The following is a 1,153,433-nucleotide window of genomic DNA, read 5'->3' as shown; positions in this document are numbered from 1 at the left end:
TTTGGAGGGAGACAAAACTCACTGTATATATTTGGAATTTGGGTCAATAATTTTTTGTAGAAATGTCAGTATGTGCAAATGTTCTATTTTATTTAATATGTTTGGTTGCTGTTATGTAAACTGCTGACCTTCACATAGGGTTCTTAGTTATTTCATATGTAAAAGGTGTTGTGGTTCCCCTCAGGAACGGAACTTTGTAGTGCGCGCAAATTGTGGTTGGCATCGATGGACGAGCTACCAAACTGTCAACTGCTCATGTAAAAATTGTCTATTGTGTTGGTGTCGAGAGAGGTTTTTTGTGCCGTTTTCAAATGTGTCAAAGCCTCAGATGGATGCAGTATCTAGCTGGAATTATGTTGGAATTGATAGAAATGACAGAATCCAGCAATTCTACTTGCAAATCCACCTACCAACACGCAATCACTGTAATGGAACAGAAGAACTATAGTAATGTACAGTGAAGGATCAGTTCATAGGATGTTATAGTGTACTCAAATATATGGCAAATTTTAGCTGAATTCTTGTACCTACTGTGATTTATCCTCAGTCATATATCCACTTAGGGTCCCTCCCACGCTAAAGTGTCCTTTATCGAAAGCATATTAAAATTAATATGGCAATAGAGTGTGCTAAAATTAATATCGTTTGTTGAAAGGATCTTACAAATATCTCAATTTTGTGTTTCACTACAGTAAAAGTTCAGAACTGCTGCAACTGTTGAGAGTAATATGTTCATGCTTTGCTAAATGGTTGTTTCACTAATGTAATGAAAGTGCAATTATTTTGGTCTACTACAGTGGTCAAGATTAACCCCCCCCCCCCCCCCATTGAAAGTAGTCCAAATTCTCAAAGTTATTTAATTATAGAAAGTTTCAATTACTATGGCTATACCTGTCAAGTTCTGTACAATATTCGGTTCCTCTTGTATATTAAAAGTGCATATTAATGGTGTAACAGGATCCATAGTTTGTCCATTGTGCTCATGATGGATAACAATTAACAGGAAGACCACTTTCTATGAAAACAGCAATTTCTATTATTCAGAGGAGAGTGAGAAATAGTTTACTAATGAACCTTTTTACATGTCAGCCAGAAAAAGTAATTGGTAAAAGAAAATACTGAACCTATGTCCATTTTATGATTCTGCAATGAATATTGGTAGTAATATTATTAAGACCATTCACTTTGACTAAGCCTTGAAGATAGTACTATGTATCGTTATCTGTTATATTAATGCAAATAGTATGTTCTGCTTTAACTGTCAGTTCTAACCTTAACGTTAACATATTCAGGTGCCAAGTTCATTACACTCTTGTGTGGCAAAGTATAGGTCGTGTTTGTCCGTTAAAGTTAATCATACTTATTTTCTTGAACAAGAATGTTAATCATTTTTATGCCTAATTAAGCTGGCGACCGTTTTCTTTATTCTTTGAACAGTGTGGATAAGTAAAATATTGTTTGTTTCTGTTTAAACATTTACGTAATTTTGACTTTCACTTCCGATAAGCCACCTCCGTTAGGTACATAGCGGTCAACACACCAAAATTCCTTTCAGAGGGTAACACTGCTCTGTTGCTTGATACCATTATTGCTTTAACAAGATAGTTCCACTTTGCGATCTGCCTCCGACTTTAAGGTTATGGTATAGCAGTAGCGGACGTTAGTGCTATACGCCTTAAAGGTGAAAGTTTGTCGACTTTTATAACTGGAAACAAGTTACAGCAACAATCGCAATTTCATTATTTTAAGACCACCACCTGTTTCGGACACCGAGGCTGATTTCACGCGGTTATCTGAGAAAAGATGCTCAACAATTTTTAATAAAGGTATAAATGGAATACGTTACATTAAAAGTGATTGTAACAACAAACAGTTTCAAAACCGCGCAGCATTGTGCAATAAATAATTTTCCATGACAACTCCTCCAAATTTTGAGCTGGTAGCGTAAATAACATGAATTTACGAGCCCGTTGTTGTGCATATACGCCGATGTAGGCCGGTAAGATGCCTCAGTAGTGGAAACTCTAACCTTTTAGAGTAAAATTAATTTTTTACACTTGTGTTCCAGTTTCAATTGAGCCGTCCTGGCTCGTTCGATGATTTTGCATCTTTGGCTACAGGCGCGATCCGCATGTCTAGTACCTGGTTGGCTTTTCGGTCGTGTGTTAGTTTAGTCTTTGGCTGTATTTTCTTGGAGTGGGTTGTTGACTACATGGGCAGACAGTCGCTCGCAGCTATGAAGAGAAAGACAAGAGGCAAACCTGACGTACTGTTATCTTTTCACGGAGCTCACGGGCGAACAATTTTCTAAGCGGTCCGTGGTCGTTAGAGTTGTGTTGGTCGGCAATACTTGTGCCTTATGTCTACGCAGCCCGTTTACCCGGCATTAAGTAGGCATAGTTGCTGATGTGGACGTCGCAGTGTTGTTCATTTTCTGGTGCCGTCTGTTCTGCCCTTTGGGGTAAAGTACTCGGTACTTGATTGACACATCTGCTCCCGGTGTTGAAGTTACTCCCGCTGCGATGGGTTGCCCGTAGTTCTCAGCCACTCTGTCTCAAGAAATAAATTTAACTTTTGGTACTTCTGTTTGGAATTATCTGAATGCCACATTTGATGTGTTTCAAAAATTCTTTTAATTGCAACTTGTTCAGTGTCTGTTTATCTTTTCATCTGATATTAATGGTATCACATGTTCTACGCCACCACGTAAATTAGTGACCACTGAGGTCCAAACTGAGTCGTATTTGCATTGGAAGTTGTTGCTTCCGTGACTGATGTAACGACCATAAAATTACCTATGTCTGTGGTAAACAATCGCTAGCGGCCCACTGTATATTGGCTCATTCGGGTAATTAAGTGCCAAATTCTATTGAGATTTTGCTCCTTTCAAGGAACTGAATAGTTATTGTTTCAAATATAATTGCCGACCATTGTGGCCGTGCGGTTCTAGGCGCTTCAGTCTGGAACCGCGCGACCGCTACTGTCGCAGGTTCGAATCCTGCCTTGGGCATGGATGTGTGTGGTGTCCTTAGTTAGGTCTAACTCGTTCTAAGTTCTAGGTGACTGATGACCTCAGATGTTGTGTCCCATAGTGCTCAGAGCCATTTGAACCATTTGAAACATAATTACTATTGTAGTTTTTTGATTGTTAGCCCTCATGATTTCAAAATGGTTCAAATGGCTCTGAGCACTATGGGACTTAACATCTATGGTCATCAGTCCCCTAGAACTTAGAACTACTTAAACCTAACTAACCTAAGGACATCACACACATCCATGCCCGAGGCAGGATTCGAACCTGCGACCGTAGCAGTCGCGCGGCTCCGGACTGAGCGCCTAGAACCGCTAGACCACCGCGGCCGGTCCTCATGATTTGCTTATCACCTTTTAAGTCAGTTAAGTTAATATTTTTGAGTAAGCTGTGAGTTCTTCGTTATGAAACTAATTTGTTACAGTTTATTGTAAGATTAATCGGTTAATTCTTAGTAATTCTTACCGTAATATCCTTGCTGAAATATGCAAGGTTTGTTTCGGACATGGGGCCACGCTCACGTTGAGTTTCTTGTCGTCGTCTGAGCATTTTCAAATGTTCAAATGTGTGTGAATTCCTAAGGGACCAAACTGCTGAGGTAATCGGTCCCTAGGTTTACACACTTCTTAAACTAATTTACACTAAGGACAACACACACACCAATGCCCCACGGAGTACTCGAACCTCTGGTGGGAGGGACCGCGCGATACGAGACATTGCGCCTTCAACCGCGGGGCCATTCAGCGCGGCGAGTATTTTCATATGATTATTATGGGTGAATTATCTATCTGCTTGTTTTCTCTCGGCTCTCCGAGCCGTTCGTAGCGTTTTCAGGCGCTGTCACGCGGTGTTACCTGCTACCCGCCGTTTCATCTGGCGTAGCCTGTCCCCGTTGCCTGTGTAGGAGCGCGCGTGCGTCGCGTCGCTTCCTGTTTCGTCGTAGCCTCTGAGACGTTGCTGTCTCCTGGCTTACTATGGCATCCCTCATAAGCTCAGTCTCTATCTCGTAGCAACCGGGCGTTAATTTAACCAGAACTCCCGTTATTCTGAACCTTCTTACTCAGACCTGGCGGCCTTACCCGCTCTTCCCTTGTGTTTATGTTTAAAGTTTCTTTTCACAGAATTGTTCTTATATTAGTGTAATTATCAAATTGTTACATGGTAATTTTTTCCACGTCAGTTTCTAGATTATGCCCAAAGGGCTTCTCAGATTGATAAAATATTGGATATCTGTGTTGAAAATTCTTTCTGTGCTCGTTGCATAACATATTAGTATTTAACGGGCCTCAGTTCGTCAAGGCGCAGACTTGCGTAGTTTTATGTTGCTACACTTCTTGTAAGCTATATTCAATAATGTCAAGCACCCCTTCTGCCAACCAAATGTAGGAACCGTAATATGTATCATCATTCCTGTCATTGTTTGCAGAGCGCTAAGGGGGTGTTTGGGTTACATTTGATAGTGCTATTTGCTTGTTAGTCCTTCCTGATTTGGTGCAATTTATTCGTTTAAATTAACTAATTAATCATCATTAGGATTAAATGAAGAGATGTTGAGTGATTGCCTGAATCATTCGTATTTTATTAGTTCGGTTTGGTTGTTTGGGGAGAAGAGACCAAACTGCGAGGTCATAGGTCTCATCGGATTAGGGAAGGACGGGGAAGGAAGTCGGCCGTGCCCTTTCAAAGGAACCATCCCGGCATTCGCCTGGAGCGATTTAGGGAAATCACGGAAAACCTAAAACAGGATGGCCGGACGCGGGATTGAACCGTCGTCCTCCCGAATGCGAGTCCAGTGTGTGTTTTATTAGTGTTTTTGTTATTTGTGCAATAAGAGATTGTCGGACTCTTGTGAAGTAAGAAATGACGTGATAAATGGTATGCGCCTTTCCCATGCTTGTTTAGTTGTTTCCTTATCCGGGGCCGTCCACTGTCATTTCATCAGTTTTCTTACGTAGCTACAAGTCTTTTCCTTGGGTGTCGCTATTACTACTTGTGACAGAGTTGGTGAAATCTATTGCTGCAACCCGAGAAGCAGTTTTTCGTTTAGTTTTTTTCTACGGTGTGACCATATTAACTCCGTAGGTGATGTGACCATTGTAGAGTGTGCCGGTACTCAGTTTTGTCGCCCAGATTTCTGATGTTTATATTTGCAGAGCCGGCACTTTGGTAGCGGAACTTTAGTTTCTCGGTGTCGTTCTTTCAGTCGCTGTGTGGCGGGCAGCAGGTGGAGCTCTCGCGTTGGACAATCGCAAGGCAGATACAGAACCAATCGCAGAGCGCTTTTCTGGATTATTTTCAGCTGTCAGGTGTGGGCGTTGGGGGCATTGCCTGAAGGAGCCGCCGCGTTCTCTAACAGAGGTAGTACGAGGTATTAGTAGATAACAATACCGGTTTGGGTGCGCGGCATAGGCTGTGAACTGAACGTTCAGCATAGTTCCCTGGGTCGCCCAAACTCCATGTCACCTGCTGTTACTGGGCGTTGGCGTCACGTTAGACGTCTGTGCAGCGTGACGCCAAGGGATCGAACATATGACTCCCAGTTTACGGCCTCGACCTGACGGAAGCTAGAAAAAAGGAGTATGGAGGCTAGAAAACCAGCGACGGTAGACAAGGAGTCAACAAATTCATCTCTGTACTCAAACAATGCGTTTTTACTACACGAAAACTGAAGTAGAGAGTGTGGTCTGTTCATAATAACTGAGGCACACGTACTGTGTAAAGGCGCTAGATTCATTACGTTGCAATTTATCGAACGCAGTCTGAAGAACAACCAGAGAAACAATGCTTTTTAAGTTTTCCGTTAATTAATAACTTTATTTTTTTCTATGTATTACCTGATTGTGAATTTCTGTTTCTTCCACGATGTTCATACCGGTTGTCTGTTATATTAAACGCAACGTTCATGAGATTATTTCCAATATCAGCAACACTGAGTCCTTCTGGGATCAGGTAGGAAGCAAAGGCGGATTTACCTTCTGAATTCTTTCTTCTTGTTTCTATGTATTCCTTGTATATGCTTCTGAAGTTGGTGTCTGGTGTTAATTTTAATGTTATACCTACAACAAACTGGCTTTTTACGTTAGGGTTCTTGAATGCAGCACTAACATCAAACGTATTGAATATGCTGTCTTGTTTCGATGATGTTTCTTGTTACTCTTTCCACAGAAGACATTCCATTTGTACATAGTTTTTTAACACAGATATACGTTATTGTTCAGACGACCTACTGAATCTTTTCTTGATGGTTTGAACCGTCCGCGCTGTTAGAAAATAAATTTTGCAACTAGTGCTGAAATAAGGCGACCGCACGCAATAATCGAGAAATCCCGGTCCGGCACAAATTTTCATTGTCTTCTTTCCATTATACAGCTAATGATTGTCCATATTCGCAAATACGAACAGATTTCATGTTATTCTGTAATATGTTTCCAGTTCACTAAAAACATTTAGTTTTGAACTGTCTTGACTGTAATGTCTAATGTTTTATAGCAGCGATTTTATGTTAACTTAACATGCACAATGGAACACAGGCACATCAGAAGCACGCATAAATCTTAAGAGATATAAAAGTAGCCTAAATTTGCAGTCTCCAATTTCAACATATAGCTAATGAAAAAGGTGACCGAGGAGTCCTTACAATTTAAGTGAAGGAGCACATTAATTCAAATGAAATGTTTACAACATGAAAGAATACGAATATTACATAGAAGAAGACACCGTAATAGAATAAAATAGCTGCCGTTTGACATGACTGCCCTCCACACCTAAGCAGAGATGCCACCCCTGCTCGGTGCATCTGAACATGCGCTTCAACATTGCTGGGGTAATTTTACGGAACGCAGCGGAAGTTCATCCACGTAGATGCTGCAGATCCCTAAATTGCGCCTGGCACATCTGGCTCTTGATGTGACTCCAATCAAAGAAGCCCAATGGCGTTGGATCAGGCACGTGCTTCCGCGAACGGAGTGGGAAAGTCTCGTTGAGGTTATCATACAAAAGCTACGCAAAGTGTTGTGCGACGCCGTTCGCCGAATCCAGAACGTTGTCGGATTACAGGAACTACTAAAGAAATGTCCAAGTACGATGGTGACATGATTCTTGCCGCGGCTAAAGAGAATGGATGGAAAACGCGCCAATGGATGAGGCTCAGCCGCTCATTTACCTTTGTAGTATTACGTTCCAATTTCATGGCGATGTGTGGTTGTTCATCAGCCAATATCCTTCTGTTGTAGCGGTAGGTGAAACAACAGATATGAAAGATAGTCTCATCACAGAACAGCCTCATCACTGAACACGCCGAGTATCAACGAATGTCCATTGTTTACTGCCTCAGTTGAATAATCCCACATGGCCACGTGCGTGGCATATTCCGCAGATTCAAGATGGACCACCTGTTTGGGATACGCCTTTTTCTTCAGTATAAAGCACAAGGTTTCCCACACAGTGGACGTCGAGATGCCGTGCTCCACGCTGAGATAATGTGTCGACGCTTTTGGACTGTGCAATTGTATCCACAGTTTCCTGCAACGCCGTCTGCCGTTCACAATATTTCTGGTCACAAATATTCCCAGTACGCTGGAACGTACTGAATAAATCTCTAATGGTTGTCATGTTGGGACTCCTGTACAGTAACGTCGCCAAAATCGTTCTTGAGTCTCAGCAAAGGGCAGTTGACAGAGTGTTCGAACTACGATACTTATTGGTTGTCGTGTTGTCAACCTCATTAAGACTACGTGCAAAAACGAGACAAAAATTAGCATAGTTCCAGAGACAGTTAGGGACTTCTCTAGCACCCTGTAATGTTTAGTTAATCTAGAGGATAGCGCACGAAATGTGTTACCATTTTGTTTTTGAACATAAACTTTATTGTCACTACAATCTGAAAGGAACATATACTACAATGAAGAGCCGTCCATGGAGATTTGTTCTAACTCAGTACATGTTCAATATATCCACCATATCGTTTCCTAACTTCCTTCAAACGAACACTGAAGTTAGTGATTACCCTACGGCACATGTCTTCCGTAATTTCACTGCAAACTTGAAGAATAAGTCTTCTGAGCTCCATTAAATCACGTGGACGTTTCGGGAAAATTTTTTCCTTTAGGTACCCCCAAAGAAAAACCTCACATGGATTGAGGTCTGAACTATTGGGGGGCCAATTTTGTCCGTAATTGAAGCGACCTGGAAACCTGAGTGAAATGATCCGCATGTCGAAATCCTCGTTTAGAAACTCCAACACAGTGTTTGCAGTATGTGGCCTTGCTCCATCTTGCATGAACCACTGCGTGTTGAAGGGCAAGGCAGTAGCAAGAAGCTGTGGAATGAGCTACTGCGAAGCATGCTCAAATAATACTCGCTGTTCACAGTTTCTTCAAAGAAAAAGGGTCCAGTAAGTCCGTGACTGGAAATTGCTGCCCACGCTGTTATCCTCGGAGCATAATGTTGTCGTTCATGAAGCACTTGTGGGTTTTCAGTGGCCCAAAAGCGTACATTTTGTTTGTTAACCACACCGTCAAAATGAAAATGCACCTTGTCTGAAAAGCAAACCTTGTTGAGAGTTTCTTCCCTATCCTCCGCCCATTGAGCAAACAGTAGTCTCTGCTGATTGTGTTCTTCAGTGAGCTTCTGTGCACAGGTCATCTTGTATGGGTACTTATGGAGGTCACTTTTAAGAATGCGTTGAACGGAGCGTCTGGATATTCCCAGTTGCACTGCTGCCTTTCTACACGATTTCCCGGGACTTCTCTGTACAACAACTCGTACCGCTTCAATATTCTCCGGCGAACAAACAGGCCTAGGCCGAGGTCGCTTCGCTTCCAATACTGTTCCTTCCTGTACAAATTTATCGTACACCTGTGGATGGTCTTCTTGCAAGGGACCCATCGTGTGTTAAACTGCTGTCGAAAACGCTTCTGAGTCACAACACGGCTTTTCGTATCATGTAAAAGTAACACAATTGCCGATCGTTGCTGTGTCGTCAGTCTTCCATTGTCAGCCAGTGCTGCTTACTGGTCTCCTAGCGGCAGTATCGTGAATTACACGTCATTTCGTAACTCATTTGTTTTTACAAGCTCTGCTTGTACTGCTGTATAGATCCAAGCGGGATATCTAATGTGCGCCGTAAATTGTGAAAGAAACAATGGGTAACGCATTTCGTACACCACACTGTATATGTGCTGTTATGAAACAATACATACACAAGTATAAATTTAAAACAAATTATTTATAGTTAATAATATAATTCTTATAATAATCACATACTCGTACAGTGCCGAAGATCTCTAAAGCTGTTGTGTGGAACAAGTCTGGTCAACAACAAATATTCACTGACTTGACGAAAGTCATTGGGTAGCGGTATGTACACATTATACCGATGGCGCTAGTATCGGGTTATACAAGGCTAGGGCAGCACTTTTGTGGAGCTGTCATTTGTACTCAGGCCAATCATGTCAAAATGTTTCCAACGTCACAAGCCGAGACGATGGGAATTAATAGAGCCGGCCGCGGTGGTCTAGCGGTTCTAGGCGCGCAGTCCGGAACCGCGCGACTGCTACGCTCGCAGGTTCGAATCCTGCCTCGGGCATGGATGTGTGTGATGTCCTTAGGTTGGTTAGGTTTAAGTAGTTCTAGGTTCTAGGGGACTGATGACCACAATAGTTAAGTCCCATAGTGCTCAGAGCCATTTGAACCATTTTGAATTAATAGACTTTTAATGCGGTATGGTAGTAGGAGCTAGACACATGGGAATATCCATTTCGGAAATCGCTAACGAAACCAATATTCCGAGATCCGCGTTGTCAAGAGTGTGCCGAAAATACCAAATTTCAGGCGTTACTTCTCACCCCGAACAACACAGTGGTCGGTTGGCTTCACTTAAGGACCGAGGGTAGCGGTGTTTGCGTAGAGTTGTCAGTGCTAACCGACAAACAACATTGCTTGAAATATCCGCAGAAATCAATGTGGGACGTATGACGAACGTATCCGACACGACAGTGCGGTGAAATCTGGCGTCAAAGTGTTATGACAGCCGACGACCGACGTGAGTGCCTTTTGTGACAGCACATTGCCAACAGTGCGTCGCATGGGGTCGTGAACGCATCGGTTTGACCCTGGACGGGGAAAGCCGTGGCGCGGTCAGATGAGTCCCCAGTTCAGTTAGTAAGAGCTGACGGTTGCCTTCGAGCTTGGCGCAGACTCCAACAAGCCACGGACCCAAGTGGTTAGCATGGCACTGTGCAAGCTGGTGGCGGCTTATGACGGTGTGGGCTGAGTTTACATCGAATGGACTGGGTCCTCTGGTCAAACTGAACCATCATTAACTGGAAATTTTTATGTTTGGCCATTTGGGTACCATTCAACGTTATTCACGGACTTCGTGTTTCCAGACAACGGTTTGCCAAGTCATCTTGCCTCAATTGTTCTCAATTGGTTTGAAGAACGTTATGCACGATCCGAGGAAAAGATTTGGTCACCGCGGAATGAATTCCATCGATCATTTGTGGGACGTAAGGGAGAGGTCAGATCGTCCACAGAATCCAGCACCGGCAGCACTTTCGCAATTATGGATGGCTACAGAGGCAGCATGGCTCAGTATGTCTGCAAGCGACAGTCAACGACTTTTCGAGTCCACGCCACGTCGAGTTGCGGCACTAGAAAAATGACGGACAAGATCTTAGGACTTCTGCCACCCCACAGTAAATTTCAATAGCAAAATACGGGTAATGTTTATTCTTAATGTAGCATAAACATTCTCTCACTCAGTTAGCAAAATTTTGTATTACTTTATTATTAGAGTCCCGTTGGCACACAAGTTAGCAGTATTGGCGTACACAAGGCTTAAAATGGCAGTACTTTGAAGGAGCTGTCATTTGTACTCAGCCCACTCATGTCAAAACATTTCCAACGTAATTATGGGCGGACGACAGGAATTAATAGCAGAGTATCAGTCCAGTTAAACACTAACGGGTTTGATAATCGACATAAAAGTTTTCTGGGTATGGTACCGCGTCATAATGCACAAAAAAAAAAAAAAAAAACTACTGCTGCTGGAGAAAAAAACCAACGTTTCGGCCACGGTTGCAGCGGCCTTCTTCTGGGCCTAATGGTGCATTCTAGCTACGCAGTGTCTTTTATATTTTGTTGTAACTATTCACTGCGCATGCCATTACGTCAGAATTTTAAAAAGGTAGTTAGTTTCATTGGTCACTTAAGGAAGAAGGAGAGGAAACTGGGGAACTTTATTTTAATAGATTATTGCGGTGGAGGGAGGACGTGACCTCTGTTGTCTGTTGGCTCATGTGTTGTGTACCATGATTGGTGGTCACCGTCGAATGAGAGGTGGCTGCTGTTTACCAACTGCTGGACGTCGGCCGCGCGGCGTCAGTTACTCGCCGGTGGTGCTCGGGCCTCGTGTTGGCAGTGCGGTCTGTTGCGCTCTGATGGCTGGCAGCCAAGATGGCGCAAGCCTGAGTCCATCCTCCCTGTTCACGTTGTTAGGGTATTTAAGTATTTCGATGGCCTCTCTGATTTTGCGTTTCGTCATAATTGGCTGCTTGGCCAACACATGGGCTTCGCTGGATTTTATTTCTTTTCCGCAGTCTTGCTGATGTTCTGCCACTGCGGATTTGTTGTGTTGACCTAGACGAATATAGCGCTCGTGTTCCCGAATGCGCGTTGCTATTGGCCTACCAGTCTCGCCGATGTATGCCTCTCCACATGCGCATTCCACCTTGTAAACGCCTGCACTGTGTAATGCATCCACCTTGTCCTTAGTGGAGCCTAGTACGTCCTGGATCCTACGACCACCATAGAAGACAGTGTAACGCCGGAAATGCATATCCTCCTATTTCCATCTATTGTACTACAATTTGTTTTCCTTATTTTTGTTACCTGAATATATGACATTTCTGTGTCTTTACATATTGTAATTGTTTTACTATTTGTATACGAGGGCGGTTCAGAAAGTAACCTCCGATTGGTCACAGTGCGGGTTGTGGGGGGAGTAGCGACGCCATCTGTGCGTTCACGCACTCAACAGGTCAGTCGGCATCAAGCCGTGGTCGAGTGAACGTCGTACCTGCGCTAGTTTAGTTTTTGTGGCAGTTTGAAATGTGTGCTGCAATAGAAAACCCCGCCAAATGTGAAGTGCGTGCTGTCATAAGGTTTTTTACAGCCCAAGGATATTCTGCAGCAGCTATTCATCGTGAGCTTTGTACCGTGTACGGACCAAGAGTTATAAGTGAAGGAGTTGTCCGTGAATGGGTACGTTTATTTAAAAGTGGACGAGAAAACGTTCATGATGAAGAGAGGAGTGGTAGACCATCATTTGTGACTGACGAACTCGTTCAAACAGTTGATGCAAAAGTTCGTGAAAATCGACGTTTCTCAATGTCGGAGTTGTCTACTGGTTTTCCACAGATTTCTAAGACTCTCTTGTACGAGATAGTGAAAGCAAGATTGGGTTACCGTAAGTTCTGTGCACGATGGGTGCCCAAAATTCTTACCGACCACCACAAAACTCAAAGAATGGCCTCTGCATTAGACTTTCTGTCACGTTATGAGGACGAAGGAGAACCATTGTTAAACAGAATCGTGACCGGTGACGAAACCTGGATTAAGTACGTGAACCCTGAGACAAAAGAACAATCAAAGATGTGGGCACATTCAAATTCGCCTACCAAACCAAGAAAAGCCTCGCAAGATTTTTCTGCCAGAAAACTGATGGCAACGGTGTTTTGGGATGCCAAAGGGGTGTTGTTGGTTGAATTCATGGAACGTGGTACGACCATTAATCAAGACGTGTACTGTGAAACAATAAAAAAGTTACGACGGGCTATACAGAACAAACGCCGTGGTATGCTGACATCCGGTATCGTTTTTTTGCACGATAACGCCCGTCCTCACTCTGCTCGCAGAACAACGGCCCCTATTGAGTCCTTCAAGTGGGACGTTATCAACCATCCACCTTACAGCCCAGACCTGGCGCCAAGTGATTATCACCTCTTCATGCATTTGAAGAAATGGCTCGGGTCACAGCGGCTTGATGACGACGAAGAGCTCAAAGATGCGGTCACAGGCTGGCTCCAGGCACAAGCGGGTGATTTTTATGCAGAAGGAATTTCAAAGCTTGTGAAGAGATACGATAAGTGCCTCAATCGCTATGGAGACTATGTAGAAAAATAGTGCAAAGATGTAGTTGTAAGATGTATATATTAAAATATTTTTATTTAACTTGGTGTATTTTTTTAAATAAACCGGAAGTTACTTTCTGAACGGCCCTCGTATATATATTTATGCATTTATGTCGGTGTATAATTGGTTTGTTTCGTAAATATTATTTGTATTTTTACGCTGGGTCTTGCCTAGGGAAAACTGCTATCGAACGATTACATCGATAGGTCGTGTGAAGACTCAAAATGTGTAGGATCTTTGGTAGTGTTAACTCTGCCGCGTGGAGCGCGGGCAGAGCTGTGGGAGTCTGGCTGGAGTAGCGAGTGGAGCAGGTGTGTTGTGTGACGCTCCCGCGAGATGCCGCGCTTTCGGGGTTTGGCAGCATGTAATTGCGCTCGACTCGCGATGATAGTTTCTGACGTGGTGTCGCGGACGGGAAGCATTAGCTGGCGCACATCAAGAGCCCGTTTCGCCTGGTGACCGTGTCGAGAAGAAGGCGCGCCAACATCCAGATTCTGCAACAGCGACGGCCGACAATGAGTGACTGTCGCCACCTCCTCGATCGACGGCTTCAAACCTTCAATCAACCAACAAGGAAGACTAAAAGCACGTAAAGTTTCAGAACTGTATGGCAGACCTCAGCTTTTCAAATTGTTCCATTTGCCTCGCAAAATTACAGCAACTTAGCATGAACCTTTGTTGCTCATTGTCCCAATTGCATTGCCAAGCAGGGTCCCTTCCTTTCCCGAAATGAACCCGAGTGTCGTTGAAATTCAAACGCCAGCATAATTCCATTTCACTGCTTTAATTTCAAAGTTCAATTTAAGTATTCATAGTTGGCTACAATATTAGATTACACAAGCACAAATTAAGAGTGCGAGTTTTGTTACCGTATTTTAGCTTACCTGTGACTGCAGCTCAGCTTGGTACGTACTAAATTTTACTATTGTTAATTGTTCAGAATCGTTTAATTCAAGTTCAAAGTTAAATCTCTTCATTCTAAATTGCGTAGATTCAAGTAGCTTTAGAAATGATTGTTGAGGTAGTCCAAGACTAACCGTATTTCGATGTGCTTCAGAAAGAAAGCTCACTATTAACTTCAGTCACTAAATTAACTTTCGATTTTCCGGTTTCATTAATTCTTTTGCTAAATTAAGTGTAGCGAAATTTATTACTTCTGACAAACTTTCAGTTTTCACACTACACGTGTCAACCTTCAGTTGCCACGCTTCTAGTGGTAATTATATGTATAATAACCTTTCTTTTTCAGTTATTATAGTAATTGTCCATAGGACTGGCGACCGTAATTTCCCCCAAATCTCAAATATCTAATTACCGCTAGTTGATTGTTAACGTAACGGCCGCACATTTACTTTCTTTATTAACTTTATCCCTATTTCAAAATTAATTTCCACCAGTTTCACTTGCATTTTTTCTTTCATTTAGATGTAACCCTTTCCTCCCTCTTTACCGACAGGTTAACTTCGGTGACGATTGCTTTTCCAAAATTCCCATTAGGTACACGCGGTTTCATTTTTCACTGTCATTAAGGTCGATAAGTGAGGGTGAGGTTACACGTGGCGACCTGGTGACAGGACAATCTTCAAATTTGAGGTTGTTCTGGACACGAATTTTGCATTGTACAAATCTCATAACAAAGTACTGGTTACGAAATGGTCGATACGTCAGTGAGAATATTAGTGTGAGGAATCCTAATTGGATTTGAGATTTGGCATTTATATTGAAAATTATGAAAATGAGTGAAGGCAACAATTACCAAAATTTGGTAGGGTTGGATAAGGAACAATCGGTCGAACAGTGGGGAACGCGCACCGCGGTACCCATTGTTCAGGGACAGGCGGCTAGCATGAAAGACGCGACCGCCGAAACGCAACAAAGAGCAGAAATGGAATTCCACACTTTAGAAAATGTTTCGGAGTCGGAAGTGAAAATCAAATGCGAATCCCTTGATGACGAATACGGGGGGACAATTAAAGAGGAAGCCGCTACGGAAGTAAAACCGGTAGTTTCCGGGAATGTAACTGATTTATTGAATGTTTTGATTAACGAAATCAAGAGTCAATCGGCCAAGCAAGAAGCTCAGTCTGAAAAAATTGAACGAAAGCTAGACAGTCACAACAAAGCTATTAATGTTGTTAACAACAATGTTGGAGTTGTTAACACAGAAGTTGATAAAATCAAAGAAGATATTGTTGTGATTAATAGCGAAATCGGTAATCTTAAACAGGAAATGATAGGCGTTCAGGCGGAAATTGCGAGCATAAATACTCGTTTTAATTCCGAAATTAGCAGAATCGAGAAAAGTGTAGGAGAATCAGTTACTCCGATCATCGAGAATAAGGTGACGGAACAAATTCAATTAGTGAAAAAAGAGGATCAAAAGAAGGTGGAAACTTTAAAGGCTTTAGTATCCGAAGTAGATACCAAAGTGACGAAGCAGGCTAATACCTGCGAAGAGAAAGAAAGGGAAGTAGAAACGCTTGCGACAACCACTTGCCAAGTAATTACGAGAGTGTCGGAATTAGAAAAGAAACTTGACGAAAAACAGAGCTATGTGCCAATCTATGCACACAGTTCGGAATTGTTGACGGAAGGGAGCGGTTCGACCCCTTGAAAAAAGGCGGTGTACACGCGACGGATTTCATTAAGAATTGTGAAAGAGTTTTACCCAGATCATGGACTAATGAGAGAAAAATTAATGGGATTATTGATGTGTTGGCTGGTGACGCCAAGCGTTGGGGCTTAAACCTCAACATTACGGACCTGACTTTTGACGAATTTAAAAATTTGTTTCTGGCTGAATACTGGTCAGAGCAAAAACAGCAAAGTGTCTGGCGCGAATTTGTCGTATCGAGGCCTTTCGATGCGAATTCGCGCGGTTCGATGAAGGAGTTTTGTGAGGGCTGGATCCGCAAGTTGGAATACTTGCGTGATCGCCGCACGGAATCCGAAATATTTATTTATTTATTTATTTATTTATTTAACCTGATCAGATTAGGGCCATCAGGCCCTCTCTTACATCGGACCAGTGTTCCACACATGCAGCATTTCACACATCAGAGTTACATCATGAACATAGTTTAAATGAGAAAATTAGCTTACTCTAGTGACAATATGAATAAAGAGTAGTGACTAAGACCTAATAAAGTAAATGCGGAAGTATTTTTACAACAGTTGCTATACATACAGATTATGATAAAAGCAATAATAATAACAGTAAAACGAAAAATCAAATAATAATGATAAACATGACTAAGACCTAATAAAGTAAATGCTGGCAGTATTTTTACATCAGGTGCTATACATACAGATTATGGTGAAAGCAATAATAATAACAGTAAAAAAAAAATCAAATAATAATGACAAACATGAGAAAGATTGGCAATAGTAATGAAGGTTTGTGCAGATGTACATTAATATTTTGGTGTGTAAAGTAGATGTTTACTAGTATAGCGAGTTTTGGGTAAGGGAGGTTTAAGGAGGGGGAGAGAGGGAAGTAATGAGGTGAAGTGCACTCATGTACAGAGGAAGGCATTACTGTTGCTTAAGTAGATACGACATTAACTGTTTTTTGAAGCCGGTCATGTTTTTAAGTTCTCTAACATAACGAGGGAGGTTATTCCAGAGTCGGGTTCCCGCTACTGTAAAGGACTTGGAGAAGGTGACTGAGCGATGCAGTGGAACGGAGAGGATTTTATTATTATGGGAACGTGTGTTTCTGTTATGTTGTTCCGACATGAGTGTTAGGGACGAGGAGAGATATGAGGGACAGTGTACATTTATAAGGCAGTAGATGAGACAGAGTGTATGGAAATCTCTGCGTTTGTCTGCACGCAGCCAGGACAATTTTGCATATGCTGGTGAAATGTGATCAAAAAGTCGAACGTCACAGTTATATCGGACGCAGGCATTCGTGACCAGTTCTAGACGTCGGGAATTTTCCTGAGAGAGGCCTTGTAGGATAATATCGCTGTAGTCAATGATTGGGAGTATAAGCGTTTGTACTAATTTCTTTTTCAGATCGAAAGGGAAGAGTTTTTTATATTTTTGAAGGACATGAAGGGATGCCGATGCTTTTTTGCACACTGCAGTTACGTGCTCTGTCCAATTTTGATTTTCATCTATTATTACTCCCAAACTCTTTGCTGAGGGCGAGAAGTTAATATTTGTTCCATTTAGGATAAGAGGTGGTACGGATTCCCGATGTTTTGGGCTAATGAGCTTAGAGTGACCAACAAGTACCGCTTGGGTTTTAGATGGGTTTAGTTTTAGACCTATGTCCTGTGCCCATTTTGACAGTGCATCGAGGTCAGTATTGAAATTTTCAATAGCTTTCTTGAGATTGCTTGGTTTCGTACTTAGATACAACTGAAGGTCATCAGCATACATATGGTATTTGCAATAGGTCAGGACCGATGACACATCATTGACATAAAGAGAGAAGAGTATAGGACCTAATACTGAGCCTTGGGGAACGCCTGACACTACCTGCTGCCATTGTGATTTTACATCCCCAGACAGGACGCGTTGCTGACGAGACGTCATGTATGAGCGAAACCATTGCATTGCGCTTGGTGAGAAATTTAGACCGCTAAGTTTGGCTAGTAAGATGTCGAAGTCGACAGTATCAAATGCTTTGCTGAAATCTAAGAAGCAAATGATAGTCGCTTCTTGTCTGTCCATGGCAAGTTTCAGGTCATCTGTCACCTTTATCAGAGCGGATGTTGTGCTTCGATGTTTACGGAAACCTGATTGGTATTCGTCTAGTAGGTTGTTAGTAGGTAGTTGGTGAGCTGGTCATGAACTATATATTCTAAGGCCTTTGATAGTGCAGGAAGAAGGCAGATGGGGCGGTAGTCAGAGGCTGCTGTGGCGATGTCCTTTTTAGGCAGTGGCTTAATTTGTCCCAGTTTCCAGGCCTCAGGGAAAACACTTGTGATTAATGAATCGTTGAAAATGTCTGTTATAGAGGGCAGTAGTTGGTCAATAATAAGTTTTACCATCTGGATAGTGATACCATCATGTCCAGTAGATGCTGATCTAATCCGCATTATGGCTTTCTTGACAGTACTGCAAGTGACGTGCTGTAGATAGAATTTTTCTTTGCTACAGTCGTTCATCCCAATGAAGTAATCAATGATTCTCTGTTCTTTTGCGGATCAATTTTGGTTGCAGGTTATGTGAAGAATCGGTTTAGTTCTTCAGCTGGGACCATGGGATTTTCTGCAACTTTTATTTTGCCTAAACCGAGACTACGGAGATTTTTCCACAGGACAGCTGGTCTACATATATTGTCAGCTAATGTACGGGCATGTCTGACCTTAGCGTTTCTCACCGCTTGACTGACTTTGTTTCGTTTCTGCTTGTATACAGCGTGATTTTCAGGTGTAGGGTGTATCTTGTATGCTCGATGTGCAGCATCTCTGAGATTCATGAGCTGTTTTAGTTCATCAGTCAGCCAAAGTGCAGGTTGCCTTTTTACTTTTCTGGTCTTTATTGGAGCATATTTGTCATATAGTTGAGTAATTTTGTTAGTGAAATCGTGGAGTTTGTCGTTTATGTCCATGAGGGGAGTAGAGGTCATCCCCCAAACTATTTCTTGTGCCTCAGTTTCGAGTTCAGGCAAATTTATGCGTTTGAGGTCTCGGTATGTAGACAGTTTTTGTTTCTTTCTAGGGCATTCTAGTGAATACGTCATGGAAATGATGTCATGGGCAGACATGCCAGGCGCAGATATTTGAGAGGTGCGGATTATTCTGTTCGGAGATTTCGTTGCGAATATATCTATGAAAGTGTGACTGGTAGTCGTGTGATGAGTAGGTGCCAGCTGAAGTAGCGTCATATTTGAGGAAGAAAGCATCCTCTTAAATTTCCCAGTGGAAGGACTATTGCACAGAAAATTAATGCTTGTGTCACCAGCTATAATTACAAGTTCATATGACGATTCGAGACTAGAGAGGGCAGTTTCGAAGCAGGCGAACCCACCTACTTTAGGAGGTTTGTAAAGGACACATATTAAGCACTTTCTGTTAAGTGATTTGATCTCTACGAACATATATTCCACTTGTTTATCTACATTGTTGTCGGATGTATGTAGTACTGTAGGTGACAAATCAGAGCGTATGTATGGCCCTACTCCGCCCCCTCGTCTGTTGCATCTGTCGTGCCTGAGAAAGATATAGCCATCTAGGTTTACGGAAGTTGTAGGAATACTTGGTTTGAGCCAAGTCTCTGACAAAAGTATTACGTGTATATCAGCAGTTTGAAATATATATTTGAACTCGTCGAAGTGAGCTGGCAGAGACTGGACATTTGCATGTGCAATATGCAGCTTGGTGCGTTCGGGTGTTGATTGCCCGAGGAGGCTGCCGACCGATGTTTGCGGGTCGTGGTTGGCGGTGATAAGAGGGTCTGGCATGAGGAATGCGGAAGGCGGGTGAAGGAGTGTCCTCCCAGTTCTGTGCAGTGAAAGCGGCCGGGGGGGGGGGGGGGGGGTAGGTCCCCGGGGAGACAACGGGATCTGCGGCCAAGGTCAGCGAGGTCTGCAACGGTTATGGAAGTAGCCGTGGGCTGGCAGGGGAAGGAATTTCGCTAAATACAACGGGAGTAATCTGCACGTTATGACAGAGTGTGATATTAATTGCACTTATGAGTATAACAACTAAAGTGTGATGGTGGGTTGCTAATTAAGGATGGAAGTGAGACTACCTTATGCAATAATTAACAAAATTACATGAGAAAAACAATTAAAAATGAAAATAGTTATGTGGAGAAACGAAAAGTTGATAATACAAATATTAACAAATATTACACGAGAAAAAATAATTAGAGATAAAAAAAATAGTTATTTAGAGAAACGAACAATTTGACAATACATTAGTTGCGATATGGTTGACAGTGTAAACAATATAAACATACAGGTTAGTGGCAGCAAGATTAGACATGATTTAGCTTCTAAAGCACAGGCTTTCGAGTTCATTAACACTGCAAATTGTTTTCTTTCCGTTTTCGGTCTTAACCATTATCCTGCCGTCATTTGTCCATACGTTATGCAGCCCAGATTTCGAAATCGCGATCTTCAAAATGTTTAGTCTTTCAGAGGTCAGATCCTCGCGTACTGTCAGACCCGACTTCGCGAGATTCTTCTTTGCTCTGAAGATTTCAGATCTCTTCCTATACGACATAAATTTCACTATTATAGGTCTTGGTTTTGTAGGACCTGGCGACCTACGACCCACTCTATGACTTCTGTCAATGTCACTCAGAGTCACCTGCACGCCTAGCTTCTCTTGGACAAGGTTTATCACAAGTTCATCTGTGTTCTCTCTGCTGCTCTCTGGAATGCCGAACAGCCTGAGATTATTGCGTCTCTGATATTGTTCGAGCTCGTCCGTCTTCTCGATCAATTTCTGTTCGAGCAGTCGTGCTTTCTCCTCACTTGCTTTTAACGATGTGTCCGGTGCACGGATCTCGCTCGCACTCGCCTCCAGAGTTTTCTGTATTTTGTCCGTCACTGCTGCAGTGACGGCATCAGTGATGGTTTGAACGAGCCCGAGCGTCTCCTTAGCCTGCAGCGCGGCACTCACCTCACCTCAGCCTTCACGAGTGCGGCGACGTCAGCGATGCCGGGCGGAGCGGCCGCAGCTCCCGGTGTGGACTCCACGCCTGCGCTGTCGCCGGCCTGGCCGTTGGCTGCACTGCGCGTTGTTCGGCGATTTTCCATTTTTAGTGCGATTCCGTGTAATTGGTGCTCAGTATGTGATGTAAAATAGGACACTCGGCAGTGGATATACGGCTTTAGTATATGTAGACTAGCCTAACTGCTTAAAACACCTCCAGATTTCACGCAAACTTGCGAGCCAAGCTAACGCACGTCACTCACTCGCCGCCATATTGTCAAGTCTGGGAACTCTACAAAAAGCTTCCAGATGATACAAAATGCTACGTAGGAAGCAATTACAGAACAATAAATGATTTCCTGGAAAGAGTGGAGGACGAGGACAATTGGCGCAATAATCGCGACAGTGGTAGAGGCCGTGGTAACAACAACGGGTACCACAGCAACCACAACAACGATAACCATGGGAATAATGCATACCGCGACCATGGCAGCAATAACAATAATGGTTCGGATCGTAATAACAATCGGTACAATGCAAATAATAACAGGAATGACGGAAACCAGTATCATACTAACGTGATACGGGCTTCACAGAATAGTATTAACGCCAGAGGGAGTGACCAGCAATATCCGGGGAGCGTATCTGCTGGGACGAGACAGGGAAACCATTAGCCGCGCCGGTGAGGGGCCGACCGGGCGTGGAGAAATTTTGGCGGCCCAATAACAGGAGAAAACCCAGGTGTCGTCGTTATGAAAATTCCGTATGGAATAATCAACGGCGGGAGAGTGTGCCAGTGTTAGGGGAAAGAAGTGCACCCACAAGTAGTAGATCAGCTGTAGACACGGCAGTAGAAAATACATTCACTTTCAGTGAGAACAATTTAAGCAGTGCTCCGGAAATCGATTATAAAGTGGCAGCTGTAACACCCACAGTGGAACTGGAGATTGAGTTTAAGAATGATTCGCAAGTGTTGAAAGAAGATCAGATGTCGGATAAAACGTCCGTCATCGAGCGAGGGGATGCAGAGAGGGATGAGGTCTGGTTAAGGCAGTTCGGTCGCTTATACGACGAACTAAGAGATTATAGGGGCCTGTACAGGAGAAGTGTTTATGGGGAGCGCGGGCAGGATTTGCCGCGTCTCGTCCCGCAGGACGATAGTGATTGTGAAGTGATAGAAAGTTCTGGCCCTAACCGGCAGACTTTACTAGAAATAGTTGATGTTAAGGGAGAGCACGAGCAAGATGCGTCGTGTTTCGTCCCGCAGGAGTTGAATGTTGAAGTAGTAACGGAAAGTTCTGGCCCTAACCGGCAGACCTTACCGAAAGTTTCAGTGGTAGAAGTAGCCGACCCATCCGACGCAAACCACCAGTTTAAACATTGCGAAAGTATTGAGGAGAAAGATTACGAGAATTTTAGTGATAGCCGGACACGATTGGTAGAAAAGCATGTGGATTACAGCGTGTATGAGGTTAGAGGTGACGTTATACGGCCAGACGGTAGCAGTGTGGGTTGCGCAGATCCAGAGGAAGTAATTTCAGATGCTACTGGGCACATTCTTCCAGGTAGATTGGCAGATGAGATCAATCTGACCAAAGTGGAATCAACGAAGGTGACAATTAGTGAATTGATAGCAAAGCAACACTCACTAGTTGACGAGTTACAGGAAAAGGTTTCGGTATTGGAGGCGAAGCTACAGACTAAGCCTCAGGACAAACGTGTTGAAATTAAAACTGTATGTGAACAGAGTCTGAAAAAGCCGCCAGATAAGCCGGATTTAGGCTCAAAGCCAGATGGTTTTTTCTGGAATGACCTGGATATAGACGAGGATTTACTGTGGGAAAATAATGAAACAGTCGAGGACAAGTGTAGACAGATAGTAGTGTCTGTTAATATGCACGAACTACAACTAAACGTGTTGATTGACACCGGTGCAGAATTGAGTGCTGTGTCTGGGAAAATATTTGAGTTACTGAAAGACAGACCTGGCATCGTAGTTATGCCAGTAACAGGAGTGAAAATTATCAGTGCTACTGGGAAGGCCAGTAAACCGGTCACAAAACAGATTTTTGTCAACTTCGAGATATGTGGGGCACGATTTGAACAAGAGTTTGTCGTCGTGCCAGACTTAACTACGGAAGTAATTATCGGGTTAGATTGGCTATTAAATTACCGTGCAGTGATTAACTGCGAAAGCAAAACTTTGACATGTATGTCACTAGATAAAACAATGGTAGTTGGTTTTGACGAGGCAGGAGACGGTGTGCATAGGCAATACCAGCCTATACACCTTGTTAACTGGCCGGATGACATTGACGTAGGAATGAGTTTGAACTGCCGTAACATGAGGAATTTCGGCATTGACAAAAGTGTAGAAAGTGAATTGGAAGAGACAATCAAATTCCCTCCACGGATTAACATTAGTATTGGTGTGAAAAAAGATCGTTTGCGAGAAGTAATGAAGCTTAAAGCCGATGCTCGCATACGTCGTCATGACGCTAAAGCGCGTTTTGCTAAGTTTGCGATCGGAGACTTAGTACTTGTAAAATCTCATGAGAAATCGAGCGAGATAGACAGTGAAATCTCTAAATTTAAGTTTGTTTATAATGGACCGTATAAAGTCATTGGTATACCTCACACAAATGCTTATTGCTTAGAGTATCCAAGCTCTGGAAGACGATTAGGTATACGGAATATAGTAGACTTGAAATTGTACCAACCTAGGATCGATTAATACCACACAATGGGTAATTTGTACAGTATGTAAATATAGAGTGTAAGATTTAAGGTTTGCTAGATTACCATGCTTTTACCTGACCAAGAGGACATTAAAGAAGTTGTAATTAATAAGTAATTAATTTTGACTAAATGATTTAAGAGAGAGTGATTATTTATCAATTGAAAAATCCAAGCTGCTAGTTTAAGTTTTCAGCTGAGTCACAGTAGATTAAGCAATGTAAATATGATTTTGTAACTAGCTGTAAGATTTCATGAATATGTGTTTTACTAGTCATTGCCGATGTACTTAGACGCTGTTTTAAGTTTTAGGCTAGTACATGCGTGTGATGATGGACAGTGTTGAGTTATCCACTGTGATAGTATTAATGGACTCCTTGAGATTACTCGGGAGTGAGTTTTTCCCAAAGAATTCAGTGAAGCGGACGTTCTGGAAATACCGTTAGACAGGCGAGTGAGATCAAGCGTGCCGCACAGGCGGGCGCAAAAATACTGACGAGGCGGAACCGCTGTCGGCTCTTGTGCCGCTGTCGGCTCTTGTGCCGCTGTCGGCATTCTTTGTACTTGCGAGTACGGAAGGCGGAGTTGTTTTTCTTCCCGGACAGCTGATATGAAAGAATTCTGTTGTCGATATTTATGTTTTTGTCGATCTGCTGTATATTATTTTCTTGTTTAGCGTTAAGTGCACACTCATGACGAGAATATTAATTATGAAAAGTTTATATAAAATACGTATTCTATGTAATTAATTATTAATTTGCGTATTTTGATATACCTGTTTTCTATGACCATGTAATCTGACTAATTTTGTAAATAGTATTCCATTTCTTGATACTGCTAGGAATTTAGATTTTTAGAATAGCTAAACCATTTTCTATGTTTTCTATGAATTTTAATATGTTGTCAACCTGTTTTATTTTGATCAAGATGACAGAGTGGAATAAGATTAGGAGTGTCTCCACTCAATTATTATCGTCTAAAAATTGGTTTATGGTTAATTAGGCGAATGCTAAATTTTGTTGATCTTTTGAGCATATGCATTTCCGCTGTTTCTTTTTTTTTTTGGACATTTTCTGAGTCTGTTTACTTTACACGAACATCCTCAGACTATGTGGGGCACGTGTAACGCCGGAAATGCATATCCTCCTATTTCCATCTATTGTACTATAATTTGTTTTCCTTATTTTTGTTACCTGAATATATGACATTTCTGTGTCTTTACATATTGTAATTGTTTTACTATTAGTATATATATATTTATGCATTTATGTCGGTGTATAATTGGTTTGTTTCGTAAATATTATTTGTATTTTTACGCTGGGTCTTGCCTAGGGAAAACTGCTATCGAACGATTACATCGATAGGTCGTGTGAAGAATCAAAGTGTGTAGGATCTTTGGTAGTGTTAACTCTGCCACGTGGAGCGCGGGCAGAGCTGTGGGAGTCTGGCTGGAGTAGCGAGTGGAGCAGGTGTGTTGTGTGACGCTCCCGCGAGTTGCCGCGCTTTCGGGGTTTGGCAGCATGTAATTGCGCTCGACTCGCGATGATAGTTTCTGACATGGTGTCGCGGACGGGAAGCATTAGCTGGCGCACATCAAGAGCCCGTTTCGCATGGTGACCGTGTCGAGAAGAAGGCGCGCCAACATCCAGCTTCTGCAACAGCGACGGCCGACAATGAGTGACTGTCGCCACCTCCTCGATCGACGGCTTCAAACCTTCAATCAACCAACAAGGAAGACTAAAAGCACGTAAAATTTCAGAACTGTATGGCAGACCTCAGCTTTTAAAATTGTTGCATCACAAAATTACAGCATCTTAGCATGAACCTTTGTTGCTCATTGTCCCAATTGCATTGCCAAGCAGGGTCCCTTCCTTTTCCGAAATGAACCCGAGTGTCGTTGAAATTCAAACGCCAGCATAATTCCATTTCACTGCTTTAATTTCAAAGTTCAATTTAAGTATTCATAGTTGGCTACAATATTAGATTACACAAGCACAAATTAAGAGTGCGAGTTTTGTTACCGTATTTTAGCTTACCTGTGACTGCAGCTCAGCTTGGTACGTACTAAATTTTACTATTGTTAATTGTTCAGAATCGTTTAATTCAAGTTCAAAGTTAAATCTCTTCATTCTAAATTGCGTAGATTCAAGTAGCTTTAGAAATGATTGTTGAGGTAGTCCAAGACTAACTGTATTTCGATGTGCTTCAGAAAGAAAGCTCACTGTTAACTTCAGTCACTAAATTAACTTTCGATTTTCCGGTTTCATTAATTCTTTTGCTAAATTAAGTGTAGCGAAATTTATTACTTCTGACAAACTTTTAGTTTTCACACTACACGTGTCAACCTTCAGTTGCCACGCTTCTAGTGCTAATTATATGTATAATAACCTTTCTTTTTCAGTTATTATAGTAACTGTCCATAGGACTGGCGACCGTAATTTCCCCCAAATCTCAAATATCTAATTACCGCTAGTTGATTGTTAACGTAACGGCCGCACATTTACTTTCTTTTTTAACTTTATCTCTATTTCAAAATTAATTTCCACCAGTTTCACTTTCATTTTTCCTTTCATTTAGATGTAACCCTTTCCTCCCTCTTTACCGACAGGTTAACTTCGGTGACGATTGCTTTTCCAAAATTCCCATTAGGTACACGCGGTTTCATTTTTCACTGTCATTAAGGTCGATAAGTGAGGGGGAGGTTACAACAGGCTCCACCCCAACGCGGCGAAGGCGTTTGCCTATTCGGTCAGTAACATTTTTCACGTAAGGTAAGCGCACTGTTGGCTGCAGTTTGTCTATTATCGACTGACTCAGGCCGCGGAAGCCTACGAAATTATATTAGCAACCTGTATGGGTTTGATAATGTCTGCTTGCTCTGACTTAACGTAATATACTAAGATAACTAGATGAGAAAAATCAACCGTGCACGTGTATTTTATTATGAAATTTCAGCGATTTACTGTCCTCTTTTTAAATCATCTTCTGGTTTACAGTCACAGCAAATACTGCTGACTCTTGCGGTAACAAAGTACACACAAGCAATCTTCTCGTTGAATGTTGACAATTTTGCGAGGGACAGCACTCGCACCAATGGTCCTGGGGTTACCAAGTAGTGGCGCTGCCTATTATGAGAACAGCATGATACTTGTACCTTCTGGTGAATATTGAAGTGGTGTTTTGGTACCGACATGCTCTTAGTGTACGGAATAACGTGTAGCTGCCCTGTTGTCGACTCGACGCTTTGTTTAGAGCGGACATCCACCGGCTAGGATCTCTTGGCTTCAGTCCATTTGAAGCTCGTAGCAGGAACTACGCTGTGATTGAAGTCTTTGCGTGTAAACCATGAATCGTGACGCTGCAAGTTGTCACAGTATCTTGCTGGCCTTCGACTTTAGTGAGCCGATTTACGACACCCATAAAGTGTCTACGTCGCGTTGCCAGTAATAGATACTGGGTCAAAAATTGCCCTCATAAAGCAAGCAGGTGACTACATATACAGTGCGATTCACGCCACTTTTGCAACGCGAGTGTTTCGCTAACGGTCCTGGGTACCGAAATGAAATTCCGGGCAAGATGAAAGTTACTTCATTACTTAGTTCATTACTCAGTTGTTTATTTTTCCATAAGTAGTTGACAAACTGACATTGGGCTTATCATCTTAAATGAGACAACATTTTAAAAATCAGCTGATTAATATCTACAGTAATATTATCTCTTTCTGTTTTCAGGCGGCCATTGACAACTTGTATAAGCTTGGAGAAATGTATGACAATGCTATCTTACATAATTATTTATTTACGACCGTTTTCGTTACTGTACAAGCGACAAAACAGAAGAAAATATAATGAACGTGAGAATAGAATACAAATCCAATGAAATCACAGAATAAAACTTGAGAAACTTACGAAATAATTTTACAGTGGTAACATCACGTGACATACTTGTCTTTAAGTATGAAGGATAACATGCTCATAGTCCAAACGTGAAAACATGTAACATAGATAAACCGTGCCAAACCAATGACTCTATCAACAGTAAGCAAAATAGTAGCAGCTAGCATACGGGTACGAGCCAAGACGTCACAAGTCGTTGGATTTTATTGTACAATGTTCAAACTTTGTTTGTACGTCTTACATAATTGTGATCTAATGTTATACGACACCTTGTGCGTCTGTCATACTATATATTATGTTTTAGTTGACAGGGTATTTTGAGCATATTTTCCTATTAATACTTTTGATTGTAGTCTGTACTTTATGTGTACATACACAAGGATCTATTATTACGTTTGTGCTTTTTAACAATCGTTGCCGGTGTACAGTGGTAAGCATCAACACCCTGCACCCTTGTGTTAAGAAGATTAGTAGTATGATTGCTATTTGATTACATTATGAAGATCTTCATCTAATTCTGTTTTTCTGTCTTGCAATTAAATGTGTTCTTACGTAGGATTCGGGATGTATCCTGGTTTAGGAGGATTTACTGCGTGATGAACTCCATATTTTCGCCTGGTTTTCACTTCTTGCACTTTATTGCAAGAACCAATGCTCGCTTATGTATTTAATTTCATTAACTTCATGTAATATTAAGTTATTCTAATGACTTCAAATGGAATTTTCCGAGTAGGTGATGTTGCTAGGTTACTGGCTGCACCTAGTGTTTGATACCTGATGTTTTAGTTTGTGCACAGTTTTTTTTCTATTATGATTTTATAACAAGAAATGTGCTGAATACGGGCACGTTGTAAATATATTTCACTCCGAAAAGCTTGTACCAGATGTTTGGGTTTGTGCACAGCTTTTCTGCTATGTTTATATGCCATATATCCGTAGGTAACTCGTTCGGCTTGTACATACGTTTAAAACACACTGTTTATTTTCATCATAGCCGCTTTTAGTGTTGTACATTGATACTAATTTACGACATAGTATCAGGCAGAAATAGTTCTGTGTTACTATGCACAAGGTTTGCCCTTATCTGTATCATTTCCTCTTAGTTTTGTAACATTTTGGATCGTACTTCTGTACTGGATTGGCAGCATTTTCCTCGTTGTTACTCGAGCAATTGGTTTAGTACAAAAAACTTACGTTGAATGGTTCCACAATTTATGACCACGTTATCCTTAATACGTGAAGACATTTACCCCATGTGATGTTGCCATTGTCAAATTTTTTTCGTGAGTGTCTTAAGTTACTCTGTGTAATGTGATTAGGTCTTGTGTTATGTTTTTGAGTTCGTTAATTCTTCTGTTTTGTTGCATGGTTCCACGAGGATGGTCAGTTGTGGAAACCGGTCGTAAATATATAATTTTATAATACAGTAATGTTTCATGTATCCTTCCCGTTATCATTTACACTATTCTTTTGCGTCACATTACTAGTCACTGCCAATACTACACACTTAACAGTATTCTGCTTACACACACATCACACACACAGTTTTACCTGGCTTCAGAAACTTGACATAACATTGTCCCATCCTACTAAATTCCTCATTTTATCCCCAAGCCACATCTGAAATACCTGAATGAGCACCTCACAACAATGAATGAGAAGTTGAATTCACGAAAAGACGAAATAGAAATATTCATTTCAGAACCTGAACCTAGGATCTTATAGTAAGGATCGCTTAACTATGCAACTTTAAGTAGAATGTTAATTTTTGACTAATGCCAACTCTGTATTATCTCAACCACCCTTCATTTTGTAGTAAGAATTATTTAAGTATTACTCAACAGACTTTCTAAATATTTTGAATTAAATTTTATTCCTTTATCAAAAGTGGTGTTTGGTGCGTTTTGTACACTTACTCTCGGCAAATGTAAGTTTAGTCTGGCTCTCGTCCCGTGAACACAAACGCTGCTCTTTCTGATATTATTGCTATTTTTTTTGATTGGTATATGTACTCACATGGTGCACTTAGATTTCCGTGATATTTCGAAATTTAAAACAATCGTTACAGGGAGCTAGACTACTAATTTTAGTTATTATTCTGACACGCTTTTCCTGTAATATTGAGACGGTGCCAATATGTGTGAGATCCCCCTAAAAGTCATACCACAGCATGTAGGAAAAATATTCCGAAATAAAGCATTGTCTGTTTAACACTCCTGAAAGACCTTGTATTGTAGGAGCTATGAAGCAGTCGTAAGATTCTGGAATAACATACAGACATCCCTTAAAACATATTTATTAACAAACCATTCGAACTCAACAGTTATTAAAAACATATTGTCATATCCCTTACATATGTTCTTCTTTTAAAGGGTAGCAATTACAAGGCTTCCACTAATTGTTAATATTTACACCCACTGAATATCAAGGGTAAAAATACCGGTGATACAGTGGTGTCAAATATGAGTCCACAACAACTATTACTTCAATTAAAAATTCCAACTCAGGATCGATAACTACCTGTGATACAAAATTCACAATCCCCAACGCTATCTTAAAAATTCATGGACTATCCCTTAAACAAATAATAGTAACAAAATGACAGAAAATCAAACCTAAAAACAATGTTCAGATAAATCAAATTTAACAAAAGCACTTGAAATACACAACAACAAATCATAGCGGGACCCCCATATCACAAATTTTGTATACATCACCTTTTCTCGTTCCAAAGATAACATTTTCTCTTTTACGAAACAAATTAGGTGCCAAACTCCTTCAGATTAACATCATATTAACAGACGCGAACTGCTGAATTTGACATCGGTAATTATTTAACTCAAGAACAAATGTGCAGCATTACAATTCACCCGCTGCTATCTCAGTGGATTTACAGAGCCGGAATCTTGCAATGTTATTTTGTTTCGGACTTCAGTCATGGGCAACGTTTCTGGCAATACATTACACGCATTTTTACATTGGCGTGAGAAGACTTCAAATATAAACCAGTTACGACTGGTCCCATTCAAGGGTACAGATTAATGTCTCCCACCAGGAGGAAACTCAATGACAACCTTTTAACATGAAAAAAATGAGCAGTTACTAGATAGTGGCACTAATGGCGCTTCATAAGGGCTGACTCAGTTACAATTTTGCAAGCCCAACAACTAAAACACACAGATGGGCAAGCACTGAATAATAAAGTTACTCAGATTCACGTGGAGATGCCAAGTACTCGTGTGTAAATGCAACTGGCTACAGTATATGACACCTGTACAGACCTCCAGCCGTTGCTTTAACCACCGATCCCCTTCGGGAAACACCAATACTGCGCAACCGAACCGCTCTTGCATGCAAAAAGGGAGCTTCTTTCCAAATTAATCGAAAGAAATAGAGGAGATATTAAAGTTTAGAGAAAAGAAATAAAAACATTTTGGTTCACTGATGTCAGTCCAATTCTGTTAAAGAGAGCAAGGACTTCGAACACCATTTCTGAAGTAGAAAGGACACAGAATGTAGACCAGCAACGGCAAAGAACCTTTTCAGAAGAAGAAAAATTTCTTAACATTTGATATACGCTGAAGAGCCAAAGAAAGTGGTACAGCTGCCTAATATCGTGGTACGTGTAGGGCTCCCCCCCCCCCTCTTGCCCCCCCCCCCCCCCCGAGAGCATGCAGAAGTGCAGCAACACTATTTCGCACGGCCTCTACTATTGTTTGAAGTAATAATGATGGGCATGATGGGAACTGACGCCATGAATCCTGCACGGCTGTCCATAAATCCGTAAGAGTACAACGGGGTGGAGATCTCTTCTGAACACAACGTTACAAAGCAACCCAGATATGCTAGATCATGTCTGGGGAGTTTTGCCATACGACCAATTTACCAGTGTAATGTGAATATATGGTAAAACATCAAATCTCTGACATCGTTGCGGCCGGAAAAAGATCCTGCAAGAACAGGACGAACAACGACTGAAGAGAATTGTTGAACGTGACAGAAGTGCAACCCTTCAGCAAATTGCTGCAGATTTCAATGCTGGGGCATCAACAAGTGTCAGCGAAGCATTCAACGAAACATCACTGATATGGCCAAAGGCCGACTCGTGTACAGTTAATGACTGCACGACACGGAGTTTTATGCGTTATGTAGGCTCGTCAGCACCGACATTGGACTGTTGATGACAAGAAACATGTTGCTTGGTAGGACGAGTCTTATTTCAAATTGTATCGAGCGTATGGACTGTACGGGTATGGAGACAACCTAATGAGTCCGTGGACCCCGCATGTCAGCAGGAGACTGTTCAAGCTGGTGGAGGCTCTGTAATGGTGTGGGGCGTGTGCAGTTGGAGTGATATGGAAACCCTGATACGTCTAGATGCGACTCTGACAGGTGACACGTACGTAAACATCCTGTCTGATCACCTGCATCCATTCATGTCCTTTGCGCATTCTGACAGACTTGGGAAATTCCAGCAAGGCAATGCAATACGCCGTACGTCCAGAATTACTGCAGAGTGGCTCCAGGAACACTCTTCCCAGTTTAAACACTTCGCTGGCCACCAAAATCCCCAGACATGAACAGATGTGGGAAGCTCTGAAATGTGCTGCTCAGAAGAGACCCCCACCCCGTTGTACTCTTACGGATTTATGGACTGTTGTGCAGGATTCATGGTGTCAATTGCTATCATCACTACTTCCGAGTCCGTGCCACGTAGTGTTGCGTCAGTTCCGTGTGCTCTCGTTGGGGGGGGGGGGGGGGGGGGGGCGGCTACACGATATTAGGCATCTGTACCAGTTTCTTTCGCACTTCAGTGTATATCCGATGTTAAGAAATTTTTTTTCTTCTGAAACCGCTTTTTGCCGTTGTTGATCTACATTCTGTATCATTTCCATTTCAGCCGTCATCATATATTTTACTTCCCAAAATGCTCGGATATGCTGTGTCCCATCCCTCGTGGGCCGATTATAAAACCACGTTCCAACTCACTTAAATCTTGATAACCTGCAATTGTAGCAGCAGTAGCCGATGTGCACCAGACACACGTTGTCTTATTCAGGCGTTGCCGAGTGGAGCGCAATATTCTGTCTGTTTATATATCTCTTTATTTGAACACCCATGCCTATATTATTTTCTTTGGCGCTTCAGTGTAGACTTCAGTGTTATCAAGTCCTTCCTTAAGATATGACCTGTATGGAAGTGACAAGTGGATGATAAACAGTGCAGAGAGTAAGAGAACCAAAGCTTTTGAAACGTGACTGCGGAAGAGTGCTGGATGAGTAAATCTTGTCAGTAGTGAGGAGGTACTGAACAAAATTGGGGAGAAAATTAATTTATGACATAACTTGACTAAAAGAAGGGATAGGTTTACAAGAGACTTTCTGAGACAGCAAAGGATCACCAGTTTAGTACTGGAAGAAAGAGGCGCGGCGGGGAGTATGAACTGTAGATGAAGATCAAGAGGTGAAGGAATGTACGTTGCAGTAGCTATACGGAGATGAAGAGGCTTCCACAGTACTGAATGGTATGGAGAGTTATATCACATCAGATTTCAGAGTGAGCACCACAATAACGCCAACAACAACACTCCTGTGTTATAGATGTTTCAGTCCTTCTGAGGAACTTTTGTTGTTGAGTTAAAGTAATTTGGAAACGTTTCTTCTTACATTCCCTTTTTTCTCTTGATGCAGACTTTATGGCCTCCAGTGTAGCTAATTGCCCCTGATCAAATTAATAGCCGGCCGGAGTGGCCGAGCGGTTCTAGGAGCTACAGTTTGGAACCGCGCGACCGCTACGGTCGCAGGTTCGAATCCTGCCTCGGGCTTGGATGTGTGTGATGTCCTTAGGTTAGTTAGGTTTAAGTGGTTCTAAGTTCTAGGGGACTGATGACCTCAGAACTTAAGTCCCATACTGCTCAGAGCCATTTGAACCATTTTGGACCCAGTTTAATACGCCATGTTGCATCTGTTCATTGGTGAAGTTAATTAGACGAAAGGGAAAGAAAGTAGTCTTTGTTCTCGAGAAACATGTACGTTATGCGAAGTCAGCAGACACGTTGTACAAGCACTCGAACGCCGTTAAATGTGGCGCGTGCGTGTGTCTCGGAGGAAGCAGAATTGGCCTCACTCTCAGAATTGCCGTCGTGAATAATGCTCCAGCTGAATCTACGGCCGTGCCTCACGTTTCCAACAGAGGGCGCATGGTGCTACACTTTGCTGCTTGGTCGACATTCGCATGCCCTCTGCTGCGCGCACCCGACGACGGGGGTCGTCGTAAAAACCGGAACGAGCGAGCGCATCTCTTCCAGACATCCGCTCCCCTCGCGCTTTCTCCCCCCCGTTTCCCTACCCTCTGTGCTCTGCTCTCGTCTGCGACGTAAAAGCGAATGAAATTTCAAAAACATCTACATGGCCCCTCGAGGCGTGCCCAGAACCGGACTGCCGACAATCCCACAGGACAAGCTGCGACCGAAATTGTTTGTCCCAGAAACTCCTGCCAGGCGTTCGGCGCAGTCGGGTGGGCAACACGCCAAACGAAGTTTCCAGCCGTAATATTTGCGTGGCAATGGTCGCTGCCGACACAGACGTGGCTAGTCTTATAGTGTCAGCAGGATTATTTCCCATTTGTAAATAAGGCGTTAAGCGATTCTTCTTTTGCGGGGGGAGGGGGGGGGGGGGAAACTAATAAAGCGGTGAACAAAAATTTCTTGTCACCTTATATATTGATTTCTGCGCAATACCTTTTTGAATTACCAAAAGAAAGTAAAAACAAGAGTTCTCCCGTGACTAAGCCCCCATAGAAGCAGTTAATGTTACCCCTTCCAAAGTGAGATATCCAAGATGGAAATCCTGTAATCTGCAAATCTTATCTGAGACCGAAAAAAGAAAAGTTTTCCTAATCTACAAGATATTATTTACGGAGTAAAACAGCATAACTTTTTTTTAAATTTGACAAAACAATAAAATGCCCGACGTCTGAAACAAATACGTAGTTCTGTCGCGTGTTTTTGGTCACGAATTTCGGAATAATTAATGAATAAATAAAATTAAAAATGTGGCCTATTACTCCTTGCGGACAAGCCCGAGGAGTAATTCATCCGGATTCAAGCAAGACATCTTTATTAGTGTTTCCGTAATCCGTTCCCAGCTTGGAATACTCCGTACTGCAGGAACACTGATAGAGATATCTTTCTGAAATTTTGCTGATATACACCATATTTCAAGCTGACTGAATGGACTGTGGACATACTAACGAAGATATCTCCCCGAAACTGGGACGATATACTCCTTGGGCACGTCTGGAAGGAGTGACAGGCAATTTTTATTTTCTAATTTATTCATTCGTTTTTGCAAGGAACGTTACCAAAACACACGACGCGGAGTGGCCGTTCGGTTAGAGGAGTCATGTCACGGTGTGCTCGGGCCCTCCCGCCGGAGTTTCGAGTCCACCCTGAGCCATGGGTGGGAGTGTTGTTCTTAGCATAAGTTAGTTTATGTTAGGGACCGATGACCTCAGTAGTTTCGCCCCTTAGGAATGCACACACATTTGAATATTTTGGACAAAAGTGTATATTTTTTTAAAACGCCTGCTATTTTATTATTTTGTTCTGCTTCAAAATCTGTGCTGTTACTCCGTACACAATATCCTATAGATTAAGAAAACTGTTTCTTTTTGATTTCGAATAATATTTGCTGACTGCTAGAATTTGTCATGGACGCAGCTCAATTTAGACAGAGCAACTTTAATTCCTTGGATATCTGACTTAATAATGACCGAGTTGCTGAACAAATCAGAAAATGTTGTCCAAGAGTCAACAAATAATGTGAAGAACGTTTGAAGTTCATTGATTCATTGGTTTCTCCAGAAAAAGTCATGAAAGCATTTACTTTATAGTCTGAGTGAGGAGAATCTACCGCGACCATTAAGGGGTTTGTTAGGCGATATCAAGTCACAAATCAGTTTCGTTTGTATTAAATTAGTCAGTACGTTCATTTTGTGAAGACAAAATGACGAAAACGTCGTGGTTTTGCTTCTGAAAAATGTAAATATAACAATAACGCTACGCTAATAGTTCTATGGCACGTCTTTAGTGTGATGAAATTCAGTTAACTGCCGTTATTACACCGCTCACAAGTGATTTATGATCTGTAGCTATATTGGTGCCTATTAGATACTATTATGCGCCATGGCGAGATGTCAGAATTATCTAACTGATGCTAGTTGGCCGTATTACATGTCACACATCTTGAGAGTTGATGTTTGTCTGAGGTTCGTGTAACACAGGGTAGCCTATCGGCTGCAGACTAGGAATCCACACTGCAAAATTTGAAGAGTAAAAAATGTCTTCTATGAATCATAAATGAGTAGACTTAACTATTTTTGCTGGTTTATTCTACTGGATTTCTAACTGGATAGCTGATGTGAATTAAGGTAGCACTTATCTCTCGAAACCCGCAATTCCTCACCAGAAATTCCCAGTTCTAATTTAGAGGGTATAACTTTTGCTAAACTGGTTAACTGAATTTCGGCAGTTAGAAGTGAGCTCCATTTCGCGAAAAGCTGATGTCTTCCATACGATATTTCATCTAAACCAGTAACCGTTTTTCTAACAATTTTGTTTTTCATTAGCTTCCAGTTAGTAAACGAGGATTCCTGAAATTTTCAATCTAAGGAAAACCGTTTTCAGATATTCAGTAACGGTATACTACGAGAAACGTGAATGAGGTATTAAGACCAATATCGAGTGACTTACATCTTACTGATTCTTGGCGGCTTAACAAGGTCACATGACTACTGTGAGTACTGTTTTAATCGCAAATGTGAAAGTATAGCAGAATGTTCTTTATTAAATACGAATGTATCCATGTAAAATTATATATTTTTGCCTTACTTCAACAATACAACTACCAGTCGGAAATATCTCCAACAACTGATGATCACTCCTTCGGCAGCACTGTGTGCCCGTCTTAGCACAATAAACAGAACGTCCGTGCAGCTTGTAACTACCGCACTTTGACCATCTCCGTTCTGGATTCCTGATAGATAAAGCCGCCAATACCACTTTTTGTTGAATTTTCACGACTTTTAACTTTGTCTTTGAAACTCAGTTTCACACTACTTTGTTGTAAACAAAAAAAATTACTATAATTTATACAAAAAATTGGCTAACTCCTGCGAATTATCACGATAAATTTGAATGACACAAACAGAATCTTACTTAAAAACATGTTTTCATATAACAAACATGACATGAAACCGTTATTTTACATTATATCATGGTAAGAAGCAAAACGAAGAAAAACTTTCTTTAGGCTACACTTTTTAGAGTTTTCAATAAACAAGAATCACTGATGATGGCACAGAGGTGTTGAAACATGTTTAGGTGAAAAGAAAAACAATGTTTTTGCAAACAGGCAGACCCCATATCCATAATTTAACTGGAAATACGAAAAGAAAGGACAAGAGCCGCGATCCAAAAGATGAATAATAATCGGACAGTATAACTATGCCTACAATAACATTATTTGTGTTAGCTAACTAACAGTACAATACTGACATAACAGAATGCAGAAAAAGAAGCATATACCTTTCAATGAAAAGGTCATTGCTCTTCTACATATAATCTCAAACATTTTGTTAGTTCTCCATTACCATGGATACTATTATCCTATGATCTTCTTTCCTCTTAAGTTTTCTTCTGGGGAAATACGTAAACAGGTAATCTTTTATCTCTCCTTGCATGAAACAGTTTTAATCCCTGGAAACTTTTCCAACATTCCTGTAAACCACACAGACCGATATGTTATTTTGTATCAGGTTAAAGGGACAAAGCACGTTCAATAGTTACGTACTTGCTCTGAGCGCGTTAAGAAGTAGTTGCGACATTCGGAAACTGTTACACTCTTCGCTGCTATTTCCCATGAACCGGATTTACAACTCTCAATTTCTAATGTGCTCCATTTTAAGAACCCCCTCACATCTTTAGATAAAAGTAACTAATTTACAAATTGTGTGTTCTACGAAATGGAACGTTGTTGTTATAGTACGGCCACAGACATAAGATATTCCATAACATACCTGACGGTATCGCTTACGAGAGTAAAAGGTCCAGCTTATCAGCAAACATATTTAGAAATAGGATTCACTGCTGACTATGCAAAGATGAAAATTAGGAATATGTGAAACATTTTATAAACGGTAAAACGATAAATTCACATAGTTTCGGTAAACGCTTAGATTACAGATGCTTGCGAACTATAAGATGAGTCGGGAGACTTTTATTCTTCATATGGCGCTAGGAAACTTTTCGAGCCCATTACTGTTTAGGTAACTATGGAGAGAGATCGGAAGGAGAATAAGTAGGGAGGAAGATGTAGTTATATGTAGGCATCACGAAAAACTTTTTGCCTTAGATGCAGATTTTAATGTTGAAAACTAAATAATGCTACGTTTTTGTAACATGTCTCATAATAGAGTTGCAAATTTAACTGGTAACTGACAAAGGATGAGCAGAATCTTTAAAATATAGGACCGCAGTCAGACTTCAGCCCCATAGTGTACTCGAATGAAACTGAAAGGACTGTCGCAGAAGCGAAAATTGCGTGTGACATGGCAAAAATGAGTTAACACGATTAAGGGGCTCCGGAACGCCCTATACTTGCAATGTTAAAATAACGCTTATAAATTACATCTTTTCTCACAAAGTATTTGAGGTAGGCAGTTGAACTTTTTGCAGATTATTTATTGGAATATGGGCTACAACTTAACACAGGGATTTTACAAAATTTTAGTTCAGTTATTAAAGATGATTTTTTTTTCAGTTGTAATGAAAATTCACAACATTTTTTTGCAATTTGTTATTCATATATTCAAAAATATACAGTTTTTTGGATAAAGGCTGTGTTAAATTATGCAGAAGGTACTGTGTAACATTTACTGAAAGTTTGAAACAAATATGTTTGGAACATCCTTAGAAAACATGTAATTAGTATGAGAAAATAAAAGTTTTGGGAATCGAGCGACAAAGATTGGATTAACTTTTTAGTGCATTATCTTCATCCTCTGCAAACTCCTCCTCCAGCTTCCTCTTGTTCCTCCTCCTGTTTACTCTTGCTTGTATTTCTAGACTCTTTACAGCCCTGTCTGCAGCCCGAAGGCGTTCCTTGTCTAAAGCAAGCATCGCTCGTACCATGTTAGAACCTATCTTCATTCCCATATTTCTAAATACCTTGCACCTTACAATGTTGCCATCATTGAAAGTCGCAACAGCATCATACACACCAAAGTGAAGTGTTTCTATTCCAACAAATACAGTCTTGGAGATTCTCGACCATATAACACTATTTACACTTTCATTGTGGTTTTGAGTTTTTCCGTGAATACACTTTTTCAACAGTTCAGGTGCTGCTAAGTCTCTGAAAATAGGTTTTATCACCTCCATTATTGCATGAGGCAGACTATGCTTATGAGTGTACACTTCACCAGTTAGCAATCCCTTGCTATATTTACACCAACTGTCTTCTTCTTTGGGACACATGCTATGTTGGGGATTTTCATCGGTTGAAGAAGTAAAAAAAAAAACAAAAAGCCCAAACAGCCTTCTTCATTTCGTTGACACTTGTGTATTTTGGCTAATAGCCATTCCATAATAGTTCTGTATTTTGTCAATTACTGTCAGTTAACCTTACCTTCCCATCCAACCCTTTAACATCACTGAGTTTTTGTTTTTTGTACGAAGCTTTCAGTCGCCGAAGTCTTGTTACCATTCGCTTCTGTACGTGTCCAATACACTCAAATTTCTGCACTACAACGTCATCACCATAGGGCTTCAGTCCTTGAACATGTTTGAAACTTTTAGAATCACCGTCACTAAGGTAATTAACATATCGCACTTTATCACACGCCTCAGAACGCTGGAATATACTGGCAACACCAGCCACTTCCATTCCTCCACTACTGCCACTATAGTTAGCTTTGCAATTATTTTCAAGTGTAACTTTATATTTTTGTGGACATCTATAATACTTTGATATTACTGCTACATCTAAAACTTTCCCTGTATACATACTGGTGTCAGATACTACACCATGAAGAGATGTGTGTCCCCGTTTATGCCAGGTACCATCGAACGCTGCAGTCAAATCTCTGATACCATTATTTTCCATTACTGCCTCTTCCACAGCGTTCTTCATAGAATCTATACAGACATCTTCTACTTTAGACCCTATTAATTTATTATAGGTCGTAAACTTGGTTGGGGGATTTGGAAGATTCATGATGCAACAGAAAATTGCACCTGCAGTAGCACCCTTACCAACTGAACGCAAGGAATAAACAAATCTAATGTTGTGTTCGTAGATTTTGCTACCATTTTCTTCAGCTGCAGTTACTGCAACACTGTTCCAAAAGGTGGTCATGTATGAACACTTATCACATTTCAGTTGTATTTCACTAGCAAGTCCTACGTGCTTTATTATGGAGAATTCCAGACCAACTTCACTACAATGAATACATCTTACACAGTTTGAAAAAATTCCTTTGAGAACCGACATATCAAATATTTCATTCACATCCGATTCGCCCATAAAACATTCATAGTTTTCACTCATTGAACCAAGCTTCTTCTGTGAAGTATTTTCTTTCCCACTTTGACTGCTATGGGCAGGTGTACTTGAGAGGTTAGGTTCACTCACTTGGTTATCATCTTTATTGTTTACAGTAATAACACATACCTTTGGCTTTCCAACATTTCTCCTTTTCTTAAAAACCTTCAGAGGATTTCTAATAACTTTACTTTTACTCGTTATTACACTTCAACAAAACAGAGAATCAAGAAACAGAATTAATTACGAATATTTTCGAGATAACGACAAAGTAAATAAACATGAAACAATCGACAATCACACCAGCGATATATATTGAACCATCACAGGTTAGCCACAACACATACTTTATCTCACATCACTAAAATGTACCTGATGAACACGGACGTTAATAATAACACCATTTGTCAGCAGTTTAACAGCGCCACAGTGGGTCACGCCCATGTAGAACACATTTCAAAAAAAATTTAAAAATAGATGTAGTCTTCGGAATTGAATAAATTATATATCTATTAAAAGGTAATAGTCTGCAGATTCAGAAAACGCAAAAAAGTAAAAATTGAACTTTTCATGATTTTGATCCTTTCCGGAGCCCCTTAAACCAATACGGTAATAAATTAAGTGAAGGGAAGTGAATTGTACTCAGCTGCAAAACGGAGAGTACTTGCTGATACTTAATGGTGAAAATAAGAAGGTAGACTCACAGAAGGCTATCGTACTGAAGGCAGATTATAGCGCCACATCGGCCTTAGACAATGTAAGTATAATAGAATTTTTTACCGTGGTTACAACAACAGAGGCCAAGAAAGATACAACCAGGCTGTTTTAGGTAGTCTATGTAAGAACAGTAGATAACTGCATGTTTCTCTTCAAAGAGGAAGAAACGTTTAACCACAAACTAATGATTTGACGAATCCATTCGTGAATTACGCTTCCGAGTAAAGCTTTACAGAAAGGAGAAATCTATATGTTAAATTCTAAGTACCGTCTGTTGCCCAGATTGTAGAATAAAAATGGTTCAAATGGCTCTGAGCACTATGGGACTTAACATCTTAGGTCATCAGTCTCCTAGAACTTAGAACTACTTAAACCAAACTAACCTAACGACATCACACACATCCATGCCCGAGGCAGGATTCGAACCTGCGACCGTAACAGTCCCGCGGTTCCGGACCGCAGCGCCTAGAATCGCACGACCAACGCAGCCGGCGATTGTAGAATAAGTAAGAAATTGAATAATAAAGTGAAGTCATCAAATACTTGTTCCTCAAATTATGAAATAAAACCGTGATTGAATAATAATCTGAACGATGTATGTATATCATCGCTCTTATACTGTTACAAACAGCTATGAATCTGTTGAGGAAAAATTACAGTAAAAGATGAGGCTTTGTCACTAACGTCATTTAACTTACACATTTACGTACAAATTTCCCCTAGACAAAAAAGACAGAAATCAGAACTATCTCGACACAGACATTAAAATAGCAAGAGGAGTAGTTAATGACGTAATGGACATGTTGGAGCTCGCACTGTCTTTCAATTATTTCACAATCAATGGAAAACTTTACTCACAGAAAGGATTGCTAATGGGTAACAGATTAGTTGGAACGTTGGCAGATAGTTTTATAAAAAATGCGAGAAACAAGGTCTTTTACAAAGATTCTGCTATTAAAGAGAAAATCAAATATTGCAGGAGATTGGTAGCTGATTAGATTTCATTATTCACAGGAGAGAAAAACATCACTGAAAAAGTAGCACAAAAATTACTTCTCTGTATGTGTCACCACATCGAAACTGTCTGGCAGTGTGTTCGCGTAACAAGAGATGTAAATGAAAAGAGATTTCCTCAGTTTGAAGGCGGGATAAATATTAAGAGGCCGTCAGCACCTAAGATTAATTTTCACTGCAGCCTCAGTATCTTACTTGTAGGATACTGAGGAAAGGTGTTTGGAATCGCTTCATTAACAAATATAAGGTTAAGAAAATGTAGTTCATGTGCACTGCTTACATACTGATATACACACACACACACATATGTGTTTCTTATTAACTGTCTGACAAGTTATCGATTAGATACTTACTGCTTCGTTAAGAAAAATGATTCATGATTACAAGGCCGAAAACTGAACAGTAAACCCTCACCGAGTCGGACTTCACTAAATTTTAATTCACCACAGTTCAGACTGGCTACTTATTGTGGGGTGAAAAACAACCTAACAGCAGAGCTGACATCGTTAGCGACAAGCCGCTGCATCCACCCAGAGTGTTACGCCAGACTTAGCGTTCTTAGGTCGTTTTTTACGACGTTTCTACTCATCGGGACAAAACGCCGAACGCTGTGCTAAGGCAGGACGTACTATCTGGAAAACGGAAAGGAGGAAACTGACCACCATTCACCATGGCAGAACCTCTTTAACTGCTGTAGGGCATAATGTTGTAAATCCAGATGACAGTAATCAGTAAGCCGTAAAATAAAAAGAGTTACCGTTAATGTAGCATACGACTTTCCAGTGTCATGCAGAGTTCCATTTTTGAATACATGCGTTAGGTAATGCGTGCAGTAGTGCGTGTACGAACCTTGTTTAGTATACCTTTAAAATACATATTGATTGAATTTGATCCTGTTAATCTTTATTGTGATATCGTTGCATTGCTTCGTTTCAAATTAAATTATACTGTATAATATTCCACATAATATTACAGTTCATCAAGGTTTTATTTAGCCGCTACATACGATATGTGTCGTATTCTTAATTAGAAGTACAAACAACTATTTCAGAAAACATTTCTATGGCACGAATAATTCCGACTGTGACTCGCCCAATTCAGTCCGAATTAGTGAGTTGTCACTGTATTTTAAACTGGTTAGTACCGATTGAACGGTGGTCTTGAAACGTACAATAAATAATGAATATGAGACTGAAAATTTCGGTGTGAGTACTATGACACTAATAGTAGGGAAAGGAGAATGAAACCAGTCGTAAAAATTCAAATATTGTGAGGAGGGAGACGTTTCAAGGATGTAATGTACAATCTTCTGCATTTTCCGTTCAAATAGAACGTGTGATAGTTTCTGAAGAACGACTGGACGTGAAATCGTGATCCCGCGAATACGCTACGCCTTGCACGTGGGGGAAATGACACACGTCGCACCGGGAATCGATATTCGGCTCAGAATCGGGTCACGAACAATGGCTCTGTCAAAACAGTAAAGGTCTGACAGGCAGTAAAATTCTTTATCGCCTATTTTTATGCGATACCCGAACGTGCCGCGGGTGATTTAGCCGGGCGAGAAATAGTCAATCCTCCCGTCACGCTGAATTTAAATCTTGTACTCCCTTCCCACGCTGTCTGGCTGCCCGATTACCACGTCGTAGCAATCGTACTGCAGTGTCAGCTGCAGGTGTCTTCTCGCTTAATATTTGAAGATGAAGTTCATCACAAAATAAATAAATAAAAGTAAAAAAAAAACAGCGGTCAAAACTGCTTCCGTCTACGTCTAGATATTCCATAACGAGTAAGTTGAGCCACAAGTTATCGAAATTGAAAAGCTTTTCTGTAATTTTGTATGTTGAAGATATTGTTATTCTCTTTAATACTGCCTTCTACAAAACATTAAATATTTCCTTCATCATTTTTGTTAGACTTATTTCATGGTTAAATGTTTGAACGGAGTGGGAACAGGACTCCCTATATATTACACAACGTGTTTTGGGCCTAAGAAGATGGTAAATGGACCAATTGGATATGAAATCGACCAGTGGGAGATCTAGTTTTGCAAATAAGGGTTTATTTACTTGCAGTTAATCAGGGTAGTTAAGAAACTCTTAGTGATTTAAGGGAAAAATTATAGAAATGTTCATCATCTAATGAAGAGTGAGAAATGGGCAGCTGAGTTAGCAAAATGACCAGTGTGATATCCAGTTTTGTAAAAAAAATTTAATTCCTTGAAATTAATCAGTCACATTAAGAAACAGTAAGTAGCAACTTGAGATAAAATTGCAGGATGGTTTTTAAATTTTAATTTTCATAGAACATCGAAGAGTAGAGAATGAAAATCGGGGTTATCGAACTGACCATCGTGAGACCTAGGTTTAGCTGCTTCAAACTAACCTGAGTAATAATGAGATATCAAGAAAAATTAAAACACCTTGCTAGCAGCCGCTGGAAGCTATGTAAATGAAGTATCAAGATGTTCATTTCTCAAGGGCTAGCTACTTCGCACTTACGAACTACCAACGGTGTGATACTTCTCAAAAAGGCATGTTACTAATTAAGTACTAAATTTAGGACGTATCGAGAAAGTAAGACACTAGGAAGGCAAATAATTTGTTATGAAGCTCATCTTTTCAAAGCCTAAGTATTTCGTGAATCAAAACTTGCATTGTTATGATAGTTAAAAGTCAAAATTACTTCCTTCGAAACAAGGTTATTTCGAGAACAGAAAACGTTATGAAAGCAAATGACGTGTCAATACAGTCATGCTTTCTAATAAAGACGTGCAAATAATGTGAAATAATGATGGTCAAACTGTTTGTAAACGATCTGTCTAAAAGTAAGAAATTAAAGAGAATCGAGAAGCCCTTGAATGATGCTCGAAATCATTTATAGAAAATGACGTGCTACTAAATAAATTATAGTTCAATGTTAAACTGAGAATCTTATAATTTTAAAGAGTACTAGATTAAATTCATCTGGCGGATTATGTAGACCATTGGGTCAGCTGTTGTGCGGTCTTAATACAATTCTGTCAGCTATGGCGGAATGTGTAAAAATCATCGAAAAAATTTTGAGTATAAAGAAATTTTCAGCAGAGAACCCTTCAAATGTCAGGAAAAGGAAAGTGCATTCTAAATCGGCTCCTAATTTGCTATGCATGATTTAGAACGTCATTAAAAGGCGGGTCAAATGTTTCTCTAATCTCTTTCAGACAAATCAATTCAAAAAACGAGTGACAATTTTCTTCAATTTTTTTAGCCGTATTTCATAATTTCTTTAAAATATGGCTCAGGTATGTCTAATTCCTTATGTCTGAGTGTCGGAAACATCTCCCATGCGGTTAATATAATCCATTCCTATGCACACAGCTGAAGCATGGAAATTCATATCAATGGTTGTCAAGAAAGTGATGGTGTTGCATCTTTTCCAAGTGTGTCAGCTGGGGTGTGGTGTCTTTCATTTTCTGGAACTCTCACTTTGTGAGCTCCATGATACCATGACCTGCCCTGAAACTAAGTATTAAGTAATATGATCGGGAAAAGATGTTTGAAATAATGGCTGCATTATACATGTCAGCAGGTTGCATTAACGTTCTATTACTAAAAAGCGGGTTCATTCTCTCAGGCCTGACAGAAGCTATAAAGTATAACAATATCTTAACTAAAATGCCTATGCTGTAATCTCACTGCAGCATTACATATGGTGCTGCAAAGTCCGCCGAATACACAGTTCCTGACTAACACAATATAGCTTCCCGTCTGTCAGCTAATTGCCTCAGACTCTTAAATAACCGAACTGCATTGTACAAAACAACTTCAAATGTGCGATTACTTCAAGTTGAGTTAATATGTTAAAAATATTTTATATGAAGCATGTAATTGTGAAAAAGTTTCAAATTATGTTTAACATTTGTTGTAAGTCATTAAGTGCTGTAATTACCATTGGCTAACTATAATACGGGTAAATTGCTCTCTGTTTAAAGCAAAAGCTTGTTATTCATGCATCTTCATGTTTATGACGTCATATCGTGTTGACAACATGTCTTACAATGATGTCATTTAACAGGTAGATTCAGATGCTGGATCAATAAATTCTGGGTAATTCGCCAGCTGTGAATTTCGCTGCTCCATGACATATAAAGAGTTTCTAACTTTAAACTTGTCTTACTGTGTTAAACTTTAAACGTTCGATTGTGCCTCTTAATGAGTTTATTGTGATATGTTTTAAATTTTTGAGTTCAGTCAATAACTGTATGAAACACGGAAAATCAAATTTTTGTTACTACTGGAAAGTGTTAAATAGGCGGCCTTCAGCTGCGACTGTTATCCATGAACCACAGAGTGGCTTATCCGTTTAGTAATACAGGTAGCCTGTGCCATCCCCTTTTCTCAAATAGCCCATTCTGTCACTAGTAGCCAATTTAAGTGCAAAATTCCCTGGCATGGTGTTGAAGACACCATAGTTGTAACCAATCAATAATCATTCAGTGAACAGCTGTAAAGTACACATGGCCATTATCAATTTATTTATTACACTCGCTCAATTGTATGCAGTTCACTATTGCTCAGAAGTCTGGCTTTGACATACATGTGCATAGTATACCGTGTGGAATTATCTATTGTATCGTCAAAAAGGTACAATGTTCGCCAAAATTTCAAAAGTTCTAGAAACGTTATTTTCGTCAAATCTCAACTGTTTCTGAATGGCTCAGATTTTTCACAATAATCAAATTAAATCATTTTCTCAAAACCACTAGTGCAACGGAGAATGCATTCTCGCAGTAGTAAAGTTAATACTCATTGAGGCTAGCACATGTTAAACTATTCTGCTTCCAGAAGGCACGTTCGTTCTCCTCTCTGTCTGGCTAGCACATAATGCTGGTCAACTTCATAGCTTTTTGTGGACAGGACAGTATAATCCCTCCTTGACGTACCCTCTATCCGAAGTTGCTTTAACCATTGCCAAACCGTATACATTCCAAAAACCATATCAACTCAGAATATCTCCATCTTTACATGTCTTAACGACAGAAGCTAACACTTTTGTTTCTAGACTACTTAAACTGACCATTTTACAATATTCAACTCGACACATTCACTACACTATCACACAATGTTTGTCACACGCTAATTCATAACAAGTTACTAAGAAATTCCAAGATTCATATATAACGTACATGATACATTCACTCTGTCCCCATTGCACCAGTGAACCTAAAAGCATAATAAAAATAATAATCTCAAACAACTGAAAGGTACAGTTACTGCTTGAAGCCAAAAACATAGAGAACGTTTTTATCACAAAATTTCCTACTAGCATAAATAAACAAAAAACTATTACAGAATATGAGCGATCAGAAGAACACAATCAGTTGTTGAAATAAATCAATACAATTTTAACAAGTGAAAATTGCATTAGAGCAGAATGTAGATTCCATGTACAGAGGGACTGGCAATCCTTCAGATATTGTAGCATCACAGGATTGCATAATGCTTTGCCTCCCCAGACTGTATCGATCACATCAAGTAAGACAGATGGTAGGACGAACCCCATCAGAGATCCTCCGTGCCAGTGACCTATTTCTTCGGCTGTGTCTCATACGCAGAACTGAATCGGCACGAGTTCCTTCACACTCCGACTATTTAGGGCAGTGAAAGCTGGAACGTTGTCACTTTGCTCCACCGAAGATTTGGGCTAATTCACGTGCTGACCCTTAGTGACGCATCTGTCAGAGACTGGTCGAAAGCCACCGCAATGGGACCTAGAGTTTTCCAGCGATATCCCAAGACATACCCGTTGACTAACTACGCTGAACGCCCAATCACTGTTGTCAGGGACTTTCAGTGGCATACACTTCTCGTCCCATACGCTTATTCACTGTATGTTCCAGGATTACAGCCAGGGCCGGCGCAAGGCACGTGCGAAACGTGCGGCCGCACGGGGCGGAAAATCTGCCAGCCGCGCCCCCCCCCCCCCCTCATTTTTTTTGTACCAACTCATCATTCATGCCCAAGAGGGTATTAGAAACCAAACGTCGGAGGGAGCGGGTTCGGAAACTGTGGCATGGCGCCTCGACTACCTGTCGGCCGCCCCTGTTGAACAAGGGGAGGGAGGAGGATTAATTTCTTCCTCGCCACTGTGGCAGCACCGTCGTGTTTACGCCGGAGGAACAGAGAGGGGGAAGCAGTCTGGCGTACACGCCAGTATTCTTATGAGTGGAGTGCTGCCAGCCTGTTACGCGCCGTGCGTTTACTCACAACTAATTTTGCAGAAGACGAAATCTAATTTGGAAATTCGAATGCATTGTTCGATACTGCGGTTACATGTTAAGCCTGAAGCAATTTTATCTAAACCCTTCAAAGGCAGTTTCCGATTGTTTTACTCTTCCCACATTATGGAAAAAAATAGATGAACATTACTACATTCAAACATGTCCAACACCTACAATGGCTAGAAATATTCCGAATGGGTAAATACGCTGCGAGTAGTTACAAGGGATAAAGACATTGCTAATAAACCTGGCATAAGTTGGGTTTCGACGTATTTTTGAAAATTTTGCTGTCTGTTTCTGAGTGATAGTCGGACGTTTTGGTTTTTGAGTCATGAAACACCTGTCTCCGTCTGCATGAAAAACAATTAAACTCTGACTAGCACTTTTGTTTGACAACACTACTCGCACACTATCACTTTGCCAACATTTATTTACCGTATAATGCGTGTGAATCCATGTTTCATCTTAGTAAACTACTGGTCGCTATGATTTTGATGAAAACCTGAGAAACTTTGGTCTTGTAGCAACAATGCCCTCTCGTCCGCACAAAATAAAACATTAATTTTGATATCTTCTAAAACGAAAATCCATAGAAATAACATTGCTTCTAAGGGTTTCCTTGCTAGGTTTGAAACTCATTTCTATTTGACAAAAATTGTGCAATTTTCGTAATATTCGTATTTGTTTCTATTGTCCGTAATGCTACGGAAATCGCTGCCTGATAATGCATTTATCCATATCATCGCTCACATAATTATTGTGAGTTTCTTGCTTCTTCTTCTTCTTGGGCGCTAGTTTAACCGTAGCCTCACTGTACCTCGTCAAATGACCTTTTTCTGGCATTGCCGCGTCACCACTTCGCCTTTCCAGGCAATAGGTATTATTGCGTTCTCTACAACGAAAACTACAGAATTCGTTTCGGTAGTTGGCCGAGGGTGTCAAGATTGGTCAGAAGCACTTTCATTGCGTTTCGTAAGAACAGAAGAATTGGTGCGTCCGAATTTCTTGCAACTTGAGATATAATAGGTAAGTGCTTTTCATATAACGCGCATGCACGTTACTTATCAGTTAGAATTTTTCTCCTTCAAGATTGCAGAATAGGAAAATTTATTTTTCTTATGATCTGTTACTTCAAAAATTGGCAAGTCGACAAACAAGCACGCCTCGTCCCAATAACTAGAATGAAAATAAGGCGAAGAAAAGTGAAGTTATACGGCGATGGCTAATTTGTTACCCCTTATTCCATAATCAAACACGAAAGAAGTGACACATGGAAATTACGACAGACGTCGAGTGGCAGTTCTTTGAAATGAAAAACTGCAGGGCAGTGAGTTAATATATTTCGACTAGCATTTGTACCCGTCGAAGCCCAGGTGTGTATTTATTGCATTATTATGTTATTCCATCTCATTATTCCTCTCTCCATTATCTTCCGCCCCACTCTTTGACCGTTTCACCTGCGTCTGTAGTGAAATTCGGCCTGAAATTCAATTTCACGCGGCTCAATTCTTATGACTTGATCTCTTGAACATTGTATCCTACAGTAATATAATTTTCCGTTTACGTGCAGTGGAATATCAGGAAATTGTCAGCGAAGTGTGTTGCAAATAAGGTTAGTACACTGACATCAACATTTAGTTTCAAATAATCGTTCTTTAGAAGCTGGATCGAAAATGTCCAACCGTAGAAAAAGACTGTATGGCAGTGAATAGAGGAAAAGACGGGAGCTGAAGGAAGATGACGAGAAGAAGCAAATGGATGCACTACAAAGATATTTCAAGCCAAAGAGAGAACGACGCAGCAGCGGCGAGTCTGGAAAAATAGACCGTGAAAGTACAGAAACTAGTGGAGCTACTGCAGCTACATCTTTATCTTCAGGACATGGCCAGAAAGTTGACGAACACAGTACTGCGACCACCGCATACAGTAGCAATGCTAGCGGTGGGCCATGTTCAACAGACCTCGTCTGGATTCAACACCTGCTTTATGACGAAAGCTCCGAGACTAAAACATGAGGCAGAACTGAAATTAGGCGACCCGATTCGGAAAATACCGGAGGAACCTCAGCCGAGGTACTTACCACTGGAGAATCAGATCCCGGGAAATGGCCGGAAATTATTACCGACTGTATTCCAACGACTTTGGTCATGCGAATTCCTCCCAAGCGCATTAAGAAAGCTGAAGAATGTCCTAAAAACGTGGACAACCGTCGTTTCAGCCCTCTGCACTACAGCTTTTCTTTGAAGAATTAAGAAGAAGCAGATAGATATTGGTTGGTGTACTCAAAGAGCAAGGATGCTGTGTTCCGCATTTGTTGCAAGCTTTTTTCGTCATCTACAGTAAAAATTTAAAGAACGGTATAAGCGACTGGCGGCACCTTGCTTCGTATCTGAAAAGTCACGAGAAGTCTACCGAGCATTTGAATTCACATAAAAAGTGGATCGTGTTTTCCGAGGGACTGAAAAAGTCACGAACAGTCGACGCCCATCATCAAAGGCTTCTGAATACTGAAAACGAACACTGGAAAATTGTTCTTGAGTGCTTAATAGCAATAATTCATTTCCTGGGTCGGCAATGTCTGCCTTTGAAAGGAAGTACAGATACACTCTTTCAGCCTGACAACGGAAACTTCTTGAAACTCGTTGAATTATTCGGAAAGTTCGACACTGTGATGATGGAGCACCTGCACAGAGCAAAGCAAGGTGAGAACAAGGGTCACCATTATCTTGGAAAAGAAACTCAGAAAGAAATAATTAATCTTATTGGATCATCTATAATCAACAACATTCTATTAATGATGAAATCTGCAAAGTATCCTCGGGCATGGGCGTGTGTGATATCCTTAGGTTAGTTAGGTTTAATTAGTTCTAAGTTCTAGGCGACTGATGACCTCAGAAGTTAAGTCGCATAGTGCTCAGAGCCATTTTTTTGCAAAGTATTACATTATAGTTCTGGACTGCACACCAGATATTTCAAAAGTTGAGCAGATGACAGTTGTGGTACGTTTCATCCAGGAGACAAGACTCGACAGGCTATACGATGTCTGAATTCGGGAGCATTTCCTGGGATTTCTTCCAGTGCCTAATTCTTCAAGCTCCACTTTGACGCAGGTCGTACTCAAGTTCTTAGAAGATTAAAAAAAATCCTATTGTGCAATATGAGAATGCAAGAATACGACAATGGAGCAGACATGAAAGGAAAGAAGTCTGGTCTTCAGAAAAGAATTTCAGATATTAACAAGAGAGCATTTTATATACCACGTAGCAGTCACTCATTGAATCTTGTTGTAAACGATGCCGCTATGTCTTCTAAATATGCTGTTTCCATGTTTTCGACAGTGAAAAGCCAGTATGACTTCTTCTCGTCCTCCGTTCGACGTTGGGATGTCTTGAAGAAGTATCTGTCTAACCTGTCGCTGAAGCCACTGAACGATACTAGGTGGGAAAGTCGCATCGATGCACTTACTGCCCTGAGGTTTTAAATTGGAGGCGTTTATGATGCACTGGTTCAGTTATCAGAAGAATTCGACGGCATGACCGCTCACGAAGCAACGTCACTTGCGAATCAAATAAAAAATTACACCTTTCTCACTTCTCTGGTAATCTGGTACGACGTTCGGGTTCTTCGCATCAGTATAGTCAGTAAGACTCTCGAGACCATTGACATAAATTCTAGAAAAAACGAAAGCATATTTTGGGACCTGCAGAACAGAAGAAAAGTCTGTGTCTTTCTTGACGGATTCCAAAGAATTGGCTACAGAATTAGAGCTAGAAGATCTAACGTTACCACGGATAAGTGTTTCCCGGCGACGAAGTAAGAAGCCAATACACTTTACCTATGAAGGAAGGAATGAGACAATAGATGACACAGCAAAAAGCTACAGGATTGAATTCCACTATTATCTTTTAGATATAGTAACCACATATTTGTGTAAGAGATTCAGTCAACTGAAATCTTATTGCGATTATTTTGATTTTCTCTTCGACATCGGTGAGCTGAAGCATGCACCTCCTGACAACCTCGACACAAAGTGTAGAAAGTTTTCGCAAGATCATGAGTCGAGCGACATTGATGCACTGGAGTTGAGGGTGGAACTACAGGTGCTTTCAACATCGTTGAAACCTGGAATAGGTCCAAAAGGACTCTGAAGTTTATAGGAAGACATAATTTTTGCCCTAATGTTAACATTGCTCTGGTAATTCTCCTAACAATCCCAGTGACAGTGGCGAGTGGAGAGAAGAGTTTCTCAAAACTGGAATCGATAAAGATATACCTCCGATAAACGATGAGCCAAACTCGTTTGAATGATCTTGCAACAATATCGATTGAGCACGAGCTTGCAGAGGACTTAAATTACACAGATCGTGTGAAAGAGTTTGCACAAGCAAAAGCCAGGAAGGTTAGATTTGTCTAGTATTTTTTTAAATTTTTGTATTATGATCAGCGTCTTGGTTATTAACTGTGTTCTTTCTTATTTTGTTCAACATTAAATAGTTATTGTAAATATTATTGTTCAAACCAAATTATCGTTAAATTGTAAGTAGATTTTGTTTCCCGTTGAATACATTATCTGTTCACAACCACAGAAAAATGTTTATTTACGTTAACTGTAAGTTCATGCCGCGCGTGATTAGCCGAGCGGTCTGAGGCGCTGCTGTCATGGACTGTGCGGCGGAGGCGGAGGTTCGAGTCCTCCCTCGGGCATGGGTGTGTGTGTTTGTCCTTATAATAATTTAGGTTACCTAGTGTGTAAGCTTAGGGACTGATGACCTTAGCAGTTAAGTCACATAAGATTTCACACTCATTTGAACATTTTTGTAAACTCACAAGGCTTATTAAAATCAGCTAGACATCTTCAATCACGTTTGACTCCATTTTTGAGCTGGTGCCCAACGACTGTTTTGTACAAATCTCTAGAGAATGTCACCAATCAGTCGCAATTTTTGTTTTTATTTTCCAGATGTACATAGATTTCGGGTACAGTGTGGCTATTCTCAATGCTTTGAGCTATGTTTACATCTATACCGCCAAGCTGAACGTAAATGTCAACATGACGGTTTGAATGTAAGCACATATTAAAAGCTTTGAGACTGGCCACTCAGTGGCCGAAACCTAGGTAGATCTGAAAAGTAAAAACAAAAATTGCGATTGATTGCAGACATTTCTACAGATTTGTTTAAATAAAATTCCACAAGCGTTTTGAAAAAAAAACTACGAGGGAGGGGGGCAATTTAGTAGCTCGTCAGCTCGAAAGGGCATGGGCGGCACTTGGGCTTGCACCGGTCCTGGTTACAGCTGTTATAGTCTGAGAAGTTGTACTATTTTTAACTGAGCAAAGTTTTTCTGTTGTTATTAAATCCCTCTACTGTGGAAGTAATTAATCATTGTTCTTGTTTACCTGTGTCTTAATGCTGATTATTAAACATCTCCCTAAGGGAGATATAGCACTAGACATGAAATATTTCAAAATAAACCCAACACTCACTGCTGAGTGATCGTCTAAAGCCGCCAAAGGATGGAAAAACTAAACTCGCAGTTAATATTTCCGATTTACGATTAAGACACTGCGAAAAGCGTTGGGTTCTGAAATCTGTGGAATCTTAAAAGTGTACACGCACGCACACACACACTCACACACACACACACACACACACACACACACACACACACACACACACACACACACACACACATTAAACAAGTGACGATTGCTATAACGCACCACGTTGAGTACTGAGATATGTGGAGTGTGGTAGACAGCCCAACCTGCTGCATATTACAACATTGTGACAGCTCTACATATGATCTCCATACGAAGTCTCTAAGTCAACCGCTATATTTTACATCCTGAACCAAAGTCTCCTACACTGTGTCCCAAGATGAAGTGTTTTCTCAACAGTCTCAAAAAATTATCCACATGGCATCTACCAATACTATCTTCATTCTCAACTGTGAAAGACCACGTAACCATCGTACACCAATAAAAATGTCTCTATAAATTGCTGGCCACTGTTCTTTTTGGTAGCGAGACGACAATTTTCGCTTATTAAAAATATTTTAGAATATTAACCAATCGTTACACTCATGAGCTTGTAGATCTTAAACTATTCTCAGTTACTCTTCCAATCTTCACACTATTAGATTTTGTAGCCAATGTGACCATCTCCACGTAATCACTTCATGGAATGTGGTGACCCAACTTCCATTACTCTGCTGTTTTTCAGGCAATCCAATCAGTAGCTCTCTTACAACATTTTAAGCCTGTGTTACTAACCTGGTGTGAAGCAGTGACTGCAAATTGCACCACTTTCTTTGTAAAAAGTGTAAAAACAGAAAATAATTAGTGCTTGCAAAGCACATTTCTTCAAGATTAATTTTGGTCAGGTGCCCCTAAGTGCAAAGGCCGATGCTCTCTTGAGTGCAGGTATCGGTCACACCACACTAAATATTTCTGTGGACATGACTCCTACAACACAGAGAGTGCATAGCATTATGTGAAAACTGCAGGAAGGCAATTGATGGGCACCAGCCCTAACAAAAGCTGGGTTGGTGTCCTGTACCTGATTTTAGCAGTGGCCTCACTGTGCGATTGCCTCTGAAAATGCAGGCTGTCTGAAAATAAGATCACTGGTCCGGTCTACTGCATCTGGCTAGGCTCATGTACCAAACTGAAATATGGAGAATACTATATGAGTGGTTGGAAATCCCTCATGCAGCTCCAATTTAGTGCCAGTTGGCAGGCTCCATCTACTTCTACTGTACCCATGATGCCTCAACTTTTGGGACTTCAGTTCAATTTACTAATTACAATTTCATCGAATTACATCTATAAATACATAAATTAAAATGATTAATTTTAAATGAATATAAAACAATTACAAAATCTCACACATAAGAAAGTTATAATTTTTTAAATTTTTAAATTTTTTTCGTCTCTTGATATCTACTAAATTTCATTTGTTTAAAAGTCTAACAAAGCTTTTACTTTTTAAAAATATTTTTAAAAATATTTTTTTATTTTTAAGAATCCAATAGATTTTTCGTTTTTAAAAATCTAATAAGCTTTACCGGTCTTAAAAAGTTCACATTCAATATACTTGTTTTCCATTAAAACATAAATCAATGACACATTCTTTGATTCAAAATCTATATCACCTAACATCGTAATCTTCTTTTAAAAGCATAAGATTAATAAAATTTGGAATTTTTTTATTGTAGTTCTCAGTATGTAATGTGTCTGTGACAAATAAGATTTTAGAAGATTTGTAAAATAACACTTGCGGTATTCCAGTTAAAATTTTCTAAGTCTTAAAAAGCATTAAAAATATCCATCAAAACAGAATTATTATTATTTATTTTTATTGTATTATACAACACATTTTTTTACATTTATATGACTAGCTGTCTTTTGGTATTGGATTTTTAGTAACCCATTTAAGTCTTTAATTTCTTGACAGCTTAGACATTTTTTAATTTCTTGAAAATTTTTTTTGTTTTCATCGTTTTTCAACGACAGTTATATTTTCTCATGTTCAACACTCAGAAATAGTGTTAAATGTTCTTTGTAAAACATATTTTACATGTACTCAAAGAATTTGACTTGTATTCTACGTTTTTTACCAGATTTCTGTAAAGTAAAATTTTCAGTTTATTACTCAATCTTACAATATTTAAAAATGTTAGATTCAAAAACTTCCACTAATTATGGAAAAATTTAACAGTGAAACAAAAAAATAAAAAGTTCTAGTAATTATTAATTTCATATTATGATGTTATTTTGGGTATCCAACTATAATGAGAATTAAGAAAATGAAGTTATTAAACAAAAACTGTATCATCTCTCTTCTTCAACATGATATAGATCTGGATACATAGTATTTTGCAGTTCTTGTTCAGAAAATTTGCCCTTTACTCCTTCTCCATTAAAACCTCTGAATTTATATGTTTGTATTAGACTAAGTAACTTTTTCAATTTCCAAAATACAGTTTAATAAACTTTCGGAAACTTTCGCCCACTGTGTTTTATAGAGCTATTTGTGCGTTTAAGGCATTTATTACATTTAGTATGATAATTTTCAACTGACGTTTCTTGTGGTTTCTAGTGAAATATTCCAATAAAATTGTCGTTCGCTGTGTTAAATCTCGTTCAAAGTTCTAGTGGGTGACTGATTTTTTGGTTTTATATAAGAAATTGTGTGAAGCATTTTTTGGTATCAGTATTAATTGTGATTTGGTAGTTTAAATAAAAGCAGTTACTTTCTTAGATGAGAGTGAAATTCTAGATTAGTATTGTCAGTTCTTTAAACAGTCCTGCTGTAGTAACGTAGATTTCAGTGTTTTACCATGAGTGCGAAGTGTGGGTTTTGTCGTAGGTTTGTGAGCAGTAGATAACGGTGTGAGAGTTGTTCAACGTATTATCGTTTAGGAGAATGTAGTGGGGAAGCCAATGGGCAATATAGCGAGATTGTCTCCTGGAAATGCAGAATTTGTAACATAAAAAAGTTCGTAGAGGAGCAGGAGCGTAAGATCTGAGCCCTTCAGATGCAGTTACAAAACGCGAAGGAGAATTTAAATAGAAGGAGGAAAGCGAAGGGCGCTGGGGAATGTGAATTGGTAGTTCGTAAGAAGGCAGCTAGGAGGAGGAGATTTTCAGACAGTTGTACTTTGCGTACGACCAATAGATTTGGTGCCTCTTGTAGCTGTAGGTGCAGCAGTTCTCTGCAGTTAGGGAGCCTAAGTCATTGCAAGTTCTGACAGAATAAGGTTTTGTTGCTAGATAGCTCGCATGACAGGGGTGTGGGTCAGCAGTTGCATGAAGTGCTGTGGAGTGAATACCAGGTCACCAGCATTGTGAAGCCTAGAGCAGGGTTGTCTCAGGTGGCTGTTAACGTGGGCGAATTATGTAGAATATTTTTGAAAGAGGATCAGATAGTGATTGTGGACGAATCTGGGAATAGTCTTGATAGAGACGGGAAATACGATGTACGTAGTGACCTGAAAAAGATACCAACTCAAACTGGTGGCATTAATGTGCACTTTTTGCAACTGTTTCACTGTCATGGTCGGCCTCATCTTCATGCTGCTCTTAGGCGTGTTAACGTGGGGCTGGAGAAGGCACTGATGACTGAGGCATGCTTCACACTGTAGTAGTGCCAGTTGAGTCTATCAATAGACTGGGTTTCACCAGGCATGGCCAGCATCTCAATAGGTATAGGAAGTGGAGGCTGGCAAAGCGTAAAGACGACAGCGCATTGGGCTGTAGTGGGATCACTCATGGAAATATTCCTGCCGTAGTTGGTGTTAGAGCTGCGACTCTTTTAGATTGAAATCAACTGATAGGGATCCATTCTTAAAGGAAGGCCCTCTAACAAAGTAATCACCTTCAAAGCAAAGGAGGGCAGGCACCAAGAAGTGAAGGAATTAGCATATTTCATTGAAGGTATATTGGAGTATCAATTAAATAATTTGAGACTTCAGAGGCTTCATTTACTAGGGTACAGATTAGCTGGCTGTCTTTCATGAAGAGTGGGGATGTGGGGAAGTGGAGAAGTAGCCATGTACGTAAAAAATAGTATTCGATATGAGTTCTTAGATGTATCACAGCACTGCACCAAACAGGTATTTGATTGCTGTGGAGGATCAGTTGCGTTTAGTGAAACTAAACTTCTACTTCTTGTTATTTGTAGGTCCCCTAACTCTGACTTAAGAGCATTTCTGCTCAAGCTAGAGAGGGTTCTTGGTTCACTTTATGAGAAGTACCAAAATTTAGTTGTATGTGGTGACACCAATACTAATTTTGCATATGACTGTGCAAGAAAAAGGATATTGGAAGATCTCCTAAATTCATACGATCTGAAGCAGGCTGTGTTTTCTCCAGCGAGGGTGCAGGTGAACATTAGCACATCCATAGACAATATTTTTATTCGTTCTACATTACTAGATTGGGATTCTGTTACTAAGAGAGTTAATGGCCTTTCAAACCATGATGCACAAATTTTAATACAAAAAAATTTTGTACTCAAACAAATGTTAAATATAATTACTAACTACGTAGAAAAGCTAATCCAATGGCCGTAGAGAGTTTTTCAAACCTCGTTAAGGAACTAGAATGGCAGGATGTTTATAGTGATGATAACATAGATCACAAATATAATGGTTTTCTTATCACATTTCTCATGCTCTTTGAAAGTTGCTTCCGATTAGAACGATCTAAAGAGGGTCCTAGCTGTAAACGGCAATGTGGGTGGTAAAAGGGTATCATGTAGAACAAAGTAGGTACTCCTTCAGAATGTTAAAAGTGATTACAATCGACCTACAGTAGTCCATCAGAAACAGTATTGTAAGGTGCTCAAAAATGTTATCAGGAAGCACAGAGAATATGGTGCAAATAGAACAGCTAATTCACAGGATAATATTAAAACTGTAAGGTCAATCGTGAGGGGAGTGTCTGGTCAGATGCACAAAGTCGGCGGTATACAGTCAGTTCGCAGTAAAAATGTTTCTGCCAATGATAAGTCTGATATATGCACCGTATTTAACAATCAATTTCTGAGCATTGATGGTGAATTATATAAAAGTTCAGTTTCTACAAGGAATCACGTAACTCTCTCGGAAAATGGCGTTCCGAGACTGACGTCTGAAATATCCCTCTGTGATACTGACAAGGGGGAGATGAATCAATAATTAAATCATTTATTTAATCGTGTGGCTAGGGCCCCCCGTCGGGCAGACTAGCTCGCCGGGTGCCGGTCTTTCAATCTGACGCCACTTCGGCGACCTGCAGTCGATGAGGATGATAGGATGATGATGAGGACAACACACAACACAACACCCAGCCCCTGGGCGGAGAAAGTAGTCCGCCCCAGCCGGGAGTCGAACCCGTGACAATCCGTCATGCTGACCTTTTTTTTTTCTTTTTCATTTTGTTCGTTGTTGATCGTTGTGTTTGGTCCTTGCGGACGTCACAATGACATCCGTTCAAGTTCATTTGTTGATCCTTCCACTCAGTTTTTTATTACAGAGGCCAACCGGCTCTCAGACTGAACACGCTGAGCATCAGTGTTCGCTTAACCAATTGAAAAGGCTGCGTATTTAAGAATAAGAGATCATTTTATTTCACTTTATTTGCTATCAAATGTACAGTTCATATTTTGAAATGGTTTAACAACTGAAAATGTTACATTCTCTTCTCTCTGTGAGGTACTGGACGCGTGAAACAAATGGTTTCGAACGCTAGGCATCTTCTTTGACTGTGTTGATCATAAAATATAGCTCCAGAAGTTGTACCATTATGGAATACAGGGAGTAGTCCACTACTGGTTCACCTTTTACTTTAACAACAGGCTGCAAAAGGCCATTCTCCACAGTGCTTATGATGGCTATGGTGGGGCGTCTGAGTACAGCCCGGTTAATTGGGAGGGGAGGGTGCGGCAAGGATGAGTGGAAAGCCCACGTTCAGAATCTTATTCATAGACTTAATGCAGTCATTTTTACTATTCGAACGGTATTTGAAATAAGCAACAGCTCGAAACGAAAAGTAGTGTACGTTACTTATTTTCATTCCCTTATGACGTATGGTATTGTATTTTGCGGTAACTCTTCCCCTTCTCAAAAGATATTTTTGGCTCAAAAACGATCGGTTCGGGCAATAAGTGGTGTAAGTTCGCGAACCTCTTGTCGGCTCCTGTTCATTACTCTGAGTATTCTGTTATTGCCTTCTAAACAAAAACATTCTTTACCGTCATTTTTTTGTCAACTGTGACGGCGTACTCCGAAGAATTAATAGCTTTCACGCAGTTAATAATAGGCAGAAATCCTGTCTGTATTTGGATCGCACTTCATTGACTCTTGTGCTGAAAGGAGTGCAGTACACTGCAGCGCCCATTCTCAATAAGCTACCACAATAATTCAAAAATTTTAGCGGTATTCCACGCATTTTTAAATCGAAACCGAAGAGTTTTCTCATGGGTCACACCTTCAATTCTGTTGAGGAGTTCCTTGAAAAATTAAGCTGATTCCTGTGTTGTGTTGTTTAATGCGTTTTCATAAACTCATGGCTCGTCTTTTTTTTTGGCATGCCTAAACATTTTATTTTGTCTGTTACTACTTTCATGTAGTAATTTCATGTGCTAACACGTCCCATGACCTTGGAGATTTGCTCCTCAATTTGGTCCTACGAAACTAGACGTGTTAAATAAAAAAGTAGGCAATTGGTCGTAGAGCTTACTTATGCCTCTAATTTTTACTTAACGGTACTGTTTTCCATTGTTTTCGGTGTGTGTGCCAGTGTGGAGGTGAACGTTCTGATACGGAAGCTCCAGTCAATGAGTGTGCCATATCTCATGTACACTCTCTTGTGACAACAGGACAATACATTGGTTGAACACTTCTGGTCTACATAGGACTGCGGCAAAGCTCCATCTCAACTCCTACTATGTATGTGGTGTACTCGTCAGAACTTTCCTTCAGTAAAAATCCTAATTTACGGTAATGATATCTGCATGTACACGTTTCTCTCTCAGCTTGAGGATGACGCTATAACGATAGAGCGGTGGACATATAGAACGAGACATGAGCTGGCAGATAACGTGTCTGTGGCGGTTGTCTTAACGTGACAGAGACGGACGATAACAAGCCCGAGATACGATTAGGGTCGTTCAACATTCAGTCGGGATTTCAGTCAAATTGCTTGGACTGCACAGCGACAACATACTGATGTAAGCACGCCATGTGGAATATTTGAGTTTTAAGATTTCACGATGACTCAATGTCACACTAGCGGTACACCACCTGTGGTGGGGAGCTGATGTTATAGTCCTACTCACTCTTTACGGAGGCATGATTCGTTCTTTGTTGGATTATGGGTACACGTTAGATGAAAATGACTCGACATCTCTAGTAGGTGAGTTACTCTGCAGCATCGATCCAAACGAAACTGTCTTTTTGCAATATATTCTGCAGCTATGAATATGCTTTTGTTGGAGGTAAGGGAGTTGCCCGTTCCGTCAGAGAGGACTTTCCTAGCTGAGAAATTCATACTTATCGGAACAGCTCAAACAGTTCATCCCCTTCGTAATATTAACTGTTTCTTTGAGGTACACAGTTATGTCGATAAGATTCGAAGGAGGAGGGGAACACTACTAAATCAAAGTTTCCGGTCGTAATTGTATGTCATACTCCTCGTCTTAAGAAACTCTCTAGCTACTAGATTTAGCTTAGAATACGAAGTACTTAACTACCAGCCCAAGATCTTCTATCATCCCTGAGAAAATGGGATCCATAATTCACTCTCCTTCTGGCGTCTCCCACCTCATTGCATCAACGTGGCCATCATCGATCGAAATATTCACTGATGGCTCCAAAATAAGATTAAGACGTGGCTCTGATTACTTCTGTGTGGATCCACTGTCTTGAATAATGTGTAACCTTCTCACGGAAGCCAGCACCTTCAGTGCCGAAGTTCTTGCAATCAAGGAGGTCTCCGATATGGGACAAGTCAGTTCGACACATTGTTTAGGATTCGAGGAGTGCACTGGAAAACACAGAAAAGTAGCAGGGGATTTCCAACACTGACAGCCACGTGTTCGATGCATTTAGCGTACCAGTGTGAAAGCCAACAAACGTGTCCCGTTGTTATGGATCAAGGAATACTCTGGTATTTCATAGAACGAGCTGGCGAACCACCTGGCAAAACGAAATGTGATTGCTGACCAGGCTAACTACAATTGCCTCCCACATATAGGTTTTGGTGCTGGCGTATGATTGGTCATAGACGTAGCAGATCTCACAACACTCCACAGGAAGACATTGTATCGCAACACAGTCGAGCATTCCCAAAAAGCCTGGTTCTCCCAAATCAAGCTGTCTCAGCATCATACAACTAATACAATGAAGAGCCAAAAAAACTGATACAAACTGCCTAATATCGTTTAGGGCTCCCGGGAGCACGCGTAAGTGTCGCAAAACGACGTGGCATGGACTGAACTAATGTCCAAAGTAGTGCTGGAGAGACCTGACGATAAAAATCCGGCAAGCCTGTCCGTAAATCCGTAACAGTACGAGGCGATGGAGATCTCTTCTGAACAGCACGTTGCAAGGAATCCCAGGTATGCTCAGCACTGTTCATGTCTGCAGAGTTGGGTGGCTAGTGGAAATGTTTAAAATCAGAAGAGTTTTCCTGGAGCCATTCTGTGGCTATTGTGGACGTGTGGGGTGTCGCATTGTCCTGCTGTAATTTCCCAAGTCCATCGGAATGCACAATGCACATGAATGGACGGAGGTGATAAGACAGGATGGTTACGTACGTGCAACCTTTCAGAGTCGTATCAGTGGTCCCATATCACTCCAACTGTACATACCCCACAGCGTTACAGAGCTTCCACCACGTTGAAAAGTCCCTTGCTGACACGCAAGGTCGTTGGATTCGTGAGGTAGTTTCCACACCCGTACACGTCCATCCTCCCGATACAATTTGAAAAGAGACTCGTCCGACGAGGCAATATGTTTACAGTCATCAACAGTCCAATGTCAGTGCAGACGGGCCCAGCTGAGACGTAAAGCTTTGTGTCGTGCAGTGATCAAGAGTACACGAGAGGGCCATCGGCTCCGAAATCCCATACAGATGATGTTCCGTTGGATGGTTTGCACGCTGTTACTTGTTGATGGCCCAGCATTGAAATCTGCAGCAGTTTGCGGAAGGGTTGCATTTTTGTCACGTTAAACGATTCTCTTCAGTCGTCGATCTTGCCGGATCTTTTTCCGACCACAGCGATGCCGAAAATTTGATGTTTTACCGAATTCCTAATATTCACGGTACAGTCATGAAATGGTCGTACGCGAAAATCACCATTTCATCGGTAACTCGGAGGTGCTTCGTCCCATCGCTGGTGCGCCGTCTATAACACCACATTAAAACTTACTTAAATCTTGACAACCTGTCATTGTAGCAGCAGTAACTCATTCAGCAACTGCACCAGACACTTGTTGTTTTGAAAAGGCGTGGCCGACCGCAGAGCCGTATTCTGCTGTTTACGTATTCTGTGTTTGAATAAGAATGCTACACCAGTTTCTTTAGCGCTTCGGTGTATAACGAGCATCTGGCTGGGTAACAGCTGTTGTCATTCACATCTTTACAGGATGGAAGTGCAGCCGTCTACCCTGTGCAATGCGAAGTCCATCCATCTGATATTTAAGATCTCAACCATTTGACACTAGAGTGTTCGTGTTATGACAGACAATCTTACAAGCTTTTCAGGGCCTTGATCAGAGGAGGAATACCCCAGCTTTCATCTGTGACGGGCTTGTTTCGACGGCTGTTCACAGCGGACAATGTTAATATTGGCCCATTTCTGCTAGAACTCAATACCCAGTTAAAAGTCAGATATGAAGGATCGAGCCTCAAAAGTTGTAACGCAGTCCTAGAGACAGCCTTGAATGTTTGATTGTACAAGGCATACAACGAAATTTAAGTGGTAGTACTGTAATGTCCTATGCATGTGCTGTATATATGATACTGGATAGTACATATGTAAATACTCACTTCTCTTGCTAAGTGGTTAAACTTGAACGTCATGAAATAAGTATATAAAAATAAAGTTAATTATGTTTTTGAGCATTTGTGGTCTACTATGGAGGGAGATGTTGCGGCCCCAGTAGCTCTGGTCACTTTGACCACATGAGGCATGGAGGGTGGTCCAGAGAAAAGCCCAGAGGCATTAGAGAAACAGCGGTATCTATAATAACATTTGTTCACCAGGATAAGTCTATTGCTTAATAAAGATGTAAATGCGGTGTGGCTAGGGCCTCCCGTCGGGTAGACAGTTCGCCAGGAGCAAGTCTTTCGAGTTGACGCCAAATCGACGACTTGCTTGTCGATGGGGATGAAATGACAACACTCATTCCCAGAGTGGAGAAAATCTCCGACCCAGCCGGGAATCGAACCGTGACCGTTGGGTATGACATCCCGTTGCGCTCACCACTCAGCTACCAGGGGCGTACTATTGAGGCCTCAGAGCATCACACAGCACCCAGATTTCACCGCATGCCGCTGAGAAGTAGTGCCACATTTCGTCAGCGAGTTGTAATGAATGAGTCGCAGGTCATTGTGCCAAAGCTGATCAGTAGTTACACTGGTAGCAACAAGGCGATGGACTGGTGTTCCCCATCCGAGAGATTCTGCAATACAGTGAGGCCTAACACCTCAGCACTCTGATAGGCAGGCCATCGTGCGACTGGGTGAGGATAAACAGCTTTGCGGTCCAGGATATACACTACTGGCCACTAAAATTACTACACCAAGAAGAAATACAGATGATAAACGGGTATTCATTGAACAAATATACTATACTAGAACTCACATCTGATTACATTTTCACGCAATTTGGGTGCATAGATCCTGAGAAATCAATACCCAGAACAACCACCTCTGGCCGCAATAACGGCCTTGATACGCCTGGGCATTGAGTCAGAGCTTCGATGACGTGTACAGGTACAGGAGCCATGCAGCTTCAACACGATACCACAGTTCATCAAGACTAGTGACTTGCGTATTTTGACGAGCCAGTTGCTCGGCCACCATTGACCAGACGTTTTCAGTTGGTGAGAGATCTGGAGAGTGTGCTCGCCAGGGCTGAAGTCAAACATTTTCTGTATCCAGGAAGGCCCGTACAGAACCTGCAACATGCGGTCGTGCGTTATCCTGCTGAAATGTAGGGTTTCGCAGGGATCGAATGAAGATTAGAGCCACGGGTTGTGACACATGTGAAATGTAACGTCCACTGTTCAAAGTGCCGTCAATACGAACAAGAGGTGACCGGGACGTGTAACCAATGGCACCCCATACCATCACGCCGGGTAATACGCCAGTATGGCGATGACGAATACACGCTTCCAATGTGCGTTCACCGCGATATCGCCAAACTAGAATGCGACCATCATGATGCTGTAAACAGAACCTGGATTCATCCGAAAAAATGACGTTTTGCCATTCGTGCACCGAGGTTCGTCGTTGAGTACACCATCGCAGGCGCTCCGGTCTGTGATTCACCGTCAAGGGTAACCGCAGCCATGGTCTCCGAGTTGATAGTCCATGCTGCTGGAAATGTCGTTTTTCAGTTCGTGCAGATGGTTGTTGTCTTGCAAACGTCCCCCATCTGTTGACTCAGGGATCGAGACGTGGCTGCCCGATCCGTTACAGCCATGTGGATAACATGCCTGTCATCTCGACTGCTAGTGATGCGAGGCCGTTGGGATCCAGCACGACGCTCCGTATTACCTTTCTGAACCCAGCAATTCCATATTCTGCTAACAGTCATTGGATCTCGACCAACGCGAGCAGCAATGTCGTGATACGATAAACCGTAATCGCGAGAGGCTACAATCTGACCGTTATTAAAGTCGGAAACGTGATGGTTCGCATTTCTCCTCCTTTCACTAGGCATCACAACAACCTTTCTCCAGGCAACGTCGGTCAATTGCTGTTTGTGTATGAGGAGTCAGTTGGAAACTTTCCTCATGTCAGCACGTTGTAAGTGTCGCCACCGGCGCCAACCTTGTGTGAATGCTTTGAAAGGCTAATCATTGGAATATCACAGCAACTTCTTCCTGTCGAATAAATTTCGGGTCTGTAGCACGTCATCTTCGTGGTGTAGCAAGTTTATTGTGCAGTAGTGTATGTCGTCAAGGTTAGGACTCGGTCACCTACCATGGGGCGGCGAAGAACTGCTACAGGTATTCATGAGCCCGGCTGGCTCATAAATACGCTGTGTGAAAGTTCCACGGTTGGACAGTGTGGAGATGCGTGCCTGCAGCTCATCTGCAAATGATTCTCAGTCTGAGGAGGGCTGGCAGCTCACCAGTCTTCCCGTCATCTACGATGTCGCAGTAGGCAGAAAAAGCGGACCACAGCTGTGATTTGTATCACGTTGGCCGCGTCTCCCGTCTTGTCAGCAAGTATACTCTGGCGATACAGACTGAACGTCTGCGTGAATGGATCGCTCTTTCAGCTCCAAAAGCCCCACAGTTTATGGTGCCAAGCCCATGTCTACGACGCGAATTTGCTCTCATTTACTGACCTCGTCAACGCTCCATGCCTTACTGTGGTGGGTCGATAATATCTCTGAGTTTTCGAGCTCTGGTATTTAATGCGACACATGGCTGTTGCACTAAGGGAATAGCAAGGTTGCCCGAGTTATTTACTGACGATCTCTAGCACTGAGGCGTAACATTTGTGCCCGTGTAATTTAAGTATTCCGAGCAAATGGCAGTTTCATTACTGATTTTCATATGATGGAGACTGTTCCCTGAAAATCCGACCTGTAATATAGTACAGGTTAAGTGAGAAGTCACCATAACAATTATGAAAGCTATGAATGTCAGAAATGATGACACTGATGCAATCTTGACCACACAGTTTTTGAACAAAACGACACTCTGTTTCCAACCAATATTTTAATGTTATACGATTCCTCATAAATAAAATTCGCTGTTAATGTTTTGTTGAGTTCCTCATTAATTTTGTATGTAGGACAATCTATATTATTAATTACTGGTTTGATTGATTTCTGTTATTTATGGAGTTTAACTTGTGATCTCAGGAGAGATGTTTGTGCCTTCAAAACCTTTAGGTACCTTTTATCTTTATCTGGAAGCAGAAAATTTAAATTATCTTTGTTCTCATCGGTTTTTAATGGAATGGCTTTGTAGAGTCCTTTTTAACGTCACGTATGTTACTCTTCATACGGAAGTTTCCAGGCTTTTGAATGTAGTCATTGTCATTAATCAGTACGGCTGCATCCCCCTTGGCCGGCTGGTGTGGCCGAGCGGTTCTAGGCGCTACAGTCTGGAACCGCGTGACCGAAACGGTCGCAGGTTCGAATCCTGCCTCGGGCATGGATGTGTGTGATGTTCTTAGGTTAGTTAGGTTTAAGTAGTTCTAAGTTCTAGGGGACTGATGACCTCAGAAAATAAGTCCCATAGTGCTCAGAGCCATTTGAACAATTTTGTATTCCCCTTGTCCACGCCAATAACAACAACTTTTTCACCTTGCAACTTACTACTTAGCTTTTGAATAACGTTAACCTCAGTGACATATTTTTCTGAAATTTTCTTTAGACCTTCTAGGAAGTTTCTGCTTTTCACCACTGTAATGAACTATTCACATCTACACAATTATGCTGCGCTAGTATTAGTCCTAGTCAAAGGAAAGGGAAATTTTGTCAGTATTTTATAAAGGCCTGGTTGGGTGATGAAATCTGGGGCAACTGGTTCAAAAATGGTTGAAATAGCTCGGAGCACTATGGCACTTAACTTCTGTGGTCGTCAGTCCCCTAGAACTACTAAAACCTAACTAACCTAACAACATCACACACATCCATGTCTGAGGCAGGATTCGAACCTGCGACGTAGCGGCCGCGCGGCTCCAGAATGTAGCGCCTAGAACCGCTCGGCCAATGCGGACGGCGCAACTGGCAGAGTATGGTAACAGTCAACAGCCAGCGGCCCAGGCAAGGTAAACATGGCACTTGCGGGCTTGGAGCTGCGAAGGCACTATTGCACGCACAATTTGTTTTCAGTGGAGCAAGAATGAGGCAGGAAACTGTAGTGTTGCTTTAAGTTATTGCGATGTATGAGGTGGAGCACTAGGCCAGAGCCAAGAGTGGCAATTTGTAAGTAGGTGACGTGTGGGAATTTATCCCTGCCATAGTTCCTGTCTCTCTCTGAGGCTACATCAAAATTGAGGGAAAAACTGATATAAATAGACAGACAATTTAAGGTTGGGACGGAGTGTGCCGGGTCAGTCGAGTGTCGGGACGGACCTGTGCTGGTCTTCGTTTGTAGGGGCCAGTATGGCAGCGATGTTATAAGTATTCTGCATAAACTTGTACTTTGTTTCTGTGTACTTGTGCAGGCTAAATTTTGCCTCTGGGGACTCATCACCGGGGCAGGATGGAACGGCAACCTGGAACCTGGAGATCGCATGGTCTGTCTGAAAGAGGGCAGTGACAGCGGTCTGCAGTGGGTGGGGGAGGGGCTCAGTTCCACTCGAGTCTACGGGCCACATTCGCTTCCCACCTGGCGTTACGGGGTCTGGGCGAGGCGTACGCTGTAGGAGGTGCAGCAGCGCTGCAACACTGCCAGAGACGGCTGTGGCTGTTGCCATCTGGCAAGCACACTAGCGGCAAGTTGCAGCACAGCATCCAGGAGGGTGCGGGTTCGAGCCTGGTCCTGTCATGGGAGCAGCGGCCGCCTGAGGGTCACGGGTTACCAGTACACGCACCTTCATCCCATGGTCAGACAGAGCAGGTCAAACGGGGCGGATGGTTGCGAGGACCAGGGACTGTAGCAGTCTCCACAATCGTGGGCAGCATTAGAGTGCAAGTCGCAACGCTTTGGTGTGTGGCGACCAGGAGAGTGCGGCGGACTTCCAGTGGGGCAGCCCTGGTGACTGTAGCAGCGGCGTCAGCACACCAGGAATCTGCTGAGCTGGCTGGACTCGCGGGACAGTGCGAGAGTGCCACGCTGGCACTACACTCCACCCATCGACTACTGTAAATTATCTGAATAGACAAATGTTACCGAATACCGCTGTATAACTCCGCACTTCCCCTTGACACTCTTCAACTTGTTCACCCTCATTACAAAATACGGTGTGGTTGGTCCCAGTTTCAGCTCTGCCATTTGGAGTCTCGGGATCGACACACCGACCCCACAACAATTCTCTTACTTCATCGGCCACACATAGTGACAGTGACTTTCAGCAATTTTGAAAAACACATGACATTGTTTTCCATGTTATTTACTAGTGAGGTAATTTGATTCTTCATTTAAGATGGTCGTATTTACGGATTTCTTACTGCTGGTAGTCAGTCGATTTAGAGTGATTTCTGCTGAGCTGATGGCCGCCACTACCAGACCACACTCCCAGAAACTGCTGGGCTAACCACTGGCAACCACCAGTGTCGTAAGATCCTGGTGCTCTCTCTAGTTGTAATAGAGCAGGGAAGTCCACACTTGTGTGCAGGACTGATGTTAAATTGACATTTGGCAACATTTCAGCATGTTGCATTCATTTCTGTCAAATAACGTCCTACACATCCCGCATCACATTACGAGTTTCCCTGTGCTTTGCCTTTCACAGTCTGACATCCAATGTAGAGTAATACCCAGTCAGTACCTGCACGCCTAATGCACGCCTAACATAACAATTTGCGTCTGGAATGCCGGCCGGGGTGGCCAAGTGGTTCTAGGCGCTACAGTCTGGAACCGCGCGGCCGTTACGGTCGTAGGTTCGAATCCTGATTTGGGCATGGATGTGTGTGATGTCCTTAGGTTAGTTAGGTTTAAGTAGTTCTAAGTTCTAGGGGACTGATGACCTCAGAACTTAAGTCCCATAGTGCTCAGAGCCATTTGAACCATTTGTATCTGGAAAACGGATGAGATTGACAAAACCAGGAGCATTCTTTTCCATGGTCAGTGCCCACTAACAGATGTTTGCCCTGCAGTCAGAGTTGTCCTCTGCCAGATGTTTCAACAACTATAGCCTGTGTTGGTGTCCTATGTTAGTCTGAAGAAATGCGCAAGACACTGCTTTGTCCGATTTTTATTTTTGCAGACACTTGGTATTCCTTTTGCCGGACCCATGGTCATCGCTGTTAGCACCAGAGTTGATGTACCTACGTCTGATGTTGTCTTTGCTCTTGAACGGTAAACGGAACCTATCCTTTTGAACTGATCGATAATTTTTGGCACAGTGTCATGCGTTACCAGAATTGAATGGTTGGTGGTACCACTTTCAGCCAAAGGGACAATGTCAATCCGTTCTTCTTTCCTTGTGGCGCTTACGTCCATTTGGTTCATCTTACTGAAAACGAAAAGGCAACGAGTCGCCATACTCACCACTCACCATGGTGGCTCTGGTGCCTTATATTGATGTGCAGTAATCTTTACCTTCCTCGTGCCACGTTGTCATCTTGATGGCCTCCTAAGCCCTAATTCGCTATCTTCCCCCTAGCATCGCCGGCAGCGACGCCCTCTCTCTTCGCTGGTCTGGACACCCCCCCGCCGTTCCATTGTCGGGGCTGCGCCGGCTCAACGCGGCGCGCACACGTCAGCGCCGAGAAAAACAGTCGCCTGTCGCCGCCCGCCGGATCGGCACCATTTATTACGGCGCAATTGTCAGCGCCCGAAAAGGGGATCTGCATCTATTTACGGCTCTGCCGGCAGAGACCATAAATTAAGCCACGATAGGCGACGGTCAGCCGAGCAGGAGACGTCAGGGGGAATTAGCATTTATTAACAAGACAGGGCACAGCGGTAGCACGCGACCCTTGACGTTACATGCTCGTTAATATTTTCTTTCCACAGGCTTGTCAGTGGGAAGATTTCCACACTGTACCTTAATTTACAGTCAATGCTGCACTACCTAGGGTGCATATTTCTCAGCTTGTATTATTTAGGACCAGGCAGCTTTGCTTTTTATCTTTTATCATTCGTTTATTGCATCAGAGAAATACACATTTTAAGACAAAATTTAACTACATGAAATATTGCTCCCTGTAAAGGATAACATTAGCAGTGACAAAACTTAGTTCTCTTAAGGGTTTCTACTGGCAATAAACTATAAGGAGGCAGTGTAAGGTTTATATCAATTTAGCTCAAACACGTAGCTAGTGATTGAATCACAACACAGACACTTTAACAATTTCGGCAACAAATAAATAGCGTGAATTTATACTCATAGTAACCAACTAATCAACAGCCTTGCCATTGAATAAGTAGTAGGCCATTTGGAACGAATTAGCAACACCCAGCAACTAGGGGGCTTAATACCAACAGTCTTTAAATGTCTTGCTCCCCATTAAATAAGCAAACTTACAGTAATTAAATGAATAACAAATCAACACACTACGCTCCACTCAAACTCTTCAGTGGAAGCCAAGCCAAAATGAAGATTCCATTACCTGACTAGCACTGAAGTCACAATAAAGCTCATCTCTGTGTTCCCAGACACACATGGGGCAAACTTATACAAGATTTTGAAGGGAGCACATCAGTTAAAGCGGTAGTGGAGCTAACTCGTGCCACTGAAAGTTAAAGTACTAGACCGGGGCGCAAGGCGGTATACAATGAGGTTGCCTTAGTGCTATACTGCACTCCAAAATATTGATTAAAATGACCAGTTCGAAAGCAAGTACACATAAACCGGCATTAATTAACGAGGGGTGACACCAGGTCGCGATGACAACACTTAATTGAAAAGACGAATGCCGGAGGCGGCAGTAACATCAAACACCTTCTCTGAGTTTTAACGAGGAGTCACTTCCCGCTATACATGAAAACGTTTAACCAAGCACAAGGAAGGAACCCCAAAGAGAAGATTCAAATAAAACCCCCAAAAGATTGTAAAGGACAGGGAACCCCAACTACTTAAATTTAAAAGAATTAGCTCTCTCCAAAGGCAGTGTAAACGCTAAGGCCACACTTATGGGCCACCAAAATCGGTTACAAAAGTCTTACACATTTGCTCCTTTTCTTTAAAAGAAACGCAAGGCTGCTTAACTTCTGCTGGACGTCCGGTATGGCTCGTGCAGGATTCACCAGGCAGCAACCCAAGCTAGGTGGTCGCAAGGCACGGAGAGCAAAATCGGGAGAGCAGACAGGCAGGCAGCCAATACATATCCTCCATGCTGAACTGGCAGGCCACGTACAACCAACTCCACATATATGTGATTGCTTCGCACCTCGTACCTCGCGGCGTCTCAGCGGGTAGCCCGAGAAAACGTCAACTGCCACTCGCCCCGCGAATGCGGAAAACAACAAGACAAGCAAAGATAAGAAACATCGAAGGATCGATAATGGACATCCAAGAGACTGGCGCGCCAGTAACCCGCGCCACGGCTCACACTGGATGTATTATTCAACAGAAAGAGCTTCACAAACTGAGCAGTTCAACAAAGCGTAGGTCCACCTCTGGCCCTTCTGCAAGGAGTTATTCGATTTTGCGTTGACTGAGAATTGTTGGATATGCTGGTGAGGGGTTTCGTACGGAGTTCTGTCCAATTGGCGTCTTAGATCGTCAAAATCCCGGGCTGTTTGGAGGGACCTGCTACTGATGTTCAAAATGTTCTCAGTTTTAAAGATAATCTGAACCCTTGCTGGCCAGGATAGAGTTTGGTAAGCACAAAGACAAGCCGTTGAAACTCTCGTCGTCTGCGGGCGGGCGTTAGCTTATTGTAATCTTAAGGTACCTTCACGCTGAAAACCAACTCCAACCAAACTTGGATGACAGCTGTTTTAACTCGAAGTTTAAATTAGTTTTCAACTGTTGTCAGCCGTTGTTTGAAGTCGCGAGTCTGAACAACTAGTTGAGAGACGTTTTGTCTCGAGTATGTAGTTTACGGTTAGTGAGCAAAAACACGGTAGAGTTGTGTGACTTGAGCGTGCGCATTTACTGTGTCGCCTGCTGTGTTTCTTCCTTCGTCTGCTGCGTTTCTTTCGGCAATGGCAACTCACGAGACGTCAACAGATCCAACAAAAATGGTTCAAATGGCTCTGGGCACTATGGGACTTAACTTCTGAGGTCATCAGTCCCCTAGAACTACTTAAATCTAACTAACCTAAGGACATCACACGCACCCAAGCATGAGGCAGGATCCGAACCTGCGACCGTAGCGTTCGCGCGGTTCCGGACCTTAGCGCCTAGAACCGCTCGGTCACCCCAGCCGGCAACAGATCCAACAATTCAGCCGTTTGTTAGAAACTGAAATGAGGAAACCTTTGTATGATCCTTCTGATTCTTTATATAAAGATAGATATAAAAGGAATGGTTTGTTGAAAGAAGTTTCGCATAAAATTGGTGTATCGTTTGTAGAGTGTGAATGGAAATGGACAAATACGAAACACATTACAATCTTGAACATTGTAAGACAGTCAAAATTAAATGTGGGTCTGGGACAACTGCGATGTACGTTCCGAAATGAATATTTTACGAGCATATGACGTATTTGGAAGGCGTTAACAAACCAGACAGAAAAAAATCTGTAATCGTAAGTAAAATGTCGTTCACTAGTGTAAATGAAGCTGCTAGAAATTTTGTAATTACAACTGTATTTTCACCTGGCATTTGTTTACTTCTCTTGTCATATCGTTCTGTCAACATCTGATACAAAGTGGTTTGAAATTTAATGACTTACATTGTTAATAACTAAAGCTATAAGGGCTTTGTTCGGAAGTTTCTAATTACATTAGTCTATTCACTCGATATTTATTTATTCGTATTTCTCTTGTCATTTTCGCCGGCCGAAGTGGCCGTGCGGTTAAAGGCGCTGCAGTCTGGAACCGCAAGACCGCTCCGGTCGCAGGTTCGAATCCTGCCTCGGGCATGGATGTTTGTGATGTCCTTAGGTTAGTTAGGTTTAACTAGTTCTAAGTTCTAGGGGACTAATGACCTCAGCAGTTGAGTCCCATAGTGCTCAGAGCCATTTGAACCATTTTGAACCTTGTCATTTCACTTCACCAACATTCGATACAAAGTAGATTCCAAATTCATTCCTTATATTCTTCGTGCGTGGCCTCCCTTTCTCTGAAGACATTTATTATACGGAGACATCCGCCAACTGCCATCAGAAACCCAGCCCGTTTCAGGAGCTTCCAAACCAAAAGTGCCAGGTGGTGAGTAAACCGTGCCACTTTACTTATTGCTTCTAAGGAAACTGTGCTAAGATACAGTTGCAGAAGTATTAATGTTGTTTTTTCAGGTCTTAAGTGCATAGTTGTCCAAAGACACAGAAAAACTGATTACCATGTTCCAAAAAAATCCTCCAGAATTCTTCTAGTGCGAGACATTCGGTAATTAAACATTCTTTCCTGGTTATCTTTCTCTTGACATCCCGCGTATGGTTTCATTATGTACTCTGAAACAGGAAAACATCGTCTCCCACCATAACAAAGGGCGAGTCTTCACAGTCAGAATCGATTTCCATTGCTTTTCTGTAACAAAAAATATAAACGCCGAACGTGTGTGAGCCGTGATTTATTTTCAAAGAATATTCTTAAGTATTTATTTTATTTACTAGCGATTCATCAAGAACAATAATACATTTAATGACACTATGTAAGCATGGAAGTAGTTGCCAGGGAGTAACTGATGAAACCATAACCAAATTCCTTTTAACAAATGGGAATTTTATTCACTTTAATAGTGCCTAAAAGCATTTTTTAAAGGAAACAGATTTAAAATTACAATCAGAAAGCACCCTCTAAATATCAAAGTTACAATTTATTCAGAGGCAGAAAGAAACCGGTTTTGACTGTATGAGCTTTCGGGCAGAGAACTTTGCCGCTCTGTCTTGACACAGCCGTAGTTACGATCGCTCACAACAGCCTCTGAAAGGCTACACTGGTGCAAATCTGTAACACACCAGATAACTTTAATCAAAGAGTTTTAACAATTTACACAAGCACTCAAACTATGCAAACCCCCCCCCCCCGTAGGAGGGATGGAAATGGTACAAAACAAAATATTAACCTTGCCACCGAAGGTGCAACTTGATTTTAACTCTAAGAAAAGTCTTACGGTGAAAGGATGGCAACTTTATACACTAAAATGATAATTTAAATAAAAGCCCATGAAATGCAATCTTATATAAAATTGTACAAGATTGGCCAAACAATAGTTAAGATGCTCTACAGTACACAGATACCGCCTCTCAACCTCATAGGCAATAATATCAAAGTTTCCAAAGATCAAAACATATTTCAGGTACTAGGCCGTTACACTCCAAGCAATAAATTCGTTAACACACCAAATACGACAAACATGACGGAGGCAGATACTAACGTACGGTAAATTGATAGGTAGACTACCGAACAACCCGAACCACAGGTTGCTCTAAACCGCCCCTACTCCAGAAGGGAAAAACGGACGACCCAATTTATAAACAACCACTTTCCCGCGGGTGGGCAAACGGAGAAGAATGGTGGGACGACGCCAAAGCAAAACGGCTGGTGACTTCACCAAGAAAACAAGTAGAATTTGACAAGAGTAAATCAAACAACATATCACCAATCACTTAACTTCTAATAAACTGCGACTTCTCGAGAAGACCTGCACAGCACCCTCAAATCGCTCTCCCGAACCGTCCGCTGCTAGCCACCTCAACTGACGCAGGGAGGCGCGCCGATCTCCCGTCTCAGGGCGTCGCAGCTCGCACCGGCCAGACCGATGTCGTGGGTTGACTGCTGTTGGTCTCGTGTCGACCGCGAAGTCACTACCCCTCGCTATACGCCGCGGCCCACTGGACTCACGTTGCGATCTAACATGTGCCGACGCTCAAGACGGACAAGTCATCTTGTGTCTCGGCGCGCGACCGACCAACCGATCGATCCAACCGCCAATGACCGTTGCCCGAGCAACTCGAGTAGACTGGCGGCCTAACGCGCAGACTCAGACGCAGGAACTAAGCCCCGACCGGGCGACCACTCGCTGAGTACTGTTACTGGCGGAGTGGAAAGACTCTCATTTTGCCGCCTTTAAAGGTTGATCCGAACGACAGACATACTAGCACTCCGAACGACAGACAGACACTTACTGCCTAACAAATGAGGACGAGAGACAGACTATTAAGCTGAGGACGAGAGACTGACCCTGAATGACTGACTGGCGACCTCATAGCGCCCCTTAAATAGACGTGAACAGGCAACCTTTCCCCTTTCCCACCAGAGGGACACAACAACGTTTCGATTGCCACAGCGGCGCCACCGCCAGAAACGGAGGGCGACTGCTTCACACTACGCACTGCAGCGCGCTCTTTAAAACAGAAATTTGTACCACGGCTCAGTGTGTTTACAAGACTTTGGAACTGTTGTCAAAATTTTCAACAGTTGTCAGCAGTTGTAAGTTTGCCAGACTCACAACAGTTGCACATTTGCCAAACTTACAAGAGTTGCGTGTTTTTGTTTGTATGAGTTGGTGTTCGGTGTGAAGATACCTTAATCCGAATATGGGTTACCGTGAAGGACAACGAAACCGAGCGTGGAATTCGCCGACGCACCGCTGTGCTGTAAGGGTCCCTCCAATAACAACAAAAGATATCCTCTTATGAAGAAAAGATCACTGTGCAACACTCCTGGTTGTCGGGGCGTGTGTGGGCGACAATCAGGTTGGTATTCGACCACCGTCTGGGGCTTCTCCTGACTGGAATGCCATTGACTGGATTAGGATTGACTTCAGCGATAAGTTTCGCTTCAGATGGAACCACAATTACCAGTGAAGACGAGTCTAGAAACGTTCCTTTCAGCGTTCGGATACCAACGTGACTTTCTCCCGCCATACGGCCCTGACGGCCACGACTGATGGTCTGGGGTGTCATTTAATTTCATAGCAGAACCCTAATTTTATCTTCCTCATCACAGTTACAGAACAGCAGTATACCAACGATACTCTACACCCCGTTATGTTGCTCTTCATGGCAAGCCATTCCAGGCTTACATTTCGACGAGATAATGCTCGCCCGCACACAGCGAGAATTTCTACTTCTTATCTTCGTGTTTGTTACACTACTGGCCGTTGAAATTGTCACACCAAGAAGAAATGCAGATGATAAACAGGTATTCATTGGACAAATATATTAAACTAGAAATGACATGTGATTACATTTTCACGCAATTTAGGTGCATAGGCACTGCGAAATCAATACCCAGAACAACCACCTCTGGCCGTAATAACGGCCGTCATACGCCTGGGCATTGAGTCAAACAGAGCTTAGAGCTGCCCATGCAGCTTCAACACGATACCATAGTTCATCAAGAGTAGTGACTGGCGTATTGTGACGAGCAAGTTGCTCGGTCACCATTGGCCAGACGTTTTCAATTGGTGAGAAATCAGGAGAATGTGCTGGCCAGGGTAGCAGTCGAACATTTTCTGTATACAGAAAGGCCCGTACAGGACCTGCAGCATGCGGTCGTCCATTATCCTGCTGAAATGTAGGGTTTCGCAGGGATCGAATGAAGGGTAGAGCCACGGGTCGTAACACATCTGAAATGTAACCTCCACTGTTCAAAGTGCCGTCAATGCCAACAAGAGGTGACCGAGACGCGTAACCAATGGCACCCCATACCACCACGCCGGGTGATACGCCGTTATGGCGATGACGAATACACGCTTTCAATGTTCGTGCACCGCGATGTCGCCAAACAGAGATGCGACCATCTTGATGCTGTAAACAGAAGCTGGACTCATCCGAAAAAATTACGTTTTACCGTACGTGCACCCAGATTCGTCGTTGAGTACACCATCGCAGGTGCTCCTGTCGGTGATGCAGCGTCAATGGTAAAGTCCATGCTGCTGGAAACGTCGTCGAACTGTTCGTGCAGATGGTTGTTGTGTTGCATACGTCCCCATCTGTAGACTCAGGGATCGAGACGTGGCTGCACGATACGTTACAGCCATGCGGATAAGATGCCTGTCATCTCGACTGCTGTTGAGACTAGGCCGCTGGGATCCAGCACGGCGTTCAGTATTACCCTCCTGAACCCACCGATTCCAAATTCTGCTAACAGTCATTGGATCTCGACCAACGCGAGCAGCAATGTTGCGATACGACAAACCGCAATCGCGATAGCTACAATCCGACCTTTATCAAAGTCAAAAACGTGATAGTACGCGTTTGTCCTCCTTACACGAGGCATCACAACAACGTTGCACCAGGCAACGCCGGTCAACTGCCGTTTGTGTATGAGAAATCGGTTGGAAACTTTCCTCATGTCAGTACGTTGTAGGTGTCGCCACCGGCGCCAACCTTGTGTGAATTCTCTGAAAGGCTAATCATTTGCATATCACAGCATCTTCTTCCTGTCAGTTAAATTTCGCGACTGTAGCAAGTCATCTTCGTGGTGTAGCAATTTAAACGGCCAGTAGTGTAACACCTACCTTGCCCAGCAAGACCGCCGAAGATCTCCCAGTTGAGACCGTTTGGAACGTAATGTAGGAACAGTACGTATAGGGCTCGCCATTTTGACGACATACCGTGCTAACTGGACAGAAGTTTGCGTGATATACCTAAGGAGGACATTCAGCAACTCTACCAATCAATGGCAAGTCGAATAGCTGCTTGCATAAAAGCGGGAGGTGGACGAGCGTGTTAGTGAGTTGACAATTTTGAATGTAATACCCTCGAATGAGTCACCCAATTTATTGACATCAAAGCACCATTTTCTCTATTAGAAAGAAGCTAGAGAAACATAGCACTTGGCATTCCTAGATGGAGCACTCGTTTCCTTTGGTTTTCAGTCATTCTCCCTTCTACATTTATCGATCGCACTGCAGTATCGCGGACCAAAAGAAGGAGGAGAAAATGCCTGGCTTACTTTATCCCCTTGTTAATACATTCTGTTTTCAAGTAGGCTGAAAGGCATACCAAATTTATTTCGAATTTTCTTATATAATCAAAAAAGAGTTAAACGCAACACTTATTGCAATACTGTTTGCCATAGCAGAACACCATGTACCAACAGAGTTAGCAATACTTGCTACGAAGAGTCGTTAATTAAAATTGATGCATATGACAAGCAAGGACATCTGCTTCATGAACTGTTACGTATATAGCCCCGATGCATTAATTTCTGAATTGTACAGCAACAGCATTAGTCATACCGTTTTAATCACCATATTGACAAAGTACAGTTATTTAATTAATTTGTTGTCTGTTGTGAAATAACGAGGTCCTCGCCTTATCTTTATGCGGACATGCAAAATTTCGCTGTCAGGTACACAGAATTAATAGTAAGGTGACACAGTGCAACCAAGACAGAACCAATTCGCATGTGTTCCAAGTATAACTTGTAAGGAAAGAAGTGAAATACAAACGAGGCCAAAGTTAAACAATAACACGAAATCAGTACCAAGCAAATCATGTTTAACAAAAACGCAATTTTCTTCTGGCGTAACTAGAGGGACGAAATTAGCCATGTACAAGCAAAACACTCAGTAATTATAACATTCTCCATGATGAAAGCTTGTTTGTGCTATGCGTTGAGAACCTATTTTTCGAAACGTTTTGCAGTTTTACTCATCTCACAACGTTCTGAGCTCTTCACAACCAATACATTCTTTTCTATAACACTATTATTTCAGTTTCGGTGAACGATACAGAAATGAGGCTTGAGGTACTGTAATTCGAACATACGAGGACGTGCTGAAAAGTAATAATGTGAAAAGCCTTACAAACTTTTTAAATAAACTAGAGACCAGTTTGCTGATACCGTCACTGTAGAATGTTTTACTTTGTTGCCGAAGACACAATCTCACCTCTGCTGACAACGCTTTGTAACGCTTCCGCCCTACTCGGACGTATGTTAGCTCTATAAAGCCTATACTGCAATAAGTTCACGGGCTTCACCTTATAAACAAGGATTTTAGTACATTAGTTGACCGCGTGTACCTAATAGAAGCAAGATCGGACTTGTACTCAGTCAATAACTACAGTGATGCAGTCAAGCAAATGTAAAGTATAATTACTCTTTCGCATGGACAAGAAGTACACACAGTAGATGCTACCTATAATTAACAATTCGGTCGCCAGCCTACTTAGGCAATGAGTGAGTTTTTCCTTGTACGAGTGGGTGCATGTACAAGCATAGTAACACGTAGTAATGATGCGTTATATGGCAAAGTTTGGAACCAAAAAAAAAATCCACTGAACTAAAGTTTTCACCTTTTGTATTAATTTGGACGAGCTAAAATTACACAACACCACAAAGTAATGATTACTACGAACTGCATTTTGTATATTGATCAGACCGAAATCGGGCATAGATTGCCCTAGCATCGACAATCTTGAAAGTACACACACAATATCACTATTAATGATGGACAAACATTAATACACTTAGGATTAATATAGACTTAGCTTTACTGGTCAAATCTGATCAACACATTTCAAGGTTTGAAAGAATGGACAAGAGAAAGGGGGGGGGGGGGCCCTGAAACTGTTATGGTCGTTATACTGAAACTATTAAGTACTGAAGGCAAATTACACTCAAATTTAGCAATCTATTGATAACTACTCTTTTGTCTTACTTCTGAATAATTTAACTGTCATTATTTCTGTCTCAAATTAATTAAATAACATCGCTAACTCAATTAAAAAAAAACTCTCTTCCAAGTTAGTCATACTTTTGTTCTTTCTCAACATTTGCAATAACACACCGGACTTTAAGCTTCTTTATAGCATATATTAATCTGCTGATAATTTTCATTAACGCTAACATTAAACTTTCAGTTCAGGATACTCGGATTGCACAATACGAGGTAAGGATCCTGTCTAGGTCAGTGATCAGGATCAGTAATGGCTAAGGCAATTCTGGTAAAAGTCACGTTATTATTGAACAGTTAGAAACAGTTTCGACACTGGTCCACACAGATACACTTCTAAAGATGAAATAAATGTTTGACCTGTGCAAGTCGGTGCGGCGGATGGCGGGCAGCGAGATAGCGGGCAGCACGGCACACATACTAGCACGGCTAAGGCTCACACAACATCGGCACTTTCCATCTTCTTAGCGTCGTAATCTTTCCAATTTTGTGCCTCAGAATATAGCCGTGCCAAGTAGTCGTCGGAATCGGTTCATCCGAGGCTCAATGGAATCCACTTTTCCTGGGTAGCCTCCTCGGTACAGTACGTGTACTTCCGACTGTTGCTCGCCTCCGACTGTGTTACTGTGCCCGTTGTGCCGAACCGCGCCAGTGTGCGTTTTCCCGCCTCGCCTGCCTCCACCTTTTCCCGCTCCCCTACAGGTAGGGTATTCACCACAGGTTTTCTACTACACATATCCTAATGCATTACCTACGTATGGACCAAGTGTATAAATTACAATTTTCACATCTTACAATAGTTTTAACATTAAATACACTTTCCTTTGATTACCACATTATTTGAAATCTAACATAAATAATAATATTCATTTCAAAAGTTGCTCACAGTCTCTTTAACATAACGATACGAACCGAAAAAAAGTTCAAAACATTGCTTACATTAATTTATCTAAATTCACAAAGAAAAAAAAATTATATGTACAGTTGTCGTTACAGCTTGATCACTATCGAAGTGAAGTCGTCGAGGGTGTGCTTTAATTTCGTAAACATATGCAAGTCTGTTCGAAACTGTGTGGACGAGAATCGATGACAGTGGACCCAAATCGTTAGTATTGCACACATTGTAGCGCTCGTCTGTGGTCTGGCATGCTTATGCCGAAGGAGGTGCTGCACGTGCGGACGAACTCTCTGAAAGACAAAAGCCACTAACCAGCCCAAATTTTTCCTGCATGACGAGGACACTTTTGAGCCCACATTTGGGTTTTCTGCTATAATTGAATCAACGGCTTGGGTTCTAACCGAGGCCAGCTTGTGGCCTATCCAGCCCGAAGGACCGGAATGTAAAATCGGGCAGCCACACCGGCGCAGGTTCATAGCCGCGCTTGCCAGTTGTAGATCATGTCATAGTACATGGCGTCCTCAAATTAAAGTTTCTAAATCTAATCGTATTTGCTACAAAAAAGAGCCAGTTAACTGATACGCGCTGCACTGGTACACTCGCTGGAGCCATACTAATAATATCGACGAGTGTAGCCGCCCGGTCTGAGGCGCCTTTTCACGGTTCGCGAGGTTCCGCCCGTCAGATGTTCGAGTGCTCGTTCGGTTATGGGTGTGTGTTATCCTTAGCGTAACTTACTTTAGATTAAGTAGTATGTAAGCTTAAGGACCGATGACCTCAGCAGTTTGGTCCCATAGGAACTTACCACCTATACCTATACCTATTCCATACTAATAGCACTTCTTCTTTGGCTGTACAGAGAAAAGATGAAGCCTGCTGTACACACTTGGTTAAAAGTCACAAAAGAGCACAGCAACCCACTGACCTGCCGTGTGGCAGTTTTCGCTCAATTGGTGCTTCAGATGCTAGGATGACAACTGTTTGGCACGATGGGTCTTGGAACTGAACATTTCTTCCCGATTTTCGTACACGATGGGTCTCGGAATGAAATATTTCAACCTGATTTTCGTGCCCACTACTTTCAACACTGACGGTTGACGTAGCATCCATATTCCATACATGCAAACAACTTACAAAAATTAATGGTTTTACTGTCAAGAAATACTCGTTGCACGGGTAACAACAGCCTATCTATCAAAGGAAAGGGGATGGAGCTGAAAAAGCAGTGCAGCCAGCCATGCATTTATAACCATACCTTATTCCACCAGTATCTAAGAATGAGAGCACTTAGTTGCCCAGTAATAACCATCTACCTATCACAGGGTGGGGGTTGAAAAAATAAGCAGCCAGTGATGCATTTATAAGCATACCTAATTCCACCAGTATCTTACTTGTCCAGTAAGAACCTACTGCCAATCAAAGGTGAAGGGGGGGGGGGGAGGGGAGTTTGAGCAAGAGCACTTAGTTGACCACTTACGCATGAAAGGTGGAGGTGGGTTGAGAGCACTTAGTTGCCCAGTAAGGTTCAAATGGCTCTGGGCACTTGGGACTTAACGTCTGAGGTCATCAGTCCCCTAGAACTCAGAACTACTTAAACCTAACTAACCTAAGGACATCATACACATCCATGCCCGAGGCAGGATTCGAACCCGCGACCGTAGCAGTTGCGCGGTTCCGGACTGAAGCGCCTAGAACCGCTCGGCCACCGCGGCCGGCTGCCCAGTAAGGACCACCTACCTATCAAAGGGAGTGGGTGTTGAAAAAGCAGGCAGCCAGTACCACCTACCTATCAAAATGGGGCGGGGGGAGGGGGGGTGGGAGGCTGGATGAAAAAGAAACAGTGCAGCCAGCGATGCACAAACGCATATAACAACACTTTAGGCAACCAGTATTCGAGAATGAGTGCACTTAGCGACTTGGTACAAATTTCACATATAATTACAAAGCTTTACAAAACTTTTTGTCGCTGACAACCCTCACAAAAGTGATGAAGGGAAACAAGTTCTTCGCTTACTTAACTGTCGCTGTTCATGCAGTTAAACTGCCGTATAGAGCATGGCACTTTGATTAACACTTCGTCACTACTAACTGTCTTTTGACGATGCTCACTGGAATACTCTATTTCAAACTCTGAAGGTGGCAGGGGTTAAATACAGGGAGCGAAAGGCTATTTACAATCTGTACAGAAAACAGATGGCTGTTATAAGAGTCGAGGGACATGAAAGAGAAGCAGTGGTTGGGAAGGGAGTGAGACAGGGTTGTAGCCTCTCCCCGATGTTATTCAATCTGTATATTGAACAAGCAGTAAAGAAAACAAAAGAAAAATGCGGAGTAGGTATTAAAATCCATGGAGAAGAAATAAAAACTTTGAGGTTCGCCGATGACATTGTAATTCTGTCAGAGACAGCAAAGGACTTGGAAGAGCAGTTGAACGGAATGGACAGTGTCTTGAAAGGAGGGTATAAGATGAACATGAACAAAAGCAAAACGAGGATAATGGAATGTAGTCGAATTAAGTCGGGTGATGCTGAGGGAATTAGATTATGAAATGAGACAGTGAGTGAAAGAGTTTTGCTATTAGGGGAGCAAAATAACTGATGATGGTCGAAGTAGAGAGGATATAAAATGTAGACTGGCAATGGGAAGGAAAGCGTTTCTGAAGAAGAGAAATTTGTTAACATCGATTATAGATTTAAATGTAAGGATGTCTTTTCTGATAGCGTTTGTATGGAGTGTAGCCATGTATGGGAAGTGAAACATGGACGATAAATAGTTTGGACAAGAAGAGAATACAAGCTTTCGAAATGTGGTGCTACAGAAGAATGCTGAAGATTAGATGGGTAGATCACAGTGTAACCTCCCCCCTCACTTATCGACCTTAATGACAGTGAAAAATTAAACCGCGTGTACCTAATGGAAATTTGGGAAAAGCAATCGTCACCGAAGTTAATCTATCGGTAAAGAGGGAGGAAAGGGTTACATCTAAATGAAAGGAAAAATGCAAATGAAACTGGTGGAAATTAATTTTGAAAAGGGGTAAAGTTAATAAAGAAAGTAAATGTGCGGCCGTTACGTTAACAATTAACTAGCGGTAATTAGATATTTGAGATTTGGGGGAAATCACGGTCGCCAGTCCTAAGGACAATTACTATAGTAACCGAAAAAGAAAGGTTATTACACATATAATTAACACTAGAAGCGTGGCAACTGAAGGTTGACACGTGTAGTGTGAAAACTGAAAGTTTGTCAGAAGTAATAAATTTCGCTACACTCTGACTTAATTTAGCAAAAGAATTAATAAAACCGGAAAATCGAAAGTTAATTTAGTGACTGAAGTTAATAGTGAGCTTTCTTTCTGAAGCACATCGAAATCCAGTAAAATACGGTTAGTCTTGGACTACCTCAACAATCATTTCAAAAGCAACTTGACTCTACGCAATTTAGAAACAAGAGATTTAACTTTGAACTTGAATTAAATGATTCTGAACTATTAACAATAGTAAAATTTAGTACGTACCAAGCTGAGCTGCACTCACAGGTAACTAAAATACGGTAACAAAACTCGCACTCTTAATTTGTGCTCGTGTAACCTAAATATTGTAGCCAGCTACTGAACTTTGAAATTAAAGCAGTGAAATCTAATTATATTATTTTAATGCTGGCGTTTGAATTTCAACGACACTCGGGTTCATTTCGGAAAAGGAAGGGACCCTGCTTGGCAAAGCAATTGGGACAATGAGCAACAAAGGTTCATGCTAAGTTGCTGTAATTTTGCGAGGCAAATGGAACAATTTGAAAAGCTGAGGTCTGCCATACAGTTCTGAAACTTTACGTGCTTTTAGTCTTCCTTGTTGGTTGATTGAAGGTTTGAAGCCGTCGATCGAGGAGGTGGCGACAGTCACTCATTGTCGGCCGTCGCTGTTGCAGAAGCTGGATGTTGGCGCGCCTTCTTCTCGACACGGTCACCAGGCGAAACGGGCACTTGATGTGCGCCGGCTAATGCTTCCCGTCCGCGACACCATGTCAGAAACTATCATCGCGAGTCGAGCGCAATTACATGCTGCCAAACCCCGAAAGCGCGGCAACTCGCGGGAGCGTCACACAACACCTGCTCCACTCGCTACTCCCGCCAGACTCCGACTGCTCTGCCCGCGCTCCACGCGGCAGAGTTAACCCTACCAAAGATCCTACACACTTTGATTCGTCACACGACCTATCGACGTAATCGTTCGATAGCAGTTTTCCCTAGGCAAGACCCAGCGTAAAAATACAAATAATATTTACGAAACAAACCAATTATACATTGACATGAGTGCATAAATATATATATACAAACAGTAAAACAATTACAATATATAAAGAGACAGAAATGTCATATCTTGAGGTAACAAAACAAGGAAAACAAATTATAGTACAATAGAGGGAAATAGGAGGATATGCATTTCCGGCGTTACAACAGAACTAATGAGGAAGCATTGAATAGAATTGGGGAGAAGAAGAGTTTGTGGCACAACTTGGATAGAAGAAGTGATCGGTTGGTAGGACATGCTCTGAAGCATCAAGGGATCACCAATTTAGTATTGGAGGGCAGCGTGGAGGGTAAAAATCGTAGAGGGAGACCAAGAGATAAATGCACTAAGCAGTTTCAGAAGGAAATAGGCTGCAGTAGGTACAGGGAGATGAAGCAGCTTGCACAGGATAGAGTAGCATGGAGAGCTGCATCAAACCAGTCTCAGGACTGAAGACCACAACAACAATTACTGACTGTATTCGCAACACATTTTTGAGGCAGTATTTCCATGTACCTCTTAATCTACTAGCAAATGTCGCCAGAGGTACGGGGGTGCTAGAATATAGACTGGGCAATGGGCACCGGACAGTTCATGGCTGCAGAGAGGCGCTGCGACAATCTGTAAACATTTTATTTTCCTTTGCCTCAGGCGATGCAGGTGTCCGTCGTCCCGCTCACGCCGAATTCTTTCCACTCGGCGTTTTGGTCGCTCTGCTTCGCTGAGGACGCAGCCAGTTGCCCGCGGCCCAGTTGCATCAGCAACGGCGAGACACGCTACCCCAGCAGCAAAGTCTTCGATGACGCCCGCGCTCCGGACTCGAGTGACACTCGCGCCAACGCAGACCAGTTCGCCGAGACAGAGGAAGTGGATGCTAGAGGGTTGATGTCTTCTACAACAGCCGGGATACGACCCCCTCGCCTTCGGGAACGAGTCGATCGTGCTGCTGGCTCTCTCCGACTCCCTTGTGAATTAAGGGGTCGAACCGTGGCCCCGCCACAGACTGGAATGGTTGTCTTCCGTCGGAAGCGTCATGTGAGACGCCCGTGAAGCACAGCACCGTCGTCCAAGAGAGCTGTGACACTAAAGACGCCGGTATTATTAGACTGCTCGCTATTGATACTCGACAGTGCGCATATGTTTCGCGAATGCGCGTCTAAAAGTCACGTACTGACACATATCAGGTTAGTGTCAGTGCGCTGGTTTCGATGGCAGTTTGCGGCAAGAGTTATTCGCAGTCTCGCTCAACACGCCGTTTCGGCAACCAGACATACTTCACTACTTCATATTGTAAAGAGTTATTATCAACAAACCAGTGGTTGATAACGGGCAGAGGTGAAATAAAATGTTGAAAATTCACGCTAAAACTGAAACATCCCCTTAGTAAAATCAGTGAATCACTTTACCGATAAACCCCTTTCGTTATTTGATTTTCAAACAGCTGAGCAAAACTGAACGTACTCAGACATTTCTCTCTTTACTTATTCTGATCATCACTAAACTGACACACAATATTTTTAGCACAACGCAATTTGACTTTCAATAATCCCTACAAAAGAATGGCCCTGACTAACAATAACCTATACCTTTCATGAATCACTTACCTCACAAAAATCTTCATTACTCGAACTATTGCAATACAGCTAGCGCCAATACTGCCAGCTAAATAAAAGGTTCTTAACTTCTGAAGTCACTATCTACTGATAGGCATAGTTAGCAAATGATAGATTTTGATAGAGAACAAACAATGTATTTACCTTAATAATGTTCCAAAGTCATCATATATATATATATATATATATATATATATATATATATATATCAGTTCATGATATTCAGTATTACAAATTTACTCTTTCTGATGGACACACGACCAGATCGTCCGCTCTCAAAATTCTGCCATCTCTCTCTCCCCACATCCACCACTGCTGGCGGCTCATCTCCAACTGCCCAACGGTATGCGCTGTTCGCATCCAGCTGCCCAACACTACAATAGCGAATATTCCAACAGTGCCAACCAGCCACAGACTGCACGAAGCACATCCAGTGATTTTCATACAGAGCGCTACGTGGCGTTACCAGCACAAAAACCTAAACAGCCTACTTACTTAGAAAACTATCCCATTAGGTAACATCGCGACAATATTATTACACGACACATATTTCAGGAGATATGGCGTCGTAAAAACACATTCGTGAAAAGCTGCTGAATCATTCATGACGTTTCAATTTAAAACGTCTTTACTAGTAAATCTATTCGCAGCACATTTCGCAGACAGTACCCACATATGCTGCGTAACGTGCCTAGAAATTGTAATACATGTTAGTTATGATCTGCAAAAAAAAAAAAAAAATACCGTGGGAATAAGAACCACCAGAGTCCTATTCGGACTGGCGTGATAGCGTGGCGAGAAAAGAAGGGGGGAGGAAATAAACAGATAAGACGAAGGTTCAAAAATGGCTCTGAGCACTATGGGATATAACATCTGAGGTCATCAGTCCTCTAGAACTTAGAACTACTTAAACCTAGCTAACCTAAGGACATCACATACATCCATGTCCGAAGCAGGATTCGAACCTCCGACCGTAGCAGTCACGCTGTTCCGGACTGAGGCGCCTAGAACCGCTCGGCCACCGCGGCCGGCTAGATAAGATGAAGGTAGAGATAGAAGCAGATAAAAGGGGAGGAGAGGTGGGAAAGGTGAGGGGGAGGGGCAAATGGACAGACAGTAGAAAGGAGGAGATGGACAAAGAAAGGGGGAGGAAGATAGGGAAAAGGAGCGGGCAGTAGGAGAGGAAGAGAGAGATAGGAAGAGGAGGAAAAGAAAAGAGAAAGGAAAGGAGATGGAGATAGTAGAGGAGGAAGTGGACAGATAGAGAGGGGAGGATGAGATGGGCAGAGAGAGGGGGAAGTAGGTGGTGAAGCAATAGAAGACTTGATTAAATACATAGAAATCCGGACGACGCCGGGCACTCGCCAGTATTAATATAAACGAAAGCCAGCTGTGAATACAATTTCATTTATAGGTACATTATTAATGTCTAATAAAATACTGTATCTCGTGTGTCTATGTCGAAACAATAAATATAACAGTACTAAGAGACAGACCTTCCAGTTCCGTAGTGCACTCGGGAAAAGGTGGCCTTTACGCCTAATAGTGTTCGCACAACAACCCGATTCTTACTAAGCGGACAAAAAAAAAGTAACAAAATTCTTACCGCATACGTCTGCAGTTGCAATAGGTTGGCAGAATACCAGCCTATTCGTAAATCTTCAGACCTACAGATGTAAGACTTTTAGTTGTGATTGTGTTTTATCAAAGTAAAACTGTTTCCAGTCTCCAGATAAATTTCTCAGCCAAAAAAAGCTTAAGTCGTATATCTTTATATTTTCGATTATTATAAATACAGTCGAAGTAGATGTGTTGCAACTGAGCTGCTTCTACCGAAAATTAGCTTTAAGAACAACACAGAACAAAAATATGAAACTTTACAGTCTAACAACCACGGAGATTTCACGTTGCTCAAGGTACATTGCAAAGCGTATACTCTAATATTTATAACATTTAGATGCCATTGTCAATACAATGAAGGAAAGCAACTCCGAATGCACAGTAGGAAGCAGCGCAACTCTTCAAAGCAGCAGTTTTCGTACGTTTCATGCTGGATGTTAGTCTTATTAATTGCGCGTCTTGTTTGCCACGTAATAAAGGAACGAGTGCCGTACTTCTGAAATAAGAGTGGCGAACGTGATTTCATGTTTGGTTTATGATTTCCATACAATAGTATCCACAACTACAAATGTTGACAATCTATCGTGAACCTCCACAGCCGCAACTAATTGATCGAAAAAAAAGCTATTTTATCAGAAATTTTATGGGAATCGTAAGGCAACATATGCAGCCAAATACTAAAACGTACGAGGGTCGCCCAGCGTGTAATGCACCATATTTTTTTCTTCAACAGTTTTTAACTGAACATATTTCTTCTGCAATTTTTCCATGTCCGCTTGTGGACTGGGTGTTGCGTTGTCCGCATCATCATTTCATCTCACCACCGGCGCGCAAGTAGCCCAATGTGGCGTCGACTGAAATAAGACTTGCACATGGCGGCCGAACTTCACCGAATGGGGCCTCGCGGCAAACGATGCCATACTCTCATTTCCATTTTCCTTCCCGTTGTATGCCCTGTCGGTATGACTCCTTGTTCTAACACGAAGCCGTTTCTTCACTGTTCGAGTCAGCTCCTCCTGCATCCTTAACATATCTTCCAAGAACACCATCGTTAAATGGGCCAAAAAAGTGTAATTCTGACGGAGCGACTCCTGTATCTGTTAAACCCTGTAGTGATGTGTTCTGAGGACCTCAAACTTGCGTCAGGCCAAGCGTTATGATGCTGTAACAAACAATCACCTGGGTTGTTACGGTGCCGAACTCGCTTAAAGTGCTTGCGGTATCACGGCATCACAAATGATCACATCCGCAAGTTATGTACATCACGTGAGGTTTGACAGCCGTAGATGGCCTCCCCGATAGCTGCAAATTATGGACCTCAGCCGAACCACCTTCTCTATAATGCCTTACCCTTCAAGCCAAGTGTCTAACAGTATTTCAGTTGCCTGAAGATCCTCCACGACCTGCACACTAACGTTTGTAAATGTTCCCAAAAGTTTCTCTCTCCAGGCAGTAAAAAATTCAATGACGACACGCTGCTTGTACCGTACATCACCTACAGACTTCATTACGAAACACTGCTGCAGCTATGCTGTGTATCACAGGTAAGGAAAGATTAACCTGGGAACTCCGGAAACTTCAAATAACGCGTACCTAAAGTTTTGGATTAGTACCTTTCTCATTGGCTGAGAAACAAATGTGGTGTATTATTTTCTGTGGGACCCTCGTATAATAATTTGAAATAATATTTCAGACCACGAGGTTTCTTAAAAGGTTAAGTTTACTTATTATGTCAGAAGAGCTTACATAACGTTAGTGAGCAAATAGACATATCGGTAGGTCATATTCTCCTATTTTCACGTTTTCTTGCATTTAGCTATACTTCTCGCTATATTCTTGTCGTTGCAAACAAAACGTATATGTAATTTCAGTAACACTGCAGAATGGCATACCTTATAACGAAATTATCATGCTCATTGAAAGTCTTGCTCCGCAACCTTAGCTGGATGGGTAGACAAGAACCATATTAACAGTAAACCAAACGAATTTCTTGGCTCCATCGTTTCAAAAAACATAAGAATTTATTGTTTCTTATTTTTAAATAATAGCATAGATACCAAGTTTAATACGTCAGCAACGTACGGGGCTACCATTCGACATGTCATCTTCTTCCGTCATAGTCAAATCCAAGCTAACCTCACCCCAGACGGTAAGGGCGAGGAGGGACAGGGGAAGATTAATATTAACGTTAACTCCAAAAATCAGTGGAGCTCAGCGCTACTCATTTTGCAGTGACAGAAATGCGGGATGTCTGTCTGTGTCTCTTTCAGGCCGGAACAGAGCACGAAACATTCATCATAGTGCGGTTAGAGCCAATCTGCCATAACACCCAGGATTTGCCAGGGGACGTTTAATGAAATGACGATAAACCTGAAGAGGATGGCCAGCCGGGGACGTTAATCACCGTAATCCAGAACAAAATTCCGTGCTTAAGGATACTGCATGTTAATTTAGTGCAACATATCCAATCGGTACTGGATTATGCATGTTGCGTTTACGTGTACCTCATAAAAAATTAATTAATTGTTTCAGCGGGTATGGGGTTCAACGATAAGCTGAGCATCGTACATCGGTTTTTGGTAATGTTAGAGGTTGTATTATTGATGATGATATGTGCGTCTTTTATGCTCAATGAACGAACCAAAACACATAACACAGTAGGCACTGTACGACAAAGGACAATTACGAGAGAACTTTAAGATGAAAGTAATTTCAATAAAACAAGGTAACCTTAACCAAGCTTGGCTATATCATCACGAAAATTAGTAAGATATTACACAATTTTAACTATGAACAGTCTGTGCCCATGCAGTCCCCTATCATAGAAAAGTGTCATTATAAGAGTGCCACATGGGCAGGAAGTGTGGCAGTAGGAGTAGACGCATAACGAAACCTTATTGAGAAATTATGCTGCCCTTAAATCCAGTAATATAACTGTGAATTCACAAAAAACAATAAATTTTGTCAGAGGAAGAAGGAAAATGGAGGCATTAATATGTGTACAGATTTGAAATATCATAAATTTTTCTGCATATCTACAGGCTACTTTTTCAAGGCTGCGAGCAGACGTTTGATGGAGAAGTTTTCATTAAATTGTCTTACTGATTTTTTATGTGGCAGCTTAAAGCATTTTTTTTAAAAAGAGATTGTAAACGGCCAGGGTCCTGTGAGACTGAGAGCGAATGTTGAGGCTACCTAGACTTTAAAACACGAACAATTTACGACTTATCTACCGAATTACTGCAGCTTACTCTTCCGTTGACACAGCCAAGGATAAGACAAATAATTCACAACGTAAAAAGAAAAATTAGTTATAATTCCTTTGTGGAGTTACCGTGAGACGTATAAACCTACTAACTCGATTTTATGAAATAAAGATATCTATTGAATGTAGCAGGTTAATTGTTAGGCACTCATTGAGTCAACGCACATAGAGTTGCCAAACATATGCAACTTATGTCGCCATGTCTGACACTAGCAGCAAGGGGAACGTGTTCCAGAGTCGAAGTGATTCTTCACGTGGACAACCTGGCGCTTCAAAGACCGACGCAGGCCTCCGAGTGCCGAAATACCAAACGAATAGGCTAACGAGTTTTATTACGATATCTGCAGTTAGTGGTCAGAGCTAAATTATTTACGAATAATATTTTGAGGTGACAGTACGGGCTTTCTGTTTTATGTATTATCTAAAATGCGGCTTCCACCTGTTTATCTTTTTCATAAATGACAGTCTGATACCACACTCCTTACAATTTTTGCTGAGAATGCTGTGGAAACCACTCCCAGACCAACGGTTGACAACTCTACTATCTGATCCGTATAACTGTTTGTATTGCGAGTCTAAATTTCCTAGTTCTTATTTTATTGGGATAGCAGTTTCGGCTATACGTTACTCAATCTCCAAGCCCCCTGACCGACGTGCAGGAAGATTCCCAGTCGACAGCTGTCTCGAGTAGAAACCTACGAATACCAGTCTTTGAATGCAAGCCATTGTTTTCACAAGGGCAAAGGTGGATTCTTCCTACACGTCGATAAGGGGGGCTTGAAGATGGCGTAATACATCGCCGAAACTAGTAGCCCAATAAAAGAAGAGTTTTGAAATTTAGACGGCTGAAAGGTGTTTTATTTGACATTCTGTGCTTAACATCCGAGGTCTCGCAACCATATGTTTCGCATTGTGTTTGATGAAAGAGATCGCCACAGCGACTCATAAAAACTGATTAAACAATAGACGGAGAATTGTTGAAAATCACGCCATTAATATTCAATACAGGGGAATATAAGTATAAAATTTTGTTATTGTGGGCTCATTGGTGTGATCTGTACTTGTACGAACGTAAACTGCATTCAGTTTTTAACATCTATAATGCCAGTAATAGAAGTAAAACTATATTAGTACACGGAGCAAAGCACATGAACACTTTTCAAGAGAGTTACTGGCGCTGATCAGTTGTTGCTTTGTTTCCACAGTTTCATCTAAACTATTTCAAAATCATTGTTGCTACTGTCCGAAGATAACTGTAGTTCCACGACAGTGTAGCTTGTGGCCATTAACTTCGATACGTTCTAGCCCCACTGTTGAGTTGGCCATCGTCTATAACGGCGTGCGCTGGTGTTTCGTACTGTGTGCAAAACACATGCTGCGTAATGAATAACTTTGCAGTTTGAGCTTCACGTCGAATTATTATTTTATTTGGCCCTTGGCGCATCACTACGGTAAATTTAAACATGCAGACCTGGCTTTCCGCTGACTGCATTAATTTATATTTTTCAAAAAGTAATGAATTATTTAAAACACAAATTTCAGTAGGACGTATGATTAGCAATAGCAGTGCCATAATGGCAAATAATGTCTCTGCCTCTTAGGTTGACAAACCAGTTTGTAGCTAAGTATAATGAGACCACCCACCCACCCACTCACCCACACACCCACCCACACACACACACACACACATATATATATATATATATATATATATATATATATATATATATATATATAGGCTGATGGAAATTAATGACAATTTTTGATAGGAACTCCACTATCAATTTACATAAATCTAGTCTCGGTTGAACATTCAGCCGTCTTCAGATCTGAAATGGGAACAGAAAATTGCACTAAAAGGGGAAGAACTATGAAAAGTTAATGAAAGTAACAACAAATATAAACTGGACCCGTTCACACCAATTACCGATTCGAGTACAGTGTCTGTCGTAAGACTAGATAAAGACACGTTGTCGTCATTATAGCAACAGCTGATATATAAGGTTTATCACATTGCGATAGTAGCAAGTACCATTACAATAAAACATTATGTAACGAAAAAATAAAGAAATAAACAGTCAAAGCATCACAAAATGCAACAACGCCAGCGTAAGTACGTGAGGAACAAACTTTTCTTATAAAAACACGTCAATGCTGTTAACACCAGTAACTTGTCAGTAAGATGTACTACGTCGCCAATTCAGAGTTGTAGTAGCAGTAGTAGCTTTATTCATCCGTAGATCTCTATTTTCACGGCTACAGGACATGTCAAAGTATTTACAAGTTAAGAACAAATTTAAAATGAGCTAATTCGTACACATACACATTTACACATTTCTAGTTAGAGACAATCATTATATTTACTCCTGGTTTACAATATTTTTTTTACAAATAACTTACTAATTCATGTAATGTCACACAGTTCACGCATATCTCACTATCAGTCACTGCACACGCTATACTGTTGGATAACATTTCACTCACTACATACACAAACACACACACACACACACACACACACACACACACACACACACACACACACACTCTGGCGATCTCTGGGCCATTGTCTGTACCACAACTTCCCATTTACTATCCTGAGAAACTAAGTCAGCATCGCTCTACAATGAGTGAGATGTTGAGCTTAGAAAGAGGAAGAGATGTTAGTATTCTGCAATGCATAGTTTGGGGGTAAGTTTTTCTAGAAAAGGAAAAAATATAGTGTGGAGGTGTTATGTGGAATGTTGGATGTTTTGTAATCATTATAATTATTTACTCGTATAACATTTTTTACCAAACCCCTGCTCTGTTTTATCTAAGTAATCATTCATGTATAAAGTGTATTGCATGACAGCTACTTTTGAGCTGCCTTTGTAAATAAGTGTACTTTTGAAATTTCTTTTACTTGTTTTGGTAATTTATTGTACAGTTTTATTCCTTGGTAGAAAATGCTGTTTTGAGTTTTATGTTTATTTTTTCTTGGCAAATGTAAGTTGAGTCTAGCTCTTGTTCGATGGTAATGGGCAGAACTTTTTGTGCAGTAATTACCAATGTTATTTTTGATGTGTACAACAGACAAGTAAATGTATTCACACGGAGCAGCTAAAATAGCAGCCAGTGGCAGAATAGGTGATTGGGGAGTACCAGGGAGGTTTCCGGCCAGGACGGTCAATAGTAGATAACATCTTCAGTCTCCGGCAGCTCACTGAGAAACTGGGTGAATATGGTAAAGATTTGCATATTTTATCTGTTGATTTTAAGAAGGCCTATGATTGCATACATCGCAAGAGCCTGCTCAACTGTTTAAGGGAGTTTGGCATAGCAGAGAAACTCATCAATCTGATAAAGATCTGTCTGAACGAAACACATGCAAAGGTGAAGATGGAAAATCGCGTAACTGAGGAATTTGAAATTGTGACAGGACTCAGGCAATGAGATGGGTTGTCCCCTATCCTGTTCAACTTTGCCCTCGAGAAGATCGTAGGCGAGACCTTCCAAGAGAACGAAGGGATTGTAATCGAAGGAAAGAGACTGGCATACTTAGCCTATGCAGACGACATCTGTTTACTCTCTAGGTCGGAAGAGGAGTTGGAGCAAATGACCAAAGCACTAAAGGAGGCTGCCAGTAAATTTGGGCTAAACATTAACGAAGCTAAGACAGAGTACCTCGTTATGACGCGTGGTCATTGTCAGACTGCTGATCATCTACAATCACTGCAGGTTGGGGACCATTCCTACAAGAGAATGCAAGAATTCCAATACCTATGGGCACTTTTCACTGAGAACTCGTCATGTGAAGCAGAGATCAATTCCAGAATACAAGCAGGAAACTGATCTTACCACAGCCTAGCACAACTGCTTCGGTCCAAATCTCTCTCCAGACAGTTTAAGATTCGACTGTACAAAACCCTGATCCAGCCTGTTGTTCTATATGGCTGTGAGACATGGAGTATCCGGAAACAGGACTTCCATAAGCTCCTTGTTTTTGAGAGAAAAGTGCTTCGGAAGATCTTCGGTCCGGTTCTGGATGCAGATACAGGGGAATGGAGGATCAGATACAACCAAGAGCTTGAGGAACTATACCAGCAGCCCAACATAGCAGGAACTGTCAAAGCCAAACGAATGCAGAGGGCCGGCCATGTGTCCCGGATGGAGGATCACAGATGGCCTCCGAAGCTCCTGGATTTCACACAAAGAGACCGCCAGGGGGACCCAAGAAGCGTTGGAGGGATGGACTCCATGAAAATTTAAAACAAATGTCAATAGATGTGGACGAATGGCGGATAGCAGCAATGGACAGAATACAGTGGAGGAGGAAACTTGTAGATGCGTGCGGTCCACTAGGCCTGATCACTTAGTAGTAGTAGTAGTAATTATTTCTTAAAAAGATGATAATTATGTAAAAGAGAGACAATATTTGTCTCACATTCTTCGTTAATCTATGTCATTCTTTTTTTTTGTTTTGTACCCTTTTGTCGTCTTCTTCTGATGTACGTCGCTGATGCAAAACGCGAATCGATTTGAGGTCTGTTGAATGAAATACATTTAATGTAAAATTATTGTACTTTTATGTTCATTTGCTGGTGAAAACAAATAGAGCCAAATACGTTAAAACTATTTATGATTAATTATTGAAAATTCACTTCCTCTTTTTTATTATAAATTTGTAATAATTGTTTTATCATAGCTGTAAGAAGCGCAGCCATTGTTGGTTACGATTATATAGCAACTTCGTCTGTACTTCTAGTTGAAAACAGCATGGGTTTGTGTTAAACTAATTTGGAAAACAATTTAACAATTTTTTTATTGGTGGCATCAATTTAAATGATTAATTGTTTACTGAGCAGAGGAAAATCTTAATTAAAAAAGAAATCCTCTATATTTTGTTGGCCGCCATCTTAACTTTTATCACAGCGGCAAATTTAAATTACTTGAAACTGCAAACAATATTCCGATGTGTAAGAAATAAATGTGCACCCGTGGTACTGAACTCTACTTATAAAAAAAAAAAAAAAATTAATCGATTCAGACTGCATTTTCTAAGAACAGTGCTGATGGTATTTATTGTTGAACAAGATTTCATTGCTGATGTATGAGGCCAAAATTAAACTACGGACGAATCACGGAGAAAAATATTTCTGGTAGCATACGTCTGTGTTGTGTGCGGGTGGTATTCTGTGGTTCCTTTTCATGATCAATTTGCTAAGAATAATTAAATCCATCGACGACAAAAATTATAAAAGCTTTGATGTACGATCTGTAATTTTAGTGATATGAACACAACTTACAGTCAATTTTATTACATTACGTCAGGTGGAATTCTTGTGCAATTCGAACAAAATAATTATACGGGAGAAGTTGTAGTATGAATAATGCATTATACAGGTGTATAATATTGTCATAACATTTACAAAACCAAATCAATGCAAGTGCTCAAAAAACAGAGTGAATTCAAAGCGCAGGATACCATAGAGCATCGTATCATCCATATTCATTGCATTTGCCCATTTTGATGATACACAATAACCGCCACAATTGTTATGGCTCTTTTCTGGAGTTTGAAAATTGTGTTTATATTTTGTGTATTTGTTCCATAAAAAAGAATGCCATAGCTAAGAATTGAGTATACATGAGAATAGTATGCAACTAAAGGACACTGCATGTTACACACTGATGATAGGATTGTAAGGGCATAACATGCTGATGACATTCTGTGTGCAAGTACCTTTGTGTATTCACACCACTTCAGCTGATATCCAATATTCATTCTTAGGCAGATTCATTCCTAAGCAGATTCATTCCTAGGCAGATTAACAGGCAGTTTCTGCTCATGCTAGTAGGAACGTGAAGTCCTGATAGGTAGCACTCAAACAGACATAATTAAAAGAACAAGTAATATAAATAGAGAAATACAGTGAATGAAAAATATGCAAAAGAAGTGATAAAGGAATAAACTTTATATCTTAACAGCGCAAATGATTTGGAAACTACATGCAATTTTGCGGGCAGATGAAATGAGTAGATAATAATGTATATAAATAAAACTAAAAAGAGAGAGGGAGCGGGGGCAATGAGTTATGAAGTAATTATAGAATTCAAAGACAACATATCATTGGAAATTGTGTCATAGCGCAGAGTCCACGGACATCATTGGAAGTAAATCGTAACCTGATTTGTAACCTCGATAGCTAGCCGAGAAATATGAAATTAATACAAAATACTTTTTTTACACACAACAAGGAAAAAAGTATATAATAATTAAATTAAAATAATACAGAGAGAACGTACATAGTGAAATGTGTAAAAAGATTATAATCCAAGGAAAAAGTGTGTTTCATGGCCCAAAGTTATGTAATTCTTTGGAAGTGTATCACAATACACATCAGTTTTCATAGATTAAGTAAGGTTGAATAGATGCGAGTACTTAAGCACCAAATGCGAGGTGCCTTTAATAGGTTCCACAACGAAACATTGTCTCGAAATTTGGTGGAAAATCCGAAGAAATTCTGGTCGTATGTAAAGTAGACAAGCGGCAAGACGCAGTCAATACCTTCGCTGCGCAGTGCCGATGGTACTGTTACTGACGACTGTGCCGCTAAAGCGGAGTTATTGAACGCAGTTTTCCGAAATTCCTTCACCAGGGAAGATGAATGTAATATTCCAGAATTTGAAACACGAACAGCTGCTAGCATGAGTTTCTTAGAAGTAGATATCTTAGGGGTTGCGAAGCAACTCAAATCGCTTGATACGGGCAGGTCTTCAGGTCCAGATTGTACACCAATTAGGTTCCTTTCAGATTACGCTGACACAATAGCTCCCTACTTAGCACTCATATACAAGCGCTCGCTCACCGATAGATCTGTACCTACAGATTGGAAAATTGCGCAGGTCGCACCAGTGTTTAAGAAGGGTAGTAGGAGTAATCCATCTAACTACATACCTATATCATTGACGTCGGTTTGCAGCAGGGTTTTGGAGCATATACTGTATTCAAAGGGAACGATCTATTGATACGTAATCGCATGGTTTCAGAAAACATCGTTCTTGTGCAACGCAGCCAGCTCTTTATTCGCACGAAGTAACTGCAGTTATCGACAGGGGATCTCAAGTTCATTCCGTATTTCTAGATTCCCGGAAAGCTTTTGACACCGTTCCTCACAAGCGACTTCTAATCAAGCTGCGGGCCTATGGGGTATCGTCTCAGTTGTGCGACTGGATTCGTGATTTCCTGTCAGGAAGGTCGCAGTTCGTAGAAACAGACGGTAAATCATCGAGTAAAACTGAAGTGATATCAGGTATTCCCCAGGGAAGCGTCCTGGGACCTCTGCTGTTCCTGATCTATATAAATGACCTGGGTGACAATACAAGCAGTTCTCTTAGGTTGTTCGCAGATGATGCTGTAATTTACCGTCTAGTAAGGTCATCCGAAGAGCAGTATCAGTTGCAAAGCGATTTAGAAAAGATTGCTATATGGTGTGGCAGGTGGCAGTTGACGCTAAATAACGAAAAGTGTGAGGTGATCCACATGAGTTCCAAAAGAAATCCGTTGGAATTCGATTACTCGATAAATAGTACAATTCTCAAGGCTGTCAATTCAACTAAGTACCTGGGTGTTAAAATTACGAACAACTTCAGTTGGAAAGACCACATAGATAATATTGTGGGGAAGGCGAGCCAAAGGTTGCGTTTCATTGGCAGGACACTTAGAAGATGCAACAAGTCCACTAAAGAGACAGCTTACACTACACTCGTTCGTCCTCTGTTAGAATATTGCTGCGCGGTGTGCGATCCTTACCAGGTGGCATTGACGGAGGACATGGAAAGGGTGCAAAAAAGGGCAGCTCGTTTTGTATTATCACGTAATAGGGGAGAGAGTATGGCAGATATGATACGCGATTTGTGATGGAAGTCATTAAAGCAAAGACTTTTTCGTCGTGGCGAGATCTAATTACGAAATTTCAGTCGCCAACTTTCTCTTCCGAATGCGAAAATATTTTGTTGAGCCCAACCTACATAGGTAGGAATGATCATCATAATAAAATAAGAGAAATCAGAGCTCGAACAGAAATGTTTAGGTGTTCGTTTTTCCCGCGCGCTGTTCGGGAGTGGAATGGTAGAGAGATAGTACGATTGTGGTTCGACGAACCCTCTGCCAAGCACTTAAATGTGAATTGCAGAGTAGTCATGTAGATGTAGATGTAGATGAAATCTTGCAAACACGCGTCATCGCCCGACGTCTGTGCCTTCCATAAGTAATGTGGACATGTAATGTGAATTCCGTTACATAAGGAAGCTAGGATCGGTCCTGGAGGTGTGGTAGCACAACCAAAGTTGTCGATACCGCCTATGCTGAGCACGTGACTGGCGTGTGGTGGCAGCGCTCTGCTGTGCTATGGCCAGTGTTTACGCCGACGATCGGTGCTTGCGGAGACGACCAGCATGTGTGGACGAGATTTACGTTCTGAGCTGTAATCAGCAATTAACCGCGCAAACACTATCGATGTGTGTTTGACCGCAATTCTTTACACCCCAAGGCATTCGTAATTCTTCAATGGATATGTGAAGAGTTAAAATTGTTAGATGAGATTGCCGACACTTCTCAGTTAGATCTTGTTCAGTATTCACTGTTTTTGAAACTCACCAACAGAGGCTTGTGTGAAATGATTGAGAAGGAAAATGGCAGTCCGCGAAAGTTTAAACACAGTGATGGAAGTATGAGTCACGTTAAGATTGTGCATTCATGGTACAGTGCTGGGAGTGTTAGGGTGTTTAACGTACCACCAGAATGCCCCAGTGAGCTAACTGCTAGTAGCCTGCCACTAAGAGGGGGTTCTTTTGTCTGTGACCAACGAGAAGTTTTCACATTAATGTAAATGGTTCAAATGGCTCTGAGCACTATGGGACTTAACTTCTGAAGTCATGCCCCCTAGAACTTAGAACCACTTAATACTATGTAAGCGTAGGCTTCCGCGGCCGTTGTCTTCTTCAATAAAATTCTTCAGGGTATCAGACCGCATCGTCATAATTTAAAATGCGCCAACGTTTCAGCCAGCGTTGCAGCTAGCCTTCATCAGGGCCTTACGTTAACTGCTAAATGAACACACTTGATTCCTTAAATAGCTGCACGAGAAAACCGTGTCATTACTTGATTGGCTGTAAAAGGAGGAGGAGGAGGGGTGAAAGGTATGCTTTATTATTGTTTCCTTTATTATCTGTCATTGGCTGAAATAGCTGTTTTCTATTGGTGTTTATATTAATCCACCCCATTGGAGGAGACGGACGAATAGCGAACAGGTGATGGCTGTGACGTCACACTGTTTCCATGCTGTCCAGAAGCCGGCTGCGGCGTGCCATTGCTTTGTGTGCTCGCGACCACTACTGCGGCTCTCCGCGTGTCTGCATGGGCCGCCACGGCTCTGCCGCCGCTCCGTAGCCCTGCTATTGCAGGCAGCCAAGACCTCGGAAGCTTGTACCCGTCCTCTCTATTCATGTTGGCGGGTCTTTTGGCTATTTCTATCGCCTCTCTAATCTTTCTTTTGAAAGTGAGCGGCTGTTTCGCCAGGACGCGGGCTTCTTGAAAAAATATTGGTTTCCCGCACTCGTCTCGGTGTTCCGCCACTGCTGACTTAGTGTGTTGTTTCAGGCGGATATATCTTTCATGTTCAGAGAGCCTTGTGCTAATCGGACGTCCCGTCTCACCTATGTAGACTAATCCACACGCACAACCAATTTCATACACGCCAGATGTGTGTAGTTTGTCAACTGCGTCCTTGGTAGAACCGAGCATGTCTGATATTTTGTTTCTGCTTCGGAAAATTGGTTTGATGTCGGCTTTTCGTAGAATTTTGCCAATACGTTCGGTGACCCCTTGTACATATGGTAACACAGCAATGCTCTGTGCCTCCTTCTCCTCTTCCCTATTAGTCTTCTCCCTTGTCGACATGGTGCTGCCTATCATCTGCTTCCCATAGCCATTAGTTCCGAAGATGGACCTGAGGCGTTCAAGTTCTGTCTTCAGATGTTCTTCGTCGCTTATCCTGTACGCTCTCTTCGTTAGCGTGAGCAGGGCGGACTTCTTCTGCGTGGGGTGATGGTGGGAGGAGGCGTGAAGGTACCTGTCCGTATTGGTTGGATTCCTGTACACTTTGTGGCCAAGTTTACCATCAGGTTTTCGATAAACTTCCACGTCGAGAAAAGGCAGCACCCCATTCTTCTCTGTTTCCATTGCAAACTGAATTTTCCTATGCTGTTGGTTAAGGTGCTTGTGGAAGTTCTGTAACTCCTCTTCTCCGTGGGGCCAGATGACGAAAGTATCATCGACATAGCGAAGCCAACAATTTTGGCGTAATGGTGCGGACTGGAGGGATGTTTCCTCAAATGCCTCCATGAAAATTTCTGCTGCGATAGGCGATAGGGGTGAGCCCATAGCTACACCGTCAGTTTGTTCATAAAATTGACCTCTCCACTTGAAATAGGTGGTCGTCAGACAGTGGCGCACAAGCTCACATATATCAGGAGCCACGCGTTCTTCTAGGATGTTCACAGTATCTGACACTGGGACATTCGTGAATAGGGATTTGGCGTCGAAACTAACCATCAGATCTTGGTCCGTAACACGCATTTCCTTTAGGAGAGACACGAAGTGAGTGGAATCCTTAACGTAGGACTCGGTTTGGTGCACTAGGTGTCGGAGCCTAGGTGCCAGTTCTTTCGCTAGGTAGTAGGTCGGCGAATTTATACTGTTTACTATGGGCCTTAAGGGGAAGTCGGTTTTGTGTACCTTCGGTACACCATATATCCTTGGTGCCTGTGTCACTTGCGGGATGAATCTTCTGGCCTTGTCGAAGTTGATTCTAGAGTGCTTGAGCAGTGCCTGCGTCGTTTTTATTACCTTGGCCGTCGGATCTCCCTGAAGTTTCTTGTAGATAGGTTCTGCGAGAATATCTTCCATTCGTTTGTTGTAATCAGTTGTGTCCAAGACTACAGTGGCGTTGCCCTTATCTGCCTGTACCACTACTAAGTGGGGGTTGTCCCTGAGTTCCTTGATGGCATGGTATTCCTCAGCGTTGATGTTTTGCTTCGGTGGCTTTGCTTTATTCAGAACTCTGACCGTTTCCTGCCGGATCTTCTCCGCCTCGGCCTGTGGCAGATGACGTACCGAAGCCTCTACGGATTCTATGATATCTTCTTTTGGAACTCGCTTAGGTGCGACTGCGAAATTCATCCCCTTGGCCAGAATTGCTGTGGTTGCTTCGCTCAAGGTGTGGCTGGAGAGGTTGACCACTGTCCGTCGCCTGTCCAGCGTCAATGTTTCGTCCGTGACTTTCTGTTGTAGTTTGTCGTACTTCCTCATCTGGCGGTTAGTAATACTATTGCTGGTCCTTGATGCTTGCTGAAAGGTTAACCTGTCGACTTTATCCCAGTCTTCCATCTGAAGTTTTCCGGCCAGAAATAGGTGCAGATCACACAAATTCCTGTTGTGAGCATCGAGACTTATGCGGATGTGGCGGATCCTTTCCCGTAGCAATGCTTTACTGGCTTTAACACAGATATTCCTCGCCTTGTTCGTTTTTATGTGAGACGTCAACAGCAAAGAATACGGCACAACACTCGTGTCTCTGCATCTCTTCAAAAAAGCAAGGTCATTCAGCAATTTACATCTTTTTAAACGCAGTGCTTCTAAATTCTTGATGTTTCCGTGGATTTCCTGCCCATACAGGTTGGTTAAATGTAAGCGTAGGCTTCGGCGGCCGTTGTCTTCTTCAATAAAATTCTTCTGGGTATCAGACCGCATCGTCATAATTTAAAATGCGCCAACGTTTCAGCCAGCGTTGCAGCTAGCCTTCATCAGGGCCTTACGTAAACTGCTGAATGAACACACTTGATTTCTTAAATAGCTGCACGAGAAAACCGTGTCATTACTTGATTGGCTGTAAAGGGAGGAGGAGGAGAGGTGAAAGGTATGCTTTATTGGTGTTTCCTTTATTATCTGTCATTGGCTGAAATAGCTGTTTTCTATTGGTGTTTATATTAATCCACCCCATTGGAGGAGACGGACGAATAGCGAACAGGTGATGGCTGTGACGTCGCACTGTTTCCATGCTGTCCAGAAGCCGGCTGCGGCGTGCCATTGCTTTGTGTGCTCGCGACCACTACTGCGGCTCTCCGCGTGTCTGCACGGGCCGCCACGGCTCTGCCGCCGCTCCGTAGCCCTGCTATTGCAGGCAGCCAAGACCTCGGAAGCTTGTACCCGTCCTCTCTATTCATGTTGGCGGGTCTTTTGGCTATTTCTATCGCCTCTCTAATCTTTCTTTTGAAAGTGAGCGGCTGTTTCGCCAGGACGCGGGCTTCTTGAAAAAATATTGGTTTCCCGCACTCGCCTCGGTGTTCCGCCACTGCTGACTTAGTGTGTTGTTTCAGGCGGATATATCTTTCATGTTCAGAGAGCCTTTTGCTAATCGGACGTCCCGTCTCACCTATGTAGACTAATCCACACGCACAACCAATTTCATGCACGCCAGCTGTGTGTAGTTTGTCAACTGCATCCTTGGTAGAACCGAGCATGTCTGATATTTTGTTTCTGCTTCGGAAAATTGGTTTGATGTCGGCTTTTCGTAGAATTTTGCCAATACGTTCGGTGACCCCTTGTACATATGGTAACACAGCAATGCTCTGAATCAAGTATGTTCATTTAGCAGTTAACGTAAGGCCCTGATGAAGGCTAGCTGCAACGCTGGCTGAAACGTTGGCGCATTTTTAATTATGACGATGCGGTCTGATACCCTGAAGAATTTTATTGGAGTACTTAAAACTAACCAACCTAAGGACATCCCACACATTCTTGACCGAGGCAGGATTCGAACCTGCGACCGTAGCGGTCGCGCGGTTCCAGACAGTAGCACCTAGAACCACTCGGCCACTCCGGCCGACCTCTGATTTAAAGAAAAGTATTCCATCCGAAGTTATCAATGGCGGGTGCCGTGCTCACAGTACTTACATTGGACTACGAGAAACATCTGCCATTTGACACTCCTCCGAACATTTACTGATAACCTGTACCCGTAAACTTTCAAACGAATTTTGGAATTGAACCCTGTCGTTGTATAAGGCATCCCAAGAGATTTCAAGTGGGCACCTGTCAGTTTCCGATGGCTCACCAGAAGATGACTGAAAGGCGCCCAATTGAAATACCGAGGGTTGCATTAAACGACGACCGGCTACGAGATCAAAATACACTACTGGCCATTAAAATTGCTACATCAAGACGAAATGCAGATGATGATCGGGTATTCATTGGACAAATATATTATACTAGAATTGACATGTCATTTTCACGCAATTTGGGTGCATAGATCCTGAGAAATCAGTACCCAGAACAACTACCTCTGGCCGTAATAACGCCCTTGATACGCATGGGCATTGAGTCTAACAGAGCTTGGATGACGTGTACAGGTACAGCTGCCCATGCAGCTTCCACACGATACCATAGTTCATGAAGAGTACTCACTGGCGTATTGTGACGAGCCGGTTGCTCGGTCACCATTGACCAGACGTTTTCAGTTGGTGAGAGATCTGGAAAATGTGCTGGCCAGGGCAGCAGTAGAACATTTTCTGTATCTAGAAAGGCCTGTACAGGACCTGCAACATGCGATCGTGCATTATCCTGCTGAAATGTAGGGTTTCGCAGGGATCGAATGAAGCGTAGAGACAAGGGTCATAACACATCTGAAATGTAACGTCCACTGTTCGAAGTGCCGTCAATGCGAACAGGAGGTGACCGAGACGTGTAACCAATTGCACCCCATACCATCACGCCGGGTGATACGCCAGTATGGCGATGACGAATACACGCTTCTAATGTGCGTTCACAGTGATGACGCCATACACGGATGCGACCATCGTGATGCTGTAAACAGGACCTTGATTCATCCGAAAAAATGACTATTTGCCATTCGTGCACCCAGGTTCGTCGTTGAGTACACTATAGCAGGCGCTCCTGTCTGTGATGCAGAGTCAATGGTAACCGCAGCCACGGTCTCCGAGCTGATAGTCGATGCTGCTGCAAACGTCGTCGAACTGTTCGTGCAGATTGTTAGATGGTTGTTGTCTTGCAAACGTCCTCGTCTGTTGACTCAGGGATCGAGACGTGGCTGCACGATCCGTTACAGTCATACGGATAAGATGCCTGTCATCTCGACTGCTAGTGATACGAGGCTGTTGGGATCCCGCGCGGCGTTTCGTATTACCCTCCTGAACTGACCGATTCCATATTCTGCTAACAGTCATTGGATCTCGACCAACGCGAGCAGCAATGTCGCGATACGATAAACCGGAATAGGCTACAATCCGACCTTTATCAACGTCGGAAACGTGATGGTACGCGTTTCTCCTCCTTACAAGAGGCGTCACAACAACGTTTCACCAGGCAACGCTGGTCAACTGCAGTTGGTGAATGAGAAATCGGTTGGAAACTTTCCTGATGTCAGCACGCTGTAGGTGCCGCCACTGGCACCAACCTTGTGTGAATGCTCTGAAAAGCTAATCATTTGCATATCACAGCATATTCTTCCTGTCGGTTAAATTTCGCGTCTGTAGCACGCCATTTTCGTGGTGTAGCAATTTTAATGGCCAATAGTGTATGTTGGAACATTCAGTTCACCGGGAAAATTTTTAAATTCACTACACACGTAAACGTCCACTGCAACTTCCGCACGAGAGTTCTGTAACCAGCGGCTGGAACTTTGTACGGTTATTGAGCGAAATAGGGGCTGGAAACGTGTCACAACCCCTGATGATGCCTCACGTCTACAATGTGGAATTGCTCGGTTGCATACGAGTGTCAGTGAAGTTCAGGAGCAAAAGGAGGTTTGTTCAACTTCAACACCCCCCACCGGATCACGTAGCTTTAGGAAACAAGGAAGAAAGAGCCCCTCTTAACCTGGTCTAATTGAGATTTCGGGAGAGATGTACGTCACTTTAGCTCCACCACCCCTGCCAGAAAACGTACTGCTGCACAAGATACCGTCAGAAAAGAAGAAAACACGCATACAGAGAAACAAATGTAAAAGTGGAAGGCAAGAGATACCTACTGCTTAGCCTAACACAGTCATTTCGAAAATGGAGGCGAATGTGAAACAAGCGACAAGTTAAAGAATGCAGCCGGCATACGAGAGGATGCAGAACCCCTGAAAACATAACTGCAAACTGCGAAAGAACAGGACGCGTTGGCCGCACAGCGAGAAGTTGCTCCAGCACTCTTGTAGGCACTCGCCGACAGCAGTCCCATCTGACAACTAGGCACACGCAGCCTAGCTCCCTGCCTCAGCAACTGTGGTGGCAGAAGAGCTTGCAGTCACAGCACATTGACAAACAAGGGTCGTGATGGAAACAGGGAGGGAAAGAAATCAGGTAGCTTCCCGGTCGTGGTCTATCACACTCAAATGTATGATATATGACGCTTCAACGAACTTACATCGTAATAACTTTGAGTATTAATCATATCATAACTGTCCTGATGATTCTGGTAATTGCCAAGAATGGTTGCCTATCGAACTCGCGGGGTCCAAACGATACATGTCGGACGCGCGATCGGAAATCGATCATGCGACTCTGGTGGTGGGCGTTGTGAGTATGTTTACGGTTGTCACTGCAGCGACGACGAAAGAAGAGCTTTACAAAAATACTTGTAATTACAAAGGAGACACCTTACTCGTCGTCGGTGCTGTCGTCATGTGAAAGTCCATTACGCTGGTCTTGATGGATAATTTGGAAGAGTCGAACCATGTATTATTCCTGATACTCGTTCGTTTTCCACACTGTCCGCAATGAAACTGTAACAGTATTTCAGCATCGAAACTGTTCCGACGAAGTTGTACACACTTCGTACCACCACAGTCTGCATAGTCCCTCCTTCCCTCGTCTGGTAGTACCCCATATTTGCGACAAAAAGTCGAACAGTTTTCTATGCTGCATAAGCATGGAATTAGATGTTGCCATGTAAGAGAATCCGCCAAAGATACGTCAAGAAAACCAGGCATCAAACTCACTGCCGACATAAATCGTCTGGGTTTCCCTAGGAACTCACAAGTAATTCTCGGAGATGTACGGCAACTAAAGGAACGACGGAAAATAGATAACAATGACGATCACAAATAATTGATCATAACGCTCGCCACCAGAGTCGCATGATCGATTTACGATCGCACGTTCGATGTGTATCGTTTGGACCCCGCGACTTCGATAGGCAATGGTTCTTGAAATTACCATGATTCTTTCCTTAGCTGATACGGTAACCTCTTCGATATCGCTTTACTGTAACAAGTCCTCGCTTATGACCTTTATGTCAATCTCTTCGTTACTCTTCAGATATACTTGCACTAGCACAGGCATTATGCCATTATGCTCCTTAATGGTACACCATTCAGCAATAACCAGAGCACACTTAGTGGGACAGCTATCTCTTGCACAGTTGAGCCGTGTGCTGTATCGATTCCTCGTCGAGTGGGACTGGCCGATTTTATTTATTGGACTGGAAGCGTGATAAGATTTTGGCTGTTGATGTCATTTTCACCACCTTCGCGGACCACCGTGCGATGACTGTCACCTTGAATCAAGTGGTGAAATTGTTTCGATCGCCTTGGATGCTGAATGTGGCACACTTGGAGAACCCCTCACTAGATAAAGTGACCCGGAAAGTGTGGACTGTAGGCACCGTACAACCGCGCGATACGCTTCCATTTCCGTATGGGTGATTCAACTGGCGAAGACGGGCACCGACAATCGTTGATACTGTTCTGTGCTGACAGAGAGGGGAATTTATGAGGTCTCAGGAATCTTACTACATACGTGACCTTCATGACAGCTCTCATTCAGGCATGTAAAGATGTAACTGTTACAGCTGAAGCAGCATCCAATGGACGGGTTAACGATCCTTCGAAGCAAATGAAATAATTTCTTTATATCAACTGATTAGACGTCAGACTCGCCGTAGACGTGCGTGTAGTACGTCTCTCACGGCGGATGACGGAAATGTTGTGACGGCACAGCACATATGGCACGACTACCACCAGTTATACGTCGGGCTATAAGAGGTACCAGTTTCTGCTGACATGTCCGCCAATTCGCTTATTCCGACCCTGGAACGTATACTTATGCGTGCACCTAATATTGCATTCTTAGATGATTTTCAATATGGCGATATTCATGATTTTATTGCCACATCCCCTTCTCGTAAAGCGCAGGGGCAGGAGTGCCTGCCAGAAGAATTTGATGTGTATTTTTTCCCTCTGTTGGGCACCACTTTTACGTTATATACGAACGAAGTGTTCGAAGGGATGTTGGTGCCATATTCTTTTAAGAATGGCAAAATTCCGTTGAGTTCTGAAATTTCTGGTCAGGAAGCAACGTAAATTTCTCTCTATTACCTTATTAAATTCGAATTATGGGACTGTGGAGAGTGCTGTGTGGTCTGTAGCAAGTTTTTGGCGACCATCAAGTTGTATTCGTAGTCCTACTATTCTGATCCTGGTAGTTGCATCTCGTATTGCCGCATCAGCGACCGCTGTTTGGCATTTTTTTGTGCTCCAGCTTTTTCGTATTTTGTCAGGGCGTTTGACAGTGACAGTCATTGCTCCCTGTTGCAGGTACTTTAAGCTTTTTCTCCCACGGAAGGGTCTTCTTTGAATTTTTTCGTGTATTCGACGTTCGGCGGCTGTCAGTGGCAAACTAACACCCCTGATTAACATATCCAAGGGTTTACTTTTCAGTGTCTTTATTTGTTCTACCACTTGATGCCCGCCGTATAAGGATCACGCTCGTTTACAATGATGACAAATCTTGAGTGAGACGATCTCGATGCGTGCATACGCCGAAGGTGTGATGGCGCTACTCGGATCTCCTTCTGGGATTCCGTTGCTGCAAGGTCCTGTGGATGGATTTTGACTTGTATCTGGCGCCCACATCAACCAAGGCATATGTGTGTGGAAGAATCTATGGGGTTTTGAAAATTCTATCACTTCGTGGAAAACGGTTGAGGATCGATATATTTGTTTGGGAGTTATAATTAATCCTCCTGTAATTAAAATGACTACACGTAATTGGAAGTCGGATACGGGGAAGATACAAAGTGCAGTCCTGCAACATCGCGTTCCTTTAACCTGCTTCAGAAAACTGGGATCCTGGATACCTATGTCTTGTGCAAAGCATATTACTTTCCTCGGAGGAGGAACCTGGCACAGTTGTTTACTCCTTTTCTATGGATGAATCAAACTGTTCGAATGCAAGACGAGGTGGCTGCACATGAGCATCCCCTCGCGTGTTTTGGACTTCATAATAGTCACAGAAAAACATCTGTGTTTCTTAATCGGCGAGCTGTGTTGATCATCTCTCACGCAGTCCACACATTCACATCTCGATTGTTTTACTGTATGTAGTGGGTCAGTCTTGATATACCTGTAAATGTCGGTCGATTAAATTTTCAGATAAAACATGTCCGTGAATTTTATATAGCTGTCAATACATTGTGGATGGTTCTCTACAGAGGCCGACACACAGTACTGAATTTTAGTTAATACGCCGGGGAGAGATTGACTGATCTGCACTTTGTTGAACGATCATTGCCACAAACGTCTGGGAAGACGGTATGGTTTCATCTTAGCGTTCTTGTTCTACCAATTGCGATGGCGTCCTCATGGAATGAAGTGGTACACAATCTATACAATGAGGTGAGAAATGTCATCGGATAGCGACGCAAGTGTAGAGGTGACGGTAGTATTTTTGAATGTGGAAAGGTACTTGTAGCTAGACACATGGGATATCCCATTTCGGAAACTGTTAGAGAAGTCAATAATTCGAGACGCACAGCATGGAGAGTGTGCCGAGAATACCAAAATTCATGAATTACCTCGCACCACGGAAAATGCAGTGGTCGACGGCTTTCTCTTAATGACCAGGAGCAGCGGCGTTTGAGTTGCCAGTGCTAACACACTTGCAACACTGTGCGAAATAACCACCGACTCAATATTGGACGTATCCATTATAACAGTGCGGCGAAATTTGGCGTAAATGGGCTATGGCAGCAGAGGACCGACGCGAGAGCCTTTGCTAACTGTACGACATGGCCTGAAGCGCCTTTGCAGGGCTTGTGCGATATTGGTTGGACCGTAGACGTTGTGAGAACTGTGACCTGGTCTCATGAGTCCCGATTTCAATAGGTAAGAGCAGATGATTGAGTGAGGAGCAGACCCCACGAAGTCACGGACCCAAATTGTCTACAAGGCATCGTGCAACCGTGATGTGGCTCTATAATGATGTGGTCTCTGTTTAGATGGAATTGCCTATGTGATCTGGTCTAATTAAAACAGCTGAGACCATTTTCAGCCATTCATGGACTTCTTGGCCGCAAACAACGATTGAATTTTTATGGATGATAACGCGTCGGGCCACATTTTTTCGCGATTTGTTTGAGGGACGTTTTGGACAATTTGAGTGGATGAAGGGCCACATAAACTGTCCAACATGAATCTGGTCGAACATTTATGGGGCATAACCGAAAGGTCAGTTCGTGCACAAAATCCAGCACCGGCAACTAAATAAGCAGCGTGCCTCAAAATTTCTGCAGGGTACTTTCAACGACTTGTTGAGTCTATGCCGCGCCGAGATGCTGCATTATGCTGCACAAAAGGAGATCCGACGTGACATTAGGACTTATCCCACGACTTTGGCCACCTACCCAAGGGATACACTTCGATTCTGATAGGCTTTGAATATGTTGTTGTGTAGAGCAAAATAATAGACACATATTTCCTATACATGCCCATACGACCGTTAAGGGGTGACACAGCCCGTTTAAAGAAAATTACAATGCTTGGCCCTACATTGGGAAAAGTGGCCACAGCTTCTTTGATGTCTTCAACAGTAATGCTTGCTACCAACAAGTGGCCAAAGTAGGTGCAATCGACACCACCAGAGTTGTCAATGACTTTGACAAAGGAAGCTTGCTCCGTTATCATTCTGTGAAAACGTTTAGGTTTTTCAACAGTTTGATGTATGTTAAGTCACACGTATACTTTAATTGCTTCACTTTTATGTGGAACAATAGGTTTCAGCGATATCATGGTTCAAGCAATGCCTTTTGGCTTGCACGTATAAGTCACTGCCTTTTCCTTGTATTGTTTCGAGTGTGAACCAGATACAGACATACCGCCCGATCGGGAAAACTGGTAACGCAACACGTCGGGAAAAGTGGCCAAGATGGCCAAAGTGGACAGTTTTGCAGTCGGATGGCCACTATTCAAGACAGTTCATTTTCAACCTGGTTATCCCAGTGAGATACAGCTAATTCCATATTTTATGCTCAGTATAACAATTGAAACTGAGATATTACAAATCGTTTTATGCTTAAAACTAATATCCGTTATTCTGCTCTTCTGTAAGGGTTTGCAAGTGCTTCAAGATACCAAGAAAACACCCTCAGAAAAAAAGCAACTAAAATGGGATCCTATTGCAATGCAAAAGACAATTGCAGCAGTAAATAATCATAGCATTCTTTTTACAGAAGCAGCTAAACAATTCAATATTCCTCCTAATACGATAAAACGAAGAAAAATAGAGATGCAGTTAGTAGTAAAAAGATTATGAGCAACTTAAGGGCAACGTTCAGTGAATAAGAAGAGGAAAAAAGATCTTTAATTATGGAAAAGCTATGTTATGGAATTTCAGTGAATGACCTGCTGCAATTAGCAATCCAGGTAACGAAATAACACACTGTTTCACCAAAGAAATGGCAGGCAAAGATGGGCTGGCGTGCTTTAGAGAACGGCATCCTAATATTAGTCTTAGGAAGCCATTATCCACCCCCATGGCTAGAGCACAAGCGTTTGACAAGGCGAACATAGACAAGATATATGATATCCTTAAAACATTGCAGGATAAATTATTTCATCCAGGTAATCCTATTTATAATGTAAATGAAATTGGAAATTTGTGGTAAGGACTATGAGACCAAACTGCTGAGCTCATCGGTCCGTAGGCTTGCACACTACTTAATCTAACCTAAGGATGTAGAGGGTTATCTCACTAAGGGTAAGATAGACACTGCCTACAGGAAAATTAGAGAGACCTTTGGAGAACAGAGAACCACTTGTATGAATATTAAGAGCTCAGATGGAAACTCAGTTCTAAGCAAAGAAGGGAAAGCAGAAAGGTGGAGGGAGTATATAGAGGTCCTATACAAGGGGAATGTACTTGAGGACAATATTATGGAAATGGAAGAGGGTGTAGATGAAGATGGAATTGGAGTTACGATACTGCGTGAAGAGTTTGACAGAGCCCAACAAAACTCTACCATCTGGTGAGCAAGATGTATGAGACAGGCGAAATACTCTCAGACTTCAAGAATAATATAATAATTCCGATCCCAAAGAAAGCAGGTGCTGACAGATGTGAAAATAACCGATAAATCAGTTTAATAAGTCACCGCTACAAAATACTAACACGAATTCTTTACAGACGAATGGAAAAACTGGTCGAAGCCGACCTCGGGGAAGATCAGTTTGTATTCCGTAGAAATGTTGGAACACTTGAGGCAATACCGACCCTACGACTTATCTTAGAAGCTAGATTAGGGAAAGGAAAATCTACGTTTGCAGCATTTGTAGACTTAGAGAATGCTTCTGATAATGATGACTGGAATACTCTCTTTCAAATTCTGAAGGTGGCAGGGGTAAAATACAGGGGGCGAAAGGCTATTTACAAATTGTACAGAAACCAGATGGAAGTTATAAGAGTCGATGGAAATGAAAGGGAAGCTGTGGTTGGGAAAGGAGTGAGACAGGGTTGTAGCCTCTCCCCGATGTTATTAAATCTGTATATTGAGCAAGTAGTGAAGGAAACAAAAGAAAAATTCGGAGTAGGTATTAAAATCCATGGAGAAAAGATACAAACTTTAAGGTTTGCCCATGACATTGTAATTCTGTCAGAGACAGCGAAGGACTTGGAAAAGCAGTTGAACGGAATGGACAGTGTCATGAAAGGAGGGTATCAGATGACCTTCAACAAAAGCAAAACGAGAATAATGGAATGTAGTCGAATTAAGTCAGGTGATGCTGAGGGAATTAGATTAGGAAATGAGACACTTAAAGTAGTAAAGGAGGTTTGCTATTTGGGGAGCAAAATAACTGATAGTGGTCGAAGTAGGGAGGATATCAAATGTAGACTGGCAATGGCAAGGAAAGCGTTTCTGAAGAAGAGAAATTTGTTAACATCGAGTATTGATTTAAGTGTCAGGAAGTCGTTTCTGAAATAATTTGTACGGAGCGTAGCCATGTATGGAAGTGAAACATGGACGATAACTAGTTTAGACAAGAAGAGAATAGAAGTTTTAGAAATGTGGTGCTACAGAAGAATGCTGAAGATTAGATGGGTAGATCACATAACTAATGATGAGGTATTGAATAGGATTGGGGAGAAGAGAAGTTTGTGGCACAACATAACTATTAGAAGGGATCGGTTGGTAGGACATGTTCTGAGGCATTAAGGAATCACCAATTTTGTATTGGAGGGCAGTGTGGAGGACAAAAATCGTAGAGGGAGATCAAGAGATGAATACACTAAACAGATTCAGAAGGATGTAGGCTGCAGTAGGTACTGGGAGATGAAGGAGCTTGCACAGAATAGAGTAGCATGGAGAGCTGCATCAAACCAGTCTCAGGACTGAAGACCACAACAACAACAACAATATAACCTAAACTAACTTACGCTTAGGACAACACACTCACCTATGCCCGAGGGAGGACTCGAACCTCCTACGGGGAGAGCCGCGCGAACTCTCACAAGGCGCCTAGACCGCACAGCTACCCCTCGCGGCTAATATAAATGAAACAGGTCTTCTGACAGTTCAGCCCAATAACAGAAAAGTGTTTGTTATTTCAGCTGATAGAGGTTTGCTGTCGACTTTTGTAGTGTGCATATCTGCAGGAAGAAATTTCATTTCCCCTTTTGTAATCTTCCCTGGGCGAAGACTGAAGGCTGACCTAAAAAGTGGGTCTCCGCCAGGAACCGAATTTCCGTGCCACCCTAATGGGTGGATACAGAGTGAAACTTTTTGGATTTGTCTAAACAACTTTTAAAACAAGCAAAAACAGCTGCTCTAGATACAGTTCTACCTATTAATCTTAGATGGTCACTGTACCGATACTAAGAACGTAGGTTTCATTGATAAGGCCAAAGAAAATCATACAGCTGTTTCGTTCTTGTCCTTGCACTGTAGTCACAAACTCCAACCTTTGGATGTGGTATTCATGTCTCCTTTAAAAACCTTCTACGCACAAGCTTGTGGAAGAATTCTTCGTAATAATCCATGAACAATTATTAAAAGTGTCAAATAATTGGGCTCTGGGGTGTAGCGTTTCTTCGCGCATTCGTTCGAATGACAGCAATCAATGGCTTCAGAAAATGTGGAATTTTTCCTCTACATCGTAACATGTTTACCGATGAAAACAACATTACAACTGATGTTACTGATATCCCTTGCTCAAATACTGTTTCCTCTCACTGCAGAACTGCTTAGTCTTCTGCAAGCGCTGGTGCCTCTGGGCGCCAAGCTGCCGTGTTTTCTTCAAATAGTCCTAGTGGTTCATTTTAAGAAACAACTCTGGAGCTGTTTTCAAGTGCAGACTGCCTTCATATGATTGGTGATAAGTCTTCTCGAAGAAAAGACACTCCTCAGCGCCCGACCACGGAAGAATAGCATTAACATTCGAAATCTCTTTACCGATATGATTAAGATTTATTCTGTTTGGATGAATTAATCATACTAATCGTATATTTGAGTAACCAACAGGTAGGTTCCACTTAAGGCTATAAGATGCAAAACCTTTGCCTAGGAACAACGTGCGAATCGAAGAGAAACTCGGAGTAAAAGAGACTGCCGTAATCACTTTAAGCCCTTGCAAGAAGCTGTCGGCTGAAGCTAACCGAAAGAAAAAAGACGAGCTTTTAATGAAAAAAAGGAAGTTGGAAGAAATACAAACAGAAAATATTCTATAGTGTAAAACAACACAAAATAAGGTAAGAAGTGAAAAGTGGGACCAAACGCTAAGAGAGCTTCTGCCAAAACGAAACTTCTTCAAGAATAAATGGGAGGAGGAATTTCCACTGATGGGGACAGTACCACAGACTGCTTTTACTGCAAGGAAGCCTTTTATAGATCTACAGAAAATGAAGTATTGATAAAACCTCTGAGCTGTATAACGCTGTGCTCATGAACTGTGCACTGGATACGATGAGGACGGTGACAACTTCACGTGCAAATTTCGTACGTGTATTAACATTTTTTCTGAGTGGATAAACGGTGAAAAATATTAGACTCAAATAGTAATCCATAGTTAGTCGTTGATTTCCCAATTTGCTTAGTTAGGAATAATTAATACTTCTCCTATGTTGACCTTTTTCTGCCAACAATGCATTGCAAAAGGGTTACTTTCTCCTTTGTGTTATCGTTCTGCTAATTATAGTCAATGGTGAAATAAAATCTATAAGGTTACCCATTTTAAAAAAAAATAATCAGTCTATTTGGGAATGGTGGCAGAGAGCTGGCCTCTATATCCCATTAGGTAGGGAAAAGTGGACGATATGTAAGCATTCAGAAAAACGTTTAAATATCCTATAAAATATACTTTTACCTTAGCTATAAATATTTGGTTGATACCTCACAGTGTGTCGGTGGGTTTGTTTTCAAGATTTTCCTCTCCTTGGGCTGGCTGCTTTCACCACTGCTTAGGAGTCAAGTCTTTATTTTGGAGTTGTGGCATCGCCCAGCCTTTGGTTGTCCTGCAAGACAGCAGGATGCACCGATCCTTTCTTCAGCGTTTTATTCCCCTGTCTTTAGTGTGTGAGTTGAGAACAGAAAAAGAAATACTCCATCGTGCCTCGAAACATAATACCGTAGGGACCGAAGAAACAAGAATTGACCAAGAGAGGCAGAGAGGAAAGGAAACAGAAGGAGTTTGAAACCACTTAGTGGAAGTAATGTCAAACTCATTTCTGAGCTCCACAATCTCTAACCCGTGTACTCTCAAGGCGGAAGCCTCCTAAGAGGATGCAGATGTTGTAAAACATTGTATGTGAAGAAACAATGTTCACGACACGTAAATAAATGTAAACTTCTGAAGATGGAGTGAACATAAAGTGAATGTACTCTCAAACACAAGTGTTTTGAGGCATAATTTGTTGTCATTGCGTGTCGGGAATCGGGTGCCATTCATATCGATGGGTTACCCCATTGCCTTTAACGTCAGAGAAACTATAGTTTTGAATTCATGCGGTAGGAGCGCTGCTATTATGTCACTTGAAGAGGCGGCCCGCGATCTTAACTATGTATGGGAATCAGGCCCGTTTTTCATCAAAGGTTGTCCATGCCTGCTTTAGGGGTTCATCTGAAAAACTATGGAATCCAGTAAATTATCGAACGATATGTTACGCTGTCTTGATGTCCATTTGAAAGGCAGCATTTTGCCCCTCTCTACTTTTCCTCTCAAATCACTCTTTTTCTTTGTTGGCTCACACTTGCTTTTGACTCGGCGGTATTACTTTTGAATATTTTCGTCTAGCTACTTGAACTCCTTCCTGTTCTTTAGCTTGTCCAAGTTGTTGTTTTACCTTTTTCTTCCTTCTATCACATGCTAATTTCAGTTTTTCTGCGTTCCTCTCAATCGTCCAAACATGCGATTATGTTTTAGCTTTGTCACATGAAACGATTGCATATGTTGTCGACATTGCTGCGATTTGACCTTTCTGGTGTTCTCGAGTCAAGAAATGGTCCTGTCCAATATCTGTATCACCATATTCGTGTCTCTCACAAGGATGACTGTCATCGGCTATTTATACAAATGCAATCAATTTCGTTTAGAGCCTTTCCGTTGTGCAAACGTGAGATCTTCTTATGAATTATCTTATCATGAAAGAAACTGATGCCTGTAGGGAGTCAGTGAACACACCGAAAGTTTATCTTGTCATTTGGGTATTCTGTTGTCGTCAAGCCGTTCGTTGTGGCCGCGCGGCTGGAGGCGCCATGTAACGGATTGCGCGGCTCCTCCCGCCGGAGTTTCGAGTCCTCTCTCTGGCATGGGTGATCTCAGTATAAGTTAGTTTATATTGGTTTAACTAGTGTGTAAATCTAGGGACCGATGACGTCAGCAGTTTGCTTCCTTAGGAGTTCACACACATTTGAACATTTGTTGTCTCCAAAGGGCCAACGCCTGACTGAAAGCCACATGAAGTGTGATGCCATGACTGGATATTTCACGAAAACGTCACAATGATGTTCGTAATATAGCCTCATTCTCTTCATCGTTTGAGTATTCCGTTGGTGAACAGACCTGCAAAATAGTGGTTTTGATTTAAATAGAATCTAAATGTTAAGTTACGATTCGATTATTGACTATCTTTCGTCACATCAGAATCTTAGGTGCTTTTTGACTTAGTCGAAAGTCATTCACACGTTGACGATGTCGCCCGGAGTAGAGAACTAATTTACCATCGCTGACTATTTGATTATTGCTCGTCCAATGAACATGTTTCAAATAGCTCTGAGCAATATGGGACTTAACTTCTGAGGTCATCAGTCCCCTACAACTTAGAACTACTTAAACCTAACTAACCTAAGGACATCACACACACCCGTGCCCGAGGCAGGATTCGAACCTGCGACCGTGGCGGTCGCGCGGTTCAAGACTGTAGCGTCTAGAACCGCTCGGCCACCCCGGCTGGCCAATGAACATGACAAAGGCTCAGTGCGTGTAACGTACACAGAGTAATCGCTCAAGCGGAGTAATTGTTCAAGCAGGTCTGTTGGATTTAAGGATAGCACTTCGTAAGCTGCAATCCAGATGATATTTTTTGCAGTAAATGTTGAATTCCGTGTTATAGATTGCTGGATACCAAGTCACGCCATTCTTGCAGTATATTATTCATGTCACTGTTTAGATGCTTGTGAATTCTTATCAACGAATTACGAGAAGGATGGAACAGAGATACTTGAAAAAGGGATTACTAGAAAAATAATTCAGCTTTCGACCGAGCTCTTCTCAGTCATCGTCAAGTGGTAAATGTCCACAGGAGAATGGCTCAGGAGAGCTCGGTCAAAAACTCATAGTATTTTGGGGTACCCATGATGTGTGTGTGTGTGGGGGGGGGGGGGGGGGGGATAGCTGTTAAGATCATACTACAGACGACTAGAAGGTAAGAGGTATTAAGTACATCCACTGTAATATACAGCAAACATCAAAAGTAATTGGAAGGTGAAGGCAAACGCTTTTTGGAGACCTATAGAAAATGAAATTTGCACGGGCTAGCGAAATGAAGTTCCCACATTTCCACGTACAGATATCAACAGTGATACGGACTACATAAAAATAAATTACCTAAAACGAAACAATATCTGTTACTGATAAATAAATGAAACAAACTTCTTATGAAAAAGTACTAAGTGCGAAAGGTTTTTGCGACAAAAAAAATTAAGAAACCTTGAACAGAAAAGAGGGAAGGGCAACATCGTAAGAATACAGAGCTCTGGACATATAGGAAACAGCAAAGAAAGGTTGAGGATTTAAGTTGTCATGTGGCCTCAGTTGACCAATATGAAAAAAAAAAATGGATCAACGTCAGAATGAAGAAACACGTACAAGAATGAGATTAAATCTGCTGCAGGTCCTGGATGTTATTTTTTTGGGAGGGGGGTGGGGGTAGAGACAAAAATTCGTCTTATTACAGGCAAATTTTCAATTGTAAACCCATAATTTTGTTTGTTGCAAAGTGGATTTGATTGTTGTACGGAGTCTGGGTACCGTATGTGAAGCTAGGGTGACGGTCGCGAATAACGTATTGGTGTGGTGTGAATGCCATGCGTGCAGCGATGGAACCACAGTGACGGCTCAACAAACAGAAAGGCCGTCACGGCTACTGGCAAAACAGTTTACATTTTTTTTTTCTTTTTCGTGCTGCATAGGCCCGGACGCCGGAGAGAACCAATTTCGGCGGTGGCGTGCGTGGCGCGGCCGGAGGCCCACGCGAGCCCTGCCGTGCAGCCCGCCGCGGCCGTGATTGATGGCCGCTCATTTCACGCCGCCGCCGCCGCACTGTCCTTGGCGCTAGCCACGCTCTACGCTCTGGTTGGCCCCGCTGCGCCTGCTGCCACCTGACAGCGCTACTCGTTTATTCCGCCGCTCCTGGCGCCTGGGGCCCTGCTAGGCGCCGAACACCCGTGATGGCTCGCGGCGAAACCTTCACGCGATTCCCCGGGTCCTGATACTCGCCGGGGGACACACCACCAGATGCATAATCAACCGAAACTAGCGTTGCCAGGTGACCCGATTTTTGCAGGAAGCTACCATGGTATATTAGATCACTAGATGTCGGTCCTTTTGGTACATATTTTGCATCGACTGTAAACAAGCATGTCTATCAACTACAGACTTAAAATTTTGAATGCAGCTCAGAACTGGATGACAGTGCAATATTAACTCGATGTCTTGTCTTTGTGAAACATAGGCATGGGGGTGGAGGTGAAAAGTATTGGCTGCGCCTGACAGCTGACCTGCAGGATTTTTTTTTTCTTTATTGTGATTTCACTCCCCTGTCCACATATGGGCAGGGGAGGGCTGTCAGCGGCACAATAAAGAGGAACTTAAAACAGAAAATGGGAGAAAATGGAGGTAAAAAATAGACTAACACGGAGACGTTCATGTAGGACAGTTAAAAAAGTCACCAGAAAGTTAAAAAACACACTTGGCGATTCTTCAAAACTCAGAGAAGACGCTGAATGGACATGCACAGGTTAAAAGTCGGCCACAGTAGTAAAAACACTCCGGAACAACACACTTAAAACCCACTTGGAGCACACACGACGAAGACTAAAACTGCCAGGCGGGACTTGCCGAGGGAAAGGACAGAGAAGATGGAAAAGGACGGGAGAGCATGGAGCAGCTGAGGAAGCGGCGGGATGAAGAGAGGAGGGGCATCAGTGGGTACACGAAGAGGCAGGAGACATGTGGGGTGGGAGATGAAGAGGGAAGACAGGGCAGGAGGGAGTGCAGAGACACTGAAAGGAGGCACAAGAGAGGGAGGGGGAGTAGAAGGAGGAGGCCTCTCAGGAGGGGTAGGAGAGGGAGCCCTGAGGAGGAGGCAGGAAGATGGGGCTAGAGTTGGTAGGAAGGGTAGATGTCAGGGTGAAGCTCATCATCCGGGAGGGGTAACGGTGGAAGTTCCATTGGGAAAGGAGATGGAGGTTGTGGAGATGGGGAGAGGGAGGGACTCAACGGTAAAGGCGCGGCAACTGGTTGGGGGTGGAGAGGAAGAGAGACACCAGGGGGTGAGGGGGATCAAGGCGGCGGACACCAGCAGGACCAGTGTGTTGTGTATGAAGTACTGCGATGGAATTCGGAAGATCCAGTATGGAGAAAAGGGGGGGGGGAGGAAGAGACTGTCTACGTGTGTGTGTAAGTGTGTTCGTTGGAATTGAACCGTAGTAAAGTTAGCTTTGAAAAGCTCGCCGGTGCGCGTAGCGTTGTAACATCCCCACAATAAATTATAATAAATAATATAAATAAATACCCTCATTCAGTGTAACCTCCCCACAAAATAATAATAAATAATATGAATATGATTCTAATTTAGTGTAACCTCAAAACAAAATTCTTTCACAGTGTAACCTCCCCACAAAATTCATTTGCATTTAATCTCCCCACAAAATTCGTTCCCATTTAGCGTAAACTCAAAACAGAAAATTCCTAAACCTCTCAACAGTAAAAATTACAATTATGTCATTCACATTCAGTGTAACGTCCCAATAAAAAAAATCAGTAAGCTGGTAATAAAACAATGTAACTAACCTCTCAAATTGTCGCTCACTTATGACTTTTCAATAATTTGTGAATTTAACCTGGTTAATTTTGGACGACAGCAGTGCTGCGTCATAGCCCTGAAAGATCATTCTGAATAAAAAAAGGAAAAATTCTTACCTCAATGACGTCGCCGGATATATCTGCTCTTACAATAAATTTTTCCGGCACAGCTCTGTGCAATGCTGGCCGACCGATCTGTCATTTATCGAAGGAACCAACTGACTTTTCTATTGCAATAATCGCGATGATCATGGATGGGAGAAATTAGTAAATTCTTTTAAATTGAAATGAATGGTTGTTAAAAGTTACTTTTTATGAGGAATATTATTATTAGGAGATTTTTAAAACATTTACATGCGACTTGAGATAACATTACTACATATGCGCTAGGCTGCTTTTTACCTTATACAATAATACTCAGGCTCCGGCATCGCTGCACCGCGACCGTGCCAGCCAACACGATACACCAGACCAGACCAGAGCAGACTCCAGACTAGCAACAACTCACTGCTACAGCTATACAGTTCCTACTGTAGTCAACACTGCTCTCTCGTCAGAGACCTTGCATATCGCAGGCAACGCATGAACAATACATCGAAATTACATCTGCTCGCACCTCTTACAGCGTGTAGCAGTCGCCCTCCGTTTTCTGGCGGTGGCGCCTTTGACGCAATTGAATGCTTCGATTTCTCCCTCTAGCGGGAAAGGGAAAAATTGGGCTGTTCGCATGGGTTAAAGAAGTGGCTGTATGGGTCCTCGTGAGAGTTGCCAGTCGGGACATCAAGAAGCGACTTCCCTGCCGGTGCTAGACGGACATCACGCATACCGCGGCATCAGCGTAAGCGACGCCAGCAGCGGCTCCGTGGTATGGGGCGTTAACTGCTCGTCGCGAAAGGAATCTTCCTGAGCGTGGGTCTGCAAGGGGCCTAATCGGCAGTTCGGCCGTGTGCTGTCGACCGGCGAGGAAGTTCTGAAAATCGGCGCGCCTTCCTGCGTCCGTTGAAACGGCTGGCAGCGGGCGGCTCGGCAGAGCATTTGGATGTGCTGCGTTGTTTCAGTCCTGGGAGTCGTAACGCACCAGAAGTTGCGTATTGATTGTTAACAGATTTTATGAATTTTAACTGAATTCAGTTCACTTATTCTTGTTAATTATACCAGCCGTATTTTTTCTGGGGGTTTCCCGCCGTTCATTCTCGTCTGCCCACCCGCGGGAAGGTGGTGATACTAGAAAGGGCGGTCCGTTTGTCCCCTTTTGAGGAAGAAAGGGGGGGGGGGGGTGAGTCAGAGTAAATCTGTGGTTCGGATTGATTCTTTCCCCACCAAGCTTACCTATGGGTTTATCCGACTATTAGCCTCTGCCATGTCTGTGGAAGTCTAAGGCACCAATGTCTGTACTGTTTAAAATGCAAGGCTCTAAGACCTGATCCATTCTCTCGCCTGCCATAACTAGTATTGCTAGACTCACGTGTAAAAGGTACTCTAAGAAAGAAGAAAAATTCCTTTTGCCTCGTGGTAAAAACTAGTCAATTGCATAACGAATTCCTGCTTATCCGGAAGCTGTAACTTACGTAAATTTGTGTTTATGTATATTTGGCTATAATCAAGCAAGGTTGTTAATGTACACCGTAGTGGATTTTTTTTATATTGTTTCTAGTCAGCAAAAAATGTTATGTGTTTTTCCAATTCAATACCTTAAGGCTTTTACTCAACGTGCTTATGTGTTTTATGCGGGTACTTGGTTATTAGTGTGTTTTCTTGCCATGCAAAAGTTTGCCATTTCATTCGGGTAGAAACTGATGCCTTGAAAGGAGAATGTTGTAAAAGTTCGCAAGTCCTACCTGGCGAGCGTGTGAGTTTGCCGTAAGTTAACTGGCAGAAATTTGTAAAATTTGATTTCTTATATATTTTGGAAATATTAATGTTATTGACTGTGAGTGCCCTCCTGTGTGCATGACTCATGCGTTTCGGTTTTTCTATTTTGGGAACTTTTTTAAACAAGATTGTCTTTATATGTTGCAGACAAGTTAGATTCTGCACCATTTAAGGAATGGAGTTAAATTCACATGTAATTTAGCTGAGCTGGAAATATTATACAGCGTCGCGTTGTATACATTAAATTGCTTGGCTGTGCTTGCCTCTTACTGGCGTGAAATTTTTTTATTATAATTTAATAATTTGAAATTTCTTTCCTATCCTAAATTGTGACCTACTTATTAAATAATTGTTGGTTTTTTTAAAAATATCGTAAAATCTAGCACCAAATTTGAATAAAGAGTGTTACTGAAAATTGTGTGTAATTTCACCAGTTATTCCTTGGCACCTACTTCCCACTTTACATTTTGTGTATTGATTGAGATTAATAACCTTTGGTGAACCAGTAGTAATTTTACAGTTCACGAATGTAGCAATTTATTTCCAAATAAGCACCCAATGAACAAGAGATTTGAATTTTTAAACATATCACAGAACTGATTGTCACAGCAATAATAACTCTCTTTCCTGTCTGTTGTGTGGTGGAGGGTGTTTTATTTACTACTGAGATTTCTCTATGAGCTAGAGACTTGACACTTTCAATATAGCTCATAACTGGTTGGTAACACATTGTTAACTTGCTTCCTTATCAGTTGTACTGCAGACGGTACTTTCTGTGCCACTGTCAGTTGGAAGATTGATTATGGGCAAGCCTGTGTGTGAGATCTAATCTACATTTTACCACCTCAGTCTTTTCGCTAGATATATGTAGAAAGATATATTTGGCGAGTAAAAGATGAAGAACAACAGAATTAAACCTGTATTTATCACATACCTGTAATATAATCTTATTAAAACATTTAAAGTCAAGTGAAAAATTTTCCACGCACGAATAAACACCAGAAATCAATAATTTAATTATTGACGTTTCAAGATGTCTCGTTTTCAAAACAGACTAAAAAGTATAAAATGATATCTCACAGACCCATACACATTTCTAATGAAATAAACATACTCTTGAAAATCTGTGAATGTGAATTTCTTATTGCTATTGTGTTGGTGACTTCTGCCACCCAATGTATCAGGATGAACAAATGTAGTGGGAAGAGGTAGAAGGCATCATATTAAGACTCATCGGAGCTTTCCAAATGATTTATTTGTTTCCACAACAGTGCCCAATTCCCCTCGGTCTGTGTCATAGGGTCCCACAATGCTGAGGCAACCACCCCAGTGACCCAGTGCAACACGCTGCTGTGTGTTGCCCTTGTAGGTCTGCATCTTCAGGGCTGTTCAGGCAGCCAGCTCAGCGGTCTTTTTCCCTGTTGACTCAGTGCTGCTCCGCTGGGAGCTGCCAAGCAGCAGCTGCTTCCTTTCATGCTACCGTAGCTGAGACCGCAGCGACCACAAGTTCCCGCTATCCAACATTCGAATCGGCAGCCCTTGCCTCAGGATGCCTCTGGCGTGTGTTGGAAGCCAGAACGACTGCCGCGGTAGCGGGCAATGGAGTGGCCCACCACTGGTTGGCTGGCTACGGACACTGCGTCAGCTTCAGAGGGTCGAACCAGCAACCCACCGTCGACTGGAACGCTGGTGCCCCATCTACTGCTGTGTGAAGCTGTAGGTGTGACATGCCCCATCGTCCAGGAGAGCTGCCACACTTGAATGACTCTCGTTAGAAAACAGCACCAATTTACACTCGGCTGTGGCCCCCTGTTTTGCCTAGGTTGCGCCAGTGGGCCCCTTCTGCCTGTAACTTGGGCCATGTGAACCACTGCGTTTATGCTTTTCGGAGGTTCGACCAGCCTGTGGCCTCCATTCTACTTTGCAACAGCTGGTTAGCATAACTAACTGTCAACAAGCCTGCACCTGGCTGTAACTTATGTGCTCAGAAATGTTGCACCGAATCTAACTTTCCTACCTTAAACATCGGTGCCACTGCACTATTAAAATAGCTGCAACATCAGAAACGATACATATGGGGTGCACGTATTATAAATTTGAAGCAACAATGGTTCATCTCCTTACTGTTATGCTACATAGTAAATGATGCACAAATAGTTCACTGCCTTGCTGTTTCTCTCATCTACTGCAACTGCCCCACAGTTTTTGTTCAAAATTTTCGCCTCTCTTAATAATTCACAATCAAAAAATTCGATGACTGTATATATGGGATTGGGAGACATTATTTACTCTTAGTCTGTTTTAAAAACCTAATAAATTGAAAAATCATTACTGTTTAAATAATTAATCTTTTCCCCGCAGCATCTCTCATGAATGTATGATGCACATGTATTGGACACAATTCCTGCTGCACGCTTTCAACACTCAATTATTCCTACCCCCATATCTCTGTGGACCTCATCCACCCACCCCTGCATTTCTTACTCACAACTTTGTCTCTCCATCTCCGTGACCATAACCTCCTCTGCCTGTCTTTGTCCAACACCTCCACCCTCTCCACCTCTCGCCACACTCCTTATCCCCCATCTGTTCACATCCTTATCGCCCTCTATATGTCCATCTTCTCTACCCACTCTTCTTTTACCACTTTTGCACTGTTCTTCAATGCCTTTCACCTGCTGACAATCTCTTCCAACCCCCTCCCTCTTCACAGCTCCTTCTCTCCCTTTGTGTGTCCACCCCCTCCTTGCCCCTCTTTCTTTAATCTTCCCTCCCCTTCCTCTCTCTCTGCCCGTATCCTCCCCATCCATGTGTCACCTTCTTGCTCCTCACTCTGTCCATCGTGCAATCTCTCTGTTGAACTCATACTCACCACTGTCTCCTCCCAGCTCTCCCTCTCTGCTCAGCTATCTCTACCAACATTGTGGAGCCTATGCAGGGCCTGCTGGTACCTCACTCACAACACACCTCCTCTCTCTGACCATCTCCGCCTCCCTTCTCACTCTGCACATTTCCTTGTCTCACTTTCTCCCATTGCTTTCTCACTAAACCCTCGGTCCATCTCATCCTCCCCACTCTCTCTGTCTACCTTACCCTTCTCCACTCCTTCACATTCTCTCTGTCAGTCTCCTCCTTCCCTCTTTCTGTCTATACTAAACAGAAAAATCTTCCTACCTTTTTTAATATTTCTATATACGGCTGAAATCACCGATGCAGTAACCGCTTTATGATCGCTGATTCCCTGTTCTGCGTTAACTGTTTCAAATAGTTCAGGTCTGTTTGTCACCAGAAGGTCTAATATGTTATCGCCACCAGTGGGTTCTCTGTTTAACTGCTCAAGGTAGTTTTCAGACAAAGCACTTAAAAAAATTTCACTGGTTTCTTTGCCCCTGCCACCCGTTGTGAACGTTGGAGTCTCCCAGTCTACATCCAGCAAATTAAAATCTCCACCCAGCACTATACCATGGTGGGGAAATCTACTCGAAATATTTTCCAAATCATCCTTCAGGTGCTCAGCCACAACAGCTGCTGAGGCCGGGGGCCTATAGAGACATCCAATTACCATGTCTGAGCCTGCTTTAACCGTGACATTCACCCAAATTGTTTCACATTTCGGGTCTCCGTCAATTTCCTTCGATACTATTGCACTTCTTATCGCTATAAAGACGCCTCCCCTTTCACTGTCTAGCCTGTCTCTGCGGTATACATTCCAATGTGAGTTTAGAATTTCATTACTGTTTACATCTAGTTTCAGCCAACTTTCTGTCCCTAGTTCTATGTGGGCATTGTGACCGTTTATTAATGAGAGCAGTTGTGGGACCTTTCTATAGACGCTCCGGCAGTTTACTATTAGCACATTAATGTTGTTATTCCCTGTTGCATTTTGCCTACTCCCACTTTGCCGCGTCTCAGGAGGCGTCTTGTCGGGCCTAGGGAAGGAATTCTCTAACCTAAAAAACCCACATGGGCACTCCACAAGTACTCCGCTACTCTTGTAGCCGCTTCCTGTGTGTAGTGCACGCCTGACCTATTCAGGGGGACTCTAAATTTCTCCACCCGACAGCGGAGGTCGAGAAATTTGCACCCCAGATCTCCGCAGAATCGTCTGAACCTCTGGTTTAAGCACACTACTCGTATCCAAACCAGACGATCGCGATTCTGGAAACGATACTACAAATAGTTAGCTCCTATTCCACCCGGCGAGCGAGGCTTTCCGCCTTCACCAACTCTGCCAACCGCCTGTACGAACTGAGGATGACCTCTGAACCCAGACGGCAGGAGTCATTGGTGCCGACATGAGCAACAATTTGCAGTCAGGTGCCCCCCAGTCCTCTCTATCGCCGTCAGCAGGACCTCCTCCACATCTCGGATGAGACCCCCCCCCCCCCCCCTGGCAAGCAGACAGAGTGAACACTGGCCTTCTTCCCCATCCTTTCCACTATTTCCCTAAGGGGCTCCATCACCCGCCTAACGTTGGAGCTCCCAATAACTAATAAACCCCTCCCCCAGTGTGCCTGCCCCGACCTTGCTGAAGGAGCGGCCACATGTCCACTCACAGGCAGAGCGGGCGATGCCACATGGCCAGCCTCCACATTGACCTTCCGTCTCGTGCGCAGCGAACGCCGCTGTACCCGCCACTCCCCTAGGGGAGAGGGTGGCCCAACCGCGCCCAGTGCCCGCGAAGATGTCTCGACAGCAGGGACAGTAGGTGAAGCATGTAACATCTAGAGTGTACCATGTGACGCACCAGACTCCCCACTGCCTCTACACTCCGAGGCAGCAAGCTGAAGACGGCTGACCGCGGCCTTCAACACGTTCAGCTGATCGCGAACAGTGGCCAGCTCCTCCTGAGTCCGTACACAGCAGTCACACATCCTATCCATCCTAAGAAATCAATTCACTGTAGAGAGTCAATCAACTTTTAACGAGACTGCTAATTCACTAAAGGCGGCTGATAGTTAAGTAAACACGGAAAACAGCACTACCTGTCTCCGGAGTGTATTCAAAACAAACACTAGCACTACTGGCACTATGGCTGACTAAAGGAACTCTCTCTGACTGTATTCAAACACAGCGGTGTACCATAGGTCTCAAGAAGAGCGTAGCGTTCCAAAGGATTGGAAAAGGGCACAGGTCATCCCAGTTTTCAAGAAGGGACGTCGAACAGATGTGCAGAACTAAAGACCTATATCTCCAATGTCGATCAGTTGTAGAATTTTGGACCACGTATTATGTTCGAGTATAATGACTTTCCTGGAAACTAGAAATCTACTCTGTAGGAATCAGCACGGGTTTCAAAAAGACGATCGTGTGAAACCCAACTCGAGCTATGCGTCCACGAGATTCAGACGGCCATAGACACGGGTTCCCAGGTAGATGCCGTGTTTCTTGACTTCCGCAAGGCGTTCGATACAGGTCCCCACAGTCGTTTAATGAACAAAGTAAGAGCATATGGACTATCAGACCAATTGTGTGATTGGATTGAAGAGTTCCTAGATAACAGAACGCAGCATGTCATTCTCAATGGAGAGAAGTCTTCCGAGGTAAGAGTCATTTCAGGTGTGCCGCAGGGGAGTGTTGTAGGATCGTTGCTATTCACAATATACATAAATGACCTTGTGGATGATATCGGAAGTTCACTGAGGCTTTTTACGGATGATGCTGTGGTATATCGAGAGGGTTTAACAATGGAAAATTGTACTGAAATGCAGGAGGATCTGCAGCGAATCGAGGCATGGTGCAGGGAATGGCAATTGAATTTCAATGTAGACAAGTGTAATGTGCTGCGAATTCGTAGAAAGAAAGATCCCATATCATTTAGCTACAATGTAGCAAGTCAGCAACTGGAAGTAGTTAATTCTATAAATTATCTGGGAGTACGCGTTAGGAGTGATTTAAAATGGAATGATCAGATAAAGTTGATCATCGGTAAAGCAGATGCCAGACTGAGATTCATTGGAAGAATCCTAAGGAAATGCAATCCGAAAATAAAGGAAGTAGGTTACAGTACGCTTGTTCGCCCACTGCTTGACTACTGCTCACCAGTGTGGGATCCGTACCAGATAGGGTTGATAGAAGAGATAGAGAAGATCCAATGGACAGCAGCGCGCTTCGTTACAGGATCATTTAGTAATCGCGAAAGCGTTATGGAGATGATAGATAAACCCCAGTGGAAGACTCTGCGGGAGAGACGCTCAGTAGCTCGGTACGGGCTTTTGTTGAAGTTTCGAGAACATACCTTCACTGAGGAGTCAAGCAATATATTGCTCCCTCCTAGGTGTATCTCGCGAAGAGACCAGGAGGATAAAATCAGCGAGATTAGAGCCCACACAGAGGCATACCGACAATCTTTCTTTCCACAAACAATACGAGATTGGAAGAGAAGGGAGAACTGAAAGAGGTACTCAAGGTACCCTCCGCCACATACCGTCAGGTGGCTTGCGGAGTATGGATGTAGATGTAGATGTAGATATATCCACTTTTTCTGTTTCTCAGTACACATCCTCCTCCCCTCCCCCCCCCTCCCACTAATCAATATTCTGATACCTTTCTCCCATGTCCATCCACATGTGAAGCCCATGCAAAACCGATTGGTAAAGCCTGCTGATACTTCTTCTATGACAAACCTTTTGTGAAGGACAACCTACAGATCGATGGCTTGAATATCATTTTTTGACCTTGGAGCACTGGCTGCCCTAAAAATCGAGTCTATAAGTTGAGCTGAGACATCTTTGACCCAAGTGTCGCACAGGCAACCTACACTTTGCAGGTAGGAAAACAATTTGTTCCAAGTGACATGGAGGATATTGTGCAGAGTTTGTCGATTAAGAAGGCCAGTACTACCTCTACATAACATGCCTGTCATGCGGGGCAACCTACATGGCAGGGGTTGAAAACAAATATGTCTCCATTCATATGGGATCCAAGAGATTCAAGCCCACATCGTGACAACTCTCATGAAGTGTGCTGTTTGTGTGCTAAATTTGGTGGTAATCAACGGATTGGTTCTTGAGGAGATACTAAATGTATGTATAAACTTGCTGCTATACTTATACACTAACCTTACACCCAACTACGGTGTGTGACACATATACTGCACACATCTCCTCCTAACACCTCCTACATCAACCTCTTCCACCACTTGCCTCTCTCTTCTCATCATCCTCCTATCTCTATCCATCTATTTGTTCCTCCTCACTATCACTGTCTCTCCACCTTCTCCTCCACTTGTCTTTCTTCATTCTTCTATCCTCTCTCTCTGACAATGTCTTGATCATGCTCCCTCTGTTGATTTCCTCTTACCCTTTCGTCAGTCTCTTTCTCCACATCTAACCACCTACTATTCCCACACTTGATCTCTTGCTCCCCTCCCCCTGTCTCAGTCTCTCATCCCTCTATGCCCATCATCCCAAGCCATTCTCTGTCAAGTTCATCCTCCCCCATCTCTCACTATCCATCGCCTGCCCCACTCCTGCTTAGCTGAGCCATCCATATATGTAGGCCTTGTAAAGCATTATGATACTACATGCACAACACACCTACTTCCCTCTCTCTACATAATCTCTTCCCACTTACTCTGCTCATCTCATTCTCACCCTCCACCTCATACTCCTACCTCCAGTTGTCCATCTCCTTCTTCCCACTCTCTGTCTCTTCCAGTTCTCGTCAACTCTATCTCATCATTTCATCCAACCCCTCTCCCTGCCAATCTCCTCCTCAGTCCCTTTCTGCCCATGACCTCTACCCTTCCTTCCTGGCCTTTTCCTTCTCTCCTTATCTCTGCCCATCTCCACTTCCTCTCCTCTCCTTTTCCCATCTCCTCTTACTCTCCCTCTTTCTTTCTATCTCCTCCTCCCTGTCTATGCCCATCTTCTCCTCCCCTCTCACTGTGTCCATCTCATCCACCTTCTCCTCCCCTGGGAAAATGATTGGGTACTATGTTCTTAAATGGTTTTCCGTCAAGTTCATGGTGGTAACCAAGAAAGTTACAACAAAGTTCGCCAGCAGGTTGCATTCAGCCAGAGGCATACATGGGTGTCTCAGTGCAGGTCACACCTACACGTTTAGAAAACTTCACACATGCTTGGCTTCCATTGTTGTGTTATTATCATTATGTGGGAGAATTCTTAACTCCTCTTCCATTGCCCACCATATGCACACAAACACACACACCTGTTGCGCATTAGCTGGTTGTAACTTCTCTTGGTGCACCAGTTAGCCCTTTATTTATATTCCAAGCTGATGGACGCTCCTTGGACACAAATTTCATCTGTGCTCCCACATGTAGGTTTTGTGCTTACATGTATAGTGTGGAAGGTAACACACAACAGTTTTCGATGTGTGGTTTTAACCCACGAAAATGTTCTGAACCCATTCTGTCGGTTGATATGCGTCTGATAAGTAATTTATAGAATGCAAATAAGTTTTCAAACACATTAAATAGCACAAATATGAAGGAACCTATACGCTAGTTAGGTATAGGTACAAAGTAATTATGCTAAAAAACTTCAAAGTTTTCAAATTTTTTAGTATTTTCAAGAAATGTGAAATGCACAGTTCTTTATTGTGGATGTTAACCGTTTGTTGTCCAGTTTTTGTACTGTGATTCTTTTTCATGTCCCAATTTTTAGGTCTTGTCCCACCGATTACTTAAATCACCAGTACCTAAGCCACAATTATATGTAAGTTAGATTTGGATAATAATAGAAACTCATATAATCAGCAATTAGTTTTTTTTATTATTAGCCTTCGGTTAATTTATACATAGAGGAAGTTCCCATTTATCGAGGTTAGTGTGGATCTGAAGATGCATAACGTAGAGAAAAATATGGGTGAACCAGTTTGATAGTTTGATACTGACTCCAATCTGATGGATCAGTAGTCGCCAGTTCTGCGCATTATCATCAGACAACATCTGTTGAAGTGCCTACTGAGGTGGCGTGGATTTGGTGCTATGATGTTATGATTCGGTATTATTTGTGGCCTCAGAGACTCTTAGAGTCTCGGGTAACATGGAGCTATTAATTGTGAATTTTCACAAACTATAAATTCAAATAAAGGTTTGTCAAGTTGTTTTTAACTGGAATCGAATATTTACCGTATTTACAAAACATGCTGCAACATATAAGCCGTACTCGCTGGAATCTATGGAGCGAAATAGGGGATTGGTTAGCACACTGGAGTCTTATTCGGGAGGATAATATTTTGTATCAAGCCATCCAGATTTATGATTTCCATGATTTACCTGAATTGCTCCAGGCAACTGCCAGGATGCCTCCTTTGAAAGATCGAGGCCGATATCCTTCCCAAACGTAGAAACTGTTGTACCAGACGAAAATTACTCGTGAGTACATTGATGGGTTATTTACTCTGGGAAGAGGTTGAGTGTTTTCTAAAACTCATAAAATATTAGTTGACTTCATTAAAACACAGACCATATGAAGGACTTAACTTTGGCATATCCATTTCCTCAGGAATGGCATGGGTATTTATAACTGTCCCTCTATATTAATATAGCACTTGCTATTGGCAATATACCGCTCTCTTCACTCGAAGTTTAACTGAAAATAACTGTGGTGTCACCGCCAGACACCACACTTGCTAGGTGGTAGCCTTTAAATCGGCCGCGGTCCGCTAGTATACGTCGGACCCGCGTTTCGCTTCTATCAGTGATTGCAGACCGAGCGCCGCCACACGACAGGTCTAGTCTAGAGAGACTCGCTAGCACTCGCCCGAGTTGTATAGCCGACTTTGCTAGCTATTGTTCACTGACTATAGACGCTCTCATTTGCAGAGACGACAGTTTAGCATAGCCTTCAGTTACGTCATATGCTGCGACCTAGCAAGGCGCCATATTCAGTTACTATTGATATAGATATTGTGACTCATGTACCGTCAAGAGCGACGTTCATCATTAATGGATTAAAGTTAAGTATCAAACGAATTCCATCCGCTTTCTTAATTCTAATTCCCTGTCATGTTCCAGACCTCACGTCAGTATAGTCCTTCCTTCCTCACGCCAGCCTGCGTGAGCTAGAACGCGTGCATTTCGGCCTCCTTTCGTAACACGGTGTTGGCTCTTCTGCCAACACTACAATAACTTTCATGTAGGGTACTGAAGAATTCAATACTTGCACTGCTGGCCTAGACGATGCTGTCGTCTTTATTCATGATCACAGACTGGGATTGTAATCATGTAAATCATGGAGAGAAGTCCGTCTGTAAAAACCCTCATATTGGGAATAGATAAGCTAGATTTGAGACTCGAACTGAAAGTCTCTTTGTGGCAGGACAGTCAGTGGCTAGCAAGCAAAATGTTTGCATCTTACGTGCTGAACGAGGCAACAAGAGCTGCTACATTAATCAATATAGCCTCTGATGTGGAATAAATTTGGTTAATTATTAACAGCATGTATTTTTTATGTGTGTACAACGAAAATCATACTCTAAGAAGAGAATTTTCAAGGATCGTCATACAGGAAGAGCAATGGATGCTTTTTTGAGTTGCCACAAGAAATCGCTACGACCAACATCTTTGTCTCAAATAATTATCTGAGTACTCTGTAGTTGCATGACTAGTCATTTGGTTTCATATCCCAATAATAATGACACTTTGTTTAATCTTTCTATCGGAGACTTATATTTAATCCCAAGTTATTTAGGTAGCATGATCTTTTGCCAAGTGCTTCAGTGTTTCAGGGTATTCCATTGTATTCTACTGAACGGTAGTTGGTTCCCTTAACAACATTTAATAAACTTGATGAAGTTGTAAATTTGATCATGATTGAGTTAGCCTCGTTTCTGAAGTACTGTATGTAGTTTTCGTAAAAGGATAGCTTAAGTTTCACAAAAGTACAGTTGCAAGGAAATAATGTAAACTGTTTTGGTTAAATGTCACTCTTATTATAATGTCAATACGACGTTGAAATTGTTAGCATAAAACGGGGGTCATTCAGAAATGTTTGTACGGGCATGTAAACTGGAAGGGCTAACTGAAGGAATAGTTTCTGTAAATTATTTTACAATAGTACTTACATTTCATATTGTTGTTAACAGTGACTTATCATTGTGTCTTAGCAGACCTGGTCAACTTTGATCTGAATCTAGGGACAGATTACTTTTTCGGCCCCCTTGCTAGTTGCTGAAGCAGTTTTGTACTCTAATCTGTAATAAGAGTAAATTATCATTTCATAACATTTTTTTGCTACAATATCTAACTAGTTCCAACTATATAGACCCCGGCACACAGTTTTAATCTGCCAGGAAGTTTTATATAGACATGCTAGATATAGGGACCATTTGCTTCATTTGTTCTCCATCCCGTATAAATTAGTGAATGGCACTTCAGAAAACCAATAGTAATTGGAATAGAGAACATTATTATCAGAAAACCATTTCCGTGACAGAATCTCTCTAATAATTGAGCTGATAATTAAACGTCATATCCAAGTTAATAATGTTCCACCACTTATAAAAGTGTACCTGGAATGACCATTGGCTTTCTGCTTTAATATGCACATAGTAAGTGTTACTGAGAGCCAGTTGTTATCAAAATGTTATAATACTTTTGTGTAGGTCATGTCCACTGCTACGTAGGTTGGTCTGTCATGTCCTACAAGCAAAAATAGAATTTCTGTATCGAGTAAACGAAATACCAATAGTAGCTTTCTTTATCACTGATAGAACCTTGGTTCGGATTCTTTTTGTTATGCTATGGCTTCCTTTCAATAGAAATCTTTCGAGAAACGGAAACAGTCCGATATCTTTCCATGATGCACGATCGCGGTGAAATTAAAATTCTTTCACGGGGATAACATTATCGGTGAAATGGTAATTTAGTGGTATCCAGCAGTGTTCTACTGTCACTCCTCCTCCCAAAACCTCTGCACCGCTGTCGTCTAGGGTGGTGGTGGTGGCATGTGAAGATGGCAGGAGAAGGGCTGAATGCGGAAGCATACCAGGAGATAGGCAATACAGCGGCAGCTGAAGCGATCCCCTCGCCCGCACACCGGTATCCACGTTGCAAGTGAGCGGGAAAATCGGCCGAAAAATCGATCACATTGTACACGCCAGCGTCCATAGACCCAAAGCTGTGGTCAGGCGAACAGCAAAGGGATATTCTGATGCGGCGTGAGGGCCATTCTGGGGGAGCCTATCCACGGTTATTGGTTGAGGCTGCCAGGGGTGGGAGCCGGCATCGGGGACATCAGCAAAGCTTGTGGGTCGGGGTGTCGATCTCCGTGGGTACCACTCTGGACGCTTCCAGCCGTGACTGGCGGAGGGGTAGAGGTGACTACTGGTGTGAACCCCAGCGGCATGCTGGAACTGTGGGCAATTATTCCGCAGCAGAAACACTGACATACTCGGAAGCGTGCTGCAGCTGGCTGTGATGGTGCCAGTGCAGTCCAGTGGAAACTAGCACGAAGTAAGATGGACGTCTCGTGGCTTTTGTTACGACACAATGCTCCCAACGCTGTTTGTTGCCAAAAACTTTACAAAAGACTTCACTCAACAGCTGAACTTTTGCCTGAGCTGGCGGAACGAATTGTTTCCTTAGTGGCCGCCGAAGATGTAAAGGGGTATGGTGATGACGCCATTATGATAAATTTACCGGTGACTTTCCATCACGTGTGAAGGTACGGTAAAAGCAAAGAAAGATCTTTAACGTTTTCTCCCATGTGTGGGAGTTTCTGTGTGTCACTTTTAACATTCCAATGAAAAGCTGAGCTTTGCCGTTAAACTGAGGGTGAAAATGTGAAGTAGTCACTCGATAGATGCTGTTGGAAAATAAAACTATTGAAAATCAGCTGACGTGAATTGTGGCCCATTTTCCAGAACAATTACTTCAGGAAGTCCTTCAAGACAAGAAAAAAGATGAAGCTTCTACCGTAATTTGAGTAGTGGGGGATATTACGGGGACAACAAAGGAAGAATTTACTGTGGAAACGGAGTATTCTTTTATTTCGACCTCCTCAGTTTCATTAATATAAAATTCAGCTGTAGTGGTTACCGGTTCAGGGCTGACACAACAATTGTCAAACCTCACACCTTGCTATTAACCGTAAGTATTCGCAAAAAGCACACCAAAGTACTTTGGAATCACGTTGTACACCGAACATTTACGGTTGGAAACAATTTTAGTTTTAACTTTTACTAGGCAGAGTCTCCTCTTTCAGTAGCTGTCTGTTACTTTTGCTGCTTCACGAGGAACAAACTTGTTGATGCGAGGCTTGTTAATACTGGATGTTACGTCCACTCATGCAATAAATCCTGATAGTCCAATTGATAATATGGTGTAAATTATACCTTATGTTCCCAATGATTCGATTTTCCCTCTTTCTTGACATACTGAGAAAAATGGATAATTTATTGCTATAAATTATCCAGTTTCCGCAGTACTGAATAGCTGCGGAACTACTGTCTCACGGCAGCATGCCTCCAGTATGCAAGAAAATTTGCTGTATGTGTCTACCACCAACAACCATTACATGTCTTAGAATGGACCTGCAAATCATTATGGATGCATTGCCAAAATCTGGGTTGACGTGGCCACCCAAAATAGCGTTGCAGGGGAGCTGCTTACTGTTACACACAAATATTGCAGTGAAGTCTTTTCCTCAATCTGGTCGTGTGTGCCCTATGCTCTACCAAGTACAATGATATCGCGCACGTTGTTTTGTTTGAAGTGTTCCTCAATGACTTTGCTGCAATAAAAACAAGCCCCCCCCCCCGGCAGCAATACACCTTACCACGCTGATATCGCGCGACGATGCGGAAAACAATGATGCACCACTCGGTGGGAGATAACCGATCACTCATGGCGCACACGCAGACATTGCACTTCAACCTGAATAGCTGAGCCGCTGCAGCGGCACGCCGGGAATGTAGAGGAAAATTTCGAGAACTTTCCAAATCTCTCTTATCGAATTGATGATTCTTCAGATTAATCAAACGGCTGTGGCATTATCGACTGGTAACCGAGTGAACATGTCAGCATTTGAATTTTGGGCAGCGGGCATGTACAACAACTCATACTGATAATTAGACAATATCAGAGCCCAACATTGTGCAATTCTCGCGCTCTCCGTGGGGGGACAGGCTTCGATGGATTGGGCAAAGCCATTAAAGGACGATGACCTGTAATTAAACAGGTCATCGGACATTAGAAGTGTTGATGGAATTCGATAACATCACAGATGGTGACAAGTGCCTCTTTTTTAAGCAGACTGTACCATACTGTGCTTATTAATAGTGTTCAAGGCAAAAGCAATAGCCCTATCAGAAGAGTCAATTGTCTGGAGGAGCACAGCTCCAATGCTGTAAGAAGATGCATCCACAGCAAACACCATAGGTTTACCTGGAGCAAAGTGAATCTAACAATGGTGAATTAATAATGCGTACTTTATTAGCTGAAATGCGTCCTGACATTTTCGGGATTACACAAAAGGAAAATTTTTGTAGCACAGCCGGGTCAGCGGAGAGGTAATTTACACACCATTTGTGATGAATTTAATGTAATAGCTAAGTTTCCCTGTGACACCTTGGAGCTCCTTAATGGTATGTGACGCCAGTACATCTCTAATAGCACACAAGTGCAAAGTATCAGGGTGAATATCCAGCCCATTTATGATATGTCAGAAGAAGTCAAGTTCTTCTTCGAAGAAGGGGCACTTTTCCTTGTTGCACTTTGAGCGAACTACAGAAAGAACCTGAAACAAACAATCCAAATTTGCCCAGTTTTCAGCATGCATACGACCTGTGATTAGAATGTTGTCCAAATAGTTTGTATAAGAAGGGATTATTGAAGTCAAATGCTGCAGGAGCCTTTGAGAACTAGTAGGAGCAGAGTCAGTTCCCAACCGTAGTTTTGTAAACTGGAACTAAACAAAATATCGCTTGGATTGCTCGTCGAGCTGTAACTATAAGTATGACTCACGTAACTCAACCTAAGAAAATTATTTGTCGTAGTCTGTCCAGTAATTATTCTAGTCATGATAGGGGAAATTAGTGAGAATTTATGGACTTACTGTTGCTTTAAAGTTAGCATAGAGACGTAAGCTTGCTGAGGGCTTTTTGAGAATAACTGGGAGTGATGCCTATTGACTTGCAGAATCAGGTTGGGTAACACTACTCTTTTTCTATCTTTGCAGCCCCTGATCAACGTGCTCACAAATAGCTTGTCGGCCTGGTCTTGCACGAAAGACTCTTGATTGTGCATTATTTTCAGCAGTAATATGCGCCTCAATATCTTCAGTCCCTTCTAAACCTAGTTTAGGCAGTTCCTTGTACTTCTTACACAAGTAAGAAAGTGAGGCACTGACACACTGATTTCTAACATAATCTTGCATGCACATGTGGAACAAATTTGAAAAGTCTAAACCATAAATGGTCGCTGTGTTTGTAGAACTGAGTAGATGAAACAATACGCATTTCATAACTAAACAAAAAAGTTGCTGGCAAAATGCACACAGCAAGTACTGGAATTTCGTGACCGTCGTAAGCAGGTAAAGTCGAAGTAGGCCGCTGTAACTATGGGCTGACGATCCTTTCATGTGTGTCTTTATTAACAAGGAAAACAAATGCACCAGTGCACAGCTGCAGTTTAATACCTCATTTGAGCCACTTGTAAGTGGACAAGAAGTTTGTTCACAAGTCTGCGTACAGCAGCAAAAGTTTTCCACAATTTGGAAGTGCAAGCCGTTGCTTGCTTCGACTGTAATGGTCTTGCCGTGAAAGCTTTAAGGTACGCCTTTTTGTCCGTGAGCCTTTCCGACGTCGGTCGTTGAATGAGCCTGGGCCACCTTGTAAACAAACTATCTGAATATGACCCAGCTATCCACACCGGAAACACTTTGTGTCAGAACAAGAACAACTTTTCCGGCAGTTATGGTAAAGAACTGAGGACTGGAAGTTTATACCTCTAGGTTTACTGTCTACCTGAGCCCTGTTCTTAATCACTTTAACAGTATCATGGATTTTAGACTCAATGCCTTGTGCACTGTTAACAACATAAATACACGGAGATCAAAATCACCTTCAGCTGTGTTCACAGTAGTTTCAAACTGCACAGTAGACGCAACTGTTTTAAGATTGGGATCTGGCAATTCTAGAGAAGTAGCGCAAGTGGATGTATCTCACAGACGGTGCTTGGTTGCATCACGTCACTTGACTGCTATAACTGAGTTCACAACACTTGAAACGACAGTTTATCGTTAGTCCTCTTACTACAACAATTCTCTGTTTCTTAATCTGTGCTGAGTATTGCTTGAGTGGAAAAAATTTAAACATAGCTGCCGTGGCATGAACCCGACGGTCGTAATGTGTGTTAAGCAGCCGAACCAGTTGACCGTAGCTAAGCGTTTTGGGATACAGTTGTTGCGTACATTTAAACATAGTACACGTCGGCTTCAATCGTGGACGGAAAAAATGTTTTGTCCCCATGCCTGTAACTTTGTATGCCGTGAAGTGGGTATCAAACTGGGTCCGATATTATGACCATTTCTGTTCTGTGGTACCTAAGAGGCGAAACTTGTGTACACCAGCTGGTTGTATAGCCGTTTGCTGTGATACTAATGTTCTCATGAGATTAACACTGAGCAGTCGATCAAATACTTGCGCGTCAAACTGAGGAATTCCGTTTAGAGACATTTCCTGTTGCGAGTTAACGAACATCTCGCTCTCATTTAAGTATATAGTCTAAAGAGTCAACCTTCAGGAATTGTGATACGAACCCAGTCGTCCAGATGGGGAAATTTACAGGCGTCTATTTAGCTGTACTGTGTGACTAAGACAGACGAGAACCTACATCGCAGGGAATCTCCGTAGAAAACGTTTGTGGCCAGAGAGACGTAGCAGTGTTAAATATGGCGGACCTAAGATCGGCCATAAAGGGAAACATTTATTAAAACTATTCAATTCTGTAGTAATGCGGGGAACGAAGCCACAGTAATTATAGTCTATCATCCTTCATAAAATTTCACGATGAGCCCAATAAAATCTGAGTGGTGGTCATATCTATAATTGTTTAGGATTTACTGCCAAAGTGAAATTAACAAGTTTTGTAACAAAGACCTGAATGCTAAAATCTGAACGCTTAGGTCGATCTTAACGATCGACATTTCATATAGAAGAGCATTCTTAAAACGCCAAACGTTGTAAATATCAACTCTGTAACTTTATTTGTTTGAAAGATATAGTAAATTTAAATTATCAGTATTTACAGTTAAGCATCAGATCGTGATTTCCTCCACACGAAACAGATTGAACGATGACCGCATGACACCTAATTAAATCATCAGGTAATAGAATATTTGTTGTGAAGTTTAGTGCATAATAGTTACTTTGTTCTTTTTTTATTTATCAGACAGGACATTGGTGCAAGGCTAATGGCCGTCGCATTCAAAGTTAAGAAGGAAATTGTATTGGTCTTTTGTAAAGGAATTTAACGTTCGTTATGTAATGGATATTATTGTTACTTTATTTAGAACATGGAAGTGGTCAAGCTTTGATTATTTAAATATGTTACAATGAAAAATAATGTAGAATAAACTGTAGACAATCAGATAGGTGACTTCAGGGAAGGGAACTGCCTAATCAGTTGAGCGAGGATATTCGGCGCGCGGGAAACGCTGCCGGGGAAGAGGGACGTGCTGGTGCAGACGCGAAAGCGGACAGTTTGGCTGGAGACACCAAAGGGTACAGTTCTGGTCTAGACATCAAAGGGTGCAGTTGCGACTGAGACGCGAAAGCAGACAATCGGTCTTTAGGAGCTAGGAAGTGAGGCGACTTAGAAAATTTCGCGTTGTGTGGTATCGTGGGACTTAAGGCCTGGCCAGACAGAATCCGGCCTGCCGCTGCGACGGACGGCGCAGCGGTGGGCCGGACCCACCAGCGGCCAGGGACGCCACACAGGCAACGGCCGGCCGGCCGGACGCAGCGACTCTTGATGTGTCAGCTGTGTTACACTGTGGAAGGGGCCGAAACCCCATTATTAAGCTTGCATACTAAATGCTATTTCAATATTTGATGTATAATGTATAGCTAAAAATAGTCCAGTTACGATTTGAAATACCAAGCATAACCGCGTAGCGCGATTGTCTTGGCGTTAAACGATTTGGAATCCTCACACGGGACGCGTTATCTTTGTGCGAGTTTATTATTATTATTTTTTTTATTGCAGAAATGAGTAGCTCGCACTAGCGACACGAAATGGCACCAAGAAGAGGAGATGTTGGGTGCATGACATTAATAGCAAGAGAGAAAGCTTAGGAGAATATCATCGTCTGTGTATTGATCTAAGAGTCTGACGAAGATAGGTTCTTCAAATATTTTCGTGTGTCGCGAGAATTTTTCGAGGAAATGCATCGCCTGATAAAAAGGTAGCACCGAGAAGTGCACAACGAACTGGAGAAAGCCAAATGATACAAGGCACAGGCTAACCATTTGTCTGCGGTAAGTTTTACCGTTTGTGGACTCTTTGTGCTTCAAACAGAAGTCATATAAATTATTCCATTTCAGTTTTGCTATATCATATGAAAGGTTCGACGGAAGAAAGTGCTATCCCACAACGTAGTTACGAGTGGAGTGATAAATTTATTTGCAGTGTTTACGAATACAGCAAACGATAGTAACATCTAGTTCCGTATGTCCCGCTAGAGAGAACTTTCTACTTAATAGATTGTTTTCTTTCATTGTATTCATACCACTGTCATTGAATTTAAACATATCTTTGGTCGTTAACTTATCCATTCGTTCTACCGGCATAACAGATTTTAATCTTTTCCAGATACTTGACTACAGGCGACAGTCACCAGACCAAAGCTTTTTCTTTTCGGTTAGGACGTTCAACAGTCTCCGCTATTGTGAAATAAGTGTGCCAGGCAATATGGACTGTTCTACAGCCCAAGTATTTACACACTCCTACAACAGAGATGTGGAAGAAATCTGAAGAAGGATTTCTAGAACTTTGGGGGTTTCCGAACTGCCTTGGAAGCATAGACGGAAAGCCTATCAGGTTAAAATGCCCGAAGGATAGTAGATCCCAGTTCTTCTGTTACGAACAGTTCTTTTAGCTAGTTCTCCTGGCGATCGTTGATCCATGCTACGGAGTTTACAGCAGTTGATATTGGAAGTTATGGACGTCACAGTGACAACACTATTTCTGAGAATTCAGCTTTCTATCAAGAGTATATCGAGGGTAAAAGCATTCTACCTCCAAATCGCGTGTATCAGACAAAACATTGTATTCTCTCACCTCCTCTGTAAGTCCTTCTGTGTCCATGATGCATGCACTACGAGCTGCGAGACGAAAACCGCCTCACGCCGCTGCTTCCAGTGTGACAGCAGAGCGGTTGAGTGCTCCAGCAGAGCCAAACAGCCGCTCCGGCTTGCGGCGAATCTGTAATCTGTGACAACCTGGCGGCGGCCGGTGCGTCAGAGCCGCTCTCTGTGTGACCGCCGCCATACAGTAACGAGCGATTCAACAGTGCGGCCTGCCGGCTGCGGCTCAAGGCCACAGGCCCGACGGCCTGGCCGCATTTTGTCTGGCCAGGCCTTTAGTCTCTGAGCGGTGAGCAGCCGCGCACCTGGTGTGAACTCTAACTTTTCGTATAAATATCGAGGTGGAGTGTTGGACTTGTGTTTCGCGATGAGATTATGAATGATCGAACTGTGTCAAATGGATATGCGCTCGAATGTAATAGTAATTCTATTTAGACCACTTGCGCTATTAGTTTTCTTTCTCAATAACCATATTCTAACCAAATCCCAATTGCGTGGCCTACATCATTTATGAGTCGTTAATTTAGTTCCCGGTATTATTATTACTGTTAGTATATGATACATTAGCCTTGCTTCATACAATTTTGTAAACTTGCCATCAGCCAGACAAGTTAACCAAAGGGTCACAAGCGTCTAATTAAGGGCGTGTAATGCGACACGTGCGGTTCAAACCCTAGACGAAGAGGAATCGCATGTGAGCCCGAGCATCTTACGGATGTTAGCTCAAACTGTGGAGCCAAAAAATGGTTAAACAATTGGTATGCTACATACAATGAATTAAAGACACAAGGTATAATGCAAACCCTGGTGTTAATCGCTTGAGAGCCACGTGCACACAGCAACACTTTGCGAGCACGCAAAAATATTTTATAGAAACGGTACGTCTCGGCACCATTTTTTGTGACGGATGAAAACACTCTCGTCGGTACAGTGGCGGGTCCTATTCGTCCACTCCTTGAGGAAATGTATCGGATACTATAACCTATAAGATATTAGTTCACATCATTATAACACAGATAAGATGAATTGCCTAAGTATGGTGTAACCTATTTGCATAGGAATGTCACGAGTGTTTATAACTATCACTGAACGTTAACATATAACTTGATACTGACAAGATACTAGATTCTTCATCTGTAGTGTAACTGACAGTACCTTGTATGTAGAGTTCTGAGTGATCCAGTGTTCGCTGAGCAGTATCGTTTCTGTCGATGACTGTGTACTGCGCTGACAGTGAGCGGTGCTGTGCTCGGCCGTTAAGTGAGAGAGCAGAAACGGCAGGGTAACGAAACTCTTCTGGGCGTTTCTGGGCCGGCCTCGCTCATTCGTATTGCGGTTAGCAATGACTATGTTCACTTGTCATTGCGATGCGAGATACCAACATTGTTTTCTCACTTAGCTCTTTGCACGACACCACAGGAACAATCCGAGCTTCTGCTCCGTCGCTACTGACGTCGTAGTTATCGAGACGTTAAATTTTAATTTTTATTACTTCCTGGAAACTAGCCATTTATTCAGGAAATTGATCTTCAAATTCACTGTATATACCATTACTTGCTTTCATTTCACTTTCGGGAAATAATCGTCCCAAGGTTTTTCTAATTTTATTCACTTTTTTTTCCCTGACGATGGTTCGCATTTCCTGGTGAGTCTAAAACACTGTTAAAGTCAAATGAATTCCGTCTGGCATAATCTTATAACTGATCAATAAATTTAGTGACTTCATGCGCGTGGAAAAGGGTTTCTCTATCGCCTCCTATTCGTTCTCTTTCTCCACCAAACACGCTATATATGGGGCACTTACATCCTCTAATCACAGTTCATAATCACTATTCAAGTAGTCTTAGATATATTTGTCACTTACGTCTTCAGTACCAGCTATTTCTGCTCTATTCGAAAGTAATCGCTCTTATTATAACAGAACAATTAATGCTTCGTTTTGGAGCTTTTAAAAAATCGACAAACTTCGCACAGATAATACCCACCCAGGTAATCGTAAGCTCTGTGTATTGACAACAGTCAGTATTTCAATGTTACCTACACTAATGTCAACATTAATGCTATTACAGAGGTGAAAATTAACTTGTTTCGAAAATAAATCGTGCAAATACGAAAATCTGTAGTAAAGTTTGTTGTATGTATGGATTGCGGTGTATTTGTCCATTTCGCTGTCCGTAATTTCGGTCTTCCTTCTTTTCAGTTACTCTCCATCCTGGCGCTGAAAACCTGTAAGCGGGGTGAAGAAGAAATGGACAGAAGAGAAGAGACGAGGTGAGGAAAATGGTAGAGAGAGGAGTTGAGGAAGGAAGATAGAAGAACGATTGGGGTTTCATGTCTTGTCCCAGTGTTTTCCTGGGTTGATTTAGGGAAATAACAGTCAACCTAAATCTGGACAGCCAGACGTGGCTTTGAACTGTCGTCATCCAGAATGTGTGTCCAGTGTGCTCACCACTGCGCCACTTCACTCAGTGAGACAGAGGGGTGAGGAAGAGGAGGACAGAGGATAGAGAGATGGGGATGGAAGAGAAGTACAGAGAGAGTGGAGAGCAGGAAGCGTACCTCCGCTCTTCTTCGGCTCATTCCTGAACCTATATGGCACTCTAGTGACGCCTGTAACAGGAATGATATTTTGACTTAGATTTTCCAGATCCTGATAAAATGGTCACTCATTAACTCGTTGATAAGTTTCACATCATCTGCCAAACAACAACAATAGTTTCAACCAAAATTGAAACACGTAACACTTATTGTCTGGAAAGAAATCGTGTGGGGAAGAAACCATCTGGCTACTACTGGAACTGGAGTCACATAGGAGATGGAAAGAAAGAGGGAGAGGACGGGGTAGACAGAGAGTGGGAGGAAGTAACGGACTGAGAGTGGGAAGAGGAGTAGGTGGCGAGAAGGGGTTAGAAAATGAACAAATAGCGGGGTGAAGAAGAAATGGACAGAAGAGAAGAGACGAGGTGAGGAAAATGGTAGAGAGAGGAGTTGAGGAAGGAAGATAGAAGAACGATTGGGGTTTCATGTCTTGTCCCAGTGTTTTCCTGGGTTGATTTAGGGAAATAACAGTCAACCTAAATCTGGACAGCCAGACGTGGCTTTGAACTGTCGTCATCCAGAATGTGTGTCCAGTGTGCTCACCACTGCGCCACTTCACTCAGTGAGACAGAGGGGTGAGGAAGAGGAGGATAGAGGATAGAGAGATGGGGATGGAAGAGAAGTACAGAGAGAGTGGAGAGCAGGAAGCGTACAGAAAGGGGATGAGGAGGGGATAAAGATGGGGGGAAGAGATGGAAGACAGAGGGAGAAGATCGAGGAGGTGGACAAGCAGTGTGGGGGTGGGGGGGGGGGGGGAAAGAGATCGTTGCAGAGGGGAGAAGGAGAGAGACAGGTAGTAGTGAGAGGGATATGTGGACAGAGGGAGGCAAAGGACGACCAACCTTCCAGCACCTGACTGAACGTATGACTGCGAGAGTGTAAGCTGTCATCAAGGCTAAGGGTGGGCCAACACCGTACTGAATTCCAGCATTACCGACGCAGAGTGCCACGAACTGGTAAGTAATTTTCAGCCAGGTGTTCGGTTACTTTTGATCACATAGTGTACATAACGTATAGCTGGGACTATCTCTTAGCAAATACCCCAAAAGATCTTGACCGACTTACTTCAAATTTCTGCACAGCACTCTAATAAATATTCATATCTATATAGGTCATATATATCTTTAAATTACAAGCCAACAGTGAGCAAGATAGTGCTGTGCTCTGCTGTGTTGTGAAATTCGGCGTTTTAACTACGACAGCAATGCATTTAAACCATTGGACAAATTTTTTCGCCTATACATAATCGTTTTCATTACGTATAATTTTCAAAAGAAGTTGTATAAGCAACTAAGTGCGGTTTCTAGAGAAATGATTAAAATACTGTTACAGAATCAGAATCGCCCAAAACTTCGTAATCATACAAATTTTCAGATTAAAACAACACGAATTACGGTCATTGTATGTGGTATCTGCACAGATCCAACAGCATCAATGTATACCAATGACTGCAACCGATTTACCCATTCATCTTAAGCAACTTCAGTTACCAATCAAGATTTCATTGGCAATAGCAATATACAAGACTCAAGATCAGAGAGAAGGAGCCAACAGGAGGTGGAGAGATGCGGGGAGAAAAGGAAATGGGCATGTAGAGAGGGGAGGAAGAGATGGTCAGAGTGTGGGGGTAGGATGAGGTAGAAGACATAGGGAGGAAGAGTAGATGGAAAGAAGGAGGGGCAAGGAGCTGATGGAGAAAGAGAGGAAGAGAAGCAGAAGACAAAGAAAGAGTGGAGTAGGAAGAGATGGAGAAAGACATAGAGGAGAAAGAGATAAACAATGTCAAGGGGGAGAAGGAGATTAGAACATATAGCTAACTTACATACATATATATCAATTGCGAGGCACTGTCAGGTTCGCTAGGTAATAATACCACTGAACTTAATCTCCCATTTATTTATAGTTAATGAAGGCAGTGCTTGAATAATAGGGTAACAGCACAGTATTCTTGCATCAAAATGTAACGAAATTTAGATTAAACTTCACTGGAGTAAAGTAAATTTTGCTAACACCAGCTGTTCTACATCTACATACAAACTCCACAAGTGACCGTATGGGGCATGGAGAAAAGTACCCTCTACCACTGCTGTTCATTTTCACTTCTGATCCATTCGCAAATAGAGCGAACCAGAAAATCGATTGTCTACATGTCTTCATACAAACCCAATTTATCTTGTCTTCACTTTGTGGTTCTTAGACGACATGCATATTGGTGACAATAGAAACGTTCAGCATTTAGCTTCTAATTCTGGTTCTCTGAAGTTTGTCACATTCGCTCCAGGGATTCCCATCTGAGTTCCCCAAGCATCTCCATAATATTTGCATGTTGTTTGAACCCACTGGTAGCAAATCTGGGACTCTGCTTCTGAACTTCGTCGATGTCCTCCTTTAATCCAACCTTTTGTGGGTCCTAAACAATTGAGCAGTACTCAAGAACGTGTTGTACTAGTGTCCTATATGCAGTCTCCCAATAAACCAAAGCCAACCATCTGCCTTGCCTACTACAATCCTTACATTGTCACAACTAATGGCCCTTGGTCTATGAAGCTGTCCAAAAGCACAACTTACTGAGTGCTCCAAGTTCTACTTAGGACAGTAACCCACCTCCTACAAAACATCATAAGAAAGAAGGGTCTACATGCAATCATCAGAAGAAGCAAAAGTTCAGAAGACATCTCATGGACTCACTAAATCTCGATCTACGAGGTCTCCCAACACCAGTTACCCACTAAAGCAACGCTGCTATCAGCCCACTACGACACTGCCCAGGCAATTTTCAGAGTTAACATATTCTGTACAACGGCACTTAAAAATCAATAAATCTCACAGCTTGATAATAACAAAATAAATTTCTGTATGGTACACACAAAGTAAATAATTTTCACAGAATAATAATAAAAAAATTACTTTCTGTGTGGCACATACAAGATAAATCATGCTAACAGCTTGACGTTAATGGGACGAATATTAACTAATTAATTCCAGAAACAGGCACCTAGGCTATGGCTAAGCTATGTTTGCACTCCGTCCTTTCTATCGGAAGTGCTAGTCCCACGTGGTACGCAGGAAAAATTGTGCGACTTTTGGAACGTAGGAGGTGAGACACTATCCAAAGTAGACTTGTGGGGACACTTAATAAGTTGTGCTCAGGAAGCTCGGTCCACAGACCACTTTCCAACAAAAGGCAAAGTTCCAGGTTCCAGTCCCAGCCTGTCACAGAGCTTGTCCATAACATTATCTCAACATGTCACACTGTACACACAGACCATCTAAGTGGAATTTTACTTATGAATCATCACACTGCATGCAAGGCCTGCACTGTTCACTGTACACTATGTTGCATCGTTAAACCAAACAAAAGCACTGTCGATCACTCTTGCACCTTTCTAGGGCACCTCTTTAAATATGAAACCAGCTGTTTGTGTCTCTTATGGAATCGCCATCCTTTCACCTAAGAGAAGTCACCAATTGTCCCAGCGGGTTGCTTGTGCTCAAACAGCGGCCACAGCCGATCTGACCATCAGTCAGTTATCAAACTTGGCTTCTGGGCCTCCTAGATTTGGACAAGGCTTTACTGTGCTGGCAGCCCACAGACTGAGTTACTTTCTTTATGACCACACAGCTGCCACTGCGCCCGCAGTGACATCCTTGGTCTGCTACACTGACTGAAAGAATGGCCAAAGTCTCAACACTGATCTGGTGCCTTGCCATGGGTCATCAAGGCTGGTACAATGGCTATCAGCAGAGGCTCTCTTTATTGTCATGGCATCATCCTGCGTCACTGTCCGCCCCTCCAAGCGTAGGACATTTCCGCGGCCACCCACAGTTTGGTCACATCCAGCGCTGAACACCCGCGACACTGCCGACTTATTAACTGCTCCCCGTTCATGGCACTCACGTCCGTGAAGTGCGTCCACACTGATGTCTGACCTCCTCCAGTGTAGCGCTGCTGCAGGTCAGCTCAGAGCAGTACTCGCTGTCGCACCATCCCCAGTGCCCTCGCCATACAGTCATGCAGGTATGTGAGAGCAGTGGCGTGATGGCTGGTTTGTTGAGACTGGAAGAAAGATGTGCTGTGCATTAGAAAGTCATAGTACAAACTTCAGCGACATATCAGCCCATTTCTATAATGCCTGAAGCATTTCCACCAAAACTGGCACATGTACCACTTGCAAGAAGGAGAAAAATAACTGTTGCAGTAAGACTCCCATAGCAGCCCTAAGGCTGAACAAGGGGGAAAAAGAGTGACACTGAAGCATAGCTCAGGAATGGCTGGAGGTCTTTCGGCAAAATTTGTTTCATACCTGATTCATTTCTTCTGTAAAAGAAGTCCTGGAGTAAGATATCGCTATTAAGTCTAGGAATGGCTATGGGGATAAGAAGGGGCTACATTAAAAAATGATTTAAAACAATACGTTGGCGTTATGCTCTTGTCTTCAGCTGGATTGAAATAATTTAAAATTACAGAAGGCAGTTTGGGTCTTAGTAGTGCCACTCAGTATTTCAAGCAGTTTGTGAGAACGAGCAGTGTAGTGAGCCAGTATATCAGATCATACCTCACAGCTAATACCAAAGATACAGGGTGTTACAAAAAGGTACGGCCAAACTTTCAGGAAACATTCCTCACACACAAAGAAAGAAATTATGCTATGTGGACATGTGTCCGGAAACGCTTACTTTCCATGTCGGAGCTCATTTTATTACTTCTCTTCAAATCACATTAATCATGGAATGGAAACACACAGCAACAGAACGTACCAGCGTGACTTCAAACACTTTGTTACAGGAAATGTTCAAAATGTCCTCCGTTAGCGAGGATACATGCATCCACCCTCTGTCGCATGGAATCCATGATGTGCTGATGCAGCCCTGGAGAACGGCGTATTGTATCACAGGCGTCCACAATACGAGCACGAAGAGTCTCTACATTTGGTACCGCGGTTGCGTAGACAAGAGCTTTCAAACGCCCCCATAAATGAAAGTCAAGAGGGTTGAGGTCAGGAGAGCGTGGAGGCCATGGAATTGGTCCGCCTCTACCAATCCATCGGTCACCGAATCTGTTGTTGAGAAACGTACGAACACTTCGACTGAAATGTGCAGGAGCTCCATCGTGCATGAACCACATGTTGTGTCGTACTTGTAAAGGCACATGTTCTAGCAGCACAGGTAGCGTATCCCGTATGAAATCATGATAACGTGCTCCATTGAGCGTAGGTGGGAGAAACTAAAATGAGCTCTAACATGGAAACTAAGCGTTTCCGGACACATGTCCACATAATATTTTTTCTCTATTTGGGTGTGAGGAATGTTTCCCGAAAGTATGACCGTACCTTTTTGTGACACCCTGTATATTTATGTCGTCTCTGCAGTCATATGGTGTCACACAGCAGAGAAGCACATACACACACATCAAAGAAAGTCTTGTATCACCTTGATTTCCAGAACTCCTGAAGACAACCTAACCTAACCTAATTGAACCTAACCTGTTGAATGCGGGTACCGTATCACAGACACAGCCCCTTTGACAGTTGAGAGAGGTCACTAAACCCGCCCAAAATGAAGACAACCATGCATGAGCAGTGCCTAATTAGACGGAGGGGGTCCGACGGCCGGTAGGTTCCAGTCATTCCACCGGGAACGTGGTACATGACTTGTGTTGTCTGTAGTTCAACCATGCGTAGATGGTCAATACCGCGGTTCCATCGTCTTTGCAATGTTGCTTTCTGCCAGGAAAGGCTCTCAACAAGTGAAGTGTCCAGGCGTCTCGGAGTGAACCAAAGCGATGTTGTTCGGACATGGAAGAGATACAGAGAGACAGGAACTGTCGATGACATGCCTCGCTCAGGCCGCCCGAGGGCTACTACTGCAGTGGATGACCGCTACCTACGGATTATGGCTCGCAGGAACCCTGACAGCGACACCACCATGTTGAATAATGCTTTTCGTGCAGCCACAGGACGTCGTGTTCGACTCAAACAGTGTGCAATAGGCTGCACGATGCGCAACTTCACTACCAACGTCCATGGCGAGGTCCATCTCTGCAAAACACGACACAATGCAGTCTTGTACAGATGGGTCCAAAAACATGCCGAATTGACCGCTCAGGACTGGCATCATGTTCCCTTCACCGATGAGTGCCGAATATGCCATCAATCAGACAGTCTTTGGAAACGTGTTTGGAGGCAACCCGGTCGGGCTGAACGCCTTACACACACTGTCCGTCGAGTGCAGCAAGGTGGAGGTTCCATGATGTTTTGGGTTGGCATTATGTGGGGCCGACGTACGCCGCTAGTGGTCGTGGAAGGCGCCGTAACGACTGTACGATACATGAATGCCGTCCTCCGACCGATAGTGCAACCATATCGGTAGCATTGACGACAATTCGCGCCCTCATCGTGCACATCTTGTGAATGACTTCCTTCAGGATAACGACATCCCTCGATTAAGGTGGCTAGCATGTTCTTCAGACAGGAATCCTAACAAACGTGCCTAGGGTAGATTGAAAAGGGCTGTTTATGAACGATTTGACCCACTAATCACTCTGAGGGATCTGCGCCGAATCGTCTTTCAGGACTGGACAATCTGGACCAACAGTGCCTTGATGAACTTGAGGTTAGCATGCCACGACGAATACAGGCATGCATCAATGCAAGAGGACGTGCTATTGGGTATTAGAGGTAGCGGTGTGTACAGCAATCTGGACCTTCCACCTCTGAAGGTCTGGCTGTATGGTGGTACAACATGCAATGTGTGGTTTTCATGAGCAACGGGTGGAAATGATGTTTATGTTTCTCTCTATTCCAGTTTTCTGTACAGGTTCCGAAACTCTCGGAACCTAGGTAGAACAAAACTTTCTTTGATGTTTGTATACATCTATATATGAAATATGTCGGACGATACAGGTAAAGAGCTGCGATATATATACAGGGAGGTCAGGAACAGTTTGAAAGGCGTTTGTAAGTGTGTTGCAGGGGAATTTGTGCTGAGGAATAATGGCTAAGAAAAATGTTTATACATTACGCTGTTTCCGAGTTCGTTAGCATTGAAGTTAGTCAATCAGGCTGACGCGCACACAAATTGAAGTGACCTGAAACAGATGGTGTTTCTTTCCATAAAACCGAAAAAGAGAGTGATAGAAAAAATTGGACATCGTGGGGGAGGGGGCGTTCTTTCGTAAAAGTCGATAAGCGCATTTTCTCTCGTGTTAAGCTATATATCTGCAATTTCGTGTCTGCAACATGTAGCTGCAAACAGCACGAACAAAAGCTGCTCAAGACGTCTTTCACGAAATCCCAGTTCCGATGGAAAGCAACGTTTTGTTTCCAATTACAAGCAAAATGATTTTTGTAGTGGAATTTTGCGTGCCCATTCGACAAAGCGTTCCCAAACAATTCTAATGCAGTATTCGTTTTATTGACAGGTGTTAATAGGGGCAGTAGAACACGAAGAATGACCAGTACTCTAGCGGGGACTAGGAAGTGCTGTTTATGGCAGTAGCATTCAGCCTAGGCAGTGCTATCACTGCTTAAATACTGGTTCTTATTCGTATTTTATCGCCCCGGTTAATACATATCGATAAAACGAATATCGCAATAGACTAATTTGGAATCACTTTATCGAAGTGGCACGTAACATTCCACATTATAAATCTTTTTGTCTTTAACGTATAAGAAAACGGCACTTTCCATCCACACTCGACGTCGAATAAATGGCTTGCTTTGTGATGTTCGTTTGGGCTTACTCCGCATGGACTGGTCACTGCAAAAACGAAACTGCAAAATATCTGCCATAATGCTAGAAAAAATGCGGCCGGTTACTCAAGCAGGGAGGCCCCGTACATTACAGTTCATTCAAACTAACTCGCAGCAGTATGTTCATAAGTGTAGCTAAAGCAAGGCCCAGGCACTTTGTAGTTACGCATGCTACATAGAGGGCGACAGTTACCGAACTGTTGTTATTGTTGTTGTTGTGGTCTTCAGTCCAGAGACTGGTTTGATGCAGCTCTCCATGCTACTCTATCCTGTGCAAGCTTCGTCATCTCCCAGTACCTACAGCAACCTACATCGTTCTCAATCTGCTTAGTGTATTCATCTCTTGGTCTCCCTCTACGTCTTTTACCCTCCACGCTGCCCTCCAGTACTAAATTGGTGATCCCTTGATGCCTCAGAACATGCCCTACCAACCGATCCCTTCTTCTAGTCAGGTTGTGCCACAAACTCCTCTTCTCCCCAATTCTGTTCAATGCCTCCTCATTAGTTATGTGATCTACCCATCTAATCTTCAGCATTCTTGTGTAGCACCACATTTCGAAAGCTTCTATTATCTCCTTGTCCAAACTATTTATCGTCTACGTTTCACTTCCATAAATGGCCACACTCCATACAAATACTTTCAGAAACGACTTCCTGACACTTAAATAACACACGGTTTGCTTTAGGACGGTAAAACTGTATGGTTCGCCACAGGGCATGCCATTGGGAGTTAGTATTCACCGTGTTGGTTTGGTTTAGCGACTAGGCGCACTTTCATTTGGATGGGTTCGTCAATAAGCAAAATTGGGCCATTTGGTGATACGAGAATCCGCATTTCGCGATCTAAACGTCTTTTCACCCACAACAGGTGACTATGTGATGAGCAATATCCAGTCACGGGATAATCGTTGCGATATTCCTTGATGGCACGGTGTCTACCGAAACGTAGGTGAAGATTTTTGAAGATGATTTCATCCCCATTATCGAAAGTGATCCTGATTTCGACAAGATGTGGTTCATGCAAGACGGGGCTCGACCCCATCGAAGCAGGAGAGTGTTTCAAGTCCCGAGGGAGCTCTTTGGTGACCGCTTTCTGGCTCCGGGGTACCCAGAGGACACTGGCTTGGGCCTCTATTGGCCGCCGTATTCTCGGGATCTGGACACATGAGACTTCTTTTTGTGGGAATGTATTAAAGTCAAGGCTTACAGTAATAACAACAAAACCATTGCTGAGCTGAAAATAGCCATTCAAGACGACATCGACAGTATCGATCTTCCAACAGTTCAGCGGGTCATGCAGAATTTCGCTATTCGTCTGTGCCACACCATCGTCAATTGTGGCGGGCTTATCGAACATATCAGAATCTAAATTCGAATGTCTGTAGTGACGTTTACATACTGAATAAAGAGTGTGCATGGCGTGGTTTGCCACTAATTTTAGTTTTTTCCATGTAAAAACTGTCACTCCGTGTTAGGGTTGCCGTTATTTTTCCAATTTCTGAAAGTTAAAAAACTTCAATTCACGTATATCGTTCTAATAGTCTATTTGAATAGTGGTAAGTATTACAGAAACAAATGATTAGAGCTGCAGACAAGTAAACAGTAGAAAGAGGCGGATACTGTGCAAATGGTGTCGGCAAGAGTGGTCTCAGACAAAGTTCAGCATTAATCGTCACTCACGGACGCTTAAGAAATTGATCGACCTACGATAACAGTAAAGTATCTACGAAAGGAGTAATTTCGGGAAGTCCTTCAAACATCAGCATCTTTGGAAGAAGAATAGGCCATGGATGTTTACCAAACATTGGGCGCGTGGTATATAACCAAAAACCATGTTGGAACTGTGTTTTGACACTACTACAGTGAATGCACGTCTACTAAATGATGCCCTTACAAATCTAAAAAAATATTTATTCGTGCAATGTTATACTTTTGTTACAATCATCTCATTTTTGAACTAGTTTTTGGAATTGTTTCAACTCAGTGATAGTGAAACCACTGGTCCAGACGTGCTGCTCTTCGGAAAGTTTAGAGAAAAATGGATGAAACTCGATACGAAAATGTATGTGACTGGTACCAACGACGTGGCCGATGAAGTCCATCCTGTTACTGAAAATCTTGAATCATATCTTTTCACTCAGAAACAACAGTTAGATAATGACTTTGAACATTTGGGGCCAACTGGTGACCTACCGAAAACACATAATTATTTCATATGCCACGAGCCTTAAGCAAACCTTGGTGCTTGATAGTTATCCGTATTCCAATTCCAAATACACTGAAACGTCCCCTTTGGAAAATTATGAATTATTGTGCTTCTACACTTCTACGTTATTTGATACAGAGACAGCTGAGTAAAACTGAACGTACTCAGACATTCCTTTCTTTACTTATTCTGATCATCAATAAACTGAAACACAATATTTTTAGCGCAACGCAATCTGACTTTCAAAAACCCCTACAAAAGATTGGCCCTGACTAAAACAACCTATACCTTTCGTGAATCACTTACCTCACAAGCATCTTCGTTACTCGAACTACTGCAATACAGCGAGCGCCAATACTGCCAGCTAAACAAAAGATTCTAACTACGGAAGGTACTAACTACTGATAGGCATAGTTAGCAAATGAAAGATATTGATAGAGAACAAACAATGTATTTGCCTTAATAATGTTCAAAACTCATCATATATATATATATATATATATATATATATATATATATATATATCAGTTCATGATATCCAGTCTTACAAATATCCTCTTTCTGACGGACACACGTCCATATCGTCCTGTCTCAAAACCACATCCACCACTGCGGGCAGCTCACCTCCAAATGCAAAACGCTATGCGCTGTTCACATCCGACTGCCCAACACGGCAATAGCGAATATTCCAACAATGCCAACCAGCCACAGACTGCACACAGCACAGTTAATGATTTTCATGCAGAGCGCTACGTGGCGTTACCAACATAAAAACCTAAACAGCCTACTTACAATACCTCTTTCTAATCAGCTTTAGTTACTTTATTGGGAGATAAATTCCCCATAGTGAATATGTATTCCTCTGACTTGAATCTACTGTATGCACGTACCTGGCTTCTGAAGAACCGTTCAATCATTTCGTACTATTAAATAAACTGACAAATTATCAGAATACTCATCTAGAAGTCATTACAAATGCTGCGAAAAGTCTTCCAAGGGTACAGCTTTTAGAAAGGAATACTAGTGCTCTGTCCCTATTTGATGTTGAAGCCCCAACAGCCTTCTGAGGATAATATAGCACAGTTTTCGCTTCAGTCTGCGAAGATGAAGGAGAAGTAATACACACCGAAATACACTCCTGGAAATGGAAAAAAGAACACATTGACACCGGTGTGTCAGACCCACCATACTTGCTCCGGACACTGCGAGAGGGCTGTACAAGCAATGATCACACGCACGGCACAGCGGACACACCAGGAACCGCGGTGTTGGCCGTCGAATGGCGCTAGCTGCGCAGCATTTGTGCACCTCCGCCGTCAGTGTCAGCCAGTTTGCCGTGGCATACGGAGATCCATCGCAGTCTTTAACACTGGTAGCATGCCGCGACAGCGTGGACGTGAACCGTATGTGCAGTTGACGGACTTTGAGCGAGGGCGTATAGTGGGCATGCGGGAGGCCGGGTGGACGTACCGCCGAATTGCTCAACACGTGGGGCGTGAGGTCTCCACAGTACATCGATGTTGTCGCTAGTGGTCGGCGGAAGGTGCACGTGCCCGTCGACCTGGGACCGGACCGCAGCGACGCACGGATGCACGCCAAGACCGTAGGATCCTACGCAGTGCCGTAGGGGACCGCACCGCCACTTCCCAGCAAATTAGGGACACTGTTGCTCCTGCGGTATCGGCGAGGACCATTCGCAACCGTCTCGATGAAGCTGGGCTACGGTCCCGCACACCGTTAGGCCGTCTTCCGCTCACGCCCCAACATCGTGCAGCCCGCCTCCAGTGGTGTCGCGACAGGCGTGAATGGAGGGACGAATGGAGACGTGTCGTCTTCAGCGATGAGAGTCGCTTCTGCCTTGGTGCCAATGATGGTCGTGTGCGTGTTTGGCGCCGTGCAGGTGAGCGCCACAATCAGGACTGCATACGACCGAGGCACACAGGGCCAACACCCGGCATCATGGTGTGGGGAGCGATCTCCTACACTGGCCGTACACCACTGGTGATCGTCAAGGGGACACTGAATAGTGCACGGTACATCCAAACCGTCATCGAACCCCTTCGTTCTACCATTCCTAGACCGGCAAGGGAACTTGCTGTTCCAACAGGACAATGCACGTCCGCATGTATCCCGTGCCACCCAACGTGCTCTAGAAGGTGTAAGTCATCTACCCTGGCCAGCAAGATCTCCGGATCTGTCCCCCATTGAGCCTGTTTGGGACTGGATGAAGCGTCGTCTCACGCGGCCTGCACGTCCAGCACGAACGCTGGTCCAACTGAGGCGCCAGGTGGAAATGGCATGGCAAGCCGTTCCACAGGACTACATCCAGCATCTCTACGATCGTCTCCATTGGAGAATAGCAGCCTGCATTGCTGCGAAAGGTGGATATACACTGTACTAGTGCCGACATTGTGCATGCTCTGTTGCCTGTGTCTATGTGCCTGTGGTTCTGTCAGTGTGATCATGTGATGTATCTGACCCCAGGAATGTGTCAATAAAGTTTCCCCTTCCTGGGACAATGAATTCACGGTGTTCTTATTTCAATTTCCAGGAGTGTATAAAACCTTCATTTAGAAATATGTAATTCTCGTCCTTTGTCGCTACTGCTACAAACAGTTTTCTTCAGGATATTTTCCATCAGCGTCGACTTCCTTGACGGAGATCTGTTAACACGAAAGGATGATATTCGCTATAGAATTTAGATTCGAGAACTTTAGAAGACAGTACGCGTACGATGAAAAATCTATCGAACTCATTGAAGATTACAAGAACATCAGCACAAAATATGGAACAGTGAAATAAATAGCATTCCAAATTATTACTGGAGATAAAAATACTCAACTGGTACCAAAGTCTTTCTAATGAAAATTTAATTCCGTTGTCTGCTCACCCACGTGTTATTTGTTAGGGATATTTGGCAAAATATGTTTTGTAAAAAATACTTCGGCGGCTTTGATGCATTCTCATACATTTATTTCAGAATAAACAAATATTGGCGAAGGGCTGGAGTGCACCAATTCTGAAAGGAATTAGTTGACATAAATACTGTTCGAATTCAGGATTTTCGGTGTCGCTTAGCATTTTCCAGAGTGAGCAGATATGTCATGTGGTTTTTTCTTCTTTTCTATTGGAACGGGACTGCGAGGTAGGAGCAGCAAAATTTTATCTTCGGAGAATTTACGTACAGTCTTGGGTCACGCTGTCGTACAACTCCGGCTGGTAGTCCACCATACACACTTACACCCTTCAACATGTACTTAAACACACAGTAGGCCTTAAAAATCATCCGCCAAATATTGTCCCAGATGTAAACTAACAATGGCACCAATTTTCTGTTTATGAAAAAGGGTTTGGCGAGGTACCCATTGAATGTCAGACAAATGACGGAACGGGAAATCTCCTCCAGGTTATTCCCGTTTACCATTTCACCTAGCATGTGGCTGAAAAGAACTAGGCTCTACGACATTTCGGATCTAAGTCAGCCTGCTTTGCACTTTGGGATAGGAAGTGAATTTTGTGTGTGAAAAACAAAATAAGGATAAAGTACAGAAAGAAGAATAGAAAGTCTCAAACACACTTTCAGAATGTGACGTGGATCGGTCAGTGTGGTTTGTAGAATGATGACAATACGGAAATGGCATTTAGTATATAATATAGCATTACAGTTTGGCATTAAAAACAAGGTGTGTTTAAATGAGGGACTTGTTATGTGGTAACGTACTACGTGATTTGATTAGCGTTTGGCAAGAAGTTGGTCTTACTTTTGATTTCTATCGAATGTAAGAAAAATTAGAACAGAACTGCCTTCTCTTATGGTGAAACGTGTGTACGTTAGAACATATGATGTTTGGAATTTACACACTCTTACCTACGAGCAGTTTACACGCGGAAAACTTATTTGGTTCTTTTATGTATAGAGGTGTAAAGGTTCACTGGTTTATGTCTCTCATATTCGCAATTTTTATAAGGTCGTTGCTTTGCTACGGATCTTTCAGTCCTGATATAGTTTCGTATTTGCGTGCTACCCGGTAATGCCCTCATCAGGCTTGAAGACCACCTCTATGGTATCTCACGATACTGTATTGAAGTCTTACATTTCCATTACGTGCAGAGCCATTTCCATTATTACTACTTTGATTCCGGTATAGCTTTTAGCTTTGTAGGCTATTTCTATCCATTTTTATGTTCAGATCGTTTTCTCCGTCAAATAATGAATGCCTCCATATCGTATTATCGGTACTTTTGTCAAAGCATCTGCAAATATTAAGCTTCGTAGAAACTACAATGCGCTATTATGCGAAAGGGCTGCTGCACAAATAGTTTACGGTATGCTGTATAAGTAATTAGCGGGTCTGTAATACTATTTGTTTCCTTTCATGTCTTTCATTGGCATGAAACGACGTATGGGATATTCTGAATAATCTTCAGTCAATGGTTGAACTACACCTGTCCTCTGCTACGCTGCAGAATTTCTCACAGAAGCACTACAAAAAAAAGTCTCTAACTACAATTTTTGTGCAGATGCTAATTCCACATTCTCAGTAATGGATCCCTAGTTACCAATGTAGCGCATCTTTGCACTCGGTCTCCGTGAAGGTGCTCTGCGGAAAGCCAGAAAGCCAGTATTCATGAAATATACCGTTCCTATTATAGACATCCGTTACGTAGGTATCCATTCATGAGAGGGTGTTCCACGTCAGTCGCAAGCTTCAACTGCTTCTACTTTTACTCTGACACTTTAATTGAATACTTATATTTTGGATATCACGAGAACAATAAAATTTATTGTACCCAAAGAGTGGATTTATCCTTCACTCCTTTATTTAGCCTTGATTTCAGTCTGACCTTATTTGCCTGGTTACAAATATTTGTATCTACTTCAGTATAAACCCTCTTCAAACTATAAGGGGCGACCAAAATGTTTCAGTTAAAAGACTGACACCATGCCTACATGTTGGTGCTTATATACTCGCATCAGAGATGTGCTGGGTTGTGTATGGGCAACGCCCTTAAACGGTAACAGTTTTATCACCTCTTGTACTTTAAAGTGAGTGAATAAGGAAGTATTGCCCTCTTATTCCTCTCCTAGAGTATCAGTGCGTACGAATTGTAGCAAAAAACCGTAATATTCCGATTGATGTTGAAACACTGAAACATTTAAGTTCTTCTCTGGAAATGCCGGGAACAGAGCGGGATGGCTGACCGGCGAGCAGAAAGCCAGCGGGAGACAAATGCTGACCGAATGGCAGTAAAAGCGGACGATATTGCCATACCCTGTGTGGGCTCATCATTCAGAGAAGCAATGTAACAACATGACAGCATAGCGACTGTGCATACGGTTACAAGAAAGCTCAGATCTAACTCGATATTAACTACTGGCTTACTGAGCTAGCAGAAAACAGCGCCTGAAAGCTGAAGTTGTGACATCCTGAAGTGACCAAGACCTCTGGCGAGCTCATAAAACTTGTAACACCATAGCTTAGACATTACATACCTTTTGTTTATTCATTTAACTTTCTCTTTTGTTCAAAATCCTTCGTTGAACTTCTGTAATTAGTGTATGGTTAATTCGATACTGTAATGAAGTGTAATCTCTGTAATATGCACAATATGAGCATATGATATGTTTTGTCTTTCTCACATAATCTCCTTGGTTGTCATTAAAATTGAATAATTTTGTTTAAATATTTTTTTTGTAGAAATGTCAATATGTGCAAAGGATCTGTTTTATTCAATATGTTTGGTTGCTGTTATGTAAACTGCTGACCTTCACTTAGGGTTCTTAGTTATTTTGTATGTAAAAGGTGTTGTGGTTCCCCTCGGTAACGGAACTTTGTTGCCCGCGCAAAATGTGGTTGGCATGGATAAAAAGGCGGAACCAAGAGTCAGTCGGGGATGAGCTACTGAACCACCAACAGCTCAAGAAAAGGTTGTGAAGTGTGCTGGTGGCGAGATGGGCCTTTTGCACCGTTTTCCATTGTGCCAAAGCCTCAAATGGATGCAGAAACTAGCTGGAATTATGTTGGAATTGATATCTATCATCGTCACCAAGAAATGTCAGAGTCCAGCAATTCTACTTGAAAATCCACCTACCAACATGCACTCACCATCACATTGCGCAATCACTGTAAATGAACAGAAGAACTATGGTAATGTACAGTGAAGGATCCGCTAATTGGATGTTATAGTGTACTCAAATACACTCCTGGAAATGGAAAAAAGAACACATTGACACCGGTGTGTCAGACCCACCATACTTGTTCCGGACACTGCGAGAGGGCTGTACAAGCAATGATCACACGCACGGCACAGCGGACACACCAGGAACCGCGGTGTTGGCCGTCGAATGGCGCTAGCTGCGCAGCATTTGTGCACCGCCGCCGTCAGTGTCACCCAGTTTGCCGTGGCATACGGAGCTCCATCGCAGTCTTTAACACTGGTAGCATGCCGCGACAGCGTGGACGTGAACCGTATGTGCAGTTGACGGACTTTGAGCGAGGGCGTATAGTGGGCATGCGGGAGGCCGGGTGGACGTACCGCCGAATTGCTCAACACGTGGGGCGTGAGGTCTCCACAGTACATCGATGTTGTCGCCAGTGGTCGGCGGAAGGTGCACGTGCCCGTCGACCTGGGACTGGACCGCAGCGACGCACGGATGCACGCCAAGACCGTAGGATCCTACGCAGTGCCGTAGGGGACCGCACCGCCACTTCCCAGCAAATTAGGGACACTGTTGCTCCTGGGGTATCGGCGAGGACCATTCGCAACCGTCTCCATGAAGCTGGGCTACGGTCCCGCACACCGTTAGACCGTCTTCCGCTCACGCCCCAACATCGTGCAGCCCGCCTCCAGTGGTGTCGCGACAGGCGTGAATGGAGGGACGAATGGAGACGTGTCGTCTTCAGCGATGAGAGTCGCTTCTGCCTTGGTGCCAATGATGGTCGTATGCGTGTTTGGCGCCGTGCAGGTGAGCGCCACAATCAGGACTGCATACGACCGAGGCACACAGGGCCAACACCCGGCATCATGGTGTGGGGAGCGATCTCCTACACTGGCCGTACACCACTGGTGATCGTCGAGGGGACACTGAATAGTGCACGGTACATCCAAACCGTCATCGAACCCATCGTTCTACCATTCCTAGACCGGCAAGGGAACTTGCTGTTCCAACAGGACAATGCACGTCCGCATGTATCCCGTGCCACGCAACGTGCTCTAGAAGGTGTAAGTCAACTACCCTGGCCAGCAAGATCTCCGGATCTGTCCCCCATTGAGCATGTTTGGGACTGGATGAAGCGTCGTCTCACGCGGTCTGCACGTCCAGCACGAACGCCGGTCCAACTGAGGCGCCAGGTGGAAATGGCATGGCAAGCCGTTCCACAGGACTACATCCAGCATCTCTACGATCGTCTCCATGGGAGAATAGCAGCCTGCATTGCTGCGAAAGGTGGATATACACTGTACTAGTACCGACATTGTGCATGCTCTGTTGCCTGCGTCTATGTGCCTGTGGTTCTGTCAGTGTGATCATGTGATGTATCTGACCCCAGGAATGTGCCAATAAAGTTTCCCCTTCCTGGGACAATGAATTCACGGTGTTCTTATTTCAATTTCCAGGAGTGTATAAGGTAACTTATACTCGAAGTCTTATACCTACGTTGACTTTTTATCCCATCACACAACCACTTAGGGTCCTTCCCATGTCATACATGCTTACCGAGTGTCCTTTATTGAAAGCATATCAAAATTAATATGGCAAGAGAGTGTGCTAAAATTAATTTTTTTTTTTTTGGAAGGATCTTACAAATATCTCACATTTGTGTTTCACTGCAGTAAAAGTTCAGAACTACAACTGTTGACAGTTATATGTTCATGGTTGTTAAGAGCCTGTTTCACTAATGTAATGAAAGTGCGTTTATTTTGCTTTACTACAGTGGTCAAGATTAACCACCCTCCCCCCCCCCCCCTTCCATTGAAAGTAGTCCAAATGCTCAAAGTTATTTAATTGTAGAAAGTTTCAATTACTCTTGCTATTCCTATCAAGTTCTGTACAATATTGGATTCCTCTTGTGTATTAAAAGTACATATTAATGATGTAACAGGATCCATAGTTGTCTATTGTGCTCATGTTAGATAACGATTAATAGAAAGACCACTATCTACGAAAATAGCAACTTCTTTATTCAAAAGACAGTGAGATGTAGTTGGTCAGTGAACTCCATTTAATTCTCATTCTAAGTAGAAAGGTGTTTAGTAGTGAAAGACGTAATCTGTGCACAACAACTTATTTTGCTGTGAACTATATCCATATTTCATGTCAGATAGGAACATGTTTTAAAAGTAATATTGAACTTATGTCCAATTTGTAATGACCTCAGAAGTTGAGTCCCATAGTGGTCAGAGCCATTGGAACCATTTATGTCCAATTTAAGATTCTAGAGTGAACATTAATAGTAACGTTATTGAGACCATTCAGTTTGACTATGTCCTCAAGGTAATAGTGTGTTTCGTTATCTGTTATATTTATATAAATAGTTTGTTCTGGTCAAACTGTCAGCTCCAACCTTAACGTTAACATATGCAGGCGCCAGACTTCATTGCACTCCGTGTGTCAAAGTTTAGGTTGTTTTTGTCCCTTAAAGTTACTCATACCAATTTTCTTGAACAAGAATGTCAATCATTCTCTTGCCTAATTAGGCTGGCGACCGTTTTATTTATCCTTTGATCAGTGTGGATAGGTAAAATATTGTTTGCTACTGTTTAAATATTTACGTAATTCTGACTTTCACTTCCGATAAGCCACCTCCGTTAGGTACATCGCGATCAACACAACAAAATTCCTTTCGGAGGGTAACACTGCTCTGTTGCTTTATACCATAATAGCTTTAACAAGATAGTTCCATTTTACGATCTGCCTCCAACTTCAAGGTTACGGTAAAGAAGTAGCGGACGGTAGTGTTATAAACTGTGGCTCATTTGGTCTTCCTTGCAGAACGATAAAGTCGACGGCATAGCCCGAGAAATACATGTACCTTAGCTTTCGGGGCATAGTTCTCAGCTGTAGTTCAGTGTTGCAGCTAACTAGTACCGAGGTGGAACCTACGACACACATATGTGACCTATTTGGATGACTGCGACCTACAGTGCCTCTGCCAGCTAGATCCCGAAGCCGAAAGCTGCTGCGTATCCTTCGTCACCTTCGCTGGTGGGAATACTTTGGCGACATTCAACATTAGTGCTCTAGAGGCCAAAGATGTGGTCACAATTGTCCTACGAGGAGTGCAGTAATCGTTGCGCCACGACTAGCAACAATGGCCAGACTGCTGTGTCGCGGGTCGATCTCTGGCAGAGAAGACGTGAAATAATCTCAGCGGCTACCGCCACCACATCCAGAGCTGTAGGCTACCTTGCGCAATCTATAGTATCAAACATACGGCACCGGTAACCTGGTAGCAATGTCACTGATAGCCCTGGAAGCAACGTTAGTAGAATGAGATTTTCACTCTGCAGTGGAGTGTGCGCTGATATGAAACTTCCTGGCAGATTAAAACTGAGTGCCGGACCGAGACTCGGACTCGGGACCTTTGCCTTTCCCGGGCAAGTTCTCTACCAACTGAGCTACCCAAGCACGACTCATGACCCGTCCTCACAGCTTTACTTCCACCAGTACCTCGTCTCCTACTTTTCAAACTTCATAGAAGCTCTCCTGTGAACCTTGCAGAACTAGCACTCCTGCAAGAAAGGATATTGCGGCGACATGGCTTCTCCAGAGCCTGGTGATGTTTCCAGAATGAGATTTTCACTCTGCAGCGCAGTGTGCGCTGATATGAAACTTCCTGGCAGATTAAAACTGCGCACGTGTCTGACTCACCACAACAGCTGCGACTACTGTCAACGTATACTGACCTCTGTTTAATAAATGTCCCATTAGTACTTTTGGGTGTTCGGCAGATCCTCACCACCGTCTTCTGCACGAAGCTCTATTGACAACTGTAGAGTCCATGGTGCCAGCTCCCCATATTTGGTGTCAGCAAGTGGTCGCCAGTGGGAGACACGTCTACAGCGGGTGCCACCGCTGCACGTCTACAACACTAGCAGCCAACATTGTCTAACGAGCTCCACTTTGAGCTCGTCTGCTACAGTTTGTAATTTGCGACTGTGCAGTGCAGTGAGTGACTGCTTTTGTTGACCTCCATTTCTATTCATTTATTTGTGGACATGTCGAGTAGTAGGGACATTCATAGCACTTTTAGAGTGTCATGTGTTAAGCTGTAGCAGCGTGTGGGCCTGTCAAAGTTCGATGGAAACCTTAGGGAACTTAACTAGCAGCCAGTGAGGTGCTCATAAGTAGTAAGGCTACATGGGTGTCAGTGCATTTTGTTAGTGCCGGTTACATATATTCAGGGGCCAACTTGATTCGTTTATGACCACCTCCCCTCCCATCCATCTTCATCTACATCTACGTTATTACTCTGCTATTCACAATAACGTGTGTGGCAGAGGGTTCAATGAACTACCTTCGAGCTGTCTCTCTACCGTTCAACTCTTGAACTCGGGAAAACCGGGCACCTTAATTTTTCTGAGCGAGCCCTGATTTTGTCGTGATGATCGTTTCTCCTTATGTATGTGGGTGCCAACAGAATGTTGTCGCAATCGGAGTAGAAAACTGGTGATTTGAATTTCATGAGAAGATCCCATTGCAATTAAAAACGCCTTTGTATTGATGATTGGCACTCTAATTCGTGTATCATGTCTGTGGCACTATCTCCCCTACTTCAAAATAATATGAAACGAGCTCTCCTTCTTTGTACTTTTTCGATGTCATCCGTCAGTCCCACCTGACGCGGATCCCACACCACACAGCAATACTCCAGAATAGGGCTGACAAACATGGTGTTAGCAGTCTCTTTAGTATACCAGTTGCACCTTCTAAGTGTTCTGCCAATGAATCGCAGTCTTTGGTTTGCTCTACCCACAACATTATCTATGTGATCGTTCCAATTTAGGTTATTTGTAATTGTAATCCCTAAGTAATTATTGCATTTAGAGCCTTGCGTGACTTATTGCGCAATGGAAATTTAACGGATTTCTTTTACTTCTCATTTGAATAAATTTACACTTTTCTTTATTCACCTATTGTTCTGGTAATTGATTTAAGACATCTTGGGGGTTGATTTATGACCCACGGGGTTAATCAGTCCTCCTTTCACACCCCTATGGTAATCCCCTCGCCAATGGTTTAAAAATGGCTCTGAGCACTATGGGACTTAACTTCTGAGGTCATCAGTCCCATAGAACCTAGAACTAATTAAACCTAACTGACCTAAGGAGATCACACACATCCATGCCCGAGGCAGGATTCGAACCTGCTACCGTAGCAGTCGCGCGGTTCCAGACTGTGGCGCCTAGAACCGCCCGGCTACACCGGCCGGCCCCTCGCCAATACAAGCACACATTTGATACCTAATTTAATGAGTAACAAATTAAAGCGATAAAATTAACTAACCCCTCCTCATCTGGTAAATACCACAGCCCCCCTCCCATCACCACTCCCTCATCCCCATCTCAAAATTGGCAGGAGAAGGACTCAACCTATCGTGGAGAGGAACGACCTCATGACAGTAATTTCAAATCAAAGGCAATTACATAGGCAAATGGTGTACTGTTTTTTTATAAAATTCCATTATCCGGGGTTCGACCACTCTCTTATATGCTGGGAGAAGCTCGCCATTCTCTGCTGTTTCGTAAGTTGCCGGTCTTGTAAAATTCAGCGAAAAGAAATAATTAAATAAGTCACTTTCACTTATACTTGCGCAGCTAATACCGTCACTAAATCAACGTCAGCATAACTCCTGTACGTAATTACACTGTTAAAAATCATTGGACTTCGAACTGACTATAGGGCAGACATGGCACGAGCCGTGCTTGCTGAGACACTGTGCATTCACGCTGCAGCTCCATTGCGTATTACAACACATACAGTTCCGTCTCATGTGATAAAGCGTCAGCTGGTGGCAACTCTTTGACAATTCCTGTCGAAACACATGAACCCTCTCTCCCCCTCCCTCACCCCTGAGCTCTCTCTCAAGTGGCCACTGGCTATCGCGTGCCACTGCTGGGCCTGTAAACTCCGTTGATCGCAGCTGGACCGAACTGCAAAGCAGCATTTACCTGTGAAACACCCAAGCCTTCTCCTGTGGGATACCGGCACATTTGAGAATTCCTTTCAAGGCAAATGCCTGAGTGGTAATCATTCCATAAATACACTGAAGCCAATAAACTGATTGACTATTTCATTTCTGGTCACGTGATCGGAATAAGGGGCATAAGGTGGATGTGGTAGCTCACCGGCCTCAGTCACAATCAGCCTCTGGAAGAAGACGAACCATAGAGTGTCAACAGCATCCAAGATCCTCATGTACCTCTCTATTGCAGAAGAAGATTCCTCCCAGTGCTCTACTGCTTTTTACTTCAACTTACACTGAAGAGACAAACAAACTGCTACACCTCCTTGATATCGTGTAGAGCCCCGGCAAGCATGCATAAGTGCCGCAACATGATGTGGCATGGACTCGAGTAATGTCTGAAGCAGTGCTGATGAGAATTTATACCATGAATCCCGCAGGGCTGTCCATAAATACGTAAGAGTACGAGAGGGTGGAGATCTCTTCTGACAGCACGTTGCGTGGCATCCGAGATGTACTCAATAATGTTCATGTTCGGGGAGTTTGGTGGCCAGTGGTAGTGTTTAAAGTCAGAATAGTGTTCCTGGAGCCACTCCATAGCCATTCTGGACGTGTGGGGTGTCGCTTTGTCTTGCTGGAATTGCTCAAGTCCATCGGAATGCACCACGGACATGAATGGATCCAAGTGATCAGACAGGATGCTTACATACGTGTCAGCGGACAGAGTCGTATCTAGACGTATCAGGGGCCCCATATCACTGCAACTGCACACGCCCCACACTCTTACAGAACGTCCACCGGCTCGAACAGTCCTTTGCTGACATGCAGGGTCCATGGATTCATGAGATTGTTTCCATACCCGTGCTTGTCCATCTACTTGATACTATTTGAAAGGAGATTCGTGACATCAGGCAACATGTTTCCAGTCAACAACAGTCCAATGTCGGTGTCGATGGGCCCAGGCGAGGTGTAAAGCTATCTATCGTGCAGTCATCCAGGGTACACGAATTGACCTTCTGCTCCAAAAACCCATAACAATGATGTTTCGTTGAATGGTTCGCAAGCTTACACTTGTTGATGACCAAGCACTGAAATCTGCAGCAATTTCTGGAGATGTTGCTCTTCTGTCACGTTGAACGATTCTCTCTTTTCCTCATTGGTCTCACTCTTGCAGCATCTTTTTCCAGCCACAGCGGTGTTGGAGGTTTGATGTTTTACAGGATTCCAGATATTCACGGTACACTTGTGAGATGGTCGTGGAGGAAAATCTCCACTTCATCGCTACCTTGGAGATGCTGTATCCCATCGTTCGTGCGCCAACTATAACACCACGTTCAAACTCACTTAAATCACTTAAATCTTGATAACCTGCCATTGTAGCAGCGGTAACCGATATATCAACAGAGCAGTACACTTGTTTTCTGAAGAACGTAGGCTTACGAGGCCGGTGTCATAGTGATTAAAATTCTTCTGCGTATTATGCCGCGTCATTGCTAAAGACTAACAACAATAATAAACTAAAACCGACGTTTTGGCCGAATTGCAACGACCTTCCTCAGGCCAACATCACTTTATCTACTATAATGAGTTGTGTGCTGCGGATCTTTTGTGTAATTTCTTTCAAAATTGTTTAAATGACTCTGAGCACTGTGCGACTTAACTTCTGAGGTCATCAGTCGCCTAGAACTTAGAACTAATTAAACCTAACTAACCTAAGGACATCACACACATCCATGCCCGAGGCAGCATTCGAACCTGCGACCGTAGCGGTCGATCGGTTCCAGACTGTAGTGCCTAGAACCGCACGGCCACTCCGGCCGGCTGTTATTTCTTTCACAAGCCAGGATTAACCATTTCGATTTTAGCATTAAGGAATACCCTATTATCGGCTTGATCTTTAGCTAGTTCTATGTAGCTCGACCCTCCATTTACTGGATCATAGACGTGTGTATGGATGTCCAGGTGTAGTAATCGGACTGCTTTTAATGGCAGATCATTAACAACTTTAACGACCTCTGTTTCCACGACAGGAAGACATGCTCTTAGGAACCTAACAGGGTCATGGTATCCTCCTGTGGAATTTCGATTCTAGTGAACGAGATTCGCCCCTCAAAGGCTTCTGGAATCACCGAGAATTCTAACTGTGGTATGGTGTCACTGACATGATGTCCGTCACTAAAAGAATGGGAGAGGGAACTGCTGCTAGCCATGGTATCGTCGCTATTACTAATGCTACTGCAGTTAGATGACGAAGCCACTTGTGATAAAGTATTGAGAGGCATGTTTTTTTTTTATTTATTTATTAACAAATTATAGACCTGTATCTTAGTGTTTAAAACAAGTCGTACATCTTACAATTTTCGTTTTTCATCTTTTTACAGTTTTCTTTTCTCTTGTTTTATCTACAACATTTACAAAGAATGATACTTTTCAAAATAACAATAATTTAAGGTTGAAATATAAATAAAATTTTGTGGTTTTTTAAGAAGAATATAAAAAGAAGATAGGATAGAGGAGAGATTTGTTAGTACCCTCACCGAATGTGGCTGACGGTGAATACCTTTGAATGGCTTCTTCGAGCCGTTGACCGCCAGTTACACACACACACACACACACACACACACACACACACACACACACACACAAATTATTAGTAGAGAAATAATGTTGCTTTTCCTGTTTATTACTAATCCTATGTATAAACTACTTTAGGTGCCCATCCATGTACAGCATTTGGTGTTTTCTTGGCTAGATCGCCAGCACTTTAGCTTATTTATTGTCACATCTCAGCTTCCTCCTCCTGTTCCTCCTCATTGTCACTATTTTCGCTGTCACTGTGGGTATCGCTGTCCACCCTTAGGAGATTGTTGTTACGCTGCACATAGGCATGTCTGTAATGTCGTGTCCGCATGTACTCTTCATGTGTTGTTTTTGAAATACTGTTTATCAATGCATTTATTTGTGCCCATTGTTCTTCGTCTCTTATTGCTATGTATATATCTATGTCTTTATCTGTGTAGGCTGAGTGTAGTGTATGTCTATTGTTCACGTATTGCCCGCAGAAAAAGACAGTGTGTTCTGGGGAACCTTTTTCCCGGCATGTACATGTTGGTGTCTGCCTCAGACTCACGCGGTTTAAGTGCATGGGATAAGGTCCGCGACCGGTTGAGAAATGTACCATATCGCGGCTGGGATCAATATGTCTCATTCTCAACCGCTCCCTTATGTCAGGGAGGAAGTTGTGCAGTCTACGTCCCTTATCACTTACATCCCACTCACCTTGCCCATGTATCCAAACGCCAACTTTTAAGGTGACGTATCGTCATTATCGGCACACCGGTTATTGTGTGTACTTTATCTAGTCTCCCCACCTCACCAGTACCTTGCAGCTCTGTATTTGAACGTGATATCTTTGGGGCATATTCCGAGCAGCACACACAGTGCATCCGCCAAGATGGTACCGAAGGCTCCAGATAGCCTAAGTAGGACACTTCTCTGCCCTCGTCTGACAGATGCTTGGTGGTGACCACGTTCACTCTATGTGCCCACGTGCTAGTTACGAAGCTGAGTGCTGATTCGAAGAGTGCACAGTAGAATGTACGTATGACTGGTAGAGGTAGTATGTATTGCTTTCAATTTACCCTCACCAGTTTGTGCAGTATTTTTTCTGATTTGTCTGTTGTTCGCATTATGCGTTCGTGGAAATTCAATTTTTCATCTGTGTGTATCCCAAGATAGCTCGTAATGTGTGCTCGTTTGATGTTTGGGTCCCCAATTTTAACCGAAGGATTCCTTTGGAGTGATCCTTCCAGTAACGTGTATGTTGTCTTGTTTTCAGCTATCTTGAGATTGTTGTTGTGACACCACTGAGTAATTGTTTGTAGTATTCCACTGGCTTTCATTTATAACTGGGCTCTATTGTTTGCAGTGACTACAACTAATAGGTCATCTGCGTGGGCGACAATTCCGTCTGACCTATCATCCCCATCCAGAAGTTGTGGGAGGGGTTCGATTGTTATGTCCCAGAAGATGGGGCCGCAGATCGACCCTTGAGGACAGCCTTTGGTAATTCTTTTAGTTACTTACCGGCTGTCCATCTGCGATTCGACTACTCGGTCTTTACAGTAGTCTAGAACACTGTTGTACAGTGACTGCGGTACCTCCAGATACCTTAGCCTCTGAAACAGTGCGGGCCACCAGAGATTATCAAATGCTCTGGCAATGTCAATCATTCTTGCCATGGCGTAAATCTGTTTTGTGGTGGTAACTATGTGCAGAGCCTCGTTGATGGCATCATCTATTGATCTGCCAGTTCTAAAGCCGAACTGGTGTTGGCTCATACCCCTGGGATCTCCGTGTGTTTGCAGGCGCTTACACAGTAGCTTCTCCTGAATCTTTGCTAGGGTGTTTATGAGACATATTGGCCTGAACATCTTTGGATCTGAAGGATCCCTATCCGCTGATTTCTTAATAATGACTGCTTTGGAGGTTTTCCATACTGTAGGTACCCTGCCCAGCCGCAAGGCATAGTTCAGTAACGTTGTTAGGAACGGGGTGATCTGTGGTGCTAGTTTTTTCAGTGTTACCGAGTGGATACCATCTGGTCCATGTGCTTTCTTGTTTTTGAGCTCTGAGATTGCTAGCGGAACCTCCTCTTGCGCAAAAGCACAGGTGACAGTTGCAGTGGTGTATGTTGTGTGTTGGTTTTCTCTTAGTGTTGCTTGATGTTAGGTGTCTGTATCGATAACGTCGTCAGGGAGCAGTTTATACAGCAGAAACTCCGCTGTACTCCTCCATCCCCTCGTCATGTGCCATACCTTGCAAGATCGGCGAGGACGAGTCGGCACTGCATGCAGGCCTCTCTCCCTACCTGTGCATGCGGGAACACAAATGGGCTGGCACGTCTGCCTAGCATTGCGTGCGAAGACGCGATTGAAAGATTTTTTAACAGAGTAATTATCTGCAGTGTGCTATTTGACATAGATTTCTTGACAGTATTACTTGCGTGATCCCAATAAACGACCTATTTAATTACTTCAGTCGATGTATTCTACAATACCTGCATCTTCCAAACAGCAGAGAATGATGAACTTTTCCCACCTTATAATAGACGGATTCATCCCTTGCGAACTGAAGTTCATAAATAAACATTATAGCCTTTGCTATTATTGGCCACTGATCTGAATTTCCAGTCATGAGTAGTTCCTCCCCAGCACACACTGAGTACTTTTCCTGCCAATTTTCAGATTGGGGGTGTGGGGAAAGGGAGTGTGGGGTTTGGGTGAGGACTGGGGTTTTACCAGAGGGAGAGGTGATAAATAATTTAATAATTCAATTATTTACTTAATTAATTTGATATCAATGGTTTATCAGTGAGCGTATTTCCCAGCAGTGTTGGGGAGGAGGAGGGAAAGGGAGAGAGGTGGGTGGTTCCAGAAGGATAGATTATCGCCAGGGCGTCATAAATCAACCCTGATGGTGTTATAAATCAATTAAAAGAACAATAGGTCACAGAAGGGGAAGGTGTTCATAAATCAATGAAGTCTGCCCCTGAATATATGCAGCCCACACAAGCAAAATGCACTGACTCTTCTGTTGCCCTGCTACTCCCAACATAATTTGTCTGGTCATGAGTTGCTGTGTATTCAGGCCGATTTGGCTGTGTCTATTACGTGTGTAAATTTTGTCCACAGGAAACAGCAATGTGGAGATCCCTGTTGGGCCATGCTACAACGCAAGGTTTAGTGTAGGATGGGTTTTGTTTGTGCATTGAGGGTACAATTTGCATATTATTTCTTATATAGCGGCAGTTGGAGGTCATACAATTGCCATTACCAAGTACAGCAACGTTGCACGTTATGACTGAAGCCTTGAAACAGCAGGTAGTCACGTTGTTGAGAATTACAGCCGAACAGAAAAGCTGAATAATGAATTACTATCGAAAGTAGCAACTTATGAAGGCATTAGTGGGCAACCACAATCTGATTCGTGAGAGAATAAATCCCTGTTAAATAAACCTGTTCGTTCCACTCATCCTGTTGCAGATAATTGATAGCTCTTCTTTTCCTTGGGAAAATGGCCAGGATGCGTTTGTTTTTATTAGTGATGTGAAAACTCGCGGAAACTGAGAAAGTGGTCTGATAATACTTCCTTAAACGAGGCAAGTTTACTAGCAGTCGGTGAGAAAAGGTTGTGCATTTTGTACAATGAGAACCTGAGCAAGGAGCAAACTGGTTGGTTAACGGACTTGTCCAGTGCTATCGTAAATAAAACAGTGACTGGTTTTTTAGGGAGAAACTCAGTGGTTTGTTTGAAAAACACTGCGAAAACTTGAAGCCATTCTGGAAGAGGATTAGGAGGATTAAATTACAAAGGGATGTAGAAATCAGAGACTGAATGACTCATCCTGCTTTAGATACATTTGTCAGGTGCAATTTTGCTGGAATATTAAGAAGACTGTGGATGGAGAACCCAAATGATTTGCCTGCGGCCATTAGAATTGCGAGGCTGGGAAATGTTGACATTGCTAGTCAGAGGTAGGGTGGCTGGTGTTTTCTCTTCCGAGGTAAAGGGTTGTAGATATGAGCATATGGTCCACACAACAAAACAAGCCGCAATGGTATAAGTAAGGATGTTTACGACATGGACGTGTGATTTCGAAGCCAAAATCGGGGTATACAGCATCCATGAAAGTGTTATTTATATGGAATTGCGGGTGCCTTACTAATTGAACGGCATTCCAAGTAGAAGAAACGATAGAAAAATGTATGTAGAGACCGCATGCTGCTTACTGGACGCGATAACAGGAGGAAAGATAAATATTTGGTGGAGACTGGTGTTCATGTATTGGTCGTCAGTATGGACCTCTTGGACAGAAAGGGACTGAGGAGTATCCAAACCAGGTTATGTGGGGTGGATAACAATGAAAAGATGTCATTGGGGACAAAACTGATCAGTTTTAGCGCTGAGCCTAAGAGTTTTCATGACCAAATATAAGTGTCCCGCATGTTGGTAAGGGTTCTGTACGCTCATAGGACTTCACTTTATTGATAAACGTCGTGCAAACACCGACTTTCTGCAATTCGCAAGTGAGCTAGGTGGGACTTTGTTTCCACTAAGGGCTACAGCTGCAAGTGTTAAAATGTAAGATTCACCGATTTCGATGTAGGCACCGAATAACTGAGGGTGCTTCACATGACAGCAAACCGCAAGCTACAATGAAATGGGCCTGTGATAGTGTAGATATGGACATACCGAGGGAAGCGTTGTTGGGCGAAGGAGAATGCAATGGGCCGGCCGCGGTGGTCTAGCGGTTATAGGCGCTCAGTCCGGAACCGCGCGACTGCTACGGTCACAGGTTCGAATCCTGCCTCGGGCATGGATGTGTGTGGTGTCCTTAGGTTAGTTAGGTTTAAGTAGTTCTAAGTTCTAGGGGACTGATGACCACAGCTGTTGAGTCCCATAGTGCTCAGAGCCATTTGAACCATTTTTGAGAATGCAATGAAGAATTGGATAAGTCACATTGCTTCGTACCCAGAAGCGTAGGATGTTTCAGTGAAACGAACAGAGATTTTATGGTTCCACTTAGTCCTGATAGTCTTCGTATGGATCAGATAAGCGTATCAAAGAGTTTATTGGGTTAACGTCCTAGGTGATGACGATACTATTCATAGGTCAAGTAAGAACCTTTGCTGCAAGCTAATATTTGATGCATGTGCATTACGTGAAATGGTACACACTTACAAGGAATCAAGAAGGCTGTCAAAGCCCTGTTACTAGAGTTTACTTATTTATTTAATCCACGTAGTGCATTCCCAGCAACGCCAGTCACGCAGCACAAAATACCGAAAGGTACCAGTTGTCCATCATACAGGCTGTTCCATTTATCTTGCTCACCTAAAAGAACTTTTTTTCTGATGCATTAAATGAAAAACTGTTTAGCCAATGGTTATTTTTCACAACGTTGGATAATGCTTCCCGAGGGTATATGTTTTATCTAAGCCCCACAGACGTTGGTGATGCAGTTAGAGGTTAATTTTTTTAAACGGAACGATGTACATTTTACTCGAGAATTCACTCACCCTCTCTAAGAGTTATTCAAAAATATGTCACAGTGTACCATTTTATTTACGAAACTAGTAGCTATGGAAATAAGAAACAATACATAGCTTCTCGAATTCCTCGCTTCAATGCATTTCATTAACTAAATCATTTAACATCTTCGAGGCACGTTTCAACATTTTACATATTAACAATAAACACTGAATACAGAAATACAGCATTGTAATTTGATCTTGTTATTGTACAATACCGTACTACAGTACTTATGACAATGCCGAAGAGACGTGGCCCTTCGTAGCAACTTTTACTGTGATACTACCACAACGTGAAAAACAGAGCGTTCAACTTATATGACCAAAATTGTGACCACTGGCAAACATACATTGCGTCACTCTGTGAATGAAGGATGCCCCACGTTGTGCTACTACTTCCTTTGTGATTGCTGTTGCTGCATGTCCTCTGGTGTTATTGGAACATTTCTGGTTGACAGCATCTCTGACTGCTCCCCACAGAAAGAAATCCATCGGTGTAAGGTCCGGAGATGGGCCAGGCCAACTAACTGGCCCACCACGTCCAATCCACCTACCAGGATATGTACGGTCCTGAATTAGTCGTGCTCGTAACGCATTATGTGCAGGATGTCCATCATGCTGATACAAACAGAGTATCCTCTGATTCAGAAGTTCGGCATCAAAGAGAACAGGAACAGTGTGTCTTAAAAATCGGGCATATTATCTGCGATTTTGGTTGCCATTTACAAAGGAAGGCCCGGTAACGGTATCGCCAATAATTGCGCACCAAACGTTAATGTTACATGGACGTTGATGCTATTGACTATACCTTTGTTGGACAATAACACCTCGTCGGTAGAAAGAATATCTGTGAAGAAATTGGGATTAGTCAGAAGTAGTTGCTGAACCCACTGACAAAATTGAACCCTATTGTTGAACTCATTTTCGTGAGGTTCTCGGTGTAAATAAACACTGTGAAGATAAATTTGTGACGTTGCAGAATACGATGTGCGCTTGTTTTTGAGACATCAACTTCATACTAAATTCATCGTGTGCTGACCTGACGATTCACGACTAAGACAGCGAGCACAGCCACCTCAGCAGTTTCGTCTATTCGTGTTCTACAACGATTTCTATGTCTTGCATTTAAACTGCTCGTTTCACATAGACGAGAAACTAGACGACCAAACATCCAGCGAGAAGGCGATAGCTTGTCAGAGAATCGTTTGCTGTGCAGTAGTTGCGCCTGAACAGAATTTCGCCCACCTATAGAAAATTACAGTGCAGGTAGGCACAGTATAGAACAAGATTGACATCATAACATAATCATATTGTTCTCTAACAGTACTGAACACAAAAATGCAAATTACTAATTTGTTTTCTGTTAACGTTCTTTCTCCGTATATCCTGCTCAGCTGAGTGGTAAAATGTTTGCCTCTCATGCAGCGGGCCTGGGTTCCATTGCCGGCCGGGTTGGAGATTTTCTCGGCTCGTGGACGGGGTGTTGTGTTGTCGTCATCACTGGCACGCAAGTCGCCCAATGTGGCGTCGACGGAAGTAAGACTGGCACTCGGCGCTTGAACTTCCCCTGATGGGGCGACCCGACAAACAATACCATACGCTCATTTCACTTCGTTTCCGTAGATAAGCAGCATTTCTATTTTATCAACATGCGCGTGCATCATACACCACTACACAACAAAAATTGTATTCACGATTTGGACTACCCCTACGCAGTTGCTAAGTTACTCTGATGCACAACTACATTGGTATGAAACGTACTGTAACTGTAAGCTAAAGCAACAACAAATGAGGTGCGCAGGAAGGAGGGGGCGGGGGAAAAAAGAGGAGTACCTGTGTTTACATGAGTCGGAAATCATAAACAAAACCCACACTTTCACTACAGCACTACACTGGATATGTAATATGTAGAATCAAGACAGTAAACAGCTCGGTTTCTTCACAACCTGTGTACTCTTTATCGCTTGCACACCTACATTTTATTTACAAAAATGGTATAGTGTGATACATTTTTGAATAGCTCTTGGCGAGCGTAAGTGTAATCTCACAGAAAATGTACGTGGTTATATTTAAAAAATTTAACATCTTCGCCGCGTCTCCTACATCTGTGGGGGTACATAAGACTTGGACCCTCAACAAGAACACCACAATGATGTTAAAAAACATTAGTTGAAACACTTTTTCCATTAACACATCAGAGAACATTTATTTTATGTGAGCGAACTAAATTGGACACCCGTTACAGGAGACCATACAGGGTTCCAAGATGTATGCAACAAGTGAGTGAAAAATTTATTGACCACCAAGCGGCTGATGGGGCTATTGCACTTAGTGACAGGCTATATCATGCACCCATTGTCCGATTAAATAGCACTCATGACAATGCGTCTCCCTGATTTATTCCAGTTCTTATCGGCCAAGGTTCGTGAGTAGCGTGCTCCAATGCTTACTATCGCTCTTCTTACTGACATGTATTAATCATTTCAGTGAGAGTTATTGGATTCGGAACTCCTTCAAGGTGTTGAAGGGGCTATATGGATGAATACTGAAAAATCTATGAACAGTAACACGTATTTTCTATTTCTTACCCAATATTCTTCTAGATTAACAGTTACAAACTCAAACAGGAATGCTCACATAGTCTATGTTGTGGAGAAGGCGGAACGGAAATTCAGTTTTATTGGCAGCATAATCCGTCGATGCACTAAATAGATCATGTACATTACGCTTCTCCGTCCTCTGGTAAAACAGTATTAAGCGTTATGGAGTCCCTACCAGATAATATTGACGGATGACATTAAAAAATCGAAAGAAAGGCAGTCCGGTTTGCATTATCATGAGACAAGGGAGAGATTTCACGGGGGATGATACGAGCTTTGGGGTGGCCAACCTACATATGGAGAAATGATCACCATAATAAAATAAGGGAAATCAGAGTTCGCTACGATTAAATAGCACTCATGACAATGCGTCTTCCTGATATATTTCAGTTGTTATGGGCCAAAGTTCGTGAGTAGCGTGCTCCAATCCTTACTATCGCTCTTCTTTCAGACATGTATTATTCATTTCAGTGAGATTTATTGGATTCGGAACTCCTTCAAGGTGTTGAAGGGGCTATATGGATGAATACTGAAAAATCTATGAACAGTATCAGGTATTTTCTATTTCTTACCCAATATTCTTCTAGATTAACAGTTACAAACTCAAACAGGAATGCTCACATAGACTATGTTGTGGAGAAGGCGCAACGGAAATTCAGTTTTATTGGCAGCATAATCCGACGATGCACTAAATAGAATATGTACATTACGCTTCTCCGTCCTCTGGTAAAATAGTACTAAGCGTTATGGAGTCCCTACCAGATAGTATTGACGGATGACATTAAAAAATCGAAAGAAAGACAATCCGGTTTGCATTATCATGAAACAAGGGAGAGATTTCACGGGGGATGATACGAGCTTTGGGGTGGCCAACCTACATATGGAGAAATGATCACCGTAATAAAATAAGGGAAATCACAGTTCGCTACGATGAAATAGCACTCATGACAATGCGTCTCCCTGATTTATTCCAGTTCTTATCGGCCAAAGTTCGTGAGTAGCGTGCTCCAATCCTTACTATCACTTTTCTTTCAGACATGTATTAATCATTTCAGTGAGATTTATTGGATTCGGAACACCTCCAAGGTGTTGAAGGGGCAATATGGATGAATACTGAAAAATCTATGAACAGTAACAGGTATTTTCTATTTCTTACGCAATATTCTTCTAGATTAACAGTTACAAACTCAAACAGGAATGCTCACATAGAGTATGTTGTGGAGAAGGCGCAACGAAAATTCAGTTTTATTGGCAGCATAATCTGACGATGCACTAAATAGCTCATGTACATTACGTTTCTCCGTCCTCTGGTAAAATAGTACTGAGCGTTAAGGAGTCCCTACCAGATAGTATTGACGGATGACATTAAAAAAGTCGAAAGGAAGGCAGTTCGGTTTGCATTATCATGAAACAAGGGAGAGATTTCACGGGGGATGATACGAGCGTAGGGGTGGCCAACCTACATATGGAGAAATGAGCACCGTAATAAAATAAGGGAAATCAGAGTTCGCTACGATTAAATAGCACTCATGACAATGCGTCTCCCTGATTTATTCCACTTCTTATCGGCCAAAGTTCGTGAGTAACGTGCTCCAATCCTTACTATCGCTCTTCTTTCAGACATGTATTAATCATTTCAGTGAAATTTATTGGATTCGGAACTCATTCAAGGTGTTGAAGGGGCTATATGGATGAATACTGAAAAATCTATGAACAGCAACAGGTATTTTCTATTTCTTACCCAATATTCTTCTAGATTAACAGTTACAAACTGAAACAGGAATGCTCACATAGAGTATGTTGTGGAGAAGGCGCAACGGAAATTCAGTTTTATTGGCAGCATAATCCGACGATGCACTAAATAGATCATGTACATTACGCTTCTCCGTCCTCTGGTAAAATAGTACTGAGCGTTATGGAGTCCCTACCAGATAGTATTGACGGATGACATTAAAAAAGTCGAAAGGAAGGCAGTTCGGTTTGCATGATCATGAAAGAAGGGAGAGATTTCACGGGGGATGATATGAGCGTTGGGGTGGCCAACCTACATATGGAGAAATGATCACCGTAATAAAATAAGGGCAATCAGAGTTCGGGTAGAAATATTTAAATGCTCTTTTCTCCTGAGAACTGTTCGAATGTGTAACAGTGGAGAAATAGTGTGAAAGTGGTTTGATGAACCCTCCGTCAAGTACAGCGGAGTTGTCGTGTAGATGCAGCAAATTTTAATTTCACAGTTGCACAAAGAGTTGAAATTTCTAAGAGATTAACATTAGTTTGGTTGCTGCTTTGGTTTTACGGAAAGGAAACTATCGTTGCATCAGTTGCTAACTACAAACTGTACCTACAGACAGTCAACAGCTGCATGAAGAATATTGCAGAAGCCATTAAGTCTGAAGTATGCAGTGGATTTATAACAGGCCGTTCATTAACAGACAATACGTTTGTAAGTCAAAACATTATATAAAAACGAAGAGGATTTTATATAGGATGCCATATGGCCTTTATCAACTTTGAGAAGGCTTTTGATTGTGTAAGCCATGATTTTCTTTGAAAGATTATGTCCGATAATGTTGATATCCTTATCATCTAACAGACGTACTAAGAAGACTTTAGAAGAATCTGCGCACTCTAATAAACAAAGGTAGGAGTCGTTTAAAAGATAATTATTAACCAAGATGTAAGAAAAAGGCGTGAAATATCGCCATCCTTTCTAAAATTTATATTGACTTCTTTCTTCGTAAATGGAAATGTAAAGTATACAAAGAACTTACGACAGCTAAAGAAGGATACTTTACCGTGCTACTGCTTGCAGACGATGTCGTTATTATTCAAAAGACTGGAGATGACCTCCAAAGTTCAGTACACCAGCTGAGCGAAATATGCAATAAACACAGGTATCAGATTTCTAATAACAGAACGAAAATAATGGCATTTCGAGGAAAATATCTAGTCAGATCAAAAACTCTTTTGTATAATTCACTTTCAGAAGATGTCTCTGAAATCTCTTGTTTTGACTGTGCTACATGATTTGATTTTGACTCTGATAGTGAAAATAAAACACACAAATTCGACACTGTCTATGGTACCATTAGCACACCGTTGGGCTATAAAGTACAAAATGAAACTATCACGAAATTCTACAAAGTGATGGCGGTTCCTGTGTTATACTGTGGGAACCAAAGCTGAAATACCACGAAAGAAGAATAAAAAGTTCAAACAACAGAGATAAGTTTCCTAAGGGAGGCATATAGAAGAAGAAACAAGATTACATATCAAGAAATTAGAAGAGAATTAAATATATGGAAAATGAATGAATCATTTTTAAAAAATCGTGAAGCCTGGAGACAATGCCTTATGAAAATGCCACGTCACACAATTCCACAATAGATCCTGAACTGAAGGGAAATTAGATACTGGAAGATGTTGAAAAAGGCACAAAAGATTGTGTTTGTGAGTTTGGAATAGGCAACAGCTTAATCTTTGAAAGGAAGATGACACGTTGTTCTTGTAACAAAGTGCACTTATCTTTGCACACTGAAGGAAAAACTCTACACCAAAAAAGTAATTAATGTAGGCTAATGATGTTTCAGGAATAGGGTTGCCTAAATAATGTATTTAAGTGATCGACATTGCACCTATATTTCAGGTTCAGCTCTAAAATATCTAATGTTATCTTAAATTGCAGCGCAGTGTAATTCGAGTGTGAAGTTCAGAATATATTTCGGTAGTTGCTTTGTCACTACTTTGTGAGTAAAGTGGAACCACGTGTTGATCAGTAACTCTAACTAAGATCATCAATCTTAAAGGCGAATGTGCGTGAGATTATGACGTCTGGTCATGACAATATTTTTCGATATAGCAACTTTTCTTTATGTTCAACCCACGTGGGGTGTACTTTGTGAGACCAGTACCACGTGCTTATACGATAGTTTGACCCATCAGGTTAATATTAAGACGATAGTAAGCAGTTCGAGGTTTCTCTTTTGTAAATTGCGTTTCGATGTAATTTATTTTAATTATCAAAATTATTGTGGAGTAACACTCTTTGTGTAAACCAAGTTGTCCACGTGAAGCATGTGGTGACAGCATCAAAGTATCCCTCAGCTATTCTTTTCGGGAACATTTCACAGAGAGTTAGTATGCATTTAGTATACCAGCGTGTGGTAATATCATGACGGACAGGATTGCGCTACGAACGTAACTTCTTTGGGCGAAAATTGAATCGGTTGGTTGTGGTTAATTTCCTCTTGCATATGTTTCAACGTTCTTCGTGTGCTATTTTATGAATGCAGTGTTGTATGTAGTCTCCCAATCTTGGCTCCCTATTTGATCTGTTCCATAAGATTACAAACTCACATCTACAGAATCATAAATAAGGCACCCGTTTAGTTATGAATCAAGTTTAATATGCTGAAATTTCAATGGTCAATGTTAAAATAAATGTCTAAATATAAACTGATTTATTTCTTTTTTTTTAAATTGTCCTTTATATATATATATATATATATATATATATATATATATATATATATATATATATATATATATCACTGGTTATCGTAAGATGAGTACTAAAAGATCATAATTAATGTTAGTTTGGTTGGGAATTTGGTAAGCTAGACTGGATACCTGGTGAAACAGTTGCATAGTAATGCAAGGTTAACTTCCTCAGATAGCTCACAGCTTTTAACCCACTTTTATGGTCTTGAATAGCAGCACTGCTTGCAGAAGAAATTAAAGCAACAACGTTACACATGGCGACCCTGTTCTGTGATTCCGCTAGACTCTGGAATCTCTGAAATGGTCGACTGCAAGCGTTGTATAATCTTAATTTTTTTCCCTGCAGCGCTCAAACAACTTCTGCGTTGTTTCTGAGCAGACTTTCAAAAGATTCATGGTGTTGTTGAGTGGTGTTGTGTTGTTTGTCTTGTTTTGTTTTCTATATTTGTGTGCTTTATATGTATGTGTTTTTTTTGCTCGCTTGTAAATTGCACTGTCCTCGATTAAAGATATAAATTTGCTTTGCGTGTGATAAAGTGCGTACTCGGTTGGGTACCTTTCATGTGGCTGTCGTAATTTTTGGGGGATACATTTATTCTGATTAGTGTGTTGCGTACCGGGTATAAATTGAACTAATGCAGACACCTAACCAAGCTAAAAGTAGGCAGTCCAACGACTTAAGCAACGTGGACCAAGGGGAGAATTTGATTTCGAATATTAACACATCAGACGGTTCCAAAAATGCAATGGGAAATACTTCAGAGGAAATGCAAAACAGGACGAACGGGCTCACAGCAGAGGCAGAAATTAATTTGCCTCCAACTAACCAAATTGATTTGGCAGAACTCATAAAAGCCTTATTGCATAAAAATAAACAAAACGCAGAGAAATCAGAAAATTCGTTTCGAGAACAAAAAGAATTATACGAAAAATCGATCCGAGAGCTAGGTGAACAAATGACACAGAAATCTAAAAAATCGATCCGAGAGCTAGGTCAACAAATGACGCGGAAATCTGAGAAATCGATCCGCGAGATAGGCGAACAAACGACGCAGAAATCTGAAAAATCGATCCGTGAGGTAGGCGAACAAATAGACGAGAAACTAATCCAGCAGACAAATAAATTCGACAAGTCGATGCAGAGAGTGTCCAATGATATCTCACAAAGAATAAACAATCTGGCAAGTGAAATAAAAAGTGATATAATGAAAGAACTAGGCCATACATTTGAACAAATCGATGATCGTCAGCAAGCCTTAGAACAGGGCAAGAGGAGTCGCTATGCTGAATCGAAAGAGAGCGAAGAACAGCTACTTAGGAATTTCCAAGCGCTGAGAGAAGATTCCCAAAGAGAACACCAGCAGGTACTTTCCAAGGTCGAGGAGGCGGAAACGCATTGTCCCACGTCCATTAGCAACACAGTAGCGGACAACAGTCAAGCGATTCACGCACTAGAACAGCAAGTAGAACAATTGAAGCAGACTGGGGCGGAGGACAACAGACAAATACATGATAAGATTGCGGCATTAGCGGACCTCGTAGGCACGATGAAGGTGACAGAGAGCGATAACAATACTACACCGGTAGCGGTTGTAGAGACCGAAGAAATGCATTCGCTTCCTAGATTTCAGAAGGGACAGTTCGAAGTGAACACGTTGCACAAAGCTGTAACAGGCGAATTACAAGAACACGTGGTGCATCTGGAAAACCACATGGCGTGTGGTTCCGAACTCGCCAATAGCACTAAAAATAGCTGTACGAACAGTACAGAGAGGGACTCCGGCCACGAGGGAGATTTAGACGACAGAGAAGACTGTATTTTGAGGGGTAGACATGAGAAAAATCGAAACATTCAAGGGCCTCACCGGGAGGAAATGCGGGGATTTGATTTCAAACATTTCCTTACGGTGAGAAAGTTTGAGATATTTCGAAATTCGCAAAAAGGAATAGATCCACGAGCATGGCTCGAGCAATTTGAGTTTTGTCTTCCCCCCGACTGAGCAAGTTCACATAAGATAGAATATATGTGTGGCTATTTGGAAGGCGAACCGGCGATTCGCATGAGGTCGGCAGCGCGTCACTGCAACTCCACTCGGGAGTTTCGACAAGCCTTTCTGTCCGCCTATTGGTCGGAAGCGGCACAAGATAGGGTCAAGCATGGCATAATTAAGCTGCCAAATTTGAACCAGTCTGGTTTCGGCAGCCCAGCACGCCTATTCGACCACATGCTGCAGGCAAATCTATTTTTATTCGCCCCATACGGGCCTGCGGAACTAATTAGGATATGCATCACCAAATTGCCGATGCACTTGCGCCACCTCATTCTTGCGGGACGATGCAAAGAGGACGTGGAAACGTTTAAAACACTGTTCCAAGAGTTGGAATATAATACAGCAGAAAGCCCGCCTAATCAGGCACAAAGTTATTACGGGGCACAGCAGCGCGATCGCAGTCGTGGCCGTAGTACTAATCAACGGCGTGACTGGTCGTCGCGACGCGAACAGAACAATAATCGGGACCGGACGTATAGAAACTGGGGTAACAGTCGCGAACACAGGTGGAACAACGGAAATGATCGAGAACGTGGACGGGATCGTGAACGCAACAGTTACGGCAACCAGAATCGATACTACGGTGAACACGGTGGGAATAGGACTGTAGGCGGAGCACCTCATGATGTTGACATTCGGCCGGCTAACCCTAGACATAATCCAGCAAATGGAAATGAACAAAACCGGCAATGACAAACGATCAGCGGAGAAGGCGCCCAATCGTAACAAATGAACGACATGGCAAAGCAGTGCATACGGTATATAGAGAGGGAAGATATTAGAGAGGATTTGTTGCAAGAAACTACGAGTGCTAAAATTTTGGGAATAAATCCAGTCGTGACAGTCGCAGTAAACGAAATATGTTTTAAGTGTGTCATTGACACTGGAAGCCCTTTCTCGATAGTGAGCGAGGCAGCATTTAAAAAATGCCAAGGGACTGGTACTTGGCCTGTTTTCCAAGTGCGAGGAATAAAGGTGAAGGGCGCAATCTACGGTAAGAGCGTAGAAATCCGAAGGCAGACTCGGCTTAATTTTACCTGCCAGGGAAGAGACTTTGAGTACAACTTCTTTGTGCTCCCAATGCTGAATGTGGCAATGATTTTAGGAAATGACTTCATGAATGCCCACCATGCAGTAATTTACATGGGTGGAGGAGTAATGACAGTTCAAGTTGGGGATCAGCCAATTAATTTAGTATTTGATGAATGCATATTACGTGCCGAGTCAGAAATTAGTTGCCTGAAATTTCAAGCTCAAACCGAGTCGCAACCGAGACTGGAGCTACTCGTGAACTATGTAAGTGAGTCGTGCTCTACGTCTGGTGAGCAGGGGAAAGATGTTGCTTTTGCTGATGCACTGAGAAAGAGCATCGCGGGTGTCAGAACCACGGACAGGAAAAGGAGAAATTGTATTGCCTACTTAGGAATCATGAACGGGTATTTTCTGAGACTCCGGGGGCAATTAAGGGTTTTACTTACCAATTCAGAGTACGGGACCATCAGAAGTTTTTAGACCATGCCCTATTCCCGTGGCGTATAAAGCCCAGGTGGAGAAGGAAATAAACAAGATGTTAGAACAAGGAATAATTGAGCGGGCAGTAAGCTCGTACAACTCACCCTTGCTTGTCGTACCAAAACGCGACAACTCAGTTCGTTTGGTGCTAGACTCGAGACATAAACACAATTATTATGTCGGAAACGGACAGGCTCGAGAGCCTTGAGGAACTCTTACAACGTTTCCACGGGGTAAAGGTACTATCATCTGTCGACCTCCGTTCGAGTTTTTGGCAAATCGTGCTACAACCATCTTGCAGATTATATACAGCGTTCCTGTGTTACGGAAATTGTTTCCAATTCCGGCGTCTCCCGTTCGGACTAAACGTCTCATCAGCTGCTTTTATAAGGGGATTAAATAGCATTTTACCTGATGATTTGAAACAGCGAGTGACAATTTACGTGGATGACATATTAATTGCGGAAAAGTCGTGGGAGGACCACAATGAGGTTCTGAACAGACTACTGGATGTTTTTGAGAAGGCAGGTGTAACAGTCAACTTAGATAAGTCACAGTTCGGACGAGAGAACATAAAATTCTTAGGCCATATTGTCTCAGCAAATGGAATACAACCTGACCCGGAGAAAATTGCGGCGATAGCGGAGTGTGCAATGCCGACAAATAAAAAACAGTTGCGAGCATTCTTAGGCCTGTGTAATTTTTATAAGCGATTTATAAATTTTAGTGTACTTGGTACACCCCGTCTATGTGGACTAACAGGGAAGAACGCTTTGTGGGTCTGGAACCAAGAGGCACAGGGTGAATTTTATAAATTGAAAAAGGCATTGGTAGAGGCTCCCATCCTCGTGCATCCCGACCCGACACAAGAATTCTGTTTAATGACGGACAGTTCCTTGTCAGGATTAGGTGCGGTACTGTTTCAAACGGAAAGAAATGATGATATTACAACTTGAAAAACAATCTCGTTTGGGAGCAGGGTGCTCTCTCGATGTGAAAAAAATTATTCCGTGACGGAACTCGAAGCACTCGCGATAGTTTGGGCATTCTCAAAATTTAGATATTTCTTATTTGGGAGAACCACCAGGGTGTACACTGACCATCGTGCACTCCAATTTCTTATGAGCACAAAAATCACGCATGGGAGACTAGGACGCTGGGCTCTGTACCTACAGGAATATAATTTCACTGTAGAATACATTCCTGGACAAAAAAATGTAATTGCTGACGCTTTATCGCGCATTCCTATAGGTTTGGTTCACACAGAAGAAGGGGAACTCTGTGAAAATAATTTTAGCATCCTATACTTACAGAATGTAGTGTTCGAGAATTTTGTTACCACCTCTTTAGGGAATATAGCGGACGAACAGGATAAGGACGCAGTATTGAAAGATATAAAGAAGAAGTGGGAGGACAAGGAGAACGTAGGAATACGCCAGTACTACCTAGTGCGCAATAGAATACTATTAAAGAAACGAGCCCCGGACGACTCCAGATGGTTGTTGGTGATTCCGGAGGAACTCGTAAACAAAATTATATGGTACATACATTTGAGTTATGGTCACTTCGGAGCACAGAAATGTTGTGAAAAACTGAAAGAGACATGCTATTTCAATAAGATGCTACGGCGTATTCGTGGTGTACTTAGAGTGTGCGGACCTTGTCAGCGAGCAAAGGCGGCCACAGTGACTTATGCTGCATCATTGCACCCGATAATACCAAGCAAACGTTGTGACCTCGCGGCCGTGGATCTATTTGGGCCACTAATACGATCTAAAGCAGGTTTTGCATATGTTTTCGTAGCGGTGGAGCTAATCTCCAAGTTTGTGTGTCTGACTCCGTTGAAGCGAGCCACAGGAAGGGCAGTGGCAACCGCATTTGCAAAGCAGTTTCTGCATGATGTTGGGAGCGTGAAAAGGGTTATCTCGGATAATGGACCACAATTTAGATCGCAATACTGGCAGCGGATGCTTCGAAGGAGAAGAATTAAACCTATATATATATCTCTATTTCACCCCAGCTCGAACCCCAGTGAGCGTATTATGCGTGAATTAGGAAAATTATGTACGTTATACTGCAGTCGTGATCACCGATCGTGGGACATACACCTAAAAGGATTTCAGAACATAATTAATGAGTTGCCTAATACGTCAACAAAGCTTCCGCCAATCACTGTGCTAAAAAACAAGGAGCCCCCGAGCAAAATCAAAGAGGTGGTGCCTTGGCCACTAGAGGCGAGACTACGCCGGAACGCAATTGTTGACTTAGCTTTACGCAACATCAAGCGTGCAGCAGAAGCCAGAGTCAAGGCGTATAAGAAACACGTGAGAAGACAGTGTTTCATGTAGGACAAAAAGTTCTTATCAGATCACACAAGCTGTCTAAGAAACGGTCAGGTGTCTTCAAGAAATTTTTTAATCTCTTTAGCGGCCCGTATTGGATAAGGAATATTCCCCATGAGAACGCCATAGAAGTGGAAACTCTTCGATCGAAGAAATCAAAAGGGCTACACCATATGTCAAACGTAAAACCATACATTGAGCAGAAAGGACAGTGAGGAGTAGAGAGGACGGTGAAGAGAAACAATTGATTAGTTTACATTTGTGATAAATGCATTTTGAATAATATGTTAGTAAAAATAGTGATAAAGATGTTTCTATGTGATTGATTGAAGTGATGTTTGTAGTTTTTTTTCTTTCCTTGTGCAATTAGGATTTAGGTTGGTTCAAATGTGAAGACAAACGTTTATTTGTGAACGAGTGAAATGCTGTTTATGTTTTTTTTTTTGTGTAAATTGAAACGAGTCGCTCCTGAGGGAAGCAAGATCTGTGTTGAATTAATGCAAAACTCAGGGAAATATCCGATCTGTGGGTATTATGGGTCTGGCAAACCCAGGTCCCCAGCTGTTAGTAGCCTTGTTTCCGATTTTCTGCTTTCAGTGCTACTATCTATCTATTACTATTCTATATCTGTCAGTATAAATGAGGATCTCTTACTATAGTATGCGTGCTGTATCAATATTTTAAGATAGGAGAACTCTGAGAAAGGAATGAGTAAGATTAGAATCTTGAAAACAGGATGCAATAATACGATTGTTTAACCAATGGCTTCCCAATATACGCTAATATGTTAAAATGATGATATATGTCTTTTTTGTTCTTTATAGCTTAGTACGTAAAGTGCTGTCTGTGGATTTCGTAAGTAGATTGACTCCCTTCAAGGTCAAAGAAGAGTTGTGGTTTGTGTAATTTACGTGGCCCTGAAACATTATTATTGTAGTCAAATGACGAGCAGTTTGCCAGCAAATGGAGAATGGAACAGAAATATGGATCCTTTTTGTAGTCTTAATTGATGTTGAACCAGAGCCTGAAAAATTATTCTGCATTAATACTTGTCCTAGAAAAGTGACGTTTATGTGCTTTGCTGATGCTGTGAGCATAACAGCTTACTGTTTTCGCTGGTGCGGGATGCACTGCAGCCTATATCATTTGTACTGAGGAAATTTCTCTCTTGAATGTAGAGGAAGATTAAATAATTTTGATTATGGGACCGAAGGAAAGCTTGGTTTAAGGTAATAAGGATGAAGCAAAACATTTGTCATTTAAACTACAGGAGGATTCGGATCTTTTGTGTCTGTTGTAAATTGTAAGTGTTAAGATGAAACTGTTTTACAGAATAGAGGAGACCACAATTTTGCCATTCATGAGAAATGAATCCAGAATAACCACCACAGGCGAAATAACTGATTTCGAAGCGAAAGGTAACTTAAAGAAGGAACGAAATGGGTAAGAAAATGTAGTATAACCTGTACAAGGAAAATATTTTTACCCTGCTCAGAGTCATCTATGTGATTAATTCTTGTGATAACGTAATTTTAGATGAAATTTTCTTACTGTTTTATGTGTGAATATATGAGTATGATAAATGTATAACTGCGAGTCTCTTATCAAGTGTGTCAACTGGTATAAATGTTTTGGCGTGTAAATAACCATTGTTCTTTTTACTGTGTATGTTTAAGGAAAGTTCTCCATATTTATCATGTGACAAGACATATGCGGCGAGCGTCAGGAAGAGGACGAATTAGAACAATGTTGTAGTGGTGTAAACACTGTTGAGGTAGCATTGCAGTAGCTTGTTGGATTAACTAGTAGTGGACAGAAGTAGAATTTTGAGTAATAGATGTTTATGGGTAGTTAGTTTGTAGTATAGACAACAGGTGTGCATCTGTGTGTGTGTGTGTGTGTGTGTGTGTGTGTGTAAATAACATGTGAACCCTATGCTGCCCTGACCTATACTTGCACAAGGCATAATCCTATTCATTCTAGTGAATTAATAAGTAGCATTTGATTTGTTAAAACGGAAGTGAACCACATTAGTGATGTAGATTTAGATATTATATTGTCAGTTCATTTAATTTTTATTTTTATACTGTCAAGTCATTTCACTTTTATTTTTTATATTGTCAAGTCATTTAACTTTTATTTTTATATTGTCGATTCATCTAACTTTTTTTGTTTAAAAAAAATTAAGTCTCACTTTTGTTGTTAAAAATTGTGAAACACAATACTAAGTGGTATTATGTATGACATTTTGTAATCACATAACTATGATGAACAATTTCTGTGAATGCAGTTGAGAACGTGTAAGTGAACTGGCTAAACTCTTCCGTGACAGCGGGAGCAGCGAGGAGGACGGCTAGTTGTAAACTGGTGGGTTTCCCAGCAGGACACACTGTCAACCGGGCCACTTTGGGAGCGCGGTCACAACAAAAGAAGGGTACGGGACAAACACTTTCCCTTGTACCCAGAGCTAATGGCCGGGCTCACCAGTGTGACCTTTCGTGGAGGCGATGACCTGAGATGGCCGAGCGGTCCACCGTGCGGAAATCCACCTGCTGACAACGCACTACACGCACGCGACCGTGACGAGACGGCCGCGGTGAAACGACAGAAGACAGGGGATAAAGGGGTGTGGAGCCTTTTGACACGTACTGTCCAGAGAAATTGGCAGACTTCAACTACGCCTATCAACGTTTCCTGACCGATGCCCACTGTCAAGCGACAGTAAATCATGGTTCGATGTTCTCTGGTCGCTAAGGGTGGCACAAAGAAGAGCCATTAAGTGTCATCCTTGCCCAGGAATATCAACCTGGTGTGTCAAACCGCACAAATTTGACAACACAAACATGGAACCAAATCGAGATGTATGTGACACGGGCCACCAAGAGAAACTTCATGAGAGGGCAGAGACGGCGGGATTGCACGCAACAGATGGACAAAAAAACCCTACTGACAGCTGCGGCGACGAACCCCCCCCCCCCCCCCTCCCCTTATATTGCGCCTCGGGACAGTGGAACTACTGAGTGTGTCAGTGAACAGTGATTATACGGTTCTTAGTTCAATGCATATACGTGTGTTTCTGTCAGGGAAACTTTGACTCGTGTGTTTTGCAGGGGTTCGATTTATTGGTGATTATTAGACTGACTCTTGTATTTTGCTCGTGTTCTATTTATTGCTTTTTTTTAGACTTTGACTCTTGTATTTTGCAGGTGTTTTATTTATTGGTGTTTTTTTTTTTTTAGACGTTGACTATTGTACTTTCAGAGCTGTTTTACTGATCAATGTTTGTTCTTGTGTGATGTATTAGATTTGCGATATTTCGTTTCGTAAATTGATTCCTGTGGCATTGCTTCATTTATCAGTCAGATAGCTATTCATTCTCATTGGACTGTGATCGATTAGCCTTTGCATGGGGCATATTTATAGTGAGGAACCCCATAAGGGTAACAATCACATAATTAATTGTATTTTCAGTATAATGACACAGTGCTCATTGTTTGCTAACTAACTGAAATATAGTAGAGTGATTAAATTAGTGCCACAAAGTTATTTTAATTCTACAAATTATTAGTTTTATAAAATATAGAATTTTTTTGCGATAACCACTATGTAAAACATGTTTTTTCTCTTATCTTTTTTTTTTGCCTTTGCGGATTGTGCATTCCAATGTTCTGCTTTATTATACTGATATTATTGTTTTTTTAATTGCTGTGGAACCTTTGCTATTTTCATAAATTTTACTTGTCAATAAACAGTCATAAACTTTCCTGTGAGCAGTTGGCTCTTGCAATGAGTAAATACTGGTGAACTCCATAAGGGTAACAACCAGAAATTGTATTCATATTAATGACACAGAAACCATTGTTTTTACTTGCTGACTGAATTAGGTCTACACTATCTTTTAAATAGGTGTCATAGATTGTTATTTTCTCTTAGAAATTGGTAGATTCTATAGATGTGTTGAAATTATTTTGTTTTAGTAAGTAGCTGGTGACCTTTGGCCTTTTCTTTACATTTTTGGTTTAAGTTGGGTGTGAGAAGCCTGCTTGGGAATGTCCTAACATGGCCAGAAAATTTCCCACATCGTCTTTTCCCGGAGCTTTGGGGTTATGAAACGTCTCTGTTGGATTCCTTTCATGTTAATTTCTTAAATCTGTTGTCATTTATGGCATAAATTCCTCTTCTAAATTTACTGTGGCGTTTCTGACTATCTGGGAGGAGACTGAGTAGTGGAACGTGTTACTTTTACACATGAACAAAAACGATCTGTCACACTACTACACTATAAAACACAGTTTATATGTAATTCATGTCACACAGTCTCATACGGAACCTACATCCGCTTTCTTTTGTATGCTGTATATGATAAGATACTGTCATCCCCCTCCCCTTCTGTGTGAGAGGATGGATGAGCAAATGTATTTCTAGTTGCATGCTCGATGGTAGCAGACAAGCCTGACTGCTAGAGAACAGTAGGACCAACGTCGGAACAGGTAGCTACGCTTTCTAAAAGCAAAGAGGTTTCTATCCTTAGTACGGTCCTGTCCGTCCCTTGTCATGTTGGTATAGGAAGCTGCCTCTCTGGCCACTTCCGTTTGTACTTGTGAGCCACCCTCAGGAAGGGACCACGTCAGTCTGTCCGCGGCGAGCGTCTGAAGTGGTAAGATCTCCGGCTAAGCGCGTGTCTGCTAAGTCCGTAGGACTATGGATTTCTTAAGTTCAGCCTAACTGAAAATTTAATCACCTTTATTTCAGGTTTAGCTCTAAAATATCTAATGTTATCTTAAATTGCAGAGCAGTGTAATTCGAGTGTGAAGTTCAGAATATATTCTGGTAGTTGCTTTGTCACTACTTTGACAGTAATGTGGAACCACGTGTTTATCAGTATATTAAGACGATAGTAAGCAGTTCGAGGTTTCTCTTTTGTAAATTGCGTTTCGACGTAATTTATTTTAATTATCAAAATTATTGTGGAGTTACACTCTTTGTGTAAACCAAGTTGTCAACGTGAAGCATGTGGTGACAGCATCAAAGTATCCCTCAGCGATTCTTTTCGGGAACATTTCACAGAGAGTTAGCATGCATTTAGTATACCAGTGTGTGGTAATTTCATGACGGACAGGATTGCGCTACGAACGTAACTTCTCTGGGTGAAAATTGAATCGGTTGGTTGTGGTTAATTTCCTCTTGCATATGTTTCAACGTTCTTCGCGTGCTATTTTATGAATGCGGTGTTGTATGTAGTCTCTCAATCATGGCTCCCTGTTTGATCTGTTCCGTAAGATTACAAACTCACATTTACAGAATCCTCAATAAGGCACCAGTTTAGTTTCGAATATGCTGAAATTTCAATGATCAATGCTAAAATAAATGTCCAAATATAAACTGATTTATTTCTTTTTATTTAAATTGTCCTTTTATATATATATAAATCACTGGTTACCGTAAGATGAGTACTAAAAAATCATAATTAATGTTAGTTTGGTTGGGAATTTGGTAAGCTAGACTGGATACCTGGTGAAACAGTTGCGTAGTAATGCAAAGTTAACTTCCTCAGATAGCTCACAGCTTTTAACCCACTTTTGTGGTCATGAATAGCAGCACCGCTTGCAGAACAAATTAAAGCAACAACGTTACAATGTCGTCGTCCGTTGTTGTGCCATATGTGCTCCACGGGAGACAGCTCTAGTGATCGTGTAGGATGAGGTAACATGTCAACAATATGTAGAGCATGTTGAGTTGCAAAAGCGGTACGTGGGCAAGCGTTATCTTGGTAGAATACCCCACCCCGCCATATCGATTCATGAATGGCAGCACATTAGGTCGAACACCCAGATTTACGAACACTTCTGCAGTCAGGGTGGGTGGATAATCCCGAGACTGCTCCTGCTACCGTACGGAATCGCACTTCAGACCGTAACTCCAACCGTGGCTCCAGTGTGTCTAACACGCAGACAAGTAGGTTGCAGGCTCTCAACTGGCTTCCTTCTAATAAAATATGGTCATCACTGGCTCAGAGGCGGAACCAGTTACCATCAGAGAACACAACAGGCCTCCATCCTGCCTTCCAATGACATCTCACTTGACGCCATTGAAGACGCAAACGGCGGTGGTTAGGGGTCAGCGGGATGCACGCTGCAGGGTGTCTGACTCGGAGATTTCCTTGAAGTAAACGATTGGTTACAGTTCGCTCTGTCACTGTAGTGCCAATTGCAACTCAACTCGCTGCTGCAGATGCAGTACAAAGCACCAGAACCATACGTCAAATACTGTGGTCTTCTCTCTCGGTAATGCCGTGCACGTTCGGAGTCTGGTGTCCTTGCGACTGTACATTCCTGTGGCTATCGCCTCCGGCAACATTCCTGCCAAGTCTTTTTGCAACATCGCAGAAGGAACTTCCAGTTGTTTGTAGACCTATTACACGGCCTCGTTCGAACTCAGTCTGGTGTTGAAAATGGCTCTTTCCTCGCCTTAGAGCTACTCTTGATTAACATCAACTGACTACATCAATCTCAATGGTGACTAACGCTCACGACCATTACAGAGCGCATCTCTTATGCGACTGGTGCTAAATCTGAATAGATATCATCTTTCAGGTGTAGAAACACGCCCGTCAAATTTCGTTTATGTCGCACACTCGCTTCTTGCTATTTTTTCCGCCAGTGTATAATACAGTGCAGTTACCCTTTTTACACTACTGGCCATTAAAATTGCTACACCAAGAAGAAACGCAGATGATAAACGGGTATTCATTGGACAAATATATTATACTAGAACTGACATGTGATTACATTTTCACGCAATTTTGGTGCATAGATCTTGAGAAATCAGTACCCAGAACAACCACCTCTGGCCGTAATAACGGCCTTGTTACGCCTGGGCATTGAGTCAAACAGAGCTTGGATGGCGTGTACAGGTACAGCTGCCCATGCAGCTTCAACACAATACCGCAGTTCATCAAGAGTGGTGACTGACGTATTGTGACGAGCCAGTTGCTCGGCCACCACTGACCAGACGTTTACAGTTGGTGAGAGATCTGGAGAATGTGCTGGCCAGGGCAGCAGTCGAACATTTTCTGTATCCAGAAAGGACCGTTCAGGTCCTGCAACATGGGGTCGTGGATTATCCTGCTGTAATGTAGGGTTTCGCAGGGGCCGAATGAAGGGTAGAGCCACAGATCGTAACACATCTGAAATGTAACTTCCACTGTTCAAAGTGCCGTCAATGAGAAGAAGAGGTGACCGAGACGTGTAACCAATGGCACCCAATACCATCACGCCGAGTGATACGCCAGTATGGCGATGACGAATACAAGCTTCCAAAGCGCGTTCACCGCGATGTCGCCAAACACGGATGCGACCATCATGATGCTGTAAACAGAACCTGGATTCATACGAAGAAATGACGTTTTGCCATTCGTGCACCGAGGTTCGCCATCTCGACTGCTAGTGACACGAGGCCGTTGGGATCCAGCACGGCGTTCCGTATTACCCTCCTGAACCCACCGATTCCATATTCTGCTAACAGTCATTGGATCTCGACCAACGCGAGCAGCAATTTCGCGATACGATAAAGTGCAGTCTCGATAGGCTACAATCCGACCGTTATCAATGTAGGAAACGTGATGGCACGCATTTCTCCTCCTTACACGAGGCATCACAACAACGTTTCAGCAGACAACGCCGGTCAACTGCTGTTTGCGCATGACAAATCGGTTGAAAACTTTCCTCATGTCAGCACGTTTCAGGTGTCGCCACCTGCGCCAGCCTTGTGTGAATGCTCTGAAAAGCTACTCATTTGCATATCACAGCATTTGCTTCCTGTCGGTTAAATTTCGCGTCTGTAGCACGTCATCTTCGTGGTGTAGCAATTTTAATGGCCAGTAGTGTAATTTTATAAGATTCACTGTTTAATTCCATAGTTATCTCTAATCTATTCCCACACATTTTCCCGGTAGACAGGTGGTAAAAATGTTCTTTAGTGTGCAAATGCGTGTCGCTAGTTTCATTCTTCGAGGGACGCAGGACATATCTCCTCAAAACAGATGTTTTTATGTCTTTTTTTTCCAAGAATCCAGTACACTACACAAATTACCACTCTTTTGGATACAAAATCCTATTCTGCAACATAACCTCCACTCTTTGAGACGGCCTTACGGCACCTTACTGGTTCGGCCTGTATACCCACACGGTCGGCGTCGGAGCCAAGGAATCGCCGCATCTGTAACCTTACTGCTTCCCGTGGAGTACTTCCTCCATTGTACCAAACAGATGGAAGTCGAAAAGTGTGAGCGAGGATGAAGAACAACAGTCCTTTGAAGGCTTGGGATCTCCCCTCGGGTCGAGCAGGTATTCTTGTTTGGATGATGACAAACACCCTGTCATTTGTTCACTGTCAGGATTCCGTAGATAGTAAGAGCATATGAACTATCAGACCAATTGTGTGATTGGATTGAAGAGTTCGTAGATAAGAGAACGCAGCATGTCATTCTCAATGGAGAGAACTCTTCCGAAGTAAGAGTGATTTCAGGTGTGCCGCAGGGGAGTGTCGTAGGACCGGTGCTATTCACAATATATATAAAGGACCTTGTGGACAACGTCGGAAGCTTATTGACTCTTCTCGCGGATGATGCTGTAGTATATCGAGAAGTTGTAACAATGGAAAATTGTACTGAAATGCAGGAGGATCTGCAACGAATTGACACATGGTGCAGGGAATAGCAATTGAATCTCGATTTAGACAAGTGTAATGTGCTGCGAATGCATAGGAAGAAAGATCCTTTATCATTTAGCTACAATATAGCGGGTGAGCAACTGGAAGCAGTTAATTCCATACATTATCTGGGAGTAGGCGTTAGGAGTGATTTAAAATGGAATGAGCATATAAAGTTGATCCTCAGTAAAGCAGGTGCCAGACTGAGATTCATTGGAAGAATCCTAAGGCAATGCAATCCGAAAACAAAGGAAGTAGGTTACAGTACACTTGCTCGGCCACTGCTTGAATAGTGCTCACCACTGTGGGATCCGTACCAGACAGGGTTGATAGAAGAGAGAGAGAAGATCCAAGGGAGAGCAGCGCGCTTCGTTAGAGGATCATTTAGTAATCGCGAAAGTGTTACAGAGATGACAGATAAACTCCAGTGGAAGACTTAGCAAGAGAGACGCTCTGTAGCTCGGTACGGGTTTGGTTGATGTTTCGAGAACATACCTTCACCGAGGAGTCATGCAGTATATTGCTCCCTCCTACGTATATCTCGCGAAGAGACCATGAGGATAAAATCAGAGAGATTAGAGCCCACACAGAGGCATACCGACGACCTTTCTTTCCACGAACAATGCGAGACTGGAATAGAAGGGAGAACCGATAGAGGAACTCAAGGTACCCTCCGCCACATACCGTCAGGTGGCTTGCGGAGTATGGGTGTAGATGTAGATGTAGATGTCAGAAAGGACCCTACAAAGCCATTGCATAAAGAACCGATCAGAACGAAGAAAATTTGAATTTTCTGCTTGCAGATAAAGATAAAAGGTACATAAATGTTTTTAATGCACGAACATCTGTCCTGAGACCACAAATTAAAGTTCATAGATAACAGATATCAATCCTGCCAGTAATTAATAATATAGATTGTCCTACATACAAAATTAATGAAGAATTCAACAAACCATTAACAGCGAATTTTATTTATGAGGAATCGTATAACATAAAAACATTGGTTGGTAACAGTGTCATTTTGCCTAAAAACTGTGTGTTGAATATTGCATCAGTGTCATCATTTCTGACATTCACAGCTTTCATGATTTTTATGGTGACTTATCACTTAACCTGTACTATATTACAGGTCGGATTTTCAGGAAACAGTCTCCGTGATATGAAAATCAGTAATGAAACTCCCATTTGCTCGAAATACTTAATTTACATGGGCACAAATGTTACGCCTCAGTGCTAGAGATCGTCAGTAAATAACTCGGGCAGCCTTGCTATTCCCCTAGTGCAACAGCCCTGTGTCGCATTAAATACCAGAGCTTGAAAACCCAAAGATGTTATCGACCCGGCACAGTAAGGCAAGGAGCGTTGACGAGACCAGTAAATGGGAGCAAATTCGGCCATGCGCCCAGAGCCATCGCTTCGTAGACATGGGCTTGACACCATAAACAGTGGGGCTTTCGGAGCTGGAAGACAGAGGAAGTCCTAGGAATGATCTACTTTTCGGCAAAAAGAAATTCAGTAAATGATTTCTGCTTGGAAAGCACCTCCGTTACAGTTTTGTTTGATACTTATCGGAACTTCATGAAACTGAAGAGGCTGAAGCGGGTATATTTCACGATGTTCCACAAGAAATCCACCATTTTTCCACCAGAAATTGGTCTAGAAAAAGAATGTGTGGCATTATTGAATGAACGTCACTCGTATTACGCCGACACACCCATCTGCCTACACGGTTGAGCTACTGTAGAACAGTGGATCATACCTCTGCCGAGTTCATGTTAGCAACTCTGTATACAGCGAAAGATACGCAAGCACGGAAGGCGGAGATCTGGCCGCTGCGAGTGGTGCAGCAAATTCGAGGCACCCGTCGATCACGCGGCCACACGGCGCCAACCTGCTCCTCTTGCTGACGTCTGGCCCGCTATCTGCTACAGCGCCGCAGTGTCGCATAACAATTACACTGTAGCGGGTGGGTAGGGGGGGGGGGCGGGCGGCCAGGGCAGGTGCGGCAGATTTACGGGGCAGATAGCGGCGACCGCGCGACAGCGCCGCGGCCGGCTCCGCTCGTAGCTCTCTCTCACCTGCCCTCTGCGGTTGACCCACTTCTCGCTGCCGGCGGTGCGACCTCGCCGCTGGCGGAGGGGTCGAGCACTACACTCCGCTCAAAATTACTTTGCGGTTGTCAACTAGGAAGCAAGTAGCGGGGAGACACCGAGAGCCGAAGTAAGCGTCCTTGGTTGCCCAACGTACAACCCGTCACATCAACACAAGGCCCTTGGTCTATGCTGCAGGCTGGTTGTTACCCCTCTTTAATCGGCCATTACGTGATAAAATTTTGCTTGATTGCGCTTAAACGAATGCAGGGTCTACACTTTATCTGTTACTGCTGTTCAACAGACGTTGGGTAGATGTATGTGACGCGAGAAATGCATGCTTGAACATAAATGCAGATGCCAGTGAAGATTGCAGTTCACAGTGTTGTAAAAAAAATGGAAATGGCGAGGCAGGATTTGAACCGTTCAGCGGATTTGTTCCCGGGACGCTCGGCAGTTAACTTGATCGGCTGTAGATGCAAGACCACAGTTGGTCTGGTAGCTTGTGCCGTAGAGGAGGTTAAAGTCTATTTTTCCCACCCTTCGCCTTTAGAATTCTCTCCTGATACGATTTTTTTTTGTGATTAGCTTTTCGAAAGGAAGTGATGGTGCAAATTATAAACGAGGTTCCCATTCTGAAAACCATGTGGCTTTCAGATTGATGATTGGTTAAACTTTCCGCAATTTAAACTCGTAATTAATGCCAGGAATTGTAAAGTCACTGCTTGCACACAGGTCTGCAGATCTTAAAAGGACGAACGTATCTTCCGCATAATGTGCCACTACCGAGTAACATACAGTAGCTAGATGAACGAAAGAACGCCTACAGAAATCTACAGAAGGTAACTGAAGGAAATATGCAATGAGACGAACACAAACGACACTTTTATTTAAAGGTAATGATTATACTGAAGTCATTTGCGATTCGTGATGCTCCCCTGGGCATTACAAATGCCGGAAAATGGTTCTTAATAGGGCGTGTAATCACCACAGACAGAAATACGTGCTCTACAGCACTTCTTCTCGGCAATCCTGTTCATCAATCAACCAAAAAGGTATCCCTTTTGAAGTATTTTGAATATCTCTATGCTTTACTTCTGCATTTAACTAGCAAAGAGTTGACCTGAAACTGACTTAATTTTGGGGCACTGGCGCGTGTTACTAGAGGACAGCACTAACGTGTTCAATCCATGTCCCAGTATAAACACGTATGTGCGTCAATACCCTTTCCTTCAACTACCGTTCGCTGACAAGAGTGTTACAGTTACAATTATTGCAGTGAGTCTAGTAAATACGGAAAACTGAATTAGGTGCGAAAGGCGTTTGACTAGTATAGTTTCGTTACCGTGTAACGCCGGAAATGCATATCTTCCTATTTCCATCTACTGCACTATAAATTTTTTTCCTTATTTTGTTACCTGAAGATATGACATTTCTGTGTTTTTATATATTGTAATTGTTTTAATATATATATATATATATATATATATATATATATATATATATATATGCATTTATGTCGATGTATAATTGGTTTGTTTTGTAAATATTATTTGTATTTTACGCTTAGTCTGGCCTAGGGAAAACTATGCTATCGAACAATTACATCGAAAGGTCGTGTGGAGAACCAAAGTGTTTAGAATCATTGGGAGTGTTAACTCTACCGCGTGGAGCGCGGGCAGAGCAGAGTCTGGCTGGAGCAGTGCGGTTGAGCAGGTGTGTTGTGTGACGCTCCCGCGAGTTGCCGCGCTTTCGGAGTTCGGCAGCATGTAATTGCGCTGGACTTGCTATGATAGTTTCTGACACGGTGTCGCGGACGGGAAGCATTAGCTAATGCACATCAAGAGGCCATTTCTCCTGGTGACAGTGTCGAGGAGAAGTCGCGCCAACATACAGCTTCTGCAACAGCGACGGCCTACAATGAGTGACTGTCGCCACCTCCTCGACCGACGACTTCAAACCTTCAAGCAACCAGCAAGGAAGACTGGAAGCACGTAAAGTTTTAGAACTGTATGGCAGACCTCAGCTTTTAAAATTGTTGCATCACAAAATTACAGCATCTTAGCATGAACCTTTGTTGCTCATTGTCCCAATTGCATTACTAAGCAGGGTCCTTTCCTTTTCCAAAAGGAACCCGAGTGTCGTTGAAATTCAGACGCCAGCATTAAAGAAATATCATTCCATTTCACTGCTTTAATTTCAATTTTCAGTTAAGGTATTCATAGCTGGCTACAATATTTAGATTACACAAGCACAAATTAAGAGTGCGAGTTTTGTTAGCATATTTTAGCTTACCTGTGACTGCAGCTCAGCTTGGTACGTACTAAATGTTACTATTGTTAATTGTCCAGAATCATTTAATTCAAGTTCAAAGTTAAATCTCTTATTTCTAAATTGCGTAGATTCAAGTAGCTTTTGAAATGATTGTTGAGGTAGCCCTAGACTAACCTTATTTTACTGAATTTCGTAGTGCTTCAGAAACAAATCTCACTATTAATTTCAGTCACTAAATTAACTTTCAATTTTCCGGTTTTATTAATTCTTTTGCTAAATTAAGTCAGAGTGTAGTGAAATTTATTACCTCTGACAAACTTTCAGTTTTCACACCACACGTGTCAGCCTTCAGTTGCCACGATTTTAGTGCTAATTATATGTGCAATAACCTTTCTTTTTCAGTTATTATAGTAGCTGTCCATAGGACTGGCGGCCGTAATTTTCCCCAAATCTCAAATATCTAATTAACGCCAATTAATTGTTAACGTGACGACCGCACATTTACTTTCATTTAGATGCAACCCTTTCCTCCCTCTTTACCGACAGATGAACTTCGGTGACGATTGCTTTTCCCAAATTTCCATTAGGTACACACGGTTTAATTTTTAACTGTCATTAAGGTCGATAAGTGAGGCGGAGGTTACAACCGTTGTGCCTTCGTTCATGTAAAAATTATCATTGAATTTTATAGGACTCAGTAATTCGTTCATGCTTCTATGAAGGAGGAGTTTTTCATTCATACAAGATTACATATTGTCAGATTCGTTATCCGCTAACCTCTGTTCTTTTGTGTATCTGAGGCAGCAGTACCATTAATTTCCTTTGGGCTTACAAACTTTACCACAATGGTTCTTGAAGTTGAGCGGGTTTGTGACAAGTTGCACCTTAATAGTCAAGTATCTGATATTCAGTTGCGTAAAGTAATTCGGTGGAGAAAAGTGTAACTTTATTTCAGTTTCAAGTGTAGGCTAAATAACGACTACACAAGCAGCCAAATCGCAAAGCTAATTTCCAGCACACTATGTGATCAAAAGTATCTGGACACCACCAAAAACATACGATTTTCATATTAGGTGCATTCTGCTACCACCTTCTGCTAGGTACTCCAGATCAGCGACATCAGTAGTCATTAGACATATGAGAGAGCATAATACGGCGCTGCACTTAACTCACAGACTTCGAACGTGCTCAGGTAATCGGGTGTCACTTGTGTCATACGTCTGTACGCTAGTGATGAGATTTTGCTTCTTTCCTCTTAAACGAATGTAGGTTCTACACTTTATCTGTTGCTGCTGTTCAACAGGCGTTGGGTAGATAAACGGGACGCGAGAAATGCATGCTTGAACATAAATGCAGGTGCCAGTGAAGACTGCAGTTCACACTGTTGTAAAAGAAATGGAAATGAGAGTATGGCATCGTTGGGCGGGATGCCCTATTTGGCGACGTTCGGCCGCCAACTGCCAGTCTTATTTCATTCGACGCCACACTCGGCGACTTGTGCGCCGGTGATGAGGATGAAACGATGATGAAGACAAAACAACACCCAATCCCCGAGCGGAGAAAATCTCCAAGCCGGCCGGGAATCGAACCTGGGCTCGCTTGCATGGGAGGCGAGTACGCTACCACCCAGCTAAGCAGGCGGACTACACTGTTGTATTTGATCACGAATTGTACATGGGTAATGTCTTCAACATGTTGTATGTGTTGTATTGTATTGTATCTTAACTGGGGACCTAGAAATGACGCAGAGGCTCCGTCCCTGCCGCAGCCGCAGTGGTCCACAACCCCACGACGACTACCGCAGTCCACTTCACCCCTCCGCCGCCCCACACGGAACCCAGGGTTATTGTGGGGTTCGGCCTCCCCCCCTCCCCCCCTCCCCCCCTCCCCCCCCCCAGGGAACGTCTCACACCAGACGAGTGTAACCCCTATGTTTGCGTGGTAGAGTAATGGAGTAATGGTGGTGTACGCGTACGTGGAGAACTTTTTTGCGCAGCAATCGCCGACATAGCGTAACTGTGCCGGAATATGGGGAACCAGCCCGCATTCGCCGAGGCAGATGGAAAACCGCCTAAAAACCATCCACAGACTGGCCGGTTCACCGGACCTAGTCACAAATCCGCCGGGCGGATTCGTGCCGGGGACCAGGCGCTCCTTCCCGCCCGGAAAGCCGTGTGTTAGTCATCATCAGAACAGTGTTGTGTCGGAGCTCAGTGAATTCGAAAGTCGTCAGTTTGTCGGAAATCGTGAGGGAGGTGCTCCTGTAATCAAGGTAGCAGAATCGTTTCGTGTTTCAAGAGGCGGGATTCGGTGATGTGCGCATGGACACTCTGGAAGGTCGAATTACTGCCAAAGATTTTGTCGCATATTTCGTATGCTGTTAGTACCCCAACGGCTTGAATATTCAACTGCAAATAGGAGAGAGGTTCTATTACTGATTACCAAATAGAAAGGAGGACCCATTATTAAATACGTCAGTCTACGAGCAAAGATGTATGCTACTCAAACTAAATCAGGATGCCTAATGTGCAAAACAAAGCGTGTAAAACAGTCTTCCGTTAATGGGTTAACGATGGATGATTAAAGGCAAAGCAAATGCAGGCCGGTAATTCGAGCAGTTGTGCAGTATGTAATTCAGTTAAAGGGCCATGTAGTTACTGTTAATGACACAGGCTATATTTATCAGCACAGAATGATGAACATTTCCTACTTACAGATAAGGTGAAAGATTTGTACATCGCCTTGGGATCACTACCGCCTGTATGACGACTGAACATCATTTCATTATGAATAACGTACGAGTGAGTTCTTAAAGAATGGAAAAAAGTGTACATGTGAAAAAATGTTCAAATGTGTGTGAATTCCTAAGGGACCAAACTGCTGAGGTCATCAGTCCCTAGACTTACACACTACTTAAATCAACTTAAACTAACTTATGTGAAGGACAATACACACCCCTGCGCGAGGAAGGACCCGAACCTCCGGTGAGACGGGTGTACATGTGAAACAGTTTAATATGTTATGTCAAAATTGTAAACCGTAACTATTAAATTGTTATGTAATAGATTTTTTATGTATGTGTGAATAAACGTAAAACATTAAATGTGATTTAATTGCACATGTGTATGTGTGTGTGTGAGAAATATACAAAATGTAAAAAAAAAAACATGGTTGTAAAAGTTTTACAAATGTAACACGAGTGATTTACTGAATAAAAGTTTTTAAAAAATATAATAAATGTTATAAACTTGCTAAGTGCCTATTTTTCCTTTTGTATTAATTACAATCTTCTGTTATTTTAATTCTTCCACCCTCCCCCTCTCTGTCCATCTCTTCCTGTGCTTCTCTCTGTCTCTCTCCTCCTACCCTTCTCTCTTACCAACTGCTCCTCCCTCATCACTGTCCATATACTCTTCCACCTCCTTGCATCTGCTCCTTCCCTCCCTATGCATCTTCTTCTCCCACCACTAACTACATCTCGACCTGCCCCTCTATCTATCTCACCTCCTCCATCTATTCACCGTTTATATGCCCCCCCCACAAGTCCATCTCCTCCCCCCCCCCCCTACACCAAGTCCATCTTTTACTCTTCCTTCTCTCTACCCATCTCCTCCTCTCACGTCTCTCTTTTCATCTCCTATTCTTAACTTTACCTGTCTATTTCCTCACTCACTCTCTGTTACTCTGCCCTGCTGCTCCTGTTTCTGCCTGTCTCTCCACCCTTGACTCTATCTCCTCCTCTTTACTTTCCCTGTACATTATCTAGTTTCCCCTCTATAGTTCATTTCCCCTTCCCCTCTCTCCGTTAATCTTCGTCTCCTCGCTATCTGTGGCCATCTCCTTCTTCTCTCTCTCTATGTGCCCAATTCCTTCTCTCCCCCTCTGTCTCTATGTTATCATCATGAAGCCAATAGGAGGCTGATGCATCTTACCCTACCGCATTCTCTTCCAGTTCGTCACTAATATGTGTACCAAATTTTATTGAAATCATTCTAAGGGATTACAATGAGCTCCTTTCAAATGTGTGTGTCACATGTAAAATATATTTCGTATACATTTTACGTATTACATACGTATAGAGAGTTTCGCCCTGCAGTTTCATTTTCATGCCGCTCAAAGTTTATCACATCGTATCTCGTGATATAATTTCGCAGTTACATCCAGTATTACACGAGGGTTGTCCAGAAAGTAAGCTCCTATCGGTCGCGAAATGGAAACCACTGGGAAAATCCGGTAAAACTTTGCACAGACATGTTGGGCAATGTCTCTAGTACGCCCGTCGATCGTATCACGTCACTCTTTTCAGTTTTCAGTGAAAAGTGAGCACGTAAAAATGCGTGGGGAATAGTGTCTCCCGCCAAGTATGAAAGGCTGGTTAGAGATTTCGCCTATGTCATGCAGCCCGCATAACACAACTTTCGAGCAGTTCCTTCTTCATGTTAATTCTCGTCCGCAAACTCTGCAGGGGCAATGAAGACGCTCTTGCAGCGGTTCCGATGAGAAGTGTATGATCACCCACAATACAGTCCGTAACTGGATCCCCCTGAGCCTCATCTCTGCTCACAAGAACTACTGGCTATGAAGACAAAATTTTCCCACAGACAACGAGCTGGAGAGCAGTGTAGATAACTGGCTGAAAGCACAGGCGGCTGGTTTCTATGACGAGGATATTGGAAAGTTGATACAACACTACGACAAAACTCGAAGTTGGAGCGGCGACTATGTAGAGAAGTAGGTGGAAGGTGTACCTAACTGTTGCAAATAAAACGTTACTGGTTTTCACTGTGGATTTCATTTCACTACCGATGGGAACTTACTTTCCGGACAACCCTCGTATGTGGCTGCTATCTGTGAAATTAATTGTGAATAGAGTTAGAAGTAAAGAAATAACAAATTAAAACGCTATGCCTTATGCAGCAGTTTTGCTGGAAAAAAAGCGAAAATGTAGAAAGTAATGAACATTTTTCCTTTCACCAATTTGTGGGTGAGAGTAACAGAAAGTGTGAAATTACGTGTAAAGTTTGTTGCCAGCTTTCGTTTTCAAACATTGCATGAGTAAAGAAAGGGTTATCGCACGTTGTGAACTACAGTGCTTTTTCACCCCCGCTGTTACCCATTTTATAGGTAGGTGGTTCTTACCTGCGCAGTCATTCTTTCCAGACAGTAGGCGACATGTGTACCAAATATGGTTCAAGTCAGGCCAATGGTTTAGGAGGAGATGTGGAACATTCACATATATTTACGATCATTTTTATAATATGTATGGTTTACGGATACCGATTATGTCCATTTTACAGATCATCGTTAGGTTATCAATAAGCACAAAAGGTGGGTTTCCTGATTCGCGATCATTAAATGTCTTCCTTCCTAAGGATGTTAATCTGAAGGTCGTAAACGAAAAAGAAACCACTGTGAATTTGCCAGGAACAATATTCGCCTTGCACACCAGAGGGAGGCTGCCCTTTGTAACATTCCGTATTACCACGTGGAACTTGGGTGACGTGGTTCTCTTAATCTTCTAGATAGCGCGCCTATTTTCATAGCACACTCAGGCCTTTTTACTAAGATATACATGTATCAGCAAAATCGCTGTTAAATCTTAGTTGAACTAAACAGTGACAAAATAAACTTACATTTTAGAAGCCAAATCGCTGTTTAACTAAACAACAATAAAATAGACTTTCATTGTTTCAATTCGTTGCCGCGTACAGGTATTACCCCACAGTAACGAACCTCTCGGTGCATTAAACAGCGCAGCAGCATCAGATCCGAGACAAATCTTTATATCATTGCTGTTTATGTCGTAGACAACTGCCTCATTGTGGGATTGTGCTGCTAACTTGGAATCTGGGACATTTTCTTGAACGGAACGTAAATTTTTTTCTCACCTAACTCGCTGTTTATTTTATATTGTTGCTGCCCTTGTGAACCTATGAGAACACAACTTATCACTGTGTTAGCTGAAGCAATAATGAAGGAATTGGTAGGGGCTTGCAGTTGTGAAGCAACAAAGGAAAGGAGCGAGACAATGTTACTTGTGGTTGGTGCACTTTATATATAGGTGCAAATGCTCGAGGGTTAAACGACTTTTGGGTGCAGAGTAACGCTACTGCTAAGGCGCTCCCTTGTTTGTGAGGCCGTACAACGGCGTCACAGTGATCTTTCCACGGAGCCATCAAATTGCAGCTCACGGCGCATTTATGTGAGCTCAGTGTTGACTCGAGTGGTCGGGATTCTTTCCTTAACAAGGGGAGAACTGCTTCGTGCGTGCGGTTATATCTGCCACAGCTTAGCTCGGTTCCCTTGGCTCTCAGTCTCCAGTCTCCAGTGGTGTTGACTTGGCGGTTCGGCAAGCGCTCATAGCTGACAGATGTTCTTCTGGGGTTTGACTGATTTCTTGGAGCCTCGTGTGTAATGGTCGATGTTTACATCACAGGCCCTGCCTTCCCCTGTTGGGTACTTGCAACGTGTCCTGCCTGTGCGTTGACGTGTCATATTCGGGAGATGGACTTCGGGCGTGTTCCTGCTGCTTTTGCTCGTGGACATGGCCACATAAGCCGACCACGATTCGCTTTGGTCTGATAAAGAAAGATCTCTAAGAACTCTGAGCAAAATTTTTTTTGGCCGTTACTTTTCATGATTTTCAAGACAACAGCCCCCCCCCCCCCCTCTGTGCAGCTAATTCTGAGTATCTTTTAGCAGCAAAATAACTCAGGTCGCTCTACTAACCGTTTATGGCCACTGTCTAAATCAAGGAATTATTTAACTGTATCAGTTTCAGGAGGTGTGTGTGCTTTTTAAATTAAACTTTCCATTTTTGCCACTTCCGGAATTTAAGTACCTTTTGTGTATTACATTTTCTAACATTCGTACTGGAGGCCAAATTGACTCAGTTGTATATCCTTATGGTTCTCTCGTGTTTGCGGATCCACGTACAACTTCCCAATCACTTACGGTGTAAATTTAATTTGCACTCCCTGTGAATATTTTAGAATTTGCCGTATTGTCTGGAAGGTTGGTAGAAATTGAGCCTTGATTCTAATTGCCCAATTCATGAGCTATAGGCTCTCCGACTACCTGGGATTTTGTTGCTCATAAAAGTGTTTTGTAACGCCTTCAAATTGCTCCACCGACGTAAACACTGTTTTAAATTTTCGTTTTTTCTGAGATAACGCACAGCAGTGTAATAGTAATTCCATTTGGTCTCTTCACAGTCTTGCACGTAAATTTAATAATTCTGCTCTAATTTTTCGTCTATGTGATTGATATAGTTGGTGCAAAGCCTGATTCACAGGTGCGCCTCTTTTTAATTTTCTGTTTTCTATAACGGCACTTATTAGTGAAATAAAAGCTCCTTTGGGGTACTTCACAGGATTGAGTGTAAAATTAATAATATATACACTAATTTTTCATCTATGTGATTGATATTTTTAATGCAAAAGTCTTCTTCACAGACATGTAGTATTTTAAGATTTCCTGTTTCTTATTACTATTCATGTATGTGAATTAGTATTTCCATTAGGCTCCTTCATATCGATTTATGTAAAATTAACTTTTTCACTAATATTTCACCTTCGTTTCTGTGTAACACATCTGTACATCATATACTGGAAACTTGATTAACATATATCCGTAATGGACAAATATAAGAAGGGTTTTTGCACTATTCAGAATATCCACAATAGCTGCAATGGGTGTGTCAAAGACAACATTAAGCCTGTTCATTGCAGTGTAATATAAATGTTCGTTAAAATCCGTAGCCGCTGCATATTTACCTTTCCAGCATGTTGACAGTGCCTGCCGAAGTGGCCGTGTGGTTCTAGGCGCTGCAGTCTGGAACCGCGAGGCCGCTACGGCCGCAGGTTCGAATCCTGCCTCGGGCATGGATGTGTGTGATGTCCTTAGGTTTGTTAGGTTTAAGTAGTTCTAAGTTCTAGGGGACTGATGACCACAGATATTAAGTCCCATAGTGCTCAGAGCCATGTTGACAGTGTTACGTCTTGCTTCTTTCGCACGTTTTGCATGGGTAACCCAAACACTTTACTTTTTATCAGGTTTCTTTCCCTTGTGCTGGGATCATAGTCACGTAAATCTTTTTATTATATTCGAAATTGAATGTACAGGCTTCTTATTTTTATTATAACAATATCCATCATAAAGCCATTATCAGGGGACATACTGCGAAAGGCAAAAAATAAAGAACAAGGTGTATATACAGAATGAACTAATATACCATATGCATGTTAGTATACTGCACACGTGCTAGAAATAATAACACATCACTTATCGTGTGCTTGTTAAAGCCTGACTTGTACTGAAGCACACTGTAAGTCTGTAACGTTCTACCGTAATGCGCTTTTTATTATTCAGCATGTTCTGTAGCACACGACAAAGTTGCTATAGTGAAAATAAATAATTTATACAGTCTATGACGAATATGATGCCTTTTAAAGAATACTATTTATTAGTTTGAAGACACTTTTCACCTAATAATTTGTTGCAAACATATGTTATTGAACATTAATTTGAAAGTATGGTTTCTCCAACGAGCTTGCCTAAATGATAAAATAATGTGATTTCTGTTTAACCCGAATTTATGTAGTGAACACTGTTCAAGACTTCTGAATATAACATCGAAAAGAAATGCTTTGGTTTATTACATTCAGATGGTGGTAACTTTTTTCTAACCAACGGAAAATGTACATTAAAGTCATATATACTCTTGGGATATTAGTGATCCACTAATGGGATGTAAACTACGTCAGAATGCTTTGCCACGTTTTCTACTTTCTGGAGAAACTTGTACAAAATTGGACACCAGGTGACCTTGTCAGATAGCCCAGCTGTAAAAACTATTCCCGTGAATACGTATAATATAATGTTCGCCAATTTTGTCGTCATAAGTGGGTTCAAATCTGCTATTGGCAACAGCATGACTGTGTGAACAACGGGTGAACAACAAGAAATGCTTCTTTCAGTAATCTGGAGTTATTCCGTATCGGTAATTAGCTGAAGTTCAGCGCTAGTAATTTTCAGAAGAATGTGAAATGCAAAACTAGGTAAAGTTACATAATAAGCAAGATCCAGTTCATTAGTCTTAATGCGTAGACCACTATAGTCTTCGAACACGGCAGGAAGGAAGAGCATGCAAATTTTCAATTAAAAATCGGAATAGTCTCCAAGTGTTTTGCACATGAATGTATTCTACACACTGAACACTCTTTCGTACTCGTCTTCTGATATCATTTCACCTGTTAACGAATTTTTAAACTTTGGGGTAAACAATCTTAGTTCAAAAACGATTCATTGCTTACATGCTCATGCAGATAAGCTACGTTCTGATTAACTAAATGAAACAAGTGATTAACGGGAAGATATTTCTTCGTTATCTTGAGTTCCTCTGATTTCAGTTCTGATGCATATTGTTCGAAGGAGCGCAGCAAGAAAAATAGCAAATCGACGAAGCGGAAATTTATATTTCAGTGCTCTCTTCTCAGTGCATTACTTCAGCACTGTACATAAATGATTTACCCATATTAGACGCCAACAGAGAAACGTAGCGTGGATTTTGTCTCTAACTTTTTTGCCATCATATGTTAACGTTTGCTCAGATATGTTTGAGATAATGAAATGGCCGTCGCAGTTGATCAGATTGTCGAATGTGCTGGGGACTGTACAGTGAGGTACGGGTTTCACATAGCAGCTGACATGCACAACACCTCAGTAAGCACAGGCGAAACGAAAGTGTCCTGTGTGCTTAACATCTCCTAGATTACACAGTTCCTAGAAAATATGGCAGATCTCTGCCAAGTAAAAGAACAAATATTTTGCGATACTTATTTTCATTCTTTTACGTTCTGCTAATGCCTTGGACAGCCTTTATTTTCTTTCACCGCAGATTAACTATTTCTTTCGGTGACCAAATGGCGTTCTACGTGTTTCCTTAAGAGTTTATCAGTGACATTCGTAGAGAATAAATTATCCCTAATTTCGGATGGCAACCCTAGTAGTTATCCCATCTGTACATATTCGGCTTCTAAAAGATGACTCAGTAGAAACCCTTCCAAGATCACTGACTGTATCTAATTTAACAATATAAGTGCCGGTTCAGCCATTATTACAAACTTGATGCAAAGAAAATGTTATTACTACGTTAGTGTCAAAGTTAATGACAATGTCAACAATGTTCAGTCTACTGACAGACTCATCTGTCGATGGTCTACGTTGGTCTCCAGTTTGGTACTAATGGCACCCACTGCAATTCTTTGACTGCAGCTCCGAGTGGGTACTAGACAGCAACTGCTAGCCGATTCTGCAACGAAGCATGGCTGAGTTTCAACGAGTAGGTGAATTTCGGAAAGTGAATGTAGTAGTATTCATAGAGAGGGCAAGGTCTCAGGCGAATGGAAACTTATAAATGGAATGAGACTTGAAATTAGAAAGAAGTATAACAAACACTGAGGAATAGACTGCGAATGACATGCATAAGCACAAACACTTTGGGTGGGAAGAAGAAGAAGAATCAGCTGATGAAAGATGTAAGATATATATACAGGGTGGTCCATTGATAGTGACCGGGCCAAATGTCTCACGAAATAAACATCAATCGAAAAAACTACAAAGAACGAAACTCGTCCAGCTTGAAGGGGGAAACCAGATGGCGTTATGGTTTGCCCGCAAGACAGCGCTGCCATAGGACAAACGGATATCAACTGCTTTTTTTAAAAATAGGAACCCCCATCTTTATTACATATTCCTGTATAAGCTAAAGATATATGAATGTTTTACTTGGACCACTTTTTTTGCTTTGTCATAGATGGCGTTGTAATAATCACAAACGTATAAATACGTGGTATCACGTAACATTCCGCCAGTGCGGACGGTATTTGCTTCGTGATACATTACCCGTGTTAAAATGGAACGTTTACCAATTGCGGAAAACGCCGATATCGTGTTGATGTATGGTTGTTGTGATCAAAATGCCCAACGGGCGTGTGCTATGTATGCTGCTCGGAATCCTGGATGACATCATCCAAGAGTCCGGATCGTTCGCCGGATAGTTATGTTATTGAAGGAAACAGGAAGTGTTCAGCCACATGTGAAACGTCAACCACGACCTGCAACAAATGATGGTGCCCAAGTAGGTGTTTTAGCTGCTGGCGCGGCTGATCCGCACATCAGTAGCAGACAAATTGCGCGAGAATCGGGAATCGGGAATCTCATAAACATCGATTGCACCCGTACCATGTTTCTATGCACCAGGAATTGCATAGCGATGACTCTGAACGTCGTGTACAGTTCTGCCACTGGCCTTAAGAGAAATTACGGGACGATGACAGATTTTTTGCGCGTGCTCTATTTAACGACGAAGCGTCATTCACCAACAGCGGTAACGTAAACCGGCATAATATGCGCTACTGGGCAACGGAAAATCCACGATGGCTGCGACAAGTGGAACATCAGCGCTCTTGGCGGGTTAATGTATGGTGCGGCATTGTGGGGGGAGGATAATTGGCCCCCATTTTATCGATGGCAATCTAAATGGTGCAATGTATGCTGATTTCCTACGTAATTTTCAACCGATGTTACTACAAGATGTTTCACTGCATGACAGAATGGCGATGTACTTCCAGCATAATGGATTTCCGACACATAGCTCGTGTGCGGTTGAAGCGGTATTGAATAGCATATTTCATGACAGGTGGATTGGTCGTCGAAGCACCAGTTCTGACGTCCCCGGAGTTCTGTCTGTGGGGAACGTTGAAGGATATTTGCTATCGTGATCCACCGACAACGCCTGACAACATGCGTCAGCGCATTGTCAATGCATGTGCGAACATTACGGAAGGCGAACTACTCGCTGTTGAGAGGAATGTCGTTACACGTATTGCCAAATGCATTGAATCATCTTGAGAATTTACTGCATTAATGTGGTATTTACAGGTAATCACGCTGTAACAGCATGCGCTCTCAGAAATGATAAGCTCACAAAGGTACATATATCACATTGGAACAACGGGAATAAAATGTTCAAACGTACCTACTTTCTGCTTTTTATTTTAAAAAACCTACCTGTGACCAACTGTTTGTCTAACATGTAATACACAAAAGGTACTAAAATTCCCCATCATATTTCGTTTTCACATTTTAGTGAACCTAGTAATGTGCCCTCAAGGACGTGCACAGTCAAGAACATTATAATTCAATCTCAATGCTGTCATCATAATTCACTTCTCCGCGTTTTAAGCAGTAGGAGCTCTCTTGCCGGTGTTACCTCTCTGCATTTCATCACCAGTGTCCTGCATGGGTACGTTGGTTGGTTTCTTGGCATTAATTGCATTATTGTAGTGGAATTAACTCCCAATGTCTAACTATCTCGACCGTGCAGTGTTTAGCAAGACTTGCAACGGGACTTTGTAGCTCGCCGCGTTGCTTAACAAGGAGCAGAAACCCGCCATGGCCTATCAGTCGTCTACAACTGTCTCTGCAAAGCTAGACGTCAAAGAATGTATGCTGCCGTATTCATGATATTTAAAGCTTATGCGTGGAGTAGTGTATACCTTTGTAATGTCGATATTTTGCAAAAAAAAAAAAAAATAAAAATAAAAATAAAAAAATAAAAAAATAAAAAAAAATAAAAATAAAAATAAAAAATTGAAATCTGATCGTCAGGAGTGGGCTTGCATAAATTTTGAAATATCTGCTGCTACATTCTGTTTCGCTATTTTTACTAGTCTGTGTTAGTGAAATTCCGATCCATCCAGCTTTTCTTTCATTATCAGCGTGAATAAAATTCCCATTTTCCTCGCTTTTTAAATTTTGTGAAAATAAGGTATCATTCCATTTTTAAATAGTCGGTATCGACGAAATTTTAACCCGTTCCAGGCTATAAAAGGTTTGTATGAAGCAAATTCCGATCCTTTCTTTTTTCAATGTTCTGTGCAAGTAAGATTCCTATCCGTCTGTTTTTTTAAACGGACTGTGTGAAAGAAGTTTTGAACTGGTCTTCTACGAGTATTATGTTAAGGTCAATAATTATACTCATTTTTGATGTGATCCGCAGTATATGGGCAGTAGTTCATTGTGGTATAAATTGAGCCGTTCACTGATAATCAGTTTCGATAGCAATTGAATTTGTAGCTGTCAGCATGCCTCTCAGTTCCTATGGACGAATGAAATCAGATGTTTTAATCGCATCAACGTATCCACATAAATCGTCGTTACTGTAAAAAGGCAATCTGAAGTTGAGGCTGTACTGAAGAGCACATTAAGACATCTTTCTCAAACGCTACACTGGTTTCTACTATGTCTCGACTCAACCTTTGTATCCCCGTTGTTAGCTGTCCAACTGCATTCAGACTGCTGATGTTACGTGCTTCGGCTCGTAGAATGTTACTCTTTCTGCTGAAGACATGAATGAGCCGTCTAATCCGAATTATTTTGCCAATGGGGAGATTTTTTCAGTTAGAGACCGAATATCCTGTGGACGCACATTACGCGGTGCAGTGGTTTATGTTGCATTCTATATCCTAATGTCACTGGTCGTTGTTGATTCTTCCGCCTGTTAGAGATAATTTTCCACCCAAGGGCAAGAGGTTGCCCTCATGATCTGCCCGGTTCTTTACCCTCTTTGACAAAGTAGTTTGCATAACAAGAGTGACTTCTTACACTGGAAGTCTTCACCATTACGTAATAAATATGACAGTGTGACTGTAAGGATCAGTGATTTGTGATGAGAACGAATGTAAAGTAAAGTTTTTCCATTTTGTTTAGCTGAATGTTTGGTATATGCACCCTAAACACCTGTTCAGGAGAATTATATTTCTGTATGTCTTAGCTGTTAATTTGAAAGCTGTTACCAATGAAATCCATCTCAGGGACACAGTCTTCATTACACAAAATAATTTTATCTTTGTATCTCCAGTTTTGTAGATAATTATTGAAAACCTGAGACAGTGTATCTTGAATTTCTAAGAATTATATCCTGGATTCCAATAATGTAAATATATTCTCTTCGATTAATAGCATTTTGTTTGTTCAAAATAAGAAGCTGGTTTGATCAGAAAACGTGGTTACAGGTTAACAATACACGTAGCGATCTTTCTCTCCTAATGAAACCAAACCGGCGACCGTTCAGCTACTTCCACACAAGCGAAGCTTTATGAATCACTTTTGAGTTGAGTTATCTGATGTTAGAGATTGGCAGAGTTCTGGTTGGAGCGCAAGAAAATATGATACATTGTTATGATTTACTTATGAATGCACCTAAATTCGTTAACAAGTAAGATCCCTCATACTGAAATTTCGGTAACGTCATCAGGTACTGAATTGTGTTACGTATTGCGTATACTAACTTAAAATTTATTTGCTGTAAGTAAAACTAAAGCATGGCACAGCTTTGCTACAAAACACAGGTGCTTGTTAGATCTCTGTGGATTGAATAGCTTGCGAATTTGAGAGAAAAGAATAGAATGTAAAATTACACGTGTGCTCCTCTAACCGAAGTCTTAAACTTAAAATAACTTTTAACACGGTACGTTGTTAGTTTTTACAGTATCGAGTTTAGTCTAGAGGCAAGAGCAACCCAGCTGTGCTTGCTTAGCCATAGGTGAACCTGTCCCTACCGTACTGGGATACGCACTTCATGATGATAGTTGAGAGACATCAGCTTCAAGTTATTTGTGCTTAGGTTTTGTTGCTTACTGACTGGAAATTTGCCTTCTTCAATGTAGTTGCTCCACACACAAGCGAGACAGAGCATGCAGACCAGATAACGTGTGCGTTGTTGTAAAGTGCCAAGGAAGGGTGTCACACTGTTTGGTGCCACGATTGGGATGAAAGGAAGTTGGTTAACCAGATCGTCAGACTGTTTCGTTACCGAAGCTGAGATTCCTTAGCAACGCAACCGGATTCGCGTCAGACTCGATCTTTAGTACCCCACCTTAGGTTTCCACATACTAGGTGAAACGGGACATACTCCAATACAACGTCGAACTTGCTTCTGGAATCTCGAGACTAATGAAGCTAGTGCGAAAATCCGAAGATTACGCTAGCCCCCAAGTTTATCTAAACTCACTCAAAAACTGTCATCGTACTTGCCGTGACCACATACTTTAATAATGAAAATTTCTTTCTTTCGGCTTCGCAATCTTCTTTCAGTTGACTCGATCTGTTTATCACAACTGATTGTCGTGTAACATTATGACTATATCTTTGTAATATTAGGTGGAGGGTAGTAAAAATGAGCAAATTAGTAACTGTGAGTTACAGATGGGTTTTGGGAGAACAAGTGCAGAATGAAATACGAGGGCTATCCACAAAGTACATTACGTTTTGGAATTAAAAATAAATAAAGTATTGGAAATTTTTATTATTATATACAGATGAAAGCCACACTTAAATACTACTTTTCTACACAGTTGTCATTTAAATTAAGACACTTATCATAGCGATGGACGAGCCTGGAAATTCCTTCGTCGTAAAATTCACCCGCCTGCGCCTTCAACCACGTGGTTACCTCTTCTTGAAGCTGTGCGTCGTCATCAAAACGCTGCATAGCCAACCACTTCTTCATTGCTGGGAATAAGTGGAAGTCGCTCGGTGACAGGTTGGGACTGTACGGCGGATGAGGAAACAACTCCCACTTAAAAGATTCGAGAACTTCACGAGTGGCATTTGCCGTGTGGGTCCGGGCGTTGTCGTGAATCAGCAAGATCTTTGAGCCCAACTTTCCTCTGCGCTTGTTTTGTATTGCTCTTCTGAGGTTTTGCAGAGATTGGCAATACCTTTGGGAGTTTATTGTAGTGCCTCTTTCCAGGAAATCCACAAAAATCACACCTTTTCTGTCCCAGAAGAAGAGGTAACCACGTGGTTGAAGGCGCAGGCGGCCGAATTTTACGACGAAGGAATTTGCAAGCTCGTACATCGCTACGATAAGTGCCTTAATTTAAATGGCAACTATGTAGAAAAGTAGTATTTAAGTGTGGCTTTCATCTGTATATAATAAAAAAAATTACAGTACTTTATTTATTTTTAATTCCAAAACGTAATGTACTTTGTGGATAGCCCTCGTACATTGCCAGATTGGTCATCAGGCAGGCACCTGAGGTCTGGACTAAGGTTGTGATCGAGTGATGTGACGCAATGGTGATATAAATGTACACTGCTTTGCGAAAGCTTGCAGTTCAGTTGCGATCGAATCGGATTAACTGCTGTCCACTTGGTGCGCACGTCGTACAACGCAGCCTCTTCTTAAGAAAGGTGTCTGCAATGACTCAGATAAGTAAGAACTCTCTTTGTATATAGTATATCTGTATTATTTTATTAACGTGTCAATCGAACTGTGAAATGTTGACGAGAGTCATCTAGTACCGCACACCGACCTGTACTCGACAGAATAATAAGGTACAAGAACGATAAAATTCAATTCCAAAACAACTTCTCCAGTGAATTTTGAAGACTAAAGCGGAGTAAAGAATTGATGACAATGAAAAGTTCCAAATACACATGAATTCAGTACTTTCGTATCAGTAACAAGACAACGTCGAAGCAGAAAATTAAAAAAATACGAACTGAACAACAACATTAATAGAACACTGGGCCTTTAATTACTATGTTCAGACACAAATATATAAAATTACGGTACAAATAATTATCGCAGTAGTTTTCTTCGTATTAATATTTTCCTTTTTTTTTCGGAAGATGTCGGTGAGGATTCCGCAACAATGACAACTGTATCGAAAATGAACACTGTCAACATCTGTTGCACATCTCTTTTTATTTTAAACCACGACCTGCTGCTGCCCTCAAGACCCTTAACTACTAGTTGCTAAAAGTGCTTTACAACAGAATTAAACAAGTGATGAAGAATGTAACAATAAGCATCATCAAAACATTTGGTCTACACACTTCCCACATGTAATAATATAAAGAAAAGTACTGTGAACTCATCTACTATTGAAATGGATATATGTTAGTTAACTAAATAAAGTAGAAAAACAGCTTCTGTATGAACATAATAAAAACACGTTAATAGCATAGATATGGTATGAAGTCGGTTACAGTCTAGGAAACTGACACATGTCTCCTGAACTTACATGTCAGACGCCCTGAGAGTACACGGGATGACTGCTCGTATCTACCACTGTTGTGACTTAAAACTAATTTTCCAACGCGAGACTCTGAAGATTTAAATTTCTCATTTACACAATTCAGGTGGTACATTTGAACTAAGGCAGAATAAATACTGGAACACTTCTCTATAATCTTAAATGAAAGAATATTTGTAAGGAATAAACTTCAATTTACCACCTCAGTACAGTTATTGGCGAAACAGCGTACATCTCCAGGAGTTAAAAGCGGTTGTGACCTCTTTCTCTGTTCCAGCTCACGCCTCACGATAGTATAGTTCCCAGTTCTCCTCCAGTTCCAGTGAAATTCATTGCAGACACCTTTTAGTATCAACATTTCTACAGCGTGGATTATCACAAGTTTATACCTGCCGGGGTATTGCTTCAAAATCGATGTCTGCTACTCCAAATCAGCGACTAAAGCGGCTTATCGATGCCCTTCAAGCGACTTCAAATGTTAACTTTGACTAACTTCAAATGCACTGAAATTCATAATAACCTCCTCTCAGTATCACCATTTCAGCAACGTGGATTACCCGAAGTCCTGGTAGTGGTTTCCTTCTAAATCGACAGCTGCTACTCGACTCCAAATATGCGACTGAGAACCCTTATCGCTGTCCTACAAGGTTCATGCAAATTACTTGAGTTTACATTCAGCGAGCTCTTCAGTTCATACGAATTGTATTACACCCACATTTTGTGGCGGTTATTGGATAGAAACAAGATATGATTCATAGAAGTATTTCTTGTACCGTTGCAGCTCCAATTTTGGAGTCTGTACAGTTAACAGCACTCGCTGGACTATTCATGTAGAGCTATAAAGCGGCTAAGGATGGAACTACTATGAGTAATATATTGTTAATAACATAATAGTGTACGAGTAATACAGTATCTATTAGCACAAAATGGAAACATTATACTTGAAGTAACACACTAGATTCAAGTTCTGGAGGACAGCTATTAAAACCCATCCGGCAATAGAGCTTTAACTTTCTCCGCCCTTTTCTTAAATCCAATAAGGCGAAAATCGAGATGGTTCGTATGTGATAGAAAGGAACGAAATAATTCCCCATCCGTCCAAAATCGAAACATATATTGCATGTTTAAGATTCCCTGATTTCACAAAGTCCAAATGTTATACTGTTTGACATTAATCTTGTTAAGCACGTGAAGTGAGCCAATATTGGTTTAATATGAAATATTGATTACTCTAACAGGAATTTACATAATAGGATTGGTGGTAGTAGTGTTCAGAGACGGAAGGGCGTCTCAGATTTTTCTAATGAAATACGGTCCGGTAAGTATGATGTTACACCCTGTGATTCCATATCACTGTGGAATTGGATGCCGGATATGTAGACGGGACAGCATAAGACAGTAGAAGAACATCATGGGAGTCGCATTCACTGTGCTCAAACTATAATGTTATGGTGATAACCCCCCCCCCCCCCCCCCCCGCAAAAAAAGACGATCTGAGAAGTGCTGCAGTAGGATCTAAACAACAGCCAGCGAAAGTGGCGCTGCCGTTAAGTGGAAACAACACTGTTGACACGCTGATCTGATGTTAATGATGAAGCATTAAGTCTTACGTCAAGGGAGGCATTCAGAGGCTTGGAAGCGTGGTTCATGACACACAACGAATTATGCATTGTTTTAAAGCAATATTTATAATCGGTCTCTCAAGAAGAAAAAAGACTAATCCACTTTTTATTGCAAATTCTTACATTTACAGAATGCATTAGACACCGTTCTTCTCAAGCTACATTCAATCAAATTTCGTGCTATGAGGCAACGTCGCAATTGAGAAATTGGATTAGTCGTTTCCTGTCAGTTACGTCACAGTTCGTGGTATTTGACAGGTTGAAACGTCCCTTTAGAAAAATTATTGAATTACTGTGCTGATAAACCTCATACATTATTTTATTTTGAAACAGCTGAACAGAACTGAACGTACTCAGACATTTTGCTCTTTACCTATTCTGATCAACACTAAACTGACACACAATATTTTTAGTGCAATGCAATCTGACTTTCAATAATCCCTACAATTAATGGCCCTGACTAACAATAACCTATACCTTTCATGAATCACTTACCTCACAAAAATCTTCGTTACTCAAATTACTGCAATACAGCGAGCGCCAATACTGCCAGCTAAATAAAATATTCTAATTACTGGTCACTAACTACTGATAGGCGTAGTTAGCAAATGAAAGATTTTGATAGAGAACAAACAATGTATTTACCTTAATAGTGTTCAAAAGTCATTATATACATACACACACACACACACACATATATATATATATATATATATATATATATATATATATCAGTTCATGACATCCAGTCTTACAGATTTACTCTGATGGACACACGTCCAGATCATCCGCTCTCAAAATTCCGCCATCTCTTTCCCCACATCCACCACTGCTGGCGGCACACCTCCAACTACGCAACGCTACGCGCTGTTAACAGCCAACTGCCCAACACTACAATAGCCAACAACAATGCAAACCAGCCACAGACTGCACACAGCACAGCCAGTGATTTTCATACAGAGCGCTACGTGGCGTTACCAATATAAAAACCTAAACAGCCTACTTACGAGGTTCGTCTAGTAAAAGCCAAGTTATATCTAGGGTTTCCCAAGAAATTGTTAAAGGCTTTCTGCTCTTCTTAACCTATATGAATGATGTAGAAGATAATCTGAAGAGACCTATGTAGGCGTATGATGCTGGCTTTGGACGTCTGGCAAAGTCATATAAGAACAAAAGGAACTGGAAGAACATTTAGACGAGATATCTGCTAGGAGCGAAAAATGGGAATTGACAATAAACAATAATCCAAATTAGTACTGAAATAATTCTGCTAAATTTCTTTGACATAATAAATACCTCGAATTTAAAGCCTAATCATTTAAGCAGCAACAACTCAAACTGGTACCAATCACATGAAAAATAGTATGGAGAAGGCGAACAAAGGACTTTATTTTATTGTCCGAACGCTTAAAGGATGCTACAAATCTATTGTCTATAATACGCCTAACCATTCTCTTCTAGAGTATTACTGCGCGATATGTGACTGTTTTAATGGAAGACATAGAAATAGTTCAAAGAAGGGCAGCCATTTTTGTATTGTTGCGAAGTAAGTGTGTGGGTGCCACACGTATGATAAGCAAGTTTGTATGGCGTTTATTAAAATTGGAGAGATTTTCATTGTGGCGAGATGAATTCCAAAAGTTTCAATCAGTAACATTCTCATCTCAATGTCAAAAGATTTTTATGGCCACACCGCCTACGCAGGGAGAAATGACCATCGTTAAAGAATACGAGTGATCAGAGCTTGCACTGAAAGTTAAGGTATTCACTTTTTCCACTTGATGTTCGAGAATGGAACGCTCGAGAAGCGTTTGAAATGGGTTCAGTGAACCCTGTGCCAAACACTTAATTGTAAGTAGCAGAGTAGTGTTATACACGTAGATATGGATGTTCATTAAGCGTGTGATTAATGATTGACGTAGAAGAGTGTCCCAGGTCGTAAGGAAATTCTTCTAAGCTTATCAACCTAACGCCAGTGGACAAACATATTATAATTGATATGCACTACATCTAGAATAGGGATCAGCTTTATGCTCTTCTTCAGTTTTTTATCGTTTGAGTGGTTATTGCCTTCCATGTTCAGCAGATGAATTAATTCAGTGAGGGGCTATTTACCTTTTGATTGTGTTTTTTCGCTATGTAAATTACCCTACATTCCTCCTAGTCGTTCCATCTTTAGCCGCTTTATAGCAGTAGATGACTCGTTCAGCAAGTGCTGATACCTGTAGAGGATGTTTTTAGGAACTGTACAGCTTTTCTATCCAATAACAGTCACACTTTGTGGCTGTAATCCTGTTTGTAAGAACTGAAGAGATCTCCATGTTTTAACTGTTGAAATTTCCAGCATTATGTAGAGGTGCAGTAGAACCAATGTCATCAACAAATTTTCCGTTCCCACTTAAGCAAGCTTCTATAAAGACAATCAGAAGTTCCTCCATATTTTATCTCATAAGACATTTCAGTAACGTAAAAAATATCATACTTACAAGAAATTTCCGTATCTTCTCCACAATTTTTTGCTGATATTGGCGCCCCTCGTTGAGATATGGGATCGCTGTAATGTATAATAAAGTGACTTTCATGGAATGGTGTTTATAAATCCTGAAAGCTGAAGGAGAAATCTCGGATCGCACGCATACAAAGTTTGACGAACGTTTTTATGAAACGACAGAGTTAGCAGACGGATTTGTCACTGTACGAAAGCTGCAGGGTGAATGTCGATAGCTTGTCAAATGTGGGAAGTAAAGCCCGCAGCTCCAGTGCCGGAAGCAAACATCAAACGCGCCAGTGACATGATTTGTACAGACTGTGACGTGACATCTGACGAAATGTGTGCAAAAGTTCTAAGCCTTTGAACTGTATGATTATTTTTATTACAGTAACGGTACTGAGGGTCCTATATGCTGCATATTGCGAATTCTGACTGGCAAATATAAAGAAGAAGTGAATAAAGGCTATGAAGTTTGCTGATGGCATTTTAATTCTGTCAGAGACAGCAAGTGACGTACTAGAACCATTCGGCGGTATGGCTGGTGCTCTGAAAGGAGTGTATGAGATGATGATAGCAAAGGTAAAAAAAGGGCAATGAAAAGTGAACTAATTCAGACTGGCGATCATGAGGCAATTACATTATGAAATGAGACACTAAATGTATTAGGTTGAGTTGTACTGTTGGGGCAACAAAATAACAGATGGCGGCCGAAGTACAGTGGACATGAAGTGTAAACTGGCAATATCAGGGCAGGAAATCGTCAGAAACAGAAATTTGTGAACTCCGAATAGCAGTTTTAAGTCGGAATCCAAGTTATTATGAAAACATCCCCCAGCCTGTGACTAAGTCATGTCCCCGCTATATCGTTTCATCCAGGAGTCAAGTCCCGAAAATTTCGCAGGAGAACTTCAATTAAGTATGGAAGGTAGAAAAAGAAGTACTGGTGAAGGTAAAGCTTTGAGGACAGGTCAAGTCGTACTTGTGTTGCTCAGTAGGTGGTCCACTTGCCCGCGAAAGGTAAACAGTTCGATTCTCGATCCGGCACACAGATTTAATCTGCCAGGAATTTTCAAACATTTTAATGTTGGGAAGTAATTTTTAAGGTTTTTGTAGCTAGTATCGCCCTGTATGGACGATAAACAGATCACGACAGAAAAGATCATAAGCTTTTGAAATGTAGTGCTACAGAAGAATGCCGTAGGATTGGATGAGTAGATCGAGCAGCCAGTGAGCATGTAATGAACTGAATTGATGAGAAAAATATGTATGCTTAAACTTGATTAAGAGAACAGTTCGGTTAATAGAACGCATTCTGCAAACGGAGGTAAGTGTGGAGGAGAAAAGCTTGTGGAGGGAGACCAAGGCTTGAACAGAGCAAGCAGATTCATGTGGGTGTACAAGGGTGCGCTGAAAGGTGATGCCTCAAAATTTTTATGTGCAAACTCTTAAAAGCTTTTAAATAAAATAAACGCTGTTAACTTGTACCCCTTCATTGCTCGTGTCTACATATTTACTTCTCAACGTGATTACCTTGGTGACGAACACTTTTCTCCTCAAAACCGTTTCTTGATGCCGTCACTGTACATTCACATCTACATGATTACTCTGCAATTCACATTTAAGTGCTTGGCAGATGGGTTCATCAAACCGCAATCATACTATCTCTCTACCATTCCACTCCCGAACAGCACGCGGGAAAAACGAACACCTAAACCTTTCCGTTCGAGCTCTGATTTCCCTTATTTTATTTTGATGTTCATTCCTACCTATGTAGGTTGGGCTCAACAAAATATTTTCGCATTCTGAAGAGAAAGTTGGTGACTGAAATTTCGTAAATAGATCTCGTCGCGACGAAAAACGCCTTTGCTTTAATGACTTCCATCCCAACTCGCGTATCATATCTGCCACACTCTCTCCCCTATTTCGTGATAATACAAAACGAGCTGCCCTTATTTGCACCCTTTCGATGTCCTCCGTCAATCCCACCTGGTAAGGATCCCACACCACGCAGCAGTATTGTAACAGAGGACGAACGAGTATAATGTAAGCTGTCTCTTTAGTGGACATGTTGCATCTTCTAAGTGTCCTGCCAATTAAACGCAACCTTCGGCTCGCCTTCCCCACGATATTATCCATGTGGTCTTTCCAACTGAAGTTGTTCGTAATTTTAACACCCAGGTACTTAGTTGAATTGACAGCCTTGAGAATTGTACTATATATCGAGTAATCGAATTCCAACGGATTTCTTTTGGAACTCATGTGGATCACCTCACACTTTTCGTTATTTAGCGTCAACTGCCACCTGCCACACCATACAGCAATCTTTTCTAAATCGCTTTGCAACTGATACTGGTCTTCGGATGACCTTACTAGACGGTAAATTACAGCATCATCCGCGATCAAGCTAAGAGAACTGCCCTGGTTGTCAGCCGGGTCAATTATATAGATCAGGAACAGCAGAGGTCCCACGACGCTTCCCTGGGGAACACCTCATATCACTTCAGTTTTACTCGATGATTTGACGTCTATTACTACGAACTGCGACCTTCCTGATAGGAAATCACGAATCCAGTCGCACAACTGAGATGATACCCCATAGGCTCGCAGCTTGATTAGAAGTCGCTTGTGAGGAACGGTGTCAAAAGCTTTCCGGAAATCTAGAAATACGGAATCAACTTGAGATCCCCTGTCGATAGCGGCCATTACTTCGTGCGAATAAAGAGCTAGCTGCGTTGCACAAGAACGATGTTTTCTGAAACCATGCTGATTACGTGTCAATAGATCGTTCCCTTCGAGGTGCATCATAATGTTTGAATACAGTATATGCTCCAAAACCCTACTGCAAACCGACGTCAATGATATAGGTCTGTAGTTCGATGGATTACTCCTACTACCCTTCTTAAACACTGGTGCGACCTGCGCAATTTTCCAATCTGTAGGTACAGATCTATCGGTGAGCGAGCGGTTGTATACGATTGCTGAGTTGGGAGCTATTGTATCAGCGTAATCTGAAAGGAACCTAATCGGTATAGAATCTGGACCTGAAGACGTGCCCATATCAAGCGTTTTGAGTTGCTTCGCAACCCCTAAGGTATCTACTTCTAAGAAAATGATGGTAGCAGCTGTTCGTGTTTCAATTTCTGGAATAATAAATTCTGTAGAATAATTGACTTCCCTGACGGAGCAACACCATCACCTCAGCTAGCACTGCTTCATCACTATCAATGTTTAGCCCTCGGAGGTGATTTTTAAGTTTTGTAAACAGATGGATACCTGATGGGGAGAAGTCGGGACTCAATGGAGGACGATCAGTGATAGTCAATACAAGGTGTCAGATTGTTGCAGATTTCGCGGAGCCGGTGATTGGTCTGGCGTTGTCATGCTGTAGGATAGATCGCTCCGTATGTGGACGAACTCGTCGAATTCTAAACTCGATTAGGGCACGCTGCTTCTTACGCACCGACGTAGTCACGTTACACACGGCGATGTTATACTCTATAATTCGAAGCCCTCTAGTGGCAAACGGCTAGAAACATATAGACGTGAAGAATAAAACCGCAAATTGTCGATAACGTTTGCTTCTTTCCAAAGCTATTGTAGGCAGCAGTTTCCTCAACGTTTTATTATGATTGGATATCTTTTCCCTCACCAGCGGATTCGCATTACCACATTTCCATGGAATTTTTCTTATGGAGTCACTCCAAGTCACAGGTGTATGAAACCACAATATATAGTAAGGAGCATGTTCTTGGTACGGACGTATCTGACTCGCTGCTCAAAAGACAGGAAGAATGAACAGAGTAAGAGCATATGGACTATCAGACCAATTGTGTGTTTGGTTTGAAGAGTTCCTAGATAACAGAACGCAGCATGTCATTCTCAATGGAGAGAAGTCTTCCGAAGTAAGAGTGATTTCAGGTGTGCAGCAGGGCAGTGTCGTAGGACTGTTGCTATTCACAGTATATATAAATGACCTTGTGGATAACATCGGAAGTTCACTGAGGCTTTTTGCAGATGATGCTGTGGTATACCGAGAGGTTGTAACAATGGAAAATTGTCCTGAAATGCAGGAGGATCTGCAACGAATTGACGCACCTCGCATGGAAAAGCAATTTATTCTCAACGTAGACAAGTGTAATGTGCTGCGAATACAGAGAAAGAAAGATCCTTTATCATTTAGCTACAATATAGCAGGTCAGCAACTGGAAGCAGTTAATTCCATAAATTATCTGGGAGTACGCATTAGGAGTGATTTAAAATGGAATGATCATATAAAGTTGATCGTCGGTAAATCAGATGCCAAACTGAGATTCATTGGAAGAATCCTAAGAAAATGCAATCCGAAAACAAAGGAAGTAGATTACAGGACACTTGTTCGCCTACTGCTTGAAAATTGCTCCCCAGTGTGGGATCCATACCAGATAGGACTGATAGAAGAGATAGAGAAGATCAACGGAGAGCAGCGCGCTTCGTTACGGGATCATTTAGTAACTGCGAAAGCGTTACGCAGATGATACATAAACACCAGTGGAAGACTCTGCAGGAGAGACGCTCAGTAGCTCGGTACGGGCTTTTGTTGATGTTTCGAGAACATACCTTCACCGAGGAGTCAAGCAGTATCTTGCTCCCTCCTACGTATATCTCTCGAAGAGACTATGAGGATAAAATGAGAGAGATTAGAGCCCACACTGCATACCGACAATCTCTCTTTTCACGAACAATACGAGACTGGAATGGAAGGGAGAACCGATAGTGGTACTCAAAGTACCCACCGCCACGCACCGTCAGATGGCTTGCGCAGTGTGGATGTAGATGTGGAATATCTGAGGGTTGCAAAACTTCTTGCGCCGATATTAAGCATGATTTGAGACTGCTGTTCGCCGTAATAGACAAGGGTAAAACACTAAAAATTCTGTCTTACCGCTGTTTCATATTCATACATTAAGTCTTCATGTAGCAACAACATCAGAGAATAACATCCCGTGGACGACAAAATCATTACAGATGCAATACAAACTCAGGAAAAACAACTATGGAGAATGATATTGACATGTGTCTGCATATATTTAATACGTATGGCGCTCTCGTATGACGAAATAAGTTTACGTACGAGAACTGAAATTGCAGCTGAGAATTCTGTAGTAACAAACGACACAAGCTGATTATAATCTTGTTTTTCTTATTCTGCAAATAGTCTCAACGTTGAGGCCATTATCAGCCACAAGGCACAAAATTCCACTCGTGCTCTCGAATTGTAGTCAATTGTAGTTAATTGCATCGATAGGTGGCTAAATTTCAGCAGTAGACACACTCGGTGTTGCTCACAGGGAAACCTCCCCAGCAGCAAACCAACGAAACGGACCACGACAACCTGAATGGACGTGGCTTGGGTAGTTGAAACCACTACTCAACTTTGACGTCCTGGATCGGTGAACCACGAAGCTCGAAGTGATCGAACAGCTCCACACACGCTCCGATACTGCGCAGGGACCACGAGTGGACCCAGCCGACTGCACCGCTCGGAGATAACTTTCCTCGTCCGCAACAACCGACCGACTCCTTCATATAGTCGTGAGTAGAAATAAGGCCTACTACACACACAACCTGACAAACACCTGCACGAAGACCTGAACGATACCCAACAGTAACTGAGCACACATGAAGACAAATCTGGAGTCGACACACACACACAGAGCTGACTCATGAACGATCGGCGAGCCAAAACGCTTCATCCGGTTGGACGACCGACCGACGATCCACCAAAACGTTGGCCCAGCTCAGGTGATGCGTGGCGGCAATGGTCGGGCGAGCCATGTCGACGCACGCCTCACTACTCCAACCCGACTGCACTAGTGCCGCATTACAACTCCCCGACTGGCAGGTCCGGACTGCGCTACAGACGCGTTCCAACAGACTGGCAACCGAACTCGAGACCCGATCTCCCGACACAAACTGCTTTACGACAGACAACGACCGGGAAGTAATAAGAGGTCAGCAAAGATACTACGAGAGGGGATATATAGATACGCGCTGCTAATGCCACTCACGGTTATGCAAAACAGCAACTCAGTGTCAGTAATAATTTAAACTAACGCAGTGAGGTGGAAATACGTTAAAAACAGAATGTAAAGTACATGATGGCGGGAACACGAGCCACGCACGGCTCACTAACCTCTGCTCACATAAGGAAGAAAACATTTTGGCGCAGACACCGAGCTACAGACGAGCGTAGAGAATTGGTAGAGAGCAGAGGTGGCAGCGTCCTATGATGAGGGTATAGGAAACTTGTACAACGCTACGAAAAATGCACAAGTCGGAGCGGCGACTATGTAGAGAAGTAGCTGGAAGGTGTAGCTAACTGTTGTAAATGAAACATTTTTGATTTCCACTGCGGTTTGCATTTCGTGCCCAATCGGACCTTACTTTCGGAATAGCCCTCATATAATTACGTTCACTATATGTATATCAATGAGAAAAAAATTAACAGTATTAGCTGTAATGTGTTTGTAAACGTAGATTATTTCTTCTATTTATTGTCGTATACATTTAAATTTCTAAACTGTGTTCTGCTAAAACATGTTTGTATGTCATTGATAAACACAACGCATACAATTAGTCATGGCATAAATAATTCTCAACAACAAATTAATTCGCTGCCACATACCACCCACATTTTTTACAAATACATTAGCTGCGATTGATAGATGAGATAACAAACTTTAGATTGGAAGTCTTTTGCCATTTACCAAATAGCTCCGGTGCAGCATCACACAATCCGTTCGTTCTACTAAAATGAGGTGAGGTGAAATGCTGCGAATGAGTTGGTTTCCTTTGTGTGTAAATTCATTGCCATCTGCAACGGCAAATTAAACCCACAGCGAAAGACGAAAACTATTTTTAATACTGTATACTTTACCATGAAGGCAGTGGTTATTTGCAGCGTATGATATACTCCGTCTTCTTGTGGCACAAAAAAAAAAAAATATTTTGAAGGCATTACACTCCGTTGGACGTTAGGAGGCGTAATGTATGAAAAGATGATTTAACATGAGGTGCCTCTAGTAACGGCGAACATATTACAGGGCATAGTAATGGCATTCGTCGACCTATCGAATAAAGACAGACAGAGTATCTCCCATGCATCGAAATCTGTTCACCAGTTTTGGCTCTATGATAAAATGATCGTAAAGTTCCATAACAACTTTTATCATAGGCAGTAACTCATCAGCAATCTAGGGAAATGTTACCGCAGTTATGGTATTTGTCTGCATATTTCTTCTCCTCGGAATTGCTACAACCCGTTTGAGAAATTCGTTGAAATTATGTAAAAGGTCTTGATTTACTGGAAAACGGAGCACCGCATCGACGTTACAAGTACTCCACTGAGTGCTGAGTGATCTTCGTGTGCCCCCTAAAGACTTCCGAATCTAGATCGACAAAGGGAACGAACGTGGTAACAGGCGATAATGCAGTCTCTTCGCTGATTTCCTGACGTGTAATATGAGAAACTTAACACTGATATTGGCCGCTTCTAAATAGTTTCAGAAACTAGCATGTCTTCCGCCGTTTATGCGACAAGCATTAGTCATCATTCCGTAGCATCGTGGCACAACCCAGCCGGTTGAGTGGCCGAGCGGTTCTAGCCGCTACAGTCTGGAACCGCGTGACCGCTACGATGGCAGGTTCGAATCCTGCCTTGGACATGGATGTGTGTGATGTCCTTAGGTTACTTAGGTCTAAGTAGTTCTAAGTTCTAGGGGACTGATGACCTCAGAAGTTAAGTCCCATAGTGCTGAGAGCCATTTGGCACAACCCAAAACCCGGAAAGTACGGACCGCTGCACTTCCGCAAACTGATTGTAACAGTAGAACATGAAACCACTTTTAGTGGCGTGCTCCTAGTAAAAGAAGTATTTTTCCGCTTCAAACTGCTGCGAACGCAGTTCCCCTCCATTAGTATTTGTAACGACTGCTTTGCTGACTGCGAGACAGGTATCCACATAGTCTCTGTTGGTGCCTCAATTTTCTTGTTTTTAATTCCAATTTCTTATGAATCGTCCCCTTAGGAAAATTAATGAATTACTGTGCCGATAAACCTCTTACATTATATGATTTTCAGACAGAGAGCAGAACTGAACGTACTCAGACATTTCGCTCTTTACCTGTTCTGATCAACACTAAACTGACACACAATATTTTTAGCGCAACGCAATCTGACTTTCAGTAATCCCTACAAAAGAATGGCCCTGACTAAAAATAACCTATGCCTTTCATGAATCACTTACCTCACAAGAATCTTCGTTACTCGAACTACTGCAGTACAGCGAGAGCTAATACTGCCAGCTAAATAAAAGATTCTAACTACTGTAGGCACCATCTACTGATAGGCTTAGTTCGCAAATGAAAGATTTTGATAGAGAACAAACAATGTATTTACCTTAATAGTGTTCAAAAGTCATAATACATATATATATCAGATCATGACATCCAGTCTTACAAATTTACTGTCTCTGTCCAGATCATCCGCTCACAAAACTCCGCCATCTCACTCCCCACATCCACCAGTGCTGGCGGCTCACCTCCAACTGAGCAACGCTACTCGCTGTTAACAGCCAACTGCCCAACACTACAATAGCAAATTACAACAATGCCACCCAGCCACAGACTGCACACAGCACAGCCAGTGATTTTCACACAGAGTGCTACGTGGCGGTGGCGTTACCAATATAAGTACCTGAACAGCTCACTTACACTTGTTGACTGTGCTGATTTCGATGTGAAGCTTGTTACGGTGTAAAAAAATTGCTCTGAGCACTATGGGACTTAAATTCTAAGGTCATCAGTCCCCTAGAACTTAGAACTACTTAAACCTAAAGGACAGCACACACATCCATGCCCGAGGCAGGATTCGAACCTGCGACCGTAGCAGTCGCGCGGTTCCAGACTGTAGCGCCTTTAACCGCTTGGCCACTCCGGCCGGCGTTACGGTGTAAATTCCTGATATAAAATTACTGTATAAAAAATTCGAAAGTAGCGAATGATAGGGGAAGCAAACTCATCGTACGTGTCGCAGCGTGTCATATTTTCAGAATAAACGGTGCCGCTCCTTCACGAAAGTACTCTGACGTAAGCGCCTTCCGCGGACTTATCGTGCACTTCATAGTAACTGGTAGGTACCGTCTAGAGGTTACGACGAAATCTGTGGTCTCACAAGAACCGCGTTAAGACGCATCAGTGTAGTGCGCAGTAAAGCTCTTCAAGGAAGAGCCTGCCTAAGTGGTGCAAATGGTAGAACTAGTAACGACGGCCAGAAACATTCATTTAGCAGACGTCACTCTCCCGTTATCTCAGCCCTGTCCAGACTGATCTCGAGAGGTGACAACGTCAGATGTCCACCGTCTGCTCTTAGTCATATCAGATCAACATCGAGTGTGCTTCGCTACACCTACGTCTGGCTTCACTGTAAGCCACCGACCACCTGTAGCAAAATAGTATCCTATCATTCCATCACGCACGCGAAGCTACCTTTCATTACCGTCTAACTTCCACCTGTGTAAGACATTCCGCATTCAAAGGCATGATGACTTTGTAATGCTACAAAACCGATCTTTAGTTACAGGCACAATGTTTTCAAATACCTGCCGCACTTTATACGCTGTCAGCAATTAAGGAATACCACTACTAAACACAAATTTACACTCTTCTGTAGGTTGAGTCTGATACCTATCTGTATCATATATTTCACGAATAATATGAAGGCTTAATCAAAGGCCACATTTTCCAACGCATCCAGGACTACAATACAACAGGAGTCTTCTGCTTCGAGTCTTAATCGGAGTTCAGATAACTGAATGGCTAAATAGAGAAGGCTCCTTTTATATCCGCCTAGTAGTTCTTTCCTCCGCTCATCAAGCAGGTCGTGCAGGCATCATCCCCTCCAGGAGAACATGGGTGAACGCCTTTCATAAAACAGAGATACAACACAACCACGATGTTATTGTACTTGGCCTCCTCTGCTCTCTAATCTCCGATGTATTATTTTGTAAATAATGGACGGGGACCTGGCTGCATATTTATTTGTTGTAAAGAAGTAGTTAAGCCAATACTAATTCTGTGTATAGAGTTTAGCATTGACATGCGAGGACAACATGTTTTTGCACAATAGTGTTCTATATTTAAATATTTGTATTAGTAAGCAAAAGAAATAACCTACGTTTATAACATTATTAAATATCTTGGGGTGGTCCATTGATCGTGACCAGGCCAAATATCTCACGAAATAAGCGTCAAACGGAAAAACTACAAAAAACTAAAGTTGTCTAACTTGAAGGGGGAAACCAGATGGCGCTATGGTGGCACGCTAGATGGCGCTGCCATAGGTCAAACGGATATCAACTGCGTTTTCTTAAATAGGAACACCCGTTTTTATTACATATTCGTGTAGTACGTAAAGAAATATGAATGTTTTCGTTAGACCACTTTTTTCGTTTTCTGATAGGTGGCGCTGTAATAGTCACAAACATATGGCTCACAATTTTAGACGACCAGTTGGTAACAGGTAGGTTTTTTAAATTAAAATACAGAACGTAAGTATGTTTGAACATTTTATTTCGGTTGTTCAAATGTTGTACATGTACCTTTGTGAACTTAACATTTCTTAGAACGCATGCTGTTACAGCGTGATTACCTATAAATACCACATTAATACAATAAATGCTCAAAATGACATCCGTCAACCTCAATGCATTTGGCAATACGTGTAACGACATTCCACTCAACAGCGAGTAGTTCGCCTTCCATAATGTTCGCACATGCATTGACAATGCGCTGACGCATGTTGTCAGGCGTTGTCGGTGGACCACGATAGCAAAATATCCATCAACTTTCCCCACAGAAAGAAATCCGGGGACCTCAGATCCGGTGAACGTACTTCGGCGACCAATCCACCTATCATAAAATATGCTATTCGATACAGCTTCAACTGCAATAGAGCTATGTGCCGGACTTCCATCACGTTGGAAGTACATCGCCATTCTATCATGCAGTGAAACAACTTGTAATAACATCGGTAGAACATTACGTAGGAAATAAGCATACATTGCACCATTTAGATTGCCATCGATAAAATGGCTGCCAAATATCCTTTTTCCCATATTGCCACACCATAAATTAACCCGCCAAGGTCGCTGATGTGCCACTTGTCCCAGCCGTCGTGGATTTTCCTTTGCCCAATAGTGCATATTATGCCGGTTTACGTTACCACTGTTGGTGAATGCCGCTTCGTCGCTAAACAGAACGCCTGCAAAAAAATGTCATCCTCTTGTAATTTCTCTTGTGCCCAGTGAGGGAACCGTACACGACGTTCAAAGTCGTGGCCATGCAATTCCTGGTGCATAGAAATATGGTCGCGTGCAATCGATGTTGATGTAGCATTCTCAACACCGACGTTTCTGAGATTCCCCGTTGTCGCACGATTTGTCTGCTACTGATGCGCGAATTAGCCGCGAAAGCAGCTAAAACACCTACTTGCGCATCATCATTTGTTGCAGGTCGTGGTTGACGTTTCAGATGTGGCTGAACACTTCCAGTTTCCTTAAATAACGTAACTATCCAGCGAACCGTCCGGACTCTAGGATGATGTCGTCCAAGATACCGAGCAGCATATGTAACACACGTCCGTTGGGCATTTTGATCACAATAGCCCTATATCAACACGATATCGACCTTTTCCGCTATTGGTGAGCGGTCCATTTTAACACGTGTAATGTATCACGAAGCAAATACCTTCCGCACTGGCGGAATTTTACGTGATACCACGTACTTATACGTTTGTGACTATTACAGCGCCATCTATTAGAAAGCGAAAAAAGTGGTCCAACTAAAACTTTCGTATTTCTTTACGTACTACACGAATATGTAATAAAAATGGGGGTTCCTATTTAAAAAAACGCAGTTGATTTCCGTTTGACCTATGGCAGCGCAATCTAGTGGTTCAAGCACAGCGCCATCTGGTTTCCCCCTTCAAGCTAGACGAGTTTCGTTCTTTGTACTTTTTTTCGTTTAATGCTTATTTCGTGAGATATTTGGCCCGGTCACTATCAATTGACCACCCTGGTGCTTCTCGAAAATATGTACGAATGTTAATATGTTATTCTACAAGTGAAACTAAAGGAAGAAGTTTACATAAACATAGGTCCGCAATTGATTTGTTACAGAGTTATGGCTGACAAAAGATTTTGCCTGAAATTTAGCAACTTCGCAAAACTGTACGAGATTAAGGTAAAGCATGATTTCCATTTATTTTGTTGCTACTGGTGTGGTGAATCTAACATGTCCCAGACGTGTATCTGCAGTAGTTTATCAGAATGTCCAGAGAAACAAAGAAGTAATTTCGTAAAAATTTTAATTTATTAACTACATGACCCAATTTGCTTTTTAAATTGCAGACAATTGCACAAAATTTTTCAACAGAAGTTATAGAGAATTTAATTTTGGAAAAATCATGGTAATAACGTTAACTGAAACTGTATGAATATTTCAGATAATTCCCTTTTATTAACACCATAGGAAAGTGAATTCATGTTAAACAGGAGAAAACGATACTCAGTTTTAATGGATTTGTACAATGTACATCCAATTTCACAATACATTCACAATAAATGTTCAAAAAAATCTCCACGGAGTTCAATGAATTTAGCTGCACGTTTATGAACAGATTTTGTAGCTCGTTTCCGTATGACAGGCTTGCTCTTAATTTCGTCTATTGAATTCATAATACGAGCAAGTAATGCTTCACATGTATTGACTTGGTCCTCATACAGTATGTCTTTCATCCATCCCTATACGCTAAAATCAATTGATGATAAATCGGGCGATCTGGGTGGCCACAGACGTGTAACACCAAGACTAATCCATTTCTGGGGGAAATGTTCATTTGAATGTGTATTAACGGCGTCGGTGAAATGTGGAGGGGCGCAATCATGTTGAAAATACATTTGCAATCGTGTAGCCAGTGGAACAGCTTCGGGCAAGCGGGAGATTTCTTCTGGAAGGAATTGTAAGTACTTTTCGCCAGTTGGATGTCCTGGGAAAATGAATGGTCCAATAAAGTGTGTGTTGATTATACCACACCACACACTTACGCTAAATTGCTGCTGGATATAGCTTCGCACTGTTGCATGTGGGTTTGATTCACATCATACACAGCATGTTGTTCTCAATGGAGAGACGTCTACAGACGTTAAAGTAACCTCTGACGTACCACATGGGAGTGTTGTGGGACCATTGCTTTTCACAATATATATAAATGACCTAGTAGATAGTGTCGGAAGTTCCATGCGGCATTTCGCGGATGATGCTGTAGTATGCAGAGAAGTTGCAGCATTAGAAAATCGCAGCGAAATGCAGGAAGATCTGCAGCGGATAGGCACTTGGTGCAGGGAGTGGCAACTGACCCTTAACATAGACAAATGCAATGTTTTGCGAATACATAGAAAGAAGGGTCCATTATTGTATGATTATATGATAGCGGAACAAACACTGATAGCAGTTACTTCTGTAAAATATCTGGGAGTATGCGTACGCAGCGATTTGAAGTGGAATGATCACACAAAATTAATTGATGGTATGGCGGGTGCCAGGTTCAGATTCATTGGGAGAGTCCTTAGAAAATGCTTACAAAACACTCATTCGGCCTATACTTGAGTATTGCTCATCAGTGTGGGATCCGTACCAGGTCGGGTTGACAGAGGAGATAGAGAAGATCCAAAGAAGAGCTGCGCGTTTCGTCACAGTGTCATTTGGTAAGGGTGATAGCGTTACGGAGATGTTTAGCAAATTCAAGTAGCAGATTCTGCAAGAGAGGCGCTCTGCATCGCGGTTTAGCTTGCTGTCCAGGTTTCGAGAGGGTGCGTTTCTGGATGAGGTACCGAATATATTGCTTCCCCCTACTTATACCTGCCGAGGAGATCACGAATGTAAAATTAGAGAAATTCGAGCGCGCACGGAGGCTTCCCGGCAGTCGTTCTTCCCGTGAACCATACGCGAGTGGAACAGGAAAGGGAGGTAATGAAGTGGCACGTAAAGTGCCCCCCACCACATACCGTTGGGTGGCTTGCGGAGTATAAATGTAGATGTAGATTTAGGTGCTATGTTAATTGTTATTAGCATCAGTTGTAAACTGTACCTCATCAGTGAATAAAATGTATTTGTGTAACTGCCGATTAGAGTTTAACCTGCTGCACAACTCCAAGCGAAGGGTAGGATCTCTAGGATAAATCACGAACTTTTTGTTTGTGGTAATCATAGAGATTATTGTACTTCAGGTTACGCCATACCTTAGAATGTGAAATCCCTAATCGTTGAGAGATAACGTCATGTACTGACACCAGGGCTACGTTGAACAGCATCCACAATATCTTCATCATCGTCTTCATCATCGTCTTCACGTATCGAGCGCTCGTACTGATTATGAAAGCTAGATAGAGAACCTGTCTCCCGTAACATTCGAAATACTTCACTAATGGTTTGTGCATTTGCATAAGATACGCGATACTCGTTAACTACAGCCGTAGCATTACCATAACATTTGCCATAAATGAACACCGTATCGGCGTATTCCTCTGTCGTATGTATGAAAGGCATCCCTATTTCATAAATCTACAAACTACAACAATCACTAAGCGGTTTCTTTTAAATACACTATTGCTATTATGTTCTTTCACTGAACAATATAGAAAACCAACTCGTTTCAAGGTTAGGAAACGACGGTAACAACTCACTAACAGTTGCCAACAATTACATAAACTTTTCTGCATTCTTAATGGAAAGTAAACAAATTTACTTGTATAACAATATTTGCTTCTCTGGATGTTCTGGAAAACTACTGCAGATACACGTCTGGGAGATGTTTCATTAGATTCACCAGACCAATAACAGCCACATGAATAGAAATCATGCTTTAGTTTAACCCCGTACAGTTTTGCGAAGGCTTCATATTAGCGAAGTGGCTAAATTTCAGGCAAAACTGTAATTAGCCGTATCTACGTAAGTAAACATTTGCAGACGTATGTATATGTGAACTTTTTCCCTTAGTTTTAGGGAAACTCGGGGCAGAAAGGGGTAGCGGGGCACAATGGGAAATTGCTCTTTTCTAGACTGGACAGTGTTGCAACCTGTTGTATGGGCATGTAACTATTTCTTTGAATGGAAGTGAGGGCAGCCATTCTGGCTTAGTTTGAAGTGCGAGATCTAAGTGAACTGCTGTCCGTCACGTTACCACTTGCGTTGTTCTAACGTTTGGTGAATTTCAACGCCAGGTAAGCTGTTAATTGTTAATTGTATACCTTACAATGACACATTTCCTTAAAGTTCATGGCATTTGCTAAACTTTAGTTATTTAATGCGTTTAAATACGTCAGTTATTACACTCCATAAAAGTTGTTACCCTCAAAAGTGATCTTGGGGCGGAACGTGACGGGATAGAATGGAATAGTGTCCCGTTCCGCCCCGTCACATTTTCATGCAAATAGAAAGCAAACCCAGCCTGGATGTTCATGGATGCCAGACTCTCCCAACCAGCTGTGTTCGCCGAACAACTCAGCTTTCCAGATATCGCCCGAGGCTGTCATTCCAATTCCACTAATCTTTCAAAATACTCGGCGGACTACAAGACGAAAAGGAAAAACCGTCGTATTAACAGATTCTCCTTGTAAGAAGGAACTGCAGAATGCTTTCGCACGTTAAGCAGGCCTACAGAAATGAGGATGGCGCGCAAATATGAACAATGTCAGGACAGAGAGGTCAGGTGCAATGCAACTTTAGGCAAAAATATCAAACTGTAAACCCAAAAAAACCAAAACAGAGGAAATCAAAGACCTTAAGAAAAATAAAAGGAAGAAGATGATGGAGAAGAGAGAATCAGAGAGAGAGGATGCTGAGTGTCTCTGCTGTGGGGACCTCTACTCCGTTTCTATTGAGGGCTGGGTCGCATGCAAGAGTGGTCACACAATTCATGTGCTGGCATAGTCAGTGAAGATGAAGAGGAAATACTGATTTGTGACTTTTGTCGAAAGGGCTACAAGTTAGTGGTTTGGTGGTACTTAAGCATTGTACATTTTTCAGAATAACATTAAAATATTCTCTTATTTTGAAGAATGACTTTTTAATTGTTTAAATTACACATTCCTTAGTCTGAATTGCCTGTTATATAACATTTTGTCATAGTTTAATACGAATTCATAATTCAAATTCAATGTTTGTGCAATGATTTAACAAAAAATACCCTTATCCCATTCTGCCCCGTGGGTGGGGCGGAACGGGAAATATGCAAGACTTCCTTTGAAAAATTGTAAAAAAATGCAAAATGTATTGTTTTAAGTGATTTTAAAATAAGGTACATTAGGATACACTACAAGGTGTTTTTGTATCACTTTAAGAGGTGTTTCCTTGTGTTCCCTTATTTTATAGAAATTGTTAAAGTATCCCGTTCGGCCCCGAGTTCCCCTACTTGTAGAATAACATATTAAAATATTTGCATATCTTCTTGAATTAAGGAAAACTCGCCACACAGTGAATGCTTTCGGAACAACTCTGCATATACTGTCAGTGGTCGAGCGCGTCATCTTTAGAAAGCACGATAAAAATTCACTAGAAGTCCACAGATCCGCTCTCACTCCCAAGTGGAATAATTCTGTAGTCGACTAAAATTTCCCTTGTGTATCCTGGGCGGTACACCACGGAGTTACACGTCGCCTCCACAGAGTCTGGCGACGCCGACCTCGCCGAAGTCAACTTGCCTGTAGCGGCAGAGAGCGTTGTCGGCAGGGCACTGTCTTGCTACGCCAGATCGCGAACCCCTGCATCGCCTCGCTAATATTGATCCATTCTTCACTGTTTAGGCCACCACTGGAATCAGCGAAGTCAGTTATGCCCTAAGTCTCAAGTCGGCGGTAGCGTCAGTTCCGTCCGGCCGTGTGAGCGGTTCAGTCTCGTTGTTGTTGTGGTCTTCAGTCCTGAGACTGGTTTGATGCAGCTCTCCATGCTACTCTATCCTGCGCAAGCTCCTTCATCTCCCAGTACCTACTGCAGCCTACATCCTTCTGAATCTGCTTAGTATATTCATCTCTTAGTCTCTCTCTACGATTTTTACCCTCCACGCTGCCCTCCAATGCTGAATTGGTGATCCCTTGAAGCCTCAGAACACGTCCTACCAACCGATCCCTTCTTCTAGTCAAGTTGTGCCACAAACTTCTCTTCTCCCCAATCCTATTCAATACCTCCTCATTAGTTACGCGATCTACCCACCAAATCTTCAACATTCTTCTGTAGCACCACATTTCAAAAGCTTCTATTCTCTTCTTGTCCAAACTATTTATCGTCCATGTTTCACTTCCATACGTGGCTACACTCCATACAAATACTTTCAGAAACAACTTCCTGACACTTAAATCTATACTCGATGTTAACAAATTTCTCTTCTTCAGAAACGATTTCGTTGCCATTGCCAGTCTACATTTTATATCCTCTCTACTTCGACCATCATCAGTTATTTTGCTACCCAAATAGCAAAACTCCTTTACTGCTTTAAGTGTCTCATTTCCTAATCTAATTCCCTCAGCGTCACTCGACTTAATTCGACTACATTCCATTATCCTCGTTTCGCTTTTGTTGATGTTCATCTTATACCCTCCTTTCAAGACACTGTCCATTCCGTTCAACTGCTCTTCCAAGTCCTTTGCCGTCTCTGACAGAATTACAATGTCATCGGCGAACCTCAAAGTTTTTATTTCTTCTCCCTGGATTTTAATACCTACTCCAAATTTTTCTTTTGTTTCCTTTGCTGCTTGCTCAATATACAGATTGAATAACATCGGGGAGAGGCTACAACCCTGTCTCACTCCCTTCCCAACCACTGCTTCCCTTTCATGCACCTTGACTCTTATAACTGGTTTCTGTAAAAATTGTAAATAGCCTTTCGCTCCCTGTATTTTTCCCCTGCCACCTTTAAAATTTGAAAGAGAGTATTCCAGTCAACATTGTCAAAAGCTGTCTCTAAGTCTACAAATGCTAGAAACGTAGGTTTGCCTTTCCTCAATCTTTCTTCTAAGATAAGTCGTAGGGTCAGTATTGCCTCACGTGTTCCAGTATTTCTTCGGAATCCAAACTGATCTTCTCCAAGGTCGGCTTCTACAAGTTTTTCCATTCGTCTGTAAAGAATTCGCGTTAGTATTTTGCAGCTGTGACTTATTAAACTGATAGTTCTGTAATTTTCACATCTGTCTACACCTGATTTCTTTGGGATTGGAATTATTATATTCATCTTGAAGTTTGAGGGAATTTCGCCTGTCTCATACATCTTGCTCACCAGATGGTAGAGTTTTGTCAGGAGTGGCTCTCCCAAGGCTGTCAGTAGTTCTAATGGAATGTTGTCAACTCCGGGGGCCTTGTTTCGACTCAGGTCTTTCAGTGCTCTGTCAAACTCTCCACGCAGTATCATATCTACCATTTCATCTTCATCTACATCCTCTTCCATTTCAATAACACTGCCCTCAAGTACATCGCCCTTGTATAAACCCTCTATATACTCCTTCCACCTTTCTTCTTTCCCTTCTTTGCTTAGAACTGGGTTTCCATCAAATTCATGCAAGTGGTTGTCCTTTCTCCAGATGTCTCTTTAATGTTCCTGTAGGCAGTATCTATCTTACCCCTAGGGAGATAAGCGTCTGCATCCTTACATTTGTCCTCTAGCCATCCCTGCTTAGCCATTTTGCACTTCCTGTCAATATCATTTTTGAGACGTTTGTATTCCTTTTTGCCTCCTTCATTTACTGCATTTTTATATTTTCTCCTTTCGTCAATTAAATTCAATATTTCTTCTGTTACCCAAGGTTTTATACTAGCCTTCGTCTTTTTACCTACCTGTTCCTCTGCTGCCTTCACTACTTCATCCCTCAGAGCTACCCATTCTTCTTCTACTGTATTTCTTTCCCCATTCCTGTCAATTGTTCCCTTATGCTCTCCCTGAAACTCTGTCTAACCTCTGGTTTAGTCAGTTGATCCAGGTCCCATCTCCTTAAATTCCCACCTTTTTGCAGTTTCTTCAGTTTTAATGTACAGTTCATAACCAATAGATTGTGGTCAGAGTCCACATCTGCCCCTGGAAATGGCTTACAATTTAAAACCTGGTTCCTAAACCTCTGTCTTATCAATATAATCTATCTGATACCTTTTAGTATCTCCAGGATTCTTCCATGTATACAACCTTCTTTTATGATTCTTGAACCAAGTGTAAGCTATGATTAAGTTATGCTCTGTGCAAAATTCCACCAGAGGGCTTCCTCTTTCATTTCTTATCCCCAATCCATATTCACCTACTATGTTTCCTTCTCTCCCTTTTCCTACGCTCGAATTCCAGTCACCCATGACTATTAAATTTTCGACTCCCTTCACTACCTGAAAAATTTCTTTTATCTCATCATACATTTCTTCAAATTCTTCGTCATCTGCAGAGCTAGTTGGCATATAAACTTGTACTACTGTAGTAGGCATGGGCTTCGTGTCTATCTTGGCCGCAATAATACGTTCACTATGCTGTTTGTAGTAGCTTACCCGCAATCCTATTTTTTTATTCATTGTTAAAACAACTCCTGCATTACCCCTATTTGATTTTGTATTTGTAACCCTGTATTCACCTGACCAAAAGTCTTGCTCCTCCTGCCACTGAACGTCACTAACTCCCACTATATCTAACTTTAACCTATCCATTTCCCTTTTTAAATTTTCCAACCTACCTGCCCGATCAAGGGATCTGACATTCCACGCTCCGATCCGTAGAACGCCAGTTTTATTTCTCCTGATAACAGATAGAACTATCAGTCTCAGCCCTACCAATTAGCGGTACCAGCAGAGTCGACTCAGCGCGCCACGCCAGCAGCCATGACCCTCTCCATCGTTGTCTGCACCACTAGCAGCATTTCAGCCATTACATACCGACAGCACCGGTGCACTAGCAGCCCAGGTCTTAACGCTGCCAGCTCTGGGGTTCGTCATGTAGGCACATGACCGACATCGTCACAGGAGAGATATTTCTGCTGCATGTAGTTGTGCGTTTGGCGTAGCGCCGTATAACGATCCTGCCTTGGAGGCGGTTAAGTGGGAGATGTGTCTCAGAGCTGGATAGTGACAGATGGTGACGCGAGACTGGACGCTCACGTAGTTTATGTATCAGCCGATAGAGGACAATATCGGATAGGGGGACTGTGATTTTAGTTTCGATTGTTACCACTAGAGTGCACTAAAGTAATAGAATGTTTTTCATAAACTATTCTAGTATTTTCATAAGTGTTTTTATGTCTTATTGTGTATGTAAAATTTTATAAATTTGTTTTAACAATATGAATGATGCCGTGAGTGTGGTTTAAGATTAATATGAAGGTAATTGTTTAACGAGTATGTAGTAAGATTTAGTGTGGGAACATTTCGAAGAAGCATGGATATGAACAAATTGGATTTTTGTAGAATAGATTTGTAAAGTAAGTTTATGGTAAAGGGAAAGTTAATTCAGGTGTAAATAACAACAGTAAATAACTTTATGCGTAAGCAAAACTTCAGCATATTAGATTATTACGTCGGTAAAAAGTGCAGTCGTTAGGTTCACTATTTTGCGATTGGTTATTGATGAAAATCGCGGACTGACGCGGGAGAATGTTGTTTTGCTATTGGCTGTTGAGTAAACTGACCAATGGTAAAGCAATATTCTTCGCGCGCCTTTCTCTGCTGGTAGAGAGGACTTAGAGTATTCTAGAGAAGTGTCGGAGCCGAGCCGTGAAACAGTTCTGACGTGTGTAGTAGTAGTTCCGATGGAAATGATAAGTAGCCGGATCTAGCAGTGTTTCATACACCAAAAGTGTGGTAAAGTGACGCCATAATTACTCCGATGGGCGTGTAGAAATTTCGGAATTTTTAAGCGAATTTTGTGACGAGAAAAGACATATATTCCACGTGGCATATTGAGCAGTTCGGTGGCTAGAAACTGTGACTGCATTTGGTACCGACAGACCTAATATTTGGCGAGCATTATCAATCAAAAACAATCTGTATTTTTTTTGTAGCAATTACGTTTTCGGGAAATACAACACCATAAACTTGCTAACGTGAGTGAAAGGAATTGTGAGTGACCGTGTTAAGACTAGCACGGGCTTGGCAATGATACTTGTTCACTTAAGTTTCGGAATGTATTAATTGAGGACAAAATTTCCAACCTTTCATTTGTGTGAAAACTTTCTCCCGCAAGTGATTTAAATCGCAGCCTCGTTCACGTCGAAGTACAGTAGGTTTCACTCGGCTTTCCTACTGATGATCTGCTGAGACAATTTTCACAGGTAGGTGCAGGTTCGTCGTAAAGGGACGGAATGAACCACGCCGCCGCATGCGGATGTTCGTCAAATAACTTTACAGTTGGGTTTCATTTTGCAAACAAAGTTATGCTTTTAAAGTGTCTTCGATCACTCCTCAGAAAGAGGATACTTGAGCATCCATCCATGTTTAGCCTCTCAATACGACCGTCGTCTGTCAATATTTAACTCGTAATTAGACTTTAGTTAAAGGAGACAGCGTGATTACGACCTGATTCGTTTTCACCTTGGGCACTGCGAGCATCTAATACATATTGCGACCACCATCTGATCGTTATATTTAGCAGTTCTCTCCTTGCGGTAACTGGAACGTACAAAGTTTTATATTACGGATAGTTCTCTTTCTGTCAGCAGGTCATAGTCGTGAGGTTAGTTTGTGACTATCTATGGTATCAGTTCTCACAAAGCTCGGGGCTCGAATCGCGACCGGAACGGATATTTTATCCGCTATGAACTGGGCATGGATATTGTCCTCATCATCATTTCATGAACATCGACGCGCAAGTCACCGAGGTGGCGTCAGCTAAAGCTCCGTAGAAGGGGACTCACGGCCAAAAATACCATATACTGAGTTCATTTCGTTTCTCTTCCAACTGAACAATATGAAGACACTTTACAGACATCTGAACTTTCCACTTACGCCGAAAAGGAAGAATTGCATCTCTCCCTTGAGCAATTACTTACCAATCCGGGTACCCACATGAACGAAGGAGAACAAGTAGAATGTGAAGCCGTTGGATGGAAGGGCCACCTGTTTGTTAACTGTGTGACCAGAAGCAAAAATCTGGACGGCCATTACTTGTGCCTAAACATGGTGACTTCGTGACGAATTTACAGACCGTCAGGGATGATGCAGAATAGCATACGCATCAGGTTGAGCTAAGGCACCCTGGTCAGGAAAAAACCAAATGGAAAGTAATAAAAGAAAAGCGTTCTGATATCTCTTACAGTGGAATTCTTCAGCTGGATGCTCTTTGGTTTCCGTATTTTGGGTGTAGGTAGTATGGGCCAAAACAAAAACAAATTCTCTAGTAAACATGGGGCCTAAAAGGCGAACGTTAAGAACTATTAGCACTTTTTCGGTAGAATGATGTGTTTCAGAATAGGAAAGATCAACACGTGCTCATAGGTCTTTACAGTATGCACTGTAATGTTCATATTAACTGAACAGTTTTTTCTTATTTTGATCCATACTGCCTCTTCCTAAAACATCGAAAGCATAGAGCTTGCAGTAGAACAGGTTCCCTGCCAAAGGCATCAGAAAGATTTTCGCTTATAATTTTCGACTACATCGTTTCCGGATTAGAGTCTCTTACCTCGAACTATTACGTTTACCTTTCTCTATCATCCCCGAGATCTGCAGCATAATCATGGAATAACCTTGTGTGACGCGTGACGGTAAGGTCAATACTATAAGACCGCCTACAATTCCAAGAAAATAGTGAGTAAACTGAACATTATTTTCCCTCGTAGACCTCTTGTTCCTCGATGATCGTCGGACCAGTACAGCAGTTGATAAACTTACCTATGTTCTCAGAGAAGGTCTTACATTGGTCACGTATTTGTTTATGCAATACTTCTCGTGTTTCAAAATCTACAGAATATCCACGAGCACGTAATGCGTCAAAAAATTTTCTTCAGTAAAGCCCAGTTTTAGGCTATAATACAACATACCATACTATAACTGGATGACAGTTTTCATGATTTGTCTACTGTGTGTGGATGTGCACTGCTATGTGTGAACAATAGGCTTTGGATATGTAGTATTATTTGGCTATGTAGTCTTATTCTTTTCTTCTTTCTCTTTTCCACTTATCTCGTTTCTTCACGGGTTCGGCATCATTATGAATCGGATTAAGATATGTTAATATTAGAGAGTGCCCGGATACCCTTTCCATCACCAACTTCTTACACTTTCGGACGAAAGTCGTGTCTGCAACAGTCTGCATCTCTTCCATCTGAAAATTTGTGACTGTGCGAACTGTGTAACTGATGCACATCTTGAGTACCAGCCCCGTATTCACTTACTGGGATACGGAAAACCGCCTAAAAAGCACATCGAGGCTGACCAGCACACTCGTCCTCATCGCTAATCCTCCATGTGCATTCGATCCGGGCCCGGCTCACTTGTTGGAGTCCCAGAAGCCGAGTGCTAACACACGTGGCTATATGGACGCATAATTTGTGGATTCTGACTGTCCTCCAATACATAATTTTATGCTGCACTTCTGCTTGTGGCCTCTTACAGTATACCATATCAAAAGATGAATAGCGTCATGCAATCAAGTGACAAAAGTCATGGAAAACGTTTCAGTATCGTGTCGGATCTCCGCTTTCCCGGCGTAATGCAACAACTGAAAGGGGCATGGATTAGACAAGTCATTGGACGTCTCCTGCAGGGATGTTGAGCGTTGTTGCCTCTATAGCCGTCCGCAACTGCGAAAGTGTTGCTGATGCTCGAAATAATCTCTCGATTCTGACCCATAAATTTCCGATGAGACTCACATCGAGCGATCTGGGTGGAAAAATTATTCGCTCAAATTGTCCTGAATATTCTTTAAAACAATGGCTAACAATTGTGGCACAGTGACATTCCGCATTGTCATCCATAAAATTTCCATCGCTGTTTGGTGCAAACAGTCTCCTAGTAGCCAGACATAATCGTTTGCAGTCAGTGGTTGATTCAGTTGGGCAAGAGGACCCAGCTCATTCCATGTAAACACAGCGTACACCATTACGGAGCCACAACCCGTGACTTTTGTTACATCAGTGTATTACCAGCAGAAATCTGATACTTGAATTTTGATGCAGGTGATATTATTTTATTACTATTCACGTATGGGCCCAGTAGGACCAAGCGAGGTACAATCTATTAATGTCACGTTTGATTATGGCCTTTCTTTGTGCCCAAATTTGTTTCATCCTTTCAGAATGAAGTTTCTTTCTTTCATCGGACCACGGAGTTCCAGTGCGTTTTCTAATTTCCCACTGGCCAACTTTCCAATCAAATTTCTTTTGTCTGAATGTTTTCCTATCTGTAAGGTCTGCCTGAGTTATACCGGCTGCTTTAAGATCCTCCTTAATCAGAGCAATCCATTTCATTGGCTCAGTTTTGGCCTTACTTCTGTTTTCGTAGAATTCTACTATTTGTTTGGTCAACCTAGTGGGCGACATTCTTTTAATGTGCCCATAAAATTTAAATCTTCGTTTCCTCATGTCACCATGTATGTCTGTGTATTCTTCTCTTTCCTTATTACTTCTCAGCTTATAAGTTTCTCCATCAGTAATTCTGGGGCCTGATATTTTCCTAATAATCTTTCTTTCTTTCTTTCTTTTGTATTTATTGAAGATCCTTCTTCCTATTTAAAAATAAAATTTCTGCTCCATAAAGACATACAGGTTTGATTACTGTGCTGTAATGTGTAAGTTTAATGAATTTAGATAATTAGTTTTTATCATAAATATATTGCGTTAACCTGAATGAAGTTGTCATTTTTTGACTGCGAACTTTATTTGCAACATTTTCCAGACCGTTTTCTTGTACGGTTTCCCCCAAGTATTTAAACTAAGATACCGTTTTTATTTTTCCATATTTCGTGTTCAAAGATTTTAGTGCTTGTTTTTTGCATGTCATGTACTCCGTTTTTCGAGTGCTATTTGTAGTCTTACCTTTTCTGAGACTTCCTTATCAATTTCGTTTTTGACCTCTGGTAACATCTCTAGGTAAAATTGCCACGTCATCTGTAAAGGCGAGGCAATCTACTCTAATAGCACTTCTACGTAACTTGATTACGTAGTCTATATTTTTTATCGACTTTTCCTCTCGCCATTCTGGAATTGAATTTCCCAAAACACAGTTAAACAGTGATGGAGAGAGTGCATCTCCCTGTCTAACACCAGTCTTTATTTCAAATGGTTCAGAAATCTCTCCCATGAATTTAACTTTAGATTTAGTATCGGTTAACGTCTCCTTAATCAGTGTAAAGAGTTTTATTATCTAGCCCTTTTTCCTTTAAAATTTGGAAAAAGAGATTCACGATCAACTGAGTTGTAAGCCCTTTTAAAATCAACAAATGTACATACAATATTGTTATTAGAAACCCTTCTGTCTCTGAGGATTAGTTTTAAAAAAAGAATTTGTTCCGGACGGGATTTATTTGGTCTAAAGCCTGCTTGGTATTCAACAATTTTAGGTTCTAGCTGTTCTCGGGCTCGATGAGGTAAACACTGCGAGAGAATTTTCTATGTGACTGGGAGGAGAGAGATTACTCGGTAATTACTGGCATCGGTCCTATCCCCTGTTTCATGCAATGGCTGAATTAGGGCAGTTTTCCAGTCCTCAGGTATTTTCTCAGTTTACCAGATATTTCCTATTCGTTGAGTGCTCTTTTGTAGTGTTAGGGCCAGCTGATTTTAGTATTTCTGTGATTATACTATCTTCTCCGGATCCTTTATTGCCTTTAAGACTCTTAATTTGTTTAGTTATTTCGATTTCGTCAGGTGCTTTAGGGTTATGGTTGGTGTTATTAATCTGCTGTGGTGATATTAATATTCTGTGAGCACTACTGATTCCTTGACTTATGGTTGCCATTCTGCAACCATATTATGTTTTATATCTGTTGTTCTTTAGTGTTCATGTAAACAGAACCGGATTGGATTCTATTCTTAATGTTTAATCAGTGTCTGTGTTGTGATGCCAACCTGAACAACACAAGTCGTGTGATTACGTAAAGGTTATCTGATGAAAGAGTCACCAAATCAATCTGAAACAGTATAACTCTACCGAAACTGAAAACGTAAGACTGTATACTAGATAAATATCCTGCGAAACTCTGAACTACACAGTGAACAGTGCTACAATGCGTAACGATACAGTATGTGAGTTGTAGTTCCAACTTACAGAAATGATAGAGTAAAACTTCTACAAAAAATTACAAAACGTATTTTGAAAGAATAGCTCGCCAAACTGCTTTTATCAAAATTCTCTGGGAAATTACGTATGCCAACAAGCTAAACAGAATTCCAAACATTACGTGATGCATACGTGAACTTAACATTACGCTGTAGGAATAAAGATGCTTGCATAATAAATCTGAATTGCAACGCCTGACTGTGAATGATTTTATTGTTTCCTGGTCCTAATAAATTGTCATGACTTACCTCGTGGCAACGGAAACACAGTACTGTTCCAAATTGGTGAAAATAAAAATACAGTACAGCAAGAAACCAGCTAAAGGAAAGGAAATCTTGCGCAAGTGCAATGCAACGACGAAGAGCTGCGTTAAGCAGATTGTACTTCATGTAGAATGACGGCGACACGGAAAGCAATACAGTCTTTGTCGTAATGCGGAACGGAGTGATTTATCGAACGTCCAGACCAATTTGATCATGGGTTTTAGGGCCAATCATGTAAGCATTTCAGAAACGGCTCAGTCTGCAAAACTGTTCTCAGGCCGAAGTGGTCGAAGTATACCGTGCTTAGCAACGTGGTGTAAGTAGCGTGAGTGAAAGGCTGTTACGTGTAAGAACCGTGAAGCGCACTTTGAATGTGTCCTGATGGCTAAAAGAGCCACGCGCACTTTGAATAAGAAAGTGCCATCTGACATTGGAATCGACGTAAAAGACTGGGTAGCCAACAACTATAACCACTCGACAAACAAGAGTTTGCGCTGAGTCGGAAAATTAATTAATTTATTCATAAGAAAAATTCACAAAGGAACATTAATTTTAAACTAACTGATAAAGAATTGGATGTAATTATTAATATGATACAGGCAATTTCACGTGAATCACATACTGAATAAAGTAAAGAGTGCGTGAACACTGTGCATAAGTGCAGCTTGCAGCAAAATTCCTGAAATCAAGATGTATTCCAAAGCATTTGTTTAAAAAGAAAGGGACACTGATTATTGGACCTGTGCGCAAGGAAACGCTATGGATGGTCTAATAAGGAAAGCTACAAGGTAAATGGCGTAGGTAAGGGAGACGTGACATTGGTGCGCTGGATAAAATTGGATGAAAAATTATTCATTCCTTAAAACATTGATGTAATGCATCTATAGAACTGCTGTTGCCCGGTAACTAAGTACAATTGCTTGTGAAACGCTATGCATTTCGCAACAGACTCGTGTGCCCACGTGGTTAGCGGAGACACAGTTTCTACGTACCGTGGCCAAATTTTACTAAAATCAAACAACGCAGTCACGAACAATTAACATTTTACGGAGGAGGGATTTGAATAGACAAATGATAATGGCAGAGGGCCAAAAATTCTAATATTAACTCATGTGGATGGTTCCCAACGGACATAAAGAAATGAGACAAAGAAAATTCACAGAGAAGTCAAGTCTGCATTAGGAATCAAATCGAAGGTCTGCAAAAGCCTTGCAGTTTTTGCTGCAACCCATCAAATCAATCTTTCTCAATCTTTATAAGATGAAACGCGAGACCAAAAGCTAAAACCTCCCTTCTTGCTATGAGACAACGCGCCACTCGATTAAGTCAACTCACCCTTCTTCGAAGCGACCTCGGCTGCAGACCCTCGGCGAGCTGGAAGCAGACTGCCCGTCTCACACACTACAACGTCTCCCACGCGACCCCGTGGCAGGACAACCCAGAGATGAGGCTTCCACCACCAACGTAACACCGGAAACTTTCACATAAGAGGGGCACACCTCTTTGCTTACCTGTAAACTACAAGGGTTGTCCATTCTGTACAACTACCGCTGATTCTCTGCAGTAGACTAAACCACCGTACAGCAACATGAAACACACCCACATTCATCCACTCACACATGCCAGAGAACTCTGTATCATTGGAAAGTAAATAAAATGATAATGAAAGGGGACTACAAGACCCTTTCAATGGCGCTAGAGAAAACCGGTGTCAAGTCAAAAGTAGTGCGCCACGGGCCTTAGACAACATTGGTGAAAGATGGCTGCGGAGATGTGTATCGACGGCCAGACTAGCAACTGTTGAGCTGTTGACCGCTCAGATGAACCAAGGGGCTACCGATCGTTCAGTTAACGACCGTCCAGCTAACGATGATGCGTATGCAGCTCCGCAGCAGGCGATTTGCACATGCATCCATTCTGAGTGCTGTTCGTCGGTGATGAAGGCTGGAACCAGCACGCCAGCAACTCAGCTGGACGTTCACTGAATGGCGACAGGTGGGTTTTGCAGATGAATTACGTTTTACGTTCCGTCGACGTGAAATGTCTGAAAGGAAACACTCTGCAAGAATCCTCAAAAGGGTGGAGGCCAAGGAGGTAGTGTTTTCGTACCATTCGATGCAGTTTGTATTTTTGTCGGCGGGATAATATCTACCAGCAGGACAGTGCAACGTGTTGCACAGATCAGACTTTACGGGCGTGATTCGAAGAGCAGCAGAATGAGTTCGCCCCACTTCCCTGGCTACCAGATATCCCGGATTTAAACACAATCTGGGGCTGTACGCCCCATTGATCTCCAACCGAGAAACCTAGCGCAGTCTTGCCTCGACACTAGGAGTTGGCATGGCTCCGTGTTCCTGTTGGTACCTTCCAGAACCACTCAGACTCTCTTCCTGCACGTGTAATAGCGGTCCACGCAGCAAAAATTTATGGTTCAGGTTTTGACACGTGTCACATTAATGTGGCAGGAAAGTGTAATAAAAACACAGCGTACGCCCTACAGAAGCGAATTAGCCATTATAGAATGTGTTCCAAACCTTGTTTACTACAGATTATCGTACTGAGGAGAAATATTTTTACTGTAAAAGTGTAGGATTGGAGTAACAGTAAATATTGTATCTGTCACGTGGCATCACTTCGCCAAAAAAAAAGGAGTTTCAAGCAGATTATCATTTGACCAATATTCAGCAAATTTATGTGGGTTAGTTCTTACCGTGAGAAGAGTTACTAGCGGAAACATATTTCAGTTGTACCTGTATCACTGTACTGCTTCTAACTGGCCGCTTACGGTCTCACGCGCCTTGCCACGTTTCGCGCGGCTCCCTCCGTCGGGGATTCTTCGAGTCCTCCCTCGGGCATGGGTGTGTGTGTCGTCCATAGCGTAGGTTAGTTTAAATTTGCTTAAGTAGTGTGTAAGCCTAGGAACCGATGACCTCAGCAGTTCGGCCCCATAGGAACTTACCATCAAGAGTGCTTCTAACACATTTTCTCGTGAAAAGTTGTAATCTGAACAGACTAGTATCTATTAATCGTATCTCAATTATCGAGGCTGATTCTATCCGTGAACAGTGCCTGGAAAACTTATAGGTTCTCATGTTAAGAGTCGCACCTGATAGTGCTGCATCAAGATTCTAAACCCTTAGATTCAAATCCTTCCTGTACCTCTGAAAATGACCTTTAATTTGCCATACTTGGTCTTTGCGGCGCCACGGTTCTTTCCGTCCCTTTACGACGTACCTGCACCTACCCGCGAACATTGTCTCAGCAGATCATCAGTAGGAAAGCCGAGTGAAACCTACTGTACTTTGACGTGAACCAGGCTGCAATTTAAGTCAGTAATCTACGTTTCGGGAGAAAGTTTTCACGCAAATGAAATTTTGGAAATTTTGTCCTCGGTTAATATATTCCGAAACTTAGGTGAACAGGTATCACTGCCAAGCCCGTGCTTGTCTTAACGCAATCACTCATAATACCTTTCACTCACGTTAGTAAGTTTATGCTGTTGCATTTCCAGAAAACGTAGTAACTACAAAAATACAGATTGTTTTTGATTGATAATGCTCGCCAAATATTAAGTCTGTCAGTACGAAATGCAGTCACAGTTTTTAGCCACCGACCTGCTCAATACGCCACGTGGAATCTATGTCTTTTCTCGTCACAAAATTCGCTTAAAAATTCCGAAATTTCTACACGCCCATTGGAGTAATAATGGCGTCACTTTACCACACTTTAGATGTATGAAACACTACTAGATCCGGTAACTTATCATTTCCATCGCAACTACTGCTACAGACGTCCGAACTCTTTCATGGCTAAGCTCCGACTCCTCTCTATAATACTCAAAGTCTTCTCTATCAGCAGAGAAAGGCGCGCGAAGAATATTGCTTTACCATTGGTCAGTTTACTCAGCAGCTAATAGCAAAACAACATTCTCCCGCCTCAATCCGCGCTTTTCATCAATAACCAATCGCAAAATAATAAACCTAACAACTGCGCTTTTTACCGACGTAATTTTCTAATATGCTGAAGTTTTACTTATGCATTAAGTTATTTACTATTGTTATTTGTACCTGAATTAACTTTCCTTTTAGCATAAACTTACTTTACAAATCTGTTCTACAAAATGCCCTTTGTCCATATCCATACTTCTTCGAAATGTTCCCACACTAAATCCCACTACATAACTCGTTGAACAATTATCTTCATATAAACCTTAAAACTCACTCACGCATCATTCATACTACTAAAAAACATTTATAACCTTTTACATACACAAAAAGACATAATAACACTTTATGAAAATACTAGAACAGTTTATGAAAAACATTCTATTACTTTAGTGCACTCTAGTGGGCACAATCGAAACTAAAATCACATTCCCGCAATCCAATATTGTCCTCTATCGGCTGATACATAAACTACGTGCGCGTCCAGTTTCGCGTCACCATCTGTCACTCTCCAGCTCTGAGACACATCTCCCACTAAACCGCCTCCAAGGTAGGATCGTTATACGGCGCTACGCCTCGGTCTTCATTATCGCTATCAGTCATACTTACGGAAGGCAAAATTTGACTAGTAGGGAAACGGCTTTTCGGCAACTGAGATGCCGAGTGACGAGCTTCAATATACACAGTGACCTCAGTTTCAAACGAAGAAACAGAAAACTCTCTCTCACTGACACTTTCCACGACCGTATAATCCATTTTCACCTCAGCCAACACACGATTACACAATTTCAAACACAATGAAACAATATAGGGCAAGCTACGAGGCCGAGAAACTGCCGCTTCTGCCGTCTGAGTCACATCGAGGGACCGCTGGCATCCCTACGAACCATATGGATGCTACAAGAGTCATCGTGTTACCACGTCGTTACTATTTGCTAAGGAAAGATGCAAACAGATATGTACGGCTTTAGCACTCCTGGCACGCTCAGCTCCAGTCGCATGTATACACCTGAGGTGACAAGAACCGTTGGATAGCGATATGTACACATACAGATGGCGGTAAACGGCGTATGCAACGCATAAAAGGCCAGTGCTGTCGGAGCTGTTATCTGTACTTATGTGATTCATGTGAAAAGATTGCCGACGCGTTTATGGGCGCACGGTGGAATTTTACACACTCTAAATGAAGAATGGTAGTGAGAGCTAAACGATAGGACGTTCCATTACGGAAAACGTTATTGTTGTTGTGGTCTTCAGTCCTGAGACTGGTTTGATGCAGCTCTCCACGCTACTCTAACATGTGCAAGCTTCTTCATCTCCCAGTACCTACTGCAACCTACATCCTTCTGAATCTGCTTAGTGTATTCATCTCTTGGTCTCCCTCTACGAGTTTTACCCTCCACGCTGCCCTCCAATGCTAAATTTGTGATCCCTTGATGCCTCAAAACATGTCCTACCAACCGATCCCTTCTTCTAGTCAAGTTGTGCCTCAAACTTCTCTTCTCCCCAATCCTATTCAGTACCTCCTCATTAGTTACGCGATCTACCCACCTTATCTTCAGGATTCATCTGTAGCACCACATTTCGAAAGCTTCTATTCTCTTCTTGTCCAAACCATTTATCGTCCATGTTTCACTTCCATACATGGCAACACTCCATACAAATACTTTCAGAAACGACTTCCTGACACTTAAATCTATACTCGATGTTAACAAATTTCTCTTCTTCAGAAACGATTTCCTTGCCATTGCGAGTCTACGTTTTATATCCTATCTACTTCGATCATCATCAGTTATTTTACTCCCTAAATAGCAAAACTGCTTTACTACTTTGTCTCATTTCCTAATCTAATTCCCTCAGCATCACCTGATTTAATTTGACTACATTCCATCATCCTCGTTTTGCTTTTGTTGATGTTCATCTTATATCCTCCTTTCAAGACACTGACCATTCCGTTCAACTGCTCTTCCAAGTCCTTTGCTGTCTCTGATAGGATTACAATGTCATCGGCAAACCTGAAAGTTTTTACTTCTTCTCCATGAATTTTAATACCTACTCGGAATTTTTCTTTTGTTTCCTTTACTGCTTGCTCAATATACAGATTGAATAACATCGGGGAGAGGCTACAACCCTGTCTCACTCCTTTCCCAACCACTGCTTCCCCTTCATGCCCCTCGACTCTTATAACTGCCATCTGGTTTCTGTACAAATTGCAAATAGCCTTCCGCTCCCTGTATTTTACCCCTGCCACCTTCGGAATTTGAAAGAGAGTATTCCAGTTAACATTGTCAAAAGCTTTCTCTAAGTCTACAAATGCTAGAAACGTAGGTTAGCCTTTTCTTAATCTTTCTTCTAAGATAAGTCGTAGGGTCAGTATTGCCTCACGTGTCCCAACATTTCTACGGAATCCAAACTGATCTTCCCCGAGGTCCGCTTCTACCAGTTTTTCCATTCGTCTGTAAAGAATTCGCGTTAGTATTTTGCAACTGTGACTTATTAAACTGGTAGTTCGAAAACGTTAGGGAATTCAATTTTCTGAGATCCGCTGTGTCAAGAGCGTGTCGAGAATACCACATTTCAGGCAGTACCTTTCACCGCGAACAACGCAGTGGGTGACGGCCTTCACTTAACCACATAGAGGAGCGGTGTTTGTGAGAGCTGTCAGTGCCAGCAGACAAGCAACACTGCTTGAAATAACCGCAGAAATCAATGTGAGACGTACGACGAACGTATCCGTTGGTACAGCGCGGCGAAATCTGGAGTTAATGGGCTGTAGCAGCAGCGACCGACGCGAGTCCCTTTGCTGACAGCACGACATCGTCTGCAGCGCCTCTCCTGGGTTCGTCACCATATCGGTTGGACCCTTGACGACTGGAAAACCGTGGCCTGGCCAGATGAGGCCCGGTTTCAGTTACTAACAAGGGAACCTCCCCATCGCACCCCCCCCCCCCCCCCCCTCAGATTTTGTTATAAGTTGCCACAGTGGATAGGCCTTGAAGAACTGAACACAGATCAACCGTGAAAAACATAAGCAAATTATACAAACTGAGAGGTCCATGGCAAGATAGGCAACATCAAATTGAAACTCCGGCATAGAATATGTAATAGTAGGAATAAATTTCAGGATTCAGGTGTATATAAAATCAAATGTAATGACTGCTGTAAACAATATATAGGGCAGACTGGTAGGAACTTTGAAACCAGATTCAGGGAGCACACCTACTCTCAAAACAAAACAGCTTTTGGGGCGCATATGGCTGCGACAAAGCACTCAGTCACGAATATTGAAAACAACCTAGACATCCTGCGTAGAGCTCACAAGGGACGGTTTCTTAACATTTTGGAAGAGATCGAAATATACACCCACAAAAATAAAGATCCGGATTTAATCCTCAACGAACAAAGCGAATTCAATCATAACGCCTATTTTAGCATTTATGACGACCTACTAAGATGACAACTGTTGCGTATGGAGATCCAGGCCGAGGGATGAGAGATGGTGCGCGGTGGAGAAGCCGGAAGACGCGTGCAACGCCTGGCGTCGTTGACGGGGCCCTCCTATGCGGCCCTCTTGCCCGCGGCGATGGACAGCAGACGACTGAGCGGACCGCGGCACAACACCAAAGTGGCGGTAACCACGGAAGCAGACCGTAGAAGAAAACAAGTTCACACCAGCACCATAGATATATAAATCGCCCTATGCCTTTTAGATCGTATAAAAATGATAATTTTACTGTTTTTTTATCCTGACAAGTACAGATTTTAGCTTTGACATCTACATATTTTAATTAAATATTTTTAATATAAAAAGATCTACTGAATACAGTATGTGCAAATGGAATGTAACAAATGTACCAGACGCCACCTGTCGGTAATAGTGTTGTAATTAATATAAATGACGTGCACTCTGCCAACCAATTTTATGTGACGTAGCATGTGAAAGTTGCTGAATTGGACGGGTTACTCCTGTAACTTAAATATCAGGTACGTTCTGGTACATTTGATGTTGATTAGATAGGATGAAAAAGATTTGCTTTCGTGAAATAGTAAATTAGTATAATTATTTTTACAGATCTGAAGATGGTTCTGAATGAACCGAAACCGGTCATATGAATAATAAAAAAAATTTGCAATCAAGACGGATTTAAAGTAACATTATAAAATCACTGATTGCTGTTATCCCATAAGACATTATGTCTGTTTTTGCAAACATCAAGGAGATTCTGAGCTCAGTAGCACGATGGTCCCGTGGTTAGCGTGAGCAGCTGTGGAACGAGAGGTCCTTGGTTCAAGTCTTCCCTCGAGTGAAAACTCTTATGGTTTCATCAGTTTTTTGGGAGTGATTATCACATCCACAAGAAAACCTAAATCGGGCAAGGTAGAAGAATCTTTTTACCCATTCGCCAAGTTTACAAGTTAGGTGGGTCGACAACATATTCCTGTCATACGACGCACATGCCATCACCAGTGTCGCATAAAATATATCAGACGTGTTTACCTGTGGAGGAATCGGTTGCCCTATGACCTTACGATCAAATGTTTTCGGTTCCCATTGGAGAGGCACGTCCTTTCGTCTACTATTCGCACGGTTTTGCCGTGCGGTCGCAAAACACAGACACTAAATTTATTACAGTGAACAGAGACGTTAATGAACGAACGGACAGATCATAACTCTGCGAAAATAAAAAAAGTAAACTTTTCACTCGAGGGAAGACTTGTACCAAGGTCCTCTCGCTACACAGCTGCTCACGCTAACCACGGGACCACGGCGCTCCTAAGTTCAGACGATCCTTGATGTTGCCTATCTTGCCCATGGGCTACTCAGTTTGTGTATTTTGCTTATTTTCTTCATAGTTCCACACAACTTCTTCCTGTTTTCCCGATTGATCTGAGTTCAGTTTTTCAAGGCCTATCCACTGTGCCAACTTATAACTAAATCTGAGGGGTGTGCGATGGGGAGGTTCCCTTGTAAGAGCTGATGGTAGGGTTTGAGTATGGTACTGACTCCACTATGGATCCAAGTTGTGAATAACGGACTGCGTAAGCTGCTGGTGGCTCCATAATGGTGTGGGATGTGCTTACATTCCATGGAATAGGTTCTGTGGTCCAATTGAGCCGATCATTGGTTGGAAATTGTTACGTTTGGCTACCTGGAAACTATTGTCAACTGCTCCAGGACTTCATGTTATGAAACAATGATGAACTTCTTTTGGATCGCAATGAGACATGTCACTGGTGTACTATTATTCGCGACTGCTTTGAAGAACTTTCTGGACAATTGGTGCTTATGATTTATCCACCCAGATCGCCCGACATGAATCCTGACAGTATAGAGACATAATGGAGAGCTCATTTGTGCACAATATGCTTCATCAACAACACTTTCGCAGCTGTGGACGGCTATACAGGCAGCATGGCTCAATATTTCAACTACTTGTTGAGTCCATGCCACGTCGATTTCCTGCACTACGTGGGGCAAAATGAGGCCAGACACGATATTAGAAGGTATACCATGACTTTTGTCATCTTTTTGTACGACGTTAGCACTGGAGACACGATGATTGTGCACGGATATTTACGTCGCTAGCAGTTAAACGAGTGATTACTTAATATCGTGTCGATTTCAAGACATGCGCGGAAAACGGGTTGACCCTCAAGTGTAAAAGCTAATAGATAAGTGTTGCCGTCTGTTGCTGGGTGCGGTAAATATCGAAATTGACATTTGTATCACCCCTGAATATCACTTAAGGGTTAGACCAACGTTAATTTTGATTGTTTCCGTGCCCAGCAACAGATGCCAACACTTACCTCTAAGCTTTTGCGTTTTAGGGTTATCACGTTTTTCCATTATTGAAGGTCGTTTTAAATTTTTCCCAATCTGATGTCGAATATATCCACACAAATAGCACTCTGCACTTGGGAGACAAAACGAAGAGTAGTTTTGATACTAACCTCAGAGCTCACAGTATGTTATGGCTCAAATGATTCAAATGGCTCTGAGCACTATGCGACTTAACTTCTGAGGTCATCAGTCGCCTAGAACTTAGAACTAATTAAACCTAACTAACCTAAGGACATCACACACATCCATGCTCGAGGCAGGATTCGAACTTGCGACCGTAGCGGTACGCGGTTCCAGACTGAAGCGCCTCTAACCGCACGGCCACACCGGCCGGCACAGTATGTTATGATCTCTACATTTATAGTTCCGGTAAAAAGAGCATTAATGTTAGCAGATTTACACAGAGTTTTATTCGTACATGTGAATGAAAATGAGCTTCAGAGGAAGTTGAAGTCAGTTACTGTAATCTGCAAATTCAGATATGTACTCCGTGGTATACGTTTCCCTTGTTCAGAATTGCCTGGTAGGCTCTCGCATACTGGTCAACAAAGCTTCTGTGCCTTAGGCGTAGATCTAGACGCCTCCACGACGAGAATTCGCGAAGCGCGAAACAAATGCGCGAGGCGTTGCCCCATACACTTCCTCCGAAACACAATATGCGGACACTGATTAATTCACAGCACTCTTACCCACACAGGATCAGTCTAAATAAGGGTCGGCAGGCTCACTGTATCCGGCGAGACAGGGTTGAAATTGTCACTCGATACGACTATACGAGTATGCAGCCCAGCAGCAGTACAGTGGTTTCAAAAGTGTCTCAGATCAGACCGCTGAAAACGAACACTGCAAAGATTCACTACGTCGTCACCAATCAGTGTCTACCATCTTCTTGATAGAAAAACCGCAGAATCACACTACAAAGCAAATCTTCTGGTGAGTGATGGAATAAGGGCTGTAAGTGACAGAAAATCCGGTTATTAATTGTTTTGGAAAATATGTTACATGTTGAACAGCGAGCCACCACCCAAAAGCAGGCACCAGGAGCTGGAAGGAGCAAGCATGGGCGGTGAACGTGAGAAATCAGTGAGCCGGACAGCGCTGAGCCTGCAGATACTGTTGCTGTGCCAGATGGAGGCCTGTTTCACGCATGTACGAAGCGAGCTTTTGTCGCTCATTCATTCTTGGCTGACGTAAATATTTTATTTCACGAGGCGGAGCCTAACGATATAATTAATGGAGAGCAATGAAAATTAGGTGAATACGCTTGTCTACGTAACATATTTAAGTGGTAAGCATTGCAAGATCACAGGTTAATTTAAGCACGAGATAAGCCATTGCAAATGTGAAATGCTGGTACATTAGTATCCGGTATCACTGCCAGAATGTTGAATCCAAGAATTCAAACGTGCATGCGTTACATTACACTGATCCGGGATGTCAGTTTGTGGGACTAAGTTGCACCCCTGCTGCATTTGGTCCCCCAATAAAGCACAACAGAACTCCCCCCTGGCCTCCAGTGAGCTCTCGCTTGACATCATTACAGTCACAAATGGTGGTGGTTTGGAGTCAGTGGAATGCCCGGTACAGGGCGCCTGGATTCGAGCTGTCCTTGACGTAACCGACTTGTAAGAGTTTTTTGTGTCTCTGTCGTGCCAATTGTTGCTCATATTGCTGACAGGTACCAGAATTATCGAACAATCAGCTTAACAGCTCATGTATCCAAGATGCTGATAAGAATAATACGTATACACAGAAGAATGGAAAATAAAATTGAGGATATTTTAGATGACGGCGGTCAGTTTGGCCTTACGAAAGGAAAAGGCACCAGAGAGGTAATTCTGACGTTCCGGTTTATAATGGAAGCAAGACTAAAGAAAAATCAGAACACGTTCATAGGATTTCTCTACCTGGAAAAAGCGTTCGACAATGTCAATGGTGCTAGATGTTCGCATTCTGAGAAAAATATGGGTAAGCTATAGGGATAGACGATTAATATACTGGGTGTTTCAAAAAGAATAAATGCGTTTCGAATGCATACGTTTACTAAACTGAGACATACGAGTATGAAGCTTTATAGACTATTAAACTTTGAGACATACGAACTGAAGCTTTACACACGTATTTGCGAACCTCTGACGTTCAGATTACAGATGTTCTATATGTCCTCCATCAGCGACACGAACAATATCACATCGATACTCAAATTACTCCCATACTCGGGAAATCATGTCCTTGGTCACTGATGTTATGGCAGTACGGATCCGGTTTTTCAAGTTTTCCAGGTTCTGTGTAAGTGCTGGTACATAAACGTTGTCTTTAACGAAACCCCACAGGAAGAAGTCAGAGAGTGTCAAATCAGGTGACCGCGGAGCCGAGCTGAGACATGCTAAGTCTCCAGCTCCTTGACGACGAATCCAACGTTTCGGTAGAGTTTCATTCAGACATTCACGCACTTGGCTGGGGTGCCCCGTCTTGTTGAACATTGAAGTTGTCCACGTGCAGCCTCGGAAACAACCAGTTTTGTAACATAGCGAGATACTGCTGACCGTTAACCGTGTTTCCATCAAATAAGAATGGGCCGCAAACAGATGATCGGGACACCGCAAGAAACACATTGACTTTGGGCGAATCTCGTACATGTTCAATGGCCGCAGGTGGGCTCTGTAGGCCCCAAATTCGAACTTTGTGTTGTTTACCTGACCTCTAACATCGAAAGTCGCTTCATCACTGAACACGATGTGTTGTGCGAAAGTGTTAGCATTGTCAATAGCATCAAGAATCTCGTTACGAAATGCCACACGTTTGCGTTTGTAATCAGGACGCACAGCTCGTAACAGCAGTAACTTGTACGGCTTCATAACCAACCGACGTTTCAACACATGGTAAATTGTTATTGTAGGCAGTAGTAACTAGCGACTGCCACGACGACTTGAGCTTGAAAGACTATATTCGAAAGCAGCTTGAATTCGTATAACATTTTCTTCAGGAGCACGTGGGCAGCCAGGTCTCTTTCCTTTACATACATCCTGTATCTAGAAACTGTCGGTGCCATCTGCGAATTTTCCCCCCGTCAGAGGATCAATTTTTGATCAATTTGGTACCTCAACCCGAAACGTCTTTGCACTGTAATCACCGAATTGCACTATGCAAACTCTACAACACAAAATGATTCCTGCTGCGGAGTACCCATTTTAAACATATGACGGTTACCAAGCAAAACGGAAGACGACTGACAAGGAATTCGTTAGTGATCACATCAAACCAATCAGAGGACTGATGACTCCAAAAAAAGAAAAGAAAATAAATTGCTACTGCAGATGCAGTGCGATGCGTCAGAGCCACAGGCCGAACACGATGGTCCTCCCCGGCTGTAGTGCCATGTGGCCATCTGGAGCCCGGTCTTCCTGTGACCGTGTATCCGCCTGACCACCCCTTGCGTCAGGTATGTACACTCGCTACATTCTAGCTACGTCTTTCTACAATACTGTAGAAGGAACATCCATCTTCAAGTAGCCCTATTAAACGACCTTGTTCAAACTCAGTGACGTGTTGACAATGAGGTCTTTGTCGCCTTGAAGGCATTCTTGTCTAGCTTCAACTCAACGCGTCTAGTCTCAAAGGTATCTAACGCTGACGTCTATTTGAAGCAAACTTGATTAGTATTCTCTTAGTATCGCTACTAGCGCCACTCATGTGACTGGCTCGAAATCCGAGTAGACATCATCTTTCAAATGCATGCTTATCGTCTTTCGTTTATGTCGCATAACTCCTTCTTGGTGCTCCGACTTTTTACCGTTAGAGTATTTGAAATTAAGATTGATAGTGAGTGAATTTGTTTAAGGGATAGATAGTACGACCCGCATGTGCCATGCGGCGGGTGTATCGGTCATTTATTCGCCTGCATCAATATAACTGAAGTAGCAAGTGTCTCTTCCATCGAGCTGACCGCTGAATGTCGGTCCGGTGGTGAAGACGATGGTTGTATCGGCCTGCGGAGCAGCTTGGAGAAACGGTGTTTACGGGTTGGTTCGAGGAGTGGGCTGGGTGTGTGCCGAGCAGTGGTCTCTATACTACCTGGATGTTGAACTTCAGCTGTCTGATCGTGCCAGTCACAGATGCTCCGACTTCGTTTCTTGGCAAATTACAACATGGCTGCTGGGATATGTCACGAGAACACGAAAAGAAAGTACTTCTCGATTCCGCTCCCACATCAGCCCATTACATCACATATCGACATAAAGTTCATAAGAATAAGTCAGTCTGCAATTCTTTGTCACGTACAGACTGATGGAAATTAGTTTGCCAAACTACAACATGGCGGACGATGCAAAGCACGCGTGTCTGCAGACACGCTCCAGTCCTATACTCAGATACCAGACTTCTACATCCAGGATGTATAGAGATCACTGGTGCCGAGCAGCTGTGCTGGGTTGTTGTAGTGAACTTGGCTTATGAATGCTGGCAGCGGCAAGTGTTGTTTGTACGGCACAATGCCGAGGTACTTCTGTGTGGTTCTGATAGTATTCGCAGGACATGTCGACGTCTGGCTACATACTGACGCAATTGTGCAACTGCAGCGCTCACGAAAAGCTCGCATTTGGAAATGCGGAGTTATCAAGCCCTAGGGATTCGCTCGCCCTACTATTCACTACCAGTGAGGCAGTAATGAAGACTGCTTAATGTAAGTGAGTGTGCCATTGTAGAGAGAGAAGGTGGAGGAGGAAATTTAGGAGGAGACTAGTGGTTAACGTCCCGTCGACAACGAGGTCACTAGAGAAGGATTACAAGCTCCGGATGTAGAAGGAAAGCGGTTATGCCCTTGGGAATTAACCATCCAGACCATTGTAGCAGTTATTGCGCCTTAATTATTTGCGTGTGCACGTTTTGTCAGATATTCTTAGACACCCGATTTATGTGCTCATTAAACTAGATGAATCAAATCTTACTTCTGTTGCAGCTCGTGTGTGAGTTTGATTTTAGCCTTGGCGACGTTTTTTGATTATCATTGTTTAGTGTTAAGATATTTTGTAACCGACCCCCAAAACTATCCTTTAAGTTTCTAGCGACGTTTACTTAACTTTGTCTGAAAGAGCAAGAGTCACTGATCGGTAAAAAATTTATGTACCTGTCAAAAATGGTTCAAATGGCTCTAAGCACGGTGGGACTTAACATCTGAGGTCATCAGTCCCCTAGTCTTAGAGCTACTTAAACCCAACTAACCTAAGTACATCGCGCACATCCATGCCCGAGGCATGATTCGAACCTGCAACCGTAGCAGCAGTGCGGTTCTGGACTGAAGCGCCTAGAACTGCTCGGTCACAGCGGCCGGCTTATGTACCTGTCGTTTTCACGATGTTTGTTAATGTCTAGACGTTATTGCAGTAATTGTAAATTCGGGCAGGGCTGTGTCTACTGATTTCAATACTTGGTTGCCTAGGTGACTGAATTCTGTTCTTTGAATTTTACTTAAATACTGCTATTTACCGTGTACTCCTGATTACGTGCATAGACACACTTGTATCTTAATGGGAGTCAGTTGACACCGGGTGACGGTTGGTCGTGTGGTCGAGCTCATTTTAAATCTGTGCCATGCTGCCCTCTGTAGAGACGTGTTGTCGCCGGTAAAGATAACTATAACTAAAGTGCTTGTGTATGGGCTTTTCGACTGTCGGATTAGTTGTTCTGGTGACTCATTTAGTTTCTTTGAATGGTATTTTCTTGAAGTTTTAATACATTCTTTTCAGGCTAACTAATATTACCTCAGCAATGGACGTTGTTACGGTCCCAGTTTTAAACTTAGGCGTTAATGAAAGTCGGTTACCTGTTATTTGATTGCACCACTGAACTAACTGAAATTAAGGTAAGGCTTCAGTGTCGAGAGGTGGTTATTGTATACAATGACCAGCCAGAACATTATCTCCACCTGCCCGCATCTCGTGGTCGTGCGGTAGCGTTCTCGCTTCCCACGCCCGGGTTCCCGGGTTCGATTCCCGGCGGGGTCAGGGATTTTCTCTGCCTCGTGATGGCTGGGTGTTGTGTGCTGTCCTTAGGTTAGTTAGGTTTAAGTAGTTCTAAGTCCTAGGGGACTGATGACCATAGATGTTAAGTCCCATAGTGCTCAGAGCCATTTGAGCCATTATCTCCACCGACCTACTGTCGACATAAACCTGTCCAGGTGGAAGCAGCAATAACTGACGAGGAATGACTGCTCGTCACGCATACGCACCACGCATACAGTACCAGTGAGCGTGCTGTTGATATGTAGAATGGGAAAGGCGGACGATCTGTTTGACAGAGGGCAGATTGCGATGGCCTGGAGGCCACGCACAGGCACTTAGAAAACTCCACGACTTGTCGGGTGTTGGAGGACGCTGTAGTGTCTTTAGCACGTGGCGAAACCAAGGTGAAACCACGTCCAGATGTCGTGGGGATGTGCGTCCATACATCATTACAGATGTCGGACGTCGTTGGGTAGGTAGACTGGTAAACCAGGACAGGCGGCGAACTGTGGCGGAGCTAACATCAGGCTTTAATGCTGGACAGAGTACAAGTGTGTCCGAAGACGCTGTGCACCGAACACTCCTAACGACGGGCCTGCGCAGCCGACGACCCATCCATGTGCGAATGTTAACACCACGACATCGGCAACTGCGCCCGATATGGGCACGTGTACATCAACACATCTGATGAACTCTCGTCCCCTCTTCATCTTGGCGATGTGAGGGCACGAATCCGTCGTCTTCCAGAGGAGCAGCTCCTTGACACCCGTACTGCAGGACGGAGACATGCTGGATGCAGTGCCATTATTGTCTTGGGAACATTCACGTGGACAACGGTTGTTTTAGTAGATCTGTGGATCTCAGGCAAGACAACATGACAGGCAAGGAGTATCTTACACTGCTTGCGGACGAGGTACACCTCTTCATGACGATCATGTTTCCCGTCGGTAATGGCATTTTTCAACTAGATAATGCGCCATGTCAGAAGGACAAGAGAGTGATGAAATGGTTCGAGGAACACAGTGGCGATTTCCAGTTGATGTGCTAACCGACCCCCCCCCCCCCACTCCCCCCCCCCTCCCCCCCCCCCCCAACTCACCAGTTCTGAACCCGATCGAACACACCTGGAATGAGATTGAATTTACGGGAATTAGGTGACTTGTGTGTGCAGACGTAATGTCAACTCCATCTAGCGACTTATCAAGGCATCATTGTTTCCAACCATGACGCGTCGCCCCTGTTATCCGTGGCAAAGTTGGTGTGGGTCATCGGTGTAATTCTGATAGACTCGTTTTATGTTTGCCTTGTACTGTACGGTTATTGTTGGCGGGTTTTCGGGTCACGTATATCATATCTAGCCTTGGCTGTCAAAAATTTCTTATGTCATCCTATTGAGGACCAGTCAGTGTTACATGATTTTCCTCACCGGTCATGGTTCCAAAATGCTTTCTTTCTTTAAGTTTCCCGCACTTGACGTCAAGCTACTCTACAATTTCGGTTTGTTTTAATTATAGGTGTTGTGTTTTCGAAATCCCGCAGTAACATACGTCGCGTCTAACCTGTATTACATTTCTGGATTGTGTTAAGTAAATTTCTGTTTTCTTAAAAGTGATATACCTACGTCTCAGTTATATTATATCTTTTGATAGTGTTTAGGTTTATTCCTGTTATCTTAAATGTTACATACTTCAAGTCTGAACTGTATTATCTCTAGGAATTCTGTTTAAGTAAATTTCTGTTTCCTTAAAGCTCATATACAGCAAGTCACGTTTTGCTGTATTATATCTTTTGGTTCTGTTCAAATAAATTCCTATTTTCTTAAAGATAGTGTAGGTCACTTTAACTTGTGATATACCTTTGATACACTCTAAGCTACGTATTGCCTTTGTAGAAAATGACATACGTCACGTTTTGTTCAATTGTACTCTTTGACATTGTTGCAATGAATAACGGTTTTATTTCAGGTGCTAAACGTCACGTCTGAGCTTTAAAATTATCATGTATGCTAGTTTCAGACGGAGTTGAAGGTCAATGGTTTGGGCCTACTGTAATTTAATACTGCTTCCGCTGATTGGTGTCATTAATGTCTTGATAAAATAATTTTTTTATTGTTTTGTGAAGACTGTTCACAGTACGTTGTTGCTATTTATGAGCCAGTAACTTATCACTTCCCTTACCCGCCATATCAATGTACATAATACATTTTGTTCGGGAAGGATACCGATGGCTATTTTTGTGTCCAGGTTTTCACCGATTTTCTTTGAGGTGATGAGGGGATTTGAGTGACAGAGTGATTACTTATTTTCACTTAATTTCACCGCAGTGCAGCGTTCCTACTTTTTTAATGAATGTTTGGGTACTGAGCAGGGATATTTTTTCCTTTATTGTGACATTACTTTTTGGAACTGAAGGCAATAATGCAATATCCACGTAATTCACGTTCACATAATTTAGAGTAAAACACAGGAAACTGTACACAAAGTGGAGGAAAATTGTAGTCGTTTTTGTCTCTTCCTAACCTTTATCTGTGCCACCAGAACGCCGTAAAATCTTATTACATAACCAAACGAATATTTACAAAGAACTGAACTCGTCTCTCTTTCGCAACCAAAAACCCTTTTTTTTAATATAATTTCAAATAATTAAAGAAGCAACTGTTGGCACTTGGATGGTGAATATTATGTGAATTACAACAAATTAACGATACTTGTATAAAAGTCATTGTTGTGGATAATTTATTATCATTCACGCTTCGCCTTCTGATATACTGGAAGCAGCATCCATCCGTAACAGTTCTGCCGCAGACCAACTTCAATGTCTGAAAATGGCAAGCTACTCGGATATAACTGGTAGAAGCGCTGTATTAAGTTTTTTGTCAGGCTTTCTGAATGACAAAATCGCGATAGACACTTTCGCAAATATTTTCGGGTACCATTTGCCATTCTCAGCACTTTCTCGAACAATTGGATGAATGATACCGTCAGAGGGCACGTCGCACTGTAGAACCGGAGTTGTGTGGAGAGGTTGGGGGGGGGGGGTGTGCAGGGGTCAGCACATCTACTGAAACTCGGCACTATGGTCTTTGAACCATTCCATTACACCCTTGCCCTTCTGACATGGCGCATTATCTTGTTGAAAAATATCGACGGAAACATGATCGTCTTAAAGGGGTGTACGTGGTCTGCAACCAGTGTAACCACTTGGGTTGTCACCACAGTGACAAAATCTCGATTACCGAACAGGGATTTGAAGGTAGGTGCTCCATAAGCAGTTAGCCGTCTTCCTCTGTCTACGACCTACAAGATGTCTTGCATTTTGCTCTAGCAGATCCCTGCGTGCCCATTTGTAGCTCTCTTTTGACTACGGGGTACGTCTCTAACCTGGTGGGCGTGGCAAAAACGGTAGCCGTCGAGGGATTGACGAATGTATCTGTCGCACGCTGCCTCATCTCTGAGTTTTACGTATACGACACTGGCCACTATGGATAGGTAGATCCATATCAGCTCCCAGGAATCTAGTTTCACCGCTTCGAGCATGAAACGTTCGATTTCGTGTGCTCTAAAAGAGCCATCTTCCTCTGTGGTAATCAATGCGCCGCTATGCGAAGCGAAGCTCGCGCTGATGGAGCGCGGCCTGTACGCTATGCACATCCGAGCCCCTACAACGCCGAAGGCGGACTGTGACTACACGAGGCTTTGTTAATTATATTACCATTAAATGCAATTTAAATTAAAGAATTAGACGTGATGAAAGAAATATAGATTACAGATTAAGTATGAGTGGGATTGAACCGGGCCGGCCGGAATGGCCGAGCGGTTCTAGGTGCTACAGTCTGGAACCGCGCTACCGCTACAGTCGCACGTTCTAATCCTGCCTCGGACATGGATGTGTGTGATGTCCTTAGGTTAGCTAGGTTTAAGTAGTTCTAAGTTCTAGGGGCCTGATGACCTCAGCAGTTAATTCCCATAGTACTCAGAGACTTTTTTTATTGAACTGGCGCCTCATCGGTCGTGGACGTTCCAGGACACCCTTTCAACTGCAGCGGTGATCCGTTCACTCAGTTCTTTTTATTACGGAGGACAGCTCACACTTTGATTGAACACGCTGATCTACCGTGCCGGCTGATCACTTGATCACCATGAACTCTATCATCTGGAATCTACGGCCCATTACATCAGTTAGGTAGCAGACACGTAAAACTTGTCTTACGATTTCCTCGGGATTTCCCGAGTAGTACACCTTACTACTAGCACGTAACGTTGTTTTAAAGGCCTACTAAAGGTGTACAAAGTTAGAAGTAAATCTGTCATCCCAAAGATGTGGCCTTGCGTTGTCAGTATGTAATAGTGAATACTCTCCACAGGACTGCACAAGATGACAAAACAAGTTTCTCAAACAATGAAATACGACAAACAGACAGTGTTAAGTTTTTAGTAATATACATAGATCACAATCAAAACTGGAAAACCAACTGCCCAGATTTACTGAAGCGCCGGCCGGAGTGGCTGAGTGGTTCTAGGCGCCACAGTCTGGAACCGCGCGACCGCTACGGTCGCAGGTTCGAATCCTGGTGCGGGCTTGGATGATTGTGATGTCCTTAGGTTAGTTAGGTTTAAGAAGTTCTAAGATTTAGGGGACTGATGACCTCAGAAGTTAAGTCCCATAGTGCTCAGAGCCATTCGAACCATTTTTACTGAAGCGCCTTGGTCTGGCTCTGAGCACTATGGGACTTAACATCTACGGTCATCAGTTCCCTAGAACTTAGAACTACTTAAACCTAACTAACCTAAGGACAATACACAACACCCAGTCATCACGAGGCAGAGAAAATCCCTGACCCCACCGGTAATCGAACCTGGGAACCCGGGCGTGGGAAGCGAGAATGCTACCGCACGACCACGAGATGCGGACGAAGCGTCTTGGTTCACCTATGTTTGAGCACGCATGATAACTGCGATAGGTGATTTAAAATCGAATAAAATAGCTAATTATGAATATTTACCTGCAGTTACTATTTATATTATCATTTTCAGGGAAAACTTGAGAGGTGGCAGAAGCCCCTTCTCATATTTCTATCTTACTCTGAGTAATTCGATTTTCCTCTCTAATTGCAAGCGGTGAAAGGTTGCTACTCCTTCACACACGGACATCCCACGCAGCGTCTCTCGTCACCCGGGTGGTCCTGTGACAGGTGGTAACTGCTGATCTCGAAAGGGTTAAGCCGACGGGTGTGAGGGAGTCGAGTGAATGCTTTCCAGACGCCGACATTGTCATAATAGCGGTGGAGACACGCCCGCAGGGGCCTGAAGGAACGGCTGAGCCAGAGATTCCGTTACTTCACAGAAACTTTGCGAAAACACTTTTTGGCGGGCTACCAGCGAGACGTGGGAATCACTTGTGTTCACAGGCAGCCTTGGCGGGCAAATTCCCGCGTTTTCTGGAAAATCGTAACTGTGATTGGCTTGCTCAAGCCATACCTCCGCGACGTAGCAAAATCGGCGCAGAAATTGGCGCCAAGAATTTCCATTGGTGGAATGGTAGTGCTTCGGCAATAGAGTGGGATTTTCCGCCGGTTTTCGAGTTGCTGATTGGGACGTATAACCACTGCCACTGTCGTGGGGGCGGGTATGTTCTGTGTTCGGTTTGAACGGGTGCTCTTTTGGTAGTCGGTTCTCGCCTTTCTGTCGGTGTAGGTTACAAGACTGAGCTCTCGCTGCTTTGGACAGCCTGCCTTCTGTTGGCTGTCTAATATAATTTTATTTGATTGTAACTATTTAACGAAGTTGCTGAAGTTTCGACTTCAATGTAACTTTCCGAGTACAGTTGGCAATTGAGCGTTCTGCGTACAAGGTGGCTATGTTGTCTGTCTTGGGCAGTTTTGGCTAAAGTGATTGTATCAGAGTTACTGTGTGACTTCGCTTGTTAAAATCAGTCACTGTACCGTCAGTGACTGTGTGGCGAGCCTCCTTTGTCTCCGTCAGAGGCGCATTTGTATTGATAGGAAGACTTCAGTCTGGAACAACCAGACCAGGACAATTGGTTTCGGGGTATACTCGCGACATTATCATCACCACGACGGGGCGTCGAAGCAGCCAGCCATCACTTCCGTTACGCCAGATCATGTCCTTGCAGTTAAGAAGACAGCTTGGTAATGTATGTCCGCAGCACCAACAGACTAGGGAATTTGCACTGTGATAATCAGAGCTCAGCAGAGCGCACCTGTTCGTCTTTTCTAACTTTGTTCTACCTTGGTGTTCATTGTCTGAGTTACCACTACCATAGCAGCAATTAATGTTAAGTTGGCTGGGTGTCTCTCTTAAGATTTGAATTGCAAGGAATTGGCTCCTCATACCACTTGGTCATAAATGTCACAATCTAGTTTATGGACAACTTCACCATGACAGCATTTATTTGAGCATCCAATTTGAGGTATTGTAAATGTTTCATGTGTTTTGTTTATGATTTTGAGTTTAGTCATAATAAATCAAATTGTTATTTTGGACAGTACATTCATTGTGTTAATACATATAGCAATCCTTTCATTTCTTACTGTGTTACTGAAACTCTCCTTTATTTAATTAATGTCTATCAAATTAAATTATTGCATGTGCCAAACTCTTTTCTACTCCACTTGCTGGGTCGATTACAGTCAGTTCGCGTTTCTTCTTAATCCATGTGCAACCGCAAAAGTAGGAGTTAGAAAAGGGGGGGCTTAGAACATCACTTCCATATGAAGATTCGAGAAGAATTTAGTGTTAAATACACTGCTAGCCCCGGCACCTCGCGTAAAATGGCGACCCTTAGCCTCGGATCTTTCCTGTGAATCGCTGATAAGCAAATAGTATTCTTAGTAGGAACATTCAAATGTTTTGTCTCTACTTTTTTTTTAATGATTAATACCCACGTTATTTTTCTTGTAGTTCCGTGATTAGTTTTAAGTAGCGGCGCATGATTACTGTTTTTGTTTTCAGCGTATATATTTGTTTGTTTGTTCATTGTTTTATGTGTTTCTTTGATATGGGTTCCACACCACATCACATTTGTCGGGTTTGTGTGCAGTTTCTGTACCACAACAAATCGTGCATGTAATTACAGCGTTGGAACGGCGTTGTTGGAATTTTATGTCTATGTGGAAAAATATATGGAGTAGATTACATTTATTGTGCATTGTAGATAAAATTAGTTTTTCATGAATGATCACGAGAAGTAAGGCACGACTATTATCCAGCGAAGCTAAAACAAAAGAGGATAGCATAATGGATAAGGGGCAATTTACTGACGGGGATAGGTTCTGAGATGAGATGGGTACATTTTTAGCAGGACAGGACGACAGGGTCATTGATGAGGAAGGTGATTTGTACGCGATCTTAGAGCAACGTTGCGGCCACGATTATGATAGTGAGGTAGAGGATGAAACAGAGACAGGCACACAGGTCGAGACGGCAGCAGAAGTTAATAATTAAACGAACGAGAGCAGACAGGGGCCAGCTCGGTCACGTCAGAGCTCTAGCGCCCAGGTGTCCAGAGTTACATCGCCCATTTTTGAGGAGGATCAAAAAGATGACATAAACCCAATACTGAGCTTCCTATGATGAATGAAAGAAGGAGCTGACGAACAGCGCAAGAAGGAGAAGGAAGAAGCTGAGAAACAGCGTAAGAAGGAGAAGGAAGAAGATGATGAAAACGAAAGAAGGAGAAGGAAGAAGCTGACGAACAGCGTAAGAAGGGGAAGGAAGAACCTGACGAACAGCGTAAGAAGGAGAAGGAAGAAGATGACGAACAGCGTAAGAAGGACACTCAGGCAATAATTTCGGATATAGGAGAAATTCGAGCGGAATTACTAACAATAAAGAAAGAATGTGGAGAAGTAAAACAAATGTCAATGGCTGCACAAAAAGTAGCAGGCCTAGCCAAAACGGCTGCAATAGGGGCAATGAAAGTCGCGGAAGCAACTTCTAAACTCGCAGGGCGCTTGCGACGTACAACACAATCCCACTCAAAATCCCTAGCGTTCTTAAAAACTCAGAGTAATATCGCGGTTGCGAACACCACGAAACGAATGGAAGAAGTAGAGAGTCGGATAGCAAAACTAGAGCAAAACGGGCACACGAGCGCTGCGGGTTAGGATGCCAATGATGGAGTACACAGAATTGTGTCTCCGAGGAAAAGCCCGCCGTGCTCTAGTCCAATGACCGAGTGCGGAACTAACAATGCAGATGCAGATACAGCGAGTAATAGCTCCAATAATTGTAGCCCACTTAGGAGAGTGAATTCTGAGTGCCACTTCCACTGTGATACAGAGGTAGCACATCACAGTTATCAGCAAGATAGAACAGGACACTCAGCAGACGTGCAAGTATCGGAAACGTGTGACAACACCAGTGCGAGGATCAGACAGGATTTTGATCAGAATCACTTCCTGTCGATACTAAATTTCCAGAAGTTCAAAGAAAATGGAGGGTCGATGCATCCGAAGAGCTGGGTGATGCAGTTTACAAATTCATTACCGGCATCATGGCCAACCCAGGCAAAATTAGAATTCGTGTGTGGACACATCGAAGGCCAAGCCGCGGAAAAGATACGGGGTGTGGCAGCGACGTGTCGGACCTATTAGGAATTTGTTGGTGCATTCCTGCGGACCTACTGGTCAAAGGAAACGCGAGACAGGATTAAAGAGGAAATAATATTTTGTCCTGAACTGGAAGTGTCCGGGCATAGGAGCGCAACCTAATTTCTTGATGATTTACTCAAGAAGAATCAATTTTTAGACAGTCCATATAGCAACGGAGAAATCATTAAATTTTGCTTTTCCAAATTGCCAGTTAGATACCAACAGACACTTGTCGGGAAGTGTGGATCTGACATAGAAGCATTCAAGAGTCTATTGCGCGAACTCGTAGTAGTCTTTGATAAACAAGACGCAAAGGACAGGAAGAAGGGGCAATGTAACAAATACCACGGGCCAGGTAGGGAAGACGACAACAGATCGCATAATCACACTAGTCAGTTAGGAAACCAGGGTTACGGAAGTCAAGGTTACGCTGTTCAAGGTTATGGAAACCAAAGACACGGAAACCAGAACGTCAGGGAACAGTGTCAATCTAGACAAGGAATCTGGGATAGGAGGAATAACGAAGGCAAAGCTACCGTAATTGGAGAGAGCGAAACCAACGACAACAGTGGAGCCAGGAGATTGAAACTAGACCCGCAAATCCTAATGCACGTCAGAGGAGGGGGAGCTTAACAAGGAATTGACGCCAGAATAGTGCGAACTCAGGCCCCCGGAATTTCGCACGTAATCTCGGACCTGGCCTACTACGGATGATAAACTACGAAGATTTATCAGAAATCCTGCTCGAAGAACATAAAACAACTCCTCGACAGGATCGCGCAGCCTCTTATCACAGTAGCAATAGCTGAAAAGAGTATGAATGCGATAATAGATAGTGGAAGCTATATAACAGCAATATCTGAGGCAGCATACAAGAGGTGCTCTCAGGAGGTGGACTGGCCTGTCCTATCGGTTAAGAAAACACAAATAAAAGGGTCATTAGCGGGTAAATGTACGGAGGTCACCCAACAAACAAGACTGGAATTCTCCTGCCAACGACACAAAATAGAGTCTAACTTCTGGGTCGTGCCAAATCTGGCGATCGACATGATAATAGGAACGGACTTCCTAAATGAACATGAAGCGATAGTTGATCTAGAACGAGGTGAAGTGGTTTTGAGGAAAGGGAATCCCGTCCACATTAAGTTCGACGACCAGCCGATCCCAGCTCTACTACCGTCTAACTGTGTACGGATAAACTATGCCTGTCTGAAAGACAGAAAGGAAGAACAGGTCGACGTTGCGGGTAGGGGAGAGAACACGGATGAGAATGAAGTCGGAATAATGAGAGAAATAAAGGAGAAAATAGGAGAAAAAGTGGAAGCAATAAAGAATATAAGGTGCGACCACCGCAAAGAACTTCATAAATTACTAGTAGAACATGCGGAGTTTCTCATTCCCAAGACAGGATCAATAAAGAACTTTCAATATGAATTCCGTGTACGTCCGCACAACCAGTTTCGTGTGCCACCCTACCCAATCCCCTTGGCATATCGACAGTAAGTAGCAGCTGAAATTACGCGAATGCTGAGTGAAGGAATAATAGAACCTACGGCTTCAGCCGATAATAACCCGTTGAGAGTAGTCGAGAAGGCAGATGGTAGTATTCGTTTAGTCTTGGACTCGCGACAAATTAATACCATAATAGAACCCGAAACAGACAGACCGGAACGATTAGAGGAACTCTTACAAAACTTCCATGGAATACCAATCTTCTCATCAGTTGATCTAAAATCGAGTTTCTGGCAGATCGAGCTCCACCCAAATTGCAGACGGTACACAGCCTTTTTAGCATTTGGAAGATGTTACCGGTTTCGCCGTCTACCATTTGGTTTGAACATTTCGTCTGCCGCATTCACTCGGGGGCTGGGCGGCATACTAAACGATAATTTGAAACGTCATGTTAGCAGCTATGTGGACGATTAGCTGATCGCGGAGAAATCTTGGGGAGAGCACAATGCGGTCCTCGATGAACTCCTTGCGACATTCACGGAATACGGAGTGACTATCAGTATCGAAAAATCGAATTTTGGGACGTCCTCTTTCAAATTTATAGGACATATCATCACGGAAGAGGGCATTGCGCCAAATCCCGAAAAGATCGAAGCGATTGAAAAGTTTCCCATTCCTACGACAAAGAAGCAGTTAAGGGGGGTTCTTAGGGATCATAAGTTTTTACAACCGCTTTATACATGTCAAAACTCAGAGCAGTCCTAGGTTGCATCAACTTACAGGAAAGAAGATTCCTTGGGAATGGGATGAGGCGGCCGAATCCGAATGGAAAGAATTAAAATTCGCATTATTTCAAGCACCCATCCTCTCACACCCTAATTTAGCAGAAGAGCTTTGCATAGTAACGGACAGTTCATACTCAGGTCTGGGTGTCATGGTGTTCCAAGACTATGTACATGAAGGAAACAGGGTGTGGAAGACAATTGTGTTTGGTAACAGAGTACTAGCCAAGAGTGAGGGGAATTACTCAGTAACCGAGTTAGAGGCACTGGCTATTGTATGGGCGTTTGAAAAATTCACATACTTTCTGTTAGGTCGCAAGACGAGGGTCTACACAGACCACAAAGCACTCGAGTTCCTGATGACAGCAAAGCTTAATCACAGGCGGCTCATTAGGTGGGCATCATATCTGCAGCAGTACAATTTTTCGATAGAATATATCCCCGGCAGTCTGAACATTATTGCAGACGCCTTATCACCGTCACCGATCGGATTTGAGCACAACATGGAAGAAGATCTGGAAGAAAATCACTACTGCCTTTTCTATATGCAGAAAGTAGCCTTTGAAAATTTTATTACCTGTAGTATGCAGGACATCAAGAAGGAGCAAGACAAGGACCCTGTCCTAGTGTTATTGAAACAGAAATGCATAGACAGAAGACACGCCACCGTCAGGCAGTTCTACCTCTTGCGGAAAGGCATAATCTTCCACCGAAATTATGCCAATGACACTGAATGGGGGTATGCATCCATGAACACCTAATAAACAGTGTTATATGGCATACTCACATCAGCTATGGACACTTCGTACCACGCAAGTGCAATCTCAAGCTAAGGACCATGTGTTACTTTAGAAACATGGAGCGTCGAATTCGGAGGGTACTGTCTATGTGTAAAGACTGCCAAAAGGCTAAGAACACCACTGTGAGCATGTAGGCATCATTATACCCAATCGTACCGACCAAATTAGGACAATTAGCGGCAACAGATTTGATGGGACCTTTGCCAAGAACAAGAAGAGGATATACCTACGTATTAGTGTTTGTTGAACTAACGTCCAAATACGTTACCTTTACCGCACTGAAGAGGGCAACAGAACGAACGATATCACGAGCCCTAATCCGGGATTTCCTACCACAGGTTGGTCATGTGAGTAGAATTATTTCTGATAACGGGCCACAGTTTAAGTCAAAAACCTGGAAAGAGACGTTGCGTCGATGTAAAATTGATCCCATTTTTATATCTTCACACCATCCGAGCTCGAATGCTTCAGACCTGGTTATTATGGAACTCGGAAACTTGTGCCGGTTGTACTGTAACAAACAGCACACGACATGGGACGTTTTCCTTAAAGACTTCTAGGAGGTGATCAATGAGGCACCCCATGGGATAACAAAATTGGCACCCATTACAGTACTGAAAAACCGGATTCCTAGGGACTTGATAACCGAGGTCGTAAACTTCCCACCAAGGGCGCGAACGCAGCACCGAGCCATAGTGGATTTGGCTCTCAAGAGGATACGGGCTGCAGCAGAGGTCAGGAAGAGACGTGCCGACAGGGGAGCTCGTCTACGACACTTCCAAATTGGACAAAGGGTGCTCGTGAAGTCATTCCGACTCTCTAACAAACAAAAACTGAAATGCTAAAAATTTTATTCTGTTTACAACGGCCTGTACCGTATAAGGATAGCAGCTCACTACAATGCTTATGAACTGGAGACGCTGAAAGGAAAGAAGTCCATAGGACTCCACCACATCTCTCACATAAAGGAGTTCGTGGAATAGTAGTAGTGTAAGTGGTGTACATAGTAGAATAGGCAAATATATGAACCTTTCTTCGGGGAACAATAATCGTTGCATTAATAGATTAAGATTGCTAAAGTATTAACACTCTGCGTTGTCTCGCATAAGAATTTACTGCTGCTATCCTTTTTTGTTTATGTTCGCGACTTCCAATGTCGATGGAGTAGGAGACACTACCTTTCCATGAGAAATGTTTTTGTCCTTTCCTGTCTGGTGTCCATGTTGAGGGATAATGATGAGTGAGGAGATGTCGCACAAACGGGCGCATACAATAACGTGCTCTTAGAAGCGTTCTGAGAAGTCGTGATACGCTCCATAGCGGCCACGACCAGATTGTGAGACGTTCTTACCAATGCTCGCAGGCACGCGTCAGTGCACTGCAATATTGTGGTATATTGCGTGATTTAGAGGATGAATATGGACAGTATAGTTTTTACAGTGATGCGCCAGCATCGTTGTCTTGCAAGTCGGTGTGAACCTGTGAGCGTTTGACTCCGATGGTGCCCTAGACGGTAGAAATGTGGGCATAAAGCCTACCATGCCAATGTCCTGGTTGGGGATTTAGCGTACTGCTTGTGACTGTCACAGATGAATAACCAAGGAATTATACTTGGAGATTCGTGACATGCTGTGTAGCTGGTGTGTGGTAGGCGACGGAATCATCAACAGGAACCAGTCCTGGCTTGGTCATATTACATTGCCTCTGGAAAGGTGTGCTTTGATCGCGAAACCCGCATCACATAGAAAAAGAAGTTGCAACTATAAATTTATTGTCTTGTATAGCCATGGCTAACCCAGTCTCTGGAGTTTCAGTGAGGCGTAGTGAGAACTCGGAGGCCATGTCGTACAGCGCGCACATCACTGTCGTCAATAGTGGCGAGCAGTGAGACATCTCAGCGTAAGAGTGTTGTATAAGGTAAAAAAGAGAGAGAGAGAGAGAGAGTACCATATAATAGGATAAGTTAAACGTCAGGATTTAACAATAACTAGATCCTTAATATTGTGTGGGTTTTCTACCAAAAGTGTTTGGCGCGCGCCTGTTGGGATGCTATTTTTCAGGTCACCAAACCACAGACCCGAGATGGAGGGACGACGGGCGAGCGAAAGTAGAATAGTTGCATGTTCTTTATAGCACAGTAAAACTTCGACCTGCATAATAACATAATTTATTCAAAAGACATAGGATGTAGATCGTTGGCAAATGGTAGTTAATCCTTGAGCATGTCTACTGTCGATCTATATAATTAATAGTAATATTATTGCGGGCCCGCACATTTGGTTGTTCATCCAATATAGCACCACACAGTTGTGAGATCGTTCTCTACACAAATATCAAGATAGATTATTTCCATGTCTAGATTAGATAAACCAAGATTTTGTTATAATGATGGCCATAGATTGATAACTATAAAATTAAAGTAAGAGTGTCTGAAATGACAGACCATCAATGTATCGTTATGTAAATTTATTATAACATAGAACGTCATGGGGAAAAGTTAGGCACAAGATTTTTGTCATAACTGTGCAGATGACGGGAATCGTGGCAATGCAGAGGCCGGCCAGAGCAAAAAACAAGAGGTCATCGGCCATCTGCAAGAAGGGGAGCGTCAGCGCGCCACCTGACGAGAAGGGTGCGGCAGCGTCTGGTCCTACAAGCTGACAGTCACCGGGCCGTATACCTGAGGGATTAGGCGGCAGACAGCCCTCGGTGGGCCCCAAGCGAAAGTGTTGCTGGCCGTTGACACTGACACGCGGCAGCCATTTGGAGGGATTCCCTGCGGCAGTTGTTGTGAGTACACGAAGATCACGTAAGGTGCCAGAACCTGCGCCTCATGTGTCTCAGGACAGAAAGGGACACTATATAATCACCTATCTGAGTTTTTACAACTCACTAGCATTGGCAGATCTGCACACACAAAGCAGTCTCGTGCCACAAACTCTAACAAATGAGTTGTCTCATTTCTAACTTCTCCTCTCACTTAGAGAGCAGTTGTAGCAATCGTCGCTCCTAGTTCGATCCTGTCTGGATGACCTCACACACTTGTGGAGTCACTCAACGTGCCATCATCCCTCGTCGAACTGCAATATTGGGAAACGTAAAGTACTGTCCAGGGAGAGAAGAGACCTGGACTAGTGATGCATCCCAACTAGTAGACCTCAGAGACAATTAATCGACGTGAGAAGAGCCTATCACTATGTCTTCCTACCGTAATGCCGTGATCATATGGGTGGGTCTTGCTGCAGTCTCAACAGAGTACTGCAGATGCTCCAGCACAACCTGTTGCTGTTGCAACAACATAGCAACAACACCCGACGTTTAGCACTATGTGATGTCAGTACTGTGTCCCATCCCAAAAGCCCCCCTTCGATGCTCAAGACACGGAACCACGTGCATCGATGCATATGACTCAACATACCAACCCCATAAGAGAAACTAACGAATTTGTAAAGTGCTTCGAATATTTCTAAGAATGTGATTTAGTGCCTCATTCTCAGCACAGTCGTGAACATTGTGCAATATACAAGCACAACTTGACACCCCAGGAACCTTGCTTTTTCTTAAATTTCTTTCTCTAGTGTTGTTTCTGCAATGTATGTTATACCTTGTATGTGTTTGTGAATTGCACTGTAATTCTTATGTAAGTGATAGAGTAGGGCGCACAAATTACAAATTTCTGTATTGTTCTCTACACCATGTTTTTTTGTATTCTGTGTTTTTTGTTGTGTGTATGCAAACAATGTGCCTGAAGTCCCCATAAACTGAAGCAGATACCACCACTGTCATTGTGAATGGACCATCAGTTCAGGGAACATTTTGTAAAGGTTATTCTTGCTGCAGGGAGACAGAATGAATTGGAGGTTGTAATTAGATTCTGAAAGCTCACAAAGAGATTGCTAACTTAAATATTATCACGTGTGATTGAGTTCAGGTTAGTTTAATGATGGAACTTGTTGTAACATCTTGGGCATTTAATTGCGGAGCACTCCAACTCTGATTGTAAAGAATAAACTGCTCCATATTTGGCTCACATGCCCGGGCCATATTTAGAGCCTGAATGTCTGTGTGAATCGGTGTTTGGAAGGGGCTCCCTGGGTATGGATGTGTGATGTGAGTGTTTGAGTTCCATATTAAGAAGGAGAAGTTGGCTACATCATAAATAATCCTCTCTCTGTGAGCTCCATTTTTCAGTTCCAGTTATTTTTTTATAGATTGTGGCATGTGGAGTCAGTTTGCAACATTGTTCTTGGGCGATTGACTCACTACCTTGCTCCTAAGTGAGCCAACCACTCACCAATTACAATCTAAAATGGCGTAGGGGCTATGAGAGGTGGCAGAAGTTCCCTCTCATATTTCTACCTTACTCTGAGTAATTCGATTTTCCTCTCTAATTGCATGCGGTGAAAAGTTCCTATTCCTTCACATGCGGACTTCCCGCGCAGCGTCTCTCGTCACCCGGGTGGTCCTGTGACAGGCGGGCACTGCTGATCTTGAAAAGATGAAGCTGACGGGTGTGAGGGAGTCGAGTGAATGCTTTCCAGACGCCGACATTGTCATAATAGCGGCAGAGACACGCCTGCAGGTGCCTGAAGGAGCGGCTGGGCTTGAGGTTCCATTACTTCGCAGAAACTTAACGAAAACACTTTTTGGCGGGCTACCAGCGAGACGTGGGAATCACTTGTGTTCACAGGCAGTCTTGGCGGGCAAATTCCCGCGTTTTCTGGAAAATCGTAACTGTGATTGGCTTGCTCAGGCCATACCTCCGCGACGTAGCAAAATCGGCGCAGAAACTGGTGCCAAGTATCTCTATTGGTGGAATGGTAGTGCTTCGGCAATAGAGTGGAATTTTCCGCCGGTTTTCGAGTTGCTGATTGGAACGTTTAACCACGGCCACTGTTGTGGGGGCGAGAATATTCTGTGTTCGGTTTGTACGGGTGCTCTTGTGGTAGTCGGTTCTCGCCTTTTGGTTGGTGTAGGTTACAAGACATAGCTCTCGCTGCTCGGGACAGCCTGCTTTCCATTGGCTGTCTAATATACTTTTATTTGATTGTAACTGTTTAATGAAGTTGCTGAAGTTTCGACTTCAACGTAACTTTCCGAGTACAGTTGGCAATTGAGCGTTCTGCGTACAAGCCTGCTATGTTGTCTGTCTTGGGCAGTTTTGGCTAAAGTTGACTGTATCGGAGTTACTGTGTGACTTCGCTTGTTAAAATCAACCACTGTACCGTCAGTGATTGTGTGGCGAGCCTACTTCGTCTCCCTCAGAGGCGCATTTGTATTGATAGGAAATCTTTAGTCTGGAACAACCAGACCAGGACAATTGGTTTCGGGGTATACTCGCGACATTATCATCACCACGACGGGACGTCGAAGCAGCCAGCCATCACTTCCGTTACGCCAGATCATGTCCTTGCAGTTAAGAAGACAGCTTGGTAATGTATGTCCGCACCACCGGCAGACTAGGGAATTTGCACTGTGATAATCAGAGCTCAGCAGAACGCACCTGTTCGTCTTTTCTAACTTTGTTCTGTCTTGGATGTTCATTGTCTGAGCTATCACTACTGTAGCAGCAATTAATGTTGAGTCGGCTGGGTGTCTCTCTTAAGATTTGAGTTGCAAGGAATTGGCTCCACATACCACTTTGTCGTAAATGTCACAATCTAGTTTATGGACAACTTTACCATGACAGCATTTATTTGAGCATCCAATTTGAGGTATTGTAAATGTTTCATGTGTTTTGTTTATGATTTTGAGTTTAGTCATAATAAATCAAATTGTTATTTTGGACAGAAGTTTCATTCTGTTAATACGTAGAGCAACCCTTTCATTTCTCACTATGTTACTGAAACTTTCCTTTATTTAATTAATATCTATCAAATTAAATTATTACAGGTGCCAAACTCTTTTCTACTCCACTTGCAGAGTCGATTACAGTCAGTTCGCGTTTCTTCTTAATCCATGTGCAACAGCAAAAGTAGGAGTTAGGAAAGGGGGGGGGGGCTAAGAGCATCACTTCCATATGAAGATTCGAAAAGAATTTAGTGTTAAATACACTGCTATCCCCGGCACCTCGCAAACTTAAGTTACATGTCAAGTATTTTCGGAGTACAGAAGTGTATTATAAGAGCTTTATCCTATGTTAATTCGAGAACATTCTGCAGGAACGTCTTCAGAATACACACACACAAATATATATATCGGGAAAGACTCAAGTATATAGAAGGTTACATATTTCCACCTGTATTCAACAACAGATCCATCGAGCCACCTGCCAGAGTACATTATGGCACGCACATAAAGGAGTAGAGTCCAAAAATGCATAAATTCACTAAGGGACTTTCTGTTGGACAATTCTTCTATGCCAGTGCGAGGTCACTTGCACAGACACTTTTAAATTTAGTGTTTCAGGTTAACGTGTAACCGAATTAGCACTGTTATACAGTAATGCCATTTCACTTACATGATATTAAATGTACACCCTTGACATCTTTCTACATCCAGGCGACCAGTCTCTGGGGGATCTTTGGAGTGCGATTAGTGCAATGTGACTGTCATCTAAAAATAAAAGGATATTTAAAATAACATCATTCCTAGCAAAATTAACCATATATACAGGGTGTTACAAAAAGGTACGTCCAAACTTTCAGGAAACATTCCTCATACACAAAGAAAGAAAATATGTTATGTGGACATGTGTCCATAAACGCTTACTTTCAATGTTAGAGCATATTTTATTACTTCCTTCAAATCACATTAACCATGGAATGGAAACAAACAGCAACAGAACGTACCAGCGTGGCTTCAAACACTTTGTTACAGGAAATGTTCAAAATGTCCTTCGTTAGCGAAGATACATGCATCCACCCTCCGTTGCATGGAATCCCTGACGCGCTGATGCAGCCCTGGAGAATGGCGTATTGTATCACAGCCGTCCAAAATACGAGCACGAAGAGTCTCTACATTTGGTACCGGGGTTGCTTAGACAAGAGCTTTCAAATGCCCCCATAAATGGAAGTCAGGAGGGTTGAGGTCAGGAGAGCGTGGAGGCCGTGGAATTGGTCCGCCTCTACCAATCCATCGGTCACCGAATCTGTTGTTGAGAAGCGTACGAACACTTCGACTGAAATGTGCAGGAGCTCCATAGTGCATGAACCACATGTAGTGTCGTACTTGTAAAGGCACATGTTCTAGCAGCACAGGTAGAGTATCCCGTATGAAATCATGATAACGTGCTCGATTCAGCGTAGGTGGAAGAACATGGGGCCCAGTCAAGACATCACCAACAATGCCCGCCCAAACGTTCACAGAAAATCTGTGTTGATGACGTGATTGCACAATTGCGTGCGGATTCTTGTCAGCTTACACATGCTGATTGTGAAAATTTACAATTTGAATCGAGAAAGTACAGTACATACTGACGAAACTAAAATGAGCTCTAACGTGGAAATTAAGCGTTTGCGGACACGTGTCCACATAACATCTTTTCTTTCGTTGTGTGTGAGGAATGATTCCTGAAAGTTTGGCGGTACCTTTTTGTAACACCCTGTATATACTGTTGAGTGATGATAGCTATATACCAAATAACAGTAATACTCTCCCGTTTGTCTGTTTGCTTGAACACTCAAATCTCCGAAATTACTAGATAATGTTCAAGGAGTGTTCACAGATAACTTGAGCGTACCTTGGGGCAAGGTACAGGCTTCACTTCGTGAAGACAGAATGAAGGAAAAGAAGGTTATCGTAGTTTAAACTTCTGTTTAAAATCGTCTTCTTGGGTGGTTAATCATCATGATGTAGTACACCAGAGAACGAACAGATGGCGCCGTTTGTTTCATAGTACAGCAAAAACCAATAGATGGCTTTGTTAGTTTTTTAACTCTCTGACAGAAGTATTTCCGGAAGTTTGTGTCAGTGACAGAACTAAGCGAAGCAAATGTATCTTTAGGAACCCAAACTAACGTAGAATTCATTTGGCTACGATATAGGGATTCACTGTTTCACTTAGTGTATCAAGACCGTAGTGACATTAATTTGTTTCTTTCAATAAGCATTATTAATGTTCTTTGCTAGGAAAAAGATTCAAAGTTTGCATTGTGATTTGGGGTCAGTTTATTAAATATTGATCTAGTTTTGTTTATAAATAAAAACCCCCGTAAAAAGGTTGAGCTTTTCTCAATACACAGGACCGTCTAACAGACAGAGTATCTTGCTGCCTAAAGAATCAAATGAAGGTCATGAGGCGGGACCTGCTGCGGCTTGAGAACATTAGGCTTCAACTGTATCTTTGGAGACTCTTTCCACAACCGAGGTGTAACGTAACTCTGATCGAGAACGTCATGGATTATCTCGTTCCTCAAAACCCTTCACTCAGAGAGCGTTATAGTTACGTCCCTCCTTTACTTCCTTCCAACACAGCACCATAGAAGCGGATATTTTGACGGGAAATGGCATGAGGGAGCGGGTTTTTAAAGCCCGACTCTCGTTTATTCGTAACAGTTTACCACTTCACTCTAACATGTAAAGTACCAGGTGAGATTAGTTATGCTATGTACATAACCAAAGCACAAAATCAGGCGCTGCATGTTGCAGGCGTGTAATTGAGTGTCAGTTGCTTTTCGCAAGGCCAGTTCTCCTGTGTTAGCGAAGTAAACAAGCTCTCCATTTACGCCCACAGTCACACTACTTCAAACACTGTGCACAGAGAAGCTTTATAAGTCAAAAATAAATTCCACGTGTATGAAGTGTGCGGCGCACTGATAGATAAATGTCAGTGTATATATACACTGAAACGCCTAAGAAACTGGCAAATGCATACCTATTCAAATACAGAGACATGTAAGCAGGAAGAATACAGTCCTGCGGTCGGAAACACCTATATAGGACAACATGTGTCTGGCGCAGTTGTTAGATCGGTTACTGCTGCTACAAAGGCGTGTTATCAAGATTTTAATGAGTTAGAACGTACTGTTATAGTCGCCGCACGAGCGATGGGACACAGTATCTCCGAGGTAGCGATGATGTGGGGATTTTTCCGTACGACCATTTCGCGAGTGCACCGTGAATATCAGGAATCCGGTAAAACATCAAATCTCCGACATCGATGCGGCCGGAAAAAAAGATCTTGCAAGAACGTGCCAACGGCGATTCAACGTGACGGAAGTGCAACCCTTCCACATATTGCTGCAGATTTTGATGCTGGGCCATCAACAAGTGTCAGCGTGCGAACTATTCGACGTAACATCATCGATATGGTCTTTCGGAGCCGAAGGCCCACCCGTCTACCCTTGATGACTGCACGATACACACCTTTTCCAGTCAGTTGGACCAGTCAAAACCGACATTGAACTGTTGATGACTGGAAACATGTCGTCTGGTCGGACTTGTCTCGTTTCAAATTGTATCGAGGAGATGGATGTGTGAGAGTATGGAGACAGCATCATGAATCCATGGACTCTACATGTCAACAGGGGACTGTTGAAGCTGCTGGAGGCTCTGTAATGGTGTTGGTCGTGTGCAGCTGGAGTGATATGGGTTCCCTGAGACGTCTGGATAAGACTCCAACAGGTGAGACGCACGTAAGCATCATGTCTGTTCAGCTGCATCCATTCGTATCCATTGTGATTCCTACGGACTTGGGCAATTCTATCAGGGCAACGCGACACACCACACGTCCAGAATTGCTATAGAGTGGCTCAAGGAACACTCTTCCGAGTTTTTAACACTTCCACTGGCCACTAAACTCCCTCGACATGAGCATTACTGAGCAATTGTGGGAAGCCCTGGAACGTGCTGTGCTCCAACCCCTAGTACTTCTAGGGATTATGGTCAGCGCTGCAGGATTCATGGTGTCAGTTCCCTCCAACACCACCTCAGACTTTAGTCGAGTCAATGACACGTAGTGTTGCGGCACTTGTGCGTTCTAGCGGCGCCCCTACACGATCTTACGCTGATGTACCAGTTTCTTTGGCTCTTTAGTGTATGTAATGAAGGCCCTACTAAAAGTTGTGAGCAACCCACTGTTAAAATTTGAACACTGTGTACTGGCTCATTGTGATGTCAGTAGCGTGTATCAGGTGACCACAAGCAGTACTTCGAAAAAGACCGACATCAGTACACCGTTTCGACATTATTCTGTCATTGAATTTCTTTTGAAAGTAGTAAAATGTGCAGTTATAATTCACCTCAGACTTTGACGTGGCTACGGAACTGTGTGAATAGGTGCCAGCACTGCTAGGAGATGCATCAAATATTTAAAAATTGAAAACTTGAGTATCCAAGATGATTCTTTTAGCAGTCGTCCTCGAACTACCTCTACGATAAATGATAAAGAAAGTGCCGGCAAGTTCATTAGGTTAGACAGGCGTGACGCAGTGAATGAAATCGCTGCAGAACTTGCAGTAGGACACAGTGCGTTGCGAGAACTGAGTCTAAGTTTACGTTATCGAAAAGATCCTGCCACTTGCATCCCATTTTCATTAACCGAATAGCAAAACCATCAGAGAAAAACCTTTTTCAAAGATTTAAAAGAGCGGTGCTGATTTATTGATGACAGGCAGTAGAAACTGATTCCACCATTTTGAGCCTGAAAACAAACGTCTGCTATGGAACGGCACCACTTGGATATGTCATCGAAGAAGGGAACGAAGAGAACGGCATCTGCTGGGGAAATTATGGGCAGTGTGTTCTAGGATGCGTAGGACCGCGTTCCGATAGACTTTTTTTGATTCTGTACAAACCGTAAATTAAGCTCATTAACTACAGACGCTATTGAAGGGACTCATGGCACTGCACGGTAAATGCCGCGGAAGACCATCCTACAACAGGGTAATGGGCGTGCTCACAATTTTCAGTAGTTGCGGAGAAGATCGCGGCATTTGGGTGGGGAGCTCTTCCTCATCCCTCCCATAGTCACCACTCGGCACCATCCGGTATCCATATTTTCGGTTCAAATGGTTCAAATGGCTCTGAGCACTATGCGACTTAACTTCTGAGGTCATCAGTCGCCTAGTACTTAGAACTAATTAAACCTAACTAACCTAAGGACACCACACACATCCATGCCCGAGGCAGGATTCGAACCTGCGACCGTAGCGGTCACTCGGCTCCACACTGCAGCGCCTAGAATCGCACGGCCACTCCGGCCGGCTTTTCGGTTCAGTTAAGGAGAAGATGTGAGACCAAAGCTAAGAGATCATGGCGAATGTCTGGCAAATAATGCGTCAGTGTCCTCTAAAAGATGGAATGAAGTTCTACGGTACGGGTGTTTTCAAACTTGCAGAATGATGGGAAAATTTTTTGCCAGAAAGCGGAAACTACGTACAAATGGGACAGTCTGCAACTCGAAATTGTACAGGGTGATTCAAAACGAATACCACAACTTTAAAAATTTGTATTTAATGAAAGAAACATAATATAACCTTCTGTTATACATCATTACAAAGAGTATTTAAAAAGGTTTTTTTTTCACTCAAAAACAAGTTCAGAGATGTTCAATGACCCCCTCCAGACACACTAGCAATATCAACCCGATACTCCAACTCGTTCCACACTCTCTGTGGCATATCAGGCGCAACATTTTGGATAGCTGCTGTTATTTCTCGTTTCAAATCATCAATGGTGGCTGGGAGAGGTGGCCGAAACCCCATATCCTTAACATACCCCCATAAGAAAAAATCGCAGGGGATAAGATCAGGGCTTCTTGGAGGCCAGTGATGACGTGCTCTGTCACGGGCTGCCTGGCGGCCGATCCATTGCCTCGGGTAGTTGACGTTCAGGTAGTTACGGACAGATAAGTGCCAATGTGGTGGCGCTCCATCCTGCTGAAATATGAATTGTTGTGCTTCTTGTTCGAGCTGAGGGAACAGCCAATTCTCTAACATCTCCAGATACTGTAGTCCAGTTACAGTAGCACCTTCGAAGAAAAAGGGACCAAATCTTTATTGGCTGAAATGGCGAACAGATGTTCAACTAAATGAAACTTTATAGCTCCCTTAATTCGCCGACAGATAGTGCTTAGCTCTGTCTTTTGTCGTTGCAGAGTTTTAAATTCCTAAAGTTGTGGTATTCTTTTGGAATCACCCTGTATATTTTCGCGTACGAACTGCATCACAAAATATATAGTAACTAAGAAAAGCCAAGTACATAATTTAAAATGCAGGCTGGGTTCGAGTCAGTTATAGAAATATACAATCAAAACGCAAGATGTGTCATATATCTCTTATCCAGAATTCGGTGTGCGCTGCCGCTGTCTCGGTATAGTGCAGAAGGTCATCTTGAGTGCGCTCTCTGGGCTGTTCAGCCTCGCATTCTTATAAGGTGTTTAGATAGCGCTGTGTCCGTACAAATTCGGTTCATCGTTTTACAGAGCCACCAGTCTAGGTGGGAGCCGTGAGTAGAGCTCCCTCTGGGATAAGAGCTTCTGGTTATTCTTCTTGCCATAAGGATTTTATGGAAGTTTCGGTTGTTTGTACTTAGTATATGAAACTGCATCTAGATTTAAGTCTTTTGGCCATTAGCTGATGTTTGTGTACCTGTTGACACTCGACATTCGTCTGTTTCACCTTTTTTTTCAAGCTCGGGAATGATCTTCTGACATTTGGTGGGGCAGTACCCGATAATGAATATAAATGGTAGACTCTAGGAGCCACCAGGTGGCCAGCTGTCTTCCTGCATATCGTTTAGGACCGCTTCTATTTTTCTAGTGTGGCGAGATCTTTCCCGAGCTGTGCATCTGTAACCAGCAACCGAAGAGCAGATGGTGAGTGCTGTTGAATTGAATACGTTCACGTTTTCGCCCCACTTCGCAGATGTCGAATTATTCAGTATGCCATTATGTGTTTGTATTTTAGCTTTTCTTTCCTCGATACGCTCCTGAAATGTTGTGTATCTGTCGAAAGTGATGCCCAGACAGGATGGATGGAACAATTGTTTAACAGCGTACCATTCCACATGATATTTAGCTCCTTTCCTGCCTCCCGGTTGTTAAGCTCAAAAAGACGCACTTGACTTTTACTGAGGTTCAGTTTTAGGTGATTATGCCCGTAACAAACTTCCTGGCAGATTGAAACTGTGTGCCAGACCGAGACTTGAACTCGGTGCCTTTGCCTTTCGCGGGCAAGTGCTCTACCATCTGAGCTACCCAAGCACGAGTCACGCCCCGTCCTCACAGTTTCTCTTCTGCCAGTACCTCGTCTCCTACCTTCCAAACCTTACAGAAGGTCTCCTGTGAACCTTGCAGAAATTGAACTCCTGAAAGAAAGGATATTGCGGAGACATGTCTTAGGCACAGCCTGGGGGATGTTTCCAGGATGAGATTTTCACCCTGCAGTGGAGTGTGCGCTGATATGAAACTTCCTGGCAGATTAAAACTTTATGCCGGATCGAGACTCGAACTCGGGATCTTTGCCTTTCGCGGGCAAGTGCTCTACCATCTGAGCTACCCAAGCACGAGTCACGCCCCGTCCTCACAGTTTTACTTCTGCCAGTATCTCGTCTCCTACCTTCCAAACCTTGCAGGAGCTCTCCTGCCAACATTGCAGAACTAACACTCCTGAAAAAAAGGATATTGCGGAGACATGGATTAGCCACAGCCTGGCGGATGTTTGCAGAATGAGGTTTTCACTTTGCAGTGGAGTGTGCGATGATATGAAACTTCCCGGCAGATTAAAACTGTGTGCCAGACCGAGACTCTAACGCGGGATCTTTGTCTTTCGCGGGAAAGTGCGCTACCATCTGAGCTACCCAAGCGCGACTCACGCCCCGTCCTCACAGCTTTACTTCTGCCAGGTCCGGAGTTCGAGTATCGGTCCAGCACACAGTTTTAAACTGCCATGAAGTTTCATATCAGCGCACAGTCCACTGCAGAGTGAAAATCTCATTATGTGCGTAAGTTTGTGAGCGTTGTGAAGTCTTCGCTCAGGCCCTTTTCAATTTCATTAAGAGGTTTTTCATGGTACGTGACTTACCTATCATGTGCGTAAACAAAATATTTGGTCTTTTCACCGATTGGTTGCTCATTAGCACATATGTTGAACAGCAGTGACGACAGCACAATGTAGCAACCTATCCTTCTGATTTTTCCATCTCATTTTCTTTTGTCGCTATTCGAAGAAGACTCTTGTATTTAACAACAGTGCCCTAAGAACCCCTCCCAGTTTGTTACTGTTTGTCACCGGACGTAAAGTAGAGATGAGAGTTCGCAGATTAACAGTGGGAGTCATACCAGAAGTGCAGAAGCGTGTCCGAACGCCACTCCGGTCGAGTCTGATACCAATCTGGTATCATTCCATGAACTCTGCTACCGAACGAGTTAGATCGGATAAATATGCAAACTTAGAATGATATACTTGGTTTTTCTACAAAATAAAGGTAAACAGTGTAACCTCCCAACAGTTAAAATATGTATATTGCATTCACATTTAATGTAACCTCGCAACACATAAATTCGGTAACCTACCAATAATAAAATGACTAACCTCTCAATAAAACTGTGGCTCACTTATAACCATTCAATAATTGACTGACTGTGACTCTAAACTCGTAAATTAGGACGTCAGCAGTGCTGCGTCGTGGCCCTGAAAGATCATTCTGTATAAATTGAAAATTCTTACCTCAATCAGGTCGCCGGATAACGCATATATTTCTGCTCATATAATAAATTTTTCTGGCACAGCCGAGTGCAATGCTGACCGATAGATTTGTCATGTATAAAAAGAAACAACTGATTTTTCTTTGCAATAATCGGGATGACCATGGATTGGAGAAATTAGTAAATTCTTTGAATTGAGATGAATGACTGTCAACAGCTAATTTTTTTAAGAAATATTATTACTAAGATATTTCTTTTTAAAAACTGTTACATGGGACTTGATATAACAGTACTACATACGCGCGAGGCTGCTTTTACCTTATACTACAACGCTCAGGCACCCCCATCGCTCCCCACGACTGGCCCAGCCAACTCGATACACCAAACCGCTAGCTACTACTTACTGCTACTGCCACACAGTTCCTACTGCAGCCAACACTGCTCTCTGGTCTGAGATTCTCTTATTGCTTACATATCGCAGGAAGCGCGTGAGCAATCCATCGAAATTACATCTGATCGAGTGCGCTAGCAAAAAAATTCCCTGATCATGGACCTCTTACAGACCGCTAGCTACTACTTATTCCTATTGCCACACAGTTCCTACTGCAGCCAACACTGCTCTCTGGTCTGAGATTCTCTTATTGCTTACATATCGCAGCAAGCGCGTGAGCAATCCATCGAAATTACATCTGCTCGAGTGCGCTAGCAACAAATTCCTTGATCATGGACCTCTTACAACAGTATTCAGAACTGTTGTTCACTTTTTTCAGTAACGGCCTATTGTATATACAAGGTCTAGTTTTGGAAAGTAAGGAACGATAGGTCGCGAAATGGAAACCACAGTGAAAATCGAAACTGTTTTATATGCAATGGTTAGCTACAACTTCCAACTACTTAGCTCCATAGAGACAATTACGAGCTGTATTGTGGGTAATCGACATTTCCAATTGAAAACGATGCAGGAGCATCTACACTGCCCCTGCAGAATGCGGCTGAGAATTGTCTTGGAGACGAAACCGCTCGACAGTTATGTAATGTTGGTTGCGTGGTTTCAGACGTAATTTCTCACCAGGCCCTCGTACTTGGCAGGACACACTATTGTTCTAAGTATCTTTATGTGCTGCCTGTGTTCTCGACACCAAAAAGATCGACGTAACGTGATCGACGGGCATACTAGAGACACTGCCCAACACATGTGGAAAACTTCATCGGATTTTCACTGTGGTTTCCATTTCACGACCGATCATTCCTTATTTTCCGAATAACCCTCGTATATTCCTATTAGTATAGTATAGTGAAATCGTCGATGGTGTTTACATGTCAATGGCACGTTAAATGGGTACGCCGTATTCGGTGAATATTTACTATTTGCGCGATATACGAGAGAGAATTGTCAGAGCTTGTGCTTTTATAAGTGCCGAAGTGATATGGAATACCACTCAATCCATCATAATATTTCAGCACTGCATTGATACCAATGGTCATCACTTCCGAACAACTTCTGTAAATGGGCGTTGATGCCACCCTTTTGACCTTCGTTGACCTTCAAAGACCTTACTCTTACACATGATTGGATTCGTCTCGATAGCCACAACCAGAAAATAGTTACCAAACCATAGCATCCCATTTAAGAAAAAACAAAACAATGTTGATCTCTGACGCTATCCCTCCGTTGTCCCATGCAACATCTGTCCCACAAACTTTTCAGCTCCTATCATACTTTCGGGGTAATTCTAGGTGTCAATAGTTAGTGACTCGCCCTGCATTATATGTTACCGTTCATGTGTAGCGGGGGACAACTTTGAAATCGTCAATGGGAACCCATGTTTTTCATTCCAGATTACGATTCTATATCAGAATCTTCATACGCTGTGTTTGAACCATTTCTTCGCTTCGTTTTGTAATCGGCTGAATAGAATTGGGTATACAATCATAATTTACGACACTCTACTCAATGGCCCTTGAATATCCAATGCCACCTGAGACCGTATCTCCTCGCTGCGAGGATAGGGCAGGACAGTATTTCATAATTTATAATGAAAATCCCACTCACAACGTTGTACTTCTCCGACATATCGAAGAGTGGACTAATCCGGCGACATCAAATCCGGCGGCCTATCGGGCCTATTAACAGCACCACCCCTGCCGAAACCACTGGCCAGTGTAAAAACTGTCTGATACCTCCGTGATTCGGTTCCATAATGCGGTAGCCAACTGCCCTGCTGAAACCACACGCGTTGTCGAACTTCCAGCGGTAGAACCGGTAGTTTCTGTTCCCAAAAAATTCGATATTTGCGTCCATTCGACGTGCCATTTATAAAATACCGACCAATGAATTTGTACACCGTGGTGCTCGACGATACTCTAACCGACCAAAGAAGTTGATGGTCTACTTACCATGTCCAGTTGGGTTTGTCTACACTTCAGTTAAGCACGTTGCGCCGATTAATTCTCCCATTGTTTTTGAATGTGGACCCATCCGAAAATAGTACCTCGGGAAAGAACGTCAGGGTCGTTTGCATTTTTAAAAGTATGCAGTCACAAAACACTACCGGTCATGGAAATCGGCGCTATGAAGTTCTTGATGCAGTGACACTTGGTACGGATGGTAGTTATGATGATGCAGTAATGTGACAATACTATCTACGAATATACCGGAATATCAGTGTAAATGGCAGGCTCGTTTTCGTGAGTGTAGTGCACAGCCGCTAGTACAGCTATTTTATTAGCTTCTCCGGTATCAAGTCTGCTTTATTTCGTTTTTCCGGTCTGTACGCTGCCATTAGGCAAAAAGGCGTTCACAACTTTGTAAAAGAAGGAACGAGAGCGAGGTTTCTCTGCGAAACCCTCGGAACAGCAGCCTCAACATTTCTCCTGCATTTTCCGTGAATCGTGATCATTTGATGTTTTTCGTTCTGTAGTTGCAACATTCATCGTCCACTTGCACGTCTGTTCTCCAAATGATAGGTAGGTTTGCAGGTAATAAACAGTGCTCAAGTATTGTAAAGTTTACGGCTGCTATCTGTTCTACCCCTGCACGATATGTGAGTTCCGTTCGCAGCGAACTGCCTACTACGATAAGTCGTAGTTCGCTACACGGCCACGGGGCGTTTCTAGTAGTTCCCGGTTCGATACGTCGAAGGAATACAACGCCGGCGATGGGGTTTCGAATTAGAAGTCATGAAATACTCGCCTGTCCAACTCCCGCAGCGTGGAGCTGCAGTCCCACGTGCCACTGGATATTCAAGGGCCACTAAGTAGCAAGTCGTTCATTTCGAACGTGTGCCAATTTCTGTTCCTCCGATTACAGTGCCCTCTGCAGCGAGCTTCAGACAAATAGTATGTAGATTTTGCCGTAGAATCGTAATCTGCAATAAACATTATGGGTTCCCATTGAAAATTTCAAAGGTGGCCCCCGCCACCCACGTACGGGTTGAAATGGCTGGTCGATTGTGGTATCTTTGGATAATAAATAGTATCAGAATAAGCGTTGAATGTTAAATAAGGTTCTGTTTGAAACTGCTTTATTTCACAGTTATGCAGTACAGTAGTGACCACAAGTGCAACAAAACAACACAAAATTCATCCTTCTTCGAAAACAGGGACACAAAGGGACCCGAAATTCAACATAGTTTAGTGTTTTACATTCACCGCAGAACATGTTGAAAATAATGTCCAAGTACACGAAGATAGTGACATGCTCAACGTCTTTCGTATCTCGGAATGCTGCAGGCTCCGTTCAGCTCGTTCTGCAGAGTTGCACAGTAATTTCCAATTCGCTGCCGTAGTGGTGCTAAATTCTCGATTCTAACACAATATCCGAGAGCCCTGAGACGGCCGCGAAGATAGAAAGAAGTCCAGTGGGTTAGGATCCGGAGGATAGGCGGGCCAAGCAAGATTCTTGCCTCCTGACTAAAATCTGCAGAGCCAGTGTCGTGCATGTAAGTTGTTTCGTGTAGCGATTGTGACATCATGAAGCACATCACGCAGTCTATGCTACAAAAACTGTCTATGCATTCGGCCATTGGCGCGCTGTGGAATAACATGTTGCCCGAGCAATTGAGTGTACACTATGCCACACTAAATGGTCACTACGAAACGTTGATTATATTCTCGTACTGCATTACGCGAGGGTTCTCATACACACCGACGCGACGCACAGCGCCACACAGTGCAACGAACCACATCGAACTAAAGTAAACAAATGGTTCAAATGGCTCTAACCACTATGGGACTTAACTTCTGAGGCCACCAGTACCCTAGAACTTGGAACTACTTAAACCTAACTAACCTAAGGACATCACACACATCCATGCCCGAGGCAGGATTCGGACCTGCGACCGTAGCGGTCAGGCGGTTCCAGACTGTAACGCCAAGAACCGCTCGGGTGGTCCATTGATAGTGACCGGGCCAAATATCTCATGAATATCAAACGAAAAAACTACAAAGAAAGTAACTTGTCTAGCTTGAAGGGGGAAACCAGATGAGGCTATGGTTGGCCCGCTACATGGCGTTGCCATGGGTCAAACGGATGTCTACTGTGTTTTCTTCAATATGAACCCCCATTTTTTGTTACATATTCGTGCAGTACGTAAAGATATATGAATGTTTTAGTTGGACAACTTCTTTCGCTTTGTTATAGATGGCGCTGTAATAGTCACAAACGTATAAGTACGTGGTATCACGTAACATTCCGCCAGTGCGGACGGCATTTGCTTCGTGATACATAACCCTTGTTAAACTGGACCGTCTACCAATTGCGGAAGAGATCGATATCGTGTTGATGTATGGCTATTGTGATCAAAATGCCCAACGGGCGTGAGCTATGTATGCTGCTCGGTATCCCGGACGACATCATCCGAGTGTCCGGACCGTTCGCCGGATAGTTCCGTCATTTAAGGAAACAGGAAGTGTTCAGCCACATGTGAAACGTCAGCCATGACCTGCAATAAATGATGATGACCAAGTAGGTGTTTTAGCTGCTGTCGTGGCTAATCCGCGCATCAGTAGCTGACAAATTGCGCGAGAATCGGGAATCTCAAAAACATTGCGGTTGAGAATGCTACATCAACATTGATTGCACCCGTACCATATTTCTATGCACCAGGAATTACATGGCGACGACTTTGAACGGCGTCTACAGTTCTGCCACCGGGCACAAGAGAAATTACGGGACGACGACATATTTTGCACGCGTTCTGTTTAGCGACGAAGCGTAATTCACCAACAGCGGTAAAGTAAACCGGTGTAATATGCACTATTCGGCAACGGAAAATCTACGATGGCTGCGACAAGTGGAACATCGGTGACCTTGGCGGGTTATCTATGGTGCGGTATTATGGGTGGAAAGATAATTGACCCACATTTTATCGAAAGCAATGTAAATGGTGCAATGTATGCTGATTTCCTTTCTACCGATGTTACTACGAGTTGTTTCACTGCATGACAGAATGGCGTTGTACTTCCAACGTGATGGATGTCCGGCACATAGCTCGGTTGCGGTTGAAGCTGTATTGAATAGTATATTTCATGATAGGTGGATTGGTCGTCGAAGTACGTTCACCAGATCTGACGTCCCCGGATTTCTTTCTGTGGGGAAAGTTGAAGGATATTTTGCTATCGTGGTCCACCGACAACGCTTGACAACATGCGTCAGCGCATTGTCAATGCATGTGCGAAAATTACGGAAGGCGAACCATTAGCTGGTGAGAGGAATGTCCTTACATTTATTGCCAAATGCATTGAGGTTGACGGATATCATTTTGAGCATTTATTGTATTAATGTGGCATTTATAGGTAATCATGCTGTAACAGCATGGGTTCTAAGAAATGATAAGTTCACAAAGGTACATGTATAACATTCGAACAACCGAAATAAAATGTTCAAACATACTTACGTTCTGTATTTTAATTTAAGAAACCTACCTGTTACCAAACGGTTGTTTAAAATTGTGAGCCATATGTTTGTGACTATTACAGCGCCACCTATCAAAAAGCGAAGAAAGTGGTCCAACGAAAACATTCATATTTCTTTACGTACCACACGAATATGTAATAAAAATGGGGGTTCCTATTTCAAAAAACGCAGTTGATATCCGTTTGACCTATGGCAGCGCCATCTAGCGGGCCAACCATAGCGCCATCTGGTTTCCCCCTTCAAGCTAGAAAGTTTCGTTGTTTGTAGTTTTTTCGTTTGACGCTTATTTCGTGAGATATTTGGCCCTGTCACAACGAATGGATCACCCCATATGCGTATGTGGATGTGTTTGTTTGTTTGTTTTGTAGAAGAAATGAAGTTTCTGTGTGGTTCCGATTCCAAACGAAAGTAATAGCCCCCTTTTACTCTTTTCTGTTGGGCGTTTGTGGTGATCGTAATTTTCTGGGTAAAACAATCCATCACCCACAGAACTATGTGAGCTCCACGTTTTAGTATTCAAACTATCTTTCAGATTTTTTACGACCATGTATTTTGTAGCTTAAGACTAAATCACCGCTTAGCACTGTCCATTTGGACAGAATCCACGTTTCAGATCGCGCGACTGAAATAACCAGTGTAATTTGATTCGCCTGCTAGCGTTTCTAGACTCCAGCTTAGAGCGTCCCCCATAAGCACCAGCGTACAGGTAGATGTAAATCTGCGGTATTCCGCCTCGTCCATTTCTTGCAGTGTAGAACCGGGCGCTGTGGGCTCGGAGATTCGCCGGCCACAAAACGTTACTGCACGGCGCGACTTTCCCGGTGGGGAGTACGCTGGGCTTATCTAACCCCCAGGGGATGCCGGGGCGAGACGGTATCGCGCCTTGGCCGGTGCAAGAGCGCTGCCGTAACGCCGGCTTCCAGATAAACGTTTTCATATCGCAGCCGCCGCCACCGCGTAATTGCGCCGGGCGCTCGCGAAAATAGCTCCCAAACACAGAGACTCCTGCCAGAAGATGGGCAAGGCGCTGAATGTGCGGAAACACCGTCCTTCTACGTTAGCGCCCGGTGGCTCTAGCAGACTGTTGCAGGAGAAAAAAACGCAAGAGTCCTTCGTGCTCATGAGCAGTGGGATTATCCCGCTCTATACATTCCATCGGGTCATACATAAAGGACTTCAATTACTATATTGGATAATAAGTTTGCTTTAATTTACGTCTATGGTCATAAACATTTTCTTAACAGATTACCGGTTTCGGTCGTTAATGACCATCATCAGATCTGCAGCAGAAATTGGAAAGAACATAAATACACTCGCAAACTGTATAGATCTCAAGAAAAATACATAGACCATAATGGAAAGTAGTACTGACAAAATTTACATTTGTGCGCTTTAAATATGAAGAGGCAGTCATGTTTCATAAAAGCAAAGTCCTAATGTATTGCAGTCATAGTGGCATCGTCAGATGTTAAATGGAGAGTTGCACCAGCATCGTCAAATACATATAAATAACATCACATGTACGAGTCATGTTGTCAGTAGTATTACTGTTTAAAACAAGCTGTCGTACAGTACCCACCAGATGTCGCTAATGTTGGCATACACTAGTTTTCAACAATTAATTGAAACAGCGGAAACAAAGGGGGATACAATAGTTGATGTCTGTAATAAGCTTATAACGTATAAAAGGCATTAAAGTAATTTTTTTTTCTTTTTCTTTTTTTATTGTTATTTTAACACCGGAACAATCAGGTAGGCTGGCAGCGGCTTGCTACGCCGCTCTTCAGCCATAGTGTTGACAATAACAGTACAATAATGGAGAATTAGAAGTAACATAGTGACGGGCAAAAAATAGTGGTCACACATACACAAAAAACACGGAGCCGTTCACACTCGACGATAACGACACTGAAAACACGGTGACACGGCGCACATAACACTGATGAACCCGACGGCACAAGTGAACGTAGAAGCGTGACGGCGGACACTAAAAACACAAAACGACGTCACACACACGAGACACTGATGGCGATGATCTCCGGCGCGCGAAATTCCACGTGGCGTGTGCGAGGCCGGGGACCTGCCAAAATGGGAAGAAGGGCGAGAGGGGGGAGGGGGCTGGAGAGGGGGAGAGGGGAGAACAAAGATGCCAATGGCTGAGGAGATGGGAGGAGGAGTAGAGGGACAAGGGAGGGGAGGCCCGGGCGAGGAGTGGTTACAGTAATAAAAATCAATAAAAAGAAGAACACGACAAGAGTAATATTGTTAAAGAGAGGAAGAGTTAAAAAAACGGTGGTTGACATGTGCTCTAATGCCAGTATTCTAGATAAAGACATCAATATTAAACACCGTTGATAGTGTACCGGGTAATATTAAACAACCATAAAACAAACCGCTAAAAGAGCCACAAATGAAAGGAAACATAGTGCTGCACATAATCAGCGCCCTCTGTTGGCGCTGACGCCAGAATTCCGCACAGGCGGGAAGTGGTTGGAGGAACGTGACCGGCAGAGGGCCCCTAGTACCCTGCGGTACTCCGTTGCAAGAAAAGAATGATAAAATTCCGTAACAGTGAATGATCTACATTATCTGATAAATGTAGTCTACAAAATGAATGGAGAAGGAACAAGAACATACTAGAGTCATGCGTCCAATGTATAAAAACGAAGTAAATATGTGATGCACTCAATACTAGGTGAACTTATCAACACACTATACATAACAGAGGCGTGCAGTGATTAGAGTTACCACCTATGCCACATACTCCCACAACCAGGCCCACTTCACCTTCACCCCCCTCACCACCCTTGTCTAACTCTCCACTCCCATGGCACAACAACCGTACCGTATCCTGTACCACAACATTCGCTCCCTGCCCACCCACAAACTCCTCTTCCTCCACACCCTACGTCAGCACCGCGTGGATGCCTTCGTCCTAAATGAAACCTTCCTTCAACCCCGTCTCTCCGTCTCCACGGCTTCTTACACTCTACACCGCACCGATAACCCGTACCCTCTCGCGCGTGGCGGAGTTGCTATAGGCCACCTCAAGCACCTACCTGTCCGGCCCCAACCTCTCCTTAACAATCCTGCCGAGCATCTCACCCTCAGCCTCTTCTTCCCCACCCTTACCATCACCTGTGCCACCATTTATGTCCGCCCTCGCACCCCCATCCCGTACGATTTCCTGGCCCACATTGACCGCACCTTCTCCACCTATGTGATTCCCGCTGACCTCAATATCCACAGCCGTGATCCTGCCGACCTCCGGCGGTGGCATCAGTTTCTCACCACTCTCCAGGGAGACCTGGTTCCCCTGCCTCAGCACACCCGGCCCGAATCCAACACCACTCCTGATGTGGTCCTTGCCTCTCCAAACCTCCTTGGGCACACCACCGCAGATGTCCTTGACCTCATTGGCAGTGACCATGCTCCTGTCCTCCTCACTATCTCTAACGGTCGCCATCCCCGCCACGCTCCTCGCCCTGACGTCCCTCCTAAACTTGTCCATGATTACTCCCGTGCCAACTGGGATGCCTACCGGGATTCCATTCACACCCAGGTTGACGGCCACGACCTTACCCTCCAGTCTCCTGATGACATCGCTCGCGCTGCTGCCTTCCTGCACCAGACATTGTCTGACGCCGTCGCCACCCATATTCCCACCAAAGCCATCCACCCTCACCGCCCCGCCCTGCCTCCACAGGCCATCCTTCTCCTTCGAGAGTCCCGCCGCCTCTACCGCTCTTTTCTCCACACTCGTGACCGGGATACACTTACCCGCCACCGGCAATTACAGCGACACATCCGCAACCTGCTTGTTGCGAAGAAACGCCGAGCCTGGCGCCAGACATGTACACGACTCAACACCACGCTCCCCATCAACTCTTCCAAGTATTGGTCTGCCTTCCACCGCCTTACTGGGAACCGCCCCACCCCCAGTACCCTCTCCTTCTTAATGACCGTCCCTTTCCTGACAACCTCAGTAAGGCCAACCACTTTGCCTCCCACCTCTCTGATGTTTTTTCCATCCCAGATGATCCCCACTTTGATTAGTCCCTCTTCCCTGATGTCATGGACCGTACGAATACCTCTGTTCCTCCCCTTGCTCCTAGCTTCCAGTACTTGGGCCACACCCCACCTTCTGCACTTAACACTCCCATCACTACACAGGACATCAGCCTCACACTCCGCACTAAACGCAACACTGCTCCCGGCCACGACTGCGTTACCTACCGCCACCTCAAACACTGCCCTCCCTCCTTCCTTTCCCTCCTTGCCACCCTCTACAATGTCATCCTTGCCACTGGCTTCTATCCCGACCTGTGGAAAACCTCCCGTATCCTGATGTTCTCCAAACCCAATAAGCCTCCATCTGATGCCTCTTCCTATCGTCCTATCTGTCTCACATCGGTGTTCAGCAAGCTCTTGGAATCCATCCTTTCCCGGCGCATCCATCTCCACCTCCACCAAAACCACCTCCTCCCAAACACCCAATGTGGATTTCGACCCTCCTTCTCTGCTGATGACCAACTCCTCCACCTCACTCATCTCCTCTCCCTCCAGCTTAACTCCCGTCGATCCGCCATTTTTGTCTCACTTGACCTCGAAAAGGCCTACGACCGTGTCTGGCATCCCGGTCTCCTGTTTAAACTCCAAACCTACGCCCTACCTGTCAACTACATCCGTCTGGTGGCCTCCTTCTTCTCCCACCGCCCCTCCTATGTTACCGTCCATCATGCCAATTCCCACACCTTCTACCCCTCTGCCGGTGTGCCCCAGAGCTCTGTCCTCTCCCCTCTCCTCTACCTCCTGTACACGGCAGATATGCCCCAACCCCCCCCTCCAGTACACCTCTTGCAATATGCTGATGACACCGCATTCCTCGCCCTCGCTCCTACCCTCCAACGGTCCCAACGCCTTCTCCAGAATCACCTTGACCTTTTTGCTGCATGGTGTAACCAATGGCTCCTGAAACTCACTCCTTCCAAGACCCAGGCAATCATCGTAGGTCGTACCACTCGCTCCTTCCGACTCCTGGATTTCTCACTTACTGTCTGCACACGTCCTGTTTGCCTCACCCCCACCCTCACCTACCTTGGCCTCACCATTGACCGTCACCTCACCTGGATACCTCATCTCCGCTCCATCCAATCCAAAGCCCACAACCGCCTCCGACTCCTCAAACTCCTCTCTGGCCGGACATGGGGGTTGCACCCCTCTACCATCCTCCACACCTACAAATCCTTCATCCGTCCCATCCTCTGTTATGCCAGTCCTGCCTGGATATCTGCCCCCCCCAAATTCTATCAGTCCCTCCAGATCCTTGAGCGTCATGCACTCCGCCTCGCCTTCCGTATCCGCCTCCCGTCCCCCATGCGGATCCTCTATGATCTCATTCCTTTCCCCCATCTGCTCCTATTCCTCGAACATATCCGCATCCTCTACACCTCCCGCCGTCTTGAACCCCCTCACCCCCTGGTTGCTCCTCTCCTCTCCCGTCCCCGCCCCCTGCCACGTCTTCACCGTTGTGTCCCCCCTACCCTCCATCTCTACACCCTCCATCTCCTTTCCCAAGGTGGCTTCCGTCACCTCCCCCTCCCGGATGATGCCCTCTCTCCCTCCATTTATCCTTCCTATCAACTCTGATCCTCAATCCCCCTCCTTTCCTCTGTCCTTTCCCTGGGCTCCCTCTCCCCCCCCCCTTCTGTCCTGTTTTTCTCCCCACTAAACCTCTCCCTACCTCCCATCTCCCCCCCAGTCCTTTTGTATTCCCCTCCTCTGCCTACCCCACTCCGTGTCGCATCTGCCCCCCACCCCTCTTATGGGTCCTCATCCTCCTTCAGCCCCTTTCCCGGCTCCCCCCTTCGCTTTTACTCTCCTTTCCCCCCCTTTTTTGTTTTCCCATCTTCTGTCCAGTTTCCCCCCCACCTGCTCTCGACTGTGGTGTCACATTTGCCAACTTTTTAGTGCAGTGTTCCAGTGACTATTCAGTGTTGTTTGTCTTTCTCGTGTTGCGAACAGAAACCATGCTGTCGCTCGGTGTGAATTTTATTTCCTTTGCGAACAGAATCCAGACTGTCGCCGTGTTTTTTTAATTGTCTATTGTTTTCCCTGTCTACTTCGTATGTATTTTTATTAGCGTCATCATCCCTGTGTTGTTGTTTTAAGTTCCACGATTTCTTTTCGCCTTGTTACTCTCTAAGTCTCCGATTTTATCGCCTGTTTTTTTATTTGTTCTCTTGATCTTTGTCACAAAATCTGTCGGCTGAAGAGCGGCGTACTAAGCTGCTGCCAGCCCGCCCCCTTCGGGGGGAATTGAAATTCAATAAATGAAAAAAAAAAAAAAAAAAAAAGTGATTAGAGGCCCCCACCTGCCCGCATTGTAGGCAAGTGCACTTCCTCCGGCAGTGCCCTAACCTTCAATCCCCTCCCTCCTGCAATACCTGCAATCTCCCCCATCCCACCTACTCCCAAACGTGTAAAGCTCGACCCCCTCCGACCACTCCTGAACTCACCGTCCCTGTCCGTCCTCTGGACGCCCCCACCCCTCCTGGCAATTCCCTTCGTCCCCCTCCCACCACTGAGGACATCATCAGGTTTCTCACCATCGTCCTTCAAAAAGTTCATCCCTTTCAGCGCCCTCACACCCTCCAACAGATCTCCCTCGCTGCCCATTCCATATTCCACCTCAAGATGTACGCCACCTACTCCAACAACCAGGCCCATTTCACCTTCTCCCGTCTTGACACCCTCGTCTAAATCCCTGTCATGACGCGACAGCAAAGTATCCTTTTCAACAATATCCGCTCCCTTCCCGCCAACAAGAACCTTTTCCTGCACACCCTTGCCACCCACCGCGTGGATGCCTTCCTCCTCAATGAAACCTTCCTCCAACCTCACCACTCCATCCACACCTCACCCTATCTCCTCCACCGCTCCGATAATCCCCTCCCAATTGCGCGTGGCGGAGTTGCCATTGGTCACCACCGCCAGATCCCCGTTTGGCTCCAACCTCTCCTTCCTGACCCCACCGAACACCTGATCCTTAGTCTCTTCTTCCCTGGCCTTACCGTTACCTGCGCCACCATCTATGTCCGCCCTAACGCCCCTATTCCCTTCGACTTCCTCTCCCACATCGACCGTACCTTCTCCTCCTACCTGATCGCCACCGACCTCAACATCCATAGTCGTTCCGCCGCCCAGTTACGGCGGTGGCATCAGTTCCTCTCCTCCCTTCAAGGCGACCTCATCCCCATCCCCCAGCACACCCGTCCCGAATCCAACTCCACTCCTGATGTTATCCTCTCCTCCCCTAACCTCCTTGGCCGCATAACGGTGGATGTCCTGGAGCCTATTGGTAGCGACCATCTCCCTGTCCTCCTCACCATTTCAGACGGTCGTCGCCCCCGCCCCGACCCTCGTAATGACCCTCCCCCTAAGTACGTCCATGACTATTCTCATGCCGACTGGAGTGCCTACCGGGCTACCCTTTCCACCCTGGTCGATAGCCACCCCTTCACCTACCACCACCCTGTTGATGTCACCCATGCCGCCTCCTTTCTCCAGCACACCTTGTCTGAGGCCGTGGAGGCCCACGTTCCTACTGTCGCCGTCCACCCCCACCATCCTACCTTACCCCCACAGGCCCTCCTCCTCCTCCATGAATCCCGTCGTCTGTACCGTGCCTTCCTCCGCACGTGTGACCCGGACACACTGCGACGCTACCGGCAACTCCAGCGACACATTCGTAATTTGCTCGCGGCTAAGAAACGCCGGGACTGGCGACAGACATGCACCCGTTTCAATGCTACCCTACCCATCAACTCGTCCAAGTTCTGGTCAGCCTACCGTCGCCTTACCGGAACTAAACCCTTCCCCTACTATCCTCTTCTCCATGATGATCACCCTTTCCCTGACACCCTTAGTAAGGCCAGTCACTTTGCCTCCTATCTCTCCGATGTATTTTCCATCCCCGATGATCCCCAGTTCGATTATTCCCTCTTCCCGGATATCCGCGATCGGACTGACACCTATGTCCCTCCCCTCGCTCCTGGTTTTCAGTACTTGGACAACATTGCACACACAGAAGTCAATGCCCCTATCACTACACAGGTTCTCATTGCTACACTCCGCAAAAAACGCAACACCGCTCCTGGTCACGATCGTGTCACCTACCGTCACCTTCGTGAAGCTCCTATCTCTTTCCTCTCCACCCTGGCCAGGCTCTACAATGTAGTCCTGTCCACCGGTTACTACCCCGACCTGTGGAAAACCTCCCGTATCCTCATGTTCCATAAGCCTGGCAAACCACCGTCCACCGTCTCCTCCTACCGTCCCATCAGCCTTACCTCGGTCTTCAGCAAGGTCCTGGAATCTATCCTCACCCGACGCATCCACCAGCATCTCCGCCAGCACCGCCTCCTTCCTGTTACCCAGTGTGGCTTTCGGCCGTCCTTCTCTTCCGACGACCTTCTCCTTTACCTCACTCATCTCCTTTCCGAACAGCTTAATTCCCGTCGCTCCGCGATCTTCCTCTCCCTGGTTCTCGAACGTGCTTATGACCGCATATGGCATTCTGGTCTCCCCTTCAAGCTCCAAACCTCCGCCCTTCCCATTAACTACGTCCATTTGATCGGCTCCTTTCTCTCCCGCCGTCCTTCCTCTGTCACCATCCATCACACAGATTCCTACACCTTTTTCCCCTCTGCCGGTGTGCCCCAAGGCTCCGTCCTCTCCCTCCTTCTGTACCTTTTGTACACGGCGGACATGCCGCCGCCGTCAGCCCCCGTCCACCTTCTCCAGTTTTCCGATGACGCCGCCTTCCTTACCCTGGCCCCCACCCTACAGCGCTCCCAACACCTTCTCCAATCCCATCTTGACCGGTTCACTGCTTGGTGCAACCAGTGGTTGCTCAAGGTCAATCCCTCCAAAACCCAGGCGATCATTGTAGGCAAAACCACCCCTTCATTCCGACTCCTTGATTTCTATCTCACCATCTATGGCCGTCCTATCACCCTCACTCCCACCCTTAAGTACCTTGGCGTCACCCTCGACCGTCGCCTCTCCTGGACTCCCCCCCTCCGGACAATCCAAGGCAAGGCACGCTCCCCACTCAGTCTCCTCAAGCTCCTCTCCGGCCGTAGGTGGCGTCTGGACCCCTCCACCATCCTCCACACCTATAAATCCCTCATCCGCCCTATCCTTTGTTATGCCCATGTGGCTTGGATCTCTGCCCCCCACCTTTTACAAATCCCTCCAAATCCTTGAACGCCATGCTCTCTGCCTCGCCTATCGCATCCGTCTCCCCTCCCCTACGCAGATCCTGTACGATCGCATCCCCTTCCCCCACCTCCTCCTTTTCCTTGAAAGGATATGGATCCTGTACATCTCCCGTAAACTCGACCCTCCTCACCTGCTCATCTCCCCAATCCTCTCTCACCCCCGCACGCTGCCGCGTGTGTATTCCCACGTCCCACCTGGTCTCCATCTCTCCACCCTCCTTACCCTCTCCCAAGGTGGCTTCCACCAGCTCCCCCTCCCTGATGATGTCCTCCTCCCCTCCATCTACCCCTCCTATCAACTTTGACCCTGCCCCACCCCCCACTTCCGGTGTCCTTTCCTTTAGGCACCCTCCCTCCCTTCTCTTCCCTTCCCTTCTCTTTCCTTTTCCCCCATCCCCTCCCTCCACCCCTCTTCCCCCGGGCTTCCCCTCCCCCTTCCTCCCTCCCCCCCCTATCTCCCTTGCCCGTGGGATCTCCGCTCTCGCCTCTCGCTCTCCCACTCCCCTTCCTCCTCCTCCTCTCTTGGCAGGTCCCCGGACTCGCACACGCATAGTGAACATTCGCGCGCTGGAGGTCATCGCCATTAGTGTCTCGTGTGTGTGCCTTCGTTTGTGTTTAGTGTTTGTTCGCCGAAACGCCGCCACTGTTCACGTGTTCCATCGCCATCATCCCTGTTTTGTGCGCCGTGTCGACTAGTGTCAGTGTTGTTTTCTCGTCAGGTGTGAACGGCTCCGTGTGTTTTGGTTTTTGGTGTCCACATTGTTTTGCCCGCCATTTTTGATTGTATTCTCTGTGTCCCCTCTATTTATTACTTATTGTAAATCTCAAGGCTGAAGAGCGGCGTACTCAGCTGCTGACAGCCCGCCTTGTGTAAGGTGATAAAAATTACAATTAAAAAAAAGTGATTAGAGACAGATAGAATCAGCAATCCGGAATTGAAACATTTACCGAGAAAGTCTGTTGTGTTTCTCACCCGGATGGTGAACAGCTGCCTCAGGACTGGATACTTCCCAGAGGCATGGAAGATTGCCAGAATAATGCCAATACCAAAACCGGGCAAGGATCTCTCACACCCTGACAGCTACAGACCCATAACTTTGCTGCCGACGCTGGGAAAGGTGCTGCAACGTGTCCTACTGAAACGCATGCTGGATATCTTTGGGGCACACAACATCATCCGACCGGAGCAGTTTGGCTTCCAGGCGAAGCTATCGGCTGAGTTACAACTACTGTGCATCACGGAATCTGTCCAAGACAATTTCAGCAAGAAACGACATACCACTGGAGTCTTTCTCGATATAGAGAAGGCTTACGATAAAGTATGGCGACGCAACTTGATCTTCAAGCTCCGACGTACCACGCCCCTACCAGACTGATATTTAAAACTTCTCGACAATTTTCTTCAGGATCGCAGATTATATGTTCGCATTGATGACAAGAATTCAACAACACGGCCTGTCCTTGAAGGACTTCCACAAAGATCGGTCATATCTCCACTGATGTTTAATTTATACATTAACGACCTCCCGACGGTGCCACACGCTACTGCCAGTTTCTATGTCGACGACACAGCGCTCCTGACTGCAGGCACCAGAATGGACCACCTCGTCACACGGATGCAGCGCCAACTAGATTTAGTGGACCACTGGACCCACAGGAACAAAATAACGGTCAATGCAGAGAAAACCAAAGTTATTGTCTTCACACGTTGGACACCCATCGTCAATGGACGCCTACGGATATCAGACCAGCCACTCCCCTGGGCAACAACTGTAAAATACCTGGGAGTGCATCTGGACGCCAAACTGCTGTATAGTCATCACATTATGGAGGAGAAGACGTCTGGCCTCAAAATGCTGGGAGCTCTCCTCCCATTTCTGAAGAGCTCATACCTCAGCCAACGCACGAAACTCCAGTTGTACCATGCCAAAGTCGAACCATCTATTTTGTATGGATCGACCTCTTGGGGTACTACGTGTGCCACTAACTACAAGAAGTTACAGGTTGTGCAAAGCAGATGCCTACGATGGATCACTGGAGCCCAATGGTGGATCCGGAATCATGACATTCATCGAGCCTTTAGCGAATCTTACCTCTCAGACAAGGTCAAGGAGAAGGCACGAACCTTATTTCGGAAGTTGGACATGATATGTGACAGTACACCACAACTCACCACAGAAGGTACGGTAGAACCCTTACGCAACCACAAATATAAAATACCGAAGTCGATAGTATTTGAGCCTCCGTAATTGATATCCCTACGTAATTCTCCATAATTTAAGGACATATAGTCCTTTAGCACTTCTACACACATGTTTTCAAACACACACCAAAAGCAGCGAGTTAAAGGACCCTTCCGTGTGCCCAAACTAAAGCTGAAAGAAGAATAAATAAATAAAGAGAAAATTTTTACCCTTTCCATTCCCTACAGAAGTAAAAATCAACGAAATTGATCAGACTTCAGCACCACCACAAAAAAAAGTGATTGGAGTAAAACATTATCAAAAAAAGCGTAGTGGGCATTGGGCAGAAAGTCATTTTTCCAGTTAAGCAGTTTAGTTGGTTCTCCATTTTTTTTGCTCTATAAATTTCAAGCTCCTCTAACAGTTTAAGAGCATAATCTTTTTGCACTCTATCAAGAATACGCATTCAATTCTCAATGCTCCCTATGGCTTGACCAGTTTCAGGTAAGTGCTGTCCTAAAGCCGTTTTGTTTCGTGGCTGTGAGTGTCCTTTAAACCTTAAGTTAAAAGAGCGGCCTGTTTGACCGATATAATATTTGTCGCAATTACTGCAGTCAATCCTGTAAACTCCAAAGCCATCTAATTTATCATAGTTCCCTTTCAGTTTATGTTTTATTCGTAGTTTAAGGGTGTCATTAAGCTGAAAGCCACATCTGACGTCAGAATTTTAAAAACATTTTTCTATTTGCAGGGACGTTGGATAAAATGAGATATTGACAGAATAATTTTCTTTGGGATTATCCTAACGTTCTATAACGAAACCACCTCAGTACCATGCCCGTAAAGGGGTGGCAACGATGCACGCAGTGGTGTCACGAAATTGGTGGTGACAACTGCCGACTTGTAACCGCCGACCCAAAAAACATTCAAGACGTTTTACAAATTCTTTTGTACGGTAAAATATGTGTTTGGTGCGTGACTACAAAAATTGTACTTTTTTTGTTTTCATCTAACGGGTTTACACGGGGAAAATGTGTGACAACTTTGAAGACCGGCCGCGCTGTCGAATGTCTGGTCACAAGACGTAACGCGCCGAAGGCCATCGTTCTTCAGAGCAACGATCACATATTGTCGTTTTTTCCTTTGTGGGACATTTATCGTAACATTTGATAGAACAGTATTTAGCTTAGGGCAGTTTTTGTCAGACTGCCTTGTTTATTCAGATGTAGGAAGCTTACACAATGAAATAAACGTTTTTGAAACTGGAAGCTAATGCTGGATATGCATAAAGGTGGCAACTGATTTATCTGAAAAACGTATTATAATTTTTTATTATACGCTGGAACCAGGAGTGGTGTTTCTGAGTCGTACTACGTAATTTTAGTATATTACGAGGCGTGATTTTTAAGTAACTACCGTTTCCAAATTTAAAAAAAGACGTGCTAAGATATCTCAGTAATTTTATTTTTACATGAAAGCCTGTACCTTAATCTACGGACTGACGCCATTACAGTCTGATTATTCCTCGTTGTGTACTGAGTGTTTAGGATGCCTCTTATAATCGTGAGTCCTGCCGACTGTGAAGTACGGGCTGTTATAAGATTTCTTAGTGCTAAAGGCCTAAAAGCGATCGATATTCATCGTGAGATCTGTGCGGTTTACGAAGAAAACATTATGAGTGATGGAATGGTAAGAAAGTGGGCAAGAGCACTTAAAGATGGCCGCACAAATGTGCATGACGAACAACGGAGTGGGCGTCCTTGGGTCGTTAATGAAAGTTTGGTGCAGGAAATCGACAATAATGTGAGAGAATACAGACGCATTACGATTTCCTCCTTGCGGGATGACTTTCCTAATGTTTCTCGTAGTATTTTGTATGACATTGTCACCGAGTACTTGAATTAACGAGGATCGTGCGCACTTTGGGTACCGAAAATGTTGACGGATATGCACAAAACTAAACGTTTACACAGTGCATTGACTTTCCTTGAGCGGTACCACAACGACTGTGATGATTTCTCAAGCCAAATTGTTACGGACGATGAAACATGGGTGCCCTACGTCACACCAGAATCAAAGCAACAGTCCATGGAAGTTGAGCAAGGGCATCGTTTTGCGGCAAGACAATGCCGTCCACATGTGGCGAATCACACCAAAGATCTGATCACATCTTTTAGATGGGAAACTGTAGATCATCCTCCGTACAGCCCCGATCTTGCGTTGAACCGAGCGAGGTGGCGCAGTGGTTAGACGCTGGACTCGCACTCGGAAGGACGACGGTTCAATCCCGCGTCCGGCCATCCTGATTTAGGTTTTCCGTGATTTCCCTAAATCGCTCCAGGCAAATGCCGGGATGGTTCCTTTCAAAGGGCACGTCCGACTTCCTTCCCCGTCCTTTCCGTAATCCGATGAGACCGATGACATCGCTGTCTGGTCTCCTTCCCCAAAACAACCAACCAACCAACCATCTTGCGCCCAGTGACTACCATCTGTTCCTGCACTTGAAGAAACACCGGGGCGGTCAGCGTCTTCAAGACGATGACGAAGTCAAAACCGTGGTGATGCAGTGGTTAACAAGTCAGGCGGCAGACTTCTATGAGGACGGTATTCAAAAACTGGTACAACGTTATGACAAGTGCCTCGATATTGACGGAATTTATGCAGAAAAGTAGATTAAGATACAGGCTTTCATGTAAAAATAAAATTATTGAGATATCTTAGCTTTTTGTTTTAAAGTTCAAAACGGTACTTACTTAAGAACGCGCCTCGTACTTGGACATTCCAAAGAACTTTAAGACGGCATGTCACGGAATTGGAAATTTGTGGTAAGGACTATGGGACCAAACAGCTGAGGCCATTGGTCCCTATGCTTACTCATTACTTAATCTAACTTAAATTAACTTACGCTAAGAACAACACACACATGCCCGAGGCAGGACTCGAACCTCCGAGGGGGAAGCCGCGCGAAACCTGACAAGGCACCTCAGACCGCACGGCTACCCCGCGCGGCCCATAATTCGGTTTATTATTAATAAACTCTGCACAGAAGTTCTGTGACCCTCACTGGTGCTTTAGTGATGCCTGTAGACAACAGACAGACTTCAAGTTTATTATAGTCGTCATCAGTGGCCGAGCGCTTCTAGGCGCTTCAGTCTGGAACCGCGTGACCACTACGGTCGCAGGTTCGAATCCAGCCTCGGGCATGGCTGTGTGTGATGTCCTTAGGTTAGTTAGGTTTAAGTAGTTCTACGTTCTAGGGGACTGATGACCTGAGCTGAAGTCCCATAGTGCTCAGAAGCATTTGAACCATTTGAACAGTCGCCGCGCGGGATTAGCCGAGCGGTCTCAGGCGCTGCAGTCATGGACTGTGCGGCTGATCCCGGCGGAGGTTCGAGTCCTCCCTCGGGCATGGTTGTGTGTGTTTGTCCTTAGGATAACGTAGGTTAAGTAGTGTGTAAGCTTAGGGACTGATGACCTTAGGAGTTAAGTCCCATATGGTTTCACACACATTTAAACAGTCGTCATCCCTGTTTACGTATGTTTTTGTCTCTACCTTCTTACGCCATGGAAAACCAAACCTGCAAATCCAAAAGTTGAAATTATCGTTTTGTGACAATGAAATATTTCCGCGCACGCTAGAGAACACAGAATTGGATGAAGATTCTTCGGTGCCTAAACTGTTATGTGGTTTTCGACGAACTTGGAGGAGATAAAATAGTAAAAACAACGACTACGGCTACAATACCACATAACGTATTTCGTAACTTCAAGGAGAAAATATGAAAATGCAGTAAATGAAGCAGGCAAAACGGAATACAAACGTCTCGGAAATGAGATCGACAGGAAGTGAAAAATGGCTAAGCAGGGACGGCTAGAGGACAAATGTAAGGATGTAGAGGCTTATCTCACTGGGGTAAGATAGATACAGCCTGCAGGAAAATTAAAGAGACCATTGGAGAAAAGAGAATCACTTGTATGAATATCAAGAACTCAGATGGAAACCCAGTTCTAAGCAAAGAAGGGAAAGCAGAAAGGTGGAAGGAGTATATAGAGGGTCTATACAAGGGCAGTGTGCTTGAAGGCAATATTATGGAAATGGAAAAGGATGTAGATTAGATGAAGATGAAATGGGAGATATGATACTGCGTGAAAAGTTTGACAGAGCACTGAAAGACCTAAGTCGAAACTAGGCCACGTGAGTAGACTACATTCCATTAGAACTACTGACAGGGTTGGGAAAGCACGTCCTGACAAATCTCTACCATCTGGTGAGCAAGATGTATGAAACAGGCGAAATACCCTCAGACTTCAAGAAGATTATAATAATTCCAATCCCAAAGAAAGCAGGTGTTGACAGATGTGAAAATAACCGAACTATCAGTTTAATAAGCCACAGGAATACTTTACACACGAATGGAAAAACTGGTCGAAGCCGATCTCAGGGAAGATCAGTTTCGATTCCGTAGAAATGTTGGAACACGTGAGGCAATACTGATCCTACGACTTATTTTAGGAAATAGATTAAGGAGAGACAAACCTACGTTTCTAGAATTTGTAGACTTAGAGAAAGCTTTTGACAATGTTGACTGGAATACTCTCTTTCAAATCCTAAAGGGGGCAGGGGTAAAATACAGGGAGCGAAAGGCTATTTACAATTTGTACAGAAACCAGATGGCAGTTATAAGAGTCGAGGGACATGAAAGGGAAGAAGTGGTTGGGAAAGGAGTGAGACAGGGTTGTAGCCCCTCCCCGATGTTATTCAATCTGTATATTGAGCAAGCAGTAAAGGAAACAAAAGAAAAATTAGGAGTAGGAATTAAAATCCACGGAGAAGAAATAAAAACTTTGAGGATCGCAGACGACATTGTACTCGTAATTCTGTCAGGGACAGCAAAGGACTTGGAAGAGCCACTGAACGGAATGGACAGTGTCTTGAAAGGAGGATATAATATGAACATCAACAAAAGCAAAACGAGAATTTTGGAATTTCGTAGAATTAAATCGGGTGATGCTGGAGTAATTAGATTAGGAAATGGGACGCTTAAAGTAGTAAATGAGTTTTGCTATTTGGGGAGCAAAATAATTGATGATGGTCGAAGTAGAGATGATATAAAATATAGACTGGCAATGGCAAGGAAAGCGTTTCTGAAGAAGAGAAATTAGTTAACATCGAGTATAGATTTAAGCGTCAGGAAGTCGTTTCTGAAAGTATTTGTACGGAGTGTAGCCATGTATGGAAATGAAACGTGGACGATAAATAGTTTAAACAAGAAGAGAATAGAAGCTTTCGAAATGTGGTGCTACAGAAGAATGCTGAAGATGGGTAGAGCACATAACTAATGAGGAGGTATTGAATAGAAATGGGGAGAAGAAGAGTTTGTGGCACAACTTGACTAGAAGAAGGGATCAGTTGGTAGGACATGTTCCGAGGTATCAAGGGATCACAAGTTTAGTATTGGTGGCCAGCGTGTAGGGTAAAACTCGTAGAGGAAGACCAAGAGATGAATACACTAAACAGATTCGGAAGGATGTAGGTAGCAGTAGGTACTGGGAGATGAAGAACCTTACACAGGTTAGAGTAGCAGGGAGAGCTGCATCAAACCAGTCTCTGGACTGAAGACTACAACAACAACAACATGGAGAAAGTAACTCAACGGGTGGTTGATGACATTTTTGTCTACCCTCAAGGCAAGGAAGTAGCCTCAATTACTTACTTTACCATTCATGTGTGTTTCTTGTCTCCAGGCAACACGTCAGTGGATTGCTCTTGTCTGTTGTCGAAGTCAATCAGATTTTGGTTTAGAAATGGAATAAAGTAAGTTGATTTGAAGCCAATTTGACTATTTTTCGACTTTGACTGTCTCAATAAGTATTTCAAGGTTTTTTTAAATTACCGCTACCAGTCACATACTTTGTTAACTATTGTATTACTTATTTATTTAGCGACATGTTTCGGGGGAATACCTCATCTTCAAGCTAAATGGCATTACAAAAACCATTTTACAATAAGGTCATACTGATGTTACATAGTCTTTTCAAAAATGCCAGAAGAACTCTAGAAGAACAAAGATAACCACAGAATTTATGGAAAGACTATGTAACATCAGTATGACCTTATCGTAAAATTGTTTTTGTAATGCCATTTAGCCTGAAGCCGAGGTATTTCCTCGAAACATGTCGCTAAATGAATAAATAATACAATAGTTAACAAAGTTTTAGCGGTAATTTAAAAAAGTTTTACACAAGTAGGTTAATATTAAAAAAATACATTCGAGTGATCGAATCAGGAATATTTGCGTCCGCTCTCCCTACCAACCTACCATACGCCACGGGATGTGTCATAATAAAATCAGGCCACTGGCACGGGCCTCGATTGGCCGCCGTATTCTCCGGATAAGAACACATGCCACTCCTTTTTTTGGGCTGCAGCTTCGATATTCCGATAGTTCAGCGGGTCATGCAGAACTTCGGTACTCGTCTGCACATCATCACCAATGATGGCAGGCATATCGAAAATGTCATAACCTAAATCCGAATATCTGTAGTGACGTTTACATATTGAATAAAGTGTGTGCACGCCGTAGCTTGTAACTAATTTACATTTTTCTTCATATCTTTCAATAAACGTCACCCTGAACGGTCTTGGGCAAATGGTCAAAGATTGTTGTTGCTGCGTACTGAATTCCTTTCTTAACCACGGGTACCTTTAATAATCGATAATAAAGGTCGTTTCCTCCTCTGGTGTTGTCGGTATGGTCATTACTGTTCCTCTTAAATTATGATGGGTTATTTATGACCTATTTCATTAGGGAACACGTTTAGTGTGATAGTACAATTAAAATGCCCAACTTCACGTAGAGGTACCTAGAAGACGACGGCGAAATTACAGCTCGTTTTTTGCAATCAATACTTCCTTTCTAAGTAATGAGTTACCACGGAAAATTACTCTATATGGTATTACTGAGTGGAAACACGCAACATATGTAAGGGATCTGATTCGTTTATTTCTAAGACAAGTAAAGATACGAAGATGCCTGCGACGACCCCTAATTTTTCTTATCCTCTTTTCTCGGTCTCGTTTTGACGTCAGCTGCGTGCACCTGGTTTCCAAACTACCTCTTTGTCACAGGCATTTCAGTCTGCCTTCACGAATCGTTTCCATAGTACTTGCGTTTTGATCTTATCTACGTGTAACAAGGAAAGTGGTTGTGTCGTGCCACTTTCACGCTCGTATCCGAGTAGCAAGTGAGTGAGTGACAATTTGCTCACCATTCCGACCCCTTCCCCCCCCCCCCCCCAATTAAATTACCCACGCTGGCTATCGTTCGCCACGCCTGTTCGTCTATTCTTCGCCTGTATTGTTTATTGTAGTCTGTAATCGTGCAGTGGAGTGCTTCTTGTCAAAACTTTTATACGTTTTATTGTGTCACGCAGCCGCCAAAATTTATAACTTAATTACAGTTTGTTAAAGTAAATGACACCACGACAGAGTGCAAACAATATTTTAAAGATGTGAGTTTTTTTTTTGCTATTCATGTGATTTACTTAAACACGCCGGTTCTCACGAAACTGTTGTAGAAGGAAAACAACATATTATCTGCAGGTCCTCCGTGCAGCTATAATAATACCTACGTGAGTGCCTCTGAGCAGGTAACGCCCATCTCACAAGACTTTCTGCAAACGTGATGTCAGGTTGACGTCACACGCAATATTGAACACCGCCCGAGTTTCTAACGACTCTGAGACACAGAAGAACGTGAATGTTAATTGTTCCTCGTTTCATCAGCAGCAATTTAGGCCGTCCTCTTCGGCTGCCTAACAATACACTCGGAAATCGCCTAGTATTCATTTCAATCTTCGTCCTCTAATGACTCGGAAATGTAAATAACATCGAATATTGCAGAACATATTTTGGTTATATTCATAAGAAAGTGCCAGATTGTGTTAAAAACGCGATGATGGAAAAAGAAGTACGAGGGCAGCTCAATAAGTAATGCAACACATTTTTTTTCTCGGCCAATTTTGGTTGAAAAAACCGTAAATTTCTTGTGGAATATTTTCAAACATTCCCGCTTCGTCTCGTATAGTTTCATTGACTTCCGACAGGTGGCAGCGCTGTACAGAGCTGTTAAAATGGCGTCTGTAACGGATGTGCGTTGCAAACAACGGGCAGTGATCGAGTTTCTTTTGGCGGAAAACCAGGGCATCTCAGATATTCATAGGCGCTTGCAGAATGTCTACGGTGATCTGGTAGTGGACAAAAGCACGGTGAGTCGTTGGGCAAAGCGTGTGTCATCATCGCCGCAAGGTCAAGCAAGACTGTCTGATCTCCCGCGTGCGGGCCGGCCGTGCACAGCTGTGACTTCTGCAATGGCGGAGCGTGCGAACACACTCGTTCGAGATGATCGACGGATCACCATCAAACAACTCAGTGCTCAACTTGACATCTCTGTTGGTAGTACTGTCACAATTGTTCACCAGTTGGGATATCCAAAGGTTTGTACCCGCTGGGTCCCTCGTTGTCTAACCGAACACCATAAAGAACAAAGGAGAACCATCTGTGCGGAATTGCTTGCTCGTCATGTGGCTGAGGGTGAAAATTTCTTGTCAAAGATTGTTACAGGCGATGAAACATGGGTTCATCACTTCGAACCTGAAACAAAACGGCAATCAATGGAGTGGCGCCACACCCACTCCCCTACCAAGAAAAAGTTTAAAGCCATACCCTCAGCTGGTAAAGTCATGGTTACAGTCTTCTGGGACGCTGAAGGGGTTATTCTGTTCGATGTCCTTCCTCATGGTCAAACGATCAACTCTGAAGTGTATTGTGCTACTCTCCAGAAATTGAAGAAACGACTTCAGCGTGTTCGTAGGCACAAAAATCTGAACGAACTTCTCCTTCTTCATGACAACGCAAGACCTCACACAAGTCTTCGCACCCGAGAGGAGCTCACAAAACTTCAGTGGACTGTTCTTCCTCATGCACCCTACAGCCCCGATCTCGCACCGTCGGATTTCCATATGTTTGGCCCAATGAAGGACGCAATCCGTGGGAGGCACTACGCGGATGATGAAGAAGTTATTGATGCAGTACGACGTTGGCTCCGACATTGACCAGTGGAATGGTACCGTGCAGGCATACAGGCCCTCATTTCAAGGTGGCGTAAGGCCGTAGCATTGAATGGAGATTACGTTAAAAAATAGTGTTGTGTAGCTAAAAGATTGGGGAATAACCTGGTGTATTTCAATGCTGAATAAAACAACCCCTGTTTCAGAAAAAAAATGTGTTGCATTACTTATTGAACTGCCCTCGTATTAACAGGTAACGAACTACGAGACTACATTCAACTCCGTACACTAGGGCTTGGTTATCTAAAATCAAGTGGTTTCACCTTAGCAGTGTGTGTGTGTGTGTGTGTGTGTGTGTGTGTGTGTGTGTGTGTGTGTGCGCGCGTGTGCGTGTGTGTGTGTGTGCGTGTGCGTGTGTGTGTGTGTGTGTGTGTGTGTGTGTGTGTGTGTGTGTCTGTGTACTAGGAAGATATGTATTTTAGAATTCGTTTGCCATGTATAAGGCGAGGCAATGTAATGTAAGTATTCTATAACATATCGATGTTTTCGTTTCGTAAGCATTTAATTACGTAACTAAATACCTTTTACTTGTCAGTACCACGACGTTGGCACCCACTTAGATTCGTCCAATATACAATGGCCTGGAACAGCTCTATCTGAAGATGTAGCTGCAATGGATCGTATGGTAGTTAATGGTGTGGTAAATACTTTTCGCATTGGAAAAGCTGTTGATTGCATATTATAGCTATACAGTCTCCTATCTTACTTTAGCTGCTATGTGGTTGAGAGGAAAAGGTTGACAAGAACTTCCTTGTAGACTCAGGTGCTGATGGTGGAGGCAGATTCCACATTCCTTAATTTCCCGAAAGCATTCAACGCACTGCCCCACCGCAGAATCTCAATGAAGGACCAAGCATATCGAATAGTTTCCGAGATAAGTGAGTGTCTCGAAGACTTCTTAAGTAAAAGAACCCAGAGCGTTGTCCTGGAGACCGAGTGTTCATCATAGCATCGTTTACCGTCTGGAGTGCCTCAGGCAAATGTGATAGGACCGCTTTTTCCAGTATACACACAAATGATCTGACCGACAAGATGAATAGCTGCATGCTATTGTTTGGTGACGATGTGGTGGTTTAAGGGAAATTATCGTCGCCGAATAACTTTTGTAGGTTGCAGGATGACTTATACAGAATTTCTGTTTGGTGTGATGAATGACAGCTTTGCCCTAGATGTGGGAAAACGTGGGTTAAAGCAGATGAGTAGCAAAAACAGCCGTGCAGTGTTCAAATACTGTGTTAGTGGGTGCCGAGGCACATCGACGTCGATTGAATATCTAGACGTACGGTTGCAAAAGTGACGCCTGTGGGCTGAGGATGACACGGCGGCCGGTCGGTTCCGTTGGGCCTTCATGGCCTATTCCGGCGGAGTTTAGTTTTCTGCGGTTGCAAAGCGATGTGAAATGGAACGACCGCGTAAAGTGTTAGGGCGAATGGTTGACTGAAGTTTACTGGGAGAATTCTAGAAAAGTGTAGTTGTTCTCTGAAGGAGACCTTGTACAGAATGCTACATTCGGACGGTTCAAGAACATCACTGACATCTAGGAAGACTTGCTGGCTTTCAGCTGTGAAATAAATTTGACTGTAGGTGAAAACAATAACCATATATAGACCTGCGACAACACTGAGGCGTTACCATAGAGATGTATAAAAAATGATGTTACGTGACTGGTTGAGGCAGGCGCGTGGAAATGTCTGCTGAGCCCTCAACAACACTCAGGGATATTCGCACGCCATTTCGACTATAGTGCTAATCATTTATGTTCCAGTGTTAGGAATCCGCACGACGTCGTATTAAAGGCAGACATACAAGCACTTCAAAGATGAGTCGCAAGACTCGTTACCGGTAGGTTCGATCAACACAAGAGCATTGCGGAGATGTTTCGTGAAGTCAAATGAGATTCTCTCGAGGGAAGGCGACGTTCATTTTACGAAACTCCATTGAGAATCCTAATTTTATTTATTTATTCGTCTGTGTTACGACTTCTGCACCACTTGTTAGCAGCAGACACAGTGACTGCTCCAAAGACTGAGGCAGCGTGGAGTTTTATCATTATTTATTGAACTTGCTTTACAATTTCACCCTCGTCGTCGCTGTCCAGCCCTGCGGATCCCTCCGCCTGGCTGCTGCTGTGTTGATTCTCCGACAATGCTGATCGCACTCGGAGCCTCAGGCCACCAGTGCTCCGCTGAAGCCAGGATGCCCTGTGGTCGAGATGAACTCGGCGCCCCAGTACGGGCACGATCACGGAGCCGCGTCGCCGTGAGGTCAGCTGCCGACGCCTGCTGCACTGGCGGCTGGGAAGCCGTCAGTCGTGATGTTCGTGAGGTCCCATTATGGACAGACCACGCGCCGTGGGACCGCGTTGCTGTGAAGTCCGGGCGTCAGTCCCCGGCGGCGCCTGTGACCGAGACCGCGCTGCGACCGGTCCTGCTGGAGGTTCTCGCTGTAGTTAGTCAGCCACGGTGCCGACCGAACTTGGGCCGATCTCCACAGCTGAAGTTGACATCTGGTGGCGAACAGATGACTCCTGCGAACTGGAACAAACTTCCGGAATCGTCACCTACGACGATTGAACATTCGGACACGGACCACGTCCGTCCTCAGATCCGAACTGCTTCCTAATGGTTTCTGTCTGTTGCTGCCTGCGCTCCACTATTTATATCCGGGAGGAGGACGTTTTTTACCCTCATTGGTAGCTTTTTGTTATTACTCCCGCTGTGTATTGCAGCATAGATTAGCGTGCTGGCCTCACTTCTCCTTACTCAGTACTTTCCAGGTTTCGCTCGGCGCTCGGTCTGTGTGCATCCTTGCGTCAGCCGATTGGTAGACTGCTGCTGTTAGCAAGGCTATCTCTGCGTGCTTACTTCGCAACGCCTCTATTGGCGGCGTGCCTCTGTTTTGCCATTCTCCACTGCGTGAAGCAACGCTTACTACATGTGGGCGGAACATATGGCTCACATGCAATGTAAAAATACAGGTGTGTAAAATTAGTATACGTACATGACAAGAACACACAAAGGCAGGACTAAATACAAAAGTAACTACATGTCAATACCTAAATTCCTGATACATCGTCAGCTTTCATGAGGTCACTCCAACTCTCCTGATAGGAGTGCAAGGGACATACATCTCCAATGTGCACGATTGGTTTGGAGTCCCACAGTCACAAACCGGAGACTTTGTAGTTTCCCGTTTGTAAAGTGACTCTGTGCATCGACCATATCCAGTGCTAAGTGTGTTCAATTTGGCCCACAGTTTCCCAGTGTGACAGCCGTTTAGCCACACTGGGGCACAGTACTCGGCTGCTGAGAAGACCAGCGCAATGGACGATGTCCACAAGGTATCTCCTGAGTTTCCCATGCCATTCCACACAATATTTGAATAATATTGTTACGAGTTTTTATTCTTGGCAGTGCTATTTTGAACATGTTTGTACATGAAAGCTTGCGATCAAGGGTGACACCAAAGTACTTACGTTACTTGTAATGGCAAAGAGTCTTTCCGTTGAGTTTCAATCTGAGCACCATATTAGCTTGCTTGTTGTTCATGCGGAATGTACATACTTCCGCTTTAGTTGTACTGGGTTTAAGTCGTCACTTTCTAAAATACGTTCTCATAACTGCTAGATCTTCTGTGAGAACTGTCTTCCCTTGTCAGAGACCTTTGGTTCTACAAGCAAGAGCGATATCGTCCTAGTAGCAGAATTTTGTTGACCTGGTATTGGGGTGACAGGTGATATATATAGGTTCAATATTAGGGGGCCTAAAACGGAGCCGTGAAATAGACCATTAATTAATTTCCTCTCCTTGCTCCCATTTTCTCCCAACTAAATGCGTAAATACGCATTGTTTATCACGGTGTTGATGAGAGCTACAGTTTTTCGGCATCGGATTGTTCTAGTAATTTGTATATGATCCCTTCTCTTCAGACTGTGTCGTACTCCTAGGTTACGTCTATCAACGCGACAGATATCTTCACGTTTCCTTGGAAGCCACGCTCTATGGAAGCTGTTAGGGCCAGCAACTGGTCATAGAAACATCAGTGGGGCCTGAAACCTGCTTTATCAGCTGGATCATGTTCCAGAACAAAGTCGCTAATTCTATTATAAATGATCCTCTCCTAGAGTTCGTAAGTACAGCTCAAAAAGCAAATTGTCCTTAAACGTTTAGGGTAGTCAGCAGGTTTACCTTGTTTCAAAATTGCCACTATTTCTTTTCTCTTTAGCTCATTGGGCAGTGATGCATTATCTGTGATGTTGGAGAAGAAGCGGACAAGCCATTTTTTTTCACCATAACCAATGCTTACCAGAAACTCCGTGTGTATATTATCTAGATCATTGGCCTTATCACATTAAGCTTGTTTCAAGGCCTCATCCAATTCACGTAGTGTAAACAGTGAAGAGGAATCGGATTTGTTTGGGCACTGAGCTTTGGAGAGAGGTGAGTTCTCGTTTTATTTTGGAAGTATGTTGTTTGTCACGCGCTGATCTAGGTGTACCAACTATATGGTTAGCGATTTTGTTTCCTGAAATACCAGGTTCTTACTGGGTTTATTGGAGGCCCCGCCAAACTTACGCTGAAGACTCTATGCCTTTCTACCTGAATGTTTTGAAGTTTACATTTTCTACCTTCTCGCACCATCGTACCCTTCTAGCAGTGTCAAGACTTTGGACGAGGTCATCTGCAATGACGCTGTCTCCGGTTTCGCTATACTGTTCGTAAAATTGTTCGCAATGTTTATTTCACCCTGATACATCCACAAGGGATAAACATCTCAGCAGCATTAAGAACAGCCCCGAAATATCGAGGGTAGTCTTTGGTTCCTTTGGAATAAAACTGATAGTATTTAATTAGGTGGTCGGCAAAACTCCGCCAGCCAGCCCTGCATAGATGCCATCTCGGTCGCGGTACAGATATCGCTATTGGAAAAGAGAGTCACATATCGAGGATTATTGTCCTGTGCTGGCTGCGTAAGAATGCTTAGAATCTGGTGTCTCCCGCAGGCTGCAAATCGAGCCTGCTGCCACGAGCCGGCCGCGGTGGTCTAGCGGTTCTAGGCGCGCAGTCCGGAACCGCGCGACTGCTACGGTCGCAGGTTCGAATCCTGCCTCGGGCATGGATGTGTGTGATGTCATTAGGTTAGTTAGGTTTAAGTAGTTCTAAGTTCTAGGGGACTGATGACCACAGATGTTAAGTCCCATAGTGCTCAGAGCCATTTGAACCATTTATTTTTGCTGCCACGAAAGTAGATCTCACGTATGGACATTAAGACAATAGAAGAGGTATTAGGGCTCATACGGAGGCGAACGTACTGCCGTTTTACCCTTGCTCCTTTTGTGAGCGGAACCGGAAAGATAATAGCGAGTAGTGGTAGAAGTTACTCTCCACCGTGCTCTGTATGTAGGCTTGTAGAAGATGAACGTAGATACATAAGCAGCTTGTTACGGCTGTGGTTACTGAGCACATGCAAGCACGAACGAAATATCAGACGACAGTAAAATCTGTGGGAGCAAACGAAATTATCGGCCGAAACGGCATCACATACAGTTTTGTATGATGGACCATGCATTTGTTCGTGTTAGTCCTCCATTTGAATCACTTTTGGTGGAAACAATGTAAGATAGGAATTTGTCAAGTTATTTTTCAACTCTGGAAGACATGAAATCTAACTTATTATTTGTATAATACAGTCAACCGACTGCAACAACCTTAAACTGGCTTCAACATCGGCTATGAGTGTCTTCACGAAAAATCCGGACAATTACCTTAATCGAATACAAAACATTAACATAGAGAAAATCTAAGATATATCACATGAATCGGATTTGTGAGGAAACTGTTCTCACATTTAGTAAGAGTTGAACAGATTTAAGAGCAAAATTATGTCAACGTGATCGATTGCCGAAATATTGTGTCCTATGCACACTCATACCAGGCTGTTCACCCGAGATTTATTTCGTCAAGCCGGCCTGGGTGGCCGAGCGCTTCTAGGCGCTTCAGTCTGGAACCGCGCGACAGCTACGGTCGCAGGTTCGAATCCTGCCTCGGGCATGGGTGTGTGTGATGTCCTTAGGTTAGTTAGGTTTAAGTAGTTCTAAGTTGTAGGGGACTGATGACCTGTGCTCAGAGCCATTTGAACCATTAAAATGCATGCATCTGGGAACCTCCGATGACGAAAGAGCTAATATGTCTCACTATCACATTTTGATCACAGAATGCTTTTAGTGGATTAGTAAGATGATAATTTTTTGATATTGTGTAGAAACATTCATAGTCCTGAGCATCTTTGTCGTGTAGTTTCCTTGAAATAAGTGCATTTGAACTTGACACATTCTCTGGTTTCTGTCACAGTAAAAAAAATATCTCTGAACTGAGGATTCAGATGGGCGGAATGGTTATTGTGTTAAAATATATTACCACCGTGTTCACGTGATCTGGGGGTGCCGTACGTTTTCCGTAATGCGTCCTGAAAGTTTTGAATGTCATTCATTATATAGCTAATACTGACAGATTCCATTCGTAGGTGTTGTGAATTTGGTATAGGCGTTTTGTAGACTCCATAATAATTCGATTTGATTACTGGAATGAAGAGAAAAATTAACGCGTATCAATATATTGTTTATTCCTTGCTACTGTAGCGTTATCTTGAAGCTGCGAGAAAGGAGGACAGGCGCTCCAAGGCGTGGAAGCAGAGACGATGCTGAGGGCAGACGAAACTGGGAGAAATATTGTTACATGAAGTAAACCGTAAGAGGAGAGCCTTGAAAAAATGCAGACGCCCCCAGACTCGGTCCCAGGGCGCTAGTTATTCTTCATGGAATTAACATATAACTTGATAAGTCGTCTAGACGCTGTGGTACGTTGCACCGTAGAACTTTGTATCCAACAGGTACGTATTAGCGTATAAAGCCAGCTTGATACGAGCCCTGAGAACAGCAACGTCAGTAGGATCACAAGGGTTAGAAAGAGAGCGAAAACGCCAAAAAAAAAACTGTTTATCTAGCAGTCCCTACTCCTGGGAGCCCGAGGGGCGGGGCTAAATTGCGTATACCAAGAATGTTGCAAGCCTTATTTGGCACAGCTTTCAGCTGAACAATGTTCATACCAAATACGGACTTAATTAGTGCTACTGCATTAACATCCCCGCCCTAGGAGCAATAGAGTGGACCTAACTAAACCGTGATTGGCTGGCGCGTGCAAGAGACCTGCGGGTTTGGCTGGGTGGCTTTAAAAGTGGGAAAAACAGTGCACCCACGCCACTCTTTAAAACGCCTAGATTCTGCATTTTGGCAGAGTTCTCAGTTAGACGATCTGGGGGCCGAATCCGCTTCCGTAGACTCCAGCCTCGGTCCAGCTTCGCGTAAGTCTGCTCTCTCACTTGGAGTGCCTCAGTGAACAGTGTCACATTCAGTATGTTTTGTTTTGCAACTAAGTTGTTGCCTTAATATGCTGCTGGTGTTTGCTACTGTGGTAAGCATCCACTCCTGGGACTTCTGCACTGGCTTCTGTTGTAACAGTGCTATTCATGCTTTTTCTAACCCTAGAACTAGCCTCCAGTCTATTAGTTAGTCCTGTCTGGAATAAACAACTCTTTCAAAACCCTGTTTGTCCAAGAGTCTCCACAACGAGTTCCCTGCCAAGTCTCACAACCTGCATTTCTAGTAAATGCCTGTACCAGTGTTCGCTCAGATAGAAGAAAACAATGAATTGCCTTCACTGCGAATTGTCCTTCTGCCTTCTGCTCTGTACCGCTCGCGAGCGCAGACTGACCAGTGACCCCTTTTCTCCCTCTCCCACCTATGACAGCACACGACAGCTGCACCCTCACTTCAATGTGTGTGGTGTGTACCCTCACTTCCCGTCACGTCACGTCTCGTCAATTCACTTATCCCAGAACCGAACGCCGGAAGTGAGATTATAGGTCATCATTCATGAGACAAAATGTGAGAGCATAGTGTCGGAATTGAGGAACTAGCAGCGAAAAAGTTTATTAATGATCAAAGCAAATTTAATAATGTATGTTCTTGATCAACTTTGTTTGGTAAAGTGCTGAGAAATGAAACAAAATTTCAAAATATCGACTTTTATTTGCTAGGGAAAATACGTACATACGAACATATCAAACACTAGTTACAAAGGAATAAATGGAGCCTGTTTACCTTATGCGTTATGTTATTTTTTCCCTTTCGTGACTAATAACGTCACAGACATTTTTCTGCTTCGTTCAAGCTGACCTTCTTAATTAAAATGTTACATAATGGAAATTGCTTCGGCTGCTTATGTTCCTATTTATATACACTGTGGGCATCAGCTCTGTTCTGTTAGTGTAAAACCTACGTAGTTTATCACTTTCAGATACCTGATTCTACTTTTGTAAGAACATTCAATAAAAAAAGATCCAGATCATCTAGGAACATTTGCAGTTTGCCGCGAAAGAGAAGGGCAGTAATAAAATAAAGATTATGAAGACACAAAATCACGGCAAAAACAGGTAAACTTACGATGTCAGCACACGACGATACCGTCACAAGTTGCTTTCAGAGAAACCACGGCGACCCGCGACCTGACGTCAGGTGACCTGACCCGGCGTGACGAGTCGTCGACGACGTATATGAATGCCTCCATTGGGAATGCTTTGTAGAATGTTTTGACGCGACGTCACTTGACGTGATGGCCGACGTGAACTGGTCTTAAACAAAGAGCATCATCCCTAGATCACGTGACAATTCCACCTTAATGTTGACCATATGCACAGAACGCAATGCTCACCCCAGAGATTTTTGTGCTGTATGGTTTTTAACAGAAATGTGTAAGTAGGCTGTTTAGGTTTTTATATAGGTAACGCCACGTAGCGCTCTGTATGTAAATCACTGGCTGTGCTGTGTGCAGTCTGTGGCTAATTTGCATTGTTGTCCGCAATTGTAGTGTTGGGCAGCTGGATGTGAACAGCGCGTAGCGTTGCGCAGTCGGAGGTGAGCCGCCAGCAGCGGTGGATGTGGGGAGAGAAATGGCGGAGTTTTGAAATTTGTGAGACTGGATGTCATGAACTGCTATGTATATTATGATTTTTCAACACTATTAAGGTAAATACATTGTTTGTTCTCTATTAAAATCTTTCATTTGCTAACTGTGCCTATCAGTAGTTAGTGCCTTCCGTAGTTTGAATCTTTTATTTAGTTGGCAGTAGTGGCGCTCGCTGTATTGCAGTAGTTCGAGTAACGAAGATTTTTGGTGAGGTAAGTGATTTGTGAAAGGTATAGGTTAATGTTAGTCAGGGCCATTCTTTTGTAGGGATTTTTGAAAGTCAGATTGCGTTGCGCTAAAAATATGGTGTGTCAGCATAAGCACAGTCATGTATAATTTTTCTAAGGGGACGTTTCAAATGTTATAATTACTTAACGCGCCCCAACCCTTTTGTGATGTTCAAAGGTCATTATCAAGCTACACTTCAGTTGACTTTTTTAACTAATTTTATAGAATCTGTAGTGTTGCATTCCCGCCGCTAAGTTGTAGCGTTATGTAGGTGAGAGTAGGAGTGGATGCGAATCATCATCGTGTGTTTAGTACGTTTGTTCGGAGTGGTCAGTATTAAGAGATATTTTTTCCATAATGTTTCTTCAGAGCTATATATGTGTCATATATCTTCAACCACTATCCTTAGATGTCGGAGAATGGAGCTAAACTTGCTGAAGATTCTCTTTTCGTCGTATTGACATATAAGCAATAGAAACGTACATCAGTTCATTTATTTATTTACTTATTTTAGGGTGCTGCTCTGCTCTGGGGGTCACATATTGCAGTAAACGTGTTATTACTGAATTTTGGGTCATACACGTACCGTTACTCAAACTAAACTTTGTATTCTCGTAGAAATAAACAGGCAAGGGTTGTTGAGTTGTACTCTTCACTTTGTACATTTGGTTAAAATTCTTTAATCATAGCAAAATTGTTTCGCTGATCATGTAAGTTTACGTAAAACAAATTCTCTGGAGAAGTTCATTAATAGTCTTCCAACTTTTAATACCTTAACTGTCTTTAATTTTCCAAAACATCTTTCAGACATCGTGTACAGAAAAAATGTTGTGAGTCAGCTTTATTATATAATCCCCTGCCATATCCGAGTGTTATATTTTAAGAACTGTAAATAGTTTGGAAGATTAAACAGTGTGGCAGAAAAACACACAGTAATCAATTCGGCTCTTACAACATTTCATCCACTTAAAACAACAAAATTTCTTTACTTTTTTTTAAAAAATAAATTACAGTAACTAAACGTGAGTAACGCTAACGATCCCAGTTGCAATTATTCTGAATTCAGGCCAACGGCTGGAAGGTTTTCAGCGAACGGTGCTCACCAAACCCGTCACAACAGGAAGAATATGACAGTGGTCTCCTGTGCTCTTCCTCGGTGGCATTTCACCAGAAAAAATAAATACAGTTCTGTACTTTCATTCGCTCCTTCGACATTAACATACAAAAAGTGTCACTTATAAAGTAACACAAACTCACAGACGTCACTCATTTCTCCCGGGAGTGCGCTGAGAACTGTGGCACAATTCAGATATATGTGTACCTACAGAAGCTGACAATTTTTAACGTGTCTTGTGTGGATTTCAAACATAGAATGAATAAGGTTCAATGTCTGTGCTCTCGAGGAAAGTACCTTTGATGCCCAGGTCTGCATTCCAAAATGTTTCTTCCTAATAATTCACCAAAAACATTCTGCATTCGAAATAAGCAACTTACAAATATTCTACCTATCGAATTTCGATTTAGATAAAAGAAATCGGATACTCAATTCTGTGTGCTATACGATGCAAAAATAGTTTCGAAAGCCTGCTGCGTAATAGGGCGCAGCAGCTATTTAACCGTGAGATGTGTCGCCTTTCTCCTGTTTTGTCTACAGCTGGGATGAGTTCCGCCTGCAGCACAGAGAGACAGCCGACGGAACGAGAGGAGATAAACACCCGCTGCCAAGTTCTCCCGTGGGAATTAGCTTATGAAAGCGCGCAGACCGAGTCGGCTCGCCAGTACCGTTCTGCGTGAAAGCCCGAAACATCCACGCAAACTGCCGGGGATCGTGCGGAATGAAAGATTTATTACTCTGCGTCTCATCAAAGCTTCAGTGGCGCCAGCCTCGTCCAAGACCGGCGAAATTCACATGGAGCAAGAGGCTCCAAAACGCCGTGACAAGCGAGCGGTGATGCAGCCCATGCCGATAAGCAGAGCTAAATTATTCACCGAGACAGCAATCGGTGTAGTCGTCGACACGGTGCCTATGTTGGAAAAGACTCAACAGCAACGGCAAGCTGCAGTGTGGCTAAAGAGTAGCGAAAGTTTGTGTGAAAGTGAAAGATTTGTGCCACTAAAATGATTAAATACGACACTATAAGTCTTCAACCACATGTCACAGCGTATGTTGATAACAACAGCGACAAGTCACTAAATTTATTTTTGTACGTTACAGTAATAACGTGAGAGTTTGATAACAGCATTGTTAAGTTATCTGCACAAGAAAATCTTTTGTTGAAATAAATCGGGAGACTTAAGTGGCAGCATCGGATTTGTGTGTACACACAGTGTTTACAATGAAACTTCCGCCACTTGAGTAAGTGAAGACGTAAATTTATTTACTGTATGAGTGACGATGATGATGAAGTTCCATGCTCCGTGACAGAGCGTAGGGGACGATGCGGGAGACCCGCACCGCCTTCTAGGCAAGGTCCTAGTGGAGGTGGTTTGACATCGCCTACCTTCGACCGCAATGGGGATGAATGATGATGATAAAGACGACACAGTAACACCCAGTCATCTCGAGGCAGGGAAAATCCTTGACTCCGCCGAGAATCGAACCCGGGACCTGGTACGCGGGAAACGAAAACACTACCTCAGGACCACTAGCTGCGGACACTGTATGGGTACCCAAATTCATAGGAATGATTTTCAGACTTTTCACTGCAACATTTACGTTGTTAGTGTCATGAGTTACCGCTAGGCACCAGTACAGGCACGGTGATGCAAGGTTGCTTCAGTGTGCATAACAGTTGAGGGCAGTCACCATGGATCTGGACAAGGTGAGCAGGGCTTTACTTGTAAAGCTGCTTCATCAGAGGAACAGCAATAGGACTGTTGCTCTTCGCGAGTATCGAGGATTAAAGGAATACGAAGAGATCCTCTTTCCTGGTAGAGAAATCACGACGCAATGTGCGACCTGCTAACGGTGCGCGAGCTGTGAACTGTGCCATGACAGCTGGACATTCCGTGGTCCACCGTTCGAAAAGAGCTGCTAAGGATTGTTCAAATTGTTCAAATGGCTCTGAGCACTGCGGGACGTAACATCTGAGGTCATCAGTCCCCTAGAACTTACAAGGGAACCTCCCCATCGCACCCCCCTCAGATTTAGTTATAAGTTGGCACAGTGGATAGGCCTTGAAAAACTGAACACAGATCAATCGAGAAAACAGGAAGAAGTTGTGTGGAACCATGAAAAAAAATAGTAAAATATACAAATTCAGTAGTCCATGCGCAAGATATGCAACATCAAGAAACATGTAGGCTCGGAAGTGCCGTGGTCCCGTGGTTAGCGTGAGTAGCTGCGGAACGAGAAGTCGTTGGTTCTAGTCTTCCCTCGACTGAAAATTTTACTTTCTTTATTTTCGCAAAGTTATGATCTGTCCCTTCGTTCATTGACGTCTCTGTTCACTGCAACAAGTTTAGTGTCTGTGTTTTGCGACCGCACCGCAAAACCGTGCGATTAGTAGACGAAAGGACGTGCCTCTCCAATGGGAACCGAAAACATTTGATCGCAATGTCTTAGGTCAAGCGATTCCTCCACGGGAAAACACGTCTGATATATTCTATACGTCTGATATATTCTATACGTCACATGAAAGGAATATGTTGTCGACCCACCTAACTTGTACACTTAGCGTATGGGTAAAAAGATTATTCTACTTTGCCCGATTTAGGTTTTCTTGTGGATGTGATAATCACTCCCAAAAAAGTGATGAAAACATAAGTGTTTGTCACATAAACTAAAAATAAAAAATTAAACTTTTCACTCGAGGGAAGACTTCGACCTAGGACCTCTCGTTCCGTAGCTGCTCACGCTAACCACGGGACCACGGCGCTCCTTGACTTCCGGTGTCCTTGATGTTACCTATCTTCGCATGGACTACTCAGTTTGTATATTTTGCTTATTTTTTTCATAGTTCCACACAACTTCTTCCTATTTTCTCGATTGATCTGTGTTCAATTTTTCAAGGCCTATCCACTGTGCCAACTTATAACTAAGTCTGAGGGGGGTGGGATGGGGAGGTTCCCTTGTTAGAACTACTTAAACCTAACTAACCTAAGGACATAACACACATCCATGCCCGAGGCAGGATTCGAACCTGCAACCATAGAGGTCGCGCGGTTCCAGACTGAAGCGCCTAGAGCCGCTCGGCCACAACGGCCGGCGCTAACAATTGCGAAATTGTATGTCTAGTGCTGTTTCAGTGACATGGATGAAAATGGTTGTCAAACTGAACAACGTTTGTAAACTGGAATGTAAACACGATTCGCAATTAACAAATGTTATACCGCGTTGCGGAAATTAAAATTTGTCTCTGTCAATGGTTCATTCGTTAATTTCCTTCCCTGTTTCCTTAAAAATGTTTCCAGAACGTTTCTTCGTCCTACGATCTCCCGTTTTTCATTGAGGCACTGTCAATGTCCGGAAGTTTGGTCCACCCTGCATATACTACGCAAGCCACCATACGAAGCGTGGTAGAGTGTAGCTTCAACCAATTTTATTCATTCCCTGTCCGCCCCAGTAGCTGAGTGGTCAGCGTGACGGATTGCCGTCCTCTGGGCCCGGGTTCGATTCCCGGCTGGGTCGGAGATTTTCTCCGCTCAGGGACTGGGTGTTGTGTTGTGTTCATCATCATTTCATCCCCATCCGGCGTGCAGGTCGCCCAATGTGGCGCCGAATGTAATAAGACCTGCGATATGGCGGCCGGACCTGCCCCGCGAGGGGCCTCCCGGCCAATGACGCCAATCGCTCATTTCCATTCATTCCCTTTCCTGTTACTCTCGCGAATGTAACGAGCGATAAGACCCTGTTTATGTGCTTCAGTACGAGCCCTGACTTCCCTTGTCTTCGTGGGCCTGAAGCGAATTGTATCCTGGTGACATTAGGATCGTTATTCAATCTGTCGCTAAAGTCTGTTCTCTAAAAAATTTTCAAAATTATCGCAAAGAACTTCTCTTTCGTCCAGGGATTCCCATTTGAGTTAACGGAGTATTTCCGTTAATGTATCCTTTTACTGAGGAGTAATCGAAGAGACTTTAAAAGAATAACTTTAGTATCAAAATGAAACTCCATTATAATGTCCTCGGATGAATATCAACACAACTACGAGGAATGGAACTCTAATAGTGGCAATTATTTACTTATAGCTCATACAGAATAGATACGTGTTTCAAAGGTTTTCAAAATTTACTGACCTTCAAAGTAGTCAAAAGCAATGTGTATAACCCATTGGTAACGATATGGTAGTCGTAGGATACTCTTAGCAGTGACAATTGTGTTGACAGTTGGAGCGACGCGGTCTGTTGCCCGACGAATTTGTAGCAGTTCTGAAGCGAATGCTGTGAGGTGTTTCCTTCAACTCAGAAATCGAGTTGAACTCACGAGGGCTGAAGTCAGGGGAGTGCAGTAGGTTGTATAGCACTTAGCAGCCCCATCAGTCAAACAAATCAGTAACAGCTTGCACTGTACGTGCTTGAGCATTGCCCTGCAAAATGATGCTCAGGTCCTACAGAAAGTGTCATCGCCTCTGTCTGTAAGACGGTCGTAGGTTGTGTTCCAAAAATGAACAGCATAGAGACCGAAGTGATGACACTTTCTGCAGGATCTGACCATCATTATGCAGGAGAATGCTCAAGCACGTACAGTGCAAGCTGTTACTGATTTGTTTGACTGATGGGGCCGCTAAGTGCTACACCACCTACTGCACTCCCCTGACATAAGCTCTCACAAGTTCAACTCCATTTCTAAACCGAAGGAAACACTTCACGGCACTCGCTTCAGAACTGCAAAAAATTTTTTGGGCAACAGACCGCCCCACTATAGCCGTGAACACAACTAGCACTGCCAAGAGTATCCTACGACTTCCACATCGCTGACAACAGGTTATATACAATGCTGGTGACTCCTTTGAAGGTCAGTAAAACTTTGAAACACCCATCTATTTTGTACGAGATGTAAATAAATAGTTGCCACTATTAATGTTCCAACCCTCGTATGTTGTTGTTGTTGTGGTCTTCAGTCCTGAGACTGGTTTGATGCAGCTCTCCATGCTACTCTATCCTGTGCAAGCTTTTTCATCTCCCAGTAGCTACTGCAACCTACATCCTTCTGACTCTGCTTAGTTATTCATCTCTTGGTCTCCCTCTACGATTTTTACCCTCCACGCTGCCCTCCAGTACTAAATTGGTGATCCCTTGATGCCTCAGAACATGTCCTACCAACCGATCCCTTCTTCTGGTCAAGTTGTGCCACAAACTTCTCTTCTCCCCAATCCTATTCAATACTTCCTCATTAGTTATGTGATCTACCCATCTAATCTTCAGCATTCTTCTGTAGCACCACATTTCGAAAGCTTCTATTCTCTTCTCGTCCAAACTATTTATCGTCCATGTTTCACTTCCATACATGGCTACACTCCATGCGAATACTTTCAGAAATGACTTCCTGACATTTAAATCAATACTGCATGTTAACAAATTTCTCTTCTTCAAAAACGCTTTCCTTGCCATTGCCAGCTTACATTTTATATCCTCTCTACTTCGACCATCATCAGTTATTTTGCTCCCAAAATAGCAAAACTCCTTTACTACATTAAGTGCCTCATTTCCTAATCTAATTGCCTCAGCATCACCCGACTTAATTCAGTACATTCCATTATCCTTGTTTTGCTTTTGTTGATGTTCATCTTATATCCTCCTTTCAAGACACTGTCCATTCCATTCAACTGCTCTTCCAAGTCCTTTGCTCTCTCTGACAGAATTACAATGTCATCGGCGAACCTCAAAGTTTTTATTTCTTCTCCATGTATTTTAATACCTACTCCGAATTTTTCTTTTGTTTCCTTTACTGCTTGCTCAATATACAGATTGAACAACATCAGGGAGAGGCTACAACCCTGTCTTACTCCCTTCCCAACCACTGCTTCCCTTTCATGTCCCTCGACTCTTATAACTGCCATCTGGTTTCTGTACAAATTGTACCCTCGTATATGCAACAGAAAGGCGTGTGATGGGTGGTATAGAACAGGACGAACTGGACGGGACTTGCCGTAGTGGACAGCTATGACGGAGCTGTTGGTACATATACCTAGAGGTGTTGGGCATTACTGACTTCGGACGATTCGGCGTTGGCCAGGCTATACAAGGAAAATATCTCGGCGTTTATGAGAGCCGTTTGTGTACGTCCTCTCGCTGGGGCTGCTGCCCGCGCCGCCTGCATGGTGTGCAGTAGAATCGACTACCAGGCATATACAGCATCTATAATATCATTTGTTCATCATACATACCGGTAGAAAAGCTAGCAACACGCCTCTGAAGTACGTTGTATTCCATTAATTCAACCTCGAGGGATCCCAAACATTCGAGCAGTACGCCACACAAGAACGTGTCACACTGGTGTTATATACATGGCCTCTTTTATAGAAGCATTACACTTTCGTAGCATTATTCTAAACCTGAATCCCCCATTTACCTTCCCTAGACCCAACCTGATGTGCTCCTACCACTTCATATCGCTTTGCAACGTTACTCCTAGATATTTAACCTATGTATCTGCGCCAGAGAATGGTTCAAATGGATCTAACCACTATGGGACTTAACATCTGAGGCCATCAGTCCCCTGGACGTAGAACTACTTTAACCTAACTAACCTAAGGACAACACACATATCCATGCCCGAGGCAGGATTCGAAATTGCGACCTTAGCAGCATCGCGGTTCCAGACTGAAGCGCCTAGAACCCCTCGGCCGGCCGGCGCCAAGCAGCACGCCACTACTACAGTATCCAAACAACGCTGCATTGTTTCTCATACTGGCATTCATTAACATATTCTTCTCATATTAGTGTCTATTCGCACCATGTAATGAGTGCTTTCGACAGTGGATCTCAAATGATTCTAGATTTCCAGAAGGTTTTTGACCCCATCCCTCACAAGAGATTTCTAATCAAATCGCGTGCTACGGAGTATCGCTTCAGTTTTGCGAATGGAGTCACGATTACCTGTCAGATGGGTGACAGTCTGTACTAGTAGACGGAAAACTACCGAGTAAAACAGAAGTGATATCCGGCGTTCCTCTAGGAAGTGTTACACGCCCTCTGCTGTACCTCATCTGTGCAAATGTTGTAGGATACATGACCAACCCTATTCCATTGCTTGCAGATGATGCTGTCATTTACCGTACAGTAAAATCGTTAGAAGATCAAAAACAATTGGAAAATGATACGGACAAAATATCTGTATGTTGTGAAAGTGGCAGTTGTCTCTGAATAAGGAAAAGTGTGCGATCATCCACACAAATACGAAAAGAAATCCATTGAATGCCCCGCCCGGTTGGCTGTGCGGTCTAAGGCACTGCTTTCTAGGAGGGAAGGAGCGCCTGGCCCCGGCACGAATCCGCCCGGCGGATTTGTGTCGAGGTCCGGTGAGCTGGCCAGTCTGTGGATGGTTTTTAGGTGGTTTTCCATCTGCCTCGGCGAATGCGGACTGGTTCCCCTTATTCCGCCTCAGTTACACTATGTCGGCGATTGCTGCGCAAAAAAGTTCTCCACGTACGCGCACACCTCCATTACTCTACCACGCAAATGTAGGGGTTACACTCGCGTGGTGCGAGACGTTCCCTGGGGGGTCCACCGGGGGCCGAACCGCACAATAACCCTGGGGTCGGTGTGGGGGGGGGGGGGGGCGGAGGGGTGAAGTGGACTGCGGTAGTCGTCGTGGGGCTGTGGACCACTGCGGCTGCGGCGGGCACGGAGCCTTTCCGTCGTTTCTAGGTCCCCGGTTAAAATACAATACAATACAATACAATCCATTAAACTCAGATTACACAATGAAATACATAAATTTAAAGTCTATCCATTCAATTAAGTTTCTCGGGAATACAACTATGAACAAATACAATTCGAACAATCACATAGACAACGTCCCGAGGATAGCAAACCAATGACTGCGTTTTATTGGACGCTCATTATTATTGGCAGAGCTTTTAGAAGATGCTACAGGTCTCCTAAAGAGACCGCCTACAATATGCTCGTTTGGCCTTTGCTAGAGTAATGCTGTGCTGTATAGGATCCTTACCAGACAATATTGACGGAGGAGATCGAAAAAGTTCAAAGGATGCTTCAAATGGCTCTGAGCATTATGGGACTTAAAGTCAGTGGTCATCAGTCCCCTAGAACTTAGAACTACTTAAACCTAACTAACCTAAGGCCGTCACACAACACCCAGTCATCACGACGCAGAGAAAATCCCTGACCCCGCCGGGAATCGAACCCGGGAATCCGGGCGTGGGAAGCGAGAACGCTACCGCACGACCACGAGCTGCGGACCAACATGCAAAGAATGGCAGCGTGTTTTGTATTATCGCGAAATAGGGGAGAAAGTGTCACGAATATGATCAGCGTGTTGATGTGACATTGTTGCCAACATACATAGGGAGAAATGATCTTAACAATAAAATAAGAGCTGTCAGAGCCCAAGCGCTGTTAAAGAGTCTAAAGGTAGAGAAGGTGGGAAGGTGGTTCGATGTACCCTCTGTCAGGCACGTAAGTGTGCATCGCAGGATAATCACGTAGGTGTAGGGGTAGTGTTAGTTGGCGTTCATCACACCAAATAGAAATTCTAATAAAAGCCACTCTGTACCTCCTAAAATAATGACTCGCTCCCGTACACTACAGCGTTACCAGCAAATAATCGCACACTGCTTGTCATCCATGCGTCGTATGGATAGAGGGATCAAGATCGGTCTTTACACACTTCCTTGGAGTAATCCTCAGGCTACCATCGTCTGTGTTTCGAGACCATTTATCCCTGGAAACACTGATCCAAGAGAGTCACGGGTTGTTGTCAGAACGAGCCATAACATCATCCACCTGAAAAAACGAGTGCATTACCTGGTTTACGGTAAAAGCTTTTACAAATTGTTGCACCATCTGCCATGTAGCGTTCACAGTAAATATAGCTACGAAACAGTGTGGTGAAGATTCTCACACTGCACACCTTCTTATCTGTGCTACAGAACTTCTGAAGCAGATGTATACTGGCGTAGTCACCAAGGTAGAAATAATTTTGAATCAAGTAAACCAACGTCCAAAAAATGGCTCAGAGCACTATGGGACTTAACTTCTGAGGTCATCAGTCCCCTAGAACTTAGAACTACTTTAACCGAACTAAACTAAGGACATCACACAGATCCATGCCCAAGGCAGGATTCGAACCCGCGACCGCAGTAGTCACTCTGGTCCAGACTGTAGCGCCTAGAGCCGCTCGGCCACTCCGGCCGGCAAACAAACGACATTCTGCCCATGAAGAAGACTGGTAGAAGTATTGTGAACTTACTTTGCCGGCCGGAGTGGCCGTGCGGTTCTAGGCGCTACAGTTTGCAACCGCGAGACCGCTAAGGTCGCAGGTTCGAATTCTGCCTCGGGCATGGATGTGTGTGATGTCCTTAGGCTAGTTAGGTTTAAGTAGTTCTAAGTTCTAGGGGACTAATGACCTCAGAGGGTGAGTCCCATAGTGCTCAGAGCCATTTGAACCATTCTTTGAACTTACTTTTTTAGATAAATTCACAGAATAGTCATACAAACATATCCTCTTTCGACCATATTGGCTATCTAGAGATACTACACTCCTGAAAATGGAAAAAGAACACATTGACACCGGTGTGTCAGACCCACCATACTTGCTCCGGACACTGCGAGAGGGCTGTACAAGCAATGATCACACGCACGGCACAGCGGACACACCAGGAACCGCGGTGTTGGCCGTCGAATGGCGCTAGCTGCGCAGCATTTGTGCACCGCCGCCGTCAGTGTCAGCCAGTTTGCCGTGGCATACGGAGCTCCATCGCAGTCTTTAACACTGGTAGCATGCCGCGACAGCGTGGACGTGAACCGTATGTGCAGTTGACGGACTTTGAGCGAGGGCATATAGTGAGCATGCGGGAGGCCGGGTGGACGTACCGCCGAATTGCTCAACACGTGGGGCGTGAGGTCTCCACAGTACATCGATGTTGTCGCCAGTGGTCGGCGGAAGGTGCACGTGCCCGTCGACCTGGGACCGGACCGCAGCGACGCACGGATGCACGCCAAGACCGTAGGATCCTACGCAGTGCCGTAGGGGACCGCACCGCCACTTCCCAGCAAATTAGGGACACTGTTGCTCCTGAGGTATCGGCGAGGACCATTCGCAACCGTCTCCATGAAGCTGGGCTACGGTCTCGCACACCGTTAGGCCGTCTTCCGCTCACGCCCCAACATCGTGCAGCCCGCCTCCATTGGTGTCGCGACAGGCGTGAATGGAGGGACGAATGGAGACGTGTCGTCTTCAGCGATGAGAGTCGCTTTTGCCTTGGTGCCAATGATGGTCGTATGCGTGTTTGGCCCCGTGCAGGTGAGCGCCACAATCAGGACTGCATACGACCGAGGCACACAGAGCCAACACCCGGCATTATGGTGTGGGGAGCGATCTCCTACACTGGCCGTACACCACTGGTGATCGTCGAGGGGACACTGAATAGTGCACGGTACATCCAAACCGTCATCGAACCCATCGTTCTACCATTCCTAGACCGGCAAGGGAACTTGCTGTTCCAACAGGACAATGCACGTCCGCATGTATCCCGTGCCACCCAACGTGCTCTAGAAGGTGTAAGTCAACTACCCTGGCCAGCAAGATCTCCGGATCTGTCCCCCATTGAGCATGTTTGGGACTGGATGAAGCGTCGTCTCACGCGGTCTGCACGTCCAGCACGAACGCTGGTCCAACTGAGGCGCCAGGTGGAAATGGCATGGCAAGCCGTTCCACAGGACTACATCCAGCATCTCTACGATCGTCTCCATGGGAGAATAGCAGCCTGCATTTCTGCGAAAGGTGGATATACACTGTACTAGTGCCGACATTGTGCATGCTCTGTTGCCTGTGTCTATGTGCCTGTGGTTCTGTCAGTGTGATCATGTGATGTATCTGACCCCAGGAATGTGTCAATAAAGTTTCCCCTTCCTGGGACAATGAATTCACGGTGTTCTTATTTCAATTTCCAGGAGTGTATATTCCATAAGTGGCAATTGGGTGACAGAGCATTCATGACGTCCGTTGTTTTTGTTCTCAGATTTAGTGACATCGTTTGACATGAACACTTTTTTCGCGTATTGACACCTGTGACTTGAAGTGTTTGAAAGTCATTCCATCTCCGAAATGGCTACTGTTGGTTTCGTAGTTTTACGATAGTGTCCATATAATAAATAATAGTGTGCGATGTAAATATACCTCGTCAGATTACAAACCAATCGTCGAGACAAAGACCTGCAGGTTTCCACTGTGTGAAGGTAACACCTGCGAACTTTACTAATTCTATAGGGATGGACCTACACTCACGCAATACCGTGTCAACACTACCAACGGAGAAGCCAGACTGACTTCACAGATGTCGCATAGAGTCTGCAACGCTAACAGAATTTGGATCTGGCACCTCGGTAAGTTACTACCACATTTCCTTTCTTCGGTAAGTGGTCGTACAGGCGATTAATTTTTAACTTGTGGAGTTCACTCTGGCTATGTGAAGGCACACTCCTTTTGTTCTCCAACGGCAACTCAATATTCAGATCTTCAACAGTGGAGACACTTGGCGTGGTGACATGGACGTCCAGCGGCCTCCGAACGTAAGTTATCAGTGACAGCTGGCCTTATTATGTTTGACTTCCGTGGGTGGTTGCGTCAATAGTGTTCTTTACTGCAGCTGGGGACACGCATTATGCCATTCCTAGATGGCGTGGGACATTATACCTTAAATACAACTGTGGATGTAACTGCGTAGCGCTAAACCGATTGAACGAGTCTCTGAGCGATTGCAGTAAAGCAGCTATACCAGCAAAATGGGCTTTCAAGGTGTTTCGCAAGCTTTTCAACTCCTCGATATATTTTAATTTGCTTGAGTGTTCCTTTCAGTATACATAATTATTTTAGCTGTGGATGCCTTAGCCGGCCGGAGTGGCCGTGCGGTTCTAGGCGCTACAGTCTGCAGCCGAGCGACCGCAACGGTAGTATGTTCGAATCCTGCCTCGGGCATGGATGTGTGTGATGTCCTTAGGTTAGTTAGGTTTAAGTAGTTCTAAGCTCTAGGCGACTGATGACCTCAGAATTTAAGTCGCATAGTGCTCAGAGCCATTTTTTTACTTATAAGATTGTTTACTACTGAGCTATGACTTTTACGAAACGGGGCGCTAAGTTGCAAAAGGCGACTTTCCCTAGATTTATGTAATTCGATAACAACTTTTTATACGCGTGTGATAATTCTTATACAACGTATTAAGGCAATAACATGAAACCTTGATCCTCATTTTTATCAAACGGAATTCACTTTTTCTCAAAACGTTGAAATGCAGCATCTAATCGGAAGATACCTTTTGTTTCGTCCAGGCAGCGTCCTTTCGGAAATAGCTCAGACAAGACATAAAGAGTTGTTTCGTGCAAGTAAAGCCTCTATAATCTTACCATGGCGTTATATGTGTCAGTCATCCATACTCCCACACGGAATTATATCCGAAGCTATTAATGATTATTGGTGTCTTTCTGATGGTGTTCAACATTTTTTGTGATGTCCTGGGTTAATAGGAGCACACAGCCATTGGGCTTTAACCTTTTCCTTCCGTGTATTCACACATTCGCACTTCAGAGGAATTTCCGCTCTCATTTTCTCATTTGTTATTTCATTAACTCTCCTATCTATATTTCCTATGCATGGATTGGTCATCTCACTCTTCACGTTAAAAAAAAAAAAGGGCACTCCGTCTTCAGGCCACGAGTGGCCTACCGGGACCATCCGACCGCCGTGTCATCCTCAGTGGAGGAAGCGGATAGGAGGGGCGTGGGGTCAGCACACCGCTCTCCCAGTCGTTACGATGGTATTCTTGACCGAAGCGGCTACTATTCGGTCGAGTAGCTCCTCAATTGGCATCACGAGGCTGAGTGCACCTCGAAAAATGGCAACAGCGCATGACGGCCTGGATGGTCATCCATCCAAACGCCGACCACGCCCGACAGCGCTTAACTTCGGTGATCTCACGGGAACCGGTGCATCCACTGCGACACGGCCGTTGCCTTGTGTGCCAGACCGAGACTCGAGCTCGCGACCTTTGCCTTACGCGGGCAAGAACTGTACCGTCTGAGCTAACCAAGCCACTCTTCACTTTAGTAAATTTAATTACAATACATTCGCAGCGTTAATTACAACATTTCTAAATATCTTCCTCAACTAAATTTAATTACAGAACAGTCGATAAAGCGCACTAACGTGTAAAATGAGTTTGTAAAACCAATTGGTAGTGTTCTGCGATGATTAGGAAGTAATGAAGTTGCTCAGTCACAATGTGAAGGGCGGTGTCAGAAGGGGAAGGAGACAGCAACAAAGGGAAAGAGACTGAGAGGCGAGCAAGCAGCAGAGACGTTATTCAACCCAAAGACTGTGCGCGCGGAATTCCAAGGCGGCACTTGACGCGCCGCAGGTGCAACTGCTCGTTCCCTGAGAGCGGCGACAGACGTGATTACAGCTGCCTTTGTCTGCAGCGCTGTCTGCTCCCTCCCTCGGGCCGAAGACTAGATTTATGTTCTCTCTTTCAACTCCAACCCTCTACATCGTCCAATTTCATTTAACGTTGTGACTTTGAACAGAAGCTAACCGGAATGTGAGCACTGTAAAGTAACGTCATCATTACCATCTCCCGATAAGAGAATAGGCCGGCCTGCTTGATCCGACGTCAGATTTGTGGGTTCGTCGTCGTCGGTCATATAACATGGCTAGAATTTCGTAGTTACAGTCTTGATTATTACTACACTACTGGCCATTAAAATTGCTACACTAAGACGAAATGCATATAATAAACGGGTATTCATTGAACAAATATATTATACTAGAACTGACATGTGATTACTTTCTCACGTGATTTGGGTGCATAGATCCTAAGAAATCAGTACCCAGAACAGCCACCTCTGGCCGTAATAACAGCCTTGATACGCCAGGGCATTGAGTCAAACAGAGCTTGGATGGCATGTACAGGCAGCTGCCCATGCAGCTTCAACACGATACCACAGTTCGTCAACAGTAGTGACTGGCGTATTGTGACGAGACAGTTGCTCGGCCACCATTGACCAGATGTTTTCAATTGGTGAGAGATCTGTAGAATGTGATGGCCAGGACAGCAGTATCTAGAAAGGCCCGTAGAGGGCCTGCAACATGAGGTCGTGCATTATCCTGCTGAAATGTAACGTTTCGCTGGGATCGAATGAGGGTTAGAGTCACGGCTCGTAATACATCTGAAATGTAACGACCACTGTTAAAAGTGCCGTCAATGCGAACAAGAGGTGACCGAGACGTGTAACCAATGGCACCCCATACCATCACGCCAGGTGATACGCCACTATGGTGATGACGAATACACGCTTAGAAAGTGTGTTCACCGCGATGTCGTCAAACACGGATTCGATCGTCATGATGCTGTAAACAGAACCTGGATTCATCCGAAAAAATGACGTTTTGCCATTCGTGCACAGGTTCATCATTCAGTACACCTTCGCAGACCCTCCTGTCTGTGATGCAGCGCCAAGAGTAACCGCAGCCATGGTCTCCGAGGTGATAGTCCATGCTGCTGTAAACGTCATCGTACTCTACGTGCAGATGGTTGTTGTCTTGTAAACGTCCCCATGTGTTGACTCAGAGACCGAGACGTGGCTGCACGAACCGTTACAGCCATGCGGATAAGATGCCCGTCATTGATTTTCCTACTCGGGTGGTAAAGGATAGCAGCTCACTGATAGATAACTTCTTTATAGACCAAGATAAGTTTAACCAGATAAATGCTCAGCCTGTTGAGAATGGTCTTTCTGATCATGGTGCACAGCTAGTTACAATATATGATGTAGCCCCATTCAGCAATACTAAACAGTCCTCCAAAGTAGTACGTTCAGTCAACGATTTAACAATTGCAAATTTCAGGGAAAGCCTACAGCAGTTAGACTGGGATGAGGTGTACCGTGAACCTGATGCCAATTTAAAATATAATTTATTTCATGACATTTTTGTAAATGCATTTGAAAACAGCTTCCCCAAGAAAATAGTTAAATATACTCGTAAGAAACCTTGTTACAAACCATGGCTTACTAAGGGTATAAAAATATCTTGTAACCGGAAAAGGGAAATGTATCTGATGGCAAGAAAGAGTAGTGACCCAGAAACTATCAAAAATTATAAAAACTACTGTGTTATACTAAGAAAAGTTATTAAAAAATCCAGAAGTATGTGTATCATGTCTGAAATCAGCAACTCTGATAATAAAATTAAAACAATTTGGAATATTATTAAAAGAGAAACAGGTCAACCAAGAGCAGAGGAAGACAGTATTACCATCAAATTGAATGAAAACTTTACGAACAAAAAGTCAGAAGTTGAAAATATTTTTAATAATCATTTTCTAAATGTTGTGGATATAGTAGGATCCAGATGTTCATTAGAAGATGCTAGGCTGTTAATGGAAGAGGCCATACCTATGCAATTTGATACAATTGAAATCTCACCCACTTCTCCCTCTGAAATTAGGAAAATAATAAACTTACTTAAAAGCAAAAACTCACATGGAATTGATGGCATTTCCAGCAAAATACTAAAAGCTTGTTCTCAACAGATAAGTATGATTCTCAGCCACCTGTGTAATAGCTCTCTGGAACAGGGCATGTTCCCTGATAGACTGAAACATGCTATTGTTATACCTTTGCATAAAAAGGGGGATAGATCTGATGTCAACAATTACCGTCCAATCTCCCTTCTAACAGCTTTATCCAAAATTTTTGAGAAAGTAATGTATTCAAGAGTAGCTTCACATATCTGTAAAAATGAAGTACTAACAAAATGTCAGTTTGGTTTCCAGAAAGGTTTTTCAACAGAAAATGCCATATATCAAGATTTTAAACATGGCTGCAGCAGCAACTGTTAAAATTCTTCACAATAATTAAGAATTTTAATAAAAAAATTCTATCCTGCAACTGTTTTTGGCTGCCATCCTTTATTGTGAAAAAAAAAATGCCATATATGCTTTCACCAGTCAAATTTTGAATGATCTGAATAACCGAACACCACCCATTGGGATTTTTTGTGATCTCTCAAAGGCTTTTGATTGTGTAAATCATGAAATTCTGCTAGGCAAGCTCAAGTATTGTGGCATGAGTGGGACAGTGCACAAATGGTTTAATTCGTACCTAACTGGAAGAGTGCAGAAAGTTGAAATAAGTAGTTCTCGTAACACGCAAAGATCAGCACATTCCTCAAACTGGGGAACTATCAAGAATGGGGTTCCACAAGGGTCAGTCTTGGGTCCTTTGTTGTTCTTATTATATATTAATGACTTGCTATTCTATATTCATGAAGAGGCAAAGTTAGTTCTCTTTGCTGATGATACAAGTATAGTAATCACACCTGAGAAACAAGAATTAACTGATGAAATTGTCAATACTGTCTTTCAGAAAATTACTAAGTGGTTCCTTGTAAACGGACTCTCACTGAATTTTGATAAGACACAGTACATACAGTTCCGTACAGTGAATGGTATGACGCCATTAATAAATATAGACCTTAATCAGAAGCATATAGCTAAGGTAGAATATTCCAAATTTTTAGGTATGTCCATTGATGAGAGTTTAAATTGGAAGAAACACATTGATGATCTGCTGAAACGTTTGAGTTCAGCTACTTATGCCATAAGGGTCATTGCAAATTTTGGTGATAAACATCTTAGTAAATTAGCTTACTACGCCTATTTTCACTCATTGCTTTCATATGGCATCATATTTTGGGGTAATTCATCACTGAGGAATAAAGTATTTATTGCACAAAAGCGTGTAATCAGAATAATAGCTGGAGTCCACCCAAGATCATCCTGCAGACATTTATTTAAGGATCTAGGGATATTCACAGTAGCTTCTCAGTATATATACTGTCTTATGAAATTTGTTACTAACAACCAAACCCAATTCAAAAGTAATAGCAGTGTGCATAACTACAATACCAGGAGAAAGGACGATCTTCACTATTCAAGATTAAATCTAACTTTGGCACAGAAAGGGGTGAATTATACTGGCACTAAAGTCTTTGGTCACTTACCAAATAGTATCAAAAGTCTGACAGATAAACAACAAGTATTTAAGAAGAAATTAAAAGAATTTCTGAATGACAACTCCTTCTACTCCATAGAGGAATTTTTAGATATAAATTAAGAAAAAAATAATATTAAAAAAAATAAAAAATAAAATAAAAATAAAAAATAAAAAAACAAAAAACCACAAAAAATAAAGTTCTTATATTAACTTAAGTATGTTGTTAAATTAACCTAATTATGTCATGTATTCGAAAATTCGACTCGTTCCACATCATTACGAAATATCGTATTCATGATCCATGGAACTAGTATTAATCTAATCTAATCTAATCTAGGCCGTTCTGATCCAGCATAGCGTTCCGTATAACCCTCCTGAACCCACCGATTCCATATTCTGCTAACAGTCATTGGATCTCGACTAACGCGAGCCATGTGCAGTCCTTATTTGATTCCAAGTATTTCATTCGAGGTACATGTTTTTATTTTGTTAAGATCATCCAGGCTTCTCATAAGCAAGCCTGGTACTGAACTGTCTTTTTTTAATACGACTAAACGATAGTTCGTTTGGCCGGCCACGATGGTCTAGTGGTTCTAGGCGCGCAGTCCGGAACCGCGGGACTGCTATGGTCGCAGGTTCGAATCCTGCCTCGGGCATGGATGTGTGTGATGTCTTTAGATTAGTTAGGTTTAAGTAGTTCTAAGTTCTAGGGGACTGATGACCACAGAAGTTAAGTCCCATAGTGCTCAGAGCCATTTGAACCATTTGAACAGTTCGTTTCGTGTTTTGTATCCCAATTTATACCTTACTAGCTGAGTACCCAGCAATGCCCATGTATGTATTTATTACATCTTCTATTACTCCAACTCTTTATTCCTCCTCACTCTGTTCATCTCATATTTCACCCCATCTCTGTCCATTTCCTCCTACTCTTTCTCCCTATTCTTCTCGTCCTCTTTTATTTCTCTGTCTATTTCTTCTCTTCCTCTCACTTTCTTCCCCTAAATTATATCTTTCCATACTGTAACTCACATGTGTACTACATTTGGTTCCAGTCATACCAGAGGTTTCTATCCACGGCTTTGCCCACATAAACTCATATTTTCTGACATATTTCACACGTATTAGTACACATATTTCAACTGTATCTCTAGCGAATTTCGTTCTGCAGTTTCATTTTCACACAAATTTCTGTTAATGACGTTTTCTCTCCTGCACTATATGAAGTACAGTGATACAGTTTTGCAAGTGCCTCCTATTGTATACATGACTACTGTCTGCAATATGTGTTGGGAACATAGTAATAAAGAAATGATAAATAAAAACGTCATGCATGATGCAGCAGTTTTTTAGGCATCTTAGGGTCTATGATATCGTATCATCTAAACTATGTGTCGTACAGTGCTATTTTTTTCTCAGTAACATCAGCGGCATACGTTGATATCGTCTGCGGAAAGTATTGTGAATAGAGTTCCAACATCGAAATAATAATTTTAAACGGCTTGCATAAAGTGGAAGATCTTCACGCATCTTAGTGTTTGTGATATCATATCCCCGGAACTATGTGTTGTACAATGATGTAATTTTGCTGGCACATCAAATCAAACTTGTGAATACTATCTCCAAAATGTGTTCTTAGTAAAGAAGGTATACAGTAAATCGTGATACATGGCGTAACAGTCTTTAATGCATATCTATTTGAACTTTGGTTTTCATTCGACTACACATTATTCCTTCCTTCTGTTAATACCTACTGTAACTAAATAAATTTCTACAAATAATTTCTAGGAAAATAAAATTTGATATGAACATCATAAAAATATATTCATGACCAGTTCAGAAAATACCGAAAAAATCTTTTTTCAAGAACTTTTGTTTTACACAGAAACACCGGCGTATATAAATTGTCACTTGTAGTTAAGATGCAGATACGCATTTTACAAATAGGTAGAAATATGTCAACGAGGCACTGCGCTCCATAAATATCTCAGGTCGGTATTTTATTTATCTGTTGCACTAGGCAATTTCCAAGGTCGGAAGTTATTGTACCAGTGAAGATATACAGTTCAGACTTTACGTTAGTTCCTTCTGGACGTTTTCTATAACATTTCACACTCTTATAGCGACAGTTCTCATGAAAAATAGCGCACTCACTAAGAATTATATGGCACAATTCGGGTCACAAGAGACAGGTACACATGCTGCGCCCAGCAAGAATTTCCAAAGACGCTAAGGAACAATACAGATGCATAAAAATACAAACAAATATATAAAAAATCGTGCCGTTAGTGTATCGCGATCCAAACTACTGAATGGTCAACGTTTACCGCCCATCATAACTCAAGTGAGAAAAAAAGTAATTATTATCTAATGACAGCAAGCTCTCCATTTCAGTAGAAACAGAAAGAAGCAGCCAATGATATCTGCCAAAAAAAAAGCATGGCTGCGACGCCATATAAAAAAAATACTCTTACTGTTATTACTGATAATGTACTCACAGTCGGTATCACTCTTCAACTAGACCGCGAAATTACGAAGGTATCTGACGTCAGTAATTGATAATTTTTCTGTTTACCACGTATACTAATGTCAATAAATTTGTGAAAAATCTAGGAGGCAGGAATAACCTTTGAAAACGTAAATCTGTCGACGTGAAGTTTGAGTTCCTTGTCATCTTGACAGGGCTACACAAATCTAGCATGTGCATCAATTTTCTTTGCTGCTTGAAGGGGTCATCTGTATCCGAAAGTGCTCTGCATGTTCGAAAGATGGACTGCAGGTTGCGGTTGGCAGTGACAAGAGAGAGCCAGGGAAGTGCGTTCCGTAGAGTGTGTAAGTAGCCTGTTTATATGTTTGTATGTTGGCAGCGCTATAGACTGCATTAATATCACTGACAGCGCTCGGCTTCCTCGCCCAGAGACTCTGTGGCTGGTCGGACTCGCACTTGGAAGTTAACAGTTACCAGTGATGGAGGTTTCCAGTGTTAGCGCGAGTGGACGGTTTGGACTTGAGTCCTTCATGAAGATTTAGTATTGGTTTGAAATGGATAGTAAACTCATGACTGATGTATCTGCTAATGTATGGGGAATGGAATTATTGATGATTATAAAATTTTGGAACTGGATGTCACATGGTTATGGTAAAATCTGCTAAATACATTGTTTGCTCTGCCACAAAATCTTTACTTTGCAAACCATATCCCTCCTTGTAGTCAGAGCCAACAGTAGTTAGAATCTTCTACTTAGCTGGCTGTAGTTGCTACTTGCTGTATTTGCTGTAGTTCGTGTTACGAAGATTTTCTGTGAGGTGCGTTACGAAAAAATGGGTGGGCTTTTGTTAGGGTTTCTTCCAGCTGAGGGTCATTCTTTCGTGTTAATTATGTGCAGTTAGATTGCGTTTGTATATTGCGGGTCATAAAGGAATAGGAGAAGTCTGAGTTGTAAATGTCAGGGACAGTTCTGTAGGTCAGTGTTAAAATGATAAAAATAATTAACGGGACATTACGTTCAGTTGCACTCAGTTTCACTCAGCAGTCTAAGAAGATTCAGTTGCATTCAGCAGATTCAGATATAAACGTAGAAGTTTCACCTCACATCCTTAGCCGAGGATACTTCGCTGGAATCTTCTGATTTTCTTGTAGTTTGATTAGTTAGTGCATGATTAGAAATTAGTTACTGTTTACTGCTAGCGCGTAATTGTATATGGAATTTCCTTTGTTGTTGTATTTTCTTATTGTTGGACTGTGTTATAATGAGGAAAGCAATTGTGGCATGCATGCGGATTTGCACTAAATATCTCGCAGTTGCTTTTGCAACTAATCAGATATTGATTATTTTGACTGCTATTTTAGTGTTTCTTCTTATTTTTGCTTCTCAGATTGTGTTTTTTTGTGTTATTGTGTGAAATAGTGTGACAATCATGACGTGTGGAAAGTGCAATACTAGGCTGCAAAGCAGATTGATAAATGACAGCGACGACGAGCATAGCTTGTTAGTACAACCTTGTAACGAATAGACAACTGTCCAAGATCATAATTTGATAATAGTGCATAGGGAAATGGATCAGGCAGTAAATAACGGTGTGGACATTGCAACAATCAGTGAACAGGGAAGTATTGTCGATCGATCAGTCGTAACTGTTCGCCTCAGGAATGCTAAATAATATAACCAAATCTTGCAAATACCTTAGATTCAGATTTCACGTCATTACACTTTTTTCTGTTAAGTCAAGACTCATTTTCTGCTTTTAAAGTATAAATGTTGCCGGTGCAAACCCAATGACGAAAGACACTGTGGAACATGTTTCAGTCACTACTGTATTAATATTGCAAATAATTCAAACAAAGGAACAAAATCAGAAACATATATACCAAAAGCTTCAAAAGTTAGACACAGCGGTACAAATTCAGAAACGAATACTGAAGCAACTCCAAAAATAAGACACAATTGAAGAAACACTTGAACAAACAAAGATTTAACCTGAGACACTCGAAATTGAATCGAAATATCTAACAGTTGCTGAAGATGTAAGAACACAAATTTGTGTGCTTTTTCAGCCTATTTTTTCATGGTAGGAAGACACATTACAGAATCATTAAGCAGTCACAAAAGAAGTGCAGATCATTGTGCACGAAAATCACGACACCTTGCAGGTTAAAATTAACTCTGTTGCAGCTACCAATACTGTCAGCAACTTGTAAAAAATCAGGAAAACGTTAAGGCAACAGAAGATACGATTATGACACAAAACTAGCATGGCAGTAATACATGATATTTCGGATATCTTGAAAGGAGGCAGGAGGGTGCACCAAATTTTGAGATGGATCCGCCGACACGATGTAAGAATGACCGATTTCCGACTTGGCGTCATGATGACTTTGACTATGAGCTCTTTATCACAACGTGTAAATTTAAAACATTCAATAATTCTAGTAATAACATATCTCCACAGGCTTGGCTGCATCAGTTTTCTTATTGCTTTCCTCCTAATTGGCCATTAGAGTACAGAAATAAATTACAAAAGTTTATACCACATTTCTCATGTAAAACCATTTATTGAGAAATAATTTGCTCTCTGACTTAGTCTCTTCCATTACATTTTTCACTTCAAGTTACTATTACGCTTTGTCTCATGTCGCATACAACGATGTTTTGAAGTCAACTATCTAATCAAAAACCTATCGAACATATTAAGACTAAATCAAGGAACATTTACAATAAACCGACCCGGACTATTTTTCGGCCAATGTTCAGAAATTTGTGGAGCAAACCACAGATTTATACCAATTGTAATTGAAAGAACTTTTATAGGGAACAGACGACACGATTTTATCTTGTGTACATTTTTGCTTGTTAGGTGCACGATTATGTAACGACTATATGGTTAACTTTCTTGGAACATCTACTGCTAATGAGATTTTACTGTTACCGTTTGGTTTACTTGGAAAAATACTTTTATCTAAAATACTTTCTTGGGATCACAGATGAGGCAGTATTTGGTTCGTTTGACGATTAAGGATTATAGTTCAACACTACTAATGTGGCCGGCCGAAGTGGCCGTGCGGTTAAAGGCGCTGCAGTCTGGAACCGCAAGACCGCTACGGTCGCAGGTTCGAATACTGCCTCGGGCATGGATGTTTGTGATGTCCTTAGGTTAGTTAGGTTTAACTAGTTCTCAGTTCTAGGGGACTAATGACCTCAGAAGTTGAGTCCCATAGTGCTCAGAGCCATTTTTTGAACTACTAATGTGTGACAAAATTTTCATTATTGCTTTCCTGCTGCACCTGTTTTATGTTGGCAAAGTTTTCTTTGGTCTTCTGGAAAGCAAAACATGTTTCGGTGATGACTTTTGTGGCATAGCTACAATGAGACAGGTATTTTCGTAACACAACAATACCTTACAGTATAATACTTTCAAGGTCACAACAATGAAAGTAATAACTACGACATTTATATGCACAGGTCTTTACTTTTGTATATGACAAGGTAAGTTCACTGATTTTTGGACAGTTTTGCTTATGAACGACGAAAACTACGACACTTGGCTCATTTTTACCGTTAGGCAATGACAGAAATTTTCTTACAACAAGAAGCATAGTTTAGCGCTACATGGCAGGCATTTGAGTGATTACTTTTTGTACTTGGAACATTTTTAGAAACATTTTGAACTACAATGATACAGAGAAGGTTTACGGTGATACATTTCATTCTGCAGTTTTAATCTGTAGCATGTGAGGTATAATTACGTTATCCACCATGGGGGTACGCCAACTTTGTGTACCGTGCATGTGGCAAGCGCAAGAAGCCCTAGCTAATAAATTATTTGCTTATACTGTTTTACACATCAGTACCATATTTCCATAACACAGAATTACATATACACAGTTGGAATACATTGCATTTAGGAAATTGTACTTTTTCTGCATTTTGTGGACTGTTCACATATATTTTCAGAAACATTGTGATGCTGCGACAACTTTGGGTGAAGTATTTTGTATGTGATCATTAGTTCTGAAGTACATTTGAGGTAGGTGACACTACTGAAACGAGCAGAGAGCACTTTTTTTTTTTTGGTGATTTTGAGACTATTGAAGGACGCTACGACCATTTTCAGCTTTGATTCATGTGTTATGATATTATTACGATGGCAGTGTGTATTATGATGTTGAGATATGTTTATAATCAATAAGGATAAGCTATGTGAAGAATATGATTATGCTACATGTTTATTATGATGAAGTATTGAAGAAATATCGACGAATATATATGCATGTAATAAGGTGATGAATAATGAGTAGTGGTTAGGGACACTGGTTTGTGGAAAAGAATGTTGGAAACCAAGAATTGTACTTTAAGAGTTATGAAAAGTGAGTATACATGTGAATGTGAGTACCAGAATGAGGACAGAATTTTAGAACACTGTTATTGGTGAGATTTCGTATCTACACACTTCTACTGTAATTTTTCAACTTGTGAAGTTTTTTATTTGTATCAGACTGCTATTGTTGTAAATATTTGGGTAATGAGTTTATGTGACCTTGACATAATGCTCTGCTGCGACTGGTTGTGCGCTAGCCATCTGGGAAAACACACTGTTGTGCTGCCTGTCAGCTTTAATGGTGTCGCTTCAGCCACTTTTAAGCTCACCACACTCCCGCAAGCGTCTGCACAGCTGTAGAAAAGAGAGACCATTGACCTCACTATTGATATTTCATTGTAGAACACACCACAAACGCGGCACACTATCACTTGGAAACATATGATTATACTTTGTAGTTAGTACTTTGTGCTACTTACTAAAATGCTTGTGCATTGACGAGAAGTAATCTTACGTTTACACACCTGATTATGATAAGTGTCTACGAAAGTTGAAGGAATTTTTACTGACTAATGAAGTGCCACATGGCTGCTGAATGATGATTTTATGTTTTGCTTTCTACATATATGCTTATTTTATTTGATATTGTTTCTAGATGCGCAGCAGCATTGGTTTTATAAAATAATATTTAATACATATGCTAATGTTAACACTTTCTGTCAACAGATGCATTAAATAACAATTTTACTATCCCCATTCTTAAAAAAGAGCTCTTGGAAAGGAAAGAATATTAAGAAGGAGAAGGGACTAGTACCAGGTACCTGGAACTGTATACATAGTTTTCGTTTCAAGGACTTGGTAATTTTTTGGTAGAATACATTGTTGTGGTGCACCACTTTAGTGTTACGATGTGACATAGAGACTAAGATGTGAAGAGACATCTCCCTTATCTGCATTGCTGTCCTTACTTTAATATTTTTTGCTTGTGCTTTGTCATGTTTAGGTATAAGTTATTGAATTTGCTGCTGCTATTTGTCAGGCAATGTCCTACTGAATTTTACTTTGTATTACTGTGATAAACCAGTTTTATCACTGATTTATTTTTCTTTTTTGCTGCATATTGTCTTATGTTCGTTGTAATGTGGCATTTTCTTTGCTAATTTAGATATGCTTCTGCTCGATTTGCCAATTTGCACTTTTGTCATCGCTGTTTGTGTTAATTGTTTTGTGCTGCTGCATTGCTTCATTGCCAGCTGGGGTGGACGAGCGGTTCTAGGCGCTACAGTCTGGAACTGCGCTACCACTATGGTCGCAGGTTCGAATCCTGCCTTGGGCATGGATGTGTGTGATGTCCTTAGGTTAGTTAGGTTTAAGCAGTTCTAAGTTCTAGGGGACTGATGACCTCAGAAGTTAAGTCCCATAGTGCTCAGAGCCATTGGAACCATTTTTTGCATTGATTCATTTTCAAGTTAAGGTATCTGAGCTCAGTAGATTGAAGTTAGCTTAAGAGGGGGTATGCTATATAAAGAAATGAGTTATGATGAGTTTGGAAGAAATGCATTGAGATTTTATAAGGAACAGTTTTGGCCAAAGAGTTTTGTATAATGAGGAACAACTATTTTGAAAGAGGAAATGAACAGATTTAAGTGGTGTATAGTGACAACAGTTCAACGTAGAGTTTTCTTGGAGATGAATTATGAGGCATGGAAAATATAGTAGTATAAGCACTGGTTGAAAATATAAATACAGATAGTGTGCTTAGATAGGATTTCTTTTGTGGAAACAAATGTTGAAGTAAGAGAGGTATATTAAGTTTTGGTTGGAAATGAAATTGTTTTCGTAATAACTTAAGAAGGTATGATCATGAAGAGTATTACTGAAAGGAGAATAATGAAACAGAGGTATAAAATGGTCACCACAAGTACTGCAGTACCAAATGTTACACTGAAAACAGACCCTGTCCTTTCTTTTATGTTATTCTGCTGTGTTTATGTGTACTCTAGTGTCTCTGTGTTCTTCCTGTCTCTGTGTGTTTACCAGATAAGACAAGTTTGGTTGATTTTTTCTTCTAATATTAAGCTGCATTCACTATAATGAGGAATAGTGTTATCATCAAATCTAATTTGTTTTTGTACAACATTCTTTACTTTAGGAAGATGTTCAGACAATATTTATTCTGATATGTTTCCTTTTAATGCTCATGTGGCTAATTAATGTTAATAAGGATATTCTTATTTTTCTTTTAATTACTTATGTCGCAATTCCTGTAATGCTCAGATATATTCCAATTTCTATTCTTTTTGTAAAGCATGTATAACTACAAATGTTATTTGTATTATCATGTTCTTTATTATAATGATGTTTTCTTTATATTTGTAATTGAATTGGTATACTGTTAAATCATAATTGTATTGACACAAGTTCTTCAAGTTAGGTACATAGTAGGGATTCATTTTCATACACACATTTGTCTGTTGTTCATATTATATGTATCAAACCTCTGGGATTATATGACTAAGGATATTCTTATTTTTCATTTATTTACTTATGTCACAATTCCTCTAATACTCCTATATATACTGATTTCTATTCTTTTTGTATAGCATGTATAACTACAAATGTTATTTGTATTATCATGTTCTTTATTATAATGATGTTTTCCTTACATTTGTAATTGAATTTGTATACTGTTAAATTGTAATTGTATAGACACTAGTTCTTCAAGTTAGTTACATAAGAGAGATTCATTTTACTGCACACATTTGTCTGTTGTTCATACTATATGTATCAAATCTCAGAGATTATAAGACTTTGTTTGTGCTTGCATGTGTGTTGATAATTCAGCAAGGGGTTGGTTAACAGCATTGCTAGTTCTAAGGATATTGCAAAAAAAATTGTGAGTGCAAAAGTGGTGGTTCATGGTCTTGTTAGACTATCCTCAAGACTCTTGAGTTGTGATTGTCCACACACACAGTCACGATGGATGGCTACAGGCCACTTCTATAATGAGTACAGTGGCTCTGCACCTTTAGTGGCCCATTACTACCAGAACCTCTACAAGGAATACTGTGGGTCTGCTCTGTGGTGACCAACCAATCCTACAAATATTCTTCAAGATTTCTACTGTTTCTGCTGTAGATCTGCTCTGTTTTGACCCATTGCCAATTTTCTCAACTGTAATCTTCATGACAAGTGTCCACACTGTGTTTCCATGTGGAGGTCAACACTACGTCTTCAAGACTACATGGTGGTCCGCTACTTACATGTGCATTTTCCTTTATTGATCAGACTTTGTGCATAAAACTGACATAGACTTCTCTCCCAGTGAATGATTAGGACTGTCCTTAGGGACTGTGAGGAGAATTTTTGCCTTGTTGACCGACAGTACAGTACTAATTGAGTGAATCTGATCTGTTTGATTGTTAATATACAAAAATTTTTGCAAGTTAGAATTGGCCACTGCCCAAAATACCTTGTAAATTTTTTTGAGTGGAGCACGAGGCCTATGGAAGTAGCCTGTTTATATGTTTGTATGTTGGCAATGCTATAGACTGTATTAATATCAGTGACAGCGCTTGGCGCCCTCGCTAAGAGACTCTGTGACTGGTCAGACTTGCACTTGGAAGTTAATAGTTAGCAGCGATGGAGGTGAGAAGTGTTAGCGGGAGAGGACGGATTGGACGTGAGTCCTTCATGTAGATTTTGTATTTTCTGTGGGGTGAGTTAGGAAGAAATGTGTCGATTACTTTTAGGATTTCTTCCGAAACAGGGTCATTCTTCTGTGTTAAATATTTGTTTTTATATTGTGGGTCATAAATGAATAGGAGAGGTTTGAGTCGTAATTGTCAGGGCAAATTCTGTAGGTAAGTGTTGAAATGATAAAAACAAATAAAGCATTCACCAGTTTAAACAGGTCAGTTGCATTCAGAATTTTAAGTAACAATGCAGAAGTTTCAAGTGGCATAGAGGAACTGCGATGGTGGAATGTAAGCAATCAGACATCAAGTAAAACGTGGACTTGAGCGATCAGCGTGAAATGTTTTCTATTTCAGCTCATATACTGTAAACGAATAAAAGTCACACAAGTAACTGATCGTACGTCACAGATGCGTATAATTGCACTGTAAAGACATTAAAATGTTAAATTCAATCTAAGATGATTACTTCGTTGAAGAAGATCTCTAGACAGTTGCCTTCTCGGTCGCTATAGGTTTGGTTGATATACTGTTTATAAAGACTCTAAACCATTCGCCACTGGTTTTGCTGTCCTAAAGCGTTTCTGAGATTCACACTGAAACGTTTCACGAGCGGGTGTGAAACTGAAACGAATACGAAAGTTGAAAGACTCACGAATTCCTTAATTAAACATACTATATTACATTTGTCAATAATGGATCGAGAAGCTCTACCAAACTGTGCATTAATATTTGTCTAAGGACAATGTAATTGTGCAGTTCTTCACCTTAAATATCATACTATCATATAATACATCTTCATGCTATTTGATACCACCTCCTGAGAACACATCTACATCTAAATTGCAGCATTCCCACTTATTAAAGAAAGATTAATTTTCCGTATATATCCTTGATAATGACGGTTAAACCGTTATTTTCCCTTTGTTAAATTCACATTGCTGTAAGTTCTGTGGTAGGCTTTCGGATTTACGTCCTTAGCACCGATTTTTCAAATGACGGGCCTCCAGTGGTTGTACGATCTTTCATTAAGAACTCAATGTGAAGGAATATTATACAAAAGAAGCAGAGTACCTTTAATTCACTTGGGGGGAGGGGTGGGGGGGGTAGTAGGAAAGCACCAGTATTCTGACTGGTTTAATGCAGCCCGCCACGAATTCCTCTCCTTTGCCAACCTCGTCATCTTAGAGTAGCACCTGCAATCTGCGTCCGCAATTATTTGCTGGCTTTATTCCAATCTCTATCTTCTTCTACATTTTTTACTTTCTACAGCTTCCCCTAATACCATAGAAGTTATCCCATGATGTCTTATCAGATGTTCTAGAATCTTGTTCCTTCTTCCTGCCAGTGTTTTCCATGTATTCCTTTCCTCGACGACTCTGCGGAGAACCTCCTTATTCCTTACCCCATCATTCCAACTATTCTTCAACATTCTTCTGTAGCATTCATCTCAAATGATTCGAATCCCTTCTGGTTCAGTTTTCTCACAGTCCATGTTTCATTGCCATACAATACAGTTCTCCAAAGGTACATTCTCACAAATTTCATCCTCAAATGACTAGTAGTTTCTCTTTACGAGGACTGCTCTTTTTGCCTGTGCTAGCATAATTTTGACGCCCTCCTTTCCTCATACGTCATGGGGTATTTTGCTGCGTAAGTATCAGAATTCCATAACACCAATCCTGATAAGTTTCTTACTGTTCCCGTATCTGCTACATCTCATTACTTTCGTCCTTCTTCGATTTATTCTCAGTTCATATTCTGTTCTCATTACGTTCACTCAGGATAGCAATATTGTCACCGAATTTTATCATCGATATGCTTTCTCTTTTCATTTTATTTCCACTCTTAAACATGTCCTTCATTTCTGTCACTGCTTCCTGCATATACAGATCGATTAGTAGGGGCGAAAGATATCATTTCTGTCTTACACGCTCTGTAATCGTTTAATACTGTTGAAAACCCTTTACAGGCCGAGAAAGCCTATCAACTTGTCTTGATTTTTCCTTACTCTTGCTTCCATTACCAAGCATAACGTCAGAATTCCCTCTCTAGTCCAACTAATCGTCATCTATAAATTTTATTTCCATTCTTCTGAAAATTATTTTTGTCAGCAAGTTGGCTGCATCAGCCTTCGAGTTGATTGTGAGATAATTCCAACACTTGTCAGCTCTTACAATCTTTGGAACTCTGTGGATGATATATTTAAGAAATTTAGATGGTATAACGTAAGAATCTTATATTCCCTGCACCAACGTGAATCGTCGTTTTGTTGACATACTCTCCAATGATTTTAGAAATTCTCATGGAATGTCATCTATTCATTCTGCCTTATTAGCTCTTACGTCTTCCAAAGCTCTTTTTAAATTGTGACTATTATACTGAATCCCCTGTCTCTTCTATGTCGACTCCTATTACTTCTGTTATGTCCCATAGCGCTTAGAGTCATTTGAACCTGTTTATTCTTCTATCACAAAATCGGACAGGTCTGCTCCTTGATAGAGGCCATTGACGTACTCTTTCCATCTATCATCTCTCTCTTTTATGCTATTGACAATGGAATTTGAAAGCTTATTTAAGTTGTGTTGTAACAAAAGTAATCATTCTTTAACATTAATTAATGGTTGAGAAGTATTTTGATCCATTAAATTTCAGGCATGCAGCCGCGCCAATACAATTTCTGCCGCTGGTATTTCGACCTCGTATCATCCAACCATACTTAGAGTGAATAATTCCCTTTGCAATCTTAATGTTACCACCCTCGCTTTGTATTTGACCGGATGTTGCTTTCACTTTTCTACATGCTGAGTCAGTCTTTCTAAGAATCGTTTCTTTTCCGACTTCTTATTACTTCTCATGCAGACATTTCGTCTTAGATTCCTTCCACTTAACATTGACTTCATTCCCCACTCACTTATATTAGCGTAATGGTTCAAATGATCCTGAGCACTATGGGACTTAACAGCTGAGGTCATCAGTCCCCTAGAACTTAGAACTACTTAAACCTAACTAACCTAAGGACATCACACACATCCATGCCCAAGGCAGGATTCGAACCTGCGACTGTAGCGGTCGCGCGGTTCCAAACTATAGCGCCTAGAACCGCTCGGCCACTCCGGCCGGCGTATTAGCGTTATCCTGAATATCCTTGCCAGGTTTGTACGTCCGTCTTTCATCGATCGACTTAAGTATTTCTTCTATAATCCATGGTCTCTTTGTAATTATCTTCTTTGTACCAATGTTCTTTTTTTCCAATTTCCGTGACTGCCGTTTTTATACGTGTCTGTTCCTCTTCAACTGAACTGCCTACTGAATTATTCCGTCCTCAAGCGTATCTCTTCATTCCTTAGTGCTAGCGTTCCCACTGCTTTGCACGTTCATTCTTCGTGACCAGTTTCTTGAATTTCAGCCTGTTCTTCATCACCGCTAAATTGTGTTCTGGGTGTGTATCTTCTCCTCGGTGCGCCTTACAATCCTACATCTGATTTCGGAATCTCTGTCTGACCATGATGCAACCTAACAGAAATCTTTAGGTATCTGTCAACTTTTTCCAAACATATCTTCTTCTCTTGTGATTCTTGAACAGAGTATTCGCTTTTTATACATATAGATCGAAACAGCAAGTGGACATCTGTACCAAAACCATGCTTCTGTAAACACGATGGGGAAATTAAAAGTAGCCTGGACCAGTGGATACGATTGTACTTGAATTTGTGGCAGCATTATATTCTAGCAGCATAGAGCAACTGCTCATACAGCCGGCCAAATCTTGGAGCACATTTACACACTCTTCACGCCTGACGGTGATGTTAGCAGAGGTCAGTCAGGTCGCGAAACTAGCTAGTCACACACGACACCTGATGTGTCAGTGTGAGACTACTTTATGTAGAGAGCCCTCGGGTCTGAGGAGTATCGCAAAACCCTCATAGTCTTCACGAACTTCAGCAGAACATTTCGGCTGAAACTGCAGCTATTCCATGAGTCCAGTTGGTATCCACCTTCATGAACTTACCAACCAGGGTCCTAAAATGCCAAGAGATGAATGGTCTTTACGTTCAACATCTGCTAAAGTCAGTTTACTAATGTGTTCCTTTTATTTATTACTATATCTTCCTGCTCTAGTCCCGAAAATACTTTTTCTACGAATCTCATAGATGTGTACCACTAAAGTTACCTTCTTGGCTACATTTTTTGTACTGTATAAATACTGTATAATATCCTCTGCTTTACATAATGACAATTTCTGTATACCAACAAACAGTTCTGTATTATTCATTTGCTTGAGTTTTTCTGTTTTCAAAAATACCTTAAGCTTTTGGTTTTATTATTAACTGTTGTTTAATTCAATTTATTCTGTTATAATGTCTCAAACTGGCATATTCCTCCCATAAATCTAGGACCTTGCCGTTGGTGGGAAGGCTTTTGGGCCTCAGCGATAGAGAGGTATCTGTTGAGAGGCCAGACAAACGTATGGTTCCTGAAAAGGGGCAGCAGCCTTTTCACAAGTGGCAGGGGCAACAGCCTGGAAGATTGGCTGGTATGGCCATGCAACATTAATCAAAACGGCCTTGTTGTGCTGGTACTGCGAACGGTTGAAAGCAAGGTGAAACTACAGCTATAATTTCTCCCGAGGGCATTTAGCTTTACTCTATGGTTAAATGATGATGGCGTCCTCTTGGGTAAAATATTCCAGAGATAAAACAGTCTCCCATTCGGGTCTTAGGGTGGGAACTACTCAGTAGGACGTCGTTATCAGCAGAAAGAAAACTGGCGTTCTACGGATCGGGGCTTGGAACGTCAGATCCCTCAACCAGGTGGGTAGGTTAGAAAATTTAAAAAGGAAAATGTACAGGTTAAAGTTAGATATAATGGGTATCAGTGAAGTTCGGTGGCAGGAGGAACAAGACTTCTGGTCAGTTGAACACAAGGTTATAAATATAGAATCAAAATGGAGTATTGCAGGAGTGGGTTTAATAATTAATAAAAAACTAGGAGCGCGTGTAAGCTACTACGAACGGCATACTGAACACATTATTGTGTCAAAGATAGACATGAAGCCCGCGCCTACCACAGTAGTACAGGTTTACATGCCAAATAGCTCCACAGATATCGAAGAGATTGAAGAAATGTATTATGAGAAAAAAGAAATTATTCAGATAGTGAAGAGAGACGAAGATTTAATAGTCATGGGGGACAGGAATTAGATAGTAGGAGAGGGAATAGATGAAAGAGTAGTAGATGAATATGAAATGGGGGTGAGCAACCAAACAGTAAGCCGCCTGGTGGAATTTGGACAGAGCACAACTTAATCAAAGCTAACAATTCGTTTAAGTAACGTGAAAGTAGCTTGACTACGTAGAAAAGGCCTGGAGACACTGGGAGGTTTCAGATAGATTATGTAATGGTAAGACAGAGATTTTGGAACCAGGTTTTAAATTGTAAGACATTTCCAGGGGCAAATGAGGACTCTGACCACAGTTTGTTGGTTATGAATTGTAGATTAAAATGGAAGAAACAGCAAAAAAGGTGTGAATTGAAGGAGGTTGGACCTGGATAAACTGAAAGAATCAGAGGTTGTAGAGAGTTTCACAGAGAGCATTAGGGAAAGATTGGCTAGAACAGGGGAAAGATATACAGTAGAAGAAAGATGGGCAGTTTTGAGGGACGAAACACTAAAGGCAGCAGGGAATCAAGTAGGTAGAATGACGAGGGCTAGTAGAAGTGCTTGGGTAACGGAAGAGAAGCGAATTTAATTTATGAGAGGAGAAAATATAAAAATGCATTAAATGAAGTAGGCAAAAAGGAATACAACCGTCTCAAAAATGAGATCGACAGGAAGTGCAAAATGGCTAAGCAAGCATGGCTACACGACAAATGTAAGGCTGTAGAGGCTTATATCACTAGCGGTGAGATAGAGACTGCTTACAGGAAAATTAAAGAGACCTTTGGAAAGAAGAGAACCATTTGTATCAATATCAAGAGCTCAGATGGAAAACCAGTTGTAAGCAAAGAATGGAAGGCAAAGGTGGAAGGAGTATATAGAGGGTCTATACAAGGGCGATGTACTTGAGAGCAGTAATTAGGAAATGGAAGAGGACGTAGTTGAAAATGAAATGGGAGATATGATACTGCGTGAAGAGTTTGACAGAGCACTGAAAGGCCTAAGTCTGAACAAGGCTCCAGGAGTGGACAACATTCCATTAGAACTAATGACAGCGTCGGGAAATGGTTCAAATGGCTCTGAGCACTATGGGACTTACCTTGACAGCCTTGGAAGAGTCAGCCGTCATAAAACGAAATTCCCTCAGACTTCAAGAAGAACTTAAAGAAAACAAGTACTGACAGGTATGAAAATTACCGAACTATCAATTTATTAAGTCATGGCTGCAAAATAGTAACACTAATTCGTTACTGACGAATGGAGAAACTGGTAGAAGCCGACATCAGGGAAAATGAGTTTGGATTCCGTAGAAATGTTGGAAAGCGTGGGGCAATACTAACCCTACGAGCCGCGCGGGATATCCCGAGCGGTCTACTGCGCTGCAGTCATGGGCTGTGCGGCTGGTCCCGGTGGAGGTTCGAGTCCTCCCTCGGGCTTTGGTGTGTGTGTTTGTTCTTAGGATAATTTAGGTTAAGTAGTGTGTAAGCTTAGGGACTGATGGGCTTAGCACTTAAGTCCCATAAGGTTTCACACACATTTGAACATTTTGACCCTACGACTTACCTTAGAAGGTAGATTAAAGAAGGGCATATGTACGTTTCCGGCATTTGTAGACTTAGAGAAAGCTTTTGACAATGTTGACTGGAACAGCCTGTTTCAAATTCTGTAGGTGGCAGAGGTCAAATACAGGGAGCGAAAGGTTACTTAGAATTTATACGGGAACCAGCTGGCAGTTACAAGAGTCGAGGGGTACGAAAGGGAAGCAGTGGTTGGGAAGGGAGTGAGACAGTGTTGTTCGATCTGTATATTAAGCAAGCAGTAAAGGAAACAAAAAAACAAAAAAAAACAAAAATGGAGTAGAATTTAAATTCCATGAAGATGAATTAAAATGGTTCAAATGGCTCTGAGCACTATACGAGTTAACTTCTGAGGTCATCAGTCGCCTAGAATTTAGAAATAATTGAATCTAACTAACCTAAGGACATCACACTCATCCACGCCCGAAGCAGGATTCGAACCTGCGACCGTAGCGGTCGCTCGGCTCCAGACTGTAGCGCCTAGAACCGCACGGCCACTTCGGCTGGCAAGAATTAAAAACTTTGAGGTTTGCCGACGACATTGTAATTCTGTGACAGGTTGTAAAGGATCTGGAAAAGCAGCTGAACGGAATGGACAGTGTCTTGAAAGAAGGATATAAGATGAACATCAACAAAATCCAAACGAAGATAATGGAACGTTGCAGAAATATATCAGGTGATACTATGGGAAATGGATTAGAAAATGAGTCACTTAAATTAGTGGATGAGTTTTCCTATTTGGGGAGCAAAATAACTGATGATGGTCGAAGTAGAGAGGACATAAAATGTAGACTGGCAATGGCAAGGAAAGCATTTCTGAAGAAGAGAAATGTGTTAACATATAGATTTGTCAGAAAATCATTTCAGAAAGTATCTGTATGGAGTGTAGCCATGTATGGAAGTGAAACATGGACAATTAACATTTTAGACAAAAAGAGAATAGAAGCTTTTGAAATGTGGTGCTACAGAAGAACTATCGTTGTCGGTGTTGGTTTTCCGTCGATTCTGATGAGAATAGCCCTACCACTGAACTGTTCACAGTAAATCTCTCGCTACGCTATTTTCCTATTCATAACGAATCCTACTCCCGTTGTACCATTTTCTGCTGCTAGTGATATTACCCTGTACTCAGATGACGAGAAATCCTTGTCTTCGTTCCATTTCACTTCACTGACGACCACGACATGCAGATTCACAAATTGCATTTCCCTTTTCAGATTTTCTAGCATCCCTACAACGTTCAGACGTCTGACATTCTACGCCTCTAGTCGCATAACAATACCGTTTCGATGGTTACGCAATGTTTTTCCCAAGATCAGTTCTCTTTGGCAGTCCGTTCCAAGAGATCCGAATGGGGGGCTGATCAGCAACCATTTGACAATGGCGAGATCATAATGAGACTGTTCCAAATACCGATTATATGTCCTGTGGATACGTATTATGTATCTGTAACGTTGTGGTTTGCATTGTCTTCTGCATTCCCACGCTGTTGATCATTATGATTTATCTGCGTTTTCGGTTTAGTCTCCCATCCCGAGGGCAAGAGAATACCCTGAAGCGTCGTCCACTCTGTAGATATTTAGTCGGTGTTTCTTCAACGCTGCTTTTCATCTGCTCAGTAACCACCTACCAACGCAGCGTGAAGGGGTCAGACATCAAGAAGCTTACAGGGATAGCTGGCCTCAATGTTAGTGATGAAAAGTTATAAGCCGCCCCACAGCAATCTCGGTGGTCTTCGGTGGATCCAGGCAGGTAGCTTTAAATACTGATGCTAAATGTTTGCTCAGAATTTCACTAATTCACTAACTGCAATCCAGGACACAGGGAACTGTTGTTTCGGAATACCACCGAGGTACTCACTTTCCTTTCTCCATTAGTCCAAAATTTCTCTCAATTTCCTTTCCATTGGGGCGGTAGCATGAGATTTGTTGAATTTTGTGTGAATCGGAAGATATGAATTTTACTACGTCTGCAATCCTCAGTCCCTCATAGGAGAAAAGCGACTAGCAAGATTGACTCCTAATAACTCCATTGCTTCTTCAGGAGCACGAACGGCCTCAGTTTATGACAACAAAATTTTAAATAATCACGCTTCGAAAAGGCTCATCTCAAACAAACTGCTTGGACTGCTGGCATATTCTGTACCACCTAGTCTGCCTTCAGTCCAGTTGTAGTACAGATTTTGTGGTACACAACCATAGGAGGAAGAAGCTCCATCTGCGTTCCCGTTTACGATTAGACTGATTGAAGCTCGAAAGTGATTTTATACCCCTTTCGTATTTCTGGACCCAGAATCAAAAATGGCTCGGAGCACTATGGGAGTTAACTTCTGAGGTCATCAGTCCCTAGAACTTAGAACTACTTAAACCTGACTAACCTAACGACGTCATACACATCCACGCCAGAGGCAGGATTCGAACCTGCGACCGTAGCGATAGCGCAGTTCCAGACTGTAGCGCCTAGAACCGCTCGGCCACCCCGGCCGGCGGACCCAGGATCATCTGTAATGTGTAACTGTAGAAATTTGTGCTTTAGAGACCTGAAGACAAAGTTCAACATTACTGAAGAAGTTAAAAATGTCAATACGGTTGACTTTTAGTATGGACCGCTTTATATTGGACACAGTTCTGTTGGCGCGGTTGTTTCGACCTACGAACGAGTGAAGGAAATCGGAATCGAGGGTATTCTCTTTGAAGACGTCCGCAGCTCGTGGTCTAGTGTCTAGCGTTGCTGCCTCTGGATCACGGGGTCCCGGATTCGATTCTGGGCCGGGTTGAGGATTTTCTCTGCCCGGGAAATGGGTGTTTGTGTTGCCCTCATCGTTGCATCATCATCATCATTTGTGACAATGGCTAGATTTGGACCGTGAAAAAAGTTGGACTGTGTAACAATTGGGACTTGGTACGGGCGCTGATGACCATGTAGTTTAGCGCCCCAAAAAACCAAAAATCACCATCATCATCTTTGAAGACAGGTAGTACTTTTATTTGTTTTTTGAGGTATTTTTTGACAAAACCCTTAACGTTCATCGTTGTCACCGGAAATCCCTATTGCCACCGTTCGATGAGATTCAGCAATGATGGCTTCTTCAGTTAGGCTCAAAACAGTCGGATGACCAACGGTGCCGATATTCTTTCTAAGTAGCATTGCTACAAGCGTTGGCAAATGTTGTTGCTGCCGCCCTCTTTGACGTTCCCTCTTAACCGACACTTATGACCTTTTCCATATCCTTCTTTTTAAAGTTGGCATGTGATCTTGACTCAGACGTTTTATCGTATCTTCTTACCGTTTATGATAGTTGATTACCTGCAGCAATGGAAACGATACTTTGCTTGGACAAAAATCTTTATTGGAGGCAAAATAAATGAAATTACTCTAGTGTAGCTTGTCCAGGTAGCCGCATGGTGTTCAAGTAGCCCCGTTTTACGGTACTTACAAACAGAAAAAAAAGAATCTCGATACTTTAGAGATGATAATTCATACCCCATGAATATTACTCCTACACATCAACTTAAACTGTAATAAATGTATCATTAAAGAGCTCAGTGCTTCAGAAACTTTTACTTTCCGCCTAATTAATAATATGTGGAAAACCGAAATCAGTATTATATATTTATGTTTTATGTTTCCATTCATTAAATTCTTATTATGTAATTTTCTGGGTTTTCGTTCCTCTGGTAAAGTATTTAAGCACAAAAGCGAGCAATAACATAAATAAGCTGTGATTACCCACAGATTTCCTTCACAGGCCGCTCTTAGTAGCTATATAGTTTAACCACACGTTCACTGTATACATGCGTTTTATTGTGTTACAATACTAAAAGAAAATATGGTTTTCGTTACGCATTACAAAAACTGTTAACAGTTCACAAAGGAGGTCAGTAAGAAACCACAGAAATATATCATCATTTTTCCAATAAATTTCAAAGCCTGTTAGAATCAACAGCATACACGAATTTTCAGCGAAAACGTGATTGCATTTAGAGTTAAAATAATACATTTGAATGAGTCACTAGTTAAATTAGTAGCGTTAAAAGCTTTTATCTTCCTTCCTATTAATGTAACTGAGTGTTATATTTTATAACTTTAAGTATCTAGCATGAAGCGATACTCACAAACAAATCACGCATATACAGCCTTTAAATTGACTTGGTCTTTATCATTTACATAAAAATTGTGTAAATTATATGTAGAATAAGTAACTAAACAACAAGCAAACCCGGCGGTTACTCGAATTTAGCCACTGCGTAAATGATGTACGATAACTATCAAACGGCCACTGTGCGAATCTACGGTGACAGTGCCGAGGCCTACAAAAAAAAATTAAAAAAAATAAATAAAAAACAGATACTTAAAGAGTACACCAGAATCTACTTGATGCAGTCAGTAGTCGTACGTTGATAGTCTATGAACAGCAAAACTGCATATGCCTAACAAAGGGGAGAGCCACGTGTAATAAAATTCGAGCTGGTACTGCGTTCATAACATATTTTCTTTGAATCGAATCCTGTGGGACGGAATATTTGTTTCGGATTCCTGATCCTTTTGTCGCAACATGTCCTGAGCTACACTCTGCGTCACGCATTCACGGCCCACTGCGCCATTTTGATCACATTTACTGACGCAATCACAACATGTCAGACAAATGTTCAGCGATCAAACCCGAGGAATTTCATTCTAGCATCATTTTAAAATGTTTGCTATGAGTCGGGTGGAATTCATTCTATGTGCGCTGAACTAGAGATTTAATTTGTCTCACAAACAGACGTTTTTGGACATTAATTATTGGCTACGGGTTGTCGCTTTCGCTGAGAGGTCTGCTCATCTGAAATGGATAGAGTGACACGAAGTGCAAACTGTGTTATATAAGCAGTCTTATAAAGTATTACCCTGTCTGAACAGTACGAATAACTGTGGCAGCCACTTACTTCCTTTTGAAATTATTATCTTCGAAAACGTTTCGTTCCTCCCGTCACATTTTGCCCCCCATGTGCTAAAAATACAGCGTACGGTTGGCCACTGCAGCGGCCATGGTTACAACTGTTTTGCTACTTCACATGTAGTAGTACACTGTACAGTTATACGTGATAACCGAGAAAGTTTCAAATGAAACTGGTGGAAAATGTGAAATGTCCTCCTATTCCTCACCGAACTTTAAAATTCCAACCCCGCCAACAAGATTTACACTTACGGTGACTAAACCAAATCTCTTTAAGCGAATTCTGGGACGGTCCGTTTTAAAAGGACGCGACCAGTCCATGGTGATAGTCCATCTCTAACAACTTACTGTCGACCGATTGCTAAAACACAAGTCTTTCGGTCCTTGCTTCTTACAGGGATGGTTCTAAGCTGTGGCTGAACTGTGGTATCTACGGCGACCGATCACTGATAAAACTACGTCGACCGTAATACATTTGTTGTTCGAGTTCTTCGTCTGGCTGCCTATCTGTACGGACAAATAACATCACACACTGTTCAGTCTGATCGAGAATAGTTTTAGTTTCTGATGTAATCCTTTTCTTTTAACAAGGCCAGATCCACTTCGATCTTGCTTTGAAACACTACTGCCTTCCGAGATCTGATACCATAATGACTGCTTTGGAGTGAGGAACGCATTTATTCCTTTAATTAGTCTTGTGCCAGCTCTCATGAGACCAGCCACAACAATTTTTTCTTTCATCAATCTCGGAATATCGCTAGCACCTAGCTTTTTTGTTGGGTATGTTCCAAACTCCCCGGTAGTTTTTAAATTCTTCAGGTGCCTCGCATACGATGGAAGGTGTTCCTTGATGTCTTAACGTCCTATTATCCTGGCCGTTCTTGTGAATGTTTCCCACATGATCCTACACTCGACACTTCTGTCTACATTACCATTGCAGCAATGCTTATCGTCTTTCTGTTGGATTGCATGTAAAACACAATCATACGTTTCTTTTCCAGTGTTCCGGCAGTTTATGGTTCATATCACACAGTGCGGTGCTCGAAACGTACATTCTCAGTAATTTCTTCCTCAAATTAATGTCGAAGTTTGATACTAGGAGACTTGTTTTGGCAATGAATGCCCTTCTCGCAAGAGAAACCTTTCTTTTTGTACTCTACTTGCTTGTCCGTCGTGTTTTCCTTGTTTGTAAGATAATTCACTTCACTAATTCAGCCGGCCGTGGTAGCCTAGCGGTTCTGGACGCTTCAGTCTGGAACCGCGCGACTGCTACGGTCGCAGGTTCGAATCCTGCCTCGGGCATGGATGTGTGTGATGTCCTTAGGTTAGTTAGGTTTAAGTAGTTCTAAGTTCTAGGGGACTGATGACCTCAGAAGTTAAGTCCCATAGTACTCAGAGCCATTTGAACCATTTCACTAATTCGTGGTCGTCAGTTTTCATGTTATGTTCATCGCTAATCTCATTTTTGCTGCTCCCAATTTATAGTCGTTCTTCGGTTTACTCTCCATTCATAGTGTCTTCTCGTTGGAATGTTCATTCCACACATCAACTCCTGCAAAGCTTCCTGACTTCCAATGAGAACGGCAATGACGTAAGCGATTCAGATCATCAGTATCCGTCATCCTGAATCTATTCCCAGGCTTAAACATTTTTCTTCTACTTCTGTCTCAGCTTGTTCCATGTAGTCATTGAAAAGTACAGATGAATCACTACATCTCTCTCTCTTATACTGTTTCTAATCCGAGCACTTTGTCCTTGATCTTCCATTTTATGTACGAGGAGACGTCAAAAAATTTTATTAGACACTACTATTGTTGGTCAAATAACTCCTGACAAGGGAACCTCCCCATCGCACCCCCCTCAGATTTAGTTATAAGTTGGCACAGTGGATAGGCCTTGATAAACTGAATACAGATCAACTGAGAAAACAGGAAGAAGTTGTGTGGAACTGTGAAAAAATAAGCAAAATATACAAACAGAGTAGTCCATGGGCCACATAAGCAACATATTGGAGTATGTTACTTTAGAAGCGCCGAGATCCCGTGGTAGCGTGAGCAGCTGCGGAACGAGAGGTTCTTGGTTCAATTCTTCCCTCGACTGAAAATTTTAATTTCTTTATTTTTGCATGGTTATTATCTTTCCGTTCGTTCATTGACATCTCTGTTCACTGTAATAAGTTTAGTGTCTGTGTTTTGCGACCGCATCGTAAAACCGTGCAATTAGTAGACGAAAGGACGTGCCTCTCCAATGGGAACAGAAAACATTTGATCGCAAGGTCATAGGTCAACCGATTCCTCCACAGGAAAACACATCTGATAAATTCTATACGACACTGGTGACGGCATGTCCGTCACATGACAGGAATATGTTGTTGACCCACCTAACTTGTACACTTGACGAATGGGTAAAAAGATTCTTCTATCTTGCCCGATTTAGGTTTTCTTGTGGATGTGATAATCACTCCAAAAAAAGTGATGAAAACATAAGAGTTTGTCACATAAACTGAAAATAAAAAATTAAACTTTTCACTCGATGGAAGATTTGAACCAAGGACCTTGCGTGCCGCAGCTGCTCACGTTACCACGAGACCACAGTGCTCTTGCGTTCCCAGCCTCCTTAATGTTGCCTATGTTGCCTTGAACTACTCAGTTTGTATATTTTGCTTATTTTTTCACAGTCCCACACAACTTCTTCCTGTTTTCTCAATTGATCTGTGTTCAGTTTTTCAAGGCCTATCCACTGTGCCAACTTATAACTAAATCTGAGGGGGGTGCGATGGGGAGGTTCCCTTGTGAGCAAGATTTCTTTCGCAGTGGCTTTGTTGTGTAAAACATTCTCCTATCTCTTATCGGTTCAATTATGGGGAAAGCCTTACAACGTTACGACGATTACCTCCATCGTCTTGGTCGGGAGCAGCTGACTGCCTCAACTGCTGCTATGGCGGCGTTATATAGCGCACAGATGGATTCCGATTCGTCCGCAGGTAAGTAATGCTCCCGTAGATGGTGTCAACGCGTGCGCTGATGGCTCCACAACTCACGTAGTAGCGTAAACATTGCGACGAATATCTCGCCCTCTTCTCTGCATCGAGAGCTTTCTTCCATGCATCGCTAAGATCAGGGCCGGCCAGAAATTCTGCACGCGTGCGGTGCTCCTGCACACGTGCAACTTCCGGGTCACAGCGTGCACGCCGCAGCCGTCAGCGTTCACGTAGTGCATGTCTCTACGCACAGATGTCGCTTTATCCACTTGCTGGGATACTCTGTACCGGCGCATTCTAGTGCTCTTTCCACAGCTTGCAAGCCAACCATGGGAAAGTATTTCGCGTATTAAACATTAAAAATACTGTAACAGTCTACTCATCGAGACGTCTACTTTTATGTTATCAGTTAAAACCAGTAAGACAAGTAATATAGTTAACAACCGTGGGTTTTTATTAAGGCGGCTTGACTGACGGCACGTAAATATGCGTAATGTTTTTGATCTAGTATTCAAGAAAGAGAGCACTTTGCGACTTCCAACGAACCTTATTCATGATTTCAAATAACATTAAACTAATGCAAGGTTTCCTATAACTAATTCTCGGTGCCCTCAGTTACTCCCACATAATTTCTGTCTTACTGGCCTCTGAACAGAATGATAACCGCAGACCTCTCGATGATCACCTGTTATTTCAATACCATTATTGCTATATCTTTCATCAGTTCCGTCTGAAATCTGCATAATAACCGACAATTAGATGAATGTTACGTTTTATCAACGTCAGCTGAGCGTACCCCTTCACACATTAAAAAAAAAAAAAAACCCTAAATGTAAGTATACATTGGAACAATCGGTTTAATGAGCAACTTTCCTGATAATAATGTAACATGGAGCAGAATGAGGCAATAATGCACAGTTAGTAAACAATAATTTTTAATTATTAAAGGAATAAATCCAAACACGTCTATCACTGGTCATGAGAAATGATAATCGAGTTGATGTGTCTCACCCACTTTCTTAAGGACATTTAATTTTGCTTGCCTTTCTTCACTGTTGAGTACACTACACTCGTCTTTGTGATATGTATTGTAGTGTCTTTCAATTGGAAACTGACGCTGGCCGCCTATTATTCAGCGGCATAGCAAACACTGTGAGTTTTCACCAACGGCTACAAAAAAGAATTGCAGTTCCCAGTAATTTTTAAACGACTGATAACATAGATCTCCCGTCCTTTGCTTTTCCACAGTACCTGCCTTTTCTCAGTACTTCTCCGTTAAGGTTGCGGTTACCAGGGGTAAAGGAGAGTGGGTATGTTGCGCTCTTGCTTGTACCACATAAACATGGAAGTGGAGCCGCCGCCGTTCATTTAGGACACGTGTCTAATAACAGATGTCGCTGTCGCTCGCATGCGCACATGTGCAGCACTTCCGCACGTCTGCACACTGTGCAGCGTTTAGCCGGCCCTGGCTAAGATCATATCATCTGTGGCGGTTGAAGTTCCCTCTTACATTCTTATTTCTAGTGCCTCTTTTATAACGGAAAGCCAGTATGCAGGGGCCTGGGACGAAACTTCTATTTCTTCAAGCAGTATTGTGTGTTTGTTTGTGAGGCTGTGCTCAGCAACTGCAGATCTCCAGCTCTCGGGTTTTGATATACTGTTGATAGTCTGCACAGAGGTCACCCGCCAGGGTAGCCGAGGGCGCTAACGCGCTGCTTCCTGGACTCGGGTCGGCGCGCCGGCCCCGCATCGCATCCGCCCGGCGGACTGACTACGAGTGCCGGTGTGCCGGCCAGCCTCGATGTGGTTTTTGGGCGGTTTTCCACATCCCGCTACGTGAATACTCGGCTGGTCTCCACGTTCCGCTTCAGTTACACTCGTCGCAGCCATTTGAAACACGTTCGTACTACTTCACGATTTACATTAGATGCAGACAGCTGGGGTACACTGATTCCATCCTTCAGGGTACCGGGAGGCGGTAGGAAAGGCATCCAGCCACCCCTAAACCTAACCTTCCCAAATCCGTTCTGAACACGCCGACCCTGGGATCGCTGCAGGACTACAGCGTCAGCGAAAGAAAGAAAGAAAGAAAGTCTCTGCACAGAGGTCGGAAATGATAGGGTGGACTGACAGAATTTCTTCTGCATTCACAGGGGATGTTATAAACCCCAGGGATCGTGAGATCGAGACTGTTCTAACGGGGTGTAGCATCGCCTTTATCTTCTTAGGAGGTCGGAATTCTGCATCTGAAGTAAGTGTACATAAAGAACAGCTATGGTTCAAGTAATATGAAGCCAACGCTCTTCAAGAAAAGGATACGTGAAAACATTCGCACGATGGACCACCGATTATATTCCTCCTTTTTTTGCGGCGCTGCATCGAGAAAAGTAGTCCTTGGAAGACGAGATGTCAGAGACATACTTTCCGACTTCTTCAGAAGATGAAAAAGTTGCAACATCTTTTTAGGGACTGTCTCTGATTCAGTATCTCTGGGATCTATAAAATCTCTTGTGACTGCGGAATCAGTTAGATTGATCAGTCCGTCCGTACCGTTTTCGACCGCTTGGCAGAACATCAACGGCCTATTAAAAATCGATGCAGTTGCTGAGCACGGTCTGTCTAATGAAATGTGGCCAAAATTTGTCCCAGGCTCATAGAAACTGCAATTCTGCAATTAAAAAGGCTGTCGACATATGAATGTCTGATCATCAATCATGACAGTGGATATAATCTTAGCGGCACATGGAACCTTCGAGGGAGAGTCAAATGAAAACCTTAAATTTCTAATAATAATTCGAAATTTCGCGCCGTTATCCTGTAAGTTGGTAAGCGTGCTACAAACAGCGTGCAGAACGGCTTTTAGGTGGCAGGATAGTGCAGATGCACACATACCGTCGCAGTATCAGTATAAAGATGGCCACCCCACTTGCGGCTTGCACCAAGGAAGAACAGCGTTCTGTTATTCGGTTTTCGCGTTGTGAAGGTGTGAAACCTATTGAAATTCATCGACGAATGAAGATTCAGTACGGTGATACATGCTTTTTACAGCAGTAAGTCTACGAATGGAGTAGGAAGTTCGCAAATGGTGTGACTTCAGTGGAAGATGCTCCTCGTCCAGGTCAGGCTTGCAGCAGTTGAAGCCATAGTGAAGAAACACCGCCGAGTGACACTGAATGACATTGCAACATGTTCACAGATTAATCATGGGTCAGCACACCACATTATTCTTGATGTGCTCCAGTTTCACCAAGTGTGTGCAAGATGGGTTTCATGGCAGGTGACTCCTGAAATGAGAGAACGACGTGTTGATGATTGTGAAGAAGTTTTTCGGCGCTTTGAACGAGAACGTGATGGCTTCCTTGCAAGAATCGTTACTGGGGACGAAACGTGGGTTCACTTAAACCACCCGGAACTGAAGAGAGCGAGCAAGGAATGGTGCCATTCCACATTACCAAAGCCAAAGAAGTATCGAACAGAACCATCAGCAGGGAAGGTTATGCTGACTCTCTTTTGGGACGAAAAAGGCGTCGTTTTGGAGCATTACATACCTAGAGGGACCACTGTCACCAATGCATCATTCACATATCTCCTAACAAATCATCTGCAGCCTGCAATCAAATCAAAGCGACGTGGATTGCTGTCAGGAGGTGTCCTGTTGCAACATGACAGTGCAAGGCCCCACACTGCCCGTACAACAGTTGCAACCATCACATACCTGCATTTTGGGTGTCTTCCTCATCCACCATGCTCACCAGACCTTTCCCCAAGTGATTTCCATATGTTTGGACCACTCAAAGACGCAATGGGAAGAAAGAAGTTCCGTTTTGATGAAGAGGTACGCCACGCGGTGCATGAGTGGTTACGCGGACTACCAAAATATTTTTTTTTCTAAAGGAATTGCATTGAGCGTGGGGGAGATTATGCTGAAAAGTTATACAGCTGTGTACCACTTCTGCACAATAAATAATATTTTTAAAAATATTTGAAGTTTTCATTTGATTCACCCTCGTATCTTGACATCGTGTGAGACGGCATTACGTAATTGTCGACCTATTAGAAGCCGTCAGTAAGTTATATAGAGCCACTGCAGTGGCATTTTAGGCGGTCAGTTTCTCCTGACGAAAGCGATGGCGGTAACCGTTCAAAGTTCGAGGTTTCACCTTCAACGGACACGGCAAGAAGTCCGAGATTGTTGTATACAAATAACTCTTATTGAATGCTACACTATTTCTCGAAATGATCCAGATATGAGACTATTAATCAACAAAATCATCAAGTCTCTGTAAGTGGCAGTGGGGATGTTTTTTTAATGGTTCAACACCTCGACGTTAGAAATCTGGTTCTTGGTCAAGGAGTACTGCTGTGTATTTCCTGATCGTTGGACTATTTCATTTTCCCCAAAGGTTGTTTCAGCTTACTGAAAGATGGAAATTGGGTAATGCGAGATCTAGACTTCCCAGTCAGTATCAGTCACGTCTCTGGGGCCTTAAATTGTTGGTACCGTTTCAGTGCGCTTGGATGTGACCTTTCATTTTGTTCGTGTACCACCGCATATTCTGCGTGTAGTTTAGACGTTTTGCCTACAGTACTATACCGCATACTTCAACTGTGAGGTTGGTTTCAAACTAACGTGCCCTTCACTCCCTCACTACGATCCAACTGTTATCCATATCGCAACAGACCTGTGTCCACAGGAAATCTGTAACATGTACTGTCTTCTGGTAATGTACCATTCCTGTAGCGTAGTGATCTTAATGTAGAACGGCATGTGTAACTTACCATCTGGCGTCCCTGCTAACTTTATATCGTAAGAAGCATGGAGTCAAAGGCCGATGTTGAAGTGTATCACAGCCTTTGATGCCTCACCTTTCACTGATGCAGGACGTTAGGTATGAGGTGAAGACCCCGTTTTAGTGTCTTGGTTTTGCAGTGTATCGCCGGCCGAAGTGGCCGTGCGGTTAAAGGCGCTGCAGTCTGGAACTGCAAGGCCGCTACGGTCGCAGGTTCGAATCCTGCCTCGGGCGTGGATGTTTGTGATGTCCTTAGGTTAGTTAGGTTTAACTAGTTCTAAGTTCTAGGGGACCAATGACCTCAGCAGTTGAGTCCCATAGTGCTCAGAGCCATTTGAACCATTTTTGCAGTGTATCACTTGCCACTACGTGTAAATGAATTTAGCAACTCTTGCTAAGTGTCAGTGTTTTATTGGTGGTTGGTGCAACTGTGTGACCGACTTACCCAAGCAGTACCTCATTTCACAGTTCCCACTTTGTGGAGCCGTTGGCGGCAGTCACCGATACATTTTGGTATGACAACGCAACTACCTACAAAAATGGTTCAAATGGCTCTGAACACTATGCGACTTAACTTCTGAGATCATCAGTCGCCTTGAACTTAGAACTAATTAAACCTAACTAACCTAAGGACTTCACACACATCCATGCCCGAGACAGGATTGGAACATGCGACCGTAGCGGTCGCTCGGTTCCAGACTGTAGCGCCTAGAACCGCACGGCCACTCCGGCCGGCCGCAACTACCTACACTTTCCAGAATAAATAACTACACTTGGTTTGATGTTACATCTTTTGATATGTTCGATGGTACTAACACGCTATATCTGTTACATGAGTGCTTCAAAGATGCGGTAATGTTAGAGGGAAAATTATATTAAGACAGTATAGATTGACTATGTAGTCTATTTCTATCGTATAGTGATCACACTGGAATCCTTAACCCCAGTGGTATGATCTTGTTTGGTTATCTTCTTCTTATTTCGAATAACCCTTTTGGGGGGTACGATGAATCAACTTTGGCTACTCTTCATTGTATTAGATTTCCGTAGTTTCCAAATTTCCTTAATCGTTTTTGATTGTTGTTCCCTTTCTTCTTGAGTCCACTACCATCTAGTTGTTTTCTTTCTCTCCTGAAATTCTGCCTTTTGAACAGCCTTTCTGAAAAGTGTTCTGTTTTCTATTGTGTCTATTGTAATTCCAGCGTTTTCCCTGTCCTTGTCAGTCTCTACGAACCATGCGGGCTTGGATTTGTAGCTATTGAGTAATGTTAATAGCCGTTTGGATAGTCTGTTGTTATCCATTCTGAATATATGTCCAAAAACTATAGTCTCCTCTTCCTCATTACATCAGTTAGTTTTTCAGTTTTCAAGTATAGCTCTCTGTTTGGTCTTAACCTGTATTCAGAATTTTCGTTTCTTTTAGCTCCCAGGATTTTCCTTACAATTATTCTTTCGGCATTCTCTAGGTTTTCAAGATCTCCATTTCTTGTTAGTTTAAGTGTTTCTGCCGCATACAGAGCTTCAGGACTGGCCACTGTTTGGTAGTGTCTTAGTTTCGTGTTCCAGGCCAAGGATGTTTGTTATAAGCGTTTTTGGTCATATGAAACACTCTTTCCATTTTGTGCTCTCTAGTTTATATAGCTGTCTTTTCTTTTGCATTGTATGTCATCCCTCTCCTATGTAATTAAAGCAATCTGTTTTGTGTATTGTATTGATTTGAACTGCAATATTTTGAGAAGTGTCACAGTTGTTTGTTATGTACATTGCTTCTTCAAAGGCTATTTATATTCCTACTTCGACTGCTTGTTTTTGCACTTCTCTTATTTGTTATTGGGCATTATCTAGCTGCGGCTGATCCCGGCGGAGGTTCGAGTCCTCCCTCGGGCATGGGTGTGTGTGTTTGTCCTTAGGATACTTTAGGTTAAGTAGTGGGTAAGCTTAGGGACTGATGACCTTAGCAGTTAAGTCCCACAAGATTTCACACACATTCGAACATTTCAACATTATCTAGCGAATCTGTAATTAATTCCATGTCATCTGCAAAACTAAAAAGTCGACAGTGATCTTTTTTGGATTTCTTCCATGTTGAATCCCTTTAGTATTGATGGCCTTCCTCAATTCTCGAACTACCTTCTCTAACACACAATTGAAAAGCAGAGGTGGCAAACCATCTTCCTGTCGAACACCTGACTTAATTTCAAACGATGTTAGGTTATCTATTGCTTGATGATAGCATATTTAAAAGTTAAACAGGTGGAAGAAACAAATGCGAGCACCATAGAGAAAGAAATAATTCATCTGTAAAAATCGGAACAAGTAGTGGGACTGCCTTCAGTTTTGTGGCAGCAGCGAAGGTTCGTGTGCCGGTGTTAGGAAGTTTGTGTTTGTGTACAGTGATGTTCTCGTTGCAGTTTGGTACCGACGTATTCTTCTGGCCAACTGCAGCATCGTCGTACCTGTAATATGACAAAGTCCTGACGCGAGAGGTCAATTTGGATACGAAATCTGCTTCTCGTGTGCAGAGACATGTGAGGTTTGTGTGTTCGGCTTTCCTGTTTTCGTCGGTTACAAGGCTGTAGGCTGTACAAGCGCAGGTGGGGGTGCAGTCAGGTTTGCTGTAATACAGGGGATCGTCAATATTGCATTGTTTGTGTACTTAAGTCAAGCCTACCATAGGTGGTTAACTGTCCCTAAGTAAATGTTTTTTGTGCTTCCACTTGTGCTTATGATCACAGTTCCCAATTTTAGGCTGCTTAGTTGATTCGGGGGAGGGGACCAATCAGCGACGTCATCGGTCCCCCTTGGATTAGGGGAGGATGGGGAAGGAAGACGGCCGTGCCCTGTCAAAGGAACCATCCCGACATTTGTCTAAAGAGATATAGTGAGATATAGTGAATGCAGGTTTGAACCGTATATATGTCCAGTATGTCCAGTTTTAGGGCAGAGGAGTTTTTTGAGTGTGTCGAGTTCTTGTACATTCATGTAGGGTGCTTTTAGAATACTTCTACAAAAGCCTCGATGCGGAATTCCTCTCTGCATGCAGAAAATCTGCATGAGAAAATCTGTAAAATTTTGTGCACCTCAAACGAACTGAATTTAATATCGCTGTAAAAAGTAACAGATTTCTGTTACTTCCCTGTTCATAAGGAGGCGACAGATCGTTTATTGGACTAAATTTTTAAATAAAACAGATATCAGTAGGAGAATAATTGTGAAGCAAACGCCCTACCTGTCTAGAGTATGTCGAGAACTACAGAACTGAGCACCTGACGAAGGGATGGCTGTTTTGTGGTGCTTCGAAATAAAGTTAGGAAATTTCTCTCCTCCAGCGTTAAATTACTGAGTTACGCATCCCCTGTGGAGTTCTCTAAGGGCTATTCAGGTGTAAGGTCCGTATCGTTGCCGCAGGGCCTCGTTACAAGCCCCGGTCAGGTTGCACTAAGTTAAGGACCCAGAATGAAGTCTTTCGTCCACTTGCCACCCGCTTTCCTTTCGCTCAATTTCATATTAAGTTAGTTTTTACGGCTAATTAGTACTGTCTCTAATTAGAAAGTAAGCCGGAACTCCCGAGAAGAAACGTGAACTCTGCCTGAGAAAGTTTCCGAGGGCTTTCAGTGCCGCAGAGGGCTTCTCGGATTCGTAGGACAAGAGACCTACGCACCACAATCTTCTTTCTCGTCGCGGACTTCTTCCCTGTCCTCTCTCTGCAAGTAGAGCAATTCTTCCCCCTTACCTCTTTCGTACTCTTTGCTCACGGTCCCGTTCCGCGCTTTGTTCCTCTGCTGGCTTAAGTCTATTTGGTCGACTTTTCTTTCAACTCCATCGCTCCCCTTTTTTCTTATCCCTTCCGTTCTCTGCCCACCAGTTTCCCAAAGCACCCCACTCCTCCCCTGCATTTTCCTTTCTCTCTCTCTCACTCCAGCTTGCGCAGGGGGCGAAGGGGGCGGAGAGAAGGGAGTCGAATGAGGTGTGCTCCGAATATTTCCGCCGGCACGTCCGGCGACATTTCTGCAACACCGGTCGCCGACAGCAAAGTCATCGCCAGAGGAGGTAAAAGAAGTGGTGACGTCAGCGGAACGAGGTGACAGGGATGGCTATATACCTCTGAATCAACGTCACAGATTTCACTAACCCTCTCCTCTAATCTCCCTCGTCGATAACCCCACAGTTTTCGATATTTGTTGTTGTGGGTATCAGTATGCGGACCAATGGTTGCAGGGAACCAGCACTTGAAACGCTATAGAGACTACTTACGGCTTACGCTGTACGTCAACGGAACATTTCGAGGAGCAGAAATGTCCCGTTATAACTTAGTTGGTAACACCATTCAGTGAACCGGCGGCGTCGCCTATAATTCCATAGCACAAATATCCCGTCTATCATCTACATTACCCTGCCTCCAGTCGCAGAGGAGAGAAAAATTTTATTTCCAGTATTTCATGTACTTAGTGGTTTAAAATTTTCCCACAGTCTATTCATTAAAAGGTACAATCGTAAGTGAAAGTTTTAACTACGTGAGAACAAAATTTAGAAACCGTTCAGGCCCTGAGGCTGTGTAATCCAAGAAGTCAAATTACTCAGCTCGCGTTAGTACAGTTTTTGAGAATGAGACCATTTGGCGATTGCCAACATCTTTATCCCCCTCCTGAAAACAATGGAAGGACGAAACATTTATCGCTATCTCCATTTTCGCTGTTTATTCATCGAAACTTTAGCATCAGACATGATGATTTAATTTGTTACTTCTTTACTACTAACTCTATTCGCAACACATTTTACAGGCAATATCCACGTATACCACTTTTGAATGTACCTGCAAAGTTATATCGCTGTACAATGCATAGTTAACGCTTCACAAACATTAAGATTCCTGTAAGGTTAGCTTTTCTTGATACGGAGTGCAAACTTTTCAAAATAATGAAAATACTTCTCAGTACATGTATAAATGTTTGTAAAATTTAAAAAAATCCTCGCTGGAGATAATTTTCACCTTACTTTACATTTAAAGGCGCATGATTATCAACTTCAAAAAATAAACGTGATCGTCATAATTAACGTTGTGCTTCGTACAAAAGGCCGGCCGAAGTGGCCGTGCGGTTAAAGGCGCAGCAGTCTGGAACCGCACGACCGCTACGGTCGCAGGTTCGAATCCTGCCTCGGGCATGGATGTTTGTGATGTCCTTAGGTTAGTGAGGTTTAACTAGTTCTAAGTTCTAGAGGACTAATGACCTCAGCAGTTGAGTCCCATAGTGCTCAGAGCCATTTGAACCATTTTTTCTTCGTACAAAAACATGTGACACAGTCGATGCATTTAGCAGAGCTCAGAAAACTTTTCGTTTGTAGCAGTATTGTTGTTAGTATTTCGTAATAATTTAGCTACGTCAATATCTAGACGTTTCTAACTGAGTTTTTGCTGTTTCCAATTGTTTAATACTCCCGAATCATAACAGGTTCATCTGTGTCGGCTTCTTGTCATAATGACAATCAACCGCGACGGTGTGATTTTATTAGGTTACTGGCACAGCTCTTCTGTTGCTTCATAGACTGCTAGCACTAAGTTCATATACGGAACCGTTTGTTACATAAGTGTTTAGTCTTACCCGCAAGTACCTTAATAACATGGATCAAGGCGAAGGAAGCAGCGGATGTGCTCGAAATACTGAACAACAGCGATTAAAACGGGAAATGAAAGTTCTGCGTCTAAGGACCATCGAATTTAGAAGAAAAAGAGACGAGATTTGGAGGCGAAAAAAAAAAAATCAAATGTGTGTGAAATCTTATGGGACTTAACTGCTAAGGTCTTTAGTCCCTAAGCTTACACACTACATGACCTAAATTATCCTAAGGACAAACACACTTACACATGCCTGAGGGAGGACTCGAACTTCCGCCGGGACCAGCCGCACAGTCCATGACTGCAGCGCCCATACACCGCTCCGCTAATCCCGCGCGGCTGGGAAACGAATCACAGAAAAGAAACATCTGGAATACGGCGGTCATAGCCGCAAACGGAAACATTTCTTTTGCGTATCCAACCACAAAGTTCTTGCATGTTTAATGTAAAGTATTCAACACCTTATCTCATTTGTAAAATAATCGGACGTTTGAATCTGATATCTGTATTGGAGTTTAATTCCTTAATGAACTAACAGTGATTCCCGAAGCCGGGCGGGGTGGCCGAGCGGTTCTAGGCGCTACAGTCTGGAACCGCGCGACCGCTACGGTCGCAGTTTCGAATCCTGCCTCGGGCGTGGACGTGTGTGATGTCCTTACGTTAGTTAGGTTTAAGTAGTTCTAAGTTCTAGGGGACTGATGGCATCAGAAGTTAAGTCCAATAGTGCTCAGAGCCATTTGAAACATTTTTTGATAAAATCCAGCAATGTTCGGAATCTCTAGCTTTTGATTTCTTTCTATCTGAAATATCAAATCAGCTTTGTCAGAGAGTGAAACTTCTGTTCTATTACAATTACTGATTCAACGCTACCTCTTAAAGTTTAATTATCGGCGATGAGGGACACGTCAGGAACACCAAATACTTTTTCATTGTCCTGTAAGAAAGTGTTGATCATCTCTGAAATAGCGGTCACGGGATTTATAAGAATGTACAAGATATTCAGCATTTCAGTAAATTGATGTATGAGCTCTACGGTTGCTAGTAGCATTGTGACTAACAGTAATTGAGGGGGTCGGCGAAGAATGTGCTAATCCTTAGTTTAGTGAACACGTTAAAGCAACTGGTAGTTCTATGTCAACTACCAGAAAGTATTTGTTGACTTTATTTATTGTTTTACCTTACCATATTCATTTTGGTTTCTTTGAGAGAAAGCAGTGCCATCACCTGGCATCCATATAGCAGTGATGTCCTTTTCTTGTAATCTAGTACAGAGATAGAACCTTGGCGATGATGTTAATGACGGCAATGATCCATTTAGTGATGGCAGGGATGTAGACTCTGATTACGGATCAGGGAGTACATCTGACGATGAAGATACCGCAAGTATCCGGCAACATTATGTTGCCACCAGCCAAACCTCAAGCTCTGGACACGGCTACCGTCAAACTTTTGGGGACTTCCTTAATATTAGAAACATATAAAAGCAGTATAATATATATCATTGAACTCGGTAAGACAGTACCTGTCACTATTGCGTTTTGCGTCTCAGCAACAGAAAACAACGTTGTGTGAAACAGAGAAATGGCGATGTTTCCGAAGACATCATCTTCAAACATGATAACTACCTGAAAGGAGAATACCCAAACTCCTTGTCAACGATCGTCATTCATCAAGTGAACGCAGACATTTAAATGTTTCATCATGAGAAAGAGGGTGAGAGTCAATTCCTAGCACCTTAGAGTTAGCAAGCACGTATGATGGACTACATCGTACCCGGAAACAATAAGTCATGTTAAGCTGTTATCGCTTAAACATATTTACTCATTTGAAATCCTTAACTGAATAACGAAGAGAGTGGAGGTCCAGAATTACTTTATTAGCGTTTTGACTGCACCTACCCAAAACTCTCATAAATTTTTTATTGAGTGTTTAACGAATTTCGAATTAGATTTTAACTGTGGGATAAGTTCTATTGCCGCTATAAGAAAATGAAAAAGAAAATTCGGAAATATTATGTGCGTTGTAAGTAGGCTGTTTAGGTTCTTATATTGGTAACGCCACCGCCACATAGCGCTCTGTATGAAAATCACTGGCTGTGCAGTGTGCAGTCTGTGGCTGGGCGGTATTGTTGGAATTTGCTATTGTGGTGTTGGGCAGTTGGCTGTGAACAGCGCGTTGCGTTGCGCAGTTGGAGTTGAGCCGCCAGCAGTAGTGGATGTGCGGAGAGAGATGGCGGAATTTTGAGAGCGGATGATCTGGACGTGTGTCCATCAGAAACGGTACATTTGTAAGAATGGATGTCATGAACTGCTATATATATATTATGACTTTTGAACACTATTAAGGTAAATACATTGTTTGTTCTCTATCAAAATCTTTCATTTGCTAACTATGCCTATCAGTAGTTAGTGCCTTCAGTAGTTTGAATCTTTTATTTAGCTGGCAGTAGTGGCGCTAACTGTATTGAGTAGTTTGAGTAACAAAGATTTTTGTGAGGTAAGTGATTTGTGAAACGTACAGGTTAATTTAGTCATGGCCATTCTCTTGTAGGGATTATTGAAAGTCAGACTGCGTTGCGCTAAAAAATATTGTGTGTCAGTTTAAGCACAGTCATGAATAATTTTTCTAAGGGGACGTTTCATATGTCGACCCTAAGCCGAGGATACCTCACTGAAATCTTCTGATTTTTTCTTGTAGTTTGTGTAAGTAGTGTAGCTATTGTTTATTGCCAGCGCGTAATTGTAATGAGAATCTTCTTTGTAGTTGTAGTTTTTCATTGTTGTACAGTAAAACAGTTGTGGCATGCATGCAGATTGGCACCAAGTATTTCGCAACTGCGCTTGCAATTAACAGGATATTATTTTCAGTGCTATGCTAACGTTTCTTCTTATTTTGCTCTTCAAATTGGGCTTTTCTGTGTTATCAGCTGAAACATCGTGACAATAATGGCGTGTGAAAAACGTAAAACTAGGCTCCTAAGTAAACTAAGTAATGACAGTGAAGACGAAAGCAGTGTGTTAGCGCCACCGTGTAATGAATTAACTAATGTTCAAAGTAGTAATATGGTAATTGTGCATAGGGAAATGGAGCGGGCTGCAAATAATGGGGTAGACAGTGAAACAATTAGTGAACAGGGAAGCATTATCGATCGATCGGTCGGCAACAGCTCTCTTCAGGAATCCGAAATGACAGGACACTATCTTGCAAATACTGTAGATTTTGCGTCCTCACCGGTTTCTCAAATAAGTCAAGACACCTATTCTGCTTTTCAAAATGCGAATATTGCCGGTTCAAATGCACTGCCAAATAGCACTGAGGAACATGTTTCAGACACCAGTGCATTGTTATTACAGTTAATGCAACAAATGGGACAAAGGCTACAAAAGTTAGACACAACGCTTGAACAAAATCAGAAACAAATGGGACAAAATCTTCAAAAGTTAGACACGATGGAACAAAATCAGAGACAAACACAGCAACAGCTTCAAAAGGTAGACTCAATGGAACAAACGCTAGAAAAAACACGTGAAGGTTTAACTGCTGAGCTAATGACGTAAAAACACAAATTTGTGAGCATTTTTAACCTATTTTTTCACGTCTTGAAACTGCATTACAGAATCACGAAGCAGCCATAAAAGAACTGCAAACTATTGTTCATGAAAATCACGACACCTTGCAAGCTAAAATTGACTCAGTTGCATCTACCAATTCGGTTATGCAACTTTCAAAAACTTAGGAAAACTTAAAGGACACAGTAGATACGATTTCAACACAAATGGCTACTCTGAAACTTGGTTCAGAAAAACACACTGAGGAAATTTGTTCACTATCAGAGAAAGTAGCCGAACTTTCAGATCAGTTCACTAACTTATCTACAAAGGTAGATGATGATCTGAATGACACAACACCTGTAGCCTTCACTGACACTGAAGAGTATGAACAAATTAGAAAATTCAAACAAAAGCAAAATCAAATCAATACACAGTACAAAAGAGAGAGCCGGGAAGTACAAGATCAGTTGGCACAAGTAATACAAGAATTCCATATTTCAGAGGACACTCGCGCTCCAGTACGGGAAGAGGGACATAGAAATACGGAACAACCACAAAGTAATAACACAGGACACTTCGGAAATTATGAAAGAAATCGGCAAGGCGCATTGAATTTTGAGAGGGAACCGCCGAAACGAAGTAACAATGAGCGATGTGCGACTCGCCGACACGATGATTTTGACTATAAGCTGTTTATTACTACACGTAAATTCAAAACATTTAAGAATTCCGGCAACGACATTCATCCACAAGCGTGGCTTCATCAATTCTCTCATCGTTTTCCTCCCAACTGGTCATTAGCGCACAGTTTAGAATTTATGAGTGGCTATTTAGAGAATGAACCAGCTGTAACAATGCGATCGGCCATTCACGATTGTCACAGTGAAGGAGAATTTTATCATGCCTTCCTCTCAGCATATTGGTCTCAAGCTACACAAGAACGAGTAAAACATAGCATCGTTATGATGAAACATTTTGAACAATCTGAATTTTCCAGTCTTGTGAAACATTTTGAAGACATGTTGCACAAGAATCAGTACCTGTTAAATCCATACAGCCCCTCAGAACTCATCCACATTTGCTTAATCAAATTGCCTGAACATTTATGACATTTTATTTTGGTTCGACGTTGCAAAGACGACATTGAAGCTTTTCAGGGACTGTTACAAGAATTGGAAATTGACACTTACAATCACGGAACGCGAAAACAGGAGCACAACAATTACAGGTCACATCCGCCACAATTCCGCGATGACAGAAATAGTAACTGGACACGACATGGCTGTTCTTACAACGTAAATCGTGACCAAAACAGACACCACCTGTATGACAACCGTTGGCACAGTAGTAAGAATTACAGGGAAAGATCACCTCTCCACAGTAATGACTATCACAGAGACAATCAGAGAAACCGACAATATTGGAACCAAAATAATTGTTATCAAGGGAGACAGAATAACTTCAAACGCAACAGTCCACCGCGCAGCTACGATTCCGGGAGAAATTCTCCACCACGTGGCCGACAAGAAAGAAACTATGGAATCTACTGACATGACGACAGACTATATAATCGTAACGACAGACCTGAATTACATCAGAACTGACGGAATTCAAACAGGGCAGGGCCCTCTTGACAAGGTGAATTTGTAGAAGTTAGGTCTCCTAATCCTAATAACGACGCGCGCCAACAAAGAGACAGACAATGACTCGCACCGCAGGCAGCCACGTGCGCTGGCTGGCTCAGCGAAAAATAACATAGACGCTAGCTAGCCTTGAGATAAATTTGAGCATCCCTTCCGACGTATACAACATGATAATTGCTATGAAGTTTAAACTCTGTGCACTAGGAAGAGTAAAGGATTGCACCACATTTCACATTTAAAACAATTTATTGAGAGATAATCTGCTTTTTAACTTAGTCTTTGCTATAAAATTTTTCACTTACGTTACTAGTACTCTTTGTCACACTTAAAAACTGTTAACATGCAACTATTCCTTAAAATTAACTATCCAGTCTAGATCGTAGGGTAGATATTTAGACAGTAATTAAGAATGCATTGTTATAGTGAACAGACAACACAGTGTTATTGTGTGTGTACATTCTTGCTTGTTAGTTGCACGATTACGTAACTACTATAAGGCTTACATACTTAGAACACATACCAGTACTGCTAAGGAGATATTACTGCAACATTTTGGTTTACTTGAAAATTCATTATGGATTTAAAGTGCTTTCTGAGAGATACCAGACGATATAGTGGTCAGTTTATTTGACAGCCACACGACTATATAATGACGCTACTAATGTGTGACACAATTTACATGGTTGCTTTTGCGGTGTATCTGTTTTACATCTGCACAGTTTTTCTGAATTCTTCAGGAATGGAATACATGTTTTAGTAGTAACTTTTGTGGTATAGCTACAATGAGACAGCCTTTTCTGTAGCACAACAATACGTTACAGTACAGTAGTTACTTCATCATGGCAATAAGCATAACAACTACGATATCTATACACATAGCAATTCACTTTGTTTATTACGAGGTAAGTACATTGAATTCTACAGAACTTTACTTACGGGCGACGATAATTACGACACTTGGCACATTTGTTACCCTTAAGTAATGACAGAGACTGTCTTACAAGAAGACGCACAGTTTAGCGCTACAGTACATGTATTTGAGTGATTGATTTTGTATCTTCTGGTAAACGTTCCGGGATGTAAGGTCGTGGTCCATGAAACTCTTCAGCTCCTAACGTTTCGTGCAGAGCTGCGCTGGACATCTTCAGAGGGGTGTTTCTCCTCCAGAGAGTCTTGCCGACTGAAGTTTAAACTCTGTGCACTAGGAAGAGTAAAGGATTTCACCACATTTCACATGTAAAACAATTTATTGAGAGATAATTTGCTTTTTAACTTAGTCTTTGCCATAAAATTTTTCACTTCACATTACTAGTACCCTTTGTCACACTTAAAAACTGTTAACATGCAACTATGTCTTAAAATTAACTATCCAGTCTAGAACCTAGGGAACATATTTAGACAGTAATTACGAATGCATTGTTATAGTGAACAGACGACACAGTGTTATTGTGTGTGTACATTCTTGCTTGTTATTTGCACGATTACGTAACTACTATAAGGCTTACATACTTAGAACACATACCAGTACTGCTAATGAGTCGGCAAGACTCACCGGAGGAGAAACACCCCTCTGAAGATGTCCAGCGCAGCTCCGGACGAAACGTTAGGAGCTGAAGAGTTTCATGGACCACGACCTTACATCCCGGAAGGTTTACCGGAAGATATGTCATCCGGTCGTGAAAGCTTTCATACTATGATTGATTTTGTACTTAAAACATTTGTGTTTGAAGATTTTTGAATTGCAAAGATACAAAGATTTTCCATGATACATTTCATTCCATTGCTGTAATCTAAAACACCTGAGGGTATAATTACATTTATCCTGAGGGGGGGGGGGGGGGGGGTACAAGCTTACTTTGTGTACCATGTGTGTAGAAAGCACAAGGAGCTCTAGCTAATATGGTATTTGCTTATACAACTTTACACATCAGTAACATATTTCTCTAACACATACATTACACAGCCATCTGGTTATTTAACAGAGAAAAAAACATTTTTTTTACTACATCAGTGACAGATGTTTACGTAACTACTTATGAAATGGTATTCTGTCTGTACTTTGTGAACTGTTCACATTTTTTTCGGAACAATTGTGATACTATGAGAGGTTTGAATGATGTATTTGGTATGAGATCATGATTTTTCAAGTACTTTTGAGGTATATGACACTACTGAAATGAGCAGAGAATTTTTTATAGGTTTTGAAATTATTGCAGAAAGCTACGACGTTTTTGAGATTTGACTGAGGTGTTATGTTGTTATTTTTACGACGACGATGTGTATTATGCTGTTGAAGTATGTTTATGATCAATAAGCTGATGCTATATGAGGAATCTGATTGTGCTACGTATTTATTATGATGAAATATTGAAGTGTCGACGCAAGATTGACATGTCGACGAATATGTATATGTGTAATAAGGTAAGGATTAATGAGAAGTGGTTAGGGACTCTGACTTGTGCAAAAAGATGTTGGAAACCAAGAATCGTACCTTAAGAGTTACGAAATGTGTGTAAATGCGTGAATGTATCACAATGCCGACGAAAATTTTTGGACACCGTTATATTTATAGGATTTTGTTTCTACACATTTCTACTGTAATTTCTCGACTTGTGAAATTTTATTTGTATAAAACTGTCACTGTAGCGGAAACTGATGTCGTAAATATTTCGGTAAGGAAGGTAGGTCACCTTGACGTAATGCACTGTAAGCACCGAGCTGCGAGACAGTCGCCTGGAAAAAAGCCATTAGTGTGTGCCTTTTAGAGACACAGGTGGAGAAAAAAGGAGGCCATTATCCTCACTATTGACATTTCTTTGTAGAAAGCATCGCAAATACGACATGCTCGAACTTGAAAACATATGATTACACTGTGGAGTTCTTAATTTATGATATTTACTAAAATATCTAATGAAATGGTGAGAAACATTTTACATCTATTGTCTTTCTAGTTGAGAGATTGCTCAATTTGTTTAATATCTAGATTCTAGCTGCACTGCAGCATTGGTTAATATCAAATTTAATAGATGTACTAATATAGTTATTTTATGCCTACAGCTCCAGTAAATAATAACTTTATGATCTACTTAAAAAAAAGAGGGAGCACAAAAAGACATTTTTCCTCACAGGAATTGCATACATAATTCTTGTCAATGACTGGTAACTTTTTGGTAGTGTAAGTTAAGGCAATGCATCACTCTAGCGTTAAGATGTGACATAGGTACTAGACATGGCCATCTTTAGTGTAATATTTTTTCTGCTTGAGCTTTGTCATGTTCAGGTATAAGTTATAGCATTTGCTGCTGCTGTTTGCCAGGCATAGTGTTACTGAATTTGACTCTGTATTACTCTGTGAAGCCAGTTTTCATATAGATTTACTTTTCTTGTTTGCTGCACATTGCCTTATATTAGTTGTAATATTGCAATTGCTTTGCTAATTTATATTTATTGCTGCTTGCTTTGCCAATTTGCATTTTTTTGTCATTGCTGTTTGTGTCAATTGTTTTGTGCTGCTGCATTGCCTCGTCCCTTAGTGTAACACCTGAGCTCAGTAGATTTAAGTTAGTTTAAGAGGGAGTAGACTATATAAGAGAATGAGTTGCGATGAATTGGAAGAAATGCATTGAGAAGTTATATGAAAAAAGTACAAAAAGCAAGTATAGGTAGGACTTTTTGGGAATAATGATGAACAAAGGGACATCACCAAGAAAAAAAAGGGTTTTGTTTGTAAAATACTGCAGTACCAAATGTTACACTGAAAACGAACCCTGTCCTTTCGTGTTGTGTTATCCCGCTATGTGTTTGTGTACGCTTGTGTATTTGTGTTCTCCCTGTCTTTATGTGTTTAGCTAATAATATTTGTGTTGTAGAATTTTTCTAGTACTAAGCTACATTCACTATGATGAGGAATACTGTTATCCTCAAATACAATTTGCATTAATGATATGTTATTTTCCTTGTAAGGATGTATATAGACATTATTAATTCTGTTCTGTTTTAATGCTCACATGTGAAACTGATGTTTCGAAAGCTATTCTGATCTTTATGTATTTACTTATATCATAATTCCTGTAACACTGATGTATTTGTTTATTTCTATTCCTTTGTAAAGCCTGTGCTACTACAAATGTTATCTGTATTGTTATGTTCTTTAATGATGTATTTGGTACTTTTGTAATTGTATTATTATGTTGTAAATTTATAATTGTATAGATACCAGTTCTTCAAATTAAGTTTCATTTCACTGCACACATTTCTGTTGGTCATAGTGTATGCACAATATGTGAAAAAAGAGGACTGTTAGTGCTTGCACAAGTGTTGATAATTCAGCAAGGGACTGGTTAACAGCATTGCTGGTTCTAAGGACAATTCCAAAAACTTTGTGAGTGCACAAGTGGTGGTTTATGGACTTGTTATATTCTCCAAAAGTCTCTTTGATGGTGATAGTGCACCTGCACAGTCGCAACAGAAGGCTGCTGGCCGTCACTGCAAGGACTGAAGTGGGTCTACACGTTTGATGACTCACTATTACCATTATTTCTACAAGGACTGCAGTGGGTCTTCACCTCTGGTGGCCCACCAATACCATAATCTCTACCAGGACTACAGTGGTCTGCTCTGTGATGACGTACCTAGCAATATTCTTCAACTTCGATTGACTCTGCTGTGGGTTTGCTCTGTTGTGGCCCATTACCTGTCTGCATGTCAAGAGTCAGCACTGTCTTTCCGTTGGAAGGACAACACTACTTCTTCAAGACTGCATGGAAATCCACTACTTGCGTGTGCATTTTCTGTTACTGCTCAGACTTTGAGAAAAACACTGCAATTTTACTGTGATGAATGATCAGGACTGTCTTAATGGACTGTGAGAAAATTTTAGCTTTTGACCAACAGTGTATCAATAAGTGTGTGCATTTGATTTATTTGTTATTGTCACTGTGAAAAATTTTTAACAAATATGTATTGGCCAGTGCCCAAAACAATTGGTAAAAATTTTTGTGGGGAACATGAGGGCTGTGTAAGTAGGCTGTTTAGGATCTTATTTTGGTAACGCCACCGCCACGTAGCGCTCTGTATGAAAATCACTCGCTGTGCTGTGTGCAGTCTGTGGCTGGGTGGCATTGTTGGAATTTGCTATTGTAGCGTTGGGTAGTTGGCTGTTAACAGCGCGTAGCGTTGCGCAGTTGGAATTGAGCCGCCAGCAGTAGTGGATGTGGGGAGAGAGACGGCGGAATTTTGTGAGCGGACGATCTGGACGTGTGTCCATCAGAAAGAGTAAATTTGTAATACTGGATATCATGGAATGATATATATATTATGACTTTAGAACACTATTAAGGTAAATACATTGTTTGTTCTCTATCAAAATCTTTCTTTTGCTAGCTATGCCTATCAGTAGTTTGTGCCTTCAGTAGTTAGGTGGCAGTAGTGGCGCTCGCTGTATTGAGTAGTTTGAGTAACGAAGATTTTTGTGAGGTAAGTGATTTGTGAAACGTATAGGTTAATTAAGTCAGGGCCATTCTCTTGTAGGGATTATTGAAAGTCAGATTGCGTTGCGCTAAAAAATATTGTGTATCAGTTTAAGCACAGCCATGAATAATTTTTCTAAAGGGACGTATCAGCGTTAATTTTAGTCGCTACAGGAAAACTGACTTCATTAATCATTTTAAAACTGTTACGGTAAGAAACAAGTTTAGCGACGCTGGTACATTAATCTCTGATATCAGAGAGTAAATCTCACATATTTGCTACCGAAACTATTGCAAATATTTTTTGATGAAGACAGTACTAACCCAGAATAGGAGGAGCAATGTTATTAGTAAACAATTTTCCAGGAGTTACTAGCATCATTTTTACCCATTTAACAGCTAACATAGCAAAATAGATAGAGCAAAAATTTGCACAAATAGGTATTAAAAATTACATGTAAATCCATTGTGATTAACGATTGACCGATTTAACGTAACATGCAAGCAAGAACTCTTCTGTCATGAGTCAGCACGTCCTTCCGTCGACCCCTCTTATTGCAACAGAAGAGCCCAACCCAATTTTTGTTTAAACCCATGCACCTAAATCTGTCCTAAGTGATACGCCCGCTAAACCCACTGGGCAGAACAGATAATAGGATTGTGGAAAGGGCCAAAGGTTGAGGTCATTTTGTCATTCTAATTGTCATTTATTGTAATTTAATAACCTTTACAACCAAAGTAGCACATAGCCGGACCTTTACCGAATGCCACTCTTTCATGGCTGAAGGCCTCCAAACAAGAAATCTAAACAAATCAACTAGATAAAATCCAATTAATACAGCAGTAAAATAATTAAAAAACAGCAAATGTATCCAATGTGCAATACAAATGGCTGAGGGCCACAACTAAATTTCAAAATTATAGAATGTATCACCTAAGACTTTTAAAGGCAGAAGGCCAGAATGTTCAACAACAACAAATCTTAAAAATCAACAAGATTGAAATGCAATTAAAAAGGCAAATCAAATAAATAAAGGAACGTACCACGGCTACGTGGAAAGCCTTAAGTCTAGGCAGATAGAACATACATATGCAAGGTCCAATACCAGTGGCTCAAAGCCACAATTAAGTTTCAAAATTTGAAAATATATTTCCATAATATTTTAAAGGCAGAAGGCTGCAATGTTTCAGCTTTAAAGATAAATTAAAGAATTTATTTTGCAAAATATTTACGATAAAAGAAAAAATAACCATAAATTTTAAGCAGCTAAAAACAGATAATTAAACACCAGTGTCACTCAGATGCCTCCACGGAGGTCAGTCTGCCCTCGTTCACTTACTGTATGATTACATGATAGCAGAACAAACACTGGTAGCAGTTACTTCTGTAAAATATCTGGAAGTATGTGTATTTGAACGATTTGAAGTGGAATGATAATATAAAATTAATTGTTGATAAGGCGGGTGCCAGGTTGACATTCATTGGGAGTGTCCTTAGAAAATGTAGTCCATCAACAAAGGAGGTGGCTTACAAAACACTCGTTCGACCTATACTTGAATATTGCTCATCAGTGTGGGATACGCAGCAGGTCGTGTTGACGGAGGAAATAGAGAAGATCCAAAGAAGAGCGGCGCATTTCGTCACAGGGTTATCTGGTAAGCGTGATAGCGTTACGGAGATGTTTAGCAAACTCAAGTGTCAGACTCTGCAAGAGAGGCGCTCTGCATCGTGGTGTAGCTTGCTGTCTAGGTTTCGAGAGGGTGCGTTTCTGGATGAGGTATCGAACATATTGCTTCCCCCTACTTACACCGCCCTAGGAGATCACGAATGTAAAATTAGAGAGATTCGAGTGCGCAAGGAGGCTTTCCGGCAGTCGTTCTTCCCGCGAACCGTACGCGACTGGAACATATGGATAAATGTAGAAGTCGGTGAGACAGTTGGTGAGCCCAACCACAGTTGATCCATCGGAACCCAACCAGGGGACAGCCACGGACCGACCGACACAACGACTTGCTTGCCACCAAAGGGTACATGAGAACTCAAACACAAAATGCTGCGGACGTAATTGTCCAGAATCAAATATGTACAAACACTGTGTTGCTCACAGGAAAACCTCAGCAACAGTGAACCACAGAAATGAACCACAACATGAATGGACGAGGAACCACTCAACTTTGACGTCCTGGGTTGGTGAACCACGAAGCTCGTAGCGATCGGACAACTCCACGCACGCTCCGACACTGCGCAGGGGATGCCAGCGGCCCCAGCCGACTGCACCGGGCGGAGATAGCTTCCCTCGTCCGCAACAACCGACCGACTGCCTGTTGGTCCATCCGGAACTGCTGCTCCGTCGCGACAGCACTGCTGGTACCTCTCCAACTCACCTCCAGACACGCGACGGCGGAAATACTGGCTCTGACTTAACCATGTAGAGGAAACACGCGCACTGGCTAAACGACATCCCTGCAGCAGGAAAGGACAGACCCAAGTTCCACAAGATGGTAATTGATGGCGCCCAGAAGCGCTCGGAGAACCAGTTAGACGTCGCCCGACGAGACGACCGACCTCTGAGAGCCAGTACGCCGATAACATTTAAAGTAATTGTCAGTGAAACTAACGCCAACTACACACACACAACCTGACAAGCACTCGCACGAACACCTGAACGATAAGCAACAGTAACTAAACACACACGAAGAAACATCGGGAGTCGATGCGCGCGCACACACACACACACACACACACACACACACACACACACACACACACACACACAGGCCACTCACGAACGATCGGCGAGCCAAAACGCGTCGTCCGGTTGGACGACCGACCGACGATCCACCAAGACGGTGGCCCAGCTCAGGTGATGCGTGGCGGCAATGGTCGGGCGAGCCATGTCGACGCAGACCTCACTGCTGCTCCTACCCGACTGCACCAGTGCCGCATTGCGACTTCCCGACTGGCTGGTCCGGACTGAGCTCCAGACGCGTTCCAACCGACTGGCAGACCCGAACTCGCGACGCGAACTTACTATCCGAACTTCACTAACCAACTTACAGGGTGTTTCAAAAATGACCGGTATATTTGAAACGGCAATACAAACTAAACGAGCAGCGATAGAAATACACCGTTTGTTGCAATATGCATGGGACAACAGTACATTTTCAGGCAGACAAACTTTCGAAATTACAGTAGTTACAATTGTCAACAACAGATGGCGCTGCGGTCTGGGAAACTATACAGTACGATATTTTCCACATATCCACCATGCGTAGCAATAATATGGCGTAGTCTCTGAATGAAATTACCCGAAACCTTTGACAACGTGTCTGGCGGAATGGCTTCACATGCAGATGAGATGTACTGCTTCAGCTGTTCAATTGTTTCTGGATTCTGGCGGTACACCTGGTCTTTCACGTGTCCCCACAGAATGAAGTCACAGGGGTTCATGTCTGGCGAATAGGGAGGCCAATCCACGCCGCCTCCTGTATGTTTCGGGATAGCCCAAAGCAATCACACGATCATCGAAATATTCATTCAGGAAATTAAAGACGTCGGCCGTGTGATGTGGCCGGGCACCATCTTGCATAAACCACGAGGTGTTCGCTGTGTCGTCTAAGGCAGTTTGTACCGCCACAAATTCACGAAGAATGTCCAGATAGCGTGATGCGGTAATCGTTTCGGATCTGAAAAATGAGCCAATGATTCCTTTGGAAGAAATGGCGCCCCAGACCAGTACTTTTTGAGGATACAGGGACGATGGGACTGCAACATGGGGCTTTTCGGTTCCCCATATGCGCCAGTTCTGTTTATTGACGTAGCCGTCCAGGTAAAAATAAGCTTCGTCAGTAAACCAAATGCTGCCCACATGCATATCGCCGTCATCAATCCTCGGCACTATACCGTTAGCGAATGTCTCTCGTGCAGCAATGGTAAAGGCGCTGAGGGGTTGCCGCGTTTGAATTTTGTATGGATAGTGGTGTAAACTCTGGCGCATGAGACGATACGTGGACGTTGGCGTCATTTGGACCGCAGCTGCAACATGGCGAATGGAAACCCGAGGCTGCTGTTGGATCACCTGCTGCACTAGCTGCGCGTTGCCCTCTGTGGTTGCCGTACGCGGTCGCCCTACCTTTCCAGCACGTTCATCCGTCACGTTCCCAGTCCGTTGAAAATTTTCAAACAGATCCTTTATTGTATCGCTTTTCGGTTCTTTGGTTACATTAAACCTCCATTGAAAACTTCGTCTTGTTGCAACAACACTGTGTTCTAGGCGGTGGAATTCCAACACCAGAAAAATCCTCTGTTCTAAGGAATAAACCATGTTGTCCACAGCACACTTGCACGTTGTGAACAGCACACGCTTACAGCAGAAAGACGACGTACAGAATGGCGCACCCACAGACTGCGTTGTCTTCTATATCTTTCACATCACTTGCAGCGCCATCTGTTGTTGAAAATTGTAACTACTGTAATTTCGAAAATTTGTCTGCCTGAAAATGTACTGTTGTCCCAAGCATATTGCAACAAACGGTGTATTTCTATCGCTGCTCGTTTAGTTTTTATTGCCGTTTCAGATATACCGGTCAATTTTGAAACACCCTGTACTTACAACAGACAACGAGCGGTAAGTAATAGCAGTCTAGCAAAGATACTATAAGTTGGGAAATATATCGATATGCAATGCTAACACCGCTCGCGGTCAGGCAAAGCAGCAACTCAGTGACAATAGTAATTTAAATTAACGTAGTGAGATGTAAGTACGTTAAAAACAGAGTATAAACACATGCTGGTGGGAACACGAGCCACGCACGGCTCAGTGAGGATTGACATGCAAATAAACTATCAATTAAAATTTTTCCATTCTGTATAGTTTGGATGCAATTAAAGTACGTCTTACAAGAGAATGGTTCAATGAGACATGTAGAAACCTACCCTGAAATTTTTTACGAGGGAAGAAGGCAAAGAAAGAAACGGGCTGTCAAAATGTTAGCTTCTAAGGGGAACCGTAAGTATTAAAAAAATAGCTGAAAATTGAAAAATTCGTAAAGCACCAGGCGGCGGTAGAAATGTACACCCCTACTGGCGCTGTAGGTATGCGCATGCGCAACTAGGCACACGTGAGCGTGAGTTAGCCACTCAAATAACGTCTATTACCAATCAGCAGTTCCTGTTGGCAGTATTGGTAGACATTGACAATACAGATAAAGAAGAATTAATATTTATCGTGCTTCCGTAAGGCGTGCCTTCTAACAGTACCCCCTTTTTTACTTCCGGTTTCACACTATGTGAAATCCAATTAACGTTCTAAATTTAGCTGTGATGAATTATGAAGAACGTGGTGTGCATCCGAAATCACCTACTTCTCCAGGAGACGTACATATGTTTCATTTGATAATTGATTTCCTTGACATTCATTTGAATGATGTCGACATTTCGTTTGAAATTGTGGATACATTTTAAGAAATAGGAAATAACTGCGACGATACCACTAATTGTGGTAGATGACGTCAGTTATGCTAGTAACACTTCTGAAGAAGAATACTTTCCAAGCCTAAAAAAACCACGTACGCCAACAGCTCTCAGCGACAAAGAAAAGGCAGTGAAATATTTGTTAAACGAAGGAGGGAAAAATCACATGCAGTTACGCAGTGTGCAAAGGCGTTTTCGTTTCGTGGAATCCGAGCGTGAACTGCGCAAGTGGGAGAATGAATTGCATGAAGTATAAAATATGTGACAAACGGAAGACCGAAAACATCTGAATGAAAAACTGTTCGAAATTATTAGAACTGCTAGTGAAAGGCTATTCACAGTTAGCGATGGACCAGACTGGGGCCGCCGAATTGCATCTGACTTTAATATTGCTTTTTTCCAGGCTTCGTCAACCTGGTTACGCAGGTTCAAGATATCGTACAGAATAGGAAGTCGCAATATTACGAAGTTTACGCCGCGTAAACTTGTAGAGCAGCTGCCAGTGATAGAAAGTTCTATAGAGAAATTCATAGCTTACGTAAAGACGAAACTTGTTGTTATCCTAGCAACTGCTGTTTATAATGATGATCAGTCAGACTTCGCGAAAGAACTGCGTGCACACTGCACTTTATCACTTCGGGGTGAAGAAAAGACGGAGTCGGTTGCCCAGTCAATGAATGCGATGACACATTCATATACGACAATGCCATTGATAAGTAAAAGTGATTTACTGTTTACACAGCAATATTCTGTCTTAAAGAACCGCAAGGCTAATTAGTGCCAAACATTTTTTAAAAAATGGACTGTTTAGTTGCAAAAATGTTGTAATCGACGTATCAAGATCTGGAAAAATGGGAAAGAATAATTTTCAACATTTCGTTTGAAAAGTATTCCTACCAGCTCCAAAACTAATTCAGTGATTTTGTTGGATTCATGGTCTGGACATAACGACGCCTCAATTTTTGTGGAGCACGACGAATAATCCGTAGATATAATATGGATTCCGCCTGGAACTACTAGTGCGATTCAACTTCTCGGTAAAGAATTTTTTTCGCAGTATAAAGCATTTTTCAGGAAATTATCACACAACATAACTTCCGTTACCTCTCTCTCAATTCCAGGATTATCAGCTCAACAGTATTCTTAAGATCCAGTCATTTGTGCATTACCAGTTTTCCTCGTCACGCTTTACGAGTTTGGTCAAGTATGCCTGGTATACGGCGCAATATGCAGAATAACGGCCGGGACTATTTCTGATTCCATCCCAGTTCTGTCTAAATAAAACAAGTGGTTACTGCGAAGTGCCTGACTGCATCAATTTTTCCTTTGCCTGGTGTGCCTGGTGCAAGAAAAATGTTTGTTTGTGTTATTCAATAGATGGTTCAAATGGCTCTAAGCACTATGGGACTTGAGATCTAAGGTCATCAGTCCCCTAGACTTAGAACTACTCAAACCTAACTAACCTAAGGACAACACACACACACCAATGCCCGAAGCAGGATTCGAACCTGCGGCCTTAACAGCAGCGCGGTTCCGGACTGATGCTCCTAGAACCGCTCGTCCACAGCGGCCGGCCATTCAATACACACTTCGCATTTTTGTGACGACTACAGGGAATAAATAAAGAACGGTTTCACTGATACTCAAATGCACAACATTCAAATATTATTATAAAGAGTGGCCTACAGGAACTGCTATAAAATGTAATACTGGGAAGACACATTTCATTTCAAAAATTACAAATCGTCATTGATGGATGTCGTCTGTGACATCAAACACTGCCATGATTTAATTTTCTCTGCTAACACTTCTATCAGAAGTACTAGTACAAGAATTGAACTGTCGATATGAAGTTATTAAAAAAAATGTATCTATAGTTTAAGCCAGGTTTCCACCGGAGCAAACAAGCTAACAAACAGGAGCAAAAGAGAATTCTGTCTGGTGTACCCGGTAGGCGTCTTGCCGGTCTATCAACTGGACGCCACTGCAGCTACTTACAAGGGAACCTTCCCATCGCAACCCCCTCAGATTTAGTTATAACTTGGCACAGTGGATAGGCCTTGATAAACTGAACACAGACCAATCGAGAAAACAGGAAGAAGTTGTGTGGAACTGCGAAAAAATAAGCACAATATACAAACTGGTCATCAGTCTTGGCCACGTAGGCAACATAAAGGAGAACGTGATCTCAAGAGTGCCGTGGTCCCGTGGTAGAGTGAGCAGCTGCAGAAGGAGAGGTCCTTGGTTCAAGTCTTCCCACGAGTGAAAATTTTACTTTCTTTAATTTTGCATGGTTATTATCTGTCCGTTCGTTCATTGACGTCTCTGTTCACTGTAATAAGTTTAGTGTCTGTGTTTTGCGACCGCATCGCATAACCGTGCGATTAGTAGACGAAAGGACGTGCCTCTCCAATCGGAACCGAAAACATTTGATCGCAAGGTCATAGGTCAACCGGTTCCTCCACAGGAAAACACATCTGATATATTCTATACGACACTGGTGACGGCATGTGCGTCATATGACAGGAATATGTTGTCGACCCACCTAACTTGTACACTTGGCGAATGGGTAAAAAGATTCTTCTACCTTGCCCGATTTAGGTTTTCTTGTGGATGTAATAATCACTCCCAAAAAAGTGATGAAAACATAAGAGTTTGTCACATAAACTGAAAATAAAAAATTAAAGTTTCCACTCAATGGAAGATTTGAACCAAGGACCTTTCGTTCCACAGCTGCTCACGTTACCACGAGACCACGGCGCTGCTGCGGTCCAAGTGTCCTAAATGTTGCCTATTTTGCCATGAACTACTCAGTTTGTATATTTTGCTTATTTTTTCACAGTTCCACACAACTTCTTCCTGTTTTCTCAATTGATCTGTGTTCAGTTTTTCAAGACCTATCCACTGTGCCAACTTATAGCTAAATCTGAGGGGGGTGCGATGCGGAGGTTCCCTTGTTAGGTGTTCCTAATACTCCCCAGTTATCGAATCGGAAAATGGAGACCTGCAGTTTAACGTGGAACCCGAACCTCATGTGTTTTATGGCCGCTCGAAAATCTGTGAGAAGTGAATGCTCGGTTAGAAATCAAAGTGAAGAAGCTGTAATCTGAAAGGAATTTGATCACCTGATCCCTCAATCTCGAAGAAAGCGCTTTGTCACTAGACAATTTTTGTTTTAGAAAAAAAATCGAAACAAAAAAGAATATGACCCTTAGGCCTCATACGCATAGCGGAAACGCTAGCTGTGTGACCTCTTGAGATAATGCTCGATGTTGGTAATTAGTGTTGTGTGTATAAATTTCCCCTGATCGGTAATTAGAAGCCAGGGAAAAATGGCAGCCGAAGTATAAGAAAAATTTTGGACCAGTACTAAGGAGATGTAATTCCGTGTAAAGTGGATTATCTCCATGCATGTCACGCTTTCATACAAATTGAGACACCTAAATTCTTCCTTTCCTCCGCCATTCTGCACACTCCGACAAGAACAGGGTGCTCGCCATGCAAAATAATCCTCACTGAAGTACAAAGTGTTGTGGCGTAACAAGACAGCTACGCCACACTGAAGTAGCCGAAAGGCACGCGTAATCTCACGTAGGCTAGATAGAGGTCTGAAACAGGATACGTAATGAATGGTAGCAACAAAAGTACGTAGCTGCTATTATACTTAACTTTTAATCCTTGTTGTATACATCGTTCTTGATGAGACATTTCATACGATAACTATCAAACTATGTAAGGCTAATGGCGCCTTGCTAGGTCGTAGCCATGGACTTAGCTGAAGGCTATTCAAACTATCTGCTTCGTCAGTGTAGTCGCTAGCAATGTCGTCCGTACAACTGGGGCGAGTGCTAGTCCGTGTCTCGAGGCCTGCCTTGTGGTGGCGCTCGGTCTGCGATCACACAGTGGCGACACGCGGGTCCGACATATACTAAATGGATCGCGGCCGATTTAAACAACCACCTAGCAAGTGTGGTGTCTGGCGGTGACACCACACAAAAGCTCTAACAAGACAGAGTTGTATCCTGTACGCCGAATGTTGTTGTTGTGGTCTTCAGTCCTGACACTGGTTTGATGCAGCTCTCCTCTATCTTGTGCAAGCTTCTTCATCTCCCAGTACTTACTGCAACCTCCATCCTTCTGAATCTGCTTAGTATAATCATCTCTTGGTCTCCCTCTATTATTTTTACCCTCCACGCTGCCCTCCAATGTTAAACTTGTGATTCCTTGATACCTCAGAAACATGTCATACCAACCGGTCCCTTCTTCTTGTCAAGTTGTGCCACAAACTCCTCGCCAATTCTATTTAATTCCACCTCATTAGTTATGTGATCTACCCATCTAATCTTCAGCATTCTTCTGTAGCATCACATTTCGAAAGCTTCTACTCTCTTCTTTTCCAAACTATTTATCGTCCATGTTTCACTTCCATACATGGCTACACTCCAAACAAATACTTTCAGAAAAGACTTTCTGACACTTAAATCTGTACTCGATGTTAACAAATTTCTCTTCTTCAGAAACGCTTTCCTTGCCATTGCCAGTCTACATTTTATATCCTCTCTACTTCGACCATCATTAGTTATTTCGCTCCCCAAATAGCAAAACTCATCTATGCCGAATATTAGCTCCAAAAACTAAAAACACAGCGACCAAAGGCAATGTTCGCTACCACGTGTTCTGTTCCGTCTAGTATACACGATTCTACCCATACATAAGCGAAGGGTAGTGAATTTTCTGCAAATGCTCATTGCAGGTATCCGCTTCCATTCGCTCCATTGTATACCAGGCTTTAGGTGCTTGAAATTGGTATCTGTAAACAGCGGGAAATTTCACAACGCGGCGCAGCGTGATTGTTTCGTCGAGTCACGCGCTAGAAGGGCTGGGCTGTGCAAACCACTGTTGTAAGATGTTCTTCCCGTGACAAACATATGTAATGTCAGCATTTTTTACAAAATACTTTCTGAGCCTTAAAGCAGCTAAAGTATTGGCAGTGAATTTCTTTCGTTGTCATCTTCCTGTGCAAAAAGAAAAAAAAATTCTGGCTAGGCTTCGACATGTCTTACTGGATCATACCCTTGTTAGCTTTTAGCTTTACTAAGGCGTTTGCGTTACTTGTGCGGAAGCAGTTCAGAATAAATGAAGCTGCAGAGCATTCACGCGAGCTTGAAACATCGTGATAAGAACTTTATAAGCATGCGAGTTTACTGTTCAGGCAAAACCTGCCTGCATAGCATTTAATCATTAGTTATTTAATCTTTGCAAATAAATTGTCTTGCCAGAAGTTAAGCCTCCTAGGAGGAAACTGACTGTGTGACATATTTCTTGCGCAATTTTAATGACATTTCGTTTGCTTCCATTAGCAAAGTACCCACTGAAGTCAATTTAAATGCTGCAATAGAAACTCTGGTTCTTTAAGCTGACTGTTATCCTGTTTCCTGTGATACTTTGAACTGGTGAACCGAGACTAGAAGCGTTGTCGTTACTTGACGCGGTTTGAAAGATATGCAGGCGCTGCAGAGATGAACTGCAAATTATTCTACCAACGAAAGGAGGATATCTACAGATATAAATAGCTTTGACAAAGGACTGATTGTTATGGACCGAAGGCTAGGAATGAGCACCACGGAAACGGCGAAGTTGTTCGACTATTCGCGTACTGCAGTTGCGAGCATCTATGAGAGGTGGTTGAGAAACGGTGAGCCCACGAATGGATTACAAGGCGTTGGGTGCTCATGCCTCATTATAGGGTGTGAAGGCCGACGGATTGCCTTCTGAACCGGGTAGACGGCGACCTTTGGCAGATATGACGACCGAGTACAATGCTGGCGAAGGCACAAATGTTTCAAATGACGCTGTTCAGTACATACTGTTGAACATAAGGCTGCATCGAAGAAACCACTGGTAACTGAAGAAATAATTCAGTTGATAGACGAAACAAGGAAGCACGAAATGTTTACGGATACAGAAATATAAATCACATACTAGTTAAATAAACGGGAAGTGCAGGGAGCTAAGGCGATATGGCTGCATGAAAAATGTGAAGAAAACGAAAAAGAAATTACAGTCGGAGTACTGCGTCATCATACAGAAAAGTGAACCAAGACATTGGAGAAACTAAAAGCAAGGCTGGTAACATTAAGGGTGAAATGGGGTTAAATGCAGAAGAGAGAGCGTATGTATGGAAGGAGTAAAATGAAGGGCTCTATGAGGACAAACGCTTGTCGAACAAGAAACAGAAGTCGACACGGAAGACATAGGTGACCCATTATTAGAATCACAATTTAGAAGAGCTTTTGAAGACTTACGGTCCAATAAGGCAGGAAAGATAGATAACATCCCATCGGAATTTCTAAGCTCATTGCGTGAGTTAGCCACAAATAGGCTATTCACGCTCTTCTGTAGAATGTGTAAGGCTGGCGATGTATCATTTGACTTTCCGAAGGAAATCATCCTCACAATGGTGAAGACTACAAGAGCCGACAACTGCGAGAATTACCACACAACTAGTTTATCAGAGCATGCATCCAAGCTCCGGACAAGAATAGTAGAAGAATTGAAAAGGAAACTGATTATGTGTTAGACGACGATTACTTTGGCTTTAGGAGAGATAAAGGCACCAGAGAGACAGTTCTGACGCTTCGTTTGACAATGGAAGCAAAACTCAAGATAAAACAAGACCGTTCATAGAATCTGTCGACTTGGGAAAAGCGTTCGACTATTTAAAATGGCTCAAGATGTTCGAAATTCTGAGAAAAATTGGGGTAAGGTATATGGAAAGACGGGTAATATGCACTGAAGTGCCAAAAAAAACTGGTATAGGCATGCATATTCAAATACAGAGACATGTAAACAGTCAGAAGATGGCGCTCCAGTTGGCAACGCCTACATAAGACCACAAGTATCTGTCGCAGATCATAGATCGGTTACTGCTGCTACAATGGCTGTTTATCAAGATTTAAGTGAGTTTGAAAGTGGTGTTATAGTCGCCGAACAAGCGATGAGACACAGCATCTCCGAGGTAGCGATGAATTGGGGATTTTCCCGTACGATCATTTCACGAGTGTACCGTGAATATCAGATATCCGACATCGCTGCGGCTGGAAAGAGCTCCTGCAAGAACGGGACCAACGACGACTGAAGAGAATCGTTCAGTGTGACTGAAGTGCCACTTTTCCGCTAATTGCTGCAGGTTTCAATGCTTGGCCATCAACAAGTGTCAACATGCGAACAATTCAACGGAACTTCGATATGGGCTTTAGGAGTCGAAGGCCCACTCGTATACCATTGATGCTGTACGACACAAAGCTTTATGCCTCGCCTGGGTCCATCAACACCGACATTGGACTGACGATGACTGGAAACATGTTGCCTGGTCGGACGAGTCTCGTTTCAAATTATATCAAGTGAATGGACGTGACGTGTACAGGTACGGAGACCAGCTTTTGAATCCACGGAGGTGCATGTCAGCAGGGGACTGTTCAAGCTAGTGGAGGCTCTTTAATGGTGTGCAGCTGGAGTGATATGGGACCCTGATACTCTGACAGGTGACACGCACGTAAGCATCCTGTCTGATCATCTGCATCCATTCGTGTCCACTGTGTAGTCCACGGACTTTGGAAATTCCAGCAGGACAATGCGCCACCACACACGTCTAGAATTGCTACAGAGTGGCTCCAGGAACACTCTTCTGAGTTTAAACACTTCGGCTGACCACCAAATTCCCCAGACATGGACATTATTGAGCATATCTTGAATGCCTTTCCACGTGTTCCCTGCAGGATTCATGATGTCATTTCCCTTTAACATTACTTCAAACATTGTCGAGTCCATGACACATCGTGTTGCGGCACTCCTGCGTGTACGCGGGGAGCCTACACGATATTAGGCAGGTGTACCAGCTTCTTTGGCTCTTCAGTGTATAATGTGCACAAGATCCAAGAGGGAATAGTAAGACAGGAAGACCAACAACGACGAGTTGGGCTTTAGTAGTGTATAAGACAGGTATGTAGTCTTTCACCCCCGCCTTTGACTCTATACATCGAAGACCAACGGCAGATATAAGAGAATCATTCAACAAGAGTGGTATTAAAATACAAGGTGAAAGTTATAATGTAAGATTCGCTGATGATTTTCTTGTAGTCAGAGGAAGTGAAGAATTACAGGTTCTACTGAATAGAAGGAGCAGTCTAATGAATTTAGAATTTGGCACGTGAGTAAATCGAAAGTAATCTGAAGTAGCAGAAATGAGAAGAGCGAGTAACTTTACATCAGAATTGGTAATAATGAAGTAGACGAAGTTAAGGAATTCTGCTATCTAGGCAGCAAAACAGTCCAAGACAGGCGGAGCTAGGAGGATATGAAAAGCAAACGATCTCTGGCGAAAGGGCTATTTCTGGCCAAGAGACGTCTCTTTTTATTATTTAGTCAGTCTTTTGACTGGTTTGATGCAGCCCGCCACGACTTCCTCTCCTATGGCAAACTTTTCATCTCAGAGCAGCACATCCTAAGCAACTACATCGTTGAAACTTTCTGGCAGATTAAAACTGTGTGCCGGACCGAGACTCGAACTCCGGACCTTTGCCTTTACCGGACAGTGGTAGAGCACTTGCCCGCGTAAGGCAAAGGTCCCGAGTTCGAGTCTCGGTCCGGCACACAGTTTTAATCTGCCAGAAAGTTTCATATCAGCGCACACTCCGCTGCACAGCGAAAATTTCATTCTGGAAACTACATCCTTAGTTATTTATTGGATGCATCCCAATATCTGTCCACCTCTATTACCACTCATTATTACCTGATGTCTTGACAGTTTTCCTGTCATCCTCTCCCTTCTTCTTGTCAGTATTTTCCATAATTCGTTTCTTCGGAGAATTTACTCATTCCGTACCTCATCAGTCCACCAAATTTTCAACATTCTTCTGTAGCACCACATCTCAAATCCTTCTATTCCCTTCTGTTCCACGTCTCACTGCCATACTATGCTATGCCCCATACATATGTTCTCTGAAATTGCTTCCTCAAATTAAGACCTGTGTTTGATTCTAGTAGTGTTCTCTTGCCCAGGAATACCTTTTATGCCGGTGCTACTCTGCTTTCTATGTCCTCCTTGCTTCGGTCGTCGTGTGTTAATTTACTGCCTACGTAACAGAATTCCTTAATCCATTAGGGAAACCTCTATAAGAAACACTTGATTCTAGATGAACCTATTAACATCAGGTTTAGCAGTTAACGAAACGTCAAACTAATATCGACAATTCGTAAAATTTATTTGCGACACTACAAACCTGAAACGGTACGTACATACTATAAACAATTCTCCCTTAGAAGGAAAAAGTTGATCGCAATGACGGACAAGAACTCTATCCAGAAAAACAACCCCTGTTTATTAAAGTAATTTTGAACAATACTTGATATTCGTTGTTAGCGGGTACGAGGGGAACCTATATTCTTCGTGAACACTACGGCCAATTCTTCACGCGCATAAATAACTTTAGGAAACCATTAACATATAAACTTTTTTCTTTCAAAAACATAGAAGTATAACAGTAAAAAATTGTGCCAATCTCAGTATACAACGAATAAAGTGACGTAAGATACAAAAACCCTCTTCAACACAGAACTTAATGGCATCTTGGAGGGGACAAGGTACTAAATCAAACACTCCAAAAGAGTGTGAAAAACTCTGCGGGGTGATGCAAATCAAATATAAATTATCCTTTATTCCGTGCACGAGTGGACTCTGATAAGACGGTCGCACACAACGACAGAAACAGTTAATGCCTCGCTAGTCCGACCACCTGACAGCCGACGGAGGAATGAGTAGTGAACCGCTAGATGTTAGGTTTAAGTAGTTCTAAGTTCTAGGGTACTGATGACCTCAGATGTTAAGTCTCATAGTGCTCAGAGCCATTTGAACCATCTCTTACCCTCTTTCTCACGCCACAAAATTGTTGGTTAATAATAACGAAATCCGCAAGAGTAGCAGTTTGTTCAACCTCACTACGAACGTTTCACTGTACAGGACTCGCTTCTATTGGCCAGAGATATTCCTTTTCCGACAGAAACAGTAATACGTTCCCATTAGTGCGACACTATCATTTCTTTCCAGCAAATCATGTGGTGTGCTTCACTTCTCTGTCCCAGAGCGTTAAAGATGATAACAGAATTGTCTCAATAACAGACGAGTGCAGACAGCCGATGAGACGAACCGTGTTGTCGTATTGAAAGACGTCTGGAGTACTGAGTACAGCAAGAGAGCAGAACGCACAGTCTCCTTATACTATCACCACTGTTCACAGTACCAGTTTGGTAATGCTGGCGAGTGTTGCAGACACCAGTCAGACGGGGACGTGAAGTTATTTCAATCCCTTCAATAGCCAGTTGTACAGTTTTAGCGTTTCACTGCCACATTGTCGCTCTCATTATGCACTTTGGTGAGCTTGCTGGTGTTCGTACTTAATTTCCCATGTTCTTTCTGTAATCAGTCTGCCCCGATAGTTGAGTGGTCATCGCGGCGGTCTGTCACGCCAAGGGTCCCGCTCTCGATTCCCGGCTGGGTAGGAGATTTTCTCCCCTCAGGGACTGGGTGTTGTGTTGTCCTCATTAGAATTTCATCGTAATCAGTGGAAGGCAGCGGGAAACCACCACTGGAATCACTTCCTTAGACGCTCGTCCAGTGCACCTCTCTGACGAGGCGTTCCCACCGGACAAGACCTGCCGTAAGGCAGAACATAAAGTTTTATTTTCTGTAGTCAACTAACCTCACTTGCAATCACTAGATTTAATCGCGACCTGCTCTCCTATTTGTGCTTTTATCGTGTTCATCCACCTGTGCCAAAGTTAGGTAATGCGATTATAATCTCTTGACCATTTATTAAATGTTCATTCAGTTACATACTGGGTACCTCATATGTTGATGTTTACTACAGTAAACTGGTAGTTGTAGTGACGACTTGTTTCTGTTGCAGATTAATATATCCATGGGCATGTTGTTTCCGTTTGCGCGATACTATCATTTCCTCTCAACGAATCTGCATCATGATATGGTACGCTTCCCACCTTTGTGGGTCACCAGAGATAGGACTAGAGCATCTAGTGAAGCGACATCGAACAGATGTGCAGAACTATAGACCTATATCTCTAACGTCGATCAGTACTAGAATTTTGGAACACGTGTTATGTACGAGTATAATGACTTTTCTGGAGACTAGAAATCTATTCTGCAGGAATCAGCAAGGGTTTCGAAAAAGACTATAGTGTGAAACCCAGCTAGCGCTATGCGTCCACGAGACTCAGAGGGCCATAGACACGGGTTCCCTAGTAGATGCCGTGTTTCTTGACTTTCGTAAAGCGTTCGATACAGTTCCTCACCGTCGTTCAATGAACAAAGTAAGAGCACATGGACAATCAGACCAATTGTGTGATTGGATTGAAGAGTTCGTAGACAACAGAACGCAGCAAGTCATTCTCAATGGAGAGAAGTGTTCCGAAGTAAGAGTGAATTCAGGTGTGCCGCAGGGGAGTATCGTAGGACCGTTTCTGTTCACAATATATATAAATGACCTTGTTGATAACATCGGAAGTTCACTGAGGCTTTTTGCGAATGATGCTGTGGTATATCGAGAGATTTTAACAATGGAAAATTGTACTGAAATGCAGGAGGATCTGCAACGAATTGATGCATGGTGTAGGGAATGGCAATTGAATCTCAATGTAGACAAGTGTAATGTGCTGCGAATACACAGAATGAAATATCCTATATCATTTAGCTACAATATAGCAGGTCAGCAACTGGAAGCAGTTACTTCCATAAGTTATCTGGGAGGAGGCATTAGGAGGGATTTAAAATGGAAAGATCATATAAAGTTCATCGTCGGTAAAGCAGATGCCAGACTGAGATTCATTAGAGGAATCCTAAGAAAATGGAATCCGGAAACAAAGGAAGTAGGTTGCAGTACACTTATTTGCCCACTGCTTGAATACTACTCACTGGTGTGGGATCCGTACCAGACACGGTTGATAGAAGAGATAGAGAAGATCAAACGGAGAGCAGCGCGCTTTGTTACAGGATCATTTAGTAATCGCAAAAGCGTTACGGAGATGATAGATAAACTCCAGTGGAAGACTCTGCAAGAGAGACGCTCAGTAGCGCGGTACAGGCTTTTGTTGAAGTTTCGAGAACATATCTTCACCGAGGAGTCAAGCAGTATATTACTCCCTCCTACGTGTATCTCGCGAAGAGACTATGAGGATATAATCAGATTAGAGCCCACACAGAGGCATACCGACAATCTTTCTTTCCACGAACAATACGACACTGGAATAGAAGGGAGAGCCGATAGAGGTACTCAAAGTATTCTCCGCCACACACCGTCAGGTGTCTTGCGTAGTATGGATGTAGATGTAGATGTAGATACTAAATAACACAAGCAACACTCAACCACATTGGGGCTAAAAGCCACGGGAAGCGAATGGACGGTGGTCGACAGGAGTAGCCAATGCAGTGCTCTTGTCTGACTGCAGTTCTGGTGTAAACCATTCTTCACGTCCCGTATTCACATCAGCGACGATCTGACCCCCAGATGACCGGTGAAGTTCGAAGGGCTGTGAAGAAGAGGTGATTTAATTTTCGTTTGTCAGACAATCATTGTCAGCATGTGCAGCAGTTGTGTTAAAGTTGTTTCTGCGCTGCTAAAGGTCCTTTACGCTGACCTTTGACACCTGAAATGCTCTGTAAGATCCACTATCCCACAAGTGAGGTCTCTTGCGGCTACTATCATGCCAAATTCAACTCGTGACCCGCAGCCACGTCCGCTACACATCTATCTGCCACACACTGTAGAGACATACACCGTCCAGTCACATAATTGTTACCGACACCTGTATACGATGTTAACGTGCAGTAACCACCCACTGAAGGCACGCGGCAGCACTAGCACTGAATGGCATACGAAGTATGTCAGGGGAATGTGGAAAAGAATGCACTCGTTTTCGAAATGCAGAAAATTTTCATATGGTCTATTGCTACTAATGGATAAGAATTCCGAGCCTACCTAATTAAAAGTCATGATAGAACAGACAGATCGTTTTAAAGGAAAAAAAAAATCAATCTTTGGTTTGGCTACAGATCAAGGCGTCCGCTCCCGGTAGCTGAGTCGTCAGCGCGTCAGACTGTCAATCCTAAGAGCGCGGGTTCGAACCCTGACTGGGTCGGAGATTTTCTTCTCTCATGGACTGGGTGTTGCGTTGTCCTAATCATCGTCATTTCATCCCCATCGACGCGCAAGTCGCCGAAGTGGCGTCAAATCAGAAGACTTGCACCCGGCGAACGGTATACCCGCTGGGAGGCCGTAGTCACACGACTACAGATCCAGGCACAATGACTACACTCTATATACTGCTTTTATATATCAGTGAAGTTTTTCATTCGGCTTTTATGAAGTTAGAAAATATCAGCTAGCCTGATGATCTTAACACAACCGATTGGTTTGATAATTGCATGAATGTGCGATTATTAAACGAAATTTTTTACATGAAAATCTTCTTTGGTGCAATACACAGACTTCGTTTCGTAATTTTAAAGGTTCAATTTTAAAAATTATAATGTACAAACTGGAGCTATATAGTGCATAAAATTTTTACAACATACAATTTTTTTTTTCCATTTTAAAAATATACACATTTAACGGTACCGGATTATGTCCCTCATTAATTTTTATCAAAGGTAATCATGAATTAGTTTTTCAACACAATTAATCTTGAAATGGATTATTATTTAATCTAGGTGACACCGAACGAAACAATAATATGCGATAAAACAGACATTAAACTTTATCTACCCAAGAGGACACATTCTACGTCATGATCTCTGTGTTCCCCAGTACATTTGGTAATTGTGGCTTATGACTAATTTACGTGAGGAAATTGTGGGCGGAATGTTGTTATAAGTGCATGTGTAATCTGTAGAGAACTTGCACCCAACCAGACATACGCTGTATGATCGAAAGTATCCGGCACCCCCGTAAACATACATTTTCATATTAGGTGCATTGTGCTGCCACCTACTGCCAGGTACTCAATATCAGTGAACTCCATTAGACATCGTGAGAGAGCAGAAGGGGGCTCTCCGTGGAACTCTCGGATTTCGTGCGTGGCCAGGTGATTGGGTGTTATTTGCGTCATACGTCTGTACGTGAGATTCCCACACTCCTAGGTCCACTGTTTCTTATGTGATGGTAAAGTGGAAACGCGAAGGAACACGTACAGCACAAAAGCGTACAGGCCGACGTCATCTGCTGACTGACACCAAACCGGCAACGGTTGAAGAGGGTTGTAATGTGTAATAGGCAGACATCTGTGTAGAGCATCACACAGCAATTACAAACTGCATCAGGATCCACTGCAAGTACTATGACAGGCAGGAGGTGACTACACTTGGATTTCATGGTCGAACGGCTGATAGTAAGCCACACATCACGCCGATAAATGCCAATGACGCCTCGTTTGGTGTAAGGAGCGTAAACAGGGACGGTTCAACAGTGGAAAAAGGTTGTGTGGAGTGACGAATCACGGTGCATAATGTGGCGATCCGATGGCAGGGTGTGGGTATGGCGAATGCCCGGTGAACGTCATCTGCCAGCGTGTGTGGCGCCAACACTAAGATTCGGAGCCGGTGGTGTTGTGGTGTGGTCGTGCTTTTCATGGTGCTGGCTTGCACCTCTTGTTGTTTTGCGTGGCACTATCACAGCACAGCCCTACATTGACGTTTTAAACACCTTCTCGTTTGCCGCTGTTGAAGAGCAATTCGGGGATGGCAATTACATCTTTCAACGCAATCGGGCACCTGTTCATAATACACGGCCTGTGGCGGAGTGGTGACACGACAGTAACATCCCTGTTATGTACTGATCTGCACAGAGTCCTGACCTGAATCTTAGAGAACACCTTTGGGATGTTTTGGAACGCCGACTTCGTGCCAGGTCTCAGCGACCGAGTTCGATATCTCTCCGTGAAGAATGGACTGCCATTCCCCAAGAAACCTTCCAACACCTGATTGAACGTATGTCTGCCAGACTGGAAGTTGTCATTAAGGCTAAGGGTGGGCCAGCACCATATTGAATTCCAGCATTACCGATGGAGTGCGCCACGAACCTGTAAGTCATTTTCAGCCAGGTGTCCGGATACTTTTGATCACTTAGTGTAGAGGAGGTGACGGAAAAAAGGGAGAGAGATGGATTTGGGGCCATAAATTCTGAGAGCAACGATCGGGCTGTATGAGTGATTCTGGGAAGCAACACTCAGAGGATCACACCTGCAGAGGAACTTCTGGCCATAACACTCCCCTCCTATCACTTAGGGTCAGACAGGAGAACGCCGCTACACAGAACATTTCACTTAGGACAGGCGGCAGTCTGTCTGAAGACGGCCAGTTTGCGGGAAGTGGTTGGAGGAAGCCATTTATAAGAGACTGCTGTAATCCTGTGCAAACGGTGGGGAGGCCATAAAACTTTGAGCATTCTCATGTTTGAAGCTGGAAGGATACAGACAGAGCAGCCAATGCGTGTGTTTAAAGGGTGAAAGATTGTAACTCCCTTGAAACCAGGAAGTCGCCCGGTTCTTTTAGCAAGCGTAAAAAATATTTATTTCACAGGAAGCCTGCTTCAGAAATTGGAAACGGTTGGCTCAGAAAGATTATATATCTCCATAAATGTGGGACTGTGGTCCTGGCTAGGTAGACTTTCTTGTCAAAACACGGCCATACTTACCGTGACAACGACGCCTCCCTAGTCTGTTATCTTCTATTTTCAAAGAAAAGAGATCTGGAGTCACTGACTGGGTCCTCTCAGAATATACAAAGTGAAGGCTTGCTCCCCCAGTCTAGGAACCCCAGTGCTGTGTCTGGGTTGGCTACCATAGGGAGATTCAATGAGTTGAGGACAGTTGAATTGATTTGCTCAACATGAGGGCGGTTCCGTTTTTCCTAATTCGGCCTAAGTACAAAGGCTTAGTGGAATGTGGTTGTAATTCTTTGCTTTCTTCGACTTCAAGTCTTTCCCAAAAGTGGGTGAGACTTGTAGTCTGTATTTTGTGATGGGCTAACAGCCAGTGGCAGTTTCCAACTGTACCGACAGTGGAACCGCATATAATCTCAGACATTTCGTGTGTCATGAGGTTGAATTTATTCGTCCAGAGTTGGCCATCTGATGTTTGACAATTTCAGCATGCACCGTCGTGCCTGTGAGTCAAATTGGATTGGCCAGACCAGCGAATGGGTGCACCTGACACTGAAATCTACCAGCAATTCAGGGCTTTGATAGGGAAGTTTCCCATGCTCTGCTAATCAGAACTTCAGACCGCGTAGTTTGCAAATTTTCTTGGACGCATCAGAACACTGCAACTGGCACAGCGCTTCGCCTCGTCGACCACAGCGCGCCGTTTTCTGCTTCTGCCCGAATTAAGGTGAAAGACTAAAATACTGTTGCACTGGCATGGGGTTTGAGTCGTGTATCGACTAGTGCTACACCTTGTATTTGGATTGCATTGGTTTTCCTTTTCTTCCCCTGACATGTTTGTTTGATATGTTGTCTGTCATTAAGTGGCTGCTTGGTTGTCTTTTCCCTCTGCTATCGATATCTGCGTTTTGCTTCCGGGAAACTGCTATGGAGGAAGTGAGATCTTTGACCGGTGGTACCTTCGTGTGGTGGCGCGGAAGTAGGGGGTGCACTCAGAGAGAGTGTGGTGGACACGGTGGGCAGTGTGGCTCGCCAGCCCGGACCAGGGGTGGTCGGTTGTACCGAGTCGCCACGTGATGTATGTCGCTTGTGTGTTACGAGCGGAGCGAGTTGACGGAAGAGCTCCCCGCAGGTTGGTTGTATACAAAAACGCCCCACGAGTAGTTGCTGTTCGTTTCACCTTGGTGGGACGTTAACAAGCTTCTTTAAGTCCTCAGTTTCAACACTGAAGTTTAAAAAGGAGACACCTAACATGAAGGAGCGGTCACTACCCGTCAACGTTGCAGTGAAGACGTAAACTCCGGTGACAGAGCGTGTTGTCGCGTGACCGTGGCGTGTTGGGTACACTGGAGACGCGTGCGCGGTCGGATGTGTGGATCCTTGCCATCGGAGGTCGTGTACTGCCTGTTCGAGCATAATTGCAAGTTAGTGGAAGGTTTAATCATTAAGTAATAAGTTTGCGTAACCAGCGACTGTTCTGCATTGTAGCCTCCGGCGACCAGGTTTCCTGTCCCTGGCACCGGTGTAATTGAAGACAGTGATCTTTCCTCCTCCTCTCGTTACTGCCCGATGGGAGGTGTAGTTTTGGCAGTTTAATTGTTTCGCTATTCTGTTGTGTGTTATGAGTGAATTTATGCTTCTTGTTGGTTGATCATGTGGTCGCTCATTCAGGACTGTGTGGTGTAATCTTTCCTTGCGCGAGAATAACTCTAAGTCGGTCAGCAAGTTAAGCCATCTTATTACAAGTTTTCGCTGGCTAAAAGTCGGTGCAGTGACCAGCCTGAGAGTGGCAATTGTGTTTACGGGCGTATTTAAATTGGTCAGTATTCTGCCTAGCCTGAGCATCCCTGAGTGGGTGATCTGTGGCTGCCTTACACGGGTCCATCATATCTGTTATGTTCTAATGATATTCCAGGACACTTTTGTTTAAAAACTTTTTTAAATTCCTCTATTCCTTTATTGCTTTTAATCGTGTGTTTGCTGAGACCTTTGATTTTTTTTAATGGCGGTCTTGGTAGCTTCACTACCTCACCGTGCTTTATTAACAAAGTTCTGTATTTACTTTAGTAGCCTGTTTACTAATGTTCTTTAAATTTTTAAACTGTTGTATTGCTATAAATTACTTGATTGCTGTGAGCGGCGTGTTTTGAAAGGTTGTTTATTGCCGTACTGTTATTCCTATTTTTTTTAAAGAATTTTTTTAAATTGTTGTATTGCTATAAGTTACTTGATTGCCGCTAGCGGCGTGTTTAAAAGGCTGTTTATTGCCGTACTGCTAGTTTCTGTAAGATATGAATAAAAGATTTTTGTGTGAAAATCTCAACTCGACAGTAAACTACTAGAAATTTGGCCCCGTTTCCCAACTTGTGGTGTGGCTTGTAGTAACCGTAACCACTGTATGTGTCAGGGTTGTTAAATGATATTCACAGTTCCCTGTTCTCAGGCCAACCACAGTTCGTGATATACTTGATCGTAACTTATCCCGTTTCAAGGGAGTTGGGACTCACAGTGGATTCTTGTAAAGAAATTCGAATTGCATTGTAAAAGGGATGAATTCTGGGGAGAATTGACATAGCTTCCACCCCTTTTTTGTGTGAGATTTATCAGCTAGTTGTACTTACAAAAGGGCAATAAAATATATCATTATTTTGTAATCTCAAATACGCCATTGCTCTCATTCCTACTCACTCAGCAATTCACGGTTTTTATTTTATTGTGGTGTAACCAGGATTCCACAAAAATTTAAGTTTCAATCTTATTACATTAATTAATTTTATTTTTTATTGAGTTCTGAATGGGACCACACATGTAGGCAGCAAAAGTACCATGAGTAAATTCCCAAATTCACATATAAAAATTAAGGGTGTAGCTAACGAACTGAAGGTTACTGGGAATATTATAGTTTTCTTTACGTAAAAGTAATAACATTTAGCATCACTCAGACATATTTTTACACTACTAGCTATTAAAATTGCTACACTACCAATATGACGTGCTACAGAAGCGAAATTTAACCGACTGGAAGAAGATGCAGCGATATGCAAATGATTAGCTTTTCAGAGCATTCACAGAAGTTTGGCACAGGTGCTGACATCTACAACGTGCTGACATGAGGAAAGTTTCCAACCGATTTCTCATACACAAACAGCAGTTGACCGGCGTTGCCTGGTGAAACGTTGTTGTGATGCCTCGGGTAAGGAGGAGAAATGCGTACCATCACGTTTCCGACTTTTATAAAGGTCGTATTGTAGCCTATCACGATTGCGGTTTATCGTATCGCGACATTGCTGCTCCCGTTAGTCGAGATCCAATGACTGTTAGCAGAATATGGAATCGGTGGGTTCAGGAGGGTAATACGGAACGCCGTGCTGGATCCCTACGGCAGTCGAGATGACAGGCATCTTATCCGTATGGCTGTAACGGGTCATGCAGCCATGTCTCGATCACTCAGTCAACAGATGGGGACGTTTGTAAGACAACAACCACCTGCACGAACAGTTCGACGACGTTTGCAGCAGCTTGGACTATCATCCGGGAGACCGTGCCTGCGGTTACCCTTGACGCTGCACCACAGACATGGGCGCCTGCGATGGTGTACTCAACGACGAACCTCGGTACACGAATGGCAAAACGTCATTTTTTCGGATGAATCCAGGTTCTGTTTACAGCATCATGATGGTCGCATCCGTTTTTGGTGACATCGCGGTGAACGCACATTGGAAGCGTGTATTCGTCATCGCCATACTGGCGTATCACCCGGCGTGATGGTATGGGGTGCCATTGGTCACACGTCTTGGTCACCTCTTCTTCGCATTGACGGCACTTTGAACAGTGGGCGCTACATTTCAGATGTGTTACGAACCCTGGCTCTACCCTTCATTCGATCCCCGCGAAACCATACATTTCAGCAGGATAATGCACGACCGCATGTTGCAGGTCCTGTACGGGCCTTTCTGGATTCAGAAACTGTTCGACTGCTGCCCTGGACAGCACATTCTCCAGATCTCTCACCAACTGAAAACGTCCGGTCAATGGTGGCCGAGCAACTGGCTCGTCATAATACGCCAGTCAGTACTCTTGATGAACTGTGGTATCCTGTTGAAGCTGCATATGCTGCTGTACCTGTACACGCCATCCAAGCTCAATGCCCAGGCGTATCACCGCCGTTATTACGGGCAGAGGTGGTTGCTCTGGGTACTGATTTCTCAGGATCTATGCAACCAAACCTCGTGAAAATGTAATCACACGTCAGTTCTAGTATAATATATTTGTTCAATGAATTTCCCTTTTATCATCTGCATTTCTTCTTGGTGTAGGAATTTTAATGGTCAGTAGTGTACGATTTAAGCAAGCGATGGCTTGCAATTATTTCTTTATTACTAATTATAAAATGATTGTTCTTAGATCCATCTCGATCATTTATTGTCTCTGCTTATACTTATCGTCGTAACAAGGCCACAAAATGAAATTGTCTCCTGTTATTCTATTTGCTAATTATACTAAAAAGGAATTAAAAAATAAGGGTACAAACTGAATGATTTATCTGTCGTCCAAACTGTTGTTATTATTGGCTTTCGGGTCAAGACTGGAAACACTTCCGGAGCAACGCAGTTTGTAACCTGTTCACATGCCGCAGTGGTCTACGTATACCGTGCACGGTAAGACAGCGCTGATCAAAGCTTTGGCGGAGGCAACTTTTGTGCACCACGGGCCATAGGTGACAGTGGTGGACGCTGGCTGCGGAGATGTGTACAGACGAATAAAAGGGCAACTGTTGAGAAAATTACCGCCCAGATGAACCAAGGGGCTACTAACAATGCCTCGTCAACGATTGTTCAGTGAACATAGCTGCGTATGGACTTCCACAGAGGGTGCTTGGTTAATGCATCCTTGTTAGACTGCTGTCCACCGGCGATGAAGGCTGTGTAGTTTAGATGCCAGTACCACAACTGGGCGTCTCTTTGCAGCTAAATCTCATTTTACTCTGTGTCGCATGCTTGGCTTTTAGTGTATACGACGTGAAACGTCTGAAGGCAAATGCCCTAGAACGAGGAGGGAGCCTTGTGGTCTGGGGAATGTTTTCGTGGCATTGCCTATGTGCACTCGTCATTCTGAAAGACCCAATGGATCGAGATGAGAATGCGTCTGTCCTTGGGGACGATTCCGCACCTGCGTGCAGCTTGTTTCACAACAGAACGATGACTTCTACCAGAGGGACAATGTAACGTTTCACCAAGTTCACATCATAGGTGCCTGGTTCGAAAAAAAGCAGGATAAGCTCATCCTACTACATTTACCACCAAATTCCCCGGATTTAAACACAATCGAAAATCTGTAGTACCACAATGAACGGTCTGTATAGGCCATGGATCGTCAGCAGAGAAACTTATCATCCACCAAGCATTGGTGTTAGCATGGTGCCACATACCTGTTGGTGCCTTCTACAACCAAACTGACTCTCTTCCTCCACGACTTGCGTTCCTAAAGGTGGTTATTGCTGCTTTTGATATCTACACTCATGCCGCACACTACTTTAAACCCCAACATTCTGGCGTCGTACATGGCACGTCTTTCAATTAGACACTTCATCCTGTGACTTTTCTCCATTCGGTTTACAAAACCCACAACTGCTGGACTACTCCATAGATAGTGCGCTGTTATGGAACTTCCTGGAATTAAAACTGAGTGAAGAGTGAAAATTTCGTTCTGCGAACATCACCTGGGCTGTGACTGAGCCATGTCTCCGAAGTATTCTTTCTTCCACGAGTGCTATTTCTGCAAGGTTCGCAGGAGAGCTTTTGTGAAGTTTGGAAGGTAGAAGACGAGGTACCGCTAGAAGTAATGCTTTGTGGAGGTGTTGTTTGTCGTTCTTGGGTAGCTGAATTGGTAGAGCACTTGCCTGCGAAAAAGCAAAGGTCACGAGTCTCGGTCCGGGCACACAGTTTTAATCTGCTGGAAGTTTCATATCAGCGCACGCTCCGCTGCAGAGTGAAAATCTTATTCTGGAAACATCCCCCAGGCTGCGGCTAAGCCATGTCTCCGCAATATCCCTTCTTCAAGGAGTGCTAGTTCTGCTAGTTTCGCAGAAAGCTTCTGTGAAGTTTGGAAGGCAGCAGACGAGGTACTGGCAGAACTGAAACTATGAGGACAGGTCGTGAGTCGAGCTTGGATAGCTCAGATGGTAGAGCACTTTCTCGTGAATGGCAAAGTTCCCGAGTTCGAGTCTCGGTCCGGCACACAGTTTCAATCTGCCAGGAAGTTTCAGATAAGGGCACACTCTGCTGCAGAGTGAATATCTCATTCTGGGAACATCCCCTAGGCTGTGGTTGAGCCATGTCTCCCCAATATGCTTTTTTCCAGGAGAACTAGTTCTGCAAGTTTCACAGGAGAGCTTCTGTGAAGTTTGAAAGGTAGGAGACGAGGTACCGACGGAAGTAATGTTGTGAGAAGGTGTTGATAGTCATTCTTGGGTAGCTAAATTGGTAGGACACTTGCCCGCGAAAAGCAAATTTCCCGAGTTCTAGTGTCGGTCGGGCACACAGTTTTAATTTGCCAAAAAGTTTAAATATCTGTCGGGTTTGGATGCAATTTTGATTCGCAGGTCGCGAAAAGCTTCTCCCGTCCCTTTCAGTTACGTTCTCTTCCCGAGCTCAATTCTGACTTTGTATTTTGTAGCCACTCGTGTTACACCACTGCCTGTAGACACGTTGAACAGTCAGCCCCGAAATGCCAAAACGCGCAGCAGCTTCACACGCCGATTCGACACGGGCACAGACAAACGCGATTGCCCTTTTATTCCACACTGTCATGCACTTACGTTTCCCCATGTTTACTACAATGTCCGCTTGAAACGTAAATGTCTCGAAGGTCGCCACTGCCTTATGCTCATGTAGATGCTGTGCTCGTGCGGTTGATGAAGCTATACGATCCCTGCGCCATCTGTAAAGGCGTAACGATTCATCTGCGCAAGTGCAGGAGTGACTATTTTCTTTGTCCGGTAAGCTTAACTGTAGGGCGAGAAATTTAAATTCCTGTTCTTTCGGTATTGGATTGAAAAATTAAACAAACAAAAATTTAAAAATTATGTTACAATTAAAATATTTCCAACACCTGTGTCAGTAATTGTTTAAAACTGGCTCTTGTGTCAGAGGACATTAATCTCTGTGATGACAGGCGTATTGAATTATGCTGCTCTAACTGTCGAAATTGGCTATGAACGATCGACGAAGTTATTAGATTCTACAGCAGGTATTATTCATGTCAGATCATATAAAGTATTGTACTAAACGAGTTTAATAATACAATTTTTTCTGTACTCAGTTTTGCGGTTTAATATTCGTACTCAAGCCTTAACAACATAGCTATACAGGTATTAAAAAACACTATGATAACTGCGGTTTATTAATGAAAATAACAGCGTTATATGCTATTAGCGAAATGTGTCTCCCTTAAATCATTAATTTGGAATGAATAGTAAGGAAGTTTAAGAGTCCAAAATCCCGTCGATGGCGGTGTCATTAGAGACGGGATGCAAGCTCAGATAACGAAAAGTTGGGGATGGAAATCTGCTTTGCCACTTCAAAGGAGCCATCTTAGCATTTGCCTTATGCGATTTAGGGTAAACAGGAAACTTACATCTGAATGATCAGACGGGGATTTGAACCGTCGTCTTCCCCAGTGTGGGCCTTTGTACCAACCAGTACTCTACGTCACCCCGTAATGGAGTGAATAGTAGGCAAATAAAGACGGAACAGTTAGGTTCGGCGTAACCCAGACGTTCGCAAGTCGTTTGAGAGAGGCTATAGTTAAATATTAATAGCGACTTATTGTATCTTCTTGGAAGATGACTGCAGTGCACAGAAAGGCTAATTGAGCTCAACAAATAAACTTTTAACCCCAATTACAATATTAAGTTGACGAAGGAGAGGAAGTGTTGAAGATTGAAAAATTTGTTAAATACTTGGTTGCGAACAGAATCTGATACGAGTGACGGGATGGAAGTAACCAGAGGTATATGTAACATCGTTATTTAGAAATACTTAAAATATTTAGTCGACAGAGGATATGCCGCAAAGGAATTATTGGCAAGAAGAGGTCTATGGGAACCTGCAACACGAAATGGGAACAACTAAGGGAACGTGGGTTGAAATATCCAGGACCAATGAATTAGAAATCGTGGCAGCAGTGTGCGCTAAATGCCTTATGACGATAGATGAGATATGACGAATACTCGATGTAGTCAGAATTCGCAGCTAAGCAGGACCTACAAATTTTCGTGTAGATTCGATGTAAGTATAACAAACAGGTGACTAAGATAATGGCTTTGATTGTAGATTTAACTGTTAGGTGAGGTGAGTTTTGCGTAATTAAAGGATACTGTAGAGCATATGAAATTAGCCAATGTATACAACACCAAATAATAAAACGCTCCACGCTTCATAAGAAATTAGCGGATGTATACAATATTCAATAATAAGAGCATTCCATACTTCATACTGTGATACATCTGCCAGTGATAGTGAAACTCAGTGCCAGCACCCCATCACAAGAGCAGAACGGGTCGCCACAGAGTAAGCACCAGAGACGCATTCTGCGAACATGCTGAGGTATTAGTGGGGTAAGCGGGTATGAGACCACCTTAAATTTATTCAAGGGGCCGAACCTTCCCCAACCCTTCCCCTACTGTCCGATGTACATATGACGACATCAGCTGATAAGGTCACAGGTTTTCTTGGACCCTTCCACACGACTCCCTCCCCCACTTTCCCCCTCCCCCTATGCCATCCTCATCCGGAAACTGGCGGGAAATACTAGGTCTAGGATGAGCTGTTGGTGTGGATGGACACATGACAGTCTACTTGCTTTATTGTGGGAAGTATGAGTACTATCCTGTTGCAAGAATTTTCCAGTACGGCTTGAAATTGGCGGGAAACGCTCAGGAAGGTGCAAGTGTTATCCTGTCCAGCAACTAGATGTCTACAATGCTTCAGATCTTACTTCATCATTTTTGGGATGTAAAGCTGCTACCCTGTTGCAGTATGCTTCCTAAAATTTTCTTCTGTGTGTGTGTTCTTCTTTGTGTGTGATCTAGCCATCAGAGGAGACTGCGAAAAGCAACCTTCATTCCGCCACTTATAAATTGGCGGCAAAACCTCAGTTACATGGAAATATTACCCTGTTGGATGATGTCCGACAACTATGTGCCCTAATTACGTAACTACACTGTTGGTGTTGTTGTTATTTTGAGTCCAGGGTCTGGTTTGATGCAGCTCTCCATGTGACTCTATCCTGTGTAAGCCCCGTCATGCCTGACTAACTACTGCAGCCTACATCCTTCTTAATCTGCTAAATATATTCATCTTTTGGTCTCCCTCTACAATTTTTACCCTCCACGCTTCCCTCCAACATTAAATTAGTGATTCCGTGACGCCCCAGAACGTGTCCTAACAACCGACTCCTTCTTCTAGTCAAGCTGTGCCACAAATTAGCCTTCTTCCCGATTCTATTCAGTACCTCCTCATTAGTTACGTGATCTACCCTTTTAATCTTCACAATTCTTCAGTAGCACCACATTTCGGTAGCTTCTTTTCACTTATTGTCCAAACTAGTTACCGTCCGTACTTCACTTCCATACATGGCTACACTCCATGTAAATACTTCCAGAAAAGACGTCTTGACACTTCAATCTATACTCGATGTTAACTAGTTTCTATTCTTCAGAAACGCTTTTCTTGCCATTGACAGTCTACATCTTATATCCTCCCTACTTCGACCATTATCATTTATTTTCCTTCCCAAATAGCAAAACTTATTAACTACTTTAAGTGTCTCATTTCCTAATCTAATTCCTTCAGCATCACTTAATTTAATTCGACTACATTCCGTTATCCTCGTTTTGATTTTGTTGATGTTCATCTTATATCCTCCTTCAAAGACATTGTCTATTCCGTTCAGCTGCTCTTCCAAGTGCTTTACTGTCTCTGGCAGAATTATAATTTCGTCGACCAACTTCAAAGTTTTTATTTCTTCTCCATGCCTTCTAATTACTAATCATAATTTTCATTTTGTTTCCTTTAACGCTTGTCCAGTACACATATTGAATAACATCAGGGATAGGCTATAACCCTGTCTCACTCCTTTCTCAGCCACTGATTTTTTATTGTGCCCCTGACTCTTTTTTTGTACAAATTGTGAATAGGCTTTCGCCCCCTATATTTTACCCCCGTCGTCTTCAGAATTTGAAAGAAAGTATTCCAGACAACATTGTTAAAAGCTCTAAGTCTACAAACGCTACAAAAGTACGTTTGCCTTTTCATAATCTATCTTCTGAGGTAAGTCGTAAGGTTAGTATTGCCTCGCGTGTTCCATCATATCTACGAAATCCAAACTAATCCTCGCCGCGTCCGGCTTCTACATGTTTTTCCATTCGTCTATAAAGAATTCGTGTTAGTATTTTAACAGCCGTGACTTATTAAACTGATAGTGCGGTAATTTTCACATCTGTCAACACCACTTTCTTTGGGATTGGAGTTATTATATTCTTCTTGAAGTCTGAGGGTGTTTCGCCCGTCTCATACATCTTGCTCACCAGATGGTAGAGTTTTGTCAGGGCTGGCTCTCCCAAAGCTATCACTATTTATAATGGAATGTTGTCTACTCCCAGGGACCATGTTTTGACTTAGGTCCTTATGTGCTCCGTCAAATTTTTCACCCAGTAACATATCTCCCGTTTCATCTTCATCTACGTCCTTTTCCTTTTCCATAATATTGCCCTCAAGTGCATAGCCCCTGTATAGACCCTCTATATATACCCCTTTCACCTTTCTGCTTCCCCTTCTTCATTCATACAGGTGTTTCCCGTTTTTTCAAAAGTCTCTTTAATTTTCCTGTAGGCAGTATCCATCTTAGTCCTAGTGATACACGCTTGTACGTCCTTATATTTCTGGTCTAGCTATCCCTGATTATCCAGTTTGCACTCCCTGTCGATCACATTTTTGAGACGTTTTTATTCGTTTCGGCCTGTTTCATTTACTGCATTTTTATATTTCCTCCTTTCACCATTATATTCAATATCTCTTCTGTTACCCATGGAACTCTACTAGCCCTCATCTTTTTACCTTCTTCATCGTCTGCTGTCTTCACTGTTTCATCTCTCAAGGTCACCCATTTTTCTGCTACTGTATTTCTTTCCCCTGTACATGTCAATCTTTCCCTGGTACACTCTCTGAAACTCTCTACTGCCTCAGCATCTACCTTTTGCAGTTTCTTTAGGTTTAATCTATTGTTCATAACCAATAAATTTTGGTCACAGCCCACGTCTGCCCCTGGAATAGTCTTACATTTGGAAACCTGGTTCCTAAATTTCTGTCTTACCGTTATATAAGCTATCTGAAACCTTCCACGTCCTCCAGGCCTCTTCCACGTATACAGCCTTCTTCCATGATTCGGAAACCAAGTGTCAGCTATGATTATTTATGCTCTGTGCAAAATTCTACCAGACGCTTTCCTCATTCATTGCTTACCCCCCAGTCCATATTCACCTACAACTTTTCCTTATCTTCCTTTTCTCACTATCGAATTCCAATCCCACATGATTATTGAATTTTCATCTCCCTTAATTATCTCAATTATTTCTTTTATCTCATGATACAATTCTTGAATATCTCCATCATCTGCGGAGCTAATTGGCATATAAACTTATACTAATGTGGTAGGCGTTGGCTTCATGACTACCTTGACTACAATAATGCGTTCACTATGTTTTTCGAAGTTTCTTATCCGTGTTCCTGGTTTCCATTCATTATTAAACCTACTCCTGCAGTACCTTCATATGATTTTGTATTTATAACTCTCTGTTCACCTGACCAGAAGTCGTGTTCCTCCTGCCACCAAACTACGCTAATTCCCACTGTATCTAGCTTTGACCTATCCATTTCCCTTTCTAAATTTTCTAACTTACCTACTTGATTAATAGATCTGCCATTCCACTCTCCGATCTGTAGAACGCCAGTTTTGTTTCAGCTGATAACTAGGTCCTCCAGAATAGTCCCCGCCCGAAGTTTCGAATGGGGGACTACTTTTTATCCAAGGGGACGCCATCATCATTTAATCATACAGTAAATCTGCATGCCCACGGGAAATTTTACGGCTGTAGTTCCTCCTTGCTCTCAGCTGTTCGCAGTACCAGCACAGCAAAGCCGTCTTCGTTAATGTTGCAGGGCCAGACTAGCCAATCATCCAGACTGTTGGCCCTACCTCTTCTGAAAAGGCTGCTGCCCCTCTTCAGGAACAACACGTTCGTCTGGCCTCTCAACAGATACCTCTCCAGTGTGTTTGCACCTACGGTACGGCTATCTCTATTGATGAGGCATACAAGCTTCTCCACCATCGGCAAGGTCCATGGTTCATGGGCGGCGGGAACAACACTGCTAGAGATCATCAATCTAGATAACTTAAAAAAATTTAAACATCTATTTACATAGCTACAGATCACATAAAGAGCTCATACATATCACAAATATCGTGAAATACCGCAGAAAATGAATCTGCAATACAGCCTACAACCTCGCCTAAACTCCACCTAAAGATCATAATAAATCACAAACATCCATATGCACAGCGAATGATCCAAACATATTGCAAATATCGTGAAACACAGTACGCCAGTACTCCTAAAATTCGCCTAAAGACTATAAACACGCATCCCATGTACCGAAAATGGAGTTTATATGTCTTTAAAATACGAACCCCTGCACTTTCCATGAGATGAGCATGTATTCACTCGCGTTAGCCTGCTGGCGTGCTGTCAGCCCCCGTACCAACATGTCTACTCACTGCTGCAGTCTGTGGAAGACTCTTGCCATGTGCCCAGGTCAGCAGATATGAAGCAGTTGAGCGCAGAGTCTAAAGCGGCCACACCTCGAACCAGCATGGTAGCTGGCACTGGGACTGCACACACTCGCCACAAAAGTACCAGCCACACCCTCTCCCCACACAGCTGATAGCAGGATACCACCAGATGACCATGGGGGAGCCGTGTGTGAGCCAGTTTTCAATCCCATGGCCCACAATGATCCACTTTATTGATTTGTACGACCACAGCTCGTAACACCCCAGTAGATGTGCGCCAACGGAGCACCGCTTTGTTGTTGAGTGGTTGCTCGGGGACACCTGCATTCTTGAGTGCCACTGACCCCTTGAAACACCAACATAGAATGAAGTGCTTCCAGTCTCACTCCCAAAGGCCGCCAAGTGTGCTTTGAACAACGAAATGGGTGATGGTCTCTGGCAAGTAAAAACCTGTACTGTGTGCAACAAAGACATTCCATCCCTCCAGGAGGGCTGCATTGACTTAAGCTACCTAGTTTGAACTTCTTCTCAGGGTCATTTAATCAGCTTGAGCTCTTGTAATTATTTCTCCAGCCAGTAATTTGACAGGCACAGAGAAGGAATGTCCTCTAACTCCAGCACATATTCAAGATTCTTTCCTGTAAAGTATACCTCTTATTGCTTTAACAATTAGCTTTGTTCCTTCCAGTAGTTCTAGACGAGAGCATTGCTTATCAAAGGTCTTCAAAATGTTGTTTAGCCGTTGGTTTTAACGTCTGCAATCCGTTGTTCTGTTGCTAGGTGCACAGAATTCTATCCAGTACACTTACATACAATGTAACAATCCTTTTTAAGCAGATCCAGGAGGGAATGGAATATTATGAACATGTTTTTCGTGTGTCCTTGAATTCAGTTAACATGCCCCAATACATTCTTTTCGGCCAGGACTCCAACATATGGCCACTTACCAGTGCTATTAACAGTATATGAAGATATTCTGTATCCCCAGTGGTAGCCAGATTTCACCCCCCCCCCCCCCCCCCCCCCAACACACACACACACACACACACACACACACACACACACACACAAACAAACACACACACAAACACACAGTCACTCACTCACATTGTGTTTAAAGTAATATGTAAGCCCAACCTGCACATTTGCAATAACTTACTCTCTTTTCCACTTGCAGTTTATATCCGTCCTTAATAACAGTTGTCTTCGCCATATACTCCAGTTTTCGTCTTTTGGCTTCGATCACTTTGATTTCCAATTTTCGTCTTCGTGCAGCACTTAGGGGACTGATTTCTTTAATGAGGAATGGCTTATGTCTGTGTGGGAGATTTACTTTTTTCTTAGGAGTCGTGCAACGACACTGTTTAAGTCGAGAATATCTATATCTCACGGTATTGAGAAGAACAGTTTCCTAGGTTGTGAAAAATTCATTTCTCTTGCTTTAATATAGCACTGCTGTATAACACTTATGTCGTCCTTGTTGGAGTCATTGTTAAGAATCTCCACGTAATTTATAGGTAGATAATTAAAACTATATGATATTTCTTCAGAGATTCACTCCTGCAACTACCATCTATATGCCGACGACATCCAACTGTACATAAGTGCAAGCCCCAAGAACATTGCTGACGCAGTAGCGAGTATGAACGCAGATCTTTGCTCTGTTTCTCGATGGGCACAGAACCTAGGTCTGAAATTAAACCCCAAGAAATCCCAGGTCATACTTATATCTCATCCAAAGTTAATCAGTCGGTACTTTCGCGAAACAGTCCCTCAAATACTCCTCAATGGTACCCAACTACCATACCATAAAACAGTAAAGGACTTTGGAATAATCTTGGATGAACACCTAAACTGGGAAGAACAAACAGTCACAGCTTGCCGGAAATCGCTCTCCTCCCTACATGCAATTCAAAAATTTAGAAAAATATTTCCAACCCATGTTAAACAAAAATTAGTCCAAACACTAGTCTTGCCTAATCTCTACTACTGTGATGTAGTTCAACACGGCACAAATAGTGAAAATTCGAGATGCCTCGAGCTAGTGATGAATGCTTGTGATAGATACGTATGCAACATACGGTTGTATGATCATATCAGTCCTTCATACTCCCAGCTAGGTTGGATACGCCCACATAAGGTACGCGATCTCCACACGATGTGCTTACTTCATCGATTTCTTAGCCACTGGTGCCCTCAATACTTATCTTCTCACATTAAACACCTATCATCATTCCACAACCGCAATACCAGATCGGATACGTCTAGCATCTTGGCTGTACCTTTACATAACACAAAATCTTTCTCCGTGTCATTCTCCATCTCAGCCATACGACTATGGAACGCGCTCCCCTGTGATCTGCATCTTATCCAGAAGCACTCATCATTCAAGAGGGAACTCAAGACTTACATATTAGGAACGGTATAGCCACCATTGTGCCCGTCTCATCTTTTTCTTTCTCCTCTCCATCATAGCTTCGAATTTTGCCATTCTATTTCTCTTCCTCTAACCTATCTACCTCTTCTATATCTCTTTCACCCCATTCCATCGTCTTATGTCTCTGCTTGATGAGAATAACTCACAAACTGCAAGAATATAACGAAAAAATTCCCAACTAGCAATAGGCCTGACATTCATAAAAGAAAAATATGTTTACTTTCATATACATAGTCATTATTATTATTATTATTATTATTATTATTGATTGTTATAATTATGTTTTGATTGTTATAATTATCATTGTACTACTTTTATAATCTCTATTTTTTTCTTTAACATTAATACTGTATAACATGTTATATGTCCTTAATGTTCTGTAGAAACTGAAATTTGTTGAATCTGAGTATGCCTGGTTAGGTGTAAGAGAGGGCCTGAAGGCCCTAATCTTGCCAGGTAAAATAAATGCATAAATAAATAAATAAATAAATATATGCAGATGGAGCCTAACTGATCAACTTTTCTTGGTGTTGAGTGTCTGCAGACTTACTTGTATAACAGGCTATTTTCGGATATCTTTCGTACCCCAGACTGTAGAAAGTTGTCAAAAGCATAGCAGCTGTTCTGTCATTTCTTAGCTGACAACACATGGATGTATTTGACATAGAGTACAGTGGAGCTCGCTGTAAATACTGTTAGTTAGAGGCTAATAGACTTAAACATTCTCGCATAGTGTAGAACACACGATCAATTCTGTGGTTGTATATTGTAGCTCCTAGCGTGGTAATAACATGCTGCCTAGCCAAAGTCGACGCAAAGGTTCCTCGAATAAGCATGTCTGGATACTTTAAGATATCTATAGGATGCTTACCGATAACATTGTTAACACATGGTTTTGTGGCTTGTCATATAAATTTGTTATATACCTTTACAATTGCAGTTGTTCAACGTTAAACTGTCTGCTCCTAGTTAGCGTCTCATCGTAGTCGCCAATCAGACGGAAGTTTCCCTGGCGGTCGCCATCCATGCAAAAATCGTGGTTTGATATTAGGTAGTCGAAAATCCCCATTTTGTTAAAAATCCCAGCGAAATCCTGAATCCTGTGCAAACAGGAAAGATAAAAGTCGAATACTAGTAGCTGCTGCATTATTCCAGGCAGCTCTTCCGTTACGAAATTCATTTGAACGTCAGATAATACCACTTTATGTGGTATAGCCACAGGAGTTTTATATTTCTTCAAAATTGTCTCCAGTGCCTCCTTGGTGATTATCCGGTATTCCTCTTGCTGACAGACTATTGTTCCCGTGAAGGAGAAATGTTAGCTTCGCTTTGACACCATTTCGTGCAGAGACGAACTTAGAGAATTTACCACAGCGTATTTTATATTCTGGGCATCCGCAACTGTCGAAAGGTATGATGATGGGGAGAATTTGGGTAACAGCTGATAAAATTGTTGTTTATTAAAAAGACAACTGGTTTCGCTGCATAATACCGTATAATCAAGTGCGACCCACATGGTAAAAAGCTGTGTCTCCACATATTGTGGATATTACAACTGATATAGGAATGGAGAATTTACTATGCAGATAAAAGCTAAATGAGCTATACATCTACGCCTGTAACATCACAGATCGTTCCTTCTCTGACTGATCCCCAGAGTCCATTTGGTCGTACATTATTACTGCCATAATGTTATCGAGAACGGTTCTATGATAGAAACAATCACATTTAAATTCCTCGTTCTAAGGAGGTGAAATTTATGTTGCCAATGTCAGAAACAGGATCTGAAGGTTGTCTAGTGACAACTATAAGCCAAAGTTTTCGTCAGTTAGTCCTGTCCTCCTCCATAAAAGCTGAGGGATGTTAAGCACTTTGCAGAATTCCATGTTGACACTTTCAACTACCATAGAAGCCACAGGCTGTGTTGAAAATACTCATTTTATACACTAAAGATCCAAGTTGTCGACACTTCGGACATGCGAGCTTTGGGCCATACATTACAAACTTGATTGTACTTGCAATCTAATTGCAAATTCCTTGCACAGAATCCGTATTTTGTGTGCGAGGTATCCGTGGGAGAAAGGAAGCCTGTAATTACAAGTATCACCCGTATGTATAGGATAGAACCAAAGCATTATTACCTGGAATATACTGTAGTTGGATGCTTTGTTGGGCAGGACAGTACAGCACAATATCTCCACAGTAGTGTATCCAGAAGTCTTCCACAACATGTACACATACAGCTAAAAGTATAAGACCTATTCAAATTTTAGGAGTGATAAGCAGAAAAGCAGTCACAACCACATCCACTTCCAGTAGACAAATTGCGAAACGAGTTCAGATTCACCCATTCAGTAACTTTAGAAATGTGCTAGACAAACAGACTCTCCAATACATATTAGGAAGGCATAATTTATTCTATATTGCAACCAACCACAACCTCCAGAGGATATGCATAGTTGTTCTCTGAACTCTGAGTATGATTTTCATTGTTAATTTGCTTACGACAAATTGTCAGTAATCTGGATACGTAGCATGGAATACTACGTACGCAGGACATATTCTTTAGAAACCACCGTAGCTCGAGATTGTCTTATTTGAAAGGCGGGAGTCGTGGTATTGCATCCTACCATCACTGAACAATCCATTACAACTACAGTGTTCCACACCATGTACACATTCCGCTTAAAGATTGACACTTATATAGTCTAATGTTCTGAGTCACAACCAGAAAAGACGTCATGATAAGTACCATACCATTTAGTATTACTCATTCTCCACCAGACAAGTTCCCAAATGATTTTAGGGATACCAGACGAAAAACTTTAGTTGGTAATGGTATATTTCTACTTGACAAATAATACGATATAACCAGGACCATGAGTTATGTGTTAGTATTTACCACCTGGCCCTCGCATGTGTCATCATTTGTATGTGTACGGTAAGTACAGGATGACGATTATTTATACCGATTGCAGAAAACAACTCTTGGCTAAAGATGGAAGAACTTTCGGTCATATAGGGTCGCTACACTTTCAGTTATCTAAAATACACCTGTTCAAAACATGTTCTGTAGACATTTATAAATTCACTAGTTAGGTCTTTCCTTTGCGTTTCCCGAATAACCCTTAATGTATTTTATATCACCAGTGTTCTCAACACACCAGTAAAATTTTCAGGGAATGGCTAAGCTTTGACATTTTTAGAAAATATAAATGAGAACCATGTCTGCCTGTCTTGATTCAATTGCATGTACTAGACCTCCAGTAGTAAAACAACAGACTAACGAACGAATATTCCACCCTTTTCGCTTTGAGAGAGGGGAAGAGTATGTTTGTACAGTATACTAATTTATTCACGAGAATATCCAGCAGTTCTTGGAAAAAAGAATTCTGGTTTATGAGCAATAGTGTTTCAAATATTTTTATAACCGGGGGATTCCGATGGGCGGAACTGAAAGGATAGGAGATGCAGCAGTCGTCGACCCTGGACGTTTCAGCGGTGATGGGCGTGACCTCTGTCATCCAGCAGCGATGAGATATGGACTGGCGACTGTGGCGTCATCTCGGCGTCCCTGATGGTTTGGTTAACACAGCCACCGCGACATACCACACTGATATACTGTTGTGGTCAACATTGTTTGTGGGTACCATTCCTAATTCGGCGGTATCTTTATCTGATGGTGTTATAGAGAACGTCTGGGATTGAGAAAAATATGTTTCTCATGCTTTAATGTGGCATTTCTGGTTGATACTTACACCGTCTTTGTAGGAGTGACTCAAATGAATGTATCAGTCTGAATCGGCGCTAGCCGTTTCAATTTTCAAACAACACAGACAATGAAACATTGAAATGCCCTCGATGCTAACCGTTTTAACGTCTTACACATACAGATTAAATTTTATGTTTGACTTGACGCTTAGCTATCTTTGAATTCTCCAATGAATTTACCAGATTTCATCCGCACTAGCCGTTTTAACTTCGAGAAAATATATATATATATATATATATATATATATATATATATATATATATTATTTTGTGTCCAGCAATTGGCCACAGCCGGCCGGTGTGGCCGAGCGGTTCTAGGCGCTTCAGTCCGGAACCGCGCGACTACTACGGTCGCAGGTTCGAATCCTGCCGCGGGCATGGATGTGTGTGATGTCCTTAGGTTAGTTAGGTTTAAGTAGTTCTAAGTTCTAGGGGACTGATCACCTCAGAAGTTAAGTCCCATAGTGCTCAGAGCCATTTGAACCATTTGAACCAATTGGCCACAATTAACACCAAAAACGTTTTAAAACGACTGCACGGCCCTAGCCATTTCTTAACTAAGCAGGTTAACAAGCAATGACAGGGGCTTGAGAGCTGAATTGTAGGCACCAATGAAGCTAACTGTCTAAAAGGACATCCTCAAACATAGGCATTAACCGATGTCGTCAGCACTGACGACACACACCGTTACATTTAAGTCCAGCTAGTCTCGAGAAACGATGTTGGCTCTAGCTGCTTGACATAAGGTTAGCCCTTAAATCCTGCAATTAACTGGTGGCAGGTTTTAAAAGTGTTCAGTGATAACATTTTAAAGACAGAGGTGCGATTGGATGCTAGTGATAAACAATTTTACTACCACAAATTATTGAAGAGCGACGCAAATGGCTGTACTGCGACAACATGTTAAAGATAGTCCAAAGAATAGCAATAACAGGGAATATTTCGACTAGAGGCTCTAGCCTAGCACAATAAGAACCGACAGCTCATACGCAAATTTTCCTTTGCTAAAATAGTTCACCGCCGTATGTCGCTCTCAAACGTTTAACTTTAAAAATGTCAGAACTACTGGGTTACCACTACAGCGTCACAACAGACAATTTTTCGCCCCTTTAGCCACTCTGCGTTTTAGATGGTTTTAAGCACACAACAGGTCTAAGTACGTAAGAGACGGCTGGTACAATACAGCAATATCTCTGATATGTAGCACCTGTTACTTCTAGTCACAGTGCTTTACTTTTGCCCAGGTAGACACATCTCAAGAGCATACCCAAAGATTGCCACATTTCTAGCCAAACTGGCGTAGGATTCTGCACAACCTGAGTCTTTCAGCACATGAAAATGTGTTAAAGGAACAAAACTTAGACTTGTACTGTAACTCGACAACATAGCATCTTTCTATAAGTTAAATATCCGAGTGAAGATAGAATTAGAAGGGCCCAATGCAGATTTAAATTATAAGAAAAAATTAAAGATGTGTGTTATTAAAACTACACCAACCAAGCCGGCCGGCGTGGCCTTGGTGTTCTAGGTGCTTCAGTCTGGAACTGCGTGACCACTACGGTCGCAGGTTCGAATCCTGCCTCGGGCATGGAAAAGTGTGATGTCCTTAGGTTAGTAAGGTTTAAGTAGTTCGAAGTTCTAGGGGACTGATGACCACAGATGTTAAGTGCACAGAGCCATTTGAACCATTTTTGAACACGAACAAAAATGACCAAATAGTTATTCTCAATGTGTAAATATATATGTAGACAGTAATAAAGATTTTTTGAAGAGCATGTATTTTCAGATGCTCTCTACCCTGTCAAAAATCGAAAAAGACTTATTTACAATGATGTACGTATATGGGAGTTGGGTAGTTGGATGATCCTGAAAAGTTGTTGAAACTATGCGACCCTCGTTTCGTAACCATTTAAGGAATGTGATGTTGAAAGCTTTCCCGGCGTACTGATTGTTCCATAAAAACACGGCAGAACTTCCGGATATCAGTAACGTCTTGCCACAATATTTCGGCGCAGAGTGTTCTAGCCATCTTCAGCTGAGTACCACTGTAGTAGTATTTAAGGAATGTCTTTGAAACACACACTTATGTTTGTGTGTATATGTGTGTATGTGTGTGTAGGTGGAGAAGGGAAACTCATCACTCTTTTTGCTGTGTTTCAGGTGCTCAGCGACATTTAAGTCACCCAGGTGTTCACCAGTCCATCCAGGAATGATGGAATGTCTTTCTTCCATATATTACACTATTCAACAAGCCAGACGCCAAAATCCGTTTCATTCCATGAAATACGCTTGGTATGCTTTGTGGGAGAGACTGGAAGCACTTAGCTCTTTGTTGATGTCTCAGACTGTCGGTGTACTGAAGTGTGCAGGTGTCCCGGAGCTGACAGCCAACAACAAAGCGAGCTGCCATTAGCACACGTTCATTGGGGTATTACAAGCGGATCAACGAAGCAGACCGCTGGAGCCACGAGATTAAAAGCTGACCCACGCGCCATTCCTACGTGGGTAACAGGTTGCATCCTGCCTCTGGCTGGCCGGAGGATGTGGTGATGTATTTGGATGGCGCTCGCATGCAGACAAAATACCAGATATCATGGTAGTTTCAGTTGTGGCAGCTTGAGGGCAGAGTTCAGTATCTTGCCGTTTTGCTGGCCCACGCACTCGTCACTAGGCTTCCGGAAGCTGCGACAAGGAGTGACGTGCTGACATGGTGACAGTGCACCAGATGCTAACCGCGTGTGCTACATCTACATCTACATAAATACTCCACTAGCCACCAAGCGGCATGTGGCGGAGGGCACAATTCGCGCAAAAGTCGTGAAGAATAAATGCACCCATCACGAATCTTGCTGCTCTTCTTTGGACCTTCTCAATCTCTTGAATCAGACCCAACTGGTAAGGGTCCCATACAGACGAACAATAAGACTGGACGAACTAACGTATTGTAAGCTATTTCCTTTGTTGAAGGACTGCATCGCTTCAGCATTCTACCAATAAACCGCAATCTAGAGTTCGCCTTACCCGTTACTTGTGTAATCTGATCATTTCATTTGAGATCATTTCAAATAGTCACACCCAGATACTTGACTGATGTTACCGCTTCCAAAGACTGATCATTTATTTTGTACTCATGCATTAATGGGGATTTTCGCCTTGTTATACGCAGTAGGATACACTTACTAATATTGAATGATAACTGCCGGTCATTCAACCACGCATTTATTTTCTGCAAATCCTCATTGATTTGTTCACGACTTTCGTGTGATACTACTTTCCTGTAGACAACAGCATCATCGGCAGACAGTCTAAGACCGCTGTCAATACCATCCACCAGATCGTTTATGTAAATTGTAAAAAGCAGAGGACCTATTACGCTGCCCTGCGGCACACCTGAAGTTACTCTTGTTTCTGTTGAAGTTACCCCGTTCAGGACGACATACTGCTCCCTGTCTGTTAGAAAACTTTCTATCCAACGGGATATGTCATCAGCTATACCGTAAGAGCGCACTTTTTGTAGCAAGCGACAGTGCGGAACTGAGTCGAACGCCTTTCGGAAGTCGAGAAATATGGCATCAACCTGGGAGCCGGTATCTAGAACCTGTTGTATATCATACACAAAGAGGACCAGGTGTGTCTTGCATGACCGCTGTTTCCTAAAACCGTGCTGGTTTCTGCAGATGAGCTTCTCAGAGTCTAGAAAGGTCATTACGTCTGAACACAAAATATGTTCCATGATTCTACAACAAATCAACGTCAGTGAAATTGGCCGGAAATTATGTGCATCCGATTTTCTACCCTTTTTATAGATTGCTCTTACCTGGGCCTTCTTCCGATCCCGTGGAACTTTCCGCCATTCCAATGATCTCTGACAGATGACTGATAAGAATGGTGCTATATTTGTAGCATAGTCGACATAAAATCTTACGGGGATACCGTCTGGGCCAGATGCCTTTCTGGCGTCTAAGGATCTTAACTGTTTTACAATCTCAGATACATTATACACTATGTCAGCCAACCTTCCGTTTGTTCGATAATTGAAAGGTGCTGCAGTCCTCTATCGTAAACGAGTTTTTGAAAGCTAGGTTTAGAATTTCGGCCTTCTGTTTATCATCATCAGTTACATTACCCGTACTGTCAGCAAGAGACAATATTGAATTATTTGTAGCGTTCATAGATTTTACGTACGACCAAAATTTTTTGGGGTTATTTTTAGAATCTGCAGATAAAATATTGCTTTCACATTGGTTAAAAGAGTCTCTCGTTGTCCTTCTGACAGCTGCTTTCATTTCGCATAATTTCTGTTTGTCAGCGGGTCAGTGACCACGTTTAAATCGACTGTGCAAAACTCTCTGCTTTCTCAGCAACTTCCTAATATGTTGGTTGTACTAAGGTGGATCCTTTCCCTCCCCTATACTTTCGCTAGGCACATACTTCCCTAGCACATGGTGGACAGTACCTTTAAATTCCAACCAAAGATGCTCAGTATCAATCTGTTCCGCAGTGAATGCTTGGAGCTGATTATGAAGATATTCATTAATGACACTTTTATTGGCTTTCCCGAAAAAGAAAACTCTACGCTGTTTCTTTGTTGTTTGTTTTGCAACTCCCACTGACATAGAAGGCACAACGACATTATGGTCGCTAATACCTTCTTCTAGATTAACTTCCTCAATGAGATCAGGTCTGTTTGTCGCCAAGAGATCTAATATGTTCCCAACTCTAGTTGGTTTTCTAACCAATTGCTCAAGGTTGTATGTTGAGAGCGCTCCTAGGATAACTTCACACGAATCTTTGCTTCTGCACCCTGTGATAAACGTGTAATTTTCCCGGTCAATGGATGCTAGATTAAAAGACAATGCATGTAATGTTCCTTTCCCCAAAAGGTGCAAGAAAATATCTTTTCGCGACACGTAGACTCCATTTATGGTAAAAAGGGTTTATGATCTGTAAGCTAGGTTTAGGAGTGTCGGTGTACTGTGTTTAATGATGTTTGCAGCATGTTTGGATCTGTAGCTGTGAATATAGATGTTTACGAGTTTTTGAGATCTGAGGTGGAGTTTAATTGAGATTGTTAACTGTGTTGGGCTGTCTTCCGCTGTAGTGTTTCACGATGTATGTGGCGTGTATCAGACCTATATATGATATGTAGGTGTAAATACAAATATTTGTTATTTTTTAACTGATCTGGCTTGATGATCCGTAGCAGTATAATTACTTAATTAGAGTACATTGTGGTTGGACCTCTTCCAATAGGTTAATACTTGCATCTTCCTGAGGTTGTCCTAGGTGGCAGAGGGGAGGTAGCGTTTCCCAGCGTCTTATGTTTGCGGTATTGTGAACCAGACGTCACACGAAGGTCAAAACAAACAGAGCGAAAAATTTTAGGCAGCATTTTGCTATGGGATTACATCTGCCCATTCCAAAAATCGTAAACTAAGATCTGTAGCTGTGTAATTACGTAATTAGGACAAGCAATTGCTGGACAGGACAATCTGAGCTTTTCCCACCAACTTTGAGCAGTATTGGACAGTTGTTCCAACAGGATAACACACGTAATTCTTAAAATAAAGAAAATAAACAACGCTAAGTCGCTGCACACCAGCAGCTCAGCAGAGACTGAGCGTTTCCCGCAATTTTCCGGGCGGGGAATGGCAGGAAGGGGAGAGGGGAAGTGAGAGGTTGTGAAGTATGTGGGAGGAAGAGTGGGGAGTGGGAAAATCCACGATGTCATCAATGTGACGTTGCCATATCTACACTAGATGGGACGGGAAAGTCTGTCATCTTGAATAAATTAAAAATGTCCTTGTAGCCCCATTACCCCAGTAACGGGCATATACCAGCAGATGCTTTATTCTGGCTTAAGAAAGGACACTTTGCAAAGAGCCTGGCAGACAATGGGAAATGTGCAGACAACTACTGTGAAACTCTAGAGGCACTGGGATGGGGTGAAGACATAAAGGACCGAGAATTCTCACAGGGAGGTGTGTGACACTAAAACACTGCGTAAGAAGTCACCATTTTTTAAGAAGTTTCTAGACAGTAAGGAGGCAGATTGTGTATATACCAAACGGAACAGTTTCTTAGATGAAGCACAAATATAAAACAGTCCAGACCTCATACAGAGATCGTCACTACAAAGAATTGTTGTGTGACTGATTTCACTCCAACTCAGGAATGCAGGAAAACATCAGTACAATGTGCCAGAAACGCTGGGAAAAGCTTTGACAATGAAATCATGAGAAATACACCAGCTTCCTCATCACATAAGAAAAAATGGTTCAAATGGCTCTGAGCACTATGGGACTTAAATTCTGACGTCATCAGTCCCCTAGAACTCAGAACTACTTAAACCTAACTAACCGAAGGACATCACACACATCCATGCCCGAGGCAGGATTCGAACCTGCGACCGTAGCGGTTGCGCGGCTCCAGACTGTAGCGCTTAGAACCGCTCGGCCACTTCGGCCGACTCCTCATCACACACCAACTCATAAGATTGGAGCCCTGGGAGGGCTGGTCATGAAACGACAGTCAGTCGTTGGGCAACATTGCGAATTTAGTCCATCAATGACAACGTCGAAAGGAGGAAAATTTCGAGGACTCCTTGAGCTTAGAGGTGGATGAGAAGTGAATAAGAGAGTAGATAGGATAGTGAGGAAGAGAGAGAACATGGGGTCTCTCCCATCCTAGGCCGACATCCACCTTCCGACACCGTGTTTACGCTGCTTCGTCTCCGCCAACACAGGCGGCTTGTCAATGCGGACACTACTCCGGGCCCTCGGCGCATAGCCACAGAGCACCGAGGAGAGCAGCCGACTCTCCGCCGCACAGCTCTAAGGCTACACGCCGACCCGATCCAGCAACCACCACCGTCATCACCAAATGACTCTGAAGAATGGAGAGATGATTCATTCCTCTCTCATTCCCCCTAAAAACTGAGTCGTGCTCACACCCAAACAAATCAGGTTTGAGATTTGTAACTGTGTGTGTGTGTGTGTGTGTGTGTGTGTGTGTGTGTGTGTGTTTGTGTGTGTGTGTGTGTGTGTGTGTGTATGCAATCACAATCATTTCATGTTTCCTATGTCTAAACAATCTAATCCATTCGCTTATCAAACACTTAATCTCATAACCTTTTGATTTTTGATTTCACTTAATTACTGACGTTATTTAAGTTATTATTGGCTCCCAGCATGGAGAAATATAACTTGTAGTCCGCATGTAATTTTATGCAAGAGATAGAAGAATTCTAAATTCTCTACAGTATACACTAAAGCTCCTCAAGCAATCATATCGCGTATAAAGGAGTCTCGTCCTTATCCCAATCACTGGTGCTGCATATAGAAAACGATATCATACACGTCTCCATGAATTTATCACTGTGATTTGTAAAGACATTGCTTTCCCCGAAAGTCGAAAATACTTTTTTTTCTTTTGTGCATTACCTTGTCATAGTACGTATGTATCATTTATTTCAACTATTCTTTATTTGTTAATACCTCACATTGTTTCTCCAATCATTTTGCTACTGTTTTATATTTTATATTGTACGAATATGAATGTTCTGGTTTCATATGCTTTGTATATCTTTGGTTAGGCTAGGAGAAGTACTGTGTCAGAGAGAGAGAGCGAACGGCTATCGATAGAGAGCGTGCGAGTTGTTGTGGTATGGTGGCCGGATCGCGAGTGGAGAAACGTTGCAAATTTCGGCGTGAAAGACGGTGATACGCGGAGGAACAAATTAATTACAGTGCGTCCGCTGTGTTAATAGGAGATCGTGCATTATTAGGTGAACAGTAAAACCTGAGAAGTATATCGAGTGTTTGCGGTGACGATTTTACATACTGTGTGAACTTGCGACAATTAGCCGTTAACCAGACACCATTGTCGTGTGGAGACGCTAACTGATAGAATTGCGTGAAAGTGAGCAAACCAAAATGTTAAGTAAAAGAACAGTGCTGTGATTTGATCAAGAAACATTTAATAAATCATCCCAACTGTCATAAAGACGACGGCGTAAATTGAACTGATGTTTAACGGACTGTTATAGTGATAAACACAAGTGACTGTTTTCCTATGGCAACACGGTGAAAGAACTCTGCGAAGTATTGGTATTAACCGGCTATATATCGTAAATACTAAAGACATTGCATAATTCCCACCCACCCGCACGACGTGATTAATAAACTTTTAACAATAAAACGTCGAGCGCCAGTGCTGCCAGCTGATTCGACTTCAACGGAGACGTGGACCACCGCCGTAACTGGAATATTAATGAAACAGGAGGATCCATCATTATCTTCACGCCACGAACCAGGATTAACTTCACACATCGTCTGCGCGGACCTCTGCTGACGTCATCGCACTGCCTGCAGCAACAGTTAAGACATTAAAAGAAAATTATTACGTTCTCATTTCAGAATTAAAGACAATTTCAGTTAAATTATCTATTTTAAAAATACTGTCACAATATCAAGGTCCAATTTTGTTTAGATCCAATAAATATTCATTCCATTATTTCGTCTTGTTGATAGTGTTGAAAAACAGCCAAATTAAAGTTCAATTAATAGTTTCCTTACAAAATTCTTCTCAGACATTTTGCTGCCCATCATAATTTTATTTTAATGTTTGTGCGTAACTTCTTTTGGAGGGAGTACATATTTTATTTTTTGTGCTGTAAAATTGGCTACCATAAAATTATTATACTACCAGCTGATGCTGTCTGCCATTACTGCTTGAAAACTGACCAATATTATTTTTGCACCTATTTTCTCATTAGCTGTCAGCTTCAAAACAAAATTACGTACTTCGTGGGCATCTAGCAGATGCGCGATGCCTATGTAAGCCCCTACAATAATTTTTTTAATTACTTTTGCAGGTTCAAAGGAATTATACTGACTTTAATTGTTGATTATTATATAGATGAGATAAATCACTTTAACGGGGGCCAAATCAGCAATTAAAGTCAGTATAATTCCTGTGAACCTGTAAAAGTAATTAAAAAAATTATTAACAAAACTGAATTATCTACATTCCATCTTAATAACAAAATGGCAAATGAAATTATTAACATAAAACTCGGAAACACCAACCTCAAACTTAATAAGTTTCCAAAGTACTTAGGTATAACATTGGATCGCACTCTTTCTTACCGAAAACATCTGGAGAACACCACTGCAAAAATTGGAACACGGAATAAGATCATTCAAAAACTTAGCGGTACCACTTGCGGAGCTAACGCAAAAACATTACGCACCTCATCTATTGCCTTTGTGTTCTCTGTGGCTGAGTACTGCGCTCCAGTCTGGATTAATAGCTGTCACACCAAACTTATTGACAGGCAATTAAATAACACAATGAGGTTGATTTCTGGAACTGTTAAATCAGCGCCCACGTACTGGTTACCGGTGCTATGTAATATCCTGCCCCCGGACCTGCGTAGAAAAGCGGCCCTACTGCACGAATTCAGAAAGATTGAGACAAAACCAGAACTACCAATTAAAGAATAATTCTCACAACTTCGACACACTCGATTGAAATCAAGAAAGCCACCCATACGTACAGCTGAGCAGCTTCAAAATAATAACTATGACCACATGAAACAATGGAGACTTGATTGGAACCAAAAGACAAATGACCAACTACAGACCTGGTTTGAGAGCTATAACTGCAACATCTCTGGAATGGAACTAACACGGAAAACATGGTCCGCATTAAATCGAATACGTACTGGACATGGCAGGTGTGCGGATTCACTACACAAATGGGGAAGAGTAATGTCACCAGAATGCGACTGCGGTGCCCCTAGACAGACGATCCAACACATCCATGGTGAATGCTCCTTGCGAGCATATGCAGGGAACTGGTCCGACTTCCTGGAGGCATCCCCATCGGCGCTAGAATGGATCTCAAACCTCGATATAACCTTTTAACTGACCAATATAAACATAAATTATATCCATGATTGTTATAAGATTTTAATGTCTAACACTTGATGTATTAATGTTGCATGTAAAGCCATACGCTAAATAAATAAAAATAATAATTCTATTGAATTATTAATTTATTTTTTTATTACATAAACATTGGCATACCATTTTTAGACTAAAATTACGTCTTATTGGCCCCACATAAGATTCTGCACGCTCTGACAAAGACTTTGCCAATTTTGTTTTTAGTCCGTAACTAACAGGGGTAGTCTGATTCCTTGTATAGGTCATGTTTTATTATTTAAAAGTTTTTTTTTCAGAAGTACAGAACCAGTTTCTTTACAGATTACAGCTTTACATATGTGTTGGAACAACAGTGTGGTAGTAGTAAAGTGTGGAAAGAAAATGGTGAAAGTAACTCCTGCATAGAGTATGTCTCACGACCAGAAAATAGAACACAACTGTGCGAGATACTGGAACATTGCAGAGTTAACATGAAGGTAAATAGATAGGTGTTGTACCTAAGGGCAGCAATAACGATGGCGAAATGAGTCATTAACTAGTCCTACTGATCGCTATCCTAACAAGGGTGTAAGAGAGGGATGTAGTCTTTCGCCCCTACTGTTCGATCTTTATATCGAATAAGTATTGACAGAAATAAAAAGAGAGGATCAAGGGTGCGATTAAAATACACGGTGAAGGGATATCAATGATGAGATTCGCTGATGGTGTCGCTACTCTCACTGAACGTGAAGCAGAATAACTGGAGCTGCAGAACAGAACGAACAGGGTAGTGAATACAGAATATGGATTGAGAGTAACTGGAAGGAAGATGGAAGTAATGAGACGTAGCATAAATGAGAACTGTGAGAAATCTAACATCAGAAATGGGGATCACGAAGTAGACTGAGCTAAGGAATTCTGCTAAATGGTCAGCAAAAGAACTCATGATGAGCAAGGACGACTTGAAAAACAGATTGGCACTGTCAAAAAGGGTATTCCTGGCGAAGCAAGTCTACTAGTACCAACGTAGTCCTTAATCTGAGGACGAAATTTTTGATATTGTACGTTTATAGCACAGCATTTTATGGTAGTGAAACATCGACTGTGGAAAAACTGGAGCAGAGGAGAATCGAAGCATTTTAGATGTAATGCTTCACAAGAATGATTAAAATTATGTGGACTGATGAGGTAAGGTGTGAGAGAGTTCTCGTCAGAATCGAGGAGAATAGTAATATATGGAAAACACTGCGAAGAAGAAGGGACAGTAAGGTACGACATCTGTTAAGACATCAGGAAATATCATCCGTGATACTAGAGGGAGCTGTGGAGGGTAAAAACTGTAGAGGAAGACAGAGGTTGCAATATATCAGCAAATAACGGACGACGTAGCATGCAAGTGCTACCCTGCGATGAAAAGATTGGCGAAGAATTCGTGGAAGGCACCACTTAACCAAGACTAATGACAAAACAAAAAGAAGCTCGAGCTTCATCCCGGGGTTACTGAACGTAGAATGAGAGGAGTCCTCCAGATTTAGACAGAGCGGTTATTCACTTCGCTACGAGCGAGTCACTGATATGTCAAATGGTGACATTCAGAGCCACACCTAAGCTTCAATCGTGCCTGCTTCGAGAGACAGCTGCACGGTACTGACCTCACTCCACTTTCTGATGTCTTTCTCAGGTGAAAGGCATAGCTCTATTCATTTTCAGTATTTCGATGGGATTGTGGTAATTCACTCTGGCGACACGTGATTACTCCTGTATTTTTACGAGATCCATTACGTTGTTGTTACCCGAGGAGACCTGCAAAATATTAAATATACCTGTAGCCTAGTGAAATATATACAGTGCCGAGCAGCATAGATAACGGGAACTTAAGTGGTTTTATGATTGTCTGTGCACTACCTGATACGGAAGTTCAGCACCATGAAACATAGCCGCATGTCAGTGTAGCTTCGTGCATGTGCACATCATTGATGGGAATGTAAATTAATCTCTCTAAATGGAAGAACCGCCACATTAGTGTTGTTCGTATTTAGTGCTGTCATCAGCCCTGTTAGGGCGTGCAAGTGTGCGACAGCATCAGACTTCCAGTGACCATTGTGAAGGGAACACACACTACTGGACATTAAAATTTCTGCACCAAGAAGAAATGCAGATGAGAAACGGGTATTCATTAGACAAATATATAATAGAACTGACATGTGATTACATTTTCACGCAATTTGGGTGCATAGATCCTGAGAAATCAGTACAACCACCTCTGGTCGTAATAACGGCCTTGATACGCCTGGGAATTGAGACAAACAGTGCTTGGATGGCGTGTACAGGTACAGCTGCCCATGCAGCTTCAACACGATACCACAGATCATCAAGGGTAGTGACTGGCGTTTTGTGACGAACCAGTTGCTCGGCCACCATTGACCAGACGCTTTCAATTGGTAAGAGACCTGGAGAATGTGCTGGCCAGGGCAGCAGTCGAACATTCTCTGTATCCAGAAAGGCCGGTACAGGACCCGCAACATGCGGTCGTGCGTTATCCTGCTGAAATGGAGGGTTTCGCAGGGATCGAATGAAGGGTAGAGCCACGGGTCGTAACACATCTGAAATGTAACGTCCACTGTCCACTGTTCAAAGTGCCGTCAGTGCGAACAAGAAGTGACCGAGACGTGTAGCTAATGGCACCCCATACCATCACACCGGGTGATACGCCAGTATGGCGATGAGGAATACACGCTTGCAATGTGCGTTCACTGCGATGTCACCAAACACGGATGCGACCATCACGATGCTGTAAACAGAACCTGGATTCGTCAGAAAACATGACGTTTTGCCATTCGTACACCCAGGTTCGTCGTTGAGTACACGATCGCAGGCGCTCCTGTCTGTGATGCAGCGTCGAGGGTAACTGCAGCCATGGTCTCCGAGCTGATAGTCCATGCTGCTGCAAACGTCGTCGAACGGTTCGTGCAGATGGTTGTTGTCTTGGAAACGTTCCCATCGGTTTATTCAGGGATCGAGACGTGGCTGCACGATCCGTTACAGCCATGCGGATAAGATGCCTGTCATATCGACTGATACGAGGCCATTGGGATCCAGCATGGTGTTGTGTATTACCTTCCGGAACCCACCGATTCCATTATCTGCTAAAAATCATTGAATCTCGACCAATGCGAGTAGCAATGTCGCGATACGATAAACGGCAATCGCTATAGGCTACAATCCGACCTTCTTCAAAGTCGGAAACGTTATGGTACGCATTTCTCCTCCTTATACGAGGCATCTCAAGAACGTTTCACCAGGGAATGCCGTCAACTGCTGTTTGTGTATGAGAAATCGGTTGGAAACTTTCCTCATGTCAGCACGTTTTACGTGTTGCCACTGGTGCCACCCTTTTGTGAATGCTCTGAAAAGCTAATCATTTGCATATCACAGCATCTTCTTCCTGTCGGTTAAATTTCACATCTGTAGCACGTCATCTTCGTGGTGTAGCAATTTTAATGGCCAGTAGTGTAAATGCTGCGTAATCATTTGAGACTGCATTATCATATCCTAATAAAGTCTGATAAGGCCTTCAACGTCGGGCTCTATTAGAGAGGCTATAAGAATTCTGCTGGATTCAGGTTTGTGGGAAACACTGGTGTGACAGTGGCTCGACGTTGGACTGCAAGGGAAAGTTAAGGGCAGGCACGTCGTGAAGACTATCCCTATAAATAACAGTATGCAGTTTTCAAACAGATACGTACTAAATTATGTTTTTTATAAAGATCCGAAAGCACTTATCTAATTTGTATTGATTTTAGCCACTTGAGCATGTAGTCCACCTGCTGGAGCATCGAGAACTACATTATGTGATCAAAAGTATTCGGACACCCCCAAAAACATCCTTTTTCATATTAGGTGCATTGTGTTGCCACCTACCGCCAGTTACTCCACATCAGCGACCTCAGGTGTCATTACACATCGTGAGAGGGCAGAACTCAATGACTTCGAGTGAGGTCATGTGATTGGGTGTTACTTGTGTCATAGGTCTTTACGCGTGATTTCCATACTCCTAAACACCCCTAGGTCCACTGTTTTTGATGTGATAGTGAAGTGGAAACGTGAAGGGACACGTACAGCACAAAAGCGTACAGGCCGACCTCCTCTGTTGACTGACGGAGACCGCCGGCAGTTGAAGGGGATCGTAATGTGTAATAGGCAGACATCTATCCAGACCATCACACAGGAATTCCAAACGGCATCAGGATCCACTGCAAGTACTATGACATTTAGGCAGGAGGTGAGGAAACTTGGATTTCATGGTCGAGCGGCTGCTCATAAGCTACACATCACGCTGGTATAAACCAAACTACGCCCTGCTTGGTGTAGGGAGCGGAAACATTGGACGATTGAACAGTGGGAAAACGCTGTCTGGAGTGACGAATCACGGTACACAATGTGGCGATTCGATGGCAGGGTGTGGGTATGGCGAATTGCCTGTGAATGTCATCTGCCAGCGTGCGTAGGGCCAACAGTAAAATTCGGAGGTGTTATGGTGCGGTCGTGATTTTCATGCAAGTGGCTTGCACCCCTTGTTGTTTTTCGTGGCACTATCACATCCCAGGCCAACACTGATGTTGTAAGCACCTTCTTGTCTCCCATTGTGGAGTGGTTACACGACAATAACATCCATGTTATGGAGCGGCCTGCACAGAGCCCTGACCTGAATGCTATAGAACACGAGATGCTTTGGCTCAAATGGCTCTGAGCGTTAAGGGACTTAACTGCTGAGGTCATCAGTCCCCTAGAACTTAGAACTACTTAAACCTAACTAACCTAAGGACATCACACACATACATGCCCGGGGCAGGATTCGAACCTGCGACAGTAGCGGTCGCGCGGTTCCTGACTGTAGCACCTAGAACCGCTCGTCCACTCGGGCCGGCACGAGATGCTTTGAACGCTGACTTCATGCCAGGACACACCGACAGACATCGATAGCTCTCTCCTCAGTACAGTACTCAGTGAAGAATGGGCCACCATTGCCCGAGAAACCTTCCAGACCCTGATTGAATGTATGCTTGGGAGAGCGGAATCTGTCATCAAGGATGGGCCAACATCATATTGATTTCCAGCATTAATAATGTGTGTGTGTGTGGGGGGGGGGGGGGGGGGGAGCGCCACGAGCTTGTAAGTCATTTTCATCCAGATGTCCGTGTCCTCGTGTCCTGATACTTTTGATCACATAGTGTATTTGGGAATATCCAGAATATCTGGACTGAGGAGATTTCTTGAATATATCAAAGTTGTTCTATCACTTTTATTCACTAAGAGCGACGTAACGGATGAATTCAAAAATGCATTTTTGGTCATAGCTTGGCTCATACAAGTTCACGACGAACGCCTTCGCTCCGCATAGGATTGTAACCTTGTTAAATCTCGCCACAAACTAGCAGCAGAGCCCACCACATTCGTATTTTACATCGAAATACATATTATTTTCTAAATAGTTGAGTACAACCGCTATCAATAGTGTATGTTTATAGTGATGGAGAAACTGGTTACCCAACCCAGAGAGAACTGTAGGTTAGGGGAAGTCGTTGCAGCCATGTGAAGTGGTAATTATGTCGTTTAACATTAGCTACAATTTAAACAACACCACTGGTAGACACATCTGGTCGGGTTCAGAATACGTAACAGGTGTTTGGATACTTTTCCTTTGATAGTGTATGTCGCAGGCTCAGTATTTCCTCAAGTGTTCCAACAAACCTCCAGAACCCAAAAAGATCTACCCCAAGCTAGGCTTCTGCTAGCTTCTCTGTTGTTGAGTAAATAATTCGTGTTTGTATTTATTAAACTAACTGAAAGGAAATCCCTTCCCTTCTTCCCCTCCCCCTATCGGTAATTGAAAATAGTAAATAGCAAGACTGCAATGATAATAGTATAAATGACAGTGATTGTGTAGTAGCAGTGGTGGAAATTACGACTGTCTTTCAATAAATTTGTCGCTTTGGAATCCGAAATGAGAAAACTTATCAAACTAATAGCTTCGTAATACTAATATTTGTTAGCATTTGCCTTCTTCAACACAGGAATTATTATATACATCTTGAAGTCTGAGGGGATTTCGCATGTACCATACGGAGAGCTTAACAAATGATATGGCCAAACTTGAAGGAAACATTCCTCACACACGTTGTGGTTGTGGTCTTTAGTACGAAGGCTGCTTTGGTGCAGCTCTCCATGTTATTGTGTCCTGTGGAAGCCTCTTCATCTCCGAGTAATATTGCAGCATACGTCCCTCTGAATCTGCTAACTGTATTCATATCTTAGTCTCTATTTACGATCTTTACCACCCACACTTCCCTCCAGTACTAAATTGGTGGTCCCTTGATGTCGCAGAATATGCCATGCCCAAGCGATCCCTCCTTTTAGTCAGCTATTACAACAAATTTCTCTTCCTTCCAGTTCTATTGAATACCTCCTCATTAGTTCCGTGATATACCCATCTTTTCTTCAGCATTCTTCTGTAGCACCACATTTGAAAAGCTTCTATTCTAATCTTGTCTAAACTGTCTATTGTCCATGTTTCACTTCCATACATGGCTACAATCCATACAAATACTTTCAGCAAGGACTCCCTATCACTTAGTTATGTACTCGATGTTAACAAGTTCCTCATCTTCAGAAACGCTTTTATTGCTATTGCCAGTCTACATTTTATGTCCCCCCGACTTTAACCACCGTCAGTTATTTTGCTTTCCAAGCAGTAAAACTCATTTACTATTTTAAGTGTCTCATTTCCTAATGTAATTCCCTCATCATCACCTGATTTAATTCGACTACACTCTGTTATCCTCGTTTTGTTTTTGTTGATGGTCATCTTATATCTTCCTTTCAAGACACTGTCCATTCCGTTCAACTGCTCTTCCATGTCCTTAGCTGTTTCTGATGAATTACTATGTCATCGGCAAACCTCAGAGTTTTTATTTCTTCTCCGTGGACTTCAATACCTCCTTCAAATATTTCCCTTGTTTCCCCTACAGCTTCCTGACTTCACGGACAGAATAACGTTGGAGATAGCCTACAACGTTGTCTAACTCCCTTCTCAACCACTGCTTCCCTTTCGTGTCCCTCGGTTCTGCCATCTGGTTTGTCTACAAATTGTAAATAGCCTTTCGAACCCTGTATTTAACCCCCAACAGCTTCAGAGTTTGAAAGAGAGTATTTCAGTCAACATTGTCAAAAGCTTTCTTTAAGTCCACAAATGCTAAAAACGGCAGCTTGCCTTTCCTTAACCTATCTTCTACGATACGTCGTAGGGTCAGTATTATCTCACTCGTTCCTACATTAGTCCGGAATCCAAACTGATCGTCCCCGAAGTCCACTTCTACCAGTTTTTCCATTCTTCTCTAAAGGATCCGTATTAGTGTTTTGCAGCCGTGCCTTATTAAACTGATAGTTCGCTAATTTTCACACCTGTCAGTACCTGCTTTCTTTTGAATGGGGATTATTATATTGTTCTTGAAGTGTGAAGATATTTCGCCGATCTCACACATCTTCGTCACAAACACACACCGGAATGAGACGTGTTCAAATGGTTCAAATGGCTCTGAGCACTATGGGACTTAGCTTCTGAGGTCATGAGTCCCCTAGAACTTAGAACTACTTAAACATAACTAACCGAAGGACATCACACAAATCTATGCCCGATGCAGGATTCGAACCTGCGACCATAGCGGTAGCGCGATTCCAGATGTAGTGCCTAGAACCGCTCGGCCACTCCGGCCGGCAATGAGATGTGTCATATGGACTTCAGTCCGTAATTATTTATTCCCATGCTTCTTTCCATAATCACATTAGTCATGGGTAACATTCAGAAACAGGCCGTACCAGCGTTACATTAAACGTTTTCCTACGTGGAGAGTTGAAAATACCCTCTTTGCTACGTTTTGTTGGAATGTACAGTAAGTTGTAATTCATAGGTTCATCCACATTATTGCTTTCCCAGTGGAACTAAGGTAATGTTGACATGTAATTCACTTCATTTCTCTTCTAGCATTAAGCACGGAGCTCTACCTTTTCATTGTTCATCACGGACTGTGCAATCACATAGTATCAATTGTTTAGTGTTCACCATGGGCTTTGTTTCCGGTACAGTGCATTAGAATTGTACTACAATGCACATGTTGGAGATGCCAGTAATTAACTGTGCGGATAAGCGGATGGTCGTGCTCAGCTTTTGTATCGGGAAAGATTTTCTTAACGTCAGTTCGCCGAAAGCAGGACATTTAAAGCAGTTTAACGTCTTCTTAGGGTGCATAGTACGTTTAAGCCTAATAATCTAGGTGGGGCAGGCGTAGAAGGAAGAAGACACCTTAATTGGAGGAGGGACATCTTCACGTAATAAACGACAACGCTAGACCCTAGTGTCAACGTAAGACAGTTAGATGCAACAAGTAATGCTGACTACATGACTGGCTGGAGAGTGATACATGTGAACCTGCCGTGTGAGTGCTACGTACACCGTTTACTGGCATAATGAGCAGCTGATCTTCCTGCACGGATAAACTTCTGCGAATGGTTCATTTAGCATTGTGTCAGCATGCACTTTAGTGAAGATGAGCTTGTCACGATTGAGGCTTCGTTTCGAAGCATATGACTAATGTGCTGAAATTGGCTCAACAGCAAACACACACACACATGGTAGATAGCCAACTTAATGCAACAATGCGTATTATATCAGGCACAATCAGGCCAATTCCTACAGTGTGGCTGCCCGTTCTGAGTATCATAGCCCCTCCTAACCTGCGCCGAGAACATGATCTGGTTAGAGAATTTCAAAAAAATCATGACCAACCCTCAATTACAAATCCATGAAGATACTCACGACATCCAAGGAAACCGACTCCGGTCTAGGCATCCTCCACTAAAGACCGCACAGGCACTGCACCAAACCAACTTTAAAATAAATGACCGATGAAAGAGGAATGGGAGAGCAGAACAGCAGTAAACTGCCACAGTATGCCATGCATCTTTAGTAAACCAAAAGGAATTGATTGCTCTCGCTAAGTTTGGTCAACTCTCAATCGCATCAGAACCAACTGTGGGCGATGCGCCGACTCCTTGCACAGATGGGGTAAACTTCCTTCGGCCGCTTGCGACTGTGGCGCTGAGAGACAGACGGTCAAACACATCGTGCAGGAATGCCGACTAAGGGCATATGAGGGTGACCCACAGGATTTCCTAATGGCGACCCAAGAGGCAATCGACTGTATATTATCTAAGCCGGACGTTTGTTTGTGATTGCTCTTCTGTGAGTGTAAATTTACAATTGGTGGTGTCCCTACATACAAAATGTTATTTATTGTTCTGTTTATACATACGTGATTTTTTTTAAATCGTGCTTTTTCTGTAATTTTTACTGTGATATTATAAGCCATACGCTAAATAAAAGTAAAGAAATGTGCTGAAGAGTTGCAGAAGCTGAACTCTAACTTGGGAATAAAGGGTTTCTGGAATGTTTGCCTATACCTATCTGTTCCACGCTGTATACAGAACACCACAGGTTTGTCATGGTAGCCATTGCAAGGACTTCAGTAAATCTAGGGAAACTATTCCAGAGGGTTTGTTTCGATGATACTTTTCTGTAAACAACAGCGTCATCAACGAATAATGTGATAACACTGCTTAACCCATGTGATAAGTCGTTAATGTGTATTGAAAATGGGTGTAAACATTACAAACTAATATAGCTCTGATCATACAAACGAATCCTTGGTATCTACAGCGTTACTCATACATATGATACAAGCATAATCAATATTTACTTGATGCACGTCTATTCAGGAGACTCGTTTATCTTCATCATTATTAACCCATCAGATAGAACAGTCGTGTTTTATAGATGCCTAGCTTCCTCTCACGCAAGCAACGCCAAGAGAGTAGATGGTTTAAACTAATGAACAGTGCGCTAATGCACGAGGCGCGGAACGATCAGTTATCCGTCTCCCTACTCACGGTGACCGCTCCTGTTTACACAGGAAACACACTGCTGTGCAGTTAATGCCGGAAACTCCATCCAGCCACTGCTAACAGCTTGCCACTAATACCCGGCACATCGAACAGAGTGGGCCTACAGCTTAATATCGGATTGCTGCCACTCGATTGTTAACAACCCGTTAGCCGTTGGCGCCAAATCCTTCCACGTGCACTGCAGAGTAATCCGGTACGACTGATTCCTTGCGTACGCGTTGATAGCGTCATGCTCAAAACACTTTGTCTGGCGTAAAGTCTGAGTCTGTGAAAATTAACTTCTTGCAGTTTTTAATGTTAACTTAATCTGTACCAAGAAGCCTATTCAGATCCAACTAAGTTTATTTCAAGTGGCATTAATATCAGCCCCCACTTGTAATGTAGAGTCCCTGATTCTGGACCCTTGTTGGTATACTTATCTCGCAGTCGTTGTTCGTAACGTATTGAAGGTTCAAGAAACCATTTTACTTTCGACGTGATCGTAACTTTATAAATAATAACAAAAAACTCCCATTTCATCTTCATCTACATCCTCTTCCATTTCCATAATATTGTCCTCAAGTACATCGCCCTTATATAGAGGGTCTATACAAAGGTGATATACTTGAGGACAATGTTATGGAAATGGAAGAGGATGTAGATGAAGACGAAATGGGAGATACGATACTGCGTGAAGAGTTTGACAGAGCACTGAAAGACCTGAGTCGAAACAAGGCCCCGGGAGTAGACAACTTTCCATTAGAACTTCTGACGGCCTTGGGAGAGCCTGTCCTGACAAAACTCTACCATCTGGTGAGCAAGATGTATGAGACAGGCGAAATACCCTTAGACTTCAAGTAATTCCAATCCCAAAGAATGCAGGTGTTGACAGATGTGAAAATTACCGAACTATCAGTTTAATAAGTCACAGCTGCAAAATACTAACGCGAATTCTTTACAGACGAATGGAAAAACGTAGAAGCCGACCTCGTTGAAGATCAGTTTGGATTCCGTAGAAACGTTGGAATATGTGAAGCAACACTCATCTTACGACGTATCTTAGAAGAAAGATTAAGAAAGGGCAAAACTATGTTTCTAGCATTTGTAGACTTAGAGAAAGCTTTTGACAATGTTGACTGGAACACTCTCTTTCAAATTCTAAAGGTGGCAGGGGTAAAATACAGGGAGCGAAAGGCTATTTACAATTTGTACAGAAATCAGATGACAACTATAAGAGTCGAGGGGCACGAAAGGGAAGCAGTGCTTTGCAAGAGAGTGAGACAGGGTTGTAGCCTCTCCCCAATGTTATTCAGTCTGTATATTGAGCAAGCAGTAAAGGAAACAAAAGAAAAATTCGGAGTAGGTATTAAAATCCATGGGAAAGAAATAAAAACTTTGAGGTTCGCCGATGACACTGTAATTCTGTCAGAGACAGCAAAGGACTTGGAAGAACAGTTGAACGGAATGGACAGTGTCTTGAAAGGAGGATATGAGATGAACAACAACAAAAGCAAAATGAGGATAATGGAATGTAGTCGAATTAAATCGGGTGATGCTGAGGGAATTAGATTAGGAAATGAGATGCTTAAAGTAGTAAATGCGTTTTGCTGTTTGGGGAGCAAAATAACTGACGATCGTCGAAGTAGAGGGGATATAAAATGTAGACTGGCGATGGCAAGAAAAGCGCTTCTGAAGAAGAGAAATTTGTCAATATCGAGTATAGATTTAAGTGTCAGGAAGTCGTTTCTGAAAGTATTTGTATGGAGTGTAGCCATGTATGGAAGTGAAACATGGACGATAAATAGTTTGGACAAGAAGAGAATAGAAGCTTTCGAAATGTGGTGCTACAGAAGAATGCTGAAGATTAGATCACATAACTAATGAGAGGCATTGAACAGGATTGGGGAGAAGAGAAGTTTGTGGCACAACTTGACTAGAAGAAGGAATCGGTTGATAGGACATGTTCTGAGGCATCAAGGGATCACCAATTTAGTATCAGAGGGCAGCGTGGAGGTTAAAAATCGTAAAGGGAGACCAAGAGGTGATTACGCTAAGCAGATTCAGAGGGATGTAGGTTGCAGTAGGTACTGAAAGATCATTAAGCTTGCACAGGATGGAGCAGCATGGAGAGATGCATCAAACTGGTCTCAGGACCACAACAACAAACAAACAAAAAACTTTGTATAATATTTCTTTAGCAGTATTAAAAGAAAAAAAGATGTACAATGGACTAAACTAATTTGTTACGTCAGCGTTTCCTACTTCACAGTAGGGGAAAACTACACAACTCCGTCAAAAAAATGTATATGTCTGAACACTTCTTGTCAATCTGCATGTTTGCTACACCCACCGATATACTGCCAAGAAACTGAACACCGCCGTACGAGCCAGCTACTTTCATAGTATGGGCTATGACGTCATTCCATGATATCAAACAAGCACTACGTTTAAATTATGGTGTGCCTTATGAGCCGAATTAAGTTTCATGTAACTTTAAATTAGGTTGATGGCCAGTTATATGAACAATTCAGTCCGTCTAAATGACATTTTCAGTCCGTCTAAACGACATTTGGAGTCCGTCACAAACTGCCGCTTTCGTGTATGCAAATCGTCATAATAACGAATGGACAGAAGCAGCTTGAAGGGCTGGAACTGGAATGACAAAAAACATAAAACAACACTCATTATTAATACACCAAAATGAAAATTAAAGAGAGTGTTGTTGTGATCAAACAATTCCGACTGATCAGAGGCTTACGAAACTAAATTTGAATTTTTTGTGAGCAAAGAATTACCAAATGATTGTATGTATATTCATCAATTTACTTAACTAATAGTAATTAAATAATAATACTTTTAGTAAAACTGGTTGTCAGAATGAAGTTACTTTTAAAATAATTGAAAAGCCACGGTCGCTTCAATATCGTTTACTAGAAGACCGGTTTCAGCACTATGAAGGTGACATCATCGGATCTGTGAAGGTATAACATGAAACGAAACGAGTGCCATACCGATGGGAGGGTACGTGGAGTCACTGTGCATCTTGGTCCGCATGTCATTTTCCCCCCCTGTTCCTGTGCCCTTCGGTTTGCTTCTGACCTGGCATTCCTTAATTCCATGTGCCTATGCTGGTTTTCATAGTTGATTCGTACCCTGCTCATAACGAATGTATATATGGTGAGAGACTTTGTAGCAAGTTAATAGGTTCTTTTTTATCGCGTACAATACCTAAGACCATAGTGAGTTGATAGGTAAAGCCCAGCAAATAGGTTTTAATCTTTCGTCACATTGTACATAAGTCGTGTTATGAACAGCTTTCTGTGTGCATATTCCTAACGTCCTTATATGAATAAAGGTAAACTATAATATGTAGTTTTGTAAGGCGCTAATTGATAATGTCCGTGCCTCAGATGCTTTTACTTCGTAACTGACGTAGTTCATAGTGATTATAGTATGCACAGGAAATGTATGCACAAATGTGTGCTTTGCATGGGTATGTGACAAGCAATTATGGTAAAGTTGTGTTTTAGTAGTAATGAATGGTTATACCGTGGGACTGTGTGCGCGCTCCTTGGGCAGCACTATCTGGTGGCCGGTTGTGAACCTCTAGAATCACAGCAGGTAAGCCTGCGCGGAATAGGGCAGTGATGATGCCGACAGGTTTTAGGCGAGCAGTGGTAGTTTCATTCGGTGACTTCAGTTTTGTATTTTGTGGAAGGAACGACCATGAGAGCAGTTTTTTTGTTGTTTTTATTGGTTGTGACAATGATGTTTATCAGATGGTCTGCCTCATGTGCCTTGATGTCCATACGGATTTATAAATGATAATCCACGTTTCGGGTATGTGGTTATGTAATAATTGAAATGTATATAGTTAACTCATGTAAGTCCTCCCGCAAACCTGTTATGTTATACCTTCACAGATCCGATGATGGCACCTTCAGAGTGCTGAAACTGGTTATCTAGTAAACGATATTGAAGCGATCGTGGCTTTTCAATTACTTTAAAAGCAGAGTGATCGCCCCACGACGCACCATGTGTACACTGCTGAAGTTATTTTGACGTTGTGTCTCACTGAAATGTCTGAATATCATCAAAAGTGTCAAATTAAAGACAGAAGTCCTCCCACATCAATCTTTGAAGGATACGTTTACGAAATCTCCCGGCCACAAAACATATTATGTCACTACGACTAATATGCGGTCCAGTTGGTAAATGTGAGAATAATTTTTAAAATACCGGCCATATAGATCTACGAAAATTTGAACCACGCGAAAAAAGTTAATAAAGTAAATGGAACTATATGGAAAGAAACGGAAAAAGTCAAGCAGTTTAACGTGGGGGTCGAGAGTGTGTGTTATGGTAAACCAGAAAAAAAATTTTATTTGAATGTTAGGCCATAATTTGCAGAGGGGTGTTCACATGAGGCAATCGATCAGGGCTACATCAAGCGGTTGGAGCTCTCCTCAGAGCTATGAAAAAAGTGGCGAGTTGCATAGAATCACATCACACTACTCCACATATGAACATTGTCTACGAACTTCCTTAACATCTCATTTTGTTGAGAAATTCTTATCTCACTCATAGGCTAGCACTTCTTTTTGATGCAGAGAGCTAACAGGTTTGTTTGTTCTGCCAGATTTGGCTTACGACGGAGAGACATGGACATTTAATGCAAAAACCATTAAAAGATAGAAAATTTCATAGTGATCAGTGGAGAGGTGCATGTCATGTATCAGGAGCAGAAGCAAGAAAACAAACAAATGAACTGGGAAAGAAAGCTGGATGCAAAATACGTAGACAGGCGAACGAATTGTAGATAACACATAATGGGAGATGACTACATGACATTGATAACGGGAGCAGTAGCATGTTCACTTCTAGTGAAACTTGGTGATAAATAGATTCGTAGCTTGAATATTCGCACGCCATCGAGCCCGCATTCAACATTAACACGTAGGGAACGGTTGTTTTAGCAGTGATATAGGGAAAAACTGATTAATTTATTAAACTGCTGTATACCAGCCTTAAGTCATTAACCTGTTCAAGAATGGTTCAAATGGCTCTGAGCACCATGGGACTTAACATCAGTCATCAGTCCCCTAGAACTTAGAACTACTTAAACCTAAGGACATCACACACATTCATGCCCGAGGCAGGATTCGAACCTGCGACCGTAGCGGTCGCGAGGTTCCAGATTGTAGCGCCTACAACCGCTCGGCCACTTCGGCCGGCCCAGTTCAAAAGCCAACTCTTCACTAGATGTATGAAAACATCGTAGAGAGACGTGAACACAGGAAGGAATATCAAAGCTATGTTTAAAATAACAAGAAACGAGAGACATCATAGTACAATATGTGATCAACGGTATCTGGACACCTGGACGAAAATGACTTACAAGTTCGTGACGCCCTCCATCGGTAATGCTGGAATTCAATATAGTGTTAGCCCACACTTAGCCTTGATGACAGCTTCCACTCTCGCAGTCAGATGCTGGAAGGTTTCTTTGGGAATTGCAGCCCATTCTTCACGGAGTGCTGCACTGAGAAGAGGCATCGATGTTGGTCGGTGAGGCGTGGCATGAAGTCGGCGTTCCAAAACATCCCAAAGGTCTTCTGTAGGATTCGGGTCAGGAACAAGCGCAGGTCAGTCCATTGCAGGGAAGTTATTGTCGTGTAACCACTCCGCCACACGCCGTGCATTATGAACAGGTGTTCGATCTTGTTGAAAGATGCAATCACCGTCCCCGAATGTGTTCTTCAACAGTGAGAAGCAAGAAGGTGTTTAAAACATCAAGTAGGCCTGTGCTGTGATGGTGCCATGCAAAACAACAAGGAGCGCAAGCCCCCCCATGAAAAACACGACCACACCATAACACCACCACCTCCCATGGCAGATGACGTTTACCGGGCATTCGCCATACCCAGGCCCTGCCATCGGATCGACATATTGTGTACCGTGATTCGTCACTCGAGACAACGTTTTTTCTCCGTTCAATCCTCTAATGTTTACGCTTCTTAATAGCCGACACGTTCGTCATTCGGGTAGTTGCGCTGCGAAGGCGCAGCACTGGATGCTGTGAAGTTTCATGTGCAGCCAGATTACAGAGGCGCCACCCGAGTAATAGGACTGTAACTGGATGATGGTGGGCACGAGTGTGACAGGTTAGCAGCATTGTCAGAACACGGATAGGAATTGGATTAGACTGCTAAATTACCATCGGATGAGAGAGGGAATGGTAGCTTCACAAAACGGAATGGAGTCAGAAGGTCATGAGAATATGCATTGGTCTTGGATGGATCAAGGAAAGCCTGGAGCAGGAACCAAAACAGCACAGAGAAAACAGAAATCTTATAGGATCCGATCAGCGCCAACGGGTAGTACAAACCAACTCCTGACTCCCAAATCTTGATACGAAGTCCGCAACAAAATCTATCGAAAAGATTATCACCAAGTCTCATATTGAGCTAGGTGGCACAGCGGTTAGCAAACTGAACTCATATTCGAGAGGTCAACTGTTCAAACCTCACCTGCCCATCCAAAATACAGTTTTCCGTGATTCTTCTACATCGCTTAAGGGAAGTACTGGGATGGTTTCCTTGAAAGGCACGGCGGATTTCGTTCCGTATCCTTTCCTAATGCTTGCTTATGGTCCGTCTCTAATGACCACGTTGTCAACGGAATGTCCAACACTAACCTTCCTCTTCGAAGTCTCCTTCATCACTCTGCTGAAAGTGTGTCTCGACCGAAGAAATATGCTGAATAACATTTCAGAATATCGGCACTTCATCGGAAATGTAGCGTCACTCCACTATCCGGTTCATCACTTCTGATCCGCTTCTCTCCTTCCCTACTCTTCCAGAGTACTGAAGTGACATCGTCACGTCTTATCATTGGCTGGCAATATGTCAGTGCTAGCCACAGACAATTCTTCCTCGAGAATTTTGCTCCTCTCGATTCCCTGTCCTAGTGTGCCAACTTTCAGCTGAAAAACTGTCCGGCTATCAAGTAAACTCGTTAAGAAAGCGTTCTCATTATTTTTCCCGGCAGGAGGACGGCACAAACAAGCTTATCCCTGCAAAGGGGCTTCAGGTTCGTGGTACAACTACAGAAGTGTTAGAAGCCCTATTATATTTCACATAGAGTGGCCGGTTTGTGAAAGGAATGTGGTTTCTTAGGCCAGTTGGCGGTAAGTCGCTTCAGTCAACCCTAAGCACTTCGCAGTAACGTGTCTCCAACAGAAAACAGTGCTCTTCCCTGCACATTCGCACTGTCCATTACTCGCGTTTTGAGGAAGGGTTACCACAGACCACCAGCAGGCACTTCCTCTACTTTATAAAGCCAGGGAACCACAGTTACACGCTCTCTATGATACTTTGGACTTCATCAAGGATGACCAACGATCGTTTCTGAGGACGTAATAAATGCCATTCCAAATATATCCAGAGCCAGGAAATATATCGAGATGGGCTTTCTGATAAACTATTGCGAATAACGTGGTTAATTTTCGGATGTACGCAGCTATTTTTTAACATTAACAAATGCCGAGTCATTACACCGACGTGGTTTTATGTGGAAATATGTACCAAGTACCTCAGCATTGGAAAGAGCTATCAAATCGGCCTTCGGCGACATAACAAGCGAGGAACTTTATCAAACAGTTATATTGTAACATTGCCGCAAACCATTATCCAGCCGTCAGGAAATGTCTCACAAGCACTGGTTCTTCTGCACCAAATGCAAGCAACGACTTTCATATCAAGTGCACAAAATGTAGAACTGAAACACTGATTCACGCTGTAAATCGGTTCCACACAGGCAATGCTTCGAGCAGATTTTGACGTGATTCTAACGCAACACACCCCAGTGTTATATGGCTGTTCAATCTACCACCTCTTTGGAGGAATTACATGGATTTCCTTATTATTGATCTATTGCTAAATTAAGTTTACTTCTTTCGTGTTCACAACTGTCATTCATTCAATCTCAGTTTCAGTGGTTTAAAAGCCAGAAGCGGTCCATATTTCAGGTCAAAATTGGTTATTCAGAGACCGGATTGTATGCATCGTAAAAACCTTAAAATATCCATGCAAATATGCTTGAAAACTGCTTAAAATGCATGAAAAGCGTCGAAATATGCAAGATCAATCAATAAAAAAACATAGCAGTTACTGCGTGCTATATAGCTCAAAGTCGACCTGTGCATATCAGTTACGAGGAACAGCGCCACCCATGAGCAAAATAGGTACATTTAGAATGCTTATACCATTTTAGAATGCTTTCTGGTATAGGTTACAAATGGTGCCCTTTCTGGAATTATTTCCTAAAAATTTGCAAAATGGGGACGCATATCGTGTTTCAAGAACTGTTCATTCTTTGCTGCTGTTTTCGATAATAAGCAGATGCGATGCGAGAGTCGCAGCGAAACAATCGATATGTATAGGATGAACTTCGAGATATACTGCACGCAGAGGGGCACGCTCAAAAGCTCCGTAGTATTTTATTTAAAAAGCAACATACAATCATGAATTTTTTGAACGGTATTAACGTTTAATTAATACTATTGGACCAAAGCATCATTTAAAGTTTATTTTACATTTTTCTGCTATTGTAAACATAATCGACCAAGTGTTGTTCCAAATGTTCGGTAGTAAGATTGTGTCTTCGATCACTCAAAACATTTTTGTAAGCATAAAAAGATCGTTCAATATCAACTGAAGTAAATGGGCAGTATTTAAATTTGGGAGTTATGTTGGCACTTATTGTTTGTGGTAAATGTTCACCTGTCACATTAGTAAAACTATCAATTTGTCACAACTGTTCAAAGCATGGGTTTTTGTTTGAAATGTTTTCAAAACTTTTCTTTAAGTGTTCTTGGGAATACCTCTGGCAATGAGGAGTTCACTAGAACAGTTCTATTCATTAACTGAATAGATTCATTCAACGCCAAACCCCGAGTTTTAAGCTTTTTAATACTTACAGGTATATGGGAACAATGAGTTCTAATCTCAGCAACGTCTTTTTTTAATACCGGAATCATTAAAAGCTTCCTTGCAGTGGCAAACTGCCAAAGTCTCTGCACTATCGAAGTCGTTTACTACCCCTGTAATGGCCTCGAAATGTTCATTGTAAAACAACACAACTTCGACGCACGTACCCCAACGAGATACCGCTGGTTCTGGAGGTAAAGGAACATGTGGTAGTTTTTCTTTGTAGGCCTTGATGCGAGCAGGAGCCTATATAAATACTTTTTTTGTGGATGAAATCAGTCTATTTTCGTTGACAAACGTGGGACGTACTTCTTGAGCAAGGCGATGTACTCCATGAGCAAAGCACACCACATAAATAATATTGGAATAAAATACTAGGAGGGCTTTTCCTGCCTTGATCATATAGGGAGCATCATCTGAAGTAAACATAAACACCCTTTCATCTGCAGAAGATTCTGGAAATACTTTTCTAATACCCTCACTCACAAATCTGGAGATCGTAGAATGACTTAAATTCTCAAGTTCTCTTCAAGCCGCTACATAGGAAGAAGAAGGTTCTCCTTTTACAGCAGCAACAATTTAATTTGCAATCTAATGGCCACAAGTGCTTGTAGTTTGGTCAACTGAAACCCAGGTAATGTGGTCCTTGAGTCCATTGCGTATTTCTTTCAGAACATTTACGTACATTATCGGTATGTAAGTGTTACGCAATGTTGATTCATCTGGAATATTTTGATTTCAGCAGTATTTGCGCAGGAAGCCTTTGAAGAAAGGTAAGCTTGGAAGAGGAGTATTGCTTGTAATGAATGCTTCACATAGATCCACGTTAAACCGACATTTTTGGTTACCTTTGGACAAATCCCTGCTACTGCAACTTGCTGTTGTCAGAAGTTGCTGTCGTGATCCTATCTTCTGCGTTCCTGCGATATAAAAACTTGTCTTGACATGCTGGTCTATTTGAAACTTTTTTTTGTATCATAGGTTTTCCTCGCAAACTCGACAATACAAAACAATTCCGTCATATGTAAATGTTCCAGGATGGTCATCTATCCATGAAAGGACGTTTCTCTTTTCGGGCGGCATGGTGCACAACATGATACACACTACACGTCATAAACACGTTCAACTATGTTCAAGTAAATAGAAAGCTAAACTGGAACAATTGATGTGCGACTAAAAGCTTGCGTAGTTTAATTTAATTGTTGTCGACGCGAACGGTACGACGGCGGAGGGGATTAACCAGGGGCGCGGTTGCTGGAGCATTGACTCTGTCTGCCTGTTCCTGTCCTCTTCTGTAATGATTTCTGTAGGTCGTGGCTCTCGGTTAGCGACTGCACCCAGTTCTACGACGCGATCAATCTGTGAGACATCAAAACTAAATCGAGCTAGAGATCGCCCGTCAAAACTTTTAAAATTTTGCAAACACAGAGCGAAATTATGCATCGTCACTAGTTTTTAGTTTAGAATATGCAATAACCGATGAACAGGAGCTAAATAAGCAAATGCATATGCAACATGCGAATGCATATATAATACGGTCTCTAGTTCTCACCAATTAAGCACTGTGGCAAGGATTGCTGCACAAGTGGTGCCTGCTCTCAGCCATCAGTCCGTCGGCACGCACTCTTCCTTCACGTCTCACGCATGGTTCACGTCTCAGTGTATGGTTCACTCTTTCACTGCACTGCCTTGACGTCAATACAGCAGGATCCTACAATTTAAAGTCCCTTAAAAAGCCCCCAATATCTGTGGCGTGACTGTTGCCGTCTGTCTGGTATGAGACAGATAGCTGTGCGGCTTAGCAGTGTCTGGCTTTTGTCCATCGAGACTTTAGGGTGTGCGTATTTTTTTTTTTTTGCCCCCACCCCGCTGGTAACAAGCAGAGCGGCCAGCAAATGCTTGCTCTCCAGCCACTGCACACACAGAGACTTAGCCACTTAGCCACCGCCTCCGGCCACGCTGTTTCCTTCCCCGTCATGGATGCTGCTGACGCGCCACAGCCGAGCATTCTATTCTGTTGCCGTTGATGGTCCGAACATCGACACAGGGAACTCCTTCTCTTCGTAACCATTTCCATCATGCCACATCTTCCTTGAGGGTCTTGGATTCTTCCAAGTATCAGCTCATGGTGCGTCACGCCACCACCTCAAAAATCGCAATTAATGAGTCAGTTTCCCCTACCGTGAACTGCTGATGGAAGAAGTGAAGAAAGTAATAGCCAAGGGGAATAGTGAAACTGTCTTGCTTTAGACATGTTTACTGCACAGTGTTCATCTCTCTTCTTTGCTTTGTCATATATTTGTTTATTGTTATTTTGGGTGCTGTCCACTGTAAACTTGTCTACCATACTGCCGCAGGGGCAGAAGGTGGTAGCGAGGTACCCATTATAGTTTTACAGGAGCGAATAGACCCACGTGTCATGAATTTTGACTTGGTGGGGAATACAGAACGGGCATAGTCGCAGTTATCCGTGGCGAAGAAATATTTGAGTGTTCAGCGTATCCCTGAGGGCACAGGTACCTAGGGCCGTCGCTTCTGCCACTTTCCCAGCATCCACTTTCATCCCTTCTTTTTCAGGAATACCCTCGGAGAATATTTCCATCTTTTTGCAGAATGTACGAAATGTTGGCGGTACTGGTTTGTGGTCGGTTGGGATTCCATTGAATGTGACGCACTTATATCAATATGGTGATGTACGCACCCAAGTGGAAATGCAGAGATTCGATGTGTTTGCTACGGTGTTGGCAGAGAAGTACTCGTACTACAGACGTGTGAGTTACAATTGGGGTAGGTTTTCTAATCGTAGCCATACACAGGTAGAAGGTTTCATGGTATTCTTGGATCGAATTTGCACAGTCTTATGCCGTAGATATAGAGGCTATGAAGTAATGCTTTATTGAAAGAAGACGAAGTGTGAGCTGCAGACACATTTATCGAGAAAACCAACCTGCAAATCGAAGATGAACTCGAAGTGACGTCGTGTTCGTCCTTGGATGAGACAGTTCGTCATGTGTTGTTGTGTGAGGAGATTCGGCTATTTCCTTCTACTCCATCATGCAAAAATGACTCCTGTTACGTGTTCACAAGTAATACAAATAACTGTAGTCTATAGAAGTGGCCGGTTAGCACCACTGAGAGATGTTGGACCCCTTAATGCCCGAAATGTATGGAAACTGGTCACTTGCGCATTAACTGCCCACAGTAAATTTCACAGTTTCCAAGGCAAAGGAAGACCTAATAACGTAAACATCAGAGGAGACAGAGAGTCCATAGCACTTGAATCTTGTGCATCGCCTTCCTCATTACATTTCCTATGTGTTTCTTACAATTTAAGTTGTTCGTAACTGCAAATCCTAGTTACTTAGTTGGATTTTCGGCCTTTACAATAGACTCATTTATCGTGTAACCGAAGTTTAAATGAGTTATTTTAGCACTCATGTGGGTGACCCCATGCTTTTCGTTATTTAGGGTCAATTGCCCATTTTGCACAGTATCTAAGTAGTTTAGTTGTTTTGGTCTTCTGACGACTAAACGATAAATGAGAGCATCATCTGCAAACAGCCTAAGACGGCTGGTCAAACTGTCTCCCAAGTTGTTTATATAGGTAAGAAAAACCAGAGGGCATATAAGACCACCTTGGGGAACGACAGAAATCACAACTTTTTTACTAGATGACTTCCTGTCAGTTACTACGAACTGTGACCTATCCGACAGAAAATCATTACACCAATCTCGTAACTGAGACGTATTCCATAAGCAGTCAACTTGATTACAAGCGCTCGTGAGAAATGGTGTCAAAAGCCTTCCGGAAACCCAGAAATGTGGAATCAGTTTGAAATTTCCCTGTCGAGAGCACTCAAAACTTTGTGTAAGTATAGAGCTAGTTGAATTTCACAAGCAGGATGTTCTCTAAATCCGTGTTGATTATGTGTCACTAGACCGTTTTCTTGGAGGTAATTCATAATGTTCGAACACAATATATGTTCCAAGATAATGCTGCATATCTGCAAATTTAGTGGATTCGTCCTATTACCTTTGATGACTACTGATGTGACCCGTGCAACCGCCGATCCGAGAAGACGCGCAGCAGAGGCGCAGCAGCACTTGTGTGATAAACTGTAAATTAATTTGGTCTTGGTTTTTTCTTTGCGTGCTTTTAACTGTACGTGTGTATATTACTGTGTAGACTAATGGTTAGAAAATTAACCGTAGTTTTGGTTGTTGCGTAAGTCTTGTGAATATCCTTGGTAGGGCGTCTTTCTAGTGTAAATTTTCCGTGTAGAGAAATTTATTTCTGTTTAATAGCTTGCGGCCTCAAAGTACAGTGAGAAATCTGCGCACCAACTTTTGGTGTTTCGTTATTCTCCTTTGGTATATTTTCAAACTCAGTAGCGCCGTTTGAGACCTTGTATCTATTTTATACACAGTACGATATGGCTAAGGACCGTACTTGTTGGTGAGGGTACAAAAGGAGACTCTGCTGCTGTCCGTAAACACCTGGAAGCTGTGTTGGCTACCGTCGACAAGCTTCTAGCTAATGCTCGAAGTTGCGGTGACGTCGGTGCGACAGTGCGACTCCTTTATGTCACTGGAATCCCCTGATGACCCGGAAGTCGCTGCGGCTTCCGATACGTAACATTTGATCGGTGCCTCACCATTCCAAAGACAGTGGTGGGTTCGCGTGTCATTGGGCAGAAGGCGAAAGAGGGAGCAGGCCGTGCGGCTGGCTCCCTACGTCTTAACAAGAGTTACAAGGTGCTTCCCAGTGTTGATGATAACTCTGAGCCAGGACGGGATGCCTCTCCTGTTGGGCCAGCGGTCGATGTTCCTGCCCAGTCCGATCAAGTGCAGAGAGTGGGTATGATAGTCAAAGGGAGTTCCAGTGTTAGGCGGGTGGTGGGACCCTTCCGAGAGATAGCAGGCTAGGCGGGAAAGAATTCCAGTGTTAATTCGGTATGTTTGACAGGAGGTCTCACCCGTGATGTGGAGGAGGCCCTGCCGGCGTCTATCGAGCGCCGTGGGTGCAACCGGCTGCATGTAGTGGCACGTATCGGCACGAATGACTCCTGCCGCTTGGGTTCTGAGGCCATCCTCGGCTCCTTTCGGCGGCTCTCTGATTTGGTAAAGGCAATTAGCAATGCACGCGGAGTGCAGGCTAAGCTGTCTATTTGTAGCATCGTACCCAGGGTTGGATAATGGAATGTAGTCTAATTAAGTCGGGTGATGCTGAGGGAATTAGATTAGGAAATGAGGCACTTAAAGTAGTAAAGGAGTTTTGCTATTTGAGGAGCAAAATAACTGATGATGGTCGAAGTAGAGAGGATATAAAATGTAGGCTGGCAATGGTAAGGAAAGCGTTTCTGAAGAAGAGAAATTTGTTAACATCCAGTATTGATTAAAGTGTCAGGAAGTCATTTCTGAAAGTATTCGTATGGAGTGTAGCCATGTATGGAAGTGAAACATGGACGATAAATAGTTTGGACAAGAAGAGAATAGAAGCTTTCGAAATGTGGTGCTACAGAAGAATGCTGAAGATTAGATGGGTAGATCACATAACTAATGACGAAGTATTGAATAGGATTGGGGAGAAGAGAAGTTTGTGGCACAACTTGACCAGAAGAAGGGATCGTTTGGTAGGACATGTTCTGAGGCATCAAGGGATCACCAATTTAGTATTGGAGGGCAGCGTGGAGGGTAAAAATCGTAGAGGGAGACCAAGAGATGAATACACTAAGCAGATTCAGAAGGATGTAGGTTGCAGTAGGTACTGGGAGATGAAAAAGCTTGCACAGGATAGAGTAGCATGGAGAGCTGCATCAAACCAGTCTCAGGACTGAAGACCACAACAACAACAGCCCAGGGTTGATCGCGGTCCTCTGATTTGGAGCAGAGTGGAAGGTCTAAATCAGAGGCTCAGACGGCTCTGCGACGGTATCGGATGCGAATTTCTCGCCCTTCCCTATCGGGGGCAGAATTGTAGGGCTCACCTGAATAGGCCAAGCTTACACTACACACACGGAGCGGGTACTAGGGTAGCGGAGAACGTATGGCGCGCAAATGGGGCTTTTTTAGATTAGAGGACCCCTTCCTTGGGAACAAAGACGATTTTCAGATCAGAGACAGAAAAGATTAATATGATTTTCGTAAACTGTAGGATTATCCAGGGAAATATCGCAGAGTTAGTAGCCCTCACTGAAGGTTATAATGCACAGATAGCATTGGGAACAGAAAACTGTTTGAGGTCAGACGTCAATGACAACGAAATACTGAGTTCAGAGTGGAATGTTTATCGTAAGAATAGGTTAGTCGCTAATGGTGGTGGCGTGTTTATTGCAGTAAGAAATTCGATAAAATCTAGCGAGGTTATCACGGATTCCGAAAGTGAATTAATATACGTGAAACTAAGTATCAAAGAACGGTCAGAAATGGTGATCGGATGCTTTTATAGACCATTTGGTTTAGGATCTGTAGTTGTAGCGCGCTTCAGACAGAACTTTCAGAATATCATTACTACTTTTTCAGATTGTGCCCTTGTAATAGGGGGTGACTTCAACTTGCCAGGTATAGATGGGCGTGCTTTGCCATCAAAACTGATGCCAGAGGCAGGGAATCGTGTGGCATTGTTCTGGATGTCTTGTCCGAAAATGACCTTGAGCAGATAGTTGCAGAACCAACTGGTGAAGGTAACGTCCTAGACCTATTGGCAACAAAGTCGGTTTACGTAGAGGAAGGTATCAGTGATCATAAGGCTGTGACAGCATCTATGACTACGGCTTCTACAAGGAATGTTAAGAAAGGTAGTAAGATATATTTGCTTAGCAAGGGTAACAGGATACAAATTTCAGAATATCTCAGCAGTCAGCGTCAAATATTCGGTGATGAGGACGAAGACGTCGAGAACAAATGGAAAAAATTCAAAGGCGCCGTTCAATATGTATTAGACAAGTATGTCGCAAGTAATGTTTTAAGGGATGGGAAAGTTCCACCATGGTTAAATAGCCGTGTTAGAAACGCGCTACGTAAACAAAGAGCATTTCATCTCCGATTCAAGAAAAGTAAAAATGTTGCTGTCAAACATAAGCTGAGTGAAGTCGAAAATGACCATAAGGAGAGCAATGAGAGAAGCATTCAATGATTTTGACAGTAAGCCGTTGTCAACCGACCTGAATAAAAACCATAAGAGATTTTCGTTGGATGTAAAATCTAGTGGATCAAAATCATCTATTCATTCTCTCAGCGACCACACTAGCACCTAAGCGGAAGATAACAGAGAGAAGGCCGAAATACTGAATTCGATCTTCCGAAGTTGTTTCACCGCGGAAGATCTTAACACTGTGCTACCTTTCAATCGCCGTGAAAACGTCGGAATGGCAGATATTGACATAACTGGTCACGGAACTGAAAAGCTGCAGGACCAGGTGAAATACTTATAAGATTCTATAAAGATTATGCAAAAGAACTTGCTCTCCTTCTAGCAGTAATTTATCGTAGATCGCTTGAGCAATGAAATGTGCCTAATGACTGGAAAAAACCAGAGGTCATCCCCGTTTTTAAGAAAGGCCGTAAGGTAGGTCCACACAATTATAGACCTATATCGTTGACGTCAATCTGTTGTAGAATTATGGAACATGTTTTATGCTAAATAATTATGACGTTCTTGGAATATGAACATCTCCTCTATAAGAACCAATATGGATTCCGTAAACAGAGATTCTGCGAAAATCAGCTCGCTCTGTTCCTCCATGAGATCCACAGAGCAGTGGACGACGGCGCTCAGGTTGATGCCGTGTTTCAGTGAAGCATATACAAAAGCAGGAACGCCAAAAGAAGGTAAGAATGTGCAGAACGACGCGCAGAGAAATGATGAATTGTGCAGACTCTGGCAGTTGAGCCTGAACGTAAATAAATGTAACATGTTACGCATACATAGGAAAAGAAATTCACTACTGTACAGAAATTCACTACCGTACAGAAATGTGGTGCTACAGAAGAATGCTGAAGATTAGATGGGTAGATCACATAACTAATGAGGAAGTATTGAATGGGATTGGGGAGAAGAGAAGTTTGTGGCACAACTTGACCAGAAGACGGGATCGGTTGGTAGGACATGTTCTGAGGCATCAAGGGATCACCAATTTAGTATTGGAGGGCAGCGTGGAGGGTAAAAATCGTAGAGGGAGACCAAGATATGAATACACCAAGCCGATTGAGGAGAATGTAGGTTGCAGTAGGTACTGGGAGATGAAGAAGCTTGCACAGGATAGAGTAGCATGGAGAGCTGCATCAAACCAGTCTCAGGACTGAAGACCACAACAACAACAACAACAACACAGCTACACTATTAATGACAAACAGCTGGAGACAACGTCTGCCGTAAAATGTGTAGGACTAACTATCCAGACCGACCTCACGTGGAATGACCATGTAAAACAGATAGTGGAAAAAGTAGACATCTGACTTAAAGAATGGTTCAAATGGCTCTGAGCACTATGGGACTTAACTTCTGAGGCCATCAGTCCCCTAGAACTTAGAACTACTTAAACCTAACTAACATCACACACAGCCATGCCCGAAGCAGGATTCGAACCTGCGACCGCAGCGGTCGCGCGGGTCCAGACTGTAGCGCCTAGATCCGCTCGGCCACTCAGGCCAGCATACATCAGACTCAGATTCATCGGAAGGATCTTAAGGAAATGTAACTCATCCAGGAATGAAGTCGCTTATAAGGCGCTTGTTCTCCCGATCCTTGAGTGTTGTTCATCTATCTAGGAACCCTATCAGGTAGGACTGATAGAATAAATAGAGAAGATCCAACGAAGAGCGGCGCGTTTAGCTGACGAGAGAATGTTGCGGACATGCTAAAGAAACTCAAATGGCAGACGTTACAAGAGTGGCGATTTGCATCACGGAGAGATTTATTGTTGAAATTTCGGGACAGTTCTTTTTAGGAGGAGTCAGACAACATATCACTTCCACCCACATGCATCTCGCGTGTTCACCACGAGGAAAAAATTCGAGAAATTAGAGCCCATACAGAGGCTTACGGACAATCATTCTTCCGACGCACTATTCGCGAGTGGAACCGGGTTGGATGGATCAGATAGTGGTACCGAAAGTACCCTCCCCCACACAGCATTAGGTGACTTACGGGGTCTGATGTAGATGTAGATGTGCAACTTTCTACTCTTTAGGTATGGATCTTTCGTCGAGCGAGCGGTTGTATATGACTGTTAAGTATTGGAGCTGTTGCATCAGCATATTCTGAAACGAACCTGATTGGTATACACTCCCGACCGTAATATTTGCTTTTATTACGTAATGTAAGTTGCTCCATTATCCCGAGAATATTTGCTTCCAAGTTACTCGTGTTAGAAACTGTTCTTGCTTCGAATTCTGCAAATTTGATTCGTCGTTTTCGGTAAAGATATTTCGAAAGATTGTGTTCAGTAATTCTAGCCATTACTGTGCGCTTCGTTGCCCTTGCTCTCATCTATTCTGGTGGTGACTGTTGCTCTGCTGTGTGGTAAAACCGCGCCAACTCGACAGAGATTGACATGTAACTTATTCAAAACCATGAGAGTTATCACTGGTACTGTTACATTGACTTCCATTCCGTGGTTCCCTTTCCGAGTTGACATTTCTCTGTGAGATCTAAGGAGAAAAACAGCTTAGGTAAACTTACTCAACAACATCACATTTTTCTCCCTCTGCATCATCTATTAAGAACACAACTTAAATTACGAAATCTACCCTGGGCTGATTTGGAAAGTATCATTTCCTTCGACGGAGATTCGACAGTGTACTAACAATGCTATAATGCAACAGGATAGTGAGGGCATATTTCCATACAGAAATGTAAACACCTAATTTAGTGACTCGTCTTATGACAGAAACTACGTAATTCTGTCGTGATTGTTAATGCGTCATATGTAACTACTACTTTCATAATAAATTCCATACATATATGCTTCAGATGATGTTCCGTTACTTCCTTACCAACCCTGTCTTTATACTGATTTCCGTTAATATACCGTTTTGTCCATAGTAGGCTACTGAGATTGTAATCCTTGTAAGGATCAGAGCTGGACCTTAACTCTTGGGAAAATATCATGTACCACTGTAAGTTAAACTAGTTAATTTCACACGGGATGCCATTTACTTAATTCATGACGCGGTCGTTGGCCATAATAACCAAATTTACAGTCACGAATTCATGTGCTCACAACAATAATCAGCATACAGTCCACACGTATATTAATACCACCTGAAGACAGTCTGTGGTCATCTTATTGCACTTTATTTGTAAAGGTCCGTCTTGATCACATAAGTTGTGCAGTTCTTAATTACCGGTATCAGCTATTTTCCAAAAATACCTAGTTGTACAGACACTGCTTTGAAACTCATATTGCCGGCCGTTGTGGCCGTGCGGTTCTAGGCGCTTCAGTCTGGAACCGCGTGGCTGTTACGGTCGCAGTTTCGAATCCTGCGTCGGGCATGGATGTGTGTGATGTCCTTAGGTTAGTGAGGTTTAATTAGTTCTAAGTTCTAGGCGACTGATAACCTCAGAAGTTAAGTCGCATAGTGCTCAGAGCCATTTGAACCATTTTTTTGAAACTCGTATTACAAACTGACGACTGTATACGAAATTTTATGGGATCTGAGGATGGAAACAGACAAAACCAGTAATTGTGAATAATCGTACAACTGACGTGATCAAGGTGGACCTTCACAAATTTTACCAAAGTAACACCAATATGTTGCGAAAATACTTTTCGTGTTCTGTTAACTATAGTTAATGTTTATAACTTGTAACTGCTCTTCGTTGCTCACAGCCGGCCGTTGTGGCCGAGTGGTCCTACGTGCTTCAGCCTAGCACCGCGCGACCGCTACGGTCGCAGGTTCGAATCCTGCCTCAGGCATTGATGTGTATGATGTCCTTAGGTTAGTTAGGTTTAAGTAGTTCTACGTTCTAGGGGACTGATGACCTCAGATGTTAAGTCCCGTAGAGCTCAGAGCCATTTGAACCATTTTGCTAACACACAAACTCACTGCTACCGGTTTGGCGAGCATCCAACGACTAACTAACTGCACGCACATCATATCTTGGTTTAGTCTAAGTGAAAAGCTGGCAATGCACGAAGTGTTTTGGGCTATCCATGTCTTTTCTCTCTTCAAATATAATAGTCATATTAAAAATGGTGTATATAATTCATCGTACGTCTTTTTCAAGCATGAAATTGTCTCACGCATTGATGACTACGTAAAAATGGGTTAATAACACTACAGGCCACTAAAATTGCTCCACCAAGAAGAAATGCAGATGATAAACTGGTATTAATTAGACAAATATATTATACCACAACTGACATGTGATTACCTTTTCACGCAATTTGGGTGCATAGATCCTGAGAAATCAGTACCCAGAACAACCACCTCTGGCCGTAATAACGGCTTCGATACGCCTGGGCATTGAGTCAAACAGAGATTCGATGGCGTGTACAGGTACAGCTGTCCATGCAGCTTCAACATGATACGACAGTCCATCAAGAGTAGTGATTGGCGTATTGAGATGAGCCAGTTGCTCGGCCACCTTTGACCAGACGTTTTCAATTGGTGAGAGATCTGAAGAATGTGCTGGCCAGCGCTGCAGTCGAACATTTTCTGTATCCAGAAAGCCCCTTACAGGACCTGCAATATGCTGTTGTGCATTATCCTGCTGAAATGTAGGGTTTCGCAGGGATCAAATGAAGGGTAGAGCCACGGGTCGTAACACATCTCAATTGTAAGGTCCACTGTTCAAAGTGCCGTCAATGTGAACAAGAGGTGACCGGGACGTGTAACCAATGGCACCCCATACCATCACGCCGGGCGGTACGGCAGATTGGCGATGACGAATACACGCTTCCAATGTGCGTTCACTGCGATGTCGCCAAACAAGGATGCGACCATCGTGATGCTATAAACAGAACCTGGATTCATCCGAAAAAATGACGTTTGCCATTGGTGCACCCAGGTTCGTCGTTGAGTACACCATCGCAGGCGCTCCTGCCTGTGATGCAGCGTCAACTGTAACCGCAGCCACGGTCTCCGAGCTGATAGTCCATGCTGCTGCAAACGTCGTCGAACTGTTCGTGCAGATGGTTATTGTCTTGTAAACGTCCCCATCTGTTAACTCAGGGATCGAGACGTGGCTGCACGATCCGTTACAGCCATGTGGATAAGATGTCTGTGATCTCGACTACTAGTGATACGAGGCCGTTGGGATCCAGCACGGCGTTCCGTATTACCCTCCTGAACCCACCGATTCCATATTCTGCTAACAGTCGTTGGATCTCGACCAACGCGAGCAGCAATATCGCGATACGATAAACCGCAATTGCGATAGGCCACAATCCGACCTTTATCAAAGTAGGAAACATAACGATACGCAATTCTCCCTCTTACACGAGGCATCACAACAACGTTTCACCAGACAACGCCGGTCAACTGCTGTTTGTGTATGAGAAATCGGTTGGAAACTTTCCTCATGTCAGCACTTGGTCGGTGTCGCCACTGACGCCAACCTTGTGTGAATGCCCTGAAAACCTAATCATTTGCATATCACAGCATCTTCTTCCTGTCAGCTAAATTTCGCGTATGTAGCTCGTCACCTTCGTGGTGTAGCAATTTTAATATCATCTTACCATGCAGGGTAATGGTGCTTTGCGACGGCTCGCTGCGTGAGTGAATGAATCGTTCGCTGCACGTGCTTGGCTAGCACTGTGCGCTCACTGTTTAAAGTAGACCATTTTTAAGTCTTACACTCTTTTAACTGAATACACTAACAAACAAATCACGAAACACAACAGAAACGCTAAGATGCGGAATGAGCATGCAGAGACCAATTCATTCTCTCTCTGGCCGTCCGCGGTAGCCGAGCGTTTCTAGGCGCTACAGTCTGGAACCGCGCGACCGTTACTGTCGCAGTTTCGAATCCTGCCTCGGGCATGGATGTATGTGATGTCCTTAGGTTAGTTAGGTTTAAGTAGTTCTAAGTTCTAGGGGACTGATGACCTCAGAAGGTAAGTACCATAGTGCTCAGAGCCATTTGAACCATTCTCTCTCGTTTATTGGACACACTTTTTGTTAGGTGATAGATATCGTCTGTATTCCCTCTGAGGAGATGTAAAATTAAGTAAACCTGCGCGCCAGATAACTTGCATACAGAAACATAGTCATTTGTGACTGAAACTAAACGTCAGATGCAAGACGACCACGAAATAGAATACCGTATGCTACTTTAGTCTCTTACATGTCAATAGAGCGAAAGAGTGGTGTGAGGCATCAATATAAAAAGCCTCATATTACTATACATAATCTTTCGTCCGTGAAAAAATTACGGACGTATAGGCGAGTAATGAATCCGCCAGACATATTAGCAAGAAGAGAAACTGTAATGCCACTCCGATAGGGAGTATTAAGGTCGCGAGTCACACTTGTATTGTAATGTTCCTTAAACTCGTGAGCATGAACTCTCTATCTAAGCGTGCTGTTAATAAAATGCAGAAGTCTAAACCCAAATGGCATCCGATAATACACTAACATCAGTCGCCCTTTTAATCAGTACTGTTTCCGGATCAGAGGGAATGAGTTTTCGCATCATAGCTACTCTTGATAACCTAAAGAAAGGATTCGGCTCAAGACTAGTCACGGGATTTCATAGTCTCATCATCTGAGTGGTTTGCAAATGTCTTGAATGCAAGATCTTAAACTCCACACAAACATAAGTAAGCTTCAAACGCAGTAGTTAAAGCAAGTAAAGGAAATCAGTCCACACTTCTACTGGCGCTGCTGTCAACAGGTTTTAACGTGAAAAAGCTTATAAATTTCAACCCGAATTAACATATAACACCTAGTACAACGTGAGTACTTACCGATTTCTGGACGCTGGGTGCCCTCACAGAAAATTCGTAAATCTCCTCAACATGCTGTGTTTTCGAGCGAATTCCTTCTGGAGGGGCAGGCCTCAAACCAACCACCTAAGCCCATTAAAATGAGTGATCCACTACTACAACCACAGGGGCAGAAAAAGTGAAGGCAGTACTTGGTCACAGATCAAAACAGAGAAAAAGTTCTACAATATACTAGAAAATTCTACATCTCATCCCACACACCAATCAAAAAATTTTATTTTAAAACAGCTGGAATTTTCGTGTCTGCAGTTGAAATTTGCAACCGCCAACCAGTTTTAAAGAAGGCCAACAAATTTGGCCCAGAGAAAGGAAGATTGGAAACCGATGCCTCTAACTTACAATAACTCGCCATTTTCCAATTTCATCCAGGTGGCTACACAAGGACTTGGAATATGCAAGGCAAAGAGAATGCTGAGATCAGCAGTTGAAAATGGAAATAAAATAAAGTTTCCAGCAGAATTCCTTTTCTCCAGCATCTGCATGTGATTTAGAAACACGTATTGAAAGTGAAAGCTTACTCTCCGGCCTTTAATACTCAACCTGGTAGGAAACCTAAATGAAAATACGTTTTTGAGTATCTAACGCGCTTGAAATAGCTTTAAGTGAGCTTGGCTAAACTGAACACTGAACGTCTCCACGCATTTCAGCCTGTCTTCCTCTCTTGCCACTTTACAAACTAGTATGGCAATTAAATCGCTGCCTACCTACGAATCACTGCGCTGGGGAAACTAATTCAACTTTGGAGGTGGCGGGAGATGGCTTGTTGGGGAGAGGGGTTTTCCTTTAGCGTCACGAATGATCAGCTATACGAAAACTCAGGAACAGCCCCTTATATCACAAACAAAGGGTGATCACTAAACTGATACGCAACAAGCCGCAGTCCCGTTAAAAGAAGAACATCTCGAATGTGCTAATGTACGAAGGAATATAAGGAGGTCGTTATGTCTGAGAAGGGAAAACTATTGTTCTCTTGCGTATGTTGCAGGGAGAGTGGAGAGAACTTACGACCCAGCACGGAGCGGACCGCTGTCGATACTGTGATTTAATTGACCTCAAATGTCGACCGGCCGGAGTGGCCGAGCGGTTCTAGGCGCTACAGTCTGGACCCGCGCGACTGCTACGGTCGCAGGTTCGAATCCTGTTTTGGGCATGGATGTGTGTGATGTCCTTAGGTTGGTTAGGTTTGAGTAGTTCTAAGTTCTAGGGGACTGATGACCTCAGATGTAAAGTCCCATTGTGCTCAGAGCCATTTGAACCATTTTTGAACCTCAAATGTCAATTGGATTTCTCTCAATAAAATAAGCATAAACGAAAGAACTGGAACGCGACGTAACATGGGCCAAACTCGGTCATGTCAAGCACAGCAGGAGACCTCACATATTCGCTTCAATGAAGTTACGAACACCAACCAGATGCGACAGCATAGCCCACATCTGCTCTGTCCGTCGTTGTTCCGTGGGGTACTCGCTTCAAACTCGACGTAATCTGTGCTGGAATCACACGAGCAAGTCAGGTCCTTCTGTGGTGGAAAACAAAGTACGCTGAAGTTGAAAGTGACGAATCACACGCACTTCTTCTCTCCTGTTACAATTTTCCTATCATTTGCTGAATTTATGCCTTACTCTTTCGTTTGCTGTCCCCAATCTTTCACTACCGTTAATTTCGCATCAAAAGGGATATGGCAAAATTCATTACATTTTTAAAAGTCCAATCATCTCAAGGCTTACTAAACTCTGTTCGTCTCTCTCACACACTTTACCTCCTCCTTCTTTCCGCATATGGTGCTCAGTCGCAGTAGAGAGGATGCATACGTCCGGTGGATTTGACGCACTTCAGCCATCGGTTATAAGGGGACACGCGTCATTCTCTCCCGTTTACGTCCTACACTTGTCTGTCATGTCCAGAAATGCCACTCTCTGTACAGAGTAGTATGGTGACATTTACGTTGAAATTAAAACCGCCTATATTTCTCTCACTTTTAGTTCAGCATTTGACTATTTCCCACAGGCAATTACCATTATCTCATTCCCAAAGTAACATTCCCTTTCAGGTGGTGAGGAGAGATTTCGTTAAATTCTGCCGTATTCAGGAGGTGAGGACAGATTTCGTTAAAGTCATCCATCTTGCTCACGCAAGTCACGTCTTTATCACGGTCGATGTAGCGACCTGTTTCAGAATGGCGGGAGCTTCTATTCCCACTTGAAAAACGATACTGACGCACAGATGATGTATTCGTCATTCAATATGAAATGGACTACTAACTAACTCCGTCCGAATAGACCATTAGTGGACAATGGTACCGACCGGCCGCCGTGTCATCCCCAGCCCACAGGCGTCTCTGAATTGGATTCGGATATTGAAGCACATTTGTCCCGGGACTGTGCTGACATCCCCCCCCCCCCGGAAATTAGCGGGATATTAAAACTGACGGTTCCCTTTCCGGGACTCGAACCCTGGTCCTCCTGGGCGGAAAGGCCAAGTGCACACCTCTAACTCAATTAAATCACCGGAGGCGCTTGGAATTGACGGGACTCGAACCATAGTCTTACTGGATGGAAAGCCCAAGTGCACCTGCAACACGTGGATGTACTCCAGATGTGGGAGAGGAAGGTTAGGTTAGTGAACTTCATTTATTTAGGTCGGGAAACTGGCGCAAAGATCGATCTTAATTACATAATTGATCACAAAGTTCTGGCTTAATTACACAACCATATGCATAGTGTTGCACAAGTACGGCATATTCATTTGTCTCAGAATGAACGAAGCTATGCCACTTGACCAGAAAAATAATGCATTTGCACTGTGTGTTGCCAGCTGTTCTACATGTACTAGCAATTTTGGAACACAGAACGAGCGTGAGCCGGGGATACAATCTTTTATTTTTCGTCGAGGCGTCATTCTAATGTATGTCTATTGAGGTATTAGTGACACGCGCGAGATGACAGCTGTCTTTGACGCTTTACTGGTAAAAAGAGAACCACTTGCCTCTAAACTTACTGACATATATGTTAAAGGATGGCAGAGAGTGGATGGAGGGATAGGGTGAGATGGAGTTGTAAGGATTTAATGGTAGACTGATGATGCATGCTAGAGAGAGAGAGCGACATGTCACTTGACCATTTTTCCCGTTGTTTTGTCGAGATGCATCGGTTGTGTGACATAACCTGCGTTCGACTGGTATACAACAGCGTGTTCTGTGTATGACTTAGAGCACTGTCTACTTGCGATCGTTAACAGCAAACCTCTAGGTCATCAGAGGACTTCCATCCTGTTTCGACACATTCCTCTAGACGAACGAAGATTTATGCGAGGCACTCCATCCCTCTGCCGCATCTTGGACATAAAATCGAGTCTTCAGTTTCATAACTACGGTGACATTAAGTTAGCGACAGGTGTTGGTGAGACAGGTTGCAAAGTATACATCTGCTCGACAGATGTCCTGTTTATGGAGCTAGTGGCGACATGACGTGTAATTTCTCATGTCAGACATCGCTGCTATGCGTTTGTCTCTTTCCTTGTAAGAGGCATTCTCCGTTACTAAAGAACATTTTATATATGACTGGTGCGAAGATAGTATAATTTCTGAACCGTCATCATATGTGAATAGTGGAGGCTATACACATCTGGGAAACTACACTCATGGAAATTGAAATAAGAACACCGTGAATTCATTGTCCCAGGAAGGGGAAACTTTATTGACACATTCTTGGGGTCAGATACATCACATGATCCCACTGACAGAACCACAGGCACATAGACACAGGCAACAGAGCATGCACAATGTCGGCACTAGTACAGTGTATATCCACCTTTCGCAGCAATGCAGGCTGCTATTCTCCCATGGAGACGATCGTAGAGATGCTGGATGTAGTCCTGTGGAACGGCTTGCCATGCCATTTCCACCTGACGCCTCAGTTGGACCAGCGTTCGTGCTGGACGTGCAGACCGCGTGAGACGACGCTTCATCCAGTCCCAAACATGCTCAATGGGGGACAGATCCGGAGATCTTGCTGGCCAGGGTAGTTGACTTACACCTTCTAGAGCACGTTGGGTGGCACGGGATACATGCGGACGTGCATTGTCCTGTTGGAACTGCAAGTTCCCTTGCCGGTCTAGGAATGGTAGAACGATGGGTTCGATGACGGTTTGGATGTACCGTGCACTATTCAGTGTCCCCTCGACGATCACCAGTGGTGTACGGCCAGTGTAGGAGATCGCTCCCCACACCATGATGCCGGGTGTTGGCCCTGTGTGCCTCGGTCGTATGCAGTCCTGATTGTGGCGCTCACCTGCACGGCGCCAAACACGCATACGACCATCATTGGCACCAAGGCAGAAGCGACTCTCATCGCTGAAGACGACACGTCTCCATTCGTCCCTCCATTCACGCCTGTCGCGACACCACTGGAGGCGGGCTGCACGATGTTGGGGCGTGAACGGAAGACGGCCTAACGGTGTGCGGGACCGTAGCCCAGCTTGATGGAGACGGTTGCGAATGGTCCTCGCCGATACCCCAGGAGCAACAGTGTCCCTAATTTGCTGGGAAGTGGCGGTGCGGTCCCCTACGGCACTGCGTAGGATCCTACGGTCTTGGCGTGCATCCGTGCGTCGCTGCGGTCCGGTCCCAAGTCGACGGGCACGTGCACCTTCCGCCGACCACTGGCGACAACATCGATGTACTGTGGAGACCTCACGCCCCACGTGTTGAGCAATTCTGCGGTACGTCCACCCGGCCTCCCGCATGCCCACTACACGCCCTCGCTCAAAGTCCGTCAACTGCACATACGGTTCACGTCCACGCTGTCGCGGCATGCTACCAGTGTTAAAGACTGCGATGGAGTCCGTATGCCACGGCAAACTGGCCGACACTGACGGCGGCGGTGCATAAATGCTGCGCAGCTAGCGCCATTCGACGGCCAACACCGCGGTTCCTGGTGTGTCCGCTGTGCCGTGCGTGTGATCATTGCTTGTACAGCCCACTCGCAGTGTCCGGAGCAAGTATGGTGGGTCTGACACACCGGTGTCAATGTGTTCTTTTTTCCATTTCCAGGAGTGTATATTGTACGTGTATCACAAGAAATCGATGTTTTAAGGAATTAGTTCTTCAAAAACGGTTCAAATGGCTCTGAACACTATGGGACTTAACATTTGAGGTCATCAGTCACCTAGAACTTAGAACTACTTAAACCTAACTAAACTAAAGACATCACACACATCCATCCACGAGGCAGGATTCAAACCTGCGACCGTAGCGCAGTAGTTCTTCATTTTACAATTTATTGCCATAGTTTATCGTAGAGAAACCTGCAAGCAGAATGTCATGATCTGGAAATATATTTATTACATTGGGCTAGTAATAATGTTGAATTCCATACGACTAATAGGTCGGAAAACGCAACGATCTAACATTATAACATGTTTTAAGTGCAGAACATTGAGGCCTTAGGAGTGCATGTGTTTATGTTCTCTCTTACCATTACCGTCGTGGTAATGACCCCAGACACTAGATCCTAGAATTGCTAGCGCAGTTGATTAATGTAAAACGCAGCAAGCTCCATCCGTCTGTAGCTCCATCATGCATAAAAGCAACCCGTTTCTTGTTCTTAACGTTCTGTTATATCACCGCAACAGTTTCATATCTACTGCACAACGATAAGGGGTGCTAACCTCCTCAACATTCGCGCATCTGAATGGGTGTGCGGCATCAGCTCAGCCTCGGTTCGCACTGTTCCTACACGAAACGTGGAATGTAGCGGTCTACTTCTGGTCAGCTGCAAGCAGCATTGGTCAAAGACAATGTGAGGAGATCTTTCGGTCTCTAACTTTATCCTAAGAATGCGAGAATGCCCTGTGACTCCCATCCACATAGAGAAAGATCTTAAGTTACACACTACGATCGAAGTGCTAGAGACATCTAGATCACTGTCTGGTATCCTTTGGTGTATATGTTGGGGAATTAACAATGAATGAACATATGGCACAGCCATCTACTTACTTTCGCGATGGTACTCGCAAAGTAGTGGGCGGGCTGTTTAGCGATGATAGATGCTGCCGCATCATAGGTCGGTGTTGAAATTACGATAAAATTGCTAAAATTGATCGCACTATCAACTATGATGATTGTTATTACAGTACATCGGTAGTGTCTTTTTCTACCCAACAATCCTGGTACACTGTTGATCACCACATAATGCGATTTACACTGTGCGATATCTAGTTTCCTGGGGGAGTCATTGCACCAAACGTGTTAATGTCAGTTTAGAATCTGGCACAGACGTCGAAGTCTTGGCGGGAAAAAAAATGTATGGCAGTGTACAAAGCGTGTTACAGAAGAAAAATCGGTGTATCAAACAACGAAACAGGGTCCCTCTCCTGCGACCGATAACATGTGGGAAAATGTTCTTTTACAGTGTAGGCGATGAAACGTTACACAGGTCTGTCCAAGCTATGATGTATCATGCTGCGTAACTTCCTGTGACAGTGCGAGAGAGAGAGAGAGAGACAAAGATATTGTTTATTACTCTGTGGCGGTCAGCGCTAACATAATTATTCTTAGGATATAAAGCTTTTGTTCTTGTTAAGAGTAATATTACAAGAAGAGAGCCATTCTTGTGATGTAAAAATCGACGACATTGCGAGATTTTGCATCACATTGTAAAATATATGTGTATATGGAAGGAAATCAGTTAATAGAACAATAAAATATTGTTCATTCCAAGGAGGTACGTGTTATTCTACAACCAGTGCATACTTCTATTGAGATTTAATAATAAATACCAGCTTGAGAACAGTTCCGACGGGAACGTTCAGTTCTAGTGAAATAGGTCAATGTTTTCTTGGGAAAAGAAGTCACTTCATGGATCATTCAAATCCACAATTGTACCTGGACATTTCTCAGCACTGAAAGCAATCTTATTGCTATGCAACAGAGCCCCGAAGAATATTTTTCCGTACTTTCGTTACCACTTTCAGCAGCAGCAGCTGGAGCAGATTTCTACAACAGCTTCACACATCGACCTGTGTACGCTGTATGTAAATACCTACAGTCAACATACAGTTACTCACACACATAGAAAGACAATACAAGGTGATGTGGGAAACATTTCAGTACAAAGCTTCTGTAAAGCTAAACAGTAATTACCCTGGTAGTAGTAGTAGTAAACAATTTTTTTTTTCAAAGGAGCCTTTATAAAGCGACGTCGTTCACTGGCCACCTGCTCCAATGGATAAATACCTGTATATGTAATTGGATCGCCGCATATGCTCGATTGCAGCACATAGACGTTATTGGTTTTCGATATATCGGAAGAGAGAGATGCGGTAAAAATCTATCAGATGAAATTAACGAAGCTTTTATAGTTCGTAATTTTTACCTCCCCCCCCCCCCCTATGAACCATGGACCTTGCCGTTGGTGGGGAGGCTATCGTGCCTCAACGATACAGATAGCCGTACCGTAGGTGCAACCACAACGGAGGGGTATCTGTTGAGAGGCCAGACAAACATGTGGTTCCTGAAGAGGGGCAGCAGCCTTTTCAGTAGTTGCAGGGGCAACAGTCTGGATGACTGACTGATATGACCTTGTAACACTAACCAAAACGGCCTTGCTGTGCTGGTACTGCGAACGGCTGAAAGCAAGGGGAAACTACAGCCGTAATTTTTCCCGATGGCATGCAGCTTTACTGTATGGTGAAATGATGATGGCATCCTCTTGGGTAAAATATTCCGGAGGTTAAATAGTCCCCCATTCGGATCTCCGGGCGGGGACTACTCAAGAGGACGTTGTTATCAGGAGGAAGAAAACTGGCATTCTCCGGATCGGAGCGTGGAATGTCAGATCCCTTAATCGGGCAGGTAGGTTAGAAAATTCAAAAAGGCAAATGGATAGGTTAAAGTTAGATATAGTGAGAATTAGTGAAGTTCGGTGACAGGAGGAACAAGACTTCCGGTCAGGTGAATACAGGGTTATAAATACAAAATCAAATAGGGGTACTGCAGGAGTAGGTTTAATAATGATTAAAAAAATAGGAGTTCGTGTAAGCTACTACAAACAGCATAGTGAACGACACGAAGCCCATGCCTACTACAGTAGTAAAAGTTTATATGCCAACTAGCTCTGTAGATGACGAAGAAATTGAAGAAATGTATGATGAGGTAAAAGAAATTATTCAGATAGTGATGGGAGACGAAAATTAAATAGTCATGGGTGATTGGAATTCGGTAGTAGGAAAAGGGAGAGAAAGAAACATAGTAGGTGAATATGGATTGGGGCTAAGGAATGAAAGAGGAAGCCGCCTGATAGAATTTGGCACAGAGCACAACTTTATCATAGCTAACACTTGGTTCAAGAATCATATAAGAAGGGTGTATACATGGAAGACGCCTGGAGATACTGACAGGTTTCAGGTAGATTACATAATGGTAAGACAGAGATTTAGGAACCAGGTTTAAAATTGTAGGACATTTCCAGGGCAAATGTGGACTCTGACCACAATCTATTGGTTATGAACTGTAGATTAAAACTGAAGAAATTGCAAAAAGGTGGGGATTTAAGGAGGTGGGACCTGGATAAACTGACTAAACCAGAGGTTGTACAGAGTTTCAGGGACAGCATAAGGGAACAATTGACAGGAACGGGGGAAAGAAATACAGTAGAAGAAGAGTGGGCAGCTCTGAGGGATGAAGTAGTGAAGGCAGCAGAGGATGAAGTAGGTAAAAAGACGAGGGCTAGTAGAAATCCTTGGGTAACAGAAGAAACATTGAATTTAATTGATAAAAGGAGAAAATATAAAAATGCAGTAAATGATGCTGGCAAAAAGGAATACAAACGTCTCAAAAATGAGATCGACAGGAAGTGCAAAATGGCTAAGCAGGCATGGCTGGAGGACAAATGTAAGGATGTAGAGGCTTATCTCACTCGGGGTAAGATAGATACTGCCTACAGGAAAATTAAAGAGACCTTTGGAGAATAGAGAGCCCCTTGTATGAACATCAAGAGCTCAGATGGAAACGCAGTTCTATGCAAATAGGGGAAAGCAGAAAAGTGGAAGGAGTATATAGAGGGTCTATACAAGGGCGATGTACTAGAGGACAATATTATGGAAATGGAAGAGGATGTAGATGAAGATGAAATGGGAGATACGATACTGCGTGAAGAGTTTGACAGAGCACTGAAAGACCTGAGTCGAAACAAGGCCCCGGGAGTTGACAACATTCGGTTAGAACTACTGATGGCCTTGGGAGAGCCAGTCCTGACAAAACTCTACCATCTGGTGAGCAAGATGTACGAGACTGGCGAAATACCCTCAGACTTCAAGAAGAATATAATAATTCCAATCCCAAAGAATGCAGGTGTTGACAGATGTGAAAATTACCGATCTATCAGTTTAATAAGTCACAGCTGCAAAATACTAACGCGAATTCTTTATAGACGACCTCGGGGAAGATCAGTTTGGATTCCGCAGAAATGTTGGAACACGTGAGGCAATACTGACCTTACGACTTATCTTAGAAGAAAAATTAAGGAAAGCCAAACCTACGTTTCTAGCAATTATAGACTTAGAGAAAACTTTCGGCAATGTTGACTGGAATACTCTCTTTCAAACTCTAAAGGTGGCAGGGGTAAAATACAGGGAGCGAAAGGCTATTTATAATTTGCACAGAAACCAGATGGCAGTTATAAGAGTCGAGGGGCATGAAAGGGAAGCAGAGCTTGGGAATGGAGTGAGACAGGGTTGTAGCCTCTCCCCAATGTTATTCAATCTGTATAATGAGCAAGCAGTAAAGGAAACAAAAGAAAAATTTGGAGTAGGTATTAAAAGCCAGGGAGAAGAAATAAAAACTGTGAGGTTCGCCGATGACATTTTAATTCTGTCAGAGACAGCAAAGGACTTGGAAGAGCAGTTGAACGGAATGGACAGTGTCTTGAAAGGGGGGTATAAGATTAACATCAACAAAAGCAAAACGAGGATAATCGAATGTAGTCAAATTAAGTCGGGTGATGCTGAGGGAATTAGATTAGGAAATGAGACACTTAAAGTAGTAAAGGAGTTTTGCTATTTGGGGAGCAAAATAACTGATGATGGTCGAAGTAGAGAGGATATAAAATGTAGACTGGCAATGACAAGGAAAGCGTTTCTGAAGAAGAGAAATTTGTTAACTTCGAATATCGATTTAAATGTCAGGAAGTCGTTCCTGAAACTATTTGCATGGAGTGTAGCAATGTATGGAAGTGAAACATGGACAATAAATAGTTTGTACAAGAAGAGAATAGAAGCTTTCGAAATGTGGTGCTACAGAAGAATGTTGAAGATTAGGTGGGTAAATCACGTAACTAATGAGGAGGTATTGAATAGGATTGGGGAGAAGAGAAGTTTGTGGCACAACTTGCCTAGAAGAAGGGATCGGTTGGTAGGACATGTACTGAGGCATCAAGGGATCACCAATTTAGCATTGGAGGGCAGCGTGGAAGGTAAAAATCGTAGAGGGAGACCAAGAGATGAATACACTAAACAGATTCAGAAGGATGTGGGTTGCAGTAGCTACTGGGAGATGAAGGAGCTTGCACAGGATAGATTAGCATGGAGAGCTGCATCAAACCAGTCTCAGGACTGAAGACGACAACAACAACAATTTTTCTTTGTTGGATGGTGCAGAATAACGATGATAGAATTTTTGGGTGGTAGATGCCAATGGATCCTGAGGGAGGCAGGTCTGCCTCAGTGTTCAGTGTTCCTAATTTTCCCAGCAAGAAACACCACCGTAACGGTTCGTACTGTCGTCGTGTTGCAGCAGCAGGCTTCATTTGATGCTGGCCTTACACATCGTACACGGGTGGCGGAGCTACGACAACATGTTTCCACCTCCGCTGAGTGGTCAAAACGCGCTCTTATAACATTAACTCGGCTCAATCTGTTTCCACACAGGTTGCAGATAGTGGTGGATATTGCTCTCTCCGACTTCTAGGTAAATTTGCTAAAACTGATCTCGCAATCAACTGTGGTGTGTATTACAGTGCATCGAACCATATCAATGGCGTCTTACCAATCCCGACCGTCCATTCGGTATGCTGTTGATTACCGCCTAGTGACTGACTGGCACCAGTTGGTTGAGTTGGAGGGAACCTTGACGGAACACTGTATATCTGCTACTTGTCGCTGTGAAACATGGGATTAAGTGTAGAGGTCATCACCTAAATACAGATGTATAGAGGCGTTCCTCATTGGTACCGACTCGTCCTATTTCCATATGCTGCGATACCCTACACGTGTCATTTTTTATTTTTTATTGTTTTTCACCAATAGCACAACAGTACCTCTTTTATATTTGCGCTTTCTCATGAGTGTTGTGAACAGCACCTCCCAGCAATGGTCAGCACTGGAACAGTAATAATGTCCATGACGGAAAAATGAAGGAACAATGCTTCTGGAAATGGAGCACGGAGACATCCGCTACCCTTTCCATAAGAAGATGAGATTAGCTGCACAGGTAATCACCCTCGAATAGTTTTTGGAAGCGCTCTACAATACTACAAACTCTTGCAGTTTCCATATGTAGCGACGCCTTCCACATTTTTGTCAATGTGAAAGATCGCATCTGTGTTTTATTTATACCAGCCTGTGGTGTGGTATCTGTATCGTTTATGTCATGCAGTTTTCTGTGAGAACCAGGGGATCGAAACATGTTAATATCAGTTTAACAGCAGCTGGCACAGGTCTCTACGTCATGGTAGAAGAAACAGAGCATATGGCGGTGTACACCTGATTGGGTATGTTGCAACCAAAGAAACAATGTATTAAACTAATCATAGCGTGTAGGCTGAATGTATTAAATAGCTTATGAAGGAGCATTACAGGAACCCTTTCGTGTGACTGATAGTCTGTTGGATATGATCTTCCTACAGTACTGGTGATGAAACTTTACACCAGTCTGTCGAAGCGACTTTAATCACGAACCACCTGCTCCAATCGATAAATACCTGTATATTTAATAGGATCGTCAGATATATTTCGGTGACCGACATGAATGCGTTCTTAGAGACACAGCTCTCCTTCGGACTACCTGTATGTAGTTTTGAGGTGTGTCTCAAAATCTTCGTTCTTCCTGCATGCCATTTATGGTGCGTAGTCTTTCTAATTCTCCCAACAAGAAACATCACCGTAACTGCACGCACTATCTCTTCTACTACCTCGTGTTGGAAGGAAAGGCTGTGTTTGGTGCTGGTCTTACACACTGTACACGGGTGGCTTAGCTATGACACTATGTTCCCATTTCCTCCAAGTGGTCAAAATTTGTTTCTACAAAACAGATACGTGTTTCAAAGTTTTACTGACCTTCAAAGTAGCCACCGGCATTGAGTATAACCCGTTGCCAGCGATGTGGAAGTCGCAGGATACCCTTAGCAGTGTCAGTTGTGGTGAAAGTTCGAGCGGCGCTGTCTCTTGCCCGACGAATTTGTAGCAGTTCTTAAGCGAATGCCGTGAAGTGTTTCCTTCCGTTTAGAAATCGAGTTGAATTTACGAGGGCTTAAGTCAGGGGAGTGCAGTAGGTGGCGTAGTACTTAGCAGCCCCATCAGTCAAATAAATCAGAAAAAGCTTGCACTGTACGTGCTACACCATTGTCCTGCAAAATGATGGTCAGGTCCTGCAGAAAGCGTCATCACTTCTGTCTCTATGCTGTTCATTTATGGAACACAACCTACGACCGTACGTATAGCACTCTCCGACTTCCGTAAAGGTCAGCCTTAAATTGGGACGATCACATAGACTAAGCTGCAGGGAGGGCTGGGAAAAGACGTAGGACCAGTTACAAGATGCAGAGGGACTGTCTAAAAACAGCGCTGGAGTTAATGGTGGTGGGATCCTTAGCAGATAGGTTCGAAAGAAAAGAAACTGTGACTCGTTTTGAGATACGAGAGTGGTACGAATATGATTCACCAGTAAGTATAGCCATAAAACGACATCTCTACAATCTACAAATTGTATACGTGGTAGAATGGATAGAACTGGTTCCAAATCGCATACAGCGTTTCTACCTGAAAGTGTGATACTATCTGCGACTCGTGTGTGCAGTGTCGTTTCTTAATGGTATTCCTCAAAAGGAACATCGTGTTTCCTCCATGGATTTCCAGTTGTCCTAGGTGGTGAGTGTAATCCAACCGCTAAAAAAAAATGATCAACTTAATTAACAAACTGATATCAATGACATGCCACCTGGCGGGTGGAAGAGAGTGCTAGGGCACCGCAGAATGATTCTTGACAAGCGTTTCTTTTTTTTCGTTTTGGTGATATCTTTTAACGAAATTTTAATCTCCCACCCACACAGGACGAGACAAGCTCTTACGATTTGTTTCGTAAACACTAGTATGATATAGCATCGCAATGGTAAAAGGGGCCCTGTCATAGTGTACAAAATAGCTCCGTTCTCTTGAATTATAGCTTCTTGTTGTCAAACGTAAAATGAATGTGTTTTTTTCCGACATGTGTGCCAATGGCGTGAAAGATTGTGTGAAATGTTTGTAATACACACATGCATGACAGTTTATTTACAGAGACTGAACGCGAGGGACGCTCGCAGGTCGTGTAATGTCTTCAACAAGCGGGGAGAAATTACAAAATATTGATTTTTGTCTTTGAGTTTAAATTGTCGCTTTTTCTTTACTTCGATGACGGTTTCGAAATAACGAGGACATTCTGCGGTGATCGGTAGCTCTCGCATCAAAACAGTTGAAGTTTTTCTTTTCCTAATTTCACCTAAGGTGGGCATGTCTGCTGATCATTTGTAATCGGGGGTGGTACACTTCGCTGGGTGTCACAAAATAACGAGATGCGACTGCAGTCGAACGTCAACACTATACCGATTTGGCTGATAAAAATAAAAGAAAATCCACTTCACTCATTTTCGTGCAAAGAGGACATTTTTAATGGTCACACATGTGTTTTGCTTTTTTAATAAATGCTTGATTATAGATGCGTTGACGTCAAATACAATTGTTCTCCATCACTGAACGACGGGCTGCTGCGGGTGAAGGGCCGGGATGGGGAGGGGTGGGGGGGGGGGGGCGCTCTCTGTTCAGGGGGCGGCGTGGGGGGGCCGTGCCGCTGTATTCTAGTCGAACAAGTCGCACTTGAGGCGGCCATCCTTTTACACTACTGGCCACTAAAATTGCAACACCAAGAAGAAATGCAGATGATAAACGGGTATTCATTGGACAAATATCTTATACTAGAAATGACATGTGATTACATTTTCACGCAATTTGGGTGCATCGATCCTGAGAAATCAGTACCCAGATCAACCACCTCTGGCCGTAATAACGGCCTCGATACGCCTGGTCATTGAGTCAAACAGAGCTTGGATGGTATGTGGAGGTACAGCTGCCCATGCAGATTCAACGCGATACCACAGTTCATCAAGAGTACTGACTGGCGTATTGTGACGAGCCATTTGCTCGGCCACCATTGACCAGACGTTTTAAATTGGTGACAGATCAGCAGAATGTGCTGGCCAGGGCAGCAGACGAACATTTACTGTATCCAGACAGGCCCGTACAAGACCTGCAAAATGCGGTCGTGCATTACCCTGCTGAAATGTAGGGTTTCGCAGGAATCGAATGAAGGGTAGAGCCACGGGTCGTAACACATCTCAAATGTAACGTCCAATGTTCAACGTGCCGTCAATGCGAACAAGAAGTGACCGAGACGTGTAACCAATGGTACCCTATACCATCACGCCGGGTGATACGCCAGTATGGCGATGACGAATACACGCTTCCAACGTGTGTTCACTGCGATGTCGCCAAACACGGATGCGACCATCGTGATGCTGTAAACAAAATCTGGATTCATCCGAAAAAATGACGTTTTGCCATTGGTGCACCCAGATTCGTCGTTGAGTACACCATCGCAGGCGCTGTTGTCAGTGATGCAGCGTCAAGGGTAACCGCAGCCACGGTCTCCGAGCTGATAGTCCATGCTACTGCAATCGTCGTCGAACTGTTCGTGCACATGGCTGTTGTATTGCGAACGTCCCCATCTGTTGACTCAGTGATCGAGACGTGGCTGCACGATCCGTTACAGCCAAGTGGATAAGATGCCTGTCATCTCGACTGCTATTGATACGAGGCCGTTGGGATCCAGCACAGCGTTCCGTATTACCGTCCTGAACCCACCGATTCCAAATTCTGCTAACAGTCATTGGATCTCGACCAACGCGAGCAGCAATGTCGGTATACGATAAACCACAATCGCGATAGGCTACAAACCGACCTTTATCAAAGTCGGAAACGTGATGGTACGCATTTCTTCTCCTTACACGAGGCATCACAACAACGTTTCGCCGGGCAACGCCGGTCAACTGCTGTTTGTGTATGAGAAATCGGTCGGGAAATTTCCTCATGTCAGCAAGTTGTACGTGTCGCCACCGGCGCCAACCTTCTGTGAATGCTCCGAAAAGCTAATCATTGGCATATCACAGTATCTTCTTCCTGTCGGTTAAATTTCGCCAGTGTAACACGTCAGCTTCATGATGCAGCAATTTTAATGGGCAGTAGTGTTCATTTTACTGTTTAGTTGACTATACACGCTACTGTGTTGGTATGGTAGCGTATCCTTAAGGCGGCAAGATGGTAGAGAGCTGAGTGCTGATCTGGACCATTCTCCGGATGGGCAGGGTTATGCTTGTAAATTTCTCTTTTGTGCTAAGGGGGGCCACATCAATGGCTTGCCGCATACCGCGAGGGTCTGCTGGGGCCTGCAGCAATGCGCCGGTCGCCAGAAAAACAGCAAAGATCACGACTTTTGAATTAGCCATCTGGAGCGTCCTTCGGATGGTCTGGGTTATGCTGCTTAGTTTTCCTTTTGTGTTGTCTACGACCGCCGCCTTAAGGCGGCTGCCAGATGGTGGAAAGCCGAGGGTGGCCAGCGAAAATTAGATAAAGGTTTTTACCCTCTTACAGATTCCTCTTTGGCCTCCCATTTAGTTAACTGCTGGTATTGAATTTTTGGATCTTGTTGCATATGTTGTACGCCAGTAGCTAAACAATTAGAAGTATGTTTATTTGATTCCATGCAGGGATCGAACATACTGTAGACCCACGAGTGAACAGAATGATATTAGCTTCCATTGGTTGTACAAAACCGATCAACATTTCCTGTAATGTCACCGGCTTGCTGTAACACGGAAGAATCTGTGGATGTTACAAGCGTTCGGTACATCTGCTCACTCTTGATAACGTTCCTCGAACTGCACCTGTAATTGTTCAGAGCTCAGTTACTCTCACATATCGAACTCTGTAGAGAAGTATCCCATGGCATATCAGAATTCCGGAACTTGTTACTCTTTCTTTATATGTACGCAATTCGTTTAAGAAATTTTCTAACTGTTAATGCTATAGCTACAATCAACCGGCCGTAGCTGTGGGTTCTTTAATTGCTGTAGGATATGGCTCATTGCAATTACAATATATGAAATGTAGGTTCACTGTATTACTAGAATGATAAAAAGATATACTTCACTTGATACAATCCTTTGACAGAGGAGTATTTGATAATTTACAACTGCCATTGACTATTTAAGCACTGCTTGTTGTTCTAATTAACAAAATGTTCTTTTGAAGTGCAGTGTTCAACATTTATAAAAATACATTTCCATCTGAGATTTGAAAAACTCTTTAGTCCTACTTGATGATGCTTCAGAGAGGTCACGAACTGGGACAGAGCACTTCCATGCTCGGCTCTACGTTGACCTCACCGTGAGGGCGCTGCAGTGCTGAGAGAGAGAGAGAGAGAGAGAGAGAGAGAGAGAGAGAGAGAGAGAGGGAGGGAGAGGTGTCGTCATCAGGGGCGCATCCCTTCCGTCGTTAGGGATTTTAGTGAAACCTCACTAACGTATCTATGTTCGTTGCTGACTCTGGGGATACCACAACTGTGAATATTGTTCAATTCGTAATGCTTTGTGGTTACATTTTACGTTGATCTTTCCCTTTTCCGATCATCTCTGCAGGAAATTACGCTCACACCTTGGTTCTGCTGTGTTTTGGAGAGTAGTGTAATGGCAAGAACATTTTAAGGAATTTGGAATACAGTGTTGATTAAGTATCTCTGCCATAACGGAACACCCCCAAGCCTACTGTAGGCAGTCAAGACATGCATTTCGTTTCATTCATCAGCTGGAAAATTTATCTAAAATTTTCATGAGCGTCTTAATAGAGAAGTATCCGTGTTCTTCTGTGCAGATAGTGTTGAAGGTTTCGGAGAACGTCTGACGCTGGAATACCACATTCTGAAGCCAGATGCTCAGAGAACGGAGCGGACCCAATTTGACACCTGAGGGCACCAGGCTAGCTGGCAGTAGTAGGCCGGCGACTGTGTCCAGTAGCCCGTGTGCACTCAGGAGGCAATAGGCTGGCACTGGTAGAGAGGCGACACTGAAGTCGGATTCCTGGATTTTTTTTGTTTTGTTTTCAGTACGTAATCAATTCGATGTAACTGTCCAAATTTCTCGAGAAAATCGACTTTTAAGTTCTCGGATGGTCTTTGATACCTTAAAGCAAGGTAACTTACCTCTTACAAGAAGCGTGGCTCTGTGGTCGACTGCTATCTGTCACGTAGGGTCTCCTGAGTTTCATTCCTCCCCACTGGAAATGTTTAAACAGAGCTGCAAGCTCTACCTGCATTTCCGTGAAGAATAAAATACGAAAAGATTAAAAAAACATCAGTAGCCCTCGAGAATTGTAATCGCTAGGTCACTGGCTCGACACTAGCTTCATTTATTATTTTTCTCCTTTTTCCTGTTGAGCTCAATTACCCTACGTCATTGAAATACAAAATTCATCAAATAATTGCTAATTAACACCTATCTGGTGCTCATTTTATGAAAAATACGCTTGCTATTTTTAATAATATTCTGCTCACAAAAACCCAGTGTTCATATGAAATCTGGCCGGCCGATGTGGCCGAGCGTTTCTAGGCGCTTCAGTCTGGAACGTGCGACCGCCACGGTCGCACGTTCGAATCCTGTCTCGGGCATAGATGTGTGTGATGTCCTTAGCTGAGTTAGGTTTGAGTAGTTGTAAGTCTAGGGGACTGATGACCTCCGATATTAAGTCCCACAACGCTTAGAGCCATTTCATAGCAAATATGATTTCTTAATTACCGATGTACCAGATAAATAGTTTATAAAGATTTTTAAAATTACAAACAAGAAACATTACAAATTAAATTTTTTCATCCTTATATCGCTCTTGGAATATATACTGTCTTGAAATATTTGTCACTGCTGGGAATCGAACATAGGCTGACCACGTTGTAACCGAGCAGTCCATCACAGCGGCGTGCCACCCGTCGAAAAAAGATGTTTTGGGGTATTAGATACTCGGTAAATCTTCACAGAGAAATTTTCTAGAACGTATGTTCGGAGCACAACAATGAATGGAAGTGAATCACTGGCTTGAGGAAAATCGGAAAAGAAGAGAATCGAAGAGCTTCAGTTAGGGTGCTATAAAAATGTTGGAAATTAGGTGGACCAATAAGAAAGAAATAAGGGAAGTCTCCACATCATCAGTAAACGGACGAACGTGCGAAAATACTGACGAGAGGAACGAATTGGATGATGGGTAGTAGACAAAACCGAAGGGGTAAAAAGCGTAGAGTAAGACGGAGATAATAGTTCAAACAAATAAAAAAGGTCGACGTATGCGAATGTTATTCTGAGATTGGGAGGTTGGCACAAGCGAGAAATTCATTGTGGGTAACACTAAATCTGTCGGAAAACTGAGGACACAACAGAAGTTTAAAGATTTGAAGGATTGCGACGGAAGATACCATCATAGAAAGCTAGGTCTTAAGAACCGCAATTGCAAATCTCGCACTCACAGTGAATTTAAAGAACCACTGGAAAATGTGAACAAACGAACGCAAGAAAGAAAACAGAGAATTCATGAAGGGATACTTGAAAGAGAAGGAGAAGAAGAATTTGTCAAAGCAGCTTTAAATCCGCTTTTTAGTTGGGCGTAAGGAAGAAAGAAGATTTTAACAAAATGTTTTTCTTTTTTTTTTTTTTGCGGGTCTCGTGTTGCACGTCCCCCCTTCCGTCCCAGCTACGATCCGTGCATGTGACCACGATGGTGAAGCACAAAAAATTTAGCACCAGTTGGTCAGCAGCAAACGAGTGGCGAACTTCTGCCTCTCGTACAGATTGCAAGATTCAGCGAACACGTTTCGACGACGGTCGCCGACGCCGGACCCTCTTCCGCACACCGCGCCGCCTGCTTCCCGCTCGACCGCGCAACCCGCGTCGCAATCTGCATAACTCGGTGATCCAGTGTGCGGGACACAGCTGGCCGGCCGCTCCGCGCCTTCTTTGTGCTCTGTTCGCCGCCGCGCATACGAAATGCCCCCTGGCAGCCTTACACGTGCCAAGCCAACACCCTGACGTAGCCAGCTGCTACATGAGCTTACTACCTTTAAATTTACATACTACCTGAGTGCTAGAAGTTGTCCGGGTATGCATTTATTAAAATATTTTCTTAGTCCCTCTCCTCCTCCTCCTCCTACCCCCTTCCCAATTCGTATTATCCCGCTCACCCCAATACGAAAATGGTGGTTGTTACACCCACAATATCTCTTTCCAGATCGTAACTAATATTGGTACAAATTTGACCGAAATCGTTCCAGGGACTTAGCACGAGCCCCTTTTACTCGTGGATTTGTCCATGTACACAACTGTTCAATATATTTCACACATTTTTAGCATGCTTCAAAGTCACTGTACACGTAATTCGCCCAAACATCTAGCAAATTTCCTCTTTCTATTTCATTCACACGCAGCTTGATGTTTTTGATGTCTTATTTCCTGATCTATGAATCGTACGATTATATAATTTTACAAGTACATAGAGTCTGCCTCCTACGTAAGAAATGTGAGCCGGCAGGAGTGGGCGTGCGGTTCTAGGCGCTACAGTCTGGAACCTAGCGACCGCTACGGTCGCAGGTTCGAGTCCTGCCTCGGGCATGGATGTGTGTGATGTCCTTTGGTTAGTTACGTTTAATTAGTTCTACGTTCTAGGCGACTGATGACCTCAGAAGTTAAGTCGCATAGTGCTCAGAGCCATTTGAAAATTTTTTTTGAGAAATGTGAGTACGCTTAGTACACTACTGGTCATTTAAGTTGCTACACCACGAAGATGACATGCTACAGACGCACAATTTAACCACCAGGAAGAAGATGCTGTGATATGCAAATGATTAGCTTTTCAGAGCATTCACACAAGGCTGGCGCCGGTGGTGACACCTACCACGTGCTAGCATCAGGAAAGTTTCCAACCGATTTCTCATACACAAACAGCAGTTGACAGGCGTTGCCTGGTGAAACGTTGTTGTGATGCCTCCTGTAAGGACGAGAAATGCATGCCACCGCGTTTCCGACTTTGATAAACGTCCGATTGTAGCCAATTGCGATTGCGGTTTATCGTATCGCGACATTGCTGCTCGCGTTGGTCGAGATCCAATGACTGTTAGCACAATATGGAATCCGTGGGTTCAGGAGGGCAATACGGGACGCCGTGCTGGATCCCAACGGCCTCGTATCACTAGCAGTCGAGATGACAGGCATTTTATCTGCATGGCTGTAACGGATCGTGCAGCCACTTCTCGATCCCTGAGTCAGTAGATGGGGACGTATGCAAGACAACAGCCATCTTCACGATCAGTTCGATGACATTTGCAGCAGCGTGGACTATCAGCTCGGAGACCATGGCTGCGGTTAACCTTGACGGTGCATCACAGACAGGATTGCCTGTCATGCTGTACTCAGCGACGAACCTGGGTGCACGACTGGGAAAACGTCATTTTTTCGGATGAATCCAGGTTCTATTTACAGCATCGTGATGGCCGCATCCGTGTTTGGTGGCATCGCAGTGAACGCACATTGGAAGCGTGTATTCGTCATCGCCATACTGGCGTATCACCCGGCGTGATGGTATGGGTTGCCATTGGTTACACGTCTCGGTCACCTCTTGTTCGCATTGACGGCTCTTTGAACAGTGGACGTTACATTTCAGATGTGTTACGACCCCTGGCTCTACCCTTCATTCGATCCCTGCGAAACCCTACATTTCAGCAGCATAATGCACGACCGCATTTCGCAGGTCTTTTACGGGCCTATCTGGATACAGAAAATATTCGACTCCTGCCCTGGCCAGCACATTCTTCAGATGTCTCACCAATTGGAAACGTCCGGTCAATGGTGGCCGAGCAACTGGCTCGTCACAATACGCCAGTCACTACTCTTGATGAACTGTGGTATCGTGTTGAAGCTGCTTGGGCCGCTGTACCTGTACACGCCATCCAAGCTCTGTTTGACTCAATGCCCGGGCGTTTCAAGGCCGTTATTACGGCCAGAGGTGGTTGTTATGGGTACTGATTTCTCAGGATCTGTGCACCCAAATTGGGTGAAAATGTCATCACATGTCTGTTCTAGTATAATATATTTGTCCAATGAATACCCGTTTATCATCTGTATTTCTTCTTGATGTAACAATTTTAATGGCTAGTATTGTAGTAATGAAGAAACAATTTCAAACCTCATGCATGGTGTAGCTGTTTTACACGCATCTCAGTACTCATGACGCGCTAGCTCTGAGCTATGTGCCGTTCAGCCGTTCAGCGATAGGTTTTTGTAGGTATATTTACTTGTGTATGTGAATACTCTCTGAGAAATGTATTGATAATAGAATAGCTAGTAAAGAAGTAGTAGATTAAAAGCTCATGAACGATGGAGATTTTTTCACACATCTAAGTTTGTATTACGTCACATTTCCTGAGCTATGTATCGTAGAATTACGTAATTTTGCTGGTACATTCAGTAGTATATGGGAGTACTGTCTGAAAAAGGTGTTGCGACAGTTAGCATTAAAAAATCAATATTAAAAAGTGATGCTTCCTACAGCAGATTTACTGCATCAACAGTGAAAATATGGTAAGCCGTATATTTAGTTTTTCCTTTCATCATTTTGTTGGGGGATGTCAGGGAAACAAAGTTTCTTAACGATTTGAAATTATGTGTAAACCTAGGACCAAGTCACTAAGCGCTCCCATTCTCAAATACTGCATTACATGGCTATTCAAATCTTGTGTGCTACACTGCAGTTCAGACTGCTTTCAAAAACAAGTTTAGCAAAGCAAATATTGTAAGGTAAAAATTATATAGCATTTCATCATTGATTTAAAATTCATTCCTATAATAATCACCATACTTCTCCTTTGCAGTGTAATCATTGGAGCGATATAGGTCTTCGTTCTTTCCACGCGATATACGAGATTGGAATAATAGAGAAATGTGAAGGTGGTTCGATGAACCGTCAGCCAGGCACTTAAATGTGATTTGCTGGGTATCCATGTATATGTAGTGGATGTAGATGTAGTTTCTGTTAAGGTAAGCCCTCATCCATGGTTTTCCTTGTCAGCTGCATACATCATGAACTAAATTGCACCAATTACTAACGAAACTAAAATATTTACTGCTTTACCTGTTTCTGTGTTCCACAAAGACCTTAGTTTAGGCATAAATGATATTTGATAAACGCTTCTAATAGATTATGGTGTATTCTTTAATCGCACGCTGAAGGCAAAAACACCTGAAATTTGCTGTAGCAAACTAAAGAAGGCCGCCCGGGATTAGCCGAGCGGTCTTGGGCGCTGCAGTCATGGGCTGTGCGGCTGGTTCCGGCGGAGGTTCGAGTCCTCCCTCGGGCATGGGTATGTGTGTTTGTCCTTAGGATAATTTAGGTTAAGTAGTGTGTAAGCTTAGGGACTGATAACCTTAGCAGTTAAGTTCCATAAGATTTCACACGCATTTGAACATTTTTTGAAACTAAAGAAAAAGCGTACATGTGCTAGTAACACGCGCGCTTTGAGCGTCAGCACGAACTTAATTATGGATATAGATAATAATAATAGTTTCTTGTTGCTGAATGTACTGGTGTAGAAATTTCAATTGGACGCCACTTCTGCGACATGCATGTTTCTAACCTACGCCAGGTACCGAACCACCGATTGGGGTCCTACAGTTTAAGGTGGTACTCGAAACACGCGTTTTTTCTGTGAATCTTCACATCGTGGAAACGTGAAGGCAAAGTTAAAACAAAGAAGGACAAATCCATAGTAGGACCGATATTCGATATCGCGACCTCTCGATTTCCACATACACGCTTTACAGGCCTTACCTCTGTACCACCAAGTAGACATGTATGTGCATGCACTGACGAAGTAGGATAGATGTTGATCTGTGGCGTATCTGCTAAAAGAGTACAATTCTGGTGCACATGAAGGGGTTGCGGAGCACACCGTTCATCTCACATTGTTGAACATGGAAGATTCTTAAGACGATCCATCGTCATCACTGGAAATGGTTACACTTAGATGATGGCACTAAATAAAATTAATACAATGGTATTGCATGAGAAATTTTCAGTACGAAGTAAAATGATAGCTCCAGTTCAGCAGTACAGTTACCAAGGCGATTGAACCTTTGACGAGGAAAAGGATGCAGATAACAGAGTGCAGAGATATCAAAGTATATATGTCACTAAAACCAGAACTTTAAAAAATACCAGAGAGACACAAAAATGATGATTGTATCTACCCCATCGTGTGGCAGTGAAACCGGGACACGAAGGGAAAAGATTCTAATCATGGTGGGGAGGCCGAAATGAAATTATAGCAAGCAGCCAAAAGTTGCACTATGTTGGACAGGATTCCTAATGAAAATAGTAGACAGTACAATATTGTTTCAGTACATAAATAAATAGGAAAACATCGAACTGGAATATCTGCAACGAATAGAGCAAACAAGGGAGCCAAAATGACATCACAACCCAAAGGAAAGACGGGCATGAGATATCCAGTTAAAGATGAAACTCAGGCAACAATATACGGAGAAAAATATGCAGTTAAAGATGAAACTGAGGCCACTATATATGGAGAAGCCTAATCTAAAAAAAGTCAGAAGGATAAGAAAATTAAGTCCAAGACCCAATCTGATTAGCCTCTAATTTCAGTCATGATACGTAACATTAACGATCTTGTATAATTAATCTGTAACTATTGCAAGTTATGTAACTCAACCACTAAAAATTCTATCTTTGGCTTCTACGATATAAGAAAACCTGAGGCCAAAATTCAAAATATTGCTCTTATATTTTTGAAATTACTACATGAAAAATTCAATAATACTTAATGATGCCATATTTTTCTTTCACTGCACTTAATAAGCTACCTACAGCTCTCAGTTAGCTTGGAAGACGATTAATTTGGTAATTATTAATCGACATCAAAAAGAAATAGTGTTTTCCGTGCGAAAAAGCCTACATATTTAAATAATTTGCTTTGACCAAAAATAAACACTTTTATGACTTTCAGTGATTCGAATCGTGATAAAATGTGGTCAATAACGAAGAAAATTTTGAGATTCTTTAATGTAGAACACTTAACACCTACCTCACATTATCGTTACAGCGACAGTAATAGCAGGAAGTCGCAACAGTAAAGACATGGAATGTCCTTTGTTTTCGTCTCGGTACACGTATATGTAATCTACTGATAATAGGTTGTATAGAGATTTTGTCTTGCTATTCACTATAAATAACACAAATTCAAGAATTTCACAGCTACTAATACCAAGAGAAGTTAAATATTATTTCGTTTCTCCGTATTATGCGAGGTCACATAATCCATATTGTTCAGGAAACGAGAGGACAATTCTCTTTTACGTTCAGGTGTGACATCCCAGACCTATGGTTGGGGAGTGTTACGGGAATCGGCACTCATCGCCACCGACGTAAGACGACTTTTAACGAGACAATATCGTGAAAGACGAGTAGACTGAGTAAGCTCTGTACCTTGACCTCCTACGTCACCTGACCTCGGTCCTCTGCAGTCTTTTATCTGGGACATCTCAAAAGCGAAGTGCACAGCACTCTCAAAACACCGCTGAAAAAATGTAGCAGTCTTTTGAAGCCTTACGAGTTTACCCGGACGTGTTCCAAAGAATTCATATCTCAATGCAGAGAACATTGCGGTATTGCATCTGAATAAGTGGAAAACATTCTCCAGCAGCTATAAGTGCTGTAATACAATTATAATGGGCAAAACTGTACCGTGTTTCCATTTAAGATAGATCGTGGGTAACATTTGACTCTACATTTGTGGTGACTTAATGGAAAATTTTCCAGGACTATATATTGTATTCATATCAGAGATGGATCGTAATCCCAAATTCGCAATCATCACGCAAACGGATCATTTGCAGACCCATGTTTACTGAAACGCTTTCGATTCCACTGTCTAATACTAGCTCCCGTATCTGTTCTTGCTGTTGACAATAATACACTTTGTATTTACAAATGTATGAGAAGGAAAATTTCGCTAAATGCTTTACTCCAAGTTTTCTGATTCTTCAGAAATGCATCGTTTATAAGTTAGGCGCTAAGTAATGTTGATGATAGAATGACAAAGAAGAAGAAAGGGTAGAACATATGTCCGGTTGCTTTATGAGACTGCTCTTAACGAGGGTTCAGGAAGAAACTGAAAAGCCAGCTTCCACGGATGTACCTTCTTCGTGAGAGTCGTAAAGAAGCAACGAGATGACCTGTGTCTGATGTCAAACTGCCCAGAAATATTTTGCTTTAGTAGTACAAATTGTCTTTAAGGATTGCCATATGACATTACGTCCTCATGCACATGTCAGATTTGGCGATTCATGCAATAATGTAGTGACTGCCTGCACCCGTAATGACAGTGCCGGCGCGTCTGAACTGTAAGTCTCCTCTTTAACCTTCTATTACGTCTGCGTGGCATAAAGATTAAAAATGAGACAGTACACTGCGGTCGATCTGAGAGTTGTTAGAGAGAGGTATTGATACTACTCGCTTTTTCTCAACTCTAGATTGCTAGGTCTGAGTCGGCAGGATTCGGTAATGGTTCAGCAAACGGACTTTCAGGTTTGCTAACCTTTGCCAACAACCGGTATTGTTGTTCAGCCTTACTACAGTTATTATTGAACTTAAACGTAAGTTTATGGCTAGGGTATGGAAGTTATTGGTGTCTGGGAAAGTACCATAAATTTTTTAAGATTATTTTCCAGCTTCAGTCACTTTTATTTGGCATAGCTTATTCGCGTCACGCGTTCCAACACTACGCTAACATCATCAGGTGCTTTAAGTTCGACTGTACATTAATTTTTAAAATCGATTTCTCTGAAGCGCGATGAGGACTACTTGCTTCATGCGTCAGTGTCCCTCCCAAGAAGGACTTATTTCTTTTAACGTCCACCATTAAGTGGATTGCATAATTTTATTACAATAAATAAACCTAATTTCAGACGGATAAATTTCAGTACAAAGCCTTACAGCCAGGATAACGAAACAGACCTCATAACACTTCAAAGGATTCTACAAGTAAACAATAATATTGATTTAAAGAGCCTGATCATGGCTACAATCTCCCATAAAACTTTTTTTTTTTTGTATATCAATATAGACAGTCCCAAGTACAGGCATCAGTCTATCGTTGTAACAGTTTCTGAGATGTTTAAGGCAAACTACATGGAGATGATGGATACAAAATAAATATGTTAACCTGCTGGATTAACATTCTAATAAATTGACACTAACAAACACATCCTCCCATCCACACACACACACACACACACATTTGTATTTTACAAGCGGTTTATAAGTGTCCATATTCATCTTAGTCAAGAGTGAAATAAAGAAACTCTTGATGCATGTAGACCAGCTCCCCAAGTGGGCAACATAATTATGTTCTGTGTACAAGACAGTCATAGCATATGTTTAACGGCTTGCGTATCCCCATAGTCGCAGTATGCCGGTGGTATGACGTGGAGAAGCTACAGTTGAGTTTCAACCCGACAACCATTCTTACGATTTGTCTTTTATTCCTTGTGCGAGCCGAGCTTCATTTCAGAGTTCACTTTTCAGCATATAATCACGCATTTGGAAAATGTGGGTGCATTTGTTTATACCAGGTACCCATGTGTCTTTTCCCGGGCACTCCTCCTTCATTGCGTCATTAGCCAGTTACTAGATTTCTCACACTATAGAATTCAAGCAAAGCCCTTGATCCACATAAATGGTGCATCACTACCGGTTCTATGAGGCTCTCCTACTTCAGCAGCTGTTTGGTGTGATAGATAACAGCTCCCAGTACCAACTGGTACCATTGTTTGCCCTGCTGAGAGCGAATACATGAGTAGTAGTATATGTTTAGCAGTTACAGTCGTATCGCATTTTAGAGGCCTGTTAATGACCGGGAGTTCAGTCGGGTTACATGGTGCCCTTCTCTAGGAGAAATATTTCACTTTTTTTATTCTTAATATATATGTAAACACAACCGACGGCGCCTTTGCCGGTACACACACACACAGAACCTGACCACGATCCGAGAAGACTTTCTGAATTGCTGTTATTGATTACTGGGTACTCAGGGTAGAGCAGATTAATCCGTAGATCTCGTACCCGGTTTAGAATTTGGTACTCTTGCTCACAGTAGGGTGACAGTTGTGTTCTTCGAATGAAGTTCTAGTACTTGCTTAGAGTTCAAAATACCTGTACAGGGGGTGGGCCTGATTTATGGGCCCGGTTACGATCAGTGTAGCTCCTCAATGTAGGGTCACATATTTTGTCATCTCATCCCCAGAGCGTTCCTGGTGTTCCAGAATAATTTTTCTGCTGATATATGTTCTATACGATGCTAAAAGTGCCTCCATTTTTTTCTATTGAAGTGCGTTCGTCTCTCCTATGCATAGCAACAGTGCTTGTACTGATATCAGTCGTGTGTCTGCAGCAGCCGCGTGGAGGCTATGCCATACAAAATGCAGGTGTAATCTGGGTGAGGCCACGATACATATGTAAAGCTATTACAAGTACCGGTATTTACTCCATGAGTTTCTCGTCTTATCTCGAAGTATATTCAAAGCACTTTCATCCTTAGTTTTGACATGGGCAGTGTGGCGGAACCACTGAAGCTCATTATCTATATAAAGCGCACATATTTAGCACACTCTTTAAAGGTAATCTGGCAAGAAACTAGTGTTTCGGATTCAATAGTTACGAATCTGTGTCGGGAGTATATGCTGGCTGTTATTTTACTGGCTGTAATGGTAAATTCAGTTACCTGCAGCCATTGTGTATTGTTTCACTCAAATTATTTTCAGTGGCCTACAAGAAATCATCAGTAGCATAAATACACAGAAGTCTGTACACGGAAGTATGCTAATTCTGCCTGACAGGATACATCGAAGATCACTGATACAAATGTTAAACAATGAAGAGAAAACTGATCATAACGGCCGTCGTAACTCCAATAGTGCCCTGATCCGGAAACATATTAAGGAGGGTAGGATGTCAAACGGGCCGACTTGGAACAGGAGAGGCAGCACAGGACATTTTAATTTGCACTGTCTATACTTTTACAAATAAATTCTTAAAACTTTGTCAGCATGACCAGGAAGGATTCAGAATTCACACTCTTAGCAGTGGAACTTCAAAAATAATAACGAAATAATTTTTTTTTACATGTCAGATTTCATCATTTTTTTTTTCACTTATTAATGGCAGCATTTGTTGCTATAGGTACACTTTTCTTCATAAGTAAGCGAGATCCTTCGATGAATTATGTACAGCATATAAACCATATCTAAAGGTCTATGAAACTCTAGAATTTTCCAAATCTATTAAAAACTGCGGTAAAAATTCAGGTAAACAACTACAAAATTTGTGTTTTTTCTAATCATGAATTTTAAAATAGACCAGCTCATTCGTTATTCCTAAATTTAAAAAAATTAATGCGTTTCATACACCTGTAAGTATGGTATGTATGCTGTGCAAAATTCATCGAAGAATTTCTCTAACTTATGAAGAAAAGTGTACCCCTAGCATCAAATGCAGTCATTAGTAAGTGAAAAAATTATGAAGTTTGACACGCAAAAAAATTATATTGTTATGTTTTCGAACTTCCAGTGGAATGAGTGTGAATTCTGAATTCTTCCTGGTGATGCTGACAAAGTTTTATGAATTTATTTGTAAAAGTATAGACAGTGGAAATTAAAATGTCCTGTGGTGCCTCTCCTGCTCCAAGTCGGCCCGTTTGACGTCCTACACCCCCTTAACCTCACTTACTGTAGCATGGACAGAACGATGAGTACGGAGCTTTGCAGAAGCTGCGAGGTTTTGGGCTGGGATAGCTAAAAGGTCTTTATAGTACAGATGACTTAAATGCATACAAACTGCCGTTTAACATTTCTTCATGGAGTAATGCAATTGAACGTCAATTATCACCTGTGATAAACTGCCTGAAGTGTTACATCGACGCAAGAAACTTAGTTGAATACTGGGTACTAGTTCTCAATACTCTTCTCATAGTTCCAAACGTCCTGTAACTTGAAACTTCATTATTTACATGTGTGAGTCTGTGCTTAAATTGCTAAATGACTGAGACCCACAATATCCCAGCGCAACGCAATCTGACTGTTCAGAAAAAAAGATAACCTGACTTCAAATAATTAATTCAAAAGAATAGCCCAGACTAAAAAGAAATCCTAGCAATAACCTAGATCTTTCATTAAGCACTTACCTCACAAAAATTTTCATTACGCGAACTACTGCAATACAGCGAGCGTGAATACTGCCAGCCAAATAAAAGATTCTAACTACTAAAGCCACTAACTACTAATAGGCATGTGGTTGGCAAAGGAAAGATTTTGTTGCAAAGTAAATAATCTATTTTTTTATCTTAATAATGTGACATCCAGTTGAGACAGGAATATAAATCGTCACTGACATCTAGTACGAAGGTATATAATCATGAATAATATTCAATCTCCAAGTCGAACATGTACAGATCGTTAGCCTACGCTAACACTTCAGACCTCTACCCTCCACCAATGCTTGCTTCTCACATCTAACATCCATCACTGCTGGCTGTTCTCCTCCAACTGCCCAACAGTACTACCATCACTGCTCGCGACTAACTTCCAACTGCCCAACACTACTGACGATTAACTTCCAACAACGAGTCCAACCAGCCACAGAGTCTCTTACAAAGAAATCGCAGTGAGAGATCCAATGCAAAGCGCTACACAGCGCTGCCAACACATTTACAAACTATATATTTGAAAAATCTTATGCTCACATTGTAACAACGATATCGGTCTGTAAGAATTGTCTCATGTTGCATCATTCCTGTAAAGTAACAGAAAGCCTTAACCTTCAGGGAGCTTCTACAATGCGACCCACTAACTTGAGGCTGCTGCCAGACATCCGTCATTGGCTCCTGTTCGAGAAATTTCCGCATGCCACTGAAACATGATACCTTCTGCATTGTCAGTCCCGAGCAGCTGCGTTTATACCCATGATGGTCAGCCTGTTGTTGTGAAACAGCTGGGCAGTAATGTAACTTCCAGGCTCAGTCTCGATGATCCTGACATTACCCCCAATAACTTGGTGTCGAATCTTTATCCATCACTTGACCACCAATGCACTTGGTCAGCTCAGCACTCAGCTGTCTTCAAAGACCCATGAGATATGGTCCAGCAATCCTCACCTCAGAAGAGGTTCCAACAGAGAACTTCTTTTGCTGGTTATCACTGCATCAAGGTGGCTGGTTGTATTGCAGGTGAAAGGAGCCATGCTGGGCTGGCCAGCTATTGGCCAGGCAACACAAGACTCCAGTGACGCCCATCAGCCGCAGTGGTACTGTCTGGCCAGTAATAAAATCTATAAGGCTGTAAAGAGAGTTGGCATACCCAGAGACGCTGTATCAGTGTATTTATTGTGCTTGCCATCAACACTAGCGGTACTGAATGAATGTAAATGAAAGGCAATAAGGGATTTATTGTGTTAACGAGTTGCCTTTTATGCTGTACCTGCACCCATCCTCATTGCAGCCCTCCTATACGTCCCACTGTCATTGGTGTCAGAAGAGGAATATGGACAGCAACCTGAAGACAATGGCCAGTTATATGGTTATGTAGCGGGGCGTCCAATGCAGCAGTATGAATACGTGCCGATTTTATGGAGTTTCGGACCTGTACCATCGTTTTTCCTAACCTCTTTTCGTCCTTATCGTTTTGGGTACTTGAGGCGGTAGTAAGTAATCATGTTTAAAGAAGTTTTAGCTCAGGACGCAATTCAACATCTGCCAGCTGACTTAACTCATATGCAGTCATAATTAGGGAAACTAAGAGAGGCAAGAGCGGAATGGACAAACCCTAGTGTACATGTCCTTTATACGAACACCGCATAATCACACATTTCATTTTCCTGTAAATAAGGGGTAGATATCTTCATGTTTTTTATATATATTTTTTCGCGACAGCTGCCAAATTGGGAAATTAGAATAATGAGCATTTATTGAATGTAGCTAGAATAAAATTATTGGGGATACTTGGGCATATGTAAAAAGCCACGAGGAATGCACAGTCGACTCACGATTGGATGGATCGATTAGCAGAAAGATATAGGAGGGAAAATACGTCTTAGTTAGCAGCTTAATGGCATATTACTAAAAGAAAATATTGTTAGATAGTTCTGTTAACCACAGTTTCAAAATTAATGTTGATACGTATGAGCTCAAGTGAAACTTCCTGGCCGATTAAAACTGTGTGCCGGACCGAGACTCGAACTCGGGACCTTTCCCTTTCTCGGGCAAGTGCTCTACCATCTGAGCTACTCAAGCACGACTCAGGCTCCCTCCTCACAGCTTTACTCCTACGGCAGTACCTCGTCTCCTACTTTCCAAACTTCACAGAAGCGGAAGTGAAGCCGTGAGGACGGGGCGTGAGTCATGCTTGTGTAGCTCAGAGGGTAGAGAACTCGCCTGCGAAAGGCAAAGGTCCCGAGTTCGAGTCCCGGTCCAGCACACAGTTTTAATCGGCCAAGAATTTTCATATCAGCGCACACTCCGCTGCAGTGTGAAAATCTCATTCTGCATATGAGCTCACTCAGGTTGACAATGCTAATAAGATCATATTACAGCATTCAGAACAGGAAACACTCAGTTCGTTTCTACAGGGTTTACCGTTAGAAATGCTGTGTAGATTTTTTTCTGGAATTCCCAATGACATTAATGTAGAAGCAGAAACTGCAATTGCTTTAGTCAAAATTGACGTGGACCCCAGAGAAGGAAAGTGATATTTAATAGACATATCAAGCGTTTTGAATGTTGTCATACAGGCCATATAATGTATAAGTTTAGAGAGCAGTAATGACAAGCAAGTAAATCTTTTGAACTTTCTAAATGGAAACATACTTACAAAACTTTTTAGAGATAAGGAAGATGGTCACAGTGTGGACCTCATATCCCGCCGTTAAATGATGCAGGATGCAGCGTGTCCACTGCAAGATGCTCCCAGTGAACGTTAAGACTGCTCATGTTTGTGTGGACTCAGTGGGAGTTATTTTTGTGACCAGCTACAAGAAAGGAAATTTGTGCAAATTGGTATCAGATGTAGAATCTCAAGTATTGGTGCAAAGCAAGAGTATACTTGGTGATATTCCGCCTCAATTGCACTACGTCGGCTATTGCTGCTGAAACACTGTCTCCACGTACACGCACACCATAATTACTCTAGCATGCAAACATCTGGGGCTACACTCGTCTGGTATGAGACGTCCCCGGGGGTGGGAGGGTGGGGGTCGGGGGTGTTCACTGGGGGCCTAAACGCACAATAACGCTGGGATCGGTGTGGGGTGGCGGTAGGTAGGGTGGACTGCTGTGGCCTGTTGTGGGCTTGTGAGCCACTGAGGGAAACGGCGGGACGAAGCCTCTCCGTCCTTTCTAGGTCATCAGTTTCAATACACAATACACCATGCTTGGTGGAGGGGAATTAAATCTGACATGTCGGAGATTAAGCAGTGTTAGTTGAGTTCACGTTGATATCGGCAGTGCTAAGATTCTCAATGGGAGGGAGGAATCTTCGAGGCTAGGGTGGACGCCCTCCCTGGCGTTGGCAAAGGCTATAAAGTCGTACTTGGTTTAGATTTCCTGACTGTCCACTAAACCAAAGTTAACATAGTAGAACTCAATGGAACACCTTTTCATCTCGATTTTGTGGCCGAAAGGCCATCGCTTTTGGAAGGAAGACTTGAGATGTCGTGTACACCAGATAAACTGTCGTAGTCAAATAGCGTGATATCCGAAAATGAAGCTGGCTTGATGTAGGTCTGCCAGTTAATGCTCTGTGTGTTTCTGAATCTTTGTTGAAGGATGAACAGACAGGTAAGGCACATTGGTTAACACGACGTAGTTTCTCCAGCATATGGGAAACTGATCATTTTTTTACAACAGTGTTGGACTATCACGTGGTAATCTGATAGTCAGCTTAGTGCTGGATGACGATGAGTTAGATGGGGATATCATGTAATTCTGTGCATCTCTGGGAAATTGCTGAAATTCCATGGGCACTCAGGCTGTTTATTAAAGAAACGAGTAAAATTCAACGGTCTCTAGACTGCAAATCTGCATTTGAAAAACCGACAGATTTATTGACCATTAGTCGTATTCTTACTTTTATAGAAAACCAAAAGAAGTCATTTATACTGTTGTGTTATACCATCGATTTTGCCTTAGGCTACATTTCAAGTCAGAAAGCAGACCAACAAGAATATCGAATAGCTTATGTACCAAGACAACTCAGTAAGGCAAAGAAAAATTACTCGAGCACTGAGAAATTAATGCTAAAAGTCATCAGAAAATTTAAAAAATTGCAAAACGTTTTAGAAAAGATACCTATATGGTGTCAAAATTGGCAATTGACCCTAAATAACATCCACATGAGTGCTAGAAGCAATCCGTTAAACTTCGGTTTCACGATAAATCATTCAAATCTATAGGCCATAAATTCAATTACATACCTAGGAATTACAATTACGAGCAACTTAAATTGGAAAGAACACAAAGAAAATGTTGTGGGGAAGACCAAACCAAAGACTGCGTTTTATTGACGAAACACTCAGGAGAGGCATCCGAACTTCTAAAGAGACTACCGAAGAGCCTACATTACACTTGCCCGCCCGCTTTTGGAGCGCTGCAGTGCGGTGTGCGATACTTACTAGATAGAAATAACGGACTACATCGAGAAAGTTCAAAGAAGAGCAGCACGTTTTATGTTATCGAGAAATAGGGGAGAGAATGTCACTGACATGATACGGCAATTGAAGTGAGCTTCATTTAAACAAAGGCCTTTTTCGTCGCAGCGGAATATTCTCACAAAATTACAATCACCAACTTTCTCCTCTGAATGCGAAAATATTTTGTTGACGCCGACCTACATAGGGAGTAACGATCATCATAAAAAATGGGAAACATACAGACATTCGTTTATTCCGCGCGGTATTCGAGAATGGAGTAATGGAGAATTATTGTGAGGATGGTTTGATGAACACTCTACCAGGCGGTGTTACGTTATCTGCAGAGTATCCATGTAGATCCATGTAGATGAAAAAGTGACATAGATGTAGAAGTAATCACGGCGCATCAGCTTATGTTCTCCAGCGGACTTTCATGCGCTCGAATTACACTCCTGGAAATTGAAATAAGAACACCGTGAATTCATTGTCCCAGGAAGGGGAAACTTTATTGACACATTCCTGGGGTCAGATACATCACATGATCACACTGACAGAACCACAGGCACATAGACACAGGCAACAGAGCATGCACAATGTCGGCACTAGTACAGTGTATATCCACCTTTCGCAGCAATGCAGGCTGCTATTCTCCCATGGAGACGATCGTAGAGATGCTGGATGTAGTCCTGTGGAACGGCTTGCCATGCCATTTCCACCTGGCGCCTCAGTTGGACCAGCGTTCGTGCTGGACGTGCAGACCGCGTGAGACGACGCTTCATCCAGTCCCAAACATGCTCAATGGGGGACAGATCCGGAGACATTGCTGGCCAGGGTAGTTGACTTACACCTTCTAGAGCACGTTGGGTGGCACGGGATACATGCGAACGTGCATTGTCCTGTTGGAACAGCAAGTTCCCTTGCCGGTCTAGGAATGGTAGAACGATGGGTTCGATGACGGTTTGGATGTACCGTGCACTATTCAGTGTCCCCTCGACGATCACCAGTGGTGTACGGCCAGTGTAGCAGATCGCTCCCCACACCATGATGCCGGGTGTTGGCCCTGTGTGCCTCGGTCGTAAGCAGTCCTGATTGTGGCGCTCACCTGCACGGCGCCAAACACGCATACGACCATCATTGGCACCAAGGCAGAAGCGACTCTCATCGCTGAAGACGACACGTCTCCATTCGTCCCTCCATTCACGCCTGTCGCAACACCACTGGAGGTGGGCTGCACGATGTTGGGGCGTGAGCGGAAGACGGCCTAACGGTGTGCGGGACCGTAGCCCAGCTTCATGGAGACGGTTGCGAATGGTCCTCGCCGATACCCCAGGAGCAACAGTGTCCCTAATTTGCTGGGAAGTGGCGGTGCGGTCCCCTACGGCACTGCGTAGGATCCTACGGTCTTGGCGTGCATCCGTGTGTCGCTGCGGTCCGGTCCCAGGTCGACGGGCACGTGCACCTTCCGCCGACCACTGGCGACAACATCGATGTACTGTGGAGACCTCACGCCCCACGTGTTGAGCAATTCGGCGGTGCGTCCACCCGGCCTCCCGCATGCCCACTATAAGCCCTCGCTGAAAGTCCGTCAACTGCACATACGGTTCACGTCCACGCTGTCGCGGCATGCTACCAGTGTTAAAGACTGCGATGGAGCTCCGCATGCCACGGCAAACTGGCTGACATTGACGGCGGCGGTGCACAAATGCTTCGCAGCTAGCGCCATTCGACGGCCAACACCGCGGTTCCTGGTGTGTCCGCTGTGCCGTGCGTGTGATCATTGCTTGTACAGCCCTCTCGCAGTGTCCGGAGCAAGTATGGTGGGTCTGACACACCGGTGTCAATGTGTTCTTTTTTCCATTTCCAGGAGTGTAGAAAGAATAGCATTACGTGCCGTTCCGCATGATGTAATACAATGTTGTAGCATGCCTCGTGGCGATTTTGTATGGCGTGTAGCTATAAGCGTATTTAAATAGAATCCTTTTTGTTCAAGTTAGTAATATACCTCTGGCCATGACAACTACGTTATTTCTCAATTTTATCGTTATGAGGAGCGTCTTTTATGCAGTAGAAAACGGAATCTAAAACGGAGTAAAGCCTACCATTTGTGACATTGTGTTCTGTTTGTGTTTAATAAAAGGGTGAAACCTGTGTGCCATGTATGGAGTGTCCTATCGAGAAAGTCAAGTCGTATCAATTCAATAGCGATCGTTTTGAGATAAATTAATTACTGCATTAAGGAAGACTAAACTGCGTTCTGTAATCTTACTAAGGGTTAAAGAAAGAAATGAGATTACTGTACAACATTTCGTTGAAAACAAGACAACAAGCGAAGCAGAATTGCGAACTGTGAGGGATGGGGAAGGAAGTCGTCTGGGTTCTTTCAGAGGGTTGACCGTGAGATTTGCCGTAATGTATTTAGGGAGGTCACCGTAAACCTAAATGATTGTGCCCTGACGGCGATTTTAAGTACCGGATTGACACGTGGACTAGGGGTAGCGTCTTTGATTCATAATCAAAACGCCTTAGGTCCCGAGTTCGATCCCCGCCATTGCCTAAACTTTTATAAATAATCAGCATTGGCGGCCGAAGACTTCCGGCATAAGAAGTCAGACTCATTCTGCCAACGGCCTTGTCAAAGTGGGCGGGGGAGCGGATAGAGGTTCAGGGCACTCTCTTGTCCTAGGGGTGGGAAATTGCCCCTACAGGCGGAAGAATCAGCAATGATCAACGACATGAGGATGCAGAAGGCAATGGAAACCACTGCATTAAAGACACCTAACGTGTATCCACAGGACATGTGGCCTGTAATTGAAGAAGTGTCATGATGATCTCTCCATTGGCAAAAGATTCCGGAATAGTCCCCCATTCGGATCTCCGGGAGAGGACTGCCAAGAGCGAGGTTACCTTGAGAAAAAGATTGAATAATCAGCGAAAGGATAACGTTCTACGAGTCGGGGCGTGGAATGTCAGAAGCTTGAACGTGGTAGGGAAACTAGAAAATCTGAAAAGGGAAATGCAAAGGCTCAATCTAGATATAGTAGGGGTCAGTGAAGTGAAGTGGAAGGAAGACAAGGATTTCTGGTCAGATGAGTATCGGGTAACATCAACAGCAGCAGAAAATGGTATAACAGGTGTAGGATTCGTTATGAATAGGAAGGTAGGGCAGAGGGTGAGTTACTGTGAACAGTTCAGTGACCGGGTTGTTCTAATCAGAATCGACAGTAGACCAACACCGACAACGATAGTTCAGGTGTACATGCCGACGTCGCAAGCTGAAGATGAACAGATAGAGAAAGTGTATGAGGATATTGGAAGGGTAATGCAGTATGTAAAGGGGGTCGAAAATCTAATAGTCATGGGCGACTGGAATGCAGCTGTAGGGGAAGGAGTAGAAGAAAAGGTTACAGGAGAATATGGGCTTGGGACAAGGAATGAAAGAGGAGAAAGACTAATTGAGTTCTGTAACAAGTTTCAGCTAGTAATAGCGAATACCCTGTTCAAGAATCACAAGAGGAAGAGGTATACTTGGAAAAGGCCGGGAGATACGGGAAGATTTCAATTAGATTACATCATGTGATTCTTGAGTTTCTCCCGGCGTATTTGATAATCGAAATATCCATTCTGGGGGAAAATCGCCCGCATTTTGAAGAAACACCGGGTCGGAACTGAGTTTTGTCCTCCGAATAAAACTCGTGCACTGGTGGGGAGCGCCAAAGATGACCTCGGTTTGAGGAAGGCCGGCGTGTACCAGATTCCGTGTCAATGTGGCAAATCGTATATTGGACAGACGATGCGTACGGTCGAGGATCGATGCCGTGAACACCAGAGGCACACTCGACTGATGTATCCGAGCAAGTCGGCGGTCGCTGAACATTGTTTGTCGGAAAATCACGCTAACAGTATGTACGCACGAGGATTCTGGTACAGACGTCAAGATACTGGGACAGCATTGTTAGAGAGGCCATCGAAATTCGCACCAATGACGACCTCATAAACCGTGACTGTGGCTATGATCTTAGCAAGGCTTGGGAACCAACGATTGGGTTAATCAAGAGTAAATCGAGCAAATGTATAGTTGTGACGATCACGGCGGACAGAGCCATCACACCGACGTCATCTCTGACGCCGTCGCAATCTGTTCCACCGCGCGACCGTGGCGCGGGGCGCGGACGGCGGACTGAGCGCGCCGCGGGCGGAGGGTATTTAAATCGGCCGCCGCCGCGACCGAACCCAGTTCCCCCTGAGCAGCCATAGTGTACGGATCGCCGTGCCGGCACGTTCACAGGAGCTCAGTCCGTCAGTTCACCTGATGATGGCGACATGTATGATCGCCGAAATATTGTGCCCGTTGGACACTCTAGACCGGCAGTACACCCGTGGATATTTAGATTACATCGTGGTCAGACAGAGATTCCGAAATCAGATACTGGATTGTAAGACGTACCCAGGAGCAGATATAGACTCAGATCACAATATAGTAGTGATGAAGAGTAGGCTGAAGTTCAAGACATTAGTCAGGAAGAATCAATACGCAAAGAAGTGGGATACGGAAGTACTAAGGAATGACGAGATACGTTTGAAGTTCTCTAACTCTATAGATACAGCAATAAGGAAAAGCGCAGTAGGCAGTACAGTTGAAGAAGAATGGACATCTCTAAAAAGGGCCATCACAGAAGTTGGGAAAGAAAACATAGGTACAAAGAAGGTAGTTACGAAGAAACCATTGGTAACAGAAGAAATACTTCAGTTGATTGATGAAAGGAGGAAGTACAAACATGTTCCGGGAAAATCAGGAATACAGAAATACAAGTCACTGAGGAATGAAATAAATAGGAAGTGCAAGGAAGCTAAGACGAAATGGCTGCAGGAAAAATGTGAAGACATCGAAAAAGATATGATTGTCGGAAGGACAGACTCAGCATACAGGAAAGTCAAAACAACCTTTGGTGACATTAAAAGCAACGGTGGTAACATTAAGAGTGCAACGGGAATTCCACTGTTAAATGCAGAGGAGAGAGCAGATAGGTGGAAAGAATACATTGAAAGCCTCTATGAGGGTGAAGATATGTCTGATGTGATAGAAGAAGAAACAGGAGTCGATTTAGAAGAGATGGGGGACCCAGTATTAGAATCGGAATTTAAAAGAGCTTTGGAGGACTTACGGTCAAATGAGGCAGAGGGGATAGATAACACTCCATCAGAATTTCTAAAATCATTGGGGGAAGTGGCAACAAAACGACGATTCACGCTGGTGTGTAGAATATATGAGTCTGGCGATATACCATCTGACTTTCGGAAAAGCATCATCCACACAATTCCGAAGACGGCAAGAGCTGACAAGTGCGAGAATTATCGCACAATCAGCTTCACAGCTCATGCATCGAAGCTGCTTACAAGAATAATATACAGAAGAATGGAAAAGAAAATTGAGAATGCGCTAGGTGACGATCAGTTTGGCGTTAGGAGAAGTAAAGGGACGAGAGAGAGGCAATTCTGACGTTACGGCTAATAATGGAAGCAAGGCTAAAGAAAAATCAAGACACTTTCATAGGATTTGTCGACCTGGAAAAAGCGTTCGACAATATAAAATGGTGCAAGCTGTTCGAGATTCTGAAAAAAGTAGGGGTAAGCCATAGGGAGAGACGGGTCATATACAATATGTACAAGAACCAAGAGGGAATAATAAGAGTGGACGATCAAGAACGAAGTTGTCGTATTAAGAAGGGTGTAAGACAAGGCTGTAGCACTTTGCCCCTACTCTTCAATCTGTACATCTAGGAAGCAATGATGGAAATGAAAGAAAGGTTCAGGAGTGGAATTAAAATACAAGGTGAAAGGATATCAATGATACGATTCGCTGATGACATTGCTATCCTGAGTGAAAGTGAAGAAGAATTAAATAATCTGCTGAACGGAATGAACAGTCTAATGAGTACACAGTATGGTTTGAGAGTAAATCGGAGACAGACGAAGGTAATGAGAAGTAGTAGAAATGAGAACAGCGAGAAACTTAACATCAGGATTGATGGTCACTAATTTAATGAAGTTAAGGAATTCTACCTAGGCAGTAAAATAACCAATGACGGACGGAGCAAGGAGGACATCAAAAGCAGACTCGCTATGGCAAAAAAAGGCATTTCTGGTAAAGAGAAGTCTACTAATATCAAATACCGACTTAATTTGAGGAAGAAATTTCTGAGGATGTACGTCTGGAGTACAGAATTGTATGGTAGTGAAACATGGACTGTGGGAAAACCGGAACAGAAGAGAATCGAAGCATTTGAGATGACTTCCATGGTACTAGAGGGAGCTGTAGGGGGCAAAAACTGTAGAGGAAGACGGAGATTGGTATACGTCAAGCAAATAATTGAGGACGTATGTTGCAAATGCATCTCTGAGATGAAGTGGTTAGCACAGGAAAGGAATTCGTGGCGGGCCGCATCAAACCAGTCAGTAGACTGATGACCAAAAAAAAAAAAAAAACAGTAACATCATGAGGAGAGAATGGTGGGTAAGCCATAAGAAACATTATCTCAAACCTTTCCCTGTATACGTCCGTAAACTGAATTGTAATTGACATACATCTTCTGACACAAAGAAGGTGTTTCGTGTTACGAACAGTTTCACAGGAATGTGGCCTTCGCAGTTGTCATTTGTTGCCGTGCAGTCACAGAATAGCAAATGCGACCTAGAAGACAGCACCAGTTAGTTTTCTTGCCAATCACTACTGCTTGTCTTCTAACTTGCCACATGCATGTGTTCACGTTCGACGTCCCTTATAGATCAGCCATCAAGAAAGTTAGTTTTTATTATCTTTTGTTAAATTTTGTTTGTTTTGGTTACGAGACTGCACTTTAATCGTGACTTAACTCGTAATCAGAAATTCGCCACGTGTGTGGAAACGAGAAACTAGCTGCACGTTATCATACGATTTCCGATGATGATGTGGAATATATTGATGGCCGTTTTTCTGGTATTTACCTCTACTTTATTCGATAACCTAACGGGAAACACTATTAATATGAACTACACTAATCCAACCGGTGTCTCATCATCATACAATACAACGATCGGCTGTCTTAAACTTGAATTCTTTTGTCATACACAAGTACCTTAACCGGACTACAAGGTAAATACGACAATATGGCTGTGAGAGTAGCTGATGAGTGAAACACAGTTAACACTGTATACGATAATACGTTTTCCTCAACAGATTTGTGCCGTTTCAGTAGCAGTTCGTCAGTATTATATGTGTGTTACTTCAAGATCTACTGGTTACCGAACGTAGCGAGACATCATGTGATGTCCAAATTTTTTAAAATGTGGTTCTGAGTTAGATATAGGAGTTTGTGCCTGTCACAGAGGACGTACAATGTTACTGAGAGCTACTGCCTTTTGCTGTTTACAGTGAGTCGACATTTTTATGGAACAAGCTACCAACTGCAGTATTCAGCGCTCCTCATTGCCCTTCTGATGGGTGATGCAGACAATCTTTAATGTACACAACGAAATTAATTTAAATTGCTGCCTGAAAGTGGCCTCCCCTGTCTATAAATACACTCCTAGAAATTGAAATAAGAACACCGTGAATTCATTGTCCCAGGAAGGGGAAACTTTATTGACACATTCCTGGGGTCAGATACATCACATGATCACACTGACAGAACCACAGGCACATAGACACAGGCAACAGAGCATGCACAATGTCGGCACAAGTACAGTGTATATCCACCTTTCGCAGCAATGCAGGCTGCTAATCTCCCATGGAGACGATCGTAGAGATGCTGGATGTAGTCCTGTGGAACGGCTTCCTATGCCATTTTCACCTGGCGTCTCAGTTGGACCAGCGTTCGTGCTGGACGTGCAGACCGCGTGAGACGACGCTTCATCCAGTCCCAAACATGCTCAATGGGGGACAGATCCGGAGACATTGCTGGCCAGGGTAGTTGACTTACACCTTCTAGAGCACGTTGGGTGGCACGGGATACATGCGGACGTGCATTGTCCTGTTGGAACAGCAAGTTCCCTTGCCGGTCTAGGAATGGTAGAACGATGGGTTCGATGACGGTTTGGATGTACCGTGCACTATTCAGTGTCCCCTCGACGATCACCAGTGGTGTACGGCCAGTGTAGGAGATCGCTCCCCACACCATGATGCCGGGTGTTGGCCCTGTGTGCCTCGGTCGTATGCAGTCCTGATTGTGGCGCTCACCTGCACGGCGCCAAATACGCATACGACCATCATTGGCACCAAGGCAGAAGCGACTCTCATCGCTGAAGACGACACGTCTCCATTCGTCCCTCCATTCACGCCTGTCGCGACACCACTGGAGGCGGGCTGCACGATGTTGGGGCGTGAGCGGAAGACGGCCTAACGGTGTGCGGGACCGTAGCCCAGCTTCATGGAGACGGTTGCGAATGGTCCTCGCCGATACCCCAGGAGCAACAGTGTCCCTAATTTGCTGGGAAGTGGCGGTGCGGTCCCCTACGGCACTGCGTAGGATCCTACGGTCTTGGCGTGCATCCGTGCGTCGCTGCGGTCCGGTCCCAGGTCGACGGGCACGTGCACCTTCCGCCAACCACTGGCGACAACATCGATGTACTGTGGAGACCTCACGCCCCACGTGTTGAGCAATTCGGCGGTACGTCCACCCGGCCTCCCGCATGCCCACTATAAGCCCTCGCTGAAAGTCCGTCAACTGCACATACGGTTCACGTCCACGCTGTCGCGGCATGCTACCAGTGTTAAAGACTGCGATGGAGCTCCGTATGCCACAGCAAACTGGCTGACACTGACGGCGGCGGTGCACAAATGCTTCGCAGCTAGCGCCATTCGACGGCCAACACCGCGGTTCCTGGTGTGTCCGCTGTGCCGTGCGTGTGATCATTGCTTGTACAGCCCTCTCGCAGTGTCCGGAGCAAGTATGGTGGGTCTGACACACCGGTGTCAATGTGTTCTTTTTTCCATTTCCAGGAGTGTATATATTTGGTAGGCCGGTGCACACCGAAGTGGAATTCATTCACAGTCTTTGATTAGTACTGACTAGTATACTACGAATACATCAAGCGAATCTCGAAAGATAATTCAGTCATTCCAGGAAGCAACAGAACTCTCACAGCGTCACCAGACATGTTGCACTATGATATCATGACGCTATCATAGTCGTAGCAGAACGACCATGTTTCTACAGGCAATGTCTCTCCTGAGTGGGCTAACAATTTAGGAGTGCATCTTGTGCATCGATGATGCAGCGGCTTAATTACATTTACTACGAAATCAGAAGGACTATACTAGTAATAATGGTGTGGGAGAAGAATGAAAAGTAGCACAGAGACAATCCCTTTACTAACGAAAGAAAAGTAACGTAATTCACTAGTTAGAGATCCATTTCATTGACATCGATATGTTGCACCACGTGTAAACAAATACTCCGTTGCAACGTTAAGAAGTCCACCGAAATACATTACTTATTGATATCAAACCAACATAGATTTGTAAAGCTTCATTTTTGTGAGAAGCAATTGTCACTTTGTTCATATAACGTACTGCGTACAGGGGTTCTCAAATTGATTCCGTATTTATAGAGTCCCAAGAAAGGCTTTCGATATCATATATGAGGCTTTCAACCACATTGCTTTGCTAGGACTATCGTCTCAGTTACGTTGTGTCATTGAATTCCTGATTTTCTGTCTGGAAGCTCACGCTCTTCAGTAAATGACGAGAGGTCACCTAGTGAAAAGGAAGGGATGTGTGTGACTCTGGCCGGCCGGTGTGGCCGTGCGGTTAAAGGCGCTTCAGTCTGGAACCGCGTGACCGCTACGGTCGCAGATTCGAATCCTGCCTCGGGCATGGATGTGTGTGATGTCCTTAGGTTAGTTAGGTTTAATTAGTTCTAAGTTCTAGGCGACTGATGACCTCAGAAGTTAAGTCGCATAGTGACTCAGCAAGTAGAGTGAAGTGGACCTGCTTTCTCTAGTATATATAAACTACACACATCAAAAGAAATATTTCGTCTCCTCGTTTCCGAGAGTTCCGAAACCTGCACAGAAAATTGCAATAGAAATCATCTTCTCCCTTTTCATTGCTAATGAAAACTACGCATTGTTTGTTGTACCACCATACAGCGAGACCTTCAGAGGTGGTGGTCCACATTGCTGTACCCGCCACTACCTCTAATAACCAGTAGCATGTCCTCTTGCACTGATGTATACTTGTATTCGTCGTGGCATACTTTCCGCTAGTTCATCAAGGCATTGTTGGTCCAGGTTGTCCCACTCCTCAACGGTGATTCGGCGTAGATCACTCAGAGTGGTTGGGGAGTCACGTCGTCCATAAACATCCCTTTTCAATCTATCCCAGGCATGTTCGATAGGGCTCATGTCTGGAGAACATGCTGCCCACTCTAGTCGAGCAATGTCGTTATTCTGAAGGATGTCATTCACAAGATGTGCACGATGGGGGCGCGAACTGTCGTCCATGAAGACGAATGCCTCGCAAATATGCTGCTGATATGGCTGCACTACCGGTAGGATGATGGCATTCTCGTATCGTACAGCTGTTACGACGCTTTCCATGACCACCAGCGGCCGACGTCAGCTCCGCATAATGCCACCCCAAAACATCAGGGATCTTCCACCTTGCTGCACTCGCTGGACAATGGCTTTCAGCCTGACCGGGTGGCCTCCAAACACGTCTCCGACGATTGTGTGGTTGAAGGCATATGCGACACTCTTCGGTGAATAGAATGTGATGCCAATCCTGAGCGGTCCATTTGGCATGTTGTTGGGCCCATCTGTAGCGCACGACATGGTGTCGTAGTTGCGAAGATGGGCCTCGCCATTGACGTCGGACATGGAGTTGCACATCATGCCGGCTATTGCGCAGAGTTTTAGTCTTAACACGACGGCCTGTGGCTGCACGATAACCGTTATTCAACATGGAGGCGTTCCTGTCATGGTTTCTCCGAGCCATTATCCGTAGGTAGCGGTCATCCACTGCAGTAGGAGCCCTAGGGTGGCATGAGCGAGGCATGTAGTGGACAGTTCCTGTCTCTCTGTGTCTCCTCCATGTCCGAACAACATCGCTTTGGTTCACTCCTACACGCCTTGACACCTCCCTTGTGGAGAGCCCTTCCTGGCACAAAGTAACAATGCGGATGCGATCGAACCGCGGTATTGAACGTCTAGGCATGGTTGAACTACAGACAACAGGAGCCGTGTACCTCCTTCCTGGTGGAATGATTGGAACTGGTTGGTTGCCGGACCCCCTCCGTCCAATAGATGCTACTCATGCATGGTTGTTTACATCTGTGGGCGGGTTTAGTGACATCTCTGAACAGTCAAAGGGACTGTGTCTGTGATGCAATATCCACAGTCAACGTCAATCTTCAGGAGTTCTGGGAACTGGGGTGATGCAAAACTTTTTTTGGTGAGTGTATTTATGAGACAACCAAATTTGTGCAGATAATGCTGGGCATCTGGTAAATTCCAAGAAAGAGCAAAACGTAACGCAAAATGATGTTGAAAATATATCTCCACAGTGCAAAAAAATGGCTCTGAGCACTATGGGATTTAACTTCTGAGTTTATCAGTGCCCTAGAACTTAGAACTACTTAAACCTAACTAACCTAAGGATATCACATACATCCATGCCCGAGGCAGGTTTCGAACCTGCGACGGTAGCGGTCGCACGGTTCCAGGCTGTAGCGCCTAGAACCGCTCGGCCACCCCGGCCGGCTCCACAGTGCAAAACCTGACAGTTGACCCTAAACAATAGAACGTAAGATGTTCTCCACATGAATACCAAAACAATTCCTTTAAGGGTCATTATTTGATAAATCAGTCACATTTAAATATCGTCGATTCGACTAAATATACAGGTCCTATGATCACGAGCATCGTAAATAAGATCCGTCATATTGAAAGTATTTTGGGCAAGGAAACCCAAAGACCATGTTTGACTGTTAGAATACGTAGAAGACGCAACAAATCAATCAAAGTGACCGCCTGTAACACACTTGTCCGTCTTCTTCGTGAGTATTCCTGCGCAGTACGGGACTGTTAAGACGTAAGAATGAGGAAGGGACTGAAAAAGTACAAAGAAGGGCAGCTCGTTTTGTACTACCAGGAAATAATGGAGATTGTGTCACAGATATGGTAAACGAGTTATGCGGAGAACATCACAAGTTCTTTTGTTTAGGGTCAATTGTCAGGTTTTGCACTGTGCAATTTGCACGGTGTATTTTAAGGAGATTTTACCTATTTCAAGTTAGTTATCTACCTCTATTCCTGCCGGTACTGCATTTGGAAACCAGTGAAACGTACAGAATAAATATGTACAGACGTGATAATGCAATTAAATTTCACCGCCTTCAGTAACAAACAATCAGTCATACCCTCTTGAATACATGAAATTATAGTGAAATGTAGACCTTTAGCTGCTTACAGGCGTTGATAAATATCAACGAGGAAACCCTTTGCAGCAGTCGCCAGGAGGATGTCGTTCTATTTCTCAGAAATTAAGAATAATTATCTATCTACGTCTACATCTAGACGTGCAGTCCGCAAACCATTGTACAGTACATGGCGGACGATACATTGTAACAAAGTCATCGATTTCAGTTCCCATTTCATACCATACTAAGCAGGAAACCAATTACTTTCAGTGTATCCCACTGTTCTTGCTCTAATCTTTCTTCCCTTACTCTCACTACCTCTCCGTGAGATATCCAATAATGGCTGTGCGATTTAATTCTATTGCATTTTTGAGAATTATAGATCGACTGCGACCAGTTATTCGATTCCAAATCGACTTACTGAAATGGGGACTCTTTTTTGGACTATAAAGGCAGTACTAGGTTTTAAATGTGGTTAAGGTGAAACGTTACAGACATCATTGATCACTGCATAAAATATCTTGAAATTAAGTGTCTGTTTCCACGTCGGTCTCATTACTCGTATGAACTCTACCAGGTTTTTCGGGCGTCTCATGTTCTTCTACTTTCAGAATTCAGTCTCAAATTTTGTAGCACACTGGAAGTCACAACCACGTCTTCTACACAGTGACGTAACATATTTTGTGTGGGACTCTGAAGACCTTGATATAAGGCCATAGCTCACCCCAATTTTAACATTTTTAGAAATGCCTGTCGAAACAATTAAGAATTTCAATTGATGCTCAGCCCGTGGTCGTGCGGTAGCGTTCTCGCTTCCCACGCCGGGTTCGATTCCCGGTCTGGGTCAGGGATTTTCACTGCCTCGTGATGGCTGGGTGTTGTGTCATGTCCTTAGGTTAGTTAGGTTTAAGTAGTTCTAAGTTCTAGGGGACTGATGACCGTAGATGTTAAGTCCCATAGTGCTCAGAGCCATTTGAACCATCAATTGATGCTCGAGTTCGGAATATGTTGATTACAATAACTTTTATTTAAAAGACGATACCATAATTAACTGATATATCCATAAAGATACACCGATAATTGGAGTAACATTTGGCTCAGACAAAATACAGTTTCACTTTGACAATACTCTGATGAAAAGGAATCGTTTGACTAGCATCTCAATAACATTGCGTACAATTTTTATTTTGATATTTTTGAAATGGTATTTGTTTTTCACCGCTCCACCCCCTATCAACTCGGTTCTATCAACATGTTAAAAAACACACACGAACGGAATTCGAACGAACAGAAATTTGTCATGGACTGTCAAAGAGCTATTTGAATGCATTGAGCTATGCACGTAAATAGCGAAAAGGATGAATTAAAATTTCTTGGAAAATAGTTTTTTTTTCATAAGACATGTCCTAAAAATTGCGTTTGGATTGCCTAACGCTGTGTGTATGTCGTCAAAACACAACGAAATGAAAAAGCATTCTGGCTCGTGATGAGCAGTGTCCGGAGAAGACTGATATTGCTACGCCAGTGATTCTCATTTTCCCTATTTGTTACATAATGCGTTGGGAACGCTGACTATACCAGGGACCAGAGGTGTTTGTTTTTTTCCTACCCGGACAGTAATAAAACAATCATTACTCTAATTTTTTGTTTGTCCTTTATAAATCCCAGATTATCGCATTAATAAGATGTATCCCTGGGCCTATATCCCTGGGAAAAGTAAGGATATCCACGGGAAGTGTGATGTGAGCAACTTCAGATAGGTGCTAGCTTTTTGTAAACTATACAAGGAAACTTATATCCATCTCAGGGGTATAATGATTGTGCGGTCTTCTTCGAATACGGATTGCCTAAGTTTACCCTTGTTGAGCAGTGGTAAAAATTGCTGTTTTGAAGAGCGCGCCGCAGCGCGTAGAGTGAAGCAGTCGCCCTCGGTTTCTGGCTGTGGCGCCGTTGTGGCATTCGCAGCTTTCGTGTCTCCCTATGGTGGGAAAGGGGATAGGTTGCTTGTTCACATGCATTTAAGGGGCACTATGAGCTCGCCAGTGGGTCAGCCTCTCGTCCCCAGCCTGCTAGTCTGTCTCTCGTCCGCATTTGTTAGGCAATTAGTGTCTGTCTGTCGTTCGGAGTGCTAGTATGTCTGTCGTTCGGATCAACCTTTAAAGCCGGCAAAATGAGAGTCCTTCCACTCCGCATGTAAGAGAACTCAGCGAGTGGTCGCCCTGTCGGGGCTTCGTTCCTGCATCTGACTCTGCGTGTTAGGCCGCCAGTCTGCTCGAGTTGCTCATCAATGGTCATTGGCGGTTGGATCGATCGGTTGGTCGGTCGCGCACTGAGACACAAGATGACTTGTCCATCCTGAGCGTCGGCGTATGTGAGGTCGCCACGTGAGTCCAGTGGGCCGAGGCGTATAGCGAAGGGTAGTGGCTTCGCGGTCGACACGAGAGCAACAGGAATCAACCCACGACATCAGTCTGGCCGCCGGCTGCGACGCCGTGAGACGGGAGACTGGCGCGCCTTCCTGCGTCCGTTGAAGCGGCTGGCAGCGGACGGTTCGGGAGAGCGATTTGGGGGTGCTGCGCCAGGTCTTCTCGAGAAATCGCAGTTTATTAGAAGTTAAGTGATTCGTGATACGTTGTTTGATTTACTCTTCCTAAATTCTACTTGTTTTCTTGGTGAGGTCACCAGCCGTTTTCCTTTGGGGTCGTCCCACCATTCTTCTCCGTTTGCCCACCCGCGGGAAGGTGGTTGTTTATAAATTGGGAGATCCGTTTTTCCTTTGTGGAGTAGGGACGGGTTAGAGCAACCTGCGGTTCGGGTTGTCCGGTAATCTCCCTAGCCGGCCGAAGTGGCCGTGCGGTTAAAGGCGCTGCAGTCTGGCACCGCAAGCCCGCTACGGTCGCAGGTTCGAATCCTGCCTCGGGCATGGATGTTTGTGATGTCCTTAGGTTAGTTAGGTTTAACTAGTTCTAAGTTCTAGGGGACTAATGGCCTCAGCAGTTGAGTCCCATAGTGCTCAGAGCCATTTGAACCATTTAATCTCCCTATCAATCTACCGTACGTCAGTAGCTGCCTCTGTCATGTTTGTCAGATTTGGTGTGTTAACGAATTTATTGCTTGGAGGGTAACGGCGTAATACCTGATATATGTTTTGATCTTTGGAAACCTTGATATTATTGCCTATGATCTCGAGAGGCGGTATCTGTGTACTTTAGAGCATCTTAACTATTGTTTGGCCAACCTTGTAGAATTTTATATAAGATTGCATTTAATGGGCTTTTATTGAATTGATCATTTTAGTATATACAGGTTCCACCCTTTCACTGTAAGACTTTTCTTATAAGTTAAAATGAAGTTGCACCTTCGGTGGCAAGGTTAATATTTTAATTGTTAGTGTTTTGTACCATTTCCATCCCTCCTACCGTGGGTGCATAGTTTGTTTGCTTGTGTAAATTGATAACGCTCTTAGTTTAAAGTTATCTGGGGTGTTTCAGATTTGCACCATTGTAGTCTTTCAGAGGCTGTTGTGAGCGGTCGTAACTACGGCCGTGTCAAAAGGAAGCGACGAAGTTCTCTGCCCGAAAGCTCATACAGTCAAAACTTGTTTCTTTCTGCCACTGAATAATTTGTAACTTTGATATTTAGAGGGTGCTTTCTGATTATAATTTTAAATCTGTTTCTTTTAAAAACTGCTATGAGGCACTATTAAAGTGAATAAAATTCCGATTTGTTAAAAGGAACTTGGTTATGATTTCATCAGTTACTCTCTGGCAACTACTTCCCTGCTTACATAGTGTGATTAAATGTGTTTATGTTCTTGATCAATCACTAGTAAATAAAATAAATTCTTAAGAATATTCTTTGGATATAAATCTCTATTCAGTTGTGTCAGAGTTATATTGTATGTCAAGAATTCCCATTTAAGTTGTCCGGGCATTTCTATTAGACTTCTGTATGGACCATGCCGACGTGTTACCGGTCTCCCCTGGTAGAGGTAGGGGCGTTGTGTTTGAGAACAGCCTATTGCCTCCTTCCAGGCCGACACCCTAGTGACGAGCAATCCGTAGCAGGAGGGGGAGGGGGGCAGTTGTGTGTATGTGTGCGGGTGTTTATTTGTGTGCTGAGTTAGGAGGCCCACACACCGGGTGCGTGGTTCCGCCCCTGGCGGGTCGAGAGCACTCTGTCCCACACAGGAGAAGCGTGGCTGGGGACCCAGGGCCGGTGCAAAGCGCAGCGCGCCGCGTACGCAAACACCCTCCGCCGCACGTCGCCTCTCGTTCTCCACCCCACACCCCCCACCGCTGCCGCCACCCGAACCCGAACCAACTCCGGCTGTAAATATTTCCCGAGCGACGCGCCGGCCGCCCGCCGCAGAATCACAGCAGCTGCCCCCGCTCCGCCAGGCGTCCCCCTCCCCAACCACCGGGAAACCCGGCGGGCCCTGAAACTTTAAACAGGCGGCATTAGCCGCCGATAAACAGCGAGCTGTTAACCCGGGCGCCGGCTGCTGGCGCTGTTGCTGCTGCTGCGGACACACCACTTAGCCGCCGCCGGCCGGGCCCGTGTTTACACGCTCCGGGCTCGCCAGTGGAAATTACTTTGTCCACAGTTGCTACTGCCGCGACGATTGAGCCGGCTGCAAGAGGGCGCTAGGTACGACACCGTAAGAAAAAGGACTGGTTCATCTATCGCCTGCAGCTTCCCTTTGGTCTGCTTGTAAACCTATTCCCTTTCCCTTACTTGAATTAATTACCTTCAGTCTATCTTCCAGTTGCCAGCTATTCGTTACAGGGAGAGGTAACACCGGATACTGGATTAAAGACGTTATGCCCTGAAACCTGTTTAAATGTCATATCTTTTCCTCAGCAACACTATTTTTCTATTCGATCATCAACACCTATTTTGACACTTTCGGAAGCTTGAAGTCACCATTACATGCTCGGCCAAAAATTATACATAAATTTTTTCGTTACATTCGGTACTATTGCATTGTTTCTTCATTTACCATTATTGGGTATGCCAGAGTAAAGTTAAGTGGAGAAGTTTCGTTGTATCGGTCCCAAAGTTTACTGTGAGTTAAAATACAACGCATTTAACTTTTTTACCCCTTGCATTAAGCGAAATCCACTTTAATATATGTCTACCAAGATTCCATGTCATGCCTGTGATGTTCAGATTATTAAAAAAGATGAAAAATTACGCTTTTATTTACAAAGTGCTTTACTCAGACTGTAGTACCTAAAATTGTCAAAGGCAGCTATACGTATAAGAATAACACTTGGACACCCATATTATTGTACTTCAATTAAAATATGACACTCTTAATACAAAGTAAATATTTTTGTTACAGAAATGACATGAAAGTATATCACATGTAATAATAATTTTTATCAATGAAAATTTCAAGATATTACAATGTGTTTATTCTGATATTCAAACACTCCTCACACATTGCAGATGTACCTGGAAAATTCTATCTGCTGGCTAGGAGTGTGTCATTCAGCAACGTGTTTCAGTTTGTGTAACATTTATGAGGATTCCAATGTACTTTGTATTAACCACTTGATAACACTTTCACATTTTGTGTAGTATGTCAGAGGCATTTTTAGTATAGAGGAGCTGTTGTCCAGTATCACTAACGTAGCTTGCTGCTATGAATATGGAGTTATTCCTAGTATGGTTCGTATTAATATGTTCTCTCTAGCGTGCGTTAAAACCTTTACCTGTCGCCCAAGCCAAACTACAACTTTGCCAAACACATCATGTTTTCCCACGTGATGTAGTTGGCAAGTCTTGCCCAGCATCTTCAAAAATCACTGCTCGATGCTCGGTGTGCAGCTCCTTTATTCCTGTTAATAATCCATTGGTATCCTCAATATTCGAACCTGGGCAATGGTGTACTAATGTATTCCGGTTCATGTCTGTGAAGGCGACGGCTTTTACGGTGCTTTATCGAAACCGCAGTGATATGGTACCTGGCGTCTCCAAAAAAAGATGTCACCTCGAAATTATAATCAGATTCGATGGCTGAGTCTTGAATCAAGTATAACACTTGGTACTGAAAGCATGTTTATAAATGACACCACTGCAAAGTGAGAACATAATTTAATTCCACGATGGAGAGTGCACCTATTTATACAATCATTGAATATTCCAGAATATTGATTTTTATACAAAAATCGAATGTTCTACAATATACAAACATCACGACCGTAACACATTTCGAAACGATAAATATTAAACAACAATAATTGCTTTCTTTCATCAGTCTTCTGACTGGTTTGATGCGGCTCGGCACAAATTCCTCAACTCTGCTACCCTCATCATCTCAGAGTAGCACTTGCAGCCTACGTCCTGTATTATTTGATGGATGTATTCCAGTCTCTGTCTTCCTCTACAGTTTTTGCCCTCTACAGCTCTCTCTAGTACCATGGCAGTCGTTCCCTCATGTCTTAAGAGATGTGCTATCATGTTGTCCTTTGTCCTTATCAGTGATTTCCACATATTCCTTTCCACTCCGATTCTGAGCAGGAAGTCCTCACTCCTTACCTTACAGTCCACCTAATGTTCAACTTTAGTCTTTAGCACCACATTTCAAATGCTTCGATTCATTTTCACACAGTCCATGTTTCACCACCATGCAATGCAGTATTCCAGACGTACATTCTCAGAAATTTCTTCCTCAAATTAAGGCCGATATTTGATATTAGTAGCCTTCTCTTGACTAGGAATACCCTTTTTGTCATGGCTAGTCTGCTTTTGATGTCCTCCTTGTTCCGTCCGTCATTGGTTATTTTACTGCCTATATAACAGAATTCCTTAACTTAATCAACTTCTTGACGATCAATCCTGATGTTAAGTTTCTCCCTCTTCTCATTACCTTCTTCTTTCTTCGATTTACACTCAGTCCATATTCTATACTCGTTAGATTTTCTAATCCGTTCTTCTTTACTTTCACCCAGAATAGCAATTTCATCAGCAAATCATATTGATATCTTTTCAGTTTGAATTTTAATTCCACTCGTGAACCTTTCCTTTATTTCCACTACTGCTTCCTCGACGTACAGATTGAACAGTAGGGGTGAAAGACTACATCCTCGTCTTACACCTTTTTAATACGAGCACTTCGTTCTTGTTCGTCCACTGTTATTATTCCCTCTTGGCTTTTGTACGTATCGGATATGATCCGTCTCTCCCTATAGCTTACCCCTACTTTTCTCAGAATTTCGAGCGTCTTGGGCCATTTCACACTGTGGAACGCTTCTTCCTGATTAACAAATCCTATGAACGTGTCTTGAGACAGAATTACCTCTCTCGTGCCTTGCTAAAGCCAAATTGATCGTCATCTAGTGAATCGTCAATTTTCTTTTCCATTCTTCTGTATGTTATTATTGTAATCAACTTGGATGCATGTGCTGTTAAGCTGATTTTTGCGTAATTCTCGCACATGTCAGCTCTTGCCGTCTTCGGAATTGTGCGGATGATGCTTTTCCGAAAGTGGGACGGCACATCGATAGACTCATACATTCTACACAGCATCTGGAATAGTCGTTTTGTTTCCACTTCCCCCAATGATTTCGCAAATTCTGATGTAATGTTATCAATCCCTTCTGCCTTGTTTGATCTTGAGTCCTCCAAAGCTGTTTTAAATTCTAATCCTAATTGTGGATACCCTATCTCGTCTAAATCGTTTCCTGTTTTTTCTTCTATCACTTCAGACAAATCTTCCCAGCCATAGCGGCTTTCAATGTATTTTTCCGCCTAAGCTCTCTCTCTTTTGCATTTAACAGTAGAATTCCCATCGCACTCTTAATGTTATCACTCTTGCTTTTAATGTCACCAAGGTTGTTTTGACTTTCCCGTATGCTGAATCTGTCCTTCCGACAACAATTTATTTTTTAATGCCTTCACATTTTTCTTGCATCCATTTCGTCTTAGCTTCCCTGCAATTCCTATTTATTTCATTCGTCAGCGTCTTGTATTTCTGTATTCTTGAGTTTTGTGGAACATTTTTGTACTTTCTTTCATCGATCACTTGAAGTATTTCTTCTATTACCCATGGTTTCTTCGCAGTCACCTTCTTTGCACCTGTGTTTTCCTTCTCAACTTTTGTGATGGCCCTTTTTAGAGATGTTCATTCCCCTTCATCTGTCTGCCTACTGAGCTATTCCTTATCGCTGTATCTATAGCTTTAGAGAACTTCGAATCTATCTCGTCATTCCTTAGTACTTCCATATCCCACTTCTTTGCTTATTAACTCTTCCTGACTAATGTCTTAAACTTTAGCCTACTCTTCATCAGTACCACATTATGATCTGAGTCTATGTCTGCTCCTGGGTGCATCTTACAATCCAGTATCTGCTTTGGTAATCTCTGTTTGACCGTGATGTAATCTAACTCCAATCTTACCGTATCATTCGGCCTTTTCCAAGTATACGTCCTCCTCTTGTGAGTCTTTTACAGAGTATTCGCTTTAACTAGCTCAAACTTGTAACAGAACTCACATAGTCTTTCTCCTCGTTCAAAGCCCATATTCTCCTGTAACCTTTTCTTCTACTCCTTCCCATACAACAACTGCATTCCAGTGTCCCATAACTATTAGATATTCATATCCCTTTATATACTGTATTACCCTTTCAATATCCTGATATATTTTCTCTTTCTCTTCATTTTCAACTTGCGATGTTGGCATGTATAACTTAGTATTGGGGCAAGGGCTGTTCTGAGCCACTCTGCAATGTTGCCAGATGCATCCAAAATGGCTTCGATGACGTCATCCAAGATGGCGGCGTGTAGACTTAGCAACAACACATGACGTCATCCAACACGGCAGCTGTGACATCATCTAAGATGGCGGATTTTGGCGAGATGTTTGAATTTTGGCTGGAAGATAGGTCAATTAGGCTACCTCCACTAACATAACTCCCTCCCCTCCCCTAGAAAAATTGTGGGAAATTCAAATTCCAACAGGATAATGCATCACACCACAGTTATCTCTACTAACCTAAGAAAATGGTGGGAAAAGGAAGGTCACCTCCACTAAGTCACCGACCGCCACTTCCTCCTAGAGAATTGTGGGAAAAGAATTTGACCTGTGCTGGACATAAGTCTTCATTATTTTGCATGCATGAGACTTTATTTAAATAATTTGATGCAGTACAGCCATCCAATGTGTTCACCACAGGGTCTGGACTTCAACTGTCCTAGTACACAGCACCACCACCAGAAGGGCTCTCATCCCTCCTGTGATTTAATGGTGGGGGAAAATGGTGGGAAACAGTGTGATAGCCATAGGGTCTGGACTCCAACTGACCTTGTACACAGTACCACAGCCAGAGGGCATTCCATCTGTGATGTTATCCAAGATGGCCACCATGATATCCGCTGATGATGCAAGTACCGGTATCCAAGATGGCAGGAAACAGCATGTTTGCCAAGTTCCAAGTGGCCTAGTACACAGTAACACCCCCAGAGAGTGCCGTCATGTGTTCCATGACATAACTGAACACAGTGGGGGAAAAAAGCTTGAAAAGGACTCTGTCAGTGTTTGTCATAAGTCTTTATTTTGCAGGCAGTGTCTCCGCCACAAGGTTTTAGTCCAACTGACCTAGTACACACTACTTCCACCTGAGCGTGCTCTCATCCATGGCATAACCCAAGGTAACTGTCTGGAGGGGACAATGACTCAGCCTGCGTTGAGCTGATGGCCAGAGTAAGGAATGAGTGAACTGTATTTATTGTGGAACATTTTATTTAGGGTCGGATTTTGAGAGATAGTACACTTAACACACTGACACTAAACAGTCACCCTGATGTGCTTGGGGTCACAATACACAGTCTGCAGACCTGCAAACTACTAGTAAATAATGCAACAGACATGCTTGCTAATTGTGAACTGTCAAAATAAAGCATGCCACAGCCTACACACATGCAAACTACTACACCGAAATAATTTTAGTACACAGCCCACAGACCCACAAACTGCTCCTAAATAGTGCAACACACTGATGTGTAGACACTCTCAGTACTCGTAAACTGTCCAAATAATGCATAGCACAGCCTACAAACCTATAAACTACTCCAAAATAACGCTCTGATGACACGTAAACAACTCCTAAATTACCAAAATAATTTCAGTACTGACCTGCAAACTGTTCCTAAATAATGCAGTATGAAGTTGTGCAGACATGAAATAAACTCCTAAACTGTCCATTTAATGCGTAGCACAGCCTACAGACCTGCATACAAAATACCATGAACAACGTACACAGGCACCACCTGTTGCCCCCTTTCTACTGGACCGCACTGGAGGCAGGGCCTGTGAAGTGACATCGCTGTTAACTCCCAAGCCAAGCATAGACGCCCATTCAGGTTCCTCAACCATGAGATGGCGGCATCCCCTTCATATTTGACACCTGAGAAAATCCTCTCGAAATACGTGATCACCTAGCCACCATTGATGACGAGACCAGACAGGGGCGATAACATATTTGCAGAGCACAGACGCTTCAATGTGGGCTGCATATGCATGTGTTTGCCACTGCTGGTGTGAACCCTCCCCATACCTGCGGTCTGGTGAAGAGCTAATTGCTGAGCGACACCGCAGAAATTCGTTGCAGAATAGCACAAGCTGCTTTCTCCCCAGCGATACTAATGGACAATGTGTGATGTGTGGCTGACACATAGTCACGCGTAGCTACATACCGTCGCAAGCGCATCTAACAATGTTCTCAATGTTGTACTGAAGCCACGTGGCTATCTAAAATAAAACCCAAGTCGAACTCTAGGAAATTGCATAGTGTCCCAGAAATACTTAACACACGCTTTTTCAGGAGTTTTCGTGATGTCTCAGCTTCTATGCATGGAAATTCTTGACCTAACAGAATCAGTATACGAAAATAGCGCAGAATAACATCGAATGCACTCTTCCTAGCGGTCCTAACGTGATACCACGTCCATTACGTGTTACTCTTCCTGCTTTCAACACATACAAACGTTCCGACCACTATGTAGAGACAGCACACAGGATGTCTTGTGAATGAATCGAACATATTGATTGGTCCTTATCGAATTTACCCGCCGAATTACTGATGCCGCCGGTATCGAAGCACCATCACCCATTTCTTTCTTTCTGCAGACGAGACTTTCAGTGGGAAAGAAAAGTTATTTTACACAGATCACCATATTGCACCGGCAATCGAACCCTGCAAAGTGTCCATACATATCGTCAGATACGGAAAGACTCTTACTCAGTTATACAGCTCTACCAAAGAGGACAGCATCTTGAATATTAGAGTGCAAAAGTGATCTCCAACCAAGCAATATATCACCACGTACCATGTCGATGTAGTAAACATACATTTCCTTCCCGCACCATACAAAATCCTCCCTTTTACATCATTCGTGGATATACCACGAAGACAGAAAGGAAAGTAGATATACTAGCGGCACAACGTATGTCCATGTGAGGTCAGTGGCCATCCACATCCAATAGGTGACCAGAGAACCCTCAGCGAGCCCAAGTCGTCGTCGTCGTCATCTTCATCGTCGTCATCTTTGTCGTCGTCATGACATCACTGATATTCACTGTTTGTAAAAGGCTGTCTTTGGACTTATACACGCAGTACCTTATACATGTGTCTTCTGACTCCTGTACATGGTTTTCACCCATACATGTATGTGTTATTCCACCTTTCTTTGTAAAATAGGAAATTTCCCAATAACTCAACCTATCCGTATTACTCTTCCGATTATTTATGTAACCTTCATCCTTAACAGTTCTAAAAAGGTCATTAACTGGTTTTAGGACTTCACTGTTGCTTTTTACTGTTTTCTGTTATAAGAAAGTGTAACTTCTGTAAGTGCAAGTATTTGTATTGGTGACTCAGAACAGTGTAATGAGCAACATTGTATCAGTATTTCTGTCATTTACATACTAGTAATTGTAGCCGTTACAAGTCATAAATTTTAGGTTAGGTAGTACCTCCAGCTATATGCGGCAAGAGCAAGCCATTAAAAATACTTATCTTCCGCTGGACAGCAGATAAGATGTTTAAGTGTCGACACGTGGATACACGACAGTTAGTCTATACAGACAGGTGTAGTCCGTTTGCTGGTGCAAATACGACCATGCGGAAAATATCAGGTCGTAATGTTTGTGACGTGTTTGACGAAATACTTTTGGATGCAGGGGGAAAAAAACCAACACAATGACGTGCGTACATATTAACATACCTACACTTACGCCAGTTACCCCCTGTATAATGACTATAAATAACTTTTATGGTACTGAAATAATTTTCACACATGTACTACATTCAGGAAGTGACTACAGGAGTAGTTGAGTATCTGTAGCGTACAAATGTGATAATTTGGGAATAGAGGAGGCAACAAGACCCAGTAAGAAACGTATTGATTTCAGACGAGAAACTATCCCCATTAATTAAGAAAAGTAGTATCTGAAAGCAGAGATCAGAAAATGAAAATATTAACTCCAAGGACGTCTGTTGAAAGGCCCTTGAAGTAGTCTCTCTTATGAACGGTGTCAATGTCCACCAAGTACTAGGGACAGGAACTTGCCTGAAACTAGGTGATAATACCAATATGACTCTTTTTTGGAATAAAAACCACGAAGATAAGTTGAGGGCCCGTGGCAGTAACTTGTTTGGAAGCGTGAAAATACAATATCCAATCAGGTTGGTGCAGGTGTCCAACACAAAATAATTTGGGTGAAGACGTCTTAAACGTGGATGAGACATGGTCCTCGTAAGCTTTCATAGACCCTGTCCGAGGAGCCTCTGTGGGAATGTGTCTGTGTGTGTGAGTTCTTAAGATGCCAAACTGCAGAGGTCATCGGTCGTTAGACTTACATACTACTTAAACAAACTTAAACTAAACTATGCTGAGAACAATACACACACCCATGCCCGAGGAAGGACTCGAAGCTCCGGCGGGAGGGGCCGCTGTGGCGGTGTATTTGAGGCGAAACTTATAGAATCTTTAGCGGACGTTTCCTGAGCATGTATTATGTGGAGATTTCTACTTACCAACTAATGGCTAGTAGACTCGCGTGATTAGGACGGGTAACAGGGACACAGAATCGAGTAATATTTTTCTAAAAGCATTGTGCGAAAATTAATCAGAGAACCGGCAAGCTAAAATAACATCCTAGATCACCTCGTGGCAAACAGAGACCAACTTCTCGACTCAGCGTAGAACAGGGAATCATTGCTAGTAATGGTGAAACCGAATCACTGAAAATGTCTCTAAATTGGAAACTACGAAGATAGTTCTGCTTACCAGATGCTGATTTATGATTATCTGAGCGGTCAACATGAAAATTTCATCTAGAGCATTGATAATGCTCAGTATCAATGTGAAAATTTCGAGTGTATTGTACAGTTCCCGTTAGAGACGGAAGTCTCGAGCAAAGTTGCGAGAAATACGGAAAGCCCATCGTAATTCAACAACTGGCTCAGAAAGTTACTATGAAAGCAAACAGAGGTTCACGTCAAATATAAACGTAGCCAAAGGTTCACAGACAAACAAAAACGAAACGAAGCCAAAAGTGTCGCAAGAAGAGGCTTTCGTGAACCGTTTAACGAATTCTAAAGCATAGTTCAATCCACTGAGGTGACAGACAATCCTAAGAAGTTTCAGTCTTACGAATCCATCTGTCCAGATCCTCTGTGACGACAGTGGCATCGAAACGGAGAAGGACACTGAGAAGGCTCAGATATTAAAAGACTTTTTCCTATAACTGTGTCACTGAAGAAGACGGCACTGTACCTTGATACGAAAAACAGAATGACAGATCTTGAAATAAGTGACATGGGCTAGAAAAGCAGCTCTAATCACTCAACAGAACAAAGGCCACTCGACATGACGGGATACCAACAAGTATATACATAATAATGCCAAAGAACTTGCTCTTGTTGTAGCAGCAGCGTACCGCAGGTCCATGGAGCAGCCAAGCTTTCCTAATGATCGGAAAAACGAGCAAGTAATTTGCGTTTTCAAGAAGGGTCATCAGGAGTTTCCGAACTCGTTTTACGTTCGCTTGTTGTAACATTTCTGGAGGCCGGAAATCTCCTTTATAGAAATCAACATGCGTTTCTAAACCAACGATCCTATGAAACCTAGCTCGGTCCGTTCGTCAGCGAGACATAAAAGACAGTAGATATCCTCAGTAAGGCTTATGTTGTGTTGCTAGATTTCCGAAATCGTTGGATACAGTTCGACATAGCTGCCTAATGAAAAAAAAAATGAACGAACAGAATGTCAGACCAGGTGTGTAATTGGATTGAAGAATTGCTGGTAAACAGAATTCATCTACCAACGAAGAGAAATCCTCAAATGTAGCTTTGGGCGTACTGTAACAGAGTGTATTAGGACCATAGGTATTCAAAATATATTCAAATGACACAATGGGTAACACTGAAAGTTCCATCAGGCTTTTCAGGGATTAATGTTATCCATTTTATCTGTCCACTGCATGAAATTATCACATTAATTACAGGCAAAAGTCAAATATAGAGAGACAGTAATAACAATAAAATTTGATGTATAGCAGGAATTTATAAAATACAGAGGGCAATCCCAAAAAGGTACAAAATAATTCTCCAGGATCCGGCACTTTTGATTGCTGTTGTATTAGCTGCAGCAAGATCATTGATATTTCGTGTATCCGGCAGATTCCTGCAGACCAGTTGATGTTGTTGGTTCTGCAAGTCTCCATACTGGCACATTTCATTATCACTGTTGAGGACACATATCCGGAGGTTGCATTAACATCGTGACACCCCAGTTCTCTTCCTGTTCGGCATCTTGCATGATATATAAGGCACGTTATGAGCCTACGGCTGACTCTGACAGTCGGCTGTTGTGACTCAGGCAAAGAATCTCGGCAAAGTTCTATTAGATGAGCTCCTGGAGATGAAGGAACTGTTGTAGTCTGCGTGAAGCTCTTGTTCTTGGTCTTTGAGGCTCGTGTCCAAACAAGGTATGGTCTGGAACCAGTTTCCTGTTTCTTTTTTATACCTCTGAAACACTTTCCTTGGGTGTCAGTGGTGGTAATATACTCATAATTTGGTACAGTTTTCTGACAGGAGTTGATAGTAGACAGCCTGTTACTGTGCGTGCAGTCTCGTTCAAAGATAAATCCGCTTATTTCGGATGTACAAAATTCTGTGTTACTGGTGCAGAATATTTTTGGGCGAAGAAACATGCCAAGAAGAATGCTCAAAAATCTTCAGGTTGGGCGCCACAGGTAGTTTCTGTAAGTTTATGTACGCTGTTGTTTTGTGCAGATATTTGGAGCACTATTTCTACAAAGTGGTCCTTGAATAGAAGAGAACGATCCGTCTTCATTCCAAATCATTTATCATTTGCGAGTATCCCAGTGGGATGGTTGTTCTCTTCTCCAAGTGATGTTGTTAGACAGAGTGAAGTCAGAAAGATAGGAAATTGTAAGTAAATACTACATGAACTGCAGAGGATCCGTCCAGAAGGGTTTGTTGGAGGAGGTAGGGGAACATACAAAAATGATCGTATCATTTCATTACATGTATATTTAGTATATCCCACTGTGTACCAACATACACTCCTGGAAATTGAAATAAGAACACCGTGAATTCATTGTCCCAGGAAGGGGAAACTTTATTGACACATTCCTGGGGTCAGATACATCACATGATCACACTGACAGAACCACAGGCACATAGACACAGGCAACAGAGCATCCACAATGTCGGCACTAGTACAGTGTATATCCACCTTTCGCAGCAATGCAGGCTGCTATTCTCCCATGGAGACGATCGTAGAGATGCTGGATGTAGTCCTGTGGAACGGCTTGCCATGCAATTTCCACCTGGCGCCTCAGTTGGACCAGCGTTCGTGCTGGACGTGCAGACCGCGTGAGACGACGCTTCATCCAGTCCCAAACATACTCAATGGGGGACAGATCCGGAGATCTTGCTGGCCAGGGTAGTTGACTTACACCTTCTAGAGCACGTTGGGTGGCACGGGATACATGCGGACGTGCATTGTCCTGTTGGAGCAGCAAGTTCCCTTGCCGGTCTAGGAATGGTAGAACGATGGGTTCGATGACGGTTTGAATGTACCGTGCACTATTCAGTGTCCCCTCGACGATCACCAGTGGTGTACGGCCAGTGTAGGAGATCGCTCCCCACACCATGATGCCGGGTGTTGGCCCTGTGTGCCTCGGTCGTATGCAGTCCTGATTGTGGCGCTCACCTGCACGGCGCCAAACACGCATACGACCATCATTGGCACCAAGGCAGAAGCGACTCTCATCGCTGAAGACGACACGTCTCCATTCGTCCCTCCATTCACGCCTGTCGCGACACCACTGGAGGCGGGCTGCACGATGTTGGGGCGTGAGCGGAAGACGGCCTAACGGTGTGCGGGACCGTAGCCCAGCTTCATGGAGACGGTTGCGAATGGTCCTCGCCGGTACCCCAGGAGCAACAGTGTCCCTAATTTGCTGGGAAGTGGCGGTGCGGTCCCCTACGGCACTGCGTAGGATCCTACGGTCTTGGCGTGCATCCGTGCGTCGCTGCGGTCCGGTCCCAGGTCGACGGGCACGTGCACCTTCCGCCGACCACTGGCGACAACATCGATGTACTGTGGAGACCTCACGCCCCACGTGTTGAGCAATTCGGCGGTACGTCCACCCGGCCTCCCGCATGCCCACTATACGCCCTCGCTCAAAGTCCGTCAACTGCACATACGGTTCACGTCCACGCTGTCGCGGCATGCTACCAGTGTTAAAGACTGCGATGGAGCTCCGTATGCCACGGCAAACTGGCTGACACTGACGGCGGCGGTGCACAAATGCTGCGCAGCTAGCGCCATTCGACGGCCAACACCGCGGTTCCTGGTGTGTCCGCTGTGCCGTGCGTGTGATCATTGCTTGTACAGCCCTCTCGCAGTGTCCGGAGCAAGTATGGTGGGTCTGACACACCGGTGTCAATGTGTTCTTTTTTCCATTTCCAGGAGTGAAATTTGGAACAAATTACTTGTTTCTGAAGGACTGTCAGTACTGATTTACTTGTAACTCACTCATCAACTTCCTGGGAATATTCAATGCCTTCCACAGGAATGGTCAATATTCAAGGATATGTAAGAATCGACCATAGGAAGTTGAGATTACATGTTCTCTAATTAGTACATCTTAAGAGTTATGAGAACTTCCTCGATTCTGTGGAAGATGTATTTCCTAACTCAAGCTCTTCGCATTGACTATTATGAGAAGTGGTAGTATCTACCAAAACAAGTAAAAAACGTCCACTAAACATTGGCTCTAAGCTGCATACAATAAGAGCTATGAGAAGTTGCTCATATTGGCTAACACACCTCTTCCCCTGGCAAAATGCTCATAGCATTTCAGTTACGGATTTCAGAGCCCATTTTTACCACACTTTTTTGTTTCGAACTGATTATTAAGCAGTAGTCCTGCGACACACTGTTTAAATCGCAAGCAATATATTACTTAATGACTGTTGCTTCGGCATGTAAATTCACTGCGCTACATGTGCTTCCAAAGAAAATTTTTTTCTTTTTTTGGTAACAATCTCTGACATTTTTACAAGATTAGCGATACGTGTGAAGAGTATTTTTTATATAACGGAGAGAAAAGTGATAAGTTTGTAGATCTCTGTGTATTGTAAAACTCACTGGCGGAAAAAATCGCAAAATTTAAAGTATTTTATGTAGAGCAATGAAATTTTGGAAACATATTTGTGTAAATAATAATTTCAAGCGATAATGTAGCGTGATCACAGGCGCTAGGTAAACAATTGCAGACGTGAAGTTCTGGTACATTAATAATCGGTGTAACCGCCTGAATGTTGAATGCAAGCATGCAGAAGTGCATGAACTGTGTTGTACAGGTGCCGGGTGTCAGTTTTTGTAATGAAGTTCCTTGCGTTGTGCACGTGGTTGGTCAATACACGGACGATTAATAATGTTTGTGGATGACACCTACATCTACATATACATTTATACTCCGCAAGCCACCCAACGGTGTGTGGGGAGGGCACTTTACGTGCCACTGTCATTACCTCCCTTTTCTGTTCCAGTCGTGTATGGTTCGCGGGAAGAACGACTGCCGGAAAGCCTCCGTGCGCGCTCGAATCTCTCTAATTTTACATTCTTGATCTCCTCGGGAGGTATAAGTAGAGGAAGACAATATATTCGATACCTCATCCAGAAACGCACCCTCTCGATACCTGGACAGCAAGCTACATCGCGATGCAGAGCGCCTGTCTAGCAGAGTCTGCCACTTGAGTTTGCTAAACATCTCCGCAAGGCCTGCACGCTTACCAAATAACCCTGTGACGAAACGCTCCGCTCTTCTTTGGATCTTCTCTATCTCCTCTGTCAACCCGACCTGGTACGATCCCGCACTTATGAGCAATACTAAAGTATAGGTCGAACGAGTGTTTTGTAAGCCACCTCCTTTGTTGATGGACTACATTTTCTAAGGGCTCTCCCAAAGAATCTCAACCTGGCACCCGCCTTACCAACAATTAATTTTATATGATCATTCCACTTCAAATCGTTCCGCACGCATACTCCCAGATATTTTACAGAAGTAACTGCTACCAGTGTTTATTCTGCTGTCATATAATCATACAATAAAGCGTTCTTCTTTCTATGTATTCGCAATACATTTCATTTGTCTATGTTAAGGGTCAGTTGCCACTCCCTGCACCAAGTGCCTATCCGCTGCAGATCTTCCTGCAATTAGCTACAATTTTCTAATGCTGCAACTTCTCTGTATACTACAGCATCATCTGCCAAAAGCCGTATGGAACTTCTGACACTATCTACTAGGTCATTTACATATATTGTGAAAAGCAATGGTCCCATAACACTCCCCTGTGGCTCGCCAGAGGTTACTTTAACGTCTGTAGACGTCTCTCCATTGAGAACAACATGCTGTGTTCTGTTTGCTAAAAACTCTTCAATCCAGCCACACAGCCGGTTTTATATTCCGTAAGCTCTTACTTTTTTTATCAGGCGACCGTGCGGAACTGTATCGAACGCCTTCCGGAAGTCAAGGAAAATAGCATCTACCTGGGAGCCTGTATCTAATATTTTCTGGGTCTCGTGAACAAATGAAGCGAGTTGGGTCTCACACGATCGCTGTTTTCGTAATCCATGTTGATTCCTACAGAGTAGATTCTGGGTTTCCAGAAACGACATGATACGCAAGCAAAAAATTTGTTCGAAATTCTACATCAGATCGACGTCAGAGATATAGGTCTACCGTTTTGTGCATCTGCTCGACTGCCCTTCTTGAAGACTGGGACTACCTGTGCTCTTTTCCAATCATTTGGAACCTTCCGATCCTCTAGAGACTTGGGGTACATGGCTGTTGGAAGGGGGGCTCTGGAGTTGTCCCCAGATGGTGTGCCATATGTGCTCGAATGGAGACAGATGTGATGCTCGAGCAGACCAAGGCAATATGTCGACTCTCTCTACAGGGCATTTTCGGTTACAATAGTGGTATGTGGGTGTGCGTTATCCTGTTCGAAAACACCCTCTGGAAAGCTGCTCATAAATGGTCGCACAGCAAGTTGAATGACCAGACTGACGTACGAACTTGCAGCCATGGTGCTTGGGATAACCAAGAGAACGTTCTTGCGTCACACGAAATCGCACACCAGACCACAACTCCAGCTGTAGGTCCAGTGCATCTAGCACGCAGACAGGTTCGTTGCAAGACCTCAACTGGCCTCCTACAAACCCACGCACAGCCCTCACTGGCACCGAAGCAAAAACAGATTCCCACCCTGCCCTCCACTGAGCTCTCGGTTGACACCACTGATGTACCAAATGGCGATGCTTTAGCTACACTGGAATGTACGTAACAGAGTGTCTGCCTCGCAGCTGTCCTTGAAGTAACTGATATGTAACAGTTGGCCGTGTTACTGAGGTGCCAACTGTTTCTCTGCTGCTACAGATGCATTACGATGCGCCAGAGCCATACGCCAAACACGGTCATTATCCCTGTCTGTCGTGCCAATTGCCCGTCCAGAGCTCAGTCTTCTTGGGAATGTACATTCTCTTGACCATCGCTACCAGCACTGTACAGTGGCCACATACCCTCTAAGTCTTTCTAGAATATGGCAAAAGGAACATCCAGCTTCTCGTATCCCCATTACAAGACCTCGTTCGAACTCAGTGAGATGTAAATGATGGCGTCTTTGTCGCCTTAAAGGCGTTCTCGACTAACATCAGCTCATCTCGTCCATTCTCAGAGATAACTAGCGTTCACGATCGTTACAGCATGTATTTAAGGGGCTCCGGAAAGGCTCAAATTCATGAAAAGTTCAATTTTTACTTTTTTGCGTTTTCTGAATCTGCAGAGTATTACCTTTTAATAGGTATACAATTAATTCTATTCCGAAGACTACAACTATTTTTAAATTTTTTTAAAATGTGTTCTACATGGGCGAGACCCACTGTGGCGCTGTTAAACTGCTGTCAAATGGTGTTATTATTAACGTCCGTGTTCATCAGGTACATTTTAGCGATGTGAGATAAAGTATGTGTTGTGGCTAACCTGTGATGGTTCAATATATATCGCTGGTGTGATTGTCGATTGTTTCATGTTTATTTACTCTGTCGTTATCTCGAAAATATTCGTAATTAATTCTGTTTCTTGAGTCTCTGCTTTGTTGAAGTATAATAATGAGAAAAAGTAAAGTTATTAGAAATCCTCTGAAGGCTTTTAAGAAAAGGAGAAATGTTGGAAAGCCAAAGGTATGTGTTATTACTGTAAACAATAAGGACGATAACCAAGTGAGTGAACCTAATCTCTCAAGTACACCTGCCCATAGCAGTCAAAGTGGGAAAGAAAATACTTCACAGAAGAAGCTTGGTTCAATGAGTGAAAACTATGAATGTTTTATGGGCGAATCGGATGTGAATGAAATATTTGATAGGTCGGTTCTCAAAGGAATTTTTTCAAACTGTGTGAGATGTATTCATTGTAGTGAAGTTGGTCTGGAACTCTCCATAATAAAGCACGTAGGACTCGCTAGTGAAATACAACTGAAATGTGATAAGTGTTCATACATGACCACCTTTTGGAACAGTGGTGCAGTAACTGCAACTGATGAAAATGGTAGCAAAATCTACGAACACAACAACGAGCGATGCTTGCTTTAGACAAGGAACGCCTTCGGGCTGCAGACAGGGCTGTAAAGAGTCTAGAAATACAAGCAAGAGTAAACAGGAGGAGGAACAATAGGAAACTGGAGGAGGAGTTTGCAGAGGATGAAGATAATCCATCCTATGGACCTGGAATGCACTAAAAAGTTAATCCAATCTTTGTCGCTCGATTCCCAAAACTTTTATTTTCTCATACTAATTACATGTTCTCTAAGGATCTTCCAAACACATTTGTTTCAAACTTTCAGTAAATGTTACACAGTACTTTCTGCATAATTTAACACAGCCTTTTTCCAAAAAACTGTATATTTTTGAATATATAAATAAAAAATTGCAAAAAATGTTGTGAATTTTCATTACAATTGAAAAAAAAATCATCTTTAATAACTGAACTAAAATTTTGTAAAATCCCTGTGTTAAGTTGTAGCCCATATTCCAATAAATAATCTGTAGAAAGTTCAACTTCCTACCTCAAATACTTTGTGAGGAAAGATGTAATTTATAAGCGTTATTTTAACATTGCAAGTATAGGGCGTTCCGGAGCCCCTTAAAGCAAACCAGATTTGCATTCTCACAGCTGCGCTACTAACGTCACTCTTATGAGACTGGTGCGATATATGAAGAATGTCGTCAGGTGCAGAGACGCGCCTGCCAGCTTTTGTTTCTATCGCACAACTCCTTCTTAGTGTTGCGATTTTCTTTACGTCAGTGAAGAACGAACACAAGATAGTTGTAGGTTTTGTGAAATACCTTATTCCCCAAATACTATATAAATACTTTTACAAATTACCTTTATATTTGCGAAAGACAAAAAAATGGTTCAAATGGCTCCGAGCACTATGGGACTCAACATCTGAGGTCATCAGTCCCCTAGAACTTAGAACTACTTAAACCTAACTAACCTAAGGGCATCACACACATCCATGCCCGACGCAGGATTCGAACCTGCGACCGTAATGGTCTCACGGTTCCATACTGAAGCGCCTAGAACCGCTCGGCCGGCTAACGAAAGACATTATTCATTATATCTTCGAATGATTACAGCGTTTTGTCTTGCGTACAGTGCGTTTACCACATCAATCAAAGTACGTTTCTTTATTTTCTTTCATTTTTTTTTTCATCTTACTCCGACAGCTGTTAGTAATTTCTTCTAACAGAGTCTTACTGTACATTTCCACATCCCCTCGCAGACGTTTCCGAACAAGTTTGTTTAATTCAGAATATTTTCCATGTTCATATAATCATTTACTACAACGTAAATGTTTGTTGCCTTGTTTAACGGAATACTTTCATCTTATTTCATACACGAAATATATTTTTCACTTGCTAGTTCGAAATCCTCAGATGAAGAACCCAATCTTCGAGCGTATACAACACAAGGTTATGACCGAGAGAGGTGGCGTAGTGGTTAGCACACTGGACTCGCATTCGGGAGGACGACGGTTCAATCCCGTCTCCGGCCATCCTGATTTAGGTTTTCCGTGATTTCCCTAAATCGTTTCAGGCAAATGCCGGGATGGTTCCTTTGAAAGGGCACGGCCGATTTCCTTCCCACTCCTTCCCTAACCCGAGCTTGCGCTCCGTCTCTAATGACCTCGTTGTCGACGGGACGTTAAACACTAACCACCACCACCACCAAGGTTATGAGAAATTAAACTTGTGCACTAGACCAGAGAAAGACCTCGGACGTGTCTCTGCTAACAGCTTCTCACTCAAAGAGAGCTAATTGGACTCAGTTGGAAGGGTGTTCTCATATAGCCATCAACTTGGCAAATGGGTTGATTGCGTCCGCCATCGCCACTTGTCTGGTGATAATCTTACGACGATACATGAACTACATTCGGCGTCGTCTATCCTTTTTCTTGCAATTCCTTTATACTACAACACAAACCAGCTTAAACTAAACCATTCGAAGACCAAAGTGTGAGCTTTTCATTTGCGAAACAAGGAAGGCACTCGTAAGTTGAAAAAAAAGTATGATCGGGTTCAAACTGGAAGACTACAAGACTCCAAAATACCTAGAAGTGACACTAGATAGATCACTCACTTTCAAACAGCACTGCATGAAATGCAAGTCGAAAGTCTCCACGAGGAACAATCTCCTACGGAAACTGGCCGGATCACAGTGGGGTAGTCAACCTGAAACAATCCGACCATCTGCAATGGCACTATGCTATTCAGCGGCAGAGTGCGCCTATCGTGTTTGGTATAATTCCACCCATGCCAAACAGGTGGATGTAGCTCTCAACGAAGTGGAACAGGAAATTACCCATCCTATGAATGGGCATGAACCGCATTCGCAATGACTGAAGACAAGGCATAGTTTCCTTAGGACATTGAAGGAACATAGAACCACTGCTGAAGAATCTAGGTCACAACTATGGACCTACCTTCCCCCTGTTTTGAAATGTTGAAGCTCTACCTCCAGGCCACGACGGGGAATATAGACAACTAGGAAGTCGACTGAGATCCAGAGTTAGCAGATCGAAAGTCAACTTGCCAAGATGGGGATACATTGATCCAAATGATATTCGGTGTGACTGTGGAGAACGACAAACAGTTCGGCAGATACATCCTGCACAGAAGATGATATTCAACAAGCAACAGAAAATGCAGTGGAAGTGGCCTTGTTTTGGTCAGAAGTAATACAATCATAGCTGTGTAAAATGTGTGTACATGTACCCGTATGTTCCTGACGCGAGAATAGTAATAATAATAATAATAATAATAATAGTACATTTTATTTTCCCGCCTGTCACAGATTCAGTTAAAGAGGCGCTACAGCTTCTCACAACTATGAGGCTGAGCTGGGCCGTAGTGGTTGTGTAGTCACCGAGGGCTTTCTCCATCCTCTGGGAGTTTAGATCGCCAACACGTCTTTATTATAGTCCACGTGCACAAGATTACTGTAAAAGCTGCAATTTAAAATGGACCACGGTTTCACTAGTACTAAGAAAAGTGACAAAACCATACCTTCATACATCCATTTCTTGACTTAGTTTATAGAAAATGTGTGAGAGGTACTTAAATTTCTGTAAGATTCAACGTGATTAGATTGTGCTTTTCGCAGATGCTAATCATTGCTTATAAGGACTTCGGATCACTACTGCAAAACTTACGCTTTTCCACTAATGATAAATTTTCAATCGGTAAAAGCATTGTCCGAGTCCGATTTACATTTCTAATGTGACTGATTTGAACCTTGTTATCTTTTGATGGATGCATTGCTTATCTTGATGGCTGCATTCGCGTCATACGTCGTCAATTCTGCCAGTACCTCTGGCCTTTTTCACCTATAAATAATCCTCTACGACGGGGCTAAGCCATTTCATCCAATATCCCTTCTTCGAGAAGTCCAGCTAGGACAGGGATGATTGTGTATTTGCAAGTAACAACATTGATTTAGTCTCGGAGGGAATGCAACTTTCTTAAGAGACTTTTAAAAGTGTTGTGGATTGAAGCCCGAACAACAACTAGTGTATCCACATACTTTCAAAGCCGAATGAAAGTAAATGATCATATGGAATTAATGGCCAGGAGTCCCTTCCTTTAAGGTTCGGCTAAGTGTTGCAAGCCTTTTCATTTGACGCCACATTGTGCTACTCTCCTGACGACTATGACAAAACGACGATGAGGATAATACAACACACTGGCCCCAAGCACAGAAATTCTCCGACCCAATCGGAAATCGAACCCGCGCCCGCTGCGTGGCAGTCAGACAAACTGACCACTCAGTAAAGTGGGCGGATAACTTCAAAGATGAAACACATTTATTAGATGTTAGAAGATATAACGAAGGGCAGAAACTGGATTGGAAATGGAATCCCTGCTTCTCACGGGCAGTGTGGTACGAGCAACATCTTCCGAGGAAGATTAATTGAACGTGTGAAACCCAGATATTATTGCGCTATCTTTCCCTTTCTTTCCAAATACTGTAGAGGATTTGTTACTGGCCTCGGAGGCTACCAGCTCCTGGACACAGGATGAGGCAGGGAGATTTGATCATTACCGCCTCTGGGTTTTTGTTGAGGGTTAAGTGATTCAGTCTGCGAAAAAAAAGTTGTTACCATTAATACATGTAACAAAACATTCATCACATCATATACTCCGCATAGTGTGAAGCAAATAATGTCGTTTGATTCCGGTTACTTGCTAAATATTTTGGTGCCAGAACGCTTGATCTCCGGTGGCACGTAAAGGAGTAATTCGTGCATTTAACTGCCACAGTCAACTTCGTCATTACATGAGAATGAGAATATCTGCACACCACTGCTGATGTGCATAATGAATACAGCACATTACCCGAAACTCGATGTTGAGACCGCTAGAGTCCTCTCTTCTCAGTTTTGAATGACATCGTAAGAAACAAGTATATAAACAGGGAGGGCTGATGTAACATAAGGAAATGAAAAGAGTAATTCTGCAGCACAGTCACCATACCTAACAACACAAGCTTCATCTGTACCGACTGGCATTAACATGTCAGACTGTACGCCGAAGCGCCTTGGGTAGTCTTATTTGAACAAGAATTCCAGAAAGTTGATATACTCTTCATACATAAATCAATTCGTATCGTGGCATTTCTTGCACATATGCGATTCCAGACTGAGTACGAAGAAGATGCTGGCGCCACTGTGGTATTGCTCCTTTACAGGCGTATTTAAAATGGAACCACCACTAAGCAAACTTCCAACAGAAAGTGTGTAATTTACAAAACGTCTAAAAGAGCTCGCGAAATGTGCAGATGTAATCCTTTTATAATCCTCCACATCTATAAAGCCTTGCTCCAACTTTCCAGTATCCTTCCTACGTCAACGCTACCTGGACTTCCGTTCCAACAAAGTTCTAGCACATTCACCAAATCCATGAACACTTAACACTCAGTCTTACTTTGAGAAGAACACGAATGTTTCGATATTGCTGTGTACTTCAACATTAATTTTAAATAGTAGCACTATTTTCAACTATGTGTGACGTTATCTTCAATAATTCAAAAAATGGTTCAAATGGCTCTGAGCACTATGGGACTCAACTGCTGTGGTCATAAGTCCCCTAGAACTTAGAACTACTTAAACCTAACTAACCTAAGGACATCACACACACCCATGCCCGAGGCAGGATTCGAACCTGCGACCGTAGTGGTCGTGCGGTTCCAGACTGTAGCGCCTTTAACCGCTCGGCCACTCCGGCCGGCCTTCAATAATTCCCCGGCTATATGTTCCCGTATATTGTATACTTTAACAGCCACGATATTTAAATCAAATAAAAATTTTACTGGGTGCAGTCGGCGGACACGTACATGTTTGTATGTGCTTTCGTGGCAAGCGCAACCGTCTATCGGTCAGAGTAGGAAAATGCGCACGTGGAAAATCAACATTGCCTGTTTCGCTGTTTACACGTAACACAATAACAACAAACAGCTGAACAAAAATTCTGAGTGGAGCCAGTGTTTTGCAAAGCAATCATCATATATAATTCAGAGCATTGAGGGAGTGGTACCGAGATCCACTACGACGCCACCGTGTTGGTATTTTTGCTTTACGGTCGTGTAAGTGCAGACACCTCCGCTGTATTTTTAATTAACGAGTACACAGTCCATTCGCCGAGCGCTGCAGCTATGACGCCACAGTGCTTTTTTTTTTCAACTGGTGGCCAATTTTTTCCACTGGGGGCCAATGTCGGTAATATTTTCACTACGTTGTAACAGCGTTTCAATTTCAGTAAAAAAATTTAGAGTGCACTGCTGTAGTTCGTCGTCAGGAAAGAGAGTGTAGAAGTGTTAATAGGGTAGCCCGCTTTTTACAGTGATCATGTTTTATTCCCATCCGTGCAATCTTATTCTCTGTGTAATGTTATCATTCAATACATCTACTATGTGTTACTGTCCAACGGTATACTAGATAATACTAGTCCCTACCAGAAGATGTGTGTTGAGCGTCACGGTGGAGCGCGGAACAGTAAGCTCATAGTCCAGAATACCTACGTTCTTCAACAGCTCACCGAGCCTGTCTTGGAATATGTAGAACATCTCTGTTTACGTCTCGTGTAGCTCTAGAAGGAATATGAATGTATTCACGGAGAAAGTCTTATAGAATTTGTGTCAGAGTCTGGAAACAATAATGGTAACTTGCCAATCGAGATAAAAATTACGAAAGGCTTATTCAGACAAGCAGATGGTTTATCACCTGCGTTATTGTATCATGCACGAGAAAAAATAATGTAGGACGCTTTCACCGAGCACTTTAGTACTATTGAGGTCGTAGATACGAGCATGACTCAAGTGAAATATCTTGACCATGTAGCCATATTCTTCAACCCTCAGAGGAGCTGACACGAATTAGTACTACCATAAACGGCACAGCGAGGAGATGAGTAAAACACATCTCGTTATTGTCAGCGATAAAACCAGATCAGAAGAACCACCCAGCGACGTATAGTGGCCAAATTACTATCAGAAAATTCTTCTGAAGGAAGTTTCACTGAGCATACATCATAAGAGAGACTCAAGAGAGAATGTAAACAGGAAATTTGTCTCCCTGTTTCTTCAGTCATATACTAAGTCACGTAGTTTAAAGATGAAGTGCAGATTCCCTACATATGCGCAATCTAATTGAATGGATGTGAAATACTCGTGTGGAGAACCGGTGATCATTACTTCCGTAGTTAATTTGTGCGTAAGGACTTAAAGAAAAATTTAAGCCCATTGAAAAGCAGTGGCACTGCATTAGATAAGCCAGGTGCAGTCGGAATTCAACGAAATTTTTGAACCAAAACATTTTAGGCCTACAGACATGTATACACCATTTATAATCAGATGATTTCATTTTCATGAGTGTTCAAAGATGCTTAGAGAAAACTTACATTGTTTTTTGGTGAGAGAAGTCCACAACTAAAGTCAAGGAAGAAAATGGAGACATGGACTCAGAAACAGTTTTCGGTAGACTGATATAAAAGCTATCGTCCGAGAGAAAGAAACAGAAAGTAATGGACGAGGGGGCGATCAGATGCGAGTGAAAACTACGGGAAACAATGTGGATGACTATCCGGGTACGTGAACTGCCCTCCAACTTAATCACCACTGCGCCATATCACCCGGAGATGAAACTGGAGCGGAATCTGAATACATTTCAGAGGATTCACATTCAGTCTTGACAATTTTTCGCCTTCTCTGGAGCCACTTCTTCTTACAATGCATTGGCGGTATACCAGCTTCACCTCACCTTGCAGATCGGCTCAACAGAATAAGAACTATGGTTAAGTTTTGAGTTGCCTCTCCTTCTCCTTTCTCGCTTTCGCTCCCCACTCCCACCCCCTCTTTTCGCTGCCCTCCCTCCATCCCTCCACATCTCTCTCTCGCTCTCTCTCTTTCTCTCTCTCTCTCTCTCTCTCTCTCTCTCTCTCTCACACACACACACACACACACACACACACACACACAAACAAAACTATGAAAAGAAACAAGTCTGAGTATAGACACATGAACTCACAGTTCTAACTCTGTTCCGATGTCTTACAAAGTGTGGGGAACCGGAAGTAAAGCCAGTCCAGCGTACAGAAAAGTGCCTTGATAGAAGGCGAAAACTTTCAAGAGTGCTAGGTGACCACTGCTGATCTGGTCAGGAAATTTGCTGACACTGGCAACATTTCTATAATCTATGACATCAGCAACAGGTTTCCCAGAATCGCAGGTTCCAGCGTCTGACACTTGTGCAATTACGTCATCCCTCACCCTCTCTCCGTAGCCAGTGAAGCCAGTGACGTTTCGTGGACTACGCCCTGCCTCTCGCCCTGCCGTTTACGGGTAGTCCCTGATGAACCGGTAAACCCGTCGCACAGCTGTGCCCTGCGGGTTGCCGTCTCTCCAGACGCATGCAGCTGCCGCTGTTCGACTTTCCTGCGCCGCTCGCTGTAGTAAACAGAGGGCCCCCATCTCCGGACACAGCCGGCTCTGTTTCACATCGGTGAAGCCACGTGACACGGGCCACTTACGGGTATCCCTACGCAGGGGGGGGGGGGGGGGGGGGTTTATAGGACCACCGCCTTTGGCTCTCCTCAGCTTCAACCAACTCCTTCTCCCAGACAATGATATCCGTCCCCGATATTTATGGATCCGCTCCGATATTTATCCCTCCTACCAACTTTAATCCTTCCTCATCAGGCTCCTCTCGCCTCTTCCCTATCCACCTACCCCACTCCCTCTCTTCTTGTACCATTACCCTCCCAACACAAAATTACTCCTTCTCACCCTCTCTCCTTCTCTCTGTCTATTTTCCTACCATCCATCATCTGTTTATCATCTTCGATGTTTCCACATTTAACAGATCCCTATCTCTTTAAATAAAAATATGTCATTTCAGTCTTTGATCGCAATTTTTTATTTTCAATGGCAGGTTTCAGGCTAGATGCCCACATGCAGATCTGTTATTTATTTATTTATTTATGCATTTATTTTACCTGGCAAGATTAGGGCCTTCAGGCCCTCTCTTACACCTAACCAGGCATACTCAGATTCAACAAATTTCAGTGTCTACAGAAAATTAGGACATATAACATGTTCTACAGTATTAATGTTAAAGAAAAAAAATAGAGATTATAAAAGTAGTACAATGATAATTATAACAATCAAAAAATAATTATAACAATCAAGAATAATAAAAATAATAATAATAATGATAATAATAATAATAATAATGACTATGTATATGAAAGTAAACATAATTTTCTTATATGAGTGTCAGTCCTATTGCTAGTTGGGAATTTTCTCGTTATATTCTTGCAGCTTGTAAGTTATTCTCATCAAGCAGAGACATAAGACGATTGAATGGGGTGAAAGAGATATAGAAGAGGTAGATAGATTAGAGGAAGAGAAATAGAATGGTAAAATTCGAAGCTATGATGGAGAGGAGAAAGAAAAAGATGAGGGGGGGGGGCACAACAATGGTGGCTATACCGTCCCTAATATGTAAGTCTTAAGTTCCCTCTTGAATGTTGAGTGGTTTTGGATAAGACGCAGATCACAGGGGAGCGCGTTCCATAGTCGTATGGCTGAGATGGAGAATGACACGGAGAAAGATTTTGTGTTATGTAAAGGTACAGCCAAGATGCTAGACGTATCCGATCTGGTATTGCGGTTGTGGAATGATGATAGGTGTTTAATGTGAGAAAATAAGTATTGGGGGCACCAGTGGCTAAGAAATCGATGAAGTAAGCACATCGTGTGGAGATCGCGTGCCTTATGTGGGCGTATCCAACCTAGCTGGGAGTATGAAGGACTGATATGATCATACAACCGTATGTTGCATACGTATCTAACACAAGCATTCATCACTAGCTCGAGGCATCTCGAATTTTCATTATTTGTGCCATGTTGAACTACATCACAGTAGTAAAGATTAGGCAAGACTAGTGTTTGGACTAATTTTTGTTTAACATGGGTTGGAAATATTTTTCTAAATTTTTGAATTGCATGTAGGGAGGAGAGCGATTTCCGGCAAGCTGTGACTGTTTGTTCTTCCCAGTTTAGGTGTTCATCCAAGATTATTCCAAGGTCTTTTACTGTTTTTTGGTATGGTAGTTGGGTACCATTGAGGAGTATTTGAGGGACTGTTTCGCGAAAGTACCGACTGATTAACTTTGGATGAGATATAAGTATAACCTGGGATTTCTTGGGGTTTAGTTTAAGACCTAGGTTCTGTGCCCATCGAGAAACAGAGCAAAGATCTGCGTTCATACTCGCTACTGCGTCAGCAATGTTCTTGGGGCTTGCACTTATGTACAGTTGGATGTCGTCGGCATATAGATGGTAGTTGCAGGAGTGAATCACTGAAGAAATATCATTAATGTACAGTGAGAAGAGTAATGGACCAAGGACGGAGCCTTGGGGAACTCCAGAGCGCACGTTTTTCCATGATCACTTTTCCGACCCACAAATGACTTGTTGACTTCTGTTTTTGAGGTAGCTGTCGAACCAGTGTATTGCGCTGTTTGAGAAATTCAGCTGCTTCATTTTAATTAGTAATATATCAAAGTCAACTGTATCAAAAGCCTTGCTAAAGTCAAGCAGTGTTAGGATGGTAGCTTCACGTCTGTCCATAGCATGTTTAATGTCATCAGTTACTTTGATTGATGCAGTTGCTGTACTATGGTGCTTTCGAAAGCCTGACTGATATTTGTCGTGCATGTTATGAGTTTTGAGGTAATCCGTCAGCTGTTCATGGACGATGTGTTCTAGGGCTTTAGATATTGCAGGAAGTATGCTGATCGGCCTGTAGTCACCTGGCGACTTAGGGTTGTCAGTCTTGGGTATAGGTTGAATTAAGCTTTGCTTCCACTCAGTAGGATATGTACTACTGACAAGAGACAGGTTGAAGATGTCTGTGATAATTAACAAGAGAGATACAGTTAGTGATAGAAATACCTTAGTTTACAAGAAGAAATTTTGGAACGTATTAAATGCCAACATTACATATATTGCAGTTACAGAGTAACTTGTCATTACAGAACTATCGGTTCGCTGTCATAACTAAAGTAAATTTTATCTGTTAAAACCTTATATCGCAGTTTTAGAGAAACCTGATTGGTAACAGTAAATAGTGCCCTCCACCTGTAAGAATTGTGTATATGTTATTATTTCACCGTACATATTATTGGCGAATATACTTTTTAATAAAAACATTTTTAAAGTAAGATGAATAATATTTTTTTGAGTGGACCATGAACCGAAATAATTTACAGTAATTTAAAATTTTTACCCACACACTGCAAATCCTGAAAAACGTATTCCCTCCTGCCACAATACAGTTCACCCAGTACAGGTTCGTCAGGCGTTAAGTGGCAGTACAGAGCTCCAATGCTTTTTTCACTGAAGAATATCACGTCATTTAAACTCTGTTTTTAAATTACATATGTTTATCGTCATTTTATCTGATCTTCGTTAATACTTTTACTTTGAAACGTAAACTCTCCTCACGTTTTTCTGTCGTCTCTGTTATATCTTTATGAATGATCTTCGTTGAAGAGCGGCGTATTGAATCGCTGAAAGCCCCGCCCCCCTTCCCGCACATATGGGGTGAGGGGGATGAGATAACAATAAAGAAGAAAAAGGTTCTGTGCAGTATACCCCCAAACTGACCGCCGAGTCTACTCTGTCCGAGTAAACAACGAGGCGCCGGTACAATCCTTCCGGACGAAGGCAACGTCAGTGAACCACGGATCGTGACTACAACCGATTCCCACCTTGAAGGGTAATCGATGGTGACAGATTGTGTGCTTTCTCTCGCAGCTTCTTGGAACTATATTCATTGAATGAAATTGTTGTCATTAAATGAGAACGATCTCTTGTGGCCTTTAGTAGAGATTCAGTTTCTGTTGTTCACGTTTTCTTCTTGTTTTATTAGAAAGATTCTGTAGTTCAGTGCTACCTGGACGCCCTCTACCTTTGTGAGCCAACTACTCCACAACGGGACACTTCACACTCTTCGAGTAATTTTAATTTTTATAACGTCATCTATAGTCTGTACATTACGCGCTGTAAAGCGCTGCCAGAAGCAGCAGCGATCATTAGGAAGGCAGAAGAGTATCAGTAAGCGTTTGTCGATTTCTTTTGTTGCAGGAATATGGTCATTATTAGGAACACCCACCAATTTGAGTATACGCATCACATCTTTTGCAACCCAGTGAGAGGGCAGCATTTAACTGTATACTGTTTACACGCGTGGCTTAGAGATTTATTGAATGCACTGACATTATGTGATACATTACTAACATTGTGACAGTCTCTTACTTGATGTATTTCTATTTAGGTTTTTGTTGTTATTGTCACCGATGAGGACTCGCAGGAGTTCCGCAGTGCACTAGTGCCTCAGTAGCAGCGGCAGTGCTCTGCACAGGATGCCTGCCAGCCCTTTAAAACCTGCTGTCTTCGACTAAACACAGCACAGCCACAGCAGCAACCATTCGCAGATCAAAGACCCTGTAGTACAAAGCTGACACAACTCCTCGACCACGACTTGGAGATATTTCATGACCAAGTATTGCCCGAGCCAAATCAGCAGACTTCCGCAACCAAATAAAATAGTTTATTTGAACTCTCAGTAACTCTCTCTCTCTCTCTCTCTCCCTCTCTTTCTCTCTCTAGGGAGAGAGAGAGAATCCTCCACTGGATAGCTTGAGATAGCGAACCTGTAGTCGGAGAAGCCAACTTAAGGAGATATGGAATTGTATAGCGTTACTGTTTTACATCTTACTTACAACTACCATGCGTACCAGGTTACACGTACCGTTCTTCTCGTTTATATGTACAATCCTTATTTCCTGCAAGGAAACAAGGAGAAAAAACCTGATTACCAGGAAGTCATGATGGTTTTGGTTACTTTACTTGTCCGCAAAGTGCCTCTGTTCCATCGTACGTACGTTGTCCCAGGACAGAACGTGCTATTAATCAACGAGAGATCCGTTCATTGCTCAGTGAAATTCACATACGTACAGTACAATACGATAGAGCACTACCGGGACAGTCGCTGGTTTGAGGGGGAGGTCCTATCCATGGCATGCGATGTCATCTGATATTAATCCCCATAATTACACTGCTGGCCATTAAAATTGCTACACCAAGAAGAAATGCAGATGATAAATTTTATTGGACAAATATATTATACTAGAACTGACATGTGAACACATTTTCACGCAATTTGGGTGCATAAATCCTCAGAAATCAGTACCCAGAACAACCACCTTTGGCCGTAATAACGGCCTTGATACGCCTGGGCATTGAGTCAAACAGCTTGGATAGCGTGGACAGGTACAGCTGCCCATTCAGTTCCAACACGATACCACAGTTCAGCAAGAGTAGTGACTGGCCTATTGTGACGAGCCAGTTGCTCGGCCACCACTGACCAGACGTTTACAGTTGGTGAGAGATCTGGAGAATGTGCTGGCCAGAGCAGGAGTCGAACATTTTCTATATCCAGAAAGGCCCGTACAGGACCTGCAACATGCGGTGGTGCATTATCCTGCTGAAATGTAGGGTTTTGCAGGGATCGGATGAAGCGTAGAGACACGGGTCGTAACACATCTGAAATGTAACGACCACTTTTCAAATTGCCGTCAACGCGAACAAGAGGTGACCGAGACGTGTAACCAATGGCACCCCATACCATCGCACCGGGTGATAAGCCAGTATGGCGATGACGAATACACGCTTCCAATGTGTGTTCACCGCGATGTCACCAAACACGGATGCGACCATCATGATGCTGTAAACAGAACCTGGATTCAATCGAAAAAATGGCGTTTTGCCATTCGTGCACCCAGGTTCGTCGTTGAGTACATCATCGCAAGCGCCCTTGTCTGTGATGCAGCGTCAAGGGTAACCGCAACCACGGTCTCCGAGCTGATAGTCCATGTTGCTGCAAACGTCGTCGAATTGTTCTTGCAGATGGTTGTTGTCTTGCAAACGTCCGCATCTGTTGATTCAGGTATCGAGATGTGGCTGCACGATCCGTTACAGCCATGCGGATAATATGCCTGTCGTCTCGACTGCTAGTGATACGAGGCCGTTGGGATCCAGCACGGCGTGCCATTTTACCTTCCTGAACCCACCGATTCCATATTCTGCTAACAGTCATTGGATCTCGACCAACGCGAGCAGCAATGTCGTGATACGATAAACTGCAATCGTGATAGGCTACAATCCGACCTTTATCAAAGTCGGAAACCTGATGGTACCAATTTCTCCTCCTTACACGAGGGATCACAACAACATTTCACCAGGCAACGCCGGTCAACTGCTATTTGTGTATGATAAATCGGTAAGAAAATTTCCTCATGTCAGCACGTTGTAGGTGTCACCACCGGTGCCAACCTTGTGTGAATGCTCTGAAACGCTAATCATTTGAGTTAATCATTTGCATATCACATCATCTTCTGCCTGTCGGTTAAATTTCGCGTCTGTAGCACGTCATGTTCGTGGTGTAGCAATTTTAATGGCCAGTAGTGTATTGTCTATTGGAACATGTAAAGTCGCTTGTGTATAAGATGCCAGAGGACGCGGAGATGGATTTAGTTGCCGGAATTGTAGCTGCCTGTGATGTGATTCGGAACACATCAGGGATATTTGCCAGGGTGCGTCGAAATCTTGTTCGCCGAAGTTATCCTTTCAATGAGGATTGTGGCCGTCAGTTTCAGCACATTTGGTAAGATTCAGTTTTAATGGTAAGTTCATTGTGTCAGTGGTGGTCTTTGTAGTTAACTAATGACAGTAAAAAAAGTACACAGTAATGTGATTTTATTCCTATTGTATCCTTAAGCTAGCTTCTCCGACCCGAGGTTCTGCCCTGTTAAATTTTTGCACTCTCTTACGGAATTAATATATATATAACGTCCTATAATTTTGTTATTGTTCAACATCACCAGACACTCACAGCACACAGAAACGTAATCGCGCGCACGCGCGCGCGCTTACAAACACAAACACACACACACACACACACACACACACATTGGGTAACTGCACTGCATATGCTGCCGTAACACTACTGTGACTCTGGCATGACGTGTTATGCCAGTGTATGCGCCACAATTATGCGACGTATACACTACACCTACAGTGCACATACGTCGTACACACGCTGCAGCCAGGTACACTGACGGTATAAAATAATGACATCAAAGCATAGTTTGCAAAATGTTAGACAAGTGCCACCGCATCTGGAAATTGGTAAAGGTGACTGCAAAACTCTCAAATTGACGGAATGCCAAATCTATACATTGGAAAAACTGTTAGGATACAGACGTACTAGCTTAAACTGAGCACTTAATGAGGCTATGTGTATGTACCGACAGTGTAACTTGATCCATTATTGCAGAAAAAAGATGTGTGCAGTGCGAATAATTAGCGGTCAGATTTTAGGAGCTCATCTTCGCCCATCAACACCCGCACTGTTGCTGATCACAGTGTCGGAGTGAAGCATGCATTCAAAAGTGTCGGCAAGACCTGAGTTATTTATCAATCATGCAGTGTCACTCACAACCAATAGCTGTAAAACTGCAGTACACTCAGGCAAGTGTGCTATGTAGTGAAATGATTAGCGGTGTGAATATGGTTTTCAAAATTACGACCACAGTAGCAACAAACATTGTTATTTCCTAGTTCCTAAGAGAAACGAACGAGTGTATCAAATTCAAACTGTCTTCTACTTCACTACGATCGTGCGTTGTTACAGGGCTGTACTGCACTTCGGCAATTGTCTCTCCATTCTAGCTCTGAGCTCATTAAGGTGAGTCCTCTCTGAGATAGAACCTTTGCTACGAAGAAACACGGCTTGCACTGCCTTCAGAGCGTATCTACCTTAAATATTCGACTGAAGTCTCTTCTCTGCAAGTGTCATCCTGTCCCTAAACACATTCATTTCTTTTTAGCCTGCGACTGCTAAAACGCATTTCCTAGGTGATTCAGCAAGGCCCAGCTTGTCAGAGCATTCTGTATACTGATGGAATCGAATAATTGGTCTTAAGAAATAAAACCAGTGTATAAAAGGATATTTATTATCTGCATGTCCCTAGTTTTTATTATTTACGAGGGAACTCAAGACACTTGTATCACATCTTGCAACATATCGCTCATGTACTGTGTGTATTAAACTTCCATTTATAACTACAGGTTTTATGCCGCACATACGAGAAAGATACTATACTACCGTTTTGCAGGTACAGTTAGAAACGACGTCCATATATCACTCTTGTCAAATGTGGATGAACCGCAAAAACTGATGGAATAAGCCAAAATGAAAGCGTAAAAATTTAATAGAATAAACTGCCCGACGTTAATATAAAACACCTCCTTTTGAGTAATTAGATGGCGGACACTAAAACGATTAGGGGCACTGAATTCTTATACAGAAAGACAAAATTTTACTATTCCTGCAAGCACTGCATAACACGACCGCCATCCATTATTTAAACCCTTCTGCAGTAAAGCAATAACTACAGGAAAGGAAAGTTTCACAAATCTTAAATGTGATTCGTCCTGGCACTTGACTTTCACACCAAACACTTAGGAGACACGTTGTCAACGCGATAGTCCCATCACCCTCCAAAACGCACAGCTGGCCTGCCCACGTTAGATGGTCTTCCCTAAGGGTGACAAAAACATCATTTTTTGTTCCCCAGAATGCAGTAATAACGAGCGTCCCACATCCATGCATGTGTCTCCATTACTTCTAGCCACATACACCATGTGATCAAAAGTATCTGGACACCCCAAAAAACATACGTTTTTCATATTAGATGCATTGTGTTGGCACCTATTGCCAGGGACCTCATATCAGCGGCTTCAGTAGTCATTTGAAATAGTAAGAGAGCAGAATGGGGTGCTCCACGGAACTCACAGACTTCGAACGTGGTCAGGTGGTTCGGTGTCACTTGCGTCCGACGTCTGTAGGCGAGATTTCCACACTCCTAAGCATCTCTACGTCCACTGTTACCGATGTGATAGTGACGTGGAAACCTGAAGGGGCACGTACAGCACAAAAGCATTCAGGTTGATCTCGTCTGTTGACTAACACAGACCGCGGACAGTTGAAGAGGGTAGCAATGTGTAAGAAGCAGACATCTATCCAGACCATCATACAGGAATTAGAAACTGCATCAGGATCCCTGCAAGTACTATAACAGTTAGGTGGAAGATGAGAAATCTTGGATTTCATGGTCGACCTGCTCGTCATAAGCCACACATCTCGCCGGTAAATGCCAAACGATGCCTCGCTTGGTGCCACGAGAGAAAACATTGGACGACTGAATAGTGGAAAAACGTTGTGTGGAGTGACGAATCACGGTGCACAATGTGGCGATATTATGGCAGGGTGTGGGTATGGCGAATGTGGGATAACGTCATCTGCCAGCGTGTGTTGTGCCAACAATAAAATTCGGAGACGGTGGTATTACGTTGTGGACATGTTATTTATGGAGGGGCTTGCACCCCTTGTAGTATTGTGTGGCACTGTCACAGCCTACGCCTACATTCATGTTTTAAGCACCTTCTTGCCTCCCACTGTTGAACAACAATTCGGGGATGGCGATTACATCTTTCAACACGGTAGAACACCTGTTCATAATGCACGGCCTGTGGCGGAGTGGTTACACGGCAATAACATCCCCGTAATGGACTTTCCTGCACAGAGTCCTGAGCTGAATCCTATAGGACACCTTGGGGATGTTTTCGAACGCCGACTTCGTGCCAGGCCTCACCGACCGACATCGATACCGCTCCTCAGTGCAGCACTCCGTGAAGAATGGGCCGCCATTCCCCAAGAAAACTTCCAGCGCGTGATCGATCGTATGCCTGCGAGAGGGAAACCTGTCATCAAGGATAAGTGTGGGCCAACACCATACTGATTTACAGCATTATCGATGCACTGCGCCACGAACTTGTAAGTCATTTTCAGCCAGGTGTCCGGATGCTTCTGATCACATTGTGTATCTATAAATCACAGAGAATGCGAATGTAAATGAACTGAACACTAACTACACTGCGCAATTGAACTAAAGGATCACTTTTCCGAAGGCCCATAATTATTTTCCATTGCGGCGTATAAGTTAGAAATTTGTAATGATGCAATAGCAGGGCGCCCTGTGATGACATCTTCAAACTCGGCGACACTTCAGACTGCAAGGTATCGTAGTACGAAAAAAGTTTCAGTGGTCACAAATACATGCGAGGTGTAATGTGAGTCAGGTACGTTAGATTAGCATCAAATTTCACCACAGTTCTGCTAAAACCCACAGTGGATGTGTGACACGCATGTGAGGCCGTCGCACCTCCTCTTACCAACATTTCACCCCTTCGTTTAACGCCTACGTGCAGGAGGTTATAACAGCGACAACCATCACGTGGTTTGTGAGGTTGAGGAAAAGATTTCCAACATCTCGCTGCTCCGAATCGGCACGAAAAGGTCTCAGAGGGTGGCATAAAGGGGTGTCAATGAATCCACCCTGTCCTCCGAGGCATTAATTCTCACATATTTGGCAGTCGAAAGCGATCAACACTGCCGACACCTACGTGGCTTTAACAGATGGCGTATTCAGCCGCGTTATTTAAGTAAATTATTTGTCCTCAAACGTTTAAAGCAATAACTTTTGACTGTGTTGACCACAAGATATTACTGCAGAAGTTGGACCATTATGGAGTAAGGGGAGTAGCTTACAATTGGTTCGCCTCTTACTTTAAGAACAGAAAGCAGAAGGTAATTCTCCGCAGTATTGAGAGTGGTAGTGATGTTCAGTCCCAATGGGGCACTGTCAAGTGGGGCGTTCCCCAAGGGTCGGTGCAGGGGCCACTGCTGTTTCTTATCTATATAAATGATATGGCTTCTAGTATTGCAGGTGATTCAAAAATATTTCTGTTTGCTGATGACACCAGCTTGGTAGTGAAGGATCTTGTGCGTAATACTGAAACATTATCAAATAATGTAGCTCATGAAATAAGTTCGTGCCTTGTGGAAAATAATTTGATGCTAAATCACTGTAAGACTCAGTTTTTACAGTTTGTAACTCACAATTCAACAAGAACTGATATTTTGATCAGACAGAATGGGCATATTACAAGCGAGACAGAACAGTTCAAGTTCCTAGGCGGTCGGATAGATATTAAGCTGTTGTGGAAAGCCCACGTTCAGGATCTTGTTCAGAAACTGAATGCTGCTTCATTTACCATTAGAACAGTATCTGAAATAAGTGGCAGTTCTACACGAAAAGTAGTGTACTTGGCATATCTTCATACGCTTATGTGATATGGTATTATTTTTTGGGGTAATTCTTCTGATTCAAAAAGTGCATTTTTGGATCAAAACCGGGCTCTTCGGGCTATATGTGGTGTAAGTTCGAGAACCTCTTGTCGACCCCTATTCAATAGTCTCGGAATTCTGACATTGCCCTCACAGTATATATTTTCTTTAATGTCGTTTGTTGTTAGGAATATTAGCTTATTCCCAAGAGTTAGCAGCTTGCACTTAATACTAGGCAGAAATCATCTGCATGTGGAATGCACTTCCTTGACTCTTGTGGAGAAAGGAGTGCTCTATTCTGCTGCATCCATTTTCAATAAGCTACCACAAAAACTCAAAAATCTTAGCAGTAGCCCAAAGGCTTTTAAGTCTAAATTGAAGAGTTTCCTCATGGGTCACTCCTTCTATTCTGTGTAGGAGCTCGTGGAAGAGCTGAAAAATTAAGCATATTCCAGTTTTACGTTGTTGATTTTCTTTATTTAAACTTACGAATTGTCGCCTGAATACATTTCTTGTATTTCATTTTACCTGTTTCTACTATCGTGTTTTAATTTCATGTATTGACTCGTTCCATGACCATGGAGACTTCTCCTTAATTTGGTCCCACCGAACAATAAATAAATAAATAAAACAAAATTAAATTTAAACATGGAAAAAAGTAGTAATGTAAATTGAAAACACATGGAACATTGCGTTGTATGTAACAGAGAAACGGAAATAACTACCATGTCTCCTTGTAAACGTAAAATACTTCGTCATTGACACATAATGAATTATGATAACGGAAATCCAAGGTACGGTACAAAACAAATTATGGAAACTTTTATACCTACACTTGAAGAAAAATTATTGAAAGTATTATATTATCTTGAATACCCAACATCCACCACGCGTCTACAGACATACAAATAGTAATATCTTCTCTCGCCCAAACCTCCCACCAGTAATCATCACCCATTTTCATTGCAGTGCACTTGTCCAATACCAACATTTGCTTAGGAACTGAAATTACTTCTTGTATTTCACCGTAATTACCACCTTTAATAGAACAACTTTCAAATTTTCTATGAACTATTCAGACGTTCTAACACAACCAGTTAGGAAATAATTGCCACTTCCCAACTGCGAAATTTCGAATTTTTAAATGTTCCAATACGAAAATAATAGTTTTCGTCTGCAATGCACAGGTGGATCTGGGAAGCAGACAATGTTTCTGCAGAAACATAGAGGAATTTAACTGCACTTGGGATCGGCTCCTATTGCCGGTTCATTAATCTACAGCAAAGCAACAAGATAGGGTTCGCAGTGCGGTGCACTCCACAAAACCCAAATACGGACGCATTCTAGCCACAGAAGGCATAAATTGTCTGCAATATATGCCACGCTTGTCTCCGTTATCCGAATTAATGACGCGGCTGTTAATCAGACGCAACAGCGTCGGGAGATATTCATTGTCTGGATTGCCCATTGCTGCAAGCAATGATTCTTGTTGCACAATAGATGGAGAGGGGATGCAAACAGTTCTACGTTCAGCATCTCTCTTCTGCAGCTAATAGTACTAGTGTTATAATCAACGCTTCGTGCCAACCGAAATTACTGTTGTTGATACATGGTGGATTAGAGGATGGAGAAAGAAAACTCACTCACGAACTCACTTGAGACGGGAGCAATTTCTTTTTTACCACTATCTTCTCTGTCTAACAAATGCTACAGGTAAATTAGGGGCTACGTGGCTCCATGTAAGTGAAATGAGGTGTAAGTGTGGGAGTGTACGAGGAATATGTACAAATGCACCACTGATCACTATTTTACATATGACTAATAGTGAACTGCAAGGGGTCAATTGTAATTTTAGTCCAATAACTGGATTCGATTTAAATGTAGATATACTAGAGACAAAACAAAAACGACGTTCAGGATAGCGTTGAGATCTAGTTAGAATTAAAAAATAGTGCAGAACAAACAACCGATGACATTGCAATTCCACTGAACAAATCAGTGCGTTGTTGATTTCAGATAGTGAGGTCTACTTGTGAAGGCTTTAAAGAGTAGATGGCATTTCCTTATCGGTAAAAGGTATGAAATTATTCTGAAAGTTTAGATACAAAGCGAAAGCGAGAGGCCTTGGTATTAATGAAATTAATTATGATAATAGTCTGAATGTACTATAAAACACATAAGAATATACCGCAATAACAAGAAGATGAATGTAGCGTAACAACTGCAGTCAGAGAAAATTGTATAACAAGAGTAGAATTCGTTACGTCGCAAGATATGGCGAGGACTGGGTTAATGAGAACAGTTCAGGATTATTCTCATCAGATTCACAGCAAGCCAACGGCACTTACAGTAGTTAATAATGTATTAAGGATGGGCCCACCTTTTAGCAAGTACATCAATTAGTCTTTAATTTCATCACCCACGCCACAGTTCTGGCATCCTCAGTGTCCTTTTAAATTAATTTAATACATATATACAGGTTATTTTTAGGTTAAGTAACATGACACATCTGGTTTTGTTACCACTTAAATTGTGTATTCGCTATATCAACCTTTTATTTTACACTGTGTGTGCACTGTGGGTACTGTGATAAGGCCAAAATGGGCATACGCCACGAATTTTATTGAAACATACATTTTGAAGATGTCATAATCAAGGAAAAATTCAATGATGACGATTTTATAACATCCCTCATGTCTGCAGGTGACATGGTGTACTAATTTAAACCTGTGGCAGATTCTGATTAGGAGCCACAGGACACACTTAATGTATAATAAAATGCAAAGTGTACATGCAATACAAACGACAACAAACTCTGATGTATCGAATCTTTTTACCTAAAAATAACCTGCACGTATATTTTTCAGAAAAATAATAAAAATCTCAATGTGGAGGCTACAACTGTGGTGAAACATCTTTGAGTAATGAAACAGAACAATAATATGTATACTTGCAAAAAGATGAACCCATCAATAATCCATTACTATTTTTCTGCTAGCACAGGAACCGACCTCTAAACTCCAATATGAGAAGGTCTTTAAGATATACACCCTGACCTCATAAGCAGAACATGAAGCGTAGAGAGAGGAATAATGGGTATAGTTACAGGGGTATGTGTTGTCTGCAGTAGGAATGAGGAAGGAGAAAAGTCGCTTCTTTTCTACAGTAAATTTCAGTTAGTAATACAAAAACACTGTTCAGAAATCACTAGAGATGTTGTTCGAATGTAACTGAAAACGCCCTGGAGAGATGTGAAAATCCCACCACTATTGCGTTATGGTCGCTCAGAAATTCCGAAATCAGATACTGATTCGTATGGCGTAGGCATGAGTAGGTATAAGCTCATATCAGAATTTAGCAGTAACGATGAGTAGTTCGGAGCTCAAGCGAATGGTAAAGAAGTGTAAGTGTGTGTGGAAGTGAGGTACTGTACTATTGTGGAATGATAATGTGAGGTTGAAGTTCTCGGACCTTGCGAGTACTGTACTAATGAATTATAATAACAGCAGTACGAGTGAAGATGAATACACATCTCTAAAATGAGCAGTCACAGTACTATTACAAACAAACATAGCTACGAGGACGGGAAATGCGAAGAGAGCTTCGATAACAGAAGACGTAATTCCACTGATCTATGAAAGAAATTAATATCAAAAAATGAGGAAAACAAAGTAATACAGCAATGAAAGTCACTTGGAAATGAGTGTAAAAGAAGTACAAGGAAAATAACGCAAAATGACTACAAGAAAAATGTGACGGATTAGAAGAAGGAATGATCGTCGGAAAGAATGATATAACTTACCGAAAACTCAAAGTGTTCAGAGGTGTCAGCATTGAGAACGCATGAGGAATTCCGATGTTAGACGCAAAAACAACAGAGTAAAAGAGTATGTGGAAGAAGTCTCCTCCGGTAAGGAACTGCTTCCTGGAGAAATAGAAGGAACGAATTGATGTCGATTAAGAAGAGATAGAAGATTCAGAGTTTGGCGGAGCGCTGTAATATCTAGCATTAAGCATGGGTAAAGGGATAGCTAACGAACCATTGGAATTTATAATTCATTGGGAGAAGTGACATTCGAACGAGTTTTCTAGTTAGTATGTAGTATCTATGAGTCTGGAAACAGTAGATAGGGATTTCGTCGAAACGTTAGCCTATATGCAAACAATTGTATAATCAGCTGAACAGCTCAAACATCCCATTTTTTGAGAACAATAATGTACAGAAGAATTGAAAAGAAAATTGAGGAGTTCTCAGATCATAGTTACTTAGGCTTTAGGAGAGGTAGAGTTCCGAGGGAGACATATCTGACGTTTATCTGGGATAATGAAGGCGATTTACGAAAAATAAAGATAGTTTCCTCAGGTACGCTGATTCTGAAAAAGCGTTCGGCGATGTAAAATGTGGCACGGAAATCGAAAATCTCCAAAAAATACGTATAACATATTCGAAATGACGAGATATATGTACAATTTCTACCAGAGGCGGCAAGAAGCAGTAAGTGTAGGAGTCCAAAGGACATCCAGATGAAAAAAAGCGTAAGTTAGGGAGGTAACCTTCTTGAATTGGATAAAAGTTTAGGGCGGAAGGCTGTTAATGATAAGATTAACTTATTACATTGTTGTCATCAGCGAAAGTGGGAAAGAACTATAGGAGCACTTAAATGGAATAGTTAACTGAGCACAGAATCCAGTTTGAGAGTAGGGCCTATACTAAAGGAAAATAAAAGTAACGTGGAGTAGCAGAAATGAGGTTAGCTATTTAACTAACAGCAGAACTGTGAATCTGGTACCAGACGAACGGAAAGTAAGCTATTACACTGGAAACAAAATTAACCGTGATGGAGAACAAAGAAGGTCGTTAGAAGCTGGCTGACACATCCCAGAAGTACATTACTAATTAACGAATCTATACTAGCGATAAACACATGTACGTTCGAAACATAAAATTGTATGGTAGTGAATCGCATACTATGGGAAACCCAGGAAAGAAGAAACTCGAAGAATTTGAGGCGGATTGTTGCAGAAGGATGCTGAAGACGACGTGAACTGATAAGAAGTGGAGAGGTCGGCGAGAAAGGGATTATAAAGCAAACACTGGCTCGTAGAACGGATAGGACTACAGAGCATGTGCAAAGGCGTCAGGGAATAACTTCCATTATATTAACTGGAGACATGGCGGATGAAAACTGTAATGAAAGACAGAGAGTGAGGTAGATCCAGAAAGCAATATATCCAGCATCTGAGAAAGTTGGGGGCGAGTGCTACTCTTGAGGTGAAGAGGTTGACAAAGGAAGGACACATCACGCCAGCCTAAGAAAAGAATAGCTGTTCTGTAACCGGAATAAAGTCGCCCGTGGCAGTCTATCACACACCTGGGGAGAGTCAATTGATGATGGAACAAAGATGTTGGTACACATTGCATAAATATGTACAGGATATTTACAATTAAACTTTCGCTACTTGCGCAAAGCTGTTTGCCATATGGGTACCCAACTTTAATGGAGCGCTATTGAGACTGTGCACTGCAGATTTTGTGTCGTTAGTAATATTAGTGTCATGACCTGTCATTAGGCGCCGGTAAAAGATTGGCAAAGTTTTACGGAAGTTCGAAATATGGCGCGTACTTAATTGCGAGATGCTTTTAATAATTTCCACAACGAAATTCTGTCTCGAAATCTGGCAGAAAACCTAGAGAGATTCCGGTCATACATAAAGCACATCAGTGGCAAGATGCAATCAATACCTTCACTGCGCGATAACAACGGTGAAGTCACTGATGATAGTGCCACTAAAGCAGAGTTATTAAAGACGGTGTTCCGAAACTCCTTCATCAAACAAGTCCAAGAAAATATTGCTGAATTCCAATCAAGAACAACTGCCAAGATGAGAAACATAGAAGTAGATATCCTGGGAGTAACGAAGCAGCTTAAATCATTTAATAAAGGCAAGGCCTCCGGTCCAGATTGTATACCAGTCAGGTTCCTCTCATAGTATGCTGGTAAAACACCTCCATGTTTAGCAATTGTGTACAACCAATCGCTCATAGAAAGATCCGTACCTAAAGACTGGAAAATTGCTCAAGTCACATCAATACCCAAAAAGGGAAGTAGGAGTAATCTGCTGTATTACAGGCCTATTTCATTAACGTCGATTTGCAGTAGGGTTTTGGAACATACACTGAATTCGAACATTATGAAGTACCTAGAAGAAAACGATTTATTGGCACATAGCACGGATTCAGAAAATATCGTACTTGTGAAACACAACTTTGTCTTTATACTCCTGAAGTAATAAGTGCTATCGACACGGGATGTCAAATTGATTTCTTATTTTTAGATTTCCAGAAGGCTTTTAACACCGTTCCTCACAAGCGTGACCGGCAGAGGGCCCCTCGTACCTTCCAACCACTTCCCGCCTGTGCGGAATTCTGGCGTCAGCGCTAACAGAGGGCGCTGATTATGTGCAGCACTATGTTTTCTTTCATTTGTAGCCCCTTTAGCGATTTGTTTTATGGTTGTTTAATATTACCCGGTACACTATCAACGGTGTTTAATATTTATGTCATTGTCTAGAATATTGGCACTAGAGCGCATGCCAACCACTGTTTTTTAACTCTTCCTCTTTTTAACAATATTACCTTTGTCGTGTTCTTTTTTTATTGCTTTTTATTAGTGTAGTGCCTTTTATACGTTATAAGCTTATTACAGACTTCAAATTTTGTATCCCCCTTTAGTTTCGATTTTTCGGTTAATTATTGAAAACTATTGTATGCCGACATTAGTGACATCTGGTGGCTACTGTACGGCAGCTTGTTTTAAACAGTAGCACTTCTGACAACATGACTCGTGCATGTGATGTTATTTATATGTGTTTGACGATGCTGGTGCTGATTCCGCATTTAACATTTGACGATGCCACTATGGCTGCAGTGCTTTAGGAAACAGGTATGCCTCTTCATATTTAAAGCGCACAAATGTAAATTTTGTCAGTACTACTTTTCATTATTGTATATGTATTGTTCTTAAGCTGTATACAGTTTGCGAGTGTAATTATGTTTTTGCCATTTTTGCTGAAGATCGGATGATGATCATTAGAGACCGAAACCGGTAATCTGTTAACAAAAAGTTTGTGACTATAGACGTAAATTAAAGGAAACTTGTTAAACTTTGTTTTGGACAATTAATCGCCAGGAGAAATTTGTCCAATATGTATTCGACTGATAACGAGACTCCTTCTTCATTTTGAACAGTTTATAACTTGAGAGAATAGCTCAGCATGACCGTATTTCTCTTAAGCATAATCTCAGCAAAGTACCGTCTCAAACTGCACCACCAGTGTACACATTTTGGGATACTGGAAATGGTACTGGTTTATCTTTGACTAAATGTTTACTACGAAATCTCTGGCGCCATAGGTACATGACAGAAAAGATTACCATGCAGTATTTACGTGATGGTTTTGCAAACAATGTATCCCACTCTGAAAAGAAAACCGCTAGGTATGTACGACTTTTCGTTACAGTGAATGAGACATGTGTCCACCATGTAACTCTAGAAGCTAAACCACAATCAGAGAGGGGGCGAAAACCGATGACTCTGTACCGAAAGAGGCGAAGTTTCTCTCATCTGCCATAAGATTACCCACTGTTTTCTTAGATACGTTATGACAAACGGTAAATAGTGACGTCACTTTCATCTGACAGAAATGTTTACAGACGTTTTCTTGAATACATACATTCATCTCATCAATTAGTTTGGAAAGAGTGCAACGATAACTAAGAAATACTATTCAAACCTTTCTGACCAACTGATTAACAGAGTACGTGAAATGGCTCTTGAATGAAACACAAGTGCCAATTACAACAAAAGATACGCATTTGACATCAATGGTCCTTTGGAAACGTAAGAACTGAATTATTTGAGTTCTGTATTCTGACAACATCTGTATTGTCCAATAGAAGTGGTGCTCTATGACATTCACTGATTGTCTATCCAGAGGAAATTGGTGCCAGAAGATCAGTGCGTTTGAGTCCAATGAATTTTATGTAATACGTTGAGGGACTGTATCGAAACATTTCAGAAGCTGACATAAGGATAGGAATCTAACAAATGGAAAGACGCTACACAGAATGCAACTCCATGAAACAGGACAATGCCGAAAAGTGAAACAATTTTTACGCAGAAATCACAGTGCTTTTACTGATACAGCCATAAATTTTTGCCTTGTCTCCGTGAAGTACACTGCACCAAAAGTTCGTACCTGTCGATGTGTGGTCTGTGGGGCAAATCTCTTTGAACTCCCCTCCTCACCTTCCTTCCACTTGCACTAAGTGACCCGAGGTAATGAAACTCATTTTATTGAGCTTTCGTCAGTACTGCAACAGCAGCGAAACTGGAGAGGAACTAGGTCAAAATAAGAGGACTGAACGTACCGTTTCGATCTAATACCCCTGGCCTCAGTGATAGATTGAAAGTGTGTGCAGCTGGTCAAGAGAAGGTTTTACACGACGCCAGTCTTGTCATCCGTTGGAAACAGAAATATTTTCGTTATCAGTGCCCTAATAATACTTTGGTCAGCGGAGCAAAAACAGTAACGTCGAAATCCAGATATACTTGCTATATTCCCTACTATGTAAAATTGACTGAAAATTCACGTTGTGAAGTAGAAGACTACGTACATTTCGTTATTGTTTGCTCACATCCGCAATTTATTGTAAAAGCACCAAAAACAATGATAATTTACGAGACTTAAAAATGATTGTCACTCGATGGAACACCGAATTTCTATTCACTTCGAAATGAAGTTTGTAACCAAGCGTTGACAACAACAATGCAAGTATAGTCCATGAGCCAAGTTCGAGTACCGTACTGGAGTTCGTTCTTATGTTGCACTTGTTGTCTGGCAGATCTCATACGCAGATTGCATGCGGACTTAGTTCCAAGCGTGGTCCGTATTGACTTAGTGGCTGTTCTCTATGTGTTGTGTGAGATTATAGTCAACAACGGTACGACCACACTCACTAGGGGTATAGTATTAATGGCACAAAAGGATACTAAAATAAATAGCCAATTTGCTACAGCAACAGCTGACCATGGTTCAAAATGAATGAAGATGTACTCTATCTTTTGGAGTGTCAGACCTTAATGAAAATCCTCCTCAATGCGCTAATGCTGTCATAGTAGCCACAGGAGACTGCACACGATGTAACTAGAGATTCTGGAATGAGTATCAATGGATTTTACGATATCTGTTACCACGTGGTGTACAGAGCAAATGAAGGTCCATGGCTACATGAATTTCACCGTATTCTCTCCTTAACTAACACTAAACTGACTGGAGGTATATTTTTCCTCTGTTGCTCAATAGAAACTCTACAAGATGGTGTCTTTCGAAGTGAAGTTAACAGAGGAATTCTAACATTACATCTCTTCTGGTTTGGTTGTGGAAGATTGAAGCCGAAAGGTGAACCAATATGAATGCAAGGTATGCCAGTCCGTTAATGTTCAGAAGACAGAAATGAGCAGTATATATACGTCCATGGAACACTAATTGAGATTCTGAGAACAGGAATCCAATAAAAATCAAGGGTGAAATTGAAGCAAGGAGTTTGATAGAAAATGTCGACATTTCTTAGAATTTTCGACCGGAATGCACTAAAAAGGGGCATGAGCTCTATGACGAGAAGCAGGTGAGTGTAACATTAAGAAGAAGTTTAGATAAAAGAGAAAGTGGCAAATGAGTCATGTAGTTACCTGAAATTTTGTGTGAGTGTATTGCATACACGCCTCTACCGAGCCCTGTTTCAACGCTATTGAAACCGTTAGCCGCATCACGTGCAGATTGATGGAAAGCTCAGTTGAAGGCACAAAGGCAGATTTTATATTTAAAATACGTATTTTGGTTTCACTTATGTCTGTGATGTGACTGGACTCTGTTATACTATGTTAAAAAACATTTCAATTGGCGTGTGTTGGTGCTGGTGGGAGAAACACTACATGAATTTTGAATTTCTTAACACACTGTTCTAAGAGAACTTCACTCTGTTTGTATAGATCTGGCGCAACAGGTGTTACATGTCTACACTGTGATAGGAACCAAAAACAAAAAAAAACTAAAAAAAATTGAAAAAGAAATCTGGCAGATATTATAAGAAATGACTTGTCCAACAATAAGAAATAAAACTGACTACAAAATGTTTTTCGCACTTCATATGCAGTACTTGATTTAAAGCGTCATTCAAAATCGCGTCCAATGTTTCTCCAACCTATTTAGTTTCATTCCTCTGAACAAGTCATTTCACAAAACATCTGATGGAATTTCTAAGATCTTTCTTTAATTTTAAGTTTTGTTCAGAAAATTATTGTCACCTCATTTGCTTTTATAGTGTGTTCCGCTCTAGAAATGTCCTGAACTTATTACTTGATTCAAAGCAAACATTTTGACATTGAAATAACGCACCAATGAAACTTTTTGGCGCAAACTAGACAGGCCGTTAAAAGATGAACTTTTGTACACCTTGGTTGTCTTCCTAGCGTCATCTGTTTTCCAAATGTCCGAAAAGTAGTCACTGATTCAAAGGAAGCCTTTTGAAAATCAGATAGCTACCCAATGCATCTTCTTGTACGCAATACAGCTACGCCTTACGCAGATGAACTTTTTGACAACTGATTTGTTTCCTGGTGTCTTCTGTCCTCGAAATGTTCTACATTTACTTATTGATTCGAAGGAAGCCTTTTTGCCAGTTAAATATCAGATAAATGTAACTTTTGTGTTAAAATAAGTAGGCACTGAAGAGATGAACGATTTGACACTTCATTTATTAATCGAGCAGCAAATGTTCATGATGTCTTTCAATTTTCTCTTCAATCACTAATAATGTTTTTCTTGATTACCTTCATTACCTCCCGCTGGTCAGTTTGATACTATGTTTGTCGGTTTTTCACTCTTCCATAGCTATGAAAATGTGGACATAGGTTTTTCCGTAAATCACTAATTAATTTGCTCGAACAGTCCAAGGATATACTGCCGGTTCGTAGTGTCCAACGGGCACAATATTTCGGCGATCAGACATGTCGTCATCGTCAGGTGCGCTGACGAACTGAGCTCCTGAGCGCGGGCGGCCTGTTTAAATCCCCTCCCCCCGCGAGCCGCTCTCTTAACCGTCCGCGCCCACGCGCCGGCGGTCGCGAAGACGTGGGCGTCGCAATCTGTCGTAGCGTCGGTGTGCTTGCTACGTCCGCCCTGGTCGCCAGTTCGTGCTTCTTGCTGAGAGTCTTCTTCATTACATTCAGTGCCGGGTCCCAAGCCTTGCTGAGATTGTAGCCGAAATCTCGGTTGATGAGTCTGGCGACATACCATCTGACTTTCGGAAAAAACATCATCCACACAATTCCGAAGACGGCAAGAGCTGACAAGTGCGAGAATTATCGCACAATCAGCTTAACAGCTCTTGCATCGAAGCTGCTTGCTAGAATACTATACAGAAGAATGGAAAAGAAAATTGAGAATGCGCTAGGTGACGATCAGTTTGGCTTTAGGAAAAGTAAAGGGACGACAGAGGTAATTCTGACGTTACGGCTAATAATGGAAGCAAGGCTAAAGAAAAACCAGGACACTTTCATAGGATTTGTCGACCTGGAAAAAGCGTTCGATGATATAAAAAGGTGCAAGCTGTTCGAGATTCTGAAAAAAGTAGGTGTAAGCTATAGGGAGACACGGGTCATATACAATATGTACAACAACAAAGAGGGAATAATTAGAGTGGACGATCAAGAACGAAGTGCTCGTATTAAGAAGGGTGTAAGACAAGGATGTAGCCTTTCGCCCCTACTCTTCAATCTGTACATCGAGGAAGCAATGATGGAAATAAAAGAAAGGTTCAAGAGTGGAATTAAAATATAAGGTGAAAAGATATCAATGATACGATCCGCTGATGACATTGCTATCCTGAGTGAAAGTGAAGAAGAATTAAATGATCTGCTGAACGGAATGAACAGTCTAATGAGTACACAGTATGGTTTGAGAGTAAATCTTAGAAAGACGAAGGTAACGAGAAGTAGTAGAAATAAGAACAGCGAGAAACTTAACATCAGGATTGATGGTCACGAAGTCAATGAAGTTAAGGAATTCTGCTACCTAGGCAGTAAAATAACCAATGACGGACGGAGCAAGGAGGACATCAAAAGCAGACTCGCTATGGCAAAAAAGACATTTCTGGCCAAGAGAAGTCTACTAATATCAAATACCGGCCTTAATTTGAGGAAGAAATTTCTGAAGATGTACGTGTGGAGTACAGCATTGTATGGTAGTGAAACATGGACTGTGGGAAAACCGGAACAGAAGAGAATCGAAGCATTTGAGATGTGGTGCTATAGACGAATGTTGAAAATTAGGTGGACTGATAAGGTAAGGAATGAGGAGGTTCTACGCAGAATCGGAGAGGAAAGGTATATGTGGAAAGCACTGATAAGGAGAAGGAACAGGATGATAGGACATCTGCTAAGACATGAGGGAATGACTTCCATGGTACTAGAGGGAGCTGTAGAGGGCAAAAACTGTAGAGGAAGACAGAGATTGGAATACGTCAAGCAAATAATTGAGGACGTAGGTTGCAATAGATACTCTGAGATGAAGAGGTTAGCACAGGAAAGAAATTCGTGACGGGCCGCATGCCGCATCAAACCAGTCAGTAGACTAATAACCAAAAAAAAAAAAAAAGAAGATCTTCCCTGGTGCGAATTTCGAAAGCCTCCCTTATAACACTGTCCCAATATTTAGAGGTCTGAGCCAGGATCTTGGTACGCTCATAATCCATCTCGGACAAACAGTCCTCTGCTACCGCCGACTTACTTGGATATTTCAGTCGAGTGTGCCTTTGATGTTCTCGGCAACAATCTTCGACGGTGCGTACTATTTGTCCGATATAAGTCTTCCCACACTCACAGGGAATTTGGTATATGCCGGCCCTCTTCAAACCGAGCTTATCTTTCACACTTCCCAGTAATGCCCTTGTTTTATCGTGGGGGCAAACGATTGGTTTAATCGGTGTTTCTTTAATATACGCCCGATTTTCAACGATAGTGCGCCATTGTACGGAGTAAAGGCAGTGGCTACCTCTTCTACCGTGACTTCATCCGTCTCCTCAGGTTGTGCTGTGGTGGTGGGACGGAGAGCGCGTCTTAATCTGCCATTCCGAGTACCCGTTTTTCCGGAACACGGGTTTGAGGTGTTCCAATTCCTGGGGCAGATTCTCTGCGTCTGAGATGCTGCGAGCCCTGTGTACTAATGTTTTCAGTACTCCATTCCTCTGAGAAGGGTGGTGGCAGCTGTCTGCATGCAGGTACAGGTCAGTGTGCGTTTTCTTCCTGTACACACCGTGGCTCAGGGTACCATCAGCTCTTCTCTTGACCGCTACGTCCAGGAATGGTAATCTTCCTTCTGCTTCGGTCTCCGTAGTACACAGGGCGCGCAGCATCTCAGACGCAGAGAATCTGCCCCAGGAATTGGGACACCTCAAAACCGTGTTCCGGAAAAACGGGCACTCGGAATGTCAGATTAGACGCGCTCTTCGTCCCACCACTACAGCACAACATGTGGAGACGGATGGAGGCACGGTAGAAGAGGTAGCCACTGCCTTTATTCCGTACAATGGCGTACTATCGGGGAAAATCGGCCGTATATTAAAGATACACCGATTAAACCCGTCGTTTGCCTGCCCAATAAAACACGGGCATTACTGGGAAGTGTGAAAGATGACCTCGGTTTGAAGAAGGCCGGCATATACCAAATTCCCTGTGAGTGTGGAAAGACTGATATCAGACAAACAGTACGCACCATCGAAGATCGTTGCCGAGAACATCAAAGGCACACTCGACTGAAATATCCAAATGAGTCGGCGGCAGCAGAGCACTGTTTGTCCGAGATGGATTATGAGCCTACCAAGATCGTGGCACAGACCTCTAAATATTGGGACAGCGTTATAAGGGAGGCTATCGAAATTCGCACCAGGGAAGATCTTATCAACCGAGATTGCGGCTACAGTCTCCGCAGGGCTTGGGACCCGGCAATGAGTGTGATTAAGAAGACCCTCAGCAAGAAGCACGAACTGGCGACCAGGGCAGACGTATCAAGCACATCGACGCTATGACAGATTCCGAGGCCCACGTCTTCACAACCGCCGGCGCGCGGGCGCGGACGGCAAAGAGAGTGGCCCGCGGGGGGAGGGGATTTAAAGCTGGCGCCCGCCCTCAGGAGATCAGTTCGTCAGCGCACCTGACGATGGCGACATGTCTGATCGCCGAAATATTGTGCCCGTTGGACACTATGAACCGGCAGTATACCCGTGGACTGTTCGAGCATGAAATACGCAGGGAGAAACAGAATAATCACACTCATTATTTTGTTCTTAGTATTCTCATTATTTTCGTGCAAATAAAGCCTATAATGCAAAAATAGATCCCATGTTGGTGAATTTCATACCCAATTCGTCCATTTAACTCTTCTTTTGACCATGAATAAACCAAAGCCCTCTGCCTAATTTAACTTTTCGTTCTGCTCACACAGTGGACCAAAAAATGTAGACTGTGCTCTAGCTGACGGCAGAACACTGTGAATTTAAACGTATAACATATTGGCCGGACGAGATATTCAGCCTGCCACCCAGACACAACAGCCACAAGTCACTGGAAGCTGCCACCTCTTGAGTCTGTCGCTGCGTAAAACGACAGAGTGCTCCCCCGTCGCCTTTTGTACGTCCGAACAGGTAACAGACCGGTCAACGACCAGCAGCAATAAGGTCAAGCTGAGACAACAGGAATCGTTCTGATATTTAAAGATAGTGTTCTAAGGCGGAAATGGCAAATGGACGTCTTCACAGCACGCAGAACGTCAGTACTAAGAACTGTGAAATGTTAGGGAAAAACATTGGGTTTTATCCGCAGTTCATTTGACCAAAAAATGACAGCCCGAAATATTTTAGTAAGTAAGAGCAATATGTAACAGACGAGATGCTGCTTATCTCCTGAGGGAAGTCCTTCTACGAAGATCTTTCTCGGCGATTGTGTATGGTCTTTCATGTGTGGGAATTGTGAACGGTACGCAACAACTTTTGCAAAAATTATTTCATCGGTCAGAAATGAACATGAGGCAGCCAGTATAGTGTATAGTTACACCCAGAGAGAAAGAGAGAGTGAGATGCCTTTGGAGTCGTATTAGTACAGAAAACACAAATCTTTTGTTCGAGTTTTCAGTTCCGTTAAAAGATGTGCAAATCAATATCTAATTGCCACTTTAGTCATCCGGGCTTGTATGTAGATTATATAATTGCATTTCCTCTCCCTAAATAATATCGTGGGAGTGAATACGAGTATGAAACGTTGAGTAAATTGGCCCTGGCATGCTAAGTGACCACCGGATATTTTTTACTCTGAGCAACATTGCTCCTTGCGTAGAAGTGGTCAAACTAGTTCTAAACAACACCTTCATTGTTGTCAGTGACTATGAAACACGATGCTTCTTTCGTTATTTTTTTTTTATGATAGCTTTTTTATTTTCAGTCGTTTGATACAAGGTAATCCATTTACACTGAAGCGCCAAAGAAACTGGTATAGCCATGAGTATCCAAATACATAAATATGTAAACAGACAAAATACGGTGCTGCAGTCGGTAACGCCTGTATAAGAAAACAAGTGTCTGGTGCAGTTCTTAGATCGGTTACTGCTGCTACAATGGCAGGTTATCAAGATTTAAGTGAGTTTGGACGTGGTGTTAGAGTCATAGCACGAGCGATGGGACACAACTTCTCAGAGATAGCGATGAAGTGGGGATTTTCCCGTGCGACCGTTTCACGAGTGTAGTTTGAATAACAGGAATCTGGTAAAACATCAAATCTCCGACATCGCTGCGGCCTGAAAAAGATCCAGCAAGAACTGGACCAACGACGACTGAAAAGGATCGTTCAACGTAACAGAAGTGCATCCCTTCCACAAACTGCTGCAGATATCAATGCTGGGTTATCAGCAAGTGTCAGAGTGCGAACCATTCAACGAAACATCTTCGATATGGGCTTTAGGAGCCGAAGGTCCACTCGTTTACACTTGATGACTGCACGACACAAAACTTTACTCATATCCTGGGCCCGTCAACAGCGACATTGGACTGTTAGTGACTGGAAACATGTTGCGAAGTCAAACGAGTCTCGTTTCAAATTCTATCGATCATGTTTGGACATGGAGATAACCTCATAAATCTATGAATTCTGAATGTCAACGGGACACTGTTCAAGCTGGTGGAGGTTCTATAATTGTGTGGGGCTTGTGCGGTTTGAGTGATATGGGACCTCTGATACGTCTAGATATGACTCTGGCAGGTGACACGTACGTGAGTATCCTGTCTGATCACCTGCATCCATTGACGTCAATTGAGCAATTGGGCAATTCCAGCTGGAGAATGCGACACACCCCACCTCCAGAATTGCTACAGTGTGGCTCCAGGAACACTCTTCTAAGTTTAAACACTTTCACTGGCCACCAAACTCCCAAGACATTGTAAGTAGGCTGTTTAGGTTTTTTTATTGGTAACGCCACCTCTGTATGAAAATCACTGGCTGTGCTGTGTGCAGTCTGTGGCTGCTTTGCATTGTTGTAATACTCGCCATTGTAGTATTAGGCAGCTGGCTGTGAACAGCGCGTAGCGTTGCGCAGTTGGAGGTGAGCCGCCAGCAGTGGTGGATGTGGGGAGAGAGATGGTGGAGTTTTGAAATTTGTCATGAACTGCTATATTTATATATGATGATATCAAGGTAAATACATTGTTTGTTCTCTATTAATATCTTTCATTTGCTAACTATCCCTATCAGTAGTTTGAATCTTTTATTTAGCTGGCAGTAGTGGCGCTCGCTGTATTGCAGTAGCTTGAGCAGCGAAGATTTTTGTGAGGTAAGTGATTTGTGAAAGGTATAGTTTACTGTTAGTCAGGGCCCATTCTTTTGTGGGGATTATTGAAAGTCAGATTCCGTTGCGCTAACACAATATTGTGTGTCAGTTTAAGCACAGTCACTTGTATAAATTTTTCTAAAGGGGTGTTTGCTGCACATTGCCTTAGATTAGTTGTAATATTACAATTGCTTTGCTAATTTATTAATGCTGCTTGCTTCGCAAATCTGCGTTTTCTTTCATTGCTGTTTATATTAATTGTTTTGTGCTGCTGCATTGCCTCGTCCCTTAGTTTAGCATCTGAGCTCAGTAGATTTAAGTTAGCTTAAGAGGGGGTAGCCTCTAAGAGAATGAGTTGCGATGAATTGGAAGAAATGCATTCAGAAGTTATACGAAAAAAAAGTACAGAAAACAGGTTTAGGTAGGATTTTCTTGGAAATAAATGTTGAGGTAAGAAATGTGTGAACATATAAATACAGAAAGCATGCTTAGATAGAATTTTTTTTGGTGGAAACAAAGGATGAAATAAGAGGAAAGATATATGAAGTTTTGGGTTGGACTGCAGTACCAAATGTTACACTGAAAACGAACCCTGTCCTTTCCCTTTTGTGTTATCCCACTATATGTTTGTGTACCCTTGTGTATGTGTTTTCTTCCTGTCGCTGTGTACTGTTTCATAGAACTTTTTTCTCTTCTAATACTAAGTTACATTCACTATGATGAGGAATACTGTTATCCTCAAATACAATTGGCATTAATAATGTGTTATTTACTTTGTAAAGATATTTAGACATTATTTATTCTGTTTTGTGTTAATGCTCATGTGTGAAGTTGATGTTTCGAAAGTTATTCTGATCTTTTATGTATGTACTCATTTCATAATTCGTGTAACACTGACGTATATGTCTATTTCTATTCTTTTGTAACGCCTGTTTTACTACAAATGTTATCTGTATTGTTATGTTTTTTAATGATGTATTTTGTACCTTTGTAATTATATTTTCGTGTTATAATATTGTAATTGACACCAGTTAATCAAATGAAGTAACTTATAAGTTCCATTTCACTGCACACGTTTCTGTTGGTCATAGTATATGGACAATATGTGAGATGTAGGGACTGGTAGTGTTTGCACATGTGTTAAAAATTCAGCAAGGGACTGGATAACAGCATTGCTGGTTCTAAGGACATTTCAAAAAAAAATTTTTTGTGAGTGGACAAGTGGCGGTTTATGGACTTGCTAAATTCTCCGCAAGACTCTTCGATGGTGATTGTGCACCTGCACAGTCGCTACAGATGGCTGCTGGCCATCTCTACATGGACTTCAGTGGGTCTGCACCTTCGATGGCCCACCAATACCATTATTTCTACAAGGACTACAGTGGGTCTGCATCTTTGATGGCCCACCAATACCGTAATCTCTACCAGGACTACAGTGGGTCTGCTCTGTGACGACCTACCTACCAATATTCTTCAAAACTTCGACTGACTCTGCTGTGGGTTTGCTCTGTTGTGGCCCATTACCTGCCTGCATGTCAAGAGTCAGCAATGTCTTTCCGTTGGAAGGACAACACTACTTCTTCAAGACTGCATGGAAATCCACTACTTCTGTGTGCATTTTCTTTTACTGCTCAGACTTTGAGAAAAACACTACTATTTTCCCGTAATGAATGATCAAGACTGTCTTTATGGACTGTGAGAAAATTTGAGCTTTTGACCAACATTGTATCAATAAGTGTGTGCATTTGAATTCTTTGTTATTGTAATTATGAAAAATTTTTTCAAATCTGTATTGGCCACTGCCCAATCCAATTTGTAAAATTTTTTGTGGGGAGCATGGGGGCTATGTAAGTAGGCTGTTTAGGTTTTTTTATTGGTAACGCCACCTCTGTATGAAAATCACTGGCTGTGCTGTGTGCAGTCTGTGGCTGATTTGCATTGTTGTAATACTCGCCATTGTAGTGTTAGGCAGCTGGCTGTGAACAGCGCGTAGCGTTGCGCAGTTGGAGGTGAGCCGCCAGCAGTGGTGGATGTGGGGAGAGAGATGGTGGAGTTTTGAAATTTGTCATGAACTGCTATATTTATATATGATGATATCAAGGTAAATACATTGTTTGTTCTCTATTAATATCTTTCATTTGCTAACTATCCCTATCAGTAGTTAGTGCCTTCCATAGTTTGAATCTTTTATTTAGCTGGCAGTAGTGGCGCTCGCTGTATTGCAGTAGCTTGAGCAGCGAAGATTTTTGTGAGGTAAGTGATTTGTGAAAGGTATAGTTTAATGTTAGTCAGGGCCATTCTTTTGTAGGGAATTTTGAAAGTCAGATTGCGTTGCGCTAACAAAATATTGTGTGTCAGTTAAAGCACAGTCACTTGTATAAATTTTCAAAGGGGAAGTTTCAACATGAACATTATTGAGAACATCTGGGATGCCTTGCAACGAGCTGTTCAGAAGAGAACTCCATCCCTCTTAGACTTACGGATTTATGGACAGCCCTGCATGATTCGTGGTGTCAGTTCCCACAAGCACTATTTCAGACATTAGCCTATTCCACGACACATCGTGTTGCGGCACTTCTGAGTGCTCGAGGGGGACCTATGCTCTATGAGGCAAGTGTACCAGTTTTTTTGGCTCTTAAGTGTGTACCTGTTACCTCACTTAAATGTAATACCTTTACACAATGTCAACGCATAACAAGTTCTTCTGGTTTGATAATGATAGAAGATGAAGAAATGAATGAAAGTTTTTGTGATGGCCACATCTCCTGCTTAGTAGGCAGACGTGCTAACCATTACACCAACGTAGCAGTATGGCTTCGCGAACTACCCCTCCCTAACACGCTTTCATCCCATTTTCCTGTCCATAGTTCGTCGGTATTACCGACGCTGAGAAGTCTTGGAAAAGCATCCCAGCTTTGTATGTAATGAAGGATTCCTGCCTGTACCTCCGTCGTAGTGCCAAGGAACATTTAATTCCATCAAATTAATGGATTACCTATGCCTGAGGTACATGTGAGTCTTAAGGAAATGGCAATATTAGTGGGATGCAACGCAGCACGCACTAGCTACTTTAGCCTGCAGAAACACCATATGTGACTGCGAGCTGTAATTGGTGGCATCCAATATCATTTAGCGAAGGATGGGACTTGGTTATCGTGAACGCAGTCTGGAATTGGCAGCTCACCAGAGTTACACCCACACACACACACACATCCATAAACCTATCACTCACATGCTGTGGTCTCTGATGACACGTCAGGAGCAACGCCTGACTAGATTTCGCCCCTGTGTGATGTTCAGCCACCCATCACAGCTCGTACTATGCGTCTGTACTACGAGGACATCCAGAATCTGGTCTACAGTTGTGAAAATGTTCCACAGACCACTATTGACAGCAGCGAAACACTACAGGTACGTGGTCTAGCGGTTCTAGGCGCTCAGTCCGGAACCGCGTGACTGCTACGGTCGCAGGTTCGAATCCTGCCTCGGGCATGGATGTGTGTGATGTCCTTAGGTTAGTTAGGTTTAAGTAGTTCTAAGTTCTAGGGGACTGATGACCACAGACGTTAAGTCCCACAGTGCTCAGAGACATTTGAACCACTACAGGTACATTGTGCCCAACAAGTGGAGCAATCCGTCCATCTAGCTTGCCGGAGGCTCACATTTCGCCTCCGTTAAAATTGCTGAAACTGTCCAACAGGCTTATGTACTCGTCGAAGGGACAGGGTAATACTCTAGAATGAATGTTGCAAACTCTCTTCACCTCTATACGCAGCTCAGTTATTACCTGGAGAGTCAAACCAGAAGATCCACAGACCGTCCACCTTAGTTACATCTGATCTGTGATGACCGTGACCAACGAATCACTAACACTACAGCCCCACAGGATACACATATTATACAGTGGTGCAACTGAACATAGTCCTTGAGGATGTGGAATTTGTTTTTCCGACTGTGTATGCTACAATTACCACAGCGTAGTGCACACATATAGTAAAGTCTTGATGTTTTCTGTCAGACATTACATTTACGTTACTGATTATTTACAAAATGTTGAAACAAATACATCAGTCTTTAAGCAGACTGGATGCCTGATGCTGTTTATCCACCCCGAGCCTCCAACATGATTAGTCCCCTACTACACATGTTGCACTGGAGGTGGCTTGTATGTCAAACATATTCGTTATCTGGACAATATGTATTCATTAGTCACACAGTTTGGGATTCTTACGAAGTTATTTTTCGTTCCTCTTAACTTTGTTCAACTGTGTTCTCGTAAGAACTGCGTTCTCAAAAGAAATTCGTTGCACTGTCACTACATTTGGTAACATCCACGATATAAATTTTTGGCTACAGTGCGACGTGAGGAAATTATGCCTCTAACAGTTATAAACATTATGAATTCGACGTATGAAAAAACAATGAAAACTTATAGTGAATTAATTATTTATATAATATTCTATGATATAATTGGACATATCGATTTGTATCATATAGACAATGATAATTGTAAAGTGCTTTTATGATCTGCGTTTGTCTTCCTTTGTTTTTACCTTTTGTAGGTTGGCTTTTGTAGGTTCAGCACGCAAGACGCATATCAAACTGAGGTCTGTTAAGAAATTGTAATTATTTGTTAATTATTACTTGAAAATAGAGTTCATTATTATTATAAATATGAGTGATTAATTATTTGTAAATCTAATTCCTCTCTCAGTAAGCATTATCTGTGTTAATTATTTCTATCCGCTGCAGCGCACACAGCCATTGATGATAGCGATTTGTGTCGCGTGTTTGTCTGTGTTTTCCTTAGAAACAAATCAAATGTTTGCTTGATGAAGTCTAAATAGTGCACAATACGAAAGTAGAGTTTCTGTAAAGTTCAATAAGCATTTAAAATACGTATTTGCTCTAACAATAGAAAGTCTCTATCAATTGTCTGCCGCCATCTTAACAATTATCACAGCGGCAAATTCTAATTACGCAACTCTGCAGACATAAATGCTGAACGTAATACAAATGTATAAAAATAAATGTGCACCGGTGGTCCCGAACTCATTTTAATGAAAATGATTCGAATCAGACTGGTTCTTTAAAAACAGTGCTCATAGCACGATCCTTATAAGAAACTTTTCTAGCTTATGTATGGACCCGAAATTAATTACGCACGAGTTGCGAAGAATATTGTTACAGGGAGCATATGTCAGTATTGTGCGCGGCTGATATTCTGTGGTTTTAATGATCATTTTGCTGAAGATAACTGCTTCCATCTTAATCAATAGTTGTATAGAATCTGTTGTATGAACTGTGACTTAGTGACACTTACACAACTTACAGATAACATTTTAACACGACGTTAACTTGGAGTTCTTTAGCAACTTGATCAAATCTTTAGCTGGGAGAAAAATTATTTAGTAATTACTCAATGTAATAAAATAAGATTATTATTTCCATTTGCAAAATTGGTTAAATACCAAACCACTGAATAACCCAGCGAACGCCACAATTTGAATCAGAGAATGAATAAACTGTCTTCACCAGAGATAGCGCTTTCTCATTTTCAAATTAAATTTCCAGCTGGCCAGGTAAGCTCGTGCTTTAGTGGAGCCTTATAGGTACTTGGTTACAACGACAGAAGTGAGAGATGTCAAAGGGATCCTATATTATTTTACATCCGAACGGTACACTTCTGGACACTGTCGCCTCATCAGAACTTTATCAGCCAGGTACCCTCTATCACCTCTACTCGCTTGTAATAGGAAATGCAAAGCATTCTGTACACTATAAAGTAATACAAATGCCATATGGTAAAAAGAGATAAATTCGACGTGTCTTTGGTCCTACACTATAGCTCATCAGTAAATAGCAACGAATAAATAAATAAAATAGTCAAACCCTGATATCCCTCTACGATTTTTATCCGGCCCACATTTCCCTCCATTACTAAATTATTTATTTCTTCGTGGGTCAGAATATTTACTATCTTACTGTCCCTTGAAATCAGGTTATGTTGCAAAGGTTTTTTATCCAAAAGTAGCTACAGTACCACATTCTCAGTTACTCGACTTACCGAGCTGTACTTTGACATTTTTCGAAAGCTTCAGTTGTCTTCTTGTGTGTAACGCTCGCTGTCAGCATTTCACTGTACAGTAAGGCAACTGGGACGATGAGAAAAGATTAATTTTTGTGTATTGTTCATGCAGTAAGGGGTGTATATGGTGGGAGAGCATAGCCAGTGAAGAATAAGCAAGGTGTTGGCAGTTTGAAACAGCATTTCTTAATAACGGTCGCATAAGTGTCATTGGGCTATTAGTTTTCATTGTTAACACTAGCCGTCCACACAGAAAAGGAAGACGCTTTTGAAAGGCTTTTACTGAATGTTACTGTGATTGTAATTAATATTTCATTTATCTAGAAACAAACATTTATTGAAAAATGTTGGAAAACTTTCCGGGCACGGTTCGCGAAAAATATTTTAGTCAGTGAACGGATGCACGAAACGAATATATCTGATACAAGACCGCAACTGATGAAGGACATACTCATCAAGAATGAAGTAACGGTCACCTCTAACGCAAAGAACTTTAACTGTGGTGTGATGACTGCTGGAATAATATTAATTTTTTGCAATTTAGAAACCGATTCGAGCCTAACATATGAGCGAATCACGGCCACGATAATCGTGAGCCACATCAAGATTACTGACAAAATTCCCGAAGAGAGTACGGACACAATCGTGATAACAGACCGGGAAATCTCATCTCCATAAATAGGACCCCATGGTGGTATGCATCCCTTGGACGAGAACAGTTAAACTGTTTCAAGATCAACAAGATCAGATCCGATAATGACTACTAACAAATATGAAGGTAATGAGAACAGAAAAGAATTGCTAATAGACGAGACTGCTACAGAAGAAATGTACTTACATGTAGTCGAGATGGAAAAAGATAGCCTACATCTTGATACAAATTTTGAGAGCGGAAATTGGGTGATTCTGTTATCTGTAGAACTGTTATAGCTGCTGAGAGACCACATTCTTTTCTGCGACTGGAATTTTATTAGACATAGAGTAGTAAGTACAATAAGACAACCAAAAGACATTCTCAAAATCTGGTATTCCAGATATTAATTACGAGCAGACTGTGTTTCTGTCACAACGATTGAATGTCAGCTCTTTTTGCTAGCGGATTTCTTGATAAAGTAAGCAGATGAAATTAATTTTGACCACAAGTTAAGTTATAGTTATAGTGGTGATTAGATTTTCTGTAGGCGTTTGGAAATTGCCATTCTCTTATACTTGTACTTCATGTCTGAATTTCCAAACTAAACAAAGGGGACTGAGAACGTTAGCAGCCAGAATGCTATTAGACAATCTCAAAGATTTATTTTGACAAACAAAAGTATTTCGGATAGCAGCTATAAATATTGTACAAATCATTATGAAAGACGGTCACCGCTCTGTACTTTAGTCTGTGAGCTCATAAGGAACCGTTACCTCGGTTTCAATTGCCCTAAAATATTCCCCTTTATGTGAAAAACTTAATATAACTAACATGGTTCTGGATTTCATAGTGATGAGGAACTTTATCGTAGCGCAACGGAATAATTAAAGTGGCGTTTATCGTAAGCTAAACCCAGATGAAATTGAAACTATAATCCAGAGAACAGATTCCTGTAGCTCATCGCTATCTCTATATATGAATTATACCTTGTAGATGTAATTCGAGCACTGGAAATCTGTTGTGAGGTTTCTAGCTTAATTATGGTTTTCGGTTAAAGTGATGTGAGCTCTTTGAATGCGGTGTTAGGTCACTTTGTATTCGATGCGTCGTACTTTATACTGTATCTTTAAACTCGATATTTTTCAAACAGATGTCTTCAGTAGTCGATAAGTTACACCAAGAAGTTTCTAGGTACAAGCCAGACCCGCATTCATTGAGAGGTAAGTCTGAAAGTGAGGTGTTGATCACTCTTGTTAGCGATTTGAAAATAACTAGAAGAACGCAGAGATCCAAACGCAGAGGATGTTGGTTATTGGAATTATGACAGTGTGAAGACCGATCAGAGAAGTGTGAAGATACTCAGGTAATGTCGCTGCACTGCTTCTCCGTACGTCATTTGCCAATGAGTTCGTTAGAACATTATTTTTCTCCGTTCGTCCAGGTCAGTTAGTTTGACTGTCGAGACGAGATTAAGCAAAGTTAGCTGCTCTCATGGTGTGCATAAGGGCCATAAATGCACCATTGCATCACAATTTCAGTAACTAATTGTATGGCAGAGTTTTCTTTTTTATATGAAATGAATTTTTTAAAGTCCGATTTAGTTATCTAGGTATCAAAGTATCATAATACAGTGTTTGAATGCTAGTCTCTTCCACATCTATGAATAAGTGCAGTTACTTGCACTGTCTCTTCATGAAAATTTGTTTTGTGATCGTGCGTCGCCGCAATGCACTTAGCGGAACGCAGTCAATCAAAGGAAACCATGACGTGCTAAGTATAGTTGCATTTCCTTGCATTGCACTTTTAATTAGTTTTCTTCTGCGCTGCGTTTCCATATTCATCACTTTCGAGCAGTACCGAGCTTCCGTTGCCACGAGTTAGTCTGTTAGAACCCAGTGAGACCATTCAAAATTAAGAATTGCATTTCGAAACTGTCATCAGGGTCAGTTCAGATGATGTTTAGTTCAAATTTCTTTTATCGCGCAGACATTCTTGCTCTTCCAATGCAGTGTTACATTCGAGATTATATTATTTAGCGTTCGGAATTTTATTTAGACAGTTTGCTTAGGTAAAATTCAGGGCGTTTTAACAGAATATCTGTGGACAGTTATTCTTCCAAACTTTGGTCTGTACTTTTATGTACAGTTTTTAATCTGTCAGTTTTGTGTGTTGGAACTGCGACACTCAAGTAGCTGTGCTGACTGCGCTGAACAGTACAGAATTTCATAGTTTCTTAACATACCGTTTTAGGCTTCCTAATTCCTTGTTATAACAGTTAATTTAGTTTCAGTTACACTGTTTCTAACATATTTGGAAAATTGTTGTAAGGTCTTATGGGACCAAACTGCTTAGGTCATCCATCAGTCCGTAAGCTTACGCACTACTTAATCTAACTTAAACTAACTTACACTAAGGACAACACACACACCCATGCCCGAGGGAGGACTCGAACTTCCGTGACAGAGAGCACAGCACAGCAGAGGCAAAGAGCTCCGACTTGTGTGGTCTGCAGCAGCGTATGGCGTGGCAAATGGTAGGAGTACTCAAATTGGTTCACCTCTACGTGAGGCAGGACAGCCACTACAAATTCGTGAGTGAGGCGCATTTGTTGAGAACTACAGCCAACGCTACCATCTGCGGATGAACCAGTTTCTCGATGCTGTTTTTGTTACTGGACCTTGAAACTTATATTCTAATGACATATTTTCGGACATGTGTTACTTATCAAAACTTCGTCTCTTTAGATCCCTCCACAACCTCTAAAAACCTGCAATACGAATTGTGAATGACCCTGTATGAGTAATTAACCATTTACGTCAGTCAGTCACACGAGTTTTGCCCCACGTCTATGCCCTTTGCGGCTAATGTTATTTTATAAAATGATGTTAACCTTAAAATAACATTCCTTAGGAAGACAAAAGGAGGCTATGTAAATGATGAAAGGAATGATGTTCCTGTCACAGGAGCGAAGAATGGGCGCAGGTCTTGGAAAAATTTCAAACCCTGCATTCCTGTTCTCGTGCTGAGTTTAAAACTAGTCTATATCCAATGTTAGCAATCTAGTGCAGTTTGTCTGATGATAATCATGTAACACACTACCGTAATGAATCAGTTGTGAGGCTGTATAGGCCTGTATTTACAACAAATTGTTTCAAAGCATTAAACATTAACCACGATTACCGACTGACAATTCAAAGACTAATCCCAAGAACACAGTGACACCCATCTGAATAACTTGCGGATTAAGTTCAATGTTATAATAATACCCGTTAGGAAATGCACTAGGCAGATGGCCACATAAATAGCCAGGTGGGGAAGTTATCGATCTCATTCAGTCTCGTCAGAATGTCATCATGCAGCGTCTGATAGCGAACATCATGCCAGCGGTAACTGAGCGATGGCTGGCTTACAACACATACGTGACAGGAATCGTCTAAAATACCTCCCCGTTGATTTCGGATCCCGATACACATCTGACAATAAAGCTTCGTTACCGTTTGCCGTGCCTACAGCAAATATCAGTCAGATACATCTGTTCATCAGTACCACACAACGGGTCGTCAGCACTGCAATTAACTCACGCGTGCAGAGTATAACTTCCACATCTGCATAATGTATCATTCAGGCTGAGGCTTCACCAACGTCGCGGAATGGTGCTACTGATTGACAGTCGTCACATAAATCTGTAGACACCGTAGTATAAACAACGATTAGCAGCTGGAATTCGTACACGAAGGCTATTCGGAAAGTAAGTCACGATAGGTTGCGAAAGGGGAACCACAATAAAAACCAAAACTGTTTTATTTACAACGGTTAGTTACACCTTCTAGTTACATCTCTACAGTCGCCGCTCAGACTTAGACATCTGTCGTGGCGCTGTACCAACTTTCCAATTCCCTCGTTATAGAAGTCAGTCGCCAGTGCTTTACGACAATTTTCTACTCTGGACTGCAGCTCGTTGCATGTTTCGAAATACTGTCTTCATAACCAGCCGTTCATTTGAGCGGAGATGAACCTCAGGGGTAGCCAATTACTGTCTGTATTGTGGGTAATCAAACACTTAGCATCGAAAACGCTGCAGGAGCATCTTCATTGTACCTGCAGGGTGCGGCCGAGAATTGTCGTGTAGAACGAATTGCATGATAGTTATGTTATGTGGACTCTATAGCTTCAGGCGAAATCTTTCGCCAGGCCCTCATACTTGGCGGGAGACGCTAATTTCTAGCCATGTTTACGTTCTCACCGTGAGCTCAGAACTCAAAATAGCGGCATGATACGATCGATGAGCGTACTAATCACAGTGACCAACGCATCTGTGCAAAACGTCATCAGATTTTCACTGTAATTTCCATTTCGCGACTGATCGTTCCTTACTTTCCGAATAACCCTCGTAGATTCCATCATGGTGGGAGCAAGTGTCATTCTTCTTGCTTTAGAATACTGAGCCTTGTCGCTTAAGCGAAATCTTCCCCACTACAGCACTGTTCATTTCCATGTGTGAAGCACATCACGTCCCACTGGTCACCTTTTAGCTAAATAGGATGTTCTCTGTCGTCCCCTCGATTTCTTCGCGCCGGCCGTGGTGGCCAAGCGGATCTAGGCGCTCCAGTCCGGAACCGCGCGACCACTAGGTCGCAGGTTCGAATCCTGCCTCGGACATGGATGTGTGTGATGTCTTTAGGTTAGTTAGGTTTAAGTAGTTCTAAGTTCTACGGGACTGATGACCTCAGTTGTTAAGTCCCATAGTGCTCAGAGCCATTTTTTTGATTTCTTCGCTACGGCAAGGAATTGGAAAATGTTTTGGCAAGGAACATCATGCCTTATGAATAAGTCGCCTAGCCGAGTGGACAAGCCAGCAGCAGCAGCACCAGCAGTTGTCTGATAGTAGCTCAGTTTCTGCTTTTTTTTCACTTTCTTCTAAAAAAAGTGAGGAATGCGTCTATACTTTAGTGTGTAGATTGGAGGTTAGCAAATGCTTTAAGCGTTTGTATTCCGCAAATCTTAGTGCCTATTCTTGTGTAAGACGGCTCCCTAGTGCAATTTTCCCGACGCCAGGAGCTCCACGTCACGCCAGTAAGCTTAAATGTCGTGTTGGTCCAAAGCCTATAGTATAAATCATTCTATTCTATTTTGCATACTTATCTCGTGCAGCAGCTTTCGGGTAAGCAAAATTTCGAGTAACAGGTAACTGTAGATACATCCACTTCATTTGAGAAATTTATTTCTGCTTTACAGCTTGCCGCCTCAGAATATAGTGAGAAATCTCCAGAGGAGTTTTCAGTGATTCTTCATTCTCCTCGTTATATTTTGCTTACATTCCAAACTCAGTAGCTCCATTTAAGATCTTATATCTATTTTTTCACACTACGATACGGCTGGAGAGTGCGCTTTTCGTGTGCGGGCACTAGGAGAATTGGCTGCTGTCCGTAAACAGCTGAAAACTGTGAGCCCTTAGTTTCTCCTGGCGTATACAACTTTCAAATAACTTCCGGGAATTCAGCCAGGTAACACTTTCAGTGACCGCCGATATTTCAGCGGGAGAACACCCCGCCATTTTCAAGGCAAACTGCAACGGACAGGCGGCGTACATGCAAATTTAAAACCTCGGTTCTCGGACTGAAGCAGGAAAGATAACACACACACTGAACACTAATGCTACCAAGGATGACCAAAGTCAGAGCTATCGATAGTGAGACTATGAATTCGCAGGTGAGGTAGCATTGACTCTTTCTCTTTGTTTTTTGACAAGGGAGAGAGGCGGATTCCAAACAGAGTCTCTGATATTTTAGTGAGTTTGGATGTGGTCTCTCTCTTCACTCGTGTTCCTCTGTTCGATTCGTTGCGGTTAATTGAGGCCAGGTTTGGTGCTGAATTAACTAATCTCTTTCGGCATGTGTTGACATCCAATTACTTTTTATTTAATGACCAGTATTACGAGCAGACAGATGTAGTTGCCATGGGTAGTGCGTTGTCTTCTGTGGTTGCAAATTTGTTTATGGAAGACTTCGAGGAACGTGCATTGGAGTCGGCGCCTTTGAAACGCGCCTATTTCTTTAGATACGTTGACGTTACCTTCGTTGTTTGGCCTCATGGTAGGGAGAATTTGAATGTCTTTCTAGAACATCTGAACTCGATCCACCCGAATATTCGTCTTACGATGGAGGTGGAAGAGAATGGTTGCCTTCCCGTTCTTGACGTATTGGTTAGAGGAAGGATGATGGATGATTAGGACATGCAGTCTACAGGAAACGTACTCACACCGACTTGTACTTACAGGTTAATAGTTGTCACCATCCGGCTCAGCGTGAAGGGGTGCTTCGTACCTTGGTACACAGGGCACATGTAGTTTCTGACGCTGAGACTTTGCCAGCTAAGCTGTCCCATCTTGAAGTTACATTTCGTCAAAATGCTTATAGTGATAGACACATTCAACGTGCGTTGCGCTATCGACCAACTGTACATCGGGTGATTGATGATAATTCTGAGTCAACACCTAAGTCTACTGCCTTTTTGCCTTACGTAGGAAACACGTCCAACAAGATCGGTCGTATTTTACGGATATACGATGTGAAATGTGTTTTCCGACCTCCATCTAAAATTAGAGCACCTTTGAGTTCCGTTAAGGATGATCTTGGACTGCGTAAGGCGGGTGTATATCGTATTCCTTGTAGCTGCGGCATGGCATATACGTATTGGTCAAACTATCAGGACCGTGGAGGAGAGATGTATTGAGCATAAACGGCACACACGATTACAGCAGCCAAATTGATCTGCTATTGCCGAACATTGTTTGGATACTGGTCACTCCATGTTATATAATAACACCGAGATATTGGCATGCACGTCCAGCTATTTGGACAGTGTCATTAGGGAGGCAGTTGAGATTAAATTAGCGAGCAACCTCGTGAACAGGGATGGAGGTTTCTGTTTAAACTCTGTTTGGAATCCGTCTCTCTCCCTTGTCAAAAAACAGAGGGACAGAGTCAATGCTACCTCACCTGCGAATTCATAGTCTCACTATCGATAGCTCTCACTTTGGTCGTCTTTGGTGGCACTAATGTTTAGTGTGTGTGTTATCTTTCCTGCTTCAGTCCGAGAACCGAGGTTTTAAATTTGCATGTACGCAGCCTGTCCGTAGCAGTTTGCCTTGAAAATGGCAAGGTGTTCTCCCGCCGAAATATCGGCGGTCGCTGAGAGTGTTACCTGGCTGAAAACCCGGAAGTTATTTGAAAGCTGGAAACAGTGTTGGCTACGTCGACATGCTTCTGGCTAATGCTCAAATTTACTGCGACATTGGGGCGTTGGTGACGAGACCTGCGACACCGTTGGTGCCATTGGACTACCCTGGTGAGACGGGTGTTGCTGCATCTTCTGAAGTGCAACATCTGACCGAAACGTGCTCACTCGAGACTGGGGGGCAGACAGTGGTGGGTTCGCGTGTCACTGACTGGAAGGTGAAAGGTGGAGAAGGTCCCTAGCAACAGGTACGAGGTGCCATCAAGTGTTGACGGTATCTGTGAGACAGCACGGAATGCCTCTAGTGTGAGCCGGCGGCCGATTTTCCAGTCCAGCCCGGACACGTGCAGAGGGTGGGTGTGCTCGTCATGGGAGCCCCAATGTTAGGTACGAGAAGGAACCTCTCAGGGAAATAGCAGGCTAGGCGGGAAAGAATGCCACTGTGCACTCGATATGTTTGTTGGTGGCCCTCGTTCGTGTTGTGGAGGTGACTTACCATCGTTTTCCCACGCGCTGTTCGCGAGTGCAACAGGATTAGAGAGCTCAGTCAGTGGCACAGAAAGTGCCCTAAGCCCCACACCATTAGATGGCTTGCAGAGTATGATCTAGATAAGTGTCCAATGAGTTTTGCTTTGCGTTGGCTTATAATGTTGAGTAACTCATTCTTCCATCCCGTTTCTTGCAGAGCCATATAATTCGTTTTTCTGTCAGTCCAGCTATTTATAGAATTTCCGTCCAGAATAATATTTCCAAATAGTCTCGGCCAACTTTTTCCTACTTTGCTAATCCTTAGGATTCAAATCCGTGTAGCAGAACACTCCCTTGAAATGCCTATACGAAACTTTTCTTGTCGCATTAACTGATGTGCTTACACAGCACAAGTTTCTTCTGATTTTGCAAGGCACCCTTGGCCATTGCTGCTTTTTTATTTCCTGCAGACAGCTTTTGTTTTGTCCACAATTCTACCGAGATAGTGAAATTCTCTTACTTATTCGAAACGCTCACTCCCTATTCTTATCTCAGTCTTACCTCCACCTCATTTCTTCTCTGTACGCATTACTCTCCTTCTACATCTACATCTACATCCATACTCCGCAAGCCACCTGACGGTGTGTGACGGAGGATACTTTGAGTACCTCTATCGGTTCTCTCTTCCATGCCAGTCTCGTATTGTTCGCGGAAAGAAAGAATGTCGGTATGCCTCTGTGTGGGCTCTAATATCTCTTATTTTATCCTCATGGTCTCTTGGCGAGATATACGTAGGAGGGAGCAATATACTGCATGACTCCTCGGTGAAGGTATGATCTCGAAACTTCAACAAAATCCCGTACCGAGCTACTGAGCGTCTCTCCTGCAAAGTCTTCGACTGGAGTTAGTCTATCATCACCGTAACACTTTCGCCATTACTAAATGATCCTGTGACGAAGCGCGCTGCTCTCCGTTGGATCTTCTCTAGCTCTTCTATCAACCCTATCTGGTACGGATCCCACACTGGTGAGCAATATCCAAGCAGTGGGCAAACAAGTGTACTGTAATCTACTTCCTTTGCTTTCGGATTGCATTTCCTTAGGATTCTTCCAATGAATCTCAGTCTGGCATCTGCTTTACCGACAATTAATTTTATATGGTAATTCCATTTTAAATCACCCCTAATGCCTACACCCAGATAATTTATGGAATCAACTGCTTTCAGTTGCTGACCTGCTATATAGTAGCCAAGTGATAAAGGACCTTTCTTTCTATGTATTCGCAACACATTACACTTGTCTACATTGAGATTCAATTGCCATTCCCTGCACCATCCGTCAATTCGCTGCAGATCCTCCTGCATTTCAGTATAATTTTCCATTGTTACAACCTCTAGATATACCACAGCATCGTCCGCAAAAAGCCTCAGTGAACTTCCGATGTCATCCACAAGGTCATTTATGTATACTGTGAATAGCAACGGACGTACGACACTCCCCTGCGGCACACCTGAAATCACTCTTACTTCGGAAGACTTCTCTCCATTGAGAATGACATGTTCCGTTCTGTTATCTAGGAACTCTTCAATCCAATCACACAATTGGTCTGATAGTCCATATGCTCTTACTTTGTTCATTAAACGACTGTGGGGAACTGTATCGAACGCCTTGCAGAAGTCAAGAAACACGGCATCTATCTGGGAACCCGTGTCTATGGCCCTCTGAGTCTCGTGAACGAATAGCGCGAGATGGGTTTCACACGATCGTCTTTTTCGAAACCCATGCTGCTCCTTGAGCTTTATTATTAGTTTTGGAACCTCCTTATATTTAAGACTTTAATAATGTGATTTAATGCCTTCTCTGAGTCTGCCACTACTGTCATGCCATCGATAAAATCTGATAGAGTGAATAAGTACACTATTAATTATGATTCCAGTCGTCTTTCTTTCATTGTTGTTACTGCCTCTACGATGAACATATTCCAAAAGTAAAGAGGGTACCACTGACTTATTTCCCTTCTGAATATTATTCCTTCATTGCCAGCATCAACATCATTTTCAGTACTTCAATGTCTCTACGTATTCTAAGTTAGTCTCATGTCCTTTCCGTCAAGTTCTAATTTGCGAATTTGTTTAAATAATAATTATCAGTTTACCATATCAAAGACCTTTGCTACAACAGTAAGTTATATGTATGTTTTCCTGTTTAGTTTTAAAATTCTTTCTAAATTTTTTGTTAGTGATAATATGGCTTCGATCTTTCGTTCCCCCGATCTCAATCCAAATTGATCCTTGCTAAGTTCTAGTCTATTTTCTTCTTAATCCTCCTAGCTACGGACAGTATCGTTCTTAATACACGTGTTTCCATTTTGAGATAATGCAATAGTACTACTTTTTGTGCAATCAGGTGGTGGAATACGCCGTTCACAACATTTTGATACCACAGCAAACAGTTTACTTTGGATGTTGACGATACTGCTTTGTAAGAGCTCTGGCGGCAACTCGTCTATACCTGTGGCTTTAATTGTTTTTGACTTATGTAGTGCAAGGGAAGACTTTTCTTTTGTTGTTGCTGATCCCTTTTTGTTTTAATTAATTAGTTTTCCATCTGCAATATACTTATATTTTCGAATTGAGCACCAACGTACAGAGTTTCAATATACTCCTTCCATTTGAGTAGTACTTCCAACCTACATTCTTAATTATTGCTTGGTGTATCCAAGTATCCAAATCCTTGTCCTCCTCTACAGTTTTTACCCTCTATAGCTCCCTCCAGTACCGTGGAAATTACTCCCACATGTCTTGTGTCCTATAACCCTGCCTCTTAAACTTGTCAATGTTTTCCAAATATTCCTTTCCCCGCCCACTCTACCGAGAACCCCCTCATCCCTTAGCTTGTAAATACCTAATATCCAAAAATATTCTGTAGCATATCTCAAACACATTCATTCTCTTTTGTTCGGGTTTTCTCACAGTCCATGTCACACTGCCATACAATACTGTGCTCCAAATTGACATTTACAGGAATTTCTTCCTCAAACTAAGACCTATGTTCGACTTCTTTTGACTTAGCCAGGAATCCTCTTTTTCTCGGAGATAGTCTGCTTTTTATGTCTTCCCTACTCCGTCCGCGTGCGGCTCTCCCCGTCGGATTTTCGAGGCAACGCTCGGGCATGGGTGTGTTTATTGTGCATAGTGTAAGTTACTTTAATTAAGGTGCAAGCATAGGGACCGACGACCACAGCAGTATAATCCCATAGTCATTACCACAAATTTCCAATTTTACTCCGTCCGTCATGGATTATGTTGTTGCCTAGGTGAGAGAATTTCTAAATTTCATCCACTTTGTGATCACCAATTATGATGCTAAGTTTCTCGGAGTCATCACTTCCGCTTCATCTCACTACTTTCGTCTTTCTTCGATACACCCTCAATCCATTTTCTGCACACATAGTCTCTCTGTTCGTTCAGCTCAATAGATCCTGTAAGACTTCTTCACTTCCACTGAAAATGTCACAAGGAAACTTAGTACTGATATCCTTTCATCTTGAATTTTTATTCTGCTCTCGAATCTTCCATTTATTTCCGCCATTACTTCTTCAGTGTATAGAATGAAAAGCAGGCTCAGAAGGCTATATTCCTATCTTGCATCCTTCTTAATCCGTGCACTTCATTCTTGGCCTCCCACTCTTATTCTTCTCTCTTGGTTTTACTGCATCTGTATATTACGCGGATGTCCTTGTAGCTTACTCCTATTTTCTCTGAATTTGGAACATCTTGCACCATTTTACACTGTGAAACGCTTTCTCCAAGTCGACAAATCCTATGAACTTGTCTTCATTTTTTTTTCAGTCTTGCTTCCATTATCAAGCACATCGTCAGAACTGCCTCCCTGGCGATCTCACCTTTCCTAAAGCCAAACAGATCGTTGTCTAATAGATCCTCAGTTTTATTTTCCGTTACTCTGTATATTATTCTTGTCAGAAACTTGAATGCATTAGCTGTTAAAATGACTGGTCGATATTTTCACCCTTGTTGGCTCTTTCGATCTTCGGAACTGTGTGGATTACGTATTTTTTTTATTTTTTTGCCAAAATCTGATGGTATATCAAGTCTCATGCATTGTACACACGAACGTGAAAAATAGTTTTGTGGCCAGTTCCTCACATAATCTAGAAACTCCGATGGAATGACATCAATCCCTCCTGCCTTATTTGATGTTAAGTCCTGCAAAGCTCTTGTAAATTCTGATTCTAATACTGAATCCCTATCTCTTCCCTATCAGCACCTTTTCCATCTTCTTCCACGTCATCAGGTAAGTCTTTCAATCATAGTACCTTTCATTGCACTCTTTCCACCTATCCGCTCTCTCCTCTACATTTAACAGTGGGATTCCCATCGCACTCTTAAGGTTACAGCCCTTGCTTTTAAGTTCACTGAAGGTTGCCATGACTGTATTATATGTTGAGTCACTCCTTCCGACAGTAATATCTGTTTAGATTTCTTCACATTACTGATATAACCATTTTCCCTTAGCTTTCCTGCACTTCCTATTTATTTCAATCCAAAGAGAGTGTATTTGTGTTTTCCTGAAATCTTCATTCGTCGGTCAATAAATTTTTCTTTTGTTGTTTTCTTCTCAGCTACCTTGTTTGTACTTACGTTTTTCTCTCAAATGCCTGTGAATGCCCTTTTTATGGCAACTTCAACTGAACGCCAACTGAACTTCCTATTTAACCATTCATTATTGCAGTTCCTATAGCCACAGAGAACTTCAACTGTACCTTCTCATTCCTTAGCACCACCGTATGCCCAGTCTTTGCGCATTGGTTCTTCCTGACTAGTCTCTTAATCTTCAGTCTGCTCTTCGTCGCTGCTAAATTGAGATCAGGACCTATGTCCACCCTGTGTAAGCCTTGAAATTCAATATCTCATTTCAGAACCTCTGTCTGACCGTGGTGTAATCTAGCTGAATTCTGCCTGTATCTGCCGGCCTGTTACAAGTGTACCTCCTCCTACTGTGATTCTTGACAGAGAATTCACAATTATCACCTGAAATTTATTGTAGAACTCAATTAGTCTTTCTCTTCTTTCATTCCTACAGCCAAGCGCACACTCTCCCCTAACCCACTCACTACTCTCTTCCCAAGAACTGCGGTGTCTTTTGCCACTGGAGGGATCAAGCCACATTTTCATTTATAGTCCACGTGTCCCTGTGGATACACATTGTGTGCCTTTTACGCAGCGGTTCCACTGCCTTATGCATCCTCATGCAGTTGATCGTTACTCATTCTTCTGTCTTTTAGGGGTAATATCCCACTCCAAGGGCAAGAGAGTGGCCTGATCCTCTGCCTGCTCCTCCCCCTCTTCGACAAGGCCATGGACAAAATGAGGGTACTTCTTACGTCGGACGCCTTCGGCCGCCATTGCTGTCCTACACCAGGTATCACCTGTTTACCTTATTTAAAAATATTTTTCTTTTTTTTATGACGATTTTCCCCAGATATTTTTCTGTCTCTAAAAGACACGGTGTTGTCTTCTTTTTGATTATTTTGTACTGATCACAGCTTTTTTCCTTTAATTTGTTCATTTGTCCTCAATGAACTCGCATTCGGCTCAAATCCGAGTCTGGCCATCCTGATTCAGGTTTCCCTTGATTTCCTAAAATCTCTCCAGGAAAATGCCGGTATGATTCCTTTGAAAGGATGCGGCCGATTTCCTTCCACGATCTTGAAACAATCTGAATGTGCGCTTTTCTCTAATGGCCTTGTCGTCAACGAGGTGCTAAGCCCTAATCCTCATTAATTCCTTCTATTCTTTTTTCATTGAATTGCAATACTTCAAAGGTTATTGAAGGGTTTGTTTGTAGGCTCTGGTTTCCTTATTCGTAATACGTCAGTGGCTGCGTTTCCTATATTTCACTTGATAGCTACCTACTGCTTTCTTTCCCGTCTGTTTTTATTGTTGAATGCTTGAATTACTGCACATCCTTTGCATCCTCCAGTTTTTACATTGTATATTTATTTGTGTATTTCAGTTTGTGTTCTGTAAATTCAATACCGCACTCTGTCGCAACAAGTGTATGGTCGCTATGAACATTAGCATCAAGGTAAATGTGACTAGATTTGAATTGGCTCCTGCACATCAGCTTTCTGTTATGTTATTAGTCAAATATCTCCCACAGTTAACGGGAGTCTTCCACTTGTAGCGTTTTGTCTTTCGAGCCTTATGTTATGTTATGTTATGTTGTGACCGTCTCTTCTAGTTCACGAAATTCGAATTATTTCGTGCGACTTGAATTCGTTCCTCCAGCTTCGAACTTAGAAGCACATTTGTCGTTCTCATGTACGCCAGCTAAAGCTTTAAAATCTCCAGCTGGGGAGAATGCAAGCACACAAGGCGAATGTCTTGTGCCAAATTAGTTGACGACAACCAGCTGAGGTAACATCGCTCAAATAAGTAGCCGGTGAGTAAAAATATCGTTCGAGTAAGACGTAGTGGAATGTTCGAACAGTGCATTAAAGTACATCTTTAGATAACTACCTGTCTACGTAAAGAATGTGCGTATTCTGATGCCTCCACTGAAAGGTAACACAGTTTTAAGGTGCACTAAATTATCAGACAATGTAGTAGTGATGAAGAGTAGGCTCAAGTTCAATATACTCGTATATGTCGGGAAGGATTTATACGGAAAGAAGTGGACTACACAGGCGCTATGAAATGACGAGTTACGCTTGAAATTCTCTATGGCTATAGATACGGCAGTAAGGAATAGTTCAGTAGGCAGTACACCAGAAAAGGAATGGACATCTCTAAAAAGGGCAATCAAACAAGTAGGAAAGAAATACGTAGATACAAAAAGGGAACTCCGATGAAACCATGGGTAACAGAAGAAATACTTCGGTTGATCGATGAAAGGAGGAAGTACAAAAATGTTCAGGGAGATTCAGGAATATAGAAATACAAGTGACTGAAGAATAAGGCAAACAGGAAGTGCAAGGAAGCTAAGTCGAAGTGGCTGCATGACAAATGTAAAGAAACCGAAAAAGAAATGATTGTCGGAGGGACAGACTCAGCATACAGGAAAGTCAAAACAATCTTCGGTGAAATTGAAAGCAAGGGTGGTAACATTAAGGGTGGAACGGGAATTCCGCTATTAAATGCAGAGGAGAGATCGGATAGGTGGAAAGAGTACTTTCAACACCGCTGTCGTGTTGAAGATTTGTCTGATGTCATAGCAGAACACACAGAGGTCGATTTAGAAAAAGAGGATCCAACATTAGAATCGAGTTTAAAAAAGCTTTGGAGGACTTAAGATCAAATAAGGCAGAAGGGATAGATAACATTCCATCAGAATTTCTAACATAATTTTAACAGTCATGAATCCAAGTTGCCACAAGAATAATATACAGAAGAATGGAGAAGAAAGCTGAGGATGTGTTAGGTGGAGACCATTTTGGCTTTAGGAAAGGTAAAGACACCAGAGAGGCAGTTCTGACGTTGCGGTTGATAATGGAAGCAAGAATAAAGAAAAATCAAGACACATTCACTGAATTTATCGACCAGGAAAAGCGTTTGACAATGTAAAATGATGCAAGATGTTCAAAATTCTGAGAAAGGTAAGAGTAAGTTGAAGGGGAGAGACGGGTAATACAGAATAGGAACAAGAGCCAAGAGGGAATAATACGAGTGGACGACCAAGAAAGAAGTGCTCTGATTAAAAAGGATGTAAGACAGGGCTGTAGGTTTCGCTCCTACGGTTCAATCTGTACATCTAAGATGCAATGTTGGAGATAAAAGAAAGGTTCAGGAGTGGGATTAAAATTCAAGGTGAAAAGATTAAATGATACGATTCGCTGACGACATTGCTATCCTGAGTGAAAGTTTAGAAGAATTACATGATCTGCTGAATGAAATGAACAGCCTAATGAGTTCAGAATATGGACCGGAAGCAAATCGAAGAAAGACGAAACTAATGAGAAGTAGCATCTAACACCTATTTTTTACCTATTTTGTATCTGTATCGATAGTTCTACGTCAGTTTGTAGTGCTGATTATGTACAGTGTTTTATCTGTCATGGAAATTCTTTGACTATGTATACATATTTCAGTTATGTGAACTTTTGAACGATGTTATTTAAACTGTGCTTGTGGAGTTATGTAATTACTGGAATGGGCGTTGAATGTAAGAGATGTGGGGAAGCCATGACTGCATCGCCGCCGTATTAACAGCAACTGCAAATTGCGCCTCCAGTACCACCAGCCTTCCACTAAACTGTTTACATTTGGCACTCTGAAAGTGGATCAGGATTTTGTGTAACTTGTTTGATTTTAATAATAATCTGGGTGTTGCTAAAAACTCTTACAACCGTGATTATCCGAAATAACAAATTTGGACAAGAATCCTATCTTAGTTCATTTAATTCCGAGTGTCCTAATTTATTATGGAAAGGCTTATTCGGCAGTTGTGAAAATAGCTGTGATTCCGTTCTTATGTGTGGGGTTATAGTGTATAAAGTTAGGTTTTATAGTTTAAGAAATACTCCACCTCCAGTGCATTTTTAAATCAATCTGCAGTCATTTCCTTATATAATTTGCCTGCTTAAAAAGCTGCCTATATTAAAGTTGATCTGAAGTGATAAAAAGCTATTAATTGTTACATTTGTGCACTGTGATCGGAATTACAAAGTTTTATCAGTGTTCATTCTATGGGAAAGTGTTTGAACTTTAATTTTGTGTTGGCATTTCCACAACTAAATATATTTTGAGTAGGTTGGAAGTCTGCTTATTAAAGCACATTTGTTATTCAAAGAGTTATAGTTCGTTGTGCTTTACTTAATTATTAATGGGAATACTTACCATTTCTCATAGGTCCTTGCGTAATTTGGTTAATAAGCATGGATCTTCAAACCGTGAAAGTTTAAGGGCTCTCATGTACTAGACTAGTTAGTTAATGAAGCAAGGCTCCTTCAGAGGCACTGTCGTTAGAGTCGCATTCAATTTAATTGCTTTGAACAGAGTGTAAGAAAAAAATATGTACTGTGTTAGCTATTCTTTTGCAAGTTGGTTAATGCACAGGCATAGACACCCTGTACTAAGCTACTCTGTTATAGAGCATGATATTAATAGACCCTGTAACATTATGTGATTGCCTTACCATTTTAAATCATTCAATAATCGAGCAGTCGCTCGGCAACAGCTACAGTTAGCAAATAATGTTGCGAGAATGTAAAAGGTGAACGAACTGTGACGTAACGTGTTTATTGTCGAAGGGCCGTCAGAGATACAGTGAGTTACTGACTTTAAAAACTGCGGCGCGAAAAACGGACAGAAGAAGAACACTTTTATACATTCTTTTGATGTACGAGATATTCTCGATGAACAGTTACTCATTTTCTCTTGTCTCTTGTAACTTGTGTTGGACGCTCATGTATTGCCGCCGTATTATTATTGTTAAAAATAATATTATCTTAGTGTAAAGTAAAAGCGCGATACTAATAGTGCAATACCGCATATCAGTAGATTTATTGTGCGACGTATATGTAAAAACGTCAAAGGAATTATTTTCATTACGAAAAGAGAAATTCCAGTCAAAACGGCATCCATGTTATATCCGTAATTGCAGTGTAAGTTCATCCATTAATTGCCATAAATTCAGAGTTAAATGGAGGTGGTGTATTGACTATTTATTTAGTATAGAATCTATGTCTCACAACTTAATGAAGTTATTTAACTTTCTTTATGTTTTTGCCAAATAGAGAGTTCACAGTCACGAATTCTTTCGTCGAAATCGGACGGAAGTTGCATGCGGCGAAATATTTTCTCCGTGCCATATTCTACTGGTAAATGCATGATAAACTACGGCCCCTTAGGAAATTCATGTTGAGCTACCCAAAAATAATTATATTTTGAATAGGCATGTACTCTCCTCTGCAATGCAACTTCCGACTGATCAGACGATCCAACAAGAGACAGACGCACACGGTCGGCGTTCACAAATATATTTCCGCCGCTTATCATAGCTATATGTTACAGCAAAAAAGTAAACATATTGTTATAATTAACGACTACGAACGGGGACATTTATAACTGTATGTTTATGTATGCATATTAAGTAAACATATCGTTATAACCCCCTGAATTAAGTCAGAATCACTTTCTGCTCTTCCATATTTAGTATTGTTACTAGTTTCATGTGTGTTGGTGATTGGATTTATAAGCAGCTGCCTCCATTTCATTTAGGGTACGTTTTGTTAAGAGGTATATGTTACTGTTAGCTATCTCACGGCCATTTGGTAGTCTAACTTCCAAGTCAGTAGTACATTTATCTGCTATGTTGGGTTACTGTGTTGTAGTGTGACCGGATATAAAGATAGAGTTAAGTGTGTGTGTGTCAAGGAAAGTTAAGTTAGTCTTAGCACTGCCTTTTTTTTATATAGCTTCACACAAGCACACCTAATTAGGCTGGCGACCGATATTAGTATGAAATATTACAACTTGCTTTTGTTTTGGGAGAACGTCTGTTCCTGAACCTCTTGTTTACTGTTGGTTACACTCTTCCTGAGTTTTAAGGAAACAAATACCAGTTTATTGTTTTGTTTTCGTTAGGTTATATCACAGTCACAACTTCTCAAAAATTCCTCGCAGAGGTTTAACGTTAGCATCGATTGCCATTTAAGGTGGTTAGTGTTGGTTACAAGCAGAAATGAGAACAGCGAGAAAACATCAGATTTATGGTCAGGAATTAGAACAAGTTAAGGATTTCTATTACATGGTAGCAAAACAAACAATGACGGACGGCCCAAGGAGGACATCAAAAGCAGACTAGCACTGGCAAAAAGGGCTTTCCTGGCCATGAAAAGTCTAGCAGTATGAAAAATAGACGTTAATTTTAAGGAAGAAACTTCTGAGAATGTACGTTCGGAGCACAGCCTTGTATGGTAATGAAACATGGACTGTGGGGAAACAAGAACAGAAGGGAATCGAAGTGTTTGGGATGTGGTGCCACACACGAGTGCTGAAAATTAGGTGGACTGCTAAGATGAGAAATGAGGAGGTTCAGCACAGAATCGGAGAGGAAAGAAATATGTAGAAAACACTGATAAGAAGTAGGGACAGGATGATAGGACATCTGTTAAGACATGAGGGAATGACTTCCATGGCACTAGAGGGAGCTGTAGAGGGCAAAAACTGTAGAGGAAGACAGAGATTGGAATACGTCAAGCAAATAACTGAGGACGTAGGTTGCATGTGCTACTTTGAGATGAAGAGGTTGGCACAGGAGAGGAATTCGTGCCGGGTCGTGGCAAATCAGTCAGAAGATTCATGACTCAAAAAAAACGTTATCATTATTACTATGCGAAGATGCTGAAGGAACTAGAAGGAACTTTGAGAGGATCTATCGAAATGTGTCCCTGCTTTGTCTCAGACTTTACAAGGAAGTGAAGGATTATAGAGAGCTGTAATCATATGTAATCAAAAAAGCAAGAAGGATCACCGCTTCTTAGCAAACATAAACATAATCGCATGTGCCAAACAATACGCACTAATTCAACTGTGTATCAAACAGATAATATCAAAGTCTGTATTGGAGTATGTTTGGTACGGAGTACGCTTGTAAATTATTGATATACGATTTAACTTACGCTGTAAATATAAATGAAACGAAACAAATAAAAATTCTTTATCTCAATTTACTTAAGTACGGAATTCTGAGGGGAAACACTACGCAGATTTCATTCGGTTCTGTGAGCACGATTCGTGAAACCGGCGTCGAAATGTTGTTAGATAATTGTTACAGTGTCACTCTTGTCAGCACCGCAGAAACTAACCATCGATGTGATATAAGATACGGTGCATTTTAATTCTAACTTTATCTACTGCATTTGTTTATTTACGTGTGCACATAGCAAAATTATGTCTGGGAGAACCAAGCTTCGGTAATACCGTGGGATTTGGTTTATTCAGTCTTATTGTCTATAACGATATGAAGCAACTCTGATGTGAATGCGGATATTATTGATTGAATGTGCCTGTGTTTATGCGTGACAGAGAGTTCGCTACATGTGCGTATGTCAGTGGGACTGTATATTTCTGTTCGCATACGTGTGACTATGTAGCTCTGAAAACTCACATCCTTGGCGGTCAGCCAGAAACAATACGAGTGTAGCGCCGTAATCATATGGTACTATGTACATAAAGCGTGACGCAGGGGCTCAGAGATATTAAAACCATAAAGCTACATCTGCGGCCCGCCCCGTGTAATTACGTTGCGTTACAGCGTATGATATTTTTGTTGGCTAAAACATCCACTGTTATTGTGGCCAGTTTTAATTTCACTAGTTTATGCCTGGGGTTAGTTATCTTGACACTTTTACTCTTCACTGCGTAAAGAAATGTGTCTCACTTAGACTCAATTACTACGTATACGCTGTTCAACCCGTCCATTATAACATATATACTAGCGTTCGAACGAGCTCAAAGGCGTAATGTACATGGTACTTGCTGTGGTATGAAATGTCCGACGCCGTTGCTGGAGCCACACGAACTATTTGGCCAACTTCGCGTGAAGTGAATGGGGAGAGGGTTGATTATTTAATTTCGTTCATCATAATCGATGTTCTCGGAAAGCCTGCAACTGTGTCATTAAAGTGCTAACTACTGCTCTAAAACGGCACAATGTGGTGGCTCTGACGCTGGAAGTATCTTCCGTGAGAGGGCTATAACTGTAGCCCTGCCACTAGAGAAGGAATTTCACACCGTCATCGTATAAACTAATGGACGTCGAAGGTGTTTCCTACAACAAAAAATACATCTGCGTCTAAAACTATATAAACATGTACATCATTACAAAGCAATTCACACTTATGTCCTCGACTGACTTGGGATAAATTAACACGTAAATGTTTATCTGCGAACCTTTATTTCTTTTTTATTACGATGGTCAGGTCTTCACTTGAGGTTAAGGGTCAAAAGAATATTTTGGCATACGGAGGAGATTTTATAAAAAGATCTCGGCGCTACTAAACAATGCCCTCTAACTCGATTATCGCACCAGTGATATTTCTACCATATCAGGATGACACAAAATGAGTTGTCTTTCACGAAAATTTTTCGATATAGTCTGCCAATCCTGTCTGCTAAGAACCTCATCCCATGCAGCAATATTTCAGAAGAGGGCTGACGAGCGTTGTGTAGACGGTCTCCCTGGTGCATTTTTTTTTTCATCTTCTAAGTGTTCTGCCAATATAACGCTGCCTTTGGTTCACCTTCTCCACAGAATTTCCCATTTGAAAGGTCCAACTTAGGTAGTTGTAATCCCTATGTGCTGGATTGAACAGACGATCTTCACATTTGTTTTACATAACGTGTAAACGAAATTTAACAGATTTTCTTTTTAGTACTCATGTGGAGGACATCACACTTTTTGCTGTTTAGAATCTATTTTGATGTATTGCATAAAACATTTTATAATGTGTTCTGATCTTCTGCTGGCTTTCCTGGAAAGTTAACACCAGCATTACCTGCTAACAACATAACAGAGCTGCTCAGATTCACTCATAAATTGTGTATACAAAATAAGAACAACTGAGGGTTTCTAACACTTCCGGAGGAGCGCCATGTAGGACACAGCTTTAAGCAGATGACTTGTCATCAGTTACTACGGACTGTGTCCTTACTGGCGGAAATATCGAATCCAGTCGAATAGCTGAGACGATACTCCATACACCCTCAATACGATTACAAGCTGCTTGTTAGAAACATTGTCAGAATCCTTCTAACAATTTAGAAACATGGGCTCGTCTTGAGCTCATCCAACTATAACGCTGACTAATTCCTGTGAATGAAGAGACACTTGTATTTCAGAACGACGTTTTTTGCAATCGTTCTAGTTATGATTCCGTGTGTCGTTTCCTTCGATCTATTTAATAATGTTATAGCGTTCCAATATCCTACTAATATAGTTTGCAATAACTTGGGTGTATAATTCATCAAATTATTTCTATTTCCTTTCTTCCGCATTGGTGTGACCTGTTTAACTTTCCAACATTTAAGTACGGATCTTTCGACGAGCGAGTAGTAGTATACAGGGTGGGTCACTAACTACTGCCACCAAGAATAACTGCGAAAGTATGATAGAAGCTAAAAAGTTTGTGGAACAGAAGTTGGGTGCAACAACGTGGGCCATAATATGACGTTGGTTTTTTGTTGCTAGGTGGAGTCGCGTCAGAGATATGAAGATCAACTATGTTTTTTTTTCTTCTTTTTATGGAATGCTATACTTTGGTACTTATTAACCTATCGAGACGGATCGAATGATGAGTAACTGTAAGGGCTTTGAAGGGCACAAAGAAGGTCGCAAAAGTGGCATGAACGCCCATTTACCGAAGGTGTTCGAAGTGATGGTCATTCGTATTAATGCAGTGCTGCAATCTTCTTATCATGGATTGAGTGGCATTCCTTATCACATCGTCACTTACTGAAGCACATACTCTGACAATTCCCTCTCGCATATCTTCAGGTGCAGTTGGTACGTCTTTATAAACGAAATCTTTTACAAATCCCACGAGAAAAAATCTAGAGGCGTCAAGTCATGCGAACGAGCCGTCCACCACACATCTCCTCCCCGTCCAATCCAACAATTTGGGAATTGTCTCTGCAACTCATTTCTAGCCATCAGGTAAAAATATGCTGGACTTCCCTCGTGTTGATACCACATTCTGTTTCCTGTTCCTAAAGGTATTTCTTCCAATAACAGACCTAATATTTCTTGCACGATTGTGGTGTACTTCCTAACACTAAGTTTTCCTTCGATGAAATTGGGTCTATGATTCTGTCCTCTAGAATCCCCCACCATACACTCACCGACCATGGTTTTCGGTGTGCAAGTTTCGGCAGCCAACATGGATTTTCGGTTGCTCATTAGTGCATGTGATGCAAATCAACATTTCCATGGTTCGTGTATGTAGGTAGCATTGTCAGTAAATAAAATCAAATTAATAAGTGTGTTATCCCACTGAATCTGAAGTTGAGCCCATCAATATAATTCAATGCGATGCATTCAATCCGTACCAGGTAATTCTTGGTGGAGACTGATATGGTAAGGATGATATTTAAAGCTATGCAGAACACGAACAGCACTACTCTGGCTCATGCCAGATTCCCTTGCAATCTGACGCGGAACAACACAAGAACCTCGAACCACCCTGGCAAGAGTACAAATTTCCGTTTCCTCGTTAGTAACTTTCCTTTGCCGAATACGTTTCCAATGCGTTAAAGATCCGGTTGTTTTCAATTTTTTGTACACATAACTAAATGTACGACGTGTAGGGTGAGTACGCTGAGGATACCTTTCAGCATATAAGTCTCTAGCTTGGCATTCTCCGTAAATGAGAAGCATATCGACGACACTAGTCTTACCGTTCCTATTAGTGTTGTATTGTGAAACCGTCGAATGGTGTTTACATGTCAATGGCACGTTAGATGGATACGCCGTATTCGGCGAATATTTACTACTTGCACAATATACGAGAAATAATTGTCAGAAATAAAAGAAATACAAGAAATTATTCTGGTAGTGAAGGGAGACGAAAATTTATTAGTCATGGGTGATTGGAATTCGAGAGTAGGAAAAGAGAGAGAAGGAAACATAGTAGGTTAATATGGATTGGGGGTAAGAAAGCAAGGAGGAAGCCGTCTGGTAGAATTTTGTACAGAGCATAACTTAATGATAGCTAACACTTGGTTCAAGAGTCATGAAAGAAGGTTGTATACATGGAAGAATCCTGGAGATTCTAGAAGGTATCAGATAGATTATATAATGGTAAGACAGAGATTTAGGAACCAGGTTTTAAATTGTAAGACATTTCCAGGGGCAGATGTGGACTCTGACCACAATCTATCGGTTATGAGCAGTAGATTAAAACTGAAGAAACTGCAAAAAGGTGGGAATTTAAGGAGATAAGACCTGGATAAACTGACTAAACGAGAGGTTGTATAGAGTTTCAGGGAGAGCATAAGGGAACAAGTAACATCTGGTGAGCAAGATGTACGAGACAGGTGAGATACCTTCAGACTTCAAGAAGAATATAATAATTAAAATCCGAAAGAAAGCAGGGGTTGAAAGATGCGAAAGTTGCCGAGCTATCAGTTTAATAAGTCACAGCTGCAAAATACTAACGCGAATTCTTTACAGACGAATGGAAAAACTGGTAGAATTCGACCACGGGGAAGATGAGTTTGGATTCTGTAGAAATATTGGAACACATGAGGCAGTACTGACCTTACGACTTATCTTAGAAGGAGGATTAAGGAAAGGCAAACCTACGTTTCTAGCCTTTGTAGACTTAGAGAAAGCTTTAGACAATGTTGAATGGAATATCCTCTTTCAAATTCTGAAGGTGGCAGGGGTAAAATACAGGGAGCGAAAGGCTATTTGAAATTTGTACAGAAACCAGATGGCAGTTATAAGAGTCGGGGGGCCTGAAAGGGAAGCAGTGGTTGGGAAGGGAGTGAGAGAGGGTTATAGCCTCTGCCTGATGTTACTCAATCTGTAAATTGAGCAAGCAGTAAAGAAAACAAAAGAAAAATCCGTAGTAGGTATTAAAATCCATGGAGAAGAAATAAAAACTTTGAGGTTTGCCGAGGACATTGTTATTCTGTCAGAAACAGCAAAGGACCTTGTGGGGCGGAGGGTGGAATTATAGAATAAGTGTTTTGTATTTATGCTGTTTGCCGTTCTCAACACTGGTTCTCTAACTACAATATTGGCAACCAGAAAGTGATTAGCAACACGTGAAGCCTGTAATTAGAATTCCTAGTGCCCACTTCATCTGAGAAATACATTTATAGCTACAGCTTACAGCTCTGAGGAATTAGGAGATCGTCTGGGATTCATAATCAAAAACCATTCTCTCTAAAATGTTCACTATATTCTGAAAGCCACAGACCAAACAGAATCCACACAATCCAACTACCAGAGCAGTTCAGAGTCTAATGCGCTGATGCAACTATAACTGTTCAAATTAAAAGTTTAAGTGAATGCTCGCCATAATTTGATGATAATGTTCATCAAACGCCACGCTAATAATGGTAGAATGTCAGTCCAGCGGCGGCACGTGAAAATACGACATACGCAAACTAAAGATAGATCATTAACGTCATCCAAAAATTAACACTTCACTCGAAAACTATTTCATAGTTACGCGTATCCCGAGTAACTTATTACTGCATCCGAGGCTGTTTATATCAACGATACCGACTCGACGCGACTCCCGGCACAGGTGGTGGGCTAATCCGCGTCTGGAGAGAACTGGGGCCTTTTTCTCTCTCGCGCAGCGTTTTTCCATATAAAGCCGCGGTGCGGACGGCGAAGGGAACGCCTGATCAAATATGCTCTCCCGACTAGCCGCTGGGCTAGTAATGCACCACTTTAAGTTATCGAATAATTCATTGCTTCCGTTGCTGATGGATGATGAAGCTTTCAATTTAATTGTGCAATCAGCACACAGGTAAGTAATCATAATAAAAGTCTGATGTGACTAAGTCAAATATTTTGGGCGAGATAATTAATTTAATTACACTACACGCAGTAGACGAGCTCTGAACTTGCTCTTTGGAGATACGCTAAAGCTATAGTTTTATAGTTATTCTGTTGAAACTTCTCACATTTTTATGATTATAGCGGATCTCCCTTCTACATAAATTTAAACATCCTAGCTTTATTTATTTGCCTACTTAATCTATCTTGCTTCCTTAATTTCTACGACAAAATCCAGAAAATAATGAATTTCAACTAAAATTTTAATTTGTGAGATCCAGAATACTGTTTCTACTAAATTATTATACAAAATGAAACTAAATATAAATTTTTAAGTTTCTAGCTCTTTTCTGTTGCGCCAATGATTTTTACAGAAAAACGTCCAAATTTCGAAAATGGTTAAAGTTATTGAACTGATATTCAACACATATTGATTTAGTATTACTCCTAACATGCTAGAAACGTTTCAGGTTATTTACTTTATTTTAAAGTATTGCGCAATATTTATGACATCAGAGCTAGTTACAGCGGACTAGGCTGGCACACAATGGAAAGAATGATGTGATTTTTATAAGGCGTGAGTATGCTGCTTCCCTACAACCTGGAAGAGCAGTTGAACGGAATGGACAGTGTCTTGAAAGGAGGATATAAAATGAGGATAAAGGAATGTATTCGACTTAAATCGGGTGATCCTGTAGTGTGACACGGGTAAGAAACCATACGTACAAGAACCAAGACGGAATAAAAAGAGTGTATGACCAAGAACAAAGCACTCGGATTAAAAAGGGTGTAGGACAGGGACGTTGGAATACTCTCTTTCAAATTCTGAAGGTGGCAGGGGTAAAATACAGGGAGCGGGAGGCTATTTATGATTTGTACAGAAATCAGATGGCAGTTATAAGAGTCGAGGGGCATGAAAGGGAGCAGTGGTTGGGAAGGGAGTGAGACACGGTTGTAGCCTATCCCCAATATTATTCGATCTGTATATTGAATAAGCACTAAAGGAAACAAAAGAGAAATTCTGAGTAGGAATTAAAATCCATGGAGAAGAAATAAAAACTTTGAGGTTTGCTGATGACATTGTAATTCTGTCAGAGACAGCAAAGGACCTGGAAGAGCAGTTGAACGGAATGGACAGTGTCTTGAAGGGAGGATATAAGATGAACATCAGCAAAAGCAATACGAGGAAAATGGAACGCAGTCGAATTAAGTCGGGTGATTCTGAGGGAATTACATAAGGAAATGAGAGGCTTAAAGTAGTAAAGGAGTTTTGCTATTTAGGGAGCAAAATAACTGATGATGGTCGAATTAGAGAGGATATAAAATGTAGACAGTTAATGGCAAGGAAAGCGTATCTGAAGAAGAGAAATTTGTTAACATCGAGTATAGATTTAAGTGTCAGGAAGTCTTTTCTGAAAGTATTTGTATGGAGTGTAGCCATTTATGGAAGTAAAACGTGGACGATAAATAGTTTAGACAAAAAGAGAATAGAAGCTTTTGAAATGCGGTGCTACAGAAGAATGCTGAAGATTAGATGGGTAGATGACATAACTAAAGAGGCGGCATCGACGAAAACTGGAGAGAAGAATAATTTCTGTCACAACTCGACTAGAAGAAGGGAACGTTTGGTAGGACATGTTCTGAGGCATCAATGGATCACAGATTTAGTATTGGAGGGCAGCGTGGAGGGTAAAAATCGTAGAGGTTGACCAAGAGATGAATACACTAAGCAGATTCAGAAGGATGTAGGTTGCAGTAAGTACTGGGAGATGAAGAAGATTGCACAGGATAGAGTAGCATGGAGAGCTGCATCAAACCAGTCTCAGGACTGAAGACCACAACAACAACAACAAACAACAATTGTCAGACCATGTGCTTCCATAAGTGCAGATGTGATATGGAATATCACTCAATCTGTGAAAAGAGGATTGCAGTACTGCGTTGATACCAATGGTCATCGCTTGGTACACCTTCTGCAAATGGGCGTTCATGCCGCCATTTGACTTTCGTTGATCTTCAAAGACCTTACTGTTACACATCATTGGATTCGTCTCGATAGCCGCTATCAGAAAATAAGTACCAAACTATGGCATCCCACTTAAAAAGCGAAGTCGACCATCATATATCTGACGCGACACCACCTAGCAGAAAAAGCACCATCGTCATATTATGGCCCTCGTTGTCCTATGCAATATTTGCCCCCCCCCCCCCCCCAAACTTTTCAGCTACTATCATACATTCGGAGTTATTCTAGGTGGCTATAGTTGGTGAACACCGTGTATAAATACAAAAAATGGAGCTGTCTCATCAGCCTGCTCAAAATAAGTCTAACTGATATACGGTTTTGACCGGTATACTTACAGTTGCTTAGATATTTGTGGCGCAACATATCTTGTTAGTGTACTGTTATCAGAGACGATACGAATTATGGGCGATTCCTAAGAAGCTCAAAATTCTGCGGCGTCAGGGAACAATATGTATTATACTGAGTACTCGGAATGTTATCAATTCTTTATCTATCACAAGTTCAGTACAAAGCAAAACATAACATACGTAATAACACAGATAATAACGTCGTAAGAATTGTACTGTCAAACTACTTCTAATGACGCAAATCGATTTAAGACATGAAAAATGCTCTAATTAAGAGATGAACTGTTGGAATCGACTGTGTTGAGAGCGTTTTACGGTATACGCGGTAATTTTATGAACTGTGCTCTACGTTCGTTTGAGAATTAATGTACATACTTGCGGCAGCGAAATAAGGTGACTGCGAGAATAAACTCTGTGTGTGCGATGCTACTCTTTGCTGACAACACTGGATTAATATTACTGTTTTATGGCTTGAGACATTGGAATGAAAGGTCGTATTGTCGAAGCGGATGTAATTATTGTTTTGTTACAAGGCAGACATCACAGAATTAGAGAATTCAGCCAATTTGAACGCTGATGCGTAATACTCGTATCTTGCGAACTGAAAAATAAAAGTGGTTGTTTCGTTAAAGAAAAACTACCGTACAAAATAAATATTTATTCAAAAATAAGAAATTTCATCATCTTAAAAACTAAGGAAATTTGTGCTTGAAGTTTACATATACGCTCGATTAAACATTCATCTCTGCGGTTTTATGAGTGTTTGTTCGAGCCTGCACGCGGTCAGGTTCCGTCGCAGTGTGCCGTCTTTGCCGGCCGCTGTGACCGAGCGGTTCTATCCGCTTCAGTCCGTAACCGAGCCGCTGATATGGTCGCAGATTCGAATCCTGCCTCGGACATAGATGTGTGCCCTCTCCTTAGGTTAGTCAGGTTTAAGTAGTTCTAAGTCTATGGGACTGATGATCTCAGATGTTGAGTCCCGTAGTGCTCAGAGCCATTTAAGCCATTTTTGTGCCATCTTTGCGATGGAACTGTAAATTACTAATTTTTTCTTAACCCAGAAACTGAGACCACTACATTTAGACGTCCCATAGTGTGGGGCAAGTGTAGGTTGCTACGCATGTCTAACGTGAGTGATGGAGAGCGGCATGTAACAGCAGTGGTGCCGAGTGCAGAGGCTATAACTTCATACCGTTACGATAGCTTCGTAACGCTACCAACCTATACCATACTATTAAACTTAATAAACATAGGTATAGCTGAACAGTCCTGAAAGCTTAGCTCAATTTAATGGCACTCATAGTAAAGCGAAAAATGTCCCTTGTGAAGCACATTAACATTTAACTCAACATCAAGTAATATTTATTCCAAATTTAACAGTTCAAATTTAATATTCATTGAAGTAAACCGCAGTTGAATCCCCTCTCCCTATAGTCTTCTGCCGCTATATAAAAAGTGGCGTCGCTGTACAGGAATGTCAGAAGAAATTTTAGGGGAGATTTGTGTATCTCACATCTTAAACAGCGTGTAATCTCTGTTTTGTAGATTTTACTTCACGCCGGCAGTGGAGCTGGGTGTACTGGTGGAAACTGAGCAGCCTGGTCCATCAAAAACGTATTTCTAGACCCAATAATTGTAGATACACATAAGATTAGCGAATTGTCTTTGACCATAGACTCCTGTACCAGACTTCTAACACATAAACTCTTTAACAGGAACACGATATGTATTGTATGTTTTTCCTGGTTGTCAATGATTTGCAGATATATTACAATGCTTTGTGTTGTATGTGTATAATATTTAATTTTCGTTTACTGTAAAATGTTTTGTTTATTGTTATTTTGTTATGGTAAGGACTCATGGCTGGCTGAGTTTTACAAAGTTCAGAGTGTGCAGCAATCGGATGTTCAGCCAGCTGCTGAAGAGTCTGCAGATCAGCCAATAGTTACATCTAGGTCTAATATGGATCCTTTAACGGATATATTGAACAGATTGGATCTTTTGGCCACTAAAGGAGGCAAAATAGATGAAATCACTACTAAAATATACAAAATTGATGAGATCTGTACGAAGATGACAAAATATACAAACTAGCACAACAGTGTCTACTCTGACTAACAGTGCGAATGAAATAGGTACCTGTCACGCTAACATAAGCACTATGGTGGAAAACATTGTGTGGCTGAATTCCTCAAGAGCACGAAAAACAACTCATTTGGTGTACTCACCACGTGTGGTACCATTCTGGTGCACGCAAGCGTGCAACTAAAATTAGTGCCTTTTGCTACATTGCTAAAATTGGAAGGAAAGTGTTGAAAGAAATCAAGTCTCGTCAAATCTGTCAAAAAACGAAACCGAGTAACCGAGGGACTAAAGGACCATTACATCTCATAATAGCGCACGAGCCACCGGCCATAGTATGCGAGGATGTCTGTGGGGCAGTACCCAGGGCCAGACGTGGATGTAAGAACAACGTAGCACTCTTTGATGTGTTTACAAAGTATGTCAAGGCAACTTATGCTCCTATTCTGAAACGATTGTTCAACAACTTCATGCCGTGAGTTGGGTATACCACGTGCTGTACTTTGGGACAATGCGGCAAATTTCACACGTTTTGCTTGGAAACATCAAGAAGGTACTAACGTCCAGGTGCCACCCCAAAGAGAATCCAGTTGAGAGAATCTTTTGGAAATTAAGTAAATTCATGCATTCATGCTGCAGACAAAATGGCGTGACTACTCGACAAAGATCGAATAACCGCTAACCAAGTACGAAAACCCAGTTCACACAATCAGAGCTGATGTTCCGACAAGAAGAGAAGATTTAGTGTGTGCAGCAGACACCCAGGATACCAGTTGAGAACCCTCAGTGGGAGAAGAAAAATGAGACAAGCATTAGCCAATCTAACAGACAAAGCTAAAGATCGTAAACGGGCATTTGATAAAAGGAGATTATGAATGGAAACATATAATATGGGGGAGCAAGTGCTCTTTCTGACTCAATTGAAATATTCGTCCTTGAAGAGAAGAAATACGCAATGGCAACTAGTGAATGTTGAAGATTACTAATATTTAGGACCTGAATGGATAGGATTATAAGCACGTCAAGATATAAAGCGCTATGTCTCCTGAGGAGATAAATCTCAGATGAAGGGTAAATATGAGGATATTTTCTTGTAAATAGTAGATTTAAGTAAATGTTTTACGTGTATGTATGTTTTCTATGTAGTATGTAAGTTTATTATTGTGTCCCCAACTGTTGAAGCAGCATAAGGATATTTTCTGATTTGAATGTATCTACATCTAAATATGTACTATTCTTGACTAACTTCCCTAAAGCTATGGGAGTTTGTAATAATCATACGTTTTATCTCAGTCAGTGACCGATGAAGGCTGTGAGTATTGTTAAGTTTCTGTTTATCAGCAAGGATCGCCAGCTTTGTTATACTCTGTAATTGCGTGTGAAAACAACTTGTTTTCCATGGTCTCTTGAGAAAATACAATTGAGATGATTTGGTGACAAACAACTTAATTCCCATGGTCTCTTGACAAAACATAATTTAGGCGTGGTAATTTTGTACCACAAGTGTGGCGTCTAATCAATTTAGTCCGTGTTTTTACCGAAATGAATCATTAAACTGTGTTAGTAGGACAGCTGGTACAAGGGTTTATAGTGGGGACTACTGGCTAAAAGCTTGCACTGGGAATACTGATATGTATTTGAGCCTTCGGCTCATACAAAGGCAAGAGATACGTGATCGTACCCAATAGAATTTCCCAATTCGGAATATTTAATCACTCTTAAGTGGAAGATGGGAGTGAGTAATGTTTTTAAATTATGGTACCATAATCATCAATACTGAGGATGAACGTCGTGATACAAACAACTAAGAACCTCTAGTGAAGCAGTGGAATTGTCTATAGTAACGAAGTGAACCTTCAGTTGCACTATAAAATGACCTAAATTAGAAGAAGCCCAAGTGATCGAAACGTAAGAACCGTGAATACGGCAGTTGAATGCCGAAGACCTTGGATGAGGTATTAATTGTTGTGACAATTGAAAAAGTGTGAGCGTACCATGCACTGCGTGAACAATCTGTGACAATTTCGGAAAATCTTCTGGTACTGCTAATGAGGTAGTGACGGTGTAAAAGCTGAATCGATTTCTGACAATCTTCAAATCTATTGTCATTTGTAATAACGTTTCCTCTTCGGAAGGTTCGTAGGGCCAAAGATGTCACAAGTGTGGACAAATCGGTTTCCCTTCCAGGAACTGAGTCGTAGATTTTGTCTAACACATTTTTGTTGATTTCATGTAAAATTCCAAGATTTGATGATCAAAGCAGTTCCTTTTCCGTCCTACATGCTTTTCCACCAAGATGGACCTCGCTTATTTCGCTTTATAGACCCTCGAGATTTTTACCTTCCCTTTCCAAACGTCTGGCAGTTTCGCCGACGCCGACTTCAGGTCCCACTATGAGCTCAAGAACCGTATTTTGAACATTCTTAATTACAGCCAGCTCTCACAGTATACAAGGATGTACCTGGTGAATGCTACAAAAACTTATATGGTTTTGAGAAGGACAATTGCTGTAGTGTAATACCGATATGTTTTTAGCTGTGATTTTAAAGTTAACTACTATTTCGGTTTAAAACCCATGTGGGTTATCAACCATTTAAATGCATCAATTAATTATCTCGTAAATTCATGTCACGCTACTTTGCTTGCAGTCAGACATTAAGAAATTGAAGGGTCTTTCTTGGATCTGCCAAAGAGAGACCTCAAATTTGAATTCCCAGGGGAAACCTGGTTGTTCTGTTTATAACATTATTTGTTTACTGTTCATTTAAAGTTTTATAATTTTTTTTGTTTTAAAATTTTCGCGTATTGGTACTATATTTTTTGTATATGTAAAGTAATGTGTGTTATACTGGAGGTTGAAGTTCTTTGTATTGTATGTGAGTAATGTAAGTAAAATACTTTATTGTGTTAAACATTATTTTGATTACATTTTGTATTTATAAGTATTTGTGTGTATAAACCTTTCATGTTGATGTAAATCCGACAATTGTAGGAAATGGTCACGCTTAGGAACAATGTAGAAAAAAGGTGTTATGTATAACGTCTCCTTTTGTTTGAAACGAAAGTGACTGTGGGGGAGGGGGGGGGGGGGGGTTGGAAAAAGTGGGAAGGGCGAATTGGAGCGCTACCTATAGCAAGCGCGGGAAGTAAGTCACACTGTCTGTAGACAGCAGTGATTGAGGAGCAGGTGAAGCTCTGCCTCCTAATTTGTACAATAATGCCTCGGAAGAAGACTGCAAACGGTTTACGGCATAGCTGCGCGTTGTTGGGCTACTGTATGTCAACTGAACGACGCCAAGAAGAGAAATTGAGCCCATACAGCAAGTAACTTGCACGCCGTACTGTGGGTAGTGCAGCCGTCATAAATTTCGCAACACCCAAGCCTACAGCCAACAGACAAGACTTTTTTTTTATATTTTACTTTTGTACAGCGAGAATCATTAATTTAAACTGTGTTTTAATTATCATTCTTGAACTTTAAAGAAACTGGCTAACCCTGTTATCTCATCCTAATCATACACCATTATAGGGTTCCTTCCTGGTGTTCGATTAATCGGAGTATCCTGTTTTACTGACTTATGAAGTGCCAAGTTAATATAAAGAGTCACAATTGCATTTGTTGTCGTGTAAATAACGAGAAAATTTTCTAACTACAGCAAAGTGTTATAGTAAAAGTTTGCTTACGTAAAATTCAGAGTGAAGCCAAGTTACTAAAAGGTGTTAAATGACTGTACAGAGCTAGTTCAAAGAGTGATAGCTATTGAAAGTAAATTCCAGTAAGAAGGAGGTTTTGTTGAAGTGAAATGTTCATTGTAAAAAGCGTATGCTTTAGTATCTAAAGATTTTGGTATTTAAGTTTATTTGATTGTGGAAAGTGCTTTTCTAGAGGTCCCACCTGGCCAATTTTGTTTACCTTCCTTGAAGTTATCTCCTGGGCTTTTTCTCTTTTAAAAAAGCAATGTAGAAGGATGTAGTCCAACATAGTTTACGTGGAGTAATATTTATTTGAAGAAGCTACTGAAAAAGTAGCAAGAAAGTAGGCAACATTCGTACTTCCGCTTTTTCAATACTTCACTGTTTCATTGCCTGGATAGGCTAGCGATCATTAGTACATGTTTTAAACGACTAAATGAAGTTGGAACTGAGTTGTTCTATCTTCAATAGAATGACATTCATACTACGTTTGTATCTAACCCCTGGGTAGGATCTTAGGGAAAGAAGTGAAGAGTCTGATTTACTTATTATTAGACACAACACACGGTCAAATCCTGAAAAAGGGTAACTCTATTAATTAGCTTTTCCTATAAACAGAACAATCCTCCCACAGTATACTTTATTTGGGAACTGAACCAAATTTTAGTAACATGGTTATACGTGGCAACTTAGAGACAGGGTTTCTCTAATTTAGGTAATAGGATACTAAATTACAATAGTACTGGTAGAGTTATATGTTCTACCCGAATATCCGGTATAGTTGACGTTACAGAGCTGTAGCATCTTGTATTATACTGCATTTACTGATTGCATTTGCTGCTACTGCGTTTTCCGCAGCATTTTATGCTGACCAATGGTCTGCTTGTCTTCAGTCGTAGCGAAGTGTGTTCGTTCAACAAATTTCGCAGCTACGAGTAGCATCGTGTAGCGACTCTAATCGACTGTACAAATTAGTAATACGCTATTTCACAGATGGATTGTGTATATCGGCTGTGTGGACTGTGTTTTACAACACACACTGCAACTTACCGAACTCTACCCCATTTGCACTTTCGAATTAACGTATTTGCAGCTGAGAAAGAAACTGACTGCGAGAATAAACTCTGTGTAGGCGATACTGTTCTTCATTTTCTACTATGGCTTGAGATACTGGAATAGTATGGATCTAATTTTACAGTTGCACGACAACCGTTGCGGAGCTAGTTGGATTTAGTTTTTTATTAGTTTATTTAAAATCTGAGGAACAATATCTTGTGAATAAAAATACGAAAGTGGATGTTTTGTTAAGGAGAACTACCGTATATTTAAATTTTTTCGAAGATGAGCATTTTTCATGATTAAAACAAGTATGGAAATTTTGTGTTCCAGTTTACATATTCGCACGATTAGACGTTCACGTCTGCGGCTTTATGAGTGCTAGTTCGGGTTTTCTCGCGGTCCTATTCGTCGCAATAGGCCATCTTTGCGTTGTAACTGTAACTTACTAACATTTTCACCTCCAAAAACTGAGTCCACTCCATTCATACAGCCCAGGGCGCACAACGAGTGTAGGTGGCCACGCATGTCTAACGTGGGAAATGAGCTTAAATAAGCTTTTCAGGAGAGCGGCTTGCAATAGCAGCTGCGCCGAGTGCGGGGGCTACAGTTCCGCATCGCTACGGGGACTGTACGAACCAGCGTCATCTAAGTAAACTTATTAGACATAGGCATAGCTGGACAGTGCTGAAAGCTGAGATCCATTTAAAGGCACTCTTAATTAAGGGAAAAAAATGCTTTGTAAATCACAGTAACGTTTAACTTAACATTCAAGTAACATTGATTCCAGCTTTAAGATTTCAATTTTAATATTAATTAGAGTAAATCGCAATTTAAATTTCTGTCCTATTTCTCAGTCTCCATATACTGTCAAACTATCATTAACGTATTACTTTCAATATATTTACGTAATTTGCCATCTTATCGAAACACTGACGACGCTATAAGGATGTCACAACATTCTGTACATGACTGAAATATAGTCACTATAATGCACGTGAAATTTACATTTATAGACGTTCTCAATAGATGTTCTCATCAAAACTGTATTCTCGGTACTTGACAATGGTGATAAATGCTGAAACAATCTGTCATGAATAAAGATTAATTATTGTAAGTAGCTACTGTGGTGCATGTTTCTAATAATAATGTCATTATCTGCCATATTATGCTGCTGGCCATAAAGAAGAAAAATTTTTACGATGTCGTCTTATGAATAAATGTCAATATTCTGCGTTTAATTCGCTTAATAGTGAAGTTGCTGTAGGTAATTAATGGCATGAAATATGGTATTCGTTGTCTTCGATATAATATCATCCTTAATACGTTGACATAAAACTGACAGCAAGAACAGATCTTGTTCCTAAAATCAAAAGCTATGACGCAAGATTTTGGATGAGACAAAAATTACAGGACTAACTACATCTAAAAGATACAATGAAAGAAAACTTTATGTAGCAGATCTGAAGTTAAGTAACAGTGAAACACCTTTCACTCTGGATTATATTGCACATTTTGTACACAAATATATATGGTACACATGCAGACGTATTCGATATACCCATAACGAGAAATTCACAAAACTATCACAAATTAAGGATTACATGCAACAACTTACACATGAATATGGATCCCATTTCCAGTTTTAACCATGTTCAGAAATTTCGCAACTATAGAATTTGCAGACAACGACATAAATCTCCTTACAAAACTCTAAATCACAACATAGCGAAAAAGTTACAGAAAAATTCTGTAAAGCACTTAATAACCACTATTAAAGGTGCAATAGAGGTAGAGAATTTTTCATATAGCAAACAGAATGGAATTACAGTTAACATAACAGCAATTGTAGATAAGGGACTTTGCAAACAGAATGCATTCAAATACCAACCCAAATCAGAACATACGACTCTGAACAATTTAAACCATACACTGCTATTAAACTGATGATATACAATATCTTTAAAAACGATAAATTCAGCAGCATCGTTATACTAAACTGAAACGACCATATAGAAAAGTCATATCACTATTTGAATCTAACAATACGACAGAAAAGCATCACAACTTACCTATAGATATGTAACTAAAAAACATTAAAAATTGTAATACCATTCTCATTGAAAATGAAGATAGGACATACATAGTAATGAATCCAAATATACAACCAAAGATTCATAAACCAATGGATCCAATTTGTCCCGTAATTAACTGCATAAATAACCCATCATATTTGATAAGCAAAAAACTGTATATGGAAAAAATAAAAGAAATATACTAGTACAGAAAACTACAAAAATTATGAAGTATTGCCAATTAGAACATAGGAAAATATCCATGACTGTAACAGACAAAATTAAGAATAGCCTAGCAATAGAACTATCACAAAATTATTTTGAATTTATAAACTCAATTTACACCCAAGAAGATGCAGTAGCCACAGGTAATACTGTAGCAGTCACTAAGCCGATATTTTCCTAAATTAAGTGAGTAAAATTTTTTAACTCAAACTGGCCTATTCTCAACCAAATTGTATACTACTTTAGGTATGTGGATGGCACACTTGTGTTGTTATATAGCAGCCGCACAGATATCTAAGTTATGCACCAGAAAACTCAACCAAGTACAGCCTAAAATTAATTTCACAATGGAAATGGAAAAAGAGAGCACTAGTAACTATCTAGAAATTGTAACACTATAGTTAAGATACCAAATGCTTTTTTCTCATTAATTAAGCTTTGTATAAAGTATGTTTTCTTTGCAGGAAACATGTAGAAAGATCTATAAATTGTTTTCTCTTCGCTGTTTAAACACTTTGCCTGATTTGGAGGAGGATGACTTTAATATATGTATTTTTTTGATGAGTTGCTAATTTGTAAATATGGAAGGATTTTGCAAGAGATATGAATATGTAGCTATGTACACATTGATCCACACTTAGGGCTTTTGGTTTACATCGAATTAAAACTTGGTGTACTTCCCCTCTGCCACGGAAGTGAGTTAGCGCACGCAAAATGTTGTTGGTGCAAGGGAAAAGGTGTAACAATAGTCAGTCGGAGACTAGAAACCGTACAGTCGGCACCTGGTAATTGGAAGTTGCATTGTGCAGGGCTGAGTAAGACTTTCAGTGCTTGGAGATATTATGCAAAGCCTCAGGTGCATGAATGGCTCTAATACATTGCTCTGTTGCTGGAGAATACCATAATAGCAGATGATCGTCGCCAAGAAGAAAATGACAGCGCATATTACTTCCAATGGAAAGTCCACCCGTCGTCATGTACTCGCCACCAACATTGCACATTCACTTAAGCAGAGAGGAGAGGTCTAACTTTTGTAGAGTGTTGGATCAGCACATTAAGTATGTGGAAATATAAGGTAATTCTTGGTAAACTCATGTACCTACATTGAATTGTTTCCTATCACAATACATCTTTGTATCCTCTGCTTTAGAACAATGATTTCCGAGTGCCCTGAGTATGAGAACTGATAATCAAAAACAAATATTTGACTACTTTTGCTTGAAATTGAGTGCAAAAAGTAGCCCAAAGTTACTGCGGATTTTGTTGAAGTTGAGGCGGAAGTAAGTGTTGCTTTTATGAAAGCGTCCGTAGTAATTGAATTTGTGGTTTTAAAGATTACTTACTTAAATTATGGCTATAAAAGTAATTGATTGTGCTGATGACAAACAGTTAACAAGTCAGGTTGAGGTTAATTAAAGTAAATGTTCTCAAAGGTAGATTTGAAATACAGAACCTGGTAAAAATATTTGCTACATTAACTGTTGAAAAAGCATAGAATGTGAGTCAAATTTAAGAAAGAGTGTTACCAAATTTTACTGATTTTAATTTGCTTCAGAAAAGTGTGTCCAGCTTGCTTTATAATAGCAACCAAGAATGAGGGCCCCCATTGTAAGTTGTTCAAAATGCATAAAGTTACTTGATTATTGAATATACTAACTGCTTTTGAACTTTATGTTGAGTTTGGTGCACATTGTGTGATAAAAAATGTAATATCAGATTGGAAGCCCCCTACTTATTGTTTCTATTACTGAAGGTAAAACTACTATGAATGCCCTTATTCACAAAACCAGTTACAACATTGTTTACTATGGAATGTGTGAATCTTAATGCAAGTGAATTTTAATTAATTTGTACTGTGTACAAAGTATCTAATGAAATAAGACTAGGTCCATGTCCATTTCTAGTTTATTAATGAATTGCAATTGCTGTGATGATGAAATAACTAAGGCTTGGCTAAGTATTTACAGTTGATGAGTGTTAAAGTGTTATTTGTGTTTGTGAAAACTTGAATATTTTACAATAACTGCTTTTATACACTATAACATTTTTCTACTTGAGATAGGGTTTATTGCACTTTCGTAAGAAAGGTGTATAGGTGGTGTTTTTCCACCAAAACTATTTACTTTTCCCTTAAAAGAAATGTTACACTTACTTATGTCTAATTAGGTTGGCGACCATATTCCTTTTCATTTGAGTAAATGTGATTAGTTAAAACTTTACCTAAATTGGATCTGACACTTTCTGTGTCTTACGTAACTTTAATTTCAAGTCCGATAAGCAAAATCCCTTAGGTATTTCACGATTAAATCTGTAAAAACCCTCCCAGAGGATAACGTTATACTGCACGCAAATACCAAAATCGAGTATTATCTATATGCTGACAGAGCTAAACGGTGCAATGAGGGTGATAAACTCACAACCGGCTACAATAATAATCGCCTCACATTTGGTAGATGTAAAAGAATGCCGCCTCCGACAGCATTATAAACGCCGATTCCTGTCATTGAGTGTCACATAAACTAACATTTTTCAATTCTATGACTAATAGGTAACATAACCTACCATCAGAAAAATCATAAGTTCAAAATAATGTAACATACTTTTTATCTAGCCTATAGAAATGACTATGACCACAACATAACCAAAAAGTTGCACTAAAAGCGTAAAACGCAGAAGCAGAACACACCACATTCGTAATAAGACCAACTTGAGAAACATCACCAAACCAATAGCTAAAATACATACCAGCTGGTATAATCACAAACAAAATTAATGCACTTTTCAAAGCCTCAAATATTCAACTAACCTTTAGAACCAATAACAACCTTTCAATGAAATTACGTTTCGCTGCGACTAGAACCTTTGAATATGATAACCCAGGCATATATATAATTACATGTGGCAGGTGTAATAGCTTTTGCATTGGAAAACAGGTAGAAATTTTACCATGAGGTTAATGAACACATATAGAGATAGTGAGAACAATCAGTCGAGCTGCTTTCTACATCTGAAAAAACAAAACCACACTTTTGATACAATCGGAAAAACACTCCACGTTCTGCAAAGAATAGCAAGAGGTTTTTCAATGAACATTGTTGAAAAATTTTAAATCTATATACGTACAAGAAAATACTCACAAGAAATATTAAATAAGCATACAGAATTTAGATACAAATAATACCTAAAATACTTATCGAACTTTAAGAACACGAAATTGGATAAATAGGAAGTAGCATATTCAACAATCGTGACAAAATAGAGTTATTAAAATAATATCGCTGTTCATATGCATAATCTATGTAAACATATAATGTCGTAGGAGTTGTAACTGTTAAACCATTGTCAAACCAAAGTTAACGTATTATTTTCAGTATATTTACGACGTTTACCGTCTTAACAAACCAGTGACAGTTAGAATAAAGTTCACAAACGACGTAATATTGGTGTCACATCATTCTAGACGCGAGTGCAATATAGTCAGTTTAAAATAAATGCATTCACGATGATACACGTTGTCACCAAAATTACATTAGCAGGTCTTACTATGGTGATAAACGTCGAACCATTCTGTCGTGATTAAATAATAGTTATTATAAGTGGCAATGATGGTGCATCCTTCTAATAATCTGACAGCCATTATCCTGCTGACCATAAAGGAAGAAAAAATTCATTACATCCATTTACATAACAAGACCAGAGATACCCGACAGATGTCTAAAACAAAGTGGAAACACCATTCATCCCGTCATTCTTGGCGCTTTTCATTGGAGTTTGAGGGCTTCAGTAGCGTGTACGCATTCAGTGAGCGTTTAACACCGCGTGACACCTAAGTCGCATACTCCGTGTAAGACTGAGGGGGTCACCGTATGGTATACGTTCCAATTATTCAACGAGGTCCGATGAGAGCTCTTGGAGAGTCAGTGGTGGAACAGGACGACCACAGTCAAATGTGTTCCACACACGCACGATGGAGTGTGGTCAGAACTCACCGCTGGTCATTCCATTACTTCAATGTCCAGGCTCTGAAAGACATACCTCGTGACCCCGCCATTTGGACCCTGGGATTATCGTGCATGAGAAGGAATCCAGTCCACACCGTATGCAGCAGTCACCACGTGGTCCAACGGGACCTGTTAGATGTACTGCCTGCCGATAAGGTGGTCATGGATTAAGATAGATCTGTAAGACTGTCAACACATGTTATGGTGCTTGTCTACAGCCATAACCTTCGTGTCGGCGAATTTTATTACGTGGTCGGCCCCACTCAGTGCGTGCTCGGCCATGGCCGATTTCTCCACCTGCCCGAACCTGCAATGTCGCTTATGTTCTTCGATCCTGGTGTTGATTGATCTTCCAGTCATTCCGACATAAACTTTTCCGCATGTGCATGGTATGCGGTATATTTCCGACATTGCAAGTCGGCCTCTTTTCTCCTTTGCCGATCTAAGACACTCTTTGATCTTCCTTGTCGGCTTGAAAATCGTCTTCACGCCGTGTTTGCGCGACATACGGCCGATTCTGTCCGCCACTCTTGGGAATGTATGACAGATAGGCCGTAACCGACATTTCTTTTTCTGATTTCTTACTCCGCCGATTGTTTGGCTCTGTTACACTTCTAATGTAACTTGTAAAGTACCCATTGCTCCTAAGAACACTTTCAAAGTGTTACATTTCGCGTCTGAGGTGCTGCAGCTAACATATTCGTTCTTCTCGCGTTACGAGCGTGTTAATCATGCCTCTTTTCTAAATCGGTTGGTGGTTTCATAGTTTGTATAGGTATCCATCCGTGTGTCGGTTTTGGATACACGCCGTGTCCCAGCTTTTCGACATCCCTTGTGACCAGCACATCTAGAAATGGCAGTTTTTTGTCCTTTTCTACTTCCATTGTAAATTTTACGTTGGCATGAAGTGTCTTAGGAAGTCACCGAGCTGTTCTTCACCATGGCTCCACACAACGAAAGTGTCATCGACGTAAAGGTACCACACCTTAGGTTTACAGGTCACCAAATCCAGTGCCCGCGCCTCAAAATGTTCCATGAAGAAGTTAGCCACTGCTTGGCTAACAGGACTACCCATGGCGTCGCCTTTCAGCTGTTTGCAGAAATTTCCATTCCACTTGAAATAGATCGTGGTGAGACATGCATGGAAGAGCTTTGTGATGTCTTGCGGGAAAATCAAACCGATGTTCTCCAGAGCGTCACTGAGTGGCACTTTCGTGAACAAAGAAACAACATCAAAGCTGACCAGGATGTCGTTTGGTGCAAGTTTCAGTTTCTTCAGTTTCTCAGCGAAATGTTCTAAGTGCTTTATGTATGCGTCGGTCTTCCCCACATGTTGCAGGAGCAGAGAGGCCAGTGTTTTGCCAGTTTATACGTCGGTGAGCCAGGAGCGCAAACAATAGGTGTTAGTGGAACATTTTTCTTATGGATCCCAGGTAATCCATACAGCCGATGTCTGACGTGAGTGAGGCCGACCACGTAATAAAATTCGCCGACACGGAAGTTCTGGCTGCAGAGAAGCACTATCACACCCGCTTGTTCAGAGAAGCTGTGGAAATACGAAAACACGCAAATAGCTTCAATAAGAAAGAGCAAAACCTTAAGGTAACCAGATCCTGGCTTCCCGTACTGCAGCGAACGTCCGTTGCAGGTAGCAAGAGGAGAACCGCACCGAAAATGAGCGCAGAGAAGCCCTCAGACGTTGACACGCCGGGTACATATAGTCTGCGGCGGCGAGCTCGGCTCCAGTTCACCACCGGCAATGCAGAGGGAAGCTTTGACGATGCCAGCCACTCGTGCTGGCGAAACGTCAGTAAAATTATCAGATGAACGTCGGCCAATAGGCAGTTTGTCAACAAGTGGCCACGAAAGCCTTAGCAATTTAGTGTCATGACTTTTTTACTGTCTTTGAACTGTTTTGATATCGTATTTTCTGACAGACATATGACACTGCACAGAACTTACCTTAAAGAAAGCGAATAACCTCGCAAATACACTCAGGCTGGCCGATTAGATTAGAATTTGGTGCACATCCATGTCTGAATGCAGTGCGTTCTGCGCTATGCTGTAAGCAAGATTTCCTGCAAATTTTAATGCTGTTTAGGAAATAAATTACCAATTTGTTGAAACTCCGTTTTCAGTGAGTACGTCTTATTATAGCACAGGGCAGAGAGATGTTATATTAAGTTGGAGCATCAGTTCCTTGGCTTTTTGCTTTGCTGGTATTCCGGTTGCTAAGGGTTTATTTATCGATTATTATGTTTTATTTGCAGGTCACTGTTGCTATTTGAGTTTACATATTTTCATTGTGTCATCTGCAGATAGTGAGTAGAACTGTGGGCGCCAGAAAATAAGGTGACAAGTGGAGAAATCGGAATTTTTCTGACATGTCCTTCAGTTTGAGTTCAGTAGAGGGGTGCAGTAGTGGAGGCAGTCGGTAACATCTGCGCCGTGTATGGGGATAATGGCACCGGTCACAGTACGACAAGAAAATGGTTTTCTCGTTTGAAGAAGAATCGTTTTTACAGAAGTGACGTTCAGGAGGACCTTCGGGGTTTGATGAAGATCGGTTAAACACGTTAATCCAGAGTGTTTTACTATTTGGGGAGCAAAATAACTGATGATTGTCGAAGCGGAGAGGATATAAAATGTAGACTGGCAACGGCACGGAAAGCGTTTCTCAAGAAGAGAAATTTGTTAGCATCGAGTATAGACTTACGTGTCAGGAAGTCGTTTCTGAAAGTATTTGTATGGAGTGTAGCCATGTATGGAAGTGAAACATGGACGATAAATAGTTTGGACAAGAAGAGAATAGAAGCTTTCGAAATGTGGTGCTACAGAAGAATGCTGAATATTAGATGGGTAGATCACATAACTAATGACGTATTGAACAGAACTGGGGAGAAGAGAAATTTGTGGCACAACATCACTAGAAGACGGGATCGGTCGGTAGGGCATGTTCTGGGGCACTAAGGGATCACTAATGTAGCATTGGAGGGCAGCGTGGAGGGTAAAATTCATAGAGGGAGATTCAGACACTAAGCACATTCAGAAGGATGTAGGCTGCAATAGGTACTGCGAGATGATGAAGCTTGCACAGGACAGAGTGGCATGGAGAGCTGCATCAAACCAGTCTCAGGACTGAAGTCCACAACAACAACAATCCACAGTGATTCACTTCATTGTACTTGAGAACTGGTAAATGTAATGAACTGTCGTCATTAAAGTACGGCATCATTCATAGTACGACATTTGCGTGAAATGGGGAACGTTTGAAAATCTGGTCTATGAGTACCACATTTTCTAAGCCAAAATCACAAAATTCAGAGGGTGGACGTATGTGCATCTCTGTTTGCTCGATTGGCTCGTGATCAGCATCGAACATTCCTATCCTCTGTTGTTACTGGTGTTTTCATGCTGACATAAAGAAGAAAGCCGCGCGGCTTGGGATGTCTTGTCACGGTCCGCGTGGCTCCTCCCCACCCCCCTGCCCCACGGAAGTTTACGTCCTCCCTCGGGAAAGGGTGTCTGTGTTGTCCATAGGGTAAGTTAGTTTAAGTTAGATTAATTAGTACATAAGCTTAGGGGCCGATGACTTCAGCTGTCAGGTCCCATAAGGTTTTACCACAAATTTCCAAAGAAGAATAGGGAATAGTTGAGTCCAAACAAAGCAACAACTCCCCGTACAAGGAAATTTACGCATCCACAAAGCATGATGTTATGCGTATGGTGGAACAGCGATGGTGTGGTGTGCTACATATTGCTACGCCGAGGTAACCATCTTAGCTTCTGAGACGTCTCGCAGACGCAATCCAAGAACAACGACCGGGAAGTCTGTGATGCTACTTTACGCATTATGCTAGACCGACAAAAATTACCAAGGAGAATTGGGTTGGGAAGTCAGTCCGCACCCACCTTGCTCAACTAATCTTGGGCGCTCAGATTTTCACGTTTTCCGCTCTTCATCCAATAACCGTCAAGGAACTTCCTTTTCGCATGAAAATGCGCTCCAAAGATGGATCGGCCTGTTCTTCGTCCCAAAACTGTTATTTATACAGTCGCGGAATCGTCAACACAATACGATCAAATAAATCGAAACTGAAAGATGTTTATTTATAATGCCCAGAAAGGACAGCAAGATAATTACACGAATTAGGAAATATACATGGGTCAAGGCTTTAACTACCTTGATGTAGAAGACTAACTGGCAGGTGGCTGAGTACAAACACATGAAAACTTTTAGGCGGTTTTTTTCTCTCTCGCTGCCACAATCGAACGATAGGATGGTATTTTATTAGGCCTACACCAGAAGTTAGTCACTATGTAACTGGATGCTTAAATTTGAAGGTCATACGAGCATGTGTAAGAAGTGAAGAAGGCGTTGTGATTGTGGATGGAAACGGACTGATTTTGATGAGGATGATGCAGTTTTGCTTACAACACTATAGTCGTCACTGTAATATATATCTTTTGAGGTATCAAGAATAAGACAAAATTATTGTCAACGACGGTTTCAAGCTTTAGAATACGTCAAAATGTAGGCATGAGAAAGAATAAATCAAATAAGAGTTACATAACATACAATATTCGTTTTTAGATGGGAAGTGTATCGGGAAAGACATGGGAATTGTATTGGAAAGGAGATGGGATGTGTGGGAAAGGAGATGTCTTTTAACAAGATACAAGTAGCTAAAACACTCATTACGGCTCGATAAATATGACTAACACCTGTACACGACAGGGTACTCTTTCAACGGAACTAGGATTATTGACCAGTTTTACATAAGGAAGATGAAGGCAGTACGGTGACTGTAATAGAGATCCAAGACAGGATGTTAGACGAACTTCTAGAAATGAACAAATGAGGAACGATGAAACAAGACTTCTGAACTGCTTTACCGACTTTGGACGTTATGGTGCAGTTTGACTGTTGTATGCCACAGTTATCTTCGGATAAGGAGAAAAAGACTAGACAAGGCTTTTTACTGTTCAACTGGCACTTCTATACAAATACGTCCGCTAGTATCTACATCTACATTTACACTCCGCAAGTCACCCAACGGTGTGTGGCGGAGGGCAATTTACGTGCCACTGTCATTACCTCCCTTTTCTGTTCCAGTCGCGTATGGTTCGCGGGAAGAAAGACTGCGGGAAAGCCTCCGTGCGCGCTCGAATCTCTCTAACTCTACATTCGTGATCTCCTCCTGAGGTATATGTAGGGGGAAGCAATATATTCGATACCTCATCCAGAAACACACCCTCTCGAAACCTGGACAGCAAGCTACACCGCGATACAGACTCTTGCAGAGTCTGCCACTTGATTTTTCTAAACATCTCGGTAACGCTATCACCCTTACCAAATGACCCTCTGACCAAACGCGCCGCTCTTGGATCTTCTCTATCTCCTCTGTCAACCCGACCTGGTACGGATCCCACACTGATGAGCAGTACTTAAGTATAGGTCGAACGAGTGTTTTGTAAGCCACCTCCTTTGTTGATGACTACATTTTCTGACTCTCCCAATGAATCTCAACCTGGCACCTGCCTTACCAACAATTAATTTTATATGATCATTCCACTTCAAATCGTTCGGTGCGCATACTCCCAGATATTTTACAGAAGTAACTGCTACCAGTGTTTGTCCTGCTATCATAAAATCATACAACAAAGGATCCTTCTTTCTACGTATTCACAATACATTACATTTGTCTATATTAATGGTCAGTTGCCACTCCCTGCACCAAGTGCCTATCCGCTGCAGATCTTCCTGCATTTCGCTACAATTTTCTAATGCTGCAACTTCTCAGTATAATACAGCATCATCCGGGAAAAGCCGCATGGAACTTCCGACACTATCCACTAGGTCATTTATATATATATTGTGAAAAGCAATGGTCCAATAATACTCCCCTGTAGCACGCCAGAGGTTACTTTAACGTCTGTAGACGTCTCTCCATTGATAACAACATGCTGTGTTCTGTTTGCTAAAAACTCTTCAATCCAGCCAGACAGCTGGTCTGATATTCCGTAGGCTCTTACTTAGGTTATCAGGCGACAGTGCGGAACTGTATCGAACGCCTTCCGGAAGTCAAGGAAAATAGCATCTACCTGGGAGCCAGTATTTAATATTTTCTGGGTCTCATGAACAAATAAAGCGAGTTGGGTCTCACACGATCGCTGTTTCCGGAATCCATGTTGATTCCTACACAGTAGATTCTGGGTTTGTAGAAATGACATGATACGCTAGCAAAAAACATGTTCTAAAATTCTACAACAGATCGATGTCAGAGATATAGGTCTATAGTTTTGCGCATCTGCTCGACGACCCTTCTTGAAGACTGGGACTAGCTGTGCTCTTTTCCAATCATTTGGAACCTTCCGTTCCTCCAGAGACTTGCAGTACATGGCTGTTAGAAGGGGGGAAAATTCTTTCGCGTACTCTGTGTAGAATAGAATTGGTATCCCGTCCGGTCCAGTGGACTTTTCTGTGTTGGGTGATTCCAGTTGATTTTCTATTCCTTGGACACTTATTTCGATGTCAGCCATTTTTCCGTATGTGTGAGAATTTAGAGAAGGAACTGCAGTGCGGTCTTCCTCTGTGAAACAGCTTTGGAAAAAGGTGTTATTATTTTAGCTTTACGCGTGTCATCATCTGTTTCGATGCCATCATTATCGCGGAGTGTCTGGATATGCTGTTTCGATCCACTTACGGATTTAACGTAAGACCAGAACTTCCTAGGATTTTCTGTCAAGTCGGTACATAGAATTTTACTTTCGAATCCATTGAACGCTTCACGCATAGCCCTCCTCACGCTACTTTGACATCGTTTAGCTTCTGTTTGTCTAAGAGGTTTTGGCTGCGTTTAAACTTGCAGTGAAGCTCTCTTTGTTTTCGCAGTAGTTTCCTAACTATGTTGTTGAACCACGGTGGGTTTTTCCTGTCCCTCACAGTTTTGGTCGGCATCTACCTGTCTAAAGCGCATTTTACGATTCCCTTGAACTTTTTCCATAAACACTCAACATTGTCAGCGTCGGAACAGTAATTTTCTTTTTTATTTGTTAGGTAGTCTGAAATCTGCCTCCTATTACTCTTGCTAAACAGATAAACCTTCCTCCCTTTTTTTTATAATCCTATTTACTTCGATATTCAGGGATGCTGCAACGGCCTTATGATCACCGATTCCCTGTTCTAAGCTTACAGAGTCGAAAAGTTCGGGTCTGTTTGTTATCAGTAGGTCCAAGGTATTATCTCCACGAGTCGGTTCTCTGTTTAATATCTCAAGGTAATTTTCGGATAGTGCACTCAGTATACTGTCACTCGATGCTCTGTCCCTACCACCCGTCCTAAACATCTGAGTGTCCCAATCTATATCTGGTAAATTGAAATCTCCACCTAAGACTATAGCATGCTGAGGAAATTAATGTGAAATGTATTCCAGATTTTCTCTCAGTTGTTCTGCCACTAATGGTGCTGAGTCGGTAAAAGGAGCCATTTATTAACCTAGCTCGTTTGTAGAGTATAACCTCCACCCATAATAATTCACAGGAACTATTAGGCTGCAGTGAATAACAAGACAGTTGCGCCTAATAAAAATACCACCATGATATTGGCATTCAACGGTGACGAAGATGGAGCTTCCATTGCCGACAGTGGACAGCAGATAACGCAAAGACAATCAGTTACCCTTATGACACACCCGTTCGGCAGAGCGTTTTAAAGCTTCTCGGACAGGACTGAGCGAACCAGCTTCGGCTCTGTAGATTAACGACTACGACTGTTGAGTTACCAAGCCTGGATGAGGTTTTTAGGTGGTTTGCCACATCCAACCAGCTGAATACCACGCTGGTAGCCGTATCCCGCCTCAGATACTCGCTACGGAAAGAGTTTGAGAAACATTGGCTTACTTGAACGTAGATTTACTCTGGCAGACAGATGAAGTACACAGATTCCGTCCCGGGGAGGAGTGTTCGTCTCGGGAATGGTATCCGGCCATTAACTGCCACTAACATAGAAGAATACTGAACCTGTTAAGGAAACGGGAAAAGTAGGGAAAAAAGAAGAACTCTCAATTAACTTTCAGATTCTATGGTGAGGCAACAAGGGGGCTCTTATTGCTACAGGTACTTGAAGAAAACCTGAAGAAGTGCAACATCCTCAAAGGAACTTCATAGGCTATCCAGCAGCCCATCTCCCCCTCCCAAACACACACAACTAAAGTTTTCTGAATTACGATATTAAGCGCAGGAAAGCTCCTATCAATAGTAGAATAAGACAAGCCACATGGATACCAATAAATCGGAAAAATATAACGCTCATATCCTCTCCTAACAGAGATTACTGTATAGTTGTAGATATCGTCTTGCATTTTTTATCGGAGTGTGTAAACTATAACAAACAAAGCAACAAATCATGGTGCGAAAAACTTAGAATAGTAAATTACTTTGTTCCTATTGAGTACGATAAAGCACTCCGCCCTCAGGCCACGAGTGGCCTACCGGGACCATCCGACCGCCGAGTCACCCTCAAAGGAGAATGCGGATAGGAGGGGCGTGGGGTCAGCACACCGCTCTCCCGGTCGTTATGACGTGGTTCTTGACCGAAGCCGCAACTATTCGATCGAGTAGCTCCGCAATTGGCATGAAGAGGCTGAGTGCACCCCGAAAAATGTCAAGTACGCATGGCGGCCCGATGGTCACCCCTCCAAGTACCGACCACGGCCGACAGCGCTTAACTTCGGTGATCTCACAGGAACCGGCGTATCCACTGTGGCAAGGCCGTCTCCGTATTAAGTATTGTAAAATATCAAATGTGTAAATGTATTTATGAAATCATTACATTTTGTAATGTTGATCTTAAATGATACTTTTAGGTTGTACTTGTCAATTGAGTAGCTACTTCCTCTGTTAGTTTAACAAAGCTAAGCTTTAAAAGACACAATTTTGAATGTCTTTGTGTTCATGAAAATTATGTACACAAACAATAACTTCAAACATGTTCCTATGTTGTCATTGTATGTGCGTACAGAAACCGATCTCCACCGACGAAGTGTCAGAGTTTTAGGCATATATTGGTATGAGGGGCCAGTGGTATCCAATGCTAAGTGACAGAGTAATAACGTAATAATATGTTCGGTTTGTCGATTCGATTACCGTTGTTTCTGTGAAAATACAACAGTGGAAAGGCCAGTAATATGCAATCATGGAAAAGCATAACACAGAAGACGCAGAAACGCCATGCGTAGGCACCATTGTACTGATGTAAAAGTACTGTGACAAGAATGGTGTCGCTGTATGAACAGCTCTGAATAGCGTCGGTGTTAAGCTGTTCCATTATGTTGAGTGAACCCACACACACCGTGTCTATGTGAGCCGTTCGGCTCACTTCGACCTCTCGAAGACGTAGTCGCGCGTGCGTATTCGCCGAAGTCGGAATCGGCAGCGGGGAGAGCGGCGGCGTGTGGTAGTTGAGGAGAGTGCGTCGGACAGCAAGGACTGACAGTAACCGCGGTGTGAGGAGGAAGTGATACCTACGAGACAATGGTATGGATGCGGTTTCGGAGAACTGTATTCCAGTTGGGGCTGGAGAGGTTTCGGCTGGCCGCTGTAGGATGAATGCAAACGGCAAGTCGGCCACTGAAGTGTCTCTGGCAGCCTCTGTCCTGGGAAATAAGCATCTGAGAGACCGCCTGCACGTCCAGTTTGTTACTGTCCCCACCGCTGGCGAGCGATCGGTTCCTGTTATTACGCGTTTGGTGAGCAGTTTTAGCCTCAGTCTTACGTTCTGGTCTTTCCGTGCCTTGTAGTGGAACTATTGTCTGAACTTTCCTGCAGTGCTACAGATTTACTTCTTGAGTGGTTGTGGTCGTTAATTCCTGCGCCACAAAACGTGCGACCAGAAATTATCAGAAGGTGTTTTGAACTTTTATTTATACTTCGGCTGTATCAGGAAGTTGGATTCGTTTCCCGATGCTCCCCAGAAAAAAAATACAAAAAAAACGACAAACTCTTGAGTGTCTTCGTGAGCTTCAAATACTATTCCCTACTATTTTGGATGGTACAGCTATAAGGGCCGCGGTTGCGTTTTATAGTGCGTTTTATAGTGAACTGTCCTTGATACTTTCGAATGTCGTAAAATGCCTTAGGAACTTCCTGTATGGCTAATTGTGTAAGCTGCTTTAAATAACCACAGTGTTTAAGCTCTCGGTACGCTTGTTACTTCGTGAGTTCGTGGGAGTAAGTGCACTGGCACTTTAATTGCCAGCATGATCAGGAGTTAAACTTCCTGCTTTCTGCTATTTCTTTTGCTATAACAGCCATTAGTTCGCTGGCCTGATTACTCTAACCTATTTCCCTTGGTAGAAACGGCTTCCTAAAATTTCTCCCAGGCTGTAATTATAATCTTGGCGTTGATTGTGAAATGTTTAAAGAGGCTATGTAAGCTCACGATAGCCTTGCAGGTCATAAAATAATATGAGTTTTACTTAATGAATTAAATGTAACCCATTTTTTTATTTTTAGTATAAATTCTACGCTTTTGCTATCGAAATGTGCTAAGCAAAACCACTGTTTTATCAGCCCTTTTTGCTGTCGAGCCTGGTCTCTTTCCACAACGAAACTTTGTCTCCAAACCTGGCAGAAAATACAAAGAGATTCTGGTCATATGTGAAGTGTGTTAGCGGAAAGAAACAATCAATGCCTTCTCTGACCGATATCAATGGAGACACTATCGAAGGCAATACCGATAAAGCAGAGTTGTTAAATACAGCCTTCCGAAGTGCCTTCACAAATGAAGACGAAGTAAATATTCCAGTATTCAAATCGAGAGCAGCTGCCAACATGAGTAACGTAGAAGTAAATATCCTCGGAGTAGTGAAGCAACTTAAATGACTTAATAGAAGCAAGTCTTATGGTCCAGATTGTATACCAATTAGGTTCCTTTCGGAGTGTGCTGATGCATTAGCTCCATACTTAACAATCACATACAACCGTTCGCTCGCCGAAAGATCCGTACCCAAAGACTGGAAAGTTGCACAGGTCACACCAATATTCAAGGAAGGTAGTAGGAGTAATTCACTAATTTACACGTCGATATCCAGCCGGATTTTGGAACATATCTTGTGTTCAAACATTATGAATTACCACGAAGGAAACTGTCTATTGACACACAGCAATATGGGTTTAGAAAACATCGTTCCTGTGAAACATATCTAGCTCTTAATTCACATGAAGTGTTCTACATCTACATCTACATCCATACCCCGCAAGCCACCTGACGGTGTGTGGCGGAGGGTACCCTGAGTACCTCTATCGGTTCTCCCTTCTATTCCAGTCTCATATTGTTCGTGGAAAGAAGGATTGTCGGTATGCATCTGTGTGGGCTCTAATCTCTCTGATTTTATCCTCATGGTCTCTTCGCGAGATATACGTAGGAGGGAGCAATATACTGCTTGACTCTTCAGTGAAGGTATGTTCTCGAAACTTTAACAGAAGCCCGTACCGAGCTACTGAGCGTCTCTCCTGCAGAGTCTTCACTGGAGTTTATCTATCATCTCCGTACCGCTTTCGCGATTACTAAATGATCCTGTAACGAAGCGCGCTGCTCTCCGTTGGATCTTCTCTATTTATTCTATCAACCCTATCTGGTACGGATCCCACACTGCTAAGCAGTATTCAAGCAGTGGGGGAACAAGCGTGCTGTAACCTACTTCATTTGTTTTCGGATTGCATTTCCTTAGGATTCTTCCAATGAATCTCAGCCTGGCATCTGCTTTACCGACGATCAACTTTATATGATCATTCCATTTTAAATCACTCCTAATGCGTACTCCCAGATAATTTATGGAATTAACTGCTTCCAGTTGCTGACCCGCTATTATGTAGCTAAGTGATAAGGGATCTATCTTTCTATGTATTCGCAGCACATTACACTTATCTACATTGAGATTCAATTGCCATTCCCTGCACCATGCGTCAATTCGCTGCAGATCCTCCTGCATTTCAGTACAATTTTCCATTGTAACAACCTCTAGATACACCACAGCATCATCTGCAAAAAGCTTCAGTGAACTTCCGATTCATCCACCAAGTCATTTATGTATATTGTGAATAGCAACGGTCCTATGACACTCCCCTGCGGCACACCTGAAATCACTCTTACTTCGGAAGACTTCTCTCCATTGAGAATGACGTGCTGCGTCCTGTTATCTAGGAACACAATTGGTCTGATAGTCCATATGCTCTTACTTTGTTCATTAAACAACTGTGGGGAACTGTATCGAACGCCTTGCGGAAGTCAAGAAACACAGCATCTACCTGTGAACCGGTGTCTATGACCTTCAAATCGAGAACAGCTGCCAACATGAGTAACGTAGAAGTAAATATCCTCGGAGTAGTGAAACAACTTAAATGACTTAATAGAAGCAAGTCTTATGGTCGAGACTGTATACCAATTAGGTTCCTTTCGGAGTGTGCTGATGCATTAGCTCCATACTTAACAAATAAGTGTTGAGTGCTATTGACAAGGGATTTCTGATCGATTCCGTATTTATGGATTTCCAGAAGGCTTTTTACACTGTACCACACAAGCGGCTTGTAGTGAAATTCCATGCTTATGGAATATCGTCCCAGTTATGTGACTGGATATGTGATATCCTGTCAGAGAGGTCACAGTCCGTAGTAACTGACGGAAAGTCATCGAGTAAAACAGAAGTGACTTTTGGCGTTTTCCAAGGTAGTTTTATAGGCCCTTTGCTGTTCCTTATCTATATAAATGATTTGGGAGACAATCTGACCAGCCGTCTTCCGTTGTTTGCTGATGACGCTGTCATTTATCGACTAATAAAGTCATCACAAGATCAAAACAAATTGCAAAACGATTTATAAAACATATCTGAATGGTGCGAAAAGTAGCAGTTTACCCTAAATAACGAAAAGAGTGAGGTCATCCACATGAGTGCTAAAAGGAATTGGTTAAATTTCGGCTACACGATAAATTACTCTAATCTAAGAGCCGTAAATTCAACTATATACCCAGTTATTACAAGTACGAAAAACTTAAGTAGAAAGAACACATAGAAAATGTTGTAGGGAAGGCTAACCAAAGACTGCGTTTTATTGGCAGGACACTTAAAAAATGTATCAGATCTATTAAGGAGACTGCCTACACTACGCTTGTCCGTCCTCTTTTAGAATACTGCTGCGCGGTATGGGATCCTTACCAGATAGGAGTGATGGAGTACATCGAAAAAGTTCAAGGAAGGGTAGCACGTTTTGCATTATCGCGAAATATGGAAGAGAGTGTCACAGAAATGATACAGGATTAGGGCTGGACATCATTAAAAGAAAGGCGTTTTTCTTTGCGACGGAATCTTCTCACGAAATTCCAATCACCAACTTTGTTCACCGAATGCAAAAACATTCTATTGACACCGACCTACATAGGGAGAAACAATCACCACGATAAAGTAAGGGAAATCAGAACTCGCACGGAAAGATGTAGGAGTTCGTTCTGTCCGCGCGCTATACGGGATTGGAATAATAGAGAATTGCGAAGGTAGTTCGATGAACCATCTGCCAGGCACTTCAATGTGATTTGCAGAGTATTGATGTAGTTGTAGATGTACTGCCACACAGCACATACTTGGCGTTTCTTTGTGGTTGGATACTGGCTTGCGTGTTATTCACCCAGTAACTGTGTAATGCTATTTTAGTTTCAGTTTTTTACAGATTTCTGTAGTGCCCTGTCTGACCGGGTGAATGTTAGCTTGCTTTGTCGGACGGCTCCGGCCGTTGGACCTACAGACGTTTTGTCGGCGTCCGTCCTGGCGGCAAAGTTATTATTGTTTCGAACTGAGTCTGCTATAATTTAAGCAAATGATTTAAGCAGAGCATGACTGTATTCCACCCTTATGGTGTTTCATGCCTGAATAATTCTTTTACCAAATTATTTAATTCCAACGTTTAAGATTTTCACCGTCATCATCTCCTTGCAAGGATTAAGGGCTTTAGTTACCTGTTTCGGTCTCTATAATCCATCCATCAGTCGATGTCTTACGAGAACTACATAGTTCCCTCTTTCCAGTCGCTCGATAACAAAAAAAAAAAAGAAAAAGGTTCAAATGGCTCTGAGCACTATGGGACTTAACATCTCAGGTCACCAGTCCCCTAGAACTTAGAACTACTTCAACCTAACTAACCTAAGGACATCACACACATCGATGCCCGAGACAGGATTCGAACCTGCGACCGTAGCGGTCGCGCGGTTCCAGACTGAAGCGCCGAGAACCGCTCGGCCACCAGCGGACGGCGCTCGATAACACATTATCTTTTTTGACAATCTGTTTTCTCTCTTTCTATCAACATTATCGTTCCATTTCGTTCTGTTCTTCTCTATCTCAGCATTAATTGAAAAGATTTCAAAATCTGGTATTATTGTTTCATGCCTAATTTTATACATTTTATTACAGCCTCCTGCGTATCTCATGAATTTCATCTCTGCTTCCTGTATACGTGATTTTTCTTTTTTGTTACTGCCCTAGATTCTGAACTGTATACAAGAGCAGGTACAGCCATAACCTTATAAAATTTCATTTGTGTTTCTTCCTGGAGCTCTTTCGATTGTCTTGCAGATAGCTTGATGTTTACTGATCTTCTTCTCAACGTCTTTGTTATAGTTAAATTTTTAGGAAGTCATTAAACTCCAAGTTTTTGGCGAAAATTTTGGTATTTGTTAAATCAATTAATTCCACGGTTTTGAAATAAAATAATGACACTGACATAAAGACACGTCTGCCTGGCTGAATTAATGTAAAGTAAAATAATAGATCCACTAGGAGACGATTGTAATAATTCATTGTGTTATTTTGACTGTCTCAGTAAACTGATTACTTCGATTTTTTTCGTAATTAAAAGTGGAAATTGTTTCACGTATTGGGAACACTTTTATCAAATAAATCTGTACCATAGTTCTTGAACTATGAATGATGCTGTTGTTTATGCATTTTGTCAGCTATCCCACCCACAGCCAAGTATCTGAACCTTAGTGCAGTCTGTTAAATTATTGCACTAACATTTCCCTATCAGTTAACTCTTCATCAATTAATCCATGGAAAATTTGTACACAGTTGTCTTGGACTCACAGATACTTGAATATCAACTGTGAGATCAAGACAATTAAATTAAAATTATATATATCGTTATCGCTCTCCATATGGTCATTTCAGGCAAAATACTTGGAAACGTATATATGGTACTGCAGCCTATCACCGTTCACGTAAAACTCACAGTGGTAGGAAAACCAAATCTGACACGGAACAGTACTGAGTGCAAGCCCTAAGCTGACGCATGAAGAGAGCTTTATTGTTGTCAATAGCAAGTAGTGTGAGTGAACAGAACGTTTGTTTTCAGTCAGGCAAATCGTTAAGGTTTCCAGCCCTGTGTAGATATTGTCATTGAAATACAATGCGAAGGTAGGGGGTGCAAATCAAACATGATGTAGTAATGCAAATTACTGTATAACGAGACAGTGGTCACTATAAGTCCGTAGTACAAAAATATCCTTCAACAGCCTCCGAAATTTTCACGCTAGATTTCTGGTTCACCCTGTATAAAATATATAGATTTTATATTTGTCGTATGTCTCCGAATTTTTCATTCGTTTGTAAGGGGTATTTCTTGAAGCTACTTGATGTAAAACATGTAAAGACTTCGGATGAAGTTTAAGATTTTTGACCGGTCGTCGCTTGCTTCACTTCACGATATTTCGGTTCGGTATTTGTTAGTCATCCTCAGGCGAGCCACGATGCCGGACGAGGGCTTCGCCTGTGGTACAGTTTATCACCTTTTACGGTAGCGGCAACACACCGAACACGCCGCCGTTGTGCTCAGGGTTGCTTGTCGCCACAGCCGTCAGCATAACGTGTCGTCTTCGTTACCAACAAGTAGGGGAAACTACGGGATACCATGTGCTGTTAACTGGTATTCACTATTACCGTTCATCGGATTTTCCGCCAAGCTATTTTCGAACGGTTCTTTAATAAAGGAGTCCCATGAAGATGCTTTGCTGTGGGCGAAGTTATTATTTTTCTACGTTCAATGTTCCAAAGAAATACAGTGTTCAGAAATAGCAAACTTGTTTAGTTGCAAAAGGAGAGTGCAGAGTTGGTATTCATTTCTGCATTTTCCACGGTACGGCGTAATACTCCCGTAAGGTATTTGATAGTGTCCAGCCTTCCACCAGAACAAAGCATCCTTCATTGATCCCAACGGTCCAAAACCTAGATGGTGGGTCGAAAACGACTGTAAAATGAAATTTCCTGATTATTTTGCTGTCTAGCAAGAAGTAGATAGGGTATTATGGAACGCCATTTATTTTTGTAGTTGTATCTCCAAACTGAACCTTTTCTTAGCTCCCAAACACACTGTCACAGGCTTCAACTGTTTGGAAATCAATATTCGTAAATCTCTTAAATTAATATAAAAACTGCCCACGATAAGTAGTTTTAAGGAAGTTCCACTTAGAGGGTTATATGGAATAGGTTTGTAAAAATGTAGACTGTCCACTAAACTTGGGAGAAAAACATATTTAGAGACACAAAATACAATCAGGATATTGCTCTTAATTTAAAATATTAAAAGGATTACTTATTAGCGAAAGAAAAAATAATTTGGTTCGAAAACAAATCAGTATCTTTTATTAACTTGCTACAATGTTCTGAGACAATTATTTATTTATGTACTACAGGTGGCCAGTTGTACACTCTTCTAAACTGCAATGTAACAAACGTCATGTACGTTCTCAGCAACTGTGCAGTGAAGCTGGATTTCATGGAATGCCAAGTCTTTTATATTACCCGACATCCCACCTTGGGCTTCACAACATAACAAGAGAGCCACCTGTATCCATAGCTAAAAATCTCCCTAGTTTATTGCGTAGTATCAATCGGTAGATCTCATTTTCTGAAATTTTTGCATGTTTTTGAAACATACCTGCAGAAAATTTGTCAAATTATGAGCATAACTTTTCTGCTCTTTAATTCACCGATATCTGGAGACAACTGGATTCACACTACAGAGCATCACGAGGGAGTAGACTGTGCGTCTCCTGTATTGGAGAAAAACTCGACGGATGACAAATCCGCAGTATTGCACGTTGCCCGACTGTTCCATACAACCCCAAATTCGTTTATTGGAATCAATAGCAAGAAAAGCTAAACATTTTTTTCCGTCGTGCTATCCTCTTTTTCAGTTTCTAGTACACTGCTGGCCATAAAAATTGCTCCACCACGAAGATGACGTGCTACAGACGCGTAGTTTAATCGACAGGATGAAGATGCTGTGATATGCAAATGATTAGCTTTTCACAGCATTCACACAAGGTTGGCGCCGGTGGCGACACCAACAACGTGCCGCCATGAGGAAAGTTTCCAACCGATTTCTCATACACAAACAGCAGTTGACCGGCGTTGCCTGGTGAAACGTTGTTGTGATGCCTCGTGTAAGGAGGAGAAATGCGTACCATCACGTTTCCGACTTTGATAAAGGTCGGATTATAGCCTATCGCGATTGCGGTTTATCGTATCGCCACATTGCTGCTCGCGTAGGTCGAGATCCAATGACTGTTAGCAGAATATGGAATAGGTGGGTTCAGGAGGGTAATACGGAACGCCGTGCTGGATCCAAACGGCCTCGTATCACTAGCAGTCGAGATGACAGGCATCTTATTCACACGGCTGTAACGGATCGTGCAGCCACGTCTCGATCCCTGAGTGAACAGATAGGGACGTTGCAAGACAACAACCATCTGCACGAACAATTCGACGACGTTTGCAGCAGCACGGACTATCAGCTCGGAGACCGTGGCTGCGGTTACTCCTGACGCTGCATCACAGACAGGAGCGCCTGCGATGGTGTACTCAACGACGAACCTGGGTGCACGAATGGCAAAACGTCAATTTTTCGGATGAATCCAGGTTCTGTTTACAGCATCATGATGGCCGCATCCATGTTTGGCGACATCGCAGTGAGCGCACATTGGAAGCGTGTATTCGTCATCGTCATCCTGGCGTGTCACCCGGCGTGATAGTTAGGTCAGGAGTCCACTACACGCAACAAGCGGCTACACGGGTAGCAGGGGTTGTGTGGCGTGGGCTGGGCGGTTTTTTAGGTTAGATGGCCTTGGGCAAGTACAGAAAGGGCAACAGCCTCAACGGGTGCGGCGCAAAGTCAGGACATGCGGGGACCAAGCAGCAATCGGTATAGTAATTGTAAACTGTCGAAGCTGCGTTGGTAAAGTACCGGAACTTCAAGCGCTGATTGAAAGCATCGAAGCTGAAATCGTTACAGGTACAGAAGGCTGGCTGAAGCCAGAGATAAATTCTGCCGAAATTTTTACAAAGGTACAGACGGTGTTTAGAAAGGATAGATTGCATGCAACCGGTGGTGGAGTGTTCGTCGCTGTTAGTAGTAGCTTATCCTATAGTGAAGTAGAAGTGGATAGTTCCTGTGAATTATTATGGGTGGAGGTTACACTCAACAACCGAGCTAGGTTAGTAATTGGCTCCTTTTACCGACCTCCCGACTCAGCAGCATTAGTGGCAGAACAACTGAGAGAAAATTTGGCATACATTTCACATAAATTTTCTCAGCATGTTATAGTCTTAGGTGGAGATTTCAATTTACCAGATATAAACTGGGACACTCAGATGTTTAGGTCGGGAGTGACATTATACTGAGTGCACTATCCGAAAATTACCTCGAGCAATTAAACAGAGAACCGACTCGTGGAGATAACGTCTTGGACCTACTGATAACAAACAGACCCGAACTTTTCGATTCTGTATGTACAGAACAGGGAATCAGTGATCATAAGGCCGTTGCAGCATCCCTGAATATGGATGTTAGTAGGAATATAAAAAAAGGGAGGAAGGTTTATCTGTTTAGCAAGAGTAATAGAAGGCAGATTTCAGACTACCTAACAGATCAAAACGAAAATTTCTGTTCCGACACTGACAATGTTGAGTTCAAGGCAATCGTAAAATGCGTTTTAGACAGGTACGTGCCGAGTAAAACTGTGAGGGACGGGAAAAACCCACCGTGGTACAACAACAAAGTTAGGAAACTACTGCGAAAACAAAGAGAGCTTCACTCTAAGTTTAAACGCAGCCCAAACCTCTCAGACAAACAGAAGGTAAACGATGTCAAAGTTAGCGTAAGGAGGGCTATGCGTGAAGCGTTCAGTGAATTCGAAAGTAATATTCTATGTACCAACTTGACAGAAAATCCTAGGAAGTTCTGGTCTTACGTTAAATCAGTAAGTGGCTCGAAACAGCATATCCAGACACTCCGGGATGATGATGGCATTGAAACATAGGATGACACGCGTAAAGCTGAAATACTAAACACCTTTTTCCAAAGCTGTTTCACAAAGGAAGACCGCACTGCAGTTCCTTCTCTAAATCCTCGCACAAACGAAAAAATGGCCGACATCGAAATAAGTGTCCAAGGAATAGAAAAGCAACTGGAATCACTCAACAGAGGAAAGTCCGCTGGACCTGACGGGATACCAATTCGATTCTACACAGAGTACGCGAAAGAACTTGCCCCCCTTCTAACAGCCGTGTACCGCAAGTCTCTGGAGGAACGGAAGGTTCCAAATGATTGGAAAAGAGCACAGGTAGTCCCAGTCTTCAAGAAGGGTCGTCGAGCAGAGGCGCAAAACTATAGACCTATATCTCCGGCATCGATCTGTTGTAGAATTTTAGAACATGTTTTTTGCTAGCGTATCATGTCATATCTGCAAACCCAGAATCTACTGTGTAGGATTCAACATGGATTCCGGAAACAGCGATCATGTGAGACCCAACTCGCTTTATTTGTTCATGAGACCCAGAAAATATTAAATACTGGCTCCCAGGTAGATGCTATTTTCCTTGACTTCCGGAAGGAGTTCGATACAGTTCCGCACTGTCGCCTGATAAACAAAGTAAGAGCCTACGGAATATCAGACCAGCTGTGTGGCTGGATTGAAGAGTTTTTAGCAAACAGAACACAGCATGTTGTTGTCAATGGAGAGACGTCTACAGACGTTAAAGTAACCTCTGGCGTGCCACAGGGGAGTGTTATGGGATCATTGCTTTTCACGATATATATAAATGACCTAGTAGATATTGTTGGAAGTCCCATCCGGCTTTTCGCGGATGATGCTGTAGTACACAGAGAAGTTGCAGCATTAGAAAATTGTAGCGAAATGCAGGAAGATCTGCAGCGGATAGGCACTTGGTGCAGGGAGTGGCAACTGACCCTTAACATAGACAAATGTAATGTATTGCGAATACATAGAAAGAAGGATCCTATATTGTATGATTATATGATAGCGGAACAAACACTGGTAGCAGTAACTTCTGTAAAATATCTTGGAGTATGCGTGCAGAACGATTTGAAGTGGAATGATCATATAAAATTAATTGTTGGTAAGGCGGGTACCAGGTTGAGATTCATTGGGAGAGTCCTTAGAGAGTGTAGTCCATCAACAAAAGAGGTGGCTTACAAAACACTCGTTCGACCTATACTTGAGTATTGCTCATCAGTGTGGGATCCGTACCAGATCGGGTTGACGGAGGAGATAGAGAAGATCAAAAGAAGAGCGGCGCGTTTCGTCACAGGGTTATTTGGTAACCGTGATAGCGTTACGGAGATGTTTAACAATTTCAATTGGCAGACTCTGCAAGAGAGGCGCTCTGCATCGCGGTGTAGCTTGCTCGCCAGGTTTCGAGAGGGTGCGTTTCTGGATGAGGTATCGAATATATTGCTTCCCCCTACTTATACCTCCCGAGGAGATCACGAATATAAAATTAGAGAGATTCGAGCGCGCACGGAGGCTTTCAGACAGTCATTCTTCCCGCGAACCATACGCGACTGGAACAGGAAAGGGAGGTAATGACAGTGGCACGCAAAGTACCCTCCGCCACACACCGTTGGGTGGCTTGCGGAGAATAAATGTACATGTAGGTGTAGATGTAGTATGGGGTGCCATAGGTTACACGTCTCGGTCACCTCTTGTTCGCATTGACGTCACTTTGAACAGTGGACGTTACATTCCAGATGTGTTACGACACGTGGCTCTACCGTTCATTCGATCCCTGCGAAACCATACATTTCAGCAGGATAATGCACGACCGCATGTAGCAGGTCCTGTACGGGTCTTTCTGGATACGGAAAATGTTCGACTGCTGCCCTGGCCAGCACATTCTCCAGATCTCTCACCAATTGAAAACGTCTGGTCAGTGGTGGCCGAGCAAGTGGCTCGTCTCAATACGGCAGTCACTACTCTTGATGGCATCGCATTGAAGCTGCATGGGCAGCTGTACCTGTACACTCCATCGAAGCTCTGTTTGACTCAGTGCCCAGGCGTATCTAGGCCGTTATTAGGGCCAGAGGTGGTTGTTCTGGGTACTGATTTCTCAGGATCTATGTACCTAAATTGCGTGGAAATGTAATCACGTCAGATCTAGAATAATATATTTGTGCAATGAATACCCGGTTATCATATGCATTTCTTCGTGGTGTAGCAATTTTAATAGCCAGTAGTGTATTTGGCTTTAACTGTGCCACGCGAAGACTCATATGCAGCAACGTTGGCTGTATTGTCGTTTTCCCGGAACACTGAATGAGCCAGCTCATCCGGCAAATTATGCGAACTAGCACATCAATGTGAGCAGCACCTATGTTCGACGTCAAAGACCAGTAACTGCTGACGGACGATAGGTGGCAGCACTAAAAGGGACGTGAACACAAAGCGAGTCAGTATGACGCGGGAAATTGCAGTCGTTAATGCAACGCGCGGAAACGGAGAGATTTGTCGAAGCCCAAAACGATACGATCACTGACCTTAGAGCGGGGGTGGAAGTATTTCGAAAACGGCCTTACCATCACAGTCCCCTGAACGCCCTTTCAGCGAAAGTTGCCACATATGGACCGCCGCAGCGGTTGCTTGGTTCATGCACCCACGCTGACTACCGTTCATGGGCGTCGCATTACTGCAAATGGATGCCCACTGGATGGTGGCCGGTGACCATCTCAGGTGACAGATGACCGTGGACATGTACGGCGTCAAAGGTCTGAATGCATTACGCCCTGCGACAATACTCGGGAAAGGGTCCAGCCCGGAGGAGAAAGGTGTCATGATCTGAGGGAATATTTTAGAAGCATTCTCTGGGTGAATTTCTCATTCTGGAAGGCAAAATAGGTCAACACAAGTGTCCCACTGCACCATGTCCACCCCTAGATACATTTTGCTTTCCTCGCAAGGAGAATGAAAAGTGTGATACAGCTCCAATTGCACTTGAGTGGTTGGAAGAGAATCAGAATGAGTTTTCCGTACTTCCCTGGCCACCAACGTCCCGTACTGGAACCTAGTCGGGAAAATTAAGGACCACGTCGGTCGAACTGATTGCGTCATGGATCCTCAGCCGCGAAACTTGGCTCAGCTGGGCATGTCACTGGAATCGGCATGGTACCACACTTCCGTCGGTACCTTCCAGAACCTCGCTGACTCTCTTCCTACACGTCTCGCAGCGGTACCCAATTTAAAATGTGTCTATTCGGTCTTTTGATGGCAGTCACATTAATGTGACTGGGCAACGAGACACTAAACTCTATGTGCAGATGTTGTAACCACACTCGTAGTCTGCGACGGGCGATTAGAATGCATGAACCTTCGACAAACTGAATACCACATAGTGTCTGGTGTTCTGTCCAAACAAAACGCCTACAAATTTCACACAACCATTTCTTTTTCAATAGTAAATTTAGCGCCCTTATGATTTGAGTTGTAAGAACTCTTCTACTATCTCCATAGGACCAGTCAATGAAAGTATGGCCCTAACAACTCTCAAATACAGTTGGCTTAAGGACCACTGATTTCAATGATCTCCCCTCAAAGTTGAAATTCTGAAATACACACGCCGCCGTGTTTCAAGTTAAATCGTACTGGCCAATAAAATGGTTACACCAAGAAGGAATGCAGATGATAAACGGGTATTCGTTGGACAAATACATTAAACTAGAACTGAGATGTCATTACATTTTCAAGCAGTTTCGCTGCATAGATACTGAGAAATCAGTACCCAGAACAACCACATCTGGCCCTAATAACGGCCTTGATACGCCTGGGCATTGAGTCAAACAGAGCTTGGATGGCGTGTACAGGTACAGCTGCCCATGCGGCTTCAACACGATACCACAGTTCATCAAGAGTAGTGACTGGCGTATTGTGACGAGCCAGTTGCTCGGCCACCATGGACCAAACGCTTTCAGTTGGTGAGAGATATGGAGGATGTGCTGGCCAGGGCAGCAGTCGAACATTTTCTGTATTCAGAAAGACCCGCAAGGACATGCAATATGCGGTCATGCATTATCCTGCTGAAATGTAGGGTTTCGCAGGGATCGAATGAAGAGTAGAGCCACGGGTCGTAACACATCTGAAATGTAGCGTCCACTGTTCAAAGTGCCGCCAATGCGAACAAGAGGTCACCGAGACGTGTAACCAATGGCACCCGATACCATCACGCCGGGTGATACGCCAGTATGGCGATGTCGAATACACGCTTCCAGTGTGCGTTCACCGCGATGTCGCCAAACATGGATGCGACCATCATGATACTGTAAACAGAACCTGGAATCATTCGAAAAAATGACGTTTTGCCATTCGTGCACGCAGGTTCGTCGTCGAGTACACCATCGCAAGCGCTCCTGTCTGCGATGGAGCGTCAAGGGTAACCGCAGCCATGGTCTCCGAGCTGATAGTCCAAGCTGCTGCAAACGTCGTCGAACTGTTCGTGCAGATGGTTGTTGGCTTGCAGACGTCCCCGTCTGTAGACTCAGGGATCGAGACGTGGCTGCACGATCCGTTACAGCCACGCGGGTAAGATGTCTGTCACGTCGACTGCTAGTGATACGAGGCAGTTGGAACCCAGCACGGCGTTCCGTAGTACCCTCCCGAACCCGCCGATTCCATATTCTGCTAACACTCATTGGATCTCGACCAACGCGAGCAGCAATGTCGCGATACGATAAACCGCAATCGCTATAGGCTACAATCCGACCTTCATCAAAGTCGGTAACGTGATGGTACGCATTTCTCCTCCTTACACGAGGCATCACAACAACGTTTCACCAGGCAACGCCGGTCAACTGCTGTTTGTGCACGAGAAATCGTTTGGAAACTTTCCTGAAGTCAGCACGTTGTAGTTGTCGCCACCGGCGCCATCCTTGTGTGAATGCTGTGAAAAGCTAATCATTTGCATATCACCGCATCTTCTTCCTGTCTGTTAAATTTCGTGTCTGAAGCACGTCATCTTCGTGGTGTAGCGATTTTAATGGCGAGTAGTGTAATTAAACTATAAGACAGTAGTTGTCCCGTTGCTTGGACAAGCAAACCGGATTTGCCGCTCAGTCTTATCGAGGACTGATACACCGCCACGGGAGTCTGTTGAGACGGTTCCGTGACAAAGGCGCCGCCCCCCGCCTTCCTCTGCGGCCTTTGTCCTCGCACAGTGGCACTAAGCCCGGCCGTATCCGCGCAGCGCGCTCGGCCGCGTCCCGGCTGGGCCCTAATCACGGCTAACGGGACGCTGCCGCAACTTGGCCGGCCCGCAACTTGATGCTTTAGCGGCGCTAAGCCCAAATAGCCGTTAACACCGGCGCATCGCCACTCGCCGGCTTCATCTGGGCGTGGTAGACCACGCCCAGCGGCCTCCAGTAATTAGCTCCGCTCGCGATCCACTCTGCGCCCGCACGCCCTGCGCGTTCTACTTGGCTACTGTTAACAGCGCATTGCCCGTGTCAGGGCGGTATCATCGACATAGAGTTCGCCAAACACACACACACACGCCCATATAGGCGCGAACCTCTCAGGTATGGGCGCCTGCAGGAAATTTTGCAAGCGTGTACAAGACTCTAAACTGCCATTTTTGGTCTATCTAATTTGATGAAACTGCAGCCGTATCGCTCCAGAGGAACTAAATTTTAAAAAATGTTCTCAAAACTTATTGTATCTCTAACGATTGATGATAATTATCCACTACATATTTTGTACCGCTAATAAGAATAAGGGTTTTACCATTTTTTTTAACCTACTGCAATTGCAGCCACATTTGTTTACATCCAGGATATCCAATGAATTGTGCAATGATTGGCTCACACTGAAACTAAAATATCTGAAACATAAAACTGTCAGAACGACTGGAAAAAATGTTGGATGCAGAAAAAAAGAAAATTGCCTGATTAATACTCCTCTTAGTGCAGAAATAGGGAATAAACTTTAAAAACGGTTATCAAACTTTGATACTACCCATAACACTTTGCTTACAAAACTTTGGCCCCAGTCATATTAATGAATATAATGTATTCCTCTCAAGCATTTTTGTGTTGTTTTTTATCTTCATTGTCATCAATACAAATAAACAATAAATGTTTTAGAATAGGTTGAAAAGTCACCCAACTAGTTCAAGCAAAGGTTTATTAGCCCTTGACCATGGTTCCGATGTTTCCAAAAATATTTTCTTCAGAAGTATTTGCCTTATTACATGACACACCTCTGAAGAAGATATTTTTAAAAGTATTAAAACCATGGTCAATTGATAATAAATCTTTATTTGTAACTGGTTGGCTGATTTTTCAATCTATTCTGAATTATACAGTTGCTGTTTCGCAACCATGTTTAAGATTTTGAAATACATGTTTTGGTACATATATTTTTTGCGTCGGTTCTGTGAAGATTAAGGCACTTCCCGTATATAACCTCTTTGTTCCAGAGCATATATTTAATTTGCAAGTGGGCTACTACTATGTAAACTGCTTTGTATTAATGTAAGTTAAAATCAAGTTACCCTCAAATAATTTCTTTGCAACATCTGTGAACATTTTATAGGTGTTATCATACATGATTCCTCAAGAATTGCGCTGGAAATTATTCACTCAACTTCGCCTCTTATTGCTGCTGTGTAAATAAAAAGTAAAATGTCATATACATCACGCATATTCTTAATATTTGTTATAGATTTATAGGTATCTGAAAACACACACTTGGTAACAAAATTTCCAACTCCTGCAATTCAAAAATTCGAAAAACGTACCCAAAATTACCATAGCAAAATTCTCCAGAGCATTTTTCATTTTCCTGGGAATACTGCATGGGTTCGTATTAAGTTAACTTGTCCTAGATTAATTTTGTGTTTTGTATAGTATGCAAAGAAATTCCTGTAAGTAGTGAAGCAAAGGAACAATTTGCGGTACTTACACCGTATAATGCTAAGACCTCTACAGGCTTCTGATCGTCATTTTGGCTTGTCCTTCTCAATATGGCAGTCAAATCTGATGACCAAGCTAATAAGTTGCCACTGAGTCCCGAGGTGTCATATAACGGTACCGGAAGGATTAAGGCCAGTAAAATCGTTACAACAATAAAATTTTGGAAATTTGTGGTAAGATCTTATGGGATCATAAATGGTCAGGCCATCAGTCCCTAAGCTTACACACTACTTAATCTAATTTAAACTGAATTACGCTAAGGATACCACACAGATCCACATGCCCGAGGGCGAACTCGAACCTCCGGGTGGGGGGGGGGGGGGGGGGGGGCAGCAGCGCGCGAACCCTGCAGGGCGCCCTACACCGCACGGCTACCCCGCGCGGGGCTAGAACAATAAAAATTAAAAAAAAAAATGCTCTGAGCACTATGGGACTAAACTTGTCAGGTCATCAGTCCCCTAGAACGTAGAACTACTTAAACCTAACTAACCTAATGACATCACACACATCCATGCCCGAGGGAGGATTCTAACCTGCGACCGTGGCGGTCGCGTGGTTCCGGACTGTAGCGCCTTGAACCGCTCGGCCACCCCGGCCGGCGATAGAACAATAGTTCATAGTTATCCATCAACTGAGTAACATATGTACAGCTTATTAACGCACATGAAAACACTTCTAATAAGAAAAAGTTATGTCTTTATGCTAACGGGTATTTCGTCGAGACACGATGTACAGTTGCACAATTCGGAGTTTGCAGTCAGTACTGACGTCTCGTCGTATTCGGCAGAAGAACGAACCAGTGAACGGAGCAAGTGCGACGTCCATCGTATATGATATCACAGGTCAGAAAAGGTTCAGATGCGTACGCGCCTGAGGGGGAAAAAGGAGATACAGCGTAGAGATATCATGTACGACACTTCAGAATTGAAGAGGATAGGAACGTTGGAAATCTCCACAGCCTTTCTTGAATTGACCGCTAAGATCTATTTCTACGGCCCAGGACAGAAATCAAAGTAATACTTCTCTCCCCAGCTTCACACGTTAGTGCGCAAGCATGCCAGCTCGACTGCCGGTACCAGGGTTCTACATCAGGCATATATTCCTGCCTCTCGATAAGGCATCTACGGGCATGTAAGAGGAAAGATTGGGTGCACTATTTCGATACTGTTCTGTAACGATTCACATTCACACCGACTGTAAAACAGTGCCCCATCTAAGAAACGGCAAAATACCCTGAGAACAGTGTCAAACTGTTTACTAAATATAAATTTTAACCTATGAGTATATGAGCAGGCTACTACTATGTTAAAGTTTAAATGTAGTGTTCTGATGACCTTGAAAATATTCCACTTTGTAACAATTTTGAACGACAAAAGAATAATGACGCGACGTGACTGTTATGAATGAATACTCTGTAGTGAACCAAATTTCGCTCTTTTTTTTATTTTTAATGTGAAACTCCTCCAACTGTATTTAAGATTTCATATTTATCTGGCTACTAGTTTCGACGTTGCGGCAACGTCATCTTCAGGCCCGTACACTTTGATGATGTCAACTGTATGTTGCTGAGTACTAGAAGTCCGCGGTGAGACCAATACGTCTACGTACTGGTCTCACAGCGGACTTCTAGTACTCAGCCACATACAGTTGATATAATCAAGGTGTACGGGCCTGAAGATGACGTTGACGCAACGTCGAAACTAGTAGCCAGATAAATATGAACTCTTAAGTACAGCTGGAGGAGTTCCATTTTCAATAAGAAAATTGTACCACCTGAGGTCCCACCATCATGCGATTTAAATACGGATGTACGAAAATTTCTCAAAGAGCAACGGAATAACAAAGAAGTATTTCACGAGAGTCAAGTCCAGATGTACATCTGCATCTAGATCTACTTAATTACTCTATTTTTTACAATTAAGTGCCTGGCAGAGAATGGGTCAAAGCACCTTAAAGCTATTTCTCCGCTTTTCCGCTCTCGAATAGCGCGCGGGAAAAACAGACACTTAAATCTTTCCGCATGAGCTCAAATTTCTCTTACTTCATTATGATATAGGTGGGCGCCAGAAAAATATTTTGACACTCTGAGGAGAAATAATCATTTAGAAGTTGAAGTCCTTCTGTCTGTGTTTGTTTACAAAGAGATTTGTTCTTGAAGAGGGCCATCCCCGTCCCATTCAGCAAAACAGAATTTTTCTTTTTATTCATCAGTCACGTGTAGCTAGATTTTCAGCATCATCAATTTGTTTATTATGATCTTCTATAAATCACATTCATACAACGACAAATACACCCCACAAAGATTCAAAACTCCCTCCCAGGAACCATTCAACTGTTCAACTGTCCGCCATCATGTTTCTGCAGTTTGTAAACAGTGAAAGGAAAAGTTACTCACGAGGGAAACACCCTGTAAAAGAAGTAAAATAGAAACAGAGAACGGTCCAAGCTGACGATCTGCAACATCGAGATAGCTTGGAGAACGGTGGCGTTGTGGTTATGTGGTCACGGTGTTGGACTACACAGCTGGAGGCCTGTACTCAAACCTTGCTCGGGCCCTATTTTCTTTTTTCCACATAATTATGAACTGCCCGTCCGGTCAGTGATGTACCTGTTTGCTGTACTCAAATTTCTGTCTGTGTGTTTGTATAGGTCCGTGTTTGACAGCGAGGTGTAGGGAAGGGATCTATAATGAAAGCTGGTTCCGAACTACATAACATCGCGGTTGTTTCGTATCGGACCTACTGCTTACAGTGGGTCCTAACCACTAGCAGGTTTTTACCCGAGATCTTGTGCGTTTTACCTTACTCACAGTGGGATCCAGTGACTACAAGGCGATAAGCCTCCAGATGTACGTACTTCCTAGTTGTTCTACGTAATTACCACATGTTACGACTCTTTCGTTCCGTTTCGGAAGTTTTACCTCTTGAATTTCTTTGTTATAGCATAGTTCACATATATTCATTTGTTCTTTTCATTTCTGTGAGAGGTCGATGTGACATCTCTCCTGCTCTCACTGTTCGTCACATGTACTTGCGACGGTAAGGTATTCTTAGCACGTGATTCATATTGTATACCACGTGTCTAGTAAGACAATTTCCAAGACTACAAACAGTGAACAGACACTTAAATGACCGGACGAACAGTTCATAATTTTGTGAAAAAAATGGAAAATTGAGGCACGAGTGATGTTTCAGCACTGTGGCTCTTCAAATTAGCTCGATGTTGCCCTTCGGCCGTTCACTGTTTCTATTTCCTTCCTTTTTCATAGTTCAGTACACTTTTTTCCTGTTTTCGTGCTCGATCTGCTAGTAAAGAGCTAGCTGTGATCCCCAAGAAAAGTGTTTTCTAAATCCACGTTGACTGTGTGTTAATAGACCATTTTCTTCGAGGTAATTCACAATGAGCCGACCGCTGTGGCCGAGCTTTTCTAGGCTCTTCAGTCTGGAACCGCGCTGCTGCTACGGTCGCCGGTTCGAATCCTGCCTCGGGCATGGATGTGTGTGATCTTCTTAGGTTGGTTAGGCTTAAGTAGTTCTAAGTTCTAGGGGACTGATGACCTCAGATGTTAAGTCCCATATTGTTTCGAGCCATTTGAATCATTTTTTTAATTCATAATGTTCTAATACATTATATGCTCCAGAATGCTATTGCATATCGACGTTAATGATATGTGCCCGTAATTTAGTGATTTACTCCTACTACCTTTCTCGATTATTGGTGTGACCTGAGCAACTTTCCAGTCTTTGGGTACGGAACTTTCATCAAGCGAACGGTTATATTTGATTAAATATGGAGCTATTGCATCAGCTTACTCTCAAAGGAACCTAATCGGTGTACAGTCTCTACCAAAAGACTTGCTCTTATTAAGTGATTTCCGAGGATATTTACTTTTACGATACTCATGTTGGCAGCTATTCTTGATTAGAATTCTGGAATTTTTTCTTCCTCTTTTTTTGTGAAGGCATTTCGGATGACTATGATTGGTAACTCTGCTTTGACAGCAGTGTCTTCTATAGTATCACGCAGAGAAGGCATTGATTGTGTCTTGCCGCTAGCATAGTTAACATACTGCCAGAATCACTTTGGATTCTCTGTTTCGAGACAAAGTTTCGCTGTCAAAACTATTACAAGCATCTCGCATATAAGTCCTCGCTAAATTTCGAGCTTGTGTAAATTACCACTAATCTTGGGGATATTGCGTCTGTTTAAATTTGGCATGATTGTTTCGTTATTTCTTCAACAATGTTCTGACCCGTTTCGTGTACAAAGGGGGATCAGCTCTATCGGTTATTAATTTATTTGGTATAAATCTCTTAATTGCTACCGACACTATTTCTTTGAATTAAATCCACATCTGATCTACACTTATGCTGTAAATTTGGAAGGAGTGAAGACTGTGTCTCAGGAAGGCGTAAAGTGAATTTTTATCTGCTTTTTTGAAGAGGTGTAGTTTTCGCTTATTTTTGGAGGATTTGGGGGTTACAATGTTCAGTCTCGCAACAACAAGTGTGTGTTCATTAATACCTGTATCCGTTTTGATGCTCGTTATTAACTCAGGATTATTTGTTGTTAAGAGGTCGAGTGTGTTTCCATAACTGTTTACTATTCGCGTGGCCTCAAGAAGTAACTGCAAGAAATAATTATTAGAGAATGCGTTTAGCACAATTTAGGATGCTACTTTATGCGTACCTTCAGAATTAAACACGTATTTTCGCCTATATGTCGAGGGTAAATTAAAGTCACTACTAACTGTAATTGTATGAGTCGGGTATGTGTTTTAAATCAAACTCAAGTTTTCTTTGAACCTTTCAACAATTGTATCATCTGAATTGGAAGGTCGGAAAAAGGATCAAATTGTTATATTCCGGTTGCTATGAATTACCTCTGCCCAAACAAACTCACAGGAACTATCTACTACAATTTCGCTACAAGATAGATTACTTCTAACAGCCAAGAACACGACGCCGCCAACCGTGTTTAGCCTATCCTTTCGGAACGCCATTTTGTTCTCTGCAAAAATTTTGGCTGAACTTAGCTCCGGCTTTAGCCAACTTTCAATACCTGTAACTATTTGAGCATCAATGCTTTCTATTAGTGCTTGGAGCTCTGGTTCTTTCCCAACACAGCTACGACAATTGACAACTGTTATACCGATGGTTCCTGTATCTCCGTTCTTCCTGTGTTGCGATTACACGCTTGGTAACTGAATCACTTTTTGTGTTTTCCCGAGACCCTCTAACAGTCTAACCTAAAAAACTGCCCAGTCCACGCCACACAGCCCCTGCTTCCCGCGTAGCCGCTTCCTACGTGTAGTGGACTCTTGACCTATTCAGCGGAACCTGAAACCCAACCACCCTTTCCCGCAAGTCAAGGAACCTGGAGCTGACTCTGTCGCAGAACCGTCTCAGCTTCAGTCCCACCTCTAGGCTCTGTACCATAGTTCCGTAATCGTTCAAGTCGACTATACTGCAGAAGTTGAGCTCTGCTTTCATCTCGCAAGCAAGACTCCCTGCCTACCACTTCTGTTAGCCGCTCGAGACCAGAGAGAATCTCTTTTGATCCAAAGTGACACACATCACTGGTACCGACGTGAGCCACCACCTGCCGTTGGCTGCATCCCGTGCTCTTCGTGGGATCCAGGAGGACCTGTTCCACGTCTGGAATGACTCCACCCTGTGTACACACGGAATGCAAACTGGCTTTTCCCCTCCTTGGCAGCCATGTCCGTAAAGGGTCCCATAACGTGCCTAACGTTGGAGCTCCCCATTATCAATAATCCCACCCTCTGTGATTGTCTGGATCTTGTAGGCTCAGAGGTTTCCTCTGAAACAAGACAGGTGATGTCATCTGGCTCAGCGACGGTATCAGCCACAGACAGCACCTGGAACCTGTTTGTCAGACTAACCGAGGAGGCCTTATGTGCAGCCCTCTGGGAAGTCTTTTGCCACCTGCTACAACCTGAGGTGACTTCCCACTCGACCACAGGTGGGAGATCAACCTCAGATTGAAGACTGGTGCCTCGCTCAACAGGTTTTGGTTAGCCATCATTTGGTATGGCTCTTCACCAAGAGCACATCCAGGCTCATCCACATCTTTTATCAGTCACGAAGGTGACCAGGGAACATTGGCAATTGGCAGCGATGAAGTCCCTCTACAACCAGCTGGTGACCTTCTCAAAGGCGAAGTCTTCACTAAGGGAGCAGGCAGCATATTTCGATTCGCCAACGAAGTTATCCATTTATTAGCGACGTTGTCATTAGCTTGGGATCAGACATGCAGACAGGTGCACAGACACTGAGAGTCGGTCTTCTGAAATGGGGTGTATTTTAGCTGCACTTAAACTCATTATAGCCAACTAAGCAGTCATCTGCCCTCATTATCCAGAGTTGACAGATGAATTCGCCCCTTATGGTGCCTCAGTTGTTACCACTTCCCCTGGCATTCGCACATTCCATCGGTGTTATGATCGCGTGGAGAACCTGATCTCTGATGTTACATGTTATGGTTGGTTGGTTGATTTGAGGAGGGGATCAAACAGTGAGGTTATCAGTCCCATGGGGTTAGGGAAAGAGGGAAAGGACGTCGGCCGTCGGGCGGTATCAGCCCCTCTTCCCTCAACTTGTTGGCGACTATAGCTTCTGTTGTGACTTGTCAAGACAGCCAAGCCACTAGGAGGTGAAGCCGAAAGGCACGACCGAGCGAGGTGGCGCAGTGGTTAGACACTGGACTCGTATTCGGGAGGACGACGGTTCAATCCCGCGTCCGGCCATCCTGATTTAGGTTTTCCGTGATTTCCCTAAATCACTCCAGGCAAATGCCGGGATGGTTCCTCTGAAAGGGCACAACCGACTTCCTTCCCCATCCTTCCCTAATCCGATGAGACCGATGACCACGCTGTCTGGTCTCCTTCCCCAAACCACCCACCCAACCAACCAACCAACCGAAAGGCACGCGTTTAAGCTCACGCAGGCTGGCGTGAGGTCTGGAACAGTTAAAGGATTTGAGTCTAGCAAATCAAGTGCGTAGCTGTTGGAATACTTAACTTTAATCCATAATTGGTGAACATCGGTCTGACGGTACATGCATCACAAGATAAATAGCAAATGATAATGGTGCCTTGCTAGGTCGTAGCAAATGACGTACCTGAAGGCTATGCTAACTATCGTCTCGGCAAATGAGAGCGCAATTTGTCAGTGAACCATCGCTAGCATAGTTGGCTGTACAACTGGGGCGAGTGCTAGGAAGTCTCTCTAGACCTGCCGAGTGGCGGCGCTCGGTCTGCAATCTCTGACAGTGGCGACACGCGGGTCCGACGTATACTACCGGACCGCGGCCGATTTAAAGGCTACCACCTGGCAAGTGAGGTGTCTGGCGGTGACACCACATTCCTTCCCCGCAAATCGGCGAACGGTGGTGTTATAAGGCTTCCGCCCGCCGTGGGGAGGACCCCATGTTGATGTATGCGACGAGGTGGGGAGCCTAACAACAGGCGAGACTGTGCCACTCGCACCCTGCCATTCGGTCCGAGGGGAGCTAGGAAACGCCTGAAAACCTAGTCCAGGGTGCACGCCAACATGCGGTGTATGCGCCCGTAAAGAGACAGGAGGGGCCGAAGGGTCGACCTCCATCGGGTCGGGGCACCCGACGGGCGAAGACGTCCTATGGTCCGGAGCGGGCAAGAGTTCCATGTCGGAGGACAGCCGGTCACGGGAAGCGATCGGCAGCGCGTGACCCAGGGAGGCGCCCGGCGGTTGCAGCGACGTGTCCACTGCGGGTGTTGCCGGCGGGAGAACAGGCGGCGGCGGCGGCGGCGCGTCGCCATGGGGAAAAATGGAAGGCAGCGTCGGTAACACCTGGGGATGAGGCGAGCCAGTAGATGGGTTCCCAGGGCGCTGACCGGACGGCACCGTCGCTGAAAGCAGACGGGGAGCGGCAGAACCCGTGCGACGACAGAGGTGTAGCTGATTGAGATGCCGACGCACCTCACCAGAGGCCCCCAAAATCAGATACATAGCGCGGCCGAGGCAGCTAAGAATGCGCCCTGCGAGCCAACGCCGTGAACCTCGATAGTTGCGATAGTATGCAACGTCGCCTGGGGCAAAAGCAGGTGTCTGCCGCTGCACAAGAACCTGATGCGGCGGATGTAGCAAAGACATCAAGGTGCGATGAGGGCGACCGTGCAACAACTCAGCCGGCGAGCGACCATCTCGAGGCTGAGAGCGATACGAGGACAAAAAGAGCAATAAGGCGTCCTCTCGAGAATGCGACTCTTTCAGCTTCAACATCTAGGACTTGAAAGTCCTGACCAATCGTACAGCGGCACCGTTTGACTGTGGCGAAAACGGCGCAGACGTCAGATGTTGAATACCTTTGGCCTTGCAGAATGACTGAAATTCGGCGGACATGAATTGTGGGCCATTGTTGGAAACAATAGTCTGTGGAAGACCTTCAATACAAAAGATAGCCGATAACACGTGGATAGTGGCAGATGACGTCGTGGAAGACGTCCGGACAACAAAAGGAAAATTACTGAATGAATCTACCACAACCAACCATCGAGCATTCCAGAATGGACCAGCAAAATCGATGTGTAAGCGTTACCAAGGGGTAGTGGCTTTCATCCGTGCAAAGAATTTCCGCGGTGGAGCGGATTGTTGTTCGGCACACGCCATGCAAGAAGAGCACATATTCGTAATTGCAGCATCGATTCCGAACCTAGTACAGTGCTGACGAGCAAGTTGTTTCGTTCTTACTATACCCCAATGTCCTTGGTGGAGAAGCCGTAAGACAGAGGACTGTAACGAACGTGGGACCACGACCCGGGACTGATCATTATCAGAACGCAACAGCAAAACACCACGTCGAACAAAAAGTCTCTCCTTGTGAGCAAAAAATCGGCGAACCAACGAATCCTCGATCCGTGACTTTGACAAGGGCCATTGCGTAGCAACAAAACGCAGAACGGTAGCAAGGACAGGGTCAGCAGCTGAGGCTGTAGCTACACGACGAAAATCAATCGGAAACGATTCGACCACGTCATCGGTTTCCGCATCAATGAACATGCAAGCAAGTTCGGAAGAATCGAATGCTCTATCCTCAGCAACAGGCAAACGGGCCAACGCATCGGCGTTTCCGTGCTTAGCAGTGGACCGATACGTGATATCGTAGCGGTACTGCGAGAGGAAAATTGACCAGCGAATGAATTTCTGCACTGTACGTGGAGGTACAGGCTTGTTCGGATGAAAAAGCGATGTCTAAGGTTTGTGGTCTGTGATGATGGTAAAGTGACGACCATACAAGAAATCATGAAACTTAGTAACACCAAATACGAGAGCCAATGCTTATTTCCCGATCTGTGAATAATTTCTTTGTGCAGACGAGAGCAATTTGGGCGCAAAGACAATAGGGCGATCGTGCGATCCATCTTTGTGCGCAAGCACAGCACCGATCCCGAAATCCGATGCATCTACCATCAACAAAAGGGGTTTCTGGGGATCGAATGGCGTAAGGCAAGTATTGGAAAGCAACGCCGATTTCAGCTGGCGAAAGGCGCGTTCGCATTCCGTCGTCCAGACGAATGGACCACCTTTACGGCGTAAGCGATGAAGTGGAGCTGAAATGGAAGAGGCGTGGTGCACATAGCGATGATAATAATTTTTCCCAGCACACTCTGTAGCTGCTTCAAATTCTGCGGCGAAGGCCAGTCTTGTATGGCACGGAGGTGCTCTGGACTCGGATGTATGCCTTGGACATTGAGTACATGGCCAGGTAGGGTAAGTCCCGAGCAAAAAACACACATTTGTCCTTCCGCCAGCGAACACCATTTTGTCGCAAGACCTGAAATAATGTTCTGAGATGGGCTAAGTGTTCTTCTTCCGTCTTTCCGGAGATCACAATATCGTCCAGATAGTTTGCTGCAGTAGGGACCGACGCACAAACAGTTTGTAGATATTGCTGAAATAATGCAGGGGCGGATGCACACCCGAATGGCAGTCGTTTGAATCGGTACATACCAAGATGCGTGTTAACCACTAAAACGCGCTGGGATTGTTCGTCCACTGGTATTTGCAAGTACGCATCTGCTAGGTCCAACTTCGAAAAATATTTACCCGGGCACAGTTTGTCAAAAAGGTCTTCCGGGTGGGGCAAGGGAAAAGTTGCAATCACTAGTTATGGATTCACTGTCGCCCTGAAGTCCACACAAAGTCTCAATTTTCCAGAAGGTTTTGGCAAAATTACTAAGGGTGATGCCCAGAGAGAAGCCTGCACACGTTCAATCACACCTTGTGATTCCAAATCGTGTAATGTTTTTGCAATCTCATCACGCAATGCGTGGGGAACATTGCGCACTCTGAAAAATTTCTGTTGCTCGTTTACTTTCAGTTCCAAATGTGCTTTATAGTTCTTAGCGCAGCCAAGGCCTGGTGCAAAAATGTCTGCAAATTCTTCACATAGATGAGAAACACTGGCTGAAGGCACAGTCTGGTTCACTGATAGGACCTGATTGACTACAGACAAGTTAAACAACTGAAATAAATCTAAACCAAACAAGTTCACTGCAGAAGAAGAACGAAGTACGTAAAATGACACAAGTTTTGTTTGTTCCTTGTATGTTGCAAGAAGGCTGCACTGTCCTAAGACAGGGATAGCTTGTCCTGAATAACTACTTAACTTGACACTGGCAGCACGCAAAGGAGGTGTGCCCAGCTGTTTGTACGAGTCTTGATTGATCAGTGAAACTGCAGCTCCGGTATCGAGCTGGAACGGTATCACTTTGCTGTTAATTTCCAAATCTACAAAAAGTTTATTGTCCTGCTGACGACAAGAGCGACTGTCTTGTGCAACATGAACTGACACTGGTACAGAATCACTTGCGACTTGACGTGATTTCCGGCGACGTCGACGCACACTATTTGTGGGACAAACACAGTCACTGTTATAGAGAGAAGCACTGGGCGGAGGGGAATGAACTACATGAATTTCCATAGGCAAAGTGTCGCGAGCCTGGGTATCCTAGGTTCGATTTCGATTCCGGCGTGAAGCAAAGGACCTGGAATGGTTTTGAGCTCCGATCGGAACTTTTTCTGGTAAACACTTTGAACATGTCATTTTTTATTACAGAAAAAGCAAATAGCCTGGCGTGATGGGCAATTCTCACGCAAATGTCTAGTAGCACACCGCGGGCATGATTTTAGCACTGCATTTGCTTGCTTGCGCGGCAGCTGCGCGGACGGGCGTGAGGGCTGTTTACTGTTCCGTGCAGCGCGCCCGGCAGGCTGGGTAACATGACACACGGCTGGCGAAGTTTCAAATGATTCCTGAGCAAAGACAAGTGTGGCTTGCCGATCCAATATGTCTATCACTTGTTGAAGGGAGGGATTGACTAGTTTCAAAATCTGTTCCCTTACACGAACATCAGAAACGTTCTGTGCAATTGCATCACGTACCATAGTATCTGAATAAGGAAGTCCACATTCACACTCAAAAGCACAATCCCTAGTAAGGCCTCGCAAGGTTGCAACCCACTCCCAATTAGTCTGACCGGCCGTACGTTTTGTACAAAAGAAGGTATACCTTTTTGCAACTACATTGACAGATTCTTTGAAATATGCATCTAATGCAGACAAAATTTCATCGTAGGACAGAGTTGCTACGTCGCGTTGGGGAAATTACTTCGCTATCACATGGTACGTGGACACGCCGACGCACGATAATAAGAAAGCCTGCCGCTCGTTACCTTGAGTTCTGTAGGCGGCGAGATGGAATCCAAATTGGCGTGACCACTCCGTCCACCTTTCCAGTGCCGCATCAACAGGACGAAAAGGTGGTGCAACTGCGTGTTATGGCTGTGGTAGCGGTGGAGCGGCGGCTGCCGCATCGTTTTGCATTGCACGTTGACCCTGGATGAGCTGTCCAAGGGCATCCAATAAGGCCGGTGTCTGCTGATTCTGCAAGTGAAAAAATTGGGACGTACATCTGGAGAATGTGGCGAAGCCATGACACAAGTAAATTATTCTGTATCAATACGAACGCAAAATCCTCGTCGTCATTTGTTGTGACTTGGCAAGACAGCCAAGCCACTAGGAGGTGAAGCCGAAAGGCACGCGTTTAAGGTCACGCAGGCTGGCGTGAGGTCTAGCAAATAAAGTACGTAGCTGTTGGAATACTTAACTTTAATCCATAATTGGTGAACATCGGTCTGACGGTACATGCATCACAAGATAAACAGCAAATGATAATGGCGCCTTGCTAGGTCGTAGTAAATGACGTAGCTGAAGGCTATGCAAACTATCGTCTCGGCAAATGAGAGCGCAATTGGTCAGTGAACCATCGCTAGCAAAGTCGGCTGTACAGCTGGGGCGAGTGCTAGGAAGTCTCTCTAGACCCACCGTGTGGCGGCGCTCGGCTGCAATCACTGACAGTGGCGACACGCGGGTCCGACGTATACTACCGGACCGCGGCCGATTTAAAGGCTCCACCTTGCAAGTGTGGTGTCTGGCGGTGACACCACAGCTTCAAGTAACAATCGCTGAACAGGTGAACTTTCTACCGACAACTGTGACGAAACTAACACAGAGGATGAGGAGTATTCTTTGTTTCTATACCGGATGCCATGAAACTACATTATCATAAGGTGTAACCGCTAATTTTACGTTTTATTTATTGCTCTTGAACACCATCAGAAAAACTTACTTGGTGCATTACACATTTCACTTCTACTACTGAACTGTTGCTGAAGTGGTGCAATACATATCAGTTCAAATTATCGCTTCCCTGTTTGCAAACTACAGGAATCAGACATTTACATCTTACTTGTGGTAAACAGAACACGGTTTGTGGTCACTCGTACTGGGGAATCCGAAACAATATAAGATACTACGAAGACCTCAGGAAAGTTCATCCACCAAAAGAACCAACCGTGAAGTGTATGTTACGTCCACTGATAAAACTTTTCACCAAAGAAACTTTTATGTATCGAAAAAATACATAATATTTATAGATTTTTGTACACCGAACGAGAAAACGACAGGATTTCTATTTTTAACTCCCGTTTTAGGGCGCTATGAAGTTTGTTACTTTTTTTTTTCATCAATCTCCTGGCAAGTTAAATGCTACCGGCCACGAATTCCTCTCTTGTGCCAACGTCTTCATCTCAATGTCAGAGTAGCACTTGCAACCTACATCCTGAATTATTTGCTGGATGTACTCTAGTCTCAGTCTTTCTTTACAGTTTCTGCCCGCTACAGCTCCTTCTAGTACCTTGAAAGTCATTCCCTGATACCTTGACACATGTTCTATCACGTTGTCCCTTCTTTTTGTCAGTGTTTACCATATATTCCTTTCCCCTCTGATTCTGTGCCGAACCTTCCCCTGCGTTACCTTACAATTCCATCTAATTTTCAACATTGGTCTATAGCACAAAGTTTCCAATGCTTCGATTGTCTTCTGTTGCGGTTTTCCCACAGTCGACGTTTCACTGCCATACTGTGGTGTACTCCAGTCGTACATTCTGATAAATTTCTTTCTCGTATTAAAGCCTATGTTTGATACTAGTAGACTTCTCTTGCTGAGGAATGCCCTTTTTGCCTAGGCTAGTCTGCTTTTGATGTCCTCCTTGCTCCGTCCGTTATTGGTTATTTTACTGCCTGGGTAGCAGAATTCCTTAACTTCAACTACATCGTGACCGTCAGTCCTGATGTTAAGTTTCTCGCTGTTCTCATTTCTGCTAATTCTCATTACTTTCGCCTTCCTTCGATTTACTCTCAATCCGTATTCTGTTTTCATTCTACTGTTCATTCCACTCAGCAGATCATGTAATTTTTCTTCAGTTTCACTCAGGATAGCAAGGTTAGTTCAGGTTAGGTTAGGTTATGTCATTAGCAAATAGTATTGTCGGTATCCTTTCACCTTGAATTTAATTCCATTCCCTAACCTTCCTTTTACTTTCATCATTGCTTCTTCAGTGTAGAGGTTGAACTGTAGGGGTGGAAGACTACATCCTTGTCTTACAACTTTTTTAATCGGAGCGCTTCGTTCTTGGCAGTCCCCTCTTATTATTCCCTCTTAGCTCTTGTAGATGTTGTATATTACCTGTCTCTTCCTATAGCTTCCATGTCTTTTTCTCAGAATTTCGAACGTTTTACTCCATTTTACATTGCTGAACGCCTTTTCCAGGTCTATAAATGCTGTGAAGGTGTCTTGATTTATCTTTAGTCTTGCTTCCACTATCAACTGCAACATCAGAATTACCTCTCTGGTTCCTCTGCCTTTCCTGACGCCCGACTGATAGTCATCTAACACATTCTCACTTTTCATTTCCATTCCTCTGCAAATTATTCCTATCAGCAACTTGGGTGCATCAATAGTTAAGCTGATGGTGAGATAATTCTCCTACTTTTCAGCTCCTTCAGTATACTGAATTGTATGAATGGTGTTTTTCCGAAAGTCAGGTGGTGTGTCGCCAGACTCATACACTCTACACACCAACTTTCTCGTTTTTCTGCCCCGTCCCCCAGTGATTTTAGAAAAACCAATGAAATGTTATCAATCCATTCTGTCTTATTTGACCTAAGTCCCCGAAAGCTCTCCTAAAATCTGATTCTAACACGATTTTCATTTCCCTTTAGGTACTGTATTAACCTTTCAATATCCTCATATACATTCTCTATCTCTTCATCTTCAGCTTGCGATAGGCATGTACACCTGAACTATCGTTGTCTCTGTTGGTTTGCTGTCCATTCTGATAAAAAAAATCCTATCACCGAATTGTTCACAATAACACCCTCTGTGCCCTACCGTTCTATTCATAAGGAGTGCTACGTCCGTTGTACCATTTTCTACTGTTGTTGATATTAACCTATACTCATCTGTCCAGAAGTTCTTGTCTTCTTTACATTTCACTTCACGACCCCTACTGTATATCTAGACTGAGCCTTTGCATTTCCCTTTTCAGATTGACTAGCTTCCCTACCACGTTCAAGCTTCTGACATTCCGTGTCACAACTTGTAGAACGTTATCGTTCCGCTGGTCGTTTAACCTTTTTCTCATGGTCACCTACCCATTCCCATCTCGAAGATCCAAATGGGCAACTATTCCGGAGTCTTTGTCCAATGGAGATATCATCATGACTCATCTTCAATTACAGGCCACATGTCCTTTGGACACACGTTATGCGCCTTTAGTGCAGTGGTTTCAATTGCCTTTTGCATCCTTACGCCGTTCATCATTGCTGATTCTTCCGCCTTTAAGGTCAGTTTCCCACCCCAAGGACAAGAGGGTGCCCTGAACCTCTGTCCGCTCCTTCGTCCCCTTTTACAAGGCCGTTGGTAGAATAAGGGTGACTTCTTGTATCGGAAGTCTTTGGCCGCCAATGCTTATATAATGAATCAAAATTTAACCGTTGGCGGGTTTCGAACCCGCTACCGAGACCGTTTTAATTACTAATCAAAGGGAAGCGTGGGGGCAAAGTGGGCAGGAGTTACAACCCGAGGCCTGACCACCATGTCCCGTTCCCACCCTCGAGGATGTCTTGTGGCGTGAGACGCATTTAATTCCGTATGACACGTTCAACCTCTTACGCATTCATCCGTTCGTAATCTAATGAGAAAACTTGGATTTTATGGTCGAGCGGCTGCTCATGAGCTACACATCACGCCGGTAAATGAAAAACGACGACTCGCTTGGTGTAAGGAGCGTAACAGTGTAAAACGTTGTATCGAGTGACGAATGACGGCACACAATGTGGCGATCCGATGGCAGGGTGTGGGTATGATGAACGTCATCTACCAGTGTGTGTAGTGCCAACAGTAAAATTTGGAGGTGGTGGTGTTATGGTGTGGTGGTGTTTTTTATGGAGCGGCTTGCACCCATTGTGGTTTTGCGTGGCACTATCTCAGCACATGCCTACACTGATGATAAATTTTTCTCGGGTTATCATCTGAGTGGTGGCGTCGTCTTGTCGCAACATTTCAATGAGTTTTGTACCCATCATCTTCTGGCAAAGTCGACTCCACCAGAAGATGATGGATACGAAACTCATTGAAACGTTGTGACAAGACGACTCCACCACTCGGCTGATAACCCGAGAAGAATTCATCAGTGGAATACGCTGAGGAAGACTGAAATCGCATAGGCCTACACTGTTGTTTGAAGCACCGTCATGCTTCCTACTGTTGAAGAGCAGTTCGGGACTGGCGACTGCGCCTCTCAACACGATCGAGCACCTGTTCAAGATGCACGCCCTGTGGCATCAGCAATCTTCCAAGAGGCAGCAGTAACTAATCAAATCTACCTGGAAGCGAGCAGCAGTTTTTCATGTATCACAACAGCACTAGTACAAACTGAATGGGATCAGAACTGATTGGTGCAGGTATGGAGCTCTGTGGCAGCATTGGAGTTGGACGTCCTCCTCTGAATGTGGCTACGGTGAAGAACAGCAAACAGTATAGCACACAACATTTGAATGATCCCTCAGAGTATTCAAAGAGACAGTTGAAGAGCTTCAAATTCGTCATCGGAATATTCTGACTGGTTTTCCAGTCTAGAATTACAGCTGTGAACCAATTACGAACTTAAGCATGTGTACTTGTATACGAATGTATATATTTGTTATAAATAGCTGTCTATGTTTGTCTCTCATCATATGATAAATAAATAAACATTTCAGTAACGTAACATGGACCCAGTAATCTGGGCAATATTTTACTTGTAACCTTGTTAGCTTCGTTGCTAATTGCTCAGAAATTTTCGATAGCATGGTGGTCTCCGGTCTTTACGCCCGCGGGCCACCTCCCGCTAGTAATACCTTTTTGTCTCTCTACGATGTGCAGCTAATATGTTGGCCTCTGCTTCATGCCTATCTTCCTTGATTATGTCGGCATCAGACTCCTCAGAGAGTAAATCATTCATCCCCCACAACGGTGACTTAGTTATGCAAGTAATCATTAACTTAGAGGCGGAAGTCAAGGACTCTCGTGATTAGCTGTATCGAACACATAACTTAGCCATGGAATGGTCTGATCCCATCTAATTTGATCTTTATGGTGGTACAGAACCAAAGCCGCTGGGAGATTAGGATTTACCCTTTCCGCAAAGAAAGGTAGTGAATAATATAGCGTTATTGTTAAATGGCTAATAACGTGACTAAAACAAAATCTTTTAAATTTATTTCAGAGGCTTGTGGATGTGTTATCACTTACAACAGATTTGGAGAACCCAAAGCTCAGAAAAACGTTTCTAAAGGCCATCACACTGACATCTTCCGTTATCCCTCTGAGTAGGAATTAACCAGACGAACACCCATCGGGACCGATGACCGTAGCAGTCTGGTCCCTTTAATCCCACAAACCAACCAACCAACACCCATCAACTACCACTAGCAAATACTTATTTCCATCCTTTGATCTAGGAATATGATCCTAAAATCCTATAAAGCAGGGCTTCCCAACCTTTTCACCTGCTGGACCCCTTCTTCAGTCGAAAATCCATGGCAGACCCCTAGGCTGTTCCCAATGACACTCCACTCCCCCCCCTCCCCGCCCCCTCCCCACCAAAGTATCAATAGTCTTTGGTTTAGAGATGAATGAAAACAACTTGAAGGTCAAAAATCGACTTATGAAATAGATAGTGCATTGACAAAGCAAGTTAAACATTTAATGATGCCTGGGGTCGCATACGTGCCAGCGAGTGCTGTGATTGATCGACAGAGCTCCCTACGCCCATGCGTTAAAGGTTTCAGTTCATCTACCGCCGTGAGTCGGCGCACAAACGACCCCCGTAATGTTGCGAAACAATCGATCGAGAAGCCACATTCGCCGTCACTAAACTGTGATGCGTTCTCACTTAGGAAACGCAAAGGCTGCTTCGGAATACGACCTGATGTAAAAGTACACATTTTTTTCACACAAAAAAATAGTGATGAATTTGATTTTCACATTGTTATTCAATAATTTTACTCCTTATTTTACACGATTTGGTGAAGGGTGGCCGCGGACCCCCTAGAAAGAGCCGGGGGACCCCTAAGGGGTCCGCAGACCATACGTTGGGAAGCCCTGTAGTATAAAGAATCTATCCATTGCAGACATTCCCCTATTCGATACCAACCAACTTTGTGGCTTACCATTACGTGCTTAACTCATTTTACCAACCTGTCACTATCGCACTAACCTTTCGATACCTACATCCATTCCTTTTCATGTGAATACTTCCTAACTTTCATCCTAGTCCTGTGTATGCCTAAATACCCATCAATGAAAGACTCATGACAGAACATAAATTCAGGTGCCAATAATTCTGCAGGCAGAACTAGTTTTTTTCTATTATCAATCCATGATTGTGTGTAGTAACATAATTGTCAGGTTTTAGTAGCTACCCATTTACATCTTCTTTATTTTCTGTTTTTGCTTTTTTTTAAAAAAAAAAAAGATCTTAACTCATTATCCGTATCCCGGCATGAACCCAGATCCTCAAAGAGCCCTGATAAATTCAGCAATATATTATTCAATCTTATTTCTTTTTCAGCTCCCATTACCTTTCCCATATTTCCTTCTTCCTAATTCTCCTTGAATTCTTCCTCGAAATTACAACTGAGACTATCAGCCGTAATATTTCCGTGCTTGACCTAAAATGTGAAAGCAGACAAACGTACTGCTCACCAGACAATTCTTCAAGTTTTCATTAGGTGAAAGGACACCAAAATCAGTGTCGTGTTGCCAGTTTACAACGTAAAACTTTCGTGCTACAGATGAAAACGGAATTTTCCTATAGTCAATAATGCCGCTCGTGCTTCTAATCCATACGCTGAACAACATGTTTCTAAATCCGAGAATGCTGTGGAATGATATGCTACTTGCCCATGTTCACCATTCTCTCCTTGAAAAAGGATGACCGCCATCCTGATCATGGATGCGTCGGTCTGATGTACCGACTATTTTTTAAAATCAGTCTCAGCGAAAACAGGAGCATCCATCAACCTATGTTTCAATCCTTCAAAAGTAGCTACTTGAAAATCCGACCAACAAAATTTCTCCCTTTTCTCCGTAGTTCGTTAAGAGTTGCCACTAACTGTGCGAAGTTAGATATGAACTTTCCGAAGATATTGCCGTTCCAATGAACTTAGCTACGTCTTTAATATTTTCCGATGAAGGAAACTTATTAACAGCACGCATTCTTTCTTTATCAGCCTGTATCCCCTACTCTGATATAGTATTCCCAAAGAATGAAAAGCAGGAATGAGCTAAATTAACTTTGGATGCTTTCACAGTAAGATCCAGAAATGGAACAGATTGTTCTGCCTCATTACATGCCCTCAAAGTGACTCTGTGTTTTCATTTTTATGTGACATACTGGTCATCTTTTTATTTCGTTCACATACCGAGAGCCTCTGGGGAAGAGATGGACGCAATTGTATTTATTTATTTATTTTATGATGGACATCCTTTTTCCATTCGTATTATGCAGCTATCAGTTATGAGATGAATGAGTGTTAGGGATGTGGTTCCTTGAGTAGGTAGCCGTTGTGCAGAGGTACGTATTTTATTTAAGCTTATGTGCCAACCTAATACTTGGTGTGAACTGTCAACGATGCAACTGTGATGCTGACTTCTTCAGGATTCGTAGGAGCCTCCGCTCCTCATCCTCAAGGGCGAACAGAGTGCCCATTTGATCGAAATCCACCACTTTCAGCATTCGATTTCCCGCTAGATTGAGGGATGGACAGAATCTATGCATATCTCCATGATATTGACTGAAATATTCAGAGTAAGAAGTACATTGTAAATAAGATCATTGATGCAATCTTTTTCTGTTCCGTCTTAGCCACAGTTATGTTAGGGGTACCTTTTCTAATTATTTTTCAAGTAAATTCACTAGTTAAGACACATATTTCTGGCACAGCTTTGAAATATGGAAAGGTCTTAGTCACACAATTATTTGTTAAGCATTACGCGTTTCAAAATTTCATCATTAGAGAGAAGCTGTTTGATAAAGCGTACAAAGGAATGAACGATAACAAATATATTCAGATATCAGTAGGCGTGTTATTGATTCCTATTCACACCCATACACGGAATTTTCAGCTGAGATCGTACTTACGTTTGGATTAAACGTTAATAAAAGGTTTCTGAAAGCGAACACACAGAATGAATGCAATTCAGACATCATCTTATTTAGGCGTACCTCAAAGTGCTTTTGTCTATACGAAGAAATTCAGTACCAAACGGACTGTGGCAATTAAGCTATCTAAGCATTAAAGCGCTGCCTAGCGCCCTTCGTTTACTTCTTAGGCAGCTTAATCGCCAGTCAGTTCGGCGCTGTCAGATATGCCTGCATGAGATGAGGTCTATATTTCATTCAGTCCATGTGTTTTTAATAAAACTAGATTTAAATATATGATATTAATTGAAAATTCTGTATATGGGTCGCTAATAGACATACAAATGTTGATATGTACACTATGTGATCAAAAGTGTCCGGACAACGCCCCCCCCCCCCAACCTCCCTCCGCACCACCCAAAAACCAAGATTTTTCGTATTAGGTGCATTGTGCTGCTACCTACTGCCAGGTACCTCATATCAGCGACCTCAGTAGTCATTAGACATCGCGAGAGAGAAGAATGGGGCGCTCTGTGAAACTCATGGACTTCGAACGTGGCCAGGTGATTAGGTATCACTTGTGCCATACGTCTGTACACGAGATTTCGACAGTCCTAAACATCCCTAGGTCCACTGTTCCCAATGTGATAGTGAAGTGGAAATGTGAAGGTACACGTACAGCACAAAAGCGAACAGGACAACCTCTTCTGTTGACTCACATAGACCGCCGACAGTTGAAGAGGGTCGTAATGTGTAATAGGCAGACATCCATCTAGACCATCATACAGGAATTCCAAACTGCATCAGGATCCACTGCAAGTACTATGATAGTTAGGCAGGAGGTGAGAAAACTTGGATTTCATCGTCGAGAAGCTGCTCATAAGCTACACATCACGCCTGTAAATGCCAACTGATGCCTCACGTTGTGTAAGGAGCGTAAACATTGGATGTATGAACAGTGGAAAAATCTTGTGTGGAGTGATGAATGACGGTACAGAATGTGGCGATCCGATTGGAGGATGAAGGTACGGCGATCGCCCGATGAACGGCATCTGCCAGTGCGTGTAGTGCCAACAGTAAAATTCGGAGGCGGTGGTGTTATGGTGTGGTCGTGTTTTTCATGGAGGTGACTTGCACGCCTTGTTTTGCATGGCACTATCACAGCACAGGCCTGCATTGATGTTTTAAGCACCTTCTTGCTTCCCACTGTTGAAGAGCAATTAGGGGATGGCGATTGCATCTATCAACACGATCGAGCACCTGTTCACAATGCACGGCCTGCGTCGGATTGGTTACACGACAATAAGATCCCTGTAATGGACTGGATTGCACAGAGTCCTGACCTGAATCCTATAGAACACCTTCCTTTCTTCACTTTATACCGCAGTTTCAGTCTGCTGATGAAATTATGTAACGCGTAACGATTAATAAAGAACTGTGCATCTAGAATATCCCACGTATCACAGTTATACCAAGTGTGAATGATCGCTTGCGTCTACCGTTGATGTATTTCCCCATCAGGTAATGGGACTTAGGTTTCTGATGAGCCCCTGGTGCTTATTTCAGTCCACTAGTAAGAAGTTAATCCAGTGGTGCGTTGAGCACTCTTTTGTTTGTTGACTTTATATTACACTTAATTTACTTCTGTTTACTTTCTTTAACGGTTTTATATGGTATTTAAAGTTCTTCCTTTGTGATATGGGCATTACCTATTATGTGTCAGGGATACATGTGGCCAACAAAGAGTGGACACTTTAACGCACTTGTTTCAGATTAGGTTTATGATCGACTGAACCGTGTGCAATATTTAAGTAGTCCTGCGCGCGGAACTATTTAATTTCGCTTGCTTGGTTCTTTCTCCAAAAAGAGCACAACTGCACGGAGAAAAGATAATCTGCTTCCTAACTTAGCTAAGGATAAGATTTGCGCGAGATACGTGTGCAGTTTTGCTATTAATTCAAGGAAGATACAACAGGATGAGTACATAACTGTGCCATTAACTTCCGATCACTCACATGGTGTTGACTCCACAGAAATTGAGCTGTGACCGTTCTTGTGAAATTTCACAATTAGTGAGCGTGTGTTCGCTATCATTTCAAGAACAATCCAACCTGGAGATTACATGATTCTGCCCTTGACCAGTCATCTACACGGTGTCGGCTGCATAGTCAATGAACGCAGATCTCTCTTGCAGAATTTCAGTCACCTTGAAAATGCAGTCCTGAATAGAATATCCCCAAAATAACACCGATTGTGTCACTAGTTATATTAAGTTACCTATGTGGACAGTTATCGTTCAGACTATGGTAATGTTATCTCCTTTCTTGCTTGTTTCCACCCCCCCCCCCCCTTTTTCCTTCTCCGTTGTACTATGTTGCTTAGCGCAGGATCAGAGTAACTAATTAATTAAATAAATATTCGGGCCATCCCCCTATTAATTATCGGCAAGTACATGTCGGATCCAGTTCAGTATAAAATATACCAAAGAGATGTAGTCTTTCAACCCACTTCCCTTGAACACTGTAATGCCTGACCTACATGGTCCAAATGTTTTTTAAACCATTCACTATAAACGTGAAGCTCAGCTAAATAATGATACACAAATGTAAATCTTAAATCATCAAATAAAGAATCCAACTCAACTTCTACCTGGGGACGGCAAAGAATATGAACGTGTTGGCCAAGCCAAAGATGAGCAAAAGCTAACGATTTGGTGTGCAAAGGTTGTTCATAAGCACTGTGTCGGATCCCCCGCACCACTCGTGCTGAGCTACTCTGATGGGGAGAATGCAAGAAGACGGATAAGCGACCAGACGTTCCTTCAAAACGCATGTGTCGAACAGTTAGACAAAGGTATCGGAATGTTTTATTAGTAGCTTAGCCTAATAATTTTTTGCTTCGGAATGTGCTATTATTGAGAAAATAGTGTGGGGGGTCATAATTATCTCGTTTCTAGTCAGTTAGGACCTTATCTAACGCATATGATATGGCTTCCGTTAGGCGTTACCACGAGGTATTTCAACTGCAATATTTGACCTTCATAAATTCATATGGTTGTACAGCTCTTTAATTACCTTGTACGCAGTTGATTGGGGCTGATCATGTGACTACTACTGACACCGTTTTTTCCAGATTTTACGAATTTTTCCTTGTCAAAGATGAGTTCCTTTGTGTGTTACAGTGAGTTTAGGTGTGCCTCTCACACCTACGGTTAAATAGTCGTTACCTGTAGATGGCTAGTAAATTTGCTTGGTTGGTTTACACCGCTCCACAAAAAATATTTAATCGTAATGTTGGTCAATTTCTTTGTGTAATGTGTTTGCGTTCTACCGGGTCCACGTGGCAGAAAGCGGACACAGAATGAGCAGTGTTTCGCTTGTGTTTCTGATAATTTTAACCGGAATAAAATGTGTTTAGCAAATATTGTCTCTGAATCACCAAGCTTGTAATCGATGTGCTTGCATGATTATAGGCCTCACCCGCACGTATATCGCATTCAGCCCTTCGCAAAGTCAATAATCCGTAATACTTCCTTGCGTGTAATGGTCTCTGAAAACGCAAGCCATAATCAAATAACTTATTCTTGAAGGTCTTCACGCGTGTAACTACCACCATGATTTTTAAGCCACTTACCGTTTTAATATCTGTTATTAATTAATTCCCTCGTTTCTTCTTTCGTTTTCCTTGCCACAGTGCAGTTGAACGTAAGTAGTGAGTCCTAAATGAGACTACATGCTTCCCCTAATTCACTATCGTCTGTCCACTGAGGGTCGTGCCAGATTAAAGGAAGATGTTTAATTATTATAAACTGAAACAGCGTAGGAAACACGTAAGCAAATTGCGAGCCTCCGAATAGTTCTTACTTATTCATTGTCAGTTGCCTGATATTCCAAGATAAAAATAAATGTCAGTATCGTGTACAAAAATTAAATCTCCTTCTCGTCTAATCGAGTGAACCTAAATGCCAGAAACAAAAGCTTCTGAACAATTGTGATTAATAATGAAAAGCATATTGGTCAAGCACTAGGGTACTGCACTAACTTCACACCATACAACCTGTAATGGCAGGCACTATATCAACTAAACTATTACGTCGTTTTCTGTGACGGCTCCCAGATTCCTACTGCATTATCCGTTGCGTCTTTTATAGCCCATTCAGGAACCTAATGGTACCAATGACTAAAATTTCAGCCCGCATCTCGTGGTCGTGCGGTAGCGTTCTCGCTTCCCACGCCCGGGTTCCCGGGTTCGATTCCCGGCGGGGTCAGGGATTTTCTCTGCCTCGTGATGGCTGGATGTTGTGTGCTGTCCTTAGGTTAGTTCGGTTTAAGTAGTTCTAAGTTCTAGGGGACTGATGACCATAGATGTTAAGTCCCATAGTGCTCAGAGCCAACTAAAATTTCAATGTGTAGAGTGTGTTAATCACATATGTGGAGCTCTATTCCACTAAAAATCACTGTGGAAATTCGAGGCAGAGAAGGGTGCGTTATTGACAAAAAAGGCGCCGACGATTTTACAAGGCAAGCCAATAAATGTTTAAATAAACAAGTTGGGGTATAAAAGACCATACAGCCGGCCACAGTATCTCAAAACATTTTAAAACAATTTCGGCTGTGTTACAGTACAAAGCAAAAACATCAAGATTAATAACGAAGTAGTACAAACTTAAATGCTTCTAAACCAAAATCTGCAAAAATTTCGCTTGTATTGAATGTATGATACGACATAGCAAACTTTTAAAAAATCCTGACATTCGAATGCCTTTCACGGTGGAAGATAGAATCCAGCATAAGTACAATAATAATGAGCAGCCCAATAAGAATAAATACGTAAGTTCTGGTGTCTATGTAAAGTTTGTGAAATGACGTACATAGGACAAACCGGTAGAGTGGTCAGAATCAGATGTTATGAGCATTTGCTATCAAGGAAAGATCAGGTCGGTGCTTTTGCCGAATGCCTTAAGATTAGAGCGAGCGCCGACCAGTTACACTTGACAGTGGTCGGATCTTAAAAATCGCTTAGAAAAACAGAAATCTAAATTTCCTTGAAGAAATGGGAATAGTTAAACAATTGCATAAAATTCAAAAACTGCTTCTCTCTAATCGACAGATTAGTACAGGTCAATAGTATTACGACTACCGTGTGGCTCCCCCCCTTTGGAGTTTCGAGTCCTCCCTCGGGCGTGGGTGTGTGTGTCGTCCTTAGCGTAAGTTAGTTTAAGATACTTAATTAGTGTGTAAGCCTAGTCACCGATGACCTCAGCAGTTTGGTCCCATATAACCTTACCACAAATTTTAATTTTATTACGACTACGTATTATCAGATTTCAATATGTTCAATATTAATACGTTTAATATGTTTAATCTCTAGATTTTTCTCCATTTCTTTGCTACAATGAACTTCTGTGTTTCATACTGTTGCATTCACTTACATTGTTATCTACATGATTGCTGTTTTCTTGCATACTCGTAGCAACATGTTTTCTTAATTTTACATATTTATTTACTTGTAGTCCTCCTTACAATTAATTTCGCACCAGATAGTTAAATCTCATATAATCCCGCAGCTCATATTAGTTCATATGCTGGGTCCGCTACTAATTTTATGGCAGCAGCCTAGCACTCTTTCCCAATGTTCAAATAGCACATCCGTATCTTCTGAATTTACTTTTTTTTGTGCCTTTGCTTGTAATTTCTTTTAAACGTTTGCAATTTTTATTGTTATATATCATAACAGTTCTTCGTATGTAAAACAATGTAATTTCGTACGTGTTTTGAGGAAACTACTACTGCGTATATAGATGATGCCTCATTCGTACATATTGCAAACGTGGTCCTGTAGAAAGAGGAGATGATGTGTTTAACGTAAAGTTTGCGGTTTCAGTTATGATTTCTTTGTGCTTTTTGCTCCTTACACCTTTTGCTTTCAACGTTTCTTGCCGGTGTATACGCCTTATAGGTCCACATCGAATCTTGCACACATTTTGACGAATGCTTGTTTCTAGAATACTATGTAAGTTTTTTTTAATGACGTTTCTAAATTATTTACATACTCATTGTAGAGATGAATGATAGGACCATGTCACTTTTCTTATTAATTGTTTTCTTGTTTACCTTTCTGTGCAGATAATCTGATGATGCCACATAAGGGTGGAACATGTTATTTCATAAACATTATTTTGCAACCAAGACTGTATTCTTTTTGAAATAATTCGTAACGGCTGCCAGCCAGCCAAATAAACAATGTACTTAAAGGTAATCCATTTACTATGGAAAAGGAAACGACAAAAGGAAATACAGGTATAGCTGTAGCAACGAAAAGTGACAATAACAGACACAAGATTTGAATATAAAGGAAAACTATTGTAGTAGAAACAACTACACGCAACACACAAATCACAGGTTGAATAAAATCCTGCCCTCCAGAGTGAAGAGAATTAGAAGCAGCAGAGCACGCAGCCAAAATCAATGGGTATAACACACATAATACAAATCTCAATCACAAAAGCGAAGAAAAGTTAATCAAAAATAATAACAAAGCAAAGACACTTGCAGCACAAACACAACTAACACAGAAGTTATGGTACACTCTGTTACAAGAACTATTGATTGTCACCAATGAAGAGTGAAATGAGACATCAGGACGACAGTAAATTTTCTTAATTAGATTCATTGTGCTGACCCTCAGTCGTAGTACATCAGGAACAGCTTGGTGGGGGCGTCCAGTTACCTCTCACGAGAAACAATAAATGTCCGGCATTCCTGACAGCACAAAGAGCGAGGCCGAGCGTGCCATCGCTAAAATGCTGCTGGCAGGGACGTCTCTGGTTGCGACCATCATGACAACATGGCAGCACATCTGGCGGTATCATGGTGAGGGCCGTGATTCCCCTTCAGCGATCAGGCTCCGGCAGTGGCTGCTCTCGTGACACAGGGCAGTCTGCTCCGTCCCATGGTCGAACAGCCGACCCCGTACTGCGGTCAGGGATGTCACTCTAGGTGACACAGGTTTGTGATAAGGCTGTGATACTGAGATGAGATGGCTGTGTACTCGTATGCTCCAGCCTACGTTCGTGTAGGGTTTAAGGCACATGCTCAAAAATCCCATGGTGGCAAGTAAGGAAAGGCTTCTGTCCTTAGAATAATGAATTACAGCATCGGTTGCGCTATACCACGCCCAGTTGGAGCTGTTTTGCAGCATCTATCGGCCGTGTTTTACTTCGTAACACGTAATACTCGGCCCCCACTCTGTTGCAACTCACTTCCAGTCTGGTATACTTCCTGACCTAATATGGTAGACGCGCCACACTGCCCTCCTTTTTATGAAAACTCAAATCTTCTGGCCGACCGAATTAGATTAATCTCCACACTAGACTTCCTGGCCCTCCGTTTCACCTTTTAAGAATTATTCAAACAATTTGTTTCCTTAACTCTGTCAGTTAATTTTATACATTTCTACAGGGATCCTTGCCGTGCATCTATTAGGCTTCTTCCACAATGTAACATCTCTTTTTTCGAAATTTACGACCTAAAATGAATGAGTTATCCGTAATAATACTCCCTTGTGCATTGATCTTCCTTCTACTGCTTTTATGCTCAGAGCATCCAGTCCACTGGAATCTGAATGACAGGTGGGTCTGAACTCTGTCTTTTGCTTTGTCTTCTGCATACCTAAACAATAACTACAGGAAGCAGAGCAAGTTTCTCTTCAGTGGCTGGTATGACAATAGTCAATGTTGTCTCTCCCCGGTACTGATTTCCCCATTATAAATTTACTTGCTGCAATAAGGTTTACAGGAGACCCATCCCTCCTATTGGTTCAGAAGCGTATTTATAGACTGCAATAATTCTGGCCCCAGAGATTGTTTGAAGCTGGTTAGATCTGCGGCGGGCAGTACTACTATGAGCCCCTCTGGCCAATACAAACGAGGCTGTTAAATTTTCAGGTGAGTGGACTCGTGGTAGGAAAATAGGGAGTAGATCACATTATCTCGCACGCTGTTCGCTTCCATAAGAAACAACTCGTTTAATTTTAGCCGCTATGCTGACGTAAAGTTGCCCTGCTCAAAACAACTAGCCACCACTACCATCTTGTCACTAGTAGAGTACAACCAATGGGCCTTGACCTGTTGAAAGTACAATTCCGACCCGATCACATCTTTATTGCCTTCTCTTATCTCCTTCTGTCCCATTAGCAATTTCAATGCACATGAATCCTGCCCCTCTCTTATTACCATATTCTGACAAACTATGATACCCTAAGTAGTAGTTTGTAACTCTGCTTCCTCCATTTCTACTACTTTCCCCTGTCCTTTTCAATTAAAAATCATCGCTGCGTTCTTACTCTTACAGAATTCTTCAGTATCCCCCACTTTACAGGATATGCAGTGAGTACTTAGCAATCGTAATGTTCTTATTTCCTCGTTACTGGTGCTGAAAAGGAAATGTAAACTTCCGCCCATCATTTCTCACCAATACTGTTGCTACCTTGAAATAAAAAGGTAAGTATTTGAGCTCGACTTCTAAAACCAACGCCATCTCTAGCGGTAGCTCTTTCTGTACTTCGTTTAGACCTTCTGAATACTACTCTGGCAATAGCAAGTTTTCGCCCAGATGGCCTCTTACAGCCTGCTGCATAGCCTTTTGCAGTTCTGTTACTTTCTCTAGTACTTCCAAAACACTATTTTCGATGGACAGCAACGACTTTTTCATTATTACTTCTCTATCTAAAACTTCTACTTCGGCGAATATTGTTTTCACAAGCCAACCTCCAGGGTCGAAGCAACCGCTCTTCATTCGTATATGTGGAGTTACTCCCAGTACCTAAATTTCTTTTATGCTCAATGTACTCTCTCGCATACCCTGGCACTTCTTTTGAATTTCCAGCGCTTTCCGATCTCTGATGGAATTTGTCGAATGCCTCTTCCAATATTCTCACCTCGTTACACATCTCCCGTCCATTGAATACCATCTGTATCATCCAGCGATGACTGGCGATCGCTACTTCTTTCTGCCAGGTGAACAGCACTCCCCCCTTTCAGGTTCTGGTCCGATAATACTTCCATCCCGACGAAGATTAGTAGTCCCGTTACGAACCGCATCAACTCGCGTTTTCTGTACATGACCTACGGGCAGGAATAGCTGTTACTTCACTCTGTCTTAAATTCATTGCTGCTGTGTAGCTTCTTTTATCGGTTACACTAAATCTGAAACTGACCTAAATGTAAATAAATTACTATGTCCTATGCCTTAATCCACACGGTTTCCTCTTTACCACTTAATTCACACCCTGTTGTTTATCATCTGATACATTTCTCTTCACTCTCCCTCTCTGGCCCAAATCTCCTATCCCTAGAATGTTTCAACCGTGCCACATGTACACTTGCTGTTCTTGTCGGCAACTAAATCTTGGTATTTACTGGCGACATAGTCCCTACTACATGGTATAACTCCTGACACGTTGCAGTAAACATCTTTGTCTTTCCCTTCTGCGTATACGAAGTTGATAGCATCACCCACTGACCAATCTTATAATGTGGCATGCTTGTTGTAATGTCCTCTCCTTCTAACAGATTCTCAAATGCTCGTATATATGCCTTCCGTATGCTATTCCGCATTTCTCTAATCACTCTGCCAAATTCTTTAAGAGTCTTCCTTTCTTGTTTTCAGTATGTGGAACAATGATGGCATTTTATGACCATATACTATTTCCTATGGCGATAATATTGTATTTGTATGCTATTCTGAGTTGTAAGTGAAGACGACTTACTTCAGTTAGACTTTCCAGTGGATGTGATGTAAGTCATTGTAGTATAGGAACACTTGTCCATGAAATGCAAAGGCTCCGAGTTGGAATCTCGGTCCAGCACACAGTTTCAATATTTCAGAAAGTTTCAGCTTCCCGATTGTCCTATGCACTCTTTGAATTCTTCCATTGGCTTGTGGATGGAGGGAACTTGTCCTTAACTTCATTACATTCAATAACTTACACAACATGAACTTCATTCCCTGCTCTGTTGCTATTGTTTCAGGCACTCCAGGCGCTTCAGTCCAGAACCACGCGGCTGCCATGGTCGCAGGCTCGAATCCTGCCTCGGGCATGGATGTATGTAATGTCTTTAGGTTGATTAGGTTTAAGTAGTTCTAAGTCTAGGGGACTGATGACCTCAGATGTTAAGTCCCACAGTGCTTAGATATTCAGGCACTCCTAATTTCCGTATCCAATTATTCACAAGTGCTTGTGCCACTGTTGCTGCCTGTTGGTTTGGCATCGCGACCATTTATACGTATTTTTAAAAATGATCTATGATTAGGGGTAAATACTTCTTCCTTTTCCTGTAGGTGTTTTATTGAATGGACCTAAGGCATCAACGCCCAGAAATTGGAATGGTATTAACGCTTCAGGTAACTTCAGCAGTGGTACTCCTGTTCAACACAAATCCGCTCTCTGCACGCAAAGTATGCAATTCCGGGGATACTAGTTTACGTCCGTCTGCCTATTCCTCCAGGAACATCTTCCTGCTACTCTTCTGCTGATAGATCTGCAACATCCATGCCCCGCTAGTAAATGATCATAAACATGTAGCACTCTGTTACTTAGGTTCCCAGCTACCACTATCTGCAACCACAACTTGGTTCCTCTGAACAGCAACCCCTCCTGCATGCAAAATATCTCCTTGTGCAGTTTGCCATTCCTAATGATCATTACCCCCAATGCAGTTTGCCATTCCTAATGCTCATAACCCCCGAAAAGTAATACTGCTACTTTTCTACTTTGCTTTTTCCCAGTTTTATTCGTGACTTCAAAATAAGATTCACTTAATCTTCCTGCCCATCATGCCAACCTACTGTAAGAATCCTTTAACTCCAGAACCATTTTAATCCTGTATGATCTGTTATCACTCCGAGCTTTTCAGTGTATGGATGATATTTAAAATATGTGATTCCACTAATAAGGCTTAACATCCGTTTCTCCATCATGCAATAATTTTTTTGTTTAGTTGTGTTAATAGGTAAGTCACTGCAGGTTCTACACCTTTGACTCGTATGACAACACAACAGATTCTCGATTAAAATTCGATGCTATAGCTTCTTTTGGTTCCTAAAAAGCATTCTGGCACTCTTCTGACCACAAATATTTAATACCCTTTTTGAACAACTGTGCCAACCGTCTGACAGTATCCAAAAATCCTTCTAAGAACCGGCCGCAATAGTTCATGACTCCTAAGAATGAGTCCAACTCCTTTGCAGGTTCTGGCACAGGAATTTCATGAACAGCTCTAATCAATCTAGAGTTCGTCTTAACCTCACTACCACTTATGATATGACGTAGGTACGCTACCTCTTCAATAAGACAATAATACTTTTCTGTACACAGTGTTAACTACAATGATTTTAAATTTAGGGATACTTTCCTTAAGTACTGCAAATGCTGTTCCATATCACTCCCATAGACAGTTAATTCATCAAGATTCACTAAACACTGCCGCGGTTTTAAACCTCTGAGTTATTCATCGAACAATCTCTGACACATTGCAGGTGCAGTTTTTAATCGGAATGGCAGTATTCTGCATTGGTGTGTTTTCAGAGTGCTGGAAACGCTGTATCAATGTTGTGGGGCAGCCTCAATTGATAATAGCTGTTCTTCAAAGCCATTGTTGAAAGATATTTGCATTGTCCTAGAGAGGGCAAGGATTGTGTTGTTTTGGCAAAGTGTAGGCACCCGGTATGGTTACTGCATCAAGACTTCTGCATCCACAAGGAAACCTATAATTTCGTATTCCACCCGTAGATTTTTTGTTGTTTTTTTGTTTGTTTTGTTTCTTGGGTACGATGAATATCCCTGCCTCCCATGCACTGTTACTTTTCCAATTGTTCCATCTTCCAGCTGTTGATCGATAAATTCCTCCAAAATTGGCTGCAGTACTGAGGTACTCTGTATGGTTTGCCGTAGACTGGTGCTTCCCTTTTCGTTGATAAACAGTGCTGTAAAATGTGCATGGCTGGTAATAGCCATTTTGAAAAAAAAAAAAACAAATTCTTTAATTCCAAAAATAATTTTTCCATCCATTCCCTTCTGCTTCCCTCTAGGTGCGTCACGTTTCCCTCTAACGCAGTTTTACTAGCATTCACCAACTGTCTAACTATGACACGCCTAGTGTCTCATTCTTTTTCTTCCAGGATATCCGTATTATCGATTAACAAACCCTCTGTTAATCCTATATCCTCTGCACTAAAATTATCTACAAAGACAGGTATCGTCTTCACCCTTTATGTCTCGCATGCATACAATACCTGTTTTAATTAAGCAACCTGTTTGATCTAATACTTCATTCCCTTCTAACGGTTGCACCACACACAAAATTCCTACCAGCAAGCTAACGTCAGCACATATCCCAAGTGATTTCCCCTTACTCTTAAGTACACAGTCGTGAAAAGCAAGTGCTAGTATGATCATTTGCTATTCCATTGGTTCGTTTTTCACGGCGAACTCCCCTCTCGACACTGCTACACTGGCAGTGGCTTCACCTACCTGAAACATATTTATAGCAAGTTTCACCCTATGTTGCCGAACATAATTTATGACACAATGCTGATACAAGATATCTAATCATAGAATCATGTTGTAGGCCTCAGCCACATGCGGCACAAACTCTACACATTGTTTAAATTCAACCATATCTAGGCAAAAGACTATATCCACCGCTACTAGTGGTGTGGAAGCTTTATCTCCGATCCACACTGGGGTGGGTCATAGTGCTTACCTTTCCCCACATTAATGCCGACCGACACATGCGCCTCTATGTCCAATAATATCCTGAAGCCCTTCTCTTCTACTGTTCTTCTTATCGCACAATCCAACTCTGCATACGAATTCATAGCATCTAGCCTTACTGAGGATGACAGTAGGTTGACCGTTGGATCCTGTTGGCATTTAACACCTTATTCTTCTCTGGCCCTCTACATCTGAGACTATTACTTCTTCTTACTTTATCCGCATCACCCTGATTCTGGTGACACTGCCTCTTTACATGCCCTGTTCGTCCACACCTGAAAATTAGGTATTTGCTTCAAAGTCTGTCCGTTTAACCTGAATTCCAGTCGACAAAGCGATCTCCTCCCTGTGCATTGCTATATGCAAATTAGTTCGACCCCATGTCCGCACATTTTGACAATTCTCCATGCAACCCTCTTACAAAAGCATCGAGTGCCCTCCGTTAACTTTCTTGCAAAACAGTTTCATTCACTGCACCATTCTGTCCTATACTACTGGCCATTGAAATTGCTACACCACGAAGGTGAAGTGCTACAGATGCGAAATTGAACTGACAGGAAGAAGATACTATGATATGCAAATGATTAGGTTTTCAGAGCATTCGCACAAGTTTGGTGCCGGTGGCGACACCTACAACGTGCTGACATGAGGAATGTTTCCAACAGATTTCTCACACACAAATAGCAGTTGACCGGCGTTGACTCGTGAAACGTTGTTGTGATGCCTCGTGTAAGGAGGAGTAATGCGCACCATCACGTTTCCGACTTTGATAAAGGTCGGATTGAAGCCCATCGCGATTGCGGTTTATCGTATCGCGACATTGCTGCTCGCGTTGGTCGAGATCCAATGACTGTTAGCAGAATATGGAATCGGTGGGTTCAGGAGGGTAATACGGAATGCCGTGTTGGATCCCAGCAGCCTCGTATCACTAGCAGTCGAGATGACAGGCATCTTATCCGCATGACTGTAACGGATCGTGCAGCCATGTATCGATCCTTGAATCAACAGATGGGGACATTTGCAAGACAACGACCATCTGCACGAACAGTTCGAGGACGTTTGCAGCTGCATGGACTATCAGCTCGGAGACCATAACTGCGGTTACCCTTGACGCTGCATCACAAACAGGAGCGCCTGCGATGGTGTACTCAACGACGAACCTGGGTGCACGAATGGCAAAACGTGAATTTTTCGGATGAATCCAGGTTCTGTTTACAGCATCATGATGGTCGCATCCGTGTTTGGCGACATCGTGGTGAACGCACATTTGAAGCGTGTATTCGTCAGTGCCATACTGGCGTATCACCTGGCGTGATGGTATGGCGTGCCATTGGTTACACGTCTCGGTGACCTCTTGTTCGCATTGACGGCACTTTGAACAGTGGACGTTACATTTCAGATGTGTTACGACCCATGACTCTACCATTCATTCGATCTCTGTCAAACCCTAAATTTCAGCAGGATAATGCACGACCGCATGTTGCAGGTTCTGTACGGGCCTTTATGGATACCGAAAATGTTCGACTGCTGCCCTGGCCAGTACATTCTCCAGATCTCTCACCAACTGAAAATGTCTGGTCAATGGTGACCGAGCAACTATAATATATTTGTCCAATGAATACCCGTTTATCATATGCATTTGTTCTTGGCGTAGTAATTTTAAAGGCCAGTAGTGTAATTGATAGGCACATCCATTAATTCTCCATACCTTATCAGCAAGTTGTTTCTCAGTTTCCTATTGTGCTCTTCACTAATTTGTTTCGCTGAATTAACCCTTCTTTAACTTCGTCAAAAATTATGGTTCCCTAAAGAGCTTCTGTAAACTCTGCATAAGTCTGAGACCCCCTTGTTACTCAGTTTTGCCACAATAATTCCTTATCAAGCCAACCCTCCTTCTGAGCCTGATATATAAGGTTTCCCGCAAAGACCAGCGCATCCTGAGTTACCTTCTCAGAAAGAGAATGAATTAAACTTGAGACTGACAAACCTACACTCCATTGTCAGAACTGTGAGTTTACTAACCGACGCAGTTCTGTATTATCCGCTGTTGACTGTGCTGCGTTTTGTAACAATATGCGTACTGTTTCAGGTTCTGACACATCATGCGTCCCTGGTTGTGTCGAAACTTTGTCCTTGATTACATTCTCAGCCATGCGTGGCTCGCACTCGTGCCATCTCTTATTTTACATACTGTTGTTTTGGTATTGCCACTTCGTTATGTTTGTTTCAATTTCTGTTGTCACTGAGTTTCTGCTTTATCTGCCCGTCAGAGGCAGCAGCAGCGCCTATCGATATGGTCCTCACGTGTTATCTTTGCTGCACTGCTGTTACTTCCCGGTCGTCGTACGTCGTGGAGTGAGTTGGAACGTGCCAGGAGGGCACTTCGGACCTGCCAGTCGTGGAGTTGGAACGCGGCACTTGTTCAGTCCGGTTGGAGCAGCAGTGAGGCCTTGGTGTCCACGGCTCGCCCGACCGTTGCCGCCACGCACCACTTGGGCCGGGGACGGTCATCGTGGATCGTCGGTCGGTCGTCCTACTGGAAGACGTGAACTGGCTCGCCCATCGCTTGTGAGTTGGCTGTGTGTGTGTGTATTGACTCCCGATTTGTCGCTGTGATTACACAGCCACTGCTCAATGTCGTTCGAGTCTTCGTGGAAGTGTTTGTCAAACTGTGCAGTTGGTGTCATTTCCACTGGCAGCTTGTTTTAAACGTTGTCGGCGTACTGGCAGTGAGTCGGTCGGTTGGAGTGGATCAGCAAGCGAGTCTCCGTGCGGCACAGTAGGCTGGGCCTACTGGTGGTCTCTACGCAGTGTCGGAGCGTGTGGGGCCTGTTCCGAGTGCTGCGTGGTTCGTGGCTCACCGACCCAGGACATCAAAGTTGAGTGGTGATTTAATTACCGAAGCCACGTCTGTTCACTTTGTCCCCTTGGATGGTCGTTTGTTGTTGGCGGTGTTCCTGGGAGCAACAGCGAGTGTTCGAGTTTGTGAAGACTTAGCCGCCCTGTGGTGGAATTAACTATATTAGTTGGTTTGAAATTCAAGTCCACCAGCGGAATTTTCTGCCTTGTGGGCGTTAGTATTCCGGTTACCTGCCCTGGTCGCTGACGTAAATTCACGCAGTGTCCTTCCCTAACCTGTTGTCCCTGTCCAACATGGTGTGCAGTTTTTTTGAAAGCTTAATGTATTTTTGGTTGTGGGTGGCTATGTCTGTAAGGTTTGGGCTTTGGAATTCACGTATACTGGTCGGTGGTTAGCAAGTCGTCATGTCGGTGGGTCCCTGACTGTCTCTTGGTTGTGTTGCCGGCGGATTGAGTATAGTTGGACCGACTCTTTATCTCACCTAAGCAAACGTTAAGATTTCAAGGGCAGACCGAGCCCCCTGGAAACTTCTGGGCGCCGTTGCCTATACTGTATTTCTTGTTGGCGTTTAATTGTATATTTTTAATGAATCATAGACGGTGGTTGGAATTTGTATGCTTGCAATTGTGTATTTAAAATCAAACGCCTTCATCCGTTTTAAAAGAAAGTTTTTCTAAATTCGGGAAGTCTCACATTGTCTGAAGATAAAGCTTAGGCCTTCCGCCTGTTGAAAATTTATTGTATTGTTTTAAAGCATCGGCCTTCAGCCGCTTTAGATTTTAGGGATCTTACTTATCAAGTACTACCTTTGGGAAGATAAAGCTGTGGGCTTTCAGCCTGTTGAAAATTTATTGTAGTTGTGTTGTTTTTTTAAAAGCATGAGCCCTCAGCCGCTTTAAGTTTTACGGCTCTAACTTATCAAGTATTACATTCTTTCAAGATAAAGCTGTGGGCTTTCTGCCTGTTGAAAATTTACCGTAGTTCTATTGTTCTTAAAATGGTGGGCCTTCAGCCGCTTTAAAATTTTGGATTCTTACTTATCAAGTGTTACAACACTTGGGCTTAAATACCATTTAAGGCTAAAAGCTTTGCGCCTTCTGCCTTGGAAAATTGGTTACAGTTTTTTTTAAACAAAGGCCTTCAGCCGTTTTGGAGTAAGGATTCTTATTGGTCATAAAGCTTGTCCCTTCTGCCTGTTGAAGGTTATTGTAGGTACGGTGTTTTAAATTTATCGACCTTCAGCTGATTTTAAAAAACAATTTAATTTGTCTGACTAGTCAAGTCTTACATAGAGCCTTTTGTCTCATATATATATATATATATATATATATATATATATATATATATATATATATATATTATATATATATATATATATATATATATATATATATATATATATATATAATTCAAGGGGCTTCAGCCGTTTTAGAATTAAAGACGTTTTCTGTCGATAGTCAAGCTTAGAAGTTGCGCTGTAATGTTTGGACAACTAAATAAAGTGTTATGTTTGGAGTGTAACTGACAGCCTCTCATTCTGGCCCACTTCCACAGTTCCTACTACTTCTCCTGTCCTGCGGGTTTAGCACGGCGTATCACACTCATTTTGAGAAGTAACAGTAACAACACAAGAAAACAAAATGTATGAATATTATTCTTATGGGTAATCATGAGCCATTTCAACTTCCAATATTGCTTAGCCATATGCCCTTAACGTTTACGTGTCTAACATTTCACTGGAACTGATTCTGCACACGGCGCTGAGTGGCCCTCAGGGTTATATTGCTCACATCTAAAAGGCACTAACCAATCGTGACTTCCACTACCTCTAAAAATAGACAAATCCGCTGGTTCTCTACTTGCAATCAAATATACATTACAAAATACAGACCCATCAAACATTTTTTCCATGACCAAAATACCATCAAAAATTTTTGGGCTCATGGTTCTGTATGCTGTAGGTGCTGATGTTACTCTAAGAAGGCGACGTCAACGATCTGACATCACTGTTAGATGACCCATGGATTATCACCCATGGAGAGTGAAATGACACATCACGACGCAGCAGATTTGTTTATTTAGTTACTTTATTCTGGCCCTCAGACGTAGTACATCAGGAACAGCTCGGTGGAGGCGTCCAGTTGCCTTTCATGCGATGCAATGAACGCCTGGCATTGCAAAGAGGGGGGCTGAGCGTGGAAACACTCGAATGCCACTGTCAGGACGTCAGCTTCTGCGAGTTTGGTAACAGTGTGGCAGCTCAGCTGACGATACCGTGGAGGTGGTAGTGACCTACGTCAAGTAAGCTGGCGTCTCTCTGCCCAAGCGGCGGATGCTCTCATGACTCAGGATAGGCTACCCCCTCCTGTGGTCGAACAGCAGACCCCTTGATACATTCCGAGATGTTGGTCCGGGGGTCACAGGCTCATGGTGTAGGCTGTGATACTAGGACCAGAATATTTTAGTACACGAACGGCTGAGTACTTATATGCTCTAACCTATGTTCTTGTAGAGTTTAAGGCTAATATTCTAAACACACCCATGGTGGCAAGTGGGGCAAGAGTTTCATCCTTCTCCTAATGTACCGCAGCACAGTCTGTTGCTATGCCATGCCCAGCTAGCTCTGTTTGACAACTACTCGCCGTGTTTTGCTTGGCAGTGCATAACGCTCTGGCATACCAGCAACCCACTTCCGCTCTGGCACACTTTTACCTGAATACACCCCGAACAGACTTATGAAATCGCTAACGGTGTAAATTAACATATACACACAAATCAACATACAAGGTCGCAGTGAATTCTCCTCTCAAATGCACCTTTTACTTAGAGCATCCCCCACCAGAGACGGTAGGACACGCATTTATGTAACAAACAAATTAATATCAAACTCATTACAGATATAACCACACGAACAAAACATAGCTGAAAAACACAAAATGGGAGGTGGTAACACAACAAGCAGAAAATGCACAAGCATATTGTTGAAATATTCGTGAAACTTGTGTAGCTCCGTTTCACCATGAGGCCATATAGCGAACGCGTCGTCCACGAATCGGTTCCCGCAACGTGGGCGTAAAGGAGCTGAACCGAGGGCCGTTGCTTCAAAGGCTTCCATGAATATGCCGGCTGCCAGCGGAGATGGGGGAGACCCCATTGCTACGCCGTTTGTCTGCTCGTAGTATTTTCCTTGCCATTTGAAGTACGTTGAAGTCAGGCACAACTCAACCAGGTCGCATATGTCTGGCGGGACTTGCTCTTGAATGATGCAGATGGTTTCATCTACTGGCACGTTCGTAAATAGTGATTTCACGTCAAAGCTGACCATGATGTCCGTACGTAAAATTGTTTCTCCCTTTAGGCGTTCTATGAAGTGCGTCGAGTTCTTCACATAAGAGTCTCTCTTGCCATCTAGACATCTTAATTTGCAGGCTAGATACTTTGTCAAACTGTAAGTAGGTGAATTCATCCCATTCACTATTGGCCTCAAAGGATACCTTACCGTATGTATCTCTGGAACACCGTAAATTCTAGGGGAGACTGGTACTCCGGGAATAAGACCCTTTGCTGTGTCGGCTTCAATTCTCGAGTCCTTAATCGCGGCCTGCCTCTTTCTAATTTTCTTCGCCGTATGGTCCGCCCTTAGTTCTTTGTAGATGGAATCATTTAACAATTCTTTCATCTTGTCTTAGTTCTGCAAGGTGTCTAAGATGACCGTAGAATTGCCTTTGTCTGCTGATAATATCACAATTTCGCCGTTGCTCTTCAGTTCCTTGATAGCTGCCCTCTCCTCTCTGTTGAGGCTGTGTTGCGGTGGCTTGGCACGTAGTAGAACTCCAACGGTTTCCCGTCTAATTTTCTCAGCTTCTATCGCAGATGTGTGCCGGAATGTTGTTTCCACGGATTCGATAATTTCTTCTCTGGGAATCCGCTCAGGTGCGATGGCAAAGTTCAGTCCATTAGCTAGTGCTTCTGTAGCTGCGTTGCTGATGGGATGAGATGAAAGGTTCACCACTGTTCGAGATGTAACCAGTCGAGGCGTAGTGTTCCGTGTCGTCTTTGCTAGCTGCTCAAATTTCTTCTTCAGGCGAATGGCGGCGGTTTCACTAGCTGCATACGCTTGCAGGTGAGTGATTCTGTGGACGTTATTCCAGTCGCTAGGCGATAACGTAGATGATAGCAGAAGATGTATTTGCAGCAACTGTTTGTTGTTGAAGTCAAGTTCTCTCCGGCCTTGCTGAATGCGCTCCTTCGGAATAGATTTACTGGCTGGCCTGTAGATGCTTCTTGCTTTGTGAGTGTCGATGTTAAATTGTAACTGAAGAAATGTAAGTACAATGTCATCATCCCGACACCTCTTCAAGTGGATACGACGGCTGAGAAGTTTCCCTTACTTCTTCTTGAATGTTTCCAGTTTGCGGATCTTGCTGTGTGTTTCCTGCCCATACAGGTTGCTAATATAAGTGCGTAGGCTTCCGCGGCCAAAGTGAGTCGACATATAAGTTTTCTGGGTTTGGTACCGCGTCATAATGTAAAAACTACTGCTGCTGGAGAAAAACCAACGTTTCGGCCACGGTTGCAGCGGCCTTCTTATGGGTCTAATGGTGGTTTTTAGCTACGCATTGGGTTTCTTATTTTGTTGTTACTGTTCACTGCGCATGCCATTACGTCATAATTTTAAAAAAGGCAGTTAGTTTCATTGGTCACTTAAGGCCGACGTCCAGAAGTTGGTAAACAGCAGCCAACTTCACATTCGACGGTGACCACCAATCATGGTACATAACACAAGAGCCGATGGACAACAGAGGTCACCTTCTCCCTCCACCGCAATAACTTATCAAAATAAAGTTCCCTCTCCTTCTTCCTTAAGTGACCAATGAAACTAACTACCTTTCTAAAATTATGACGTAGTGGCATGCGCAGTGAACACTAACAACAAAATATAAAGGATGCTGCATAGCAAGAACGCACCAGTAGACCCAGAAGAAGGCCGCTGCAACCGTGACCGAAACGTTGGTTTTTCTCCAGCAGCAGTAGTTTTTACATTATGACGCGGTACCAAACCCAGAAAACTTTTATGTCGACTGACTCTGGCCGCGGAAGCCTACGCAATTGCATATTGCTGACTGTCCCTTCTTCTCCTGTTAGCAAAAAGTCGTAAATAATGTGGAATGAGCTACGATACTGTGGCGAAAAAGCAAAATACCATTGCTCTTCACACCTGTAAGCCAGGTCAGTTCCTCGTATCAGATTGTTATGATGTATGTGAAATGCGTATACAGAGTTTCGCTATCTGTAGTTGCGAAGTAATAACACTCAAAATAAGCTAAGCGCTATACTGGCTAAAATGCGCCGTCGAGAATCACGTGACTTGAGATTCCCGATACATAGTGGACCGAATTCTCATTCTGCACACACGAATGCTCGTTCTATAGATATTCATAATCTATGAGAATGACCCGCCTCTCTGCTGGCGGGCAGCGATACCATGGGTTCACGAGGTGGAAAAAAAAAAATGTTTGGACCGACTGCGGACCGGATCAGTAATGATAAGATAACAAAAAAACGCAATTAGAACCAAACAGTAATCAAGCTTTACAAAACTTGCACTCCTAAAAACTGTTTCTTACGTAACAATAAGAGAATACCTAATAATGCGTAGAAGACATAGGTCACCGATGATGCTATGTAAGTAAAAAGTATTGAAATGCATTTGGCACACATTTAGTTGTAGAAATGAAACTCATCTCTAAGAAGATAGTAATAGCAGCAGTATGAGTTTTGTTAAATAAATGTGAACTGATTGACTGTAAGTTATCGCCATATACTGTATAAAGACCTGTGCAATAAGTAAATAACTAAGCTAAAACATTCTATTCGGTTCTCTACAGTGTGAGTAATCTCTGTACTTGGAAGATATGATACAAAGTAAGATGATGTTTTAAGGTTAATTAGAGGCTCTAGGCTACATACACTAATCGGCTGCTGTGTGTCCTTCATTTCCTTTACTTCGTCATGCTCAAGTGCAGCTGCCCTTAGTTACTTATTTATATTGTTTTAAACAGTGAGCTTCAATCACGGCTACATAGACAGTGGAGTGAGGGAAAGAAGAAGAAGGAAGTGGGGCGAAACGACGGAGGCGGCGCCCCGCTAAGCGGCAGCAATTACAGGAAATGTTAACGGAAGACGCGTCCGCCAAACAAATGAGTCGGGCAGCGCCCAGGTAATGAAACGGAGCGCGGAATTACATTCCACTGCTGGAAGGCGGGAGGGGAGGGGAAGCGAGGACGACCCGCAAGCCCTACTTAATTTGCCGATGAACTCGCCCGGAACAGGGCGCTGTCTCCCTTGCGTAACAAGTATGGCCTGTGTATCGCTTATATCTTGGCTGTGGACCATGGGATATCACAGAACAATTTATAGAAGTTCTTTAGGAACTTGTGTCTGTTAGCCTTTCCCTTACAGACACAACCACAGCGTCAACGGTACTGGCTGGCAACTGCAGTGCTTGTGGGGACACCGTAGGATCTTAACTCTCCGGGAAAGATCGGAATGTTTTGTAAAGACTGCTTGCAGTAGTGTGGGAGAAGGAGGGAAGGCACGGTGGTGGGAGGCTGTGGTGCAACCGACTGGAAGTCACCAGCAACTGCTGAAGTCGTTGTTCAGGTGGAATTAATCGACACGCAACAAATATGATTAAATAATTTATTCCTTCCACAGGCAATGCTGATTTTTATGCATAATTGCACGAGAGGATTGTGCCCTGTTATTTTACCAACAGCGAGCGTACCGTACAAAGAAAGTGGCAGCTCCTCTCCACCGCCATCACTGAATCCATACGTATTATAAAAATGGAAGTCCGTATGTATTAATGTAAATACACTACTGGCCATTAAAATTGCTACACCAAGAAGAAATGCAGATGATAAACGGGTATTCATTGGAAAAATATAGTATATTAGAACTGACATGTGATTACGTTTTCACGCAATTTGGGTGCATAGACCCTGAGAAATCAGTACCCATAACAACCACCTCTGGCCGTAATAACGGCCTTGATACGCCTGGGCATTGAGTCAAACAGAGCTTGGATGGCGCATACAGGTACAGCTGCCCACGCAGCTTCAATACGATACCACAGTTCATCAAAAGTAGTGACTGGCGTATTGTGACGAGCCAGTTGCTCAGTCACCATTGACCAGACGTTTCCAGTTGGTGAGAGATCTGGGGAATGTGCTGTCCAATGCAGCAGTCGAACATTTTCTATATCCAGAAAGACCCGTACACGACCTGCAACATGCGGCCGTGCGTTATCCTGCTGAAATGTAGGGTTTCGCAGGGATCGAATGAAGGGTAGAGCCACGAGTCGTAACTCATCTGAAATGTAAAGCACACTGTTCAAAGTGCCGTCTATGCGAACAAGTGGTGACCGAGACGTGTAACCAATGGCACCCCATACCATCACGTCTGGTGATACGCCAGTATGGGGATGACGAATAGACGCTTCCAACGTGCGTTCACCGCGATATCGCCAAACACGGATGCGACCATCATGATCCTGTAAACAGAACCTGGATTCATCGGAAAACATGATACTTTGCCATTCATGCACTCAGGTTCGTCGTTGAGCACAGCATCGCAGGCGCTCCTATCTGTAATGCAGCGTCAAGGGTAACCGCAGCCATGATCTCCGAGCTGACGGTCCATGCTGCGGCAAACGTCGTCGAATTGTTCGTGCGGGTGGTTGTTGTCTTGCAAACGTCCCCATCTGTTGACTCAGGGATCGAGACTTGACTGCACGACCCGTTACAGCCATGCGGATAAGATGTTTGTCATCTCAACTGCTAGTGATACGAGGCCGTTGGGATCCAGCACGGCGTTCCGTATTACCGTCCTGAACCCACCGATTCCATATTCTGCTAACAGTCTTTGGATCTCGACCAACGCGAGCAGCAATGTCGCGATATGAGAAACCGCAATCGCGATAGGCTACAATCCGATCTTTATCAAAGTCGAAAATGTGATGATACGCATTTCTCCTCCTTCCACGAGGCATCACAACAACGTTTCACCAGGCAACGCCGGTCAACTGCTGTTTGTGTATGAGAAATCGGTTGGAAACTTTCCTGATGTTAGCACGTTGTAGGTGTCGCTATCGTCGCCAACCTTGTGTGAAGGCTTTGAAAAGCTAATAATTTGCGTATCACAGCATCTTCTTCCTGTCGGTTAAATTTCACGTCTGTAGCACGTCGTCTTCGTGGTGTGGCAATTTTAATTGCCAGTAGTGCACATATTTATCAGTGTTCCACATCTCCTCCTGAACTAATGTGATGATTTCAACCAAACGTGGTTCACACTTCACAACCTGGCTGGAGAGAATCGCTTTGGGGGCACGGAAACCACCTACCTATAAAAGGGATGGGAGTGGTAGTGGGTGTAAAAATGTTCTATTTCTCAAGACGTGTGAATTTGCAGACTTTATTCATCCAATATTTGAGAATGAGAACACTCAGTTACTTGCAAACGGACTTTACTCACTGTGTCAAACCTTTAAGAAACTCTTTCTCGCTGGAAAATCAACAAAATGATGAGTGCCATCGGTATCCACATATACCACTGAATGTATCAGAGAAGTTATGTGACCGTACAACCCATAGTGCAGGAAATATGACGTCATAAGAACCGCGATGCGTGATTAACTGCAGCATCGTGCATGGCATATAGAATTATTACTTATCTGCTATTTCTTCTGTTCGTAACAGTATCCTCATATGCCACTGAATGTACCTATAAAATTACATCTTTTCACGATACATTTTTCAGGAGGTAAGGTGTCATAGAGACTGAGCTGCGTGAAATTGAAACTGCCGTACGAAATTCGCTACAGATGCAGGTTAAGTATGAGTAAAAATACGTGAGAAGTGTGTTATACACATGTCAAGTAAATGTGACATGTGTGTACTCCGACAAAGCCGCAGCTAAATAGCTCCCATTAAACCTCTGGATCGATTTCTACCAAATGTGTGGACATATTATTATCTGGAAAAAATGTGCTGAGGGGTTACGAATTAGCACTCTCCTATTGGGGTGGGCGTAATGACGTGGGGAGAGAAGGGGCAAGGCAGACACTGACGGACACGGAGCAGAGAGGAAGAAATGGACAAAGTTATGAGGGAGGCAGATATGGACACTGTGAGAGAGAGGGGTAACCGGACAGAGAAACCGAGGAGAAGGAGATGAGCCGAGACAGAGAGAGGAGCAGATGGACAGATGAAAGCGAGAGGAGGAGGTGCACAGAGATGGTGGGAGTAGAAGACAGAGGGTGGAGGAGAAGGGTGGAAAGATTTGGAGGAGCAAATAAACTCTGAGAAAGGGAAGAATAGGTGCTTCAGAGAGAGAGAGAGAGAGAGAGAGAGGAGGAGGAGGAGGAGGAGATGGACAAAGAGAGGGAAGGATATGATCAGAGAGAGGTAAAGATTGATAGAGAGACGGAGGAGGAACAGAGGGATGGAGAGAAGGACAGGAGGACAGGAGGAGAAAGACAAGGGGGTGGGTGGTGAAGGTGGATGGAGAGACGGGAGGAAGGAGGCGGACAAAGAGGAAGGTGTAGGAGATGGGTAAGGATGAGTAGAGAGGAAATGGCTAGTGGAACGCTGGGCAACGCCAGGTATTCAGCTAGTTTGAAATGAATTTTGGAACGGAAAACATGTATCAACACCTGAAGATGGCTGGATGGTTGCCAGCCGAAATATAGTGGCAAGAAGTCAGATTGATCCGGTTACAATTCCGAAACATCACAGAATATTATACGTTTAGCTTTAGCAGTTTAACAGAGAGTACATCGCGTGACTAACATAACCAAGCTCAATATTTTTACCGTTCGCAGCTGGCTGTGGTAATGAAACTCTTTTAGACTCTATAGCTACAAAGAGGCCTGGCCTTACCGGCAATGTCAGTACAGCGGCAGAATTCAGTGACCATGATGTCATCACAGAAAGAAGAGATAAGCAGCATCTTAGCAGCCTAATTAGACAGCGACTGGAGATCATTTACTTCCAGTATGATGGAAGTAGAGAAGTTATGGGGAAAAGTTAAACGGATCCTGGATCGGGCTCTGGAGAAGTATATGCCGAGTAAGTGAAAGAAGCATGGTAAAGACCCAACGTGGATTAAAACCAAATTCGGGAAGTTCTAAGAAAGCAAAGGCTTTCGGTTCGAAAGAGGCCTCGCAAATAACGACAGGCAAAAGTTGGTAGAGATTGGTGCGTCGGTAGAAAGATAGATGTGGTAAACATACCACATCTATTACCGTCATGCCACATACTCGTAAAAGGATCTAGTCAAGAACCCGAGAAAATTCTGGTGCTACGTAAAATCCCTAAACATGTCGCAGGCTTTTGTGCGATCACGCGTTGACCAGTCTCGTGCGGCAACAGAAGACAGCAAAGGAAAACAAAAGTTTTAATTTTACGTTCAATAAATCGTTCACGCAGGAGGATCCTACAAACTTACCGTCGTTTGACCACCGCTCATATTCACGTAAGAAGAACATAAAAAAAGGCATACCTGGCGTCGAAAAGGCACTGAAAAAATTAAAAACAAATACTTTATTTGGTTCGGATGGAGTTCCAATCTGGTTTTACAGACAGTGCTCTATGGAGATGGCCCCTTTTTTAAGCTTCCATTTATCGCGAATTACTCACACAACGTGAAGTACCAAGCGACTGGAAGAAACGCAGACGACTCCTGTACGTAAGAAGGGTAAAAGAATGGACCCTTAAAATTACAGACCAATATATTCAACAGCGGTTTGCTATGGAATCCTTGACCATATTCTCAGTTCGAATACATTTTCTTGAGAACGGTAGGCTTGTGCCAACAAATCAGCTCAGTTTTAGAAACCATCGCTTTGCGAAATACAGACTGCCCTTTATTCACATCATATCTTTCGAACATTGGATGAAGGACGACAGGGAGATTCCTTCAGAATGAGATTTTCACTCTGCAGCGGAGTGTGCGCTGATATGAAACTTCCTGACAGATTAAAACTGTGTGCCGGACCGAGACTCGAACTCGGGACCTTTGCCTTTCGCGGGCAAGTGCTCTACCAACTGAGCTACCAAAGCACGACTCACGACCCGTCCTCACAGCTTCAGTTCTGCCAGTACCTCGTCTCCTACCTTCCAAACTTCACAGAAGTTGTTCTGCGAACCTGTGCGAAGAGCACTGCAGGGTGCTAACAAATGTATGAGACTATGCAATAAGTTCACAGATATGTGAGTAGCCCGAGGACCTCTTAAGAAACAGGACCCATTGTTCTCGTTAGCGAGTGTTCATAAAAGACAGGGGTATCATTAGAAGCGCCCAGGGAAGTATGAAAATACCATTGTTATTATCTGTTCTCTATGATCTGGCGGACACAGTGAGCAACAATATGCTGCGCTGCACGAGAAACTGTTGTGGTTGACTGATTGTAGGAGGTTGTTTGTAAATGGGAGTTTGCTCTAAATGTAGAAAAATGTAAGTTAATACAGATTAGCAGAAAAATAAATATTCCAATGCAGAACTCGGAATGCGATACTTAAGACAGGCAGGTCGATTAAATATGCGGGCGTTGCTTTGCAAACCGATATGAAATGGAATGCAAGTGTAAAGACTGTAGCTGGGAAGACGAACGGTGGACATCGCTTTACGGGGATAGTTTTAGAAAACTGTGATTCATCTGTAAAGGGAACCGCATATAGAACACTAGTGCGACTCATTCGTAAGTAGGGCTAAAGTGTTTAGGATTCCTACAAGGTCGGATTAAAGGAAGATATCAAAGCTAATCAGAGGCGGACTGCCAGATATGTTACCGGTAGGTTCGATCAACACGCAAGCATTATGGAAATGCTTCAGGCCCGCGCGGGATTAGCCGAGCGGTCTCCGGCGGTGCAGTCATGGACTGTGCGACTGGTCCCGGTGGAGGCTCGAGTTCTCCATCCGGCATAGGTGTGTGTGTTTGTCTTTAGGATAATTTAGGTTAAGTAGTGTGTAAGCTTTGGGTCTGATGACCTTAGCAGTTAAGTCCCATAAGATTTCACACGCATTGAAACATTTTTGCTTCAGGAAGTCAAACGGTAATCCTTAGAGGGAAGCCGACCTTATTTTCGAGGAACGCTGTTACGGAAATTTAGAGAAACAGGAACTGAAGCTGGCTGTAAAACGACCGTATTGCCACAGGAGCTTTTTTTTTTCATCAGTCTTCTGACTGGTTTGATGCGGCCCGCACGAATTGCCCTCCTGTGCTAAACTCGTCATCTCAGAGTATCACTTGCAATCAACGTCCTCAGTTATTTGCTGGATGTATTCCAATCTCTGTCTTCTTCTACAGTTTTTGCCATCTACAGCTCCCTCTTGTACAATGGAAGTCATTCCCTCATGTCTTAACAGATGTCCTATCATCGCGTCCCTTCTCCTTATCAGTGTTTCCCACATATTCCTTTCCTCTCGGATTCTGCGCAGAACCTTCTCATTCATTCATTTTCAACGTTCGTCTGTAGCCGTAGACGTACATTTCGCGTAAGGACAGGGAGACTTGTTAAGAGACATTTTGCCTTATATGGAGGGATAAAGATAGTCTTTTTCTCTCTCTGTCTATTTGCGACTGGAACAGTTAAAGAAATGACCTGAAGTTGTGCAACTTACCCTCGACGGGTACGTTCATTGTACAAGGAAAATTCGATACAACACGTTGTCCAACTGCAGCTAGTCTCCCTAGGAATCTCTTCAGGAAGCGCCTAACTCGAGGAGAAACGCTAGTGTGTGCCGCAAGGGACGGTAGTGACGTCGCGGCTCACTTCATTCACATGGAGACGCACCGGCGATGGAGACAGACCGTGGACGCTCGCGTAGCTCGAGTAAGGTCTGCTAGAAACTGTGCAAAAAGGAAAGAGAGCAAGGGGTGAAGGTTGTTTCACAGACTCTGTAATCCAATTTTCGTTGCAGAAGCCCCCACAACTAGTCCGAGTGACAATACTATCAGGGATGTTCTGAAGGAAACGACCCCGACTCGTCCTTAACGTAAGGAAATTGGGAACATCCCCTAGAGTTGGCAAAACGTGGCCAAGTAGTGACAAAGGGAGTGGCGGTGTGTGGTATTCGGGGGTCCATCGACCCCGGGCTGTATGGACTATAGAGTATTCCTCCACTCAGTGGTCAAAATTGGCAATTTTTTAACCTACCTGAGACTTATAAAGCAACGTTCATCACCTTATTTACACCATTACCGTTTACTGAAATATTCCCTGTCAGTGCCACACTTCATGAGACAATGGTAGAAGTGGAGGAGAGTTCGGTGGGGTCACTAGCTGCTCACGCAATTTACGATTAATACATCTGATTGGCCAATTAACTTGTAAGCAGTTGATTTTCAGAGTCAGGACGGTAGGTGCTCTCTCGCATCAATTTTAGCAACAGAGTGGCACATGCTGACCTGACGTCTTCATTGCAAGTAACAGCCAAAGGACCTTGATCACACTGCTGCCTGAAATGTATTTCTACTCCATTCTATCGCTATCGCTTGCGTCTTGTCCTGCGGCTACGCAGGGTCGGCCATGCTTAATTGGATTTGGCATGTTAAGTTTAAGGGGTGGTCGGATGCCCTTCTTGCCGCCACCCCATACCCCCCAGGACGGAATTAGAGTACCTCAACTGTCTGGGTCTAGTGGAATCCATGACAGACTGTGAATGTGTTCAGATGTCTGCGAGCTGCCTAACTGGGGCGGAACGTGGGAACCAGCCAGTATTCACCTAGCGGGATGTGGAAAACCGCCTAAAAACCACATCCAGGCTGGCCGGCAAACCGGCTCTCGTCGTCAACCCGCCGGGCGGATTCGACCTGGGGCCGGGGCGCCTACCCGAGTCCAGGAAGCAGCGCGTTAGCGCTCTCGGCTACCATGGTGGATATATTGCTACTCTATGTGAGTAGGATACTCAGGTTCAGGCAGACTATTAAACGTTTGCGTCCGAACAATATGAAAAACAACACAAATTTAAGATTTTTCGCAAAATTAACGTTAGTGTCATAGTAAGCAACAAATAAAATAGGAAATTGTTGAACAGTAAAAAATAGTTTGTTTTACGCTGAGGCAGTTTTATTTGGGGCCACTGGGACATACGACAGTTATCAAAGTGCCGTCATTTCCGGTGGAAGCAAGCTGAGAAACACTTCTACGGGAGATTTTATATCAAGATTTGGTCTCACATATTCAGGCAGGTCTTGCAAAGCTGCTACTTTGTACGATGTAAGCCACGTTATTTGTGTGTTTATCATGGCTTAATGATCTTCACTGTCGTCATCAACATCGTCACGAACTGAATTTCCAATGAATAGTTCAGGATCTGGATATGGCGGTTAGGTTCTTCATGTACATGCCTGACTGAGAATATTTACAGAAGTATTCTCAGGGTCACTTTTTGCCTCGTACGTCTCTGAATCTCAGTCACCCAGAATTTCTTCTTCTAAAATGTGGACGTTTAGAGTGTCGTGAACATATGGAAGTTGTATCTCCCACACATCACCATTAAATTTGTGTTAGACCCTTCATTATTTACAATAGCTTCGAGAGGCGTAAGAAATACAAAAGAAAAACTTTTTACTTATCTTTATTTTCTCTTGTTGTTGGCTCCAAGTATTGCATCTAGGGGTACATTTTGGCGCTCATATTTTCATTTAACGTTGTGGGGTGAAGATTTGCCTGTAGTACTCTTGAATTTTATTCTGTGTCACATTTTTCAACGTCACGCGTCTTTTACAATTTACACTTATTCTGCCGTACTCACTATATTCCTAAGTGTTTACAAAGCTACAGAGTTTACGTACTTTCTTGACAAAAGAAGAATCTTTACTAAGCCACAACATTAATTTACAAATGAATCCAGGAATAAATTTAATAATTAGCGTTGGATTGTGCAATTAATAATATGAATTTTAAGTATGCTAGAGTTCCTAAATTCAAATATTTCTAAAACAAGAATAATTTTTAACCGTTAATACATATCGATTGTAACAAATCAATTCCTTTTTATACATTTTAGCCTGAAATATAATACATCGTATACAAAACCAAATGAAATTCTTTCAGTGAAACAGGCCAGAATGGTCACCTATACAAGAATCGACAGTATACAGAATATCAGTTACTTCTATTAAAAAAAGGTAGTGTTGGAGGGGGGTGTCCCATTACAGAGTGTTGCCAACTGTAGGCCAAGAGTATCCCACGATTCTCAGTCTTCACTTCCTGGATAGGGTTCATGCAAAACATAGTCTTTGGTAGCACACAGTTGCACTTAGTGGAAACTTGTTTCCGATGAGTCCAGCAGTGTCACACGGTACACCGATTGCCTAAGGGGTAACCAACTGAACTGCATACACATACATCACAGATATTTCCTCATGACAAAGTATTTGTTGGCTCAGGAAAGTTGGTTTGGGTATCTGCAAATGTCAAAGTGCTGCAGCTGAGATTGTGTGTGGTTAAGCCACTACAGAAAGGTGAAGCTTAAGACGAAACGCGGTGTGTTATATGAAGAACATAACCAACGATAATGGGAGACTGGTGATTCAGGAAATCTTTGATAATTTTGGGGCAGATGAAGTGAATCGCCCCAGAAGGTTTAGTTATTTCGTGTTTAGAGATACTCGAGGATGTGTATATCGATGTATCATGAGCAAGAGACAAATTCCCAATGCGTCTGTATTACTTGCCGAAGCTCGTCACTTCAAAGACAGTAAACGGAAAGCCATGGAAATTTTGTTGTTACGATAATCAGACTTTTTCAGTTCAGATCGTCCAATACGAGCATCTCTTGAAACACAATATCCAATATATACAGGCGATAATCCACCAGTCTGTGGAAAACCACAGAGAACAGCAAACACATGGAGCCACTAGTAGACGAATTTATAGATCAACAACTTCGTGAGGGTATTATCGAGCATAGCGCTTGCATGTGGTCAGAAAATACTGTTATTGTGCCCAAAACGTGTTCTAAAATACAGATTTCATTGTGACTACTGTTACTTGAATGCACGAACCACAGATGATGCATATCTGATTCTGAACATCACAGATGCATTAAACAACTTAGGAAAATTTAAATACTTTTCAACAATTTATCTTAGAAATCATTGTCACCAGCGGGAAGCGCTTCCGAAAAATTGACTCAAAACAGCTTTCATGACACCTTCAGGTCACTACCATTACCGAAGGGTGCCATGTGCATTGATAGATGCTCATCTACACTCCAACGCCTATTGGATGTGGTATTTTGTGGTTTAAAACCAAAAATCTGTATGGTATATCTCGTCTATTTGAGAATTGTAGAAGATTATGTTAAACGTCTGGGTGAAGTATTTAGGAGATTTAGGGCGCCACGCCCTACACTTAGTGTGAAGTGTAATTTTGTTAAGAAACAATCAAGTTGTCTTGGGCATGTTATCAATCCTATACGAATTGAGGACGGATCCTCGACTTACTTCTGCTACTCGTGAGTTTCCAAAGCTACAAACTACCAAACAATTACAGTCGTTTATTGGATTATGCTATTATTATCTTAAGTTTATGAAGGGATTCGCTGAATTTGCCCAACCGTTAATTAAGTTACTGCTACAGTGTGTTAGTTTTCAGTGTCAAGACGCATTCAGGAACCTCAAGGGTATATTAGTATCAGATAATGTATTAATGTTCCCTGAGTTTGAATAGGAATTCATATCTGCGTATGCTTTCGGTTGTAATTATAATGTTGATGGGAAAGAACATCAAACGGCATAAGCTTCCAGACAAATTAATTGAGCTGGAACAAATTGTTTGACAATTGAAAAAGATATGTTAGCAATTATTACTGAATCTATTATGTTCATTGTTATCTTCATAATCGTAAATTCCAAGTGATTATAGGCCACGCATCTTTAAAATGGTTATTATGCTTGAAAGGTTCATTAAATCGTTGAAGGAGATGGGCATTAAAATTTAGTTCAACTATGAAGTGCTTCATAGGCCAGTTAACTGTAAATAGGAAGGTACCAGTTTTACAAGTTGTAGGTGGAAGCTAGGGAAAAGGAACAGTCAGTGACACTAAGTGTTAATTTATTTAGAATGTAACCTCAATTTGAAATGATAGAAGGCTTGTTATGGAGTTGTACAAAGGGTAAACCTCATGTTGCAGGGCCTTCAACGCTGAGAGCGGCAGTATTACGCTAAGCACATAACCATATTTTTTGAGGACATGGAGGGAAAAAGCGACTGAAACATGCGTAGTAAAAAGATAGTTGTAGAAATCGCATCGCAGTGATGTGGAACAATGCTTAAGAAACTGCATCCCATGTGAACAAGGAGCAGATTGGAGTCATCTGAAAAAGCAGTTTCAGAGACTATTATAAGCTCACAAGTGATTTACTACTACAGAATTGGATGTTTTAGGCCCTTTTGATAGAACACAATCGGGTACTAAATATGCCCTTAGTATGTTTGATCATTTTTCATGATACTGAGATATGATAGCTATCCCAGCTCAGAAGGCGAGGACAGTAACACAGGCCGTAGTTAACGACTCGCTACCGAAATTTGGCAAGCCAGAAACCATTCTTACGGTACAGAGTATTAAACTTTTACCTGAACTAATGAAAAAGTTATGTTGCTTACTAGAAATTGAGAAGTTACGTTCCACCCACTAACAGATGGACGGACAGAACGAGTTCAAGGTACTTTATTCAAGACGTTAAGCCATCACATAAAGCCACTGTATTCAGATTCGGACATATATTTAAGTTTTATCGTAAGCACACACCAGAACTGGCCTCTCCCCGTACGAGGTTGTAGATGGGAAAAAAATATTATCACTTTTTGATGCAGTTCAACATAAACTGGTTCCATGTAGCGAAGCAATGAAAAATTTTTCCAAGATCCTGAGAGAAATATGGTAAAGGCTAAAGCGTGCCAACACAGAAGCTGTAGGACGTAATGGACGATGGACGAGTAAACAGCCACAAAACAGTATAGGACATTCGATATTACTAGCTAATCGATACATCCCAAACGCCTAAAGATATGTTTTTTATAAAACATCAAGGACCTTACCAAGTTATCAAAATGACTCCGCCAGTCAACGTAGAGTTACAGTTGGTTACAGTTGAAGTTCATAGTTTACGTGAATGGAGTAATTCTCGCACTTGTCAGCCCTTGAAATCTTCAGAATCGTGTGGATGATATATTTCCTAAGCCAGATGGTATGTCAGCAGACTCATACATTCTACACACCAACGTGAATTGTCGTTTTGATGCCACTTCCTCCAATTATTTTAGAAATTCTGAGGGTATGTTATCTATCCCTTCTGCCTTATCTCATCTTAAGCAAAGCCCTTTTATAATCTGATTCTAATTCTGGATCCCCTATCTCTTCTAAGTAGACTCCTATTTCCTCATCTATACATCAGACGAATTTTCCTCCTCATAGAGCCTTCCAATGTATTATTTCCACCCATCCACTGTCTCCTCTGCGTTTAGCAATGGAATACCCGTTGAAATCTCAACGTTGCCACCTATGCTTTTAATGTCGCGGAAGGTAGTTTTGACTTTCCTGTATGCTGAGCCTGTCCTTCCTACAGTCACTGTCTTCCTCGATTGCTTCACGTTTATCATGCAGCCATTTCTTCTTAGCTTCCCTGCACTTTCTATTTATTTCAGTTTTCAGCGGCTTGTATTTCTGTATTGATGAGTTTCCCCGGAACATTTTTGTACTTCCTCCTTTCATCGATCAAATGAAGTATTTCTACTGTTACCCATGGTTTCTTCGGAGTTACCATCTTTGCACCTATGCTTTTCCTTCCAACTTCTGTAATGGCCCTTTTTAGATATGTCCATTCTCCTTCAACTGTACTGCCTACTGAGTTATTCCATACTGCTGTATCTAAGGCTTTAGAGAACTTCAAGCGTATCTCGTCATTCCTTACTACTTCTGTAACCCACTTTTCTGTGCATTGATTCTTCCTGACTAATGTCTTAAGCTTCAGCCTACTCTTCATCAATACTACATTGTGATCTGAGTCTATATCTGCTCCTGGGTACGCCTTACAATCCAGTTCCTGATTTCGGAATCTCATTCTCGCCATGATGTAACCTAACTGAAATCTTCCCATATCACCCGATCTTTCCCAAGTATACCTCGTAGCCTTGTAAATCTTTAACAGAGTATTCTATATTACCAGCTGAAACTTGTTACAGAACTCAGTCCTTCTCCTCTCTCATTTTTGTCCTAAACCCATATTCTCCTGTAACTTTTTCTTCTACTGCTTCCCCTACTACTGAATTCCAGTCTCCCTTGACTATTAGATTTGCGTCTCCTTTTACGTACTGTATTACCCTTTCAATACCCTCATATACTTTCTCTATCTCATCATCTTCAGCTTGCTACGTTGGCACATATACCTGAATTAATGCTGTCGGTATTGGTTTGCTGTCGATTCTGATAAGAACAATCGTATCACTGAACTGTTCACAGTAACACATTCTCTGCCATACCTTCATTTTTATAACAAATATTTTCTACTGCTGTTAATATTACCCTACACTCATCTGTGCAGAAATCCTTGTCTTCTTTTCACTTCACCGACCTCCACTGTATGTAGAATGATCATTCACATTTTTCTACCACGTTCAAGCTTCTAGTACTCCACGCCCAGACTCGAAAAACCTTATCCTTTCGTGATTATTCAATCTTTTTCTCATGGTCACCTCCCCCTTGACAGTCGCCTTCCGGAGTACCTGATGGGGGAGAATTCCGGAATCTTTTGCCAGTGGAGGAATCATCACGACACTTTTCCAATTACAGGCCATATGTAGTGTTGATACACGTTAGGTGTCTTTAATGCTGTGGTTTTCATTGCCTTCTGAATCTTCATGCCGTTGATCAATCCCGATTCTTATATCTTTAGATGCAGTTCCCCACGCCTAGGAAAAGAGAGTGGCGTGAACCTATGTCCACTCTTCTGCCCTTTATGACATGTCAGTTGGCAGGATGAGGGTGAATTCTTATGCCGTAGGTCGTCGGCTGCTAATGCTGATCACGAACCAAAATTTAAGCAGTGGCGGGATTGGAACCTGGGATCGAGGACGATTTGATTACTAATCAAAGGCGGTACCCCTAGACCACGGGCGATAAAGTCAGTTGAGTTAACGGGCGCACAAGTGTGGATTGTGTCCCTACCGATGTTATATTGACTAGAGGTTTCACTATACATATTATGTAAGCAAAGTTCGCCTGTTTAGCTTGGGTGGTAACGTGCTCGCCTTCCATGCAAGCGGGACCCAGTTCGATTCTCGAGGACGGGTTGTCGTGTTGTCCTCATCATCGTTACATCCTCATCAGCGTCGCGCAAGTCACCAAATGTGGCGCCGACTGAAAGACTTTCACTTGGCGGCCGAACATCCCCGAATGGGGCCTTCCGGCCAACGATGCCATACGCTCATTTCCATTTCTACTAAAGCAAAACCTAACTTTCACTAAAGATGTCGTAGCTTCCACTAATCTACAATCCCAAGAAGAAAAATTAACGTCATAAGCAGGAGAAGTTTAAGACAATCAAAGAATGCAACATGTGATACAATATCGCAAGAAACGTAAGGGATACAATTATTTTTCACGTGTCAACGACAGGTACAATCTTGACTCTTGTGTTCATTTCTGCAACTTAATTTCTTGCAAAGTGTAACATATCACGTCAAATGACGCCGCCACTCATCAGATACCTGTGGAATGGATACGAACTAGTAATGCCGGCCGTGGTGGCCGAACGGTTCTAGGCGCTACAGTCTGGAACCGTGAGACCGCTACGGTAGCAGGTTCGAATCCTGCCTCGGCGATGGATATGTGTGATGTCCTTAGGTTAGTTAGGTTTAAGTAGTTCTAAGTTCTAGGGGACTGATGACCTCATAAGTTAAGTCTCATAGTGCTCAGAGCCACTTGAATTTGAACTAGTAACAAGTAATGTAACTGGAAGAGTAAATAGCGTGCTCATTCAGGACGGAATGACGCGGTAGAGTAATTAACGTAACTATAATTCAAGACTTCGGTTGAGAAGCAATCCAGAAAACTTTTCCTTAAATAGAAGCCACTTATAAACTGTTTAGTGATAAATGGAAGAAATGGTGAATTCGGGACAATTTTTTCCATTCTATTAAGAGGAGGGATGGGTTATGGCACAGAATGGCAAATGTTAAAGATTACGAAAGAATGATTAACACTCACTTTCCTTGCCACACGACAATCCAGATCGTGCCAGATACAGAGGCGGAACCAGTGTGTGGCAAGTTGGTTTGGTCGACGACACTGTCTACCGCGTAAGGATACGCGCTCAGCTGAGCGCAGACTGCAATAGAAAACCAAAGGAAGCGAGGAAAGCACGTTTGTTAACTTGTGAAAAATGTTACAAGAGACACTGTCTCTTTCATAAGAGCACACAGCGATGAATCGACACAGCAGTTAACAGCCTGTTAAGTCAATATATCAGAATAAGGAGGACACATTCGACGGTAATTACGAGTGGTATCTTGCGTCGAAACGTCACGCTAGCTTCCATTAAATACTCCTCCTCTCATCATGGGTTAGCACTCGATTCCACTAATACGACTGTGTAGTTGATCTATGGCCTAGTTGCTACAGAAAAGTCTATGAAGTAGTCGAAGAAGTACTTATGATGACAACTTACACCTGATAAACTTCATGATGCTTGCCGCCTACCATCCACTAAATGTCTTCCAGCACCACATCGCAAGGTGCTGCCAATTCTGGATTCCAACGCGGAAGACAGCGACGGGGTCTCTCGGGCTCCACGTTCTACAGGTACCGGTACCTTCCGGTGCTGGCACCTGGCTATGTTAGAGAGGAGATCAACCAACCACATGACTACCGACACCAGGTACATCGCACATGGATCATCAAGGGCCATCGGGGAATCCGAAGGAGCCAAGTACACACCGGCAGTCAGTTTGAAACGGCCGCTTCTCCTTGCTAGGAACTCACCACGGCGTCAGGCTCGCTCACATCTTGTTTCAATATTTGCTGTCGGTTCTTTTGGACATGTTCGAAAGAACAGACACCATGCAGAATACGCAGCTGTTATACATTATATTTAAATTGGAGGTTGTGAGGGGTAGAAATGGAAATGGAAATGTCGCGTGACGAGGGCCTCCCGTCGGGTAGATCGTACGCCTGGAGCAAGTCTTTCGATTTGACGCCACTTCGGCGACTTGCACGTCGATGGGGATGAAATGATGATGATTGGGACAACACAACACCCAGTCCCTGAGCGGAGAAAATCTGCGACCCAGCCGGGAATCCAACCCGGGTCCTTTAGATTGACATTCCGTCACGCTGACCATTCAGCTACCGGGGGCGGACGTGAGGGGTAGAAAGGAAAGGAAAGGGGAGGGATCAGTACTGTCAGCTACATTGGGAGATTACGTGGAATCGGAGGCGACGAGTGAAAATGTGTACCGAACCGCAATACGAACCTTGGATCACCTGCCTACAAGGCAGGTGTGGTAACCACGGCGCCGACCGGGATACAGCGGTATCGCATCTGCACGGACTACCTCTGCTCGCCTCAAGGCCGATCCACACCCCCATCGACCACCACCTATCCGTAACCCCTTTCCTTAGAATTTGATAGGCCTAGCTGGGCAATGAATTCAACTTCTTCAGTGCACACACACAAACACGTCTGACCTCCTGTGGGAATCTCACAGGAGTGACTATGGAAGAAATGGGCAGGGGCTGAGGAAAGATGGCGCTCGATGGGAGTGTGGATCGGCCTTGAGGCGAGTCAAGATAGACCGTGGAGCTGCGATAACACTGTGTCGAGGATGGCGCAGTGCTTACCGCACCTGCCTAGTAAGCAGAAGGTGCCGGGTTCGAATCGCTGTCCGGTACACATTTTCACTCGTCGCCACCGATTCCGAGCAGTGTCCCAGTGCAGCTGGCAGCAGTGATCCCTTCCCTTTCCTTTCTTTTCTCCCCTCTCCACCTTCAATTTACATATAATCGCTGACATCTCTTTGACATGGAATCGCTCACTCGATGGGCGTCACCTAAAATCCAATATACAGCTGGATGAGCAACAGCCTCTGGTACGGAAGAACGGCTACTTGTAAGCATTGTGAATAAATAACTGAACCGTAATGATGTTTCACTAGCGTCGAAGACGCTTCACAGGTTCCCAACCGCTATCCCGACTTCTCGCAGACGTATCTACTCTCTGTCATCTGTAAACTGCTGCCAGAATCCCCACTCCCACGTCATCATCGGAGTGTTTGACATCGGTAAGTGTTGGACTCCATCGCTCGGAATTAGGGGGCAGTGGACAGCATCTATAAGGGTCACACATCCCAGCAGTGATCACAATGCAGTAAGCATAAAAGATACTTGTCTTTTTTTTAAATTGTGATGTAGCAGAATTCTGGCGTGTTGATTGATGTGCTATGTCCAAAGGATCTGTCATTAAGCCAAAGGAACCTATTGATTTATCAGAATTCAGAGGACATACTTGCTACCAGTGACCTATACTAATTGTAATTTAGCTTATCGTAGTGAACCATGCACTTAGTTTGTACCAGTAACTTGTTCTAGTCGAGCCTAGTTCCGCACACTGTAAATTGTAGCCGGCCGAGGTGGCCGAGCGGTTCTGGACGCTACAGTCTGGAACCGCGCAACCGCTAAGGTCGCTGGTTCGAATCCTGCCTCGGGCATGGATATGTGTGATGTTCTTAGGTTAGTTCGGTTTAAGTAGTTCTAGGGGACGTATGACCTCAGCAGTTAAGTCCCATAGTGCTCAGAGCCATTTGAACCATGTTTTTGTAAATTGTATTTTTCTCGTTCGGTATATAGTACTGGAGAGCTGGATCAAACCAGTCTCAGGACTGAAGACCACAACAACAACAATATATAGTACTCTTTTGGAAGCACGTAAATAAATTAGTGATAAATTGCACATTAAAGCTGTGCACAAGATCAGCTACTACTAGTTAGAGTACAGCCGCTCTGAAGGAGCAAGTGTCACAGTTGTTAGAGGAAAATACTCAACAGAGGTTATGCCGCAATGAATTGATGGTAGAATCAGAACCTTTACGGGAAGCGCAAGAGTCACAGTCAGGTTCGAGTGAATTTAAGTAGCTGGTAACAGGGCTTCACTGTCCAATATGACCGTGTGACTAACCTGATCACACTCTTAACCACCAAAACAACAGAGGACGTAACAGTATTCATTATGGATGCGTATTGGCTGCAAGCGGAATGAGATTGGTGAGATGAGACAACTCGCGAATAGCCAGCTTACGCCTTACAGATAGAGCCACGACTTATGTGGTGTATCACGAAACGCTGGACAAGACAAATACATTAGAACGGTTAGCGGTAGGTTTGCATCAGAGATAGCGTAAGCATAGTATTGCTAGGTTTTTTAGAGGAATATTAAGTGGATCGACACAAAAGGCAAATGAGGCTGTGGAGACTCTTTCGGACGGAAAAGGAGTTTCAGCTCCTGATGTACTTGCCTGATGGAGATCGTTCACAGAAGCAGCCTCATGGTAACGTTTTGCCTCGTATGTATAGGAGTCCATATTATACGGAATTTCTTCTTCTAAAAGACGGACGTTTATGTCATGGGCGACGTCTCGAAACTTCGATGAACACATAAAATCTGAAACAAATTACAGTCGTAAAAAAAAAAAAAACGAGAAAAAACGGCCTGTGACTTAGTAAATTTACATCCATTTACAAAACTAAGTATAAAAATACATACAACCCCAGTGGTTCCTCGTCGAAACTATTCATAAAATCTCTAGCACAAACTCAAAATTACGTTGCATTGAAACCATACATTCGCTATTAATGATCTTTTCAGTGTAATCACTATACAAACACTATAGATCAAGTAAATTAACAAAGATTTGCAGACCCAAATCTCCTGCAATCACGTAGCAAACAATCTGCACCTACTGTTACTTTGAAAGCTGTAAGCGGCTGCTCCATGACACTACATTCGTAGACGTACCTTACTCCACCGCTTGGAACCTGTCTTACAGTAGCATCGGTGGTTTCACCCGAAAGGTACTGGTGCTTAAAAGAAGTGGTGGCTTCAGGCTGAAACCATTGAGGCTCAAAGGGTTAATTGACGTAGTCGAAATTCTTTCAGGAGTAGTCAGTTGCACTTAACCAAACTCCTATTTGATGTCTTAGTTATCAAATATTAAATACAGAAGTTATAGGTTTTGACGCGGATGCACCAGCCCAATAACCAATCATAGCGCGAGATCGCCCCGTCGGGGCGACGTCACCTACAGGGTGTGGTAGATAAGTAATGAGACTCAGTCTAGAAAAACAAATTTATTAATCCAATTTGTACAAAACGTTAATATTCTTCAAAGTACTCGCCTTGGGCATCGACACAAGGTTGCCAGCGCGTTTTCCAAGCTTCATAGGCCCCACTGTAGTCCGTTTGAGTTATCCCAGTTAGTGCCTTCGTGACAGCACGTTGGATGTTCGGAATATCGTCGAAACGATGACCCTTCAGGCATCTTTTGACCTTCGGAAATAGGAAGAAATCAGGAGGACTCGGGTCAGGGCTGTATGGTGGCTGTGGCAAAACTTCAACTCCAATTCGGGTCAAGTAGGAGGTCACGAGGAATGCTGTGTGCGCCGGAACGTTGTCGTGGTGGAGACGCCAGCATTGAGCAAGGTCCTGTCGCTTCCGTTTGACGGCTCTGTGCAATCGCTGAAGGACTTCTTTGTAGAATTCGGCATTGACAGTCTTCCCCTGAGGGACAAACTCTTTGTGAATTAACCCCCGCTTGTCGAAAAACACAATCAGCATTGTCTTGATGCGGGACTTTGACATTCTTGCTTTCTTCGGCCGCGGGGATGCCGGTGTGTGCCACTCCGAGCTCTGGGCTTTCGTCTCCGGGTCGTACTGGAATGTCCACGATTCGTCGCCTGTTACTACGTTGTCTAAAAAGTGTGGATTATTTTCCAAATCATTCAACATCTCACGGCAAACGTCCACTCGTTGTTGCTTTTGTTCGGCGGTGAGCACTCGGGGAACCAATTTTGCGCAAACTTTCCGCATTATCAAATCTTGCGTAACAATTTGGTGAACCGTAAATTTATTCACGGAGACCTCATCGGCGATCATTTTGAGACTTAAACGACGGTCGGAGTCCAGGAGTTCTTTCACTTTGGCCACCGTTTCATCCACACGACTTGTTGAAGGGCGTCCAGATCGTTCCATGTCTTCAACGGATTCCCTCCCATTTTTAAATTCATTAAACCACCGGAACACTTGAGCTCTTGATAGGGAGTCCTCTTTGTAGGCCTCCGTAATCATAGCAAAAGTTTCCGAAGCAGTTTTGCCCAAGCGAAAGCAAAATTTGATTGCATACCGCTGTTCTATCGAGCGATCCATCTTCAGCGTTTTCACAAATGTCACGGGCACACAAACAACGTAATACGCGAAGCTCGACCCTCACTGCACCAGAGCTCCGACGCGACTGCGAACCGGTTCTATTGTTAGCTCAGATCCCGCACCATGTGACGTACAGGTGGAGACGGCCCTGCGAGCGACTGGGGCGCCGCCCGGCGGCCAGTCTCATTACTTATCTACCACACCCTGTATATCAAGGGGCCCAGGAAACAATGTACCCCTGAGCTAAACGATAGGGGTAGCATTCCTAGGTCACATACACCAATAAGTGCTGTGTTGTAACGTCTGTTGCTTGCTACAGTACTTAGAATGCTTTGATTGACGATAAAGTAATCATGGCTGCAAGAGACAGAAATGTTAAACATTAGATTTTGCAACACGGCAAATTTCCGTAGGTTGTTAAAGCGAACTTTTGGTACTACATACCTGTGTGTCCACGGTTCATTACAGAATGTTTATGTGACTACCACTGATCCATTTTTTACCATTGTTACAATTCTTTCTGAAAAATATCTCGACAGCTAAAGCGCCCAAACTATGCAACACCGAAACGTACAACACAAGACACTGAATACTTCAACAACTCTGTGATGCGAAAGTACAGTGATATGGTCGCCGATGTCACGATGACAGCTCTGCATAATGTCATAGAGAGGCTCTTCCTTCGCTTTCAGCGTACCTGTACACCAAGGGCATATCGGCCTTCATCAGCATTATGCTTTGTACCACTGGTAACGTACAATGGACATACCGTGAAAACAACTCCGAGAGAGTACAGACCGTTTCTGAAGATCAGCTTCATGTTACGGTGTGAAATTGGAAATTTACATTGTAATACAAAGAGAAATAGGGATGACACTTCGAAGCTGTAGTCACTGATATAAATTTTCTCTTTACATTACGTTGTAAGGTGTAAGTTTAATACTCGTACACTACCGAAAAAGTCTGAACTTCATGGTACGTAAACAAAACTCTGGTTCTTCATCCGAATAAGCTTATGTGTGAAGAATAGCAATGAACTCAAAATGTAGAAAAAATTGAGATAATGCAGCTGAGTACGATAAACAATCTTCTTCGAATACAGTAATAGTAGTATGCTACATGACACAGCAACCCTGGTAAAATATCTAGGGAACAGTGCTTCAGGCATCTGTAAGGCGAAAGCACTCGAAATCAAACACTGGCAATAAAAAATTAAGTAAACTGTAATTCGAATAATTCGTGCTTTAATACTACGTCCAGAGAGCCCATAAGACCACTGATAATGAGTCATATTGTCAACGACGCACAACGTATCATCAAATAGAAAGTAAAATAAATAAAGGATACTAAAACTTAAATACGTACCACATACACACACACACACACACACACACACACACACACACACACACACGCATATATATATTCACATTCACTGATTGTTAGCCGGCCGAAGTGGCCGTGCGGTTAAAGGCGCTGCAGTCTGGAACCGCAAGACCGCTACGGTCGCAGGTTCGAATCCTGCCTCGGGCATGGATGTTTGTGATGTCCTTAGGTTAGTTAGGTTTAACTAGTTCTAAGTTCTAGGGGACTAATGACCTCAGCAGTTGAGTCCCGTAGTGCTCAGAGCTATTTGAACCATTTTGAACTGATTGTTAGACCATTTAGCATCTTTCCGCACCCTAACATCCGACTTCACTGGTAGCCCCTTAATTTCAAGTGATCCCTGAGTGAAGAGATCAAATGCAGTGCAAATCAGCGTTAGGACATGCAGATTGGCTTACGCATAAGCAAACCCGTAGGAAGGATAATAATGTTCACTTCATATCCACTAATTATAAATAATGCTAAAATTCAGTTACCCTAAAAGTGCCGCTATGAAACGCCACCTATCCAGAAACATAATTTCGAGTTTTCTTTGCAGACTAAAAAATAGCTGAGGGAAACAGATGAAAGCTTTTGTCAAAGATAAAAGTAAAAACTTTATTGTAGTGGTCCAGTTAGTCTCATCTACAAGATACACAGAATCCAGTGATCATAGCTTCATCGTTTTTAAGCATTCAGTCGTAAATTAAACAGTTACTGGTGCGATCTAAGATAAGACGAGGTCATATTTAAAGCAACGTAATGTCACATTAGATGATGTAATTGCACTGTGGCACGTCTGCAATAGCGTTCACGGGGACTCTGAAGGGATAAATGATCCTTAACTTGGACACTTCTGCCGTGGCGTGATATATTTCAGTAATTCCCTGCCACTGCTGTTAAAACACTAAAATTGTCCCTCGTGTGTCCAATGAGGACAATACGGGACACCGCAGTCCTATTACGTAGTCCCCAGGAACTGCTTATGAAGCAAAGGACGGCGGAATTTTGTAGAACAGAGCACAAGAGAAGAGAGAAAAAGAAATAGCTGCTCGACGATGAGCATGATCTGACATTTGCAATAATTCCGGTGGAAAACGCGGGAGCACGGCTCTTCCATCGAGAAAATTAAACCTCACTGACTGACGAAATACGATAAAAGTCCCATTAACGAAATCGCCCGGGAGACTGCCTCGAGCAGACAAAAAGCAATCCCGGGGAGTTCCTTTGATATGAATAAAGAGGACTCCGAGGCGGGCATAATCTCGCCCCTCCCGTATTACATTCCGCAAATCGCGTATGCAAATCCGCAGCAAAGTAGCGGCACAAAAAATGTAAACTTGGTGGTCCCCCTTCACCCTTCGTGCGCTACCTGCCGTTATAATTCTGCGTGACAGTCTAGTTCGCGATAACGCACTTCCAGTGTGAATTCTGATGTGGCTGCTTTGAAATTGCTTCCTCTATATTCGTCTTGCACAAGCGGGTGAAAAAAAAATCACATATACCTGTAAGCACGGTTTACTACTTCGCACAACTGCATTTTATCGTGCCATCCAATGGAACGAAAGGTAATGTTACTTGGTGCTGTTTGCGTACATCATTTATGAGAACTTATGGTGTCGAGTCCCTTACCACATGTCAAGAGCATTTTGATCTTTCTAATCTAATCTTATTGTCTTTCTGGTCTTCAGTCATTGCTGCTCTATCCCGTGCAAGTCTCTTCATATCCGATTAACTGCTGCAACTCACAGGCTTTGGAACCTTCCTGCTGTATTCGTCTCTTAGTTTCCCTGTACAATTTTTACCCACCACACTTCCCTCTGGTACTAAATTGGTGACCCCTTGATATCTCATAATGTGTCCTATCAACCGATACCTTCTCGTAATCATGCCACATATTTCTTTTCTCTCAAATTCTGTTCAATACCTCTGCATTAGTTACATGATCAATCCATCTAATCTTCAGCAGTCGTCCGTAGCGTTCCATTTCGAAAACTTCTAGCCTCTTCTTGTCTTAACTGTTTATTGCCCATGTTTCACGTCCATAGAAGGCCACACTTCAGACAAATGCCTTCATGTAAGACTTCCCAACACCTAAATCTATTTGTGGATGTCTATCTCATTGCATGGTGGAGGGACTTGTGCTGATGATACATTATTGTTGTTGTGGTCTTCAGTCCTGAGACTGGTTTGATGCAGCTCTCCATGCTACTCTATCCTGTGCAAGCTTTTTCATCTCCCAGTACCTACTGCAACCTACATCCTTCTGAATCTGCTTAGAGTATTCATCTCTTGGTCTCCCTCTACGATTTTTACCCTCCACGCTGCCCTACAATACTAAATTGGTGATCCCTTGATGCCTCAGAACATGTCCTACCAACCGATCCCTTCTACTGGTCAAGTTGTGCCACAAACTTCTCTTCTCCCCAATCCTATTCAGTACTTCCTCATTAGTTATGTGATCTACCCATCTAATCTTCAGCATTCTTCTGTAGCACCACATTTCGAGAGCTTCTATTCTCTTCTTGTCCAAACTATTTATCGTCCATGTTTCACTTCCATACATGGCTACACTCCATACGAATACTTTCAGAAATGACTTCCTGACACTTAAATCAATACTGGATGTTAACAAATTTCTCTTCTTCAGAAACGCTTTCCTTGCTATTGCCAGCCTACATTTTATATCCTCTCTGCTTCGACCATCATCAGTTATTTTGCTCCCCAAATAGCAAAACTCCTTTACCACTTTAAGTGCCTCATTTCCTAATCTAATTCCCTCAGCATCACCCGACTTAATTACACTACATTCCATTAGCCTTGTTTTGCTTTTGTTGATGTTCATCTTATATCCTCCTTTCAAGACACTGTCCATTCCATTCAACTGCTCTTCCAAGTCCTTTGCTGTCTCTGACAGAATTACAATGTCATCGGCGAACCTCAACGTTTTTATTTCTTCTCCATGAATTTTAATACCTACTCCGAATTTTTCTTTTGTTTCCTCTACTGCTTGCTCAATATACAGATTGAACAACATCGGAGTGAGGCTACAACCCTGTCTTACTCCCTTCCCAACCACTGCTTCCCTTTCATGTCCCTCGACTCTTATAACTGCCAGCTGGTTTCTGTACAAATTGTAAATAGCCTTTCGCTCCCTGTATTTTACTCCTGCCACCTTTAGAATTTGAAAGAGAGTATTCCAGTCAACATTGTCAAAGTCTACAAATTCTCTAAGTCTACAAATGCTAGAAACGTAGGTTTGCCTTTCCTTAATCTTTCTTCTAAGATAAGTCGTAAGGTCAGTATTGCCTCACGTGTTCCTGTGTTCTACGGAATCCAAACTGATCTTCCCCGAGGTTGGCTTCTACTAGTTTTGCAATTCGTCTGTAAAGAATTCGTGTTAATATTTTGCAGCTGTGACTTATTAAACTGATAGTTCGGTAATTTTCACATCTGTCAACACCTGCTTTCTTTGGGATTGGAATTATTATATTCTTCTTGAAGTCTGAGGGTATTTCGCCTGTTTCATACATCTTGCTCACGGGATGGTAGAGTTTTGTCAGGACTGGCTCTCCCAAGGCCGTCAGTAGTTCCAATGGAATGTTGTCTACTCCGGGGGCCTTGTTTCGACTCAGGTCTTTCAGTACTCTGTCAAACTCTTCACGCAGTATCTCATCTCCCATTTCATCTTCATCTACATCCTCTTCCATTTCCGTAATATTGTCCTCAAGTACACCGCCCTTGTATAGACCCTCTACATACTCCTTCCACCTTTCTGCTTTCCCTTCTTTGCTTAGAACTGGGTTTCCATCTGAGCTCTTGATATTCATACAAGTCGTTCTCTTATCTCCAAAGGTCTCTTTAATTTTCCTGTAGGCAGTATCTATCTTACCCCTAGTGAGATAGGCCTCTACATCCTTACATTTGTCCTCTAGCCATCCCTGCTTAGCCATTTTGCACTTCCTGTCGATCTCATTTTTTAGACGTTTGTATTCCTCTTTGCCTGCTTCATTTACTGCATTTTTGTATTTTCTCCTTTCATCAATTAAATTCAATATTTCTTTTGTTCCCAAGGATTTCTACTAGCCCTCGTCTTTTTACCTACTTTATCCTCTGCTGCCTTCGCTACTTCATCCCTCAAAGCTACCCAATCTTCTTCTACTGTATTTCTTTCCCCCATTCCTGTCAATTGTTCCCTTATGATGATACATATGAGAAAAAAATACCACCACAGCTGTACCTTGAGAGCGTCTCTATTCTGTCACATGGCTAGTTTCGGCGGCACATTACTGCCATCCACAGGTCTCCCCACTGTCAAAAGAGTATTTGATTTCCTTGGCGCATTTACTGTGTGATCCTTGTTACTAGTAGACATGGGCTACTTTCATCAGGAGTCTATACTCGAGACCGTGTTGTCTCCTGTGCCTGACAATGGCGGTAATGTGCCGCCGAAATTAATAGTATGATATGATAAAGACATTCTCGAGATACAGCTGTTGGGTACTTTTTCTCATATTTAAACCTATATTCGATGTAACAGATTTCTTGTCTTCACAAACACCTGTCTGCCAATTGTCAGTGTGCATTCTATGTCCTACTTCGGCCATCATCGGTGATTTTACTGCCCAAAAAGCAAAACTCATATACTACTTTAAATTCTAGTTTCCTAATTTAATTCCTACATTATCGTCTGATTTAATGCGACTACATTCCGTTATCCTCGTTTTACTTTTGTTGCTACTCGTCGTATACTCTCCATTCAAGACGCTATCGATTCCGTTCAACCAATGCTCCGAGTCCTCTGCTGTCTCTGACAGCATTAAAACATCGGCAAATCTCAAAGTATTTATTTCCTCTACCTGAACTTTAATTCTTTTCCAAATTTTTCTTTAGTTTCAACACTGCTTACACAATGTACACATTGATTAACATCAGGAATAGGCTAGAAAGCTGTCTAATTCTCTACTCAATCTGTTTTCCTTTCTGGCTTATTGACTCTGATAACGGCTGTCTAGTTTCAGTGGAAGTTGTAAACAGCCTTTCGCTCCATGTATTTTACCCCTGCTACCTCCTGAATTTAACAGAGTGTATCCCAATCAGTGTGAAAATTTTTCTCAAAGTCTACTAATGGTGAAAAAGTTGGTTTATCTTTCCTCAACCTACCTCCTAAGAGAAACTGGAGGGTCAGTATCATCTAGCCTGTTCCTATATGTCTCTGGAATCCTACCGATCTTCTCCGAGATCACTTTCCACCAGTTTTTCTATTTTCTGTAAATAATTCGTGTTACGAATCTGCAACCATGACTCATTAAACGTGTAATTCGGTAATATTCACACCTGCAACCAAATGCTTTCTTTGGAATTAAAGTTTCTACATTGTTCCTGAGTTCCGATTTATTTCGCCTGTCTCATATATTCTGCACGGTAGGTTGAATAATTTTGTTATGGCTAGTTATCCAGAAGATATCAGTAGTTCTATTCCAGGGGTATTGTTCCACCATCTGTCAGTGCTTCCAACTCAACGCGTTTTCATAGAGTGCAACCGTGGTGTAGGACTAGCGTCTTTGACTAATAATCATAATGTTTCGGACTCGTGTTCGAACGCAGTCACTGATTAAATTAACAGTAATGGCGTCTATAGTCATTCGACATCGGAAGTCACTCTCGTTGTGCTAACTGCCTAGTCAAGGATGGCGGAAGAGCGGATGGAGTTTCAGAGCACTCTCCAGCTCTTCGGATGGGAAACTGCCCCTAAACGGCTGAAGAATCTGCAATGATCAACGGCATAAGAATGCAGAACACAATGGAAACCAATCCACTAAAGACACATAATGTGTTGCGACAGGACATGGGACAAGTAATTGAAAAAACTGATGTTGATCTCTCCACTGGTAAAAGACTACGCACTAGTATTCCAGTCAAATCTCCGGGAATAGACTGCCTAGGAGGAGGCGACAATGAGAATATGATCAAATAGACAACGAAAGCTAACGTTCTACATGTCGTGGCGTGAAATTTCACAAGTCTGAACGTGATAGGGAAGCTGTAAAATCTGAAACAGGAAATGCTAAATCTCAGTAAAGGTATTGTGAAGCTGAATGAAGCGAAATGGATAGAAGAGGAAGATTTCTGGTCAGATGAGTATAGGGTAATGGCAACACCAGCAGAAAATTGTATAATGGCTGGAGGAGTTGATACGAATTGGTGATAGGACAGAGTGTGAGTGAACAGTTTAGTGATACAGTTGTTCTCATCGGAATCGGCAGCAAACCAACACCGACAACAATGTTGTTGTTGTTGTTGTCTTCAGTCCTGAGACTGGTTTGATTCAGCTCTCCACGCTACTCTATCCTGTGCAAGCTTCTTCATCTCCCAGTACCTACTGCAGCCTACATCCTTCTGAATGTACTTGGTGTATTCATCTCTTGGTCTCCCTCTACGATTTTTACCCTCCTCGCTGCCCTCCAATGCTACATTTGTGATGCCTTGATGCCTCAGAACATGTCCTACCAACCGGTCACTTCTTCTTGTCAAGTTGTGGCACAAACTCCTCTTCTCCCCAATTCTATTCAATACCTCCTCATTAGTTATGTGATCTACCCATCTAATCTTCAGCAAATTTCTGTAGCACCACATTTCGAAAGCTTCTATTCACTTCTTGTCCAAACTATTTACCGTCCATGTTTCACTTCCATACATGGCTACACTCCACATAAATACTTTCAAAAACGACATCTTGAGACTTAAATCTATACTCGATGTTAACAAATTTCTCTTCTTCAGAAACGCCTTCTTTGCCATTGCCAGTCTACATTTTATATCCTCTCCACTTCGACCATCATCATTTATTTTGCTCCCCAGATAGCAAAACCCCTTTACTACTTTAAGTGTCTCGTTTCCTAATCTAATTCCCTCAGCATCACCCGACTTAATTCGACTACTTTCCATTATCCTCGTTTTGCTTTTGTTGATGTTCATCTGATATCCTCCTTTCAAGATACTGTCCATTCCGTTCAACTGCTCTTCCAAGTCCTTAACAGTCTCTGACAGAATTACAATGTCATCGGCGATCCTCAAAGTTTATATTTCTTCTCCATGGACTTTAATACCTACTCCGAATTTTCCTTTTGTTTCCTTTACTGCTTGCTCAATATACAGATTGAATAACATCGGGGACAGGCCACAACCCTGTCTCACTCCCTTCCCAACCACTGCTTCCCTTTCATGCCCCTCGACTCTTATAACTGCCATCTGATTTCTGTACTGCAAATAGCCTTTCGCTCCCTGTATTTTACCCCTGCCACTTTTAGAATTTGAAAGAGAGTATTCCAGTCAACATTGTCAAAAGCTTTCTATGAGTCTACAAATGCTAGATATGTAGGTTTGCCTTTCCTTAATCTATTTTCTGAGATAAGTCGTAGGGTCAGTATTGCCTCACGTGTTCCAACATTTCCACGGAATCCAAACTGATCTTCCCCGAGGTCAGCTTCTACCAGTTTTTCCATTCGTCTGTAAATAATTCGTGTTAGTATTTTGCAGCTGTGACTTATTAAACTAATAGTTCGGTAATTCTCACATCTGTTAATACGTGCTTTCTTTGGGATTGGAATTATTATCTTCTTCTTGAAGTCTGAGGGTATTTCGCCTGTCTCATACATCTTGCTCACCAGATGGTAGAGTTTCGTCAGGACTGGCTCTCCCAAGGCCGTCTGTAGCTCTAATGGAATGTTGTCTACTTCCGGGGCATTGTTTCGACTCAGGTCTTTCAGTACTCTGTCAAACTCTTCACGCAGTATCGTATATCCCATTTGATCTACATCCTCTTCCATTTCCATAATATTGTCCTCAAGTAAATCGCCATTGTATGGACCCTCTATATACTCCTTCCACCTTTCAGCTTTCCCTTCTGTGCTTAGAACTGGGTTTCCATCTGAGCTCTTGATATTCATACAAGTGGCTCTATTTGCTCCAAAGGTCTCTTTAATTTTCCTGTGGGCAGTATCCATCTTACCCCTAGTGAGATAAGCCTTACATTTGTCCTCTAGCCATCCCTGCTTAGCCATTTAGCACTTCCTGTCGATCTCATTTTTGAGACGTTTCCCTTTTGCCTGCTTCATTTACTGCGTTTTTATATTTTCTCCTTCCATCAATTAAATACAATATTTCTTCTGTTACCCAAGGATTTCTAATAGCCCTTGTCTTTTTACCTACTAGATCCTCTGCTACCTTCACTACTTTATCCCTCAGAGCTACCCATTCTTCTGCTACTGTATTTCTTTCCCCCATTCCTGTCAATTGTTCCCTTATGCTCACCCTGAAACTTTGTACAACCTCTGGTTTAATCAGATTATCCAGGTCCCATCTCCTTAAATTCCCACCTTTTTGCAGATTCTTCAGTTTTAATCTACAGTACATAACCAATAGATTGTGGTCAGAGTCCACATCTGCCCCTGGAAATGTCTTACTATTTAAAACCTGGTTCCTAAATCTCTGTCTTACCATTATATAATCTATCTGATACCTTCTAGTATCTCCAGAATTCTTCCATGTATACAACCTTCTTTTATGATTCTTGAACCAAGTGTTAGCTATGATTAAGTTGTGCTCTGTGCAAAATTCTACCAGACGTCTTCCTCTTTAATTTCTCTCCCCCAATCCATATTCACCCACTATGTTTCCTTCTCTCCCTTTTCATACTCTCGAATTCCTGTCACCCATGACTATTAAATTTTAGTCTCCCTTCACTACCTGAATAATTTCTTTTATCTCGTCATACATTTCACCATTTTCTTCATCATATGCAGAACTAGTTGGTATGTAAACGTGTACTACTGTAGTAGACATGGGCTTCGTGTCTATCTTGGCCACAATAATGCATTCACTATGCTGTTGGTAGTAGCTTACCCGCACTCCTATTTTTTATTTATTATTAAACCTACTCCTACATTACCTGTATTTGATTTTGTATTTATAATCCTGTATTCACCTGACCAACAATCTTGTTCCTCCTGTCACCGAACTTCACTAATTCCCACTATATCTAACTTCAACCTATCCATTTCTCTTTTTAAATTTTGTAACCTACCTGCCCGATTAAGGGATCTGACATTCCACGCTCCGATTCGTAGAACGCCAGTTTTCTTTCTCCTGATAACGACGTCCTCCTGAGTAGTCCCCGCCCGGAGATCCGAATGGGGGACTATTTCATCTCCGGAATATTTTATCCAAGAGGACGCCATCATCATTTAACCATACTGTAAAGCTGGTTGCCCTCGGGAAAAATTACGGCTGTAGTTTCCCTTGCTTTCAGCCGTTGGCAGTACCAGCACAGAAAGTCCGTTTTGGTTAGTGTTGCAAGGCCAGATCAGTCAATCATCCAGACTGTTGCCCCTGCAACTACTGAGAAGGCTGCTGCCCCTCTTCAGGAACCACACGTTTGTCTGGCCTCTCAACAGATACCCCTCTGTTGTTGTTGCAGCAACGGTACGGCCATCTGTATTCACTGAGGCACACAAGCCTCCTCACCAACGGAAAGGTCCATGGTTCATGGGGGTAGGCCGACAACAATAGTTCTGGTATATATGCCGATACCGCAAGCAAAAGATGAAGAAATAGGGAAAGCATATGAGGATATTTAACGGGTGATGCAGCATGTAGAGGTAGATGAAAATGTAGCAGTCCTGGGGGATTGGAATGTGGTTGTAATGAAAGGAGTACAAGAAAGGGTTCCGGAAGAATATGGGCGTGGTAGTAGGAACAAGTAAACAGAAAGTTTAACTCATTCTGCAATAAATTTCTACTAGTAATAACGAATACCCTGCTCAAGAATCACAAGAGGAAGATATATAATTGGAACACGTTAGATTACCATGGTCAAGAAGAGACTCCGAATTCAGATATTGGCTTTTAAGTCATATGTAGGAGCAAATACAGACACAAATCACCATTTACTAAAGTTGACGAGTAGGCTGACGTTTAAAATAGTAGTCAGAGTGAATACGAAAGTAAATGGGATGCAGAAGGAAGGAAGGAACATTGGGCTTAACGTCCCGTCGACAATGAAGTCATTAAAGACAGAGTACAAGCTCGGATTGTGTCAAGGATGAGGAAGGAGATCGGCCGTGAACTTTGAAACGAACCATTCCTGCATTTGCCGTTAGCAATTTAGGGAAATCACGAAAGACCTCAAACTGGATGGTGTCCCGAATGCGATTCCAGTATGCTAACCACTGCGCCACGTCGCTCAGTATTTGATACGGATATACTAAAGAATGATAAGGAATGAGGCTATAGATACAGGGACAAGAAGGAGGCAGTTCAGTTGACGAGGAATGGACATCTCTAAAAAGGGCAGTCACTGAATGTAGAATGAAAAAACATTCATACACGGAAGGTAACTGTGGGTAAACCAAGGTTAATAGAAAAAAGACTTCAGCCGCTCAGCAAAGAAGAGAGAATACATATGTTTAGAGTTCAAATGGTTCAAATGGCTCTGAGCACTATGGGACATAACTTCTGAGGCCATCAGTCCCCTAGAACTTAGAACTACTTAAACCTAACTAACCTAAGGATATCACAAACATCCATGCCCGAGGCGGGATTCGAACCTGCGACCGAAGGGGTCTCACGGTACCAGACTGTAACGCCTAGAACCGCTCGGCCACTCCGGCCACCTATGTTTAGGGAAACTCAGGAATACTGAATTACAAATCACCAGCAAATGCAATACATAGGAAGTGCAGGGAAGCTTTGGCAAATTCGCTGAACGAAAATTGTTAAAATTTCGTAAAATGAAAGGGGGTAACAACACAGGTACCCTGAGAATTCCACTGATAAATGCAGAGGAGGGTGCGGGCAGGTGGGGGAAGTAAGTTGGAGGCCATTATGAGGAGGACAACTAGCCGGGTGAAGTGGTAAAGGGAAGAAACAGGAGAACAGTAATGACATAGCGGATCCAATGTTTGGATCAGAATGTAAAACATCTTTGGAGGACTTAAAATAAAATAACTCAGAGTAGAAACATAATATTTCTTCAGAATTTATAAAATTATTAGAAGTAGCAACAAAACGACTAATCACTTTGGTGTTTAGAATGTACACTATATGATCAAATGTATCCGGACATCCGGCTGGAAATGACTGAGAAGTTCGTGGCGTCCTCCAACTGTAGTGCTGGAATTCAGTGTGATGTTGGCCCACCTTAGCCTTCATGACAACTTCCACTCTCGCAGGCATACGCTCAGTCAGGTGATGGATGGTTTCTTGGTGAATGGCGGCCTATTCTTCACAGAGTGCTGCCCTGAGGAGAGGTATCGATGTCGCTCCGTGAGGCCTGGAACAGAGTCGGCGTTCCGAAACATCGCAAAGGTGTTCTATAGGATTCAGGTTAGGACTCTGTGATGGCCAGTCTATTATTACAGGGACATTTTTGTCGTGTGACCACTCCGCCACAGGCCGTGCATTATGAACAGGTGCTCGATCGTTTAGAAAGATGAAATCGCCGTCCCCGAATTGCTCTTCAACAGCGGGAAACTAAACGGTGCTTATAACGTCAATATTGGCCTGTACTGTGATAGTGCCACGCGAAACAACAAGGGGTGCAGGCCCAATCGATGAAAAACACGACAACACTATAACACCACCGCCACCGAATTTTACTATTGGCACTACATACGCTGGCAGATGACGTTCACCGTGCATTCGCCATTCCCACAACCTGCCATCGGATCGCCACATTGTGTTCGTCACTCCATACAACGTTCAACGTTTTTCCGCTGTTAAATCGTCCAATGTTTACGCTCCTTACACTAAGCGAGGCGTCGTTTGGCATTTACCGGCGTGATGTGTGTCTTATGAGCAGCCGCTCGAAGACGAAATCCAAGTTTCCTCACCTCCCACATAACTGTCATAGTACTTGCAGTGGCTCATGATGGCGTTTGGAGTTCCTGTGTGATGGTCTGTGTAGATGTCCGCTTATTACACATTACGACCCTCTTCAACTGTTGGCGGTTTCTGTGAGTCAACGGACAAGGTCGGCCTGTACGCTTTTGTGCTGTACGTGTCCCTTCACCTTTCCACTTCACTATAAATTCGGAAACAGTGGGCTTACGGATGTTTAGGAGTGTGGAAGTCTCGGATGCAGACTATAGCACAAGTGACACCCAGTCACCTGACCACGATCGTGCATTCCGCAGATCACACCACTCGGCTCTCTCACGATGTTTAATGGGTATTCAGGACGCTAATATGGAGTACCTGACAGTAGGTGACAACATAATGCACCTAACACGAAAAACGTATGTTTTTGGAGGTGTCTGGATACTTTTGATCATGTAGCGTATGAGACTACCGATATGCTCTTTGACTTTCGGAAAAACATCATTCACACAAATCCTAAGACAGCAAGAGTTAACAAGTGGGAGAATTATCGCTCAATTACCTCTACAGCTCATATATCGACTTTACTGACAAGAATAATACAGGGTGTTACAAAAAGTACGGCCAAACTTTCAGGAAACATTCCTCACACACAAATAAAGAAAAGATGTTATGTGGACATGTGTCCGGAAACGCTTAATTTCCATGTTAGAGCTCATTTTAGTTTCGTCAGTATGTACTGTACTTCCTCGATTCACCGCCAGTTGGCCCAATTGAGGGAAGGTAATGTTGACTTCGGTGCTTGTGTTGACATGCGACTCATTGCTCTACAGTACTAGCTTCAAGCACATCAGTACGTAGCATCAAAAGGGTAGTGTTCATCACGAACGTGGTTTTGCAGTCAGTGCAATGTTTACAAATGCGGAGTTGGCAGATGCTCATTTGATGTATGGATTACCACGGGGAAATAGCCGTGGCGCGGTACGTTTGTATCGAGACAGATTTCCAGAACGAAGGTGTCCCGACAGGAAGACAATCGAAGCAATTGATCGGCGTCTTAGGGAGCACGGAACATTCCAGCCTATGACTCGCGATTGGGGAAGACCTAGAACGACGAGGACACCTGCAATAGACGAGGCAATTCTTCGTGCAGTTGACGATAACCCTAATGTCAGCGTCAGAGAAGTTGCTGCTGTACAAGGTAACGTTGACCACATCATTGTATGGAGAGTGCTGCGGGAGAACCAGTTATTTATGTACTATGTACAGCGTGTGCAGGCACTATCAGCAGCTGATTGACCTCCACGGGTACACTTCTGCGAATGGTTCATCCAAAAATGTGTCAATCCTCATTTCACTGCAAATGTTCTCTTTACGGATGAGGCTTCATTCCAACGTGATCAAATTGTAAATTTTCACTATCAAAATGTGTGGGCTGACGAGAATCCGCACGCAAATGTGCAATCACGTCATCAACACAGATTTTCTGTGAACGTTTGGGCAGGGATTGTTGGTGATGTCTTGATTGGACCCCATGTTCTTCCACCTACGCTCAATGGAGCACGTTATCATGATTTCATACGGGATACTCTACCTGTGCTGCTAGAACATGTGCCTTTACAAGTACGACACACCATGTGGTTCATGCACGATGGAGCTCCTGCACATTTCAGTCGAAGTGTTTGTACACTTCTCAACAACACACTCTGTGACCGATGGATTGGTAGAGGTGGACCAATTCCATGGCCTCCACGCTCTCCTGACCTCAACCCTCTTGACTTTCATTTATGGGGGCATTTGAAAGCTCTTGTCTACGCAACCCCGGTACCAAATGTAGAGACTCTTCGTGCTCGTATTGTGGACGGCTGTGATACAACACGCCATTCTCCAGGGCTGCATCAGCGCATCAGGGATTCCATGCGACGGAGGGTGGATGCATGTATCCTCGCTAACGGAGGACATTTTGAACATTTCCTGTAACAAAGTGTTTGAAGTCACGCTGGTACGTTCTCCGACTGCGGAGAAGTTAAAACATGCAAAGGGTGAGAAGCGAGAGAGGAAGAGATGAACAGACAGAGAGTGGGAACAGGGAAGATACGGTGTGGGGGAGGAAGAGATGGTGATATAGAGGACAAGGAGGAAATGGATATAGAGATAGGAAAGAGGAAGATGTAGAGAGGAATGGGAGGACGAAATGGACAGAGGAATGGAAGACAGGAAGAAGGGCAGAGATTGGGGATGGAGATGAACTGAGAGTGGGGGAGGAAGAGCTGCACAAAGCCATGGGGAGGAGGAATTGTGCATTGAAAGGAAGAGGTGATGGACAGAGAGAGATGCGAGGAGAAGACTGACAGATGGAGGGGAAGAGAAAATGGACAGAGGAATGAGGAAGCAGGAGGTAGACAGACTGAGTAGGAGAGAGGGGGGGGGTTGAGGGAGAGGACTCAAGGTGGGGAGGGAGAGGTGAACAGAGAGGGAAGGAGCAGACGGACAGAGGTGGGAGTTGCAGAAGCATGGGGAGTGTGAAAGGCGGGAGGGGTAGTTGGACAGGAAGATGTGGGAGTGTCAGATGGACAGAGATAATGGCAGGAGTAAATTTACTGAGAAAGGAAAGAGGAGAAGGAAAGGGAGAGGGGAGAGAAGGAGATGAACAGAGAGAGTGGGAAATAGATGGTCCAATACAGATGGAATAAATACATACCGGGGCAAGGCGGATATTCAGTTAGTTTATTAACAAAGTGCATTACAAACGTGTCTCATAAAATTACTTGATCGAATTCATGAAACATTAACTAGACTATGTAACATTCCTGCGTTTTCTATCCGTAAAATTTTCACAACGATTTTTCACACAGTCATCAGTACTGGTAAGTTCTATCACTGATTGAGCACGAAGAAAGGTACTTGACTTCAGAAGGAAATGTTTAAAGGCAAGCGACCACTCTAAACTACGCAGTATACATTTTTTGCTTGCCTTTGTTGACACAGACATTTTAGATATAAAAAAGAAACTAAAGCTAGATTTTGCGACATTAGAAATTAAATTTTCCTCTGCATTTGGTACCTGAAAGGAAACGCATCTGCTGACTCACCATTTCAGAGAAATGCGTAGAATATGTCACCTTTGCTGGACCGTGGAATGTAACGTGCATTGTATCTGCAGTTTTTTCTATATGGCTAAAGCGAAAGTTGACGAATATTTTAGAGAAAACAAGACATTAATATTATGTGACTCACTACATTAGTTTTCTCAGCTTTCGAATATGTTCTGCCTCTCTCTTTAATACTGTTTCACTATCTCTACTGGAATTAATACAATCTGAGAAGCGAAAACGCTATTTCGTGGGAAAACGGAGCTTACAGATAAAGCCGGCCGGTGTGGCCATGCCGTTCTAGGCGCTTCAGTCTGGAACCGCGTGACCGCTACGGTCGCAGGTTCGAATCCTGCCTCGGGCATGGATGTGTGTGATGTCCGTAGCTTAGTTAGGTTTAAGTAGTTCTAAGTTCTAGGAGACTGATAACCACAGATGTTAAGTCCCACAGTGCTCAGAGCCATTTTTTACTGATAAAAGTGGATTGCCTTTCTGAAACTTATCTTAATATCTAGACTACTTCTGAGGAATTATATGAAAATATCATATCTGTTTGTAAGCTGACATCGCATCTTGGAGTTTTCTTTGAACGCTACGGCAAAAAGTGGGATTCACCGAACGAAGTGCAATTCTGTTAGAGGTAAGTACAGACAGAAACGTAAGTACAAAGGTCCTTGTTTTGTTTGCTGCGCTTTTACTTCACCAAAGTGCGATAATAGAGGGGATTTTGCATAATTTCATAAATTGTGACGCTTCACCTGTCCTATTCGAGTGGACGCCGGTTAAATGCCCTGTGAGGCTACCCGTAGTTTGATTTCCCGCGGTCTCCTTAAAACACAGCTTCCACACTACTGGCCATTAAAAGTGCTACACCAAGAAGAAATGCAGATGATAAACGGGAATTCATTGGACAAATATACTATACTACAACTGACATGTGATTACATTTCCACGCAATTTGGTTGCATAGATCCTGAGAAATCAGTACCCACAGCAACCACCTCTGGCCGCAACAACGGCCTTGATACGCCTGGGCATTGAGTCAAACAGAGCTTGGATGACATGTACAGGTACAGATGCCCACGCAGCTTCAACACGATACCACAGTTCATCAAGAGTAGTGACTGGCGTATTGTGACGAGTCAGTTGCTAAGTCACAATTGACCAGACGTTTTCAATTGGTGAGAAATCTGGAGAATGTCCTGGCCAGGGCAGCAGTGGACAATTTTCTGTCTCCAGAAAGGCACATTCGGTCGCGGATTATCATGCTGAAATGTAGGGTTTCGCAAGGATCGAATGAAGGGTAGAGCCACGGGTCATAACACATCTGAAATGTAACGTCCACTGTTCAAAGTGCCGTCAATGCGATCAAGAGGTGACCGAGACGTCTAACCAATGGTACATCATACCATCACGCCGAGTGATACGCCAGTATGGCGATGACGAATACACACTTTCAATGTGTGTTTACCGCAATGTCGCCAAACACGGATGCGACCATCATGATGCTGTAAACAGAACCTGGATTCATCCGAAAAGATAACATTTTGCCATTCTGCACCCAGGTTCGTCGTTGACTACACCATCGCAGGCGCTCGTGTCTGTGATGCAGCGTGAAGGATAGCCGCAGCCATGGTCTCCGAGCTGATAGTCCATGCTGCTGCAAACGTCGTCGAACTGCTCGTGCAGATGGTTGTTGTGTTGCATACGTCCCCATCTGTTGACTCAGGGATCGAGACGTGGCTGCACGATCCGTTACAGACATGCGGATAAGATGCCTGTCATCTCGACTGCTAGTGATACGAGGCCGTTGGAATCCAGCACGGCGTTCCGTATTACCCTCCTGAACCCACCGATTACATATTCTGCTAACAGTCATTGGATCTCGACCAATGCGAGCAGCAATGTCGCGATACGGTAAACCGCAATGGCGATAGGGTACAATCCGACCTTTATCAATGTGGAAACGTGATGGCACGCATTTCTCCTCCTTACACGAGGCATCACAACAACGGTTCACCAGGCAACGCCGGTGAACTGCTGTGTGTGTATGAGAAATCTGTTGGAAACTGTCCTCATGTCAGCACGTTGTCGGTGTCGCCACCGGCGCCAACCTTGTGTGAATGCTCTGAGAAGGTAATCATTTGCATATCATTGCGTCTTCTTCCTGTCGGCCGGCTGGAGTGGCCGAGCGGTTCTAGGCGCTACAGTCCGGAGCCGCGCGACTGGTACGGTCGCAGGTTCGAATCCTGCCTCGGGCATGGATGTGTGTGATGTCTTTAGGTTAGTTAGGTTTATGTAGTTGTAAGTTGTAGGGGACTGATGACCTCAGCAGTTAAGTCCCATAGTGCTCAGAGCCATTTGAACCAGCCAATCTTCCTGTCGGTTTAATTTCGCGTCTGTAAGACGTCATCTTCGTGGTGTAGGAATTTTAATGGCTAGTAGTGTAGATTTTCCGTAGTCTGCCTTTATCACTGAACAGTGGTGGCTCCTTTCACCTTCCCACTATCGATAGCTTGTAACTGGCGCGTCATCTAGGGGCGCATGTTACTCCCTTCCGCCGTTATCGCTGCTCCGTCTGGGCTTCAAAAAAGCGGCCGCTGTGGCGTCGTCGTTGAGGTCTGCGAAACATCCCAGTGAAGACTGTCCACGTGCAGTTTTCGCTCAGTGTGAAGCTGGGCCAGCGGTAGTGCTTGGAGCCATGGACACGCGGCGCGAATCCTCATGATGTCTTCTCCGGATCCTAGTTCACTATTCTTCGCCAGGGCTGGGTAGAAGACAAAGATTTGGTTCGCCTGTACCATGCGTATCGGGTTGTTAAGCTCTGCGTCCGATTTAGCGCTGCACAAGCACTTTGAGCAGGTGAAAGTTATTGGCAGATTAAAACTATGTGCCGGGCCGAGACTCGAACTCGGGACACTTGCCTTTCGCAGGCAAGCTCTCCTGGATAGTTCCGCCAGTGGAGCACTTCTCGGCGAAAGGTGAAGGTCCCGAGTTCGAGTCTCGGACCGGCACACAGTTTCAATTTTCGAGGAACTTTCATATCAGCGTACACTCCTTAGCAGGGTGAAAATTTGATTCTCGTTTGAGCAGATGCTCTTGCATATATTCGTGTCTTTGAAGTGACATGTGTTAATGTGCTGTCCAGCAGAATGGGTGCGTCAGTGCGATGGTCATCCACACCCACGACACAGATGGCCTCTCCCATGCCCTCAGCAGATCCACCTCATTGAGTATACTCTTCATTTCCATGGGGATCAGAGAGCAAGCTTACAAAATGAGGCCGCCGGAATCTGGTGGAGAATTCACGTCAGCATCGCGAGGTCTGTAAACAGTACTCAGCTCTCAGCCAACCACTGACCCACTGCGCGGTGTAAGTGCTTCAATAGAGATCTAGTTACATTTGTATCTGCGTTTTTCTGTTGCCTCACCCACTCGCCGCCACCTCCGACTCGCACAATCTTCGCTCAAAGGTACCCCTTCATGCACGCGAGATGCTGGCGTTTAGTTATTTGTGTGTAACATACCTACTTAGTCACGGGAATCTTACAATCACACCACATAGCTTTTTTTCAGGCTTGAATTAATGCTAACCGTCATACAGAATGAAATTATAAAATTCCTAAAGAGTGTTTTAAGTATGCGTTCTTGATATTTTGATATCAGTATTTGCTGATGATGGTCCCTGATTCTGAAATTTGGTATTTCACAAAATAGAAATAGACCTATACACAAAAGCAAATAAAATTCTTCTGATTGTATTGATAGGTCTTTTGGCCAGCAGCATCTCTATAGTATGACGTGAATAATTATTTGAATGAAAATCATTTTTGAATATACCACTTTTTATATGCGGCTAAAATGTATAAAATAATGTCTCCTAGCACCACACTGATTCCTAAGCTCGTAAAAATAGTCCAGAAAATTGGTGATTGTGAATTTCCAATGGATATGAAAATAATTTTAGGACTCCAAACGCGAAACGTGGGGCGCATCAAACAGATAATAGTGAATTACTGATCTATTATGCACTGTAGGCGCCCCATTTTTATCGATTTGCGCCTGACAAGTTCTTCCATAGCTGTTAAAAGTTCACAGAGACAATATTTGTGGACTACAGGTATAGAATCAAGATCCTGTATGGGACTAAGAGAATTATTCTGTATCTTTTAATGTGAGCTGAAAACATGTACTATTAAAAAGCAATTTTTATTGATATAATTATTATCTGTTTGTAAGTCTGATCGGTGCCCGAGCGGTTCTAGGCGCTTCAGTCCCGAACAGCGCGACTGCTACGGTTTCAGGTTCGAATCCTGCATCGGGCATGGATGTGTGTGATGTCCTTAGGTTGTTAGGTTTAAGTAGTTATGAGTTCTAGGGGAGTGATGAACTCAGATGTTAAGTACCATAGTGCGCAGAGCCATTTTTTTAAGTCTGATGGGTAAAATTCCGCCTCGCAGTGTAGCCGTGCGGTCTATGGCATATGGCGTCTTGTCACGGTTCTCGAGGCTCTTCCCCCCCCCCCCCCCCCCCGTTCGTAGGTTCGAGTCCTCCCTAGGGCATGGGTGTGTGTGTTGTCCTCGGCATAAGTTTAAGTTAGATTAAGTAGTGCATCAGCCTAGGGACCGATGACCTCAGCAGTTTGGTCCCATAGTCCTTACCACAAATTTCAATTTTGAATCGATGTCAAACGTTTTTATGACGTTACAACCGAGACGAGTGGTAAATTTCAGGTTCATTTCAGAGTGTCTTCACCTGAGTCAATCAATATTTTCCTCCCTGTAATGTACATATCCCGAAGTGACAGAGATGGTGAAAACTGGAGAGATTCGACTACACGTGGAAGTTTCCCGGCAATCGTTCTTGCCGCCAACCATTCGGGACTGGAACAGGAAAATGGCAGTGATACACTGAGTATTCTCCGCCACACGCCAGACAAGAAAGCGATTTATTATCGCACTGTCATCTACTTACGAACTAGTCTGAAAATTTCAAGACTCTATATCACCACGAACAGCGACACAGCCAACAAAGCGACCTAGTAAACCCGTGTTAATATACGTTAAGTAATTTTGTGTAGAGGCTGTGAGCCGTTTCAAAGAAGATGAGTACGTGTGTATTGCGTGTTCCTGTGCAGACAGGAGCTCTGCTGGCAGCAGCCACATTGCGGGGTCTTAGTACACGGAGCTCGGCGGAGAGAGTCGCCGCTGCCATGGGGTGGTAGGAGAGGGAAGGCACGTGCCGCGCTCAAAGAGGGACGCAATCATGGCACGCCGAAGCGCAGGGAATGTCTCTCATACAGCGAGCCCACCACCGCGGAGGAATTCCTCTGTTGCTGTAGCACCGGCGCCCACCTGCCGGCCGCTGGAGTTCGACACGCCCCACCAACACGACGGAGCTGCCTGCTGGCGTGACAGTTAACTGTGTTCCAGTACTGAGTGGTGTCACGTACTATAACAGACCGAACTAGCGGTGACCAGCCAGAAATTTATGACCACCGACATGCTATCGATATAAAACCGTTCAGGCTACAGCAGCGTCACCTGGTGAAGAATTATTGCTCGTCAGTCTCACTCACGGTGCATGTACACTACTGGCCATTAAAATTGCCACACCAACAAGAAATGCTGATGAAAAACGGGTTTTCATTGGACAAATATATTATACTAGAACTGACATGTGATTACATTTTCACGCAATTTGGGTGCATAGATCCTGAGAAATCAGTAACAAAAACAACCATCCCTGGCCGTAACAACGCCCTTGATACGCCTGGGCATTGAGTCGAACAGAGCTTGGACGGCGTGTAGAGGTACAGCTGCCCATACAGCTTCAACACGATACCACAGTTCATCAAGAGTAGTGACTGGCGTATTGTGACGAGCCAGTTGCTCGGCCACCATTGAGCAGACGTTTTCAGTTGGTGACAGATCTGGAGAATGTGCTAGCCGGGGCAGTAGTCGAACATTTTCTGTATCCAACATGCGGTCGTGCATTATCCTGCTGAAATGTAGGGTTTCGTAGGGATCGAATGAACGGTAGAGCAACGGGTCGTAACACATCTGAAATGTAACGTCCACTGTTCAAAGTGCCGTCAATGCGAACAAGAGGTGACCGAGACGTGTAACCAATGGCACCCCGGACCATCACGCCGGGTGATACACCAGTATGAATAGACGCTTCCAATGTGCGTTCACCGCCATGTCGCCAAACACGGATGCGAACATCATCATGCTGTACACAGAACCTGGAATCATCCAAAGAAATGACGTTTTGCCATTCGTGCACCCAGGTTCGTCGTTGAGTACACTATCACCGGCGCTCCTGTCTGTGATGCAGCATCAAGGGTAACCGCAGCCATGGCCTCCGAGCTGATAGTCCGTGCTGCTGCAAACGTCGTAGAACTGTATGTGCAGGTGGTTGTTGGTCTTGCAAACGTCCCCATCTGTTGACTCAGGGATCGAGTCGTGGCTGCACGATCCGCTACAGCCATGAGGATAAGATGCCTGTCATCTCGACTGCTAGTGATACGAGGCCGTTGAGATCCAGCAAGGGGTTCTGTATTACCCTCCTGAACCCACCGATTCCATATTGTGCTAACAGTCATTGGATCTCGACCAACGCGACCAGGAATGTCACGATACGATAAACCGCAATCGCTATAGGCTACAATCCGACCTTTATCAAAGTCGGAAACGTGATGGTACGCATTTCTCCTCCTTACACGTGGCATCACATTAACGTTTCACCAGGCAACTCCGGTCAACTGCTGTTTTGTATGAGAAATCTGTTGGAAACTTTCCTCATGTCAGCACCTTGTAGGAGTCGCCACCGGCGCGAACCTTGTGTGAATGCTCTGAAAAGCTAATCATTTGCATATCACAGCATCTTCTTCCTGCCGGTTAAATTTCGCGTCTGTAGCACGTCATCTTCGGGGTGTAGCAATTTTAACGGCCAGTAGCGTAGTTCATGTGAGCGTGCTGCCCGTGTGTAGAACGGCGGAGGTGCGCGATCTGTGTGAGTTTGACCGAGGGGCGGCTGTGACGCCTCAGGGCTCGGCATCAGCAATTTCAGTAACTGCGTGACTTGTCGGGTGTTCGAGGTGTGCTGTGGTGAGTGTCTTCAACACGTGGCGATAGCAAGGTGAAGCCACTTCCAGACGTTGTGGGATTCGGCGGCCGCCCGTCAACTCAGATGTCGGTCGTCGTAGGCTGGGAAGACTGGTAAATCAGGACAGATGGCGAGTTGTGGCGGAACTAACATCGGACTGTAAAGCTGGCAGAGCACAAGTGTGTCTGAACACACAGTGCACAGAACACTCCTAACGATGGGCTTATGCAGCCAATGTGCAGTGAATGTGTCAATGTTAACACCACGACATCGGCAACTACAACTGAAATGGTCACGTGAGAATCGGCACTGGACGTTGGTACAGTGGCAGACCAGTGCATGCTCTGATGAATCTCGATACTCTATCATGCCGATGGGACAGCGTGAGTCCGTTGTCTACCAGAGCAACAGTTGCTTGACAACAGTACTGCAGGACGGAGACAAGATGACGGCGGCTCCATTACGATCTAGGTAATTGTCACGTGGACATCCAGTGTATATGGTGAAAGGCACCGTAATGGCCTAGGAGTATCGTACCCTGGCTGCAGACCGCGTTCGCCCCTTTATGACGATCAAGTTTCACGTCGTCACGGGCACTTTTCAACAAACTAACGCGCATATCACAAGACGAGGAGTGTGATGGAGTGGTTCGAGGAACCCAGTGGCGAATTCCAGTTTTGCGCTGGTACCCCAAATCGCCAAATCTGAACTTGATAGAACATGTGGGATGTGAACAGACGAGGCACCCGAGCTCATCGCCCCCCTGCCCGGAATGCACAGTGGTAAGGGGACTTGTGTGTGCAGACGAGGTGCCAACTCCATCCAGCGGCATTGATTCCGTGTCGCGACGCGTCGTCGCTGTTATCCGTTCCAAAGATGAGCATTCCGACTATTAGTTAGATCGTGATAATGTTCTTGTCTTATCAGAGTTTATTACAAAATGACGAAATGTATATGTAGGAAACAGTGGGGCACATTTACGCGAATTTGTTTTCGGGATTTTTTTTTTTTTAGTAAGACTTCTCGTGCTTAAAATTGTTATATATACTTCCAACTCAACATGACATTGAGGAGTGCAAAATAATACTACACAGGCTCAAGTCGAGTGCATAAGAGCGTACCACGGTTGGGGCAAATTAAGTCATCTACGGGGGCACGTTTCAACATTTCATAGAACACTATAATGAGTAAACAAACCACACTACCAAAATTTTCTAAATACACTCCTGGAAATTGAAATAAGAACACCGTGAATTCATTGTCCCAGGAAGGGGAAACTTTATTGACACATTCCTGGGGTCAGATACATCACATGATCACACTGACAGAACCACAGGCACATAGACACAGGCAACAGAGCATGCACAATGTCGGCACTAGTACAGTGTATATCCACCTTTCGCAGCAATGCAGGCTGCTATTCTCTCATGGAGACGATCGTAGAGATGCTGGATGTAGTCCTGTGGAACGGCTTGCCATGCCATTTCCACCTGGCGCCTCAGTTGGACCAGCGTTCGTGCTGGACGTGCAGACCGCGTGAGACGACGCTTCATCCAGTCCCAAACATGCTCAATGGGGGACAGATCCGGAGATCTTGCTGGCCAGGGTAGTTGACTTATACCTTCTAGAGCACATTGGGTGGCACGGGATACATGCGGACGTGCATTGTCCTGTTGGAACAGCAAGTTCCCTTGCCGGTCTAGGAATGCTAGAACGATGAGTTCGATGACGGTTTGGATGTACCGTGCACTATTCACTGTCCCCTCGACGATCACCAGTGGTGTACGGCCAGTGTAGGAGATCGCTCCCCACACCACGATGCCGGGTGTTGGCCCTGTGTGCCTCGGTCGTGTGCAGTCCTGATTGTGGCGCTCACCTGCACGGCGCCAAACACGCATACGACCATCATTGGCACCAAGGCAGAAGCGACTCTCATCGCTGAAGACGACACGTCTCCATTAGTCCCTCCATTCACGCCTGTCGCGACACCACTGGAGGCGGGCTGCACGATGTTGGAGCGTGAGCGGAAGACGGCCTAACGGTGTGCGGGACCGTAGCCCAGCTTCATGGAGACGGTTGCGAATGGTCCTCGCCGATACCCCAGGAGCAACAGTGTCCCTAATTTGCTGGGAAGTGGCGGTGCGGTCCCCTACGGCACTGCGTAGGATCCTACGGTCTTGGCGTGCATCCGTGCGTCGCTGCGGTCCAGTCCCAGGTCGACGGGCACGTGCACCTTCCGCCGACCACTGGCGACAACATCGATGTACTGTGGAGACCTCACGCCCCACGTGTTGAGCAATTCGGCGGTACGTCCACCCGGCCTCCCGCATGCCCACTATACGCCCTCGCTCAAAGTCCGTCAGCTGCACATACGGTTCACGTCCACGCTGTCGCGGCATGCTACCAGTGTCAAAGACTGCGATGGAGCTCCGTATGCCACGGCAAACTGGCTGACACTGACGGCGGCGGTGCACAAATGCTGCGCAGCTCGCGCCATTCGACGGCCAACACCGCGGTTCCTGGTGTGTCAGCTGTGCCGTGCGTGTGATCATTGCTTGTACAGCCCTCTCGCAGTGTCCGGAGCAAGTATGGTGGGTCTGACACACCGGTGTCAATGTGTTCTTTTTTCCATTTCCAGGAGTGTATGTTTCAATGGCACTAATCTAATTTACAGGCTTAATCAATTAACACAGTAAAATAACACGATTTTGCTTGAAGTAAATAAATACTTTGGTGAACTTCCATTTAGCGTAATGTGGCCTACATAGAAAATTAAATGTTAATTGAAGACCCACTCATAATGAATGACAGAGTTGCAAATGTGCACACAAAACATGTTCCCTGCGTCACCGTCATCGTGCGCCCACATTTTACCTCTAGGCCACTGGTCTCGTCCCATATTTCTATTCGAGTGGGTGTATCGTTTTAGGCAGGTAATAAGAAGGCAATGTTAATCCTCTCCGTAGGACTGCTGTAGGTAATAAGAGGAAGCAAGAAGAACTGGATGTGACATTCGTTGAGATGGAGATAATTTAAAATAGGTGCTTTGGAAGGACTAGGCTGTAACAGGAAATGGCGACGAAGAACGCGATATCAGATGCGACATGAATGGACGGAAGTGGAAATCACGCAGACCTGAAAGGATGGTAGAAGACAGGAGAGCCCGGGAAGTTACCACCTGAAAACCTGCCACGGGGGTGAACACTAATGCCAGCCGTGGTGGCCGAGCGGTTCTTGGTGCTGCAGTCAGGAACCGCACGACCGCTACGGCCGCAGCTTCGAATCCTGCCTCGAATCCTGCCTCTGGCATGGATGTGTGTGATGTCCTTAGGTTAGTTCGGTTTAAGTAGTTCTAAGTCCTAGGGGACTGATGACCTCAGAAGTTAAGTCCCACAGTGCTCAGAGCCATTTGAACCATTTCTGATTTGAACAATAATGATGACATCCTACCCACATTTTTCCTGATTTTGGTTTTACTAATTTCTTGCTCTTCTCAGTCCTTGCTCTCATACAACTCATTCTTCCTGCCTGAGAGTGATTAGGATGAAATGGCTGTTTAGCAGTTTCTACCTACTATTCTCTTACCTGTTTTTTACTGCGTTTCCTACTGCTCTTACCTTATAGTTTCCTTCACAGGGGTATCAGTTCGAATGGCATTGTAAAACAGTGCGTAAACATGCCCCAACAGAACTGTGTAAATGTTTCCCAGCACCATGTTTGAATTAGTTTAGGAACTACGGTACTACCTTTCAGGCTTTCGACTTATACAACTGTAGCTGTTCTCTATTCTAAGAGGTATGCTCCCTAGGAGCTCCGATATTTGAGTAACAGAATTTGCTCACCTTGCGCGAAACCACAAAAATGAACTTCAGGCTAAGGTGTTCACTCAGTTGGTACAGGGAAGGCTGAGCCGGCCCTCAGTAGAAGACATTACTAGGTTCCCATTGTCGGTAGCACTTCAGCATGAGTGGTTCCGGAGAAAAATGCTCCGCGCATCCGCGCCCCATTCTCCCCTACTGTTTCAAGAGGAACAGCAAATGCTCTAGACCTTGGCCGTAGAGATAAATCCTAATAAAACATTCCATATAACACCTCGCTGGCACCGTTTATTGTCCTACATGAAATTTTAAAGCAACGTCAGTGAAATTGTACTGCAGCAACATGAGTGCCCTGGCGAGACTTGTGTTTCTCGGCTAAGAATTAGGCTGTAAAAAATCTGGCGACAAGTCGCAATACAAAACGAGTTTCAGGTTTAAGTGAATTAAGAAATGAGCGAAAGCCGCTGACTGTCAACTTTGATATGTCTCACTTTTAAGAACGAATTTATGCCGCCAAGTCCATGGTACCATGGCCGATCAAAACCGTTTTCTCTCGAAAGCCATGTAGTCCAGAATAGGAATGACAGTGAGTCACAAACGCGATAGGCATTGAGGCAACCATCTCACCGACGCATCAGGCTGTAGATATCCGTTTCTTAATACACCGCGTGCAGCTGCGTGAAGAAGTCCACAGCTACCTGCTGCCCATCCGCGCCGGAAAGGAAGCTTCTACCCTCCAAGGTCTTTGCTGTGGTATCGAAGACGTGATAATTGCATGGGGAGAAATGAGAACTACACGACGGGTGCTCGAATGTCTCACGTGTCTGACACTTCATTTGGCGTAACATTTGCAATGTGGGAACCTGCGTTATCGGGAAACAGCAGCGCTCCTTGTCGCTCAGCATTACACAGCGGTGGTTTCCGACACGTTCTTCATTCTCCGATTGGTTATCGGTGACTGTCTTTCGGCAGCCGAAAAAAGAATAACAGCACGTTAGTCCTGTTGGTACGCATTTTAAACTAATGTTACCATAGTTCACGCATGTCGGGAAGACAAGAATGCTACACTAATCCGTTGTCTACATGCCGGTGCTTATACAGGGTGGTCTGAAACAATCTTGAAAGCTTGTACGGACGTTGCAAGGGAGGTTGTTCTGAGAAATATCTGATTGAGAAAAGCATTTGACATGTTGGGCGGTTTCCGATTTATCTAGTAGTGAAGCTAAGCAATCACGTCGTAGCGCGCACAGATTCGAGCGTCCTGCAAAACTTTGTCTTCGTTTGGTTTCCTGAAAGCGAACAAACATAGCTTTCGCTCACCAACGTTAAATCCGTAATTTCCGAACAGGAACATCTTAACTGCTAATGAGCATTTGAACAAGTGGTAACTCACGGAGCTAAGATTTTTGTGCACTGCTGCACATTAGCGCGTGCAAGTGTTTGAATTAGCGAGCACAGCAACCTGACTGGCTAATTTCGATGCTAAATAACTCGGAAACGGTGCTACGTACCGAACATTTTTCTCAATAGTTATTTCTCACCATAACTACCCCTTCAACACCTTTACAGGCTTTTCAGACTGTTTCTGACCACGCTGTACACCCGCATCGGACTTGCACCCCGTTTCGTATAGGTGGCAGCAACGCCTTCAACCAGAAACTATTTTATCGCCTTTTATGGTTTGTAGTTGTCAACACAAAGCGTGAAACCAAACCAATTCTGAACTAATTCTTTCGCAATGACAACATAGTAGCTCATTATCAGCCGTGCTAAGCTGTTCACACTGAGCTAATGGCGGAAACATGCACGGGCTTCTGTGGTTCAAATCGTTGTACAGTGTTTCTCAAAGGATAACTTTTGACTTAAACAACTCTCGGTTGTAACTGCAGAGCATGCCACGTCGAAGTTTTGTTTATTGAAATAAAGTCGCGGTTTGCACAGAAAAAAAATCTGGAATTCGTGTGATCTTCATTTATGTTCGTTGCTAAATATGTTACGGTGCTTAACATTCTACTAAATATCACGAATACTGAGAATTAGTATCTTTTTGTAGAGCTCGGTGCCACACTACCGATCGCCAGAAGTAGAAAGTGTAGACCGTCCTTCTCACGCTGCGTATCTCTTTAGTGTGCATAGGGTACATGAAATATCTTGCTTCTGTGTTTGATACATACAACTCAGTACTTTCCGGCCTTGAACGAATTCCACTCAGACATTACATTTGATTAAATTAACAAACTATATTTTCAACAAACGGAAATAAAGCTGCTTTTAGACGCATACAGAACTAAATAATATACATCATAAAGCAAATTAAACCGCCATTTAAATTTCTGAACAAGTGAAATACGTTCGTAGTTCTAAAGTAGTGTAAACTGTCTTCCTTACTGAAACTTCCTTTCACCCTAAAACTGTGAGCCGGACCGAGACTCGAACTCAGGACCTTTGCCTTTCACAGCAAATGCTCTACCAACTTTTGTTTTTTCCAAGGAGGAGAGGCACTGAAGGGAGGGTGGGGAGGGCAGAGTGGGCAGAGGTCGCAACCCGAGGCCTGGCCACAAGTCCCGCTCGCAGTCAATGTATCAGGTATGGTGAGGGGAAATCGACAGTGGGAATTTTTTGTTTTTATTTATTTATTTATAGTATATGGTTCAAATGGCTCTGAGCACTATGGGACTGTGGTCATCAGTCACGTAGAACTTAGAACTAATTAAACCTAACTAACCTAAGGACATCACACACACCCATGCCCGAGGCAGGATTCGAACCTGTGACCGTAGCGGTCGCTCGGCTCCAGACTGAAGCGCCTAGACCGCACGGCCACACCGGCAGGCCTATTTATAGTATATTTGTAATTTTTATTTCCTGTATACCACACCGAATATAAATGTACCTAGCACCGCATCATGCTCTGAGTAAACAAAACAAATATCTCGGTACTTTCCTACACCGAGGTAATATACACTGCCGTTTGTGAAAAGTGCTACACCGAGAAGGAATTACCCGAATAGTGCCACACTTGGTGGAAGTGGCCACGGGTGTGCAAGCAATACGTGATAACTTTTGCAGCAAGATGGGGTAGACGCAGGCGGAGCAGAGCCCTCTCGTGTCGGTCCGACAGGGTCGGTGTTGCACCTAATGTAGTCTGTGCAGAGCTGTCACACGAGGTGGGAACAATACAGTGAGTGCCAGTATGCCTCGTCGACGTCAAATGAAGCCGTTTTGGCATGTGATCGAGTTCGAACGGGGCAGAATGATCGATCTCCGTGAAACGAGGTTGTCATACGGTGACATTTCGGCAATCACAGGGCATGCTGCTACGACAGTGAGGCGTGTTCAAAAATGGTTCAAATGGCTATGAGCACTATGCGACTTAACTTCTGAGGTCATCAGTCACCTAGAACTTAGAACTAATTAAACCTAACTAACTTAAGGACATCACACACACCCATGCCCGAGGCAGGATTCGAACCTGTGACCGTAGCGGTCGCTCGGCTCCAGACTGTAGCGCCTAGAACCGCCTGGCCACTCCGACCGGCAGTGAGGCGTGTGTGGAAGCAGTGGATAGACGAAGGACGTACGCAGCGACGAGGGGGAACTGGAGCACGGAACACGACCACAGGACGGGATGACCACCGAGCGAGGTGGCGCAGTGGTTAGACACTGGACTCGCATTCGGGAGGACGACGGTTCAATCCCGCGTCCGGCCATCCTGATTTAGGTTTTCCGTGATTTCCCTAAATCGCTCCAGGCAAATGCCGGGATGGTTCCTTTCAAAGGGCACGGCCGACTTCCTTCCCCGTCCTTCCCTAATCCGATGAGACCGATGACCTCGCTGTCTGGTCTCCTTCCCCAAAACAACCAACCAACCAACGGGATGACCGTCATCTTGCCCGCATGGCCATTAGAGATGGGTAGTTCGCGAACGAACGGGTGCAAAGGAACGGTTCAGCAAGATGAACGAAAGGACCGAGGAACGAATTCCAAGGAACGATCGGTTAATAGTTCACTTCGGCCCCGGCGGTCTACTTATAGTTCCCGGGAGCGAGGAACGATCGGTTCATAGTTCACGTTGGTCGCGGCGGTCTACTTATAGTTCCCGGGAACGAGGAACGATCGGTTCATAGTTCACTAGTTCACTGCGGTCGCGGCGGTCACTTCGGCAGTTATCGTTCCAGCTTCGGTCCCGTGCTCGTCTCAGTCTCGGTCTCCCTCGGCCGCACTCGTCGTTCTTCGCATGACCACCTGTCTCAGTTTCACGGGCGACTGCTCCTAGTTAGCTCAGTATCCAGTTGTTCGTTTCGTTCACTGCACTCGCCCATTTTACATGTGTTCCAAACTGTTCTTGCACTTAGTTATGGCTATTCAGCGTCCACGACTGGTAATCAAAAAGTATTTTATAGTTACGTAGATTACGTAAAAATTACGTTGTATCTAATAGGTACGTCTTTTCAGGTAACAAAAGGGCATATCAGATCACTTTATTATATCGGTGAACAGCGGAAGACATACTTATAACAAGGCAAGTTTTTTTGTTATTAATATATTTTTTGGTTTCATCGACTTGATTTAGCAACTAACTTTCAATAATTTGCTTAATTTTTAGTGTAAGAAAATCCATATAAAACAATTTTCGTATATCTTTCGTGTACAAAATATTACAATTAGGAAGGCTCTAATCATTTTTGAGTTTGGTTGTTTCCAATTTGCATTACCTGCTAGTTTGGTTTCTTTGAAAAATAAAATAAAAAGAAAGTTGGTTGTGGGTCATTTTGGCTCAGTAGGAAAAGCGGTGCCTCTCCATTTGAAAAGACATAGATTGCCACAAAATCGTATTTACTTATTATCTCAAAAACATTTGTTCAGAAGGAGCTTTCAAACCAAAAACTTTACTACTGCGAACTTAATTATTATTACTGCGTTAACTTTAGTGATGCAACGTAAAAACCTTATTTTTACTAAGTGTGTAACGCAACTATGATGCACTCCGTCTACAGGCCACAAGTGGCCCATCGGGACCAACCGACCGCAGTGTCATCCTCAGCTGAGGATGCGGATAGGAGGGGCGTGTGGTCAGTACACCCCCAAGTATGACGAGAAAACCACATTTTATTTTATGCTTCCATAAAGTCTCTACTACGCCTACGAACTCAAAGACAACGTGAAGTATATATAGGGTGTAAACGACTATTGTTTACAAACGCAGCATAGCTATGTAGTGGAAGTCGAAACGAAGAATTTTATACAAGACACTTGTGGTCTGTTAAGTTGGTAAACAGTCAGAAACAGGTCTACAAGACTACAAGAGCTATAGCCCATGCGCGTCGCACGAGATTTTCATGTTCTCTTCCCCAGCTCTCTACACATCGTCATCGATTGTTTCGCCATTGTTGCTTGCATTAGCTTGTTATCTCTTCACTGCCTAATTATTACATGTTTGTCTGTTTGTTGTATCTGCTCTTAACGGGCAACACATCGTCCGTAATTGGCGAGCAGTCCGTACTCGTGGCCGGTTTTCCGTGCGCCACCCTATATTATTCCTCTGCGATCAGCCACACAACGCTACAGTTGGCTAAACGAGAGGTTCTGCAGAATCACAGAAATTACTTCTAAAAGTGTGTAAGAATTCTGTAATGAATAAAAACACTATACTCCAGGGGGGGGGGGGGGGGGAGGCATGTGCCCTCTCTTGGTGCCCTCCATCCTTCAGTCACCTACACTACTAGTTTTCAGTTTTTCATAAGAACCATACACCAAGCACAAATGAACGGTGAACGAGTAAAAATGAACGGTTCGCAAAAAAGAACGATCAGCAGTGAACTAGTTCCCAAGGGTGAACGAGTTTGCCCATCCCTGATGGCCAGTACGGACCGTACAGCGTCATCCACAGTGTTGGTTCGTCGCTAGGGCACTGCAACAGATGTGAACTTGTCTGCATAGACGGTTCCTCGCCGTCTGCCGCAGGTACAGGGTGTTTCAAAAATGTCCGGTATATTTGAAATAAAAACTAAACGAGCAGCGATAGAAATACACCGTTTGTTGCAATATGCTTGGGACAACAGTACATTTTCAGGCGGACAAACTTTCGAAATTACAGTAGTTACAATTTTCAACAACAGATGGCGCTGCAAGTGATGTGAAAGATATAGAAGACAACGCAGTCTGTGGGTGCGCCATTCTGTACGTCGTCTTTCTGCTGTAAGCGTGTGATGTTCACAACGTGCAAGTGTGCTGTAGACAACATGGTTTATTCCTTAGGACAGAGTATTTTTCTGGTGTTGGAATTCCACCGCCTAGAACACAGTGTTGTTGCAACAAGACGAAGTTTTCAACGGAGGTTTAATGTAACCAAAGGACCGAAAAGCGATACAATAAAGGGTCTGTTTGAAAAATTTCAACGGACTGGGAACGTGATGGATGAACGTGCTGGAAAGGTAGGGCGACCGCGTACGGCAACCACAGAGGGCAACGCGCAGCTAGTGCAGCAGGTGATCCAACAGCGGCCTCGGGTTTTCGTTCGCCGTGTTGCAGCTGCGGTCCAAATGACGCCAACGTCCACGTATCGTCTCATGCGCCAGAGTTTACACCTCTACCCATACAAAATTCAAACGCGGCAACTCCTCAGCGCCGCTACCATTGCTGCACGAGAGACATTCGCTAACGATATAGTGCACAGGATTGATGACGGCGATATGCAAGTGGGCAGCATTTGGTTTACTGACGAAGCTTATTTTTACCTGGACGGCTTCGTCAATAAACAGAACTGGCGCATATGGGGAACCGAAAAGCCCCATGTTGCAGTCCCATCGTCCCTGGATGCTCAAAAAGTGCTGGTCTGGGCCGCCATTCCTTCCAAAGGAATCATTGGCCCATTTTTCAGATCCGAAACGATTACTGCATCACGCTATCTGGACATTCTTCGTGAATTTGTGGCGGTACAAACTGCCTTAGACGACACTGCGAACACCTCGTGGTTTATGCAAGATGGTGCCCGGCCACATCGCACGGCCGACGTCTTTAATTTCCTGAATGAATATTTCGATGATCGTGTGGTTGCTTTGGGCTATCCGAAACATACAGGAGGCGGCGTGGATTGGCCTCCCTATTCGCCAGACATGAACCCCTGTGACTTCTTTCTGTGGGCACACTTGAAAGACCAGGTGTACCGCCAGAATCCAGAAACAATTGAACAGCTGAAGCAGTACATCTCATCTGCATGTGAAGCCATTCCGCCAGACACGTTGTCAAAGGTTTCGGGTAATTTCATTCAGAGACTACGCCATATAATTGCTACGCATGGTGGATATGTGGAAAATATCGTACTATAGAGTTTCCCAGACCGCAGCGCCATCTGGTGTTGAAAATTGCAACTACTGTAATTTCGAAAGTTTGTCTGCCTGAAAATGTACTGTTGTCCCAAGCATATTGCAACAAACGGTGTAATTCTATCGCTGCTCGTTTAGTTTTTATTGCCGTTTCAAATATACCGGTCATTTTGAAACACCCTGTAGGACTGCTTGCACGAACACCATTACGTCAGTTTCCATTGTCCAGAAACCACAGCTCCTCCGACTGCAATGGGCACGTGAACACTGTCACTCGGGTGCTGAGTGGCAACATGTAATCTTTTCGGATGAGCCCCGCTTCAACGTGTCCTACAGTGATGGCCAAAAACGTGTCCGGCGGTACCGTGGAGAGCGCAACCTGGAGGGCTGCACTGTGGAGCGGCATAGCGGACAAACACCAGGTGTGATGGTTCGGGGCGCCATTGCTTACAACAACCGGTCTCGCCTCGTACGTATTGCGGGCACTCTGAAGAGCAGCGGGTACCTAACGGAGGTTGTGGAGTCTGAGGTACTTCCCCTGCTTCAGGCATCTCCACAGGGCACATTTCATCAGGACAGTGCCCAGCCACATATTGCGAAGAATGTACAGGCTTTTTTCGGAGAGCGACGGGTACCACTGCTTCCCTGGCATGCACGTTCGCGAGGCATGTGGCCCATCGAACATGTCTGCGATATGGTTGGTCGGCACCTGCTGCGTCACGATCCTCCAGCAGCTGGTGCCACGGATTTGTGGGCTCGGATACAGACTGCGTGGAGGGAAATCACTCTGGAACGTATTCAGAACCTCATTGATTCAATGTCACGGCGTATAGTAGTTCTATTGTTGTCACATGACATACTGAATAGCAGGGCTCAAAGGACATGTATAGATTTGAAAAGGTAATCATTTGTTACTTGTCATGTACCTAACCTGTAGTATTAAATTAATCGAATTAATGCGGTTCCTTCTTGGTGTTGTAATTTCCACAAACGATAGTGTATATGGGGAAACGAAAAACGTGCTTCGTACACGATGCAGAAGGGTCTGTCGCTACTGTCCTGGCGCTTCATCATCCTGGTACGTCTTCACGTATTTTCTCTGCCTCGTGATGACTGGGTGTTTTGTGACGTCCTTAGGTTAGTTAGGTTTCAGTAGTTCTAAGTCCTAGGGGCCTGATGACCATAGATGTTAAGTCCCATAGTGCTCAGAGCCATTTGAACCATTCTCTTCACGTATGTAGTATGTTATTCCACCGATAATCTGACGTGTGTTTGTCAGATCAGTCAATGGGTATCTTCTCCTACCTGTTGATTATCCATCTACGCGGAGGGGCGCGTAGGACACTCCCTAAGTAATTAGAAAAATATTGTCCATATTTTGGGTTCCGTACAATCTTGCATTGACGGTCTTGTAGGTAGATCCAAAAGTCCAGTACTGACTTTGCTACCCAAGCACGACTTCCGACCCGACCTCACAGCTTCCATTCTGCAAGTACCTCGTCTCCTACCTTCCAAACTTCACAGAAGCTCTTCTGCGAACCTTGCAGATCATCCCCAAAGGCTGTGGCTAAGCCATGTCTCCGCAATATCCTTTCTTCCAAGAGAGCTAGTTCTGCAAGGACCGCAGCAGAGGTACTGTCAAGTATGGAATATAGGGGACGAGGTGCTGACAGAATTAAAGCTTTGAGGAGGGGTCGCGAGTCGTGCTTGGGTAGCTCAATTGGTAGAGCACTTGCCCGCGAAAGGCAAAGGTCCCGAGTTTCAGTCTCGGCGTTCTCGGCACTACAGTCTGGAACCGCGCCACCACTACGGTCGTAGGTTCGAATCCTGCATCGGGCATGGATGTGTGTGATGTCATTAGGTTAGTTAGGTTTAAGTAGTTCTAAGTTCTAGGGGACTGATGACCTCAGAAGTTAAGTCCCGTAGTGCTCAGAGCCATTTATACCATTCAGCCTCGGCCCGGCAAATAAATTTCAATCTGCCATGAAGTTTCATACCAGCGCACACTCGGCTGCAGAGTGAGAGTTTCATTCTGTCTTATTTGCTGTTCACAACTGACCAGATGTATATGATTCAGACAAGTGACGTATATCCTGAATACCAAGCCACACTCTGTTACTTACAATTAAGACCCACACATAACATGTATGCCGCATTTAGTCTCTTGTTCACTCATGGAATAGAACAACTGAAATCAGTATTACGTAACGGCTATATCAAAAAATGAAATAAAATGTGTTTCTAAAATGTGTTTGGCATTGTTATAGAACGGATAGACGAATAACGAAATTTCCTCACTGACTATTAGCTATTATATGTGATATTGTCAAAGTTACTTATCAATGTGAGTTCTACATTACGTGTTTTATGTAACTTTGTGTATCTCCAAAAGAAGATAATCCGGCTTGGCAATAGTTGACTCAGTTGTTGGATGTCCTCCGTGCGTGGTCATGTGTTATCTTACTGAAACGTAAGCCAAGGGTGGCCTGCCACGAATAGCAAGAAAAGGCGGCGTGGAATATTGTCGGCGTACCGCTGTGCGGTAAGGGTGAAGGGGACTGACCGTGGCATCTCCAGACACTTACTCGACCGGGAATCTCGTTGACTGGAGTAGAGTTGTCTTCAGTGATGAGCTCTGGTTCGAATGAGATGCGGTGCCCACCGACGACGTGTCTGGAGACGCTCTCAATAGCGGATGTATACCATCTTGACTCTCGCCCGCCATATGTCCCGACAGTTTGGAGTGATGCCTGGGGTGCCATTTGTTTTCATAGCGGGACTCGTTTGGTTGGCACACTCTACACTCTTGCAGCACAGCGGTACGTCGACGACATTCTACGCCCCGTTTCGCTGCCCGTCTTGGAACGCTATCCTGAACTTATATTTCAGCAGCTTGATGCCAGCCCGCAAAGGGTGAGTGTTTCTAATGCTTGTCTCCGTGCTTGCCAAACACTGTTTTGGCCAGCAAGGTTGCAGGATATATCCCCAACTAGGAACAGTTCGTGTATTGTGGGCAAGGTCCTCCAACCACATCGAGATTTTGACGATCTAAGGCCACAGTTGGTTGGAATTAGGCACGATATTTCTCAGGAGGACATTCAAAAATTCTTTCAATCAATCACAAGCCGAACAACTGGTTATATAAGAGTCAAAGGTGGGCCAAATCATTACTGACTAGTGTGGAGCTCCTACTCTTGAATGAATCATTCAGTTTATTCAAAATTGTAGTCATTTACTTGTCTGCACATGTATATCTCATCTTCACATCTCCCGAATTCCGTTCCCTTCTGATAATTCCTTCGTAATGTCCCTTTTTTTTTGGAGTGTATTGTCACACGATATCATCCGTCACGGTGAACCCATGACTCGTTGCATGTGTGTGGTCAAGGAGGATATTAAGAAAAAATAATTGATTGACTTCAAACTGATTTTCATAAATTCCACTACCGACTTAAATTTACTTTCGAGATCTCTTGAGAGTAAAAGGAGTCGCTCTTCCGGGTCGTCTAGGCGTTCTTTTATGAGAACAGCGAGGTGCATCTCTCTGCGAATTCATCGTTCCTACCGCTCTTTAACGACGTTACCGAACACATAGAACCGCTGCTGAAGCACGGCAAGATAGCCTTGTCTATAAAGCATATAAAAGATACAGGAAGGGCCTGGGCTCGGTTAGGAATACTGGCGAAAACCTGGGAAAAGCAAGAAATTATGGGCTACCATGCGGTTGTGAAGACGTGTGCGTACGTGCTGCTAAAAAAGTGATGGAAGAAGACTAAAGCGTATCGGCAACTGTAGAAGGGGGAAACCGATAAATCCAGTGTTACGAAAAGCGCTTTGCTGTGAAAAAGAAGGGACACGCTAGATTCCATTCGACACGACTCACGTCCCAGCCGCCACGAAAAGATGCTGTGATGGGCTGCATAAAGGTATAGGAACAGAGGTTATTAAAAACAACAATTATTTAAATAGAAATGAGGGGCTGTGGAACAATGGCATCGAGATTCTGCGTCTGAGGACGATGTGTGCCAGACTTCTACTGCTGGCCGATAGCATTAGCCGCATGCAGCAAACGATAACGGCGAATATTGCGTTCGAGTTTTGAAAACATATGACACCACCCCTCTGGTCTGGAGCTCCCGGAAATGAAATTTTTCATCTGGTGGCGAATCAGGGTGTGGATCGAACCTTGACAGAAGCTACAATCTCCGCCGAAGGTATACTCTGCAGATAGGAGAGAAATGCTGGGATTAAACGTAATTTCATTCGAGCACGAAGTAAAAGCCCATTCTTCCATGAGTTTCCCAGCGCTCAGACACTCCAGAAGACAGTATCGATTTGCAGGATGAGCGGCAGAAGATTAATGAACGGTGCAGGCTTTGAATGTTTACCCTGAACGTGAATAAATGTAACATATTGCGCATATTTAGGAAAATAAGTCCACCATTGAACAACTACACTTTTGATGACAAACTGCTGGAAACACTATCTCCCGTAAAATATCAAAGAATAAATGTCCAGAGCGATCACAAGTGCAATGATTATTTAAAACAAACAGCAGCAAAAGTAGATACCAGTCTGAGATTCATACGAAGAATCTTAATGAAATGTAACTGTCCGCAAAAAGTATGGCTTGTAAGATGCTTGTTCGACAGATTCTTAAGTACTGTTTCCTCATACCAGGTAGGACTGATAGAAGGGATCCTTTCCTGGTAATACTGATAGAAGAGATTCTTATCAGAAAGGACTGACACAAGAGAGAAAGAAGATACAACGAAGAACGGTATGTTTTCTCCTGGGATCGTTTAGTCAGCGAAAGAGTTTACAGAATGCTTAACAGACTCCAGTGGCAAACGTTACAAGAGAGGCGTTGTGCCTCTCGGAGTTGTTTACCACTGAAATTTAGAAAGCACATTGAGACGTGGTACTTAGGGAAGGCAGGATTCGGTGTGGACGGGGCCTTAAACAGCTACCGTTTTTTTTTTTAAACCACATACACTTTATTTGGAACCAATTGCAAATTCGCTGTGCTCCAAGTGTGCAGTGTGTGCCAACCAAAGGAGTCCTGCTATGAAAACAAATGGCACCCCAGGCATCACTCCTAACTGTCGGGACATATGGCGGGCGAGAGTCAAGATGGTATACAACCGCTATTGAGAGCGTCTCCAGACACGTCGTCGGTGGGCACCGCATCTCATTCGAACCAGAGCTCATCACTGAAGACAACTCTACTCCAGTCAACGAGATTCCCGGTCGAGTAAGTGTCTGTAGATGCCACGGTCAGTCCCCTTCAACCTTACCGCACAGCGGTACGCTGACAATATTCCACGCCGCCGTTTCTTGCTATTCGTGGCAGGCCACCCTTGGCTATCGTTTCAGTAAGATAACACATGACCACGCACGGAGGACATCCAACAACTCAGTCAACTATTGCCAAGCCGGATTATCTTCTTTTGGAGATACACAAAGTTATATAAAACACGTAATGTAGAACTCACATTGATAAGTATCTTTGACAATATCACATATAATAGCTAATAGTCAGTGAAGAAATTTCGTTATTCGTCTGTCCGTTCTATAACAATGCCAAACACATTTTAGAAACACATTTTATTTCATTTTTTCTAACATTGATATAGCCGTTACACAATATTGATTTCAGTTGTTCTATTCCATGAGTGAACAAGAGACTAAATGCGGCATATATGTTATGTGTGGGTCTTAATTGTAAGTAACAGAGTGTGGCTTGGTATTCAGGATATACGTCGCTTGTCTGAATCATATACATCTGGTTACTTGTGAACAGCAAGTAAGACAGAATGAAACTCTCACTCTGCAGCCGAGTGTGCGCTGGTATGCAACTTCATGGCAGATTGAAATTTATTTGCCGGGCCGAGGCTGATCAGTTTAAATGGCTCTGAGCACTAAGGGACTTAACTTCTGAGGTCATCAGTCCCCTAGAACTTAGAACTACTTAAACCTAACTAACCTAAGGACATCACACACATCCATGCCCGATGCAGGATTCGAACCTACGACCGTAGCGGTGGCGCGGTTCCAGACTGTAGCGCCGCGAACGCCGAGACTGAATCTCGGGACCTTTGCCTTTCGCGGGCAAGTGCTCTACCAATTGAGCTACCCAAGCACGATTCGCGACACCTCCTCACAGCTTTAATTCTGTGAACACCTCGTCCCCTATCTTCCATACTTCACAGAAGCTCTGCTGCGTATCTTCCAGAAATACGTCGCGAAAGACTTCGTAGCCATAATTGCAAATAAGGTTGCCAGTAAGGAACAACTATCAAATTTGACTGTTAAGACACAATGTCTAAACAAAAAATTTCTTAAGCCAGTTACACTCACGGCTGAGGGCCTTACTGACCAGAAATTCAAATTATTTGTCGGCTGAAGGCCCCAATAGTAATAATGCAGAAAACAATTTGACGGCTGAGGGCCTGGATAGCAACTCTTAAGAACAGTTAAACTTCTGCAATAGATACTAAAATATTTTTTTTAAAAAGACAATCATCAAAATATCACTATTAAGGGACAATATCTAATTTTTTTTTTTTTTTTGGTCATCAGTCTACTGACTGGTTTGATGCGGCCCGCCACGAATTCCTTTCCTTCATTGACTTCGTGACCTCTTTATCTCAGAGTAGCACTTGCAACCTACGTCCTCAATTATTTGTTTGACGTATTCCAATCTCTGTCTTCCTCTACAGTTTTAGCCCTCTACAGCTCCCTCTAGTACCATGGAAGTCATTCCCTCATGTCTTAGCAGATGTCCTATCATCCTGTCCCTACTCCGTATCAGTGCTTTCCACATATTCCTTTCCTCTCCGATTCTGCATAGAACCTCCTCATTCCTTACCTTATCAGTCCACCTAATTTTCAACATTCGTCTATAGCACCACATCTCAAATGCTTCCGGTTTTCCCACAGTCCATGTTTCACTACCATACAATGGTGTACTCCAGACGTACATCCTCAGAAATTTCTTCCTCAAATTAATGCCGGTATTTGATATTAGTAGACTTCTCTTGGCCAGAAATGCCTTTTTTGCCATTTTGATGTCCTCCTTGCTCCGTCCGTCATTGGTTATTTTACTGCCTAGGTAGCAGAATTCCTTAACTTCATTGACTTCGTGACCATCAATCCTGATGTTAAGTTTCTCGCTGTTCTCATTTCTACTACTTCTCATTACCTTCGTCTGTCTCCGATTTACTCTCAAACCATACTGTGTACTCATTAGACTGTTCATTCCGTTCAGCAGATCATTTAATTCTTCTTCACTTTCACTCAGGATAGCAATGTCATCAGCGAATCGTATCATTGATATCCTTTCACCTTGTATTTTGATTCCACTTCTGAACCTTTCTTTTATTTCGATGATTGCTACCTCCATGTACAGATTGAAGAGTAGGGGCGAAAGGCTACAGCCTTGTCTTACACCCTTGTTAATACGAGCACTTCGTTCTTGATTGTCCACTCTTATTAATCCCTGTTGGTTGTTGTACATATTGTATATGACCCGTCTCTCCCTATAGCTTACCCCAACTTTTTTCAGAATCTCGAACAGCTTGCACCATTTTATATTGTCGAACGCTTTTTCCAGGTCGACAAATCCTATGAAAGTGTCTTGATTTTTCTTTAGGCTTGCTTCCATTATTAGCCGTAACGTCAGAATTGCCTCTCTCGTCCCTTTACTTTTCCTAAAGCCAAACTGATCGTCACCTAGCGCATTCTCAATTTTCTTTTCCATTCTTCTGTATATTATTCTTGTAAGCAGCTTCGATGCGTGAGCTGTTAAGCTGATTGTGCGATAATTCTCGCACTTGTCAGCTCTTTCCGTCTTCGGAATCGTGTGGATGATGCTTTTCCGAAAGTCAGATGGTATATCGCCAGACTCATATATTCTACACACCAACGTAAATAGTCGTTTTGTTGCCACTTCCCCCAATGATTTTAGAAATTCTGATGGAATGTTATCTATGCCTTCTGCCTTATTTGACCGTAAGTCCTCCAAAGCTCTTTTGAATTCCGATTCTAATACTGGATCCCCTATCTCTTCTAAATCGACTCCTGTTTCTTCTTCTATCACATCAGTCAAATCTTCTATCACATCAGACAGATCTTCACCCTCATAGAGGCTTTCAATGTATGTCTAATTAAAAACTCTTAAGACAAATTGCATTCACGGCTGAAGGACTTATTGACCAGAAATTCTAATTACTTGTCGACTGAAGGCCCCAATACTAATAACTCTGGGAGAAGTAAAGCTGTGAGGACGGGGCGTAAGTCGTGCTTGGGTAGCTCAGTTCGTAGAGCACTTGCCCGCGAAAGGCAAAGGTCCCGAGTTCGAGTCTCGGTCCGGCACACAGTTTTAATCTGCCAGGAAGTTTCATATCAGCGCACACTCCGCTGCAGAGTGAAAATCTCATTCTACAATCATCACAATCTGATCGAGAAAGAGAGAAGTGGGCCTCAGACAGTGCTTCAAGTATCGGCTTGGGAAAGTCGCTCAACTTCGTAACCGATGAGACAGGCAGCCAAGAGTTGTATTCACATAACCGCATGGCAACTCAAACTAGTGACAGTTTAAACGCAGACCAACACTCTTGCAAAATCTACCTAAGGTCTGATAACCAGTACAACTATGGAATAGCCCAGGCAAGGCGGAACTGGCAGACAGTATTGCGTCAGAATCCGGCGTTTAGAACATCCAGAAGCAGAAGGAATCACTATGACCAACGCAGTCCATCAGAAACAACATATCCGAAGCACAATCAAGGAGGCTGTCGAACTACACGCCTTATCGGACGTCAGCGACAAGGCGAGGAAAGGTACACTCCTGTGAAAATACACTAACGTCCAGGGCAGGTAACTGGGGCGTTAGTGGCCACTAAATAGAAAAATACCGCTGCTTGACAAAAAAAAAAGAAAGGCTCTGAGCGCTATGGGACTTAACATCTATGGTCAGCAGTCCCCTAGAACTTAGAACTACTTAAACCTAACTAACCTATGGACAGCACGCAACACCCAGTCATAACGAGGCAGAGAAAATCCCTGACCCCGCCGGGAATCGAACCCGGGAACCCAGGCGCGGGAAGCGAGAACGCTACCGCACGAACCGCTGCTTGAACTCCAGCAGTAAACACAAGGAATTTAATGATTAATAATAAGAAGCGGAGGACAGCTAACTAATTTCGTCAACTCCAACAGAGCGGTCTCAGGCGCTTCAGTCATGGTTTGTGCGAATGGTCCGGGCGGAGGTTCGAGTCCTCCGTCGGGCATGGATGTGTGTGTTCGTCCTTAGGATAATTTAGGTTAAGTGATGTGTACGCTTAGGAACGGATGACCTTAGCAGTTAAGTCCCACAAGATTTCACACACATTTGAACCAACTCCAAACACTGCACTCGTTGCTCTTCGTCTCAGCGACCCTGCGAGCAACAACGCACGAAGAAACGGCGTCATTTCAAAGTAGTGAAGGTTTCTCTACTGGGTGAATGTCCACTCAACTCAAACGTCCTTGGTCCGGTGGACAACGAGGTTGTGGCCGTCGCAACTACAGCCCCTCGATCCGGGCAGTCCCTGCGTGCCGCCAGAGGTCCCGGCATGTCCCCTCGCTGCCGGACCTCACTGCTGCTCTGTTCCAACCGAACTAACCGATACACACCAATCTGGAAAACACTTGACGCCCTTCCAAAGATAGTAATAGGGTAGTAAATACCGATAACCGCTTCTGCTGCCACTTACGGACAGAAACACTAGCAAACGTAGTGGCGCCAGTAGACACGAGAATAAAGCGAGACGCCACTATCCCTATTACACGATGACGACCTACCAACGGCACCAACGCGAGCCGCAACATTGCTCAGACGTCTTGCAGGAAGATGCCCACATACACCTGGAGAAACGACCAGGTCTTGGGAATTTGAGAAATTAGAACTAACACAGAGGAAAACCGGCAAACATTGTTCCCGCGCGTCATTCGCGTGTGGAACTGGGAAGGGGGGATCAGTTAGCGGTATTCGAAGTTCATATGGTTCAAATGGCTCTGAGCACTATGCGACTTAACTTCTGAGGTCATCAGTCGCCTAGAACTTAGAACCAATTAAACCTAACTAACCTAAGGACATCACACACATCCATGCCCGAGGCAGGATTCGAACCTGCGACCGTAGCGGTCGTTCGGTTCCAGACTGTAGCGCCTAGAGCGGCACGGCCACTCCGGCCGGCGTACTGGAAGTATCCTCCACCATACATACTTAGATGGCTTGCGGAGTATGATGTAAATGTATATGAATGTTTTAGTGAGTGCGACAGCTCACAGTATTAGTAAGTCAGGATAAGACTAGTCACAGAGCAATGAAACGTCTGACTATGAGAGCTCTGCGAGGTGCCTGCGACTTCGATAAATAAATCCTGAGACGGCATTGTAATTAGGTGGCGACTGGACTAAACGGTGTCGACGATTATTAAGGCCTCTCTCACCATGTGTAATCGGAGAAGGATCGAAACATCGAAGCCGTGCTAACAGGTGAGTCGTACTGTGCTCCTAGAAGACTGGCTTTCTTTCCTCAAATTCTAATCACTTCTTCTGTAATCTTATTAATGCCTGTTACTTCAGATTTTACGGGGAGAATGTAGTCGCTTATGTCAAAAAAATATTCCACTGAGATTTATTCGTGCTCACTGCTTCAATGCCCCTCCCAGTGCTTATTGAAGTACCGAGTAGCGGAATATTGGATGCCGTTGTTGGCATCCAGCGTGAGTCGCTGCAGCCGGAAGATGAACGCCTGCCGCTATCGTTTCGCAGCGGCTGCGTAGGCGGGAACAGGTGGGAAGGCAGGGAGGAGTAGGTTCCGCAGCTCGGATGTTGGCACTATTTACTCCACTCCACTCCGCCCTCCGCCTACGAGATGGCTGCCGAGCCGGAAATTGGTTTCTGGCACGTGCTGGGAGCAGCAGCTGGTTTCGCCACGTGACGACCGGCCCACAGCCACCAGAACCTGGGTGTTGTCGCCTCGGTGGGCGTGCACGGCGGAGCCCCGGGGGTAAGAATGGTAGCCGAGGCGAGGCGGGAAACTCGGTAAAGAATTTCCAGGAGTTATTAAAGAAATAACGGAGTGACTTAATTCACGTTTGAAGCTAGCGACCATTCTGATAAGCACATGTACATCTGTAGCTAAGACGTCGCATACGAAGTTATGCAGTAGGTGAAGATTTACTTTATTGGTCACAAAATATGCATGACACGTTTTGGAATTATTTACGCCTTCATAAATCCAAGTGCAAAGGTAGCACCAGGACAAGAGCGTTTTGCACGTAACATGACGTCGTACAGTAGTTGAAGAATGACTTTACTGATCTCAAAGCATGCAAAGTATGCTTGTTCGGATATCCAAATGCAAAAGTAGCCAAGGACAGGAGCATACGTAATGTTGTGTTAGGTTTGCATTTAGATATCAGAACATGCATCCTTTGAATACTTTGTGATCAATAACCTCATTCGTCATGTGTCTTATCAAGTGAGCTAACCGGCCTTACTACAGATAGACGCTTGTTTGTGGAAGAAGTCCGATTTCCTACCTCGAGTGACACGCAGCTGCAAAGATACCCCTGCTTTCGTTACCGAATTGATATTGTACTTTGAGCCATTTTGTCACCTATGAGCTCTGTCTATTGAGGAACAGATTCATCTGAAGACACTGTAGACTTTGGTGTCGTTTGCGTGTAACGTTTCGAGCACACTGTGAGGACAATCAGTGTAGAAAGCATAATGTTCGTTTATGGGCGAATAAACATGGAACAATCTTAGTATTCCAGCAGCAAAGAATGTGTATAGCTAATGTTTTTTTTTTCAGAAAATTAACAAAAATAGAGTGATGACGTGGTCTATAATGTACCGCTATAAGCTTCGGAGTTTCCTCCGTGGTCTAGGGGCAGACGGCACGTTAGCTTAGCCTGTTCCGTCAGAGGGCTGGTTGCCTTGTGCAATAAAATAGCAGAGTAAAGGATTTAACTAACAACTCGAACGGACGTCATGTGACGTCCACTCAGACCAAACGCAACGAACAGTACCAAACCAAACGAAGAGACGTAAAAAAGCTAGATTTTTCATTCTTAAGAAAAAGGGGTAGCGTCTTTGATTAGTAATCAAAATGTTCTCTGTCCCTGGCTCGAAACTCGCCACTGCTTAAATTTTGATTAATAATCAGCATTGGAGGCCGACAACCACCGGCATAAGAATTCACCCTCATTCTGCCACCTGACGTGACAAAGAGGGCGGAAGGGCGGACAGAGGATCATGAGACTCTCTTGTCGCAGTGATGGGAAACTGCCCCTAAAGACAGAAGAATTGGCAATGATCAATGGCGTGAGGATGCAGAAGGCAACGGAAACCAGAGCACTAGAGACACACGTGACGTGTATCCTCAGGACATATGGCCTGTAATAGAAGAAGTGTCATGATGATCTCTCCATTGGCAAAAGATTCCGGAGTACCTCCCCCATTCGGATCTCTGAGACGGGAATACCAATGGGGAGGTGACCAAGAGGAAACGATTGAATAATCAACGAAAGGACAACATTTTTCGAGTCTGGGCGTGGCACATTAGACGCTTGAACGTGGCAGGGAACCTAGAAAATCAGAAAAGGGAAATGCAAAGGCTCAATCTAGATATTTTAGGGGTCAGTGAAGTGAAATGAAAAGAAGACAAAGATTTCTGGTCAGACGAGCATAGGGTAACATCAACAGCAGCAGAAAATAATATAACGGCAGCAGGATACGATATGATGGTGGTTGTTGTTGGGATGTTTAAGAGGGACCAAAAGTACGTTATGAAGAGGAAGGTATGTTAGAGAGTGAGTTACTGTGAACAGTTCAGTGATAGGGTTGTACTTATTAGAAACGACAGCAAACCAAGACAGACAACGATAGTTCAGATATACATGCCCAAGTCGCAAGCTGAAGCGACAGAGAAAGTACATTACGATATTGAAATGGTAATACAGTATGGTAAGGGAGATGGAAATCTAATAGGCATCAAGGACTGGAATGCAGCTGTAGCGGAAAGAGGAGAAGAAAAGGTTTCAGGAGAATATGGGCTTGTAACAAGGAATGAGAGAGCAGGAAGACCAATCGAGTTCTGTAATAAATTTCAGGTAGTAATATCGAATCACAAGACGAGGAGGTATACTTGCAAAAGGCCGGGTCATACTTGAAGATTTCAGTTAGATTACAGCATGGTCAGACAGAGATTCCGAAATCAGATACTAGATTGTAAGGCGTACCCAGTAGCAGATATAGGCTCAGATCACAATAGAGTAGTGATGAAGACTAGGATGAAGTTTAATACTCAGGAAGAATCAACACGTACGGAAGTGCTAAGGAATGACAAAATAAGTTTGATGTTCTGTAAGGCTGTAGATGCAGCAATAAGGAAAAGCTCAGTAGGTGATACAGTTGAAAAGGTATGAACATCTCTACAAGTAGCCACCAAATATTTGGAAAGAGAGACATCGGTACAAAAAAGGTAAATCCGAAGAAACAGAAGAAATACATAAATCGATCGATGAACAGGAAGTACAAAACTGTTCCCGTAATCTCAAGAATACAAATATACAAGTCGCTGAGGAATGAAATAAATAGGTTCAAATGGCTCTGAGCACTATGGGACTTAACATCTATGGTCATCAGTCCCCTAGAACTTAGAACTACTTAAACCTAACTAACCTAAGGACATCACACAACACCCAGTCATCACGAGGCAGAGAAAATCCCTGACCCCGCGAGATAAATAGGAAGTACAGGGAAGTTAAGATGAAATGGATGCAAGAAAAATGTGAAGAAATAGAGAATACACAATAAGTACGAGAACCAAGAGAGAACAGTAACAGTGGAACAATAAGAACGAAGTTTTCTGACTAAAAAAAAAAGTAAGGTAAAGATGTAGTCCCCCCCCCCCCCACCTTACCCCTGCCCAGCAACCCTCCCCTGCTATTCAATCTCTGCACCGAAGAAGCAGTGATGACAACAACAGAAAGGATCAAGAGTCGAATTGAAGGTCAAGGTGAAGGGATATGACTGATACGATTCGCTGAACACATTACTACTCTCTGTGGAAGTCAAGAAGAATTACAGGATCTGTTGCACTGAATATACAGACCAATTAGTAAGGAATACAGATTGAGAGTAGATCGAAGAAAGACGAAAGTAATCAGAAATACGAGAAATGAGAACACCAGGAAACATAACATCAGAATCGCGGATCACAAAGGAATTCTACTACCAAGGCAGCAAAATAACCCATGATAGACGGAGCAAGTAGGAAATAAAAGACATACTAACACTAACAAAGAGGGCACTCCTGGCAAAGAGTAGTCCACTACTTTCAAACATAGGTCTTAATGTAAGAGAGAAATTTCTTGAATGTACATTAGCACAGAACTGTATGGTGGTAGTGAAAATGGACTCTTGGAAAAGATAACAGAAGAAAATTGAAGCGTTTGAGATGTGTTCCTACAAATATGGTTGAAAATAAGGTGGACTGATAAGTTAGGAAATGAGGAAGTTCTCCGCAGAATAGTTGAGGGAAGGAATCTATGGAAAACCCGAACAAGAAGAGGGGACCCTACGACAGGGCATTTGTTAAGATATGAAGGAATAACTTGCATGGTACTAGAAGGCGATGTGGAGGGTACATACTGGAGAAGACAGAGTGGAATACATTCAGAAAATAACTAAAGACGTAGGATGCAACTGATACTCGTAGAAGAAAAGATTGCCACAGGAGAGAAATTCGTGGCGGTGCTCATCAAACCAGTGAGAACGCATATAATTGAAAAGTATAACAAACGGGTGAATCATTGGCAAAAGACAGGAATCTTTCACAAGACAAATAAACTTGCATATTCATTTGTTATAAACCGTATAGATTAATTATTCTACAAATTTACAGAAGATTGTCTTCTTTAACGAATGTTTACTTTGAGTACAAAGAGAAAAATTAACTCTTGGGTTTCCTTTACAATTTTCTCACACAGTGTAGTTTAGACAATACTTAAAAATGTAAAGCATCTATCCGCACCACTTCATTACCACAGTGAGAGGCATAAGTTATTCTCACCGTAGCAGAAATGTGTACATGCAAGCCAGACGTGTTCTTTGTACGGAGGATGTGCCACTGTTGTTCTGTTATGTCTTGGCGGGGGACTTGCTTTCTGAAGTCCCTGTGTAACATTTGAAGATCACTCAAGATATTCTGGAATTCTTGACTTCCGATTTTAATGTGGGAAACTATTGCTGATTTAGCACAATTGTTTGTGTTGTATCATGTTTGGAAGTCCCCCTGTGTTTGGCCTACGTGCAGGGCATTGCGTTCGCTATACACTGTTTTGTAAAAGCACTATTGTTGTGTTTATATTGTGCTTGAGTGTGTTCAGTTTTGTATGTCTTGTGAAAGACATATTAATGTTCTTGTCCGCAAATATTTCTCATTTTTTAGGATGTTTTTCTCACGAATGGTAAGCAAATAGTGGGAAACTTTCTATTTACTGTGGAGCAGTTGGCTTATTATTTATTTTATTTTCTGCATGAGACTGTCCATCAGTATTTGTCAGTGTTCTACAGATGTTTGTTTAATACTGCTGTTTTTGTCATTTTTTACGTATTATCACTGGCTCTGTTAATCACTGCTCTGTTTGCCCCATATTTCTGTATTTTAGGGTGGCAAGATGAAGTGGGTCTGGTAGTATCTGTTGTTTTCGAGAGCTCTTAGAAGGTGTACCTGTTGTTACATTAACTGTTTTTTTAGGTTTTGAAAGTTGGTGCCACAATTGTTTTCATATTGAGCAGAAAATTTTATAGTTCTGTCCTGTGTATGAAGCTCGTTGGGGTAATATCATTCATGTCACCATCTACCAAGAGCATTCTGTCATCAACGTAATGTTTATAGTAATTTATTTTATCCGTTGCCACGGTGTTTTGCTCCAGGTGGCTAATATAAGGTAATTTGACATCATGTACTTGAACACATTGTGAGACCCATTTGTTGCACGAAAATTTGATCATTAAATGTGAAATAGTGGTTGCTTAGTGGTAGCTCAAGTTGGTCCATGAACTCAACAACTTCTGGAATCTACATCTACATCTACATGGATGCTTTGCAACTCACATTTACATATCTGGCAGAAGTTTTATCGAACCACCTCCACCGATAATTCTCTATCACTCCAATCTTGTACAGCATGAGAAAAAAACGGACACCTTTATTTCTCCATGCAATCTCTGACTTCTCTAATTTTAATGTGATGATAGTTTCTTCCTACGTAGGGTGGTGTCAACGCAATATTTTCGCAGTCGGAGGAGAAAGTTGATGGCTGAAATTTCGTGAGAAGATTCCCCAACAACGATAAACGCCTTTGTCTTAATGTTGTCCTCCCCAAATCCTGCACCATTTCAGTGAGTCTCTCTCTCCTACTTCGGGCTTTTACTAAACGTACTGCTCTTCTTTGAGCTTTCTCGATGTAATCCGTCAATCCTATTTGGTAAGGATCCCACATCGCGCAGCAGTATTCTAAAAGAATACGGACAACCGTGCTGTACAAATGGTTCAAATGGCTCTGAGCACTATGGGACTTAACAGCTGAGGTCATCAGTCCCCTAGAACTTAGAACCACTTAAACGTAACTAACCTAAGGACATCACACACATCCATGCCCGAGGCGGGATTCGAACCTGCGACAGTAGCGGTGGCGCGGTTCCAGACTGTAGCACCTACAACCGCGCGGCCACCCCGGCCGGCCTTTTCAATAGCATTCAACACTTCGTGTGTGTAAAGAGCTATGTAGTTGTGTTTCACGAGAGCGATATTTTCTAAATACGTGTCGACTGTGTGTCAATAGACCGTTCTCTTCGGGGTAATTCATGATGTTCTAACAAAATATATGTGACGAAATCCTGCTGTATATCGACTCTAATGATATGGGCATGTAATTTAGTGGATTACTTCTACTACTTTTCTTGAATATTGGTGTGACCTGTAGAACTTTCCAGTCCTTGGGTACGATCTTTTGTCGAGCGAACTGTTGTATGTGATTGTTAAGTATGGAGCTGTTTTATCGGTATACAGTCTCGACCGGAAGACTTGCTTTTGTTAAGTGATTTAAGTTGCTTCACTGCTACGAGGATATCTACTTCTCAGTTACTCATGTCGGTAGCTGTTCTTGAATCGAATTCTGGAATATTTACTTCGTCTACTTTGGTGAACGAATTTCGGAAGACCATGTTTAGTAACTCTGCTTTGGTAGCACTGTCGTTGGTAGTATTTCCATTGCTGTTACCCTGATAAAGAATCGATTGTGTCTTGGTGGCAGCCTACTTCACATACGACGAGAATCTTTTGGGATTTTCTGTCAGTTATCGAAACAAAGTTTCGTAGTGGAAACTATTATAAAAATCTCGCACTGAAGTCCGCGCTAAATTTCTAGCGTCTATAAAAGATCGCCAAACTTGGTGATTTAGCGTCCGTTTAAATTTCGTGCGTTTTTTTTTTTGGTCTGACCCATTTTGGGTGCCAGGGAGATTATGATTTCTTTGAATTCAAGGAACATCTGATCTACACTGACATTTGGAAGTAGTGGAGATTGTCTCCCAGGGAGGTGTCAAATGAATTTTAACAACTTTTTTGAATAGGTATATATTTTGTTTATTTTTGGAGAATTTCGGGGTTACAATATTCAGTCTCGCTACGACAACTTTGTGTTACTAACCTCTGTATCCGTTTCCAAGCTTGTTAATGGCTCATGACTGTTTGTTACTAAGAGGTCAAGTGTATTTGCACAACCATTTATTATTGGCGTGGGCCTCTGAAGTAACTGCACGATATAATTTTCAGAGAATGCGTTTAGCACTATTTCGGATGATGTTAAATGTGTGCCTGATAATTAATTAAGAACTTCAGCTGCCGACAGGTGTTGCTGATATACCTCGATGGGGATAGCCGAAAATATGTGCACCGCCCGAGACTCGACCTCGGGATCTCCTGCTTACATGGCAGGCGCTGTATCCATCCTTTTTTTTATTGGTCTCAATTTGTTCTATATTGTTAGTTGAATTTGTTCGTGTTGGACGTCCGATGACGCTCGTTCAGGTTGTTCGTTGATCCATTCACTCAGGTTATTTATTACAGAGGATTCTTAAACCCTCTGACCGAACACGTTGAGCGACGGTGCCGGCGTCCATCTGAGCCACGGAGGACACAGATAAATAGCGCGACTGCTCGGACTTATCCCTTGCACGCTTCCCGTGAGACCTACATTCCCAACGGTCCACAATCTACATACGTAATGTACCTAATAGGTATTTGCCCATCCACTCATTTCAGGCCCGTGAGAGTTCGGGCAACCTGTTCGCATTCGAACAGACGAAGATCAATGGCTGGGTAACCTTTAACTGTATATATGAAGATAGTAACTGTTCTCTAAAGATGAGATACCATTGATGACCGTGCAGCTTCCCTAGAATAAATGATAATTAATTGAAACCCTTAGCTGCCGACAGGTATTGTTGATATACCTCTGGATTTAAACAAGTATTTTCGCCAACATATTGAGAAAAAAATTGAAGTGACCACAAAGAATTATCGTATGAGTCGGGTATGGTTTTGAAATTGGTCTCAGATTTTCTTTGAACCATTCAGCAACTGTATCATCTGAGTTGTGAGGTCGGTAAAGGAATCCATTTATTAGTTTATTTCCATTGTCAAAAATGCCCCATACCCTTACTAACTCAGAGGGACTAGTTACTTCAAGTCCACTACAAGATAAATTACTTCTAACAAGAACAAACAAGCCATCGCCTACGTATTTGTCCTATCCTTTCTGAGCGCTGTTAGATCCTTCGCAAAAGTTCTGGTGGAACTTATCTGCGAATTTAACTTGTTTTCAGTGCCTATAGAGATATGACCTTCAGTGCTTTCTATTAGTGCTTGGAGCTCTCGTACTTTCCCAACACAGCTACGACAATTTACAATTGTTTACTGACGGTTCCTGTAACTACGTTCTTTCTGTGTTAGGCCTGCACCCTTTGTGACTGAAGCCCTTTTTGTGTTTTCCCGAGCCCCTGTAACCCACAAAAAATCACTCTGTCCACGCCACACAGCCCATGTTACCCGTGTAGCCGACTCGCCTCCTTGTAGTGGACTCCTGACCTACCCAACACCCTGCAGCCTACACAGCCACAGATGTGTCTGAGCCTCTGATTCAGATCCTCCATTGGGCTCTGTACCATACGTCCGCAATCGGTCCTGTCGACTATGCTGCATATGGTCAGCTCTGCTTTCATCTCTCAAGCACAACTGGTGGCCTTTACCACTTCTGTTAGCCTCTCGAAACCACAGAGAATCTCTTCTGATCAAGAGCGACACACGCCATTGGTACTGGCGTGAGCCACCACCTCCAGTTGGCTGCACCCTGTGCTCTTCAAGGGTGCAGAAGGACCCGTTCCACTTCTAGAATGGCTTCGCCTGGTATGCACACGGAGTGCACCTTGGCTTTCTTCCCTTTCATGGCAGCCATGTCCCTAAAGGGTCCCATAACGCGCCAACGATGGAGCTCCCAACTATCAATAATCCCAACCTCTGTGATTGTCTGGATCTTGTAGGCTGAGAGGTTTCGTCTGAAACAGGAAAGATGACAGCATCTGGTTCAGTGACAGAGCCAGCCACAGACAGCACCTGGAACCTGTTTGTCAGACTAGCTGAGGAGGCCTTACGTGTGGACTCCTGGGAAATCTTTCGTCGCCTACTACGTCCTGGGGCGACCTCCCACTCGACCACAGGTGAGGGGTCAACCTCAGTGTGAACATTAACTTGGCTGGCTACTGGTGAGAACCTACTGGAGGACTCGGACATGATGGACGCCCATTGGATCCCCACGGCCGGCCACAACAGCGATGAACTTCCTCTGCAGCTTCAAACTGTGTAACGGAAGCCTTCATAGCATAAAGCTGTAAGCGAAATGTCACCAACTCTGCTCGCATTCGCACACATAATTAACAGTCCCTATCCATACTAAACACCGTGCAAAATTGCTTCACTCAGACAGATGGACTATTGGACAAGTGCTGTGGAACTGTACTGTAGACCATGACGAAAACGCAAGACTTGCATCGAATAAATTAGATTAATACGCAGAGATTAAAAAACCTAACTACCGAAGCACTCAGGAAAGACTAAATAATTCGCTTCTAATTTGGAACTTGTAATATGTTACAAAATCTGATTACCTTTCGACGCAAGAGAAGACGCGAGGACAGTATCTATTAGACATTAACCTAACACGCGGAAACTCAAAACACTAAGCTATCAAAGCACACAGATGAAATTATACAATTATCTCCTGGTTAGGAACTTGTAAAAGTCACAGAATCGGCAACCTCCCTGTGGCTGTTTCCGTCTCGGCCGGTTGCTGCTCCGTTTTTATGTTTTGTAAGGATTGACCAGACGGCTTGAAGTCACTCTGGGATGAGCATGATTTGAATATCACATGATACTAACTGGCCTGAATGGACTATCCTGATGTTTCAATTTATTCTGATAGTTACTGACTATTTTCAATTAGTAGTTTCCAGTCTATGTATATGCCTCACTTTGGGCCAGTCGAAGCAGGTCTTTGAATTCGAAAATGTCAGGCAGTGATACCGTTTTATTACTTTTAAGGTCTTATCTGAAAACAAAGTGATTGTGTGTTGGTTGTGACTGTATATAAATTTGTAATACCACATGATACTAACTGGTCTGCTTGAGGGATACTGATTTTATAAATTTTTCCATTAGCTGCTGACTCTTTTTATTCAGTAGTTTTCATTGTACATATACTCTTTGGTTAGTGTTTGGTAAATTTATTTGACTTTGTAACCTGGGCTGTTATATGATCTAATTGTTCATCACTTTTTGTTTGGTTTTGGGTGGAATGTAAGATTCGTTGACTCAGGATTCATGGAAAGGTTATATTTCTTCTCACAATAAATTTGCAGGAAATACGTGTTTCGTAGTAGCGATTTGAGTTTTTTCTGCTGTACTTCTGTTATTATATTTTCAGTGAAAAAATCTAATGTCTCTAAGTTCTGCTCTTTTACTATAATATACAAAGTGTTCCCTTTGTCCGCATTCATAATTATGGCTTCATTATCACTTAGCTGTTTACTTATATCTGTGCGTGTATTTCTTTCACATTTAAGGTGCACACTGAAATTATTTAATTCTTCAGGTACTAGCCGCATAAGAATTATATAAATGGAAGTGCAGGGAAGCTAAACAAAATGGCAGCTTGAAAAATGTGAAGAAATCTAAAAAGAAACGATTGTCGGAAGGACTGATTCAGCATATAGGAAAGTCAAAACGACCTTCCGTGAAATTAAAAGCAAGGGTGGTAACATTAAGAGTGCAACGGGAATTCCACCATTAAGTGCAGAGGAAAGAGCGGATAGGTGGAAAGAATACATTGAAAGCCTCTACGAAAAGCCTCTATGACGGGGAATATTTGTCTGTTGTGACAGAATAGGAGACAAGGATGGATTTAGAAGAGATAGAGAGAGAGGTTTGGAGGATTTAAGATCAGGTAAGGGAGAAGAGATAGAAAACATTCAATCAGATTTTCTAAAATCGTTGGGGGAAGTGGAAGCAATGATGTGTAGAATCTAAGAGACTGGCGACATACCATCTGACTTTCGGAAAAATATCGTCCACGCAGTGACGAAGACTGTAAGAGTTTCAAGTGCTAGATTTATCGTACTATCAGCTTAACAGCTCAACCATCCAAGTTGCTGACAATTTTAATATACAGAAAAATGGAAAAGAAAATTGAGGATGTATTAGATGACGATCGGTTTAACTTCAGGAAAGGTAAATGCACAAGAGAGGCAATTCTTACGATGCGGTTGATAATGGAAGTAAAACTAAAGAAAAATAAAGACAGCAAATGTCGACTGAAAAAAGCTACAGCATAAATTGATGCAAGATGTTCGAAATCCTCAAACAAATAGAGGTAGTATTTAGGAAGACACGGGTAGTATCCAATATGTACAATAGCCAAGAACCAAGTGTACGAATTGAAAAGGGTGTAAGACAGGGACGTAATCTTTTGCTCCCACTGTTCAGTCTCTACGTTGAAGAAGCAATGATGGAAATAGAAGAAAGTTTCAGGAGTGGGATTAAAATTCAAGGCAAAAGAATATAAATGATACGATTCACTTATGACTTTACTGTTCTGACTGACAAAATTGAGAGTAAATCGAAGAACGACGAAAGTAATAAGAAGTAGCAGGAAGGAGAACAGCGGGATACTTAAAATCAGGATTGATGGTCACGAAGTACCGTAGATGAAGGAATTCTACTACCTAGGCAGCAAAATAACCAATGAAGGCTGGAGCAAGGTGGATATCAAAAGCAGGCTAGCAGTGGTAAAAAGGGCATTCCTGGCCAAGAGAAGTCTACTAGTATCAAAAATAGGTCTTAATTCCAAGATGAAATTTCTGAGTATGTAGGTTTGGAGCACAGCATTGTATGGTAAGTGATACATGGACAGAGACTGGAAAACATCCCGCAAATAATTTGTATAGTTAACTACAATCAAATTATCTGCAACAGCATAAAAATGAATTTTTTATTGTAATTGTTTTCTTTTATTACAAATGTGGAATTGAATGAAACGAAATTGAATATTGTTAGTCATTCGGTTTACTTATAATCTCGACAATTGACAATTATGACAAAAATGTTTAATGCTCAATAATATATCATAAAGATTTCCTCTGGCAACATCTCAATAAACAATTGCTTAAGGCTACCTGTGCGGACCCAAATATGTTTATCTGAATTAGTGGCCGGTGGGATTGGGGGGCGGGGGGGCGCAGCGGAGGGAAAACTGAGAATATATCATGGAAGTACGGAGTGATCGTCGTGAAATGAATAATTAACGTCCGCAGCTCGTGGTCGTGCGTTAGCGTTCTCGCTTCCCGCGTCTGGGTTCCCGGGTTCGATTCCCGGCGGGGTAAGGGATATTCTCTGCCTCGTTGTGACTGGGTGTTGTGTGATGCCCTTAGGTCAGTTAGGTTTAAGTAGTTCTAAGTTCTAGGGGACTGATGACCATAGATGTTAAGTCCCATAGTGCTCAGAGCCATTTGAACCTCTTTTTTTTTTTTAATAATTAACGGACAGAACTGAAGAGGGCAACACGTAGAATTATGGAACACAACGTCTCGCTACTGTTGTGGAATTTGGAAGCAATGATTCACGACTTGCAATATTAATCGTTAGAGAGAAGCTCTAAAATGTTAAAATTGTAAACTGAGTTGACTTACCTACATCTGACGCAGATTCGGCTTGGTATCATCGTATTGTAGCTGATGGTGGCAGATATACTACGACCTCAGGCTGCGGTGTTGCTGGTGTCCTTCCTTAAAAGCTGACGACATAAGTTGAAAGTCTGTAATGGAGAGCTAAGTAGAAGATCTGTGGAGCAGCTCTGTGAAGCGAACATAAGGAGAGAAGAGTAAGACGAATTGTAATTTTCTTTTTTTATGACGCGGAGTCCTTCAAGGAAACCTCCCTCTGCCGCCGTATCCGTTACGAGTTACATCTGATTGGCTGGAATTTATTTCTTCTGATCTCCGACCGCTAAAATTGCGTTTCTGAGAGTGCAAGTCCCCTTCTCGGCCTATGTTTAACGTGGTTAACCAGTAAAATCCTTTCTAACTCTTTCTTCGGAAAAAAGTTGTCCCTCGATCCTCGTCTCTTTCTTCAGCCAATAAAATACACTGTAGCGCTGAAGAAACTGGTATAGTTATGCGTGTTCAAATACAGAGATATGTAAACAGACACAATACGTCGCTGCTGTCAGCAACGCCTATATGAGACAAAAAGTGTCTGGTGCAGTTGTAAGACCTGTCACTGTTGCTTCTGTGGCAGGTTATGAAGATTTAAGTGAGGCCGAACGTGGTGTTATAGACGGCCAGGAGATATGGTACACAGCATCTCCGATGTAGTGATGAAATGAAGATTTTCCCATACGACCATTTCACGAGTGTACCGTGAATGCCAGGAATCCGATCAAACATCAAACATCCGACATCGCTGAGGCCGAAAGAAGGTACAGCAAGAACGGGACCACCAACGACGAAAGAGAATCGTTCAACGTGACACAAGCGCAACCCTTCTGCAAATTGCTACAGATTTCACCGCTGGGCCATCAACAAGTATCAGCGCGCGAACCATTCAAGGAAACATCATCGCAGCCCACTCGTAGTATTCCTTAGCCTTACACAATATAATACTAGTATATCGCTTTCTGTGCTGCAGTCTACCACCCGCACAGTGGGCTCTCCAACAGCGACAGTGCCCAAATGCATGACTGTGTCACTTTATAGTTCCATTGAATTACTTTCCCTGTCTTGCATGACACTGGTACTCTACACTTTCTCCATCATTGCCCAAGGTTCTCATGACAATAACGCCCTGTTCGTTTGCATTTGAACAGTTAACGTTGTAACACTAACACAAACTAATGTTACCCTCAGGGGGATTTTGAGTTCTGACCGAGTGTTTGTCTAATGGATAAAGATATCGGACAATAAACTTGTAAATATTTCATTAATAGAAAACTAAACAGGCTTTATTCTGGGCTTAATGAAAGTAGAAATGTTTATACAAATGAAACAATCAACAGTCGCCAGCCTAATTAGGCATGTTAATTTGAAACATTATGTTTAAGAAAATTGAATATTAGTTGTCATAGTGACTTTCATTTAAGATTACCTTTGAACAGCACGTTTGATACACACGAATACAGAGAGATCTAAATTGCATGTAGCAGTAGTTACCATTAATGCACAAACCAGTAATCATAGAAATCAAGATTGTACCCAATCCATAATAATAACAATAAAAGTTACAATTACTATCATCACTTGATTCAGTACTGAGATGTTACTGCAGGAAACACTGAAGTAAAGTTGGGCATAAAATGATTGGTGACTCCACGACGCAAAGCTTTACGCCTCGCCTTGGCCCATCACCACCGATATTTAACTGTTGATGACTGGAAACTTCTCAACTGGTCGGACGAGTCTCTTTTAAAATTCTATCGAGCGAATGGACGCGCACAGGTATGGAGGCAGCCTCATGAATCCGGGGGCACTATTTCAGCAGGTGACTGTTCAAGCTGGTGGAAACTCTGTAATATTGTGTGGCGTGTGCAGTTGGAGTGATTGGCACCCCTGATACGTCCAGAGACGACTCTGACAGGTGACACGCACGTCAGCATCCTGTCAAATCACCAACATCCATTTATTTGTGTTGTGCATTCCGACGGACTTTGGCTATTGCTATAGGACCCCACACATCCAAAATCGCTATAATTGCTACAGAGTGGCTCCAGGAACACTCTTCTGATTTTTAACACGACATGAACGCTATTAAGCACATCTGAGATGCCTTGCAACGTGCTCTTCGGAAGCGATCTCCGTCCACTCGTACTCCTACGGATCTGTGGACAGCCCTGCAGGATTCAGGGGGTCAGTTCCCTCCAGCACTACTTCAGACATTAGTCGAGTCCATGCCGCATTGTGTTGTGGGGGCCCTACAGGATATTACGCAGGTGCACCAGTTTCTTTGGATCTTCAGTGAAGTTTACTTTCGGCATTGCCGTGCTCTCAGGCACTCTGCAAAATTTCCAGTTCTACCAACATCCATCTCTCTGTGTTCTTAAACAAAGTTTTTGTGTAAGAGCCGCGCATTCACCGGGAACCCACAGACAGGATCTTTTGTTTCACCTGCTTGATAGTGACCTCCGGTGTCTGTTCCAAATGTCATGGGTACCTTTAGCAGGCAACAGCGCATTCTGGTACTTTCTCCTCAGCCATGTCAAAAACCGTTATCACAAATGGTCGCAACTGGAAGCTGTAGCTATTGCGGAATTCGTATCGCGGCACCGCAGCTTTTCACAGAAAGCTCTGCCGGCCCTCGGCCATTGTGTTGGCACCATTCCTCGCGGTCGCTGCTCAGAAGAAGCGCGACGTGCCACCTGGCCGTTCGTCGTTCGGTTCGCAGGACGTGTGGTTCAGCTTGCCTGCAAAACATTTCCATACTTCCCAATAGAAAGCAAGTCCGTTTGTACCACTGCAAGTAATGATTACTTGTATTTTGAGAGCAATTAATTACGCAGTTTGATGGTGGGACTCTAATGAGAATCTTATAAATTTGCATATATAGCTGGTCCCTGTCGAAAAACGTTCCCATAACATAATATCGACTCAGACCGCTTTTATAAACTACTACTGTCGCAAAAATAACGGGAAGTAGAAACCGATTCAGTCACTGACAGGAGGTCAATTATTGAAATATATGTGATTAAATCGTCATAACTTCTGAACGGTTTGCGTTAGGATGCTCAAACTGCACGGTTGGCTGCGGAGCATGATGGGAATTAGTATGCGTTTTTATGGTTTGGCTTAGCGACGATATCCACATTCATTTGGATGGCTGCATTATCACGAAAAATTGGCGCGTTTGCAGGACTGAGTGCACGTATTTCGCGATCGAGAAGCCTCTTCGCCCTCAACGGGTGACTGTGTGGTGTCCGATGTCCAGGCACCGAATCGGTGCGATATTCCATGACGGCACGGTGACTACTGAACGGTACTTGAAGATTTTGGAAGATCATTTCATCCCCATTACCCAAAATGGCCCTGATTTCCACAACGTGTGGTTCATATCAGACGGAGCGCGATCCCGTCGGATCAGGAAAGCGTTTGGATTCCTGGAGGAGCTTTTTGGGGACTGCATTCTGGCTCTGGGGTACCCAGAGGGCAGTGGCATGTTCCTCGATTGGCCGCCATATTCTCCAGATCTGAAAACATTTCACCCCTTTTTATGGCGCTATATTAAAGACAAGATGTATAGAAATAACCCACAAAACCATTGCTGAGCTGAAAACAGCCATTCAGCAGGTCGTAGGATCAATGTTCCGACACTTCAGCAGGTCCTGCAGATTTTCGTTATTCGTCTGCGCCACATCATCGCCAATGATGGCAGGCATATCGAACATGCTAACCTAAATCCCAATATCTTGTGGATAGAGTCCACTCCTGCATGAAGTGTACCTTTTCTCGGCACGTTGGCATCTAGGAACAGTACACGATGGTATCTACGAACAGGACAATACAACGTGTCACAATGCTCGCAGTGTACCTTCGTCGTTCGAAGAGCAGAAGGATGAGTTTACAGTACTACCCCCACCACCAAATATTTCGGATTTAAACGCAATCGAGAAACCGTGAGACCACATTGATGGGGGTTTTCGTGCTGCGAATCTCAATCGAAGAACCTAGTGCAACTGGCCACCACATTGATGCTTTCACGTTCCTGTCGACATCTTCCTGAACCTCATTGACTCTCTTCTTGCGGGTCTCGCAGAGATGCTTACTGCGAAAGGTGGCTATTGAAGATTTTGGGAGGGTGTCATTTTAATGTGACTGGGCAATGTGCATAGACAGTAATTTTCTCTCACTCAGTACATAAATGGGATAGGAAATAAATCGATAAACCTCGTGCGAAGATTCTTCCACCATGTTTGCGGAGTATCTACGTAGATAGATTGTACAGATACAAGATAATGACCTTGAGAACATCAATTTTTGGTTTCGATGAGCTTATGACTCAATGAATGTTTCAGAGAATTGTATGTGTCAGATAACAATTCTGTACCGGACCGTCGTTACAACTCATATTTCTGTTCTTTCCTGCTACCAATTCTATCTTGCCTCACTCAGCGACTCAAAGCTTCAACATTGCTATGGACTTCTATTAATGCTTCCCAAACTTATAAAAACGTTATACTGACACCTACGAACGAAGGAAAATAGCATGGAGTTTGGCACTGAAGATTGATTCTGTTACTTTACACACTTTAGATTTCTGATCTCTGATTTTCATGACTAATGAACCGCATTCACCACATGCTAGATTTCCCTCAAAGATGCTCGTCTCCCACACCTGTATGAGGAATAGGATGGGAAGCGGAAGAACCGGTAAGTTTGAATTGATCCAGGAACCATATTCGGAAAGCTTAATTCATAGAACATTGTCTAACTAAGGCAGGGATCCGAATGCAAAACATGGTTCAGTACTTGGTTTTAACCTCTCACTTATAACCATCGCAACAAATACGCTGGTCAGAGGTGGAGAACAAATCGTCGTTCCTATGAACTTACAGCTGCCAACACAAGAATGCTATCGCTAACTTAATGGACATTGCTGGCGCGTCCGACAATCTTTGGTGACCTTTGCGAACCCGCATCCGTCTCTACTAGTTTCCATTGTTGCACAAACAGAGTCACAGTGCGGCAGTCGAGAAACATGAAAGTAGTCAAAAATATCACAAATGGATGCCTCCAAGGCTCGATTTGCGGATCCATCTGAGGGAACATCGCAGATGAGCCGCTCACGACCTGCTGGTAGTAGTTTTCGCAGTCAACAGTATGTTTTAATTGTTGAGGTAGCTGTTATTGTTCTTGTTCTTGTGATCTTCAGAGTGACTAGTTTGGTGCAGCTCATTACGCTAGCCTATCCTGTGCAGATCTCTCCATCTCTGCACAACTGCAGCCTACATACCTATTTACTTTTTTCCTGTAATGTAGCCTGGGTCTCGCTATGGGATTTTTACCCCTACCCCATTTCTTCATTATCAAATTTTGCGATTCCTTGATACTTCACTATGTGTCATAAAGGTACCCTCTGGCAATGAAAGTCTTTTTTCCCCTATTTACGTTTCAGTACCTTCAGGAATACAAACGTCTAAAAATGAATCGACAGGAAGTGCAAAATGGCTAAGCAGGCATGGCTAGAGGACAAATGTAAGGATCTAGAGGCTTATCTCACTAGGGGTAAGATAGATACAGCCTACAGGAAAATTAAAGAGACCTTTGGAGAAAAGAGAGCCACTTATATGAATATCAAGAGCTCAGATGGAAACCCAGTACTAAGCAAAGAATGAAAAGCAGAAAGGTGGAAGGAGTACATAGAGGGTCTATACAAGGGCGATGTACTTGAGGACAATATTATGGAAATGGAAGAGGATGTAGATGAAGATGAAATGGGAGATACGATACTGCGTGACGAGTTTGACACAGCACTGAAAGTCCTGAGTCGAAACAAGGCCCCGGGAGTAGACAACATTCCATTAGAACCACTGACGGCCTCGGGAGAGCCAGTCCTGACAAAACTCTACCATCTGGTGAGCAAGATGTATAAGACAAGCGAAATACTCTCACACTTCAAGAAGACTACAATAATTTCAATCCCAAAGAAAGCAGGTGTTGACAGATGTGAAAATTACCGAACTATCAGTTTAATAAGTCACAGCTGTAAAATACTAACACGCATTATTTACAGACGAATGGAAAAACTGGTAGAAGCCGACCTCTGGGAAGATCAGTTTGGATTCCGTGGAAATGTTGGAACACGTGAGGCAATACTGATCTTACGACTTACCTTGGAAGAAAGATTAAGGAAAGGGAAACCTACGTTTCTAGCATTTGTAGACTTAGAGAAAGCTTTTGACAATGTTGACTGGAATACTCTCTTTCATATTTCAAAGGTGGTGGGGGTAAAATACAGGGAGCGAAAGGCAATTTACAATTTGTACAGAAAGCTGATGGCAGTTATAAGAGTCGAGGGGCATGAAAGGGAAGCAGTGGTTGGGAAGGGAGTGACACAGGGTTGTAGCCTCTCCCCGATGTTATTCAATCTGTATATTGAGCGAGCAGTAAAGGAAACAAAAGAAAAATTCGGAGTAGGTATTAAAATCCATGGAGAAGAAATAAAACTTTTGGGTTCGCCGATGACATTGTAATTCTGTCAGAGACAGCAAAGGACTTGAAAGAGCGGTTGAACGGAATGGACAGTGTCTTGAAAGGAGGGTGTAAGATGATCATCAACAAAAGCAAAACGAGGATAATGGAATGTAGTCGAATGAAGTGGGTGATGCTGAGGAAATGAGACACTTAAAGTAGTAAACGAGTTTTGCTATTTGGGGAGCAAAATAACTGATGGTGGTCCAAGTAGAGAGGACATAAAATGTAGACTGGCAATGGCAAGGAAATCGTTTCTGAAGAAGAGAAATTTGTTAACATCGAGTATAGATTTAAGTGTCAGGAAGTCTTTTCTGAAAGTATTTGTATGGAGTGTAGCCATGTATGGAAGTGAAACATGGACGATAAATAGTATGGACAAGAAAAGAATAGAAGCTTTCGAAATGTGGTGCTACTGAAGAATGCTGAGGAGGTATTGAATAGGATTGGGGAGAAGAGAAGTTTGTGGCACAACTTAACTAGAAGAAGGGATAGGTTGGTAGGACGTGTTCTGAGGCATCAAGGGATCACCAATTTAGTATTAGAGGGCGGCGTGTAGGGTAAAAATGGTAGAGGGAGACCAAGAGATGAATACACTAAGCAGATTCAGAAGGATGTAGGTTGCAGTAGGTACTGAGAGGTGAAGGAGCTTGCACGGGATAGATTAACATGGAGAGCTGCATCAAACCAGTCTCAGGACTGAAGACCACAACAACAACAACAACAACCTATTTGTGATCGATACCTATTCAAGCGTTTGATAATTTCAGTAAGTTAAATTGTATCTGGGTGCAGCAGTGGCTTATTATTGTAAAATAATCACAATATCTTAAGTTTCACTTGAGTGCGGCGTCTGAAAACCATACACTGAGGCTAGCTGACAATCCCGGCATTGCCCAGGTATTCATTTTGTTAATTTTCTATTAGAAACGAAAACAAAAAGTGAGCTGTGTTTGTAGGAAAATATCGGAAAAATTTCGTTTCCATGTATTGGTGAAAACACCTTTGATATTACGAAACAGTCTTAGAAAGAAATGTGCGTATACACATGTATAAGTACAGTGTCCAAATTAAGAAACGTAGAATCCAAAATAAAAATTCTCTGTAACGTTTATTTAGTTCAGAACTTGGTTAGAAATAATCTTTCTAGTTACATATCCAGGAGTTGCGATGAATAAATTTTTGTTTAAATCCGCTCTAGAGCAAGTGACGTAATGTTGTCCATGAGAAAAACATGGATCTCAAATCCACTTCGCAATATTTAATATATTTCCGCTGTGATCTGTTACTTGTAATGCCAACTGCAAGTCTCAGTGATAACTGCAGTCTCTTGAAGTGAAATGGGAGATCTATCGGAGTCAGGGGTATCCGTGGGATGTACAAAATTTCATTCTTTCTCTTTCCTGTGAAGATCGTAGCCTCACGCACATTAACCACTTTTTCCCAGCATACGTCCTGTGCCACTGCATAGTTCTGGCGGACTGAAGTTTTGCTTGGCGCAGCTGATTTGTCTGTCAACAAGACGATTTTGAAGACATGTGGGTGGCAACGCCTTTTTATAGCTCTGTAGACGGCTACTGTTTCGCTTAAAGCTGTTTGTGCTTCGCAGTTACAAGTTGTATAGAGAGCTGCTAAGTGTCAGGGATTTCCTTAAGCTGACTCCACTCTAGGGGTGTCTTAACAGTAAATAATAAAAATATTAAAACATCTTACGTTGCCGGCCGGAGTGGCCGAGCGGTTCCAGGCGCTACACTCTGGAACCGCGCGACCGCTACGGTCGCCGGTTCGAATCCTTCCTCGGACATGGATGTGTGTGATTTCCATAGGTTAGTTAGGTTTAAGTAGTTCTAAGTTCTAGGGGACTGATGAGTTCAGAAGTTAAGTTCCATACCGCTCAGAGCCATTTGAACCATCTTGCGTTATGTGGCATTTTTGACGCATATTAGTATTGATGACGTCATTTCTCTTGAATAATAAATTTAAGTGAGGATTGTTGATGCGGAAGTTTTTAACGTATCTCAGCGTTTACAACGTCACATCTCCAGAACCATGTGTTATACAATGACAATTTTGTAGATATTTTTAGCGGCATATGTCGATACCGCCTGAAAAATATGGTAGGAATAGAATTAGTAGCAAAGAAGTAAATATTTTAAACGTCATGCACAATGCGACAGTTTCTCTCTCGTCTCGGTGTTTATAAAGTCATATCTCCTGAACTATGGTAATTATGTGGTTCTTACTCCCACAGCGATAGTTGACTCACAATAAGGAGAAATGTGTACCAAGACTGGACGAAATAGGAACAGCGTTTTAGTAGGAGATGTGAAACACACTCAAATACATACATCTAATTTTATAATATGTATGGATTAGGAGCGCCGTCTCAAGATTATAGGAAGATTAGTCACGAATATTTATTTTTGTAAACAACTGAGCTGTCGGACCACCTCACTATTTTCAATGAAAATGGAACTAGTAATATGCTAACTGAAACTTCATGGCAGATTGAAACTGTGTGCCGGACCGAGGCTGGATCTCGCCTTTCTGTCGTCTTTCTTTTTCCAGATCTCATTTCGTTCGTGACTGCTCGTTTGATATGTGCGGAGTGGACGTCTCATGACGCCTGTTAAAGCTCATCGTTGGTCCGTTCACTCAGTATTTTTATTACTGAGGGGAGCTAACCCTCTGACCGATCACACTAACGTGTCGGCGCCATCTGAGCTACCCAAGCACGACTCAATCCCCCTCTTCACAGCTTCATTTCTGCGAGTAACTCGTCTTCTTGCCTTCCAAACTTCACAGGAGGTCTCCTGCGAAACTTGCAGAAGAGAGCTTCTGTGGAGTTTGGAAGGTACGAGACGAGGTACCGGCAGAAGTGAAGCTGTAAGGAAGGGGCGTGAGTCTGCTTGGATGGCTCATATGGTAGAGCACTCATCCTAGAAAGGCAAAGGTCCCTAATTCAAGTCTCAGCGCGGCACACAGTTTTAATCTGCCAGTTAGTTTCGTATCAGCTCGAACTCGGCTGCAAAGTGAAAATCTCATTCTGGGAATATGCTAATTATAAAAAATATGGAGTTCCCATTGTCACTACCGTAGTTTTAGATCGTGGTTTGCTATGCGACAAAGGGAAGTAGTAGGCGGATTCTGCTGGCGGCATCTCGTGGCAGCGTGAAGGCAACGGACAGGTGTTCTGGTGTCAGCCAGGTCCTTCTCTCTTAATCCGAGGACTCAGGTGTGCTGCGTTATGCATGTGTGTTTGGCAGCTGCTGACGATGAATATTAAAGCGGCGTCTGGGAAACTGACACTCCAGCACGAACCAGGAATTAATCATTCTGCCGTATGGACAGCAATTCTCTCTGCTCTCCCATCTGGACGACAAGTTTGCAGGGTCAACCCTCTGAATTCTCCCTAGGCGTGAACACACACCTGATTGGCTGCATTACGTTTTCTTCCTTGCCAATTAAATAATTGGTCACCATCTTTATGAAGTATTTTTCACTGTGAACAATTCTCAACGCAGGAAAGGAAGACACCATCCTGGCTATTGCTTCATGCGGCGTTTCGCAGATGATGCTCTAGTATACAGAGAAGGTGCAGCATTAGAAAGTTGCAGCGAAATACAGGAAGATCTGCAGCGGATAGGCACTTGATGCAGGGAGTGGCAACTGACTCTTAACATAGACAAATGTAATGTATTGCGAATACATAGAAAGAAGGATCTTTTTTTGAACGACTATATGATAGCGGAACAAACACTGGTAGCAGTTACTTCTGTAAAAATCTGGGAGTATGAGTGCGGAACGATTTGAAGTGGAATGATCATATAAAAGTAATTGTTGGTAAAACGGGCTCCAGATTGAGATTCATTGGGAGAGTCCTTAGAAAATGTTATCCATCAGCAAAGGAGGTGGCTTACAAAAGACTCGTTCGGCCTATACTTCAGTATTGCTCATCAGTGTGGGATCCGTACCAGGTCGGGTTGACAGAGGAGATAGAGAAGATCCAAAGAAGAGCGGCGCGTTCCGTCACAGGGTTATTTGGTAAGCGTGATAGCGTTACGGAGATGTTTAGCAAACTCAAGTGGCAGACTCTGCAAGAGAGGCGCTCTGCGTCGCGGTGTAGCTTGCTGTCCAGGTTTCGAGGGGGTGCGTTTCTGGTTGAGGTATCGAATATATTGCTTGCCCCTACTTATACCTCCAGAGGAGATCACGAACGTAAAATTGGAGAGATTCGAGCTCGCACGGAGGCTTTCCGGCAGTCGTTCTTCCCGCGAACCATACGCGGCTGGAACAGGAAAGGGAGGTAATGACAGTGCCACGTAAAGTGCCCTCCGCCACACACTGTTGGGTGGCTTGCGGAGTATAAATGTAGATGTAGATGTAGATGACTTTCTCTGACCAGTGAATCTGTAGAGCGTCAGTTAATAGTGGATGGCCTGTGTCCTGTTGACTCATTCGTCACCTCCACCCCGCCACTTCCTAGTTTCTCACTTCACTCCATTTTATCAGTGTGGTGGTTCCCTAATCGCTCCCAAAATTTTCTTTGCAGAAGGGCACAGAAAGACGTCAAACAGCTATTTCCCAGAAGCATTCCGTCGGCTGCCAAAATGCGTGTTCTCAGTTTCACATTGACATCCCACGGATTGTGGAGGCGTCCAGTTTCTCACTTCTGACCCTGCCGCTGGTTTTCTCTAGTTTATCAATTGGACTCTGTATTCCTTCGACGCCTTTCAACAGCAGGGAGATCGCATGGCGCGCGTGAAGAATTTTTACTGTCCTGGCACACAACCTCCCTTATGTTCCCTCTCCTGTGGGCTGTTACCTTTCACAGTGACGCAGCCAGGCCTCTGCCTCCGGTGTTCTGCTTACTGGCGTCGTGACGACTAACAGCGCATACATTACAACATTCTCATTTCTTATTTGATCCAGTTACTTAATCTTAAGCATTCTTCTGCAGCACTAAAATATAATAGGACATACTCTCGTCTTTTCTGAGCTGTTTATTCAGTTCATAGGAAACGACACTCCAAACGCCTACACAAAATACGTTCTAGGATTAAATTTGTATTCGAAGTGAACAAATTAATCCTTTCGCCAAATATTTTCTTGCTGTTGTTAGTTCGTATTCCATATCCCTCTACCTTGGCCATCACGTCGGTTTGCTGCCAAATACCAAAACGCATATACTAAGTTTAGAGCCTTATTCTCTAATGTAATTCCCTTGGAAGCAAGTGATTTATTTCGACTAAATTCCATAAACAATGCTTTACTATCGTTGACGATCACCTTATAACCTCTTTTTAAGCCACTATTTTTTCCATTCCATTACTCCTGCAAGCATATTTCCTCCTCTGATAGAATTACTGTATAGTCATCAAATTCCTAAGTTTTTGTTTCTCCTCGTTTGATTTTACTTCAGTTTACATATTTGTCCTCGCTTTCCTTCACAGTTATTTCACTACAGAGGTTGAACTAAATCGAAGATAAGCTACCACCCTGTTTCTCTCATTTCTGAACTACTGCTCTCCTTATGTCTCCTTCGACTCTTATAAATGCACTCTGGTTTCTGCAAAAGTTAAGAATGATCATCAAAACGTGTAACTCATTCTTTTATGTCTTCAGATTTTCAGTGTGGGTCGTCGGGTTCACACTGCGAACATATTTCCATATTTCTCTAAATCTACAAATGCAACGCCATAACCTATCCAGGCAATAATCCGTCGCGTGTTCCTATCTTTATGAAGAACTGAAAACAATCCCTCCCAAATTCGGTCTCAATCTCATTTTTCATTCGTCTGTAACAATTAATGACAGCACTTTGCAACCATGACTCATTATACTATGAGGACAGTAATATTGACACATAAAAACATCTACCTTATCTGAATCAGAATTATTAGATTTTTGTCCAGGTATGAGGATATTTCACCTGTCTCCTGCATCTCACACACTATATGGCTCTGTCCTTGTTGGCTCTCATACGTATATAAATAAATCTCAGAAACTGTGGATTATGTTAGGGACTGTGTTGCAGTTTGTTCTTACGGTGCCCTGTCAACTTCTCCTCACATTATCGTATCAACGATGCCATCATTATTTATCTCCTTTAGCTATTTTATTAAACTATCTTGAAATTAATTTCCCTTCTGTAGCCACTGTATGGTATTAGATAATGCTCTATTCAAGTATCAAAAGATGACGAGCTATACATCGGAAACATCTGGAATCACGGGGAGATTCCAGCTGGATTACATCTGCCTGTCAGTCAGACATTTCGAAATCAGATTTTGGACAGCGTTGCTTGCATGAGCAGATACAGTCTCAGATTATAATTTAACAAAGATGAAGAGCAGACTGAAGTTTAAGAGAACAATTCAGAAGAATCAGTGTGGGCAGAGGTGTTATACGGAAGTACCGAGGAATAACGAGATGCACTTTAAGTTCGTTAAGGATGTTGATACTGCGATGAGGAAAACCGGAGTAGGTAGTTCAGTTGAGGAGGAGTGGACATCTATAAAAAGGACAATTACATATGCTGCTCAGACAAACATAGGTACACATAGGTACAAAAGAAGGTAACTGTGAAGAAACCTTTGGTAACAAAAGGAATAATTCGATTGATCCACTAATGAAGGAAGTACAAAAATGCTCAGAGAAAGACAGGAAAAAAAATGTAAATCACTTAAGGGAAAGAAGTAGAAAATTTCAGGATGCCACGGCTAAGTGGTTGCAGCAAAATTGTGAAAATAGTGAAAATGAAATGATCAGCGGAAGGTAACTTTCATCACACACAAAATTCAGAGCAACCTTTGGTGATATTAAAAGCAAGGGTGGTAACATTAAGACTGCAATGGTAATTCCGTTATCTATCACCGAGGAGAGAGCGAATAGGTGAAAAGAGTACACTGAAAGAGGGGAGGGTGATGGGTGGGGGGGGGGGGGGGGGGGAGGAGGGAAGAGACTTGCCTGACGACGTGATAGAAGAAGAAATAGATCTCGACAGGTAGAATGTAAGTGATCCAGCATTGTCATAATTAACAAACGCTCCGAAAGAATTGAGATATAATTAGGCAGCAGGAACAGACCATATTCGAATATTGGGAGGCGTGATAGCAAAACTATTATTCAAGCTGGTGTACAAAATTATGAAACTGGCGATATACAACCAGACTTTAAGGAAAACATCATTTAAACAATTCCGAAGACTGCAAGAGCAGACAAGTGCAAGAATTATCGTATAATTACTGACAAAAATAAATGCAGAAGAAAGGAAAAGAAATTTGTGGATTTGCTAGATAACGATCAGTTTGCCTTAAGAAAATATAAAGGCAGCAGAGAGGCAATTCTGACGTTTCGGTTGATAATGGAAGCGAATCTGAAGAAACATCAAGACATGCTCATAGGTTTTGTAGATCTAGAGAAAGCGTTACATCATGTAAAACGGGGCAAAATGTTCGAAATACTGAGAAGAACAGAGGTAAGCTATAGGGAAAGATACATAATATCCAGTACGTGTAAGAACCAAGAAGGAACATTAAGACTGGAAGACCAAGAACAAAGCGCTCGGATTGAAAACGGTACAAGACAGGGACGCAGTCTTTCGACCATTCTATTTAATCTATACACCGAAGAAGCAATGGCAGAAATGAAAAAAAGGTTCATGAGTGGGATTACGGATATCAAGGTTAAGGTTCGCTGGTGACGTTGCTATCGTCAATGAAAGTGAAGAACAATTACAGGAGCTACTGAATCTAATGAACAGCCTAAGAATATGGATTAAGAGTAAACAGGGAAAAGACCAAAGTAATGAGAATCAGCAGAAATAATAATAGCCAAAAACTTATCGCCGAAATTAGTGATTACGAAGCAGACGAAGCTAAAGATTCAAATTAAACCTGATGGACGAACCAGGCAGGACATAAAAAGTAGGCTAGCACAGGCGAAGAGGGCATTCCTTACCAAGAGAAGTTTACTACTACCAAACATAAGACGTAATTTGAAGAAGAAATACACTCCTGGAAATTGAAATAAGAACACCGTGAATTCATTGTCCCAGGAAGGGGAAACTTTATTGACACATTCCTGGGGTCAGATACATCACATGATCACACTGACAGAACCACAGGCACATAGACACAGGCAACAGAGCATGCACAATGTCGGCACTAGTACAGTGTATATCCACCTTTCGCAGCAATGCAGGCTGCTATTCTCCCATGGAGACGATCGTAGAGATGCTGGATGTAGTCCTGTGGAACGGCTTGCCATGCCATTTCCACCTGGCGCCTCAGTTGGACCAGCGTTCGTGCTGGACGTGCAGACCGCGTGAGACGACGCTTCATCCAGTCCCAAACATGCTCAATGGGGGACAGATCCGGAGATCTTGCTGGCCAGGGTAGTTGACTTACACCTTCTAGAGCACGTTGGGTGGCACGGGATACATGCGGACGTGCATTGTCCTGTTGGAACAGCAGGTTCCCTTGCCGGTCTAGGAATGGTAGAACGATGGGTTCGATGACGGTTTGGATGTACCGTGCACTATTCAGTGTCCCCTCGACGATCACCAGTGGTGTACGGCCAGTGTAGGAGATCGCTCCCCACACCATGATGCCGGGTGTTGGCCCTGTGTGCCTCGGTCGCATGCAGTCCTGATTGTGGCGCTCACCTGCACGGTGCCAAACACGCATACGACCATCATTGGCACCAAGGCAGAAGCGACTCTCATCGCTGAAGACGACACGTCTCCATTAGTCCCTCCATTCACGCCTGTCGCGACACCACTGGAGGCGGGCTGCACGATGTTGGGGCGTGAGCGTAAGACGGCCTAACGGTGTGCGGGACCGTAGCCCAGCTTCATGCAGACGGTTGCGAATGGTCCTCGCCGATACCCCAGGAGCAACAGTGTCCCTAATTTGCTGGGAAGTGGCGGTGCGGTCCCCTACGGCACTGCGTAGGATCCTACGGTCTTGGCGTGCATCCGTGTGTCGCTGCGGTCCGGTCCCAGGTCGACGGGCACGTGCACCTTCCGCCGACCACTGGCGACAACATCGATGTACTGTGGAGACCTCACGCCCCACGTGTTGAGCAATTCGGCGGTACGTCCACCCGGCCTCCCGCATGCCCACTATACGCCCTCGCTCAAAGTCCGTCAACTGCACATACGGTTCACGTCCACGCTGTCGCGGCATGCTACCAGTGTTAAAGACTGCGATGGGGCTTCGTATGCCACGGCAAACTGGCTGACACTGACGGCGGCGGTGCACAAATGCTGCGCAGCTAGCGCCATTCGACGGCCAACACCGCGGTTCTTGGTGTGTCCGCTGTGCCGTGCGTGTGATCATTGCTTGTACAGCCCTCTCGCAGTGTCCGGAGCAAGTATGGTGGGTCTGACACACCGCTGTCAATGTGTTCTTTTTTCCATTTCCAGGAGTGTATCTGAGACTGTACGTTTGGACCCAAGAATTATGTATTAGTGAAACATGGACAGTGGGAAAACAGGAACAGAATGGAACCGTAGCATTCGAGAAGTGGTGCGAGAGAAGAATGTTCAAAATTAAATGTATTGGTAAGATAATGTGTGAGGAAGTACTTCGCAGAATCGGTGAAGAAAGGAAGGTGTGAAGAACGCTGACCAGAAGAAGGGACAGGATGATAACACACGTTAAGACATCAAAGGATTACCTTCTTGGTAGTAGAGGGAGCTGTAGAGGGCTAAAACTGCAGCTGAATGGCGAGACTGACATACACACAGTAGCAATTCAAGACATGAGGTGCAAGTGCTACTCAAAGATGAAGAGGTGGGCGCAGGAGAGGAATTCGTAGCGTTCTGCACGAAACCAGTTAGAAGATTGATGTCTAATGAAAGAAAACCTCCGCTCTACATTTATAGGCACATTCCTTTTTCCCTAACCAATGAGAGCCAGACTGAGAAGTTGATAACATTGGGCATAAAACGTGGCTCTAACGTGAAAGTCCAACTGCTTGCCCGTGACAGACTATGGGTGAAAGAAGTTGAGAGATTGGCTCTCGAAGTCATCAAAGAAAGAAGAAGTGCTACAGAAAATGCCAAGGCGAAGCTTGAGGACGAAGAAAAGCAGCATGAAGCCATCTATGCTTCACAAATGTTCTGGGGCACTTTTTACTACTTAATACCTTCATTCGCACTTTGACTCTAGAAGCATTTCTCTGAATGTTGGTACATTTATCTCCTTAAATTATAAAGCATTGCCCCAATTCTTTTCTTTAACTTGATACTGTCTGTATCTGTCTAGCGGACCTAAAATTTATTGTGGTATGAACAAAATTATAGAGAAATAAAAATTTAATTCGGAAATTATCCTAAATTTAATTTATAATAAATAATATTTTTCAGGTTAATGTAAACGATGTGGTTATTAAATAAGTCTGTCATCTCTGCTGCTATGTTTCATAAGAGATGAGAAATCTTTTCAGACCACTTTGTGCGTTAACTTTTCTTGTTCTTCTTGTTTATAGGAATCAATAAGTCCTCAATTGCTCAAAATCCGTATAAGTCTTTTGGAGAGAATTCTGCAGTAACTGTGCATAGCCTACGGAAAATGAATAGCGCATGTCAGAAACTGATGCTGATTTTTACGTAATGAAGCCGAAAAGGTACACTTTGTGCTACATACGGAATAAGAAATCTGTAAGAAGTGGAAAGTTCCCGTGATAGAAATGTAGAGCTTAATTTGAGATAGTGAATGAGACGTCATTTTTTCGGCCACCGAAGCTGGAGCAACATGGAATCCTGTGGAATTTACAATGTTCGATGCGAAAGGTCGCAGGTCAGAGCGAAACGAGAAAAGCGGAAAAACGTTCGAGGGCAAAATAAACTGATCAACGCTAATAACGTGACGTAGAAATATGACGTCGGTGTTAGGTACTGAGAGAGCGCAGTGTACATCTACAGACTCCTGATGCCTATTCTGTTCACGAACGGTGATCGGAAAGAAGGACTGTCAATAATCCTTTATTTAGGCTCTAATATCCTCGGGTACCTTGCCATGGAGCAGCTGATACGTCTCCTGATCCTTCCCGAAACGTGGTCATTCTTCACTGAATCGCTCCGATAGGAATTTTACTGTCAGCGTTTCCGTGACTTTCCGCCAATACAAAAATTCAACAGTTAATGATATCTTCTCCTACATACTCCTACTGCACCAATCGTTGATCCTTCCCCCCCCCCCCCCCCCAGTCAAAACAGCAACCAGGAGCAGGGTACTAGTTGCACCGTAACGGCAAAAAAAAAGTCATAATGTACTTCGTTCGTCCATTATTTGAGAATGACACGACAGAGCGACTTCCAATAACCTATCCACATAATTTTAATCCTTTTCGCAACAGTTCTCGCTGATACCCCCTACAGCATTATCGACAGAGAAAGGTTTATCGGTCACTATATTTCCATTGTTCTTGCAGTGAAACTTCAGCATCTGGAATGACCTTTTAATTTACTATTCTTTAACCATTAATACCATTTACAACAAAATTTGCATCCAATATTTACACAAATATCACTAAAGGCACATGCAAAATTACACAGTTAATGAGATTTGACGTCATAAACAATGAGGTGCGCGGAGTCGTACTAGCTTTTGCCTAAGGTGGAGCGCGGAGAACCCGGTTTACATTGAAGCAGTGTTTCATAGCGACTTCCAACAAAATTTAAGCATAATTGCAAACCTTTACAACACCTCTTCTCGCTTACATGCTTAAAGGCATAACATGACAACTCATTCATTAAATAATCAGCCGTTTGAAGGTGTTTTATACATATGAGTTCGATCCATTAAGGCATCCTAAAGAAATGAGAGTTTACTGGTTCTAACAGCAAAGTCTGTGAACACAATCATGAAACATCATTCATAAATACTGTAAAGAGTAACGTCCGTATAATATTTCCTTAGCGTATTAAGAAATCTATCTTTAAGTATTTCAGTGTTGTTCCTTTAAGATAGACGTGTTTAGTTGTATCTGCGAATAAGTCCTGCCTCGGATCACAAATACGGTCAAATAACCCATAAGCTCATGCGTTGATCATTAAACGCCAGGGCGGAACAGTATGGAAAGCCTCCGAAAGTCCAGCAGTACGCCACCAGACTTGACATGCGGTTCACGCCGCACGGGATCTCACGGATGGCCAGACTGAGTTGTCATTTTCAGTATCTCTGATTACGGATTCCATGCTAATTTAAAAAATCGTATTGCGTGAGCATTAAACACGTACTATAATCCTACAAAAATTCGGCGTCAGTGGTACAGACTTATAATAAAGTGCTCTTTTCAAATGAGATTTGTTTACAAGGGAATGGCATGCACTACTTCTCTCTCAAGAGGTACCCTACATTGCTGAAGTTATCACGATAAACTGCTGACAGAAATGAAGCAAGTTCTTTTGTTTGACCTCCATAGACTCTGACGGATATCTCATTCGATTACGATGCCATTCCAGTTTTGAGCGTTTCCTGTTGAATTTTGTTGTGCTATTAATTATCTTAATATCTGCCATTCCAGCGATAATGTGATCACTGCCGGCCGCGGTGGCGTAGTGGTTCTAGGCGGTACAGTCTGGAACCGCGCGACCGCCACTGTCGCAGGTTCGAATCCTGCCTCGGGCATGGATGTGTGTGATGTCCTTAGGTTAGTTAGGTTTAAGTAGTTCTAAGTTCTAGGGGACTGATGACCTCAGAAGTTAAGTCCCATAGTGCTCAGAGCCATTTGAAACTTTTTTTTTTTGTGATCACTGAAAGGAAGAATCGTTTTATAATTTCTCGGAGTGAAACACATTAGGAAGACCACATTCAGTATTTAGTCCTTGTTGTCACATGTTTCTGTATTCGCATGCATATTGAGCGACTGCCTAGGTGATTTCGAGATGTTTACTTACTCAAAAAAATGGCTCTGAGCACTATGGGACTTAACTACTGTGGTCATCAGTCCCCTAGAACTTAGAACTACTTAAACCTAACCAACCTAAAGAGATCACACACATCCATGCCCGAGGCAGGATTCGAACCTGCGACCGTAGCAGTCGCGCGGTTCCGGACTGCGAGCCTAGAACCGCTAGACCACCGCGGCCGGCCTTACTTACTCAGATCGAGTGTCAAAATGTTACTACGAATTGTGTGGACGATTCTGTCATTGCTCTCCTTCGAAGAATTTTTTTAAAAATCTTTGTTTACCACGAAGACTTCGCGTAAACACGTGAGGAAACATTGCTTTTGTAGAAAACTTTTATCAACTATACTGAACGAAGAAGGATGTTTCACACGCCCTGAACGTAGATGGGCGTATACTGGTGGAAAGTGTATCAGACATTTTTTCGCGTTTTTCTCCTTTTTTGGTCGGCATATTCTCCGTCAGAACTGAATAATTGATGCTGATCACCCATAATGAAAACAGACTGTTCTTGTGGACTGGTTTCCCAAGACTTGTTAGGTGCAGCTCTCCGCGGTAATCTATCCACAGCAAGCCTATTCATTTCTGCACAAGTATTGCACCCTACAGCCATTTGAACCTTCTTCCTGTATTCACTCCTTAGTTTCTCCAGTTTTTCCCTTCGCACTACCTTTAGTTACAAAACTGTCTAGCCCTTGAAGATCCTTCTTTTAGTCTAACATTTCCATTCATTTCTTTTCTCCACATTTCGATTCGACATCTCTTCACTACTGTTCCCATCTACCTTTCTAATCTTCAGCATTAATCTGTAGTTCCAATTCTTATCTTATCTTAAATGTTTCTAGCCCACATGTCACTTTCGCGCAAACACATTCAGAAAAACATCGTCCTAACATTGAAACTTATATTCGATGTTGCCAAACTTTATCTTTTACTACAATTCTGCTGCTAGTCTGCATTGTATATCTTTCCTAATTTGACCATCAAATTGTTAGTTGTTTGCTGCCTAAATAGTAAAACTCTTCAACTACATTTAGTCTCTCATTTCAGACTCTAATTCCCCAGCAACTCCTGATTTGATTGAACTATATATACTCTCATTGAGGTCTAAAGGGACTTAGGGACTTGCACCTCTTCTCATATCAGGGGTTGCACAAAAAAAAAAAAAAGAAAAAAGAAAAGACCGCAAGAAATGCGTGCCTGAACATAAATGCAGATGCCAGCCAAGCCTGGAGATTGCGCAGTTGTAGTTGATCACGAATTGTAGTTGTGCACTAATCTGTGCAATGTCCTTAATACGTTGCAAGTGTCAGTCGTGGTGTGAAAAGTGTTCTCTGTAGTTTTAAGTTTATTATATCGGAGCTAATTGAAATCGGACGTGGTCAAATTTTTGATGAGTCCTTCCGTGACAAAGAGAGCCGAAGTGTTTAGTGTTTCAAGAACTACCGTTGCGAACAACTATATTGCATACAAGGATAATGGAAAAAAAAGTTCTGCTAAGACACTTCGCCGACGCAGGTATGCCTAGAGTGATCGTCATAGACGGTCATTGCAGATAATTGTGACGAAAAATATGGGAACGAGAGGTAAAAAAGTCTTTGTAGAACAGAACGTAGCACTTGAAAGCACTGTCAGCACCAAAGCAACACCAAGAGGTCTCCATCCACAAAGAATTGCAGACCGTGGTGGAATTTCAAAACCACTCATCAGTGATGCAAATGCCAATAACAAGTAAAGGTGGCGCCGAAAACTCAAAACTTGGACTATGGAGAAATAGAAGAAAGTCATTTTGTGAAATGACTCTTGTTCCACGCTGTATCCAACTTCAGGTCAAGTTTACGTCTCAAAAGTGAAACACGGGGACCTTTTGGTGATGATTTGGTTACCCCGCGAAGTCGCATTGCTGTCAATGATTACGTGGCTCCCTTGGCTCGCAAGGTCAATCCAGTGGTACAATGTTCCACAATAATGACACTGTGTTCTAAAGCGACACAGCCTCTGTTCACACTGCTTGCATCGTTCAGGACTTGTTTTGTAAGCACTAAGATAAACTTTCCCCCCAGACTTCACTCCTGGGCACGACAGTCATCATTAAACCTTTGTGGTCTACTTTGGCGAGAAGGGTACGTGATCATTTTCCAGCTCCATCATCATTCCCTGAGCTTCTTCCTATTTTGCAAGAAGATTGGAATTAGATAACCTTGAAAACGCAACAGGACCTACAGCATTCGCCGGCCGGGGTGGCCGAGCGTTTCTAGGCGCTATAGTCTGGAACCGCGCGACCACTACGGTCGCAGGTTCGAATCCTGGCTCGGGCATGGATGTGTTTGAGTGCTTAGGTTAGTTAGGTTAGTTAGGTTTAAGTAGTTCTAAGTTCTAGGGGACTGATGACCTCAGAAGTTAAGTCCCATAGTGCTCAGAGCCATTTGAAACTTTTTTTTTTTGTGATCACTGAAAGGAAGAATCGCTTTATAATTTCTCGGAGTGAAACACATTAGGAAGACCACATTCAGTATTTAGTCCTTGTTGTCACATGTTTCTGTATTCGCATGCATATTGAGCGACTGCCTAGGTGATTTCGAGATGTTTACTTACTCAAAAAAATGGCTCTGAGCACTATGGGACTTAACTACTGTGGTCATCAGTCCCCTAGAACTTAGAACTACTTAAACCTAACCAACCTAAAGAGATCACACACATCCATGCCCGAGGCAGGATTCGAACCTGCGACCGTAGCAGTCGCGCGGTTCCGGACTGCGAGCCCAGAACCGCTAGACCACCGCGGCCGGCCTTACTTACTCAGATCGAGTGTCAAAATGTTACTACGAATTGTGTGGACGATTCTGTCATTGCTCTCCTTCGAAGAATTTTTTTAAAAATCTTTGTTTACCACGAAGACTTCGCGTAAACACGTGAGGAAACATTGCTTTTGTAGAAAACTTTTATCAACTATACTGAACGAAGAAGGATGTTTCACACGCCCTGAACGTAGATGGGCGTATACTGGTGGAAAGTGTATCAGACATTTTTTCGCGTTTTTCTCCTTTTTTGGTCGGCATATTCTCCGTCAGAACTGAATAATTGATGCTGATAATGAAAACAGACTGTTCTTGTGGACTGGTTTCCCAAGACTTGTTAGGTGCAGCTCTCCGCGGTAATCTATCCACAGCAAGCCTATTCATTTCTGCACAAGTATTGCACCCTACAGCCATTTGAACCTTCTTCCTGTATTCACTCCTTAGTTTCTCCAGTTTTTCCCTTCGCACTACCTTTAGTTACAAAACTGTCTAGCCCTTGAAGATCCTTCTTTTAGTCTAACATTTCCATTCATTTCTTTTCTCCACATTTCGATTCGACATCTCTTCACTACTGTTCCCATCTACCTTTCTAATCTTCAGCATTAATCTGTAGTTCCAATTCTTCTCTTATCTTAAATGTTTCTAGCCCACATGTCACTTTCGCGCAAACACATTCAGAAAAACATCGTCCTAACATTGAAACTTATATTCGATGTTGCCAAACTTTATCTTTTACTACAATTCTGCTGCTAGTCTGCATTGTATATCTTTCCTAATTTGACCATCAAATTGTTAGTTGTTTGCTGCCTAAATAGTAAAACTCTTCAACTACATTTAGTCTCTCATTTCAGACTCTAATTCCCCAGCAACTCCTGATTTGATTGAACTATATATACTCTCATTGAGGTCTAAAGGGACTTAGGGACTTGCACCTCTTCTCATATCAGGGGTTGCACAAAAAAAAAAAAAGAAAAAAGAAAAGACCGCAAGAAATGCGTGCCTGAACATAAATGCAGATGCCAGCCAAGCCTGGAGATTGCGCAGTTGTAGTTGATCACGAATTGTAGTTGTGCACTAATCTGTGCAATGTCCTTAATACGTTGCAAGTGTCAGTCGTGGTGTGAAAAGTGTTCTCTGTAGTTTTAAGTTTATTATATCGGAGCTAATTGAAATCGGACGTGGTCAAATTTTTGATGAGTCCTTCCGTGACAAAGAGAGCCGAAGTGTTTAGTGTTTCAAGAACTACCGTTGCGAACAACTATATTGCATACAAGGATAATGGAAAAAAAAGTTCTGCTAAGACACTTCGCCGACGCAGGTATGCCTAGAGTGATCGTCATAGACGGTCATTGCAGATAATTGTGACGAAAAATATGGGAACGAGAGGTAAAAAAGTCTTTGTAGAACAGAACGTAGCACTTGAAAGCACTGTCAGCACCAAAGCAACACCAAGAGGTCTCCATCCACAAAGAATTGCAGACCGTGGTGGAATTTCAAAACCACTCATCAGTGATGCAAATGCCAATAACAAGTAAAGGTGGCGCCGAAAACTCAAAACTTGGACTATGGAGAAATAGAAGAAAGTCATTTTGTGAAATGACTCTTGTTCCACGCTGTATCCAACTTCAGGTCAAGTTTACGTCTCAAAAGTGAAACACGGGGACCTTTTGGTGATGATTTGGTTACCCCGCGAAGTCGCATTGCTGTCAATGATTACGTGGCTCCCTTGGCTCGCAAGGTCAATCCAGTGGTACAATGTTCCACAATAATGACACTGTGTTCTAAAGCGACACAGCCTCTGTTCACACTGCTTGCATCGTTCAGGACTTGTTTTGTAAGCACTAAGATAAACTTTCCCCCCCAGACTTCACTCCTGGGCACGACAGTCATCATTAAACCTTTGTGGTCTACTTTGGCGAGAAGGGTACGTGATCATTTTCCAGCTCCATCATCATTCCCTGAGCTTCTTCCTATTTTGCAAGAAGATTGGAATTAGATAACCTTGAAAACGCAACAGGACCTACAGCATTCGCCGGCCGGGGTGGCCGAGCGTTTCTAGGCGCTATAGTCTGGAACCGCGCGACCACTACGGTCGCAGGTTCGAATCCTGGCTCGGGCATGGATGTGTTTGAGTGCTTAGGTTAGTTAGGTTAGTTAGGTTTAAGTAGTTCTAAGTTCTAGGGGACTGATGATCTCAGAAGTTAAGTCGCATAGCGCTCAGAGCCATTTTTCGAATCTACAGTAATCCATTACATGATGAACGTGTTTTGGATCGCAGCAGTTTCATACGTAGATTTCGGCTTGGTAATGTGTAGTGTTTGGTGTCTCCAAATATTTGTCCAATCGCTGTATGTTTCATACCAGGTGGAACAGCTTCCTCATGGCTGGCTCACCCAAATACATCAGTAATGCTGGTGGAATGTCATCTGAGCCCGGGACCTTGTCTCACCTCAGATATTTCATTTTGGTTCCCTTGGAATTTTTTATATCTTTGTTAGGGGAATTGTGAATCCGCTTCCACACGGCCTCTAAACACTGGTGTTGCTACAGAGTACCAGCTTCCTGTTGTAGTCTACTTGGGCGAGAGGCGACTAACAGACACTGTGCTGCACGTCTGCACCTGTCGGGCAGAATGGCGTCGCGCTACACCGAGGGAGGAGACGCCAGGGAAACAATCTGCCTGACCGTGGGTTGGCTTTGCGCGGTGCAATGCAGACAGACATTCTGCGGTACGCACTGTTTGTTCTACGTGGCAGAAGCGCGCAGGTTTTGCGCAGGGTGACAGCTACCAGTTACCCGCCTAGACTGACATGCCTGTATCAACACGTGTGGCTCCCGTCGATCCCGGCTACAGCCCGGTACAGCCCGCCTGAGGACCCCGTTTACGACTTCTTTCTTTTGTTCCAACAGCGAGGGCGGTCTTTTCATTCGCAGTAAAACGCACTGGCTGCTCTTTCGCCAACAGAATTCGCCATGCGGCAGTCCGAGGGCAGGTGACACCTACCGAGCGAGATTCTCGTCAATTTAAACATTATGCATAACACATAACGCATATAGTTCCAAAATTAATGGGGTGGATCAAAACATACATAGTTCCTCCCTTCAGTATCGCTGAATGCGGTGGTCGCCTCCACTCTACCACTAAAAGTGGTATTTCGTTTCTCACATTGAGCATGAAACAAAGCTGTGCGTCTAGGGTAATATTTCGCAGAGAGTAATTTAACATAATTGCAGAAATTTGTGACAGAGTCACATCGTTAAATCTAGAGCGTAGTTCATAAGTACCTCTGAAATGTTTTAGCAAATGACTGGTTGGGTATTGTAACGTGCTGGGCACAAAAACGTAACACATTTTTCTCTCATACTTGCCGAGATAAATTATTACTGAATGGATAAATTTGATCTAGTCTCCGTATTTTTTTCGTTTGATAGTCGAGTTTTTCAACAACATAAACGTCAAATGCATAAAAAATTATGTTACGCAGATATTTTGGTCTTGTTTTAGTATTTTTGGAATAACTCTGCATGAAACGGAAAAACTTGTAAAATGTCCGAATTAATGAATTCTGACTCCTTCAGTTTACTGTAGCCTCTAATAGCAAGATTTTTCCATCTAGTTTTGAGTTAAGCAGCTTTTATTTCATTGAGACCACTTGTAGGTATAGGTAACTTATGTGACATAAATAAATTAATTAATTCATCTTTCCTTATGTTTTGCAATTAGTTATATTATATCTAATCCAATAATAATGAAGCTGAGCACCTGTGAATTGCTCCATTTCAGTCTCTTACTTAATGTAAAAAATTTTATTAAGGAAGTTTAAAAAAGACCCAGGCAAATTTTTTAGTTTTCACATACCACCGAATGCTTTTGTAATATCTAATGTATGATTGTCCTTCCACGATGACTATGAGTAAAACATTGTATTTCTTTAATCTCTTGACAATCAAGACATTTTTTTGTGTTCTCTCTATGTCAGTGTTTCGTTCATGAGCTTTCATCAACAACAGTATCTTCAAATGTCCTTCACTTCGAATTTGTTGCATGTGATTTTAATAATAATAAGAAGTAGAAATATTTTTTCCATATACACAAGGATTTGTTTACTACTGTATCTTTTATATGATACTCATTTGACATTGTCTAGATATTGTGTAGGCGACCCAGTGGTCCCGGAGGCCTACGGTCGACTGGAGGCCGAGCGGTGACCTCTCCAGTTGACAGGATGCTAGGAAATGACTGTGGACGCTTCAGAAATGCCAAAGAAACATTATTAACACATACACCTTTATTCCAGCCGAGTACAATGTGGCATGGTGATATCAACGACCTTCCGCGAGTACTCGCTGACTCGTAGTGATGACACCAGCTCCGGGCCGCACAGTCTTGCTAGCGCAGCGCCGCGTGCTATGACGTAACGGAGGAATGCCTTTACTTCGGCCGCGCGTGGCTGGCGGCGCCCGGCCGGCCGGCCGGCTCGGCTGCGGACATCAAGCTGCTACGCGTGGAGGCTCCGGGTTGGAGTCCCGACGCTGTCGGCACGAGAGGCGTTCTCGTAGTGCGGAGTGTACTCTATCCCACCCCGTCTTCTTCCATACTCCTCCTGGTGGCTCGTCCGCGGTGGACGGGCTGCAGTCCCCCAGCGCCGCCGGCTCACCCGGTTGTGACGGCGGATGCACAGGGCCTAGGTCCCCCAATTTTCCACGTTTCCAACCATTTACTATTCCGCGACACTAAAATTGTGCTATAACCATGTTTTGTATATTTTGGTAAAGTAAAATCGTAAATTGACTTCTCAGTTCTACAATATTTACACAGTTTAGATTGAATGGCTTCCATTCAAATACAGAAAAAATTTATTGGAAAAAGTAAAACGTTCTAGATTTTGCAATCTATCTTTCCACGTGACCGCTATGGTCGCAGGTTCGAATCCTGCCTCGGGTGTGCATGTGTGTGATGTCGTTAGGTTAGTTAGGTTTAAGTAGTTCTAAGTTCTAAGGGACTGATGACCACAGCAGTCAAGTCCCATAGTGCTCAGAGCCATTTCAACCAATCTATCTTTTAATATACTTGTTAACTCAGGAAGTAATGCTGTTGGTTTATTGCAGTCAACACCAAATAAAGATAAATCAGCTGTACCAGCTCCATCTATCTTCTTTGTGAATTCATCACATTCAGAGAAAGTACCATCCTTCATACCATCCATTAATGTACCTAAACGAGAATTTATTTCAGTAGGCACTCCTGGAAATTCTACAGATCTAATGCCTTGTCTTTTATGTTTATAATTGCATTCATGTATTGGCACATAGAAAAGTTCATAATGGAATAAGAAAGTTTTTCTTCTATATGTGTTTACTACAAAACTTAATTTAAAACCTTGACATAACTCCATACTACATATTGGCTTAGGACATCCTCATATTAATTGTAATGTACTCATATTTGACATATACATCACATTGTCAAGAATGAAAAGAATTTCACTTACTTGTCTTTGATATATTGTGTATATTTTTTGTAAGTCTTGTGGTAAAAATGTTAACAAATTAGTTATTAGAGTGATTTGATATCACTACCTCTCCATATGCAGTTTTGATAAAAATTATAATAAATTCTGGTCACAAACAATAAGTGATCTAATTTCTTAATTTGACTTATAGATTTAACAGGTTCATGTGAAACAACTGGAGTTCTTCTTGGTACAGATGGCTGTGCTGGTGTCAGCACGTTATTGCCATACATGCTTTGGATAGCATTAATATCATGCTGAAATAATTTTAAATGTAAACCATTATAATGTGAACACATTATTGATCCATCAACATCCTTGCATTCTAAATGTTTTGTATAACCATTCTCGTCGCACAAAACTTCAAATAGATCTTATGTGACTTTTGGTATATTCCCATCAATCTCTAAGTACCATGGCTCTTTTTCATCCATATCTACTTCCACTTGACCATTATTCATTGTTGGAAAAAGCATGTTATATGACACATAACCATTGCAATCTAGAACCTTTGACCAACACTAGCCATATATTTCAAATCAATGTACACATCTTTTATTTGTAATTAAAAATCAGGATTATTGTTATCTTGAAACTGAAAGTCAATTTACTTTTGCCAGAAGTGAAACAGTACCTTTGTAACTTGGAATCCCTTTTTAGTTGCAACTTTCACCATTATAATGCCATTTTATATTTTTTATATTGCATTTGTACAGACTAGTTCTATACGCAGTATTTATATCATAGACAGCACATTTGGTTTGTTCATAAAATTAAAATTTCATCATTTATCTCACCACTTATTTCAAGACTGTGTAGCCCTGAAAATCATTGAAGCCACTCTACATACAGCATCATTCACAGAGGGTAATTTTGTATTATTCTAATCATTTAAATATTTTGTTTTTTACTTGTATGTTCTCCATCTATTATTTACACAAATGACAATAGCAGGAGTACCTCAATTTATATAGATTTCAAATATTAGAAAACTAAAAAACCCAATAAAATGATTTTCATTAAACAGAATCAATCACTGACCTTGTCAACAACAAGCTTCCATACAGTAATAAGCAAATATTTATGATTATTGATGAAGAAAAATCTCTAGTTTTACACAAATCAGGTTCCTGATCTTTCAAGATATGAGTGTTTAGCATATGAATGTCCTAGAAATGCAATTACAGACCATGTTAAAGAAAAATTCTGGTAGCTCGATTTCAGAGCTACTTAGATATACACAATAATCAACAAAAATTTATCAGTGAGCCGTGGCTATATTCTTTAGTTACGTTATCCGAAATGAATTTCGCAGGAAACTGCTAACAATGCATTTATGAAAAAGTTTGTAAACATGGAGCATATAAAATTAAAGAGATGTGTTCAGGTCAAGCAATTCATTTGGAAAAACAAACAAAATTAAAAAAGAACATATAGAAAATTTAAACGGAATAACTGATTTATGCTCTGGGAGTAGTTATTACTGATATTTGAATAATACCAGAAAGAAACACCGGAACATTTGCTTTATTACATATGTTGTTCCTTGAAAATTGAATCAGAAATAAAAACCACATTTGTTCTTTAAATATAACATGATGTAGTCTTTGAATATGTTTATTATGTCATTAGACACAACAAAAAAATTTACCAACTCAGTTTTATAGAATCGAAAATAGAGATCCAGATTATGAAGTAGAAAATTTAAGATTTAATTATAGTCCTTATTCAGTAAATTTATACCGAACAATTAAAGAAAAATTAAGAGTTGTTTGTTGGCATAATTATTTCAATACTTTAAATGATTACACACAATAGCAACTGTTTAATGATAGTAATTAATATATATTAAAAAATTTTTAACAAACCATCAAACCGGAGCTGTGCTCAGAAGACAAGTATGGCATGGTAGCATGGTTCTGATACCAAGTACAGTAGCTTAGTGTATTGTAGTATAGTATAGTGCCGTGTTGTGAAGTATGGTGTAGAAATGTAGTCCACAGTTGTACATTACAGAATTTCTGATCCACAAAGGCAGGACAGTGGCTTCTGGATTTCGGATGAACGTACATCTGTGTGCCAGGAAGATAATATATAGAATTTATTTCCTCTTTCTTTTTAAAATTATAATTTTTCTTCAAACGGAGATATTCTATGTATATTATCCCGCCTTGACTTCTAATCCTACTAACACTTCCCAAATTAAGTTAAAATATTATCAGTGATACTCCTGGCAATTGTGGAACAATTGGTGTGTTCTTGTATCTAGATAAGGGATTGAAAGAAAATAGCAAATAAATAACTATCAGACTGTACGGAAGGGCGCTTGATTCGAAAAATCCAAGTGCACCTCACACACGGTCTGCTACCTGTACAGCAGCTTCTGATGTGTAGTGCAGATCTGACCTATACAGTTCTCAGCCATATGGTGCACAGATAGTACTTTTTACCCTAGCTTGTCGCAGAACCTTCGCAGTCTCTGGTTTAAGCATTCAGAACCAAGAGCCTACTATCTGTTGGGGACAATATAGCTAATTCCGAGTTTTGTTGAAACTCCATGAGCAAGGTTAGTGTTCCCAATTTACTCTGCTATTTGCTGGAAGGATCCAAATATGACCTCGGAGTCTAGTCATCAGGCATCGCTGTTCTCGAATTGCCCAACAATCTACACTTCACTGCAACTTGTTTCCTTCATTGCTGCCGAAATAGCCTCTTCATCACGCTGAATGAGATATCCAGGAGTACATACTGAGTGCACATATTGTTCTTTACTATTGAACCTGCAGTTTCTCTATGGGGTGCCATACGTTTGAGCAACAGACGATTAATGGAACTTACACTTTTGTGTTTGGCACATGTTTAACTTCTGAGGTACGCATAAAACATGATCCTAAATTGTGCTAGACGCATTCTCCGAAAATTATTTCGAGCAGTTAGTTCATGAGTCCAAGCGAACAGTAAACGGTTATGAAAACACGCTTGACCTTTTCGCAAGAAATAATCCTAAGTTAATAACGAGCATCAAAACGGACACAGGGATTCGTGAACACAGAGTTGTCGTACCGAGACTGAATACTGTAACCCCCATATCCCTCAAAAACAAACGAAAAGTATACCTATTTAAAAAAGCAGATAAAAATTCACTTAATTCGCTCCTGAGAGACACCCACCACTTCTCCCACTGTTTTCAAAGAAACATTATCGGCAGCACTTGACAGATTTATGCCAAATAAATTATCAAACGGCGGAGCTGATCCTCCTTGGTACACAAAACGAGTCAGAACACTATTGCAGAAACAATGAAAAAAACACGCCAAATTCAAACAGACGCCAAATCTCCAAGATTGGCGATATTTTACAGAAGCCCGAAATTTAGCGTGGACTTCAATGCGAAATGATCATAGTAGTTTCTGCTACGAAACTTTGTCTCGAAACCTGGCACAAAATCCAAAGAGATTCTGGTCGTATGCGAAGTATGCTAGCGGCAAAACACAGTCAAAGCCTTCTCTGCGCGGTAGCAACGGAGATACTATCGACGACAGTGCTGCCAAAGCAGAGTTAGTAAACACAGCCTTCCGAAATGCCTTCACAAAAGGAGACGAAGTAAATATTCAAAAATTCGAATCAAGAACAGCTGCCAACATGAGTAACGTAGAAGCAAATATCCTCTGAATAGGGAAGCAACTAAAATCGTTTTATAAAAGCTAATCTTCTGGTCCAGACTGTATACCAGTTAGCTTCCTTTCAGAGTATGCAGATGCTATAGCTTCATACTTAACAATAATATACAACCTTTCGCTCGATGAAAGATCCGTACCCAAAGACTGGAAAAATGCACAGGCCACACCAATATTTATGTAGTACTAAGTTCTAGGGGACTGATGACCTCAGCAGTCCCATATTGCTGAGAGCCATTTGAACGAGTAAAACTTTTCAACGTATCTCATTTGTACAAGCTATACATAAATACACTGCCAGGAAAGTAAGAGGCATGTCTCCTGGAGAGACGAAGTCGATTTTCATCCGATGATGGCATATGCCACCTTGGGGGTAATAAATGTACCGATAATGGTTTCGGCATCGTTTGCTGACAGACACCGTAGTGGCATAGTAACCGAGTACCATCTGTGCCTGCCCTTTAACAGGGAATGCTCACAGCCCGACGACTCAGTACCGTGCGAACATGTGAAGCAAGCAGGCATCCATGCCATGGAGACTCACTCTTTCTTCCTAGAACCATCTGAGCGAGTTTGAAAGGTGTCAAAATAGAGCCTTGTTGTTGGCCGGATGGTCATTTTGGGTAAATGCCACACAAGTTGTGTTGCGTCAGTAGCGTAACGAGCTGGTATAAAGTGACACGTGAGCATTATCGTACTCATAGACAAGATTCTGGACGTCCACGCTGTGGTGTCACCGCCAGACACCACACTTGCTAGGTGGTAGCCTTTAAATCGGCCGCGGTCCATTAGTATACGTCGGACCCGCGGGTCGCCACTGTCAGTAACTGCAGACCGAGCGCCACCACACGGCAGGTATAGAGAGACGTACTAGCACTCGCCCAGTTGTACAGTCGACGTTCATAGCAATGGTTCACTGACAACTACGCTCTCATTTTCCGAGACGATGGTTAGCATAGCCTTCAGCTACATTTGCTACGACCTAGCAAGGCGCCATATTCAATTGATATTGAGATTCTATTAATGTATCATAAAGAGCGATGTTCTACAAATGTGGATTAAAGTTAAGTATTCCAGAAGCTACGTACTTTTCTTTATAGCATTCATTACGTATCCTGTTTCAGACCTCACGCCAGCCTGCGTGAGTTTAAGCGCGTGCCTTTCGGCTTCCCCTCATGGTGTCTAGGTTGTCTTGCCTAGACACAACACACGCAGCACAGACGCCCCCGGGGTCGTCATTTTGTAAGGGCGGCAGTGGCAAATCGTACGGCTACCACAGGAAAGACATGAGGACTTGTAAGTCCAGTTGTGTCAACACAAACTGTAGCGAACCGTTTATTAGCAGTGGACTGCGGGAACGAACAGTCTTCCACTCACGCCACAGCCTCGTCGTGCACGTCCCAACTGCTGCTGTCAGAGGATCACTTGGAAGATGGAATGGTGGGCCGTTTTCGTGAGCGAAGTAAGCAGATTCTGCCTGCACGACACTGTTCGTCGATTGCTCCTGCGGCGTAGGCCTGCTTATCACCGTCTCGTAGAATACATTCGTCTAGCACAAACTGCGCCCACGCCAGGCCTTATGGTCTGGGGTGCTATAAGCTACAACTCTCGTTCACATTTGGTGTTCCTGGAGAGGACGGTAACAAGCGCTGTGTATGTGCAGAATGGCGTTAGACCCGTTCTCTTCCCGTTGTTGCAACAGGAAGGTGGTGTGTTGTTCCAACAGGATAATGCTGCCCACACACTCCCTACGAAACTTAACTTCCGTGGCTGACACGATCTCCGCATTTGTCTCCAATCGAGCACATGTGAGATATGATGGGACAAGAAGTGGCTCATGTCACTCGTCAACAACACCTCTCACAGAACAACGTGAACAGCTGGATCAGGTGTGGTATAACGTATCCCAGGACGGTATTCGCCATCTGTACAAACGGACTGGATACCAGAGACAACACCTGCATTGCTGCCCATCTAGGCTACACCATAAACTAATATGGCTCTTTCAGCAATGATCGGTGCCTGATATCTCAGAACTGCTTGTGCTATTGATCTGTAAATGTAATCATATCACTGCACTGTTAAAGTAATGAATTTTGAGCGAATAGGAAATCTTTAAAAGGATATACCATTTAATTTCCGATAGCGTAGTTGCCTATATTACAGTTCGAACCCACATAGATGATGGCGGACGGCTCCAAATACAAATATTTAAGGAGAATGACACTTCATCACAAGGAGTATCAACATTTACAGGATCATGGATAACGCTGTGAGAAATCTGTATACCCTATGAAGGTACTGGTATGTAGTATCTGTAAGTGGTTGTTCTTTGGAGGGCGACAATGTCCAGTGGCGCAGAGAGTCGCAGGAGGAGGCAGTTGTTGAGAGACTGTGGAAGGTGTGGGCTGCGTGAGCCAAAGGCGGTTGCGTAGCGAAGGATTTATCTCAATGTTTAATAGTAGTGGTACACAGTTTGAATAATAGTGTGTTTATGTTTGCGCAGTGTGACAAAGGAAATAAATTAAATTTTACCAGGTATTAATGAGTCACCATTAGTTAGTACCACACCATTGCATTTAACAATGAACGAAGTCTCGACATACACGGTCAACTACGACAAGAGGATTGTAATATAATAATCAATACTCGACCCATATAATCTCCAAGGAGACGGGAGCTTATAACCCCTATGCAGCGCGAAATTCAAGATGGCTATCGACAAGGCCATATACTGCTCTACAATTAGGTTCCTAAAATTTAGTAATGTCAGCTCAGTCTCGAAACTTCAGTTTGCTTCCGAACGAGTAAATAACAACTATGGGTGCCAAATTCATTTTTAAAGAATTACTGTTTGCGCATCACTGCGTCCACTCCGTAGCACTACGTTGGCTACAGCATCGTTAGTACACACATCAAAAAAGTTTTGCATCACCTCGGTTCACAGAGTTCCGGAACCTGTACAGAAAATTGGAATAGAGATCAACATAAACATCATTGCCGAACTTTTTATTGCTCATGAAAACCACACATTGCTTTTTGTAGCACCATACAGCTAGACAGTCAGAGGTGGTGGTCCAGATTCGTGTGCACATCGCTACCTCTAATACCCAGCAGCACATCCTCTTGCATTGATTCATGCCTGTATTAGTCGTGACATACTATCCACAAGTTCATCAAGGCACTGGTGGTCCAGATTGTTCCACTTCTCAACGGCGATTCGGGATAGATCCCTCAGAGTGGTTGGTGGGTCACGTCGTCCATAAATAGCCCTTTTCAATCAATGCCAGGCATGTTCGACAGGGTTCATGTGTGAAGAACATTCTGGCCACCCTAGTCGAGCGACGCCGTTAGCCTGAAGTAACTCATTCATAAGAGGTGCAAGATTGTGGCGCAAATTGTCGTCCATGAAGACGAATGCCTTGCTATTATGCTGACGGTATGGCTGCACTATCGGTCGGAGGATGGCATTCACGGATCATATAGCCGTTATGGCGCCTTTCACGACTACCAGCGACGTACGTCAGCCACACATAATGCCATCCCAAAACAGCAGGGAAACTCCACCTTGCTTCACTCGCTGGACAGTGAGTCTAAGGCGTTCAGCCTGACCGGGTTGCCTCCAAACACGTCTCTGGTTGTAGGTATATGCGACAGTCTTTGGTGAAGAGAACGTGATACCAATCCTGAGCGGTCCATTCCGCATGTCGTTGGGCCTATCTGTACCGCGCTGCATGACGTCTGGGTTGCAAAGATGGACCTCGCCATTGACGTCGGGAGTGAAGATGCGCATCTTGCAGCCTTTTGCACACAGTTCGAGTCGTAACACGACGTCCTGTGGCTGCACGAAAAGCATTATTCAACATGGTGACGCTGCTGTCAGGGTTCCCCCGAGCCACAATCCGTAGGTAATAGTCATCCACTGCAGTAGTAGTCGTTGGGCGGCCTGAGAGAGGCATGTCATTGTCAGTTCCTGTCTCTCTGTATCTCCTCCATGTCCGAACAACATCGCTTTGATTTACTCCCAGATGCCTGGACACTTCCCTTGTTGAGAGCCCTTCCTGGCCCAAAGTAACAATGCGGGCGGCATCGAACTGAGGTACCGACCGTCTAGGCTTTGCTGAACTACACACAGTACGAGCCGTGTACCTCCTTCCTGGTGGAATGGCTGGAAGTGATCGGCTGTCGCCCCCCCTCACCCTCGTGTAATAGGCGCTGCTCATGCATGGTTATTTACATCTTTGGGCGGGTTTAGTGATATCTCTGAACAGTCAAAGGGTCTGTGTCTGTGATAAAATATCCACAGTCAACGTCTGTCGTCAGGAGTTCTGGGAACCGGGGTGATGCACAACGTTTTTGGATGTGTGTATAATGATAGCGAACTTTTTCTTTTCTTATTTCTGATATTGTGTTTGCATGTTGTTCTTTTACACGGCCATGTTCATTTTATGAAATTTATTAACAAAATGAGTTCTTTTGGGTCTCATCGAAGTCATTTATTTCATTTTCATCAAACTTGAATAAATCATATTTCCTTTTAACAACCACGTTGAAATTCCCTCACTGCGAGAGGTTGCATTTCTCTTGGATGTAACAAGACGCTGGGTGTTCGGAAGACCTCTAACGCACATACCTCAGCAGGAAAGGTGACTCATAAAATATGACGACAGCCTTGCAAGGCATACTGCACTCTGGTACGGCCACTGAAACAAAATAGCTGGAGGCGTGATACGGCCCACGCCGCGTGCGGTTAGACCATACTTTTAAAGGCTTCCTCGCTATTCATTATTGTCACACGCAAATTCAATCACTGTAATCCAACACTGCAATCCAACACTGCAATCCAACACTGCAATCCAAATGATGCCGGCGCGGTGGACGCGAAACCAAATAAATATCGTCACATAAATATCACTGATCACTCTCGTAACTAAACTTCTTCACTTTCCCGTATTATTCTAACGCAAAGGGGTTAAACCGCGGCGATGGCCACTCCCTTTGTCGGTAAGCCTTGTATCATAGCAACCGGCCTCCGCACGGCTCGTCCCGCAACCTGGGAACTGACTTCAACTCACACTCGCTCTCGCAACCCGAAACTATCGATTGTTTACCCTACCGACCTGTGCCGAGTGCAAACTTATAGTAAGGGCCTACGGACCCTTTACATCCCCGCCCTCGAAAACTTCTTTGGAGCCTCTGGCGTAAAAGACTCGGCAAGGGAATTAGACATTACTGCATCTGAACAAAACACACAGTGTAAATAATTAATGAAATTACAATTCACTAAATAATCCCTCGACTCCGGTAATGGGCTGCCTCCTCAACAATTTCTACAAAAGGTTATTAAATCTCATAAACATGGCATCGCCCAAATTACAATTTTTATATCAAACAGCAATAGTCCTCTATAGTCCAATATTGAATGAAACACACAACATACAATCAAAAATTATTACTTGAACACATGACATGAATTATTATACTACAAATTAGTTGTTACAGGTTTTATACCCATTGTCAGGTAATCGTCGATATGAAATATGCAATTCTAATTATAATACATCAGAAAACACAATGTAAATAAACATTTTCCTTTTTCACATGTCCGTTTAACAACTAAATGTCCTAAACATATCTAAGTAGGTTTATTCGGGTCCTTGTAGCTCTCACTCTTGACCGGACCTCACCTTGAGTGTCACTTAGTTTTCCAGTCCCTCCACCTCTTCCTCTATTATCAGACGAATGATTAAAATGATTCCTTGGGTCATTACTTCCCTCTCGGTTTTGGTCATAAGCTTGATTGTGTTCCTGTGGTCGAACAGATTCCAACTGTTCCAGTGTCTCCATCAAGGCTTCCCTATCTTTAATTAGGCTCCCAGATACCGTTTCTTGCATTCTCTGATTCAATCTTCGTTTTATCGCTGATATCATTACGTCATCACTCAGGGGTTGTTCCAAGGTTTCGTTCAATTCCCACAAATTTTCGGCAAACTCTCTCAACGTTCCTCTCCATGTACTAAGTGACTTGCGGTGGAGTAGGTCCTCAAGTGCTGCACACTGATGACCTTTGGACCAGTATTTCTTCAAGAATTCTCCTTCAAACTGATCATAACTAGTAGTCCCTTCCTTCTTCTTGACTCCCCAAGTGAAGGCCTCACCTTCCATTGCGACCCTCTCATTATCCTCTTCTCGTTGCATGGCTATAGCATTTCTCAGATTAACAGCCAATTGGTTTTGCCTAACTCCTATCTTCTTAACCGCATCGTTGCATTGTTTCTGCACCTGCGTCACCTCGGCGATTCCATGATTACAATTTGTTTCCACTTCGGTGATCCTTTCTCCCAATTCGGCTTTAGTTTCTTCAACATCGTCTTCTATCTTTTTTGTTAACTTTCCTTCCATCTTCTCCACGTCTCCCTGGACCTGGTCTATATTCTTCTGTAGCTTACTCTCTCTCTCGTCGACGTTCATCTTCAGTCGTTCTGGTAACTCCTGCATTTCCTTCTTCAGATTACATTCCATCTTCGTGTACAATGTTTTGATCTCTTGTACACCTTTCTCTAATGATGCGTTAATTTCTTGTAAACCTTTCTTAAATGATTCTCTAGTTTCTTGGAAATCTTCCTTTAATGATTTTCTGAATTCTCGTAAACCCTTCTCTAATGATTCTCGTAAATTTTCCTTTAGTGATGCGTTAGTCTTCTTTATCAAGTCTACCAACATCGACCACTTATCTGCATCCTCTGAAACTGACTTATTTCCCGTCGTTTGTCCCGGTGTCTTGGGATAACTAGTTGAATGTGCTAATGGGCTATCTAATGACACTCCATAATCACTCATTCCCGAATCATCTCTGTCTTCCTGTCCTATCCCTTTCCTTTCAACTACTGCCACACAAACCTGCTTATCTTCAGTAGACATGTTTGGTTTATTTTTAATGCACAGGCAAGTAATATAAAATAACCTCTAGTAACCCAAAATATTCCTAATTACTATGAAACTAATCAAACAGTACCTGCAGTATTTTCGGTTAAACCCAAAATTGATACAATACGTATGAATGCCGAACATAACAACTCTCAAAACCTAATAACTACAAATATCAATTCTCACATACACAGCTTATGTAAAATGTTCTAAACAAGATAAATCACACCACTCATAAAATCTATAAATGTAAAATCCCCAAAAACAATAAGCATATTTGTATAATCACCATTTAGACTATGCAGTATGCATAAATAAGTATCCTATATTTCAGAGTATGTATCGCAAGCTTTTCTGAAATTACTGTAATTGGGCACTTTTCCTAACACGAAATTCAATTTACAAATGCTTATTTACCGCGAAGACTGCACATTGCAATTTAATGTTATGCTAAACAGTCGTCTTCACTCACCAACTGACGTTACCACGAGTCGCGATGTTTTGACATTTGAAGTGGGCGTGGCGCTGTACTGTCGCCGGAGTCGCGTGAAGTCACGCTGAAGATCTGAAGATCTGTGGCGAGTCGGCGTAGTTCTCCGTCGGCCGCTCCGTGGCGCTGCAGGCGGGCGTGGTTGTAGTTCGGCTGCTAGATGCCGGGTCGGCGCTCGGTGTCTCGAAGTCGCGCTGCTCACTGTGGCAGGACGTCGTCGTTCTCAGCCGGCCGCTCCATGGCGCTGCAGGCGGACGTAGTTTGTAGTTCGGCCGCTAGATGCCGGGTCAGCGCTCGGTGTCTCGAAGTCGCGCTGAAGACCGTCGGTGTAGTGCGTCTGTGCTTGGCCTACTTCTCGCACAGGTAGTTGAGATGATGTGTGAAATCACCTCGCGGATCGAAGCTCTTTGGCGCAACTGCTAACGGGTATGTGTGACGTCACTGAACAATTGCGTCCCCACATAAATTGTCGCCTGCATAACAGTTTACGGGTCCACATGAAACTGTCCAATTTTCACTATTCATAATGCAATTTCAGTCAAAATATTACCACTAAACACTTCTTTAAAAGCTTCCATGACTAATTCTTAGTTCGTTTTGCTATTTTAATGTTCACACGTGTCTTTCTTTAGTGTCCACTTATCACAGTATTTCGTGCGGATTTACGCGTTTGCACATTATAACACAGTTTATCGACACTATTATTCTTATCTAATATGGCAAGAAAAAAAAAACAGTTTATTCACAATCGTAAGATATTATTACTTGGTATTGTTCAAAATGCACTGTTTCTTGTCGCGATTTTAAAGCTTATACTCTGTCTTCATCCGAAATTGGAAAAATATTTTCTTGCGTTAAGCAAGGTAAAATTACCTATTGTTTTTTACGATTCGCCTGAAAATTGCACTTGTCCTTTCACGGTAAGCCAAGGGTGTAACACCTCCGATTTAAGTATCTCGACCCGATCCAGATCTGATAGCAGCCCAAATAAATATTAATTAATGTGACCGTGTACCTAATGGGGCTGGCAATCGGAATGGACTGCTACGGAGTTGTTACATTCCATTTTGTCCTTCTCAATACTGTAATAATGTAATGTCTGGTAACAAGAAGAACACCAACACAGCTTCACTAATCAAGACCTATATTCGTCTCAAAAACACAAGAAAAAGGAGACAGCCACTGCCTTCGTCATACATATTTAATTACGGCTAATCTCAGCACAGGCTTCCTCGCTATTCATTATTGTCCCACGCAAATTCAATCACTGCAATCCAACACTGCAATCCAAATGATGCCGGCGCGGTAGACGTGAAACCACATAAATATCGTCACAAAAATATCACTGATCACTCTCGTAACTAAACTTCTTCACTTTCCCGTATAATTCTAACGCAAAGGGGTTAAACCGCGGCGATGGCCACTCCCTTTGTCGGTAAGCCTTGTATCATAGCAACCGGCCTCCGCACGGCTCGTCCCGCAACCTGGGAACTGACTTAAACTCACACTCGCTCTCGCAACCCGAAACTATCGATTGTTTGCCCTACCGACCTGTGCCGAGTGCAAACTTATAGTAAGGGCCTACGGACCCCTTACAAACTGTATCGGCAGAATTGAAAGTTCGGTAAAAGAATCCAGTTATTATATTATTCCGGTTGCCAACAATGTCCTCTGCCCATACTAACTCACAGTAACTGTCTACTTCAATTTCGCTCAAGCGGCAAACACGACACCGCCAACTGTGTTTGGCCCATCCTTTCGGAACACCGTTAGGTTCTTCGCAAAAATGTCGGCTGAACTTATCTCCGGTTTTTGCCAGCTTTCAGTGCCTATAACTATTTGAGCATCAGGGCTTACTAATAGCGCTTAGAGCTCTGGTACTTTCCCAACACAGCTATGACAATTCACATTGTTATAACGATTGTTCCTGTTAGTGCGTTCTTCCTGTGTTCGGTCTGTACCCATTGTGACTGGAGCCCTTTTTGTGTTTTCCCGAGACCCTCTGACCTAAAAAAAAGCCCAGTGCACGCCACACAGTCCGTGCTACCCGTGTAGCCGCCTCCTGCGTGTAGTGGACTCCTAAGCTATTCAGCGGAAGCCGAAATCGAGCCACCCTATGGCGCAAGTTGTGGAAACTGTAGCGTACACGTTCGCAGAACCATCTGAGCCTGTGACTGAGACCCCCCCAGACGGCTCTCTACCACAGGTCAGCAATCGGTCCTGTCGATTGTGTTGGAAATGGTGAACTCTGCTTTCATATCGCAAAAAGGACTGGCAGTCTTCACCACTTCTGTTAGTCGTTCGATAGCTTACACAGAGAGGGACAGAGGATAGAGTTTTGGAGCGCAAAGTACTACGATTTTCGTAACTCGTTAACCAGTAGTTCTGGCCGCAGGCTGTCAGCAGAAATTTACTCTTCAGCGGGGCACCTCCTCGAGCAGATATGGCAGCAGGGTGCCACCTTGGGCAGACTTCGTATCAGAAGCGAGAGCTCACATCTGGAGGAGCTGAACTTACACGGGAGTTTATGGTAAAGAGCCAGTGACTGGTTCTGCACCGACTTCAACCGCAACTTCCAAAATACGAGTATGGTGAGAACTGCCGTAACCGCGCGGCAGACTGTAGGAACATTGGAGTTATTTTTAATGATGGTCACTAATTTAAGTCTTAACTTCGAAGACTTGCTTGCAGTTTGACCCTCAACAAGCCTTTCATCTCCGGCCATGGACGCAAACGCATATCTTTCTGTAGGGCTTTCCATTTTTATACACTGACGTACGGCAGTAGGTGTTCGACTTAGATGGAATAACTATTTTCTACATACCCCAGGCATTCGCTTACTATTGTCAATTATAGTTAAACCATTTACTTTGAATAAACTGAGTTAGTTCAGAGATCCTTCTTTAACATCGTAAATACCAAATTCCTTGAACACTGTTTTTGAGCACAGTTGTTAAATTATTTCAGATTTACAGCGTCATTTCAATACATACAGCCAGAGATTCATATTTAAACTCACCTATGAATTTTAAAAACGGCAATTTGACCACTCTGCTCAGGGTGTATTTACCAGTATATTTTGTAACCGCACTGTTTAATTGTTGAAAACTTAGTCAGCCGTTGTCTTAATATTCAAATGAGAGTTAGTATGAATGTCTCGTAAGAAATACACTGCTGCCCTTTAAAATTGCTTCACAAAGAACAAATGCAGATGATGAACGGGTATTCATTGGGCAGATATATTATAGTAGAACTGACACGTGATTACATTTTCAGCCCATGCAGCTTCAACACGATACCACAGTTCATCAAGAGTAGAGACTGGCGTATTGTGCCAAGGCAGTTGCCTGGCAACCATTGACCAGACGTTTTCAATTAGTGAGATATCTGCAGAATGTGATGGCCAGGGCAGCAGTCGAACATTTTCTTTATCCAGAAAGGCCCGTACAGGACCTGCAACATGCGGTCGTGCATTATCCTGCTGAAATTTAGGGCTTCGCAGGTATTGAATGAAGGGTAGAGCCACGGGTAGTAACACATCTGAAATATAACCTCCACTGTTCAGAGTGCCGTCAATGTGAACAAGAGGTGACCGAGACGTGTAACCAATGACACCCCATACCATCAAGCCGGGTGATACGCCAGTATGGCGATGACGAATACACGCTTCCAATCTGCGTTCACCGCGACGTCGCCAAACACGGATGCGACCATCATGATGCTGTAAACAGAACCTGGATTCATCCGAAAAAATTACTTTTGCCATTCATTCACCCAAGTTCGTCGTTGAGTGCACCATCGCAGGCACTCCTGTCTGTGATGCAGCGTCAAGGGTAACTGCAGCCATGGTCTCCGAGCTGATAGCCCATGCTGCTGCAAACGTCGTCGAACAGTTCGTGCAGATGGTTGTTGTCTTGCAAACGTCCCCATCTGTCGACTCAGGGATCGAGACGTGGCTCCACGATCCGTTACAGCCATGCGGATAAGATGCCTTTCATCCCGACTGCTAGTGATACGAGGCCGTTGGGATTCAGCACGGCGTTCCGTATTACCCTCCTGAACCCATCGATTCCATATTCTGCTAACACTCATTGGATCTCGACCAACGCGAGCAGCAATGTCGCGATACGATAAACCGCAATCGCGATAGGCTACAATCCGACCCTTATCGTAGTCGGAAACGTGATGGTACGCATTTTGTCTCCTTACACGAGGCATCACAACAACGTTTCACCAGGCAACGCCGGTCAGCTGCTGTTTGTGCATGAGAAATCGGTTGGAAACTTTCCTCATGTCAGCACGTTGTAGGTATAGCCACTGGCGGCCACCTTGTGTGAATGCTCTGAAAAGCTAATCATTTGCATATCACAGCATCTTCTTGCTGTCGGTTAAATTTCGCGTCTGTAGCACGTCATCGTCGTGATGTAGCAATTTTAATGGCTTGTAGTGTATTTCACGTGATGTGCTGTTAGGACAGTGGCAAAGGTCAATTGTGGAAACTAAGCCACTGAACTTTAACAGTTACGTTATTAAGGAATACACCCGAGTGACTACACAAAGTAAGAGGTTCAAACTAATAATTAATAGCGTAATGGAAATGGGTCATAAGTATAGTTACGTTGGTACACAGTTACATGCGAACGTACGATCGCTAGAAGTACGTAAGTTCTATGTACTATCATTCCCCGTGACCTGGCTGAAGGAATTAAGGTCAAATGCATTTATTTATCTGAGAAAGAAAATAATCGGACTTGCGCGACATGCAGGTTCTGCATGTAGAGGAAAATATGAGCTAAACATAGAAATTGGCGTTGGCGACCAGGAAGGGAAGAGAAGAACACAGTCACGTACCTCTCTTGTTAAGCATCGCCGTCTTGAAGTTCGTTGCCTTCATCTAAATTATCCATATGAAATTAAACAATAATAATCTTCCAGGATTACACGACCTGGGACCCATGGTATCGTAAACGAGAAAATCGTATTGATTCAGACGTTTTTTTTCGTTATTTCGCACTATTTCACTTGAAATTAGACAGCACTTCGTTTCTACATCGTATTACCAGGACATGAGAAAAACCAAATGTAACTATTACTGAAACTAATTAACGAGAGCATAAATCTTCTTCTGTCCGTCTGTGCTAAATACTTTTCAAATGAATCTTAGGTATGAGAGTCGAATATTTATTTATACATTTACTAAGAAGGAAATATTGTGAAGTTTCTTATCAATTTCGGAGGCCGAGGGTGTTCCAGCGCCGGCACGTCGGTCAAGAACGTTAGAGCAGACGGGACTGTGTGATGACGTCAGCCATTAGTACGCCGACCGACCCCTCTCTAGGACGACACCGAGACAGCACCGGCCTCTGGGCGAAGAGAACATAAGCGCCGATCCACCTTGCCGCAGCCCAGTTCAAGTTATATGAACCGTACAGCAGTGACTTATAATTTGTATTGTTTCACTCGTATCAGGAGTTGTATACACGGAAGAGACTTCTTATTTGACTGTCTCCAATTGCTTGCGACGCGCCATTCTATATCCACAAAATTAAGTATTGGAAATTATCTTACTGTAAAAAAGTCATTAATACGATTTGGTTGAATTGTTTCCTAGCGATCGGAGAAAGCATGTTGAGCAGTGCGCGGCTCGCGCTCATTCTGTTTATTGCTCGTCACCTTGTTTTTGTAGTTCTGTCGCCTCGTTTTTTCTTTAATTCGATTTGCTGGCGTCACTAAGTTGCTTGTTCACTTTCCCGTCAGTGGCAGCAGCAGCAGAGCTTCTCGATAAGTGCACTGTCGTACCATCTCTGCAGCGACCGCAAGTTCTTGAGGATCGTCGTCTGTCTGGAGTTCAGCTGGGAGCTCAGTCGGGCACGGAGCAGCGGTCGGGGACGATGGAGAGTCGGGGACGGAGCCCCAATGAGGCGCGTACAGCCAGTGCCCGCCGACCACTGGCGACGCACATCAACTGTCCGACGGAAGGAGATTGGAGCGGGACGACCGTTGGTTGGCCGTTCGGTTGGTCCTCTCATCGGACCACTTGTATTTGGTCTTTAGACCGTTTCTGGGCCTCGTCACTTGGTCATGTTGCCGGACGTGGGTCGGTTCCTTCCTTGTGCTGAGCTGTCGTGGCCAATGGGCACGTGGTTGGGTCCTAGCCAGTGTGCCCGCGTCGCCGTGTCTACGAGTTCCGAACGGACATGGGGTTGAGTCGAGTTGTAGCTGCAGTCAGCTACGGACGGTCAAGACACGCCCAACCGTTGCCGACACACGTAACTTGAGTGTGAAAGACCTGGGGCCGGCCTGAGTGGTCGAGCGGTTCTAGACACTACAGTCTGGAGCCGCGTGACCGCTATGGTCGCAGGTTCGAATCCTGCCTCGGGCATGGATGTGTGTGATGTCCTTAGGCTGGTTAGGTTTAAGTAGTTCTAAGGGGGCTGATGACCTCAGATGTTAATTCCCTTAATGCTCAGAGCCATTTGAACCAATTTTGAAAGACCCGGGTTGGTCGTTCGGTCGGTCGTCTCACCGGATGACGTGAATTTGGTCGCCGACCGCTTGTGGAAACTCTCTGTGTGTCGAATTGATGCGTCCTTGTTGTTCCGCACCGATTGCTTTTACGACTGTTCGAGTTCTTGTGTAAGAGTGTTTACGTGGAACTGTGTGTAGCTTCTGTGATTTCCACTGACCAGGTGAATGCCGTCTCCGTACTGGAATAGGTAGTTGGTCGGTTGCGACAGACGGAATTTATGAGGTTGTTGGTTGGTTCTTCAGCAGTCCCTAGGTCGTGTTGCAACCCGATAGCTTAGTGTTACGCCTGGCTGCCTCTCTCACCTAAACTGTGGTTTGAGATTCCTCTCCAGGCCGACCCTTGGAACACTTCTGAGCGGCACTGTCTGTTGTTTGTGATTAGCATTTTATTTGGTCGCAGGTACTGTGCCTGCTCTTCAGTCGTGTATTAATATCATCTGTTTTATGTATAGTATATTGCCCTCAGCCGAACTTCGTAAGAACTTTAACATTGGGTTCTCAACTGTGTTTCATTTAAAATTCCTGTTGCTCTGCAATAACTTAGAACCAATTAACCTAAGGACACCACACACATCCATTCCCGAGACAAGATTCGAACCTGCGACCGGAGCGGTCGCTCGCCTCCAGACTGTAGCGCCTAGAACCGCACGGCCACTCTGGCCGGCTGTTGCTCTACATTTAGACGTTCAGCCGCATTTGTCTCGAAATCTGTGGCCTTATTATGTAAATCCTTCTATGTAAGGTTTCTCGTTAATTATCTTGAATTTTTGAAACTGCCTTCAGCCGTGTTCTGTAATGTTAACCTTAAGGTTGTCTTTAATTATTCTTGAATAATAGTTTGGGCCTTCAGCCGACAAGATACTTCAAGTTTCTTAAGATGTTTCTTTGTTGTACTGTGTAAAAGCTTATTTTAAGCCTCTCGTATATTATGTAAAGAGGCTGGCCGGTGTGGCCGTGCGGTTCTAGGCGCTTCAGTCTGGAACCGCGTGACCGCTACGGTCGCAGGTTCGAATCCTACCTCGGCCATGGATGTGTGTGCTGTCCTTAGGTTAGTTAGGTTTAAGTAGTTCTAAGTTCTAGGGGATTGATAACCACAGATGTTAAGTCCCAAAGTGCTCAGAGCCATTTGAACCATTACGTAAAGAAATATTTTATTGTTCTTTCAGCCGAAGAATTAACTTGAATTTTTCTTAATATGTCCTTTAGCCAGAATTTGTAAGTGCTTGGCTTTTAAAGCATTTCCTTACTTTATCTGAAATATTATATATTACAATTTTATTTAAGTAAGGCCTCCAGCTATTACTCTGAATCCTGGAGTTTTAATAGCAATCATTTAAATTTTTTCTGGAGAAGTTACTTAGGCCCTCAGCCGTGAATTGATCTTTATTGTTTTAAAGACAAAACTGTGCATTCGATTGAGGAATTAAGTTGTATGTTTTCTTATATAACTAAGAGTAATAGAACTTGACCCTTTTCGACAACCTGATCCGCTGTGTCCTGCGAAACCAGATTGCACAGGTTTCCTAGGCACCCCATATTAGTCGCCTGGGCAGTACAGAACATTGGCGATTATGAGGTCAACGGATTCCATAGCGACAGCTACCACAGATTCTCTGTTTTCATTTCGTGGGGTCTTCTGGTTTTGCTGGCGTCTTAAATCTACTTTGCTTCTCTTTGCAGGGGTGCATTTCCTTACTTTAACAGTCTCTTCTGTTTTCCTGCTAATCAGTGTTCTCAGGTAGGCATTGCCGAAATTTTCATTGCTTCTGTACTTACGTTTCTTGCTTACCTCGTCTGTTCATTGCATCTCCCTCTCCAGGTATGAGCAACATACCTAACGCAATCCCTGCACAGACATGGCATCTGCAAGCGATGGATGCAACGCAGCTAATGCAGATGTTTCAGTTTCTGAGTCAACAAATCGTGTCTCTACTAAATACATACAGCAGCTGCCGTCGAATCAAACGAATACAGTGCAGTAGCAGGTGCCTACAGCAGCTCCAAGTGCTATACAGCCTTTCCGCTAGTTTTATGGATAACAAGAGGAATTGCTCATGTGTTGGCAACAGTGTGAAGCCCATGTAATTTGTGAAGGTGTGTCACATAAATATTGACTCTTCTATCGGTTGTAAACCGTAGTTAACGTATTTTATGAATAAAATTAGTACAAAATATACAGTTAATGTTCTTGAAACAGCTGATATGCAGCGATAATTTAAAAGTAGCATCTTTATTTAAAACATGTGTATGAAAATAAAAAAGGATCGAAAAGAGACGCGAGAGGAAGGACGTACTTCATGGTGCACACACAGTTTTGTTTCGCGATACGGAAGGCAGCCATTGAGCGGCTATACATATTTTATGTAAGTTATTCGATATTATGCTAAAACAAACTAATTATTGTTATCACAAAATGAATTTCTTTGTATCAGTTGTCACCTCAAATGGTCGCAGCTGCCAGTTATTTTTAATAAGCATTCTTTTTTCAGTAATTTGCGCTGCGGGAAGCTCATCTTCCGATGCAGCCTCTGGTCGGCCATTATGCGCCGAAGTATTAATTTATTTTTCAAAGTGTTAATAGTAACCGTAAATGCGAGGGATTTCGTTGTAAGAACATTTTTAAATTGCAACAGATAACTAATTTACGTTAAAGTTCATTTTTTAAATCATACAGATTCCATTACTTCAGTAAGTTATATCTTGGCCGCTCCACGGCAACGATCGAAATTCCCTCGGGCCTTGCTTTGCAATCAATAAATAGAAATTAAGAAAATAACATTCAATTCAGTTAACGGCAAATATATTTTAGTCGTCACGTTCAAAATCTAAAGTTGGTACATGAAAACAGCGGCCCTTCAAGAACCCGTTTCATATTTACTCATGCACGTAAGTAAAAGTGATAAGACAAGGTAATATCCCTGAGAGAAAGAATCATGCTCTAACAAAAGAAAAATTCACATGATAAATTAAAAATAAATAAATTAAAAAAAATTATATATATATATATATATATATATATATATATATATATATATATATATATATAACGTCAAAAATGGCAATGCAACAAATTGCTCACAACATACCAGGTACTGTGAAAAGCTGTTACTTTCTCTCAACTGTAGGAATTTCATTCTTTCGACTCATTCAGAAGTTAATTCCTAACGCCACTCTGAGTGAACTTTCCTATCATCAGGTTGTAGATTCGCTAACTAACTATTACGACCAACAAGTGAATACGGTGGCAGCTAGGTAGCAGTTCTTTGGTTGCAAGAAAAACGGTCACAATAAACTTATCATGAGTGAGTAAAAGATTTACAGAGTATGACGATGAAATGCAAATTCATATGTTCTTGTGGTGGTTTATATTCAGATGTTATGTTGTGTGATGCGATCGTATACAATGTAACTGATGTCAAACTTAGAGAACAGATTTTGAAACAGTCTGATCCGTCATTTCAGCACATATTTCAAATACTACATCAGTAAGATTCAGTTGCCTTGTCAGCCGATAAGCTTAACAGGGAGCAATTTGCTGGTTCGAGTCGCCTCTTGCTTGCAACCAGCCCGTTAGACAGCGGCAGCATGAGTGCGCCATATACTGTGTAAACAGCTTGCTCGCAACAAGCCGCGTCAACAGTTCTCTACACAGGCGGCTGCTGGGGCAAACAGAATTAAGTCTGTCCTCGGTGCTATTCACGACACAAACGCCAAGACTGCCCGTCCAGACAAGCACGGTGTGACGCTTGTGGCAAGAAAGGTCATGTACAATGCGTGTGTTTGCAATGGAACAAACATAAGAATTCTGCCTACTCACAAACATCTAGTCATGATGACTATGTAATCAGTGCCATGTATTCCAGGCCTGCTACAGGCATTAGCAGAGCTAGCAAGCGAACAGTCTCTTCACTGCTATTGCAGTCCAACAAACTTTACACACAATTACTTCTTTGCGGAAAACGTGAGAAATTTCAGGAGGACACGGGTGCCTCTGTTACATTGCTGAATCGTACCACATATGAACTGTTAGGCTTCCCAGGCCTGTCTAAAACTAGCACGTATGTGACAGGTTATAATGGACAAGACATTCCCGTTCTCATAAAATGTTCTTTGCCTGCCATCTATCACTCGTATGCACGAACACTAACTTACAGCCGGCCGGTGTGGCCATGCGGTTGTAGGCGGGTCAGTCTGGAACCGCGCGACCGCTACGGCCGCAGGTTCGAATCCTGCCTCGGGCATGGATGTGTATGATGTCCTTAGGTTAGTTAGGTTTAATTAGTTCTAAGTTCTAGGCGACTGATGACCTCAGAAGTTAAGTCGCATAATGCTCAGAGCCATTTTGTAGCTAGCTTGCTGAAAGAATTCCTCGAACTGTTTTCTAAGGGTTTAGGCAAGGCTAATAATTTTGCTGCACATATTACTCTGAAAGACGATGCTTACCCGGAATGTTATTGAGCCAGATCTGTTCCCTTTGCATTACGGGACAAAGTCGTTGCAGAGCTTAAGGAAATGCAAGATAGAAGAGCTATTGCGCCATAGAAGCTAGTCAGTCGGCAAGTCCACTGGTTTTGCTCCACAAACCTTCAGGTTGCATTCGCCTCTGTGTTGACTAAGTCTACAATCAACCCACAAACTGTGATTGATACATATCCATTGCTAAGCCCAGAGGATCTCATGGACGGATTGGCGCTGATCACTACTTTTCAAAATTGATTTGCGCGAGCCATATCTTCAAATACAACTAGATGAAGAATCTGAAAAAGTATGTGCCTTTGCTTTATGGTAGTTCTTCTATACCCGCCATTTTCCAACGGTATGTGGAACAACTGACTGCTCAACTACTAAACTGTTCAAACTATTTCGGCGATATTGTGTTAGCAGGTCGTAAATCTGAAGAACACATTGCAAAATTTCGTGCTTTGTTTTGCGTGTTAACTGATGCAAGACTGAAGTGTAGACCGGACAAGCGTGATCTTTTAAACCTGAGTTACAGTATCTTGGCCATGTCATGAACAGTCAAGGTGTACATCCTCATCAGAGGCATCTGTGAGCCATACGAGATTTGCCAGTTCCTCGCAGTGTCACAGAACTGCAGTCAGTTTTAGGGAAAATGAACTATTAAATTCGGTTCGTGTCGAATGCTGCAGAAATCGCAGCTCCATTGCATCGCTTGCGCCACAAGAATGTCCCCTTTGTTTGGATATATGATTGCCAACAAGTTTCTCGAAAACTTAAGGATGCATTATGTAGTGATCTATGTTTGGTACACTTTGATCCTGACAAACCGGTTTTGTTCCATGTTGACGTTTGTTCTTACGGAATCGGTGCAGTGCTTTCGCACAGATTTGGTGAAAGAGAAGGCCTATTACTTTCGCATCAAAAGCGTTGTTCAATGCTCAGTGTCACTATTCACAAATAAAGAGGCATTGGCTATTGTGTGTAGTGTCACCAAGTTCCACCACTATTTGTACGCCAGAAAATTCTACTTAGTAAAGCATCACAGGTCATTGCAGTCCTTGATTCATCCAACGAAGCCGGTTCCTGCGGGAACTACCCAAAAATTATAATCGTATTATCACTTCGATGCTCAGGATTCTGAACTGCTTGAATTATTTCTGCTGAACTATAGACAAAATGCACAGGCTCGGAAGCTGATTGAAATCTGAACATTATCTTAAAATACATTCGCACATCTAGGCCTCGTTCCTTGCATAGCAGAAAGAACTCTAAAGTGCGAAGATACTTTGCACGTCGACATAGCCACGGTATACAGAAAGGTGTGATTCTCGTCCAAAGTGGCAGTGGACAGTCACGTGTGTTGATCCCTAAAGCTTTGCTAAAAGAAGAGTTGCAATTATTTCAGCAAGGACAGTGAGGGATTGTTCGTACGAAAGAGTTCGTGCGTCGACAATGTACTTGGCGGTTTATGGACACCCAAATATAGCAGATGACGTCATAGTGTCACGTATGTGCGGAAAATCAGCCCGCTCCGCCACAAAAATTCTCTACTTGTCCTCCGTCGCCATCGCCACGGCAACGTGTGCACATAGACTTTGCGGTACCATTTTGGAACACTCGTTGGTTGATTGTGGTTGATTCGTATACAAGATTCCTTTCGCTGTGCCAATGAAGTGGACAATGTCACGAACAACTATTCTGGTGTTGTCTATTTTTTACCTCGAAGGTTTCCCTGAAGTCATAGTGTCGGACAACGGCCCTCAGTTCACGTCAAATGAATTTGAAACATTTTGTGAACGCAATGGCATACAGCATCTAATTAGTGCCCCGTTGCATCCATAGTCAAATGGCGAAGCGGAAAGTTTTATCAGAACTTTTGAAACATCCCCTTAGAAAAATTATGAATGACAGTGCTGGAAAATCTGACTTTCAATAATCCCTACAAAAGAATGGCCCTGACTAACAATAACCTATACCTTTTATGAATCACTTACCTCACAAAAATCTTCGTTACTCAAATTACTGCAATACAGCGTGCGCCAATACTGCCAGCTGAATAAGAGATTCTAACTGCTGAAGGCACTAACTACTGATAGGCATAGTTAGCAAATGAAGGATTTTGATGGAGAACAAACAATGTATTTACCTTAATAGTGTTGGAAAGTCATAATATATATATCAGTTCATGACATCCAGTCTTACAAATTTCCTCTTTCTTACGGACATACTTCCAGATCGTCCGCACTCAAAACTCGGCCATCTCTCTCCCCACATCCACCACTGCTGGCGGCTCACCTCCAACTGCGCAACTCTACGCGTTGTTGACATCCAAGTGCCTTATACTGCAATAGCGAATAATCCAAAAATGCCAACCAGCCACAGATTCCATAAAGCATAGTCAGCGATTTTCATACAGAGCGCTACGTGGCGTTACCAACATAAGAACCTAAACAGCCTACTTACGCCTTCAAGCAGCAGATAGCCAAACTTTGCTCAACACACACAAGGGATCAAGAATTGCAACTCTTTCTCGCCTCCTATCACTCGTACCCACAAGATGGACGATCGCCGGCAGAACTGCTTCACTGCCGCCGCCATAGGACACTGCTCCACCTGCTCCATCCCCCGCAGCATCGGGCGCCGAAGGAAGGCCGCAAATATCGCTTCGCGCCGCATGATATTGTATTTTACAGGGTTTTTAGCGGCAGCAGACAGAGGGCGTGAAACGAGATCCTTCTTCGACTTGGCGCAACGTGTATCTCACTTCAGGCCAACATCGCAATCAAATCCGCCACTGTCATTTGCACGGTGATCCTTTTGTGTCTCTTCCCTCCCAGATTCAGGGATCCCGAGGAGAGCGTGGCACAGCGGCCGCCCGAGTGAGTCATCACACGACACCGCAGGAGGACCCCGTGGAGATGGAGCCCTCGCCTCCTCTCTTCCTACTGATGGAACTCGATCCGCCCACGCCGCAGCAGCCGACGCCTTCGACATCTTGCTATGGACCTCAGGAGGTGGACACGTACCCTTCTGGCCGTTTCCCGGGGGACGTTTCCACCAGAGTGAAGGCCGTGTGGCGGAGTACGACCGGAACCCTGACGTCCGCACGTCCCCTGCAGTAACAGCTTCCGGTCCAGCGCAGCATCCACACGCCTGCGTCCCCCGCCGTTTCCGAGCTCCTTATACGACGACGGTCCGTCGCTTTGAGGGGGTGGGGGGAGGGGGGTTAGGGAATGTTCCACCGTAACCCCAAGCATCGGCACGTCGGTCAAGAACGTTAGAGCAGAGAGGGCTGTGACATGACGTCAGCCAGTAGTACGCTGAGCGAACCCGCTCTATGACGACACCGAGACAGCACCGGCGTCTAGGCAAAGAGAACATAAGCGCAGCCCTTCCTGGCCGAAGCCCAGTTAAAGACTAGCCGTTCTACGAACGCGACAGCAGTGACTTATGAACTGTATTGTTTCATTTCTTGAAGAGACTTATTATTTGACTAATTCCTTACGACACACCATTGTACATCCCCAAAGTTTGTCTTACTGTAAAAAAAGTCATTAATACGATTTGCTTGAACTGTTGTCTAGCGATCAGAGAAAGCAGGTTTCTTTGGCACTCCATAATAGACGAGCGGGTCGGAACAACAGAGGGTACATCAATAAACATTTTCCCAATTTAAACATACAAATTCACTTTAGCCATCACAATAATCACTAAAAAAAACTGACTTAAAGCATTTTTCAGTTGGTTGGCCGAGCTGGCTAACGCACGGCTTTCCGGGTGGTAAGGAGCGCCGGTCCCCGGCATGAATCCGCTCGGCGAATTTGTGTCGAGGTCCGGTGAGCCGGCCAGTCTGTGGATGGCTTTTACGCGGTTTTCCATCTGCCTCGGCGAATGCGGGCTGGTTCCCATTATTCCGCCTCAGCTACACTATGTCGGCGATTGCTGCGCACACAAGTTCTCCACGTACGCGTACACCACCATTACACTACCACGCAAACATAGGGGTTACACTCGTCTGGTGTGAGACGTTCCCTCGGGGGTCCACCGGGGGCCGAACCGCACAATAACCCTGTGTTCGGTGTGGGGCGGCGGAGGGGTGGACTGCGGTAGTCGTCGTGGGGTTGTGGACTCTGCGGCTGCGGCGGGGACGGAGCCTCTCCGTCGTTTCTAGGTCCCCGGTTAACATAACATAACATAACATAACATAACATCTTTCAGTTGCTGGAACATAACTATCATATACGATTAATATCAGTACATATGTTTTCTATATGTGAATAACGGCTCAGCTGATGACCGTTGTTGAACTTTTGGAGAGAATATTATTTGTTTTCTGTATAGCTTGCGTGTTTTGTGTTACGAGGGCATTGAGTTATAGCATGTATTTGGTTTTTGAACGGTTTATTGGCCCTACACAGACGCGGAAAAAGTTACAGGGCACTTCGTAATACCGTGTCGGACCTCCTTTTACCTGGCGTTGTGCAGAAACTCGATTCGATGGAAGTCCCCTGCACGAAGACTGAGCCACGCTGCCTTTATAACCCTCCATAACTTCCGAAAGTGTTACCGTTGCGGAATTTTTTGTACTTACTCACCTCTCGATCACTCACGATAAATGTTCTATTTGACTCGTGACGCCGGCATCTGTGGCCGAGTGGTTCTAGGCGCTTCAGTCTGGAAACGCGCGACCGCCACGGTTGCAGGTTCGAATCCTGCTTCGGGCATGGATGTGTGTGATGTTCTTAGGTTAGTTAGGTTTAAGTAGTTCTAAGTTCTATGGGACTGATGACCTCAGATGTTAAGTCCCATAGTGCTGAGAGCCATTTGAACCATTTGAACGGGAGACCATCGTCTTTGGCGTACTGCTCTGGCTTACCTGCAGCAGCAATTTCAGCAGCAGTTGGCACAACAGTGACACAACAAACTGTCACAAATCGGTTACTTCAAGACAGCTCCCTGGCAGTTGGTTTTTTTTTTTTTTTTTTTTTTTTTTTTGCCAGTTTCCTGTTGGCACAGTTGAAAAAGATATTTTGCTGGAATGTGTTAGTAAAAATCTTCATACGAATGATGTTCAACCATTATTTGGTCTGTTCCTTCCACTACCATGTAACCTGACACAGTAGTGCATACCGGCACCAAGGGACACAGACGCCAGTGGTGACCGACGACTACGGGCCTAAATGAACAACAGTGCATAATCAACGACAATTCAGCGAAAGTTGCAGGGTATGGGCCTCCAGTGCAGGCGTCTGCTTCATGTATCCATGCTGACTGCTGTTTGTCGGCGACGAAGGCTGGAAGTTTGCACGACAATACGGCAATCAGACGTCTACTGAAAGGCAACAGATGGCTTTTCCGCATGTATCAAGTTTTGTGCTTCATCGGGCTGAAAGCAAACAATCGTCGGAGGCGTCCAAGCCGGAAGAGGGGGTGTTTTCGTGGCAATACCTGGATCTCGTCATTCTGGAAGGCACACTGGATCAACCCAGGTATGCACCCATTCTTGAGCACCATGTCAACTCCTACATGCAGTGTGGTTTTTCCTCCGAAAGAAGACATCCCAGAAGGAAATGCAGTGGGTCATATAACCAGCAGTGTACGTCCGTGGTTCGAAGAGTACTAGGATGACTTCACCGTACTCCCATGGCTATCAGAGTACCCATATTTAAACACAATCTAGAATCGGTGGAAGAACGTTGATCGTGCTCTTCGCACCATGCATCCCCAACGAAGAAAAAAAATGGTTCAAATGGCTCTGAGCACTATGGGACTCAACTTCTGAGATCATCAGTCCCCTATAACTTAGAACAACCTAAACCTAACTAACCTAAGGACATCACACACATCCATGCCCGAGGCAGGATTCCAACCTGCGCCCGTAGCGGTCACGCGGTTCCACACTGTAGCGCCTAGAACCACTCGGCCACCCCGGCTAGCCCAAACGAAGAAACTTAGCGCAGTTAGCCGCTGGGCTGGAATCAGCATGGCTCCACATCCCTGTCAATACCTTAAAGAACCTCATCGACTATCTTCCTCCACGACTCGCCGCACTGCGCACTGCAGAGTCTACCTTTTGCAATGCGGACTGCTGCGAGACGTGGAGGAAGATAGTCAAACAGAACACCTTGAGCGACTGGAGATACGCAGGACGTTCGTATTCATAGCACATGTACATTAGTGTGTTCAAGGTCAACATCAACATCGCGGCACAACACCACCTTTCAGTAAAATATGCCTCGGCTCTCGTTGTCACTTTAAACCGAAGGTAACCCATCAGTATGACTTGAGCAGACGTGTGGGTTGCCTAACTGATGTATGCCCGAACAGTACCGGCAAATCGGTGAGTCTGAAAGAGGGTGTGTTATTGGCATGAAAGAATGTGATGCATGCATCTAGAAAATTGCTGCTCATGAGGGACGAAATGTTTCGGCAACGCAGCTTGTGCGTGTAGTGCGGTTCATAATGTGCCGTAGAACACAACGAGATGAGTCAGGTCGCACCACCCAGACAACGCCCCGAGGAAATCGACATCTCATTTGAATGGCATTAGAGAACAGAATTGCGATCTCCTCGCTCTGACGCAATAGTGGGACACTGTAACACATGGTACACTATGTGAGGCGACAGTCCACTGCCATTTACACTACTGGCCATTAAAACAGCTACACCAGAAGAAATGCCGATGATAAACGGGTATTAATTAGACAAATATATTATAGTAGAACTGACAGGTGACTACTATTTCACGCAATTTGGGTGCATTGATACTGAGACGTTTTCAGTTGGTGAGAGATCTGAAGACTGTGCTGGCCAGGGCAACAGTCGAACATTTTCTGTACCCAGAAAGGCCCAGACAGGACCTGCAACATGCGGTGGTGTATTGTCCTTTTGAAATGTAGGGACTCGTAGGGATCGAATGAAGGGTAGAGCCGCGGGTCGTAACACATCTGAAATGTAACGTCCACTGTTCAAAGTGCCGTCAATGCGAACAAGAGGTGACCGAGACGTGTAACCGATGGCACCCCATATCATCACGCCGGGTGATACGCCAGTATGGCGATGACGAATACACGCCTCCAATGTGCGTTTACCGCGATGTCGCCAAACACGGATGCGACCATAATGATGCCGTAAACAGAACCTGGATTCATCCGAAAAAATGACGTTTTGCCATTTATGTACCCAGGTTCGTCGTTGAGTGCACCATCGCACGCGCTCCTGTCTGTGATGCAGCGCCAAGGGTAGCCGCAGCCATGGTCTCCGAGCTAATAGTCCATACTGCTGCAAACGTCGTCGAACTGTTCGTGCAGATGGCCGTTGTCTTGCAAACGTCCCCATTTGTTGGCTCAGGGATCGAGACGTGGCTGCACGATCCGTTGCAGCCATGCAGATTAGATGCCTGTCATCTAGACTGCTAGTGATACGAGGCCATTGGGATCCAGCACGGCGTGCCGTATTACCCTCCTGAACCTACCGATTCCATAGTCTGCTAACAGTCACTGGATCTCGACCAACGCGAGCAACAATGTCGCGATACGATAAACCGCAATCGCGATAGGCTACGATCCGACCTTTATCAACGTCGGAAACGTGATGGTATACATTTCTTCTCCTTACACGTGGCATCACAACAACGTTTCACCAGGCAACGCCGGTCAACTGCTGTTTGTGTATGAGAAATCGGTTGGAAACTTTCCTCACGTCAGCACGTTGTAGGTGTCGCCACCGGCGCCAGCCTTGTGTGAATGCTCTGAAAAACTAATCATTTGCATATCACAGCATCTTCTTCCTGTCGGATAAATGTCGCGTCTGTAGCACGTCATCTTCGTGGTGTAGCAATTTTAATGGCCAGTAGTGTATTACTGCTTGGGTTATATGTGAATCGCCCACTTCTCTGCCTACTTTTGATGAATGTGCGGAAACAGCTAGATCGGAACAATGACGAATGAAACGACATCACTGGGGACTGGAACGGCATCAGATAACGATTTCGGGCGAACCATCGTCTGTTTGTTTAAAATTGATGGCCCCATCTCGGTTCGCAACACACAGGTGGAGCGGCATCATAGTGACTGGATTCACACACTACATACAGCACCAACTCAAGGCCTCATGTTGAGGGGTTCTACTGGGTACAACCAGAAATCACAGTTGGTGCCTGTCCAGGACTCTGTGACGAGTCTGCCCCACGTGAGTGACATCCTGCGACCCAACATTCTGCACAACACCCCAGACGTCATTGTTCAGCAGGACAATGTTCGACCACACATGCTGCTGCGCCAATATGTGCCTTCTTGGTGTTACAGGATGTCAGCCTTTTGCCCTGGCCTGCCAGAACTCCAGACTGATCACCAATCAAAAACGTGTGGGATATGGTGAAACGATGGGTGCGGCGCTGTGTCACAATGACCACCACCACAGATGAACTTTGGAACCAGGTGAATGCAGCATGGATGGCTGGAACACAGGGCCCCATTCGCAGTTTATACGCGTAGAATCCATCATTCATGGAATAAGTTATCAGGGTCCATGGCGGACCCGGTACCTACTAGATAACAGGGCACATGATAAACCGACCTGACTGAAATGCTGGTCACTTCCACAGAACGTACTAATGTACATGTCCTGAGCATATGAACATCCTATCTCTAGTAGTTGAAGCTGCTCTGTTTCTTCTGAACATGAGTGTGGTTATTCAGCCTTCTCGCAGGGTTAGCGTTGAGTCTGAGTGATCAAAATAAAATATTCAGTTCTTGAAGCAAATATGTCAATCAAAAGTGGATAAAATTCAAACAAGAGTCCAGTGTGACTGGGTAGCGTATAGTGTGAACAGTAACGACCACACCACACGACTAACTTTACATTTGTCAATTTTTTTGTTAGAAATTTCTGTCTGGTAAGAAGTCCTGACTCGAATCAGAAATCTGGTCCAATAATCCTTAGGATCATATGTTTTTCATTACTTAAATGCGTGGAGCTGTATTGAAATCCTTCGAAAGTCCTGGAACACAGCAGTGGAGGCCACGTTTAAGGCGCCCTGGACCTCATGGGTGAACAGTCTTTTTTCCCCTGTGTGTGTTTGCGGATTCTTTGTTGATTTTTGTAGTCGCGATCATCATTTTTAGAAAAGTCGTAATACTTGAACACTGAATACATTCCAGAGTCCTACAAAACACTAACGTCAGTGATACAGGCTTCTAATAATGTACATCTATCCCATGAGGTTTCTTAACAAGGGAGCTAAGTTCACTTTTTTCCTAGTGGCTAGGTACTCTTCATTTCTCCATCTATCTACGATACACTACTGATAGAAGTGAAGCGAGTCCTTTCGCGTTATCTCTGTGGGTTTTCACACTTATCTCATACGATCCTCATTCCGTAGCACTTTTGACCGTTTGGTGTTGAATTTCTGTTCAGTGATTACTAGCCTTGATATTTGCCATTTCAGCGTATATGCTATGATTGGAGGGAGGAACCGCATGAAATACATTCGGAGGACCGCAGTCGGGATTTTGGAGTTCGCATTATGTTTCGATAGCCGTATACTCCCTGAACCTATGATTTCGAAGTTTTTTTCTCTCTGAATCAGGTCGGTTGTCAAAATATTACTTTGAATTACGTGAAAGTTTCTCTCATTGTGCTCTTTCCGATAATTTTTAATTTTTGTTTGCTAATAATACTTTGACTCGGCCTGAATGTATGAGAAAACCCTGTTTTTGTGGCAAATTTCTATCACTGGAATTGAACCACGAAGGAAGTTCCACGTTCCCCAGAACATAGCTCAGCGTATACTTGCGGAAGGCATATTGGATATTTTTCTAATTTTATCCACTCGTGATCGACATATTCCTTACACAACTAAATATTTTGTATTGACCATTCAGAACAAACACTATTGCCGTTGCTGCATCAAATCAGTCCGAAGGCTGATTTGGTGGTGCTCTCCATGCTAGCCTTTAATGGGAAACCCTCGTTGTTTCTGCGTTACTGCTGCAGCCTGCCTCAATTTGAACTTGCGTATCATAGACAAGCCTTGGTTCCTGTAATTTTTCCTTCAGCACTTCCTTTACTTACCAAAGAATCTGTTCCTTAAGATAGCTTAGTCTAACTTTCGCGTACAATTCTTAATTACTTCATTGGATTCGATACTTCCTCATTACTTTTCAGGGCTACCCTTAAAACTTTCAACATTCATCTATAGCTTCAATTTTCTTCTGGCCCTAATTGTTTATTGTCCACGTTTTACGTCCATATGAGGCTATACTACAGGCAAGTGCCTTCAGAAAAGACTTTCTAAGATTTAACTTTATCTTCTTCAGAAATGTTTTCTCTTGCCACTGCTATGCTGCACTTTATATCCTCTCTCATTCGGCATATCTGTAGTCACTGGTTTACTGTGCAGATAAAAAACTAGTCGACTACATTTACTGCCACATTCTAGAATCTAATTCCCTCGCCAACGCGTGATTTGATACACTACATTCCTTAGGGTTTGGAGAAAACACCGCGACAAATGTATACCTGAGCATAAATGCAGAGGATAGCCAAGTCTGCAGATGGCATTGTTGCATTTTACCATGAGCAGCACCTGCGTAATGTACGCAATACGCTGCAAGTGTCAGTTGTGGTTCACAACAGTGGTTTGCTTACCTTTGAGTGTAATATGTTGGAGATAATTGAATTCGAGAGTGGACAAAGTGATGGTGCTCGTATGCTGCGTGTTTCCATAAGCAAGTGCGTCGAAATGTTTCGAGTTTCAAAAGGCACCATATCGAAGATTATACTCCATACAGGGAAAGTGGAAGTGCATCATCCGCTAGAGCTATTCGCAGATCAAACAGTGGTAGAGCGATCGTGACAGACGGTGACGAAATAAAGGAAGTCGAGAACTGCAAAAATCACAGCAGAACCGAATGTCGCACTCATCAATCCTATGAAATCACCTCCACCCCCCCCCCCAAAAAAAAGAAAAAAGACATGAAGGGAGCTTCGTAAGCAGGGAATTGGAGGACAGTCTGGGATTCCCAAACTAATCAGTGATCCAAACGCCGAGCATCAGTCTTGAACCGCGCGACCGCTACGGTTGCAGGTTCGAATGCTGCCTCGGGCATGGATGCGTGTGATGTCCTTAGGTTAGTTAGGTTTAAGTAGTTCTAAGTTACAGGGGATTGATGACCTCAGATGATAGTGCTCAGAGCCATTTGAACCATTTGATCCAAAAGCCCATAACTCGAAATAGTGTTGCCGAAACCATAAAACTTTTTACTGTGCGGCGATGGAGGAAGTTCATTTGTTTAGATGAGTCTTACTTCACACTGCTTCGGACTGTTGGAAAAGTTTATGTCTCAGGGCTCACATAAGGAAGGGATAGGGTGATGATTTGGGCAGTGACATCAAGGTATTCCATGAGCCACATGGATAATTTGCAAGGTGGCATTGCTGGCAATGTTTATGTGACCGCTTTGGCTTGTCGGCTCAGTGCATTGATACAATGTTTCCCCTGATGATGATGTGTTCTAGGACGGGAGGGCCCCTGTTCACACCACATGCGTTGTGCAAGACTTGTTTTGTTAGTACTAAGATAATTGTGGCGTTAGGTCTCCCCCCTGGGCACCATAGTCACCAGATTTTATTGAACCCTTGTGGTATACTTTGGCGAGAAGGGTGCTTGATCTGTCTCCACTTCCATCATCGTTCCTTGAGCCGGCCTTGTAATGCATAAAAATGGTATAAGATTACCTAGAAAACCCTGCAGGACCTACAATTATCCGTTAGAAAAAGACTGGAAACTGTTTTGAATCGCTGCAGGTTTCCAACACCGAGTTACGCGTGGTAATGTGTTGCGTTATTGGTGTTTGCAAATGTTTGTCCTACCTCTGTATCTTGCATACCAGGCGGAATAGCTTTTTCGTGGCTGTCTCATCCAGAGGTATCACTGATCGTGATGGAATATCATCTGCTCCTGGGGCCTTGTATAGACTTACATCTTTTAGTACTCCACCAAATTCTTCTCGGAGTATAGTGGGTAGTAATTTTTTTTGTTTTCCTTCGAATTTTTAATATTTTTATTTGGGAGCTTCTAAATCCACTCCTGCATGGTGTTGCTACAGAGCAGCACTTTCCTCTTCTAGCTTGCTTTGGGGGAGAGGCGGCTAACAGACACTGTGCTGCGCGTCTGCACCTGTTGGGCAGATTTCCGTCGCGCTACGCCGTGGGAGGGGACGCCAGTGAAACACTCTGCGATCTGTCCCTGCCTGACCCTGGGCTAGCGCAAAGCCTTCTAGATACAAGGCCTACGCACAGCGGCCATATTGGCACGTGACGTCAAAAACTGTTAGCCATGTTATTTTTAGTCGGCAGTCCTGTTGGCGTATATGTTGTGTTGAAAGTGTGTGCCACGTGAAAGTGATATAAATTTCATACAGTATTCGCCTACAGTTCTTCGAAAAATGGGATACAAGTGTCGCGTTCCCTTTTGCCAGGGAAATTATAAATCCCAAAAAGGCATGAAAGTGCACATGTTTCGATTTCCCAAATGAACGTGAAGTTGAGAAGTCGCTAGATTGCAGCTATTCCCAGACAGGTATCTGTGTCTACGCATCATTCAAGGGTAAGTTATTTGTTTCCATTGCACCATATTTTCCAATTGTTTTTAAAAGGAGTTACGTATCATGTACCAGTATAATTTGTTTATTAATTCTGGACCACTGCTGCGAGGTTAATACGAAGCTGGCTGTGAAATGCCTCTTATATTTGCAACTGTTGTCACACAGAATACTTATATTGATTAGTGTGACTCGAGACTGTTTAGTATTCCTTATCATTCCTACCTGATTATTGAGTTTCCAGTACTTTTATTTGGAAAAGCTACAAAATGATTTTGTTCTGTTATACATATACAGCCATTCGGAAATAATTTCAATTTGAGTAAACCAACTTAGGAAATTGTTTTAATGATTCAGTGTTCGACAATTTAAGAAGTATATGAAGTAGAATTTCGAGGTAAGTGCATTGTGATTAACTTAACAGCACTCTGTGACCCGAATTTCAGTCAAGGATATAGGAGAAACAATCTTTTCATGTTTAAGGTTCGAAACTTCTGGAGAAACATGGAAACAAAATATTTTTTCGGGTTTTTTGATTTATTAAACATTATGTCAGGAGGTGCTCCATTTCATTTGAATGATCTGAGTTTCGTGTGAGGTCAGCAAATTTTGAAGTGGAGAAGAAAATCTACGAAAATAATCGGGGAAACAAATTCTTAAATTCTGTGGGAGCTCCAGCTGCTTTATTTGAAACTGAAAACGTCTGCTTGTTGTAGCTATTGCCGATTTTTTACTGCAAGAAAACGTAGCTCCTGAGGTAAAAGACAGAATTTAAAATTACAGTTTGTATTCAAGCCTAGAAACGCGTATTTAAGGCAAATCGTCGAAATAATTTTGCATCTTGAATAACATAGGGCAGTTTTGTTCAGTCACTTCCCGCCACGATATAAGTTTCCGTACTTTCATTACAAGGACACATTGAAGAGGAAAGCACGAGAATCCCTATGCAGTCTCAGCTCTAAAACTCGTAAAGTTCGTGTAGCTGCGGAGTGCTTAACAGGAGCGTTCCGACACAGATCCGGCCCTCAGTATGTGACGTCACAAGTGTGCGCGCAAGCCTGTAGTCTAGGTGGTGTAGGCTGGCGCGGCGCCGCGCGGTGCAGACAGACTTTTTGCGGCCCACAGTGTTTGTTCTACGCTGCAGAAGCGTGCATGTTTTGTGCGGGCAGACAGCTCCCAGTTAGCTGCCAACCTAGACTGGCCACGCTACGCCTGTATCAACACTGGCCGTTCCCATCGATCCCGGCCACATCCAGACACGGCCTACCTAACGACCCTGTTTATGACTTCTTGCTTCTGCTCCAACAGCCAGCGGGGTCTCTTCGATTCGCCGTAAAACTCACCAGCCGCTCCTCCGCCAGCAGAATTCGCCGTGCGGCAATGCGAAGTGAGGTGACACCCGCCGAGCGATATACTCGTCAGTTCAAACGTTAAATCAGAGGAACGAAACACATAGTTGCAACATTAATGCAGCAGAGCGAAAACACGTAGTTGCAACGTTTGGTGTGGCTGTACGGGACGGTCGCAGCCAGTTCAGCGCTGACAACGGCATTCCGATTCTTACAACCAGCTAAAACAAAGCTTTGTGGCATGGTAACCTTTCACTAACACTAATTTGGTTCCGGAAATTCGTAGCAGAACTGCGTTGGTAAATACACACGATTAGTCATAAGTACTTCTGAAAGATTTTAGTGAGGTGCCATTGGAAAGGTACCAAGGACAAAAGAAATAACACATCAACCAGAAGAGACTTTATTTAAGAAGTTGTAAAACATTTTTCTTCTTTTTCTTTTACACATAGGAAAATTAACAATCCCAAATTAATTGTAGTAAAAGAAAAAGTAGTTTAATATTTGTAAGTTGAGAGACTATCAGTTGTGGTTTTACATCGTAACATTTCATTGAGCCTCTGACAAACTGAATAATGTGGATTATAGTTTCAGATCTTAACCCGAGAATGCTATACTCTCGTAAAATTTACGCTTGCATTTGGTATCTCATAAGGTTTCCTCCAATTCGGACGCATTACGACAAGTGCTCTTGAGTACCTTCGTTGCGAAAATTGTGTTAACAATGGCTGAACTATTTATTGTCTGGCTCCAGTGGTTTCCTGACACTTGTGCTGTTATCGTACATATTAGAAATATTTAGTAATAGTTTACCTATTTTCTGATAGTCGGAATATTTGTTTTATCGTTTAGAATTTATCTTAGTGCGGCGTCTTAAGTGAAATGCCAAGCAGTCACAGTTAGAACCGTTTTTACTCTGTGTCACAGTGGCCCTCTTCAGTGCTTATCTCGTCGTTAGCTACTGAAATCAGCGCAATATGGATGTGTTGAGTCTGATATTGGCACCAACGTTATGGGTAATTTACTTGGGGAACTTCAGCTGAGCAGTAGCAGCATAACTTACTGCCACCTCAAAGGAGAAAAATATGCTCGTTTTGGTCTTCGAGCAAACGTGTGATGAAGACATTTTGTTACCACCGCTCAACAGCATATGTGTGCAGTTCATTGAAGTTGCTGCTGTTGCTGCCCGCGTAGGTGCAACGACAGAAGACGTCTTTGATAATAAGTTCATTGGGATGCCTGTCTGTAGGGGATGGGGGGCCAAACAAATTCGATATGACAGTAGAGAGCCTATGATTGGTGCACAATTCAGACAAGCCTGTAGCCTAGCGGTGCATTGCTCGTATTACGAATCGAAACATGAAGAGATGGTCTGTCAACTCATATGTGCTATCTTCTGTATGTTTTATAGATTTCATAGAGTCATCTTCTGAAAACCCGGGGGCATCTGTATCCAACGCTCTACCAGATGTGAAAGAAGGTTGTATACATGGAAGAAGCCTGGAGACACTGACAGGTTTCAAATAGATTATATAATGGCAAGACAGAAATTTAGGAATCAGGTTTTAAATTGTAAGACATTTCCAGGGGCAGATGTGGACTCTGACCAGAACCTATTGCTTATGAACTGTAGATTAAAACTGAAGAAACTGCAAAAAGATGGGAATTTAAGGAGATGGGACCCGGATAAACTGAAAGAACCAGAGGTTTTACACAGTTTCAGGGAGAGAATAAGGGAACAATTGACAGGAATGGGGGAAAGAAATGCAGTAGAAGAAGAATGGGTAACTTTGAGGGATCAAATAGTGAAGTCAGTAGAGGATCAAGTAGGTAAAAAGACGAGGTCTAGTAGAAATCCCTGAGTAACAGAAGAAATATCGAATTTAATTGATGAAAGGAGAAAATAAAAAATGCAGTAAATGAAGCAGGCAAAAAGGAAAACAAATGTCTCAAAAATGATATCGACAGGCACTGCAAAATGGCTAAGCAGGGATGGCTAGAGGACATATGTAGGGATCTAGAGGCTTATCTCATTAGGGGTAAGATAGATACTGCCTACAGGAAATGAAAGAGACCTTTGGAGAAAAGAGAACCACTTGTATGAATATCAAGAGCTTTGATGGAAACCCAGTTCTAAGCAAAGAAGGGAAAGCCGAAAGGTGGAAGGAGTATATAGAGGGTCTATACAACGGCGATGTTCTTAAGGACAATATCATAGAAATGGAAGAGAATGTAGATGAAAATAAATTCGGAGATATATTACTGTGTGAAGAGTCTGACAGAGCACTGAAATACCTGAGTCATAAAAAGGCCCCCGGAGTAGAAAACATTCCATTAGAACCACTGACAGCCTTGGGAGAGCCAGTCCTTACAGAACTCTACCATCCGGTGAGCAAGATGTATGAGACAGGTGAAAAAACCCCAGACTTCAAGAAGAATATAATAATTCCAATCCCAAAGAAAGCAGGTGTTGACAGATGTGAAAATTACCGACTATCAGTATAATAAGTCACAGCTGCTAAATACTAACGCGAATCCTTTACAGACGAATGGAAAAAATGATAGAAGCCGACCTCGGGGAAGATCATTTTGGATTCCGTAGAAATGTTGGAACACGTGAGGTAATACTAACCCTACGACTTACCTTAGAAGAAAGATTAAGGAAAGGCAAACCTACATTTCTAGCAATTGTAGACTTAGAGATAGCTTTTGACAATGTTGATTGGAATACTCTCTTTCAAATTCTGAAGGTAGCAGGTGTAAAATACAGGGAGCGAAAGGCTATTCACAATTTGTAGAGAAACCTGACGGCAGTTATAAGAGTCGTGGACTATGAAAGGGAAGCAGTACTTGAGAAGGAAGTGAGACAGGGTTCTAGCCTATCCCTGATGTTATTCAATTTGAATATTGAGCAAGCAATAAAGGAATCAAAAGAAAAGTTCGGAGTAGGTATTGAAATCCATGGAGAATAAATAAAAACTTTGAGGGTCGCCGATGACATTGTAATTCTGTCAGAGACAGCAAAGGACTCGGAAGGGCAGTTGCACGGAATGGACGGCGTCTTCAAAGGAGGGTATATGATGAACATCAACAAAAGCAAAATGAGGATAATGGAATGTAGTCAAATTAAGTCTGGTGATGCTGAGGGAATTAGATTAGGAAATGGGACACTTAAAATAGTAAAGGAGTTTTGCTATTTGGGGAGCAAAATATCTGATGATGTTCGAAGTAGAGAGGATATAAAATGTAGACTGGCAATGGCAAGGAAAGCGTTTCTGAAGATAAAAAATTTGTTAACATCGAGTATAGATTTAAATGTCAGGAAGTAGTTTCTGAAAGTATTTGTATGGGGTGTAGCCTTGTATGGAAGTGAAACGTGGAATATAAATAGTTTAGACAAGAAGAGAATAGAAGATTTCGAAATGTGGTGCTACAGAAGAATGCTGAAGATTACACGGGTAGATCACATAACTAATGAGGAGGTATGGAATAGAATTGGGGAGAAGAGGAGATTGTGGCACAACTTGACTAGAAGAAGGGATCGGTTGGTAGGACATGTTCTCTAGACATCGAGGGATGACCAATTTAGTATTGGAGGGCAGCGTGGAGGGTAAAAATCGTAGTGGGTGACCAAGAGATGAATACACTAAGCAGATTCAGAAGGACGTAAGCTGCAGTAGGTACTGGGAGATGAAGAAGCTTGTACAGAATAGAGTAGCACGGAGAGCTGCATCAAACCAGTCTCAGGACTGAAGACCACAACAACAACAGTCAGATGTAGAAGTATGAAACCGGAATGTCCCTATAGATGGTGCTAGCCGTCTGTGTGGGCCCTATGAGACCTCGTCTGCAACGCCATCTGCTTCCTGTAACGGCTGACGACGAATCTCAACACGCAGTAACCGAAGTTCCATACATAGGCATCTGTTTCAAACCTAAAACATGCGAGTTTTGTGCCTACGAACTACGATTTATCATTTGACGAAAACTGCTGCAGAATCGCATCGAATGCTTGTCGACGCTTTCGGCGAACATGCTCTTGAGAGAGCATAGTGTTTCGTGTGGTTCAAAAAATTCATAAGTGGTGGTGTTGACGTGAGAAACGACGAGCGCGGGAAACCACCGAAAAAGTTGGAAGACAACGAACTGCACGTCTTATTGGAAGAAGATCATTCTGAAACTCAATAGCAACTCGGAGAACAACTGAATCTGCCGCAGAAAGCCGTTTCTTCTCGGTTGAAAGCTATGGGAAAGGTGCAGAAATTGGGAAAATGGTTTCCGCTTCAGTTGAATGAAAGACATCAAGGAAATCGAAAGACCACTTAATCGCTGCTCGCCAGATACAAAAGAAAGTCGTTTCTCCATCGAATAGCGACAGGTGATGAAAAATTGATGTATTTTGACAATCGTAAGCGTCGTAAATGATGGGTGAATCCAGGTAAACCATCTACTATTGCTGCTGCTTCTACTACCACTACTACTACTACTACTACTACTACTACTATTTTGGCCTCACAAACTGCAGTCGGTCTTAGGCCTCGCCAGTCAGTCTCCTCCCTCTCCTTCGTTCCATGCATTCCTCTCCAGCTAGTCCCACATACAGAAGAAGTTTAAAATATATGTCTCATTTTCCTACAGCACGTAGCATTTGTCAAAACTAGAAGGAATTTTCCGAAAATAATATGTTCAGAAACCAATACTTCTTGAGATATGAGCCTATACGTCCTTTTATTTCCCTCTGTTAGTTAAGATGTAGACACTATAGGCAATGCTGTATGAGACCACCACGCATTCTCAAACGCCGCTTAGGCCTCCTTCGCAGTGAATTAAGTATTCTTTCAAATACAGATGGCTCCTTCGGATTCGTCACACGCTCCTGTAACGTAGGCACATAGTCGATGGTGTACGAGGTGCATTCAAGTTCTAAGGCCTCCGATTTTTTTTTCTAATTAACTACTCACCCGAAATCGATGAAACTGGCGCTACTTCTCGACGTAATCGCCCTGCAGACGTACACATTTTCACAACGCTGACGCCATGATTCCATGGCAGCGGCGAAGGCTTCTTTAGGAGTCTGTTTTGACCACTGGAAAATCGCTGAGGCAATAGCAGCATGGCTGGTGAATGTGCGGCCACAGAGAGTGTCTTTAATTGTTGGAAATAGCCAAAAGTCACTAGGAGCCAGGTCAGGTGAGTAGGGAGCATGAGGAATCACTTCAAAGTTGTTATGACGAATAAACTGTTGCGTAACGTTAGCTCGATGTGCGCGTGCGTTGTCTTGGTGAAACAGCACACGCGCAGCCCTTCCCGGACGATTTTGCTGCAGTGCAGGAAGGAATTTGTTCTTCAAAACATTTTCGTAGAATGCACCTGTTACTGTAGAGCCCTTTGGAACGCCATGGGTAAGGATTACGCCCTCGCTGTCCCAGAACATGGACACCATCATTTTTTCAGCACTGGTGGTTACCCGGAATTTGTTTGGTGGCGGTGAATCTGTGTGCTTCCATTGAGCTGACTGGCGCTTTGTTTCTGGATTGAAAAATGGCATCCACGTCTCATCCATTGTCACAACCGACGAAAAGAAAGTCCCATTCATGCTGTCGTTGCGCGACAACATTGCTTGGCAACATGCCACACGGGCAGCCATGTGGTCGTCCGTCAGCATTCGCTTTTCGCATTTTCACGTCGTCATGCATGATTGCGTGCACAGAACCCACAGAAATGCCAACTCTGGAGGCGATCTGTTCAACAGTCATTCGGCGATCCCCCAAAACAAATCTCTCCACTTTCTCCATCATGTCATCAGACCGGCTTGTGCGAGCCCGAGGTTGTTTCGGTTTGTTGTCACACCGTGTTCTGCCTTCATTAAACTGTCGCACCCACGAACGCACTTTCGACACATCCATAACTCCATCACCACATGTCTCCTTCAGCTGTCGATGAATTTCAATTGGTTTCACACCAAATTCAGAAAACAAATGATTGCACGCTGTTCAAGTAAGGAAAACGTCGCCATTTTAAGTATTTAAAACAGATCTCATTCTCGCCGCTGGTGGTACGGTGCTGCCATCTCTGGGACGTATTGACAATGAACGCGGCCTCATTTTAAAACAATGCGCATGTTTCTATCGCTTTCCGTCCGGAGAAAAAAAATCGGAAGCCTTAGAACTTGAATGCACCTCGTACATCAGTGCCTTTGAACGTCCCCTCTGAGCCATGGCACCTCTCAGGATATCGACTTTTGTCCTCTATTTTGGTCTTTGGTCGTCGGTTACGACACGAGGGTGGGGTGGCGCGCTCAAGCGGAGAGAAAAGTGGTCGCTGGAGAGACCTGAGGGCAGTATGAGCCCAGAAATGTTCTCGCGAAGTGGCCGTTGATTTTGTCGTCGCCGGCAGTACTTCAGGTGTGTTAGGGACTAGCCGGGGAGCCTAAGCTCTCGGGGACCGTTGACGGCTGTTGCCATGCGGACGTGGTTCACTTATCTGCTAAGCACAAAAAAATGGCTCAGAGCACTATGGGACTTAACATCTGGGGTCATCAGTCCCCTAGAACTTAGTACTTAAATCCAACTAACCTAAGGACATCACACACATCCACGCCCGAGGCAGGATCCGGACCTGCGACCATAGCAGTCTCGCGGTTCCAGAATGAAGCACCTAGAACCGCTCGGCCACAACGGCCGGCTGCGAAGTATAGAATTTATGCTGTCAGACGTGGATTCTTGGAAACGTTTTAAGGCGACTTTCCTGTGCTTACGTCATTTTACGAGAACATTTTCCCTGGTCTCTATATCTGCAGGTGCGTTTATCCTGAAGCGCAGCGTTTGTAAGCGCAGTTTTTCGTTTACTCTTGATCTCTGAATTCATATTCACGATTTATTGTGTGGGTCGGTGTTACAATCCTTTAAGATCTTACTGATGATGAATAGTAATCCAAGTTATCCGCGCCTCGGTTTGGGTAGTTTTAATGACGACTGTTACCTTCAAAATCTCTTATCCCTGTAGGTATCTGTTGTTTTACAGTCTCTCAGTACTGGCACTCATTCTGTTCCAGCCAGCACAGCGTATTGCCGAGCATTGCCCGTATTGCTCAACCTTGTTATTCCGCCAGATATTTTCTGGGGAGTTGTGGGTGTCGCCTCTGTACCGGATAAGCAATCACTGTAAGGTAGATTTATAGTTGGATGTTTAGTGAACTAGTTTTATGGGAACTGTGACGTGGATTTGACCACAGCGTTTTAAGATTTAAATGTCTTGTTTACTTGATTAGACTGTAGCTTCCTCTGTGTTCGTAATTTATATTTTGTACACTCAGTTGAAATTGTGCCAGCACATGGTGCTTCATTGAGGTTTCCTGGACTTACTTGCCTTAATCTGATGTCATGTGCACGCGGTTGAGGTGTCCGTAATTTAACATTTACAAATGCATGTTCTGTACTCCAGGTGGGCCTTATATTGTCTTACACTGTTACGCGCGGGCGTGAGTGTTCGAGCCCGTTTGCGGCTTGTGATCCTTGTTTTGCCTGCCTGTTATCTGTCGGTAGTCTGTTTGTCACTCCGGCGTTCGTCGAGCGGTCGCACTGGCGAGGAGTTATCTGTGTCCACTGTTGCGTACGGTAGCCTTATCGGAGCCCACTCCGTGCACGGAATTCATATACATGATAAGTTGTATTCGTTTGATATCACTTCTCAAAGTCTTTGACGAAATTTAGGAATGTTTGCTTTAAGAGCATAGGCTCTCGAAGAGGTTAATAAATTATACATTAAAGTAAAGGGTTTTAATTTTGTATATTACCACACCTTCTGGTTGTGTATTGATAGTGGTATATCTTTTACTGTTCTATTTTCTGTCTCTATAAGGAAACTTTTTATATATTAATGTTTTCTTAGAAATGATGGTGGGCATGAAGAATTTCAGCTGTTGCATTCACTGAAGCTATGAGGTTTTAATATTTTTTGTGGGATCTGAAATTTAAAAACCTCTCTCACACCTGCCTGATTTAGCTCCACTGATCAGGATAGTAAAAAACATGTGTATATTAAGGGAATTTTCATTTACAAAGCAGGCTTATCACATTCACACAGTTCAGTATTGTTCTATCCTGATTAAATTGAGCTTAACTTAAATTCCATATGGCAGTGAAGCAATTTCGAAGTCTCGGTGGGACGAAAATTGTCAGTCGATCTCCTGAAAACATTTGTAATAGTTATTAACTTTCGGTGATCACATGGGGAAGACCGGAGATCTGCTGGTAAGACCGTGTTAGCCCATTTATTGAAAGTAATAAACTGGGTATCTTGAGCGTACAAAACTTCAGGTTCGTCCAGCGTAAATCAGACGTTCCCCACTGATCCCGTGCAACACAGCGTAGTAAGCAGACACTGTGAGTTATAATCAGTTAAATAATACGCGAACACACTTACTTTAGTTTAGTTCATGTATTAAATTCCTTCCCATACAGAATCTCATCAAGATGGCGACTAGCTCAACAATACATACATATACATCTTCGTTCTTTCCCGGCTAATCGGCAAGATCTCAATCATTCTTTTCATAAGAGAAAACATAGATAGCAGAGAAGCTATTCGATGGAGTAAATGCACGCTCCAAGGAATAATAGGGGCTCAAACTACTTTGCATTGATAATCATCATATATTAAAGTTTAGGAATCGGTAAGATAAGAAGAGATATTTCGAGATATGTACCGAGTTATATAATTAATAAAATTTCTGAAAATATCGCGGAGAGACAGCTGCAAGGTCTCTTGTAGCCGCTAATAGTGATTATCACGTTTTGTTCATAATTATTTTCACAAGCAAAGGCCGTGATCCCCTCATCTTCCCGGGTCGAGTTCTTGTCCTTCACTGTAGTCATCTTGTTCTTTCTAGAAGCAAATTATGTACGTAAATTATTATATACATAAACCATTTGGCGATTGTTTGCTGATGATGCTGTGGTGTGTGATTAGGTGCCGTAGTTGACCGACTGTGGAACGATACAAGATGACTTAGACAAAATTTCTAGAAAAATTAATGTATATGCGTATGAGTAGGAAAAACGAAACCTTAATGTTCGGACGCAGCATTATTAGTGACATGCTTGACAAAATCACTTCGTTTAAATATCTGTGCGTAATGTTGCAAAGCCATATCAAATGGAACGAGCATATGAGGACCATAGTAGGAGAGGCGAATGATCGACTTATTGACAGAATTCTAGGAAAGTGTGGTTCATCTCTAAAACGAAACCTCGTATAGGACGGCAGTGCGACCTATTCTTGAATGCTGCTCTAGGGTTTTGGATCCGTACCAGGTCGGATGAAAGGACGACATCGAAACAATTCGGAGACGCTGTGGGGCGGCTGGAGGAATTATTTTGTTTTAAAATGTTTGTAATGTAATGTAGAAAAGATGCATTTCCCTGCCGTTTAACCATATGTGGGGCGGCAGGTGTAATTAATTGTTATAAAAACGTTCCTATTAATTATGCTGTCTTTTGCCGTTCTCAACACTGGCTCTCTAACTACAATTCTGGCAACCAGAAAGTGATTAACAAAACGTGAGGCCTGTAATTAGAATTCCTAGTGCCCACTTCATCTGAGAAATACACTTATAGCTACAGCTTATAGCTCTGAGGAATTAGGAGATTGTCTGGGATTCATAATCAAAAACTATCGTGAAAAAAAAAGTTCTATGTATTCTGAAAGTCACAGATGAAAAAAAGGAATCCACACATCCTGACTAACAGAGCAGTTCAGAGTCTAATGCGCTGATGCAACTATAACTGTCCAAATTAAATGTTTAAATGAATGCTCGCCATAATTTGATGATAATGTTCATCAAACGCCACACTAAATAATGGTAGAATGTCTGTCCCGCGGCGGCATGTGAAAACACGACATACGCAAACTGAAGATAGATAATTAAAGTCATCCTAGAATTAACACTTCACTTGAAAATGATTTCATGGTTATGCGTATCCCGAGTAACTTAATACGGCATCCGAGGCTGTTTATAGCAATGATACCGACGCGACGCGACTCCCGGCACAGATGGTGTGCTAATCTGCGTCTGGAGAGAACTGAGACCTTCCTCTCTCGTGCAGTGTTCTTATACATAAAGCCGCGGTGCGGACGGCTAAGGGAACGCCTGATCAAATCGGCTCTCCCAACTAGCAGCTGGGCTAGTAATGCACCACATTAAGTTATTGAATAAATCATCGCTTCCTTTGTTGATGGCAGATGAAGCTCTCAATTTAAATGCGCAATCAGCACACACGTAAGTAATCATAATAAACGGCTGATGTGGCTAAGTCAACTATTTTAGGCGAGAGAATTAATTTAATTACACTACACGCAGTAGACGAGCTGTGAACTTGCCCTTTGGAGATACGCTATCGCTATAGTATTATACTTATTCAATTGAAACTTCTCACATTTTCAAGATTATAGCGGACCTCCATTCTACTTAAATATAAACATCCTATCCTTATTTATTAGTCTACTTAATCTATCTTGCTTCCTTAATTTTTAAGACAAAAACCAGAAAATCATGAATTCCAACTAAAATCTTAATTTGTGAGATCCAAAGTACTGTTTCTATTAAATTATTATGAAAAGGGAATCAAAATATAAATTTTTAAGTTCCTAGCTCTTTTCTGTTGCGCCAATGATTTTTACAGAAAAACGTCCAAATTTCGAAAATGGTTAAAGTTATCGAACTGATATTCAACACATATTAATTTAGTGTTACTCCTGACATGCTACAACAGTTTCAGGTTATTTACTTGATTTTTAAAGTATTTCGCAACATTTATGACGTCAGAGCTAGTTACAGCGGACTCGGCTGGTACACAATGGAAAGACTGATGTGAATTTATTACGGCGTGAGTAGGCTGCTTCCTTACAACGCCATGATAGATTTGTTACCGGTTGGTTGATCGACATGCCAGTGTTATAGAGATGCTTTGGGAAGTCTAATGGGAGTAATTAGAGGAAAGGCGACATTCTTTTCGAGGAACACAGTTGAGAAAATTTAGAGAACCGGCATTTGGAGCTCACTGCAGAAAAATTCTGTTGTCTCCAACATACAATGCTCGTAAGACCATGAATATACGAGAAATTTGGGCTCATTAGGAGACGTACAGACTGGCGTTTTCTCCTCGTTCTATATGCGAGTGGAACAGGAAAGGAAATGACAAGTAGTGTTACGGGTACCCTACGCCACGCGTTCTAAGATGGATTGCGGAGTGTCGATGTAGAGGTAGAAGTAGAAATTATTATTACCATGGTTTTCACCCCTTCGGGCTTGTTATCTGCTGTTAATAAATTTTGAGAATTTTAGTTATCCCTTCAACCTTTCCTTGATTGCAAAGCTGTTATTAATTTGTTCACGTGAAACAAAGTGTTAGTAACAGACATTCTGTCCAGTGTGCAGTTGTTGTTGAAGTCATTCCAACAAACTGAGTTGTTGTTTTTCTGTCTTAATTCTTTGTACTGTCCATACGTTTTTTATTGTAAAATGTGTTTCACTATAGAAAAACTTAATATTTTCATGTAGACTTCATTTTTTATTAAATTCCGAAACTTTTTATAAATAAACCATTACGTGTGCAATAAATGATGAGTGACGATCCAAAATCTTTAGGTACAGTCAATGTGCTAAAATCCTTACTGGCGATTTTCGGGGGGGGGGGGGGGGGGGGCGGGGGGGGGGGAGGACGATGAACCTTTGCGGTGGGGTACAGTCGCACGACTCGTAGAAAATACGGAGTTGCCTCATCGTCGATAAACCACAGTCGTCTTTCAGCAAAGGGTAATGTTGATGAATAGCGCCGGTGATTCATTTCGCAGAAATCAGTTATACACACAACCTGGTAATCTGTTTTGTAAAATGTGTGGCCGTTTGAGTCAGACCCGACAAATCCTGCCCTTACACTGATACTGAACAGATACTGATAACTAACATTAATGATTTTCCAAGGATTTCCATGTGCTCGCACCCTCATTCCCTTGAAACAGCGGTATCAACGTTATTACGTTAGTTCAGTTCACATAAGTCAAATAGCTTGGGTGTTATGTCACATATGTATACGACAGAGCATTGAAGTTTACCATTTTCTCTATATTGTGTGGCACAATACGCTGGACGCTGGGAAAGCACTTCAGATGACAAATACAAAAGATATTTCAAAAAACAATAGATTTTCCAAGTTTGTTGTGTGGGAGCGAAACACGGCTGATGGAATCCTGAGATGATTCTCAGATCCAAGCATCAGAAAAGAGACTTTCATTTGCCGTCAGTGCCTGTTCTAAAGGAGATCACATTTGATATTTGTATATCAGAAATGAACCAGACATTCGTTCTGCAGGAGTTAACGATTAATGAATAGAGAACTGCATGTTTCGTACGTATGCCGACAAGGGATGAACATCGCGCAGTAAAATGAACTCTACAATATGCACGCTCCGGCCATTAAACTGAGAGACAGCGCACTGTGATTTACACATTTGTCCAAATTAAATAAATATTGACACATTATTTAACATTACAGGTAATTACCGAATGTCTGTCGACAGCTTCTATGAAATATAAATCAAAATTTCTTTCACAGCAGGTAAACGAAGCGAAGTGTCAAACAAATAAGACACTATATTCGTCTTTGGGATCCAGATTTAGGGCTTACGTCATATCCCTAAATGTAAGGCGAATGCCAGAATACTGCGCATAAACGTCACGTGACCTTTTTTTCTTCCTCTTCATTGTGTAATACAACGTTTTAAAATGTCTCTACGACTACATTGACGCCGGGAATTAATTCCCTAGACTTTCTCCCTTCCCTTCGTTCTTCATTTATCAGTTATGATAAGCACCCACGACGTAAACTAGCAAGAGAACATACGCAGGTGTAAATAAACGATCACGAGGAGACAAAATAATGCAATATGTGTCCTTCTGTTTCTGGCAAGTTTCAATTTTAAGCGGTAAAACACAACCCGAAACATAATATGACGTATTAGGTTTAGAGGGAATATTTCCGAAACGATGATATATAATGTTTTCCTTTTTATATATAAAATCTGATAGATAGTTCACGTTCTTGAGAACCTGATAATTTATTTCTTCTATAGTAATTCTAAATTTTGTAAAATATGCCACCATAATGCATTAATTCTGAAAAATGAAAACTTCAGTTACTATATAAATTGAAGAAGCTTTCAAACCACATACAGTCATGTGTAATAAAACTCAGGATGCAATAAATCACACAATGAATATTCCAAAAACCCCGGATGACAAGTAATCCGTATATAGGCATAATGATTGATATATCCGAGGCGTTTGATAATTTGTGGTAGACAGAATTGCTCAAAAGATTCAAACAAAAGGATTACCCCACGTGTTTCTACAACAGTCTGTGATGTTATTGCACAGACAGGCAGGTACTAATCGATTATCCTAAAAAGAAAATTGTGAATAACATCCGCACAGGCTGCCCACGGGGTTCTGTTTGTGAACCAGAGCTCTGGGGTGTTAGCACAGCCATTACTGAACCAGCTTCTGAGTATAACAAACACTAGAGGCAGCATCGCCTTCATAGACGATCTGCTGATTATGAAATGTGCCAACAGATAGGTCGAAATTTCAGAAAAATAATAGGATTATTTTTGAAGACTAGGGAGCTGGTACGATGAAAACAAACGAACGATGGAAGCACACAAAACAATTTATATATGTTACTGAAAGGAATATTATTAAGAGTGATAAACCCCACAATCGGAATAACTGAACCACGTACGAAAAAAGTATGTAGGTGCTTTGGTGCTGGTACCGACGAAAAGCAAAAATTTCAAGCACATGTAGAAATCTTCTGTCAGAGACATTAAAATTCTAAAAAGATAGCAACAGATATCCTATGATGTTTTCAGCTACACATTAAGTGCAATAAGTACGTACCACAACGCGATCTTAATGACAGTTTAGAGCCAAGTGTCGAACATTTGGGCTCACAGACCTCAAAAATAAAGACGACACAGACTCGTTGGCGAGCACAGGGAAGTGTAGTCCTGCAAATGATAGGCCAACAGATATGCTGGTGATAACAGGCTTGCTACGTCCACACCTAGACATGCCCCAAAATAGTCGAATATGGTAGGGTAAATGAGATACTGGGCACAAGAGACAGATAGAATAAAGAAATAAAGGCATACATTGATAGATACGGCAAAAAAATGTGGGACACTGTAAAATAGGGACGAAAACTTGTTAGTTGCTACCTAACATATAGGAACGATACAGAATCTCATACGTCCTCCGGAATAGGAGAGCTATACATCAAGTCCTTACTTCTGCCACTTACTGAAAATGCGACAGTGCACCACAGACAATTGTAGATGTGGAGTAGTCGGGATCCAACACCAGTTCCCCTGCGAGTGTGATATTAGACGTTACACAGCCGAATACGAACTACTTTTTGATAATACAACTGTCTATAACGTAATAAGGAATGACGAACTGTGGCGTAAGGTGAACTCATTGATAACAGAAATATCAGCTTATAAAATGTAAGCCTACGTGGTTGACAGACAAGCAGAAAGACGCTGTACATCGAGAGAACGAGACGCATCACGGCTGAACATCCACGTGCAACTTTCTTCAGCAATGAGGAAATGAGTCACGGGGAGGACCAAGATAGATTGCCTGTCACTCTGAAAGCCATCTCGCAACTTCTACGCTTTGAGCCGAGGAAAAGCGCAACCCCTGTGACGTCTCAATTGCGCCTCAGCGCACGGGGTACTAACGATCCTGGCAAACGAGGAATCTAGCTTAGTGCTGATGCCATGTACAGTAAGGTAGTGTAGTGTTGTTTAGTAGTGCTGTCCAGAATTATAAATTACTAAATTTATGAATGAGCACTGGAGTGTTGTACACTTCAGCAGTAACATATGCATTAATGGATACCGAATGAACATCTATCGGTACACCGGATGGCTCAATGGTGGTGTATAGAATACTTTCTGCTCTTTCTTTTAGTAGTTATTATTATAATTTTCTTTTCCACTGTAGACATTTATGCAGATTTCCGCCCATTGAAAACTGTAATGCTTGGATATAGAAACATATTGCAAATTATGTTGGAACATTATCTGCGGTATTCACACTAGTTCATGTGCAACAGTTAGTTTGTTATTGATCTAGATAAAATAAAATAGCAAATTAGTAAATATAATCGGAACTGCATAGAGGGGCGCGCAATCCAAAAACTCCTAGTGCACCTCACATACACTCAGCTACCTGTGTAGCAGCTTATGTGCAGTGCACATGTGACCTCTTTAGAGGGACCCAACAATTCTCAGCAGTATGGCGCAGGACCAGGAGTTCGAAGCCAAGCACGTCACAGAAACTTATCAGTACCTGGTCCAATCCTTCCTCTCACGACCAGGCCCTCGATATATTCGTGGGACAGTACTACATTCTGTGAGCTTCGTTGAAACTCCATGAGCAAAGCTGATATTCTCAGCAATGTCTGGCAGTCACTGGAAGGCTCCGAAATTGACCTTGCAGTCTAGTCGACAGGCATTGTTTTTTTCGACGCGTCCCACGATCTGTAATTGACTGCATCGTTTTCATGCCGAAAAATCCTCTTCATCACGATGAATGAGGGCACATGTTGTTTCTTCCCATTCCAATTTCTCCATAGGGCATCATTAGTCGCCGTACTTTTTATCGGCAGACCATTAATAGAACTTACCCTTTTATGTTTGCCGTTCCGTGACATGGAAAATAGCACATTACCAAAAAGGTGAACTGAGTCTCACCGATTTAGTTCCGGTTTCCGTGTAAGACAGTATCTCGAACAAGGACAACGATTGTAACTTCGTGGCTCCTCCCTGGTCCCTCCCTGTGTTCCCAGACTTTGCTACCCAGCCTTGTCATTGACACACAACTCCGAGTAGAGCAGTCGAGTAATGATAGAGTTCGAACTTCCTACGTAGGAGACAGTATGCGAAGGAGAGATTAGTACTTGAGGAACCTTTGGTATTATCACTGATAACTCTGCATAAACTGTACCAAGCAAAAATACATATGAAATCAATGTATTCAGGAGAGGGTGAGAGTGAAAGTCCCAGAAGTGTGTAGTGTATGTTTAATAAAAATGTAACTGAGGCAGTTAACTGGTTTTAATGCTACATCTACATCACTACCCTGCAGTTACCACTTTCGTACTTGGCAGAGGGTTCTTTGAACTTCCTTCAGTCTATTTTTATACGACTCGACTTTCGAGTGGAACCCTTAAATATCTCTGTACCAACTCTGATATCTCTTATGTCATTATGATGATTGTTTCTCCCTATGAAGGTTGGGGACAGTAAAATATTTTCTCGTTCAGAGAAGGAAGTTGGCCATTGAAATCTAGTGGAAAGACCCCACTACAACGAAAAACGCCTTAGTTCTAATGATTACCATCTCAACTCCCTTATAATATCCGTGACGCACAATCCCCTGTTTCACTATAATACAAAACGGCTGCACTTCTTTGGATGTCCCCCGTCAATTCTATCTCGCAAGTGTCCCATACTGTAGAGTAATACTCTAGCAATGGACGAAAAAGCTTTGTGTACGTAGTCTCTTTAATGAGTTGGTTGCGTCTTCTGAGTTTTCTCGCGGGATTTCTCTTCCCCATAACAGTAGCTATGTGATCGTTCCAATTTAACTCGTTCGTAATTGGAGTCCCAAGGTATTTAGTTGAACTAGTCTTTTATTGTTTGCCAGTTCCATCAAAAAGTCCTATGAGCATATGAGGTGGTGCCAAACAAGAGCTTCGGCATATAGTGTGATTCAATGTCATCTTCTCGTTCTCAACCGCCACGTCAAGGAGTGGGCACGTACCCACGTTCTATTTAAGAACAAAGAGATGGTTATCAGATAGGAAAAGCTAGGAGAAATGAGCTAATGTAGTTACAGATAAAAATAGTGCGCTCTGAAACGTCACACTCTTGTGACAGGAGAGAAAAATGTTCAGAGGTTTATGAGAATTCAGATAATGAGATTAAGACAGCGAACGGCAGAGAGAAAGAGACACAGAGAGAGAGAATGATTCATCGTTTGTTCCCAACACAGCCTTACACAGTACGTAACTGACGTCCTTATTTTATTATTGCGACGTAATATGAAGAGCTTTGCTCTCATAAAATACGCAGGAGATGAGAACCCAAGTTGGGACACAAGCAGTTTGCCATTCCCCTGCCTCATCCACTAAGGAGATAAAACACCGGCCATCCGGTGCGCAGCGTGCTTTGCGCGCGCAACCTTGCCCCTCCAGAGGTCGTGCTTTATTCTTTAAAGAGGACCGTTTATCTCCCGTGCATTTTTTTTTCCACCCTGGTGTCCGCTGCGACGCTTAAAACTCTTTCTGGAGGATATCTTTACGCGGTGGGCGGCGTCCTCGCACGGTAGCCGGCATGCGGGACCATCGCACATGACGAGAGTTCCACTTTTTATGCGAAAACACGAAAAAAAAGAGGCACGGGGTCTGGGGAGGTTTTAAAAGGGTGGTCCGGCTGCACGCAAGTCGGCCCGTATCATGCCCCCAGCTATTTTTGTTTCGAGGGCCCTACCGCAGCGCAGGGTGCGTTGCAGGGCGGTCGTCATACTTTACGAGTCACCTTTTCCTCCGCGGAATGTGCACTGGAGGTCGACCAGACACTGACGAGGAAAAGGGAACTCTACAGCTACGTGTGTTTTAAGAGAGATGATTCAAATCTGAAAATATTTTTCTGCAAGGTTGACGAATATGAAATGAGAGACTTCAGTGGACCCTAAAAACAGTCCATTTTTGTCAAATTAAACACGCCCGTGTTTCAGAACAACATGGCAGCTCAATATCAGACATATATCAAAGGAAAAGTTTGGTATCAAAACAATAACGATGATGTAGCAAATACAGCGCTACAGAGCGATTGAGGTTATGTGGAAACAGTAAATCTTTAAAAAACGTATTTCGTGCCCGTAGCTGTAACTTATTCATTCGTAGGCGAACCGAAATTACAGGACCGAGCTGACTAAAATATTAGGTACTTAATTCTAGAGCTCTTCACTGTGTTTTCGATGTCCACCATGAAGTTTGTGATGGATACAGATAAATAATTCTGTCACAGCCTTATCCATGACTCTGTGAATATTGGTTCTTGTTATAATGAAGATGCTCCCCTAGAAAAAATTAATGTTTGGAACCTTTCACCACCACGAAGCTATTTATGTGCAACTTATACAAAAGCGTTATATGTTTCACAGTTTTATTGTTCTGCAAAGCAGTCACCAGCGTTCTGTATACCCTGAAGGGAGAAGTGTAAATATCGTATGATAACCGTAAAAGCAGCGTTGTGTTGATAGATCGAATGGCACGATCTACAGGTCGACGACTCCTGCAAAATATCTCCAGCAAATGCCACGAAGTGCTTCCTGAAATTTTCGTATCAATTTTAAGTCATGAGGGAGTATGATGGTATAGCACTTCCCGGCCCAATCGATCAAACAAATAAGTCACAACTTGCGCCTTATGCGATCGAGCATTGTTCTGCAAAACAGTGGGCGGGTCCTGGAGAAAGTGTATAGGCTTTCTCCGAGTTGTTTAGTTTTGGAACATAGTGTGTAACCACTCTGCAGGACTCTGGCGCTAGTAGAGACTAATTTGCTCGATAGGTGGGGCTGGGAAGTACTGTACCACACACCACACTCCCCGGATGTATGCCCCTGCGACTTCAACTTGGTTCCTAAAGTGAAGGAAACATTTCTTGGCATTCTTTATAGAACTGCTACAGAGATTCGTCTAGAAATAGACCTCTCGATTAGAGCTATCTACACAAAAAATTGTTCAAATGGCTCTGAGCGCTATGCGACTTAACATCTGAGGTCATCAGTCCCCTAAAACCTAGAACTACTTAAACCTAACTAACCTAAGGACATCAGACACATCCATGCCAGAGGCGGGATTCGAACTGGCGACCATAACAGTCGCGCGGTTCCGGACTGAATCGCCTAGAACCGCTCGGCTACCGCGCCCGGCACACTGTCAACACAACTGGCACTGTCTCGATATTAGCCTGGTCTACTATTAATTTATGGTGAATATTTTTGTAGGGTTGCTGAAAAATTGAACCCTACCCATTGGAAATGCTCATAATTTTCGTAGCAAAATTTTGGATAACCTGCTTCTGATATCCGTTTCAACCTCTCCTCTGTCACCGCTTTCGTCATTCAGGTCTTCGATGAGCATTGATTTATGAGCATATGCTCGTTGTGGGGACTGCGAGTGCCCAAACATGAGAGCGCACATTTTATGGGGGAAAACTCATGATTTACATCTAAGACATAATATGTGAATTACAGATTTTTAGCTTGTCCCCAGAAATTTTTTTCATATTTTACGCCACAAACACAGATGCCCTCGACATGAGCAAATTTTTAGACTTTATTGCAACATGAGTAAGGGCTATAAGCCTTGGTAAAAGACGAATTATTGTTCCGGCAAAACATTGATTATTGTTTTAATACAATGTGTTTCTGATGGTGAAGCTTTTACTTTGGCGGTACGACATTAAATTCTCTTACAAGATTTTCAACGGTGCTGTTAATATCCTGTCTTGTGGTAATAGACTAGACTATGTTTTGAGTATTCGTGAAATCTCTGAAGCGTTTGTGGTACTTTATGGGATGGTTTGCTCAAGAGGACACGACCGACTTCCTTCCCCATACAGAGCGCAGGCTGCATTTATGGGATGGTTTGCTGAAGAAGACACGACCGACTTCCTTTTCCACACAGAGCACATGCTGCATCCTTAGCGACTCCTTACAAGCAGCTGGCTCCACGTAAAAATACGTTGCTCATAAGTACCTTCGTGGTTTTAGAAGACTCTGTGCGAAAAGTGCAAGACACATGGATAAAAGACATATATCAGTGGATATTCATAAAACTTCAGGTCTTTGTCGCTTCTATGTGAGCACTACAAGGTATTTGGTAGAATTGTTCTTGACAGAAATTTTGGCACAATAGTGACCAAAAACATACCAGAATAAGTAATATTTATCTCTTAGTAAATAATGTTGTAGATAAATGGTTAATCTGACCGAACACGTAGAGAGTGGCTTCGGACGGACTAAGGGCTTGCGAATGAAAAAAAATAGTGGAATTTCTACCTCAAAATATCCGTTTTCATGTTACGCTACGTGGGAGGAACTGCCGCTGGAGAAGGCAAAAGAATTACCTACCGCAAAGTGGTGCCCTGTGACCAATTTCGTATAACATCTGTACAAATGACCAACCTATAAACGCTGAGAAGAGACCGTTCATATAGGGTGGTCCGAAACAATCTGGAAACCTTGTGAAGGTGTCGCAGGTTAGACTATGCTATGAATCAACTGTTAAGAAGAAAATTAAATTTTTTGCGCCGCCCCCGAGTTCATTGGCACTGAAGGTAGCCAATCAATCTGCTACGCGCCCTTATTCAAGCGGTCCGCCTGAGACGATGTTCCCTAAAACCAAATTAGAGAGTGGGACGTGGGACAGGAGGAGGGCTCGAACTCGATCCAAGTGCTGAGAATGCTCGTGTGATATCGTCTACACTATTGGAACAACTGACAGTAATTACATCCGGTGGGCCATTTGAATTGATGCATGTAAAGACCTGATTGTCTAACGTTAACGTTAATTGACTCGGAAACGTCGCAACGTGTCGGAGGTTTTTCTTAACAAATGTTTCTCAGGCCAACCTCCCCTGCAACATCCTTACAAACTTTTGACTCTGTTTCTGACCACACTGCATAAGCCAATGGTACTGCCGGGGATGAACAAAGGAAATCCTTCGAGGTGGTGGTAGGAAAACTGATGTGGACCCTCGAATGTTTTTTTTTGTTTTGGTTTTAGGGCGCAAAACTGCTATGGTCATTAGCGCCCGGTCGGTGGACCCTCGAAGGCTTAGCTATCTATAACACGAAAAATTTCCTCAAGCCAGATCGCTATAAGACTTAGGTGTCTGCCTTCTACCTTAGAAATACAGACGCACATACGCTATTGGAAGTGGTGTGGCAAGGTTAGGAGTCGAACCACGACGACTCGCCGAAATAGTTTGGTATCTGACTGGATAGGATTCTGTCTTTCGAAAGCACTCTCAGGACGTTATGTGGAAGGTATGTGCGAGGGATAACATCAACCGAAAACTCACCAGCATGAAACGGAGAGGCCAACCTCAAATTCTGATAACTTAGGCGCCCGCACTCTGTCTCTCTGCAGCAGAGTATGCAGCATCTGACTGGTATAACTGCGTACACGCAAGATATGTCGACGAGGTAGTTAATGAGACAGTGGGCTAGTGTCTGGCTGCCTAAAACCAACGCCAGTTCAACGAATTTGCACCACCGTCGACGTAGCTCCACCCACAATCAGAATGCAAGCTGCAGCTGAGTCCGATATGTGGAAACGGTCTGATAATCTCGTGCACCCGTTACAAGGCTGCCAAACACACCACAGCCGACTGAAGTATTGGAAAAGTTTTATGCGAACGATCAGCTGCTCAGACGAGCCACCGTAAGTACGGCGAGAAAATATATGGCAAAACTGTATTAATTAGACGCCAATAAAACCTAAAAAACTAGCTTCTGGGCATCATCTATCATTTACGACATGTAGGGCACTTAATCCGCTCAAGAAGTGGTCTCACGCGGTGCAATTCCTACCGGAGAAAGTGGGATTATAAAGACAGCGAGTGTGGTGAAATGCAGGGTCATCAACATCTAATGATGTACGCAAATAAGCAAAATTTGCTCAGTGGCAAATCATATCATAGCAAATGACAAAACCATCCATGTGACTGATTGTTGGAAATAGGCAATGTAGTGGTGGAACCCGAACACGTAAATCAGTGAATAGAAAATCTCTGCAAGTTGTAACTCTCATTACAGGCACTCAGTATGGACACCATTTGCGATGAGACAAACGTCAATACGGCTAAATGAGCATTTCGGCGTAATTCATTAACCTCACTACGATAGTAACACGCAAGGTAAGGGAACACGCCTATCTGCATGTGCGAACTAATTGGGTGCGACGCTACATAGCTGGTAATATGTCAATATGTTCTGACACGCCCGCCCTCGGTGGCGCAATCTGCAACTAGGCCGCCTCGTACATTACGAATCGAAACTCTGAGAGATGATCCGTCAACAGATAACTGTCATTTTTATACGTGTCTTGTAGGATTTGCGCAATCCTTTTCTAAAATACGCACGAACAAACCTGAGTCTTAAGAGTTGCTGTAGCGGTTCGTATTTCACAAGCATAACTTCTATCTTTCCCTGAAGTATTAGTTTGTGGCTTTAGTGGTGTGTTATTAATGAAGTATATTTCTCCTTGAAATCTGTCTCTGTAAACGGCTGTGTAATCAAAGTCATATACAGTGGTCCCACAAAATGTATGGCAGACCAACATACCAATTTCTACAGAGACTGATGGAGCATTCTGTGCTTTCAGCTTCTAAAATTCTTCGAATTTGCTTTCGAATTTACTCCGCCCCTCATACTGGAGACGCAAACTGATTTAAAACTGCTGTTTCGCTGTAAAGATTAGTCACAGACATCCTGGCACCAAATGTTACAGTCTCCCAGTCACCCTATGTATTCAAAATCATAAGTATCACTTATTTTTGAGTTGGATTGGGGGGGGGGGGGGGGGGGGTAGGGAGAAGGTGGAGACGGAGGTGGAGGCGTGTAAGTGAAATGCTGATAAACGTCCGCAGGCCATTCTTCAATTGTATATCTCCAGAACTGATTCGTAACTTAAGCAGATCGAACAATATCCCTGTCATGTTTCCCTCTAAGATGAGTATGATATGCGTTACAGAATTCTACGAAGATAATAATCGATAATCCTGTGCCTTAACAGTATTGGAAGAAGTGATGTGCCTGTTACTCTTCTTTGTACTTTAGCACCTGTTGGAACGTTTTCGAGAGACGTTTAGTCGTTGCAGTTAAAAACAATGAACTGATATGGCACCCAAGGGCAGGTTCAGCCACCCAATAGGGAAGGTTTTCCCTATACTCTGCACCCGCACGCAACTTTTCCTTCACGTAGTTCCTGAACTGTGAGCAAATGTTTATCTATTGAGTGTAGATGACTGTAATTGTTGCGCATGTGGTGTAGTGACATTTTCGTGTTGGAGGTGATGAATGAAGACAGAGCGCGATACCCAGTGCCTGCAAGTAGCATAGGCCTCTCGAAAAGTACCATGAGGTGGATGGGCGACGAGGGGAGGAGGGGGGGCGACCTTAACGTTCCCATCCGACTGAAACATCCCCACCAACAGTGTCATGTGCCTTCACGTCCCGAGACACAGTGGAGAGGTTAGGAATTTTATCCAGGACATTGGGGCAAAGACTGGTTGGTGATCATGAAGTTTAAGTGCTACCTCTCCTCTCCTCCCCTCGTCGGCAAAATAATGGAAGTGAAAACTACATCCACCACCAGGCGTGCGATAGCGACCTCCATTTTCTTTATTTAAAAAAAAAAAAAAGTCTGGGAGGACGTCAAATGATACCTGCTGAAGCTGATTGTTGCGCCCTTAACTCAGTTTTTTTCTTACACAAGGCAGCCAGTCCTCTGAACGAACGCGCTGAGCTACCGTGCGGGCAATCCTCGGCCACGAAGGGGAATGCCGCAGCAGTTTAAGTACTGCACGGTTTGAGCCCATGCTGTGGTCACAACCCATCCTCCGGAATTTCCTTTAAGGCACTTGGGCGCAGTACCGGTATAATTAGTGCAGCAGTCCCCTGGTATTAGTTTATTCTTTGTCATCAGTCTTCTGGCCGGTGTGATGCGGCCCGCCAAGAATTCCTCTCCTGTGCTAACCTCTGCATCTCAGAGTAGCACTTGCAACCTACGTCCCCAATTATTTGCTGGATGTATTCCAATCTCTGCAGTTTTTGCCATGTACGGCTCTCTCTAGTACTACTGAAGTCATTCCCTCATATCGTAACAGTTGTCCTACCAGCCTGTCCCCTCTCCTTATCAGTGTTTTCCACATATTCGTTTCCTCCCCGATATTGCGCGGAACTTCCTCGTTCCTTACCTTATCAATCCACCTAATTTTCAGCATTAGTCTGTAGCACCACATCTCACATTCTTTGATTCTCTTCTATTCTGGTTTTCTACCATACAATGCTGTACTCCAAACGTACATTCTCAGAAATTTCTGCCTCAAGTTAAGGTCGATATTTGACATTAGTAGACTTCTCTTAGCCAGGCACGATCTTTTTGCCATTGCTAGTCTGCTTTTGACGTCCTCCTTGCTCCGTCCGTCATTTGTTATTTTGCTGCCTAGGTAGGAGAATTCCTTACCTTCATCTACTTCGTGACCATGAATTCTAATGTTAAGGTTCTCGCTGTTCTCATTTCTACTACTTCTCATTACCTTCATCTGCTTCGATTTACACTCAATCCATATTCTGTACTCATTAGACTGTTCGTTCCGTTCAGCTGATCTTGTAATTCTTCTTCACTTTCACTCAGGATACCAATGACATCAGTGAATCGTATTATTGATTTCTTTTCACCATGAACTCTAATTCTAATCCTGAACCTTCATTTATTTCCATCAAAAGGCTACATCCTTGTCTTACACCGTTTTTAACAGGAGCACTTCGTTCTTGGTCGTCCACGCTTATTATTCCCTCTTGGCTGTTGTACATATGTTGTATCACCTGTTTCTCCCTATAGCTTAGTCCTATTTCTCACAGAATTTCGAACATATTGCACCATTTGTCATTGTCGAACGCTTTTCCATCTCTACAAATTCTATGAACGTGTCTTGATTTTTCTTTAGGCTTGCTTCCATTATCAACCGTAACGTGAAAATTGCCTCTCTCGTACCTTTACCTTTCCTAAACCCAAACTGATCGTCATCTAGCGCATCCTCAATTTTGTTTTCCGTTCTTCTGTACATTATTCTTATAGCCATCATGGATGCAGGAGCTCTTACGCTGATTGTGCGGTAATTCTCGCACTGTTCAGCTCTTGCCGTCTTCGGAACTGTGTGGATGATACTTTTCCGAAACTGAGATGGTATGTCACCGGACTCAAACATTCGACACACCAACGTGAATAGTCATTTTGTTGCCACTTCCCCCAATGCTTTTAGAAATTCTGATGAAATGTTATCTATCCCTCCAAAGCTCTTTCAAAATTCTGATTCTAATACTAGAAAACATACCTCTTCTAAATCGATTCCTGTTTCTTCTTCTATCAAATCAGACAAATCTTTCCCGTCATGTTGTTGTTGTTGTCTTCAATCCTGAGACTAGTTTGATGCAGCTCTCCATGCTACTCTATCCTGTGCAAGCTTCTGCAACTCCCAGTACATACTGCAACCTACATCCTTCTGAATCTGCTTAGTGTATTCATCTCTTGGTCTCCCCCTACGATTTTTACCCTCCACGCTGCCCTCCAATGCTAAATTTCTGATCCCTTGATGCTTCAGAACATGTTCTACCAATCGATCCCTTCTTCTAGTCAAGTTGTGCCACAAACTCCTTTTCTCCCCAGATCTATTCAGTACCTCCTCATTGGTTATATGATCTACCCATCTAATCTTCAGCACTCTGCTGGAGCACCACATTTTGAAAGCTTCTATTCTCTTCTTGTCCAAACTATTTATCATCCATTTTTCACTTCCATACATGGCTACACTCCATACTAATACTTTCAGAAACGCTTCCTCACACTCTATACCCGATGTTACAAATTTCTCTTCTTCAGAAACGCTTTCCTTGCCATTGCCAGTCTACATTTGTATCATCTCTACTTCGACCATCATCAGTTACTTTGCTCCCCAAATAGCAAAACTCCTTTACTACTTTAAGTATCTCATTTCCAAATCTAATTCCCTCAGCATCACCCGACTTAATTCAACTACATTCCATTATCCTCGTTTTCCTTTTGTTGATGTTCATTTTATCTCCTCCTTTTAAGACGCTGTCCACTCCGTTCAACAGCTCTCCCAAGTCCTCTCCTGTCTCTGACAGAATTACAATGTCATCGGGGAACCTCAACGTTTTTATTTCTTCTCCATGGACATTAATACCTACTCCGAATTTTTCATTTGTTTCCTTTACTGCTAGCTCAATATACAGATTGAATAAAATTGGGGATAGGCTGCAACCCTGTCTCACTCCCTTCCCAACCACTGCTTCCCTTTCATTCCACTCGACTCTTATAGCTGTCATCTGGTTTCTGTACAAATTGTAAATAGCTCTTCGCTCCCTGTATTTTATCACTGCCACCTTTAGAATTTGAAAGAGAGTATTCCAGTCAGCATTGTCAAAAGCTTCCTCTAAGTCTAAAAATGTCAGATATGTTGGTTTGCCTATCCTTAATCTATTTTCTAAGGTAAGTCGTAGGGTCAGTATTGCCTCACGTGTTCCATCATTTCTACGGAATCCAAAATGATCTCCCCGAGGTCGGCTTCTATCATTTTTTCCATTCGTCTGTAAAGGATTCGCGTTAGTATTTAGCAGCTGTGACTTATTATACTGATAGTCGGTAATTTTCACATCTGTCAACACCTGCACTCTTTGGGATTGGAATTATTATATTCTTCTTGAAGTCTGAGGGTATTTCGCCTGTCTCATACATCTAGCTCACCAGATGGTAGAGTTTTATCGGGACTGTCTCTCCCAAGGCCGTCAGTAGTTCTAATGGAATGTTGTCTACTCCTGGGGCCTTGTTTCGACTCAGGTCTTTCAGTACTCTGTCAAACTCTTCACGCAGTATCGTATCCCCCATTTCATCTTCATCTACATCCTCTTCCATTTCCATAATATTGTCCTGAAGTACATCGCCCTTGTATAGACCCTCCATATACTCCTTCCACTTTTCTGCTTTCCCTTCTTTGCTTAGAACTGGCTTTCCATCTCAGCTCTTGATATTCATGCAAGTGGTTCTCCTTTCTCCAAAGGTCTCTTTGATTTTCGTGTAGGCAGTAGCTATCTTACCCCTAGTGAGATAAGCCTCTACATCCTTCCATTTGTCCTCTAGCCACCCCTGCTTCGCCGTTTTACACTTCCTGTCGATCTCATTTTTGAGACGTTTGTATACCTTTTTGCCTGCTTCATTTACTACTTTTTTATATTTTCTCCTTTCATCAATTAAATTCAATATTTCATCTGTTACCCAAGGATTTCTACTAGCCCTCGTCTTTTTACCTACTTGATCCTCTGCTGCCTTCACTACTTCATCCCTCAGAGCTACCCATTCTTCTTCTCCTGTATTTCTCTCCCCCATTCCTGTCAATTGTTCCCTTATGCTCTCCCTGAAACGCTGCCCAGCCGGCCGCGGTGGTCTAGCGGTTCTAGGAGCTCAGTCCGGAACCGCGCGACTGCTACGGTCGCAGGTTCGATTCCTGCCTCGTGCATGGATGTGTGTGATGTCCTTAGGTTAGTTAGGTTTAATTAGTTCTAAGTTCTAGGGGACTGATGACCACAGATGTTAAGTCCCATAGTGCTCAGAGCCATTTGAAGCCAAATTCTGCACAACCTCTGGTTCATTCTGATTATTCAGGTCCCATCTCATTAAATTTCCACCTTTTTGCAGTTCCTTCAGTTTTAGTCTACAGTTCATAACCAATAGATTGTGGTCAGAGTCCACATCTGCCCCTGGAAATGTCTTACAATTTAAAACCTGGTTCCAAAATCTCCGTCTTACCATTATATAATTTATCTGCTACCTTCTAGTATCTCAAGGATTCTTCCATGTATACATCCATCTTTTATGACTTTTGAACCAAGTGTTAGCTATGAATAGGTTATGCTCTGTGCAAAATTCTACCAGACGGCTTCCTCTTTCATTTCTCTCCCCCAAATCCATATTCACCCACTATGTTTCCTTCTCTTCCTTTTCCTACTCTCGAATTTCAGTCACCCATGACTCTTAAATTTTCGTCTCCCTTCACTAACTTAATAATTTATTTCATCTCATCATACATTTCATCAATTTGTTCATCATCTGCAGAGCTAGTTGGCATATAAACTTGTACTACTGTAGTAGGCATGGGCTTCGTGTCTATCATGGCCACAATAAAGCGTTCACTATGCTGTTTGTAGTAGCTTAACCGCACTCCTATTTTTTTATTCATTATTAAACCTACTCCTGCATTACCCCTATTTGATTTTGTATTTACAACCCTGTATTCACCTGACCACAAGTCTTGTTCCTCCTGCCACCGAACTTCACTAATTCCCACTACATCTAACTTTAACCTATCCATTTCCCTTTTTAAATTTTCTAACCTACCTGCCCGATTAAGGGATCTGACATTCCACGCTCCGATCCGTAGAACGCCAGTTTGATTTCTCCTGATAACGACGTCCTCTTGAGTAGTCCCTGCCCGGAGATCCGAATGGGGGACTATTTTACCTCCGGAATATCTTACCCAAGAGGACGCCATCATAGTTTAACCATTCAGTAAAGCTGAATGCCCTCGGGAAATTTACGGCTGTAGTTTCCTCTTGCTTTCAGCCGTTCGCAGTACCAGCACAGCAAGGCCGTTTTGGTTAGTGTTACAAGGCCAGATCAGTGAATCATCCAGACTGTTGCCCCTGCAACTACTGAAAAGGCTGCTACCCCTCTTCAGGAACCACACGTTTGTCTGGCCACTCAACAGATACCTCTCCCTTGTGGTTGCACCTACGGTACGGACATCTGTATCGCTGAGGCACGCAAACCTCCTCACCAACGGCAAGATCCATGGTTCATGGTTTCCCGACATAGAGGCTTTCCATGTATTATTTCCACACGTCATCTCTTTCCTCTGGAATTCCCGTTCCACTCTTAATCTTATCACCCTTCCTTTTAACGTCACCGAAGATTATTTTTACTTTCCTGTATGCCGAGTCTGTCCTTCTTACGATCATTTCTTTTTCGGAGTCTTCACATTTTTCTTGCAGCATTTAGTCTTAGCTTCTCAGCACTTCCAATTTATTTCATTCGTCAGCGACATGTATTTCCCTATTTCAGAGTTTCCAGGAAGGTTTTTGTACTTCCTCTTTTCATTGATCAATTGAAGTATTTCTTCTGTTACCCATGGTTTCTTCGCAGTTACCTTCTTTGTACCTATGTTTCGCTTCCCAGCTTCTGTGATGGCCCTTTTCAAATCTTTTAGTTTCCCTACCACGTTCAGGTTTGTGACATTCCACGTCCTGACTCGTAGAACGTTATCCTTCCGTGGATTATTGAATCTTTTTCTCATGTAATCTCCTCCTTGGCAGTTCCCTCTCGGAGATCCGAATGGGGGACTATTCCGGAATCTTCCGGAAAGATCATCGTGACACTCTATTACAGGCCGCACGTCCTGTGGATACACGTTACGAGTCTTCAATGCAGTGGTTTCCTTTGCCTTCTGCATCCTCACTGATGATTCTTCCGCCCTTAGGGGCAGTTCCCCATACAAAGGACAAGAGAGTGCCCTGAACCTTTGTCCGTTCCTGCGCCCTCTTTGACAAGTCCGTTGGCAGAATGACGGGTGACTTCTTACGCCGAAAGTCATCGGCCGCCAATGCCGATTATTAATCAAAATTTAAGAAGTGGCACGATTCGAACCAGCGACATAAGACCTTTATGATCACGAATCAAAGACGGTACCCCTAGAGCACGCAGTGTTAAATGGGTTATTTGTAACAGATATATGGTACGCGATTGTTTCTCCCGAATCTCCTGTTACTCATATAAAACTCGAAATAAGAAATAACAAGTCAAATTGGAAAATTTGGTCAGACTGTATAATGCTTTGAAGTAAGCAGACTTGGCACAGGACACAAAAAGGGTCAAAATGCAGATTGTATATCTGGGCCGCGCAGCGATAAAGAAATACGTTTTTTAGTAAGCTGTGTAGTCTGTGGATTGCTGTTCTGGATATAGCAATAAATGGTTCATAATCGCATACTAACACGGGAAACTCCCCATAGCATCCCCATTACTTTTAGTAGTAAGACGTCCCAGTGGATAACCCGTCAAAATCCGAACACAGATCTAGCATGAAAACAGGAAGAGAGTGTACTGAACTGTGGAAAAAAAGCAAAATAGAAATAGTGAACTGTCCAAAAACAGGAAGTACAATATAAATACATTGAGGCAGGTTCCTGGCGTGAGCTTAGTGGCAAGATTGGCAAAGACAGAGCTTAAATGCTGGAGTCTGTTTTGCAATGAAAATGTGCTTAGTATTATCTTAAGATACACAAACTTGCAAATTGCAGAAAGAAAAGCAGCTTGTGAAGTAGTAGCAAATCATTATTTTATGAATGACATGACCATGAGTTATCTGAAGGCTTATACAGGCTTCTTGTACATTGCTGGAGTTTATCGATCTGGGAGGCCGAAGACAGCTGACGGAGTTGAAATATTTCCGATGACAGTGACACGGCGACTTTTTAATTTTATTCAAAGCTGTTTTCGTTTCCGTTTAGACTTCCTTGATCTGAATTATTTACGATACTTTTGTCAACTACAAATTGTATATTATTCTGATTAGAAAAGTATACAACACCACAGTCCCCACTCTCCTTCCCTCCTCAGTCTAGGCTAACCCTGTTATTTTACTTCATACATTATTTAGGGCTATTAGGAACGGATGTACTCTATCAACAAACTATGACGAATGTGAGACATAGTAACACAGTAGTTGCATCATAGGAATTTCTCACACCAGATGTACAAATATCCATGGTTGATTTCAAAGTTAGACATGAATGAAGTAGAAATCGAAGAACTCTATGGATTGGCAGAAGAAATGATAGAAAAATTTCCAGCCGCCATTAAGAAAGAAATAATTTATGAAACTCATTACTGAATTCAGCTGCAGTATAGGAAATGATCTTGAGAAGAACCAGATCAGTTGCGTATACATATAGTGGGGGAAACTGGGTAACATACGAAGAATCCGTAATACAAACAGCTAGACAACATAGCTCCAATACGCAGATATTTGAAATATGCAGTGAAAACTGCAAGAAAGCCTATGTACCAGGAGAATTTAGAACCATAGATGAAATGCTGCTTGCATTCAGAGGCAGATGCAAATTCATATAATGCATTCCATCAAAACCGGCCAAATAAAAATATTTGCATTAGTCAGCGCAAAGAATTTCAACCTCGAAATATATGCAGGGAAGCAGCCAGAGGGACCGTTTTCACTTAATAGTACGCCATATGATGTGGTGAATCGGCCGGTTCAATCCATTTCAAAAGCAAGCAGTAATGTGACTTTTGATAATTGGTTTACGAGCTATGAACTAGTGTCACATATGCTGACAGAACAAAAGCTAACTTCTGTGGCAACAGTCCGTAAGAACAAGTGGCAAATTCCTCCTGAATTTGGCAAAACGTGGGGTAGAGAAGTCTACTAAGTTCGGTTTCAAAAAGGATATTACACCGGTTTCTCATATACTAATGGAAAAAAAAGTTGTTTTGCTTATGCCTAGTCCTCACCACAATGTTGAAATTGATGAATCGACAGGAGATAAAAAGCAACCAGAGATAAAACATGTTTTATAATTCTACGAAAGGCGCAGGTGACATCGCAGATGAAGTGTCAGCGGCTTATGATGTAACATGCAACTCAAAAATATGGCCCCAGACTGTCTTATACGCAATACTGAATATGGCCAACATTAATGCTGCTATTGTTCAGCGATCAAATAACAGTAAAATCCCAAAGCATCGTAATTTCGTAAAAACAGTAGGCCGTATGCTCGTCAGTGAACACTTGAGTGCCCGACAAGAAATAACTCAACTGCCAAGCACTTTGCGTAAGAGAATCAGAGAAATTAGTAGAGAATCTTCACAAGTGTGTTTTGTTCTGTCGTTGCCACTACAAAAACGCGTGCTACAGCAGAACAAAACATCCTCAAGAATTATAAAGCAACTACGGACACTATGGCCACACAAATGAAGAATCTTCATAACAACCGACTGCCGGAATCCAAGGTGTACGAAAAAGATGTCAAGAGTGTCCCAATGCTGGACATCATAAGATACCTCACGTTTATAATGTATGTCATAAGTACAATTGCCAAGAACACATTGTTCCATTCTGCCAACAATGTGCTGTGGCAAGAGATGATTAATAGCTTATTGCAAAAGTTTATTGTTCATTTTGTGTTCGAAGAAAATTTATCTCGTGATTACCTAGCAAAAAATTCGAATTGCTGATAAGATTGTATGGTTTAGTAGATATTAAAAAATATGTCGCGTTAAGAGCTGTTAAAATGATTATTTTGTAGACTTCATGTAAAAATTAAGTAATGCAGCATTTGTACGCTTAATGGTGTTTATTTCTATGAAAATCCTTTAATTAATAAATAATCCATAAATTTAATTCCCATTTTTTTGTGAAAACGTTTCAATAAATACTTAAAAAATATAAACGATAAAATTGGTCAATATGACCCTCCACATCCTTGATGTACCGGTTTTGCATCACCGGTTTTCACACTACAAGGAAATTTGTGTAACTATATATATTGCTCGTATTTTGATTCGAGACTTAAGAGACCAGCCGGCCGGTGTGGCCGTGCGGTTATAGGCGCTTCAGTCTGGAACCGCGTGACCGCTACGGTCGCAGGTTCGAATCCTGCCTCGGGCATGGATGTGTGTGACGTCCTTAGGTTAGCTAGGTTTAAGTAGTTCTAAGTTCTAGGGGACTGATGACCACAGATGTTAAGTCCCATATTGCTCAGAGCCATTTCAGCCATTTAAGAGACCAGTTACGAAGTACGCAAGGTACGCAAGCTCGCCCTTGTAAGAGGCACCTTCTCTTAACGAATTTGATCTTTGTGCACATATATTACACTTAATTTTCTTCGTTATCGTTGAATGTATGTAGTACAGTAGGTGAAAAATCAGGGCCTATGTATCCCCATAATCCACGCCCTCGTCTGTTAATGCTGTTGTGCCTTAGGTTGGCATATCTTCTGTATCTTCTTTAAAATACAGTGCCTTAGAATAATAGTATGTTGTTCACTGAAACAGATACAATGATTGGCCAGGTGTTCAGCATTGAGGATTCGTAGTACTGTCTTCAAAGAAACGTAAAATAGCTTCACGTATTACATATAGTCCAGTCACATTAATAAGGCAACCACTTATGTTCGACATCAGTATCCATTAAACACTCACAGACGGCAGCTGGCAGCAGCAACTGTTGAGAGTGCATAAAGCGTGTCGAGGACACTCGGAGAACACTCCGGTGGTTGTCGTAATTCGGAATGGAGCTACTTACCTGATGTCCAGAAGCGCACTGTCATAGTCATTTGGACCAAGTGTGGAAGCATTTTCAAAACGGCGAAGTTCGTAAACCGCTGTTCCGTGCCGAGGTGGTTAAAGTACACCGTTCATGGCAAAGGAGCTCTATCCAAAACAGTAACCGAGCCCATAGTGGCGCACCACTGGACATAGGTGACAGGGGTGAACGACTACGAAGAAGATGGCTATGGGCGAATAAGCGTGCAACTGTTAAGCTAACGCACCCCATCCACCTAAGAAACAAGGAGCTACCAATAATGTCTCCTCAGCGACCTTTCAGCGAATATGGCTATGTGTGCGCCTCCATAACAGGCTCCTGGTTCAAGCACCCATGCTGACTGATGTTCGTTGGGGAAGAAGGCAGGAATCTGCATGCCAGTATAGCAGCTCCACGTGCATTGAGTCACCACATTTACCTTAGCGTTTTGCAGCATCTTCCTTTACTCTGTAGCTTGCTAAGTCTTTTACCACTTTGTAATGTAGTTTACGTGTGTTAGGAAACAGTACAAGCTTTCTGATTCGCTATGGTATCTGTTCCTTCTGGAGTACAGATAAGGCAGGAAATGAAGTAGAATCATGTAACAATTCGTTTAAAATACTCTGAAACATGTGTATGCGCCTATCTCAATCCTGATATTGTCAGTGACCGTATAATCTGTCAAGTGTATTGATTTCTTGCATCAGATGTTTAGAACGATTAGTTTTTGGCCAATAGAGACGAATATGGATTTAATTTTTTGATTTCTTGCTCTTCTAGCCCAGATGTCTGACAAAAGATGGGGACCATTGTCCGAAATTATCTGTCCAACACGTCCTACTTCACGTAGGAAATACTTTACAAATGCGTGTGATACGGTCTGCCAGTGACTCCCCACACGGGGTGAGTGAGATAAATTGAGAAGTAACTCTACGGCAACAGGAACATATGATAATACATTCTGAGGCTGCTAATTCCTATAACTTCGTAGGACTGATAGGAAATAGTTGTACTGCGCCACTCTTTAGACACAGACCACTCGTAGAAATAACACAGTATGAGCAGACACTAGCAACACCGCGACACGTAAGAGAGAAAGGAACGCCTGCCAGTGTAGGCTCTACCTTGGAATACGTCGCTTAACTGTGCAGACAAGACAGTGCCTAAGATCAATGACATAATCTAGGTACTCAGACATTTCCGGATATCCACACACAACGATGACACGTAAGCTTGGATGTTAATTTTCTCTCACTATACATCACACTGTGTACCAGTATGACACTATGTTTTCGTGTTATAATGGGGCTAGAGTTAGCGACAAGGATACGTTAATATTGATCTCAATAACGCATCTGACTCGTAGGATATCACTAGATTCATAATGTTAACTACCACCATAGCTAATCTCAGTCACAATGAGAAATACTGGAAATACTAGATTGAAATCAGATATTCCACTTTACACTTGCGGCGACAAACTAAGATCCCTGGTGTATGAATTGACAATACGACGATGCATTTCACTAAGCAACGATGTAACCAAAATGTGGCACCAATATATAAAATAAATAAATACGGGCTGTCTGATACTCCTATTCCTCTTATATGATTTTCCTACCAAACCCTATCTCGTAAACTTATCCAATCAATGTAGACTTTAAGTACTTTTAAGTAAAATTAAGTATAAGTCCGGACTCAAAAGACGTAATTTAATATTTACCTATCAGTCGTTGCTGCTTAGTGATAATGTCTACACATAGGGTCTCGCTACTACAAGATCACTGTTTATAACGTCTTAACCCTTTCTCAGAAATCTAACCTATCGGAAATAAATGAATTTCGCTCTTTTAAAAGTAATTTTCATAAAGCGTAAACTGTCTTTCCCTTTGGTAAAATCACTAATATCCTTCCTCTCGTTGAAAACTGATAAATTATTATTTCAGTTTCAGATTTAATATCTCCGAATTTTACTTCGACACAATGCCAACCTTTCTCTTTACGTGTCTGTGACTTCTCTTTATTACTTTGCTATACAGTCAAATTATTCTTTGCTTTAATATCGAACTTGACTTACATATATTTTCCAGTGATAATTCTGGGATAAATGATACTCGGAAACTTGCTTTTATAATTTAAAACAGAAAATCTGTATCTTTATCTCCTGTTATAATTTCGTGTACAGGTACAAGTCAGCATGTTCTGTTACGAATGCTGATTACATACACAAAACTCCATCAAGCGGATACAGATATATATACACATATATTTGACTGTGTGTGTGTATGTGTGTGTGTGCTTGTGTGTGTGTGTGTATCAGAGGCAATTAGCGTGCCCTGGAAAAAATGATTCTTGCTTTGTCGTTTAGGGACCGCTGAATCGAGGTCGTGTATGCAAATCTTCGACAATACTACATTAACAACGTAGGACATCTGCTCTGCTCAGGACAACAATTAAGCTTACAGCCTACCTCTAAAGAGGTTTCCAATATTTATTACAATCAACGACGCTCACGCTGAAGTCACAAAATACAGTCTGACACAAAATCGCTAAGGCACTGTTCTTAAGTGCATGCTTTCTATTCCAAAACTACAACACACCAACGCAACGCTACTATTTTCTCAGTGCGTGCTATAATCCACCTCAGAAAATCAAATAGTGAATTCACTTGATAACTCGGTCGCCGGGAATAACTGCTGAGACCAACTCTGGAGACTAATTCTTGAGAGACTGACCAAAATTCTTAAAGGACAAGCCAAGAACCATTTACGGCGAACAATCATATCACACTAATTCTCTCTTTAACAATAGGTATTTCTTCGTAACAGCCGCCTGTGTGGTCTTCTAGAGGCTAGCTACTCCGCAGCTGTAGTCTTTGCCGAACTACGGGACTCTACATTCGGCTGGACGTAGTGAACTCGCTGATTTGACTGGATTCTGCTTTTCACTTACATCTGGGGCAAAAATCTACAACATTTTAACTCACACAGAAGTAACGAAACTGTACAGACTCATAAATGATGATACACACAGTGGTTACGGTTACTACAAGCCACACCACAAGTTGGGAACCGGGCCAAATTTCTAGTAGTTTACTGCCGAGTAGAAATTTTCACAAATGTTTTATTCGTATCTTACAGAAACTAGCAGTACGGCAATAAACAGCCTTTTAAAACATGCTGCTAACGGCAATCAAAGTAATTTATAGCAATAAAACAATTTAAAAATTTTGAATAACATTAGTAAACAGGCTACTAAAGTAAATACAGTCTTAGTTAATAAAGTACGGCGAGGTTGTGAAGCTACCAAGATCGCCATTAAAAAAATTAAACAGGTTTCAGCAAACACACGATTAATGGCAATAAAAGGATTTTACAAACTTGGAGGAATTTAAAAATTTTTTAAACAAAAGTGTCCTTGAATAACATTGGAACATAACAGATATGACGGACCCGTGTAAGGCGGCCACAAATCACCCACTCAGGGATTCTCAGCCTAGACAGAATATTGAACAATTTAAATACCCCCTTAAACACAATTGCCACTCTCAGGCTGGTCACTGCACCGACTTTTAGCCAGCGAAAACTTGTTATAAGATGGCTTAACTTGCTGACAGAATTAGAGCTAACCTCGTGCAAGGAAACATTACATCACACCATCCTGAATGAGCGACCACATGATCAACCAACAAGAAGCATGAATTTACTCATAACCCACGACAGAATAGCGAAACAATTAAACTGCCAAAACTACACCTCCAATCGGACAGTAACAACAGGAGGAAGAAAGATCACTGTCTTCAATTACACCGGTGCCAGGGACAGGAAACCCGGTCGCCGGAGGCCACAAGGCAGATGACACGCTGATTACACAAAATTATTACTTAATGATTAAACCTTCCACGACTTAACTTGCAATTATGATCGAACTGACAGTACACGACCTCCGATGGCAAGGATCCAAACACCCGACCGCGCACGCGCAGCCAGCGTACCCAACACGCCACGGTCACGTGACAACACGCTCTGTCACCGGAGTTCACGTCTTCTCCGCAACTGTGACGGATAGTGACCGCTCCTTCATGTTAGGTGTCTCCTTTTAAACTCCAGTGTTGAAACGGAGGATTTAAAGAAGCTTGTTAACGCCCCACCAAGGCGAAATGAACAGCAGCTACTCGTGGGGCGATTCTGTATACAACCAACACGCGGGGAGCTCTTCCGTCAACTCGACCCGCTCGTTACACACAGCCGACATACATCACGTGGCGACTCGGCACAACCGACCACGCCTGCTTCGCGCTGGAGAGCCACACAGGCCTCCCGTGTCCACCACACTCTCTGCGCTCAACACCCCTACTTCCGCGCCGCCACACGAGGTTACAACCGGTCAAAGACCTCACTTCCTCCGTAGCAGTTTCCCGGAAGCAAAGATGCAGATATCGATTGCAGAGGGAAGAAACAACCAAGCAGCCACTTAATGACAGACAACATATCAAACAAAGATGTCAGGGGATGAAAAGGAAAACCAATACAATCTAAACACAAGGTGTAGCACGAGTCGATACACGGCTCAAATGAACTCTCGATTCTTCCAAAAAACTGTTAACTCCGATAATAAGATGAGGAGATAACATCCGGTAATGCGCTTTAAATTGGCGGATTACATAGTGGAGCGGGGGGTGTAACAGTAGACGGCTTTTCCCTCTGACAAACTGGCGTACGGGTAAAACTTTTCTAGTTATCTTTTCTGTATCACTGAAGTAACAGGTTGTGCGGAGTTTGTTCAAACGCTGACGTGGTCCAAACTGAGCGCAACTGAGATGCGGGTAACAAAAAATGGCTCTGAGCACTATGGGACTTAACATCTTAGGTCATCAGTCCTCTAGAACTTAGAACTACTTAAACCTAACTAACCTAAGGACATCACACACATCCATGCCCGAGGCAGGATTCGAACCTGCGACCGTAGCAGTCCCGCGGTTCCGGACTGCAGTGCCAGAACCGCACGGCCACCGCGGCCGGCTGCGAGTAACAAGTGAGTTTGTTTACGAAATCATCAGGAATAGATGAGACCCAAAGTGAGTCTTCGGTAGTACATGGCTTAATGAGAATGTAATTCCGTATAAGGTAATACTGTCTTACCTCCATATCTGTTTTGTCACTGGTTCCTGATGATGCGTGTGAGTGTGAAAGCGCGAAGTCATCGGTGTCGTCATTACTATATAAGCCGGCCGAAGTGGCCGTGCGGTTAAAGGCGCTGCAGTCTGGAACCGCAAGACCGCTACGGTCGCAGGTTCGAATCCTGCCTCGGGCATGGATGTTTGTGATGTCCTTAGGTTAGTTAGGTTTAACTAGTTCTAAGTTCTAGGGGACTAATGACCTCAGCAGTTGAGTCCCATAGTGCTCAGAACCATTTGAACCATTTTTTTTACTATATAATTTGCGTTCGATACGTGTCAACTATTTCTGTTGTTGATTAGCTGTAGTCTGGCTTTATTTAAAATTCGTTAAGTGCTTGATTTTCGGTTGTATCTGAAAATAGTGCAGGATGTGTGACATCAGAATCATAGTCTGTGTTTGCGGACAAACTTGCCACCTGCCTCGTCGAATCTTTGACAATCTTTGTTAAGACACAAAGTTGTTCTTTTCGTTCGTCAGTGTTCAGTTTCAATGCGTCTACCTTTTCCCTAGTTGCTTCTAAGGCCATAATAAGGTGGTCGTGACGTTCTGTGAGTTGTTAGACTACTGCACTGTGTACCGTATTATTTATTTTTGCGTGTATCTCTTCTTTACCGCGCTTTGTGTGCATTTAAACGATTTTGTTCAGTTCTTCAAGGCTGTGCAGATTGGCCTCTAACCTCACAATAATAGGTTGTAAGTCATTTATAAGCTCTTGTCGGATATCTACAGAAATGTTTTGCTGTCTCTGCTCAAGTTTCTTGATATCTTTACTTTTTCCTTCTTGTGATATTGTGTTTTGTTTAAAAGTTTTGTCTATTGTATGAAGCTGTTCTGTGGTTTGTTCTAGTGTTAATTCACGTTTAGTAGCAGCTCTAACCAAGTTGGATTACTTATTTCCGCGTTCATTTTTTACTTGACGGGCAACAGCTGAGTGGGTATTGTCAGTAGTTGATGTTGGCTCAAGTAACGTTTGCCTGGAAGAAACGGAAGGAAAACCCGAATCGATTGTCTCAATAAGTGTTCGTTCCGAAGTTTCGCATGGCTGAGGCGACTTGTCGACTCCCGGGTCGCCTCCTGAAATTTTCGTTAGCTATTGGAACTCCGCTCTGTCGCGTTTACTAATAAAGAATTCATCTGTGTTGGAAAGTCATTTGTATTCACTGTGATCTCAAGTAAATTATTTATTGTTGAGCTTCTTCTGTTTCATCAATTATTGAGTCATTACATTGTGATGTGGATTGCGATCTGGTAGCACCATGGAATATTTTGTTGCTAGCAATAGTGTTACAATGTAGAAAGAGCATTACCAAACTAAATTTCTGTGGTAGCAACTCGAAGTGAATTTGTAGTTAAATAACAGAAAGTAATAAATCCTTTCATACAACAGAAATATCTGCGAAAAAAATAAGTAACACTAAAATGTATCACACGGTATGTACTGTTGATTGCCTATGTAACAAAGATCTTATGCTAAAAAATAAAAAAAAAATGACGAAATCATCTCCAAAAATGACAATGAAATTACAATAGCTAAAAGAGAAAATACAAATGTCATCACATACACACTTAGCGCTGATTTGTTTCCGAGAACCTATGTTGCAACTAACTACGTAATTACAGAAATACCAGAGGACTGTCCTAGGCGAATAGCGTCGACATGTATAAACTTTCTACAAAAATATATACATAAAAGAAACTGCTGAATTCATTTCAGAAAAACTTTCTCGTTATAACAAGATATATTGTATTCAACTACTGAACAATACTGGCTGTTGGTTAGCCCTACGTCGTACATGTGAACAGTGTCGTGAAACAAGACTTTAATCAAAGTGAATTGCTGAATTTGAAATAATGAAAATAAATTTAACTAAATCCCAAAAGAAACTAACAGTGTTGTTAGTGAAAACTATTTAACTGTAATTCAATAATGGCGTAAGATATGAAAGCTGCGTAACATAAAGTGTAAAGTATGACTTGAAGTATCCACGAAGTAAAATACGTCTCAACACGGTAGAAAATAATTTTTTTATGTTACCTGCAATGCTCACTATAAATCAATCTGATTAATAATCACAATACCTGAAAATTTTGACTATATGCTACATCCTCATAAGAATGCAAACGTAGACCTGCCCTGACATAAAAGTAAATTGCATTATGATCAGAATGTTGCTTTGTGTCTGGTGAAAGCAAATCATCAGACGCAGCAGCTAAGCAAATATACAACCCAGTACAAAATTAGTTTTTTTTCTGTTTGTGAGAATTTGTGGCTTCGTGCGGCGTATGGTGCTATGCATACACAACAAATTATTCAAAACTTTGTTAAGAATAATGGTAGACCGTTTTATTTCAAAGGAAGTCGTACTTCAAAGCTAAACTGTTTATTGTCAAAAACGACTGTACAACGTAAGACACTAAAAATGACAAAATTCTCGCATTACTAAAAGATTAAAGACAGTCAAAATAATTGTGCTACTTGTTACAAACAGAAAAAAGAGATCAAATTAACAATAATCATGAATATTATTAGTTATGTAAGAGACAAAGATTTTCTTCAATTAGTAGTTCTCACAAACAAACATTTCATTGTTGTGGATTCATTGAATACGTTTAAATATCCTTTCACGTACCTTATCCAACTATAAAATCAATAACATTTCTTACAGACAAGTTATAATCTCCATTATAAAGTATTCCAGATAATTTCTCTCAGATTCACAAATAGAAATCTCCACCTCTAAAAGCTCAACTGTTCGCTACAGTGCCTCAAGTAAGAATGCCGCAGCACCGCACAACTCACACGCGAAACGCAGATAAATTAAAGCACAGAGGATCTTATTCACTAATTGTGCAGCTCACTCGTTCATGTTTGGTCCAGTACAGCAAAAATGAATTATTTACAACAGCAGAAAACGAATAAAATCCTTGCAGCTGAAAGATCCAAATTTGTCCTTTTTACAATTATTCATAAATGTTTATTTTATTCAGCATGTGAACATTTTGAGATGTGCGAACAAAAGTAAACCCAGTGAGGTCAGCAGAAGCAAATGATGCCTCACACTACTGTTTTGTATGCAGGCAAATTGTAGAAGTTATTTTTAATTTATGTAATTGTATTTATGTGTAATTTTATTATTAATTGTCTAATAATGTTTACAGAAACAAACTCTCCTGCCGGTATGACAAAATTTTGTTTGCAGCAAGTGGAACTAATTAACAAGCACATATTGAAAAAATTCAAACAAGCCGAGGAACTGGGAAGGGGAGGCACACAGCAATCACTCGCAAATCGATTAACATTTTTACTCTTCCATATCTAGATTTCCGCTATAAGTAGCCATCTTCAGTTCATTTGATTTACGATTCAACAGACTCGCGTCAGTACATGTAACCATACGATCTTACTTGGTTTGCAAAATCGTATGGTGACAAGAACTGTAGCGGGTTTTTTGGATTATACTCACATGCGTGGAAGATGCTTTTTATAACCGAAATCTAGATATGCAAGAGTAATAAAAACTACTGGAATTGCGAGCGATTGTTGTGAGCCTCTCCTTCCTTATAATCTACGATCGCGGTGCACAACAGTTCCTTATGGATGCAAAGTAGGTTAAACCCGAGCAATGAAACGTGGAACAGTAAGCATCTTTGTAAGTTAACGATGTCTGCCTGGAATGCAAGAGTATGTAAATTTTACATATTGTGGAGAAATGAAGCCTGAAAAATAGTGGCATCTCCGTTTAACATGCAGAGGGGCCCATAAATTGTAACACTACCTGTTAGTCAATTTAAAGTAACAAAATGACCTACCATTACAGTTATTGCGCGGAGGGACGGTTATTTTATGTTTGCAAAAAGTCCCCATTAGTAGCCAAACAACTTCGATGCCGCTGAACTGTTGATCGAGCTACCTCTGTCAGTGTTGGCGGTGTGATAGTTGCTCAAGATTCATCGATGGTTTCTCTTAGCTCGTTCAGTGTAGCTGGCTTCTTCAAGGTCCCCTACAGGTAGTCGTCAAGGGATGTAAAGTCTGGAGAATTTGATGGGTACTCAACAGCTTCTCTTTCAGGCAGATTTTCATCCAAGTAGACTGTGATATCTCTGTGGTTGTGAGGCGGAGCGCCATCTCGCTGTAGGGAAAAATGTTTCATTCCCAAACACCTCTCGGATGGCAGATATAATCAGTGCTTCCAACGTATGAAAATACAACTCACCAGATACGATACCTTCAAAGAAGAATGGGTCAATCGAACCGTGCGATGACAGACCACACCACACATTAACATCCTGTAGATTAACGAGTTTGCGCATGTGAACGTGAGGATTTTCAGGAGTCCAGTACACGCAGTTATGGCGGTTTATAGTACTGTTCAGTTTTAATTGCGCCTCGTCAGATCAGATAACCTTCCCTGCAAACCGTTCATCCTCTCGAAACAGGCCTTCGAACCAGTCGCACTACTCCATCCTTCGATCCTGGTAGTCGTCGTTCACAGCGTGCAGCCATCTTGGAATGTACACTGTACACTTTTTAGCCTTCAGAATTCGCTTGATCGGCTTATCCCGCTTTCACGTGCACCATGCTTTCTTAGATTTTATAGGTGACCTAGCAAAATGTTTCGACCCAGCAGAGATGGAAGCTGGACATTATGATGTTTTTGGTCAGCCATTACTTTCCTTACGCACTTCTTGAACAGTACCGACGGCTCCAAATTTATCCCGAATACGACAAATTGATGTACGTGTAGATGGCTGAGTTCCATATGCATTACGCCATTGCTGTTGTTTCTCCATCATGTTTTCGTACTTCCAGTACCACTTCATTCAGATCCTGCGTTGCTCAAACGACAGTTCTACTTCATTATTGCTGCTCTGTCATCTGCTGGAAAACGAGCGCCAAGATCTGTTGAGAAAACAGTGGACTATGCTAAAGCATAAAATTTCAGCAATATGTGATATTGTTGCAAAGATATTAACTATCAAAGATAATCCATTCCTTTGTATCCTTGTGCATAAATGACATTCTGCTGAGTATATTTCTAGAGTAGAGAAAAAATTAATAAATGCAAATTCTGCACTAGATGTAAGTTGATTAACCATAATGTGAAACCATAATCGCCCAAGAACCGAAAACTAGATGTTAGGCGAGAGAAGTACAAAATGTGGCACAGAATCACAGATCCTATGGTGGCTATGTCCTTTAGATCAGCTGTCTGTTTTTTTTTTTTTGGGATGCACCTTGTTCAATCCGGGAGGAAACTTTATCGCCACAACGGCGGTACCTTATTTGTACTGATAATGCAGCATATTGTTGCCATTAAATTCATAAGTCAAAAGAAGCACTTAGCGTGTTCTACATGTCCTAATAACCATAAGAAAAGTAAAGTTTCTGTGCGGCCGTTGTGCAATAGAATGAAAATATTGTTTCTATTCGCAGAAACAGCTGTTTATGAAACGTTGACAACAATGCAGTTACATTGTCTTTCTAAATGATCGAAGTTCAGTGTTACTTCGTCGAAGGATGATGCAAAGGAGAAGTCACTCTGTTCGCTCAAGGAGTAAGTGCAATAGCTGAACATCTGCAGCTTCATCTGAGTCAAGCCAGGACAGTCATAGCAGCTGAAGATCTTAACAATTAATGCGTTGAAGAGAAGTTCTGATTGATACAGGAAAACTGAAACTAGTCATACCGTAGTGTTTGCAAGTAACTATTTTTACTGAGATTTTAAAGCAGAACTTTGCAGACTAACTGATGTGTGAGATATTGTAGAAATTGTAGGCCAGCCTCATGCTACTAAACATGCAGATTAACTCAGAGTGTCCACAGTGTTGTCAGTAGGCAGCCTGCAAGTCGTTTGTGCCTTGAGGCACCACCCGTAAAAGACCGTTAACGCACTAATATCAAAAGGTGTTACGTTATTTTCTGTGTATTACTCCGGTACATGCTTACAACGATAACGGACCATTCTGGTTACGCCTTCTATGAAACGCAGAATCATTCACATCGCTCAACTTTTTAAGTAGATATGCATGAAAAAATAACAAGTTATTTGTCAACAACTGAAAACTTCCTACTTCTTGGCCGTTATTTCAGACAAAGCACTGTCTGCCACAGAATGGTATTCCGTGACATTTGTACGATTTTCATACTTAGGTACTATGAACTAATTAGAGCTTCAAAGACCCATGCAAAACATAACGCATGACAGCCCACTATCACCACCCAGTAAACATGGAGACCAAAATAAAAGGCGCTATAGCTACTGATAGCCGTGTACAAAGGCTCTGCAGAAGCGAATTTCCAAACAACAGTTAAAGAAAGATCACTTTAAGAACTAATATTTAAGACATAAAGATAACGATAACCTACGCTTCTTCCAGACGTATTAGTTCCACAAGATACTCAGTAGAACTTCTGGGAACCTTAAAGAGCAGGCGGAACTATGCCTGTGACAGCCGGTCACAGCTTGGATCGCAATACCTTTCCATCCAAGGGCGATAATTCCACAACGTATCCAGGATAGCTACTATGATGTGTGGAATGTATGAGAACAGATACTAGTGCAAGTAAGGCAGTGAGGGGATGGGGCGGAGGGGAGAGGTGAAGCTTTCATAGCATATGTGGGAGGCCAAGCACTTGTCGCAAAAGGCGGAGGTGACAGCTTCAAGTGCCAGTTCGGCACACGGTTTTTAATCCACAAAAACACGAACACACACACACACACACACACGCACACACACGTACACACACACACTCACACACACACATTGACACATATTCACTCCAACGCGTGCGCTCTCTAAGCTAGCCTCTTTCTCACATGATATACTGCGAACTATGGATAAAGGCCAACAGGCAGATTCCATAATTATAGATTGGAGGGTTCCGGAAAGCATTTGACATGGCTCCCCACAGCATAATGTTAACGGAGGTACGAACTTATGGAATAAGGTCACGGTTATGCGTGTGGTTGGAAGACTACTTAAGTAATATTCAGTCCCAAACGGGGAGTATTCATCAAAGGTAAGGGTATTGTCAGGAGTGCTCCAGGGAAGTGTGATAGGACCGCTGTTGGCGTCTATATATATAAATAATTTGGCAGACAGGAAGGGCAGCAATTTGGTGATGTTTGCTGATGATGCTGCCATGTACGGTAAGGTGTCGAAGTTTAGTTGCTGCCTTGTACGGTAAGGTGTCGAAGTTGAGTGACTGTAGGAAGATGCAAGACGACTTAAACCAAATCTTCAGTTGGTTTTGTTAAATGGCACGGAGAATGAGTTGGAAGAACAAACCTGTAAAGTTAGGCTACAGCATTACTAGTGTCCTACTTGACAGAATCAAGTCCTTTCTATCTGTGCGTAACATTCCAAGGCGATATGAAATGGAACAGCATATGAGAACTGTGACATGGAAGGCGAATGGTGGACTTCGGTTTATCGGGAAAATTTTAGGAACGAGTGGTTCACCTGTACAGGAGACCGCGTTTAGGACGCTGGAGCGACCTATTCTAGAGTACTGCTCGAATGTTTGGGATCTGCACCAGGTCGAATTGAAGGAAGAGGAAGGCTGAAGATTTATTACCGGTTGGTTCGAACAACACGTAAGTGTTATCGAGATGCTTCGGGAATTCAGATGGAAATCCATGGAGGGAAGGGGACGATGTTTAGGAGAATCACTGCTGAGAAAATTTAGAGGACCAGCGTCTGAAGCTGACTGCCAAACGATTCTATTGCCGCCAACATACATTGTGACTATACGCCACGAATAGAAGATAAGTTAATGCTCATATGGAGTCATATAGATAGTCGTTGTTTCCTCGCTTTTTGAGAGTGGAAAAAGGAAAGGAAATAAATAACGGTGGTACAGGGTACCTCCATTACACACCGTATTGTGACCTGCGGAATACCTATGTAGATGTAGATGTAGACGTTGATGTAGGTGTAGAACAAGTGAGTGGTTGAGAGAGAGAGGTAGGGAAGGAATATGCGCTATTAGTATGTCATGGTCTCTAAAAAAAAGAAACAAATTGCGCCCCAGTCGAAAACAAGATTAGTGGAACCAATGTCAGCAGCAAGGAAAACACAGGAAATAGAAATAGGTGTGATAAAATATCATGTCTTGCTGGTATTAAAACCAACATCGACGAGACCAAAACATATTGCTGAAGCAATTTAACTCATCATACGTTACGTTTCAGTGCCAACAGATTGAGATAAAATAACAAGTATGAAAAACAGTGTGTGAAAAATCAATTTTCAGGTTAGTTTAGTTAGCAGTATTTTCATTTCTTAAGAAAAACTATGCTATAATTGTGTCGTACAAAACGGGCTATTAAAAGTTTGTCCTTTGATGATTTGAAGTTGTTATATCCGATACCATCTATTTGTTATGAAATAGTTAATAACTGATTGATTGCACTCCACATCTAAGTCTTAAACACGCAATTTAGTAAAGTTCTATCTTCATAGTATTATACAACAAAGACAACAAGTTGACATGACATTAGTTTCATACTCTACTTCTACATCTACAGGTGCATACATACTCCGCAGCTCACTACGATGTGTGTCGTAGGGTACCTTGTACCACTTCCTGTCATTTCCTTTCCTGTTCCGCTTGCAAATATAACAAGGGAAATACGACTGTCTATGTTCCGCCGTATGAGCCGCTATTTCTCGAATCTTAGTTTCATGATACTTATGCGAAATGTATGTTGGCGACAGCAAAATCGATCCCTAGTTAGCTCCCAACACCAATTCTCTAAATATTCTCAATGGTGTTTTTCAAAAGAAAGTCGCTTTTCCACCCAGGAATGCACATTTGAGTTCGTGAAGTAGCTCAATAACAATTGTGTGTTGTTCGAACGTACCGGCAGCAAGTCCAGCGGCCTGCCTTTGGACTATTTCGATGTCTTCCCGTAATACGATCAGTTACGTATCCCAAACACTGGAGCAGCACTCAAGAACAAGTCGCAGTAGCGTCGTATGTGCAGCCTCTTTTGCAGATGAATCACACTTCACCAAAATTGTCGCAGTAAACCCAAGTCGACGATTCGTCTTTCCTACCACAATACTCACATGCTCAATCCATTTCGTATTGCTTTGCGTTACTCCCAGGTATTTCAACGGCATGTCAGTGTCAAGCAGGACACTAGTAATTCCGTTTCCGAACATCAGAGTTTGTTTTTCACACTCTACCGCTTGAACTAATATTTTTATTCATTTAGAGCTATCTGCCACTCATCACCTCAGATAGAAATTTTGTCTAAGTCATCTTCTGTCCTCATACAGTCACTCAAAGTTGACACATTCCCGCACACTGCAGTATTATCAGCAAACAACACCAAATTGCAGATCATCCTGTCAACGAAATCATTTATGCATGTAGAAAACAGCAGTGGTCCCATCAAACCTCCCTGGGGCACATCTGACGATACACTTGCCTCCACTGAACAACATACTGGTTTCTAATACTTAAGAAGCCTTCGAAACATTCACATATCTGGGAAACTGTTCCACGCGCTCATACCTTCGTTAAGCGTCTGCAGTGCGGCATCGTATCAAATCCTTTTTGGAAATATAGAAATATGTAAACATTCCGTGCCCTTAGTTTGGAGCATATCCTATTGGAAAAGAGCAAGCTGAGTGTCGTACGATGGATGGTTTCTTAAACAGTTCTGATTCGTGGAAATAAGCTTCCCAGTTTCAGGAAAATTTATTATACTTGAACTCAGAATGTGCTGAAGAGATCTACAGCAAACCGATGTCAGGGATATTCGTGTGCCTTTTCCGCATCCCCTTCTTACCATTCTACACTGAAGCGCCAAAGAAACTGGTATAGACACTGGTATAGGCACTCGTATTCAAATACAGTGAGGCAGACAGAATACGGTGCTGCGATCGGCAATACCTGTGTAAGACAGCGAGTGTATGTTTCAGTTGTTAGATCGATTACTGCTTCTAAAGTGGCAGGTTATCAAGATTTAAGTGAGATGGGACGTTCTGTTACAGTCGGTGCACGAGCGATGGGACACAGCATCTCCGAGGTAGCGCTGAAGTGAGGATTTTCCCGTACGACCATTTCACGAGTGTACCGTGAATATCAGGAATCCGGTGAAACATCAAATCTCCGAATTCGTTGCTGCAGGAAAAAAGATTCTGGAAGAGAGGGACCAATGACGACTGAAGAGAATTTTTCAACCCGACAGAAGTGCAACCCTTCCGTAAATAACTGCAGATTTCAATGCTGGGCCATCAACAAGTTTCACCGTGCGAACCATTCAATTAGACATCATGCACATGGGCTTTCAGAGCCGAAGGCCAACTCTTGTACCTAACTATAAACATGTTGCCTGGTCGGACAGGTTTTGTCTCAAATTCTATCGAGCGGATGGACATGAACGTGTATGGAGACAACCTCATGAATCCATGAAACCTGCATGTCAGCAGGGGACTGTTCAAGCTTGTGGAGGCTCTGTAATTGTGTGGGGCGTGTGCAGTTGGAGTGATACGGGACTCCTGATACGTCTAGATACGACTCTGACAGGTGACACGTACGTGAGCATTCTGTCTGGTCAACTGCATCCATTCATGTCCACTGTGCATTCCGACGGACTTTGGTAATTCCAGCATGACAATGCGACACCGCACACGTCCAGAATGGCTATAGAGTGTCTCCAGGAACACTCTTCTGAGTTTAAACACTTCCGCTGTCCACCAAACTCCCAAGACATCAACATTATTGAGCACATTTGGTATGCCTTACAACATGCTGTTCAGAAGAGATCTCCGCCCACTTCTACTCTTACGGATTTATGGACAGCCCTGTACAGGATTCATGAGGTCGGTTCCCTCCAGCATTACTGCAGACGAAAGTGGGGTCCATGCCCCGTCGTGATGCGGCTCCTCTGCGTGCTCGCTGGGGCCCTACACGATATTAGGCAAGCATACCAGATTTTTTGGCTCTTCGGTGTATATAGAAGAGTAAAATGCAGCTACGTAACGAGGCAATGGTGCAGAACACTCTTTTTAAAACTGATTTTTGATTCCTTGTGGACCTGACGACTTATTTCTCCTCAACTCTTTCAGTTGTTTCCCTACGCCAGGGATGCTTATTCATCTGTATGTACGACTCTACTTCCTGAACAATTTCTGAAACACAAAATTTAAAACTTCTGCTTTTGTTTTTCTATCTTCTACTGCCTCTCCAGATTCGTCACCTAGTGACCGGATTGAAGCCTTAGACCCATTTACAATCTTACATAGGACCAAATTGTTCTCGGGTTCTCGGGCAAATCTTTTGCTAAGGTACGGCGATGGCAGTTGTATGTTTCACTCATAGACCTTTTCACAGACGCAAGAATCTCCACTAACCCTCACCTCACGCCATTTTCTCATTCTCTTTTCAACCGAGACTGCAGCAACCTTTGATTTCTCAGGACTTTCCGAATTACGTTGTTAAGCATTGATGGATATTTTCCGTGAGGAACCCACTTACTAGGCACAAAGTTCTCCAGTCCATGATTTACTGTGTGTTGAAACTTTCCTTATTATTCCCATACATCCAAATTACTGGTACTAAGTGATGTCAGTTCACTTTTTAAGTGAGATGCTAAGGACTGCTTATCTGCTATTTGTAGCAGAGACCCGCTAATTGCCTCCTTGACTGTTTTATGAACATTCGTGTCCATGACTGCTATAATGAGATAATGATCACTAATACCTGTCTCTTTACTGACTCGGTTGATAAATTCAGGCCAGTTTATAGCTAATAGGTCTAAGATATTTCCATTGGATGTAGGCTGCCTAAGTAGCTACTCAAGACACGCATCAAAAAAGTGACCAAAACTATTTCGGAACACTGTCTGCGTATATCACCTGCAATGAATCAATAGACTCCCAGCCTGCACTTGGTAGAGAACTGCTAAGTATTCTTATATACGCATTGAAATCCTATTTATTTTCGCAACTCTTCAGGAAATTTACATTTAACAAATTACTTATCGATAAACTAATGCCGGTTCTAGGCGCTTCAGTCTGGAACCGCGCGATCGCTACGGTCGCAGGTTCGAATCCTGCTTCGGGCATGTATGTGTGTGATGTCCTTAGATTAGTTAGGTTTAAGTAGTTCTAAGTTCTAGGGGACTGATGACCTAAGGAGTTAAGTCCCATAGTGCTCAGAGCCATTTGAAACACTTTTTTGATAAACTGATAATTCACGAATGTGCGCCTCGTAAGATTAAATTGCAATAGAATTTATTTTTGATGTCCGTTGCCTGAAACAAGCTGTTATCAAGAAGAGATTTGGCTCGTAAGAAGACGTGACCTGATTCTCTGCCAGACCAGAGACTCATTATTCACCAGACACAAGTTTTTAATCCTGGGAATGAATCGCTCGAGCATGGGGATATCGTATTCCGTTCGTGTCGTATTTCTTTAGAACATTTTATTCACCTGTGCAGTGCAGTATTGGTCTCATTGTGGTACTTGAACTTATTTTGTTCTGTTTTCAGTTCTTGTGATACTGAGAACGGCCCATGCCGTCAATCCTTTGTCAGGCTGAGGGCATTTAAAACCTATTTATACTGTAGTAACCACAACCAACAGCGGGAACGCCTTGGGCAGCGGGTCGGAGCCGCCAGGCGGGGAAGCCGCCGGCGGTGGGGCACGCACCACCGGGCAAACACAGGACGAGTCGGACGACAGACCAACGACAACTGACAACGACCGACCACGACCGACTATGAGCGACACAAGAAGGAAGAGATAAACAACGGAGGCTTGTGGAAACCACAACAACAAACACCAAATGTAAATCCACTCGGAACCAGAGCCAGGCAAATGTCAGCAACGAGCAACGAGCAACGACCAGAACGCAGTACCGCCGAGATAGAAACGAAATCCAGAGCGCGTACCAGGCTGACTGGACTTTTTTTTTCTTTGTTGTTATTTTGAAACCTGTATTACAGGCAGGCCTGCAGCAGCATACGACGCCGCTCTTTGGCCGCAGAGAAACACAAATATACAAATGAAGACATTTAGAGAAAAAACATGGAGGACAAATGAACTGAGCCAAACACTTTTTAAAATACAGGGTGCCGTTCACGGGCGTAGAGTCCAAGATAAAATTGTTCAGACACTTGAACACAGTCAGAGACGAAAATTGTCACACGTGAACGTAGGTGCACAAAACGAATAACACTGAATCACTTAAGCACAAAACGACGGCACACACAGAACTCGAGGCGTTGATCTCCGGCACGCGAATGTTCACTAACCGTGTACGAGTCCGGGGACCTGCCAAGAGAGGAGGAGGGGGGGGGTGGGAGAGGGAGAGGGGAGAGCAGATGCCATGGGCAGGGGAGATAGGGGAAGGGAGGAAGGGGGAGGGGAAGCCCGGGGAAAAAGGGAAGGAGGGAGGGGATGGGGGAAAAGGAAAGAGAAGGGAGAGAGGGTGCCTAAAGGAAAGGACACAGGAAGTGGGGGGGAGGATGAAAGTTGATAGGAGGGTTAGATGGAAGGGAGGAGGACATCATCAGGGAGGGGGAGCTGGCGGAAGCCACCTTGGGAGAGGGGGAGGAGAGTGGAGAGATGGAGACCGGGTGGGACGTGGGAATACAGGCGCAGCAGCGAGCGGGGGTTGGAGAGGATAGAGGATGGGTGAGACAAGCGGATGAGGAGGATCGAGTTTGCGGGAGGTGTACAGGATCCGTATCCTTTCAAGGAAAAGGAGGAGGTGGGGGAAGGGGATGAGATCATACAGGATCCACGCGGGGGAGGGGAGACAGATGCGATAGGTGAGGCGGAGAGCATGGCGTTCAAGGATTTGGAGGGATTTTTTAAAGGTAATGACTGGACTAGGTTTTTTTTACTTTATTGTTATTTTAAAACCTGTATAACTGGCAGGCTGTCAGCAGCACACTACGCTGCTCTTCAGCCATAGAATATACAAGGAGCAAAAACAGTGAGAAGACACATAAGTTACAGAATGGTGGGCAATAAAACAGGAGACACATAGAGACAAACACGGAGCCATTCACACTCGTCGATAATCCACACTGCTAACTGATGAGACGACGCACAAACACTGAAGATGACGATGGCACTGGTGAACGATGGAGTGTGACGGTGAACACTGAACACTAAACACGACGGCACACACGAAACACTGATGGCGGTGATCTCCGGCGCGCGAATGTCCACTGAGCGTGTGCGAGTCCGGGGACCTGCCAATAGGGGAACAGGGGTGAGGTGGGGGAGAGGGAAGAAAAAGGATGCCAATGGCTGAGGAGACGAGGGCAGGAGGAGAGGGACAGGGGAGGGGTTGCCTGGGGGAGGAGGGGGGAGAAAAGGAGGAGGGAGGGAAAAGGGAGAGAAGGGAGGGAGGGCGCCCAGAGGAGCAAGCACAGGAGGAGGGTGGGAGGATCAAAGTTGGTTGGAGGATCTGTATCCTTTCAAGGAAAAGGAGGAGGTGGGGGAAGGGGATGAGATCGTACAGGAGCCGCGTGGGGGAGGGGAGACGGATGTGATAGGCGAGGCAGAGAGCATGACGTTCAAGGATTTGGAAGGATTTTTAAAAGGTAGGGGGGCGGAGATCAAAGCCGGATGGGCATAACAAAGGATTGAGCGGATGAGGGACTTATAGGTGTGGAGGATGGAGGAGGGGTCCAGACCCCACGTACGGCCGGAGAGGAGCTTGAGGAGACTGAGTGGGGACCGTGCCTTGGCTTCGATTGTCCGGAGGTGGGGAGTCCAGGAGAGGCGACGGTCGAGGGTGACGCCAAGGTATGTAAGGGTTGGAGTGAGGGTGATAGGACGGCCATAGATGGTGAGATAGAAATCAAGGCGGCGGAAGGAAGGGGTGGTTTTGCCTACAATGATCGCCTGGGTTTCGGAAGGATTTACCTTGAGCAACCACTGGTTGCACCAAGCGGTGAACCGGTCAAGATGGGATTGGAGAAGGTGTTGGGAGCGCTGTAGGGTGGGGGCAAGGGCAAGGAAGGTGGTGTCATCGGTAAACTGGAGAAGGTGGACGGGGGCTGACAGCGGCGGCATGTCCGCCGTGTACAAAAGGTACAGAAGGGGGGAGAGGACGGAGCCTTGGGGCACACCGGGAGAGGGGAAAAAGGTGATCATCATGGTGAAGAGGATAATAGGGGGAGGGTTTAGTTCCGGTAAGGCGACGGAAGGCCGACCAGTACTTGGGCGAGTTGATTGGTAGGGTAGCATTTAAATGGGTGCATGTCCGTCGCCAGTCCCGGCGTTTCTTAGCCGCGCTGGACTAGGTTTTTTTTTTTTTTTCTTTATTGTGATTTTAACACCTTATACAAAGGCGGGCTGGCAGCAGCACAATACGCCGCTCTTCAGCCTTGAGTGTTACAACAAGTAATACATAAAGGTGGCACAGAGTAGACAGTAAAAACGGTGGGCAAATAATGTAGACACTAAAAATCGAAAAAACATGTAGCCGTTCACGCTGGACGAGAAACATCACTAACACTGGGCGACACGATGCACAGAACATGGATGATGGCGACGGCACGTGAACGGTGGGGGCGTGACGGCGAACAACACTACACACAAACGAAGGCACACACACGAAACACTGACGGCGATGATCTCCGGCGCGCGAATGTTCACTGAGCGTGTACGAGTCCGGGGACCTGCCAAGAGAGGAGGTGGAGGAGGAGGAATGGGAAGGGGAATGGGAGAGGGGGGAGCAGAGATGCCATGGGCAAAGGAGAGAGGGGGAGGGAGGAGGGGGGAGGGGAAGCCCGGTGGAGAGGGGAGGAGGGAGGGGGGAAAGGAAAGAGGAGGGAAGGGAAGGGAGGGAGGGAGGGTGCCTAAAGGAGAGGACACAGGAGGTGGGGGGGGAGGATCAAAGTTGATAAGAGGGGTAGATGGAGGGGACGAGGACATCATCAGGGAGGGGGAGCTGGCGGAAGCCACCTTGGGAGAGGGTAAGGAGGGTGGAGAGATGGAGACCGGGTGGGACGTGGGAATACAGGCGCGGCAGCGGGCGGGGGTGGGAGAGGATCGGGGACACGAGCGGGTGAGGAGGATCAAGTTTATGGGAGGTGTACAGGATCCGTATCCTTTCAAGGAAAAGGAGGAGGTGGGGGAAGGGGATGAGATCATACAGGATCCGCGTGGGGGAGGGGAGACGGATGCGATAGGCAAGGCGGAGAGCATGGCGTTCAAGGATTTGGAGGGATTTATAGAAGGTAGGGGGGGCGGAGATCCAGGCTGGATGGGCGTAACAAAGGATAGGGCGGATGAGGGATTTATAGGTGTGGAGGATTATGGAGGGGTCCAGACCCCACGTGCGGCCGCAAAGGAGCTTGAGGAGACGGAGTCGGGAACGTGCCTTGGCTTGGATCGTCTGGAGATGGGGAGTCCAGGAGAGGCGACGGTCGAGGGTGACGCCAAGGTACTTAAGGGTGGGAGTGAGGGCGATAGGACGGCCATAGACGGTGAGATAGGAATCAAGGAGGCGGAAGGAAGGGGTGGTTTTGCCTACAATGACCACCTGGGTTTTGGAGGGATTGACCTTGAGCAACCACTGGTTGCACCAACCGGTGAACCGGTCAAGATGGGATTGGAGAAGGCGTTGGGAGCGTTGCAGGGTGGGGGCAAGGGCGAGGAACGCGGTGTCATCGGCAAACTGGAGGAGGTGGACGGGGGGCGACGGCGGCGGCATGTCCGCCGTGTACAAAAGGTACAGAAGGGGGGAGAGGACGGAGCCTTGGGGCACACCGGCGGAGGGGAAAAAGGTGTAGGAATCGGTGTTATGGATGGTGACATAGGAAGGACGGCGGGAGAGAAAGGAACCGATCAGACGGACGTAGTTAATGGGAAGGGCAAAGGTTTGGAGCTTGAAGAGGAGACCGGAATGCCAGACGCGGTCATAAGCGCGTTCGATGTCAAGGGAGAGGAAGATTGCGGAGCGACGGGAATTAAGCTGTTCGGAAAGGAGATGAGTCAGGTGAAGGAGAAGATCGTCGGAAGAGAAGGATGGCCGAAAGCCACACTGGGTGACGGGAAGGAGGCGGTGCTGGCGGAGATGCTGGTGGATGCGGCGGGTGAGGATAGATTCCAGGACCTTGCTGAAGACCGAGGTAAGGCTGATGGGACGGTAGGAGGAGACGGCGGACGGCGGTTTGCCAGGTTTAAGGAACATGAGGATACGGGAGGTTTTCCACAGGTCGGGGTAGTAACCGGTGGACAGGACTACATTGTAGAGCCTGGCCAGGGTGGAGAGGAAAGAGACAGGAGCTTCACGAAGGTGACGGTAGGTGACACGATCGTGACCAGGAGCGGTGTTGCGTTTGGTGCGGAGTGTATCAATGAGATCCTGTGTAGTGGTAGGGGCATTGAGTTCCGTGTGTGTAATGTTGTCCAAGTACTGGAAACCAGGAGCGAGGGGAGGGACAGAGGTGTCAGTTCGATCGCGGATATCCGGGAAGAGGGAGTAATCGAACTGGGGATCATCGAGGATGGAGAAAACATCGGAGAGGTAGGAGGCAAAGTGATTGGCCTTACTAAGGGTGTCAGGGAAGGGGTGATCTTCGTGGAGAAGAGGATAGTAGGGGGAGGGTTTAGTTCCAGAACAGTGATGTAATGATTTTCGAATTTAAAATCTTACGTTAAACAGAGTTAAAATGGTCTGCAGAGCTTGACTATAGTGGGAGTTAACAGTTTGAGTCCTTTGTTTCAGCAAATCGCTGGACATCCTGTGGTTTGTGCTACCGGAGTCAGACAAAACAAATAATTCACATCACGGCCTTCACTGGCGGAAACTATCTGTTTGTTTTTCAGTACGAACAAACTGACCTTTAATAAGGAACTTAACGTGCTCGTTAGATCGGGTACTCTTGATTTAGTGTGGTATGATATTCGCTATATCGATATGTATTAATTTGTTGTAAAACAGGTAGAATAACCAGTAAATCAGGAGCGATAGCACCTCTCTGGCTTGCGCTGAATGCCACCAGCGTGCAGCAGCGCTGCTCAGCCGCTGGTGGTGCCCTGGTTATTCAACATGTTTTACGCTCCTGGCAATACATATTGGTAAAAATAAGATAGTACAAAACTTAGATGCGTCCTTTCTATCGAATGGGCACGTAATATTCTGCTTTAAAACTCGTTACATTCGCCGTGAGAAACAAAGGGAAAAACTGACGGTTGTCGTGACACTTTGCATCGCATGAATGATATGATGAGCATTATTACTTTGAGGTGAGTCCAAGTACACATGGCGGAAACGAAACTGTAAACATTTGCCGAGACAGCAGAGAAAATGCCACCGACGATTCTTGAATACTATATTTACGTCAATTATTTTTTTGGTAATGTGGAGCGACAGTCATAAACCTGAGTGATAAAACAAAGCAGTAGGCTTTTACCAGAAATATTGTCCCCTAGAAAATGTGTCTAATAAAAAAAATTCAAATGGCTCTTAGCACTATGGGACTCAACCGCTTAGGTCATAAGTCCCCTAGAACTTAGACCTACTTAAACCTAACCAACCTAAGGACATTACACACACCCATGCCCGAGGCAGGATTCGAACCTGCGACCGTAGCAGTCCCGTGGTTCCGGACTGCAGAACCGCACGGCCACCGCGGCCGGCAGTGTGTCTAATAGTGTATTTTAAATACGGCAGTGTGCCATCTTATGCGCTGTATAACATTAAAACACTTGATAATGGCAGTGTAAAGCAGAAATCATGATCGTATAAATGTAACACTGCAAATAGTAAAAAAACAGTCTAGTGGCGGTACTGACTTTAAGGAAATATTTACTTCACACAGCAACCCGTGTGCAAATCCCGTCGCGTACGGCGCTAGGCAGCGACGAACAGCCGTCGCGTTACACTGCCAAGAGGGTAGGCACACAACATCCATCCGAGCCGACATGGTGGGAGGAGCGCACGACTACGGTTTCAACGTATTTGAGGCATCAAGGTAAACGAGAACTCGAAGTTTTATAACCTTTATTTCAAAACAGTTACAGAAAGTTCTCGAAATTACGCCCTCTTGCTTGAATGCACGCCGTGCAACTACACTGGAGTGACTGTCGCACTGTTTCAAACACTCCTGACAAAATGGAAATTGCATCGGATACTACTAAATGCGCATTATCGGCTCTTCATCATTCTCAGTGAGTTTTTCAGAGGGAAGAGATTTCAGATGGCTCCAGAAGAAAATATCAGTGGGCGTCCAGTCGGGTCAACATGCAGGCCATACCACGGGCCCACAGCGCTCTGTCCAGTTCTCACCCAAGGCTTCATCGAAATGTATTCGTACTGCATCTGCGAAAAGCCCAGGTCCACCATCGTGTTAGCACCAGATTCGCTGTCACACGTTGATTGGAACATCTGGCACAGTTTCCTGTGAAAAGATAAAGTCGCCAGGGGAACAAGTGTGGACTGACCAGGTTATAGCCTACCCAAATGCTGACAACGAAGGGCCCTTGGTGACCACGGAAATGGGCGGCGTGCTGATTTTCCCGTGCCTACACTTGTTGACTGTCGCTGTTGAACAAACCCTCTCGTTTAAGGAACGCCTCATCCGGCTGTATGGCATACCTTTGCAAAAACCAGAATTCAGTTCGACATATTCTGGACTACTGCTGTGCGGTGTGGGATCCGCATCAGATGGGACTGACGGATGACATCGAAACAGAATAAAGAAGGGCAGCTTGTTTTGTATTGTCGCGATATAGCGGAGATAGTGTCACAGACATGATACGGGAATTGGAGTGGGAATCATTAAAACAAAGGCGTTTTTCGTTGCGACGGGATCTCCTAATGAAATTTCAATCACCAGTATTCTCCTCCGCCGGCCAGAGTGGACGAGTGGTTCTAGGCGCTACAGTCTGGAATCGCGTTACCGCTGCGTGTGATGTCCTTAGGTTAGTTACGTTTAAGTAGTTCTAAGTTCTAGGGGACTGATGACCTCGGATGTTAAGTCCCACAGTGCTCAGATCCATTTAAACATTTTTTTTCTCCTCCGATTGCGAAAACATTCCGTTGGTACCCACCTACATAGGGAGAAATGAACATCACGATAAAATAAGAGAAATCAGGGCTCGCACAGAAAATATTAAGTGCTGGTTTTCCCCGCATGCCTTTCGAGAGTGGAACGGTAGAGAGACAGCTTGAAGGTGGTTCATTGAACCCTCTGCCACGCACTTTATTGTGAGTGACAGAGTAATCACGTAGATGTAGATTTAGACATAGAAAATCCTCTGGGTACATGGCATGAACCTCCTGAAAGTGGTAGGGGTGTAAATCATCTTCATGCCAAACACCCCAACTTGTTCAACGGCTTACACCCGTTTCCCGCGCAACACACGACAAGATTGTTGAAGGTTTGTTTTCAAGCAGTGCTAACGCCTCTACTGCACGCCCTGGTGTACGCACCGTGCGTTGGGGACCGCGTCCGTGAGGCCTTCCCACTGGTGACACAAAATGAATACACTAGATTTCGAAGTAGCCCTTAAATGGACATGTGCTAGCGGAAAGCGTACCTAAGTGAAAATGTTCATGGAGGATTCGGAAACCGCCGAACAAACGGACTTTGTCAGCGCGTGCATTTCCATCCGCCGCACCGTAATCACAGTGCACGTCTGCCCTTTCTTCCCAAGAATAGTGCTTCATTTCCTGTCTTCTTCACGCGGTAACAAACACGAGAGCTTCCCTATTTGATGTCACACGGACTCAGGGTAAAACTGAGCCCGCAGTGTGCACAGGTGCACACCAGTCAAACAGGCGTTTGCACGGCCAAAAGCAGCTCATTTACGTTCCAGTAAGAGGTGGAAAACCCATAGTGTTGTACCGCCTGGAAAATCCGCAATTACGTCGACTACAGCGTTTGCGAATGTAAGTCATACAACCTCAATCTGACGTCTCTTTTATCTTGATATCACAAATACACAAAAATCTTTGCCTTTGCAGACCTGCTACAATGACGGCTCGGATGGCATGTTGTGTGCCTACACCCTTGGAGGTGTGCGAATCTGTTCGAAGATGGCTACCGCCGACCGCCGTACGCTAAGGGATGCGAACGTGGTTTGCCATGTGAAATTTGCTTGTTATGAATCACTGTACTTGCCATCCCATTTTATACATTATATATATATATATATATATATATATATATATATATATATATATATATATATATATATAGAGAGAGAGAGAGAGAGAGAGAGAGAGAGAGAGGGGGGTGGTAACATGGCGTGCATAATGTACGAAAGGGCACTGCAATGGTGCAACTATCATGTCTACTCAAGTGACCCATGTGAAAAAGTTTCCGACGTGATTATGGCCGTAGGACGAGAACTAACGTCTTTGAACGCGGAATGATAGTTTGAGCTAGGCACGTGGGACATTCCATTTCGGATATCGTTAGTGAATTCAATATTCCGAAATCGTCAGTGTCATTTGTGTGCCGAGAGTATCTATTTTCAGGCATTTCTTCTCATCACAGACAGAGCAGTGGTCGACGGACTTCAGTTAACTGCCGAGATCAGTTGTGTTTTCTAGTAGAGGTATCAGAGCTAATAAAGGAAGCAATATTGCGAGAAATAAATCAAAGTTGAAAAAATCGGTAAACTTCTTCGACAAGATCCTGTTAACTCAGACACTGCTCTGATTGTTAAACGGCGATCTTGTCGAACAAGTTTACCGATTTTTTCAATGTTTGCATCAGTTTTTGCTGACAGTGGTCTGCCAGTGCGAGTGTCATCACTGGTGTCTTCGCGGCCATCTTTAAATCGTTTAAACCACTCAAACACTTGTGTTCGCGATAAACAATCATCGCCGTACACTTGTAACATAACAAACGTTTCACTTGCAGATTTTCCTAGTTTGAAACAAAATTTGATATTAACACGCCGTTCTTTCTGTACACTCAACATTTTCCGACGCACAGACAAAACGTCAACTACTTAAAACAGACGCCACGGGCAGACTGAGTGCAGGAGGCAGATGAAACTCGAGCAGTAGGCGGAGCGAGAGTCACGCGACAGGCCACGCGACTTTCAGCCTTATTGCATTCGTTTTATTGTTTCACCAGTACTAGTCCGGTTTTTTTCCAGCCACACCTAGCATTGCCTATGCTGAGAGCCAGAGGCAGTAGGTTATCCAAGAAGTAATAGGATTGCACATGTATTCGAATGTGTCGTCACGCAGCAGCAATGGCCTGGTTACACACAACAGGTGAGAGAGAATTGCTTAGCACGAGGGTTTGTGTTAGATGGGGACTTTCGTACAGTGTAAGACAGAGGTATAGCGTCAGCTGTACTGCATTTCACAACTTGGCGTAAGTCTGCCATAACAACACGTAACTCTGTCGCAAGAACACCTAAGTGGCGAGTACGACAGATGAATCAGCAGTATAAGTGGAACGAATGTGTTCATCACAAACGAGCATGACTTCAGGACGTCGCTCGTGCTTCCTTTAAATACGCCAGCTTTGATAGCAACAGGGCACTCGCAGTTACACTTGCAGTTGGATGTGTACTGGGTCGCTGCGTAGCGCTCAGCTCGGTGATCGACATGTTATTCTTTATTAAAGAGATGTTGCAGTAAAGGCAGCCCATCCAGCAGCAGACGTGAGGGGACAGTACCTGCTCTGGTCCTCTCTACTGCCGCCGTCAATCATCAACCGAGGATTAGCAGACATCGCGGCAGACTCTCTCGCCGCCAATGCTGACCACATCGGTGAGCCGTCGTCGAGATCGTGCGGGGCCTAGGCCCTGTGCATCCGCCGTCACAACAGGGTGAGCCGACGACGCTGGGGGACTGAAGCCCGTTCCTCCCGTCCACCGCGGACGCGCCACCAGGAGGAGCAGGGAAGAAGACGGGGTGGGATAGAGCACACTCCGCACTACGAGAACGCCTCTCATGCCGACACCGCCGCAACTCCAACCCAGAACCGCCTACCTGCAACGGCCTGCTGTCTGCCACCAAGCCGGCCGGCCAGCCGGACGCCGCCAGCCATGCGCGGCCGAAGTACAAAGTAAGGACATTCCTTCGCTACGTCACACCACGCGGCGCTGCGCTAGCAAGACTGGTGCGGCCCGGAGCTGATGTCATTGCTACGAGTCAGCGAGGACTCGGGGACGGTCGTAGATATCACCCAGCTCAGCCTGCCTGTGTTACGTTGGCCACATTGTACTTGGCAGGAAGAAAGATGTTGTTGTTGTTGTGGTCTTCAGTCTTGAGACTGGTTTGATGCAGCTCTCCAAACTAATCTATCCCGTGCAAGCTCCGTTATGTCCCAGTACCTACTGCAACCTACATCTTTCTGAATCTGCTTAGTGTATTCATCTCTTGGTCTCCCTCTACGATTTTTACCCTCCAAGCTGCCCTCCAACGCTAAATTTGTGATTCCTTGATGCCTCAGGACTTGTCCTACCAACCGATCCCTTCTTCTAGTCAAGTTGTGCCACAATCTTCTCTTCTCCCCAATCCTGTTCAATACCTCCTCATTAGTTACGTGATCTATCCACCTAATCTTCAACATTGTTCTGTAGCTCCACATTTCCAAAGCGTCTATTCTCTTCTTGCCCAAACTAGTTATTGTCCAGGTTTCACTTCCATACACGGCTACACTCCATACAAATAACTTCAGAAACGACTTCCTGACACTTAACTCTATATTGGATGTTAACAAATTTCTCTTCTTCAGAAACGCTTTCATTGCCATTGCCAGTCTACATTTTATATCCCCTCTACTTCGACTATCATCAGTTATTTTGCTCCCCAAATAGCAAAACTCCTTTACTACTTTAAGTGTCTCATTTCCTAATCTAATTCCCTCAGCATCACCCGACTTCATTCGTCTACATTCCATTATCCTCGTTTTCCTTTTGTTAATGTTCATCTTATATCCACCTTTCAAGACACTGTCCATGCCGTTCAACTGCTCTTCCAAGTCCTTTGCTGTCTCTGACAGAATTACAATGTCATCAGCTAACCTCAAAGTTTTTATTTCTTCTCCCTGGATTTTAATACCTACTCCAAACTTTTCTTTTGTTTCCTTTACTGCTTGCTCAATATACAGACTGAATAACATCGGGGAGAGGCTACAACCCTGTCTCACTCCCTTACCAATCACTGCTTCCGTTTCATTCCCCTCGACTCTTATAACTGCCATCTGGTTTCTGTACAAATTTTAAATAGCCTTTCGCTCCCTGTATTTTACCCCTGCCACCTTTACAATTTGAAAGAGAGTATTCCAGTCAACATTGTCAAAAGCTTTCTCTAAGTCTACAAATGCTAGAACGTAGGTTTGCCTTTCCTTAATCTTTCTTCTAAGGTAAGTAGTAAGGTCAGTATTGCCTCACATGTTCCAACATTTCTATGGAATCCAAACTGATCTTCCCCGAGGCCGGCTTCTACCAGTTTTTCCATTCGTCTGTAAAGAATTCGCGTTTGTTTTTGCAGCTGTGACTTATTAAACTCATAGTTCGGTAATTTTCATATCCGTCAACACCTGCTTTCTTTCGGATTGGAATTATTATATTCTTCTTGAAGTCTGAGGGTATTTCGCCTGTCTCATACATCTTGCTCACCAGATGGTAGAGTCTTGTCAGGACTGGCTCTCCCAAGGCTGTCAGTAGTTCTAATGGAATGTTGTCTACTCCCGGGGCCTTGTTTCGACTCAGGTCTTTCAGTGCTCTGTCAAACTCTTCACGCAGTATCGTATCTCCCATTTCATCTTCATCTACATCCTCTTCCCTTTCCAGGATGTTGTCCTCAAGTACATCGCCCTTGTAATAGACCCTATATATACTCCTTCCACCTTTCTGCCTTCCCCTCTTTGCTTAAAACTGGGTTTCCATCTGAGCTCTTGATACTCATACACGTGGCTCTCTTTTCTCCAAAGGTATCTTAAATTTTCCTGCAGGCTGTATCTATCTTACCCCTAGTGAGATAAGCCTCTACATCCTTACATTTGTCCTCTAGGCGGGCCTGCTTAGCCATTTTGCACTTCCTGTCGATCTCAATTTTTAGACGTTTCTATTCCTTTTTGCCTGCTTCATTTACTGCATTTTTATATATTCTCCTTTCATCAATTAAATTCAATTTCTCTTCTGTTACCCAAGGATTTCTACTAGCTCTCGTCTTTTTACCTACTTGATCCTCTGCTGCCTTCACTACTTCATCCCTCAGAGCTACCCATTCGTCTTCTACTGTATTTCTTTCCCCCACTCCTGTCAATTGTTCCCTTATCCTCTCCCTGAAACTCTGTTCAATCTCTGGTTTACTCAGTTTATCCCGGTTCCATCTCCTTATATTCCTACCTTTTTGCAATTTCTTCAGTTATTGTCTACAGTTCATAACCAATAGATTGTGGTCAGAGTCCACATCTGCCCCTGGAAATGTCCTGCCATAAAACCTGGTTCCTGAATCTCTGTATTACCATTATATAATCTATCTGATACCTTTTAGTAGCTCCAGGGATCTTCCATGTATACAACCTTCTTTTATGATTCTTGAACCAAGTGTTAGCTATGATTAAGTTATGCTCTGTGCAAAATTTTACCAGGCGGATTTCTTCTTTCATTTCTTAGCCCCAATCCATATTCACCTACTATGTTTCCTTCTCTCCCTTTTCCTACTGTCGGATTCCAGTCACCCATGACTATTAAATTTTCGTCTCCCTTCACTACCCGAATAATTTCGTTTATCTCATTATACATTTCATCAATTTCTTCGTCATCTGCAGAACTAGTTGGCATATAAACTTGTACTACTGTAGTAGGCATGGGCTTCGTGTCTATCTTGGCCACTATAATACACTCACTATGCTGTTTGTAGTAGCTTACCCGCACTCCTATTTTTTTATTCATTATTAAACCTACTCCTGCATTACCGCTATTTGAGTTTTTATTTATAACCCTGTATTCACCTGACCAGGAGTCTTGTTCCTCCTGCCACCGAACCTCACTAATTCCCACTATATCTAACTTTAACCTATTCATTTCCCTTTTCAAATTTTCTAGCCTACCTGCACGATTAAGGGATCTGACATTCCACGCTCCGATCTGTAGAATGCCAGTTTCCTTTTTTCTGATAATGACGTCCTCATGTGTAGTCCCTGCCCAGAGATCCGAATGGGGGACTATTTTACCTCCGGAATTTTTTACCCAAGAGAACGCCATCATCATTTAACCGTACAGTAGAGCTGCATGCCCTCAGGTAAAATTACGGCTGTAGTTTCCCCTTCCTTTCAGCCATTCGCAGTACCACAACAGCAAGGCCGTTTTGGTTAATGTTACAAAGCCAAATCAGTCAATCATCCAGACTGTTGGCCCTGCAACGACTGAAAAGGCTGCTGCCCCTCTTCAGGAACCACATGTTTGTCTGGCCTCTCAACAGATACCCCCCCCCCCCCACCCATATGGTTGCACCTACGATACGGTTATCTGTATCACAGAGGCACGCAATCCTCCCCACCAACGGTAGGATCCATGGTTCATGGGGGGATAAAGGTGTTATCAATTAATAATGTTTCTCTGGTGTTTATGACGCGTCCACAGTCATTTCCTAGCATCCTGATAACTGGAGAAGTCACCGCTTGGCCTCCAGTCCACCGTAGGCGACCGGGACCATCGGGGCGCTTACAATTGCATCTCCGAGGTGACGATGAAGTGGGGATTTTCTCGTACGAAAATTTCACGAGTATACCAAGAACATCAGAAATCCTGTAAAACACCAAATCTCCGACATCGTTGCGTCCGGAAAGAGATCCTACAAGAAAGATACCACGACCAGTGAAGAGAATCGTTCAACGTGACAGAAAAGCAACCTATATTGCGCCGAACCACCTTCAGCTCGAAAATGGGTCTCTACTTGTTTGTATCGTCTCAACTTATCGAATTTTATGTGCTTTAAGACTGAAGAGAATGTAGTGTTTGTATAGTTTCCAAAAACTTTGTCTTAAAATGTTCTAGATATGTGACACATGTGGGTGGAGAAAACCTGTGTCCTGTAATTTCAGCGAGATTGCAACGACCAGCCGATTGCTGAATCGCGGCATGCACTACAGATAACAACTAAGATGCAGCTGGCCAAAGCGAAAGTTTTCCAGCGACTGCATAGGAAAAACACTTTTTGTTAAAGAAAGAATTAGCGTGGTATATTTGTTCGCTGAGAATGGTTCTTGGCTTGTCCTTTGAGATTTTCGAAAGTAGTATCCGAGTATCGTTCGAGTAGTGACCCTCGAGAGAGATTATCTCTGTTGTGTATACAACCTTCTTTTATGATTCTTGAACCAAGTGTTAGCTATGATTAAGTTATGCTCTGTGCAAAATTTTACCAGGCTTGCAATGGAGTAAATTCCGCAAATCTCGTTGGATGCACCGAATGTGTAATCTGTATTAAAGGGAACGGTCGTTGTTTATTGAGTCTCGAGGGTGATGAGATCGGGTCACACGTACGATACATGAACTAGTCTGCAGTGTGGATGGAACTCAAATTTGTTCAGAGCAGTTCGTTTAGAAAGGTATGTAGGAAATGATTATTTCGCCAATTTTGGTCGAGTGTAGGCTTCACGACTACAGGAAAAAGCTCCGATTCATTGAGATGTGAGATTAGTTTCTCCTAATTGTGATTATTGATGCTTTGTGCTGTTTAATAGCCACGCGATGGTAGGCGAACCGTATTTCAGTATTTGTGTGAGATTTTCCTTTGGATGGTGTATGTGAAGAGACGTGTTTATGCGAAGTCGTTAACTAGCTTTGTTATTGAGGATTAAAGCACCCACTAAGGGCCAGTAGCATTGCGTTGTATTATTGTGGTTGTGTAGGTGTACGCAAGCCCTAAGGAGTAGTGACTTAGCGATATTTGAGTTAGGATCTGTTGTGTGACTTCTGCATGAGGCTTGCAGTGGAGTAAATTCCGCAAATCTCGTTGGATGCACCGAATGTGTAATCTGTATTAAAGGGAACGGTCGTTGTTTATTGAGAAACAATGATAATTTTGTTGAAAATGTGATAGCTTTTCGCCGAGCGGTTGTAGGCGCTACAGTCTGGAACCGCGTGACCGCTACCGTCGCAGGTTCGAATCCTGCCTCGGGCATGGATGTGTGTGATGTCCTTAGGTTAGTTAGGTTTAAGTAGTTCTAAGTTCTAGGGGACTGATGACCTCAGTAGTTAAGTCCCATAGTGCTCAGAGCCATTTGAACCATTTGATAGCTTTTCCTTTTAGCTCTAAACAACAAACCAAGAACCACTGAAAAGAGAGCACACCAACTCTTTCTGAAAGGGATCATCGAGTGCTTTGCTTCGAATTTTAGATATTAGTGGGTCGCGAAAGTCAACGCTCAAGTGGTTGAGCGTTGTGTGATTATTTGAAGTTCATGTAGCTGAAAAGTGGCGGTGACACTTAGGTTTCATGTTTTACTTTATTTCCTTTCAATTTTTAGTTTGTTACGTTTCCCCTTAGTGGGGTTTTAGATATTGAACCTGCACTCGTAAATAAAACGCTGACTTGTACGTGTAGTTGATTTAATAGCAGGAAATAAAGAAAACAGTTTTAAACTGAAAGTTTCAGTGCCCGAGTTGTCCTTTATCCCAAAACGATTACAAGAAAATATAGTCGAAGCCTTGTCTGCAATATACAGCGTGAGTCATAAATGAGGAAAAATATGTCGAGGACCGCATGCTGCTATGCGTAACGCGTGACGCAAAGTTGTTAATTTCGTTCTCCTCGATGTACTGTGTACGTAAAACAAAAACACCAGTGAACCATTGAAAGAGATACCGACTAGCCTCACGATCACGACATGTCATTCACCCATAGGTACAACGCATGACACACCAATGAGCTGATGTGTATCTGCCGGCGATTGAAAGATACGAGAAAGGACAAATCCCATTGTAATGTATGTGAAAGTGTATCACAACTTCTGAATCACACGTTGCCGGCGGTAACGGAGTGTACAGTCCCATGTTAGGGAATGTGTGTCCGGTAAGCAGAAAGAGTGGTCAACGGCGGAAGTAAAACCGCGGCGTGCATGACGTGTTTACAATACCTTTGCGCTGCTCTCTCTTCCCGATACTCGACGTGTCGATAGCTGCTAACGGCCGCGTCGCAGTGTTACTACAGTACCGTGGCAGGTTTCACAAACGAGGAACACGCCGACATACACCTCACCTACGGGCTTGCAGATGGAACAGCTGACGTTGCAAGGCAAGTATTTCACGAGAGGTTTTCCCAGCTGGCGCCTTCCTTCCGCAAAAAGTTTCACTGTATGGAGAGGCGGTTGAGGGAGCATGAGGCATGTGCAGGACCTCCAGGATTTAGTGGTCGTAGCCGACTGTCGACGTACAGTGCGGAATACGAATAAAAAGTTTTACAAACTGTTGCGAAGGCCCGAACATTAAGCACCAGGTCTCTCGCCACTGCTGTCGGAATGTCACAATCTACTATTATGCGAGTACTCCATAGATACCATTACCAGCCCTTTCGCATGCAGAAGGTGCAGGTATTATTGCCGGAAGACATCCAGAGGAGGCTGGATTTCTGCAACATTATCCTACAGCGTCAGACCCACGACCAGCATATTTCACGAACAATACTGTTCACTGACGAAGCCTATTTCACGAAGGAGGGTCCAGTGAATTCGCGTAATTGGCACAAGTAGGCGGAAGAAAACCCCCACAGCACACTGATACGAGGGTACCAACAACGCTGCTGTGTCAATATCTGGTGTAGTATTATTGACCACCATCTCATAGGGCCACATGTGCTACCACAATGGCTTACAGGAGAGCGGTATCTGCGTTTCCTGAATGCTATATTACCAGAATTGTTGGAAGAAGTCAGTTTGGCCTCTCGTATGAACCTGTGGTACATGCACGATGGTGACCCCACTCACTTCAGCGGCACAGTGCGACGCCACCTGGACAATGCCTTCCCTTCGAAATGGATCGGTCGTGGGGGCCCTGTAGCATGGCTAGCAAGATCGCCAGACCTGAATCCACTGGATCTCTTTTTGTGGGGCCACCTGAAATCTGTGATTTATGAAGGGAAGGTTGCTGGTGTCAACACCTTTCAACGCAGAATAAAAAATGCCGGTCATATTACTCAAAGAGATACAGACATGTTGGCTCGTATTCAGCAATCCTTCTTGCGAAGAGTTCAACTTTGCCATACACATCATGGCCATCATTTCGAACAGTACTTATAAACCGCCACTGCAGTTTCTAGTCATGTGTTTCTATGTTAGTTTCTATTTGCACAGCTGTATTGTACTCGTTTGTAAAAACTGCCACAAACCTGAGTACTTGTGTTTTGTATTCTGCATCTATGTACTCGTTTCTTAAAACTAAGTTTGGGACACAAAAACCAAATTATAAAGCATGCATGTACAGTAGTGCAGCCCCTCCTCACGTTCCTTTCCCTATGCCAACTATCACGATACATAATACTGGACAGCGTAACCGGTACGAGGTAGATGTGGGCGCTGTCATTGCTCGGAGTGACACGCAAACCGTCACTTGACGCCGCATGCCTCGCCTTCTGGTGAGCGTCCAGACTACCTACAACACACGCTTGTTGTGCCGTGTTGCCTAACTGACCCCTTGGACAATGTCGGGGCACAGTAACACCCAAAAGTCCACTTCATGTTTCCAGAACTTTACCATTCTATTGCATTGTCATTTATTGACATAGGAACATGCGGAAAACGAATTTATGTTTGTAGCTCAGTGTGTGACAATTTGCACGACATATTTTTCCTCATTTATGACTCACCCTGTATATTTTCGGAATAAAGTAAATATAAATGCCAATAAAGTAAAAGACTCAATACTGGTTGAAACAAAGTTAATAGAAATTAAAAAAAGGAATAGTATTTTTCAGAGAGCAACTTGTATCGAAAAGAAAGATAATTAACTTTTACACAGGAAAAGCAGTTTTGCGTGTTATGGAAATGTGGTTAATTATAAATGAAAAGTTAGTCTACGTAATTCTGAAGGATTGAGATTAATGGAATAATTTAATTATGACAAAATTTCAGTAGGGTCAAGGAGATTGTTGTAGCAACGCACGATTTATAGAAGTTACAATTGATTTACAATGAAACATAAACAGTATAAAAATTTATCATTGCCTTGTGAATGTATTCTCCAATATAAATTGCTGTTCTTGGTAAAGTAAATACATCATTCCTCTTCCCCGTGGACTCTGGCATTTGATAATTTTCTGGTGATTGATACTAGTGTTGGTGGTAGTTTACCTTTCGATGCTAGTAAACCTTGGTAGTCAGATGCATTGCTGTATTTGTTATCCAGATAGCTATCACTGACCCCATTACACCGCGAAAAGTGTTATTGTGTCCATCCTTTCGTACGTAGCGATTTCGTAGCGAGCAGTAGTGTAATTTACATCTTGAGAAGCTAAATATAAAACATTATGTGATGTTGTCGTGTTACTATAGACGATTACTTCAAATCACACATATTACGTCGTTGAGCGTAGGCAAGATCTTGTCAGGATAGCTTATCGTGGTATTATGAGAGTGAGCTACATTGGCTGACGTTGCTGTTCACCTACGTATTAGAGCTTGTTCATACAGTATATCTCCTACGAGTAAAACATAGTGAGAAGTAGGCGATGGTGGCATCTAGAGGGTGGCGCAGTACAAACCATTTCACTAATTGCTGCAGATTTCAATGACGGGTCATCAACAAGTGTCAGCGTACGAAACTTTCGACGAAAACTCATTGATATGGGCTTTCGGAGCCTAAGTTTCACTCGTCTACCATTAATGACTGCACCACACAAAGCTTTACGCCTCTCCTGGGCCCGTCAACACCGACACTCGACTGTTGAAGACTCGAAACATGTTGCTTGAGTCTCATTTCAAATTGTATCTAGCTAATGGACGTTTATGGATATGAAGACAATCTCGTGACTCCATTGACCCTATATGTCAGCAGGGGACTGTTTAAACTAGTGGAGGCTCTGTAATGGTGTGGGGTGTGAGCATTTCGAGCGGTGTGGGACCCCTGATACGTCTAGATACGATTCTGACAGGTGACACGTACGTGAGCATTCTGTCTGGTCAACTGCATCCATTCATGTCCACTGTGCATTCCGACGGACTTGAGCAATTCCAGCAGGACAATGCGACACCGCGTTCGCCCAGAATTGCTGGAGAGGGGTCCAGAAACATTCTTCTGAGTTTAAACACTTCCGCTAGGTATCAACCTCCCTGGACATGAACATTATTGAGCGTATCAGGGATGCCTTACAATGTGCTGTTCAGAAGAGATTTCCACCCCGTCGTACTCTTACGGCTTTACGGACAGCCCTGCAGAATTTATGGTGTCGCTTCCCTCCAGCACTACTTCCGACATTAGTCCAGCCCATGGCGTGTTGCGGCACTTCGGCTTGCTCGTGGGGGCCGTACGCGGTATTAGGCTGGTGTACCAGGTTCTTTGGCTCTTTACTGTATTATAGCACCACGGGCGCAAGTAGGGGCCCGACACCAAATTCGGACGACTTCCAATACCAGCGTGTTCAACACCTGCTGCATTGCAGCAGCTCCATTCATTGCTTGGGCAATTATCTGTGTTTCGAGATACTGCGGCAGCACTTTCTGGGCTGTGTTTGTGACCTTAGTTGCAACAAGGTCTGACTTGTTAAAAGGAGGTCATTCTGTGTCGCTGGGACGTCGACAAAGCCTGGCTTCGAATCAGCGTCTGCTGTGGGGTGGCTTTCGTACTGGCTGGCTCCGTCGGGAGAGGCAATGGTCGTACTGGTGCCATTCCGGTCCCCAAGCCACAGGTATCCGCCAGCGCTCGAAACTCTCTTCAGCTGCGTTGGACATGGCCACTTTGCCAGCTACGTAACAGATTATATCTGCCTCCTCAGACGAAGCACTGACTACGTGTGACGACCAAGCAAGGCTTGGACTGCTAGGACAGCAGCTACTGCCGTTCTCTGGTCAACACTTATCGCCGCCGTAGTCCTCGAGATCGACGTATGGCCACGCATGTTGACTCAGGACACCATGGGCCATAATTCAGCCACACCACAAGACGAGCACCCATTCTCGTTGCTACAGCGTATTGGAGTAATAAAGAACTTTCGTGGGTATTGTCTGTCATGATGAAGACATCCTTCAGCCGTGACAGCCTCCTGTAGCACTTCTATGATCTGTAGAACCCACAACGCGCTAATTGCCATGTTGGATACAAGAAGGATGGCTCTCCCACCGCTCCGGAGCGGTCACTGCACCCTCGACCAGCTACTCTGTAACGTAACATGAGATATGCAATCATCCATCTGGCAGAACCAATTTTCTTTTTTGATTCATCAGTCATCTGACTGGTTTGATGTGGCCCACCAATACTCCCTATCCTACACCGAACTTGTCATCCCGAAGAAGCGCTTGCAACCTCCATCCTCTATTATTTTCTGTTGTTGTTGTTGTTTTGGTCTTCAGTCCTGAGACTGATTTGATGCAGCTCTCCATTCTACTCTGTCATGTGTAAGCTTCTTCATCTCCCAGTACTTACTGCAACCCACATCCTTCTGAATCTGCTTAGTGTATTCATCTCTTGGTCTCCCTTTACGATTTTTACCTTCCACGTTGCCCCCCAATGCTAAATTTGTGATAGCTTGATGCCTCAGAACATGTCCTACCAACCAGTCCCTTCTTCTTGTCAAGTTGTGCCACAAACTCCTTTTCACCCCAGATCTATTCAATACCCAATGCTATTCAATACCTCCTCAATAGTTATGTGATCTACCTATCTAATCTTCAGCATTCTTCTGTAGCACCACATTTCGAAAACTTCTATTCACTTCTTGTCTAAACTATTTATCGTCCATGTTTCACTTCTATACATGGCTACACTCCATACAAATACTTTCAGAAACGACTTCCTGACACTTAAATCTATACTCGATGTTAACAAATTTCTCTTCTTCAGAAACGCTTTCCTTGCCATTGCCAGTCTACATTTTATATCCTCTCTACTTCGCCCATCATCAGTTATTTTGCTCCCCAAATAGCAAATCTCCTTTACTACTTTAAGTGTCTCATATCCTAATCTAATTCCCTCAGCATCACCCGACTTAATTCGACTACATTCCATTATCCTCGTTTTGCTTTCGTTGATGTTCATGTTATATCCTCCTTTCAAGACAATGTCCATTCCGTTCAACTGCTCTTCCAAGTCCTTTGCTGTCTCTGACACAATTACAATGTCATCAGCGAACCTCAACGTTTTTATTTCTTCTCCATGGACTTTAATACCTACTCCGAGATTTTCTTTTGTTTCCTTTACTGCTTGCTCAATATACAGATTGAATAACATCGGGGAGAGGCAGCTACCATGTCTGACGCCCTTCCCAACCACTGCTTCTCTTTCATGTCCCTCGACTCTTAGAACTGCCATCTGGTTTCTGTACAAATTGGAAATAGCCTTCCGCTCCCTGTAATTACCCCTGCCACCTTTAGAATTTGAAAGAGAGTATTCCAGTCAACATTGTCAAATGCTTTCTCTAAGTCTATTATTTTCTGAGTTGAATCCAATCTTTGTCTTCTCCTACAGTTCTTACCCTCTACTGCTCCCTGTAGTACCAAAAATGTTCCTCCGTGATATCGTAACAGACGCACTGCCAACCTGCCCCTTCTTCTTCTCAGTGTTTTCCATATATTCCTTTCCTTGCCGATTCTGCGGAAAATCTCCCCGTTTCTTACCTAAGTAGCCCACTTCAATTTTCCACATTCGTCTGTAGCACCACATCTCAAATGCTCCCATTGTCTTCTATTCCGGTTTTCCAGCCATCCATGTTACACTGCAATACAACGCTGTGCCCTAAACGCACATTCGCAGATATTTCTTCCTCAAAATAAGGCCTACGTTTTGTACAACTAGATTTCTCTTCACCAGGAACACCACTTTTGCTTCTGGTAGTCTGCTTTTTATGTGCTCTTTGCTCCGTCCGTCAAGGGCTGTTTTGCTGCGCAGGTTGCAGTATTCCTTAGCTTCGTCTGTTTCGTGATTCGCAGTTCCTATATTAAGTTCCTTTCTGTTCTCATTTCTGCTACTCATCAACGAATCATATCGTTACTATCCTTTCACCTTCACTTTTAATCCCACTTATGATTCTTTCTGTTGTTTCCGACATTGGTTATTCGATGTATAGGTTGGACAACAGTGGCCAATGATTACATCACTGGATTACATCCTTTTTAATCCGACAACCTCGTTCTTTATCTTCCAGTCGCATTGTTCCTCTTAGTTCTTGTACATATCGTGCAGTATCTTCTTTCGCCTAAATGTTATCTCCGTGTTACTCATAATTTCGAAGATCTTGTACCATTTGATAGCGTCGTACGCTTTTCCCTTGTCAACAGATCCCATCAAAGTGCTTGGATCTTCCTTCAGTCTTGCCTCCATTGTCAACCACAACGTCCGAACTGCCTCCCTGGAACCTGTACCTTTCCTAAAGCCAAACCGTTCATTACCTAACAGATCCTCAATTTTCTTTTCCATTTTCTATATGACATTCTTGGATGCATGAGCTGTTACGATGATTGTCCGATAATTATTACACTTGTCGGCTCTTGTTGTCTTCGAAATAGTATGGATGATGTTTTTTCCGAATGTTTGTTGGTGTATCGCCAGACTCATGTATTCTGCACTGCAAAGTGAATTGTTGTTTTATGGTCACTTCCCACACTGATTTCAGAAATTCTGAAAGCACATTATCTATCCTTTCTGCCTTATTTGATCTTAAGTCGTTCCAAAGCTTTTTTCTCAAAAATTGTAAATCTGATACGGGATCCCGAACAACTTCCTTGACGACTCCTGTGTCTTCTTCTATAACGTCATCAGCCTTGACGTACTCTTTCCATCTATCCATGTTAGTGTTACCGCCCTTCCTTTAATATCACCGATAGTTGTTTTGACTTTTCCATGTGCTGAACCAATACTTCCAACAATAATTTCTATTACGATTTCTTCGCTTTTTCGTGTATTCATTTCGCCTTAGCTTTCCTCTACTCCTTGTTTATTTCTTTCCAAAGTGACATATATTTCGGTATTCCTGAATTTCCCTGACCACTTTCGTACTTCCTTCTTTCTTCGATCAATGCAATTATATCTTCTGATACCTGTGTTTTCTTCGTTGCTACCTTCATTGTACCACTACAATATATATTTTGCTGCGCTGCGAGCGTAAATTTGTTTAAGGAATTATAGGAAGACACAAATCAGTCGTAATGGCATTTTATTATTCTTGCATATGCAGACTTCAGCTATAAGGAGTGATCTTCAGTGCATTTGTGTAGCCATCCATCAAACTCGCAGCAGTACATGCCACCATATGACTTTACTAATGTACTGTGTTCAACAACCTCAGTGTCCTTCTGCCCATGCACCAGTATGGTGACAAGCTGTCAGTTTATTGGATAGCCACTCACTCAGATGCACTGAAGATACCTATTTATAGCTGAAACTTGAATATGCAAGGATAAAAAACTGTATTATTGCGACTGATTGCTGGGTCCCTATGCTTCTTTAAACAAAATCTTCAGGTTGACAATTTATCGTTGCTCTTTGTATAAAACGCTGATCGAGGATTGCACAAAAATATGGTCGATGCAAATACCCTTTTTCGGAGTATGGATAATTCTATGATCGTGTTCTGTGAAAATTCAGTTTTTGCAACAGTTATGACAATGTCTGTAGGTAATACCACTCTGTATTTAAATATACTTTGATATAGTTATTCAGCACATATACATGATTATGGGAGTGCTATTATTTGGTAAACCGGCGGTTGATATCACACATCTCCATCATTAACCGATACATTTGTTATTCGATGCAGTGAGGAAAGATGTAGAAACGGTTATTTTTTTTTAGCTGTGTGAAAATTTCTTCCCTTATAAATGTTGAACATCAGCAAGCTAAATGTCCCTGCTGATGACCTGAGACAAACGTACTGATTTTCATAACTGTAGACAAGTTTATGGTGTCAGTTGAAACTCCATGACGATATGAGACATCTCATTGTGTCAAAATACGAAACGTTCCAGACTTCATATCACCTGAAATATTCCATTGCCACTACTTGCTTCTCATTTCAAAATACTCAGGGACATCCATCGTCTGTATAGCTTTGACCTTAAGACGTTTGAGACATTATCTACTGAAACTCGGATAGAAAGTATTAGAGATTATACCTGTAGTGAAACTATACTCAGGGCGGAAGTGTATACACGCAACCTATGAGTAGCCCACTCGATCCTCCGTATTTCAAAACTTGCTTCAGCATCTTCTCAAATCTACAGGCGTTGATTAAAAACTGATGTTATCCAGTAAGTCTCCTACTCTGCGATTAAATACTTTTCTAACCTTGTTCCGATGTATTATTTCTTCACCTGGTATCAAATGAATCTTAAATTTACACCTTAATCTGTGAGACAGATCACCGTTGGCTGATTTAGGGGAGGGGCTAAATACCGAGAACGCGGTCCCATCGTAGTATGGAAGAAAGTCGGCCGTGCCCTTGCAATGGAACAATCCCGGCATTTGTCTGAAGCGATAACAAACGTCTGACAATATTCACACTTTGAAGATGGATTAAAGTAAGTAATATGTTGTAAATGAAACGGGTGGCGTTAAAACAAGTTGAATAAGCCACCAATCACTTCGACAAGAAGGTTATGTACTTAGTGCTTACTGATGTTCCAGGGAGCATGCACTCGTTCATAGCATGGGTTTGGTATTAAGCGCCCGCCAGTTCCGTCTGTATTACGCATTCTGCGTAATCCGTTTACTGAGTCAACTGTTACAATTTAAGCACACAGATAATCCACCTGTTGAAGCTCGAAATAATACGACAAAGTTATGACACAGAACATCAAAAGCATTTGGTAACACGATTTGCCCCAGTGACCCATTTAACTCGCAGGCCTGTGTCGGCTGTTAGTTTCGTGGCGGTGTATCTCATTTAGACGCTGATACGATTACGGACACTGCACATCTGGACGACTTTGTCTGCAGTTTCCTAAGTGATATTTCCCGCTGCTACCCGTCTCTTGGCCGTACATAACCAATTTGATTATGGGAAATATGTTTGCTTTTCGATAAAATGGAAGGCTATAATACTTTTCTCGATTGCCATTTTTGTTTAAAAATTAATTTCGTCAATCGATCATTTTTATTTAATCTAACAGAAACATATCTTAATTTGAAAGGGGACATTTAGAAGATACCACGGTCTGACAAGGAGCCCCACGAGTTCACGGTCGCGAGCTCAATCTTTAGTAAGGCTAGTTTGGAAGTCTTGTGTTTACAGTTATAACAGGAAAACTGTTAGCCGCTAATGATTCACCATGTGCATCAGGAGGACGACAGAAAATGAGTGTCCGGGTCGTGCAGAGACCAACATTCTATGGTATGTGTGTATTATACGTAACAAAAAGGACATCGTCAACTATAAAAAAGTGTTAACGTGCACCATGAACAACGAATAAAAAATGGCCCACCACAGTGACTACAAAATTTCGTACCGTCAGGTCGAAGGTGAAGCACTGGGTGCTAAGATAGTAGGTCAATTATTATGTGCTTCAGTCCTATGTGTCCTGCGACCCTTCGAGGAGACAGGAATGACTTGCGCTCTTTTCCAATCGCTAAGCACCTTGCACTGCTCCAGCGATCTTCTACTGTTAGATCGGTAGCAAGTTATTCCACATAATCTTTGTATAATCTTACAGGTAGCCGGCCAGGTTTTCCGAGTAGTTCTAGGCGCTACAGTCTGGAACCGCACGACCGCTACGGTCGCAGGTTCGAGTCCTACCGCGGGCGTGGATATGTGTGATGTATTTAGGTTAGTTAGGTTTAAGTAGTTCTAAGTTCTAGGGGACTGATGATCTCAGCAGTTGGGTCTGATAGTGCTCAGAGCCATTTGAACCATTTGAATCTTACAGGTATCTGATATGGTCGTCATGATGTTATTAACGAAATGCTGGAGTTTATTACGACACTTCTGACCAAAAAGAACGTGAAATACAAAGAATTCGGAGATCGAGAGGTACTTTCTAACAGAGCGGCTTTCCGTTTTCTAAGGACTGGCGACATTGAGACCTACGGAGTGCCACTGGGAGGCTACGAGTAACGTATTATACAGTTGGGAAGGTCACCACCCGCACCCCACCCCCTCTACACTGAGCCGTTGCGAATAGTTCTGATACACTACAGCAGATGTCAGGCAAGTCGCCCTTACGGAACGTCACGACTGACAACTTCTTCACCTCCGTAAAACTGGCAGATGACCTAAAACAAGAGGAAAAGTTTAGTTGGCACTCTTCGGAGATCACTCAAACAGATCTCTCCTGTAGCGCCAAGTGAGGATGATGTGTTCAGTGCAACACACAAGGCAGGCGGCAACCTCCTCACAGCATACCAACGAAAGAAAAAAACTAATTCCTTGTTCTTTGTAACATGCATGCTGGATGTCAGGTGAATGAGAACACCGAGAAGAGACTTCCAGAAACTGGAAGGTTTTATAATGAATCTAAGGGCGGCGTTGATAAAGTTGTCAAATGACTAGACAACACAGTGTCCGAGCTGGCACTCACCAACGGCCTGTGTCCGCAGCTCGTGATGCCTCTGGATCACGGGGGCACTGGTTCGATTCCTGGCTGGACTGGGGATTTTTCCGCCCGTGGACTGGGTGTTTGTGATGTGCTCTTCATCATTCGGGTAGTGGCGAGACGGGAAATTGAAGGACTGGAACTTGTGCGGGGGTCGGTGACACCGATGTTGAGCGCCCCAAAAATCAATATCATCATCATCATCATCATCATCATCATCACCAACGCCCTGTACATTTGTTTTACAAAATTCACCATCTTGCCATCATCATCGCACACATAGATTTTACGTTCCTTACGTCTAACAAGATGTCACGCCCAGACTTTATACTGAACTTTGTTCTGGGAGATGATGTATGATGTTCATTTTTGGAACACAGCCTACGACCAGCTTAAAGACAGAAGTGATGAGACTTCCTGCAGGACCTGACCATCATTTTGTAGGACAGTGCTCAAGCACGTACACCGTTACTCACCTGTTTCACTGATGGCGCTCCTAAGTGCTGTACCACCTACTGCACTCCCCTGACATAAGCCCTCGTAAGTTCAACTCGATTTCTAAACTGAAGGAAACACTTCACGGCATTCGCTTCAAAACTGCTACAAATTGGTAGTGCAATAGACTGCGCCCCTCGAACTGTCAACAAAACTGGCACTGGTAAGAGTATCCTATGACTTCCACATCGATGGCAACGGGTTATACACAATGCTGGTGGCTACTTTGAACGTCAGTAAAACTATCAAACACGTGTCTATTTTGTACGACCTGTGAATAAATAGTAGCCACTATTAACATTCGAGCCCTCTTATACAGGGTGGTCCATTGATCGTGACCGGGCCAAATATCTCACGAAAAAAGCGTCAAAGGAAAAAAACTACAAAGAAAGGAACTCGTCTAGCTTGAAGGGGGAAGCCAGATGGCACTATGGTTGGCCCGCTAGATGGCGCTGTCATAGGTCAAACGGATATCCACTGTGCTTTTCTAAACAGGAACCCCCATTTTTATTACATATTCGTGTAGTACGTAAAGAAATATGAATGTTTTAGTTGGACCACTTTTTTCGCTTTGTGATAGATGGCGCTGTAATAGTCACAAACATATGACTGGCAATTTTAGACGAACAGTAGGTATCAGGTAGGTTTTTTAAATTAAAATACAGAACATAGGTACGTTTGAACATTTTATTGCGGTTGTTCCAATGTGATAATGAAGCTCTGTGAACTTATCATTTCTGAGAACGCATGCTTTTACAGAGTGATTACCTGTAACTACCACATTAAGGGGCTCCGGAACGCCCTATACTTGCAATGTTAAAATAACGCTTATAAATTACATCTTTCCTCACAAAGTATTTGAGGTAGGAAGTTGAACTTTTTACAGATTATTTATTGGAATATGGGCTACAATTTAACACAGGGATTTTACAAAATTTTAGTTCAGTTATTAAAGATGATTTTTTTTCAATTGTAATGAAAATTCACAACATTTTTTTGCAATTTTTTATTTATATATTCAAAAATATACAGTTTTTGGAAAAAGGCTGTGATAAATTATGCAGAAGGTACTGTGTAACATCTACTGAAAGTTTGAAACAAATATGTTTGGAAGATCCTTAGAAAACATGTAATTAGTATGAGAAAATAAAAGTTTTGGGAATCGAGCGACAAAGATAGGATTAACTTTTTAGTGCATTCCAGGTCCATAGGATGGATTATCTTCATCCTCTGAAAACTCCTCCTCCACCTTCCTCTTGTTCCTCCTCCTGTTTACTCTTGCTTGTATTTCTAGACTCTTTACAGCCCTGTCTACAGCCCGAAGGCGTTCCTTGTCTAAAGCAAGCATCGCTCGTTGTTGTGTTCGTAGATTTTGCTACCATTTTCTTCAGTTGCAGTTACTGCAACACTGTTCCAAAAGGTGGTCATGTATGAACACTTATCACATTTCAGTTGTATTTCACTAGAAAGTCCTACGTGCTTTATTATGGAGAGTTCCAGACCAACTTCACTACAATGAATACATCTTACACAGATTGAAAAAAATTCCTTTGAGAACCGACATATCAAATATTTCATTCACATCCGATTCGCCCATAAAACATTCATAGTTTTCACTCATTGAACCAAGCTTCTTCTGTGAAGTATTTTCTTTCCCATTTTGACTGCTATGGGCAGGTGTACTTGAGAGGTTAGGTTCACTCACTTGGTTATCGTCTTTATTATTTACAGTAATAACACATACCTTTGGCTTTCCAACATTTCTCCTTTTCTTAAAAGCCTTCAGAGGATTTCTAATAACTTTACTTTTACTCATTATTATACTTCAACAAAACAGAGACTCAAGAAACAGAATTAATTACGAATATTTTCGAGATAACGACAGAGTAAATAAACATGAAGCAATCGACAATCACACCAGCGATATATATTGAACCATCACCGGTTAGCCACAACACATACTTTATCTCACATCACTAAAATGTACCTGATGAACACGGACGTTAATAATAACACCATTTGACAACAGTTTAAAAGCGCCACAGTGGGTCACGCCCATGTAGAACACATTTCAAAAAAAATTTAAAAATAGTTGTAGTCTTCGGAATTGAATAAATTATATATCTATTAAAAGGTAATAGTCTGCAGATTCAGAAAACGCTAAAAAGTAAAAATTGAACTTTTCATGATTTTGAGCCTTTCCAGAGCCCCTTAATGCAATAAAAGCTCAAAATGATATCCGTTAACCTCAATGCATTTGGCAATACGTGTAACGACATTCCTGTCAACAGCGAGTAGTTCACCTTCCGTAATATTTGCGCATGCATTGACAATGCGCTGACGCATGTTGTCAGGCGTTGTCGGTGGATCGCGATAGCAAATATTCTTCAACTCTTCCCTCAGAAAGATATCCGGGGACGTCAGATCCGGTGAACGTGCGGGCCATGGTATAGTGCTTCGACGACGAATCCACCTATCATGAAATATGCTATTCTATACCGCTTCAACCGCACGCGAGCGATGTGCCGTTCATCCATCATGTTGGAAGTACATCGCCATTCTGTCATGCAGTGAAACATCTTGTAGTAACATCGGTAGAACATTACGTAGGAAATCAGCATACACTGCACCATTTAGATTGCCGTCGATAAAATGGGTACCAATTATCCTTCCTCCCATAATGCCGCACCATACATTAAGCTGCCAAGGTCGCTGGTGTTCCACTTGTCGTAGCCGTCGTGGATTTTCCGTTGCCCAATAGTGCATATCATGCCGGTTTACCTTACCGTTGGTGAATGACCCTTCTTCGCTATATAGAACGTGTGCAAAAAATCTGTCGTCGTCCCGTAATTTCTCTTGTGCCCAATGGCAGAACTGTACACAACGTTCAAAGTCGTCGCCATGCAACGCTTCTTGTTTCCTTAAATAACGTAACTATCCGGCGAACGGTCCGGACACTTGGATGATGTCGTCCAGGATACCGAGGAGTATAAATAGCACACGCCCGTTGGGCATTTTGATCACCAAAGACATACATCAACACGACATCAACCTTTTCCGTAATTGGTTAAACGGTCCATTTTAACACGGGTAATGTATCATGAAGGACTATTACATCACAAAGCAAAATATGGGTCCAATTAAAACATTCATATTTCTTTACGTACTACACGTATTGTAATAAAAATGTGGGTTCCTATTTTTTAAAAAAAACGCCGTTGATATCAGTTTGACCTATGGCAGCGCCATCTAGCGGGCCAACCATAGTGCCATCTGGTTTCCCCCTTCAAGCTAGACGAGTTCCTTTCATTGTAGTTTTTTTCGCTTGACGCTTATTTCGTGAGATATTTGGCCCGGTCACGATCAATGGACCATCCTGTATACGAGGATTGGTGCGTGAGGAAGAGTACCGTGTACCACTAGTAGCCATTACCTTTGTTGTTCAGCTTAGAAATATAGCGTTTTTCTACGACTAACTGTATGCCTCCGTATGAGCCCTAACAACTCGTATCCTATCTTCGTGGTACTTAACGCGCAATGTATGTTGGTGGTGGTAGAAACGTTCGGCAGTCAGCTCCAAATCCGGATTCTCTACATTTTCTCAACGGTATTTCTCGAGAAAAACGTCGCCTTCCCTCCTGGAATTCCCGTTTGAGTTTCCGAAGGATCTCTATAACACTTAAGTGTTGTTCGAACCTACCGGTAACAGCTCTAGCAGCCCGTCTCTAAAATGCGTCGATGTTTTCCTTCAATTCGACCTGCTACAGGTCTTCAACACTCGAGCAGTACTCAAGACTAGGTCGTACCAACGTACTATATGCGGTTTCCTTCACAGGTGAACCACTCTCACTGAGGTTGCCCTGATAAACCGAAGTCGACGATTTGCCTTCCCTGTCACCGTTCTTACACGCTCGTTCCATTTGAAATTAGGTTGCAACGTCACGTCCATGTGCTTAAATGACTTAACTGCGTCAAGCAGAATTCTAGTAATAACGTATCCGAACACTACAGGTTGCATCTCCATACTCATCCGCATTGACTTATATGTTTCCACATTTAAAGCTGTCTGCCATTCATAAATCAACTGAAAAATTAGAAAATTTGTGGGTAAGTTCCTATGGGAACAAACTACTTAGACCGTTGGTTCCTAGGTTGACACACTACTTAATCTAACTTAAACGAATTTAGGCAAAGGACAACACACACACCCATGCCCGAGGGATTACTCGAACCTCCAACGAGGGGAGCAGCGCGAACGGTGACGAGGCGCTATAGACCACGTGGCTATCCCGAGCGGCTAAACCAACTGAAAAATGGTTCAAATGGCTCTGAGCACTATGGGACTTCACTTATGAGGTCATCAGTCCCCTAGAACTTAGAACTACTTAAACCTAACTAACCTACGGACATCACACACACCCGTGCCCGAGGCAGGATTCGAACCAGCGACCGTAGCGGTCGCGCCGTTCTAGACTGCAGCGCCTAGAACCGCTCGGCCACTCGGCCGGCTAAACCAACTGAAAATTTGGTCTATGTCGTCATGTATCTTTTTTCGGTCACTCAGTTTCGACACCTTGCCGTACACCACTGCATCATCAGCAAACAATCGCAGATTGTTGGCCAATCTGTCCGCCAAATCATTTAGATATATAGAGAACAACGGCGGTCATATCACACGTCCCTGGGCAATCCTGACGGTACTCTTGTCTCTGACGAGCAGTCGCCATCAAGGACAACATGTTAGCTTCCGTTACTTAAGAAGTCTTTAAGCCACTCACATACCTGTGACGTTGTTCCATATGCTCCTAACTTCGTTAACAGCTTGCAATGGGGCACCGTGACAAATGTTTTACGAAACATCTATAAATATGGATTCTGCCTGTTGCCCTTCATCCGTAATTCTCAGTATATCATGTGAGAAAACGGCAGCCGATTTTCGCACGAGTGACGCTTATGAAACCATTCTGATTCGTGTACATAAGCTTCCCAGTGTGAAGAAAGTTTATTACATTCGAACTGACAATATGTTCAAGGCTTTTGCAGCAGACGAAAGTTAGGAATACGGGTCTTTAATTTGAGGTTCTGTTCATTTACCTTTCTTATGTACATGAGTCACATGCGTTTATTCCAGACGCTTGGGAATTTGTGCTGGGCGAGAGATTCACGATAAATGCAGGCTAGTTAAGGCGACGCTGCCGTAGAGTACGCTTCGTAAAATCGAACTGGCATTCCATCCGGACCTGGTGACTTTCTTGCTTTCAAATGTTGCAGTTGATACTCTCCACCAGAAATGCTTATCGCTATGTCCCTACGGTAGTCTCTCAGACGGTCAAGTGCCGATGTTTTAGTATGATTCACTTGTGTGAACGATTTCTTGAACGTGGATATTAAAACTTTGGCTTTCGTTTTGCTATCTTACAACTGCACACCAGACTCCTCAACAAGGCGCTGAGTGAAAGCTTTGGAGCTGTTTAGCGATTTTACGTAAGACCTGAATTTTCTAGGATTTTCCGCCAGATCTTTTGCTAAGGTGTGACGCTGGTAGTTGTATGCATCGTGCATACATCTTTTCACAGACATACGATTCTCTACTAATCTTGGCTAGTCGTAAATTATGTGTTCCCTTTTGAACTGAGAATGCAACAGCTTCTGCTTCCTCAGCATCTTCGGAATTTCGTTATCAAATCATGGGGGGGTGGGGGTCTTTCCCATTATTTGTTCACCTAATAGGCACATACCTCTTCACAACACGATTTACAATCTGATTAAGCTATGCCCATAATTACTCCACATCCATCTTATTGAAACTAAGTGATGATAGTTCATTGTCTGAGTGGGATACTAACAACTGCCTAACTGCTCTATCTAGCAGAAACACTCTCATAGAGTACGTGCTTGGTTCATTAACTTTCGTAATCATTGTTACTGCAATGACATGATGATCGCTAATGCTAATTTCTATGCCGACACTGTCTATAAGTTCTGGCATATTTGTAGCTAAAAGTTCTAAGATGCTACTCCAAGCGGATGTAAAACTAATATGAGCAACGGAAAATAATAAACGCTAAAATGAAGATTTGGCCCTGACTGATTACCCCCTGAAGCAGATCTTAGGATCTCTTAATTCTATAAATTAAATCTAAACATAAATGAATAATGAAGGCAGTTAATCCTACTGAATGATAACGTTGTTCCTGCTTATGTATTTGCTGTAGAATAAAAAAAACCATTTAGATTACAAAGTTTACGTTTCCTAAGTAAGATAACTAATCAAATGCCCAACTCTGCCCCTTATTATGACTGCGCGGTCGAATATCAGTAACGCGAAATGACTGACATCATCTATGTGCCAAACACTAGAAGACACTACTTTCAAAGATGATCTACGGTGGTGTGGAACGTCAGTGGAAATAAATAAACCTGATCACAGCTGTTTAGCTTTTACAGCCCTAATAAGCCGAAGCAATTTGCGATGTCACCGTATATACTGCGTCAGGTGCGTCGAAGTGATGGTTCTCGTACTCGTCTGCTACGGTGGAAGAACTCCACCCACAAATAAACTCTTTCAAACACTAGGAAAGCAAAAGGCGGTCCTCTGACTAATACACTCTAATAATGTCTTCTCCTCTCAGTGTTCTACAGACGAGAAACGCGAACTTCCAAACACAAGGACGGAGTTCAGTTTACGTCTCAACGTAAGTATAGGCAGAGGAAGTGTTCTCAGATACTGAACGGTGCGTGCGCAACGACAACTTCCAACCCGGAGGTGAAGACCAGATTCGTATAGGTTCGCAACACTACAGTGCCTAACTGTTCTAACTATAAACTCTACTGAGAGCAAAGACTGCAAGTCCGTCTCTACCAACAAAAGCCGATATCGAGCCACCTTCACACACGGGCGCTCACAACGGAAGACCTTGTCTCTTCACTGCTGGCTTCCCTGCAGGGTTTGGCTCCCCACCATCGTAATTCCAAAACGGAATCATATTCCCGAAACTAATGAGTAATCTCCCTCTCTAAAGATGCTTCCGAACGCCGACCAATCATATTTTAGTCTTTCGTCGTCCAGCGCGGATAGTTTGCGAGGAAAAATCTTATACAAGTACAACGGTACGCTTCTGAGTAAAAATCGTTGGAAATAATCCATCCTGCTTGGTTTCCGTTGTGCCGCTTCTTCATTCCTCTCACTTGCGTCCAAGATTTTCAGAGTTCGCAAGTATTATCCGGTTATCCTTCCGGCCCCTACTACAATAGCAGCCGGCCGTCAACTTATTGTGCTCCAGAGCTCAGGTCCCTCGACATCTGTCTAGCTACTTCCTGTGTTTAAGCAGGACCAACATCTGTGCGCGCTTCCCACCCAGAGCTTGAGTTCTGCCTGCCGTTTCATCTCTACTGGCGTCCCAACCTCTACTAGTATAGGCAATCAATTGTTACGCCGTTTTCATAATAAAGACTCTCCGTCACCTTTCGTGCAACAAGCGTTACCAATTATTTACAAGACATACGTGACAATGTCAGTCTCCTTCATATATTCATATATACGATGTACAACCTATTACATGATACCCAATTGTGTTACTAGATCACGACAAAGTATGTGGATGAGATCCTGTAAGGTGCGAAATTATAACCACCTTACAATATCCCCACCTAATGAACTATTTTGTATTAGGATGGGGTAATTCTTATAGTATTATCTCATCCAGTACAAAATCATATAATCATCAAATGTCAGTACAAGCGAACTAATAAGAATTCGATGGCAGAGGAAGACTTCAATTATGATATGTTCTTCTACAGTCATTCTGCCTTCATTCATAGGCTTACTGCCATAAATTTACTTATTACATGTTTACTGTATTCTGTCTACCCCTTATGGTAGGAAAATTGTTACCAGACTTGACTATAGGAATATACAATACCAAAATAATTTAACTAACATTTGAAAATTTTATTCTCTTTTGGAAATGGCAGTTCCCATCTTTCCTTAAATCTAAGGCCCACGCTCTGTGTCATTCATCGAGCCCTAAGACATAGGTTGAGGCAAGAAATATTAAAGTAAAGTATTCTAATATTTCAAAAGTGGTCGTCCAATAAATTAGACGTTCTTCATTTAGCCATTGATATGCAAAACAACCAGTTACGTAAATTATTCAAGAGGTTATCAATTGGTCATTATCCAATTACATAAAATTCTGTGAATCATCCTAAGTAATTTCACTTGGTCGTATTTATTATCTTGGCTTAAATTACAAAAGAAAACATCCTTTCACAAACTATCTGACCAAGACTAGCTTTTACTCAACTTGTATACATTTTAAAAATTTCCAAAATCTTACGTTCTAGAGCGTTCTTTGACAAACTGCATTTACGTTTACTGTGACAATTAATATTTGTAATAAGAGTTCGGATCCACCACCGATTTTAACTAATGTGTTAGTTCACAATGTGTAGAATGTAATACATAAAAACATTAAAAACCTATAGTATCATTAACAAAAAAAGACAAACCATAATTTTACTTAAGTACATACACAAATAAAATCCTGGAAATACACAAATATATAAGAACAGTGAGGACATCGCATCATTATCAAAGATAATGTCAAACAATATTTTTACATACACAAATATTTTCTTAAGAGTGCCCTGAAAAATAATACAAAATGTTTACACACATGATAGATATCGGGAACTGTTAGTTTGTGGCCGGCCGCTACGGCCGATCGGTTCTAGGCGCTTCAGTCTGCAAACGCGAGACCGCTACGGTCGCAGGTTAGAATCCTGCCTCGGGCATGGATGTGTGTGATGACCTTAGGTTAGTTAGGTTTAAGTAGTTCTAAGTTCTGGGAGACTGATGACCACAGATGTTAAGTCCCATAGTGCTCAGAGCCATTTTTTTTTTTTAGTTTGTGGGTGTAAGTGTTCAGTGTTCACTACATTATGCACCTTTTTTTATCAAGAGTCATACGCTGATTAGTATTTCACAACACACTGCTCATTTGTGTCTGGGGATGGAAGCTACAGTGTCTGTGAAGTTTAGGATGCGAAGATTGTTCGATATCGGACATGTTGCCTTTACAAGTCAGTCTTTGGACCTTCAGCACATAGTTGATTCCGTCAGGTTACCAGCCTCTCGTAGAGTTAATGATGTGGAGGGGCCCTCGGAATATACAGCCAGGTAAGCGGGTGCATGTTTTGAAACACCCAAGATTTTTGTCGAGTTTGCACACAGTATGGGGAAGGTACAGTCAGGTATTATCTTTAGGTCACCCAGAATTATTTTGCGTCGGCTAAGAGATGTGTAATTGTATCTAGCCTTCTGTTCCTCGTGGCTTCTTTTACTATGTTTGAGTTCCTACTCTTCTGTTCTTTATGTCGCTCCTTTCTCTTGATATAACTATTGTATTTTGGATAAGGATAACGGTAATTGTGGACAGGTAGGTTATCTGTTTGGTGACAGTATTCATGGAACTTGAGTCTTTGTGTGTGACTCAGATTCCTCAGAAGTCAATATCAGGTGAGTGACTGCTATAGATTATGCCTCTGTCTGGCGGAGCACCGCAGAAGGAAAGCAAATACAGCTCACAGTTCCGTACAGCTCTTAGCAGTTCTGCTGTAGGCTCAACGGACTGTATTATGTGTGCTATTGGTTTATCTCATCTCCATCGTATAGTATAACAGTGGAAACAAGTCATTAGTGGCCGTTTAATCAGCCATCTTGTCCCGATCAAAAGGGCAGCTGTCGATGGTCGTTTGTCATCTGCTCTGTGGTCGCCGGACGAGGTCTTCAAGCAGCAGATGAAAAACCCACGTCCGCGACCGGGCTTTGGTTTACAGATGGCATACCGTAAGCCTCCCGTTCCGTCCGCAATCCATGTTGTTCCTTCGAGTGTGTGTTGCAAAAAACTTTTTTTGTTTTTTTGCGCGTCCTGTGCTCACTAATGCCCACAATTAGTTTCCGATTTACAGCAAATGCTACACAATACCCAACACAACACAATTGATATTTATAAACTATAAAATTTTAAGATGCATTACTAGTGAGGTCATTTACCTTTACGCTTATTATTGTCCTATTTGTATAATTATCCAAGAGACGTACGTATTTACTATTATTATTCTGATGAATTTATTTATGTACAAACTTAATCTTACTTATAAAGGAATACGCCTCTACCTATGTCAATGAATTATTAAATATCTGTCGGCACCTGTATACCTATAAAAATACATGTTCATTAGTTATTCACACAATAACAGAATTAATCCTCACCAAATCCCAATGTTAATATTTGCAAATACTACTTGCTAAATTATTTGTTAAACTACTTGCTAAACAATTGTTAACTACTGGACAGCAGGATGTTTATGTAAGTCTAACTACTACGCTGTCGTGGGTATCACAAGATCGTCCGATCTCATGGCTCGTGGTTTACATTTTGCATGTCGTCGTGAATAACTGTGAACAATAAAGTGCACGCCTGCACACACAGACATACACAAATGAATGATTAAGTGGGTCTCTTGTTCATTTCATGCTTCTGGCATGCTTCCTGTGGACATCCACACTACATAGCACGTTTAGTGCAATTACTGATATCTTTTATTTCAATCACGCTTTCACTTACCTTTTCTGGTTGTTTTACTCAGTAATACCTTCTCTTCTCCGTCCCCCTCTTTCGGATCTGCTGCTGTCACCATTCTCTGAATAGAGACAAATCATACTTGGACGACACACCTGCGTGTCACTGCAAACCCTATTAGCAAGTCACTCATTTATGATCCTACTGCTAAACATGTAAAATAGGCACTCATTTATAAAAAAAAATTACTGACGTTTTCTTCTAATACGTTCTACATCAATTGGTTAACAATTTCTTTATCTATTCACACATCTTTAGAACATTTTTGCAGTACCACACGTCTCTCAATTTCACTTTATTCCTTCATGGACAGATAGCACATCTTAAACTCTAAACACCTTCTAAAACTGTACGCTCAGCTTGCAGTGCACATAGTTATAACCTACCAAAAAACGTACCCTAATTTTCTTACCCACGATATCCTACTCTTTTATGTACTATAGTACCTCTTTTAACATGATAATGTAATAGAAAATTTGAAAAATCTACAGATCCCTTCAGTGTAATACGAAACTTAATTGCTAACTCTATACAATGCTATACTTTTGCCATACAAGCTCTCTTCAATTCTCCCTACTTATTCTATAAATGGCTTGAGATGGCTCACATGATGGAGTCCGAAAGATTTTCCTGTATTCACAGACTCAATTTCAAACGCATTTGCGTGCGCTAATTTTCTTATACGTACAGTGCCGCTGTATCTCTTGAATAACTTTTGACACAGCTTCATTTGTTTTTCTCACAACCTATAAGACTTAACTACGACCTTTTATCAAACTACAGATTCCCTTACATGCACCTTTTGGTCTGCGCGAACCTTGCGCTTCTCACCAGCTACCCGAATATTGCGCAAAGCATCTTCCAATATGACTTTATGCTGTCGGCGCGTCCTTTGTGGAAAATCGATCTGTCCTCGAATTTTATCTCGAGGGTCCCTATTCTTCAGAACCATCATAGGTGGCATCGTTGTAGTACTGTGGGGAAGCTCCTTTACGGTATCCTGAAAATCTTTAAGAGACACATCTCAGTTAGCACGATTATTTCCACAGCATAATCTACATAAATTGCCCATATCTTTCATCGTTCTCCCTGCGGGGTTCGAACTCGGGTGAAACCTACTAAAAAAGTGTGGGCTTCATGTTATACCTCCTTAGTGTTCTTTTCCATACCTCAGACTTATATTGAGGTCCATTGTCTGAGATGATAGAGTCTACAGTTCTCACTTGGTTTATGAAGCCACACACAACGCTCTAGTTACAGCTTGACTAGTCGCCCATTTTAGTGGTGTCAACGTCACAAATTTGGATGTCATCTCCAATACTACCGATATATATTGATGGCACCTCGGTGTCTTGGGTAATGGTTCCATTAAATCCGCCGCTGCCATATGCATTAGCTTCTAAGAGGCCAGTGAGAAGGTATTGGTAAATCAAATTGTCCAATAAAAGTTTTCGGGTGTAAAATATTACCCTCGTCTTTGTAGTGCTGAAATTTTCGTACAGAGATATAATGCTTAAAATCGAAAATTTCATTAGTTTCTTCCCATTCGGCCTACCACACTCTCACTTGGCGCTAACGTCTCCGATCTACCGTTACTTTGGGCATCCTCTCTTCTATTCCCTGTTATGTTTTCATTAGTGGGAAAATGTTTCGTGGTGGGCATTATCGGGTAACAATTATGCATATGAAATATATCATTGCCGTTTTTCGTATTCGCAACCTGTGAGCCAGTTGTACCCTGTGTAGAAGCGGGTGCCATACCTCTAGCGATATTTCCTTGCTCTGCACATATGCTTTCAGTCTGTAGTTGACGAGAAACTCTTACATTCGAGCCCATTCTAATATTGTCTGGAATTGGACATGATCGTGAAGCGTTTGAACTGGCTCTTTCGCTATCTGTTGTTTCCAAATCGCCTGCCATTTATTTTCTGAGAGGTGATTTTTGCCTTGACTGCGACCTGACTTCCTGAGATAATTGCTTAATTTCGCTTTCTATGTTCTGTTTAAATGCCTCATTTGGTACAATTTCCGTCTTTTGCAGCAGCGTTATTTCTACTTGTATCACTCGCCTCTTCAACTTGTTTAATGCACCTCTACCTACCTTTGTCACATTTTCCATCTTGTCTAATGTTTCAATAGCAATACGCTTCGCGTCCCTCGCTAGTAATCGCGCCTCGCTCGCGGTACATCTGACCTCCGCAATCTCTCGCTCTAATTTTGTTCGGAGCGCCACTACCTCATTTCTCACTTCCCTCGTCTAATGTTTTATTGACTGAACTCCGACACTAACGTTCAGAATTCTACTTCCCATTTCAGCACTGACATTTTGAATTTGACTTCTCATTTCAGAGCGTATTTCATTATTCCCCTTTTTTATTTGCTCTCCCAATTCACTTGCCATTGCTTTTACGTATGCTAGGATGTCCGACACACTTGTGTTATCTAAATCTTCTCTTCTAATGTGGCTTTCTCTTGCTGTACCCTTAGGTGATCTTCTCCCCTCTTCCCTTTCCATTTGTTGGTATTCAAGAAAGTTATATGCTATTTCGTGACGATGCCACTGATGGCGATCTACTACAAATCTTAGTTGTTCCGCGTTCCCTTGGGCTCCCTACGTTATATTCCCGTACCTTTATGATTGTCTCAGTGTGTCGCTGTTCCTCATCTTCGCTATCGGATTGCCCACCATGGGCTTGATTGTGTCTATCGTCCTCAAAAAATTGCCTTGGATCGGTATTTCCCTCACCAGTGCCCTGTGCTGCTAACATAGCTACTCTCTCTGATCCCACAGGCTTTCTTGACTACCCCCAGTATCTGCCTTTTCTATATTGTTACAACTAATACTCAGTTTGTGGTTGATTTTTACCTTTAATTGGCTGTATATCTGTATTTATGGCTTGATTGGGTGCTAATTTTGAATTTGATTTGCAGAAGATTATTGCTCTTTCTACTTTAAGACAACTTGGTTTAATAATAAGAACTTTGGCTATAGGTTCTACAAAACTTGCGTTTTTTCACTTATTAGCTCATGCTTTATTTAAGGCATTATTATTTTTGTGTGCGGGTTCAATAATTCATAATTTAAAGGATTCTCAGGATATTCGTTTTATAGGCTCAATTGTTAATTTTATACCTTTAAATTCTGTTTGTCTTAATGTTTCCAGTTTATCTTTGTGTGGTATGCCTTTTTTTGTAAGGTTTTATTCAAAGGACCTGGTTCTTGAAAAGGTTTGTTTAAGATGAATTAATTGTTTGATTTTTTTCTTTACTTTTCCCTACTGGTTTAACTGCTTCTTATTCCTTTCGTTTATTTTATTATTCAATATCTGGGGTTAATAATTTTTATTCTAGAGTTTCTTTTGATGATAAGGTTTATTATATTTCGTTTGGTATGATTGGTTTATTGTTTGTTGCTGTTTTTGATGGTAGTCTTTTATCTTGATTAATTTTTCCTATTCCTCATATGATTTAAAGTTTTTTATTGTTACAGTTGTTGTTTTCATTTCATTCATTTAATTTCAGTTTATTATCTTCCTATATATCATTTACATGATGTAGGAATTGTCACAACAAAGTTATCATACTAGTACAAGTACTACAGACATAATAATGGAATATCACTTTCAAGGCATTTTTAAAAGTACAAATTTAGACATATAAATTTAAATTTTTGACAGTAAATTTACACACAATCAAAGTACTCATCTACATCATTGAAAGTTTTGCTTAAATGGTAATTTTTAAGCTCATTCTTAAATTTTACTTCATCTGTTATTGCCTTCATGTACACTGGCAGAGCATTGTAGAGTTTTATTTCAAAATAACTTACATGCTTTTGGGTTTGTGTTGTCCTTACCCTTTCTACATACAAATTCTTACGAGTTCTAGTATTATAATTATGGCAGTCCTCATTTGTACATAGATTTTTCATATGTGCTCTTGTACACAGAATGCTTTTAAATATATACAGTGATGGTATTGTGAGTATTTACAGTTCTTTGAAAAGGGGCCTCCAGAGAGTTCTGGGAGAGTTATGTGTTATGATTTGTATAGCTCTTTTCTGAAATTTGAAGATATCTGTTAAGCTTAATTTAGTTTTACCCCAGAACACTATGCCGTAAGACACGATGGACTGAAAGTAAGCAAAATACACTAGTCTAGTACAGTCTGTGCTGCATACTCTAGATAATATCCTCAATGCAAAACATGCCGAATTGAGCCTGTGGGATAAGTACTTGAGATGGTCTTTCCAACTTTAGTTTTGATCAATGTGCATGCCCAAAAACTTTGTGGATTGTACACTTTCTATCTTCTTATCCATTAGTTTTAACTGGAGGTCCATATCTTGAGTTGCTTTGCCATACTGTATATAATTTGTTTTACTTAGATTAAGAGTTAACTCATTAGCATTAAACCAATGTTGAATGTATTTCAGGACTATATCAGTTGTGGTGGTTAATGATTTCTTGTCATCACTTATAATTATGCTAGTGTCATCTGCGAACAACATTATTTTGGTAGAAATATTGGGATTTTTTATGTCATTTATATAAAGCAAGAATAATAAGGGACCAAGAACACTGCCCTGTGGGACACCTATTTCCAATTTCTTTGCATCTGACACCCACTTGATTTTCTGATTTTTATGTTCTGCGATGATTTCTACCACCTGAGTTTTATCTTGAAGGTAAGATTTAAACCACTGCTTCACAACTCCCCTTACACCTATTGCCTCCATCTTGTTTAACAGAATTTTGTGATTTACTGTATCAAAAGCTTTAGATAAATCTAAGTTAATTCCCACTACACATTTTCTAGTGTCAAGGCTCCTGACAATCTCTTAGGTATAGGCACTGGTAGCTGATTCTGTGCTGTGGCCCGAGCGAAAGCCATGTTGATTGCAGTTTAGAAGTTTGTGAGCATCTAAGTAATTAATGAGTCTGGTTTTAATTAATTTCTCTAGAATTTTTGAAATGGAGAAGGGATATTGGTCTATAATTTTCTACCTTGTATGGATCTTCTTTTTTAAACAGAGGTCTAACCTTAGAGATTTTCAACCTCTCAGGAAACACACCTTCACTGAAAGACAAATTGGCAATATGTACCTGGGGCTTTGTAATTTGTTGGGCAACTTTTTTTATTATTGACACAGGCAATTCATCCAACCTGCAGACATTTTTGATTTTAGACTCTTTATCAACTTTAATATTTCATTATCATTTGTGGGTGTTAACAACATACTACTGTCTACTTTTGGGGCTGTTAATTTCTCATGCTTAGTAAAGTTTTTACTTAATGACACTGGTACACTTAAAAAGTAATTATTAATATAATTTGCCAGAGTTTCATCTTCTAATTCAATATTATACCTATTTTTGAGTACTATTTCCTGATCCTTGAGGCTCTTACCTGCTTCCCTTTTCACAATTTCCCAAATAGTTTATGATTTATTGCCTGATTTTCTTATTAATTTATCATTAATTAGTAATTTTGCTTTTGTAATTACTTTTCTATATATTTTTTTGGAATTTGTTACATATTCTTTAAACTTGGGGTCAGTCCAACTTTTCAGTCCATAGTTAAGCATTTTCATGGTCCTGGAGGAATTTCTAATACCTCTTGTGATCCAGGAGTTAGCATGTGTATGCCCATATGTGTACGTTTTGAAAAGTTTCTTAGGAAAACACATTTCAAAATTCAACATAAACAGGGAAGAAAAAACATTATATGCAGTGTTTGTGCTAGTTTGTAACAGTACTTCTGCCCATGATTGGTTAGTCAGTGTATTTATGAAGTGACTGCAACTAATTTTGGAGAAGGTTCTTTTGTACATTTGGTATAAACTATTTTTGGTCACAGGGCCTATGGGAAATTTAAGGATAAGTGCATTGTGATCAGATATTCCTAGGTCAACATTTATTACATCTATATCTATGGCATCTATATTTGTGAGGATATTATCTATGAGATGTTTTGAAGAGTTTGTTATTCTTGTAGGGTTAGTTATATGTGGATACAAACTGAAGCTCTGTAAAACATTCAGGAACTGATCTTCAGATGCACCTTCAGTCAATAAGTTGACATTAAAATTTCCACTTATAATTATTGTTGATTTTTTATGATGTAATATTTTGAGCAATGCCTCTAACTTATTTCTAAAAATTTCAGGATCACCACATGGTGATCTGTACACTGACATTATTATTAATTTACTCTTTTGCATATTCAACTGTATTGCTGCCGCCTCAAAATGTTTTTCTTCATTCAAGGATTCAGTTACAGTCATATTTTTAACCTTTACTCCAGGTTTTACATAAATGCAAACACCACCATGTCTTGTTTCCTTCCTGCAATAATGACTTACTAATTTGCATGGGGAAATGCAAATATTTTCTAGTTCATAACTCATGCACCAATGTTCTTGAATGCAAATACTATCTATACTAGCTTCACTGGCTGCAATCTCAAGTTCTAATATTTTATTTTTAATGCATTGTATGTTAATGATCATTATTTTTAAATTATTGAAATTAGATTGAGAGGAGTTTGTACTCATGTTTCCCAATGTTACCGGCTGTTCCTTTCTGAGGCTGGGTACCAAAAATCCTTAAGAATTACACGTTTCCTGCTCCTTGTATTTCTTACCCCTGGACGTGCCACCATACTTGTTGTATCTGTAGTTGTAGCTGCTGTTTCAGTGGATGCTGGAGGTGTTTCTGAAGCTGATGATTCAATGGATGTTGGAGATGCTGCCAGTTTTGATGCTGAGTCTGTTTTTGTAACCGATGTTCCAATTGATACTGGAACTTTTGCTGAAACTGTATTTTCGTTTAAATCTTGAACTGCAGTTGGCACTGACGTTACTGTGGACGTTGAAGCTGCGTATGAAGCTGATAAATGATGCTCTGATGGTGTTAATTTTTCTTCTGTTGATGATAGCTGAGTGGCATTTTGTGCCACTGTTCTTGCCTCTGTTCTTCTGATTGATGGACTAGTCACAGATTCTGGACTTGATTTTTAACCTTCTGGGGAGGGTGGTACATGATAACGGTTCAGCTGTTTTTGATGATTTCGACACTGCTGACAATTTGGCTGACGTGGCTGCTGTACTGGAAGACACTTCAGATTTTTTTACTTCTTTTAACGTCAAAGAATCTTCTGTTGCTACCAATGATTGTGGGACATCAGCTCTTCCTATTTCCACTAATGTTGATACTTTAATAAGGCCGTCTTCAGACAGTGTAATAGTGTTTCGTTCTAATTTAGAGTCTTTAATAGCATTCGATATTTCAGCACTCATGGCTTCTTTCCCTTTCATGTTTCTGTGAAGTCCATTCTCTGTAAAATGCTCTCTGCAATCACTATTTGTCGTAACATATGTAGCATTAGGATAACCTCGACATATCTTAGGGAAAAGTCTGTTAGTGGTAATAATCTCAGTATTCATGCAAGAGTTTTCCATGAGATCATACCTATGGGGGATACTGACAACAAAAAATTTCACTTCAGGCATTTTACAAATTACTTGCTTTAAAAGTGTTGTAGCATGTCTAGTTTCATTGTAGTATACATTGTTGGCGCCTCCGATTATCACACATGTGCTGCCATTCATCATAGATTGATTACAGCTATTTAAAACTTCACATAGTGGAGGTCTTGGTTTGATTACGCCAGTTACCTTGAATCCTGTTTTCTCAGAACTCATAATTTCGGCTACACCTCTTCCATGGCTGTCTGCTAGAATAAGGATTTCATGTATATTTTCCAATGTGTGTTTTTTGTTTTGTTTAAAAATAGGAGGCAGATTTGTTTTGCTTTGTGAGCGCAATTTAGCGTTGATCACTGAACTGTCCATGTGGATGATGGTACAATTTGATTGTTCTTTCTCCTCTGTGCTATTTTCAGGCACAGTAAACCTTTTACTTAGTTTTAAAGTAATTTCCGCTTTTTTTGTTTTTCGTCATGAGAACTCTTGTAGACTAGATTTTGAGGAATTTCTCACATTTATTAGCAAGTTTTCGAGCGTTTTTGCGTATTTTATAATATAATCGAGTTCTTTCCTAAGTTCGTTCTCTACATTCACTTGCAAACCTGCCCTGTGCATTTCACTGACATTGTCCCTCCCGTTGCAGTCCATACCGCAGTCGCACTTATTTAGAACTTCCAATCGTGAGAAACAATGAGTGTGGCACCACTTATGACTGAACGCGCAAATTCTTGATCCATTTAACACAATTTTATGGCATATGGTACACTACACTGACGAAATACGATCATAAATTACCAAGCGATTTGAAACTATGTTTATACTCGCCGCCATATTTAAACTCTTTAGGTGCTTATTTGGATTATCTTATTTCTAGGTTTGATTTTTCTCATAATTTGTTTCCTTTAAGTATACTTTCTTTTGTTAGATTTGCTGGTTCTATATGATTTATACCTTTTTTTTCAACTAAGTTTGTTAGATGTGTTCCTTTAAAGTTAGGTTATTACTCATCAAAATCATGTGATTATGGTGGAGGTGAGCTATTTTGTGGGCAAGGTTTATATACATTATTTATTTATTTAATTGGATATATTCAGGGTTGATACGATTCTAATTTCAAGATTTATCTTTTAACTGCTTTTTTTGAATATTTATTTTAGTGATGTCATTTTTCATTTACTTAAATAGCTTATAATTAGAGCATGACACTGAAGATGTTAAGGAAGTATTTTTACTTTTAGGTATTTGTAAATATAGATATATTATTTTTACATTGAATATTGTAATGTTTTATTTTAACTATATAAATTTTAGAAATGTTAATGGAGTTTAACCGCTAATATAAAAAGTTAGCAGCTTTCATATTGGCTTTACATTTCCTTAATAGGAACTTTATAGTTCAATTGTATTATTAATGGTAATACTCCTCTTTTCGGCTTCAGTTAATAAGAATAAGGGTATTTTATATACCAATGTTCCAGGTCGAAACTGACTGCAATATTTCGCTTTTTGTTCTATTTATGGTTGATTGATCATAACAGTACTTTTTGAATGCAACCCAAATGTTATAGTTAACTACAACCCTCTATTCTGCTCATTGTATGGCTCCTTGATTTCATTCATGGTATAGTCCGCCTAATAGGACAAGAATAAAAAATATTGTTGATACTGTTCAAACTATAATGTCTGAAGTTTTGAAAATAATTTCAATTAGAAGAATTAGTGCAATTTCTACATCAAAGATTAAAAAAATTACTGCGATTAGGAAGAATTGTATGGAGAATGGTATTTGTGATGATATTTTTGGATCAAACCCACATTCAAATGGGGATCTTTCTTCTCAATCATTGAATAATTTCTTTGATAATGTTGTTGCAAGGACTATAACAATTAATGGAATAATAAATTTAATAAAAACTCTTGCAGATAGAAATAGGATTGTTTTTCTTGATTTATATCAAGCTTTCTGATTGGAAGTTAAATGTACTATTTATACTAGAAAAACAATTATCTACCTCATCAATAAATAGAAATGTACAGGAATAGTCATAGTACGTCTACAAAGTGTCAGTATCATGCTGCTGCTTCAAATCCAAAGTGGTGTCTTGGTGAGAATTGATTTATTGAGTGTCGAAGTAGACATGTTGTTAAGAAGATTGTTCCAATAACTACGTGGAGACCATGGAACCCTGTTGCAACAAAGAATGTTGATCCATAAACTGCATCTGCAATAGTGTAAGATGCTTCTCCACATTCATATGCTTGAAGTATTGTGAAATAAAGCCCCAATAATACTGTAAAAAGTAATCCTTCTAATGCCTGAGTATGGTTAGATTCTATTAAACTATGATGTGCTCCTGAGGCTAAAAGAATAGCTGTATTAAGTAATGGAATTTGTATAGGATTAAAAGGTTGAATTCCTATTGGAGGTCATAATATTCCTAGCTCAATTGTTGGTGCTAGTCTTCTTCTAAAGAAGGCTCAGAAGAATGAAATGATGAATAATACTTCTGATGCAATAAATAGGATTTTTCCTCATCTTAATCCAATTGATACAAACCCTGTATGTAGTCCTTGATATGTTCCTTCTCGTACTACATCTCATCATCATTGAATTATAGTTAATAAGGTAATTCCAAATCCAATTATAAATAATTTAGTCTTAAATAGGTGGAATCATTTTGCTAATCCTGAAACTAGGACTATGGCTCCAAATGCTCCTGTTAGTGGTCAAGGTCTATAGTCTTCTAAGTGAAATGGGTGAATTGAGTGAGTTGTTAACATAGCTTTTAATATACTTGTCTAGAATATAAAGTTCTTAAAATTGAGAAAACATAGGCTGGAATTATGGCCACTGCTGATTCTAGAATTAATAGAAGTATTTGTCCAATAATTAGTAGTGAGATTAAGTTTATTGCTAAAGATGGTCCTGTGTTTCCTAGTAAGGTTAATAGTAAGTGTCCTGCAATTATATTTGCTGGTAGTCGTACTGCTAGTGTACCTGGTCGAATGACATTATAATTGTTTCAATTTGTGCTATAAATGATATTAATGCAGGTGGTGTTCCTTGTGGGACAAGGTGTGTAAATATATGAGATGTATGATTGATTCATCCAAATAATGTGAATCTTAATCATATAGGTAGTGCGACTGCAAATGTTAATGCTAAATGTCTTGTTCAAGTAAAGATGTAAGGGAATAATCCTATAAAATTATTAAATAGTATTATAATGAAAATTGAGATAAAGATTAATGTTGTTCCATTAAATGATTTTGGTCCTAGTAGTGTTTTAAATTCGTTGTGTAAGGTTAAGTTTAGTTTATTTCAGATAATATTAATTCGTGATGGTGTACGTCTGAACATTGATGGGATTGATGGTAGCCCTGAAAATGTTCTAGTTCAATTTAATGATAAATTAAAGATGTTGGTTGATGGATAAAATGTTGAGAATAAATTTGTTATCATTTTCAATTTAAGTTTTTTATGTCAATTGTTCTTTTTTCTGATCGTTTAATAAGGTTAGTTTTAAATGAGAAAAAGTTTATTTGATTAAATAGGATTAGGGTAGCTGAAAATATAATAAATAGGGAGAATCATACCAGAGGAGATATTTGAGGGATTTAGATTAAATTTCCCCATCAGAAGTAGTCGTTAATTGACTATTTTTTGGTTTAAGAGACCGTTCTAACTTTCAGTCATCTGATGTTTCAAGGTGCACTAATTGTTTAATTATTTTTGATTGACAATCTAATGTTATATATTTTAACTAACTCCTTATATTATCTTAGATAATCACTTGATAAATACATTTACTTAAGTTCTTTCACTTACAATTGGTATAAATCTGTGATTTGCTGCACAGATTTCTGAGCATTGTCCGAAGAATAATCCTGGTCGGTTTATTGTAAATGTTCCTTGATTTAGTCGACCTGGTGTTGCTTCAGTTTTAACTCCTAGAGCAGGAACTGCTCATGAGTGGAGAACATCTGATGCTCTTGTTAATACTCGTACTTCTGTATTTATTGGGAGAATTGTTCAGTTAACTACGCCTAGAAGTCGAAGTCGATGATTTTCTAGATCTTGTTCTGGTGTTATATAAGTGTCGAATTCTACATCTATGAAGTCTGAATATTCATATCTTCAGTATCATTGTTGTCCAATGGTTTTGATTGTAATCATCAAGTAAGTATAATAGTCGTAATGATGGTAAAGCAATAAAAATTAGGGTAATTGCTGGTAATGCTGTTCAGATTGTTTCAATTAAATGTCCATGAAGTATGTTTCGGCTTGTATAGGCAATAAATAATACATAACTTAGGGCTTAACCTACAATTACTGTAATTAATAATAACACGACCATAGTATGATCATGAAAGAATGAGAGTTTCTCCATTAATGGTGAAGCTCCATCTTGAAGGGATAAATTTGATCATGTTGCCATTTGAATATTTTTATAATAAAAGGTCACACCTTTATTTGTAGAGCTTAAATCTACTGCACTAATCCACCATATTAGAATTTAGAGATTAATGGTAATTCTGAGTAACTGTGTTCTGCAGGTGGGTTATTTTGTAATCATTCTGTTAATCTTCTTATATTAGCTCTAATTATAATTGCTCGGTTTGTAGTCATTCTTTCTCATATGATTACAGTGAATATGATAATTCCTACAATAGAAATTGTAGATCGAATTCTTGATACTACATTTCATGATGTATATGCGTCTCGGTAGTCTGAATATCGTCGTGGTATTCCTGCTAACACAAAGAAGTGTTGAGGGAAGAATGGTAAGTTTACTCCAATAAATATAATTGTAAATTGGATTTTTAATCATGTGTTGTTTACGGTTAATCCTGTGAATAGTGGCTATCATTGAATAACACCTCCTATAATTGCAAATACTGCCCCTATAGATAATGCATAGTGGAAGTGGGCTACTACATAATATGTATTACGTAATACAACATCAAGTGATGAATTTGCTAATACTAATCCTGTTAATCCACCAACTGTGAATAGGAAAATAAATCATAGAGCTCATAATAATGGTGGATTGAACTTGATTTTAGTTCCATATAGTGTAGCTAGTCATCAGAATACCTTAATTCCTGTAGGTATGGCAATATTTATTGTTGCTGATGTGAAGTATGCCTGTGTGTCAACATCCATTCCTACTGTGAATATATGATGTACTCATACAATAAGTCCTATTAATCCAATTGAAACTAATGGCAACGTCGTGAAAGAGCAGTGTCGTTACGATACAACTAAATATCCTGACACATTACATAAAATAAATCAATAAATTGTAGCCAGTGGGCTGAAGCGCAACGCCTCTGAAGAGAAATACAATAAATACACAACCTTTTTTGTTCTCGTGTGACTTTAGCACTGGAAACTATACACTCAAGATGGTGATAATTATCAATAACACCAAAACATGAAAAGGGAAATTTTTTTTTTTAAATTTACGAGGTTTCAAACCACTTTATGACTACTATCAGAAGAGTCTAAGTAAGTTCTTTGCAGGGTACTCCATATCTAAGGTGCTACCATAGGCGGGTGTAAAATTAATGTGATTAACGTAAAACAGTAAACGCTAAAATGAAGATTTGGCCCTGTCTGACTACCCTCTGAATCAGATCTTAGCATCTCTTAATTTTATAAATTGCAATCTAAACCTAAATTAATAATGAAGACAACTAAGCCTACTAAATGGTAAACGTTGTCAATGCTTATACATTTACTTTAAATTAAAAAAAATTTAGATTCAAAGTTTACATTTCTTATGTAAAATTACTAATCAATTGCTCAACTCTGCCCCTTATTATGACTGCGCGGTCTAATATCAATAATGCGAAATGACTGACATCATCTACGTACCAAACACTAGAAGCCACTACTTTCAAAGATGATCTACGGTGGTGTGGAACGTCAGTAGAAAAAAACAAACCTGATCACAGCTGTTTAGGTTTTACAGCCCTAATAAGCCGAAGCAATTTGCGATATCACCGTATGTACTACGTCTGGTGCGTCGATGTGATGGTCCTTGTACTCGTCTGCGACGATGGAAGAACTCCACCCACAAATAAACTCTTTCAAACACTAGGACAGCAGAAGGTGGTCCTATAAGTAATATACTTTAATACTGTCTTCTCCTCTCTGTGTTCAACAGACGAGAAACGCGAACTCCCAACCACAAGGACGGAGTTCAGATTACGCCTCAGCCTAAGTATAGGCAGAGGAAGTGCTATCAGTAACTGAAAGGTGCTCAACGACAGCTTCCAACCAGGAAGTGAAGTCCATAATCGTATAGGTTTGCAACAGTACAGTTCCTAACACTTCGAACTATAAACTCTACTGAGAGCAGAGACTGCAAGTTCGTCTGTACCAACAAAAGCCGGTATTAAGCCACCTCCACACACGGGCGCTCACAACGGAAGACCTCGTCTCCAAACCGCTGGTTTCACAGCAAAGCTCGTCTCCCCACCATCGTAATTCCGGAAACGGCGGATATTCCCGAAACCACGGAATAATCTCCCTCTCTACCGATTCTTCCGAATGCCGACCAACCATATTTTGGTCTCTTGTCGTCCAGCGCTGAAAGTTTCCGAGGAAAAAACCTACACTCGTACAATGGTACGCTTCTGAATAAAAATCCTTGGAAATAATCCATCCTGCTTGGTTTCCGAGGTGCCGCTTCTTCATTCCTCTCACCTGCGTCGAAAATTTTCAGCGTTCGGAAGTATTATCTGATTATCCTTCCGGCCCCTACTACAATAGCGGACAGCCGACACCCTATTGTGCATCAGAGCTCAGGTGCCACTGCAGCATTACGTGAGTATGTTCAATATAGTGGGATCTACTTTGCGTCACGTGAGAGTACGGGAGTCGAAACAAGTAGTGAACCCTGACGTCTTATAAACTTGTGATTTTTTTTTAAACATGTAATTCATATCTAAATTGTATTGATATTTACAAAGAATTTAATTATGTACAACATTTTATAGGTAATCAGTTTTAATGAGATAGATGTAAAGATCTTTTGACATAGGAAATGACCTTGTAGCATTATGCATGATGTGTTTTCTATGTGTAAGATCAAAAATTCTGTGTTGCTCAAGTGCGCGATCAAGTAGTCTTCGAGTGCGGATCTTCTGTAACTTTCACGAATGAGCATAGAATTGTTAATTTACAATCCGGAGCTGATTTAAAAATTATTCTAGGGAACCACAGTCCGACTTTGGTACAAACAAATCGCGGGTAAATTCTCAAATAATTGACGCGGAGTTTAATATAAGCGGCTAGATATCGGGCGTTAACGTCGCGTGTAGGATTCAATATCATTAACCGCAATTTACGGACATTAGCTTGATAATAACTATCAAAAACTTGTACAAGTGGCATAGTAATCGTCTTGATGCTTAAAGCAAGCGAGAAGTGATTTACTGTAGGGATTTGACAAATATTTTTCACTGCATAGTCAGCTTGTTGATACGTTGCTTAGTAACTCATAAACGGACAGTGATAGAATTATTGAAACGGTCATTTAAGTATCAGTGATCACTACACACACATCAGAACCTAATTACTCTAACTGTGAGCTACTTCTGGATTGGACGAGGTTTTTTTTTTTTTTATTTCAGCTAATTGGTATTAATAAACTTCTTTCAAGGTTGAAGCTTCATGAATGGTGTCGCGGTCATTCAGTTTAGTAGAACGATAGATATTACTAGCTATGCCACTATTTATAGTTTTGGGAGGAAGGAGAGCACATACCTGTATTTCTTTTGAGAAATGTACATTCTTCAGTCATCAGTCTTCTCAAACAAGAGGCACGAGTGACGCTTCGTCACAGCAATACGATATCGTGAACCACCACACACATGCGCTCCCTTCTGCTACATTTCTGCATCGAAAACCCTGAGATATAGCCACGGTACTAAGAAGGCAGAAAGAAGAGGAACGATCAGCGAAAGAAACGTAGCAAAGAGAGAAGGGGAGGTCACATTTGGCGCTCAAGGAGTCGGCCTGAGTTCTTTGTAGCGCAAGAGACATCTGGCCGCAACGTCTAACTTCGCACGGACCGACTGTATAAGTACTCGCTATTGAAATGCGAGACTCGCAGGTATGAGTAGACTAGTGAATTAAAGCTTGTTATTCTATTCGTTTGTGTGTGTCGTAACGACGTTAGTAGCAGCAGTGTTTTGGGATATTCAATTTGTGAAAATGCATACTCGAAGAAAAAGAGGATTTAATAAGAGTACGAAAAATATGGCTGGTTCAAATGGCTCTGAGCACTATGCGACTTAACTTCTGAGGTCATCAGTCGCCTAGAACTTAGAACTAATTAAACCTAACTAACCTAAGGACATCACAGACATCCATGCCCGAGGCAGGATTCGAACCTGCGACCGTAGCGGTCGCTCGGCTCTAGACTGTAGCGCCTAGAACCGCACGGCCATTCCGGCCGGCCCACGACAAATATGGATGCAGGCAGTAGTGATAAGGAAAGAAAACCTGAGCCGCAGGGTGAGGCGTTTCAGGAATTGAATGTCGAACATACATTGCGTAGGATAAGGGAGGAGAGCCATGGAATGTCACATGTGAAAGAGATAGTATCACAAACACCAGGTTAGGGTGAAAGTGATGTGCATGATGCTGAAAGAAATAGGGCGTCAGGTGACACAGCCGGTGGCCCCAGTGAAGTATACATGTCCACTAGCGTGAAAACGGACAGGAACGCCAAGATATTGGATTTGTTGGTGGTATTAAACACAAACGTACGTTCACTGAACACAGACATGGGTTCATTGAAAACGGAAATGGATTCCGCAAATGAGAAATTTGAGAAATTGCAACTTAAGTGAGAAGAACAATTAAATGCTAACAAAACTATCAACATTCTGAACTTAAAGGAAAAATAAATGAAGTAGACAGTAAATGTAATATTATTTTACAACGGCATACCGATTTATCAAGCAGAGTCAGTAGTTGTGAAACTAGTTGTCTGAAAACCGGTGTGCAAATCGAAGATCTGTGCGCAAAAATGACAAATTTCTAAAAGGATACGTGTAAGGGTATTGATAAGTATTTAAAGGAACAAACTTAAAATTTGAAGGAAGATCTTAAGGAATGGATTGTGGTGAAGAATAAGGTGGTTAAGGAGAAATTTAAAAACGCTCTCGAAGTGAAACGATCAGAACTCATCGAACGGAAAAAGTCGGAACACGACGAACTTGTCAAATTTTTTACTGATGAATTTCAGGCAATTAAAGAAAGTTTAGTTGAAGAACTGCCAAAGGGCAAAGTACACGAATTTTAAAATGTCTGTTTTAGTTCGGAGGTCATCACATAATGTTTTGACTGACGATAATCATTCAATGAAGAAATGGAGAAACAGCAGACACTTTAGTGAGAGTAAAAGTACCTTCGGTACCACGGTACTTGATAAATTTTATGAACGTTATGAGAATGAACAAGATCCGTTTGTACAGAGAGGGTATATTTAGAAGCAGGCAATTTCCGACATTTTCGTCAGAGAAGGACAACATCCATCCCCAAATTTTCATAAATGAATTCAGACGTATTTTTCCTCATAGTTCGTCGGAATAAGATATGCTTCGGTTCATCGTATGCAAAATTACATATGAAGCAGCACTGTGAGCTGCAAAAGCAAGCGAGAACCGTAGTACTTGTGCAGAATTTGAGCACCTTTTTCTGTCAAAATACTGGTCTAAGAGCAAACATGTACAGATGTGTAAGGAAGTGTACCAACCCAAATATTATAACAGTAAGCGGAGTTCACTACGACAGTATTTCGAAAAAAAAAATTATCAAAACGAGATACTGGAGCGAGCCCTTTCCATATCGGCAAGTAATACGCATTCTAAAGGGAAGATTGACGATTCACATTCGCGAAAAACCGATTAATGTACCTGATTGTAATGTGGAACAATTTTTGTCTCTACTTGATTCTATTGATCTGATTACGGAAGATACAAGAATATGGAATAATAATTAATGGTCAATTACACAGCGTAATGATGCGTGTATTAATAATCGTGTTGGTGCTTGTAATGACGACAACAGAGACAGGAATATTAAACCTACACTAAAAGAAGGAAATCAAGCGACGCTCTATGACTATCATAAAACTAACAATGAAAGAGATCAATATAAACGCAATGCTTATTACACTAAGAAAACTTATGGGAATAATAGTAATCGCGTAAATTATGTCAACACGGCAAAGCCTAATCAAAAACGCTGACATGATAGACATCCGGCAGAAGACCCTGATAGGATACAACCGTGGGTAGATTATCCGCAAGGTAGTGCCCCAGCATCACAACTAGAAGGACCGATACCACTGAGTGGCAAAGCAATACCGAACTCTGATCACAATATTTGTATAGTGGAAGTTCACAACCACCGATGAAGACAGCCACCGAAAGGTTAAACTAGAAACGCTCTCCAAAAGCCTTTCTAGGATGACCAGGGATGGAAAGGAAGGCAGGCACCATTTTTCAGTAGATGTATTGAGATATAACAACGATTTGGACTTTTTTAAGGGAATAGTGAACTGAAGAAGTGCCGAATATTTATAATAAAGGTGGACGAATCTAACAAGCTGTCGTGAAAGCAGTCGTAAATGGTATCGATATTGAGATCTTGATCTAGACAGGCGTAAACATTAGTGTAATGACGCAAGATTGTTATAAACAGATCAGCAAGGAGGTAGAGTATTAACGTTTCCTGTTAGTGGATGCACTGTATCTGGCGTTTTTGGTGCGAAAGCACAGAGTCTCAAAACAGGCACGAGTAGGCATTATAATGCGGAGGGCTACTATAGACAGTACCTTCCTGATTGTTTCGAAAATGGCCGTACCTGTGTTTGGGGTCTTGATTTTTTTGTGTAGCCGGAGCGGTTATTAATCTGACATAAGGGACTTGTACTTTGAACTCCGGAAGTGAGATTGTGACAATTCCTATGATGAAGAGGCAAGTAGTCCCAGAGCAAAGTTTTATAAAGCTACCATTAGCTTTATTGGTGTTAAGTGCAATTCAGCACATGAAAGTTGTTTTATCGAATCTACTGAAGAAGAGGTAGATCAAGACACAATATGAGACAAAGTTTTTGAGTCCGAATATCTGACGTCAGATCACAGGGAAGACTTACTATGTTTGTTAACTAATTATGCACCAGTATTTAGTAAAAGTCTAGGAATCATCAAAGAGTTTGAGTTTAAAATTCACACCTACCCTCATGAAGCCTTTTGTCGCACTTCATACACTATTCAGCGGTATAAGAGAGAAACAGTGAAAAAAGGAACCACTAAGATGTTAGAGTCGGGAATAATAGAACCCTCTAATTCTAAATATTCAAGCTCTCTCTTTGCGGACGTAAAATCGAACGGTGACGTAAGACTAGAAATTAACAAATTTATTATTCCAGTACAAACGTGACCCCAGAATTTAAAAGAACTTATTCAGAAGTTTAATGGTACCCGCTTTTTGACACCCCTGAATACGAGGAGTTCCTACTGGCAGACGAGAATATCACCTGAATCACGAAGTACACTGCTTCTATCTTTCTTGGGAGAAGCTTTCAATTCACGGTTATACCATTGAGACATGTCCGAAAGAACAGACACCATATTCATATGAGTATATAGTTCTGGCAACAGTGGCCATGACCTTCTTCTTCTATGCAGATGTACACATATTCAAAAATGGTTCAAATTGCTCTGAGCACTATGGGACTTAACTTCTGAGGTCATCAGTCCCATAGAACTTAAAACTATTTAAACCTAACTAACGTAAGGACATACACACACCCATGCCCGAGGCAGGATTCGAACCTGTGACCGTAGCGGTCGCGCGGTTCCAGACTGTAACCCCTAGAACCACTCGGCCACGCAGGCCGGCCCACACGTATTCCCCGAACTCTTACAGGACTTGGTAAGAATGTCTTACACGAGCAATGGGTGTGTTGGGGTAGGACGCTACGAATGTAGTGTGTAGACATACAAGGCGAGAATGCGGGTCTCGCGGGAGACGTGCGTGAGGTAGTCCCTGCAGTCGCGCTATCCTCTGTGTCCTCGCTGGCCCAAATGGATAGAGCGTCTGCCATGTAAGCAGGAGATCCCGGTTTCGAGTCCCGGTCGGGGCACACGTTTTAACCTGTCCCCGTACATATATCTCAACACCCGTCAGCAGCTGAAGATATTAATATAATTTTAATTTCTTTCTATACGGCTGCAGGTCATCAATGGTGTTTGTTCTTTCGGACATGTCCGAAAGAACAGACCCCATATCCATATAAGGATATTACTTCTGTTTTACTCGATGACTTTCCATCCATTACTACGAACTGTGACCTTTCTGACAGGAAATCACGAATCCAGTCGCAGAACTAAGGCGATACTCCGTAGGCACGCAGTTTGATTAGAAGGCACTTGTGAGGAACGGTGTCGAAAGCCTTCTGGAAATCAAAAGATATGGAATGAATTTGACATCCCCTGTCGATAGCACTTATTACTTCATGAGTATAAAGAGCTAGTTGTGTTTCATAAGAACGATATTTTCTGAAACCGTGCTCACTATGTGTCAATAAATGGTTTCCTTCGAGGTACTTCATAATGTTCGAATACAGTATATGTTCCAAACCCTACTGCAAATCGACGGTAGTGATATAGGCCTGTCATTCAGCGGGTTACTTCTACTTCCCTTTTTGGGTATTGGTGTTACTTGAACAATTTTCCAGTCCTAGGGTACGGATCTTTCTGTCAGCGAGTGCTTTTATATTGTTGCTAAATATGGAGCTATTTTATCAGCATACTATGAGAGGAACCTGACTGGTATACAATCTCGACCGGAGGCCTTGCCTTTATTAAGTAATTGAAACTGTTTCGTTACTCCGAGGATATCTACTCCAATGTTTATCATCTTGGCAGTTGTTCTTGATTGGAATTCAGGAATATTTACTTCGTCTTCTTTGGCAGAGTTTCAGAAAACCGTCTTTAATAACTCTGCTTTGGTGGCACTGTCATCAGTGACTTCACCGTTGTTATCTCGCAGTTAAGGTATTGATTGCGACTTGCCACTGGTGTGCTTTATGTATGACCAGAATCTCTTTGGGTTTTCTGTCAGACGGAATTTCGTTGTGGAAATTATTAAAAGCATCTCGCATTGAAGTACGCGCCATATTTCTAACTTCTGTAAAACTTTGTCAATCTTGGGGATTTTGCGTTCATATAAATTTGGCATGCTTTTTTCGTTGCTTCTGCAACAACGATCTGACCCGTTTTGTGTACCAGGGGGGTTCAGTATAATCACTTATTAATTTATGCGGTATATATCTCTCAATTGCTGTCGACACTATCTCTTTGGAAACATTCCACAGCTTTTCTACACTTACATGATCAGATCGGAAGGAATGAACACTGTCTCTTAAAAAGGCGTTAAGAGCATTTTATCAGCTTATTTTAGTAGATATACTTTGCATTTCTTTTTGATGGTTGTGGGTGTTACGCTATTCAGCCTAGCAGCAACTGCCTTGTGGTCGCTAATCGCTGTATTCGTAATAACACTCGCTATTTGTCCAGGATTATTTGTTGCTAAAAGGTCAAGTATGCTTTCGAAACCATTTACACTTCGAGTGGGCTCATGAACTAATTTTCAAAATAATTTTCTGAGAAAGCATTCAATACAATTTCTGATAATGTTTTGTGCCTGCCGCCAGCTTTAAACGTATAATTTTTCCAGCATATCGAGGGTAGATTGAAGTCACCACCGACTATAATTGTATGAGCGGGGTACTTATTTGAAATGAGACTCAAGTTTTCTTTGAACTGTTCAGCAACTATGTCTTCTGAGTTGGGGGGTCGGTAAAATGATACAATTAATAGCATAGCCCCATTGTCAGGTATAAGCTCTACCTATACTATTTCACACGAACTGTCTACTTCAATTTCGCTACAAGGTAAACTACTTCTGAGAGCAATAAATACTCCACCAACAATGTATTTAATCTATTCTTTCTGAACAATTGTAGATCGTTAGAAAAAATTTCGGCTGAAGTTATTTCCGGCTGTAGCCAGCTCTCTGTACCTACAACTATTCGAGCTTCAGTACTTTCTATTAGGGCTTGGAGCTCTGGTTTTTTCCCAACACAGCTACGACAATTTACAACTACAATACCAATCGTTTCTACAACAACCTTACTGTGTTTTTACTTTTAGACGGACGTCCCTCCTGTGGTTCCCTGAGACCCTCTAACCTAAAAAACCGCCCAGTCCCTTCCACACAACTCGCGCTACACGTGTAGCCGCCTCCTGTGTGTAGTGGACTCCTGACCTATTAAGTGGAGCCCGGAAACCCACCACTCGATGGCGCAAGTCAAGGAATCTGCAGCGTACACTGTCGTAGAACCACCTGAGCCTCTGATTCAGACCCTCCACTCGGCACTACACCGAAGGCTCACAGTCGGTTCTATCGACGATGCGGCAGATGGTGAGCTCCGCCTTAATCTCCGAAGCAAGACTGACAGTCTTTACCATTTCCGCTAGCCACCGAAACCAAACAGAATCTGCTCCGATCCAAAGCGAGACGCGTTATTGGTACCGGCATGAGCCACCACCTGCAGTTGGCTGCTCCCTGTGCTCTTAATGGCACCCGGAAGCATGCTTTCCACATCCGGAATGACTCCCCCCGGAATGCACACAGAGTGCACACTGGCTTCCTTCCCCTCCTAGGCAGCCATGATCCTAAGGGGCCCCATTACGCGCCTGACATTGGAGCTCCCAACTAGCAGATAACCCACTCTCTGTGAAAGCCCAGAACTTGCAGGCCGAGAAGCTTCCTCTGGAACGCAGTGGATGAGTGCATCCGGCTCAGAGACATCGTCAGCCACGGATACGCCCGAAACCCGTTCGTCAAATGAACTGGGCAGGCCCTACGATCGGCCCCTCGGAAAGTTTTTCGCTGCCTGCCAGACTTTGGAATGATCTCCCACTCTACATCTACATCTACATCTACATCCATACTCCGCAAAGCACCTGACGGTGTGTGGCGGAGGGTACCTTGAGTACGTCTATCGGTTCTCCCTTCTATTCCAGTCTCGTATTGTTCGTGGAAAGATCAATTGTCGGTATGCTTCTGCGTGGGCTCTAATCTCTCTGATTTTATCCTCATGGTCTCTTCGCGAGATACATGTAGGAGGGAGCAATATACTGCTTGACTCTTCGGTGAAGGTATGTTCTCGAAACTTTAACAAAAGCCCGTACCGAGCTGCTGAGCTTCTCTCCTGCAGAGTCTTTCACTGGAGTTTATCTACCATCTCCGTAACGTATTTGCGATTGCTAAATGATCCTGTAACGAAGCGCACTGCTCTCCATTGGATTTTCTGTATCTCTTCAATCAACCCCACCTGGTACGGATCCCACACTGCTGAGTAGTATTCAAGCAGTGGGCGAACAAGCGTACTGTAACCTACTTCCTTTCTTTTCGGATTGCATTTCATTAGGATTCTTCCAATGAATCTCAGTCTGGCATCTGCTTTACCGACGATCAACTTTATATGATCATTCCATTTTAAATCACTCCTAATGCGTACTCCCAGATAATTTATGGAATTAACTGCTTCCAGTTGCTGACCTGCTATTTTGTAGCTAAATGATAAGGGATCTTTCTGTGTATTTGCAGCACATTACACTTGTCAATTCGCTGCAGATCCTCCTGCATTTCAGTACAGTTTTCCATTGGTACAACCTCTCGATACACCACAGCATCATCTGCAAAAAGCCTCAGTGAACTTCCGATGTCATCCAAAAGGTAATTTATGTATATTGTGAATACTCGACCACAGGTGAGGGGTCAACCTCAGTGCATGCAGTACCCGGCCGGACACAGCAATGGACCGATTGTAGGACACATGGTACGTCTTCGACGTCCCTCGCATCCCCGCGTTCGATCCCCCACAGGTACGCCCCTTGGCTTTGTGATGGGAGCCAAAGCAGCCTGGAGCTGTGAGCGAATGGTCGCCAACTCAGCTCGCATCTGTACACAACAATCACAGTTCCTACCCACTGCTGCAGTCGCTCCTGTTTGAAGCTGGTAAAAATATGTAACAATATGTAACTTATGTAATATGTGTACTCGCCTTTTTAGTAGCAGGAACGCGCCGCGCAGCTCTCGCTGACGGTCTAACCGACACTGAGCTGTTCTAACCAAACAAACAAAAGCCTGTACGATACGAGGGTGGATAGAAGCATCGACAACAACGGCGGTACTGTGCGCTACGCTCTTATTCAGATAAAAGGTTGTGCCTAGTAAGCATTCAAACACGTACGAAATTACAAAAATAAATTAGTAACTACACAGATAACTGATAATAAGTCGCTCCTGTTTGAAGCTCGTAAAAATATGTAAGAAGCGAACAGTGTATTCGCCTTATTAGTAGCAGGAACTCGGGGCACTGCTCTCAATGACGGTGTATACTTCCGCTTTAGGTACCGCACTACGACGAGATCTCCTTGACAAAGTTACTTTATATGTAGACGATCTTGTGATCGTGACTACGACGTGGGAGGAGCATCTCAATTTGTCAGAGAAAGTATTAATGAAATTCTCAGAGTACGGAATGATAGTGAATCAGACGAAGTCAGAATTCGCCAAGAATCAAATAAAGATTATAGGACACATAATTACGCCGAACGGAATTATGCCCGACCCCAACAAGATGAATGTTATCAAAAAGTCCCCGTATCCTCGGAGTAAATATGAATTAAAGTCATTTTTGGGGCGTGCCTCATTCTTCCGATCCTTCCGTCGATTTCTACCTGACTGTGGTGTGCGTACTGTAAGACCTTCGGTACACACGCCATCAGTTTATTTGACTTGTCGCTCTAACGAAGTAGGCGAGTGTCAGCAATATGTCTCGTGGTCTTATCGTGGCGTGTTTATCTTCTGCCGTTAGGTCAGACTATAGAAATGGCACTTGCACACTTAGAGTAGAAGATTGACGGTGACCAACTTTAAACAGAACTTGGTTAATTCTCACACACATTTATTAAAATAATAAATATCATAGACAGTACGTAACTTGTTTCTGGATGCTGTTTACAATTGACAATCTGAAGTTCCTTTGGTCTTGGTACGTTAGTCTTAATCTCACATATCTCTGATGCTTGACGAAGTGTCTATACATTTCTTTTCATGGCTGTGTACAAGAATACGTTAATCTTATTAGGCGCAGACTGAAACTTGACTACAGACTCGTACAGACAAATGTAGACTAATGCAGACTAATGCAGACTGACTAATCGGAGGTCTGTACACTAGTTATAATACCTTGCGCGTTCATGTATCACTGCGCGAGTGATCCGCGAGGAGAAAAGGTTCTACGTTAGCAGCAATCTCATTGGCTGCGTTACATATAAATACGCGGATCGGCGGAAGCAGAATTTAGTCCGTCTCTAACACAGCGGCATCTCGTAGTGCGGAGACGGACGAGCGCTGCGCCTGCGCTGTTGTGCTTAGCGGAGAGCGCTCTAGTGGGAAAGTTGTGTACCCGCTCACTACGCGGAACTATGTACACAACACTGACCAAATTAATATCCAAGACTGTGTCCTACAACTATTGTGAAAGAACATTACTTGGAAATGGACCCAAGAATGCAGCCCAGCATTTCATAAAATCTGGCATGCTTTAATTAATGCACAACTACTGCCCCATCCGAATCTTGACCAAGGCTTTTGTATTACAGATGCTTCAGACACAGGTCTAAGTGCCACATTGTTTCAAATTGACGATCCGAGTGACCTTAACACCTTCAAAATTATAGGGTTTGCAAGCAGAATATTGTCTAAATGTGAGAGAGCCTACTGTACCACTGAATTACAAGTTTTAGCTGTCATTTGGGGACTCAAGAGGTTCAGATACTTTGTTTATGGCAAAAGGACTACGATACACTGTGATCATGAGGCTTTATCTTGGCAGGTCGAATGTTTCATTGATAGTTAACCCGATGGGCCTGTTGTTGCAAGAATACAACATTTCTATACAATATGTAAGGGGAAAAGACAACGTAATTTCTGATGCTTTTTCTCGACTACCAAAAGGGAGAATGAATGAAGAGAACTATCTTTAAATTTTAAAGTAATGGACATATCAGTAAATTATTATAAAGAACAAGTTTCAGAGATGTGTCAAAAGCTGCCACAGTTGCAAGAAGACCTATATCGGAAGTCTATTAGGGACAAGATTAAGCACAAAAATCCTACTAATACTAAATATCATTATACTGTAGAATCTGAGGTATTATTTAGGAAAGAAACAACCAATACCAACTGAAAAGTTTGTGTCCAATGGGGTTACATAGAGCCATTACTTTGGTACACTCATTTGAAGTGCGGACATTTTGAGCCTTCTAAATGTAAAGCCAAGTTGGGTCAATATAGCTAATATCCGAACCTAGAACCACTAGCGAATAATATTCTGAAGAAATGCAAAATAGGTCAACGGACCAAACCCATAACATATTGTTGAAGAATCGAACTACGTCCTAAAATTCCTCACCAACCTTCAACACTAACAGCTTGTTATGTGTGTGGTCCATGTCCGACAGCATGAGGAAGATTTAAGTGTATACTGGCTTGTTATGAAATTTTTTTCGAAATATGTCAAATTATATGTGTTACAGAGTCTATATTCCTGACCAATGTTAAAGAGATTTATCATCAGTTACATTACTTATTATTGGAAACCGAGAATGATTCTGACTGACAATGCAGCATATTTTACTAGTGGATTGTGGAAAAGAAGTGTGAAGGAACATAACATCAAACTTATATAAATATCACGGTTTTATCCTCGTGGGAATCCGACAGGGAGACTATTTCGGGAATTCAACCGCTTTCTACAGGCACATACACCACAGCTACAATACCAACAGATTGATTGGTTGCCAGAATTCGAGAATATCAATAATGACCTACCACATGGTTCTACTGGATATTCTCCGAATCAGATAATGCGTGGAAGAAACGAATTTCAAAATTGGTTAGGGAATTGGCCCAGAATTCAAGAAGATGATCGTATGCAAGGGGATATTCTGAAGACTCCGAAACCATTAAGGGACTGTTTCACCATACAGAAATTAAGAAGTACTTTCAATAAGAAGAGAAGGAAATTAATAAGGAAATCAACTGCAAGAAAGTAAAAGAAAGAAGGAACATCCAATAGGTAATGAGTTTTAATAAGATAGATATAAATATGTTTCGACGTAGCAAATGACCATGTTGCATTATGCATGACATGTTTTCTGTTTGTAAGAGCAAAAAATTCTGGGTTGCTCGAGTGTGCGAACAAGTAGTCGTCGAGTGCGGATCTTCTGTAACTTTCATGAATGAGCATGGGATTGTTAATTTACAATCCGGAGTTGATTTAAAAATTATTCTAGGGAACCAAGGTCCTACTTTAGTGCAAACAAATCGCGCGTTAATTTTTAAATATCGTCTCGAACTTTAAGATACGCGGCTGGATATCGGGCGTTAACGTCGCGTGTAGGATTGAATAACATTAACCGCAGTTTACCGACATTAGCTTGAAAAAAACTATCAAAGACATATATGAGTGGAGTTGTAATCGTCTTGATGCTTAAAGCAAGCGAGAAGAGATTTACTGTCGGGATACGACAAATATTAATCATTGCTTAGTCAGCTGGTTGATACGTTGGTTAGCAACTCATAAACGGACAGTGATAGAATTATTGAAACTATCTTTTCAGTATCAGTGACCACGGGACACACATCAGAAACTAATTACTCTAACTGTAAGTGACTTCTGGATTGGATGAGGTTTTTTTTTTTATTTTAGCTAATTCATATGAATAAACTTCTTTCGACGTTGAAACTTCATCAGCGATGTCGCGTTCATTCAGTTTAGTAAAACGATAGATATTATTAGCTACGTTACTATTTATAGTTTTGAGAGAAAAGACAGCACATACCTGTTTTTCTTTTGAGAAATGTTCGTGCTTCAGGCATCAGTCTTATCAAACAAGGCGCACGATTCACGCTCCCTAACAGCAGTACGATATCGTGAGCCACCACACACATGTGCTCCCTTCTCACTACATTTCTGCATTGAAAACTCTGGGATGTAGCCGCGGTACGAAGTAGGAATAAAGAAGAGGAAAGATTAGCAGAAGAAACGGAGCAAGGAGAGAAGGGGAGGTCACAGCACGACGTCCGTCATGCTAGTTCCTGTGATTAGGCTGGACCAACACCTGTGCGGGCCTTCCATCCAAAGCTTGAGTTCTGCCTGCCGTTTCATCTTCCCTGGCGTTCCAGCCTCTACTGGTATAGGCAGTCATTCATTACGCCGTGTTTATAATAAAGACACTCCCTCACCTTTCATGCAATAAGATGTACGTGACAATGTCTGTCTCCTTTATATATTCATATTTACGATGTACAACTTATGACATGATACCTAATTGTGTTTGTAGGTCACGAAAAAGTATGTGGATGAGTTGTAAGGTGCGAAATTACAGCCACCTGACAAGGTCTACAACCTTTCAGAAAATGTGTTCAAACGTTTCACTTGGCTGTCTGTCTGTCTGTACCCCTGCAATGAATCCACAGACATCCCAGCGTATACTTGATAGGTTAAAGTCGCCTTCAACCAGTGTTCCATGATCTGGGTATTTACGCGCTATTGACCATAAACTTTCTTTGAATGATTCTAGAACTCTCACAGCAGGATCGGCTGTCAGGTAAAAACATAAAACAATTAACTTGGTATCACTTACACATGTTACACACAACCAGATAATCTCATTCTGACACTCAATTTCGACCTCGAAAAAGACAATATTTGTGTCAGCTGCAATGATCACTACCCATCCTACGGCCACTACTTTATCCTCCGATATACGTTCCACGACTCATTAAATATCTCAGAGCTTTCCACTTTGGGTTTCGGCCACATCCCCACTTTAATGCAGGGCTAGAAATCTGCAGCCAAGGGAGTTATAGAGTCGACGAAGCCTTTGACTAAGACCTTCCACTAGTCTCCATAAAAAACTACCACTATCAACTCTGGGAACAATGCTGCAAATTGCGAGCTGTGCTTGAATCCCGCATGCAAAGCCAGCAGTCTTCACCACCACCGACAGCCGACTCTACTAATTGAGAATGGGCACAGAACCCATGCAACAGCCGTCGTTTGTGCCGATGTTGTTTGTTGTCGTCTTCAGTCCTGAGACTGCTTTGATGCAGATCTCCATGCTACTCTATCCTGGGCAGGCTTCCTCATCTCCAAGTACCTACTGCAACCTAAATCCTCTGAATCTGCTTAGTGTATTCATGTCTTGGACTCCCTCTACGATTTTTACCCTCCACGCTGCCCTCCAATACTAAATTTGTGATCCCTTGATGCCTCAGAGTATGTCATACCAACCGATCCCTTATTCTAGCCAAATTGTAGCGCAAACTTCTCTTCTCCCCAATCCTATTCAATATCCCCTCATTAGTTATGTGATCTACCTATATAATCTTCAGCATTCTTCAGTAGCACCACATTTCGAAAGCTCCTATTCCCTTCTTATCCAAACTATTTATCGTCCATGTTTCACTTCCATACATGGCTACACTCCATACGAACACTTTCAGAAATGACTTCCTGACACTTAAATCTATACTCGATGTTAACAAATTTCTCTTCTTCAGAAACGCTTTCCTTGCCATTGCCAGTCTACATTTTGTATCCTCTCTACTTCGACCATCATCAGTGATTTTGCTCCCCAAATAGCAAAACTCCTTTACTACTTTAAGAGTATCATTTCCTAATCTAATTCCCTCAGCTTCACTCGACTTATTTCGACTACATTCCATTATCACCGTTTTGCTTTTGTTGATGTTCATCTTATATCTTCCTTTCAAGAAACTCTCCATTCCGTCCAACTGCTCTTGCAAGTCCTTTGATGTCTCTGACAGAATTACAATGTCATCGGCGAACCTCAAAGATCTTATTTCTTCTCCATGGATTTTAATACCTACTCCGAATTTTTCTTTTGTTTCCTTTATTGGTTGCTTAATATACAGATTGAATAACATCGGGGAGAGGCTACAACACTGACTCTCTCCCTTCCCAACCACTGCTTCCTTTTCATGCCCCACAACTCTTATAACTGCCATCTGATTTCGAGACAAATTGTAAATAGCCTATCGCTCCCTGTATTTTACCCCTGCCACCTTCAGAATTTGAAAGAGAGTATTCCAGTCAACATTGTCAAAAGCTTTCTCTAAGTCTACAAATGCTAGAAACGTAGGTTTGCCTTTTCTTAATCTTTCTACTAAGATAAGTCGTAAGGTTAGTATTGCCTCACGTGTTCCAACATTTCTACGGAATCCAAACGGATCTTCCCCGAGGTCGGTTTTTACCAGTTTTTCCATTCGTCTGTAAAGAATTCGCTTTAGTATTTTGCAGCTGTGACTTATTAAACTGATAGTTTGGTAATTTTCACATCTGTCAACACCTGCTTCCTTCGGGATTGGAATTATTATATCCTTCTTGAAGTCTGTGGGTATTTCGCCTGTCTCATACATCTTGCTCACCAGATGGTAGAGTTTTGTCAGGACTGGCTCTCCCAAGGCTGTCAGTAGTTCTAATGAAATGTTTTCTACTCCCGGGGCCTTGTTTTTATTCAGGTCTTTCAGTGCTCTATCAAACGCTTCACGCAGTATCATTTCTCCCATTTCATCTTCATCTACATCCTCTTCCATTTCCATAATATTGTCCTCAAGTACATCGCCCTCGTATAGACCCTCTATATACTCCATCCACGTTTCTGCTTTCCCTTCTTTGCTTAGAACTGGGTTTCCATCTGAGCTCTTGATATTCATACAAGTGGTTCTCTTTTCTCCAAAGGTCTCTTTAATTTTCCTGTAGGCAGTATCTGTCTTACCCCTAGTGAGATAAGACTCTACATCCTTACAATTGTCGTCTAGCCATCCCTGCTTAGTCATTTTGCACTTTCTGTCGATCTCATTTTTGAGACATTTGTATTCCTTTTTGCCTGCTTTGTTTAGTGAATTTTTATATTTTCTCCTTTCGTCAATTAAATTCAGTATTTCTTCTGTTACCCAAGGAATTATACTAGCCCTCGTCTTTTTACCATACACGACCAGATAACTTCATTCTCACACTCATTTTCGACCTCGATAGAGACAGTTTCTGTATCAGCTGCTACAGCTATGAACACTGCCCCTCCTATGGCCTCTGCGTTATTTTCCGATATAAGTTCCACGACTTAATATCTCAGAGCTTTCCGCTTTAGGTATCGGCCAGATCCCCACTTTAATGCAGGGCTAGAAATCTGCAGCCAAGAGAGTCACAGAGTCGACGAAGCCTATGCCTAAGACCTTCCACTAGTCCCCACACAAAACTACCACTATCAACTCTGGGAAAAATGCTGCAAATTGCGAGCTGTGCTTGAATCTCGCACGTAAAGCCAGCAGTCTTCACCATCACCGCCAGCCGCCTGGACGGATTGAGGATGGCCACAGAAACCATACAACAGCCGTCGTTTGCGCCGATATGAGCCACAAATTGTAGACGACTGCGGCCTGCACGCTCGATAGCCGCAGGCAAGGCCGCCTCCACATCTCGGACGAGGCTACCCGATAGACATACCGAGTACGCATTAACTTTCTTTCCAGCCCTGAACGCAAAATGCCCAAGAGGCTCCATAACGCACGTAACATTGGAGCTCTCGATGACTAGTAAACCCTTCCCCTGTGCGCCTCCTCGGACTCTGGGGAAGCAACGGCCACCTGCCCACTCACGGAATGAATGAGCGAGACCAGGTGGCCGGTCTCTACATTATCCCTCCGCGTTACCACCCGCCACTCACCCTGCTGTCGCATCGAGTGCACTAGGAAGTGTCTCGGAAGCAGAGCCAGTGGGCAAAACAAGCGTCATCTGAGGTGTTCCACACGACGCACCAGATTGTCTGCCACCGCTAGGCAGCAACTAAAATGTGACTGACCGTAGCCAAAAGCGCATTCAGCTGTTCGTGATCTGCGGCCAGCTTCCCCTTTATCCGGACGCAGCATGAACACATCCCATCCATCCTAACAAGACTAACTAAAGGAGTAAAGTATAAAAGTATAGTTCTAGATATGCAGCTTCATCCGCTCCTGATATGTCACCAATGGACGCTAAAGCGTTAATGAACTGTATAGCTGTCTGTTCTGTGTGCAACTACTGCTCTAAAGACTAAATAATTAACAAAAACACGAGATTATACCTCTTAAACAGAAAAACACACACGTAATATAATGAATATACGAAGAGGAAAACACAGTAGAACATAAACACTCAACTTCCACCTCTGTATTTTTACACTACTGGCCATTAAAATTGCTACACAAAGAAGAAATGCAGATGATAAACGGGTACTGATTGGACAAATATATTATACTAGAACTGACATGTTATTACATTTTAACGCAATTTGGGTGCATAGATCCTGAGAAATCAGTACCCAGAGCAACCACCACTGGCCGTAATTGGCCTTGACACCCCTCGACATTGAGTCAAACAGAGCTTGGATGGCGTGTACAGGTACAGCTGCCCATGCAGCTTCAACACAATACCATAGTTCATCAAGAGCAGTGGCTGGCGTATTGTGACGATCCAGTTGCTCGGCTACTATTGACCAGACGTTCTCAATTGGTGAAAGATCTGGAGAATGTGCTGGCCAGGGCAGCAGTAGAACATTTTCTGTATACAGAAAGGCCCGTACAGGACCTGCAACATGTGGTCGTGCATTATCCTGCTGAAATGTAGGGTTTTGCAGGGATCGAATGAAGGGTATACCACGGGTCGTAACACATCTGAAATGGTCCACTGCTCATAGTGCCGTCAATGCGAACAAGAGGTGACCCAGAGGTGTAACCAATGGCACCCACGGATGCGACCATCATGATGCTGTAAACAGAACCTGTATTCATTCGAGAAAATGACGTTCTGCCATTCGTGCACCCAGGTTCGTCGTTGAGTACACCATCGGATGCCCTCCTGTCTGTGATGTAGCATCAAGGGTAACCGCGACCATGGTCTCCGAGCTGATAGTCCATGCTGCTGCAAACGTCGTCGAACTGTTCGTACAGATGGTTGTTGTGTTACAAACGTCCCCATCTGTTGACTCAGGGATCGAGACGTGACTGCTAGATCCGTTACAGCCATGCGAATAAGATGCCTGTCATCTCGACTGCTAGTGATACGATGCCGTTGGGATCCAGCATGGCGTTCCGTATTACCCCCCTGAACCCACTGATTCCATATTCAGCTGCAATTGGATCTCGACTAACGCGAGAAACAATGTCGCGATACGATAAACCGCAATCGCGATAGGCTACAATCCAACCTTTATCAAAGTCGGAAACGTGATGGTGCGCATTTCTCCTCCTTACGCGAGGCATCACAAACACATTTCACCTGGAAACGCCGTCAACTGCTGTTTTTGATGAAAAATCGGTTGGAAACTTTCATCATGTCAGCACGTCGTAGGTGCCGCCACCGGCACCAACCTTGTGTGAATGCTCTTAAAAGCTAATCATTAGCATATCACAGCATCGTCTTCCTGTCGGTTAAATTTCGCGTCTGTAGCACGTCGTCTTCGTGGTGTAGCAACTTCAATGGCCAGTAGTGTATATCAGCTGAGAGTTGGACCCTAACCGACTGGTATCGTTACCACAGTACATGAGACCAACATGTAATTTAATATATATAGTAGGAGGAAAACACGGAAAAAGATAAACACTTAACTTCCCGCTCTGTTATTGCATATCAACTGAGAGCTTGTAGGCCGGCTGGTGTGGCCGAGCGGTTCTAGGCGCTTCAGTCTGGAACCGCGCGATTGGTACGGTCGCTGGTTCGAATCCTGCCTCGGGCATGGATGTGTGTGATGTCCTCAGGTCAGTTAGGTTTAAGTAGTTCTAAGTTCTAGGGGACTGATGACCTCAGATGTTAAGTCCCATAGTGCTCAGAGCCATTTGAACCATTTTGAGAGCTGGTACCTGACCGACTGGCACTGTCGCCGAGGAATGACAGTTCTACTGGCCACGTAACACGTGTTAATTGTGTATTGCAAGCTGTCTGATTGACACAGCGTTCTGTAGGCAGCAGAATGGTCCGGAATTCATGTCGGGAACAAGTCAATGTGGTCTTTGCGTACGGCCAAGTTGATGGAAACGGTCGAGGTGTAGCACAGCTATATCAAAACAAGTACCCTTACAGATACCAATCACATCACCTTTATAGTAGGTTTGTGTGATCAAGCGTCTTTTTAGACAGACGAATGTGCAGTGAGGTGGCAGACTACGGGTACACCCTATTTGGAGGACCGGGTTCTACAAGATATCGAGACCAACCATAGTACAAGCTTCAGATCTGGTGTCTGCACAGGCCACTGCCCTCCTGCTAATTCCTATACACCAAAGGACTCACGATCATATAAACGCCCAAAAAGGACATGAAATGGTTGTGTGACGTGGCTGGTGTCCTTGAGGGTACATGATTTTGCTACAGCCGTGGTACCAGTTGACCGTTTATATCTGCTTGACAGTACACAAACGCTCCCGACATGAATAACGAACCGTTCTACTCCTTACAGTAGACTGCGTCAATCACACACCCTACAACACACAAGGAAAGCACAGCACGTGGTCAGAGAAACTGTCATTCGTCAGCGCCATCTACCGCTCTAGGATGCATTTTCGGAGACATGTTCATAGGACCATTTTCTCTCCACTCCCAATATGTAATCCGTGCCTGCTGTTTGTCCGTTTTATGAATGTTCACCCTGTATAATGTGAGTGAAGTTACTTTGATATTGTAGGTATATCACTGTATTGCAAGTTTTTTTTCGAATCTAGATGCTTATTTTACCAAACTTTGTCTTGGAGCATCATGTTACGTTAGCAGGTGTATCTTGTGTTCTTGGTCTATAGTATGGCAATTTGTGTATGGTATTTTAAGTATGTAGTATTTTAGTTGTTCTTTGTTGCTTAAATACATTCCAGACGCATTTCGTTCATTGTTTGCGTATTCTTGTCACCTAGACATGGAGTGATCTCCTGTAAACTTATTCAGTGGCGACATGATATCGACTTTGTGCCTGCCTTATAATTGTTTTCCATATACATGCAGTAGATTAGTACATATCTTCTGGTCTCTTACTAGATGCTTATTATGCATAACATACAATTCGAGCACCACGTCGCGTTAACAAATAAATGTAGAACTATGCATCTTGTGTTGCCATGTTCTGTGTTTTCGTTTTCTTTTCATTGTTTTATGTCGTCTGACCAGTATAGTGCTGTACATTACTGTTAACCTTCTTTGTGTCGATCTCTCTCTCTCTCTCTCTCTCTCTCTCTCTCTCCATATATATATATATATATATACTAGGGCTATTCGGCAAGTAAGTTCCGATTGATGGAAACTAATTTGAAAAATCAGAAATATTTTATCTGCAACAGTTAGCTACAGCTTCCAGCCACGGCTCTACATAGTCACCACTCCGACTTAGACATTTGTAGTAACGTTGCACCAACTTTCCAATACCCTCGTCATAGAAGGCAGCCGCCTGTGCTTCCCGCCAATTCTCTACGGTCATCTGTAGCTCGCTGTCTGTGCGAAAATGTTGTCATCATAGCCAGTAGTTAATGGGAGCAGAGATGAAACAGAGAGGGAGCCAATTACGGGCCGTAGAGCGGGTTACCAAACACTTCCATCGAAAGTGCTGCAGGAGCACTTTCATTGCCCCAGCAGATTTCAGCCGAGAATTGTCACAAAGTAGGAACCGTATGACAGTTCTGTAACGTGGGCTGCATAACATGAGGCGATATCTCTCAGCAGGACCTCATACTTGGCAGGAGACATTACTTTCTACCCATCTTTATGTGTTCAACACTCGCTCAGAACTGAAAAGAGCGAAGTGATCTAACCGACAGGCATACTAGAGACACTGTCGAACACATATGTGCAAAGATTTATTAGATTTTCACAGTGATTTCCATTTCTTGACGCATCGGAACTTACTTTCCGAATGTCCCTCGTATATATATATTACTGTTAACCTTCTTTGTGTTGATCTCTCTCTCTCCCTCTCTCTCTCTCTCTCTCTCTCTCTCTCTCTCTCTCTCTCTATATATATATATATATATATATATATATATATATATATATATATATATGACAAACGGCGACTGACAGAGATCGAATCGGACTTCATGAAGAACAATACAAGAAACTTCTACAGAACGTTCAGAGAAAATATGACTGGATATCAACCACCCAACTTGTGCTTCAGAAGACCGGATGGAACCCTAGAAACCAATACCAAAAACAATTGTGACATTCTGGCAAAGTACTTTGAAAAACTGCTCAACACGGACGCCCCATGGAAGAAATGATGACAGAAACGAGCACATACAATCGAGATAGTGAACCTACAACTCTAGAAGAAGTTAAAGAAATAATAAAGTTACTCAAGAATCGTAGAGCACCAGGAGAAGATGGCATCATCGCGGAAATCTGGAAGTTTCAAGACCCAGAACTCACCAAAGACATCCACAGGATCTTGGAAGACATCTGGAAGACCATGAAAATTCCTGGCGACTGGAAAACTGCCCTGATACACCCACTACACAAAAAAGGTGACAAGACTGACCCGAACAACTACAGAGGAATATCCCTACTACCGGTCACATACAAGATCCTCTCTAAAGCTTTACTGAACAGACTAGAATGCCAAACCGACCACTTGATTGGGGAATACCAAGCAGGCTTCAGTAAAGGGCGGTCTTGTGCGGAACAAATTTGGAACCTGAAAATGATTTTACAACACAAACAGAACCTGATCATTGCCTTTGTTGACTTCAAAAAGGCGTACGACTCTATCGACCGGAAAACTCTCTTCAAAATTCTAGCAGAATACAAAGTAGACAACAAAACACGGGCTATCATAGAGCAAACTTTAACCAACACGACCTCCAAAGTAAAGTTCTGTGGGGAACTATCAGAGCCCTTTAAAATTCGCACAGGTGTCCGACAAGGCGATGGCCTCTCACCTCTCCTTTTCAATCTGGTGTTAGATAAGGTCATAAAAGAATGGGAAACATCACAACAGGGGATAACCTTACGAAACCTACAGATTAAATGCCTGGCTTTTGCAGACGATTTGGCGATTATCACGAAAGATATAAAGGAAACAAAAGACGCTATTGAAAAACTGCACGAAATCGCTTCCAAAACTGGATTACAGATCTCTTACAAAAAGACACAGTTTATGATCACAAAGAAACTCTCATCTCTGAACACAAAGTATGGCACGATTTACAAAACGGCAAACGTCAAATACCTCGGTGAAACACTACAAATGAGTGGACATAACAGAGACTCAAACGAAGAAAGAAAGACTAAACTGGACAAGGCATACAAAGTAGTGTGGAATCATTACAACAAGAAGTCTATCTCACAAAAAGCCAAATTACGCCATTATGACACGGTGGTGCTCCCCGAGGCACTATATGCAGCAGAGACCACACTAATCCTAGGGCATACACGTATCAGACAATTAGAAAAAGTAGAACGGAAAATACTTAGGAAAATATTTGGCGCAACTAACAACAATGGAATATGGATCAAGAAACCTACAGAGGAACTGTACAAACATACGGAGACAATCACAGAAAAGATTAGAAAACGCAGACTACAATTCTATGGACACCTATACAGAATGCCATCACACAGGCTGACCAAACAGATCTTTGACTGGGTAACCACTAGAAACAACAAATGGGTGGCAGAGGTAGAAAACGACCTGAACCAGCTCAACATAACAGCAGACACAATAAACGACAGAATAAAGTTCAGAAACATCATTAAGAAAAGTAAACTACATGAGATACAATGCGACAAACGAACAGGCATAAAATGGACCGAAGAACGCAAGCAAGATCACAGCCAGAAGATGAATGAAATATGGGCAACCAAAAAGGCAATCAAGATGAAGCCGAAGACACAAAGCCGACAAGAAGCATGGACAGAGGACCGGAAACAGAAACATAGCGAGCGAATGAGGGAAGTTTGGGCAGCAAGGAAGGCAGCAAAAGGAACTGGCCATGTAGTTTAGTCCAAATGCGCTCTTTAAAGGCAAAACACCAATAATAATTATATATATATATATATATATATATATATATACGTTCTGACCAATGCCCACTGCCCATCGTGATGTTAGCTGCCGCATTGTGGCGTTGCGGGCACGTGACGCGGTAACAACAGTAAGTAAGCGGAGCAAACACGGACAGGAATAATCCTACAGAAGATATGGGCTCCAAACGGAGATATCTATTGAGATAAGCGACTCTGAGAAAGGGTAATTAGTATTACGCAGAGCCTGTAAACGAATATCTCGAAGACGGAGAAGCTGGTCGAATATTCACTTGCTGCTGTTGCCAGCATCTACGGAAAAGAAATGCGACAGTGAAACTACGACTAGACGCTAAATGGTTGGACGTTCACAGAACATGGTGTTCGGAGTCTTGTCTGCTCTGTAAAGTAGGAGAGACGGTGGTCTGGGATATCTCTCCCAAAAGAGCACATTTCTGGTGCACGTACAAGAGCTTCTGAGCGCACTATTCACCGTACATTGTTGAACGTGGAGCTCCGCAGCAGACTACCCCTACATCTCCACATATTGACACTACGAAATCGTCAATTATCATGACAGTGGGCATTCGACTATCGAGATTCGACCGTGGATCGATGGTCGTCTCCAGAAACGCCGTTATCGAGGTGATCGGCGGCTCAAAACGTGAAGAGCGCCACGGAAGCCGGGTTGTGAGTGCAATATTATGCTCTGGGAGAAATTCTGCTGCTTTTGCATGGAACTGTGATAGTAATGGAAGACAGGCTGACATCTGCGAATCGTCTGCATCCCTTCCTGCTTGATGTCCTCCCAGACATGGATGTCACCTTTCAGCAGTGTAATTGTCCATGTCTCGGAGCCAGAACCGTGCTAATGTGGCTGCAGGAGCATTGAAGTGAAGTCACGTCGGTGCCTCCCCTGATCTAGTCCTATGCAAACCATCTGGGTCAGTATCGGCGCCATCACCGCTAACGCAAATCAACGACCCGTTATTTACGTGAAATACGTGACTTGAGCTTAGACATCTCATGTCAATACCTCCACAAACCTGCCAATAAACTGTCGGATCCCTGATACGCAGAATCAGTGACATATTTCGTTCTAAAGACGAAAAAACTAGCCATTAAGTATATGGTAAAATTGTTTTGGCTTATTAGTGTGTGTGTGTGTGTGTGTGTGTGTGTGTGTGTGTGTGTGTGTGTTTGTGTGTATGTGTGTGTGTAGACCTTGGTCTACCAGGTTCGTATATATTTGGTTTGTAGGATCTGTATAAAATTTAATCACTGTTACTCTGATATTGTACATACAGCGGCACTATATTGGGAATTGGTTACATACACTTATCCATGGCGTATTTCTGGTCTTACACTAGACATTTAATGCACCAAACGTTCATTGTTGTTAAATTCTTATCGTCTTGGCTTCGAGTGGCGATATAAGTCCCACATTGTATTATAACAGTTTCGACTACATATACAGTCGGTTATTGTCAATGATGCTCAGTACTGTCTTTTGTTTCGTATTGTAACATTTCTAGAATAAAATATGACTGAAATTACCAAATAATGCACTTTAAAGAAGTAACGTTGTTATCTCAGTATATTCTGGTCTGGGTTAAAAGTTCATATAATTACATACTGTAACGTATATATGGCATTGTTTTGTGTGCTCATTGCACGTAACTACTTTAGTATGCATTATACAGTACGTTACAATTGTATTTGTGCATATTTACTACTACAGTGCCACCTGCTGGTATGGTTTGCAACACCTTTTATTTTGACTTGTGATGATTAGTCTTCTTTCATCTGTTCTGTGAATATGAGCTTGTGGAGCCAGTGCATGGTATTTCACAAAAAAACTGGTTTATTATTGACGTGTCGATGTACCACTTTTATTATGTCCCTGAAGTGACGTGTTACGACTTGATACGATGTACACCAAATCTCCAAAGAAACTGGTACAAGCAAGCGTATTCAAATACAGAGATATGTAAACAGGCCAAATAAGGCGCCGCCTATATAAGAAAACAAGTGTCTGGCGTAGTCAGATCAATTAATGGGGCAGGTAAGTTAGAAAAATTAAAAAGTAAAATGGATAGGTTAAATTTAGATATAGTGGGACTTTGCGAACTTCAGTGGTAGGAGAAATAAGACTTCTGGTCAAAGGAATACAGCGTTCTAAAAAAATCGAATCAGGGTAATGAAAGAGTAGTGATATTAACGAATTAAAAAATTGAAGCGCGAATAAGGTATACGAACAGCATAGTGAACGCACTATTGCAGTCACGATAGACAGGAAATCCATGCCGGCACAGTACTATTAGTTTACATGCCAACTAGTTCCAAAGATGTTGAAGACATTGAGGAAATGTATGATGCGTCAAAGAAATTATTCAGATGGTGAACGGAGGCGAAAATTTAATAGCCATGGGGGCCTGGAATTCCACAGTAGGAAAAGGAAGAGAAGGGAAAATAGTAGGTGAATATGGACAGGCGGTAAGGAATGAAACAAGAAGCCGCCTGGTAGAAGTTTGGACAGAGCATAACTTAATCATAGCTAACACTCGCTTTAAGAATCATGAGAGAGGGCTGTGTACATGGTAGAGGCCCGGAGGCACTGGAAGGTTTCAGATAGATTCTATAATGGCAAGACAGGGATTTAGGAACCAGGTTTTAAATTATAATAAATTTCCAGGGGCAGATGTGGAGTCTCACTACAATTATTCGTTATGAGCAATAGATCAAAGCTGAAGAAACTGCAAAACGGTAGGAATCTAAGGAGATGGGACCTGGATAAACTGAAAAAACCAAAAGTTCAGGAGAGTTTAAGAGACAGCATTGGGGAACGATTGACAATCTCGGGATACAGAAGTACAGCAAAAGAAGAATGGGTAGTTTTGAGAGAGAAAATAGTAAACGCAGCAGAGGATCACGTAGATATAAAGACGTGAGCTAGTAGAAATCCTTGGGTAACACAAGAGATATTGAATTTAACTGATGGAAGCAGAAAATATGAAAATCCAGTAAATGAAGCAGGCGAAAAAAAATTACAAACGTCTCAGAACTGAGATCGACAGGATGTGCAAAATCGCTAAGCATGGATGGCTAGAGGACAAATTTAAGGATGTAGAAGCATATACCTCTAGGTGTAAGATAGATACTGTTTACAGGAAAATTAAAGAGACCTTGAGAGAAGAGAACCACTTGTATGAATATCAAGAGCTCAGATGGAAAACCAGTTATAAGCAAAGAAGGGAAAGCAGAAAGGTGGAAGGTGTATGTAAGGGGCCTATACAAAGGTGACGTACTTGAGGTCTATATTATAGAAATGAAAGAGAACTTAGATGAAGATGAAATGGGTGAAATCATACCGTGTGAAAAGTTTCACACAGCACTGAAAGAACTAAGTCGGAACAAGGCTCCGGGAATTGACAACATTCCATTAGAACTACTGATAGCCTTGTGAAAGCCAGCCGTGACAAGACTCTTCCGTCTGGTGTGCAAGATGTATGAGACAGGCGAAATACTGTCAGATTTCAAAAAGAATATTGTAATTCCAAACAAAGAGGGTGTTGACAGGTGTGAAAATTACCGAACTATAAGTTTACTAACTCACGGCTGCAAAATACTAACATGAATTCTTTACAGACAAATGGAAAAACTGGTAGAAGCCGACCTTGGGAAAGACCAGTTTGGGCTCCGCAAAAATGTTGGCACGCGTGAGGCAACACTGACCCTACGACATATCTTAGAAAACAGCTTAAGAGAATGCAAACCTACGTTTCCAGAATTTGTAGACATAGAGAAAGCTTTCGACAATGTTGACTGAAATACACTGTTTCAAATTCTGAAGACAGCAGGGATAAAAAAGGGAGCGATAAGCTATTTACATTTGTACAGAAACGAGATGGCAGTTGTAAGAGTCGAGGAGCATGATGGGAAGCAATGGTTAAGAAGGGAGTGAGACAGGGTTCTAGCCAATCGCCGAAGTTATTCAATCTGTATACTGAGCCAGCAGTATAGGAAACAAAAGAAAAATTTGCAGTAGGAATTAAAATCCTCGGAGAATAAATAAAACCGTTGAGGTTTGCCGACGACACTGTAATTCTGTTAGAGACAGCAAAGGACGTGGAAAATGAGTGTCTTGAATGGAGGATATAAGATGAACATCAACAAAAGCAAAACGAGGATAATGGAACGTAGTCGAATTGAATCAGGTGATTCTGAGAAAATTAGATTAGGAATTGAGATGCTTAAAGTAGTAGATGAGTTTTGCTATTTCGGAAAAAACGTAACTGACAACGGTCGAAGTAGGGAGGATATAAAATGCAGATTGGCGAAGGCAAGGAAAGCTTTTCTGAAGAAGACAAATTTCTTATATATAGTATAGATTTATGTGTATGGAAGGTCTTTCTGAAATTATTTGTATGGTGTTTAGCCATGTATTGAAGTGAAACGTGAACGATAGACAGTTTAGACAAGAAGAGAATAGACGCTTTCGAAATCTGGTGCTACAGAAGAACCCTGACGACATAAACATCACTAGCGCGGTTTGAGGCGCCATGCAATGGATTGCGCGGCCCCTCCCGCCGGAGGTTGGAGTTCTCCCTCGGGCATGGGTGTTTGTATTGTTCTTAGCATAAGTCAGTTTAAGTAGTGTGCCAGTCTAGGGAACGATATCGTCAGCAGTTTGGTCTCTTAGGAACTCACCCAAATTTGAATTGTGGAGCAGCCTGTCTCGGGAGAGTCTTCCCAACCGAAACAGTGCTCTCATCCAGGTGAGAGTGGGTGTAACAATTTTCTGAGATGCGGGCTCATTCTGCCGATTTCTTTGTACGTTTTACTCTAGCTTGTAATCACTGAAGCACAATGACGTACTGTGCCAACGTGGAAAGTTTCCTTTCCGTTTAGTTTCCTCCTCTTCTGGGTGCTTCAACATTTTGTCAGTCGGCATAAATGTAGTACCAGAAATCTGTACAAGAAATCTTCTGTGCAGTCGTTTCCTAAAACCATCTACCTAGGAATACATTCAATTTCAGAACCAAGATGCAACCAGGATAGGAAAAGAATTTTTTGCTATTACTCCTTTGGTATCTAGTGTTGGCCCATGCTCGACGAAGCAGTTATCCGAATGGGACGGACGTCGGTAGACGTGATGTACAAGTGTGCAGAGAAAATGTATTTTTACAGTTTCTTTAAAATGTTATGATTTATTCAAGAGAAAGAGCTTGATAAATTGAGTAAATCAATAAGGCGATCGTCCATCTCTGGTACTTACGCATGCAGTTCGTTGTCTTGGCACTGATGGATAGAGTTGTTGCCTGTCTATTTGAGTGATATCGTACCAAATTCTGTCCAAATGGCTCCGTACATCGTCAGATCCTCAAGTTGGATAGAGGGCCCTGCCCATAATGCTCCTAACGTCTCCAATTGGGGAGAGAAGTGGCGACCTTGGTGACTATGTAAGCCTTGACAAGCACGAAGACAAGCAATAGAAATTCTCACCATGTGCGGGTGGACATTATCTTCCTGGAATGTGAGCCCTAGGCAGCTTGCCATGGAGGGCGTAAAACATCATCGACGTACTAACAAAGTGGTCCTCCTACGAAATGAAGTGGCATAATTGACCATCATTCCTGGTTGGCGATCCATATGGTGGGCGACATTCAATTTTTGTCCCGCCGCTGTCTGTGGCGTCTCCAGAGACATTTCTCGCCTGTAATCTCATTGACTAGCGTAGAATCGCCTTCAGTGATAAGTCTCACTTCTAAAAGAGATCCGATGACCAGCGAAGTGCGAGAAAATCTTCAGTTTTTATGAAATTGTAGCCATTTGTTTGTCTGTACATGCACATCACTTCTACCGATTTTCGCCCCATTTAGATAATTCATTCGTAGTTCATCCCTCTTTTTATTTTGTTTTATTTTATTTTAATTTTCGCTTAGATTGTACACATTTTTCAGAAACTATGTTGGTTATTACCTTATAACTCAACACAGACTCCTTTCTTTGTTGTTTATGTATCTGAACTCCTCAGTGACAGCTAATATTCAACATATTTCTGTAACAATGCTTCCTTAATCTGCTGAATTTCATCTTTACCGCTGAATGCGCTATAGGAAGCGATATTAATTTATTTTCAGTCAGTACGTGATGGTTGTTTTAATGAAAATACTGGAGCTGTGTGCTTCGAAAAGTAGCCTCATGCCCTCCTCACTGGTGTGGTGTTGCACCAGAAACGTCTTCATGGCCTCATCCGTCGGCAAAAGGTCGCCTATGAATCTCCACAGGAAAAAATAGTGCCTTCTTTGGAGGATATGGACAGGTTTAGCAGATGCTAGATAGCAGTCTGCTCCATGGCTTTCGAATTCCATACTGGCACCAGCAACCACTGTGTAATTGAACGCCGCGGCCACCCTACAGTCCCCAGAGAATAACTGAGCACGATATTGTTACCTGTTTTGCACGAACATCAGAGAGAAAGACGTCGTGGCACCATCCGACCAGTGTTGTAAACTAAATCGTGTCCGCTCTAAAAATTTAGTTCAGGCAGTAGAAGTGCGTTACTGTAGACAGTGTTGTTGTTGTGTTAGCCTGATCAGTCATGAAGTCACTACTTTGGTCAGAGCCAACTTCGTGTTTAAAAACGTTCTCACGTGCTTGTTGCATGCTGAAGGAGGGAAATTACGCGTGCTTGCCCATGCTTTGTCCTGAATTTTGCGACGAATCTCGCCCGTCACATTGGTAACAGTACAGTATTGTGTCGTCCATACAGATTTGTTTTTGAAACGGAGTTTGGGAAGGAGCAAGGAAGTGGGGAACTAGTGGCGAACTACCTTCTGTAGCGGTACTTTGGAGTGATCGTAACATAGTGGCTAGTCTCACTACGCTGATCTTGAGGAAGTATCAGTTTTAAATCTGCGGTATTCCGATCCATTTCAAAGCAGATGGCTAGCTTATGTGTTTCTAAGGGGCAACTTGTGTTGCCGATTAAATTTATTGTAATTCGTAATTTTGGGTTCTTTACCTCTGGAAGGCAGCGGTATTAGTGCTTTATTCTCCATGCAGTCCTCCTGATATACTTTGGTAGCCACCGCAGTGTTAGCAGTTGGTCATTTTAAGTGGATATATGGATAACTTTGCTCTTTGTCAATTGGTGTTAAGTTTCATGAAACATACACAGCAAATAAACTCCTGTAATTTGCAGACTTGACTTAGAGTTCAAGATCCTTTAACTAGTCCTACAGCTTTTCGTTCCTAGGTGTACCACTGACAATACCCTCAACTTGTTGCATACCCAATCGGTTTACTTCGCAGTGTCGACCTTGTCTTTGTGCAGAGTGTTCAAGTAGAACGATAATTTAGTTTTTGTTATCACAAAGTAACGAGCGTAGCACTCTGTCGTATTACTGCTGTTTGGTTTTATTAATAAGGTAGAGCCCACTCCCCTTAGATGCGTATGCTGGTTTCTAAGAAGCTATTAATTCGCAAGATATCCAACAAACTAGGAATTTTCAGTTGTTCAATTTAAAAGTAGTACTCGTCGTTAGTACCACTCATGTCTCGATCACAGCCAGGTTTCCGGAATTAACTCCATATTGCTTTCCCATTCCTACATTTCGTAATTACCGTGTCCCAAGGACCTGTGTATAGGGTTCACCACAAAAGAGTCAGTGGTCAGAATTACGTCACCCATTCCCATATGGTCATTGTAACTCCAGTGCCATTCGTTTACATCTGGAATCCTGAAAGATTCTCTACGATCAATTTCAAACCTAAGAATTGATTTTCTATATGAACGAAAAAATTTGCATTTACCTAAGTTGAGAGATAACACTTTACTGACTACTTTGCTTCAGTATACGCACCGCCACTCATAGTTCCTTATCATATTAAAAATTTCATCGTTAAGGCAACTGGAAATTTACGCGTAATAATTTTAATCTGAGAAAAAAATGCTTTTAATAAGTTTCAGGAAAGCCATATGTCATATCTTGCAGTTCTACGCCTACGTCGTGATCTAGGGGCTCGCGATTGCAGCTCCATCAAATTTTTTTTATTTAGTTACTCCAGGCGAAAAGCTAACGGTGAAACTCAAATCGCGACGACTTTTCTCATCGATTCCACATAGGTCCGCGACGATAAAAACTTATTCTGCTCTTCAGACCAGGCGCAAAAGGCAATTCTGGCCTCTATACGCTGTTCTCGACAGAATGTATTACTCTGGTGTGGTCTTGAGTCTTTCGGAAGCAAAAGAGATATTTGGAACATGTTAAATCAGGCTATAAGGTATTAGATATTTAACAGTAACAGCAATAAAGATTACTACTCACAATAAGAAAAATTATATATGCCAAGGGTACGTATGGCGGCGAATTAAGTTTGTAAGGTAACTCAGATTTCTACCTACAAGCTTTCAGAGATTCCTTTCTTAGCCTTCTTATAGCAGAAACGCGTGACTTCAGGAGTTCATTAAAGAGAAATTTATTGGGTTTTTTTCACCAATTAATTTCGTCACTGTATGTGAGTGAAGTTCGAATGGTTCGCCAGAGTAGGCAGTTGAACAAATGATCAACTATGTGTCCACCCACAAAGTGCGAATATAGTAACTGTGTTATAAATTTCAGTGTTTAATATTCTGTAAGCTTTCTGAACGTACCATGTTCAGTGTTTTTGCTCTTGAAGTTGTAACAGAAATATGTGCATGATGTAATGTACAACGAAAAAAAATTAAACATTCTTAAAATACGAGTTGTAACCTCCCCCGTACTTATCGACCTTAATGACAGTGAAAAATTAAACCGCGTGTACCTAATGGAAATTTGGGAAAAGCAATCGTCACCAAAGTTAATTTGTCGGTAAAGAGGAAGGAAAGGGTTACATCTAAATGAAAGGAAAAATGCAAATGAAACTGGTGGAAATTAATTTTGAAAAGGGGTAAAGTTAATAAAGAAAGTAAATGTGCGGCCGTTACGTTAACAATTAACTAGCTGTAATTAGATATTTGAGATTTGGGGGAATTTACGGTCGCCAGTCCTAAGGACTATTACTATAGTAACTGAAAAATGAAAGGTTATTACACATATAATTAGCACTAGAAGCGTGGCAACTGAAGGTTGACACGTGTAGTGTGAAAACTGAAAGTTTGTCAGAAGTAATAAATTTCGCTACACTCTGACTTAATTTAGCAAAAGAATGAATAAAACCGGAAAATCGAAAGTTAATTTAGTGACTGAAGTTAATAGTGAGCTTTCTTTCTGAAGCACATCGAAAGTCAGTAAAATACGGTTAGTCTTGGACTACCTCAGCAATCATTTCAAAAGCTACATGAATCTACGCAATTTAGAAATAAGAGATTTAACTTTGAACTTGAATTAAATGATTCTGAACACTTAACAATAGTAAAATTTAGTACATACCAAGCAGTGCTGCAGTCACAGGTAACTAAAACACGGTAACAAAACTCGCACTCTTAATTTGTGCTTGTACAATCCAAATATTGTAGCCAGCTATGAATACTAAAATTGAACTTTGAAATTAAAGCAGTGAAATGGAATTATGCTGGCGTTTGAATTTCAACGACACTCGGGCTCATTTCGGAAAAGGAAGGGACCGTGCTTGGCAATGCAATTGGGACAATGAGCAACAAAGGTTCATGCTAAGTTGCTGTAATTTTGTGATGCTACAATTTTCAAAGTTTGAAAAGCTGAGGTCTGCCATACAATTCTAAAACTTTACGTGCTTCCAGTCTTCCTTGTTGGCTGATTGAAGGTTTGAAGCCGTCGATCGAGGAGGTGGCGACAGTCACTCATTGTCGGCCGTCGCTGTTGCAGAAGCTGGATGTTGGCGCGCCTTCTTCTCAACACGGTCACCAGACGAAACGGGCTCTTGATGTGCGCCAGCTAATGCTTCCTGTCCGCGACACCATGTCAGAAACTATAATAGCAAGTCGAGCGCAATTACATGCTGTCAAACCCCGAAAGCGCGGCAACTCGCGGGAGCTTCACACCACACACACTTGCTCCACTGCACCACCCCAGCCAGACTCCTTCTGCTCAGCCCGCGCTCCTCGCGGCAGAGTTAACACTACCAAAGATCCTAAGCACTTTGGTTCTCCACACGACCTATCGATGTAATGGTTCAATAGCAAAGTTTCCCTAGGCCAGATCCAGCGTAAAAGTACAAATAATCTTTGCAAAACAAACCAATTATACATCGACATAAATGCATATATATACAAATAGTAAAAGAATTACGATATACAAAGACACAGAAACGTCATATATTCAGGTAACAAAATAAGGAAAAAAATTATAGTACAATTGATGGAAATACGAGGATATGCATTTCCGGCGTTACAGAGTATTGTAGCCCAGTATTTCCGCTTCGAGAAATTACATAGAAAAGAAATTTATTTTCTTACCTCTCCAGCTACCACCGGACAATAGTGATAATGTTACAGATGACAAGCTAACTGACCAGTTCTGTTGCAGATGACAAGCTAACTGGTCAGTTGTGTCACAGATAACAAGCTATCCGGCCAGTTAGGTAAGATCCAACAAAGCACAAACAATTAGTGATTTTATACTGCAATAAATAAAACAATTTTCGGCCTTATTTCCGTTAACATATTTTGTAGGTGTTTTCAGACTGCAGTGAAACTGACTCACTGTTGATACCACAGTTGTACTGTTCTATTTGGTATAATCAGGTGGAAATGAATCCCTCAGTGAGTGGGTTACTTAGATTAACCGAACACAAAACCAAATGCGTACAATACTGAACGAATGTCATGTCTTGGTAACAAATGTTTCTCCATTGTTTCGTAGAACTCACAGTTAAGCGCATTCTTGAATACTGTTTTGATAAAAATTCGACTGTCATAATCATCACCGATTGTAGAACGTTATACGAGTATCACGTATTACTGGAGTTCTACATCGGCCGTATCAATTTTAGAGTGAAAAACTAGCATTGGGTGCTAAACATTCGACAATGAGAACCACCTGTTTTGGCAAAACGACAGAAGAACTATTAAACGTAGGTCGAAGATCCCGAAATAAATGCCAAGAGGCTAATCGTCAGCAAGTGGTCACAAAAGCCTCAACATTCTTCTAGAAGGAAGCTATTTAGATTCTTTGTACTATGGGAGAAGAAATAATCCATTGGCAAGACGACTAGTGCCCAAACTGATCACAGAAATCTTCTCAGCACATACATCCATGTCCAAACAGCATATCAAATTTGTTTCCATCATCTATTGCCCAGAGTAGACAGGTCGATATGCCAGTGCTCGTATTTTTTGTCATACCGTGCTAAAACACATAGCTATTCCTACTATTTACCACGTAACAGCGTAACATAAATAAACTATGTGATCAAAAGTATCCGGACATCTGGGTGAAAATGATTCACGAGTACGTTCGTCCTCCATCAGTAATGCTGGAATTCAATATGGTGTTGGCCCACCCTTAGCCTTGATGATAGCTTCCACTCTCGCAAGCATACATTCACTCAAGAGCTGGAATGTTTCGTGTGGAATGGCAGCCCATTCTTCACGGAGTGCTGCACTGAGGAGAGGTATCAATGTCGGTCGGTGAGGACTGGCTCGAAGTCGGCGTTCCAAAACATCCTAAAGGTGTTCTACAGGACTCAAGGCAGTTCTCTGAGCAGGCCACTCCATTACGGGGATGTTATTGTGGTGTAACTACTCCGCCACAGGCAATGCATTATGAACAGGTGCTCTAAGGTGTTGAAAGATGCAATCACCATCCTCGAATTGCTTTTCAACAGTGGGAAGCAAGAAAGTACTTCAAACATCACTGTAGGCCTGTGCTGTGATAGTGCCACGCAAAACAACAAGGGGTGCAAGCCACGTTCATGAAAAACACGACCAGCGGGCCAGAGTGGCCGTGCGGCTCTGGGCGCTACAGTCTGGAACCAAACGACCGCTACGGTCGCAGGTTCGAATCCTGCCTCGGGCACGGATATGTGTGATGTCCTTAGGTTACTTAGGTTTAATTAGTTCTAAGTTCTAGGTGACTGATGACCTCAGAAGTTACGTCGCATAGCGCTCAGGGCCAGAGCCAAAACACGACCACACCATAACACCATTGCCTCCGAATTTTACTGTTGGCACTACACATGCTGGCAGATGACATTCACTGGCCATTCGCCATACCCACACCCTGCCATCAGATCGCCATATTGTGTACCGTGATTCGTCACTCCACACAACGTTTTTCCACTATACAATCGTCCAATGTTTACGCTCCTTACACCAATCGAGGCGTCTTTTGGAATTTACCGGCGGGATGTGTGGCTTATGGGCAGCCGATGAACCATGAAATCCAAGTTTTCTCACCTCCCGCCTTAAATGTCATAGTACTTGCAGTGAATCCTGATGCGGTTTGGAATTCCTGTGTGATGGTCTGGATAGATGTCTGCCTATTACACATTATGACCCTCTTCAACTGTCGGCGGTCTCTGTCAGTAAACAGACGAGGACGGCCTGTACGATTTTGTGCTGGATGTGTCCCTTCACGTTTCCACTTCACTATCGCATCGGAAACAGTGGACCTAGAAATGTTTAGAAGTGTGGAAATCTCGCGTACAGACGTATGACACAAGTAACACCCAATCAACTGACCACGTTCGAAGTCCTTGAGTTCCGCGGTGCGGAACGTTCTGCTCTCTGACGGTGTCTAATAACTTCTGAGATCGCTGATTTGGAGTACTTGGCAGTAGGTGGCAGCACAATCCACCGAATATGAAAAACGTATGGTTTTGGGAGGGTCCGGATATTTTTCATCACATAGTGCATACGGTAGCAGTTTTTGTACTTGTGCTGTGAGTATTATTTAAAAACTGTCTGGCTTTAGTGAAAATCCAGCCTTGAATTTAAGCGAATCAATCTGTAATGAGTCACTAGAGATGAAGGAATGCCTACTTTACAATAAAAAGCAGACAAGTCTAATCAATTAGCAAAAGTTTGAGAGTTCAGAATCCGCTTGTTCGTATGGTACAGTACCAGTCACTGCTGAGTTGTATTAATGCTTGCGTTTCGGAGACGTATCTTCATCCTGGGCTACTACAATCTAATAATTTTTTCATGTTGCTGATTGTTACGCCAGCTAAATTCTAGTCTATGATTACATGTTCAGTTCTGTGGTGCCAGGAGAAGCACAGATACGATAGTTATCGAAATGTTAAATGTTGTGATTTTACTACGCCTCGTGACCAATGAAATTTCTCTAAAACTTGGTTATGAAATAAAAGAAAACCAAGCAGTGTAGATTTCACTTTTAATTTGTATATGTATAGAGATATAATAAACCTAAAGTCATAAAATTTGCCCTGTTCTTAAAATTATAAGCCCAAACATATAGCGCTTTGCACTTGCCTCAGAATGATGGGCAAAATGTGCGGAATAGAGGAACGGTTATCACCGCTATTTGATGGACGTATTTATTGTAATCCTCGAATATGCGTTGTGTCTTTGTGTTGAAACAGGATCGTCACCAGTCCCATGTTCCTATTCAGCTACTCCTTAGAAGTTTCTATAAAAATCATCATCTATTGTGGCCGAATATTTTCGGTATAAGAACTAACCTACGTTAAGCCGATGGCGTCTTTATGGAGGGTGGACAGGCAAGCAGAAATTCGGGCTATTCACCTGCCCTTGGCGTCAGAAAATGCTGCTAAAAGGCGAAAGCACCAAGAAGTAATCAACGACACGAGGATACAAAAGGCTATGGAAACCAATACCTCAAAGGCATATGATAAAACTCCACATGACTTACGGCCTTTAATTGAAAATTTGTCATTATAAACTCTCCATTGCCGTACGTTTCTGGATTTGTCCCCACTTCAACGTTCGGGATGAGGGTAGAGGAAACGCGAAGTGGGAGGTGACCAACAGAAAACGAGACAATAACATGATACGTGTTGGAAAGTAGACTATCAAAAGTCTGTAAGTCGTAGGGAAGCTAGAAAACCTAGAAATTTAAATGCAAATTCTCAGTCTAGATGTAGTAGGTTTCAGGGAATGGATACTGAAAGCAGAATGTAGGGAAATAACAAAGGAAGCAGAAAATGGTGCAATGGTAGCAGCATTCGTTATGATAGAATTTTATGGCAGGGACTGAGTGCTGTCAACAGTTCACTGACATGATCGTTCTCATCAGAATCAACAGTAAACCATAGCCAAGAACTTTGTGACTGATAATAGAAGAAAGACTTAAGCTAAGTTATGGATATTCTTAGAATTTGTCGACCCGTAAAAGGCACTTGGCAATGTAAAATGATGCAACATGATCGGAATTCTGAGAGAGGTAGGAGTAAGCTGCAGGGAGAGGAGGATGGAAAGAAAGAGAGAGGGAACAACAAGCATAGAGGAACAAGAAGCATGTTCTCGGACTGAAAACGGTATAAGACTGGGATGTAGACCTCGTACCTGCTGTTCAAACTGTATATCGAAGAAGCTTCAAGAGCTGTATTAAAATTTAGTGTGAAACGATATCAATGATAAGACTCTATGATGTCATTGCTGACCTCAATGACTGTAGAAGTATTACAGGAGTTGAATGAACAGTCTTATCAGAAAATTTTGTATTGTGGGCATTCACAGCTGCAGGACTGTACCGTGTTCAATAATATCGCGTCAGCTGTATGATACATCTTTATTTATGATACAACTACACTCCTGGAAATGGAAAAAAGAACACATTGACACCGGTGTGTCAGACCCACCATACTTGCTCCGGACACTGCGAGAGGGCTGTACAAGCAATGATCACACGCACGGCACAGCGGACACACCAGGAACCGCGGTGTTGGCCGTCGAATGGCGCTAGCTGCGCAGCATTTGTGCACCGCCGCCGTCAGTGTCAGCCAGTTTGCCGTGGCATACGGAGCTCCATCGCAGTCTTTAACACTGGTAGCATGCCGCGACAGCGTGGACGTGAACCGTATGTGCAGCTGACGGACTTTGAGCGAGGGCGTATAGTGGGCATGCGGGAGGCCGGGTGGACGTACCGCCGAATTGCTCAACACGTGGGGCGTGAGGTCTCCACAGTACATCGATGTTGTCGCCAGTGGTCGGCGGAAGGTGCACGTGCCCGTCGACCTGGGACCGGACCGCAGCGACGCACGGATGCACGCCAAGACCGTAGCATCCTACGCAGTGCCGTAGGGGACCGCACCGCCACTTCCCAGCAAATTAGGGACACTGTTGCTCCTGGGGTATCGGAGAGGACCATTCGCAACCGTCTCCATGAAGCTGGGCTACGGTCCCGCACACCATTATGCCGTCTTCCGCTCACGCCCCAACATCGTGCAGCCCGCCTCCAGTGGTGTCGCGACAGGCGTGAATGGAGGGACGAATGGAGACGTGTCGTCTTCAGCGATGAGAGTCGCTTCTGCCTTGGTGCCAATGATGGTCGTATGCGTGTTTGGCGTCGTGCAGGTGAGCGCCACAATCAGGACTGCATACGACCGAGGCACACAGGGCCAACACCCGGCATCATGGTGTGGGGAGCGATCTCCTACACTGGATGTACACCACTGGTGATCGTCGAGGGGACACTGAATAGTGCACGATACATCCAAACCGTCATCGAACCAATCGTTCTACCATTCCTAGATCGGCAAGGGAACTTGCTGTTCCAACAGGACAATGCACGTCCGCATGTATCCCGTGCCACCCAACGTGTTCTAGAAGGTGTAAGTCAACTACCCTGGCCAGCAAGATCTCCGGATCTGTCCCCCATTGAGCATGTTTGGGACTGGATGAAGCGTCGTCTCACGCGGTCTGCACGTCCAGCACGAACGCTGGTCCAACTGAGGCGCCAGGTGGAAATGGCATGGCAAGCCGTTCCACAGGACTACATCCAGCATCTCTACGATCGTCTCCATGGGAGAATAGCAGCCTGCATTGCTGCGAAAGGTGGATATACACTGTACTAGTGCCGACATTGTGCATGCTCTGTTGCCTGTGTCTATGTGCCTGTGGTTCTGTCAGTGTGATCATGTGATGTATCTGACCCCAGGAATGTGTCAATAAAGTTTCCCCTTCCTGGGACAATGAATTCACGGTGTTCTTATTTCAATTTCCAGGAGTGTAGTTTCGCGGCGTTAGAACCACATCTTCGGGAACACTTATTTATTTCATAATTTATTTTGAACTGGTAACCAACGGATGACCCAACATTATGCACTGAAGAGTCAAAGAAACTGGTACACCTCCCAAATATCGTGTAGGGCCCGCGCGAGCATGCAGAAGTGCCGCAACACGACGTGACATGGACTCGACTAATGTCTGATGTAGTGCTGGAGGGAATCGACATCATGAATCCTGCAGGCCTGCCCATAAAACCGTAAGAGTACAAGAGAGTGGAGATCTCTTTTGAGCGGCACTTTGAGAGGCATCCCAGATATGCTCAATAATGCTCATGTATGGGGAGTTTGGTGGGAAGTGGAAAGGCCTAAAACTTAGAAGACCGTTTCTGGAGCCACTCTGTTGCAATTCTGGTAATGTGGAGTATCGCATTGTCATGCTGGAATTGCCCAAGTCCGTCGGAATGGACAACGGACACGGAAGGATACAGGTGATCAGTCAGGGTGCTTACGTACATGTCGCCTCCCAGAGTCGTATTTAGAAGTATCAGGGGCCGCATACCACTCCCATTGCACACACCCCACACCATTACAGAGCGTCCACTAATTTGAAGAGTCCCCTGCTGACATGCAGGGTACATGGATTTGTGAGGTTATCTCCACACCCTTACACTTCAATCCACTCGATTCAATTTGAAACGACACCCGTCCGACGAAGCAGCATGTTTCCAGTGATCATCAGTCAAATATGGGTGTTGACAGGCCCAGGCGAAGCATAAAGCTTTGTGTCGGGCAGTCATCAAGGGTACACTAGTGGGCCTTCGGCTCCGAATGACCATATCGATGATGCTTCACTTGTTGATGGCCCATCACTGAAATCTGTAGCAATTTGCGGAAGGGTTGCACTTCTGTCACGTTCAACAATTCTCTTCAGTCATCGTTGGCCCCGTTCTTGCAGAGTGTTTTTCCGCCGGCATCGATGACGGAGATTTGATGTTTTACAGGATTCGGGAAATTCAAGGGACACTCGTGAAATGGTTGTACGGGAAAATCCCCATTTCATCAGTGACTCGTAGATGCTGTGTCTCATCGCTCGTGCGCCGACTATAACACCACGTTGAGACCCACTTAAATCTTGGTAACCCGCTATTGTAGCAGCAGTAACCGATTTAACAACTGCGCCAGACATTTGTTGTCGTGAATAGGCGTTGCGGACCACAGGGCCGTATTCTACTTGTTTAGATATCTCTTTATTTGAATACGCATGCGTACACAAATTTCTTAGGCGATTTAGTGTACGTAAAAGTGTGATAGAAATATTCAACTATCAAGATATGTACTGCTGAAGACATGACTCTATTGCCGCGAAATTAGTTGGATCACAAAAAAGGATTTATCATATAGATGACGCGGTCTTCTTCAACATGGTATCACTAGTGTAGAATATGGGTTGAGAAGAAATCGAAGAGAGACGAAAGCAATGAGGTATAGCAAGAATGAGATGAGTGACAAACTTAATATCAAAATACTGCAGAATGCAGTTGTCGAAGTTGAAGAAATTTTCTACATTGGAAACAATACAGTACATGAAGAACGAAGCAAGCAAGGTATAAAAGCAGACTAGCCTAGGCAAAGAGGATGATCCTGGCGAAAAAATTCTACTGGTATCAAACATAGGCTTTAATTTGAGGAAGAAATTTTAGAAAACGTGAGTTGGCAGCACAAAATTGTATGCAAATCGACCATGGACTGTGGGATAGATGCACAAAAAAGAAAATCAAAGCGACTGAGATATTTGCTAAAGGTGTATGATGAAAATTAAATGAGTATAAGATGATAAATGATGTACTGCGCAGTATCGACCAGGAGAGGAAGAAGTTGAATACATTGACTAGACGGGATGACGGGTTTGTAGAACATGATTTAAGACATCAAAGAATAACTCCCATGCTACTTGAGGGTATTGGAAGATGAAAGTTTTTGACGCTGACAGAATTTGATGTACACTGTCTGTCAAAATAAGAGTAGCACCCGTACGAGGCGGGAGAAACGTTAAGAAGCTTTGCAGGTACTTACAAAACAGAGTCAAATTTTCAAAGAACTTGGCAATATGAGTCCGTCAATACGTACGATGTTGCATTCCCTCTGGGTTGGATCCATGCACAGATTCCGTTGGGACGGAAGTCTTGAATCTGTCGCGTTTTCTTGAATCAGTTGTATTTTCTCCTGAGTCATGCAGCCTTTATAACAGGCCTTCCACATCTTCGAAACTGGCACTCGGCCTAGTCGATCTCCGGGCTGTGCCACATCTGTTCTGTCGGGGAAAGATGTAGGTACCTTGCTGGCAACGTGAGTACCTCAGTATTAGGCAGACAGTTCACAGAGGCACGTGCCGTGTTGGGACGAGCATTATCCTGTTAAAAATGGTACAAAGATGCTGACACGTCATAAGTAAGGTATTAGGGAGCATTATGTTCGTAATGTACCCTTAATCACTACTAGCCGTCACCTGAAGTCATATCTGATGGTTCCCAACACCACGACTTCAGAAACGACACTGTTGTGCCACTCTAAAGCTAAATTTGGTCCTCTTCCAATCCCTCCCCCAATTTCGCAGTCTATGACACTCACGATTTTGCATTACTGAACACAATGCGATGCCATTCTTCAGCAGTCCACGCCTCACGATCACTGCTCCACACCAAACACAGCCGTTTGTGCTGTGGGCTGATGGCAGCTGGTGCATGGGACAGTAGTTCTCTTGTTCGTCTGCCACCAGTCTCTGACCGATGGCGAGGAATGACGATATGTTACAGGGAGTCCAATTCGTGGGGCCGTTACCATTGATACTAAAGTCTTCTAAGATTTTAGGCCTCATCATGTTGCCCATTTCCTGCTAGACCATTCACATTGCTTCCCGTCCGAACGGATTTTATGCGGGCACTTCTGTTGTTCATGTTGTTGTTGTTGTTGTGGTCTTCAGTCCAGAGACTGATTTGATGCAGCTCTCCATGCTACTCTATCCTGTGCAAGCTTCTTCATCTCACAGTACCTATTGCAACCTACATCCTTCTGAATATGCTTAGTGTATTCATCTCTTGGTCTCCCTCTACGATTTTTACCCTCCACGCTGCCCTCTAATGCAAAATTTGTGATCCCTTGATGCCTCAAAACATGTCCTACCAACCGATACCTTCTACTAGTCAAGTTGTGCCACAAACTTCTCTTCTCCCCAATCCTATTCAATACCTCCTCATTAGTTACGTGATCTACCCACCTTATCTTCAGCAATCATCTGTGGCACCACATTTCGAAAGCTTCTATTCTCTTCTTGTCCAAACTGGTTATCGTCCATGTTTCACTTCCATACATGGCTACACTCCATACAAATACTTTTAGAAACGACTTCCTGACACTTAAATCTATACTCGATGTTAACAAATTTCTCTTCTTCAGAAAGGATTTCCTTGCCATTGCCAGTCTATATTTTATATCCTCTCTACTTCGACCATCATCAGTTATTTTACTCCCTAAATAGCAAAACCCCTTTACTACTTTAAGTGTCTCATTTCCTAATCTAATCCCCTCAGCATCACCCGATTTAATTTGACTACAACCCATTATCCTCGTTTTGCTTTTGTTGATGTTCATCTTACATCCTCCTTTCAAGACACTGTCCATTCCGTTCAACTGCTCTTCCAAGTCCTTTGCTGTCTCTGACAGAATTACAATGTCATCGGCGAACCTCAAAGATTTTACTTCTTCTCCATGAATTTTAATACCTACTCCGAATTTTTCTTTTGTTTCCGCTACTGCTTGCTCAATATACAGATTGAACAACATCGGGGAGAGGCTACAACCCCGTCTCACTCCTTTCCCAACCACTGCTTCCCTTTCATGCCCCTCGACTCTTATAACTGCCATCTGGTTTCTGTACAAATTGTAAATAGCCTTTCGCTCCCTGTATTTTACCCCTGCCACCTTCAGAATTTGAAAGAGAGTATTCCAGTTAACGTTGTCAAAAGCTTTCTCTAAGTCTACAAATGCTAGAAACGTAGGTTTGCCTTTTCTTAATCTTTCTTCTAAGATAAGTCGTAAGGTTGCCTCACGTGTTCCAACATATCTACGGAATCCAAACTGATCTTCCCCGAGGTCGGTTTTTACCAGTTTTTCCATTCGTCTGTAAAGAATTCGCTTTAGTATTTTGCAGCTGTGACTTATTAAACTGATAGTTCGGTAATTTTCACATCTGTCAACACCTGCTTTCTTTGGGATTGGAATTATTATATTCTTCTTGAAGTCTGTGGGTATTTCGCCTGTCTCATACATCTTGCTCACCAGATGGTAGAGTTTTGTCATGACTGGCTCTCCCAAGGCCATCAGTAGTTCTAATGGAATGTTGTCTACTCCCGGGGCCTTGTTTCGACTCAGGTCTTTCAGTGCTCTGTCAAACTCTTCACGCAGTATCTTATCTCCCATTTCATCTTCATCTACATCTTCTTCCATTTCCATAATATTGTCCTCAAGTACATCGCCCTTGTATAAACCCTCTATATACTCCTTCCACCTTTCTGCCTTCCCTTCTTTGCTTAGAACTGGGTTGCCATCTGAGCTCTTGATATTCATACAAGTGGTTCTCTTCTCTCCAAAGGTCTCTTTAATTTTTCTGTAGGCAGTATCTATCTTACCCCCAGTGAGACAAGCCTCTACATCCTTACATTTGTCCTCTAGCCATCCCTGCTTAGTCATTTTGCACTTCCTGTCGATCTCATTTTTGAGACGTTTGTATTCCTTTTTGCCTGCTTCATTTACTGCATTTTTATATTTTCTCCTTTCATCAATTAAATTCAATATTTCTTCTGTTACCCAAGGATTTCTATTAGCCCTCGTCTTTTTACCTACTTGATCCTCTGCTGCCTTCACTACTTCATCCCTCAGAGCTACCCATTCTTCTTCTACTGTAGTTCTTTCCCCCATTCCTGTCAATTGTTCCCTTATGGTCTCCCTGAAACTCTGGACAACATCTGGTTCTTTCAGTTTATCCAGGTCCCATCTCCTTAAATTCCCGCCTTTTTGAAGTTTCTTCAATTTCAATCTGTAGCTCATAAGCGATAGATTGTGGTCAGAATCCACATCTGCCCCTGGAAATGTCTGACAATTTAAAACCTGGTTCCTAAACCTCTGTCTTACCATTATGTAATCTATCTGATACCTTTTAGTATCTCAAGGATTCTTCCAGGTATACAACCTTCTTTTATGATTCTTGAACCAAGTGTTAGCTATGATTAAGTTATGCTCTGTGCAAAGTTCTACAAGGCGGCTTCCTCTTTCATTTCTTGCCCCCAATCCACATTCACCTACTATGTTTCCTTCTCTCCCTTTTCCTACTGACGAATTCCAGTCACCCATGACTATTAAATTTTCGTCTCCCTTCACTACCTGAATAATTTCTTTTATCTCGTCATACATGTCATCAATTTCTTCATCATCTGCAGAGCTATTTGGCATATAAACTTGTACTACTGTAGTAGGCATGGGCTTTGTGTCTATCTTGGCCACAATAATGCGTTCACTATGCTGTTTGTAGTAGCTAACCCGCACTCCTATTTTTTTTATTCATTATTAAACCTACTCCTGCATTACCCCTATTTGATTTTGTATTCATTACCCTGTGATCACCTGACCAAAAGTCTTGTTCCTCCTGCCACCGAACTTCACTAATTCCCACTATATCTAACTTTAACCTATCCATTTCCCTTTTAAATTTTCTAACCAACCTGCCCGATTAAGGGATCTTAGTTAATTTAAATATCAGAAGATCCTCAAGAAGAGTTGAGTCGATAGGTCCATCGTTTAGAAGGGATTGAAGAAGAATATGACATGGACTATCATATTAAAGTATTTCACCTCATGTTCCATTACTTGTTGGAAGGCTCAGGTGCGAAGGGATTTCTATGTGCTTGACGCACAACACGACGATGCACATTTGTGGTCGTCGGGCGTTGTGTCCCGAGAAATTGACAACGGTGTACCTTCCAGTCGGACCACTATCACATCCGAGCACACCACATATCTGGATACCTCACTATTCAACCAATGGAGACCCACAATGGGGCTCCTTTCCCCGCCAGGTGCTGATAAAGCTGTCTCCAGAAAGTACGCCGCATCTCCGTGTCCTTCGCAGTGACCACTCAAAAATCTGACAATGTTTACGCCTCTCCCACACCCCACCATGCGTGGTAACAGTATTAAACAAGAACAACCTTAATGCATCCAGGTGGCCTTTCCACGTGTCAGAGAGAATTGCAACTCTGAGCATTTACGTAACCGCAATGCTGTGATCGTGTGGGAAGTCACATTGAGATCCGACCATGACTTCGAGATGCTTCACTTCCTTGTCATGCGGTATATCTTGAACAAATAATGAAGGACGCTGGATTAAAGTGCTACTCTGAGGGGAAGGAACTCGTAGCCGGCCGCATCAAGCAATTAAGAAGAGTGGGGACCTGAAACAAAAAAGAAAAGATAAGATTCGAACTGCGGCTCTACGGTAGACCAACATTCTAGTAGACTCATGTTGTTACGACGGTTTATATTAACTTTGAAGACTGCTAGACTCTAAGAATGGCTGAAAGTATGCTTCTTCCCATTTGATAAATTGTAACGAATGACTCCGCTTTTCATTGGTTTTGACGCAATTTATTTCCAATACAGCCTTGGAAGCTTGAAAGTTCCAGCGGCCCACGTGATTTCTTTTCTTCGTCTTGTTCGACTTGAGACACGGAAATCTTGGAGCTATGCTCTCTCTCTCGTCTATACGGAACAGGTGCACGATCCTAGTGCTGTGGATCACATCACACGTTAGTACTATTTTACTCACTACAACTGTAGTGAAATGGATTATCTGAAAAAGCGAATATAGAGTAATACCAACAACAGTGGAAAATTGCCTAACTGGAGGAGAAATGTAGTGCTGAATGAAGAAATGAATTATCATCCTCCCAAATGCGAGTCCTGATCTTAACAAGGTAATACTACGCTTGGACGAAAGTAAACTAGGCACAGTCAGTACACTGCAGAAGCGATATTCAAGACCTTTCTTCGAAAACGTCCGATGTGTAAGTGAAACCGATCAGACCAGGGGTTTGTACTCGCATGGTACAGGCAACTGCAGGTGGAAGATACACTGTATTAATTTAATAAGATGACTCGCAAGGTAATTCCGGTAAATCAAGAAATAATTCAACTGACCATCAACGTATAAAGAAGGTAGTTAACTGGTCAAGAAAAGAGAGGAACAACATGAGACGATAGGGGATAAATTCAGCAGGAAGTGCAGGAAAGCAAACGCGAAACTGCAGCAGAAAAAATGCTAAGATATCGAAAAGGAAATTGAAATGGTTAGGAGCATGGAGATGGTAGTGCGAAGGTACTGATACAAAATAATAAAAGCTTTTCACACCATTAACGCTCCCCGCCGGAATTTTAAGACTCACAAATTTAGCAATAAAAGCCACCATAAATTATTTAATGGATGGCAAAATAATTATAACAGTTAAAGTTTTTAAACATTTAAAACAATTTTCACAATATAGCAATTATAAGTTTTCGAATGCAGTAAAATTAAAAGAATTAGCCTTTAGAACATTCAAACAGTGCAAACTCTAACAATATTAATGATAAACCAAAAATAATTTTTTTATTATTCCTTAGGTGTTAACATAAAGAGCCCAGCTAGAATTTAGCCCATACGTCGCTCAATCCAGTCAATTATCCAGATAGGTAATCTAAAACAAATAAGGGTTAAAATTTAAACACAATGCTACAAGGTGACAATAGAAACAAAATGAGGCCATTCCAGGTTTCAACTGTGAGTCAGTACCGTTTATGAGATAGATGGATACTTAATAAATGAACAATTTAAAATTATTAGCAGACTATATTGATCCTACGACTGAACTTAGATTGGCTAACGAACGGCAAAGCTACGTTTGTAGCGTTTGTAGTCTTAGAATAAAATCCTGACAGTGTTGACTGGAATACTGTCTCTGAAATTATGAAGTTAGCATGGGTAAAATGCAAGGAGCGAAAAGCTATTTACAACCCGTACAGAAATGAGACGGCAGTAATAAGAGTCGAGGGGTGTGAAAAGGAAGCAGTGATCGAGAAGGTAGAGAGGCAGGATTGTATCCTACTCTCGATGTTATTCAATCTGTAAACTGGGTAATCAGTAAGAGAACCCAAAGTAAAATTGGAATTAAAAATGAGACAGAAGAAAGGAAAAACTTTTAAGGCGTGTCGATGACATTGTAATTCTGTCAGAGACAGCAAAGGACTTGAAAGAGCAGTTGATGATAACGGACAATGTCTTCAAACGTTGGTACAAGATGAACACCGACAAAAGTAAAACAAGAATAATATAATGTAGTCGAAGTAAATCAGTTGACGCTGGGAGAATTACATTAGGAAACGAGCCACTTATAGTATTAGATGAGTTTTACTATTTGGGCAGTAAAATAATGATCGAAGTAGAGAGGATATAAAATGTAGACTGGCAATGGCAGCAAAAGCGTTTCTCAGGATAAGAAATTTGTTAAAATCGAATATTGATTAAAGCGTTAGGGAGTCTTTCCTCAATGGATTTGTATGGAGTGTAGCCATCTATTGAAGTGAAACATGGACGATAAACGGTTGACTCAAGACGAGAATATATGGTTTTGAAAGGTTTTGCTATAATAGAATGCTGAACATTAGACTGGTGGATTATGCAACTGACGAGGCAGTACTGAACAGAATTGCGGAGAAAATAAATTTGTGGCACAAGCAGGGCGGGGTGGCCGAGCAGTTCTAGGCGCTACAGTCTGGAGTCGCGCGACCGCTACGGTCGCAGGTTCGAATCCTGCCTCGGGCATGGATGTGTGTGATGTACTTAGCTTAGTTAGGTTTAAGTAGTTCTAAGTTCTAGGGAACTGTTGACGTCAGCAGTTAAGTCCCATAGTGCTCAGAGCCATTTGAACCATTTGTGGCACAACCTGGCTAGAAGAAGGGAACTTGTGAAGCACACATTCTGAGGCACCGAAGGATTACAATTTTAGTGCTGGAGAGAAGTGTGGGGAGGTAAAAATCGCGGAGGGAGATCAAGAGATGAATCCAGTAAGTAGGTTCGAAGGATGTAACTTGCAGCAGTCATTCGGAAATTAAGAAGATTGCACAGGATAAGGTAGCATTGGGAGCTACATCAAACCAGTCTTCACACATCAACGGATTAACCTCCCATTATTACCGAGATGCATTTAAACCGGAAGCACAAAATGTAATGGACTGACTTTACCTTGTTAAATAAATATCAGAAAAAAATTCCTTAAAATGAAACTCCTGTTTTCCTTTCATAAAGAGTCTTAAGAAAACTCAGGAATGTACCGGTAACTCGAAACGCTGAAGCCCAATGAGGATACGACTCAAAGCTACACAGCGGTACAAGCAAGAACCAAAATTTCGTTTTTATAACAAACCCTTGCTCAATTAACAGCGCTTTAGTCACACGTAACAGAAGGTGCTCACCGTTCTTCATTTTACTCCAGTAGTAGGCCGTATAGTACATACTGGCTACTCAGAATCCACAAACAAAAGCAGTAAAAACAATAAATGCGCTGGCGCTGAAGATGTAAGCATAGAACCACAAAGAAAGCGGGAAGTAGAAGTTTATCAAATAAAGTAGGCACAGTATCCATAGGCATGACAAACTAGACCTAAGTCTCCGTTGAGCAGCCGTAGTTACTGTGCGGAACAGCACGCCATCATTGAGACATGGAACGAGCACGCTTGCCAGTAAATTAGCTCGGTGTTCCTCCGTGCTGCCTTTTGCGGGATGCTGGCTAACAATATGAGCTAGTACACGATGAGCAGGGAACATAGTTTTCGGTCATTGGCCATTATTAAGTGTTATTACTGCGACACATTAAAGCGTAACAGAAGTAAAGGTATTAGAAGAATAGCAAAGTAAACATTAAATGCATGACTTGTTCCCTTACTTACGTATTAAAAATCATTAAGCTTGAGTAGACCACAAGTCATCGCCAAAACATGTGTCTTCGGTTATCTAAACCAATTTTACCAAAAGTAAATGCGAAGCCTTTAGCGCAATAGGCTAATTTACTGGAATTTAGCACGACGTCTTCACTTGATATGGTTGTGGAATGAAATAGAATCGTGTCTCCTTCACTTGATATGGTTGTGGAGTAAAATAGCTGACCAAATCACAGGCTTTAAAGTAACTGTGATTTGATCATCAATTTTGTTCCACAGTCATATCAAGTGCAGAAGTAATGCTAAATGCCAGTAAGTTAGCCTATTACACTAATGTTCACCCATTTACTTTTGGTAAAATTGGTTTGCACAATCGAAGATACATGTTTCGACGATGACTTGTGCTCTACTCAAATTAAATGTTTCTTATGTTTTTAATACGTAAGTAAGAGAACAAATCATGCATTGAACTGTTTACTCTGCTACTTTTCTGATATTTATACTTGTATTGTGCCTTAATGTTTGTAGTTGTAACACTTAATAATGGCCTATGACCGAAATCTAGACTGTGGAATAAAACTTGTTGCACAGTCAAATGGCGGTTATATCTTTCAAAAAGTTTTATGTGACTGATGCGCTACACGAAAGTAAAATCGGTATTTGTCCCAAATTCTTTGCAATTCTTGCAGACAGTTTTAATCGGCCGGAATGTTTCACATTTATAGGATGTATCCATCTACAATGTGTTACAGAACTACACATAGATCTGAAGTCATTAAAAATAATTGTAAAGTGTAGATAGATAAGTGGTACACATTATGCATGACATTCAAGAGGAAAAAATGAGAATCAAACATCAAGAGAGAGGTGCTCGTATTCAGAATATTGTCAGCCAAGAATTCAGGCATTCGCTCCTACTGTCCAACCTGTACAACTAAGAAACAATTACGGTCACATTCAGGGTGAAATGGTAATAGTGGTAACATTTTCTTATTACAATGCTATCCTGAACGAAAGTGAGAAAAAATTACATTTTTTGTTGCGTGGTATAATGAACAGTCTAGTGGTCGCTAAATATGGGTTGGGAGTAAACATAAAAAACGAAATTAATGAGGAGTAGCGAAGACGGAATGTTGTGGGAAAACCTGAATAAAAAGATAATCAAAGGGTTTCAGATGTGGTACTACAACGAGACGTTGAAAATTAATTGGACTGATACGAAATTAGGACGTTCTCTACAGAATCAGCGAATAAAAATATATATAGAAGAATCTGGCTATGAGTAGTGGTACATGATAGTACAAGATTTCACGGAACAGTTCCCGTGGTACTAGAGGGAGCGGAAGAGGGCCAATACTATAGAGGAAGAGAGACAGGGAACATATCTGCTGCAACGTGGATACCTCCAAATAATTGTATTGGTTATGAACAGTCTTGGTTACTATTTTTTTTTTTTATTTTTCAACGACGCGTTTCGCCTTATTTAGGCATCTGCAGGTTATCTTTTCTAGATGGACGCGAGAGGCACCAAGATCTGCATAACGCGTTCCCGTTCACAGGAGTGAGTAACAGTAACTTGGGAGCTCAGGTAGTAAATATTATGCTTCCATCTAGAAAAGATAACCTGAAGATCCCTAAATAGGGCGAAACGCGGCGCTGAAAAATAAAAAAAAAATTAAATAAAATTGCAACCAAGACAGTTTTTAACCAATATTCTTAAGCACTGATTTGTTGTTATGCCACATATGGACTGGAAGAGTTCCAAATAATTCTTCTTATCGCCTACACGCTAAAGTGCTCACCAAATAAGTTGAACAAGCGCTGATGACCACAGCTCACTAAGCGCACTTTGCGAGTGAATTCTGACAACCAAATAGCACACAAAGTTCCAGGTCCATATTCATCCAGATCGAAATGACATGCTTTTTGGGCGCGTAAGTAATATTCTCTTGCAGCAAATACTCGTAGCTTCCACGCGCCACATGACAGATATAGCGTGTCTGTACCTGGCCAACCTGTAGCAATGTGTGGTAAAGGACTGCGAGCGAGCTCATTGTTGTTGTTGTGGTCTTCCGTCCTGAGACTGGTTTGAGGCAGCTCTCCATGCTACTCTATCCTGTGCAAGCTTTTTCATCTCCCAGTACCTACTGCAGCCTACATCCTTCTGAATCTGCTTAGTGTATTCATCTCTTGATCTCCCTCTACGATTTTTACACTCTACGCTACCCTCCAGGACTAAATTGGTGATTCCTCGATGCCTCACAACTTGTCCTACCAACCGATCCCTTCTTCTAGTCGAGTTGTGCCCCAAACTCCTCTTCTCCCCATTTCTATTCAATACCTCCTCATTAGTTATGTGATATACCTATCTAATCTTCAGCATTCTTCTGTAGAACCACATTTCGAAACCTTCTATTCTCTTCTTGTCTAAAATATTTATGTTCCATGTTCCATACATGGCTACACTCCATACAAATACTGTCATACAGATTGACTTTAAGTTGGCGCGATGCAGAGCGCACATGCCTCCTGACGGGAAGTGAAAAATGCGGTTGCTTACTTACTTACACAGACAAACGGATTATACCACGACTTAGAGCTCTTGTCGAAGCACCACGTGGGTCAACATCCAACAAATAATTGAGGATACTGGTTGTATTCGTTCCTATAAGCTGAAGAGGTTGCCGGAGATTTAGCGGTGGCTGTGGACTCCATCGCGCAAATGGAGGACTGATAACGCAAAAAATACGTAAGATACTCGCAATAGGAAAGCAAACTCCCATGTTGAAGAATGGTTCTATATAGTCAGTTTGCTTTATCCCAATCGCACAAACAATTTCTGAGAATACATGTATAAAGCGAAAATTTGTCGACGTAAAATAGAAAGAGTGTGTGTGTGTGTGTGTGTGTGTGTGTGTGTGTGTGTGTGTAAGATCTGAAACGCGTTACATTTTCGACATGATCCTTTCTGAGGTAAATGTGACTCCCATCGAACGTTACAGATTATAACTACATACCAGCAGTATGACTCTGAAGTTTCTTCCCGTTATTCATCTGCAGATGCAATGAACTCATCACTGTGGTTACAATGTTTTTCTGCTGCAGATTTCTACAGACATTAGGATAATTAAGGCCAGTTATATACGTCGAATAATCCAACCACTTGTATTCTGATCCCATGTTCCCGAACTCCCATGTTCAAAACCCAACGTTGTTTGTAGCTGAATTCTCGTGATGATACGTGATATTATTCTTTTGCGATGGGGAAATCATTTTTAAATTTTTTTCACCCTATCGACCCAGAATATTTTCGTTGTTGTCACCTATTATTTTTGTATCCTTTGCGAAGGTATTCGATAGAACAAACGTGTATGGAGAAGGAACTAACTTTGCCCTTTTCCTGTTCATGACTCAAATGGTAAAAACGGAATCCGAATAGGACCACTTCGTTGTCGGTCCGTCTATCTCTCCGACTGCAAACTCCCCTTTTCCTTGTCTCCGCTATATCCTTTCTTTCAGGAGTGCTAGTTCTGCAAGGGTAGCAGAAGAGCTTCTGTAAGGTTTGGAAGGTAGGAGACGAGATACTGGCAGAAGTAAAGCTGTGAGTACCGGGCGTGAGTCGTGCTTAGGTAGCTCAGATGGCAGAGCACTTGCCCGCGAAAGGCAAAGGTCCCGAGTTCGAGTCTCGGTCGGGCACACAGTTTTAATCTGCCAGGAAGTTTCATATCAGCGCACACTTCGCTGCAGAGTGAAAGTCTCACCCCTTTTCATCGGTTACAGGTGAGGTGTGAAGTTGGAATTTATGTCACGTACTACGATGTCGACGTTTCTTGGCGCCATATAGAATTTAGGCTTCTAAGTCAATCAAGTCTAAGGATTCGGCGACCTACAGGTTGACAATTATTGAGCTATATGAAATAAAATCGTCATGACTTTTGAACAGTTTGCGTTAGGACGTTAAAATTGCACCGTTGGCCGGGGGCATGATGGGAAGTAGTATACGCATAGTATGATTTGATTTAGCGACGAAGCCCACTTTCATTTGGATGGCTTCGTCAATAAGCAAATTTGCTGCATTTGGGGAACTGAGTCCACATTTCACGATCGAGCTGTCTCTTCACCCTCAAGAGGTAACTGCCTGGTGCGCAGTGCCCAGTCACGGAACAATCGGTGCGATGCTCCTTGATCGCACGGTGTCTACCGAACGGTAGGTGAAGGTTTTGGGAGATGATTTCTTCCCCAATTTTCAGGTGACCCTGATGTCGACAAGATGTGGTTCATGCAAGACGAAGCTCGACCCCATCGAAGTAACAGAGAGTTTGTCGTCCTAAGGACCACTGGCATGGGTCTCGATTGGCCGCCGTGCTCTCCAGATTTGAATACATGCGACACCTTTTTGTGGGGCTGTATTAATGACAATATGTACAGCAATATCACCAAAACCATTTCTGAGCTTAAAACAGCGATTAAGGAGGTCACCGACAGCATCGGTGTTTCCACACCTCAACAGGTCTGTAGAATATCACATTCGTTTACGCCACATCATCGCAAATAATGGCAGGCATATCGAACATGTCATAACCTAAATCCGAATACCTTTAGTGACGTTTAAATGTTGAGTAAAGTGTATGCACGCAGTAGTTTGTAACTAATTAACGTTTCATTTCATACAGTTCAATAAAACTCGTCCTCTACAATCACAGATAGAATTTGGCAAGAAGTAAGGTTTCATGCAACAGGTATAGGAAGAAATCCGAGAATTATTAATTTGTAGTTACATCACGTGAAAAATATTTTATGGCATTAAAAATTTTAATTGTATTAATAATCTACCACTAAACTCAGAAACTACTGTAGGTGTCGTGATCCACGCGAAAGATTTCTGTACAAATATTTCGTTCTAATTGGCAGATCTACGACGAAGTGAATCCCCATGCCGATATGAACTCAATGCCTTTCCTATCTGGTGGAGATAGCCGTTAAGTCTGTCACCTTCTGCAGCACATCGGCACATCCTAAATACAAACTTTCTCAGACAGTCTGCGCCTACCACGCGTGCAGCATTTGTAATGTTTGGAAGCACAGCAATACTGGTAATTGATGCTGGTTTGCACTTCCATAGTTTAGAATGAGGTTCCGATATCCCATGACATAGGGTAAGGTGGGGTAAATCCGACCGAATGGGTAAACCCGACCACCCTCTATTTTTGAGAAACGCCAAATCGGAGCGATTTCGCATTAGTGTACAATATAGAGCATTCCAACTAACGAAAATGTCACCTTGCCGCATTTGACATTTAGACACCCAAAAGACAACAAGCGTGTTTTCGATTGTTTCAATTTAATTTTTGTGCAAATTGCATCAGTAGATTTACCTTATTAAATAAAACGATCGCATAACAAACGGTAAGTGATTTTTGTAGTGTATTTAGTGACCTATTCAGTGTATGTACTATTTCTGTAGGAAATGTCGTGTAAATTGTTTCTACGTGTGTTAAATGAAACATGGCATGGTGGGTTAAATCCAACTGCTAAATGGTGGGGTAAACCCGACTACATATTTTTTGTCGTTTGTGTGTATAGAATTATTCATTTATGTAAACGAAGTGAATTTTTAAAACTTCCTGGCAGATTAAAACTGTGTGCCGGACGGAGACTCGAATTCGGGACCTTTGCCTTTCGCGGACAAGTGCTCTACTAACTGAGCTACCAAAGCACGACTCAGGCCCCGTCCTCACAGCTTTACTTCCACCAGTACCTCGTCTCCTACCTTCCAAACTTTGCAGAAGCTCTCCTGCGAACCTTGCAGAATTAGCACTCCTGAAAGAAAGGATATTGCGGAGACATGGCTTAGCCACAGCCTCGGGGATGTTTCTAGAACGAGATTTTCACTCTGCAGCGGAGTGTGCGCTGATGTGAAGGTAGGAGACGAGGTACTGGCAGAAGTAAAGCTGTGAAGTCGGGGCGTGAGTCGTGCTTGTGTAGCTCAGTTCGCGCCGGCACGGTAGCTCAACGTGTCTGGTCAAAGGGTTCGCTGCCCTCTGTAATAAAAAAAAAAAAAAAATGGAGTTAATCGGCCAACAACGAACTTAAACGGATGTCTTACGACGTTCACCCTGAGCAGATTCAATGAAAAAAAAAAAAAAAAAAAGTTGGTAGAGCAGCTGCCCGCGAAAGGCAAAGGTCCCGAGTTCGAGTCTCGGTCCGGCACACAGTTTTAATCTGCCAGGAAGTTTGATATCAGCCCACACTCCGCTGCAGAGTGAAAATCTCATTCTGAAGTGAATTATTGCTAATTTTTAGGAAAATGGTACGAAATTACAAACGAAAAACGACAAAACGCAATCTAAACGAAATTCGCCGAGCAGTTGCTGCGATGCCAATGGGAATGTCTGTACAAGCTGCCGCTCGTGATTTTAACATTCCTGGATCGACACTGCTGTTTGCACCGCCGTGCAATGAAACCACCTTTTTTCAGTTAAATTTGACATTCATTTAACTTTCCGTACTCTAAACGTTGTTATTTTTATGAATAAAATTTGTTCATTTATGTAAATAAACATAATTTCTTATAATTATATCGCAAAAAAACCGTTCATTTAGAACTATTTCTGTGCAAAATCAGCCAAACAAGTAGTGGTCGGATTCACCCAAAATGTGCATTTCTTAAAATACGGGTATCTCAAAAACTATTGACGGTATAACAAAAATATTTTGCAAACAGTTGCTCCTTTATACTACCAATAATTTAACGTATATAACTTAAAGATCCGACCTCGAATAACCGTTTTATACCCACAAAAAATTATTAGGTCGGATTTACGCCACCTTACCCTATCCACTGAAACGTATAGAACAATTCGACATTTGCGTAACAATAGCCCTTTGGCCGGCGGTACCGTTATCTTCTCTGGAGACTTCCGTCAAAAGTTACCGGCAATCGGAACAGGGACGAGAGCAGGCGAAATCATCGCACCTGCAATTGCCAGTCAACATAGCGTGTTAATACACTGCTGGCCACCGTAAATGCAACACCCTGAAGGAAGCATCCGAATCAAGTGAAATTTACACCATGAGTTTGCAGCTATGAGATATGCAACTGATTAGAATTTCAGCGCAGACGCACATCACGCGCGCCTGTGGCGCTACCTCATAGCGCCATTTAAGGCTTGGCGGTTTCGACGAGTGTACGTTCGGCACGTGTGTTTACCTTGTGGTTGTTTCACAAGACGATCAGTTATGCCTCGTAGACAACAGCGTCATCTTTTGATCAAGTATCCGAGTTCGACAAAGGAAGGATAGTGGCTTACCGAGATTGTGGATTATCATGCAGAGAAATCGCTAGTCGTGTTGGACGAAACCAAACAACTGTAATGCGGATATGTGACCGTTGGATGCAGGAGGGTACGACGGACCGACGTGGTCGATCGCATTCACCTCGGTGCACCACTGCACATGCTGATAGGCATGGCAGTGACGGATCGCCCAGTGACATCCCGAACCATAGCACAGCACATTGTGTCTGTAACGCATCATCCAGTGTCTGCGCGTACCATTCGACGCCGTTTACAGCAGAGTGGTCTGTCCGCAAGACGTCCATTGCTTCGTCTACCATTGACGCAGAACCACAGACGTCTCCGTCGCCAATGGTGTGATGACAGACGGATGTGGACGGCAGAATGGAATGACGTTGTCTTTACTGACGAGGCACGCTTCTGTCTGCAGCACCACGATGGTCGGATTCGAGTCTGGAGACACCGTGGAGAGAGGGTGCTGGACAGCTGCATTATGCACCGCCACACTGGTCTTGCACCGGGTATTATGGTATGGGGCGGTATTGGATATTACTCTCGCACGCCTCTAGTACGCATTGCCGGTACTTTAAATAGCCGGCGCTACATATCCGAGGTGCTGGAGCCAGTTGTCCTTCCTTACCTTCAGGGCTCGGCCACAGCCATATTTCAACAGGATAATGCGCGACCGCACGTGCCACGCATTGTCCAAAGTTTCTTCGCCAATAACCAGATTGAATTGCTTCCCTGGCCGGCTCGCTCTCCGGATCTTTCGTCGATAGAAAACATGTGGTCCATGGTTGCTCAACGAGTGACCCAGATTACATCCCCAGCTGCCACACCAGATGATCTTTGGCAACGTGTGGAAGCTGCTTGGGCTGCTGTACCCCAGGAACACATCCCACGTCTCTTTGACTCAATGCCGAGACGTGTGGCAGCGGTGATCTCCAACAATGGCGGCTACTCTGGCTACTGATTCTGGCAGGAACCACATGTCACAGACGTCTGTAAACGTAATCATTTGATACTTGGTCAACATGTTATCTACAAAATAAATTTGGTTGTGCTACCTCTTGTCTTTCTTGGTGTTGCATTTACGGTGGCCAGCAGTGTATAACTGTAAGAGTTGAAAAATGATTACAACTGCTAATGCGAAATTACGCAGAAAATACAACTTAAAACTTAGAAGTAAAACATTATTGAAAGTCTTGGAGTTCCTTGGATCATATAGACTCTCGATTCTTGGGATGGGTGAAATATTTATACACGTTAGTCAGAAATAGTCTGAAAAGCTTGGAGGGGCGTTGCAGGGTATGTTTTGTTGACAAAAAATTCGATACGGTGCGCCGTTTCCGAGCTAACTAGCACTGAAGGAAGCAAATCAGGCCGCTGCACGTGCAAAATCAAGCGGCCCGCCAGGTACAATTCGTCTCAGTTGTTCTCGTAGCGTAGACGATAACTCACGAAACTGCTCAGCCTTTGGATCGAGTTCTATCCTTACTGCAGTCCCATTTCAAATGCCCTATTCGGTTTTAGGAAACGAAACGAGGTACACATTTGGTGTCGCCGAATCTGGCGGGCCGCTTGAATTAGTGAGCACAGAGGCCTGATTGGCTAACTTCTGTGCTAATTAACAGTTATTTCTCAGTACAATATACTCCGTAATGCCCTATACAGTTTATACGGCATCCTCGGAGTGCGAGCCCTAATTGCAGTTTCCTCCTTTGGCCCCCTTTAGCTGTTTGTCGTGAATTCTCATTCACTGTAGCAGATCTGTCTATACATGTAATAATTTGCAGCAGTATTCTCCCACTGCATCGAAATCGGTCAATGCTCATGCTCTGTAACTGTTACAAAAGCGCGTTTGAGTGAACATATATTATTTTTATCTGATAGCGTGTCATTCGTTTCGTCTAGTTGCGCATGAGGTCAACAATACACAACGCTGAGCATACGTATTTACCTGTATTTCATTGTAAAGTCTGCCAAAAACTTTTCAGACTGTCTTTAGATACTGTGTTTTGCTTATGCTACCAAGTACGTCTTTTCGTTTCAGTTACATAGTGTTCGGAATTCTTGAAATAAATTTTATTATTACTATCACTTTGTCTGTTGTAGCCAGCCTCTGTGGCCGAGCGGTTCTAGGTGCTTCAGTCCGGGACCACGCGGCTGCTACCGTCGGAGGTTCGAATCCTGCATCGGGTATGGATGTGTTCATGTCCTTAGGTTAGTTAGGTTTAAGGAGTTCTAGGTTCTAGAGGACTGATTACCTCAGATGTTACTTCCCATAGTGCTTGGAGCCATTTGAATTTTTGTCTGTTGTATGAAGCCTTCTGCGTTAGATTTATTTGCATCAATTTTTTTTAACATCATCGGTAAGTAATTTGTGTTAAGCAGTCTTACATCTACTGGAAGACTTTTTATATATTTTATAGAGGTTTTTTTTTAATTTGTTGAGTGGGAATACAGACTTTTATTAAAGCCTGACGTCCACTGTGCCGATGTCCCACAGTGTTGTGGAACGTCGGGACTGTGTATTTCAATTTTTAATATGTCAGTGTTGCTCCAAGTACTGATGCTTTTTTTTTAAGGTATAGCCTTTATTCACATCAAGAAGGTGCTGTTACTTTTCCTGTTTCATCGTAAAAATTTTCCCTTGATTGCAATGCATAGTCTAGTATTGTTAAAATACCCCTTGTTAGGATATCCCTTGACACTACACACAGTTCATTTTTCCGGTATCTAAAACATCAGCAACAGATTAAACGATGCACAATCAATGATGTTTGGATGTTTAGTCTTATTAGAGTGCCACAATGGTGGAGCCGTCCATCGATTATATTCTATTTCATGCTATTGATTTTTTGCGAAAGCTGTCACCCTCAATTTCTGTCCTTTCCTTTAATGATCTACATTTACATCTACATACATACTCCGCAATCTTCCATACTGTGCGTGGCAGAGGGCACCTCGTACCACTACTAGCATCTTCTCTCCCTGTTCCACTCCCAAACAGAACGAGGGAAAAAAGACTGCCTACATGCCTCTGTACGAGCCCTAATCTCTCTTATCTTTGTGGTCTGTCCGCGAAATGTAAGTTGGCAGCAGTAAATTGTACTGCAGTCGGCCTCAAATGCTTGTTCTCTAAATTTCCTCAGTAGCGATTCACGAAAAGAACGCCTCCTTTCCTCCAGAGACTCCCACCCGAGTTCCTGAAGCATTTCCGTAACACTCGCATGATAATGAAACCTACCAATAACAAATCTAGCAGCCCGCCTCTGAATTGCTTCTATGGCCTCCCTCAATCCGACCTGATAGGGATCCCAAAGGCAGTACTCAAGAATAGGTCGTATTAGTGTTTTATAAGCGGTCTCCTCTACAGATGAACCACATCTTCCCAAAATTCTACCAATGAACCGAAGACGACTATCCGCCTTCCCCACAACTGCCATTACATGTTTGTCCCACTTCATATCGCTCTGCAATGTTGCGCCCAAATATTTAATCGATGTGACTGTGTCATGCGCTACACTACTAATGGAGTAGTCAAACAATACAGGATTCTTTTTCCTATTCATCTGCATTAATTTACATTTATCTGTATTTAGAGTTAGCTGCCATTCTTTACACCAATCAGAAATCCTGTCCAAGTCATCTTGTATCCTCCTACAGTCACTCAACGACGACACCTTCCCGTACACCACAGCATCATCAGCAAACAGCCGCACATTGCTATCCACCCTATCCACAAGATCATTTATGTAGATAGAAAACAACAGCGGACCTACCACACTTCCCTGGGGCACTCCAGATGATACCCTCACCTCCGATGAACACTGACCATCGAGGACAACGTCCTGGGTTCTATTACTTAGGAAGTCTTCGAGCCACTCACATACTTGGGAACCAATCCCATATGCTCGTACCTTAGTTAGGAGTCTGCAGTGGGGCACCGAGTCAAACGCTTTCCGGAAGTCAAGGAATATGGCATCCGTCTGATAGCCTTCATCCATGGTTCGCCAAGATATCATGTGAAAAAAGGGCGAGTTGCGTTTCGCAGGAGCGATGCTTTCTAAAGCCGTGCTGATGCATGGACAGCAACTTCTCTGTCTCAAGGATATTCATTATATTCTAACTGAGAATATGTCCGAAAATCCAGCAACAAACCGATGTTAAGGATATTGGTGTGTAATTTTCAGGATCCGTCCTTCTACCATTCTTACATACAGGCGTCACCTGCGCTTTTTTCCAGTTGCTTGGTACTTTACGTTGGGTAAGAGATTCGCGATAAATGCAAGCTAAGTAAAGAGCCAATGCAGTAGAGTACTCTCTGTAAAACCGAAATGGAATTCCATCAGGACCTGGTGATGTATCTATTTTCAACCAATTCAGCTGTTTCACAACCCCAGGGATGTCTATCACTATGTCTTCCATACGGCAATCTGTACGAGACTCAAACGGCGGTATGTTTGTACGATCCTCCTGCGTGAAACCTTTCTCAAATGCTAAATTTAAAATTTCAGATTTCGTTTTGCTGTCTTCCATTGCCAGACCAGACTGGTCAGTGAGTGACTGGATGGAAGCCTTCGACCCGCTTACCGATTTTACGTAAGACCAGAATTTCCTTGGGTTTTCAGCAAGATCTTTTGCTAAGATATGACGGTGGTAGTGGCTGAATGCTTCGCGCATCGCTCTTTTTACAGCAGCACGAATCTCTACTAACTTTTGCCTGTCCTCATTCTCCCAATCTTCCTTGTACCGCGAGTGCCACTGCCTTTGCTTCCTGAGCATTCTCCGAATTGCGCTGTTAAACCACGGTGGGTCTTTTCCGTCCGTAACCCACTTTTTCGGCGCATACTTGTCCAATGCGTGATTTACAATGTGTTTAAAATTTGCCCATAATTGTTCCACGTCCACCGTACCGAAAGTAAATAAAGTCGATTCGTTTACTAACTGGGATGCTAACAACTGCTTATCTGCTCTTTCTAGTAAGAATACTCTCCTAGCCTTCTTGACGGATTTTTTAAGTTTCGTAACCATAGTCGTAATGACAACATTATGATCACTAATCCCTGACTCAACACTGACACCGTCGATGAGGTCTGGTCTGTACGTGGTGATATTCCTGGCTACCTGTGATATATGTTCCACATAGGCAGCGCGGTATAGTGGCGTCCTGTCAGGGTTCGCGCGGTTCTCCGTCGGATGTTCGAGTCCTCCCTCGGGCACTGGCGTAAGTGCTGTCCTTAGCGTAAATTAGTTTCAATTAGGTTAAGTAGTGTCTAAGCTTACGGACCGCGGACCTCAGCAGTTTGTCCCGTAAGATCTTACCAAAAATTTCCAAATTTTATTCCACATATACTCCACTTTCTTCACGTGGTAATAACATTGTCGGACATGTAAGAGAAGGCCTGTCCGAAAAAATTTGTACGCATGTTTTAAGGTTCAGCTTGCGTGATACACAGAATAGAACTTTCACGTAGCGTGGAAAATAACTGTATTCAGTATAACACGGAAATGAAATATCGCGTTAGGGAAAACACTCGAGAGAAGTTTTACACGCGAATAGAAACGTCTCTTTTGAAGAGTAACGATAATGTAACTAATTAAACTATTTACTCCAACGAATGTAGAGAATCGAGTCAGAGAGTAACCGGAACTGCCGATGCTGCAGCACTGCGCATCTGACGACAAGTGCGTAAATACTCAGACAGCCGCTCTAAGAAGATACACAAAACAAATGTATCTGACAGCCATCTTGATCGCTACAGCAGGCCCTTTGGAGGGGAGGGGTGGGTGGTGGGGGGCGTGGGGGTGGGGGTGGGGGGGGGGGGGGAGAGCGGAGCGTCATCCAAAAAGCGTGTAGGGAATTGTACGTGTCGTGCTTGTCATCTTGTTCGTTATGAAAGCGAATTAAGGCTGGGTGGTGCTTGTGCGTGCTGATGATGGTGGTTCCATGGTGCATCAGTTGGAAGTACATCTGGGCACATGTACCCTGGTCTGACTCGGTCAGTGGGAACTGTAGAAGATTTGCCGTTTTCTGTTATGTCTCGTGTTCGTGCTCCTCTTCGCAGGGCGAGGTGTGCACCTGTGTAAGGTGACTGCTGCCAGGGCTACAGCACACGTACGTAGCGTAACGTGGTGTGTGTTTCCAACTTGGGATGTGCGAATATGAGGGATGCACCATGTTTCGAAACTCTGCGAGGGCGAATGCATGCTACATGTTCTCTCAACCATTGAATGAAAGCTGATTACAGACAATTTGCGTCCATAAATTGTCCTGGGTGCCGTAGCGCTTCACCGTAGGCTAGTCCAGCTCATGAGGATCTACGTCCAGCTTGTATGTGTTTCGGAGACCAATTAGAGAACCACCGATAGAGCTTCCGCCCCGTTAATTTCATGGCAAAGAAGTGCTGCTTTTAGGTGACCAGCTCTACGACGTCCTCGTCTCTTCGGGCACTCCGGATTAGCGTCAACAGCACCCAATCGAAGTTTCTAAACGCTAGGAATAGCATATAGCGATGCTTAATAAAGGCCTCCAGATTTTCTCTTAAGCTCGTTACCGTTACTAGAAATAATAGAAGCCATTCTGAAGGTTACACAACCGAACATAGTCAGATATTGTGTTTTGGCAGTTCCTTAATGAACGCCGTTGTGCGGTTGTCCGTGATCCAAAATACAGACCATTTTTCTTTATTTCTTGTGCAGTGTCTTTCTTAACCCACACCAGAGCTGGGATGTTCCAGTCATGAAGAATTGATCCCCGGCTCATCCACAATTAAAACCGATATGTTCACTGGTAATTGGAATCTTCTTCTCGGAAAAACTACGAGTTTGACAGCTTCAATTAGTCGGACATGTTGCTGCGCCCTCCTCCTAGAGTGACGCCGGATTCCTGATTTCCCGATGGTATTAATGACAAATATGATTAAATAAATAAAAAAAGAACGAAAACAAAAATAAACAACTAAACGACGTTGACTGTACCTCTACTCCACGTTTCCTATGTTTTCCTTTGTTCCAGGAGGGTGGGAACGGGACATGGAGTAAAGGTCTCGGGTTGAGACCCCTGCGCACTTTGCCGCCACCCCTCCTTTGGGCTCCTCGAGGTTCCTTGAAAATAAAAAGAAAAGGAGAAAGCAGCAATCTGGTTTCGTAGGATAAAAGTGTATGAGACGACGGTTAGACTCCCACTCGAACGTAAATATTAATCTTTTTGTTTTTTTCATCATTGATCATATTTAGTTTATGTGACATTTGAGAAGTAATATAATGAAGCAAATGCCATGTGTATTTGCATGAAGTTTCAATTTACGTTTTCCTCGTCTGTATGACAATTACTATCCCGCAACGCGTGATGTCGAGAGCACATTCGACAAGTAATTGTACATTACTCTTGTGGCCTGGCACATTGTCACTTCCTATATTCCTGGTTGTGAATAACGTCATTCTCATCCTTCAAATTACAGGTAGTTAATTGTCGAATAGCATATGACATTCGCTACAACTTCATGAAAACATCGTTCTTGTGAAACGCAACTAGCTCTTTATACTCATGAAGTAATGAGCCTTATCGACAGAGGATGTCACATTGATTCGAATATTTTGGATATCCAGAAGGCTTTCGACACCGTTCCTCACAAGCGTCTTCTACCCAAACTGCCTACCAGTGGAGTATCGCCTCAGTTGTGTGGTTGGATTCGTGATTTCCTGTCAGAGAGATCATAGTTCGTAGTAATAGAAGGAACGTCATCGAATAAAACAAAATTATTATCCGGCATTCCCCGAGGAAGTGTTATAGGCCCACTATTGTTCCTGATCTATATTAACGACATAGGAGACAATGTGAGTAGTAGTCTTAGATTGTTTGCAGATGATGCTGTCATTTACCGTCTTGTAAAGTCGTGAGATGATCGAAACAACTTGCAAAATGATTTAGGTACGATATCTGTATGGTGCAAAAAGTGGCAATTGAACCTGAGTATAGAAAAGTGTGAAGTTATTCACAGGGGTACTAAAAGAATTCCGCTAAATTTCGGTTACGCAATAAGTCACACAAATCTGAACGCTCTAAATTCAACCATCACATAGATCACGTTGTGGGTAGAGCAAATCAAAGACTGCGATTCATTGGCAGAACACTTAGAAGGTGCAACTGGTCTATTAAAGAGACTGCTTACACCACGCTTGTCCTCCCTGTTCTGGAGTATTGCTGTGCGGTGTGGGATCCGCATCAGGTGGGACTGACTGATGACATCGAAAAAGCACAAAGAAGGGCAGCTCGTTTTGTATTATCGTGAAATCTGGGAGATAGTGCCACAGACATTATACGTAAATTGGAGTAGCTATCGTTAAAACAAAGGCTATTATCGTTGCAACGGGATCTTGTCATGAAATTTCATTCACCAGTTTTCTCCTCACCAGTTTTCTACTCCGATTGCAAAGAAACATTCCCTTGACACCCTCCTACATAGAGAAAACTGGGTATCACCGTAAAAGAAGAGAAACCATGGCTAGCACAGAAAAATTAAGTGCTCGTTTATCACGCTCGCCGCTCAAGAGTGGAACGGTAGAGAGAGAGCTTGAAGGTTGGTCATTCAGCCCGCTGCTAGGCACTTTATTGTGAATAGCAAAGCAATCACGGAGATGTACTTCTCAGACGTCATACATGTTAAATAATGTGACCAATGATGAAAAAAATACAGAACAAACAGTAAGTGTTAGTGGGATTTCAACCGTCACCTCTCCACGATCTTTTCGCAACTCGTGAATGGTAATGACTTGACTCTTTACGTGTGGAATCTCCGAGCAGATATATCCGGTATATAACAGACACGTAAAACTTCTCTTGTGATTTTCTCGGAATTTTCCAGAGTAGTGCACCTTACCAATTGCACATTATATCCTTTTAACTGCCTACTAAATGTGTACAGAATTTGAAGAGAATTCGTGCTCAGAACGTCTTGGCCTCTTCTCTACCAAGTCAGAGAATAAACTGAATTGTCGAAGCTGAAACACAGCGCCTCTGGTTGCAGGCAAGTAAACACTTTGAAAGTCGCAGTAAAAGCGAACTCACAACCCAACTCAGAGGCAGCGAATGGCAACCTGGATCACTACAACACCACAGCTAACATTATAGTGCACGGTGAATCTGTTTCTATTACACATTCCTTCCTGTTCTACGATGTTTGAATTGCTTCGTTTTCAGTCGCTCTCGTATTTAACTACATCTTCGTTTGTTCTGTGTCTTTCCTGAGTTTCATTATTTTCAACAGTAAAACGTGGAAATAATTAAGAGTTTCTTCTTTTTCACAGTCTGTGGAAACCAGTTCATATGCTTCATACAGCTATACGGAAGTGGGAATACGTTGTCACCATGTAGGACTGCAGGCTTTCGTGGCCGTTGTCACTGAAGTTAAAATCTTCTGAGTTATTAAGCCAGGTCATGTTTCTTCTAAATTGTTCGACGTTTCGACCCCTCTGCTGGGATCTTCTAAGGATTTTCTGGTGTCTACCACTGCTAGGACAGTGTTCTACCAGTAGTGGACACCAAAAGATTGTGAGGAAGATCCGAGCAGAGGGGTGGAAACGTCGAACATTTTAGAAGAAACATGACGCGGCCTAATAACCCAGAAGATTTTAACTTCACGTTGTCAACACATGTGCACCTTTGTTACATATTTTTTCTCTCCACTAAATGTCAATGTCACGTTAACAGTTCTACGATCTCTGTGCATGTTCAAATAAACGACGATGCTACAGAATGGTACCCGGGCAACAAGTAAACACGCTCTTGAAGTCCAGAAGTCTATTCGGTTGCTAATCTAAGCATTCCTTTTGTCTTCGTCGTAACCGGTAGTTGGAATTAACACGGACGCACGCACGCACACACACACACACACACACACACACACACAGAGAGAGAGAGAGAGAGAGAGAGAGGGAGAGAGAGAGAGAGAAGGAGAGTGAGAGAGAGAAGGACTTTCTGCAGTGAAATCTGCGCCGACGAACACGTCCTGCACCAGTCGTGCGCAAACAAAAGGCGCCTTGCGGATCCGGCTTGCCGTGTCCCCGGGGTATCGCAGCCTCCTGCAGAGAAAAGCGCTCGTCAGGGATCCCCTGGTGGACGGCAACCTGCGCTCCACGGACCTCCAGTCCGGACGGGAGACCCGGTGCCACTGCCGTGAAGCGGGGATCGATGGGGCTCCGCAGTCTGGGCACGTCGCGCTGCGTAAGCACCCCCGCCCTGTCCGCCCCCGCGGCCGACTTCTCGGTGCACCGCAGACGTCTGTCACGCTGACTGCCCTCAGACTGACCAACGTTTTCCGTTAGCCGCTAGCTAGAGGCATGTTTACGGGAACTACCGAGAAAATGTTGCCATTTTGAGCAAGTAATGAATTAATTTTTAATTAACGAGCGTTAATAGTCCAGTACAGCCACTGGTAGAAAATTTATACCGTTTTACTTAATTTTCATCCAGTTTCCCGCCTGTCAGTGACAGACTTCAGCAGTCACGATATGGGATGGGGCCATAATCACTTACTCTCGGGTGCACAACAAATACGTAAGCTTTATTCAAGGAAATTAAAATTGTAAAACAATCTCTAAAAAAAAACGCAACTTACTGTATGACGGATGAAGGGCTTACAACAGAAAAAAAATTCCACAATTTTAGGGCCGAAGCAACAAACGGCTGTAGGCCAGAATTAGAAGTCAGAAGAACAATTCAAAATAGCACATATTAAGATAAATATTACATTTTAAAACAAACTGTAGCGCGGCTGAATGCTTTATTGTAAAAGAAGTGAAATTATTGCTCGGTTGAAGGCCAAACACAGCTTCAAATCACAAACGGCTGAAGGCTTGAATTACAAGTCAGAAGAACAATTTCAAATAGCACTTTTAAAATAAATCCATTCCTCTTAAAACAATTTTGCTTAAAAAAGGAACTTACTGTAACACTGCTGAAGGCCTTATCACCAAAGAAGTGAAATTTTTCCTCGACTGAGAGCCAGATCAACAATAATTACAAAATTACGAATATCCTTAAAACAAGCATCAAAATCTAAGGAATAAGGACAAGCGGTTCTCAGCAAGTCTTCCAAGGATCAGCTTGGGAAGGTCACTCAAACATAAGGTAAGGTGAGACAGGCAGCCCAGAGTTGTACTCACGTACAAGGATCGCAACAGAAACTAGGGGCAGCCGGCCGTGGTGGCCAAGTGATTCTAGGCGCTACAGTCTGGAACCACGCGACCGCTACGGTCGCAGGTTCGAATCCTGACGCGGGCATGGATGTGTGTGATGTCCCTAGGTTAGTTAGGTTTAAGTAGTTCTAAGTTCTAGGGGACTGATGACCTCAGAATTTAAGTCCCATAGTGCTCAGAGGCATTTGAAACTAGAGGCAGCTTAAGCGCTGACCGACCGACTAACCAATCCGCCTAACACTCGATCACTGGTACAATGATGGATATTTTTAGGCAAGGGCGAAGAAACAGACAGCACTACGTCTTCAGAAAACACCCAAGGCCGAAGGAAATACTAGAACCCAGGTAGACCTCCCACAACCCCCCCCCCCCTCCCCAAAAAAGAAATTGCACAGTAGAATATAAGAGGCTGTCAAACTACACTCCGTGTCGGACAGCATCAACACGACGAAGAAAGGTACACTGCTGGAAATGTACGTTAATCTCGAGGGCAGGTAACTCCGGCGTTAGCGGCCACAAAGCAGAAAATACCTCTAATTGCACTTCACTAATAACAATAATACTAAGTTCAATGATGAATAACAGATAGCGAAAGATGGCTGCAATATTTCACCGCCTCGAAACACTTCACTCGTTGCCGCCAGGCTCAGCGGCCCTGGGAGAAACAAGGCGCCAACCAGAGGGGAGATCTCAGAATAGTGGCGGTTGCATTAGCAGTTAAATCTTCACTCAATTAAAACGTCCAGGTTTCGGTGTGCAACGAAGTCGTCGCTTTCGCAGCAACCCCTCCTCGATCCGGCAGTGGCAGCACGCCTCCAGCGGCCCCGGCTTGCCCTTGCGCTGCACGGACCTGCCCGCTGCTGCGCCCCTACCGGACTGGTCTCTGTTCGCAACCCCTCACCAAATCCAGTATGCAGACAGCATTAAAATAACTGCTCATTCAAAACCACAAGATAAAACGGATCCGGGAAAACAACTCCACCAACAACTCACAATGCTAAAACCAGTCACTGTGAAACAACACGGACGAATTATAAGTCGGCACAAACACAGAGAAGCCAGAAGCGGTCGAAAGACCAAATGCACGTCGTCAGCTGCGACGACCGACCGAACGACCAACCAACGGTCGTCCCTACTCAAGTCTGGCACGGGAAAGATCCCAGTATAAATCGTCGGCTGACAACTTATTGCCATGAGGTCACTTCGACGGGCAGACACATAAACACAAACTAAAGTTGCACTACTCGAATATCACGGTCCATACAACTAAAACTCGCGGAATCCGGTCCTTGACGTGGTCGTGCACTCTCGCGTCCACATCCTTCCGTCGGACAGTGCATGTGTGTCGCCAGCGGTCGGGTGAGTACTGGCTGTCCAGACCTCACTGCTGCTCTATCCCAACTCAACTAGCTTGACACACGACGACGTGGGAATACTAGAGGCCGCTCCAAAGATGGTACCACAGTACGAGCTATCGATAAGCGCTGCAGCTGCCACTCACGGACAGACAATGTGAGCAAACGTAGTGGCGCCAGTGAACACAATAAGAAAACGAGACGCCACTATCGCTATTACAACATGCCAAGCTATGAACGGCATCAACGCGAGCCGCACACGGCTCAGACAACATTTAACTAGCCAGAAATTTTTGTGGCAAATGTAGTCACATGACTGTGCAGATTACACTACTGGCCATTAAAATTACTATACCAAGAAGAAATATGGATGACAAACAGGTATTCATTGGACAAATTTATTATACTAGAAGTGACATGTGATTACGTTTTCACGCAATTTAGGTGCATACATCCTGAGCAAACAATACCCAGACCAACCACCTCTGGCCGTAATAACGGTCTTGATACAATTGCGCACTGAGTCAAACAGAGCTTCCATGGTGTGTACAGGTACAGCTGCCCATGCAGCTTCAACACGATACCACAGTTCATCAAGAGTAGTAACTGGGGTATTGTGACGAGCCAGTTGCTCGGCCACCATTGACCAGACGTTTTCAATTGGGGAGAGATCTGGAGAATGTGCTGGCCAGGGCAGCAATCGAACATTTTCTGTATCCAGAAAGGCCCGTACAGGACCTGCAACGTACGGTCCTGCATAATCCTGCTGAAATGTAGTGTTTCGCAGCGATCGAATGAAGGGTAGAGCCACGGGTCGAAACACATCTGAAATGTAACGTCCACTGTTCAAAGTGCCGTCAATGCGAACAAGAGGTGACCGAGACGTGTAACCAATAGCACCTCATACTATCACGCCGGGTGATACGCCAGTATGGCGAAGACGAATACGCGCTTCCAGATGGTTCAAATGGCTCTGAGCACTATGGGACTTAACAGCTACGGCCATCAGTCCTCTAGGACTTAGAACTACCTAAACATAACTAACCTAAGGACATCACACACACCCATTCCCGAGGCAGGATTCGAACCTGCGACCGTAGCGGTCACGCGGTTCCAGTCTGAAGCGCCTAGAACCGCACGGCCACACCGGCCGGCTCGCGCTTCCAATGTGCGTTCACCGCGATGTCGCCATACACGGATGCGACCATCATGATGCTGTAAACAGAACCTGGATTCATCGGAAAAAATGACGTTTTACCGTTCGTGCACCCAGGTTCGTCGTTGAGTACACCATCGCAGACGCTCCTGTCTATGATGCGGCTTCAAGGGTAACCGCAGCCATGGTCTTCGAGATGACGGTCTATGCTGCTGCAAACGTCGTCGAACTGATCGTGCAGATGGTTGATGTCTTGTAAACGTCCCCATCCGTTGACTCAGGGATCGAGACGTGGCTGCACGATACGTTACACCCATGCGGATAAGATGCATGTCATCTCGACTGCTACTGATACGAGGCCGTTGGGATCCAGCACGGCGTTCCGTATTACCCTCCTCAACCCAGCGATTCCATATTCTGCTAGCAGTCATTGGATCTCGACCAACGCGTGCAGCAATGTCGCGATACGATAAACCACAATCGCGATAGGCTACAATCCGACCTTTATCAAAGTCGGAAACGTGATGGTACGCATTTCTCCTCCTTACACGAGGCATCACAACAACGTTTCGCCAGGCAACGCCGACCAACTGCTGTTTGTGTATGAGAAATCGGTTGGAAACTTTCCAGATGTCGTCACGTAGTAGGTGTCGCCACCGGCGCCAGCCTTGAGTGAATGCTCTGAAAAGCTAATCATTTGCATATCACAGCATCTTCTTTCTATCGGTTACATTTCGCGTCTGTAGCACGTCATCTTCGTGGTGTAGCAATTTTAATGGCCAGTGGTGTAATTCATGCTTTCCGAATATACACTGATGTCCAAAATTAAAGCAACAAACCGATATTTCCTCCCGTCTGATGTCTATTTCATGGTATAATTACACAAACTGTCAACAGATGTCTGTAAAATCGTGTTTTGCGCGGAAATTGCATTCCGGTCAGTGGACAGTCACGCCAACGATGAAGTCAGTTCACCTATCAAACGGGGTAGTGCCTGCTGCGTAGGTCCACATCTACAATCGTTGTGTATAAAGTCACGGTCTGGGCAGTATGCCACAAAGAACACGCCTGCCAGACTGTCTGTGGTGGAGGGCCATAAGAAGAATGGATGCAGGACAGTCGCAAATTAATGTGGCCCGATGGCTTAATATGAGCCGTCCTGTTGTTTCTCGGATGTGGTGACTATTTGTGGAGACTGAAGCTCTACTCCGTAGATCAGGGCAGGGCCGACTACATGTGAGATCAGACAGAGAGGAGCGTTATTTGGCTGTAAGAGTACGACTTAGTACTGCAGGGCAACTGGCAATTAACCTCGCAGCATTCACTGGATGTGTTGTATTCAGAAAAAAAGGTGACACAGCGCTTCGGCAGAATGGCTTTTACTGTAGCAGACCTTCTGTAACTGTACCTCTAACGCGTCTTCATAGCACAGAAAGTTTAATGTGGAGCCGTTAACATACCACCTGGACGTAGAACAGTGGGCCAATGTTGTTTTCTCAGATGAGTCCTTATTCCGTCTAGAGAGTCAATCTCCAAGCATTCGCATCTTGAAGCAACGCTTAGCACGATTTCGGGACTCAAGCATTGTGGCAAGAGACCGATATCGAGGAGGATCCCTAATGGTGCGGCCCGAGGTTATGTGGACCACTCGAACAGCTCTTCATGAAATTGTACTTGTGAATCGACAAAGTTTAAATGCTGCCAGATATCGTGACGAGGTCTTGGGACCTTATGTGCGGTTGTTGTGAGGTGGTGTGGACCCAGACTTTCTATTTATGGACGAAAATGCTCGATCTTATAGAGAACGGGTGGTTGGCGTTTTCTTGGGAACGGAAAATGTTGCTCACATGCCTTGGCCGGCTTGCTCTCCGGATTTTAATTCCATACAGCATGTCCTAGATGCACCACGTCAACACCCCCCCCCCCCCCCCAACCACTCCCCATGCGTACCTCTGCAGCAAGCGTGGGCGTAATTGCCTTAACATGAGTATGATGACATCATTCGCAACATGCCCCTATTGTTATCACGCATGCATTACTGCCAGAGTTGGTCACGTCCGACATTGATCTCATTAGGCAGTTGTCTCAATGTGTGTGCAAATCCGTTACGTTGGAATAAACGAAGAAAATTTTTGTATATCGTCATGCATACAGCAGTTACGTATGTTCAGTATTCTGAAGGTGGCAGGGGTAAAACACAGGGAGCGAAAGGCTATTTACAATTTGTACAGAAACCAAGTGGCAGTTATAAGAGTCGAGCGGAATGAAAGGGAAGCACTAGTTGGGAAGGGAGTGAGACAGGGTTGTAGCCTGTTCCCGATGTTATTCAATCTGTATATTGAGCAAGCAGTAAAGGACAAAAGAAAAATTCGGAGTAGGAATTAAAATCCACGGAGAAGAAACAAAAACTTTGAGGTTCGCAGATGACATTGTAATTCTGTCATAGGCGGCAAAGGACCTCGAGGAGCAGTTGATCGGAATGGACAGGAGGATATAAGATGAACATCAACAAAAGCAAAATGAGGATAATGGAATGTAGTCGAAGTAAATGGGGTGAATTAGACTAGGAAATGAGACACTTAAAGTATTAAATGAGTTCTGCTATTTGGGGAGCTAAATAACTGATGATGGTCGAAGTAGAGACGATGTAAAACGTAGACTGGCAATGGCGGGGAAAGCGTTTCTGATGAAGAGAAATTTGTTAACGTCGAGTATAGATTTAAGTGTCACTAAGTCGCTTCGCAAAGTATTTGTATGGAGTGTAGGCATCTGTGGAAGTGAAACGTGGGCGATAAAAAGAAGATAATGGAAGGTTTAGAAATGAGTGCTACAGAAGAATGCTGAAGATTAGATGGGTGGATCACATAACTAATGAGAAGTTATAGAATAGAATTGGAGAGAAGAGAAATTTGTGGGACAACCTGACTAGAAGATGGAATTGGTTGGTAGGGCATGTTCTGAGGCATCAAGGACTCACCAACTTATTAGTAGAGGGCAGCGTGGAGGGTAAAAATCGTAGAGGGAGATCAAGAGATGAAAACATTAAGCAAATTCAGAAGGATGTAGGTTGCAGTAGCTACTGGGAGATGAGGAAGACTTCACAGGATAGAGCAGCATGGAGAGCTGTATCAAACCAGTCTCTGGACTGAAAATCACAACAAAAACATTCTTTACATTGTTCCTACTTTATTTTCAACTGTTTATTGTGATACGCTAAGTTGTAGCCTATGTCATATTTCCACATCCTACAATCGTTGGTGAACCTGCATTTAGGTCGTAATTAGATTCAAGGGGAAATATATCTTTATTTTATTAACGCAGGCCTAAATTACGGTATACAACTACGTAGCCTGGTCCGAGACGCCTGTTGCCAACGTTTGCACCCCAAATGCGGTTTCCACTCACTGAGCTCTCACATTGTAGAACATTTCTCGAATTTTTTTACTACAGGATTCGGCGTCAACTTTAACAAACGCTGAATCACTGTATTGTCCTCCAAAGAAATATCGAAAGCAGTTATAAAAAATACACGGTTCTATTTTAAAAACCATACTGGCTTCAATATCTCAGTTGGTATTAGCGCTAAAATCATTACCAAACAAACGGATACGTGCCTATCGACGCCCTCACTTTTGTCGGAAACCGCGTTTCGATATATGTAACCGTTCACGAAATGGGAACGAGTCGCTGCGTCTCATTGTTAACTAATAAAAACCAATGGGTGATATCGGATACCTCACGCAGCTTAGATTTTTGATTGAGTGGGAAGAAATTAGTGCTCGCGTTCTACGTGATTCGATTATGGGACCACTTCTGTTCTTGTAACAATGACCTTTGATATCCGAACTTGCAGTCGATGATAGCATAGTAATGTAGCCCAACAGACCAGCAACCACAGAAGGAGCAATAGCTGAAATGTTCAAAATGTGTTATTCATCGATTTTCGGTGTATGAATTCTTAGTTGGAAAGAACAATTTGTTCATTTAATCCAGAAGAAAGCTCAGCATGAGGAACTGAAACAGACAACGCTGGCTTTCGAAATGTTTACTTTAAGGTTAAATATCCTGAATTCAGGGCCTGTACCACTTACGGAAAGAAAGTATCCGTTGCACACACACACACACATACACACACACACACACACACACACACACATATATATATATATATATATATATATATATATGTGTGTGTGTGTGTGTGTGTGTGTGTGTGTGTGTGTGTGTGGTGCCACCGCCAGGCACCACACTTGCTAGGTGGTAGCCTTTAAATCGGCCGCGGTCCGTTAGTATACGTCGGACCCGCGTGTTGCCACTATCAGTGATTGCAGACCGAGCGCCGCCACACGGCATGTCTAGAGAGACTTCCTAGCACTCGCCCCAGTTGTACAACCAACTTTGCTAGCGATGGTTCACTGACAAAATACGCTCTCATTTGCCGAGACGATTGTTAGCATAGCCTTCAGCTACGTCATTTGCTACGACCTAGAAAGGCGGCAGTACCAGTTACTATTGGTACTGTAATAATGTACCGTCAAGACCGACGTTCACCATTTATGGATTAAAATTAAGTATTCCGCCAGCTACGTCCGTTTTTTCTAAATTCTAATTTCCTTGCCCTGTTCCAGACCCCACGCCAGCCTGCGTGAGCTAAAACGCGTGCCTTTCGGCTTCTTCTTGTAACCCGGTGTTGGCTCTACTGCCAACCCACAACAATATATATATAAATATATATATAATTCTGGTTGGAAGCTGAATTAAATATAGAACATGACATGGTCGTAACTGCTTTGGAGTAAAAATTTGTTTTTTGTAAACTACGACGTAATAAGTGCTAGCCCATCATCAACGTAAATCAAAGAAGCTTGCTTCATTGTAAATAGTAGCACCCCAATTCTGTGGGGGTAGGTGAATCTATCATTTCTGTCGTTGCTTACCATCTGCCACAGGAGCATTCATATGTCGATATAATGAAAGTTCTGTCAAAGAAAGGATAAATCATGCGTTACTGTTGTTTACAAACAGCAGATTAATTATTTACGAAGAATTGTGTTTGTCATATTTAACATATTATTCGTTTCTACTTTCATACTGTTGTGGTCATTACAATACCTTCCACAAACCAGAAACCATTCTGTTGTTGTACAGTCGGTAAAGACAGGCCAGTATTGAAAGTTAGAAGATAAGTTGTCCTTAGACTCAGTCCTGAATAACACTGTAACTTACACAACGTGAGTCTGATGCTAGTTCATATTGTGCCTTGTCGACAAAGAAAATTTGCTTGGTCGTTATATGGTGAAGACCCCTTCCGCAGCTATCTTTTCTATTTTGTATCTGGCTCAAAGGGGTGAACCCACACCACATATACACTGTATTAGAGGTGCGAGTACAAATGCTGTAACGACTGGGGCACACACCTCATCATTGGGTTTAGAACCAAAGGTCATGGCTTCAGGACCTGGAGAGGGAAATTAATCATCACTCCATCAATGAACCTGAAAGTGACCTAGAACGTGACGACACAATCCAGAATCACGTAAGGCGGGAAATTTTAAACTAAAAGGCCATGGGTGGTGGAAAAAAAAATTAAAGATGATGCTATTTGGAATTGTTTTTAGCATTCATTGAGCTGAAATGTCCAGTTACAGTTATTGAAAATGCAAGATGGCGCTTGTGGGGAAAAATTTCGTTAAAATTAAACTATCACAATGCAGCTTTTTCTTTACTAAGGCCTGCCCACAATTTTGTCGCCTTGGTTACTCTCCTATGTCTCTAAATGATCCGATGTTTTTGTGTGCGATCCAGAAGGATTTACCAAAAAAACTGAGTAAAGGGAGTACTTTCAGTATTTCGACATCTACAGGAGCTTTACAAGTAATTAAAGAGAAACAGAGAGGTACAATTTAGCCACCACGTCCGTGCTCAAAAGTGTTCAAGCACTCTGACTTTTTTGGTGTTATCTTCATAAGTATTTACCCTAAAGATTATAAATTAGCACTTTCATATCTAAAAGTATTTTACACGAGATTAAAATGAAACAGAATGTCATAATACAGACCCAGTGAACCTAATATAACTTTACTCATCTTTTTACGCCATATGAAATGTATTTATCCAATATTTGCTTAAAATAAAACTTGTGTAATCGTATGGCCTGATTTATGTGTGATAGGAGATCTAAGGTACATTGGAATCTCAAATTAATTACTTTCCACATTTAAATTGTTCAATAATACTTACAAATTTGGAGACGGAGTGTTTCGCTTTGTCTGAGAAGTCTTGATTTTTATATGTTCACAGTTTTTCACACCCGATTTGGTGTGGCATTGCAAACCATTCACAGGCACTACTTTTACTCTTGCAGCTTAAAGTGCACTTGTCGACGAGAATTACCAAAGTAAACAATCTTATTTCCACATCTAAATTTGTAAAACACTCTTCTATAAAACTGGTATCAAAGTCAGAGCAGGCATTCACATTGTAGCCTCGTTGGAAGTACGCCAAAGAATCCTAACAGTCTGAACACGTTCTGCGTCATGTTGAAAAGCATTTATAAAAAAAATTACGTAAAAGTTGTAACTAGCCGTATTTTCACATCTCCAGATGACATGTAGCAGGATAAGCAAGCCGTTATTAGTTCCTTCTGCAACTAAATGGCAATGTGTTACTGTTAGTATAAACACATTGTCATAATTATTAAAAGTATATAAGCAAACACACACAAATTGTTGTCATTGTGACTACAATGTCTAAATTATTATATAAAGCTCATGTTTAGTTGATAAAACGTGTCAAATACAAGCAGATAGGCAATTAATGTATGCCCCCTAAAAACGTGACTGTATTGTCTCACATTAATTGCCAAAATGTTATTACCATATCTAAATTTTTCTATAACAGAACAGAAATCATGTAGTATGCAATGCAGTAATATTGAACAGCAGTTATTTATTTTGTATTATATTCAATATCGAACATGCTTGTGGTAGAAAGGTTATCAATAATATTTTGGCACGACTAACAGTCGTGAGAACTGATGTCACTGGCAATGTGTTATGTGACTCGGAAAACCAATTTTCAAAATATGCAATTGATTTTTCATAATTTACGAAATATGAAATATTTCTTTACTTTAAGCACGACTAAATACAGTGCTTGAACAGAAGATGAAACAACGCCAGAAGCGATGTTAACACAAGACAGCGATGGAAGATACATATACGTGAAATAAAGGTTTTGCTCCACAAGTATAATTACGGATGCATGACTGAAAACTGAAATTATAGCTCTGCAGCAGTAAATACTTTTATTATTTCTCGAAATATGTAACATTTCTAACACAAAACACACGTGACGCCACTGTTGTAAAACAGTTGTTCCGTAATAACTTTTTGAAAGCTATGCATGGCTTGAGCCGGCCAAAGTGGCCGTGCGGTTAAAGGCACTGCAGTCTGGAACCGCAAGACCGCTACAGTCGCAGGTTCAAATCCTGCCTCGGGCATGGATGTTTGTGATGTCCTTAGGTTAGTTAGGTTTAACTAGTTATAAGTTCTAGGGGACTAATGACCTTAGCAGTTGAGTCCCATAGTGCTCAGAGCCATTTGTTTGCATGGCTTGCATATTGGCACATCAGATAAAATCGTTAGGTGAAGCAGTAGATGTTAAATGATCAGATGTGAAATTATAAAAAATGTAAAAACTTTCTATGAAACATTTTAAAACTTTCCAAAATTTTCTCAAACTCACTGAAATATTTTATAATTGTCTTTTTTTTTTTACAAAATTATGGCCAGTTTCAATATCTTAGCGAGTGCAACACCACTGTATCACCCATAAAGCTCTTACATAAAAAATATGAAGAATTTGAAACTTTTAACAGGTTTTATATGTTTTTTAAATTTTTTACTATTTTACATTTTATTATTTGCTTATGATCGCTTCCTTCTATTCTAACAATTGGAGGTATATGCATTTGTTAAATGGTTGCCATACACCACAGTGCAAGCATGATGGACCTTCAGTCTAAAAATTTGTACAAATTAATTGTCTGTATAAGTTAGTAAAATACACACAGCTTGACTATAGGTAATATGGAAATAAATTATATGTTAGTAGACAACCATAGTTAAGTATTGGTAGAATTTATTAAATTCACCAAAGATTGTAACAATTTATGTAGTAAGATATCAGAGCACTCACAGGCACTACTGCCAGTTGAAGTTGAAGTATAACACGCACTTGTTGACAAGAGCTGCCAAAACAAATAGTGATATTTTCCTATCTAAACTGATCAAAATCAGCCAAATGCTATAGTGATGCTCTGCTAGCTAATACCCTAGTGTGGGATCACTATCATCTTGTAGTTCCAAACTTTGACATTAGCTGCTGTCACACATTGGAAACTGCATGACAGACATGAAATAGCATGCACATTCCCATAGGTAACAAAAAATAGTTCCTATGCTTTCACCTACGTACATTCAAATTCAGTGACACATTATAGTGACCTAATGATAGGGTAAGAACATTATCTTTCAGTGGAAATTGCTTGTCATTTTCTGCTGATAACACTACTGGCCTGCTCCGCCACTCTCACTAACGGTGCCTTACATTTTACGTCTCGCTCCGCTGCGGGTTCACCTTGGCTCTCGTTGTGTAATCGAACCATCTGGCCATAATCAACAGATTCTGCATTCAACATATCCGCATGTTCATGTATTACATTCGACTGAGAATTCTCCACAACTTTCTCTTGATTAATTCTGCCGGTCTGACATTGATCCATTTGTGACGAGACTCGAAAATTCTCACCACTTTGGAGCAAACGTGTGTTGCTTCCAGTAAGCATGCATCCAGGTAGCTACTCCCTAGAGGGTTTAATTGCTCCTCATCGCAAAGCCATACAATTCTACCCAGACCTTTGCTCTAGCGAGCCACTAATTCAAAAAATGGTTCAAATGGCTCTGAGCACTATGGGACTTAACATCTATGGTCATCAGTCCCCTAGAACTTAGAACTACTTAAACCTAACTAACCTAAGGACATCACACACATCCATGCCCGAGGCAGGATTCAAACCTGCGACCGTAGCGGTCCTGCGGTTCCAGACTGTAGCGCCTAGAACCCGCTCGGATACTTCGCCCGGCTGTAAAATTTACAACTTTTATGTAATTTTTAGGAAAATTCTTTGGAACAGAGAGCAAAAGCTAAATTCAGAGATTTTCAATTTTTGAGCACAGGCACCATGGCTATATGGAAATTGGCTGTTTTTAATATTAATGGCCTATAAAGTAGGGAAGATTTTTGTAACTACAGGATTGCGTACATAGAAACACATGAAAGAGTTTAGAATTACAAGAAGGAATGCTCACTAAACTTTGCCATAAGCCATTTCCGACATTTTCTACAGTTTTTGTTGTTTTTAGACATGAGGTTGGGTTTTGTGCATCCTTCGTAAATATTTCGCAAAGTACATATTTAGGTTCTGTACATTATATCAAATCTGATTTAAAATATTGTAAATTATTTAGGTACAGAATAATATGGAGAGTAAAATAGTATATGGTTTTACACCGAGGCGCCAAAGGAACTGGTATAGGCATGCATATTCAAATACAGAGATATATAAACGGGAGGAATACGGAGCTACGGTCGGCGACGTCTATATAAGACAACAAGAATCTGGCGGAGTTGTTAGATTGGTTACTGCTGCAGCAAAGGCAGGTGATCAAGATGTGAGTTAGTTCGAACGTGGTATTATAGTCGGAGTACGAGCGATGGGACACAACATCTCCGAGGTAGCGATGAAGTGGGGACTTTCCCGTACGACCATAGCACGAGTGTACCGTGAATATCTGTAACCCGGTAAAACAAAAAATCTCCGACCGGAAACAGATCCTGCTAGAACGAGACCAACGACGACTGAAGAGAATAGTTCAACGTGGCAGAAGTGCAACCCTTCAGCAAACTGCTACAGATTTCACTGCTGGGCCATCAATAAGTGTCAGCGTGCGAACCATTCAAGGAAACATGATCGATATGGGCTTTCGGAGCTGAAGGCTTACTCGTATATCCTTGATGAATGCACGACACAAAGCTTTCCGCCTGGCCTGGCCCCGTCAACACCGACAATGGGCTATTGATGACTGGAAACATGTTGCGTGGTTAGATGAGTCTGGTTTCAAATTGTATGGAGTAGATGAACGTGTACAGGTATGGAGACAATCGCATGAATCCATGGACCCCGCATGTCATCAGAGTACTGTTCAAGCAGGTGGTGGCCCTGTAGTGGTGTGAGGCGTTTGCGGTTGGAGTGACATGAGACCCCTGATACGTCTAGTTACGACTCCGACAAATTACACGTACCTAAGCATCCTGTCTGGTCAGCTGCATCCATTCATGTGCATTCCGACGGACTTGGACAGTTTCAGCAGGACATTGCGACATCCCACACGTTCAGAATTGCTACAGAATGGCTCTAGGAACTCTCTTCTGAGATTAAACACTTTCGGTGGCTACCAAAATCCCCAGACATGAACGTTATCCAACATATCTGGAGTGTTCCATATCTGGAGTGCCATGCAACAAGCTGTTTAGAAGAGATCTCCATCCCCGGCACCCCCCCCCTCCCCCTTTACACTTACGGATTTACGGATAGCTCTGCAGTATTCTTTCAGTTCCCTCCAGCACTACTTCAGACATTAGTGAAGTCCATGCCACGTCGTGTTGCGGCACTTCTACGTCCTCATTGAGGTTCTACACAATATCAAGGAGGAGTACCAGTTCCTTTGGCTCTTCAGTGTAGAACAACACAATTTGTGGACAGTTAAGCAATGCTTCATCTGTTGTGCACCGTCCTGTGCTGTGAAACAGAAAATTTTCTTTTACCATAAGACCTCTGATACTTGCAAATCAACAGAGCTTACTTAATGTCTTAACTATTTTACGTGTCTTGAAAATGGAAATTTGTGTTACTTTCCATAGGCTTCTATTTCAAAGTGTACTTGTGTTCTGATTTTTGATAACACTTCGAATTAAAATGATTTCACTTGATGAGTTTCGGTGTGAAGTAGAGAAACGATGTAACAAACAGATAAATATCTCGGTAGCAATGGCTAAAAGCATCAGTCGGATATTTGTTACTAGATAGGGGGCGAGAGTTTGAATAATGTACTAAAGTACAACACACTTCCCGAACTCTGGATGCCGAAATACTGCGAGTTATACCTTCTTGTTTTATTTCTGTTTATTTCTGTTGCCTGTGTCCAATGGCTACACAGGGCCAACATGAATGTAACGGGATTTGTCAATATAACGGTTAGAAGGTGGCCGGATGCCCTTTCTGTCGCAGTCCCTTTATATCCCACGATGTAATCTGTGTACCTAATTAACTGCTTGTAGTGTTATCCATGTGATGGCGTGAAGCTGTAAAAACAAAATCGAATAGGCATAATGCAGGAATAGGTTTAGTATTGTATGGGAAAATAGTAACGCGGGTAAGCTACTAAGAACAGCGTAGTGAACGTATAATTGTAGCTTATTTCCTTAATATCTTATCTTTTTCCAATTTCTTTAGTTTTATTCTACACCTCATAACAAATTAATTGTGATCAGAGTCCACATCTGCCCATGTAAATGTCTCACAATCTGACATTTGGTTCCGAAATCTCTTCGTACCATTACATAATCAAACTAAATCTTTCCCGTGTCTCCAGGTCTCCTACACCTGTACACCTTCATTCTTAATTCTTACACCACGTAGTAGAAATGATTAAATTATGCTCTGCGGAAAATTGTATCAGGCACCTAAATCTTTCGTTCTTTCGTGTTTTTCTTGGCTAGATTAACGTATAATCGTAGTCAATATAGACTCCAAAGAAAAGAGAGATGAAGTCGCCTGTCTATCATTGCTATGATTAGTATATTATTGTAGCAAAGACAGACACGAAAGAAAAGAAAGAAGAAGGCGCCTGGTAGAATTTTCCACAGAGCATAATTTAATCATCGCTAATATGAGGTTTAAGAATCATGAATACAGGTGTACATGTAGAAAAGACCTGGAGACACAGGAAGGATTCAGTTTGATTATGTAAAGGTACGATATAGAATTAGGAGCCAGATTTTAAATTATAAGACATTTCCACGGGCATATGTCGACTCTGATCACGATTAACTTGTTACGAAGTGTAGAATAACACTAAAGAAATTTTAAAAAATAGGAAGTTAAGAACATAGGCCCTGGATAAGTTGAACCAACCAGGAATTGTTACGAGTTTCAGAGGAAACAATGGGCAACAACTAACTATAGCTGGGGAATGAAATATAGTAGGAGACGAACGAATAGCTCTAAGAGATGAAGTCGTGAAGGGAGGACTTGGATGACACAGGAAATACTGAATTTATTTGATGAAAGGAAAAGCTGTAAGTATGCAGGAAATAAAGCAGCTGAAAGGAAATACAAACACTTAACCATTAGATTGATAGGAAGTACAAAGTTGCTAAGCATGAATGGCTAGAGGACAAATTTAAGGTTATGGAATCATGTACCACTAGGGGAAAGATAGATACCACTTATAGAAAAATGAAAGAGGATGGGGAGAGAATAAAAGCAACTATGTGAATATCAAGAGCACAGATGGATAAACAGTCCTGAAGAACTAGATGAAAGCTGAAAGGTGAGAGGAATATATAGACGATCTATAGAAGGGAAGAGGGCGGAGGTAAAGAGGAGATGTGAGACATAACACTGCGAGAAGAATCTGACAGAATACTGAAAGCCTAAATCGAAAGAAAGCCCCAGTAGTAAGAGACAATCCGTCAGACTTCTGTTTACAACTTTTACAGAAACCAGACGGCAGTTATAGAGTCGGTGGGCATGGAACGGAGAGTGAGGCAGGGTTGTATCTAGTCCCCTATGTAATGCAAATTGTACACTGAGCAAGAAGAAGGAAATGCAAGAAAAACCTGAAGAAACTAAAACTCTGATGTTTTCGGAAAACAAAGCACATTTCGGTTTTGGCCTGTTTTATTTGCTTTTTAGCTAATAATGCGTCGTTGCGTGCACCATGCGTACTAATCTTGCAGCTCTGGCATCGCGTTTTCCCTATTTCGCAACCTCTCGGGTCTCTGTCGACGTCTTGTTTGGCACCAAGACTCTCTTCTTAGCTGTTCTATTCTTTCAACAAGCTGTTCCGATACTATCCATATAGTCTTAGTCTCCTTAACGATTAATTCTCTCATCTGGTTTGATGCAGTCTTTTTTCTCTCTCCAGTCTCTTTCTCTCTGCTTCTTCAATCTACTTCTCCGGTTCCTGTCTCTTCCGTTGCGCTTCCTTCATGAACCGCATGAAGGCCAAAAATTGCGACTGAGAAGAGAGTGTGATACGGTTGTATTCTGTCCTCGTTGTTGTTCAATTTGTACACTGAGCAAGAACTAAAGGAAATGAAAGATAAATTTGAAGAAATAAAAACTCTGAGGTTTGCCAATGACATTCTAATTCTATCAGATACAGCAAATAGCTTGGAAGATAGTTAAAGGGAATAGACAGTGTCTTGAAAATTGAGTATAACATTAACTTGAACAAAAAAAAAAGAAGGATAATCAGTTGTAGTCAAACTAAATCAGGTGATGCCGAGGGAACTAGATTAGAAAACAAGATAATTAAAATATTAGAAGAGTTTCGCAATTTTGGCAGTAAAATAGCTGATGACGGCCAAAGCAGAGAGGATAAAAAATGTAAGCTAACAATGGCAGAAAAAAGAGATTCTGAAGAAAATAAATTTGCTAACATCGAATATACTCACATCAAAAAAAGGTTTGCATCTCCTCGGTTCCGAGAGTTCCGGAACCTGTACAGAAAATTGCAGCATAGATCAACATAAACATCATTTCCGCCCTTTTTATTGCTCAGGAAAACCGCGCATTGCATATTGTAACACTATACAGCGAGACCGTCAGAGGTGGTGGGCCAGACTGCTATAAGCACCGATACCTCTAATATGTAGAGGTTATGTAGAAGGGAAAAGGAAGCGAGGAAGGAAGAGATTCCAGATACTGGATGACATGATGGACGGTACAACATACAGCAGCCTTAAGAAGGAAGCAATGGATCGCAGAAAATGGAGAGGCAAAGGACCAGCTAATATAGCAGATTACTGATGATGATGACCTCTAATATGCCGTAGCACGTCCTCTTGCTATGATGCATGGTGTATTAGTAGTTTCTACTCTCCACAAGTTCACCAATCCACTGTTGGTCCAGACTGTCCCACCCCTCAAAGCGACTCGACGTAGATCCCGCAGAGTGGTTGGTGGGTCACGTCGTCCATAAACAGACCTTTTCATTCCATTCCAGGTATAATCGATAGGGTTCATGTCTGCAGAACGTGCTGGCCACTCCAGTCGAGGGATGTCGTCATCATGAAAGAAGTCATTCACAAGATGTGCACGATGGGGGCGCGAATTGTCGTCCATGAAGACGAATGCGTCACCAATACACTGCCGATATGGTTGCACTATCGGTCGGAGGATGGCATTCACGTATCGTACAGCCGTTAAGGCACCTTCCATGATCACCAGCGGCGTACGTAGGCTCCACATAATGCCACCCCAACACAGCAGGGAACCACCACCATGCTGCACTCGCTAGACAGTGCGTCTAAGGCGTTCAGCCTGACTGGGTTGCTTCAAAACACGTCTCTGACGATAGCCTTGTAGAAGCATATGCGACACTCATCGGTGAAGAAAACGTGATGCCAAACATGAGCGGTGCATTCGGCTTGTTGTTGGGCCCATCTGTACCGCGCTGCATCGTGTCGTAGTTGGAAAGATTGACCTCTCCATTTACGTCGGGAGTGAAGTTGCGCATCATGCAACCTTTTGCGCACAGTTTTAATCGTAACACGACGTCCTGTGGCTGCACGAAAAGCATTATTCAACATGGTGACGTTCCTGTCAGGGTTCTTCCGATCCGTAATGAGTCGGTAGCGGTCATCCACAGCAGTAGTAGCCCTTGGACGGCCTGGGTGAAGCATGTCATCGACAGTTCCTGTCTCTCTGTATCTCCTCCGTGTCCGAACAACATCACTTTCGTTCACTCCGTGACGCCTGGACATTTCCCTTGTTGAGAGCCGTTCCTGGCACAAAGTAACATTGCGCACGCGATCGAACCGCGGTATTGACCGTCTAGGCATGGTTGAACTGCAGACAACACGAGCCGTGTACCTCGTTTCTGGTTGAATGAGTGGAACTGATCGGCTGTCGGACCTCCTCCGTCTAAAAGGCGGTGCTCATGCATGGTTGTTTCCATCTTTGGGAGGGTTTAATGACATCTCTGAACAGTCAAAGGAACTGTGTTTGTGATACAATATCCACACTCAACATCTATCTTCAGGAGTTCCGGGAACTGAGGTGATGCAAAACCATTTTGTGATGCGTGTAGATTTAAGTGTCAGAAAATCTTTTGTGAAAATATTTTTATGGAGTATAGCCACGTAAGAAGTGAAACATGGACAATAAACAGTTTAGACAAGAAGAGAATAGACTGTTCTCAAATTGTGTGCTAGAGATGAATGCTGAAGTTCGGATGTGGATATCAGATAACTCATAAGGTGGCACTGAATAGATTTGGCAGAAAATACATTTGTGGCTCAACGTGCTTAGAAGAAGAGATCGTTGACTGGACACATTGTGAGACATCAAGAGATCAGCAGCCCAGTAATGGAGGGAAGTGCGCGGGATGGGAGAGACCAAGAGGTAAATACACAAAGCAGATCTGAAGGATGTAGGTTGCAGTAGCTATTCGAAAACGAAGATGCTCACGCATGGTAGAGTAGCATGGAGACCTGTATCAAACCAGTCTTCGAAGTGAAGACCACAACAGCATTGACATACTTTGTGGATGGCCAAGATGATTACACCATGATTGGCATTTGATTTTTGTGGCCTGTAGAGTAATTTTAGATGTGTAAATACTGAAAATTAAGCCTTTTACGTAATTTTGGAGAAAATATGTTACAAAACAAACGCAGAGTATATGGGTAATCTCGTGCACGGCGTAGATTGCTTTGTTGTGGGCAGGTTTGGTAGGAAATACTACACTGTTATTGGCAGTTTTAATTTGAATTCGCTCACTGTAAAGAAGAGGAGAGCTTTGCTAGTAGAGGATGGTGATCCTAGGAGAACATGACATTTTTTGGTCAGTAGGTCAGTGTAGTGAAACATTTTAGAGACACATCAAGGAATGCACGCTAGAGACTACCACAAGCAGTATCTAAGCACTGTGATTGGATGTTACATTTTTAATTGATACAAAAAATGTTTTCCATCAGCACTATCTTCAATTTTTAAATTTTCGTCATTTTGCCACCTTTCATTTTTAAATTTCCTGCCATCCGTCATCTTGGATTTCTTAATCTTGGATTGTAATGCCATGTTTAACGTCAAGTACATGCTCACTGATAACAGAGTTGCTGAAATACGCTCTCCAGATACAGAAGCCCAAGACTTTTAAATCTGAACCCAGGGTTGGTCACTGTGTCAGAGTTGCTACAGCATACCTCCAGGTTCACTGTATCAGTTAGGTTCTTAATTCCTAATGACTTCGTTTCTCCATGCACATACCGCAACCATTTTGCACAAAGCTTTCTACGTACATTTAATGTCACATTTTCCTTTCACATACTCGTTTCTTCAGTAATTCTCAAACCTAGAAAAACCAGTTGCCACGTTTGAAAGAAATACAGTGACGTGTGAATGAAGGTACACTTTCTTAACTGTACAAAGTGAAGGTGCAAATTTTACCTTATTTAGTTTAATTTACACTGGTAATAAACGACTACAAAGGAAGAGTTGTACGATGCCATGCTATTGCAATCCCAACGTTTGAGTAAAACTTGTGGATTATGACTAATTTAATATGAACAGCGTTCCTACTTCGAAAAATTTAGACGAACTATGCCACATATAAACATGACATTCGTTACACGTGTAATTAAAGAACTGAAACTACTCTTAATATTACGTGTATCTCTTTCTACTCTCGTTCCGAAAATTAGGTTACATCTACCTTTTTCTTTCCAGTTATCTTTTATTCTTAAACAATTAATAGTGACTCAATTGAAACTCTAATGTCATTTAAGCAGACGTATTTTACATTTTTGAATACGAGTTTATTGTATATTCATCCTAAACTGCTTCCTTGGGATTACTAGCTGCTCTCTTAATTCCAGTTCTGCTTATTAGTTTAAGGAAGTATTTTTAATGTTATTTTCAGTGACCTTATTATAAAATTATTATTTCAAGGGCTCGATAATAAGTAATAGTATTTATTAAGAATTCTTCGTTGATTGCTGACTATATGCTATTAACTTCACTGAACCATTTGTATCTCTAGTTCTCTAGCCTTAATATACTAAAGAAACTGCCTACACTACGTTTCTCCATCCTCTACCGGAGTGCTCCTGCGCAGTATGTGATCCTTATCCTTATAATATAGGGCAGTGGAGCATATAGAAAAAGCTAAAGGAAGGACTGTGCGTTTGTGTTATCGTGAAATACGGAAGATAGTGTCAGGGATATGTTGAGCGAGTACGGGGTTGTAGTCATTAAAACAATTCTGCTTCTTTGACTCCCACCTACGTAGAAAGAAATGACGACTGTAATAACTGGAAAGCAGTGGTCGCACAGGAAGATGTGTTTATTTACCTCCACATGCTATTCGAGAGTGTCTAGTGTGAAAGTGATTCGACGAACCCTCTTCCAAGCCCTTAAGCGTGAATTCCAGAGTACTGATGTAAATGAAAATGTAAATATGACGTCAAACACGTGACACAAGTCATTCTTATCTGCATAGTCGTTCATATTATTCACTGGAGGCTTTAAATTATATACTAGAAATCTCACGATGTTACCTAAACACCTTGACACAGTTCGGTGTATGTATTTAGTTCACAGGGTGACCGGCTCACCCATATTTTACGTATGTTGCCAGCCAGTGACAAATTCCTGTGGCATCCTTGACGCTCCTTTCTCGTTTTCCTTACGTTTTATTTTCTTACACAATATTTTTAATCTTTTCCCGCTTTCTTTGAGTCTGCGCTTCCGTCTTACTAAGTTTGTCCACATTCGTTTCTATTAATATATGTCAGGCCGCTGATGATCTCGACGTTGAGTGCCCGGAAGCCCCAACACATAACACGCAAACGTACTTTGAGGTACAATAGTTTCCTTATTAATCCTTCGGTTTACAGAAAGAACATAAAACTCTTGTATATTTGCTCAAATTGTTTAGTCAGATATACCTTCAATTCTTAAATAAATGCTATCTTAAAGAATATTAGAAGAAGTGCCGATAAATTTGTTGAACACACTGAGTACATTAACCTCGAAAAAATAGACAGCTCGTTTCTAACGTCATCGATGACCTTCATGGAACTATACTTTTATGCGAGATAAAACGAGATTCATTGGTGTTTCTAAGCAGTCTGGTCCTGAATCGCTTACGGTAGAAAAACTCTCTCAGAGCACCGACGTCATTTCGGACTGAGGGTCCCACACTTTAGCCTTTAATCCTCCGCTCTTAGAGCGCCGTCCATTACTGCAAAGAGGCTAGCGCTCGTTTTTGCCTCCGTAATTGGCATAAGGAGCAGTAAACACGACAACATCATTACTTCCAGCAGAGAAGCCGGCAATTTGTTCAGGCAACACTGGAAATATTCTAATCAATAAAATTTGTCTTATCTTTCTTGTCAAATTTTGTGGAAAAGTTATTGTACAAACTGCACAGTCATTTCTCTACATGATAAGATTTTATTATTCGTTCGCTAGTTCTTTTTAGTTTAGTCCCTTACCTACGTCACTTTCTGCAACTTAGCGGTCATGTGTGTACGAATTCTGTGTTTTATGCGCTCTCGAGACACATTATTACTAGATCGAAATTAATTCGCTGATATTTACTACCAGATAGCGATATATAAAAATTTGGGGCGGACCTGGAATCTACTTCACTATTTGGTAGTCAATTTTAACCTAAAATAGCTGATATCAAGGAATTCGAAGCCAGAGAATTAATTTCGAGCTATTTCGCACAGCTGTGGATCGTCAACAGTGTCTGTTCTATCACACATGCGTATACGTATCACGAGCACACTATTGATCTCATACTTCCCTTAAGTTGAGTCCAGTTCCTTTTTTTTGTTATGCAGCTGTGCGCTACCATTTTAGAAACTTTGTGGCTTTTATCGCTTCAAACTTGGATATCTTAAGCAGTTTTGGCGACGGTGTCTACAGTTTTTATGGATTTCTCATAAGATAAATTTTTCCATTTTAAATGTTGTATTGCGGTTGAAGTTTTCGTGAACATTCTTGACACCTGCGCTCACGTGCGATGACGTTTGTTATAAGCAGGTAAAAAACGTTGTTCTTAATTTTGTGTATCCCCAACACAATGCTCTGTGGCACGTCTACGTCCCATTTCGGTCCACAGACTTGTTTTAACTACCGAAGTAATTTCAGCACTGGAAATGCTTTGTTTACGTGAAAACGCACGTTCACCAGTTCCTTCTTATATATACGTTCACGTATCATATTACAAGGTAAGTCATGCAAGCTACAGAGATAAATAATGATAAGGCTACTGATAAGAAAGAATCGAGTAGAGAATTGCGGGGTTTACACAAATATTTGAAATGATGATCATATACCAGAACTAGATATGATAAACCAAGCCTTTGGTTTTCATCATGTGTTCACTCTTGTAGATGATACACAATGAAGTTTACACTTTTACTAATTGTTTGTGAGGAACTCCGCAGACAAAACCACATTCTGTGTTTGTTCTGTGGGACGGTCGACAGTATGTTTCTTTCCTCCTTTCTTTTTTTTTCGAAATGGGTATTTGACCTTTCACTGAATACCTCAGTAACCGAGTAACAGAACGTGGAAGGAAACGTAGTACCCTTTTGTAAAACGTGCAGTGAGGCTAGCAATGAGGGTAAATGGAAGCTACACGCTCTGCTTACGTTCTCACTCCTTTAACTGTTACCTCCATGCGCTTCAGTGGTTTCTTGAATGTTTACCACTATATGCACTAAGATCTTAAGAAATAGGTTCCTAATCTATGTTATGGTTCGTGGCGATTTCGCCGTTCTGTGGTCACTATCACTAATTCTGCAAAGTAGAATACGTTAAACTAAGTGAAAAAGCAAAAGACTTGTAATGTGATGATCACATTTTGCTTTCGAATATTATTTGTTAGGGACGCTTTCAGATCATTTCTATCGTTACTTCTCGACACTTAATTTTTTACGACTAAGATCCTTGTTTTCAAGAAATGTGTTTGAGAATTTAATACGTTACTTATGAGATCATGTAACGGCAAAATATATAGTGATACCGTTAAAGAACCAACAAAACCCGAAAATACGAAACAGTTCATAGCGAAAGTACATAAGAGAATAACCATTATCCATGTACATTTATTTATAAGATCATCATACGCTGATAATAACCTCACCTATAGGAGCAACAGAGAAAAATAACGACATGTAGTCGGCAGACATATATTTATGGTATCATCATATTCTCAAGACACTTAATCTGCAGAAGCAATAAGAAGAAAATAGCAGCAAAAACCCGAGATCACTGTGTTCTTTCTTGTTTTATTCCAGCAAAAAAAATTAAAACAACGTTGTGTTCCTGAACAGAATGTACATACCCAACATGCCACCGTTCTGCGATGGGAATATCACAAATATTTCACAGAAGTGGAAAAAAATAATTTAAATCCAATTATTAGGAGAGAGCAGCCTTTTCTAACATAAAGTAATTTTGAGTTGCTATGAAAAGAGTGAGACGTCTATGAACCTTGGTCTGTTTCACGATAACATATTACTTTTCAGTACTTTCACTCTCTAATTTTATTTGATGAAATGCTTCTTAAAATAAGTGAACATGCTTGTCTTTCTATCTCCCACTTCTGTCAGATGTTCGCAAGAAAGAATGTGTATTATTCCACATTTGTTGGAGTGATATGTTATATATTTTTCTCGTCCCACGAGGAGAACCAAAGATTCAGCTTATTCGTATTTGTGGATTATCTCTGCTGTTGCTAAACAGTGTAATTAAATTACCTTAGTAAGGCTCATGCCACCTATGGTGTAGCAAGTAATATTCCTTAATAATTGATGGAGTTCATCGTTGGCAGATACAGACTATCTCGGCACCCAGTCGGCGTTGTAAGATTCTTCATCTTCATCATCACTGTGTTAAACGATGTCTTCATAAAGAGATACACCGTATGTATTTGACTGTCAACTGGAAATATATCGCTTTAAAGTTCGCATGGAAGTACGCCTAGAAACTTCAAACATAACTACGTAACAATGACATTTCATAAGAACTCAAGTCTCTTACATGCTTCAACACTGCTGAGTCGGTGTTTTTCTTGATCACAATGTACAATAAAAATTCACCTAACAGTTTAACGGTCAGCTAGCGATTACAATGAATGTAAAACTAAGATCGTTAATTTATTTGAAAACATCGTACAGTTTCACTGATCATGTCATCATTTTAACACATCAAGAACAGTATCCCTCACTTCTGACAACAGATGTACGGTAGTTTGACAAATTATTTTTACGAGGAGATATTACTGTTGAACCGACACATTGCTTGTACTGTTGTGCTGTGCACACGCGACGTCCGAAGCGTATGTCTCTGCTGGAAATTGGACTCCGACCCACAAGAGGGTGCTGCAACAGCGACGGGTGATGATCAAGCAGAAGGGAGGGACCTGTTGGCAGAAATGTACAAAATTAGAGGTCCGGTGTTACCTAGGGCGGACGCCTGCTCCGTTGGGCAGAAAGGGGTTGGATGGCGGGGAGCCAGTTGGTAGAGCACCTGCCTGCAAAAGTCAAAGGTCCCGAGTTCGAGTCTCGGTCCCGCACACAGTTAAGGAACTCGACTGTATTTTTCTACCAGACTCCGTGAAGCTGATTTTGTGGAGAAAGGTGATTGTAATTTCGATTTTGATTCGTACCTTCCATGCTATTGGTTTGTGGGTCTAGTTTACTGAATACGAAAGCCCGCACTTAATCTTAAAATTTTTCTATAAACTACTTATCTGGCTTATTAAACATATAGTGCTTGCTAGCCTTGTATTTTATTAGAATAATGTTCAATTGGGCTCTTGCGTGTGTGATACAGGACAGATTAGCCGTTAATTAATACCGTGTTTAAGGGGGGATGTAATGGCTTTTGGTCCAAAAATTCGATTTTTCAAAAATATTATTTTCTCGATCTACACAGATTAATCTACGTTGTGTGTGGATTTTATCATTATAGCAGCTGTAAAAATGCCTTTAAATTGTTCAGCTGTTTAACTCTGCACTCGCGGCCACTCCCACCATTTCCGACATTTGGGAAACTGCTTGCTTCAGGGGAATTGTTGTCAGTCTGAAGGCTATCTTCTTTCGATATCTTTCGCTGACATCTACATCTTTCTCTAACGTCTATACCTCTGCCTGAAAACTTTCTTCCATATGGTTTATTTACGTTTTGACGATACTAACACACATTGGTAGGTGGAAGGTTGAATTCGCAAACCTTTATATGGAAGTCAAGATTTATGCATGATGGGCGGTGGAAAAAGTGTATTTAGGAAATGGAGGTTTCATGGAGATCGGTTTAGAAGCAAAAGAGAGGAAGCAGCTCCAAATGAAGAACATAAGCTCTCAGCTTCAGCATCGAAACTTGGGATACGAGAATTGTACAAATGCATGCATAATGTTGATATGGATTCCACTGGTTCAGATTTATTGATTTAGAGCTTCTGTGTCAGGCTATGAAGTTTTCATGTTCACGTGTTAGCTGTGAAAATACGGAATGCATGATTGTTGTTGAAGAATGAAGAGTGGGAATAGCTTGTAATTTTAAATTGATTTTTAATTCGTGTGGCTATGAATTTTCATTTTTCTCCTCCAAAAATCTGACACTGGTACCTAAGAAAGCAATTTTAGGTTAGCATGTGCTCTGAGACGCCTTGTACAGGGCAGGGAAGGAGGTAATTTATTGTGTGGTTTTCTGAACATGCCTCCACCTTCTGCAAGGTTTGAAAAAGTAAATAAAGGAGTGTCTGATGCTGTATGCGATACTGACAAAGATTCTATTGAAACTTCCCCTTTGAACAATTTATACACGACTGTGCTTAAACTGACACACAATATTTTGTTAGCGCAACGCAATCTGACTTTCAAAATTCCCTACAAGAGAATGGCCCTGACTAACAATAAACTATACCTTTCACAAATCACTTACCTCACAAAAATCTTCGCTGCTCAAGCTACTGCAATACAGCGAGCGCCACTACTGCCAGCTAAATAAAAGATTCAAACTATGGAAGGCACTAACTACTGATAGGGATAGTTAGCAAATGAAAGATATTAGTAGAGAACAAACAATGTATTTACCTTGATATCATCATATATAAATATAGCAGTTCATGACAAATTACAAATCTCCGCCATCTCTCTCTCCACATCCACCACTGCTGGCGGCTCACCTCCAACTGCGCAACGCTACGCGCTGTTCACAGCCAGCTGCCTAACACTACAATGGCGAGTATTACAACAATGCAAAGCAGCCACAGACTGCACACAGCACAGCCAGTGATTTTCATACAGAGGTGGCGTTACCAATAAAAAAACCTAAACAGCCTACTTACACTATGAAGAAAATAGTAGAGGAAATAATGAAAATAAACAAAAAAGAAATAGATACTGTGGTATATATTCATGACAGTGAATCTCCTACAAATGTTACTGACCTGTGTGTGTCTCTAGAGATGGGACGTGAATGAAAAGGGGTCACTCACCTCTGTAAGGAGTTGCATCTGATATTGGTATTATCTCAGATAAAGTTTTAGATGTAGAAGTTATGTCTAAATACTGCCACCAGTGTGCAACAAGAAAAATGTCCAAAAATGAAGACAGTGAGTAACTATTTATGAAAGTAGTATCTCTTCCCAAAAGAACAGATACCATTGATGACCATGCAGCTTCTCTAGAATGAAATGATAATAAAATCGACACCACAGCTGCAAACAGGCATTGTTATACATCATAGGGGACATGTAGAAAACGTGTGCCCGACCGGGGCTCATCAATGGTATCTGTTCTTACGTTGACAGATACTACCTTCTTATACAGTTAAAATATGGCTGCCCTGCCATTGACTTTCTTGTGCGAACGCACACGCTATGCCCCAACTCGTACGGGACTTGGTAGATTAATCTTCCACGCGTAATGAGTGTGATGGGCAAACACGTATTAGGCGCACTACGAATGTAGTGGTATGGAGATGGGAATGTGGGTCTCACGGGGAGCGTGCAAGGGATAAGTCTATGCAGGTGCACTATCCTCTGTACCCTCGGTGGCTCAGATGGATTCGGTCAGAGGCCTGCGTGCTCTCTGTAATAAATAAAAAAAACTGAGTCAAGGCATCAACGATCAACTTGAACGGATGTCTTGTGACGTCCGCCCGGACCAAACGTAACGAACTATATCGAACAAAATGAAAAAAGAGATTGATAGAACGTCTGCCATGTAAGCAGGAGATAATGTCAATTCCTCATATAACTGAAAAAAATATCATTTTCGGTAAGACATCTGACCAACTGATTTTAGTAAATCCACATTACATGGTAGCAGCTGTATGCCGCATATGTGACCTGTATAATAGTTATGTCATTTGTTTGTTTGCCATTTCTGCCCACTGGGCTTAGCTAATTCTTTCTGTGTATTTAATCGGTTAACTGCCATGGTTGCGTGCCTGTAACCCCTTGAAATTCACTGTTTGCTTTGCTTTGGCTTTCTATATTTTAGCTGTATACGACGTGCGATGGGGGTCTTTGCATTTATATTTAGTTTCCCTTGTAATTTACTGAAGCTGACCCCTTCCAAATACCTCTTAGGTAAATCTAAGCAACACAACGTAGAGGCGGCTTTTAGTATCAGTTTGGATTGGCTGTTTGCGGCACCCTCTGTGTTCTAGGCAGTTTCCCATGAAGGATTCCTGAACTTCAAGCATTTGTTTTGATCGATCGTAGCACCGTAACCTCATTGTGTCTATAAGCCTGCTAGCCTGCTAGCCATCAAGAGTGTGTCCGGAGTAAGTTTAAGGCTCTCAGTAATGGACTGTGTATTTTACTAACTGTAAAGGGTTCGATTGTTTTTTATAAGTTACTGTTCCAGTATTGGCAGTTTTGTTAACCCAGCACTTTATTACTGTCCAACTAGCTCTCTACCACCTCAGCTGCATTCTATCTCACTGTACTGATGGCGTCAACAGAAACGCGAGAAATTGTATGAGGTCGTTCAGCAATGCGGACTTCAAGGAATCCATTGGTTATAAAAGAGGTAAACAGAAAATTAGGCTGAAGACACAAGAATTATAATTGGAATATAGACTACAACAGAAACGTAATGTTTGAGGATGCAAAGTCACACAATTCATGCCTTACTGATCACATACAAGTTGCACTACACCTACATCTGCAGCCTAATTTAAACCTATATTCCGCAAACCACGTTATGGTGTGTGTTGCAGAATATTTGGTTTACACTGTTTGTTACCTCACGTTTCAGCCGTTAACATTGCGTAGGAAGAGCGATTTTTGTCAAGTCCCCTTGTGAACCCGAATCTATCACATTTTATCTTCATCGTCTATTCGGGAGGTTTACGTAGGAGAAAATAATATGCTGCTAAATTTCTAGGAAAGCGCGATCACGGTGCTTTAACTGTAAATCAGGGCGTGAAGCGCATCGCCTCTCTTGTACAGTCTGCCACTGGAATCCGACAAGCATCTCCATTACACATGGTGCATACTAAAGCAAACTATCACGAAACGCGCTACCTTCCTTTTATGTTCTCTATTTGCACTACAGTCTTTACTAGTACAGGTACTAGGCAGATTAAATTACCTGAGAATTCTTCCATTGATGATCACTCGAGCATTTGTCTTTCTTCCCGTTATTTTCCATGGTCGTTCCACTCTAAATCGGTCTGCAAGCATGCTCCCAAATATTTAGCATAGTAGGTATTTGTGTTAGTGGTAGTTTTATTTATCGGTGGGTCATTTTTACAAGGATATTGGAAAAATCACGTTATTACAATTTAAGGACAACAAAAGTAACACAAGTCGTATTTTAACGGGTCTTACATACCTACGGGTCAAGTCTGTCAAAGATGTTGCCTGTTAGCCGGTCGTGACCTTATTGTAGGAACCATTCCTAAATATATCGGAACAAATTTAAGGAAACGATGAAAAGCCTACATCAGGACGTCCGGATGAAAACAAGAGCTCTCATCCTTCTGAAAACGAGGCCACTTCGCTTAAAACAGCACTAAGTTACTGTGCTATACTCTTTTGCATGGCCGATATTTGGTAATGTAAGAGGAGAGTGCTACACTGCCCATTCGTTACTCGTTACTAGTGACTGCACACACTACAAACACTGTATGTACATACCGATACATAAAATAACTGTACACACCCTGTCAACAATTATCAGGACCATAACGGTGATATTTTTAGTAATACAAACAGGAGAGATTCGAGATTAAAGTTTGTACAGAAAGAAAATAATGAATGAAAGTTTAATATTAAATGGCTTACATTTTATTATCATAATAATTACTTACGGTATGTTACTCTTTTGACAAACCCCAATCTGTGTTAAGTAATCCTTCACTGTATCAAATTTATTGCTCTACCAGTATTTTTTAAAACTGTCTTCACGCTTTGTGCTTTTCTTTCATGGGAAAAGAATTCTAAATACAAGAACTCTGTGTATATGTTAAGAGCACGTAACTGGAAGAAACTCGCTGTTACACTGTCATCGCAAAACTCTGACCTGCTGATGACATTCTGTTTGCAGGTATGTTTGGTGTTTATACCACTTCACCCGATAATCAATATTCATTCCTATAAATTTAGTGTTCGTTACTCAGCCTATAGAGGTGACATCTACATTTAATTTAACAGTGTCAGTTTTCCCCTTGCAACAGAAACACTTGGCATTCATTTTCTATATATTTAATGCCATTCTCTTCCTTATTTACCAACTATAAACGTCCCTGAGAGTTCTTCTGGCTCTCTCTGCAAGCAGTTCTCTTGTTTTCGCAATGACTATAATGTTGTTCAGGTTTTGCTTATCAGCGACTGGATAACTTTCTATCATCCCAAATTAAGTAGTCATGTCAATATGTAAATCATTACAATATACGAGAAAAATCAGCACCTTGTATTGTATGGGCGCATGGTTTTCTTCTGGTGATGTGGAATTGCAGCACAACAGTTCTTTACAGTCACCTCACCGATTCCATAAAAGAAGGCCGTGAAACCCGAAATACGCAGTGGAATGACGACATCACCGATAAAACACGTGTATTTGTATTGACATGTGGCTGGGTGCAGCCATTAACGCAGTGCTTCATTTTAATCAAAGTAATGTGGAGGCAATACGGCTTGAGGGGAAACTGGATCAGGAACAGTCAAATTTTAATGTCTAATTACTGGCCTTATGAATATTTCGGTGCACTTACGGACTTGATATATTTCAATCACAGAAACAATTACGGATTACAACACTCGTAAATCAGACCGTAGAATTTAGGAAAGACGTGAGAACATCGCAGGGGCTGCGTCACTTTAACTTCCTGTGGTGGTTGACGGCTACACTGTCAGCTGATTTTCGCTGTGCCACTATTGCGAACATTATGATTTAATTCCCCACCAGAACGCGCTGGTCCGAAATGGATGTACGAGAATGGCAGTAGCTCGCGGCACGGTAATAATTCATCTCGCAGTCCACTAATTAACTTCACACGATTCCAGGAATGCGGTCGCGGATTCTCTGCAACTGTGAACGCGTTTGCAGTTCTGAAATGTGGTACACTCTTCAGCACTTGGGCGGATGTTCATATTTAACGCGGTATCGGCCGTCCGCTGAAACCACTTCTCGCCACAGTCTTTCACTACCTACAACTCGAAGCGCAGTGCTTAGGAGGAGTGCGCATTAAGACGTTGGTTAATAAACATCAGACACTATTATACGTATAGTATGTACCACCACTAATTTTTGTTCCCCTCTTTGACTGCCGATTAACAACACCGAAAGTTGCCTACCAATCTTCCTCGGCGATCTCCATTTATCCGCTTCCTCATGAGAGACATAAATCATTTCTCCAAGCATTATTTACAAGTTATTGTACCATCATACGTTTATGTCAATTTCACTCAGATGTTCAGCTAATTATCTCAGTACAACACGACTCTTACTCTATAAAGCGTATTCCCAGCTAGACGCAATAAGTAATTTTTATAGAGAACACAGATTTGTTTTAAAAGTTACAGGTTTTTATTTATTCAAAAAGTATACAGTGTACTGTTATGCTGTGAACAACATATCAGGTTATGATTTTCACTCTGCAGCGGAGTGTGCGCTGTTATGAAACTTCCTGGCAGATTAAAACTATGTGCGGGACCGAGACTCAAACTCAGGACCTTTGCCTTTCGCGGGCAAAGTCTCTACCATCTGAGCTACCCAAGCGCGTCTCATGACCCGTACTCACAGCTTCAATTGTGCCGGTACCTCGTCTCCTACCATCCAAACTTCACAGAAGCGCTTCCGCGAACCATCAGTAACTGGCCACATATTCAGTCTTTCATTGGATTTTCTTATGACCATCTTGTAGAAAGGTTGGTCAGTTTCTTTGATACCGGCCTCAATTTTTTCCTTCGATGCGCGGGTGATCGTATGCTCGCTGGCATAAATCTTAGGCTTCAAGGAAATAATTTCGAAGGGTTACCTGCGTCAACCACAGTTGGGCTTTAAAACAATTCAGCGGCGGAAGTTGAAACTATATGCTGGACCGTAACTTGAAACCGAATTTCCTACTTTAAGCTAATTTAAGCCTTAACAGCTTTGACTATCCCAGCATGCTTTTCGTCTGACTCAAATTCTCAATTTATCGCACACTATCAAGTGTATTTCCCGTCAGTTCATCTCATTTGCTCACAGTGCTTCTTGCATTCCCATAGGAGGTTCGGATGATATTCTGCGTTCGCACTCAGCACATCAAGCAGTCAGACAATTCTATGTTTCAGTGCTATGACATATATTTGACATATATAAGTTTGAGTGCTACTATATCCTCAGTGCGGATGCACACTGGGGTGTGAATCTCTTGCGGGAATACAGGAAACACTGCGAACAGATGAGGTGAGCGGTGGTAAAAATTGCTGTTTTGAAGAGCGCGCCGAAGCGCGTTCTGTGAAGCAGTCGCCCTCCGTTTCTGGCGGTGGCGCCGCTGTGGTAATCGCAGTTTTTGTGTCTCCCTATGGTGGGAAAGGTTGAATGTTCACGTGCATTTAAGGGGCGCGATCAACTCGGAAGGAGGTCAGTCGGAGTGAGGCTGGGTCAGTCTCGCGTCACCAGTTGCGGATCTGTCTCTCGTTCGCATTTGTGCGGCAGTGAGTCTCTGTCTGTCGTCGGAGTGCTAGCATGTCTGTCGTTTGGATCGAACTTTAAAGCCAGAAAATGAGAGTCTTGCCACTCCGCCAGTAACAGAACTCAGCTAGTGGTCGCCCGGTCGGGCTGTGTTTCTGCATCTGAGTCTGCGCGTTAGGCCGCCAGTCTGCTCGAGTTGCTCGGGCAATGGTTATTGGCGGTTGGATCGGTCGGTTGGTCGGTTGCATACTGAGACACAGCTGCGACGCCGTGAGACGGGAGATCGGCGCGCCTTCCTGCGTCCGTGGAAGCGGCTGGCAGCGAACGGTTCGGGAGAGCGTTGGGGGTGCTGCGCCAAGTCTTCGTCAGACATCGCAGTTTATTAGAAGTTAAGTGATTGGAGATATGTTGTTTGATTTACTTTTCAAATTCTACTTCTTTTCTTGGCGAGGTCACCAGCCGCTTTGTTTTGGGGTCGTCCCACCATTCTTCTCCGTTTGCCCACCCGCGGGAAGGTGGTTATTTGTGAATTGGATGGTCCGTTTTCCCTTGTGGAGTTGGGGCGGGTTAGAGTAATCTGCCGTTCAGTAATCCCCCTGTCAATCTGCCATACGTTAATAGGTGCCTCTGTCATGTTAGTCGGATGCGGTGTTAACGAATTTATTGCTGAAGTTTTAAAGGCCGAATTCCTGAAATATATGTTTATCTTGCCTATCATCTTGAGAGGTGGTATATGTGTAATGTAGAGCACGTTGGTACATCTTATGTAAAACTGCATTTCATGGATTTTATTCAAGTGGTCATTTTAGTAAGTAAAGTTGCCATCCCTCCATCGTAAGAGTTCTTTTAAAAACAAGTTGCACTTTCGGTGGCAAATAATTTATAATGTGTTTTGTACCATCTCTCTTACGGGGTGCATAGCTTATGTGTTTGTGTGAGTTGTTATAACTTTTAGGGTAAAGTAATGTGGTGTGTTGCAGATTTGCACCAGTGTAGTCTTTCAGTGATTGTTTTGAGCGGTCGTGACTACGGCCGTGTTAAAAGGAAGGCAGCGCCAAGGTTCTCAGCCCGAAAGCTTACACTATCAGCAAAAAAAAAAAAAAAAAATTAAATTAAAAAAAAATGCCTCTGAATAAATTGTAACTTGATATCTACAGGGTGCTTTCTGATTACAATTTTAAATCTGTTTGAAGGAAAAAAAGGTTTCTAGGAATAAAATTTCCATTTATTAAAATTGTTTTTTTTTATTTGTTTCTTCAGTTACCATGGGCAACTACTTGCACGCTCACAGAGTGTGATTAAATGAGTTATTGTTGTTGATGAATCGCTAGTAAATAAAGTAAATTCTTAAGGAAAGGTTTTGAAAGTTAATTCACGGTTTAGAGGGAAATGGACATCGTCACTGCTTGGTAGTGTGCGATAAGTAGAGGATTTGGGTCGGACCGGAAGTGTTCTAGGATAGCCAGACTACTTATGGCAAGCTCTCGCGTTAGGAGGTAATCCGGAATCGATTCTCAGTCTGATCCAATTTTTTAACTTCTGCCACTGAAACTGTTTCAAAGCCCAGTTGGGCAGCCATCGACACCTCCCTCTAAAAATTGATGTTTAAGCCCACGGTATCAAAAACAATGCTATCCGTTCTGTTGGATATGTCCGAATCTCTAGTGGGAATATAGGAAACACTGCAAGCGACTGAGCTAAATGGACAAGGACACCACTCGGTTGTGTGTGACGACGTGAGAACTTGGGTCAGACGGGAAGCAAGCTTGGAGAGCTAAAGAGGTTAGGGCGAACGCACGCGTGAACGGGGAAATCCGGTATCGATACCCTGTCGCCTTTACATTGCCTCAATGCCAAGTTGTGGCTGTCGTCGCTACCTCCCTCTAAATTCTGATACTTACGGCCGCTGTTTCAAAGATAATGGTGTTTGTTCTGTCCGGCAGAACATACACCCCACGCATATAGAATACCAAAAAAAAAAGAAATCAATCGGCGTTAATTTTCATGGTATGGGCTTCTGATCGTGAAAACGGGAAATTACGCGACTAGGAAATGACTCATGTATTAATTGTATTGTTTCTCGGACTAAGTGCCATGCGACAGCATCTTGTTGAACCACATGTTGTCCAAGGCAATTTTCAATTTATAGGCAAAACATTGTAACTGACGCCATGTAATAGGAACCATGAGATTTTCGGTGTAATAAATAAACAAAATGGTCTGGATTGTAATTCGTTATTTGCTGACTACGAGTTTAAATGTTTGTCAACAGTTACGTGGAGCTAACTTAAGAAACAAGTTACGTTAGATCCAGACAACTGTTGATAAACTGCACTTGGCGGTGCCAGACCTGAAGATGATCTGCAACGCATATTGAAACCGGTAACAGATAAATAAAGAATTGACATTCACACTATCTGTTTATTCATTAGACCCATAAAACTTGGTTATCATGTCGCAGTAGCTAGCACATAAACTCTTGTGTTCAAAGTCTTGATGAAGGACGACCAGAGTTTTTAAGATCAGTAATTGATCTAATCTTCTTAGTTCTTATATTTGATCTGTTCATAGCTGAAGAAGTTAAATCGCTATTCTGGCCTACTGAGTACTAAAACTGTAGAATGTAGCTGCCAAACATTCACTGCTTTTGAAATATTGCCCAACTACGAAAACGTGCTTTCTTTTCCGTCACGCTGCCTTTTCTTCGTAAAATTTTAATCTTGTGTGAAATTTTAGCCTTTTGTTACCAAAGAATGCGTAGGAATGAAACATTGACGCCGGTACAGTTGTCGGACTATTATTAGAACGCTATTCCTCCAAATTACGAGTTCAATATCCAAACCATCGCGCCACTCAGTTCAGAGATGTTTGGAATAGCTGAGCGTATCATAATACTTCTTCATTTAATGAGTACAAGTCCTCTGTTTAAAATTTGCTGCTGCGCTGTTTCATTTTTCGGTTTCAAACAAACTTACTACAAACAACTTTTATGATACAGAGAATAAATAAAGGCAATATTTCATTTGTTGTATTATACGTCAGTTCTCAAAAGTAAGGAGAATGTTGCTGTCGTAATCTTCAGTCTGAAGACGAGCTTGGTGTAGCTCTCCATGCTAGTCGATACTGTGCTTAACGAGAACGTACAACGAAAATGAAAAGACGCTGTACCACTTGTTTTGGAACGATATTCAAACTTGAATGAGATGGACGTGTCTCATTTATTTGTCACGGTTTTGAGCAAAATCTAATGTGGTTTTCGAAATCGTTATATCATTTTATTTGCTTTGTAAGACCTTCAGCAATGATCTGAGTTCAGGGAAACCAGAATTTAAAAAATAGACCTGGCAGTATGTTGTTATGAAATCAATTAGAGTCCCACTTTGGTTACTTAAAACATATTAATTCGATGCCTGCCTATAGGAAGTTTCGTTATTAATCCCTAATAATCTGTCAGATCCTTTTTAATAAATAAATAGCAACACACACAGGGAGTTAAAGAAAACTGATCTGTACTCTTACAGTAGATCACAATGGTCAAAACTACACTCATGCTCATAAATTACGGATAATTGTAGAATGTGGCGCCACACAGCGTGGCACTACAGAAAACTGGCGCTAATAGCATAGGCACATTGGGAACACACACGACACAGATCTGTAAGTCCACGGTATTGGAGATAAGTTGGGAAAACCGTCCCGAAACGCAGTTGCTATAAAACGCCACGGTTTCCTGCGCATGTACCCCGACATCAATATGGTATATGATCACCATACACACATACACAGGACGCACAACGGGTTGGCATACTCTGGATGAGGTGGTCAAACAGCTGCTGGCGTACATCCTCCAATTCTTGCACCAGTGCCTGTAGGAGCTCCTGAAGTGCCATAGGGGTTTGAAGACGTGCAGCGATACGTCGACCGAGAGCATCCCAGACGTGCTCGATGGGGTTTAGGTCTGGAGAACAGGCAGGCTACTCCATTGATCTGTATCTTATGTTTCAAGACACTCCTCCACGATGGCAGCTCAATGGGGCCGTGCGTTATCATCCATGAGAAGGAAGGTGGGACCCACTGCAGCCCTGAAAAGGTGGACCTACTGATGCAAAATGACGTCCCGATACACCTGACCTACTACAGTTCCTCTGTCAAAGACATGCAGAACTGTATGAGCGCCAATCGTAATCCCACTCCACAACATCCAACCATGACCTCCATACAGGTCCCATTCAAGGACATTAAGGTGTTGGTATCTGGTTCCTGGTTCACGACAGATGAGAAGCCGGCGAGAATCACTGATCAGACTATACCTGGACTCGTCCATGAAGGTAGCCTGTGGCCATTGTTACAGTGACCATGTACTGTGTTCTTGACACCAGGCTTTACGGGCTCTCCTGTGACCAGGGGGCAGTGGAATGCACCTTGTAGGTCTCGTGGTGACTAAAACATATCTCTTCAGTCGTCTCTAAACTTTGTGTCTAGCGACAAATGTTCCAGTGGCTGTGGTAAGGTCCCGAGAAAGGCTACCTGCAGTACTCTGTGGCCATATGAATGCACTGATGGTGAGATATCGATTTCTTGTGGTGTTGTACACTGTGGACGTGCCCTTCTATAGCGCCTGGACACGTTTCCTGCCCGCTGGAATGGTTGCCATAATCTTGAGATCACATTTGGTGGCACACGGATGGCCTGTCCTACGACGTGCTGTGTCTGACCAGAGTCCAGTCGCACTAGTATTCTACCCCTCATAAAGTCATCAATATGTGTTCTTTGAGCCATTTTCAAAACATAGTCACCATTAGCACGTCTGAAAACGTCTGTACACTTACTCTCTGCATCGTAATCTAACAAACACCAGCACACCTCTGCATATGTGGACTGCTGCCAGAGCGGGCCGCGATGGCCGTGCGGTTCTAGGCGCTACAGACCGGAACCGCGGGACTGCTACGGTCGCGGGTTCGAATCCTGCCTCGGGCTTGGATGTGTGTGGTGTCCTTAGGTTAGTTAGGTTTAAGTAGTTCTAAGTTCTAGGGGACTGATGACCATAGATGTTAAGTCCCATAGTGCTCAGAGCCATTTCAACCCCTTTTGAACTGATGCCAGCGCCACTTTGCGATGACTGCAGGTCAAATGCACCGCATGGTCATACGCCGAGGTGATTTAAACCCGCAAACCGCTCACCAGAGCGTCGTTTCACCATGTATCAGCATTACCCTTAACTTATGAGCATGAGTATCGAAAAGTATTACCTATAAAAACACATCTAGCTACATATACCTGTTTGTGTAAGTGCTGTTACATTTCTTCACTGGATCAATACAACAGTTGGATTAATAAGCACCACACAGTGTTTCTGTTACGTATATAAATTGGAGAGTATTGAAACGTCCCCTTAGAAAAATTATAAATGACTGTGCTTAAACTGACACACAACATTTTTAGCGCAACGCAATCTGACTTTCAAAAATCCGTACAAAAGAATGGCCCTGACTAACAATAACCTATACCTTTCATGAATCACTTACCTCACAAAATCCTTCGTTACTCAAACTACTGCAATACAGCATACGCCAATACTGCCAGCTGAATAAAAGATTCTAACTACTGAAGGCATAGTTAGCAAATGAAAGATTTTGATAGAGAACAAGCAATGTATTCACCTTAATAGTGTTCAAAAGTCATTATATATATATATATATATATATATATATATATATATATATATATATATATATATATATATATATATATATATATATCAGTTCATGACATCCAGTCTTACAAATTTACTGTCTCTGATGAACACACAAATTCGGACACGTTTCATTTCTGTTCTGCAGTGCACATTGAAATAGTTTTTAGGTCTAACAGCAGATGGTTGTGGTTACTCATGCCACTTGCCAGCGTCCAATATATCTATCGTCTTACTTCATAAACATGCTAAATTAATACACCAGTCTGTGTGGCGAGCCATCAAACTACTAGCATGTTAAGATGTTTTTTTTTTATGATGGTAGCAACTTAAAACCCCCTGAGGCCTCTACGCTTTCCCCCCATCCTCTCTATCAGCTGGGTACGCACATTCCCTGTATCAATCACCTTTTAGAATACTTAGTAATTAATATAGCAGAATTTTTAATGCCAAAATTCACAAAACGTTTCTATGGAAAACCCTTTCTTCCATGCCACGTATTCTAATCCAATAAAAAAGTATGTATATAAAAGCTACATAAACTGGTCATTATAAAACTGAAATATCGGGTTAAATATCTTGTACATGATGGTCACGAACAGTCTGAAAACTTGTAACGGTGATGGAGGGTAGATTGTGACGGAAAATAAATATTAGGAAAGAAATTCGATATGTAGCACCGTTTCCAAGTTATTTATAGTTGAAGATAGCCAGTTGAGGCCGTATAACGCACCAGTTCGGGAGGATCGCCCGATTTTTATTTTTTTTTTAGTCTTCAGTCTTCTGACAGGTTTGGTGCTCCTGCCAAGAATTCTTCTCGAATACCAACCTCTTCATATCACTGCAGCACTTGTAAACTACATCCTCAATTATTTGCTGGATGTATTCCAATGTCTCTCTTCCTCTACAGTTTTCCCCCTCTACAGCTCCCCTAGTACTTTGAAATCCATTCGCTGATGTCTTAACAGATGTCCCATCGTCCTGTCGCTTCTTCTCATCAGTGCTTTCCACATATTCATTTCCTCTCCGATTCTGCGCAGAACCTCCTTATTCGTTTTCTCATCAGTCCAGCCAATTTTTAATATTCGTCTGTAGAAACACATCTCAAATTCTTCAATTGTCTTCTGTTCCAATTTTCCCAGAGTGAGTGTTTCACTACCATACAGTGCTGTACTCCAGACATACATTCTCATTCTCAGAAATTCCTTTCTCCAGTTAAGGCCTATGTTAAGTACTAGCAGACTTTCTTGTCCAGGAATGCCATTTTTGCTACTACTAGTCGGCTTTTGATGTCCTCCTTACTCGGTCCGTCATTGGTTATTTTACTGCCTAGGTAGCAGAATTCCTAAATTTCATCCACTTTGTGTCCATCAATCCTGATGTTAAGTTTCCCACTGTTCTCATTTCTGCTACTTCTCACTACTTTCGTCTTTCTACCATTTACTCTCAATCCATATTCTGTACTTATTAGGCTGTTCTTTCCATTCCGAAGATCATGTCATTCTTCTCCATTTTCACTCAGGATAGCAATTTCATCAGCGAATCGTACAACTGATATCCTTTCACCTTAAACTTTAATTCCACTCCTGTACCTTTCTTTCATTTCCTTCATTGCTTCTACGATGTACAGATTGAACACTTGAGGGAAACACTACATCCCTGTCTTACACCCTGTTTAATCCGAACATTCCGCTCTTGGACGCCCACTCTTGCTGTTCTTCCTTGGATCTTCTACATAATGCATGTTACACAACTCTTCCCTTAACTTATGCCTATTTATCTTAGAATTTCGAACATTTTGCTCTGTTTTACATCGTTCAACGCTTTTTGCTGGTCGACAGATCCTACGAAACTGTCCTGATTTTTCATTAGTCTTGCTTCCATCATCAACCGCGTCAGAATTTCTCTTTCGTGCCTTTATCTTTCTTAAAGCCAAACTGATCTTTATATAAGACATCCTCACCTTTACCTTCCATTCTTCTGTACATTATTATTTTAACTAAGCATTAGCTGTGAAGTTGATGGTGCGATAATTCTCGCATCTGCGAGCTCTTGCAGTCTTCGGAACTGTATGGATGATATTTTACCGAAAGTCAGATGGTATTGTAACATTACATGAGTATGTCGTAGGTAGTCGGATGTACTTTGCGTCACGTGAGTGTAGAGCAGTCGAAACAAGTAGTGACCTTTGACGTCATATCAACTTGAATTTTTATTTTTTTGTATTTGTAATTAATTTCTAAATTTTATTATTTGCAGGGTAAAGAATTTAAATATGTACAACATTTAATAGGTAATGAGTTTTAATGAAATAGATATAAATATGTTTTGACATAGCAAATCATTACGCATGATATGTTTTCTCTTTGTAAGAGCAAAAACTTCCGTGTTGCTGGAGTGCGCGATTAAGTAGTCATCGAGTGCGAATCTGCTGTATCTTTCATGAATGGGCATATAATTGTTAATTTACAACCCGCAGTGGATTAAAAAATTATTCTAGGGAACGAGGCCCGACTTTGGTACAAACAAATCGCGCGCAAATTCTCAAATATGAGCGCGGGGTTTAAGATATCGGCTGGATATCGAGCGTTATCATCGCGTGTGTGATTCAGTAGCTCTAACCGCAATTTACGGACATTACCTTGATAATAACTATCGAAGACTTATGTGAGCAGCATAGTAATCGTCTTGATGCTTAAAGCAAGCGAGCAGCGATTTACTGTCAGGATACGACAAATATTAATCACTGCATAGTCAGCTTGTTGGTATGTTGCTCAGCAAGTCATAAACGGACAGTGATAGAATTATCGAAACGATCTTTTAAGTACCAACGACCACTACACAAACATCAGAAACTAATTACTCTAACTGTGAGTGACTTTCGGATTGGATGAGTTTTGCTTTTATTTCAGCTAATTGGTATTAATAATTTCCTTTCGAAGTTGAAACTTCATCAATGGTGTCGCACTCATTCAGTTTAGTAGAACGATAGATAGTACTAGATAGGCTACTATTTGTAGTTTTAAAAGAAAAGAGAGCACATACCTTTTTTTCCTTTTAAGAAATGTTCGTACTTCAGTCATCAGTCTTCTCACACCAGAGGCATGAGTGACGCTCCCTCACAACACTACGATATCGTGAACCACCACACACATGTGCCCCCCTTCTCACTACATTTCTGCATTGAAAACTCTGAGATATAGCCGCGGTTCGAAGAACGAAGAAAGAAGAGGAACGAACAACGAAAGAACCGGAGCAAAGAGAGAAGGGGAGGTCACTTTTGGCGCCTAGCGAATCGCCCTTAGTACGTTGCAGCGGAGGAGACATCTGGCCGCAACGTCTAACTTCCAACGGACCGACTGTATAAGTACTCGCTATTGAATTGCGAGGCTCGCAGGTATGAGTAGACTAGTGAATCGAAAGTTGTTATTGCATTCTTTTGTGTGCGTCGTAATGACGTCGGTAGTTGCAGTGTGTTGGGAGATTTAATTTGTGAAAATGCATACTCGAATAAAGAGAGGTTTTAATTAGAGTATGAAAAATATGGACGCAGGGAGTAATAAGGAAACAGTACCTGACCTTCAGGGTGAGGTGTTTCAGGAATTGAATGTGGGACAGGCATTGCATAGGCTAAGGGAGGAGAGCCACATGTGAAAGAGATAGAATCACAAACATCAGGTTTGGGTGGAAGTGATGTGCATGACACTGAAAGAGATAGGGAGACATGTGCCACAGCCGGTGGCCCAAGTGAGGTTGAGATATCCACTAGCGTGACAACAGACAGAGACGCCAAGATATTGGATTTGTTGCTGGTATTAAACACAAACCTGCGTTCACCGATCGCAGATATGAGTTCATTGAAAACAGACATGCATTCACTGAACACAGACATGAGTTCATTGGAAACGGACGTGCATTCACTAAACACAAACATGGGTTCATTGAAAACGGAAATGGGTTACTTAAATGAGACATTTGATAAATTAAAAAAAAGGCTCTGAGCACTATGGGACTTAACATCTGAGGTCATCAGTCCCCTAGACTTAGAACTACTTAAACCTAACTATCCTAAGGACATCACACACATCCATGCCCGAGGCAGGAATCCAACCTGCGATCGTAGCGGTCGCACGGTGCCAGACTGAAGCGCCTAGAACCGCTATGCAACAGTGCCGGCCAGAAATTACAACTTAACTGGGAAGAACAATTAAATACTAAGTTTGAAGGATTTGAAACAAGAGTATCTAAGGATAATGATGACTTACTTTCTGTACTTAAAGGAAGAATAAATTAAGTAGGCAGTAAATGTAATATTATCTCACAAGGGCATATCGATTTATCAAACAGAGTCATTGTTGCGAAAGAAGCTGTCCGCAAAAATGGCAGATTTCGGAAAAGATACGTGTAAGGGTATTGATAAGTATTTAAAGGGACAAATTTTAAAACTGGAGGAAGATCTTAACGAATAGATTGAGGTTAAGAATAAGAAGGTTGAGGAGAAATTTAATAACGCCATTGAAGTGAAACGATCCGAGCTTATCGAAAGGAAACAGTCGGAACACGACGAACTTGACAAATTGTTTACTGATGAATTTCAAGCAATTAAAGAAAGGATAATCGAAGAACTGCCCAAGGGGCAAGGGAACACGAATTTTAAAATATCGGATTTAGGTCGGAAGTCATCACAAAATGTTTTGACTGACGATAATCATTCAATGGAAAATCGAGAACTAGTAGACACTGTAGTGAGAGTAAATGTAACTGCGGTACCACGGTACCTGATAAATCTTACGAACGTTATGAGAATGAACATGATCCGTTTGTACAGAGAGGGTATCTATCGTCTCTAAACGTTGAAGCTAGCATATATAAATGCAGGCATTTTCCGACACTTTCGTCACAGAAGGACAACATCCATCCCAAAATTTTCATAAATAATTTCAAGAATATTTTCCACGTAGTTGGTCGGAACAATACAAGCGTCAGTTCATCGTATCCAAAATTGTAGGTGTAGCAGCACTGTGGACTGCAGAAGCAAGTGGGATCTGTAGTACTTGTGCAGAATTTGAGCAGCTTTTTGTGTCAAAATACTCGTCTAAGAGCAAACAGAAACGGTTGCGTAGTATACCAAACCGAATATTCTAACGTTGAGCGAAGTTCACTGCGACAGTATTTCGAAAAATATATTAACAAAACAAGATACTGGAGCGAGCCCATGTCACATCGGGAAGTAATACGCATTCTAAAGGGAAGCTTGCCAATTCTTACCCGCGAAAAATTGATAAATGTACCTGATTGTGATGTGGAGCAGTTTATGTCTGTAGTTGATTCTATTGATCTGATTATGGAAGAAGCCAGAATTTGGAATAATAATCAGTGGTCTATTACACAATGTAATGATGTGGATATTAATAATCGTGATGGTTGTTGTAATGACGATAACGGAAAGAGGAATGCTAAACCTAAACTAACAGAAGGAAAGCAAACGACGCGGTATGACTGTCATATAACTAACAATGAAAGAGATCAATATAAATGCGATGCTTATTATACAAAGAAAACCCATGGGAATAATGGTAATCGCGTAATTATGCCAACACGGGCAAGTCTAATCGTAAAAGCAGACGTGATAGGTATCCGGATAAAGACCCTGATGGGATACAACCGTGAGTAGATTATCCGCAAGGTAATGCTCCAGCATCACAACTGCAAGAACCGATACCACTGAATGACAAACCAATAACAAACCATGAACACAATATTGGTATAGTGGAAGTTCATGAGTCACCGATGAAGACATCCACCTGAAGGTTAAACTAAAAACGGTCTCCAAAAGCATTTCTAGGACTGCAGGCATAATTTTTCAGTAGATGTGTTGAGATATAATAATGATTTGTACTTAAGGGAAGAGTGAAGTGGAGGAGTGCTGATTATTTCCAATAAATGTGGACGAATATTAGAAGCTGTCTTGCAAGCAGTAGTATGGTATCGATGTTGAGATCATGATCGACACAGGCGCAAACATTAGCGTAATGACGCAAGATTGTTATAAACAGATCAGCGAAAGAAACGGAGCAAATAGAGAAAGGGAGGTCACAGTATGTCGCCAGAATCACATATTCTACACACCAACCCAAATAGTGGTTTTGTTGCCACTTCCTCGAATGATTTTAGAAATTCTGATGGAATATTATGTATCCCTTCTGCCTTATTTGATATTAATTCCTCCAAAGATTTCTTAAGCTCTCATTCTAATAGTGTATTCCCTATCTCTTCTAAATTGACTCCTACTTCTTCTTCTATTACATCAGAGAAAATCTTCTCCCTCATAGAGCCTTTCAGTGTACTCTTTCCACCTATCCACTCTCTCCTTAGAATTTGACACTGGAATTCCCAATGGAGTCTCAATGTTACACTCCTTCTTTTTAGAGTCACAGAAGGTTGTTTTGATGTTCCTATACGCTGAGACAGCCCTCCCAACAATAATTTCTTTTTCGATCTCTTCACAGTTTTTATGCAGGCGTTCTGTCTTAGCTTCCCTGAAATTCCTTACATCGTTCCTCAGCGACTTGTCTTCCTGAAATTCTCTTAACATTTTGGCACTTCTGTTTTTGATCGATCAATTGATGTATTTCTTTTGTTACCTATGGTTTCTTCGCAGCTACCTTCCTTGTACCTATGTTTATCTTTCCTACTTGTGTGATTTTCATTTTTAGTGATGTCCATTCCTCTTCAAATATACTGCATACTGCCTGCTGCATCTATAGCCTTAGAGAACTTCAGGAGTATCTCGTCATTCCTTAGTATTTCCGTATATCACTTCATTGGGTATTGATTCTTCCCGACTAATCTCTTGAACTTCAGCCTACTCTACATTAGTATTACATTGTGGTCCGAGTCTATATTTGCTTTTGGGTACTGTGCTGTCTTTTAAATCGTGTCGTGAATGCGTAAATTTAGCAGCGTAGGACATAAATATTTAAATAAGCCTACAGTTTTAAATTGTCTTTCAATTTCTGCATTACGCGGCTAGAATGTGAGATGACCGTGAATGTTAACTAAACTGAAACACACAACCGTTTTCATATGTTGTCTGTAATGAAGTGTACCTGTTCTAACATTATTCAGTTACGTTCGCTGACTGCTTTTATACGAACTTAGATCACTCTTGAGTGTCACTTCACTTTTATAACACGGAGAGACGCAACACTGGAATCAGCGAATTTCACTGAAAACATTTATGAGCTTTAGCTGAGAAAGTTTTATGCTCCGACACCATCAAAGAATGGTAGAAGGTAAATAGTTTCTCATAGCATAGGTTTTGATATGCAATCAAGTTACCTTCACGTGCATTCTTTTTACAATGGCAAATATATATGTCTGAATTATTTGGCAACTTAAACTCGCCACGTAAAGCGTTCATGAAATGGGGGCAGATAAATGAATATCGGTGTATCAGAAAATCGATTTGTTCCGATTACATGAGAATAACTGACTCAATTCGATTTGAAAAACACATTAATAAGCATAAAATAGTTGTTCTCAGCATTTTCAATCATTAATAAACTATAACTCTTGCCAATAAAATCATATAAATACATTACAGCTAATGCCGGCATTGCAGCTCGTCCGTTACGAAGCAAAGATCGAATGCAGGGGATCAAGATAAGTAATATCCTTACAGAAAATATAAGATGAACTTGAACATCATTATCGTCTTTTTTCTCCAATAATTTACAATAGGTAGTTTACATAATAGTAATAATACCAGACCTTATCACAGGCGGCAGATTAAAGTGCGTCTTGCTAGCACCATGGCTACTCGAACATGAAAAAAGCATGCAACAAAAATTTGTGGTAATAATAAATGTTCTTATAGTTAAAAGGTGTCATTGTTTTCAGTTTATTTTCTGTGGCTTGTGAAGATACTGTTACCTTATCTGTGCACTAGAAAAATCAAACTGTTTCTCTGACAACACACTTGTCTCTCACGATATCACATATTAAAAAAGAAAATAAAAAAATATTTTTTATCGACTATAAAATAGGACATGGATGCTATAGTACGCCTTACAATTCAGTACCTGATTTCGGAATCTCTGTCTTACCATGTCGTAATCCAGCTGAAATCTTGCCGTATCACCCTCCCTTTTCCAAGTACACCTCCTCCTCGTGATTCTTGAACAGAGTATTCGCTGTTACCAGATGAAATTTATGACAGAATCAGTTACTCCTTCTGCTCTTCATTTTTGTTCTAAGCCCATGTTCTCGTGTAACTGTTTCTTCTATTCCTTCCCCACAACTGCAGTCCAGTCCCCATGACTCAGATTTTCATCTTCCTTTACATACTGTACTACAGTTTTAATACCCTTATATACTTTCACTATCTCTCCTGTTTTGAGCTTGCGACGTCGGCATATATATCTGAACTATCGTTATCGGTGTTGGTTTAGTGTCTATTCTGATAAGAACTACCCTATCACTAAACTTTTCACGGTGAAATACGCTTTATCTTACCTTCCTGTTCACAAAGAATCCTATTCCCGTTATACCATTTTCTGCTGCTGCTGATATTAGCCTATATTCATCTGGCCAGAAATCCTCGTCTTCTTCACATTTCACATCACTCACTCCTACTGTATGTAGAGTAAGCCTTTGCACTTCCCTTTTCAGATTTCCTTGCTTCACTACCATGTACAAGATTCTGACATTCCATGCCCCATCTTATAGAACATCATCATCCTTCCTTCGGTTACTTGATCTTTTTCTCTTCTCACTTCTCATTTGGCAGTCCCCTCCCAGGGATCCGAAAGGGGGCCAATTCTGGAATCTTTTCCCAATGGAGAGATCATCATGACACTTTTTCAGTTACAGGCCACATTTCCTGTGGACAGACGTTATGCGTCTGTAATCCAGTGGTTTCCATTGCCCTCTCCATCCTCATCCTGTCGATCATTGCTGATTCTTCCGTCTTTAGGGGCAGTTTCCCACCTCAACGACAAGAGAGAGCCCCAAGCCACTGTATGCTCCTCCGCCCTCTTTTACGAGGTTCTTGGCAGACGTCTTCGGACGCCAGTGCTGGTTATTAATCCAAATTCAACCGGTGGCGGGTTTTGAACCCGCGACCGAGGACGTTTTGATTACTAATTAAAGTCGTTACCCCAACACCACGGGGTCGAAATACATCTGCGTTGGATGTTGTCACAGCTGATCCCTCTACAACTTTCAGCCAAAACTACTTGATTTTCAACTAAAACTTCATTTATCTCTCGTACTTCAACATTTGTTCACAAAAAAATCCTATCTAACATGCTTTCTAATATGAGAAAGCACAAGCAGAGAAAAATATAAAACAACAGACAGCAATGCAGATAAGAGAAATGTCTATTCACATCTTAATATCTATGTGATATTTTAACACTAAAGTGGTGCACCACAACAGCTTATTGTACCAAAAAATTACCATGTCCTTGAAACGAAAATTATGTACGCAATTCCTGTTATTAGTCCCTTCTCCTTCATATTTGTCTTTCCTTTCCAAGTGCTCTTTTTTAATACTGTAGATCATAGAATTATTATTTAATAGATCTGTTGACAGAAAGTGTGTACACTAGTATATGCATAAAATTTTATTTTATAAAACCTATACTGCAGTGCAACTAGAAACTATATATCAAATACAACAACCAACTATGTACAAAGTAAAGCATAAAACATCATTCAATAGACCTGTGGCATTTCATAAGTCAGTAAAAATTCTTGCAGCTCTATTAGAGAGACACTTGCCATAGTCAGGTGTGTAGACATAAGAGTATTTCTCATGTCTTCATAAGCATTTCTGTAAGTAGCACAAAGTGTGAACTCCAAAGTGTAATCATATGTTTTCCAGTAATAGTTTCTCAGGTTTGTGGTACGTTCTGCTTAGAAGTGTCAGTAGCGAGGTCAACGGCCTCTCTTTCCTACAGCTGTGCATTAGAGGGACAACACAACAATTGGTTTTTCCAGGCAGGTAGCTCGCAGCCCGGCGCAGAAGAGCATTATATCAAGGTGACCTACACTCTTTACGAAAATAGTTACGACAACAGTTTCAGCTACAATGATAGTTTCATCAAATAACAAATTTCACAGGTTGAAAATTTTCATTGGACATGTATAGAAAAGAAAACTCATCAACAACACTGTCCAAAATTTCCCATGAGCATTCTGGTACTCACGTTCACATATATACTCACTTTTCATATCTCTTAAAGTACACTTCTTGGTTTCCAACATTCTCTTCCCCAAACCAGAGTCCCTAGCCTCTACTCATTATTCACCGCCTTATTACATATATACATATTCGTCAATACGTCTTCAATATTACATCATAATAAACATGTAACATAACCACATTCCTCATATAGTGTCACCTTATTGAACATAACTATATCTTAAGATCATAATACACATCGCCGTCGTAATAATATCCTCAGAACACAGCAGTCAAATCTTAGTATCGTCGTAGTTTCCTTCAACAATTTGAAAATCTCTAATAAAAAATTCTCTGCTCATTTCAGTAGTATCATCTACCTCAAACGTACTTCAAAAATCATGCCCCTATACAAAATACATCTCTCAAAGCTCTCACAGTATCACAATGGGTCCGAAATTATATAAACATTTCACAAAGTACAGACAAAGTACAATTTCATAAATGCAATGTAATTGAACTATGTAAACACGTAAATATGTGTCAAAGATGCAGTAAAAGATTTATTTCTCTAAGTTTAATGACCAGATAGCTGTGTAATTCTGTGTTAGAGAAAAATGATAAAACTGTATAAGCAAATTCCACATTAGCTAGCCGTATGTATGGCACACAAAGTAGGCGTACCCCCATAAGTAATAATGTAATTTTACCTCGGATGTTGCAGATTGAAACTGCGGAATGAGATGTTCGTTGCTCCCTGCCGACTCCTTTCAAGATCTCCGGAATACCATGTATTATTGCTTTGTAACCTTGCCATATTTCTAAGTACCTCGTCCCGTGTCGGAGCCCGAGTATCCTCTTAAATATGTTACTCTCGTATCACCTGTATCGACTGATCTTGTACTTCCCGCATTTCTCTTTTGTGTTGCGTATTGATTTGTTTATGACTGTTTAAATTTCCTAACGTCGTTATACACCTCTGTGTCAGTAAAAGCTACCAGTCTTGTATCATTCAAACCATCATCTACCTTCGTAGATAAATTTTTTAACTGATCCGAAAGTTCGGTTACTTCTTCCGAAAATGAGCTAATTTCCTCCGTGTGTTTTTCTGAACCAAATTTTGGAGTACCTACTGTGTCCTTTAAGTTTTCCTGATGCTTTACAAGTTGCGCGACCGTATCAGGAGATGCAACAGAGTCAATTTTAGCCCGCAAGGTGTCATGATTTTCGTGTACAATGGTCGTTTGTTCAATTATGTCTAGCCAGGCACAGTTACGAACTTATAGTTTTTTGAACATTTGTTAATTCGTTACTAGGTGGTGTTAACACGCTACGCTTGTCGTCACTGTCATTTCTCGATTTACTTTCAGCATAGTGTTGCGTTTGATACACGCCATGATTATAATAGCATTTCACACGATAAGACAGAAAAAACATAATTTTGAAAAGCAAAAATAAGAACACAAACTAAAATAGCACTGAAAATAACCAGTATCTAATTAGTTTCAAAAGCGATTGTGAGATACTTGCTGCCAATCCACGTGCATGACACAACTCTTTGCTCATTGTAATACAATACAACAATAAGAGACTACAGCTACAACCAAAATTCCATATCCTATTATGCGCTAGCAGTAGACAGTAACTTATTTCTTATCATCCACTAATAATTCAAACTACAGGAAAATCAGAAGATTCTAGTGAGGTGTCCTCGGTTAAGGGTCTACAGATGAAACGTCTATATTTAATTCTGAAACTGCTGAGTGAAATTGAACGTACTGTCACTTTTATATTTCTTTATCATTTCATTTATGACCTACCGAATTATTCCTGACAAATAAAACTCAGACTTCTTCATTTATTAATGACTCACAACATACAAGGATAACTCAATCTGACTGTTAATTACTCAAAAAAATGGCCCTGAATTAGAACGAATCCCAAAAATAATCCATAAATTTTATAAGTCACTTACCTCACAGAATATCTTCATGACACGAACTACAGCAAATGCAGCAAGCCTACAGCGAGCTAAATAAAAGAATCTAGCTACTGTAGGCTCTAACTACTAATAGGATGTGGTTAGCAAAGGAAAGATTTTGTTGCAGAGCAAACAATATATTAGCAGATTTTATCTTAATGATGTGACATCCAGCTCCTAAAATTATATAATTGTCCATGACATCCATTTTGAAATATTATATAACAATTGATAATTCCATTACCTACATTTTACAATCCATGTCCAACCAATATTAAATAACCCTGACAGAAAACCGATCACACCATCCTCTCGCGCTATCACTGCTTCTAACCTCCATCACTGCTAACTATTAACTTTAAACTGCGAGTCCGACCAGGCAGGGAGTTTCTTACAGAGGGCGCACAGCGCTGTCAGAGATATTAATGCAGTCTGTAACGCTGCATAGCGTTGCCCACACAGACACATAAACAGGTTACTTACACTATAACTCCCAATTTCCAGGTCGTAACGTATGGTGCTACTGTACCTGTACCTGAACGAAACTGAAATATATATCATTTAATTATATTTTTCTCTGAAACATTTAAGTCTCTCCTTTATCTACGTTAATGATTGAAGCAAAAGAAATGAATTAAAATTTGTGCTGCAGCTTGGACTCGAACCCACGTCTTCTTGCTAGCTAAGCAGAAATGCTAAAAATTACACCACCACAGCACCACACCACTGCACGAACTACTCAAGTTGAGTGCCCTCACCAACACAAACTTCAGTTCATATCTTCAGCTTATTTTCCCTTACATCCTCACTACTGCTCTCCGGCATTGGAATAGCACCCCAGCGTTGGACGTAATGGGAAATGGTGTAATGGTTAGCAGTCCTGCTTAGCTAGCAAGAAGACGTCGTTTGGAGTCATGGCCAGAGCACAAATTTTAATTCATATCTTCTGCTTCAATCATTATCGAAGAAACTGAAATAGTCCACAATCATGGCCATTTCGTTGTCCACGACGCACACGGTCACAAGTTGATCCAGTCTTTTTGCCAGCTGTTCCTGTAATAGCAGTTATTAGCATTACACCACATGTCGATATTCAACATATTGTGGAATATTAGAAAGAAAAATACACTTTCATAATTGTAGTGTAAGACGTGTAGAAACTCAAGAAAGCAACTGTTACAAATGAGATCTTTTTATATGTGGTACTTGTGTAAACGCTAATTATTATAGAACCTGACACACAAACATTCATACCTTCCTCAACAATATTCAGTAGAACGTCCTTAGGAGTAACAATACGAGAGAAGGAAAGATGCTACTCACCATTAGGCGGAGATGCTGAGCCGCGATAGGCACAGTAAAAAGATTCACACAAACATAGCTTTTGGCCATTAAGGCCTTTGTCGGCAGTAGACACACATACACTCACGCACACACACACTCACCCAAGCGCAACTTGCACACACATCTGCAGTCTCAGAGAGCTGAAACTACACTACAGTGGGAAGTGTAATAATGGAACAGGCGGGAAACGACGAAGGTCCCAGAGGAGGCGCCAACTGTTGTAACCAACAATAAACGATTCTCATACCTTAGTATCAAGTATACAGACCTCAGGATAGGAACGTTAGTTATGGAAAGAGATATTGGAAGAAAGGGAAATGGATACAGAAACTGACATTACCAAACCTATAAGAACTGGGTACGTGGGGAGACAAGTTAAGTAAGCAGTCCTGCACTGAGGCAGTGATATAACTGTGTTGGACAAGGAACTTTTTGATGAATGCTGGCTGGGCAAGTACCCACCATACACTGTAAAAGGAGTACATGCTATAGGGATCACTATTGGAAGAGGAAAGCTGTAAAAGAAGAAACACTGTAAACCTTTCCAGTCGGAAATTTCACGTGAGACTATAAATTCTTAATTATAACTTGTTAAATATTTCAACGCTGCTTTGACTATATCAGCTCGAGAGGAATTAAGCCTTATTATATTTCGCTAAGAAAAGTTTGTGCTGCCTACTATTAATTCGATACTTGATATTCTCTTTCTGGGAAGTAGGCAGACTGAATAGCCAACAGAAAACAGAGTAATTATGTTCACAAGTTCCAGTAAAATACAACCTTGGGAACTGAGCGATATTCAAAATAATCAGAAGCTGGAGGATAGTGAAATAGTCAATAAAATATGAGAGAAGGTTCAAACTAGCGAACTGTTATCGAATCAAGAGTACGAGGAATTGTGGAATTTACTGAGGCGGTATAAAAATGTGTTTTCAGATGTAATCCAGGGTTTAGTACGATACAGACAGATATAATGAATTTATTGAAGCTAAATATTTAGTGGAAATGGGATGATAGGGGAAAAGCAATCCTTTCACAATCCTAATGCAGCTATAGCGAGTGCCAACCTTTTATACCATACTAGAATGGATGAGGTATTCAAAATTTCATCTGATGCTTGTGATTATTGCATTCCCTGTAAGTTTTTTCAGGGGATTTAGAGAACAATGGCAACCCCAGAAGTATAGCAGTGGCCAGCCGATGGTTGGGAGACAAGAAAAAACTACAACATTTCAAAGAAAGGGGCTTTAGCTATCGTTTGGGAGTCCAAAAGATTTCGATGCTTGTTAGCTGCGAAGAAAACTGTAATATTACTGATCCTAAAGCGTAAGCCCTATTTATGTATAGGAAACTCTTACAAGAACATTTAGAATGGTGGTCCATTTCCTCCAAAAATTTGATACTAAGGTTGTCTATGTAGAAGGAAAAATGTTCAAATATTTGTGAAATCCTAAGGGACCTAACTGCAGAGGTCATCGGTCCCAAGACTTACACACTACTTTAACCTAACTTAAACCAAATTATGCTAAGAACAACACACACACACCCATGCGCGAGGGAGGACTCGAACCTCCGGTAGGAGGTATGTAGAAGAAGATAAAAATGTAGTGGCAAATGCAATCTCACACTTACCGATAGATTGGAGTCCCATTATGGGAGAAAGTCCAACAGTGAAGAGCTTTATATTTATTGTTAAGTTCCAAAGTTAAATGCACAAACGAAAAAAACAATTGTCAAGGCAAAATTGAATGTACAGAGAAAAGACCCTTAACTGAGGAAAGTTTCTCACTCCACGAGAGATCGGAGCTGGTCTAAGGAGCAGATTGGTCACTGGCGCATATTTCAAAATGTGCTGTACTGGGGAAATAAGGGGAAAATTAATATATTGATGGGAAGTGTTCTTACCCATATTATAAAACAAATAATTCTCTACATACACAACGGCTATGGCAATTTTGCTGCAAGAAAATGTTTGTTACACATAAATAAATATTATTACTGTAAGGACCTAAGTAGATTCTTCCAAGTCATTATTGTGGTGTGTACAGTTTGCCAAAGAGCGAAAGATTATAACCAGCAACGTAAAATACGACTGTGTCGTTATTCCTAAAGGAATTTATGACTTAATGCGATAGAAACCTATCTGATAATCACGAAGGGAAGAGGTGATGTACAGTAAATTTTTATCATACCGTAAATTCGTAAGTTTCTATTCATTAAGAGCTGCCACAACTCATAGCGTTATATGGTGTTTAATGACAGATTATTTAGAAAAATGTCATGTCCCTCATCGCATAATATCTGATAATGGTAATCAGTTTATAGAAAAGATGTTTACTCATTTCTTGATACATTATGGACTGAAGCACCTAAAGATCTCAAAGTTTCATACCAGGGAAAAGTGGTTGTCTGGTAATGAATGAGGTGGGCATATTATGTGGAAAATATTGTGAGCACATGAATAGCAAGTGATCTGAGTGCCTAAAACACTTTAAAATCTTTATGAACGAATTGCACCATATAAGTACAGGTTTTACTCCACTGGAGGTATAGGATAGACAGTTTAGAGGAGGGTCACTATTAGATAGGCTAAGGTGGCCTCTTCAGACCCAGAGGAATGTTGTTCTTACAACACAAGTAGTGTATCAAAGAATTAAGCAGCATACTGAACAAAGATTAAGGAAATGGATTAGTGAACTTGGCAGAATTTAATATACGCATAACTCAAAATATAAAGAAAAGATTAAGAAACCGTGGCCCATGGGAGATAGTTGAAACCAAACGCCCTAAGGCTGTAGTACTTAAGAATCTTAGTACTGGAGAGAACAAAGGCCTATATTACGGGGCTCTTATTACTACAAAATTCGAAAAACATTGTATATGACATCAAAACATGGAGTCTGTTTCATCAGATAAGAACAGATTACAGTACTATAACCAGTGTAGTTAACCACACAGACGCCAACTAAGAAAAGTTCGGGTGCATATTCAGATTTACAAATTTTTAAAAAAAAAGAGACCAGGTAAAACTTTCCCTGGTTCTCAGAAAACGTAAGAAAAATTTGGCAGTGCCAGTTACTGAGATAAAAGAACAAGATGCATAATTCGAATTGGGACTATTGTCGGCTAAGATCATCTCTATAAAGATGGAACGTAAAGAAAGGGCTTCAAAAAGGCTATGCAGTAATGCAGATGACTGAAATAATTAATGAACTCGCTTGGGAGAAAACTCGCTCATTAATGGTAATGGAGATGATGAGTGTGTACGATCACCAACATAGAGGTGGATCAACAGTGCCAGAATATAGTTCAAGCATGATAAATGGTTGAAGAAAGAGTTTCTCACTATAGTCCAATATCGGCATTTATTGTGGGAATGACGCAGATAAGGGGTTGCCATAAGTGATGTTTTGATGAAGCAAAGTTCTTTGTGTGGGGATGAAATGTCTGGGTAGTGGTCAAATAGTTGACCTCAGAATAATGAAATATGGTAAACTATGTTCACTATAAACTTATAATAGAAGCAGAGAAATCCGCAGAGAGTCATCAAAGGCTATACCAAATGTGTTTGAAGTTAAAATAAATAGATGTAAACATTAACACTCATTAAGAAGAACATGGTATTGTGGGTTATTAACCAAAACAATGCTATAATTATCACCAGCACCTAAGGTAGCTAGAGAACTGTCAGTGTCTCACACCACTAACAATGGAAAAATTAATTGAATGCAATGAGTAGAACCACAAAATGCAGTACGCTAATGTACTAAGAACAGTAAAATGCAGTTCATGATAGGGATACAAAATAAATGGTATATAGTGCATCGTTATTAATGCATTATATATGTCATGAAAAATTTCTAAGGAAAGAAGGAAGACATAGTTAACAAATCTGCTAGCTACTCACAGCTGAATGTTGAGCCATGAACACACATGTATTTACACTCCATAACAAGTAATGATGAATGAAAGGAACCTGCTTATGTTAGTGACAATGAAGCAGCATATGGTAGATTTATTTTTAGCTTAATTTAAAATAAAAAGTGATACAAGTTTGTGTTGCTGTCTGTAGATAAATATATGGTTTTTATTTCCATATAGGGCTCGATTTATTCTAAGAGAATGCAAGTGAGAATGTTCGCAACACTCTGGATAAAAACTAATGATTAAAAGGTGTTGACATGCTAGCTGAGATAATAGCTTTTCTATGACAGAACTATAAAAGGAAAAGAAATGACTACGTGTAATGTTATATTTCTATACACTATATTGTCTTAAAGAGCTTTTCTCAAGAGGACATGAAAATTTTTATCTCACTATTAATATCAGACTTAATAGTTTATTAAAACAGCTACTGCAATATGCCGTTGTATTGGGGGTGACTTATGTGATGATGGGGGACCCTTTTACAGTATCAGTTATTGCAGCAACGGCATATAGCAAGTGTCCACCTGAACATATTCATGTATATATAGTATAAGTAAAACATTTATATAAATTATGCTGATTTCCGTTTTGAAACGTACAAACGTGTGTGTTTGTTGTTTATTACGTTTCATGAGTGGTGCAGTAGCTAAGCGGCTACGGACGGAATGTTCCACAAGAGTCGGAATGTTGCAGTCGCTGGACGTGGACCCTAGGTGAACAGAGGCCGGGCAGAGGAAGAAGATGCTGGAAGCTTCCATTAGATGCTAAGGATTATATTTTTAACAATGAAATTATGTTCCATGAATGAAAATGTTGTAACTTATCTTCCAAAAAGAAAAGTGTTACTGAATTAATTATTCTGTAAATTGGTGACTCCAGTTTACTTATACTGAGATGTGTGTGAAGATCAAGAAGAGCGGTGATTCTTACTGAATGATAATTCATGTACGTTACGGCGCTAAAAGAAAATGGTGTTTAATCTCTGACTCATCGACTTAACGAAAATTATGCAAACTGTGAATCTTAGAATGATTTTCAAAGGAACCAGGTTTCAAATTGTAAGACATTTCCAGTGGTAGATGTGGACTCTGACCACAATCTATTGGTTATGAACTGTAGATTAAAACTGAAGAAACTGCAAATAAGTGGGAATTTGAGGAGATGGGACCTGGATAAACTGAAAGAACCAGAGGTTGTACAGAGTTTCAGGGAGAGCATAAGGGAACAATTGACAGGAATGGGAAACGAAATACAGTAGAAGAAGAATGGGTAGCTTTGAGGGATGAAATATTGAAGGCAGCAGAGGACCAAATAGGTAAAAAGACGAGGGCTAGTAGAAACCCTTGGGTAACAGAATAAATATTGAATTTAATTGATGAAAGGAGAAAATATAATAATGCAGTAAATGAAGCAGGCAAAAAGGAACACAAAGGTCTCAAAAATGAGATCGACAGGAAGTGCAAAATGGCTAAGCAGGGATGGCTAGAGGACAAATGTAAGGATGTAGAGGCTCATCTCACTAGGGGTAAGATACATACTGCCTACAGGAAAATTAAAGAGACCTTTGGAGAAAGGAGAACCACTTGTATGAATATCAAGAGCTTCCATGGAAACCCAGTTCTAAGCAAAGAAGAGAAGACAGAAACATGGAAGGAGTATATAGAGTGTCTATACAAGGGGGATGTACTTGAGGACAATATTATGGATATGGAAGAGGATGTAGATGAAGATGAAATGGGAGATACGACACTGCGTGAAGAGTTTGACAGAGCACTGAGAGACCTGTGTCGAAATGTACTGTCGCGCAACAGTAAAGGGTTGGAAACGTGAAATATAGTCAAAGTTTCGTAGCCTATGGCGAGAGCCAGAGGCAGTAGGTTAGCCAAGAGGTAGGAAGGGCCGTCACGCACAGGCAGTGGCCTGGTTACACACAACAGAAGAGAGAGAATTGCTTAGTACGCGTGTTTGTGTTAGACGGAGACTTTCGTAGAGTGCAAGACAGAGGTACAGCGTCAGCTGTACTGCATTTCACAACTTCGCGTGAGTCTTCCGTAACAACACGTAACTCTGTCGCAAGAACACCTAAGGGGCGAGTACGACAGATGAATCAGCAGTATAAGTGCAACGAATGTGTTCATTACAAACGAGCATGACGTCAGGACGTCGCTCGTGCTTCCTTTAAATACGCCAGCTTTGATAGCAACAAAGCACTCGCAGTTAGACTTGCAGTTAGGTGTGTACTGGGTCGCTGCGTAGCGCTCAACTCGGTGATCGACATGTTAATCTTTATTAAGGAGATGTTGCAGTAAGGGCGGCCCATTCGGCAGCAGACGTGAGGGGACAGTACCAGCTCTGGTCCTCTCTGCTGCCGCTGTCATTCATCAACCCAGTATTAGCAGACATCGCGGGAGACTCGCGGCAGACTCGCAGACGGCTCAGCGACCGTCGTCGAGATCGTGCGGGGCCTAGGCCCTGTGCATCCGCCGTCACAAACGGGTGAGCCGACGACGCTGGGGGAATGCAGCCCGTTCCGCCCGACCACCGAGGACGAGCCACCAGGAGGAGCAGGGAAGAAGGCGGGGTGGGATAGAGTACACTCCGCACTACGAGAAAGCTCTCGTGCCGACAGCGTCGGGACTCCAACCCAGAGCCTCCACCCGGAGCCTCTTGTTGTCCACAGCCGAACCGGCCGGCCAGCCGAGCACCGCCAGCCACACGCGGCCGATGTAAGGACATTCCTTCACTACGTCACAGCACGCGGCGCTGCGTTAGCAAGACTGTGCGGCCCGGATCTGATGCCATCGCTACGGATCAGCGAAGACTCAGGGAAAGTCGCTGATATCAACAAGCTCAGCTAGCCTATCTTACGCAGTGTAACGCCGGAAATGCATATCCTCCTATTTCCATCTATTGTACTATTATTTTTTTTTCCTTGTTTTGTTACCTCAAGATATGACATTTCTGTCTCTTTATATATTGTAATTGCTTTACTGTTTGTATATATATATTTATGCATTTATGTCGATGTATAATTGGTTTGTTTCGTAAATATTATTTGTATTTTTACGCTGGGTCTTGCCTAGGGAAAACTGCTATCGAACGATTACATCGATAGGTCGTGTGAAGACTCAAAGTGTGTAGTATCTTTGGTAGTGTTAACTCTGCCGCGTGAAGCGCGGGCAGAACAGTGAGAGTCTGGCTGGAGTAGCGAGTGGAGCAGGTGTGTTGTGTGACGCTCCCGCGAGTTGCCGCGCTTTCGGGGTTTGGCAGCATGTAATTGCGCTCGACTCGCGATGATAGTTTCTGACACGGTGTCGCGGACGGGAAGCATTAGCTGGCGCACATCAAGAGCCCGTTTCGCCTGGTGACCTTGTCGAGAAGAAGGCGCGCCAACATCCAGCTTCTGCAACAGCGACGGCCGACAATGAGTGACTGTCGCCACCTCCTCGATCGACGGCTTCAAACCTTCAATCAACCAACAAGGAAGACTAAAAGCACGTAAAGTTTCAGAACTGTATGGCAGACCTCAGCTTTTCAAATTGTTCCATTTGCCTCACAAAATTACAGCAACTTAGCATGAACCTTTGTTGCTCATTGTCCCAATTGCATTGCCAAGCAGGGTCCCTTCCTTTTCCGAAATGAGCCCGAGGGTCGTTGAAATTCAAACGCCAGCATCATTCGATTTCACTGCTTTAATTTCAAAGTTCAGCTGGCTACAATATTTAGATTGCACAAGCACAAATTAAGAGTGCGAGTTTTGTTACCGTATTTTAGTTACCTGTGACTGCAGCTCAGCTTGGTACGTACTAAATTTTACTATTGTTAATTGTTCAGAATCATTTAATTCAAGTTCAAAGTTAATTCTCTTATTTCTAAATTGCGTAGATTCAAGTAGCTTTTGAAATGATTGTTGAGGTAGTCCAAGACTAACCTTATTTTACTGAATGTCGGTGTGCTTCAGAAAGAAAGCTCACTATTAACTTCAGTCACTAAATTAACTTTCGATTTTCCAGTTTTATTAATTCTTTTGCTAAATTAAGTCAGAGTGTAGCGAAATTTATTACTTCTGACAAACTTTCAGTTTTCACACTACACGTGTCAACCTTCAGTTGCCACGCTTCTAGTGCTAATTATATGTGTAATTACCTTTCTTTTTCAGTTACTATAGTAATTGTCCTTAGGACTGGCGACCGTAATTTCCCCCAAATCTCAAATATCTAATTACCGCTAGTTAATTGTTAACGTAACGGCCGCACATTTACTTTCTTCATTAACTTTACCCCTTTTCAAAATTAATTTCCACCAGTTTCATTTGCATTTTTCTTTTCATTTAGATGTAACCCTTTCCTCCCTCTTTACCGACAGATTAACTTCGGTGACGATTGCTTTTCCAAAATTCCCATTAGGTACACGCGGTTTCATTTTTCACTGTCATTAAGGTCGATAAGTGAGGGGGAGGTTACACGTGGCGACCTGGTGACAGAACAATCCTCAGATTTGAGGTTGTTCTGGACACGAATTTTGTATGGCGCAAATCTCGTAACAAAGTATTGGTTACGAACAGGTCGTTACGTCAGCGAGATTAAGTCGTGGGAGGAATCCTAATGAGATTTGAGATTTGACGTTTATATTGAAAATTATTAAAATGAGTGAAGGCAACAATTACCAAAATTTGGTAGACTTGGATACGGAACAATCGGTCGAACAGTGGGAAACGCGCACCGCGGCACCCATTGTTCAGGGGCAGGCGGCGAACATTAAAGACGCGACCGCCGAAACGCAACAAAGAGCAGAAATGAAATTCCAAACTTTAGAAAATGTTTCGGAATCGGAAGTGAAAATCAAATCTGAACCCCTTGAGGACGAACACGTGGGGACAATTAAAGAGGAAGCCGCTACGGAAGTAAAACCGGTAGTTTCCGGGAATTTAGCTGATTTATTGAATGTTTTGATTAACGAAATCAAGGCTCAGTCTAGCAAGATAGAAACTCAATCGGCAGAAATTAAAGCTCAGGCTGCCAAGCAAGAAGCTCAGTCTGAAAAAATTGACAGGAAGCTAGACAATCAGAACAAAGCTATTAATGTTGTTAACAACAATGTTGGAGTTGTTAACGCAAAAGTTGATAAAATCAAAGAAGATATTGTTGTGATTAATACCGAAATCGGTAATCTTAAACTGGAAATGATAGGCGTTCAGGCGGAAATTGCGAGCATAAATACTCGTTTTAATTCTGAAATTAGCAGAATCGAGAAAAGTGTAGGAGAATCAGTTGCTCCGATCATCGAGAATAAGGTGACGGAACAAATTCAATTAGTGAAAAAAGAGGATCAAAAGAAGGTGTAAACTTTAAAGGCTTTAGTATCCGAAGTAGATACCAAAGTGACGAAGCAGGCTAATACCTGCGAAGAGAAAAAAAGGGAAGTAGAAACGCTTGCGACAACCACTTGCCAAGTAATTGCGAGAGTATCGGAATTAGAAAAGAAACTTGACGAAAAACAGAGCTATGTGCCAATCTATGCACATAGTTCGGAGTTGTTGACGAAAGAGGAGCAGTTCGACCCCTTGAAAAAAGGCGGTATACACCCGACGGATTTCATTAAAAATTGTGAAAGAGTTTTACCCAGATCATGGACTAATGAGAGAAAAATTAATGCGGTTGTTGATGTGTTGGCTGGTGATGCCAAGCGTTGGGGCTTAAACCTCAACATTACGAACCTGACTTTTGACGAGTTTAAAAATTTGTTTCTGGCTGAATACTGGTCAGAGCAGAAACAGCAAGGTGTCTGGTGCGAATTTGTCGTATCGAGGCCTTCCGATGAGAATTCGCGCGTTTCGATGAAGGAGTTTTGTGAGGGCTGGATCCGCAAGTTGGATTATTTGCGTGATCGCCGCACGGAATCCGAAATAGTCTGGGAACTCTGCATGAAGCTTCCAGATGATACAAAACGCTACGTAGGAAGCAATTACAGGACAATCAATGATTTCCTGGAAAGAGTTGAGGACGAGGACAATTGGCGCAATAATCGCGATACTGGTAGAGGCCGTGGTAACAACAACGGGTACCACAGCAACCACAACAATGATAACTATGGGAATAATGCATACCGCAATCTTGGCAGCAATAACAATAATGGTTCGGGCCGTAATGACAATCGGTACAATGCGAATAATAACAGGAATGACGGAAACCAGTATCACACTAGCATTATACGGGCTTCGCAGAATAGTAAAAACGCTAGAGGGTGTGATCAGCCGCCTCAGCAGCACCCGGGGAGCGTATCTGCTGGGACGAGAGAGGGAAACCATTAGCCGCGCCGGTGAGGGGCCGACCGGGCGTGGAGAAATTTTGGCGGCCCAATAACAGGAGAAAACCCAGGAGTTGTCGTTATGAAAATTCCGTATGGAGTAATCAACGGCGGGAGAGTGTGCCAGTATTAGGAGAAAGGAGTGCGCCCACAAGTAGTAGATCAGCTGTAGACACGGCAGTAGAAAATACATTCACTGTCAGTGAGAACAATTTAAGCAGTGTTCCGGAAATCGATTATAAAGTGGCAGCTGTAACACCCACAGTGGAACTGGAGATTGAGTTTAAGAACGATTCGCAAGTGTTGAAAGAAGATCAGATGTCGGATAAAACGTCCGTCATCGGGCGAGGGGATGCAGAGAGGGATGAGGTCTGGTTAAGGCAGTTCGGTCGCTTATACGACGAACTAAGAGATTATAGGGGCCTGTACGGGAGAAGTGTTTATGGGGAGCGCGGGCAGGATTTGCCGCGTCTCGTCCCGCAGGAAGATAGTGATTGTGAAGTGATAGAAAGTTCTGGCCCTAACCGGCAGACTTTACTAGAAATAGTTGATGTTAAGGGGGAGCACGAGCAAGATGCGTCGTGTTTCGTCCCGCAGGAGTTGAATGTTGAAGTAGTAACGGAAAGTTCTGGCCCTAACCGGCAGACTTTACCGAAAGTTGTAGTGGTAGAAGTAGCCGACCCATCCGACGCGAACATCCAGTTTAAACATTGCGAGAGTATTAAGGAGAAAGATTACGAAAATTTTAGTGATAGCCGGAAACGATTGGTAGAAAAGCACGTAGATTACAGCGTGTATGAGGTTAGAGCTGACATTATACGGTCAGACGATAACAGTGTGGGTTGCGCAGATCTAGAGGAAGTAATTTCAGATGCTACTGGGCACATTCTTCCAGGTAGATTGGCAGATGAGATCAATCTGACCAAAGAGGAATCAACGAAGGTGACAATTAGTGAAGTGATAGCAAAGCAGCACTCACTAGTTGACGAGTTACAGGAAAAGGTTTCGGTATTGGAGGCGAAGCTACAGACTAAGCCTCAGGACAAACGTGTTAAAATTAAAACTGTATGTAAACAGAGGCTGAAAAAGCCGCCAGATAAACCGGATTTAGGATCAAAGCCGGATGGTTTTTTCTGGAATGACCTGGATATAGACGAGGATTTACTGTGGGAAAATAAAGAAACAATCGAGGACAAGTGTAGACAGATAGTAGTGTCTGTTAATATGCACGACCTACAACTAAACGTGTTGATTGACACCGGTGCAGAATTGAGTGCTGTATCTGGGAAAATATTTGAGTTACTGAAAGACAGACCTGGCATCGTAGCTATGCCAGTAACAGGAGTGAACATTATCGGTGCTACTGGGAAGGCCAGTAAACCGGTCACAAAACAGATTTTTGTCAACTTCGAGATATGTGGGGCACGATTTGAACAAGAGTTTGTCGTCGTGCCAGACTTAACTACGGAAGTAATTATCGGGTTAGATTGGCTATTAAAGTACCGTGCAGTGATTAACTGCGAAAGCAAAACTTTGACATGTGTGTCACTAGATAAAACAATGGTAGTTGGTTTTGACGAGGCAGGAGACGGTGTGCATAGGCAATACCAGCCTATACGCATTGTTAACTGGCCCAATGGTATTGACGTAGGTATGAATTTGAACTACTGTAATGTGAGGAATCTCGGCATTGACAATAGTATAGAAAGTGAATTGGAAATTATTGTAGACGGTGTGTCAAACGTAACACACGAACAAAGACGAGGCCTGTATGAAGTAATAATGAGGAATAAGAGTGTGTTTTCAGACAAACCGGGACTTATGGAAGGATATAAATGCAAGTTGCACGTAATTCCGCACGAACCATTCTTCGTGAGACCGTATGCTATACCGCTGTCCAAAAAGGAAGCAGTGCAACGGGAGATAGATAAGATGATCGAATGGGGAGTGATTGAAAGAAGTACGAGTCCATACAATAACGGTTTGGTCATTGTAGCAAAACGGGATGGTAGTGTGCGTATTGTGATTGTTGCACGCACGTTGAATAGGGTCGTTCAATGCGAAACAGACAGACCAGAGAGTATGGAGGAGATTTTGCAACGTTTTCATGACGTTAAGTTCATGACTAGCCTCGATCTGACGGCTAGTTACTGGCAAATAGAACTCGAAGAAGAATCTAGGCCATACACCGCCTTCTTGTTTGCGGGCAGGTGTTATCAGTATAGAGTACTGCTGTTTGGACTTAATATATCTGTGTCCGTATTCATCAGGGCCCTAGATAAAGTGCTAGGACCGGCTTTGAGTTCAAGATTAACTGTATATGTTGACGACCTATTGTTGGCCAATGCCACTTGGCATGACCATTGTGACCTGTTAGATGAAGTTTTTAGAGCATTGCGCCGTGGCGGAATGACTCTAAAGCTAAAGAAATGCGAATTTGTGAAGCAGGAACTGAAATTTTTAGGGCATGTAATTACCACTGCTGGTATTACGAAAGACCCAGAGAAACTAGAGGCAATAAGGAATTGTCCTCCACCCAAGTCTAGGAAACACTTAAAAAGTTTTCTGGGGCTCACAGGATTTTACCGTAAATTTGTAAAAGGACAAGTGTTTAATGATGAAAATTTGAATAACCTCTTACGCAAAAACGTTCCGTTTGTGTGGACTGACGGGTGTCAGGCCGCTTTCGAGAGATTAAAAGACGAGTTGTTAAGATCTAACATACTATTTCATCCTGATTTATCGCTACCCTTCCATCTGGGAACGGATTCTTCGGATTATGGGGTGGGGATAGAACTGTTCCAAGAAGTTGGTAAAGGAGAGGATAAGGAACACCGGAAGATAGCGTTCGCGAGTCGAACTTTATCAAAAAGTGAGCGAAACTACACGATTTCTGAGAAAGAGTGTCTCGCTATCGTGTGGGGATTCAAGAAGTTCAAGGGTTACCTATGGGACCGTAAGGTGATTATTCATACGGACCATAAGGCGCTCACTTATCTGAAGGATTGTAAACTACTTCACGAAAGACTGACTAGGTGGTCGTTGTATTTACAGCAATTTAACTATGACATCTGTTACGTAAAAGGGACCGACAATTGCGTAGCGGATGCGCTGTCGCGGTTGCCCGAGTCTAATCAAGGTCTATTGAAAGATGAGGCAGATGGAGTGGTCAAATTGTACTATTTTAAAAAAGTTGAGGGACGTAAATTAATAATGAACATCTGTAAGAATCTACGTCGTCATCAGAACGAGGATGGTTGTTTAAATATGGTGAAAACCCGATATGATGAAAAGAGTCCAGAAGGAGAGAAATTAAGGAAGTATTACAAGATATACGATCATATCTTGTACATACGTAAGGGTGAAGATAGTAATATTTGGCGGGTATGCTGGCCCACCAAATACGTCACGGAAATAATAGACTACTACCATTTGGCGTATGGTCACTGTGGACCAAAGAAATGTACGGAAAAGCTGAGTGAAGTAGTGCATTTCAACAACATGTTAAAACGAGTTACTGACAGAGTGAAAACTTGCGATTTATGTCAGAAGGTGAAGGTTACCAGCTGTACGAGTCGTGGTCCTATGCAAAGTATAAGGCCTAACGACACCTAAGAGTTACTGTGCGTGGACTTGTACGGACCTTTGCCCAAGTCATCAGGAAACTTTGCCTACATTTTAGTAGTGCTAGAAGCTTTTTCCAAGTTCATCAAACTATACCCGATTAGGAAAGCTACAGCCAAAGCAGTCTATAGCAAGCTTGTGAACGATTATTTTGTTCATATTGGCAAGCCCAAGGCGATTCTATCAGACAATGGGGCACAATTTACTTCTAAGTTGTGGAATGAAGGCATGGAAAGTAATGGGGTCGAGGTGATCCATATTTCAGCTTATTGTCCGGCTGGGAATTCCGCTGAGAGGTATATGCGCGAGCTAGGCCGACATTGCCGTACCTATTGCCATCACAACCATAGGGCATGGGGCAAATATGTAGCAGTATTTGAGAGAATTATGAACACCTTGAGACATGAATCTACGGGATTTTCTCCAGAGGAAATCCTGTTGGATGACAGAAGTAAAAGTTTAGTGGAAGAGGTAATCAAATTCCATTCACGGATCGACATTAGTATTGGTGTGAAAAAAGATCGTTTGCGAGAAGTAATGAAGCTAAAAGCTGATGCTCGCATACGTCGTCATGACGCTAAAGCGCGTTTTGCTAAGTTTGCGATCGGAGACTTAGTACTTGTAAAAGCTCATGAGAAATCGAGCGAGATAGACAATGAAATCTCTAAATTTAAGTTTGTTTATAATGGACCATATAAAGTCATTGGTATACCTCACACAAATGCTTATTGCTTAGAGTATCCAAGCTCTGGAAAGCTATTAGGTATACGAAACATTGTAGACCTGAAATTGTACCAACCAAGGATTGATTAGTACCACAGATAGGGTAATTTGTACAGTATGTAGATATAGAGTGTAAGATTTAAGGATGTGCCATGTGGCGATGCTTTTGCCTGACCTAGAGGTCATTAAAGAAGTTGTAATTAATAAGTAATTTATGTTGATTAAATGATTTAAGAGTTACTGAATATTAATCAATTTAAAAATCCAAGCTGCTAGTTTAAGTTTTCAGCTGAGTCACTGTAGATTAAGCAATGTAAATATGATTTTGTAACTAGCTGTAAGATTCCATGAATATGTGTTTTGCTAGTCATTGCCGATGTACTTAGACGCTGTTTTAAGTTTCAGGCTAGTACATGCGTGTGATGATGGACAGTGTTGAGTTATCCACTGTGATAGTGTTTATGGACTCCTTGAGATTACTCGGGAGTGAGTTTTTCCGAAAGAATTCAGTGAAACGGACGTTCTGGAAACGCCGTCACAAGGGCGAGTGAGATCAAGCGTGCCGCACACGCGGGCGCAACCATACTGGCGAGGCGAGCCGCTGTCGGCTCTTGTGCCGCTGTTGGCTCTTGGGCCGCTGTCGGCATTCTTTGTACTTGCGAGTACGGAAGGCGGAATTGTTTTTCTTCCTGGACAGCTGAAAGAATTCTACTGTCAATATTTATGTTTTTTTCGATCTGATGTGTGTTATTTTCTTGTTTAGCGTTTAATGGACTCCCATGACGAGAATATTAATTATGAAAGGGTTATGTAAAAATGTGTATTCTATGCAATTAATTATTAATTTGCGTATTTTGATCTACCTGTTTTTATGACCATGTACTCTGATTAATTTTGTAAATAGTATTCCATTTCCTGATACTGTTGGGAATTTTGACAATTTTAGAATAGTTAAACCATTTTCTATGTTTTCTATGAATTTTAATATGTTGTCAACCTGTTTTATTTTGTACAAGATGACAGAATGGAATAAGTTTAGGAGTGTCTCCACTCAATTATTATGGTCTAAAAATTGATTTATGCTTAATTAGACGAATGCTAAATTTTGTTGATGTTTTGAGCATATGCATTTCCGCTGTTTCTTTTTTGGGACATTTTCTGAGTCTGTTTACGTTACACGAACATCCTCAGACAATGTGGGGCACGTGTAACGCCGGAAATGCATATCCTCCTATTTCCATCTATTGTACTATTGTTTTTTTCCTTGTTTTGTTACCTCAAGATATGACATTTCTGTCTCTTTATATATTGTAATTGCTTTACTGTTTGTATATATATATTTATGCATTTATGTCGATGTATAATTGGTTTGTTTCGTAAATATTATTTGTATTTTTACGCTGGGTCTTGCCTAGGGAAAACTGCTATCGAACGATTACATCGATAGGTCGTGTGAAGACTCAAAGTGTGTAGGATCTTTGGTAGTGTTAACTCTGCCGCGTGAAGCGCGGGCAGAACAGTGAGAGTCTGGCTGGAGTAGCGAGTGGAGCAGGTGTGTTGTGTGACGCTCCCGCGAGTTGCCGCGCTTTCGGGGTTTGGCAGCATGTAATTGCGCTCGACTCGCGATGATAGTTTCTGACACGGTGTCGCGGACGGGAAGCATTAGCTGGCGCACATCAAGAGCCCGTTTCGCCTGGTGACCTTGTCGAGAAGAAGGCGCGCCAACATCCAGCTTCTGCAACAGCGACGGCCGACAATGAGTGACTGTCGCCACCTCCTCGATCGACGGCTTCAAACCTTCAATCAACCAACAAGGAAGACTAAAAGCACGTAAAGTTTCAGAACTGTATGGCAGACCTCAGCTTTTCAAATTGTTCCATTTGCCTCACAAAATTACAGCAACTTAGCATGAACCTTTGTTGCTCATTGTCCCAATTGCATTGCCAAGCAGGGTCCCTTCCTTTTCCGAAATGAGCCCGAGGGTCGTTGAAATTCAAACGCCAGCATCATTCGATTTCACTGCTTTAATTTCAAAGTTCAGCTGGCTACAATATTTAGATTGCACAAGCACAAATTAAGAGTGCGAGTTTTGTTACCGTATTTTAGTTACCTGTGACTGCAGCTCAGCTTGGTACGTACTAAATTTTACTATTGTTAATTGTTCAGAATCATTTAATTCAAGTTCAAAGTTAATTCTCTTATTTCTAAATTGCGTAGATTCAAGTAGCTTTTGAAATGATTGTTGAGGTAGTCCAAGACTAACCTTATTTTACTGAATGTCGGTGTGCTTCAGAAAGAAAGCTCACTATTAACTTCAGTCACTAAATTAACTTTCGATTTTCCAGTTTTATTAATTCTTTTGCTAAATTAAGTCAGAGTGTAGCGAAATTTATTACTTCTGACAAACTTTCAGTTTTCACACTACACGTGTCAACCTTCAGTTGCCACGCTTCTAGTGCTAATTATATGTGTAATTACCTTTCTTTTTCAGTTACTATAGTAATTGTCCTTAGGACTGGCGACCGTAATTTCCCCCAAATCTCAAATATCTAATTACCGCTAGTTAATTGTTAACGTAACGGCCGCACATTTACTTTCTTCATTAACTTTACCCCTTTTCAAAATTAATTTCCACCAGTTTCATTTGCATTTTTCTTTTCATTTAGATGTAACCCTTTCCTCCCTCTTTACCGACAGATTAACTTCGGTGACGATTGCTTTTCCAAAATTCCCATTAGGTACACGCGGTTTCATTTTTCACTGTCATTAAGGTCGATAAGTGAGGGGGAGGTTACAGCAGGCCACATTGTACTCGGCAGGAATAAAGGTGTTATGAATTAATAATGTTTCTTTGGCGTTTCTGACGATTCTATAGCCATTTCCTAGCATCCTGATAACTGGAGAGGTCACCGCTCGGCCATCCAGTCCACCGTAGGCGACTGGGACCACTGGGGCGCCTACAGATTTGGTCGCGCCCACTGCCTACGGATTTGGTGTCAGAAGTGGTCGCGCCCACTGCCTACAGAAACAAGGGCCCCGGAGTAGAACTACTGACGGCCTTGGGAGAGCCAGTCCTGACAAAACTCTACCATCTGGTGAGCAAGATGTATGAGACAGGCGAAATACCCTCAGACTTCAAGAAGAATATAATTATTTCAATCCCAAAGAAAGCAGGTGTTGACAGATGTGAAAATTACCGAACTCTCAGTTTAATAAGTCACAGCTGAAAAGTACTAACGCGAATTCTTTACAGACGAATGGAAAAACTAGTAGAAGCCGACCTCGAGGAAGATCAGTTTGGATTCCGTAGAAATGTTGGAACACGTGAGGCAATACTGATCATACGACTTATATTAGAAGAAAGATTAAGGAAAGGCAAACCTACGTTTCTAGCATTTGTAGACTTAGAAAAGCATTTGACAATATTGATTGAGATACTCTCTTTCAAGTTCTGAAGGTGGCAGGGGTAAAATACAGGGAGCGAGAGGCTGTTTACAATTTGAACAGAAAGCAGATGTCAGTTATAAGAGTCGAGGGATATGAAAGGGAAGTAATGGTTGGGAAGCAAGTGACATAGGGTTGTAGCCTATCCCCAATGTCATTCAATCTGTATATTGAGCAAGCAGTAAAGGAAACAAAAGAAAAATTTGGAGTAGGAATTAAAATCAATGGAGAAGAAATAAAATCTTTGAGGTCCGCCGATGATATTGTAATTCTGTCAGAGACAGCAAAGGACCTGGTAGAGCAGTTGACCGGAATGGACAGTGTCTTGAAAGGAGAATATATGATGAACATCAACAAAAGCAAAACGAGGATAATGGAATGTAGTCGAATTAAGTCGGGTGATGCTGAGGGAATTAGATTAGGAAATGAGACACTTAAAGTAGTAAAGGTGTCATGCTATTTGGGGAGCAAAATAACTGATGATGGTCGAAGTAAAGAGGATATAAAATGTAGACTGGCAATGACAAGGAAAGCGTTTCTGAAGGAGAGGAATTTGTTAACATCGAGTATAGATTTAAATGTCAAGAAGACGTTTCTTAAAGTACACTCCTGGAAATGGAAAAATGAACACATTGACACCGGTGTGTCAGACCCACCACACTTGCTCCGGACACTGCGAGAGGGCTGTACAAGCAATGATCACACGCACGGCACAGCGGACACACCAGGAACCGCGGTGTTGGCCGTCGAATGGCGCTAGCTACGCAGCATTTGTGCACCGCCGCCGTCAGTGTCAGCCAGTTTGCCGTGGCATACGGAGCTCCATCGCAGTCTTTAACACTGGTAGCATGCCACGACAGCGTGGACGTGAACCGTACGTGCAGTTGACGGACTTTGAGCGAGGCTGTATAGTGGGCATGCGGGAGGCCGGGTGGACGTACCGCCGAATTGCTCAACACGTGGGGCGTGAGGTCTCCACAGTACATCGATGTTGTCGCCAGTGGTCGGCGGAAGGTGCACGTGCCCGTCGACCTGGGACCGGACCGCAGCGACGCACGGATGCACGCCAAGACCGTAGGATCCTACGCAGTGCCGTAGGGGACCGCACCGCCACTTCCCAGAAAATTAGGGACACTGTTGCTCCTGGGGTATCGGCGAGGACCATTCGCAACCGTCTCCATGAAGCTGGGCTGCGGTCCCGCACACCGTTAGGCCGTCTTCCGCTCGCGCCCCAACGTCGTGCAGCCCGCCTCCAGTGGTGTCGCGACAGGCGTGAATGGAGGGATGAATCGAGACGTGTCGTCTTCAGCGATGAGAGTCGCTTCTGCCTTGGTGCCAATGATGGTCGTATGCGTGTTTGGCGCCGTGCAGGTGAGCGCCACAATCAGGACTGCATACGACCGAGGCACACAGGGCCAACACCCGGCATCATGGTGTGGGGAGCGATCTCCTACACTGGCCGTACACCACTGGTGATCGTCGAGGGGACACTGAATAGTGCACGGTACATCCAAACCGTCATCGAACCCATCGTTCTACCATTCCTAGACCGGCAAGGGAACTTGCTGTTCCAACAGGACAATGCACGTCCGCATGTATCCCGTGCCACCCAACGTGCTCTAGAAGGTGTAAGTCAACTACCCTGGCCAGCAAGATCTCCGGATCTGCCCCCATTGAGCATGTTTGGGACTGGATGAAGCGTCGTCTCACGCGGTCTGCACGTCCAGCACGAACGCTGGTCCAACTGAGGCGCCAGGTGGAAATGGCATGGCAAGCCGTTCCACAGGACTACATCCAGCATCTCTACCATCGTCTCCATGGGAGAATAGCAGCCTGCATTGCTGCGAAAGGTGGATATACACTGTACTAGTGCCGACATTGTGCATGCTCTGATGCCTGTGTCTATGTGCCTGTGGTTCTGTCAGTGTGATCATGTGATGTATCTGACCCCAGGAATGTGTCAATAAAGTTTCCCCTTCCTGGGACAATGAATTCACGGTGTTCTTATTTCAATTTCCAGGAGTGTATTTGTATGGAGTGTAGCCATGAATGGAAGTGAAACGTGGACGATAAATAGTTTAGACAAAGAGAGAATAGAAGCTTTCGAAATGTGGTGCTGCAGAAGAATGCTAAAGATTAGCTGGGTAGATCACATAACTAATGAGGAGGTATTGAATAGAATTGGGGAAAAGAGGGCTTGTGGCACAACTTGTTGTGAAGAAGGGATCGGTTGGTAGGACATGTTCTGAGACATCGGGAGATCACCAATTTAGTATTGGAGGGTAGCGTGGAGGGTAAAAATCGTGGAGGGGGACCAAGAGATGGATACACTAAACAGATTCAAAAGGATGTAGGCTGCAGTAGGTGCTGGGAGATGAAGAAGCTTGCACAGGATAGAGTAGCATGGAGAGCTGCATCAAACCAGTCTCAGGTCTGAAGACCACAACAACAAGAACATGTAGAGTGTAACACGCCCGGGGGTGCAAATGGTGGGGGTACCTTTAAACTGTTTGTCGTTTCGACCGTGCGCCCTGTCTACACCACGTACCTGGTAATCCCGCGGCGGTCGTATTGTTCTGCTCCACACTGCTGCTGGCTTGCCTGAAATTATGTATGTGATATGCAAGCAAGTTAGGTGAGGCACTCAACATCAAAGCACAACACTGTTCTACAAATGGTATGAACAGCTATATTCTGAGACGATAAGAAATCACAAATTGCACTGTTTACACTCTAAGTCGTAAATGTTTATCCCAATTAGCAATCGTTACGATTATCTATCCACAATATCGCTTGGACGAGTGTACGCGTAACCGACATGACGCGGGTGATTTTTGATGATTCGGAAGCCGAATGATCGCACGAAAGTTCTTACGCTAGTCACGCATACACAAATATTTGGTACCAGTCCTCCTTGACACGAGTAATAGATTTTAACTCTGTTCACAAAGTTAAATTTACAGTTCGCAGTTCTCAGTTGTACGAGCGTGGGCGTAACCGTCGCGGCGCGGTTGATTGTTGATAATGCGGAAACGCGATGATTGAACGCACGTCCTCACGCTCGCTACAAGACACTGGCACTTGTTTGTACTCTTTTGTGGTAAATAATTTTTGCTGATTCACATTAGGTCATTCTGAGAGACCGAACACAGTGCGGATGATTGATACTGTACGGTGCGACAGGCAACGAGAGGATACACAAATACGTTACCGGCACTGCTCATTTTTAATTATATCTTGACGCACTTTCCTCTGACTCACTTCGATATTTCATCACTTTACTGTCATAGCACTTGTAGCAACACTTTAACCTCCATACTAACAATGCCTCTCACATGCAGAGCTACCCACAACACTACATACCAGTTCCGTGTCCCGCGCTCGACTCGACAGACGCGGCTGCCCGCAAAGATACTCCACAACCAAGCCAGCGATATGACAATCCGCTTACAAGAGGTGTGGTTATATGGGTTATCTGTGAAGAAGGTAGTGGAACTTGCCTGGCCTACGGGCTACGTAAGATGCGCTCGGCGAGAAAAATCTTTAAACTTCTGGTCACCACTCTACCTAAAGGAGACTGCGACTTCAACGATCTTAAGATTCCTTACACTTTGTAATTTTTCTCTTGTCTTGGCCACAGTACACACTTAGTTCATTGACTGTTGTATCAGGAATGTAGCATAGCGAACCTCACGATGTACTTGAGAACGCTGAAAGATATACACAGCTGAGACGCTTTCCGTTCCTCCACTGGACCCCTCGGATGTTTCCTTACAACTGCCTACATTCAATAGTGTCCTTTCTTTATTGGTGCCCGCTTTTGTAGATCCGCGGCGATACTTTGACAATAGTTTAACATCAGGCACCTGCCAATATTAGTAGTTACGACGGCTGCATAAAATTGATGACTGGTGACCATTTTTCTACTGTGATTCGTCAAATGCTATTCAAATGTCATTGTAGCGTCATTTCTTTTGCAACTGACTGCATTGTTTCAGATTTAATTGACTCTTCTTCAATTACATTTATTGATTCCCTTCAATAATCTGTGTGTCTTGAAACATTACTAGAGGACATGGTAGATTCATAAGAGCAGAAAGATTTTCTAGCCGTGCGAGCCTTTACCGATGCCTCTCAGCCCATAGAAACATCTGACGTTCTACTGATAAGACTTTTGTTTTTCAGATGTCCAATAACTTTCTTACTCTCGCAACTCAAACAAGAGGCTTCCAAACTAGGAATTGAAACAAACTGAATGTAGCCTTCAGTCTCGGGTTCTTCGGCGACGTTTTTTGATTATTTATTTGACGTTTTGCCAACACAATTGGCTGACATTGTCAGAGCTTCACACTTCATTACTGATGGTGAAATGGAGTCGGGCTCGCGGCCCTAGAATATGTACGCCTGACGTGCCAACGGTCGAGGGCTTCTCCGCGGTCATTTCAAGTACAGTTCTCTTCTTACTACCTACAACAGTCGCTCGCTGCAGCGCGAATCCAGGATCCGTTCCCCATGAGGCTAAAACGTTTCTTTGGAAGACATTTTCAAAAATTATTGTCTCTGTATGATACAAATTACAGCACACAGTCAGTACACTTAAACCTAATATAAAATTTATTTCACTGGCACCGACTTTACTGTACAGTTCTTCTACGAAGCACTGGGTAGTGAAGGACGTTGCTCAGTGTTGCGTGCCCTAACTTCATTCCCTGCACGTAAACTTCCAACAGGAGATGTTTTGTAGAATCTGTTTCCCTTATTTCTTCCCTTATTAAATATTTCCCCTAGTGGAGTCATATTAAAGAGAGAAAACGGCTGAGTGAGCAACAATTACGAAATTACAAGTATACACAACTGAAGGGGTAATGCATTGTACCTGAACCAATGCAGCCAACCGATGCAGCAAGATACTTACTGTAAAAATACAACAGTCACCGCCTTCTAGAACAAACAGATCCAGACATATCTTGTCGTAAATGAGAAAGTGCTCATGGAACCTGTAGAAATAACGTTTCAGTAAATTATTTCAAAATAAATTTGCAATACCCACTGTCATTAAAAAACAATGGAATATATGCCACATTAAAGAGAAGACTCCAAATAACAATGTTTCATAGAAAATGAACATGGACTTTTCATACCCACATCCCTTTTTTCAATATCTTTAACTCGAAAACGACGAAATGTATTGAATGTTTTCTTAATAGTTAATTCTCAGCATAACCTACGTTGCAACACACTTACAAGCATCTCAGACTTTTTCACTACTCTGTGTATGGCGAAGGTAAGTCTTATCAGAAATTCTCAAAATGTCAACTAAAGAATTCGATACTTGAACCAACGAAAGTGAGATGAGAATGTACTACTGGTAGTCTGACTATTCATTGAACATTTTCAGAGTATTACCTACTGTGTATCAGAACAAGGTAATAGAAAATGGTACTGGAAACTGATCTGATGACTTTTTCTAATTTAGTTTTCAAATGTTATGTTTTTAACACCTTGTAAGACATGTGGGGCTAAATAACCGTTGCCATTCAGACTCACTGCAGGAGTCCACCTACCTCGATAGGATTCTTGCCGATGTCCCTTCACTCTGTGGTAGCAGATACCTGCTAGGCAGCGTAAAGCAGCGTTGATGAAACCACTACCTAATACCTACCACACAGGGGCAGAGTAACTTCAGTTGAAAGTCAGTTCCTGAAAGTTCATGATTAAGAAATCAGGCATTCGGGATATTCAGTCTACTTGCAAAAAAGCGTTTAAAATTAGATTAACTCTGTTTTTTATTTATATAGAAACACATGAAACGGCTATCAAGTCCGTATTTAATATGGTGAAACGTTATCATTGAAAGTTCAATGTCTGTATAACAAGTCTGACCCACTTAATTTTCACATTCTACCAGTCACAGACCCACAACTATTCTCGAGTAAAACATTCTGTCGTTTCAGTGATCTTCTTTGCAAGAGGTGCTCGCCAAAATATTCTGTACAGAGCACGAAACAGGCCACGCGGGGTTGTTACTACGACCAGAAAGTTCACACGCCCATATCCCACAAGCTAACGGGTGATAAAATAGTCAGTGTAAATTTGAAAACTGAATAAATCACGGAATAATGTAGATAGAGAGGTACAAATTGACAAATATGCTTGGAATGACATGGGGTTTTATTAGAACCAAAAAAAGACAAAAGTTCAAAAAATGTCCGACAGATGGCGCTTCATCTGATCAGAATAGCAATAATTAGTGTAACAGGGTAAGACAACACAAAAATGATGTTCTTTACAGGAAATGCTCAATATGTCCACCATCATTCCTCAATAATAGCTGTAGTCGAAGAATAATGTTGTGAACAGCACTGTAAAGCATGTCCGGAGTTATGGTGAGGCATTGGCGCCGGATGTTGTCTTTCAGCATCCCTAGAGATGTCGGTCGATCACGATACACTTGCGACTTCAGGTAACCCCAAAGCCAATAATCGCACGGACTGAGGTCTGGGGACCTGGGAGGCCAAGCATGACGAAAGTGGCGGCTGAGCACACGATCATCACCAAACGACGCGCGCAAGAGATCTTTCACGCGTCTAGTAATGTGGGGTGTTTTTTTTTTTTTTTGGATCTAATAAAACCCCACGTCATTCCAAGCATGTGTGTCAATTTTTACCTCTCTATCTACATTATTCCGAGGTTTATTAGGTTTTCAAATTGATACTGACTTTTTGATCACCCGGTATTTAACTCACAAACACCAAACTCTCCTTAAAATGTTCGTAGCTCCAGACAGTTCAGTCACGATATGCTCGAACCGAAATTAGCTCACTATTTCCTCATCAAACAGAGTATTTATAAGGAGTGATCTAACATCGTGTTGTCCGTAGGCCACATAGCAAGCGAACCTCTCGAGGTACTCTCCTCTCTGCCCACCCCTCTATTCATGCGGGAACAGCTTAATTAAGATTGGCTGTTGATCTAAACGACCAATCAGAAGGTTCCTTCCTGATTATTCTAGCTGCAAATCTTGCCTTATCCAATCACTAATTTGATAGTAATTAATGTCAGCAAAACTTCAGTTTCTTGTATTATGTTTAATCTAAACAAACACACTGCGAAATATTCATCAGATTTATAATAAACTTATTCCGCCTCTATCTTCCATTCTGCCTGATTATATACAGAAGCATGCTCACTCGACGTATGTCACCTGAGTTGCCGTTGCAACAAAAACCATCCCACGGTTCGTTTCTACAAGGTTCTGCGTAAAATGAAGTACCAAAATTTTATGTATGTCCCACATACACTCTCTCAGTCACTCTCACGCACTCACACATCAAAATATAATCAAAGAATAATTTTGACCGATTTTAGTATTACATACTGCAAAGTGACTAAAGTTTTAAAAAAGAAAATTCTAATTAATTGATTTTATGCACTGACACCTTTGTAATGGTTTCAAATGATAACGAAAGTCAATCTATTATTGTTCCTAACTTGGTTTTAAAAAACACATGTAGGTTTTAGGACTTTCATTATGACTTTTAGATAATTCTCTTTGTTTACGGAACTATAATAACTAAAAATCTGAAATTTTGAGAGAATCATTCCCTTATTAACAAAAGGCTGTGTACCAAATTTGTACTAAATTGGATAATAACTAATATGGATTATTTAGGTTCGTAGAGGGTATGAATCTTCGTATGGACTGAATGTTACGGTGTGCTGTTCTCGCGGGAGGCAGCGGCAGCCATGCTGTGTGCAGAGCGAAAAAACATAGCCATGCTGCGGCCACCGTACTATACGGCTGCGTGCCTTACTGCAACGAATGTTAACTCGTAATAACGTGCTGCGTTACATCACGACCTCTGAGAAACGGTCGCTCACCATTCACTTTAGATCGGTCTCATTATTTGACAATGTGAAACTAAAAATCACGATTTTTTTATTCTAATTCTGAACGAGATTTTGAGTGAATCAGGACGACTTTTTTTAATTCTGATATACAATTACAACGAAGTATTAAATTAACTGTATTGCGTATTGAACGTCATACTCATAGAAGCAGCAGTTTTGAGAAGGGCTCGACTTTTAACAAGAAAGGGCGAAGATAATGAACGAAATAAACTATAATTTAGTACTAAATAATGAACTGTGAACAGGAACGAGGAAAGGGCCACCACCCGAAAAAACGAGACCGACCGAACGAGATCGAGGCGAGAACGAGACTGATCCGAAAGAAACGGCGATAGACCATTTCTTAGAAGCCGTTTCTCGTTCCCTCCAGTCAGATCAACAGAGCGTTCCTTTGGAACACGACGGTGACGTTTTAGTATCAGCGCCTCCCTCCCTGCAATTCTGAATCTGCTTTGCGACAGATCTACTACCTGTCTCTTTGTGTCAGGCAACCATTTAACGCGTTACGTGTTCATAGTTAGTCGCTCCCAATGTCATCAGTTACCTCATTACGATATTGATCTTTCAGACTGGAGCAGGTGAAGACAAAAGAATCATCATAGCTAATTAAGTTAGATTCAGCGATTTTAGATCGACGATCTAATTCTTTATTAAATAAATAACAAAATAGCACAGTAAATGTATTTCTACATCGTCTCGCGACTCCGGTATTATCTAATGTTAGATCAATCCTCATTTTCCACTGCCTGATGTTTCTGCATACCTATCTTCGCAAGCATTACACGAAAAAATTTTGTTCATAGACGCCATAATTAACAGGACAGTGGCCCACTATAGAAAATGCGAGGAACCGTAATTTCGGCGCACCAATCGGTTGCTACTATAACGTCTGCGCATGCACATCTGTCCCATGTTCTACCCTGAGTACCTTCCTGTTAATACGTTTGAGTTCTGTGTTAGAAGAATAGGCGTGTTTAGTGGCCAGTTGACTTCGACATAAAATGGTACTCACGATAAACACAGCTTGTGTTCATTGTCGAGTTACATACGGCGCACAGTTAGTGAAAGACTGGGACGGAATTGTTTGTACAAAAGTATAAGACTGCAAGTGTCATTGCAAAATCTCGAATCTCTGTTGCAAAACTTAGTGACAAAATGAAGCGAAACGTACACTGAAGCGAATAAAACTGCCAGCACAGACTCTGGACACAATAAAACCTTGCTCAAGCTAACGAAAACGTGGAACAACGACCGACGAAATTTCAACGTCGTTTACCTGTGGAAGTGGAAATTAAGAGATCGTGTTGTTGAAACATTAATGAAATAGACCTGCAGCTGCATCCCTACAAATCTAATGTTGGATACGAGATAAGACTTCGAGATAATGTCCCCATGTTTAGTTGTGCCTGTGCTTTCTGAGACAAATGGAATCAGAACTTTTGGATCCTTAGTTTTTCATTTATTCAGATGAAGCCTGTTACACCGTATCATAGTACGTGAACTCACAGAATATATGTCATTACGTACTGCGGTGTAGATCCGTTTTACTATCGCACCACGTGGCTGCTACGGTCGCTGGTTCCAATCCTGCCTCGGGCATGGAAGTGTGTGACGTCCTTAGGTTAGTTAGGTTTAAGTAGTTCTAAATTCTAGGGGACTGATGGCCTTAGATGTTGTGTCCCATAGTGCTTAGAGCCATTTGAACCGTTCTTTACTATCTCAACGTTGATGTTGGACGCGCCATTTGTGGTGTCCTTGCCGTGACACGATTGTTTCGTCAAAGTAGTACTGCAAGACAGTATGACCAGAAACTATTTAATCCATATGTGGTTTAACTCACTGAAGATAAAAGATTTTACGGATACTTTCAACAAGACGGAGCAGCAGAACACATGGCCATGAGAGCCTTGTCACTAATGTGTGAGGTGCTGGGCCAGGAGAGGAGAATCAGCAGAGGCAGTGTAGTCTTATAGTGACCTCAATAGCCTCGTATGATTCCCTGTGATTTTTACCTGTGGGGCAAATTGAAGGGTCAGATTTACTCAAGTAATTCTCACTAACTGCAAGAGTCATAGCAGGGAACTCAAAACACTATTGCGGATATCCCTCACTCATAGTTGCTATGCTTGTCTCACAGTCCAATAAATCAAGTGCAGCACTACACGGACATCAACGGTAGTCCACGGGTCAATCCTGTGTCACTACCATTGTAAATATTCTCAGGGGCCAATTTTATTTCTTCCATCACACACATACTTACTCCAGGATACTACGAAGTAATTTACTCTTGAAGAGGTCATTTCAATACAACAGAATTAAACAAAGGTAAGGGAATGAAATTATATTTAGAAATATAGGTAAGTAACACTGCTAGTGAGTTACGTCTAGTAACGGCAACACGGACCACTTTAAACGGCAATCGATGCTAACGTTATACTACGAGGAACTTTTGAGTAGTTGTGACCGTGAGCTAACCTAATGGAAGTAGGCAATCAAACTGTTAATCTTTTTCGAAATACTCCAGCAGAGTATAAACAAAAGTAAAATACTGGGTCAGGAACAGACGTTCTCCTAGAACAAACGCAAGATGTAACATTAAATATTTAAACAGGTCGTCAGCCTAATTAGGCATTCTTGCGTCAAGCAAAATGATAAAGCAGAAGACAGTGCTAAGGCCACCTTCCTTGACGCACACACTAAACTCTTTCCTTATATTTGTTCACACTACAACACAGTAACCAAACCATGCAGATAAATGTGCTACTAACTAGTAAGTCTGATGAGCCAATGAGATAGTAAACAGAAACATCAACACGTACCTTAAATGAACTAAGTGCAAAAGCCCATGGAACTAAATACCAATATCCATGAAACTAGCAGCAATACAGGACAGGGAAAAGCTTGAATTGATTCAGAATGTAAATCAGGGGGTCTCCTAATGATTGTAATCTATAACTTCATTGCTTAATAAAGGGACTCTATGCCTGTGCATTATCAACTTGCATTACAATAGATAACACAGTAAACTGTTCTTTCCTAGACTCGGTTTGAAGCAACTAAACAGAATGCAAATCTAGCTACACTGGTTCGGGAGGAGCCTTTACACTGCTTCATCAAAATAGCTAGGCTGGTACATGAGAACACTTAAACTTTCCTGGTTTTAAGAGACATGCTTATTAACGGAACTTCACCAGCATGTAGGAGAAAAGGTAAGTATTCTTATCGTTAATTATTGGTTAAGTAAACCACAACAAACTATCACTCTTTAAATAACAAATGTGCTTTCATAAGGAGTCTTTTGCCATTCTCAAAATTATAATTGGTTGTGCAAATGAAAACACAACGATAAATTCTAGGTCACTCGCTTTCTCACAATAGATTAGGACACTCGGAATTAAATTCACTAGAATAGTAATCCTGTCCAGATGTGTGATTTGGGATAATCACGGGTGTATGATATAGTGTTTATCAACACCACGATTATTACTAAAATTAAGCAATTTTCACAAATACCTGGTTAATTTGCAGAGTTCCAAATACAAAACAATTTAGTGGAAGATTGGTGGCACTGGTGGCGCAGATTCCACTGGCTATTAACCTGGCGAAGATGCTGTCATGGCAGTACTGTTGTCCTCGCCCTGTTACTGATCTTCTTGGCGTCGAAATAATATTTTCGTAGCGACAAAAACCATGCCATGATAATGGTATCACCAATATCAGCATCCGAGGCAAATATATACTGCTCTTAAGCTCTTCTGGCCTCAAGACTCCAGGAATGTCAACCGCAATGATCCACCACTGCCAGCAAGGTGTTAACCACAGCACTGCTCAGCCCAGACTCCTTACTCGTCACCAAGGATGAGTTTGCCACTTGCGCCCCAACCACATTTTTTCCACTCCGCCAGGCTACTTCCGTAGCTGCGGGGCTTCCCTGCATCTTTTACATTGTTCCCGACGTTCCTTAATTAGGGATCAAGTAATTTATAATACATTATATAACAATCATTTCAGTAGTTATTCAAATTTACAAGAAGAGTTTAAACAACATCGTTCAAAAAGTCAGGCAACTGAAACATGTATGCATAGTCAAAGAATTTCCATGACAGATACAACATTATACATAAGCAATACAACAAATTGACATAGAAAAATCGATACAGATACAAAATAGGTCAAAATTAGGTGTTACACTCCCACATCAATTTCAGGATACAAATGGCTTCAAGAGTGTTATGAGAAGCATGTCTGCGATAAGACAAAGTCCTTACTATCGTTAGACATAACAGAAATTATACAACAGTAATACAAATGTCAAAAAAGTTTTGCATCACTTTGGTTCCGGGGGTTCTGGGTCTTGTACAGAAAATTGGAATAGAAATCAACATAAACATCATTTCCGTCCTTTTTATTTCTCATGAAAACCACACATTGCAATGTTGTACAACCATACAGAGAGACCTTCAGAGGTAGTGGTCCAGACTGCTGTACACACCGGTCCCTCTAATAGCCAGTAGCACGTCCTCTTGCATTGACACATCCCTGTATTTGTTGTGGCATAATATACACTAGTTCATGAAGGCAATGTTCGTCCAGCTTGTACCACTCCTCAACAGCGATTCGGATTAGATCCCTTGGAGGGGTTTGTTGGAAACGTCGCCCATAAACAGCCCTCTTAATCCTATCCCAGGGATGTTCGATATGGTTCATGTCTGGAGAACATGCTGGCCACTCCAGTCGAACGATATCGTTATCCTGAAGGAAGTCATTCAGAAGCTGCGCACAATGGGAGTGCGAATTGTCGTCCATGAAGACGAATGCTTCTCCAATATGCTGCCAATATGGTTGCACTATCGGTCGGAGGATGACATTCAAGTATCCTACAGCCGCTACGGCGCCTTCCATGACCACCAGCGGCGTACGTCGACCCCACATAATGCCACCCCAACACAGCAGGGAACCTCCACAGTTCTGCACTCGCTGAACAGTGTGTTTAAAGCGTTCAGCCTGACCGGGTTGCCTCCAAACACGTCTCCGACGATTGGCTGGTTCAAGGCATATGCGGCACACATCGGTGAACAGAACGTGGTGCCAATCCTGAGCAGTTCATTCGGCATATTGTTGGGCCCATTTGTACCACACTCCACGGTCGTAACACGACGTCCTGTGGTTGCACGAAAGCTTTATTCAACGTGCAGTGTTTGCTGTCAGGGTTCCTCCGAACCATAATCCGGCGGTAGCAGTCATCCACTGCTGTAGTAGCCCTTTGGCGACCTGAGCGAGGCATGTCACCGACTGTTCGTGTCTTTCTGTATCTCCTTTATGTCCGAACAACATTGCTTTTGCTCACTCTGAGACGCCTGGACACTTGTTGAGAGCCCTTCCTGGCACAAACTGACAATGCGGATTCGATCGAACCGTAGTATTGACCGTCTATCCGTGGTTCAACTACAGACAACACGAGGCTTGTACCTCCATCCTGGTGGAATGACTGGAACTGATCGGCTGTCGGACCCTCTCCGTCTAATAGGCGCTGTTCATGCATGGTTGTTTACACCTTTGAGCTGGTTTAGTGACATCTCTGAACATTCACAGGGACTGTGTCTGTGACACAGTAACCACGGTCAACGTCTATGTTCAGGAGTTATGGGACTGAGATGATGCAAAACGTTTTTGATGTGTGTAGATAAGGCGTAAAGGAATGTCAGATTAAAGAAGAAACAAGATGAAGGTATGCCTAGTCAGCAACATCGTTAAGAAAATTAACATGACTTAAGACCCTGTTCCCTCAGCAAATGTGGTGTTAAAGCCCGAAAATGTCAGCTTTTCTAATAATCTGGTCAATGAGGGGTAAATTTTCTAGTGTTTTCAAAATGATGTCATATAATGAGCCGTTACCTACAACCGATTCACAGTCCTGTTCTGTCTGATTATCAGTTACGGAGAAATTTTCAAGAAAGAAAAAACAAAAATTGTGTGGTTTTACTCCACAAAGCTGGGGTAGCCCCGCAGTGTAGGTCTTTGCCCCATTTTACATAAACATGGATAAAAGTGGATGCCTGCGTAATAAAACCACTTGAAGTAACCCCTCGTAACATTGTTCCATTCTAGCCAAGTTACCCAACACAAAATTGAACTGAAATATCTTGTAAATAAGAAAATAATTTCCAGAACTAGGTTTTTGCTCTGCAGCCAAGTGTGTTCTGATGTGATGCTTCCAGGGAGATTAAAACTATATGTTGGGCAGAGACTAGAACTCGGGTGCTTTCCTCTTTGTGGGCAAGTACACTGTAAGAACAGTACAGGAGTTGCCTGCTGAAGGCAAAGATCCCGAGATCGAGTCTCAGTCCAGCACCTAGTCTTAATCTGCCGGGAAATTTGAACATAATGTTGAAGAATACTTGTATAAAAATAACACTTTCTTCTTCACGGAAGGAAGCTTATTAGGGTAACGTAAACAGTTCAGTTATTGAGGCTAAGCTATTTCGATACCTAGCATCTTCTTTACCTAGTTAGGTCCCCCGATTCTTCCTTAGAATCGCAGGATCTTCTTTTTCTTCTTCGCCAGATAGTAAGTTCGTATCTATATCTCAGCCACTGTGATGATGTTGGAAATCTACATCTACCTCTGGAGGATAATCAACTGCCTTTTTCATCTGTTTTCTTCGTTCCTTTTTGGCACTAATGTAATGAAATCTAGCTTCTGTCGTTTTGCTTCTATAACATGCTCTTTTCTTTGTTTGGCATGTCCTCCCTTCTTAGGAGCAAGCATTTTTACCCTTACATTCTTCTTCCATTCGTTCTTTATTGGTTATGGGCGTTAGAAGCATAGATTTTAGTGTCTTCCTGAAAGTTTCGCCTGGATCTTTATTTTAAACCGCAGAACTATATTTGCAGGTGGGATGGTCTCACGCAGCGTGTGCTGATTGTTATCTTTAGCAGGAGGAACAATTTAAAAATTTGTCGAGACGTTGTTGGAACAGCGGGGATTTACTCCAAACCACCTGCTGCGATTTGCCCCATTTCGCCATTTTCTGTCAAATGGGTCTCATTATTGATTTTGTACACCATCTGGAAGTTGTATCTCCAAGCGAAAGTGGAGATTAAATGCAGTAGCATCAACGAGCAATTCGTTGATTCAACCTATTTCTAACGTGCATTATACAGTGGTTTAATAAAATATTAGAAACGGTATATGTAAGTAGTAAGAACAGGATATCCCTTATTTCCTGACCTCTGAAGTACCTGCCAGGACGAACTTTCGTGGAACGAAAAGATATAATAAGACAGACCTGTCACCTGAAGGTCGGCTCCTGATCCACTGGCAATCTGTTCAAAAACTCGGTACGGATTTTTATCCTATGAGGGGCTCTACCTCACCTATCCTAAATCAGATTCCACCAATGTTCATATATATACTGCTTCCTAGACTAGTTACATACAAACGAATATATTACGACCATGGAAAACGAACAGGAAAATGTCATCTAATGCGAAATTTACAGACTAACATCACAACGTTCTGAGAAACGTAACAACACATTATCTATTAAAATGGAAACTGCGAGATTATACTAACTACAATTCCGCCCATACTGTCACAGTTAAGTAAAAGAATTAGTTTTTCGACCCTACTCGCCGTATGTCTATCACTAATTTTGATACATTGAAGTTTGTTTACCTGTTTTCATGTCAGAGAGCGGAACCGAGTTTCATGCTCCGGAAAGAAACATGTAAGTTGCATCTGCCGTACCTGAAGCTGAGCCAAAAAAGGTTCAAAAAATAGTTTATGCCAGTAAATAAGATTATCTATAAAGAACAACCGTATCTAATTTTTTCTGTTGTATAGCGTATTGCGTATATAACAGTTCAGGAAACTAAAATGCATACAATGTGCAAATAAAATGAAATGATAGTCTATCTTTCTTATGCAACAAAAAACACGAAACGAACGCAGAACACAAATATTTGCCTCCCGTAGAGAATACTTTACCAACCGTGTTACACGTGACTGACTTCTCCAAACGACTCCTTACTTCACTCCGATACTGGAATGCATCCCGGTTGGAGCTATTGGCAGGCACAAAGATTGGGCAAGGATTTGGTCTTGCGTTAGTACCAGGTGCCCATTGTACATAGTTACCTATAGAAATAACCGGCTTCCGAATGCTTAGTGACAGTTAACCGTTGATTAAACTCCCCATTGAATGAATGTCTCACTACAATCGGAGCCACTGAGGAACTCATTGACTATTACCGTATGAAGAAATATTAAAAAAGTAAACCACTGGAATACAAATTATTGTCGGTGTTAGTGGAGCAAGTGAAAGACAAGTGTGAAAAGTCTCAGAATCTAAACAGTGAATGTACACCAACACGTCAAATTTATAAGGATTGCATTGTTTAAAAGTACCTCTGAAACTATGTCTTTACTTATTATTGTCATTTGATCATTCAAACACTACCTACACAATTTTTCCCGACAAAAACCACAAGCTTAACCCATTCATTTATCACCCACAATATACAAGCCCAAAGCGATCTGACTGCTATACAATGACAACATGACTTCCAATAATTAACACAGAAGAATGACCCTGAATTGCAAGAAATTCCAACAATAATAAAAATACAAAAAATATGCAACTAAAGAAATGTGAAACTACCTCCAACTCTGTTAACTGACTCAACTCATTTCAATCACGAACCCCATTTCTTTTCCATAAGTCACTTACCTCACAGAAAATCTTCATAACACGAAGTCCAGTAATTACAAAAAGCAACAACTATAGCCAGCTAAAAATAAAAAAAAAATTAAAAAAATATTTTGTTGAAGACCAAACAATGTATTTAGCAAATTTTACTTTATTCATGTGACATCCAGTTCTAAATATTATATAGTTGTCAATAATTCCACAACCCAAGCATTACCAATAACATACATCCTCATTTTCCATTTCCTTGCGTTTCACTTTACAATGCATGTCCTAGCAACACAGAGTCTCCACTTAGAATAAACACATCTATACACTTCTCGATCCACTCGCCAACTGCTACTCCGTCCAACCACAGATACTCTAGCCTTGGGCGCAGAGCGCTGTCGGCGATATTATCACAGTCTATAGTGCAGCCAACATACAAACAGGCTATTTACACCACTGATGATCGAAAAGTCTGTTGCATACTGATTGACCGAAGTTGACATATTTATTCGCGGATGGTACAGTCCTATCACTTTTCGTAAATCTACATAGCGTAATGACGAACAAAGTTATATATGATCCTCACAAAAAGACATTTGGAAGCAATACTTTTTGTGTTGCTGTATAACGTTATACGTCTTTGTTCATATTCATCCTGTAATGACATTTCAAGACAACAACTGAGCATCAACAAAAGATGTAGAAGAGAAACAGAATGCAGTCGAGTTGCATCAGTTGACGCCGAAGGAATACATTAAAATCAGTTTCTGTGTTTAGCTTTTGGGCAGTAATATACTTGATGATGGACGAACTATGTAGGGTATAAAATAAAAACTGGCGGTAGTAATAAAAAAGTTTCCGAAAAAAGAAAGCCTCTCTATTGAAATGAAAGTAGATCAATAACCAGTCTAGACAACATGAGAACTGAAGCTATTAATATGTGAATCTGCAGAAGAATTGTGAAGACTAGCTGGAACGATCGAACAAGTGATCAACATTCGTCAACTCGAATCGGGGAAAACGAAATTTAATGCACTGCTGGACTAAAAAAGAAAAACTGTCCTACAGGACACGTCTTGACGTGAAGTACTCGTCAGTTTATCCATGTAGGGAAACGTGGCTGTTAATAACTGTTGTGGGAACCTTCAGCCAACAAGGTAAGTTAAACCTAGGTAGGAGGGGCTGTGCAAACAAGAAGAGACTTGTGCAAACCAGACAAACGTGGGACCTGCATCAAACCATTCTTCGGATTGAAACAAAAAAAAAACATCATTAAATGCAACCTTTTTAGGATATGCTTTACCGTGACTGTTACTGACATCGAATGAAACAACACGTTTACTGTTACCAGTCAATCACTGTTTATTTATCTCCACGACGTGTTTCGATGGTTTAAACCGTCGTCATCAGGTGCATTTACATTCGTTAGTATAATATACACTCCTGGATACTGAAATAAGAACACCATGAATTCATTGTCCCAGGAAGGGGAAACTTTATTGACACATTCCTGGGGTCAGATACATCACATGATCACACTGGCAGAACAACTGGCACATAGACACAGGCAACAGAGCATGCACAATGTCGGCATTAGTACAGTGTATATCCACCTTTCGCAATAATGCAGGCTGCTATTCTCCTATGGAGACGATCGTAGAGATGCTGGATGTAGTCCTGTGGAACGGCTTGCCATGCCATTTCCACCTGGCGCCTCAGTTGGACCAGCGTTCGTGCTGGACGTGCAGACCGCGTGAGACGCCGCTTCATCCAGTCCCAAACATGCTCAATGGGGGACAGATCCGGAGATCTTGCTGGCCAGGGTAGTTGACTTACAGCTTCTAGAGTACGTTGGGTGGCACGGGATACATGCGGACGTGCATTGTCCTGTTGGAACAGCAAGTTCCCTTGCTGGTCTAGGAATGGTAGAACGATGGGTTCGATGACGGTTTGGATGTACCGTGCACTATTCAGTGTCCCCTCGACGATCACCAGTGGTGTACGGCCAGTGTAGGAGATCGCTCCCCACACCATGATGCCGGGTGTTGGCCCTGTGTGCCTCGGTCGTATGCAGTCCTGATTGTGGCGCTCACCTGCACGGCGCCAAACACGCATACGACCATCATTGGCACCAAGGCAGAAGCGACTCTCATCGCTGAAGACGACACGTCTCCATTCGTCCCTTCATTCACGCCTGTCGCGACACCACTGGAGGCGGGCTGCACGATGTTGGGGCGTGAGCGGAAGACGGCCTAACGGTGTGCGGGGCCGTAGCCCAGCTTCATGGAGACGGTTGCGAATGGTCCTCGCCGATACCCCAGGAGCAACAGTGTAACTAATTTGCTGGGAAGTGGCGGTGCGGTCCCCTACGGCACTGCGTAGGATCCTACGGTCTTGGCGTGCATCCGTGCGTCGCTGCGGTCCGGTCCCAGGTCGACGGGCACGTGCACCTTCCGCCGACCACTGGCGACAACATCGATGTACTGTGGAGACCTCACGCCCCACGTGTTGAGCAATTCGGCGGTACGTCCACCCGGCCTCCCGCATGCCCACTATACGCCCTCGCTCAAAGTCCGTCAACTGCACGTACGGTTCACGTCCACGCTGTCGTGGCATGCTACCAGTGTTAAAGACTGCGATGGAGCTCCGTATGCCACGGCAAACTGGCTGACACTGACGGCGGCGGTGCACAAATGCTGCGTAGCTAGCACCATTCGACGGCCAACACCGTGGTTCCTGGTGTGTCCGCTGTGCCGTGCGTGTGATCATTGCTTGTACAGCCTTCTCGCAGTGTCCGGAGCAAGTATGGTGGGTCTGACACACCGGTGTCAATGTGTTCTTTTTTCCATTTCCATGAGTGTATATGTGTGTTGCTATATGATTTTTGCGGGTACCTGTGACACTGTCGCTAGTGATCACACGTTTTTATCACTGTAGTAAAGCATCACTTGTAAACTGTCATAATAGTTTACACGTGATATCTTATGACAGCTCCAGGGACCTGTGACCACTAGAGATAGAGCCACAATTTTCTCCAAAAATGTTAACACAAGACACTAACATTTCAGACTAAGAAATGTCAATGCACATGACAATGAAGGTTTAAATCTTCGAAACACGTCGTGGAGATAAATTAACAGCGACTGACTGGTAACAGTAAACTTATTGTTTCATTCTATGATAACATCAGTAATGCAACCACATTAATTGCTCCTTTCTTTGTACAGTCGTGCCCAGTTCATGAAACACGTCGTAATATGACAGTTAAGCTGCTAATAATTTCATTATATTTCCACAACAGGCCTAATTCGGCGTTACAGCCATGTTCATGTACACCTGTGCATATTACAGTCACTAAATTTTATTGTATTTGTACGTGGGGTCAACTGTATATGACTACTTCAGGCTAACTAAGCGAGACGTACATACTGCATAGCTTGTTAGAGACATTATTTCAGCCAAAGATGTTTTAGTTGTTTGTGCAATATGTGTTTAAAAAATCAAAACGAACAAACCCCCCGAAATCTAAACTGCACTTGAAAGATTCGTAATTAACGTGTTGGAAGTAGCATGAAAAATTATCTACACGACAAATTAAATGAAGAGACCGACCTCAAGCATTAATATTGCCTAGGAAATTTTGTTGACGTTCTTGAACATGGAAACACGTAGAAAATAAAGAATCAAAGATTAGATGAACAGTTAAATTATCTGCAACACCAACAAAATCGATGACTAACTATAACTGCTTTGTCAACTTACAGCATCATCGATAACAGTCAACTAGCTGTCGAATTACTGAGTGACATTCTTTTATCACAATAAAAACAGCATCTATTGACAAAAGGATTTATTAAATGTGCAATATGTGCGTCCAGCCCAGATACTTGTACAATTAACTGCATACACAAATATCGCAAAAGTGAATTAAATTTACCAATTTTAATACTCACAGGTGTACTTGAGAATAGCGGAACCGTCGAAATAGATCTATTGTACGAAATTTAATGAAAGTATCGGCAGGTAACTTTGACGTTTCAATTTAAAATATCACATTAATTGCACTCTGTAGGTCGGTTCCTCTTATAAAAGATATTATTTTAAATTGGTCACCATGAAAACGCCGACAGCAACATTTTGTCAGTGGGAATAAGCGACTTTATTTTTGAGTAACATACGAAGAGAGCTCTTTCAATTGCGCTTTCGTAGGGGCTTAAGCCAAACAAATGAGGTGTAGCCCTCAAACAATGTCAGCTTTTAATGAAAAACAGTGACTATGCCACAATCTCAAGATTTGCGACTGCAACCGTGATTATCTTTTGAAGTGAGCATTTTTACCTTTAGAGCAGCATGTAATGCTCCTTTTTTTCACAGTTAGTATGGGGAATTACAATCGTTGTTATCACACTGTGAAACTTGGAAAGGTATGTGAACGTCGCATTTAACCTAGACTGGAAAATTATGCACATCGTAATACATCTCTTTAATTCCGTGGCAGAAAATTCTGGGTAATGAAATTACCCATGGGTGCACTCCCATAATTACGCATGCGAATTAAGAAACGTGTGGATGGAACATAACACAGAAGACAACTAACTTGCATATTGTCGGTCATCTGAAGAGAAAATGTTATTCTGTGCCTCTCTTATTCTGAACCTCCTTGGTTCAGAAGATAATTGCATTGACTGTGCTGGCCTCTGGTGGCCGAGCGGTTCTAGGAGCTTCAGTCTGGAACCGCGCTACCGCTACGGCCGCAGGTTCGAATCCTGCTTCGGGCATGGATGTGTGTGATGTCCTTAGGTTAGTTAGGTTTAAGTAGTTCTAAGTTCTAGGGGACTGATGACCTCAGATGTTAAGTCCCATAGTGCTCAGAGCCATTTTTTTTTTGGATTGACTTTGATTACCTCTTGTTACGTGATAATTATCCAACACGATACGATAACTACTTATGTGTTTACAGATAACCTGTTTTAAGGCACAATTATTACGCATAGTTTAAATATATACAATTTTTTACTGAAATGAGAAACATTAAATAATTCACACATTACATTAGCGGTTTTCTATGGATACCGTAGAGACGGGTCTCTGGGATGCGGTTACAGTCAAAGATGCTAATTTTATTTCGATGTAGTAAAATGAACTGAATTAACAACACAAAAGATTATTGTATCTGATAGATAACGCTGACTGCAAATAAACCGAATATAAGGGTTTCTGTGAAAACAGTGTAAAGGTACTCTAAAGCGCGCCTCTACCCCTGCGGTGTACTTAAGGTGCAGAGATAATTCAGACTGTAAATAAACCTAATATAAGAGATTCTACGAAAACAGTCTAAAGATACTCTAAAGCGCCTCTCTACGCTGCGGTTTACTTAAGCTGCAGGCGGACGGGAGTAAACTAACGGCCGCAGAGTTCTCAGGTGGCGGCAGCTGGCTGCGCCTCTTGAACCCAAGTTAGGAAAGTTGCAGAAATAATAACAGAGATGTAAGTCACTTCTGAAGACCATATATAGTGCCTATCATGTGGTTACAATTAAGATGCATCTCCTTGTAGAGGTCCCGTGTAGGCCCTAATTATCGTATGCCAGCTAAACTTGGTAGAAATGCTAAGGCATTAACCCAGAATCGATGTACGCTGGGTCGCCGGCCGCGGTGGCCGAGCGGTTCTAGGAGCTTCAGTCCGGAACCGCGCGACTGCTACGGTCGCAGGTTCGAATCCTGTCTCGGGCATGGATGTGTGTACTGTCCTTAGGTTAGTTAGGTTTAAGTAGTTCTAAGTTCTAAGGAACTGATGACCTCAGATGTTAAGCTCCATAGTGCTCAGAGCCATTTTTTTTTTGTATGCTGGGTGGAAGATTTTCTCCGATCAGTGACTGGGTGTTGTGTTGTCTTTACCATCATCTCATCCCCATCGATACACAAGTCGCCGAAGGGTCGTCAACTAAAAATACTTCCACCAGGCCAGGCCCTAGCCACCACACGACATTTCATTTAATAGCCAAGTATCAAATCTACGACATTCGCCACCGGCCGCGGTAACAACTCATGCATTTCCACCAGAGTATAACAGCCGAGCTATTCAAATACTATGAAAATTCATAGAAACTGGTACACCTGCCTAATATCCTGTAGGGCCACCGTGAGCAAGCAGAAGTGCCGCAACACGACGTGGCATGTACTGGACCAATGTCTGAAGTAGTGCTGGAGGGAATTGACACCATAAATCATACAGGGCTGTCCATAAATCTGTAGGAGTAAGAGGGGTCGGGGGATCTTATCTGAACAGCACGTTGCAGGGCATCCCAGATATGCTCAATAATGTTCATGTCTCGGGAGTTTGGTATGCCATCGGAAATGTTTAAGCTCAGAAGTGTATTCCTGGAGCCACTATGTAGCAATTCTGGACGTGTGAGTGTCGCTTTGTCCTGCTGGAATTGACTAAGTCCATCGGAATGCACAATGAACAATAATGGATGCAGGTGATCGGACAAGATGCTTACGTATGCGTAACTTGTCTGAGTCATATCTAGACGTATCAGGAGTCCCATATCACGCCCCACAACATTAAAGACCCTCTATCAGCTTGAACACTGCACTTCTGTCACGTTGTATGATTTTCTTTTGTTGTCGTTGGTCCTGTTCTTGCAGGATCTTATTCCGGCAGCAGCGATGTCGGAGATTTGATGTTTTACCTGGTTCCTTATATTCACAGTACACTCGTGAAATGGCCGTACGGGAAAATTCCCACTTCATCGCTACCTTGGACATGTTGTGTCCCAACAGTCGTGCTCCGACTGTAACACCACGTTCAAACTCACTTAAATCTTGATAACCTGCCACTGTAGCAGCAGTAACCGATCTAACAACTTATTTAAGGGTTGCATTTGAACTAGACCTAGTTGTAGTTGTGTACAAAACTGACTTTCGACGAAGGTTACAACATTTACCACCTGGAAATGTGGTGCTATGGTTGTCTCCATTATTTACACTGCATTTACTGTAATCAGCTACCAAATAATAGAAAAAAATATAAACACAATTTTCGAAAATTCTACAAATGAAAAAACAAAGCACAACCACAGAAAAACGAACTGATCTGCCGTAGCTACAGTATGGAGAGAACTTAAGCTGCTAGTTTTTGTAATACAGGGAGAAATCATAACATAAGCTGTTTACATAGAACGTGGCCTAGGATGAGGCTCGATCTCGACAGAGATGCAACAGTACATAGTTTGGATGTCTAAAACTCAAAAATATAATCATTGCCACCAAAATATAGTTATTTATTAATGCAAGTAATGGCTTCGAGCACAAAAGTATAAGCATGCACACACACACAAACACACACACATACAGGATGTTTACCATAATACATAGATATGAATACAAATCTTTGAAAGAGAATAGAAAATTCGAAATTTCCACAAAAATAGAATTGTATTATTTCTCAGTGTATGTAAAGTTTTGATTACATGACACACATATCACTGCAACAGTAATTTGTCTGTTCTGTAATAGCACAAATGAATGGTTTCCATACTTGTACTGTTGACTTCATCTATAGGTCAAGAAGCACTTGTGAATTTTCAAAGTTTAGTCCTTGTGCGACTCCTTTCAAGCACAATGAACCCCAAAAATTAAATATTTAGACATCTAAATAGTCTGTATTACTTATTAAGATATACATGGCTCACTTATTGGCACTACTGAAGTGTACTGTACGTTGGTAGAAGAGTGTGTTTCGGTCTATATACCACATATCACATTCATCAAAGTACTTAAAACTGGATCTATAATATACTGAAATACAAGTGAGCACGACACCTGATGTAGCTTAGAGCTCAAAGTGTACTTGTCAGTTAGAATTATTATCGTGAACAATGTTGTTCACATGTCTAAATTCATCAAAATCTTATCCCCAAAATCGACATCAAAGTGAGCCAAACATTATAGTGACCTCATGCTTCAGTTCGAATCATTGCCATCTTTTGATGTCACATAGTGACTGTTGGATGAAATAGCACACTAGTGAGTAAGACACTTTCATATAGCTAAGAAGAATGGATTGCTAAGCTCTCAACCACGCACTTTCATAGAGGAATATATTTTGGTTAACTGATGCAATGGTATTTATTTTATCATCCAATATAAAAGTTTGGCACCTTCTGCTGATAATGCTAACATGTCCTGTCAGACAGTGAAGACAATATGACATCTTGGAATGGCATACTGAAGAGTAGCAATATACATTCATATAGTTAAGATATAAGGGTACCTATACTTTCAACTAGACATTTCAAAAGCCACGCAAGTGTTATAGTGACTCCATGCTAGGGTTTTAGCTTTTTCTTGCAATACACAGTGTAGACCATGTGCTAATAACGCTAATCAGGCAGGGGAGTTGCAGTTCATACAAATAAACAACTATCAAGAACTGAAATAGTATTCTAATACCAGAAGCTGACAGTATGTGTTCCATAACTTAACAGTCCATGAGCCATTACGTTGCCCCATGTTTCAGTAAACCGTAATTAGCCGCGCCGCCCCACGTTATAGAGAAACTGTAAGAACCTGACCACTGTGCTATAATACATCTCTATCGAGCTGCCCATGTTACAATGTTTCCCACGATAACAATCTTTCAAGAGTAATCGTTTTTTAGAGTAAACGTTTTCCAGTGCAACCATTTTCCAGTGAAACCATTTTCCAGTGTAATTTCAGTAGTGCCAGTAAGTATTTTAGTAAGTAATTGAAAAAATTTTGGTATGGAAATATATATTTGGAAATTTTTGGATGTGAGGTCTACGGACCTCACATCCAACAATTTTTACTGCAAACACGGCCAACACAAGGAGCTCCAAATCAAAATGATGGATACATTCGGAAAGTCCATCGTGCCTTCAAAATATGGTACAAAAATCTAATTATCATCGTTCAAAATGCTTCACCTATAAATTGAATCAATGGTGCCAATATGTAATCAAAGTTTTTTTTGTATGTTGCAGAATAATTAAGTTATTGTGGTAGAGTCGAATGTATTCTGTACTCGAATTATTACACATATTGACAAATAATACTCGTAGTTCATTTTGTACATAACTTGAAGGTGGTCTGATTCAAATAGAAATAAAACGCATTATTAGTCGGGCAGTAAGATCAGTTATGCAGGGTGAACACATATAAGACCGACAAACAGCAGGGATGGATTCCGAAGTGGAAATGGATGAAAAATGGTCTTATGAACATATGTCCAAAAAAATTTACTGTGTGCGTGGAACGACAACGAAGAGTCCCAGAACGCAGCACAGAGCTGAATTGTGCCAACGTCACAACAAGCATTCAGAGGGACCCTTGTTGGATGCAATGCACACTTTCATACAGCTCATCATGGATTGTCGCACTCTTTTGCACATTGCAGCCTCGCACCGAATGGCGTCACGCTGTTGAACGGTCTGCACATCGGGAACTGGTTCAGCATACACGTCAAGATGTCCCAAGCGATAAAAATCCGTGTGGCTTACATTATTTGATCTCGCAGGCCATGCTAAGGGCCTCCATGACCTGTCCAATGTCCAGAGAAGATGTCGTTGAGGTGTCAGTCAGCTGTAATACGGAAGTGGGGTTGTACTCCGTCATGCAGAAACCACATAACCTGTCGTACTACCGAAGGCACATTTTCAAGCAGCCTAGATAGAGTATTCCGCAGGAACTCCAGAGATGTTCCTCCATCGACACGTAGTGGAATAATAACCAGTTCGTGATGACTGGGTGTTGTGTGATGTCCTTAGGTTAGTTAGGTTTAAGTAGTTCTGTTCTAGGGGACTGATGACCATAGATGTTAAGTCCCATAGTGCTCAGAGCCATTTGAACCATTTAATAACCAATCCAAGCATGTGGTCACCAAAAATCCCTGCCCACACACTGGTGCTGAAACGAAACTAGTGAAACGACTTAATCATTTGCCGAGGAATGTCTGTAGCCTACGGATAACGGTTATGCTTATCGATGATTACAGTTCTGGTAAAGGATGGTTCGTCGGTAAAGTGGACTGATGACAGAAATCTCGTAATGTGATGGTCTGGGGCAAAAATCTTCCAGAAAATCTTCTCTGTAGAGGGAAATCCGCTGCTAATAAGCCTTCCACTCATTCCAGGAGACAGGGTTGGTAGCGGTTGTTATGCAAGATACACATATCGAACTTTAGCCTACTACACGTTGGTGGGCCCCTTGCTTGGAGTCTGTACTAGGGTTTGTCTCAATATGTCATAGAACTCGGCCCTCCAAATCTGATGTTCATACAGTCCGCTGCCTCCCTGCACGTTCCTCTCTCTGAAAGGATTCATGATCACACAAGGTCCAAAAAGAGCTTAAAATGTTGTATGACATGTTTAGTGTACGTGTGGGCACTTGCTTTAGCACTACCTCTTGATCGTTGCACTCTCCCTGGTGACAAGGCAACACCATCACGTGTAGCTCCCGGCATGAATACCGGTCCATCCTGCTGCTTACAGTACGCTGCGTCAATCATACTGCCTGGAACACACAGGGAACCCACGGCATGTGGTCAGAGGAACTTTCATTCGTCAGTGCCATCTGCTGTGGAAACATGTTCGTAGGACCCTTTTCCCTCCATTTCCAGTTAGGAATCCGTCCCTGGTGTTTGTGGATTTTATTGATATTCGTCCTGTACGTTTCTAATACATAGCATGGTGAGTTAGCTTCCCCCACCCGCCACACAAACAAAGGCGCTTGTTAGGATGGAACATTACTGACAAAATATTTATAAACGTTAGGCAGTGACATTTAGTTCTATATAGAACCAATAACATACCATCATATTGAAAAGCTGATCCCCTACACATATCTCATACGTGAAGATACCATTGTCAGGCTTGACATAAATATTGTATGTGTTGCCGACGTATTTTTTTTTAAGATGTGGAAATAACATTGGCACAGACATTATACTGGCAACGGCCTTGCCGCAGTGGATATACCGGTTCCCGTCAGATCACCGAAGTTAAGTGCTGTCGGGCGTGGTCGGCACTTGGATGGGTGACCATCCAGGACACCTTGCGCTGTTGCCATTTTTCAGAGTGCACTCAGCCTCGTGATGCCAATCAAGGAGCTACTCGACCGAATAGTAGCGGCTTCGGTCGAGAATACCATCATAACGACCGGGAGAGCGGTGCAATGACCCCACACCCCTCCTATCTGCATCCTCCACTGAGGATGACACGGCGGTCGCATGGTCCCGGTACGCCACTCGTGGCGTGAAGACGGAGTACAGATGTTATACTGCTGATGTATTTTTGCAGTCATTTCAGAGACTGAATAACATTGTGACACGTGCGTCATAGAACAATATAGATCTGGAATTGTGTACTCTAAGCGTTCACTGTGCCTTACGTAATGGAATTAATTACATTCTTAAAGTATGTCCATAATTTAAACTGCCCCTTTGTTTGTTTCTTTGTCTGCTTACAATTGTACTTTGAACCAAAATATGTATTCAGCGCCTATGAATTTGGTGTACTTGGTTTTGTAACAAGGCTTCTTTTCGGCCTAACATGAAATGTCAACTTTCTGTTTAGCGTGTTAGTTAATTAGTTACATGTTCCGTAGGTCATTTCAATGACACTTCTGTTGATATAATGTGGACAGATACAATTTCCAGTATGTTTAGTGTAACATGTGTGTTCATTAATGTTATGCCCAACTCGTGCCACCAGTCTATTTCTTTTCTTTTCCCTTTCCTCTCTCTCTTTCTTCTCTCTCTTTGTCCTTTTTTTTTTTTTTTTTTAGGGGCTACCAGTATTGATACAGAATTTTGTCTATAGAAGAAAAAAAGTTGCCCAGGACGAAAAGATTTTAGGTTAGATTTCAAACTTGCTTTGTAAGTGCGATTTGCAATGAAAAACTTTTTGTTTTTCAAGATTGTCCCATTATGTAAGGTGTTTTCATTTTTGATTCTATATATTATTGCCGATGCGGAGACAGACTCAGAAGGCGGTATCTGAATTGACAGCTTGCTCCGACAGGCGGGTGATGTAGAGCAACTGTGAGCAATCAAAGAATAAACAAGATCAGAGTTAACGTCGTCGTCGTCGTCCCCCCCCCCCCGCCCCCCCCCCCCCCAACCCCCCCCCCACCCACTCCACGTCATCAGAGACGGAGCACAGGCTCGGATTACGGAAAGGTGGGGAAGGAAACGGGCTGTGCTATTTTCAGGACTGTAACGCTGCAGGGAAATCACGGAAAATAAATTTGGATGACCAAACTGATATTTGAACGATTCTCCACTCGGATGAGAGTCCATTGAGATTGCCAGTGCACTACTACGCTCGGAGTGAGCAATCTAGAGACTCTGTTCAATATTGATTTTACTATATACTCTTTCGTGCTAGTTACTAATCTGGATTTTGTGGTGTACGATGATCGCCGATAACAGGTTGTTATGCAAGCGTCCTTTATTTCAATCTTGTGTACGTGGCACACTCGTTCCACATCCCAGAGACTCCTCTCCAAGGGATGCATGGAAAACGATAAATGTAACATAAGTAATCTGACGTTGCTAACGATATCCCCTATGGCTTCCTATATTAGGGAGTTCAATGCTCGATATGCTCCAACAGAACAACTGATAACAATATCTGCTTACGAACTGTATGATAAGACTAGGGTTGCGAAAAGCCGAGTATTTTTTAAAACCCACCAATGGATAGACCTGGGTCTCATTGGGTGTTTCGCAAATTTTTTCATATTGACAATCAAGTAACTGAATTCAAATTCCTTTAACTAATTTATCGAAAACACTAATGCATTCTCGCAATTACTTTGGTATTGCCTCATTTTTTGCCCTGCAATCACTGCATTCATTGACAGAATCCTGAAAACTTCCAGGCTTGCTTGGACTTGTTTGGTCAAAATAAAGAAATAATTTGGGACAGAGAAGATACGAGAAATTAATATACATTTATTAATATCTGCAGTAAATTAAATTGTACTTTACTGTGACTACAATTCTAAATGAAGTTCAAGTTTCTTTTCTGGGAGTCTGTTATTTAACTGTGTTTCTTATAGTAAGGAAAGTTAAAACACAAAATTAATAAAATAAATAATTGTGACAGTTAATATTTGTTTTCAATTAATATAATGGCTGGTTTAATTTGTGTAATACTAACTATGTAACGTATTGTTTGTTATTAAGTTTTAATATTTAGGTACAGTTTGGTTCTATTGGGTTTTTTGATGATTCTTTTGATATCGGTTTGTTGAAACAAAACCACATGGGATTTTCTGTGGCCAGGTCGAATTACGACAACCCTCATGGCGACGGAACACTGTCACATTGGGAAATACAAACAGAAATGCAGACAAACTGGCCATGTTTGTTCTTAGTGGGGCGCCTAACGAGGATCAATTTTAGGAGAATGGTTTGGTTCTGAGATTCAGATCGAGTCTGAGTTCAGTACGTCATTAATTTACTCTCAGATGTCAACACAAGTCACATTAAAATGTCAGAGAACCAATTTCCAAAGAAATAAACGAAGTCTCGTAAATCTGATTGAGGTATTGGTGCGATAAAAAGTCACCTAAAATAATGAAAACCAAAGCTCTCTAGAAGCTGAATTAAAGTGAGAATATTCCGCTAACACTGTGGGAAGACTTCGGATGCTGCTCGGGAGATTCTATAAGCTTTCTTAATATAGCCTCTCCATAATGCAACGTAGATGAGTCCCATATCCACCAAAAAATAGCACAAGACGCACAGCAAATGCCGCAAAATAAGTGCTGCTAAAAAAGAGGAGACCGCTAATGCAAAATCCGACAGTTACTCCAAACTCTGCAAACCTGCACCAGATCACACCGATCGCTGCCATATAAGTATGTGTAACACGCCCGGGGGTATAGCTGGTGGGGGCCTCTTACACTGTACTCACTTCGCCCGTGCGCCCTCTTCAAGCAACGTACCTGATACTCGCGCTGCAGTCGTATTACGCTACTGGCCATTAAAATTGCTACACCACGAAGATAACGTGCTACAGACGTGCAATTTAACCGACGGGAAGAAGATGCTGTGATATGCAAATGATTAGCTTTTCAGACCATTCACACAATGTTGGCGCCGATGACGACACCTACAACGTGCTGACATGAGGAAAGTTTCCAACCGATTTCTCATACACAAACACCAGTCGACCGGCGTTGCCTGGTGAAACGTTGTTGTAGTGCCTCGTGTAAGGAGGAGAAAGGCGTACCATCACGTTTCCGACTTTGATAGAGGTCGACTGGTAGCCTATCGCGATTGCGGTTAATCGTATCGCGACATTGCTGACCGCAATGGTCGAGATTCAATGACTGTTAGCATAATATGGAATCAGTGGGTTCAGGAGGATAATACAGAACGCCGTGCTGGATACCAACGGCCTCCTATCACTAGCAGGCGAGATGACAGGCATCGTATCCGCATGGCGGTAGCGGATCGTGCAGCCACGCCTCGATCCCTGAGTCAACAGATGGGGACGATTGCAAGACAACAACCATCTGCACGAACAGTTCAGCGACGTCTGCAACAGCATGGACTATCAGCTCGGAGACAGTGGCTGCGGTTACCCTTGAGGCTGCATCACAGACAGGATAGTCTGCGATGGTGTACTCTACGACGAACCTGGGTGCACGAATGGCAAAACGCCATTTTTCGGATGAATCCAGGTTCTGTTTAGAGCATCATGATGGTTGGTGGCTTCCGTGTTTGGCGACAGCGCGGTGAAGCACATTGGAAGCGTGTATTCCTCATCGCCATACTGGCGTATCACCCGGCGTGATGGTATGGGGTGTCATTGGTTACATGTCTCGGTCACCTCTTATTCGCACTGACGGCACTTCGAACGGTGGACGTTACGTTTCAGATGTATTACGACCGGTGGCTCTACCTTCATTCGATCCCTGCGAAACACTGCATTTCAGCAGGATAATGCACGACCGCATGTTGCAGGTCCTGTACGGGCCTTTCTGGATACAGATTGCGGCCCTGGCCAACACAGTCTCCAGATCTCTCACCAATTGAAAACGTCTGGTCAATTGTGGCCGAGAAACTGGCTCATCACAATACGCCAGTCACTACTCTTGATGAACTGTTGTATCGTGTTGAAGCTGCATGGGCATCTGTACCTGTACACGCCATCCAAGCTCTGTTTGACTCAATGTCCATGCGTACCAATGCCGTTATTACGGCCAGAGGTGGTTGTTCAGGGTACTGATTTCTCAGGAACTATGCATCCAAATTGCGTGAAAATGTAAACACATGTCAGCTTCTCTATAAAATATTTGTCCAATGAATACCCGTTTATCATCTGCATTTCCTCATGGTGTAGCAATTTTAATGGCCAGAAGTGTATTATTTCTGTTGCACACTGCAACTCATATGTGTTGAGGTCAATTAACTTTCTTGCTGATTTGATGAGATGTCATAATTATCATTCCTTCATTATTGTACAGTGTTCTTGACGATGTTAGTGTCTGTCACTATTGCACTTCACGCCGTCTCATGTATTTAACAGTCTTACTCTGCCCGAACCTTCGGCGATAGATACACAGGCAATAATGATGAATATTTTTCCACAATTATCTCTTGGACGCACACGTAACCGACACGACGCGGGTGTTTGTTGATGATGCGGAATCAGAATGGTCGAACGAAAGTTCTTACGATCGTCTCGTACACACAGATATCTGTTACCAGTCCTTCTAGATACTTGTAATAATATAAAACTGTTCATAAAAGTTAATTTACAGTTGACAGTTCCCACTCGTACGAGCGTGCGAGTAACCGTCACGGCGCGGCTGACTCTTGATGATGCGGAAACTCGATGACCGAACGCATGTTCTCACTCTCGCTACAAGACACTGGCACTTGTTTGCTCTCCTTTGTGGTAAACTGTTCTACTGATCCACATCAGTTCATTCAAGGAGGCCGAACACTGCGGGGATTATAACTGTACAGTACGACACGCAAACAGGCGGATACTAAAATGCGTTATCGGCGGTACTGCTCATTTTTAATTACTTTTTTGCGCGGTTTTCACTGAATCCACTTCCATATCTCATTACTTCAAAATAGCAGCACTTGCAGCCACACATGAACTTCCATAATAGTGCCTTTTCCACGCAGAGGTACCACAACACAACATAAGAGCTTCGTGTCCCGTGCTCGACTCTACAAATGCAACCGCTCGCAAAGATACTCCGCAACCAAGCCAGCGATTTGACAATGTGCTTACAGCATCAGCTTACTGCGTCCGCAAACGTGGACCCCAATTGGAGACAGGACTCGAAGTCTCTCTCCCTCTATGGCAGGACTGTAAGTGTGCGAAATTCTCCTCCTTTTAACTAAATACGCAACTATTTGTAAACTCTGCCTAAAGTGATAACTCAATGCTGCTACCAACATGACCAGCAAAATGTTGCTTTCTTTATATGAATGCAGAAGAACCCTGCAAATATCTCTCAATATTGGCTTACAGAACACATCTTAACATACTACGGGTTTGTATCAGATACTAGTCGTGTTCCACTTAATGGTCGATCTCTTCGCTGTGAGCCATAGTGGTGGCAAGGCTCACTTTCTAGGATAATATACACTCCTGGAAATTGAAATAAGAACACCGCGAATTCATTGTCCCAGGAAGGGGAAACTTTATTGACACATTCCTGGGGTCAGATACATCACATGATCACACTGACAGAACCACAGGCACATAGAGACAGGCAACAGAGCATGCACAATGTCGGCACTAGTACAGTGTATATCCACCTTTCGCAGCAATGCAGGCTGCTATTCTCCCATGGAGACGATCATAGAGATGCTGGATGTAGTCTTGTGGAACGGCTTGCCATGCCATTTCCACCTGGCGCCTCAGTTGGACCAGCGTTCGTGCTGGACGTGCAGACCGCGTGAGACGACGCTTCATCCAGTCCCAAACATGCTCAATGGGGGACAGATCCGGAGATCTTGCTGGCCAGGGTAGTTGACTTACACCTTCTAGAGCACGTTGGGTGGCACGGGATACATGCGGACGTGCATTGTCCTGTTGGAACAGCAAGTTCCCATGCCGGTCTAGGAATGGTAGAACGATGGGTTCGATGACGGTTTGGATGTACCGTGCACTATTCAGTGTCCCCTCAACGATCACCAGTGATGTACGGCCAGTGTAGGAGAGCGCTCCCCACACCATGATGCCGGGTGTTGGCCCTGTGTGCCTCGGTCGTATGCAGTCCTGATTGTGGCGCTCACCTGCACGGCGCCAAACACTTATACGACCATCATTGGCACCAAGGCAGAAGCGACTCTCATCGCTGAAGACGACACGTCTCCATTCGTCCCTCCATTCACGCCTGTCGCGACACCACTGGAGGCGGGCTGCACGATGTTGGGGCGTGAGCGGAAGACGGCCTAACGGTGTGAGGGACCGTAGCCCAGCATCATGGAGACGGTTGCGAATGGTCCTCGCCGATACCCCAGGAGCAACAGTGTCCCTAATTTGCTGGGAAGTGGCGGTGCGGTCCCCTACGGCACTGCGTAGGATCCTACGGTCTTGGCGTGCATCCGTGCGTCGCTGCGGTCCGGTCCCAGGTCGACGGGCACGTGCACCTTCCGCCGACCACTGGCGACAACATCGATGTACTGTGGAGACCTCACGCCCCACGTGTTGAGCAATTCGGCGGTACGTCCACCCGGCCTCCCGCATGCCCACTATACGCCCTCGCTCAAAGTCCGTCAACTGCACATACGGTTCACGTCCACGCTGTCGCGGTATGCTACCAGTGTTAAAGACTGCGATGGAGCTCCGTATGCCACGGCAAACTGGCTGACACTGACGGCGGCGGTGACAAATGCTGCGCAGCTAGCGCCATTCGACGGCCAACACCGCGGTTCCTGGTGTGTCCGCTGTGCCGTGCGTGTGATCATTGCTTGTACAGCCCTCTCGCAGTGTCCGGAGCAAGTATGGTGGGTCTGACACACCGGTGTCAATGTGTTCTTTTTTCCATTTCCAGGAGTGTAGTTTGGAGGGAAAGGTGACGAATTTCCACATCGTGTCCAAGCAGAGAAACGGTGACCCGTTCTGAGATCTGTGTAGAGGGGGCAGTGAATTTATGACTCTCAGTGATGCACTAAAGGCGTACAGTGGCAGACTGCCTTTAAAGGAGAAATTTGCACTTACAAAGCAGGGTCTTATCACAGCAAACATCCGCAAACTGCAGTACCGTGGGGACCTACATCCCTTCTCTAGAGCGTCTGAGACTCACCTGTGGTCAGGCCTGCCCACGCGATCAAGACTTGGGCCCGCTCATTTCGAAAAGGAAAATCTGAAAGCCTCAACTTGAGTTAGAAAGCCATTTACTATCCTCAAAAATAACCGATAAATAAACAGGAAAATAATCAAGTATCACATAGCGATTTGTGACAGCCGTGTCAGAAGGCGTTCGAATAACAAATTTTATCGTTTGTTGTTAGAATACATGCAGCAACATTTTTAGAATTTATAGAAGAACCTGAGATCGGCACCTGCTAAATATGTGAGAGAAATTAGATACACAGTATATTCTATTCGCCTTCTCACTTTCTCTCTTCATTTCCGTCTCCCCCCTCTCTTTGTCGATCTCCACGCCATTCCCTCCTCTGTTCATCAACTGCTCTTCCTCTCACTGCTCATCTCCTCCACCTCTCTCTATAACACTTTCTCCTCCTCCTTCCTCTATTCATCTCCTCTATCAAAATATCTATGTCTATTTCTTTCAACCTCTCCACTCATTCCTCTTCCGCCCTCTGTCTACCATTGAGCTCTCTTTTCTTTGTCACTCCCAACGAAAGCTTGATTTGGAACTGGAGTCGCCTAATGTAAATGAGCAAATCTGTTGGGCTCATTTCTGTACGGAGTTTGGGCGAGACCCCTACAAATGCGGGATGTGTGAGGACAGTAGCTTCAGTGACAGTATTATGCATACTTTTAATCTGTGAATTATTACAGTTTCGGACGATTCAGATCCCATAGTAGTATTCTAATCGTAAGCCTGTTTTGCATAAATAAAAATTCTCTGTTTTTTTGTTAAAACTGACTGCAACGAAGAGGAACAAATAGCGCATTATTGTTTATACAATTTTTGTTTAAACTTATTTGTAATGAGAAAGACTATATATCTGACAAACATCTTGTGTAAAGGTTTAAATTCCTTGCTATGGTGATTAAAACCGAATGCGAAGAAGAAAACGAAAGTGCACATAAAAATTGGATACCATGACCGCTTTGTAGTGTAGCTCAGGTCAGGAAGTTGAGGGACACTGCCTTATACAGGATGAACGACAACTCCACCTACAAATTTGGGAAGATGTTCAGGGATACCTTCAGAGTATTTTGGTATAAGGGAGCCACAGTCTCCAGTTCCCGTTAATGAATTACTGTTTCTTGTTTGGTTTCGTATCCCAGTTAGCTTTGTATCTGCATTGCTCTGAAGGTTTCGCACAACAGGATCAGAAGTCGACGGCATGTGGCGAATGTTTGTAATCTCTTTTGCTTTATACTTCCGAAATATATTGTTAATTTTAGACGAGAAGTTTCCAACACGGAAACGAAAGGTAAGGATTCAACCACAATACTGTGTTCTATGTCCGATGGCTGCATTTAAGATTGATAAAGCCCAGCTGATCCCTGTGAATACATATACATATCTCCACAACCCTTTCTCAAGTGTGACGACTATTAGGACATACTGTTCGCATCGTAAATAGTATGTGGTCCGTGAACAAAGTATTCTGATGACGTACACGGTTTGTCACGCGGATAACCGGAATGCAACAGACATCCTTTTTTTCTGGGAACGTTCGAGTCTTCCCGCGATCGTGAATGTCCAGTCGTTTTGTGGGGCGGCGGGTGGAAATTTATTATGTTGTTATAATTAAAATGTAGAATGTTTTGTAATGTAGAAAAGATGCATTTCCCGGCCGATGCATCATATGTGGGGCGGCGGGTGGAAATTTTTTGTTGTATCAAATGTTGTAGAATGCAATGTAGAAAAAATGCATTTCCCGGCCGATTAACCATATGTGGGGCGGCGGGTGGAATTAATTGTTATATAATGGTTTCTATTATTTATGCTGTCTTTTCCAGTCGGTATATTAATTTCAAATCGAAACGCCGCACGACTTCATTACACTGAGTTTGCTGAACAAGACCCAAATTACTGTAGTCTGAGCGATTCTGCGCCTCCAGACCGGGCATAACACTAGTTACAGTTAAACCACTTTCACCATTATCGTCGGGTTCCTTCTCAAGTGACAACTGGTCACAGCTACTGGGTTCATCGACCCCCAACAGGCTATCCTCTACATTCTCACTTACCTCCTGCCCTAAATCTATTAGTACAGTATCAACATCCTGCACAGGCACTTTAGATAAGAGCACATCATCCTCATCGTAAATATAAGCATGAATTTCTTCTGCTTCTTCACCTGACAATTCAATATTTTGTAGCTCTTCCCTACCGTTACACTGCTGCGCCTTCTCTTCCTCTTCCCACTTAGAAAGCGTCTCTAATACGGTATCTATCAAATACTGTGAGTGATCTAATATTTCTGCTGTATCCTTAGATGCTTCCGACCCTTCATCCACATGTTCGGTCTGAGTATTCTGATCTGTCTTACCAATTACCGTAGCTACTGGCTTAGGAAAAGTAACCGCCTGGTGAGCGCCAGTGTCCTCATAGACGGGAACTAGTTTTCCTGCCCCGGCCTACTACCGTTTCCTTTATTTCCATTATAGTTAACTGGCACAGCATTGCTTTCCGCACTGTTGTTTACCTGCATAATTTTGTTCGGAACAAAATTACTATCATTTGGATGCCATTGTTGGTTCTGATAAGTATTTCTCCAGTTCCTACCTCTCTTAGGATGGCGAACACCTACTGTTCTGATGTTTAGATTGCCATTCTGCTCGTTCTTAAAATTACTACTACTGTTACTACCATTTCTGTTATTACGTGCTTGCTCCTCATTGGCAGCAACACTTTCTACACGTTCCAAATACTCAATGAAACGATCCAGATTCTCTCTAGGGGCAGATATAATTCTAGTTTGCACATACCATGGCAGTTTGGCTTCAAGACCTAGTATTATCGTTTCAGGTTTTAGCTTTTCGGCCAAATGTGACAAACGTGAGATCCATGACCTTGCAAACTCTTTAATAGATACCTTGCCTACATCGAAGCGTTTTCCACTCCAAAATTCTCTCAACACTTCATTTTGCTTATTGCTAGACCAATACTCATTAATTAAAGCTGTTTTAAATTCCGCTAATGTTTTCAACTTCAACATAACATCAGCTGACCAACGCATGGCGTCACCTGCTAAATGAGGTTTCCTCTCGCTCAGACCAAGTTGGTGGAATCATATCTTCAAAATCGTTCCAGAAATCTAGCGGGTGGATATTTTTATCTGGATCGAACCGCAAGAAGTGCCGACACCCGATAAAAGCGGCGTTTGCAGCTACAACTTGTTGCATACTACCATTACCAGAAGTTACTGAAGCTACTTTACTCTCAATGTTAGCAGTGTTAGTACTAATATTTTCTACTCTTATTTCAACATTATCTACTCTTTGCACAATATGAGTAGTGTCAGTTTTGATTGCGTCTACTTCTGCTTCCCATATGTTTACTTTTATATTAACATCTTTACACCTATCTGAGCACAGTTCAGATTCCACCTCTATCTTTTCTGTTAACTTGTGCTCAAGCTTCACATCTTCCATTTGGAAGTCTTTGCAAACCTCAGCAACCTCGGATTTTACTGTTTTATAGATTTTAGAAAATTGTTGAGGAACCTTTTTCTTAATATCCTCATGATTGTTATCAATTTTATAATTCAAACTGTCCAGATCCTCTTTCAACTTATTGCAACCAGCCTTGAAGGTATTGTCCATTACCTCAAACCTTTTATTAAAATTGGTTTGACTGGCCACAATCCTATTATTTACCTCAATTATATTAGATTTTAATTCACCATTACTGATTTTGACCTGGGTTATTTCAGACATTTATTCAGCATTACTGGTAACCATTGCTTGTAATATAACATTTAAATCAATAGTCCCAGTATCTTTGGGTTGCTCACTAGCTGGTTTCTTATCACACTCAGGTGAGGAAAAACTAGCTCCAACACCAGAATCATCAAAACAAAATGAAACTTCTGATTGATCAGTCAAATCTAACTTCTCCTGTTTAAACTCTACCACCTCTGATGGCTGTTTCCTTTTTAACACATCAGATAAACTATCATCCAATAAATCAACAATTTCTGATTTCTGCTTTACTACAGGGGTCTCTATTATTGAATCATTGCCCCTTCCCACACTACTGTCAGGAGACAATACTTCATATTTCACTTTAATATTACTATTTTCATGCATATTTACACTTGAACCGTTGTCTGGATTTACAGTTCCTTCAAGAGACATAGGCTCTGATTTAAGTTTAACCCCAGTTTCTTCTGGCAGTTCCATCGCCGACAGTCTTTTAGTGCTGGTTAGTAAAATTTTTAACAGCTTTTCACTTAACTTAGTTCCTTCTGCACGACAAATGGCGTTGCCGGCGCATCGTACCAGGATTACAGATGCAACGCGGCGCGTTGAACTGCAGACGGCACTTTTTTACAGCTGCTGTGTGTTTCCGTGGCCCGCATCTGCAGGCACGGCTGCGGTTGCTCCGGCGGACGACTGCGGTGAGGCGAAACTGGCTTTTTGCGATGCCGGCAGCGCCACTAGACTCAGTGCCAGCTGCGTTGTTAATCCAATTGCGTCGTCCACATACACACTTAACACTGTCACTGTTCTATTACTCAGCAGCGGTTCGCATTTCACTCCCGAATCCGAATATTTAAAATTTACTTTCACTTTCTAAGTTTCTTTCTTTCCCGGTGGATTAGCACCAATTGTGGGGCGGCTGGTGGAATTAATTTTGGTATATAATATGTAGAATGTTTTGTAATGTAGAAAAGACGCATTTCCCGGCCGATGCACCATATGTGGGGTGGCGGGTGGAAATTATTTGTTGTATAAAATGTTGTAGAATGCAAAGTAGAAAAAATGCATTTCCCGGCCGATGCACCAATTGTGGGGCGGCTGGTGGAAATTAATTGTTTATATAAAAATGTACAATGTAGATGTAGAATAGATGCATTTCCTGGCCGATTACCATATGTGGGGCGGCGGGCGGAATTAATTGTTATATAAATGTCCCTATTATTTATGCTGTCTTTTTCCGTTCTCTCTAATTACAATATTTGCAACCAGAAAGTGATTAGCAAAACGTGAAGACTGTAATTAGAATTCCTAGCGCCCACTTCATCTGAGAAATACACTTATAGCTACAGCTTATAGCTCTGAGGAATTAGGAGATTGTCAGGGATTCATAATCAGAAACGATCCTGTAAAAACATTCGCTATATTCTGAAAGTCACAGATAAAAAAATAAAAAAAGAATCCACACAATCCAACTACCAGAGCAGTTCAGAGTCCATTGCGCTGATGCCACTATAACTGACCAAATTAAATGTATAAGTGAATGCTCGCCATAATTTGATGATAATGTTCATCAAATGCCACGCTAAATAATGGTAGAATGTTTGTCCTGCGGCGGCACGTCAAAATACGACATATGGAAAGTGAAGATAGGTCATTAAAGTCATCCCAGAATTAACACTTCACTCGAAAATGATTTCATGGTTATGCGTATCCCGAGTAACTTATTACGGCATCCGAGGCTGTTTATAGCAATGATACCGACGCGACGCGAATCCCGGCACAGATGGTGCGCTAATCAGCGTCTGAGGAGAGCTGGGGCCTTCCTTCCTCGCGCAGCGTTCTTACATATAAAGCCGCGGTGCAGACGGCTAAGGGAACACCTGATCAAGACGGCTCTCCCGACTAGCCGCTGGGCTAGTAATGCACCACATTAAGTTATTGAATAAATCATCGCTTCCTTTGCTGATGGCCGATGAACCTCTCAATTTAAATGTGCATTCAGCACACAGGGAAGTAATCATAATAAAAGTCTGACGTGACTAAGTCAAATACTTTGGGCGAGAGAATTAATTTAATTACACTACACGCAGTAGACGAGCTCTGAACTTGCCCTTTGGAGATACGCTATCGCTATAGTTTTATAGTTATTCGATTGAAACTTCTCACATCTTTATGATTATAGCGGATCTCCCTTCTACATAAATGTAAACATTCTAGTCTTATTTATTCGCCTACTTAATCTATCTTGCTTCCTTACTTTTTAAGACAAAAAATCAGAAAATGATGAATTTCAACTAAAATTTTAATTTGTGAGATCCAAAATACTGTTTCTACTAAATTATTATGAAAAAGGAATCTAAATACTAATTTTTAAGTTTCTAGCTCTTTTCTGTTGCGCCAATGATTTTTACAGGAAAACGTCGAAATTTCGAAAATGGTTAAAGTTATTGAACTGATATTCAACTCATATTGATTTAATATTACTCCTGACATGCTAGAAATGTTTCAGGTTATTTACTTGATTTTTAAAGTATTGCGCAACATTTATGACGTCAGAGCTAGGCTGGCACACAATGGAAAGACTGATGTGAATTTTATACAGCGTGAGTAGGCTGCTTCCCTACAGTTTCGTTTGGTATCTATGCACAAGCATACGCGGGCTTCTTAGTAGAAGACGATCTTGGCAGTTCATCCCGAAGCATTTTTTTCACTTTGGCCACATTCTCGTCCACACCACTCGTTGGTAGGCGTCCACATCACTGTGTGTGTTCAATGGTACACCGTCCTTTCTTGAACAGGACTTCGTCTCTGTGAGCCTCTTTAACTAAGGCAAGCGTCTCGGAAGCAGTATTTCCCTGGTAAAAGCTAAATTTAATCTCGTAACGTTACTGCAGGGAACATTCCATTTTTCACGTCAAAAACAGCATATGCGCAAATTGATATTGTCAGTGATCAAAGCTTAGACGCAACTGCTGTCCGATGCATTGCTTAGCTAAGATACACAAAGAAATCTCATCCCCCCATAATCTCCTTCCCCTTCTCTCGCCGGGGAATACCCTTCTGGCGACTACAGCGCTGCTGAATGATTTACGGTCTGGCTGTTTATGCAGGGTCTTAAAAAGGTGCGTCCAATATTTGAAGGATGGTGGCATCCACAAAATATAAAAAAACACTCTCTAGTCAACATGGACTCTAAAATGAATACCCTTCCTCATCGTGGATACAGTGAACACCCTCGCACCTGCTGCAAGCTCTTTGCTTTCCTTATTTCGGGAGGGTGTAGTATGGACCAAAGCAAGAAAAAACATCGAGTGAATGTTGGTTCTAAAATGAGTATCTTGAGAATTATTAGCCTTTATTGTTCTTCCCTACTGTAAAACACAACTTTTCTATTGAATAGGTGCTCACAGCTCTGAGGGTATGCATTTTAGGATCCATGTTTTCTGAACGTTTTTGTCGCGTTTTGGTCCATACTACCTGTTCCCAAAATAAGGAAATGAAAAAGCTTGCGGTAGAAGAGTTGAGTGCCGGAAATGGACAAGTAAGTGCTCTTAGCTCTTACGGTATGCATTTTAGAATCAGTGCATACCAACATTTTTTTCTCGTTCTGGTGAGCACTACCAACTCTCAACGTAATCGATACTTTTTTTAACGTAGTGTTTTACTGATCGAATCATACTAATAAAGCAAATGAATTTCCTGTAACGTCCACGATAATTATGAATTTTTTAAAATAAAGCCTTCATGATCGTTATTAAAGTTTTTTTGTTTGTAAGTGGTTTTGGCAACTGTAATCTTCAGACGTCAAAGAGATAAGAACTTCCAGATCAAGGTTCAGTGACACTATTGACACTTGTGCCTAATCGAGTAGTAAACTAACTGTTGCCCAGAATTTGCCTAGGTTTTAATACTTTAACTGAACCTTGGTCTGGAATTTCTAAGCTTTATAATATGTGAAGGTAGCATTAGCAGAAGCGGCGCTATAAATAAAGACCAGTTTATTGGCGATCCTGACGGCCTTATAACAAATGAGCGATTCGTACCACGAATATTCTACCATAATAGTGGCGTACCTACATCCAGCCATGAAGATTTTAAAAATCGTCTACATCAGTATAAGAGGGGAGAGTCATGTCATTCACGGGAGGAAATCAAGAAAGCAATAATCACATTGTGCGCGCCTAACAGTGAAGGAAATACGGGGCGCGTGCCCTGTTAAGTCACTTGCTAAAATTAGAATATCGAGAGAATCTTCTGCATTACGCCGGTCTGCAAACTGTTATCGAATTTCTTTTCTGCTGAGGCCGTGGAGACATGACATTCAAGCTTCAATACACGGAATAAACTAAAAACTAACTACCTGCATATAAAATAGCAACCTTAAGACCTGTCAAATATCCATCCGAAGGGGACTTCTTGGCAAGGGCTACGAGTGGTAAAATCGTGTATAAAAAATACCACTTATTTTTAACAACATAACATTCCAGTTAGACACTGACCGGCAATGTTGGCTAACCACCAGTCGCTTTTTAACTGCAGTATTCAGTCACTTTTATTTTTAATTTTTGACACGACTTCGTGTCAGTTAAACTACGACGGAGATTCTTGGTTTACACCCGTCACTGTTTAACTGTCATGTAGTGGTCTAAAAAGTTAAAAATGCAAGTGACTGAATAGTGCACTAATGATATTTTTCTGTATTAAAAATTATTATACCGATATCTTTGTTTGTGAAAGTCCACTTTTGAAAAACAGATTGGCTGATCTGGTGTGGCAAGAATGTTTACCTTTTCTCGTGTAACGTGCTACATGCCGATAGTTTTTAGTCATATGCATCGCGCTGAATGTTGTCGTTACTGGAGATGTTAACAAAATGCGCTGTCAGATTTGTTAGCAGCCATGAACCATAAAAGATACAATGAACATTTAACTCATAGCTAGCAGTTAACGTGATAATCGCCCTGTATCATTGATACGAACTGCGTCTACGATGATCCGCGTCCATTTATCGTTACAGAAACAAAAGAATTTTCTGACGACGGTAAGTGACCAAAGAACGATCCTTTTAAGAAAGTGGCTCATGCATCTATCCCGTGATGTAATTTATCCAGTTTCAAAATACCGGGTTTCAGTTACTTCCTATTGCGTTCTTAACAGCCACCAGTAGAGTTAAACGCATTTATTCGCTCGGCGTAAGTGACGCATCAGGGCAAGTCGATCCGGAAATGAGAGTATTAACTTACTTTTCCGTGCCGGCAAAAAGCATCTCATCAGAAATTTCGATATTAACCGCCGGAATGATATTCGCGCTAAGCCATGTGCGAAATTAGTCGATCCGATTGCATGTTTTGTAAGTCAGTTTAAATTCCCGTATTTGCGGCTACTTTTGCTGATAATATTCATTCCAATTCACTCACCAGCCGTCGCTTTAGGCAGCCCGCAGCTCACTATTTGCTAACGCCGAATTGCAGAACTACGATACAGCACGGAGATTCAAAATACTGGCACCGATTTAATGAGGGAGCTGTGGACATTAAATGGTGAGGTACATGCAAATATTGACGTAAGCTAAATATATATCAAACGACATTTGCTTGTAGGACGTTTCGCAATTCGAATACCATTTTCAGTTAGCGCGATCTGATGCTGTGACTCACCTACCTGTTAAATTCCGAGATCATTTTTCATAAGGAAGAGTCTGTTTGTGAACCGTCAGCGGGCGAGGGAGGGGGGGGGGGGGGGGGGTGGGAGGTGGTAAGGCATACTTCGGATGCTAGAGAAGGCGCTTCTGCGTATTGTGAAGCGTTTCCACTTCATTATGTACACACAGCACGCCACACGTTTTTTTGTTAATCCTTTGTATAAAGGAAGCCCCCTATGAGTAACACGGATAATTCGTGAAAAATATCATTTTATTTAATGTCGAGAACAAATAGCACGCAACATAGTTTCTCGTTTTCATCAATTAATGATTACTGTAGATGGAGGTATTGCTGTGTACAATACATCCAGAAAAAAGAAACCCCATGATAATTACAAAAAGAACAGTCATGAAGAAAATAGAAAGTAATTTAAGAAATTAGAAATTATGTAGAAACTGGTCGCCCAGCAGGTATATCAACTTCTGCCCTTGTGAAATCACATTTTAACACACATTACGAGGAACAGTAGGAACGATTTCTTCAGTACTGCGTAGACTTGGGTTTTCCTTCAGATGGTCTATTTTCGCGTTATTTTCGTTACTTTCCTGTTTAAACATTCCCACAGACGAAAATCACAAAGACAAATCTGCCGAACGAGGGTCTCACAAACTTTTATTTGTTATTCGTTCTTTTGTAAACGATTCCCCTTCCGCTTTCCTTTATCAGGTGGAGAAAGTACTTGAACTTAAGACGGTGCGGTAAAGTTTCAGATTTAACACCTTGAGGTACAGAATCACAAGATGTTCGGTTAACACCTGCTGTTTCAGAAAGCCGCCTCATAAATTTTTCGGGCTGGCCGTAATTTTCTGCAAAATGTTTGCAATGCATTCGGGAGTTCGAACTGAAGTCTTACATATTACGCATTGTGCAGGGTGAAAATTGATAAAACCAGCAACTTGCCCCGCGCGGAGTAGCCGCTCAGTCTGAGGAGTCTTGTCACGGTCCTCGCGGCTCTCTACGTCGAAGATTCTAGTCCACCCTCAGGCATGGGGGTGTGTGTTGTCCTTAGCGTAAGGTAATTTAAGTTAGATTAAGTACTGCGTAAGGTTATGGACCGATGACCTACGCATTTTGATCCTGTAAGACCTTACCACAAACATCCAAATTTCCAGCACACTGCAGGGACAGATTCCTGACTGGAAATTCAGGAAAAATAGCTTCTGAAAATGCATCGCTCACGGTAGGTGGCGCTGAAGAATGAAAATTCTTCTGACCATGTCCCGTGTCTATAGCCCACAGAGGGTGATTACACATATTGGTGCTGCCAATTCTAGTAGACGTAGCTCGTGGGTAAAGAGCACTGATGACAGATATCCGATAATAGTGACGCACTGGTGCCAGAAATATCGACAAAACCTTCGACTAGAGGGCAATCTGCTGCTGATAATCCTTACTCCAGTTGCAGGAGATAGGATAGTAACGGTTGCAGGATATACGTAATCGTACTTAAGCTTACACCTTGTTGGCGGCCCACTTTCCTGCAGCTTGTACGAGAGTTCGTCTCAATGTCCTGTAGAACCTCGTCCTTCAGATCAGTCGAGCGAGGTGGCGCAGTGGTTAGCACATCGGACTCCCATTCGGGAGGACGACAGTTAAAACCCGCGTCTTGCCATCCTGATTTAGATATCCCTGAGTTTCCCTAAATCGCTTCAGGCAAATGCCGGGTTGGTTCCCTTGAAGTGGCACGGCCGACTTCCTTCCCCATCCTCCGTTCATCCGATGGGACTGATGACCTCGCTGTTTCGTCCCCTTCTCCAAAATTAGCCTACCAAGCAAACTTCAAATCTTGTGTTGGCACAGTCAGCTGCCTGAAAGGAATCTTAATCACACAATAGACCAAAAACGGCGTGAAATGTGTAAATGTGGTTGGTGCCTTCGAGGGTACTTACTTTGGTATAGAAGTGTGTCCTCTCTACAGTTTCCATCAGCTTGGCAGTACACTACCACTATCTCAGCTTGTTGCCGATGTGAATCACGGACCATTCGGCTGCTTACAGTACGCTGCGTCAATCATACAACCTGCAACACACAAGGAGCACAAAGCGGGTAGTCGGAGGACCTCTTATTCGTCAGTGCCATCTACCGAGTGAACGATGCATTTCCGGAGACATGTTCACAGGATCTCGCTCTCGCCAATTCTAGTCAGAAATCCATCGCTGCAACTTGTCAGCTTTATTGATGTTCACTCTGTGTTAGACACATCACCACTCAGCCTTCAATATTTTTATCAAGGTCTGAACAGTATTTTGAAATTAATTTGTAGGTTACAAAAGTTTCAGTAAAGATACTCCTTCGCCCTTTCTTCAGTCGTAGATTGAAACATTTGCAAAGATACAGTCGGTACTAGGCAATTTGACCATGTTCATTAGGATGCTTTTAAGGTGCTTTTGGGCAGATGAGTCACGCAACCAATCAGAGTTGATGGCAGCACTTGTCCAATAGAGAAAATTTGGGACTGAATGGACTCACAGCGTCTAGTAGGTAGCTAAGGTACGAAGACGCAGATGTGATAAAAGGCTATACTATAATTGAGTAGGAGTTACGTGGAATTAAAGTCAGAGTTTTCGTGCATTCGCAGACTATATTCCGCAAATATCTATTTTTTTGACTTATTGCAACGCTTGGTGGGACGATATTTCCGGAATTTACAGAACTTTAATGAACGCCCTCTATGTTGAAGAACACGTTTTTGAATTTATGGGATTTGTAACCTTTGAGGCAGAGTGCAGAACCGCGTTTATCCTTATCCATCCGAATCTTAGGGTATTTTAATTCAACACATTCCCCTTAGAAAGAAAATTTCGCTACTTCATGATGTGTATCGATTTCCTTGTGCCTACGTTCTGTACGTGTTGTGATTCTTTGTTGTTACGTGCGCTCCTGTAGTACACTCTGTGGTGGCTTTAGCTCCGTAACTCCATGTGTTGCGAACTTGCATCATACCAAAGCCACGTTAGAAAGTCGAAGGTTGGCTGTCCTTGAGCTTCAGTGACTGTAGATCAGACTCTACACGAAGCTACCAAAGCCTCTCAATTGTGCCGCCATTTTCTGAGCGTTTTGGGTACTTCTGTAGCGACTCGCTCTTCGCGCCTTAGTTCAGGATACACAAACGAAAAGTTAACGTCATTGTTAGAAAAACTACAACCAGATACAGTGCTACGTTCAGTCCTGAAACATATTTGTTTGTTCTGTAGTACCTGTGACGTGATATATGTCTTAATTTGATTTAATAAATTAGTGGCACGTGCCAGTGGATTAGAAAATACGGTTGGTGCAAAATACTTTTCATTGCGCGTTTGTGTGCATCTGTGGGCGCTTGCAAGAGATGAAATCAAGCGAAATGAAATATTTCCATTGATTAGCAACACAAAAAGAAAAATGGTTCAAGTGGCTCTGAACACTATGGGACTTAACAGCTGTGGTCATCAGTCCCCTAGAACTTAGAACTACTTAAACCTAACTAACCTAAGGACATAACACACATCCATGCCCGAGGCAGGATTCGAACCTGCGACCGTAGCAGTCGCGCGGTTCCGGACTGAGCCCCTAGAATCGCTAGACCACTGCGGCCGGCTAGCAACACCAGAATGCTTCACTGATTCATTATTTACATATGAGTATACGAGGCGCGACAATAAAGTAATGAGACTGATGTGAAAACAAATGTGGCTTATCGTTTTAGTCAAGCTTATTGTTGTCTCCTTCAAAGTAGTTCACTTCTGATTGCACACACTTTTTCCAGCGCTTCTGCCGTTGATGGTAACATTTATGGAACTCATCTGCTGTAATATCCTCCAAGACACTCGTCACAGTTTTCTGGACATCTTGTGTTGTTTGAAAATTGTGTCCGTTGACCGTCGTTTTGACACTTAGAAATAGAAAAAAGTCGCACGGAGCTACATCTGATGAATAGTACTGAAATTTGTTTTGAGGTTAAAAACTGCTGTACTGACAGAGCAGTACGGGATGGCGCATTTTCGTGATGCAGAATCTAATTATTATTGGACGAACCGTTTCCCGATTGATGTTCAGTTCTGCTGCAATCATTTTCACAGATAATCTTCGATCAGATCGTACGAGCTCACGCACCATGGCCAAGTTGACATCCGTCCGTGAGGTTGACGGTCGTCCACTGCGGTCTTCATCTTCAACATTCGTTCTGACTTTACAAAACATTTTATACCAACGAAAAACTTGAGCTCTTGATATAACCTCCTCTCCAAAAGCCTTCTGAAGCTTACCGTAAGTTGTCGCGTTTTCACCAAATTTAATGAAAAAAGAAATGGCATACCTCTGCGCAATATTATGCGGTTCCATTTCCGTGACGACAGACTCAAACACGTGTTACCTTATTGCAACAGAAATCATGACAGAAATTGCATCGCTGTGCCGCTTGGAATAGATGCAGTGTATAGACCACGGTCAAAGATATTGTGCCTACACAAGGTTGCATGGTTGCCACATCATGCAAAGAAAATCAGTCACATTACTTTATTGCCGCACCTCATTTACACCTTAATTTATTACATGTTTTCAATAATTCGTGCGAACTTCTGATCTCAACACTATTTGATTGATAACGCTTTTTTGTTATTGTGATGTGGAAATTCCAGTGAACTGCTAACACTCTGGAGCTTTTATATTCTTATCGATCCCAGAGATTTTATGCTACACGAAATAAAACTGAAGTTTCATAGCTCGTATACCACTGAAACGTCCCCTTAGAAAATTTGTAAATGACTGTGCTTAATATCAAAAATCCCTACAAAATAATGGCCCTCACTAACAATAACCTATACCTTTCATGAATCACTTACCTCACAAAAATCTTCGTTACTCAAACTACTGCAATACAGCGAGCGCCAATACTGCCAACTAAATAAAAGATTCTTACTACTGAAGTCACTAACTACTGATAGGCATAATTAGCAAATGAAAGATTTTGATGAAGAACAGACAATGTATTTACCTTAATAGTGTTCAAAAGTCAGATAATATATATATCAGTTCATGACATCCAGTCTTACAAATTTACTGTCTCTGATGGACACACGCCCAGATCATCCGCTCTCAAAACTCCGCCATCTCTCTCCCCACATCCACCACTGCTGGCTGATCGCCTCCAACTGCGCAACGCTACGCGCTGTTAACAGCCAATTGCCCAACACTACAATAGCGAATATTACAACAATGGTAACCAGCCACAGACTGCACACAGCACAGCCAGTGGTTTTCATACAGAGCGCTACGTGGCGTTACCAATATAAAAACCTAAACAGCCTACTTACACCACCTTTGGAGATGGATTGTGATAGTTCCAAATTCTCCGTAATAAATAAAATGATGTAGCACAATTCAAATCTACTACAGCAGAGCAGTCTGAAAGAAGGGAAAAGACATGACAAAATGTGACAGGGAGGCTTTCTACCGCCTGCTTCGTACCTGAGTGGTTAGCGTAGACGGCTGCCACACCAAGGACCCGGGTGCAATCCTCCGTGCTGCTGCCAAGGGTTTTTCCTTAGTGTGGGGGCCATTACGATGCGCACTTAGCGTCGTGATGAACGATAAACAGCAGTTCTGCGGCGTGGTGGGTCTGCCGTACGAGAGGGTGAGCGGTGTCTTGACCACATGACCCCGCGTACGGCAGCTTCAAAAGGCAGAGAATGATATGGTGGTCGGTAGACATACGTTGGACCTTCTTAGCCTAGCGAGGACTTTGTAAGCCTTCAACCAGTATCCAAACAGGAGTAGTATGCAAGAAGCTTCGGAGTCCAACGTAAACGGTTCGAGATGAGTCTACCCAAAGTGACGTTGCAGGTCAACTGATATGAGGTTGCTCACACAAGGTAAAGACGTAGAATATCAAAGTGCAAAGGACAGATTGTATTCGTGGGGAGAAAGTGTAACGTTCACCTTTGGCTAGAAAAGAGAATAAACTGTGTCCGAAAACTTCACGAATAAGGCTATGTTGCAGTATTTGTAATTATTAAAATCGCATGCCATGGCTTATTTTTCCCTTTTAAAAATGGTTCAAATGGCTCCGAGCACTATGGGACTCAACCGCTGAGGTCATTAGTCCCCTAGAACTCAGAACTAGTTAAACCTAACTAACTTAAGGACATCACAAACATCCATGCCCGAGGCAGGATTCGAACCTGCGACCGTAGCGGTCTTGCGGTTCCAGACTGCAGCGCCTTTAACCGCACGGCCACTTCGGCCGGCTTTCCCTTTTTACAAGTAGATTTTATCCATGTATAATCAAAATGATATAAAAAATCTTATACTGTGAATTGCTTTAAGTGTTCAACTATCAAACAAACAGCTGTTCTCGATTATTTGCGACATATCCAGCTATACCTGACAGCTAAAACACATCTTAGACTTGACTGTAATCCTCATTGTTGTTGTTGTGGTCTTCACTCCAAGAATGGTTTGATCCATCTCTCCATACTACTCTTTCCTGAGCGAGCTCTTCATCTCTGAGTAACTACTGCAACCTACGTCCTCCTCAATGTGCTTTCTGAATTCATCTCTTGGTTTAATGTGTCTACATTCCATTATCCTTTTTTTGCTTTCGTTGATGTTCATCCTGTATCCTCCTTTCAAGACGACGTCCATTCCGCTGAATTGCTATTCCAAGTCCTTTGCTGTCTGTGAGAGAATTGCAATGTCATCGACAAACCTCAAAATTTTTTATTTCTTTTCTTTGAAAATTAATTCTTACTCCAGTGCCCTGATTGAATAACATCAGGGATAGGCTACACCCCAGTCTCACTATCTTCTCCAGCACTGCTCCCCTTTCATGCCACTAGAGTCTTACAACTGCCGTCTGGTTTCGGTATTAGCTCATTACTGGTTGCGAAATACTATTTTTTAAATTTTCTTTCAAACAGAAATTTGTTAAGGTATTAAGAGTTTAACCCTGCTTTAAACGTAGTTAAATGTTCTCAACATCATTCTTCATCACTTACAAGTAACTCTAAAATTTTGACATTTGTACAGTGAAGCTGCGCTTTGCAACCGGTACTGAGCTGTGTTTGTTAAATAACGGCGTCGAGCAGTATACTAAGTTCGCTCATTTTGCATGGTTATAAAGAACATAAGGGACGTGACAATTCTTTGTTCCAGAAAAGACTGATAACTCATTAAGATATATAAAATGTAATCTATTGTCATTGAATATGCGCATTTCCAAATATTAAAGGAGGGTTAATGAGCAAGTGGACATCGTACTGTATAATTTTTAGTAGTACGTTAAAATTTAATAAGTCAAAACCTTTAATAGATTCCTATGATATAACCTATATGTGAGAAATTTTGAAACTGTGGAACACATACACTATGTGATCAAAACTATCCGGACACCCCCAAAATCATACGTTTTCCATATTAGGTGCATCGTGCTGCCACATACTGTCAGGTACTGCATATCAGCGATCTCAGTAGTCATTAGACATCGTGAGAGAGCTGAATGGGGCGCTCCGTGGAACTCACGTACTTCGAACGTTTCGAGTTGATTGGGCGTCACTTGTGTCATATGTCTGTACTCGAGACTTCCACACTCATAAACATCCCTAGGTCCACTGTTTCCGATGTGACAGTGAAGTGGAGACGTGAAGGACACGTGCACCACAAAAGCGTACGTGCCGACCTCGTCAGTTGACTAACAGAGGCCGCCGACGGTTGAAGACGGTCGTAAAGTGTAATAGGCAGACATCTATCCAGACCATCACACAGGAATTACAAACTGCATCAGGATCCACTGCAAGTACTATGACAGCTAGGCGGGATGTGAGAAAACTTGGATTTCACGGTCGAGCGGCTGCTCATAAGCCACACATCACGCCGGTAAATGCAAAACACCTCGCTTGGTGTAAGGAGTGTAAACATTGGACGATTGAACAGTAGAAAAGCGTTGTGTGGAGTGACGGACCACGGTCCACAATATGGCGAACCGATGGAGGTTGTGGGTATGGGGGTGACGAACCACGGTCTACAATATCGCGAACCGATCGAGGTTGTGGGTATGGTGAATACCCGGCGAACGTCATCTGACAGCATGTGTAGTGCCAACAGTAAAATTCGGAGGCGATGGTTTTATGGTGTGGTCGTGTTTTTCATGGAGGGGGCTTGCATCCCTTGTTTTTTTTGTGTGGCACTATCACAGCACAGGCCTACATTGATGTTTTAAGCACCTTCTTGCTTCTCACATTTGATGATCCATTCGGGAATGGTGATTGTATCTTTCAATATGATCGAGAACCTGTGCATAATGCACGTCCTGTGGCGGAGTAGTTTCACGACAATAACATCCCCTCGACAGACTGGTCCGCACAGAGTCCTGACCTGAATCCTATAGAACACCATTCGGACGTTTTCGAACGGCCGACGTCGTGCCAGGCCTCACCGGCCGACATCGACACCTCTCCGCAGTGCAGCACTCCGTGAAGAATGGGCTGCCATTCTCCAAGAAAAGTTTCAGCACCTGATTGAACGTTTGCCAGCAAGAGTGGAAGCTGTCATCGAGGCTAAGGATGGGTCCACACCATACTGAATTCCACCATTACCGATGGAGGCCACCACGAACTTATGAGTCATTTTAGCCATGTGTCTGGATACTTTTGATCACATAGTGTACTGGAGTGAATAATGATTTTTGTTCTATGTACGTGTGATTTAATTTTTTAGGTACACCGTACTTGCACACTCATCAAAGTGAAACGTCAAAGTAAATTTTATTCTTCCAATTATTATCTTGTTGACCAGTATACCAGCAATATTTGCCAATGGCTTGTTTTGTGTATTTAAAAAAGATGTTTTGTAGAAGCCAATTGTTTTCTCCTAATAATTTAAGAACATATGATATGTTCCAGATTAAAATATGTAATACATCTCTCAATAATGTGGTTCACCGTATAGTCAAGCATACAAAATTTTTTTCGAACTTAAGCATTGTATAAGATAATTATACCTTAGTATGCAAAAACATTGATTACAGTTAATTGTTCTCAGCGATAACCACCCCAGCTCCATAATAGTGCTGGCTCTGAGTGTCCTTTTCATCTCCTTTAGTTTTCGTTCTTTTTCTTGGTTATTGTGGCCACCTTTTCGAGTTTTCATCACATTTTTCATCTTTAACGACATGTTCCCAGTCCACTCGCAGCAACCCACCTTTCATGTTGTCCCCAGTTTTGATATCTAGTCTGCTAGTTGTTTTTTATCTGCTTATTACTCCATCATTTACAAAAATTATGGAGTCCGTCACACCAATCCGAAAACCCGACAGGCCAACAAAAACACGAACCCACGCGATAAACATCAGTCGACAGGTTGTTCAATGATATTAGAGAAACGAGAATCTATACAAACATCAGGGCCAAAATGAAACTACGAGACACAGTAAGGAAGGTTTTTGTGTCAAAGTAGTGTGGCAGCTAGGCATTCGCGCTCCGCATCTGCTTTAGAGAGAAAGGCATTATAGCACGAAAATGATGAGGTGCTATGCTTTAAGTATACTTTCCAGGAGTAGGAAAAATAACAGAATTTTATTAAATGAAAAGGTCCAATATTTTGGGCCTCATGACGTCCAGGTGTCCTTAACAATCTGGGTCAATCATGTCCGTGGCACAATATTTAGCGCTAAGCTGAAGTACTTATACGTTGTTAACGTTAAGCCATGTACTCATGAGTGCTTAATTCAGTCAAGTTTACTTTGTGCACACTATGAGTATGTTGCGCTAAGCAAGCTTCGCCTTTCCTTTTGGGTGCAGGCAGATAGCGTTATCATACAATTTCATGGGCCTAAATTTTGCTTGTAGGAGGACATTTTTTCATACCGCACGTATCTGCGGATACACACTTGCATCTCATCAGAATCTGAACCGTAACAAGCAATTAATCACATTTTTGGAATACTGAAATTCAAGAGCTCTTTGTAAAAGAAATTTATCGATTCCTCTTAAATGAATCATTGCGGAAGCAAACTAGAACTACATTCGCCCTTACATTACAGAATATTGCGTAATTCACATAGGTACCTCATAGAACGATGAAAAGATGCAGGCCTTTCAAGCGATAAGTGACAGTTCATGCTGTGTCAGAATTAACCATGTCCATCACGTCGATCGAAAGCTCGAATGAGTGAGAAACAGTAGAATAACATCTTAGTCACGTTGTGGAGTCGCTTTCAAATTGGATACACTGGCTTTGTTATTCCAAAAGCCATCATTAACACATGGTACTGACACCTGACACTGTCTTACTATACGATTGAAGCCCTGATTCCCCTATAAATACATCACTGATTTGGTTGTCCATGAAGTATGAGTACAAGATGTTGCAGCGATATTTAATAAACTCAGCTCTGTTGCCCAAGTAAGGTGTGGTGCAATCCGTGTAAAACAGCTTTTATAATTTCTAACATCTGAAAATATTGTTCACATCAGGCCTTCCTAGGCTTCCTGTTTAAATTTAAGATTTTCTTTAATGTCTAAGTTATTGTAATGCAGCCTCTTTTCTCTTGTTTCCTTTTTTACCAACCTTACAAGAATGCTTTGCTTCATTTTGAGCATTAAGTATTATGTTGTCATTTGTTGACTCTTTTGCGTAAAGCGATATTTTCCTACTGATCTCATGGTATCTTCGTTAATCATTTAGGAACTCTGGCCCACTATGGGTTCTCCTTATCGAACTGTAAACTTTCGTGGTCTGGGTTGACTTTCTTATTGTGTTATTTTCACTGGACATTGATACTGATGCGGACACTTTTCAAAATGGCGGCTCGAAGTTTATGTATCGTGCAGACGTTAGAGAAATTTGTGTCTACATTCTTTTGTGTATTAATTACATCCCAGGTTTGGTCTAATACCATGAGAAAACGTAGAAGTTTTGGTTCTGAAGCAGACATTTTGCATGTCTGCAATCTGGCGGGCTTACTTTCATTTATACTAACGGGAAAATTGATCAGAGTCCAATATTTATTACGTTTAAAACCAGTGTTCCCTGTGTATGTATTTTATAACATGATCGCCTACTGATACTGACGTTTCTGCTATTTCAGTTGCATTGTTGACTAACTGTGGCATGTCAAAGCAATGAAGAACGGTAATGACGCTGCTACTGGTTTCGTCCATGATATACGGGTTTATATTTATGTCTCCATGTAAGATTAACTTGTTATTGGGCATTAGAACTTTGTTCAGAACCTAACTTAATCCTGTAAAAATCGGTCAATATGTCCACATATGACTGCTACACACAAAAAATTATGGTGTTTTCTTTGTGGATACCAGTATCAATTAGTTCAGTACCTAATCAAAATATCCACGGGTGTGCTGCCGGTCTATAGTGTCCAACGGGCACAATATTTCGGCGGTCATACATGTCGCCATCATCAGGTGAACTGACGGACTGAGCTCCTGTGAACGTGCCGGCACGGAGATCCGTACGCTATGGCTGCTCAGAGGGAACTGGGTTCGGTCGCGGTGGCGGACGATTTAAATACCCTCCGCCCGCGGCGCGCTCCCTCCGCCGTCCGCGCCCCTCGCCGCGGTCGCGCGGTGGAACAGATTGCGACGGCGTCTGAGATGACGTCAGTGTGATGGCTCTGTCCGCCGTGGTCGTCACAACTATACGTTTGCTCGATTTACTCTTGATTAACCCGATCGCTGGTTTCCAAGCCTTGCTAAGATTATAGCCACAGTCAAGGTTTATGAGGTCGTCATTGGTGCGAATTTCGATGGCCTCTCTAACAACGCTGTCCCAGTATCTCGACGTCTGTACCAGAACCCTCGTGCGGTCATTCTCCATGGCGTGATTTTCCGACAAACGATGTTCAGCGACCGCCGACTTGCTCGGATACATCAGTCGAGTGTGCCTCTGGTGTTCAAGCCATCGATCCTCGACGGTACGCATCGTCTGACCAATATACGACTTGCCACATTGACACGGAATCTTGTACACGCCGGCCTTCCTCAAACTTGTTAGAGAGGCCATCGAAATTCGCACCAATGACGACCTCATAAACCGTGACTGTGGCTATAATCTTAGCAAGGCTTGGGAACCAGCGATCGGGTTAATCAAGAGTAAATCGAGCAAACGTATAGTTGTGACGACCACGGCGGACAGAGCCATCACACTGACGTCATCTCAGACGCCGTCGCAATCTGTTCCACCGCGCGACCGTGGCGCGGGGCGCGGACGGCGGAGGGAGCGCGCCGCGGGCGAAGGGTATTTAAATCGGCCGCCGCCGCGACCGAACCCAGTTCCCTCTAAGCAGCCATAGCGTACTGATCTCCGTGCCGGCACGTTCACAGGAGCTCAGTCCGTCAGTTCACCTGATGATGGCGACATGTATGATCGCCGAAATATTGTGCCCGTTGGACACTATAGACCGGCAGCACACCCGTGGATATTTTGATTATCAAATTCGCCGGGAGAAACTCAAGAATCAGTTCAGTACCTGATATCCCAAAATGTTCCTCATCTCTATGATAAGGACACATATGAATTTAAGTGGTGGCGTTTTCTAGGCTTTCGTGCCTTAACCTGTAAAAACGAATGATTTACATTTTCGCTTTGTTGTCTGTCCGTTCGTCCGTCTGACTGTACATCTGTCCGACTGTTAAGAACCGTTTTCGTCAGGAATGAGTAGACGTATCAAGTTCAAATTGATGTCACATGTTAAGTTATACGGTCCCTTGGTGGTGAAAAAGTTTTTAAGCTTTTAAAAAAATGCGATCATAAGATACGGTAAATTACGTCACATATTTTGAAACTCGAAAATACAATTCCCAAAACTTTTAGGATACTTCCAGTTCACCCAGAATCATGAAATTTGGAACGAAGAAAGGTTTCACGATACAAGTAAAGGGAAAAATAAGATCCTGGTTATTTTTAGTTATACCACACGAATAAAACGCTACTTTTGTCAGTTGTTATCCGACTTCGAGCTTCAAATTAAAACATTATTCAAAGTCTTGGAATCCATGGGATTGGGATACTGCCATATACACAATGTCTACACAAACAATCAAATATCTATGGAACTTTTGATAGTGAACACGACTCGCACCTGCCCAATTTTTTGATATGTATACATGATCCTCTTGAAGTTGAGGAAGTCCTACAGTATCAGCTTTCCCTGTCATATGAGGATAATGTTATATGCAGTTTCCGTATCGCCGTAGCAGTGCTCTGCAATGTAAATTACTTTCCAGTTCAAACAACGAAGTTCAACTGAAAATTGCTCTCTTTTCGTACTGAAAGGAAAATTTTGACGATGGATTGTTAGATCTATACGGCTTCCTTCCTAACCAGCCCTAGTGACTTTTTTCTGATTCTGATGGCTAGTATGAATGATTTTTGCCGTAATGGAATCTGTCCTTTTTGAGCTTGCTGCAGTTGCCTCCGTTGTAATGGGCGCAATTTTAAGCAGGGAAACCATTTTTTTGGGCTTGTCCTAAAAAAGTTCTAAGACTGCTGCCAATGACAACGCGTATTTGACGATAAGTGACCCGAAACCCACTGACTGCACTTTCCATAATTAGCTAAACCTACCACCCCTCACCATTCAGGTATAGGCCCTGACATGTGAGACGCTATCTGTCAGTAGTATCAATTGGTACCAGTGCAATACCCCAAATATAACCCGTCATAACAATCAGACTCAGCGGCCTATTAATACGGTTTACTGTTGTATTGAAGGAAAATCGATCAACTCAAAAAGTGCGTAAGTCTGGGAAGTTATCTTCCTATTGCTTAGATTCAAACGAAACCCATTTCACTCCCAAAACGTAACGTCAGAGTTCTTCAACAAACATAAAAATAGCATATAACACGAAATTCTTGAATAATTAAGGAAACGACTATAATGTTTTTCAGTTAGAGATGAAACAGCTAACGAGGGAATGATCCAATAAGACATGTCGAAACCTATCCTGAAATTTTTTGCACAGGAGGAAGAAAACGAAAGAAGTGCACTGTCAAAAATTTGCCTGCTAAGAGGCACTGTAAGTATTTTAAAAAATAGCTGAAAATTTCCTAATTCGTAGCGCGCCAAGCGGCTGTAGAAATGTAAACCCCCTACCGGCGCTGTAGCAACTACCCGCATATTAAACAGGAAAAAACTAACCGCATTTTTAAACAGGAAACAGGACACAACCCGACCTTAATTAGTAAAGGACGTTTCAGGTTACCGTTCGTTTGTAGTTTCTCTAACGCTACAGTACACAGTTACCATTCTCTCAAATTAGCCACTCAAGTAACATCTATTACAAATTATCAGTTGCTTTTTGCACAATTGGTAAGTATTGACAATACAGATAAAGCTGAATTAATCTCTGTTGCTATTTCGTAAAGCATACCTCGCTAATAATACTGCGAAGTGGCTGACTGCATACAGTTTTTCTTTGTGCAGTGTGCCTGGTGCCAGAAAAATGTTTGTTTCTGTCATTCAATAGACACCCAATTTTTGTGACGACTACAGGCATACTGTTTCACTGATGGTCAAATGTACAATAATCAAACATTTTTCAAATGTTCAAATGGCTCTGAGCACTATGGGAGTTAACTTCTGATGTCATCAGTCCACTAGAACTTAGAACTACTTAAACCTAACCAACCTATTGACAACACACACATCCATGCCCGAGGCAGGATTCGAACCTGCGACCGTAGCGGTCGCGCGGTTCCTGACTGTAGCCCCTATAACCGCTCGGTCACTCCGGCCGGCCAAACATTATTGTAAGGAATGGTTATAAAACTTAATACTGCAAAACACTTTTCGATTCAACAAGTTACAAGTCCTCATTGAGGGAGGTCGTCTGTGACATCAATCACTGCCATGATATTATTTTCTCCGCTAGCTACTTTTATCAGAATTACATGAGAAAGAACTGAAATGTCGATATGAAGTTATTCAAAAACGTGTTTGAAAAGTTTAAGCCAGGTTTTCACCGGAGCAAACTAGCTAACCAGCACGAGCAAAATAGAATTCAGTCTGATGTACCCACTAGGTCTCTTGCAGGTCTATCAACTGGACGCCACTAAAGCTACTGACGTGTCCCTAACTTTCCCCAGTTACCTCATCCGAAGATGGAGACCTGAAGTTTAACGTGGAATCCGAACCACATGTTTTTCGTGGCTACTCCAACATCTGTAAGAAGAGAATTTCCGCTTAAAAATCATAGTGAAAAATTTGTGGTCTAAACGGGTTTTGATCCCGTACTCACTGTATCACGAAGCGCGCGCTTTGCCACTTGACACTTCTGATTTAGAAAAAAAAATGAGTATGCCCATTAGACTCTCCACGTGTTGTTGAAACAATACCTGTGTTACCTCTTGAGATGATGCTCGATGTTCTCTTTATAAATTTCCCCTCAATTGTAATGAGAAGCCAGGGAAAAGTGGCAGCCGACATATAAGAAAAATTTTGGACCAGTGCTAAGGAGAGATGGAGATGCGATTCCGTGTAAAGTGCATTATCTCCATGCACGTCACACTTCCATACAAATTGAGGCACTTGAATTCTTCCTTCCCTGCACCATTTGGCACACTATGTCAAGAACAGTGCTCTCGCCATGCAAAATAATCCTCACTGAAAAGAAAAGTTCCGCATCGTGGCTCTATAAAAGATAGAGTTACATCCCGTATGCCGAATATTAAAAGGCTCTGAGCACAATGGGATTTAACTTCTAAGATCATCAGTCCCCTAGATATCGCAGGCAGCAAGACAACCGCTACTGCTCTTGCCGCCCGACCTAACTTTCGCAGAGGTTTTTTTTCCCTTGGCTCTTGCCTTGGCACTTTTTTTCCTCTGCCCTTCAAACCGCTACCCTTCGTCAGATTTCGACCAATCTATCTCCAGATGAGCGCGTATTAATGGTTAATCCTAACCAGACGTACGCAAACATCACAGTACCCACATCCTGCGACACCTCACTTTAGTGAATACTAACCCTTATGCAGAGATGGCAGTAGACCTTTTCTGTTGGCCATCATGCCGGTGTGGGCGTGGAGGGGCTCCACCTCTTGTTAAAAAAAAAAGTCCCCTAGAACTTAGAACTACTTAAACCTAACTAACCTAAGGATATCACACTAATCCATGCCCGAGACAGGATTCGAACTTGCGACCGTAGCGGTCGCGCGGTTCCAGACTGTACCACCTAGAACCGCTCGGCCACTCCGGCCCTTCGCCGAATATTAGTTCCAAAATCTAAAACCTGTACACATCGAAAAAAGTTTGGCACCACTTCGATTGCGTGAGTTTCGGAACATGTACAGAAAATTAGAATAGAGATCAACACAAACATCATTTACGCCCTTTTTATTGATCATGAAAACCACACAATGCATGCTGTACCACCATACAGCGAGACCTTCATAGGTGGTGATCCAGACTACTGTATACACCGGTACCTCTAATACCCTGTAGCAGATCCTCTTGCATTAATGCATGCCTGTATTCATCGTGGTATACTATCCACAAGTTCAAGGCACTGTTGGTCCAGATTGTCCCACTCCTCAATGGCGATTCGTAGTAGATCCCTCAGAGTGGTTGGTGGGTCACATCGACCATAAACAGCACTTTTCCATCTATCCCAAGCATGTTCGATAGAGTTCGTGTCTGGAAAACATGCTGACTGCTCTAGTCGAGAAATGTCGTTATCCTGAAGGAAGTCATTCATAACATGTGCATGACTGGGGCGCTAATTTTCGTCCGTCCAGACGGATGCCTCGCCGATATGCTGCCGAATTGGTTGCACTATTGGTGGGAGGATGGCATTCACATATCGTAAAGCTTTTACGGCGCTCTCCATGATCACTAGCGACTTACGTCGGCCCCACATAATGCCACCCCAAAACAGCAGGGAACCTACATCTTGCTGCATTCGCTGGACAATGTGTCTAAGGCTTTCAGTCTGACCAGGTAGCCTCCAAACACGTCTCCGAAGATTGTCTGGTTGAAGGCATATGCGACAGTCATCGGCAAAGAGAACGTGATGCCAATGCTGGGTAGTCCATTCGGCTTGTTGTTGGGACCATTTGTACCGCACTGCATGGTGTCGTGGTTACATAGATGGACCTCGCCATGGACATCGGGAGTGAAGTTGCGCATCATGCAGCCTATTGCGCACAGTCTGAGTAATAACACGACGTCCTGTGGCTACATGAAAAGCATTATTCAACATCGTGGCGTTTCTGTCAGTGTTCCTTCAAGGCATAATCCGTTGGTAGCGTTCATCCAGTGGCTTGAGCGAGGCATGTCTTCAACAGTTCCTGTCCCTCTGTATCTCCTCCATGTCTGAACAACATCGCTTTGGTTCACTCTGAGATGCCTGGACCCTTCCCTTGTTGAGAGACCTTCCTGACACAAAGCTACAATGCGGACGTGATCGATCAATAATATTGACCATTGAGGCATGGTTGAACTACAGACAAGACGAGCTGTGTACTTTCTTCCTGGTGAAATGACTGGAACTGATCGGCTGTCGGACCCCTCCGTCTAATAGGCGCTGCTCATGCATGGTTCTTTACATCTTTGGGAGGGTTTAGTGACATCTCTGAACACTCAAAGGGACTGTGTCTGTATACAGTCAACGTCTATCTTCTGGAGTTCTGGGAACAGAGGTGGCGCTAAACATTTTAAGAAGTGTAGTGGCACCACCGTTTAGTATAGGGAAAATTAGTTTTGTGCAATATTCTGAGCACAAGTTGCAACCAGGAGAGGGCTGGATTGGAGTGAGTTACGCATACCAACATTTGCGAAGTAGAATAGAGACCAAGGGCCATCAGAATGCTGAAAGAGTATACGTAGCGATTTTACATGCCGCAAGTCATGGGCAGAAAGGGTCCACTGGCCAACCTAGCGTGTTACGAGTACGTGACGCAAAGCGGCGGGTATGGCAAAACAGAGGCCCACAGACAGGTATAAATAGGTGCGGGTTTCTAATGAGACTTATTCAAGTGTGGCAGCTCTCCTGGACAGCGGGTCGTGTCACACCACCAGCTACACACAGCAGCAGATGGGGCGCCAGCGTTCCAGTCCATGGCGGGTAGCTGGTTCGACCCTCTGAGGTTACACGGAGCCACGGAGGCTGTAGAGCCATGAACAGGAGAGTGGCTGAGAGGTATTGTGGGAGAGGTAGGAAAGGAGATGTGGATCAATATGTCAAGAACTCTATACATTTGCGAAGAGAGCAGATTTGAGTCGTAAACAGATACAGCTCCAACGATTGTCTGAATTGACATATCAATTCTCTTTGTTGGGGATTGATGTCTTAGGACCTTTCAGCCAAACACCTTCAGGGAACAGATTCGTTCTGAGAATAGTAGACCATTTATCGACGTATGTGGAGATTGTGACTATGCCAAATCAACAGGCAGCAATGGTCGCCCAAGCATTAGTAAAAAACTGGATATTGAAGTTTGGTGTACCAGAAACACTAATTACAGACCAAGGGACCAACTTCATGTTAGATTTAATTGAACCAAATCAACAGGCAGCAATGGTCGCCCAAGCATTAGTAAAAAACTGGATATTGGAGTTTGGTGTACCAGAAACACTAATTACAGACCAAGGGACCAACTTCATGTTAGATTTAATTGAACAGCTGTATAAATTGTTAAACGTAAGGAAGCTGAGGACAAGTGTGTTGCATCCACAGGTAACGGAAGGAAAAAAGATGGTTCTAATGGCTCTAAGCACTGTGGGACTTAACATCTGAGGTCATCAGTCCCATAGACGCAAAACTACTTAAACCTAAGCTAAAGACGTCACACACATTAATTCCCGAGGCAGGATTCGAACCTGCGAATGTAGCAACATCGTGGTTCCAGAATGAAGTGGCTAGAACCGCTCGGTCACAGCGGCCGGCAACGGAAGGACAGAACGGGCACACAGAACAATCGGGAAGATGCTGAGTTTTTATGTGGATTCTCGTCACCATTAGTGGGACGAGTATTTGAAGCATATTGTATCCACATGCAATGCAAAAGTCCATACAAATACCGGTTTGTCTCCATATGAGGTAATGTACGGACGGAAAATGCCGTCACCGATTGGTTTGGTGAGGTTACAGGACGGAACGACCGGTGAATCAGTACGTCAATTCGCAAGGACTATTCGGGATGTTTGGGAACGGGTACAAAGGCTTTGGAAAGGCAGGAATGCGCAGTAAAGCGATAAGGAAGAGTGGTGCAATGGGTAATGCTGTCCAGCCCCAATACGGAAAAAGGGGAAACGAATGAGTTCCTCTCGAGGCATCGAGGGCCATACCAAGTTGTTGAAACCACATCCCCCGTTAACGTTAAGCTTAAGCTGCCAATTAGAACAACGATAGTACATATTGGGCCGTTGCGGCCATTTAAGGGTTGCCCGGATGTGATTCCTGCGTGTCACAAGAAGGAAAGAGGCAGAAAGAGAGAGTGAAGAGAGGTGCTAAGCACAAAGAAAACCAGGAAGATAGAGCACAGCGTGAAGTACTGTATGCTTGGCGATCCTGAAAGTAGTAGACTATTTGTAGTTTATTTTGTTTTCGTTTCATGTATCATTGGGTTTGTGTAGAGTAATTAGGCATTGTATGTTCGTATATTTATTTTGGAGTATTGCGAGCCACCTGGGCAGCAGTCTTGTTGAAGAGGGAGGAAGAGTGATGGTGAACCCTGTCCTCAGGTCACTAAAAGTGAAGAGTATCGTCTGACGTATGTGAAGTGTTGTTGAGGAGAAATCAAACGAAGTTCTGTAGAAATAAATGCGTGGAAGTAAATTTTGTGGCAAAGCCATAATAAATATGTGTGGAACGATGTCAGAGTCGTACGATTTCCTGCTTAAATTTTTTGTTACCGACAGTGCTGGGTCAGGAAAGTCATCTCTATTGCACCAGTTCATGTAATGTAATTTAAGGATGAAAGTAGCCACACAATCGGTGTTAAGATAAAAGATAGTGAATGTTGGAGGAAAATCTGTGAAACTACAAATATGGTATATGTGCACGGAGCAGTTATTCTTAGCTAAGGGGAAAGGAACAGACTGTCCAAGATACATCATGGAGCCAAAATTGACCAAGCAACAGGTCAGGATGCAGTGGATTTTCTCCATCTACCAGAATTTGGTAGTAGTAGCCGATCGCTTTGAGCAGGGAGTATTTGCAGAAGCGAAATGTACAGAGATCGAGATGAGCGGAATTTTATTCAATGGAACTAAGTGTGACATAATAGGACCAACTTTCCACCTGCCAGCGTCAATTTCAGGAGTCACGCAATTGAATGTTATGCAGCCAAACACCTAGTGCAACATGTTGCTGAGTGCAGGGGAAGGCAATGGCAAATAACGATCATTTTGAGCACCTCTGTACCAAGAGTCATTGCAGCCTTAACTTTGTTATGTTTTCATCAGGTGGAGAGCTAATTCCAAGAGGAAACTAAGTGTAGGCCAAGTCCCAGTGGATTGGATACTGAGGGTGTGAGTCGAGTAGGTAAGGCGTTGATCGAGCAGAGGTCGTCCAGGTAGGAATTTTTACGTTTTGTTTCATGTTATGATTTTAATAGGCACTAGACTATATTTAAGTTTTCTGATAGTAAGGAAATATGTCATAGTGGCGACCCAAACAAGTTGAGAGCTAGTTAAGTGTCGACCCAGGGACCAGGTCTTTCTGAACAGGGGAATAACGTAGCGGCACCACCGTTTAGAATAGGGAAAGTTAGTTTTGTGCACTATTCTGAGCAAAAGCCACAGCCAGGTGTGGGCCAGATTGCAGTAAGTTACACATACCTACAGTTGAGGAGTAGAATAGAGGCCGCAGGGCCGTCAAATTGCTGAAGGAGTATACGTAGCGGTTTTGCATGTCACATGTCACAGGCAGAAGGGGCCCACTGGCCAGCCTAGTGTGTTATGAGTACGTGATGCAAAGCGGCATGTATAACAAAAGAGAGATGAACAGCCACGTATAAACAGGTCCAGGTTTCTGACGAGATTCAATCTAGTGTGGCAGCTCTCCTGAACGGTGTGGCGTGTCACACCACCACCTACACGCAGCAGCAGATGGAGCGCAAGCACTCAAGTCCACGGCGGGTTGCTGGTTCATCCCTCTGAGGTCGACGCGGGGTCCGTAGCCAGTCAGCAGCTGGCCACTCCACAGCTCACTACTGCTGGCCGTCATCCTGGCTTCCAACACACACCGGAGGCATACCGAGGTGAGGGCCGCCAATTTGGATGTCAGATCGCGGACGCCCTTTGTTGCCGCAATCTCAGTCACACTGGCAAGAAGTATTCAGCTGGCTGCCTGTGGCTCACACCGAGCCGTGCTGAGTTGGCATGGACACAGGCCCCTGAGCCAAATGCCAGCATCCTGGCGACGCTGGAACTCCGCTGGCGTAAATGGCTGGCTAGACACGATATCGCATTACACGGGCTGCTAGGGTGCTTCCTCAGCATTGCAGGGCCCTGTGATGCAGACCGAGGCATACAAGGGCACTGTAGTTGGAAACAATAAATCACTTGGAAAGCTCGGATGGGTCTTAATATGGTGACTTCTACCTCTTCCCGCTACATATGGTCATCATGATACATTCAGTGGCAGAAGATGCCCCTACAGATGTGTGTAATAACACAGTGATCAAGGGCAATGTTCACTACCTCGTGTCCTCTTTTGATTCCTACAGTATAAACGATTCTACCCATATACAAGTGAATGGTAGCGAATTTTATGCAAATGCTCATTCGTGCATGTTCTCTTCTATTCGCTCCATCATAAACCTGGCTTTAGGGGCTTAAAACTGCTAGCTGTGAACTCCGGATAATTTCGCCATATGGCACTGCGTGAGTGATTCGCCAAGTCGTGTGCTAGGTAGGCAGGGATGTACAAATCTTTGTTATTCACGTGGCAAAAAGTTTGTAAATTCAACATATTTTTCAAAATACTAACAGTGCCTCATAGCAGCTAAAATTTTGGCAGTTGATTTCCTTCGTTGTCTTCTTCCTGCATAAAAAACTTCAGAGTACATTTCGACACGTCTTATTGGGCCATTCCTCTGTACACAAACTCCCATTTGGTAATGAAAATGCAGTAATATGACCTCTTATACAGTGTAAACACACTTTACTTAATTGACAACTGATAAAACCAAACTTTTCGGTAGCGTGCGATTGCAACAATAGTGAACGAGCAGCTACGCTATGATTGATCAGTTCCTGGAGACTGATTATTGACGTCACAGTTTATATCTACATATGCGTATCATGGATACTCTGCAAATCACGTCTAAAGTGCCTGGCATAGGGTTCATCGAATCACATTCACAATTCTCTATTATTCAATCTCGTATTGTGCGCAGAAAGATTGAACACCTATATCTTTCCATACGAGCTATGATTTCCCTTAGTTTATCGTGGTGATCGTTCTCCCTATGTAGGACGGTGTCAACAAAATATTTTCTCATTCGGAGGAGGAAGTTGGTGTCTGGAATATTTTGAGAAGATTCCGTCTCAACGAAAAACGCATTTATTTTAATGATGTCCAGCCCAAATCCTGTATCATTTCAGTGACACTCTCTCCCATTATTCGCAATAATACGAAACGTGCTGCTCTTCTTTGAAATTTTTCGATGCACTCCGTCAATCCTTTCTGGTAAGCATCCCACACCACGCAAGTTTTCTAAAAGAGGACGGCAAGCAGAGTGTAGGCACTCTCCTTAGTAGATCTGTTACATTTTATAAGTGTCCTGCCAATAATACACAGTCTTTGTTTAGCTTTCCCTACAACATTTTTTATGTGATCTTTCTTATTTAAGTTGTTCATAATTGTAATTCCTACATATTTAGTCGAATTTACGCCCTTTAGATTTGACTGATTTATCGTGTAAGCGAAGTTTAACGAGTTCCATTCAGCAGTCATGTGGATGACCTCACACTTTTAGTTATTTAGTGTCAACTGCCAATTTTAGCACCATTCAGATATATTTTCTAAATCACTTTGCAATTTGCCTTGATCCTCTGATGAGTTTATTAGCCTATAAACGACAGCGTCATCTGCAAACAACCTAAGATGGCTGCTCAGAAAATCTCCCAAATGGTTTGTATGGATAAGGAACAGCAAAGCGTCTATGACACTACCTTGGGGAACGCCAGAAATCACTTCTGTTTTACTCGATGACTTACCGTCAATTACTACGAACTGTGACCTCTCTGACAGGAAATAACAAATCCCGTCACATAACTGAGACGATATTCCACAAGCACGCAATTTCACTACAAGCAGCTTGTGTGATAGTGTCAAAACATTTCCAGAGATCCAGAAATGCAGAATCGTTCTGAAATTCCTTGTCAACAGCACTCAACACTTCATGCGAATAAAGAGCTAGTGGTGTTTCACAGGAACGATGTTTTCTAAATCCATGTTGACTGTGTGTCACGAGACCGTTTTCTTCGAAGTAATTCATAATGTTCGAACACAATATATGTTCCAAAATCCTGTTGAATATCGACGTTAATGAAGTGGGCCTGTATTTTAGTGGATTACTCCCACCATCTTTCATGTATATTGGTGTGACCTCTGCAGCTTTCCAGTCTTTGGGTACGGATCTTTCGTCGAGCGAACAGTTGTATATGATTGTTAAGTATGGAGCTAATGCATCAGCATACTCTTAAAGAACCTAACTGGTATGCAGTATGGATCAGAAGACTTGGTTTCTTTCAGTGATTTAAAATGCTTCACTACTCCGAGGATTTTTACTTCTACGCTACTCATATTGTCAGCTGTTCTTGATTCAAATTCTGGAATTTCGAAAGGCTGTGTTAAGTAAATCTGCTTTGGCAGCACCGTTTTCGATAGTATCTCCATTGCTGTCGCGCAGAGAATGCATTGATTGTTTCGATTCGCTTACATAATTCACATACCACCAGAATCTCTTTGAATTTTCTGGCAGATTTCTTGACAAAGTTTCTTTGTGGAAACTTATTATAAGGATCTCGCATTGAAGTCCGCGCTATATTTCGAGCTTCTCTAAAAGATCCCCAATCTTGGAAATTTTGCGTCTGTTTAAATTTGGCGCGTATGTTTCGTTGTTTCTGCACCAGTGTTCTGACCCGTTTTGTGTACCTAGGAAGATCAGCTCCGTGGTGTTTTAATTTATTTCGTATAAATCTCTCAATTTCTGCAGATGCTATTTCTTTTAATTCAAGCCACATCTGGTCTATACTTATAAATTATTAATTTGGAAGCAGTGGAGATTGTCTCTCATGAAGGCGTCTAGTTAATTTTTATCTACTTATTTGAATAGGCGTATTTTCGTATATTTTTGGAGGATTTGGGGGTTACAATATTGAATCTCACTATAACCCTGTGTTCACTACTTCCTGTATCTGTTTTGATTCTCGTTATTAACTCAGGAATGTTTGTTGCTAAGTGGGTTCTCACAACCGTTAACTATTCTCGTGGGCTCATGGACTAACTGCTTGAAATAATTTTCAGAGAATGCGTTTAGCACAATTTCGGATGATGTTTTATGCGTACATCCGAAATCAAAAATGTATTTTGGCCAACATATCGAGGATAAATTAAAGTCACCACCAGTTACAATCATATGAGTCGGGTACGTGTTTCAAATCAAACTCAAGTTGTCTTTGAATCTTTCAGCAGCTGTATTATCTGAATTGGGAGGTCTCTAAAACGATGCAATGGTTATTTCATTCTGGTTGCCAACAATGACTTCTGCTCATAATAACTCACAGGAACTATCTACTTCAATTTCGTGTCAAGATAAACTACATATAAGAGCAACAAACACGCCACCACTAACCGTGTTTAGCCTCTCCTTTCGGAAAACCGTTAGGTTGTTCGCAAAAATTTCGACTCAGCTTAAATCCGGCTTTAGCCAGCTTCCAGTGCCTATAACGACATGAACATTAGTGCTTTCTATTAGCGCTTGGAGCTCTGGTACTTTCCCAACACAGCTACGACACTTTGCAACTGCTATACCGACGGTTCCTGTATCTATGTTCATCCTGTGTACTGCCTGTTGCAGCCCTTCTTGTGTTTTCCCGAGACCCTCTAACTTAAGAAAACCGCCCAGTCCACGCCACACAGCTCCCGGTGTCCGTGTAGCCGCTTTCTGCGTATAGTGGACACCTGACCTATTCAGCAGAACCCGAAACCCAACTACCCATTGCCGCAAGTCGAAAAAGTTGCAGCCTATACGGTCGCAGAACCGTCTGAGCCTCTGCTTCAGACCCTCCACTCGGCTCTGTACCAGAGGTCCGCAATCGTTACTGTCGATTATGTTGCAAATGGTAAGCTCTGCTTTCATCTTGCAAGCAAGACTGGCAGCCTTTACCACTTCTGATAGCCGCTGGAAACCAGAGACAATCTCTTCTGATCCGTAGTGATACACATAATTGGTAGTGACGTGGGCCACCACATGCGGTTTACGTTGCTTAACACATACCACAACCAAAACACGTAAATGTACCCAATAAAAATTCTGCAGACGAGTATGGAGACACATCCTCGAAAAGTATAACTACAAACACACGCAATAACGGCTACAATAAAATAAAGCAGGAAGAGAATTAGAAAATAGCTATAACTACTGCTTATATATAAGTCAACAATGTCAAAACAGATTATAATACGCTTCACTGAAATTACATTTGTTTCTAGAGAAAGCTTGTATGACGAAAACTTTACCGCAAAAGAAAAAGAAATTACAGATAAACTACTCGAAATTCTTGAGTTTTTACAGCGAGAGACCGCTTGATGCTGCAGCTTATCTTTCTGTAGACGATGTTTCGTGACGTCAACGGCAGCTCGTTGGTACTTGCGGTGTAATTACTGTGACCGTATTACTCATCAAACTGCTGTGGATACAGCCTCTTAATTGACATAGGGCCCATCATGCAATGTTATTAATCTCGTATGCGCTACTATGGTAACAGGCTGGTCGGACGCAATCATCATTGTGTGAATCTAATTCTGATTACGGCGTTCCTTATACACATGATTCCGTTAATAACGTTCCGCACATTGCCTTCAAACAGTATAAATTTCAATAACCACTTGCTAATCGCGATGTTACAGTCCGTACAGTTCCTGTAACCACGATCGCAAACTTACAGTCATGGCGAAAGCAGACCCACATTTCACGGTTTGCAGCTCTCCACGGCGTCGGTTAATATTTCAGCGCGCCACAGATAATTAACTAGCAAACCAGATTGTAACTCGAAAGTGTATTAGTTTGTATCGTTGGGTTAGCCGCAGACAGTTTGGCTCAAATGGCTCTGAGCACTATGCGACTCAACTTCTGAGGTCATCAGTCGCCTAGAACTTAGAACTAATTAAACCTAACTAACCTAAGGACATCACACACATCCATGCCTGAGGCAGGATTCGAACCTGCGACCGTAGCGGTCACGCGGTTCCAGACTGAAGCGCCTTTAACCGCACGGCCACACCGGCCGGCGCAGACAGTTTAGTTCTCACTACGACAAGAACTCACAGCACTGACACAGTGTAACATTTTCTTCTATAACGTTCACGTTTAAGTTTAGATTAAGCCACGAAAAAAAATGAGAACTTGGCCCCAAATTTTCATGTGTTTCTGTCAAGTACGATTACACAACACAAACAGTGTGTATGCAACGACGCTACACTCCTTCTGTCTTTACTATCCGATTGCAATTATCGATATCGCTCTCGCATCACAGTTCATGAAACAGCGCTGCATATTACGTTTAGTTTTACACAGCGCATTACACATTACCATTGCGAAGAAAATGAAACATGTATTGAAACTTTTGCATTTTCAGTTAAAAACTAATTCATGTAGCAATGGAAATGTAAAGTAATGACATTTTACGTTACAAAATGAAACAAAAATAATATTCTAGAGTATCAAAGACATACGTACAGAGCAAAAGAAAGCAGAAGAAAAAAATGTCTCTCATAACACTCGCCAACAGCCATTTGGAATCTGGGATGTGATACATCAACTAGTATGTATTTTGGTGTGTAGAATCCGAATATACCTTTCAAAATGTTGTAGTACGTACCATTTTTGAGTTTTTAAAGGTAATTAATTTTTCGTATTCAGTATTTCGCTTTTTTCTGTTTCCCTGTTTTGATATTTAACTGTTCTTTTTACTATCATAAACAGTCTTGACCACAAATTATTTATTCCGGTGACCAGTTTCGACCACAACTGTCGCCATCCTAAGACCAATGAGCAAGAACCTACTTCTGATGGTAGCGATTTAGCTGTACAACATAATCCACAGGAATGGCAACTGTTTATTGATTCCAGGCAATCCATATCCATTGGTACCTTTGGCTTATGTAGTAGACATGAAATAAACTTATGAAACCATGGCGTTGCTGCTAGACGCAATCAAATATAAGGAGCATGAATGGCAGCTTTGCTGTGATTTAAAATTTGTGGCACTCCTTACAGGTTTGCTGGCTGCATTCACAAAGTACTAGTGCTTTTTGTGACTTTGTCACAGCCGTGACATCAAGAACCACTATACGGTCAAGGAATGGCCTACAAGGAAGACATATGTTCCTGGAAACGTAAATGTGAACAATACCCCACTGGTCGAGTCCGGTAAAATAAGAAAATTGCTGAAAAATCCAATCTTTGATACCAAACCCACAGATATTCAATTAGCTGCTTGGCCTTCTTTTAAAGCAATTGTGAAGGGCGTTTTGGGTAGTAGAAAACACAGTAACTGTGTTACCATTGTGAATGACCTGTTGGACAACTATAAGAACACGTGGTGCAGAATGTCTCTTAGATTTGTTCCCAGAGAATTTGGGAGCCGTAAGCGATGAGCATGGTGAACGCTTTCACCAAGACATTATGATGGAACACCGTTACCAATGCCATTGGAACCCTTCGATGACGGTTGACTACTGCTGAGATCTCGTTAAGCAGAGTGATGAAACGGCAAAGAAAAGAAGAGATACGTCGTCGCACTTTTCAAAAACCAAAGACTATTAAAATAGAAAAAAAGTTCTGAAACAATTTTGACATTTTATTGTCATCATGCCGATGTATACATTATAAATAGTACTGATTTCCAACGTTCTGAATGTGTATTTTTGCATGACTGAATTGTGTAAATTTTCGCTATTCCCATTCCTTATTCTGCTGTGTATCTAGGAAATGTGACGTCATAGAGGAAAACTGGTTTCACCAGTGTATTCAGCATCCTGAAATTAGGGAAATTCACCCATTTAGAAACCAGATGCAGAAATAAGTTTAAATTTCTTAAGTAGTATAATTAACAAGATCTTCACACATGCCCCCAATTATATTATGAGACAGTCCCATGGACCCCTGAAGGTAAAATGAGTCCACAACATGTGCGACATCTGAATCACAAAACTACTTTACGTTATTTTTATTTGTTTACTTTCTTAAGAGCATCGATTTTGACTATTGAAAATTAGATTCAATACAAGAAACATTAGTCATCAAATATATCACGAATTAATATGCAGTTCATCTAAAAATAATGAAAACAGTACTTTACAGAGAAACGATGTTGAAGAAGTCCATTAATTAAGAAATAGTAGATATAAGTTCTCAAAATAAGCAGTAAAATACTTACACCATAACATTGAAGTCATGTTTAGTCAGTTCTTCACCCACAGTAAATATCAGTTGTTATCATACACTTTTGAGTGTCTTAACATCTTGTTCATGTGTGGCCCTATAATTACTGCGTCCTAATTGCTGTGAATTTCTGTACTCTAATGTATTTTAACATTCTCAATCCATAATTTACCTTACAAATTGTTATTACACGTACTTTTCTTATTTTATCACATATCTCTTGCAGACTTCTGCTCAGCAGCCTCCTGTAACAGTCGAAAGCTGATTCCCAAAGTTACTAATTACATAGCTCATCATACTTCGAAACATCTCACATTGTGCACCAGCTCAACGTCCCATTACCAAATCAATAATGGAATCCACTATCTTACAAAACATGTATACAAAACCTCCTCTTAATTACCTCCCTTAGATAAGTAAGAAATATTGGTAACATGTATCCAAAACCTGGATCGCAAGTGCTATATTTATTGGCTATCATAATCATCATCTTCCCTTTCCTTGTCTTTAAAGTGAAAATCACAAACTCTTTTTCAACTCCTTCCTTCTGGACACAATTATTCAGCAAATATATCTAGTTATGGTTCACATTACAAAAACATTTCTTAAATATATTCTCAGGTTATTGTTATGTTACCAATTTCTGTTAGGTTTATTGTCATTATTATTATTATTTCTTTCTTGTCTCAGACGTTATGTCTGGTTAAAAATGGAAGGTGACGCGGACCTTGATCGACTGTGACTTCCTTTTGACTGTACGGTATATGTTACATTGCATTTAGGAACTTTGGGGTAATTGAACAAGTGTCAATAATTACAGATTTCTGTAGTTGTATGTATACGTTTGGATGTAGCTGTATTGCATTGATGTACTGGTGGATATTGTGTGGTATGACTCCTGTAGTTGATAGTATAATTGGTATAATGTCAACTTTATCCTGATGCCACATGTCCTTGACTTCCTCAGCAAGTTGGATGTATTTTTCAATTTATTCTCCTGATTTCTTTTGTATATTTGTTGTATTGGTTATGGATATTTCGATTAGTTGTGTTAATTTCTTCTTTTTATTGGTGAGTATGATGTCAGGTTTGTTATGTGGTGTTGTTTTATCTGTTATAATGGTTCTGTTCCAGTATAATTTGTATTCATCGTTCTCCAGTACATTTGTGGAGCATACTTGTATGTGGGAACATGTTGTTTTATAAGTTTATGTTGTAAGGCAAGCTGTTGATGTATTATTTTTGCTACATTGTCATGTCTTCTGGGGTATTCTGTACTTGCTAGTATTGTACATCCACTTGTGATTTTGATCTACTGTTTCTATTTGTTGTTTGCAAAGTCTGCATTTATCTGTTGTGGCATTGGGATCTTTAATAATATGCTTGCTGTAATATCTGGTGTTTATTGTTTGATCCTGTATTGCAATCATGAATCCTTCCATCTCACTGTATATAATGCCTTTTCTTAGCCATGTGTTGGATGCGTCTTGATCGATGTGTGGCTGTGTTACTATTATTATTATTATTATTATTATTTTGTGTTTACTTTCCATGTTTCATTTCAACTACCCCTATTTCAGTTTCTCATGAGGCATATAACTTCACATTCTCTTCTCACACGACAAAATATAGCTCATATTAATTTTACTTTCATACTGAACTCAATCATTCCTCCTGACTACATTATAGCATGGTCCTCATCCAGCCCAAATTCTAACATTTCTAGCTTCTTCTCTTACCTCATTTCTCTCTGTTGCTCTTTATCTCATATTGCTACCACCCCAATATCTCATCTTACATCAAATATTTTCTTGCTAACTATCATCCTCATCTCGGCCTTTTCCACTTTACCAATTCTCCAATACTTTTCTTTACCATTGCCCATTAAAATTCATGATCATTTCCTGCAGTCACTTCTTACTCGCAGACACACACCCCTTACTTAAATAATACGATTTCTCAGTTACTCTCCTCCACATTCCTACTACACAACATTAGTTGCTTCCTGTTCTCAGTCATTATTCCTACACAGCAACAAAATACCCAAAATTCGTTGTTATTCCTGTTCAGATTACAAATCCCAAACTAAATTTAGATATTCATGGTCTTTATCACAGTTTTCATTTAAACCCATTCATCATCCACATTTCGATTTACTAATATCCATCATTCTGTTCAAGAAATCCCTTAGTTTGCAGTCCTGACCTTCAAAACTACATCCCTTCACATAGTCCCAATCCGTTACCTACAACTCTAAAACGTTACATCTTTCTGATATAATGTCTGAATGTTTTAATTTGCTAATAATTTCCTCACACTATTCATTCACACTTTCCTTAGACCTCCTATCAGTATCTGGCATGACCAATATAATTTTATTACATCATTGTGTATATTACCGAATGAGTACACATCCAAGAATTGAGTGGTACATTCATTAAAATATTTGTACCTCTCTGGAGCATATGATCCCATTTCAGTCCTTTTCTTTTTAAGCTAATACAGCATTTTATCATCTTACTTTTTTCAGAGCTGTCAAGTGGAACTTGACGCCTAACAGTATTTACGCCAGAAATTGTATTTACTTCTACGCTGAAATAAACGGCTATGCATTCAATGGTACTATGATTCTGTACTTGCATGACTGACGACACTCCCAGCACCTTTTCGTATCTAACCCTGTCTTCTAAATCCTCTACCTTACTCTCATCTTCAGAATTGATCTCTTTAATCTCTTCCGCTTCTACCTCGTTCTTCGTACTACATTCCAGGAAAATCTGGCCACAGTCGGTTTCTGCTTGAGCTTCATATTGTTCGTCCTCAATATTTTGGACTTCATTATTTATTCCAACCATTCTAGCTATTCATTTCCAAAACTTTCGGACTCACCTTGTTTTGTAATCGCTGTACTTTTAACATCCGTAAACGTCTGATCTATTGTTTTACCTAGCTTATCTAACATTCTCTACACCGATTTTATTACTTCTATTGCCCTTCCCCCACTACTTTCATTTCTGTAACAGCATGCAAACATACTTTCAGTCATTGTTTTACAGACCTACCGAAAACGAAACACACCAAAATAAATTACAACACCTTATAACTTCCAAACTCCGACCCGTAAATTAAAAAATCCCTTCAGGACGACAGTAAACCGATACTGTCCGGCCGAAACACGGTCGACATATATAAAGAAAACGGTTATCAGAGATCTACTTTGCCTAATTTTGACCTAGAATTTCGATTATTTAAAATCAAAAGAAACTCGTTCAACACCAAAAGAATATATAAGACTAATATTTCCGCAGATTAATTCGTGAATAATTACGAAGACGGCTATAATTTTGTTCACTTGCAACTGAACTAAATAAACTCACATTTGGTAAGCGAGAATGCCGTATATGC

The 1,153,433-nt window shown here is 42.6% G+C and overlaps 1 pseudogene; it reads left to right on the top strand.

Annotated features, from left to right (window-relative positions):
* The first annotated feature begins 1,104,611 nt into the window (after positions 1-1,104,611).
* LOC124546182 lies at positions 1,104,612-1,104,729 on the top strand (annotated as a pseudogene).
* Positions 1,104,730-1,153,433: the final 48,704 nt, after the last annotated feature.

The sequence above is a fragment of the Schistocerca americana genome, chromosome 8 (assembly GCF_021461395.2).
Source record: "Schistocerca americana isolate TAMUIC-IGC-003095 chromosome 8, iqSchAmer2.1, whole genome shotgun sequence".
NCBI classification, from domain to species: domain Eukaryota; kingdom Metazoa; phylum Arthropoda; class Insecta; order Orthoptera; family Acrididae; genus Schistocerca; species Schistocerca americana.
Note: the sequence above shows the minus strand (reverse complement) of the source record. Positions and strands in the feature narration are given on the sequence as shown.